A 1,153,433-nucleotide genomic window follows, 5' to 3' on the forward strand; every position below is an offset into this window, starting at 1 on the left:
ACGGCATTCATTCCTCAAACAGAGCGTTTGGAATAGAAAGTGTGGTAACTCGGCAAGGGTCTAATGGGACTTTTAAACCCAGTGTCGCCACGGCAACTGAGCGAAACATTGGCGTGGCGATCGTTCTAAGACTGCAGTTTTCCTCTTAATACTGTGGACAGAGCAGGTAGAACTCATTCTGCTATGGAATTAAAGAGATATTTCTTGTGGTGTTCGGGTGATTTTTATTGTGCCGTTTATGTGAGAGAGTAGTAATAAGCCTAATTGTTTTGTTCTTGATGTAAATCCGATCATATAATCTGTAAGGAAGAGATGTCTCTTTTATCCACCCAAAGCCTAGACTATTTTTCAGAACTGGTGTAGAGCAATTCCACGAAGACAGAAAACTGTGTGCTCGTTATTATATCTGTAATATCCATTTTTCTGAGGTTTTGATTGTAAGAGCCGATAAATTTATTATTGTCGGTAAAGAGGTAGGACTTCCACGCAAGAACTGGCGACCAAAACCGTATGGCATAACACATTTTCCCAAACTTGCCTCAATGTCTTAAAAAAAGAAAATAAGAGAAAATATTCAACCAAGTGGAAATCAATCCTTTCTCATAACAATGTACCCTTACCAAATACCATCTATGACCAATTCTATTGACGTTAAATAACCAAATAATTGATTTTTTTTAGTTGGCTACTTAACGACGCTGTATCAACTACTAGGTTATTTAGCGTCGATGAGATTGGTGATAGCGAGATGAAGCCGAGGATTCGCCACAGATTACCTGGCATTCACCTTACGGTTGGGGAAAACCTCGGAAAAAACCCAACCAGGTAATCAGCCCAAGCGGGGATCGAACCCGCGCCCGAGCGCAACTTCAGACCGGCAGGCTAGCGTCTTAACCGACTGAGCCACGCTGGTGGCTAGTAGTTGATACATAATCATTAAATATCCGAGTAAGAAAATAATTGGATGTGACACCCGAAAATCAGAAGAACACCTTAGCTAATCTTGCGCTTGTGTGCATTTATGTGCCACTACTCCACACCTGAATGCCCAAAATTATGTCTAGTTACATTGACCGTAATTCCTTGTAGCGAATGAACCCCAGATCAGCATTTCAGCTGTTTAGCGTGAGTTTTTGAAAATCGATACATTTTTTAGAGTCATAAACTGTGATGGGTTCGAGGGAAGTGAACATACAAAAGAATTCACAAGGTGAATGAACGACCTTGCAGATACGCTGAACTCAGACTCCCTCCTCTGCCCTGTACAAAGGATCCTAGCATTACACGATTTTAGAAAATATATTACACGTAACTGGCAATACAAAGATCATGTTTGCCTAAGAAAGAACCCTTGAATTATTTAGAGTGACAATGCAGAGCACTCACGAAATATATTAATTCTTGTGGAATAGCAGATTTAAAAAATATATTCTCACAAAAAAAATTTAACCAGGATCCTCTAGAGCGACATTTTGGCGTAAGAAAATGATTATCTTGTGATGATCACCATAGACTTTCTACATCTGAACATTTTTCAATCTATGTGCCGGTTAAAAAAAATGTGCTGTATTCAAGTGCTAATTGTGAACTCCTAATTGATTCCAAGCACCTAGCTTCTACTTAATTGAATATGCATGTTTAATTATTATATTATTTTAATAATAGCACTTAGTCGTAATTAACGTAAAAGTTATTTCGGTAACAAAAGTACAGTATAATGCTACTTTGCGTCTATGCGACAACAATTTTATTACATTTGTTTATTACGTTTTCACATCATAAGAGGTTCCTAAACGAGCATATGAGAAAGTAATAGATCTCATGGAAAAGTTGTTAATTTAATATTCGCCAATAAGTAGCATACAATTACTTAATACAGAGCTACTAAATTGTTTTAATTTTACAAACACAAAATAACCTAGGTATTTCAAAAGATCAGAACTTACATTAGCATAGATATAATATCGAAGCTTAATGTATGAGTCTAAGTTGCACGTAATATTTCTTGTTCTCATGAATTACGTATAAACCAGATACAACTGCAATTAATGACTGAATAGTAGATAAAAACTATTGGTGAAAATAAAGTGTATCCTTTATTATATTACATTCTTTCTTGTGTATAAAAAACTATAATTTCATGTCAATGCGTACTTTATAATGCCATAAAAATGTTCAGTTTTGCGAAGCTGTACTTTTTTTGCGTATTTCTGGCTGAAGCCGGCACTATGTTCCATTTTTCGGTTAATTATTATATTTACTATTCAGAGTTGTGTTACATAACTCACAATTTGTTAATGTAGTAATATTACATTTTTAAACAAGTAAAATATTGTAACAAAGTAATCTACAATACATACTTATCTAATGGGTTATTTTTAAAAACCTTTTGCATTCGCTCGAATAGCGATCCTGAAACTGCGGACGGAAAACATTACTAGCGCCACTCGGCGACGAACCACTGAAGTAGAGGAAGTAACGTCACTTTCTCTTCTACGCTCTCTGCCTCAAATAAAACGCGAGACCGCTGTATTCCTCCACTTCGTGAAATTTTGTTTAAGCTTTGATTGATTTTCTTAATGTAATTCTGGAAAATGCAGACTCATTTCCGACTGTTTCTCCATGCGTCCTGTAGTATAAAAAAACTCGCCCGAACAGGGACTCGAACCCTGGACCCTTAGGTTAAAAGCCTAATGCTCTACCGACTGAGCTATCCGGGCTCACGTATTGTTTTCTTCTAGATATCTGCTTTTAGGTTAAGTGTATGTCAGAATACCAACAATGTTTATATAATTACTTTGCGAAGAAGACTACTTGTTTTAATGGACTGACCGACTGAAAGAAAGGCAATTAAAATTTACAATAGTCACTGCATTACATCATCGTAAATAGCATATATGTAGATCTATCATATTGATAGATTTTCAAGGCTTCCAGGCCCATTCCTTCCTCATTTAGGATTGTGAAATTACGCTATACTTGATTTCAGTCTACGAAACTACAAAACCGAAAGGTACACCAGAGCATTATTGTCGACTGCCGTCACCAGTACATTCACAGGGTGGTTCATGTCTTTACAAGTCTTTACAATGTGAGGCCCGGAGAGTAGAGGCCAAAAAGCAGTGATGAATTGAGAGTGTTTCCTCCCCCGGAGTTTTCAGACTTCTTTTAGCTAAAAAATATAATTTATATGACATTACATTTCAATTTGATATGATTTTTAAGGTAAATGGTTGTTTCCTTAAAGGTTGGTGGTTTGCCGGCTGATCTTGGTTGGTTGAAATTTAAGCCATCCAAAATGTTTCCTCCCCCGGAGTTTTCAGATTTCTTTTAGCTACAAAATATAATTCATATAACATTACATTTCAATTTGATATGATTTTTAAGGTAAATGGTTGTTTCCTTAAAGGTTGGTGGTTTGCCGGCTGATCTTGGTTGGTTGAAATTTAAGCCATCCAAAATGTTTCCTCCCCCGGAGTTTTCAGATTTCTTTTAGCTACAAAATATAATTCACATAACATTACATTTCAATTTGATATGATTTTTAAGGTAAATGGTTGTTTCCTTAAAGGTTGGTGGTTTGCCGGCTGATCTTGGTTGGTTGAAATTTAAGCCATCCAAAATGTTTCCTCCCCCGGAGTTTTCAGATTTCTTTTAGCTACAAAATATAATTCATATAACATTACATTTCAATTTGATATGATTTTTAAGGTAAATAGTTGTTTCCTTAAAGGTTGGTGGTTTGCCGGCTGATCTTGGTTGGTTGAAATTTAAGCCATCTGAATTTTCAGTATTAATAGTTAAGAAGTCATATGTGCTGTGTAAGTTCTAGAAAAACAACTTAAGGATTTAAATGCAGCTCAGACAGTGTTCTCAACTCGTGCAAAACTTCGTAAAAAGCAAAAGTTAATTATTGACACAATGATTAAAATGCGTCAATTAAAGAATAAGAAAGGGATGCAGTTGAATTTGTTCTAGACCAGCCTGCACAAGGTTTGCGCTCTCCGAGCCGGCTCACAGCTCATGAGCGGAATGCAGATATTAGCTGCGCTCTGTATAAGGGTGGACTGGAAGAAGGAGTGATCTCGTACAAAATATACACAAAAGGAAGTACTATTACGAGTGTTTATGAAATGAATTCTTGTTCAGTGTTTTTAAAACTATCTTGGACTATTATTAATTACTAAAGAAATATTTATTTTACAGAAATAATAGAAATTCTATAGCTACTTAAATGTACAATATCATTTTGTTATATTTTTATTTATCAGTACATCAAAACGAGGTTTTATGCTGTTGGCAGCTGAAAGGAACAGTAGCCTACTGATGTAATGAAACATCAGTTACAGATGTTCGATGTCTGTCTTTATTAAAGTTGATTGTAGAAAACAGTTGCTCACAAATATAAATGTTGAGCCAAACATAGCAATCATTTTCACAGCCAGCCTGTGTAGTCGTGGATATTATTGCTAATGTTTAGTCTTGTAAAACTCAACCAGGCTATAGTATTATTCAAACGATCTTTAGCCCTTAGGTCACATTGAAGATCAATAAGTTCGAGCTGTAAATCGTTAAATGTTACGTTCCGTCTTTTGATTCCTCCATACTGTACTGTAGCAGTAGGTATGCAACGTGAAACAGTTACTGAGAATAGGCCTACCAGTGGCGTATACTGGTTTAAGGGTCTGGGCTACCACTGACCCTATTATTACACAAAATATATTTTAAAATCCCAATAATAAAATTCCTTACCTATGTATATGTGAATTCCAGACGTCTTGATTGGGACGAAAATACTTTGATGACTTCGTCATTGAAATTACAGTTGGGCCGCTTGCGAAGTTTCTGTAGAAATGACTTTTCAATGGACATCAGTGCCAAGCCGGATAAACGTTCTTGTGTATGAGTTGATCTACAGTAGGATTTTATTCTCTTCAACGCAGAAAATGTTCTTTCTACCGATGCTGACGTAGCTGGTATTGTCACAATTAATGTTGCCAATTTAAGGACTTCAGGAATAACTTGGTTCAGCTGGTTTTCATATATGGCAGATAATATTTCATGGATAGGTTTGTTCGAAAAAATCAAAGACTTCTACTGAATATATTACGCTTAATTTATTTTTCAAACGTATTTGATCAAAGTGACTGTTATAGGACTGAAATAATTTGTTTAGTGCCTCATTCGGGAAGTTTTCTCTATAAGCAAAAAATTTTTGAGAATCTAGAAGATGTGTGAACTGAAGCTTTCCATAATCAAAAAATCTGTCAGTAATTTCCATGTGCATACGATCTAATATGCTGTAGTACAGCTGCCTGTATTTCAATTCATCATCTCCTTTTCTTCGCTTTAATGGTGGTTCCATTGTATTGTCTGAAGAATTTTCATTTTCAATATTACTCCATATGGACGGAAACCCACTACGTCTGAACTCGGATATAGTATGTTTTAACTTTGATACCTCTTGCAAGCAGTATGCTATGTCTAGACTTTTTGTCTGAAGAATATTGTAGAGCACATCTGTATGTGCGAACACTCTAGCATAGACTTCAAGAAGAAATATATTCTGAAACTGTGTGAAAAAATACAAATATCCTTGAGCCTGCACAATTACATCATCATCCCAGTTTTCTTCAGAGTCATTACAAATGATATTTTCAAAGAAAGCAGTCAGTTGTTCTCTGTATTCCTTTACTGTATTTACAAGCCGAGATGTAAAATTCCATCTAGTTGGTGCTACTTTTGGGAGTTTCTTTTTCATAAATTCCTTGAGTTTTTCTGATCTTTTAGGAGATGATGAGAATAATGCAGCTAAACCCGACAGTGTTTTGAAAAAAATGCGGCATTCTGGAATGGATGAAGTAGTCTGTTGCAAAACTAAATTGAGAACATGGCTGTAACAATGGACAAATAATGCTTGAGGATACTTTTCTTGAACTTTTGTTTTTAAGCCATTAATATTTCCCGCCATAACTGAAGCACCATCGTATGTCTGTGCAATTAACTTATTGCCGACATTGTATTCTGCTATAACACCTTCCACATGCTGAAACAAAGCAGCAGCAGTTTTGCCCGAACTGACATTTGTGAATCCTATAAACCGTTCTTGAACATTGGCAGTACTGTCGACGTATCTTAAAACAGTGGACAATTGACTCTGATTAGAGCAGTCACTTGTTTCATCAACAACAATGGCCACAAAAGGTGCTTCTTCTATTTCAGATTTTATGTTCTTTATCATAACCCCACTTATAGCAAATATTAAGTCATTCTGAATTGCGGGAGAAGTACCACGGAATACTGTTGAACTCTCAAGATGATTGGCCAGTAAATGATCAAATTCACTTAAGGAACTTAAATATTCAATATAATTTCCTCTATTGTCTGATTCCACACTCTCATTATGATCCCGAAAAGCCAACTCTTGTTTTCCTAGAAAGCAGACTGCGTTAATAAGACGCAGTAAAATCTCCCGATTTTTTTTCACAAGAGCATTGTGTTGGTTGATGTATAGAGCTTTTTGCTTATCTAGCTGTAAATCAATTCTTGTCTTCCCAAAGTTTGCAAAGTTCATGCTACTACAAATATGAGCTTTTGATTTGTCGTGTTTTAGGACTGCCGTTCGAAGGGAGTTCATATTAGAAAACCCCTCTTTTGACCACACATTAGTTTCGCGGCTAAATAACAAACATGGCCAGCAAAATAGTTTAGACAGTTTAGAACTACCACACAACCAATTCCACTTACCATATGATGTTGAAGTGAAATGGCGTGTGTACTCACGCTGTTTTTCTTTTACGTTCATGGACAAATTTAACTCAGGAGTTGGTCTTTCCATTTTCACAATTTCAACTTTTTCGTTGTATGTACGACGGTTAAAAGGCACTTTTAATAAAGCTTCTATTACACAGTCATTTTCAACACAAACCTCTCCAGAAACTTGTTCTGCCATATTTTTCACAATATCACTTAATTGGGAAATTAAAAACTTAATAATTCACAATTAATATAACTCTTAGACACTCGAACAAATCACAAATTTAAAATACTGAACTGCAAGAACACAATCACATTCATGAGCTAGCGTACTAAGCGTATTGTTGCTTCGCGCCTTCGAAGAAACCGATCACGAGAGCGGCAATTCACCCGGCCTACACCGCACGATAGAAACAGAAGGAAGCGGGGGACGGGCAATTGTGCGACAGGACAGTGTGAGCGGAACGCTCACAGGCTACCCATCGTAGCAGCGGTTTCTCCAGCGATGCCGCCTTGACAACTTGTTTCTTTTCGAGATCAGAGAGCGCATATAAATCTAACAATTACTTTAATTTTAATTACTGTGGTAAAACTAATAATACAAAATTATTACATTATGTTATATTATAAACTTTCTCTTTTGTAATTTCCTTGGGCTACCGCCGGTAGCCCCGGTAGTCCGCAAAATACGCCCCTGAGGCCTACACACTGCACTCCACCACAGTCTAGTATATACAGTCACGAAGCTTAATACTTACTAAATATGCAAACGTAAACAGTTGAAATATGCATCCATTGATAGTTGCTCACCACCAGGATCGATACTATCGCCTCATCACAGACTCTTTCCCTAGGAGACCATAAAATGTAATGCACTTTCGATATCGTGTTCTTTTGAAAAAATTAACACCTTCCTTCCACTATTGAAATATGAAATACATAAGGTTTATATATTACCGGTATTTTCATAAAATATATATATTATATTCTATAAACTCACCTTCCTGGATCTTTCGGAAGGATAACTCTAACCTATTTTTATTATAATTTATAGTACTACAAACGTCTCCTTGTCCCATATTATTATTATTCAAATTATTGTATTTTAGCCATTTACAGTTATTACAACCGATAACGAACTTTTCACAAAAATGCGAAATACGGCACAGTCAATGCGTTTTCGATGTAGACCAGGCCGTAATGTTTGTTTGGGTTTTCTATTTCAGTGTATGGAGCTCAGTGAAATATTATAACTTTATTGCTTATCATTGCTAAGTTTTATTTAGTGTAATGTGTTATGGGTCATTCTCACGAAACCCATCACATTTTTTTCCCTGCATAGATTTCTGTAATATCTTGTAACTTGAAAAATGTCTCTTGTGTAAAGAATACAGCACTATTACACCTAGTTATCCACCCTAAACTTAGGTCGATATTACATTTTCTTACTGCCATGCATAGCTTGGAATGCCCAAATATGTGAACACCGTGGATGTCCCGCACTACAGAATATACATTTCAATGAAACTATCATTCCGAATGGAAACAAACACATTATATTGAAAAGTGCGTTAAAAGAAGTAAACATCCCATAGATAACAGTTTTATAAAAGTGCCCAATGTCACTACAGAAGTGGTGTAGTTTTTGTCCACGACTTTTTAGCTTTGCCATGGAACGGATGATTCTTCGCTTTGAATTTGCCGCTTTAAAGAGAAGTTCAATGTGGTGCTTCCAGAACATTCGGGAGATAAAGACGGTGAATTGCCAGTGCTTTCTCAGACATAAAAAAATCTGCACTTGCGTATCAAGTTCAAAAACAGCATTGAATAGTAAGTGTTCATTTTTTTAATTGGACACCGTGGATAAAGTGCCAGCTCAACTACGCAAGGAGGAATTATCAACTGCTGGGTAAGTAATGACTTCATAGGCTATTTATGAAATATGATCGGAAAAATTAATATGCTTAAAAGTAATTAGAACACACCAGCGCGAAGTCTGAAATGTGGACACCGTGGCTGTAAACACGTGCATTTATTTAGAACGGGATATTTAGTTCACAGGCCATGATAATTATTATTGATGTGATGTTTATGATGTAGCTGGAAAATACGGTCTCTACATAGTTCTATATGGATACAATATTGCGACTGTATCATGTATCTGTATTACACGATGCGTGGTGGTGAACTGACTAGAGGACGGAAAAAATACGAGAATAAGGGAAGGACAAGAAAAACAGCTTAAAGACAGAAATTTATAAAAGTAAGAAATCTCAAAAGTCGAAACGTGTAACTTTCAAGGAAAATAGAACCAGAGTGTTTAATGATGCAGCAGATCCTGAAATGCACGCTGCTTACATAGCGTCGGAGAGTAAGATATGGGCTGAGAGGAAGAAGGAAGGAAAAATTAAGACAGTTTCGGCAATGACTAATAGAGAATTAAGAGAGCGAAGGAAAAACGAAGAGAACAGATGAGAGAATATTGAACGAAAATTAGGAACAAATATATTCAACAATGTAATCATAGTAATTTGGGAAAGGATATAAAAAGCTCTCCTGTTAATAAGTAATGAAGTTATTCGAAAACTAAAAGCCGAAACATTAAGCTTAAACTTTAACAGAAAAATTGGAAAACCTTTTTCACGTGTAAAAAAATGAAATAGGCCTCCATCTCGTATCACAGAGAAGAAAAAAGCAAACCAATCTTCCTCGCGCACTGCAGTTCGTACTTTGCTAAGAGGGCGTCCAGTTCCTTCTGACATAAAGAAGAAATTGATCCTTGGAGAGTTGCTAGAACAACAATTAAAATCATTTTCTTCTGTAGAATATAAAAGTAAACAATTAGTAAGACGCATCATAAGTGGCAAAATAATTAAGACGTATAAAATGCTGCAGCACTGTAAGAGAGTAGTTTCTCGCACAGCTGTTCGTCAGAATAATTCCTACAGACGCAAGAGTAGCCACAGTTTGGAGTACAAGCATCACGTGATACATAAAGACGCATCAGTATAGTGGTGTGAAGAAAATAAAAATTTGTTAATTTTCAATGAATTGAGTTATATGTGTAAATTTCAATGTGATATGAGTCATTGAAAATTTTCTTTTGTGTAAAGGAGTTGGTTTGTGTCTTCTACAGAAGTGGTTCTTTTTTTTTTTTTTTTTTTTTTTGTAGGGCATACGTGTGTATGTACTTATAAAAGAATCAGAATTAAAGGTAAAATATTTATCATTATTGTTATTACTATAACCGTAAATCATTTCTTATTTATATTTCAAAATCTTCATGAAATAAATGAAATCAGTCACCTGTGTAGCTCGGTCGGCTGAGGCGCTTGCCTGACGATCCGGAGTTTCGCTCGGGCTTGGGTTCGATTCCCGCTTGGACTGATTACCTGGTTGGGTTTATTCGAGGTTTCGTCAACCGTAAGGTGACTGTCAGGTAATCTATGGCGAATCCCTGGTCTCATCCAGTCAAATACCATCTCGCTATCACCAATTCAATCGACGCTAAATAGCGTCGTTAAATAACCAAGTAAAAAATTGTAATCCAATATGGTATTATTATTTATAAACATATAAATTAATATGCTTATCACTGTTAGCGATACTTCACATTATTAATCAAAAATGTTTGCGAACGAACATAAATACTTATTTCATTTTGTAACATGGCTCAATCGCATTACATCTAATAACAATCAGTTAATATTATTATGAGTAATAAAATTTGTGACTTATTTATTTTCAGTATTGATTTCAAGTCGGTGTGTAAATCAAATTGCCTTTACCGAGCCAAAGGAATAATCCACGGATTAAAACTGTAGACACCGTGGAGATGCTGTGGACACCATGGAATCTGAAAATTGATTTTGTTTTATTTCTCGTAGCACACGAAGATTTAGACATGGCCAATAACACATCTGACTTATCTTTCACACATTTAACCAATACCTAGCAAAAAATTAATCTCCTTACAATTTCAGTTGTTGCCATTTTTGGGTTCCAAAAGTGACGGGTTTCATGAGAATGACCCTTATAAGTTCCGTTTACTTCTTGTTGCATAATATGTTGCAGAAATAATTACAAAACTGTGTTATTTTAATGTGAAGAGAATTTTACATGTTAACATAATCTGTTCGCGTCAACATTTCAAGTTTAGAATGGAAGCTATTTTGAGGTTTAATAAAAAAGAATTTATATTGGGATTTCAATTTAGCACATCTACCTTCCTTAATTTTAGACAAAACCTTTACCATACCACTCCTATGAAATTAGTGTACGTACAGTTGTGTTACTTCATCTCTTAAGTAGTAGATAAATACAATAATTCAGTACTCAATTTTAGTATTAAAATACAGACAAATTGAATGTCCGGGGTATCATACATGACATTATGCTTAATTATAATGTATGAGTGCGAATTTAGGAATATAAGTTAAATATAGTAAACATAACCTATAATTTTCATATGAATGACAAGGCATTGGAGATCACTAAATTTAGACAGAAAGGGGCAACTGGTACAGTAAACATAACCTATAATTTCAACATATCTAAATATCCGTGCGGTGCAATTGAAAATTATTGAATCGTGCATAAATGAATGTACAAGAATTTCGCAATATTTAATCGAAATAAAGGCAGGTATTACACATACTAACAACGTAATTTTCACACCATAAATAATATTACATCTTAACTCGCAAGTAAATTATGTCTGAAGTGTCTCATAATCATTGTTTTAATTTTTATTAATGGAATTACACTACATTTTAGAGAAATATATGTTACTGTTTATGCATTCCAACTAATTTATATGGTTCAAACGCCGCCCTTCGTGATCGGGTTAAGCGAGTTACATGGTCTGCCTTACGGCCCGATCACGATGACTGTGGCACAGTCTATTGTTCCTATAGTAAAGAATTCTTTAGTTGGCAGAGAAATTTAGACAGAGAAAGATATATTTCTTACCTCTCACTCACTCAGTGGCTGACCGGAACTCTGCGGGGGGGATGGTGGCAAGAGACAGACACCCTCCATGAAACTGTTTGTATGTGCAGTGGCGGATTATTCTACTTCTACTTCCATGTTGTCGTCACCGTCATCGTCGTCACTATCAGAGTCCAAACTTATTACGAAACGATCCACCGCCTTGTCAATTATTCCATCCCTTTCCCAATAAAAATCCTCTTCCTTTTTAACATGTTCACACGCATTTTTCCAATTCTCTGGCGTAACCTTGGACAACGCATCTTCAAATAATTTTATAACTTCACTGGATTTGAAAGATACATTGTGTTTAGCGACATCATTTTTCACTTGAGCCCAGATGAACTCAATGGCACTAAAATTGCAGTGGTATGGTGGCAGTCGTACTACGGTATGCCGGTGTGGTTCACTTTGAGCTAATGTATCCAGTTCGTACCTTACCATTTTCTCCTTTTTCAATTTTATTATGTCTTACAGTACGATTTTTGTCGCCTTTGGGTCGTACTCTATGTTGTTCTGACGTAACCAAGACTGCATGTCTGATTTAGAAGATGCAGAAGTGGGAGCTTTATTTAACTGTACAGAATGTTAAGAGGCGTTATCCATTACTATAATGCTGTTTTGTGGAATGTTCGGAAGGAGTTTGTTTTCGAACCAATGTTTGAAATTAACGGCGTTCATTTCCTCATGGGGATCGTTCGTAGATTTAGACTTAAAACTGTGATGGGCTCCTGGTATAAATCCAGAGAAAGATTCAGCATGCACAATAATAAATCGTCCTCCTTTTCCTAAGGGCACGTTCAGAGGAATGTCACCATCGTCACAAACCCAAATTTTGCTCTTCGTGTGATTGATGTTTATCCAAGTTTCGTCTAGGTAAACGATAGGGCGGCCGGTTATTCTTAAGTCGCGCATCCTCCTTAGGAAATGGAATCGCTTAGCAATTATGTCGGGTTTCTCTAGCAGAAGCTTCCGTCCGAAGTTATTCTTAGCGTAACGGAAATTAAGTTTTTTTTTAATAATTCTCGGACCGACCATTTACTGCCAGAAAATAAGCCAGACTTATCGAGAGCATCACGAATATCTTCCACACTCGGAATGAAATCAGCCTTATACAAGGAGTAAATCTGCCTCTTGATGGCGGCAGCACTGAATGAGTCTATATTGGTTTTCGTGGGAGTTCTTTGCGGCCGCTTTTTGCCCGGAGTTGAAACTTTTCTTACTGATTCATCTGCTTCTCTCTTTTCATTTAGGATACGGTAAACAGTGCGTTCAGATACTCCACACGCAACAGCAGTTCGCTTTGCTACTTCGACTACGCTTATTGTAGGATTTCCGACTTTCAAGGCATCGTACTCCTCTACGAAAAACTTATGTACATTGTACACTATTTCCCTGGCGTCAGACTGTAGTGGCTTTCCTCTTGTTCCTACACCAAGAATCACAAACACTAGGACAAGTAGGCCTAATATAAAGCACAATACTTCTAACATTTTAATTATAAAATGATTATAGGCACCTTCTCAAACTACACTGAAAAAATGTTGTTAACACACAGTTGTAATAACATACACCACTGACAACGTCTCCAGATGGACTGGTTTGGTGAGGGAGAGGGAGGAAAGAAAGAGGAAATACTGTTATACAAGTGTCTGTGTCCCAGGATTAGTTCAACTCACCCTCCCTGACCCTTCCCAAGACATCAGGTAGCTCTGCCAACATAGACCTTCCCAAATATAGTACTCACAGTGCTCCAAGCGGCTAGCAAGTATCGCGAGATTTGCAAAAAATCACCCCAAGCTTCGTGACTGTATATAGTAGACTCTGACTCCACTAGATAGCTGAGTGGTCGTTTCCCTCTCCTCTACCTATAGCAAGTCACTGTCATTCTGACGTATCTTCCTCTCCGCTTCGGCGAGCGGTAAACACAGCTCTCCCGCTCCGAAGGAGCCCCGCGCTCGTTGAGCGCTGTTTGTGCAGGTATGTTCTAGACAGTTTGTTCCTCAAGATTAATTCACCCAAGGGTTACAGACATTGCATGAGACGCGAGATGCTACCTCTCTCTTCCGAGTCCCATCTAAGGAATCTCGTGAAAGGTCTTAAATTCCTTATGGCTTAAATTCCCATGCTCTTGAATCCGTTCAGGGTTATTGTTACGAAGGAAATTATGAAAATAAACGCTTATGCACTGTTATTTTCGATGAAGTCACACTTAAAGAGGAAATAACATTTACCAACACAACTTTAAAAGTTTACGGTTTTGTTGATTTAGACTATTTAGAGTAGTGATCGTCAGCACTCGCTGAAATGGGTAACCTGTAAGCAGTGTAGAAGGGAGAGGTAGAAAGCATACCAGGCCCGTAGCCACGGATGCACGATAGGGCAATGTCTTATCAGCGAGTAAGAGACACTAGCCCGAGGGTGCACTGTGCTGATAACTGCTGATTTAGAGAAACATACTCAGGACAGATGTAAGAATGAGCTTGCAAATCATGCACTGGTGTTTATGCTTGTACCTCTTCTAGATTACTGGGTTCAACCCGTGGTTCTTTATGCGAGTTTCAACGTCACTGCTGGTGATATTCTCTCGCGAATATTAATCCAACTAACAATTCAATTAGAACAAGCCGGGGCTTAGAGTTGTAGCTTTCACATTAGATGGAAGTCAGTCCAATAAAATGGCGTGTGGTAATGTCTTGGAATTAGTGGCAAAGAAGGAAAAGTTACAAGTTGTGTAACAAACCCATTTTATGAAACTAAGAGAATTTGGTCAATTTCAGACGCCGCTCACGTCATGAAATGCGTGAGAGTAACATGTGTTATATTCATTTTCAAACAAATGTTGATTATGTTGTATTTTAAAAAGTAACTTTAGGAAAATATTTCAAGGAATTATTTTGTGTAAATATATATTACTTACGTTGATAATTCGATAAATAAACAGCCATTGGCAACAGCTAAATGATGTAATCCACCACTGTCACACTTTGTGCTTGTATCAGCTACCTCTCCAGCCCCACTCCTCAAACCTAGACTGAAGTGTTGCGGGCTACATATTGCTTTGGACACGCCTGGTTTAGACTATACTCACGTCTTTCGATCACATGTGCTCGAGCATAAACATTTTCTCCGTCAGTTAATGGTCATTAACCTTGCAGAAAGCTCACTCACTATCACTTTATGTAATGGAAGGATTCACTGACGCCGAATTAGCCAATATTTATTTACTATACGGAACAACAAGAGAATCTGCAAATGTGACAAGAACTACAGACTACGATTTCCAAATCGTGGGATTCCAAACTATGTTCGTTGTTGTGTACCAAAGACTGCGGGACACAGTATCTCATCCCCTCGGATTAAAGGTCGTGGACCACAGCGCAATGTGATATTCCTTTCGTAATGTGCCACAACTTTTCTAAAACATTTCTACACTAGTTATGAAAATATTAACTTTTGATAACAATTAAGAAATTATTTTATTTCGTATATTTATCTTATTTCAATAACAATTTTAAATGTGAATTTATTTTAGTTATTTATTTCGTGATACTTTAAAAGTGAATGCCACATCGTTCATAAAGCCCCCTTTTTTTAATTTTGATAACTTAGATAACATTACTTTCAATGTTTTTTGTTTTATTGCAGTTCGAAATACGAACTTCTTGTTATTACAGCACAAAATAAACAACAAATTTAATCTCATGTGTTAATGTAATAGATATCACAAAACCCGTTTCTATGTGGATACAGACTAAATTATTTGCTTACGTGTTACAGTAAAAAGAACTTCACGGCAAGCCTGGACGATAGTCACCACAGGCCTGAATCTCCGCGAACTAGCCAGGAGTTCGTAGGGAAATTAAATCGCCTGAAAGTATTAACGAATCTACAACATGGTATTTTTTCATGACTAAAAATAACATCGAAGATTCAGAATTTCTTTTTGCACAATGTGGTGCAGTATAAATTATATCTGAAAGTCTAAAACTATTTGTACGTATACATCTAGTGTGTGTGTGTGTGTGTGTGTGTGTGTGTGTGTGTGTGTGTGTGTGTAAAACTCTTTTCATCATCGAACAAAAATCTTAACTCGTTAATATTCTAAACCATTTTAATATAATTTCCAGAGGCGGCTCCTCAGGGCAGGCAGGGTAGGCTAAGCCTACCTCAACACATTTAGAAAAACCTAAACTGCCCCAACACATTTGGAAAACCTTATATAATTATATACTCTTGTCTAGGTGCTTAGAAATTCTTCAATTAACTATGAATGGGATTTTTTGAGGGTTAGTTGGACGTTGCTTACTACTGGCAGTTCGATTTATGCGACAAGCATACACTGGACAGATCACGATGCGTCAGAAGGTAGGCAGAAGCGAAGTTAGCCGACCTTCCACGTAACTTCAAAGCTGGCCCTGGAGTAAGCATTAAAAGAGATCGCTATTCTAAATGCTTTCTTAGCGCATGCGTTCTATGCTTAAGCCAGCGCGCTAGAATTCTGCCTGCCCTAACGAGAACCCACGAGCATTATCGAACACCTACGATTTGCGAAATTTCTGTTTGGAAGTTTCACGAGTTGGAACGTAGATTGTTACGAGCAGTATAACAGTTTGTAAACAGTGTGTTTTAAAATATGTTTTTTTTAAACAGTGTATTTTAGAAAATGTGATTTTTGCAAGTACTTACTGTATATTAGTGTTACGTATATTTGGTGATTTATAGTTAATGTAAGTGATAACAATAATATTATATTATGACTGATATAATAAGTAAACTGTTACGTTGTCCGTTTTCGCGTCGTAATGACATTGAAAAGAGAAGTATTTTGGACAATGGATGACCCACTCCTGCATTAAGCTCTGTTGTTCATAAAGTCAGTGCTAAAGGTGCAAGAAAATTTAATCCTTCATGGTATGAAACACTACGAAATGGAAATATAAAAATTTGAGATTTATCTTTCGAAAGGGTGGAAAAATTGAAATATTTTGGAGCAACAGTAACAAATATAAATGATACTCGGGAGGAAATTAAACACAGAATAAATATGGGAAATGCCTGTTATTATTCGATTGAGAAGCTTTTGTCATCTAGTCTGCTGTCAAAAAATCTGAAAGTTAGAATTTATAGAACAGTTATATTACCGGTTGTTCTGTATGGTTGTGAAACTTGGACTCTCACTTTGAGAGAGGAACATAGGTTAAGGGTGTTTGAGAATAAGGTTCTTAGGAAAATATTTGGGGCTAAGAGGGATAAAGTTACAGGAGAATGGAGAAAGTTACATAACGCAGAACTACACGCATTGTATTCTTCACCTGACATAATTAGGAACATTAAATCCAGACGTTTGAAATGGGCAGGGCATGTAGCACGTATGGGCGAATCCAGAAATGCATATAGTGTGTTAGCTGGGAGGCCGGAGGAAAAAAAGACATTTGAGGAGGTCGACACGTAGATGGGAGGATAATATTAAAATGGATTTTAGGGAGGTGGGATATGATGATAGAGACTGGATTAATCTTGCACAGTGTATGGACCGATGGCGGGCTTACGTGAGGGCGGCAATGAACCTGCGGATTCTTTAAAAGCCATTTGTAAGTAAGTATGATATGAAACACATAAATGGCTAACAGGAAGTGAAGTTAAAGCTAAGCTGTACGTGGTCACGTTTGTTATTGTATTCTAAAGAAGGTACTTGGAATCAGATCATATTTGTAACTCGGTAAGTCTAAAGAGACTTGAAAAGAATTTGAATCCAATTTCGGAAATGTTGTCTGAACAACAAAGGTTGCAAGACAACAGTATGACAATAAACTAGAAAAAACCGACAAATTATGAGACGGCTCATTGATGTAACAGTATTGTTATGTAAGTAAGAGTTAAGTTTTCGGGGGGCATGATGAAAGCGAGCTGTCATTGAATCGCGGGAATTACATAAAAATGTTCTGTAAATTTTGCCTACCCTGGACATTTGACTACGAGCCGCCACTGATAATTTCCCTTAGTAGCTTGTTCATATTTGTTGTGATGTATAGTAAAAGGTGCATGATATAATTACAGTCACGAAGTCATCCATTTTCAAGAAAGTTTTATGAACATAAAAAACTATTATATTTAGCTCTCGAAGCTTATATTGAACACGGTAAAAAAATCATCGGTACCGAATTTCGTCTAAAATTGTATTGCAATTTACTTTCAGAATATTCTTATGCATTTTTAACATATATTTTCGGGTCCAAATTAAAGTTCATTAAGGTACTTAATGTACAGTAAGATACGGAAAATAAAATTGTATGAATTCATATCATAATTCACTCGTAAACTATCTCCTTGAGTTTGTTATTTTTATCGAATTATAAATTAAGACTTTACTTTAAATAAAATTCTTACTGTAGTTTTGCAAACAATTTTGAAGTAGCATTTTTTTTAAATATATGATTTGCAGAAAAAATATCTTGAATCGTCACTTACCACTTCAAATGCAAACCAACAACTCTCGTCTCGCATCACCGTTCAACTAAATGGAGTTGAGTTTAATATTATCTTAGGCAGAGGACAGTTGTGTGTTGGGCCTAATTCAGCCAATGAGAGTACAGAGTGTGATAACATCTGAACATTTTTTCGAAACTTTTGTTTATAAATTGTACAAAGTACAGTTTTCGACAAAAATAAACTCACTTTTCATGTAATACAGCATGATAAATAATGTACCGGTATTTCAATATTCTGTACCGGTACGTGTTTAGTTGTAATTAATTCCAATATATATGTATGTCTTTCAAATCCTACCCATGAACAAGCAGTTGTAATAAAATATAAATTATAATCTATCCAAACTAACATTTCCTCATACAATTCCCGTCTGTGCGGCATAGGAATTCTCCAGCCCCATCAACTACCCGGGCAGAAGCAAGACAAATGTACTCAGAATAATCATAGTAACTCATCTCGAAATGAAATTATGGTTTATTTAACGACGCTCGCAACTGCCGAGGTTATACCAGCGTCGCCGGTGTGTCGGAATTTTGTCCTGCAGGAGTTCTTTTACATGCCAGTAAATCTACTGAATGAGCCTGTCGCATTTAAACCCACTTAAATGCCATCAACCTGGGCCGGGATATAATATGAACAATGTGCACAAAGCTATAAAAAGCACAGTCTTCCTCAGAATCACCTGCGCATGCAATAATATTGAAAAAAAAAAAAAAGCCGCAAGCGTAATGTGAACTATCGCGAAGACGCTATACGAACGCTGGAGCAGTACAAGTGGTGCTCCGGGCTGCAGGACTCCACTGCCCTCGGTCGAATAATGTCTCTACTAGGATAGATCACATGACTGATAAGTATTGATAACCAAAAACAAGTGAGTGACCAAAAGCATAATGAACTTGTTAGCGGAAACAGACACATTATGAAACGTTTTATCGATGTTGTTTGTTTTTGGGAAACAAGAACAAGCTTTCAGAGGTCACAACGAGGGCAGATATTCTTCAAATATGGGAAACTATATGTAATACCATACTATATAACGTCTTTGAACTGAACTTAGTATTGTCACAGTCGGCTTCTAATATAAATGTCTGCAGAGTATTCTTCTTAACTTTAAATGGACTGGCAACCGTTTTTTTTACGATTGGTAGGAAGAATTTCGGAATATCGCGACCAGCTAATCTCATTATTTGAGAAAATGATCCTGATGAAAACTGGGATCACGAGGCGTTGATTTCTGCCCGTGAGTTTTTAGTTTAATTGAAGGACTTTAACTTATATTTTATGTTGACATTATTTGGAAGTATTTTCCCTCTTATTGACGCTTTGTTCTCTATATTGCAGACAAAGTCTCGTCATATTAGTTATTTATAAATAAAGTCAAAGAGCTGAAAATAGAACTTTAAACAAGGCGTGAGATTGATGAATTATGTGACGATGTTCTCTGAACGCGTAGTAACCTCGTGCCACATACAGCAAAAATTCTGTTTATTATACGTGTTTCGCTTGTGCCAGTCGCACGCACAGTCTCTTCTGCTCCCGATTACAAAACTAACGATGGTGTTGAAGTAGAAATATAACAATGGTAGTCAATGGCGTAATTCTTGACAACAGTTAAATGTATTACATTCTGTTGCTTAGTAACATAATGTGATCTTGACTATCTTCTCTATATTATAGTCATTAAAATATCTATGAAATGCCTTTGCAAAATAAAGTGTATACAACACAGGAATGATCAGCCAAGAAGTTGTTGTACAGCTACAATAAAGAATTGTAGTGTGGTCATAGTGTCATTGCGGAAAGAGGAAATTTATTTCGTGTCATATTAAGTACTAAAATTCTATTTGATGTTTCTTGCAGATATTTTAAATTACGTTAGTATACACAACTGATGTTGAATATCTTATCTGCAGATGATCGAGGGGGTTGTAATTTAGAAAAAAAAAAGATTCCATGAAATCAAGAACTGGAAGCAGAAGAAGACGAAGGCCTAGGAGGAGGAGTAACAACTCTTGTTTTCTTCACCTCGTGCTTTACTGAAACTTGGTATTTCATCATCATTATAAAAGTAAGATTATTATACATCTGTCACGTTTCAATTTATGACTTAATTGTTATAAAAATTTAACAAATCGTTTATTGTCTTCACTAATTAGTAATAATTTCAGGATTATTTGCTGATATAATATTCTACTACAATTTAACCAATACCTGCCACAATATTAATTGTAAATGGCTGTATCTCAGAACATTGCCACTGTACAATCTGTTTTCCAAATTAAATAAAGTTAAACACAGTGGAAAAAGAAACAATATTGAAATTTGCTGTAGACTAATATCTACAGTAGATTATAAATGTTTAACGACGAATAATTTTAACATTTTCATGAAATAAAACTTAAAATGTGGCGAAGATGTGCTGGAATGCAGGTTCTTTCGAAATCTTTCATATGGATATATATTATTTTAAGTACCGAAGTACATATGATATTTCCATGCAGATATTCTGCGTCTGAGGGAACCCAAGAGTTGGAGCTTAATCTGAGACGATTCTATCCGACGCCGGGGTTGTATCCGGTGTGGCTTAGTGGATAAAGCATCAGCACGTAGAGCTGAAAACCCGGGTTCAAATCCCGGCGCCGGAGGGAATTTTTCTCCGTTCCATTACTCTTTCATCGTTTCATATGGAGGCGAAATATTTAGATGCTGATACTCGAGAATAATTTGGGACGTTTTATTGGTGTCATAACACGGTTGTGAGATAAAAATAAATGACTGGAATTCAGACAGAAGCAACTGACATCATGAAGCAACGTCATGTAAGTAGGGGTACTGAATTAATTACGTTCCGAGAAGTGACAAATTGAATAACTCAACTTTCATAATAGATAAATGTAAACACTTCAGTAATTCTCAACAATTTTTTTAATATAAACATATATTCTTTTCAATAACAGAAAATCCATATGTTAAGAACTAGTAGTATTTATAAAGAGATTGTTTTATGCCTCGCATCAGTCTTTAGGTAATTACGTATGTCTATGTGTCTGTGACCTTCTTAATGTTACCATACGTGAAACAGCAGCCCCGTAAATGTTGTCTTCTGGAATTAGGTCATCTTCTTTTATTGTAGAAGGTAATAATTTCTTATATAAACAAAGTGTGACAAACAGAAATAAAAAAAAATTGTTAACGAGTGTAATTCGACATTCGGTAAAGAGGAATATTGTGTACATAATGGCTTACTTTACTAGTATTAACGAGTAAGCAATATTCCATTTAAAATTGAATGATTCCCAATATTCTGCGATTAATGATGTAAAATATGAAATTTCATATTTGTCAGCTCTCTATTTATCACAGATCATTCCGACTCATCACAAAGCGGGCGAAACAGGCGCAATCATCACAGAGTAGGCAAACTTCTCACGGAGCTGGCAAACACATCGTAGAACAAGTAAACTAATTATGGAAGAAGAGATATCATCACTATTGAAATTTCACGTATTTTGCCCGATCTGTTTTATGAACTTATACACAAATTAATTAACCAGTATTTTATGGAAGGAAACAAACGCGGCTGAACTGTGTTTCTAAACGGTAAGATTAATCGACCCTATTTGGCTCTATGGATGTTCATTATGGGGATCGGCTTCTATAAGCCAAATCAAGCGTATTCAAACATTCCAAAATCGGGCACTAAGAATAATCACTGGAGCACCATGGTACATAAGAAATGAAACACTTCATTCAGATCTAGACCTAGCCAAAATAGAGACTGTAATTCGTTCTTCCTACACACACTTATTTGCAACATTGTCAACATAGTTTAACAACTTAATCAGCCAGATTCCTCGGAACCTACCCCCTGCACAGCCTGGTCGTCGCCTCAAGAGGAAAAGGCACACCGATTTGTTGATGTTTTGAGGAACGATAATGGACGTCACCCTCTCCACAAGTCTTATATTATTGTAACGTTGATTATTTAAGCACAATTGATAGTAGGCCTACTAATGTACAAAAATAGTCAAAAAAAAAAAAAAGAGATTAATCGAGGAAAAGTTTGAAGAACGAGCAGAGCAAGTTTTTAAATTTCCGAGACTTTGTAATGCACTTCCCAAGTGGTATCGTAATATAATTTACTATTGTGTTTGTCTTTCAAACGACGTTGGTTACAACTAGATAGCGTAAGTATTTAACTTGGAATGAGAAATTAAATTGTATCAATCATTTTCGGAACGGTATACGTGAGTACCGTAAAACTTGGTCACTCATGGATCTATTATTTTAATTTATTTCAGATCATTGTTTTTTAAGTTAATTTCTTTTGTCACAGATACATAATAATAATAATAATAATAATAATAATAATAATAATAATAATAATAATAGCCTAATGTGTCCCTTGAAGGGCAAAGGCCTCCTGCTAGAGGGTAGCTCTGTTTCACTAACGCGGTGAGCTACTCCGCATTAGGTTGTGTCTAGTGTTTCTTTGTCTGGTTGGAGTTAATTTCGCTGTCACTTTGATTAATTTGATTTCACTAACACTTTGATTATATTGAATGCACTATCACTGAGTCAACTTGGGATGTTGTTTGTGGCTGGCACTGTCTTCATTTGTAGTCGACTTCCAATTGTTCTCCATGTCCCCCTGCTTCTTGCAGGCCTGCTTGCTGGCCTGCTTGTGTTGTGTAGAAGTCTGCCCACCCCTTCCTTGGTCTGCCTCTGTGCCGGTCTCCTGTACGCGGGTCCCACATGGTGGCTCTGTATGTCCATCTTTCGTCTTTCATCCGCGCGATGTGGCCTCCCCACTTCCATTCCAATTTGTTTGCTCTTTGTGTGACGTTTGTTGTTGATGCCATTTGGGACAGCGACTCATTGGAAATTCTGTCTCTCATAGTTATTCCCAATATCTTTCATTCCATTTTCCTTTGGCATATTTCTAGCGCATTCATCTGTCTGTTTGTTGTTGACCATGTTTGGCATCCATAAAGTAGTGTTGGGTAGACGCAGGTTTGTAGTACTTTGAATTTGAGTCTTCTGTTGATTGTCTTGTCCAGGAGTATGAACTGGAGGGACCAGAAGGATTTCCAAGCTAAGGATATTCTTCTTATTATTTCTTTTCCAGTCTTGTCTTTAAAGGAAATTAGTTGGCCTAGGTATGTGTATTCCGTTGCATATGGTGGCGTTGTTCCGTCAATTAAGATGGGGTTTTCTTGTCTGTTTGTCATCAGCTGTGTTTTTGCCATGTTCATTGATAGACCTGCGGTTTTGCTTTGTGTACAGAGTTGTTGGAGCATTGACTGTAGTTCTTCTGGTATTTTTGCGAACAGGACTACGTCGTCCACGAATCTTAGGTCTGTTAGGTGTCTTCCGTTTATGTTTATTCCCTGTTGCTTGTTCCAATTCATTTTTCTGAATACATTTTCCAAAACGCTTGTAAAGAGTTTGGGAAAGATTGGGTCACCTTGTCGTACTCCGCGTTCTAGACGAAATGATTGGCCTTCTATTTCTGTTCTTACCTTAGCGAAGTTGTGTCTATAAATATTGCTCAATAGACGAATGTATTTGCCTTCCACTCCCTGTGTGGACAAGGCCTGCAGAATGCTTCTGTGTTCGATTGAGTCAAAAGCTTTGCTGTAGTCTACAAAGCCTAGGTACAAAGGTAAGTTAAATTCCTCTGACTTCTCTATCAGCTGGTTTATGGTTTGCAGATGATCTGTCGTGCTGAAACTTGTGCGGAATCCTGCTTGCTCGGGAGGTACAGCTTGAATAAAAATGGTGCGTACGTACGAAAGGACCCCAGGCTCCAGAGCTTACAAGAATTTTAAAGAATAGGATCTTCGAAAAGATCTCGAGGCTGTTGAAGCTGGTATGTCAAAAAGACCTACCAAGTGCCTCGTACGACGCTTACTCGGAATGCTCCTGGTAAGAATATGGGTCGCGATAGAATTAAGAGAGGATGTAAATGCACGAAACAAAAATAGAGCAAGAGTAAATATAGTACTTGATAACTAGGGAACGGAATTTGGAGTAGTAAAAGCTAGTATTGGAATCTACACAGCCATTTGTTTACAACCCTTTATACCAAGTCCTCTCCTCCATGACATACTCTCAGATCTCTGCACGTCAACAACAGGTGAATGGGACAGTTGTCGCATAAGAACTTCAACATACAGGTTTGCATTTCAGAGTAGTGAAGTGCAGGTACAATGCCGAAAGTGAAACCAACTAACAATACAAAATTAAGAGCTGGGGTTCATGGTTAGAAGCTTGCAATTATTACGCACATCACCTCCAATCTGTGAAGAAAGTGGTCCAGTCTTTCGATCCCGATGATGCCGTTGCGATACAGATATGCCAGGAACTGCTAAATGATAGAACAATCGAGAAAGAAGTGATGGATATTAAGCCAAATTTTGGATATTTACCGGATACCATTATTCAATTGGAAAAGTCAGGAGTAGAACTAGTTGAGCAAATAAATATTATGAGGACTATTGTAAATAAACTGAGTGCAGTAGAAGGTGAAGTAGGAAAACGTGTTGGTGAAAAAATGAACAGAGTTTTAATTAAAAATGATGGGTACGGTATTCTTAGTCGGATTTCAGATGTACTAACAAAAACGTGTCCCAATGACGTCATTCAACATGCTAATTTAATTGACGTATCTTGTTTCAAGTACTCTCCAATTGTCTCTGCAGATGTTAAAACATTTTCTTCCTTGCAACAGAGCAAAGTTGTATTTTGAAAATTTGAAAATAATATTTACAATTTATTATAACAAGGCACAGCAGGAATAATTGTTTCATGAACAAAACACAGCATCAATTGAAAATGCCATTTCGTTTGGTTCTACATTTTGTTCAACATTTAATGATACTGTATTAGGCTATATTGTAAATATTGCAATATATATTGCATATATTGTAAATATTGTAATATACGTAGTATACATATTATCATATTTCCTGACAGAAAAACACACATATTCAGAGGCGAGTTCCATGCAGAAGACATCTGTCTATCAACCATCAATATGTCGACTAACACGCGAGGACGCAGAGATTGATATTTAACTACGTATATTTGTAATGTTGTTTATTGGTGTCTTGTGCGTTGCCAAGAAAAGCACATGTAGTTAAAAAAGAAATGCAGATTATGTATGTAGGTCACTATATGTCATTAAATATTCAATTTATTTTTTTTCTGAAATACGTTTACAGCACGTTGCGTGTAAGTTTGTATGAAGTGGACTGTACTTGTCCATGCAGCTCGCTTGACAGTCGCTGAGCTACGAATATCTATACTACGTTTCACCATTCTTTATAATACTCCAAATCCCTTTCCCTATTGATAACTTATTAAGACATCCTATAGATACCTGTTTTGTTAGATTTTTAAGTAGGTTATTTTACGGCGCTTTATCATCATCTTAGGTTATTTAGCGTCTGAATGAGATGAAGGTGATAATGCTAGTGAAATGAGTCCGGGGTCCAGCACCGAAAGTTACCTAACATTTGCTCATATTGGGTTGAGGGAAAACCCCGGAAAAAACCTCAACCAGGTAACTTGTCCCGACCGGGAATCGAACCCGGGCCACCTGGTTTCGCGGCCAGACGCGCTAACCATTACTCCACAGATGTGGACGTTTTGTTTTGTTAGATTATTAATACAATTTTATTTTGCAACAGCTCAACAATCTCGATTCTGTACGCTTCTTGGAACTCATTAATCCCATTAATTCAGGTCAGAATAAAAGGATGTTCCCCGTCCCCGAGATCGGTTTAGATTCCCTTAAAGACAGTTATCCCAACATGTTTGACTTTCCTGCTCTTCGATCCCAATAAACTGTCACACATATTTCCGACGACCTGCGTAAAAAAATGTTAATAAACTGTTAGTTTTCATCAAATCAAACCATATGAATGCAGCATTAGGAAATGTAGTGAAACTCTGTGAATTTATTCTATCAATTCCTGCTACTAGTGCCTCCACTTCTTTTATTATTATTATTATTATTATTATTATTATTATTATTATTATATATATATATATATATATATATATATATATATATATATATATATATATATATATTATTCATTCATGATTAGGTACATTCAATTTTGTGCTACACAAAACTTTCATTCTTATTTATTTGTACCGTAATGTTTTAATTTCTCGTAGCTTACTGCTTACCCAGTATAAAATACTCGTACCACCACACGCCACTGCAACTCAGTGTGACCAAGCGTTGAGCTGTATTGAATGAGAATAATAATAATAATAATTTTATGTTTGGTATTCTCGATCTAGGATTCTATCTCCCCACATCAGAAATCTTAAATCGCACCCTGAAGAAAGGTATGTATTTGGGGCGAGTTGGGTGGACATATAGCTCTCCCAGTAATCACATTTAATTTCCAGTACTCCATACTCTAAATTTAAGGTATTTGCAAGGTATTTTAGCAATGTCAGATAGTGTCAGGTACATAAGTAACGTTCACAACAACAACAACACTAATAATATTTTCGTTTCGGCACAATGTAAGACATTCAATTTTATACGCATGCAATTAGTATTAATAAGAAACATGTAATTTAAAAATCACTCACTCAAATTAGCAGCTCCTCCGAAGTTATTCCTGACCACTTTCATTTCTGTACGTAGTCAAGGTACCTATTTTCTCATAAACCTCTGGTAATACCTGATAATTCTTGCAACACTTGTTCACACGACCCAAACCTGCCCGTATTGTCAGAATTGCATTCATTAATTCTGTCCCCATATATTTTCGTATACTTCACAACATTCATCATACTAAATACACTACTGTATTCTCTTCACTTGAGCATTAGACCAAGAAAACACAATAAAATCAACCAAATCTTGAAAAGGGCCCTTACACACGAACGACTTTTAGCCGCCAAGGTCGACTGCAAAAAGCAGTCATGCAGTCGGTCTCCGCGACCAGCGGCAGCGTTTTCTGCTTACACACGGACGACTTTTAGACGCCAAGGTCAGCGACACGCAGTGGTCCAAAACGTAAATCTAACTGCATATAATTAATATCTTGTCTCCTATTTAACAGATTTTCATGAAACTTTGTACAGTAGTTACAGGTAGGATATTTGTTTTGTATAGAAACTGTGGTTATGTTTGAGGGAAACTACCCCTTATAAGGGGTGCATTTAGAGGAAATTAATAACTTTTCTTCTATCCAACAGATTTTCATTAAACTTTGTACAGTAGTTATAGATAGTATTTTTTTTTTTGTTTAGGGAAAACACGGAAATTTTACTTGAAGCAAGTAAAGCGATCGGTTTGGAAGTAAATCCTGAAAAGACAAAGTATATGATTATGTCTCGTGACCAGAATATTGTACGAAATGGAAATATAAAAATTGGAGATTTATCCTTCGAAGGGGTGGAAAAATTCAAATATCTTGGAGCAACAGTAACAAATATAAATTACACTCGGGAGGAAACTAAACGCAGAATAAATATGGGAAATGCGTGTTATTATTCGGTTGAGAAGCTTTTATCATCTAGTCTGCTGTCAAAAAATCAGAAAGTTAGAATTTATAAAACAGTTATATTACCGGTTGTTCCGTATGGTTGTGAAACTTGGACTCTCACTCTGAGAGAGGAACATAGGTTAAGGGTGTTTGAGAATAAGGTGCTTAGGAAAATATTTGGGGCTAAGAGGGATGAAGTTACAGGAGAATGGAGAAAGTTACACAACACAGAACTGCACGCATCGTATTCTTCACCTGACATAATTAGGAACATTAAATCCAGACGTTTGAGATGGCCAGGGCATGTAGCACGTATGGGCGAATCCAGAAATGCATATAGAGTGTTAGCTGGGAGACCGGAGGGAAAAAGACCTTTGGGGAGGCCGAGACGTAGATAGGAGGATAATATTAAAATGGATTTGAGGGAGGTGGGATATGATGGAGACTGGATTAATCTTGCACAGGATAGGGACCGACAGCGGGCTTATGTGAGGGTGGCAGTGAACCTTCGGGTTCCTTAAAAGCCATTTGTAAGTAAGTAAATATTTTTTTTGTATACAGACTCTCATTAAACTTGTGTAAAAGAAGCTGTAGGGGTAAATTTAGGTAAAATTAGTAGTTTTTCTCATACGAAACAGATTTTTATCAAAATTATGCAGTAGTTAAGGGTAACATATTTTTGTATACAAGCTCTAGGTAATTATATTTGTGTAAAGGAAACTACCCCATTATAGGGGCGAATTTAGGCAAATTTAATAAGTTTTCTTCTATCTAACAGATTTTGATCAAACTTTTTACAATAGTTAGAAGTAACATATTTCTTTTGTAACAAGAGGCAAAGCTTTCTCAGGAGTTAGTGGAATAGGCTTTATGGCAGCTGATTTACGCTCTTTTTATTTTGTGGAACGTCTTGATGTACCGGTAGTAATTGTAATTTCCTTGACAAAATTAGCAGCATCTCTCTTTCCCTGGTCTGTCAAGCTTATCTATGTAAGAAAGAGAAGTTACTTATTGTTTTGAGACTGCAGTGTATTTTAGTTGGTTATTTAACGACACTATATCAACTACTAGGTCATTTAGCGTCGATGAGACCGAGGATTCGCTATAGATTACCTGACATTCGTCTTATGGTTGAGGAAAACCTTGAAAAAAACCCTACCAGGTAATCAGTCCAAGCGGGAATCGAACCCGCGTCCGCGCGCAACTCCGGATCGACAGGCGAGCACCTCAGCCGACTGACGCTGGTGGCCTGCAGTATGTTTCTAGCTTTCCTTCTCTTAAACTTCCAGAAGATTCAGAAAAAATGTTTCCTTGGTCTGCACTATGTCACTTTTTCTAACAGGTGATCGAATGATAACCCTGACATTCCGAAAAAAAAAAAAAGACTATAGGCACGAAACTCTTGAAAAAGGCAATGAAATTGCCCATACTGCGCTCATTGAATAATAATCCGATATATCGAATATTTTATATGTTTAACACGTCTTTTTCTAGGACGGAGAAGAAATAATAAAAGTTGTTCTACCTCGTCGTGCATTATTATAATGCGAGTGAATACTGACACACCTTTTGCAGTTCGACAGCCACCGGAACCGACGACACGTCGACTGCAGAGTCGCTCGTGTCGACTGCTTCTGCAGTTGAAGAACCGCTCATGTCGGCAACAGACTGACTGCTTTTTGCAGTCGACCTTGGCGGCTAAAAGTCGCTCGTGTATAAGGGCCCTAACTCTGACGCTACTCAAAACTATAGGTTAGACAAAAGTATTAACTTTCTACACCTACGTATGTATTGTGCACGCGTCTGTTTTACGTCTATGTCAAAGCACAACCAAATAAAATTATTCTTTCAATCCCTCTCATAGATTATAATAATCTCTTACAAGTAGGTTATGTATATATGCTGACTCCAGTGCCGAAGTTCTTAAGAGGCTTTTGACGCTTAGCCTGGCCAAGAAATTTGAGATATTATACCTAGTAACAGTAGGCCTATAAGTTCGTAATAACGATATATTGTAACACTTGGTTGCACTCCAATCCTTCCATTTATTAAATTCACTGTTGGCAATCATTCCAATAAGCAGAGTTCTGTGCGAGGCTTGTGGCAGAAGCCTCTAAGGGCATGGCTGACTCGCAAGCTTGAGTGGGGACTGGGGAGAGGGTATCGATTCGCTACATCTCTGTACGAAACGAGACTAATTTTCTGTCACAATGATACATTGCGCTATTGGTGTTCTCTGAATGTGCTGTGTTGTTGAGGTTAGTTTAATCAAAAGTGCATGCGTGTGTGTTACATTTTAATTTTGTATAATATGGCTCATACTGAGACAATACAGAAATCATTATTTGTAGAATTAAAAAAGAAAAAGTTTTCAATTGAACGTATGAAACAAAATGTGCTTACAAAGATAGGTGATCGACACCATGTTTATATATTAAAATAGCGGATGGAGGAAGACAAAATAGGAATTTTCAATTTTCATCGTATAAGAAATATCCTTGGCTAACAGGGATTTCTGAGACAAATAAGTTATATTGTTTTACCTCTATTCTGTTTGGGGGTGAAAATGAGTGGTCATCATCTTGTGGAGTCTGTGTCACAAATATATTTTGATAGAAAAGCCGAAAAACATCAGCTCTATAAAAAGATACAAGGTAAGCAGATTTTTTCAGCCCACCCAGTATTTACACCTTAGCTTCACCACTGGCTGGGTCCCATTGTGTTTAGGAAGAGACTCGTTCACATTGTTGAATTTATTGCAAATGTCATAAGGATTTCCATGGTGACTGAAGTCGTATGACGCCAGTGTAATTTCCGTTCCACCAAACAATCCTTTCATTTTTTCGAATATAGACATTAGGCTACTCATAAAAATATAAGTTTATGATAATTGATAACTAATTCAAGATTTCCTCACCGCAATTATTACTCAGTATTGGCATTTACAAACTTTGATTAGTCTACACTTTGATATATAGAGAAACGTGATGCTACTATTCCTAGCACTAATTGCATTATTCCAGTTCTGTTGTACATGCAAAATAATGATTTACAGCATCAGTGTCTTCCTTTGCTCTTTCCAGTTCTATCGTTTACTGCACCAAGTATATCACAGAACTAAAACCTGGATGATGAGATTATCTGTGAAATGTGAGCACGACAGAATTACAGAGGGATGTTAGCTTGGGCTTGGCCGACAATTCAGGTAGAGGGAAGTCCTGCGTAATGGGATATATGGAGCAGTGATGTACTGTAACAGTCTTTTACGAAAGTGGATACTAAACACACGTGCTTAGTGGTGATTGTATGCGATCTGTTAGAAAGAAAGGTGAAATGGAAAATAATACTCCTAATTATTCTATCCCTCAACGGGTATTTATTTATATAATTCATATAGTGAAGTGCTGTAAACCAAACATAAAAATTAAAGTGAATAAACATGAGTGAGTTTAATAAAAAAAATAATGGACGTGAAAACAGCGATAGTGTTATTAGTTCATTCTAGCACAATTCGTTCAAATTACTATAAGTGATTTTTTTAATAAAAAGAATATTATGTAACTTTCAAAATTCAAATAATAGATAACTCTTTATGAAATATTCACAGAAATGTAAAATAAATCGTAATTCTTAAAATATTTCAAGTGCTGCGTCTTTTTTTGTGCTAGTCAGTGTACATATTCCACTTTAAGGATAACGACGTTAATAAATATGAGAAAGGGATAAAACCAATGGTGTATAAAAGTAATAACATTTGTGTAACAACATTTCATTGATTTTAATTTCACATCAAAACAGAAATGAAAATAAGAATAACAGGCATTAAAAATATCTGGAATGAACAAACCTATTAATTTCCTTCCGTTACAAAAGCATTCATTTATGTGAGACAAGAGAAGCTGAAAATCATATCATTTTAAAATTCCATCACAATAGACAGATGACATCATAATATCCTTGCAGCTTCTGAATAAATGCGAAGTGTAATTAATTAAATAATTGTGATAATTAATAGAACATTTAATATAACAACGACAATCCTGATTCTTGATCCTCCTTTACTTTCCAGAAAATCTTAAAAGACATAGCACCAATACCAATAATAATAAAAAAAACCAAACACAAATTCGAATTGAATTCAACTCCCAACAGAAAATTTACGGAAAAATTTTCTTTTATATAGGTATTTCCCATAGCCTACTTAACACATTACACATTCAATTAGGTCTGATGTTGTTTTCCATAATATAACATGTTTTGAATTCTTGATTAAAAATGTTACCTGAGAAAATGACACAGTATTTTAGGGACAGTGTGTTTGTAAAGATTGGACATTTTGACAATTAGGAATAATTTGCCAGTTTCAAGAGGGACTTGCTAAAGGAAATCTTTCGTACATCTGATGAATACAGGAATTAATTTCTTTCATTATAATTAAATCACAAAGAGGAACCATTAACTGCACAACAGCATGACTTTCCTATTTTGATTTGTTCATGTTAACATACAATTTGGAGTTGTTGAAGCAAACAGTACAATGCACAATGCAGTACCATTTATAAACTCGGACTCTCCATATAAAAACAGATATGAACATTCATGGTCAATTAAACCTCTCCTGTACAGTAACATTATTAAATGTGATCAATAATTTTATGGAATCACATATTTATACTTCAGGAAGTTGTCATGCAATATGTCCAATATATATATACACAGTGCTTTTTTTTTTCTGGTGAAACATGCTGGAACATCGTTTGTTGTATTTTTCTGTATAGAACCGAAAAATTTGTTAATAATTATATTTTTCTTGAAGTCTGCTTAAGCCTTGAAAGATTTAAAGTCGAACGAAAAGTAGGTTAAAAACGACAAAATTCCCGTACACTGGACAGTACTCATTTGCCTTTGTGCTATAATATATTCTATTCAGAGTTCTACCACCGTTTTTCTCCAGAAGAAAAGCAGTATATGTATGTATGTATGTATGTATGTATGTATGTATGTATGTATGTATGTATGTATGTATGTATGTATGTATGTATGAAGAAAACACTTTTCAAAATCTTTGTTCTGCAAAATTTCAAAATGCACTTCGCCATCAGTGTAATTTTTGGTATAAGAAATGGATTCACACTGGATACGTTTTCCAAATAAATTTCAATATTCTTACAAACTGGACTTCATAGAAATAATTTTAAATAGATATTATTGGAGGAGCACAGGAGTTTGAAAACAATGGAAAAATTATAAGTGCAATTATTACTGGGTGATTCAAAAGTCTCTTAACATTTTCCTTATATCGCCAATGAACGAATTTCTTTTATATGTGACTTGAAACGTTGCTAACCATAGAAAAAAGAACAGGAGTCGTTCGCGTGGAATGGCCCATGAACACGTCCAAGCAGATTTCACTCGAAAATTCAGGAAACCAGGTCCTAGCAGGCAAGTTATCAGAGATCTGGCGAACAAATTTAAAAGAACTGGCAGTGTTGTGGATGACAGGCATTCAGGGAGGCTGGCTACAACACCAAAAACAATGCAAATCATACAAGATTCACCTGGCTGAGTATCCGAGAAGAAATATTCCAAAAGACACTGTTGTTTTCCAGCAAGACATTTCACCAGATTTTTTACGAAAAATCTCAATAAAACCTTCACTGATAGGTGAATCTGTCGTGGCTCACCGAGACTTTGGATGGCCCGCTCTCCAGATCTGCCATCACTAGACTTCTCTGTGTAATTTTCATTAAATCTAAGGTGTACCAAGGACGGATCAACACCATAGACCAATTGCAATAGCGAATAGCTGCAGCACCAGGCGAGATCATGCCAGCTGTGCTGGAGAAAGATAAGGGCTATACCTAGATTTTAGAGGATCACCACATTGAAATGTTTATCTTTTATTGTGGAGCACTTTTCAGAATAATGGAAATCTTGTAATTAATTTTGTTTTTTTTTTTAGTAAAATGGAAATCTTGTAATTAATTTTGTTTTTTTTTTAGTAAAATGTAAAGAAACTTTTGAATCACACTGTACTTATGTTTATCAATAATGTTTCAAATTGGTAGCTGGAAGAAAGACGTAATTATTTCATAGAGGCAAACGTAAAATGAGTATGCAGATTCTATTAGGGCTGTTATGCCACGGATAGTGATTATTATTATTATTATTATTATTATTATTATTATTATTATTATTATTATTATAGCATAAAAGAAAATGAAAGTAGCACTTTATGATTAAAATTTAAAATAAATCAAGAGTGACGTAATATTTAACCAAATAATGCTCCTCTGATTATGATACCATTTTAAGTAATGATAATGTGGCATACCTCCTAACTCATTTTCCAACGTTCTCTCAGCCAACTTTGTATACATTATTTACATATTTGTTAAATAAGCTACAAAAAGACATCAAATACAGTTTTCACTAAAAATAAAATTATCACAAACTTTCTGATATAATGTATACCATAATTATAATGTATAATAATTATGTAATATGTCTCCAGAGGTCTTGACCAAAACCTGCATTCGCTTGTCCATTTGAACAGTTCTTAGTACTATGTCTCTTACTTCTTTTACACATATATTGAGCACATAGGAACTAATGCCCAAATTATATTATATACATTAAATACACAAGTTATTAATTCATATTATCTAAGATATCTAATACCATTATATACAACACAATGCACATGTCAAACTGAAAGTCATTAAAATATCAGAGTTTTGGAAATGGAGGTACAGGCATGATACCGAGCATCAAAGTGTAATAAATAGCAAAAGTGACTTATTAGCTACCTCGAAGATTTTGAAGTATTCGTTAATTCAAGGCTGAAGATGGCCCCCAGGCCAAAACTAGTCAACAAGGTAACCTAGTTAATAAACACGTGAACGCATATACATATACTTTATATTCCGAAGTGATATAGTGTTAAAAGTTGTGTAATCAAGATGTATAATATAAAACATTAAAATGGCCTTACTTAGGCCTACACATTTTCTTACATGAAACTCATATTTCCTTCAAAATTAAGAAAAAGCACTGCAGGACTATAAAAAAGAATGATATTCACAAAAATAATTCATAACTGGAAGATTAACAATACCATATAATTTGATGCCGAGTATTCATGACAGTTAACACACTGCCATTAAAATAACTATGAAAGTTAATGATGTTAACTGAACCAGTCTCATAAACATTCTGATACTGTACAAAGAGAAATACGAGGAAACTTACGGATTTCTTTTAATTATGAGTTTGATGAGCCATGGTTAATATTAATAGAACACTTTTATTTGTAGTTTTCCCGGTTATAGAATTTAAATGCCTGGATTGAAATTACAGTTTAAAAAGTCCAACATGCATGCACAATCTGTCTTTGTCACATCGCTTACTAATTTGTGACATATTTACAATATTTTACAGACAATGCAAGAGTTTCTCAATATTATGTGATGTTTGCAGTATTACAATAAAACTTATTTCAAATAATAATTAAAGGTAACTCTTCACTTACGTGGTAATATCAGTAATACAACGCAATATGTAATTCGAAAATAAGTTATAAATAGTGTTGAGAATTATATGTACTAAAAATTCTAAAGAAATATGCGTGTAAATATGCACTTATAATGCACTAAAAGCTGAAGGAGCCGGCAAATTTACAATAGTAGAGGTTCCCACAAAAAAAAAAAAAAAAAAAACACTAGCCGTATAATGGGAAATATTCAAATTATTGGGCATGAAGAAAAGCAATTATTTTAATTTCTCAGTTATTACCTTATTGGCTACTGCTATAAATGTTCAACAGCCTTCTCGAAGAAGTGTTCAGAAAGAGAAAGCTCAATGACGAAATAACTATTGACGGGAAGAAACTCTCCAATATACAGTTTGCAGACGACATTGTACTCCTAGCCACGTCAGCCAAAAAACTAGAAGCAATAATAGTGGAGCACGGAAGTAGGACTACAATTAAACCCATAGAAAACAAAAGTTATGACTATACCAATCACAATAGGAAGCAGACAACTAGACTACATGACTGAATACATCTACCTCGGCCAACTGATGTCCTTTCACAACAGACGACAGAACGAGATTCAAAGAAGAATCGGAAACACATGGAAGAGATTTTGGAGCCTCAGTTTCATTTTGACAGACAAGACTTACAATTTAAAGTTAAGGAGCGGAGTCATGAACAGCTGCATCCTTCCAGTTCTCCTATACGGAGCACAGACATGGTCTGTAACAGAAAGAGAGCGGGACATGCTGAGAAAGTGTCAACGAAAAATGGAGAGGAAGATGCTGAACATCACACTCAGACACAGACTATGCAATGAAGACTAATGAGACAAACACATCTCAAAGACGTAGCAGAAACGGCCGACAAGCTGAAGAAGAAATGGGCAGGACACGTGATGCAACTCAATGAAAACAGGTGGACACACATCCTTACGACATGGGACCCAAGGATTGGCAAACGCAACCCTGGAAGACAGAAGACAAGGTGGGCAGACGAACTTAGATCAAGATTCGGCCATCTATGCTCAAGAACAATGAAAGACCGACAACAATATAAACTAATCACAAAGTGACTTGCAACCCAAGCAGTGACTAGTGAACAGTGGACCCTTCAGTGTTAACCCAGCCAGTATCCCAAACTATTACTTTACAAAAGTGACCCTCATTCCTGGAGTGGCTAACCAGGAACTGCTTGACAAGCCACCCTGCATAGTCAGGAGGCCCTTGCCCTTCACGGGATTTCGTGGCTAATTCTTACTTCTTAATTTAATTAAAACCAATTTGATACAGACAATTCATTTTCTTTACTTTTAGGACTATATGAAACTTGTGAAACAATAATCTTGTCCTATGTTTTTAAGATCCAATCTGTTTCTCCTGTCCATAAAAATAAACTTGCGCACAGAAAAATTTCTTTCTATATCACATGAAGTGAGGGAACAAAACTTATGAACTAGTAACACGATAGGATTAACGTCCACATCTCTATCATGTTCTATTTGCTATGTGCCTCATCTTTTTCAGACCACCATTTTTTGTTTTAGCTGACCATGCATTATCTCGACAAATTTTTTTTCAGAACTCCTTGATTTCACTTGCAGAATATGTACAGTAGTGGCAAAAAAACCGGACTGACTCTTGTAGCTGATTTCAGAGCCTTGTTCACTCCAGAGCACGATAGACTGGAAACTAAGACTTTAATGGTTCGAATCCTGCCTGGGAAGAAAACTTTTTTTGTTCCTTATTCAAATTTATCATATGATCACGCATGGCAGTAATGGGTTAATACATCACAACGCTCTGCATACATGGAACATGAAAACAAACACACAAACTTCAGTCACCCCTTGTGAAGTATATTGTACACTGATGTCTACCCAAAAATTGTACACACTTTAAAGCCTAAGTGCCAACTAACAAGATAAAATAAAAATTATGGTATTGCCTTCTGCTCAATTTTAGTAGTTTGCACGTATTCCTAAAGTCAAATCAAGGATTTACGAATAAATTCTTTTGAGAAAGTACATCATCAGCTAAAGTAAATAATTACTCCATGTTCTACTAAAGCCCAGAATTCTAACCATTTTCGCTACAAAAAATTAAAAATATGTATGAAATATACTCTTAATATCGAAATATGAACAAATGTCCAAAATATGCACATTTGCACATTATGTACGAACAATTATGCACCAATCATCTTAAATGAACATGAAACATCTGATACTATCTTCATTAAGATATGCAGCTCCAATACAAATATATGCATTTACATATATTTCTCATCACTAGTTATAAATTAAATACCATAATTATAACAGTTACATTAAAAATTTGAGATTATAGTAACTGTACATAAGATTATTCCAAAGTAATACTATTTTTTATGAATTTAAGTCCAACCAATTTCCTTAGAAATTATTTCCAGTTTTTCCTGAAATATAATTAGCATCATTAATGAAGTGAGATTTCCAGTGTTAAATATGAAAAATTTCGCTACTTCTATGCAAAAACATAAGGGTACCAGGTAAATAAAGATCACAGGTTTTTTTTTAAATTGATTTATTTTATGATGCTTTATCAACTGCGATGGTTATCTAGCGTGAGTAAAATGAAGATGATAATGCCAGCAAAACGAGCCCAGGGTTCAGCACCGAAAGTTACCCAATATTTGCTCTTAATGGGTCGAGAGAAAACCTACCAAAAAACCTCAACCAAAATTTGAATCTAGGCCTGCTTATGTCACAGTCAAATATGTTAACCGTTACTCCACAGTGTTGGACCAGGTCCTATTAATATGACAAATAATTATGAATATAATTTTAAAATTACTGGATATATTTTGACATTACTGATAATATCTGATATTGCCAAGTATCAACAATACAGAGGTATCATAGATATCGTGGGTCCATCACTAGATGTAAGAATAAGAATGTGTTTAAAAAAAGAAAGATATTTAAGTTTAATGAAGAAAAACGGCAGAACTGTGTCAGGAACTTTCAAAAGTTTTACATATACAGTACTACTAAACATTTCGTTAATGGCTTCCCTATAGAATTCCAATGTAAAAACTACATCTTAACAAAAACTCAGAATATATTTTATTTTGATAGCAGTGTGTTATATTTGTAGTAATGATATATTATCCATACTATACAAAACACGAAATATCAGAATTTTTGGATATTTTAACATACACTTTGAACCTGACACTCAAATGAATATTGAAGTTATTTCGAATTAGTTAAAAACGCAACTTTCGTAAAATGAGAATTAGCAAAACAAAATGTGGTTTGACTTATTTTACGGATATGAGTCTCACAAAATACTAGAAAAGATTCTAAACCATCAACAACTTTCAATAGCAAAAATGGCAGTTATTTATGTTCATGTCATAAACATTACCACAGTGGCAGAACTTACGTTTTAAGAGCTTTCTTATTACCGTAAAATGGGGTGAATAGGGACGAAGTTCTATTATTTTTTATTCCTTTGTGTCAAAGATTAAATATAATAATAAGTGTTTATTGTCATTGTTCCTGTGACATATTTATCGATTTTCAGATTTTTGCTCTATTAAATAGATACAGCAAATAATAAAATCTCCTATATGTAATTATATTTCTTTGTTTCGAAAATATAAGAATTCACAGTCTCCTATGAAGGCTGCCATAGGATGAATAAATGTGTTTTTTCTTCCTACTGAAAAATTTTATATTTTGCACATAGGAGTTATTGCAGGAACAACGACGTTATGTTTTCATTCATAATGCGTGAACAAATATACACTCTTATATTTTACTCTTTAACAGAAAGAAATAGAAAATAATAAAACTTCGTCCCTATTCATCCCATTTTACGGAATGTATTTTAAAGCCTATTTGGGTCATTCCATGAAAAAGGAGACATGGCCATCTGAAACTGAATTGTATCTATAGAAATTTTTGTTTTCATTATCATGTAGTATAACGATTGAAGTTATGTTGGCTACACTGTTTATTTCCTTCCTGTCAGTCTTTTGTTTACAGCAGTTATTCTTTTGGTGTCCTGTTTCGAGGAATGTTTATGAGCTCAAACTTCAGTCACTTTAAAGTAAGTATATAGTGATAAATGTTTATAATATGTTTAACTTTGTGGACCGGTTTGTTGAATATAACTTATTCTTGAATATACTAGAGCCTGTTTAAGGAATATCGTGTTTATAAGATATGTAATAGGGCATTTCTTAACCTCAGCAAAATGATGTAATGTGAGTTACCGAACAGATTTTCATTTTATTTACGTTGTATGCAACAATGTCAGAAAAGTGATAATTATTTGTTTCTTTATTGAGACTAAGACCGCTATAGTCACACGCGTGTTTCTGTTCTAAATTGTAATTTGTGCTCGTAGCAGAGATGATTTACTTTGTAATGTGAGTTACCAATTTAAGAGAAATTCCATAAAAAAGTAAAATGTATTTTATTTACACGATTTAAATATAGTAACATGTTATACTAGACATGAAAAGCTAAAATGAGCATGTATGTTATTTTCTGTGTTATATCAAACTGAATTTGATATTAATTATATTGTTACATGTACACTTTAATTTTTCAGATAAAATGCCATTAACTGCAGCTGAAAAGATGAGAAGGAGAAGACAGAAATTAAAAGACGAGAGAAAATATGAAGAATATAAGGAAAAGCACAGAGAGACAGTTAGGAAATGCAGAGAAATGAAGAAAAAACAAGAACAAAAGTTGAGTAAAGTAAAACAAAAGAAACTTACTGAAGAAAGAAAACGGTTGAATAGAGAAAGAGTTGCAAAACATAGATGACTTAAGAAGGAGTCTAGTACCAAGAATACACCTCTTCCAGGACCATCTGCTAATTCACCCCCATACAAAAACAAAAGAACGCTAGGAAAAGCTACAGCTTGTGTAAAACGTGTCCTTCCCAATTCACCAAGGAAAAAATCTGCAGTCATAAAGAACCTGCATGAAACTTATATTGAACCACTGCCACAATCAAAGAATTCAAGGAAGTCAACAAGTCTTAATCCTGAAACAGTAAAAGCTGTTACAGAATTTTACCTAAGGGATGACATTAGCCGCCAAGCTCCCGGGAGGAAAGATGTGATAACTGTGAGGGAAGCTTTTGGGAAAAATAAAGTGCAGATTAGGCATTTAATGTTTTCAATAAAAGAGGCACATGGAATTTTCTCCACTGAAAATGGAAAGATAATTGGAAAGAGTAAATTTGCTGAATTACGACCGAAGCATGTGCTCCTGAGTAATAAACTCCCTCATAATGTTTGCTTGTGCAAATATCATGAAAATTTCATCAATGCAATTAATGCACTTCATAAGATTGTACCACATTTTCCTGAATATAATAAGAATTTACCAAAAAGTTTTGTTTGTGAAAATCCAAAACAAGAATGCTGGAATGGTAACTGTCCCTCTTGCAAGGAATTAATGGCCACAAAAATCAGTGAAACATGTTCAGATTCTATTGGTGAAACTGATGTTAAGTGGTTTGTGTGGAAAGAGTGTGAAGGAAGATTATTGAAGGTTGAAGAAGAAGGAACCTTACAAGATTTGATAGATTATTTAGTTGCTATTGGACCCCAATTCCTGCAACACTGTCACATAAAAAGAGAACAGTCCGGGACATATCAACAACAAAGACTGGAAGTGGAATCAAATTATGATATATCACTACTTCATGTTGATTTCTCTGAAAATTATACCTGTATTTCGCAGGATGAAATCCAGAGTGCTCACTGGCAACAAAACCAAATAAGCCTCTTCACTGCAGCTTTGTGGAATTCTGAAAATTTGCATCCTTATGTCCTTGTGTCAGATAATCGCAACCATTCAAAAGATACAGTACTAGCATATATTGACAGACTTCTTGAAGAACTTCCATCTTCTTCTAAAATAATCCAAATCTGGTCTGATGGTCCAAGCTCTCAGTTTAAAAATAAGTATACTGCAATGGCTTTACAAGTTTTGGAAAGGAAACATAAAAGGAAGATAATGTGGAACTATTTTGAAACCTCACACGGAAAAGGTCCTGTTGATGGCATTGGCGGTTCTGTGAAGCGTCAGGTTTGGTTAAATGTTCTAAAGAGAAAATGTACTATTAACCGGGCCAATGACTTTGTGAACGCAATGGAAAGCACATCTCAAGTCAGAGGAATTTTGATGACAGAAGACGAACTGCTTCAGAGAAACAGAAGGTTAAATTATTAATTTATTTTAAAGAATGCTAAATCATTTCAAGGCATTGCTAAAGTGCACTGTTTAAAAGTTTGTGATGGTAAAACAGTAGGCTACAGCACAACAGCTGAATCAAGATAGAGACAGAACATAATATAAGTTGTATGTATGAAAAATTACAAAGTTTTTGTTTTTCTTTATTGTCAGTAGCTCATATATTAGATGAGATATTCATAGTTAAATATTGTCCTAAGTTAGACTTAACTATTTAGTGTAAAATATATTTAAAATGTTGAAAATATTTCACTAAGAATTGACATTATAAAACTTAATTTTTGAGTATGTAATGTGAGTTACCAGAGAGGTAATGTGAGTTACCTGAATTTTATTTTTTGGAATAACTGTTTAATGTGAAACAATGATTTTAATTAATGAATTTGTTAATTTGAAATGTCAGCTCTCCATGAGTAAGTAGAACATTGGAGATTTACAATTAATACAACAGAACTTCAGTTGTATTCAAGATGATGTAAAGGTTATGTCTCCAAAATGTAATGTGAGTTACTGAAAAGTTATTTTTTGTTTATGCACTACTTTTCAGTAATATTATTTTCTTTATTGCTACATATGATCAGTGCTAAAGGCAAATGTGACTGACAGAGAGAAAATTCGATTTGCAATAAATGTATGTATTTTCTTTCTCATTATAATATAAGTTCTACGTCAATCTGTAATGTGAGTTACCATGGAATGACCCATTTTAATTTCGTTTCCACCCCTCCCTTCATGACACGTCATCTACGAAGTCGTAATTTATATCTCTAGATTGTTTAACATTTTGTTTTATCTCTAGGCCCAAAAATGACTCACTAAAAGTAACTTTTATTTATATTAAAAAAATGAAAAATAGAATTTTCAATGGATATAAAAAAAACTTTAAATCTTCAACTAGGAAAAATCTCATTTTGTTAAAATACGGTATTGTTACAGGGATCTAGAGTTTCAATTCAGTGTTATATCTGCACGTTCTGTATTTAATTAATAATTACTCCATTATCTTTTACACAACAAAAATATTCATGTTTACAATATCCCATTATACAAAATTCAACTATAATTTTAACTCATAATATATCACATTTTATTGCTTTAGCAATATGAAATGCTACAGATTGTCTTTCTTTGAATTGAGAAGTACAGATATCTTCATCTTCTGTTATCCATCTTGCACACATGGGGATGCACAAGTAAGACTAATAACATTACTGTATAATTCATTTGTTTTTCAACATCGTCACTAAGAAATATTGACAAAATGCACATCAAAAGCAGTATATTATGTTACAAATCCATCTCACTTGACACTTGTACACTATACACACTGAAGTAATTCACTGATAAAATCGTAATTGAACACGCAGTGACGTTCATCATCTTTTAAACAATGATAAATTCATTTTAGCATATTCATTACATCGTATATTTACATAAATTCATGTACACAGTATTTCCACTTTTTGTTCTAGCTAAAAGAGAAAGAAACTTCAATGAATTACTGTATAGTTTAAATTTGTTCCACTAGAAATAATGCCAATAACGTTCACGGCATCAAAATTGGATAGCACCATACAAACATGGGTGTAATAAACAGCAGGACAGTACATGGGTATCTGTACATCCTTCATGCAGAAAAAAATTAACAAACCAAAACTACTCAAAACTGACACACTTTTCTTTTTTTTAGCAGAAAAGCATGAAAAAGTTTTCTCTCTCTTTCAAATTAAATTTTTATGGGGTTAAGTTGTAAGAACATATCTTTCTCTTTTATCTACCACCAGAATAAAAAAAAAATAATACATTAGCCTTTACTCAAGTATTTCTTTACAATAGTTCTGCTTTGAATATAACAAATATACAATGGCAATATCTCGTCTCGAGTCACAATAAAGAATATAGATGATTTCCTAGAAAAACGAGTATAAAGTAATGAGTAAATAAATCTCCACTGTTTTAAGCCAGATGAATAAATGGTTTTGTTTCTACAGGGGAAAAAATTATTTTCATGTGAAAATTATTTTTCCTCATCTTTCAAATATCGGATAAGTAATAACTAATTATAATTAGATAATTGTCTAAGCAATGATGCATTCCTAACTTACCAATTTACTGGCAATCACCTTCTAATAAAAGGTATTATTGTATGAAATTTCTGAACAGGGATGCACGTTTTGAATGTATCAAAACTTTTGCTTTTTATCCTAATTTTTAACACTCATCATCGATTGCAAATGAATAATTGCTACAGCATACAATTTAAGTTTGTATAGGTAAAACATCTCAAGTATAACAAAAGCCAACGTTTCTGGTGCGTGAAATAAGTAATGGGAACATTGAGAGCGAGTATCTTATCTTTGCCACAGTCTGTGGGCAAGAAAGCTGACAACTGTGTTTGGAAGATTGCTGATATCACTTCTGTTTAGGAGGTGATACCACTCTCAGCCGAAGTGGCAACAAATGCCACTGACAGGACAATGTACTCAAGGACACACCCCAGAAACGCAAAGTATGAGTGTCCTGCCTTTCATGCAGTCAGTGGACAATAATACTGACAACAGTGATTAGCAGATTGCTGAAGTGACGTGCTGCACTACCAACAAATGCTCACTGACTGGCTTTTTACTCAAGAACAGACACCTAAAAATGCTGGCACTGGCTTTAAACAGTAACATGATATGTCTGACGCTCTTACATTTCAATATAAGAAGGAAATTTAATACGAAATTAATGTAAAGAATAATACTCATAAATCAATGACAAGAAATCTACAATGGAAAATTTTGTTTTAGAATAAATATGCTTTCCACTTTAATGTTTGTGAGTCATTAAGGAGGACATAAATTGATGTAGGAATCCAATCCAGCTATGCAGCATGTAACCAAACATTCGGTAACTCTGTGAGACCTCTCTTAAAAAAAAAACCTCTTCGAAGTGTTGGAAAGCCACATTAAAATTACAGTATTTCCTATAAAGCTGCCTATATTATAAATTTTTAAAGAAACTTACGGGGGGAGAGATTCAATTAGATATGAACACCATACAATCACAACCTTTCTTCTAAAATATAGGTACATCATCAGTGGCAATTCTAAACATAAAATGTGAATAAATTAAAGTTTTAAAGTGAAGACATCTTATAACAAACCAAACTGCATCTATACAAAGAAGTAATCTGGGTCTTTTTACAATAACGTAGGCAAGAAATGACAATGTTCATTTCACATACCTGCCACTAACACACAATCATATCCAACATTATATGGCCTTTTGTATTTTAGAATGTCACAACAAAACTGAAGAGTTTATGAATTACATAGAAATATTCTTAGTATATATATTTATGAACACAGTTCATATTATTCCTCTAAACTTGTTAAGAGGGAAAAACAATGTTTACCTGAAGTCATGTTTTATTAATCACACAAGCTAGGTAGTATGTTAATTCTGTCATTTTAAGAAGTAATAAATGTGGTTTGTAAATATTTCTAAAATGTAATTACTAATTAGGCAGATATAAAAAAAATGTACAGAATAATATAATTGTGCATGTACAAAGTCAATGTATACTGAATTCCAGATAAGAAAAATATTGAGGTAAACAAATATTTGATGCAAAATGTATTATGCTGCTGTGATACGTAATTTGATTTGTCATCTAATTGCAGCGTGCGAACTCTCCACGTGCGTTTGGTACAGTCTATTAATATGGAAATTAGTTTTTGTTACTATGAAGACAGGCATTGAATTCTATAAAATAATGCATTTTTTTTCACCACACAAGAACGATGTGGAGGTAAATAAACATGATTACTATATGAAAATTATATTATGCAGTCGTCTTAATGCTCTTGCCTGTACAGTATCCACCATGCTACAGCGCAGACTCCCATCTCTACAGCGCCAAATATTTCTGTTTACTGTTCAATATAAGAATTCTTATAAGCTTAGACATGTACAGGAGAGATATCTTTATAGGGTTATGAAAGAGTGAGACAAGTCTCGACATTACGTGCAAAATGGTATAGGTTATGTTAGGTTGTGATGCAGGTTCTATTTTTATGAAATGCCATAGTATGGCCTAAAGAAAGAAGGAAGTTCTGAAGGATGTAAACTATGTACAGCTAGTAGCTACTCCTTTTGTCAAGTTCAAGTGACAGAAAGTCTCAAACGAAACTGTGAAGTACTGACCTCTCAGACTGCCAGAAAGGGATAAGAGTTCAAATTTAAGCTCCCAGTTCTGTTCCAACTTCCATCAAATGAGTTTCTATTTACATTTCTTTAAATATGAGGAATGAAGATAACATACTCCCACATGCATGTGACAAATGGACAGGGTTTTTTCTCCTTCTTGGACATCATGTCCGACTTACAAAAGACACTTTAAGCACTATCTAAGAAACAAACATGTTACCTAGGATCAGGGGCAGCTTTTGGGGTAGTGCCAGTGTGCCATGGCACCGTCAATGAAAGAAATAAAAATAATATCGTAAAAAGCAGTTGTAATAGTTTATTTCTACACATTTTATTCGTATTTCATCTGAACGAGCGCGCGCACAGATCGGGACGCACTCTTGCATTTCTCCGAATGTTGGAGCCACTTCAGTGTGGCACTGCTTACGTCCATATAACACTGTACAAAAGGCTACTGATTCTAGTTTATATACGTTTCTTATGGCAGACTTTGAGCCGAATTCAGTTTGACTCAGTAGTTAATATTCCGCCTGCTAGAGCATAGTAATGCAGAATTTTCGCTAGATGGCAGGGTTGTTGGAGACGTTAGGCAGGAACCATCAACCACAGACTTGAACGAAAACACAAGTTAAAGTTCCGTGCCAAATGTTAATGTAATGTTGCCATTTCAAAACTAAAGCACATAACTTGGATTTGAATGTGTAAAGTATTATCCATTTAACTATATTAAATGCAGAGATAGTCATGGTTCTTTTTAGAAAGATTAATATTTTTTCATATTATGTAAAACTGTTTATTAATGTTGTGTAATATTTGTTTTATTTTGTGGCAAATAAATATCGCTACACTGTTGCTATAGTATTGATGCTTCTGTTAACGATACATGAGATCTGTGCAGGACATGAACATGTGTTATTCAGGCCGCTGTCTTGGATTCATCGGCCTGTTAAATAAAGTGCAAACGTGTTCGTTTATCATCTATATCACTGTTTCTCTCGTGTGTTTTTGCCAGTAATTTTACTAGTTATAAAAGTTATTTTTATTTGACTAACAATACTGTGAAAGTTTTGCATTATCTCTATCTGTAAATTTCGTTATTAGTTTCGGAAATGTTATTGTAACTGTTACTAGATGCATTATTAACTGAATACCTGGTAAAATAGCTGGTTTAATTAATGTTTTATTTAACATAATGTAAACGTGAGCTGCGATTATCAATTTCACTAGGGTAATTTGCGTACAATCTTTTTTTCATTTTTGGCACCACCACCAGAATGCCTCACGGCCGCCACTGCCTAGGATTAATAGTAGCCTAATAATAACTGAATGGTCCAGGGGAATAACGATATAAGTCCATGTTTTGAAAAAAAAAAAAAAAAAAGAGCTAATGGTGCCATCTGTTAGAGGAGGTCAAGTGCTATCTTATAAATGTAATTTTAGTGAAGAAAAGTGATCAGAGTCCTGAATATGAGGGGTAGAAATTTAAATACAAATGGAAGAATGATCAAAGTCCTTGAATTGTAAGAATGATCAAAGTTCTTTAATTTTCGTGAGACAAAATAAGAACATGGTTTATTGACATGTTTGAAGGAACCTTATGTTACGTTGACCAAACTGTATTGGTGTTGAATTAAATTTTGTTACCATTATTGTCAGTGTTTAATTGAAAGACTGTTGTCTCTCGCTTGAATAATAATAATAATAATAATAATAATATTAAGTAAAGTTATCCATAAGGGAAAATGAAAATGGAAGTAATATGAATCCTGACAGCATCGAAATCAACTGCAGCAAGAAAAGAAGGAAGAGAGGGAGAGTTAGTGAAGCAACCAAGAAGATTCACACAAAGAGTCATACGAGGGTCATACTGAAAGTCATGAGCAATCCATTGTTATAAATCTTAATTTTTATTTTTTAGACAAACCAGGTACGTCATCTTAATTTACAGACTTTTCTGTCACTTTTCGACATAGTCTCCATTTCTTTGCACACATTTTCCTGCCGTTCTGTAAGTTTCAAAATTCTCTTGCTGTAGAAGTCCATTTCTTCTTCCTAAAGACACTGACGCACTGCTTTCCAGATGTCCTCCAGCATCTCGTAGCATTGACCTAGCAGCTGCTCCTTTACAGAACCGAAAAGATGGTAGTCAGAGGCCATGCGTTATCATGTTGCAGGATGATCTTCTTTCCAGGATGTTTCTCGTGCAATGCATGACGGAACTTCAAAACTGTCTGAACATAGTGGACAATATTTATGGTCTGTTCAGATACAAGAAATTCAACCAAAATGCATCCCAGAACTCATCAACTCTCGACCACTATGAGGCTCATCTTGGATGCTCGTGTTCCCATCTTCGAAATGTTTCACCCATCTTCTAACACTGCTGGCGGCCATGCACACATCTCCTGCTGAAGTCTGAGGTGAATTTCAGGAGCAGATTTTTCTTCTTTAACAAGGAATTTAATGACAGCATGCTGTCGAGATGAACCATCATTGTCGACTATTTTGCAAATATTGCTTGTGATCACATGATACAAGTTAATGATGCCACAATATGTCAATACATAGTGCAAAGTCTGTAGATTATTATCATATAATCGTTTTGTTACATTGTTGAAATTGAAATTATAGCAACTTTCAGTACGACCACTGTACAATAGGTTTAGTAAGTTACATTGTTTTGAAAATATAGAGGAACAGAGATTAAGGGTGTTTGAGAATAAGGTTCTTAGGAAAATATTTGGGGCTAAGAGGGATGAAGTTACAGGAGAATGGAGAAAGTTACACAACGCAGAGCTGCACGCATTGTATTCTTCACCTGACATAATTAGGAACATAAAATCCAGACGTTTGAGATGGGCAGGACATGTAGCACATATGGGCGAATCCAGAAATGCATATATAGTGTTAGTTGGGAGGCCGGAGGGAAAAAGACCTTTGGGGAGGCCGAGACGTAGGTGGGAAGATAATATTAAAATGGATTTGAGGGAGGTGGGTATGATGGTAGAGACTGGATTAATCTTGCTCAGGATAGGGACCAATCGCGGGATTATGTGAGGGCAGCAATGAACCTCCGAGTTCCTTAAAAGCCAGTTAGTAGTAGTAGTAGTAGTAGTAGTAGTAGTAGTAGTAGTAGTAGTAGTAGTAGTAGTAGTAGTAACCTTAGCAGAAAGAATGAACTTAATCGAACATTTCAATTTGATGGCTTCTAAAACTGACCAAGACAATCACTTATGTGGTTTAATAAGTATATTGCCAGTATCTAGACGTCGATCAAGAGTGGAGGAAATGGAAAGTAGACTGCGCGATCATTCATATGAATATAAAGTGCGACTGCAGAGAAAAGATCTGTCTGAAATCAAGGTATGTGTTAAGGCTTTGATTTCTTTGCATGGGATTAGCTATCGTCGTGTACAGACTTTAAAGAAATCTCTGGATAAAACTGGTAAGGTACCAGTCGACACACGTGGTAAACATCTTAACAGACCACATAGACTTTCGGAAGAAACTGTTAACAGTGTCATTGCCCACATAAGTTCTCTGAAAGCTAGAAAGTCATATTATAGCTTGCATGATACAAGCAAAGTTTATTTTATCAGAGGAAGTAACAATAAGTAAGTTGTACAAAATGTATAAGATGACGTATCCATCATATCCACTCAGCTACGAAAGTTATTGAAACATAATTTAATAATAAATTTAATATTGGATTTGGGTATCCTAGAAATGATACATGCAGTGAATGTGATATACATGTTGCTAAACTTGCATCTCTCCAGTCATCTATTTCCAAATTGACAGCAACTCAGAAGAAAGAAGTGAGTTAGAAAAGAAAATAAAGTCTATGGAAACAATAAATAGAGTGAATAAAATGAAAGCAGACATTCTATAGAACAAAACGCCAGGCTAAAATATCTGCTATGAAAACACCACATATAGATGCAATATGTTTTGATTTTCAGAAGAACCTACCAATACCCAATATAACAACAAACGTGTATTATAGGAGACAACTTTCCTTCCACTCACTGATAACATACATGTACTATCAACTCGGAAGTCTATATTTTACACTTACGACCAGACTATAGTTAAAAAGGGAGCTGATGTCATATCATTCCTACATCATTTCATTGAAACATTCATACCAGAAGCAGTAACAACACTTCATTTATTCTGTGACTCTTGCGGAGGGCAGAATAAAAACTATTCTGTTTTTCACTACCTACATAGGTTGATTCACGGAAAGAAGAGATTCGAGCAAATCATGGTAACATTTCCTGGGAGAGGTTACAGTTCTCTTGAATGTGACAAGAACATGGGTCTGATAAGGCAGAAGAGTCATGAGGAGATTCCAAATTAATGGAATGAAGTTATAAAATGTACAAGAAGTAAATCAACTCCTTTTACTGTTGTCAAGGTTCGACAACACTTCATGTATGATTGAACATTTTAGTTTAGAATTTCTTTCAGGAAGAAGTGCCCCTTGCAGACTCGTCCAGTGGCGATGGACAATGGGAGAGTTATGATGTTATTAATACAGTGTTCATAAAAGGTGGTTTGGGAGTGTTCCAGAAATACTATGAACCTCAATTGTATGAAAGTTTTATTTCAATTCCAAAGGCCAAATTTGAAGACCTGCAAGTACAGTAGAATTCCTCGTATCCAGCAACTGTGAGACAAAGTAAGTGCCGGATAATTGGAAATTACGTTTATAGGTTATGTAAAGACAGTAATTTTCATATATGTAGATATTTAAAAATAAAGTTTTTAAATATGTACAATATTTATTTTTAGTATACTGAATACGGTCATGTACATTCGTCAATTCATAATTTATTGTAATGCATAATAGCGTAAAAAATACTAAACGTTTTCGTGACCTTATGACAATTTTAAATAACAGCGACGTGAAGAGTAGTGTAGCCAATATCGCAACTGTGTAGATGAAGTAGCGCTCTATCTATCTTTAATGTCTTCTTGTTTATATAGTATACTGTATATACTATCACTTGAATGAAACTTTTACATATTGTGGGAACAGAGAACTTCACACTTTCCTATTTAGACTCATCCAACAACCCTTCAAATAGGCGAGTTTAAGTGGTAAATTTAAAGATATTGTCTCTGCGAATTGTTTGCAAGGCCCAAGTGACAGCTTACTGATCTTCAGGGACATAATGGGGTTTTGTGTCTATGTTTTCATGCATGAACAATGTAAAGAGTAAACAACATGCAGCATGTGCGATCCACGAAAACCACTCACATCTTCGACTCTTCCCTTTCGCATGAATGACTTTTTTTTTCTTTGGCCTAGCCAAAAGTGCTGTTGTTTTGGTATTGCCAGTTAATTGGGTGCCAGATATGAGGGATTTTACTGTACTATAAAAATTCTGCTGCGAAGCTGAGCAGGAGTACTACAATGCCTTACCACAATGTTCTGCAGTGGATGATGATGATGATGATGATGATGATGACGTATTTCTACCACCAAATTCAGATGTAAGATGAAAACTGAAAACTTTAACTTTTTTTCGCATCTATTTATGTCAAATCACTACAAACATTGACCATCTTTCCATATCAAAGAGTGTAGTTACAATATGTTCAATGGACATTCTTGTGAAAAACAGTACATAAGACTCAAACAGTTTCATAATATCATTTATATTGCCCCTAAGTGTATTTCTTAATCAATATTAAATTTCAATGTTTCTCAGTTACTATGTAAATGGGTTTTTAAAATTCAACATTGAATAACTTTTTTTGAAGAAAGTGTGACTTTGATCGTTATTTCCCTGGACCCTTCAATTGTGTTCTTCTTTGGAAAGCTGAATAATTTGTAAAGAATGAAATATATCACTTCTATGATGCGATAAAGTGATAAGAATCATAGAACAAATCGCTTATTAATTCAAAACAAGGTCAACAGGAAAAACAATAAATACAGCTCAGTCTGAGAGATCAGCTACCTGCATAAGTGTTATCACTGCTTACAAATCAAACATTAATATAAACATAATTTGTTGAGAAGTAAAGACTTATTTTATAGCAATCCTTTATTACAATTGCACGTAACTATGTATGCATTTTACTTTCAAAACTCTTAAAAATAGTGAGCACACCGCAATTAACATAACACACAAATGAACCGCATACAGTATTTTCCATTGAGATTATAATACATCACATTCATTTCACAGCATACTTCAATACACAGAGCAAACTTTTTACAATGATATTTGCTGTGCTAATTTAAACATCGCAAATCAAAATCTCATAGCAAAACAAAACCAAAAAGTTAATAAAATAATACACATTTCATTGTTCACTTATAATATTAACTTGTGACACACTTTCTTAAATAAATGGTAATGATTTCAAACCAATGGTATCACGTGGAGCCATTTTCGTCAGATATGAATAACCTAAAATGTATCCATGTAATACCACTGTTCAAAATATTAATTTTGCACTCATTTAACGTAATTTGTATGCTTACATAATTCCTAAGAACTAAAAAATGACCGATATATCGTGAGTTCGTTTGTTACAGCTGAACTATAACTACGATTTTCTAACATATCTGGAGAGAAGAGTAATTTTCTTATTATTCAGCATGGAGGAAAGAATGCAAAACAATAATTGTACTCCTGTGAAAATGTTAGAGCTGCTATTGGTTTAAGTTTCTTTAATAGGTTTGCTTTCTTAAGGAACAGATGTTTCATCTATTATCAAACATTAGGAGCAATGAAAGAGATACAATGCAATCTCGAAAATACACATGGTTACTAGTTTGTATTCCAAGTCACCAGAATTCAACTCTGAAAATTCTATGACATATGGGGGTCTGTTATTAAGTAATCGAAAAATTGAGAGACAGATCTTTTTAGTACTTGGCTTCTCCTTTTAATCTCATTCTCTTAACATTGTGATTATCTTTGTCATAATCACCACTACCAGCCCAAAAATCGTTGATTAAAAATCATTATTAAGAGAATTAATAAGAGTAAATAACTCATTTTTACCTGATTGCAAGGACAGGTTTGTAGAGGGCGGAGAGAGCCTAGCAGTCGCCCTAGAAACTTATATAAAAATCTGCCACGATTGAATCTATGTCCTTCCAACTACAATTACTTGCATTCCACTAACTGCCATAGTAATACCCAAGAAGGTTAACGAATAACATGAGATTATGTTCACTTAATGGTAGTTATAAAATTTTTAAATAAAAATATGTACTGGATATGAAAAGGTAAGCTCAATGTCTCAGACTCTTGTGTGGATAACATTAGTTTTATAAGTCTATGAGTACAAAAATGTGAAATGACGTCGACTTCTTCTGGCCATCTGAAAACAACAAACATTATTTGTTCGCTGAATTTTGCAGGTACTTAAATACCCACTAACAACGAAAGCTCCTCTTTTTTTTTCCAACTCAGATGAAACTCCTGAAGCAAATTAAAAGAATTTCTGCTTCTCTGATAAGTGTTACATCATATCACAATTCACCCTGGTTGTCATGAGGGCATGATAATTGTAAAATAAAAACATGCGAACTTGTATAGGACTGTATACAGAAAGTGAACGACTATATGTGACACCACCCACTCTGCTTCTAAAATTACCACTGTGTCAAGCATTGGTAGGGTTACGATAAAGAAAATAAATTAGGTGTTTACTTTTTAAATTTCTAGAATAGTACTACTGGAAGACAATGTAAACAATACATTCCTGTAACAATGACAATGGGGTTCCATGCACATACTGTTTGGTATTCTCTATCAAAAAATGGGAATAAATAGCATTGGTTCCATACACCAATAATGCACCACATGATAAGGTATTTATAAAAAGTTTGACTTGTAGGAATAGTTGCTCTCAAGAGGTACATTTGTCACAACATGAGCTTAAAAAATTTGTTCACCTGGCTGTTGGTTATGATCACAAGGCAGGAGTTTGATGTTTTACTGGAAAAACTGTGCATTTTATTACCGAAACAGGAAAAAGTCTATAATTCCTTCACACTGAATATAAAAGATAGGATAATCAAGAAATTGTAACATTAATGCACATCGGCTCAAGTAAAATGGAAGTGAGTATTATATACAGTGGCACCTTAACAACTTCAGTATTCCGTACTAACATGATGTGTAGTTCAGAATTTTCAGTTCAAGCCCTCACACGTTTAAGGGATTAATCTCAGTCCAAAGAAAATTCTCTTTCTAATGTGCAGGATCTTATTTGTTACATTTTATGTACATATACGCCTACAGAAATTGAAATATTTAACACAAATCCTCAGAGAAGGCTTACAAAAGGATTCTGCAAACCATAAAAATATGTTACAGATAAAAAAATTATATCATTTTAACCATTAAAGGACCAATAGGCAAGCATTGATCATATCTATATATGTGTACTCGTATCCACACCATATTACATTATCGAATCCTTTAAAGGCTAAAAATTAACAAATTATATAATATATATATAAAAAAGTCACAATAAAAATGTTATATATACACATTAAACAGATCTGAATTGAGAAATATCTAACAGATTAACCTGCGAGAAATACGAATACTGAATCACTCAGAAAAGTATAGGATAAAATACATTCAAAATGAGCAATATTTTATACAACATCTATACTCAGTGCTAGAAAATTAAAATGGTTGCATAAAAATAACAGTTTTCTAAAAGAAGTATAGACGTTAGTATTTCATTACATTGTGAAAGACATATTTAGAAAAAATTATACTCGTGATAATGCATACAAACAGAAATTTCTCTTCCGGTGAAATAAGGCAGAAGTGACATTTCAGTGAAGGAACATATTTATCCAGTAAAAAAAATTAATCACAGTGTGAAGAAATTCCAGACACGAAACTGTGTCACTAATATCATTTCTATTTTAATGAGTTTTCTCCAGTGCTATGCGTTGAAATCTTCTCACGATTCTGTATTTGATCTGACAAGTGGTACTTGAGGATATGTTGGAAAATCTGCAATCTCAATACGGTCCTGTGCTTTAAAGGATGGATAGAGACCTATCTGATTAGTACGAAGGTTCTTTCCTTTACTATAACCATCCCAATGGTTACCAGCGATACCCACTAAATCACCTGCTTCGAGATTCATTTCGTTCATGTCTCGGGCGTGATGTGGGAGAATGGCAACTTGTGTATGTGAGGACTGACCACCGTAGTAATATATGTCGTCCAGAGAGCGGAACTGTCTTGCTGCATCTGGATATAATGTCTGCATTATTTCATATGCCACTCGACACACCTGAAACAGCACCAGTCATGAAATTCATACACAGAATACTAACAGAGAAATATTTTTCTGTTTAACATGCAAACAATTAAGAAAATTTCATTAACAAGATAGTAATCTATGTGACCATATTACCTCTAAGAATGTTAAATTACAGCTCCCTTATGTTATGATCATGACCAGTCGGAAAAACAAATAACAGAATGATGCATGTAATTATTTAATCAGTTTCATTTTGTGCACCCGCTGAGATATCTCGAAGAAACAAGTTCTAGAAATGTAGTCCGAATGCATGCTCAGAAAATACTTTGTATACTATATAGTGGAAATGGAATTAAGTTAGTGGCTAGAAAAAGGGCACATAATTTTTCCACCCATTGGTTTAAATTATCTGTCATATTTTTCTCTATATTATTTGTAATTTCTGTTTCAATCAGGCAACTGTAGAGGTAAGGACAGCAGTTGAATGAATCACTGCACAGCTGATTTCTGCTGCAAAATGATGATAGGTATCTTCCAGGACTTATGAACTTATGAAATCAGTAAGAAGAAAATACAGACCCAGTTGCTTCAGAAGAACAAAAAGGAATTTCTAATACAGACAATGACATGTAAGTTTTAGACACTAACTTATTAATTGTAACTGCTTGCAAATGTTTCTAAAATTTGTATTCATTTTAAAATTCAATAATTATATTACCTAAATAAATATTTCTGTCTTTAATTCATTCCAGTGCCTGTTAGGCAGAAAAAGGGTATGCAATAAACTTTTTAAAACTCGTGTTCTATTAAAATAAGTGTGTACGTGTGTGTGTCTAATGCCTACCCACTTCACTTAACATGATTCGGATTCCACATGCTGCGGATAGATGGCAGGACTGTGACCCATTTTCAAGTTGCACACCACTTCGGCGGGCCACATTATGGATGATGTGTATCTGTGAAGAGTTAGGTCATGTACTAGGTGAATGAATGTATAAGTGTTTGTGTGTACTGTAGGGAATGAGAGAGGATGATGGTGAAGGTGAGGAAGGGAGAAGGGGAAACCTGGTGCCGGTACATAGTCTACTCCTGTCAAATAGCATCAAGGGGACCACCAGGCTTAACATCCCCATCCGACAGACGAATCACTATCAACAGTGACATATGCCTTCTCTTCATATGCACTGCAGAGAGATTTGGGACTTAACCCAGGCATATTGGTGCATAATCTAGTGATTAGAAGTTGTGCACCACCATCTCTCCTAGTCCCGAGGTAGAAATTTTACATGAAAATTTCTGACCCCGCCGGGAATCAAACCCAGGCTGGCTAGTCTGGAGGCCGATGCACTACCACAGAGCTAACTCGGCAGACAAATAAATGTGTATATATATATATTTTTTTTACTTGGTTATTTAACGACAATGTATCAACTATGAGGTTATTTAGTGTCGATGGGATTGGTGATAGCGAGATGATATTTGGCGAGATGAAGCCGAGGATTCGTCATAGATTACCTGACATTTGCCTTACGGTTGGGGAAAACCTCGGAAAAAACCCAACCAGGTAATCAGCCCAAGCGGTAATCGAACCCGCGCCCAAGTGCAACTCCGGATCGGCAGGCAAGCACCTTAACCAATCGAGCTATGCCGGTGGATAAATAATAAATGTATATAAAATCAAGAAATGAAACTTAATGTAAGGTGGAAGTTTAGAAGTAGTTCAGAATGTGAGAATTATTATAGTGATAAAGAAACAAATTAACTTTCTCAAATATAAAGAACATTTTAAAGCAGTTTATCTCAAAACATGGTTTCTGTGTATGTGCCCTTTTTCCAGCCACCACTTCAATTAGGCTTCAAGAATATTAATCAATTAGTATAAGAAGGTCAAATCAACACTTTAAATCTCGACAGGTACGCATATGAATAGGTTTGAAAATGGTGGTCAAGTCTCTCTTATTGAAGCTTGCACAATCACAGTATTTAAATTTTAAGTTCATATGTAAATTAAAATTACAAATGAGAAAGGGAGAATAACAAGAATTACAATGAACATAGTCTTTAGGAATCACAATAAAGGCTAAATCATAATGCAGAGCTTTCATAAAAGTTCACTACAAAGTAGGAATAGAGCACGTACCTGTGAAGAAAACGTGCAGACCAGATAATCTGACAAGGAAAGAAAATGAATATCAAGTATGATACCATTCAATGACGAGCCAGAATAACGCGTGGAAACTGCTGCAGTTTTTGCCACATTTGGGTCACCCAGAATATCATATTCAGGATACCTGTTGAAATTAAAAATTTCAAGTTATCTGTTTGTTCTAAAATTGCAAATCTGCAAATGTCTTCAACTTCAGTATCTGTACAAATATGGTTATTGCATTACTTTGATAGCTGAATCTCATAGAGAAAATTAATAACATTAAAAAACACTCGAGGCAAGTTATAATGGCTGATACGAATAAGAAAAAAGGGCAGTAGCCTCAGAGAATATTATCTTGGCAATAAATAGTTCTATGTCGCATAGTGTGTAAAAACACTGATCTAGCTGAATAAAATTATAACTTCTCTCCTGTCCAACAGATTTTTATGAAACTTTGAACAGAAGTTACGGATAGCATATATTTCCCGCGTGCAAATTTGTATTATTATTGTGTACAGAGGGTGGTTTTAGGCAAAATTAATAACTTCTCTCTTGTCTAACAAATATTCATGAAACTATGCACATGGGTTACAGGTAGTTTATATTTTTTTGTGTCCAAATTCTTATTACCTTTGTGTAAGAGGAGCTACCCCTTTATAGAGGGTGGTTTTAAAGAAAATAACATTTCTCCTCTATAACAGATTTATATGAATGTTTGTGCAGGAGTTACAAGTAGCATATTTTTTTGTGTACAAACTCCAAGTTGTAAGCACAAAATGATATTATCCCCATAATCCGTTCTGATTTCGAAGCATTTCATCAGATGTTGAATAGCTGCCATCTTGAAACCAAAAGATGGGATTCCAAACAATAATTAAAAATGTAAGTCCGCACTTTAGAATTTTTCATTGGCGTAGAATAAAACTATATTTACCATAATATACATTTATGTATATGTCGGCCTATAACATATATATATATATATATAAAATTCAAAGGGGAAATTTGGGATGTTTTCTAGACCTAGTCGAAAACGAAAAACTTATTTCTGAACAATATTTAAGCCCCAGGAAAGTGTAATAAATTGAAAATATATTATTAAACCACACTCAAGTTACACCGTTTCTTCTGAGACACACCAAAGTCGACTAGCAGCATGATAAGTCATGTCATAAAAGATAAACTTCAGACTTCCACGGAGTCCACAGTTTGAAGGCAGATGCTAAACGAAAAGTGGTGATACTTTATCGTTTTATTAACATAAGTTTTTGTCTGAGATAATTGTTGTAGTCCAAAAATCGAGTTTTGTTCAGCTAGAATTTAAATTTTCACATTGCTGCACTTGAAATCCTATAAAACAATTTGTACCTATGCAAGATTTAATTTTTAATTCGATTTCATGTTGACAATTTTCGAAACCTAATACAGTTATGATATGATTAAACACTTCAGCATTGCGCGTCTCTTTCTTACTCCTCAACAAAATGCTGAATGGTTGCCGGATCACGGAGTACAGCACGACTGAAAATGATTAGTTTCAGTTAAATGTGCATGTTTGCATAAGGAAACAAAAATCAGAATCACCACAACAATAATCTATACTAATAATAAATCTGTAGCCGAAATTTTTCTGGTAATTTTCGATTTTCCAAAAATAATTGGTCCTAACATATATAATTAACCGCCCTGAAACCGAAAATCGCTTTTTTGAAATATTTGTTTGTATGTCTGTCTGTCTGTCTGGATGTTTGTTACCTTTTCATGCGATAATGGCTGAACTGATTTATATGAAAATTGGAATATAAATTAAGTTCGTTGTAACTTAGAATTTAGGATATATGGCATTCAAAATATTTTATTTAAAAGGGGGGTTATAAAGGGGCTTGAATTAAATGAATCGAAATATCTCCCTTATTATTAATTTTATGAAAAATATTACATAACAAAAGTTTCTTTAAAAAAAATTTCCGACAAGTTTTACTCTATGCAAAATGTTGATAGGACTGATATTTAATGAGATAAATGAGTTTCAAAATTACAGTAACAACGCCATCTAAGGCGGTGTAATGAAATAAAAAACAAATGACTTCGTCTATAAGGGGCCTTGGACAACAACAATCGAAAGCTATGAAACAAAGCCTACAGAGAATGTTTGTGTGTTTGTATGAAGTAATATCGGAAGCTAAATTAACCAATTTGTATAATTAATTATTAATTCACCATTGGAAAGTGCAGTTTCTCTAGACGGACATAATGCTATAATGTTATTACAGTAACTTCTGAGTGAATCGAAGACAGGTAAGATTAAAATAGCTTCTTATGCACAGAAAACTTGACAGGCTATTCTGTACATTCATTTCCTATATTTCCTAAAATCATTTTTATGACCAAATGAGTGGTCTCTGGATCAAAATGATCGCATTTTAATTTTTTTAATACAATTTAAATTAAGTAACATAATAAACGATTTATCCTTCTATCAAACACGAATGTTCCCTGGATCAAATGTCCTATTTTAATTATGTAATTACTTTATATTTATTTCTAACGGGTGCAGTGGAGCGCACGGGTATGGCTAGTACTTAATAAAATACATAAATTGTCTTAAATCTGTGTTAGCATCTTTATCATATTTCTCGTTAAAGCTTGGAAATTATTTAAAAAAATTATGTACGGAAATGTTTAAAAAGATATCCTTGTGATAAGCGCAAAAATAAAAATGAATAAGAATTTGTGTTTCATTCTAAAAAAATGTACCTGGATTAATAAATTCCATGACAATAAATCAAATATACCAAGGAATAATACCCATATAAACATTATTACAGCAATAAGGCCGCACACTGCAGCACATAAAATAATTAATTTTGGACTTTTTCGCACTTTTCCACAAAAAAAAAAAAAAAAAAAGAAGAAAAGTGTCATTACAGAAAACAACGTAGAGTATAATGGTTAAAGTTCCTTTGTGAGTCTGTGTGAATCTCTATACTATAAGCTTCGTTAAAACTTGAAAATTATTTTTTAAAGGAAGAATAAAAACATGTATATTATCATAAAGAACATATTTGGATTAATAGATTTCATCACAGTGAATCAAATTCATCACACAATAATCACCAATAAACATCTTACAAAGAGCGCTTTGCACAAAGACTGAATTCACAGTGGATGGTCAGAGCAATAAGGCAATGTTTATACTAACCTACAAGTAACAAATAGCTGACACAATTGTAAAAGAGATGCACCCTAACATTCTTTGTACAGTTACTTATTTATGGCTTTTAAGGAACCCGGAGGTTCATTGCCATCATCACATAAGCCCGTCATCAGTCCCTATCCTGAGCAAGATTAATCCAGTTCCTATCATCATAACCCACCTTCCTCAAATCCATTTTAACATTATCTTTCCATCTACGTCGCGGACTTCCCAAAGGTCTTATTCCCTCTGGCCTCCCAACTAACACTCTATACGAATTTCTGAATTCGCCCATACGTGCTACATGCCCTGCCCATCTCAAACGTTTGGATTTAATGTTTCTAATTATATCAGATGAAGAATAAAATGCTTGCAGTTCTGCGTTGTGTAACTTTCTCCATTCTTCTGTAACTTCATCCCTCTTAGCTGCAAATATTTTCCTATGTACCTCATTCTCAAACACCCTTAATATCTGTTCCTCTCTCAAAGTGAGAGTTCAAGTTTCACAACCATACAGAAGGACCGGTAATATAATTTGTTTTATAAATTCTTTCATTCTTAAATTCGTTTATGCACTTATATAAATCTCTAATGTTTTTATTCTTATGCTTATTACTACCTCATTGAGTTTTTCCTTCAAGTAATCTCTCTTTTTAATCCTACGTGTACGACTTGTTTCCAGTCTTTCATTGAAATAAATATCTTTATTTGCCTCAACTGGATCTTGTAAGAATTTCAATTTGCCTGTTTTCTTCTTTCTACTACCGTGCAACAATCTTAATCAAACCACAGTTTCTTTTTCTTAGTTTCATAATAACCTATGCTCTGCTCGGCTGCAATTCTGATATTATCTTATTGTAGCGTCTCTGTTCTGGAAATGTAACATTGTAGTAACATGTCATACATACTAATACAAATGTGACACTTTGAGCTCAATAACGTTTGCAGAGACAAGGAGTAGAAATTCCAATGATATCACTAGGCAGTCAAAGTGATGGAAGATCTTAGAAATATGTAACAAAAGAAGGGATAAACAAATGGTACTGTGGAGCAGGGAAGATATTAGCACCCTTAAAAATAACTTCTTACAATCAAATTTACGAACAAGCCATACCATCGAAGACCACTATTATCATATCAAGTTTACATCAGAAAGTGAGAGTCAACAATTCTTGTCATTTCTCTCGTTACAATGAAGCTCAAATCCTAAACATTTCAAGTGCATGGCAAAGATTTCTTTTTTTTTTTTTTTTATTTTAGTAGGTTATTTTACATCTCAGGTTATTTAGCGCCTGAATGAGATGGTGATAATGCTGGTGAAATAAATCTGGGGTCCAGCACCGAAAGTTATCCAGTATTTGCTCATATTAGGTTGAGGGAAAACCCCAGAAAAAACCTCAACCAGGTAACTTGCCCCAACCGAGAATTTAACCCGGGCCACCTGGTTTCACGGCCAGACGCGATAACCGTTATTCCACACGTGTGGACCATAAGTCTCTCTAAAACAGAATCCATTACTTGTGTGATTTTGCACAAGTGACAGACCAGGTTGCTACAAAAATTGCTATGATATTTCTTGAACTATTTTAGAATTATATGTGCAGTGACGATATAATGAAAAGTGCAGCTATTATTATTGCTACTGCTACTACAATTACTAGTTATTACCATATTATCACTACTCTTTAAAAGAGTGATGAAAACTATTGTGACTTTCAAAGTGTTCCCCAGTGGGAAGACAAGACAAAGGGAGTAAATCACAGAGGGATAAAGAGTAATTCGACGAGGAAAAACAAGTAGGAATTTGCTGAAAACTACTGAATAACTAACAGAATAAGCATTAAAATACAATGCAAAGGTATTAGCTAACAGAGTTGAACACATGTTTCAAAGAATTTCACTTACAAAGGTTAGCAATAGTTTCTCCTCATCCTCAATCAAGATAACTTTCCAAGTACTGTGATGAAAACTGAAAAATATGTATCCCTGTTACTATTCTACAAATTTTCATAATAATCTCAGTAATCTCATTGTAACCAAGCCATTAAAAAGTGTCTGATTCTGCAAGTCAGTTCATCATATAAGCACGTTTTAAATTCTATACAATCACTGAAAGATTTAACTTTATGTTGAAAAGGTTTTCATTAATAAACATTTTATGAAGCTCATAAAAGTAGAATACTTACTTCCTCTGAGCTTCACCAATAACCTTAGGATCATCTGAAGCAAGATATACTCTCCGTCGATCTACTTTTTGTTTCATTTCTAAAAGATTGTAATATTCATCCACAGCAGCCATGTACTCTTCTAGAGGATGGAAAGCTGCTTCTGTTCCAACTTTGTCTGTTCTTCTGATATGGACCCTGGAAGAATTAATTTATATTCCCTTGAAAATATACCAATTTCACCTATTCACAGAATCTAACAAATAAGGAAGTAAATATACTTTCAACACCAAAACAGGTAGACAATAAAATTAATAATGTAGCAGAAAAAACTGCAACAGAACATACAAAAGTTGTGGATCATCTGTTTCACCTTACAAGAACATTATATGAGGGTCACTTACTAAGTCATGGCAACTATTTTTTTGCAGGCAAATGTTTTGTTATACAAACATTTCATAATATATGAAAATACACAATGTACTTTACCAATAATACCAAGAAATGGATTCGGAACATCTCAAAATCTGTGCTTCAGTGGCTGGCCATGATAATATCTTTGAAAAATATTGGAGTGCAAGAGGTCAAATGACTTTATTGTCAAACGCCTGGCATTAGAAAACAACAACAACTTTACCAATAATGTCCGTTACAATGGTTACTCAGGAAGTATTGTAGACAATGGAGAAGAGTAAAAATAAAAAAAAATTCATCTAAAGTAATAATGTTGAGCACAATAATCTGCACGCACATTAACACATTAAGAACCTTCGAAGTAATCACCAAGGCAATCAACCGTTCACTGCCAACGATGAGGAAGGTGACAAATACCATCAGCTGCTCCATTGTCCAGTCTGGTAATCTCGCATCGCACTGCGTTAGCGATGTCTTCTTGTGTAGGGAAGCATCTTCCACGCAATGGAGCTTTCAATTTCGGTATCAAATCGAAGTAGCATGGTGACAGATTGAGCGAGTAGGAGGGATGGTCTAGTACTTTCCATCTCCAGCACCGTAAACGGGTCTTAACAATGTCTGCTGTATGATCTGTTGCATTATCGTGAAGGATGATTGCATTGTTCAACAACTCGGGACATTTCTGTATGGAAGAGCACGATCTCAAACAGATTCTACGAGTTGTGCGTGAATTTCCTTGCATTTTGACTGCGAAGCACTGCTATTTTTACGTATATGCTTGTTGTTCTAGCCGACTGACATCCATACTTAACAATTTTTGAAAACCAACTGACTTTCGCGCATCCCTTCTTCTTCCGTCCTTGAATATCTACACCATCTAGCGGCATCAATTGGCTAAGTACCATATGTCTCAATGTCATTGCTGCATATCGAAAAATGTGGATCGTAGTCTGGGATTCCACGGAAAAAAATAGTTGCCATGACTTAGTAAGTGACCCTAGTATATTATGGACTATGCACAGAACATGAATTCTTTTAATATTATACTGAGTGTCATTCATATTTAATGTTGCTCACACTGACCACTGAACTCTTGTCAGTAAAGACAGTTTAGTATTCTCACTTTTCCCTGCTCTCTGTAAACTTAGAAAAGTAAAAATAACTTACCCTACTATTGGTCTCTTGAAACCAAGTTTCACTGAGGCTTCCTGAATCATATTGCTGGTGGCCTCTTGTGGTCGCAGAAGGAACTTGAGAAATTGTCCAATCCACCAAACTATAGGATCACCATGTATCCTCGATAATCTGGGAGCCAGATCTTTTGGAACAGCAAGTGGTAAATAAGGAGGCCGTGGTGATAAAGAATCCACAATTGGTAAGTCTACAACTTGAGTATCTGGTCGACCTATGTAAACACAGTTAATATTTTGTAATTTATACTATAGCCCAACATGTAAAGCATGCGTCTACAGAAGTGCTACAACCCACACATATCACAGCACTGATAATTCTCGTATAATTTATTATTAATTCCTTATATAAAATGTGAAAGAGTGATAACTACAGTGACTAAGAGGGTAATTTCTGTGGAGAGAAAGTGTATCTTTTACCAATTACATCGCTTATTTAATGAGACAGAGGTAGAGAGGAAGGAGAGCAAGGGAGGAAGGTTGAGAGGAAGAGGGAGGGATACATATATACACAGAGTGAGAAGAATCGGCAGACAGGCATTCCACCACGTGATTCTTTGGTGAAAATCAAAACACTTTTCTACTTACATGAACTCCCAATTTTGCACACTTTCTTAGAAATATGGATTAAAATAAGGATATGGCAAGACTGTATAGTAGTAGCAAAAAAATCGGACTGACCATTGTAGCTGATTTCAGAGCCTTGTTCGCTCTAGAGCACGATAGACTGGTAACTAAGACTTTCATGGTTCGAATCCTGCCTCAGAAGGAAACTTTTTTTTTGTTCCTTATTCAAATTTATTCCCAATACTTTTCGATTGTTGGTAAAATTCATGTTCTGGGAATAATAAGTTAATTAAGTAGTAAAATATCGCTGCAATCGAAAAGTATTGGGAATAAATTTGAATAAGGAACAAAAAAAAGTTTCCTTCCCAGGTAGGATTCGAACCACGAAAGTCTTAGTTACCAGTCTATCGTGCTCTGGAGTGAACAAGGCTCTAAAATCAGCTACAAGGATCGGTCTGGTTTTTTTTTTTGCCACTACTGTATATATTCTTTACTGGAAATACAGGTCACTTCTTGTTTTGAACATCTTTTCTAAATTAACTGTAAGTGGTAAATGAAATGACAAGAAATAGTTTCAGAATTCTCAATAACACATTCCACTCCTTGATTCCATTTTTTTTTTCCTTTCTGGTGGAGGGACCCAAAGGCTTACACTGCAGCCTGGGGCTTATTGTGTTTACCACTGTTGTTCTGTGAATGATACTTGTAGTTGAATGGCCGAGCTCTTGTACAGCATGCCACACCATGAACTTAACCCGAGCTATGGTATGGATGATGATGATATCTGAATTAAGGATTCCAAAATGAGTCTGAGGTCCAACGCCAAAAATTACTCAGCAATTCTGCTTAAATTGGTTCAGAAAAAAAAACCGGAAAAAATTCCAACCAGAATTTGAAGCCGGGCCTGCTCCTTTCACAGTCAAACATGCTTGATGGACTTTGATTCCATTAAGTCACAGATACATTTCTATATCATTATATTGTGTTTCTAATCAGTCTGTCAGAGTTCATTTTCCTTTTATTTCTATTTAAAGCCTTAATGCTGGCACATACAGCATAGCAAACATATTGGTATTTCTTATTATTACCATTGGGTTGGGCATATTCATCGAATGGGGAATGAATGCATCCTAAGGAAAATCTTATACATCACTATTGGGAGGCAACAGGCGAGTATGTAGACCAAGGAACAGATAGATTGATGCTGTGGAAGAGAATGCAAAGAAGATTCTAGGAGTAGGAATTGGAAAAGGAAGATGCTGGATAGGCAGATTTGGAGAGACTTGATTCAGAAGGCTAAGGCCCGATATCAGGCTGTAGTGCCACATTAGCAGTATTATTACCATCATTAAATTAAAAGAAGTGCAATGCATTTCTTTGAAATTCATAATATTCTTCAATTTTATGCAATATGTAATTAATTAAAAACTTAACAAAAAGAAGAAAGGCAAAATGTCTTGCAATTCGAATTGAAAAAAAGGAAAAGTTTTTGAAATTGAACCCATGATTATGTTGTTATGAGCTGAAAATGTAATCATACATTGCTACAGTATTATACTCTGAAAGAAATATCAGTAAAGGATATTTAGTGTTGTCATACTCTCAATTCTAATGCACAGGGGCGTATTTTGCGGGCTACCGGCGGTAGCCCAAGGAAATTACAAAAGAAAAAGTTTATAATATAACATAATGTAATAATTTTGTATTATTAGTTTTACCATAGTAATTAAAATTAAAGTAATTGTTAGATATATTTTGTGTAATAATAGGGTCAGCGGTAGCCCAAACCCTTTAACCAGTATACGCCACTGCTAATGCATATTCCTCGGAAAAATAAGCAATATTGGGAATTTAAGTAAACTGAACAGTGTCTCGGCTTGAACATGAAACAAATGCATGGCAGAGTGCGTGTTTGCCAATTTTTCTAGTCTGAATACACAGCAAAAGGTTCAAGTGCACGTGCACACAAATGCACACAGCCACACATGATAGAGAAGCAAAGGAAAAAGAACACAGATAGAGAAAGACACAGAAGTTGGATCTGTGAAAGGGACGATAGTGTTAAAGATTAATAATGTGACTTTAATATTATTATACACAGAAAAATAAATTACTGTAAAACCCCATTAAACTGGATATTGTTTACTTTAAACAGTTGTTCTGAAGAAATATACTTCTGCAAGGCATGGTTTAAGTTTCTGCATTCTGTAGTTCGTATTTCTAGGGAGAAAAACTGTGGTACAAAATATATACAATTATGTAAATTTTGGTAGACTATTTTCAATTTTATGACTGCAGTGGACAGCAAAGTGCCTTATGCACTGATCAATGCATGAAAGAAAGTCTTGTAGAAACTCGAGAATACATAAACTGAAATTGGGACCTGCCAGGAAGCAATAATTAAGAGGTGGTGAGAGATCCCTTACAGGAGAAAAAACTGAGGTGTGGCTCAACAATGACGAAGGTGGTCCAGCCTGTCACATAAGGAATGAAGAAAATATTTTGTAGTATACGTAGAGGAGAATAGAGAGAGAAATGGTGCATCTGAAGATGAATCCGAATCCCAAAAATGAAGTGCATTGGTGTGATCAACTTTACTGAACAAAGTGATGATAAGTGAATTTCTGCATGTTACTACCACATGAGGCATCTACATAAACTTATAGTGAAGATGATGTGCAACAAACCACAAAAGAAAATATACAGTTTAAAAAAATTGTAATTTGTCATATCAACACAGGTATTGTATTTTATACTTTATTACGTCATTACACTGTAATTGTTTTTATTCACGAAATTGCCAATTTTTTTTATTTCTCTTAATCCAGATCTTGTCGAACCCAGACGACAGTCCCAATTGATCCTCTGGATTAAAGGGATTTAAAATATTCTTAACTAAAGTCACAGAAAGGGAGCGGGATGGGAATGAAGGAAATACAGTTAATGAGAACTGAGAAAAGGAAAAATATATAGGTAACAAATACAGAATGTTACTCACACTCTTATAACACATAATGAACAAGAGGAAACTGAGGAAAATATGCTACATGTTACATTTGTTGGAACTCAGATTTTCCTTTGTGTGAAAATACACAGTTTTTCGTAAGTCCGTGAAACATTTTTAGAAATTCATCATAAATAAACTAAGCAACGGATACTACATTTTATTACACAGAATGTAGGTAAACTCTCCAAGTTTTTTTTACATATCTCACAAATGCTCAATGTGTCAACCCTTGCTGGTATGACAGACATCTAGCTGATAATCCACTTCATCCTATACGATTGATCAGAGATACAGGTTGCGAAGTTCCTGAAGGTTAGTGGGGAGTTGGGGGGGGGGGGGTAAAAAAACAATGTCCTTCACAAATCTCCACAAGAAAAAAATCGCAAGGTTTTACATCTGGTGGCCTGGGTGGCCACCACATTAAGGCGTCATCTTCTTGTCCATAGCGTCCTATCTAACATTGTGATAAATTTGTGTTGAGATAGCCTCGTACATCATTGTGGAAATGAACCAGACAGTTGTCTTGTTGAAAAATGTAATTGACTGTCCTCATTCATCTGTGGCATCAGCCAATTTTCCTACATGTCTTCTACTTCTCCTAAAGACAAACCATGACAACTATGCGATGTAGACTTTTCCTGACAAAACTTGGGGAGTTTCTCGTTCTATCGGTATAAGAATTACAATTATCCATTGCTTAGTTTATTTGTGGTGGATTTCTAAAATGTTTCACGGACTTATGAAAGACGATGTATAAAATCTGAAAGTATATTTTTCAAATTTCAAATTCAACTCTAGTGGTAATAATTTTCACTAGGCTGGGGGATAAGAATTAGAAAACTGTATGTAAATGACATTTGTTTTCATTATATCAATTCAGATTTCTCCTAATATTATTTATCAAGTAAAACTGTATTGCGCAATAGATGCATCAATTACACTAAACACATTTACCTGGCCAGTGACTGTGTGTTCGCCCTGATGGATCAGTGCAAGTTCGGCTGATAGGAAGAAATACCTCTTCCCAGCCTGCCTTTCTATAGCGCCAACCTCTAGATTTCAAAATCAGAGTTCTTTCTGTACCATATGCTACAGTAAAGCAGTAAACTAAATGGTGAAGCTGACAACCATATCCACAACCCTGCAACGGAAAAGTGTAATACAGATTTACTAATACCAGTTAAATGATGCATAAAGATATTAAATAAAAGGTAGAAGCAGAAGTTGGTCAAATTTAGATCTAGACATAACCAAAGAGTAGAAATCTTACATTCTGCGAACATGACAAGAGGATGTAAGTAGTAAAGTCCTAGTCACATTTGTCCATACAACATTTTAGTAAAAATGTTCAATTCTCAAAAAAAGGCACAGAACTTCGTACACTATTTAAGATGTCCTCTTTGTCGACTTTTCTTGAAATGTTCAGCACTCCAATTGGTCAATTAATGTTATACATAAATACACAATGAAGATATTTTAACAATGAACTGCTGTTGAACTGTCACAAGTAGCAAGTTTCCTGCAAACTTTAATGAATTATTTAATATACAGGGTTTTCCTAAATGATTGTCAGGGTAAGCAATAATCACTGTGACTTGCAATTATAAGACAGAAGCAAAATTATTATTTTGATTTGTCACTACATTCACTGAGTTTCTTTCAGTGTGTTACAACTGTCCAATACTGTTTGTTTTACTCTGCACATATTTATCTGATATTCGAATTCCTGCCACAAGCTTCAGAACATGTCACTAGTGATGGTTTTGATGGCTTTATTAATGCATACCCTCAATTCGTCAATGAACTGTGGTAGAAGAGAAACATAAACAGCATAAAAAAATCACAGTGTCAAGAAGTCGGGAGCAAGGTGGCCAGGATACGAGATTCTGGTCTGATTCACTGCCACAGCAGGTTTGTTCAAGATATTTCGCATGTCACAGAAAAGTGACCTACCTGAAATCCTCTTTGTACCATTATCTCGAGTTTTCAACTAGTCTGCCTCGTGCTGGTGGTAGAATATTGGCTGCTTATGTGACCTCTTTAGACCCAATGTTCACTCATAAACGAGTTGTATTTGGTAACAAGTGATACTGATTGAGTAACAAGATGGGTTGGTACAAAATCACATCATATTTTTGGCATGTCTCTTAATATTCACAATTTCGCTGTAATTTTATATTTCCTTTACTTATTTATTACTAGTTAAAAGCACTCGGCATTGCCTGGGTTTTCCTTTTTGCTTCAGACTTAATGAGATCTCGGCAAATCAACTATAGAAAACCAAACCGAATTACTGTCTTTACTAAGCTTTCCTCGTCCCTAAAGATGAATCTTTACATAGCATCACTTACATGAATTAATGACCTTCTTACCCAAATGCCTGCCAAGATTAACACAATTTAAAACAGCTGAAGATCAGGCACCGAAAAGGAAAGATGTCATCATGTACCTTCCTGTTTTTGTTTTTAATTAGATTTGTCTTGTAGTTTAGCTAAACAAAAACATCCCCTCTGTTCCTTTACATCCATTTAGTATAGACTCCATGTTCTATATTGATCTAAAGCTATGTTGACACAAATTTAATCTAATTTCCTGTCTATATGTGCTTTAGCTTGATGTTCAAAGACAGTTGACGATAAATAGGGAATTCTCTTGTTCCCAGTTTGAATCCCTTGGAGTATCATGGTGAGTTAAAATTTACCTCTTTATCGGTCATATCAAAGAATCAATATGTAAATAAAAAATATATATAATAGGATACCCAGTATCTTAAATAAGACTTGAAAAATGACGTCTTACGAATACTCGTACATAATACTGTATATTAATTAGGTCATTTTTATTTTATGTACAGAATACAGTATAATCTCACTATAAATCATTTCTGGACTTGAAGGATAATATTTTGAGAGAAGCTTACTTTAAAAATTAACAGATTGTTATTTCCAGTAAGCTTAACATACATAGCCTACTACTGTACATTCAAGGCATGATAATACAGATATAATTTAGCAATAACACATTTCGGACATGAACAACAATATTTTGAAAGACATATATTTTAGAATGAATACACTGTTATTTTCAGTGAGCTTAAGTAAGTACATTCACATAATTGTTTGTTTTAGAAAATAAAATACTACGAATATATTGTTTATGTAGTAAAACCCCTTTTATGTAGGGTTAAAATAAAATAACGTATCTAAAATAATGTAAATAAATTATCGAAAAAAAAAATTAATCGCAGGTTCGAACCTGGGTTCCCCTACACCAAAGTCTTCCACCTTACCACTACGCTACAGAGAACTATGTGATAAAGTGGTTGAATTTTTGTGTTATGATTGCTTTCATATTTGCTGCCTATTATGTTTGATTTTGAATTCTTAAATATTAAACAAAAATGTGTTCTACGTCATATTGTATTGTATATTCATGCCATATGACACATTCAATCAAGAGATCATCCCTCATTTACGTAATTTTAATTTAATGTTATTTTATTTAATATTTCAATAACAATTTGGCCGCTTTTACAACAGAAGAAGAGGTGATTGGATGGCGTCAATAAGAGACAATTGACTGTAGAATAGGCCATTTTAATATCATACATGCCATACATCTTTCTAATTTTCAATAATTTAACGTCAATCTGCCCAATTTTAATACAGCCTACGTTCTTCTCCTGGTTATGGTTAAATGTGCAAATATAGGTCAAAGCCTGTAAATTTGTATAGAATACATACATACATAGCCACATTGACTTTCATATATAGGCCCTAAAATTTTCAAGAATTTTAACTGAAAAATCTAGAAAATGCACCTGTTAACACACTGGTGACACTGTATTTGTAGCACTAAAATTTTCATAAAAATGTTCCGCTACAAAATGCTAAGTTCTAACATTAAAAGTGCTACAACAATTTGATTTTTAAAGTACTGAATTTTTAAAAGGAGCATTTTCTGCAGGCCTCTAAAAAAAGAACTAAAGAAGAGACTAGTGAAATGCTTTGTGTGGAGTGTGACACTGTATGGGGCAAAAAAATAGCCATTATGACGAAGTGAAGAGAGGCAAATAGAAGCATTTGAAATGTGGATATGAAGAAGAATGGAGCATGTGAAATGGGCAGACAGAATAACAAATGAAGCTGTGTTGGAAAGAGTAGATGAAGAAAGAATGATGATGAAACTGTTCAGGAAGAGAAAAAAGAATTGGCTAGGTTAATAGCTGAGAAGAAACGGCCTGGAAGGAATGATGAATGGGAGAAGAGTTCAACATAGAAGAAGCTATCAGATGATAGACGACATTAAGATATATGGATCATATGTGGAGGCTAAGAAGAAGGCAGAAAATAGGAAATATTGGAGAAAGCTCGGTTGCAGTGAAAGACCTGCCCTTGGACAGAACGCTATGAATGAATACATGAATGAAATTTTTAATTTTAAGTTGCTAAAATCTACCACCTCTAATGACGAACAAGACAGGAGAAGTAGCTGTACACAGAGTCATATAGACAGACAGATGTACACAGAATCATATAGACAGACAGAATGTTCAAACCACTTTTTCGATTTTTCAATATAGCGATGTCTTTAATATGTATTTTTGCAAACATTTTAAAATATATATATATTTTTTGCAGTACCACAGTGTTTTCTCATAATGCTTTGTGTAATGAGAAAGTAGCATCACTAAGGACCTTAATGAATGTTCTGGAATATTTCTATTCACACATAAAAGAAAAAGCTCTTATTTGTGACTATACAATACCTTATTAAGATTGCATACAAGTTTCCTTGCCGAACCACAGTCTTCAGGATTCTGCAAGTAATCAAGTCTGCGCTGCACTAAATCACTCAAATCACTAGCTTCTTTTTCCCTCCAAGCAGCATAACCATCTACTTCAGCAAGAGTGTCTACATCTGTCAGCAAACTCCTGTACACCAAAGAGCACAAACAATTGCAATAACTAATACAGTACCACATTAACATTTTATTTCTTCCTGTATGCGAGTAATCGTCGCCACTGCACAATGGTCGCACCCTTATTTATAGACAAACTTATCAGGACTTTAAAATTTCACCGCATAATTGTAGCATAGATATTTCTGTTTTATTATTATCAAGAATTATTTAAAAATAATGTGCTGCCACTGCAACACAAAGTATCTTTATGTTCAAGACCGAATGTGTGAGAAACTGTAGTGGCAGCTGACGAAAGTGAATGGAATGGGGGTGCGAGATGTTAGCACCAAGCCAACAGCCAGGAATGTCTTCAGTTTAGTACAATTGTTGGTTCCGAGTGTTCAAATATATTTTTTATGCCTAGACCAATCATCTTTCCACGGACTAGTCCAGTAGTCAGATAATATCGATTTCAGTGTATCAGATGTACCTTTATATTTGATTCAACAATATTGTGAATCTTTTTAGTCAATTAAAAAGTGTTTTTAATTCAATAACACCACAATAATTTTTATTTTTAAGGTATTATTCACGTTACAGTTCCAGCATCGCATACTAATACTGGAGTCCCTCCTTACCCTCTCCTTCATCTTCTATCTCTATCACAAATCACACAAGGCCCTGCTTGCTCACACAGCTTACATAAGGAAGCTGATCACTGGAAGTTAATGCAACCAATCGTTACCATTTTAATTTATTCTTCACAGAATAGTGGCACTGTATATTTTCACGCAATAAAAAAAAAAAAAAAAAATGCGACGATTATGCAGTAAAATACGATATCATACTTCAAGCCTTAATATCACACATGGTAAGATATCATTTTTAAAAGCATGACTCAAATGATTTTATCATATTTCACTTCTGTCTAAATTATCATAAATGATCAACATCTTGATACAGAATTGCGAACTAATTTCTAGCATACGCATCAACATTAGTCAATAGGAGAACAAGTATGATTTGGTACAATTGTACATTTTGTTTACCACAACATTTTTTCTTATCTGGAATTCATTACAGTCATCAAGGAGAAACACAAATTGGGATTTCTTATATCCCATTGCCACTAAAACAGAGAGGGAAGATCAGTGTTTCGAAATCAAAACATATGCAGTGAAGCAAGCAGCAAGAAGGAAACGTGAAAATTAATCAATTCTGTGAAGACAATTGTTATCTGGTATTTAAACAAGCAAAAGGGAGAGAAATTAAGGTTCAATACTGTTCTCATAAATTAATTACTTGTTCTGTTATGGATTATTTACATAACTTTGAATAATAAATGATTAATTCAATAAAAAAAAGGAATATTCAACATCATACTACCTTTTATGGACAACACCTTCTTCCAACACACGAGTTATCCTTGTAGCAAGTTGCGGAGATAATGCTTGAGCTTGTTTCTGCATCTTTTTTAGCTCGCCACTCACATAATACCACATTTCTTGAACTCCATTCGACATTTTCCGTCTCATCTTTTCGTATTGAATGCTTGGTTCCTCCCTTGGTTCTGAAAAATGCATTGTACAGCTTCATTGTATGCTTGCAGAATATCATTATTATTGTTAATATCACGTTATTTTCCCCTGTAAGGCTTGAGAAAACTAGTGAAATATGAAAGAAGAGAATTGATGGAAATCAAATCAAATGGAAGTAAATCAAGAAAACCTGCACTGATATTGTCTTTGTGGAACACAAATTTCACTTGAAATCTTGAAGATTTGTCCCTAGCTTTCTAGTAAGAATATGTGATAGTCTATTCATAGCTATTTTCTCTGGTTTTGTGCAAAAGTAATGATCTTATAATTTTTATAAATGAAGTATTATGGTATTATGGTTGCAGGGAAAGATTCGATCTCTGAAGTTTCTAGTAAAGCACGTGGAAATTACAAGACGTGAATGCATTCCCTTTCAGCTCGATAGGTAGTCAGAGGGAAGGTGGGTGGACATTCAGAAAGAGTTTTTGTGCTCATTAGTGATAAGTGCAGAAAGAAATTTAGGGAATATAAGCAAACCTCAGAGCTAGGATTTGTATGCAAATGCATATTTCTACAAAGTTAATTTTGCATATTTAAGGAATTCCTGCATATAATAGACTACTGTGCATAATTGTAGCATATTTTCAGGATTTTTTTGCACAAACCCCAAATTTGCATATTTTGTAAAAAAAAAAAAAAATTCAATTCTGGATTGCTTGATTGTTGGCACATAATATTTTTTTGATTGACTGTACTTGATAGCTGGATATTCCTTGCATATGAAGAGTAGCTATGCAAAAGCTAAACAACCACTCTCTGCTTTTGTTCCATCGAACTATTGCATAGCAAGAAGCATTTCCAAACATCGCTTCATATCCGACTCTAACACCCCTATCCACCTTCTCTCTGTTTCAGTTATTCTTATTCGGCACACCAGCAGTGTGATTTTGTTAAATTTTGTGTGCGGTTTGTGTGAGTACATTCGTTTGTGATGCCTCCTGCAACAACTGGTGAGTCTGTCAAGATAAAACTAGACATGGTGTTATTAAAAAAACCCTGGTTACAGCACTGAGCTCGAAGTTATGAAGGTTCTGTGCCAAGAAAGTGTACATTTCTTGAACCTGAATCTTACAAACTTACAATATATACACTAACATTTTATCCAGCAATCTCATGTGATGTTGAATCATCATTTTCAACATTCAAAAATATTCTTGTAGATATCAATATATGACAACAGATGACTTAGAAAATTTGTTGGTTGTGTTTTGCAATCAGAAGAAGTAAGGTAAAGAAAGAAATATTTGTGCATATGACAGATACAGGGGCGACATTTCAGTTTTTTGCTCGAGAGGACAATATTTTTTAGGAAAGAATTTATAGAGTATATCACGTGAAATATTTCCTTCCTATTTCCTTTGAAATGAACAGTAAACTAGGATAAACTTGAATAATTTCGAGGGAAAAATTGTTCTGGGGCCAGGACCATTGGTTAAACATACCAATGCTCTCCCAACTGAGCTACCCAGGAACTCTACCCGACACTGATCCAATTTTTCCCCTCTATATTCACAGACCTCAAAGTGGGCTTGACAACCGTCAAGCAACCAACATTGAGTGCACACTAACTTGTGTGACTTAAATTGTGGTTTTCTGTTGCATACAGTGACGTGTATTATGCAAATCAAGCTTTCAGGAATAACTCCCTGTCAAGTTAATTTGAATAATTTCGAGGGAAAAATTGTTCAAATTAACTTTACAGGGAGTTATTCCTGAAAGCTTGATTTGTAGGATAAACTTGACCGTAAAGAGAAGTTTTAAATACGAATGGCATTGCTGCTTTAAGAGATGAAATTTGTTCCTGGTGATTGGCTATGCAGTTAAATTGTAAAAATTAGCCTATCTAAAATTTTCCATTTCATTTGTCCAAATCCTATTGCATGCAGAGCCTAAATATTCCCTTTTTATGGGTGACCTCAAGAAGCAAACTCTCAATTTTAGAATTTTAGAAATTAATGCAGAAACACCACATGTAAAATCCACTACTCAGTGTAATTCAGAACATTTTATTGCACCAGTATGTGTCTTTTTAAGAGTTCACAGTAATAGCTAAGACATATTGTCTCCAAAATCTTTAAACAGGTCGTTGGTTATACTAAAGAAGGAAACTATACACGTAATGACACTCCCTAGCTGATCACATAATCTAATTAACATTTGTAAGCAATAAAGTAATAATATCACGAATTCCAAAAGCTATGGGTTTGGTTGCACATACAGTCTACTTCAAATAATACGAGGATCATTTCATAAATAATGCACAGGTTGCTAGAACTGTGAAGTGGATGACGCAACCAATGATAATTAAGTCAGTTACAATTGAAGATTTGAGGAATAAGCACTTGTGTTCGTTTTGTCCATAGCATATTCTGTGTTTAGGTAACGAGAGCTAGAAATGGGGCCTACAAATGTCTCAGGTACTGTGACAATTGAAAATCAAAGTTCGAATCTTTATGTGATAAAACGTCAACAGGAATCCACAGCAGAACACAGTTTGTGGTGAGCTTATAGTGGACTGTAGTACAATTTCTTGCTGGATTACTTGTTTTCGTGTTAGCTTAGAAAACGATGCAAGACCAAGAATACCGAAAACATCAATACATGAACAAAGTGTGAAATTTGTGGCGGATGCTCTTCAAGAAGATCATCAAATGACATGTGAGGAACTTTCAGATGCTACAGGGATTTCTCCAACTTCAGTATTTTGTATTTTGACAAATGATTTGAAGAAGAGAACAATTTCTACATGTTGGATCCCTCACTGCTTGACTGCTGAACAGAAACAGAAACACCTGGACATTGCGAACTTATTGACAGGACCATCACACAAACGAGTAGCCTAATGAGAAGCTGTATTACGGTCCACTGTGAACTTACAATAAACTCCACCCAAAGCACTCTGGAAAGTGTGGATTTCTGTGCGGAGTTTTGCCACATAAATATTCGATTTTTGATCTTCAATTGTCACAGTACCCAGACACGTATAGGTCCCATTTCTAGCTCTCATTACCTAAACACAGAGTTTGCTATGGACGAAACGAACACACGTGCTTCTTCCTCAAGCCTTCAACTGCAACTGATGTAATTTTCATTGTTGTTGTGTCATCTACTTCACGGTTCTGCCAACCCATGCATTATTTATGAAACGATCCCCATAGTTAAAAATTGTCAATTCCAATCTGGGACTAACTGTAGTCTTTTCATATTTATTAACATTTAATTATGCAGCAGATTAGAACACCACATTTCCTGGTACATTATATCCTATTCGAAATATTCTCATACCAAATGCACCATTTCACATCTTGCCTGCATATCAGCGTACTCCTTCTCATTTTTGTTATGTTCGTCTGTTTCGCCTTATTTGGTTGCACAGTAAATAATGTAATTTATAAGATTTTTTAATAGTTCAAGAAAATAAAAACTACCTAGAAAATTATCATCATTTCCAACATGATAATGGAAATGATTTGTTGTAAAATGCATTATATACTGTATATATCTTATTTGACCTGAAATTATAATTTTGACGTAACTGAGTTACAATGATTACAGTGGTTGCGCACAATTTAACATAGGGTTATGTAAAATAGTTGTTTTATTAGCTATCATACTGTATAAAATTAATGAAAAAATATATGCAATTTACGTAGTGCTGATTTCTTACATAAATGAATACTGTCTGATTATCAATTATTACAGCCATCAGTACGAGGATTGCACCCAAGTTATTACCACCCTTTGAATTTGTGAAAATGGTGAGGAACATATTAATGTGTTGTTGTACCACTGAAACTAACAAAAAGGAGCTAGACCCGCTAAAGTTCACTTCATCAGAGCAAGATGGAGTAAACATCACAATGACATCTGTAACCATCTGGTTCACTTCATGAGCAGGCGACAGTGTCACAGCAATACTCGAAACTGCTGCTTCACTTCAACAGAGGTTGGATCCTTCCTCACTAAAGGCCTCACAACAATAGTTGAAAAGGTAGCTAACTGTTATTTCATTTTAATAACATGTTGGCATTGAATTTCTAATGAAAGAAAACATTTCACTCTCAAGAATTCCCTGAGGATTGCAGAAAGCTTACATATAATTTCTTTTTATGTCTTGTTCGTGTTTGAGGAGGGGTGTGGCATTTTAAACCAGCAATATGGATACTGCTAATCAACCTCACTCTGACCATCCATCAACAAGCTTGATGGAAGACAATGAGAAGATTTTTTTGAATTCCTTTATTTTATGATGCTTTATCAACTTCAATAATTATCTAGCATATGAGTGAAATGAAGGTGATAATGCCAGCAAAATGAGTCCAGGGTCCAGCGCCAAAAGTTACCCAGCATTTGTTCTCAATAGGTTGAGGGGAAAACTCGAAAAAAATCTCAATAAAATTTGTCCCAACCATAATTTGAATCCGAGTCAGCTCGTTTCATGGTTTGACATGTTAACTGTCACTCTACAGTGGTGGACACAATGAGAAGAGACTTGTCATCCCTATCATGGAGAACTGCCATGTAAAGGTTCGAGAAATAGCTAACAGGCTTGGTGTAGGTCCATAATGACATCCAAACTCTCTTGAAAAAGCTGCGTTTCAGAAAAATTTGTTCACAATGGATGCCTTGTTGCTTTCAGTGTAACAAAAATTGCAGAATCAAAACATATTCCATCAATTGCTTCAGCAGTACATTGAACAGGGTGATGACTTTCTTTTGAGCATAATGGCTGGTGATAAATGTTGGTTTCCTCATTATGATCCCCAAACCAAATGTCAAAGCATGGACAGGCATCACCCACAATTGCTGACCAAGAAGAAACAAAGGAACATTATGGACAAAATGTTCTGGGATGCTGAAGGTATTGTGATGATTGACTTCTGGCTCACAAGCAAACTGTTAATTCAGATCCATATCAGACAGTATGAAAAAGCTTCTTTGAAAACTGCATGACAAAAACTCTGGCAGGAAAGTCATTCTGCAACATGACAACACACGCACACGTGGCATATTGGTGCACCATGCAATGGATTGAAAGAAATGACTGGGTGATTCTTTCTCAGTCTGCTCTCATACAGATCGTATTTATCATCATCAGTCTTCCACTTCTTTAGTTTCGTCCAAGACCTGAGAGGGCAACATTTCAATATGGATGAAGAGGTGCAGAAAGCCATATGTCATAGGCTGCATACTAGTGGAACAGACTTCTACTGTAAAAGCATATTAAAACTGACGAGTGCTGACAAAATGTGTCAATCGAGCTGGAGATTATACATAAAATAAAAGAATCTTTGAGAAGTACATTGATGTATAAAGTTTCTGTTTTCATGATCATGGGTCTGAAAAAATTAGTGATTATGACTTGGTACAACCTTTGTATTTTAGTCGCATTGTGATGGCATATTTGAAAGTGATATATAATATGATGTAATACTATTACTTACCAATTCCACCATACTTTTCAGAGTCATGAGACTGTTCCAGCAGTTTCTCTGCTCTTTGTAGTTTCTTTTGTAAGTCCTGGAATAATGCATCTCTCTGCTCTTGTTTTAGTGACGGATCACTGAAAAGGCAAAATTCAAGATCATGAAAATGGTAATACAAAAACGTGCAATTGCAAAGGTTTATGAACCCTCTTGCATGCATGGTTCCACACAGATATACAGAAAACCTTTTATTTCTGGAGTTATAATGACTGAAAAAAATTTAAATTACGAAAATGTAATTATATATGTCATCCATTCGGTTAACTCAGGGCCTCAGAATATGTATCAGACAATAATGAAAATGACAACAAAGATCAGGACGATGATACCAACAATCATAACCACCATCTCATTAAATAGTACAGTATAATATTTTAAAACTTACAATTCTTCTGTGCATACCTTGTTTTCTCAAAGATTATTCTTGGTTGTAACTATAGGTCTGGATGAGCTTGTGTTTGTGACAGTAGTCAACTTAACTATTTTATCTTTTAACACTTTGTGACAGTGCACAAGAAAATGAATAGAGAAAGAATTTCTCACTACTGCAGTAGCCACTGTCATGTGACTTTCAATTTCCTCTTTTAAATAGTAGTTTTAGATTGATTTATACCTATTGGGTACTGTAAATCATTTTAACTTGCATATTAAGCCACTGTTTGTTTTAAGACACTAAATTTTGGAAATTAAAAAATTACTGCTATAACTGAAAACTTCAGAAACATGCTAAGTTATACTGGTATCATATTATTCAGAATATTTTATTATGCAGAAAGAAAATATTGAGAAACAGTGCATACCGTAGATAATTTAAAGAATCTGACATAAAATATATTTTCTTCATCTTTGATACTGATAAAATGGTTTTTATAATATTATGTTTTTGTTCTCATAGGAACTATTGGACAGATATTGGCTGTCTGTACTACCTACATGATGTATAGTGGATTTAAGATAATATCAGACGTTTTATTAAATAATTTTGTTCTGAACCGAGAATATTTTAAAAAAGAATTTCAACTACTGTAATTTTTCACTGTCTCTCTTCGCTGTGGGCTTCAGAGCAAAATTTCTCAATAAAACCTCTGATATTTTATGAATACAGTTCCCAAAGGCACTGTCACGTAAATACACTGGATAGTTGATACTTGTTCAATGGTTCACACAGGAACAAAACATTACATTCTTAAAACCATTTTATCAATACAAAGATGAAGAAAATATTCTTTGTGTAAAATTGCTCTAAACATATTGTACTGTTACTCAATATCTTCTATCGATTTTGTGTAATGGAAAAATAAAATACATGAAATAACAAACACCCATAAGGCACTTCTTGTGAGGCAAGTAAGCCAGGAGATAATGGGGTAGGGTGGCCAGTTCTTTCCCCCCTTCATTGCGTACCGGTACATTGTTAACTAGTAACATAGTTCATTAATCAAACTTGAGGTTATATGCTAGTAATACATTTATTTTTCAACCACATAAACAATACATGACAGTTTTAAATTTTACTACATTGTTTATAGCCTAAATTAGTTGGTTATTTAACGATACTGTATCAACTACTACATTATAGTCGATGGAACTGGTGACAGCATGATAGTATTTGGCGAGACGAGGACTAGGATTTGTCATGTGATCCCTGACATTTGCCTTACAGTTGGGGAAAACCACGGAAAAACCCCAACAAGGTAATCAGCCCAAGTGCAACTCTGGATTGGCAAGCAAATGGACCTATTTCCTGAGCCACACTAGTGACCTACTTAGTATGAAAGACTTATTGTAGAACAAGGATGTAGGTAAAAAAAAAACATATTTCAGGCCAATCTTAACATATGGAGAAGACATATGGGTATTAAAAAAAATAGAAGTACACTGCAGGCAATCGTCATTAAATTCTTCCAGAGCATACTAGATAAACCAAGAAAGGACAGAAGAGACTGATAATGTCTGATTTATTGACATATAAATTAAAAAATTAAAATGAATGAAAAGAATGAAAAATAAAGAACCACAAATTTAGATCTGAAACTAGAAGTAAATGGAATGAGATAAGGGAAAGATCAAGATCAAAATGTATAAGTCAAATAAAGCTAGACATGAAAAGAATGGGAGGAAGAACGAATGGATGATGCCTGGAACAATAGGGACAAATGGAGGCTCTTCATACATTGATCCAAAGAGCTTGAAAACAATGCTAGAAGATGAAGATGATAATAATAAATATTATTAATTCAATGCCCAGACACTTGGATAGAAACCATTCATCTGTATACCTCCCAATATAGTTCACCTAAAATCTTATATATAACATTTTTCATAGCACTGCATGTTTAACATGATCCCAATCCATGACACTTTCACTATCTTAACATAACACTCATGCTGGCAATGGAAGCATGGAGAGGCGATAGAGATGTTTCACAAGAAGGTTGTGATCTGTCAAGATCTGGAATGTTGCTACTGATTATTTTCTTGGTTAGAATGGAATGGTTTCTTTGCCGGAAATTAATACTTCCGATTTCTTGTTCCTGCTGAGGCTTATGTGATCTTGATGTATTGCTTACTGAAATTTTCTATTGATGTAGAGTTTTACTGAATGAAATGGCAGTGCAAGGTTAAGTGTAGTGGTTATTTTTGTTCCTTTTTTTTCGCCAATGTGTCAACTATTTCGTTGCCTTCAATTCCGCAGTGTGAAGGTATCTATTGAAATTTTATATTTTTCTGTTCATTTTGCAGTTGTCTTATTAGTGTCTGGATATCTTTAACTGGTGAGCTTGATGGAGGATGTGGGGCTATAGCTTGTAGAGCTAATTGCGAGTCACATAAGAAAACTGAATTTTAGAAACTTAACTCAGCTATAACTGCTTTAGTGGTATTCTCATTGCCCCTAATTCTCCGTCAAAGTTTGTATGGAATGTTCCTAGAAGCTAAACAAGGTACTATGAAAACAAATTCCAACATTTACATCCATATCAAATTGTGATCCTTCAGTATATATCTGCAGTGCTTGGGAAAAGTGACACAAGTCAGTTTCCACAAACCTTTTTTTTATAATTTATTGACAACTTACAGAACATCTGCTCGCTTGGAAAAAAATACATAAGTATTCCTCCCATTACAATAATTGATACAGAAAAAAATCAAATCGGCATAAACCAGTGTAAGTTGTCAATAAATTATCAAAAAAGGTTTGTGGAAACTGACTTATGTCACTTTTCCCGAGCACTGCAGAATTATATGTAACCAGTTTTCTAATGAGTAAGAGGTATTGATTGTCTCCAAGGTCAAAGATTTGAGCATTATTTTATCTGTTTCATTCTTTTTTTCCTCTTTACTATACTGAACTACCTCCATAGCGTCTGTTTTGGCGTTTTTTAAGGTTTCACATCCATACAAGAGTGCTGGCATTATATAGGTCTTATAGATATTATTCAGTACCGCTTGTGAGCCCCATTTTTTACCCGCAGTCTTTTCAGCACGTTTCATCTACATCTAGCATTTTCTGTGTTTTTTCTACATGCTTTTTCCATGTCATTTTTTGTATAAGTATATTCCTAGATATTTTGGTTCTGAACTTTCTTTTATTGTTTGGTTGTCTAGTTTTTTTTTAGTTGGTTATTTAACGACGCTGTATCAACTATGAGGTTATTTAGCATCGATGAGATTGTGAGAGCAAGATGGTATTTGGCAAGATGAGGCCGAGGATTCGCCGTAGATTACCTGGCATTCACCTTACGATTGGGGAAAACCTCGGAAAAAACTCAACCAGGTAATCAGCTCAAGCGGGGATCGAACCCGCGCCCGAGTGCAACTTCAGACCGGCAGGCAAGCGCCTTAACCAACTGAGCCATGCCGGTGCCTGTTTGGTTGTCTAATTTTACTTTTATTTGGGTAGGTTTATAGGAAAGTGTAAATAGTTGAAAGGATATTCAATGCTTTATTCATCTTGTGAGAGAGTTGTTTTTCTTCTTTCTTGGGTAATGATATTCATATTACCAAAACATCTGCATACAACCACATTTCAATATTTACAAGTGTAGCTATCATAACATCAAGATCATTATGACAGCTTGGTTAGAAAGCTAAATAATTAAACAGAAAAATATGAAGAATTAAATATTATAACATCATGTTATTCCATGTTCCTACAGTAGGCTTACTATCGATTCAATATTAAAAAATTGATCCTTTGTTTCATATAGATTATTTTTTAGTAGGTTATTTTACGATGCTTTATCAACATCTTAGGTTATTTAACATCTGAATAAGATGAAGGTGATAATGCTGGTGAAATGAGTCTGGGGTCCAGCACCGAAAGTTACCTAGCATTTGCTCATATTTGGTTGAGGGAAAACCCTGGAAAAAACCTCAACCAGGTAACTTGCCTCGACTGGGAATCGGACCCGGGCCACTTGGTTTCGCAGCCAGACACGCTAACCATTACTCCACAGGTATGGACTATAGACTATTACTAACAAGGAAAAAAAAAATTAAGTTTAAAATAACACAATGATTTCTTGGAGGAGAGAGGAAGAATCTGTTGTATTGTACACAGTTTCTTGGGTCAAAACATGTTGCCTCTTCCTAGTTTTCTTTTCTTGTACACGTAATAGTTTCTCTCAATTTTCTAACAGGCATACTGTACAGACTGTAGGATTAACTAAGAACTTGAACCTGGAAAATTCTCTGGAAACCATCTTTGCATTTGTTGGGCAGAGATGTGAGTACGTGAGAAACAAACACTCACTCTCATATAGTAAACTGACAAGGCAACATCACTCGATGTTAAGAAAACTTCCAAACAATTTATACACCATTCGAAAGAGCACCCTGAAAAATGGTGAAATCTCTACTATTACATGCTGCGATGCACATATTATGAACAAGCTACAGAGAGTTAAAGAGGCGGGGGTGGGGGTCTCTGTTATCCAATGGGAGTCTATTATGTTCGACCTGTTAGGCACAAGGATTGAATACATAGGAAGCAGCGTAGGAAGCGAGCAACTCTATGTTAAGTGAAGGTCTAAACAATTTATACATCAATTCGGAAATATAATTCTAGGATGTAATAAAACTGCTAATTTTGCATAGCCACCTACTGTTATATTGTGAGGGTGTGGGTGACTGGTCAGAGGCGGGAGGGGGAATTTTAAACACATTACAATGAATGCGTATGAAATTCTCTAAACAAATATAAAACGTACTCACCAATAATGTGACTCTTCCTACTTATTCCCCTTCAACAAATTTATTGTAGTAGAAGGGCAATTGGTACATGTGAATTTCATGTGGATGAAAGTGAATGTCATCAACTCTTCTTGGTAAAGTGTAGGTGGTGCAGGAAATTTTTATGTTTCGAACAATGTTTTGTTAACTATCATTATCATTCACAGGAGAATGAATCTGTTCAATCCTCACATCTGCCAAGTCAAACAGTATAGACTCCCATTGGATGGCGGAGACCCCCATCCCCGCCTCTTTAGCTCTCTCTAGCTCATTCATATGTGCATCACAGGACGTAATATTAGACATTTCACCATTTTTCAGGATGCTCTTTCGAATGGTGTATAAATTGTTTGGATATTTTCTTAACATGGAGCTATGTTCCCTTGTGAGAAAAAAAACACGCATGCATACATACATAAAAGAGTGGAAAGAGTTTTATTATACATATTTTGATTCATATTTCATTAGGATGTGCCCCTTGTACCACAACTTTTGTGACCTGGAAGTACAGTTAGGCTACAATGAAAAATGTCCTGCATTCTTACATATTTCACATTATATTATGTGTTCATTTTTATGTCCAACATGATAACGAAAAAGTTACATTTGCTGTAGGCAGTGCTTTCTTTCTGACGAAACACGTCGAAACAGCATTCCAGCATCTGTTTGTTGCGTTTTTCATAATAGAATCGAAAAATGTGTCAATAACTATGTTTTCAGCATAGTTTCCTTTGAATTCCACTTAGACCTTGAGAGCCTTAGTTGGACGAAAAGGTTAAAAACGACAAAATTCCCGTGCACTGGACAGTAATCATCTCCCTGTCCATATAAGATATTCTATACAGAGTTCTATCACCTTTTCTCCAGAAAAGCACAGTCAGAAGGTACATATAACAGCAATAGAATCATCTCCCTGTCCATATAAGATATTCTATACAGAGTTCTATCACCTTTTCTCCAGAAAAGCACAGTCAGAAGGTACATATAACAGCAATAGAAGCCTCTACACCGAAAGGAAATATATCGAAGCATTTGTTGCCAGCATCTACTTCATTTATTATTTTCTGGGTTAGGCCTACTTCAAACATAGCATCACTAGCGCTTTTGTTGTTTTGAAAACCGTGTTGATTACCGGTACTGTAGGTCTATAAAATATTATGTTTTTGTAAATAATTAAGTAGTCTTTGTTTAATGTAGGCTATTTTTCTTGAATCCTAGACAAGTTTGATATAATTAAGTGAAATAGGAAAATATTTATTCATGTTTTTTATCTTCTGATTTATAAATTGTAATGACTATTGCATTCTTAAAAGTTTTAGACAGATACCTTAAGACAAACATAGATTTAAAAATTAAGATTAAGAGAAATAGAATATACAACACAAGAACTCCAGTATTTTTAACAATTATTTGGTTAAGCTATTAAGACTCAGTAAGCAAGACAGGGCTCAGGAAAGGAACCATGTTCTTAAATTGATAATTGACTAAATCTAGATACGTTGATGGATGGAAAGCAAGCAGTCTCCTTAGGAGAGGAGGAAAAGCTGAGTTTGTCTAAAAATATATGAGCTATATCGATTTAATTAATTGATGAACAAGTAGACTTACTCGTGTTAAATATATAATATTTGTCAGGCTTACAGCTGTTTCAGTGCTTCACGCACCATCATCAGAGCCTACAAATATTACATATTTAACACAAGTAAGTCTACTTGTTCATCAATTAATTATATTCAAGTGTTAAAAGTGGTGTACGCAAGATTCAAAATGGATATATCGATTTGGTCTGGAGTCAACCTTCGTGCAAAACTAAATGTTAATTAAGAAAAAAAAGGTGGAGAAACTAGTGCACAGATAGTTCTGGTGATTTCGGAAGTAAAAATCGTTGAATTTATAAGGCTTTTTTTTTTTTTGGAGAGGTAGTTGTTCGTAAGTATATGCAATATCGAAAATTAAAGTGATTATTCTATTTATTGCTGTTTTGAGCAGAAAGACTGCTGGGAATTTGTGAAGAATATGATACAGCCATATTACATCTCACTGATGAAACAAAGCTGCAGTGGAGACAAGAGAAATTAAACAAAATGAAAATTACACAAGTCATAATTATTGCAAAGTGATGGTTGGAGAAAACATAGAAAAATCTCATGTAGGCTTAACCATATTCACAAATTTTGTGCAAATGAATGGTTTATTTATGAAAAGGCCTAAGTCTTGAATACTAAATTGTTAGCAATTTAAGAAAAAAAACTGCTTACAGGCCGAAATTTTGAAATTAAGGCTGAAATAAAAATTGTATCATAAATTCTACTAAACATTAGAGTGTGAAACTTAGTCCTCTTCATATCTAAATCGATGTATCTACACCCAAAGGGCAGTTATTACATTACAAACTCATTTTTACAAAATAAGCGACTCAGACCCTTTCATAAATAACCCATTCAAATAAAAATAGGCCTAATTATTCTTAGGCATTTCATGGTGAAATTAAAATTTCAACGGCACACATTTACTTTGTAAGATACAAAGCTACAGTTCATCATCTGCAACTTTACAAAAGATTTTAGTAGTATTTCAGGATGTTAATTAAGATCTTCTATTTAGTAAAATTTGCTAAACCTTTTCCGACACAATAATTTAATTTCACGAAATCATTGGGTGTTATTATTTAAGTATGAATAACGTACTTCCAGAACTAGATCTTTATAATGACAATGACTCACCCAACATTGATATCACTAAAAAGGGTTCTGAGTTCAGCATTTTGCCTCTTGAGAACTTCCAGGTCATGAAATGCACGTGCCAAACGTTGAGTTGTGCGGACATCTGGTTCAGGCGATGTCGGCACCCTAAATACTGGTGATGCTGCAAACAGCACTAGTACCAATAACCAAATTGCCAAGAGCACCAGTAGTGCTCGGCCCCAACCAACCTGCCGCACCAACTTCATGGCCTCATACCTACGAGGAGTAAAACACAACGAAAGTATTATGCACTTCGAGAACTTGCATTATTACACATCTATAAAGACAAAATCTTGAATACTTTTGTACGTATTCCTTTCTTGTGCATATAGCCTAATTAAATTGAATCGTGTTAATTTTTACTACAACGTATCTGTTAAATTTGCACTGGTTATATATATGATGGTCATGAACGAATAGTAACTACTTCTAATTATTGTGGAAAGTTTCCTGTGACTTAAAAATACATATACATATACATATACTGTCTATTACCTACCTAGGCTTTACACGTCATTCCGGAAAGGTTTGCTGTCAGTTCCTAATAAACTAAATAACATTATGGTGATAACCCACATATTAAAGATTGAATGAAATTTTCATTAGCTGATGATATTACCTAATAACACACAACTACTTTCATTCATCATGTTTTCTTATTGAGGGACCCTTCGAGCGCTTCGAGTTCCCCAAAACATACAACACCCCCACCCCCTTCACAAATTTCGCAATAGAAAATAATACAGTACACAGCAGATTGCTCTGCTGTTATTATTCAAGTTTACGTCAAGGTCTCCTACAAACGACAACATATAATTTGTTTACGAAGATAATACAATATCAATCTCTAGATCATTGTGAAACAAATTAGTAAATACTTGAAATAATAAATTTAATTAAATTGTTTCTCTTCCAGTTTCGTTTAGAAACATTTTCTGAATATGGAGATACCGAAATCGCCACATTCGTTATATTAGTGTATGTCTGTTGAGGTCTTTGTAGTGCACGTTGCACACACTACACACTAATGGCAGCAGCGGACAGGGAACTTTCTTCGATACTAGGTTGACGTCGCTTCTTTAATCGACTACAGAAAATATGCTGCCATCTCTGAGCGAACTATAAAATAACTGTAAACAACATTCCTTACCTCATATTTTATGGGAATACCAATAACGTGGTTTTCGTATAATGTGAAGAACTTCTAATATTGCACGTGGAATCCGTGGTCGTGGATTCAAATTAAACGTAGGACATGGATATTCGTTGTTAATGTGATGTCCTGTGTTATAGGTGGAGGTCCAGCGTTGTATCGAGCCACTGCATTCTTGAACACAAAATGCAAAAGTTTTTTTTGTAATGAAACTTGTGTCGAAAAGCAAATATTTAACAGAACCCAGAACCAAATCGTATCGATCGTTTCAAACAAATTTATCTCAGAATGTCTAGAAGACCATGCGTTTATAATACCAGTCCACCGCGGACCAGCCGGCAGGCGTGTGTGTCTGCTAATCTGGAGTTGCGCCTGGGCGTGGGTTCGATTCTAGCTAGGGCTCATTACCTGATTGAGTTTTTTCCCGAGGTTTTCCCCAATCATAAGGATAATGTTAGGTAATGTATGGCGAATCCTCGGCCTCATTTCGCCAAAATAAATCAACTCGCTATCACCAATTCCATCGACGCTAATAACCAACTAGTTTATAAAGCGCAATTAAATAACTAAAAAAAAAAAAAAAAAAAACAACTGCACCATTTTACAGTGCTGTCGAACTGTAACGGCTTTGTGACTGTAGGTCTAGACGGCAGTGGCCGAACTCAACGTGGAACCACAGTCTAGTATATACAGTCACGAAGTTTAATACTTACTAAATATGCAAACATAGACAGTTGAAATATGCATCCATAGATAGTTACTCACCACCAGGATCGCTACTATCGCCTCATCAGAGACTCTCTACCTAGCAGACCATAAAATGTATTGTACTTTCGATATCGTGTTCTTTTGAAAAAATTAACACCTTCCTTCTACTATTGAAATATGAAATACATAATGTTTATATATTACCGGTATTTTCATAAAATATGTATTATATTCTATAAACTCACCTTCCTGGATCTTTCGGAAGAAGGATAACTCTAACCTATATTTCTTACAATTTATAGTACTATCACAGTCTACTATATACAGTCACGAAGCTTGAGTTTTGAGGGTGCTAGAAACAATAGACTGTGACGCAGTGGCGTATACTGGTTTAAGGGTCTGGGCTACCACTGATCCTATTATTACACAAAATATATTTTAAAAACCCTATAATAAAATTCCTTACCTATTTATATGTGAATTCCAGACGTCTTGATTGGGACGAAAATACTTTGATGACTTCGTCATTGAAATTACAGTTGGGCCGCTTGCGAAGTTTCTGTAGAAATGACTTTTCAATGGACATCAGTGCCAAGCCGGATAAACGTTCTTGTGTATGAGTTGATCTACAGTAGGATTTTATTCGCTTCAACGCAGAAAATGTTCTTTCTACCGATGCTGACGTAGCTGGTATTGTCACAATTAATGTTGCCAATTTAAGGACTTCAGGAATAACTTGGTTCAGCTGGTTTTCATATATGGCAGATAATATTTCATGGATAGGTTTGTTCGAAAAATCAAAGACTTCTGCTGAATATATTACACTTAATTCATTTTTCAAACGTACTTGATCAAAGTGACTGTTACAGGACTGAAATAATTTGTTTAGTGCCTCATTCGGGAAGTTTTCTCTATAAGCAAAACATTTTTGAGAATCTAGAAGATGTGTGAACTGAACCTTTCCATAATCAAAAAAACTGTCAGTAATTTCCATGTGCATACGATCTAGTATGCTGTAGTACAGCTGCCTATATTTCAATTCATCATCTCCTTTTCTTCGCTTTAATGGTGGTTCCATTGTATTGGCTGAAGAATTTTCATTTTCCATATTACTCCATATGGACGGAAACCCACTACGTCTGAACTCGGATATAGTATTTTTTAACTTTGATACCTCTTGCAAGCAGTATGCTATGTCTAGACTTTTTGTCTGAAGAATATTGTAGAGCACATCTGTATGTGCGAACACTCTAGCATAGACTTCAAGAAGAAATATATTCTGAAACTGTGTGAAAAAATACAAATATCCTTGAGCCTGCACAATTACATCATCATCCCAGTTTTCTTCAGAGTCATTACAAATGATATTTTCAAAGAAAGCAGTCAGTTGTTCTCTGTATTCCTTTACTGTATTTACAAGCCGAGATGTAAAATTTCATCTAGTTGGTGCTACTTTTGGGCGTTTCTTTTTCATAAATTCCTTGAGTTTTTCTGATCTTTTAGGAGATGATGAGAAAAATGCAGCTAAACCCGACAGTGTTTAAAAAAAAAATGCGGCATTCTGGAATGGATAAAGTAGTTTGTTGCAAAACTAAATTGAGAACATGGCTGTAACAATGGACAAATAGTGCTTGAGGATACTGTTCTTGAACTTTTGTTTTTAAGCCATTAATATTTCCCGCCATAACTGAAGCACCATCATATGTCTGTGCAATTAAGTTATTGCCGACATTGTATTCTGCTATAACACCTTCCACATGCTGAAACAAAGCAGCAGCAGTTTTGCCCGAACTGACATTTGTGAATCCTATAAACCGTTCTTGAACATTGGCAGTACTGTCGACGTATCTTAAAACAGTGGACAATTGACTCTGATTAGAGCAGTCACTTGTTTCATCAACAACAATGGCCACAAAAGGTGCTTCTTCTATTTCAGATTTTATGTTCTTTATCATAACCTCACTTATAGCAAATATTAAGTCATTCTGAATTGCGAGAGAAGTACCACGGAATACTGTTGAACTCTCAAGATGATTGGCCAGTAAATGGTCAAATTCACTTAAGGAACTTTAATATTCAATATAATTTCCTCTATTGTCTGATTCCACACTCTCATTATGACCCCGAAAAGCCAATTCTTGTTTTCCTAGAAAGCAGACTGCGTTAATAAGACGCAGTAAAATCTCCCGATTTTTTTTTTCACAAGAGCATTGTGTTGGTTGATGTGTAGAACTTTTTGCTTATCTAGCTGTAAATCAATTCTTGTCTTCCCAAAGTTTGCAAAGTTCATGCTACTATAAATATGAGCTTTTGATGTATCGTGTTTTAGGACTGCCGTTCGAAGGGAGTTCATATTAGAAAACCCCTCTTTTGACCATACATTAGTTTCGCGGCTAAATAACAAACATGGCCAGCAAAATAGTTTAGACAGTTTAGAACTACCACACGACCAATTCCACTTACCATATGATGTTGAAGTGAAATGGCGTGTGTACTCACGCTGTTTTTCTTTTACGTCCATGGACAAATTTAACTCAGGAGTTGGTCTTTCCATTTTCACAATTTCAACTTTCTCGTTGTATGTACGACGGTTAAAAGGCACTTTTAATAAAGCTTCTATTACACAGTCATTTTCAACACAAACCTCTCCAGAAACTTGTTCTGCCATATTTTTCACAATATCACTTAATTGGGAAATTAAAAACTTAATAATTCACAATTAGCCTAATATAACTCTTAGACACTCGAACAAATCACAAATTTAAAATACTGCACTGCAAGAACACAATCACATTAATGAGCTAGCGTACTAAGCATATTGTTGCTTCGCGCCTTCGAAGAAACCGATCACGAGAGCGGCAACTCACCCGCCTACACTGCACGATGGAAACAGAAGAGAGCGGGGGGACGGAGAGTTGTGCGACGTGAGCGTAAAGGACACAGGCTACCCTTCGTAGCAGCGGTTTCTCCAGTGATGCCGCCTTGACAACTTGTTTCTTTTGGAGAGCAGAGAGCGCATATAAATCTAACAATTACTTTAATTTTAATTACTGTGGTAAAACTAATACGGTAATACAAAATTATTACATTATGTTATATTATAAACTTTTTCTTCTGTAATTTCCTTGGGCTACCGCCGGTAGCCCCGGTAGTCCGCAAAATACGCCCCTGCTGTGACGGTACTATTTTGCATTGCCTGTAATGAGGCGATATTAGCGATACTAGTGGTGAGCAACTATCTAATGTTTGCATATTTACTACGTATTGAGCTTCGCGACTGTATATACTAGACTGTGGTACTATACTGAAAGCCAGGTTATGAACCGACTAAACCGGAAGCAACGTTCTGTTGCTCTCTTTCTGAGCTCTATTGCCACATAGTGCAGCGAGATTCAAAGCATGTTCAGCGTTTGTCACCGATATTTTTAAAATAACTACTGTCTATAGTTCTCGATAACACTACCAACAATATTAGTAATTAAAATTACTGTTTTTAAGAAAGCGCGAGCTAATGACGCTGGTACGAAATGCGACTCGTAATGCACGTGGTAACTGCAAATGAACTGGGAAGTTTGGCTACACTGTCTCCGTGATTCTGTTGCCAGATTTTCGTTAGCAGACGACATTTTCACGTGAGGTCCAATGAAAAGCTCCGTTCTCCTTCCCCCCCTCCGCCCTGCCATACTCAACGTGTCATCGCTGCACAGGTTACACCTCTAACCCGCACTTTCCTCTCGCCCTGCCAACTACTTCCTGTTTAGTCGGTTCATAACCTGGCTTTTAGTATACAAACGTCTTCTTGTCTCATATTATTATTCAAATTATTGTATTTTAGCCATTTACAGTTATTACAACCGATAACGAACATTTCACAGTTTACATAGCTTTTCACAAAAATGCGAAATAGCCTACGGCACAGTCAATGCTTTTTCGATCTAGACCAGGCCGTATGTTTGTTCGGTTTTTCTATTTCAGTTTATGGAGCTCAGTGAAATATTATATTATAACTTTATTGCTTACAATTGCTAAGCTTTATTTAGTGTAATGTGTCCATAAGTTCCGTTTACTTATTGTTGCATAATATGTTGCAGAAATAATTACAAAAATGTGTTATTTTAATGTGAAGAGAATTTTACATGTTAACATAATCTGTTCGCGTCAACATTTCAAGTTTAGAATGGAAGCTATTTTGAGGTTTAATAAAAAAGAATTTATATTGTGATTTCAATTTAGCACATCTACCTTCCTTAATTTTAGACAAAACATTTACCATACCACTCCTATGAAATTAGTGTACGTACAATTGTGTTACTTCGTCTCTTAAGTAGTAGATAAATACAATAATTCAGTACTCAATTGTAGTATTAAAATACAGACAAATTGAATGTCCGGGGTATCATACATGACATTATGCTTAATTATAATGTATGATTGCGAATTTAGGAATATAAGTTAAATATAGTAAACATAACCTATAATTTTCATGTGAATGGCAAGGCATTGGATATCACTAAATTTAGACAGAAAGGGGCAACTGGTACAATAAACATAACCTATAATTTCAACATATCTAAATATCCGTGCAGTGCAATTGAAAATTATTGAATCGTGCATAAATGAATGTACAAGAATTTCGCAATATTTAATCGAAATAAAGGCAGGTATTACACATACGAACAACGTAATTTTCACACCATAAATAATATTACATCTTAACTCGCAAGTAAATTATGTCTGAAGTGTCTCATAGTCATTATTTTAAATTTTATTAATGGAATTACACTACATTTTAGAGAAACATATGTTACTGTTTATGCATTCCAACTAATTTATGTGGTTGAAACGCCGCCCTTCGTGATCGGGTTAAGCGAGTTACATGGACTGCCTTACGGCCTATATTAGATCACGATAGCTGTGGCACAGCCTAGATCATATATGTAACAGATATTTCGGGCTTATAGGCTTTGAGGTTAACAACTTTTGTCAGGTTTACTATGCTGCCATCTAGTTATTACATAAGGAGTTACGTCGTAATTCCCATTTGAATTGCATTAGCGACTGTGCTGCCATCTCGTGTTCGTTTACGGCGGACGGGTGGCGATCCTGGCGGTTGTTCTCTTCAAAGTGCTGCCGATTTTAACGTAGCGAGGAGTTATCTGTTACATATATGATCTAGGGGCACAGTCTATTGTTCCTAGTACTCACAGCGCTCCAAGCGGCTAGCAACTATCGCGAGAATTGCAAAAAATCATCCCAAGCTTCGTGACTGTATATAGTAGACTGTGATGGAACCATAATCTGTACATGAAGTACGTAGAGTCGGCCTAGTTGCGGAGTTAGTATAGCGCTGGTTTTCTATGCCCGAGATTGCGGGTTCAAACCCGGGCCAGATCGATAGCATTTAAGTGTGCTTAAATGTGAGAGACTCATGTCAGTAGGTTTACTGACATGTAAAAGAACCCCTGCTGGACAAAATTCAAGCACACCGGTGACGGTGATATAATCTCGGCAGTTGCAAACGTCGTTAAATAAAAAATAATATTTATTTTTATTTCTGTAGTGCGCAGATGAGTGGCGCATCGGAAAATTTGGGGACTATCCGAAGTCATTTTTTGAGACTGTTGAAATTAAGAAATACTGGACATTCAAAGACCTTCCTAATAAGACCCTCATCTGCTGCAGGGGTTGTGACCAGTGAGTGGTGTATTCCTGCACTGGCTCTTGGATTTCGTACCACCACCACCACCACCACCACCACCACCACCACCACCACCACCACCACCACCACCACCGCCACCACAACGATGTATGCAGGAATACATACGGAATGTCAGGCGGAAACACATGAGTGCTAGCTTCTAGATGTGCGAAATAGACCTCAGTTCATTGTTTAAATATGAATTAATTATTAAAATTTATAAATGAAAAATATGACTGTAATATAAAAATCATAAAAGTGCCCTGGCGCCGCCTGGCCTCGAAAAATAGTTCCTTGGCGCCGCCAGTGCCCACCAGGCCTGAAATACACCCCTGGTTGTGACACTTGTGAAGAAGCACTAGTACAGGTCAAAGGAAAAATAAGATCTAAACACCGAAAAGTAGATAAACAAACAAAGCAAGTGAAAATGATGAATCGGAGATGTCAAACAGTAATGAAATTTGATGTTAAATGACAAATTGTCACGTAATCTATGTTTACACGAAGAAAAATTATATTCTTTCCACATTCTGAATAGATTCTTCAAATTACACAAACAAATGTGCTTTTTTATGCATAATTAAAACAATATAGTGAAGTCCTGAACTGCTGTTTTCATCATCACCATTATTATTATTATTATTATTATTATTATTATTATTATTATCATCATCATTATTATTATTAGGCCTATTATTATTATTATTATTATTATTATTATTATTATTATTATTATTATTATTATCATCATCATCATTATTATTATTAGGCCTATTATTATTATTATTATTATTATTATTATTATTATTATTATTATTTAACTGGCGTTACATTCATGACTAATGTTATGATTTGATAGAAGACACAAAGATCAGAACGCGCATGCAGATTTTCATCTCAACTGGAGAAAAACACTTCCTCGATAACCATGGTGTAAAATTTTAAGAGTAACATTCGATAACATCCTGTGATGATTATCTCTTCCCTGATATATTGCAACGAAAACAAAGCACATAGTCGTAACTATGTTTAAAAATGTCTACATAATACATTAAACATTACAAAATCTGACTTTTCAGCTGGGGTAGTTGCCCCTACAAACTCCCCCTGCTGGGACCCTGGACAACGAATATTACGAAAAGCTTTGTTAAAAATGCTTTCAGTTAGAAGAATTAATTAAAAATATGTCAATGGCATCTTTTAATAAGCTTTTGTGTTTATAGTTGCTAACTTAATTGGTTCATCTTTTCTACCACAATGCAATAATTAATCTCGTCGAGATTTTCACCGTTTTTGTGCTACAGACGCGCGGTAGAATCTTTGAAGTACCGGTACATAATTATTTTTTTAGAGAAAAACTATTTTATTTCATTTTTGCATTCTCTTAACAAGCTTACTTTGAACTGGACTCGGAAGGAACACTTGGGGAGAGCTGTCCCTAACCATTGTAATACTATACATTTTTAACACTAGTTTTCAGCTTTAAAATGTTAGTCCATGTTTTCACGCGGACAGAACACAAGCTGAACTCTCAGTAACCTGCTTGCTACAGTCGCTGTTTTCTCTCCCATTAGTCTGACGTCCCCTACATTGGCTTGCAACACTATCGGCATGTATTAAACCGGTGACGATCCACTGTTGAAGCTAGGCTTTTATGTACCGGCAGGCAACGTTTTACGCAACGAGCTAGAAATAAGAATACTTACTTCTAACTCGTTGGTTTTACGAAATAATACATGTTTCCTACTTTGTAGTTTCCTGGTAGCGCGTGTATCTACACACAGACTGTTGCAAATTATTTTCTTGTACGTATATGGACTGGCTATGTTCATCCATTTTTCTGTTTTCCCTGTCTAAACTGTCTTTTGTCGTGTTAACAATATTGTCCGTGAATCCTCCTTAGGCCTACAGATGTCTATAGTCCCGTCGATTTTATTTCCGGAGTGGCCTCGTCTAATGCATTCTATGACCTGGTGCGGCTTCCTTCTGATCCATATTCCATGATCGCAGTACAATTATCTTGAAAATTAATTATTGTATGTTTTAGAGTCGGAAGTTTGTGTTGTAAGTGTTACACTGCAGAGTTTCAACAGATAAAATGTCACATAGGAGTAGAACAAATTATTGGCCTACAAGAAGGAGAATTTATTAATATTAGATAACATTTCGAAGAGAAACGTGAACATAATACCCTTGTTATCCGTCAGCAGATACGTACGTCAACAAGTACACTTTTTCTTAAATACAGTAGAGCAGACGTCTCCAAAAGCGTACTCGCGAGTAAGGCCCTGAACGGAACCGAAGCCAGTACGTAATGAGCGCTCTCCGCCTCACCCATCTCCACTTGTACTGTACTCAATGACTCAATGTTTATGCGCAAACGAAGAGCAGTGGTTGACTGCCATTATCATTGTGTTGGTCGGAGTGTTCCACAGTTTCACAATGTTTTCTAATCATGGACGTAGTAGCCTACATTCAAGGTTGAATAGGAAGCTACATTTTTTGTGTTAGTGGCGAGAATATGAAATGCTTAATTTGTTCGAAAATTTTTAACGGTGTGTTAAAATTCAACATGCGACGACACTACTCGACTCTTCACAAAAATATCATAAAATTGCAGGCATGTTGGACATGTGAAAATAATTTATTTTGGGGCTATCTGTATAATTATTGGTTATACATAATAATCAGTATATTACAATATGTTTACACTCAGTTCGGCATGACAAACATATAGTTTCTCGTTTAATTTTAGGTGAAATGCGTAGGCCTACAAATATTTTGATAAATATAAAACAAGAAAATACAAACACAAATTACACACGTGTCCTCAGTCTTAAACAAAAAAAAAAAAAAGCTTCTTCTAGCTATGTTCTAGCTTGAAATATTGGAAAATCAATGAATCCCTTTACAGAAGCATCATTTCTAAAATCGTGCATACAGGACGTTACTAAAATACTGTGTCCAGAACAAAGTCGAAGTTAAAAAAAATTAAATTGTTTCCAATTACAGTTCAGAGAAGGAATTTCAAGATTGTAAATGTAATTAAATCTGAAGTCGAAACCACAATTAACCGGGTAGCTCAGTGGTAGAGCTCTGGTACGTTCAACCAGAGGTCCCGGGATCGATACCCGGCCCCGGAACAATTTTTCCCTTGAAATTATTCACAATTAACCAGTTTGTAGCTTACTCACTTGCATTGGACGAAAGCACAGATAGAAATGACAAAGTTCACCTAGCCATTTTCATCCGAGGAGTTAATGAACATTTTACATGCCTTCTAGATGTAATTACAAAATACAACTGGAGAAGATCTTTTCCAGCCACTGGAAGGCACCATAGAACAGAAGAGGTTGAATTTGCAATGACTTGTGTCAATAGCAACAGACGGGGCTCCAGCTTCATATATGTCAAAATAATATACAAACATATGATATTTCTTATTCTTTTGATGTTATTAGTTGTAAACATAAGCAGACCGTTGCCGCGATCCCCCACTGACCACTCCCATTTGTTGAGGTATGAGTCTCTTCACCTTCTCTAGGCTTAAAGCACACTGTGTTCGGCGGGCAGCATCGAGAGGACGAATGACGATACGCTTTTTGGAGACCTCTGCAGTAGAGCGTCTTGTTTAGGCACAGTGAAAACGTAAACAAAGTGCAGGTAACGTGTGGGGGGAGGACGAGCCGTACGATAAACACGAGGGATGCACAAGGGTTTAGTTACATTTATAGCGGAGCATTAATTGAGCCGTTGAGAGTAGAAGTGGTGTAAGTCAAAATTGGGTAATGGGTAATGAGGTTTAAAGTAAAAATTCTGTAAAATACAGCGCAAAGTAGCAATTAATATGTACTTCGTGCTATCCACTGACTATTAATAGTCTAAATAAATTGAATATTAATTGCTACTTTGCGCTGTATTTTACAGAATTTTTACTTTAAACCTCATTAACCAATTTTGACTTACACCACTTCTGCTCTGAACGGCTCAATTGAAATTATATTTTTCCAAAAACACACAAAACAAAAGAACACAAATTGCATAACGTTATCATACTCACATTTTAACAAACAAGCAATTGTAACGTTGAAATAATTCACTATAACAAATCAAAGTTTGCTACTTATATGATATTGCTTTCAAGCAGCACTATTTACGATCATAAATTTCATTCTCTGTATGACTAACATAATGTCACCGTCTTCTGTGTCCGAATTAACAAAACTACAGTACATTGGTCTGAAGTGACAACACAAAACATAATTACAGTATCCCTTCTCAAAGTTTAATTTATTCAGGTATACCTTGAGAAGGGATAATTATGTTTAGGAAATAGTGTTGTCACTGCAGACCAATGTACTGTAGTTTTGTTAATTCGACCCCAGAAGACAATATTATGTTAGTCATACAGAGAATGAAATTCATGACCGTCAAAAATGCTGCTTGAAAACAACATCATATAAGTAGTCTTTCATAATATGTTCTCATAAAAAGAACACAGCAGTGTTAGATAGGCAGAACCACTATGCCTGACCTAACGACTCCAAACCGTTCGTTGAAATGATTTCTAGCACACTGCAACCAGATACACCTTCAGATAACCAGAAACTCTAGTAGATCGTGAAGGACTTCATCCAGAACAACTCTGCACACGTTACTTTTCAGGCTAGGGATAAGCCGCCTTGCTAATTAGGCGATGGTGGATTTGTATACGTGATGGGCAAATTCAAGGGTTTTCTCCCGTTCTTCCTTCTTCATTCCACCAATAATCTCCAAAAGTCATTTTCATTATTATCTACGTTCCGAAAAACAGGACACCTACTGATGTTTTTCCAGCGCCGGATCGGCCGTCCACCGTGGGGAGTGTTTCTCACGGATTGTCCAAAGATTACTAAATGGCTGTGTTAGTGGATTCTAGACTCAGAGATCTACAGAGAGGGATCAGAGTTCAACATTCTCTCTCTTACGGAGATTTGGCGCAGGTTGTTCTCGGCAGGCCATTACCAGTGATATTGTATTCGAACTTAATGGTTGGAGATGAAAGCGTGGCGCGGTAGATGTTGGAGCCAGCTTATTCGAGCAGCACAATCGCCACGCAACTCATGGCTTAAAGCTATGCATATAGGCACTGGGGCAGCGAGGGAGAATTCTGGGAGTTAAATCCTCCCAAAGACCCACAGAAAAAGATTAGAAAACGTGAGACAAAGTGAGTAAAAATAGGAAAAATCATTCTTAAAACACGGAAGACTGCAACATCCAAATTGTACCTCACATATAGGGCCTACACGAAGACCTCCGCATGAAAGTGTAATACAACGAATGGTCCTATCCTCACCATTTTCTAATAACAACATCCCTTCACTCGAACTGGCTCTATGTACTCGTACATACATGAGAAAGTTTCTGTAATGAAAATTATGTGCCCAAGAAACTAGCTACGTAGAAGGTTGAAATTCAGTATGCCTAATGGAAAGAAAAAAAATTAAGCCTATGCAGAAACACAATAAGCGATACGTGGTGTGAACGATAAACTCGAGATGTTTTTTGACGGTATACTGGCATGTCGTGATAATGCATTGCGCATGTGCATAACTGTATTGTTGCCGAGAAAGCATATTATGCTGCATTTGTGACCATGTGACTTTGCAGTAAATGGTTTTCTGTGTGCTTTAGTTAGGGATCTATTTAGTTCAATGAGAAGTTCTGTTTCATTCAACCTGTAATTATTTAATAATACAGCAGAGTCCCGATTATCCGGACTTCGATTATTCGGCCTTCTGTGTTATCCGGATTGCTTTCTTTTTAATTACAGTAATTTACGTATATACAGTACTGAACAATAACAAAGCTTTTTATAGTAAGCCTATATTACGATACGAGGTTGAGAAGTGCTTTTTACAAAATTGAGGAAAAGTTTGAAAAAACGAGCAGAGCGAGTTTTTCATTTTCCGAGATTTTGTAATGCTCTTCACAAACGTGTATGGTACAACACTTTTTGCACGATTATATTTCTAAAATTGCAAATACAATATATATTGCATTGAAAATTTAAAGCAATATTATTCCAAAGCCTTCGCAAAACTGCGCTGTAATGGTAACTAAGTAACAATAAGTGCTCTGTAATGGGTCCATTTCAGTATAGTTTTATGTTATGAAGAATGATTGCCCTAGCAAAACGTTTCTGTGTGGGAATTCTAACTTTCAAGGTCTAACAACAATAGCTGTAAATACAACAAAAAACACGATCGCGCAAAAAATTCAATTACATTTATTTATTTATAGAGCTTCCTCAAATTAGAGGCTGTCATTAGACAAAGCATACCAAACAAAGAAAGAACAAATAGTTAATGAAAGATAACGGAATGAGAAAAATGACAAACAAGTAAACAAACAAACAAACAAACAAACAAACAAACAAACAAACAAACAAACAATGGCAGTTAACAGAATAAGCTAACAAGAAGAAAAATGATAATGGCGCAGCAGTTAATTCGAAAACATTAAGCAATGGAAACATTTTGAACACAAATTTGGAATCAGAGCGATGATTTCTATGAGAATCCGCAGTTCTAACAGAAAAAAATTGTCACTCTGCATACGAAAGTCCGCCACGCAAACCTCCACATTTAACTCACCGTAACTCGCAAACCTGTACAGATTTTGAGTATCAGCCACTTTTAAAAGTAATTTCCATTCTTCCTAAACATCTCCCTCGCTTTGACCCACCATATAACGCGAAAAATAAAAACAGTTTGTCGCTTATCACTTTTGAGAGTGTCAATGTCTATTTTAAATGGGTGACTTCGAAGTCAGTATTTTTTTTTCTAACTGTCCAAAAAAGATTTTGAGTTCAAATTTTTTCTAAGCTTTCCTTAGACACTTATCTATGAATCCTAAAAATTACAGAGCAATTGATTGTCTCTCATAGGAGCTACGACATATTGATGTTTAACGGTGCTGCTAGAGTCTAGCAGAACGAACCGTCCACGTATAGGTTCCGTCACGTCAAAACATTCTCCTCGAGAATTCCAGACGGTCCGTGCCGTTGACGTAACAAGGGCTGCCGTAAGCCGCGAATTTCGCGTACAGTCCATGGTTTTACAGTGTAAGGAGAAATTCTGGGCCGAAAAGACGGATGTCCACGATTTTGAATGAAGTCGGACAGAAATCTGGAAAATTGCAATATTTTGTAAGATAGTGTTGAAATTATTCTCAAGTGGATGCAAGATAATAATACATCTTACGAAATCAAAGAAAGCCTTCTGTTTGACTAGGTGATAAATTTTTTTTTCCTACTGCACAACAAAGAGGAAATTTCTAATAATATGATTTCACACGAAACCTCGGTAAATTCTTGTCACAGCTGTATTTCTGTGTGCACTACTTAAAACTGCTGAAAATTGTACAATTTTTATTCTCTCTACGTGGATATAATGCCAACGTTCAAAGATAATTTTCTTTGATGAATGTTTAGTGGATAGAAGAGGGGAGCAGATTATCACTTAAGTTAGTAAACGAATCTGCAGATAGAGTATAATATGATAAATGTAAATTGCAGTTAATTGCACAAAGTCATCCACAAAGAACCAAGTTCCTTTCTTCTGTTCACAGTTCTGAGAAGTATGAGTGGTTCTGTGATGGTGATATACAGACCTGACTGGTGTGGTGGTAAAATAAATGGTAATAATGTAAATCCCATGCCAAATAAGAAGGTGATAGATAAGATAATGTGTTACTGAAGTGGCCATCCCCGTCCATATCAAGTAAACAAGTGATATTAATGTAGTAGTGGCGGTAGTGTCTATGGAAAATAAAGATATTTACAAGTTTCTTAGAACTGTATACGTTTCCCCTTTTCGATCAAATTGACTTGTGAATCATGTACTGTTTTTTTTTGTTTCTTCATTATGGAAACCCTAGTTTTAACAAGTTTCTATTATTATTATTATTATTATTATTATTATTATTATTATTATTATTATTATTATTATTATTAGGATATGACATTCGTAATGAGAAATAAAATCAATTAGTCATTATTTCCACTGAATGCTATTTAGAGTGCAAGTTCCCTATGAGCTTGAAATTCCAAGATAGTAATTTATCCTAATATTAAAATTAAATACTAATCCTAGGGAGAACGTCTGATTTCAGTAATAGCATAATTATATATCCCTTGTTTTGTTGTTATTTAGTCAATTGTCCGAAGACAGATCTAAACCTCACAAGTGATACCAACAAGACACCATCTATGAGGCAACTAAGCCAGGAGATAGTGGATAAGGTGGCTAATTATATTCCTTAATATTTGTATTTTTTTTGTAGAAAATTGTTCATTAGCTGTTTCTTTCCAGAATTCATCAAATTGTTGAAGGATAAATTTTACACAATGGGATCCTATTTTTAGACAAGTAGAAATTAAATGAAATAACAGACAAACAAAGAATACTAAAGAGATGGACGAAATGTGCAGAAGAATTATATGAGACAAGGAATCGTCCAGATGACTTAGTTATAGAGGACGAAGAAGCCGTATCACAAGACGAAAAAGTATTTTCTATTTTAAGCAAAGAAGTTGAACTAGAGCTTAAGGAAATGAAGACTGGAAAAGCAATACGAGTTGATGAAATCCCCATTGAGTTAGTAAAATGTTTGAGTGAAGACAAGAAGCACATTCTATCATAATGCAATGAAATATATGAGAAACGCGAATGGTCTGACGATTTTACGGAGAGTGTTGATTCCAATACCGAAGAAAAATAATGCCAAGAAATTAAGGAATTCAGGCCGATCAGTCTAATATCGTACTCGGCGAAGATTCTCTTGCGAATACTGAATCGACGTTTATATTATAAGATGGAAGAACAGTTGGAAGAAGAGCAATTTGATTTCAGGAATGGAAAAGATAACAGATGAAATTGGACTGGTACGGACAATCGGCGAAATATATCTAGAGAAGAATAAAGAAGTGTATGTAGTATTTGTGGACATAGAAAAGGCTTTTGACAGAGTGAATAAACTGATGGGGATCCTAAAGAAAATTGGTGTGAATTGGAAAGAGAGAAGACTGTTCAGTAATCTTTATATGAAACAACGAATCAAAGTAGGATAGTAGAAGAAATGTCAGAAGGAAGTGAAATTGGTAGAAGAGTACGTCAAGAATGTCCTTTATCACCTACCCTGTTGAACATCTACTTGGAGGATTTAGTAAAGAATTGTTTTCAGAACATGGGAGGAGTGATAGTAGGAGGAAGAAGAATAAAGTGCATAAGATTTGCTGATGATATAGCGTTGTTACCAGAAGAGGAAATGATACTAAAGGATATGCTACTGGAGCTAAATGACAGCTGTGAGCAGTATGGCATGAAGATAAATGCAAATAAGACGAAGAGCATGGTAATAGAAAGAAAAATACAGAAGATAAACTTGCGAATTCTAAATGAGACAATAGAGCAAGTGGATAGCTTCAAATACTCGGAGTGTACTATAAGCAGTAACATGAGTGCTGCCAGGAAGTCAAAAGGAGGAAAGCAATGGTCAAGGAAACTTTTAATAGAAAAAGGGGTATCTTTTGCGGACCTCTGGAAAAATAACTAAGGAAGAGACTAGTGAAGTGCTTTGTATGGAGTGTGGCATTATATGGAGCAGAAACATGGACATTACGACGAAGTGAAAAGAAACGACTAGACACATTTGAAATGTGGATATGGAGACGAATGGAGCGTGTGAAGTGGACAGGCAGAATAAGAAATGAAGCTGTGTTAGAAAGCGTGAGTGAAGAAAGAATGATGCTGAAACTGATCAGGAAGAAGAAAAGGACTTGGTTAGGTCACTGGTTGAGAAGAAACTGCCTACTGAGGGATGCACTGCAAGGAAGGGTGAACGGGAGAAGAGTTCGGGGTAGAAGAAGATATCAGATGATAGACGACATTAAAATATATGGATCATATGATGAAACGAAGAGTAAGCATAAAATAGGAATGGTTGAAGAAAGCTGAGTATGCAGTGAAAGACCTGCCCTTGGGCAGAACACTAAATGAAATGAAATCTAATTTATGAATTTATATATTGAAATATTGTTCCTCTCCAATCAAGTATTCCTATGAGATTGTATTGCATTGTACAATTATTGGAAACATAACTTTTGGGCGTGGTATTACTGCATTGTGGGGAATTCTTCTGATTTGTATTGCCTATCGGAGGTAGATGAGATTTTGTTTTGAAGCATTTGAGAATATGTTGAGAATCGACATTTTCAGACCACTGTTTGGCCTCATAAAATGGCATTTTATGTTAAGTCATAATATTTCGGAAATCAGGATACATTTTATCATCAGAATTATGGTTTATCTTTTTGTTTGCAATTACTCGATTTTGATTAGTACAATAATCATACTCCCTGTCGCACAGCTTATAAATTAATTTTTGCCAATTATTTAACCTTTAACATATTTACTGAATGTTTCTTAGGGAATAGAGTGTAAAGCAGCAAGGCTTAACAAAATGATAAATTAACAGAGCATTTTAACACGAAAGCCTCTATTTTTCGGCTCTAGATTTGCCGCCATCTAGCGTCCAGAGATTCTATTAATACAAAAATTGTAACACCACTACTTCCTGGCGAGTGAAATTCTAACTTACTCAAGTGAAAGCTTTTGATGGGTTAGGCGCTAGACGCAAGTCCTCTCTTCCAAGCAATACTCCTGTCTGTTAATAAAACGTTGTCTCGTCATTACGCTTGAAGATGGTGGAGAGACAACAACTCCGTCAACAAGTCATTGCCCTGATTCGCGTAGGTTATTCTGCGACGATGGCGGCCAGAGAGATTGGCGTCCCATTGTCAACTGCTGAGCGGTGGGCTAAACATTTTTTTATCGAGGATGGTGAAGTTTTGAATCGTCCCATTCCTGGTCGGCTAAGCATCTCTACAAGGGAAGAGGACGCCATGTTATTGAGAGAAGTTGCGAACCACACCTTTAGAACTGCCTCTCAACTCAAGATGGCGTCCAACTTTCCTGGTTCTTCAAACATAGTGAGGAGATGTTTTAGAGAACGTGGCATACGGTGTCGTCGAGCTGTGAGGAGAGAAAATTTGACGATGGAGCATGCCGTGGACCGTCTAGCGTATGCTACTCTCCGACAAGACTTCGATTGAAGAAATGTCATTTCACATTTAAATTAAAAATTAATTAAAAACTAAAATAAACAAAATTGCTGTACCGAAAGGCGAACTCATCTCTAGTACGAACGTCAGACATCTTACCACTGGGCCACACACACCTCGTAAGATTAACTACATTGTAGACGGACGACTTTCAATGAAGAGACACCACAGTAATGCCTTGAAGTGCAGTGCGTTTACACGAGTGAACCGCGCGATAGAACTTAGCATTTCTATCGACCAAGAGTCGTCCCATTCTTTTTGCCGTTAAGTGTAAGTGTTGTACATATACACACGCTCACTATGCATTACGGTACCTAAATACACAATAATCACTAAACTTTATACTCTAACGTTGTACACTTGAAGAATTGAGACTTTCATAACACGACGTCTAAGCGCACTGAATGCCATATGGCTACTGGAGGTCGATTGCGCGAGAGAAATGGTTACGCGCGCGCTGGAAATTACGCAGGGCTCGGCCGGCCGCTGTTTTCTGATACCATTGATAATGGCTCTGTATTATAGTGAGTTAAAAAGATTCAACCACTCCCCACACTCGGAACAAACTCTTGGCTGAAATAGGTATGATCTCATTCCACCGGTAGTCGCCAAAGCCAATGCCAATATAAGGATCTAATATACAGAGTTGGTAAAAAGTCCCGCACCACCTAAATAACTTTTCAAGCATGCGGTTTAGTGACATGAAACTTGTGTTTGGGGATAGTCGTATACTAAGAACTCAATAATGTTATTACCGAGTTGGAGTTACGCCAACTCTCTTATTTCAAATGGAATACTCAATATTTTTATATTTTCGAACAATGTTCATTAAGAGCTTTTCAAAAAGTATCCACAGTAGATACTTCTGTACAAATTTATTGTTTATAAATCAAGAAAACAGAAAAGTATAGGTCTAAGGAACAATAGTAAAACGCTTCTTTTGTTTATTGTGATATGACTACTCTTTGTTTATATCCATGGAATACGAATAAGACTCTTTTTCTGTTTACTGTCATTTGACTGTCCTTTGTTTATATCCATGGAATCATGTTTATTGATACAGAAACACATTATTTGAGCCATTCAGAGCAGAAGTGGTGTAATTCAAAAATGGGTAATGAGGATTAAAGTAAACATTCTGTAAAATACAGCGCAAAGTAGCAATTAATTTTCAGTTTATTTAAACTATTAGTAGTCAGTGGATAGCAAGAAGGCCATCTTAAATCCTACTTTGCGCTGTATTTTACAGAAAATTTTTACTTTAAACTCATTATTCAATTTTGACTTACACCACTTTTACTCTGAACGGCTCATTTAAGGGATTGAATCTGACATCTAGTGTGTTAAATAATTCTATTTCATGTTGAGCGAAAGAAAAAAATTCTAACTTTAATTATGGTTATCTATGGAAACAGACAACAATCTCATTGAGAGGCGGCGAATTTATTTAATGATATGCATCCGGATCGCAATCCAATTCCACATACAACAGTGACACGTATCATAAGGAAATTTACTAAAACTGGAAGCGTAAAGGACTTACCAAGATCAGGTCACCCGAAAAGTGCAAATGATGACAATACTTTATTGGATGTTCTTCTCCGTGTGCAAGAAAATCCAAAAGTTTCCACTACAAATTTGGGGTTAGAATCCAATATAAGCCAAAGTTCCGTGTCGAAAATCCTTATGTGTCAAGCAACATTCTTATAAAATTCAACTTTTCGAGGAACTTTCAGAGGACAGTCCCAATAGAAGAATGCAGTTTTGTGAATTAATGATGAAGTGCATTAACAACAATCCGGCTTTTCTTAAGACAAATTGTATTCTCAGATGAAGCCACATTCTGCTCGAATGGATTTGTCAACAGACATAACTGCCAATACTGGTCAGACGTAAATCCACAATGAATGGAGAACCTCACTCAGTATCCACAAAAACTTAATGTTTGGGTTGATATTGATCGTGATTATATCATTAGATCTTTCTTCTTTAGAGAAACGCTAATAGAAGTTCGGGTTTGCTTCGAAATCACGTAGTACCGAACTTGTTCCCATATTCAGTCAACTGTGGGCTACCCAGAGATGACATTTATTTCCAACAAGATGGAGCTCCAACTCACTATGGACATAATGTTCTTCAGCACTTAGACAAGGTTTTTCCACAACGATGGATTGATAGGAGAGGTTACATAGTGATCAGAAAGAGCCCCAGATTTGTCGCCTTTGAACTTCTTTTTGTGGGCCATTTGAAGTCAGTAGTATATCGAGAAAGAACCAACAACTTAGAAGATCTGGAATGTCGAATAATGGAAACAGTGCAAGATATTCCTAAAGCCTGGTTAAGTCATTCCTTAAATGTTTCTATGATCGATTAGCACATGGTCAAGCAGCTGAGAGCTACCAGTTCGAACACAGAATTTAGACGGTGCGCTAACTTTGTTTTGGTTTTGTTAAGGAAGGAACATTTTATTATTTTATTATTCCATACTTTCCTATTTTCTTGATTTAGCAAAAATAAATTTGTACAGAAGTACTTTTTGAAAATCTCTTAATGAACATTATTCGAAAATATAAAAATATATTGCGTATTCCATTTAAAATAAGAGAGTTGGAGTTACTTTAACCGGAAGTAACTTCAAATCGGTAATACCATTATTGAGTTCTTAGTACCGGTATACGGGCTATCCCCACACTCGATTTCGTGTCACTGAACCACAAGTTTTAAAAGTTATTTAGGTGGTGCGGATTTTTACTGAGCCTGTATACGTAGTTATTTATGATACCCGTCCATATGTTAATTGCATATGCACGCTGTTATGAATGGCACAGAGCTGCATGTTGGTTTTTTCTCCCAGATGTGGCTATAGCTCCAATAATTACGTTCTGGCGACTATTACTTCAAAACATCTGATACATCCACCGTACTCCCTCTTAAAGTTTGTCGCTGTATTTTGGAAACACTTCGTAGATATAGGTCTATGTGGCTGATAAACCAATACCGGTAAATGACTAAAATAAAAGAACATAGTAGTTCAAACGTAGGAAAATGAAGTACTGTTCTCCGAAAAAGGATTAATATAATATATGAGAACTTCAGTAATGAACGTGCATACGTTCTCTAAGATAAATAAATGTTAAAATTACATTTTTATATTAAAGTCTTATTCTTCTTCTCTTTCCATATATGTGTAACCGACTACTTAGAGGTGAATCAAGACTTCCCTAATCTCCAATCGAATCCTTCCATCTTCTTTTAGGTCGACCTGGGCGTCTTTTTCCTCTTGGAATGTTGTCCCCTGCTATGCGTACAATTATTGCAGCAGACATCCTGGATACATGGTCATTCCAATCATTTTTTCTTCTTTATGTTCAGTCTGTCACTGGTTGGATCTTACATACTAGGACATTCGAAAAGTAATGACAACATAATTACTATCTCACACTAAATTTATTTAGGTTACTTTTGACATTTAATTCAAATATAGTCCTCTGTCATGTCAACAATACGTTGCGAAATCCTTGGCAGATGGTGGATTCCATCTGCAGCATCATTTCTGGATATTTCTGTCATTAATCGAAATAAAACGGTTTGGATGCCAACTCTTGAGTGAAAGCGAATGCATCGCTTCCACCAATTTTGCAGTAGTTCGGTATGGTAGGACTTCTCTCCCACAAGCTTTTCGTAATGCCCTAAAATACTGAGTTGCACTTTTTACTCTTGCAACTTGGATTTTATGAAGTACCTTTGTTTGTACCTACTGAACTAAGGCTTGGCACCGTGAGCGATTCCAAACTCTAAACGGGGACGCACCAACGCTGTGTGGTGTTCGGCGGGGAAGAAAGGGGTTAAAGAGAAGTCATATGGTTCCCCGTGAGAGAGTAGAATTTGCTCTTGGTGCCCAGCTCTGTACTGAACAATTCAATTTTTAGGGATGTATTACTTACTACTTTCAAGAACAAGTAACTAAGGGATATTTATAAAGATCCGGACATAATAGCCTTAAAAAGTCGAAGACTACGTTGGCTTGGACACGTTCTACGGCATGATGAAGACTCTCTTCTACGTAAAGCTTTCGACTATTCTCCAAGATGTAAGAGATCTTCTGGTAGATCTCGTCTCCATTGGCAGGACCAAGCATATGATAATCTTTGTACAGTGGGAGGACGACAAGAAGATGCAGAGAACAGAGATGAATGGTGATATATCTTGAATGAGGCTAAAAACCACTTAGGTTTTGAAATGACCTAAACTTATTGATTAATTGATTGATTGATTACTTACTACAAATCAGAAATAGTGACAGTATTTACAAAATATTGTTACTTCGTGGCTTCCAATATTGCAGATTTATGAAAAAATCTCTGCTCTGTTACATACTATAAGATTCCATTGGACACAGCTAGGAGCGCTGATTTACAGTATTGTTGCCCTTACTTATCGAATGCCCGGGTATTTCCCTTAGATCTTCATTATATTAAAGTCAATTTACTTTAAGCCAAAAATTTAATTATCGTATAAAATCTAAGATATTATTGTATAAGTCTAGACTAAAAAATAAAATAAAATAAAAGCACTGTCTGTAAATGTACGCATTCAGTCTCCTATCTCTAGCAATCTTTCAGCAAATGTCTCTCTGTACTTCGATAAGAACGGATACTACTTATCTTTATTCAATATAAATCTTATTGGCTGAAGATTGTAAGCAGTTTCATCGTGTATATCATAAGAGAGAGGAGTGGTAATACGAGTACATTCACTAAGGGTTCGATGACAGTATAGAATATTTTAACAGAAGAGGCAGTAGTGGCATAAATATGTTTTAATAATGTAAAGAAAAGGTGAAAACTCTCTTTCTTGGGAGTTAACGCTCAGCTGGAATGTGGTCTAACAACAGTATTCATGCTGACTAACAGCATCTGCAGTATAAGTGAGTAAGTATCAACTCAAGTAATTGCGTTTCATCTGTTACTTTCATTTTCCATTTTTCCATGTCAATTAAAGTAGAATAAAAATCGACTTTCAAATTTCAAAATATATTTTGACTACCACTTCCCGTCGACCTGGTTGGCGAGTTGGTATAGCGCTGGCCTTCTATGCCCAAGGTTGCGGGTTCGATCCCGGCCCAGGTCGATGGCATTTAAGTGTGCTTAAATGCGACAGGCTCATGTCAGTAGATTTACTGGCATGTAAAAGAACTCCTGTGGGACAAAATTCCGGCACATCCGGCGACGCTGATATAACCTCTGCAGTTGCGAGCGTCGTTAAATAAAACATAACACTACCACTTCCATATTGTCTCTATGAATTACCAATTATAAAATCTTGCAGCTACAATAACTAAACAGCAATGTCCTTGGCTCGATGTCTGTTAATCCTGTCGAGCTATACAGACTTTTCATTACATTACGGTGACTTTATTGACGATCCTGAAGTTTGTGGCTATCTAGTTCTAATACTTATGATCAAAATTATTATGTATTTTCTAAATATAAGTAGAATTAGAAATGAAAGGACAATTCTGACGGTTGCATATTTCGCTGAGTGCTCAAGCTATTAGAAATGGTAGTTCAAAATTAATGCATCCGAAAATTTTAAAGCTCATGTCAAAATAAATAGTCGAAATTATTATCCAAGAATTTTTTAACATTGGCAATAATTTGTACAACGAATGCTTCTAATTTTCTAATACATAGATTACTTGATTTAATAAATAACAAAATGAACCTGTAGCTACAGTACCATCTAATTTTTCTATAAAATAAATACACTGTGTACACGACGTTGAAACACCGCTACATTTCATATATATTTTTTAAATCCTGAATTCTTGCTGTTAGTGTATTATGCTGTAATATTTCCAATTCGAACACTTGTATTTGCTATAAACATTCAGGAGCATTAGATGTTATCCAAAAAATTAATCTAGATTCAATTATACTTAAAAATAAGTGTCACTAAGAAGACACGTACTTTCTTATCACCAGGGCTGGGCAGTATTTGAAATACATTTGTATTTTGTAATTTGTAAGGATTTTCGAAAGTATTTTGTATTTAAATACATAAAATTGATGTATTTTGTATTTCAAATACTTAAAATACTTTTTTCTTCTTCTTGTCCTTCAAGTTTTTGGATTTGGATTTGAAGAATGAACTTTTGTCTTATTTGCCTGCCCATTTCAGATATGCTAGCCATACACTTAGTTTTCTTGCCACAACTGATTTCCTTAATGCCATAAAGAAATCTCCAACAGCATCAAGGATCCACCACCCAACACATGCTAAATGTTCAGCATTATGGAATGAGTCTAAGAGACCCAAATCCTCAGAAATTATATTAGATGTCTTGAAATATTCATTAAAGTTTCCTTGCCCAACTCAATGGAATTCTCTTTATGACTCAATCTCTCAAATATTGCAATTCAAACATGATGGAAACAGTATATGTGAAAAACTGGGATTGCCAGCCTTCAAAGATGTTGAGTTTCGGTACCTTGAAGAATATTGTGCAGTTATGAAACCCATTGTCGTAGCCCTTGATTTAATGCAAAATGAGAACACCTGCTATTACGGTCAACTTTTGTCCACATTAATTTCTCTCAAAAACAGATTACATATTCTGTTATTTAGCAATATACGCCGTTTATTCCAAGTAACTCCAATCCTAATACGTTTGCTTTAATCAACATTTAAAGCGATTTTTGATCTGACCCCAGAAGCAAACAGAGCTATTTTGGTAGCTTGCTTCCACCCATCATTGAAGATGAGGTGGCTACCTGACACTGCCTCATCAAATGATAAGAAGAGGATACAGAATATGTGCGCGAAATCAGCTGAGCAGTTCTCGCTACACCTTTGGTCAGTTCAGACAATGAAAACAATTTTTGTGTGTTTCAACTCAAGTACAACAGACTTTGAAAAGCAAAAAGAAAAGAACTTATCTACTGCGGAGTATGAGCTCATACAATTCTTCAATGGCAAAGGGAAAACTCTGTGCACTCTAGAGAATTACCCAACAGTGAAACAAGCTTTATAAAGTATAATACAAATTTGTGTTCCTCTGCGCCTGTAGAAAGACTGTTCTGTTTTGCAGGATTTATTCATTCACCAGCAAGGGGATCCTTATCTGATAAACTTCTTGAGAAACTGTTTTTTTTGAAAGGGAGCAGTAATTATTCATATATAGCATAATTTCATTGCTGACTGGGAAAAGAAGAATGTTCAGTTACAGTGTTTATATAAAACTTCGAGATAAAAATACTTTTAATGTTAATATAATATTTTAGATTTTCAGCAATATTCTTATTTCTTTAGACCTACATATTGTATCGAGTATTTGAAATACAAATGTATTTTGAGTATTTGAAATACAAATGTATTTTGCTTAATTTTTTTTAAGTATTTTGTATTTGTATTTTAAATACATTTTTTTTAAGTATTTTGTATTTGTATTTTAAATACAATTTTTTTAAGTATTTTGTATTTGTATTAGAAATACTTGGATGTCAGTATTTTGCCCAGCCCTGCTTATTACACGTTTTAACGTGTTCTCAACAATTTATTCAATTCTTTTGTTATGTTGAGAAATATATTACTGTTTATGATTACTTGTCTTCACAATTATTTTTATGTAAATACATAAATCGGTTTTTGATGACAGAGATCTTTCGATGCCCAAAGCCCATTCTTCTCTGTTGTTCCACAGTCCTTGGAAATGACTACTTTCTATTTTATAGCGTCCAGGATTCCCTCACTCCAACTTCTTATCGGTCTTCCCTTTTTCCTTCTCTTCACCAGTATCCAGATCATTGCCTGTTCAGGCAATCTATCATTGTTCATACGCTGAACATGTCCGTACCATTTCAACTGTTTGGTCTATATTTCTTCTATGTTGACCTTTTTATTTAGCACATCCATTTTCTCTACTATTTAATTCCTAATTTTTCACGACTAAATAATCCTAAGGATCTTCTTAGAAAGTCCATTTCTATTGTTTCAATTTTATTTTTATGTGTATTTGGGATTTATCCAACTTCTATTGCATAAGTCAAAATTCCTTTCATTATCGTATTAATATTTGAAATTATATATTTTTAGTTTTACGTAGATTAAATTATTGGGGATCATCAGTGCAGTTTTAGGCGTAATACATCAACCAGATTTTTTGTATTCAACAGATATTGAAGAAAAAATGGGAGTATAAGGGTTCAGTTATTCATAAATTTAAAAAAGGTATATGACTCGGTTAAGAGAGAAGATTTATATAATATTCTTATTGAATTTGGTATTCCCAAGACACTAGTTCGATTAATTAAAATGTGTCTCAGTGAAACTTACAGCAGAGTCCGTATAGGCCAATTTCTATCTGATGCTTTTCCAATTCACTGCGGATTAAAGTAAGGAGATGCACTATCACCTTTACTTTTTAACTTTGCTCTAGAATATGCCATTAGGAAAGTTCAGGATAACAGACAGGGTTTGGAATTGAACGGGTTACATCAGCTTCTTGTGTATTCGGATGACGTGAATATGTTAGGAGAAATTCCAGAAACTATTAGGGAAAAGACGGAGATTTTACTTGAAGCAAGTAAAGAGATAGATTTGGAAGTAAATCCCGAAAAGACAAAGTATATGATTATATCTGGTGATCAGAATATTGTACGAAATGGAAACATAAAAATTGGAGATTTATCCTTCGAAGGGGTGAAAAATTCAAATATCTTGGAGCAACAATAACAAATATAAATGACACTTGGGAGGAAATTAAACGCAGAATAAATATGGGAAATGCCTATTATTATTCTTTTGAGAAGGTTTTGTCATTTAGTCTGCTGTCAAAAAATCTGAAAGTTAGAATTTATAAAACAGTTATATTACCGGTGAAACTTGAACTCTCACTTTGAGAGAGGAACCGAGATTGAGGTTGTTTGAGAATGGAGTTCCTAAGAAAATATTTGGGGCTAAGAGGGATGACGTTACAGGAGAATGCAGAAAGTCACACAACGCAGACCTGCAAGCATTTTATTCTTCACCTGACATAATTAGGAACATTAAATCCAGACGTTTGAAATGGGCAGGGCATGTAGCACGTATGGGTGAACCCAGAAATGCATATAGAGTGTTAGTTAGGAGGACGGAGGGAAAAAGACCTTTGGGGAGGCCGAGACGTAGATGGGAGGATAATATTAAAATGGATTTGAGGGAGTTGGGATATGATGATAGAGAATGGATTAATCTTGCACAGGATAGGGACCGATGGCGGGCTTATGTAAGGGCGGCAATGAACCTGCGGGTTCCTTAAAAGCCATTTGTGAGTAAGTTTACTCCGGATTATAGAATTTAAAGCATTTATTGCTTAACGGGATTAAGTGATTAGTTCTTCTGTTTCTCTGTTATGTGTCCCAATTTAAAACCCTAAATATTTAAATTTAGTAACCGGTTTCATGTCATTTTCATCATCTATTTGAAGATCCCTCGATCTAGTCCTCACACATACGTATTTGTTTTGTTTATATTAGTTTCTAGGCCATATTTACAATTTTCTTCTTTTAATTTACGTGCCATATATTCAATGTCATCCTGTTCTTGGATAGTCATTACTTCTGTCGTCGATTTGCAAAAGGAGACAAAACAAGGAACCATAACACACTTAAAAAATTAAAATGTTCATGGGTCCTGAATGTATGTATCCATAGTGTTCTAATTAGAAAAAATATATGAACTTTTTAATTTGTTAACTCAGTTATCGTTTTTGCGATTTTCAAACACTTTGTTATTTTGAACACGTCCCCTTTTGCAAATCGACGACAGACTTGATCCTCTGCAAAATGGAGAGAATATATAAAATCGTATCATTTAAAGGTTTCTATTTTTTCTACTCGTATTACCTGAGATAAGAAAATATATTGTCAACACATAAACGGACAGCTCTGAAACCCGACTGTTTATATATATATATATATATATATATATATATATATATATATATATGAACTACTGCAATATGCAACAAAATAAGAAAATTCACTTTCGTTTTCTGGATTGCACATAGAGGTATTCATCGTAGCTAATCTAAAAAGCAGGACATTTCACTTCATTTATAAATAGTAAATAGGTAAAATGTGGGCGATACTATCCTTCAATCAGACTTTTTAATACTTAATTACTTCTGTGGAAATGCACCCAACTAAAAGAAAATATTTACAATCAGTGATCATTAATCCTGTAAGAGTGAAAGACATATATCCTATGAAATCGTCTGGTCGGATAGGTAACGGGACTGAAATCGCAACGTAAAGTATAAAAAGGTCTTTATTTGATAATTAATTTATCTTACGAGGTCATTTCCCTGCCATTTGTAAATTTATTTCACAAAGTACAAAAAACCATGTAGATCATTTGATTTGAAGTGGATTGCTATTGCGAGTATTTTGATTTTATGTAAAGCTCTATAACTTTTAAGTGAAATTATCATATTTGGTGAGCATCATTCCCAAATAAATTGACTTGACAATGAGTATGAATAAAATACGCCCAGTAATTTAGGAGAACTCGCTATATAGAGACAGACAGACATATTATACAGAAAGACGGAAAGCGCAAAATCACTTCCTCGTTGTCAAAGATGTTGGAAACGTGCATTTCGGTGAACATATCGAAATATATTTTTTGTAACAACCCAATACTTTTTCTTTATACTCTATTTCGCATAGTAAGAAAGTAGAATTCGTGTGAATGCAGTGCACTATGTATAATAAGATCTTTTTTTACAGGTGACTCGGTTTCATCCAACTACAAGAAATCTCATCTTCGAGGTGAGCATTTTGAAGTCATGGTCTACACAAAGACTACTGAAGTATCGGTACCAGAACAAAGTAACAACGCTTCTTCCACCATCACTATTAGAGCAAGTACAAACAAAAAGCAACATGGTGGAGAAACTTCCAATACATTGATATTTGCTGTTGTAGCTGCAGTTATTGTTGCCATCATCTTTCTAACAATCACGATCATCTACTTTATCGCAACTCGTTCGAAACTTAGAAAATTGAAGAAGAGAAATAGACTAAGACATGACAGTGAAAGAAGTGACTTTTATTGTAAGAAGAATCATCAGCAACGATATCTCGCGATAGGTGATTCAAGAGAAACTCTTGTAAATAGACCATTACCGCCGCTTCCGGAGACACCGTCGTTCGAACCAACAATTGGATCTTCGCCAGACGAAGACATGGATGGTTATTTGCTGCCAACTCCTTCATTTTGGGACACAAGTGAGGAAATAAGACGTTTACCTCCTGTACCTCCCATTTTCCCGAGTTCTCTTGCAGAGATAAATCTTGGCGGTCCTTATTTGCAACTCTTGCCAGATGACGCTTCTCCAGATTCTCGCATATTGAACGAGACTTCTGAAAATATTTCAGCAAATCAAAGCTTGGATTATGACGTTGAGGGATATTTAAACCCGCTCGAGCTTCGCAGAGTTCCCTTCGAGACAAGATGTGGTGTAAGCGGAAGTTCTCATGAAGAAGATATAGGTGAGCACACAGAGACAGTAAACGTGTCAGTCACGACTGAGAAGGTGTCTAGTGCGCCACAAGACACATATTCGAGTGAAGAGGATGCTGCTGGCAGCACGGTGTCTCTCCATGCGGAAGAAAATCCTATCGGCCCACAAAGAAGATATGTCAGCAGAGTTGAAATAGAGCTCGTAGGGCCCACACAACCAAGAAGACTTCCTCCGCCCACCACTACACAAACAGTAGTTGTTCGTATTTCTACTAGCCGGTGAAAGTGAATATTTAACATTAAATGTGTGTCAGCAATCGGCGTACTTGCCTCTTTTTGTTACAACTACATCAATTATAATAAGGGTCTTCCAATATGAGTGTCATACTTTTAAAATGAAAGAAATTGTATAAATGAAAGAGGTTTATTTATTTAATTATTAATAGTTTGAAGCTCACTTAATGTCATTACATACGGAAGAGAACGTCAGTTAAATGGCCGCCGCGGCTTCCTTGGGTTGCGTATATACGGATCTTCCAATTTTCAATGACAAACAAAACCAGGCTCAATTTCACGAAAAACGCGCGTGATATTCTTCTTTAGGTCATTATCTGTTTCTGGCTTGCTGGCATAAACCCGTTAATTAACATAACCCCATAAGAAGTAATCCAGCGACGTTAAATCACATGATCTCGGGGGCCAGTTAATATCATCACCACACGAAATGATGAAGCCTCTGAACTTCTCCCTCAAAAATCGACTGCTTCGTGAGCACTATATTTCTGAGATCCATACCTTCCAATTGAGATAAAAAATAATCCCTTATCGTAGTGCGGTATCTTCCTCCATTGATAGTCAGAGCCTCGCCTCGTTCATCTTGGAAAAAAAAAATGGATTCTGCCGTACCAAAATACACACCAGACAGGAACCTTTTGGGGATGAAGAGGTCGATCTTGAATCTCCAATGGATTCTCTTTGCTCCAAAAGCGGCCATTTTATTTGTTAACTAAACAACTCATCCAAAAATGGGCCTCGTCGCTAAACAAGATTTTTCGGCTAAAGGCAGGGTGAACTTCCAATTGCTCCACAGCCCAGTCAGAGAATACACGACGCAATCTATGGTTATTTGGCTTCAGTTCTTGAGTAAAAACAATTTTATAAGGGTGTAATTTCAAGTATTGTGGGTCCCTATCACCACGGCATGGCGCGTCCTCAGGTTGCGGATAGAGGAGACGGCCTCCAGATATGGAGGGTAGCTGCGAATATATTGAATAAGCAGTCGTGGACAGCCGATAAGGGGTGGTCCTCCAGCTTGGGGGTTGGGCGAAGGGCTAACAACCCATCGTAAAAAAACAGCTCGTTACGAAACCTTACAATAAGCCTCGGAATGGAACTGTTTCTCTGGTTATAAAACAGTTACATTACCGGTTGTTCTGTATGGTTGTGAAACTTGGACTCTCACTTTGAGAGAGGAACAGACATTAAGGGTGTTTGAGAATAAGGTTCTCAGGAAAATATTTCGGGCTAAGAGGGATGAAGTTACAGGAGAATGAAGAAAGTTACACAACGCAGAACTGCACGCATTGTATTCTTCACCTGACATAATTATGAATAAATTCAGACGTTTGAGATGGCCAGGGCATGTAGCACGTATGAGCGAATCCAGAAATGCATATATGGGTAGAGTGTTAGTTGGGAGGCCGGAGGGAAAAAGACCTTTGGGGAAGTCGAGATGTAGATGGGAGGATAATATTAAAATGGATTTGAGGGAAGTGGGTTATGATGATAGAGAGTGGATTAATCTTGCACAGGATAGGAACCGATGGCGGGCTTATGTGAGGGCGGCAATGAACCTGCGGGTTCCTTAAAAGCCATTTGTAAGTAAGTAAGTATAATTTCAAGTCCAGATTCAAAATCCACCAAGATCTGGTCGATGAAAAATCCAATTCTTGTGCTCGCTGAAAAATTGATTTCCGTGGATTCTCGCGTACTGTCACGAACGGCGACTATTTTTTTCATTGAAACGTTTGCGTCGTTCACGTACAGGTTTTGTCTGATTTGCGACAGAACCAGTTGCCTCAAATTTTTCGGTCAAACGTCGAATTGTTCTCTCGCAGGGACGATTACGCATACCGTACACTTAATATAATGCATGGACTGCTTGGCAAACGGATGATCCATTTTGATAATACAGTTTGACGATTTCTACGTGTTATGGAATGGTGTGTCGTTTTCTATGATTGTTTGTCAACTACAGCTGTTACCATGGGAAAAATATAACTGCTATAGTTTCATAAACACGGCAGCTGTTATATGTTAAAAGGAGGACATTCTTATTGGAAGAACCGATATTTATCGTAATAATCATCAATATGCAATAACCATTAACTTAACTATGGACAACAGAGTACTGAAAAATCTTGACAACACAATGAATTAAACAGGGTTTTATTTACAAATATGGTATTACTTTCATGCTAATTAAGAATAATTTGAAGTGCAAGTTTAGATGCACAGTATACAAGCTGGGACTATAATAACACAAAGTTTTGTTGCAATAAACTAGTACCTGACTAACTTCAATGCAGCCACTGGTCTAGTTCAGTGATATATAGCAAAGCTGTATTCGTGATCCGAAGCTGCGTTCGTATCTCACTTGGGTTGGTTTTTATTCCGAAGTCTTGCCAACACTAAGACGAATGTCAGGTAATCTCATGACAAATACTTCTCATATCATCAAAATACCATTCCCCATTCTTCAACGTTAAATAACCTAGCAGTTGATGCAGCATCGTTAAGTAACCGATTAAAAAACTTTAATGGCGTATTTAATTTTCGAAAACGAAATACATTGAAGTCAAACTACCTTATAAACAACAAATATAATTGAAGGGTTCAGAGCCATAGTGGGCCAAGCGCCATTTATTAAAAACGGAGAAAGCAAGGGTTAAAATTAAGTGAATACCATAGTTTAATGAAGATTGACATCATTTAGTTTTAATGTGATTATAAGGTCCCAGTGGGTAGTAAAGCCCATCGAGAAATAAAGCCCAACTTTGAAATTCGCGGATCAAGGCTAAGAGGAAGTGTGATCACTCTGTAGTCATGTTGGTTAACTAAAATAACATCTGCCTAATAATTTTAGCGCATCTTATGTTGGTAGAAATGAAGTAACAAGAAGAAAACGCGCCGAAACATTGTCGAGGAGACAAAACTATAATATTGGAAGTAAAGTTAAATGTAATAATATATTTCAATGCTCAGAATATTGAAAAGTTATTGCATGTTATGCTTGAGAGATATTTCATCGTTCCAGATACAGGTTCAAAATAATTTTTCCAAATCTCCATGACACAGATATAAACTCAAAATCATAGTAGGTCTGATATCGTGCAATAAGGCCCGGGCCTTATTTCCCGACAACTATTAAAATTTACAAGACGATTAAATAAGTTAATTATATTGTTGAGTATGTACTTCCGCTTCAGATTGCAATAATAATAATAATAATAATAATAATAATAATAATAATAATAATAATAATAATAAATATCTAGGGATGAAATTAAAGTAGGCTATATAAATAATTTAGGCCTAAGTACAGATTAATACTTTGTTCGCAGACATTACATTTACTCTTATGTGTTTGTGAACTACAACCATTTGATAAAACAGTCTATAGATCTTTCGAACACTACTGGGATGAAACATTGCTCAGATACTTGGATCTTCATCCTGAAAGGCTATACATAAAGAGAGATTCTCAGAAATATTTACACCTATCTGAAATAAGTGCATGACCGTACAAAATGTCGGCAATGGTTTCCGAGCCACTGGTATCTGTCTTTTTGCGCCAGATGTTATACCAGAAACAGCCTTTGTTCCAAGTTTGGTCACTAAACGTCCACTGGAACAACAGGAGTCAGAAATACCAGCAGCAACTCATTCACAAATTACAACTGAATCACCTTTATTTGTTACTGTTTTGTCTGTGAATCAGCTGAAGCATTGGATATGAGACAGTGTGCATCATGTTCATTGTGGGTCCATGAAGTTTGTGTGGGCCTCACTGCCTCTAATAAAGAAGTTCTTGTATGCCCTAAATGTTTGGAATACTAAAATTTTTTTGTGTGACACACTGTTTCAGAATTTCAGAAGTTTATTGTCACTATTGTTTACAAATACGATTGTTCAGGTATTCCAGTTCATGTAATTGTTGCTTCTATTCATTTCACTTTATGTTATTTTGATATTAACTCTGTTTCCTAATTTGATGAGTTAATTAAAATGTATTCTCTTTGGGTTCTATTACCCTACGGCATGGGCCATATTAACAGACTACTCGGGAAATAAGGCCCAGTTGTAAAGATTTGCTAAATTTGGAATAACAGAGAAACATTTTGATATATCAGTCTGTTCTTTTTTTTTTTTTGTTACATAAATAAACATCTTCAGACTTTACCTCATTAGTGTAATTCTAAACCAACTTCAGTAGCGGTCATAATAAAAGATCCGTTAGGTGGGCCTTAATATCCACAGGGACCTTATTACTTGCTATATGTTTCCATTGAATTATGGTAATAACTTCATTGTAACCCTTGTTTTCTACGGTTTTGGTAAATGGCGCTTGGCCCACTATGGTTCTAAACCCTTCATATGGTGCCATATGCTGTCAGCAAACTGTAGGTTAGAACTTAAATAGACATTTAATTAACGGTTAAACTATTTTTATTTACTACCACAACAAAAAACAAGACTTTTTGAAACATTTTTCGACACGTCATGATTTACTACATTATAATAAGTAACATTAATAGCAATGGAATTCTGTTTTGGTAGTAACAAGTTTTTTGTTATGGTTGTTGTTTAGTCAACTGTCCGAAAACAGGTCTAAACATCATAAGTGATACGAACATGGCCACTTATGAGACAACTAGGCCAGGAGATAATGGGATAGGGTGGTCAGTTTCTTTCCCCTTCCATTACATACATCGTTGATTAGTTACATATTACACAAATCAGACTTCAGATGCATACAGACAAATTGTTCTTCCTCTGACACATATCGTCAAGTGAGATGTACTGCCTTATAATAGATGTACAAACCAGTCAGAACTTCAATCAGGAATAATTTTTTATGATAATAGATAAAAATACGAAGCAACTTGCGTGTAACATGGGCTTTTTTGTACTCGTACTCAGAATCTTTCCACTCGTGGAAAAGAGTTCCACTTAACATACAAGTTGCATAAATAATTATTATTTACTATCATTACAAAAGTAGGGTGTGCGTGGTAACGTCGCGGTTAAGGCGTAAAGTTGCAGATTCGAATCCCAACGGGGTCATGGCCTTCCTCCAGGGATCTAATCCTTCCAACTATGGCCCTGAAGTTTATTCAGCCCCTAACAGAAATGAGCATTAGAGATATTTCCTTGGGGGCAAAAGCTGCGGGCACGTAGGACTAACATCCCTAATGCCATTAGTGGTGATTGTCTGTACAGGTAGGAGCCTCAACTTTCCACCACCCCGTGGGAGTTCATGAAATGTGATAGGAATGACTTTACCTTCAGTCTCATAAGAAAAAAATAAGGTTTTCTAAGCAGTTTTGCGTGTGATAATTAGGCCTTTTCTGAACTATGTGAAATAACAGTTCCTTTATTGCACACTTCATGATATAATACATTATATATATATATATATATATATATATATATATATATATATATATATGGTTGGTTATTTAACGACGCTGTATCAACTACAAGTTATTTAGCGTCGATGAGATTGGTGATAGTGAGATGGTATTTGGCGAGATGAGGCCGAGGATTCGCCATAGATTATCTGGCATTCATCTCACGGTTTGGGAAAACCTCGGAAAAAACCCAACCAGATAATCAGCCCAAGCGGGGATAGAAACCGCGCCGAGCGAACTTCAGACCGGCAGACCTTAACCGACTGAGCCACGCCGGTGGCTAATAATAATAATAATAATAATAATAATAATAATAATAATAATAATAATACATTACAGCATTCAGTTTTTTGTGGTAACAAGTCTTTTTGTTATAGTAAAAGATGCAACTTCTGTGTGACATGAACTTTTTTATATTCGCGCTGAAAATCTTTCCACTCGTGCAAAAAAAAAAAAAAAGTTACACTTTATACACAAGTTACGTAATAGTATATTACGATACAATATTGGGAAGTGCTTTTTACAAAACCGAGGAAAAGTTTGAAAAACTCGCTCTACTCGTTTTTTCAATTTCCGAGATTTTGTAATAGGCCTATTGTATAGTATTTTTTGTACGATAGTATATTTTGAAAATAATATTTAAAAAAAAATTAATACACAGTACCTACGTACGTTAGATTATGAACAGCTGATTAATTCTCAGCAAGAAGTTTGTCATAGTTGTAAGTAGATGACAGAAGTAGTTTTAATTACAACCCTAGAGCAGTTATTTGTGATATTTCAACATACTTAGCCTATCTAGGTTGGCAACACTGAATTGAGTAAAATCAACTTCCAATAGTGGCGGCCGTTTGCTGTAACGACGAAAAAAGACACTATCATGCAAAAATAAATATTATTTATTACCATAACAAAAAAAATAGAGGTTTTTTAAAACAGATTTACGTATGAAAAGTAGTATTTTCCTAAACAACGTGAAATAAAGTTACTTTATCTTATACTTCGTTGTCTGCTCTAATAAGCTTTATCACTTGTCACCATAGAAACAATGTTATTAATATGTCAAAAATCTATCCATGATACTGTGTTCTTTGGCTAGGATATGTTTGTATTATGAGAGTAGAATAATTTATTCTAGAAAATGTGTCGTTTTGTTATGGTAATTAATACAATTATTAACGCAGCTTCTGTGTGACATGACTATTATGCACTCGCCTAAGGCTACTGTGTTGAGAATGTTCCCAGTTGTGCAAATAAGTTTCACTTGACACACAAGTTACACAAATAACTATTACTAAGAACTAAAGCAACTGTGTTATATAGTAACATTAAATAAGAAATGGTACTTATACTATGGCAGTCAATGATAATAACCTTTTCACAGGCTTAGTATTGAAAAAAAGTAACTGAACAATAAAAATTACATTTAACTGTTTCCTTTTATATACGTAGAATAAATTATATCGCAAAATAATTTCCTGCAGCTCTTAGCTACTAAAAGTGGAGGTAAAAGATGTAGGTACGAACTCTACTATTGGCTACCGGGGAAGTAACCTAAGGTAGTTCCCATAATAATCCTGTTCTTTTTAGGAAATTAATGCTATACGATTAATGGCTGATACCCCTATATAAGCCTCGGAAGAAACTGGTTCTCCGGCACGACCACAGCAAAGGAATAAGGTTATGAGTGAGAGAGGAACAGAGGTTAAGGGTGTTTGAGAATAAGGTGCTTAGGAAAATATTTGGGGCTAAGAGGAGTGAAGTTACAGGAGAATGGAGAAAGTTACACAACACAGAACTGCACGCATTGTATTCTTCACTTGACATAATTAAGATCATTAAATCCAGACGTTTTAGATGGGCAGGGCATGTAGCACGTATGGGAGAATCCAGAAATGCATAGAGTGTTAGTTGGGAGGATTAATCTTGCTCAGGATAGGGACCGATAGAGGGCTTATGTGAGGGCGGCAATGAACCTCTGGGTTCCTTAAAAGCCGTAAGTAAACAAGTATCAAATTTTAATATTTTCAAACAGTGCATTTCGTTCTGTTAATATCGACCCTATTTTGTCTACAGCTTCCGATTTTGTCTTCAGTTGCTGTAAAAACAAAGATTTGTTGTTTGAAATTGCTACAGTATTGTGAAATTTATTACACGAATTTTAATATACACATATTGAACACCTTACGGAAAACAGATAAGATTAGTGAAACATTTAATATTGAAAATATAATCCGAACTCGCCATCATCACCTCGCAATGAATGAGTGTCCGTATTTTGCCTGAAACATCTGTTTCGTATAAAAATAGCCTACGAGTAGAATCAAGTAGGTGGAAATTTGTATGTCGCAAATTATGTCTTACTATGAGAAACATCGACAAGAAAAATCTTTAACATGTGGTTAGCAAAGAATTATACTAAACGTGTTATGTAAGTTCGTTGAGAAATACCCTGAAGGCACGATTGATAATATTATGGGAATTACAAGTGAATTTACTGGTATTTCAATTTCAGTAATGTTTAAGGCTCGAAAATAGTTCCAAGAAACAGGAAAGTTAACCACGTCAGGCCAAAAGAAAGAGAAGGAACACATTAGCTATCGCGTGCTTTCATTACCTCCACGTTTCAGTAAGAGCAACAGGAAAATAGGTTTCAGTAAAATTGTATAACTTGTGTATCGAACTATGAAAAGGATAACAAATGGTGAAATTTTTATAAATTAGCTGAAAAGAATATTTAAGTTGTTCATTTTAATAAAAAAATGACAATAGTAAGAAATACACGACTTAAATTTCCACATTATTCCAAGTCGTACGAGATTTTTGGTCTTTCGCATCGCGCCATAGATAAACACGTTTCGGAGCTACATACCACTTTCATAATCAGGGAATGCAAAAGAAAGTGGGCGACATATTATCTATTGATTCTGTTATTGTTATTGGAATCGCTCATGACGACGGATCCAACAAATTGGTTCCTTTTTTATTACAGTCCTTGATAAAACCGATACGTAGCTCCGAAACATTGAATGTTTTTGCGACCATGACACGGTCAAAATAAAAAGTAAAAGATCAACAAATTCTTCACACTAGTTTATCAATATTATTTTACTGTGAATAGGCTTATTAATCACAGTATACGGTTTCTAACACTTTGTACTTTGATGTAACACAAGTAAGTCTCATGTTTTATGTAAAGTGAGCTGTACAGTCCATTCGTCATTTCGTGAAACCAAAGACATGCGTGCCCCGTAGCTTACAGTAAGAACCTTACAGTGAGGGTTAGTTTGCTATGTAGCTGTAAATGGAAGAATAGTGAAGGGGGGAAGCTTCCCAGTCCATTTCATTCTTCTTCTAACGCGCAAGTTGGTTTCACGATACAACGAATGTCCTGAACATAGGCACATGCCGAAAAGGAGTGGAAACGTAAAGGACTTCGTTATTAATTATTGTTATTAACTTTAATCGTAGAGTTTAACGTGTTTAATCTTACAAAACAGAATGTTGGAAGTGAGTTCCCTGTGCAGCGATGGCAGCGCAGCACAGACTAGTCGAGACTGTAGTGAGCACGGCATGAAGAGTTGAAGTGGCCAGGTTTTAAGTTGCTCATTCTGTATTATATTTTTTATTTACAGTATTAGGTAACGGATTTTCTAATGTAACTAACCCCATCAGTTACGTTATTAGCCCACAATAAATATTTTGTTATTTATACAGAATTATTCTATTCATTTAAATTATACTGCATAAAATATCACATTTAAATATCGGGTGTTTCAAAATGAATATCGGGCTTTTAAGGCTTTGTAGTATTTATTACATTTAACGTACAATTATAAATAATACACCAAACGAAAGAGCAATTCAAACAGTTTTGCTACAAATGCTCAATGCGAGCACCATTCGTCACACGGCACACATCGAGTCGATAAGCGAGTTCTTCCCAAATCTTGATCAGTGTATCTGGAGTAATTGTTGCAACAACTGCTTCAATCCTCTGTCTTAAGTCTGGTAGGTCAGCTGGTAGCGGAGGTACATACACACGATCCTTTATGAATCCCCAAAGGTAAAAATCGCATGGCGTAAGATCTGGTGAACGTGGAGGCCATGCGAAACAAGCTCTGTCATTCGGCCCCTTTCGGCCAATCCAGCGGTCGGGTACAACGCCGTTTAACCAATCGCGTACTTCCATATGCCAGTGAGGCGGCGCGCCATCTTGCTGCCAAATAAAGATTTCTTGGGGCTACGCGTGAAAGACTCTCTCGTTCAACACGTTCTTCAGTCACTCTTGGTCGTCCCGTACTCTTCCCTTTGCACAGACAGCCTGTGATTTCAAACTGATACCATCTAAGGATGTTATTATCACTTGGTGAATTGCAAATCAACTTAATAAAAAAAACACGTTGCACTGTAACTACAGATTCAGTCTTTGCAAAATGTAAAACACAAAAAGCTTTCTGCTCACTAGTCACCATCTTTGCTATTAGTGCTTTCTAACGGTAGACAGAGGAAACAATGCATGCGTATGCGTGCGTACAAAACTGTTTGAGTTGCTCTTTAATTTCATATATTATTTATAATTGTACGTTAAATGTAATAAATACTACAAAGCCTTAAAACCCCGAAATTCATTTTGAAACGCGGTGTATTATAATAATATCACTGTGTTTGCATGCATGTAATTTTGTACAAAATTTATAATAGTTACTAATAAATAGAATTTTACTGAATTCTAGAAGAAGTGTAGATTGGACTTTTTCCATTGCTGCTAATGAGAAGGAAGTCCCGATGTTTCGAAGATTGGTTCTATCCTCGTCTTCAGGAGATCAAAAAATGGGGTAAGAAAAGTATTCAACTAAACCATTCACAATTGCTTTCGTCCTCATTTAGATTAATTTACTTTAATAAAAATAGACTAAATAAAAACAATTTATGATGGACAGGTCATTCTATGTCAACTCGTATTGTATCTAAAAATATATTTTCCATAAAAGTATATTTCTGTATGTTAAAATACGCAACATAGTCCGGGAGACATGAATACATTACACTTTAAAATAAACATGTTACCATAAAAACGCACAGTTAAACTTCGTTAATTGATTGACATTGGCCACCGGCGTGGCTCAGTCGGTTAAGGCACTTGCCTGCCGATCTGAAGTTACGCTCGGGCATGGGTTAGATCCCCGCTTGGGCTGATTACCTGGTTGGGTTCTTTTTCCGAGGTTTTCCCCAACCGTAAGGTGAATACCAGGTAATCTATGGCGAATCCTTGACCTCATCTCGCCAAATACCATCTCGCTATCACCAATTCATCGACGCTAAATAACCTAATAGTTGATACAGCGTCGTTAAATAATCAACTAAAAAAATTATTGACATTATTTCAATCGTGGTTTTGTTTCCTATAGTGGGAGTTCCTGGATCTGGCAAAAGAAGGAAGATGTATCTATGGAGAAGGCTTCTGTCGTACTAGTTTAAAAAGTCAGATATCCAAGAGTTATAAAAAGCGTGGGCAATTTATTTTTGTTTGAAAATGATTAATTTTGACAGTAAAATCATACAGTAAAACTTTGTGATTGCATTATTACTTCCTTTTATAGCTTTAATTAGTTGTATTTTCAGATGTCCAGAGAAAATATGATAATGGATAAATTGAAATTTCATATTTTAACTATTATGTTACACTCATAACATGTTATAAATATTTTGTATGTTCTAGGTCAAACGCAAATCCAAGTTTTAAAAAAAGGTAGGCCTAATCTTTTTCTAAAAATCTTACAGAAAAAAAAGACGTACTCTTTCAGAACTTACCAATTTTATTGGCAGAGTTACTGAATGAACTACAGGAATGCGCAATGCCAATGGAAAATTGTGTCTCACCTATAACATTTAGTTTTCCCCCACTCCGTTTTCTTACAAGCAAACATTCTGATGGGGGCAGACAAAAAAGTTAAAATTTTTTTCTTTCACGATGTTAATAATATCAAAAGAAGCGCTCATATAAATTTTGGCCACTCTACTGCAATTACGAGGGTCCTAAAAACAAATTCGCCAGGGGTCGTTAACAGAAAGAAAACACAATTTCATTGGAAAAAATTATTGGAACAGATAAAGCAATTTTTTAGCTATTTTTTAACATATTTCCCACCGTAACTGAGACATTTGTCATATCATGGGATCGACAGAGAGGTGCAGACGGCTGTCAAACGCTGGTTCCGATCCCAGGCGGCTGAACTTCTACGACACAAGGATACAAAAATTTATCCCACGGTATGACAAATGTCTCAATTGCAGTGTGGTATATGTTGACATATAGCGCAACAATTGCTGTATCTGTTTAAATAATATTTCCATATAATTGTGATTTTTGTCTGTAAACGGCTCCAGGGAAAATCACTTTCTGGACGGTCTCGTAATTGTGGTCGAGTTACCAAAATTTGTACAAGCTCTTCTTTTGACAATATTAACATGGTGGAAGAAAAACAAATACATTTTTATCTGCCTCCATCAGAATGTTTGCTTGTTAGACAAAAGATATTGATTTCATAGGCCTAATAATGGATCAACAAATGAAGAGTGGAAAAGCAACAGGAGTTGATGGAATCCCCATTAAATTAGTGAAATGCTTGGGCAAAGACAAGAAGGAAATTCTATCATTATGCAACGAAATATATGAGAAAGGTGAATGGCCTGAAGATTTCACGGAGACAGTGTTGATTCCAATACCGAAGAAAAATAATCCCAAGAAATGTAAGGAGTTCAGGACTATCAGTCTAATATTGCACTCGGCGAAGATTCTCTTGCGAATACTGAATCGACGTGTATATTCTAAAATGGAAGAACAGTTGGAAAAAGAGCAGTTTGGTTTCAGGAAGGGAAAAGATAAGAGAGATGCAATTGGACTGCTACGGACAATCGGCGAAATATATCTAGAGAAGAATAAAGAAGTATATGTAGTATTTGTGGACATAGAAAAGGCTTTTGACAGGGTGGATTGGAACAAACAGTTGGGGATCCTAAAGAAAATTGTTGTGAATATGAAACAACGAGTCAAAGTCTGGATAGGAGAAGAAATATCAGAAGGAAGTGAAATTGGGAGAGGTATAGTCAAGGATGTCCTTTATCATCTACCCTGTTCAACATCTACTTGGAAGATTTAGTAAACAACTGTTTTCAGAACATGGGAGGAGTGATAGTAGGGGGAAGAAGAATAAATTGCCTAAGATTTGCGTTAGCAGAAGAAGAAATGATACTAAAGGATATGCTGCTGTAGCTAACTGACAGCTGTGAGCATTATGGCATGAAGATAAATGCAAATAAGACGAAGAGCATGGTCATAGGAAGAAAAATACAGAAGATATACTTGCAAATTCTAAATGTGGCAGTAGAGCAAGTGAAGGCAGCTTCAAATACTTGGGGTGTAATATAAGCAGTAACATGAGCTGCTGCCAGGAAGTCGAAAGGAGGATAGCAATGGGCAAGGAAACGTTTAATAGAAAAAGGAGCATCTTCTGCGGACCTCTGGAAAAAGAATGTTAATGTTAATGTTATGTTTTATTTAACGACGCTCGCAACTGCAGAGGTTATATCAGCGTCGCCGGATGTACCGGAATTTTGTCCCGCAGGAGTTCTTTTACATGCCAGTAAATCTACTGACATAAGTCTGTCGCATTTAAGCACACTTATATGCCATCGACCTAGCCCGGGATCGAACCCGTAACCTTGGGCATAGAAGGCCAGCGCTATACCAACTCGCGAACCAGGTCGACTGGAAAAAGAACTAAGGAAGAGATTAGTGAAATGCTTCGTATAGAGTCTGGCATTGTATGGGACAGAAACATGGACATTACGACGAAGTGAAGAGAAACGAATAGAAGCAATTTAAATGTGGCTATGGAGAAGAATGGAGCGTGTGAAATGGACAGACAGAATAAGAAACGAAGCTGTGTTGGAAAGAGCGGGTGAAGAAAGAATGATACTGAAACTGATCAGAAAGAGAAAAAGTAATTGGTTAGGTCACTGGCTGAGAAGAAACTGCCTACTGAAAGATGCACTGGAAGAGAATGGTGAACGGAAGAAGAGTTCGGGATAGAAGAAGATATCAGATGATAGACGACATTAATATAAATGGATCATATGAGGGAACGAAGAGAAAGGTAGAAAATAGGAAAGATTGGAGAAAGCTGTGTTTGCAGTGAAAGACCTACCCTTGAGCAGAAAACTAAATGAATGAACTAGGTAACTAGAAATACATATATACCATAGCTTTTTCAACTGCCTACAATATAAGAAATTGACATAATCTTAAGTCTTTTAGTCAATATAACTAAATATTTGCCTCACCCGTAACAATGGAATGACCCAGAAGTTACTGACCACGATACAGTAGTTAGTCACTCTGCCGTCAGCGAGAGATGTCAGACCATAGTCTAAGGAAAGTGGCACAACGCTAGTATAGAGCGTTCGCTAGGAAACAGATTTCACTAGGTAAATGTCGTCTATACTCGTATATAGGCCTATACAGAAATAGATTTTTATGAAAAATATTTTTTTAGTTACAATACCAGTTACATAGAATGACAAAGCGACTACCAAGGAAATAATGTGTACATTTCTTCTGGATTGAGAGTGGGAAAGTTCTGTGTTGAGTTAACACATGCTGAAGAGACGTCAAGATTAGAGCATTGGTATATAGATTATTTACATTCAGTGCAGTTAAGTTAAGTTCGTGACAATGTAATGCACATTAGAAGAGGAAATCTTAAACTTATGATGAGTATATTACGAATAAATCGTACAAAAAGTGCCGTGCTACATTTCCCGCAGTCGACAGTCCAGAATTTCCAGCCAGCCAGCCAATAAATTACGTCTGTAATATAATGTTCAAGTCGCGAGATTTTATTGCTGAAAAGTGACGTTCTGAATCAACGCTAAGCGGGCTGTTACCTGTTCATTTTACTTCTTAAACGGCGCCGTACTAAAGGATACCTGTTTTCAAGCGTACCCGTTACCAGCAGCTTAAAATAGGCAGTATTAGAAATGACAAACGCCGTCATGCTCTCAGTCCTTTTGATTCCTCCATTTCCCCACAGTGTCTTTGGAAGCATATACGTGACATGGAAATGGAAAGTAAAATTACAGAAACTGACATTCCAAACATATCACTTAATAAACTCAATCAATATTTTACTTCACCACCCACCACACAACTTGATAAATAACAAAAACTTAACACTATGAATATTCTCTTAACCATTCCTCTTCCTACTCGCGAAAAATTTTTCTTCTGTAATATTACAGACACTGAAGTTAGGCAGGCTCTTAAAAACACCAGATCTGTAGTGTAAGGCTCTGACAACATAAGCATTGTTTTTATTCATAAATGAATCGATATCGTGTTTCCTGTGATAACACATATTTTTAATTCTTCCATCATTACTTCTACCTACACGAATCTTTGGCAAACGGCTTTAGTGCGTCCACTACCTAAAGTAAACTCACCTACATCTCCTAAAGACTATAGGCCAATCTGCATTCTTCCCGTTCTATCATATTATCGACCTCTTCCAATCTAGATTAAAAATCGAGCATTGCACTTCCACTGCTTTATTGAATTTAACTGAAGATATAGGAGAGGCTAGGGATAAATGACTAGCAATAATATTAATTTTATTGGATTATAGTAAAGCCTTCGGCCCTGTTAACATGGATCTATTAATAACTAAACGTCGAGTGTTAAATTTTTCTGACAGCGTTATCACATGGATGCACTCCTACCTTACTGGCTGCCAGCAACGTGTTGTCTTTAATGATCGGTTCGCCTCCTGGCGGACTGTAGGATTTCCTCAGGGCTCAGTATTGGGTCCACTGCTTTTCTGTCTCTATATTAACGACATCGCTAAGTCATTTAAACATTGCAGATATCACATTTCCGCAGATGACGTTCAATTATACATTTCCGCCAGCCCTAATAGACTGACTGTATTAATAGACTCAATAAAGATCTCGAATCTATTTCATCTTGGTCTCAACAATTCGGACTTAACTTAAATACGGATAAACCACAGGCTATCTTATTGCGAATAAGATATTAATCCCAGATATTAATAAGCTGAACCTTCCTCCTGTGAATCTCAATAATGCGACTGTGAAAAACCTGGGAATTCATTTTTAATCTAATCTTATCTGGTACACGCATATCAAACACATATGCAAGAAAGCATTTTCCTCCTTCAGTCATTAAAATATTGTACCACTATCCAACTAAATTAAAGCAGACGCTTGTACAGACTCTTATTATGCCACATTTCGATTATTGTGACGCTTTATTCAGTGATCTAGAGTGGATTTATCCCATAAACTGCAACGTGTTCATAATGCGTGTGTTCGCTTCATTTGTAATGTCTGCTACTACGATCACATTTCGCCTGCTTTCGATGAATTATTTTGACTCAGATTATACGAGAGAAGAAAGTTACATTCTCTTTCTCTCTTCTACAGAATTTTGCACATCTCTGCTCCCTATTATTTATTTGTTCGATTCCACAATCTTTCTCGCTATCATAACTTAAATACTCATCACAACACGATAACACGCTAGAAACTCCACTCCACACATCATCTCTGTATTCCTCATCTTTCACTGTTTGTACTTCTCGTCACTGGAATAATTCTCTGCCGCCTGAAGTCAAGGGCTGTCGAACTTTTATTTATTTTAAATGTAAATTTAAAGAATTGCCAGGCCTAACGTGATGCAAGCATTTAATGCCATGTATTCCACTGTGTTTATTTTTATTTTTTGTTTCTTAATTTTATTGTGTAATCATGTAAATCATGTTTATTTATCTCTTAACACAAATATGTATTCCACTGTGTTGTTTATTATTATTATTATTATTATTATTATTATTATTATTTTATTGTGTACATTTTATTCAACCGTTGGTTTCTGGTTTAATTATGTGAATCCTACTTACTTGTAATTTAATACTAATATGTATTCCAATGTTTTTATTTTTATTTTTATTGTGTATATTTTATTGAATTATCGGCTTCTGATTTTATGTGATTCATATTTGATTCTAACAACATTAATATGCATTCCACTGTGTTTATTTTTATTTTATTACATATATTTTTATATAACTACTTTTTTTGATCTCATTATGTAAATCGTATAGCCTACGGCCTTAACTATGCCAGGTTAAATAAAGCCATTGTTATTATTATTATTATTATTATTATTATTATTATTATTATCATCTGGCTATATAAAACCATATTAAGGTCATAGGCCATATCAAAATCCATACTTTAGTTGGAATTTATTTATTTATCTAAACGATAACAGGTCCCTGTATAATTACAATTGAAAATTAAATGTCAAGTTGCAGTTCCGGTAGATATTAAGAAGCTAGACGATATTAGCTAATGTTCTTCATATTATCTCTTCAGAACAACGCAACATTTTTCAATATTGTGGCGAATAATAATAATAATAATAATAATAATAATAATAATAATAATAATAATAATAATAATAATAATAATAATAAATATCACCTTTAGTTTTTAACGTCGCTCTAGAATATGCCATTAGGAAAGTTCAGGATAACACACAGGGTTTGGAATTCAACGGGTTACATCAGCTTCTTGTCTATGCGGATGACGTGAATATGTTAGGAGAAAATCTACAAACGATTAAGGAAAACACGGAAATTTTGCTTGAAGAAAGTAAAGCGATAGATTTGGAAGTAAATACCGAAAAGACAAATTATATGATTATGCCTCGTAACCAGAATATTGTACGAAATGGAAACATAAAAATTGGAGATTTATCCTTCGAAGAGGTGGAAAAATTCACAGTAACAAGTATAAATGACACTCGGGAGGAAATTAAACGCAGTACAAATATGGGAAATGCCTGTTATTATTCTGTTGAGAAGCTTTTGTCATCTAGTCTGCTGTCAAAAAATCCGAAAGTTAGAATTTATAAAACAGTTATATTGCCGGTTGTCCTATATGGCTGTGAAACTTGGACTCTCACTTTGAGAGAGGAACCGAGATTGAGGTTGTTTGAGGATGAAGTTCTTAGGAAAATATTTGGGGCTAAGAGGGATGAAGTTACAGGAGAATGGAGAAAGTCACACAACGCAGACCTGCAAGCATTTTATTCTTCACCTGACATAATTAGGAACATTAAATCCAGACGTTTGAGATGGGCAGGACATGTAGCACGTATGGGCGAATCCAGAAATGCATATAGAGTGTTAGTTGGGAGACCGGAGGGAAAAAGATCTTTGGCGAGGCCGAGACGTAGATGGGAGGATAATATTAAAATGGATTTGAGGGAGGTGGGATATGATGATAGAGACTGGATTAATCTTGCACGGGATAGGGACCGATGGCGGGCTTATGTGAGGGCGGCAATGAACCTTTGGGTTCCTTAAAACCCATTTGTAAGTAAATAATAATAACAATAATAATAATAATAAAATTAATAATAATAATAATAATAATAATAATAATAATAATAATAATAATAATAATAATAATAATAATAATGATAGCGTGTACTAAAACTACTGTAAACATCGAAAGCCCCTAGAGTCGTTATATCCCCAGTAGGGCTATGATTTCCCACATAGTTCTTTAATTTCAGCCAAGCATATTCAGTAGGCCTATAGTTCAGTTCACACACGTATGGAGGAAAACTGACGACGATTTGGCCATGACTTTCCACAAAGTTATCTATTTTAAATATTTGCCTTTCGGCTTTCTTGCAGTTATGAGCCTGTATAACGTTTTGTTCCTCGTACTATTATAAGGCACTGAATTCCATATCTAACAATTTTGTCATATCTGTCTTTACGGCTGACGTCGATGGGTAATTATCTATGACAGTTATGGATCTATGTGATAATTTATTAATTACATCCTCAATTAACTTCTCAAAATGATCATTATTCATCTGACCATGGTAGATATCACCCCCAGTTACTGTGTTCATCACTTCTTCTATGTTAGTTATCTATTCAGCACTTTCTAGTACCAATTCATAGAATCGATATGTACAACTATAAACCTGTCAGATGCATCCATCTATCTAGCTCTCTATTAGTCCCCTCTGAGAAAAAGGAACAGAATCTTAAAAAATGACATTAGGCAGTTTAAAACGTTTATTTGAAAAGTTCTAGGCACAATACAATTTTATTTCTTAAGAAACATGAACAAAGTAACAGAGATCAGGTTAGGAAGCTGGACTCATGATGCGAAAATGCGCTCGAGCGTGGGTTCGAATTCCTTTTGGATTGATTAACTGATTTGTTTTTCCCGAGGGTTTCTTTTCGCAACTTTAAGGCGAATATTAGATAATCTTATGGCAAATCTTCCTACTGATTTCGCTAAAATAAATACCATATCACTACCATCAATTCCACCATGTTAAATAACAATGGAGAAGAATAAAAAGAAAGAACCCAAAAAATATCACTGAGATTGTTCTAAGCTGAAAACAGACGTGATCAGCAAGTATATTGTGTACCAAAGGTTGGTTTTACAAACCTTTAAATAACTAAACGGCAATTATGTACGGATTTCATTGGGAAATATTTTCATGAAATTTACAGTACTCCTGTCAATTAAATTATCTTGAAAATATGTAGCCTATACAATAGCATTTTCATATTTTTTCTGCATGAGAAAACGCTTATTGTCAAACAAAGGAAGAAAAATGGATCACATGAATGTATTCCATAATCTTATCTGATACAGTATCAGAAAGTAACATTTATCTAATTTACCTTTTAAACGCTTAACAGCACGTTGGTGCATATAATTTTAACGTCATTTATATTAATTAATGAATGAACAGACTAACATCCCATAAGACAATGATTTCCTATCATGTAGGATGAGGTCGGAGTTGACTAAACTTTGTAGGTAGTCCAAAAAAAGTTAAAGATACTTCTTTACTGCAACGCACTTAACCAGTATAACCAAAGCCACCGTTTCTGGTGTGTGAAATAAGTAGTGGGAACGTTGAGAGCGAGTATCTTATCTTTGTTGCAGTGTGTGGGCGAGAAAGCTGACAACTGATTGGCAGACTGCTGACGTTACTTCTGTTTACGAAGTGGCACCTACCTCAGCCGAAGTGGCAACATATGCCACTGACTGGGCAAAGTACTCAAGGACACATCCCAGAAGCGCAAAGTGCGAGTACCTTGCATTTACCGCAGTCAGTGGACAATAAGAGTGAGAACACTGTGATTGTCAGATCGCTGACGTGACGTGTATTTGGGTGGTACCGTTCTCAGCTGCGCTGGCAACAAGTGCTTACTGACTAGCTATTTACATAAGAACACACGCCAGAAACGCTGGCGCTGGCTGTAATTCAGTCCATATTTTTCACTAGCTTCTTTGAAATGAGTTCTTTTTCTAGATTCTTCACTATTGCTTGTCGCTCACTTTTCTTGTTCACTGCGCACCGGCTATCTTCAGAAAGACAGCAGCCCATGAGACTAAAACGATCTGTACTCCTCTTCCCGGTTCGAGGGTACGAATTCCATTTTAGTTGTGCCAGCACCACTACATACTTCATACTTTTCTTTCTCCTCCTCCTCCGTCTTCTTCTTCTTCTTCTTCTTCTTCTTCTTATGTCCCTGCTGGGTATTCTGGTTTCAGCCTCAAATGTAGTAGCCTACTTTCTCTCCATTGTGTCCTGATACACAAGAGCAAGTTCTTTTATTGTTCCGTCATTATTGAAGAGATGATACCTCAGGTTATGTGGCAAGACTAGTTCCTATTAAATTTGAGTCCGATTTTCCAATCATTGCAGAGTTTCGAATAATTTTCTTTCTCGACTCTCGCCCCTTCAACTCTTGGGTAGTAAATAAGAACAGCCAAACACTTGCTTCTCTGCTGATGGCTTCGCTAGGTGCGGCACAGTTCGCAAACGCGTGAACAGTGCGTCGAGGCAGAAGGGAGATCTTCTAAAATGTGGTCAATCAATGCATACCACAGGCTAGATCAGGCAGTAGCGCGTTGCCTACCGATCTGGAACTGTAAATTCGATTTCCGCTTGAGCCAATTGCATAGTTGTTTTTCAGAGGTTTTCCCGAAATGTATGGCAAATGTCTGGCAAATTCTCGGCCTCATCTCGCCTCCATCTCTTTATCATCAATTCCATCACCGCTAAACAAACTAATAGTTAATACAGTGTCGTGAAATAATAAACTAGAAATAAAAAAGGAATGCGTCCACATTTGTCAGCATTATACGGGGTTATTCATAAGTCCATGAGATATTTTTAAGTTTAATAAGAAATAAAGTACGCAATATATCATGGTAATTGACATGCCGATAGAGAGAGAAACTCTCCAAGTTTTTTTAATAAGAAAAGCCCGCTCTTATTTGCCATGATTTATTGCTAGGTGGCAATAGTTATCAATAATGGCAAAATGACGTTTACTAAACGTGAGCAATCGTTTTGTATGTTGGAATATGCAAGGACATCGTCAAAGATTTGAAGTAGACGGTTTCGGTGACTTTCTCATCGCGATGAAGCAACTTTTCATCTCTCCGGAAAAGTGAATAGGCACAATGCGCGCATATGGGGAATTGAAATTTCCCGCGCAGTCACAGAGCATGTGCGAGACTCACCTAAGGTGAATGTCTTCTGTGTGATTTCGAAAGAGATTGTAGAGCCCACTGTCACTGGTATCATTTACTTGGACATGTTACAAAATTGGCTGATGCCTCAGCTGAATGAAGACAGCAATGATTACATCTCTCAGGAAGATGGATCTCCCTGTCACTATCACAACAACGTGCGAGAGTATCTTAATACAAATTTGCCACAGAGATGGATCGGACGCACAGGACGAGAAGATGACGCGTTAATGAAGTGGCCACCACGATCACCGGATTTAACTCCGTGTGACTTTTTCTTGTGGGGGTTTGTGAAGGATATTGTCTATGTGCCTCCGCTCACCACTGATCTCCAGGAACTTCGCCACCGGATTACAGCTGCCGTGCCTCTGGTCAACTGTGACATGCTGGAGCGTGTATGGGGCGAGATGGATTATCGCATAGATGTATGTCGTATTAGCAAAGGTGGACACATTGGGCATCTGTGAGGTATGTAACAAAACTTGGAGAGTTTCTCTTTATTCTAGTGTAAAGTAATTTGTTATTCGTTGTGTAGTTAAGTAGTTATGAATTTTTAAAATGTTTCACGGACTTATGAATAGCCCTGTTCATGTATGTGTATTTTTTAACATCATGAATGCAAATACGTAGAGTATGAGTATATGTGTAATAAGATATACAGAGTACGGGAGAGGAACGGGCGATTATAAATATTTGGTTATTGACTTAAGAATTTATTTTATCAAAATGTCATACGTGAGATCTTAAAGTACGTAGTATGCCATTTATTTCTTGGAAAGGATGTCCTTTAAGGGATTAGGTACAGCTTAACCAATTAAATTTTGGAAATATTTAACATTTTTTTCCTCCATTACTGTATCTTGTACAATAATGAAAATTAGTATGTCCTAAAACACTGTCCTACTACTATATGACAAAAATATTTTTATGATAAAAAAAACATTTATATATATTTCTTTTTTTCTTTTCTTTTTTTTTTTTTTCAAAATTCAAAATGGTGGCAGTTCACTGTGCAGTGATGAAGCTTTTCCCTCATAAGTAAAAAACTATCCAACATTCTGTGATGAAATTTTTTGTGTGTATTTATGCATGTCATATCTACAATATGATGCAAAATCACTTCTCTACCTTTGATAGATTGTCTGATAAAAAATAAATTCATTTAAAAATGATCAAATATCAGTATTTTCTTCTAACACTAAATAAGAAAAAAAATATATTATTTATTAAGGAATGTAGTTGAAAGAGCATCATATTGTAAACATGAGTTTCAGCAATAAAATAAAAGCGACAGAACATGACAAAGTTAACAAGTTTATGAGTTATGCGGGGACCCTTCATTACTGCACAGTGAACTGCCACCGTTTTGAATTTTGAAAAAGGACTATATAAATATATTTTTTTAAATCGTAAAGATATTCTTTTTCATATAGCAGAAGGACAGTGTTTTACACATACCAATTTTCATTATTGTACAAGATACAGTAATGGAGGAAAAAAATGTTTAATATTTACAAAACTTTTACTGCTGTAAGCTGTATCTAATCCCTTAAGTCAATACCACTGAGATGTATATGCACTTCGTAAGACATTCACAAGGTGTCAATAAAGTCTATCCATGCGATTTAAAATCCCTTCGCAAAACTCCTTTCGGTTGAGAATATAGCGATGTTTAATTGATGTATCATCTGAATTTGTATGGATGAAAATGCAAGTCGCATAAGCAGATGTGACGGGATCATGGCGCCATAAATTAAAATCACGAAATTCAGGCCTAGTAGTCTCAAAACTGTCGTTCTTCTTGTAAAGGCTTTTAATTTCAAAGGTACGAGCACGTTGTGCACCGCTCCACCTTTCCATGATGACTAAATGCCATATACTGACAACAGAATATGCGTGCAGCTTATCGCCTCTCAACTGTACTCCGAGATATAAGCTCCTTAAAATCGCCCGTTCCTCTGTCAGATTCTGTATAATGCCTATACTATAGACAATGAATTCATGTACTGATTCTCCAATGCAATAAATTTCAGTAATTTTTATTTTATATAAGCCTACTTTACAGTCGTTAGCTTGTTAAGTGTCATCTTATTTGGATATCAGCTTAAGTAATTAATAAGCCTTGACCAAATTGTCTATAATTCGCATAACTGAATCGGCACTAATTTAAGACAGCAGATATCCCGCAGAATTCAAACGGATACATTTGTTTGAAATTATTAAAACAGTTCACTCATTAGAGATAATTTTACGTCAGCTATTGCTTGCAATTTTTGGAACATCCATAACACGGATATACGCAAAATGTGTTAAAAATATAATTTTATGCATGGAAAATGAAAACTACTTAATGAAAGTCCAAAGCTAAATGAAATATATCCGCCAATTTTCGCGAAATTGATAGAAATCCATGAAATTACTTATAACCATGATATTAAAAAAAAAAACAGATTTTATGGAAAATTCGCACGAAAAATGACCCTTTCTTAAAAAAAAAAAGTGAACATTTTCTTCGTTATAAATTATATATGAACATTTCTACATATATGATCGTTCAGCATTACATGAGTGTCACATCTGACAACGATGTACGCATACTTTCAGAGACTACTTCCAGGGAGTAGCGCAAGCAGACAACGGTCATTTCTCTTTCCCGCAAAACTGCCTTGTGAGATCAAGAAATCATTGCCGTCACCTCCTAACAGTTGAATGAAATTAAATTATGAGTTTAATAATTAATTATACAAATAATTTTCTGTTAGTTCCAAAGGGATTGTTTCAATAATCATTTAAAAGATGTTATTTTATTATTTTTTAAGATTCTTTAAGGTGCGAAATAAGTCGAAATTTCTTGTCCTTTGTATGAAATATTCAAGAAATTAAACCATTTTAATCACCGAAATTAGGGTAAAATATTCACCATAATAGGTTGCAGCCGCCAAATTACTCTTCAAGGAACGACCACTCATATAAATTGAGGGAAGGAAGACAGAGGACGGACACTGGAAAATTTTCTTTTCTCAATCGTACTATCAGGACTGGAATGCTTTACCTGCAGACTTACTAAAAGCTTTACCAATAATCAAAAATGTATTTAAAAATAGGCTTAAGGATTTTACAAATAGACGGTAGTATATTATACACACTATTTAAAGGGCGTAATTGATATTTGTTATTGAAGTGTTGTAGCAGTGAAGAAATGTGTTGTGTCAGTGAAGTGTGTTGTGTCAGTGAAGTGTGTTTGTAAGTGAAGTGTGTTTCTAACAGTAAAGCTTTATAGCTTATAGTGGCAGTGCAAAGTATTTGAACCAACGAGCTAGAAGTAGAATACTTCTAGCTCGTTGATTTGAACAGTGAAATGTTTTTGAAGTATTAGTGACATCAGGATAGAATGAGTGAAATGTGTCGTAGTTCCAGTGCAGTGTAGTTGTCAGCGAAATGAGGGTAGTGCTGAAAGGTACTTGTGCAGGTATGAACATATCATACTAGTGGGTTTTAGTTCGAACTTGGGTTAAGATACACATTAGATTTAGACTTACTTTAAATGTTATTTTAAGTGATCGTGCTTCATTTAATTTAGGATGCTCCCAGTTATTATTATTATTATTATTATTATTATTATTATTATTATTATTATTAATTTATTATTAATTGTGTTTATTATTGTCATTATTGAGTGTAATTAGTTGCCATTGCCACCAGGTATAGCCTATACCTATTTGCAGTGTAAATAAATACATATAGGCCTAGATACATACACATCTCACCTCTACTTATTATCATGACATAGTGCTTACAATATTCTAATTTTCATTGTGCATCACTTATACTGTACTTCATTTTTGTAAATAGAAATGATTCACTTTTTATTATCGATATGCAAACAGCAATAACTGCAACCTTTAAAAATCGGTTCCATGTTTACGGGAAATATTCTTACCATAGCAACCTAGGGATCACGTTTTCAAGTTACATGCGTTAATTACGAGCTACTTGTATTTTATGTCCTCTGCAAGCGCTCTGTCAGCCGAAAGCTAAAGCAAAGACCACGCACAGTGAGAACAAAAATTCGTAGAGTAAATTTGTTGTTAATTCTGTGTCCCTATTGTCATTTTCCGAAGAAACTCCATGTCACACATGTCACGTCACAACAACGCGGAGTCACCATAACTCGAACAAACATCTGCTCAAGTTTTGTCACACGTAGCCTACGTAGTTCTGAGTATCTCTTAGAACCACTAGTGCCATTTTATTTATTTTTTTAGTTGGTTATTTAACGACGCTGTATCAAGTACTAGGTTATTTAGCGTCGATGAGATTGTGATAGCGAGATGAGGCCGAGGATTCGCCATAGATTACCTTACATTCACATTACGGTTGGGGAAAACCTCGGAAAAAACCCAACCAGGTAATTAGCCTAAGCAGGAATCGAACCCGCGCCCGAACGCCACTCCAGACCGGTAGGCAAGCGCCTTAACCGACTGAGCCACGCCGGTGGTCATTTTGTTTATGATTATAAGAAGGATAGAGAGAAAGCAAAACATTGACTTCAAAATTTTATGAAAATATACAGCGCGGGCCATAAGTTACGTTACCCACCCTAATTTATTTCACAACTAACGACTCGTATACATACACATACCTTATTTATCCAGAAGATCTGTGTGTACACCGTCATTATCATGACATATCTGATTACGACGCCATGTTCGACGAGAGGTTTTGCGAAGAAAATCTTCTGTTATATTCCTGAATGCTTCTGCCACAGCAACCCGCAGTTGATTAATTGCAAAATATTAAAATATTACAGAGCTAACATGACTTATGGCCCTACGTTGCCATCAAGCCTGACGCTGGAAAAGAGATTTTTTTGGCACGCTGTTCGTCTCTGAGCAGTGATTTTTTTAAATTAAAATATTGGAAGGATTTCGTTCTTATTCAGGACCTATGAGTAAGCTTCTCCAGAAATTGTGAATGTAAAATAATCATTGGTACTAAAATGATTAATCTTTATTTTATTAACATAAAATGAAGACATCTGAAATTGGAACTCATGATTGATTTCTTAAGTGTAATGAAACAAGACAAACTAACAAATGAAATTCATGCAGACATGCATACAAACATCCTACACGCGAACACACACATAGTACGTTAAGTTTTATGAATAAGGCACACACATTTTACATTTCTGGTAGAAAAAAAAAAAAACTTCCTAATAATGAAAACTCTATGGCTTGATGCATTGTCGTGGACTCAACTTTTCTTCTGCATACTGAGGCAGTAGGCTTACACGATTCTTTGAAACAAAATAATGCTTAAAATATCCACACAGTAGATATCGGTAACTGTGTGATCATTGGATACCAGAATTTTGTATACAATTCTGTCGCTTTCGAAGAAAATTGTTTATTTTCATCTTTCTTGGCTTATAGAAATTTGTTAACATCAGTTCTCATTTAATCGTTTTGTTACGGAGTTACAGAATAGGAAGCTGGAGTCTTCAGTTCCTTCTGAGTTCACTGCAGTGTTCAAATCTGAGCTGTTGTTGGTCGTCTGACTATGAAACAAATGTCACACACACCTTAGAACTATTCAAATCTTGAGTCATGATTTGCCGAATAAATGAATAATCTTCTGAAATAATTTGAGGCTTTGCAGATCGATGTTGATGATTATTTTCCGCACCATACCAATGACATTCCTCAATGATGGAAACGAATATGTATCATTAAAACATGCGTACGTGACAGAAAGTACAATTATTCTTCTTCTTATACTTGTTTGATTGTTTCTGATAGTTTTGTCCAGACGAACACAAAATTCGATGTTCGCTCTTTGTTTCATTCGCTTCACGATAAACACACAAGATACCTGTAGTTCAGTTAACACTATGCTTTCAAATAGCGGAAATGTATATGATAACTTTCAGTAGGATCAATCATATTCATTTATGCTACATGGAAACAATTTATGCCTCTCTTCCAATTGTCGCATTGCGCTCGTTGAATTATGTATATTTTTCGTTGCGATTTTAGTTTAAATTTACGGTCTCTAATCAGACGACTTCGTAGGTGGAGATTCCTCTTTCTTGAAGGGTTAAAGGTCACTAGTATCAATTTTTTTTCTTTTTACGCAGTATTTTATATCATTTTTCGGATGACAAAGAATGAATTTTATGTGCAATTGAGAAAACAAAAGTGCGTTACCTTATATTATTGTGTCGTAAATGATTTCATTTACATTACAATAGAGCGTCTCGTTTAGGCACCGTGAAAACGTAAACAAAGTGCAGGTAACGTGTGGGAGAAGGACGAGCCGTATGATAAACACGAGGGATGCACAAGGTTTTAGTTACAACATTTATGGTGGAGCATTATTTGAAATTATATTTTCCAAAAACACACAGAACAAAAGAACACAAATTGCAGGACGTTATCATATACATATTTTAACAAACAAGCAATTGTAACGTTGAAATAATTCAATATAACAAATCAAATTTTGCTACTTATACGATGTTGCTTTCAAGTAGCATTTTTTACGTTCATGAATTTCATTTTCTGTATGACTAACATAATATCACCGCCTTCTGTGGCCGAATTAACAAAACTACAGTATATTGGTTTGAAGTGACAACACTATTTCCTAAATGTAATTATCCCCTCTCAAAGTTCAATTTGTTCAGGTATACCATGAGAAGGGATAATTATGTTTAGGAAATAGTGTTGTCACTTCAGACCGATGTACTGCAGTTTTGTTAATTCGGCCACAAAAGACGGTGATATTATGTTAGTCACACAGAGAATGAAATGCATGGCCGTAAAAAATGCTGCTTGAAAGCAACATCATATAAGTAGTAAAATTTGATTTGTTATATTGAATTATTTCAACGTTACAATTTTATTGGTTGTTTCTTAAAATGTGTATATGATAAAGTTATGCAATTTGTGTTCTTTTGTTTTGTGTGTTTTTGGGAAATATAATTTCAATTAATACTCCGCCATAAATGTTGTAACTAAAACCTTGTGCATTCCTCGTGTTTATCGTACGGCTCGTTTTCCCCCCCACGCGTTACCTGCACTTTGTTTACGTTTTCACTGTGCCTAAACGAGACGCTCTACTGTGTGTATGTATGTATATATATATATATATATATATATATATATATATATATATATATATATATATTTATATTTATAAAGTAATAATTCAAGGAAATAAACTATAGGCTAAATACTAATATTATTTGCAACATGATAAAGCCAAGAATTGTTAGGAAACGTATAAAAAGTGAAATGAGAAAATTTGTGGCATCTTCGTGATATTCATTCCTTTACATTTCGCAGACGTGATATTCATAAGAATTAAATCTACAATTTAAATTGAGAAAATGAATGGGAGTTCATTTAAACTCTTCTCTATATAATACCACAGTCTATAATCGCGTCGCTTTTATTTCCGGCAGCCAATCACGTTGCATGTCGGCTACATTTAAATGTATGCGTCTTGTCATTCGCTGCTGATGAGTGATGACGTTATGGACTTCCTAAGGCTGTATAAATACTGGGTATAATTGTGCACCGTTTCGGTTCTTTCGTTGCCGTTTGCAGCAAGCAGACGAAAACTATCTCTACCGCACCGGAAAACATTATCATGTCGTAGCTCCTATGAGAGTCAATCAATCGCGCTGTAATTTTTTGGATTCGTATATAAATGTCTAGGGAAAGCATAGAAAAAATTCGGAATCAAAATATTTTCTGGAAAGTGTGGAAAAAATACTAACTTCGAAGTGTCTGTTCAAAATAGACAATGACACCCTTAAAAGTTGATAAGCGACAACATTTTTTATTTTTCACGTTAGATGGGGATCAAAGCGAGAGAAATGTTTTTAAAAGTGGCTGCTACCCAAAATCTTTACTGGTTTGCTAGTTACGGCGAGTTAAACAGGAGCGATTTTGCTTCGCGAAGAACTTAAGTCTCAATTTCCGTCTGTTAAATGAGAAAGGGCAGACGGTTGCTTATTATAGAAACCCTCGCGCTGCTTTCAGTGTTTACAAAATCATGGGCTGAGAGAGGCGGAATTCTATTGGTAAAAATGAGTTTATTTTATCGAAGTGGATTCCTACTTTTCATATATTTTAACATACAGAAAATTTATAATATTCGTTATTTTTGCTCTATTAATTTTTAGTAGATTATTTTACGACGCTTTATCAACATCTTAGGTTATTTAGCGTCTGAATGAGATGAAGGTGATAATGCCGGTGAAATGAGTCCGGGGTCCAACACCGAATGTTACCCTGCATTTGCTCATATTGGGTTGAGGGAAAACCCCGGAAAAACCACAACCAGGTAACTTGCCCCGACCGGGAGTCGAACCCGGGCCACCTGGTTTCGCGGCCAGACGCGTTGACCGTTACTCCAGAGGTGTGGACGCTCCTTTTAATATTCTGCCAGAATTTTCACGTTATTTGAGAAATACAATCCATTTAAATCTTTCTTTCCTTAGACATTTATCTATGAATCATAAAAATTACAGTGCGATTGATTATCATAGGAACTACGACTTGATAATGTTAAATGGTGCGGCAAATAGCGTCGTCTGCTAACCGCAACCGACAACGAAAGAACTAAAATGGCGAACGATTATACCTATGATCCGTCCCTAGAATTTGTAGAGTAAGTTGGCGCATCTGGCGGAGTGAATGGACTGAGTCTATCTGTGCCGGAGTGTATTGCGGACAGCATCAGCTCGAGGCCGCTAAGGGACAAGATGGTATTAATAGGAAGCTTTTCGACCTGACATTTTAACTGCAGTAGAGTTCAGATAGAAAATAAATGATCTCCTCCCTGCAAACGCGCTTCGTTCAAGCAATCCTCCTCCCAGAGCAGTCATTGGCCCTAGCCCTCCTACATACCACTTGCGCAGAGGTCTTGTTTCGTTTTTCTATTCTACAGATTCCTGGGACGGACCATACCTAGTCTTTAAAGAGTCTACACTTCCTAGGACCTAAGCAAGGAGAAGGAGCCACACCGAAAATAACAACGACGCGACTATAGTATATACAGTCACGAAGCTTGAGGTGATTTTTTTGCATTTCTTGGAATTACAGCGATCCAAGCGGCTAGCTACTAGGAGTACTAGGGGTAATAGACTGTGCCGGTACTATTTCGCATTGTTGCTTGTAAAGACAAGTTGTGTAAACTGTGAAATGTTCGTTACCGGTTGAGATAAATATTAATAACTAAAATATAATAATAATAATAATAATAATAATAATAATAATAATAATAATAATAATAATAATATTATTATTATTATTATTATCATTATTATTATTATTATTATTATTATTATTATTATTTTGTTGTAATGGCAACTGCAAATTAATATTTTATTACTTTCTTAGTTCATTATCGTTCCACTCATTCAAGGTTATATTAAATTTCAGTTCGTTTTGCGTAAACGCCCAAAATCAATATTATTACTATTGTTATATCTTCGAGTTTATAGTGTAATATAATATACTTTATAAAAAAAATAAACCTTATGTGTTTAATATTTCAATAATGGATGGAAGGTGTTAATTTTTCCAAAAGAAGACGATAAAGAAAGTATAATATATTTTGTCGTCTGCTAGGGAAGGGGTCTGTGATGAGACGATAGTAGCGATCCTCGTGGCTTCATGACTGTATGTAATAGACTGTGGTAATACGGCATTTAAATAAGATAGAATAAATATTTTGTATCATTTACGTGCGAGCATCAGACCATCTCAAGTGGAGTGCACTATCGTGTGCATATAACAATATTTTTATTTTATTTTATGGATTATTTTACGACGCTGTATCAATTTACCCAGCATTTACTCATATTGGGTTGAGGGAAAACCCCGGAAAAATCTCAACCAGGTAACTTGCTCCGACCGGGTTTCGAACCCGAGCCACCTGGTTTCGCGGTCAGACGCACTAACCGTTACTCCACATGTGTGGATTATAACAATAGATTTTGAGAACTTCGTTGGGATAGCATGTTCTCTTAAAGAATCACTTTACGATATACACATTTCACGAACCAATGTTTTTTTTTGGGGGGGGGGGCGTTGTAGTCATATATAGGAAGGAAAAACTGGAAAATATTTTATTTATGTATGGTATTAAGTTGTTTAATTAAATTTACCTTAATACTTTGAGATACATTGCGGTTTAAAGTACTGTAACTACATCTGTAATTAACAGATACACAATTTTCGGAATTAAAATTTGCTTCTACTCACTACACGAGAATTCTTAAAATAATACATTAAGTACTGATAAAATTATAATCGCCATAAACATGTTATCTATATAGCACTTCCCTTCATGAAATTAGTCATACCTTAAACAAGATGATTTATCTTATATATTTTAGAAAACTTTCCTCATACGTCACCAAGATAAAAGTACTATCAATAAACAAGCAGAATGAATGTCAACAGCTCTTTATCGGAGACATTACGAGCCATTTGTGCACAATTTGATTGTGTTGCACTTCCTATTACACTTTAAATTATAATTTCTAGATGGAATTAAAAAAATATTTACTTTAATATTTTGCTATATTAGCATATTCAATAAATACTACGACATTCTTGTACAAACATCGAAAATACAATACAATAAAATGAAATGCAATTATAACGCAACACAATACAACACAACGCACCCAATACAATATAATATTACATAGGCCTACATGGTATTCTACCAAAGAGCACGTCCTTCACTGCAAACCCAACATTCTCCAATCTTTCCTATTTTCTGCCCACCTCTTGGTCTGCGCATATGATCCATATATCTAATGTCGCCTATCATCTGATATCTTCTTCTGCCCCGAACTCTTCTCCCATTCACCATTCCTTCCAGTGCATCCTTCAGTAGGAAGTGTCTTCTCAGCCAGTGACCCAATCAATTCATTTTCCTCTTCCTGATCAGTTCAGCATCATTCTTTCTTCACCCACTCTTTCCAACACAGCTTCATTTTTTATTCTGTCTGTTCATTTCATACGCTTCATTCTTCTCCATTACCACATTTGAAATGCTTCTAGTCGTTTCTCTTCACTTCGTGCTACCCCATACAATGCCACATTCCACACTAAGCACTTCACTAGTCTCTTTCTTAGTTCTTTTTCCAGAGGTCAGCAGAAGATGCTCCTCCTTCTTTTAGTACCTTCCTTTGCCTTTGCAATCTTCCTTTTGATTTCCTGGCAGCAGCTCATGTTAGCACACCCCAATTATTTGCAACTGTCCACTTGTTCTACTGCCTCATTTAGTATTCGCACTTTTACCTTCTTTATTTTTCTTCATATGACCAAGGTCTTCGTCTTGTTTGCATTTATCTTCATCTTATACTGCTCAAAAGCTATCACTTAGCTCCAGTAGCACATCACTTAATATCGTCTCTTCTTCTGTTAACAACGCTATAACATCAGCGAATCTTATTACACTCCCAAGTGAAATTTGCGTCCCGTGAATGCAAGAGACGAGCGCTAGTAGTTGTAATCTTACTCTAGTTCTTAGTATACAACCTACTGTTTCGTTTGTGAGTGAGGTCATGTTACAAGAAACAATGAAACGAGTGAGGTAATATATGTAGTATATAATGTATGTAAGAAATACACTTCATAATATTAACACTTTCATAGTATTTATACGGGTACAACACTTTCAGCACTTCCTATACTTGTGTATTCACCACTATCTCATAAAACTCGCCGGCACGAACAGCTTAGTATTTACTCATAGGCCACAAAGGCCAGAGGGAGAGGGAATGGTGATTCACATTCTTTCAGGACGCAGATTTAACTTGGGCGCGTAATACACACTTTTTTCTTCCTCCTACTATTACCCCTCCATGTTCTGAAAACAGTTCTTCACTAAATCCTCCAAGTGGATGTTGAAAAGGGTTGGTGATAAAGGGCATCCTTGACGTACTTCTCTCCCTATTTCACTTCCTTCTGACATTTCTTCTCATGTCCTGACTCTGACTCGTTGTTTCATATACAGATTACTGAACAGCCTTCTCTCTTTCCATCCAATTCACAATTCTTTTCAAGTTTATGCTAATCCACTCTATCAAAAGCCTTTTCTAGGTCCACAAATACTACATACACTTCTTTATTATTCTCTAGGTATCTTTCGCCGATTGTTCGTAGCAGTCCAATTGCAACTCTTGTACCTTTTCCCTTCCTGAAACCAAACTGCTCTTCTTCCAACTGTTCTTCCATCTTAGAATATAATCGTCGATGCAGTATTCGCAAGAGGATCTTCGCCGAGTGCGATATCAGGCTGATAGTCCTGAACTCGTTACATTTCTTGGCATTATTTTTCTTCGGTATTGGAACCAACACTGTCTCCGTAAATCTTCAGGCCATTCGCCTTTCTTATTTATTTCATTGCATAATGATAGAATTTCCTTCTTATCTTCACCCAAGCATTTCACTAATTCAATGGGGATTCCATCAACTCCTGTTGCTTTCACATTCTTCACTTCCCTAAGCACTAGTTCAACTTTTTCCCTTAAAATAGAAAGTCCATTGTCATCTTCTGATACGGCTCCTTCATCTTCTACAGCTAACTCATCTGGACGATTCCCTATCTCATATAACTCTTCTACATATTTCGTACATGTATTCAGTATTTCTTGTTTGTTTGTTATTCCATTTTCGATATAATCTTCTATCAACCACATGGATTTCTTGTTCTTATTTGTGAGGTCTAAAGATTTTACTTCACGGTACATTAAATCATATCTTCCTTTTCTCTCTAGATCCTCTATATCGTTACATTTCTCTTTCATCCAACCTTTCTTCTTCTCATCTTAGCCCGTTGTTTAATTTCCTGTAGTTTCTTCTTCCTTCTTCTGTGTTGATGTTTTTCTATTTTCCTCTTTCCTCCATTTTCTCCAACATTTTCCCTGTTTCCAAAGGTTTCTTCATTCTCACACCTTCTCTATATCCTATTGTCTCTTCTTCTGTTGTATGTATACATCTTTTTAGATTAGTCCAGTACTCATTACTATTCTCAGGTGTGGATTCTAATGTAGCGGCTTTGTCTTGAAAATTTGATTGAAGTTTTCTTCTTTCCTCTTCGTTCTTCAGTTTTTCCATGTTCAATTTCTTCGTCACCTGTGTTCATCTTATCTTCTTCAGATGAATATCTATTTCGCCTATCAGGAGGACATGATCTGAGTTAATATCCGCTCCTGCATGATATATAATATAATATAATATAATATAATATAATATAATATAATATAATATAATATAATATAATATAATATAATATAATATATTTTTCATTTATTTTATTTTCTATTTTTCATTTATATCTATATCTGTATCTCTTATTTAGGTATTATTATTTGTCTGTTCTTTTTTGTTCTTTCCTTTTCTCATTTTCCATTTTAATTTGTATTTACACTTGTATCTGTTTCATCTCTTTTTTCCATGTTATCTATGTTTTTTTTTTTGTAAACGAATATCTGTACTGTCTATTAGCCTATAAATGGGGCTTGCCCTGTTAAATAAATAAATAAATAAATAAATAAATAAATAAATAAATAATATAATATATTTGGTTTATACAGCCACCTATAACGGCTGAGGGGATGGACGTACTAACCACACTTTACCTCGTACTGAGTGGATGATCATTCACCTCTTTTGAAACATGTGGATTTGAGGCCAACATCTGGCTGTTAGGTCTTGGCACTATGCGGGTTGTCGTGCACAGGAGATTATTATTATTATTATTATTATTATTATTATTATTATTATTATTATTATTATTATTAAAACTACTGTCACGGCATGTCAGGATAACCCTATTCACAAAAAATAAATGTTGTCATCACTACAAATCATTTACGAGTATTTAATGAATAAGCCACAATATGAACAAAATTAAAAATAATAAAATATTATGAAGAATGAACCAATTTTCAAAACTTCAAAAACCAAAGAAACTAGAATAAATGTTTATATAATTAGAGGAATATTGTACTCATTTGAGACAACGAAGGAAAAGTAAAATGAGGAAATACGATGCAAGATACACGTCAGTCGAAATGAAATTTTTAAAATTATCTCAGACTAACGCAGTTACTGAAGAACAGAACGAAAATAAACAGAATAGAAAAAAGAATTATATTCTTGGATACAACTCGAAAGGAAAGATATTCCTTGGAAGTTCACATAAAATGGCGGGCCGTCATTTTAATCCTGGAAAAGCAGATGATGATGATGATGATGATGATGATGATGATGATGATGATGATGATGATGATGATGGTGGTGGTGGTGGTGGTAGTGGTGGTGGTGATGGTGGTGGCGATGGTGGTGGTGAAAATAATGGAATTCTTCATGTGAGTCATATTGTTTGTAGCTACATATTCAACTGACCTGGCCTGTTTTGATAATGATGAGATGATGATGGAATTCCTTTTTGTGAGATGTCATTGTTTATAGCTACATATTCAACTAACCTCGCCTGTTTCTCTCAAGGAAATTAAAATACAGAGTGTCTCAAATTAACGTATACACTCTTTGAAACATTATAATAATGAAATCAGACAGATAAACAGTTCCTTAAGCTCGTACATGTTCAAAATGGCCGCCTTCCGCCACAGTGCAATCCCAACAACGACGTAGAACAGAGCGACACACCAACTGGATTGTTGCTAATGGAATAGCATTACAGGCATGCTCAATCTGCTCTCTCAGTTCTTCCATTGTTTGTGGTTTTGTGGCGTACACTGTGTCCTTTAAAGCTCTCAAAGGTAGAAGTCTGGAGGGGTTAAATCCGGAAGCGAGGCTGGAACTTTGTAGGACTTCCTCTTCGTCCTGTCCATCTCTGATTGAATGTGCAATTGAGAAAATTCCTCACATTGACGTGAAAGTGAGCTGGAGCCCCGTCCTGTTGAAAGTAATACCCTTCTTCATTGTCAAAGAGGTCATTAAAAGGTGGAATCATGGTTTCCAACATTTGCAGGTTAAGATGCACCTGAGACAGTCCCTTCGAAGAAGTACGGCCCAATCATCCCTCTGGCAGACAGACCACACCATACTGCTACTCTTGGTAGATTAACGGCCTTTTCTTCAAAGATGTTTGGGTTTTCCTTAGCCCAATACACATAGTTATGTCGGTTAATTGTGTCATTAAGTTTTAAAGGTGGCTCCATCTGACCTAACAATTACATTTTGATAATATTTCCTTTCGTCACACATGTCAATGAACCACTCACAAAATTGCAGTCTCTTATCTGGGTCTTCCTTATGCAGTGCATGGAGAAGTCTCGGAATGTAAAGCTTCCATTTTTGAGCACGCAAAATTATATGAATACTGCATTTTTTGATACCAATCTCTCGGATTCTTGTGATTGTTAATCTTGTTGTTGGTGCTGTTTCAAATCCAACTCTCCGGAATGAAAAATAATCTGGAGAATTACTCGCTCATATATACTACATGAGAGTTGTACGCTTAATGGACATGTCAGTATGATATACAGACGCATAAACATTATTTTGCCTTCTCTGTACAATTACAAACCACGATAGCATATGCACATTTCTGATTTTGTCTGTCATATGAGAAACTAAAAGACTCAGCAAACCGTTCTATAGGCAAGGGCGATAACTGAAAGTTAATCGCTATATCTTTTGAATAACTCATGTTGGAGATTATATCGAAAGCAAATCTGGACTATTTCCGATCCTATCGAAGAGAAACGCATGTAGATTATCCTGAATGTGGAGTACGAGTAAACACGATATTTGGGGAGAGGAGAAGAGGGCAATTCATCATAATATCGCACTGGGAAGGAAAACAACTTTAATGCCCTAAACGGAATATAAAGCCATGTCCGTGTCAAGCCTTAACCATAGCCATACCAAAGCAGTCCTAAATTGTACTGTAAGATGGGAAATATAATATCTGAAAATTGCAAGATTTCTTCGTGCGATGCAGTCTTTCTTTCCGGTCTAGTAAATTTCCTCTCAAAGGAAGCAAGGATTCGAGCAGTTAGGGTGATTACCCAACCTTGGAAAGAGCAAACAGAATACTCAGACCCAGTGCTGCTACTATTGTCTCACATTACAAATGTTAAAACAAAGAGATATATACAATATTATATCCTATATGATATAATAAAAGAAGCATTGGATATCAAACTAAGATCGAGAAATTTAAACTGAGAGGTTTATAAACGATCAAACTATCGAACGAGAGATATTTCATGTTTTAATGTGTGGTCGACATTTTAATGACACAAAATGACAGATAACTAAATATTATGTGCATTATTTGTAAATACAGAAGATTAAATTTTAATATTCGTGTCACTAAAATTAAAATAACGATTGTTAAAGGAAATAAATGAGTAAAAAAACCAACATTTTCCATAATGATAGAATTTTATAACAAGTTAAAAAATTTTACCAACATATTTTCTATAGGCCTAACAAGTTTATATCTGTATAGTTACAAATACTCGCATAGCAAAATATTCGATTGCACAACTATGCCTCTTTTGATAGTACCTAGAGGGCAAGGAACTAAAATGAAAATAATACTGTTACTATCCTCCTACAACCCTTTAATGCCGTTAGGTATGGTTGTATGGTTCAATACTACTGTTTAATCTTATCTTATTTATCTGATAATGAAACATGAAGTGAATATGTTGATTAAGACAGATGAGTTGTTGTAATGCATATTTCAAGTGTTGACAATGCCAAGTCATCAGTTTCATATCACATCTGACCATATAAGGAATGATAATGGATTTAGTGGGTTTCCTGAGACGACTTTTCCATCGAGATTAAAATGCTCTCTTTCCAGATGTAATGAATTTTGTATTACACACTAAATATCCGAGTTACATAAAGTTGTATGTTTTGCTTGCTTCCTACCTGGATAATATAATCAGACAAAGAATAAAAACTATGGATCAGGATTTCTCAACCTACAGTATGCGTACCAGATACAAAAAAGTGACGAGAATGAATGAATAAGGAATGCATGCATGAATTAAGGAATGAATACAGACATTTTCGTGATGATTTTTTTTTATTTTATTTTAGTTGGTTATTTAACGACGCTGTATCAACTACTAGGTTATTTAGCGTCGATAAGATTGGTGATAGCGAGATGATATTTGGCGAGATGAGGCCGAGGATTCGCCATAGATTACCTTGCACTCACATTACGGTTGGGGAAAACCTCGGAAAAAACCCAACCAGGTAATCAGTCCAAGCGGGGATCGAACCCGCGCCCGAACGCAACTTCAGACCGGCAGGTAAGCGCCTTAACCGACTAAGCCACGCCGGTGGCTTTTCGTGATGAAAGTGATACAAAACTAAATCTGTACTGTACTATGCTGAATACTGAGAGAATATAATACCTGAATTCAGAAAGTATTTTCCAGATATCTCACCTCAGAATTTTTCAGTGGCGATCATTTTTTCTGTTGAAGATAATCCAACACCATCTTTGGCAGGTTATCCGTGACGGAAGTATAGAAATCAATTCCAAGGGACTGAATTTCACAGAGATTTGAATGGTGAGGAAGAAGAAATTCTCATTTCTTTCCAAAAATAGCCGCAATATTTATGCTTGTAGAAGGTTACTCTATGAGTTTGAGAACGGGGATAAACCCAAATGAGCTAAATCTCGTCATTACATCTTCTCAAAGTATTCTCCATCACACTCTAAGCAATGTCGCATCTGCTAAATCTGCGCTTATTATTTAAATTTCTGAGCGTCACACTTCTTTCGATATAGTGCAAAGGCATCCTTCCCACCATTGCAGCTTCACGGTATTCAAACTGTCGGCCTGGGTTGTGTAAGCGATAGGGTCATGGAATGTCTCTTCCGCTTACTTCGAAGGGTTGTGGGTTGAAGTCCCGCCTCGGACAATGGTGTTGTGTTTACGCTAGTTTAAGAAAAAGGAAATAAAAGAAAATAAAACTATAAAGCTAACAAACAAAAATTAAGCAATAAAAGAAATTAAAACACATTAATTTATAATTTGCTTTGCAATACATAAATCATATTTTCCAAATTGGTCGGCCTCGATAGCGTAGTTGGTATAGCGCTGGCCTTCTATGCTCGAGCTTGCGGGTTCGATCCCTGCCCAGGTCGATGGCATTTAAGTGTGTTTAAATGCGACACGCTCATGTCAGTAGATTTAGTGGCATGTAAAAGAACTCCTGCGGGACAAAATTCCGGCACACCGGCGACGCTGATATAACCTCTGCAGTTGCGAGCGTCGTTGAATAAGCCATAATTTATTTTTTTTTTCCAAATTGTCCACTGTCAAGCTGTTTATCGTTTGTCAATCAATATCAGTCTGTGTGCGGAGAAGGAACGCTCCATATGAACATAGCTAAACTTACTTTTTTTCATTTTATTGCTGGCAGAAAATTATTTTTCAGTCAAAAGTCATCCTTGAGAATTCTGGAGCCACTGTCGTACAAGCACACTCGATTTCTGTCACGGTATCTCTATTATTTTTTTTCCGACTTCACTTAAACACTTGCAATAAGAAAGACAACAGAATGTATCTGAATCCTTACAATGTTATGTTTCTTGCTGATCTATAAGACTATAACAGATACTATTTGTGTTTAAAATATTTAGTAATTGAATAAAACTGTAATTTAAAATGTTGATTTCAACTATGTACAATGAGGGACATAATAGTTGAGCGACTCGAGTTTTTCTGAGTTAAAGAATGCCACACTGCGCATGCTCCGAGCTGAAAGTTTTCGGTCATATGTTGACGAGATATTCGCTTTGCTCTTCTGTTTAAATATTACATATCTATGCTGAGAAGAAATTAAAACTATAGCCTCTTATGAACCGCGCTTACAGATTTCAAACATTTCTCCCGCTCAACAAATTACGTCCCTCACTCTACATAGTAGACGCGAAAGAATGTGCATTGTTGAGTTTTGTTTTTATTCTTGTAAATATTATTAAGCACTTTTAGAATATTTTTAAATATGTGGATATAGGCACGTTAGGCTCTGAAGACCATGAAATAGGCATTAAAGATCCAAATAGGCATTTTAGAGTACTATAAAACTCTTCTAATTTTCGTGGTTTTCCATGAAACGTGATCATGTTTTAAAATTTTTAAATTCATGCTTAAGGAAAAAATAGACAATTATCCTAAAATTCCAGGTATAGTGATAACCTATTTATATCTTTATTACCAAATCCATGACTACAACTGTATTTAGGCAAAAACGTTCCATGAACTCTTCTTCGCTATATTTGCTAAATTAATCAACCAGATATAGGCCTACTACAATAACCACCATAGTCGCCGTCTCTAGTAATGTACTCGTACTTCCAATATAATCTAGTAGGCTTTGTTATTTCAATGAAAACAGCTGAAAATGGTCAATGATAGTTCTGCGCATCTAACTGTAAGAAGAGTTAAGGATTTCATATCCCCTCAACATTGAGAGGTTATTTAGTCTACTGAACGTTTGAAAACCTCATTTATAATACTTTCAGACTCATTTTTTAAAGAATGGTTAAATATTGTTCGAGAAATCGGCCATGACTGAACTATTTTAATAACAGATATATATATTTTTTTATTTATTCATTTGTTGTTGAACATAACAGGCAAAGCCCAATTACAATGTTCACGACTAAGAAATTAATTTATAAAACATAAACAATGAAAAGGAAACATACACTTATTAAAAACTGAAACAAAATAGAAATAAGAGAAAAAAAAAGAGAAATTGAAATAAGGTGTGAAAGTAGCTTCAAATTAACTAACAACAATATTATGTAAAATATGATAACAAGTAATTCTGTATCTAGAGAAATTCATATTGAAAATATCAACATTCGGATGAGGATGTAATTTATTGTATGAATCAATTACAAGAAAACTGTGTAAGTGAACTCCCTTAATAAAAATAGATAGATAAGGTGTATCTATAAACTTTAAAAAGAAAGTCTAAGCGAACTCCTTTAGAAATAACTTTTATTTACTATAATACGTTAATTACATGTGACGTAACTGTACCTTAATAACATACATTAAAGTACTGCTATTCATTATGTTATTCCAACTATCGATTTCCAAGTAAGCATATGCGATATTGATTAATATCGTACGCGCAACAAACCGCAAGCCTTGAAAGCAGCAATCCAAAATGGCAGGCACGATAATATGATAATATTTTAACAAACTGTGTTCATTTCCTGTGTTTTAATGTGTGTTGCTTTGAGGTTAAAATCTCCAAACCAAAATTCTGCAAAAAAAAAAAAAATACTGCGTAGACGCAAAAGTGCTCTGCGCCTGCCACCTGTTGCACTAGTTTGGAACACACTGAAAAGACACTCATGGCCCATGCCTGCCATCTGTTACAATAGTCGAGAACACACTGAAAATATAACTCATGGTCACTGTTTCATTATCAGTAAAATAACAAGGTGAGATATTTGTAAAAAATTCAAAACTTAGGCATTTAATTATTATGGTCGAACAAAAACAATCGTATGCATCTTGCCTATAATGGTAATGAAAATTATGAAACTCGCGTCTTAACTACTACCATTATAGGCTCGTTGCATTATATACTATTAACGAACAAGAAAGTAAGCAGAAGGAGAGTAAAGCGTAAGAAATGAAATCGTTTTCAAAATAATTACATCAATGTTAACAATTCGCGTTTCTTAGGCCTATTTACATGCATAACACTCAAGGTATCTATCATTTTGTATCTTGGAGTAATTATTCAGAAGAATGTTTGAAGCAATTACTATTGTCACATTCACGAAGTCGATATTTTTTCTTTAACACTTAGTAAATACAATATAATATGCATATCAATCATGAACGGATAGAAACAATCTCTCATATTTTTTCTAGAACCAACAACTGCATAATACTAATAACTTATCTTGTTATTCGTATCATAATTTCTGTTGGAACTGATAGTTCACGACGACTTATAGTTTGGAAATATTTTTCGTCTTCACATTCTAACTTCCGAGTATTTGTCATCAGATTTGTACAATCCTAACAGTTGACTTTCTTGTTGATTTTGAATGAGATGTAACCACATGGGCTTTATATTGTGTAGTATAATTCTGATTTATGAAATGTGGTATGTTATAAGTAGTTTTTTGATAAAACACTAAAGAAAGCACTATCTGCACTTTCTTCGGTGTAGTTATTACTATATTGTACATAGACTGTAATGTCACTAATATTGGCACAAATTATACACTACTTCCATATCTAGCTGATCGTAGTCCTGACACTTTTTACACGTAATTTTTGTTCAGGCTCAAATATCGGTATTCATAGTCGATGTAAGTCATATTTATACATAAGTCGAATTAAAATCTGCGCCTCAGCAGATTTCGGTCCAAATAAGTCGTGATTATTTTATAAGCTTTACTTTATAAAGTTTGACTTATTGAAGTTGAACTTATTGTAATTCATAGTGACTCAAGTGTTACTTATGTTATGAAATAAGTTAAACTTTATCAAGTCAAGGAAACCCCTGACTTATGTCAGTTTTAACCTAAAAATTAAGAACGTTTATAAAGAACTGGCCAAGGAAGTTATTGAAATGCAGCGAATTTGCTCCCAAAAGCGATACTTACGAAACGTCATGGGTCGCTTTGAATTTTATAATGATCTTGAATTTAAAACGAGGTTTCGCTTTCGTAAAAGGGCGGTTTGGAACCAACATTTCCGAAAGTGGAAAGAACTCTTGCAAAACCGAGACAGCGAGGTTTACCAGTTCTTCTAGTATTATTACTTTTTGTTCGCTTGAGATTTTATGTCACGGAAAACTTACCATACCACGACTTACTGTAAAATAAGTATGACTTATTTGGAACGAAATCTGCCTTGCAATTTCTCATACGAATACGTTCGACTTATTTGTATACAAATAAGTCACACTTATTAAATCAGACTTAGCAAAGTACGACTTCTTAGCCGACTATGAATACCATCATCATATAAGTTAAGATGTTCCAATAAGTATAACTTAACAAGATCATACTTATTGAACAAATAAGTCACCGACTATGAATACCGGCCATGATCGAACGCGTCGGAAAAGTTGCTCATCCGATACCTTTCCGCCGAACACCTTTCAAAATGCGATTCTAGAAATCTTTCCAAGAGAATCGCTCGAAGTGAGAACAGGGAAAGGAAGAAAATTGTCAGAGAAATGCTGTCGGGTGAACCTTAAACATTGATGGATGCTATTTATTGGAGACATTGTTATCAATACTACGAATTCATTGTCACCTGACAACATACAGCGAAGGAAACGTGAAGAAGCGGATAAAATAGCATTATTACAAGAGGAATTAAATGCAACAAAATCACAAAGTACTAATTTACTAAACGAGATGTCTCAACTTATATGTGAAAATTATGAACTAAATCAAGTACCTATGTGGGAAAAAATATTTACTCGTGGCTGAATACAAAAAGTGAGAAAAAACACTGAAACTGATCGAACCAAAAGTGTAAAATGGTATTTAAATAATATATCTAAAACTCTTTGTATTCTGCTGATCCAAGTGCTTACAGGTATCCCTTAAAACAAAAATATTTACTGCCAGAGGTTTGTACTTTAAACAATTGGACAAGAAAAGTGATCCTCAAGCTAGGCGTGTTACACATTATGATGGATATTTTGAAAAATTGTAACATTTCTTCATCCGAAATGGTTAAGTGTCACCATAGCGATGAAATGAATGTGAAAGAGCAAATGTGAAGATTATTATAAAACAACAAACTTCTGCATCCCTTGTTGAGGTAATTGAGGTACGTGGTTTCTTTAAAAATTGAAAGCAGCAGTTTTCGGCGATTTTCGTTTTTTTTTTTTTTTTTTACCGTTTTGTGTATTTAAAGTCAAGGCCTATCGATTGGCATTAACACCGAAAATGTCATGGTATCCAGTATGCTGATCCTGATTTGTGTTAAAAGAGAATAAGTCACTGACTTTTTCGTTTTAAACACAAAACGGGTCGGGTGAATGTGTTCTATCTTTCAATGCTGGTAAACTTCTATTGTCATTCCGCCAAGCGAAATTATGAATATTAGATTTCTCTTCATTATTGAGCTGAAATTGGTTGTGCTTCCCTTCATTGGTTGTATTATGGAACATTAATTTGACCTGATTTGACCTGAGAAAACCACCAGGGAATGATAACATAGATATATTTAGTAGGCTACATTAGAACCAGGATATCCGACAAGCAAAGTGCTTATTGGAAATAAAAAAGGTGGAAGATGTGAAAAAGGTAGTGAAATATGTGTCCTCAGGATCAAAAGAATTCTATGATGAAACAATCTTATGACCTGTCACTGAAGAGAGAGAATAGTAATTGTTGTTTTACTTGTTACATGGGATATTTTATGTGATTTATGTAAACTTGTCTATAATATTATTGTATGTAGTTGTTTTCACAGAAGTGTGTTACATTTAAGCTACTTCATCGTACATAAAATGTAGACCTATATTGAATTTAATAATAAGGCCACCGGCGTGGCTCAGTCGATTAAGGCGCTTGCCTGCCGTTCTGGAGTTGCTCTCGGGCGCGGGTTCGATCCCTGCTTGGCCTGGTTGGGTTTTTTCCTAGGTTTTCCCCAACCGTAAGGTGAATGCCAGGTAATCTATGGCGAATCCTCGACCTCATCTCGCCAAAATACCATCTCGCTATCACCAATCTCATCGACGCTAAATAACCTCGTAGTTGATACAGCGTCGTTAAATAACCAACTAAAAATTAATAATTAATTCTGTCATTTTTAATCTAATATGTAGGGTCTATTCATTTTTCTATAATAATTCAATATATTAGTTTTGTTTAATGTGACAATATAAATGTTCTAGTTTCTGCAGATTACTATAAATCTATGTAATGAGTATAATTTTAAAAGAAACTATTAAAAATATCAGTAAAATAATAAATACTTTAAACGAATGTATGCAGTTTTCGGATTTTTTTTTTTTTTTTTTTGTTAAGACAGAATCAGTCAATTTTCGAAAATACTTTTAAAATCAAAATATAGAGTTAAAAGCCAATTTATATGCAATGGTAACTGAAGTAGGAATGCTTTAAAGTATGTGTAAGCATAAATATTTCCATCAATTGAAATAAACAGCTTTTTCTTTCTACTGCAAACCTTGAAATTTTGACTTATTTGGTTTTCAGAAAAACCTATTCATTTTTATTTAAATCTTAGATAAACTAAAGTGGAGGGTCTATATTTAAGTGAATAACAGACCAGTGAATCCAATGTAAAGTTGAATATTTCGCGCATGTTATAGCATAACATATCTTGATATTTTAACATTATGAATTTGATCACATTTGAAGTGAATTTGCTCTACATAACTGCAAGCAGCCCTAATCACATTCGTGCTACTTTATATATTATGTCGGAAATGTCCAATGTTAAGCTTCCACATTCAATGTAGCTAATGAAATATTTAGACATTAAAAAATAAGACGTATAATACGGAACATATGAAGTGGACAAACAGAATAAGAAATGAAGCTGTGTTGGAAAGAGTGGATGAAGAAAGAATGATGCTGAAACAGATCAGGAAGATAAAAAGGAATTGGTTGGGTCACCGGTTGAGACGAAACTGTCTACTGGAAGGAATGGTGAACGGGAGAAGAGTTCGGGGCAGAAGAAGATATCAGATGATAGACGCTATTAAGGTATATGGACCATATGAGGAGATAAAGAAGAAGGCAGAAAATAGGAAAGATTGGAGAAAGCTGGGTTTGCGTGAAATACCTACCCTTGAGTATAAAAGTGAATGAATGAATGAATGAATGAATGAATGAATGACAGATCATTACATGCTTAGTAATCAAATAACATTTTATTCATATCCAGGTATGCTAATTCATATATTAAGATAAAATAATGAAAACAACTCAAGATACTAGTGTCAGCGGAGTTCACCCGCGTTGACGACACTTGTAGGAAAGATAGATGTATGCGCAATAACCTATTTGTAGTATCATTAAAAATTTAGAGCTTTACAATTCAAATTTAACATTATTTTTATAGCAATTCCTATGTTAATATTTATCGTTTTGTAGCGTTTTGGGATGGAACACATTTTACGGAAAGTTTGATGGTAGAAATTCAATATCATCAATCCTATTACATTTCTAGACTTTCCAGTTAGAATGCTTGAAAATAATGAATGATAAGCAAACGAACATATTATATAATTACAGTCAAATTGTGAATTTTAAGAAACATGCCAAACATATGGTGTGGTTTTATCCCCATCAATCTTGTTAATCACAATTACACCCTATCACATAGGCTAATACAATTTGTTTACCAATGAACACTCCAATATTCCACTGCAGCATCAGATTACTTGAAAATTCGAGATAACTGTACAGATAACAACAAAGAGGATATCAGGTACGTAGGTCACAATACTGTGCTATTCATACTGTAAAAACTAACATGAAGAGATGATCAAAATATTAAAAAAAAATTGTAAGAATCTATATGTAGGGGCAGGGGCCTTAAGATAGATTCGGTTTTTTTTTTACAAAAACATTAAAAGTCTTAGAAAATGTCATTTGATCTTATTACTCAGAAACACATACATTTCGCATTTTATCGCGAATTAAAACACTATAGTAATATACTCGTACTTAACATGCTTTTAAACATAAAATTACTTACTTCGACAGAATTTTGGCACACAATTTATCGTGATTACGAAAATCTACCATCTCCATCTCTAAGTATCATGGTTGCAGTTCCTATAGCCCTCCGAGGCAAAATCGAGTTATGGGCTGGATGGTGCTTTTTAGTTTGTCCCGCATGCGTGGAAGGCAAGATTACACTAATTTCGATATTCATCTGCATTCTGGGGACTGTTTTAAAACTCGTGGAAGTCAGAACTCCACTTACTTCATGGAATAAGAGAGTTATTACATTCCGAGATTAATTTCCCGGTAGGTGGCAACGCTATCGCTCAACCAGCTGAGTGAAGTAATACGGTATTCAGGATCTCACAAAAATCTATGAAATCCATGTAAGTAAGATTATGAAAGGCACAATATGGAGTCGATTTAACTTCCAGAAACCCAATACAGATGCATTATTCCCCAATCAATAAAGTACAATTCAGCATTGCCATTGAAAGAAGACAGCAAAAGGACTTGCAAAATTTAATGCAGTTTATTTCTGAGGAAAGTAGAATGTATTACCAAACTCTGTTTACAGACAGTAATAAAATTAGAGACGAGAATTCCATGAAAATGCATGTTTCTATAGGAACACAGGACATAGCTCAAACTTAGTACTTTTTCATTTCATTACTCTCCGGTTCCAAATATGTGTACCTTTTCCGTGCATATTTGCATGTTTTGGCCTTTTTGGGGATAATAACATGAATAATATATATTTAAGCAATTTTTAGTTTAATCATGCATATAATATACATTCTATTCTGTTTAAATGCATGTTTTAATGGTTTTGAGTGGACACCTCAGTTTGTCGATTTTTATGTCTCTTATTTCATCTTCAGGAATCTGGATTGAAGAAGAAAAAGAAAACAAACTAAATATGAGAAAAGGGTTCATTCAAGTTTGCACCCATAACTTCTTGTGATGTAGAAAGGTCATTCTATGTCTACAAAAACATATTGACTGACAAGCACAGGAGCCTTACAGAAACCATTAAAAAATGTTGTTAGTTGTAAGCTGTGCAAAAAAAAAAGTGAAGTGAAATAAGAAATTTGGAACAAAAATGAAAGTGCATATTTTAATGTATTTTTCGCTTGATCGTGCATGTTTCATAGTTTGATAGTGCATGAATGCAGGCATATTTTGGGATTTTAAAGTGCATGAAATTCTTGTCTCTAGTAATAATCTAGATGCACAGGAAGAACATGAGAGTGAGAGAAAGAACAGAATCTGTAACATGAATCAGACTTGTTAACATTTTAATATTGTTTGTGGTTTTATTTGTGTATTTTGATGTGTTTTATAGTAATTTGTGATTTTCTGTCTCATATATTTGAAATTTAAAAAAATGTAGCAATGTCAATCTTAATAATAAACTTCCATTTTCTTGTATATTTCAATGTTTCATAATGGAATTATGATATACTTATCTTTTTTCTTCATATGGCTCATATTTATTCACTTTTCTTAATTCATACTCTGTGGAAGTCAGAAAACCACTAACTCCAGCAGTGTTTATTTCAAATTGTAGCGTAAGATAATGTAAAAATTTAGGGTTTAAAGTATTTAATTGATAAAGAATGTAATTTTACACAATATTAATAGGTAAATGTATAATATTTAAAGTTAGTAAAACAGATGATAAGTTTTTTCTCCCTCCTGTAAAATTTGGTTTATTGGAATTAGGGAGTTTTTTATTTCTCTGTGTCAATTAATCCATTAACCTGGTCGCAAGCGTGTGAACAGCGCGGGACCTTCAAAGATTATGCAAGCCAGCCAGTTGACCGTAGACCACGTCCTTGTCTGAACAGCTTAGGAAACGAAGATCATGCGGTGTGAGCATTTTTTTTTTAAACGAAGCTCTCGATAGAGAAATATCGACAATTCAACACAGAAATAATAATAATTAATGTTGCATTTGTTGCCTTTAAAAAGTTTTGAGAGAGGTGATGATAAATTAATTACAATAACATGTGATTAAATTTTACAACGAATTATTTTAAAAAATATGTAACTTATGCAAAATAACTTCAATTTCAGTTACAATTGGAGATAATTTATCGAACTGGAGATAGATTTTTACTGGTGTCAGACAGAGATTTGCACTTTTGCTTCTCTTATATGAATGAATGCGATTATAAGAGAATTCAGGCCTACAAGACGTGTTTATTGCAAAGTATCTATAAACTGGAATATCAGTGGTTTTGCATATTATCTGGTCACAGCCACCTCAAAATATGATTTACAAAATTCACTCCATAATTTTAAATAAATAGCAGATAAGTTAAGGGGTTAGGTATAGCTTACAGCAATACAATTTTTAGAAATATTCAACATTTTTTTCCTCCATTACTGTATCTTGTACAATAATGAAAATTGGTATGTGTAAAACATTGTCTTCCTGTTATATGAAGAAATATTTTTACGATTAAAACATTATTTAAGTTATATATTTTTAATTCAAAATGATGGCAGTTTACTGTGCAGTGATGAAGCGTTTCCCTCATAACTCATAAACTTGTTAACTTTTTCATGTTCTCTCTCTTTTATTTTATTGCTGAAACTCACGTTTACAATATCATGCTATTTCAACTACATTCCTTAATAAATAATATATTTTTTTTTTATTTTGTGTTAGAAGAAAATACTGATATTAACCATTTTTAAATGAATTTATTTTTTATCAGACAATATATCAAAGGTAGAAAAGTGATCTTGCATCATATTGTAAATATGACATGCATAAATACACACAAAAAATTTCATCACAGAATGTTGGATAGTTTTTTAGTTATGTGGGAAACGCTTCATCACTGCACAGTGAACTGAATTTTGAAAAAAAAAAAAAGTAAATAATTTCCTTTAAATCGTAAACATATATATTTTTTTTTCATATAGCAGAAGGCCAGTATTTTACACATACTAGTTTTCATTATTCTACAAGATACAGTAATAGAGGAATAAAATGTTGAATATTTACAAACTTTTACTACTGTAAGCTGTACCTAACCCCTTAAATATTCACGGAAATATCTTGGATAAAACAAAAATAATGGCTTTATACTGCAAGGGCCCTATTCCAAACAAAATTTATATAGGCCTACATAGCAAAATTTTATAAATAGTAAATGAATTCAAATGTGTAGGTTTCTTCCTTGGTGAAACTAGATATTAAAAGAAAGTGAAATTTAATAAATGCATGGGTACAGGATAATGAAATCTTCTCTAGCCCAAACATATAGACTACAGACAAGTATGAAAGACGTGCTTACCATATTGAGAAAAGAGAGAGAGTGCGATTGTCATTTCACTAAAATGCTTGTCATGCGACCCCTGATCAATATATAACAGATTGGCCATCCCCATGTTAAAAAAGGTAACATGTGGAAGAGAACAATCGCCACCGTCGATTGTAACGACCGCTAGATGGAATTACAGTTGCTCCATGCAATTAAAATGGGAAGTCACTTCTTCTGCAGTCGCTAGATGGCAGCATAGTGAAAATGATCAAAGTTGTTGCCTGCCTTCAAACCCATAAGGCTTATGAATCCAGTATATGTGATCTGGAATGCGATTTAGTTCATATGTTTGATCTTCCTCGTGGTTACAATAATATTATCTGGGCGCAAGTAATATTTAAAATACCACCACCTTCAGCGATTGAGTCTTAACAATAAAACTAGGCAACGCTGCTTGAGTGCGAATGGCTCGTGTTATTCTGGGTGGCTAAAAAATCGATCCCTCCATGGACTAAGTCACATGAAAAGCGGTATAAAATTATGTTATTACAGGTATATAATGAAACAAAGAGTTCTCTGTAACGTGCAAGTCCCTAGTCATTAATTACAAACAAAATATAAATGAAACCGATACGGAAATAATAGCAATGTATTAGTGAATTATTTAGTCTTACTTGACTTTCCCCAATGTGATAATTGTTGGGAATGCTACAGAAGGCGCAGAAGTTTATTTAGGGGATGCTTCCTAACCCTTTTGTACCCCCTTAACGACGCCGACGGTCATCAAATTAAATAGTACCGAGAGTGAATGCCACGCACTCCAGTATCAACGTCTGCAAGCTCCAACCCACTGCAGTTGAGCTGTAGGCGTATAATTGATCAAACAATCGACTGCGTAGTTCGTAATCAGCGACTTACATAATAGGCCTAATCCAGTATTATAGAGCCTTCACTTAAATGAATAAACAAACACCATGCAGTGAGATAAGATGAGAAAGTAACTTACACACTAGTCGAATCATTAGAAGACTGACGGCCTTGCACTTCCCACGAATTTTAATGGTTACACCGCAAGGCAATACAGTGCTAGTCCGCATGCGTGTTCGGGAATGACACGTGCAACTAACTGGACGTTCGAACTCCTATGACCAGGGCAAAGCTTTGATTACAGTTGTTTGATAAGGCTTGTTGTCGTTTTGGTTTTGTGTGTGTTTTACTGTTGCATTATGCCAAGTATGTTTATCGCCTCATGTTTTCCCACTATATAACGTGATGCTATTAATGTCCTATGACCAGTGCTGCCAATTTAGCCATTTTCTGGCTAGATCTAGCTATTTTAAACACAGATAGCGGGAAAAAATTTAATCTAGTCGGCAGAGGGATTTTTAGTTGTATGTTCCAATGTTGGCGGTATCTGGCTTTTTTTAAGATGCTATGTTCCATTTTGGAGCCAAATAATTTGTTACTCCCTTTTTTGTCTGTGAGTGGCGATTCTTCGAACTATTTCTTTCAAATTCAAGACAGGACGTAGGGAAGGAAGTACTGAGGGCGCCAATAAAATATTAACGATTTTAATAATTAATACCTTGAACTACGGTAATATTATATCCTCCTGATTCCTGAGACAAAAATCAAAGTTCCCACCAACCAGAACGACAAATAAGCATCATACCAGCCATATCAAGAGCACTGGAAAGAATCGTACACAAATTACTAACTACATGAACGAACACAAACTATTCGATAAGTGTCAATCAGGTTTCAGAGCTGGACATAACACAAGCACTGCTCTATTTAAAGTGACCGAAGACATTCGTGAAGCAATCGACTTTAATGAAGTGACAATACTAACTAAAGCTTTCATCTCTCTCAATTTTGAGATGCTCATCCATAAATTGAGAAATCTGTATTTGATCAGAGACTGCTGTGAATTGCTTCGAATTCTACTTGCGGGAAAGACACCAATGTGTTGTATCAGGGAACCGAAGTTCCATCTAGCTTAACATAACGTCAGGTATACCACAGGGGTCGGTACTCGGACCATTGTTGTTCATAATATAATTGTCAATGATATTACATCACTTGTAAGGCATTGCAACTATCACTTGTATGCTGACAACCTTCAATGCTACATCTCTTCCGGCTTACACCGAGTAAACGACGTTATAGACAAACTAAACAAAGACATTGACTCGATTGTGACATGGACAAAGAAACTCCATCTTAAAATCAATTCTGGAAAGACACAAGCAATTATATTAGGACACAAACGGCAAACTGACCCTGTAAAACAATTTGACATTTCCCCCGTTAAATTAAGTACAGTGCGTATTCCTTTCAGTTCTTCAGTAAAAAATCTTGACATTCACACGGATAATAATCTAAACTGGGACATGCAAATCACAGAAACCTGCAAAAAAAGTATATTCTATTATTCATGTGCTAAAAAGAATAAATATTCATTTTCCCTCTTATTAAAAAAAGTCACTTATGCAGACCTTTATATTACCCTATTTAGACTATGCTGACATTTTACTGACTGATCTTTCCAGCAACAAAAAAACGAAACTTCAATGTGCTCTTAATTTGTGTGTACGTTTTATAAGCAATGTTCGCATATATGATCATATTATCTCATCCCTGGAAGCAAAGGTTGGGTTAAACTAGATAAGAAAAGAAATTTACGTTCACTTCTCCTCTTCGAAATATTGAACTCTTCTATTCCTTCGTACCTGTCGTCTCGTTCACTTACCTTTCTTCCCACCACAATCTGAACACACGCTCTCGCCATGAAACAATACTAACAATACCATCTTATCGCACCTCTCATACTCATCCTCTTTCACAATAGCCCTGACAAAACTCTGGAATTCGCTACCTATTAGCATCAATGACTGTCGAAATAAAATTGAATTCAAACGTAAACTTACTAGGCACTTGGTCAGTAATTGAGACTCATTCAGACATGGCTTTCTGTAAATAGTTCTCTTATTCTATCACAAAATATTTCAATATCCGGTAATTTCATCACTATATAATTTTATTATCCTAGGTTTAATTTGTAGTTCAGTAAAAAAAAAAATTCTTTGTTCTTAACTTCTATAATAAATTGTCTAGCTTTTATTAATCAGGTAATCTTTCTAGTACTTTGATTTTATTGTAATTGTAAATATAATATTAATTGTAATTGTATTCTTAATATTGTAGTTGTAATCCCCTGGTAGAGAGGAAGAGAAGACCTGACGGCTTTATCTTTACCAGGTTAAATAAATATATACTTTTACTTCTATATTTTGTTGTTTTAATTTTAAAATTCAATATAATTCTACGCTTAAAAAAAAGTCAGTGACATGAGGAAAAATGCTAAAATAAATTCTGCACGTTACAGTTAGGCCACAAATGCAGGTATATCATACTATATTTCAGGTCTCTGCACATACACCTTATATCATAATCATATATGAAGTATGGTGAGCCGCAATAAATTCCTCTCCAAAATACAATACAATGCCAAAATAAATTGAATATATGTTGTTAAAGTAATTCATTTCTTAATATACGATATAATAATTTTCTATGTTGATGTTTCCTGATTCATTTAAGTGATAGGGGAGAGTCGGGTAGTATCGGACGTCGGGTAATATCGGACAGTTTGTTTCTTTCATCTACCACACGATGATAGTACCTGATTGACATGATTACGTTTCTGTGATGTCACATAGAGAAACGTAACCATGTCATTCAGGTACTACCATATGGTGGTCGATGAAAAAAACGCACTGCCCGATACTACCCGATGTCCGATACTACCCGACTCTCCCCTAATTATGTTAGTACTTTCATACGATGTTGAACCTATGATACAATACCGTCTTATAATATTTTCTACTAAATCTACTGACAAGAGAAGTACTCGAGTTGTCAGAAAGAAATCTTGGATATTTCTATATCATTGGCAAGATCTAATGACATAGTTACATAAATAATATAAAAAGAAACGTCTGATTTTCTAGTATGTTTGAGCAGAGGCGACCTTCACACTTGTCACATTACATTCGAAATAAATCGCAATACAAAAAGAATTCCCATTTTTCACGTTTATGTGTTCGACATAGGACTCCAAACATCGCAAATGTCATCATTTGTAACAGTTGTCATAAAGTAGGGCTACATTCATTCAAAAAATTTTTTTTACTACTGACGGATACTTAACTGTTCGTCAATCACCAATATGAAGCTATTTGAATAGTCCAATTTACCGACAGAGTCGTTGCCAAGAGTGCGTCATAGGAGACTGGTGTACGCTACACCCACTTTCTGGGCCCAAATTTGAATGTCAGACTCGTGAATCGGATGACTCAGGTTTACTGCATTTTCGAAGTCCGAGAATATCAAATAGTGGCACCCGTTCAGCAAATCTCCTCTATTGCCATCTCGAACGAGTTTCTTTCCCCTTTTTAGGCCTTCTATTTTTTTCCTGGAAAAAAGCAACAACCTTTCATTTGATCTCATAGTAATGGCGACAGTTGATCGAGTTTTCGATCGAGACACATATTCTGATGGGAGGATTCGCCTTCGTCTTCAACAGACTTGGCTGATTGTGAAGACGGTATTGTATCTGTTGCTTTCTCGTTGTCTTCGTCGAATTGCTTTCCAAGGGTCCGATGTTTAATTTTCATTTATCTCCAGACTCATTTTCATGACTTGCAATTAGTCTATCTCCTTTTACCCAAACAATAAGGAATTATATTCGTGCATAAGAAACAAGGAATTTCCAGACAGATTAATCTTCTGATCTGATATCGAATAAGAAATCTCTGCAGTGAAAGATTAATATATGACACATCTTACCAATTTCAGCAGGTTGGTTGTCGTGGGAAAGAAAGTTCATTTCTACAGAGATTCAATAAAACTGCTCCCTCAGGTGAAACATTACAGCTTGCAGGGGAGAGGAAATTATTTCGGAAGGGGGCGTTGTTCACATGAAGCGATATCTTCCTGTGTCGTTATGTGAACTTAACGTCAACTATGCTAAATCTCCCTCTTCAGAAAAAAAAAAAACCATCAGCGTCACGCATCTCCTGTTCAACTTGGAGAATAATAAATGTCTGCAAACACGAATAAACTTGGTCACTGGGACTAGTTTCCACGACAGGTCGTTTAAAAGAAAATCTCTCTCACACAAAGCAGGGCAAGACCTATGACTGTGCAGAAAATTAACTCATAAATTATAAACATTACGCAAGCACAAAAAAAATGTAGTCTCACCTGCGTTTATGCAGTTGATGTCAAAAGTCCATATAACTGCAGAAATGTTTCTTTTAATTGAGGGGATCAGAAGCAAAGGGGTACAAGTGACATTTCTAAGAATATAAGTTAAGTGCATCCAGGGCAAACTAAAACATTAAACATTTTAGTGGCAAAGGAATACATCTTTTAACCACACCATACACTAAAATTGAAATAAAATATGTAACGGAATTTACGAAATCTTAATTACTTTCAACCACATTTTCTCACAAATAACGTGCACTTATACCTCTTTACTTCTGACTTCCTCATTTGATTTAATAAAACAGCAAATTTACGTGTACGCAAATTAAACAAATCATGTAACGGGGTTAGAACTACTTATTATATTTTGGGAATAATTCATATTTGACTGAAAGCAGGCGTTATGGTTCAATCAGAATATCAGGGATTCTACCGAAAATGTGAAACAATTACTTTTTAGTTACTACAACTTAATAATTACTCATAAGCACGATGGCAAAATATTATTCAAAATCACATTTCAGTCATCTCACGATCTGTCCTCAAGCTTGTTTCTTAAGTTCTCTGATCTTCATTTTAATGGACGCGCAGCCATCTCCTCTCTCAGCTTTCTAGACTGTACTAGATTCACATATCGATTGTGTTGAACAGCAGCTTCGTATGTAAAAGAATGAAATGAAATGAAATGAGATTTCACTTTATTCCTATAAAAAATATTACCGATTCTTCTGAAAACATGTCTTATGTCCAGGCATGGATACAAACTTCACAAGAAGAAAGATACTTAAATAGCCTCATGGATAAGATATTTGTTCCTTATCAAGATATTAAAATGTTTTCCGAGGTTACTGTTCAACATCATCGATATGTAATCGTTGATTTCCGATCACCGCAGTGAAGCAGAATAATTTGAATAATTTTGTTACTTATGATCATTCAAGTCTTCTAAATTCGTTACATTTCGTTACTTTCGTTAGGGGAACTCGGGAAAATATGAGCACATTAAGAGATAATGTTGAACAATTTGATACAATATCTTTTATTAGAACATAAGCAATATACCAAATTAAAGCTCAATCTTCTGGCTTTCACTATCTACACGTACAAAAGAAACACTTTTATCACTTTTTTTTTGTGTAATAATTACATTTCTACATATCTTGATTACACAACTTTTAACACTATATCACTTCGGAAAACGTATTGTGTCCCTTCTCGCGTTAAATTTTACATTACCTCGTTAACAGGCTAAAACATGTTAACGAGGTAATGTAAAATTTAACACGAGAAAGGACACATAAAACTTTTTCCGAAATTACATTTCTTCAACAGTTACAGTACATGCTGCTCATTGTAGCCAGAATTCTAGGTAATATGATCGGGTTGTCTTGCATATATGAGCAGGATTATATTGCATGTTAAACACTGAGAAAAACATCAGCATCAGAACATAATATTATGTAAACACTTGTGTCAGTAGTTATCGATAGCTACATAAGCATTTTAAATAGCGACACATATTTGGAAAATCAATGAAGTTCACATTTTGAAAATGTTTGTACACTGATAATTACAGATATTATTATTATTATTATTATTATTATTATTATTATTATTACTTTCATTTACTGGCAGTTTTTACGAAATTATTCTGAATCTAATACATCAACACAATCTTCATGATACTACTCATTTAATTTCTCACATCTTAGCCCATTTTTCGTCAAGACGACCATCACTGAACTTCCCAGCAGCACACACGAGACATCAGTCAGAGTCACTTGGGGTCGTATTCATAGACATTTCGCAGCACGCGCTACGAGCGTACTAAGCTAGCCCCGGCTATCCACTGGTTACTAGTACAGAATTCAAATCATATCCTATCGCTAACACTGGTTTATGAATACGAAAAACGCTGATAATCCACCGAAAGCCCGCGCTAAAAATGTCTATGAATACGGCCCTTAATGTCCTCTCAATCTTAAGGTGGAGTTGTCAGAAGATGTCGGTTCTCTTGCGCTGCAACGTTTTATGCCTATTATAGAGCTGGGATGAGCAATAATTTACAAAGATCTGTTTCAAAGCTTTCTTTGGCTTAAGTGTTTCACCAGGCATTATGTTTTTAGAATAACTTCGTTGTCCACACGATAGATTCTGCCGACCGATTCTCACGAATAACAGACATTTTTTATCCATGTTGACAGTTTCTACATTGGGCAGACAGGTAGATCATTCAAAACTCGATACAAAGAACACATTAAAGCAATAACCAGAGGACACAATACATCTACATATGCCGAACACATAACTAATGCTAACCACACATACAATAACATAAATACAGACATGGAAATCCTACACATACAACCCAAAAACCAAAACCTCAACAAATTAGAACAATACACACTAAAACACACCCCAGTCAAATTCTCAACACACAGATCAATTTCAGAACACACACACACACTATTTGACACAACTCTTCATCACACGAACGCACCTACACAACAGGCAGCGAAGTTGAGATAGCGCCGAGATCTAGTAGGCTCTGAGGATGGTGTCGAATATCACCGAAACAGCTGTAAGCTGCACATGCTTACATAATTAACACGAGTAAGATCGCCATTTAATCAATTATTTAGAGATTTTTATTTCAGTATCATTTACGTAAATATTATTTCGATGCGTTAGTCAATATGTATGACACCAGAACTATGTCAAATTATATTAAAAGCTGATAAAGGAGTGTTGCTCCTATTAGCCATATTTCCCTTATTGTCTCTGTTCATATTATATTTTGAGCTAACTTTTTTCAATCTTGACAGCAGCATAAATAAACTTTATATAACCTCAAACTTCATACGCGCAACATTGAGTAGAAACAGAATTGTTTAAATATTTAACAATAATTTCGTTGAACCTTTATCTAATGTCATTTTTCTGCACTTAGGCCTAAATAACATTGAAATTAACTATTGGCTCACAACTTTACAAAATAATCAAACAGACTTACTTTTCAAACGTAAAATCGTTGCTTTACAGACATGCCATTATGATCCAACTGATTCACAAAACACGAGAACGCTATGGAGAAATGTTACGAACGATTACAAAGAGAAGAAAAATATTCACGGATACCACAGGAGCTAAAAACCTTCCAGTTGCTCATATTATCTGACTGCTTATATTTGCCTGAGTTCCTCTATCAATTATTGCTTAAATTAGTTGGGTCATTTGCAAAATTTGTATAATAAATGGACGATTGAGAACGTCAAAATAAATTACTATTCAGTGCACATTCTGCATGTATAAATTTATATTTATAAATCTTCTCACCATTCGTGAGCTGCCACAAGGGACAAAGAGTACTTAACCACAGAAATTTTTACAAGTTCATTGAACCGTTGATTTTGTTTTAACTATGAAATTCCTACAAGTACATAGCTACAAATAATTTTTTTGAGATTAGTGGAAATATACCTATTTTTAGAGAGGTAAGTATTACAAAAAAGTAAAGAATGCTACTGAACTTAGTTTGATTTCGAATATAGGTGATTCTTCAGGAGAACAATTGATTCTTTCAATGCAGCTAAAGTTACAATCGGAATAATAGATGTAGGTATCCCAAACCTCTTAAATACATCTTTCATGAAGAGAGTAGCGGTACCTCTTGCTCCAACCAGAAGTCCGATTACTTCAAGCTCTTTATAGTGCAATGTCTCTGCCATAGTAAGCAGCCACTCTACACTCACCTTGCTTTACAGCATTTTCTACAAATATCAATGAATCTTTGATGGCACGGCTAAATGTCAAGTGTTACAGGACAAGACAATGGATCTTTTATAGAAATAGAATTCCTTTATTTTTATATCAGATATTCTTTAAACAGTGCATGGGTCCTAGAAGAGTAACAGAACTAACTTCAGATAAAAAATGAACAAATATTTTAAATATCTTAATATCAGATCTGTTACCTAATATAAAGATAATAACTTCTTCAGTAACTAACAGAAAACCATTCTTTCATTAACAATTATCTTAGTAGATTGCCCTCAAGGCGAATATATTTGACGCTTAGTTTCTTTAATGATAGATAATTAGAACAAAAATTAAGACACTGTTTTCTATGATGTAACAGACATGACATGGAGTAACAGATCTGACAGGTAACAGACATGACAAAGAAAACATAAATATGTGCTAACCTAAATTTTTTTTTTTTTTTTTTTTGCTTAAAAATCTTCAAAATAGAAACTTAACTACTGCACACGTGTACTATTATGTCCTCTTGATTTTGACTTTATACGTTGTTATTTGTTGAAAACAACACAAACAGATCTGACAGAGTAAAAATGCACGCTTAGATTAAAACACAAAGCAAGAGCAGGACGCACAAACTCGCCAAATCAAAATGGGTGAACATAGCAGTACAATCAAGATGGATCTTTGTGCATCATCTTGGCTTGTGCTGACATCTGTGGGATTTCTTTTTCAACTGTGTCACTGTTGTCACATGATCCGATGAGATTCAGAATATGCTGAATAGTGTGGGAATTCTCCCATTAAACCGTCTTGCTGTCGTCGTCCCCAACTTAGTTATAGCTGTTTTTTTTTACGAAGGAGGTGCCGGAAGGCTTAGCATTGGGGCGTCGAACGGTCTTATTGTGCATTACTATTAGGGTGAAAACTCGTCCTCAATTTTTCGGGGCAGTCCCGATACTTTTTAAATTGTCCCGGGCGGGATAATATTTGACGCGAATTATCACTTCCCTCCTTTCTTCTGCTTCTTTCTGTTGATGGCTCAGATGTTGGCTGTTGCCCATTTACAAATATAAACATTTTCCGGAGAGAGAAAATACTAATACCATTCGTATGCATCAGCACAACTTTCTTCAAACTGTGAAAGACTTGAAGTCGACTTAGTAAGCCTCTCTTCTAGGTAATGTGAGTCTCACGATGGAAATTATTTTAATATAATAAAGCCATTGTCGGAAAAAGTGTAGAAGATCCTTTTTCTACTGACCAATTCAACTGTAATCTGTGTAATAAATAGGGCCGTGACATCGGTATATTTGTATTAGTCTGAGGTGAACATACGACGCCCCGGGCAGAATGTAGTCGACGTGTTTCAAGTACAGGCCGCGGAAGCGAATTTGATGCATGTCTAAACAAGCACGTTCAATGTTTTGTATACGATTATTACGTATTATAAAATCAAGACAGTACAATCATTGTATAATAAGGGTTAATATCGGAAAGGTCTAAAATGCTGGTGAGGTTGAGAATAATTGTTGGAAATTATATTTAAATTGTCACAAATGTGGTAAAACATAAGTCTGAAAAGATTTTTTTAAAGCTCTGCATTACAGTTTTAGAATGCCGGAAACGTATATGGCGTACAATTTTGCTTTATCTATATTTAACTGTCACATTAATTTATTTATCGCCTCAAATTCGTACCTAACTTTCCTTGCATGTTGTTCGCTTAGTTTCGGTTCCTGCTGCAATAAACAAAAATATTCATTTTCAAAGTTTCGGATAGTATAACCCTGTATGCGGAAAAACTGCGTTCAACATCGGCTGAAACCCCAAGGGCGCATATGTAAAATATTTCATATTATCAATTTCATTTCTACATCACACAGTAATACAAAAAAGCGGTGGTTTCAATTCATTATGCAAAATTACAAACATTTTATCAGATGATAAGTGCGATTGTTATAAACTTGATGCAGTAATGAAATTAATGATGTGAAATATTTTACACATGAGTCGTTGGTTTCAGTCAATGTTGAACGCAGTTTTTCCGCATACAAGGTTATACTATCCGACATTCGGCGGTCATTTTCATTTGAAACTTTGAAAATGAATGTTGCTGTTTATTGCAGCAGGAACCGAAACCAGGCAAACAACATGCAAGAAAAGTATGATGCGTAATAGATGTGTTAAATAAATTAATGTAACAGTTAAATATAGAAAAAAGCAAAATTGTACGCCATATACGTTTTCAGCATTCTAAAACTGTAATGAAAAACTCTCTCTCTCTCTTATGTTTTAGCACATTTGTAACAATTTAAGTATAATTCCCAACATTTATTCTCAACCTCACCAGCATTTTAGGCCTTTCCAATATTAACCCTTATATACAATAGTATACAAAACACGGAACGTGCTTGCTTAAGCGTGTGTCAAATTCGCTTCCGCTGCTTGTACTTTAAACACGTCGACTACATTCTGACCGGCGTCTAATGTTCATCTCAGACTAATACAAATATACCGATCACGGCCCTAGTAATAAAGCTATTTCTGTAATAATATAAGAGAAGGAAGACAGCTGAATTACGACTCAGTTTCACAGTGTGCTGTGCCCCTTTAAATCCTGATCTGCCACTCTTTTTTGGCACTCTTGTCCTTCTTCACCTACGGAGGTAATCACCCTCCGTAGGTAACCAACCCTCTCTCTAAGCGCACTCGCGCTCTCAGCTGCAGACAGGTGAATAGAAACGATAAACAACGCAGAGGTTCAGTGACGTGCCATTCACAATGCGTGTAAGACGTGCTTTGCCTACATATACAAATAAATACTACATTTAATTTTCTGTTTACAACAAATGTAAATGTAGCTTACACATTGCACGCCACTGATCGATTCTTATGTCCACGATTAATATAATGCAATTGCGGGAGTAGAAGGAGACTTCTAACTGAAGATCGCTCGAGCTAACGCATAAATCCCCCAGGCCTATCCTAATTACTATCAGAGCAATGTATATTAGAGAGTACCGCATTCTCGACGGCGGCAGCCATATTTACTCCTTGCTCTGCACAGACGCGTAAGCAGTAATGCTAGAACGATGGTGATTAAAGGCGATATCATACATGTTGTTGTGGTTTATTGAACACAGGAGACAAGAATTAATAAACATTATTGTCATAGTGAAACGATTCATGAGAGATAACACTATTATTTATGTTATGTCCATTTCAATAGGGATAACATCAGCAATGTTCTAGTGCAATTCTCACACCAACACTTCGACTGCCACATTTAGCAAATTGTTGTCGTGCATTTGCTATAACAGACAATTTTCTTAACAATAAATATATTCTAGTCCTAAACTAGTGATAAGATTTTTTCAAATATATTATAACGAATTGGGAACGTATGAGTTGAAGTGTTAATGAATAAAGACTTCAAATCCTTTAGTGTGAATACATTTTCTACCAACGTTTCACATTTTTCTGCATTTAGAATTATATGAAACACGAATTTACAAGGGTATACAAGTGACATCCACCTCTGCTTCGGTATGTGGGAGTGAAGCTAGCAGCCGGCTGGTCGGTCTAGGCCCTTCACGGGCTGTAGCACCACAGATTATACAAGTGACATTTCCTTGTACGACTTGAGAGTCACTAATATGCTAATAAAATTTATAGATTCATCTCTGTTATCAGTTATTAGATATAAAATACAGTTTTCACAAATACTATATTTTGTTTTATTTTGAACAAAACTGACCCCAAAAATAGTAAAGAGATTGTTGTTCACTCAAGTCAATATTTCTATTTTCAGTTAAACTACAATTTAGCCTATATCAATTTCTTTTGCTCACATTCGTCTTCACTAGACATTTCTGTTTCGAGTTTACTTACATCTGTACCTAGAAACTCAACTAATTGTTCAGAATCGCAAACTGCGTAATTTTCATGCTTCGTTTTTTTTTTTCTTAGAAAAACTGATGAATCGTAATGCAGTTTTTAATTCTATGCATCCGGGATTGGATTTAAGGAACAGACAGTAGAAAATAAATTTTCTAACGCATCCTGAGTGCATCTAGCTAGCATAAGATATTTGAAGTTCCCTTTATTAAGACAATTTCTTGAAAATCAAGAACTATTTTTATTACCAGTATTATACCAGTTTGGAATAGTTTCCAACGTCCGCTTTTGCCCACCTTGATATTTTCAATTATAAATATTACGTCATTTTACTTAGACCTACTTATGAGTTTTAAGGAACCCGGAGGTTCATTGCCGCCCTCATATAAGGTCGCCATCGGTCCCTATCTTGAGCAAGATTAATACAGTCTCTACCATCATATCCCACCTACTTCAAATCCATTTTAATATTATCCTCCCATCTACGTCTCGGCCTCCCCAAAGGTATTTTTCCCTCCGGCTTCCCAACAATACTCTATATGGATTTCTGGATTCGCCCATACGTGCTACATGCCCTGCTCATCTCAAACGTCTGGATTAAATGTTCCTAATTATGTCAGGCGAAGAATACAATGCGTGCAGTCCTGCGTTGTGTAACTTTCTCCATTCTCCTGTAACTTCATCCCTCTTAGCCCCAAATATTTTCCTAAGAACCTTAGGCTATTCTCAAACACTCTTAACCTCTGTTCCTCTCTCAAAGTGAGAGTCCAAGTTTCACAACCATACAGAAGAACCGGTAATATAACTGTTTTATAAATTCTAATTTTCAGATTTTTTGATAGCAGAACAGATGACAAAATCTTCTGAACCGAATAATAACAAGCATTTCCCATATTTATTCTGCATTTAATTTCCTTCCGAGTGTCATTTATATTTGTTACTGTTAAAAGGAATTTCTAATTTTTATATTTCCATTTCACATAATATTCTGGTCACGAGACATAATCATATACTTTGTCTTTTCGGGATTTACTTCCAAACCTATCGCTTTACTTGCTTCAGTAAAGTTCCCGTGTTTTCCCTAATAGTTTGTGTATTTTCTCCTAATATATTCATGTCACCCGCATAGATAATAAGCTGTAATGCTAATTCCGTACAACAGCAATTGATTACACATTGATTAACTGCAAAACAACACGGCATTCTTCAAGATAACGATGGAATATCACACTAGAAACCTGTGTTCCTACCCAAGTCTTGCGGTGTACTGAGTCTCCGCAGGAGTAAATATGGCCGCCGCGTCGGCATCATATAACGTCTTTGGTCAGCATTTGTCGGATCAAAAGAATGCGGTACTGTCCAATATACACTGCTCTGGTTACACTCAAATGTATGGTGCCATCTATCGATTCAGTTATGTAGGATCGAAGTCTGATTAAGTCTCACTAGGATAGAGTGCCCTTTAATCCCATGTGAGCGTAGTACGCATCCTCAGATTAGTGCTACCTGTACGCCAGTAGCAGTACTACATCAGTGCATAACACTTCATCATTTTATTTTTATTTTATTTTAGTATGTTATTTTAAGACGCTTTATCAACATCTTTGGTTATTTAGCGTCTGAATGAGATGAAGGTGATAATGCCGGTGAAATGAATCCGGGGTCCAACACCGAAAGTTACCCAGCATTTGCTCATATTGAGTTGAGGGAAAACCCCGGAAAAAACCTCAACCAGGTAACTTGCCCCAACCGGGAATCGAACCCTGGCCACCTGGTTTCGCGGCCAGACGCGATAACCGTTACTCCACAGATGTGGACTTCATCATTTTAGGTAGATGCTGTTGAAATGATTACATAACTTACATAGTATTCTGCGAAATGGCAGGTCTTTCACTGCAAACCCAGCATTCTGCAATCGTTCCTATTTTCTGCCTTCCTCTTAGTCCCCACATTTGATCCATGTATCTTAATGTCTTCTATCATCTGATATATTCTTCTGCTCCGGACTCTTACGATGATGAATATTGCAATGTATAGTGACAGTGAAATGATAGAGGGAAACGGAAGAACGCAGGGAAGCCCCCAGGAACCTTGGCTTTGTCCACCACTTAATACGGCCTGCCATTGCCGGAATTTAAACGTTGGTCCGCAGTCTTCGTAAATGAGTGCTCTGCAAACTGAGCTACCATGGCGTGTTAAGCCATAACTTAGTTGTGAATCTTAATAATAATGGCACTGACTTACAAAAAATTCGACAATAAAATAACGTTTCAAGAATGTGTTTGTCAATACTTGCAATTATTGGCCGTGCTCTACAGCAATATCTATTTCTTGAACGTTGCTTTCCAAAGCCCATGTTCACGTAATATTATATCAGATTGGCATTTCCATGTTATGAAATGGCAACATAAAATGAGAACAACCACAAGCGCCTCCTCGTCGAAAAGACATTTTTTGGTAACGACCGCTAAATCGAAGTACAGTTCCATAAGAGTTATAACGTGACTTCTTTTGCAATCGCTAGATGGCAGCATAGTGGAATTCATAAAAATGGTTGCCTTGAAAGTCCATTAGGCTGATCAATTTGTTATAATATGCGATCAGGACAAAACTAACAACTGTAGTATGTATTTAAAAATTGATAGCCGATAAGCCAAACTATGTAGTTTTATGCAAAAAATACACGAATAAACATAGGGCCTATAGGCTATAACGTTATATTTGTAGAAAATTAGAGATGTAGAGTGGACTTTCTCCATTGCTGGTGATAAAAAAAGGAAATCGCAACGTTTCGAAGACTGCCTGTATCTTCATCTCCATGTGATCAATATTATCATACATGTCACCCGGGAAAGCTTATGTTGTTTTGAAATTAAATTAATAATACGTATTAAAGTACATAACAATGCATGAAAGATAACAATTAAATTATATTTCAAATATTTATTTGGCCAAAATTAATGTTTCCTATGTATGTATGGTATGGAAATTCCTCGTTACATCTCTACAAATGGATTTTCAGCACCGGGTATACTATAGAAACGGTTTAAGTAGTTTCATAATGGTCACCATCTGTTACAGAACATCTCCGAATGCCAGCAGGAGTCATCACTTGGGCATCCTGCAACTGACATCGTGACCGGCGAGTCTCATCAGTAAGGTATCCGTCGAATAGCACCGAGAAAGCTCCGCAGGTATCTGGTATCGCCAACTGAGCCTCTACGTGTACTGCGGTCGTGAGCGTTTTCTTGTGCTATCACAGAAGCTGAAATTGCACGCAAGGGAAAAGTGAAATGGACTGTTGAAATAAAAATTTTAATGTTGAGAGAAACGAGACGAAAATGATTATGAAGTTTTTTTTTTTTTTTTTAAACGAGATGAAATGATGTTGAAATGAAATATCTAATGTTATAGAAAATGAAATGAAAGGAAATATAAAGTGGGGTGCTAGATTAAATTTTAATATGGAGAAATATGTAAAAATCCTTGTTCTCTGAAATGTTTTCTCATGAGTATCACTTCATTCTCCGCCTGGAATAGAATTCAAGTCAGCGAACTGATAGGCACGCGCTGTAACACTGGCAACTGAGTAAGCCACGTTCTTGAAGAGGACTTATAATTTACGGGATTGTGGAAACCCTTGTAAAAGTACTGTTGTTCTTTAGTTAGCCACCTACCAATACCAAATTTCAATGACGGAAATATAAATGGGAACAGACTTAGAGATCAAGTTTTAAGTTCGGAGATTAAATTTCTCGACCAGCTGAGAGAATTTTAAGATAAACTGTAGAATTGATATTGTAAAGAACTTGTTACGGACTTTAACCTGGTATTTGGTGAGATAGGAATAACAAATGATAAAATAATCATAAGACAATGGGAAGAGAAACAGGGTACTCCCCAAAGACAAAACATGAGACAAGTGACATATAAAAGACATATTCATTTATTAAAAGATAAATGTTATCGTTGAGTGTTGTCATTGAATATAATGATGATCAAAACCAATTTCGAACTAAGAAATGCAGACAAAATACAAATTTATTGACGCAGATGTGAATGGGGACACACAAAGGAACAACGTACAGAAAAGTTTTAAGGTTGGAAGTAAAATTTCTCGAATAGCTGAGAGTGTACTGAATAGTATTCTAAATGTTACAGAACTTGTTTCGGATTTCAGCCTTCCTGGAATTTGGTAATATAGCAATAATAAGAGTCCACTGCAAAAAGGGAGAATGTCGTAAATTTGTGAAAAATGAGATGAAGGTTCAGTACTATAGATCAAAGGGAGTAGAATATATACACTTTGTTGCACTGCAAGAAAAATGATAGTTCCAGATTTACATCGTTTTGACGAATTGGTATAAAACACAAAGAATGGGAATGTTAAAGTTCAAATTGCTTTTCCTGTAAATTCAATACATTCGACATTCCCCACATTTTGCAGTGGACTCTTCAAATTATAAAATAATCGTGAGACAGTGGGAAGACAAACAGAGTGCTCCTCAAAAGACAAAACATAAGACAAGTGATGTAGTATTTATAAACATATACTTCAAATATTTATGTTTATTTATTAAAGAGAAACTTATCAAGTAAGATAACTTATCAAGATAACGTAGGTACATTGAAACAAAAGAGTATCGAAACATTACAGGTGATTATGTGCAAGTGAAATTGTAATGTGTGAAAAATATCTCCATATATTTGTGGTAAGTCTTATATTAGTTACACTAGAGTAAATGATTTTATATAATCTCTTATTGGTTTTGGCTTAGTGTTAATGTTCACATTTAATACACGGTAATTTCGATGCAGTTTAGGAATCAATAATAAATATACGTACTTTATAGGGCCTACATCCGTTATCACAACGTAAGGACCATAAATGCTTTTTTAATACTGAAGAAAAGAGTATAAGTGTAACTGGAACGCAAATTTGGATTTCAGTAGGAAACTGTAACAGTATTCTTCAGCATGAACAACTTAGCATACGGACGAGTAGTAGTACTTGAAAAATGAAGTGATGATATTGAAGCGTACTCCATCCACATTCTTTATATTTGATGCCAGCTGATTTTCACCCATTTATTTTATTGAAATCGGCTTTGGGGACACAGAACGTTTGAGTATTGATGGCGATATCAAGAACACGACAGCGGATTGAAAAAAAAAATGTTTTCAGTCACGTTTTTAACATCGTTATATTCGTTGGCAGAAATTTATAATTTTATTTAAGAAATTAATCTGAAAGTAGTGTGACAAAATTTATACTTCAATGGGCTTCTGTGAAATATAGCAAACCAGAGTTATTTCTGAAGTTACGTTCTATAATGCGATTGTTAATTTCATGTGTAATAATAAAAAGTAACATTCTTATATCCAGAATTGTGGAAGTCAAACATTACCACTCAATTCAGAGCAATAAGTTATATCGTAAAATATTAATAAAGAAATGAATCCATGGAGTTGGAGAAAAAGAGATGAATAACAAATAAAAACCGGTTGAGGGGGAAGAAACACTTTGTCGATAAATGAATCATATCACGCTGTCTAAAATGTACGTGCAATTACAATCCTTGAAAAAACGGCAGCTACACAGAATGAAACAAAGGAAATAATATTACGAAACAATATGCTCGTAGATACTGGTAGCTTGTTTAAATTTCTTAACATAAAACACGTTTATCGCTTCAGTGTTTTTCCATAATCTCGTCTTGATAACGTCCTCGCATAACATAGAATTTATGGACTAGGCTATATTTTTTATTGTTGGTTAGTTCAAGCTGATGTCAGAAGAAATGAATAAGCGTTTCTTTATTTTTAACTCTTTGTTCTGCATTGGAATTTATATTCCTAGACTAGAGCATACAGTACGGCTGTTCAGATCAGCTAGCGATGCTACTATGAATAGCAGATAGCCATGCTGTGATGCGGCAGTAGTAGCTGATCTGACGCACTGTCAGTGAAATTCTGTTGACGCTTGCGGTAGCATTGACTGATTTTTATAACAGAGCGTCATTGCGTCGTTTTTTAGTCTAGATGGCTGACAACATGGACCTAGCAGTTATTTCTTGTTAGAACATGAGCAGATATAGAAGAAATTCTAATAATAATGTAACTATGTAGCCTAAATGCATTTCCCATATTCAACACCGATGTTTTAAATAGTAACATTTTGTTACCTTTATTACCCTTTGTTTTATCCATGTTAGACATTAAATTATAGTATGCCTATTATTATATTTTTAATCCAGTTATTTACTGTAGAAATAACAGCGATATGTACACTTTACTGTGTATAAGAAATATGTATATGTTAATTATGTTAAAATAAACTTGTAGAGATTCAAATAGTTATCATTAAATGATCTCGCATAAAAGGTCACTCTGATTTAACACAAAAATCTTAATTAAGAAGCAATATGACAAAAATCCAAACTCAAGTTAATATTATATATTTTATTTTAAATCAAACATCACTATTTCTGACTACATGAGGAAATATATCTTTCTTATTTTTGTGCTAAATTAAACAGCCAGGCTAACCTATAAAATATGTAATAACAAACGAATTATAAAGTTACAGTAAACTTACTAAGTTTTTCCAATTATCTGCCACACATTCTTTTTCAATGTCATGTTTTTATAATTATTATTCGATAAATTGTATAGGTTAATATGGGGAAATTCCGTGCTAAATCTTTCAAATTTTCACCCATATCATTGCTGAACTCAGATGCCATTTTTGTAACAATCCAACCCTTTAGGCTAGGAGCTTACGTCAAGGTTAATATGGGTCCCAAGAATCCTCGCAAAGAACGCATTTTTTTTACAACGCGTTTTTTATCATGTACCTTTTAAATGTTTCTCTTCCCATTCATTTATTAATTCATTCATTGATGAATATTAGGAAAAAATAATTAAAGCTATGAACCACCATTTTTGCGCAAACAATAAAACATACTCTTTATTTTTTTTGCCATACAAAATATGACAAACTATTGTGGGGCTGAAAAAATAGTTTTCGAGATTTTCGCGTCTTCAGCGTCCCTGACATCGAAAAAGAATTTTTAGGCATGCATTCTGTCTGTCTGCCTGTCCGTCTGTGTACAGCAATATCTCGTGTACAGCAATATCTCCAAAACTATTGGATGGATTTGTTCATACAGTATATTATTCAGTTCTACAAGTAAATTTTTTTGAAAATGATGCTCATAAAATATAATAATTTAGTAGAACACCGCTATGGTAGCTCAGTACTAGAGCGCCAGAAGGCCCAGGTTCAAAGCTCACTAAATCCTGAATTTATAATTTGTATTGAGCAAGTCCGTGGTCCGGTAATACAGGGGATTTTTCTTCACGTACTCCGGTTCCACTGTGACTTAGTGAAAACTATACTCCATTATTATCTTTCATTTCGAATGTAATGTGGACCCACTGCCTGTGGTGCACTCTGAATAGACTCTGACAAACTAAGTGGTTTACGCTCCCCGACACTAGTCTCATCTATAAGCCACGCCCGTAGAGTCGGGGGAAATAACGACGAGTTAAGAGCTCTGATATTGGAAAAAAAGAAATTTGTAAATCATTAATGATTTTGAGATAAAACACAAAATGGCTATGAACTTGAAATCTTTCGTAAGCGATTGTTTATTGAATATAATTATAGGGTAAACATTGGTAATTTCGTGATAATTTCATGAAAACTAATTTAAAATGCAAATGTGTAAATATATCCTTATTCCTATTTTTTCATCTAAAAGACGATAACTTGCTGTACAAATCTGGAGACATAAAAGATTGGATACGTTCTTGAATATGTGCCAAAAACCACTTTTACAACTTAAGCTGAAAGGTTGGTTATTTCGTGATAACCTTGGTAATTTCATGATATTGCATTGATAATTTCGTGAGAAGTAGAAGAATTGTGGAAAAATTCATTAAAGTCAAATAAAATTCTCATTTATTGTTACAAGACTTCAAACATAGTAATTCCGTCTAATATTCATAGCAAGAAAACATAGAAATACATATCAACACATAATAAGAATGAAATCAAAGTAAAAATTGAAATTGAAAAGGGATCTTCTTTGCCCTGAAAGGGTGAACACTTTTATTATGGACTTTACTATAGCCTATATTACTAGGGTAACTCCAAAAGTAATGCATAACGTTTGTTTAAAAATTATATTTTTATCCTACACCTTTGCTATTTTCACAGAATGTAGATGCATCCTTAAGGAACAAAATGTCACTTTTCCACATAATCCCCGTCCCTTTCAACTGCCTTACGTAACCTAGGAACGAGGGCCTATAGACCAGCACGGTAAAAGTCTGGACCAATACGTCTGAGCCACTCTTTAGCAGCGTGCACAAGGGAGTCATCTTCTAACCTCGTTCCGCGAAGGGATCCTTCAGTTTACCAAAGAGATGGTAATCGCACGGTGCCAGTTCAGGACTGTAAGGCGGATGTTTCAGTATTGTCTATCCGAATTTTCTGATCTGGTCTGTGGTCTTGTGACTGACATATGGCTGTGCGTTGTCGTGCAATAGCAGAACATCCTGCTTCTCCCGATGTCGTCGAACATGACTCAGTCGAACTAGAAGTTTGTTGAGATTTGCAACATATCCGTCAGAATTAATGGTGGTTCCGTGTGGCATGATGTCCACAAGCAAGAGTCCTTCTGAATCGAAAAACACAGTAGCCATAACGTTTCCTGACGAAGGTGTAATTTTGAATTTCTATTTCTTTGGTGAATTTGCATGATGCCACTCCATTGTCTGCCTCTGTCTCCGGTCCAAAATGGTGGAGCCATGTTCCATCTTCTGTCACAATTCTTGGAAGTAAGTCATCTAGCACTTATCATTGACACTTAGCATGATAACAATTCAAACAGAAGCTACACTGAACCCATTGCGTCTCCGTTTTCTTTTTTGTTATCACATCTTGTCTTCAGATTTCTAAAATTCCTATTGTAATACAATTTTTAAAATAGTATAAAATGTAACACTTAATACTCAACAAAATTTCGCCTCAAACAGCTAAGATTTCTATCAGTAAAGCTAAGCCTATATGGCGACTACAGATGTATCTAAAATTCCAAAAACATTTCCTAAAATTTCATGAAGATACAATAAATCTTTGTACCAAATATCATATGCTTACCTTTAGTAATAAGCCTGTAATGTAATTACAAACATCTACAAAATTTGTACGCCTGAGAAGTCGACACAAACTTGCTCTCTCCAAACATAAAAGCTCACTGAAGCAACTACAATAGTCACACAAAGCTTAGCTGTATGTTTCTGGAAACTGGACAACATATGCAATCCCTTGGCGGAAATTTGGATCTCGTAACACCATTGGTTAGTTCACAAAAGAGCAAAGAAAAAGTATCACTAAATAACCACTGCCACGAAATTACCAATGTTTATCCTATCTTATTGTTCCGGTCACATTATAATGGGTATACCAGTAACTCAAGACAAGTTATATAATAATAATAATAATAATAATAATAAGAATAATAATAATTTTATTGTATAATTTTTTTGTTATATTCAGGGTGTAAACGATATGAAGTGTCAAAATTATATTTATTTATCTGTAATCAATCTTGTCTGGACATAGCGGATTTGATGCATTCCAGTTCAAATTCGTCATTCCCATATAATATACAAATATAACATAGAATTTCATTAGTAGACTACAATAAATAACTTCTTAACTTAACAACTCTGCTAAAAACAGTTTAATACTATTTAATACTGTATACCTAATATACTATATCATACAATACAACACTAATACAATAATAATAATAATAATAATAATAATAACAATAATAATAATAATAATAATAAATGTATATTCCCACTATAGTGCGTTTCACGAATAGAGGGAGTTGATCTCAATAGCCTTAGAGAATATAGCTCATGCATTATGTCCAGATATTCCCCCACTTTCCCTACAGAGCTGCGCACAAGATCGGATAAGACTACTTACGAATTATAGGGGAATGGATTAGCCTTTGCCTTGAACTCGGTAGACACATGCCCGACCTTCCCTTCTACCCCTACCCCCTTCATTGAAACGTTGTTCCCCTACTGCGCATCGCGAGTGTCTTGACAAAATGCATGAGCTGTACTTGACCGTATTCCTGGAAAACCCTCATGTTACTGGTGATGCAGGTAGGCTACAGGGAGGGTTGAAATAAAGGCGCTGTTGTTTCTGTAGTTTATATTACCTATAGATGCTACAGTCATAACCAGTTTGCAATTTCATGCAGTTGATGTGGATAGTGGTCTTGTGAATAATGGAAGTCTTAAGTGTAAATTTTACCTCATGCTTAATAGTAATGTGTTATTTAATTGATGGAAGAGGGAATCATATTCGTTCCGAAAGTTAAGGGCTTATATGCCGAGTTCACGAGTATTTTCAGAAAGAATATGACGATTGCAAGATGCGGTAAACCTATGATATCCGTCACTAAGTGTACGAAAGAACTATTAAAGCGACTGGAATTAGTGAAAAGTTCTTTGAGTAGAATTCTTAAGGAGAAACAAACAGACGAATTGAAAAGTCCAACGACAAAATGGCCACGGGATTGTTCTAAAACTATTATAGATCATTTCGACAGCTATGCATTGAAAAGGAATATTCTAAGTTTATGTGGAGAAGGTTTCATTGCAAGCTTAAATGATACATTAATAAATTAAAGAGAAGTAAGTTGTGTTTCTCTGCGTCTCACTAATCTCTCTGAAGGATAACGAGAAACATTGGGTTTCGTTATAAGAAGAATAATTGCTTACTTACTTATGGCTTTTAGAGAACTCGGAGGTTCATTGCCGTCCTCACATAAGTCCACCATCGGTCCCTAACCTCAACAAGAATAATCCAGTCTCTGTCATCATATCCCACTTCCCTCAAATCCACGTCTCGGCCTCTCCAAAGGTCTTTTTCCCTCCGGCCTCCTTCTGCATTTCTGGATTCGCCCATAAGTGCTACCATGCCCTGCCCATCTCAAACGTCTGGATTTAATGTTCATAATTGTGTCAGGTGAAGAATACAATGCAGTAGTTCTGCGTTGTGTAACTTTCTCCATTATCCTGTAACTTCATCCCTCTTATCCCCAAATATTTTTCTAAGCACCTTATTGTCAAACATCTTTAGTCTCTGTTCCTCTCTCAAAGTGAGAGTCCAAGTTTCACAACCATACAGAACAACCAGTAACATAATTGTTTTTATAAATTCTAACTTTCCGATTTTTTGAGAGCAGACTGGATGATAAAAGCTTCTCAACCGAATAATAACAGGCATTTCCTATATTTATTCTGCGTTTAATCTCCTCCGAGTGTCATTTATATGTGTTACTGTTGCTCTAAGATATCTGAACTTTTCCACCTTTCCAAAGGATACATTTCCAATTTTTATATTTCTGTTTCGTATAATGTTCTGGTCACAAGAAATAATCATATACTTTGTCTTTTCGGGATTTACTTCCAAACCCATCTTTTTTCTTGCTTCAAGTAAAATTCCCATGTTTTCCCTATTAGTTCGTGAATTTTCTTCTCTCAAATTCACGTCATCAGCATAGACAAGCAGCTGATGTAGGCTAATCCGTTCAATTCCAAACCCTCTCTGTTATCCTGGACTTCCCTAATGGCATATTCTAGAGCAAAGTTAAAAAATAAGGGTTCTAGTGCATTTCCTTGCTTTAGCCCGCAGTGAATTGAAAAAGCATCTGACAAAAGCTGGCCTATACGGACTCTGCTGTATGTTTTACTGAGACACATTTGAATTAATCGAACTAGTGTCTTGGGATACCAAATTCCCAAATTCAATAAGAATTTTATATAAAACTCCTGAACAAAATGTCTAAGAAATTCAATTATTTCTTATAATATTATTTTTAATTTATAAAATAACATGTTTTTAAGACCGATAGTACTACGTGACCATTTTGTATGTGGAACTTAAACAGGGGCGCTACAATCTTATGTTGTTACTTTGTGCGAAAGAGAAAGACATAGTTTACGACTAGAATAAGAGAGCAATTGAAGGGTTCAGAGCCATAGTGGGCCAAGCGCCATTTATTAAAAACGTAGAAAGCAAGGGTTAAAGATAACTGAATACCATAGTTTAATGAAGATTGACGTATCATTTAGTTTTAATGTGTATTCTTTATACTGTATTACTGGCTATATTTTTTTCATTGAATTATGGTAATAACTTCATTTTAACCCTTGTTTTTACGGTTTTAGTAAATGGCGCTTGGTCCACTGTGGTTCTGAACCTTTCAATTGTACTGCATAGGAGACGCAACAGTATTGCGCTGTGTAAACAGAATGTCGGGTAATAGTCTAATTATTTGTTTATATTTCGACTGAATGTGAATGTCATTGGCAATGACCTTGCGCCCAACACATAGCAATACACAACAGAATAACAAACGACTGCTTCAGCGTTAAGTATCGGACAACGCAGATAGTGACTAACTATTCACTGTTTCAAAAAAGTTTGATTCACTTTTGGAAAAACCTTGACAGTTACAGAAAAAACATTATTTTACTTTTTTCTTCAGTTATGTATCCTCTACCCCAGTATTTTTTTTTCAGTATATATCGTTTACACTCTGTATAGGTCGAAATGTTTCCGCGAGTACTAGATCGTGGGTGGGTTTCATTCATTAAAGTTGTGTAATAACAAAATGACGGCAACCTCCACAAATGAGTGTGGTATTACCTATTAAGGTCTATATTTACAGAACGAGTGAACACAGTTCAACGATCCAAAATCGACATCGTAGGTAATGAATGCCGGTGGAGTTTACTTATGTCCCAGGCACTACAGGAACTTGCTAAAATAACTTAAAAATGCCTTGGATTTATACAGATTGTAACAAAAGTTTCTGGTACAGTGAACATTTCAGTTTTTTTTTTCAAATATTTGATGGTAAATATCACATTTTCAGCCAAATTAATAATAAAGGATTGCATCACACCACAATCAAGTAGTACCAACTCCTACACCATAACATTTGGTCATGGTTCCTGAGAAAATGGAAATTAACAAGAGAATAATTTTAACATACTGTTACAGAAACTTTTGTTACACTCTGTAGTATTAAATATCAGAAATTGATGTGATCACTGGGAATGCTATATGCCCACCAAACCCGCTCTAAATACGTACTTTATTTACATACGTCCACACCTGTGGAGTAACGGTCAGCGCGTCTGGCCGCGAAACCAGGTGGCCCGGGTTCGAATCCCGGTCGGGGCAAGTTATCTGGTTGAGGTTTTTCCCGGGGTTTTCCCTCGACCCAATACGAGCAAATGCTGGGTAATTTTCGGTGTTGGACCCCGGACTCATTTCACCGGCATTATCACCTTCATATCATTCAGACGCTAAATAACCTAGATGTTGATACAGCGTCGTAAAATAACCCAATAAAATAAAAAAAATATTTACATACGAAAATCGTCGTGTGTGAATGAAGAATTCATGAACACTTGTACTAGTACTTTTGTATACATTTTGTACGAGATCATCACCCCTTCTTCCAGTCCACCTTTATACAGAGCGCAGCAAATATCTGCATTCCGCTCTCGAGGTCCTACTCGGAGAGCGCAAACCTTGTGCAGGCCTGGTTTAAGTTATATTTAATTTAATGTCTAAACTTTTGAACAATTTTATTATAACCTATACAATTTTCTTATATTAAAAATATACTGTAGTCCGTTATGATGTGCTGACCATGCTAAAATAAAAGGTACCATTACCCGTCCAAGGCAGTGAGGGCCTGGCAGATGAGCGCGCTACTTGTTCTGTTTACGAACGATGCCGTCCTGCCAGTAGAGTCAGAGTATAGAGGCAACTGAATCACCAGCTACTAACGCAATGCCATATGATCCGTCCACGCGACGTATTTATCTGGATTTCATGGTATCATTTTTGTTTGGACATAAGAAAGAAGTCTTGTATCATTACATAAATAAATAAAATTAAAAAAGTTAATAATAATTATTGTTATTGATATACTTAGTTACACATAATTTTAGTTAACTGTTATAAATAATATATTTCACTGAACACAATACATAGCGTCTCGCCAATGCATTTATACTCGTAACACTAAACGAGTAGACTATAACTATATCAATATCAATATTATACAGTAATTACACTTTGAACATAAATTCACTGCAATAATGTTTAATGTTTTTATATAGGCAAAATAGTTTCTGTCATATCTAGAACGAAGATAAATTGAAGAAAAAATTATTGCAGTAGACAGAAAATAACCCATACGGAATCAGTTGTATGTAGTAAATAATAATATCAGTCACTAAAATAATGATTTTAATTTGATTCTAATCTATAGTGCTAGTCAATTTGCCTATTTTATATTAAAAATAGAAATACTTACAGAACATACTCCTATTAAAAATATTTACCTACATTTATCGCTTTTGCACAAGAAGAACAATTTTTTTTTTACTATAGAACATCTTAACAATACAGTAACGCGTTAATGCTATTCTTTCATATTCTAGAATATAACAACAGTGGAAATAAAAATCTTACAAGCTTCCTCATTAATACAGTGTTTGGACCTGCTAGTTTAAGTACAGACTCATAAAAATCTTAAGTGGTCAACATAACATTTCTCCAGTACAACATATAGTGATGATACTAAAGATATATGTCGACATAAACCGTTAATATCGACAAAATGTTAGAAAATAAGACTTAAGGCAAAATGATTATTTTACTGTATTATGGCTTGAAGAATCCACTGCAAGAATGATGGATGCCATTTGGAATACATTTTTCAGGAGAAGCAATTGAAAGTTTGAAATGCTTAGTGCTCAAAGCTTAACTGTGATTTTCCGATCATTACTGGACAATGACTATCAGTGTCAATGCCATATAACTCTCTATGTACATTCTATATGTCTTAAGCTATGCATTGACAGTCTTGGTTCATTTTCGACAAGAAAGTGACATCCATCATTCTTGCAGTGGACTCTTCACTTGTACTCCACCCAGACACAAATCCGTAATTAATACCAAATGAAAACTTAAGTTTTTCTTTTTAATATATTTTCAGAAACTAAAAATTGTAGAAAAGAAGTGACTTGAGCCCCATTGACCTAGTTTTTTTTATTGCTTATACAGTAATAGAGACTACAGGACAACTTTTGTACACCCTGACATATTGAATTTCGAATTATTTTCGATATGCACTAGTGTAAAGGCAGACTGAGAGGGAACACGAATGTATTCATAACCACGCAAATAAAAAGTTTAGTTCGCAGAACCGCCGGGTCGTCACTCGCCTTGGTCGGGTAATACATTATCCATATGTCCATATTTTCCAACATATGCTATATGATTCGATGCGAAAAGTTACGTAAGCTGAATCAGATAGAAATATAGAAATGAAGACATAATTACTTTAACATATTACAATTCGGAAAGCAGCGCATTTTTTAACACTTTTATTTGTTATCTCGTTAGAAACGGTTACATTCTGTCAATTATATTTTTGCATCTACTAATATTATTATAAGAATGACATTAAATCAGATTTCTTTCTTTTTTTCAGATGCAGACTTTAAGATTAAATCATGTTGTGACACCAATGCTGGCGAGTTTGACAGTCCACTGGCTGCTGACTACTAGTGTTTGCTTGCGTCAGAAACCTTTGGTTTACTCAAATCTACAATTGAAAGAGATTCCGAAACATATCCCTAGTGATTTCGAAGTACTTGACTTTTCATGTAATGGAATTACAACAATCCAAGTAAATGTTTTCTGGAAATTGGAAAATGTGAAAATGATTAACTTGAGCCACAACACTATTAACAAAATTTACATCGGTTCATTCAATAGACTGAAGAATCTAGAGGAAGTAGATTTGTCATACAATGACATTGTCTATTTGCATCCGGCAACATTTTTTAACAACGAAAAACTCAAAATAGTTTATTTTAAAGGGAACAAATTTGTCGTACCTTTCCCGAGCAGCGAATACATATTGGCATCAACATCCCTGATTTATCTTGATTTGTCTTTCTGTAATATTACTGCAGTTTCAAGGAAATCATTTAATCGGTTGCCAAATCTAGAAACGCTGGATATTAGTGGAAACCCACTCACAGATTTAGACATCAATTCTCTAACACCGCTACAAAGGCTAAAAAAAATACACCTTGAATACTGTAATATTTTGACTTTAGAGAACGTATGTTTGTATAATGAAGAAAGCGGTAAGAACATTTTAGTTTATCCATCATGTGACAGTGAACCTCAAGCTATACCTGAACGAGGCAGAATAAGTATAGATATAGTACTAATGACAGGTTGTATAATGTGTACTTGTATATTCGTAGCTGTAGTGTGTGGATATGTACTTGCATTAAAATGCAAAGGCCGGAATTCAGAGGAGGCGTACATAGAGGATTATAATTCTGACAGAGTAATGCGACCACAATTACAGTCACAAGAATCGAATGATGATTACGAAGAACCTATTACACCATGTCATGAGAGGCTCATGTCTAATTAGATGTTAGTTCTTTATTGTAAAATTTCCAAAGTGTTTGTTCTCCGGTTCCAAATATGGGAAATCAGAACTTCGAGGAAAGAACATTTCTGAGTTAAACTTCCAGTTACAGAATTTAATACAAAAATAGTTAACATCATATGACAATAAAAAGTGGAATATATATATATATATATATATATATATATATATATATATATAATTTTATGTCCAGAACAAAATGGAGAAAACAGTGAATATTTACTAGAAGCTTTGCTAGTAGGAAAATCTAATTCGGACCAATCTGTGCCACACAGTTATACAGTAAACGTGTCATTTTTGTCTAAATCTGGTATGATTAGAAAACATCATATTCACTTCTATAATATATAGGAAATCATATGGTTCAGACGAAGACAAAGAGAAGAACTTATGTCCTCAGTTCATGAACTTGCGCCTGCTCTCAAATATCTGCGATCAGAACATGTGAGAGTGAGAATTGTACGATTACAATACATAATATGCAACCTCAGCATTAGCTGACTTACAACATGGATGAGTAATAATTACTCCGATTGATAATTTTGATTACTTCAAACTACGTTAGCAATGTCAGATTTGTTCATTCATGTCTGCAATATTGTTATTGTTTCGTTAGAGAGAAATACAATAACTGAAACTAGCGACATGTCTACACAAGTGGTACTAAGAATTAAAAGGACCAACGGATCTTACCATACCTCTTGACCTTAGCAGAGCCCCGGGCATGAGGGGGAGTAGAACGGACGCAGAAACCACTGCCCATGTCTATTTCGCTTACACCGCCTTATAGGCCTAAACAAACATATTGTAAGGCTTTGTGCATCAGTGGTGGATTTTAGGCGACCATCGAGAGCCGAAAGTTCGTAAAAGCTATGATGCTCACTTGATACAATCCGTCACTAACCTTCCTGCCTGCTTGTACCGCACCAAAACATTACTGTCTTAGTCGCGGAAGGTGGAGTGGGGAGTTAAGGGATGATATGCAGTGACTCAATCGAGTTATTTGCGCCCAGGCCTGCCATAGTACAACTTCATTATTGTATCCCACTGACTATGAAGACGGGCAAACTTCATGCACATAAATAATTCACATTAAATATAATGTAATATTGACAAAACTATTTCATATTTTAGCTAACAATGTTTTCATTCAGTGGAATTTATTTCACGTTGACAATGTATGAATGAGATCAAGAAGAAAAGAAGTAGTGCTTGGAGAAAGCCTGTCACATATTTGATTTGTATGTATATAAGATCCCGCGAATCTGTAAGAATAGAATTCTGCTTTCCTTCATAAGAGGGAACTAACTGACAAAAACTTTATAGCATAGTACTATATGTGTGTGGTGATGATTGATGAAGACGAAGTAGTGACGTACCGGTAACGCTAACGGCAGGATGACGGCAGTCTTGGAGGAAACCTGACTACAAACAAGGCTTCCGGGTTCTGCAGTGGATCGAGGTCCGGACTCTCTAGTACGAGGCCATCGACTGACAAGTGCCACCTGTAAGTCATAAGTAAAGTTCGGATAAAGTAGCTGTATCAGGATAGGCATCCTTGGTCCGTGAGTTTTGTTTACAAATATTAACTAGTTGTCGCGTGTCCCCCAGTCGACAGTAGTGACGACGTATATTCAGTTCCTATCGGCTGTACCACTGCCATCGTGATCTAATACAGGCCGTAAGGCAGACCACGTGACTCGCTTAACAGCTGATCGCGAAAGGCGGTCTTTCAACCATATGAATTAGTTGCAATGCATGAAGAATAACATATATTTCTCTGAAATGCAGTGTAATTGCGTCAGCAAAATTTTGAACAGTGATTGTGAGACGCTTGAGACACAATTTACTTGCAATTTAAGGTATAATATTGTTTTTGGTGTGAAAATTACGTTGTTGCAGGCAAAGTTCGTATGTGTAATACCTGCCTTTATTTCGATTAAATATTGCGCCCTTATGTGGTTAAGTGAAATTTTGGTCTTATAAACAGTAGGCTAAATATGTGTAATAATATATACGTGAAAGTGAAACATTGACTGGCATGTAAAGTAAGTTGTGATTAGGCCTAAGTGCAGCGTTACCAATGTTACTCTTGTCTAATCCATTATTGTTAGCTTACCGTATTTGTCTTATTAAATTTAAATTATTGCTCCCTTTTTATTTGTGAATAACCTACATTATACGAGTAAATAATACGACGTTTGATAATATACACAATTTGAACTAAAAACGAGATACATATAGTACATTACAAAAAATTATGCCCTATAGTTTCCATTACTGTTACAGTATCTAGAATTGTAATTAGTTGAAATAAAGCACTCATGCTTCATTACGAAATTCTTGCACATTCACTTATGCACGTTTCAACAATTTTCAGTTGCATCGCACGCATATTTTAATGTGTTGAAGTTATAGGTTATGTTTATTCTATCAGTACTTGCCTTATTTCCATATTCGCAATTATGCATTATAATTAAGCATAACGCTACGTATAACTCATAAATGCAATTTGTCTACACTTCAATTGTATTTATTCGTTTCATACGGTACTCCAGTCTGAAGTCTGATTAATTTAATATGTTACTAGGGCTAAACTAGCGCTGAGGTAGTTCCCTTCGTATTCATACATCTTGCATATACAAATTAGTTCGGTTCGTTCAGGATTTTAATATGCCTTGCTTATAGGATCAAATGCATCTCCACAAAAAATAAATTCAACTGTTTTCAGTTCAGAAATTACCGGAACTATACCTCAGCGCTACTAAGTAATATAACGTATGTACATTTCATAGGAGGGACTGTGGTGAATTTTCTACCTATAAGTAAGGACGGTAACCGTGTTCTGAAGTTTATCCTAAAAAATATATTCTTCTTTGTTAAATCTCAAAACCGTTTTCGTTCTCAACTTAAGCCTAAAATGTTGACGCAGATAGGTTATGTTAACATGGTAAATTCTCTTCACATAAAAATAACACAGTTTTATTTATTATTCCTGCCACATTATGCAACACATAAATGGAACTTATGCACATATTACATTGAATAAAAATTTAATTGTATTATTTATTTGTTCCCTACTATACTGGGTTGTAATGAATTGTATTTATCTAACCTACCAGATTAACACACAACTGTACATACACTAATTTCATAGGAGGGACTGTGGTAAATTTTGTACCTACAAGTAAGGAAGGTAGATGTGCTAAATTAAAATTACAATATAAATAATTCTTCTTTATTAAATCTCAAAATAGCTTCCATTTCAAACTTAAAATGTTGATGCAACCAGGTTATGTTACCATGTAAAACTCCGTTCATATTAAAATAACACAGTTTTGTAATTATTTCTGCAACATATTATGCGATAAGAAGTGTGAAGGGGTCTTATACACAAATTACACTAAATAAAATTGAGCGCCGACACGCATTAAAGTAATATATTTCACTCAGCTCCGTATACTCAAATAGAAAAGCCCGACTCATCGAGTGACGTCACACAACCTGCATTACGGCCTGGTCTAGATCACGATGGCAGTGGCTGTACTGTCCATTCACTGATGTTTTAGCTAGGGGGTGGGGAGCGCTCTTCCCAGCAGGTAGAGTTTTAGCTAGTGGAAAGGAGTAGTGTTTACTTAGTCTGAAGCAAGTCAAGGCCATATCCAATACAGCTGTACATCCTATCGTGATACAGCTACTTTATCCGAACCTTAGTCATAAGGTTACGTTCGACCTTAAGTTTCTGAACTTTATTATTCTCAAGCATTATGTTATATTTATGGCTATGGTTATTGGTAAGAAATTAGACTTTTGTAAAACATTATTGGGGAACCTATTTAAATATAACGATACAGTGTCGGACTGCAGTCTAGACGAGCAGTTGAGATTATTCATCCTGCCATAATATCCAGAACGGTTTCGCGTCAACTCAGCATCATGTAGAATTCAGTCCTGTACTTTTCTTGAAGTAAATGGCGGCCGGAGCATGGTACCGACCACATAACCTCAATGCAGATTCTAGGCCAAGAAAACTTGAATTCAAACTTATGAATTTAAATGACGCGTAAAGCGATTTCTAAATATTTTATTATTTTAAGAATTTTGCCGGAGCTATGAACCAGTAACAGCGAAAATGTATAAAACAAAAAAAATAATAAAAATAATGATAATAATAATAATGATAATAATAATAATAATAATAATAATAATAATAATAATAATCACCATCATTAACATTATCATTGTCATCCCCTGTGGCTCAAGTCTTTGAGAAGCGGTCTTAAACTCAGACCTTTTGAAGGGCTATTTGTATTTTTATGGGATCTTGGGATTCCCACGAATATTAATTAAAGGATTAAGGAAAAGTGACAATTTTCCACGAGGTACGAACTTGTCATGAGCCGTTTATTTGACTTACTTACTTACTGGCTTTTAAGGAACCCGGAGGTTCATTGCCGCCCTCACATAAGCCCGCCATTGGTCCCTATCCTGTGCAAGATTAATCCAGTCTCTACCATCATATCCCATCTCCGTTAAATCCATTTTAATATTATCTTCCCATCTACGTCTCGGCCTCCCCAAAGGTCTTTTTCCCTCCGGCCTCTCAACTAACACTCTATATGCATTTCTGGATTCGCCCATACGTGCTACATGCCCTGCCCATCTCAAACGTCTGGATTTAATGTTCCTAATTATGTCAGGTGACGAATACAATGCGCGCAGCTCTGCGTTGTGTAACTTTCTCCATTCTCTTGTAACCTCATCCCTCTTAGCCCCAAATATTTTCCCAAGAACCTTATTCTCAAACACCCTTAATCTCTGTTCCTCTCTCAAAGTGAGAGTCCAAGTTTCACAGCCATACAGAACAACTGGTAATATAGCTGTTTTATAAATTCTAACTTTCAGATTTTTTGACAGCAGACTAGATGACAAAAGCTTCTCAACCGAATAATAACAGGTATTTCCCATAATTATTCTGCGTTTAGTTTCCTCCCGAGTGTCATTTATATTTGTTACTGTTGCTCCAAGATATTTGAATTTTTCCACCTCTTCGAAAGATAAATCCGCAATTTTTATAGTTCCATTTCGTACAATATTCTGGTCACGAGACATAATCATATACTTAGTCTTTTCGGGATTTACTTCCAATCCTATCGCTTTACTTGCTTCAAGTAGAATTTCCGCGTTTTCCCTAATCGTTTGTCGATTTTCTCCTAACATATTCACGTCATCCGCATACGTTTATTTGACTAAGTACTTAATATAAGTACGTAATTTATAGGGAAGAAAACATATTATTAACAAACTATTTACATTTTATGTTACAGAAATTGTAAATATGGTGATTGAGACATTGCCATTTTAGTAGGCTAATTATTGCATGCATAGGCCTATGGAACATGTTACTTTTTCTGACCAGAAACATGGGCAGGCTTTTTAAGTATAAAAATATAGGTGTGCCATTTGAAATTTCAAAGTGGGGTTGGCTGGGGGGGGGGGTGTGAAATCTAAATTGCAATTAAGCCTGGTTTCAAACTTCCCCCTCGATATCTGAATTGACGTGTTTTTTGTTTAAATTGAATTGAATTTAAATAAATAGTTATTTAGACTGGGAAATTTTTGAAATGAAAGTCTGTGTATGTATGTCTGTTTTATAAAATGTACACAATTATATTCTTACTTTATAATGAGTATTTACCTCTATTGTAGGAGTTATTCAAAGTGCTGTCCGTCTGAATTCACACATTCCCGACATACTTTGATAACATTTCCATTCACATGCAAAAGTTCTCTTTCCATTATTCTAATTTATGCTATGTTATTGTCTTTAAATTCGTCTAAAGTGTGAGAGTTCTATATCTAGACTATTTTTTAAGGTTGCGCACAAATATTAGTCGCACGCGGCATTCATCTGCAGAGGCTATTCAACATGTGAGAGAAGTCGCCGACACATTTTTCCTGGAGCTCATAGACAAATTTATTTTATGCAGATTAAATGTATGACACAGGACCCAAAGCTCTACTTTCTTTCCGACCATGTCCACACCTGCGGAGTAACGGGTTCGATTCCAGGTTGGGGCAAGTCACCTGGTTGAATTTTTTTTGCGGGGTTTTCCCTCAACCCAATATGAGCAAATGCTGAGTAACTTTCGATTTTGGACCCCGGACTCATTTCACCAGCATTATCACCATCTCATTCACACACTAAATAACCTAGATGTTGATAAAGCGTCGTAAAATAACCTACTAAAAAAACCAAAGACATGGTAAAAATGTTAGCGCCCTTTAAAATTCAACTTCTTCGCCAGATTCGAACCCACGAACCCCGGATCCAAAGGCTAACCCGGTAACCACTAGATCACCGAAGATGACTCCAAGAGGGAAAGAAGACGTTCTAGCCATTCAAGAAACGGTAGGCAGTTCCAATTACTCAGTAGACCTAGACACACTTACGGGTATTAATAAGTATACGAATATAGCTATATACTGACGTTTTTGTGTAAATATATTTTCCTAGAATATACAGAAATGAATAAGACTGCAATCAATAGGCTACATTAACTTGACGTTAAGTTAAATGTGACTGGAATCAATATACATATTCACGAGGAGCTTAAGTCACTTCCTCCCTGAAAATATAACTACCATTGCGACAATTTGTATCTACGAGAATTCTGCATTTTAATGCAATAAATAATCAATTATCAAGTACAAAATATCGACAATCTTCTGCAAGGCCCAACAACACCACATTCTTGAAGAGAGTTCTGCGGTTTATTGTGGCTTGTTAATTCAAAATGTACTTTTTTTTTCGTCTCGCTCGAATTACTGATAGCGATGTGCTTCGTTGTAGACTGTGAGTCCGAAATGCGGTTTGCGAATTTATACTTAGTGGCTGCACAACAGCACAATCATTGCTCTGATGGAGGCTTCGAGGCAAAATGCAGGCCTACATTCTTCGTGTACTATCGATACAAATAATATGTTACGGAACGATTATGTATGTGATATTGATCTAAAGATAATTAGCCAGCGATCATGACCATTGTGATTTTACAGCTGTCGCTGTTTTCATTTTATTAACCATTTTTTCCATTCTGCCGCTTTCCTCAATCTCCATCTTCTAATTTTCTTGTCGTCACAGACTCATGAACCTTATCCCTAAATGATCCTCTTTATCGTCGTCTTTTGCTTTTTCCTATGGGACTTCACTCAGTAGGCCTACAGACCGATTATTTAGTCCTGACAGCTCGGCGACGCGAAAGAGGGGAAGTAATAAGAGTAGTGGGGAGAACTCCGAGATAGGAACGAGCAGTCAGTAAAGAAACGCAGTACAGCTTAACTGTACTGGAAAAAACACCGCTCTACCGTACGCGTGATATCCGATCGTTCTGAATGCAAGCAGCTGACTAACCCGAACACCCCTTGGAGTAACTCAATGGACTCGCCTGACCCAGGCGCATATTGTCGGAGACTGTGAGGACTAAATAATCGCACTGTACCTTATCAATCGGTTTCCGTCTGCTCTTTTGACATGACCGTACAAAAGTAATCTCTTTTCATCTACAATAAATGACATTTATCTGCTTAAATTTGCCTTCGAATTTCGCACTTCGTTTCATACAATATATATATATATATATATATCATCTACCACACGATGATAGTACCTGATTGACATGGTTACGTTTCTGTGATGTTGCATAGAGAAACGTAACCATGTCATTCAGGTACTACCATATGGTGGTAGATGAAAGAAATGCACTGTCCGATATTACCCGAATATATTACTTGAATATGCTGAGAGGTACTAACTTAAATTTTGAGCAAGACTACAGTGTGGAAACAAGGAATAAGAGAAAGATGTTACTACCGTTTATGAAAGAGGCGAGATCAAGAGGTCAGTTTGCGATCTTAGTGAAGGACAAAATAAAGATAAACGAAAACCTGTATGACTTAAAGTAAAGTAAGAGGAATTTAAAATCACAGAAATCCCAGAAATTGTAGCTATTCGTATTTCCAACTTCAGGATAGCAGATATCTAAAGCGCATAAAGTATGTTTGTAAACTCCAACTTAAGCTAACCTGAATCACGCAAGTGAAGTGGGTAGACATTAGTACATACACACACACACACAAACGTTTACACACACTTCAACTTATCCTCGTAAGAGAGTGGCTTGCTCAGATTCGGTATGTCCTTACAATATAACTTTATTCTTATATGATAAATAAATAAGAACGGTCATGAAAATCCACTAGAGTAGGCCTACTAGACATAAGGAATTCAATTGAGCGTACTGCATTCATAGGTTACAATTGTTTTTTTTTTTTTTTTCGTTTTGTGAAAAATGCCCATTTTATCTCATACATACTACGTCATTTCTTGAACAATTGAGAAATTCGACGAATATACGATAATAATTAGGCTTTGCTATTGCTACGTTCTGGTACGTACAATAGCCTACATATTATCAGAAATAATCCTCTAATAAAATTTTAGAAATCGTTGATGCTTAGCAATTTGTGTAAAATATATTGGATAATATTCAGTAACTGTATTTACAGTGTATAAAGTAAATTTAATGACTCATTGGACTGTGTTTATCACTGCTGTTGAAACAAGTCTTTGCACAGAAGAACAAATACAGAATCCACGTGATTTAATTTCTCGACTCCTGTAATCTTTGTGAGTTGCACCATTTCGCTATAGAACAGACCTGATAGCAGTATTCAGCTTGTGCCAGAGATCACATCCAGGTATAACTAGTTACAAGTTAATGGTGAGTTCTTTCTTACACGAAGAGTATTTAGTATTGCTTACAATTGAAATTAACTACTCGCACGTACGCACATAAAAGATATAGCAGTGGAAATTATAATTATAGCCTCAAATTTCAATTAGAACATAGATCTTTGTACGATGTTATTGCAATCTCCTCCAAATTAAAAAATAAATGTGTGCATCTTAAAGTAATCACATCCAAAATAAAATCTTGAAAAGGAATAAAATTAAAATAAATGATTTGATTTCTGAAGTGGGGGCTAGAGATCGTATTGACACCATATCATCAAGTTCTTAATTTGTGTTAATCTACTACCAGATTGAAAAATAAATCCAAATGTGGTTCTAGGTTAAGCTGTGAAAGATAATAATTGAAGGGTTCCCTGCAAAAATGAGGTAGCTTCACTTTTACAAAATTGTGGAAAAAACAAAAAAACATTCTAAAAATTCAAATTTTAACTGAGCTTCTTTCCTTTTTCAGAGTATGTCCTAGGTATCTAGGAGTTTCATTTTATCACTCAATTAGGAATTTAGAGGTGTGAAACATAAACAAATAACGGAGCTACCCCCCTTTTACAATGCAATCTGATATAATTAGCCACATTTTGCACTGGAACACATTTACTGTGCGAATATCATTAACCACAACACAAGACATAGCAGATATATATATATATATATATATATATATATATATATATATATATATATATATATATATATATATATATAATGCCATTAATTTCAGGGGGTTGTTCCTCAAGATATTTCAAACAAAAAAGTTTAATACAGTTTTGCTCGTTTTTGCTTCCTTTTCGAGATAAAAACTGTTTTATATGAAATATTTCATACAGTGTTTTGGGAAAGCCATTGATTTAATTCCCAATATGTTCAGTCAATTCAAGAGAAAAGTGTATTACGATAATGAACTATTAAAAGAATTTTAGTTTTGTCCTTTAAATATGCAGAAATTTGATCCGAACAAATGTAACTTTTCGTTATGCAAAGGAATTTTAAAATGTTGCATTTGTTCGGGTTAAAGTTCTGCACATTTAAAGGACAAAACTAAAATTCTTTCAATCGTTCTTTATCATAATACACTGCTCTCTTAAATTAATTGAGCATATTGGAATTAAATTAAAAGTTTTTCCAAAACTCGCTATGAAATGTTTAAAATTAAATAATTTTTATCTCGAAAAGGAAGAAAATGCGAGCAAAATTGTATTAAACTGTTGTGTTTGAAATATCTCGAAGAATACCCCCATGACATTAACGACATTACTTACGGTTCACCGTATATATAGCTCCAGGAGCCACCTCCTTTTTTCAATGAAACGATTGGGATCTCAGCTCCAATTCCACTGTAACTTACTACCAAATGCTCGGAATCATACCGTTCTTGTAGTAAAAGATCGGATATATTTTTAACATATGAAACAAACAAAACACCTTTTCTACAGGTAACCCTTCAATTGTAATTTATTATTTTGAACTCCTACTGTTAATAAAAGAAGTGCGGATTGAAAGTTTTGTTACACTTTTCTAAATAATCCACAATATTGCTTTCTTCCTCATTTAGGAAACAGTAGTATTACAGAAGTTAAGATACAAATACAAGTTAGAAAAATTAATATAAATTACTATTATTATCATTATTATTATTAGGCCTATTATTATTATTATTACTATTATTAGGCCTATTATTATTATTATTATTATTATTATTATTATGTTCATCATCGCTATAATTATCACTCCCTTTTTTTCTCCATTTAAGCGAGCCACCATTGTAGATCAAACCCATAAGCGCGTTTGCTGCGCTCGGGAGTGGGTTCGAATCCCGCTTGGGTTGATTGCCTGGTTGGTTTTTTTTCCGAAGTTTTACACAACTGTAAGGCAAGTATCAGGTAAACCCACGGCGATTTCTAGGCCTCACCTCGCCAGATACCACCAATACCAGGGGTCGGGAGCTTATGTTGAAGGATAAACGTAGTGGCGACCTCACTCTCACTTTTTGAGAAGTCAATAAGCGGCCGCTTGAGTCGCAGTCTGCGTCAGAGGCGGATGTGACTCGATGGAATTGACTGTCTTTAGAACTACTGTATATCCATTACATTGCTTATACTAGCAGACGCTGCACGGAGATTCTGCCGCTCTACCATACAATGTATGGCAGGTATGCTCATTCTCTGACTCGCGATTACGTTTAGTAATCACAACCTTCCAATGTAGAGCGTGCTGTTCCTCGTTCGAAGCTCGACGGATGGCTGCGGAAGGCAGTTCAAGTACTTAGTAAACGTACGAACAGTGCGGGACAATGACACAGTCAAAACCTTCTGTAAGCAAACGATCATTCCTTACAGTGTGGGAGGAAGACTATTTTGTTGTACGTTTGGTGAAAACGTAAAATGTTTACTATATTGTAAGGTACGGTCAGGAATACTACTGAGCAACATAAAACTACATTATAGGCTCTGCCATCCAGAACAGCCGAAATGACAGGGAAGCTTTTTCTGTAACATAGTCTATTTTCATATACCAACATTATTATTATTATTATTATTATTATTATTATTATTGTTATTGTGGTGATTTTATTCCAACAGAAATAGATATTTTGATAATAGTAATATGCGTTACAAGAGCGGTATGTTGAAATTTTCATGTTCGAGGAAAAGTTTTAAAAAGCGAAACGTAGTTGAGCTTTTTTAATTTCCGAGAATTGAAAGAAAACATACCGCTCGTGTATCGCACATTATTTTGTGCGAAGATCGTTTATTACATACCTGAAAGAGGAATTTCTAATTAGTTGCAATGAAATCTCCATCTTGGTTTCTGTTCAATGACGGCAAGTTTGGAAAACAAAAATATCTATCTTCAACATTGTTGCTTTAAAATGTTTTCTGTGCTTACTATACTCCAGCAGGCTGTGATATATGTCTGTCTTTTTTCCCCCAGTCTATAAATGCGAACTTAAAACAAACGGCTTCCTTAATGTTACATGCATCACGAAATGCAGTAACTTTAGTGGAGTTGTAGAGTTTAATTAATTTTTGCAAATATTTAAAAACAATAATTAACAGTGCAATTTAGGTATAATTGCAGTGGTAAGTTTCCAATTTATAATTATTACTATATTGAACGTCTCTAAAAAATATGTTAAAAGCCTAAAGCAGTAAAATCAATATGTCACTTAAGCGGTAAGAAGAGGGAAATTGTTATGTGTGTTCGGTTGGGAATACTGAATGTGGAATTTTAGACTTACCGCGGATCGGTTTTGTGCTGAAACCAAGCAAATACGCACGATATCGCACAAAATAATTTTTCAGGGGTGCAACGTGCACTACAGCTTCAAGAATTGAAAGCACTTCATGAAAGGCCAAACATTAAAGAGAGTCGAACAATTCAGTGTCTATATTTCTGAGCAAGTTAGCCAATGTAGTATGTTGGGAATTAGCTAAGACACTAAAACCCTTCACGGATGGTGAACTTGTAAAGAAATGTATGGTGCCTGAACAAAATATAGTTAATTATGGCTCTGTACTGCAAAAGCTCAAATGTGAATTCACAGAACATAGATTTAGTGATTTTAGACGTATGGAGAGTGATATTGGACTTTTTATTAATCCTTTCATAATAAATTTAGTACAATCCGTGAGAGTGCAGTTCCAGGACGAGTTAATTGATTTACTAAGTAACGTAGAATTCAGAACTAAATGCAGAGAATATGACTTGACAAGCATAGAATTATTTAAAAAATGAACAAAACGAAATATCCCAAGGTGAGCTTACTCGCTGCCACTATGCTAGCTACCTTCGCCTCGACATACGTGTGCGAACAATTATTTTCGAGAATGAAGGTTGCTAAATCCAAACATAGATCCCGATTAACAGATGAGCATCTTTAGCGCATTGCGGTAAATTCGTTGGAAATAGATTCCCGATTACTTTCAGAAAAGAATGCAGATGTTGAATAGACCGCAATGTAAACTATATGGTGAAATATGAAAATGATATTATCTATGATATTATTATATCATAACTATATTAAATATAATAAATAATGTAATAACTGAATATTGCAGTGTATTATTCAAATTCAGTTTATTATCCGTATTTGTAAGAGTGTAAGAACTATGCTACGGGTGGTGCTGCAATGTAGCCTACAGTGCAATGTAGTTGCGGAGCCCAGTCCGTACACTGTGTGTGTTTTGCAGTGCAGCATCATCCATGTAATCGGTGCTTTTACAATTTTGAGCACACCTGATGTATGGCTTTAAACTCATTTGTATCCACGCTTGCTTCATTTAACTTTCTTTTTTTTTTTTTTAATTCAGCTAAACCATCCTCCTTTTCTAACATTACGGGTGCCCCATCAATGACTACTGAAACAAAATTATGTCATAATAGTTAAAATTTTGATGCAATAAGCAAAACAGTCTCAAAATATCACTGCTAAGTGTTCGATCTTTAAGTGGTAGGACTACCATATTTAAAAACACAGTCATGTTTTCATCAGGGCTCATGGTTAATTGAACAATAGGCCTATCTTGAATATCCGTACTTTCATCTGGTGTCAAGGTATACTACTTGAATGTTTGTATTGTATTCACTACACGCCCAAGTTAAATCTGCGCCCGGAAAGAATGTGAATCACCGTTCCTTCTCCCTCTGGCCTTCTTGTGATCTATGAGTAAATACTAAGCTGATAAAGAGGTGTTTACTGTTCGTGCCAGCGAGTTGTATGGAATGGAATTTAACTGAGGGGGGCACGGATGGCCCAGCACTGCGACCTGTTGAGATCTATTGCGCTAACCCTCGATATGGAATAAGTTACGTGCCATAGACCTCCTAAGTGCACCGACCTAACCACATGACTCCCTTAACGACCGGTCCCTACAACCAATAGAAGTCCATATACCATTCCTGCTTCGGCAACTTCCCCCAAGGCCCCCCTGTCGGTCCGAGGTGCAACTCCTCCCCCGAGTAGGTTCGCCTCGGGTACTCGTTGCAGAAGCCATCCAACATCGCTTAACTACATTCCACGGAGGCCGGTCGAGAGAGCCAGTAGCTTCGAGAGACTGCCTGTAGAGTGATATGAAAAACCAGAAACGTGATGATGGGAAAAGAAAGATGAGTGGGGTTCCAATCGCCTGATAAAGTTACCTGATATTCATCCAGAGAATTGAGGGAAAAACCTCGAAAAACTTTACCCAGGCAACTCGTCTGACAGGGAATCGAACCCGGGACCGCTGGGTTCGGAGTTAGACTCGCTAACCCCTCAACCACAACGGTGGACAGCGAGTTGTATGAGATAGTGGTGAATACACGTGCATAGGTAGTGCTGAAAATGTTGTACCCGTATAAATACTGTGAAAGTGTTAATATCATTCACCGTATTTCTTACACACATTATATACTACATATATTACCTCACTCATTGCATTATCTTTTGCAACATAACCTCACTCACAGATGAAACAGTAAGCTGTATACTGACAACTAGAGCAATTAGAGCTACTAGCGCTCGTCTCTTGCATTCACGGGACGCAAATTTAACTTGGGGGCGTAATATATCAGAACTCATTTCCACTTCTCTGTCAGCGACTGTGTGAGGTGACAGGCTGATGCACTTAAATTTTTCGACCACGTTAGAGCAAACATCTCCTGCAGCTAAAATTAAACAACCTTATATTCTCCCTCATTGCAAATGGCTTTAGTTTTTCCACAGTATAGATAGGGTATCGGCCAATTTTTGTGCTGCCGTTTATTCACTACCTTGTGAGTTTTTTCTTCTTCTAACAACAGCTTTCTCTCGTCCGTACAATAGATACAAATTTAGATGTTGGTACAGAGGCTGTTGAATTACATTACGCTAATCACTAAAATTATTAGTAAACTATCTTTTGGTGCAGCTGGTCCTATGCGGTGCTGAGTGATCAGACCTTCAGACTGTCACGTAGGCGGTCCAGGTTCGAGTCCCAGTCAGGCCTGGGAGTTTTCATTAAGAATCTATAGTGACACTTGGGGCGAACAAGGTCATAGTTGGGGTTTCTCTAAGGGTTCTACGGTTTCCCATATTAGACATCAACATAATTTCATCAATATTTCTTCATTTCGTCATCATTCCATAGCATTCCCCGACCACCAGCTGGCGATGCACAGAGAGGGCTGGCCAAGGGACGAGTGGGGTGGCTTGTTCGAAACCTGGGTACGTAGCAAATTTTAGTGCAGTCAGCCGGTGTGGGTTTGGGAATACGTCTGGTTGAGAGTTACCGCAATAGGTCGTAAAAGGTCGCGGTCTGGTTCATAGTGCACCCCTCTCGAAATTCTATTCCATTCTATTTGACGCAGCTAAGTATTAACTGACAACGCAATTAAATAATTAAAGTTGCAATAATTCCAGAAAAATGAAAGTTTAAAAACAATATCGATACCTGAAATGTTACTTCCTCCATATTACTTGGTAAGCTTCCTTCTGAAGTGTTACCTGATGTTAACGTGTGCAATAAAGTGAATTGGTGAAGAACGTAACAAACAAAAAGCTTTTTCATTTCCGTCAATACAAAAATAAAAAAATCTAAATTTCATTGTTTATGGAAAGAGTAGTTTCTTTTTTACTGTGCCACAATTGTTTGCTATTGATTGCTTCAAAACTCGGTGATGTCCTGGAAAGAGTACTTGCAGTTGGGTGAGTTTCAGAGGTGGTAGAATGAGTAATGGAAGGGAAAGATCGTAAACTTTCCATGAAGTGTAAGCTCGCGGTAGCTGACCAATACCATCGACGTAAATAACTTCGTAGTTGATATAACGCCATTAAATAACAGACCATTTAGGCGAGGACCTGATCATTCATAGCAATAAATATCTGAGTCACGTCTCACTGAACAGATATGTAAAAGATGTAGTACTAATTGTTAGAATTGTCACAGAATAAATGGGATTAACTGAGAAAGTGCCAAAATCTCTTCGTCCACAACAGACACCACTACTTACTCTCATCATTGTGAATCAGTTCGTCATTATCCTTATAGTAGTTCTATGTGAAGTACGATATTGAATAATTATTTTCATTTCATTTAGATGGAGTCTCGCAGAAAATGGATCCTTGAATGGTCAACAGGACTTAAATGCTTCTTCATTTACATCACCATCTTATTGTTTGTTAATCCATCGACCGTGTCTGGAGATTGGAGCTGTCCATCACCTTGTACCTGCACCTATGATATCTTCAAATTCGCAAATTGTTCAAGACGAGAACTCACTCAAGTTCCTTTGCTCAGCAGTACGAACTTGAAAAAGATTTGTCTAGCCTATAATAAAATTGAGGTTATTTCTGGAAATGACTTTCAACTTTCATATTATAAATATGATTTACAAGGATCAAGCTTCAGATATATGAATACCGAAATATATTACATGACTGAGAATAGCTTGGAAGAGCTAAATCTGAGATACAACTTGATCCATTACATAGATGCGAATGCTTTTAGGCACTTGAGCAAATTGAAAATTTTAGATTTATCGCATAACAGTATTTATGAACTAGAACCAACATTATTCCAATATAACGAAAAACTTGATAAACTTTATTTACAATACAACACGATGTTTATAATAAAAGCAATTCCTTATTCAGATTCTCTTACATACTTGGATATAAGCTATAGCAGCGTTAATTATCTGTCAAATGATGCGTTTGTGGGGACACCGAATCTTGAACGACTGTGTCTGAAAGGCAACCCTATAATTACGTTGAATATTTTTTCCTTTGAGCCACTTAATGCATTAAGAACCGTAAGTCTGGGATCTGGAAAATCACTTTGCCTTTCAGAAGGATATAATAATGTAGTTCAGTACTTCATTCAGAGGTCAGTGAACTTCTTTCCGAGATGCATATGCAACTTCTCTTACTATTCTGATGACAGACTAGTAAATACAAATCAACATGGATTTCACAAGACTCATTTATTAAACAGTCTTTTTGTAGTATTCATTGCCGTTGCAGCTGGCAGTATTCTGTTGGTATGTGTTATTTATCTATATATGATACAAAGGAAGAAATCATCACAAGTTTCCAGCAATGTTGCTCCCAGACTGACAACAGCGACCAACCAGAACGATATGATGCCTTGGTACAAGACGATGTTGAAGTTGTTGCTTTTCAAGGCACCTCAAGATAAGGACAAGAAGGATTCAGAAGCTGCACAAAGTGGAAACCAGGCAACAAGAAACGAACAACCTGCTCTACCAGTAAATAATACGTCTTCAAACCGAGAACGTTACTAATTTGCCACAAAGTACAACGAAATTAAATAAAGAATATTAGCCTGAATGTTAATGTAATAAATTTTAATTAGACCATCTATGCTTATCTTATGTTATCTTATTATAATTGTAACATAAGATAAGCATAGATGGTCTAATTAAAATTTATTACATTATAGTGAGCTTATCGGAAAATCAAAACAAAGATGAAACTGAATGTTAATGTTTTCAAGTAAGTGAAACTGTATTTGGGAAAATTCAAATAAATTTATTGTAAAATATAAATGGAAGTAATAGAAATCATTATTTATGAAAACACAAGCTAAATTTTCCCTTGGATATCTACTCAAGATACATTTATTTGAATGTATACATGATAATCATTGACATGGTTGTAGCACCTAAATAATCCATTTCACAATATCGAAAAAGCCGAAAACAGAAACAGTATTAAAACTAAAAAAAAATCAATTTATATTCCAATTGAACATTAGTAGCTATGAAATCCATTTGCAAACAATGGTGATTAAGCGAATTTAATTGACGCACTACGTTAGAAAGTTAACGAAAAGAGCTGACTATGTTATTTCACATTAGGGCTAACTAAAAACGACCAAGATACGGGTGATGTTCACTGAAATTTATATTAAAATTTGTTATTGTACTGAATGTAATGTAGTACAACACAGATGTTGTTATCAATACTTAATACAAGACAGAAATATTCATGCAGCATTGTTGAATGTCATAAATTCACCTATAGGATAGAAGGCATGAGAAATTCGGTACTTCTTTAATTTGGCCCTAAATTAATCTTAAGTTTTGAGTTTGAATTTTTTTATATCCATAGGGAGGCTATTAAAAAGTTTTACTACCATATAACGCACTCATTTTTGATAGCACGATAGATTTGTCGATGAAGTATGAAAGTCATTTTTGTCGAGTATTTATGCTGTAAACTGTTGAATTAGTTACAAAGTTTTTCAGTGACATATTGTACAATCACCATAGAAACTGAGATCTGGACAATAATCACTACTAAATACCAATTCATTAGAACACAAAATCGTTATATTTGTCAGGTAATTATATACATAATCAATTTGTTGAGAAAATTTCTGTAATATATAATATTACTTTTACAATAATCTCATCTATGTACTGTACACGCATATGCATATATCCGTCGCAGAATCAAATTGCACTTTACCTAAAAATCTGATTTGTCAGAAAAGACGAAAAACTATTGTAGTTGATCTGAAAAACGGTGATTTTACTACCGTAAAGTTAATGCATATAAATTTCAGTTTGACTCCAAACGAGCAGTTTATCACATTCCTTTCATAATTCTGCACTGAAACATATATTAATCCTGTACTTCATAATTTGGAGAAAGTGCAGTTTGATTCTAGGCGACTCATGTTAGTTTTATTGTTTACTATACTCAAAATCATACCAGGAAGACACTGTTGGTCTTAAAGAGAAGCGAGTCAAGTCATCTGAATGTTGTCATAACTAGGGACCTTATTCTGGCCCAAAGCGTACGGAAATAAGGTTAGTTGTTCATAGACTATATTCACGACATGTTTAGCGGGTGTCACAGGTACTACTATCAGGGAACACTTGTATTTTGTTTGTGCTGCAGTTGACGTTCTATTCGTGATTTAAAACTGAAACTAGACTTCGCAGACTGTTTACAATGCAATCTAGTGATAAAATGCCGATACTAATATGACCTTTCTACAATTTAAATTATTTATTAGTTTATTTATTTGATTTATTTTTACTGGCAGAGTTAAGATTATAAGGCCTCCTCTACCACTCAACCAGTTTAGAAATACATATAAAATATAAATAACACAAAAACAATGGAATAATAATAATAATAATAATAATAATAATTATCATTATTATTATTATTATTATTATTATTATTATTATTATAATAGCAGCAAAATATAGGTGTGTTTAGTTACATATTATAATTTTGGGAGTTAAACAATTAGGATACAATTTAAATAAGTAAGACAATTTGGATAAAAGGAATGATTAACATAACTAAGGAAAATTGATATATTAAACATAAAAATAAAAAATACAAAAGTTATATTTGAAGAAGGATCGTATTCTAGAAACGAAAAGCAGTTTTTTTTAAATAGACTTTTGAAAGCAGTCAATGTCTGACAGTACACAATGTTCACTAAAATACGTTATTTTTTTTACTGTTTACACTATCACAAAGAATGTAGGTTTACATTGATCGAACATTATTTACACTATTTACAAAATAAGTATTATGAAATAAAATACCTTGCATCACAATACATAACACTGTACATAATAGTGTAAATAAAGACTGATCAATGTAGGCCTGCATTCTTTATTACACTGTGAATAGTAAAAATAGCGTATTCTAGTGTACATAGTGTAAGTAATTTAAATTTTAAATATTAGTGTAACTGTCAAAGTGGTCCATGTTTTGTTCCACCTAACTTTACCAAACAAGAGTCGCGCCATTAGTCAATCAAGTACTTCGCTTGCTAGATGCACGCGTGTCGTCCACTACTGTAAAACTCCAGTAATAATCTTAATCTTATAGCTTCCTGGGACAAAGCACAATCTCTAGCTATAAATATAGTAGCTTCCTTGGCTGAAGACGAGTATAGTAAACTCCGATTCTGTTTTATGCTGTATAAAATGAATAATAAAATGATTTTAAAAAATGTTACATTCATACTAAAGAGTTTGATACTGTACAGTACTTTTTAAACTGCAATATAAGCTATGCAATTTCTCTCAATATTTCTACATAGTTTAATGGTTATGGCTTTGAAATAATTGAATTGAAGGGTTCAGAACTATAGTGGGCCAAGCGCCATTTACTAAAATCGTAGAAAACAAGGGTTAAAATGAAGTTATTACCATAATTCAATGGGAACATATAGCAAGTAATATAAAGTATACACATTAAAACTAAATGATATGTCAATCTTCATTAAACTATGGTATTTACTTAACTTTAACCCTTGCTTTCTCCGTTTTTAATAAATGGCACTTGGCCCATTATGGCTCTGAAACCTTCAATTGCAGTCTTCATTAGCCTAATGTCAATGCTAATACTAGCGATTTTTTTCAATGATGTATTTTAAGTGCCATAGGTGCCTAACCCACAAATTTTGCAAATCATTCTTTTATAATATATTGGACAAATAATAAACTATTGTAAAATGTAACTTCAAGTGTAATGTGCACTTCGTATTGAAATAAAAATTAATTAACTACATTATGTTCAGTCGTTAAGTTTGTATTATTTCTCCAACTTTCGCATTATATTATTTGAATCTTCATAAATGTGGGTTAGGCATGTAGGCCTATAGTTTGGGCCACTCATCTAGTCTCACCGGCAGTACCGAGATTTTATTGTTATCAAGCACACAGACCCATGAGAGTCATGGGAAAATATATAACAAGGGATAGATAGATAGATAGATAGATAGATAGATAGACAGACAGACAGACAGACAGACAGACAGACAGACAGACAGACAGACAGACAGACAGACAGACAGACAGACAGACAGACAGACAGACAGACAGACAGACAGACAGACAGACAGACAGACAGACAGACAGACAGATAGACAGATAGACAGATAGATAGATAGATAGATAGATAGATAGATAGATAGATAGATAGATAGATAGATAGATAGATAGATAGATAGATAGATAAAAAAACCAACGGAAAATAGCTGTATTGGAGTTAATGAATGTCACATAAAGAAGCTGAATTTATTATGAATAGTATTATTATTGTTATTACAAGTCATTCTCATTATTATTATTAATACTATTATTATTATTATTATTATTATTATTATTATTATTGTATCGTGTCACGTAATTATAACGTGAGGTAATGTTTGTAAATATCACAGCACGCCAGTTGCAATACACTTGTTATGCATACACAGAATATTTGAGAATATGTGTAGGCCTACATATATTACTGGATACGATAATCTAAGAATTCATATCCAAAACGAAGAATATTACTTAGATGCATGTTTTCAGTATCACTTAAGTATTGTGGTTTTCAATGTTTGATAACCGTAAATTTTCATATTTCAATGCAGTGTTGTATATTTTCAATATAATAATAATAAGAGAGTCTGTGATTCTGTCTAAGAAACTTATTCCTAAAATGATCCCAAATCCCTACAAATCCTGCAAAAATTGTTAATCAAATTATCATTTGAGAATGTCTATTTCAATACGTCCGCAAACAGAAATGTCCACTAGCAAAATGCTCACTTACATAAATGTCCATAAAAAATTAAATGTCCACAAATACAATGCTGACTTATATAAATCTTCATAAAATTAAATGTTCACTTATATAAATGTCCATAAAATTAAATGTTCACTTGGTTAAATGTCCACAAATGTAAAATGTCCTATAGGCCTACATGAGATCATAATTTTTAATGTATAAACACACAGAAATCTTCAATTTATAATGAATTTTTTATTGTATCTGCTGAACTTGACCTTCCTCTTCTGGCAGTCCATGCATTTTTAAGTGATAAGATATGCACGAAGATAGCGTTTGTATTCATGATATCTACTGACGGTTGTCTCTATCCGTTGTTGGTTTCTTTGGTATATCTTACTAACTGAAAGCCTAATATTTCGATGACCTACTCGGATTTGATGTATGACAGTTTCGTTCTCATGTTGTTCATCTTTGATATTCTGAATTAGCCTCCAAATACTCACATGATGAGCAGCGACCATTTTCTGAAATTTATTATGAAAACCTTCCACTGCATTGTTTGTTCGTTGGTGTCCCTGAAGGATCAGCATATACATGTTCCAAATTGGTGGCGGAAACCTTGCTGGGACTGCCCTCCTTCGCCCTTGAGCGCGTCGGCCCCTTAGATATGTTTTGTATATATTCTGATAGATCAACCAGATCTTCATTGATGTCATCGTATAGTATATCAAATATATTTTCTATATCTTCTAACGGAATGAATGGAAAGGGCCAAGAGTTTTAGAATTTGAATGCGATGTTCTGGTTGTTCGATATTTAAATATAAATCTCTTAAACCTAAACTTACCATTTTCCTATACACTGCCTGTGTAAAATGGTAAAGACATCCCTTTATAACATTTTGTTGTCGACATTTTGCTAGTGGACATTTTGTTATGGACATTTTTGTATGTGGATATTTTTTACTGGACTTTTCCCTGGAATATTTTGCTCTGGACATTTTTGTTTGTGGCCATTTTCCTTTGGCCATTTTGAAGTGGACAATTTAACCTGGAAGGCTCGACAGTAGATATAAAGAATGTAATATGTAAATAATTTGGAAATAATTGAAGTACGCTGGTGTTATACAATTTTAAAATGAGAATTTATTGATATCTCCTTCTCCTACGAAGATGCCATTTCCGTGAGAGAACATAATTTCAATTATAATTTCAGGGGTCATAAGAGAAATGAGTATTATCATTCATAAATATTTAACGTATGCTACAGTTCAAAACTTATATGAACCAACTATTTTCAAATTTAATGTTTTAAGATAGTTAAAGTGTTCTATATTTTTTTTTTCAGTATACTCGTGTTGTACTGTATTGAAAGGTGACATTTGTGGTGTTGGTTTATTTAGCTTTCAAATTCATTTCATTCATTTATTCATTTATTTTATTCCATAGATCTTACATGAGCAATGAAGCTTTAAGATGTGGAACATGTCAACATTTTACAATATTACAATTACAATTTTTACAAATTTTTATAATTTTACAATTTAGTAATTTTCTACAATTTTTACAATTTTGTACAATTTTTTTACATTTTTTTACATTTTGGCGAGATGTAGTGAGATGAGATGAGGTCCGAGGATTCGCCAAAATATTACCCGGCATTTGCCTTTTCGGTGGGGGAAACCTCGGAAAAACCCAACCAGGTAATCAAATCAAAGGGGGTAATCAAATCAAAGGGGTTGATGCCAAGGACTCGCCATAGACCATCCGGCTTCAGTCCCACGGCTGGGGAAAACCTCCGAAGAAACCGAAGTCCAAAGGGGGATCCAACCCAAGCCCGAACGCAGCTCTGGATCAGCAGCCCAGCGAGTCTGTCGACTGAGCTACATCGATGGCTCTACTAAAAGTATACAATACATAGCCAATCAGATTATTAAATTTACAAACGCAAACGATCATTCATAAGTTGAGCTATATTATAATACAAAACAATTTAATTAAATTTAAGGCATAAACAATTCAACCAGTTGTGATATACAGAAATTGATAATACATATCATGCAAACTACTTCAAATTACAAACACAAACAATTTATCAGTAGAGCTATATAGATTACTATTCAATTTAAAGCATATACAATTCATCGGCCAAAACTATACAAATATATACAATACAAAGTAGCATACTTTCATTAAGCTATACAAATTTGTGCAATTAATATCAAGTAGATTAATTCAATTTATAATCATAAACAATTCATCAGTTGACCTATACATATTACCATTCAATTTACAGTAGGTCTATATACAATTCATCAGTAGAGCTACACAGATTAGTAATCATTTTAAGAACATATACAATTCATCAGCCAAACTAGGCTATACAAACATTTACAATCAAATTAGTTCAATTTACAAACTTATTTTCGTTAAGCTATACAATTCATATGAAGTAGATTAATTCAATTTATAAGCTTAAACAATTCATCAGTTGACCTATACAGTATACTATTCAATTTACAGTACATACAATTAATCAGTTATGCTAAACAAAAAATACAATACATAGTAAACAGATTAAGTCAATATAAAAACATATTTTAGTTGAGCTATATAAAATTGTACATGTCATTTAAGTAGAATAATTCAATTAACAAGCATAAACAATTCATCAATTGTGTAGAAGGTATGAGTATGTAGAAATTTGGTTAATTCTTTTCTGAACCTTTTCTCGTTGTTCTTCAAATCTTTAAGATAATTAGGCAGTGCATTGAAGACTGTTATACATGCATAGCGAACTCCTTTTTTAAAACAGCTTAGACTAACAGAGGGTAGATGAAGATCTGATTTATGTCTTGTATTAAAATGATGAATGTCTTGATTAATACTGAATTTATCTTGGTTCTTAATATACAGCATCATTAGGGAAAGAATGTATTCACACGGTAAAGGCAAGATTTCTAAGTTTCGGAAAATATTTTTATATGAGGTCCTTTTATGCACACTGGCCATTATTCTTATAGCTTTCTTTTGTAAAACAAAAAACGTGTTTAACTTCAGACGAGTTACCCCAGAATATTAATCCATATTTCATTACAGAGTGAAAATATGCAAAGTATGACATTTTAAGTAAGTTTATATCACCAATAGTAGATAAGGATCTTAATGCATAACAGGCAGAGCTCAATTTACGAGTAATACATTCTATATGCGTTTTCCAGTTCAAGTGATTATCCAATTCTAAACCAAGAAACTTTGTGCTTATAGATTCTTTGAGATGAGTTCCATTTAATCGAATACTGTAGGAAACCTGAGCACTATTGTGTGTACTAAATTTGACTGCACTGGTTTTATCAACATTAAGTACTAGTTTATTTGCATGGAACCATTCATTCATTAGATTCAGCACTGTATTAGAAGTGTTTATAAAATGATCGTATTGTTTGCTTGAAATAATTACACTTGTATCATCTGCAAATAAAATTACATGGGATGAATTGTTTATGGTCAAGGCTAAATCATCAATATAAACTAGAAACAACAATGGACCTAAAATTGACCCCTGCGGAACACTATGTTTAATATTTCTAAATTCTGAACTTTATTACTATTTGGTACATTTATTTCTACTTTTTGTTTTCTATTTGATAAGCACGATGTAAACCAACCCAACATCTCATCTTTAATACCATAAAACTTCAATTTTTTTACTAATATTCTATGGTCTACACAATCAAATGCTTTAGCCAAGTCACAAAAAATCCCACCTACATGTAGTTTCGAATTTAATGAATTTAGTATTTCATCCACCAAACTAAAAGCAGCATTCTCTGTCGATTTTTGTTTTCTAAATCCAAACTGTCTAAAACTAATATATTGTTGGACTCCAGGTAATGATATAATCTATTATACATAACTTTCTCAAACACTTTTAAAAATGTTGTTAATAATGATATGGGTCTGTAATTAGCAATAGTACATTTATCTCCCTTTTTGTATATTGGTTTTACTATTCAATATTTGAGTCTTTCTGGAAAAATACCACATTGCATTGACAAATTGCATAGATAGCTTAACGGAGGGGATAATATTTCAGAACAAGCTTTCAGAACTTTACTTGGAATTTCATCATATCCAGAGGAATATTTTGTTTTTAGTTGTTTTATCACATGCATGATTTCTGCTGCGGTAGTGGGAATAAATTTGAGACCTAAAAACTCAGTGTTAAATGCATCAGTTAGGTAACCAAGTGCAGCATCTTCTGCACAATCTTGAATGTTTAAGTTCTGAATAATATTTATATAGAAGTCGTTAAAATGATTTGCAATTGATTTTGGGTTATCTATTTTACAATCATTGATTTTAATGCAAGTAATATTTTCACTCTTTGAATATCGATTAGTTTCATTTTTAATAATATCCCAAATAGTTTTAATCTTATTATCTGAATTTTGTATTTTTTCATTCAGATACATTTTCTTTGCATCTTTTATAACTTTTGTCAAAGTTTTACAGTAATTCTTGTAGTAATTAAGAACATGAGGATCATCACTATTCCTACTCATTAAATATAGATTCCTTTTTCTAGCACATGATATTTTAATTTCCTGAGTTATCCACATGTTTTTACTTTTACATTTTTTCACCACCTTGACTGGAAAACATTCATTGAAATAATTCGTAAATGTAGTGAAAAATGCATTAAATTTAGTATTAATATCAATGGTATCGGTACTATATACATTTTCCCAAGATTCATTTTGTAGACATGTATTTAAATGATGAAGAGATTCAGCATTTATAATCCTTTTTTTTATTTTTAGATTAACACTTTGGAATTTTTCACTCATATTGAAAACACATAGAATTTGTGCATCGTGATCAGACAGGCCATTGACTAATGGTACTGTTGAATAGGAATTCAATCTACTTTTATCTAAAAATATATTATCAATGGCAGTACTACTTCCAGCTTGTGTTCTGGTTGGAAAACTGACTGTGTGATTAAGATTATAAGTTTCAAGAAGTGAGTTTAATTTTCTTTTACGTGAGCTTTCTGATAGATAATCTATGTTTATGTCACCACAGATTACAAATTCGGTATGTGGTTTATAAAGTCTTTTCAATAATGAATCTAAGTTAGTTGTAAATTTCTTATAATCTCCCATTGACGCCCTATAAACACATAAGATAATTAAATTTGATATCTCATAACCAATTTGTATTCCACAGATTTCAATATCTTGTTCAAGGCAAAAATCAGATATATCAATTTTACTAAATAATAGATCCTCTCTGATAAAAATACAGGCACCCCCTTTTTGGAAGACATGTCTACAGAAATGAGAACCTAATACATATCCATGTAAAGACAGTTGTAGTATTTCCTGTTGCTTCATATGATGTTCAGTTACACATAATATCTGAGGTTTATGCTTTTGAGTTGCTAAAGAAGTGATCAACATCTCACTCAAGACTCAGCCTCATTTTCTTTTGGTTGCTTATTTAACAAAGCTGTATCAACTACTAGGTTATTTAGTATCAATGCAATTGGCTTGGACTGGCCTTTTCTGCTGATATATTTTCCTAAAACTTAAACACTTTGTATAGTAGCTTGCAAGGTCAAGATATTAAAGTAATAACAGTCAGAGATAAAATTGACGGATTTATAAGGAAACTCGATTTCTAGGCTACATCACTTGACAAAAAGAAATTGATTCAATCCAGTGTATTAAAGAACTCTTGGGAAATTTAGCTACATACAACAAATACTGAGTTCCATCTTTTCTTTGCGGACATGCAATGAATTTGTATAACTTTAAACAAAGTTTTTTTTTTTTTATATTTTCCGGAAGAAACTCAAAATAATTACGACAATCACAAATGGATACCGAATCCGTTTTTAGACAGCTGCATCCTACTGGCTGAAATTAAAAAAGGAAAGACTCATTGAAATATGTATCTATTGATGGAATGTTGAAACTATACTTTTCTTCATAGAGTGTAGACTATTTTTTTTTGAAAGAATGCAAGAATACTTTTTTGTTAAAGGTACATGAAAAATGTAATCCATTTCGATAAAACAAACGCATTTTCACCAAAAATGTCCAATAGAATCTTGCCTTTCTCAGCCCACGATTTTGTAAACACTGAAAGCAGCGCGAGGATGTCTATAATAAACAATCATCCGTCCGTTCTCATTTAAAAGACATAAACTGAGTCTTCAGTTCTCCGCGAAGCAAATTCGCTCCTTTGTTTAACTCGCCGTAACTCGCAAACCAGTAAAGCTTTTGAGTAGCAGCTATTTTTAAAAGTAATTTCCATTCTTTATGAACATTTCTCTCGGTTTGAGCCCCCTCTAACGTGAAAAATAAAAAAAGTTTGTCGCTTATAAACTTTTGATCGTGTCAATGCCCATTTTGAACGGGTCACTTCGAAGTTAATAATTTTTTCTCACTTTCCAAAAAAGATTTTGATTCCGAATTTTTTCCTGTGCTTCCCTTAGACATTTATGAATCCTAAAATTACAGCGCGATTGATTGACTATCATAAGAGCTACGACGTGATAATGTTTAACAATGCGGTAGAGATAGTTTTCGTCTGCTTGCTGCGTACGGCAATGAAAGAAACAAAATGGCGGACGACTATACCCAGTATTTCTAGAGCCTTAGGAAGTGCAGAACGTCATCAGTAGCGAATGTAGCCGACCTGCAACGTGATTGGCTGCCGGAAATAAGAGCTACGCGATTATAGATTCAATTCCTGGCAATTCAATGGAATTTTCAGGAAAAGCATTGTTGGAATATGTTTTTCCTGAATACTTTCTATTTTTTCTACCATTTTATCATCCATAATCGTCGTCGCCGGTCCAAAAAAGCAACAGAAAACTACTTCACCGTCATACTTCCACTTAATCTCCTATATTAAAGCCAGGAGTTCTTATCGTTATTCTTCTTCTGTTTTAAGGATGAAATGCATCCGTGATCGCCGAAAACAGCGATCTCTGCTTTTGTACTCTGCATCAGACTTTTTAGGTTTAATCTGATGATCTTTTCTTTCACAGTTGCATGAACTTTTTTCCTGGATTACCACAAATCCCACTAATGGACTAGCAATTTAATTTAATGTTACATTGCGAAGTATGATTCGTATTTTACCGTTGAATGGTGAACCTGAACGTCAGCAGGAGTTACTTCCTGCTTGTTCGTAAGATTATCGGAATGTGCGTACATGCGAAGACATTCTACTTAGATTTCCATTCACAGTCACACTAAGGCAAAGAATAATTGCATTATGCTCAGCAGTGCAATATTATTATTACTGCCTTGACAAAATTAATATAAACTGATATGAGAGTGCATAAGTTTAGTAGTATTAGTAGTAGTAGCAGCAGTATTTTGTTTAACAACACTTTCAATTTCAGAGGATAGTTAGCATCGAAATACACTCAGGGACAAAAAAAACCGGACACTTCTATATTTGCTTGTATTTTGTTGCCAATTATTTCAAAATGAAACAAAACCCATTTAAACAAAATAATGTTTCATTTTGCACCTTATACGACAACATTTGAAAAAAAAATCTCTGATGAGAAAATTTACAAAAATTTAAAAAGGGCGTATAACTATGGCAGCGTTTGGCCTAACTGTTTTTTTCATTTTATGGTGCCTTAAACATTAAAAACTCTTTTTAGTAACGGGTATTACCCCCTCTGGCTTGAATAACTGCATCCATACGTCTTGGCATGCTCTCAATTTGGTTAGCAATGTCTTCTTGAGGAATAAGTTCCCATTCTTCGCCAAGTGCTCGCCTCAACTCTTGTAACGATTCTGGTCTCGGTCGTCTATTTTTAACACGCCGTCCCAGCATGTCCCGCACGTGTTCAATTGGGTTCATGTCTGGACTCCTTGCTGGCCATGGAAGAACATGGATTCCCACTTCTTGGAGATAATCTCCGACCGCATGGGCAATATGCGGCAGTGCATTATCATGCATTAAAACAAAATTATCGCCTACAAATTGGCCAAATGGCACAACATGATCAGCCAAACATTCATTTATATGCCTTTCAGCTGTTAGTCTTCCATTTTCAACAAAAACTAACTCTGTACGAGCATCCGTATACACTGCTGCCCAAACCATCACTCCACCACCTCCATACGGCACATTTTCGGAAATGCAACACTGTGAAAATCGTTCTCCCCTCCTTCTCCAAACTCTTTCACGTCCATCAGGTGAGCACAGATTGAAACGGGACTCATCGGTGAACAGAACACAGTTCCACTGTCCATTTCTCCAATCCCTGTGATCATTTGCAAAACGGAATCGTTCAACTCGATGCATCCTGAGAAGTCTGGGATCAGTTGCAGGTCTACTTGATATCAGTCCACTTGCTTTCAACCTCCTTCTAACTGTTTTGGCCGAAATTGGGCGTCCGTGCATGTTAACAAATTGCTGGGCTACACTAGTAGCTGGCAGGTTGCGCTCCCTAAGAACTCTCAACACCATATACCTGTCTTCATTTGGATTTGTAGCTCTTGGACGACCCGAACCTGGTCTTCTGGTATATTCTATGGTCTCTCTATACCGTTTTATGGCATCATGGGTTGTGCTTCTAGCCATATTCATAACATTTGCAATGTAACATACACTGCGTCCATCAGCTCGAGCCACATCTTCAGGTCGCATCTTGTTTTAAGACAAATGTTACAACCCCACTTAAACTCAGAAAATGTAAAAATAAAGAAATAACGAATGATAACGATAATGAAGCACAAAATGGTTGAGACAAAATTGTTATAGCTGAGACTCCGAAAGCAAAATTGAAATATTTAGTTGTAATGGCTTGTTTATAAAACAAAAAACAATCAACAATGTATACACGTCTCCATAACAACAGATGGCTACCATAATATTGTACGAGAAGATAATGTTTTGCAAAATACCAGCAAATATTAAAGTGTCCGGTTTTTTTTTTGTCCCTGAGTGTAGAATGTGAGCGAATAATAGATAAAAGTTGACTACATTCCTCTATTAGGGACAGGTTTCTTTTACGTAATATAAATCTACGACAGTCTTACTTCCATCCCGGAGAAAGCGATATTAAGAATTTTATTGGCCCTTAAAATCAATCACCCTCGGCCGGGTTCCAACCCGCGAACCTCGAACCCAACGGCTAGAATCTTGATAACCATTGGACCACTAAAGAGGACTAAATTTCAATATAATGCTCTTATTTTGTGTTTATTACTATATAGGCTATTTCATTTCTGAAGTGGTACTATATTGGGCTTCAAATCTAGTGGGAGCAGGTCGACTGCAGGAAAATAATAATAATAATAATAATAATAATAATAATAATAATAATAATAATACTTTATTGCCAATACAAAGCTATATATTTTGATTCCTTTTATATAAGAACTCTCTAGCACCCCCAGAAAGAGTAAGTTACATACTCGTGCTCAGGGGGCATTCCACATAATGTTAAGACATTTTATTAAATAACAGAGTAAAAAGGAAAAAGAGAAAAAAGAAGAAAAAACAGATGTCACAATAATTGAACTTCAAATTTTCTCTGTTAACAGCAATTTTTTTAATTGATTTTTTTAAATAAGGAGCATTAGCAAATTGTATGTTTGGGAATTTAGCTATTATCATGTTATAAAGCCTTGGACCGAAGTTGCTACTGTGATTATATGCTACAGTTGTAGTACATTTAGGTAATAGGCGAGGGGGTGAAACCTACAAAGTAGGATTTGTTTTTATACAGCACTACGGTCAAAAGACTCGTGCATTGGATTTAAGAGAAAATTATGATAGTGTAGTACATCTGTATGTATAATACTACTGAATAAATCCATCTCTCTATCTACAATTAGGTACTGTCAAGCATATGTTGTCTCAGCTTTTGGCTTTATATTTATGTGAATATACATTAAATATATTTCGGTTTTTATGTACGAAATGCAGTAATACATTTTTATAAATTTGATGGAAGTAAAATACTTTAAATTCTGAATAAGCACCTCTGAAGAATAATGGACTCTATCTTCCTTTTTTAGGGATTGTTGGAGACAGTAAATAAATCTTCTTTCTTGTACATACAATATTTATTCTATGTTATTTTAAATTATGACCTTGTGCTAACCACGTCTGTAGGAAGTCCTGCTACTGTGAACTATTGTTAATTCACAATTTTAAAACAGTCCAAGTAGTATCATTGAAGTAGATGATGGTGATTAGGCCAATGATGATCATTTGTACGCTACACGCTAATTTAACTAATTACGTATTTCCATGATGTAGGCCTATCACCAATTTCAGTTCGCAAATACTACAAAATTAGAAGAAATTCATCTTCGGTCCATGGGACTGGATGTTTGTCCCTTGCTGTCTCAGCGGTGGCCATACACCGTACTAAACTCACGACCACGTAGGCCCGCTATGTATATTTATTCAAGCGTTGATCCGTAGCTACGTCAGCTTACTTCATACCCTAAGGGTGAAACCTAACCATTTTTCCTCCATTACTGCATACGCTAGTGGATTGTGGTGATTTTCTAGTTTGCAGATTGAATTTTCTTTTGCAAACTTCGTTTCGAATTTCGGTACTGACAAAGACTACAACTGGTAGTGATTTTGCAACTGTTATGTTGGCAGTTGAGGCAGATGTCATTGATTTGACTAAATAGTTGATTCACGACACCTAACCCAAAAATTTGTTTTGTTTGACCACATGCAATAAATTAGTACAAACTCCGAAAATCAAATACCACTTTGAAATGTATGCATAAAAATACTTCCTCTTAATAATTTTGGTATTCTAGTTATAATTGCTGTCTCTGTGCGCATAATTTCTTCTTCATTATCTTCTTTCTTCAACTTATTATACATGTGAACTACAGATTCTTGAAGCGTATTCTGAATGGCACAGGTAAGGAATAAAACGTGTACCCGGGTTCAACAAATCTGGAGATTTTGCATGGTTTCCCTCAGTCACCAATATCATAATTATTAATCAAAATCGAAAATCAATTACATGAGAACAAGCCATCTACAACTCACAATAGAACAGTAACCACGACCTACTGGTATAGAATATGTACCTGCAGATCCTAAAACACGCGATATGACCACAGATGTTAAAGCGTGTACCTATAAATAAACTTAACAAAGATATAATAATAATAAAATCCATACACATATACAGAGTGGAAGTGAAATAACCTAGCAGATTGAAAGGGACGATATGGTACACTGAAATGAATAGAAAACCTTCAATTGAAGATATCAATACGAGTATGTATGTATGTATGTATGTATGTATGTATGTATGTATGTATGTATGTATGTATGTATGTATGTATGTATGTGTGTGTAGGCTATCTGTATGTAGCTATGTATGTATGGATGTATGTATGTTGGCCTATGTAGGTATATATACATCTATATACGTATGTACATATGAGGAAACAAAGACGAAGGCAGAAAATAGGAAAGACTGGAGAAAGCTGGGTTTGCAGTGAAAGACCTGCTCTTGGGCAGAACACTAAATGAAATGAATGAAATGAAATACGTATGTGTCCACACTGTGGAGTGACGGTTAGAGCGTCTAGACGGAAACCAGGTCGCCCGGGTTCGATTCCCGGTCAGGGAAAGTAACCTGGTTGAGGTTTTTTCCGAGTTTTCCCTCAACCCAATATGAGCAAATGCTGGGTAACTTTCGGTATTTGACCCCGGACTCATTTCACCGGCATTATCACCTTAATCTCATTCAGACGCTAAATAACCTGAGATGTTGATAAAGCGTCGTAAAATAACCTACTAAAAAACGTATGTACACGTATTTTTATGGGCCCCAGGTTGAGCCTTAGGCCTATGCTTGTTTCATCTGGTCCGATGAGGTGAATTTAGGCTGCAAAGTGTGTCTTTGGCATTTACATGGTATAACAACAGGTTGTAGTTGAGAGGAGAAAAGATTATTTTCGGAAATGAGGGAATGTTATTCTCGGCGACATATCAAGTAGAAGAAAATAGTCTGTTCACTTGCAGGATTACTTGCGAGAAATGATCTAAATTCTGAGAAGTTCACCATCAGTTTTATCCTGCTAGACGGTGAAATACATTTGTGTCATGTAACCATGTATGCCGTTGAATATCTTGTGAATGAATAACACCGCTATAATTACGTAATAACAATGGCTATGAAGCAAAATAAGGCAGTGCTGTAATCTGGCATCTATTGCGTTTATAAGAGATTATTAGCCATTTTGGCAATAACGAAACTGCACAGTCCAGAATGTTGTCACTTATGTAAATCCACGATATGCATTCAGAAATGAGTGTAAGCGTCCACATATATTTACACAGAATCAGAGTAAGTGAAATTTATCCCTTTTTCCTAATTTTACTTTTATAAATTACTGGATAATAGCGATCTATTGTCATAAATCTAGCTTAATGCTCCAACATCAAATTTAGGAAATCGCCAATTATTAGTTACACTACAAAAAACCTAACACATCACATAAAAATTCACCAATGTTAAAAATATGTTCTCAATTATGTAAAATATGGGTTGCAGATTTAAGCATTTCTTGCATTAAATGTAAACCTTTTCTTATAAACGATTGAAGGTTGTTGATTCGAAATAACAAGTTACTGCTAACTACTGTATAATCTTCATTTATACATTTTCCATCTTGTATTTTATATCTGTATCTATCGTTTTTCATTTGTTTTTATACCTGTGTCTTGTATTTATGTCTTTAGTATTTTTTTTCATTTGTATTTATATGTGTATCTTGTATCCATAAATTTGTCCCTTTTTAAACTTTTTTTTTTCATTCCTATGGCATAAATTACTATAATTTTGTACTGTCTATTGTAAATGGGGTTTTGTCCTGTTATAGACAAGTAAATAAATAGAAAAACCAACAAATAAACAAACAAATAAATAAATATTCCTGAATAAATAAACAAGCAAATAAATCCTTCAAATTACCTTACGTATAGAGCAATACTTTCATAACATTGTGCGTATATTAAAGAAAAACTTATATTCTGAATACAAAGAAAGAAGGGTCAAGTAAAAGAATAGTATATACAGATATATGAAATGACATATCTCCATTACGACGAAAGGCAGGCAATGGTCGGTGACATTTTGTGTAACATTTCTTTCATTTAGACAAGAAAACAACATATAAGCTAATCCGCAAATTACTCAAGAAAATACTATTTTTCCTAACGAAAATAAGAAATTTTGTAAGAGAAATAGTGTGGCCTTGATTACGTGCATGATAAGAGCATATTATGAAAGTATGCTTGAGTTTGAACAACAATAGAATAACGTCAGAATCTCGTTTAATTATGTTTACATAGCTCACACAGAATGCGCATTACTGAGGCGCCGCTTTGGTGACAACTAAGAGACGAGTGACTGGTATGGCTGTTGCTACATTAGACACTTTTAATTATATAAGTGAAAGATTTTGACTGTAAGGAGAAACAGCATTCGTATCATAATTCCGACAGAAGCAATCGGGTTCTTTAAAATTACTGTGATATTACGTAATACGCAGTTAACTTCTTTCAGTACGCTTGTTTAGTCCTGATTCATTATAAGGATGATGCATTATGATTCTTACTCTCTTTTTATCGCATTGAGGAAGACATTAAAGGATTTTATGTTTTCTTACAGTTACTGCATATAAATACCCGTAATTAGCCTAACAAAAATGTTAGGCACACGTTACAAATACAAAAAAAAAAAATATAAATAGGCTACGGTACTTCATTCAAGTCTATAACTTTACATTTCCTTTCACACCTTACAAAGTGATGTATGTATGTATGTATGTATGTATGTATGTATGTATGTATGTATGTATGTATGTATGTATGTATGTATGTATGTATGTATGTATGTATGTATGTATGTATGTATTTTTACTTGGTTATTTAACGAAGCTGTATCAACTACGAGGTTATATTTATCGTCCATGGGATTGATGATAGCGAGATGATATTTGGCGAGATGAGGCCGAGGATTCGCAATAGATTACCTGACATTTATAATGCATGTATTAACATTTTTAATTTGATCCATTGATACCCCAAAGAGATTTAAGTAAATTCATACTTTGGGTTTTTTAGATCTATACCAACCATGACACTACCTGAAATGGAATAAGCAATATGCCGAGCCTCCACCTAAATTTACACAGAACATCACATTGACAACGAAAAACATGCCTGTCATGGATACAGACGGAATTGGTTGTTTCCACGAAATTTTAAAGCTGCACATCTTAGAATACGTGTGTGTGTGTACGCATGTATATAAAAACAGAAGAAAGTTTTGTAACTTGGCTTAAAACTTTAAAACTCACTCACTCACTCACTCACTCACTCACTCACTCACTCACTCACTCACTCACTCACTCACTCACTCACTCCGTAGTTTTCATAGAAAGATGTATTTTGGCTTCTTTGAATGTATGTGAAATATCGAACGTGTGGTTCTTGAAATTTTATTTAATCCAACATAACCTCTGAGTAATGTTATAAAACTAATAAACTGCACTGATATTAGATATACTATCTAATAAATTTTACAATCTATTTAAATGCTGAGATAGGAATGTTGCATTTCTTCATGTTTGATTGTGCAATTCTAACTACAGATCTTAAATACTTTTAGCAAAAGAACAAAGCGATCTATGTCATAGCAGATACCATTTAAGATAAGAGTAAGCAAGCCTAACAGTGAAACATTATCAGTAAGAAAAACTTACGTAAGATTCGCGCTTTGTTTGTTAACATGATATTTGTGATTCACACTATGTTTCACATTGCTTATTCGGGATAGAATTTTCCTCTTTTCATTTTACAGACGAGAAGTACGAGAGAAAGTCTGAAAAGCATTTATATAAGATCCTGTATCGACAGAAATAATATTATTTGAAAATATCAACAAAGGCATCATAAGGTAAGTTTAATTAAAGTCTGATTTCAAAATGTATTGTCTTTACAACGCATCATTGTTTACTGAGTGACAATGAATAACTAGGAAATATAGTAGCTATATTGGAAGAGCTCCGCAGAATGTAGTTAATTTAGTTCGGTTCCACGCGAAAAGACATGCGTTAAAATTTTAAAATAGAATGTTTTGTTCGAGACATACGTATAGTTAAATGTAACAACTTTGATCAGTTTTACTTATGAAATTGTTCGTTTTGACATAGTTTTGACGACATAGCTTTGTATTTCACCTGAGGCAGAGTTTAGAGGTTCGCCAAAGCCTAAGTAGGTACTTTACGAAAACTACAAAGAAATATGTGCAGCTTTGTAAGAGATATTGATTTTGGAATCATATATTAATGTGAATATCGTTTAATTCAAACTTATCTCCACTTATTATTTTGCTCTTATACTATGTTTGGAAGAGTTTAATTGATTTCATTATTATGCCACATTAAATTCAGATTTAAATTGAATTGATATATGCTGCAGGTTAATATCTGTACCTATGTTATGGATAAGGTGACTAGATCTTTTAGTTCAAAGTGGGACACCATCCTATTCATAGACGATCGATCAACATGACTTACAGCCCAGTTACTTTATGGTGACAGCTCGTCGACGCGAGAGAGGAGAAAGTTCGACTGTGGGAGGGAGACCGATCCGAGACGGAGCGAATGGAGGGAGGGAAATACAGTCATATTAGAAATGAAGTTTCACGTTGCAGCGTCTGCATAATTTTGAGCTCCTGTCACTGTGTTCACTTCATACACCGGAACAATAGTCACTAATAAACACTAAAGAAGTAAACTACCATGGAAATACAATGAGCAGCAGTTCGGAACAATAATAAACACTAAAGAAGTAAACTAACATGGAAATACAATGAGCAACAGTTCGGAACAATAGTCACTAATAAACACTAAAGTAGTAAACTAACATGGAAATACAATGAGCAGCAGTTCGGAACAATAATAAACACTAAAGAAGTAAACTAACATGGAAATACAATGAGCAGCAGTTCGGAACAATAATAAACACTAAAGAAGTAAACTAACATGGAAATACAATGAGCAGCAGTTCGGAACAATAATAAACACTAAAGAAGTAAACTAACATGGAAATACAATGAGCAACAGTTCGGAACAATAGTCACTAATAAACACTAAAGTAGTAAACTAACATGGGAATACAATGAGCAGCAGTTCGGAACAATAATAAACACTAAAGAAGTAAACTAACATGGAAATACAATGAGCAACAGTTCGGAACAATAGTCACTAATAAACACTAAAGTAGTAAACTAACATGGGAATACAATGAGCAGCAGTTCGGAACAATAATAAACACTAAAGAAGTAAACTAACATGGAAATACAATGAGCAACAGTTCGGAACAATAGTCACTAATAAACACTAAAGTAGTAAACTAATGAAAATACAATGAGTAGGAGTTCGGAACAATAATAAACACTAAAGAAGTAAACTAATGTGGAAATACAATGAGCAGCAGTTCGGAACAATAGTCACTAATAAACACTACAGTAGTAAACTAATGGAAATACAATGCGCAGGAGTTCGGAACAATAATAAACACTAAAGAAGTAAACTAATGTGGAAATACAATGCGCAGCAGTTCGGAACAATAATCACTAATAAACACTAACGTAGTAAACTAATGGAAACACAATTAGCAGGATTCGGAACAATAATAAACAATAAAGAAGTAAACCAATGTGGAAATACAATGAGCAGCAGTTCGGAACAATAATCACTAATAAACACTAATGTGGAAATACACTGAGCAGCAATCGAATCACCATATTTAACAGTTAATCACTAATTAACAATGAAATATACTCATGCGGAAATATCGGTAATGTTCATCAGTGCTTCACTGTTACCTTTCCCACCACCACCACCACCATCATCATCATCATCATCATCATCCATGTAAAAGATGGAGCAGCCTTCTTCTCTGTACTTCTTTATTTTCCTCAACTACTGCAAACTTTTGGCCCTAATGCTGTGATGCTCGACCAGAATTTGGCGATTATTTTGTGTTTTTTTTTTCAATGAAATCCTAATTTCAAAATAACTTTCCTCAAAGTCGAAATACCTCCCGAAAGTCGACAGTCTTTCAATTTCAATAATATATATATTTTTTTTAAGTGTGGGCCGCTATTTCTGTGAAATATAGAACTCGTGCTTTGGTTCGTCTTATGACAGCTTCATTAAAGTTGTCCACAGTTGATTTTGGCGCCGATTATCAATGTCTTTAGTCTCCCTTATTATTTGGCTAACACAGCTCTCAGACACAGCGGTAAACTCTGCTACAAGTTTCCCAACATTTGTTACGTTTTTTCTTCCGACGCTATCTTCATAAAGCGCTACACGTTGCTCACGACTTCTCGCGACTGCGACTTCAGTTTGCTTCTAACAGGCAGCATTTTCACAAACAGAAAATAGCAGCGAACCTAGACAATAAATACTACATACTAAAAAATACAAAACAGAAGCACTACAATTATTTCAGTAACTAAATGAAATGTACGTAACAAACACACTAAATTGCAATATACAAGACAGTCGTGGTGTACTACGTCCTTAGCGCGACTGTACGCCCACACTAACGTTCCCGAGATGTGACCGCTACCGCAGCCAGGGGAAGACTAAAAGGAACACCCCTTCGAACAGTGAACTCGCCCAAACCACTGCGTCGCCAGGCCAGAGCTGTCACCATAAAGTAACTGGCCTGTACATAAAGGTGATATTTTTTTTCAGTACCGGTATTTCTTATTTCATAATGACCTTAAGTTCAAGTATATAAGGATAACAACTTTGGACAAACTCAGATTTTTATTCATTACAGATATTTCTCAGATGAATGAACTACCTTAGCAAACTCGTTCTTTGAAGAAGTTCATGAAATTTGTACCAGTCAAATTGCAAATTACATTTCACAATAAGTAAATTCCGCAGTGTATCTACTTTTAATTGATTCTTTTCAGATGTCCAAATGCCGTTCATCAGGGAAAATACCTTTTCAGTGAGTGCATTAGTTCCTGGTAAACATGAAGGAAACTAAACAATGATATACAGGTTCTGGAAAGGGACACTATGTTTAATGAAATGTCCAAAAATTTGTTTCCAATTTTCATCAGGTGTCACTTTTAGTGTGCTTCACTCAGTTTTTATTTTGTCACAGATGACGGTACATGTACAATTTCATCGAATAACTCAATGTCATTGACCTTGTTGTGGGATGTGTTATTGATAAACTGAACAGCTTTTGAACATCTTCCCATGTTGGTGGTGATCTAAGCAAAATAAATTGAAAGACTTGAACATCATCAAAATGCTGACTCCTGTCAAAATAGTGACCAATGTACCATAAAATTCAATCATAGTTTCAATTCAACCATCAACTGCTTTTCTCTCAAGCACACCCTCCTCTTCCAACTTAACGGGGTAAGATTTTACAGTCAGAGGAACAAAATGTTTCTTCTATCGTTCCTGGAACATGAATTTCAGCTTCTTGAGAGATTCTGCAACCTCAACAACAGGTACTTTTTGTCCTTCAATTTGTTGAACAGTAGTATGGAATATTGAGGCCTGGCTATAAATAAAAGAAAGCCGCATGCCTGCACAGGGATTAAAAAAAATGCTTAATACTAACAGGGCATTTTCAATGGAGAGGAAATATGCTTTTGAACCTGGAAAAATTTTCAGGATCCTCTCTACAGCTGGCATAAATGCAAGCCATCTGGTCTTGCTGTAGCCAAGCAACTGCTGATATTGAACTTCTGCAAAATCACAGAATTCTTTTAAAGCTTCAACTCATATTGTATACATTTAAAAGTATGAGTAAATCTTTGAAATTATTGCCTCTATATCAATTGGAAGACACTCTGCTGCAGTTTGCACTGTGTTGTATACTATATGAGATGCACATCGAATTCCTAATATATTATGTTTAACTGTTTCCTTGACCTTTGTGTATAAATATTTTTGTTTTTGCCTCTTCTTGCAATGCCACCGAAGTTTGTATTTTCATTATCACCAGTTAAAGTAAGGAATTTATCTGTCAGAGAGTTTTCTGTTAGAGTTTTCATTACACATTGACTGCAGATCGCAGTTTCACCAGGCAAATCTTTAAGTTCCAAGATTTTTATATTCACTCCTGACTCTAATGATAAATAACGTACAAGAACGGAAAACAATTTGGTATTTTTGTGATTTGAAGCATCAAAATTTATACTTTGTAGCTCCTGCTTCAGCTGCTCCATTGCAAAGGGAGCAAAAGGCTTCACGAGTATATTTTTGTGTTTGTTCTTTCACATGAAAATTTTTTGTCAAATAATTTCTGAATTTCTGAATAATGGTAGGCCTACAGTCCATTGACCAGAAACTTTGGTTATGATTCACGATATGATAGACAAGCGTTTCTTCTGCCAACTGTTCTTCTGCCTTTCCAAGATTTGACTGATTAAAAAATCCTGCAATGACCTTGGATAAAGCTGCTGAAATCACTGCACGTTTATGTCTGTCAGAATTAATGTGTTTCACAATGTCCGTTTTTCCACCATGAACCACAGAAAACTCGATTTGACATACACTGCAGTTTACACCAGAATCAGAGCCAGGGCGTCATTTCTTTATTAAACTATATTCTTCCTGTAACCTATCGTTAAATTACAGAGTATTTTTGGCATTTTATCTGGAGAGCACACATCATCAATGCACTAAAGACTGCAAACTAGACTCCACACTGCATACCTTTAAAACCGCTAAAAACTGCAAATAGCGTCTACAGTCCACTGCTTCCTCGGTCGTACCTAAGCAAAAGGGAATTAAATTGGGAAGTAAGCAGACCAGTGCAGTGGTCTTATACCAAGTCCAAGTGTCTGGGCATTAAGTTTAATAAAATAATAATATATTCTCGGACGAATAGCGGGGGTTTAGTCAATCAAATTCATTATATAATAGATACAACGTAATATTTGTATCAATTATGCTAGGTCGAAAAAATCACAGTATTTCCTATGAAAAATCTTTACGCATCTATGTCAGTCAACAAAAATCGGCTGCGGCCGTCCCAAAGTCACGTGACTCATCCGTGTTTCGATGTTGATGTCCTTCAATAGTCTTCTGAGCAGCTACGCACGCTCTCTATATTATACTAACTCTATGGGTCGCATTCAATTCCCGAAACACAGTTTTAGTTCACAGCCAACTGGATAAAGTGTGAGTCTCGGCAACAACATATGATCTAGGTGGCGTTGTCCACTCAGACGAAAGGCTTTCGAGCTACAAATTTGAAAAGCGGGACTTTAAGCGTCCCCACCGTAATTCAGGGGACATCAGGACAATTTTCTTCGAAGTGGAACTGTCTGGTCATCTTAGATATGGATGATAAGGGTGAGATATATTTACACAAATAATGGAGTGATGACAAAGGAACTCAATTATTCAGAGAAATTATACAAATATTGCCTTCGTTCATCAAATATTCACTTGGCCTTGTTGGGATAAAACCAGAGATTCCGACAAAAGAAGCCACAGCTTTAGTTTCCCTATTATTGAAAATTTCAGAAGAGTATTGAATACAGTATATACAGGGTGGAACGCTCGAATGCACCTAATTTCAATTGTATGTGACTGGTGAACGGTTGAAGATAGAACCTTACGGTAACGTTTATATGAAAGGAAAACTCAACAAGTTTCGAATCCTGTCGGTAGATGGTGCGTAGATAGGGTTCATTTTCGTAGATTGTATCGATTGTTAAAATGGCGACACCGCAGATGAAAGCGCAAGCTGTGTTGTGGTATGCGGAGTTTAAATCAATTGTTAGAGTTCAAAGGGAGTATCGACGAGTGTTTAACCATGATGCTCCAACTGCTAAAAGCATTAAGAAGTGGCACGATACATTTTTAGCTACAGGATCGGTGTTGAAGAAGCATGGTGGTAGTCGTAGAATATCCGACGAAACGGTTGCAAATGTTCAAGCCGCGTATGAGCGAAGCCCGCGGAACTCATTAAGAAGAGCTTCGCGGGAACTTCAAGTACCAAAATCAACATTGCAACGAATTGTCCACAAACGTCTCACACTGTACGCATACAAAGTGCAGTTAATGCAACGTCTGGAGCCGGATGACAAACCCAAACGAGTAGAATTCGCCAATACGATGCTAGACTGTCTCGGCGCTGATCCTGATTTTATGTCCAAGATTTTCTTCTCGGACGAAGCCATGTTCCATGTGTCAGGTAAAGTAAACCGGCATAATGTAGGGATCCAGGGATCGCAGAATCCTCACGCTATACAAGAGCACGTCCGTGATAGTCCAAGTTAAATGTGTGGTGCGGTTTGTCACAGCAGCAGGTCACTGGACCGTTTTTCTGCAACCTGCAGCCTAACATCCTTTTCCAGCAAGATGGCGCTCCTCCACACTGGTTCAATGACGTTCGTACGGCTTTAGACGTGTTCCCTGGCCGTTGAATTGGTAGGGGAGGACAGATCGCTTGGCCCCGCGAGATCTCCGGATTTAACACCGCTCGATTTCTTTTTCTGGGGTTACGTCAAAGATAAAGTGTACGCCACCCCAGTCAGAGACCTTCGTGATTTTCGGGAGCGCATCATAGAGGCTATTGAGAGCATTCCAGAAGACATGCTCCAACGTGCTTGGCAAGAAATCGTTCATCACCTCGATATCGTCACAGTGACAGCTGGAGCTCACGTAGAGATATGGTGATGTGCACATCGAAACTTGTTGAGTTTTCCTTTCATATAAACGTTACTGTAGGTTTCTATCTTCAACCGTTTGCCAGTCACAGTTTGCCAGAAATTAGGTACATACACTCTGTATAACTCGGAATAGTAACATATAATTCATATGAGTAAATTGCTTTGTAATATGAACGTATAATCTTAACAGGAGTTTACAAGCCACGTGATTTTAAGGTAAATATATGTTAAACACTTTAACTTCCGATTGACTGCAACAGAATTATTTGTTTTCCAGATGAAGAACATTATTTCGAGGCGAGTACTATTCATACATCCCATAGTCTTCATCATTTTAACGCAGATTATCCTGACCTTCCAGAAGGACGGAATGCTGGGCTTAAGAAATAGTTCAGGAACACCTGGGTCCGTGTCTACAACTATAGGCTTTGGCAAGATCTGCCTAGATGTCTGCACATGTGACGACGAGGTAGAGCGGGCAGATTGCTCAAACAATAACTTGACCGAAATACCGATGGTAATTTTCAACATCACTGAAATTGATCTGTCAGACAACAGTATCTCCGTGATAAAAAATACTGATTTTATAGACTGCGAATACGTAGAAACTTTAAAGTTGAACCGTAATGGAATCAAACATCTTGATGAAAATACTTTCGAAAATCTGGATGAACTTCGATATTTATATTTGACAGAAAACAAAATTGAAAATATTCCTCAAAACCTAATTATGGACTTATCGTTGCAAAAACTTTGTTTGAGAGGCAATCCATTGATAATTCCTAGCGGTCAATTTCTGATATCATTTTCGCTTACTGTTTTAGACATGTCTCTTTGTAATATCACCAATTTTCCTGAAGACTGTTTCATAGGTCTTCCAATGCTTACAGAATTACTGTTGGATGGGAATAATTTCACACACGTAGATACAAAAACGTTTGAGTCTCTTCTTGATTTGAAAGAAATTTCCATGGAATCAGGAACAATTGAGTGTTTAACTATATCCAACATTACATTCTTTTCCAGTAACAATATAATGTATCATGGACCAGGTTTTTGTCGACTTGAAGTAACTGCGGCACAATCTACCTTAACATCTCCATCAAACCTTTCTTATTCAGTTCCAACTTACAGTGAGACAGCGACAGAAGGACTGACAATCTATACTGACAATGTAATATCGCTTGCTTACAATACGTCACCACAGGTTGCAATACAAACACCTAATTACGAAATATTTATCGATAAAAATCAACAACCTGCTTACGAGAAAACTACCACTCAAATTCAACCATTAGTGTCACAAACATTTATTTATGAGACAACTACTGATGAAGGCCATAGAAGTAATTCGCCAAATCTTGTGTCAACGGCAAAGTATGTGCTTATACTATCTTTCAGCTTGTTATGTGTATTTTGATCCTCGCTATTAGTTATTGTGAAAAAGCACAGATTTTTATATGTGAAATGTATCGTGCAAATTAAAATTCATATGCAATATTAACAATGGAGACATTTCAATACAGAACGTGAATCAATGTTATAGGTCTTCATGTTATAGCCAATTTCTCCACGAATTAAACTTTTATAGTCTGTTTCGTTATCCATATTATCTTATTTGAAGGGTTCAGAACCATAGTGGGTGGTCAAGCGCCATTTACTAAAACCGTAGAAAACAAGGGTTAAAATGAAGTTATTATCATAATTCAATGGAAACATAATATAGCAAATAATATAAAGTATACACATTAAAACTAAATGATATATCACTCTTCATTAAACTATGGTATTCACTTGACTTTAATCCTTGCTTTCTCAGTTTTTAATAAATGGCATTTGGCCCACTATGGCTCTGAACCCTTCAGTTAGTCTTTTAACTATCTCTCAAGTCCTCTTCCTTTTTGGAAGATCCGGGGTTCGATCACGAGTGGTGACGGGATTTTCTTCCAGAGGGGTCCCGAGGTTCACTCTAGTTCATTCTAGTGCCGAGGTAAAAAAAAAAAAACCTTGGTGCTCTACCTCCAAACTTCCCCAAGTGCCTTCATGGTATGCATAGAGAATGCCTTAATGCCTTAACACTTACAGTTTTGCGAGAAATATTTTCTCATTGATAAAATGTGTTGTAACTAATTTCTCTTAACCTTATGTACCTGTAAGATTTCATCGTTTGTTTTGTTTTAGTAGAAGAAGGTCCTATCCCATGTTCTTTAACTTTTGAGAAAACAAATATTTTACCACCAAGAAGGGAGGCAGTGAGTTCTTGAGCTCTTTTCCAATAAGAAAAATAGAACGGTTCGGCATATCCCACGACAAATAACTTGTGAACGTACACATTAGACAGTTCCCGCTATCACATTTTGCACAAAAAACTCATTTTAGGCCTTTTTTTAATCAAACCTTTCAAATGTCTTACGAAATTACGTTACTTCTTCTGAGGATTCCATATTGCTTTTTCTAACAAAATATCGATGGCTCAGAACGAGACAGTTACAACTCAAAAATAGAGATTTTTCAGTAGAGCCATTTAAAGTTTTCCATTCTATATGGCAAATCAGAGAATCATGGCACAACAATGTGCATTTATGTCCCACTAGGAAATTTTTAGAGTTTTAACACTTTCACATAGCATAGTTCTCAATTCAAGTGTTCAAATGATGGTAATAACTCAAGAAGTGAATTTTTTGAATTGTAACAGTCTCGTTCTGAGCCATCGATATGTCTTTCATACCGTATGTTAATGTAGATAGCCTATATCTAATGTATTGTAAATTCTCAGTCTGTAGTTTGTTTTACATGATTTAATTTTGAGACATGTTTAACATCATTACCGTAAACCGGGGCTACTTTGACCCCCTGAAATACATCTTTGAATGTTTTTTTTTTTTTTTTTTTTCTGGGTTCTTGTGACAATTTCGGAGATAAAGCTCCAAATTTCATATGCGAGCGCGGAAACATTTCCTAAAAGCATTTCAACAATTATAAATAGTCACTGATAATAATAGTACATATGATAAAACTTAGTTCAAAGCTATGGAGCAAAGTTACCTGGCACATGGGGTTACTTTGACCCACCTATGTTTTCTCATACATAATCATAGTAAAATTAAATTGGCCCAATGTAATACAGCACCTGGGAAATTTAACTACAAACTGGCAACAATATTTTAAAAATAAGTCTGTCTGAAACATGAAATATATTTATTTTGAGACAAATATTTAAACCTTTCCAATGTTTTATGCTACAAATTCTTGTTTACAAGTAATGTTTACAAAACAGTGTCTAAAATGGCATGGAACACAAAGATAAATTATACTGATAAGGCTGCAAAACAAAATAAACAAAAGAAAACTACAGATCTTTTATATTCAGTTGGCATCTTGAACACTGAGAAAACCCCTCTTCAATTGTTTTGGGGGGTTTATTTTCTTTTCCACTGGTAAAATAAAATGTTCTTGTCTTGAGGCCATACCCAATACCGACCAGTAGGACTTTCAACAATAAATTTCGTTTTCTTCCATTTTAGTAATAACAGCTTAGATAACTGGCTTTTCCAAGTTACACAAAGTTTCCGACAGCCAATGATTGGGTAACTATTTTAATTTCAATGATCTGACATGGCCTGCAAACAGTTACAACGAAAGAAAACTTAGCGCTAGGGATTACTTTGACCTGTGTCAATATGGGCCCTATCCACGTGAACAGATGCTATTTATTTTTTGGGAAAAAATACTGTCAAGGGGTTTTACAATAATCAAATATTGTTTACATATTTTGTATGCCAATACGTTCAGTTTACCAAAATATATACTTATTTGAATTTTTCAATCACCAGTATCGGCTGGGAATAAGGAAGTTTGCACAATATTAATTTACTACTTCTACAACAAAAAAACACCATGAACATCACAGTTGTCCAACAAAGACTGTTATAGCCAATCCTGATAGCGGGACTTATTCTTAAAATATCCGACTATCGTATGGCGGGTAGAAATGGATGATGTGAATGAAACTCGCAGTGCGAAAAATTGTTTAAACTTTTTATTGTGTGTGAGCTAAAGTAACACGTGCTGGGCCAATCTAATCCTGGTTTACGGTACTTTAAGAAGTTGTGACTTTTATTTAAATATCTCATTCCCCTTGCCTGCATGTAATGAGTAAAATACGCAATATTATTTCATCGGTAATTATTGTAAAACATTGTCTTATTTAATATATTATACTATAATATTATGTTACTCTATTGTTAATTAAACGATTTACAGTAAAGTATTATAAAGCACTATTGTATTCTATATTTCAGAGTAAATATTATAAATAAACGATATAATGTATGTAAATGGCACTTACTATTTCATTATGAAATATTTTAATCAATATTAAACATACATTTATGTCTCAAAATAATTGAGGACTGAAAGTCTGGTAAGAACAAAAAATCATGCGAGAAAGTGATGGATGCAAAAGTGTAACCAAATAACATGCCACGTTGAAACTATGGTATCGCTGTTGACTTGTTTTATCTCTTAATGTTAATTATAAATTTAAGTCCGTTTTAATATAAAGATTCTACTGGAATGGTGAAGTGAAGGTACGTACGGCAGCAATGTAAAGACAGTAGAATGACAATGGCCTGAAAAAGAAGTATTGGGAAAAAAATACATACCGACTCTGTGTAAAAAGTACTGCAGGATGTTGTAAATCGAGATCCGAACACATTAGTCATACTACAATTAGTTGAGCTGCAGCCATCGTGCAAAACTATTTCAGATTCTTGAGTAAAGGAGTGCCTAAAATTGAAATATTTTATCTTCCTTTTTCTTCTAATTTTATTTAAACTCAAAGCTAAGATAAAAAATAAGTTTAGATCTTTAGCTTATTTAACCTGCGTCTTTCCATATTTTTCTCAGTGGTAGAAGTTTTTGTGTTTACGTAATGATATATCTCGCCCTGTTTTGTATTAAATCAGTATATTATTCATGTTTGTCGTTTGAGCATCTCTTTCATTTCATCTCTTAGCCGTCCATTAATTCCTTGGTTAATGTTACTTTATTCTCTGATGGTACCTTTCTTGTTTTCGCAATTTATTAATTTTAGTATGTTAAGTTCAGCTTATAGGTGTCAGAGGAAGAACAACTGTTTGTATACATCTGAAGTCTGATTAGTGTAATATGTAGCTAGTAGGCAATGCAGGGGGAAAGAAACTGGCCACCCTACCTCATTATCTCCTGGCCTAGTTGCCTCATAAGTTGCCTTGTTAGTATCATTTGTGAGGTTCAGACCTGTCTTCGGACAGTTGACTAAACAACAAGTTCAACTGTTTCTGCTATTTGTTCAGTTTTACTAGTATCAGGTGAGAATAGAACGCAAGGCTGTCATATATTTTATTAAATTTCTAACTACGGTACCTATCTTAAATGTTTGCTACCTCGTATGCTTTTTTTTCAAAGCTTCTCAGTTCCTGACTAATTTATTTCATTACTTATACACTTCTTTCTATAAATCACCAAAAGATATTATCTCTAAATGAAATTATTCATTAAATAATTTACCTTTCAATTATCAGGATGAATAACGGAGAATATTTGTTTATTGTTTACAAATTCACTTTTCAGTGGCTAACTTATTTCAGCAATTACAGATGCACCGCATGAGTTTATTTGCCAAATCATCTTCACTTTCGGTACAAAAATTAATTATATCTAGATAATTCAATACGTCGCCCGCAGTAGATTAAGGATAAAACGCTCTCCTCTAGACCCAAGGGTTGTGAGTTCAAACCCGGCTGGATCCGAGAGTTTTTCAGACGCAAAAATCGGAACGTAAGTTCTCCGGTACAGACTTCAAGCCGTGTGTCCCGTGTCGAAGTTTTCCGGCACGTTAAAGACCTCCAAACCTAAATTAGAGCCTCTGAACTAAACTTCTCTTCTCTCTAGTAATATCTTAGTTGCATAGGCCTACTAAGTGGCGTTTGAGGCAATGAGCTTACCACTTCTCACTCTGCCCTTGTCGGCATATAAGCATAACTAAATTCCTTGTAGGTACTGAAACTTTCACTACGGGGTACCTATGTTCCGACTACGAAGGTTGAATGAATGAATGAATGAATGAATGAATGAATGAATGAATGAATGAACGAACGAGCGAATGAATGAATGAATGAATGAACGAACGAGTGAATGAATGAATGAGTGAGTGAATGAGTGAATGAATGAGTGAATGAATGAATGAACGAGTGAATGAATGAATTAATGAATGAATTCAATATAGTCTCAAATGTCAAATCGGAACAAATGTGTGAATCTCATAGAACACAAAACAAAGTGAAGAAATGTGGTACATTTTCTTTTAATTCGTTTATGAGTATTTAATGACACTTTATCAACTACTAGGTTATTTAGAGTCGATGGAATTGGTAATAACGAGATGGCATTTGGCGAGATGAGGCCGAAGATTCGCCATAAATTACCTGACATCCGCCTTACAGTTGGAGAAAACCTTGGAAGAAAATTCAACCAGGTAATCAGCCCAAGCAGGAATCGAACCCACGCCCGAACGCAGCTCTGGATCAGCAGGGAAGTGCGCTACCACTTCAGTTACGATATTCAAAGGACGTCTCTTAAAGTAAGGTATTTTCTGTAAGTGCACTGTTCTCCAGTAGTATTTATTTTTGAAACCCTGTAGTAAATCATCACCTAGTAGCGGAGTAAATGCATTATGCTTCATGCCTCAAGTACGCTGTAGTTAGTTTCAAGTTCGTGTTGGTTATCCAACAGCTCTCGATAGCTGAGTACGACACCGGAAGTGTGATACATGTACGTACGAACTTACATAGGAAGGTAATGTATAAAGTCGAATGGTTTTCACAGGAAACAACGCACTAATGAAAGTTATTTGGCTTCAAATGTGACATGTTTTGAAAGTCTGTCGTTCGTGCAAACGTAAGTATTTCTTTATTTCTGATACGATAAAAAAATACGATGTTCGATAAATTATGTAAGAATGACATGGATAAACAAAACATTCGGAAAGAATTTGTCCTACAGACGATTTGTTTATAACCGGTATTTCACGGACTTAACGAGAACTTTCCAGACATTGTTAACTCTTGCACCGAAAACAGATGCTCTCTGACCAAATATTCATATTTTAATTATGTAATTACTTCATAGTTTCATCTGGTATTGTATGACTTTCTGAGATATCTACTGTTAATTATTTTTATTTATAACAATAGGCCATAACTGACCTAGTATATAAGGTCTCGAGCTCAGAGGGGTGAAGTTCGGGGTTTGGGGTGGCCCACAAGGACAAATCATGCTAAAGATGTTGCTTTGCCAATTATTCAATATGAAGTGTTGTGCACTATACAGAACTACTACCTATTAAATACATCACATTGTGTCTCAAGAGTGGTGTGTTATCATTTTGAGGTTATTTTAATTGATTTAAGTATATTTCTCCTCCCATGTGTGATGTGGGAGGATATCAAGCTTCACATTATTTTATAAGGTAGGTTGGACAATAATAAATAATGTGTCCCATTTTGCAGGTTCTATATACTATAGTATGTTCGCTTACATAATGTACGAGATAGTTTGCCGCGTATTTCTAGCCCTTTGTGCCGGTCGCGCGACGCCCGGCCGACCTACATTATGTAAGCAAACCTCTGTATGTGACACCGCCGGTCTTGCCTTGCTCTACCTAGAATCACAGCAGACAGCATCCAGGCTCCGCTGCCTGCTAAAGGAATAGTAGTGTATGTGGGGCTTTGAATTCGATTTGCGTTTTGCTAATGTAATGCAGGCATGTCAAAACCCTGCGCATTATGCAGTCGCGCACATTGTGCACTTGTCTCTGTGCAATGTGCAGTTCCTATTCCCCTACCTGGAGGGAGTGAATAGGCTTGGAGGGGAACGCGACAGGGCTGTTCATCACCTGCAGTAGCAGAACAGCTTTGGTTTCAGTAACACAGATCAGTACGGGTGCTCATTGAGCTGTGATTGTGAATGCGTTATGAAAAATAAAGTGAGGAGTCCACAGATATAACGAAGAAGAGAAATCACGAATCAAATAACATAACTGTTGTTATGTTTTCCTCAGCCAACAGTAATTATTTTAAAATGAAAGGCTTTCATCATATCATGTGGACCTAATAGTGACATGAGAATTTAAATCAGATTAGGAAAGTTCTCAAAATATGATATTCGCCAGCTCTTATTTCTTAATCAGTACTCTCACGGCAAAACAAACATGACAGTGATGTTGTTTTGGAGTCTGTACTAACACAGCCATGAATGGTTAGACGACTTACAACTTTTATTTGATAAGCTGATAAGTGATGAGAATATTGAGTGAGGAATACATGTGAGGGTCTTGAGGTTGTAAGGGAAGGAAGAAAGCAACTATTTGTAAGGCGGAAAAATTTTCTGGAAAAATAATACATAATGGCGAATTTTCCATCTCACGTTACTATATTATCTTCATACACTTACGTTAATAAATCTTTAAACCTGACATAAAGAAAATGTCCTCGCTTCACAGCTTGTGAAGTACTCTTTTAACTCATTTCAGTAGCACTCCCAACTTGCTGATACTGGCTTTCAACGTTTTCCAATTAAACTATATATATATATATATATATATATATTTAAATTCAAGCTTAATTTATGCAATTATTATTAATAATGTAAATTTATATTAATATACAGCAAGGAAATGATTCCAGTGTAAAAGCCTCACAATGTCCTATTGCATGTAATTGGGAGTAAAATATTTCTTTAACATTTGTGCGCCAATGGTCCCAATAATGCTTGAGGAACAATGAAAGAGTATTACTTTGAAATAACCAGTACCTACTAAGTAAAATGAAATACTGTGTTCGTTTTTTGTTGTTTCGAAATTACTGCAATATTTATATTTACAAATACTGTATACAAATCATGTAAATAAATTATTATTTACAAACGACTGCTTTGTGAATTGTAACTGAGTAAGTCTATTGTTTCTTGTGTTACAATTATTGTCAAATATAGACACTGACAATAATTGTGTTTTTTCCTTCTGCTAAGTATGTTTATAATGTCCAAATGTCAATTTAATTGAACACTAGAAGGGCAGAATAGATTCTTGTACATCCCTCCCGCTAAGAGCTGGTAAGAGCAACACGTGAATGACGCAATCTGCACAGACCGGCGTTCCGCGCACATACACTGCACTTTCAGTGTCTGATTTCTGACATGCCTGATGTAATGGATAAGAGTATTACGATGGACATTAATAATACAGTTCTGTACGTTAGTGTTAGGTAGACAGGCCTGTGCTATACATGAAAATGTAAAAAAAAAAGTCTCAGTTACACCAAAACACTTCTGCCTGAAGGCAAAACAAAATTCGGAGACTTAATAAGAGTGAAGAAGAATTGAGAGAATCGCTTACGAAATAACGTAAACATTTCAGCGGTTCTAACAAGAGAAACTGGCATCGAACACACTGAGCGACTTGCCAATAAGAGAGTTCGAAGTTACCAGGCAAGAGAAAGAGAAAAGAACACTGAACGTACTCAGAGAATTAACGAACAATGAGAGCGTATTACTAGAGCATAGTCGATAGTTAATACGCAGTAATAGTAGGCCTAAGTTAGCATTCCATTACGATCTGAATTTCGATTATATTCATTTTAATGGTATTCAAATAGGTAAAATGGATAAATATGCAATAAATGCAATGCAAAAAAAATTGACACAAACGGATTATGTTGCGCTGCTGCAAAAGTTCCTTCTAGAGATTCAAGAACTTCCACAATCAATTAAAAATTTACTTGTAGTAGTACATCCGTTATCAACATACGTTTTAAATAATATAAGACAATACTGTACAACACCTTATTCCAAATGATATCGTTTGGTGTAAAAAAGGTACACAATGCTTTCTTCCAGCTGGGAGTAACAAACTCTCAGTTATACAAATTATTCTGTTTCAGATGCAGATCAATTGTCTCTTAGGTCTAATATAGTACCAAGCTTAAAAGTACGAGCAGAATTAATTGAACAACTGCAGAAAGTATTGCATAGTAATAACAGTTACATTCATAGTTTAAATACAACTTAGAAAATAATTCCGGAGGAAATGACTTACAACTTAAAATAAACTAATGTTTCACGAAGTAACAACGAAGCTGTATTTGAATATGTAACAGATTTAAATCAATGATATTTATTTCTTACAAGTCCAGCGAAGCGCACAGGTGTGACTAGTAATAATTAAATAATTATTATTTTCTTGTTAGCATATTATATTTATTGTATAAAGATCTATTCCAACAATTTCCAATCACTTAAAATATTCTCTTGCTTAAGTTCATTTAGTCGAAATGGTTATAAACTCAGAAATTGTTATTATATCCGTGTAATTAAAATTAAATTATGGTTTATTTAACGACGCTCGCAACTGCAGAGGTTAGGCCTATATCAGCATCGCTGGTGTGCCGGAATTTTATCCCACAGGAGTTCTTTTACATGCCAGTAAATCTACTAACATGATCCTGTCGCATTTAAACACACTTAAATGTCATCGACTTGGCCCGTGATCGAACCCGCAATCTCGAGCATAGAAGGCCAGCGCTATATCGACTACGCTACCCAGGTCGACTTATATCCGTGTATTAACCGTTGAGTTGCACTGAAGATATGTTCTCTCGATCTCAGCCAAGGTTATGTCAATAGGCCTACCATCTAATCTGATATTAGAGTCAGAAAAAAGGCCTGTGCTCAGTTTTATCGGGTGAAATTAAATGTTTTATAAAATTAAAAATGTTTAAATATGCCCTACAAATGTGTAAATATATTCTATCATTATACAACGAAATATATGAGCAAGGCGACTGGCCCGAAGATTTCACGGAGACAGTGTTGCTTCCAAGACCGAAGAAAAATAATGCCAAGAAATGTAACGGGTTCAGGACTATCAGCCTGTTATCACACTCGGCGAAGATTCTTCTGCGACGTTCATATTCTAAGATGGAAGAACAGTTGGAAGAAGAGCATTTTGGCTTCAGGAAGGGAAAAGATACGAGAGAAGCAATTGGATTGGTACGAACAATCGGCGAAAGCTATCTAGAGACGAATAAAGAAGTGTATGTGGTATTTGTGGACCTAGAAAAGGCGTTTGACAGAGTGGATTGGAATAAGCTGATGGGAATCCTGAAGAAAATTTGCGTGGATTGGAAAGAGTGGAGGCTGTTCAGTAACCTTTATATGAAACGAGTCAAAATCAGGATAGGAGAAGAAATATCAGAAGGAAGTGGAATAGGGAGAGGAGTTCGACAAGGATGCCCTTTATCACCTATCCTGTTTAACATCTACTTGGAGGATTTAGTGAAGAACTATTTTGAGAACATGGGAGGAGTGATAGTAAGAGGAAGATTTGCTGATGATATGGTGTTGTTAGTAGAAGAGGAAATGATACTAAGGGATATGCTACTAGAGCTAATAACAGCTGGGAGCAGTATGGAATGAAGATAAATGCCAACAAGACGAAAACCATGGTCGTAGGAAGAAAAGTAAAGAAGGAGACTATATTTTCCTATAGCTGATTTCGCATCCAGGCCGCGGCCGTGAAGTAGGAGTAACGACCGGTATTTGTACTCGGGAGTAGTTTCGAAATCCGCTCAGGATACCTTGGTTGGTTTCATGTAGAGATCCTCCACATTTCAAGGCCAATCTTCAGTCTAGTCTCGCCAATACCATCCCGCTATAACAAATTTCATTGACGCTAGATAACCGCGTAGTTTTTTTTTCTCTTGTACGGAGGAGGGACACGAAGGCTTACATTGCAGCCTGAGGCTTACCGTGCTTACCACTCCTATTCTTGTGAATGACTGGGTAGCGGAACGGTCGCGTTCTTGTACAAGTACAGCACGCCGCACCGTGAACTTAACCCGGGCTACTGTATGGATGATGATATATGAATTAATGATGGCGAAATATGTCCGAGGTCCAACGCCGAAAATTTCCCAGGAATTCTGCTTCAGTTGGTTGAAGGAAAACCCAGGAAAAAATCCCAAACAGGTAATTTGTCCCAACCAGGATTTGAACCCGGGCCATAGCCAGGCGTGCTGACCATTACTCCACAGCGATGGACAACCATGTAATTGATACAGCGTCGTTAAATGACAGTATAGGAAGTACAGCTTCTTTCCTAGATAATTAAATTGATTCGCTTGTTCTAGTGTAAACTAACAAATAATTATTTTTGCTCTGACCAATTTGTTATGCATAAAAGTAATTTTAGTTTTATATAAGTCTTCTGTCCGCACGTCGGCGCCGCCTTGGTTATGTGGATAGTGCATACGTTTTCCATCCAAGTGATCAGTGGTTGGATTCCCGGTGTAGAAGAGATTTATCTTCAGTTTAAGAGACTGGATGTTCGTCTCTTGTCATGTGCTGTCTTTTGTTGCCTCAGTGGTTGGCCCTGTGCCGTGTTGACGACACATCCAGCGAGGCCCGCAATGTGTGTCTGTCAAGCAGGGTGCGAATTAAGATTCCTAATGGGGGGGGGGACAGAATCCTAGATAGAGAATACCATACATAAAATTATTATTATCTTCATTCGATACGGCTCAACGCTTGGTCGCACTGAGTTGCTTGTCTTGCATCCTGATTATAATAATAATTATATCCATGAGTAGGCTTAAGATAAGATGTGTAATTCCTAAGTTATTGATTGTTGTGAGCTTGCCGGTGATGATAATACATCAGTATTATTTTCTTTGCTTACTTTATACTTTATAAAGTGCATATACTCGTATTGAAATAATTATATTTTGTGAGGGAGGATAGACCGAGCGAGCTAGCGGCGTGGTAGAGGGCTGGCCTTGCATTCGGGAGGTCCGGGGTTCGATCCCAGGGGCCGGCAAATGCCGGGATTGTACCTCTTGAAAGTCCGGCCATGGACGGCGATCCTTCCTTTAATCCTTTCATATATGTGAGTGAATGCTGTGTAATGTCTTAAATGTTTGTGTTGTATCCGAGGTGGCCCTGGCATTGAGCTGATCCCTCATCCGGGGAGGCCCTCCATGTCCTTGTGTGGTCAAAAAAGTATGTATGTGATCCATTAGACTAATTCCTCTCCCGACAGGTCGCGGCCCTGTAAGGCCCGTGTGGCGTGGGTCGTATAAATGTACCTAAAAGGGAGAGGATAAACTATGGTAGAGAGAGAGAGGGAGGATAGAAGTTATCCCTGGCAGGGATGTTATTATGAATTTATGAGAGGGGGATAACTTTCCAACAGGGGGGAAATTCCCCAATCCCCCCCCCCGTTAATTCGCACCTTGCTGTCAAGTATTGGCTAAAAGATACTGTAATACCCTCGCCTACACCACATTGGACTTATAAGTCGGTATGAAAGGATGAGATAAAACATGCGTTAAATGAATCAATTGTTTCTAAAACAAGGCTTTAATGGCGTTCCGCTAGGATATCCGCATCATAGAGCACCGTGCTACCGACGGTTTAGCCTTCGGGAAACATCGGAAACAACACTCTTCGACGTGATTACGGGCTATAACTGAGCACAATTCACGGAAGCTCACGAGACTTCAGAACTTGAGTGTGGGACGGCGATTCCATGTAGGCCACCATGTTAAACTGTCTACAAAAGAATAATACTACGTGTACAATTTGAGTGTACTGGACCGCTAGACCATAACGTTGTGAGGGCTGTGCTCCCTCCCAGTCCGATTGTTACGACAGTAACACTGCAGTAATATCCGCTATAAACAGAGATGTACGGACTTTAAATCCTACCGTTTAAAGTCAGTGTGGTTCTAAGCCGTGTTCATATTTACATCCTGCTAGTACAATATGGAGCTCGGTTGATAAAACGTCGGTAGATTCCAAGTGAATTTATAACTCTGCTGCTAAATAATTAGTCATGCAGGTTGAGGCGTAGTATCAGCAGTGCGTGAAGAAGTCGGAATTGTTAATGCTGGCCAGAAAGAGTGGGGCTACGGACGCGTGCAGAGGTAAGTTCTGGTTTACAGTTCAAAGCTCTTCTCTGTTAGAAGCTAAACGCAACTGAAATTAGCCGTGGGTTATGTTTATTGTTTAGTTTAAGACTGCCATAAACATGTGATTACAACATGACCTTCAATTTATTTATGTGTGGTGTATTGTTTACACAATTTGCGCTCGACGCCATGTTGATAAGTACTAAAACATTCACAATGATTGTGATGAAAGCAACAATAGTAATGATTATTGAGTGTACATTCATGGAGTTGTTTAGTAATTTCTTTGTATTGAAAGTACAATTTACAATAAACGGTAAACAGGATGATAGCGAAATGCGTTAAGGAGAGTTATTTTAATTTCGATGTTATTAATATTCCGAGTGTTAAGATATCCGAATTGAAGGGTTCAGAACCATAGTGGGCCAAGCGCCATATACTAAAACCCTAGAAAACAAGGGTTAAAATGAAGTTATTACCACAATTCAATGGAAACATATAGCAAATAATATAAAGTACACACATTAAAACTAAATGATATGTCAATCTTCATTAAACTATGATATTTACTTGACTTTAACCCTTGCTTTCCCCGTTTTTAATAAATGGCGCTTGGCCCACTATGGCTCTGAACTCTTCAATTAAGTAGTAAATAATTTTCATTGTGCATCTTGAAAATCAGTTCACGCATTACGATATTCGCTTATTGAAGTTTTAGAAAATATTTAGTAAATTTTATTGCATAGATCTTTTAACTTCAGTCTAAACTGTTTTTCACCACTTTCTGAAACAGACTGTCTGTTAGCAAACGATGGATATTGTGCTAATTAAGTCTGATGTGGAGATAAATTAATATTAAGGCCTCTAACAATCGTTAGGATTATTTTCTGCTTGCAAAATATTCAGCAGGAAATAATCGTTACTTCGAAGTGAGAAGTAGTTTTGGAAAATAGGTTTAGCCTGCGTAACTAACAATAAGTAAAAATTGGAGAAGAAACCCGTAAGTGATTAAGATAAAATTATATTTGAATTAATATTTTCCTTGAATTTCAATATCGTATCGATGCTAGTACAATGAAACTTCTGACATTTTATCTGCTTATTCCCAGATCAATTAATTTGAAAGTACTAAACGGGAAAATATTCAATAGCTAAAAATAACGCCTGTCTTCAGAAGAATATTAGAAGACATGACAACACATTCTACGAAAAACGGTATTTATCGAAATCTCTAACTTGGTATAATTTACAGCAAACTTATGAACACTAGTCCACATATCCTCCTTCTTTCGATAATATGATATAATATTGCATGTTCCTCTTTAGTACTGTATTTAGCGATGATTGAGCTTGTGGCTAAAAATACAGCAGACGCTGTTTCTGTCCCTGACCATTGAGGTATCGATCTTCCTCCCACTCTCTAGATCTAGGGAATGTTAGTCTGTTGGTTAACGTTCATGAGTTCATTCTTATGACTTTGAACAATATACTGATTACATGAATTTGGAATGCCACAGTTTGGTGATGCAGCGTAATAAATCACTAGAGTAGAAACAGAAATCACTGATAACAATGGCGGTGATGATTATGAAAATAATAATAATAATAATAATAATAATAATAATAATAATAATAATAATAATAATAGGCCTAATAAGGGTGGTGGTGCTGATGGTGATGAGACAATCTATTGTTAATTTTATTTATTTATTTTATTGCTAGTAAGTTTGAAATGAATACAAGTTAATACAATATGAGATAAACTAGCCCTCTCCTGAATGAGTAAGACTCGTGCTCAGGAGGGGATTCCAATACAGACAAAATTAAAATTAAAGTTGAGAGTGAATACAGATTAAAAAATGTTTAATATGTTTAAAACCAAACTATAAATCCAATACAATTTTTTTATTTATTTTTTCATTAATTTGGACAGAATTCGTGGTTAAAATTATAACAGAATAAAATTTGTTTAATAATCTGGGATCTTGACTCATGCTATGATAAAAAGCTGCATTGGTTTTACACTTAGGTTCAGATAAACGCAGAGGATTCATATTTTTAGTTCTATATTTATGTATATACCCTTGAAAATTATTCAGATTTTTGTGAAAATATTTTAATAAAATAAAGTAATAAATTTATTTAATGTCGAAAATTGTTAAATGTTTAAACAACAATTCAGTTGAGTAATCTTTCTGCTTTTTCTTAAACAAATGTTTAATATTTTTTTCTGTAGTAAAATTAACGGCTAGGTTGGATTTATAAGTTCCAACCCAACCTATAATACCATATATAAATATAGACTGAAATAAAGCTAAATAAATTATACGTAAACAGTTAATTGAAAAAAAAAATTCTTAGGACAACAAAGTAATATAATGTTTTACGTAATTTATTACAAATATAATGAATATGATTATTCCATTTTAAATGATTATCAATAATTATACCTAAGTATTTAACCTCATTAACTTCATTAATAACTGAACAATTGCAATTTATATCGGAACAGTCAAAATTATGCATTTAAATTTTTAGTGTAGATGAAATTGGTTTATTACCTTTATATTTAAAGTAAATGGGATAACTATGGTTTTATCTTTATTAATTACAAGTGAATTTGAATCGAACCATTTTTTATTAATTTTAATCATATTCTAACCATATCTTAAACAGAATAATAATTTGAAATCCTGTCATGATTAGGATCTGACAGGTTCTGGCTGATATGTGCATCTATTACCAGGCAGTATATCTCACTTGATATGTATCAGAGGAAGAATATTGTTTATATACATCTGAAGTCTGATTAATGTAATATTATGTTTCTAGTCAGCGATGTATGCAATGGAAGGGAAAAGGAACTGGCCGCCATAACTATTATCTCCTGGCTTAGTTGTCTCATGAGTGGCCTCACTTATGAAGCTCAAATTTCTCTTCGAACTGTTGACTTAATATCATAATTCGATTAGTTTTAGCGTGAAAATCTAGCTTTTGTTTTCATTAATATTTTACAAAAAAAAAAGTCTCGCTCAGAAGTGGTACAGTTTTTTTCGAAGGGAAATTTCTTTTCGTACGGGTACAGTGGAAGCTCTTAAGTTCGACATTCTATAGTTCGACTACTTACGTAGGAGAATTAGACACGTCCCTATATGGGCACTAAGAAATGGGTTTGCCATTTGAATGGAAATTGGTTCTGTGGCTTGTAGTGATACTTTTGTTAAGGAAAACAGAATATTTTATTGATTAGGACATCAATATTTAATCACTGATTTTAAACTAATGAACTTTTCTTTTTCTATTTGAGAACTGTGCCGTTTGTGAGACGGAACTGTCGAAACCCACTGTGGTACAGTACTAGAAGCGCATACACAAGTCTCGGGGCGGGCAGGAAATGCAAGTACAGTACTGTATTCGTTGATGGATAACCAATAAGAATTTGTATTCATTTCACCTGCCACACCTACTACCCTTATTGGACTGGGTCAATGTAGAGCATCTACCGGCCACTGAACGAATATTGCACACTTTTGTCACTGCCAATGTGGCACTATAAACCAATTTTCTATACTTTTATCACAACCACAACACATTTAAAATCTTACTGTACCATATATAGATAATTATTACTACATTAACACATTTAGTATAGGGTTATCACGAAACATGTAAAATGTAATTAATATTGTGAAAGTCGCCATTGCTTTTTCTTCAAATTAGTAGTATTAGTACGGTCCACTTCCACTAGGTGGAAACCGACACGATTGGCAGACCCGGCAATACATGGAAACGAAATGATACTAAATGTGACGAATGTTACTACAGGTGTGTAGTATTATGTGACAGGTTAGGTTAGGTTTGATTAGGTGTATATTATGTGACAGGTTAGGTTAGGTTTGATTAGGTGTGTAGGTGTGAGAAAGGTTAGGTAAGGTTTGATTAGGTGTGTATATTACTACTATGTTGGCAACACTGAAACCCACTGTTACATTAAAGAAATATGGCGGTATTCTTCGTTCACGCACGACGATTTTTGTATATAAGTAAGGTACGTATTTAGGGCGGGCTGGGTGGGCTTACAGCTCTCCCAGTGATCACATCAATTATCTATTACTCAATACTTTAAATCCAAGGCATTTTGAAGGTATTTTATCAAGTTCCTGTAGTGGCCGGGACATAAGTAACATTTACCTTGGACTGAAATTTCAATTCTGTTCGGTCGAACTTAGGGGAGTTCACTGTGTGTCTTTTCGAATTCATTCTTTTTGCAAGTATAGGCCATTCCTTTCGTGAAACCTACCTGCGCGTCAGGGGAAGAAGAAAATGGACTGAGAAGCTTCCCTTCCTCGCTACTCTTGTACTAGCTCACATATCCCCACCACAAGGTTCTTACTGTAGGCTACGGCGCACTCATGTGCATTTGGCTTTACGAGATAACGAATGACCTACACAATATAATGGTATTTTTTATGGCAGGCCTAAGGGGAATTTGAGTTGCTAACAGAGATAATCTTGTATGATTGAATGCCAATTTAGTATAATCTCAAAATAATAATAATAATAATAATAATAATAATAATAATAATAATAATAATAATAATAATAATAATAACAATAATAATAATGTCTCATCACATGGATCACCTATCCTAACATGATTTGGATTTTTTTGTGGTTTAGCAAGTTTCTCCAGGTGAATGTTGGAATAGTACCAGTTTCAAAGAAGCACGATCCGCCTTCTTCGCAACCCAAATCAATCTTTCAACTTTTTATATCATCATCATAATCATCATCATCATCATCATTATTGACGCTACAACCCTTGGTAGGCCTGGGCCTCCCTTAATAACTGTCGCCATCCGTCTCTATCTTGTGTAGTAGCCTTCCAATTCTTGCACCCCAACTTTCTGGCATCCTCTTCCACTCCATCAATCCACCGCAAGTGCGGTCGACCTCGTCTTCTCTGACCTCCCGGATTTGTTATTACAATTTTTTGCGAGGTTCACTTGGGTCCATGCGTATTACATGTCCTGCCCACCTCAATCTGCTAGTTTTAACTGTATTCATTATGAAAGAGTGATGGAACGGAGAAAAATTCTCTCCGGCGCCGGGATTTGAACCCGGGTTTTCAGCTCTACGTGCTGATGCTTTATCCACTAAGCCACGCCGGATACAATCCCGACGCCGTTTAGAATCGTCTCAGATTAAGCTCCATCTCTTGGGTTCCCTCTGGTGGCCGCCCTCTGCACTACGTCATAGATGTCTATGAACGCAGGACCGAAGTCCATACATGTGTTGAGGTGCACTCAGATGAGTGACTGATTGGCCGGGATCCGACGGTATGGTATTCATTATATTTGGCTCTCCTAGAAGTCTATATAATTCATAGTTGCATCTCCTTATCGAGAGACCTTCCTCAAATGTTGGACCATAGATCCTTCGCAGAATCTTTCTTTCGAAAATCTCCAATCTTTTACATATATTATATCATCTTCCGCAAGATCTCCCTTATACCCGTGACAATATCGCTCCGACAAATTTTCTGTCTAGCGGGCATGACGGAGAAGCATGATATTGTGGAGAAATTTGTAAATAATAATAATAATAATAATAATAATAATATAATAATCGCCATCGTCTTCTTCTACTACTACCAGACGGTACATCTCACTTGACAGTATGTGTCAGAGGAAGAACAATTGTCTGGATGCATCTGAAGTCTGATTAGCAGCTAATCGGCGATGTATGCAATGGCGGGGGAAAGAAACTGGCCACCCTGCCCTATTATCTCCTGGCCTAGTTGCCTCGTAAGTGGTGCTTTCTTGGTATCACTTGTGAGGTTCAGACCTGTCTTCAGACAGTTGACTAATCAACAACATCATCTCATAGGTCTAATAAACACTTCCCCATCATAGATATACCATGCTTTATATTCCAGACGTCAGGAATTAATTGCAGGGATTTCTGTCGGCTACTTGTAAGACAGAATGTATTTAACACAGGGAGTTCATGGAGTTAAATGCCAGATTACTGAGAATAAGCTGGCGTTATGGGCAACAATGAATATGGTGTATTAATGTAACGATAAATAATATGGAAATAATAGACTATTACTTCATCTCTATGCCTTAGGCTTTAAAGCTGGTTATACCAGGTGAATGCAGATGTAGTGTAATTAAAAAACACGAGAAATTTACATTTTTAAATGTTAAATTTGTTTTCTATAGTGACAAATATTTGTATTGGATAGAAGTTTGTATCTTTGAAATCGAAGTATCTACTTGCTTCACATTGTAATAAAATATGTCTTATTTTCAGAAACAAAAGACAAAGAAGAAAAGACGATTAGAGTCCTAAATTAGAATATCCACATTCCCTTCATATTAGCTCTAAAAGGGTTAGAGATTGTAATCACAACACGGTTTCCCTTATTTTCAGGAAAGCAACATAATAAATTAAGAGTAGATTGAAATATCCTGGAAATCAATTGACTGAGATCAGTTATTATCCGCACATTTATAATCTAATATTATTATGTCGAGTATATAAATATAGTGCATACATTTTATCTTTCCACACTCGCTTGTGGGCAGCTGTTCTGTGTATTGCCGCTTCTACTCTATTTACACGAACGTGGAAAGGTAAAATAAATGCACTGTATATTTTGCATAGACCTACTTCCACTCGGTAATGAGTTTTGTAATAATATTCTGGGAAAATTACACAGACAGTAACAGTATATTCCTACTACCAAAAATAGTAATTAGAATAATAGTAGGTGCCAAATCTAGGGAATCGTGTAGGACTATTTAAAAAAAAAAACTACAAATAATGTCCATGGCTTGTCAGTACATTTTTTCATTAATAATCTTCTTCGTATGTAATCGTGAAAACTTTGGAATTAATTCAACAGTTCATATCATAAATACGCGTCAAAAATGACTTTCATACTCCATAGGCAACTCTATCGAGGTACCAAAAAGGAGTGCGCTATATGGCATTACAAATTTTTAATAGCCTCCCTAGGGATATAAAAAATGAAACTCAAAACATAATATTATTCAGGGACAAATTAAAGACGTACCTAAATTCTCACGCCTTCTATTCTGTAGGTAAATTCATGACATTCAACAACGCTTCATGAAATTGATACTGAAACTTTGTGTTGTACTAGTAGATTATATTGTAAACCTCTATATTTCAACTAGACTGTGACTATAAATTAAGACTTTATAGTAGTATTAAGTTTTTTGACTTGTTCCATATTATAGCTGTGAAGCAATGGACGAATACCATGGAATGTTAATAAATACAATACAATACAATACTACTGCGTCACTAGGATCGAATGGACGCCCTTCCCAATCTTACTCAGCTACCCTGTCGATTAAGGTAATACTATTGAGCCATAACGTGTATAAAATATGTTCAATTTTTGCACCAAGCGATAGAAAAGTACGTAATTATAAGTTTCAATGAAATATTCAAATTTGAAAAATGAATAAATTGATACCCGGGTTCATTCTGACTCCACGTCACCGGAATGAGTTCATGCAGTGAGTCAGGTTGTGAGGTCTATTATAAATATGAATATAGGTTCTTCTAGAAGGATAAGAAGAAGAAATCGATTTGCTTAACCCATTGATTAGACTTAACGAATATTAAACTGTTAGTCGAGAGTTAAAAAGAAGATTAAAGAATATTCGTATATGCAGCTTGCATATTTATTTGTTGCATTTTGTATGAACGTTGCAATTAAACGTTGTATAAATGTGGGAAGCAACGCAGCCTACAATAACTCGGAAACTCGGTCAGGGCTGAAATAATTTAGACCTGCCAGCAAACTTGTGTTGCAATCATATAATGTTAATGTTTATGCACTGCATACTGGTTGTTATCAGTAAAACGTCACTGTCCTTTGAATATATACATACAAGCCACCGGGGTAGCTCAGTCGGCAGAGGTGCTTGCCTTCTGATCCGGAGCTGCACTCGGACATGGGTTCGATTCTCGCTTTGGCTGATTACCTGGTTGGGTTTTTCCAAGGTTTTCTCCAACCGTAACACAAATGTCAGGTAATCTATGGCAAATCCTCGGCCTCATCTCGCCAAAAACTATCTCACTATCACAAATTCCATCGACGCTAAATAACCTAGTCGTTGATACGCCGTTAAATAACCAACTAAAAGATATACATACATACATACATACATACATACATACATACATACATACATACATACATACATACATAAATACATACATGTGTAACATTCATGTTACACAAAAATGATTTGACTGCAACGATAAATCTTTAATACTTAGTCGCAGGTTCATTGCCGCCCATACATAAGCCCGCCATCGGTCCCTATCCTGTGCAAGATTAGGCCTAATCCAGTCTCTATCATCATATCCCAACTCCCTCAAATCCACTTTAATATTATTCTCCCATCTATGTCTCGGCCTCCCCAAAGGGCTTTTTCCCTCCGGTCTCCCAACTAGCACTCTATATGCATTTCTGGATTCACCCATACGTGCTACATGCTCTGCCCATCTCAAACGTCTGAATTTGATATTCCTAATTATGTCAGGTGAAGAATACAATGCAATAAATCTTTAATAAAAAAGTAAATAGGCAACATCAATAATGACTGCATAGGTCATGTTTTTTAACACTATAGCCCTATATTTGCAAGATTTACAAGTCATGTTTCGTTAATCCGTAATCCAATAACAGTAAATATGGTAATCATTCTTTAAAATCATTAAGAACCATGTGCATTATGGATTTCATAACATGCAATTTTTACTGTAGATAAAAATCTCTCATTCCGGTATAGAATACTAAAAATGGTGACAAGTTTGTGAAATATTTACGTGTCTTTTTTTTAGGTTATTTAGCGTCTGAATGAAATGAAGGTATTAATGCCGGTGAAATGAGTCCTGAGTTGTTTTTAGTTGGTTATTTAACGACGCTGTATCAACTACGAGGTAATTTAGCGTCGATGAAATTGGTGATAGCGAGATGGTATTTGGTGAGATGAGGCCAAGAATTCGCCATAGGTTACCTGGCATTCACCTTACAGTTAGGGAAAACCTCTGAAAAAACCCAACCAGGTAATCAGCCCAAGCGGGGATCGAACCCGCGCCCGAGTGCAACTTCAGACCGGCAGGCAAGCGCCTTAACCGACTGAGCCACGCCGGTGGCGAGTCTTGAGTCCAGCACCGAAAGTTACCCAGTATTTTCTCATACTGAGTTGTGGGAAAACCCCGGAAAAACCTCAACCAGGTAACTTGCCCCGCCCGGGATTCGAACCTGGGTCACCTGGTTTCGCGGCCAGATGCGTTAATCGTTACTCCACAATTGTGGGCTTGAGATGTCTAGAAGTCATTTTTCTTACATTAACTTCAATAAAATTTAATATTATATTAACTAAATTTTCTTCAAACTCTAATTTATAAAAATGGAGAAAGGTTATTTTTGTTATCATTGTTTAGTGGAGCTGCAGACAGTTAACTTTTATGTGATTTATGTTGTTATCTACTGATATTTATTTCTCCAATTGCTAATTACCTACGAAGTTATCTTCCTCCTACTTCAGATTTGGAGTGGACTTTTTCTGACTTTTTATGTTATTCGTCTGTGAGTATAATAATAATATAGTTAATACCGGGCGTGTACATACAGCATTCCCTGTAATTTCAGTATTACCCAGGTCACTGTCATAAGCACAGGAGCAAGTGACCTAACATTCGGTCTAAAGTACAATCATTATTCCTTTAGTCGGTTATTTAATGATGATATATCATATACTAGGTTATTTACTGTGAACGTAATTGGTGATAACGATATGGTATTTGGCGAGATGAGGCCGAGGATTCGCAATAGATTACCTAACATTTGCCTTACAGTTGGGAAAACCTTGAAAAGAAACCCAATCAGGTAATGAGCGCAAGTGGAAATCTAACGCACATACAAGCCAGTGACTTGTAATCATTATTCATGTCCTATATTACTCTACAGCGGCTTTTATCAAGAAAGAGAGTTCAGTGTTAAATTTTTGCAACCACATAAATCGGATCGCAATTTTTTTACCATAATTAACTAAGGTAAGTAATATGTTATATAAGACATAATTCAACTTCCTGATCACTTCTCCCAGAGATCACTTCAATCCATGCATAACTGCGTAAATTCCGCAATTACATATAGGCAACCAGAACTGGCATTAATAGGCCCTAGTAGAAAACAATATTCGTTTTTTCAAGTTTTAACGAAGCTATATTAACTACAAGATTAATAGACTTATACTTCTTAATTTCAATTCAGGAATCCGCCCCTGAGCACGAGTTCTACTCTTTCAGGGGCGACCTAAAGTTTTTTTGTTTATATTATATTTTATGTTACAATTATTAGCAAAATAAATCAATAAGTAAATAAATAAATAAATAAATAAATAAATAAATAAATAAGTAATTAAGGAAGTAAATAAGTAAATAATAATAAATAAATAAATTTAGCTTCGATAGAGTCGGTGAGACAAGATGGTATTTGGCGAGATGAGGCCAAGGATTTTCCACAGATTACCTGACATTCACCTTGGAGAAAACCCCGGAAAAAACCCAACCGTGTAATTAGCTCAAGCGGGAATCGAAACAATGCCCGAGCGCAGGAGCAGATAAACATGTTATCGCCTGAGCTACGCCGGTAGCTCAATATCTATTGGAATGCAAGGCAGAGGCGAGGGATTTGTAAGCAAAAGTAATGATTTTTGTTTGTTCTTCCACTTTGGCTCTAGGCAGACTTGACTTAAGCAATTATATTGTTTTTCTGTGTAGCGTATATCTGTGTACCTCAGTGAGTTTTCTGTTTGGTTTAGACTAGTTACTCTCGAAAGCATCTTTCTCGAAATAAAAACTCTTTATTGAACAATCACAGCATGTTTAATTATAAATCCAGTAACCAAGAACACAATAATGTATTATTAAAAGTAAAGCAAATACACACATGTGCACACATGATGATTTTAAACTGTAAATCACTGTCATTCAGGTACAATGGTTGTAGCTGGTTCTATACCTTGTACAATGTGGAATATTGCTGATAGGATCTAGTTTAGTTTTTATTGATGATTAATTTATTGATTTAGTCTATATGAAAAATTCATGACGAACCAGCACTTAGGTTATTTTTTGATCCATTATATTAAGGGGTTAGGTACAGCTTAAAGGAGTAAAATTTTGGAAATATTCAACTTTTTTTTTTCCTCCATTACTCTGTCTTGTACAATAATGAAAATTAGTATGTGTAAAACACTGTCCTTCTGCTATATGATAAACATATTTTTACAATTAAAAAAAATTATATATATATATATATATATATTTTTTTTTTCAAAATTCAAAGTTTACTGTGCAGTGATGAAGCGTTTCCCTCATAACTCAAAAAGTATCCAACATTCTGTGATGATTTTTTTGTACGTATTTATGCAGGTCATATCTAAAATATGATGCAAAATCACTTCTCTACCTTTGACAGAGAGTCTGATAAAAATAAATTCATTTAAAAAATTGTCAAATATCTAACACAAAATAAAAAATATATTGTTTATTAAGGAATGTAGTTGAAAGAGCATGATACTGTAAACATGAGTTTCAGCAATAACATAAACGAGAGAGAACATGAAAAAGATAAGTTTATGAGTTATGAGGGAAATACTTCATCACTGCACAGTGAGCTTTGAATTTTGAAAAAAAAAATTAACGTTTTTTTTTTTAATCGTAAAAATATTTTTTTCATATAGCAAAAGGACAGTGTTTTACACATACCAATTTTCATTATTGTACAAGATACAGTAATGGAGGAAAAAAATGTTGAATATTTCCAAAAAATTTACTGCTGTAAGCTGTACCTAACCCCTTAACATCTTGGCGTATTCTCACCCACTCTGACCTACTGTGCTAAAGTATGCTGTGTATTTAATGTTTGCAAGCAACTCTACATACCTCTGGATCAGTCTCCTCCGCATTTCGTCGACCGGTGATCGGATAAATGTTCACGATAATGGAATGGAGTTATGTTGACGGAATGATGTCGGTGCGTTAATTGGGGAAAGAGAGAACCCCCCGAGGAGAAATAAATAAACTGCGACCTTGTCCAACACAAGTGTCACTATGTGGTTCAGTTTTACGTAATACATTACACATATGTAATCACAGTTTTTAATAAAAATTTAAAAGTAGAAAAACAGGAACAAATTATGAATAACGTGCGCCAGGTACAGTCTTGACACGAACTATGAAAGTTATAGGCTACTGTTTAAGGATGTTTAACTCTTATTTTCAATACATTACACATTCCGCATCAAGAGAGTGAAAGGATTAGTATTATTTGATGGAGAAAGCAAATTCGGCCTATTTTAAGATACTTTTCTCGAGAAAAATAGACTAATAAAAGAGTGCTGTCCTGAAATAACAAATGCAAACCCTTACAAGTATGAAGCCAGCATGCTATCGCGTGGCTACCCTGTTCCATAAATAAATGTATAAATAATATTTAGAAGTGTCGTGGTGCTATATTTATCATCCATATTACTTAATAAGGTGAGCTCAGAGGCCCTATATTACCAAAGTTAAATTAACCATTTTAAGTATCTTTATCTCAGTAAGTAGGCTATTATAGGCCTAGATATCTCTATGAAAATGTTACTATAGCCGCGACGCTGCTATTTCCGGCGTGGCTCATCTTCTTTGTTTACGTCTTAAGCTGGCCGCGTTGTTGCACATTGCCGCCGAGCAGGACAGTATATTAATTAACAGCTGTTTACGAAATGTGGCAGCAGTGGAAGTGCATAACGTCATCAGCGGCCAACAACAAGACGTGCACGTTTAAATGTAACCGAGTCGTGATTGGCGCCGTAAATAACAGCGACGTGGCTATAGATACTGATTCTTTGTTTTAAAAATGCTGAGCTATTGTTTAGAAAATGTAGCCTACTTTATGAAAATAATAAGTTATGAGTCTCTTTGTAACCGGCTACGAGTACTTAAAAATGATTATTTATTATTTTAAAAGTGCTGAGCTTTTGTTTAGAAAATGTACTTTATGAAAATAATAAGTTATGAGTTTTTTTGTAACCCACTACGAGTACTTGTTAAGAAAAATGAGTATTATTTTAAAAGTGCTGAGCTGTTGTTTAGAAAATGTAATAATAATAATAATAATAATAATAATAATAATAATCCGTGGCGCCACAGCCCTTGAAGGACTCAGACCGACCAACCGGCTGCTCGCCTCACGTTCACATGCCGAAGCAGAGGTGGACGATCATCCAACCAGATTGGAGGTATCGTGTAGTTAGCACGATGATTCCTCCAGCCGTTATAGCCGGCTTTCGCTACCTATTGTAGCTCTGCAAGTGCATCACGATGCTGGGTGGGCACCGGTCCCATACACTGGCCGAAATTTCATGCGAAACATTTTTCCCCCATGAGGTCGTTTAGAAAACGTACTTTGTCAAAATAATAATGCGTTATGAATTTCTTTATAACCGACTACGAGTACTTTTTAATAAATATGAAATTGCATTAATATTCATGCACAGCAAATTTTTTTATCAAAATAACCTGAAACTATAGAGATCAGCTGTAAGCTGTAAGAATTTCATGCTTGTAACTGTCTTAGTTTATGAGGAGAAGGTACACAGCCTATATTATAAATTTTCAACTTCCAAGAGAATGTGCGACGAAGTACAGTAATTATTACGAAAACATATATTTTCAAAAATACGGAATACTAAATTTATTTTGAAAATCCAAAACAAACTCAGTCATTATGGTCTTCAACAATGCCGCCAACTTATGAAACAAACATTCAACTACAAAAGACGTCAAACCACAACCTTTCTTACCAAACAGTTTCAGAGATGTTTTTATATTTATGCAATAGCACGGGATGAGAAAATGGAGTAATTTGACACATAAAACGTAGTATGTAATTTTATTATAAACAGTTTAATTAGATTTTTCTATAAATTATATACCAAATTAAGCAGAAAATTCCAAATAATTATTTGGAACAAAAAAAAAAACAAATTTACTTCAGTTCAGTTTGTAAGAAAAATCGAGCACTGTTTGCTCCAAGTTCATGAAGCTGTTTTTTTTTTCTCTCGATTCCACACATCAGATCAACACGTCGTCGGATTTCTACCTAAGACAACACTGTGTCTGACATTAGCACAGTACAAACATCTATGTTCTAGGCAAATTTCAACTCAAGATTCTAGATTCCGTGCAAAATCAAAACTGCATCTGAACGGCTGTATTTACTACTATCAGAAATGATCTCTATCTGAATAATTCCGTTACTTTTCTTCAATTTTTCTAAGGATGATCCCACTTATTACACTTTTCTATAAGCAGTAAATTAAAATAAAAAAAATATATTCAAAAGCGTAAATACAATTACGTTGAAGAAAGGAGGCAGTAGAATTATGTTTAAAAGATAATCAAAGAATTTACTTATTTATTTATTTAATGCAGAGGTAATTGACAAATGTAATTAACCTTACAATGACCTAAAACAAAAGAAACAGAGAATATACAAAGACAATTGCAAGAGTAGAACTTAAAAGTAAATAGTTTAGAAATTCATCATTTTTTTCTGGCCTTCCAGTAGTTTATCTGTCCACAAGACTGCTAGCTGAGAGTGATGAGCAAGAGATAATCAAAGAAACTACCACGCATTTATTTATTTAATTTCCATTAAAATAATATACTGTTGCTCTTCCATTTGCAAACAACTCCCTTTATTCGTGTATTGGAGCTAATTTAAATACTTTCTGTTCTGTCCATTGTAACATATAACCCGATAAATACATTGACTCTTACTCAACACTGCATAACGGAAGCTAGAACCGTGATCCGGAAAGAGATCAAGTAATGTCGATGACCTGAGTTCCAAATGATGGGAAACAGACTGGTGAACACATGCAGCGCAATTCCCACATGTTTTAGGAAGAAAAGCTACAGTGAGTTACGTGCTTCTTTAAGTCCATCTCCGTGTGGTTACGTGTGCTGTGAAATCGCGAATCTCTATTTTAAATAAGTTAAAGTCGATGTTTGTGTATGATGTGTGAGCTTATGTGGGAAAACAATTTGCATAATTTCAAGAAGAGACCTTCTCTATTATTACGGTAATAATATCGTTATCGCAGTCTTCAAACATTGAATGGAACTAAACTGAATTGTAAAGACGTGCTTTAACCATTTTTCGCAGTCGAACTCATTAAAGTGTTTGTTAAGGATAATTGCTACTGTATGTAAGAGATTTCTTACACTTTTTACAATTGAAAAAAATTACTCTCAATAGTAAAAGTCCCTAATTTTGTTTACCATATATCATGTTTTATTATGTTTATTTTCCAGAAGAAAGGAGATAATTTCTTCTACAGCTACACAGTGATCGACTTGGGCTATGCGTGTTTTCCTTGAGGTAGGACCTGATTCTTTTTACGCATGCGTGCTCGATAGCGTTCTCCGTATGAATGTAGTTAATAATGAATTTATCTCATTTTTTAAATTAAAGTCATTCGTCCCTTTCATTCGTGTTTGCTATAATCATTAGTTATATTACACATTTAAAACATTTTCGATACTTCAATTAAGTCTTAGTAGTATGTTCTAACGTCTAATACGCACGTTTGACGATTCTCTACGCCAGTGGTTTCCAAACTGCAGCGTGGCTCCCTGGAGTGCAGCGGAAGGCTCTTACTAGCATCATAATTATGCGCCATGATAATAGCCGGCGCGCTAGTGATTTTTAATTAATGTATCCATAATTTCAACTTATATTTTACCGGGTCTTCACAAACTTGTATACAAAGACAGCCATATCCATAGCTTTTTGGGGAAATCAATGCAAAGAATATCCATTAGTAAAACAGACACAAGCAAATGCGATAAATTGTTTCACTCTAAAAACTTCTGATAGAGGAAAAGGTGGCGCAGAAATTTGTTTATAGGTCAAGGGAACCGTGAACTCAAATCATTTGCAAACTTCTGACATACAGTATAACTTACTATTCAAAGATAATGAAATGATGGGGCGAGAACAGAGCAATGGTGATATGTGACTGTAAAGTAAAAAGGAGTGCGATTCTTGTTTGAAAAATGTGCCAGAGTCGTTTTTCCGCCACAAATATTACATTATCCATCAGACGCTATTTTTGAATGATTTACTTCACGGCTCTTTATCAACTGCGTCTGAATGAGATGAAGGTGATAATACTAGCGAAATGAGTCCAGGGTCCAGCGCCAAAAGTTATCCAATATTTGCTTTTAATGGATTGAGGGAAAGTCCCAAAAAAATCTCAAGTCGCCCTCGGTAGCGTAGTTGGTATAGCACTGGCCTTCTATGCTCGAAGTTGCGGGTTCAATCCCTGCCGAGGTCGATGATATTTAAGTGTGTTTAAATGCGACAGGTTCATGTCAGTAGATTTAATGGTATGTAAAAGAACTCCTGCGGGACAAAATTCCGGCACACTGGTAACGCTGATATAACCTCTGCAGTTGTGAGCGTCGTTAAATAAACATAATTTAATTTTTTTTTAAATCTCAACCAAGTAGACTAACTTGTCCCAACCAGGATTTGAACCTGCTCGGTTCACGGTCAGACATGCTAATCGTTACTCCACAGCGGTGGACTCAGATGTCATTAAACCACTCGTTCTTTTGATGACAAATCGTTAGCTGATGGAACTAAGGAATAATACCGGTATTAAAATATGAAAATGATTGATAACCATTGTAACAATAACCATCATCATCATCATCATAAACTCATAATTAACAACATACAATAGTTCAGGACATTTAGACCTACTGTCATACAAAGTAGTAGGCCTATTCCATTTTAGTTCCTTGAAGAAAAAATATAATCGAAAAATGCTCTAAGATTAGTTATCGACTGATTGCAACATAACTTTGTGTGCGGCTTTATTCCAAAATCACAAATTTCACTTGTTATTCCCTCCTTTGTGGTCCTGTGAACGAAGCACTTCCCAGATAGTAGCTTATCTTCCTGAACCAGAAGCTCTTATGGCCGGGTCGGTAATTTCTGAAATGGAATTATCTGGAAAGAGTTCCCTCCTGCCCTAACTAAAACGAACTGTAGTAAAAATGGGGAAAAATAACGTAACGGTTATTTTAGAACAGTTCGTTGCTTGAAACTGTTCCAAAATAACAGTGTTGTTCTGAGCTAGTACGAAATACTTGCCGTTACAAAATACTCGTTTCACTTTGGAACTACATTATGACAAGGCCTGTTCCATAGAACGGAACATATTTGACATTATTGGAGGCAGAAGAAGGAATCCTTTCGTCACTGAAAGAAATGTTAGAAACTAAAGTAAAAAGATAAATAGTAGGCCTAGAGATACGAAGAACTTCTTTGCAAGAATATACAAAGTATCTTGAAACTGATGTTATTGAGTATAGGATTCTATCAAACAATTACTAACATAATGCCGTATTACAGTATAGTAACAGTATTGTGAATTTTGTCAATGGAGATGAAAATACATAGGTTAAATTTTATTTACAAAAGTTTTCCATTTTTAGTTTCATTACCAATTCTTGAAATTAAACTAAATTCTGTTCAAACATGACTTTATTGTAACCTTAGTGAGACAGTAGAGAATGTTGAAGATTTTTTATTTACAAAAAATACAAAAATAAATTTTTCTGTTTCATTACAATGAGATTATTACTCTTCATGACGGTATTATGAATTTTAGCACGGCCGAAATGATTATAGCTTCTTTTTACTAATTTTTGGAGAAATTGAGCACCATTGTGAACTTCAGCTGGACAGAAGAGGATGAATAGGTTAGGTTTTATTTATCATTTGGATTTACTTCGATTACATGATCAATTTACAAATAATTTAAAATTACATTAAATTTCTTGCTTCGAACAAACCCGAGCTACGAATTCAGTCTGGTATTAGAAAACAGTATTCTTTTCCACGAATTCACATCTCAGTTCATTATGACGTCATACTACATCACATGGCATACAGGGAAGTATGTGGTCATTTTATCATCCAAGATACCACTGTTCCATCAGATACTAGTTGTAACGTACGTTCCAAAATACCTGTGTAGTTATATATGGTGCTGTTATTTCGGAACTGTTATATGGAACCTAGTATTTTCAAGAAACTGAAGCAGTTGGAACTGTTACAAGAAAATAATTTTTCCCATCTCCAAACCGTAGGTTGAGAAATTACTGTTCACGTTAACAGCACAGCTGATTTCTGCTATGTTGGCTATACTAAATATTTTTATACTCTTATCTTACTTTCTTTTCATGTTGGTTTATTTTAAGACTTTTTTTCCGACTCAATTCGAACGCTATAGGCTATGTATTACAGAGGCATACATACCTATGGATTGCTGCTACGTTAATAGACTATGAAGTTCAGAAAGTAAAATGAATTATATGCATACACAATCGTCCAAAGAATGAAGGTATGTTATCACATTTTTATATGTTATATATGTGTATATATATATATATATATATATATATATATATATATCATTACTTTTGTTTCTGAAGAATTTTAGATAAGGGCTCAAATAGCCAGAGTAGCTGACGTGCTCTTTTTAAACCCTACTAACTAACTACTGTATATCATTACTGCGTATTATTCTTATGCAAAACATTAGGTGAAACATAACGGTTATTTTTATTATCAGTAGGACTCGTGACTTTTACTATGCACATATTGTTTTCCTCTCTGTTGGTCGCCCATTACTTCTAGCCTAGTTGGCACACTTATCTGCATTTTACGACATGCAGTCTGAGAGCAAACAGCACGAAACAATGCAGCAGAATGAAACCATCGACTGCCTGACAAATCCCATTTTTCTTCGCAATTTGTGTTATTATTTGGTAGGTATAGGTCTAACGTGAAACAGAAATTTCATTTCTTCTTTATTTTCTTATTATACTAAACAGATTCTAATGGGGCAAATATGGATTTAGAGATTTTGAGGAAATACACATTTTTGCACGATCGAGGTTTTTTGCTGTATTTACAGTTATTGCTCTTAGACCTTGAAAGTTAGAATTTCCACACAGAAACTTGTTGCTAGGGAAAACATTCTTCACAACATAAAACTACACTGAAATAGACCCATTACAGTGCACTTATTATTACTTAGTTACTATTACAGTGTAGTTTTTCAAAGGCTTTGGAATAATAGTGCTCTAAATTTTCAATGAAAAATATATTGTATTTGAAATTTAAAAAATATGATTGTGCAAAAAATATTGTACAATACACGTTTATGCTATCTTAGCATTGTAAACAGGTTGTTACTACATCCAATATCGTTCGTAACCCGCTTATTATGGCACGTGTGCCAATAATAGCAATGACGTATGCCCTATGACGTAATACCGGAACGCTTGGGTCGGGATGCATGCAACTCGTATATCTTGGTTACCGCTTCTACGCGCCGTGTAACAAGAAATGAAATCTCAAATCTTTCAAATCTCTAACAATTTCGTATCACTTTTGTAATATCACATAAAACAGTTTTGTGATTCAGAGAAGCTATATGAACAAAATAAAGGAACATTTGTAACATAAAATTTGATATCTAACCTATAACTAGAGTTTGTAATACCTGCAAGGCCATCCATTTCTCTTTATTCAATGCCAATGCCAGGCGAAACTAATCGATGCGAACATATAAAGACTTTGTAAGCTATGGATGATTTATAATTTATTTCATACAATTTATAATGCTAAGATGCCATAAAGTGTTGTATCCAACTCATGGACAATCTTATTATGACACTCGTGAAAACTGTCGCACGAACGATAGTGAGTGCCACAAACATTCACTCATGCCATAATCATCAAGATTATCCACTTGTTGCATGAATAACTATTGTGAAGCAGTGGCGGCTCATACATATTTAATGCATAGTGCCAAAATCAGTGGTATATCCAGGATACCCTAAGGGGGAGGGCAACTCTTTTTCCTACTATAAGCAATAATAATAATAATAATAATAATAATAATAATAATAATAATAATACAACTTACTTACAAATGGCTTTTAAGGAACCCGAAGGTTCATTGCCGCCCTCACATAAGCCCGCCATCGGTCCCTATCCTGTGCAAGATTAAGCCAGTCTCTATCATCATACCCCACCTCCCTCAAATCCATTTTAATATTATCCTCCCATCTACGTCTCGGCCTCCCTAAAGGTCTTTTTCCCTCCGGTCTCCCAACTAACACTCTATATGCATTTCTGGATTCGCCCATACGTGCTACATGCCCTGCCCATCTCAAACGTCTGGATTTCAAGTTCCTAATTATGTCAGGTGAAGAATACAATGCGTGCAGTTCTGTGTTGTGTAACTTTCTCCATTCTCCTGTAACTTCATCCCGCTTAGCCCCAAATATTTTCCTAAGCACCTTATTCTCAAACACCCTTAACCTATGTTCCTCTCTCAGAGTGAGAGTCCAAGTTTCACAGCCATATAGAAGAACCGGTAATATAACTGTTTTATAAATTCTAACTTTCAGATTTTTGGACAGCAGACTGGATGATAAGAGCTTCTCAACCGAATAATAACACGCATTTCCCATATTTATTCTGCGTTTAATGTCCTCCCGAGTGTCATTTATATTTGTTACTGTTGCTCCAAGATATTTGAATTTTTCCACCTCTTCGAAGGATAAATCTCCAATATTTATATTTCCATTTCGTACAATATTCCCGTCACGAGACATAATCATATACTTTGTCTTTTCGGGATTTACTTCCAAACCGATCGCTTTACTTGCTTCAAGTAAAATTTCCGTGTTTTCCCTAACCGTTTGTGTATTTTCTCCTAACATATTCACGTCATCTGCATAGACAAGAAGCTGATGTAGCCCGTTCAATTCCAAACCCTGCCTGTTATCCTGAACTTTCCTAATGGCATATTCTAAAGAGAAGTTAAAAAGTAAAGGTGATAGTGCATCTCCCTGCTTTAGCCCGCAGTGAATTGGAAAAGCATCAGATAGAAACTGACCTATACGGACTCTGCTGTATGTTTCACTGAGACACATTTTAATTAATCGAACTAGTTTCTTGGGAATACCAAATTCAATAAGAATATCATATAATACTTCCCTCTTAACCGAGTCATAAGCCTTTTTGAAATCTATGAATAACTGATGTACTGTACCCTTATACTCCCATTTTTTCTCCATTATCTGCCGAATACAAAAAATCTGATCAATAGTCGATCTATTACGCCGAAAACCGCACTGATGATCCCCAATAATTTCATCTACGTACGGAGTTAATCTCCTCAAAAGAATATTGGACAAAATTTTGTACGACGTCAACAAAAGTGATATTCCTCGAAAGTTACCACAGTTGGTTTTGTCCCCCTTTTTAAAAATAGGTACAATTATGGACTCCTTCCATTGTTCTGGTACAATTTCCTTTTCCCAAATAGCAAGTACAAGTTTATAAATTTCGCTATATAATGCACTTCCACCCTCTTGTATTAATTCTGCTGGAATTTGATCGATACCTGGAGACTTGTACTTTTTCAGATTTTCTATCGCAATTTCGACTTCTGAAATAATAATAATAACAATAATAATAATAATAATAATAATAATAATAATAATAATAATAATAATAATAATTAGAGACGAGAATTCCATGCAAATGCATGTTTTTATAGGAACATAGGACATAGCTCATACTTAGTACTTATCCATTTCATTACTTGGCGGTTCCAAATATATGTACTTTTCCCGTGCATATTTGCATGTTTTCGACTTTTTAGGGATAAAAACATGCATAATGCATATTTAGGTAATTTTTAGCTTAATAATGCATATAATATACATTAAATTCAGTTTAAATGCATGCTTTAATGGTTTTGTGTGGACACCTTAGTTTCTCGATTTTATGTCCCATATTTTAGCTTCAGAAATCAGGATTGAAGAAAAAAAAAAGGGGGGAAAAAATTAAATAACAGAAAAATTAAATAAGATGTTAAGATTTTCTCAATAAGGTGTTAGAGGACCTTTCTCTGGACGGAAGTCCACTTTTACAACACTCTACCGACGACCCTCTATACACTGCGTGTCATAAATTTATTACGTTGGATATTTTGAGAATAGTAAGTAGAGAGGAAATATAGAGGGTTCAAGGAAATTGCCGACAAATAATTTAGGTCAAAAGCATCCTCTTTCAGGGAGGTTGTAAATTCTCTTCCTTTTCTAGTACTAGTAGCAATTTAGATTCTTCTAAAATTGAAATCACCGTTAAACTGTGTTCGCAGTGTGTGAATGTCGTAAGTTCTTAATGTGCTTGTTTATTCTGTTTGCGCGTGTTAATGTGGTTCTAATATGTTTCCAATTTAAAGATTCCAAAAGTGTACTCTTTGCACAGTGGATTACTGTAAAGGAAAAGATTTTATTAGGTCAGATGAGGATGTCGTATTTTGCGACTTTTGGAGTAAAGAGTAAAGCAATGCTGTTCTGTTTCCGAATATTTTATGTGACAATTGTTCTTTGTAAAAAAATTACAAAACTTGTTCAAAATAATTATTAAATTATGATGTCCGTTTTTAAATCGTATCTAGGTAACCGTAAGTTCTATTATAATTTCAGATGAAATGTACTAAAAAATTTCAAGTCGACCAGCATGTCGCATCTGTTTCACATATTGCAAGAATGCAACAAAAGAAATAATCTTCAAAGAATTTCATAGATCCCTCAGTTATGCCCGTGGGAAAGTGGATGTAGCGGCGAAAAACAAATTGGACAGGGTCCTAAATGCTAACCCGGACTGCGGATTCTTTTGTTCAGTGGAGAAGGTTATTTGTGGCGAAAACTTGAATGAAGAATTTGACCTGACACTGTCACAAATATGTTCATTCAAGTTTAAACCCGTAATTTCTTGCAATATAGAGACAAGTGCAGGAACCTCACAGAAACCAATTTAAAAATGTTATTAGGTTTTTAACTGTGCAAAAAAAGTGAAGTGAAATAAGACATTTTGAAACAAAAATAAAAGTGCATATTTTAATGTATTTTTCGCTTGATCATGCATATTTCATAGTTTGATAGTGCATGAATGCATGCATATTTTGGGATTTTATAGTGCATAAAATTCTCGTCTCTAATAATAATAATAATAATAATAATAATAATAATAATAATAATAATAATAATCACTCACCAAATTTATACAACTGGAGCACTTGAGCACTTTTGTTGACCAGGTTAATATGCGCGATAGATAAAACCCATTCGCCTATTCTTCTGACTTGAAACTAAATCCATCATTTTTTTGTTGAAGTTGTCTATTTTGCAAACAAAACTCCTCAGATTCATTGTGCTCTCTTAGTGCTAAATCTAGTGCCCCACAAAATCGTATACAATTTATTTTTAAATTTAACACATATCTGCTTTTATCAATTTGCTCATTGTGTTTTGCAATCGCGAGTCTGTAGTGTGAATTTAACTGATTTTCAGTGTTCGCTTTACCCAGCATAGACAAACTGAAGACGTTATTCATATTAACTTTTGACTTATGATGTGTTTTTATTTTACCCCATAAGTGTACTAAATCTGTCACACCCACTTTTGACCAGCTAAGTTCACCTCCGAACAGAACACACGGGAAAAAGAAGAACGCATTTTTCACATCACATCCACACAACCAGTTGTTTTTTAAATAAATATCTGGGTTGAATTTGCGAGATCTGTTAACTTTAGCACTTTGCTGCTTTTGATGAATATTTAAGTGCGGTGTTGGTCTGCCTAATTCTTTAACACGAAGTTTGTTTTCATATGTTAATGTTGAAAACTGAGATTTCAATAAAGCGCCAACCGAATTCATTTTAACAGTACACAACACGATAACACGATCACTATTACGATGACAACCTCACGACTTAACACGTTCACACTACACTTGGTACTGTTGGTAGAAATAATAAAGTGAAAACTTTCTCAAGCCAAGTTTTCAAGAAACCGGGAGAGATTTTATTATCTTATTGTTGCAGTCTTCGCTAAGAAACTTGTTCCGACAAAGCGGAAGGCAGACAGAGCGCGAGGTAGTAAGGGATCGGCGTAGTAAATGGGGATGTATACAGTTTTACAAGCATTGCAAAAGCCAGCGGCAATTTGTGCCTGGCACATTTCAGATCATGCTTTTAGATGTTGAAAAGGACGAGCGAACATGAAGATTGCGCGCGCATCCCATTATATTTCTTATGGGATGTAATGCCTGGCACAGATCCATCCTCCAAACACTGGTTACAACGTGTTTCGCTGCAAAGATCATATTGACGGTAGAGTTTGTGTAAGCGTAAATTGTTTCTCTCAGGTTTTGAGCGGAAAATATGAATTCTCCATTTCCTTCTGTATTCTGGTAGTGCCATGGCACAACGGCACTACCTCTAAAGCCGCCCCTGTATATGAAGTGCATTACAAAATCTCGGAACTTGAAAAACTCGCTCTGCTCGTAATTCAAACTTTTCCTCGATTTAGTAAAAAGCACTTCCCAACCTTGTATCCTAATATACTACTTCCGCATACCTAGTTCCGAAAAGTGGATCGTAGCACGCTGTCCTTTCTTGTACAGGATATCTGATTTAAGCCGTTCATTTTTGTTTAGACAGCCCAAATATCAGTCCAGACATGTGGGGGGTATTTAATGGTTTCGCAGGAATCAGGGGTGTATATATATATATATATATATATATATATATATATATATATATATATATATATATAACGACCACTGACATCATCAAGTGAATGCTACGAATATTAGTTTTCGTGTAATAATTTTATGTTAAACATGTGCAGTCAGTCTGTTGTGGTAATTATTTATTTTCTTTCGGCTTTCCAACGTTTCTTATAGTCGCGTGTTTCATCGAGTCATTTGCTGTTCTCATATTATTTCTTAATACATAGGCCTAAGTTATCTCCAATCTCTCAAATTAATTTGTTTTGTTTCATTCGGAATAAATAACGGACATAATAAGAAGGTACCCGTAAAGAACAGATAGCGCAGAGTTTTAACACGATTTATTAATTTAATTAAAGATATTTGAGTTAAAAAAATTAATTGTCAAAAGTACAACATTCCCCCATAAGGATATACATAAATATACTTGGACTTCTCCGGATGGGTTAACACACAACCAGATAGATCACATCTTGATACATAAACGAAGACATACTAGTATAGTAGACATTCGAACCATCAGGGGGGCAGACTGTAATTCTGACCATTATTTGGTAATTGGAGAACTAAGCGAAAGAATATCAGTAGCCAAGCGAGTAGAGCAACAAGTTCATATTAGAAGATTCAATATTCCGAAATTAAATGACGAGGAAACTAAGCAGAAATATCAGATCGAAATTTCAAATAGGTTTGCAGCTTTAGCAAGTTTCGACGAAGTTGAGGAAAAGTTAGATATTAATAGCGTGTGGGAAAATATCCGAGATAATATCAAAATTGCAGCTGGGCAGAGCATAGGTTATTATGAAACTAAGAAAAAGAAACCACGGTTTGATGAAGATTGTTCCATGGTAGTAGAAAGAAGGAAACAGGCAAAATTGAAATGCTTATAGGATACAGTTGAGGCGAATAGAGATAATTATTTCAATGAAAGACGGGAAGCATGTCGTACACTTAGGAATAAAAAGAGAGATTACTTGAAACAAAAACTGAATGAGGTAGAAACAAATAGTAAGAATAAAAACATTAGATATTTATATAAGGGCATAAAGGAATTTAAATACCGATATCAGGCAAGGGTAAACATGATCAAAGATGAGAATGGTGACTTGCTCGCAGATTCTCATTCAATCCTGAACAGATGGAAAAACTATTTTGGGCAACTACTAAATGTACACAGGCCAAATAGAAATGCTCGGGACGAAATTCAAATACAAACTACTGAGCCACTTATACCCGAACCCACACTTTTTGAAGTCGAAATTGCGATAGAAACTCTGAAAAAGTACAAGTCTCCAGGTATCAATCAAATTCCAGCAGAATTAATACAAAAGAGTGGAAGCGCATTATCTAGCGAAATTTATAAGCTTGTACTTGCTATATGGGAAAAGGAAATTGTAACAGAATAATGGAATGAGTCCGTAATTGTACTTATCCTTAAGAAGGGGGAAAAGACTAACTGTAGTAACTTTCCAGGAATATCACTTTTGTTAACGTCGTACAAAATTTTGTCCAATATTCTTTTGAGGACATTAATTCTATATGTAGATGAAATTATTGGGGATCATCAATGTGGTTTTAAGCGTAACAGATCGACTATTGATCAGTTTTTTTTTTTTGTATTAGACAGATATTGGAGAAAAAATGAGAGTATAAGGGTACAGTACATTAGTTATTCATAGATTTCAAAAAGACTTATGACTCCGTTAAGAGAGAAGTTTTATATGATATTCTTATTGAATTTGCTATTCCCAAGAAACTAGTTTCATTACCTAATTAAAATGTGTCTCAGTGAAACGTACAGCAGAGTCCGTATAGGTCACTTTCTGTCTGATGCTTTTCCAATTCACTGCGGGCTAAAACAGAAAGATCTACTATCACCTTTACTTTTAAACTTCGCTCTAGAATATGCCATTCGGAAAGTCCAGGATAATAAAGAGAGTTTTGGAATTGAATGGGTTACATCAGCTGCTTGTCAATGCGGATGACGTGAATATGTTAGGAGAAAATCCACAAACGATTAGGAAAAACGCGAGAATTTTGCTTGAAGCAAGTAAAGAAATAGGTTTGCAAGTAAATCCCGAAAAGACAAAGTATATGATTATGTGTCGTGACCAGAATGTTGTATGAAATGGAAATACAGTATAAATATTGAAAATTTATCCTTTGAAGAGGTGGAAAAATTCAAACATCTTGGAGCAACAGAAACAAATATAAATGGCACTCGGGAGGAAATTAAACGCAGAATAAATATGGGAAATGCCTGTTATTATTCGGTTGAGAAGCTTTTGTCATCCAGTCTGCTGTTAAAAAAGCTGAAAATTAGAATTTATAAAACAGTTATACTAGCGGTTGTTCTTTATGGTTGTGAAACTTGGACTCTCACGTTGAGAGAGGAACAGAGGTTAAAGATGTTTGAGAATAAGGCGCTTAGGAAAATATTTGAGGCTAAGTGGGATGAAGTTACAGGAGAATGGAGAAAATTACACAACTCAGAACTTGTCGCATTGTATTCTTCACCTAACATAATTATGAAGATTAAATCCAGACGTTTGAGATGGACAGAGCATGTAGCATGTATGGGCGAATCCAGAAATGCATATAGAGTATTAGTTGGGAGGCCGGAGGGAAAAAGACGTTTTGGGAGGCCGAGACTAGATGAGAGGATATTAAACTGGATTTGAGGGAGGTGGGGAATGATGGTAGAGACTGGATTAATCTGCTCAGAATAGGGACTGATGGCGGGCTTATGTGAGGGGGGCAATGAACCTCCGGGTTCCTTAAAATCCATAAATAAGTATATCACTTCTAGCAACACTACTGTGGGAACGTCACAACTTAACTAGACCATGAAAAACGTTGGATTCAGACTATGGCATACCAAATGGTCTAGGACATACCAGATCATTGACAATCCGCATGAAGCTGGGCCATGTCGACGTATAATCCCTGCTGAAATATTTTACTTGTTATATTCAATTCTTGTGTCACTATCATTCACTTTTGCTGTCACGAGTTTCAGAGATTTAAACCATGAATGTTTACCAAAGGCAAATTCAAACTTTTTAGCTACTGCTGTGAAACATTCTGGTTCATAAGATGTTTCATCGATTACATATTTCCGTTTTAACCGCAGTGAACCGCAGGACCATAATAGGGCCAGAATTTGATCATTGGAGAAAATCCTGACTCCAAAGGGAATCTAAATACAAAGCCTTTCGGCTTGCAGTGCAATGCTGGAGAGTTTTTTTTTTCATCCCTATTAGAGGCCATGCAGGCCCAAAGAATGGTGAGAGGTTAAGGCGCCCACCTGTGTAGACAATCGGTAATAATGACTGTAGTGGTCAGTTTTACGTGCCCACCGCCTTTCCCCCCCCCAAGAAAATACTTCTGGTACTCATTTCTGTTAGAGACTGAGTAAACCCTAAGGCCATAATGCAGCCAGAAAGATAAGGTCAATGAAGAAAATCCTTGATTTCTTCGGAAGTCGAACCTGTGACAGCTTGCAGCATTACGCTTTAATCGCGATCTTACCATGCGCCCCACAGGGTTCATTTACATTCCGTAAATCTGCGAAACATGGACCTCTCAGCTTCGGAAGGGAAGTAAGCGAGGGCCGATTTAGGCAGGAGCCTCTGCTCAGGGGCTCAAGATTGAGGAACAAGCGTTTTTTAAAGTGATTTATAAAATCTAAAATAGATAACAAACTGTGCCAACTGAAAATGTTAGAAACAGTGTCAAAATACACTTTATTGTTTTAAGTTTAGAGTGATAAGTTAACTACAGGGTTTAATGTGTTCAACTTGTAACTGTAACAACAGGCCTATTTAAATAATTAATCATAAACGAAGCAGTCAAAGTCAACACTATCTGTTATCTTTGTAATGAGTGTTAAACCAAGTGCCTAGTGCTGGTGTTCCTTACAGGTTATGTAATTCATGTTGGTATTGGACTATTATCGGTGTATAGGGATAGTGTAAAAGTGTACTCGTATTTGAAGAAATATCCATAATTATTAAAAACTGAATTCCAAAGGAAATTTGAGTCAGGAGCCAATAAGAGAAAACGGAAAGCTACTCAAATATAACAGGAAAAAAATTTTGATCACTGAGCAAGTATGTTTCTTCAGGTGTTACTAGCAGTAACTCTCCTTTATTCACAGAGATTTCCAGTTACAAAAGTTAACAATATTTTAATATAGACTACTGAAGAAGATTTTGACATAAATGACAATAATCCACCACAGCTACTAAACTGTGGACAACCAAAGTAATCTTAACTCTGAATTTAGGAAAAATGAAAATTCCGCTCAAATTTCTAAATTTCACTAAAAGAAATAAGGGATAGTACTACAACTAATGCAATCAGCTCTGACCTGTCTTGTGGCCATACAATCACTGATACCTTATAAGACCACTTTATTTATAATCCTTCTCCTCAAAATCGAGAATTTATAAAAACTACGGGGAAATAAATACATGGTGAAAGGAGATGGGTGATAGAATCATTTTAATATCTTAGTGTTCAAAAATAATGTGATGTAACCTGAAGACTGGCTCATTTATTCGCCTAAAATGGCAGTCTTGAGTGTATAGTTACATTTGCAAACTCTTCTGTAATAATGATGTAGTCTTAAGTAAAAATGGCTTTTCAAATTGAAATCATGCTATTATCAGATTAAAAAAGCATTAAGTTTATTTTTCTCATAACCAATCTGTTTTCTCTGCTGTTGCTTGATCAGAAAAAAACCAGTCGTATTGGCTGTACTATGATTTCAGACTATGATAACGAATGTAAATATTGGAGAGACGTTTTAAAGTGTGCTGGCTGTTATTTAGTAGTAGTAGTAGTAGTAGTAGTAGTAGTAGTAGTATTACTTCGTTCTGTCAAGGCCATTAGTTATGTTTAAACAAACTAATATAGGCATAGTTGTCATAATATGTGAAAAGAAGGGGTCTAATGAAGAAAATTATGCTCAGGGCCTCTGGAGCTGTAAATCAGGCCCTGGAAGTAAGGACTTTATCACACAAACCTTGGATCCAATGGCTGGGATGGTAACTACAAGACCACAAGGACTACTCTCTCATAATAATAGAAAGAATAGATATTTATCTACAGCTACGAAAATAACAAACAAAATTACTCATCAGCACAAGAAAATTTAAATATAACGTCTTTATGATATAATACAAATTGTTAAAAGATCTGGATAGAAATACCAATACTTATTGACGAGATCAGTCAAGGATGTCTCAATAAAAAGAGGTCATTTTCCTTATTCGTCTTTAATCTGAAGATAAATGTACATCACAGCTTAAAAAAATAGTGTACAGTACTTTTGACATCATAGAAAATATAGCAGACATACGTGTAGGTGTCCTCATGGGGGGAGAAATTTTCTCATGAAATTTCGGCCAGTGTATGGGACCGGTGCCCACCCAGCATCGTGATGCACTTGGGGAGCTACGATAGGTAGCGAAATCCGGTTATGCAAACCAGCTATAACAGCTGGAGAGGGCTCATCATGCTAACCACACGATACCTCCATTCTGGTTGGATGATCATCCACCTCTGCTTCGGCATGTGGCTGTGAGACCAGCAGCAGCTGGTCAGTCTTGGCCCTTCGTAGGCTGTAGCGCCACGGATTATTATTATTATAGGAGTAATACTGTAAACAAGAGGGACCAAATTTCTGCATAATAGGCCTATCATACCAGTAAAGTATTTAAATATCTATGTAAATAATCTTTTAAAAAATCATATGTGTTTACATGTAATACTGTAAAAAAGAGGGACCAAATCTCTGCGTAATATCGTACCAGTAATGTGTTTAAATATCTATGTAAATAATCTTACAAAAATCCATGTGTATGAGTGAATTTAATTTCCATTGGATGTTAACTCAATAATAAATTAGGTACAAATGAGAATAAAAGTTAGGTATAATCTGAATATGCAAAGATCTGAATTCGTGCTTCAGCATAATTGGTCAATTGCCTCGTATTCTAAGAAAATTTTTAAACTAATCACAGATTTCTCAGCATCATTAATCTTCGATAATGTTTCTCACTCTACTTCTTGTGTGTTTCAGATGCGACTTCCTGCAACTATAGTCTCCATCTCTGGATTTATTCCATCATTAGCGGTTACAATAATATTTTACAATATTGTGCCTTTCGTGGTAGCTGACGTAATATGCTCCGATTCCTGCTGGTGCAGAAGTATTGATGGAAAAGCAGTTGCCGTGTGCTGGGGGCATAATCTCACTCAAATTCCTTCATATTTCGACAAGCAGCTTCAAGAAATTGTTGTTATGTTCAACAACATCTCAATTATTCACGATTATGTTTTTCACGGACTTTCAAATGTTTCCATCATTTTACTGCAGCATAATGAAATTAAAGAACTTTATGAACATGCCTTGGATGGATTATATAATTTGATATACTTGGATTTATCGAATAACAAGATCAACAAGATACCATCAACAGTAATTCAGAACAATGAAATGTTGAAGTTTTTATATCTAAATCATAATGAATTGTCCATATCAGGGCCATTTCTGATTTCCGCCTCCCTTGCAGTATTGGATATATCTTTCTGCAAAATAACATTTTTACCACATGATGCTTTCATAGGAACTCCTAATTTGACGAAGTTGAAAATAAATAATAACTATATTTCAGAATTTGAAATATATGCTTTTCGAGGAGTGAAGAAACTAGAGATTTTAAGTGCTGGAAACAATGTGATAAAAAGTCTAGATTCCATGTTATTTCGTGGTTTGGATGAATTAAGGGTTTTAGATTTCTCCAACAACAGTATTTCAATGTTTTCCCCAAACTTACTTGAAAGCAATAGACAATTACAGTATCTCTTCTTACAAAATAACACTTTAACAATAATGCATTCTGGACCCATCCTCATATCTGAATCTCTGTCACATCTCGACATTTCATTCTGTAACATTACATTTATGCCACCTGAAGCTTTCATCCACCTTCCCAATCTAACTACTCTACGTATGATTGGAAATCCATTAAGTTACTTACATACAGACACAATGAAACCTTTGACAAAGCTGCAAATCATTCTGTTTGGTCCAGAATCTAATTGCAGTGACTTATCATTACAAAATATATTCGAATATTTTGAGCAGAAATCTGTCCTTTATTATGCTCCTCCTATATGCAGCCCTACTTCTGAAACAAGTATAACAAATCCAACCACCTCTCATTTATTTACAACTACTACAGAGTCTCCTAGTCAAACTACGAATCATACAGTTTCTAATGTAAAATTTTATAGTACTGATTCCCCAAGTTATAATAGTTCACCTCAACTCAAACTAATGTATGTTATGCAGGGATATATTGTTATTGTTGTGACTTTTTCATGTATAATGGTGTGTAGATGAAGAAAAACATCTTCTGAAATCTGCACTCTCATTAACAATTGTGTTTATGATGGCTGTGATGAAAGTGAAAAATAATTTCACATGAACGATTGCAAAGTTTCAGCTGAATAAAAAAAAAAGACGAATTTAAGTTTGTTGTATGAATACTGGAGATATAAAATGTTGATAAACATGTAATTAAATCTTAAGTGCTATGAACTAATGTAAAATAAACCCTAATTACGTATTAGTACTTAAAGTGTAATTAAATAAGATATTTTGGATGCATGGTTCGAACAGCAAGTCCAATTAAACCATATTATAAACACAGCACTTTTTACGAGTAATTATATTACATTTATTAAGTCACAGTGTTTGGAGGCATGAATGTAAAATGAATTTCAATTATTAGATGTTAAATATTACATTTTGACCAGAGTCTATGCTATTACCATGTGAAAAGCAGCAACTATGATAGTGTCTTTCTAAGTGCGACACTAAAGAATTTCAAATTCAGATGAAAAATATGGCTATATGTCATGAAGGAAGGAAAAAGTCTGAGCATCAGTGATAAGGATAATATCTGTTGTCGAAAACTGTGCCAAGAGAAATAGTAAAGGAATGTATAAGTTATATTATACTTTTCTTAATAATTCACAACTCAGTACAGAATCATCAATTCATCACAATGTATTTTGATGTGATAGTGATGTAGGCTCTGAAATAGTATCCTTTTCTGTGATATGATCGTGTTTAGTTTTAGTAAAAAAAAAATATGAGGCTAAAAGTACCTATCGTAAAATGAACCTTGTACAAGAATAATATAATATTGAATGAGTGAATTATATCCTGACTGGAACCAGAAAACAAAGCCGTCAGCAAGTGATAGTGTATTGTACGTTGCAAATCTACTTGCAGTATCAGCAAACGTGAATCTGAGTGGAATCTAAGGCGACACTAGTTTTACCTTCTTGAGTTTGTTAAATATTATTTTGGCTTAAAATTGCACACAGATATAGGCCTAGTGTTATACAACAATGAATATGTAGGACATTATATGTTAACAATAATTTAGCTCGTGGAGTATGAAGCTGTTGTCAAGAAAGAATCCCAAATGCTAATATTTCAAATCGTTCAATGATTGATGTCAATACATTCCGGTAGCAAGAAGTATTCCAGATAAGAAAAGAAGACGGCATAGTGTCCTCACCAAGGAAAATTTGGATAACATTGGACATTGCTTACAAAATTCTTTTAAAAATCACTCTGTAGTCTTTCGCAGGAAATGTGTATGTATTATAGTTTTGTGAGAACTGCTACAAATCTATTGAAGTTAAAACCATACAGATTTACAGTGGTACAAGAATTACGACCCGTTGATCTGTAATCAGGTGTGAATTTTTAATGGATTTGAAATTAATTGTTTTAAGGCGAAATTGATCCTAAAAGGTTTCATCTCCATGGATAACAGATATTACAGCTCCAAGTAACCTCTTGTCCACCACTGTAGAGTAAAGTGAAACGAGAAGGCCTGGGTTCAAATTCTGGTTGGGACAAATTACCTGGTTGGGCTTTTTTCCGGGGTTTTCCCTCAACTAATCGAAGCAGAATTGCTCGGTAACTTTCGGGGTTGTACCTCGGACTCATCTCGCCATCATTAATTCACATATTATCATCATCCATACCATAGCCCAGGTTAAGTTCATGGTGGAGCGTGCTGTACTCATACAAGAGCACACAATTAGGAGTAGTAAGCACAATTAGCCGTGCAAGACTTCAGGTCCCTCCTCTGTACAAGAAAAAAAATCCCAACCTCTTTCGTAAAGAGCCCCTACATTTTGTGAAAACAGAAGTATGGTGCACTATGAATGGGAGAGAATAATAGGCCTAATTCTTTTAAACAAACTATTAATGCCCAAAGGTATGTGGCAATGATTTGTGTCCCTTTCTTCGAATTAATGATAACAACCACTGTGTGGGAGCACATCGGCTAGACAGTCAAGTTGCCACTTTCGTGATAGGGAGATAATTCACTCACCCAGTACTGGTATTTGTAAGTATCTACAAGAAAATTGTTATTGAAACAAACGTGAATAGTTAGTTATTAAATAATAATTTATTATGTATTATACATAGGTTTTAAACCAAAGTAATTGTCTTGTCTTGATTATACATCTTGGTTACACACTTTTAACATTTTATATCACTTAAGACTTAGTTATAGAAACAACTTTCTAGTGCTAAGTTGAAACTAAGCTGATATTTATGGCCATCATGCACTTAGGTGTGCGAAGAGCAAGGGTCACATTCCCAGACATACATCACTCAATGATATAGTCAAAAGATCTTTGATTTCTTGTGGCATCCCGTCTCTTTTGGAACCACCAGGTATTAGTCACGTGGACGGTAAACGACCTGATGGTCTCACCTTAATTCCATGGTATAGAGGAAAATCTTTACTTTGGGACTCCACTTGCGTTGACACTCTAGCTCCATCTCACTTGCCAAACACCTCCAGACGCACAGCATCTGCTGCTGAATTAGCCGTGAAAAATAAAGTCAATAAATATGCTCATCTATTAAACAATTATATCTTTGCCCCCTTAGCTGTGGAGACCTTCGGTCCTTGGAGTCATGACGCTAAAGTTTTGGTATCTCAAATAGGCAACATTTTGATCTCCATCACTAGTGATCGTCGTTGCACTACTTATTTGCGTCAACGTTTAAGTATTGCAATTCAATGCGGAAATGCAATGAGTGTTTTGGGTACTCTTCCCGAGTCCAGCCCTTTGGATGAACTCTTTCTCTTGTAAAATGTATTTAGTATTCCGTATGTAAATATTTGTATTTGTATGTAGTTTTATATACTGTATTGTTCAATTTGTAAAATTTATTGTTAAACTCGTATTTTTAATTTCGGGGAATAGGTTTTTTTACATACTGAGAATATTTTTTTTTCATTGTACGAAATACAATATCTTATTTTACGATTATATTTAATTACTGTTTTGATATATTGTATACGTACTTTCATTTGTTTATATTTAAGTTGGTAAATAATTACCTTTATTGACTAGTTTCGGCTGCACTGTCAGTCATCTTCAGAACTAGTGAAGTCCTTGTTGTTACCGGCTTCTTCTGGAGTTGCTTCGATGGTGAGTGTGTTTGTGTTCGGTATCTCAAATAGCAACTCCAGAAGAAGCTGGGAACAAATAGTTCTGAAGATGACTAACAGTGCAGTCCAAACTAGTCAATTAAGGTACAAACTTAGTTACCATTTAACACTAGAAAGTTGTTTTTATAACTAAATCTTAAGGGGAAAAATTGTATCTATTTGGGATTAGTATAAATTATATTCCATAATTTAACAGATTTAATAATCCATATTGGATGACTCAGTGGGATGAGTAGTTTTTACTCCTAGCCTGTACTATTAGAATAGTAGCCGTATGTGAAAAATGTTTAAATGTAATGTTATGTCCAGAAAATAAACATTTATTGCATCACACTTAACTTATTTATTTTTAATTTCAGCGCTGTATATTGGAACAAGTGCTCAGATTTGTACAATGTTACTAATTACATCTTAAAATGTGAATGTAATATTCTCCATGCATTACTTTTCACACAAACGAATACAGAAATGACTGACTGCATCACTGCATGCGAAAGAGCTATAATTTTCATTGCCTTAAAATTGCTGAAATGTATCTTAAATATGCAATAACAATTCTACAATGCTTGGGAAAAGTGGCATAAGCCAGTTTCCACAAACATTTTTTATTAATTTATTGACAACTTACGGAATATCTGCTCGGTTAGGAAAAGAGACATAAGTATTTCTCCCATTACAATAATTCATACAGAAGAAAATCAAATCGACATAAACCAGTATGAAGACATTTTTTTTCGTTTCCTGCAAAATTAACATGTTTAACTTATGCCACTTTTCCCGTGCACCACAGAATTAACATGTCTTAAAACAATTAATGGCTATATCTTGAAGTTCCAAAAGATCAATATGAAACCAAGAACATAAGGGAGGGTTTCATTCTCGTTGCAATGACGGTAACAGGATTCTTGGCTCCTACCAGGGACATTACATACTGCGATGACATTACAATTCATTTTTATAGCATAGTCCATTGAGAGGTGGAAAGGTCTTTCTTGGTTGAAATCCAGGAATCTATATCAGGTTAGGTTTGGTTAGTTTAGGCTTTTGTTATATCTTGCATATATGATACACAGCATCAGCATAAAAAATCACTTATAAATTCAACGATTTTCACTTTCAAAATCATCGAAACTAGGTACCTCAACACTAGTTTCACCTTTATTTTTACTTATTAAGTTATTAGCTGAAGTTATAAATTAATAATTAAATTTAATGAATTAAATTAATTGTAATTTAAAAAACATGCTTTATATGCCAATTCTGAGGACACCTAACCATTACACTACTATAAAAATAAGTCTAACCAATGCAATGTACCTTAAAATCCCAAACATTTAAATGTAACCAACCCCATATTATATGGAACTACCATAGTACCGGTACTAAAATAATTGTAGACATACAACCAAATGTCAGAGTTCTTTATTTTTAAAATATGCCACCCCTTTGCAACAGACATACATAAATGTACCTGTCCACCCAAAGAATAACGAACTTTTATTTTGTGCACTACATGCAAAGACATTTCTTAACTTATAATGAATTCAAAAAAATAAGATGGCCAATTATATTTATAAATTTCACAATTTCACTGGGTATAATTACTTCTGTAGAAATTCATATCAAATATCAATTCATGGACTGTAATTTTTTTGAAAATTAGTGTTTAAAATTAATGGCTACCATTACATATTAAAAGATATTAGTGATTCAACAATATTCTACGTACATTACTGTCTCTCCTGTAGAATTCCAATATGTGACCAATAGCTTTGTCTTACTGCAGCCAGTATGCCTACGAGTTGTATTGAAGGTTCTGCCAGACACAGATCTTACTGGAATTAGATTGCATGATAGCTTCACCGCACTGACATATTCAGATGCTGAAAGAGGTTTTTTTACTGGACACCCAGTAAATGCGTACAGTAGCTGTAACTAAAATAGTAAAAAGATATTGCAGATTAGCATTACATACTGCCAATTTCAAATACGTTACGTCCAGTAAAACTACAAAATACCTGATCACACAGTATTTGCGCATAATCCCTACCTGCATAATCATATCTTTCTACTACGACATTTGAAGATATGAATTCTCTGGTCCCGCACGTTCAGGGTTGCCGACTGATGCTCCTGTAGTATTGTAAAATAAGCTAAAAATGGCAAAAATTAGCTGGGATAAAAAGATATAAAATTGGCTAAGTGGAATCTTGTAGAACAAGTTAATATAGTTAAATGTAGCTGAATAAAAATATGTACACCACATAAAAATAATCAGTATTGAAGTGAAACTAGCTCTGAGTTAGTTTTGGTGATTTTGGAAGTAAAAATCTGCCATTACACTACCTTATTACAGATCATTACTGACATCACAAAACAAAAAATCACGAGCCTTTGCCCAGCGTATATGTAAGGCATAACAAAAAACTAAACTAATGTTGGGTTTACATGTGCATGGATTTATTGGCGCCAATAGCTATTGGCACACAAGTAAAAAAATACTTTCACGTGTAAATTTTTACGGGCGTGCAAGTTTTGACACTACATGGAATATTTGGAAAAGTTAGTGGCATTCTAACATTTCAATGCACCAGTGGTGACGCATGAGCAAGTGAACATTTCTGTTGCACATGTAAACATGTAGTCTCTCATCAGCACGCTAGTATTGTATAGTACATAGTAGTCTGCTGATGACTTTGCGTAAGTTTTTTAAATTTGATTTATGTATGTATTTAATGCTCAATCAGATTGATTCAACATCATTTGGTTTCTGGCAGACCAATACAAAGTCCCCTTAGAAGATTTAAAATTTACAAGTTTTTTATAAATATTTAAGTAAATGTTCCCAATCCATAATAGAATTTTTCTCATTACAAACGACGCACTGAGGTGATGGTATATAAATATTCCGCCAGGCAGTCCTGTGCTGTGGCAATCCTTACGGCAGCTAGTCTCTTTGATTTATAATAATGAGTAAGTGAAACTCTGAGATAATCATAAAGTTTCTTGCCTTAAATGAAAAATACCCGTGTTTGTGGGATGTGCACTCTTATCTTTATATAAAAAAAAAATGGAGAAGCCACAATAGATGCTTATGAAAACATGGCAAGGACAATGAAAATTAATGGATTTGGAATTGTCGAAGCAAAAGTAAAAATACAATTCATGCGGAAATAATGAAAATAGCAAAAAGCATTAAATTTGGTGCTGGGACAGATGACATCAACAAACCTAAAGTAACATGGTTTCCAGTTGCCGATAAGATTTTGCACCAAGTGGTGCAAATGAGAAAATCACAGTGTTCAGAAATGTTGACTACTTTGTATAAATAAGCAATACAATCTTAATTTGCGTAAACTGAAGACTGGAGACTCAATAGGAGTTAAGTGTAATTTACGGAAAAATTAGATTTTAATATGTGTGCATGCCATGTACCTATGCAAATACCATGCTCATTCATTCATTCATTCATAGTTTCCCACCTAAGGGTAGGTCTTTCATTGCAAACCCAGCAAATTCCAGTCTTCCCTCTTCCTTGTTGTCTCCGCATATGATCCAGGTATCTTAATGTTTCTATCATCTGATACCTTCTTCTGCCCTGATTTTTCCTTCCAGTGCACCCTTCAGTAGGCAGTTTCTTCTTAGCCAATTTTATTATATTCCCGTGTTCTTGACAAGAAATTGAAAATTTATAACTCTGTTGATGTAGACAATAATACAGATTTGTAGCAAGTTCTTCTCCTCCTGTTATAGCCTTACCTACTTCACCAAAAGCAATACAGTACAAAATACTGCTCGGTGACCATCTAATAAACAAAAAAATTAAAATAATAAAGAATCATGGAAAAGCTGTGTGAAATCACATCACAATTAAATACACCACCAAAAGAAGATGATTAACTTCACTGTTATGGCAAATCAGTTGTGTGCCAGCTGAACAAACTTGGAGAGTAGCTTGCTCTAAAACCAATAGCATATATTCAATCTTATTTGGTGCAGCAAAGATTGAAAACTCTGAAACAAAGACTCCATTTTCATCAGTGTCAATGTCAACAAGCAGTTATGAATGCAGTTCATAGTTAATGATGGAGAACATCTTGTCTAAAGCAATCTATTCTATCCTCGATCAGGACAGAAGCTCTTGATCAATGTAACATATCTATCTGAAATACTTGTATTGCTTTAAGAAACAAATTGACAACTTTTGAATATTAAGAATTTCATTTTATTCATAAATTACTTTAACATGATCTCTTAGTGCAGTTCTGGTAAGAACTTCGATATTGTAACTTACATTTTGGAACACGATACAAATATATTATAATAAAGCAAATGAATCTCCAGGCGCTAAATATCGCAATGTAATTTACCGATTTCTATTTTGGAAGTAAAGCATCTATCACGTTGGTATTCAACTTTTGAATGTATGATATTATACAGAGCTATTATTATCAAACGTCCCAGAAAAGAGCGGCAGGCTAATATGGCCGCGCCCTGCGTGGTTTCCGCCAAGCGCATAACCATTTCTCCGGCACTTCTCCAATATATAACAGTACTAACAATCAGTGGCGGCTCGTGAACTTGTGGATTGGGAGAGCTGCAGTAGATTTCAGTACATACAAATTTCACTTCTTGATACCATTACTAATAAGTATAGGACTAAAATAAATGCACTACATATCGAAAAACCAAAACTTTTTGACTTAGTTGGGAGATGTCTGTGGCATCATTTGCTAATCGCTAAAAAGAAACTAATACCATCGATTTCAGTCTGAATTTCTGATCGGCAGACACTCAGCTTACAATCTACCAGTTCATTCTGAATTGTCTTAGAATTACCTTTAAACAGTGGCACGTTCCAAATGATTTTTGAGAGGCTCGTTTATATTACTCACGGACTGTAGCAACCCACGAAATACACCAGGGTTCTTCGAATCGTTTTTTCATCATGTCCCCTAAGGGGAAGTTCATATTGGCCACTAAATTTGATTCAATCAATATTTTTAAAAATAATTTCACGATTTTTTCTCACTTCTTGATTATGTTTGAGAATGTTTGTTCTGTTCGTTTCACTTAATTGCGCAGCAATATTAGTTTTGCCTAACATAGCCAATGAAACAACATTTTTCAGGTGAAATTGCGAAGATTTGTGCTTTTTAATTTTTAGGGGCAAATGTCCTAAATCTGTCACACCACTCCTAGTCTATGCAGTGTCACCACCGAAGAGGAGGCAACCACAAATGCTCAGCGTAAATTTCATTGTTATACTTCCTTACATATATGCACTATTTCGGCTGGATGAAGCTTCAGTAAGATTTAAGTTGGGTAACGAACGACCCTTTAATTTCACTTCATTACATCAATTTTCTCCCCAAGGGAAAGTTGAGAAAAATAAAATTAATATTCTGTAATTCACACACACTCATGCTTGCACATTTGCACTGGTTAACTTACGGTACTAAAACGTCACACCAAAGCAACATTCAGATATACTGTTGGTCAACCATTTTCTAAAACTGAAAAAGAAGTCTCTTTCGTATTTTACGTGCTATATCAAAAGGATTATACCCGTGCAATCATTTTGAGTTAAGGCAAATATTAGGTCCTGCTCGAGGCTGGATATATACGTAATAATAAGGCAAAAGAAAATATTAATTTCGTTATATTAACTCGATAAGATTCTACCACAATAAGTATGAGAAGAGAAAATCAAAATTTTGTTTCAAGGCAATAGAGAATCCATTTGACATAGCATTACAATAACGGTGTGGGAGTGGGGGAAAGGTCTTCCCTTGTCGCCTGGCTCTGCAAGTCACTGCAGCGAAATATGGGTTTTAAACAGCGGCAGTTTCCTTCTGCTTCCCTTCACCTCTCTACCCCCTGACCTAGCAAGACACACACTCTTACGAGCTGTCCCACCCTGCAGATCCCAGGACAACTTTGAATGCAGTGTCAATTCCAGTACAGTCGACGCGCAAAAAGATAATGCATAAGATAATAGTACATATTCCCTGCCAGATGAAATATAAAGCAATTTACCAATAAAAGCTGTAACAATAATTCTTCTACAAATTAAAATAAATATTATTTTTATTTTCCTGTCAAAGCAGGGAGTGCTGCAGCTCTGCAGCTCTTATGGACGAGCCGCCCCTGCTAACAATAATGTTCAATAATTTGGACTTACATACAGTCACTGCTGAAAATGGCTCCCGTTTACCGCTACACACAACTGACATCTTCTGATAAACGAATGAACAACACTCTTAAGTTCCACATCATTGATAGCTTGGATTTCTTCTTGTATATAGTCTTTTAGTTCATCTACAGAATGAGGATTTTTCCTATAAACTCTGCCTTTTAGTGTTCCCCATAAATAAAAGTCACAGGGTATTATATCTGGACTTCGTGGAGGCCTCAAATTATTTCTGATTAATCCCATACCGGTACCGAAAATACGCCTCAATTCCCTCATTGACACTGCAATTATATGAGCAGTGGCGGGATCTTGTTGGAAATAAACTGACAATCGTTCCGCATAAGAACACTACATTTTCTGCTTGATTTTCGATTCTTCACTGACCTGTTTCTTTAAATCTTTTAGCGAGTCGTCTAATTGTTTTGGCAGAAGGTACAAGTCTGTTTGGAAACTTTATTTGAAATTTTCGTCTTGTTTTCGCACACGACCTTCTGCCTTTTATGTACGTATTGTACATATACACACGTTCACACAGTGAGAATTTGTTGCTAGGCATTACCTACATACACAATAATCACTCAACTTTATACACTAACGTTGCACACTTGAACAATCGAGAGTTTCATTACACGACTTCTAAGCAAGCTGAATGCCATATGGCTGCTTTGCTCGAGGGAAACGGTTAGCGCGCGGCGAAAACCACGCAGGGCGTGGCCAACCGGCCTGCCGCTCTTTTCTGGGACGTATGATAATAATAGCTCTGTATGTTGTCATTCTTAAATGATTTCTATAACAATATCTTCTGTTTAAAGTTGTTTAGAAGTCTCACAGATGTATCTAAATTCTCCCTCCGGACAATATACTTTTTCGCCCATATATACGACCATTTCTTTTATGTTGTTATCATTATCCCAGGTCAGAAATCATTACCTCAACCAACAAACTTGTGAATATCAGACAAGCACCATGAACAAGTTCAACTTCACTTGACATATTCTGTTCTTGTGCAACATTTAGCCTAGCTAGAGCGCTTTCAGAATAGGAAGGCATATAAGGCGGAGCTAGTTCAGGCCAGTCTATGTCGACTAGCCAGTGACAGTGAAGCGGTGTTGCCTAGTTACGTCGCGAAGTCTCGCTGAAGCGTCGCGTATTAGTTTCTTTCTTGCGCGCACAATACTTATGGCTAGGAATGAATTTTAAGCTGTGCCATTCGATAGAGCTCCGAATTCTGAATCCAACAGTACAAGAATGGCAATTGTATGTCAACTGGTTCGCGTGTTATCGCTTTAAGACTAAACAGAGACATCCAACCTACAGCATAGAACATATTTTGCTCTGAATTCCGTCTCTGTAAACGAAGATAGAATCTGTTTACTTTCAAATTCACATGTGGACTGTTTTCTCTTGTATGATGTGTAACTTACCGTAACAGTGTCTCTTGAAGGGATTGCTTGGCTCTTGTGTTTCATCTGTTATATGCAAAGGGATAGTCCAACACTCACAAACGAGGAGTATGATATTTTTGTATATAATTTTTTTAAAAGGACTAGCTTATGATGCAGTGCGTGTCAGTTCTTCACAAACAAAGAATCTGACTGCAGAGACGTGTGGTTTAGAAGTGCATACGTTATCTCATATTTTTTATTGGGTTATTTTACGACGCTGTATCAACATCTAGGTTATTTAGCGTCTGAATGCCGGTGAAATGAGTCTGGGGTCCAGCACCGAAAGTTATCCAGCATTTGCTCGTTTTGGGTTGAGGGAAAACCCCGGAAAAAAACCTCAACCAGTTAACTTGCCCCGACCGGGATTCGAACCCGGGGCACCTGGTTTCACAGCCAGACGCGCTGACCGTTACTCCACAGGTGTGGACCTATCTCATATTCTCGGACAGGACAAAGAGACAATTAAAATAGGTGGTATACTTGAATTTACCTCTCCTGGAAAATAACGCAAAACAAACGTGTTAATTATTTGTACAATTTTCAGAACCGTGTATTACTTCATCGTATGATATTTGAAATACATTAGTAGTATGTGTTAGCAGTGCCATTATAATAGAACGTGGAAAGAAGAAGAAAGCTGAGAATAACCATAGGTACGATTTTCACTTTTCGTTGGAATATTATATGGTATAAGACGAAATATTGCATAAACATATGAGATATTTGGATGATATTGTAAACATAAACACTCCTGCCTCTTTTTCCATGAATTATATGAAGAGCATTAACAACATTCTTCCTTAAGAGCATTAGAAAACTTTATAAAATGAAGCACATTAACTACATTTCACTTTTAAAATAAATACAGGCATGCTAGGAACGAGGAGATTTTATAATTCCAAAACTCAATTTATATTTTAAAAACCTTTCGTTATATATATATATATATATATATATATATATATATATATATATATATATATATTTTACACTTCATACGTTTTTTTCTAATATACAATTTTATCTTCAATATATTATTAACGATATTATTGGATTACAGTTTTCATATTCGCTTCTGTACAACTACCTTCACTCGTATGTTTATATTGCCACAGACCAGAGTGATAGAACATAGAATTCTGGACTTCTAGATAGGTATAAGCTTGAGCATTAAATTAAATTAGATAGACTTGATTTAACAAAGTAAAAGAAAGTAATCTTCAGTTTCAATATGAGCACTGAATTATGCCTACATATGAATAGATATGCTTATATTCTTATAGCCGGATTCTTAGCCAGAATATGGAACACTGGACCTCTAGATATGTAAAAATTAGGTGATAAAATAAAATTAGATAGACTTAGTTTAACAGAGAAAAATAAAATAATCTATAGTTTCAGTATGAGTACTGAATTATGTATGAACACACATTATGATTACGTTGCATTATAGCCAGATTCGTAACCAGAATGTAGAACCCTGGACCCTAGGTATGTATAAGCTAGAGAATTAAATTAAACTATATAGGCTTCATTTAACGGAGGAAAAATAAAATACTTTTCAACTTGAATGCTAAATTACGTATCTACAGATATGTTTTCGTTTTGTTATCGCTAGATTCTTAGGCTGCCCTTACAAACAAACTGTACCTTATCTTTCCTCTGGAGAAATAAACAATAATAAATTCAGCTTTGCTGTACAAGGAAGTCTGAGTAAGAATTAAAACATTCTTTCTTAGACATTAGCAAAGTAAATTTCTACATATCTGTCACTTTATTTCGCAAGTCAGTGACTCCAAGAGCTACTGATCTATGAAGCGAAGAAGTAATAAAACTTGAGATGAGAATTACTTCAGTAAGAGTAATTATATTTAAACATTACACACAATGAAGAAACAGGTCTCGACCCGCTCACTCAGCGAGAGGGCTGCAACTGATATGTTCTGTCCTTATCTGTTGTCTCTGTCTTCCACGTCTCGTGCACCGTGCACTATGTGACAACGTCGAACTGTTGCTAGCACTCAATTGGCTTAGGCCATATGCCTTCTTATTCTGAAACCGCTATAGCAGCCTGCAGTACTTGAAAATGATACTGGCAAGACAAAATAAATAAATCTATGTAAACCTTTACTGGCGCAAAAGTACGACTGGTGTGTTACCTGGTGACAATAAATCCATGCATATATAAATCCACTTTAAACTAACCTAGCCTGTCACAGATTCGTATATGTGAGGCATATCGTGAGTGTACACTAGCGTGAAACTTTCGTAATATCACCAAAGTTATGTTGATATGACTGAGGAGAAAGCTCTAAACACTTTTAATGTGTATAAGCGGAGTACGACGAACTCCACGCTAGTTAGCAGTTATTTTTTTATCCGCTCCATAGTTCTCATTTGTACGACCAGGAGCGCAGAAAGAGTCCACCAAGTCGAGTAAATTTTGAAAACAATGTGTCTCAGTACAATGTCGAGTTAAGTAAGTAGCTTAATATCAAAGACGGACATCTGTCGTCTCCATAGTTTTGATCTAGAGGCAATTTTTTAATTCACAGTGTTCTTTGTAATATTTAACACAATTTATTTTATAAATATAGTGTTAGAGTTTGCATATGGTTTCATTATAACTGGAAAGAGCATGACAAATTGTATAAAAAACCATAGCTATCTAAATTTCGATTGAGGTCAGATGTCCGTCTTTGATATTAAGCTACTCAAGTGTTGATTAATCGATGTTTGTATGTTCAGCACATCACCGTCACTTCGTAGCAACCTCATGTATTGTGTTTTCAGTCCACTCGCATTTAAAAAAACACTCGTAAAAATACGACTGTATTTTCCTTGGACCAAAAATATAATATTAAGTTGCTATGAAGTGGTGGTAATGTGTTGAACATTTACCCTTCTTGTATTTAACCTCATGTTCAATTTGTCAATTTATGTCTCCACCTGAAGATTATTTTTAAAAAGTTGAAAATATTAGTAGATTATAACGTTGTAATGTGAAATAACAGAAAATTGTTTCTGTATTAGATAAGTTGTAAACTAAAACTATAAAATAATTACTACTATACTAATTCGGTATGTCAATTACTTTGTTGCGGGGACTACCGCCCCCATACCCTATCCTTCCCAAAGCCCCACTGGCGCTTAATAAAAAAAAAATAGCATTAAATAATTTATTAAATGGCGATCTTACTCATGTTAATTGTGTAAGCATGTGTGGCTTACAGTTGTTTCGATGTTACTTGACACTCTATGCTCGACACCATCCTCAGAGTCTACTAGATCTCGGCGCTATCTCAACTTCGCTGCCTGTTATGTGGGTGCGTTCGTGTGATGAAGAGTTGTGTCAAATAGTGTGTGTGTTCTGAAATTGATCTGTGTGTTGAGAATTTGATTAGGGTGTGTCTGTATATTTCATATCGCAGCAGTACGATCGGTGCCAGGTCGTTCCTTTCAAGATCAAAACTGTCGTCATCCAGGATGCAGCGAAGTAGAAACCCTTGGGCATGTTTTGGTTATTGCCCTAAAGGAGAAATACTGAGGAACCGCCACCATAAAGTGAGAAGCTACATCGCAACCACTCTTCGGAAGGCAAAGTGAGAGGTTTACGAAGAAGTGCACTGCTTGGCTGAGAATGGGTCAACGAGAAGAGCAGACATTATAGCCTTCGATCGCCAGAATCAAAGAAGCCTCATTCTTGACCCCACTGTCCGTTTTGAGAAGGATGATCAACAAGCCAATAACGTTAACGATGAAAAGAAGTCTATTTACAACCCATGTATTCCTCACTTCAGAGAGAGATACAAAATGAATATTAATACATGGGAAGTGAAAGAAAGGACTTCTTTTTGGCGCAAGGGGAACTTCATTTAAGTTAACCAAAACCATTCTCCTTTCTCTTAAATTTTCTAATGAGGACATTAACAAAATTTGTCTAATGGTACTGAGAGATTCATGATTCATTTTATACAGTCACTTGTATAATACTATGTTTTTTTTTTTACTTCATTTCATTACTCTTCAATGTATTTTCATCTCATGTTTCTCCCAAATCAAATTGTACTTTATTTTTAAATTTATCATTGTTCCGTATTCTCTCCATAATCATATTGTATTTTTTAATTTAACCCCTGCTTTGTATTCTGGATCCTAGTGGTCAGCTGTAGATTTCGGTCAGATGTCCCAAATTGTGGAATTTGTGTGGTTTTTGGGTTGTATGTATAGGATTTCCATGTCTGTATTTATGTTATTATATGTGTGGTTAGCATTAGTTATGTGTTCAGGACATGTAGATGTATTGTGTCCTCTGGTTATTGCTTTAATGCGTTCTTTGTATCGAGTTTGGAATGATCTGCCTGTCTGTCCGATGTAGAAACGGTCGCAACTAATGCATGTGAGTTTGTATACACCTGTGTGGTTGCATTTATTTGTTTGTGTGTTGATGTCTTTGTAGTGTGTTTTCTGTTCTGTATGCTATGTTGTATTTCTGTTTTCTGAATGAGGATGCGATCTTGTGTGTGTTTTTGTTTTCGTATGTTAGTGTGATGTATTTCTTGTGTTGTGTTTGTTGAGTTTTTGTTTTGTCTTCCTTATGATGTTCAAATGTTGTATATTATGTTTGGGTTGTAACCATTTTCTTGTGCTATGTATTTGATTGTGTTCACTTCTTCATTGTAGTGTTGTTGGCTCATGTGTATGTTGAGTAATCTGTGTACCAGTTGAGATAGTGCCGAGATCTAGTAGGCTCTGAGGATGGCAGCGAATAGGGATTATAAAGAATGGACACTGAGCGAATTTTCCTGTGTTTTGTTTCTCTGTGCGCCAGCGGCTAGTTCCACTTTCAAGCGCTAGAGGTAGTGTAATCGAGCATACGCTAAGATAATAATTGAGAATAGAGTTAAGGCACAGGATCCAAACATCGCCTACCTTATTGCATAATCCAGTAACGCTTTGCTTCAAATAAATTCAAGTTAACAGCTTTTCCTTATTTCTCAGTGACAAACTAGTTGTAATAATAATATTTTATATTTCAGATATAATAAATTATATTATAAAATAATATAATACATTATAAAATTAAGTATCGAATTCGTTTAATATTTGTATAATAATATAATATAGGTATATGGTTTTACTTCTCGTAAGAGTTTTGTTTTTCCATTTTTATTTAATTGTTGTTAGAGTCAACGTCTCAACTCTCATTATAAAGGAACTCTAGAGTCTAGACATTGCAGTTAATTAAGGATTTATTATTTTATGGATCCAATGTATTTTATTTGAGTACATAATGTACCTAGATGTATTAATTATATGTGTTATATTTCCGCTGTGTCGACTGCTAGCTGGTGTGATGTCAGCGTCAACTTTAGGGAGAAAGCAGAATCTGACGCTATAGCTGGCTTGAAGGTCATTGAAATCAGTCCGGCTACATCAAAGGTACCGACGCGAAGTGTCCATTCTTTATAATCCCTATCCGCTGAGCATGTTGTCAAGTAACACCGAAACAGCTGTAAGCTACACATGCTTACATAATTAACACGAGTAATATCGCCATTTAATCAATTATTTATATTCAAACGTTAAAAGTAGTGTACGAAAGATTCAATATGAAAAGCATTAAAATTAGTTAAATACACAAAGGCAACAAATATTACTTCCAATGAGGTTAAGCTGGCGAAAAAACCACATAGTAAAAGGTAGGCTTCTCCTATCCAATTACTAAAATTTGTGTGCCTTACATATTTCTATACATGCCTGCCTTAATTATTAATATTTTCAAAAATAATTTAAAGTCGCTTTTTTGTATTTTTTTAGCATAGATCGTAACATCTTCCACTTGTACAAAAAAAAAAAAAAAAAAAGCACATTCCACGACACACACTCTCTATTTCATCTACGTCTGAATTACCGGTAAAAGTTTCCTCTCTATCATTTTTGACAATAAAATGTGATCAATTCCTGCAAACATTTGACTAAAATGAAAACTGAAATCTGCATTGTCAAGAAGTCAAATCGTAAATGGCCGCCTCAAGAGCAACAAGCTCGGCAACTTCGTCAGCCACACATTAGCTGCGCTACGATATATATTACAAAAATTTAGTATTACGTGGCTCTGATATATTACCCATAGTTATTACGGATTAAAAGGCAGCCAAATAGTAATCATTAAATGGGTAGCAATTTTTACGAGATTCCTGTACTTCTACGTGATCAAAATACGATTTGGACAGTTGGCAATCAATACTGGTCATTGCCTTTAGGTTGCCAAATCAGCGGTTTCTCCGTTAGATCTGGTTCTTTTGTGTTAGTTTAGCAGGTAAAATTTATTATTTATATTGCTGATTTACGAATTTAGCGAAGTTTGTAACACTTATAGCGCAAAGTAATCTCATTTTACATTGATAATGTAGCAATTTAGTGATTTCTGAACTGTTTCATAGCGAGTTTTTAAGAATCGAGTTGGCGACACTGGTTGTCTTAATCGTCAAGGAGGGAGGAGATAGGCTCTAAGAATCTAAGAATTGTATTGGATTAGTTGTGATACTGTTGTCTTCTGTTTTTACGGTTTTGACTGCTGTAGCATAAAAGAATAATAAAATCTTAACACCTAGACGCTGCTAGGAACTTGAAATAATGGCCGGTGAGGTTGTAGTCGATGCTCTACCATATATTGACCAAGGTTATGATGAACCTGGCGTTCGTGAAGCGGTAAGTCTAAAGAAAATTACAGTCCAACTTTGAAAGCGTTACGTTGCTACATGTAGAAGGAACAGAGGGGTAATGTACTTGACATTAATTTGTTTCATTTTGCTCAAAACACTTGTCACTTCCGTAATCAAACCCTACCTAACCTTGTCACTGACAGTAGGCTACTTGTCACAAAGGTTGAGGAGAAGGGAAAGATAAAGAAGGTAAATCAAGCAATGTACTGTGAGCAGTGGCTGCACTTTATATATCTAGTAGCAAATACTGGGGCCAGCGTATGAGCAATAGGTCTTAAGTGCGTGATCTGTGCCTAGACATAACTTGGAACGGTATACGGTTAGGAAGTATTTGATGAGGAGACAGATTGGTAACAAGTGTTTTGCACAAAAAATGACACAAATGAGTGTCAGCCAACCTGATGAAAAACAGAAGTGAACATATTAATCTTGACTCCTTAGAGCCTACAAGTAGAGAGATCTAAAGTCTGACGCACGTTGACATGAGGTAGATTCGTAGAATTTTATTTAACGACGCTTTCAAGTGGTAAGGTTATTTAGCGTCGAAATTCAACGTGGTCGAGAAATGGGCGACAAATTTTATCTGGAGCCCTGATCAGAAACAAGATTTTTTACGTGGAAGAAAGTGCAGCTAAGTACCACAAGTAATAAACTTTAAGTAAGCTTACTGAAAGTTTTTGTGATAAATACTTACTTACTGGCTTTTAAGGAACCTGGAGATTCATTGCCGCCCTCACATAAGCCCGCCATCGGTCCCCATCCTGAGCAAGATTACTCCATTCTCTATCATCATATCCCACCTCCCTCAAATCCATTTTAATATATCTTCTCATCTACGTCTCGGCCTCCCCAAAGGTCTTTTTCCCTCTGGCCTCCCAACTAACACTCTATATGCATTTCTAGATTCGTCCATACGTGCTACATGCCCTGCCCATCTCAAACGTCTGGATTTAATGTTCATAATTATGTCAGGTGAAGAAAACAATGCGTGCAGTTCTGTGTTGTGTAACTTTCTTCATTCTCCTGTAACTTCATCCTTCTTAGCCCCAAATATTTTCCTAATCACCTTATTCTCAAACACCCTTAACCTATGTTCCTCTCTCAAAGTGAGAGTTCAAGTTTCACAACCATAAAGAACAACCGGTAATATAACTTTTATAAATTCTAACTTTCAAATTTTTTGACAGCAGACTGGATGATAAAAGATTCTCAACTGAATAATAACAGGCATTTCCCATATATTTTATTCTGTGTTTAATTTCCTCCTGAGTATCATTTATATTTGTTACTGTTGCTCCCAGGTATTTGAATTTTTCTACCTCTTCAAAGGATAAATTTCCAAACCTTCCTTCCGCCTACCCACAAATTTCATTAATTCATTATGTCATTGACGTGTTGAAACATTTTTCCCTTGGACCTCTCGAGACAATGTACACAAGATATCAGCAACATCTGATATCTTACAATCAACTTCTAGTCTACAGTAGTTCTGTAGTTAAGAGACTCTCAGACAGTGAATGCAAGGATGGAAGATTGGAGTCTACCTGAAGGAAGAAATTTATATTTAAAAGTTCTTTGTAAGTAAATGTACCTTCTGATTACAAGACCATGACACAGAAAGAGAGAAGAAGGTAAGAGATGAGAGAAAATTGGAGAAAAGAGAAGGGAGAAGAAGTTTAGGAGGAGTAGATGCAAGTGACATCTAGTAACGGATTTTTTAATCATCCCTCTTGTTCTTACATTTTCTCACAAATGGCGCCATTAGAGTGACCTGCCATTCTCCTCTATGTATGTTTCTCTCCATCCTATCCACTTCTTTCCTCAACATCCGAATGTTTGAGTTAGAGAAATGTGCGGCATTCAGTGTAGGTTTATGGAGAATTATGTAATAAACATTGTAAAAAGGAATGGAGGTCCTTAAAGACAACGAAAGAAAATGACTGCCCTCACATTTAACATGGAGTAAATCCAAAGCCAAGAACATTAGCAAACCACAACAATATTTAAGATGTATAGTCAATAGACAATGCCAAATTTTGTATCACACCCATATCTATTTTTCTTAGATTACTGATATATCATTCTTTCCCTGTAGGCCTACAGCTCTTCTAAACATGTCTGAAGAATTGTACATTTATCATCTACTGCCACTTTTGGACACATCACTGAATTGCATGCAAAAAAAAATTGAATATACTGCTATGTCATTTCTTCCTTTCCTTGAAATCTTCAGTTTGAAATATACATACTACTGTAAGTAAAGAAAACTGATCAAATCCATTTTCAACATTTCTATAAAACGTAACTGACAAAAGAAGCAGGCCTATGTATTCATAAAAACATTACTTCGTCAATCATGCCACTAAACTACGTCTTGGATATTAGAACTCAAGTCAATGTTTAATTTAGTTTGGAGTGTAAAGTTCAAGTTTGTTATGAATAATTTAACAATATGTAGGTACGAACTAAACTTAAGTTATTTTGCAGGCATTGGCCATGGTTGAAGAGGAGACAAGACGATATAGACCAACGAAGAATTATCTCGAGCATCTGCCACCTCTCAATTTGAGTGCTTTTGAAGTAAGTCCATTCATAGGGCTTAGCATAACTCTTACACACGCATACCAAGAAGTGATTTTTGATATGCTGTTTGTTTCTCTATATATACAGCAATTTCTCTTAAATCGCTGGACAGATTTTGTTCATATTCAGTTTCAATGAGTCAATTCAACCAAGGGTGATGAATGAATGAATTCGTCAAGGGTTTCCAGCTAATCTGCTGATACCCTCATCTCTTCTATACATATTGTGCCATATCCCAGACAAATGGATTTTTCATAATTGTTTCTATAAGGGGCAGTCAAATGAAAATGGGTCAGATGCCAAAAAGTATAATAGAATATTTGTTACCTCAAAAGTGATCTCCAAAACTGTTATACATTTATCCTACTGCGAGGCCAGACGATCAATCCCATTCTTGAAAAAGCTTACGGGCTGTCTACTGAACCAGTTCTTTACCCAGTCACACATGTCTCTATCCAATGCAAAACGAAGTCCATGAATGTCATTCTTCAGCTCTTCAAAAATGTGAAAATCACATGGGGAGAGATCTGGGCAGTAGGGGGGGGGGGGTGTGAAGCGTTTCCCAACCAAATCTCTGAATCTTATTCCTCACACAGTTGGCAGTATGTGTGGGCGGGCATTATCATGAAGAAGGATAACGCCGTTCGATAGCATTCCAGGGCATTTTGACTTAATGGCACATCTCGGTTTCTGTAAAGTTTGTTCATAATGCTGTGCATTGATTGTGGTCCCATGCTCGAGAAATTCAACAAGCAGAGCATCCCTAGAGTCGAAGAAGAATGTCAATATGACTTTACTGGAACTTGTATGTATTGCTTTGAACTTTTTCGGTGGGGGAGAATCCATGTCTTTCCATTGTTTTTTTTTTTTAATGTTGTTTATTCAACAACGCTCGCAACTGCCGAAGTGATATCGCTGGTGTGCCGGAATTTTGTCCAGCAAGAGTTTTTTTTATATACCAGTAAATCTACTGACATGAGTCCAGCAATTTTTTGGGGATTAAACTTACACAATAAAGTCTAAAGTAAGTATGTAGTCCAGAAAAGAAAATTTCAGCTTATATTTTTGCGCAGTAAATTATTTCATTTATGCATGTCTTTTGGATGATAATTCAAGAAATACCTACACTATGACTATGGCAACATGATAAAAGAACTGAATTATTGTAAAATATTTAAAACATATGAGAAAATGTGTCGTCTTTATGGCACCAATTTTTTAAATACATGTGTCATCTGAAATATGTATTTCTTGCAGACTGAGATAATGCGTAGTGAGTTTGAACGAATGCAGCAGCGACAGCCCATGGATGTTCTTAGCATGAAACGGTATGAACTTCCACCCCCACCTGCTGGCAAAATGACAGACATTGCAGCATGGACTGAATGCGTTGAGAATTCCATGGCACAATTGGAGCATCAGGCAACAAGGTATATAATGATTTTGAGTTAATTCATTATTTAGACATTATGCATGAGCTGAGAACTTCACCATAAATACCAGCATAATTTTTATTAAGTACGAAAATTCTATGGGAAGAAGGAAAGTCTTGTAGATGATATTAATATATGTGATTAAATTTTTCACTATGTTTCATATGACTGAGAATATTACCGGCAGCTAGTTCAAAACATTGGCGCTTGGGTCTATTATTATGAAATTAAAATATGATCATGAAGTTCCATTAGATCTGAAAAGCCAGGAGTCATCAATTGGAATATAGAATAGAAGGTAGTGCATTAATTAAATAATGGTGTTGTGTTTTTGACTGTTCTTGTTCACATCTTTTAAACAATCTAATTTAACCAAGATAAGACAGATAAGAAAATAGACATTAGTCTACATTCGTGTTCAGACAACAGAATGTGCAGGCACTGAAAATGTATGCGTATGTGAGTTTGTCTCTCTTCATACGGATACATTGTAGGCAGGGATAGAATTTAGAAGCAAATGTACAGTTTTTATTAGGTAAAAAAATGTAATTTTGTAGTATTTTTATGTTTAAAGCCAAATAGAATGGTTTTTATTTTGCTAGGTTCTGTTTTTTTGTATTTGAAGCTTGAATTTGATACAGCATATCTCAGTACCTTGTAGTATAGCCTACTTAATTTCTATATTTTAACAATATGCCTGCATTTTGAATTTCCTTACAAAATATTCGAATTAATACTTGTATTATTATGTATAATTTAGTATAATATTCCAATTTGCGTTATTTTGTAGAATATGCAATTTGGAGCTTATGGTTGAATATGGCTGTGAAGCTTGGAAAAGTTATCTCGAAGTCTTAGTGCAACTAGTTACCCAAGCTCAGAAGCAGCTCCAAAGTATGAGGTGAGTTCACAATTTCATATTAATAAATTCATTGTAAATTAGTTTATTTTTAAATCTGGGATACCTCCAAGGCATCAGCCACGTTTTTATTTTTAGGCAAAATTTTTTTTAAAAATACTATCCTCTAGAATTGGTATTAAACACAAGTCATAGTAGCATACAGTTTTAAAATTGTGGTTGTATTAAATTCAGACATATGATTTAATACGTGCTTTTACTAAATGATTTTAAATTAAATTTGTGTTCGAGATACAGAGAAATCAGATAAGGTGTGGACAGGAGTAACAGGGTTTTCACTGTGCGCTGCTGATACACTTGCAGCAGGGATGCAACCATACAAGTTCCCCTAACTATTTAAAAAGTGTCTTACTTACCAACTTTATTGATGGAGGTGCTGAAACTGGCCGCCTTCATTGCCCACACATTTTTGTCACCTTTTTATGAAATGTTCCATAACTCGCTGTAGTTCTGGTTGATTAGCGCTGTTGATTTTGTAACGGATATTACATAAATGATATCAGGTTTCTGAACACACCAATAACGATTGTTTTGTGAACACACATACCATGGAGGTGGAACTATGTGTATGAGAAAAATATTAAATGTGGATCTATTAGTCTGTTATGAATATTATTCAGCATCCACACACAAAATGTGCGCCTAAGTGCAGGATCACCTGATTGAAGACTATATGTCTCTTAGTTATTTTATGCTGCTGCAACTTTAATAATTTACTAGCACAAAGCCATAAGAAATTCGTATTTCTTGTGAAAGACACTTAAGTGATTTTCTAGGAGACTGTTCCAATCAATAACCAATGTCATCTAATGTTTCTTCTGTGAGAATCCTACGCTGTCTGTTATGTTTCTTAGGCTGAACACTTTCTGTGGCCTGAAATTTATTATAAAGATTATGGATTGTTGTACTCAATGGGATTTTTATACCTGGGAATCGTGTTTCAAACTGCCTTTGTACTTGGCTGGTAGACTGGGTTAACACATACGAATCATAAATATATATACATTGTTCAGTTGAAACATTTGATTAGCCATTAAATACAGTTTACACTATTACACACTTTTACTTTAAATGCACAAGAAAAAAACCATATAATACAATGTATGTTCAGTGTCACTCGCCATTCACTTAGAGATTGATTCACTAATTTGACAAGAGCCAGGACGGATACATACTTGCTTGCGTTACTGTTACAGAAACTTGTGACTCTACACTGTCCATTCCCCGTTGCTAGTGCATTAGAAGCGCACAGTGAAAATCTCGTTGCTCCTGTCCAGACCTCATCTGATCCCTCTGTACTTGAACATCATCCATATTCAAAACTGATATTTTGTATGTGAATCAATTTCGTTAGGAAGCTGATTCAAGAGATCAACTGGCAGCGCAAGAATATGCAGACCCAAGGTGGAGAAAAGCTACGTCAATTAGAAGCCCAGTGGGTAGGACTTGTGAGTAAAAATTATGAAATTGAACAGGCGTGTGTTCAACTTGAGAAGGAAGTTGCAAGACTGAAAGTATCTGATAAGAAGAATCCGTCTTCATGAACAAACTTGTGTCTTCTGAGTAGATTATTCATTAATTTCATGAGCTCTTCACTAATTTAAGTCTTAACATGTAGAATGTAAATTATGACCAAATTCATTCATTCTTATTAAATGACTGGACCGTAATTGAAACAAAATACAGTGTTTTATTCTTTATAACATTTCCATTTTTCATAGCTATAAAGTCTGTTAGTTTTCCATTCACAACCACATGAAGACATGGTAAATTGCAGGTAAAATGTACATATTAAATAAATCGAAATAGTTTAATAGCACTTGTAATCTCCATGGGAAATGTGAAAGACTGTATATGTAGATGTTCTTATATTCTGTGTTACATATTATGCTTTCATTGTCATACCTAGGATATATACTTCTTCTGTTTCCTTTGGAACATGGAGGAGTTTTAAATAGATAAATGTGTTATTTTGTTACTTAAATTCAATGCTTGATATATATTCTGATATCAGTGGTTTGTGTGCAAGATACTAATTATTTTGTAAAAAATGAAATGACCTCAGCTTATCTACTTCCCATATTAACTGTAATTAACAGCATATTTTATGTCATAAAACATAATATGTATGAACGATCTTTGCAGATTCGTCACAGAAATAATAATCTTATTAGAAAATTTAGAAACAAAGTGCACAAGATAAAAATCGTAAGAGGAGGATGATATGTTTTGACTCAGAAAACCCTGAAGCATAACACTTTGTGTAGAACTGACAAAATATTTTTATTTTCCCAGATATTTCCTAAGACGAATTTTCATAGATTCTCTGTATGCTAAAGCTATTCTTTTCCTCATAAGTAAGGACACTGTGAAACAGTGAATAAAATACATCAAAGTCGGAAAATAAAGCTACTGTAATTCGTGAAAAAGTTATTTAAATATATAAATAATAAAAATCTCTGTATTTAAACATGTAAATCGTGAAGAAAACGTTTGAATTTAAATTTGGAAATCACTTTTAAAAAATTGATAATAAAACACTCATTCCCCTACCGACTTCCCTGATATTAATAAGGACAGTTACACATTAGATGGAGAAAAGTGTCATGTGAATATCAAAAACATTAGGCCTACTATGACAGACTGCCGAATTATCAAAATACATTACTTCTTAATCTTGCTGAAAATGTGGTAAATACTTTTTATACATATTTTGTTATTGAGTTAGGTGTGAAGAACCTAAGCATTGTGCATGTGCGAAACACAGATTTTCATTTTTCAGAGCTGAGCAGCCATGCTTTCCACATGAAACATGATAGACAAATCCATTTTCGTACTTATTTTGAATGTTTCATTGTCGAAAATAAAATAATCGAATTTCGTGACCAATGAAAGTACGATTCGGCAATATTCGTAAAAAAAAAGCATTTAATGCAAAAAATTGGCAAATTCGCAAAAAAAACTAACAAAATTTGCGACAAATCGCGATCGTAAAACGTGTTCACAGAACGAATCTCATTCATATCTATAACAATTTTAACTCATTGACTTCATTAGCAGAAATTTATGATAAAATCGTTCATAAAATCAGATGTCCCTAGTTATGAGTTAGATGAAAGTATTGGTATCATTACATTTCTGTTGGCTCGTTTGTGAATTGGGTCTGTGTTTATTGAGAAATAAAAAAAAAAACTACATTTAAATATTGTTTCAAAGCCTTACTATGTCCCATATTACCACTACAGTTTCTAATATCGAGTTAAACTATGACCCTATCCAGAATAAGTCGATTTACATGGCCAAACATGGAATTACCATCCAATACTATTGCATAGAACCTTGTGTTGAAATCCCTAAGAGTATAATGAAACAGGTTGTGCAGGCCAACCTAATGAGGGGTTTAATGAGAGCCTGGAGGTGTACAGGGCAAAATCCTTAATAGAAGAATCAAGACCTGATTTAATCGAACTTTCAGCTTTAGAAAGGAGAAGTTTAAGATGAACAATGAACACTGTCATCTTAATAAGCATTTCATATACAGTAAAATCGCTCGTAACTGGTAATATACCAGAACAAAGGCACTTTTGGCTGGGCCAAAAAAAAAAAAAAAGTTTAAATCTGTCACATTGGCAGTCTGGGTCATCAGTTTTGCCACATTAGTAAGTTCGCACGAACTTTCGTTTTCAGTGAATATTCGAACCTAAAATTAGTGTATTATTTGTGTTGTATGATGTGTTTTAATAAAGAAAATCCACACAGTTTTTATCTTCATTCAGTTATGAGCAAGTGATAGAGAAATAAGTTTCACATGGCTGCAGTTTCAACTTTTGGCACCATGAAATACGAACTTTTTTTTGTATATACAGGTATTTATTCTGTTATCCGGAACTAGCCTGGCCCCTTTGGTGCCAGTTAAGAGAGAGTCTACTGTACCAGGGCATTCGATAAGTAATGGCAACAATGCTATAAATCAGTGCTCCTAGCGGTGACTGTTGGAATCTTGTAGTATGTAACAGAGTAACGATTCTTTCATAAACCTGCGATATTCAAAGCCTCGAAGTAACTATATTTTGTAAATACTGTCATTATTTCTGATTTGTAGTAAGTAATACAGCTTAAAAATTGTTCAGTAGGTACAAACAAAGGTGCTTCCTAAAATCCAAGTTGCAAGAGGAAAAAGTGCAACTCAGTGCTTTAGGGTATTACAAGAACCTTGTGGGAGAGAAGTTCTACCATACTGAAATATTGCAAGATGAGTGGAAGCGAGGCATTCGCTTTCTATCAAGAGTTGGTATCTAAAGAATTTTAGTTCGATTAGTGACAGATATCCAGAAATGATGCTGCAGATGGAGTCCGTCATCTTCAAAGAATTTGGCAACGTATTGTTGACATGGCAGGGGACTATATTTTAATTATATAATGTCAAAAGTAACCTAAATGAATTTAGTGTGAAACAGTAACTATGTTGCCATTACTTTTCGAATACCCTAATATATGGACCTCACAGAGGACCCAGGTTGTAGGAATATTGGATAAATTCTCAGTCATCAACTCACATTCTGCTGGACTGTCCAGTTTTGAAGCCATATTATGCATTGATACACATGTTGTCTTCAAAGAAGCTTCAGGAAATCAAACCCAGCAGCATCTTGAAGCTAGTCACCTGCTGTAATCTCCTGGGATGATATCTAGTCTGTGAGGTGCACAATGGTCATTCATGCTTAAGTATTTCAGTAGTTTTCCATGCCCTTAGTTAGGAGGAAGAAGAATAAGAACCAATGAGCTCTTTTGATTGAAATACTGTGTCTCAAGTTACAAGAAATAGGTTATGACATGGAATTCTAATTTAAATACAGTACATACAAAAATACTAAAAACATGAAAATACTCCAGTAGTAAGTAATATATTAGTTTCCTGTGACTTCCTACTAATCTTCCTACATGATAAAACTGTAATATCTAAGAAACTCAGAATGTAGCATGGTCTCAAATTTTTAACTGTCTAAAATTATGGTGAAGAATCGGTAGAACAGAAAAATATTCTCTCTGCACCAGGACTCGAACCGATGTCAGCTTGAATCCCTCTCATTTTAAGTTCTACCTACTGTGTTCCCCTTTGTTGGCCTATCCTCTTGTATCATGTCACAGTGTGTGTGACAGTAGACACAATGTCCAACCACAAGTACAGATGTGCACTCATTACAAGTGACTAAGTGGCCGGTATCCGTGTCTACTGTCACACATACTGTGACATGATACATGAGGGTAGGGAAATACAGTAGGTAGAACTTAAAATGAGAGGGATTCAATCCGGCATGGGAACTTGAATCCGATGTGGCTTAGTGGATAAAATGCCAGCACATAAAGCTGGAAACCCGGGTTCAAGTCCCGGTGCCAGAGAGAATTTTTCTCCATTCTACCAATTCTTCACCATATGGAAACGTGGAATTACTGCATTGAAATTCCATAGTAATATGTCTATAATTAGCTTGATAGCATCCATGTTAGAGCAAATCTGAGAGATTATTGAAAAACTAAATGAAGTTTGACAAGGACAATTTGACTTCAAATGCATCCACACTCAAAACTACTTTTATTGAATCCAACTGTGTTTGTAAAAAGAAAAATCATCTGCACAGCAACGTATTTAAGTCTCTGTGAGGCCACAGACTCTTGCAGCTTAGAAGGAACATTGGTTCTGAGGTATTTTAGGATCAGCAACTAAATATTCATGAGTCAACAATTACTATTATTTTCACCATGTCATTTCTACAGTATTTATTATGCATAAGAGCAATACGTATATTACATATGTACAAGTCTCTCAAAGAATATTTCAACAAACCTATGTGAGTTTAGTCTTTTTTCCATTCCTCCTTAACGAATACAGCTTTCAAGATTTAGAAAATAAATAAATACAGTGATATGACAGTGAAGATCAATACTTGTACATAAGGGTTAGGCAGAGTGACCATATTTCCCATATATTAAAATATAAAAAAGCATAGAGGTAGGGTATACATCTTTGTGCCAAGGTTTCAATGAAGTACGGTAGTGAAACAGTAACAGTATATCATACAGTGATTGAAACATAGAGCCAAAGCATACGACAACATTATGGCTCTTACAGTATGTTATCAGAATCTCTTGCTTCTAATTCTAAAACACATTACCTTGCAGTAGGTTGTAATGACTTGTACACAAGTTATTTTTACAATTATGTATGTGTTATAGGTTTTGTAAATCCAGATTTCATTTTGCATTATACAGACACTTTCTGATAATCTAACGTTTTACACACGATGTTAATATTGTCACTAATATATTCAGTTTTTAGAAAGAATATACAAAAAAAATGTGTGTTGATATGATACCAGTGTTGTTCTATAATTGCCTTTTGCAGTACTTTCACAGCAAATGAAGCCATACTTAATATTTTTTAACATTAACATGGGTAAGAGGAAACAGTTTAGCCATAAATGTTCCTAATACCAAATGTCAAATTCTCGATATTATTCGAATAAATTCACTGTTTAGGAATATCACTAAACATAGAGAACTTTCGTATTCATCTTTCATTTCAGAGTAATAATGGAATTAAATTTATAAATGAAACAAACTCAATATGTCTAAAATTATAAATGTTATGCAAACATTCAAATTGTTGCATATTTCAGCTGAAATCTTTAGTTGTGTAGCTGAGATATTCCTCCTATCTTTCAAATTGAAACTGAAAAATTTTGTTTTAAATGTTATGCTCTCCAGTTACATTTTAGCTTGTTGGTTATAGAATTCGTACTCTATCCCAGTACTGTGAAACAGACTTTGTAAAAAATGGGATGTATGATCACCCTTCAATTAAGGTGAGTAACCTTATAACAGGCATTTTTATTCTAAGATATATGAGATTGTTTTATTACAAACTAGAAAAAATAATCTTGCTTTCTGGGAAAGATGCACAATTCCTTCTTCTATTTCAAGTTCCACACTAATACCAGAGTTTCGTATATACAGTCACGAAGCTTGAGTTGTGAGGGTACTATTTCGCATTGTCTGTGATGAGGCGATAGTAGCGATCCTAGAGGTTAGCAACTATCTATGGATACATATTCCCTATGTATTGAGCTTCATGACTGTATATACTAGACTGTGTTAATACTTCACGAAGATTAAGCATTTAAGTTACGTGATCAGTCTCTGCAGCCTTGTGTAGGCTTCAGCACATTATTCTAAACTCACATCATATCACGATCCTCCAGTAAACCAACTTGCATGTGAAAAATAAACTGTTAGGCAGGAACTTGAACCAAACCAGACAGTCGATATGTATTTTAATTTCGCAATACAATTCCATACAAATGATCATAAACAAGAATGAAGCTGCTTTACTGCCATTGGCTGCAGTAATGACAGAAAAAAATCCCTCATTGATATTCAATATATATATATATATATATATATATATATATATATTTATTTTACTGCCTTCGATTTAAAACTGATCTAAAATATTCTAGAAATTTAAATTAAAGGGAGCATTAAATTAATGACTTGTCATACATTGTGATGAAACTCAATTATCAGTGCCCAATAACAAAATACATTGAAACACGCATTAACAATTAAAAATTAATTTGGCAATTTATATAAATTTTTATAACAGAATAGAACATTAAAAAAATGAAAATACTATTTCAGAGTTTTTGTCATTTCGTCTTACCAAAATAATGCTGATGGAGAGTTACTTATAAATCTTCTATTGCGTATAAAACTTGGTCTCTTCCTTTGAGTTAAAAAATATAGTATTTAACAACAAGCAATAACAAAGTTAATTCTTAGGAAAAAGAGGGGGAAAGATTAACTGGTTCAAGAAATTTACTATGATTTAGATGCTTAAAGGAACAATGCCCATAAATCCAAGGTTAGTGTTATTATACTATCAGAACTAAAAGAAATGGATCTGTAATGGTTTAATTGCACTATTGAAATCTTTAGAACATGCCTGAATAAATACATCTGGGTATTGATGAACAATGAATTGTATGCAAATACAATGAAACCTCTCCTTATGAACACCCCCAAGATACGGACAGATTTTTATGTCCCAACTGAAATAATATAGAAATACCAGTAATGATAAATTTAACTCTTGTTTACGGACACTCTCAGACACGGACACAGACAACTATTTCTCAGACCTAAAGTGTCTTTACCTCCTGACTGCGGACAGAACTTGGATTTCAAGACCTAATATGTTACAAAAATGGAAAATTTAATATAGAAATTCCTTAACACGAAAGAAGACAATAAGGGTCTCGTAGGCTAACACTAGCCTAGCTGGCTACCCCTTCCTTGTTAGCTGGAAGCAGGTGGAAAAACAAAGTCATAAAATTTAACTTGTCTGATGGGTCCAAGGTTTCCACGATCGTGAAATTGTATTCGACACATGATAGGGTTAGTAGGATTATTCTCTTCATTTCAATCAGTTATTCTGTTTCGAGAGACATGACATCTGAACGTAAAGGATAAGTTGAAAACTGTAAATTACAGTACTGTGTAACTGTAGACCTAGAATAAAATTGCATGGCACAGTACTGTATTTTTCTTTTTTGGTCTTATCTACTGTAGTTCAAAGTTGCAAAGAATTTACTGTAGTGTACTGTATTTAGAATTAAACTACAGTAATACATTTCATTTAAAACTTGAAGGGATAGGCCTATTGCATATTATAAATTTACTGCTAGATTGGGAAGCCTCCCTCCCATTAAAGGACACCTCCCAGATGCGGACAGATTGTTATGTCCCTTCGATGTCTGTAAATGAGAGGTTTCACTGTACTTATATTTCCAAGCGAGTTTTTATATTTACAGTAGGCCTATATGGAAATTCGTCATGTGAATGAGTGATTGATGATAAAATAACGAGGATGATAGGAACAGAAAGTGAATAGCTAAGTACTATTTCAAGGTGGTTCCATTCATTAAATATGTAAAACTAAAAACAGTCTAAGAAACATACAATATATATATATATATATATATATATATATATATATATATATATATATATATATATATATATAGTATGTTTCTTATCTAACCCATGAACACTGTTTAATTGATCTTACATGTGTGATTTAAATAAAAAAAAAAAGTCTGTTAAAAAGATTGTACTACCACAATTCGAACATTTCCAATGTTTGCTTTTGATAGTATTAAACTGTAATGAATGTCTTGTTTAATTATTACGTACTGTACTGTGAATTATCACTATATGAAAAACAGATCTACGAGTTGTTTCATACACTGACAGTTACTTTACAAAACTATGGTGATTTTTATATTAGGCATATTTAGACATGACGTGGTAAAGTCTACTACTTATGCATATCTGTACCTGCAGATGTTGCGCACATTACAGTGGCGGTACCACTTGGAAATCTATTTGTTTTTATGAATGAAAATCAACGTAAAAATGGTGGAATCATGGCAGAGGAAAATGGAGTAACCTAAGGAAACCTGATCCAACACCATCTTCGTCCACCACAAATTGTGTTACTGAAAATTAAATCCTGTCTTAGATGGAAAGTAAAAAAAATAGTCACTTCACTGGTGCTGCATCATATTGGACATAAATAACAAGTATCTTGCAGTACGTGAATTTTCCATTTCCCAGTAGTTGCAATACCTGTTATTAAAAGAGACAGGCAATAGTCTATGATGCTTTTTTTATGTCTTCTGATTATTACTTAACTGCAGCTTGCAATGTATGAGCATATAAGCCGAACAATCAACTTCTTTTCAATTCTCGAGTGTAGTGCTCTCATACTGTGATAAAGTGTTGAAGAAGGCATGTTTCCTGTTGAGACACTTACCGAAAGAAAAAGTTGTATCATCAATAAATCAGAAAATCCTGAAGGAAGTTTCCTAATTTTCCCATTCCGATAATGAGATATATAACAAAATTATATGATTAGTTTAGATTAAGAAGCTCTGTTATAAATTAAAAAGATCAGAGATTAAAACTTGCAAAATGTGTCCAGAGATCGAGCCTTTTGCAGTTGATTATGGCCATCTTGTTTCCCAGATCTGAATGTTTATGATTTTTATCTGTGGGAATTTCTGAACAAGAAAATATACAGAAGCAATCTGTGCATGTTTGAGAAATTTAAAAATGAAATTCGTGGTGTAATTCAGGAAATTATGCAAGACGAATTACGAATGTGTTTGCAGTGAATGCCTACTTACTTCACTTATGTCATTCGGGTTCGAATTACAAATGTTTCAGAATTTATTTCGAATATATGAAGCCTACTTAAATGTCAGTGCACATAATTTTCAAAAGTTTCTATAAACATACCGGTACTTAAGTAAACTTACTTTAGTCTTTTCTTCCCATTGACTAAATAAGCTTAATCTAAACGAAAAGTGTAGACTTAAGTTCATTTCTAATAAAATTGTCATTCACATACAAATTAGATTTGAGTATTTAGACAATATTTATAAATAAAATTATTATCACACCAAAATATTTGCTTATTATATTGTTGTACCGCTCTAATGCAAGCGAAGTTGAAAATGTTCCCAGTAACAGGCATTGCATCTGCTGGATGGTGGGGAAATGCACTGACATAATTTCTCACGAGACACTATCTACTATTAAGAATACACTAAGTGGTTGATAATACAGAGAGAACCATACAAGACATTATGGCATTTTAGCGTGTGGGTTTGCTGAATGGCTAACAGTAAGCAGTGGGTCATTGGCTGTGTATCGTTTGTCCTTCTCATAGGGGATTGTTGGCAAGAAGCTTTTGAAGTCAGTTGCTGTCTTGTGCTTATAGTGTGAAGAGAATCATGGTTACGTACACCACTGAGCACTTGTTAAAGAAGAAGTTATGACAGTTACGAAAATTTCGTATACGAGGTCATCAAAGCTGTATGTGCTCGACTTGTTTAAAAATGTCGTGCAGGTTCAGTCTTAAATAAGAAGAGGCATTATGCAAAGAGAGCACCCTTATAAACGAAGCACTTCAAGATATGAGAGTAGGGTACAATTGAGGACATCACCCGAATAACGGCATATACCTTTATACGCCCGTTTTCCGACGATGAAGGGATTAGATATTTGAATGCATATAGTACACTGTAGCAAATTTTCGTAAGTCTAGCTTCAATATGTAACACGTGCTTACATTGAACAAGTCAACGTGCCTACTATAGCGGCAGTCACGTCACATGCTGTTGCAAGCCGTACTGTAGTAGGCTAATATTTGATATTTAGGCCTACTTCAGGTTGTCAGTTGCAGCAGTGAATCTTTCAGTTGCAGCAGTGAATCATGACCGAAAATATGGGAAAAAAGGAAGCTTGTGAACAAAATTAAATGAAAAACCGAACAAATAAAAATAAATGGAAACAGTGGCAAGTCATACACAAGTTGTACAGGCAAGGAAATGGAATAGAAGTCATTACACCAGTAAGAACATGCTACATGAAAATGTGTACAGACGAAATTTCAAAGGACGATCAACTCTCTATTTTCAAACTCTTTTGCGACATGGGTTCGAAATTAGAACAATATCATTTTATTACTTCTTACCTTGAAAGAGTGACTCTAAAAACTAAGAAACTTCAATCATTCAAGAATAGGGATAATTTGTGGATTTGTTTTAGTAGGTTATTTTACGACGCTTTATCAACAGCTTAGGTTATTTAGCATCAGAATGAGATGAAGGTGATAATGCTGGTGAAATTAGTCTGGGGTCCAGCACCGAAAGTTACCCAGCATTTGCTCATTTTGGGTTGAGGGAAAACCCCGGAAAAAACCTCAACCAGGTAACTTGCCCCGACCGGGAATCGAACCCGGGCCACCTGGTTTCGCGGCCAGACGCCCTAACCATTACTCCACAGGTGTGGACTAATTTGTGGAAATAGTCTATAGTGTTTTCTATAATGGGGGTAAAAAAAATTAATGTGTGTCGAAACTTTCTATTGATTCTATTGCAAATTTTAGAGAAATGATTAACAACAATTCAGAATAAACTGGTGAATCCTCAATGATAAAAGGGGTACACACTTAAATCGTCCTCATGCAATCATGATGAAAAAGTATAAACAACCTCAATACAGTACATCAGGGGTATTTTCAGCTTGAACCTCATACTCTGCATCATTTTTTCCCATCAACATTTGGAAGACGGCAATGGAAGTGTCGCAGCTGAAACTTTTGACTCCAACACAAATGAACCCAGTGCCTTTGGAACCCTCCAAGGTGAAGAACTTACATTTTTAGATGAAGATGACCAAAGTTGGCTGAACTCAATTCTGAATAAAGCCGGGACATCATCACACAATGGTGAAGATAACTCTAGCAACAATAGATGATGCACAAAGAAGAAAAGAACATGTAAGAACAAGAAAACCATAAACTGAAAATGTAATGTTATTTTGTAGGCCTACTTGCGTAATTATTCAATATTTTTATTTAATGTGTTATAGTACCGGTAAATGCATATTTTATTTTGTTGAATTTATTTTATTTTACTTTTTAAGACAAAATTATTCATAAAGTACGAGATGTTCTCATACATAATTAATTTTCATGCAAAGTAAGATACCTAGAACATCAGAATAATTAAAAACAGTACTAAAACATATTGTCGCCGGAAAAAGGGCATATACTGAGTTCCATATTATATTTATTTACTAATAGCAGAACATACTATTTGCTGTTATGTTTCAATAATTTTGTTTTAAATATCCTCGAAAGTATTTAACAGTAATGAATAATTTTTTTCGACGCAACTATGATGAACCTGACAGCTTACAAACATTGAAATCAGTTTATATCGGAACTACATTTTGCTGTATATGCCCTTATTCGGGTGACGTCCTGAATTAAGTCCCCAAAAGTCTTCTCGTTGCCTGGCTAAGGAATGTGGTATTCGCAAAGTTCAGTAATAAGAGGTTTAAAATGCTCAAATTTTTTCCTTACAAAATCACGGCAGTGCATAAGTTAAATGACAAGAATCCTATTGCCCTCATTAATTTCTGTCGCTTGATGTTGCAATTCATGCATGATGGAGATGTCGACCCTTCTCTTCAAATCATCAGTAACGAAGCATGGTTTCACCTGAGTGGATATGTGAATTTCCAAAACACACATTACTGAGACACTGAAAATCCACATGCAGTGCATGAGGATCTTCTTCATGATCTGAAGCTGGGTGTGTGATGTGAAATTAATGAACAAAGAATATTTAGATCAATATTTTTTTTATGAGACAGTAAATTCAGAACAATATGTGAACAATATCTGGCATCCTTTCTTTAACATATCAACTGAAGAAGAGAGAGAATTTGGTTATTTCCAGCAGGATGGTGCAACAGCACATACATCACGCAATTCTATGCAGGCAATTGAAAACGTGTTTGGTGATAGAGTGATTAGCAGAGGATGGTTGCCATCTTGTTTTCCTGATCTAAGTGCATGTGATTTTTATTTGTGGGGGAACTTAAAACAAAAAGTGTATAGAAGAAATCCACGAAAACTTGAGGGCCTGGAGAACGAAATGAGGAGAGTGATAAATGAAATTACACAAGAAGAGTTGCAATGGGTGTCACAAAACTTTCTTTGGAGATGCCAGGAGTGCTTGGATCAAAATGGGCATCACTTTCAGCAATTCCTATGACATTCAGGTAAGACTGAGAAAGAGAATTTATCTTTTAATTTATCTTCAACTTGCTCAGAGAAGGCCTGACGGCCTTATCTCTACCAGGTTAAATAAATAAATCTAATCTAATCTAATCTTATTTGTGTCTTATGTTGCCGAAAAAATTTAATTTAATTTATCTTCAATCTTTAATTTATGTTGCTGTGATCCTTGTGCAGGGTGACTGAAATGAATGCGAATGATGCACCTTCCAGATCCTGGTAACTGCGGTATCAGCAATGCACTAAAATGCCGTAAAGTCTTGTTTGGTTCTCTCTGTATAAAATGATTCGTCGATTATAAGTCTCAAGTTATACATATATATTATATAGTTTTTAGAAGTATATTTTAGATTTAAACAGTGCTGTAGCTGGGCCAAAACGCATTTCCAGTAAAAATAATATTAGGGTCCCACATTTCCAATATAAATAATACAGGAAACGTCTGATGAAGCACAATTTAGGGGCTTATGAAATAGCCGAGTTCCAGTAAATTTTTTTTCAACTACAGCACAGAATATAAACATAATATGCCAGTAATAACAAAGTACTAATCAAAGTTAAGTATAAAAAAAATTCTCTCTTGGATTATGATAAACGATAACCTTCATCTTACGATGTTTGGGTGACGTATATACGTCCGTTGATGTGACATATTAATGAATTAAATACTATTATAGTCACAATCATGCCATGGTATGAAAGAAAAATTCCACAACCTCGAGCGGGAATCGAACCTGCGACTTCCTGGATAAGGCTGGATTATTATATTTTTTTAATACTTAAAGTAGGTGGTAAGTTTATACAAAAAAATAAAAGCAATTAAAAAGACCAAACCTCTTTGTTTGTGTTGATATAGCCACACATTAAATTCCAATTAAACTTCTTCACGAGGGATCAAAATATTGGTATTTTTAAAACAAAATATTACCATCCTTTTGACAGTAATACATTATTTATTAAAATAATAATGTACATGCCTGTCAATATAGTTTATTTACTGTATGTATGGGTAGATTTCATTGCCACAGACTCCTGTGGCTGATTGGTTACTCACTGTACTTTTCATCATGACTACCTGGGTTTCATTCATATCTAAGTCAAGATGGAATTTGTGGTGGACAGTGTGGGTACTTGGGATTTTTCTCGGGGTTCTCCTGTTTCCCTACATAATTATCATCATTCCACCAACACCCCACAGACACCCTTCATTTTGCAAGGTCTTGATCCAGACCTTCAAGGAAAATAAGAAATGGCTATAAAAATGACCAAGTTGTATACCTTGTGTTTAATAAAGATAATTATAAATCACTGTCATGTGCATTTAGAACTGAAATTCAATTGTATCTGAAATTGAACAGTCCCAATTTCTACAATACCAAAGAAGTCTTGTATTCTCACAGCATGTTCACAACTGAGTAAAATGCTCAAAAGCATCCATAATATGATCATTAGAAGTATATGTTTTAATATATATAAAATATATTAGCATTTATGTCTTATTGATGTAACCCAAGAAGTGTTTATATTGTGAGATGGATATAAAATATATATTCGGTAAGTGTTTTATGTCTTATTTGTAGTGTTGACATCACCCATGGGCCATAACCCATCATAAGGAGTATTTATATTTAGACTGATGTTTTATTCGTGATAGTATTGATGATGAATTTTATGTAAGACAAACTATTGTAACGGTAACTCAAAAGTGATAACTATTCTTATGGCTCATATCTGCTGACATTTACTTACTTATTGGATTGTATCACCTTAGATATTTTTATATGTATTTTAACTTAATATGTATTTAGGCCTACTTACTTTCATTCATTTCAACACAATATTTGCAAATTATTGAGACAATTGTTATTCTTGATATTGAGTTGTTAGGATTCTGATACTTTTCTCTTAATAAAAGAAGCTACTTAAAGCAGTGTTTTTTTTTTACATGTTTGATAATCCTCTTCAATTATATTATTGCTGCTTTCGGTATATTCAGACTTATTGATATTCTTTCATTTGTGTCAAGTTGATTGTTGAAACATTTTATAATTATTACAAACACATATTGAGAAAGTGAGTGAATTAAAAGAAAATATCTGAATGGAATTTAAACTGAATCTGATCGTGGAGGAAAGGAGGAAAAAGACAGAGAAAGAAATAACAGCCCTTGTAATTCACTCCTGTAAACCCAAGTATCTTAATAGCTTTGTAGAAGGTTCCTTTCCATTTCTTGAGTAAGAGACCAAGTTTCACACTCAGATAATGGTTAGAAAAAAAAAACATTAAAATCAATAACTTTATGGAAGAAGGTAAGACAACAAAACGATCTTAACTGAATGACTGTATGCACATTGTTATGTGCAATATTCTGTACATCACTTGCATTTCTTGTTGTTTCCAAGAAGATGAAATTTCCAAAATGCTACTAGCATATATTTAAAGTTCTACAGTACTATTTGTTCTATTATATTTTTCCATCTCCTAATCAATATATCTCCTCTTTCATAGAAGCAAAGTCATTATAGTAAACTTAATGTAGGTATCTATTGGTACTTATGTACTTCAAATTAAATCTGTTATAATCACGTGTATTTTTAACTGCATATGCCTTACCTAAGCTTATCACATATCCTGCATTCAAAATTCCACTTAAGAAGTTTACTAATAATATTGTATTTCGGCATTTGTTTTGTTTTCGAAGACAACTAATAAAAATTATAATAATGTTTTAAGACTAACAAGAGAATCTTCCACATCAGGTCGAAACTTCCTGAAAGCTTGTATGTACATAGGTAAATTCTGATCTATAAAAATTTAACTGTCAATTCAAATATTGCAAGACACACAAAATTGTTTGTAAAACAGCTTAACATGTTTCGTTATGTTATCAACTGAGTCACATTTCTACTTATCGTTAGTGAAGGGAAGCTACATGCATCACGCCTGACACTAGAGTAGAGGAAGATTGGTGTAACCTGCAAATTACAATTTAATTGCAGAGTGTCTCAACCTTAAAAGACAGTACGTAGATAATAAATAATGGTGTGCTGAATCTCTTTGCACCTGATATGAATGCTTATTGCAGCAAATCTGAGTACAGCAGTAACTACATTATTAGAAATATTGATAATCTACATGTTTAATGCTATCTTCAATCCAATCTATGAATTATACGGAGCATTCATTCATTCCCAAATGAATGAATAGAACGCAAACACCAATATCAGTACTAGGAACAGAGATAAAACACGTGGACAATTACATCTACCTAGGGTAGGCTGTCTCACTAAACCAAGGGATGGAGAAAGAAATACAAAGGAGAATAACACAATCCTGGAAAGGGCGCTAAAGTTTATACTCTTCGACAGGTCCATAAACTGCAGACTGAGACTAGAGGCTCGTAACTCCCGTGCATTCCTGGTGCTAACATACGGTTGATAAACCTGGGCCCTCACAGAGAGGAAAAGATGAACATCGAAATATGTCAAAGGAAAATGGAGAGGAAGATAGTTGGTGTTTCACTGAGAGACAAGGTCTCCAACACGACACTGCAGAAAATTATCGTTTATCTGAGAACATCACACAAAAAGCCCTCATAACGAAGTGGAAGTGGGGTGGTCATGTAGCAAGGCAGCAACAAGGCAGATGGGCGCGGGAAACCACCATGTGGGACTCCTACATAGGAAGGAGAACACCAGGCAGGCCAAGAAGAAGATGGGCAGATTCAAGCAGCAGCTGGGAGGGAACTGGTCAACCATCACCCGCAACAGGAACGAGTGGAAACAGATAGTGAACAAACTAATATAGAACTAAAATTTGACAAACTTTAGTGTATCTCACATAGTGAATGTGAATGTGAATGTTGTTCACGTGAAATAGCTCATCATGTGAACCACACCAACCGAGCTTCCCCTCCTGTAGGAGGCCCTAGCCCTTCATGGGACACAGTGGCTTCATTCATTCATTCATAGCATTCTACCCAAGGCCAGGTATTTGACTGCAAACCCATTATTCTCCACTCTTTCCTATTTTCTGCCTTCCTTTTAGTCTCCGCATATGATCCATGTATCTCATATTGTCTATCATCTGATATCTTCTTCTGCCCCGAACTTTTCTTCCGTTCACCATTCCTTCCAGTGCATTCTCTAGTATGCAGTTTTTTCTTAGCCAGTGACCCAGCCAATTTATTTTTCTCTTCTTGATTAGTTTCAGCATTATTCGTTTTTCACTCACTCTTTCTAGCACAGCTTCATTTTTTATTTTGTCTGTCCATTTCACATGCTCCATTTTACTCCACATCCACATTTCAATCTAGTTGTTTCTCTTCACTTTTGCACAGATCATGAATGTAATATTGCGGACTATGTGACGTATTCTGTCATACTTCGTATTTCTGCCGTTTTTATGTTTCCTCTATCTTTTCGACTTCTGTTTTGCTGAGGTTCTTAGGGGATCTTTACTTTGTCCCTTTCTTACTCTGTATACTGAACTTTCAAAACACAGGATAGGTGTATCCATCTCTTTTAACTGCATTGCTAACATTCATTTTTTTCATTTTCCGTATCCATTTTAAAATCAAATATATAATAAGATTCTAATGCAAGTATCACACAGAATTATACATGTTTTAACACCACGAGTAATCTTTTGAAACTACAGCATAATTATATGAGTTATACAAACCTTGACCATACATGTACATGACGTACATGTCAGATGCGAAACGTGATTCTGCTGCAGTAAGACATATTGTTTTCACCATAATTCAACCCTGGGGTGAGATAAAGACTTTGGGTTTGTTTAAAAACTAACCTTCAACATTTGTCAACATTTCTTTCATTTGGTCCCTTCAGTTACAGTCTTTTGCTAGCTAACTTTCTTGTGTTACAGTAAGAGAATTTTCAGAAAATCTCTGATACGAAAATTTATAACTTACTTGTGAAAAATATTTGATCCATATGCAGTAAATCTTATCCCTGGACATCTTATAGGTTGAAAAAAAATTACCGTCGTGTTTTTGCTATTAGTTTGTGATTTGTAGCTTGATAAGTATTAAGCAGTGAAAATATGAAGTCACATGAATCGACAGATTTAATAATGATGTCATCATATATACAGGATGATTCACGAGGAAAGGTAAAAAATTTAGTATATGACATCTTAGGCCATTTTGAGTGAAAAAGTTCATATGAACATAGGTTCATTTTCGAATGATGGTGGAGCTAGATGCATTTTTTTGGTAAAACGTCTCGCCCCAATGTGAATCAGACGTTACCATATGCTGCTAACGTGAGATGTGAGACAAGGTCACGGCTCACAATGAATGACATAACATTGGAATCTGCATTCTGAGCGACGTGGATAAGTTCATTCACCTCACAAACCGGGTGATGGGGTATTACAAATGTCCAATCGCCTGCCCTTATCTGATGTAATGACACAGATCCCGCGCATAACACAGATACACTAGCCTATCACTTATCAGTTCACAGCAGTTCAGTCAGCTAATTATAGTACAGTAGTTATACAGGTATAGTTATTGGAAGTGTTAAGTTGTGTTTTTCAAGATGCCTTATAAATTTTCGACTGCAGAATACGCCGATATTGTGTATGTTTATGATTTGTGCGATGGGGTTCCTTGCATGCCTTCGCTGAATATGAATGACGCTTTCCGAACAGAGTACCATATCGAAGAATATTTACTGTCTATGGGGTTGGACGAAAGACTTGGTATACCAAAGGAAGGTGAAAACGAGAGAGGCGCTAATCGTCCGTATTTTGGATGCTGCATGCCGCATAAAGAACAGCCATGTGCAACTCTCCCGAGTGATGAGCGCGATTCACGCCCGAGCGCAACAGTGCATTGAAGCAGGAGGTACCTTTGAAAATGAGCGAAAACATCGACCCCGACATCTAGAATATTAGGTATGTATGCATACGTGAATATAAACTTTAAATTTGTCCTTTACCTGTCTCTAAATGCGAGTTAATACAATGGAAACTCAGAAGCTTTTGTGAAATCAAAGAGCCATATCTCCATAACTGTTCGAAAATGGACCTATATTCATATGAACTTTTTGACTCAGAATGACTTCAGAATTCACATCCCAAATTTTTTACCTTTCCTCATGAATCACCCTGTATATATAGTGAAAAATTCTCTACAAGATGACGTATTCACTGTGCTATTTAATATTTTCTTACTTATTTGGCAACAGCACGAGAACAGAAAAAGGACAAAGTGACTGACAAGGAAATGTGTTAAAAAGAAATGGAAGTTCTCCATTTACTTTCACACTGTTTTTTAAAGGTTAAGATTACTCTACAGATTAGTACCTACTATAAAATGTGATTATGTCCTCATTGAAAACATGTGAGGAATTCCCCATTCTATTTACCAGTAGAAATTCAGTATGGTGTAAAAAGTCAGACAGTACCATTATAATTGGTTTACAAGGCTACCAGATGCAAAAGAATGAAAAATCATGAATTGCCATGGCAAGCACTTGTGTTCTAAGAGGGTGACATGAAGATTATTAAAATTCAGGTTTTTAAGCAATTTTTGGTAGCTTATTTTTTTGTGCTTCACAGTTCATATTGGCTTTTTAGTACTTAATCTCTCTTTTACAATATCTACCCATGCACGACTTTTCAAGATAGGTTTTAACCTGTTAATTTGCAATGTTTCCTAGTAAGACATACATTTATGTAATGAGAGCTGCAAACAGGGTGACCACAAATATATCAACGACATTTCCAGTTTTTACACATTCCCACAACTAAAAATGAATATTTCTCAGTTCCGTTCGTGGAATATTTGAATCAATATGATGTGACGAAAAACAAAGAATTTGGCATTTTCATTACCGATACACAGATTTAGACATTAGAAATTCGAAAGTGAACAATGTTTTGTATACAATTTGAGTACTATGTGAGAATAAATTGACCTTTATATATTCACTAATCGTTTGATTCTATGAAAACTAACAAATGATCGCCATGAGCATATCACTTTAGAGTAGCCATTTTGAACCAGTGTGCCACGAATGATCCGCTAGTGTGCTGCGAGAAAATTAAAATAGTATAAAAAAAAGGTGAGTCCACAAGACTCAACTATCAGTGAATGCAGCACAAGTCAACTTTCAGTAAACACAGCGTAGGTGTGGGATGCCAGACAAGAAAATGACTGACGTGCAGCCAGGGTTCCTAGGTCAGCAAAGTTAGAAATCGTACTAACCTTGAATTGAATTTGAATTTAGGGCTGGGGCACTATGACCCATCACTGCGACCTTATGAGATCTGTTGCACTGACCCTGAAGCTAGGTGCATTTTCAACCCACACTGACTGACCACACTAGGGTTCGATGCATATTCAGGTTCCTAGCAGGCAACCCTACTCATCCTAGGTCAGCTGCCTCTATGTTTCGCCAATTGGCATCAGGGGAATGCTATGGAATGATAACGAAATGGAGAAATGTTGATGGAATAATGTAGATGCCTAATATGGGGCAACGGGAGAACCTGAGAAGTGTCACTATGGACCATCATGAAAAAATATCGGTTTTTACTTGTTTTTAAAAAAAAATCTCCCCAGTTAGAAACCATAGATTTAGACTATATGAGTGTGCCGTGGGATTTTAAATTACAACTTTAATGAGCCACATGTTGATAAAGGATGAAAAACACTGCTTGAGAGGAAGGGATTCTATCTATATTTGAGTTGAAATCTAAATATTTTATTAACTTTATAGCATTTTAAATACAATAAAATACAAAATAAAGAAATACATTTTTAATGATACATACTTCGATAATAGTTAAAATGTGCTTGCAGTCCATTTCTCATTACTCTGATAATATTCTTCATTATATAAAATTTTACGTCATTCAATCGTTCTTTAAATATAAATTAATAGTCAGAAATTAGATCTGTTTCTTTATTTAAGACAGATGAAATATTTTTTTGCTGATGTTGAATGCATCTTTATTGAAGGGTCATAAAAACACGTAATACGTCCATGTCTTCCAATACCAAATCTAAAATGTTTCTGGTCTTAGCGAGACAACTAATGTATTGGACTTCGAAAGTATTTCACTAAGAGAATTTATGTGGTCATTCGTAGTTAAAACAGACAAATAACGAACTTAATGAAACCCCAGGTGGCAGATGCAGTCTTCCCTCCATTTACCCTATTAGTAGCTTCTGTATCTTCTATGAAACCAACAAAGAAAAACCTAATGAATAGTCTGTTTTCAATGTAGAATTAAAGCACACGATTTTTCCAAAAGGTGTAATTAAATCATACACATGTATCAAACGACAGAGAAGTTTACCTTCAGTCGAAACTAACTTAAGTAAAATTATCTTTAAGGTAACCTGCCAATGGAAAGTTCTGACTACTACGCTTTCTGGATCTGAAGCATTTCTGCTTTATCACGCAATTTCCGGCCATTTCCTTCATTTTACGGGTCTTTCAATCTAAGGTCACCCTTATAAAAATCATACTCTGCATATAATAGAAAAATGAACTTATAAATGTTGAAGTTTTAAATAACTATTAAACATTAATACTATGACTGGAGGACAAAGCCTTCCAAAAACAAAATCGAATAATTAATTTAGCAACGTGCATCTAAAGAATAGAAGTTTCCTTTAAGCCTTCGTCTTAAATCATTCAGCCTTCTGGTCCATACTATATTGAAGCAAGTGATGTACAGAATGGCATTAGAAGTTATCAGAAATATTTCATCACTATACTGGAAATAATCACCTTGTTAATTAAATTTTGACGGAAAAAGACGGATACCCTTATGGTTATCCTTTCGTGGTCATAGACATATATGCTTCGTCATTTAATATACAAATGATACAGTTGAAAGGAATAAACTTTTTATCACTACAAAGGTCGATGTGTTAAGTACAGAAATGTATTAGATGATTCTACACGAAATGATCATATAGAAATGAAACAAAGTTTAAAGTGATGTAAATTACACAGAACAAGTGAAACCCATTCCCTTCTTTTAACTGATGAAATAGTGAATTCCAAACAAACATGTTAATAATTGTATGGTAAGATGAAAGTTATCACAGAGTGCAGTAGTAAATAATAAGCAGGTACTTCGTAACATGTTTAAAGTAAGCAACTAATCATGTCAAGAATCTACAGATATGAAGTGAAATAGTAATTTGCATGAATTAAAAAAAAAACGTTAGTACTGCATCTCTGCGCTATAATTATATATTTTGTTTTGTATGTATTCTGGAATGAAATTTTATACATATCAATAGCAAATATTTTTCTTTCTTGATTTTATTAATCTATAACATTAAATTTCATGATACAGATGTGTAATATCTATCGTTATGGGTCTGAATTATTCTGTATTAAACTCCATGGAAAAAGAGAAGTCATAGTGAGTTCAGCTGCAAATGTTTTTTTTTTTTTCTGTAGTATGAACTTTTTATATGAGATGAAGTGACTTTGAAACAGAAATTTACAGATTTTAAGATACACCAATAAATTTAATGACACAAGATATTAACGTTACAACTTAAGCGGAAAAGTAGATCCAAATCCTGCAATGACCTATCATTGGTTTGTTATGATAATGGCTGACGTGTTCATCTCTGGATACTACAGTAGGTGAAAACTGCTTCATTCAGAAGCAACTTTGTTTAGTAAGATACTCATTACCATAACGAAGCCTTCATCTAAATATAAAATTAACATTTATACTGATCTAGGGAAACAACTGTATTATGTCATGACTATCTAGAACACCGAATAGAAACAGTCGTCAATTCCTTGAAAGTCAATTGTTTTAAATGTACAAACATAAAAAAGTGGTGAAAATGGACAAGTTTGCTTACTTCTAACAGTAAGCATCCTCTATCACAGAAACAAATTCAAAATAAATTAGATGAGTAATCTACGGAAAGATTGAGGAATAAGTATGGACAACCTGGAAGCTCCAGACATTTTATACCATGATGGGAAGATGGTTTGAAGGATAGAGTTGTTAGAATTTATATTTTGGGCGATATAATAGATGCCTTCTGTCATGTGTTGTAATGAAATGGTCTTTATCTGTATGGCACAGTTCCTATATTCAAAAGCTGTCTTATCTAGATGAAAGTACAGCAGAATGATTGAAGCAAAATTTAGAAATGTATTAAATGTCTGTGTTAGGTTATTTTGCTCCTAAAACATTTTATTGGTTAGTACCCTTTATGAGTAAGTAGTTCTTTACTTCCCAGCAATTATAATATTTCGTAAAGCAGAGATTCTATGTAGTTAGATAGGCTCTTTTAGTATTTTCTTCAAATGCATTTTAAGTCCAATGCATTGTATAATTTAATTTTCCAATCAAATGTTGTGTCACCAATTACAATTCGAAAGTATGGTAAACAATAAAAAAATAAGAGTAAGTGTTTTGATTAAAATTTAAAATTATACAATGCAATGGATGAAAATCATATTTTGGAACAAGAACTTTAAAAATCATCGAACACTCGTCACAGATTCGAACAATAATTTTTTTTGTTTTTCATTTCTTTTCCTTGTATTTGTGAGGAACTGTTCCCTTGATTCAAGGTTTATAGTTTCGAATAGGCCATAGAAATGTACTTCATAATTTCTTCTCAAAATTTCTCAATTTCTGAGAAGAAGTGCTTATTTATTACAATTTCTCTGACAATACCTGTAGTTGGTAATATAATCGATTTGATCTATCAATAATGGTCCTTGAGATGGTTTCATGACAGATGATGCGACTTGCTATTTTTCCTGTCACAAAGAAGTCTCGCTTGCTCCTGAACTCTGTGATTGGTTGCCAGGTTGTTGTTGTGGGTGGAAATTGTTTGTTTTGCAAGTTGCAAGTTCTTCTTCAAGAGTGCTGATTTTCTGTTTCAGTGTTCTCACCTAGAAACAGAAGAATTCAATAGTAAACACACTTTAAACAAAAATATACAGCAAACAATAATCACAAGACAACATACCGGCAGAGCGGGTAGAAGAGAAAGTGACGATACTTCCACTAGTCCAGTGGTTCGTCGCAGAGCGGCGCTCGTTCTGCTTTCTGTTCTCAGTTTCAGGAGTGATATTCGAGTCAATGCAGATGTTTTTAAAATACCCACTAGATAAAAGTATATTATAGCTTATCACAATATTTTACTTATTTAAAAAATGTAATACTACTACATTAACTACTCTTGAGTTATATCATACATTCCTGAATCGTAAATACGAGTATAATAATCAACAGTAAACTGGAACATTCTGTCAGCTTCAGAGAGAAGAACGCAAAAAAAGTACAGCTTCGCAAAACTGAACATTTTTGTGTTGTTGTAAGTACATTTTGACACAAAATAATAGTTTTCGATGTACAAGAAAGTATAATATAATATATCAAATGGGACATTATATTTTCATCAATACTTTTTTACTACTGCCAGAGCGGGTAGAAGACATTACTTCCTCTAGTTCAGTGGATCGTAGCCGAGTGGCGCTAGCCCTGTTTTCACTGCCCAGTTTCAGGATCGTTATTCAACTGAATGCAAAAGGTTTTTAAAAATAACCCATTAGATAAGAAAGTATTGTAAAGTACTTAGTTACAATACTTGACTTCTTTAAAATGTAATATTACTACATTAACAAATTGTGAGTTATATAACCCAACCCTGAATAGTAAATATAATAATTAACCGAAAAATGGAACATTGTGCCGGCTTCAGCCAGAAATACGCAAGAAAAAAAAGTACAGCATCGCAAAACTGAAAATTTTTAGGGCATTATAAAGTACACATTGACATGAAATTATAGTTTTTATACACAAGAAAAAATGTAATATAATAAAGGTGACACTTTATTTTCACCAATAGTTTTTATCTACTATTTAGTCATTAGTTGCAGTTGTATCTGGTTTATACGTAATTCAGGGGAACGAAAAATATTACGTGCAACTTAGACTCATAAATTAAGCTTCGATATTATATCTATGCTAATGTAAGTTTTGATCTTTTGAAATACCTAGGTTATTTTGTGTTTGTAAAATTAAAACAATTTGGTAGCACTGTATTAAGTAGCTGTATGCTACTTATTGGAGAATATTAAATTAACGACTTTTCCATGAGGTCTATTACTTTCTCATATGCTCGATTAGAAATCTCTTATGACGTGGAAACGTAATAAACAAATGTAATAAAATTGTAAACCAGATTAAGTTCTAGCCTAGATGCAAAGTATAATTATACTGTATTTTTGTTACCGAGATAACTTTTACGTTAATTACGACTAAATGCTATTATTAAAAATAAAATAATTAATAAACATGCATATTTAATGAAGTAGAAGCTAGGTGCTTAGATTCAATTAGGAGTTCACAATTAGCACTTTAATACAGCACATTTTTTAACCGGCACATAGGTTGAAAAATCTTCACATGTAGAAAGTCTATGGTAATCATCACAAGATAATCATTTTCTAATTCCAAAATATCGCTCTAGAGGATCCTAGTTAATTATTTTCTGTCTGAATATATTTAAATCTGCTATCCCACAAGAATTAATATATTTCGCTAGTGCTCTGTATTGTCACTCTAAATAATTCAAGGGTTCTTTCTTAGGCAAACGTGTTCTTTATATTGTTAATTACGTGTCATATATTTTCTAAAATCGTGTAATGCTAGAATCCTTTGTACAGGGCAGACGAGGGAGTCTTTGAGTTCAACGTATCTGCATGGTCGTTCATTCACCTTTGAATTCTTTTGTATTTTCACTTTCCTCGAACCCATCACAGTTTATGACTCTAAAAAAATTTTGAAAAACTCACACTAAACAGCTGAAATGCTGGTCTGGAGTTCATTCACTGGAAGGAATTACGGTCAATGTAACTAGACATAATTTTGGGCATTCAGGTGTGGAGTAATGGCACATAAATGCATACAAGCGCATGATTAGCTAAGGTGTTCTTCTGATTTTCGGGTGTCACATCCAATTATTTTTTACTCGGATATTTAACGATGCTGTATCAACTGCTGGGTTATTTAGCGTCAATGGAATTGGTCATAGCCAGATGGTACTTGGTAAGGATACAATGTTATGAGAAAGGATTGATGTCCTCTTCGTTGGATATTTTCTCTTCTTTTCTTTTTTTAAGATATTGAGGCAAGTTTGGGAAAATATGTGTTATAGCATACGGTTTTGGTCGCCAGTTCTTGCGTGGAAGTCCTACCTCTTTACTGGCAATAATAAATTTATCGGCTCTTATAATCAAAAGTCGCCCTCGGTAGCGCAGTTGATATAGCGCTGGCTTTCAATGCTCGAGGTTGCGGGTTCGATCCCGGCCGAGATCGATGGCATTTAAGTGTGTTTAAATGCGTCAGGCTCATGTCAGTAGATTTACTGGCATGTAAAAAAACTCCTGTGGGACAAAATTCCGACACACCAGCGAAGCTGATATAACCTCTGCAGTTTCGAGCGTCGTTAAATAAATCATAATTTTAAAAAATCACAATCAAAACCGCAGAAAAATGGATATCACAGATATAAGAACGAGCATACAGTTTTATGTGTTCGTGAAATTGCTCTACACCACTTCTGAAAAATAGTCTAGTCTATGGATGGATAAAAGAAAGTCTCTTCCTTACAGATTATAGAGTATCTATAATTGGATTTACATCAAGAACAAAACAAATAGGCTTATTAGTACTCGCTCACATAAACAGAACAATAAAAATCACCCGAACACCACAAGAAATATCTTCTTAATTCCATAGCAGAACGACTTCTACATGCTCTGTCCACAGTATTAAGAGGAAACTGCAATCTTAGAACGATCGCCGCGCCAATGTTTCGCTCAGTTGCCGCAGCGACACTAGGGGGTTTAAAAGTCCCATTAGACCCTTGCCGAGTTACCACACTTTCTATTCTAAACGCTCTGATACCGGTACGGAAAAAATTCCATTGACTTTATTTCATCTATGTCGAGTTATAACTCGAGTTCATGTCTATATCACGGTAGGCAAAAAGATATATACAGAATAATTAACGTGCATAGCTTGAATAGGTGGTCCCTCAGGTTATTGCCAGAGGAGTAGTTCATATAAATATGGATTCGATTTGCATGGTTATCATTGTTTGTAAACAAATAAAGACTGAATTTGAATAATTTAAATTTACAAAATTGATGTATAATATCTGCTACAAAACGAAGATTAAACATTGTTAAAACCAGTGCTTTTTTTCTATAGAAAAAGTGGTGGAACACTGTGTAAAATTTATTGGAGCAAACTTGGAGATGATTACTGCCCAGTACACTGAGAATTCAAAGCCTAAATGAAGTTCAGGAAACAAATAATGTTAAAAACACAGTTAAACTTTAATTTATCTTCACATCTTATTGCATTTTCGTGGAGAAATACAAATTAAATCCATGTTAGTACAAAACTGACTAAATTTGGGTTAACAAAGTACTAAATTTGTTTGCAACAAAGGCATTAATTATACTACATACTAATAGCCCAAAATATTAGAAGATTTTCCACAGCATAGCCATTTCTTAAGTATTTTCCTCTTTCCCTTTTAAGCTCTTCCCTTGTGACATCTACATTGCAGCATGACGGCCTTTTAGCAGCCAAAATTTAACACAGTCGTCAGGGATGGAGTTGATCAAAGGAGGCCCAACAATTCTAATAAGAAGCAGGTTCCTCATTGTGTTACTAGCAGGGATCATCTCAGTGGAGAGACAATGAAGTTTAGTTGGGAGGAGTATCACAGTATACTGGCAGAACGAATTTCGAACATTTCTCAGTTCTGTGATGAAAAATATAACAAAAAAAAGAGAGGGTAGGCTGTATTGGAGAGACAGCTGCAAGTTTTATACATGATTACGTCACTGATAGAATTGTCGTTAAGGTAAATGTCAGCAGTGACAATCAACATCTCTTTTTTTTCCAGATACTCTGAAAACCTGGTATATCTTCCCTGTGCGAGAATTCTTGCAAGTAGCCATCTTGTATGCATTAAGAATAAACATGTCGGGTGCTATAGCAACAATAGTATTCTATTGTTTGCTACCAGTTGCTTATATACCTGCCTCCATTTGGCTTGCATATGCTTCGACATTGTGAATTTTCTCTTTTCACTCGCGAATTTTTAATTTAACTTGTTGACTGCTGATTGTTGATCAATGAGATTGTAGCTTGGTTCGTTACGAATCATTTGACACTGCTATGAACGAGATATTTCTTCACATTCTCAAGTTACACTGCCTTGGCTACTGCGCAATCTGTCTCAACTTCCCTCTTTCATGTTTCCCTGGTGGCGTCATCTGCTCCAACTCAAGGTCACATTGGATACATTTATCTTTCGTTTGTCAATCGCCATTTACTTCATTAAATTGTGTCGTGCTGTTTGGAAATTATAGACATGACTAAACTGGCCATTTTACACGTGCAAGTTTGGATGAATATATATAATATACCAAATACAGAATCTGCTATATGATATGAGTAAAAAAAAAAAAAAAGGCAATAATAATAATAATAATAATAATAATAATAATAATAATAATAATAATAATAATAATAATAATAATAATAATAATAATAAATTGAGAAAAATCTTGCTTCAGTGTTCCAAAATTCACTTTTTAATTTTGTCTTTGGAGCGTGATACCACAGCCTTAAGAACTTCTTTTTCTTCTGCTATAAAGTGATAAAAAATTATACACAGCTAAATTTAACATTTCCCCGGTAAAAAATTCAGCCTTCATCATTTCCATACTTACATGATTCCTCACGTTATTTCACAAGATATTCATGATACTGAATGCACGCATCACAAAAGAATTGCTTGAAGGAATAGCAAACACGAATTGAACTACCATTCTTATTTGTGGAGATTTCTCTGAGGCATCCCTATCATGAAAATATTTACACTATTTTATAAAATCAATCAATCAATCAATCAATCAATCAATCAATCAATCAATCAATCTTCTTAATGTATCCAGCTGTTTGCTGACAACATAATGTCCACTATAGTCCACTGTAGTCTATTCAGTTGTTGTTTTTCACGTCATTTAACAATCACAGTTCATCATAGAGTATATCTTCATCTAGTTGCAGCCTTAATTTTTATCTAATACCTAAAATTTCTTCCACTTCTGGTGTACAACCATCAAGTATTTAGGCTGAAGAATACTTGAAAATTTCCATATTACCTTTAGCTGTTCTGAATTAAAGGTTAAAATGTCCCATGAAATAGAGAAAAATCCTTTTTAGCATATATAATGAAAGCTGTTATTACAAGTTCCGAAACTCATTTAATAAAATTACCGGGCAAAAGTAGGGCCGGTAAGGAGTTGATACCGGCCACTGGTCTTATGTTGAGATCCGCCAAAATTTCTGGCCATGCCGGTGAAATACCGTCTAGTTGGCAACCTAGTTAAAACTTAGGTTCCATATTCATTAGTCTAAGTAATCAAATTCAGTAACACTATGAGTTTTCAAAGTTTCAAGCAACACTTAATACAGAATTATCATCACTCAGCTAGCAATGTCTTGCTTAGAGTTCTGTCATATATCTGCTGCAGATTCAACTATACAACTTACAGACGAATTGATCATCAAGGTTGATGCATTACTTTAACTGGTAACCCATACAGTATGTATATTAATAAGAAGATACTTAAGACACTAGTGACAGAGTATACGAAAATAACGACTACTGATATGTACTGTATTGAAGAATCAATACACAAATTCAATATCTATGGTTTAAAAAGTAAACATCAAGTTACGCATGAACTTAAAATGTATTTAATTGCATTCATTATGATTAAAAAAACTGAAAAGTGTGAAATCACGCCTGTATTTTATGGATAACAACTACATTTCTATCACCAAATTCATACACAAAAATCATATGCATGTACCCGGTATTAGAAAATATGTATGGTATCGTGAATGGAATTTCACACTCTCACAAGACCGCATGCAACTAGCAAAGCTTTCAGTAGAATTAGAAATAGATGGGTTGTTGTTTATTTTTTACTCAAGAGTTGAGATGCAGCTTACAGAGTGTGATTCTCAGAAAAAAAAAAAATACTTCGATAACTCTGTAACCATTGAAAATTGGATCCTTGTTTATAGAAACTATTCTTACCACAGAAATCTGAGAAATCACTTACTCAAGTTATATAAATTCATGAACCACTCTGTACAAATGTCTTTGCATACTGTACATAATTATAAATATGTTCCTCTCTCTAGGAAACAATAAAAATTAGTTTTTAATATTATTGTGACAGCTGCAACGAGGTTCGAACACGCGTCCGAAAGGGCGCGCGGCAGACGAAACGCTGGTACTGGGAGCATCTGCATGCTGAAGGGCAGAGGGGGTGTATTACGTCAACGCGGCGGAGAGGAGAGGCTAAGTCGTCCATGTTTTGGGCGGGTTGTGCGCGCATCTGGTGCGTGCGGAGTGAAGAGGGGTCCAGATTGTTCGAGTACTTTCTCTGGAGTGCTATCTCTGGACACGCGTCGAACTTTCCAGTCTACGTCGCTGTGGTTATAAAAGAAGAAACGCGAGTGAACTCGGACAGTGTGATTCATGATTAGTTCAGTCAGTAAGCCAGTGAACAGAGCAAGCCAGCCAGTCTTGTGTACCGGAGTTCGACTTGAGTGTGTGTGCGTCCGCAACTGTGTCAGCATCCGAAGGCCTGAGTTCGAGTGCAGTGGACCGCAGTTGGAGGGACCTGAGTTCGAGTGCAGTGGACTGCAGTTGGAGGGACCTGAGTTCGAGTACAGTGGACTGTCTCTGGAGGTCTGTGGTTCGAGATACTGTGAACTCGAGTGACTGAGCTAGAAGAACTGTGAACTGAGAACTGACAGTTCTGATTTGTAAATAGTGCTTTGTAAATATTAGTTAAGATTAACAGTTCATTGTTGTTCGTAATAGTCCAAGTAAATTGTGATTGTCGTCTGTGGAGTGCACTAACGAATACTGTGTTACTGTGTGGAGAGCAAATCCTATTGTTGAGATAATAAAATTACGTTACATTGTTGTCTAGAAAAAAAACCGTTACACTGGTGTCAGAAGTGGGATATTATCGACATAATGGAGAACCTACAGCTGATCCTGCAAGCCATCGCGGAACTGAAAAACGACTTAAGTGCAGTAAAAGCAGAAATGAAGAACGATATCAGTCAGGTGAAGAACGATATAAGTGAAGTGAAAACAGAGATGAAAAGTGACATAAGCGGAGTGAAAGATGAACTTAAGGCCGATTTCGATAAACTAAACCAGAATTTTGCAAGTATAAGCGAGACAGTGACCGAACTAAGACAGGATGTAGACCATTTCGACGGCAAAATTCGCGCTCTCGAGCACCGTCAGGAGCAGACGAGTGAGTTGCTGGATAGAAATGCTGAGGAAAACAAGCACATACTCGCATTAATGGACCGACATGCTGAAGAAAACAAGCATATACTCGCGTTGGTGGATCGCCAGGCTAGAGAACAGGAAAATATAATTGCCGAGGAAGTTCAATGGGCCGTGGAAAGATCGGCGACAGAATTGAGGACCTCATATAGTGGCCCTGCGGAACCATCGCCTTCAGCCAGACATTACAACGTCAAGACGCCGAAGTTCGACGGTACGACGTCTTGGGCGATATTCCGTCGCCAGTTCGAGGCCATCACAGAGCACAATGGGTAGACGCCAGCAGAGAAAACCACTCAGCTGCTGGCCGCGCTTCAGGGACAGGCGTCGGAGATTCTTCACAGCGTTCCAGAAGATGGGACAGCCGCTGAGATAATGGCGGCCCTGGAGGGACGTTATGGTGACCATTAACTTGCGGCAGCATTTAGGACCCAACTAAAAACGAGGGTCCAACAGTCAGGCGAGTCCCTACAAGAATTTGCGATGGCAGTGGAACAACTGGCCCATAAGGCCCTCAGGGGCCTACCTAATGATTTCATTGCTGGAGAGGCGGCCTACACTTTCGGCAGCGGAGTTCGAGACCCGGAAATAAGACAACAGCTACTCTTGGCGGAGCATCGCACCATCACCGCAGCTCTGGCGGCGGCCCTCAGGATGGAGGCAGCCAAGTTGACGGCGAACGTCTCGACGTCGCACCGAATTAGGAGCGTCGCGGCGGCCGACGTCGAGGAGCCTCAACCAAAGTCACCCGAGCGACGAAGACGAGGAGTGCCCACCTGCTGGTCCTGTGGCGAACCTGGACACCTGAGGAGGGACTGTGACCGATCTGGTCACAAACAGGAAAACTAAAAGGGGCCGATGCGATGAGGGGCACGTCGGCGCCGTCATCACCATCCCCTCGGCTGATCTTGAAGATGGTTAACAGAAGATGCGACGATGGGCTGATTGCTGACGGATGGATAAGAGGCCGCCCATGCAGAGTACTGGTAGACAATGGGGCGTCGCTCACCATCGCCAGACCGGAAGTCGTGCGTGGTCTACCTGGGAGGACGCCGCTGCACCGGTATGAGCTACGTACTGCCACAGGCGAGAACCTGCCCATCCAAAAGGAGGTTTTCCTGGATCTGACATTGGGAAAGAGGAGACTGGAGATGTGGGTGTTCGTCGCCAACATCACTGAAGATGTCATCCTGGGACTCGACGCCATGCGGATCTTCGATGCAACGGTGGACGTCCGGCGCCATATCCTCCGTTTTGGTCAGGATGAAGTGTTCCTGAGGGACGTCGAAGACCAACCCATGGCCAGCAGACTCACCTTGGAGAATCATGTGACAATCCCGGCAGGCTGCAAGACTGGACGGACAACCTAAGAGAAACCTGCTCCTCGATTCGCAAACAACTCCGATAGATAGGGTTTATGTGGCCAGATCCCTACTCCCGAATCAGAAGGTGGTGCTGGTGAGGGTCCTGAATGTCACCAATCGGGACAAGGAGGTGCCTAGTGGAACTCTACTAGGTAGCGTCGAGCCGGTGGTGTCTGTGATGTCTCTGGCAGATAACGAGGGGTGTCTCAGACCACGTCCAGATCTAGACCCATCACTGAAAGAGCTGGCTCGAGAATTGGCGGAGAATTTAAGCAAAGGAGAAAGAAGACAAGTCCACGATTTGCTGACAGAATTTCAAGACGTGTTCAGTCTGTCTGAAAACGACTACGGGAGAACGGAGAAAGTTCAGCACCGCATCGACACCGGAAATGCTCGCCCAATCAGACAACCTCCTCGACGAGTCCCTCTAGCTAAATAGAGGGAGATTGACAGCCAACTGGAGGGCATGAAAGCAAGAGGGGTCATCGTGGAATCCGACAGCCCTTGGTCATCACCTGTGGTGCTGGTGAAGAAGAAGAATGGGGACCTGCATTTCTGCGTGGACTACAGAAGACTGAATGACGTCACCAAGAAGGACTGCTTTCCCCTTCCATGAATTGACGACACCTTGGACACTCTGGCCGGAGCAGAGTGGTTCTCGACGTTGGATCTCAAGTCAGGATACTGGCAGGTGGCGCTACATCCGGAGGACAAGGAGAAAACGGCATTCTCTACAGGCCAGGGACTATGGCAGTTCACCGTTATGCCGTTCGGCCTCTGCAACGCCCCGGCTACATTCCAGAGACTAATGGAGTCCGTAATGAGAGGCCTGACATACGACACCTGTTTGCTGTACCTTGATGACGTCATCGTGGTTGGCAAGACTTTCGGCGAACAGCTGTTGAACCTGAGGAAAGTGTTCGAGAGACTGCGACAAGCCAGGCTGAAGTTGAACCCGAAGAAATGTCATCTGTTCCAGAAGAAGGTCAGCTACCTGGGGCACGTAGTAGGGACCAACGGAGTGGCCACGGACCCGGAGAAGCTACAAGCTGTCAGAGGATGGCCGAGACCGAGGGACAAGCAGGAGTTGCGCCGCTTTCTCGGCCTCTGCACTTATTACAGAAGGTTCGTAGCTGGGTACGCCAACATTGCTAAGCCTCTAACCCAGCTGACCAAGGAGAAACGACAATTCCAATGGACAGACGAGGCGGAGTCATCCTTCCAGTCACTGAAAGAGGCGCTCTGCACTGCTCCTGTACTGGGATACCCCATCCCTGGAAGGAAGTTCACACTTGACACGGATGCTAGCAACGTAGGCATCGGCGGAGTACTCTCTCAGGAACAGGATGGGCAAGAGAGGGTGATTGCCTATTTCAGCCGAACATTATCCAAGGCTGAGAGAAACTACTGCGTGACACGTAGAGAACTTCTTGCCATTGTGGAAGCCCTGAAGCATTTCCACAAGTATTTGTATGGCTAGGAATTCCATTTGAGGACAGACCATTCTGCACTCACCTGGCTATTGGGCTTCAAGAATCTGGAGGGGCAGACCGCCCGTTGGGTTCAACGTCTGCAAGAGTACAATTTCACCTCTGAACACCGCCAGGGGAAGAAACACTCCAACGCTGATGCCTTATCACGACGCCCGTGCCCGGATGGCTGCAAACACTGCCTGAAAGTAGAAGAGCGGGATGGCGCCCACGCAGTCCGAGCAATTGCCGCCCAGCCGAGTCCAGGATGGGATAACGCCGCCATAAGGAGGGAGCAGCTGGAGGACCCAAACATTGGACAGCTACTTCGTGATGTGGAGTTCGGCCAGAGACCAGTATGGGCCGATATCGCCAACCGTAGCACCACTTACAAGAGCTACTGGGCCCAGTGGGAAACCTTCACTGTCAAGGACGGTATCCTGAAGAGGATTTGGGAGTCGGCCGATGGAAGGACCCGCATAGAACAACTTGTCCTGCCCAGGAGCAAGGTGAAGGAAGTGCTGAAGGAGACTCATGCTGGGGTGACTGGAGGCCACCTGGGAGCCAACAAGACGCTGGACAAGTTAAGACAGAGGTTCTACTGGCTGCATCAGAGAACCGACACGGAACAATGGTGCCGAAGATGCGACACCTGTGCAGCCAGTCGCGGACCAAGGACACGCAGCAGGGGAGCCATGCAGCAGTACAACGTGGGAGCTCCTTTTGAGAGGATCGCCATCGACGTTGCTGGACCGTTTCTGGTCACGGATCGCGGGAACCACTACCTGCTAGTCGCCATGGATTACTTCACAAAATGGCCAGAGGTGTACGCGATTCCCAACCAAGAGGCTTCGATGGTGGCCGACGCGCTGCTTGACAACTTCATCTGCCGATTTGGGGTGCCCCAGGAATTGCATAGCGATCAGGGGCGCAACTTCGAATCCAACCTGATGGGAGAATTGCTCGAGCGACTGGGGGTGCATAAAACCAGTACCACTCCCCTCCATCCACAGTCCGATGGTATGGTGGAACGCTACATCAAAACCGTGGAAGAGTACCTGCGGAAGGTGGTGTCCAACCATCAACGAGACTGGGATGCCAGAGTCCCACTGTTCCTCTTGGCCTACAGAGGTTCGGTCCACGATACAACAGGGATGACACCGGCAAACATGGTCTTCGGGAGAGAGCTGCGCCTGCCCTGTGATCTGCTGTTTGGCATGCCACCCAGCGCCGACCAGCCAGCAACTGACTATGTGGCAGAACTCACCGACAAGTTGAATGGAGTTCACCAACTGGCCAGAGAGCACCTCAAGATGGCCAGCGACAGGATGAAAGTGCGCTACGACAGATTAGCCAACTATTCCAGAAGGGCGATCTGGTGTGGCTGTATCGACCTACCAGGACCAAAGGGAAATCACCAAAGCTGCAGCGTGCCTGGGATGGACCATACTGCGTGGTGACCCGGATCAACGATGTGGTGTACCGCATCCAGCAACAACCTCGAGGGAAGATGATGGTGGTGCATCTGGACCGATTAGCAGCCTACCAAGGGACTGCCCAGGATGAGCAGCCCTAAAGAGGGAGCAATGTGACAGCTGCAACGGGGTTCGAACACGCGTCCGACAGGGCGCGCGGCAGACGAAACGCTGGTACTGGGAGCATCTGCATGCTGAAGGGCAGAGGGGGTGTATTACGTCAACGCGGCGGAATGGAGAGGCTAAGTCGTCCGTGTTTTGCGCGGGTTGCGCGCGCATCTGGTGCATGCGGAGTGAAGAGGGGTCCGGATTGTTCGAGTACTTTCTCTGGAGTGCTACCTCTGGACACGCGTCGAACTTTCCAGGCTACGTCGCTGTGGTTATAAAAGAAGAAACGCGAGTGAACTCGGACAGTGTGATTCATGATTAGTTCAGTCAGTAAGCCAGTGAACAGAGCAAGCCAGCCAGCCTTGTGTACCGGAGTTCGACTTGAGTGTGCGTCCGCAACTGTGTCAGCATCCGAAGGCCTGAGTTCGAGTGCAGTAGACCGCAGTTGGAGGGACCTGAGTTCGAGTACAGTGGACTGTCTCTGGAGGTCTGTGGTTCGAGATACTGTGAACTCGAGTGACTGAGCTAGAAGAACTGTGAACTGAGAACTGACAGTTCTGATTTGTAAATAGTGCTTTGTAAATATTAGTTAAGATTATCAGTTCATTGTTGTTCGTAACAGTCCAAGTAAATTGTCATTGTCGTCTGTGGAGTGCACTAACGAATACTGTGTTACTGTGTGGAGAGCAAATCCTATTGTTGAGATAATAAAATTACATTACATGGTTGTCTAGAAAAAAAACGTTACATTATGTATTAAAACTGAACAATAACAAACTGCCCAATATGTAACAAAACTGGAATTTTGAACAAACCGCACATCCTTTGTAGTAAACTAAACTCTGATAATAGAAGAACAACACTGGAGCACTTTATTGGGAAGCTAGACAAAGAATGCGACTAATCGCCATTCAACAACAACACATCATACCGGTACTGTATTATGTATTAAGAAGGATTATATACCATAAATAACTATTTATTGTTAGTATTTATAACACAATCCAGAGTTATAATTACGCACTTAAACTTCAGTCAATGTTTTATGATTACCAAGAAAATCTCATCAAGATAATAATAATTATTATTATAATTATTATCATGACAAGAAATAAAATTGTAAACAGAAATATACAAATCTGCTTTACAGGGAGCTACTACCTGAAAGCCAGATTTGTATAATACATTCGTTACTGGAGGTACGTTAACAGAAAGCCACAATTTAAGTCACACAAGTATTTGTGTGCACTAATAGTTGAGTTCTGGCGTCTGGTCAGCTCATTTGAGTCGTGTGGATACAAAGGAAAAATTGTGACGGTGTCGTGTATAGTTCCTGGGGTAGCTCAGTCGGAAGAGCGTTCGCGCGCTAAGCGAAGGGTCCCGGGATCGATACCCGGCCCCGGAACAATTTTTCCTTGAAATTATGTAAACAGAAAGTTGCAGATAATTGAATTTCAATATGTTCAAACACTATGTAACTCACTATGATAATTTAACAAAAATATGATTAGTTTTCACCTGTGCTGAATGTCTTTCCACCATGCCCAGCATCTGTTGCTCTAGTTTTTTAAGTCGAGACTGATATTTCTTCTTTGACCTTTCTAGTGTTTGGACAAGGGCACTGTAACAGAACAGAACATAATTCAACCAACAACAAATATCGTTCTGTTAAAACAGCTTCAAACAATACATTAAGAAAACCTGATTCTGCGTTATGACGAAATTGGACAGCAGGGCAAAACCTGGAATGAAGTGAAGGCGATGGCATCAAACCGTGTCTGATGGTGAACATTCACAGCGCCCTTTGCTCTCATGTGGAGAGACAGGATGAATGAATGAAATTGACTCGTGTAATTCTTGCATAATTTACTAACCTGTTAGCCCGTTTCAGATCATTTACTAGATCGGCAGACTGCTGATGACGTAGTTCAGAATTCTTGCCTACTTTTTCTAAAGTCGTAACTAATTCTTGAAGACGTTCTTTCAGTCTAGCTTCTCGTCGAAGAGCATCCGCTAATTCAGACTCATCATCTTCTCCTTCACATCCCAGCTCCTAAAATAAGTACAATATTAAATTTTTCAAAAAAGCTAAATTATTATTATTTTTTTAAATTTCTATTCCAGAGTATATTTCAATCAAATTACTCTCCATCTCATGTTATTAAATCGGAGAATTTAAGAAGTAAACATTATATCGTCGCTTAAGAACCAATACCGTGTAACTGACATTTTTGGTTAAAATTGTTTTTTTGCACAGATGGTACCTCCACTGTCATCTGCATGCATTGACGAGCGCGGGAATTTGATTACATGAATGGCCTGCGTGCGAAGGAGGAGGGTACAATACCGCGTATCTGAAGTCACGAGAAGTCTGTAGGAAGTACCACGTATCTGACAACAGATAGGCTGTTATGTCTACTCCCTGCGCGCCCTCAGTACAGAAGCTGGTTCTCGTTACTGTCTTGTAAAATTGTATCAACAGTGTGTGATATTCTGAGAAGATTAAAGAAGTGTTCAGTTTCAATAATTTAAAAGGTAAATATAATAGAATTATTTCACTAATGTCAATTGAATGTTAGTTGAGCTGAATTGCCGCAGAATCTTACTGCAAGTTCATTCACTGAAATATAGTACATTTAATATTTTATTATTATATAGGCTTACAGATACAAGAAAAGAAATGGACAATGAATCAGACGACAGTCAGTTTAGCGAGAATGAAATCCTATCTGTGCTATGTTCTGCATTCAAGACGGGAGAAACTTCTGTGAACATTAACAAAGGTATGGCATAAGAAGTATCACAGTTATTAAACGTTTATTTTTCTTCAGTTACGGAATCATAACAGCAAACTTAATTTAAGTACTTAATATAAATAATCATGAATGGGCCGCTAAAATAATTTGCGCTACATTCAGTGGTGCTGAGCTTGGTTCCTTCCATTTCCTCTGATGGGAGGAAGACCTAAATTGATGATAATATTTACTACACGTGTTTTTAAGCCATTTATATCACATTTATAAACACTAGTAATCTCATCTTATTCGTAGATGTACTGCCTGATAATTCAAATGCAAAAGAAAACCGTCCTTCTGGAAATGGGCTACTGCAGATCAGGGATTATCCGTCCAGTGTTACCGGTAATGTTATGATCGTATTATGCAGTCTGGTATGATTTAAAGCAACGCTATTAAAATAATACAGCTATAAATAGGATAGTACAGAAACTGAAGACAATATCCTGTCAATGAAGGATCTACACCAAATTTCGGATGCGTCTTCAGATGCAGACGACCCCGAAGAATTTGTGAGTGCTACTTATTCTACATCTTTCCATTCGGCAGAAAAAGTTAAAGAGAAGAATCTACAAGCATTTCATAGAAATTTGACAGAAAAGAGAAAGAAGTTCAAAGCCACAAAAGGGTAAGTGGAAGAAAATGAAAAATAGAAAACTTAGAATGGAAGAGGAAGCTTATCTTAGCTACAAGAGATCAAAAGATGGCAAAGTAACACATGATACGGAAATAGATGCAAGGAATTTGGGGCCAGTGTGTAGTTATAAAATGTGCCAAAATTCGAAAGTAATGGGCTGTAATTTAATTTCTAATGAGAGAAGACATCTTTCAGGCATTCTGGAAATCTATGACTTGGGAACAGAGGACCGTTTACGTATCAAATCTACGAAAAGACCTGACAGTACAAATTCTGAATCGAGAAGAAAGAGAACATTTGTCTACAACCTAAAAGTTGATGAGAAAAAAATTCAGGTTTGCAAAAAGATGTTTCTGTGTACATTGGGAATTAAAGAATGAACTGTGCAATATTGGTTAGCTAATAGTACTGATGGCGTCCCTTCAGTAAAAAAAAGTCATGTTCTCGTGCAAAGCACAGAAAAAAAAAGAGCATTCGTAGCCTGCCTAAATTACCGTCATATTATTGTATATAGAACCGATTGTGCCATAGTTTTTATGATAGTATTCCACACTAGGGTTACTCAAGGATTACTTTTGTGATTTCAGCATAGGCCTATAATTGAAGGGCTTAGTGGAAGAAGGGGGTATCCCTCAAAAGTATGTTTTTGAGATATTTAGCATTTTGTTAGATTCTCTGTAACTTAAGGAAAATAATAAGAATCACAAAGTCTTTTGGGTAATGTGTTAGGTAGGTATTGAACTATCTTTCTGCAAATGTAGAGCATAATATCTTGATTATTATTGTTATTGTAGGAAAATTTCACTTATGAACAACAAAGAAAGAAACAAATTTTGAAAGGTATTAATCAAAAGACACTTAAATAAGATTCATTTGTTTGTCTGTTGAGTCAACTGTCCGAAGATAGGTCTGAACCTCATAAGTGATACCAACAAGGCACCACTTATGAGGCAACTAGACCAGGAGGTAATGGGTTATGATCATTGTTTTCTACTTCACATCCATTATCTGATTTCAAATTTAAATAAAAGTTGTGATGAATTGGAGGTATGAACTTTAATATGGACAATATGTCTGGACGCTAAGCAGCTTTGATGGGCATTCCATCGGGGTGCTTTGGTTTCATAACTGTGCTTGCTATACAGGGTGTTAAAAATATCCAATATTTTAGGAGGTGCTAGTATGCATCAAAACAAGAAAATAATGTCTAATAAACATCAGTCCTACAACACATACTTTCTGAACACTTCTTCATAAGAGGTGCCTAATCTAATGTCCACTCATCGCAATGCATTTCTCTGCCCTTTGGCGTAAGGAATCACGCACTCTTTGAAATTGACCTGATTCCTTTATGTGTCCCCATAACAAAAGTCTAGGAGATTTAGGTTTGGGGAACGAGCAGGCCAAGGTGTGGGGCTTCCCCGACCATTGCAGTGGTCTTGAAATGTCAAGTCAGGTGTTCACGCACATTGTGGTGAAAATGTGCTGGTGCACCATCGTGTATGAACCACATCTGTAGTCCTGCTGATATGACACATTCTCCAGCAAGGCAGGCAATACGTTAATAAGAAAATCCTAAAAGTCTCTGTGGTAGCACATATGGCCCTATTAATCTTTCACCAAGAATGCCTGCCCATACGTTGATTGAGAATGGGTGCTGATGCCTCGTTTCTTCAACTGCATGGGAATTTTCATCAGCCCACACATGCTGATTATGAAAATTCACAACACCATCTTTGCTGAACCCCGCTCATATCCGCAACCACACTTTTGTTTTCAGTATTCCTTGCGACGTATTATTATTCCATGCCAAAGGTGTCAACTACGGTATGATTTTCTGGTAGCCTGCTGTATTGTAGGGCAGAGAAATGCATTGCCATGAATGGACGTCACATTCAGCACCTCTTATGAACAAGTGTGTTGTAGGACCCATGTTTATTAGACATTATTTTGATGCATACTATCACCTCCTAAAATAGTGGATACTTTTTAACACCTGTATTTGGTGGCTTTTCTTTTCCTGTATGTTAGTGAACACTTTAGCAGACATCACTTTGTCTGTGCGTGTAATATATTCTTGTCCACTGTTTCGTGCCTGTTTTCTTTCCATTTTATGGATTTCTTTTCCTCTTTTTGCTATTATTTGTCTTATTTTCACTATTTCGTCACTTACAAAAACATTAGTACGGTCAACATCCGCCATGTTCCTTGGAAATTTATTGTATCAAAGCAGTATTCTCCCATTGGTCAGTTAGGTAAACAGCTGGCCAATCAGAACCAAGGTTTCAAGGAACTGTGGGATACCTCCTTATTCCATTCAGAATTTTGATACAACTTACAAAGCCCTTTCATATGTTCATATTTACTTTAAAATGGGACTATCCCTTACTTAAATAGCACATTAAACTAACAGTAGATGGACTCAGCTTTCATAATATGCACTTAGTTCATTTTTTGCCAAAATGTGGGATACCCCCTTATTCCACTAACCCCTTCAATTATTTCTTTATTGTGTTTAACGAATATTGTGCCTGAAAAATTATCATCATTATTATATTTTTATATGATTTTCTTTTCATTATTCGCAAGTCAGTCAAGTCCATTGTCAATAATAATAATAATAATAATAATAATAATAATAATAATAATAATAATAATAATAATAATGATAATATTATTATTATTATTACTATTATTAATTATTTTATTATAAAATTATATTTGTCAGCAACGTTTTAGTAACAATTCTACTTATCTATTCAAATACGTAGTGTGAAAATAAAGTACCTGGTATCAGATTGTATTTATTATTATTATTATTATTATTATTATTATTATTATTATTATTATTATTATTATTATTATAACAATAAACATTGAACTGTGTCTTCTTTTTCCTTTCCCATAGTTTCAGCATATGATTGACAAAGAATGCAGCAATCATTGTCTGAAACGTAATCTAGTGCTGATTCAAGCTACAGCCTACCGACCTTGACCTCAAGTCAGATGGTAGGACAACAATTCAGATAACACATTGACATATACAAGAGCACGAATAATATTTCCAGACGGCAGTTTTCACGCAAAGAAAACGCTTGTCAGCATGTGTCCTGAAGCTGCTACAGTTGTCTCACAATACCGCGTAACTAACAAAATGTAGTCAATGGCAGAGTTCCAATACTGCGTAAGTGACATGGCCAAATGTCTACGGCCATGATCATCCATTTTCACTTAGTTACAAATTAGTTATGCTATTTCATAGCCATACATCACTTTTCAAGATTATTGCGTTATTTTTATGGTTTTTATTCAGTTTTTTCCTTATCCTGTAAAATTTACATTTTGTCATTTACGCGGTATTGGTTCTTAAGCGACGATATACTCAGATCAACATTCCTCTTTGTATTCCAGTAATCATGAAATATAAAGTTGGTGATTGGTCAGTTGGTTTCTAATGCTGAGTACTTGAAAACTAAGCCATTGGCCTTGCTCGACTCGTCTTAGCTTAAAGGATATCCATTTTCAATTTGTGTACCTCGTACTAGCATGTCAGGGAGGTCACTATATTATGAAGATATCTCTGAACCAATGAGATTAAGAATAGATATATTCTCACTCTTCTCTATCTAAAAACTTCCCAATCGTTTGAGTGCCATCTGTTAACAATAGCTGAGAATGGCATACCGGTACTGTAATGTCAGGTCTGGATATAGAACTTTTCGTTTATTCATTAACAATCATTGTACGCAGTAAATATACTACATGGAATCAAGAGTTGTATTTTCTCGTCTGATGGAAGCTACACTCAGAAATTTTTTAATCAAACAATTCATTGGCCTTGATGAGGATTAAACCTGCATATGCATGGTAAACACTTTAATCTGTGGATCAGTCAATAAGTTTTCATCTTTAAGTATGTATGTATATATGTATGTATGATTCAAGACTTTATTGGTGTTCCATGTGGTGCAAAATTTTTCTGTCTTAGATGCAGAATTATCTAACATTTCGAAGCTATGTACCGGCTCAATTACCAGGGAATGCAAGAAAGGGGGCGTCCATCCAAGATAAGAGTTATTCTTTACGTTCCAACAGATAGGTTCCCTTTTCTTGCATCCTCTGATAGTGCAGCCAATATGTAGCTCAAAATGCTGGAAGTTTCTGCATCCATTGCATGTTGCAAAAACCCGAAAATTTCACAATGACTTTGATTTTATTTTTTATTGTCAGTCTGGTGTATTTGTATGATTGTAGACTACGAGAAAGAACAATACATCTACTACACAATCTGATAACATCATACCTATAAAATTGGAACTCTCTGACTCAATTAGCAGAAATTCGTAAAAAAAAAATCATTCGCGAAAATTGGATGTCCCTAGTAATAACTAATAAAGCTGGGATTACCTGTTGGTGTTGAGCTTGTAACCGTCTCTCTGCATCCTGCAGCTGTGCTTGTAAGTGTTGTACTGTAGCTTGCTGTGCTGCCTGGTGGGCCTCCTGTGAACTCAGTTTTAGTTCCAGTGCCGAACGCTCCTTCTCTAAGAGATAAACACGAGCTCGCAGCTCTGCCTTGTCTTCTCTCATGGCCATTAGTTCCTGTATCCACAATATGGTGTCAGTTTCAAATAGTTACCTAATTTTAAAAATGATATATTTGATAATATAATATAATAAAGGATATATAAGACTGTTAGTTATCATTTACAGTGCAGGTACCGGTATCAAATAAAAAAAATAAAATAAAAAAGGTGCGAGGCTAAAAAATTTATTATGCCCCCAAGTTAAATTTGCATCCCGTGAATGCAAGAGATGAGCGCTAATAGCTCTAATTGCTCTAGTTGTTAGTATACAACCTACTGTTTCGTCTGTGAGTGAGGTCATGTTACAAGAGATAATGCAATGAGTGAGGTAATATATATAATGTGTGTAAAAAATACGATGCATAATATTAATACTTTCACAATATTTATACGGGTACAACACTTTCAGCACCTCCTATAGACGTGTATTCATCACTATCTCATACAACTCGCTGGCACGAACAGTAAACACCTCTTTATCAGCTTAGTATTTACTCATATGTAACAAAGGGCAGAGGGAGAGGGAATGGTGATTCACATTCTTTCCGGATGTAGATTTAACTTGGGCGCATAGTATACATTTTCATATGGTCACCACTGTAGCTCAGGAGGTAGCACACAGCAAACCTGAGTCTGATTCTCACAAGGGAATTGTCAACAAGCTGATGTCAAGATCTCATAGAGCTCTCCACAGCAGATAGATAAGCATAAAAAATAGCTGCTATAGTAAGTGTCAAAGGAAGATGCTGAGAAGGGTATTAGGCTTATCACTGAGGGACAGAGTTCCAAATGAAGTGCTACAAAAGATGTCAGCTATTAAAGATCCAGCACTGCAAGCCACCAACACCAAATGGAAGTGGGGAGGCCATGTTGCACGACTTAGAGACGGAAGATGGACGCAGAGAGTCACACTATGGGATCCCCGCATTGGCAACAGATCACACAGAAGACCAAGAAGAAGATGGGCCGACCTCTTCAGTGAATGTGTAGGAAGCCATTGGTCAAGCAGAGCAAGACATAGGGAAGACTGGAAAAACCTAAGAAGACAAGTGAACAGCGACTAAAACCAGTGCGACAGAAACAAGCGAACAATATCCAACAGTGCAAAATGTGAACCAAGTGAACAATTCCAAGGTTGTAAACATCTCTTACGCGGAGTAGCTCACCGCGTGAGACAAATAGAGCTCTCCCTCTATAGGAGGAGGCCTTTGCCCTTAACGGGACACTTTTAGGCTAATCATTTCATTTCATCATTTCATAGTAAGTGTAAGGTTGCGAAATTGAAGCTTGAATAAAAGATTATTGAAAAATTGAGTAGCTCCCAGCCTTGAATAAATAAAGTTCACTCAGCTGCACAGAATGCTGGCTGCACGGCAAGGCTTCCTATGTCACGTGACAGGATAGGGACTCACGCAGTTTGAGGAGACTTTCGATATGAACTCATTAGCAGTTGCTTGTCAGGAGATATATCTCCATCTTATAGTCTGTATGTATGTCTTTTGGTTTACTGTCTTATTTTTTTAACTTGTGATGTGCTAGAAACGTGGTTAAGAAGTCTTCTGCTGCTTATTGATTAGTATCAGTTCATAATATGTACAGACATGAGAACATAACTGATCAAATGACACATTTGTTAAAAAGCAAAAATGGCATAAAAAATAGCTGTCCAATAATACAACAATTCTAACAGCAGCAGTTGTGTGGTGATAGTCATTACAATGATGATAATGAGAACGATGATAACGAGATGATAACAATGACGACAGCAATGACAAAAATGACAATCTGTTCACATCATATTCCATTACAAAAAATAGAAACGTAACTACATATTGTCACTGCACCTCCAAAATCCGCTATGCGTTTTTATAAGATTTTGCAGCAGAAAGAAAAAAAACACTGTCACTTTTAATTCCCTAGATTTTCAAAGGTACTTTCGGTATAATTCCATAATTTATCTTGTAATGATTGAAATTATATCGAAAATAGCTTTGAAAATCAATGGAATTATAAGTGACAATACTTTTTTCTTTCTCCTGCAAAATAATTGTGATAGCGGATTTTGGAGGTACAGCGACGATATATTCTACTTTCATTTAACTATCTAGCAGCTTAAGACTCACATAGGTATCTGGCCCCCTTAATGTTTTCGTCTCAAAATATTTATTTTGGACAACACTGCATGCTTCCAGTTCCGGCACCAGATGTAAACATATCAGATAATTACAATATTTACCAGATCTACATAGAATATTCCTGTGTCACCTACCCTGTACATCAGATGTTTATTCTGAAAGTATATAATTCTATTATGTTAAAGAGGATTTTTAAGAAGGGGGACAAGACTAACTGTAGTAACTTTCGAAGAATATCACTTTTGTTGACGTCGTACAAAATTTTGTCCAATATTATTTTGAGAAGATTAACTCCATATGTAGATGAAATTATTGGGGATCATCAGCGTGGTTTTAGGCGTAATAGATAAACTATTGACCAGATATTTTGTATTCGACAGATATTGGAGAAAAAATGGGAGTATAAGGGTACAGTACACCAGTTATTCATAAATTTCAAAAAGGCGTATGACTCAGTTAAGAGAGAAGTTTTATATAATATTCTTATTGAATTTGGTATTCCCAAGAAACTAGTTCGATTAATTAAAATGTGTCTTAGTGAAACTTACAGCAGAATCTGTATAGGCCAGTTTCTATCTGATGCTTTTCCAATTCACTGCGGGCTAAAGCAGGGAGATGCATTATCACCTTTACTTTTTAACTTCACTCTAGAATATGCCATTAGGAAAGTTCAGGATAACACAGAGGGTTTGGAATTGAATGGGTTACATCAGCTCGTGACCAGAATATTGTACGAAATGGAACTATAAAAATTGGAGAATTATCCTTCGAAGAGGTGGAAAAATTCAAATATCTTGGAGCAACAGTAACAAATATAAATGACACTCAGGAGGAAATTAAACACAGAATAAATATGGGAAATGCATGTTATTATTCGGTTGAGAAGCTTTTGTCATCTAGTCTGCTGTCAAAAAATCTGAAAGTTAGAATTTATAAAACAGTTATATTACCAATTGTTCTGCATGGCTGTGAAACTTGGACTCTCACTTTGAGAGAAGAGATTAAGAGTGTTTGAGAATAAGGCTCTTAGGAAAATATTTGGGGCTAAGAGGGATGAGGTTACAGGAGAATGGAGAAAGTTACACAACGCAGAGCTGCACACATTGTATTCTTCACCTGACATAATTAGAAACATTAAATCCAGACGTTTGAGATGGGCAGGGCATGTAGCACGTATGGGCGAATCCAGAAATGCGTATAGAATGTTAGTTGGGAGGCTGGAGGGGAAAAAGACCTTTAGGGAGGCCGAGACGTAGATGGGAAGATAATATTAAAATGGATTTGAGGGAGGTGGGATATGATGGTAGAGATTGGATTAATCTTGCTCAGGATAGGGACCAATGACGGGCTTATGTGAGGCTGGCAATGAACCTCCGGGTTCCTTAAAAGCCAGTAAGTAGTAGTAGTATGTTAAAGTGGAACTACATATTACACTAAATTCATTGCATAATCTTTTAGTTCTTCACACTTCATACAAAAGTTATTGCTTAAAAACAAGAATTTTTAAAAATAATTTCATTGATTCCAATTGAAATTAAATCTCTTTAATATGTTTTAGAGAATATATTCAGTTGATAAATTTTTATTTACTTAAGCCACAAGCTTGCATGTAAAATTTTGGCTAGTTATAGGGTCATTCCATATCAAATCAACAAGGCACTCAACCCGGCCGACTCAGATTTCTTTCAAATTTTGTGGGTTTGTTTGATCTGCTGCACTAACTAAAACTGCCGAGTTTCATATGTCCTGTGCTTTTCGTTTTCTGTCAGTGGCGTTTCAAACATGAAGAGAAATCACATTTTTGTAAGCACGCCGCTTCAATTAAAATTATATATCTCAACAACGTCTCCAGATAAATTTACAAAAATTGGGTGATACATTCTTAATAAGTAATAGTTTTTATTACTTATATTGTTTTCTGCATGTATTCAATTACACTAAAAAACATGGTGAAACAATTTTCATATATTCATATTTAAAAATGCGGGGGTTCTATTTTAGTGAAAAAAATATATAGTACACCTCAAATAGTGATATAATGAACTGATAAGTTTCAACTTGGAATCTTCATAGGTTATAAAGATAAAAATTATTATGGCACAGCAAGCGTAAGCTAACCGTATAAGTCGCGATAATTATGTCCCACACATTCGTTGTATTTAATTATATTTGATCATATTCTTGAATGTCGCTATGTAATTTAACATATAGTACATAATTCGAATTTTTTAAATTATTATCTGAAATAAATTATTGTCACATGGATTTTGTTAAACCTGAAGTTCTGTAAGAAATGCTTACCTTTCATTGCTGAGATGAAATAGCCTGATCATCTTTCCAGACAGGATGCTGCGTTGTTTCAACTGCATTTTAAAACTGCTTAGCAAGTATAATACCCATCCTAAACAGCAGGACTGTATGACACTTGTGTTCCAGGCACTGAGGTGGATTTTGCAAATCGAAGAGCAAGCATTTTTTCCTCTTCAGTATAGCCCTTTTTAGTCACATAAACGGTATTAATGTTTGGGAGATGATGCCTTGTCCAGTCGTACAATTCCCTAGGTGTAGTTATTTGTTTATCGGATGGTCTCTGCAAACTAGCACAAGCCGCAAACCTTTAAAGTGTCCCACCTATAATGTCGCATGCTCTTTTGCCATGCGATATGCAAAAATAATGCAATTCTGTTGGAAATCCAAAATCTTCTTCATGTAATGTGAGGTGCAGGAAATTTTTTTCTATTTTTATACTGAGCAGAGAATCCATCGGAGAGATACATAATTTTTGTGGTGAATTAAAGATGTTTGTTTTAATGACTCCGTTAGATATTTTTGAAACAGATGTACAGCTGTAGTGTCATATTTCGGGCAGTGTGAAATTATTACCAGATTTTTAATAGAGACTGTATCGGATGACGATTCGTTATGATATATTACGAAAGTATGAATGGTTGTCTGCACATTAGTCCTGTGATATGACTGAATTTCATCTTGGATTACGAAATAATAGTTTTCAGCGAAGTCGCATAACACAACAAGCAGGCATGGCTGTAGAAATGATTTCATATCACGTAGAAACTTAATTTGTTCAGATGATATAAATGAGTGAGTCAGTAAATCACCAAGTTTCTCCAAGAGACAGTCGAAAAATTTGTCTGTGGGTTTCATTATAGTCTCAAGCTTTGATCGGTCAGTCGTCATCCACTGCTTGTAGGTCACTGGTTCACTGCAGTTTTATACGAAACATTTCTCTAAACCCTCTCTTATTTTGAATGGTTCAGGACATCCTGTACATTTCCTGAACAAGCAATTCATATGAGGAGGATTGCACACCATAGTAGCCAAGAAATGTTGATAAGTTGGAAAGTATAAAGAAAAATTTTCTTGAAATCCACGTAGACCTGAAACTTTAATAAATTGCTTCCGGCATAAGTTTTACATTCTGATAGGACACAAACACAGACAGTATAGTCCACTAACTCCAGCTAGAATACAATTTATTGGTCAGGGTTAGAATTTTTAAACACTGCATATAATTAATTTCTGCTCATGTGATTTACTCCCTGAGTCTTTAATCACAACAAATATTTCTTACCAGGCATCATTCTGCTTATCTCGTCAGAACAACAGAATTCTTTAACTTTACCGGCAACAGCCGCGAGCAAGGTTTTTCCAGGTTTCGGATTTGGTGAACACAAAATTCCCTTTCCCTTTGCCAGGACTTTGGCTTTTCGAATTATGTATTCGAAAGCTGAAAGAAACTCTTTTTTATATTATTTACGCTCCAGCTTTTAGGTAGTAGTGTTAAAATGGCGATTTTCTCACTTTTACCTGAATTTTGAAAATTTTCCTGCAACTGAGACAAAATTTCAGAATCAGAAAGGTCCTGGTTCCTCGGCATCTTTATATCGAAGACTTTGTCTTTTACAATATTTTCAAATTTCTGTCTCTTGTATTTCTCTTGTTGTAGCCTTTCTTGTTTAATAAGGAACACACCTTGGTCAAAAAGACTTGTATTTAATGAACTTAAATTTGCTGTAGAGTCGACGTATTCTTCATTACTAGTCATTATGAGGATTCTGCGTAATAGCATCATATTATATTTTTTTATTTCTTTGCGACACATAGCGCACACCTTTTGTTCCTGTTTTAAATCAGGAAATACATTAAGCATCCACGATATAACAATTCTTAAATTTTTCCTCTAATTACAGTGCCCTGATTTCTCGAAGGCATTGCAGCAAACATAGGCCTAAACTTAAAACGCGATTCCATTACATCGCACAAAACTACCACATACTACGAAAACTAATGACACTGCATTTGAAACAGATTGCACGTTTTGTATAAATTGAAGACTGTATAAACTGCCACTCATGACGGCCTGACAGATCGATGACGCAGTTTATCAGACAAGTAGGAACTCGTGCGCATGCAGTGTTGGTGTAAGACGGGTTTAAGTGCTACAAACCAATACATTGATATATTTTTTACTGATATTCCTGAAACGTTTCCAAAATGAAACTTACACCAAGGGGAGAATACTCTTACCTCTATAACATACATTTTTCGCGAAATAATTTATGTCCCGCATTCATAGATATTCAATGTTAAAATGTGTTTCACGTGACTATTCAATAAAGAATTCATTACTTTGATGCAAACCTATTTTTATTGAAACGTATGATCCCTTAGCTTTAAAATAAGCCCAAGTTTAAGATTCTACCTCAATTAGAAGAGAAGTTATGAATTATTTTTGTTGACATAGTATGCGACATTTTTACATTTTTTCTCGTATTGACAGAATTGCTGTAGGGATATCGTGCATTATTGAGGGCTAAAATTTTACATAATTACTTAAGATTCTTTACCATCCTACCAAATTTAATGAAAATCTGAGGTGGTCGGGTTGAAAAGTCCACTTTTTTGTGTTGATTTGACATGGAATGCCCCTATAATCACTTACTCGGAGTGGCTCACTGAGCAAGCTCTCTGGCCCCTGCTCCCATTAGAAGATCTTTGCCCTTCACAGGACATATCAGTTCATTCATTCATTTCAAGATAGGTGAAAATATTTGTTAATCTCTCTCAATTTCAAATTAACAGAAATGAATCTATTATTCAAATTATTATTAAAAAGCATACCAGTTAGAAGAAAAAAGGAAAATAATTTTTTATTTTTGTATACGTTGCAGTATAATGATTCAATAACACTATACCTGCATGAGCACAGCAGTCTCCAAATCAAGTTTACGCGCCTCAGCTAGCGAAATTGGTTGCCTGGCCACAAGTGGTTCTACATGACAACTCTCCAATTCTACGACTGTTGCTCTCACAGAGCTTCTTTCTGTCTTTAGCTTGCCAATGTGATCTCGTAATCTGCGCTCCTCTCCTTGACCCCATTCACTACAGCAGTCACTGGATGAACTTGTACTGTGGTCACAACATAATTGAACAACATTATATTCATTCTATACACACAATTAATTAACAGAATGTATTTAAATTCACAAATTTCTTCTTCATTCTATAATATAAAATTCACTCCTTTGTGTTACAAAATCTGTACGTAATTAATTGAAATTATTTATAACAAAAATTAAAACGGAATGTATCACAATTTTAAGAAAATAAATACCTGATTACAGCCACATACTTAACTAAGATAGAAACTTAAAAAAGAAACTTAATAGAATTACTTACATTAGTTTATTTTATTTTAGTAGGTTATTTTACGACACTTTATCAACAGCTTAGGTTATTTAGCGTCTGAATGAGATGAAGGTGATAATGCCGGTGAAATGAGTCCGGGGTCCAGCACCGAAAGTTACCCAGCATTTGCTCATATTGGGTTGAGGGAAAACCCCGGAAAAAACCTCAACCAGGTAACTTGCCCCGACCGGGAATCGAACCAGGGCCACCTGGTTTCACGGCTAGACGTGCTAACCGTTACTCCACAGGTGTGGACTACTTATATTAGTGTTTTATAAATATTTAATCTATTCTTAGGCTGTTTCATGTACAGAGAAAGAGAAATTTCAAATGATTACTCCACAAAAATGAATGCATGGATGAATGTCGTGATGACAATGGTGCTGTCAGTGGCTACGGTAGTGGTGGTGACAATGACAAGATTGTAACGAGAAAAAAATAAAGTATATATATATATATATATTTTTTTTTTTTAACTTCGGAATATGTATGATAAGAACTTCCACAGCCATACAGAACAACCTATCAACCTATTTTCGGTCATCTTCGGAAGATGACCGAAAATAGGTCGAAACATAACAAGGTGCATTAATATTTAACACAAGAAAGTTCTTATCATACATATTCCGAAGTGATACAGTGTTAAAAGTTGTGTAATCAAGATGTATATATTTTTTAAACCAATGCCATCAGGTTGTCTTTTCGACATTTCTGGTCTTCTCTCCTGGCAGTGGCTTAGTTGTATAACCCACTTCTGAGGCTGGGGCGCCCGGAAGGCGGAGTTACACTGCCCCAGTGATATATTAGGATGACTATGATTATGTGATGCCAGGAGAGGTCTTAAATCTAAACTTAACCTAAATTCCAGACCATGGACGAACACAGGAATAATCCCCTTTAAGGAAAAATTCCTGTGCTCTAACCGGGAATCGAACCCAGGACCTCATGAACTATAGCCAGAAGCTCCGACCATTAGACCAGGATGCTGGTCGTAAAGCTTATATTTGGTAGGTATTACAATTGTACGTACTGTATACATATTCATTAGAAACTGATTAAAAAAGACATACCTAGTGGTATGGCTGTAATCATCCCAAGGACCCATTCCCCCAGTCGTGGTAGCATTGTCGAGCCTCGCCAACAGATGTCTAGCCACAGTCTCTGCTGCTCGACGATTCTCACCCGCACGCCTGAGCAATGCTGCTACATCTCCTGCACAATCAGAGTCACCATCTCCGCTGCCATCATTATCTATATATACAGAAAAAAAATATAAATAAAATAATATGTTAGGCTAGAAAATCATTTAAGAAAAAATTGTGTGATTATAAAATGATAGTCTTTCATTTTTTTTTCTTTACTAATGGTACTAAAATTGGCTTTTCGTCATTCACCATCAGATATTTTTAATAAATATTATTCCAAGTCTACATTCTAAATATAAAACAGAATGTAAGTTATATTTAACTAAAATACAGAATAACATTTTTATTTAAACAGGAAAAATTAAAGGACATAAGATTATTCAGAAATCTTAAAATGGTGTATATTACACTGAAACCGCTACATGTTATTTTGTGTCACAAATACCAACATGGTTTGTCAATTTAAAAAAACAGTTGTGATAACAACTACTGAAATGTAGCACATAACTCGAACACAGTGCACATTATTACATCAAAATACATTCAAGCAAAAAGGACCAGATTATTTAATGAATTAGTTATTTACTCACCTTTTGTATTATTAGGATTACCAATGCCTGCTGCCCGACAGTTGGCAAGCAAGAGGCCTAGCTCACTTTCTAATAAAGCCACGAGAACATCATATGCTTCAATTGCTCGATCACTATAGCCCAAAGCTAACCTGTAAAAAAATTTAAACGTGTGGAAATTTAATACAGAAAAAATTAGGCTAAGTTATTTTAGAAATGCATATCCTTAAAACACAATATACAGAATGTCCATAAAGTCCCAATATCATTTCAGAAGGTCATTACATTGTGGTTATACAAGGTAAAAGAGTGTGGTCTTTTGCAAAATGTTCTATTACTCTGAAAGGGGATGTATCGTTGGCCAAATGGCTAGATTGTCAGCTTTCCACGTTGGTAGCCCAGGTTCGAATCCCAGCGCATCCAAGTGAAATTTATGGTGAATAAAGATGGTGCTTGGTGGTAAATTTTTTCGGGGTGCTCCCGTTCCCCTCATTGGCATTCCATCATTGCTCTTTTCTCCTATTGACATTCCACCACTGCTCTATTAATTATCATACAGTGCTATGTAATTTGCTTCTCATGGTGTCATGGTGCACCAAGCGCAATGTCTACAGTGGCAAAAAGAACTACAGATTCAGTGTGTCTCTCATAAATGTAGATGCTTGGGTGAATGACGCCAAGTCAAGTATTTGACATTGAATGAAAAGAATGCCACCACAGGAGAAGGCTCAATGGTGCATTCAAGACACCAATTACCTTTCAACAACATTTCTGCTGTCAGTACCTCCAAATCAACCATGGGTGAAGAATTTTAAAGAGACAGATAGTGTTAATGATTGGGGTGGGCGATCAAGTATGTCTCATGTGATTATTGACAATGTGTACACATGTGCATGCTGCATTTCAATACAGTTCTCAAAAGTCGTGTTTCACGTGAATTGCACCTACTAGATCAACATCTTACATAAGCGATTATCTTTATGCTTGTCCACTGCTGTTTAGTAACAATTAGCCTGCCTGACCATGAAATGAGCGGGCCCAGGTTGAAATCTTGGTTGGGACAAGTTACCTGATTGTGTGTTTTACCGAGGTTTTCCCTCAACCGCTCGAAGCAGAATTGCTGGGTAACTTTCGGCGTTGGACCTTGAACTCATTTCGCCTTCATTAGTATCATTTCATTAACCATCTTTAATAGTTACAGGTTGACCAGGAGGACTTGGCGGACGTGGTTCCAGGATTCACCTACAGGTGACATTTGTCTGCGGGATCTGCACATATCCCAGAGATGCTGCAGGGGCTTCAATCAGCGGACTGCAGTAGATAGGGGGAGTGTAGCTCCCTCAGATAGATGGCGCCTTGGTGAGTCATGGAATCGATGATGGCATGTCCCTCTGGTTAAGGATGCAGCAGATTCATGCATGTGAATTGCAAACAAATGCCACTGATCTGAAGCGGTTGCAGGGGGGTGTTTCTGTTCACGCAGACTCCATCAGACCTGAATGCTGTGGCTGAATTGATAAGATGGCACCGAGCAGAGAATCACGTGATTGATGAGCAGTCCTAAGGGCTTCAAAATCACCCCAAATAAGGAGGTTGCACAATAAACCTATGGCTGCAGTGCTTGCCTATGCACTCTCCTCCGAAAAAAATGCATTTATGCTTACAAGGTACAAACTGTTCAAGCTTTGGAGTCAAATGATAGCTCCCTGCATTATGCATTCGCCTGTTTCAAGATTCATTCAATTAATGAAGACAATGAATACCTACAAAGTTATTGTTTCTCGACAAAGCCATTTTCCATTGTCAGGACATGTTAGCCACCATTCAGTTCGGATATGGGATTCTGAAAACCCAGACAATACTCGTGAACATATTGTCTGGTCCCCACAATGTCCTCATATCACATCCTTGAACTTCTTCTTGTGGGGGTACATCAAGGATTATGTGTACAGAACACCAGTTAATGAAATTGCTTTCCTTTGCATAAAAATAAATGAAACTATCCAATAAGCTAGCCCACAGATGGACTTGAGATATTAGGGGCCACCAAGAGGCTCATACTGAGGTTCACTGAATGTATAAAACGCTTTCAGAGTGGCACAACACTTTACAATAGACAGCACTGCTCTATGTCATATGGTTAGAGCATATTGGTGCTTTGAAATGGTATTAAGACTTTATGGACACTATGCATATAATATCATCTTTGTCTAGCCATATTTATGTGTTTCTCGTTCCTTCTGGTACTGAAGTTTGAAAGTCCATCTTTGAGAAACTTGATTCAATCACTACTAGTATGATAGTAGAATATTTTCTCACTGCACTCTCATGTTTGCTTCAGTCACTGTACATGCTGAACCACTGCTCTCCCTTTCTCTTTCATCGAAATCCAGTCCTCCTTAAACTCGCCAAACCAACGGAAAATTGTTGCAAAGGACACTGAGCCTTGTTTAATCCACTTCTGTAATCACAGATCATAGCGCGAAAATACTCTCTCTCCAGCTCCATTGTAACAACTGAAATCCATATATGAAGGGATGTTTGTCATCACTCTAGTGGAAGATGAGAGTGCAGACATTGATTACCTGGTATGGGTTTTTACACAAGGAATAAGGCTATCCCATGGCATGATACTTTTCAGCTCGCCTACTTTCACTTTTCTGTGCATTGAAACTTTCGTAGTGACTTTCGGTATTTAATGTACGAAAGCTTGATATAGAAATTAAACTAGAATTATTCTGAAACAATCTTTATTTCTCACTTCTGAAATTCACATGTTTGGTCCACCAGTGTTGCAGTGCTGCTATACCCTCTTTGTACATAGATTCTTCGAGGTCTGCAAAAAAGCCTTCTGCTGATGTGATAACCTCTCCATTTGACGAAAATTTCTTCCCAGCCAAGTGAGTTTTGAGCTTTGGGAAAAGAAAGAAGTCTGAGGGTGCGAGATATGGTGAGCAGGGGAGGGAGGAGTAGTGCGGCAACAATTCGAACCGTAGTTCGTGTAGTTTAACAACCACAATTGCAGATGTGTGAGCAGGTACATTGTCGTGATGAAACAACACTTTCTTCTTGGCCATATCCGGTCTCTTCTCGCGAATTTTCCCTTCCAGTTGCTGCAAGAGATTTGAATTATATTCTCCAGTTATTATTCTCCTCTTTGCTACATAGTCAATCATGAATATCCCCTTAGAATCCCAGAACACGGATGCCATGATTTTCCCAGCCAAATGAATAGCTTTTGCTTTCTTTGGAGGTGAAGAATCATTGTGTTTCCATTGTTTCGATTGCTATTTTGTCTCTGGCATGTAGTAGCAGATCCTGGTTTCACCAGTGGTCACAAACCACCTCTAAAAATCGGACGTATTTTTCTCTATCGAGTCAGATAATCCCTCGAAATTTGTTCCAGTGTTAACAAACGTGGAACCCAGTGGCGTGCGGTGACATTCATCGATACCCCGGCATAAAAAAAAAAAAATAAAAAAAAAAAAATAAAAAATAAATAAATAAATAAATAAATAAAAAATAAAAAATAAATTTGTTTGACATAATAGTGAATAAGTGCAATATTAATCATCTTAAATATATTAATATAAATATTTAAAATACTTACATAATGCAGGTATGTTGTGGGATAACCGTATGCCAGGAATGAAAGTGCTGTTTTGTTACTTAATGGTGAACTCCATTCTCCTGTCCTGCACAGCAAAGAAACCTACAGTCCTTTCGAAGAATGTGTCCTTTTGCCTGATTTCTTCAAGAAGATCTGCTTCAATTGACAGTAACGCCAGATTTGATAGTCTTTTTTTGCCAGTCCTGTTTCTTGAATATGTTTTAATTCGTTTTAATACTGAGAAAGACCTCTCGACTGAAGCTGTAGATACTGGTATTGTACATATTAGTGAAATTAACTTTGAAAGCTGTGGAAAACATGTCGAAATGGATTTGTCTGATATTATTTGTAATAACTCAAATGAGTTTTTTTCTTTAAAATCATCAGCAGCATAGAACACAGTTAGCTCATTTCGCAACCTGACTTCCTCAAAATGGTTACCATAGGCACTAAGTAAGTTAGAGAATTCAATCTGTGGGAACTGCTTTTGATAAATGTCATATTTTCCATTCTCACTTGATATTAGTCCTAAAAAGCCTAAGCTACCATAGTCTTGGAATCGACTTTCTAGATGGCTGTCAACATTGTCAAATATTTCATAATATATTTGTTTGTAATTCACATTTCTTTTGCATGGTTCTCCGACTTCATCTGCTGTTTCTGCAAAAACAGTTTCAAATTCATTTCTCATGGCTGATATGTTTCTGCGAGTTTCATCTACTTTCTTCCTACAGAAGGCAATGTCAAAAGATTTGCTTTGAAGAATGCTATATAGAACACTAGTAAATGCAAATATTTTGTCAAAAGTTCTCAGCAGAAAACAGAAAGTGAAGTCTCTCAAATTTAGAAGGTAACCCTTTACAGGTGCCAAAATATCTTTCTCAATTTCACTTGAATTGTTTAGCATTGCATCAAACACCTTATATAAGTCATTTTCTATGGACATAGACTGTATTTACCAATCTCTTTGTATAATTCCATCGAGTTGGTGCAACACTAGGTAGCCTCCTCTGTAGAAACGCATCTAGGAACTTGGTTCTCTTGGGTGACAGGGAGAAGAAGGCAGCAATGCCACTCAGAGTACTAAAAAAAATTTTGCATTCTTTTATGTTATTGACTGTGTTTGATAGTACCAAATTTAGACAGTGCGCATAACAATGTACAAATAACGCCTGTGAATGTGTCTGTTTAATAAGTGCTTGTACCCCGTTTATACGACCTGCCATTGAGGCCGCTCCATCATAAGACTGTGCGATTAGTTTATCATTGCTGTCAAATTCCGTCAAGTATTGTCTTATTAGCTCAGCAATCTCTGGAGCTGTGCGATTTTCACTTACATCTTGAAAGCCAATAAACCTTTCTTTTGTTTGGCCATTATGTACGTATCGGAGTACAATGGAAAATTGTGCAGTATTAGAGACATCTGTTGTTTCGTCAACTAAAACTGCAACATAATTGGCTAATTTTATTTCTAATTTTATTTCTTCTAATAAAGATTTGGCTACTGCTTCTATTAGATCATTTTGTATTCTATTAGACACGCCTTTGAATACTGTAGAGGTTTCTAAGTGTGCTTTCAAGAGGGGATCGTATTCTTCAGTATATTTCAGAAGTTCAACATAGTTACCCCTATTAATGGAAGTACTGGATTCATCGTGGCCTCTGAATGCAAGTTCTTGCTTGCTTAGAAAACACACAGCATGAATAAATCTCTTAAGGAGTTCCCTGTTTTGCTCAACTTTCTTATTATGAAAAGTTATTTCATTTTTAAGCTGGTCACTTAGTTGCATGTCAACCCGAACTCTTCCAAAAGAGGCAATTAAATAGGATGCTTTAATGTGCCCAACAGATTGCTCATGAGAAACTGCTGCTTTTGTGAAGCTCCCTAAGTTAATGTAACCTGATTTTGTCCAGCTGGTATTTCTATCTTGGCCAAATAACAGACAATTCCAACAAAATAGAGAGTTATATTTTCTGCTTCCAGCTAGCCATAAATATTTCTCATAAGAAGAAACTGTAAAATGTCTGGTACAATTTTTAGATTTATGTACCAAATCTGGCAACTCAGGGGTTGGCCTACCTTCCTGTATAATGCTCTTCTTTTCTTGAAAAGGCCTCGTTGAAAATGGTCGCTCATGTAGCTTCTCAATTATGCACTCCAATATACTCATTTTTCATATAAATTACAAATGTTCTCAATAAAATTAATATAACAACTAGAATATTTCAATGACAATGCCACAAAGCGAACTGCATTAACTACCTTTAACTACTTCGCGACATGTGTAAATTCTAAGCGTAAACACAAATTCAAATTGTAGTTGGCCACGCTTACCAAGTTAACAAACTGAATGCAATAAAAGTCAGTCCAGAAATAACTACATTATAAAACATATTAAATAAATTAACTATGTAGGCCTACTGTTTATTAACAAGTTTACATTCCAGCTAAAAGGTAACTTCCAACTTGATACGAGTAAAATATGTTCAATAATATTATCATCAGTATTTTTAAAACCTTCCGGCTACACTATTGGCTATCCTGATCTGATCAATTCACCATTTATACCTCTATGGCTCCACGCCAACGAGCTAGAGAAACTCTAGCTCGTTGCTCCACGCGCTAAGAACAGTGAGCTCTCACTGGCTAAGAATTCTGACGTCACCTAACGCCAGCTTGCAGGATTTCTTACATTATACACGACTAACCCCCTCTCACTCTCTTACCCGCAAAGCACACCAGAAATATAGAGAGCGCATGCGCTAACTCAGCAAATTCAGTATTGCTGGGTCTGGTGAGCTCTCATCTGACAGCACATCATAGTGGATTCGAGCGTGGGAAATTCAAACTAGATTTATGCAACAATGAATATAGTATAGTAAAACAACGGTGTATAGAAATTACTTACCCCAGCAGTGCTGGGGTTGCTGGGGTTGACTGCACGCCACTGGTGGAACCCACTTTGCAGAGACTCTGGACATGCCCAAGACATTGACTAAGACGTGGCACACCTGTTCAGTTGAGATATGCATAACCTCGCTAATTTACCGCACTTTCAGCAATGTCATTCAACAGCATATTGTGGATATTTTCAACGATTTCTTCACTTGTTCCTGTTACTGGACATCCACTGTGAGGTTCGTTTTCCACACTCTCTCGACTATATTTAAATAGTGCCGCCCATTTTTTCACAATAGAAAATGCTGAAGTGGTTTCTCCAATGTAGCACCCATGTGTGCTTTAATTTCTGTTGGACTCATTTCTTTTTTTACATTCAAAGGAAACCTAATGATTTACAAATGTTCCGCAACATTCCCAGACACATACAAACTTTCTTAGCAAGAGCCAGGACAGGCCATATTATCACTCAGAAGTATCTTCACCGCTTCAGTCTTGTTGACTTTAGTAGTTGTTGCTGGTGCAACAATAACGAAGAAGATTTGGAATCCTCTTAAACTGCCCTGTCACAAACATCCATAGAACTAATCTAAAATCTGCAATCCCTGTAACCTTGGACAATTCTCTCTAACACATAGTGAATACACTTCATCTTTGGAATGTGGCTGCTGAAATATACAACCAGCATCGTGCTTTTTACCCATCATTTGTAAGAAGAGGAAATTCATAGTGAAACATAGTGGAACATGTGTTGTCAGCAAATAGCTGGATACACTACGAAGATAGAAGATTCCCTTTTTTACGAAATATTATATGACAGTACGAAGCTCGATATTTTCCATTTTTGTCAATCTGTTCGGCGCACTAACTTCAAAGTTAAGCTACACAAATGTAGTCAACAGAAAATATGATTTTTCGTACTTGAAGTAATGAAAAATAACTGCTATCAATGCTGGCACTGTTGACACGTTTTCAATGCCATCTATGTGTCAGTTCACGAACTTTTCAAATGCTCCTTGTAGAATGAAAACAATATGAGACAACTGAAAGCTGTATCAATGATTGAAAATAGTAATATGAAGTCAGCTTAAAACTGCATCTCACCTTAGTGCAGTGGCATTAGATTCATATTTTCCCACCAGCAAACTCAACCTGTCGCATTGTGTCTTGCTTTCATCTAGAGTGAGGGCTAGGACTGCATTCTGGGCACGTGCATGTTCCAGCCTGCTAGTGAGTCGCTCAGTCTCCACCTCATACTGCTTGCGCACTGCTTCACTGCGACTTAGTTCCTGCAGGTCTGCCTCCTGCAGCTCACTAACCAAACTCTCTGCCAGGACAGTGTTGCACACCTGTTCAGGTAACACAATATATATTGTAATACCACAGGTCTTTTAAAGAGTCATTTCTCTAGGTTGTTAAAAATTTGTTATAAATATAATATGTTACCATGTATAGGTGATATACATTTATACCGAACACACTAATTAAATTAAAACAAAGCCAAGATTTTAATGTATAGGTATAATTTATTAATTTATAAAAGTAGATTTTTGTTGTACCTTGTGTATCAGGGTTTAATAAATTATATATATATATTTTTCTCGCTGTTATTTATACTCGCTTTAACATCTCTGGTCATATCGCAAGTTAATCTTCTGTGTGAAATCCGAAGGCCTGTGTACTATTGTTAAGACTGGTTCTATTGTTGTGAACTATATGGCGATTGTATAATAAGCTTTACATTTGTCTTTACATTTCATCAACATGTCTCCCCGTGGCCCAAAAATCGAGGAAATTGAATCTACCGTGCAACGAGTGGTGAAGGACGCGCTACGTGACATGCTACAAGACGCGGGCATGGTTCGAGTTCTCGCCAACACAATCAAGGATGCGGTGACGAGTGCAGTGGTGGTGGAACTCCAGAAAAATCTCGACTTCAACAAAGACTTAATTAGTGACTTCAAAAGTGCTCTGGAGCAAAAAGACCGTCGGATCGAGGAGCTAGAATACAACTGGACGATTTAGAACAATACCAGCGATGCCAGTGTCTGCGTATTTTTGGTGTAGGTGAGAGCAATGATGAGGACACCGACGTGTTAGCGATTAGTGTGGCGGAGAAGGTAGGGGTGGACTTGAGTCTGGCCGACATTGATAGGAGCCATAGAGTTGGTAGGAGAGACGAGAATCGACCCAGACCAATAATTGTGAAATTCGTTAGTTATAGGAAGAGAAGCGAGGTCTTCCGAAACGAAAGAAAATTAAAAAATTCTGGTTGGACAATTCGCGAAGACTTGACGAAAACTCGCCACAACATCTTACGCGAAGCGATTACTAAATTTGGACAAATCAACTCAAGACGGCGTCATCATTGTAAAAAGCGGCGACACGAAAAGAAGGATCACCCGTATGGCCGAGTTACATAATTAGTAAGTCAAGGCAACTCCTCATAAGTTGTTTGTTATATTAAGAAAGTAATAGTTTAATAATTTAACACTAATTATTTAATTATTGTAATAATACTATATTTAGTTGCATTACATTACCTCAGTAAATTTAGTCTATTTTTAGTTAGGTTGGCATTATTGCCTATATCGTCCCGCTTTCTGTGGCATTCCCTCAGGCTGATGGCGTGTCTAGCCTCCCCGACCCTCCTCACTGTCGACAACCTGTTCCCACAACTCTATCCACTTATCTGTCATCCTCCCCAACCCCTCTATTATCTACCTCACAGCTGTTAAAGCAGTCTTTCTCACCTGACCCCAAATCTTTGAAAATAGCACACTTAGATTGTCAAAGCATTATTCCACACTTCCAGGAATTGTCTTCTATTTTCACTAATATAGATGTCCAATGTATTCTTGTTAGCGAGACGTGGCTAAAACCCTCATTGTCTTCCTCACTCATTCACTTAAACGGCTATACGTTATGTAGAAATGACAGACTATACAAACGAGGGGGTGGAGTTTGCGCATATATTAGGAATGATCTGCACCCTAAAATTATTCTAAAATCACAAGGCGATGCATTACGACCCGAATATTTGTTCGTAGAAATACAAGCAAGTCTTCATAAATGTCTCTTAGCAGTTATTTATAAGCCTCCCAAAGCTGGACATTTATCCGATTTAGAAAGCCTGTTAGCCGATCTTTTACCGCAATATGAACATGTCTTAGTTATGGGGGATTTCAATATTAATCTGGCTGTCAGATCAAATGGGATTAATCAACTCCGTAATTTGTTCGAAAATTTCAATCTAACAATTCTTCCACTCAATCCTACCCACCACACACCTACTTCCGATACTTTAATTGACCTAATCATTACGAATAATTCTGATAGAATTCTAACTTCAGGACAGTTACCAGTTCCGGGAATATCTGGTCATGATCTTATTTTTGCTGAGTACTCTCTTCAGTGCCCAAAAAATGCAGCTAAGGTAGTTACTTACAGAGATCTAAAAGGCATTGACAACGACCAACTAACTTCTGACGCCTTACAAATGCCATGGCATGCTATTTTAAATTTAATCACAGTTGACGAAAAAGTTGCCACCTTTAATGACATGGTAATACAATTATTCGACAAACATGCACCTTTAAAGAAGAGACGTGTCACCCACCAACCCGCCCCATGGCTGAATGACAGTATTCGTAATCTTATGACGTCACGTGACGCTGCTTTCCGGAAGTACAGACACAACAAATCTGCCGAAAACTTTAACAACTACAAAAAACCTAGAAACAAAACCACACAAAGCATTAGGAATGCCAAACGCCGTCACGCCCTGAGTCTCGTCGACCCGTCCATTCCCCCGCGGTGTCTTTGGAATAACTTACGTGATATGGGAGTAGGGAAGAAAGCATCAGAAGCTGAAGTTATAAACATACCACTTGATAAACTCAATGAATACTTTACCTCACCTCCCATTATACGACCTGAAAAACAGTCAAAACTAAATACAATTAATACTTTCCTAGCTAATCCTCCTCCTTCTAGCGAAAAATTTTTCTTCTCGCACATTACTGATTCTGAAGTAAGAAGGGCTCTTAAAAGCATTAAATCTAAAGCACAAGGCTCTGATAACATAAGCATAGTCTTTATCAATAAGTTAGTTGATGTCGTGCTTCCTGTAATAACCCATATTTTCAATTCTTCAGTTATCACGTCTGTTTATCCGCAACTCTGGAAAACAGCTTTGGTACGCCCACTTCCTAAAGTAAATTCACCTACTTCTGCAAAAGACTATAGGCCAATCTCCATTCTTCCCGTTTTATCCAAAGCCCTGGAACGCATCATTCATAAGCAGTTGTCAGACTACCTAATAGAATTTAATCTTTTAGACCCTTTACAATCAGGATTCAGAAATGGCCATAGCACTTCTACTGCTTTGTTGAATGTTACTGAGGACATACGCGCAGCCATGGATAAACGACAGGCTACTGTACTAGTTTTATTGGACTATAGCAAAGCCTTTGATTCTGTTGACTTCGATCTACTATTGACTAAACTACAAACGTTACACCTTTCTGATAGTGCTATCACCTTACTGGCCGCCAGCAGCGTGTCATATCTAATAATCGTTTCTCATCCTGGCGTACTGTAGATAAAGGAGTTCCTCAGGGATCAGTATTAGGCCCCTTGCTCTTCTCTATTTATATAAATGGAATTTCTAAATCATTTAAGCACTGCAGATAGCAAATATATGCAGACGACGTTCAATTGTATATTTCAGCCCGTCCTGATGCACTAAATGATAGCATTAATAGTCTCAATGAAGATCTTGATTCCATCTCTTCCTGGTCTCAACAATTTGGGCTTAACCTAAACGCATGTAAATCACAGGCTATTCTGTTCGCGAACCGTAGATTAATTCCTGAAGTCAACGACCTGAATATTCCACCTGTGAAACTGAATAAAACAATCATCCCGTTTAGCTCTACTGTAAAAAATCTCGGAGTGCATTTCGAATCTAATCTCAGTTGGGATACGCATATTAAATATACATGTAAGAAGGCATTCTCTATTCTCCATTCACTAAAAAGATTGTATCATTATCCATCTAAATTAAAACAGACGCTGGTACAGATACTCATTCTACCTCACTTCGATTATTGCGACGTTTTGTTCAGTGATCTCAGGATTGATTCCGCTCAGAAACTACAGCATGTTCATAACGCGTGCGTCCGCTTCATTTGTAATGTTCGATACTATGATCATATCTCACCTTCTTTCGAGAAGTTATCATGGCTTAGGTTACATGAGAGGAGAAATCTGCACTCACTTTCTCTCCTATATCGAATTATGCACACTTCATCCCCCTCTTATTTATTCGCTCGTTTTCATACTCTCTCTCGCTATCATAATATTAATACTCGATCACAATGCGATAACACGCTAGAAATTTCACTTCACACATCATCTCTGTATTCCTCATCTTTCACTGTTGCTACCTCTCGTCACTGGAACTCTCTGCCGCCTGAAGTCAAGGGCTGCCGAACATTGAAATCTTTCAAATCCAAGTTAGAAAATTATCTTATGACGAGTTGCCAAACTAACTTACTATTATGACAAGTGTTGTATTGCATGTTTCCACGTATTCACATTTTTTTTATGTTCTAGTGATATTTAACTTCTTTTATATTTTTGTTTTCATATTTTCCGATAACGGTATATCTCTAATATGATAAGTTGAGCTATATATAATCATAATTTTCCTTACTGTGTGTACTTAAAAATATTGTATTCATTGTATGCTTTGTACTGCACTATTTTATTACTACTATTAGTATTATTATTACTATTAGGCCTGTTATTATTATTGTTATTATTATCATTGTTATTATCATTATTATTATTACTATTCTTATTTACTATTATTATTATTATTATTATTATTATTATTATTATTATTATCATCAATAATTATCTTATTTTTTTATACTTTGTATGGCTCATTTATTTTTGACCTGCTGTTCACATTTTATTATGCTTTTTTCTTTCTTTCTCTATGTTATATATTATGTCTGATTTCTTCTTACTTGTTGTTTACATTTTATTATTATTATCTTGTTTAGTTTTGTGTGTAAAATTGTAGTGTACTTTGTAAATTTGTAGTGTTTTTGTAACACAGTTTTTACTCCTGGTTGAGTGTTAGAGAAGGCCGTATGGCCTTAACTCTGCCAGGTTAAATAAATCATTATTATTATTATTATTATTATTATTATTATTATTACTGATTTGTTATGAATATGATTTTGGTGATGAATGCGGCCGGTTATATTCAGGGATGTTGTGACCCGAATTTCCTGGCATTTGCCTTATGGTTGAGGGAAAACCCTGAAAAAACCTCAACCAGGATATTCAATGCGACCAGGAATCGAACCCAGGCCCTCTGCGCAAGAGGCCAGCATGCTGATCTCTACACCACAGAGGTGGTCTAAATTATATTATGTATCTTCTATTTCCCGATTTTAAAGGATTTAAGTGACTATTTTAGTTATCGCAAAGATTTTTGGAAATGTAACGAATACATATGATGCGTGCGCAGGTAATCATGTGACGTGACAGTGAAACGAATCGCACCACAACTCGCCAGTTAGTCAAGATGTGGACAATGCAGAGAAAAGTTCAATGCGTCCTGTGGCTTGCGAAATTTGAATCTGTGACGATATTCATAATCTATTCTTTGGCTCTTTCATGTACAGAGAAAAAGAAATTTCAAATGATGTACTCCACAAAAATGAATGCATGGATGAATGACGTGATGACAATGATGCTGTCAATGGCTGTGGTAGTGATGATGGCAATGACAAGATTGTAACGAGAAAAAAATAAAGTAAAGCATATATTTGGGATAGGTAGCTTAAGGAAAATGGCAGCCTATTGGATGCAAAACATTGCAATTGATAATGCTGATAAAATTAAACCCCTTCCATGAAGAATTGCGGTAGCATTTTTCAGATTGGAAACAGGTCACAACTGCTTAGATGAACACCTTAAAAAAATGACTGGATGGTGTGACTTTTGGTGTTCCAAATAACTACTTACTACGATTCTTGGCATCTCTCAGTGCAGTCCCTACCCGGAGATCCGATTGAGGGACTATTTTACCTCTGGAGAATTTTACACTGAGGGACCAGTTGCAGAAGACACAGCCCTGCAGTATATATTGACTACACCCCAACTCTGGCTACTAGCAACAGGCATCTATAATGAACACCGATCAAAATACCCCTCATTTCTCGTGAAAAACAATAACTGAATAGACTACTGTGGACTATAGTGGACTTTATGTTGTCAGCAAACAGCTGGATACATTAAGAAGATTGATTGATTAAAAAAATGAGGGAAGTTTCAGGAACAAGGAGTTCCCTGTGCATAAAGGAAGTACTTTCAAACAAGGAACCCCTGTTACACTGCAGACAATTAGTCCAGGAAAAAATCGAAAAGATCTAGCAAGACTCTACTGGGAAGTCCGAAGACTAAGGGTGTGAAACCAAGCTCCAGTCATTCAGAAGTTGTTAAGTATAAAATAAAATAATAATATTGCTTAATAATTGAATCAATACCAATATATCTGTACTTTACCAACTTAAGATATTTCTAATAGTATTCCTAGAAATGTCTTACTATAATAGATGCTTAACAGATTTGGTACCAAAGAACTTACACCATATGTTGCAAGCTGAGAACCAGTAATTTGTCGGTTGTTATCCATCTTACGTAGAACTACTCGCTCAGCAATCTTACAGACTGGCATGTCGTCCTGAGGAACCACAGCCATATTGGAAGCAGGACTACCTCCTGGGCATTGTGTAGGAACTGGGGAGGCACACCGCGGTGTTTCCTGCTGAAGCTTACCTTCTACTTCACGAATCTGTAACATAAAACATTTCCATTTTACTTACTCAGAGATCACTTTGGGCCTGTAAGAAGATAAATGTTAAATGAATGCTTTCCCTAAACATCCATATTATTTTATAAAACACAACTTTATTGGACAAATACAAAGTATACTAGTTCGACAGTGAAAGAAGATTAAGTCAAAACTACAGAGGAAAGTTGACTCAAGCAATAGTGCAATTGGCTATTGTCTGGAAGGATGAGGCAAAGGAAAGGAATTTGGTGGAATGAAATGTATAATGTTGACAGAAATGGAAGAACTCTGGGATAACCTCATCTTCTATCTTGTTCACTCCAAGTATCACTCTAGTCAACACTAGGGACTGAATCCGAAGTTCATGAAATGAAAAGCTTACCCTCTAACACTGTGCCAGCCACCGGCATAGCTCAGTCGGCTAAGGTGCTTGCACTCGGGCGCAGGTTCGATTCCCACTTGGGCTGATTATATGGTTGGGTTTCTTCCGAGGTTTTCCCCAACCGTAAGGCAAATGTCAGATAATAATCTATGGCGAATCCTCGGTCTCATCTCGCTATCACCAATCTCATTGACGCCAAATAATTTCGTAGTTGATACAATGTCGTTAAATAACCAAGCAAAAAAACACTGTGCTATCAAAGTGGTTGGACACAGGGTTAGCTGTGGACTAGACAGGTAATGGTTTCTCACAAGAAAGTAGCGATGTGCTAAACCAGCATTTTTATGCGAACTAGTTCATTTCTTACCGCTCCTGAACGAGAGTCGCTTAAAAGAGTCAGTTCAAACAGTCACAGTGTTTAAAAGAGCTGATAGGTAAATATAGCATATGAAGACATTATTACAAAAATAGCCCTAGTCATTTTTAATGAAATTGAGTTAAGGACATATTTCAAATGTTTATATACTCAAAAAAATTATCCATGTCAGGTGCAATAGTCACAAGGATAAATACCAGTTGTACGGAAACAGCTGTTATGTTGTTCTATTTATTTTTATTGTTCTCCTATAAAATAGCAATTCTGACAAGGGTTGTTTTTGTAATAATGTCTTCATATGGAATGCAGACCAAAATGGTAACTAGTTTATTTTCGATACAGCAATTATTAAGGAGTTTTTTGTCTACAGAAGAGGACTGCAAGCAATTCGTTTGACAAATAAAAAAAAAGTGACGTATCTGTAACATTTCAAAATATACAGCAATATGAGCAACCTCTGAATGATCTGCATTGCAAAATAAATGTCACTTTAAAATTGCGTCATTACATTATATACTTCGATCAATGTCATAGTTTATGTAGAGCTATTATATTCATTTTAGATTTTCTTCATCACAATGTAGATACAACAATTAGGGTTACATAAGGAACACTGGTATTACTTGCTCCATAAATATGCCAAAAGGATGACATGCACCACACCCTTTAGCAAACCAAGAGAGTGAGTTCCAATTAGTGGTGTTCTGTGTTTGCTATTGAAAATATAATTTTTATTACGTCAAGTGTTTAGTTTTTTTATGAAATTATAAAGTTTGAGTACCGGTATATTCATTTTAATTGTTATGTGGCAAAGTTTATACCAAGTTATCGTCTCTGTCATTGCAACTTCAGTTCTGTGCGAGAGAGTATTTCCCAAGGCAAGACATGTAATAACAGAAAGGCACAATCGCTTTAATGGGAAAAGAGTGTCGCAATTTTTTTTCTGAACGCAATTGCGTAAATGTGTCCAGTTCAGTTCGAATACAGTACTTAAACTCTATAACACCAGAACCTCGTTTATCTGAGCTAAAGGAAGCGGAGCCATTTTGGATAACATGTTTTTTTCTGATAATCCATGGGGACTATTTTTTGGTAATAAAAGGAAGATGCTACAGTATTAATACGAGTAACAGTGTAAAGCAAAAAGCATACCAAAAAGCATACACTTTATTATAATGCAAGCAGAATCAGTTGTCACTTCTCATTCAGCTGCAATTGGTTCCACAATTTTTGGGGCAGGGGTAGGTGGAACAAAAGATACGACGTAAATAATGAATAATTTTCAATGTATACCTGCTGACCACTACTGAACACAAAATATATGAACTGAGGTTGTGGAAAGCAGATTTCTCTACCTATTGCATTCCTTTAAAGAGCATTCACCCTTATTTGTAGCTAAGGAGTGAAAACAAGATGCTAGTTGTCTCACTGGCATGCACTGACAGACTTTCGGGACATAGAACGCTGTTATATCTTAGACAGTATTTTTTAAAGAAAAAAGTGGTTGTTATGGTCCACAAAATATGGTAAGGATTTTTAATCCACTGTTTTGGTTAAGTGGGATTTTATTGTATAATGATACTGAATTATGTGATATGTTGTGAAGTAGCTTCCGCAAATTTCATTAGAACTGTTACATTGAGAGGATTTCATTAAGTACTGGCAGTGACAACAAAGGAAAGCAGAACAGTCTACGCACAAATTCTTGGTAAATCAAATTTTATTATGCATTTGCAGTATTACTATAAAATAGGACTAATATACAAAGATATATGTCACATCATAGTTTAAGGCATGCCATTTTGCTACTTGTGAGCATGAGCTGTAATAAGTACTGTAAGTTCGTTTGTTCGTGGTTCAAGAGTCGATTATTTATATTTTGCTCAAGTCAGCCGAGTTAGCTCTGTGGTAGCATGTCTGTCTCCATTCTAGCCGGCCCGGGTTCGATTCGTGTAAAATTTCTACCTCAGGACTAGAAGAGATGGTGGTGCACAACTTCTAATCACTAAAATCTCTCCACAGTGCATATGAAGAGAAGGCATGTGTCACTGTTGATAGTGATTCGTCTGTTGGATGGAGATGTTAAGCTTGGAGGCCCTGTTGGTGCTATTTGACAGGAGTAGGCTATGTGCCGGCACCAGGTTTCCCCTTCTCCCTATCATCATCTTTACCCATTCCCTACACTACACTTACACATACACTCACCCTAGTACACGACATAACTCTTCACAGGTACATATCATGCATAATGTGACTTGCCGAAGTGGTGTGCAACTTGAAAATGGGTCACAGTCCTGCCACCTATCCGCAATGCGGAATCCGAATCACACACTCACTCTCTCTCTACCCTTCCCCTCTCTCCTCCTCTCTTCCTCCTCCTCCTCTCTTTCTCTCTCCCCCCCTCTCTCGCTCTCTATTTGCTCATGAGTCACCAATTCCTTTGCGAATGACTACTTAAGAAACAAACTAGTTTGTTGCTGTTCAAATAAGTAGTTGTTGAAAAAAGTCAGTTCATTCATGACTGTTCAACACGACAAGGAAGGTCAGGGGGTTCGAAGTTGCTGACAGGCAGGTTTTCTCCTGTTAGGTCAGTTATTTTTTCCGTTCTAATCCATCACTCCAAATACTAATAAACTTTTAAATTTCAAGCATAATGAATTACGTAACAAAGGAGAAGAAAGTAAATGAAATGGTAGACACCTTTTTCCGTAATCGATCTCTATCCCCTCTCAGTCCCCCAAGAGCTCCTCGAGCTCGACTAAGCTCCTCTTCTTGCCTGGCCAACTGTTCTTGTAATGCTGCATTCTCTGCTCGCATCTGTGCCAGTTCTTCAGCAAGTGCTGCCATCTGAAGACTGTGGCAAGATGTTGCAGTCTCTTTGTTGAGGGGTTGAGAGTCATTGACAGTCGGTAACGCCTCCTCTGTTGGACTTTCAGCCTAAAATGCACATAAAAGAATTACTGTGAGCAAAGCTTTCTAAGGGAGCAGAGAGCAGACTAAATATAAATATGACAGATTTTACTAAACTGCTTTACCAATAAAACAGCAGTATGAATGGGTGAATATAATAAATAATGTTTGTTGTCAATTTTATTATGGATAATGATGGAAATATTTTAAGTAAAAGACTTGAAGTGGAGGAGAAGGAGGAGGATGAACAGGAGAAGGCGAAGAAAGAGGAGAATACATAATACTATACGTCTAAATTAACTATTGGTATCTACTACATTGATAGAAAGACAATGAATTTGTTTTCCTTAGTGTTAGAATTGAGTACCTATATTATAACACAAATAATTGCAATGGGTAAGGCATAGAATTCAAAACAGTGACTTCTTTAACCTGGTTCAATACTGAAGATCAGAGCAACAACTACTGAGGACAGGTTATCACTTGTGTGTATCACTTCAACACAGCAAATGTAGGCCTACTGAAGTAATGAGTGATTTGTAATTTTGCAAATGACCAAGAAAATAAAGTTACCTCCCAGATGTCGACGGAAATACTGAAAGTGCGAGAAAAAAAAATTGTTTGTTAAAGGATGCTTGCTTATGAATAAAATTTGTCAAAAAATTAGTAGACTAATATTAACAAATGAGAATGCTTTTAAAATATTTTAATTTCAAAACAATATTATAGTGAAAAATAGAAAACTGCAATTAAATCCTGTTTCTACCCAACTCTTCTGATTCATAACATTGGCAATATTATTTCGCTTATATGGAGTAAAAGTCGAGGACACATACAAAATTCCCAAAATCCTTCCTCAATTCAAATATGTAATTTTTTGCAACTGCAGAAGCAATAAGTAGCTTATCTAAGTGGAGCTTCTTAACATGGGGTTAACATGTTGTTCAGAAAACAGGGTCTATTTTCCAGGAATTTAAGATTTCCTTTGCTTCCTTTAAAACAGTATTCGAAAATTGCTACCTCAACTCTATAATATTATTTCGAGCTTCTTTTAACAGTGATGTCGCTGTGAATAAATCAATGTACTTTTCTTGTAAATATTTTGAAACAATACTAGTGCACTGTAACATTTTACAATGGAACATAAACATAACTTACTACAAAGTCAAAGGAATTGAGTTCATTTTTCATTTTCATTTTCCGGAAGATTTGTTAGAGAACAGAATTACATTTTCAAGGCATATTATCACCTGCAAAAACCCACTTTCCAATGCAAATAAGTATCAAATCATGAAGATCATTTCGTAGGACAGAGTTTTTAGTGTGTTTGGTTGTCCTAACATCCAAGGCAATACAGTATTTAATTTCTGGCATCGCGGTAAACTTTCACTAAAAACACATAAACTTCCTCTACGTTGTGTAAAAGTCCCTTATTTCTGAAATATCACTAATGAAATGCGGGGTGGGGGGGATCATGGGTTCATGGGTTAAATCGGTTAATTAATGACCTGTATCAACTGAAGGCTTTTCTAGCATCAATGAAATTGGTGGTAGAGAGATTAGTATTTGACGAGATGACTCCGAGCATTCGCCAGAGGATTACCTGACATTCAACTTACAGTTGGAAAAATCTTAGGAAAAAAATCCAAACAGGTAATCAGCCCAAGCAGAATTCGAACCCATATCCAAGCCGGTAGTTTGTACTGAAATGTTGTTATTGTTTTCTAATTCCAGGCGTTTGACAATAAAGTCATTTGACCACTTGCACTTACTGAAATAAGATGTACTTTCATTTCGTAGATTGCACACAAAATGGCATCACAAAAGTAAGATATTTAGAAGGCATTTGGCAAGGTCAACAGAACAAAATTATTTGAAATATTATGTGACGGAATACCACAGCAGATGATCACAACTATAACTGATTTATATGATCACAACTTGATCTCAGTTAGGGTAAACAACGAATTAAGTGCTTGGAAATATATTAATAAGGGTGTTAGGTAAGGATGTGGTCTGTCTCTCCTTATTTTTATAATATACCTAGTATATGACTTCTGTAATTAAGAAATGAAGACAATCAACCCACGATTGCATTCAGCTAAATAGTGTAGATTTAGACACAATTTTCTATGCCGATATTAAGGTATTACTAACAAAGTCTAAGGACGGATTACAACTGTCTCTACACAATATCAACAAAGCAGCCTAGTAAAGAATTACGACATGGAAATTTCTAATGAAAAATCTGAAGTTCTAGCCTTCGGAGAAAAGATCCATTCCCAAGCAAGATATGCTTTGACAATAAAATATTAAAAAGAGTAAATTCATTTAACTATTTTGGTTACTTTCTAAGTGACACAAATGACACAGACATTCGAAACAAAATTACCAAATTTGTAAAAACTTTAGGCACAATAAACTCAGTCATGAGATCATCTCTAATCCAGAACACACAAGAATCAACATTTACAAAACTCTAGCCCGACCTATTTTGACTTATGATAGCAAAGCATGAACTATCAGAAAATGTGACGCTTCTAGAATTACAGCTGCAGAAATGCGATTTATGAGACGCACTTCTGGCTACACAAAATGGGATCATAGAAAGAACACTTAATATCCTAGAAAAGTTAAGGATAGAACTGGTACTAGAGTACATCCCAAGATTAAGGAACAACTGGAAAGATCATGTAAACAATGCCTAGGCAAAGAAACCCTAAGGAGATCTTGCCGTATTGCCCTAGGGAAAGAAAATGTATTGGATGCCCAGCTAAGAGATGAAACTGTAACGGACCACGTTGTCTAACACGATGATGATGATGATGATGATGATGATGACGATGAAGTTTTCAATTGGAGATATGAATTACTTTCTAGAGGAAATTTAAGTCTATATTTGCTCTACTTCCAAAATGGACTGCATTACGTAAGTTTTGAAAATCAATTCGTATAAGTACGAGGCGCATTCAGAAAGTAAGTTTCCCTATTTTTTTAAAAAAAGAACACACACTTTCAGGAAAACATTTATTGCCAACAGGTACAGCAATGTTTCAGCTATTTTTCAACATAGCCACCATCAGAATTGAGACACTTGTCGTATCATGGGATCAACTTTTGTATCCCTCTGTTGTAGAACTCTGCCGCCTGTGAATGGAACCAGCGTGTGACAGACGTCTTCAGCCCTTCGTCGTTGCCAAAACGCTCACCGGAGGACAGAAATTTCTTGAGGTGCAAGAAAACGTGAAAATCGCTGGGAGCAAGATGAGGACTGTAGGGTGGATGATCAAACAACTCCCAGCAAAATTCCGTCAAAGCAGCTGCTGTGCGCCGAGCCGTATGTGGTCGAGCATTGTCATGGAGGAGTACAACACTTGCAGTAAGCATTCCACGCCTCTTGTTTTGAATGGCACGTCGCAATTTTCAGCGTTCACTGTTTCACCTCTTGGAAGGAAGTCAATGAGCAGAATGCCCTCCCTGTCCCAGAACACCATGCACATCACTTTCTGTACTGACAGCGTCTGTATGAATTTCGTCCTGACCGGAGATCCACTATGCCGCCAATGCATTGACTGCTGCTTGGTTTCTGGGGTGCGAAATCCAAGTCTCATCGCCCGTGACGATCCTGTCGAGGAACTCGTCGCCGTCATCATGTTACCATTGCAGAAATGTCAATGCTGCTCCTAAACGTTGCATTTTGTGTTCGTGCGTCAGGTTTTTCGGCACCCACCTGGCACACACTTTTTTGAACAGCAGGTGCTTAGTGACAATCTCATGCAACAAGGATCGCGATATCTGCGGAAAATGGCTGCTAAGCTCCGTAATCGTGAAGCGATGGTTCTCCATGATGCACTGTCGCACCAGCTCAACACGATCATCATTGAAGAGAGATGGTCGCGCACTGCGCTCTTCATCATGGACACTTTGACGACCTTCGGAAAACTGCCTACACCAGCGACGCACCATCTGCTTACTCATGATGTTCGGCCCATAGACCTGACAGAGCTGCCGATGAATTTCAATTGGCGCAATGCTTTGTGCATTAAAGAACTTTATCACCGACCGAACCACGCAGGCGGCGGGAGAAGGAATAAGAGCTTCCATTTCGGACCACTGCTGCCATGCTACTGGCACCAGGCGGGACCTGTCCAACTGGCATATGATTGATACGTCATAGATCTGTTACACATGCGCAATTGACATGGCTAATTAAGTTTAATTTCAAGGGAAAAAAATCGGGAAACTTACTTTATGGATGCGCCTCGTATTTTTAATATTTAAAGTGTTAGAAGAAGTTCTCGATTGTCGGTACAATTATATAAACAATAATTTCTATAACATGAAAAATTGTAGGGATACTCTGCCTAAACTCATTAATTTTCCAATAAAATGATAATATTTGATATGCACTGTTCTCAGTTGAATTGACTTGTAGATACTAAATATGAATAAAATCAATGTAATAGTTTATAATAAATAATTGCTGTATACTGGCATATGGCATGCCGAAAAAAAAGAGAGATGCTGAACTTACAAAAAACCTATATTTCCATAAAAATCTGTGCTTCGTATAATGGAAAAATAAAAACTTGCACTTATTCTAATTGTAAGATTCCTTACTCATTTTATTTTTGAAAGATACATTTCATACAATCGAAGTAAAATAATATAAATGAAGTTTGTGATATTTCTATTCTGCAGAGTTTATTTACCTTCACATGAAGAACTAGTTGCTTACTCAACGTAAAAAATAACTTTGCTCTGATATACTCTATTTCTTATTAACCCTTCGAGTATCGTGATTTTATAATTTTGCTAGAAGTGCAAGTCACGATCTAATTGTGATATGATTCAGTGGAGCAGCTCACTTGTGTACATTTACTTGACATTTCTTGCATAATACTACGTAAAGAGGGTCAGCACTAAGAGGGTTAATGGAATTCTATTTCACTTGTTACTTTTGAAGACAATGAATTCACTGATTGGTTATGTCCTATGAGGCATTTCTCAAACACTGTCAGTACATACCAATTTCAGTGCGTCAGATGACTTTACAGTTAATTTTTATGATTGCTACTGGGACTTGGAAAATGAACATTTCATTTTGTCACACCAGTTCATGAATTACCTCATCTCCTTGCTGACGCTGGTTCTCACAGCAGTCTGCGCTACTCGAGTCTGCATCACCCAGTGTTCGATCACCATCTTGAAGCTCTGAATCATCAGCCAAGTTTGCTGTTGAACCTTCTGCCTCACAACGACTTACTTCTGGATCTTCATTTTCTGCACAGTTATTGAACTATATTACAACCTCAAACATGTAGCTGCACAATTTTATACTAAATATCAACATGGTGACTTCAGAAATATCTCAAATTTCTGAGCTACCATACATAAAGACGCCAACATCAGGAAAGGACTATACATCAGTTCTTGACAACGAAGTCAACACGCAAGTTTTCCTTTCATTTCTGGCTTTCCCTGATGATAGTGCTAAAACATTCGGTGCAAAAACCCAAAAATCTCGCACCGTGTTGAATACTGTTAAATTATATATCCAATGCATTAGTTACTTGCTCATCAGCAAAATTACAGCAAAGGTTAGTATATGATAAGTTAAAAATAAATATACAGTAGCTGTTTATATATATTTAAATAAACTTAGATCGATATTATTTGATCCCATGCAAATACTAATAAATAATACAACAATAAAAGAAATAGGGTAAAAAAATTTTTGGTGCATGGATTGACTCCAATCTGGCATGAGGATTGGTCAGAATGTAATGCTTCCTACTTTTTTCTCTTTTAGTTTAGAAGGAAATTAAATGAAATTTACATAGCATAACAGCCACAACATTCACGATTAATTTGTCTTTTTTCAATATTATCTCCGCCTTTTTCCACAGTTTTTGTCCATCTTGAAACAAGAGCATTCCATGGTCCTTCTTCCTCAGCCATTGGTGCAAGGAATTTTTCAGTGTCTCCTCATCTTCAAAGTGGTGCCCACGATGAGCTTCCTTTAGTGGACCCAACAGATGGAAGTCTGATAGTGCTACGGCAGGACTGTATGGTAAAGAGACAAGCCTTCCTAACCAATTTAGCAATCTCGCCAGTGGTGTAATGACTGGTGTGTGGTCTTGCATTGTTGTGCGAAAAAAAATATCTGCTGTAGTTTTTGATGGGCGAACTCACCAAAGACGTGCTTAAGTTTCTTGAGGGTTTTGACATACTGGACAGAATTTATTGTGCACCACTGCTCCAAGAAATAAACCAGAATCTCACCCTCTGCATCTCAAAGGACTGTTGCTGTAACTTACTCTGCACACAGTTTTGAATTTTTCTTCTTTGGCGACGTGTGATGCCATTCCATCGAATGCATCTTGGACTCAGGTTCAAAAAATGAACCCAAGAACCCAAATCTCATCTCCAATCACAATTTTCGCCAAAAACTCCTCCCCCTCCACAATGAAGTGCTGCAACAGATCATAGACTATTGTTTTCCATTCATTAGGATTTGTATTTTTATTCACTGTCGGAGGTTTAACAGGTGTTGTCTTAGCAAATTCATCAATTGATATCGTATTACACGACACTTACCTCTTTATTCTGGTTGGTCAACATTTTTGGTATACAGCGTACACAAACTTTAGAGTACCTAGCCCAGTTTATCAATAATGGCCACCACATCGCCTTTACCGATGGAGAGCATGCAACACAATTCAACTGTTGTCACCCGGTGGTCAACATGAATGATTTCATAGACTTGCTGAATGTTGCGTGGAGTCACTGCAGTCGCCGGCTGGCTGGCCGGCCGCTTTGCTTTTCATCAGCCAATGGTGTTTCCCCTTCAGCTTCTGTACAGCGATGAACCCATCGTCCAAAAATGCTGACATCGACTTTTGCATCTCCATAAACCTCCTTCAGCCTTTCATAAATGCAAATGGGCATTTCACCTTCTGCATTAGGAATTCTATCACAGCACACTATCTTAAATGTACATCGATGTCAGCCATTTTCTAAGCTGATGCAATGCTGCCATCTGTTGATTTAGAAAGCTGTTACTGCAGTGGACTGTAGAAGAAAATTTGAGGAATTGCGCCAAATTCAAATTTTTCACATTATCAACTTATTTGAGAAAAAAAAATAGGAGGCATTAGTTTTTTATCGACCCTGGTAATATAGTATCTAACTCAGAGCCTGCCTTCCGTGTATTAAGCAAAATCACACCTTTGAATACACCTTTGGTTAACTTCGATAAGTTTCATTGTACGACATAATTATCTGGGTTTGTCACCTAAAATTACACAGATATTCAAATTTAAAACCATTATGTTTAAAATTATAAAATGAGTGCAAAATTCAAATAGAAAGTAACAAAGTCTTTGAAAGAATGAAAATTCTATTTCTATCATGCATTTTACATTTTAGACGTTGTATCCTTTATACATCAAAACATCAAATTATTCAAAATAAATTCTGTCATGTTCATAATACAACTAATAACATAAACTCAATTACCATAGGCTTAGGCTTAATATAAAGATATTAACTTAAGTATATAATAAAGTCCCTGACCAGATTAAAGAACTTGCTCCAAAGAAATTTAAGAAGATAGTTATAGTTAAGCATATTTTATTAATTCATACCTATGCCATTGTTTATAAATCATTATTTAAGTTTACAATTTTATTAGAAATCTTAAATTTAACTGCTTTGTTTCTTTATGTATACTGCTCATATTTGCTTTGTGTTTCATATTCCTGGACGAACTGATGAAAGAGGAACCAATAAACCAAGATGCTAAAGCAGCATGTTAAATTATAAGATTATATCATATTATTGTAGGATGCAAATTATAGAATGTTTTGTAGAATTATTTATTAATTCATACTATAACAATGCATTACTACGTATTATTTTATTCATGTACTGATGATGCCATGAATTCAATATAATTCCTATGGCTAATAAAACTAAAGTAAACTAAACTAAATCAAAATAAAACTAAGAGTAAAGTAAGGTAAAGTAAAGCAAAATAAACATCAGTCTTACATTACAAACTCTGTAACATAATTATTTATTTAATTTACTTGTACTTCAAATGAACTTTCACACAGTAGGACAAGAAAGAAAGTTCCATAAAAAGTACAGCAATTCAAAAATAAAGAAGAAACAAAATGATTAATTCTTAACAAGGACCAGGATGAAAATAAACTAGTGAACACTTATGTGCATTTCGTCCATGTAGGCCAGTGTCGACATTTCATGATTCGCGAGTCAACCCCTTAATCTTAATACACAAGCATGACGGAGGGGTAAGGCATGATTTCCCTCCCCTTAACCATCACTTGTTCCTTCAACGTTGAACAGTCTGGGTATCCTCCCCTACCTTCCGCTTTGCTGTGTATTGCGGGCTGCATTTTATATGACGTAATCTTTGTCGACCATTGATATAGGCCACTGTTACAAAACCACAATAATAACTATGTAGTACTAATACACATTTTAAATGATATTATATTTTGTATGTCTGTTAAAACTGAAAATAAAAGAGAACAAATTAAAAATAACTAATAATATAAGGACTATGTTAATGTGTATTAGTGACAAATGCAGTAATGATCTCTGGACGTAGACAAAATTACCCAGTTCTAGAAGACGAAAAGAAATATAGTCCAAAAACACAGAAAAACCAACATACATAATCATAATCACATACCCGATATATCGTCTTCTTCGCGTATGACAAGTGCCCTTTGACGGTCAATCTTCCGTCTGAGTTCGGCGATAACGCAGTGGAGCTCAGTGATCCGCTCTTCGTGACGCTGAGCTTGCAACTCACACCGTTCATCTGATTCTGCTACTAGTCTCAGTTTCTCTAACTGTTGACAGAAAACAAATAATAATGTTACAGTAATTTTTATACAGAAATAAAATTGTTCAATTTCCGTAATTTATTATTTGTTGTATGTATTCACTGTGACTAGATATTAAATTTCACATACTTTCTCATCGACTGTATTTTAATAGGGTAAATGTAATGTGATACTAATAATATTATGATAGTTCTTTTTGAGTTTTTTTTTTTCTGAGCGAGAGGAAGATCGGTTTCTTACGTCAACATATTAAGAGAATGTTCGTGGACAAGTTTCTGCACAAACCGGTCCTTCTCTCGTTCAGTAAAATTGTAAAAAATTCTCAAAAATGTGCTATCATAATATTATTAGTATCACAATATTACCAACCTTTACTCTATGTAACAATCATCTTATTAACTTGTACATTATGTTATATAATATTATAATTTAATATGTTTGCAGAATAACATAATACTGTAAATTCCGTGTAAGCCATGTATATAGGCCTAAACAAGCTTATTTTGAAAGCAAATGAAATAGGCAATATGCTATCATTGACTAATGAGTGCCACGACAGTTGAGAGTAAAACCATACGTTCTAATTATAGAAAAGTTAATCATGTCTTGTCATGTTCTTTCACCTACAATCCATGTTTATGAACAACATAATAATTATTTGGTAAATGAAACATTAATAATGACATATAGACAAAATAAGCAACAGTTTCATCGAATTGTTCAACTCAAGTAACACAATAAATATTTAAACCTAACTTACACAGTTTTTTTTAGTAAACTCATGTTTATTCACTCTAACATTTCGTTTTGATTTATTGCACTTCACTGACACTTTTTGTCACCTTCATAAGCGCGTATTACTACCTCTCGCATTAATCACGGCTTCCAACCTCTCAGGCATGCTCCTGATTAATGCTGCAATTTCCTTCCGAGGGATCAACTGCCATTCTTCTTGGAGGTCCTTCCTCAGGTCCTGTAGCGTGTCTGGATAATGCTGGTGGATCCACTTTCTCAGTTTTTCAACAATTTCATCCCAGCAAATCCTCTAGTAACCCCAGTCCATATTCAGCAAGAATGATACTTCCTATTCGCGTATGCCATTTTACGATCAATTCCCAACAAATTAAGGGGAGTAATTTATTGCCTTAGCAATATCCATCGCGATCCTTTTCATTATACCTGTATATAATTCAAATTTCCGAGGTATAGGGGAGAGTCGGGTAGTATCGGACATCGGGTAGTATCGGAGAGTGCGTTTCTTTCATCTACCACCATATGGTAGTACCTGAATGACATGGTTACGTTTCTCTATGCGACATCACAGAAACGTAACCATGTCAATCAGGTACTATCATCGTGTGGTAGATGAAAGAAACTCACTGTCCGATATTACCCGATGTCCTATACTACCCGACTCTCCCCTACAATTTTACCCTATTAATGAAATTATATTTGATTTATAACAAATATTGTAATTCTACTAACATGAATTGTTGCACGACCAGTAGAGGATCCTTATATTATTAGTGGACAAATCTTAACCGTTTTATGCTTTTCATATTATATTATCTACCCCGTTAATGAAATTCTGAGATCATTTAAATAATTAAAGTTAAAAAGCTTTAAAGAAAAGTATATGTTTTGAAGCCATAGGAAAGAAGTTAGAATATTCTATTAACTTTACTTAAATTAATACACCTAAATCAATAATAAAAATAAATAAATCCTAATACCCCCAAAAATAATTTAATGATAAAGGCAAACAACCTTTTCATGCCAAATACATAAACTTGTCATCAGATGCTTGATGCGATTCAATTAACTCTTATATGCCTGAATTATTTTGTTCGTAATTTTACCCATTTTTTTTGTTAATCTTAGTAACCACATAGCTGATAAACACTACGATGTCATTAATAGTTTGGATATGGATTTCAGTTGAGGGTAGGGAACTGTTATTTTTCGTGCCCACCAGACGGATATACGAGCAATTATTTTTAGTTTCATAATAATCAATTCTTTTCAAATAAAATACACTATCGTGACCTTTAAACACCTTATTGGCTTTGAACTAGTTTGGGGTGTCAATAATAAGTGAACATAGATTTAAATTTTCATTACAGTGTTGTCATGCGACAAAATGAAAAAATATTTATGTGCTGAAATAAAAAAAATTAAATTGCAATAAAATGACCGGCCATTTTTCTTTATTATATTTATTATATTCAGCCGAACACAATGCATTTCACCCTTCTACATTCCTTAGCTAGTTCTTTGAGAACATCATTTTCATTCATAGAAACTTTCTCATGTATGTATATACAGATACGGAAATAAAATTTGGAGCTCTCTTATTGTATAAGTTTCGCTTACAACACACTGCTCATGTGCAGTAAACAGTAAACAAGAGCCCCTGTATATGAGTCATTCCATGTCAAATAGCACAGCAATAAAACACGACCTTCTCCGAAATGGTCGAATTTTTTTTCATGAATTCCAGACATCAAATAAAGAGACCCGTATTGTTTTATTTTCACAATTATTAATTATTTGTGTAGTTATGATTATTTGAAATTCAGCAAATTATGCGTGCACTGTTACATAAACCCACTTGGAACTCTGTGTCTACATATAATTGAGATTTGCGGTTTGGCGCATTTGAAAGACTAAATACAACACTTTTTATTACTTTAGGCCTATCGCAAATAAATTTAAAATTTGGCCTATTTTTTTAATCATTTCTTTTTTCAAAGCAAAATTACTATATTAAATAGCCAAGTTAAAAATCTGAAAAAAAAAAAATAGATTTGTTCGCTGATGTATTATCTGTAAACTACTGCATTTATAAATGTGGGATCGGCACCCATCCATTATTTTGTAACAATTTATTTTCCGGAGGCATGCACGCGCTCGCGATGTCCAGCTAATGAACTGCTTGCAGCCATAGGCTAGAAGGCTGCCCGCGGAAAGTTTTACGAAATTCCCAGTTGCATCTGATGTCACCATACTAATCATCAAATGATTAATACCTTAAGGAACAGTAAATATCTTATCTAAAGTTATTTTATTATTACCAGCTCAGCTAAGAGGGGAAGCCCTTCACAGTGCTGTATGTTTATACTGTAATATAGCCAAGTGTTTGATGATAGCAAGGCTGGGTAAGGCAGTAAACTTTATGGCAGTAAACAGTTGGCAGGAGATAAAATATAGAAGAGAAAAATAATCAGTTTGGGTTTGAATTTCACGGAGTGACGTGACTTCTATACAACATGAGTGATGGTAAAGATCGCGTAATATATAACAAGTGTTTAAATCCATTTACCTTCCTAATCACGCTTTTAGAAAGAAAAGTACTCTAAGACGCGTAAGTCGCGACTTATTGATAAAGCTCAATTTAAAGGAGTCTTTGAATATGCAAATATGTGATTCGTTCCGTAAAAATCAATCAATTTCCGGATAGGCCAGGTGAAATTATATGTGAAGCCGGTAGTTCTTGTGATATTGATAAACATAAATCAAATGAAAGTGCGGACAGAGAAAGTGATTATTCCAGTTCTTCTTCTAGCAGTTATATGGATACAGCGCTAGAAATCACTAATATTGAGGAATTAAACAAGAGTTTGATGTCAATAGAATCCCATATTAAGAAAAGAAAACTACCTACAACAAAAACGATACCCCCGTGAAAAATTTTAAAAAGTAAAAGGCTTCCTAGCATGTAAAGTTTTTCATGTAGAAGATGCATCGTCATCCCTTCAAAAGTCAGCCATATTTTATTTTTGACGGAATGCAAAGAAATGTACAACATAGTTATTGCAGACTTTTCTGAAAATTATTCATTTGTAATACAAGATTCAATACAAGGTGTGCATTGGAACATATGCCAAGCCACAATACATCTTTTCGTAGTATATTTCAAAGGAGATACAGAAATTCGTCACAGAAGTATTGTCATCTCAGAAACCATGAAACATGACACCGATCCCTTTCACTTTTTTCAATCCGAAGCAATCAATTTCTTAAAGCAAGAATTCAACGATATGAAAAAAATCATCTACTTTTCCAATGGATCAAATTCACAGAAAAAAAAAATTGCTTACATGTAGACGATTATGGAATTAGTGCTGAATGACACTTCATTGCAACGTCGCATGGTAAAGGTCCATATGATGGCATTGGAGAAACTGTTAAAAGACTTTCCACGATCCATTGAATAAGCACAAAAACCACACTGAAAAATTTGCAGGCCAGATACAATCTAAAACCAATAACTGGTACATTAAAATTACATTCTTTCATTCCGTTGTCAAAAACTGAAGATTTAGTAAAACAATTTTCTTTCAAGAAAGAAGGTAGGCGAATGAAAATTTAAAGTGTGAATGAAAAGAAACGTTTAAAAAGCATAATGTACAAATATTTGAAGATATCATAATAAGTAAATTAGCAGCGTTTCCTCGAGTGACTTGATCCGTACTGGATGTAATGTTGCAATGTTCAGTCAATCATCCAGCGCCGATAAACCTCCCAGCGCGCTTTAACGCTTCCCGTCCACTGCTGCTGCACCGGCCGCTACACATTGTGTCGTAAGTAATTAAATTTCCATTAAACTATTGGAGATCCCATTCTGATTTTTTCTGGAATTATTAAGAATACTTCAGTGCACCTAGTAGGAATTTTTTAGATTTTTAATAGGGCTATTTTACATTGATATATAACTTTTAAAAATTAAATTATAAAAAAATATTTGTAATAATTATATTAAAATTAGTTAGTAAATATTTAATAAAAGACAGTACTTTAAGCTTTTAAATGCATTTTTCAAAAAAATTTTAACATCAATATCGTCAGAAATATGACGCTTTAAATGTTGCATTGTGCGACATGTTTAACGAATTTTAACGTGTAATATTTTAAATCATGTGGACTTAGGAGGAAATAAAAATAAACTTGTTGGTTTATTAGACCCATAGAGTTGGTAAAAAAAATATAAACGCAATCAGAAATATGAAGGTCAAAATTTGTATAATTTTGTACGATTTGACGTGGAATGACTCATATATGCTACTTGTGGACAGTCTTGCGAAATTACATACAGGTGGACTCCCATCATGACTCGCTCCAAAATTTAATTCCGTACCTGTACATGACGGCCAGTCCATTAAGGCGCTCCTCCCCTGTGCAGTTCCTAAGGTACGTACGATGAAATTGACCTTTCAGGAGTATGAGAGTAGTTACAGGGAGAGTTGCCGTTATTGTGAACAGGTTGTGTATTACTGGAAGTAATTGTTATAATGCTGTAGAGCTTTAACAGCGTTTCGTTTTTTTTTCTGGGGCCTCTGGGGGGGGGGGTAAAAAAACTCTCGCTGCGCCAGTGTCTATAGTGAGAAGAAGGTGGTGAAAGGAAATAAAATAATGTTTATTAAATTATTGCATATCTGTAAGGCGACATTATCGAAGTATGTAAAAGAATACAAGGATATTAGGCAATACTTATAAAAATAATAAAGACGTATGTTGAAATGACAGTAGTATATCGAAGCTGTAGGGATACAAGGGAATAAAAACAACTATCAAGCCAAGTATATATTAGAATAGGCGTGGTCTACGCCCGCTCATCCCTTTCAGTAGAGAAACAGTACCGTTTAAATCCTCTTTCCGAGAGTGAATGTGCCAATATTTACACGGGACAACCCGAATCGTGTCCGTTTCGCGAAGTTTTAACATAGTAATCATACTCCTACTGCTCCCTGCCTGCAAGTTCCATCACCTACAAGCGCGAGAACGTCGAACTCTCACACGCTTTTAGCTTCAAACTTTTTATATGTTTGTGTTGTATACATGGGCAATAGGCCACGCCTTCTAATTTCAACAAACGTCTCGCATCTCGTAAGAGTAGCTTTCAACTGCAGTACTTATATAGCGTCTAAATTCAACGTGGACGAGAAATGGCTGGCAAATTTTGCCTAGAGCTTCTATCAGGAACAAGGTTATCTTAAGTGCCGAAAATCTACAACATTGAGCCCTCAGAGGATTTTATCGCTCTTTAAAATTCTTCGTCCTCAGCCAGGTTTGAAGCCGCGAAATCTCAGACCGAAAGGCTAGGTAAGGCATTAAGTCACCGAGGACAATCGCATCAGTGGTGGAAGGAATTAAACTCGTCAGAAAATACGTAATTGTTCGTAAACGATAACGTATTGACACTTAGCCTACGAGACTCAGTACACGCATAAGAAATTTAACTACACATTGTCGATATTATCAGTATCAATCACTGACTATGACTGTGTGAGGAAATACAGTATAAGCAGAGCTGTCTTTATTAGCGTGTCCTACATTTGAGTAGTTTTAGTCTTGTATGATGTACTGTTAAAAATATCTCACTTCTTGCTCTTTTTTTACCATCAGATCATAATAATACTTGCAGGGTTCAGAACCATAGCGGGCCAAGCGCCATTTACTAAAACCGTAGAAAACAAGAGTTAAAATGAAGTTATTACCATAATTCAATGGAAACATATAGCAAGTAATATAAAGTATGCACATTCAAACTAAATGATGTCAGTCTTCATTAAACTATGGTATTCATTTAACTTTAACCCTTGCTTCCTCCGTTTTTAATAAATGGCGCCTGGCCCACTATGGCTCTGAATCCTTCACTTATATGGTTAGAGCAAATTAAAAACGGCAGAGGTTTACTCATGTAACAGAAGTATCGGCCGGGGTTCGCTTTAAGGGTATTGGCAACAGTGGTTATATAGCCTACTTCCTATTAGTAGGCGTAATTGGCATACCTGTCATTGTTGCTTCGGATAAATGAAAAAAGCATCTTTCAATGAGCAACGAGACAAGTAAAGGCTGGTTCACAATAAACTGGGGACGGAAACAACAACGAGAACAAGAACGAAAATAATGTTAAATACATTTATTTTAACATTATTTCCGCTCTCGTTCTCGTTGTCGTTTCCGTTCCCGGTTTATTATGAACCAGCCTTAAGACGTGAGTGACCGCGAGCCTGCTAACTTAGTAAAGTCCAGTAGTATACGAAAGCCATTTTGAAGTGAATAGTAAGTCAAGTGAAGGAACTGTTTAGAATGGATAGCACAAGACTAATAGAAAAATTAAAATGAATAGAAAATTAGAAGATCTACAAGAGGAAAATAGTATGTTAAAAAAAGAAGGTGAAATACTTACAAGAAGAGAAAAGGAGAAACAATCTAATCTTCTTCGGTATTGAAGAGCAGAAGAACGAACAGTCCTGGGACAAGTATGAAGCATTAGTGAATGTGTGCTGGGAGTGGTTAAGAATTTATATTGGAAATGGACAAGTGAAAGAAGTGTACTTGATGGGGAAGGGGAATAATAGGCCCATTTTGGTCAGACTGACCAGACATCCCCGATTTCCAGGGACAGTCCCCGGTTTTGAGTTGCTATCCCCGGGGAGCAAATGTCCCCGTTTCGTCCCCGGAATTTAATTTTGTTCCCAGAAGCTTTGATTTTGTTTCAATAAAATTTTACACGTAAATATTTAAGGATCGTGACGGAACTGCTGCGATTCAAGCACATTTCTGAACGCTTCTCATTATCAGACAGAAGAACCAGCGAGCACAGTATCAGAGATATTCTGCACTCTTTGAGAAGATCATAGCATCTTTGTCTTTGGTCATCTTAGCATTCGCGTTGCGCGGAAGCGTTAGAACTGCCGCAGCGTCCATTTGTAAGTAGTTCAAAATGAGAAATTTGTGACAAACCAACAGGTGGAAAGTGGTATGAATTTTTCAACATTTCAAGAAAAAATTAATTCCGTTTGAAAATCTTCTCAAAATAGTGTCATTAATCATGTGTCTTCCAGTCAGTAATTCATCAGTTGAAAGACTTTTCTCCACATTGAACTCAATCTGGACTGATAAAAAGTAAAAAAAAAAAAAAAAAATTTGAAACAGTTACAGCTTTGTTAGGTCTACAAGTGAAAAAAAAACTTTTATTCCTCATTTGAAGAACTTAGTGTGAAGCTGTATAGGATTGAACAGATCCTTAAAAAGATACATTCTTCAGACAAGTACAGTACTTGTAAAATGTGTTAGAATTCAGTGTGCACAATAGGCCTATGATGTGGAAGACTTCCATGCAGGCATCAGTACTGAAATTGAATTATTTGTAACTAAAATTATCTATATACAGGACTTACGTGTGCTTATGCATTTAATTCAAACCTTTAAGATACTCTATAAATTTAATGTGCAAAGTTCTATCGTTGTATCTATTGTTACATGTATTTCCTTTAACATTTCAATGGAGAGTGCCTAGGTAAGCGTTTATGGTTTATGGTTTTTCTGGTCAGCCTAATTTTGGTCAGACTGGAAAACCTGATGATCAAGGAGAAGATTATGGACAGTAAGAAAAACTCGAATGGTAGTATAGCCTCCTGAGTCCTGAGAGTATAGCTTACTTCATGATTATGATATAAGATTTATGTGCAGAGACCCGAGTGTAATATATCTGTATTTATGCCCGAATTGTAACCTGCAGAATTTTTTCAACATTTTTCCTCATGTCAGTGACTGTTTTTTAAAGTGTAGAATTATATTGAACTTTACAAATAAAACAACAAATGTCTCAGGATTCAGGAGGTTAGAGGAAGATTTTGAATACGAGGTGAGGTGCAGAAGAAAGATGTTAGTGTCTTTTATGAAAGCAGCTAGGAATAATAGACATTACGCAAGATTAATTAAAGATAAATTAAAAATTAATGGTGAATTATTCGATGCTGAATTTTGTTTAGAAAGCATGAACGAGTCGGCTAATGGTGAGAATTTAAATGAAAGAAAGAGGACAGAGATAAAGGAAAAAGTAAGAGGTGCTGTAAATAAAAGCTCAATGAAAAGGATGAAGTTGCGGAAGGCATGAAGATAGGGATACATGAGACTGCGAAGAAAGGATGTCTGCAGAAAGCAATATGGTCAGAAAATTCCAATCAGGAGGCAATGAACTCTCAGGCGTTTACGTCAACAGGAAAAAAAGAGAGGGTTGGAAAGAGCAAAGCTGAAGAGAGAGGAATAGACACTTGGATGCAGAAAAGTGGAGGAATTAGCAGTGTCTCACATGACGTTAGCTGTGGAGACCTTTAAGTTTGGAGGCAGAAGAGGAAAAAGAGTGTTGAATCAACGAAAGAAGAGAGTGGGGAAAGAGAAAGTACAGAGAGAAGAAGAGGACGTATGTTAATCGCGTAAGTAGTGTGAAACTAGGGACTTTAAGGAAGAAAAACCGTGTATAATCTAAGGAAAATGGTGTGTGAGTGGAGGTAAAAATAGCAGCGATATCTATATATTGAAAAGATGGAATTGAATAGATGCACTTTCTCAAGGTTATGGCTTTTTTTAAGACAATGGACTCTAAGATGTGGATAAATATGCCTAGGAAAATCAATCGTAAAGGATTGATGTGTACGGCTTCGTTCCAACCGAACATTTGTACAAGATAATCCACGACCAAGGGAAGCGCTGAAGGCTACCACGCCAAATTCAATTTAACATGTTTATGATCTTGTCCTAGAGAAGAGAAGAATTTAATTGATGAGCAGAAAGTAGAACTTGTGAGAATCTACCAACAAAACCTCAGACGATAACAGGAAGAAGTTGGTCAGTTGTTGCATCACATTGTGACAGGTGACGAGTTTTGATGCCAGAATTTTAAGTCACTCTCTCGTCGATCTAGCTCAAGTTTGAAGGAAATGCATGGAAAGATATGTTATAGTTTTTTTTTTTTTTCCGATTATCGAGGCCCACTGCTAATGGGATTTCTGGAACGTGGACAAATGATCAATATTCAGGATGAATAGAGTTGTGGTGAAAATACGTTGTGAGTTGGTTAAAATGTATGGAGAAATTCGGCTTTTACTTTTTTATTGTACATTATCTTTAGTTTTTTATTTAAGTCCAATTTTTGTTTTGTGATTTATTTAATGGGTTTTATTCTTGCTTATTTATTTGCTTTTAAACATTTTATATGTAAGTTTTTGCGTACAGACACTCTCGGGCATTTTAGACAGAATATCAAGACTAAACGCCCAGGCCTTTTGACGAGGAGAGTGATTTTACTCCATCACAATGTTAGATCTCACAGTGCCAGGTCAACAAGAGTCGGGTTACAGATGAATATTTTACAGTTCTGTTCTTTGGTCCATTTACGTCTAAACATCGTCTGTCCACCGCTGTGGAGTAACATTTAGCATGTCTGACCGTGAAACGAGCGGACTCGGGTTCAAATCCTGGTTGGGACAAATTACCTGGTTGAGGTTTTTTCCTGAGGGTTCCTTCAATCAATTGAATCAGAATTGTTGGATAACTTCGGACTCATTTAGCTATCATAATTACACTTTCTCTCTTTCATCATCATCATCATCATCATCATCATCATCATCATCATCTCCGTTTTTTTCCATATTTCGGGCTTGGTCTGATGTAGAGTCAGCTGCGCGTCGCCATCGAGCTTGGACCCTGTGGTATGTGGTACTTAGTTACTGGTAGTGGTGCTATGTACCATGGGCTCTCCCCTGGGCTTATGGTAGCTCGTGGAACCTGGGGTTGAGAGACCGCGGTGATGCCTACGTGATGCTATTATCACAGTCTAGTATATACAGTCACGAAGCTCAATACGTAGGGAATATGCATCCATAGATAGTTGCTAACCACTAGGATCATTACTATAGCCTTATCACAGACAATGCGAAATAGTACCGGCACAATCTATTGTTCCTAGTACCCTCAACAACTCAAGCAAATACCTTACTATAATAATACAGGACAGCTAGCAATTCTGCGCGCGAACGACGCTGGTGCTGCTACCTAGGCGGCCGGTGTGGAAATACTCGCGAAACGAGCTGTAATCAACTACAATGTATATTGTTGCTGGGCTAGTTAATGGTTTTATTAATTAGTGCTGTGTTAAAATGTCAGGGTGTACATGTGCTGTTTATAATTGCTACAATTACAACATTACAAATTGCTCCAAATCGTACTTTCGATTTCCGAGAGTTCATAAAACGTGAGTTAACAAAATTCTTTATTAGGCCTAATGTCTTTGTCTCTGTTTTGATAGAACAATACAAATTAGCTTTTTTATTTAGGCCTAATAAATGAATAGAAGTTAAAATATATTGGAAATTTAAAGTTTTAGCAGGGTAAGTTTTATTGTTGTCCACATGCCTTTATTAATTATTACCAGACATCGGATTCTAGGGCAAATGCCTATTTTGTTTCTTTAGGAGAAAAGTAAAAATAATTATTAATATTTGTGTTTCATGGGAACTGAAAGGTATTCAAAGAGTTTTATAGTGCCCTAAAATGCCCTAAAACAGTTATTAGAGCCTAATTTGTTAATATTCGCCTAAAAATGCCTAACTCACTGTAAAGTTTCGCATTTTACTCTTACTTTTTATAATTTATACATGCATTCACTGCGAAATTTAAGGCATTTAAAAAGTGGAAAGTTTGCTTCACACCGGCCATGAAACCATTGATAAAGGAAACAAAATGTTTTGAATCTCACGACACTCGCAATAGATTTCACCGAATTTAACATGTTTGGAGGCATAAATGCCGACAAAGAACCAACCTTAGTTTTGAAGCAGGCAACAATCACAACATGTGCTGCTACCGATTCAGAGATATACTACACTATAAAAATGACTGTTTTCGGTCTGAAACCGATTAGCTGTATTGCCCTTCAGAGTGTCATAAAATCACAATTTTTGGAGAAAGAGTGTTTTTGAAATATTTATGAAAAGTCGTAAAACTGCGAATTAGTAGGGTAAACCGTTACAAAATATTTAAAAGAATGGCCCTCCTAGTGTTAACACTACCAGGAAATGCAACAATAAGTGGAACTTTGTATTTTTGTCCAATTGAATCTCAATAAAAACGGTTCATTTGAATGCTCGTTAACAGTTGATCTTTCCCTCACCTTATTTGTGTTGAGAAGTTTTGAGCGGTAGGACGTTTTCCTGTGAAGTTTAACGCGATAATGCCGAAAAATATAAGTGCAAAATCTACATTGATCCGGCAATGGCTAACAGAATATTCAGAATTCACTTATGATGGAAAAATAATATTCTGCAAGATTTGTAGCAAACAGGTATGTAACAATAGTTGAAATATATAAATTCTATTAATTTTAATGAGTAGGCCTATAATATTTATACATTGACTGAGCTATCCTGAGGTATAATTCTTTTTAAGACCACTACACTTTAACCTTTTAAATTCCGACAGTTAAAGTATTTGCAGGTCATTAAAATTTTGATTTTTCGAACCCACTAACTTTGTGATAGAAATACGGCAATACAACAATTAGGATTTTATTTTAATTCAGTTTACTTTACATTTTTAGATTGCGCAAGAAAAGAAGTGCCACCTAAAGCAGCATGTGCAAGGAGCGGCTCATAAGGCTAAAGCTCAGCAGAAAAATCAACTGCAACAAACTTTACTAACACAGCCTACTTCATCCAATCTCAGCAGCAATTTCTATGCTGATTTAACCAGAGCGTTTGTTGCTGCTAACATTCCCTGGAATGCAATTGAAAATCCGGTTTTAAGACAGTTTTTACAAAAATACTGCAAACAAAATATCCCATCTGAGTCGACCCTAAGAAAAAATTACTTATACAATGAAACTTTAGCTTCCATTCGGGAGGATATAGGTGATTCTTACATATGGGTCTCTGTGGATGAAACCTCAGATCCTATGAATAGGTATATAGCAAATATGGTAGTAGGAAAACTTAGTCCTGATGGACCTTCGATTCCACACCTCGTATGTGTTAAGGAACTTTCGAAAGTGAATAGCCAAGCCATTGCTTATTTTGTAAATAAAGGCCTATAGTCTTTATACTCAGGTAATATAGACGATTCTAAAGTTCTGTTGTTTTGTACTGATGCTGCCTCATACATGGTTGCTGCAGCTCCACTTCTTAAAACATTTTATCCTAACCTCACGCATGTAACCTGTCTAGCACATGGCCTTCACAGGGTTTCTGAAACAATCCGGAATGAATTTCCTCTTGTCAATTCATTTATTTTTAACACAAAAAAAAAATGTTTTTGTAAAGCCCCACCCAGGATTTCAATATTCAGAGAGAACTTTCCAGATATCCCACTCCAACCTCAGCCGGTTGTTACACGATGGGGAACCTGGATTCAGTCAGTGGTGTATTATTCTAAGTATTTTAAAGAAGTGGTCACAGTTATCGATAAATTACCTGAAACTGATAGTGCAGCGTGTGTGAAAGCAGTGAAAGATTGTCTGAATGATTCACGAGTGAAAAACGATATTGCCTACATAACATCAAACTTTTCTTTCATACCTGCAAGCATTGAACAATTAGAACATGAAAAACAATCTCTTTGTAGCCAAATAGCAATAGTAAAGGAAGCTCAAGTGAACATACATTCTGCTTTGGGCGAAACTGGGAAAAAAGTTAAAAATAAGTGGGACAACGTATTAAATAAGAATGTAGGTTTTTCGTTGTTGGAAAAAGTATCAAGAGTGATATCGGGGGAAAGTGTAAATGTTCCAGTAAGTATTGATGTTTCTATTGTACCTAATTTAAAATTTGCGCCTCTCACATCAGTTTCGGTTGAAAGAAGTTTTTCTGCTTTCAAAATGATTCTCAGTGACAAAAGGCAAAGGTTAACTGTGGAGAATTTAGAAAAAATTCTGGTGGTGTACTGTGCAGATAATTATAATAAAGTCTGAGCATGGAACTGAATTTCAATAACTTAAAATGAGTAATCTTGATATCAATAATCATTATTTCATTAGTTTCAATATTGTGACAGCGACGTGAGATTCGAACTCACGACCAGCGTCCCGCATGAAAGCAGATCGCACAGGCTGAACGGAACATTGAGTGACGTCGCGCGGTGGAGAGAAGAGAGAGGGTGTATTACTTCACGCGACGAGTTTGCGCGCGCATCTGGTGCTGGTAGAGAGGAGAGGGCTCTGGATTTCTCTGGAATGCCATCTCTAGAGACGGGTGGAACCTTCGAGGCTACGTCGCTGTAGTTATAAATTACGGTCGCGAAGTAACGACAGCAGTTTCAGAGTTTTCAGTTATTCCGTCAGTGAGTAAGCCAGAGCAAGCAAGCCAGAGTTCGACTCGAGTGTGCGTCCGCATCTGCGTCAGCATCCGAAGGCCTGAGTTCGAGTGCAGTGGACCGCAGTTGGAGGGACCTGAGTTCGAGTGCAGTGGACCGCAGTTGGAGGGACCCGAGTTCGAGTACAGTGAACTGTCTCTGAAGGTCTGTGGTTCGAGATACTGTGAACTCGAGTGACTGAGATAGAAGAACTGTGAACTGAGAACTGGTAGTTCTGATTTGTAAATAGTGCTTTGTAAATATTAGTTAAGATTAACAGTTCATTGTTGTGCGTAATAATCCAAGTAAACTGTCATTGTCGTCGGTGGAGTGCTATAACGAATACTTTGTTGAGTGAAGATCCAATTGTTGACGAGAGCGTTTAAGGTGAATTGTAGAAAGGAATTATTGTTGTGACGAATAAATTACATTGTTGTAACTAATAAAGTTCACATTGGTGTCAGAAGTGGGATATTATCGACAATGGAGAACCTACAGCAGATCCTGCAAGCCATCGCGGAAATGAAAGCTGAAATGAAAAAGGACATAAGTGACGTAAAAGCAGAAATGAAGAACGATATCAGTGAGGTCAAGAACGACATAAGTGAAGTGAAAGGCGACATAAGCGGAGTGAAAGGCGACATAAGCGGAGTGAAAGGCGACATAAGCGGAGTGAAAGATGACGTCACTTCGCAAATTGAAAGCGTTTCGGCCCACGTAGATGGAATTGTCGCCATCGTGAAAGACGAACTCAAAGCCGATCTTGACAACCTAAACAAGAATTTTACAACTATAAACGAGACAGTAACCGAATTGAGACAGGAGGTAGACCATTTCGATGGCAAAATCCGTGATCTCGAGCGTCGTCAAGAGCAGACGACCGAGTTGCTGGACAAGACGAGTGAGATGATGGATAAACACGCTGAGGAAAACAAGCACATTCTCGCGTTGGTGGATCGCCATGCTAGAGAACATAAACAGATAGTTGCCGAGGAGGTTCGACGTGCCATGCAAGAAGCGGCCACAGAGTTGAGGACTCCATATAGTGCCCCTGCGGAACCATCGGCTTCAGCCAGACATCACAACGTCAAGACGCCGAAGTTCGACGGTACGACGTCTTGGGCGATATTCCGTCGCCAGTTCGAGGCCATCGCAGAGCACAATGGGTGGACGCCAGCAGAGAAAACTACTCAGCTGCTGGCCGCGCTTCAGGGACAGGCGTCGGAGATTCTTCACAGCGTTCCAGAAGATGGGACAGCCGCTGAGATAATGGCGGCCTTGGAGGGACGTTATGGTGACCATCAACTTGCTGCAGCATTCAGGACCCAACTGAAAACGAGGGTCCAACAGTCAGGCGAGTCCCTGCAAGAATTCGCGATGGCGGTGGAACAACTGGCCCATAAGGCGCTCAGGGGCCTACCTAATGACTTCATCGCTGGAGAGGCGGCCTACACCTTCGGCAGCGGAGTTCGAGACCCGGAAATAAAGCAACAGCTACTCTTGGCAGAGCATCGCACCATCAACGCAGCTCTGGCGGCGGCCCTCAGGATGGAGGCGGCCAAGTCGGCGGCGGGAGTCTCAGCACCGCACTTGATCAGGAGCGTCACGGCGACGGATGCTGGGGGGCGCCAACCGAAGCCACCCGAGCGGCAGTCAACGGAGCGGCGGAGACGACGGGCGCCCACCTGCTGGTCCTGTGGCAAACCGGGACACTTGAGAAGGGACTGTGACCAATCCGGCCACAGGCAGGAGAGAGAGGTGGCCGACGTCGAGGAGCGCCAGCAGTCAACGGAGCGGCGGAGACGACGGGCGCCCACCTGCTGGTCCTGTGGCAAACCGGGACACTTGAGAAGGGACTGTGACCAATCCGGCCACAGGCAGGAGAGAGGTGGCCGACGTCGAGGAGCGCCAGCAGTCAACGGAGCGGCGGAAACGACGGGCGCCCATCTGCTGGTCCTGCGGCAGACCGGGACACCTAAGGAGGGACTGCGACCGCTCTGGCCACCGGCCGGAGAGAGAGGTGGCTGGCACTGAGAGGAGTCAGCAGTCGCCTGAGCAACGGGGACGACGGGTGTCCACCTGCTGGTCCTGCGGTGAACCTGGGCACCTGCGGAGGAGTTGCGACCGACGTGGCAACAGTCAGGAGAGAGAGGGGGCCGATGCTAGGAGGAGCACGTCGGCGCCATCATCACCGTCCCCTCGTCTCGTCCTGAAACCGGTCGACAGAAGGTGCGACGATGGGCTGATTGCTGAAGGACGGATAAAAGGCCGTCCATGCAGAGTACTGGTGGACACTGGGGCGATGCTCACTATCGCCAGACCAGACGTCGTGCGTGGCCTACCTGGGAGGACGCCGCTGCGCCAATACGAGCTACGGACTGCTTCAGGCGAGAGCTTGCCCATCCAGAGAGAGGTCTTCCTGGACCTGACCTTGGGGAAGAGGAAACTGGAGATGTGGGTGTTCGTCGCCAACATCACCGAGGACGTCGTCCTGGGACTCGACGCCATGCGGTTACTCGATGCGACGGTGGACGTCCGGCGCCGTATACTCCGTCTTGGTCAGGATGAAGTGTTCCTGATGGACGCCGAGGACCAACCCGTGGCCAGCGAGCTCTCCTTGGAGGGCCAAGTGGAAAAGCAAGATGGCGCCCATGCAGTACGAGTATTGCTGCCCAGCCAAGCCAAGGATGGGGTGGCACCACCATAAGGAGGGAGCAGCCGGAGGACCCCAAACGTTGGCCCGACTAGCAGCCTACCAAGGGACTGCCCGAGACGAGCAGTCCTAAGGAGGGAGCAATGTGACAGCGACGTGAGATTCGAACTCACGACCAGCGTCCCGCATGAAAGCAGATCGCACAGGCTGCACGGAACATTGAGTGACGTCGCGCGGTGGAGAGAAGAGAGAGGGTGTATTACGTCACGCGACGAGTTTGCGCGCGCATCTGGTGCTGGTAGAGAGGAGAGGGCTCTGGATTTCTCTGGAATGCCATCTCTAGAGACGGGTGGAACCTTCGAGGCTACGTCGCTGTAGTTATAAATTACGGTCGCGAAGTAACGACAGCAGTTTCAGAGTTTTCAGTTATTCCGTCAGTGAGTAAGCCAGAGCAAGCAAGCCAGAGTTCGACTCGAGTGTGCGTCCGCATCTGCGTCAGCATCCGAAGGCCTGAGTTCGAGTGCAGTGGACCGCAGTTGGAGGGACCTGAGTTCGAGTGCAGTGGACCGCAGTTGGAGGGACCCGAGTTCGAGTACAGTGAACTGTCTCTGAAGGTCTGTGGTTCGAGATACTGTGAACTCGAGTGACTGAGATAGAAGAACTGTGAACTGAGAACTGGTAGTTCTGATTTGTAAATAGTGCTTCGTAAATATTAGTTAAGATTAACAGTTCATTGTTGTGCGTAATAATCCAAGTAAACTGTCATTGTCGTCGGTGGAGTGCTATAACGAATACTTTGTTGAGTGAAGATCCAATTGTTGACGAGAGCGTTTAAGGTGAATTGTAGAAAGGAATTATTGTTGTGACGAATAAATTATATTGTTGTAACTAATAAAGTTCACAATATATTAAATTTGTGCAGCTCTGTTTATAAATATAATATAGTATTCTTTTTTAATGTTTAAACATACTTTTTGTGCGTATTTTAGTGTATAACTAAAAATTTCAGTGAAAGAAATAAGTATGATACCTTGATGTGCCTAAAATGCCTATTTTCATTAAAATAGAGCCTAATTTTACAAATTTTGAGCTTATTTTAGGCGCCTAAAACTACAATTTTTAGTGCCTAAAATCCGATGTCTAATTATTACAAACATCAGATTACTACAATTTTTATCTTTGCAGTTGTCAGCAATGGGTATATAAAGCGTTATTGTAAATCCATTCTTGATGTCAGAATTAATGTGACAGCGACGTGAGATTCGAACTCACGACCAGCGTCCCGCGAGAGAGAGCATATCGCGCGGGCTTCATGAAGCATGAGGGACGGCGCGACGAGGGGAAAGGGAAAGGCCCACGCGACGAGGGGAGAGTGCACGCGCAACTGCTGCATGCGGAGTAAGGGGGAATGGACCTTCTCGACCCTTCCAGAAAATGCGTCGAAGTGAAGATATCCAGATAATTCTCTACACACCTGTAGAAGGTTCTCGCAACTATGATTTTGCTATAAAAGAAGAAGCGCCAGCGAACTAGAGCAGAGTTTTCAGTTATTCCGTCAGTGAGTAAGCCAGAGCAAGCAAGCCAGAGTTCGACTCGAGTGTGCGTCCGCATCTGCGTCAGCATCCGAAGGCCTGAGTTCGAGTGCAGTGGACCGCAGTTGGAGGGACCTGAGTTCGAGTGCAGTGGACCGCAGTTGGAGGGACCCGAGTTCGAGTACAGTGAACTGTCTCTGAAGGTCTGTGGTTCGAGATACTGTGAACTCGAGTGACTGAGATAGAAGAACTGTGAACTGAGAACTGGTAGTTCTGATTTGTAAATAGTACTGTGTAAATATTAGTTAAGATTAACAATTCATTGTTGTGCGTAATAATCCAAGTAAACTGTCATTGTCGTCGGTGGAGTGCTATAACGAATACTTTGTTGAGTGAAGATCCAATTGTTGACGAGAGCGTTTAAGGTGAATTGTAGAAAGGAATTATTGTTGTGACGAATAAATTACATTGTTGTAACTAATAAAACTCACAATAATTAATAAACTATTTTGTCTCACTAAAGCAAAGAAAAAATATGCAACAATTAATTACGGAACGCGCACCAAACAAAAGACCAGAAACACTCCACTGATTAGTGGGAAAGTTATATTTCTCACTTAGGTATGGGATGCAGGACGCATAAATGGATTTCTTGTCCTCATCAACGTGTTGTTCCTGTAGGGCATCCCTCTCAAATTGGCAAAACTTCATTTCTCACACTAGTTTATTAAACCGTGTCGATGAAGCCACCCATAAAGATATGATTTCCATCGATATCTCGTTTTTTTTTTTTTTTTTTTTTTTTTTTCAAAATCTGTGACTGAAGCCTTTCTGCACGGGGCGATTCAATTGTTCTTTGAACTCCGCTTAGACCTTGAAAGTCTTAAAGTTACGAAAAGAATGTTAAGAACGACACAATTCCAGTGCACTGAAAAGTAAACATCTTCCCGTCGGTTATAATATTAGACTATGTTCTACACAGAGTTCCACCACCTTTTTCTCCAGAAGAAAAGCGCTGCATATGTTTATATCTTAGTTTTCCCTTCCCATAATTTCATTATTATACGTATATAAACATTTTCGTAATTCCTTCAATTTTCTTCCATTTACTGTTCTATATAATTTTCTCAATGCTATTTCTACATTTAGTTTTAGTAATGGTTCTTCAATAAACATTTGCCTTGTTCTCACATTCTCCGGGCAAGATGGTAAAATGTGTATCTCGTCTTCTTTTTAATTGCAGAAAGAGCATATACCTTTTCCTATGTCTCCTCTTTTATTTGTTTACCTCCAAATTTCCAATCTCCACCACGCTACGCCCAACTTTTCTTTCCTGAAGTTAATTTTTGTATAATTATTCTTCCTGTCAAAGGGGAGACTAATAGAAACATGGAATTTTATTGAGCTTTTAAATTATTTACGGCGAAGGCTGGTGGAGAACGGGAGAAGACTACTTCTGCCCAATGTAATAAAATTTCTCCTTAGTGTTTCTCCTTCATTTACGTTCCTTATTCTTCGCCCTATTTCCACAAGTGACAGGGTTATGGTAGTTCTGAAAATTAATTCGTGTAAGAACTTTCATACTCTGAAAGTTCTGTATGAAATAATAAAATTGTCGATCGGAGATACATTTTAGAAATAGTCCTATCAAATTTTAAGACGAAATTTAAATCTATTTCCTGCTCTACTTCCGAAAGATAGAACTATGTTAATTTCTGTGAAACAATTCAGGTATATATTTTAAGCACCAATTTTTTATCTGAAGAATTTTTAGGTTAGAGTTATTATTATATAAATAATAATTAATTTCTTTGACATGAAAATTTTTGGAGACATACTGAAAATATAATTTCATTTACTACTTCATCGTAAGTAAGAATCAAAATGACAAATAAAGTGGTTAGAACCGACTTCGACCGAATCATTATTAGGCCTACGTGTTTTTTTTAAATTTCAAATGAAGACCTCCCCCCCCCCAATAAAATGACTATACCGATATCTCGAGTGCATCACTTCCCGGAGAAACTAACTTGTACATTCTGAATATTAAGAAAATCCGTCCAACCCTTCAGGAGAAATCGTTGCACATAGACAAATAGGCTGTAGGCCCAAAACCAATTTTCCGGTATCAGAGATGCTGAAAACATAATTATGTTCGCGAAAATCTCGAAATCGATTTTTTTCAATATCTCAATACAATACTTTCTATTTACTCATATACTTCGTATAATGAGACAGTAAAAATTAAATACGTCCATCATGTAACGTAATATCCAACAGAACAGCTGAGAACTGAAATAGGTACAGTACTGGTATATTTGATTTTTTGGTAAGACTACATGTGACATGGCAGCTGAGGATTTTAAATGAGAATTTATGGAAATTCATGAATGTCACTTTTGTAGTTACAGAAATCAAGAAGCAGAGTCCTTAACCCTTAAACTGGCAAAACTTCATTTCTCACATTAGTTTATTAAACCTTGTCGGACTGTAAAGAAAACAACTATCGCAATGTCCATATTTTATATGTTGGCGATGCCACAGTGAGGTTGAAACTTTGGCTCATGTCTTGGGTTCATGCCCATTTGGCGAAACTCTTCGTAACAGCGGACATCACAAGATCATGTCTGTAATTGCAACATGCCTTAAGTCCAATGGCTACACTACCTATGAAGAAGTCCATGTAATAGCGGATACCGGAAGTCAGCGGCGTATTGATATTATAACATTTAAACCTGGGGAGAAAAAAAAAAAAGGTATATTCTGGATCCGACCATCAGATTCGAGACGCATCAGAATCAACCCGAGGAGGTTAATCAAGAGAAAAGGACAATTTATGAACCAACTATCCCTTATTACAAAACATTATATAAACTCAGGGATATAGAAGTCATCGGATTAATGGTGGGCGCTAGAGGGACCATAACAAAACTTTCTGTCATAAATTTGGAGTCCCAACAAGAACAATTAAGAAAATTTCTATGATAGCTTTGAAGGGTTCTCTGCAGATTTTACGGCGACACTTGTACTTCAATTCGAATTACAATTGAATTTTCTCATTGTATTATTTTAACTGTATTTTTTATTTTACTGCAAATTTTCATTGTGTGAAATATTATCTACTGTAAATTTTAGTTTATTGCAAACAAATTTTTTGTGAGACATTTTTAATGTCATCTTAAATGTTACTGTTTAACATTCTTTGTATTTGGCAATCTGACCAAGTTGAGGAAGATTAAATGTTAAAGTGTTTTTTAATATTGTGAAATTTTAATTTTCCTACCAATTTTTTTCTATTCTATTAAAATTATAGCATATAGCCTATTAACCTGTTGTATCCTATAGGATACTTTGTCAATTTAAGGGTTGAAACGATTCGTCATATGAACGCATGAAAGATGACAGACTGTCTAAACAAGCAGACTACTGAACTGCACTGGTCTCGAAAAAAGAGAAGGAAACGAAAGAAAGCTGTTAAGTGGAACATCACATTTTTGTAATACAGAGGAAAACAAAGAATTGAAACACAGGGATTGAGATAATATTATTAGTAGTTGAATACGACAAATATTTGAAAAGGAAAAGGAAAAAGACGAAGAACAAGAGGAGAAGGAGGAAGACCAAATGCTTTTCCTTTTGATTGCTTCATAATGAGACACCTACTCTTTTTCTCACAAAACCCATTTCGGAATTTTTGAAGTGTCTGCGTCTTAAGATCCAATAAATGGGATTGAATGCTCGACAAAGACCCTTTCCCATTTTCATTCCCTTGCGGTGCTAACTGTTTTCACAAACGAGACTCTGGAGAGCAGGTCACGGCGGTATAACCGCTTTATCATTGTTGGATGAAATGCCAGACGGAGGGTATACACTCGTATGCTGCTCCAATAAATTATGAACTGCTTTACTCAATAATAGGAACGCCGTACTTTTTGGAAATAGTAATATGCGCGGAATTTTCCACAATTACGTTCTTCTAAATAGGTACCTAAAAAAATCACATTTAAGGAAAACAAACTCGCGAAATAATGCGAAATTTGGATCACTGTGCGAAATGTGTCAATATCACACGATCGCAAAAACTACAAAATATGGACCAACATTTTATTCAATATTGTTAAAAAATATGTGACTTGAATTTCAGTTAATTTATCAATCGCTTGGTAACGCCAATATTTCTGTATTTTCTCAAGTGATACTGTCTACACTCACTTTTATTGCCTGGCTATCGAAAAGAAATCGATTTTTGTAGTCGACTGTAGCGGCAGTATGTTACGCAACGGAGGTTGTATTTTGATGCGAAGAGATTTCGCGGGGACTAGCAGAGAATTTGGTGTGAATTGTTTGAATGCAGAGTGGTTACACACGCCCAATATGCAGGGTCCAATTTGCAGGGCGGTTGGGTCGGACGATCTAGTTCTGTTCTCCACACGACCCAACCTGCAGTAGGCTGATTCGCTCTTTTGTGAAACGATATTATCATGGCTCCTTCACTTACCAAGTTTCAAAAAATTGAAATTGCATTGAGTTTGTTGTTACAGAACGATAAACCGATACAAAAAAAGAAAACGTTGGGCTAAAAAGTGGTTATTGAAGAGAAAAAAATTTAGTCATATAAATATTATTAAAGAACTAGAACCAGCAGATTTTAAAAACTTTCTTCGAATGAATAATGACACTTTCAATGAACTGCTCCATATGGTGACTTCTTCAATAAAAAAGCAAGATACTGTAATGAGAGTAAGAGTTAGTGTACAAGAGAGATTAATTGTGACTAAGATTTTTAGCAACCGGGACAAGTTGTGAGGATTTGAAATTTAGTGCGGCCGTGTCACCACAGCTTTCGTCAAAAATCATTCCAGAAACATGCTACTTTTGAAGAAATTCATAAAGGTAATTGATTGAACATATTTTTATCCAGTTTCGTATATTTTTTAGAAATAAAATTACGGATTAGAATAAAAATGGTGACACTGATTTAAAAATAATAAAACATTTTGTTTGCTGTTTCTCACAATTTTTCTTGTTGGTTCATAACATCTGTCCGTTGTTTCTTAGTGGGTGCAAGCTGCGGTGTACGTGGTGCCGACGTTTGCTGAAGCTCTTGAAAAATATTAAGAATTATTGCACGTTTCAGATGCCTGCAAATAAAGCTGAATAAGAAGCAACAGTAAATAAATTACTGAATCTTTTAACTGACATCCTATAATCTTGTTCTGCAGAATTCAGTACTTTGGTATTTTGAAGAGAAATGGGACTTTACTAATTCCCTAATTGCATTGGAGCAATGGAAGGAAAGCACGAAGCAGTACAAAAACCACCCGGTAGCATGTTCTCAGTTTTCTTTTTTAAAATAGACACGTTCGCTCGTTCGCATCTTCATCGACCCCTTTGTATTTTTCGAGAATAATGTCTAAAACCTGATTACGCATATCTGTGTTGAAGTAGCCTAATTAGCGTTTGAAATATTCCATAAACAAGATATAAGCCTATCTTTATACAGTTCAAAAATATCCCTCCAGACTTCTTTCTCCTTCTCCGTCATTTTTCACGCCGCACTCACTGTCACTACACTCGATTTCTTGCTAAATGCCATTTCTGCAAGCTGCAACTGACAAGAAATCAGTTCGATGATGCTACACACGATCCAGGGTGTTGGAGTGGGGGAATCGGGAGATCGGGTGGTTGCCCGAACCAACCATCCAACACGAGTTTTGTCGTCCCAGCAAGCCTAGGCCTACAGACCATCCGATCGGCAGAGTTTCTGCAAATCGGACCCTGCGGGTTGGGTCGTATGTAGTGTAGCTGCTAACGTAGAGAGCGAGAGCGGTTTTTCTATGTTCACGAAAATATTTATTCAGTGTCGCACAAATCTTCGTGATGGAAATGAAGAAACAATGCTTAGTTTATATTTTGGTGATGCTGATATGTAAAAGAAAAAAAGCAATAACAAGTTTTATATTAAACCTAACATAATACAATTAATTGTCAACTTATTTCAAAATTAATATTTGAGGAGAAAAATTCGCTCCGGCGCCGGGGATCGAACCCGGGTTCTTGGTTCTACGTACCAAGCGCTCTGACCACTGAGCTACGCCGAATCCAATCCACAGCACCGAATCGAATTCTCCTCCTACAGTGTTTCCCTTTTGTGGCCTGACTCCAAGTTGGGCATATACGTTGTCACTATAACAGATATTATTCTGATGGACCAATTGATAACATCTTTAGTAAATTTATTTCAAAATACCTACCGAAATAGTGGCACGTTTAACATCGGAATCTCCCATTTTACCTACGGTCTCAACCCACTGAACATTTTTAATTAGTTATTTTACGACGCAGTATTAGCTGCACTGTTTCTAGCGTGGTGGTATTGGTAATAGCAAAACAATATTTTAGCGAGCAGGTCCTGAAATTTGCCATGAAATAATTACATTCGCCGTATAGCTGGGAAGAATCTCTGAAAAAATCCTACCAGGTATTCAACTCACGCCCGAAGACCAGTCACATTCCTCGACCCTTTGATTATACGTATAAGTTGTTAGTCGACAAATACCGTAGCTATATTAACAGTATTAATTCAAAGATTGGAGAAGACTGGGTTTACAGTGAAAGACCTACCCTTGGACAGAAAACATGAACATATAATCCATTTACCTGTGTTTTATTCAGTGTCTTCTCCAGAAGATCCCGCTCTTGTGTTACAGTATGCAGACGACTTGACAAGTCCAAGATCTCACCCTTCAAAGACGCAAGAGCTGCCAAGTGTAGCTGAAACATTGGAAGAGAGAAGCATTTAAGAATTTGCACACAAACAGATCAACATAATATGACTATTTCATTAATACATCGTATTGTGTTTTATGATACTGATCTAGGTGAAATTGGCTGAATAAAATAGGAATTATTAAAGTTGCGGAGAGGAAAGAAGAAAACCTTCAAAAGCAACAATCTCGTGCTTGAAATAACCTGTCTGTAGAACGGCCTCATTGTGAATATAAACCGGCGAAGAAATGGTGTGGGAGCTTACGATCGAATCGCCAAGAGGAAACCATCATTCACTGATACAGCTCCTCGAGGACACTATGCCACAATCCAGGTTCTCGGACGCATATTTTCGTTCACCGTCTCTCCTAATGTCCCAATGAAGTATCGCGAATCAACTGACTATGATGCAAAAGTATTAACTACATGTTTCGTAGAAATGACAAAAAAAAGCGAATTATTACTTTCACTAGTCCATCAAAGTGTCTACCAAGATGAATCTACATAAAATTCCATAAAAAAATAAATTATGGTTTATTTAAAGACGCCCGCAACTATAGAGGTTATATCAGCGTCGCCGGTGTGCCGGAATTTTGTCTCGCAGTTCTTTTACATGCCAGTAAATCTACTGACATGAGGCTGTCACATTTAAACACACTTAAATGCCATCGACCTCGGTCGGGATCGAACCCGCAACGTCGAAGATAGAAAGCCAGCGCTATATCAAGTACGTTATCGAGGCCGACGAATTCCATCAATGAGAGCATATCACAGAATATGTATATGGATTAATTTTCCACAATTTCTATGTACCACATATAGATACAATTGTAAGAAAAAACTAAGCTCACCACTAGTATATGATTTTACTTTCTTTCTTTTTGACGTGTAACGTGTATATTCGACTTACATTAATAGAAAAAAAAAGTAAGGATCTGGTTGAACAATTTCTTACACTAACGTAATTTTATTTTGGTCGCCTTCGAAACACTTACGTCATATGCGGTAAACTCATCAATATAAGAGAGTATATTTCTATACACAAGGGTATACATAACCAACCCGGAAGAGTTTATTATAATAATCAATGGGGGGGGGTTGTAATATATATTAAAATATATATTATTCAATGTGCTTTGCCATGGACGCGAAACAAACGCGTGCACAGTATATGCGTAACTATAGAAGGATGGTTTAAGATCATATAAATATCATCAAATATTTTTCACCTTTAACAATACATTTATGGGTTTTTGCACACAATACTTTTTTCTTCATATTTTTAGTACCTGGAAATCCGCTCCCTAATGATATCCATGCAAATATATCAATGTTTCTCAGTATAAATATTGCAGTGCATATAAATAAAATAATACATTATAAAATATACTGAAATTACAAGAACCATGTGTATAAGAAAAATGCATGACGATGTTGGGTGGGCACCGGTCCCATACACTGGCCGGAATTTCATGAGAAAATTCCTTCCCCCATGAGGACTCGAACCAGCGCGCATTCCGTAACGCGAGTCCTAGGCAGGATGCCTTAGACCAGTACGCCACGGCGCGGGACAGCTATGTAAGTACAATACTTAAATTAAAATACATGATTATAGTGCACAAGAATGTATTATAAAGTCATGTGTGGAATTTGGTTACGTCGGTGGATTTTAGTGTTGTTAGTCTGGCAACACTGGTCATTCGTTAGACCTACTATCAAGCGCTAGAGAATTTCATGTATTACTCGACCAAGGCGAGTGGAGCCGCGGGCGTAATGTGAACTATCGCGATGCGGTATTACGAACGCAGCAGCAGTAGCGCCACGGTTCCGGGCTGCAGGACTCCACTGGCCTCGGTCGAGTACTAACAAGAATACTTCACAAGATATTTATAGTTTGCTGTCCATAGTCACGCGAATAGGCTACAATTATTTAATATTTTTCCGAAGGTCCATGCAAATGGAAAATCTGCGTCTTTATGTGATCCACTATCAGGACTCTTAAGAATGAACAGTACTACAAAACAGAATCTATGAACAATTGATATTAATATACGATTATAATGGTGTGAATAACCATAGGCATGAAACATATTAATAAAAATCAGTGTCAAAGGATAATAGGAGCATAAAAAGATCAAAACTAAGACGCAAAGAATTATTCCGACCAATATATTTTTAGTAGGCTATTTAACGATGCTGCATCAACTAATAGTTATTTAGCGCCGATGGGATTGATGATAGTGAGATGGTATTTTGGCGAAATAAAGCCTTGTAGTTGAATAAAACCTCGGAAAAAAACCCAACCAGGCAATCAGCCCAAGCGGAAATCGAACCCACGCCTGGATAAGCAGGTAAATGCTTCTACCGTCTGAGTCACGCTGGTGACCCGACAAATGTACTGAACACGTTATCACATTAATAGTAAACTGCGCATGTTTATTACAGAATAAACAATTTGTGTAGTACTTCGAGAAAATTACGCCGAAAATCCTATAGCCTGTACAGTAACAGTATTCATTATTCAATGTAAATTTCGAAGCGAGACAACCACACAGAAGCTACACATCAGTGCAAGAGCAGAGATTCCAAATGTGAATGCATCGACCAAGGGAAATCGAACTGCTCTGATTATCTGCACGTCATTATATAAATAATAAAATATTATACACATATTCACAAAAGTGTAATATATTATTACAGCATTCTGACGTGACGTGAAATGCATGGATTTCCAGTGATATCCATTCTCAATGTGGTCAAGGGTTAAAAATTACGAAATCGGGCGATAACTCAATAAGGGTGACTGTTACGTGGTTCCATGAACAGTGGGGAAAATTTAATTAAATCCTGCAATACATTGCGGTTTACAAGCGTCATTTCCTGCTAATAATCAAGATAAAATGGATTTCTCTTGATCGTTAAAGTCCAAAATTATAATACTGATTAATTAATTGTTCTGTATGCGAGAGTCAACGGATTCTCCTCATGGCACCCAGAATACGTGGGCGTATGGCTAACACGCATTGATTTTGTGGTGCGGCAACCTATTATATTTACACACAACGGGCCTTGGTGTTTTTCACAATGCAAACCACATCACATCACCCCAATAGCAATCAGAGACTACACCGTGGGGAAAAAAAAATCACACCAATATCATGCACAATACGCCAAAGTTAGTTCTGACGATATGAAGTAATGCAACGATGTGTATTTATATAATTCGAAGTAAGTCATATCCTAATTATAGTGACATGACGTAGTGGAAGTACATGTTCTGGGCCAAAGTTTAGGAAGCAAAGAAATGCGGATATAAAGTTGTGGAAAGACCACGAAATCCGCTACACTGCAAAGAAAGCAAAAAGAAAAAGAAAAGAAGATAGATACAAAAGAAAAAATAAGCGTCACGAAGGTGTCAAACTTTCTCATTAGTAATTATAAGCTTATAATTTACGCATGTCGTGAAAATTCAGTTCCTTTGTCACATTGTGAATGATATTACCTTTATCATTTATTTTATTGCATCATTATTCAAAAGAAATAACTGTATCGAACATTTAGACCTAGTAAGCACACAAATAAAAATATGAACTTCCGTTTTCTGGACTATAGAGGAAGGAAATTTCCCAGTAGGCTATAGTGCAAACATTAAAACAAGTGATTTCACTTATACAAGCGCTATTCATAAAGTAACTTCCGTTTTATTGTAACAAAAATGGCAATGTAATTAAAGGATTTGTTTACAACAGTTTGAAACTACACACGAAGCATGAAAATACAGAGTCTTTCATAAGTAACGAGTCTATCGAAAAATGAACTATTTTGGCTAATTTTTTAAAATGATGTTCATCGTCACGAGGAAGAATCCTTCCTGGTGTGGTACAGTCGATTTGGAAACAAACACCCACACCCGCCGCCAGAGAAAGCTACTTATCCATGTGTAATGTGCATTTGATGCAAACTTAAAATGATCTGGAGCATGCCCTTCTATACGACCATGCCTATACACATTGTTGTGATAGATTGGAATGATAAAATGCCACGCAGCCGCTAAACGTTATTGCAGAAGAGAATAAAATTGCTGCCTGGTTTGAACTTGGAAACAGTGTCGCTCAAATTAAGCGTTTACTCCGTAGACGAAGTGTTTCCAGGCAGGTGGATCCGTCGAACAGACCCAATCCGCGATCACCTGATTTGACTCCCCTGGACTTCTTTTTCTGGGTATTCATCAAGGATCGTATCTATGCGACTAAGCCATGCACCATTCCTGAATTAGTGGAACGAATTAAACACACGATACAAACGGCTACGTCTGACATACTCACCAGAGTCCATGAAGAGTTGATACGGCGCTTACATTAAATGTAAGCGACGTATCAACTCTTCATGGACTCTGGTTTGTGCATTCAGCAGAACGGAAGACATTTTGAAAAATGTACACGATAATTTGTCAACAATTGAAACTGTTTTTACATTTATGTGTTTTAAACAGTAACCATTCTTTCGTTTAATAGCTCTGCTGGCGGGGGAGGGGGTGTTTGTTTCCAAATCGACTGTACGAGACCGGGAAGGATTCTTTCTCGTGAGGATGAACATAATTTCAAAAAATGATTCAAAATAGTTAAATTTTTCGATAGACTGGTTACTTATGAAAGACCCTATATTGGTAATCACTAGGGCTGTATGGAGGATGACCAAACACTTCCCAGTTGAAATTCTGCAGTTCGTACACATACGCTGCGCAATTTGCGGGTCGGGAATATGATGAATTGATAGATTTCAGCCGTTTTACAGTTTTCGCCAAAAAGAAATCGTATTACCGAGCGTATCTCAGAGTTAGCGGGATTCTCAATTAGAGCATATATTTTGAACATGTGTAGCACTGCGACTAACAACCACGCGATCCTCTCTGTTCCACTGCTCTAAGCGAACTAAATCACGCAACATTCACTGCAAAGATGGCTTTGCTATGCCGATTACTGCGCGCTCTATATGAAAACGGAAGTTACTTCATACTTTATAGCTTAGTAAAATGTAAGGTTTAAGGCAGGCCTGCACAAACAGCGCTCAACGAGCGCGCGCGCTCTTTCGGAGCGGGAGAGCGGTGTTTACCGATCGCCGAAACGGGGAGGAGATACGTCAGAATGACATACTTGCTATGGGCAGAGGAGAGGGAAACCACCACTCAGCTATCTAGTGGAGTGCAGTGTGTAGGCCTATTCTCAGTAACTGTTTCACGTTGCTTACCTACTGCTACAGTATAGTATGGAGGAATCTAAAAGACGGAACATAACATTTAACGATTTACAGCTCGAACTTATTGATCTTCAATGTGACCTAAGAGCTAAAGATCGTTTGAATAATACTACTAGCCTGGTTGAGTTTTACAAGACTAAACATTAGCAATAATATACACGACTACACAGGCTGGCTGTGAAAATGATTGCATGTTTGGCTCAACATTTATATTTGTGAGCAACTGTTTTCTGTTATCAAATTTAATAAAGGCAGCATCGAACATCTGTAACTGATGTTTCATTACATCAGTAGGCTACTGTTCCTTTCAGCTGCCAACAGCATAAAACCCCGTTTTGATGTACTGATAAATAAAAATATAACAAAATGATATTGTACATTTAGCTATAAAATTTCTATTACTTCTGTAAAATAAATATTTCTTTATCAATTAATAATAGTCAAAGATAGTTTTGCAAACACTGAACGGGAATTTATTTCAGAAGTACTCGTAATAGTACATTTTGTACGAGATCACCCCTTCTTCCAGTCCACCCTCATAACAGAGCGCAGCTAATATCTGCATTCCGCTCACGAGCTGTGAGCCGGCTCGAAGAGCGCAAACCTTGTGCAGGCCTGGTTTAAGGAGATATTGAATGTACTTGATCTTTCACAAATTTACATTAAATAACTAATACTGCAATAATTCTATTATTTTTACATTTACAGAAATCGGCATTTAAAAGTGATATGAATGTTAAAGTATTACTCGACCAAGGCCAGTGGAGTCCTGCAGCCTGGAGTGCTACTTGTACTTCTCCTGTGTTCGTATAGCGTCATCGCGATAGTTCACATTACGCCCGCGTCTCCACTCGCCTCAGTTGAATTATTATTATTATTATTATTATTATGCTTTGGTTCACTCACGCAGGGATGCTATCTCATAACAATGAGGTGCTCTTCATTAATGGTAATACCGTACTTGACTGGGCGTGGAAGATATTGAAACTTAGAATAATCGCAACAACAATAATTAGGAGTAATGTGTAATGTATAGAGGCATGAAGTTGATTTAATTTATTTCATCTTATGCATGAAACGAAACTAACAAAAAATTGTCTGAACTGATTTCGAGTTCATCGCCTTTTTCGTGTTTTTGATTTGAACAAAAACCTATTAACTTTTTACTGAAAGTATTATATTTCATTTCCCCAATAAATTGATTCATATATTGGATATGGAAAAAAAGTCGGTAGGTTTAGGACAAATGACAGTACACAGACAGATAGGTAAGTTCAGACAGATGAAATTCCTAAAATCTATAACTCGGCATCAGGGACACTGAAAACGTGTTTTTTTTCCCGATAAAATCTGGAAAAAGATTTTTTTTGCAGCTTTGTTATACATTCTGTAATCAGGAAGTAAAAGAGAAGAAATAGACAAAATACAAAAAATACTTTTTCCTTATGCTCAGTATAATGGGTAAGTAAAAAAATAAATCAATTAAAAAGGTGAAAACATTCATGACATGACAAAAAATACGGAAAGAAAGAAAAAATAAAGAAAGAAAGAAAAAGAAAGAAAGAAAGAAAGAAAGAAAGAAAGAAAGAGGGCTGGAAGCGCGAAGGTCGTATATTAGTGTTTTCTTAAGCATTTTGTCGCATATATCAGACTTACTTTTTAAGAAGTTGTACTAAGCAAATAAGAACGAATTTATTACGGACCACAGCTTAATTAATTCAATATATTCAACTTTAATATGCGAACAAAGATTATACAATAATAAGCCTTATGCGGGAAATCTAATTCCTTAGCAAGCCTTTCAGCGAAACAAAAGTGATATCTTAGTAGACATTAAATATCTCCAACAAGCTTTTCTGCTGCCGTACTTTCCTCTAACTTATTTTACGAATTCAACTTCTCTTTCACACTCATTTTAATTCCAATTCATTAACAAAGAGCCCTAATTTATAACCACCCGCATAAATACGAGCTAGTCATCCTTTTCTGTGCTTTAATACTTTTTCATACCTCCTTTTATACACGGTCGTTCCTTGCCCTCGAGGCATCTTGCAGATTGCGTACCACTGATCTAAACAGAGACGGCAATGTTTTCGGGTTCGGGAGGGAATAACGCGCGCTTCTATTGAAATCCCAGTCCTTGGAGACACCTTAACTCAAACGCTATAATTAATGGCTGGTATTTAGCAAAGAACAACTAAGATGGGATAGAATGGGACGGAAAGGAAATATAAGAAAGAGAATTTCTATTAAAAGAAAAAAGTGTGTAAAGCGAACAACTTAGCACGTGCTGTTGAAGTGAGTATTTCTTTTTCTCATTACACGAAGTACAAGGATAGTACTGTGATGCAGAGAGCACCAATTTGGATATTGTGGCGAATGTTTTCAATCATTTGAGGATTTAGAAGAAAACCTAAAACAAAGACCTCTCTTTATTACTTTGATGAGACGTAATTCTTAATTTATTTTAAGCTTCCTTTTATTTCTCTTTTATTTAGAGTGAATCTTATGCCAATTGCCGTCAGTCTCTCTTTTAAGTATTAATTTGTTTGTTCGCCTTTTGTTCTAAAGTTACGATTAATGAATAATATATACGAGTCAAGGATTTTTACTGAAAGCATAATGCATTTAAATTGTCTCTCTTATTATGTGGTCCCAGTGTCAGTTTTTGTTTGATTGTTTTCTTGTTAAGATGTTGGTTTGATCAAACAAAATGCAGTGTTCGCGGTTGATATTGTTCCGCTATGACTACGTTATTTGTCTGAAATAATAATAGGTGTTATGAATGTTCTTTCATACGAGTTACAATACGTCGTTTGTTTCACCAATAGGCCTACTAATCTAAGGTAAAGGATATGTTTGAAAATAAAACCACTATACGCAAGATTAGCCTATACCAACCGATTAAATTAATTATAGTGAAAACAGCGTACTTACATTACTTGATCATAGCAACGACAAAGCCAAAAAAGTTCGAATACTTGCATCGCATAGCCTTATTAATACATGTTCCAATATCATTAATAGGTAAAGTGATTTACGTATGCCGATTTTGCAGGCTTCAAAAACTGAGAGAAACAAAAGAAATATACACAGTAACAATAAAATGTTTTATATTCGCAGATTATATGTACGGTATTTCATACTATTCATAACTCAGAAGGAAGTGAAATAGGGAGAGAAGTACGACAAGGATCCCTTTATCACCTATATTGTTCACATCTACCTGGATGATTTAGTGAACTGTTTTCAGAACATGGGAGAAGTGATAGTAGGAGGAAGAAGAAGAATAACGTGCATAAGATTTGCTGATGATATGGCATTGTTAGCAGAAGAAGATACGATACTAAGGGATATCTAGTGGAGCTAAATGACAGCTGTGAGCAGTATGTGGTGAAGATAAATGTAAACAAGACAAAGACCATGGAAGAAAAATACAGAAGATATACTTAGAATTCTAAATGAGACAGTAGAGCAAATGGACAGCTTCAAATACTTGGGATGTACTATAAATAGTAACATGAGCTGCTCTCAGGAAGTCAAAAGGAGGATAGCAATGGCAAAGGAAGCTTTTAATAGAAAAAGGAACATCTTCTACAGACCTTTGGAAAAAGAACTAAGGAGGAGACTAGTGAAATGCCTTATGTGGAGTGTGGGCTATATGGAGAAGAAACATGGACATTACGACGAAGTGAAGAGAAGCGACTACAAGCATTTGAAATGTGGATATGGAGAAGAATGGACCATGTGAATTGGACAGACGGAATAAGAAATGAAGCTGTTGGAAAGAGTAGGTGAAGAAAGATTGATGCTGAAACTGATCACAAAGAGACTGACTGAGAAGAAACTGCCTACTGAAGGATGCACTGGAAAGAATGGTGAACGGGAGAAGAGTTCATTGGAGAAGAAAATATCAGATGATAGAAGGTACCTTAGAAGAGGACAGCAGTGTTAGAATTAAAATATAGACAGCTAAAATTATACAGGCGTACCTAAATTTAATTACATAAATTTGATGTCAGATATATTAGGTATCTTAGAAGAGGACAGAAATCTTTGAATTGAAAAGGGAAGGCAAGGGATTGTAGAATCCTTGTAATTGCGTAGAATGTGACTGCTCAAGACATGAGTGATATCTTGAATGCATATACGACGATATTCAAACTTTTGCAATAATACTATGTTGTGGGTTACATCGGCGTGTTTGCACTAAGAAGCAAGAGGTGCGTAGAGTGTTACAGAAATGGCAACGAACTTTCTTCCCTAAAAGATGCCCACTTAACAGTTCCAGTTAATAAAGAAAACTAAAATTATACCCCTCGATTTAATTAAAATATTAATATATTTGAAAATGTGCTATATGTATATCAGACAAATTAATGAAAATATTAAAAATGTATTGATCTTATATTGTATCAAAGAACAAACGAGGGAGAGTAAAAAAGTAACCTTAATAATTGTTTTATTAATTGAATATGTACAATAAGACTACAAACACTTCATCACTTTTAACATAGTACAACAGGAACACTTACATTGAACGTAGTTGGGACTATGTTATAAAGTGATAAAGTGTTTGTAGTTCTATTGTACATATTCAATTACCATATTCTACCTCGTAGTATGTGCCTATTATAATATAAGAAAACTCATCCATGCGTTTCGATGGATATTTATGACATAATAATTGAAAATAAGTGTATATAACATTTAAGAATAATATACTGCATTGCAAAAGGTACAGGTAGGACTGTTAGCAGAGTATTACTTTTACTTATTCAAAATCTATTATTCTTAATTATTGATGTAAAATTATATTTTTACATTTAATTACAGTAATTTTAGGAATAAGTATTACTAACTTACTCTTGGTTGCTTCTCCTGTTTTGGAAGCCACGCTACGCCAATGCCTGTTTACCAAAATAGACATTTAAAAGTGGCATGCAAATTATTGTCAAAATAGCCTAAACAGCAGATTTTGCTTTCAATCTGTCTCGCGTTAACCACTGACTTGATGGCAAGGAATGCTAATCCTATAACAATGACGTGCTCTTCATTAAGCGTACCATCATTTCCCATAACTATGATCCTGGAACACAACTATGGTCCACGATACAACCATTCAAATTTTGTACTCCATAACGTATTACCTCGTTTATCTACATTTTTGTTGTATTGTAGTTTGAAGTCAAGTCACTGCAGCTATCTACGAATGGTCTATGTTACTTCTACAATGTTCTCTGAATGGTTGTATCGTGGACCATAGTTATGGGAAATGATGGTAGTGACTTTGACTGGACCTGGGGGACTATTGTGACTTAGACTATTCGTAACGCAAATTATAAATAATTCTGACGTATTAATTTCTCCGAAAAATAGGAGAGATGCTGGGCAGCTCATTCAATTTATTCCTTTATTTCACGCAAAAAAAAAAAATAATAATAATGAGTCGATTTCGAGTTTATCGATATTTTGTTTTTGGTTTCAAATAAACAGCTATTAATTGTATGCTAAAAATTATTATATCTCATATGCATCACTCCCAGATAAATTGACTCGTAGATATTCAATACAAAAAAAAACGTATGTCTCATAAAATTTATATTATCTGGCTTTACACGGACGGACATGTAGACAAGCAGGCGGTATGAACAAAATAACTTTCTCGTCATTAGAGATGCTGATAACATTACGTATTTACGAGAAGATTCCAAATACAAATTTTGCAGTCACAATTCTTTGTCTAGTGAGAAAATAAAAATTAATCAGTTTTTCATCAGAGTAATAAGCGATGGGCATTTAACATTGATCGCTCATATTTCGGCATAGCCATGATCAAAACAGACACAACTTTACATAACAGTTACTTTACCACAACCATAATAAACATAAATTTAATACAGTTTCAAGTTTAGTGGAAGCTTCGTTGAACAAAGTGGCCAGAGAGTATATATTCAGCACAATGTTACAATATAGCATTACACGACAGTCTCTTCATGCTCAGGTCATAGAACACAGACGGACAGGACTTGCCCTCAAGGCATCTCATTCCCTCCTTCCGTTTCCCCTCCAACATTACTATAATCCGTATCTGGTTCCAAACAGCAGCACACTCGAAGATGACCTGGCTGCGAGCGCGGAGCTACAGCCACAAGCATATCAGAATTCGATATATTTTCTTCAAATTTAGAGAAAAAGTTCGTATTATTTATATACCCGGTTAATACAGACTATTAATGTTATGTGAACGTTAATTTTCGCCACTGATTATAAATTAGAAGAGTAATAAAGAGTGGATATCCCAACAAGAACGACGGATTTAATAATGTGAATAAACAGATAACAAAGCAGATAGCAGTGTCGCAAATCCAACAAGTTGGTTTGGCGGCGTTGTTATTTATTCTTTTATCTGTTTCTGTTGCATTTATTCACATTATTAAATCCGGCGTTCTTGTTGGGACACTCTATAATAATAGTTAATGGCAGAGACAGCAGGCATATTCTACTACAAATACATAAAAATATGTGTCACAAATACGATACATATTTTCTCATACGTTTTACGCTTGATCAACAATTCAGTTCTTTTGTCAATCTGCGAATGATATTAGCGTTTATAGTCTATTTTCTGGAACTAGTGTTCAAAAGACATGATTTACTGTGCTCCCAAATAAGACAAAGAAAACAAACAACCGTTTTCTGGGCTGCACACAAATGCATTCGTCACAATTAAAAAAGTAAGACATCAGACTTCTTTTCATTCGCTTTACACAGAAGTAGGAATATGTAATCCATTTTGCACAAATTCACATAAAATAGCGAATCGCATACTGTAATCATTTCTTACATTATTTTCATATTTTCGAAATTCACATAAGATAGTCAATCGCATACTGTAATCATTTCTTATATTATTTTCATATTTGTGAAATCGAACTTAAATCTTTTAAAGGCGCTTTTTTATACATTACCATTTTCCATGCAAAGAATGTAGCAAATTGATTTATCAAAATTAACACAAATGTTTATATATGTTAGTGGTTTGTAATGAGACTTTAAGTATAACTTATTCTTCTATTTTCATACAAAACTTTGTTTTACTGAAATATCAACAGGTTTACAACAGCATACTGTTAATTTCTCTAACCATAAGGTGTTCTCATCATACATAATGTTTATGGCCGGAAGGGGTAATCACGACGCTGGGCGGACACCAGTCCCACACACTGGCTGAAATTTCCTGAGAGAATTTCTTCCCCATGACGACTCGAACCAGCGCGCATTTCGTAGCGAGAGTCCTAGGCAGGATGCCTTAGACCACGAAGCCACGAGCGGTATGTATGTATGTATTTATTCACACTGCAATGGGTATATACCCGATGGCAGTGGTAACTAATTACACTCAATAATGACAATAATAAACTTGTTAATTAAAAATACACTTAATAATACCAATAATTAATAATAATAATAATAATAATAATAATAATAATAATAATAATAATAATAGGGAATATCCTAAATTAAATGAAGCAGTATCACTTAAAATAACATTTAAAATAAATTTAATTTGTATCTTAAATCTAAGTTCGAACTAAAACCCACGAGTGTGATATGTTCATATCTGCACAAGTACCTTTCCACATTACACTCATTTCGCTGTCAACTCACTCACTGCACTGGAACTACGACACATTTCACTGATTCTATCCTGATTTCACTAACACTTCAAAAACATTTTACTGTTCAAATACTTTGCACTGCCACTACAAACTATAAAGCTTCCCTGACAGGAACACGTTTCACTGACACAACATAATTCTTCACTGATACAACACTTCAATAACAAAATATCATTTACATCCTTTACATACTGTGTATAATTATCGTCTATTAGTAAAGTCCTTAAGCCTATTTTTAAATACGTTTTTGGTTGTTGGTAAAGCCTTTAGTAAGTCTGCAGGTAAAGCATTCCAGTCCCTGATAATACGATTGAGAAAATAAAACTTTCCAGTGTCCGTCCTCTGTCTTCTTTCCCTCAATTTATATGAGTGGTCGTTCCTTGAAGAGTAATTTGGCGGTTGCAACCTATTTTTTATTTCTCTCCAGGCAGGCTCACCTCTGTATGTTTTGAACAGTGCGCATAATCGAATTCGCGTTCTGCTGTCCGTGAGTGTGTCCCATTTTAATGGTGAATTTTTCCGACAACACTTGAGAGCCCGTTTTTTTAATCTTTTCCAGTGTCTTAATATGTTCTAATCTGTAAGGATCATGCAGCACCATATTCCATTACTGGACGTACTAGTGATTTATATGCAATCTCTTTGGATTTATCAGACCCTTTTCTTAGTACCCTCATCACAAAGTGCAACGCTCTCCATGCTTTTCCCGCTGTGGCTGTAACGTGTTCCCCCCAGCCGAGATCGCTGCTAAATGGGGATGCATACTTTACTACATTTGCAAAGAAAGTTGTAAATAATTATATTCATTCATAGTGTTCTGCCCAAGGGCTGCAAACCCAGCATTCTCTAATCTTTCCTACTTTCTGCCTTCCTGTTAGTCTCCGCATATGATCCAAATATCTTAATGCCGTCTACCATCTGATATCTTCTTCTGTCCCAAACTCTTCTCCCGTTCGCAATTCTTTCGAATGCATCCTTCAGTAGGCAGTTTCTTCTTAGCCAGTGACCCAGCCAATTCATTTTCTCTTCCTGATCAGTTTCAGCATTATTCTTTCTTCACCCACTCTTTCCAACACAGCTAGTTTCTTAATCTGTCTGCCTATTTCACATGTTCCATTCTTATCCATATCCACAATTCAAGTGCTTCTAGTCGCTTCACTTCATTTTGTCGTAATGTCCATGTTCTGCCCCCATACAATGATACACTTCACACAAAGCACTTCACTAGTATCTTCCTTAGTTCTTTTACTTGAGGTCCGCAGAAGAAATAATTATATATGTAGACAGAATAAGAAATGAAGTATGTGCTACATGCCCTGTCCATCTCAAACGCCTGATTTAATGTTCATAATTATGTCAGGTGAAGAATACAAAGCATGCAGTTCTACGATAAGTAACTTTCTCCATTCTCCTGTAACTTCATCCCTCTTAGCCCCAAATATTTTCCTAAGCATTTTATTCTCAAACATACTTAACTTCTGTTCCTTTCTCAAAGAGAGAGTCCAAGTTTCACAACCATACCGAACAACCGGTAACATAACTGTTTTATAAATTTTAACTTTCAGCTTTCTTGACCGCAGACTGAATGACAGAAGCTTCTCAACCGAACAATAACACGCATTTCACATATTTATTCTGTGTTTAATTTCCTCCCGAGTATAATTTATATTTGTTACTGTTGCTCCAAGATATTTAAATTTTACCACCTCTTCGAAGGATAAATTTCCAATTTTTATATTTCCGTTTCGTACAATATTCTGGTCACGAGACATCATCATATGAGTCGTTCAGAGCAGAAGTGGTGTAAGTCAATTTTGACTTACACCACTTTTGATCTGAACGGCTCAAATAAATAATATACAAAATACAATTCCTACTTTCTCTTTGTTTTTTTTTCTCTCTCTCAATCTCTCTGTTCTTCGTATATACATTTACAGGCAAAATATATATTCATGTAATTTAAATTAACGACCGAATCATTAGCCTAGTTTATATGAGCCGTTCAGAGCAAAAGTGTTGTAAGTTAAAATTGACTTACACTACTTCTGTTCTGAACGGCTCATATACTTTGTCTTTTCGGGATTTACTTCCAAACCTTTCTCTTGTATATTGATTATTTATTTATAGGCCTATAATGTTAAATTAAGGACATCACTAGTTGTGTTCATTTTGTATTGAAATTAATAGTGACATTTATATTAACTTTTAAGGTTCATTACATAAATGCTACAAATTTATGTTTGCATAGGTGATGATAGGAGGAAAGTTTTGGAAAATCTAAAGCAGGTTAGATACAAAACTACAAATAAATCTCAAAGGAACTACAGACAGAAAATCTAGCATAATCGTAAACCTTGAAACGACATAACGAATTATAAATACAATGACTTTATTACAATCCTTTTTGAAAATTACAGTGCCGCCACTGACAGACCTTCCAGATGCAAAGAATGTCAACAACTCTACGTAGAAATAGACCATCGGCAATAGAGATGGAGTGAGGCTGACGTCATATTTTCCCTACTTACGGGTTCTGCAGGTCTGCCCAATACACTTGCAAGAATGCGCTATTTGTAGGCTATATACTGTATCTGTTTAAGTTATCTCCTCTCAATTCCCTTTCTATCAATATTATCGGACCACATGAGGGGTGAGGGGTAGAGAGTGTGCTTGCTTGGCTTTTCGAGGGCTGAACACAGGACGGATCCTTACACCACAGTCTAGTATATACAGTCACGAAGCTGGAGTTGTGAGGGTGCTAGGAACAATAGACTGTGCCGGTACTATTTCGCTTTATCTGCAATGAGGCGATATTAGCGATCCTAGTGGTTAGCAACTATCTATGGATGCATATTTACTACATATTGAGCTTCGTGACTGTATATACCAGACTGTGCTTACACTTAGGCATACGTTTCCTCCTGTGCGCCATATAATGCGATGATTGTCCAAGTCCGACATGTGGTCTGGGCGGTATTCGTAAACACGACGTTAACAGGTGGGCTGTCCTATCTCAGTTCCTAATAGAGCCAAGTTCCATCAGCACACGAGTAGCCTGATAAGCACCGGGGTCAAGTTGCGCGAATGGTCTACTTTGACCATTTTTACCATACATGAGTCACGCGTAAACATTTCCAAAAGGTGTGCACGAATAGCGCGTAACGGAATATAGTTCTTTCCTGAATGTCTTTGACTTGTTAGAAACGTAATGTCTTCTTTCAGTTGTGTTTGAAATTAAAAGCAATAAGAACGAAGAAATGCTTCTCGTAAATTACTCTGCCAATGATATTGCGATTTTTTCTACAAATTCTAATTTAAATTATTTTTAAAATCCAAAACAATACTAATGGATGGAACTTTCTCTTGTACATCTAAATATTTTCAGCAAATGTTCACTATTCATGATACAGATAATGGTAATTTTATCTCCCTAGTGTTTGCGTTGTTGCCAAGCAAAACAACAGCTACCTACGTTAGGTACTTTATTTCAGCATGTGATCAAATTGTGCTCCTGTACTGAACTGACCTAAATCCTCATACTGTTGTAGTAGACTTCGAACAAGCCATCCATAACGCTATCATCAAAGTTTGGCCAACATCACATACAACAAGATGTTGATTCTATTTAACACAATTCTGGTACAGAAAAATACAGGAATTAGGACTGTCATCCATTTACAAAGATTCAACAAGCGAAAGTCGAGGATGGTTGAGATCTATTTTTGGAATGATGTAGGTACTTAGATTCAAGTGAAATAGAGGATGCTTTTGTGTACAATTTAATATCAAGCCAACCATCGGAGATGTAACAGTTTTCAGACTATTTAGTAGACACTTACATTGCAGATAATGCAGTTTTCCCACCATACTCAGGGGTTTCAGAATCTCTAAGTTCTGACAGAACAACCAATGCTTGTGAATCTTTCCATTTTCATTTCAATGTTGCTTTTAACAGTCCGCACCCAAATATATTTACTTTCACAGAAGTAATCAAATCATTCCAAACAGAAATATATGTCAAGATTCGATTCCCTGATTGGCCCAAAAACCTATAAAGAAGAATTATAAAAATAAAATAAGCATTTTGACAGACGTATTAAATGATTATAAACATGGAACGATAACCAGAATGCAATAAATAAAAAGGGTTGCCTATCACATCAAACATTTTTAAAATTGAAGTATATTTTTTTACTTATCTTCTATATCTTCTTATACGATAATCTTATATTGTTTTCAAATTCATGCATGTAAAACTTATTGCAATTTTTAAAGCGCCAGTTTCTTGAACATTTTTATTTTGTTTATGGAACTGCTAGTCCTAAACCTAGAAGCTCTACATTAGCCTCTAGCATAAATCGCTACTTAGAGTAAGTGTGAAGAAGAAATTGCTTAAATTTGCATTTTCAGTGCGCGCTTGTCCGTATCCACTTCGCGCAATTCATAAGCACATTTTCATTCTATTTACGCGCAACTTATGTTGTGTTTGTTACCTTAGATGTTTTCGCGCAACTCAGATACGGAGTATGACTACAAAGCGCAACTCCGGCGGCTCCGGAGCCTCAAGCTCTTCCTATATCAGCATCGGAACCCGTAGGCCTACTATCCCAAAGATTTCATCCCAGCTTATTTTTACTGTTGCAGATGATAGATGAAATGAGGAGGTGGTGAAGAGTGTTGATAGTATGATAGCGGAAACGGGAATATCCCCCCAAAAAAAAGCTCGCTGCAACGCCTGCTTTGCCCATCACAAAATCCATCACGACTTGACCGAAGTTGAACTCGGATATGGGTTAGAATGCTGCTTGGGCTGGTGGGGTTTCTTTCGAGGGTTTTACCAACTAAGCAAATATCAGGTGATCCCTTTACAAATTCTCATTTATCTTGTCAAAGTACCATCTCACTATCACCAATACTATCAACGCTCCTGTAGATAAGCAGAGCAGTTGATAAAATATTATTAAATAAACGATTAATATCATCATTAACCAAGATCTTAATTCAAGTGGCTGCTGGGTAGCAGTCCTGATATCTATGAGAGTCGCACTGCCCACCCAGAGTTAGCTCTGCGTGTGTTACTGTTCGTCTTCCTCCCTCTCTTTTATACACTAATAGGTTGCGTCCTCTTCTCGACTTTTGATTCAGTGGAGCAATGTCCTCCGAAATGAGACAATTGACCAGTAGGCTTGTTGCTTTTATAGGCAATGACCCATAGCTCGAAGACCCCGTTACAAGGACGTGTTATTATATTACGTGTACCTTTCACGTTATGTCTCTCCAATTCATCTGCCTCATTCTTTCAGCACAGTCAAGTCTCGGCCACCAACTGATCAGTTGCATCAGCTTGACTAGTCGATTTTTGCAGTGAAGAGCATGTGGCGCTTTAAGTCATTTTCTATAACAATATTCTCTATCTGTAAATACTACAAATGAAGGGTTCAGAGCCGTAGCGGGCCAAGCGCCATTTATTAAAAACGGAGAAAGCAAGGGTTAAAGTTAAGTAAATACCATAATTTAATGAAGACTGACATATCATTTAATTTTAATGTGCATATTTTATCTTACTTGCTATATGTTTCGTTAAATTATGGTAATCACTTAATTTTAACGATTGTTTTCTCCGTTTTTAATAAATGGCGCTTAGCCCACTATGACTCTGAACCCTTCAAATAGGTCCTAATTTATTCTAAACATCATCGTAAATCAAACACAGGAAAAGTTGAACTGATATTTCTGGAAAAAAGTTGCATTCATAATTAACCTGTTTGATGAAATGGTGGCAACAAAAGAAACAAATACACAGAGTCAATAATCTATATTGACTACGATTAACCCGAAGAAGATTTCCTAACAGTAACTAGTGGCGATGAAGGTGTAGTACTGAATATGAAGTAGGGATGTTAGAGAAAGAAGCTGTCAAATTATTGGTCAAGCCCAAGAGCAAGAAATGGAGTGAATACTGATCGAGAAAGCAAATAAAATGAATGATTTAGAAAATTCTGGAAAAACGAAATTAAGTTTCAATAGAATAGATTATCAGCGTCAATGTATGGTGCAATATATAAATTACTACATGGTATAAAAGAGGAGATGAAAATAGGAAATCGAAACTAACAACTGTCGACTACGTGAAAAAAATTCAGAATGGCAACAACTGATTTAGAAACTAATGATCACGACAAAGAATATTCGATCGTCGGTTCTGATAAAGTATCGAGACATAAATTGAAATCACCGGTGAGTGCGAGTGGTTAGTAAGGTTTTAAGCAGCAACACATTCTTGGCTCACGAATGATAACGAAAATAAAACATTGAAACCTAGAAGAAAGATAATCGACATTGACACAAATAGCAAGTTTCGCAATAATATGATATCCTGAATTAAATCCCTTCAATCTAATAAAATTCTTAACGCCAAACATAAAGTATCCAGAAAGAGCTTTTTCACTCATCGCGATCTCTCAATTACAATGGAGAGAAGACAATACGAAATTAGAACGTTTCCGTCCCACATGCTGGAAAGAAGATTCTGCTGGTAGTTGATTAATTCAGCAAATATCCTGATAAAGCTCATAGATCCCATGAAACTAACATACGTAGAATATAAGTTGTATTGCATCCCTTTTTGGGTGTATTTCTTTCCTCAAATCATTGGAATTACTATACTTAAGACCGCTCTAGCAGACTGCCAATAAAGAACATCATCCTTAGTATCAGTCCACGTCATCGACGAGGGATTTCTTTTCATTGCTTATGTGTATCATAAACAACTCTGCTCTTCAGTCTTCACAGGCTTTCTGAGATTCATACTCGTACTCTTGAACCACTTCACTTCACTATGACGACTTCAGACCAGAGAAGTTTCAAAGACCAACGCAAAATATATTTGCCGTCGAAAAGTATTGTCATTTGGCAGATTACCCGATGCAGGCACTTACGTGATTAGTATTATTTTTCTTTTCGAAATCGTCGAGTGAATATTATACTAATATATGCGAATGACATAAAAGCTCTTATCATATTAAAATGTACAAGTAAAAATCTTTAAAATAGAGTACAATTTTAATTCAAATGCGACTTTAAGTTGTGGGTGTTTCCTTTCCAGAACTACTTTACATACAGTAAGTATCTAAATTTTGTAAGCAAGGTATATAAATCACCTGTAGGAAATAATCCCCTATTCTCGTTTTATCGGGTGATGAAAACCTTTCTTAATCCTATACAAAAAGCACGCAAGGACTTCTCTAATACTTCAATACTCAAAATTATTATGAACACAGAATTATGAGAGTATTTCGTAGAGCTTTGCACAGCTTCATTTCAATTTCAGCAGTTTATTTAATTAGATACAAGAAAACTCTAAAACCTATATGAGAGAGCCCGCCATTTTCTCTCCTATGTTGACGCACACAAACCTGTTCAACGTAATTCCCTAATAGAGGACTAAAGATAAGGTAAAGTTTTTAGGCTTTCACGGTGAATGTGATCAACATGGTTCGGATAAAGTAGCTGTATCAGGATAGGCATCCTTGATCCGTGTGTTTTGGTTACAAACATTAACTAGTCATCCATGTCCCCCAGCCAGTTCACTGATGTTCTAGCTAGGGGGTGGGGAGCGCTTCTCTCAGCAGGTAGAGCTTTAGCTATAGTGGAAGGAGATAGTGTCCTGAAGTAAGTCAAGGCCCTATCCTGTACAGCTTATCCTGATACAGCTACTTTATCCGAACCTTAGTGATCAGAAATACACTTCCACTGAGTCCTGGAACTTAACATTTCCAACGTCTCTGAAATATTTATATATTCCATCAACAGGACACATAGGTATGACCAAAGGGGTCGCCTACTCCGCTGGGCTTGTTATGTCTGGCTACTCCAGGCCTGAAGAAGACGCGTGGGAAGAATGGAGTTTGAGCAATAGAATGATATGGTGTTCGGCACGACGCTCCGACCGCTTTTCACCCGCGGGAAAAACTCGGTACTCAATTTTACAGGAAGCTAAGTGAAGCTCGAGGCCGTTCTGAAAATTTTGGGAATGAGAAAAATTTCGTCACCGCCACCCAAAACTGAACTCGGGACTTCCAGTCCGTAGTCAATTTCCCTATGTTAGAGCTAACATAGAACCAAATAAAGGATCAGCGACTTTAAATGCTTCCCCGGCGTTGACTAAAGTGATACATTTATGGTTGACATATTTGAAGAATGACAGTTATTCCCGAGATTCGTTTCTCCCACCTCCATACATTTCATTCCATCGACACACAATACTTCATTTCACAATAAAATTATCTTCATTTTATATAATCCCCCATCACAAAAATATGGCAAAGGGTGGCGTGAGAGCTTAGGCGATGCTAGATAAGGATGACTAACCAGATTACTTTCTGTTTGTGTAACATACCGGTGCTTGTTGGAATAGGCCCTACTAATATATCGAGTTGATATTGCGATCTGGTGAATACTAGGGACCTATCTGAAGCTATTCCAATTGTATCCTTTGGGTGAGTTCTGTAATCTCATTGCATTCATTCCTCCCAAAGGGTTCATCAGGTACATAAAATAGATTAAATAGTAGTCATATTGTAGAAAGGACTTCGGTTCGTCCCGTCAGTAGTCGCATTATAAACAAAGCTTAAATGTTATATGTTTGACGAGCCAATCCTGGCTCAGTGGAAAAACCGACTCTTTTCACCTAAAATGTTACAAAACAACAAAAAGGATGATAGAAATATCCAATTAAATTAACTCTGAAAACGTGCTTTAAGGGGTTAGGTACAGCTTACAGCAGTAAAACTTTGGAAATATTCAACATTTTTTCCTCCATTACTATATCTTGTACAATAATGAAAATTAGTATGTGTGAAACACTGTCCTTATGAAAAAAATATTTTTACGATTTAAAAAAAGTTATTTACATTTTTGGTTTCAAAATTCAGTTCACTGTGCAGTGATGAAGCGCTTCCCACTTCACTCAAAAACTATCCAACATTCTACGATGAAATATTTTGTGTGTATGTATGCATGTCATATCTACAAGATGATGCAAGATCACTTCTCTACCTTTCATAGATTGTCTGATAAAAAATAAATTTATTTAAAAATGGTCACATATAAGTATTTTCTTCTAACACAAAATAAAAAAAAATATTATTTATTTATTTAGGAATGTAGTTGAAAGAGCATGATATTGTAAACATAAGTTTCAGCACTAAAATAAAAGAGAATATGAAAAAGTTAACAAGTTTATGCGTTATGAGGGAAACGCTTAATCACTGCACAGTAAACCGCCACAATTATGAATTAAAATATATATATATATATATATATATATATATTTTAATCGTAAGAATATTTTTTCATATAGCAAAAGGATAGTGTTTTACACATATCAATTTTCATTATTGTACAAGATACAGTAATGGAGGAAAAAAATGTTAAATAGTTCCAAAAAATTTACTGCTGTAAGCTATACCTAATTCCTTACTATAGGGTATGGTTGATTTAAGGTGACCAACTGTCCTGTATTTTCCGGAAACTCCCGTATTTGAGTTATTTTTTTATCCTCCTGGTTCCCGTACTGATATCATAATCCTCTCGTATTTTCAGTTTCCGTACCAACATAAAAAAATAAATATTCCGCGACTGTTGTCAAATACAAATAAGTTAACTAAAAAATATGGATATTTAAAAATATTATTGTACTCAATATAGGAACACAACTCATATTTGTATTATAAATAAATAGTGTGCGTGTGTATCTAATGACTATCCACTTCACTTGCGCGATTCGGGTTCCGCATATTGCAGATAGATGGCAAGACTGTGACCTATTTTTAAGTCACACACCACTTCGGAGGGTCACGCGGTGCATGATGTGTATCTGTGAAGAGTTATGTCATGTACTAGGCCAGGTATGCTCAAAATTGTAAAAGCCCCGATTACACGGATGATGCTGCACTGCATAACACACACAGTGTACGGAATGGGCTCCGCAACTACATTGCATTGTACATTGCAGCACCGCCCGTAGCATAGTTCCTACACTCTTACAAATACGGATAATAAACTGAATTTGAAAAAGGAAAGAGTATACACTGCAATATTCAGTTATTACATCATTTATTATATTTAATAAGTTATAGTTGTGATATAATAATATCATAGATAATATCATTTTCATATTCCACCATATAGTCTACTTTGCGGTCTATTTAACATCTGCATTCTTTTCTGCAAGTAATCGGGAATCTATTTCCAACGAATTTACTGCAATGCGCTAAAGATGCTCATCTGTTAATCGGGACCTATGTTTGGATTTAGTAGCCTTCATTCTCGAAAATAACAATTGTTCGCACACATATGTCGAGGCGAAGGTAGCTAACATAGTGGCAACGAGTAAGCTCATCTTGTAATATTTATTTTTGTTCATTTTAAAATCTATGATTGTCAAGTCATATTCTCTGCATTTAATTCTGAATTCTACGTTACTTAGTAAATCAATTAATTCGTCCTGGAACTGCACTCTCACGGATTGCACTAAATTTATGAAAAGATTAACAAAAATACTAATATCACTCTCCATACGTCTAAAATCACTAAATCTATGTTCTGTGAATTCGCATTTGAACTGTTGCAGTACAGAGACATAATTAACTATATTTTGTTCAGGCACCATACATCTCTTTACAAGTTCACCAGGTTTTAGTGCCTTAGCTAATTCTCAACATACTACATAGGCTAACTTGCTCCAAAACATAGACTCTGAATTGTTCGACTCTCTTCAATGTTTGGCCTTTCATGAAGTGCTTTCAATTCTTGAAGCTGTAGTGCACGTTGAACCCCTGAAAAATTATTTTATCAAAATATCTATTTCTGCTGGAATAAAATCACCACAATAACAATAATAATAGTAATAATAATAGGTATGATAATAATAATAATAATAATAATAATAATAATAATAATAATAATAATAACGTTGGTATATGAAAATAGGCTAATTACAGAAAACAGTTTCTCTGTCACTTCGGCATGTTCTGGGTAGTAGAGCCTATAATGTAGTTTTATGTTGCTCAGTAGTGTTCTGACAGTACCTTATAATATAGTAATCACTTTCCATTTTCACCGAACGTACAACAAAAACAGTCTTCCTCCCACACTGTAAGGAATGATCGTTTGCTTACAGAAGGTTTTGACTGTGTCATTGTCCCGCACTGTTCGTACTTGAACTGCCTTCTGCAGCCATCCGTCGAGCTTCGGACGAGGAACAGCACGCTCTACATTCGAAGGTTGTGATTACAGAACGTAATCGGGAGTCAGAGAATGAGCATACCTGTACTAGGGTGAGTGTACTGTATGTGTAAGTGTCCGTGTATAGTGTAGGGATGATGATGAAGATAAGGAAGGGAGAAGAAAAAACCTGGTGCCGGCACGTAGCCTACTCCTGTCGAATAGCACCAAGAGGGCCGCGAGGCTTAATATTCCCGCCCGATTGAATAATCACTATCAACAGTGACATAAAGGCGGAAACACACTATTATCACGTCCCGTGAGCTCACGTCGATCCAGCTCAGCAAGAAAGGAAGGATTTATGACGACCTGTCATGCTGCATGAAGGCTACAGACAAACCTTATTGACGTCACCCTTTGTCAGATGATCCGTACATTCAGTAGACATGGCATGTTGTACATGAAATTCGTCAGATTCTGAAGACGAACTTCCGATTGGCTGTGCTATTTCTGTAACCATGAATACTATTTACCGAAATAGGCAGTGGGTACATAAAACGAAATTTCGGAGAGAAGAAAAGAATGAATTTAATAATTTAGAAAAGGAGCTAAATTAACATCCAGAAAGATTTCAAATACACTTCAGGATGAATAAGAAAGAATTCGATTTTTTTGCACAATCTTATTAAATAGAAAATTGTTGACGAAAATACACAATTTCGCGAAGCAATCTGCATTGATCAGAAATTAACTAGGTTTAAGGTATGATAAATAACTAATGCTTTATTATGTGTGTATCCAATGTCTGCTCCACCCCCTTCACTTGCATGATTCGGTTTCCGCATACTGCGGATAATGGTAGGATTGTGACCCATTTTCAAGTTGCACACCACTTCGGTGGACCACGCTATGCATGATGTGAAGTTATATTGTGTAGTAGGATGAGTGTATGTGCAAGTGTTCGTGTAAGTGAAGTATAGGAAATGGGTGAGAATGATGATGAGGAAGAGACTTAGCCTATTCCTGTCGAATAGCACCAACGGGGCTTAACGTTCCCGTCCGACGACGAATCACTATCAACAGTGACATAAATGGCTTTTCTTCATATGCACTACGGAGAGATTTGGGATTTAACTCAGGAATATTGGTGCACAATCTAGTGATTAGAAGTTGTGCACCGCCACGTCTCCTAGTCCCGAGGTAGAAATTTTACACGAAAATTTCGGATATTGAGGGCTACGACAGAGCTAACTCGGCGAACATGCTTTATTATTATTATTATTATTATTATTATTATTATTATTATTATTAAATAAGAATGCCATTATTACATACTGAATGCTTATTAATTTTTAATCCTAGTGCGAACCTATCATTTTTAACTGCTTTCCTATTTCTTCCCAAGCCTCCTTACGCATCTGCTGTTTTCTATAATCATTTGAACTTACATCATTAAGTACATAGAGGTTCTCATGCATCCGCATCAATTCGATCAGCATTTTTTTCATGTTCATTATTTAATATAAACCATTCAAATCAATGAATTTTCGCTTCACATCCCAAACAATTGCGCTAAAATTTGTCGTGACCAAGTCTCGCGTATTTTTGTGATCAGAAGTTGATCACCATGTTGATTTCAAATACTTTTACTCATTTATAAAATATCTATATTGACAACCATATTAGCATCAGCTTGAAGAAAACAATAGATATTATGCTATACACTCTGATATTATCCGTACTTAGAACTTTGCTGTTCTTATCTTGGCGAGAAATTTGAAATAACGTACAGCATATGATTGGCATTTATTTTCTTCTGGAAATTTTCATGTTTGTTTTAAGAGTTCGTGGACTAGTTCAAAAAATTTCGTGGGCCGAGAAAGAACTGCGGACAGTCATTATAGGATCCCTACTGTGCAACAACGACATGATAGAATTCAAACATTTGTTACATCTCAGTCATTCGCTTCACTGGATGGTACTTCAACTTTTTTTGTGAAGATAAGATAACTATAGGGTTTCCGTTGGCTGATCTATTCGTGTTTTAGCTCCATAAACGTATGAAATCCGTTCTCTGAATAGACTAGGGGTGATATATTACAGAAGTAAAATCGTATAACACACTTAGCGTCGGAATATTACTTCCAATATCACTCCTGCTTAACAAAGTTTCCAACAAGGCAAGATAAGAAGCAATACAGAGTGCAGTTGGGCACATAATCGATTGAAGTTTTATAACGTACAAAAAGTATCAGTTCGTAGTGCAAGTGAAGCACTGTGTATATGCTCCATAGAGGTTTAGTGTTCAGCTTACTTTTGTGTCTGTTATTTAACGACGCTGTATCAACTGCTACATTATTTAGCGTCGATGAAATTCGTGATAGCGTGATGGTATTTGGGGAGATGAGCCCGATGATTCGCCTGAGATTACCTGACATTCGACTTACAGTTTGGGAAAAATTGGGGGAGGGGAAACAAACCAGGCAATCAGTCCAAACAGGAATCGTATCCTCGCCTGAACGAAGCTCTGGATCAGCAGACAAACGCACTTCCGCCTGAGGTGCGCCAGTGGCTTTGAATTCTCTGCGACAATATATCGAAATATCAAGTTTCGAAGGGAAAAAAAATAATGTACACGTTTATTTATGTATGTATTATGTAATGTACAGGTTTATTTATGTATGTAAAGGATATATGTATATAAAGTAATGCAAATTCGAATCAAATCTAGAAGTATACAGAGGCTTATCGGGCGGAATATGGAGTATCCCTAAGCACTACATCCCAAAGAGGTTTTTTTCGCATCCATGTTGGAATGGGTTGCGTGCCGAATGTGCTGTCCGCCTCCGCCTGCCCCATCATTCGCCATACTACGTATTCCTTAGCAGACTTCAAATCCGTCCGCCTGCTGTCCCTCAGAGAGATCTACCGGGACATCATTTTATTTTTACTAACATTTCTAATATTAACCTGGCTATACCTTCGGATTAATGGTTGAGAACCGGAAACACTGTTTGCTACCCCCTTCCAAGACCGGAGTTTGATGATAATGGCGTAAAATACAAACAAATCACTTAACTAGGTATAGGAGGGAAGGAAATTAGTTCATCCATTTACGTAAACTAGGATATATTACGATTTTGAGTTTGATAATTTTCATTATGTTTTTCTTTAATCAAAATACAGTACAGTATTAACAATAAGTGTTTTTACTCACGAGCTGAGCCATCCAAGCGAACGTATTCATTATGCAGAGTATATTATACTGTTTACAGCACATTAGCGTACAATAGAGAGAGTGAATTTAAATTGAAATATAATTATAATATGGATATTTAAACACATTTTTGAAAATGGTGGCCGTTCATTTCGATAGAGGCTTCAGTTCTTCTGTGCATATTATCTCACTGTAGACTATTGTACCTGATTCCAATTTCCAGTTTCGTCCTTCGTACCAGCAACTCATGTTGAAATAATTCTGTACCTATTCTATAAAAGAGTAGCTTACGAACTGAAATTAAGTCTTCACTTCTGCCCGATCCGAAGAGATAAAATTACTGAGACATGCTATCTACTGTACATCCAAATGGTTATGTCGCAGGGTCGTAGAAAGGAGAGAAATCACACGACAGTTAATTACGAAGCCATTTTATTTAAGTTATTTTAAACAGTAGTATAATATTACTGTACGTAGATGTACAATTCCTAACAGAAAATGTTTTCAGAAAAGAGCTAAGACAGCCAAACTACTAGCCTTTACAGAGGGCGAGCAGAAGCGGGTGGGGGAAGCTGGGATGCGACGTAAGCAAATGGACGCACAGTATCTGTGCGAAAATATGATTCAATATTGAAAGCTTTTTCTTCACTGGAAAACGCAACCATAATTCTGGAACGTACTATACTCACTAACTCAATACTGCTTACTATGACCGTAAGGCGACTTTGACTGCATATGCGGCCTTGGTTCTGTGTGGAGGATGGTTCAACTTCATTAGTAGAAGGGATGGGAGTGAAGTACATTAAAAAAACTCAGGTACAATAAAAATTGAAGTAAAATTAAATGATGTCCCTATATATATTATGTAGCCTATGTGTTGTCATATCCCGGCCACGTAATCAGAATCTGGGGGGCTTCGGTGCCTTTTACACAGAACTACGAGTCGTTTAGAACCCACCACAACTATTCTCTACCAATCTTTGGACAAACCACCAGCAACATCTATTGTGGCGAAAAGCGATTTTGACATGACGTAAGCACATTTTTCGAAAAATTTAAAATTATGGTTTATTTAACGACACTCGCAACTGCCGAGGTTATATCAGCGTCGTCGGTGTGTCGGAATTTTGTCTCGCAGAAGTTCTTTTACATGCCAGTAAATCTACTGACGTGAGCCTGTCGCATTTAAGCACACTTAAATGCCATCGATCTGGGCCGGAATCGGATGGCTACCTATGTTCTTGTCGAAACCATCTTTTGCAAAACGTACCAAACATACTTATTTTAATACAAATAATATTTGTTTTAGGATAAATCTGTACGTCATTCGTGCGCTGGTCTCTTTTCCAATTCTGGTGCACAGAACAGGAATAGCAACATTAAGTGAACTTCCTGGTTCAAGCTTACATGAGCCGCAGCGTCGTTGAATTATTTACACCGCTGTATGATGTATTCTCCAGATACGCAACGATAATGATCTGTGTAGTTGAAATACTGGAAAACGAAAGCTTTGAAGATAATGTAAAGTGTGTTTTATGTACAATAATATCATTCATCGCTCGAGAGAATAAAGATAAAAGGTTTCAAGTGGTTTTCATCAAGTTCTGGGAATCAATAGGAATCGTTTCCGTGAATGAGTTCAACGTATTACACAGAGCTACAGCATGTGAGATCCGCGGCGAATATAGGTCAAAGGACGTGCGTGAGAGTCTGACAATTACATTTACATTCTGACTAACAGTGGCTCAAAGTGAAACTCATACAGTGAATTACCAAACGGCATAAAGTATAGTATAATAAAGAAGAAGACAATCATTAAAGATCAAAACTTACACTTTACAATACTATTCAATATGACAATTATACAATACGTATTTAACATTAACATATTGCAGCAATACTAGAAAAAATTAATGTTGGAACGCAAATAGATCGTTTTCTGTATATAAAAAAGTTCATAAACACACTAGTTAAACAAAATAAAATACTCTTTTATCACAGGAAATCCTAAAAATATGCTATAACTTTGAGCGATTAATATTTTGTTGGAAATCCTTTATTTCAGGACTATCAGCCTGATATCGCACTCGGCGAAATTCTCCTGTGAATACTGAATCGATTTTTATATCCAAAGATGGAAGGACAGTTGGAAGATTTATTTTATTTTATTTTATTGGGTTATTTTACGACGCTGTATCAACATCTAGGTTATTTAGCGTCTGAATGATATGAAGGTGATAATGCCGGTGAAATGAGTCCGGGGTCCAGCACTGAAAGTTACCCAGCATTTGCTCGTATTGGGTTGAGGGAAAACCCCGGAAAAAACCTCAACCAGGTGCCCCGACCGGGATTCGAACCCGGGCCACCTGGTTTCGCAGCTGACCGTTACTCCACAGGTGTGGACCAGTTGGAAGAAGAGCAGTTTGGCTTCAGAAAAGGAAGAGGTACAATGGATGCAATTGGACTAGAACGAACAATCGGCAAAAGATATCTAGAGAAGAATAAAGAAGTGTATTCATATATAAGGACTTGAAAAAGACGTTTGACAGAGTGGATTGGAATAAACTAATGGACATCCTGAAGAAAATAAGTGTGGACTGGAAAGACAGAAGGCTGTTCAGTAACATATAATATGAAACAAGGAGTCAAAGTCAGTATAGAAGAATACATGTCTGAAGAAAGTGAAATAGAGAGAGGAGTACGACAAGGATGGCCTTTATCATCTACCCTGTTCAACATCTACTTGGAAGATTTGGTGAAGAACTGTTTTCAGAACATAGAAGGGCTAAAAGTAGAAGGAAGAAGAATAAAGTGCATAAGATTTGCTGCTGATAGAGTGTTGTTAGCAGAAGAGGAGACGATACTAAGGGATATGCCATTGGAGTTAAATGACAGCTGTTAGCAGTATGGAATGAAGATGAATGCAAACAAGACGAAGACCATAGTTGTCGCAAGAAAAATAAAGAAGTTAAACTTCAGAATTCTAAACGAGGCAGTAGAGCAAGTGAATAGCTTCAAATACTTGGCATGTACTATAAACAGTAACATGAGCTGTAGCCAGGAAGTCAAAAGAAGGATAGCAATGGCAAAGGAAACTTCTAATAGAAAAAGAAGAAACAACTAAGGAAGCGACTAGTGGAGTGCTTTGTGGGGAGTGTGGCATTGTATGGAGGCAGAAACATGGTCTTTGAAGAGAAACGAGTAGAAGATTTTGAAATGTGGATATCGAGAAGAATGGAAATTGTGAAGTGGACAGACAGAATAAGAAATGAAGTTATGTTGGAAAGAGTGGGGGAATAAAGAATGATGCTGAAACTGATCAGAAAGAGAAAAAGGAATTGGTTGGGTCACTGGCTGAGAAGAAACTGACTACTGAAGGATAATTGGAAGGAATGATGAACGGGAGAAGAGTTCGGGGCAGAAGAAGATATCAGATGATAGACGACATTAAGATATGTGGATCTTATGCGGAGACTAAGAGGAAGGCAGAAAATAGGAAATATTGGAGACTGCTGGGTTTGCAGTGAAAGACCTGCCCGTGGGCAGAACACTTATGTATGTATATATGTATGTATGTGTGTATGTATGTATGTATGTATGTATGTATGTATGTATGTATGTATGTATGTATGTATGTATGTAGGTATGTATGTATAACTTCTTGCAATCTTCTTGGCTTAGATTTTATCAAATTTTCACAGTAAGTTGCAGGAATCTTAGAATATTCTTTTAATATGGCTTTCTTCAAGTCTTGTTTGTTTTTATGAACTGCTGTGATATTTTAACTTTTGGTTCACACAATAAATGTCCTATTATATTTATTTCTGATGACTGGGGTGGGGTCTCCAATACTTTGGAACAGTTGTAAAGAAGCCAAATGCGTACTTTCAGGACCTTATGTTTCGGATCATTGGAATTTTATTCTCATTTTAATACACAGATTTATGCATGCATTGGTAGATAAAAATATAAATCCTTAAAAAGGCTAAATAATCTCCTTATAAAGCCTAAAATGATGTTCATAAAATCCTACATAAAAAGTCTGATCCCTATAAAATAAGAAAAACTTGTAATTAGTTCTGGTAGACACGGATGCTTTCACTGAGCAAAAAATATGATATAAAGTCCACATTTGTAGAAGGTGGGGTTATACTCATTACATCCATCCTCAACCGTGTCCCTTGCACTGACAGGCACAATCGAATCATTCCTCAACCACAACCAGCGTTTATCCAAGAGGGTTAAAAGCGCAGGGTGGAAAAAAAAACACTTTTTTTCTGTATCCCTCAGGGAGGGTTAAAATGCTACCACGCCCAAATAAAAATGTCTATAAATCCCAAAAGAATGGGGGGGGGGGACTCTTGTTTATCTCTGAACTGGGTTGCATTGGGATGAGTAAGTATAACTTACCCTGGGGACAGGACAGTAATGGCGTGTGACCGCCACTCTTGGCAGGACACGGTTATTGTTATTGAGAATGTCACGAAGCTTTCAAAACGCGGGTCGAACCAGGCAATTTGCCAGCGGTGACCGCGGCGTTCAGATAACTGCCTCACTAACGTCCGGCAAACGCAATGTAAAAATCAGTAAATGCACTCAAACATCAAATACGTATGGTGTTTCATTCTTTGTGCCTCAGGCAGTCCAACACGTGGTACACTGCTAGCTCTTTTCAGCCACTGCCAGTGAAAGCCAAGTACGAGTTCGGTACTCACAGCATTTCGCTGTTCCGTACCGGGAATAGGAAGTATCGCATCTCCACTGTCTGGTTGCGGCGAAACAGTCGTGTCCAAGAAATACATCACCAGAGAGATCATGATAGGATTCATGCATCCAGGAGCAGAGATTCCATTTCTACGAGACGCAACGTGCGGAGATTTCTAAGAGGTTAGCATTAGCTTAAATTACATTAGGTGCCTACGACAATTCTAGAATGCTCAAGAAATATTTCTTTGCGGATGGAGCTGAGCACCGTAAGAACGTGTACGAGATATCAGTGGTCGGCAAAGACAACGTCATATAAAATACAGCCAACAATACACAGCGACGGGGAAGATGGAAGGAGGAAGATATAAGAGAGGAGAAGTCTTATAACTCTGAATGAACAAGTGATGGCTAAGGGGAGGGAGGGAGATTATGCCTTACCCCTCCACCCTGCTTGTATACTAAGGGATTGATTCGCGAGTCAAGAAATGCAGCCATTTGGTACACATTTCCGAGAAATAGTTCTTTTACTACGGCAATGAAGCGTAGAAAGTCTTCATCAACAAACAGGGACTCAACTGAAAAAAACAATAACATCTGACTTTCGAGACTTCTTCCAAACGATAATGAATTGGCTGTATTACACGGACACGTTAATATGACGTAGGCCTATATTCATGTTTACATCATTCACAATATATATAACTGATAATCTGACAATAAATAAACGGGAATCATATAAAAATAAACAATCGTACAAGTATAACCACATACACAACAATTGTTATATTCCGTAGTCAATATTAGGCGACAGATGGAGCTAAAGTGAACTCAATGTACATTATTTAAAAGAATAAATTCTACAAACAGCTGAGAAAGAAGAACTGGTTTTCAAATGTCCTTCTCTGTTGACAGAAGTACTTCGAAAAATGAATTTTTATAATTTTGAAGTGAGATTTTTGGACTTTTTCACTCTTTCATAGGTATAGAAATGTCCGACGCTTCGGAGCTATGTATGACAAGACAAGAAAAGGGAAGCCTATCTGTTCGATCCGTTACCAAGACTCGAAAACAGCTCTTAGTAACGAATCCAACAGATATGTTCCCATTTCTTCGCCTTCTCTAATGATGGAGTCGATACGCTACTCCGAAACTATGATGTTTAAATATTTATGATATCATGATTGTCTTAAATTATATTTTATCATTTCCTACAATAAGTTTCAAGGCAGATCTTGTCCATCCTAAATAATGTCCTTAAAATAACACTTCACTGTAGATTTACATTTTATAGTATTGGTCATGAACATTTCATATACATTAAATTGTTAAAATCTGTTCACATTTAAACATTCGTTAGTATAGAATTCACATACATACATACATATTGCACATATATACAGCACTTATATATTGTATTTACACACTGTACAAACATACATGAATGAATGAGAGGGGAAAAGGGAGAAGGAAGTTCAAAAGGTACGCAAAAACGCGTCCTTGCGATGGAGTTCGGGGATGAGAAAAACTGAATATGTCAGCTCTTATTTCACTCCGAGTTTCGTTGCTCTACTGAAGGAGTTCTAGGAAATTTTGAAGGGGAAATGCTGAAAGTGGACGTAACCTAATAGGTACCACATAAAGGGGCAGGGGGAAGGAGGCGGAGAAGCATGACTGCAGGGTCCTAAGAAGAAACGCCGGGAGTTGTATGTCTGCACACTAAAAGGCACCGTGTCCTTTCGCAGTACGAGTGGAGTCATCTATATCGAAGATTTCGAAATAAAAAAAAAGCCAAAATTTTTGTGGGAAGGAGCATGTAGGTCCGTGATCTATTTGCTTTAGGAATCACCCCGACATTTGTCTTAGCGTCTTAGGAAAATCACAGCAGTATGACACATACATGGTTGGGACAAGTTACCTGGCTGAGGGTTTTTTTCCGGGGTTTTTCCTCAACCCGATAAGAGTAAATTCTAGGTAACTTTCGGCACTGGACCCTGGATTAATTTCAATGGCGTCATCAGCTTCATCTCATTCAGTCAAATAACATATACACATACATGCATAAATAAGTATATTCCAATGAATTTATAAGACTAACTTCCTTTCGAAAGCGATTCTAGAATTAGATAGCACTGAAAGGTATTCAGTGATGGAAGACAGATGGTTCTAAAAGTGTTACCAAAAAGTTGGTAACTCTACAAAATTAGGAAGTACATTCGAATACACAAGATGATAATTACACTATCACAAGATATTTTATGCAATTTATACTAATAGAGACCTTATAATAGGGTATTTATTCTGGAAATTTTATGGAACCAAATGAAGAATGGCGGAATTACAAAATTGTATTCCTGCTTCATAAACACAAATCTAATAAGACAGTATCAGAATAAAAAAAAACTTTCGTCCAAGCAATTTTAGAATACAAAATATATAAGCTTCAAAATATAAGCAACTATAATCTATGTCTTAATCAAAACTCATCGTCCGTGATTTTTGACGAAAAGAATTCGCGGATTTCCACTTCGAGTTTCGTAATGTTTCGATATTTTGTTAACGAAGAAAGGGGATCAGCGATAAAAAATGACAGTGATCTGAAGGTGAAAAATCAAGACAATAAAGTATACTTTAGGAGTTCGAGCACATCTAGCTCTTCGATTTCATCCATTGTGATTCTCTCAACGGTAGGCAATCACGCATTTCAGTGGCACCCGATTTCGACTGACTAGTGCCGGGATTTTTAAGACCAATTCCGTAAATTCCCTGATTTGTTAGATATAAAGTTGAACATAACAGTATGTCAATTAGGAACCAGCTCAGGTTTCGTAGTTCCATCAGCTACCCGTACACATTACTTTATGTTCAAATCTATTTTCTCAGCTATGGCTAAAGCAGGTAATGGAGTCATTCTTTTAGTATTAGGATTACGAATTTCATCACGATTCGCTTGATAAACTTATGGCTATGGAATTGTCGATTAACTGATTAAAATCACCAACTATCAGAATTGTGCAGCAATCAATTAAGTCATAGAATATATATGTGACTTAAGAGGGCTTTGGAATTAAATTGTTTCATGACTTGGGTGAACTTTGGAAGAAAATGCAATTTTTCCAATATAATTTCAAGGGAATTCTGAATGAGCACATGTAGCACATGTATCTAATCCTAGTAAGAGGTATTAACAGAATAACAAAAAAATTATAAAAAATGACTTAGGTGGAATTTGGAAGTAAGCTCTTCAATTGTTCTTCCTCTGACACAAATCGTCAAGTGAGATGTACTACCTGATAGTAGATGTAGATATCAGTCAGAACCTCAATCACAGGTATTTTAACATTTATACAGCTTTAATTCGTAACATAATATCGAAAAATATTTCAATTTATAATACAGCTATTTTATGTAGTCTAAATTTGTGCAAAACTATATATACAGGGTGAATCAAGAGTCCGGCGACATAGACAAACCCCGTTATTAGTGCAGATAGCGAAAAATGGAAAGAGGAGATAGTTGCTGGAAAAGGCTAGTTTTCAATCTAATGTCCTTGGATTTTCAACGTAGAATACGCCGTTGAGACTGTACACTAGTACGACACACCCGCCAATCCTAATGCTGCCAAATTAGTGGCTTTTCCGCTAGTTCCAGCGGATTTTTAGATATGTATTATTTAACGGAGAAAAATAGTCGACATGCAGAAATTAGCGATTATTTAACTTCTCACAGGGCAAAAAAAAAAAATCATTTTTTACATTGATAGCATAAGAATTCAGGGGAAATTAATTCTTTCCTGGCGGTTTTCCCTGAACTTTTACTGGAAACATTCTATATATAAAATATTTAAACTACACATAGGTATATAAATAAAGCCGAATGTATTACTCTTGGAATTAAAAAAAAAACCCATTTCATGGTGAAATCCAGAACACAAAAGTTCATCTCCATATTTGAGTGCATTTGTCTTGGCTTTTTCAGGGCCGGGTCCAGGACAGATTCATGCTCTTAAGCATATAGTGAGTGGCAAACTGTGCTTGTTATATGCTTAAGAACTTGGCTACAATCGACCTACCTTATAATAATTATATGCGACGATTGTTCAAGACCCACTACTGGATTGGGTGGCATTCGTGAATCCGATGCTGACAAGTGGGCTATCTTGCCTCAGCCCGACAGTGACAGGCCTTATCCTCAGACAAGTAGCCTATGTTTTAAGCCCTAGAGACTAGAACCCTAATTCCTTCCTACATCAGAATCAGAAACTCGCACTACCCCCAAGACTTCACCACAACCTATTTTTAATTGCAGATTATAGATGAAATGAGGAGGTACTATGGGAAGCTGACGAGAAAGTCTTTGTGAGATGTATTTTAATTAGGTGCGGTGCGGGAAGGTATTGATGAATGGAGCACCGCTCTTCCTAGAAGTGACCAGAGATAAGATACGTTGTTACGAGCTTTGACCTTATGACACTAAACAGATGACATCACAGACACCTCATGATATTTAATTATACTGTGGCTGAAAATATCAGGTAGTTTGAGACTAGCTCTGTGTCAGTGTGTTGTATAAGTTGAAATTGTTAGTTTATATTTTAAAATTTGATCGAATGTTTCACGTTGGTCAGTTACTGTAATGTAGTTAGTACTGTGTCATTACCAGGCTTCGCCTAGGGACACAGAGTAACCAGTATGAGGTTTAGAGTACACGGAGTATAATGGACGTCATGACCCGTGTGCAGTCACCCGACTTCAACTGCACAGGTGGGTCCGTAATGTGCATTACCGTTGTGTGTGGGCCTATTGCTGCTTGGCTGCGGTACGTGTAACAGGCTTCGGCGTAGGGACACCTGATTGAAGGTTACAACTCGCGTTAATACTTTAACGATAGACATTCATTGTCTACACTAGGAATGTATTGTATATACTACATCTGTGCAGGGTGAAATATATTTTGTGCCTTATTGTGACGGACTGTTTACATGTTGAGACACGAAGTAACGGCGCGCTCCGTCTCCTACTCCACTCGACCAACACAACACTATCGTCCGTGCGTTCTGAACTTCATGCGTTTCTGTGCCCAGAACCGAAGCCTGATCGTTATGTTGTTTTCTGCGAGCAAGAGTGGCGTTACGCTGGCTGCTGCCTGCGTGTAGGATTGGCATTACTCCTACCAGGGCTGATCTCGTGAGCTCTCCACAGTAGAATAGAGAGTATTCGCGAAGTGAAAAAAAGGAAACGGAGAAGTTCCCGAGAAAAACATTTGTAACATCCGCTTTGTGCACCACAAACTCCGTCACAACAAGGTTGGGGATCGAACCCGAGACATCTGGATGGAAAACCAATGCGTTAGTGCTCAACCACAGATGCGGCTACATATTTCATTTATCGGTATGTAAGTTTAAAATTTGAAATAATTCAATAGACTATAAACAGTTGGCCTAATATCATTTGCAAAATCACAAAGTAAGGGAATGATTAGACACGAAACGCTAAAGTGTACAACGGGCAAAAAAAAAAAAAAAATAATAAAAATAAAAATAAAAAAAAATAAATAAAAAATAAAATAAAAAAAAAATAATAAAAAAAACGCGTGTATCTTCACAGCTTTTTGAAGTGAAATTCTTTAGGCAAGGTACGAATCGAATGCTGTGAATCAAAATTCTGTGACGGACGTTTTAACAGAGCTTTGTGTGTTGGTGCTACGTGATTGCGTACGTTTCTATGTTATCGTGTAAATAAAATTGTTGGTATTTGAGGTTTGACAGCAATTTACACAAAATGAATACGTAAATTAGTGGGAGCGGGACTGCCATCGACCAGTGCGTTTTCTGTGTAGTGATATGATGATGATGATGATGATGATGATGATAATAATAATAATAATAATAATAATAATAATATATTTTAACTGGCAGAGTTAAGGGCGTAAGGCCTTCTCTTCCACTCAACCAGCAAAAAGTATACATATATATGTATAAGCTTACAAAGAATTCAACAATTTGATTTAGAAAGGGTTACATGTATACAAGAGTTATTTACGAATTAAACAACAAAATACTATGAACTATTAATTAAACACTGAAATACAAACTGTGTAGCAGAATTAAGCTAAACTACATAGAATGTTAATATATTTCAAGTAATGTTATATAATAGAAAGAGATTATTATGAGACAATTTTGAAAATACAGCACTATCAGGATGCATGTCTAAAGGAAGAAGTAACAATGTAGTCAGTGATAGTTTAAGTCAGTATGATTGGAGTGAAATGCTAAGAAGGTTATCTTTTAAGCTGTTTTTAAATGTTCTGATTATCTTGCAGCCCCTAATACTTTGTGACAGGGAATTCCATTGTCGCGAGGTGGATACTGTAAAAGATGATGAATAACGAGATGTTCTATGAAGAGGTATACTTAACGTGCCACAGATAAGTGATCTGGTATTTACGTCGTGGTTAGAGTATAGATAAGAGAAACGAGACGAAAGGTAATTTGATATTGTGTGCAGAATTCGAAAGAGTAAAGACAAAGAGTGTAAAGTTCTACGTTCTTTAAGTCGAAGCCATGATAGACTTGCGAAGGACGGTGATACTGTATGTGATCATATGGTCGGATGTTGCATACGTATTTGACACATATATTCTGAACTCGCTGTAACTTGACTGACAGTTCAGAACTTAGGTCACTTAACAAAACGTCACAATAATCGAAGTGCGCCATTACTAGGGTTTGTACTAGGGTAAGTTTTAATTGCTGGGACAGAAGTTTCTTAAGCGACTCAAACAATGAATGGAGGAACAGATTTTTTTTTATCGTTTCTTTAACTTGAAAATTTAGATTATTATCGAAAAAGAAGCCAAGATTTTTTACGACAGATGAATATATGATGTCATACAGTTAAACCAGTGAGTGAAACTACATTATTGAGAAGCTTTTTGTTAAAAAATATTCTGAAATCAGGAAGCGAACGAGATTATGGCATGAAAGAAAGCGTCCAAATGTACCGCCAAAAATTGAGACGAAAACAGAAAAGAGCAGACTGGAAGGAGTACGAAAATGTAGGGCAATAAATTGTTTTCTTTGTTAAAATCTGAAGAGTATTGATTATGCGAATGTTAAATTTAACTCTAATTTATCGTCTCTTATTGCACGAACATTTAAAAAGATTACTACATATTTACAGCTTAAAATGATTTACTTCTACCGCGTGTAGGGGCTATACACTCTTTTTCTTTATTTTTCTTTTTTGCCGAGGGTTTTGTTGTAGCACTGTATTCCGCCTTTTAAGGGCAAAGTTTGTCTGACAGCCCACGAGTAGGCTTATTTGTCGATGGATTATTCTCCAAGACCCTGCACATTCTTTGTGCCATATCCCACATGGAAGGCCATCCAGAACATCATACACCGTCATTTCCCAAAACTATGGTCCTGGAACACAACTATGATCCGCGATACAACCATTCAAAGAACATTGTAGAAGTAACATAGACCATTCGTAGATAGCTGCAGTAACTTGACTTTAAGCTACAATACAAAAAATATATAGATAAACGAGGTACTACGTTATGGAGTACAAAATTTGAATGGTTGTGTTCCAGGACCATAGCTATGGCAAATGACGGTACTTTCATTGTTAGTGCTTCTACTGTTGAAAGACTGGAGCCATCGCTTGTTCACAACATCTTCGTCCTGTATTTTACAATTTTCTGGAAGCACAAAACTGTTATAGCTATTCTTTGCTCGTTTATAATCACGTGCAAGAAAAAGTGGATAAAGAAAGAATAATACTGAAGCTGTTCAGGAAGAGGAAAAGAAATTGGGTGCGTCACTAACTGAGAAGAAACTGCTTACTAAAGGATGCTTTGGAAGGGAGGAATGGTGAACGGGAAAAAAAGTTCGGGACCGAAGAAGATATCAGATGACAGACATTATCTGAATCGTATGCGGAAACGAAAGGAAAGGTAGAAAAGAAGAATGACTGAAGAATGCTAGGTTTTGCACTGAAAACCTACCTTTGGACAGAAAACTATGAATGAATGTATGAATGAATTAATGAATGTCATAGTAACTACTAACTTAACATTCGATATAATAATCACTGCTTTCAAAGTTTAATTATTATAATTGAAAATAAGGAATAAAAATCACTATAATAAAACTTACTACTTCGGTAAGTTCTTCTTCGCAACGAAGGTATACCTGCCCGTTTAAATTACATCACATCAGTTTTATACCCATATAGAGGTAATTCATAACAACAATGAAATAATTGGAATATAGGTGACACATAAATATTTTTAGAAAATGAATGAGTTGTAGGTGAAGTCCCAGTTTTTTTTAGCAAAAGGACATTTAAGTGTATGTATCTTCAGGACATAATGCAACACAGTTTGCTCTTTGACCTCCACTTGTCACATGGTTAGTACTCTTTAGCGACAATGAGGTTTCACTGATCACTTATTCGCAAGTCAAAATATAGTATTTGTGTAGGTGTTATCTCTATTCTAATAACATATTTACCTGTAGTTCTGAATAACGCAGCATACACATTATACTAGCAAAACAATGAATGAACCTGTATCAAACGAAGTTTTAATGCACTTCGTTTCAGAAATGTTATAATCTTATAAAGAACAGTCACATATCACGTTATTATTTATTAGTACCACATTATTAAGAGATTAATTGAAATCAAGCGTTATATAAAGTGAGTTTTTCCAATTACATTCCACATGTTCATGTTTTAACACAAACAGTTTTCTGCACATGTTTCATTGTTTACGATCCTACGATACTATATGAGAGCGGACGAGTAATCGAGAGAGAGAGAGAGAGAGAGAGAGAGAGAGAGAAATCACAGAAAATAGTTTCATCAAATTTTAACAAAATGTTTAAAATGATGAATAGCGGCTAGCAGAGATGAGATATTGGGTAGTAGATCTACTCGTATTGTAATTTTACAGCAGACAGAGAACGTAGACTGTTTCGACACAGACATATATGCCAAGAGACGGAAGAAGAGGAAAAAATCAGCTCTTCGGCTGAAGAAAACGGTCAGTCGATAAGTTAATGTAGGGTTTAAACTATACCAAGTCTCGAGCTTCGTAACGCCGTGGTAACACTGCGTGTAAAATGCTGCCATTCATATACGTCTAAACACTTTCCATCAAAGCGCAGTAATATGAATATGATTTATGATCGCCAAGAAAGCAAACAGAATTACATGCTTAAGCCTACTTTTATTACTGTAACATTTTTTGACAAGTGTTCAATTTTCAACAAAAAGTTTAGATGTAAAATGAAGTGAGGAAATAAAGTGAATTTTTCACACAAAGTAGCTTTTTCAATTAGTTATTTAGCGTCAATGGAATTGAAGATACCGAGATGAGGCCAAGGATTCGCCATGTCATTACATGACACTCGCCTACTGTTGGGGAAAATCTCGGGAAAACCCCAACCAGGTAATCAGTCCAAGCGGGAATCAAACCATGCTCAACCTCAGCCCCGAATCTGCAGACAAACGCGCCTACGTCTTGAGTTACCCCAATAGCCTTAGTCATAGTCGTAAAACATGGAAATTCACTTTCAGAGTATACAGTGAACTGTGAACCGGATTTTTGTATTCAGAACACGGTAAAATTTGAAAGTTATAGGCGAATGATAGCGTAATATGCTGTACATTGTATGACACTCAAAAATATTCAAGAATGAGCGGTCAGACAGATGTTGGCGTGGAAGAATAAACTCTTCATGTCAAACACTCAAAGCTGCTATCGACGCCACGAACAGATGGCTGAAGCAGATGATGCACTAATTAAAAAAAAAAAAAGGTTGGAGTGGAATTGCACCAACTGTAAGCACCAGTTATGTATTAGCACATGCCACAGTCCACAATGACTTTGACTATCACGAATTCTGTGCGAGATAGTATAAAAATTCTTCATTTGTTGACTATGATACAACATGTTCTTTATATAACCATTATTTTGGATTCGAAGCAGCCAAAAAAAAAAATACTTTTTTACAAATTAAACTTTAGGCCTTAGTAGCTGATAAAATGATACTGTTCGTGTCTGGAACTATGATGTATTGATACTATAACAATGAAATACTGAAAGCAAAGCGGAAGCATGCAACTCTCTCTCACAGAAGAGATATCCCAGTTTTCTCCACGATATTGCTCGTCCACATTTGGCGGAGACTACCATTGAAACAATCAGAGAGCCGAAAATTGAACTTTTCCTATATTCACCACAAGTCCAGACTTTGTTCCATGCCATCTTTGCGTGTTAGGACCATTAAAAGAATTCTTGAATGAACAGAGACATGCCAGTGACGACTATGTTAAGGACGCAGTGCATATGTAACTTCCAGCGGGAAAACTTTCGCTGTTATAGGCTATTAGAAGGCCGTGGACAGCTGTAAAAGTGTGTTGAAAAGTTAGATATTATCGTATTTCAAATAGTTATACACGACAAAATTAATAGAAATAAATTCACTTTAATCTCCGATTTTCCATCGTAGTATTTCGCATGTAAAATTTAACGACATTTGTAATAAAACATAATAATTTATCTACACCGTATTATAAAAGAATACTCGGAAAACAGATAAAGGCGAAAATTTATAAAGTAATGGTCCTTCCAGTGAAAACCTCGACAATAACAACTGTACAAACTTAAAGAGGTGCAAAAAGGATGAGGAAGTTAGAAGCGTTATAACGGAATGGAATTTCGGGGGAGGGAGGGCACTACGACCCAGCACTGCTACTTTTCAAGATCTATTGTGCTAACCCTCAAACTATACGCATTCCCAAACGAAACCGGCTGACTACACTAGGATACTACGTACCCAGTTTTCGAGCAGGCAACTACACTCGTCCCTAGGCCAGCCCCCTCCGTGCGTCAAACGGCGCGCGGCGTTCGGGGAATGACAGCGAAATGGAGAAATGTTGACGGGATGATGTAAATGTCTAATATGGAGAAACGGGAGAATCCAGAGAGAAACCCCAATAACGACCTTGCCCGTCACAAGGTATAACCATTCAGCCACCGCAGGGGTTAATCAGGAGTGTTACTGGCTATGTTTTCAAGACAAATGAAGATTATTCAATGAATTAAATACCGTAGACACTACTTTACATAGTTGTTTTGTCAACCAACGAAGGCTGGTCTGAATCTCATAAGTAGAACTAAGAACTGTATACTGTTACATTGCGCTTCATGCGCCTCTGACTTTAGGTACCAGTAGGCCTACGTAATTGCGTTGGGGTGGGGGATTTCAGTGTGTTTCGTTCAGCAGTAAACTTCAGTTGATCGGTTACATTACGACCGAGTACTGCTACTCGTAACAGGCAACATTCAACGTCTTGTAAAGAAGAATAATAGCAAGATGCCGAGGACGAAATTTGTGATTTATTTCAAATATTCCCCCACTGTTTCTGCGGAACGAAGTTTCTCTAGATATAAGGCTGTGTTTTCTAGCAACAGGCAATCATTCGCTTTTGAAAATTTGAAAATATGGTTTGTTATTCACTGTAACAATATATGAAATGAAAAATTATGTAAAACAAAAACGTAATACACTAATATTAACATAGTGAGATAATGAGGTTGATACTTGTCAATATTATATTAGGTGTATTTTCTATAGACAAAATAGCATGTAGTCAATGATATTGTGACGAACCTAATAGTTGGAACACAAAATAGGAAAAAATGTAGCAAACAAGATGAAAATATTGGATAAACATTATGAATATTCACTCTATGTAAAATTTGTGACAATTTCAAATGAGGAAATTTATAACAAAGATACAGATTTTGAGATAGATAATGCTTGTGTAAAATATTTCAAATATGTCCTCATTGTTTCTGCAGAAGTTCAACGAAGTTTCTCTAGATGTAAGGCTGTGTTTTCTAGTAACAAGCAATCATTCTCCTTTGAGAATTTGAAAATATGGTTTGTTATTCACTGCAACAATATATCAAATGAAAAATTATGTAAAACAAGAACGTACTACACCATCATTTTAACATAGTGAAATAATAAGGCTGATATTTGTCAATGTTATATTAGGTGTATTTTATACAGACAGAAAATAAAATGTCTTTAAAACAGTGCAATTTTTCTTAAAAAAAAAAAAAAAAAAAAAAAAAGATGTCTTTAAATTTTTCTTCAACCTCAATGAGAGGTTCTACATTAGATACTGCTAGGAAAACACTTTGGAACACATACGTAGAAAATGAATAATGGAACCACATAAAATTCCGCTTCAGATCTAGGCCTATAACTAAAAACAAAGAATAAAACGAAATGTTTGTCTTTCGTGGGAGCGTTTAATTAACAGTTTCAACTGAAAATATATATGATACTTCATGATACTGGACTAGGACAGAAGTGTAATGGTAGTAGGTACGACAAAGAATGATGATTATGAAATTACGCTTAAATTTCTTCCTACAGAGCGAGACGAGAAATAAGCTAAAATAACGCTATTGGTTATTGCTGTGATTCACAAATATTTCTAAATATGAATTCCATTCAATGTTATCGAAATAATGATGAGGCACGATCCGGCAAGTAATCTAAAATATTGATGAGAAAGGTTAAGTTTAAGCTGGTTACTTTTATTATGTGTAGGTATTTGTAACGCATATAAAACTCTATAACGATTAATAACGAACTATGTATTCAGGTACCGACGTTATGGTCCTTGGTTTTGCATAAAAAGGTAAAGAAAGAGGTTTGTTCCACTTACGAAACAGCGTAAACAGATTGCCAGCTACTGAATTTAACAATGTTAATGATTCTTAATGTGATAATCAGGAAGAAAGACGCATTAGAACAACTCAAGCTAAAGCATTACAAGTAAATGTGACTTACACTGCTCTAAATTCAGCAATTATACACATATTAGTTACGCTGTGTTACACAGATTTTTGCGGACTGATAGAGCGATCATCTTCCTTGATGATTCAAACATTTAGTTCATATTCTGGTTTCGTGTACATAGATTTAAGCCAATTTGTTATAATTAAAAGAGAGGTAACTGGTAATACATTCCTTGTTCCAATGTGCTGTTTGACCCTATAATCACAATATCCTATTAGAACGGTTCTTAAAGAGACGATATAATAACTGTGATGCTGTATGTTGCATTATGATCGCAGTCATTAAAATTCACTGAAGTAACTGTTTCCACGATGTAATGAATCTGATAATGATCAGAAAATAGTTTATATGATCAAAACATTGAAACTTTTTTAAAGCCTATTATTTCACGGTCAAATGCCATGGACTTGTTTTCGAAATCTTCCGCAATGCAACATTAGATACACAAGAATGCACTTGAAGTATGTGACGATGTGCTCAAACCTTCATACGAACAATCCACGCTTCGCAGAGATAAGAGGCCAGAAATACGATGATTTTACATTCCACAATAGTTCATAAGTATTTACAACAGAAATGCTATTTGGTCGACTGAAAATTAGTATATTATGATAGTAATTGAGACATTGTTACAGAATGAGATACACTTCTACTTAAAATGAAGAACATTGCGAGGAGGGGAGTACCAGAAAGATATGATAAAAAAGTTGTATGGACATTGAAAACCAATGAATAATACGTGCGAAATGATTAATATAAGCTTTCTGAGTATCAGTATCAAGTTAATATTTAGTGGTTACAAAATTACTAAACTGCGTAATACATTATTGACATTACTGTTATACGAACAGCAAGAGAGTAGGTTTTCCACGCTGGTGAACCGGGTTCGAATCCTGGTGGGTCCAGGTAAGTTTTCGCGGGAACTCCATTTCCCCTACCGAAATTCCACCATTCTTTCATCACTCATCATCATATGATATGAAGATCGCTTCTCATGGAGCATCAAGAGCAACGCTAAGGTAACAAAATGTCTCCAGTTACGGCGCGTCAGTCCTAGAGAAGGACGCTTGTATGAATGACACAAGTGGGGGAAAACATTACAGACACTAAGAGAATTAAATAGTAATGACTTCCATTTTATTTTGTCATGCATTCCAGTTCTTTTCGGTTCAGATGTGCAAATTATTCCAAAGCGTTCGATAGTGTAATCTTATTTACATGATAAACTAAAGTTCTGCAGTAATATCAAATTCCCCAAGAAATGAAAACTTTCAACCAGACTAGTAAAACGGTTTAATTATATGATTTAGATCAGAAAAATGTGTCCATACCTACAAATATACAGGCCCTACATAAAATGAATATTTTCCTGAGTCCTGAGAGTACTACAGTATAGTATACTATGCTATACTATACTTTACGGGGAAAAGAACTGGCCACTCTACTCCATTATCTCCTGGCCTAGTTGCCTCATGTGAGTGATTCCTTATTGGTTTCACTTTTGAGGTTCAGACCTGTCTTCGGACAGTTGACTAAACAACAACTATACTTCATACATGATTATGATATAAGATGTATGTGCAGAGACCCGAAGTATAGCATAATATACATGCATTTGTGCCCTAACTGTAATGTGCAAAATTTTTTCAGCATTTTTGCTCATTTCAATTATTTTTCTTGAAGTGTAGAAATCATATTGAACTTTCAAAAATAAAACAACAAATGTCTTAGGACTCGGGAGAATATATAAAATGCAGATCTACAAAATAAAACAAACCAGAGATATAAAACATAACACCGGAGAAAAAGCATAAGACTGGATACTGACGAAAAACAGCAAAGAAAAAGCGTAAGACTGGGTACTAATGAAAAACAGCAAAGAAAAAGTGTAAGACTGGGCACTAATGACAAATTCTATTTTACCGACGTCACTCCTATTGACGTCATGAAAGCCATCCGACGCATCAAGACGAAAGCTCAAGGGCCAGACAACATTAGCATATTACTCATACAGAAAATACAAGACATAGTAATACCTACAATTGCACACATATTCAATAGTTCCTTAATCACTTCAACTTTCCCTAAAATATGGAAGCAAGCTTTCGTTCTTCCTCTTCCAAAAGTCAAAGTTCCCACCGACCCGAACGACTATAGACCAATCAGTATCCTGCCAGCCATATCAAAAGCACTGGAAAGAATTGTACACAGACAAATTACTAACTACATGAACGAACACAAACTATTCGACAAGTATCAGTCAGGTTTCAGAGCTGGACACAACACAAGCACTGCTCTACTTAAAGTGACAGAAGACATTCGTGAAGCAATCGACTCTAATAAAGTAACAATACTAACACTTCTTGACCTTAGCAAAGCTTTTAACTCTGTAAATTTTGACCTGCTCACCCTTAAATTGAGAAATCTGCATTTGTCAGAGACTGCTGTGAGTTGGTTCGAATCCTACTTAAGGGGAAGACAACAATGTGTTGTATCCGGGAATCGAAGCTCTTCCTGGCTTAACATAACATCAGGTATACCACAGGGTTCGGTACTCGGACCATTGTTGTTCACAATATATGTCAATGATATTACATCTCTTCCCGCTTAGACCGAGTAAATGACGCTATAGGGGCATTCCATGTCAAATCAACACAAAAAAGTGGACTTTTCAACCCGACCACCTCAGATTTTCATTAAATTTGGTAGGATGGCAAAGAACCTTAAGTTTAGTAATTATGTAAAATTTTAGCCCTCAATAATGCACGATATCCCTACAGCAATTCTGTCAATACCAGAAAAAATGTAAAAATGTCGCATACTATGTCAACAAAAATAATTCATAACTTCTCTTCTAATTGAGGTAGAATCTTAAACTTGGGCTTATTTTAAAGCTAAGGGATCATACGTTTCAATAAAAATAGGTTTGCATCAAAGTAATGAATTCTTTATTGAATAGTCACGTGAAACACATTTTAACATTGAATATCTATAAATGCGGGACATAAATTATTTCGCGAAAAATGTATGTTATAGAGGTAAGAGTATTCTCCCCTTGGTGTAAGTTTCATTTTGGAAACGTTTCGGGAATATCAGTAAAAAAATATATCAATGTATTGGTTTGTAGCACTTAACCCCGTCTTACACCAACACTGCATGCGCACGAGTTCCTACTTGTCTGACAAACTGCGTCATCGATCTGTCAGGCCGTCATGAGTGGCAGTTTATACAGTCTTCAATTTATACAAAACGTGCAGTCTGTTTCAAGTGCAGTCTCGTTAGTTTTCGTAGTATGTGGTAGTTTTGTGCGATGTAATGGAGTCGCGTTTTAAGTTATAGGCCTATGTTTGCTGCAATCCCTTCGAGAAATCAGGGCACTGTAATTAGAGGAAACATTTAAGAAGTGTTATATCGTGGATGCTTAATGTATTTCCTGATTTAAAACAGGAACAAAATGTGTGCGCTATGTGTCGCAAAGAAATAAAAAAATATAATATGATGCTATTGCGCAGAATCCTCATAATGACTCTAGTAATGAAGAATACGTCGACTCTACAGCAAATTTAAGTTCATTAAATACAAGTCTTTTTGACCAAGGTGTATTCCTTATTAAACAAGAAAGGCTACAACAAGAGAAATATAAGAGACAGAAATTTGAAAATATTGTAAAAGACAAAGTCTTCGATATAAAGATACCGAGGAACCAGGACCTTTCTGATTCTGAAATTTTGTCTCAGTTGCAGGAAAATTTTCAAAATTCAGGTAAAAGTGAGAAAATTACCATTTTAACACTACTACCTAAAAGCTGCAGTGTAAATAATATAAAAAAGAGTTTCTTTCAGCTTTCGAATACATAATTCAGAAAGCCAAAGTCCTGGCAAAGGGAAAGGGAATTTTGTGTTCACCAAATGCGAAACCTGGAAAACCCTTGCTCGCGGCTGTTGCCGGTAAAGTTAAAGAATTCTGTTCTGACGAGATAAGCAGAATGATGCCTGGTAAGAAATATTTGTTGTGATTAAAGAATCAGGGAGTAAATCACATGAGCAGAAATTAATTATATGCAGTGTTTAAAAATTCTAACCCTGACCAAGAAATTGTATTCTAGCTGGAGTTAGTGGACTATACTGTCTGTGTTTGTGTCCTATCAGAATGTAAAACTTATGCCGGAAGCAATTTATTAAAGTTTCAGGTCTACGTGGATTTCAAGAAAATTTTTCTTTATACTTTCCAACTTAACAACATTTCTTGGCTACTATGGTGTGCAATCCTCCTCATATAAATTGCTTGTTCAGGAAATGTACAGAATGTCCTGAATCATTCAAAATAAGAGAGGGTTTAGAGAAATGTTTCGTATAAAACTGCAGTGAATCAGTCACCTACGAGCAGTGGATGACGACTGACCGATCAACGCTTGCGACTATAATGAAACCCACAGACAAATTTTTCGACTGTCTCTTGGAGAAACTTGGTGATTTACTGACTCACTCATTTATATCATCTGAACAAAGTAAGTTTCTACGTGATATGAAATCATTTCTACAGCCATGCCTGCTTGTTGTGTTATGCGACTTCGCTGAAAACTATTATTTCGTAATCCAAGATGAAATTCAGTCATATCACAGGACTAATGTGCAGACAACCATTCATACTTTCGTAATATATCATAACGAATCGTCATCCGATACAGTCTCTATTAAAAATCTGGTAATAATTTCACACTGCCCGAAATATGACACTACAGCTGTACATCTGTTTCAAAAATATCTAATGGAGTTATTAAAACAAACATCTGTAATTCACCACAAAAATTATGTATTTCTCCGATGGATTCTCTGCTCAGTATAAAAATAGAAAAAAAATTTCTTGAACCTCACACTACATGAAGAAGATTTTGGATTTCCAACAGAAATGCATTATTTTTGCATATCGCATGGCAAAAGAGCATGCGACATTGTAGGTGGGACACTTAAAAAAGGTTTGCGGCTTGTGCTAGTTTGCAGAGACCATCCGATAAACAAATAACTACACCTAGGGAATTGTACGACTGGACAAGGCGTCATCTCCCAAACATTAATACCGTTTATGTGATTAAAAAAGGCTATACTGAAGAGGAAAAAATGCTTGCTCTTCGATTTGCAAAATCCACCGCAGTGCCTGGAACACAAGTTTCATACAGTCCTGCTGTTTAGGATGGGTGGGTATTATACTTGCTAAGCAGTTTTAAAATGCAGTTGAAACAACGCAGCATCCTGTCTGGAAAGATGATCAGGCTATTTCATCTCAGCAATGAAAGGTAAGCATTTCTTACAGAACTTCAGGTTTAACAAAATCCATGTGACAATAATTTATTTCAGGTAATAATTTAAAAAATTCGAATTATGTACTACATGTTAAATTACATAGCGACATTCAAGAATATGATCAAATATAATTACATACAACGAATGTGTGGGACATAATTATCGTGACTTATACGGTTAGCTTACGCTTGCTGTGACATAATAATTTTTATCTATATAACCTATGAAGATTCCAAGTTGAAACTTATCAGTTCATTATATCACTAATTGAGGCGTACTATATATTTTTTCATTAGAATAGAACCCCCGCATTTTTAAATATAAATATATGAAAATTGTTTCACCATGTTTTTTAGTGTAATTGAATACATGCAGAAAACAATATAAGTAATAAAAACTATCACATATTAAGAATGTATCACCCAATTTTTGTAAATTTATCTGGAGACGTTGTTGAGATATATAATTTTAACTGAAGCGGCGTGCTTACAAAAATGTGATTTTTCTTCATGTTTGAAACGCCACTGACAGAAAACGAAAAGCACAGGACATATGAAACTCGGCAGTTTTAGTTAGCGCGGCAGGTTAAACAAACCCTCAAATTTTGAAAGAAATCTGAGTCGGTCGGGTTGAGTGCTTTGTTGATTTGATATGGAATGACCCTATAGATAAATTGAACGAAGACATTGACTCGATTGTGACATAGACAAAGAAACTTCATCTTAAAATCAATCCTGGAAAGACACAAGCAATCATATTAGGACACAAACGGCAAACCGACGCTGTAAAACACCTTGACATTTTCCCCGTTGAAGTAAGTACAGTGCATATCCCTTTCAGTTCTTCAGTAAAAAATCTTGGCATTCACATGGATAATAATCTCAACTGGGACGTGCAAATCACAGAAACCTGCAGAAAAGTATATTCTATTATCCATGTGCTAAAAAGGATAAATGTTCATTTCCCCTCTTGCTTAAAAAAAGTCCCTTGTGCAGACACTTGTATTTCCCTATTTTGACTATGCTGACATTTTACTGACTGACCTCTCCAGCGACAACAAAACGAAACTTCAACGTGCTCATAATTTGTGTGTACGTTTTGTAAGCAATGTTCGTAAATATGATCATATTACCCCATCCCTGGAAGCAATAGGTTGGCTTAAACTAGATATGAAAAGAAATTTACATTCACTCCTCTTTCTCTTCGAAATCTTGAACTCTTCTATTCCTTCGTACCTGTCGTCTCGCTTCACTTACCTTTCTTTCCACCATAATCTGAACACACGCTCTCGTCATGAAACAATACTAACAATACCATCCCATCGCACCTCCTCATACTCATCCTCTTTCACAATAGCCCTGCCAAGACTCTGGAATTCGCTACCTGCTAGCATCAGGGACTGTCGAAATAAAATTGAATTCAAACGCAAACTTACTAGGCAGTTGGTCAGTAATTGATTTCTTGTAAATAGTTTCCTTAATCTATCACAAAATATTTCAATATCCAGTAATTTCATCACTATACAATTTTGTTATTCTAGGTTTAATTTGTAATTCAGTAAATATAAAATATTCTTTGTTTTTCTATGATAAATTACTAGCTTTAATTAGTGAGGTAATCTTTTTGTACTTTGATTTTTTATTGTAATTGTAAATTTAATACTAATTGTAATTTTACTTGCAATTGTAATTGTAAATTTAATACTAATTGCAATTTTATTCTTCGTATTACAGTTGGAATCTCCTAGTAGAGGGGCAGAGAAGGCCTGACGGCCTTATCTCTACCAGGTTAAATAAATAAATACTACTACTACTAAATACTACTAATGAAAAACAGCAAAGAAAAAGTATAAGACTGGGTACTAATGAAATACAGCAAAGAAAAAGTGTAAGACTGGGTACTAATGAAAAACATCAAAGAGAAAGTGTAAGACTTGATACTAATGAAAAACAATAAAGAGGGATAAGACTGGCTACTAATGAAATACAGCAAAGAAAAAGTGTTAGACTAGGTACTAATGAAAAACAGCAAAGAGAAAGTGTAAGACTGGGTACTAATGAAAAGAGCAAAGAAAAGTATAAGACTGGGTACTAATGAAATACAGCAAAGAAAAAGTGTAAGACTGGGTACTAATGAAAAATAGCAAAGAAAAAGTATAAGACTGGGTACTAATGAAATATAGCATAGAAAAAGTGTAAGCCTAGGTACTAATGAAAAATAGCAAAGAAAACATTATACTCTCTGTAGCTGGAAGGATCTGTTATGCGCGACAAGAAAATTTTGCTTACTCGTAAAAGAAACTATTTGGAGTTCACAAACTACCAACTCTACATAAAAATCCAACGCTTTATTCACTCAAAAGATCGAATAAATTGAGGAGAACGCTTTCATGTTTAAATGCAGTAACTGAATAAGAATTAAGATAATTACAATTATTATTATTATAACAGTAAAATTGGTCTTGAGAAATTTCCATGGTTTACGTGTATAATGAAACTAAAAGAGACAAAATGTTTAGTTTATTAAAATCTTACGCCTACGTATGTCAGAATTGTTTATTTAAAATATATTTAGGCCTATATTTAAATTAAATTAATTTATATCAAAATAAGACATAAGTACACACACATATATCACCACCACTATAATAATAATAATAATAATAATAATAATAATAATAATAATAATAATAATAATCATGTGCTACAACATTTCTCTGAACGTCTTCTTTTGACGTTGCTGCCAGGTTTTCTAATCGGAGCCAATGCTCGTCAATTTGTTTACATATACATGTACTTAGAATAAAAATTTGGAGTCACTGTGATCAGGTACCTTCTCACAAGCGACACTTATGCCATTAATCAGAGATCATATCTACGTGGCATTTCAAGAGTCTTAAAACTTAGAGAAAACTATTTATATTGCTTTAGCATATAAGTTATGTGAATTCAGGTGATTAACAGCATGGATGTAAAACGTCTCACGTAAGGATTTCCACGGTAAATTAAAGTGAAACAGTGCGACGGGTATTATTGCTTGGAATCATGAGACCCCCATTACCATACTAACATATGCAAATCCTTTAATTGCATGATATAAACCAGTGGTGTACAAGGTTAGGGCCCTATACAACAGCTCTCATGAGTTTCCCATCAAGTTAGATTCATTATCATGCCTGAAACCTTAGTCAAGAGAAACTGCATATATAGGTACTGGCCTATTTATCAGCATATATAGCCTATATATATATATATATATATATATATATATATATATATATATATATATATATATATATATATAATGTATTCATGAAACCTTTATCAAAAACAACACAATTTGTTCGCGGCAATTACTTAATTACTTCAAGTTACTTCTGATTAAAATTATAACAAAGTATAAGAAACGAATTTGGGTAAGTGTAATAATTAAAATTATAACAAAGTATAAGAAACGTACTTGTGTAAGTGCAACAATTAAAATTATAATAAAGTATAAGAAACATACTTGGGTAAGTGTAATAATTAAAATTATAACAAAGTATAAGAAACGTACTTGTGTAAGTGTAATAACTAAAATTATAACAAAGTATAAGAAACATATTGGGTAAGTGTAATAATTAAAATTATAACAAAGTACAAGAAACGTACTTGTGTAAGTGCAATAATTAAAATTATAATAAAGTATAAGAAACGTACTTGGGTAACTGTAATAATTAAAATTATAACAAAGTATAAGAAACGTACTTGGGTAACTGTAATAATTAAAATTATAACAAAGTATAAGAAACCTACTTGTGTGAGTGCAATAATTAAAATTATAACAAAGTATAAGAAACGTACCTGGGTAAGTGTAATAATTAAAATTATAACAAAGTATAAGAAACGTACTTGGGTAACTGTAATAATTAAAATTATAACAAAGTATAAGAAACCTACTTGTGTGTGCTTCGGAAGAGACGGAATCCACCTAAATCGGAGGGGAGCTGCAGACATGGGATCCCTCTTCGCGCGGGTAGTTACTACAACATGGCGCGGCGGGATCGAGGATCCATCAGCTGGCAGCGGCACCGAAGGACCATCAGCCGACGGCGGGGGCGTGGGACTACCGGCGGTCAGCGGGGGTGTGAGTCTACCAGCGGGTGGAGGGGTCGAGGGACTACCAGCGGGCGGTGCGGTCGAAGACCTATCCGCGGGCGGCGTAGACCTGCAGTGACGGCGAGGTGCCACGGGGATTCAGAATGTTCAAGTAAGGACAGGCCTACTAAGACTACTGCAGGTTAATTGCCGAAGTATTAGAAATAAACTTATTCCGTTTTGGAACTTGGTCGATGTTTATAATCCAGATGTAATAATTGGGACGGAATCATGGCTTAGGGAAGACATAAATGACTCGGAAATTTTTAGGTCGGATTATAGAGTCTTCAGAAAGGATAGAAGTGAAAAGGGAGGGGGAGTTTTCGTTTGTACTAAGATAGAAATAAGTAGCAATCTTCTGTGGATACATGAGGAAGTTGAAATATTGAATGTTCAGATAAGAAATGGGCGGGAAACCTTAGATGTAATAGCATGTTACAGACCACCCAGTGAATTAAACAATTTAACTTTGCACAAACTAAATGAATATCTTAATACAGTATCAGAAGACCGAAACGTAGTAATTGCTGGGGATCTAAACCTCCCGAAAATTAACTGGAACGGGATTTCAGGTACAAATTCAGATGCACAGACCCTTGTTAATGAATTGATCTGGCGTAAAGATTTCAAGCAGGTAGTAAATGGTCCGACGCGTGACAATGCCCTCTTAGATGTTTACCTACTAAGACCTGTCTCTCTCTTTGTCAACTCTGAAAGTCTTCATAAAATAAGTGATCACCAGGGAAAGGATTTATATGTAAATACATATTTACTTATAAAGCTAATATAATTTATATTTTGCATTATCTTTATGTTTCACAATGTGTAGGGTTGAAAAATCCTACTTTTATTTTCCATATTTTTCCATATTTTAGAGTTTAGTACATATTTTCGTTAATTTCCATATATTTTCCATATTTCATATAAAACAGTCCATATTATATTAGGTTTAACAATAAAACAAAACAAAATTCCATTAACTTTTAAAAATACATTTCAACAATAGAGATTTAAACACATGTTCAGTAATCCCTTTAACATCAGAGTTATTTGAAAATTAGCAGTCCTATCAACAATGGGAAAGTAAGTTACAAAACTGTATTAATTTAATTTAAAATTTTTAACAGACTTCAGTTGTGCAGCTCAACAGTTAAATGCCAGTCAGAGTACACATAGGTTCAGTTTTGTAAATCATACTATAAAGACGGTAAATATGCCAAAAGTACGTCATTCAGTCAATTTAAAATCAAAACTAACAAGTTACATTTCAGAATTTAAAGAAGATGGTTTATCAACTGACAATAAAATATTATTTTGTAATTTGTGTCAGTGTGCAGTATCATCTACACAAAAGTTCCTGGTGCAACAACACATTACAACTAGTAAACATCAGGCCAACAAACAACTAAATTCCAAGCAGAGACAATTGTTTTTAACACAACCAACAACATCGAATGTAAGATCTGAGTTTAACATCGACCTGTGCCGTTCTCTCATCTCTGCTGATATTCCTCTCTACAAACTAAAGAATAAGGTCTTCAGGGAATTCCTTGAAAAATATACTCAACATACAATCCCGGATGAGTCAACACTTAGGAAGACGTATGCTCCATCCATCTACGATGAGACAATACAGAAGATAAGAGATGAAATTAAAGATAGTTCAATTTGGGTTTCCATTGATGAGACTCCCGACAAATAAGGTAGACTTGTTGGTAATGTAGTTATCGGTTTGTTAAGTGAACAATATTCTGAACGAATTCTTTTACATTGTGATGTTCTAGAAAAGTGCAATAACAAAACTATAGTTAAACTGTTCAACGAAGCTATGGGTATCCTGTGGCCAAAGGGTATTATGTACGATAATGTGTTATTCTTTATTAGCGATGCTGCCCCTTATATGGTCAAAGCTGGACAAGCATTATCTGTTGTATATCCTAAATTGACTCATTTTACTTGTGTGGCGCATGCATTTCATCGTGTGGCAGAAGTGGTCAGAGACAATTTCCCTAAAGTAGATTTGTTGATTTCATCAGTGAAAAAAGTATTTCTCAAAGCTCCCAGTAGAGTTAACGTGTTGAAAGAAATGTACCCTGAAATTCCATTGCCACCAAAGCCAATTTTAACTAGATGGGGTACATGGCTAGAAGCAGTTGAATATTATGCCGAACATATAGACTCTATTAACAATGTTCTCCTTGCATTGGACTCTGAAGATGCAGTCTCAATTGATACTGCGAAAACAGTTACCTGTGACATAAGTGTGAAGAATGACTTAGCTCACATTCAGCATACATTTTCATGCATCATAAAAACGCTCAAAAGTCTCCAAAATAGGCACCTTTCACTATCTGAAAGTTTTGAAATTATAAATAGTACTGTGGAACAACTGAATCGTGGTAGAGGTAAAGTTGCAGATGCAGTAAGAGCTAAGGTGGACACTGTACTTTCAAAAAACCCTGGATATGAAGAACTACAAAAGGTTGTTGCTGTGATGAGTGGTGAATCAACAGTGAAGATTAACTTGGACTTATCCCCAGCAGACATTGTGAAATTGAATTATGTACCAGTTACTTCTTGTGACGTCGAACGCTCTTTTAGTCAGTATAAATCTATCCTCAGAGACAATAGAAGAAGATTCACTTTTCAGCACTTGAAAGAAATGTTTGTAACCTATTGTTATGGTAACAGACAATAAAAATTGTGTTTTGTTGAAACTACATTGGAAGATAAGGTACGTCCATTATATTTTTTGTTTAGTTTGATTAAAATGTACCAATATTTAACGTACATAGTCATTTTTTTATAATTTTAAGTCCATATTTAATTCCATATTTTGGTAAAAATCCATATTTAATTCCATATTTTGGTAAAAATAACTACATATATATTTACATATTTCATATATTTTTAGTCCATATAAATCCGTTCCCTGGTGATCACAATAGCGTCTTATTAGAAATCTTCTGGGAAAACACAGTAAATCCGAGGTCAAGTCCACTGTCTGTCTGGAATTTTAACAAAATCGATGTCCATGAATTACAAACGTTTCTACGACAAAAGCATGATGACTTTCTAAGGACTGAAGGAAATATGGAAAATGTGTGGCATAAATTTAAGTGTATAATTTTGGAGGCATTAGTAAAATGTGTACCTTCTAAAATAATTAAGAAAAATCCGGACCCAGAATATTACACTAATTATATTCGTTACTTAAAGAAAAAGACAAGGCTCGCATTTAGCAAACGTAAACGGAGCCATGAGCATTGGGAAAAATATATCGAATTAATTAAGAAACTTGAGTGTGAAAAAAGGTTAGCTCAGGAAAATTTTCTAAAAACTATTTTAAAAGAAGATGAAAGTAACAATTGGAGACAGTTTTATAATTATGTACGCAGGAGAAAAGGGAAAAATGAAGGAGTAGTGCTTTTACGAAATCAGAACGGAGAAAGTATAACTGATGACAAAGAAAAGGCCGACTTATTAAATTCCTATTTCATTTCGGTTTTCAATAATAATAATAATAATAATAATAATAATAATAATAATAATAATAATAATAATAATAATAATAATAATTCCGCTGATAGGAGTGGTTGTGTCACAGACCGTGAATGTGAACCAAATTCGACTTTCAAAATAACTTCCAAAGGGGTTAGAGAGAGAATAACGAAATTAAAAAATCGGAAGTCTCGAGGACCAGATAGTATTGCTACAGAGATTCTTAAATTAGGTTCCGAGGCCATAATTCCATACTTAATGCGTATATTTCATGTTTCCATAAACAATGCAGCTATTCCATGTGACTGGAAATCAGCTATAGTGGTACCCATACATAAAGGTGGCAATAAATTAGATGTCGGAAACTACAGACCGATTAGCCTTACATCTGTCGTATGTAAAGTCATGGAGCATTTGATATCGGATTATATTCGTCATGTTCTAAATGCGAAAGGTTTTACAACCGCCAGCATGGTTTTAGGGAAGGCTTCTCATGTGATAGTCAAATTACGTCGCTGGTTCAGGATCTAGCTGAAGAGGTAGATAGAGGCGGAAGAATCGATGCAGTTGTGATTGACTTTTCGAAAGCATTTGATTTGATGTCACATGACATATTAATAGATAAGTTAAGTAGGCTAGGAATAGATAAAAGAGTGGTGCTATGGATCCAAGAATTCTTAAAAGGTAGAACCCAGAGAGTTAGAGTAGGTCATGAAATATCGGAAATTGGAAATATAAGTTCAGGGGTGCCACAGGGCAGCGTTCTGGGTCCATTACTCTTTATAATATACGTAAATGATCTATGCCAGAATATTACATCAAATGTGAGGCTATTTGCAGGCGACTGCATTATCTATAGAAAGATTAGAAATAATTCAGATGTAGAGTCTATTCAAACAGACTTGAATAACATTTACAACTGGGCGTTAAAGCATAGGATGAAAATAAATGGTTCTAAAAGTAAATCTATAACATTTTGTAAAACCCGAGAGGAGACTAGTCTTAATTACGAATTCAGTGGTGTTGTAATTCCGCAAGAACAATGTTGTAAATACCTAGGAGTGTATTTAAACTCCAAACTTCCTTGGGGAGAGCATGTTGATAATGTTACAGGCAAAGCATGGAGGGCACTTCACTTTATTATGAGAATCTTGAGAAAGGCTAGCCCCAAATCGAGGGAAATAGCATATCTAACATTAGTGCGACCGTTAATGGAATACGGAACTACGTGTTGGGATCCCTATAGAATATATCAGATAAATTCCTTAGAAAGAATCCAGTATAGGGCAGCTAAATTTGTTAAAGGTAAAAGAGAAGATGGGAACGATACGATAAAAGAACTTAAATGGGAAACTTTGGAAAACAGACGTAGGAAAACTAGAATAACATCATTGTATAGAGCACATCTAGGTCAGAAAGCATGGGTAGACATAACGGCTCGGTTAGAAAAGCCAACGTACTATGGTAGGAACGATCATGATTTTAAAATCAAATGTAGGAAACAGAAAACGGATGTAGGTAAATTCTCATTTTTAAATAGAACTATAAATGATTGGAATGACCTACCTGCAGCGGTCTTTGAGGGCTGTCCTTCCTTAAGGAGATTCAAGAATAATTTAAAGAGTTGTGTATAAAGTGAAAATTAAAATTAAGGTGACATTCAACATTTAATTTTTTAAGGTGACATGTATTTATCTAGCCTGACGAGTTTACTTCCTTGGTTTGAATTGTAAATTATTTAAAAATAGCGTGTATGAGGGCCTTAGACTAGAAATATTTAGTTTAAATGTAGTTCTGTTTATAAGTATGCATAAGAATGCAATTATTTGACTTATTTGAACTGTTGTATCAGTCAAGCGAGGTGAGTCAGTGAAGTTATGGTTTTACAGTGCAGTGAACAGTTCCGATCAGTGATAATTTATAGCGTCAATGAAATGTGTTCTATAGTGTCAGTGAAATGTGTTACAGAGTGTCAGTGAAATGTGTGCTAAAGTGTCAGTGAAATGCGTCATAGTGCCACTACAGGGAATGAGATGAGAGTAAAGTGAAAGACTATTGAAACTTATGTAGGACCTATACATAATTATGTAGGTTGTGTTGTAAAAATAGGTGTTTTATTTTATGTTTTATTATTATTGTGTTAAATTGTATTGTGTATTCTTATTGTATTGTGTATAAAATTGTATATGTGTTGTAAATTGTATTATGTATTGTAAATTTTATTGTGTATAGCTTATCATTTTAACTGTGTATTGTTAATATTGTATATACCACTGCCACCAGGTGCTTGCCCACTTGCAGTGTAAATAAATACATACATAATTAAAATTATAACAAAGTATAAGAAACGTACCTGGGTAAGTGTAATAATTAAAATTATAACAAAGTATAAGAAACGTACTTGGGTAAGTGTAATAATTAAAATTATAACAAAGTACAAGAAACGTACTTGTGTAAGTGCAATAATTAAAATTATAATAAAGTATAAGAAACGTACTTGGGTAACTGTAATAATTAAAATTATAACAAAGTATAAGAAACCTACTTGTGTGAGTGCAATAATTAAAATTATAACAAAGTATAAGAAACGTACCTGGGTAAGTGTAATAATTAAAATTATAACAAAGTGTAAGAAACGTACTTGTGTAAGTGTAATAATTATTTTTATTAATATTTCAATAATATTAATCAAATAGACTTTGTTCCAGGTGGATATTTTCTCTGTGTTCATTTGCCATAATCGGTTAAAACGTAAAGCTGCAAAACTGGAAGGTCGCGGGTTCAATTCCCGATGGGGCCATGAATTTTATCCAATGACCTAATCCTTCTGGCCGCACTATGGCCATGGGATTTCTCAGCCTCTTACAGAAATGAGTACTAGGGACATTTCCTTGGGGCAAAGGCGGCGGGCATGTAGGATTGACATCCCCACTGCCAGTAATGCCGACTGTCTGTAAAGGTGGGAGCTTTAACCTCCTGCCATCCTCTGGACTGATTAGGCCTTTAATGGAGTTACTTTACTTTACAACAACAACGACAACAACAACAACAACAACAACAACAATAATAATAATAATAATACAGTTAACATTCTATGAAGTCTTAGCAGTACCTAGATTGCTGTACCATTCAGAATCTTGAATAATAATAAAGGACATGAAAGAAAGATTACATAATCTGAAATGAGATTTCTCTGCCCGGAATATACATAACAAAAGATAGAATCCCTAATAAAAATATTAGATAAGATCTTAAAATTTTTTAAGTCAGAAAAAAAACACACAGGGAAAACTGGAAAGACTATGGTGATAGAATGGCCCAAAACAGATAGACCAGCCCAAAGAAATTATTATCTTACCAACCTATAGGTAAAATAGATGTTAGTAGACCAAGAACAAGATGACACTGAAGTTGAGACAGGTTTATAAAATCTATACGATGGTTGTAGTTGATGATGATGATAGTAATAATAATAATAATAATAATAATAATAATAATAATAATAATAATAATCAAATACATAAATGTTAAACAATTTCAAACTACAACTGCCCAAACATAGCTTCAAATTTTCCAAAAAAAAAAAAACTCGTACTGTTATAGGTAGAACATTTACGAAAGAATGTGATATTTAAGGATAGAAACCATTTGTAAATATAAACACGATTATCTTAAAATATTGCATCTTCGTGTAGATCAGTTATATTTCAGGAGTGATGCAATATATCATTTATAATTTGACAAAGAAGCAATAAATAACGACAAAGCGTTCCCCTCTAAATAATGCTATTGTTATAACAATTTCGAAAATTTGAATGTATCCCACTTTGAATTATTAATATTATAAAAGATTAAGTCGAGACGGTTATAAATGGTCTGGACAATATTGGAGGGAGGGGACAACTCGATTGAAAAGTGATGTGAAGAGGATACAAAACCGTGCATACAAAGATTCAAGGTAGAGTTTACTTCTGATTTTTCGTTTGAAAGGAAAGTTGGCTGAAATTACACATTTTTACATAAATATTTCGACACAGAATATTTCGCTTGCCTTTGTTTCCAAGTAGGTATTGCGTTCTCAAAAACAGAAGTTACAGTACTGATTACCACATCTCAACTAAAACTTAATGGCGGAATGCGCTAACATTTTATATAATATCAAGTACATTTATCCTTCCCCTCTACTTACAACCGGCAATTTCCTGCTCTTCACTTATTGATGGTTGAAAATAACAGCTGTGACATTTATTTAAAAAAAAAAAAGACGAGACGCAGGTTAACGCTGATCCTTTTCTTAGTCAGTCTATTTTCACGATTACTACATTCTGACCATTATGTCTTGGAATTAAACAACTTATGTAGGTCAAAACAGTAACTATAGAAGAAAATAATTCATTGCATAATTTTTAAAGTTATTAAGGACGGTATTTCTTCTTCTTCCTTTCCATATGTAATATCTGAATATTGCAGATTTTCCCAGTGTTCATTTGTTTGTGTGCGTGTGTGTGATAATTGAGATAATGGTAGAAAATATTTTGAATGGTAAAATGGACCAATTTAAAGTAATAAGAAATCAAAGACATAAAATGAACCCATGTCGCCCTTCTAAAATATAAACTTTAAGGAAGAAGAAAGGTCAGTAAACCGAAGAAGAGATGAAACTGCTGAAATCGGAACAGAATTAGTTTGTTATGAAAACCACAAAGAAGATGAAAATAACTATGATGATGATGATGATGATGATGATGATGATGATGCTAATGATGGCGACGACAAAGATTGATCCTTTCGTTTTTCCCTTTTCATATACGACTGATAGCATTCTTAATGAATCGAAAAAGAGAAACAGTAAATAAATGCTTGCATACTTCATGCTTATAGGTCTTGCTTGTTCAACTGCCAGGCTATGTACTGTGCAATTGTCCAACCCTGTTGGACGTTGACTGACACCCCACGGAAGCTCATCAATTCTCCCTCACTTTGTCCGCTGCGATGCTATCAGCATGTTCCTTTTAAATTAGTAAAGATTTACAATGTTCATTTTTTAAAGTTCGATTTTACCACAATGTTAATAATTTATATCGGAACATCACACCATGTTTTTCTTTCTAGCAAGCGGGGAAAGAATTGTGGCTCACACTCTCGCACTCCAATAGTTACAGAAGGATTTAAACAAGAATATTCTAGTTCAGGATCCTCAAGTAGATCATAACAAGTACCATAAGTCGCGAAATAAAGAAACTGAAAGAAAATAAACTACTTGCAATTATGTTCACACTTTAATAATGCCAATAAAATTTGTAACTTTAATTTACCAGATTAGATAATGAAGTTACTGACATAATTTAAGAAAAGTTTAAAAGGTTAGACTGAGATTTAATAGTAATGTAGGTGCAGTGTAATTACCTAAGTTGTGACATGTAATTAATTAAGATGACCTGTAATTACTTAAGTTGACATTAGCTGGGTGTAATAGAAAAAGGTTTACTTCTAAGTTAGGTTTGCTTCTACTTTGGTATACTTTATAGTGGGAGTTATTTATAGAATACTCTTTACTTATAGCCCTAAGTTTATTGCATTATTTATTTATAATTAGAAGCAATTTTACGTTTATTTTTTAAGTTATGTTATTGCTGTAATTATTGTAATTTTATTTTTGTAATTATTGCAATGTTATTGTAGGCCTATATTATATTATATCACTGCTACCGAAAGTATACTCAATTGTAGACATACAGACAGACAGACAGACAGACAAATAGATAGACAGACAGACAGACAGGCAGGCAGACAGATAGATAGATAGATAGATAGATAGATAGATAGATAGATAGATAGATAGATAGATAGATAGATAGATAGATAGATAGATAGATAGATAGATAGATAGATAGATAGATAGATAGATAGATAGATAGATTAGATAGATAAAATAGGAAATAATGAGTTTCGATTACTGGCACTTTATACATTTCTTGTTTTTATTCTTCCGAAAAAAGAGAGTAGGAACAACTGTTGCAAGTCATACGAGAATGAATGATGACGATTATTATTACATCACCATTACTATCGTATCAAATAATAATAATAATAATAATAATAATAATAATAATAATAATAATAACAATAATAATAATAATAATTCATTATCTCTTTCAGTTATTTGTCATTTGTACTTCCCTTTTTGGTTGATACTGTAACATTTTGCGGCAGTCTCATTACCCACTCTTGAAATGTAACGTAGCAAGTTTTGCTTTTATTTTCATTTCTTTCAAGTCAGTATGACCTGGGACTTTTTCATTCTTCTGCCGTCATTCAACGTTTACCCTGTTCACTCCAGGGAAATTTAATTTCTTCTGCGGTCAGTCTGTTTCATTCTTGTTTCTTTATACTGCAGATTCCACTTCCGCTTATCAATGTTCGATTATGCCATAAACCTCAATATTGTGCTTTCCATTCCTTTATATGGTTAAAATAATAACAAATCTAGTTCCATAAATTTTGTAATCATAATTATATCTCCGTTTCGGCCACAGGCGTGGTTTTGGGAAATGAGAAAGGGTCTCGCGATCCCAGGCTGCATTTTAACGAGGTTCGGAATCCTACTCGATTCCTCCGAAGTTTCCCCACCTGCAAGGTGAATGTTAAATAATCTTATGGCGAATCCTCGGTGTCATCTCACTACGACCAATTCCATCGACACTTGATGATCTCGAAATTGAATAAGTGTCATTAAATGATGAATTTTTTCAAGTATGTTTTCAAGGTGCAAGCCCTACGATCCGTTTTCATCCTCACCTTACACTTCGATGAACTAATTAAAAATGTCTTCACGAATCCTCTATGCCACATGTGATACCCCAAATATGTGACACATTAATCTGTTTTACTATTTTATACTCAGTCATATTTTTGCACTGTGTCCTGTATTGCAATACAAGCTCTATAAATGTAATTTGTTACAAAATATTCTCATATTAAAATGTTTTTAAATGTTGTTCTTTGCCAATACACGACAAATTATTTCAAATCCGGAGTAAATCCCAGAGAGAATAGTAATAACATAATTTATTATTTTTATTATTATTATCCTATTAAAATGAAGCGTACAAACAATACTAGGAATGTGCATATTACTCCTGCAAATCTAGGTAGGCCTATGATAAATCTTTACCATCAGTCGTTTAATAATTCTTATGTAAGGGCTTAACACTTATGTAATGCACATAAACATCTATTTCTCATAAGACATCTCGAGGAAACTTGGTTCAAGATAGTAAGAAGTTACTGCACGAACTGTAGACTTGTCTCGAAACATTTCACATTATCACATCTTGTGCCTTGAAAAAGTTTTCTTGGCGCCAGTTGTATCGCACTCGCAAATGCGAAAAGTATCTGTCCTACTTTCAGAGAATTTGAAGAGCCCTTTTCTAACACGTGAATGCGGTAATTCGAACTCCATCAGACCTACGCTCCAGGGACACAGATAGATGCGTGCAAGATCGAATGTGGAGTGTTAGGCTTTATAGCTAGGCAACTTATCGTATTCGAGTGCACTGCGGGCTTACGTATCCACTGTACTACAGGGAGAACTTGTCAAGCGGCAACCAAGATAGAGGAAATTCTCTCCAGCATCGATCCGGGTTGACCTACTGATAACTAAGGCCATAAACTACACTATCTTCAGTAATGTGGAATTAAAATACACTGCCTTCAGTAATGTGGAATTAAAATTTAAATATAAAATAAGTGATACATGGTAAGAGCTACAATATAAACTATACGTTAACTTCTGAAGACAAGTCACAAAAAACTCTCATAAAGACCTATTCGATGTGTAAAACCAATATACTTATTTATTACACCAATAAATTAAATTCAAGCCCGAACTCGCAACTTATTTCCGAACTATGGTGAATTGCAATAACCTCTACATCATTCAATAAATCGTGCTTATCTACCAATATTAAATTCACTTAATACATCATAATATCCCTCTACGTGTCTACTACACTATCTACCAACTCATCTACCGACTAATCATTTATTTTACTAACAACATACTAACTTAACTATCTACATCTACGTGTTCACTAATCAAGCTAGCTACTGTACTTGTCGATTTCTTCACCTAAGGATCTACCAACCTACTGTACGAATCTTCAAACCCACAACCTATTTTACGCTTATTTACCAACTTCTCCATGTATTTATCTACCATTCCATCCACCTTCTTCCTCATTAACCAAACTGCGCATCTATTTGTACATTAACTTATCTCTACTTATATTGTAACGCTTGATTACAATAATATACAGGAGATCACAGTGTGTTCAAGTAACAGTAACGCCTGATGCAAGTATGTAAGATAACCTATCCATCCATATGCTAATCATTCTACCTATACGTATTTATAGGCCTTCTTATTTATCAACCTACAATATTAATTATCTACTAATCTATAAATTTATTATCCACCATACTGTATCTTCATCTATTTACTAATCTAACTATATAGCCTGTATATCTTCCAACCTAACCATCTACCTATATATCAACCTACCTCTATAGGAACACAGTCAACTATTCATATGCCAGTCTATCCATTTACTTACCCATCCATTTCAGCTATTTGTCCATTAGCCTCTCTCTCTACTTACTTACCAACTTAGTCAGCTATTCATATGCCAAACTACCCATTTACCGTACTTTTACGGTCAGCGCGTCTGGCCGCGAAACCAGGTGGCCCGGGTTCGATTCCCGGTCGGGGCAAGTTACCTGGTTGAGGTTTTTTCCGGGGTTTTCTCTCAACCCAATATGAGCAAATGCTGGGTAACTTTCGGTGATGGACCCCGGATTCATTTCACCGGCATTATCACCATCTTATTCAGACGCTAAATAACCGAAGATGTTGATAAAGCGTCGTAAAATAACCTACTAAAAAACCGTACTTTTATATCCACCTCGTCCATTTGTCTATCAGCCTATTTCTATACTTATTTATCAACCTAGTCAGTTATTTATATGCTAATCTACCCATTTACTTTTCTATCTTAGTTAGGGGAACATGGGGCAGGACGGGGTAGTTAATGTTTGAATGCTTTTATTTGGTATCAAATAATGTAAATATATGGATTTTATGACATATATGCTTTCATTACACTGTAAACAAATAAAAAATATACACTTCGAGTGAAATTAGTTTTTCGAAATGTGTGTTTTGCCCCGTTCTGCCCCACGTATGGGGCAAAATGGGGTATCTATTTTTTGTAATAATTAAATGGCAAAAGTGACAAAAATTATATAGTGAAAGTGTGAATACTACAACATTTTACAAGTTTACTTGAGAAAAAGTCATTCGCAAAATACGCAAATGTGCGTGGCATCCTCGTCTTCACTGTCTACTCCTGCGCAACAATTGTGAGCCCATTTCAGACATGATACGCATCTAATCCAACCTTCTTCTGACAAACAACAGAACGAACAACCCATTACAGGAGGTGAAATTTAATTAAATATGACGTGGGGCAGGACGGGGTACTGCCCTGTTATGCCCCACCCCGTTTTGCCCCACAGTCACAATTTCTAAGTTATGAGGTATTGGCAGGAAAAATAGAAATTTAAGAAAGTTTCGGAATTAAAAGCCAGGTAAGCACTCTATAATATGACATTAAAATAGATTATCTAAATAAATCTCATTTCTACTTACGTGTGACAAGAGAATACTTTAAAGTTGCAAATGAATGATACAATATGATGCAACAACTGAATAACATACAACAGATGCAAGGAATGGCAGTAAGTGTTGTGTGATGATATATTTACATGAGTTGACGAAGTTCTAAAAAAAATCGGTAGATTTCACCCCCTTCCCCGTCCTGCCTCATTTTCCCCTATATGCCCATTAGTCTACCCCTACAGTATACTTATTTACTAACCTAGTCAACTATTTACAAGCTAATCTACCCACTTACTTTTCTATTCATCTCAATTATTTGTCTATCAGCCTATCTCTAATCTTATTTACTAATTTAGTATATCTAACAGCGAGTAACTGAATGACTTTTTGAAAATTTAGGGGGATGTAGAGGGTGATTTGGTGAAAAATGAACCAATGACCGGAAATGAGTATTTGAGTATCTACAGCACTGTGAAATGTTGTTTTTCCTCTTCTTGTGACGATGAACTTTCTACGCTATATATACTGCAATTCTCATTTCCGGTTATGGGTTCCTTGGTGAAAAATCTTGACCATATCACAGTCTACATCCCACCAAATTTTGAAAAAGTCATTCAGTTACATCCTGTATATTTATTTAACAACTTAGTGTATCTCTATATTTATTTACCAACCTATCTATCTCATCTCATCTATTTATTTATTCGCCTATCTCTATACTCATTTACCAACTTAGACAACTATTCATGCCAATCTATCCATTTATTTTTCTGTTCATCTCATCAGATAATCTCTCTTCCTATCTACCCATACATTTGCTTATTCACGTACCTATCTATTGTAATTATCCACCTACCTAGTTACATAACTATCCATCTGACTGTCAGTCTGTCAGTGCATCTATCTATTCGTCCGTCTACTCATCTATTTATACGTCCGCCTACTTATCACTATCCGTCTGCCCACCCACCTATCTATCCGTCCGCCTACTCACTCATCCATCTATCTTGCCAAATACCATTTCGCTATTACCAGCCAATATATATGTCCATTTATTTATATATTTATCTATTCATCCATTTACCTACATACCTAAATATTACTGTGTTCAGCTCAAGTGGTCAGAAGTAGTCTATATTTTTCTGGAAGTGATGGTTTAGCAACTTTGGATTCAGAAAATTCACTGTGGTTCAGTAAATTCTAAACCGTCTGAGTTTTGGGATATATTCTGACACAACAAATAAAGAGATAAAAACTAATAAAAAAAACGTTTCTTTACCTTCACCTACGTTGACTTCAGGAATAGAGACAAATAAAATTCTGAAATTAGCAATCGCCAATAATCTACTTAAGATCGCAATAAATCTACTCTGAAAGTAAGACTCAGAATTTTAAGAGATCATCAACCTGTTTACAAAATCAAAATGATTTATCACCTACCAAGTCTAATCTATCATATCAACAATCTGAATATTTTGTAACATTCTCAACAGAAGTATATTTTAAGAACTTCAAAAGAAGCTTCAAACACGCCACGGAGTTAGAGCGGAAGCATATGGTTAGTGTGTCTGTCGTCACTGTCACATAACAAATAATTAGTGTGACAGCTTCCAACGATAGTCTATACGTCTGCTATGACAGTGTTATTCTGGACGTTGCTGAAATTCGTCAAAACGTGCTACACACGTGCATATTTATGTAAACTGATTTGTTTATCACTGTGATTAGCTGGTTGGTTTAGAATGCGTCTAGACATGATTATCTAGCGCGTTCCTGGAGTCGGCAGTGTGGAAGTGTCGAATTCCGTTTCTCAGGTGTGAACACCTCACAAGTGGAATTCATACTGCCTGATGATAGTGTGATAAGTGAGGATGATGAGTAGCAGAGATGAATCTGACCGACAATAGGCCTATAGGACACTTGAATTTATTTTCCTTCTGAAGGAAGTCATGCACTATGCACGACCAACGGAAAATAGGCCTACTGTAATGAAACGATAAACTGATTTTGAGTTTTTCGAGAAAATACATGTTTTCAGCATCTTTGATAACGAGAAAGTGGCATTGAGTTCGCAGCCCATTTATCTGTGTATAGCGATTTATCTTAAAACACTGGACGGATGTTATTCATTTTCACTAGCACAAATGAGTTTACCCGAGAATAATACACATGAAACATATATCCAACAATCGTCACTAAAATAACAATAGGGCTTTATTTGAAACCAAAAACACACTATGTCGAACTGCATCAAGAAATAGAAGACGATTTGTTTTATTTTGTAGAATACGTAAACTGACAAATGAGACAGTGAATTTAGTATCGAAAAAAATAATTAACCCTTAAATTGGCAAAACTTCATTTCTCACACAAGTTTATTAAACCTTGTCGGACTGTAAAGAAAACAACTATCGCAATGTCCATATTTCATATGTTGTAGAATATTATAGTATTGTGAAATTTTAATTTTTCTACCATTTTTTTCTATTTATTTATTTATTCGAATGACAATCGTCAACTTATCTTTTACCTAAACACAACCTCAAGATTAAAAAAATTAACTTAATATAACTTAAAATTAAATCTAAAGAAGGAACTAAACAAAATCCTTAAAGAACTAAAAACTAAGAACTATTTTTCTATTGTTCTATTAAAATTATGGCAGACCCAACAGTTATGCGACCTAAAATAAATCCTGATTGGCTACCGCTTCCACCAACCAGAATGCGCCTGGCGGTCGGGACTAGAAACTAGCTCCTGATTGGCCCGCAGCGGGAAGCCCTACTATAGCATATATACCGGCTACACATGGTCCCACATCACTTCATTCCCTGAAGAAGATGGTAGAGCTAGCCGTCGAAATCTTGGAAGCAAATCTCCAACTCACCTGGCTGAGAACCCGAGAAGAGTTATTCTAAAATAAATCTTAAAAAAAAATTATAGCATATAGCCTATTAACCTGTTGTATCCTATAGGATACTTTGTCAATTTAAGGGTTAAGACAGATTACTTATTATGCATAGAGGTAATTCGTTGTGAATTTAGCCTAAGTACTAGTTCCTCGTTCAAGATTAAGTTTCATGCTGTACACACATTTATTACGGTAGAGTGAAGAAATAATTCTGTAAGGACTGGTCGCTGCGAAACACACAATATTCAATATTTGTCATTCACAATAATTACGCATATGGAGACAGACTGCAAGATGAAACTGCTGCAACGTATCATATTTCCAAGAGCCAACCTCATGAGAGTCCAGGGGTGAAAAAAGCATTACAGATAATTCATTCAAGTGGCCTGATTTATTCAGGTACGGCGGTTTCTCGAGCGGTCTGTCAGACGAGTCAGTCACTGTTTATCGACTCAATGAAATATTTGGTAACTATTACAGTCAATGTTCAGGAGCAAAATGTTATGTATAATTTCTATGCCCTATGCAATAATAAACACTACAATGAAAAACTGTGCACACTTTTTCGTTTGTACAGCCCAGAAATAAAATTTGGGCCAACTGAATTTTTCAAGTTCCAGTTACAACATACAGCGCATGCTCATATAGCTAATATCCCGTTAATACAGAATTACCGATAATGACAAAACATGTGTTAACACTTTGGACATCTCCTTACAATGTAAGTTTTCGATCTGAGAAATTAATTCTGGAACTAATAAATTAGAGTCGATATTGAAGACAAAGGCAATGACTTTCCGACGGAAATACTCTTGCAAGAAGCGAAGTTTTAGTGTACAAGTTCACTACGTAGAACATGGCATATAAAACAAATGGATAGATATAGATATCTATGTGTGAAATTAGTGAGACATTTTAGGTATGTAAGTAACATCTGAGCGGAAACAATGAAACGCAAGACTAAGAATAAGAAAGAAACTCACAAGCAAACATTCTGATGGGGGCAGATAAAAAGTTAACTTTTTTTCTTTCACCATGGTAATAATGTCAAAACAAGTGCTTATACAAATTTTGGCTACTCGACCGCAATTACGAGGGCCGTAAAAATAATTTCGCCAGGGGCTGTTAACAGAAAGAAAACACAGTTTCATTGGAAAAATTTATTGAAACAGACACAACAATTGTTGAGCTGTTTTTCAATATATTCCCCACCGGAATTGAGACATTTGTCATATCATGGGATCGACAGAGATGTGCAGACGGCTGTCAAACGCTGATTCCGATCCCAGGCGGCTGACTTCTATGATACAAGGGTATAAAAATCGATCCTACGCTATGGCAAATGTCTAAATTCCAGTGGGAGATATGTTGACAAATATCAAAACAATTGTTGTATCTGTTTCAATAAATCTTTCCACACAATTGTGGTTTTTTCTGTAAACGACCCCAAGGAAAATCACTTTCTGGAGGGCCTCGTAATTGCGGTCGAGTGGCCAAAATTTGTATAAGCATTTCTTTTGACATTAACATGGTGAAAGAAAAAAAAAACTTTTTTATCTGCCCCCATCAGAATGTTTGCTTGTCAGATGAAGATCTAGAGTGACGACGGTACCTAAGTTGCCATACATCGGAGAAACTTGGGTAATTAAAGAAAAGCAAATAAACTCGCCGACAGAGAAGTGCAATTTGCAACGTCTATCAAAAGCTGTTTTATAAATAATACATTTCTTAGCAGGAATACAATAAAATAAGAAGTGGTTTCCACTGTAGAACGTCACAAAGATGAGTTAGACAGTATTAGATACGGAAAGTACCGGTAATACATTTCCCAGACACAAGTTCAATGACAAGAAATATGGGCTTCCTAGAAAGGAATTAATTTAAGAAAATAAAGAGTATATGTTGCACTAGGTGGATTCAAATTTTCTTTGACATGAATCATTTATTTAAAAGCGAATTAAATAACAACATCAATCATTATTTTAAATGAAGTTCATTATTTTCGATCAGAGTATGTCACCTTCCAATCAAGTGGCAACATTATTCTTTTGATTTGAATGTAAAGAAACTCTTGTGATACTGTATGGACTTCATAAAATGCATTAAAATGATGTCCACAAAAAATGAACCATCGATCGGAATAATGAATAACATTGCGAAGAACGATACCTGGCTATAAGCTGGAATATGTAAAACTTCAATGTTTTCCAGTTCCTGAATCATGACTTGTGTCGAACGGGATCGATGGACTGCAGCATTGTCATGTTGGTAAAGAAATCGCCTTCGGTAGACTAATGACGGATAGTAATTATGTAAAATGAATAAACGATTATGCGTCTTCCTAAATAAGTTGCAAATCAAACATCGAATTTAAATATATCTCCAAAGCACAGTATAGTATTGCACCCAAATGATTTTGTCGAACCACGGGTACTTATTACTTTCATCTGTACAGAATGGGTAAGAATACCCACTTTTAATCACATGTGATGATCTTCCACAATCGGTTTTGGAATAAATGACGGCAGATCTAATTCCGTCATTCGACCTTTGCATTCGTTGATACAGATCTTGTCAAGAAAGGTTACCCGTAAACTGATGCTTTCGCAAGTGATAGGAAACAGCTGGTTGCGTAAGGCCAAGTGTTGTTGACAGTTCTCGGGTGCTTGACAGTTGTTCTTTCAATGCAGTTCGCAGAACGCCATCCTCAACGTCATATTGCCACTCCGACCCGACCGAGTTTTGTCAGGTTGATGTCACCTTCATTGAAACGTCTAAACCAGATCAATGCAATAACTGCACATCAGTACATCACTTTTAATTTTCAAAATTACGTAGGTAGCTGCATTAGCATGTAAGCTCTATTTCCAACAATGACGCAAAACGTGCGAATCACATTTTTTTCGTCACAGTCCGAATTTTTAGTAGCATCGAAACATAATTTTTTTATAACAAAGGAAACATGTATTCCTTTAGCGACAGAAGAGCGCATTCTAAGACTAAGTAATAACATTTTAGGAATTTTTCAGGAATGAAACGTTAATAAAATATTGTAAAATATAACATGTCTCCTGGATTTTTGCACATGCTTAAAACTATGAAACGATGTTTCTTATATGGTTCTTTTTAGCATAAGAAAATGACTTATTCTTTATTCGCTTTTAGAATTAGTCAATGAAGCGATGCAATTTATAAGATTTGTTGAAGTGTGTATAAACTCAGCAGTCCAAACATTTACTGTAGCTGTGCTAAATGGTAAATTCACATTAATAAAAGTGAGCTTCAAGAAAGTCTGCACGGTCAAGGTGAGGTTTATCCTGAGATTCTCCATTTACATATTGCATTTTTAAATGTTACCCAACACCTGGCAAAAACTATAGATTTCAACATTCTACAGTCGCTTTGTCAATTATAAAAGGTTGGCAATCGTACATGACATTTTTAATTAGTTCGGATTAGGAAGATGACTGCTCATTTTCAGAAAATATTCCACGTCATGTTACGATACAGGTAGCATAATGTTATTACACGCTCCAACGCTGTTACGACTAAAATGTAATGCATATACCTAGGTTTACAAACTTAATGGGCACAGCGTAAATTGTAACAATTATGAAATCTCTCACATAATGTACTAATGACAGCAAAGACTATGATTGTGTGTATGTGTGTACGAAGGAAGCGGGAGAAAGTCTTGTTTAATTCAAACCATAATCAATCATCATTTGGACCATTAAGTTCATGCATTTGCACATATTTTTCCATTGGCCGTAATTAATTTCTGACTAATTATATTCACGAATCATCAACATTTAAGCTCATTAAACCAAATTTTATGTTGCATATATTTTCACATTTTGGCTTTTGTTTAGAAATGCATAATATTTCATATTTATATTATTGTGGCATATTTTCGTGTTTCTCATTAAAGCTGATTTTATGTTGCATAGAGATGCACAGTTTGGATTTTTAAAATAAAAGAACATATTCTATTTTTGAAAATTGGTATTGAGTGAAATTATTATACTTATTTTTACCATAAAAATATTAAAAGTTTAGCGGCACACCTAGTGAATCTCACGGCACAGTAATGTGCCTAAGGCGATAACGTCCTTGGAAAGAATAGACATGTCTTTAAAAGTGGCGCCGCAAGCGCGTGAAGAACCAATCAATATCCGTCATAAATTCCGTCCCTGGTAGTAAAGGGGAAAAGTTTAAGGATGAAATAAGTTACATGCGATCAAAAAAAATCCTGGATACGAAAAATTTGCAAAATTAGAGATATTTTTAACGGAAAATCCTCTATTAATCTCAGAGAATTATCTGTTAGTATGCAACAGTTGGCAGCATTGAAGTATGCCCCAGTAACGTCTTGCGACGCTGAGAGAAGCTTATCAAGATAAAAATCCATCTTCAGGGACAGTAGACACCCCATCTCTATTGCAAACCAAAGCTATATAATAATTATCGTTTATATGTGGATTAATACTTTATGAAAATTAAATCGTACAATTCTTTGCATAAAGCGAAATGTATGTCAGCTCAATTAACTTAATTTATTTACCTCACTTTGGATTTCACTGTCTTATTGAAGAGATTTTCAAAACTTCAAAAGGATTAAAGGCCGAAAAAGAATTGTGAACCATTAAAGTACATAATGAGGAAGAGTCTGTCAATAAATAAGTTTGCCTATCATTAGTTCACAAGAAAGAACATACTCAACCACATGTCAGACTCGATCGTCTAGCAGCGTCATGTCTTACAAGCAAAGATTCTGATGCGGGCAGATAAAAAAGTTATTTTTTTTTCTTTTACCATGTTAATAATGTTAAATTAAGTGCTTATACAAATTTTGGCCACCCGACCGCAATAACGAAGGCCATAAAAAAATAAGTTCGCCTTGGGCCGTAAACAGAAAGAAAACACAATTTCACTGGAAAACTTTATTGGAACAGACACAATTGTTGAGTTATTTTTCAACATATACCCCACCGGAATTGAGACATTTGTCATATCATAGGATCGACAGAGAGGTGCAGACAGCTGTCAAACGCTGGTTCCGATCCCAGGCGTCTGACTTCTACGACACGAGGATAAAAAAATTGATCCCATGGTATGACAAATGTCTCAATTCCAGTGGGAGGTACTGTATGTTGACAAATAGCGCTACAATTGCTGTATCTGTTTCCGTAAATCTTTCCATGCAATTGCGTTTTTTTCTGTAAACGGCCCCAGGGAAAATCACTTTCTGGACGATCTCGAAATTGCGGTCTAGTGGCCAAAATTTGTGTAGGTAAGCACTTGTTTTGACATTATTAACATAGTGGAAGAAAAAATTTTAACTTTTTTATCTGCCTCCATCCGAATGTTCGCTTGTTAGTCACTGGGTTTCGAACCTTTACTCTTCAGAATATAAGCTTCTGTTATCGAAGTTAAATAACTTCGTTGGTAGTAGTGACTGAGGAAATAAGATTGCCATAAAGCAGCTCTGTGTTTTCATACTCATATTTAACACAATTCTCATATATATATATATATATATATATATATATATATATATATATATATTCATAGCATCATATTTAAAGATACTTAAAATACTCACTAATCATTTGATATATAAATCATAAATTCATAACATCCATTTTCCACGTAATTTTGTAATAATATACTTCGCATTTCATACACAACATAAATCGCCATATTGTAAACAGTTAACCTCAAATCAACACTTTGGTCACTATTCCCGACCTTTTCTTCTTTTAACTTGAGTAATTCTTAACTCATAAGTTGACTAATTTTAAGGCTCTTTGTTATTTGTAAAGTTGAAATATTTAATTGATACATAAGTAGGCTTAATTGTAACACCTAATACAAAACGTGTTTACATATTTTAACAAGGACTAGGCTAAATTATTAATAGCACATTTCAATATAAATACTATTGTTGGTTAAGAAATTGCGTGTGTTAAATAACATAAATAGTGAAGTTGCATCAAGACTGAAATATAAGTGCAGTGAAGTGACGTATCGTGTAGATTAACGTCGACAAGTGTTGTACCGGTATAGTGAAGTGATAAAGTGTAGTGTTGGTCCATTGAAATATTGTAGTGTGGTGATACTTCAAAGTAGAAATAATTTAAAACATAAATAGTGAAGTTTCATCTAGACCGAAATATAAGTGCAGTGACGTGTTGTGCAGTTTCAACGTCGAAAAGTGTGGTATAGTGAAGTGATAAAGTGTAGTGTTGGCCTATTGAAATATTATAGTGTGGTGATACTAAAGGGTAGAAATAACCTAAAACTAATATACGTAAGTACATTAAATTGAAAAGTGAGTGAAATTGAATTTGTAAATAAGGTACAGTATATACATAATGTGTGCTATGGCTGCTCTGTCTGGAAACTGTCGTAGTTGAAGAAGGATTGTAGTGAAAGGACTGGTATGTAATAATTGTAATATCTGTTTTCATTGGAAATGTATAGATATAGATCCTGATAATTTTGTTGACAAAGGTAGTTGGGAATGTAGTGATTGTATATATGATAGAAAGATGCGCGATCAACTGGAGAGAATCAGAGCCCTAGAATTGGAATTAGATGAGGCAAAGTGTGACATTAATAAATTGAGAGCTTTGAAGGATAGCATTAGTGTTTCGAATAATGGGAGATCTCACACTTGGATGAAACCGAAGAATTCCAAATCTAGGAGTAGACGTTTCTCTGCGGATGATGCTGCATCAATCAAACTGACCAACAAATTCAGTGCTCTTCAAGCAATGAATGTTGATCAGGGGAACTCAGACCCAGTATCGACACTAGTAAAGGTAAGTCAGAAAACAGATAAGGTTAATGATTGTAGGAGTAAAGTATTGATTTTAGGAAGCAGCCATGCAAGAGGTATTTCCTCACTTTTGAAGTCGAAACTGGGCGATGAGTTTGAAGTATCTAGTGTATGTAAGCCTAATGCTCCTCTCAATAATGTTGTTGAGGATATGATGAAATTGAGTTCAGATTTTTCTAAGAGGGATCATGTAGTTATAGTGGGTGGGCCAGGTAATAGTATTGATAACGATTGTAACTATTCTATTGAGAAAGATGTCAACAACATAATTGAGATGAGCAGCCATACCAATGTGGGATTTCTCAGTCTTTACGACAAGCCGTATCTTCACAGGAGGGTGAGGAGTGTGAATATGCGGCTTGAGCGGGCTCTGATGAGACTTGGGGCATCACACATTGGTTTGATAGATGTAAGCCCTATAAGAAGGTATGAATATACGTCACATGGCCTGCATCTGAATGGTAGAGGCAAGGAGCACCTTTCGGTTCTTATTGCTAATAGCATCAGAGGCAGCCATGTTAAAAAGCAGAGTTGTAATATTCCTGTGTTAGTTAATGCTAGGGCTTCTCCTTTTTTAGGTTAAACCTCCCACCAGTAAGGTGTTTGAAACAAGTTCAACTAAATTGTAAATGCTCTGATGTTTCTAGTAATGAACACAGTAACTTCACTATTTTTCATCAAAATATTAGGGGATTAAAACAAAAAACTGATGAATTGATCACTTCTTTAGCAACTCAAAAGCATAAACCTCAGATATTATGTATAACTGAACATCATATGAAGCAACAGGAAATACTACAACTGTCTTTACATGGATATGTATTAGGTTCTCATTTCTGTAGACATGTCTTCCAAAAAGGGGGTGCCTGTATTTTTATCAGAGAGGATCTATTATTTAGTAAAATTGATATATCTGATTTTTGTCTTGAACAAGATATTGAAATCTGTGGAATACAAATTGGTTATGAGATATCAAATTTAATTATCTTATGTGTTTATAGGGCGCCAATGGGAGATTATAAGAAATTTACAACTAACTTAGATTCATTATTGAAAAGACTTTATAAACCACATACCGAATTTGTAATCTGTGGTGACATAAACATAGATTATCTATCAGAAAGCTCACGTAAAAGAAAATTAAACTCAATTCTTGAAACTTATAATCTTAGTCACACAATAAGTTTTCCAACCAGAACACAAGCTGGAAGTAGTACTGCCATTGATAATACATTTATAAATAAAAGTAGATTGAATTCCTATTCAACAGTACCATTAGTCAATGGCCCGTCTGATCACGATGCACAAATTCTAAGTGTTTTCAATATGAGTGAAAAATTCCAAAGTGTTAATCTAAAAATAAAAAAAAAAGGATTATAAATGCTGAATCTCTTCATCATTTAAATACATGTCTACAAAATGAATCTTGGGAAAAAGTATATAGTACCGATACCATTGATATTAATACGTACTAAATTTAATACATTTTTCACTACATTTACGAATTATTTCAATGAATGTTTTCCAGCCAAGGTGGTGAAAAAATGTAAAAGTAAAAACATTTGGATAACTCAGGGAATTAAAATATCATGTGCTAGAAAAAGGAATCTATATTTAATGAGTAGGAATAGTGATGATCCTCATGTTCTTAATTACTACAAGAATTACTGTAAAAGTTTGACAAAAGTTATAAAAGATGCAAAGAAAATGTATCTGAATGAAAAAATACAAAATTCAGATAATAAGATTAAAACTATTTGGGATATTATTAAAAATGAAACTAATCGATATTCAAAGAGTGAAAATATTACTTGCATTAAAATCAATGATAGTAAAATAGATAACCCAAAATCAATTGCAAATCATTTTAACGACTTCTATATAAATATTATTCAGAACTTAAACATTCAAGATTGTGCAGAAGATGCTGCACTTGGTTACCTAACTGATGCATTTAACACTGAGTTTTTAGGTCTCAAATTTATTCCCACTACCGCAGCAGAAATCATGCATGTGATAAAACAACTAAAAACAAAATATTCCTCTGGATATGATGAAATTCCAAGTAAAGTTTTGAAAGCTTGTTCTGAAATATTATCCCCTCCGTTAAGCTATCTATGCAATGTGGTATTTTTCCAGAAAGACTCAAATATTGAATAGTAAAACCAATATACAAAAAGGGAGATAAATGTACTATTGCTAATTACATACCCATATCATTATTAACAACATTTTCAAAAGTGTTTGAGAAAGTTATGTATAATAGATTATATCATTACCTGGAGTACAACAATATATTAGTTTTAGAACAGTTTGGATTTAGAAAACAAAAATTTACAGAGAATGCTGCTTTTAGTTTGGTGGATGAAATACTAAATTCATTAAATTCGAAACTACATGTAGGTGGGATTTTTTGTGACTTGGCTAAAGCATTTGATTGTGTAGACCATAATATATTAGTAAAAAAATTGAAGTTTTATGGAATTAAAGATGAGATGTTGAGTTGGTTTACATCGTACTTATCAAATAGAAAACAAAAAGTAGAAATAAATGTACCAAATAGTCATAAAGTTACTTATTCAGAATTTAGAAATATTAAACATGGTGTTCCGCAGGGGTCAATTTTAGGTCCATTGTTGTTTCTAGTTTATATTAATGATTTAGCCTTGACCATAAACAATTCATCCCATGTAATTTTATTTGCAGATGATACAAGTGTAATTATTTCAAGCAAACAATACGATCATTTTATAAACACTTCTAATACAGTGCTGAATCTAATGAATGAATGGTTCCATGCAAATAAACTAGCACTTAATGTTGATAAAACCAGTGCAGTCAAATTTAGTACACACAATAGTGCTCAGGTTTCCTACAGTATTCGATTAAATGGAACTCATCTCAAAGAATCTATAAGCACAGAGTTTCTTGGTTTAGAATTGGATAATCACTTGAACTGGAAAACGCATATAGAATGTATTACTCGTAAATTGAGCTCTGCCTGTTATGCATTAAGATCCTTATCTACTATTGGTGATATAAACTTACTTAAAATGTCATACTTTGCATATTTTCACTCTGTAATGAAATATGGATTAATATTCTGGGGTAACTCGTCTGAAGCTAAACACGTTTTTGTTTTACAAAAGAAAGCTATAAGAATAATGGCCGGTGTGCATAAAAGGACCTCATGTAAAAATATTTTCCGAAACTTAGAAATCTTGACTTTACCTTGTGAATACATTCTTTCCCTAATGATGCTGTATATTAAGAACCAAGATAAATTCAGTACTAATCAAGACATTCATCATTTTAATACAAGACATAAATCAGATCTTCATCTACCCTCTGTTAGTCTAAGCTGTTTTAAAAAAGGAGTTCGCTATTCATGTATAACAGTCTTCAATGCACTGCCTAATTATCTTAAAGATTTGAAGAACAACGAGAAAAGGTTCAGAAAAGAATTAACCAAAATTCTACATACTCATACCTTCTACACAATTGATGAATTGTTTATGCTTGTGAATTGAATTATTCTACTTAAATGACATATACAATTGTATATAGCTCAACTAAAATATGTTTTTATATTGACTTAATCTGTTTACTATATATTGTATTTTTTGTTTAGCATAACTGATGAATTGTATGTACTGTAAATTGAATAGTATACTGTATAGGTCAACTGATGAATTGTTTAAGCTTATAAATTGAATTAATCTACTTCATATGAATTGTATAGCTTAACGAAAATAAGTTTTTAAACTGAACTAATTTGATTGTATATGTTTGTATAGTTTGGCTGATGAATTGTATATGTTCTTAAAATGATTACTAGTCTGTGTAGCTCTACTGATGAATTGTATATAGACCTACTGTAAATTGAATGGTAATATGTATAGGTCAACTGATGAATTGTTTATGATTATAAATTGAATTAATCTACTTGATATTAATTGCACAAATTTGTATAGCTTAATGAAAGTATGCTACTTTGTATTGTATATATTTGTATAGTTTTGGGCGATGAATTGTATATGTTTTAAATTGAATAGTAATCTATATAGCTCTACTGATAGATTGTTTGTGTTTGTAATTTGAAGTAGTGTGCATGATATGTATTATCAATTTCTGTATATCACAACTGGTTGAATTGTTTATGCCTTAAATTTAATTAAATTGTTTTGTATTCTAATATAGCTCAACTTATGAATGATCGTTTGCGTTTGTAAATTTAATAATCTGATTGGCTATGTATTGTATACTTTTAGTAGAGCCATCGATGTATCTCAGTCGGCAGACTCGCTGGGCTGCTGATCCGGAGCTGCGTTCGGGCTTGGGTTGGATCCCCCTTTGGACTTTGGTTTTTTCGGAGGTTTTCCACAGCCGTGGGACTGAAGCCGGATGGTCTATGGCGAGTCCTTGGCATCAACCCCTTTGATTTGATTACCCCCTTTGATTTGATTACCTGGTTGGGTTTTTCCGAGGTTTCCCCCACCGAAAAGGCAAATGCCGGGTAATATTTTGGCGAATCCTCGGACCTCATCTCATCTCACTACATCTCGCCAAAATGTAAAAAAAAATTGTAGAAAATTGTAAAAATTGTAGAAAATTACTAAATTGTAAAACTATAAAAATTTGTAAAAATTGTAATTGTAATATTGTAAAATGTTGACATGTTCCACATCTTAAAGCTTCATTGCTCATGTAAGATCTATGGAATAAAATAAATGAATGAATGAATAAAAAGTCAACGTGAATTTAGAAAGTTAATTTCACTGAGAGGGCGAGTGTGTGCAGAATACAATACACATTTCTAAAATAATGTGATACAGAGACATGTTTGTTTATATCTATGCGGGCTAATGCAACAGGTAGATTTTTCATGAAATATGAATATAAAATTCAGAGCACAGTTCAAATCGTCATACATGTTCGTTTAAGAAAGTATTCATCATCATCATCATCATCATCATCATCATCATCATCATCATCATAATCATCATCATCATCATCATCATCATCATCAATAAGGGTCATCATTTGAGCTTGTCTTCTTTGAATATATAAGGCGAGAGTATTACAAAAGAGAAATTAATCATCGTAAAGCAAACATTTGTTCCAAAGTTCCCCTAATTTTATTCTGCTGCAACTGTGCCTAAGATATGTAATTGAAGAAAAACGCAGATTGAGTACTTCCAAGTAAGAATTAAAATTAAAATTAATCGGATCCACTAAGATGACACATACTTTCTTGTATGTTTTACGTGTTTTTGGCAACAATTTAATTCTGTTACCATATTGTGAATGATATTACCGCTTATTGTTTTGTTGCTGAATGATCGAAATTGAATAATTTAAAAATAATTACACACAAAAGGGTTCTCTATAATCACGAAATTAAGATATATGACTTCACTTACCAATTTTACGGTTTAAGTACATACATGTATTACCAATTTGTTTTACAACACGTATATATATATATATATATATATATATATATATATATATATATATATATATATTGTAATCAATCATAATATATTTTTTAATTTACATATATCGCAATTAAATTTAACATGAATGTAAAAATATATTACATTTACATTGTACTTAGGCTTTCTTTCTTTTGTGGACATTATACATTATGCTGTTAACCTGAAATAAAGACTAATTTCTGTACATATATATATCTATTAGTGATTTATAATGTGATTCTAGGCCTACATATATATTTTTTCTTCGAAAATACTGTAATAAGATTGTTGAAAGGGAGCTAATTACTTTTGTGGACATGAGACATTGTTTTTAATCTAAAATAAAGATTCATTCCTGTAAAAAAAAGTGAACACATATGTCTACTATATAAAATTACTAATACATGCGTACAATGAGTGAACAGAAGTGAGAGCATTTGCGCAAATATAATTAACAAGGAAATCGTAGAGCAAGTGAACAAAATTTAAAGCATTTATGTACAATACTTGGGATGTACTATAAGCAGAACATGAGCTGTAGCCAGGAAGTCAAAAGGAGGATAGCAATGGCCAAGGAAGCTTATATAGAAAAAGGAGCATCTTCTGTGGACTTCTGGAAAAATAACTAAGAAAGAGACTATTGAAGTGCTTTGTGTGGAGTGTGGCATTGTATGGGGCAGAAACATGGACATTACGACGAATAGAAATTAGTAGAAGCATTTGAAATGGGATATGAAGTAGAATGGAGCGTGTGAAGTGGACAAACAGAATAAGAAATTAAGTTGTGTTTGAAAGAGTGGGTGAAGAAAGAATGATGCTGAAACTGATCAGGAAGAGAAAAAAAGGAATTGGTTGGGTCAAGAAACTGCCTACTGAACGATGAACTGGAAAGAATGATGAACGGGAGAAGAGTTCGGGGTAGAAAAAGATATCAGATGATAGACGACATTAAGATATGTGACTCATATGCGGAGACTAAGAGGAATGCAGAAAATAGGAAAGATTGGAGAATGCTGGGTTTGCAGTTAAAGACATGCCCATGGGCATAACATGTATGTATGTATGTATGTATGTATGTATGTATGTATGTATGTATGTATGTATGTAGTATGTATGTATTGTAACTTTAAAATTCAAAACAATAATGTAGTTTTATTCTTACAACAATAACTCTTCACTTTCTACAATTTAATTCTACTCCCGTCAACAATGGGATTTGCTCTCCACACAGCAACACAGTATTCGTTATTGCACTCCACAGGCGACAATGACAATTTAGTTGGTTTATTGAGAACAACAATGAACTGCTAATTTTAACTAATGTTCACAAAGCACTATTTACAAATCAGAACTGTCAGTTCTCAGTTCACAGTTCGTTTGCCTTGGCTAGTTCTTCTAGCGCAGTCACTCAAGTTCACAGTATCTCGAACCACAGACCTTCAGAGACAGTCCACTGAACCTCGAACTCAGGTCCCCCAACTGCGGTCCACTGCACTCGAACTCAGGACTTCGGACGCTCGCACAGCTGCGGACACACTCAAGTCGAAGTCCGGTCTCAAGTTGGCTTCACTGCTACACAAGACTGGCTGGCTTGTTGTTCACCGACTACAACAACACTGCTACTAACTAAACTGCTCAAGTTCACTCGCGTGTCGTAATTTATAACCACACCATAGTTACGAGAAAGTACGATTGCTCGAAATTTCCAGAGATTGCGTCTATCTAGGCTTCTTTGGATTTCTCTCCTCAGTCACCAGCTGCTTTACTCCCCTCTCTGTCGCGGTCGCTCTCTCTCCTCTCCTCTATCCTCTTCTACGCTACAGCACATGCCCCAGGAAGCAGATGCGCGCGCAACATGCCCGAACCACGGCCGACCTAGCCCTTCTTCTGCCGGTCGTGAGATCGAATCTCAGCTCTGTCACAGTATGTAATGTACCTACATAAATTTATTATGGAATTTTAAAAATAAGTGAACAAAAGTGAGAGAATTTATATATAGGCCTACTCTACGACCTATAAATTTATTTAGGAAATCGTAGAGTATGTGAACAAAAATGAGAACATCTGTGTAGGCTTGTATAAAATTATCAATGATTTCGCATAACAAAAGAATATTTTTGTATAGTGAATAATTAATTCAGAAAGAACGTGAATAAAACTGGAAAAACAGAAGTCTATAGCTACAGCTCAATAAAGTTTGTAAATAAAGCAGGATAACAAAGCTCATTAAAATTCAACATTGAAAGAAGAGATCATTTTCTGTTTGACTTGTAGCTGGAGTTTTAATGATAGGTTAATGGTGTTTGCCGTTACTGCAAATACTACATCACCAGCTAAGTGACACGCAAAGCTATTTATATGAGAGTGAAGGGAAACACTGCAGTTAGTAAAAATAATGGTTCAATGACGTAGCTGAAGAGTGCTGAAGCACTCCATTTCCTTCTCGTGAACTCCGGTCGGTCATTTCGATCCGTCGCATCATCTGTCGTTATTTTATATTTAGCTTCGACTTTCAACTCCATCCCAACACAATAACCACTCATTAACTTTGTTAATTAATTAACGCAGCTAGTAAGAGGAGAAATCAAATGGCTCATAGAAGTAGTATCGTCTCTACGATAAATTTGAATGGTCAATTTATATTGGTGCAATATCAATGACAAATATCTGCACAGCCAGGCCACATACCTAACCACAAAGTTCGCTACGAAACTTGGAGGTTCAGGACCACGGAGATATACTCAAATTCCTGGAATGTTGTTATACGCTACGAACTTTTAAATAAAAGCGAGAGGGAACAAATGTTCAGAAATGATGTTATAGAGAATGGCAATTTATCTCGCACACTTTTGGGGGACGCGAGGCTGAGAGTCGTGCGGGCAGGGGGATCGCAGCGTGGGTGTACGAGAGAAAGAGAAAGAGAGAGGAAGAGAGAGAGAGAGAGTAAGCAGGGAGAGGCGGAAGGACGTCACACACACACACACAGAGAAGAGTAGGCAGGGGATCGATATCCGGTGCGGGGCAACGCGGGTCGGAGAGACCACTTTATACAGCTCCAGGAACCCAGACAAACAAGGAATCTTCATGACGTCTCAAGGAAGTATTCCTCGCTTGTGTCCAGTTCATCAATCAAAGCTCCAATGCGGTACATCTGAAACCGACCTGTCGGAAATCGTTACGAAGCTGCTAATCTGCTGTTTTCATTACTTGCTCTGAGGCAAGAGATTAGTGCATGACGGTCATGATAGCTTCTTCCACGTGTCCCTACGCTCTGATTAAGTCAATACAGGTTAACGGAAATAGGGGAGAGGAATTTCTCTTACATCCGCTTCGTATAGTCAGTACAGAGAAACGAAACAGTTAAAATGCTTATTTATGTCTTCGTATCAATTCAACGTGTAAAAGTTAGGATGAACTTTTTCAGTTTAAAGGAATGTGAAGCAATAGTGAAACGAAGCTAGAAAGTAACAACATAATTGCATGATTATACGTACAATTTAACCCCCTAACGAAAATCTTTTTGGACTCCACTTACTGGATCAATAACAGTTCCAGTCATCAATTTACTTGCACGAATAAATTCACCCTCATTATCAAGTAAAGCTTAAAACATACGTTCTAATACTGACCAAACTTCAACGAAGAAGCGTGACAAAACACTGTAATGAAATATCATCTCAGGATCTGCTGCTATCTTCTTATTTCAGTAAATTAGTGGAAGTACGCCTTTCGCTACAAGTGGCGTGCCAATGCTCCACGAGCACTGCTCCAGTCAATATGGTGCCTACACCTGTCTGCTTCAGAGTTAAGACGGCGTAAAATTCGTAGCATGTAAACCCACGCAGAGTTCGTTCCCTCTTGAGCAAACTCGGCTGGTGGCTCGTGCACGCCCGCTTAATACTTCAAAAACGCTTTTCCTATTTAAGGAGGACATAACCGTTTTATGTCAAGTAGCACTCGGAAACAGCGTAGGAAATTCGGAGTGCAACTACATTTTGTACTCGAAATGACAACTTAACAGTAATAAGTTAATATATTATATTTTAAGACAGCATATCTTTTAAAGCTGGACAAGATGTTACGCAATCAATAAAGTAATTCAAATAATGTCAGAGATACTTTCAAAAATGACTGTTATTGGTTAAGAAATGTACACAAATTAAATACATTAATGTAACAACTACTTTATTAATAAGTACTCATATATGAAACAATTGAGAATTAAATGTAATTATAGAAAAGTGAGGCAGCCGGATTTGAATCAGGGACCTCTCAATTCGCAGTGAAATGCTCTACCACTGAGCAACACCACTACATGCTTTCATGTGATCAAGTTTCACTATTACAATGAGGAGGAATACAGCAGTGGAGACATAGGGGTAATTATGTATATACTAGCACGAAAGAATGGCTGTTCAAAAATTTATGTAAGACACATATGTTAAAAATAATTTTGTGAGCAGGGATATTTGTGAAACAGGCCTCATTTTGCAAACATCCCTCCTCTTCGCGAATATCCCTGCTCACTAATTAAAATGTAATTTTTAACAATTGTATCTGAATAACTGCCCGTTTCTAAACATATAAATAACTTCATCTCACCATAAATTCGTACAAAATAAGGGTCTAAGTGATAATAAATACACTATAAATATAGGCGTTAATGTATTCAATACATCTTTATATAGTTTATATAAGAGTAATTATCCGAAAAATATTTTGATTAAAACTAAGTTTTTTCTTAGACTTCACAACAATTAACTAATCAGGAAAGCTACGGGTTTGGTCGTAAGCAGAGACACCATTTTCAGAACATATTTGGGATATAACCACGCACTTATCCAACAGGTGAATTGAGTGGAGGGTGTAATAATCAAATTACCTTTATGTTGTGTCGGGGTGATAAACGCGTGAACGTATACCTCCTGTCATTAATGTAACATCATAGGGAGAGATGTATCCGGCACTATTAAAAGGTAAAAGGTCCACATTAATACTAATGCTATAGACAAGAGTAAAATACAACTGTTAATTCTTTGGTTACGGCATCAACTTATACGCGAAGATCGGGTGCTAATCCGGGACCAAGGCAGCATTCACAATGTAAACGTAAAGAGAAAATTATGGGGAAAAAATTAAGCTTTCAGATTTAGGAAAGTTTACATAAGGAATAATGGTCTCCAGTAACATTGCCAACTCATTGAATGAATCTTACATTTATACCGAGACAACTTCTTTACATTACAGACCTGTGTCATGGAATCGAATAATGATATTATGACGCTATTTCTATTATTCCAGATAAGTTCTATAGTACTACTCTGTACTCTGTCCTTCAAGAGTGACTGACGATAATAATTAATCTTTAATCAAAAGAAGCCTCTTGACGTGCTGAACGTACAAGATTTGATAGGCCTACTCGAGTTTTATTACCACGTCATTTTTGCACTGTAATTGCCGTAATTGGCTAAAATATTTGTTTCAATGTACCAGTTAACATAGAAGAGTGGAGCTATCAAGCTTCCAAGTTTCTGCCGTTGAATCTGCGTGAACAATTGAAAATGGTCGCATTTAATAGCATAGTCCCTCGCTTTGAAACGTTATATTCACTCTCAAATTTGCACTGTCAATGGGGCCCAAGTAACACATAACTTATGTCGGCAAATGTATTTTATGAGTATTCCCGATTCTCACTAACATCAGTCAACTATTTTGTTTTACAATCGTTCATATCACGAATGCAGCAAGCAAGGAATAACTACTACATCATACCGAAGAGAGAACATCCCATGCAACACGTAACGATATTGGGTACTTATCGTTACCATGTGTGTGCGTATGTATGTGTGTATGTATGTATGTATGTATGTATGTATGTATGTATGTATGTATGTATGTATGTATGTATGTATGTATGTACGTATGTATTTACGAGTATGTGTGAGGGGTAGTCACTGTAACCTAGTAGTTCTATGGCGCTTATCCTCCAGTTAGAAGCAATCCTAACCCATACCAACTGATAATGGAATGGAGATCGGACGAAATAATATTGATGCCTAACGTGGAGAAACGGGACAACCTCGAGAAAAGCCCGAACTGCGACCTTGTCCGCCAGAATTATCATTATGGGTTTTCAGTGGAAAGTCCCAGACCAGACCGGAATTCGAACCCGAACCGCCTACGTGACAGGTCAAAGGTCTGACTATTCAGCCACCACAGAGATTACGGTTTAGTGTTAATCATCAAGCATGTCACTTGTGTTAGACCTTAAAACTACATTTTGTTAAATAGAACAGAGACCATACTAGTAATTAATTCTCAAATATATAATTTTACGCATTTCGATGAACATTGAAAAGATGAGTACCGGCACATCATTCGTCGATCCTCTATTAAAAAAGCTCAGGAGCACCGTTAGTCGAACGTCTATAGAACCGACTTTCCGTATTGGGGACCCATATTCTAATCTCTATGATTTCAAGTAGAATTTGTAGTGACAAGGAAGATGTTCACTGACTTTTTTCGCAGTGTACCCCCGTTTCATTGCTGGCATTCCATCATTGCTTCCTTGATCTTATCCTTGTGAAACGTACTGTAGATCCACCTGCCTATCATAGTGCATCTCGGTTACAATTTGCCTTGTTTCTCCTCTATAGGGATGCTTGAGGAATGAAGTACCACCCATTAACAAAATTAAAGTAACTTCGAAAATACCTTACGCCATTCTTCTTCTTCTCCTTCCATCCCTTATGCTGTCAAGCGTCGGGATAACCTCGTCTATCCATCGATCTTGTTAACTTATTTTATTTATTATAGCTGTAATCACTTTACAAATTGCAATTATGTCAAGTAGAACATGCCAAGCACATATGCAATATTTTTGTGTTGTTTATGTACTTAAATGTAAATTTAACTCATGTCCTATATATAGGACCTAAAGATGCTCACTGGTGAGCGAAAACGTTTGTCGTAAAATTAAATCAAAATAAATTTATGAAATTAGTTAGACCTTAGACGGAAATACCACTGCTTAGAGATCATTAACCGGCTTATTGGTACCATCATGTCTATGTTCTTGTTCTCCATTAAATTCGATGATAGTGCGTATAAGAAATTAAAGTTTTCATCAAACGAGGCACGACAGCCCATAAAGGACCATAACCGACCAGCCGGCTGCTGGCCTCACGTCCATATGCCGAAGCAGAGGTGGACGATCATCCAACCAGAATGGCGGTACCGTTTGGTTAGCACGATGATCCTCCCCAGCCATTACAGCTGGCTTTCGTAACCGGATTTCGCTAGAGCCCGATCGCAAACTCGTGGCACCTGCGCGAAAGACGAATCTGCATCCACTTACATGGACTCGCCCAAGAGTCTTGCTGGGGGGGGGGGGTGTTTGAACAGTACGCTCTATGAGTAACCAGTCGCCCGCACACACAGAACCCTCCACTCCGAGCCTCGGAAAGAAGTTCACGCATGTTGGTGCCACGAGTTTGCGATTGGGCTCTATCTATCGTAGCTCCCCAAGTGCATCACGATGCTGGGTGGGCAGCGGTCCCATACCCTTGCCGAAATTCCATGAGAAAATTTCTTCCCCCATGAGCACTCGAACCAGCGATTCAATCATATATACACCAATATAACTCTTAAATAATGATTCTGAAAATGTTTGATATATTATAATCATCCCTATAGTCTCTTAGAAACATGAGAACGTAATTGCGGAAACTATCAAAGCCCGTTCATTGGATACCACATAAAATTAGAGCTCAAGTTTATGTGCAACGTAAGGGAAGTTAAGTACAGCCATCTTCGTCTCCGTGAACTATAGTCTATATCAAACAATGACTACATTACATCGGACGTTTATTACGTGAAGTATATGAGGCTAATAAGGTAGACTTTTGTGAAGCAAATTTCAACGACGATAAAAAGGACTCAATTATGTAAGCTATGCTAGTTGGATATCCTTAAGCGTGGGGAGAGTAAAACTTGCAGAACAATAAGGAATACCAACAAAGGCAAATTAACGAAAATTCCAAGATAGTGCTGCTTAACATTAAACCGTAAAACTACTTCTGTTACACATGTTACTTGATTAGTTCTGTCAATTTTTAAATGTAAAAATTAAACTTAAGGGTATTCAGTTTAATAATATTACGTGATGGAAAAGTACTTAGAGTTACCAAGAATGTGATGCCATGAATTAACACAAGAAATCAATGTCGTAAAGAGGATTCATCCTTTTCATTAAATTTCACATGTCTCGCAAAATTCCGATCTTGTATCAGCTTATGCTTTATTTCCTTAAACTAATAAACTCACTTTATAATCCCGAAAAATATAACATCGGAATTAACTTATGAATGGTGGATTTAAAATAGATTTATGCACAAATTGATGTAACATAAAGTAGCTAGTACATGCATATGTAGCTACATAAATACATTACATTACATACATCGTATTATCGTGTAACAATCTGTAATACTAATGAAATTGAATAAATGGTTTCAGCTGGAAACATTACACACATAGACCCGAAGAAACATATATTCAACTGCAAAAGCATGTTAAATTAATGCCGTTCATTATTTCTACCCATTTTAGATGAAGATTGCATTAAATAATAAGAAATTAGAAGAGACTATAATACATAGTTATTTTAAGAAAATATGTATAAGATTACATGATTTACTTAAATCGCACAACTTTAAAAGGTATTTTTATGCAATGAGAAAAAAATTAAAGTTCACTGCATATGATTTAATTTCAGTACTTATTTTAATGAAAGTTCAACAAAATCAACTGTAAATAGGAAAAATACCATTAATAACACGTTATGAAATTGAATTAGTAGGAAACACACAAAATATTATGATAAATTGTGTCATTTTGATGAAAACTTTCATTTCTCATACGTACTATCATCGAATTTGGAGAAAAAAACCTAGACATGATGGTACCAATAGGCCGGTTAATAATCTTTAAGTAATGGTATTTCCGTCTAAGGCTTATCTAATTTCATAAATTTATTTTGATTTAATTTTACGACAAACGTTTTCACGCACCAGGAAGCATCTTCAGGTCTTATAAATAGGACATGCGTTAAATTAACAATTAAGTACATAAACAATATAAAAATAATTGCATATGTGCTTGGCGTGTTCTACATGACATAATTGCAATTTATAAAGTGATTACAGCTGTAATAAATAAAATACGTTAACAAGATCGATGCAAAAATGAACAAGTTTAAAACAATGTTAAAACATGCTGTTGAACAATTTACTATAATATGATCCTTTAAACCAGACGTGGGCACCAGTAGTACATGTCGAACGGAGTCGAACGCAAGGACGTGATCTCCCTCCCTCCACACCCCTGGCTGGGGTACCTGTCCGACCGGTGAAGCATGGCGGTCAGCGGTGGATTTCACTAAAAAAAATCTCGCTCTTTAAGGAAGCTCCTGAAGTAAAAAAGTCCAAAAATATTATTTCCACAAAGAATGGGGAAATGAATTATTTTGTTGCGAAGAAGGGGAAAGCGTTAGGTGCTTATTATGCTACAAAATGTTACTAGCACGTTGAGCGACATTATGAAAAGACTCGTTTTAATGGAACAAATTTTTTTTATTTTATTTTTATAATAATAGTAGTCCACACCTGTGGAGTAACGGTTAGCGCGTCTGGCCGCGAAATCCCAAGTGCAAGTGCACAAATATGGCTGGTTTAGATGTATATAAGCTTAAACAACTTTGCAAAGTAAAGTATTCACATCTTCGGAGTCTTGTTATGAAAATTGATTCTATGTTTGGCTCATCCTTTATTTGTGAACAGTTTTTTTCTCAGTTGGCCATTGTAAAATCCAAATCAAGATCACGCATTTCAGACGAAAATTGATTCTATCAGCTCACAATTTCAATGTCTGACGTAACTCCAAATTTTGAAACACTTGCTGATTTACGTGACGAAGAAGAATAAACGAATCCTTTCTTTTAAGGGCATGAGTCAATTGACGTAAATTGACAAAAACAACAAATAACTACAGTAAGAAGTTTAAAAAATAGCCTAATTGTTGTTTTTCTGTTTCTTAGGAATCTGCTTTATATTTTGTTAAGAATCTATTTCTCCTTAGTATCTTAATTTTATTTTGAAAGGATGCAAATTAGTGACTGATGCCCTTTCAAAACAAATAGGTTCAGATTATGGCATTACTTTTTAACTGTTGTGGAATTGTACGTTTTATATCCTTTTATAAGGTTTTTACAGTAATTGTTTAAATTAGAAATACAGTTATGTTTCAGCTTTTTGTAAAATAGTTTGTATTTGTTTTGGAAAATTTGTTTTCTTTCATTGTCATTATTCATAAAAATAACATTTGTAGAAAACTGTGTATCTTTTTGTCCTGTGTAATTACTTAATGTTTCGTCTTTCAATACGTCACGCCATCCACCGCTGAGTATTACGTTAACAGGTGATGCGTGTTGCAGCAATCTCAGTAGTACGGCGCATCTCTTTAAATGCCCACGTCTGCTTTAAACTATCGACATTCAGTAATAATGATGCAGATATATTTCTATTATTTGTTGACAATCGTTTATAAGTGTTGATTCTATTTTAAAATCATTACAGAATTAATATGTGCGTTGGATATTGTTGAACAGATACATTAATTGTGAGGGATGGTTGACACGGTCGTTTCGATGTTCTGACTTGATAATATATCTTGTAAATATGTAAAGATTATATAAAGTTTTGTTTTTCGCTTGATACTGTCAGTCTGAAATAATTGGAATACGCCACACTATACAAAGAAAGAACACATTTTAATTATACGTGTTCACCAACTCAAATCAAAACAGGCATAAAAGCAGAAAAAAAACTTTATTTAATCGCTGAACAAAAACACTATAATGATAACCAAGGCAACGTAACTCATACCCCCGTTCACATTTATAGATTGCTCGTTTCTGTGTTAAAATCGGTTGCACTTTGAAGAGAACAACCGCCAGGATCGCCACCCGTCCGCCGTAAACGAACATGAGATGGCAATACAGTCGCTAATGCAATTCAAATGGGAGTTACGACGTAACTCCTTATGTAGCAACTACATGGCAGCATAGTAAACCTGACTGTAATGTGAATACAATATAATAAGTAAATCAAACTCAGGAACAGTTTTATTTCTAGTATGAAAGATACAAATCAATTAACAACAAACCATTGCCAAGGAGAGCTCAAATTTTCATGACCCACTCCGTTGTGTAATGAACACAGACGTAGGCCAGTCGTGAATTCAGAACTCAGAGCCCTACATGACAAAAGTTGTTACCGTCAAAACCTATAACGCCGAGCAATCTGGGTATTTATGATCTAGGCTCATACATTAAGATTATAATGAACATTAAACTCTGGTAAATTCCTAAAAGGATAAGGGAACACCACAAGCAACATGCACAAAATTTATATTAATGTAAAAAATGTTTCGACATAGCTAATGTAAGCAAACCTTCGTTATTATTATTATTATTATTATTATTATTATTATTATTATTATTATTATTATTATTACTTGCAAGCAGCTAGTAAAAGTTGGTGATATTCAATAAGCAAATAAATTATATTCTTTTAAAATTTACAAGCGATTGACAAAAATGACAGCAAAAATGGGAGTACTTAAGTGCATAATCTGTTTAAACAATATGTCATAAGTAAGTTTTACAAACGAGTCACAAAAATAGCATCACTTAAGTTAAGTATATAATCCCTGTGAGAATGGAGGAGAACTTCCTCTGACGAAATACTGACACGGAAGACGTATCGGTACATTACTCATGAAATTCGTAGCAGACGATTTTACTGGTGAGGAAAGTGCTTGGAGAAGACGTAAATAGCATCTTAATGAAACCAAGAGAACAGAGGAACTTGAATTTCGGTTTATCAACATTGCATTCTTGGATCAGATTCTTTGAATATTTTTTGCACGTACTCCGTCGACTTGTTAATAGAAGTGCCAAGCACGGAATGCGGAAGATCGAAGGGAAGTAGAAGAAAGAAAAACTGTAATACAAAAGAGATTCTATTCGGAAATGGATTTATTAGTTCATCGCATCAAATCCGGAGGCAGCGGCTTGTCGAATATTGCGGGGTCATTCATGCTTCATGGGTTCTATGCGTTCCGGAAACACCATCGGAATAAGTGATTAATCTAATTAGCCGCTGTGTAGCAATAATTTTTCACAACACACTAAAAATGCAGAAAGCTTTGGTGATTACAAAATTTAGACACAATTCGTGTTCCAGTATGTAAAGTGTTACACGCGAACTTTTATGGACAAAACACATGTTCATGGGACACATGTTGGTGATAACCAATGATACAGTAATTGAAGGGTTCAGAGCTTTTGTGGGCCAAGAGCCATTTATTAAAAACGGAGAAAGCAAGGGTTAAACTAGCGGTTCCCAAAGTGTGCTCCGCGGAGCCCTTAGGGCTCCGCGAATGATTCTCAGGGGCTCCGTCCGCGGAAGTTATGAAGATGACAAAAATTGCTGCTTCCATCTAGTATCTAGCGGAAAAAACGAAAACTACTTCCATCAAGCGAAAAGTACTTTCTGAGAAAGTAGTTTGCGTTCTTCTTGCTACATGGAAGCAGCAATAATAGATCTACTCGACACTGGAACTGTCTCGATCTTTCTTGCTTGCCAAATACTCAATGATTCTCGAAATTTATTTTATTTTATATATACCGGGCAGGGAGCGTTTGTTATTTGTGGTACGTGGAATCTACAATCTATTGACTGTTACGTTGCCTTGTGTGTGTATGTGTGTGTGTGTATATATATGTTGTATACCTGCATGTTAAATTGATAGTAGATGTGTTACCTAAACTTTCGTTGAACCGAAACTGTGGCTTAAGACGGGCTCCGTAAGACCTAAGAGTCATTAGCCATCAACCAGCACTCAGTCAAAGGGGAATAACAAAAGCTATAATCTTACTTTCAAAGAAGATAGTGCGTATTCCTGGGAATTGAGTTCGGAATATGCTGAACATGATCTTGTCTCAGAGTCTACGATACCTAGTGTAGAGGTATTGAAAGAGATTAACAAACGAAAATATTGTGATTTTGAACATGGGATTCACTGAGTTTGCTGATGAACGTCCACAGCGCGTGATATATAACAAAGTTTTTCCCAATAGTTCTATATTCCGTGTAAGCTTAGACGGTATTTCTCAATTCAAAAATTCACAAATAAAACTGCAGACTACTTCGAAAGAAAAAGTGACGAACTCCAAGCAGTTCGGACAAAATTTTATTTCATGTAAAATCAAACAACGAGAAAGCACTGAAAACATTGTACTTGGTTAGTCATGACCAGATTCTTGCTGGTAAACCTCACCCTTGCTGAAACTCTTATGATACCACTATTAGTGAAGGTAGTGAAGTGCATGGTGGGCGAGAAAACTGCAAACTTGATTTCCAGTGTGCCCTTATCAAATAACACACTGCGTAATCGAATCCAGAATCTATGAAAAAATGTAAAAAAATCATGATTTCCCGTATCAGTTAAACAAAATTTTCGCTACAACTTGACAAATCCACTGGCGTTACCGGAATAGCTGTGTTAATGACGTTTGCGGTATGAATTTTCAGGTTCTTTCACGAAATATTTTGTTCTGCAAGCCATTGCCATCCTCTACAAGCAATACTGAAAGTTTTTCTTCTTCATTTAAAACTCGATACCGTGGGACATTATTGCATTGAGGTGTGCACAGATGGCACAAAGGCCATGGTAAGTCCTATTGCTGGCGCTGTTACAAGGATCAAGAAACTTTTAAAAACTGCACAAGTAGTCGCTGTGTACTACACCGACACGCCCTCGCAAAGAAAAAATACCAGCGTTATTAAAGCAAGTACTAGACAACGCCGTCAAAATGATCAACTTTGTTAAGGTACGTCCTTCGCAGTGGAGGCTACTCAGTATTCTGTGTGAAGATATGGATAGTATACACAAGTCAATGTTAGTTATATTACACACAGAAGTGCGATGGTTGTAGCGTGATAAAGCGTTGTCCCGTTTACTTGAACTTCGACTTGAAGTTTCTTCTCTTCTGAATTACCAAACAGTTTGGTATCAGATTTGAATGATCAGGAATGATTGTACAAATTATGTTACTTGGCAGACATTTTTCAAAAATGAATTCGGCACATACGAGGCGCATCCAGAAAGTAAGTTCACCGATTTTTCCCCTTGAGAGTAAAGTAATTAGCCGTGTCAATTGCGCATGCGTAACAGATCTATGACGTATTAATCATATGGCAGCCGGACAGGTTCCGCCTGGTGCCAGTAGCGTGGCAGCAATGGTCCGAAATGGAAGCTCTTATTCCTTCTCCCGCCGCCTGCGAGGTTCAATCGGTGATAAAGTTCTTTAATGCACAAAGCATTGCGCCAATTGAAATTCATCGGCAGCTCTGTCAGGTCTATGGGCCGAACATTATGAGTAAGCAGATGGTGCGTCGCTGGTGTAGGCAGTTTTCCGAAGGTCGTCAAAGTGTCCATGATGAAGAGCGCAGTGGGCGACCGTCCCTCATCAATGATGATCGTGTGGAGCTGATGCGGCAGTGCATCATGGGGAACCGTCGCTTCACGATTACGGAGCTTAGCAGCCATTTTCCGCAGATATCGCGATCCTTGTTGCACGATATTGTCACTAAGCACCTGCTGTTCAAAAAAGTGTGTGCCAGGTGGGTGCCGAAAAACCTGACACACGAACATAAAATGCAACGTTTAGGAGCAGCACTGAAATTTCTGCAACGGTATCACGATGACGGCGACGAGTTCCTCGACAGGATCGTCACAGGCGATGAGACTTGGATTTAGCACTTCACCCCGGGAACCAAGCAGCAGTCAATGCATTGGCGGCATAGTGGATCTCCGGTCAGGACGAAATTCAAACAGACGCTTTCGGTACGGAAAGTGATGTGCACGGTGTTCTGGGACAGGAAGGGCATTCTGCTCATTGACTTCCTTCCAAGAGGTGAAACAGTGAACGCTGACTGTTACTGTGAAACACTGCGAAAATTGCGACGTGCCATTCAAAACAAGAGACGTGGAATGCTTACTGCAGGTGTTGTGCTCCTCCATGACAATGCTCGTCCACATACGGCTCGGCGCACAGCAGCTGTTTTGACGGAATTTGGCTGGGAGTTGTTTGATCACCCACCCTACAGTCCTGATCTTGCTCCCAGCGATTTTCACGTTTTCTTGCACCTCAAAAAATTCCTGTCCTCCGGTGAGCGTTTTGGCAACGACGAAGAGCTGAAGACGTCTGTCACACGCTGGTTCCATTCACAGGCGGCAGAGTTCTACGACAGAGGGATACAAAAGTTGATCCCACGATACGACAAGTGTCTCAATTCTGATGATGGCTATGTTGAAAAATAGCTGAAACATTGCTGTACCTGTTGCCAATAAATGTTTTCCTGAAAGTGTGTTCTTTAAAAAAAAATATGGAAACTTACTTTCTGGATGTGCCTCGTACATACAAGGTAAACGGAAGACTGTATTCGATGCTGATGACAAAATTGTCGCGCTGGAGAAAAAGATAGCGTTCTACATAGAAAGCGTCGACAATAAGGATCTGACGTTTCTCATTGACTTCAAACTTTAGAGAAGAAAATAACATAACAATGAATGTCTCATCCATAGCAATAATAAAAGAACACCTTGACAATTTGCTTCAAAATATGAATTCATACTTTCCAAGGGATACTCAGGAATCGATTCTAAAAAAATATGAGTGGATTGTAGATCAATTTCCTGTGATGTCAAAACCAGCAGCCCTCACTGCGTCAGATATGAGCTCCTTATAGACACTGTTTCGGACAGCCACTGTCAGGCATCATTTAAGAGCAAACCATTTTCCGAATTTTGGGCTAAGTTAGGGAAGGATCTTTTGATATTAAATTCAAAAGCTAAATTTCTCTTACTGTGTTTTGGTACTATGTACCTCTGTCTTCAGCTGACTTCTATGACACCGGACATTGACAAACTCTACCGCAAGAAACAGACACATTCTTCACATTAACTTCGGGTGTATATGTAACATTGTAACATTTTTGTAATATCTTAACTACTTGTTATATCATGTTGTAGATTTAAATAATATTATATCCTGTACTATCCTGTACCATTGTTTCCTTTATTAATATATATATATATATATATATATATATATATATATATATATATATAAAGTAAACATTTCTTGGGGCTCCACGAGACACTTTTGCTTCAAAAAGGGCTCCGTGGCTAAAAGAGTTGGGAACCGCTGGGTTAAAGTTAAGTGAATACCATAGTTTAATGAAGATTGACAAATCATTTAGTTTTAATGTGTATACTTTATATTACTTGCTATATGTTTCCATTGAATTATGGTAATAACTTCATTTTAATCCTTGTTTTCTACGGTTTTAGTAAATAGCGCTTGGCCCACTATGGTTCTGAACCCTTCAACTGCAGTAGAACAACATCCCAAGTTTAAGAAACACTTCATGAACGTTTAAGGAATCGCGGGAGAAGTATTCTTGTAAAATCTTTAGGACAGCCACACATTAAGGTATCAGTCAGTTTTCATAGCTTCGGATTAACTGATCTCTAAATTAAAATCAATGCAACGTGAGACGAGATCTTCTATCAGATGGAGAACAAGAAAATGTGTTGAATCTGATTTGGAATAAAATTCAACCGGCAAGGGTGACAACGACAACGAGTAGAAAAATTGAAGCAACACCCTGCAAATACGTGCCTCAGGTCAATGGATTATTCATTATGTTGACAAAGATATTTCAGTCATAAATTTACTCTCTCCATGTCTCCTTAATTTAATAAAATAAACATATGTAACATTTAGAAACTTTTGGTCAAACGTTAAAGGCTTCTACCCTACTGTACGATGGAAGGAAATAAACCCCAATCTGTTGGAAATGGAATTCGATCTCAATGAATTTATAATAAAAAAAACTCTTTCTTACTTACTTACTTACAAATGGTTTTTAGAGAACCGAAGATTCATTGCCGCCCTCACATAAGCCCGCCATCGGTCCCTATTATGAACAAGAATAATAAAATGCAGTCCCTAGCATCATATTCACAATACCCATGTAAAATGACAAATTAACGGTTTAGATTCTCTCTACTTCTTTGAAAACTGGACGCTTTAAATTGTATCTCGGAACATAATGAATTGAAAGAGTTGAATTTTTATTTCCTTGCAGTCGACTATTTTTAAAAATTTTTTTTAGAGTCGGATAATTTTTTGCTCAATAAAACAATAACTTACACTTGCCAAATTATCTCTCTCATTACATCGTTAGTATAATGATCCTCTCCGACACAATATTTAAGTAATGGGAACATAAACGTGAAAAAAGACGCAGTGCCACTAGAGGCATTATAATGTTATAAATGTAATCATATGTATATGTAATCATGTTCATATTATAGATGTAATCACGTAGTAGAGGGGAAGAGAAGGCCTGATGGCCTTATCTCTACCAGGTTAAGGGGTTAGGTACAGCTTACAGCAGTAAAATTTTGGAAATATTCAACATTTTTTTCCCCTCCATTACTGTATCTTGTACAATAATGAAAATTAGTATGTGTAAAACATTGTCCTTCTGCTATATGAAAAAAATATTTTTACGATTTAAAAAAAATTATTTATTTTATTTTTTTATTTTTTTTTCAAAATTCAGTTCACTGTGCAGTGATGAAGTGTTTCCCACATAACTCAAAAACTGTCCAACATTCTGTCATGAAATTTTTTGTGTGTATTTATGCATGTCATATCTACAATATGATGCAAGATCACTTCTCTACCTTTGATAGATTGTCTGATAAAAATAAATTCATTAACAAAAATGTCAAATATCAGTATTTTCGTCTAAACACAAAATAAAAAAAATATTATTTATTAAGGAATGAGTTGAAAGAGCATGATATTGTAAACATGAGTTTCAGCAATAAAATAAAAGAGAGAGAACATGAAGAAGTTAACAAGTTTATGAGTTATGAGGGAAATGCTTCATCACTGCACAGCGAACTACCACCATTATGAATTTTGAAAAAAAAAAAAAAATATATATATATAAAATTGTTTTTAAATTGTAAAAATATTTTTTCATATAACAGAAGGACAGTGTTTTACACATACCAATTTTCATTACTATACAAGATACAGTAATGGAGGAAAAAAAGGTTGAATATTTCCAAACATTTTACTGCTGTAAGCTGTACCTAACCCCTCAAATAAATATATACTATACTACTATCATGGAACTCCAAACATTCTGATGTGGTGAATATTTCAACTTCGGAGGTAACTGGTATGTTACTCCTATTGACTTTCGAACTTATTTACACTAGAACTGCCGAAATGGACCTACTGATGCGCCAAAACATTTGACGACGTGGAAAATGTGCGAACCACTACTTAGATCGACTAACATCATCTGGCCGGTCTTTGACTTAGCCGCTAAGTCCCAACTCGTCATTATCAGCTTGTTGAATTTCTCTCCGGTGTCTCCAGTGTTGCCACCTACTCTCGATTAGTGGTCGACATAACATAGTTTTAACCATCCTTAATGATGATTTCATCACACTTGGCAACACAATAATAATAATCAGAATCGCACTCCAGCTCTAAGTAGCTTGGCACTCCCACGCCCCAGCTGGTAGGTGATAAGTACTGCACTAGCGCTAGACTTTCTAGGTCAAAGCCACAGAAGGTTTGGTATCTCTATCGGGGACTGAGCCAGGAGTCCCATCTGCCAGCGTCGGATTCATAAATGCCACTCAGGCCATCTGTCGCACTTGGACATCATTGCGCATATATATATATATATATATATATATATATATATATATATATATATATATATATATATATATATACAGGGCGCACAACAGGCCAAAGCGTGCCTAAATGTACGGGTGCAGACCTCTTAAAGCCAGTCTTTCAGTCAATCTCAATCTTAGTCGCATTCAAAGAGGTCACACCATCAACACTGAAGAGGTAACAGCACCTCCTCATTCTGAAACAGCGAAACCTGAAAATAGAATAGCGACTCGAGATAGTGACTCACTTCCTGAACCAAGGTCAAAACTTCTAGGCAAGGACGGCATTACGGATTGAACTGTAGCGTACTTCGATGCTATTACTCCGGGTAGTTTCGCTCGGCAGAGTATCTTGGAAGTAGAATGGAGAACCTACACTGCAATCAAACCGACATGTATCTAATGACTGTACAGCAACTGAATGTCGCCTGTTTGTTGACGAAACGATACTGAAGCTTATGAAGAGATGCACACAAGCAGAGACAGAAAGTGTTCTTGGAAACAATTCCTGGAATTTGAGTTTAGAAGAGTTAGACGTTTTATTGCTTTATTACATACATACATACATACATAGATACATACATACATACTGTACATACATACAGTCCACACCTGTGGAGTAACGGTCAGCGCGTCTGGCCACGAAACCAGGTGGCCCGGGTTCGAATCCCGGTCGGGGCAAGTTATCTGGTTGAGGTTTTTTCCGGGGTTTTCCCTCAACCCAATGCGAGCAAATGCTGGGTAACTTTCGGTGCTGGACCCCGGATTCATTTCACCGGCATTATCACCTTCATTCCATTCAGACGATAAATAACCTAGATGTTGATACCCAATAAAATAAAAAGTACATACATACATACATACACACATACATACATATATACACAAGGTGCTTTGGAAGCCAGGAGCACAAAGATATGCCTAGATAAACTGTGGCATGAAGCGTGGGGGCCCAAAGACCGAGAAGTTCTTCTATTCCTGCATTTTGATCTAAGTTGCACAACGTCAGAACGTTTCGAAACAAACCATTTTACACTAATAGCAACAAAATTAATTAATTTATTTATTTACTTATTTATTTATTTAATTCAATGCAATGGCATTTGACTGGAGCCGTACAATGGGGATTAAACTCAAAATGAAAGGTAGAAAACAAAATAAGGCGAACAATGAACAGAATGAAACTACGAAGAAGATACAGTGTCATGATATCAACACTGCTGCATATCAACAAAACAATACTAAACGATTTTCTGAGATAGTTCTCTTTTACAACAAGATAAAGTTCGCCGTTTATGTTATACATAATATTCGATTCATTTTGTTACTCGTAGATGGTCAGTGCGTGTATTTCACAATATCCTTGAACTGGCTGTCATCAATGCATGAATTATTTTCAAGGATGTGACAGGAAATAACATATTGCGATACCGAGTTTTTAAGTGCTCTATAACAGAAGCGAGAGAAAGTTTGAAAAAACGAGGCGCTTGCGCCGAATTTTTTTAATTCTCGAGATTCTTATGCGCTTAACTCCCGTGTATTGCATATTATTTTTTGCAGAATAATAATTTATATCTTTATTTTATTTATTAGTTATGTATTAATTTTTAATTGAACGTTTATCATTTTGTTAATGGCAATGTGTAATTTTCTATGTGACAGTGTTTTTATATTCTTTTGTTTTATTTGTTGGATACGACTGTCTTTTATGTGTATTGTTCAAATAAATAAAAGCTATTGCAATGTACGAAATTGAATTGTAGGACTATTTTGTATGAAAGTTTTAAATTGAAAACATATTATGGATTACAGTATATGAACAACAGTTTTGATGATGAAGTAGATAACGAAATTGAAGGTGCGTTCAGAAAAAGGATTGGAAGTACTGTATGTTTGCCTGTTAAATCTAGAGAAAAGTATGAGAAGGTATACAGTTCTTTTAAAGAATGTCTAAATGATAAGAAAATTAATTATTAATGAGAAACATAACTTCACGTTCAATTTTAATGTTAATAAATAAAGTTACAGCTTGTTCTGTCAGAGTTCTTGTTCTTTTATTAATTTACAAGTGACTGTATCTCAAGTCTGTAGAGAATTTACGTCTTATTGCATGTTATTTCCAGCGTTTTCGTAGTAACCATTGAACGTGTTGTATCTTCAAGTTACATGGCATGCAACAATGATGGTAAGTATGCAAAAAGTGCATGATTGTGCAAAAAATATAAGCCGTAGAAATTTCATTCTAAAACTCGAGGAAGTGTTACCAGCAGAGTATATGAAATGAAGACACCAATCAAGGAGAATAGGAGAAGAAAACGAAAAGTATGCAGAAACCCAATAGGACGAAAAGCCAGATGAAGAGTGGAGGTAACGGAAATAGGTAACCTGAGACGCCAGTGTCAAATGGAATGTCGAAACAAGACAAAATATACTGCAGTAAATGCAAAAAAATAGTTTCCATGTCCTATACAAAAATTAAGAAAGAAAGTAACTTGTATTGCATGCTAGTAGATTTCACTATCATGCTATTCTATTTTGTTGGCCTCAACAGTAAAGTATAATACACATATAAAGAAATACGAGTATATTGTATATTATTACATATTGTAAAGTTGCCAAGTGAGTAAGAGAAACATTAAAGTTGGATTCTGCCAACATGGAACTCTTATCCGGAATACTAGATACCATGCAATACGAGATCTTATTGCTAAAAGTCTTCCTTCCTTCTACGAGATTCACCAAGAAGTCCACTGCCTTGCAAAAGATGGAAGTTTTCGGCGAGTTGACATCATTGCCATTGATAGAGAAATGACAGCACAATTATCATCGTTCTCACCGTGCGCTTTGAAACTGCAGTTGAACAACCTGTAGCAGTATATGAAGAAAGAAGACCACCTATGAGCCTACAATTGAATACTTTAGGAATTATTATCATATAGGCCTACAAGGACAGATTGAAGTATTTGGACTATTGTTCGGAGCAAGGGGAACAATCCTAAAATTCTCAGTTGAATGTTTTAAGTCTTTTGGAATTCCTTTACAAATTTTGAAAATTACTGCTACAGATGTAATGAAATATTCTGTTCAGATTTTACGTAATCACCTGTACATTTAAATTTCTTTATATTCTGATTACTAAAAATTGCCTTATTGAATAAACGTACTTTACCAAAGGTAGCTTCCATTTGAAAATAATAATCATAAATACTGATAACACAAATGTTTATTTGTATTTGTTTAGTATGCTATGTCTTTTGGCAACCCTTAATGAAGGGCAGCTACCCTTGTGGGATTTATATAGTATAACCGCATCGGCGGTTCTAAGTATGTAACCGGTTCCGGTGGTTCTAGTGTTAAAATTAATCTAATCAGGAATTTTCAAGAGGATGAGAAATATTAAGACCAAAAAGGAAAAAGTGCTACGAAGTCGAGGTACATAATAAAGCAGGTTGAAATTTTATAGGCTACAATTAATTAAATATTAATATCCTGCACGAGTTGTTCCCGTGCACTACTAAATTCCACCATAACCTAAAATAAGAAAATGTCCACATGATGACGACATCATTCAGTCATAATTTCATCATAGCGAACTACTGCACGAATAGGCCTAACTGATTCGTTATATTTACGTTACAAGACTGTTACGTAGAACTTTGCATGCGAGCATGGAATCTAATTAAACGAGCGACAGCGAGTTTAGTTATCCATGTGAGCATGTTGAGTTCTTAAAACGGTCGTGTATAAACGTTTTATGGTATTTTGAATCTATATTTTAAGAGAAAATAAATTAATAATTGTATTTTGCATGTTGTTGGAACAGAAATTATTGAGAATTTGTAGATATAATAAGAATTTAGAAACGTCTTAATCAGTTACTATGACAGGAAAAACGTCATAATCGGTTACAATGGTAGGAAAATAAAACGAAAGTGTTTACTACAAATGGTTTTGTCTGAGATTAATTTGTAGAAATGGATTGCATTGAAATTCCTAACGAAATATTGGTAGAAGTAGAACAAGCAAGCCAAAGAGCTATACCAGGAAAATAGCGATATTTAATGAATGGCGAAAAAAAGAAGGAGTGAGTGAGATGTTAAATGAAACGGTTGTGTTGGCTACGTAGCCCGTTAAGTGTAAAATAAAAGGTACTAGCCCGTTAAGTCGTACTTTACTTACATATATTCACCTCTGTTAAACAGTCTTTACGATTCAAAATACCATAAATTTGTTTACAGAAGCGTAAAAATAATTGCCAACATGCTTCACATGGCATATTTTTTCTGAGAATCTTTTGTGAGTTCACCATCGATGAAATCATCTGATGAAGTGGGAAATATGTTGACAGAGAAAAACAAATACTGATGTGGGTAACTAACTATAAAACAAACAGCTCTGTAAGGGTGAAATGGTATACGTAAACCCACAAAATCTAAGCTTTCTTGAAAAATTATTTAAGAACATAATTAAATGGCTTATGTTTGATGTTTCAATATTCTAATATAACCAGATATTGTGCATAACTGATGTGATAATGTGATGAATGCTAAATATCTGGGACAAATATTAAGTCAATTACAAACACTTCACTTCCATGCATACATAACAGTGTTTCACCCTGCACAATAGCTTTCATTGGACGATTTCCATCAATTATTCCAGTTTATAACCAATTATTATAAGGGCGACAGGTGCAGTATTGTTTCCATTTTCTGCCAGATTGAACAAAATAATTTAAAGCGCCGATCTATGTGCGGATGTGGTCGTAGGGCCAATACATACAAAAGCTTGGGTAATAGGTCTATATCGTTTAACGCAAGAGTGAACTGCTATCTGATAACGAGTTAGTAGTAAGTTCAATTTATTATGCACCATACATTAAACGAAATAAACTTATAGGTCTATTTCAGCCTATATTAAATTAAAGTTAATTTAGTCAGACTTCCAAGAGGTATATTAAGGCCAATAAAGAAATGATTGGTGCGAAGTCGACATACATAATGAAAAAGGTTGCAATTATTAATTAAGTAATGTCCTGCACAGCCTTCTGTATTTTCCGAAAATAGTATTGCCAAATTCAAAGTAACCTAAAACAATAAAATATCCACATAATGACGCCATTACCTACTCAGTTATTAATTTTACAACAGGGAATTATTACAGGAATAACCAATTCATTAAATTGTTTATCCACTTCGATTATGTAATGTGGACTTTAAATCACTAATAAAAATGTTGTAAACACATTCATTACGTAATTAGTCAGGTAGTGTGAAGTAGGGTTATTATGATAAAGAAAAATCAACCTTTTGCTGTAATTTTTATATCAAATTTGAAACAATTAAGTCATGTGCTGCTTTAGACATACAAGGAGGATTTGGAGTTAAATTTAGTTTTTATTGTAATAATGGATACAATTAAAAAACAGTGTATCATAATAGCCTTCTGTGTGGGCTATTGTGATACACCTAGAGGATTATTCTGATACAGTGATATAAATCTGGCCATATTATACAAAGCAATGCAGTAGGCCATTGTGATACACGGATACTTAATGTATCACCTGTAAAAGTTTGGTTGAAATCATTAAATTTGAACAAGGTTTAGAAACTTTTGCAATGACTTCTTTTTTCTATTAAAATTTATGCTATACTGAAATTTCAACATTTACTGCCAATGCTAGAAAATTACTGTACGTCCAAATATATATATTTTTTGTATGTAAGGAAATATATTGAGAACATTATGATAGTTTGTATTGCTCAAATAAATTGAAATACATTTTTAAATAATGATGAATGTATTTTCCAACGTTGTGTTGAATTTTAGCAGTAAGAAGGACTATTAAGATAAAATTGCTACGTAAATACGTAAAAATAAGTATATATGTGTAATTTTGTTAACTTATACTGTATTGTAGGTGTCATGCTCGAATGCAAAACATTTACAGCTTTTCTTTAGAGAGAAATGAAGCTAACACCATTCTGAGTAAAAGAAAAATAAAAAAATATATATATATATCTTATTCATACAAGAGCAATAACAAAAGTAAGCGAATATCACATCAAAGTTTTTTTCAAGAATCAAAACTGCCTTTTCTTGTAATACATTTATGAGGCAGATAACGACATTTTTAAACTTTGTTCAATATTGGTCCTTAAAGAGCATAAAAATGTAGGTCAATAATTGCAGTTTCAAACATTTTCAAACTGAGCCTTTGAGTCTGTATGAAATTAGCCCGACTTTTTTTTACTGTATCATATTAGCCCTACTTGACCCTAATGATACTTCTATTACGCGACTAGATAGGTAATGATACTGCTGTTATCTAATTGGTTGCGTAATGTGAACTACACATTATATAAAATAAAATGGGATTACATCTATTATAAACATTAACAATATGTCCACAATTTGTCATATTAATTCCTGTAGTTAACGATGCTACACCAGACTGAATAGTCAAAATATTGTTGCTTTCCCCATTATTTTAGTAGCTATTGATTTTATGTTTTCGACATATTTTCATATACCCTTCTGCTATGGAGCTGGATTTTCATTTTAACAATGTTTGTTTATTTTTCCTAGTACTGCTGATCTTCTGCTAGAAACGAAAACTTATAGTTTTCAAAACAAATAAAACAAACATAAACGAATCACCTATCGCAAGAAGAAACTAATAATAATACAATCGCCTTTTCACAAAATACATGTTCAAAACTAATAGAAGTAATAGTCTACATTTACTTTTGTGAGCTCATCATCAATTAAATCATCTGATGAATTGGAAAATATGCTGATAGAGAAAAATTTGATTACTATTACAAGTCCAAGGTTTAAAAGGCACATTGGTAAAATGTAATGCATCCGATTATGTGAGTACAAAGGTTAATTTACGGAGAGAAGCCGGATTGATGAAATCGTTGCTTGTAACCGATGCCAAATGAACATGGGTAAATGAGGGAACATATAAATTATTACGGAAAGAAACCTGGAAAATGTAAAATGGAATGAGCATACGCTCGAACTTATTACGAAAATCCTTTATTTTCAAACACGTTTCTGCGACACGAATTTCAATTATCTCACTTCAAAGTCTTTGGTAGACTTTCGGAGTAAACACGTCCCCTTCCTTTCAAAATCGCAAATTGCATTATTTCCACCATGAATCTATATCGACGAGAGAAAGACCGATATTGTAACTGTAATAATCTAATTTATTCACCACTTTCTTGTTCCCGAAGGAAATGTTTTTGTAGCCTATTAATCGATCATATGGAATTCGAGACAGAGTCAAATTTTTGTATATGCAGTTTTACAGTTATCAACAGTCTGTAATACTAGGCCTATCTAAGTTTACAAACGCCTCAAATTTCAGCATAAATAAAACCATATACAGATGTTCAAAGATTCGCAGAAAAATAAATTAAACTCATTATTTACTAGATGAGCCGTTCAGAGCACAAGTGGTGTAAGTCAAAATTGGCTAATGAGGTTTAAAGTAAAAATTCTGTAAAATACAGTGGAAAGTAGCAATTAATATGCCCTTCGTGTTATCCACTGACTACTAATAGTTTAAATAGATTGAATATTACTTGCTACTTTGTGCTGTATTTTACAAAATGTTTACTTTAACCCTCATTACCCATTTTTGACTTACACCACTTCTGCTCGAACGGCTCAGATATTAAAATGCTCATAAATGCAAGGTATGAATGACACGTTGTAAACAAGATCCTCTGATATTCATATTAGCTGAATGTCTGTGAAATCCACCCACTACAATATGGCGTCGATCTTGAACATGCTATTAAATAAGAAAAAAAAAAACAAGCAATCGCCCAAGAAAAAGAAGAGTCGAGTTTGACCCGGTAATATCTGTACGTGGAGCAAATGGGACGTCGAATGACGGAGGGGAAGAGCAGGTTCCATAGCACACAGCTGGTGCCAAGTGCTGTCCAAAAGGTCATACGGGTTACGACCTAAGTACCAGAGGTCACGACCTCAATTACATAACGCCGTAAGAAAAGAAGAAGTTTGAGAAAACAAGATCTCGGTGGATGTTTTAAATATTAATAACTGCCAGAGAAGCAAGCCGAATATCGGATGACGGAAAGGAAGCTAGACTGCATTGTTACATAGCAGCAGTAGACACGGTGGCTTGAAAAGATCCGATTTCTAAGAGAGAACATAATGAATACTAAGAACAATGTATTAATGCATTAGCCACCAAAGCATTGCAACTTAGGAACTTTGTTTACAATTCACTGTATGCATGTTTCTGTTTCGGTGCGGTACGTTCCGTTATACTTGTAACTGTTATTGTACGGAAATTCAATAGTAGTAGGCAGTGTTAAATTCCCTGGAATGAATAGTTGCACGAGAAATAAACCGCTCCTTATTATTATTTATTGAACTGAATTGCTAGTAAAAAATGTTAATTTTTTTAAGTACCACTTTATAATTAATATTTAGTTTGAAAGATATATCTATATGTGAAATTTGTACAGATAACAATTCGGATTGGTCTTGACTATGTAGCCTATAGAACTGGTCTTTGACATAGGTCTATGCCTGCATGTAGTGCACACCGGAAGTGCAGTTACTTTCCTATTTCTGAAACAATAAAGCTACATTCAGTTATTACAATTAATTCCAAATGCGGAATAGTAATTTATGATACAAGTTCGTGAAGTGGGAAGTATTTTGACAGGAATGTAGGTTTGAGAAACGAGTCTTGCCAAATACAACTTCACGAATGTGTATCATACAATGTTTTTTTTCTTCGATAGCCTCAAATTATTACTTCACGCACGCTTTGCTTACTTCACGTACACTACGCTCACTTCAAGCACTGGTGTTGAAAAGACTCACTTCACACACTGCTAACAGTGCGTAAAATTGCACTTTACGCACTATCGTAGAAAAATAATTTGTAAAACACCATTTAAGGAAGAACAAGTGAAAAACGAAAAATTGAGATATTGCGTTTATTGTGTTCTCCATGACTTAATTTATCGTTCCATAGCAAGTACATGTTGAACATGAGGTTAGTAAATTGTATGTATAATTTATATTAAGAAAGCAGTGTACAGGATGAGAATGAAGTAAATCGTCTTAGAACACAACGAGAATGGGGTAAGTCAAAATAGTGTTTTCTGTCATGATGCGTTATTAATTATTACGGTGTACACATGCAAGAATAAACTAGTAGCACTGTTGGTGATCCTACTAACAATGCCGTTGACAATGCTAGAAATATGTGGGATCTTATCAGATTATTTTAGTTTTAAACATGAGTTCATCAGAGTCAGAAGGCAAAATCTCGACACATCTAACAAGAAATTAAGAGTACAGAGCCACGAACCAGGAGAAGATTGCAGGTGTAAAATATATAGTATGTGTTACGGTGTGACTAGGCCTACTGAAGACGAAAGAAATGCTTTATTAAAGGACTTCAACCTAATATAATCACGGGATTAACAAAGTTATTATTAAAGACCGGATTTCTAAGCACAATCAAACAGTAAAATAAGCAAGCAAATGAGCACGAAAAATGGTGAAAATAAGCAAAAACGAATACACGAAAACAGTAAAATAAGCACGAAAATGGTGAAAATAAGCAAACTCGAATACATGGAAACCGAACCCCTTCTGATCACAAGTAAAGTAACGAGTCATTAAAAAATGTTGCAACAGTGGAATGATTTACTCGGTCAAGTATTTGTATATTAAGAAGAAATGATCTGTTTCCTGCTTTCATAGCACCAACTACAGCACTACATACACACTGTTCCGATGCATCTGTGGTTTCATCAATAGAAATCCATATGTTTTTGTGCTTCAGTTTTTCCCGAATATTACAAATTATTTCTTGATAACACTGTGGCATATAGTTTTCGCGCAATGTAGATTCGTCCGACACCCTTCTGTTTGTGTATTTTTCTAAAAATACCGAAGCTGCACATTATTCAATTTCCACAACGGAATGTCGGAAACCGCTAATCCTAAACACAAGTCTATGAAAAATGTATCACTAGAACTCGATTGTTCAATCACATTGCTTTTAATCAGTTGCTAGTTTAACTTAAATTTATTCTTAAACCTCTCCTTATACCGCGTTGTATTAGTATGCTGCAAAATGTCATATTTTTTCTAGCAGAATCACTCTTTTCACACACCAAACAAAATAAGACACTACAGTCCTCACTGAAAATATTACTTCCAAACTCATTTGCGTAAGAATGCTGATTGAGAAGTTTTCGTGGGTGGCATTCTTTAACTACAACAGCGAGCAATCACACACACCTTATTGAACCAACGCGTGTTGCACAACTTGCACACTGCAGCTTGGAACTTGGGGATTCACCATCTATGCACATGACATTATTCCGGTAACGCGATAAGTGCGATAACCAATTGACCTACCTAGTTGCAGAAGCTTGGCGAGAAATTCCAAGATTCTCTCCTAATTGGAACTACACAGTATTATTTCACAACATCCTGAGTCATACCCTAGCATTGTTTTCTTACGCATTCGACTGAAGTTAATTTTTTATTAGCCAATAAAAAACAGGAAATAAGTGATAAATGAGTGAAATATACACTTTTAAAATTACAGTTTTGAGTAAAATAGGCAGTTTTAATTAAAAATCGTAAAATAAGTAAGAAAAAACGTTTTCCTGCGAAATAAGCACTTATAAGCACTAACAAACCATAGTTAAAACTGCTTATCTAGGTGTGTCTTATGAAGTATAACCTTTCTGCTTACCTTTAAAAGTGTGGAAAAGAATATGCATTTTGCTTAGAAATCCGTGCTTCAGTTATTATCTTACAGGGTTAATAATTATGTTGCCCATTAAAAAGAGGCGCACTCGTTAATATGAATATGAAGCTAATTTACATGACTCTTCTTTTCAATATAAAGTTCATATAAAAGGATATGACCTAACTGAAGAAATTCCAGTGAGTTTGAAGGCATTTATGTCCATACCTGGAGATACAAGAAGACGAATTTAGACAACACAGAAGTCATTAGAGGAAAACGCACGTCGCATAAAGACTGCAGAGGTAAACACAACACACGACCAAAGAAAATGCCAGTTGAAACCATGACCAACATATTTTTTTTTTTTTACCTTGGAGATTAATTGAAGTGAATTTTTATGGCAGGCAGAGTAACTATCTCATGCCCCCATGTTTTAGATTGCTTCCAGTGCACTTCATTAGAACCAGGTACCCAGCTTCGAAGCCGTTAGCCCTGTGAACTTACAGTATAATTATTTTCCCCTATTATCATAATACAGGTTTATTATCTAAGAAATTAGCAAGTTCTTTGTGATAGTAGAAGAGAAAGAGTGGGGGAAGGGAAGTGGTCCGTGGTCCCTTACCAACATAATCAACCACGTAAAACCTTTCAAGGGCAAAAAAAGTTAGCGACTATGGTTTAAAGAAGTCTAAGAAAACATACTCGTATATATCTAAAGATCAATCTAAAACGAAAATTTATGCTTTAATTTTTACTAATACCGGTTCCTTCACTGTTCGTCATTCACCATATGTAGTAAATCGTATAGACCAGTTTACCGACAGAGTAGTTGCTCAGAATGCGCTATAAGAAGCTGGTCTACGCTACACCCGCGATGAGATATGTTGGGGTGTCACAGGGGAACCGGAGCTCCAGGAGAAAACCCCTGTGTTACATTGATCACGGGCTTGCCCAACACAAATTATAAATCGGGAGTACACCAGGTTATTGGGTTATTTTATGACGCTGTATCAACATGTAGGTTATTTAGCGTCTGAATGAAATTAAGGTGATTGGCGGTGAAATGAGTCCGGGGTCCAGCACCGAAAGTTACCCAGCATTTGCTCGTATTAGGTTGAGGGAAAACCCCGGAAAAACCTCAACCAGGTAACTTGCCCCGACCGGGATTCGAACCCGGGCCACCTGGTTTCGCGGCCAGACGCGCTGACCATTAGTCCGCAGGTGTGGACCCAGGGATCGAACTCGGGTCCACAGGATTATAAGTTCAGCGCTCTAGCCATTAGACCACAGTTGCGGCTTATATGCTTTACAGAGAGAAAGTTATTCAACAGAAGCAGCTTCTTATGAATCGTACAGGAAGATCTTTAATGAGCGGTTTAATATAACCTTTGGCTACCTTCGTAGCGACACATGCAGTGTGTGCGACGAATTCAATGTACAAGTGAAGGCATTATATGTAACTTTATCTGGAAACCTTTTTGAGAGGTAGAGAATTAAATCACTACATTCTAGAAATCACATAAATCAGGTGTATTTGAAGAAAACTGAAACATTTAATGTGAGGAAATGATCCGCTAGAAAGGACAGTATGAAAGCCTATGAAGAAGTATGTATGGACTTTCAGAAAAATCTATCATTGCCATATATATAAAAAAACGACACGTATTTCAAGAGACAGTTGATTTTTAATTAATTTAGCATCCACGAGTTATCTGACAGTGAATATGTGTTCTGCACATACAATGAAGAAATTGCAAAGAAAGGAGCAAATTAAGTTGTGCCTCTTCTTGACCACTTCATAAAAAATATATTTAATAAGAAAAAGAGAATTCTGCATTTGTTTTGTGACTCCTGCGGAGGTCAAAACAAAAATTTCACAATTTTAAGATATCTATATTATCTGGTCCATGACAGGAAGAGGTTTGAGTCAATAAAAGTGACTTTCCCGATTCCTATTTAGAATGCGACCGCAACATGGGACCCATAAATACCAAATCCCATAGTGAACTCACTTGATCAGGGATACAGAACTGGCGAGGGGTGGAAAGCATGGGGAAAGCGTTGGTTCCCCGTCCACAGTCCACCGGCGTTGAATGTCGTATCTGTGGCCCGTACGCAATCACATAAGACAGACATTGAATACAAATCCCCTCCCCTACCAAGAACGAAAAGGTGAGTGACATATTCCAATAGGTAACTTAACGCCACAATTGTCGCCCAGTTCCGCAACCCTGACCTAGACACTGGGTACAGATTTTCCGAAATATGAGAAGTAAGTCTAGCCATTCACAGTTGTGGTAGTAGGTCATATAATAGTTCGAGACTGGACAGAGTTCTTAAAACATATACTTTAGAAGTGTCCATTAATCGTGTCGCGTCCTGTGCGAGAAACTGAAGTGAAGCAACGTGAGCCCCGCATCATCTTCCATCGTGATACCTACAGTCCTACAATGGGAAATGTATATCTGCTGTTGTAAAACTACAAAAAAGGGGTCTTCAACATCGAGAGCCTCTGTTTGCAGAAGAGTTCCAGTATTCAGAGAGAGCCGTCAGGTTATCTGTTAATACAATAATAATAATAATAATAATAATAATAATAATAATAATAATAAATGTTATACTTTTATAAAGCATATTTTCAAAATGCGTATAAATTAAAATATTAAGAGTACGAAAACTATTATTAATTTTATATACAGAACTAATATTTTTATATCTTTTTTCAATCTCAGATTTACTTCTTTCGAAAGAGACGTATAATTCTCTTCAACATTTCACGAGATTTGCAGGACCTGAGGTTCAATAGCATTTTGATCTCTCCTTCCAAGGAAGTTATTAATATATTGAAAAGTAATAAACTTTTCTTAGTTTAACTTTGTATAAGAAATGGAATTATGTTTTATTTAACGACGCTCGCAACTGCCGAGGTTATATCAACGTCGCCGGTGTGCCAGAATTTTGTCCCGCAGGAGTTCTTTTATATGCCAGTAAATCTACTGACATGAGCCTGTCTCATTTAAGTACATTTAAATGCCATTGATCTGGGCCAGGATCGAACCCGCAACCTCGGGCACAGAGGGCCAGCACTGTACCGACTGCGCCACCCAGGTCGACTTTTTTATATACTGCAGACATAAATTAATGTTTAATGAACATCAGGTTGAAAAGTACTAAACGTTTTCTTAACCTAATTTTCTGTATAATGGTAATACTATAAAAACTAATTATTGCTGCATTTGTAGAAAAGTAGCCTAACATTGTCAAAAACGAAAAACTCCTGTAGTTGTCTTATTTTTATTTCTCAACAATGGTGCGACTGTAAAACTTGAAGTATTCCACTTTATTTCACTTATAATACAAGAAAATATATTTAACATATCACAAATAGGTTAATAGTTTTTTATTATTAGGTTTAAAACTTCAAAATTAATCTCCTGAAACAAGGGATTCGTTCTTCCCGTCTGGTCTTCTATTTCCCTCTGTTCACGAGTTCGCCGTGGTAATACGGCAACTTCACAAACGTCTATGTTATGCGGGTTAGTATAATTAATGTCCAAAGGCGTTGAGAAGTGAGATTATTTCAAATTGACATACCGACTCGTATAATTAATTATACTGTAATAAGATTATAGAAAAATGTGTGTACTATATGCAACACGTGAGATTTTGTTAAAATATTTTGAGAAATGTGTATTATGCGATTCTAAATATTATATGTCGAAAATAATAATCTGTTTTAGATAAAAATTTTTGTTATGTTTAAAAATTCACTGACAAGTACGTTTATTGGCATGTTCGAAAAAATCCCGCAGAACGGAAATTTCAGATACTTGGTGGGATGGCGGTAATTTCCTTACAAAAAAAAAAATGGGTGAATTCAGGATTTCTTAAAGTATTGTAAGCTTCCTTATTATTATTTGCAGTTTACCACTTTCAATATACACGTGTCCACACCTGTGGAGTAACGGTTAGCGCGTCTAGCCGCGAAACCAGGTGGCCCGGGTTCGATTCTCGGTCGGGGCAAGTTACCTGGTTGAGATTTTTCCGGGGTTTTCCCTCAACTCAATATGAGCAAATGCTGGGTAACTTTCGGTGTTGGACCCCAGACTCATTTCACCGGCATTATCACCTTCATCTCATTCAGACGCTAAATAACCTAAGATGTTGATAAAGCGTCGTAAAATAACCTACTAAAAATATATATATACACGTAGTATAAATTTATCTTTCCTAAACTTATTTTTATAAATTATGTCTATATTTTTGTCTGCTTTCTTCCTGTAATTATTATCCGCTCAACAACGAATGTGCACTACATATGCATTACTATTATTATTGAGACATTTGTAAGGCGCCTGCCCAACAATGAGTATCATGTTCACGCTCAAGAACGGCTCATTCATATCTACAACTTGGTTTTCGTATAAAAACAACCTAAGCAGTTATCTTTAATTCCATTTTATAATCGAAAAGTTTCAGTTTATTAAAGAAATTATATGAAAGAATGTAGAATCAATAGGCCTATAAGTGAATTATTGAACATATCAATGCACAAAAAATGAAAATAAAATACTGTTACTTAAAAGTTACTACTATGGTTGGACATTGTGGAAATGGACGTTTCCGGGGCGATTTCTGTACATTGATTAGTATGCCTATTTTTATCTGCACTGCATTATAATACGTACTCGTATATTAAACCGATTTTTCTTTATTTGATGCATTGTTTTCTAAAGACATTCTACCGGCAAAAGATTATAAAGATTTTCTTACTTTTCTTGCTTTATAGAAATATTTCACAGTACAAAGAATTAAATACCATATTATTATAATAATTATTATGATATTACTTCTCTTGGTAATAAGCACTGCTATAATATTACTAAATTGACGTTATTCTGTTATTACAATCTGTTCCGAACAACCCTATTTAAGTTTGATAAGATGGAGGGATTTTTTATGCCTGAAAGGGAATTTTCTAGCAGTCTGGAGGGAATCTGGACTTTAGAATTCTGTCAACACTGCTAATAGAAGTCATGTAATATAGTTAAAAAAATATATTGCTTCTTACTCCTCCAAATCGAACATTCAGAAACTTCATTTGTCACTATTCAATAAATATACAATTTATCCACACAGAATGCAATGTACGCTGTAAAATAGAATATGATTACGTTGGATCAAGAAAGACGAAAACTCCTAAGAATCAGAGCTGCAGGTGATGTTCGTACGTGGGTATGACGTTCCCCTACAGCATCATATATTGCGCAATTCGTACGGACGCCCTGGAAAAGGCGGGCGCAGCGTCGTAACTCGATTGTGTCTGTCGCCGTGCCATCTAGGAGCGTTGCCACTTCCTTCTCCATCTTTATCAATGTCGTCGCTGTTCTAATTTAAGTTTTATCTTGTATTTTTCTTCATCTCTTTTATTTCGCTATTACGTACAACTTACAGACACCGTCTTAGGAAACAGTTTGCGGCAGAGAGAAGTTAATGGGTTCTTTGGAAACGGCCTTCAGCCAAAAGAGATGATGAGAATGCCAGAAAACAACTTATTTGCACATTAAGGAAGCCATAGGATGCATAAAAGTAGAGGTAGCAAGCTAGAGTATTGAACGAAGTAAATGCCAGCAATGTGATATGAAATGAGAATTATTCCAAAAGTATTAAATTAGCGACGACAAAATATTACTATCATATCCATATTTGGGGGCAAAGGCTAATTGGGATTTCTCGGTTTCTGATCAGGTCAAAAACCCTGATAGAACTGATATTTCACCTTTGCGGTGAATTTTTAACTGGGACTTTCGGAATGTCGCTTCATATGAATAAAAAATATAATGGACCCCTTCATTATTTCTCTTATCACAGACCCATACTCTCCATTTGTAAACAGAAACTAAAATAAAACGTTCAAACCAACACAACTATAATTTCATTCCCGAAACTGGGTGACGTATTTAATATGCCAGTGCATCTCCGATATAGGTAGCGCACAATTTTTTTTTATTACTGAAGTGATCTGTCGACATTTTAAAATAACAATTCTAGAATTGCAGAGTAATGAGATATTTCGTGAATCGAGCGCTAATAATGCACTAATAAATTCTGTACTTTATTTAGGGAAAATGAGTAATAAATTCTCAGTCTCATTACACAGACTAACGGTAAAAACTCACTGATAAGATTAGCGGTTTTCGAATAGTCAAAACACTGTAACTATGGCAAAAGGAATGTGAAGGATACGTCCCTTACAGCAGAGTCGGAATTATAGAGAGAGACTGTACTAGAGTTAGTGACTCAAAGAAGAAGGTTAAATTTTCTGTATCCTTAGGAATGTCAGGACGAAGAGATCATATGTTAATTAATAACAAATGTCTAAAATGAGGATGCGTGTTTGTGTAAGATGGGTGTCATATTATGATCTCATAAGATCGAGAAAGAAAAAGAGTCGAAATCTATCATCAACAGGGATTAATCCATTTTCTCAACAGTATCAACATGTGATGAAAATTGCCGGAGACATGATCTTCAAGATGGAAAAAAGCGGATTTTTTCCAATCCGGAAAATATCGTAACCTTCCTCCATATTTTCTTGAAACATATTGATTCCCTATTTTATCGACAGAGGTTTTACACTGCTCAGAAATATTAAAGGACCATTTTGAAAGTTTTCTGTTTCTTTGTAGTGTTCATGAAATATTTAGAGGACGTGTGATAGATAAAATATTATTTTGTGAAACATGCAGTAGCTTTATAATAAAATTAATCAGAGCTTTTAATTAATTTATCTAATGTTGTAAAACAATTGCAACATAACTGTCAAAAACTCATTCTTATTGCCAAAATTTGATTATGAAAAGGATTGCCTATTGAATTCAATAAGAGTTTTTCTGTTGTTTTGGTTACCGTTTGTTATTTTGTGTATTAGTTTGTATTCTATCAAAATGAGACATCTTAATGAGGTATAAGTTTCATAGTCGAAGAGACGAAACAACATACAGGGAAGGCAGATTTCTGCTAACGTCCTCCTTAAGGAATCGCACTTCAATATTAGAGATCTTCAGAGAAATCTTCGTCTAACCTGTGGATGTGTCTTTCAGATCAAATTGTTAAAACCAGTCTATACAGGATGATTCACGAGGATTTACCGTCACTTAGGAGATTATTTCCGAAGATATTCTTAGAAAAAAATGTTATATAAACATGTGTCTTAATCTCAATATTTTCAGAGTTACACTAATTTGAAGTTGTATGTAAAATACCATTATTATTTAGTTTTAAGGGTAAAAGAATATTACAGATATGGAATGAACTATTCAGAAGTATAATTTCTTTAATTAGCTAGTATTCTTAAGCTAAAAATGTGTTGTGAATTCCGTAGTTGCTTCGTACTGATTTTTGTTTCGATTTTTAACAATAAAATTAAATTTTTCTTAAGCATGTGTCACATTTATCACGCCACTTTTGTAAATTTTTCAAGACTGTACATTAGGATGCATAATTAAACTGTAAAGAAAAAAGTTCCTAAAGTCGTATGTTTTGTAACAATTTTTATAAGCACGTAAGAATAATGTAATTTTTAGTTAAAAATTGAAAAACAAAATCTGTACAAAGCAATTACGGGAGAGTCGGGTAGCATCGGACATCGGGTAATATCGGACAGTGCGTTTCTTTCATCTACCACCATATGGTAGTACCTGAATGACATGGTTACGTTTCTCTATGTGACATCACAGAAATGTAACCATGTCAATCAGGTACTATCATCTTGTGGTAGATGAAAGAAACTCACTGTCCGATATTACCCGATGTCCGATACTACCCGACTCTCCCCTAACGACACATTTTTAACTTCAGAATACTAGACAATTAAAGAATGATACTTCTGAATAGTTCATTCTCTATTTCTAATATTCTTTTACCCTTAAAATCAAAGAAGAAAGGTATTTTACTAACAACTTCAAATTAGTGTAACTGTGAAAATAATGAGATTGGGATACATATTTATATGACATTTTTTTACTCAGAATCCCTTCGGAAATAAGCGTAAGTGGCGGTAAATCCTCGTGAATCACCCTGTATAAGCACCAAATAAACACTAAGAGGCCAGTTCTGAATCCGCGTCTAACGCTCGAACTGGACTGAAACCTGGAACGCTGGAAGACTATGTGAACTGATCAGTAAAGATTTCGTTCATTGCGATGTGACGGTCGTGTGCGAGTGTGGACACGTTTAGGTAAAAGAATATCTGCGGCAGCTATACAGAAGGTCGACAAATTTGAAGGTAAATCAATAATGGTGTGGATTGGGTTCATGTACGACAACCGTACAGACCTCATTGCCATTTAAAAGATATTAAACGCTCAAAGGTATTTTAAGAATGTTCTTGAAGACCATACAGTAACTGCTGTTGGTGTTGAACCTCGATTCCAATTTATGCACGATAACATTAGACCTCATATTACAGCCTAACAAAGAAGTTCTTAAGGGACAACAATTACGATATCAAGCAGTGGACAGAATTATTACCGACATCAACTCAATTGAGCACTTATGGAATCTGCTGGATCGAGGCATCAGAAAAAGTTTTGCTGTGAATGGGAGAGCAATACACAAGAACGGACCCAAAAAACTTATTGAGAGCATTCTCAGGAGATGTGAGGAAGCAATTAAGACGAAGTATGAATGAGTTTTTGACAGTTAAGCTGCAATTATTTTGAAAATTATATAGTAAATTATTTTAAGAACGTGATATAAATTTTATTATTAGACGGCATTAAGATATATGGATCATATGCGGAGACTAAGAGGAAGACAGAAAAAGGGAAAGACCGGAGGATGCTGGGTTTGCAGTGAAAGACCTGTCCTTGGGCAGAAAATATTTTTTTCAATTATATCGTAAACACTACAAAGGTAGAAGAATTTTCCAAAGCGGTTCCCAAATTTTTTTAGCACTGTGCGCTGGATGCCACAAGAACAAAATGCCAATGGAAAATATTACGATAACCTATAGTGTTTATGAGATATTTGGAGAATACACTGAAAAGTCCACACCTGTGGAGTAACGGTCAGCGCGTCTGGCTGCGAAACCAGGTGGCCCGGATTCGAATCCCGGTCGGGACAAGTTACCTGGTTGAGGTTTTTTCCGGGGTTTTCCCTCAACCCAATACGAGCAAATGCTGGGTAACTTTCGGTGCTGGACCCCTGACTCATTTCACCGGCATTATCACCTTCATTTCATTCAGACGCTAAATAACCTAGATGTTGATACCAAATAAAATAAAAATACACTGAAAAAGTGAATGCCAAACTTTGTTCAAGAAAAAGTGGTATTTGCTTCAAAATAATACAACGTCACATAAAGGTAGAATTGTAATGACAGTGCTCACCGAAATCGACTAAAAGCGTCTGAACATTCACCATACAGAGCGTTAATTTAAAAACTTCCCAGTTTAAATAACTATAGACTATAATTTAAGTTCAATTTAATTAAACAAAAAACACGTCAATTTAGATATTATGGGGAAGTTTAAAACCAGTCTTAATTGTATATTAGTTTTCACCCCCTTACCTCGAGCCACCAACCACCCGATCTTGTGATAGGTTCTATTTAAATTTGAAAGAGTATCCAATTGTTTATATTCGTTTTCGCATCTTTTATTTTCTACCGTCTATCGTAAAACCTAATATGAAGTTAAGACTAGTTTTAAACTTTTTTTTATTGTCAAAGGCATAAATATGCATAGACATTGTCAATAAAATACGTAGACATTGTCAATAAAATCCCTCAATATCTAAATTGACGTTTTTTGTTTAATTAAATTTAATTTAAATTATATAGTTATTTAGACTGGGAAGTTTTGAAATGAACGCTCTTTTATAACTCAGATCTCGGAGTATGCGATTTTTGCGCATCTCCGACCAAGGAGTTGCCAGCGAGAGGTTTCGAAGTAATAGTGAAAACGGTCTGCTCTACTCTACTATTGAAGCAGGCGAAAAATGTTTTACAGTATATATGACAGAAGTAGATAGATCACTATAAGTGCGTCCTTTCTCAAGGAATCTACTTCGAAAAAGAAGAGGTCAATCATGCCGACAACAACCTCTAATTCAGAACAAAAAAGTGAGTGTACGACAATATACGAGAACTGTTTTATGTCCACAATTTAATGTGGAAGATTACGATTATATTATCAGAAATTAACACACATTTTATATTTTTTCAATTCAGGTTCAGTATATCCCGCGATTCATGTATCCGTTTTTGGTGGTTTATCTCTTAGTCCTTGCGTCAAAAGGCAAAAGGAAGTAAGCGCCAAAACATGATTTTCAGGTTACAGCTGGTTCATGTGTAGGATTTTATGCTTGTTTTAATGTTGATACTCCCGAATTGCAGAGCTGAATAGTTGCGTATATTTTTCGATATTCAGAAGTGATAAACCTGTATACAAAGTGGAACATTCATTTCACCGTATCTCAAAATAGATATTTTGGACTCACTTCCTTCTGGTTTTTTAGGTAAGAGCTTCAAAGTGTACTTGGCATTAAAATTCAGCGATATCGCCAGTTGATACAGTCGATTTATAAACGTAAATCAGAAAGACAGTTACAGATTACTTCTCCAAAAATAAACTGCAGCATGTATCAATAACACAAATTCTTGCCAATATTTTAAGGAAAGCAATTCTCCTTATTTCTCAACTGAATAATTTTGAATCGACAATAGCTTCATTAGCAGGGAAAGGATTTATATGTAAATACATATTTACTTATAAAGCTAATATAATTTATATTTTGCATTATCTTTATGTTTCACAATGTGTAGGGTTGAAAAATCCTACTTTTATTTTCCATATTTTTCCATATTTTAGAGTTTAGTACATATTTTCGTTAATTTCCATATATTTTCCATATTTCATATAAAACAGTCCATATTATATTAGGTTTAACAATAAAACAAAACAAAATTCCATTAACTTTTAAAAATACATTTCAACAATAGAGATTTAAACACATGTTCAGTAATCCCTTTAACATCAGAGTTATTTGAAAATTAGCAGTCCTATCAACAATGGGAAAGTAAGTTACAAAACTGTATTAATTTAATTTAAAATTTTTAACAGACTTCAGTTGTGCAGCTCAACAGTTAAATGCCAGTCAGAGTACACATAGGTTCAGTTTTGTAAATCATACTATAAAGACGGTAAATATGCCAAAAGTACGTCATTCAGTCAATTTAAAATCAAAACTAACAAGTTACATTTCAGAATTTAAAGAAGATGGTTTATCAACTGACAATAAAATATTATTTTGTAATTTGTGTCAGTGTGCAGTATCATCTACACAAAAGTTCCTGGTGCAACAACACATTACAACTAGTAAACATCAGGCCAACAAACAACTAAATTCCAAGCAGAGACAATTGTTTTTAACACAACCAACAACATCGAATGTAAGATCTGAGTTTAACATCGACCTGTGCCGTTCTCTCATCTCTGCTGATATTCCTCTCTACAAACTAAAGAATAAGGTCTTCAGGGAATTCCTTGAAAAATATACTCAACATACAATCCCGGATGAGTCAACACTTAGGAAGACGTATGCTCCATCCATCTACGATGAGACAATACAGAAGATAAGAGATGAAATTAAAGATAGTTCAATTTGGGTTTCCATTGATGAGACTCCCGACAAAGAAGGTAGACTTGTTGGTAATGTAGTTATCGGTTTGTTAAGTGAACAATATTCTGAACGAATTCTTTTACATTGTGATGTTCTAGAAAAGTGCAATAACAAAACTATAGTTAAACTGTTCAACGAAGCTATGGGTATCCTGTGGCCAAAGGGTATTATGTACGATAATGTGTTATTCTTTATTAGCGATGCTGCCCCTTATATGGTCAAAGCTGGACAAGCATTATCTGTTGTATATCCTAAATTGACTCATTTTACTTGTGTGGCGCATGCATTTCATCGTGTGGCAGAAGTGGTCAGAGACAATTTCCCTAAAGTAGATTTGTTGATTTCATCAGTGAAAAAAGTATTTCTCAAAGCTCCCAGTAGAGTTAACGTGTTGAAAGAAATGTACCCTGAAATTCCATTGCCACCAAAGCCAATTTTAACTAGATGGGGTACATGGCTAGAAGCAGTTGAATATTATGCCGAACATATAGACTCTATTAACAATGTTCTCCTTGCATTGGACTCTGAAGATGCAGTCTCAATTGATACTGCGAAAACAGTTACCTGTGACATAAGTGTGAAGAATGACTTAGCTCACATTCAGCATACATTTTCATGCATCATAAAAACGCTCAAAAGTCTCCAAAATAGGCACCTTTCACTATCTGAAAGTTTTGAAATTATAAATAGTACTGTGGAACAACTGAATCGTGGTAGAGGTAAAGTTGCAGATGCAGTAAGAGCTAAGGTGGACACTGTACTTTCAAAAAACCCTGGATATGAAGAACTACAAAAGGTTGTTGCTGTGATGAGTGGTGAATCAACAGTGAAGATTAACTTGGACTTATCCCCAGCAGACATTGTGAAATTGAATTATGTACCAGTTACTTCTTGTGACGTCGAACGCTCTTTTAGTCAGTATAAATCTATCCTCAGAGACAATAGAAGAAGATTCACTTTTCAGCACTTGAAAGAAATGTTTGTAACCTATTGTTATGGTAACAGACAATAAAAATTGTGTTTTGTTGAAACTACATTGGAAGATAAGGTACGTCCATTATATTTTTTGTTTAGTTTGATTAAAATGTACCAATATTTAACGTACATAGTCATTTTTTTATAATTTTAAGTCCATATTTAATTCCATATTTTGGTAAAAATCCATATTTAATTCCATATTTTGGTAAAAATAACTACATATATATTTACATATTTCATATATTTTTAGTCCATATAAATCCGTTCCCTGTTCATTAGCAAACAATTAAGACCGAAAACTTTCTCACATCTCACACTGTGTTACAAAAAAATTGCAGTGAACAAACGATAAAGCTCACTGACGAGCAAAAACAACTTTCATATACGTATTCCTTCTTTCCCTTTAATAGGAATAGGAACTCCACAACAATTCACTAATTTTTTATGTCCAACGAAGTGTGCACGCCATATAGTTAGGAAATTACTGCCGGCAGAGAAGCACACACAATGCTGACAATAGGCAGTGTAATGAACTAACTTCCTAACTATTGCTGCAAAATCAATGAAGACGGAGGTTGAAGTGAAAACGAATTAAACACAGAGGTCTACTATACTTCAAATCAAATTTCATACAGCCCGTAGAGATTGTTTCGGGCCTCCGGTAACGGGTATTATTCAGATGTCCACATTACATAGTGAAAATAATTTACAACAATTACATGACATCACACTTTTAATTTTATAGTACTGAACATCAGCTTTGTCTTGCACCTGAGAAGTTAAAATTACTATTGATTAATATTACACCACAGTTCTTTAGTATATTATATTTTTATAATATTCCAATAGCCTATAGTAATGTTATACACAATTCAGTGTAAATTTACTTTAAAGGCTATTCTGCTATTTCAGTTCCATGTTTAAGAACTGTATTTATATTATGCCGTCTCGAAACCTGATAGCAATTTTATTGGTCTGCAGACATAACAGTTTGGATTCTGGGCCAAACAAAAAATTGTAGTAATCTGTATTTGTCATAATACCAAAAAACTACATCCCAGTACTAAATATAGACGTATATAAATCGCAATAAAAGTCATTGTGGAGAAACGATAAAAATGCTATCAAAGACGGAGGCTGTTCATACTCAGGAGGACGTAGAAATATTGGTTGTTGGAAAAACATATTCAGTTGGAATCTGAAAAGATCAATTGGCCTAATCTTTAAAGAAGCAGAAGAAGAAAGGGCGAAGAAAAGGAAGAAAAGATGTTGAAAGAGAAGAGGCAAATACAGAAGATGATATTGACGCCAGTGACTGCGTGTTCTTACTTGTACACAGTTCAAGTAATTTTCGCTTGAGTAGAAAATTACAAAAGATGGAGAACATAACTCTCGTTTGAAATAACACTAACTCGCGGAATTTGGCATTATAAAAAGTCTAAATAGCTTTCTATTTTAGAATTTTATAAGTTTGAAAAAAGTCCGCCGAGTTAGCTCTGTGGTAGCGCGCCTGCCTCCAGACTAGTCGGCCCGGATTCGATCCCCGGCGGGGTCAGAAATTTGCATGTAAAATTTCTACCTCGGGACTAGGAGAGATGGCGGTGCACAACTTCTAATCACTAAATTGTGCACCAACATGCCTGGGTTAAATCCCAAATCTCTCCGCAATGCATATGAAGAAAAGGCATATTGCCACTGTTGATAGTGATTCGTTTCACATATACACATCACGCATAACGTGGCTCACCGAAGTGGTGTGCAACTTGAAAACGAGTCACAGCCCTGCCATCTATCAGCAGTATGCGGAACCCGAATCACGCAAGTGAAGTGGACGCGCGCGCGCGCACACACACACACGTGTACGTTTGAAAAATAATTAAGATTGTGTATATTTACAAAGAAAGAAAGATTTACAACAAACCATTATCATTAAATCATTGTATCAGATTGTTATATATTCAAATCCATTAAAAAACACTTATTGGAGAGCTTGAAAACACATACGAGCCTTGTTGTCAGCATCTCGGAGCACAATGCCACATCACACATTGGACAATTTTTGGGCTCATGTTCGGTGCCCGTGGCACGATTCCACGAGAAACTTTAAATCAACTTAAACAATTTAAAATTTCTGATGCAACGATTGATGCCATAGGATTTCATGTGTTAAAATCATCCTTAGCTATAATTAGTAATCATTTGTACCCAAGAAACTTTTATTGTAAATGATTTCCTATGTTTTCTTATCATTTATCTTAATGGTTTTTTTCTTTCAAATTGTCACATACATAATTGTTTTTAATCATTGTTCATTGTGAATTTATTAGTAGGCCGATCTATCGAACCCTTATTTAGGGCAGCTTTTATTGATGCAAAATTATTATTACTATAACAATAATTCCTTGAATTTCGACACATCTTTCAATAGTATTGCAGAATAGAATATGAAACATGTAGGCCTACATAAAGAGATTTTCAGGAGCAAAACCGACTCTTCAGTTAAAATATGCCACTTACACATTACAATCAACATACCTAATCTTCGACAAATAAATAATACTAAATCATAAGTTGCAACCTAAAAACTAAGAATTTTCAGATCCTATAGTACTCTCATATTTTTTCACCGATATGAAACGAAAGGAAAAAAAGTTAACAATATAAAAATAAAACAGATTCAGAGCTAATCATCTAAGATTTAAGTATCAAATAGCAATGACATGAAAACTGTCCTCCAAATACAAACGCGATAGGCGATTCAATAACCGATACAGAACAACCTTGCTGCTCGTAACTCTACATATCAGATTGGCGCGTCATTGGGACACCCATGACATAACTCGTATCACACAACCGCAACGCTGAAACGTCATGTTTTACTGATTATATCAGCAACTAATTTATGTATCTGCATTGTCATTATCTCTGAATGGAACGCAGGGAGACATTTGGTTCTATGCCTGAATTCCCTAACATCATATTACATAGACTGAAAATCGTATATATCTCTAAATTTGAGTAATCAGTGTATCTTTGAGACAACACATAAAAACTTTTTTTCACTTTTTTCATTGTAATTATAAGAAAAGAATTATGCATGCCTACATTTTAATGTAATATTGATGTGGAGGCATGATTTTTAATTAATTTCTAATTAAATTGAGAAAAGTGATGAAACCATATTTAAATAAATCAGGACTGGATTAATATATTATGTGTGCCTACGTTCTTCCTTGTAATAATAAATTAACGTAGCTGAAAAGGGAAGCAATGAACTAATATTAACATAAGACTGATCATAGAGTAGTTCATAATAGCTCAGCCACAACATACTCCTATCGCTAATTTGGAGAAAATTAAGTAATAAAGTACAACATGTGAGAAATAAGGTCGCTAGATTTTTACATTAGAATATCAAAATCAATAATTCAATAAACATTTAGGAACATCAACTTTACATATTCAACCTAAATTCAATATGTTTATTCTATTTTGCTAAGTACATATATTATATACAACAGCCCTGGGCATAAGAGGGGAAGTGAAAGGGACGGTGAAACTCCCGCCCATGTTCTTTCCGTTTAAACTGCCTTATAAACAAACGCAGAGTAAGGCTCTGTGCATCAGTGGTGAAATTTAAGCGACCTGCGAGAGCCGACAGTTCGTAAAAGCTATGATGCCCGCTGATACAATCCGTCACTGACTTTCTTGTCTGCTCGTCCGGCACAAAAACGTTACTGTCTCAGCCGGAGAATGTGGAATGGGGAGTTAAGGGGCGGTATGCAGTGACTCAATCGAGTTATTTACGACCAGCCTGACATACAGAGAGTCTCATTCGGAAACACGAGTCACTCATCTATGGCCGATTTAGATTGTGCGTACTTCTAGTAATATAAATTTGATTAATGACAGCATGGATATAATTATATTTTTATTTCATAAAGAATACTAATCAGTGTTACAGGAGTTCTTCAAAGTGGTGTCTTTATGCATTCACACATTTCTGACATCTCTGGAAAAATGTTTAAACACAAGCAAAAGTTTCCCTTACGTAATAATTATTCTAATTTATGTTCTTATAATATTGCCTTGAAGTTCGTCTGTAGTATGAGGATTATACCTATTGCCTCTAGTTTTAGAGTTCGCCACAAATAATAGCCCCACACACGGTAAAGTCTGGGGAATGTGCGGGCCTTAACCCTCTAGAAGTGATCCTCTCATAAAAAAAGTCTCTCTTATTAATTCCAAAGTATCCCGGGGCAGTGTATGCTTTGTTAGAATCCTACTGAAATTATGCATTTTGTCTCTCATTACCTGGAAACAGTCCCTAAAAAAACGGTGCATCTGTGACCGCTACTTCTCTGAATATAATCATCATATTATTCCACTTCCAGTTACAAAACATCACACGCAAATATTTTTTTTTATCTTGCAACGGAAATTTGTATATTAATAAGAGATTATTTATGCTTCATTACCAATTGTTCTGTGACGTTATATGACTTCCACATTATAGATGAACTTGAGGTTAGTACTCATTATGGATTAAAATGAAATATTAATTGAAGTTATATGTCCAGAAATACGAAGGAGGTTATATCCTATAGATCGATAATGATAGAACGTAGGCCGGTCACGCATGTAATCGCTCATGGATGCGTTTTCGGCCAGGAGCTGAATGAGACGCTCTATAAAATTGATTGATATTTCCTACATCTCATATCTGTTACGAATACAGTATCATTCATAGGGCAAGCTTACAATTGAAATATGTGCCACTGAAGATCTGTTCAAGATTTAGGTCTACTAGTTTAGTTCGAATATCGTACGCACGTGTTTTCAGTGCTATATGTGGATAAGCTAGAAATAATGCAGCAAAAATATTAGTTTCTTACTGAAATTTTCTTCGGTATTTTAATATCTCAACTTTATTAAATTACGACTAGGCCTATTATTAGAGGTGTGATTTTTTGGTATTAACAATATACGCGAAATGGGTTAAAAACTTAATTTTACGCATAGAAAATGCATACCTTAATGAAAGTTCACAATTAAGTGAACTATATATGTGAATTTTCGCGGAATTGAAAGAAATCCACGAAATTAGTTCATAATCACGATATTTCCAACAAAAAAACAGGTTTTATGGAGAATTCGCATGAAAAGTGACTATTTCGTCCAAATAAAACTTCAAAACTTTCTTCGTCATAAATTATACATGGACATTTTTACATACCTGATCGTTCAACATTACATGGGTGTGGCATCTGGCAACATGTCCGCATATTTTCAGGGACTAGGTACTTACGCAAACAGACAACCGTCATTTCTCTTTCCCGCAACTGCCCTCACAGTCGAATGAAATTGAATTATGAATTTAATTAATTATACAAACAATTTTCTGTTAATTTCAATAATAATTTTTAAAAATGTTATTTTACTATTTTTTTTACCTTCTTTAAAATGTGAAATATGCACGAAATATCTTGTTTCGTTTCACGAAATATTCACCGAAATTAAACGATTTAAAATCACCGAAATCAGGATAAAATAATCACCATAAAATGACACCCGTAATTATTATTATTATTATTATTATTATTATTATTATTATTATTTTTATTATTATTATTATTATTTAAACGGCTACAAGAAGTAAGATATTTCTAGAACACTACTTGACGTGGTCGAAAACACTAAACTTAATTTAAAGAAAAACTTCTATACTATAACTATCAACAGTCAGTTAACTATAGTGTGAAAAATGTAAGAAGACTTTCTTGTTTGTTGCGAAAAACGTAAGAAGACTTTCTGGTTTGTTTAGGATAAGAGGTCACATTATTGAACTCGATGTTAACTATTTGTTATTGTTTAGTCAACTGTCCGGAGACAGGTCTGAACCTCGTGGCACCAATAAGGCAGCACTAATAAGGCAACTAAGCCAGGAGATAATGGAGTAGAGTGGCCAGTTCCCTTTTCCCCCTCCACTGCATACATCGCTGACCAATTACACATTACACTAATCAAATAAGCGCATAAAATATAGGCATTTTTGAGGAAAAACAGCTGTGTTGTCTATTACGTTATAACTGGCATTAATCGGGATTTACCGCATATTCTCGGAGTGGAAAATGATGCATTAACTATTCATCTGGTAGTGGTCCCCACTATCTAAATGGCTAAAGAATATAATTTAATCAATTATCACAGTACATCCACTTATCGATAGTCAATAAAAATAATCAAGAATTAAGTTGTGAACAATGACTCCAGTAGCTAGGTTATAACAACATTTTGTGATTCGACTGAAATATAGCTTGAAGCCCACTCCAATTATAGTCTCATAGAGATATTGAACGCTACGCGAATCCAAGCTTTAATAACATAATAAATTTCACATTTATGAAATCGATACCACCCAAAGTGCAACACAGTTCACAATATCGCATAAATTCCAAAACTATCTTCCAGGACTGGACGCAAATTGCCCATACAAAGCTCTCTACTTCCCTTAGGTTATAGAATTTCTGTTTATACATATACACTTTTATATAACGACATATTAATTCACATGACACACGACCTTTCTAGATTATTGGCTATTTGTTTCAATTCTGAATAGATTCTATCCGATACCAACAATGAACTAAAACATTTAACAATCTGATACAAGTAACATTAATGGTATAACTTTTCCACTGCTAGTTCTGTCACATAGGCAAAATCCATATAACTGCCGTAATTTCAGCGTTTATCATTAAACATCTCTATTACCGCAGTGACTATAATTGTGTTATATTGCCAAGATCCGATTATATGCAATTCTTACGACGAAATATCCTAAGTAGCCCTGAAGAATCCATATAGCTGGCGCCGACACCTGCATAAGGAAAAAAACTTTAGTACTGAGGCTGATAAATACTTTTCCCATTATGAATGTTTGCGTTCCGTAACAATTTAGTTCCCCATGTTATCAGTTACATTCCAGTCTAGATTCTATAACTACATTCTTACATTGAGCTTTACAGTGGATGTCCGTTACTTCGCTTGACAGGTAAGCAAGCGTCGATGAGATTGGTGATAGCGAGATGATATTCGCCAGAGATTACCTTGTATTCACATTACGGTTGGGGAAAACCTCGAAAAAAACCCAACCAGGTAATCAGCCCAAGCGGGGATCGAACCCGCGCCCGAACTTCAGACCGGCAGGCAAGCGCCTTAACCGACTGAGCCACGCCGGTGGTTGTGTGTGTATGTATGTATGTATGTATGTATGTATGTATGTATGTATGTATGTATGTATGTGTAGTAGTAGTAGTAGTAGTAGTAGTAGTAGTAGTAGTAGTAGTAGTAGTAGTAGTAGTAGTAGTAATAATAATAATGATAATAATAATAATAATAATAATAATAATAATAATAATAATAATAATAATTTATTTGCCTCTGACTGAGGTTCTGACTGATACGTATATATCTCTTATCAAGCAGTACATCTCACTTGACGATATGTGTCAGAGGAATAACTTCTTGTTTGTATGCATCTGAAGTCTGATTAGTGTAATATGTAGCTAACTGGCGATATATGCAATGGAGGGGGAAAGGAACTGGCCACCCTATCCCATTATCCCCTGACCTAGTTGCCTCATAAGTGGTGTCTTGTTGATATCACTTGTGAGGTTCCGACTTGCCTTCGTATAGTTGACTAAATAACAATAATTTATTTATTTCATATGTATGTATGTATGTATGTATGTATGTATGTATGTATGTATGTATGTATGTATGTATGTATGTATGTAATCAGTGACCCAGCCAATTCCTTTTCCTCTTTCTGATCAGTTTCAGCATCATTCTTTCTTCACCCACTCTTTCCAACACAGCTTCGTTTTTTATTCTGTCTGTTCACTTCACACGTTCCATCCTTCTCCATATCCAGATTTCAAATGCTTCTATTCGCTTCTCTTCATTTCGTCGTAATGTCCATGTTTCTGACCCATCCAATGCCACACTCTACACAAAGCACTTCACTAGTCTCTTCCTTAGTCCTTTCTCCAGAGGTTCGCAGAAGATGCTCCTTTTTCTATTAAAAGCTTCCTTTGTCATTGCTATTCTCCTTTTGACTTCTTGGCAGCAGTCTTTAGTATTGTTAGGGCTTATTATGTGTAATATGACAATGGATTCACACAAAAAGGTAACAGCGAATGAATCAGACATTTTACAAAATCCGTTCGCTTTCCAGCATTCAGTCTGTTGACCAATTGTTGCCAGTAAATTTCTACTAGATTACTACTTTGTCTAACAAAGGCTTCCACAATGTCATGGAACACTGGTTAGCAGACACATCTGTTAATAAATCAGAAAACGTCGTGAGCGAGAAACAGCCGCGTGACTTTATTTTATTTTGAAGAAAGATATGTATGTTTAAGGTTTTCATTACCTTGGATTGAGTGTGCAAAATTCGAATCTAATGAGAAAAATGGCAGTAACTTAAACACCATGAACGATTCGCACCGTTGAATATATTGAAAACGATTTTATGAAGGTTTCTCTTTATTTTCTTTGGACACAAGTCTAAAAAGTCTATACTTAGGTATTTGTGGCTGACACACTCGCACAGAGGCAATACCGTCTAGTCTCATAATATACTTACTCCAAGTATTTACCATATAAGTTACAGGAAGGTCGCAAAGCTGAGACAAATAAGAAGCTTAACGTGTCACGATGAAAACGTATGCCAAGATACATCAGTTTGCAGCGAGCAACAGAAAGCTGCTCTTAGTCACGTACTAAATAGTTTAGCTTCAAGCTGATACTGAGCTTCCTACTGACACTGAAAAGTGTGAAGCAGGCGTTAAGACTTGCGAAGTGAAACAGAGCGTGTACAACTGTACAATGTGGAGGACAATACCTTGTCAATTGTTCTTCATTGCTCATTATTCCACACCTGTGCGCCAACCTTTGGGAAATAAATTGTGAAATTATGCATATTTGAGTTTTAGACTGCATATTGATGGCAGTAATATTCAACAGCAATGCTTCTGAATTATTCAGTAGAAACTCTGTGTCAGCGTGTATGCATAAAACAAGTTCTGGATAGAGAAACAGAAGTCTAACTTCGACGGGTTTTATTCTCCGATCGGAACTTATTCTTAACCTCTATTTAATCAACTTTCATTCTGACATAAAAAAAAACAAAAACAATTTAGTCACTTATCTAAATCATGGACATTACGACGAAGTGAAGCGACTAAAACCATTTAAAATGTGGATATGGAGAAGAATGGAGCGTGTGAAATCGACAGACAAAATAAGAAATGAAGCCGTGCTGGCAAGAGAGGATCAAGAAAGAAATATGCTGAAACTGATCAGGAAGAGAAAAAGGAATTGGTTGAGTCACACTGGCTGAGAAGAAACTGCCTACTGAATGATGCACTGGAAGGAATGGTGAACAAGATGTCAGATGATAGACGACATTAAGATATAATAATAATAATAATAATAATAATAATAATAATAAGAATAATAATAATAATAATAATAATAATAATAATAATAATAATAATAGTGTTTTAATTTACAGGGATATCGTTTTATTTTTACTTCAATTTTTACTGTACTTGAGTTTTTTAATGTACTTTACTCCTACCCCCTCTACTAGTAAACTTACAACCGTCCACTACACAGAACCAAAGACGCTATGTAGTTAAAGTCGCCTACTGCGTTAGTGAGTATAGTACGTTCCAGAAATATGTTCGCGTTTTCCAGTGACGAAAGAGCTTTCAATATTGAATATTTTCGCACAGGTACTATCGTCCATTTGTCTACGTCGCATCCCGGTTTCCCCCACTCGCTTCTGCTCGCCCCTCTGTAAAGGCTAGTGGCTGGGCTGTCTTAGCTCTTTTCTGAAAACAACAATTTCTGTTAGAAATTGGACGTCTACCTAATATTATACAACTGTTTAACGTAACTTAAATAAAAGATCTCATTAAGTAACTGTCACGTGATTTCCCCCTCTTTCTACGACCCTGCGACGTAACCACTTGGACGGACAGTAAATAACATGTCTCAGTAATTTTACCTTTTCTGATCGGGCAGAAATGAAGATTGAATTTACTGTACGTAAAGTAGTAGTAGTATTAGTAGTATTTATTTATTTAACCTTGTAGAGATAAGGCCGTCAGGCCTTCTCTGCCCCTCTACCAGGGGATTACAACTATAACATGAACAATAAGATTACAATTAATATTAAATTTACAATTACAATTACAATAAAAATTAAAGTACGACAAGAATACCTGATTAATGAAAGCTAGACATTTTATCATAGAAGTTAAGAACAAAGAATATTTTTGTATTTACTGAATTACAAATTAAACCTACAATAACAAAATTCTATAGTAATGAAATTACCGGATATTGAAATATTTTTTGATAGATTAAGAGAACTATTTACAAGAAACCATGTCTGAACGAATCTCAATTACTGACCAAGTGCCTAGTAAGTTTGTGTTTGAATTGAATTTTATTTCGACAGTCCCTGATGTTAGCAGGTAATGAATTACAGAGTCTTGGCAGGGCTATTGTGAAAGAGGATGAGTATGAAGAGGTGCGATGGGATGGTATTGTTAGTATTGTTTCATGGCGAGAGCGTGTGTTCAGATTGTGGTGGGAAGAAAGGTAAGTGAAGCGAGACGACAGGTACGAAGGAATAGAAGAGTTCAAGATTTCGAAGAGAAGGAGAAGTGAATGTAAATTTCTTTTCTTATCTAGTTTAAGCCAACCTATTGCTTCCAGGGATGGGGTAATGTGATCATATTTACGAACATTGCTTACAAAACGTACACACAAATTATGAGCACGTTGAAGTTTCGTTTTGTTGTCGCTGGAAAGGTCAGTCAGTAAAATGTCAGCATAGTCAAAATAGGGAAATACAAGGGTCTGCACAAGGGACTTTTTTAAGCAAGAGGGAAGATGAACATTTATCCTTTTTAGCACATGGATAATAGAATATACTTTTCTGCAGGTTTCTGTGATTTGCATGTCCCAGTTGAGATTATTATCCATGTGAATGCCAAGATTTTTTACCGAAGAACTGAAAGAGATATGCACTGCATTTACTTTAACGGGGGAAATGTCGAGGTGCTTTACAGCGTCGGTTTGCAGTTTGTGTCCTAATATGATTGCTTGTGTCTTTCCAGGATTGATATTAAGATGGAATTTCTTTGTCCATGTCACAATCGAGTCAATGTCTTCGTTCAATTTATCTATAGCGTCATTTATTCGATCTAAGCGGGAAGAGATGTAGCATTGAAGGTCGTCAGCATACAAGTGATACTTACAATGCCTTACATGAGATGTAATATCATTGACATATATTGTGAACAACAATGGTCCGAGTGGTATACCTGATGTTATGTTAAGCCAGGAAGAGCTTCGATTCCCGGATACAACACATTGTTGTCTTTCCCGTAAGTAGGATTCGAACCAACTCACAGCAGTCTCTGACAAATGCAGACTTCTCAATTTATGGGTGAGCATGTCAAAATTTACAGAGTTGAAAGCTTTGCTAAGGTCAAGAAGTGTTAGTATTGTTACTTTATTAGAGTCGATTGCTTCACGAATGTCTTCTGTCACTTTAAGTAGAGCAGTGCTTGTGTTGTGTCCAGCTCTGAAACCTGACTGATACTTGTCGAATAGTTTGTGTTCGTTCATGTAGTTAGTAATTTGTTTGTGTACGATTCTTTCCAGTGCTTTTGATATGGCTGGCAGGATACTGATTGGTCTATAGTCGTTCGGGTCGGTGGGAACTTTGACTTTTGGAAGAGGAAGAACGAAAGCTTGCTTCCATATTTTAGGGAAAGTTGAAGTGATTAAGGAACTATTGAATATGTGTGCAATTGTAGGTATTACTATGTCTTGTATTTTCTGTATGAGTAATATGCTAATGTTGTCTGGCCCTTGAGCTTTCGTCTTGATGCGTCGGATGGCTTTCATTACGTCAATAGGAGTGACGTCAGTAAAATAGAATTTGTCTCGAGTTGGGGGAGCTGAGTCAGGCAAAACTGTGTCTTGTTTCGTTGTGTTGTTTAAAGTCGGGTCCTTTACAAAGTGTTCGTTCAATCGGTCAAGTGGGATGGGTATGTCTGCTTGTTCACTAGCCCTTCCAAGTCCAATAACCTTAAGATTTTTCCATAACTCGGAAGGGGTTGTGTTGAGCTCTATAAGTTTGTAGGAGTATTTGAGTTCAGCATTTCTTATTAGTTGAGTCGTTCTGTTTCTTAGGTGTTTATATAAGTTAAAATATTCGTCGTTTTTATTGCGGGTGTATTTCCTATAGGCTAAGTCGCGTTCGGACATCAGGCTACGAGTACGTACTCTTTTATAGAGTAGGTACAGAATTATTTAAACATGAGTTACTAGTATGAAGGACGAAACTTGTAATTGGAATTAGGTACAATAGTTTATAGTGCGATAATATGCACAAAAGAACTGAAGCCTGTATCGAAATGAACGGCCACCATTTTCAAAAATGAGTTTAAATATCCATATTATGATTATTTTTCAATTTAACTTCATTCTCTATATTGTACGCTAATGTGTTGTAGACAGAATAATATAGGCCTACACTGTATAATGAATACGGCCGCTTGGACAGCTCAGTTCGTGAGTAAAAACACTTATTGTTAATACAGTACTGTAGTTTGATTAAACAAAAACCTAACGAACGTGATCAAACTCAAAATCGCGATATTTCCTAGTTTACATAAATGGATGAACTACTTTTTTTCCCTCCTATACCTAGTAAAGTGATTTGTTTGTATTTTACGCCAGTATCATCGAACTCCAGTTATGGAAGGGGGTAGCAAACGGTGTTTCCGGTTCTCAATCGTTAATCCAAATGTATAGCCAGGTTAATATTAGATATGTTAGTAAAAATAAAATTATGTCCCTGTATATGGATCATATTCGGAGACAAAGAGGAAGGCATAAAATAGGAAAGATTGGATAATGCTGGGTTTGCAGTGGAAAACCTGCCATTTGGCAGAACACTATGTATGTATGTATGTATGTATGTATGTATGTATGTATGTATGTATGTATGTATGTATGTAAGTTATGCATGTATGTATCTAAAAAAATGTGTGGTCAAAATGATCAGAATTTGGACCTTAATACATCCTGTGATATTTTATAATGGAAGAAATGGCTTCGAGTATAAGTTGTTTCGAGTACTTCCGTATACAGTGTAATCGTTTCCATCGATGTCATATGCCAAATTGTCAAATTAGATCTGAATAGTCTGTCAAGAATAGCGCCATTATTAAGCTACACAACAGCTTACAAGGTGCCGCTTGCCGACAATCGTCGTAGCGCTTGCGAAGCGTGGTGGCATAAATCTGGGTAGAAAAGAAGGAAAAATTAACCACAGTACTCACTCAATTCATTGCAATTATTGAAAAAGTTTTCCACCCGCAATTTAGGTAAATTGACACATTCTTTAAAAATTTGAATTTTTACGAAGGAATTATTGGAGTTTATTAGATAAATTTCTCTCCTAATATTGCTTTTCATTTATCCTGAAGTACTAAGGCACAAACCGCATGGCGCGAGACCGGGAAGGGACTTTATTTATAATTTCATCTAACTTCTCTTATGTGATAACAATGCGTAATAATGTCTGTTTACTTGCTAAAAAAGACCGATTACATCTTATTTTATTTACTTATTGAGCAGGCTGTACAATGTTTTCACACCATCCTGAGCCCATTTTGCTCTCAATGTATCTCATTCTGTTCTCCCAGTCTTCCTATGCCAATCGTTTTTCTCTCGTCAATCCATTGATCCCTTGCTTTTAAATATGTTTAGGCCTGCCTCGTTTCCTTCTTACTAGCGGATACTAGTCACAACCTTTGGTAGCTCATCTCCTTCTATCTTTTGAACATGTCGAAGCGACTTTAACAGAACTGTTTTGTTTTAGTGTCATCCAACCTAGCCACATTCATTTTTTGTTTAATTGTTTTTCTTTCAATTTTGTCCTTTCCAGAAGTCCTTCCTGAACGTCATAAAATAGATTTCTGTTTAATTTAACTTTGATATAGTTTTTGCTTTTAGACGCCATGTTTATGCTGCATACAGTATGTAATTTCACTTTTGACTATTACATGATAGACAAGAGTTTCCTTTTTAGAAGTTACGGCCTAGTCCCACAGAACACTGTTTAATTGTTGATATTGGTGTTCATTCTTTATTAACTTTTTATTACTTTCTGATTCATTGTTTCCATCTTCCGTAATTTTCACTTCGTAATAGATAATTCATTTGTATAACTTATTTGTTCTCTTTTCGCCTTCCAATTGTTAATCTCTCTACTGTCACATTGCCAATTTTGTTTTCTTGCCATTTAATTTTAAACTCCACTCGTATATTCGCGGTAGTTTCGTAAATGGCTAAATCAGATATTATCTTACGAAATAGCTATTCTTTATGTTATCTGCGCCCTGTAATTCAGCTATCACACAAGGATTTTCCATATATGATTTTATACTCACATGTGCATCGTATTTTCGGGATATTGATGAATGATGACACGCAACGAGTGATTGTCAGCAAATCAATTTTTGCACCGAAGTGACACAACAATTTTCATCACAGCATGAAAAGCGTGTGACTTAACAATACACAGATTAACCTGAAAAGCAAGTAATAAGAAGTTCCTTTGACGACCGAATAATTTTTAAATTTCTTCGGCCAGCTAGATCACCAGTTCTAACGTCAACATATTACTTCTTGTGGGATTACCTTAAAGAACGGATTTATCGAAATTGACTACGAACAACTGGCGATTTGGGGAACATAGAACCAAAATCAATGGCAAGGATCAGGGTAAAGAGCAGCGAAGTGCTGGAAACATAGAGCGACGAGCACGGATGTGTCTACAGCAACAAGGAGGCTATTTTCAGCACCTACTGCGAGGAAACTCCCAGAGATATTTTAAATTTAGAAAGTAGTTGCAAGTTCGTAGTCGCCATCAAACGGAAATGGGACAATTAAAAACAAACACCCGTTATATAATACACACACGCCTTTTACACATTTTTCATATTTCTAGTTACCGTAGTATTATAGGCTATACAAATATCCATAGCTTTTAAATGAGGCGGTTAGAAGCAAGGGGGTGTAAGTGAAATTTCTACAAAAATGATTTAAGTGCATCCAGGGTAAACTAAAGCATTTAAAATTTCAGTGGTAAAGGGATATATCTTTTAACCACATCGGACATTAACATTTAAAATTAAAACTTCAAGGAAATTAGGAATGTTTAGTAACTTTTAATCACATTTGACGGAAAATAACGTCAAGTGCGCTTACACCCATTTGCTTCTGATCGCCTTAAATGTATTATTTGTTGTTACAATATAGGTTACATATACAACATACCGGGTGGTGACTTGAAACACGCACCGCAGGGATTTCAAAGCTAAAATTTATATTGCTATATTTGCTCCCCTAATTATTATAGAAGAAAAGTCATTAAAGTTTTTTGTAGAGAAAAAAATTCTGCATCCAGATGTTTATTAAATTGATACTTTGATTATGAATGTATTTGGAAATTTTTAAAATTAAGAAGTAATTATATCCATCTTTAATGAAAACTTAATTATAATAGGTCATGGATAACTGATATTTGTGTTTAAAACAAAACAGTTTAGGATCCAACCAGTTACGAAAAAATTAAAGGGAAACAAATGAATGTGACATCAATGTGAATTTCATTTTTTTTACAGATTAACAAAGAAAATATCAATGTTTACACTATTTCATGGTAAATTAGTGAATCGCAATAAATGTTCAAATAGACCTCTACTTGCTGCTAAAATAACCAAGTGTATTATAAAACTGTCGTCTGACATTTGCTAGCTGCATGTTTGATTATCTTGATGCATTCTCTATGTGCACTCTTTCCAGTATAACACCATTTAATAATTTGAACTTTTTTTTCTTTTTTTTTTTTTTTTTTCATGGAATACATTTTCTCAGATTAACAAATGAACCATGAACAATATCTTTGCATTAAATTGTTTTTACTAATCCATGGCCAACTATGATTGAATGAATGAATTAATTTAGCCATTATGTCCCGTGAAGGGCAAAGGCCTCCTATAAAAGGGAGTGGATCGTTATTACTCGCCTGATGAGTACACTATATAGCAGTAGTCGTCATTGTAACCTATTAACACTATACACTGTAACATTCCTAACTGTTTCTAGTTCATATTAGTCCTAGGTCTTTCCACTGAGATCTGCCCCTTGCTTTTCTTGACCATTGTTTGCCCGCCGACTTCACAAACATATCCGCCCATCTGAGTCGTGGTCTTCCTTGATTCCTTCTTCCGATGTATGGGTCCCAGATGGTGGTCGCGTACATCCATTTTGAGTGCTCCATTCTCGTCACGTGCCCTCCCCCCCACTTCCACTTTGTCATCATGGCATGTTCTGCTGGATCGAATGTGTTGGCTAGTTTTTGTAGACTGTCGTTAGGGAGCATGTCTTTTATCGTGACTCCTAATATTTTCTATGATTAGCATGCATTAAAAATTAGTGCCGTTTCTGTGGCGAAAGTATTTTGTATTACTTTTTAGATTTTTTATCCCCAGCCAAAAATTGTTTTTAATAATGCTATGATTGGATGCAGAATTTTCTTCTCTACAAAAAACTTTCCATGACATTTTTTTCAATAACAATTAGGGGAGCTAATACAACAAAATATACATTTTAGCATTGAAATCCCTACGGTGCGTGTTCCGAGTCACCACACTGTGCTTGTGTGCGCGTATATATATTGTAACGTTTTTATACTAAACAACAATGTAATTTTATTATCTCAACAACAATTCTTCACTTTCTACAATTTAACTGCACTCCCGTCAACAATGGGATTTGCTCTCCGCACAGCAACACAGCGTTCGTTATTGCACTCCACAAACGACAATGACAATTTACTTGGACTATGACGAACAACAATGAACTGTTAATCTTAACTAATATTCACAAAGCACTATTTACAACACAGAACTGTCAGTTCTCAGTTCACAGCTTGTTTGTCTTGGCTAGTTCTTCTAGCTCAGTCACTCGCGTTCACAGAATCTCGAACCTCAGACCTTCAGAGACGATCCGCTGCACTTCGAACTCAGGTCCCCCAACTGCGGTCCACTGCACTCGAACTCCGGGCTTCAGGCTCCACAGTTACGGACACAACTCAAGTCGCGCTCTGGTCTCGAAGCTGGCTTCACTGCTACACAAGACTGTCTAGCTTGCTCTCCACTGACTTTAACAACACTGCCTTACTGACTGACTGAATGAATTTCACTTGCGTTTCTTCTTTTATAACTAAACCATAGTTACGAGAAACTTCTACGGGTGTCCTCTCGAATTATCTGGATATCTCCACTTCGGACGGACTTCTGGAAGATTCGGGAGGGTCCGTCCCCCCTTCACTCCGCACGTAGCAGTTGCGCGCGCAACCTCCCCTCGCCTCTCCAAGCCGCGCGCCGTCCCCCCAGTGCTCTGTGGAGCCCGTGTAGACTCACGCGCGACCTGCTCTCTTGCAGGAAGCGTGTTCGAGTCTCGAGGTGGCTGTCACAATATATATATATATATATATATATATATATATATATATATTCATATTCATATTCATAGGTACTATCGTTTATGTAAAATTCCAGAATTGAATGTTTTCTTTTGAGGATTAAACATTTTTTTCTAATCAAAACTGATATAACACAATCTTATAGCTGTTTATAATTTTCTCTCTCGCCTTTACTTTGGATCGAAGATATTTTATGATAAATTCTGTTTCAAGTTTAGTAAAAGAGATTTCAAGCAATAATGTGATGCAATAAGTGGAAATAACACATTCCTTCTTATGCACAACGCACGTAAAAAAAAAACTAAGCATAGTTGGAAGAGACTGTACTAACTATACTAACGTTACTTCCATTTGCACATGAAAATTCAATTAATTTCACAATTATCAGAACTCCTCTCCTTCTCTTTACATATTCCTATATTCCTAAGATGTTAACACTGTCATCGGCTTCTCCATCAAAGTGTAGCTGAGATTTAGTATACGTAGCTTGAAGGAAATAATACACCACTTGCGGGTGAACATTTATTTGCCTTTAGGAAACGGAATGAGAATTACCGCATGGGAAATGGATTTGCGTATGGAATTGAATCAGCAGATAAATTAGACTGCGTTAATGAGAGATTGCCTCATAACATTACCAATATAACTGTGCATCGAGTCGACACGATGTAGCAGCACTCATGTTTAAATTGCTCTCGTCTACCAAGCACATCACAAGATAGCTCAACATCAAATTCAGAGTGAATATTGTCAATTAAATAATTTGTGTATTAGAGCGAGCAGAATGTTTGGAATGAGGATGTTAGACGCAATAATTGATATAAACAGACACAATCACTTTATTTTATATAATATGTAGGATATATATTACATATACGGGCGTGCGAAAAGTCGCGATTAAAACATAACACTAAAATCGGAGGGTCACAGATTTGACTAGGAAACAGGATTTATAGAACGAGACACGGGTTCGAGACACTTCGAGATGCTGAAGGAAAATAATTGGAATTGTTCCTCTCTATTCTAATATAATTTCATGTCCTTATTTACAATAATCCATAAAAGAAAGAGAGAGAAAAATCGTACTGCCAGTGTGACATGGTTTCCCAAAACAACTTTCAATATAAATCTTACTTAGCAATATTTTATATATCGGCCTTAATTCCAAAAACTAGTACGTTTAACGCCTTCACAATTAAAAAAGTAACAACAAAGTAATTGAGTAAATACTAAAATAGATAATGTCCATAGTGGCCTAATAACACTACCCAACATGAAATCTACCTCCGTGAAGGTAATGCATGTTTTCAGTCCATTTTCACGCGTAGATTCTGAAAAAAAAAAATGCTTAAAATGCTATATCACGTCACAATGTTTAGATATTTTAGATATCCTATAACGAAAACGAGTTCGCGTGCCACCTGGTAACACGCGCCATATGTTAGCTACCTCTGTCCTACACAATTACTTACATACAAAATGTAAAGATGAAAATGTGTTATTTGTTATACCATCTAATCAAGCCGTCGTCAGTTATCAGGATATCAGTAATAAATCTGTCTTTTCTTCTATAAATAGATACCGCAAAGAGATAAACCCAGGTAGAGATCGGTCTGGCACTTCTAATGAGGTTGTAAAATATTATTTCCTGCATAAAACGTGATATAATTTCTGTTATTCACACTTCTGCTTATTAAAAAGAGAACCGGAAATTTGTCGGTAAAAAAAAAATATTTGAAGAAATAGCTTACCTTATCTGATTCCTTTTAGGACAATGCATTATGTTAGCCGGAGGTTTAATATACTACCTGGGTGGTGATGTCGCCTATCGGTTTAAAATACGCGTACTCCACTTGTGAAACGAATCGTCAGTCTCATTGTGGACATCGGAAGTGTAGAAATAATCCGGATAATTTTTGTTACATTTGTAGGAGATTTACTCCAAAAAATCAGAGAACAAAATTTACAACATTACTAAACGTGCATACTCTTTATACTTCGGGTGTCAAATTGGTGGCCAGGAAAAAAATGGTCACCTCATCAATGCTTTATCACTTGTACGACAAATCTTAGATTGTGGTTACATGGCAAATTCAAAGCGTTACCATTTGCTGTACCTATGGTGTGACGAGAACCAACAAATCACATTAATGATTGTTACTTCTGCATGACAAATATATCTGGCATATCTAAGAAAAATAAATACGTTATTCAGTATCTAGATATATCTTCTGCCATGCGATCTGTTCCACATAGCGAGGAATTGCCTGTATCTATACTCCCTAAGGCATGGAGTAGTGATAGTAATGGTGAAGGAAATAGTGATCCCCGAACTGGGTTGTCTCCGGAGCTAGAGACCTCTACTTCAAAAGATCCTGACTTTCAACCAGATAATTCTGAAAGCGAAAGACATTTTGTAGAGCAATTAGACATGAATGATTTGGCACGTGATTTAAATTTGTCGAAAGAATAATCTGAACTTTAGGTTCTAGGCTACAACAATGGAAATTACTTGCACCTGGTACAAAAATTACAGAGTTTCGAAATAGACATCAGACCTTTGAAAAATATTTTGCTATGGAGAAGAATATGTGTTTCTGTGTAGACATTAACAGTTTAATGGGTAAATTAGAGGTTGAGCATAATCCAGACGACTGGGGATTGTTTATAGATTCACGGAAGTTTGGCTTAAAAGCAGTGTCACTTCATAATTTTAATGAATTTCTATCTGTTCCGGTTTTCCATTCTGTAGATCTTAAAGAAAGTTATGAAAGTATGGCTAAGATTGTGCGTGTTTTAAAATATCAGGCTCATTGTTGGAAGATATGTGGTGACCTTAAAGTAATTGGTTTGCTATTTGATTTGCAAGGGGGCTTCACAAAATATTGTTGTTTTTTGTGTTTGTGGGGCAGTCGTGCTACAGAAAAACATTATGTGGTACAACAGTGGGCAAGCGGCAGGAATATTTTCTGGGGGAAAGTAATGTAAAAGAAACACCATTGGTTCAGCCTGATAACATTCTTCTTCTTTCCTTACACATAAAACTTGGGCTGATGAATTTTGTTCAGGCACTCAACAAGGACGGTAGTGGATTTGCATATTTACAAGGCACGTTTTCACAGTTAACATAGGCAAAATTGAACGAAGGGATTTTTATTGCACCTCAAATCAGAAAACTCATGTAGGACGAAATGTTTGAGAAAAATTTAGAAACGGTTGAATTAGCAGCTTGGCAATCATTTAAAAGAGTTGTATGTGATTTTCTCGAAACACAAGAGAAGAAAACTATAAATTACAAAGACAAAACTCTGAAAATGAATTTGGGCCACTATGGCTCTCATTCCTTCAAATAAACCTTTAAAATAATTTGATTTGATCTTCTTATTGAACGGAATTTGTCTCAGTCAAGACGACAGTACCTGTCTTTTTTAATGTGAATGCTCTTTTTCATAACGTTGTCCAGGCAGTCCCGTCGATATGAACTAAATTCCATTTTCTCCTATTTTCATTTCATGTGTTATTTCTATGAAGATTATATCATATCGTGCCGTCCACGATAGTTTAGTGGTTATCACGTTAGCCACTGGAACCGAAATTCGCTGGTTCAAATCCAGCCGAAGGCGATGAAAACCTTCTTAGTGTGCTTTCCTGCAGCAGGAAAGTAAAACTGTGGATCCAATGTAGTAGATTTATAGCAGATGAAAGGAATCTATCTCTGTTTGAGGACTCTAAACAAAACTTCCCAGCAATTTCTTGCCCACGTAAAATTTCGGTGCTGAATAACCCCTGTAACTCAGGTGTAAGGATCTGGTCCCTTGTTCGAGATACGCTCAGGTGTGGATTCAAACATCGCTTGGACTGATTATCTACTTTGTTTTTTTCCGATGTTTTTCTCAACTGTACGACTAATGTCAGGTAATTCATGGCAAATCCTCGGTCTCATCTCACAATAGCACCTCACTATCTGCAATTCCTCACCCACTAGATGACCTCGCAGTTGAAAGTGTCGATAAATAACCGATTAAAAAGAAGGAATAATTATTACTTTCAGCAGTATTCAGTGGTTATATAATTAAATTAGCTACCAAATATGTTTTAAACGATAGTAGGCTCCACGTATAAGAAAGGGAGAGTCTTTAAATAATAAACAGATGCTGCACCTGCATTATCAGCAGGAACAAGTAGCCTATATTGCACGAGTTTCACGTAGCCTATTCGTTGATTGCTCTCCACTGTTTTCATATTTTATTTATAGTTCTTGTGAAAAAGCAGAAGGATTTTATACTCATTTTCTGACAACGGATTGTAATTAAGGTGGAGCTTTGTACCGTTATGACGCGTATATAAATTTATCTTGAATCTCAACACATTCGTAACGGAAGGGGATATTGAGAGAAGAATCCAAAAAGGATAGCTGCCTTTGAAAAAGGGGTACCGAGCGGTAACAGCACCTAAATTAATTGTAGATCAACAATATTCTATTTTAAATTTAAATTTTATTTTTATTTTATTTTTGTCACTTGACAAAGCGTTATAATATTTAACATAGTAACATTATAAGTTTTATGAGCTTATTTTCAGAACGGAAGAGAGCGAACTGACATGTGCCACGTGTCTCCATGTCAGCTCTAAATTTGTGGTCATCTCAAATATTGTGATCATCCCAGACTTAATAAATCACAACCTTTTACAAATAAACTTTACTTTATTAACATCTTCCCCAAAAACATATGCAAATTAGAAGCAGTTTATCCTCTAGATAAAGCAATATACCAGAAACAATAAAGATGGCATAGCTATGTACAAGCAAATGCATCGTGTTAGGAGAATGAAAGATAATGTGTCATTCGAAATGCTATCTCTTTCATCTTTTAAATCCACAATTAATATGGTCAGTTGAAACATATACGTTATTAGCAACTGCAAAAACGTTAGAAGAGATTTAACCCAGCAGCAGTCACTGACGTATCAAAGAATGTAATAGCATACATCAATAGGAATTTATCCGATTTTGAAAGAAGTTAATTTCGCTCGAGGGGTAATATCGTATTTCCGACAAAACACAGCGATAAAATTTCCTATCTATGGTTGATATTAAAAACAGTAGGCTACATAAAATAGTTATGGACTATAAAAACCTTATACTAAATTGGAAGGCAGGAATTGCATTATTTTATTTAATATGCACGATACGCGTGTTAATTAAATGTAACGGATGAAGTTCACAGTAGATTTTCCTGAAAGCTGGATCAATAAAATCAATCTACTCGTATTCTCAGAAGAACATTATATAGTCCGTGGATATGAATATTTTACCAGACCGTTTCCCGATCAACACAACTGAGTGAAGGTGTCTCATTCTTTAACACAGTAAATCTGATATTGTACTCTTCGCAACAACTCATAGTAGATCGATGGTTCCGCATGTACTTTTTATAAGTTTCAACTATGAAATATTTTCAATAAATCATTTTAATAATAAATTAATAATCACTATTTCAAACTAATGCCTAACAACAAAAACCTCGTTACCGTAATCATTTTCACAATTTGCTTTGTTTTCATTAAAATTGATACTCCCCTTTACTCTGGATATTGAAACATTTCGTTACGCGTCGCACCGTTAGCTGAACGGCTAGTCTGTCGGCTTTCCATGCTAGTAATCGGGGTTCGAGTGCCGGCGGGCCAAACTGGTATGTGTAGTGAATTCTCGCAGATACTCCCTTATTCCTACTGATATTCCAGCATCGCTCCATTAATCATCTCCATCATATGTATTTAATTTCCCCTATTTGTAGTTTACTTTTATCACTTTCAGTCAGTGCCAATATCTCAAAGCCGTCAAATTAAAACTGCGAGTGCCACTGTTTATATGCAATTAAATGCGTTCCTTTAAACTGATTTATTTTTAATTTAGGGTCCATTTTTTATATTACATATTTTGCAAACCAAGATAATGGGATCTATCGATCTATAACTATTTCCTGATTCCACTTCTTGAAATTACTGATGACGCATGCAAATTAAAATTAATTAAAAATTAAAATTAATTGTAATATATTTTACGAACAAACACATGAATTTCAAGCAAGCACTGTAATTATATTATGTTTAACTATCTATTTACATTAATTTTTTAATTTACAAAACAAAAGCAATTACTTATGTAATTAACATGTCCTGATTCCGAAACTCAAATTAAAAATGTTATATCACTTATTAGTTGTCTGGGAAATCAAGTTTAACATGTTCAATGTATAGTATGGCCCAAATAAAGTACGAGTATACCGAAGCTGAACTAAAGAATATAAACTTGAATTCAAAAACATATAATTGGTTATAACATATTTACACTATATAGGTCTACTGTTATTTACAAATCTTTTGTAACGCTGATGAAGACGTGATTTTGATTATACGAGTATCTTGCGTTTCCAACTGAAGAACACACGTTTGATATATTTTTTAAGGTGAATGATGTCTGTGGGTACTGCACCTGTGCATACACACTTCTTTAGAACACTCAAGAAATACGTAACAGGAGTAGACTAGACCTATATCAGGAGCGTCATCGCGTAGCTCAGGAGGTTGGCGCGTTTGCCTACCGATCAGGAGCTGCGTTCGGGAGTGAGTTCGATTCCCGCTCGGACGAATTAGATTCCGAGGTTATCCCAACCGTAATGTGAATCTCAGGAATCACATGGCGAATCCTCGGCCAAATACCATCTCGATATCACCATTTCAATCGACGCTAAATAGCACAGTAATTGATACAGAGCCAGAGTCGTTAAATAATCAACATAAATTAACATAATTTCAGGAAAAGTTTAAATAAAAGAGATATTATATATCTAGTATTTCTGACAATCAGTTGTCCTGGAAAGTGCTCTCGGATGAATTTCAATAATTCTATAATAGCAATATGCGAGGTAGTACTACCTTGTTGTAACTACAGTGAGCGGAGACAATGTCTATCGCGAAAAAAAATTAAACAAAGTGCTGAATAATCAATTGCGATACATTCCCTGGTTCACAGACAATTCCTACACTTATTTTTAAATAAGTAACGGCCAACGTCCTGAAATAGCACACCAAATTGTGAGAATGAGAGTGTGCAACACACTCGGCTGGTTTTCAAATCCAAGAAACGTTGCCATTTGTTTGTTTATGCACCCATCTAACGTAACATGACTTTCATCGGGAAACCAGATGTTCATTTGGTACACACTTGCAAGAGTTCGAGCACAGTACAAACGTCTTTCATTTAAATTACATGTTTGTTGACGGTAACAAATCTGCATACCATAACCTACAAAATTACACCCAATTCATGGATCATTTGCAAACTGACGTTATCTTAAGACTTTATTTCTTGGTAATTGTCACTGGATTTTCTTAGCACAGTGCAACACTTTTTCAAACACCATTACCTAGAGGTGTGTTTTTGACGTTTTTCTCCTATCACTTCTTTTGCATTGACATCAAAGTGAGCCAGTTCTTCTGAATATTGTATACTTTGATGGTGGATCTTTATGAAATTCCTCTTGATAAAGTTCTCATACTGTTTTCAGACTAGCTCCGTCGTCTCTCAACTCATATGAGCGAAAATAGTGCTCTACGAGAAATTCTTTTCCTAAAATAACGAGCACCATTTTGACTTTGTGCTTTTCATTCTCTACTTTAGATACAATTGAAGTAATAAGTAATCATAATATCAAATATTTTCCCGCATTCAGCAAGATATAAAACGCTGACAAAATTCGGTACACCTACTTTATTTTGGGCCATAAAGTATGTTGCTTTGATTAAATAAAAAAATAAAATAACACTATGTTAAGGTTTAATACAGATAATTGTAGCTAACAGTTACATTTTGAATCCAAAGCTGAGGTAAAAAATATAAAAATAGAACTATATTCCAAAATTTTCGTTTTTAACTAGATTCAGAAATGTTTTTATAAGAAGCTAGAAATAGTAAAAAAATAATAATAAATAAAATTAAAAATACAATAAAATGAATCGTTCGTCCATTTCAGAAACGTATATCTAGATGAATGAAATTTCTCTCCTTGCTGGTCACTCACTCCTCCCAGGTTCGTCAGTAAAACCAGAAGAAGAAGAAACAACATACATATTGAACGGCTTTAACATATTTTCCATGATGAGTTCGAGGATTCGCCATACGATTAACTGACATTCGCTTTACAGTTGGGAAAATCTTGGAAAAAAACTAACAAGATAATCAGTCCAGTCAGGATTCAAACCCACACCCGGGGTCAGCACTGAAGCATGAGTCTATCCTGTTACCTTTAGACACGCTGGTGTCCAGAAGCATTAGCTAGAAGCAGCAATTATATTGTACAAAATGACCTTTACATGAATAACAATACTATTCTCAAGAAATTTAGGCAAGTGTATTGGACCAGTGTCCATCCAGCATTGTGATGATTTTTGGGGAGCTATGATAGATAGCAAAATCCGGCTCCGCGAACCAGCTACAAAGGCTTGAAGGATCATCGTGCTAACCATGATATCCCCGTACTGGTTCCATTATTGTTCACCAACTTCTGAGACATGTACACGTGAGGTCAGCCGTCGACCACGACCCTCTATGGCAGGCTTGCAGAAATGGGCGCCAATTGTGGCGTACGTCATAAGGCGAAATACGTCACTCATCCCTTCCTTCCACCCCCGCGTCATTGACTTGCTAGGGGAGGGGATTTGTATTCAGTGTCTGTGTTATGTGATTACGTACGTGTCACAGAAAAGTCATTCAACGCCGGTGGACTGTGAACGGGGAACCAACGCGTTCCCCATGTTTCCACCTCTCTCTCGCCAGTTCTGCATCCCTGCTCTATGGGTTGTCGCGTCCAAGATTAATTTATTTACTATGGGTAGCAATAAACAGCGTTTAATGTTCAACTTCCCCCTTAAATACTGACAAATTTTGATGCAACACAAGCGAAACGCCCAACTTTTATGCTTATCACCGTGTCGTGAAATCAAAATGAAACTCAGTGTTACTTCTTAGTCCCTAGTGATATTTTTTTTCCTTTGGACATTACAAAAGAAGTTCGGACCGAGCGAATTGACTCAGACGGTGCGTTTGAGACTTGTATTCGGGAGGTGCAAGCCGGACCGCCCAATCTGACTGAGGTTTTTCATGATTTCACCCAGTCACAAAGGAAAATGTCGGCTTGGAAATTTACATTCCATAAATCATCGCCATCACAATCACCAATATCATAATCATTAATCAAAATCTAAAATCGGTTACATGAACAAGCCATCCACAACACATAATGTCCATCGCTATGGAGTAACGATAGCCTGCCAGGCCGCGAAATGAGCGGGCTCGGGTTCAAATCCTGGTTGGGACAAGTTACCTGATTGAGTGTTTTCCGGGGTTTTCCCTCAACTCATTAAGATCAAATACTGGGTAACTTTCGGCGCTGAACCCTTGACTTATCTCGCTAGCATTGTTACCTTCACCTCACTCAGACTCTAGATAACCAGAGCAGTTGATAAAGTGTCGTAAAATAACCGACTTAAAAAAAAGAACACACAATGGAAACAGGAACTCAACAAAAGTAACAATGGCCTACTGGTATAGGCTACCAACAGTTCCTGAACATGCGATATGACCATAATGTTAAAGCACGTATAAATAAGTTTAACAAAAGAAGAAGAAGAAGAAGAAGAAGAAGAAGTTCGGAGAATTTAAACACTGCCGCGACTTCACTTCGTAATAAAATAAAGTTTTGTATGTCAAGAGCATAAAGTGCAGGTTTATTTATTTAATTAAGAATAATATTCAATTTAAAGGATAAGAATTGGCCACCCTATCCCATTATTTCCTGGCTTAGCTGTCTCATGAGTGATGCCTTATTTGTGTCACTCATGAGGTTCAAACCTGTCTTCTGACAGCTGACTAAACAACAATACTCAATTTAGGCTCGTACTCGTCTGTTCATTGTATCACAAACATCTTCAAGAAAAGCATGAGCTGTCTTCAATTATAACAAACAAACTGATATCTATTGATTTTATTGTAGGAAGTTTTGGTAAATGAAAATGCTACAATATGTATACAGTGCGTTAAGTATTTTTTCCGGTTTTGAAATCTATTTGCACGACACATATTCCAGAGCAGAACATTCAGGAAAGATAAATTACACCCAGTTTATTGTTAATTATTTTGAACAGAACACATTCCAGTATTACCTGTCGTGAGTCAGAGGTAAAATGCAGTGTTTATCATTCAGAACATTTCTTCTAAATTCCTACTGAGGTTCTAAAAGTACTGATTATGTTCCACGTTAAAGAGATATAAATATGTTAAACAGGTTCGTTAATGACAAAAATATAGCAACTAAATCATGTAACGTTAACCACTTATCTTTAAACTCAAAATTATTCTTTTATTGGGTGAGGGATTCATATATCTAAAGATCAGGATAGACGAAGTAGAGTTGGAAATTTCGACAAAAATTCAAACTATACACAAACAGTTAACAAAGATTTAACAAATAATTATTATTTGAGATTTCCATTCAATAAATTGATATGAATCACACTGATGCACTGATAACAGATGTTTCAGTTGATTTAAACTTGGGTAGATATGTTTCATTAGCTTTTACTTTGAAATGTCAAAGTTCAAACTGTACACAAGCAGTTAACTGAGATTTAACAAATAATTATTTCAGATCTTCATTCAATAAATTAGTAAGAATCACACTGACGCGCTGATGACATGTTTCAGTTGATTTAAACTTGGGTAGATATGTTTCATTAGCAATTACTTTGAAATATCAAAGTTCAAACTGTACACAAGCAGTTAAATGAGATTTAACAAATAATTATTTAGATCTTCATTCAATAAATTAGTATGAATCATACTGATGCGCTGATGACAGCTGTTTCAGTTGATTTACACTTGGGTAGATATGTTTCATTAGCGTTTACTTTGAAATGTCAAAGTTCAAACTGTACACAAGCAGTTAACTGACATTTAACAAATAATTATTTAGATCTTCATTCAATAAATTAGTATGAATCACACTGATGCGCTGATGACAGTTGTTTCAGTTGATTTAAACTTGGGTACATATCTTTCATTAGCTTTTACTTTGAAATGTCAAAGTTCAAACTGTACACAAGCAGTTAACTGAGATTTAACAACTAATTATTTAGATCTTCATTCAATAAATTAGTAAGAATCACACTGATGCGCTGATGACATGTTTCAGTTGATTTGAACTTGGGTAGATATGTTTCATTAGCAATTACTTTGAAATGTCAAAGTTCAAACTGTACACAAACAGTTAACTGAGATTTAAGAAATAATTATTTCAGATCTTCATTCAATAAATTAGTAAGAATCACACTGATGCGCTGATGACATGTTTCAGTTGATTTGAACTTGGGTAGATATGTTTCATTAGCAATTACTTTGAAATGTCAAAGTTCAAACTGTACACAAGCAGTTAACTGAGATTTAACAAATAATTATTTAGATCTCCATTCCATAAATTAGTAAGAATCACACTGATGCGCTGATGACATGTTTCAGTTGATTTAAACTTGGGTAGATATGTTTCATTAGCAATTACTTTGAAATGTCAAAGTTCAAACTGTACACAAACAGTTAACTGAGATTTAACAAATAATTATTTCAGATCTTCATTCAATAAATTAATAAGAATCACACTGATACGCTGATGACATGTTTCAGTTGATTTAAACTTGGGTAGATGTGCTTCATTAGCAATTACTTTGAAATGTCAAAGTTCAAACTGTACACAAGCAATTAACTGAGATTTAACAAATAATTATTCCAGATTTTCATTCAATAAATTAGTAAGAATCACACTGATGCGCTGATGACATGTTTCAGTTGATTTAAACTTGGGTAGATATGTTTCATTAGCAATTACTTTGAAATGTCAAAATTCAAACTGTACACAAATAGTTAAACGAGAATTAACAAAAAATTATTTCAGATCTTCATTCAATAAATTAGTATGAATAACACTGATGCACTGATGATATGATTCAGTTGATTTGAACTTGGGTAGATATGTTTCATTAGCAAGTACTTTGAAATGTCAAAGTTCAAACTGTACACAAACAGTTAACTGAGATTTAACAAATAATTATTTAGATCTTCATTCAATAAATTAGTAAGGATCACACTGATGCGCTGATGACAGCTGTATCAGTTGATTTAAACTTGGGTAGATATGTTTCATTAGCTTTTACTTTGAAATGTCTAAGTTCAAACTGTACACAAGCAATTAACTGAGATTTAACAAATAATTATTCCAGATCTTCATTCAATAAATTAGTAAGAATCACACTGATGCGCTGATGACAGCTGTTTCAGTTGATTTAAACTTGGGTAGATATGTTTCATTAGCAATTACTTTGAAATGTCAAAGTTTTAACTGTACACAAACAGTTAAATGAGATTTAACAAATAATTATTTCAGATCTTCATTCAATAAATTAGTAAGAATCACACTGATGCGCTAATGACAGATTTTTCAGTTGATTTAAACTTGGGTAGATATGTTTCATTAGCAATTACTTTGAAATGTCAAAGTTTTAACTGTACACAAACAGTTAAATGAGATTTAACAAATAATTATTTCAGATCTTCATTCAATAAATTAGTAAGAATCACACTGATGCGCTAATGACAGATTTTTCAGTTGATTTAAACTTGGGTGGATGTGTTTCATTAGCAATTACTTTGAAATGTCAAAGTTCAAACTGTACACAAGCAGTTAACTGAGATTTAACAAATGATAACTTAGATCTTCATTCAATAAATTAGTATGAATCACACTGATGCGCTGATGACATGTTTCAGTTGATTTAAACTTGGGTAGATATGTTTCATTAGCAATCACTTTGAAATATCAAAGTTGAAACTGTATACAAACAGTTAACTGAGATTTAACAGATAATTATTTCAGATCTCCATTCAATAAATTAATATGAATCACATTAATGCGCTAATGACAGATGTTTCATTTGATTTAAACTTGGGTAGATATGTTTCATTAGAAATTACTTTGAAATATATTCGGTAAAGTAATAATATTATAAATTAATCACATGCAGACAACATTTTCTAATATTTTAAGCCAGAGGGTTTACAGTACAACGCAAAAACTAAATAAGGGTTTTATATAGTAGGTTTCCCTTCCCGCACAGCATAATAATACGAGCTTCGCAAAAAAGAAACAACATGATATAATGAAGTGAAATTTTATAAATTATGATGAAATAAAACACTGCGTTATAGAAATGCTTTATGTAAATGTGACGGGATTATGAGTAAGGGCTTGTAGGTAAATTTCGTTGGTGGGTTATGAACCTTCAGGTTCAATAATAACATGGGTTTTCATTAGCGTTGTATATCCCTACTGCTCAAGGGTGTGGTTAGTAAGGGGCTATATATATGGAGTTACAACAGTTGCATTTCTACGATTCTCATGTTCGCCGTAATGAAAACTAAAAACCTCATTTACAACAGTTCTCGTTGAATATGGAGTTACAGTGCAAGTTTGTAAGTAATTTATACGGTTTTACAAAATCGTATTACATTTTGTGAGAATATATACTAATGCGATATGATTATGGAGTTTCCAAACTTTCTTACATAAGTAATACATGTCATTTAATCTAAGCCAATGTACAGCAATATTAACAGACGAATTGCGAACACTGTAGTGCTCAAGATAGGATGTTCTGAAGTGCATTTAAATTATAAGCAGTAAAACTGTGATAAACTTTTCTTTTTATACAACTTTTAATAGCATAATAGGCGGCAGTGTAGCTCAGTTGGTAGAGCAGCTGGCTACGGACTGGAAGGTCCGGAGTTCGGTCCCGGATGGTGACGGGATTTTCTCGTTGCCAAACTTTCAGAACGGCCCCGAGGTTCACTCAGCCTCCTATAAAATTGAGTACCGGGTCTTTCCCGGGGGTAAAAGGTAGTCAGAGCGTGATGCCGACCACATCACCTCATTCTAGTGCCGAGGTCAAGAAAGCAACCTCTATGCCCCCCCTCCAAGTGCCTTCATGGCATGTGACGGGAATACTTTACCTTTTAATAGCATAATAAGTATAGAATATGACATTTCATTTCTAATAAAATTTGATCACTGCAGCATATTATTCAGTGGTTTACTGACTGACAACACCAATCACGCAGCATTAAACTTCAATTTTCATTTACAGGTTAGTCGTTGGCTTGAGCTCACGACTGAATCAAAAACATTCAACGAATCTGTTAGAAACGGAAACATTAAGTGATAGGCTATTGCAAAAGATCAGGAAGTGCCTTTGCTATAAAATCTCGATTTAACATTAATAAAATTATAAGTTCTAGGAGTCAATACTTTCCATAATCAGTACAGATTATAATCCATTCATGTGCACTTATCAAACTCTATTTTTAATAGAATGTAATTTCATTCCATGTAATATTCTTTTCAGAAACTCCAATGGACAATTCTTTCGTAACCTTAAACGTGAATAAAAACGGTATGAGTATTATACTGTATCATATTATAATTATGTGTAGCGAAAAAAGACAGTAGCTATAAGTGAAAACAATAAATCCTGACGAGTTTCATATTACACAAAACTACAATAAAAATCGTGTGACAAAATCAAGGAATTTTAAGTAACAAGTATTGATAAAAAATATTATAAATTCTCATACCGCTGAATTTCCAGCATAAGCATGGCATAAGGTAATGTTTATATATTTCTTTAATGGAAAAGTTATGGAAACTAACAATCAATATATCTCTGTTGCGATGAAGTAATTAGTGAACAAAATATAGAGGAAGACTTCGTAAATAACTGCTGTGCTACAGAACGAAGAACTGTATAACAGCGCTTTCCTCTTTACAAGGGACACGAAAATAAACTCATTAGCTTTTTCTTCTTCTTCTTCTTCTTTATTTTCTTATTAATATTAACATTATCATCATTATCATCATCATCATCGCAATCAATATCACCAGTGACACAACAGTTCTATTTGAGTCGTAGCCTTCCTCTATAGTTCAATTAGCTTCAGCTTCTTTATGTTTTGCTAAGGTAATCATTTGCTCTTCTGCCCTCAACTGTTGCACTTACAATTCTTTTAACAGGTAAATGATAATATAACCTTACAACAAATCCGGTCCTTTTCAATCGTTATACTTTCATATATTTATGTAATATCGCCTCTTTATGTAGTTCATAAGTTCCTTGTTGTGTCTAATTCACCACTCTTCACTTATATTAACTAGTTCAAATATAGTTATTAGTATTTGTCTTTAAAGTATATTAATATTGTTTTCATACGTCTCTTTAGGACCCAAGTTTCAGATTCAAAAGTTACAACTAGCCTTATTAATGCTTTAATATTATTTTATTCTGCATTTCGAGTGAATCCACAATAAAATTAAATTTGCTGCAAAAAAGGTTCTAAATTCTTCTGAGATATAATTATTGGAGTTTACAACTGAGCCTAAACAGATAAATTTCTGAATAAACTCATAATCCCCGATTAACAGTTGTCTTAATAGACAGAGTTCGGAATATAAGCATTTAGATTTCTTAACAGTTGATTTCAGGACGTCAGAGGTTTCCTCCAAAGCTATGTCATCAGCATGCTTGAAATTGAGGAGTTTGCAGAATATTTTGCAATTAGTTTGAATTTTGGTCCTTATGATTAGTTTTCTAATGCCCAATTAAAAAAAGAGGTAGACACGATTCCTTGTCTCAGTAGGTTGACATTTATAACCTCCTGAGTCTTGAGAGTATAGTATACTACACTATACTTCATACATGATTATCAGATATATGTGCAGAGACCCGAATTATAGTATAATATACCTGCAGTTATACCCTAACTGTGACCTGCAGCATTTTTTCAGCATTTTCCCTCATTTCAGTGACTTTTTTAAGTTTAAAATTATATTGAACTTCAAAAATAAAACAACAAATGTTTCAAAACTCAGGAGGGTTTATAGTAGAATGACAGGACTGTCTATTCTTAGTAAGATAACCGTGGGTAATAAGGTCCACCCAAGAAATTAATGTTCTTCCTTTGAACTGGAGACCTTTAGCAAATTTTAAATATGGAATAGCATACTTTTATAGTTAAGATATAATATTTTACTTCGAAGAAATATTCAAACAGACATATAAATTCTGTGAGCAGTGAAAATTAACATCATGTCACTGGGCCTTATATCCTGCTCTGACAGATAATAAGGCTCACAATAAAGAATAGCCTATGAGTATTGTACGTAACTTGGACAAAGTCTTCAGTGTTTTTCTTAGTGATACCTACACATTCATCGTGCACCGAACATTCACAAGAGACACACACTTGCATATCTGCAACAAAATTCTCTTCGCAGACGGAACACATCCGCATCTCCTGGATGTTTCCAGATCCTGAAGTTGATGGCTCAGCCAATGCTCTTTCTGCATTAGAAATTGTCAATCTCTCGTTTGCTTCATTTCTTGCAAGAAGACTGCGGTTCATTTATAGCTCAGTGACTTCTACGAACTTGTGGGCGTTTCCACGTATTTATTTCATGGACCTTATTTCCTGCTCTGTCACTTTACTCCAATTTTAGGTTATGTGGTGCTCATATGATCATTAGCGAAAGTTTCATGGTAGCCCCAAACTTCTTAATGTTTACACAATAACATTAATTTAATATTATATTAATAACACACAGTAAAACGATTAAATATATCTTTACATTTTGCAGAATTTTATAATGAAAGGAGAAATAATCACACGTAACTTTGTTGCCACCAGTCGGCTACACACAAGAACGAGAATCTAATTTCTTTATACCTCACTCCAATGCAAGCAGAAATAGGTCTTAAGAGCTGTTGCTCTCTTTTGCAAAAGTGTACAACTAATAGAAAAACTAGGTAGTGATCCTTATAACATGCTGGGCCGTATTACTCCCGGGTACCTTATGTGATTTTTCCTCTTGTCAAATGCTAAACGGAAAGGATTTCCTGGAGATGCATAATTTTCAAGCAGACGTGAAGCCGACTTTGTCCAAGCACCGCGAGCATTTCGCTATTATTCTATTACCTCCGTAACTTCTCATGGGTTCAGCAAAAGTAAGTTTAACAGATATAAACAAGCATTAAAAGTCTGTGTTAATGTAAGGAAGCGCTCTTCAATTCATAAAACACATACAAGGAATACATTTTCTGTAAGTGTACATTATTAAAATGAGAGTAATTGTTTTAACTACACTGTTATCTCGCTTTCTTCATCCGTTGCAATAAAGCGAGATGGTGACCGCATGAGAGGAGGCGGTCGTTATTAATTCACTGCATGATTACAAGAAAGCTGTTAGCTTTTAGCGATGATTACTTTCGTTCAGAGAGAAAGACAGAACAAGACAGAGAGAGACAGTGAAGAGACGTTTCTTTTCGCGGATGAAAGACGAAAGTAGTTTCGTTTCAAGTTTTAGAGACCACTTTTATTTCTTTGAAGCTAAAAATAAAGGCTTCACTTCAGTAGCACTTTTCTCTTCCACGTACAGGGAGTCTGAGAGATGACAATAAAATCGATAGACAAACACACGCAGTAGACACGCCCGCGGCACTTGAATCGAGTCCCGACTCAATTGAATGCTGCATGCGAAGCCTGCCGTCAAGTAAACAAGGGATTTACGACACAATCATAGCTTGACTTACCACGTGTTTAGATTCACGTAAATACCTGCACAATTCTAGTCGATGTGATTACTTCACACACAGTAGCGAACAAAAGAGCCAAAGCCATCTCAAACTGTTATTTCATGTTCCATTTCCCCTTATACAATATATTGCCTAAATAGTCTTCAGTTTCTTAATTCTACTGATAGTGCATAGCACACAGAGAGCGTAATTACAAGTCGTAAGTGTGCGCCTTAAAAGAGAAGCATATTAAACTTATGTACTACAGTAATTTGTAATGATTACTCAGATCACGAATTTCACACTTTTGTGAAGGGCTCTTGCTAAGTTCATACATGTTATTTCCACTAGAGTTAAAGGCTGAACAGTGACACATCCTTGGCGTGGGGTCGGTATGACACTGAGCCTTCCCACAGGCATAATACAGGACATTGCATTGGCAACAAAAAACCCACATTTGGGACGGGAATAGGGTTACCATGAGAAGAAATTCTATAGGAGGACATAGGACATGGAATCTAAAATAAGAGGACACTGCTGAAAAAGGAGGACTTTTTAAAAAATTGGTATGAACAAAATTAAGTAAAGATAAAAACAATGGCTCACCTTAGTTAGTTTTCAGTATTACAGCTGTACCCTACTTATCGATGGAGCCCACTTTGTGCAGAAGAGCCTGAAGAGAAAAATTTCTATCTTGTAATAAATAACTATGGAACTGTTCACAGGACATGTCCTTGAAATTTTATTTCACTATGATGATACCTCTGACTGTCTCCGTTAGCATGCGATTTCGTTTTTTTTTTTTGTACATTGACGAGATATTAGGGAAAATACTCTTTCAGCACTTCCATTGTGACTTGGGATAAATAGGCTAAATAGAATTGACATATTTTTAAGAGTTCTGAGAAAGTTTCAGTGCTCGCAGAACTATTGGAATTGAAGAAATTGCACCATTGCTTATCTAAACTTAAATCTTTGTCCAAATCAACTTGGTTGGCATATCTTTGTACATTGCAGAATAAAATAGATAAAATAGCTTAGAATCATGAATAGTGACGTTTTTAGAGTGTAAGAATTCAATGCATGTCAATAGGTCATCATATTTTATGTTTTTAAGTGCTCCACCTTCAACCATTGAAAACAGTTAAATTCTTTCATAGGTTTTTACCATTTGTTTAGATATTCAATGAATAATATCGCACACTATTCAATATTCATATTAATTCTAGTTGAAATGCGAAATGCCGGACATTTATTTTTTTTAAATGCCTGCCGGACAGGATAAAATGATTAAAAACGAGGACATATCCTCCTTTTGCCGAACGGATGGTAACCCTAGACGGGACTCGAATTCAAGACAGTGGCTTACACGGAGAAATACAGCTATGCTTTATCGATTGTATAATACTTCATGAAAAGTTGGTTCATTACTTCTTACTTTTAGTATCTCAAATACAGCAAACACCACCAAAATTACAGTTTTTTTTTTTTTTTTGCGAATTTTAAAGCGTTTCGGAATAATTTATTTCAGTATAATCTCACATGACGGTATGTGTCAGAGGAAGAACAATTATTGTTTGTATGCATCTGAAGTCTGACTAGTGTAATATGTAGCTAGTCGGTGATGTATGCAATGGAGAGGAAAGGAACTGGCCACCCTACCCCACTATCTCCTGGCCTAGTTGCATCATAAGTGGTAACTTCTTGGTATCACTTGTGGGGTTCAGACCTGTTTTCGGACAGTTAACTAAACAACAATACTTATTAAATTCCTGTTTACGTATAATTCTCCCTAATAATAATTAAAAATACACACATACATAATATAACTTACTGTACAGCCAATAAGGAGATAAAACTTTCGTTTTCCGCATTCCACACAAATGGAATTTTTATAATTCTGAATTGTATGTCATTTGACTTCATTTGTGAATTGTGCGACTTAAGCAATTGCAAATATCTACGCAGAAATTTTCACAAAACAACTATAGATACCGGTATGTGTAAAGGTACAGTAAACATTTCTAGTTTCGTCCAAACCTCCCATATTTTAACGTCATGAAACATAGAAAAGGAAGGTATCTAGGGAAATAAAACTACACGGAATGTAAAAGCAACTATAAATTAATCAACATTTATTAGTAAATCTCTAATGTGACGAATTGGTGAGACTAACACTGACCTACATGAAATCATTTTTTTCTCGTTTTCTTTCCAACATGTTCACTGTCACCGTAGCAATCACATCATAGCTGCGGGCTTGTGAAGTTGAGAGGTCTGGCACTTCAAACGCATATACACGGTCCTTAATTAACTCCACAAAAAGAAATCGAATGGAGAAATATCTGGCGAACATGGTGGCCAACAAATAGGTCCGTTGCGTTCGACAGAAATACTTGGAAAAATGTACTGACACTCTCAAGCCTGCAAACTCCAATGTGACCCTATCTTGTTGAAAGAACACTGAGCTGTAGATCAACTACATGAGTTACACGAACTGTTTCAGCATGCCAGTTACTATTGTGTAATAGAAGAATGGTCAGACAATCCTGTTCTTCATTAGACCATATCAGACGTTCAGTTTCAGCTATCTCGAATTTATTAATGTTGTACGTGTGGATTTTGCAAGCCATTATTATTATTATTATTATTATTATTATTATTATTATTATTATTATTATTATTACTAGTCTTAATTAGCTAATATACACATAAATGTACGTAATTTGTAAGCAAGAATGTGTTTTTAATTTATTCGAATTCAAGAGAAAAATACTATATTCTCATTATTGAAATTAAGAAGAATTCTTGTATAGGCCTATTGCGATATATTCACTCAGACATCAAAATTTATTCTTTTATAAGCAACAAATCAAATCTTCTCGCTACTTACAGTCAATGCAGTATTTAATCCTGCTTCAAAAGCTTTTAACCCTCAAAATATGTCCATGCTGCAGATAGTGATAAAATGATGAAAATACAACATTATTGGTTGGAGAAAACCCCAAGTACAGGATTCATTATATTTTATACAGTATTCCAATCTCTTATTCATTGTGCAGAACCATCCAACTATAATCAGGTAGATGTTGTCCACCACGTTCTACGGGAAAAGTTAGAAGATTCCGCAACATTGCTTTGTTCTGTGTGATGTATGTGTTCATCTCCATAAACAACATACACTCGAAAAGAGCACTACTGCTTCCTCAGACATTCTGACAGAGAAACGAAGAAGAATATTCCCAGAAACAATGAAATGTTTGATATTGAAGAAGAATGAAATCTTTGATTGTTTTTTTTTTATTTCAGATGCTGCCACATCTATCAATAAGAAGGAAATATAAGTTTAATTTTTACAATCTCATGTTGACTATAATCCTCTATTATTTTACATGATCACTGAAAATAAGTTCAAGTACACAATTAAATGGTAATAATATAAATTGTATCTATTTAACCCGAAATAACACCGAAATAAATTCTTATCCGACTATCTTTATCCCGAAATAGATAATTACTTATATGGAATCTTTTTTAATTTTTATTCATCATACAATATCTCTAATAGAAAATAAAATTAATATTTATAGCCCTGCATATAAAAATGTATGATGAAATGACAGATCTCGTGCAGGTATTAAGTTGAACTTCCTCTACTAGCGTTATTTCAGCATGCATATCCAGAAAGCAGTCTTGCAGATATTCTGCATCTAATGCAGAAACTAAAATATCGATACCATGATGAAATTTTTATATTTATAGACAGTTTTTAAAGCAAGTTGGGTGTGGTCCATTTCAGTTCCGAAAGGCTTTTCACGTACGCTGATCCAATTATATTAATGGTGCAATCCGACACCCCTCCGTTATAAGTCGAAATGACTGTAATCAAAACGTCCAATTACAGAAATGTCAAGCGAAAATTATCCAAATATTAATGGCCTCAACAAAACGTCTATTGTATACGAAAATCGAATGTCACAAAGCTCAATATAGATTGCATTCATTTTGTTTCCTAAGTGTGAAGTTTTTAAATTATAAATAATGCACCACATAAATCGTTTACTAAACCAATATGTATTGTGAAGCTGGAAAAATTAGCATTCATTGGCGAAATTTTTAACTGAACTACATAAGTTGACGAGCCCGGCAGTAGCTCATTATTTCTCTCCAAAAGGACGGCAGCTGGATACCTCACAGATGCTGCGACATTTCTAACGGCAAACCGGCTGGGAGGCAAGTTTTTTTCTTTACACCGCGGTACCCCCGAGATTTATAATTCAACCATTGCTCCACTGCCGTTTATCACTACGGTGTCTCTGAAGCGCTATTTATTTTAAGAGAAAAGTGAAGTACAAAACTTCTTTTCTCTATATGAAGCGTGCATTTGCATAACGTTGTAAGTGCCGAAACCGGGAGAATATATTTTTTCACATATATCAGTTGTAGGCGCCCTGTTTGACAATATTACGAAAGATTATGAAGAAAGCGCTGCTCCAAGTAATAAAGTAGTGCACTTTCAGGTTGTGCAAGTCACAACGTTGTATGCACTGCATAAAACCATTTTTGTCCCTACTGTAAACTTTACAAATTGGCACTTACGACGTTCTGGAAATGCACGCTTCATTGATATAGGCTATTTAAACAATTCATCCTAATTAGGCTTGTAATGTTGGGGTCCGATAGGACGCGTTATGGTGGTTTCAAATTTACTATCCGTTCACCCATCACTACTGTAGTATGCATAAACAGTGTGCCTGCTGAATAATAATGCCGAAAGTTAAAGGTTCTCAGACGAATGTTTTTTCAGCGGAATTTGGTGAGGCACTCAAGATGCGAGTTGTTGTGCATTGCAATTGTACGGATCCTGAAGGAAAGGAGTAAACTCAAACTCACGAATAATTCTATGAAAATTCTTCTGCACATAACGAAAGATACGTAAAAATAAATCTTTGTAATGTTATTTATTTATTTATTTATTATTTTGCTAATAATTATAACATAACATATATTATATGTAGAAAAAACTATGTAGCTTATATTTACTTTTAGAGCTGTTCAGATTTGTTTATCTTCACCTTGATATTCCCGTAATCGATCGCAAAACCAAGTCAATGTCCTCGTACTAGCTCACGTCCCCGGCCTATGTACAATGCTGCAGTCAACATTTGTAATCGATCCCCAACATTACAAACCTAGACATAATGGTTACGTAATCTAACAACAAATTCAAATATATGTTTAGTAGTCTTTAGAAGAACTCATTGGTTACTGAGAAAAGGCGCGAAGTCAAATTATTGATGTATGGCTACTAACAAAGGGAAAGTCGATACGGAAACGCATTATTTTAATTGACCTGATATTAAGTCGTAAGATTTGAAAAGTATGTTCAAACATTTTATTAACAAAGTAAAATGATAGCAATTTCCCCACAAATTACTCTAAAATAGTGTTGTCATTTTATAACTACACGTCCCTGCAGATAGAGAAGCTTATCGGGTGGGATATGGACAACCTCTATGCACTTCAGCCCAAGTAAACTTTTGTTGCAACCGTGATGGAATGAGCTGCGTGCCGATTCTGCTGTCCGCTTAAGGCTATCCCACCATCCGCCATAGTATGCGCTCCTCTTCAGCCATCAAGGCCGTATAACCACACATCTGGTGGTGTTTGCCGTAGCTACCTACAGATATATATACACGATTCATGTCTCCCTCACATTGTCAGGGAGGGTTTCCGTCTTCTCTGTGCAGATCTATGAGTTGTCTAGAATTCAGCACCAATACCATCCACCAGTCTTTGGACAAACCGCGCGGAATATCTACCATGGCGGACGATCGATTCCACGTCACACAAGTGGTGTTCTATTATTCGACAGGGATACCCATTAGTGCACAGTGGCAACTTTAGTTGCCGTTTGTTTTAAACAATTGTAATGAACATAATATTAGATTGACACTATTTTTTGTAACGGAAGTTCTTCTAGACATATATTCCTGTCATCTCAGGCACAATCCTCCATTTGAAAGACAATAAATTGTTGTGGAGTGCAGACACGAAATTCTGTAGTGATTATGAGTGTGTCTATATACGTGAAACCAAAATGTAATTACTATTGTTAAATCTTACTTCATTATTTCAAATCTCAATAAAATACATTTTAGAATGTTTACTTAATATTTTAAAGCTAATTTATGACAATAATTTTATTGTGGGTATATCCTACAGTGTTGTGGAATCATGTAGCAACTTTGTGAATCATATTTTAAACGCCGTTGAAGAGAACAATGCATGTAGAACAGTTATTAGAATCATCAAGTCTGTAGGAATCATTTCTCCTAATGAGTGACTAGATGCCGCCACAGATGAAGATTCGGACTTTTCAGACAGTGAAGTCGGAGGACATCTTCCTTGAAGAATACTGAGAGCAAAGATTATTATTGAATATGAAGATTCAGAAGTGTTCACACATGAAACAAATTTTGGAAATTGTGGAATCAACACTTTCAGCAGAAAAATCTCACTATAATGTAAGATTGTATCGGAGCCAAGACGGAGAGGAGGATTTGAAGATATATTACATTCTATTCGTCTCAATAACAATACAAAAATAAATTGATTCATTTTACAAACTTAGATCTTTTTTTGATTATATAAATTATTTCTTCAAATGCCTCCTGGAGATGCACTATCAAATGAGGAAATCATTGTTATATAATATTGAAGGCACCATGCAAAACAATTCATAAGAGAAAAGCCAACACGTTTTTGTTTCAAATTGTGGGTCATAGCTAAACAAAATGAGTCTGTGTTAGTGTGTTACATGCTATGTCCTACTGCGGATCACTATGTTACCCAATACTGGTCTAGGTAAGGGTGGCGATGTAGTGACTGAATAAAACATATTCCGTGTTTTCTTTCAAAAATGATCTCTCTAGTGCTCTGTGACAACAAAAGTTGTCATGAAATTTTAGCATCTTCCGATGTCTATAGAATTTTTTAGTATTTTTCCCACTACATGAGCGATCAGGTATATGTGAAAAAATGTAAAAAATCAAAATGAAAATAGTTCTCAGCACTAATGGGTTAAGATGGCGATAATGATGTTGATAAAATAATAATAATAACCAATACCATTTAGGCAAACTTTGAACCTAGTACTCCTTTGTTGTTCCAATAGATTCGTATCATCTCTTCAGAGGTCTTCCCAATGAGCTCCTTGGTCGGTAATAAAGGTCTTGTTTGGCCACCTGGAGCCAGGCATTCTGTCAATGTGGTTCTCGATTTGCTTATATATTTTTTTTTAGAAAAGTATTTGAATTCATTCCTAATGCTGCTAATATGAATTCGTTTTGTATTCTATTACCTTTGCTACCAAAATTCCATTCTCACCTCCATGTGATGCAACCTGTTTTAATGAACGAGACCCAGGGGACCGACTCGTGGCAGTATAACCATTAGTACATCTTACACTGAGGAAATGCAGTATACATAGCTTGTTCAGAAGTTATGACGTAGTAGACTTATCACTGGCCTTACTTGTACTTCGCCAGTAACCAGGTGTGAGGAATTAACAGTGCTTTGACATTTCAAAAGATAATATTCGGATTAATAAATTATGAAGTTGGTGACAAAACTAATAATAATAATAATAATAATAATAATAATAATAATAATAATAATAATAATAATAATAGTAATAAAAATGAAAATTGTGGAGTGTGTTGGTAAAATGACGAGGAAAAACAGGACAACCTCGAGAAAAACCCTTACACCCATGGCTTTGTGCACCATAAGAGACTTGAAATTGTAGGCCTATATATGAATGAATCATAATCATGTTTTGGCACTTACTTTCTTTTGCCTTCTGACGCAAGGCTGGGGAGAACACCGTGACTACACGCGTTACTCTCTTAGTGGTTGGATGATCGTTTACCTCTACTGAGACATATGGATGTGAAGCAGCCGATCGACTGGTAGCCTTTGGCCCTTCATGAGGTGTCGCGCAACGAATATTTGGATGCGTTGGTATTTTATCAGTTCTCTAAATCTCGAAAAATAATATTAATGATGGAGATGATTATGACGATAATAATAATAATAATAATAATAATAATAATAATAATAATAATAATAATCCATATATTGTGGGTCCCTATCACCACGGCATGGCGCGTCCTCAGGTTGCGGATAGAGGAGACGGCCTCCAGATATGGAGGGTAGCTGCGAATATACTGAATAAGCAGTCGTGGACAGCCGATAAGGGGTGGTCCTCCAGCTTGGGGGTTGGGCGAAGGGCTAACAACCCATCACCGTAAAAAACAGCTTGTTACGAATCCCTACAATAAGCCTCGGAATAGGACTGATTCTCTGGCACGACCACAGCAAAGCGTTTGAGATGGGCAGGGCATGTAGCACGTATGGGCGAATCCATAAATGCATATAGAGTGTTAGTTGAGAGACCGGAGGGAAAAAGACCTTTAGGGAGGCCGAGACGTAGATGGGAGGATAATATTAAAATGGATTTGAGGGAGGTGGGGTATGATGATAGAGACTGGATTAATCTTGCACAGGATAGGGACCGCTGGCGGGCTTATGTGAGGGCGGCAATGAACCTTTGGGTTCCTTAAAAGCCATTTGTAAGTAAGTAAGTAAATAATAATAATAATAATAATAATAATAATAATAATAATAATAAATATTATTATTATTATTATTATTATTATTATTATTATTAACATTATTCAGTGAAAACATAGTCTATAGACTATTTAACCTTCTTCTTGGCACTTAACTTAGTCTATAAAATTATTATAGCCTTTTCAGCACACTTTAAGGGTACACCGCCTCACGCTAAGAATATTTCATCACAAGCTTAACAGCAAAATTATAACACACGCGAAAGCTACTAAAAACATACAGAGTATATTTCCGTATGTTATCAGAATAAGATCGGTGTGGAAAAGAACAACAGGCTTAAAATGAATGTACTTTACCCGAATTTATAAGAGTGTGAAACGCACAAGCAGTATCGTTTCTATTATTAAAAGAGTAGTCTCAGTTAACGCAAGACTCATGAATTTTGACAATAAAAATGAACACATCAGCGATAACAACAAAACGTAATGTGGAATGCACGCACATTGCGAGGGGAAGCGACGTAAAAAGCCAGACATTCGAGGAATGTTACACCAAACCTCGACTTTTACCGAAGGAAGGTATGATTAAAAGTAGAATTATTAACTCAACATTGGACGCACTAACTGACTTCAAATACAAGGTGGATCAAAAGTTGCTTTCCCCAAACACTTCCTTACTTTTAATTACATTCAATTTGCATTTGACTATACATTTCTTTACAGATTTTGTTCAAAATGGAGGCCCTGTTTCTCGATACACAATTCACAACTTTTAGACACTTATTCATAGATAGCAGAGAATAACTCACGATTTCCATCGATTTTCACGAATGACCGTTCGATCATTTGTCGCAACTGATGCAGATCTTGCGGTTTCTGAGCAAAAACATGATTTTTCAGGATACTCCACAGCGAAAAATCACATGGAGTCAGGTCGCATGGTCTGGGTGGCCATTCTGTTGCGCCACGAAGACCAATCCATTCATGGAATTGCTGGTTCAAGAATTCCCTCACTCCTACACCAAAATGAGGTGGTGCTTCATCCAGTTGCCATATTAACTGCATTTCGGAAAAACAAGGGCTGTTTTCAACACATGACATCGGAAAAACAGTTGACGCACGAACATGGTTGTCAATCCACTACTTATTAAGCCAGCTATTCGTTCATTCAAGTTATGACATATGTATATGGTACAAGTATGAAACCTATAGTCCCGTCGCTCTAATTTCCGGCAGCCAATCACGTTGCAGGTCGGCTACATTTAAACGTGTGCGTCTTGTGATTCGCTGATGAAGACATCATGCATTTCCTATGGCTGGATAAATACTTAATATAATCGCCCGCCATTTTAGCTCTTTCGTTGGCGTTCGCAGAAAGCACATGAGGACGTTATTTGCCGCTCAATTATTTGCTGAATTACAATGCATTTGATTTATTATAATAGGAGCTACGACATGATGTTTAATGGTGTGGCAAATAGATCCCTCGTCTGGTAGCTGGACAACGAAAGAACAAAAATGACGAACGATGCTACCTACCTAGACTTTATAGAGCCTTGACTTCCTAAGATGTAAGCAAAGAGGAGGAGTCACGCCGGGAATAACAGCGTCGCGACTATAAGAACGAATATTGGGGAAAACGACTTTGGGCCCATCTTATATATTATTATTCATACAAATTATAACATTCAGAGTAAGTTGTCCAAGGAGCTAGAGTGGTTACACTGATTGTCACTAGATCCGAGGGTCGCGGGTTCGTAACAGACAAATGGAGATAAAAATCTTAGTATAATTTTCTTCGAAAAGGAAGTACAGCCGAAGATCCCATATACATAAGCGACAATATTTATTTGTTATTTGGGAACCCCATCAAAATTCAAAGTGACATGTTGTATGTTAGACTTTAAAAGTTACTAATAAGGACTTTTGAGATAAATTTGTGAACATACGACGTACATTATTTCATTCGACACTGTAGCGACGTTCAATTAAAGAAAGGTGTTCAATAATATTCATATGACCACAATATATTCTCCTTACTTTGTAAAGATATAAAGTAAACATAAAACTGAAGTGAATTTTGTTTATTCAAAATATTCAACATATATTCTTTATTCGAAGAACAATTATGAAGACAACAGAATTAGTCCAGAATAATAATGATAATATAAAAAGCACTTGTTGGGAAGAATTTTATTTCCAGCCATCCGTAAGCAGTACAAAAGACTCGAGGATAATGCTAAGAAGGATAACATGACATAACTCAATTGTGTGTTCTCAAACGGAAAAGTTGGAAAAGGAGAAAAAAGCTTAAAAGTATCTTAGAAGTATCTGCAACAACAGCAGAAGTAAGGGACGGTCATGACAGAACGAGGAGAGATGTTCGGTTGCCTGGCGACCACCGCGTGACCGGACTGCAAGACTATGAGGATGCTGCAACAACTATTCTTAGTTTCCAACTTTCATTCATGTGGCAACCAACAGGAGGCACTGCCTCCCCCATCCATCCTTCGGTTACCAAGGAAACAGAACGCGCTTTCTGTATCTCGCATAAGAAGAGGAGACAAAGCCTTTGTAGTCTCCACTCGACCAACAAATATAGTTCCTTCAGTGCTTACAAAAGGTTTACATATTTTATACAAAATGTAATCTGATGTATATTTTCTTTCCAAGCGACCCTTATGTTCGTACATACGTATCGGAAACGAAGAAGTCAAGTGGGTCGTCTTCGAATACATAAAAAAGTACACGAAACTTCTATAATACTAGAACATTAAAAAAAAAGTATACTACGACAAATTAAGATATCGCAGTGGCAAACAGGAGTGAATACAGAGAGAACGTTGGCTCCATTTCGTTGGACGATTCCATGCCAAACAATATGTCAAAAGCATTTAATGAACTTGCCTATGTATTGCTGCATATGATGAGATCGTTATTCAAGCTTAATGTAGACCTACACCAAACTTTCGACAGTTAAATTAATAAAACATTTCCATATGAACGACTAGTGTTTCATTTCCTGAAAAAGGAAATCTATAGCCTATCTCATTGTGACATATACAGTATGCACGTGTATGTGTATATGTATGTATGTATGTATGTATGTATGTATGTATGTATGTATGTATGTATGTATGTATGTATGTATGTACAGTATGTATGTGTGTGCGTGCGTGTGTGTGGTACATAAGAAAATTCGTAATAGGATCATTCCATATCAAATCAACAAAGCACTCAACCCGACCGACTCAGATTTCTTTCAAAATTTGAGGGTTTATTTGACCTGCCGCGCTAACTAAAACTGCCGAGTTTCATATGTCCTGTGCTTTTCGTTTTCTGTCAGTGGCGTTTCAAACATGAAGAAAAAATCACATTTTTGTAAGCACGCCGCTTCAATTAAAATTATATATCTCAACAACGTCTCCAGATAAATTTACAAAAATTGGGTGATACATTCTTAATATGTGATAGTTTTTATTACTTATATTGTTTTCTGCATGTATTCAATTACACTAAAAAAACATGGTGAAACAATTTTCATATATTCATATTTAAAAATGCGGGGATTCTATTTTAATGAAAAAAATATATAGTACGCCTCAACTAGTGATATAATGAACTGATAAGTTTCAACTTGGAATCTTCATAGGTTCTAAAGATAAAAATTATTATGTCACAGCAAGCGTAAGCTAACCGTATAAGTCGCGATAATTATGTCCCACACATTCGTTGTATTTAATTATATTTGATCATATTCTTGAATGTCGCTATGTAATTTAACATGTAGTACATAATTCGAATTTTTTTTAATTATTACCTGAAATAAATTATTGTCACATGGATTTTGTTAAACCTGAAGTTCTGTAAGAAATGCTTACCTTTCATTGCTGAGATGAAATAGCCTGATCATCTTTCCAGACAGGATGCTGCGTTGTTTCAACTGCATTTTAAAACTGCTTAGCAAGTATAATACCCATCCTAAACACCAGGACTGTATGAAACTTGTGTTCCAGGCAAATCGAAGAGCAAGCATTTTTTCCTCTTCAGTATAGCCTTTTTTAATCACATAAACGGTATTAATGTTTGGGAGATGACGCCTTGTCCAGTCGTACAATTCCCTAGGTGTAGTTATTTGTTTATCGGATGGTCTCTGCAAACTAGCACAAGCCGCAAACCTTTTAAGTGTCCCACCTACAACGTCGCATGCTCTTTTGCCATGCGATATGCAAAAATAATGCAATTCTGTTGGAAATCCAAAATCTTCTTCATGTAATGTGAGGTTCAGGAAATTTTTTTCTATTTTTATACTGAGCAGAGAATCCATCGAAGAAATACATAATTTTTGTGGTGAATTAGAGATGTTTGTTTTAATGACTCCATTAGATATTTTTGAAACAGATGTACAGCTGTAGTGTCATATTTCGGGCAGTGTGAAATTATTACCAGATTTTTAATAGAGACTGTATCGGATGACGATTCGTTATGATATATTACGAAAGTATGAATGGTTGTCTGCACATTAGTCCTGTGATATGATTGAATTTCATCTTGGATTACGAAATAATAGTTTTCAGCGAAGTCGCATAACACAACAAGCAGGCATGGCTGTAGAAATGATTTCATATCACGTAGAAACTTACTTTGTTCAGATGATATAAATGGGTGAGTCAGTAAATCACCAAGTTTCTCCAAGAGACAGTCGAAAAATTTGTCTGTGGGTTTCATTATAGTCTCAAGCGTTGATCGGTCAGTCGTCATCCACTGCTTGTAGGTCACTGATTTACTGCAGTTTTATACGAAACATTTCTCTAAACCCTCTCTTATTTTGAATGGTTCAGGACATTCTGTACATTTCCTGAACAAGCAATTTATATGAGGAGGATTGCACACCATAGTAGCCAAGAAATGTTGATAAGTTGGAAAGTATAAAGAAAAATTTTCTTGAAATCCACGTAGACCTGAAACTTTAATAAATTGCTTCCGGCATAAGTTTTACATTCTGATAGGACACAAACACAGACAGTATAGTCCACTAACTCCAGTTAGAATACAATTTCTTGGTCAGGATTAGAATTTTTAAACACTGCATATAATTAATTTCTGCTCATGTGATTTACTCCCTGATTCTTTAATCACAACAAATATTTCTTACCAGGCATCATTCTGCTTATCTCGTCAGAACAAGAGAATTCTTTAACTTTACAGGCAACAGCCGCGAGCAAGGGTTTTCCAGGTTTCGGATTTGGTGAACACAAAATTCCCTTTCCCTTTGCCAGGACTTTGGCTTTCCGAATTATGTATTCGAAAGCTGAAAGAAACTCTTTTTTATATTATTTACGCTGCAGCTTTTAGGTAGTAGTGTTAAAATGGTGATTTTCTCACTTTTACCTGAATTTTGAAAATTTTCCTGCAACTGAGACAACATTTCAGAATGAGAAAGGTCCTGGTTCCTCGGCATCTTTATATCGAAGACTTTGTCTTTTTCAATATTTTCAAATTTCTGTCTCTTACATTTCTCTTGTTGTAGTCTTTCTTGTTTAATAAGGAACACACCTTGGTCAAAAAGACTTGTATTTAATGAACTTACATTTGCTGTAGAGTCGACGTATTCTTCATTACTAGAGTCATTATGAGGATTCTGCGTAATAACATCATATTATATTTTTATTTCTTTGCGACACATAGCGCACACATTTTGTTCCTGTTTTAAATCAGGAAATACATTAAACATCCAAGATATAACACTTCTTAAATTTTTCCTCTAATTACAGTGCCCTGATTTCTCGAAGGGATTGCAGCAAACATAGGCCTATAACTTAAAACGCGACTCCATTACACCGCACAAAACTACCACATACTACGAAAACTAACGACACTGCACTTGAAACAGACTGCACGTTTTGTATAAATTGAAGACTGTATAAACTGCCACTCATGACGGCCTGACAGATCGATGACCCAGTTTATCAGAGAAGTAGGAACTCGTGCGCATGCAGTGTTGGTGTAAGACGGGGTTAAGTGCTACAAACCAATACATTGATATATTTTTTTTACTGATATTCCTGAAACGTTTCCAAAATGAAACTTACACCAAGGGGAGTATACTCTTATCTCTATAACATACATTTTTCGCGAAATAATTTATGTCCCGCATTTATAGATATTCAATGTTAAAATGTGTTTCACGTGACTATTCAATAAAGAATTCATTACTTTGATGCAAACCTATTTTTATTGAAACGTATGATCACTTAGCTTTAAAATAAGCCCAAGTTTAAGATTCTACCTCAATTAGAAGAGAGGTTATGAATTATTTTTGTTGACATAGTATGCGACATTTTTACATTTTTTCTGGTATTGACAGAATTGCTGTAGGGATATCGTGCATTATTGAGGGCTAAAATTTTACATACTTACGTAACTTAAGGTTCTTTACCATCCTACCAAATTTAATGAAAATCTGAGGTGGTCTGGTTGAAAAGTCCACTTTTTTGTGTTGATTTGACATGGAATGCCCCAATAGCAGTGAAATATTTTATTAGAATATTGGTGAGATAGGGAATGAGTGGCAAGAGGACCCTCAGTCTTTCGCAAAAGAGAATTAAAATTGTGGCATATCCTTAAAGGTATGTAACAGCTCTTGCATCTCGACCTTCGTTTGACATCTTATTATTTTTCCGCTCTTATGAAGTAATGCCATGTAATGACCGAATGGAATGGAATTTCGAGAGGAGGCACTAAGACCGAGCACTGTGACCTTTCAAGATCTATTGCGCTAACGAATCCTAAACTAAAATTATTAAACAATACATTATTCAAAAACAAGTGCTTAAACTGTTTTTAAAATTATAATCATGTAAATTTTTATCCTTTATTTTTTTGTCACTTTAACAATGTTGTATTCTTAACTTAGTATGTTTATGTATAAGTTATGTACCGTTTGTTTGTTTTTTTCCTATTCTTTTTAAATTTCATGTGTAATTACAGTTAACAGTTTAATCATAGTTGTGATCATTATTATTATTTTATTTATTATTTTTTTTATTGTATCAAGTTTTCATTATTGTTCACACACGACCTCAAGCATCTTGCTTTTTCGGGTGTGACCCAGTTACATTGTATTTATACAATAATTTGTAATATGTATTTGACTATGAGATTGGTAATCAATTTCGAATTTTTAAGAATATTCATATACGAGTATTAGAACAGTATTGTAAAATCTTTGTTATTGTATATAATTTTTGCTTGCAATAAAAAAAAAAATATAGAAAACTAAAAAAAAACTCTCAAGCTAGGCGCATTCTCAAACCCATATCGGCTCACTACACTAAGGTTCACTGCCTACCCAGGTTCCAAGCAGGCAACCACAATCGCCCCTAGACCAACTCTCTCTCCTTGCGTCGGCAGCAAGCGTTCAGGGAATGCTGGATTTATGACGAAATGGAGAAATATTGAAGGAATGATGTAGATGCCCAGCGTCATGGTTTTTTGGTATCAGCGATAAACGCGAAAAATAATTTTTAGCTGTGGTTAGAGGTGTGTTTAGTGTTAAATGTGGTTCATCTATGACAACATATTATATTTCACGGAAATTTTTGCTAGTTTTACGTTTTCTTGCGAAAGTCTTAATTTGTTAGATAAACAAGAAAAATTGTCTTTTTTCTTAATTTTCTTTATTTTAAAAGCAAATGATACATTCGTGGAAATATTTGGGGCATACTTAAAGCTTCTGACTTTTTCTTGTTTACATACGTTGGGATTCACTGTCAATGACAGAAACTATTTTTTCCTGCCAGTTAATAGCTTGACCAACCCATGGGAACATTGCTTTAAACTTGTATGAACATAAAAATGGGATTTTAGCGATACTTCAGAAAATAAGTGTTTATGAAACAACTGTGGATATTTCAACACAAAAGAGGAAATTTAATTGTACTGTATTCCAGGCAAATGAATCTTTGCTAACAGTTTTCATTCTACTTGGTAGGTTTAACAGTTTCCAAATGGAGTCATATAAGTCCGTCTTTTCCTGTGGTGGAATACAGTAGCGATCGGTTTTATTTAAGTGATAATGTTATTGTTCTGTGCAAATTTTGTAACGCCAGAATTATGTGAAAACATCATGAAACATGTGAAAAACATGTGAAAAGCCAATCTGACGGAAAACGTGTGGAAGAACGCTAAAAAGGTGCAAAGCTCTAAGGAGCCAACTAGGATTTCAGAGCTCCTTCGAAGTCCAAAAACTGATTGAAAGCGAGAAAATGGAATTCATTATGTATATTACAGAAATTTTGTTAAGAAATGTATTCTAATTATTACAATAAATTGTACATGGAATATTGAATATAAGACTGGTATTATTGCTCTGTAAATTAGTAACTCATTATAAGGTAAAGAAAATGCATAAAATGTGAAGTTGAATATTTACACCAATGACACATATATTATTTTATCGCGATACTATCGAGAAAATTTTATTTTTTACTCAACACCGAAAACGAACCATTAAAAATTATACGTGAAATTTTAAGAAAATTATCGCTGTAAAACACGGCTCTGTAGGTGCCTAATATGGGAGAAAGAGAAAATCCCGAGAACAACCCCAACTGTGAACTTGTCCTCGACACGTGTCAGTATGGGTATTTCAATGAAAAATCCCAGGCCTAACCGGGACTCGACCCCGGACCGCCTGCATGACAGGGTGAAGGTTTGACTACTCAGCTACAGCAGGGATTGCTATGTAATGATGGTACTTTATTATGACTTATGACATCACTAATGTAACAATGTATATCTGTGGAGAATGGATAATGTAAGCAGATTAAATTTACAACACATATTTTATAATACTTGTGACAATAGAAAGGCAATCAGAGTAGCTGTTCAAAGTAATGACGCCCGACAGTGCTGCAAATATTACAGCGGAGCTCCGTGAAATGCTTGAATGTTACGAAGATGCATAGCAAACAAAGGACATTCAATTGGCAAATGAAAGACAAAGTGTAGATATTATTGCATACCTTCCAGGAGATAGTTGTTTAGCCAACTGTCCGAAGACGGTCTGAATCTCAGAAGTCGTACCAACACGGCATCACTTATGAGGCAACTAAGCCAGGAGATAATGGGGTAGGGTGGCCAGTTCCTTTACCCCTCTATTGTATACATCGCCGACTAGCTACATATTACACTAATCACACTTCAGATGTATACAAACAATTGTTCTTCCTCTGACACATATCAAGTGAGATGTACTGTTTGATCACACATGTATATATCAGCCAGAACCTCAATCAGAGGACCAGAAGACAGGAGAGACACAAATTTTAATGCCCTCTTGAAAGAAACTGAGTCTATTTCAAAATATGTGCCATCTATATAAATAAAATATTCCACATATTCTGAATCACGTCTTTATAATGTATATATGAATTAAAACTGTTTGTGTAAACGTTTACGGTAACGGAACAGGTCACCTCATTTTGTTGTATTGTACTGTATTTATTGTATTTATTAACATTCCATGGTATTCGTACACTGCTTCACAGCTAGAATATGGGAAAGTCAAAAGAAAAAAAAACACCTTAATAATACTATAAAGTCTTAATAATATAGTCACAGTCTAGTTGAAATATATACAGAAGAGGTTTACAATATAGTCTACTAGTAGGCCTACAACACAAAGATTTTAGTATCAGTTTCATGAAGCGTTGTTGAATGTCATGAATTCACCTACAGAATAGAGAGCGTGAAAATGAGGTACTTCTTTAATTTGACCCTAAATAATCTTATGTTTTGAATTACATTTTTTATATTCATAAAAATTTTAATACCATATAACGCACTCTTTTTTGATAGCATGATAGACTTACCGATGGAGTATGAAAGCCATTTTTGACGCGTATTTATGCTACGAACTGTTGAATTAGTTACAAAGTTTTCGCAATTGCATACGAGGAAGATTATTAATTTAAAAATATACTTACAAGCTATGGGCATTATTTGTAGTTTTTTGAAAATAGTTCTCCATTATTCCCTAAATTTGGCACCTACTACTATTCTAATTACTATTTTTTGTAGTAGGAATATACTGTTACTGTGAAATTTCCCCAGAATATTATTCCAAAACTCATTACCGAGTGGAAGTACGCAAAGAATATTGTTTTTAAGCTATTAACATTTACTATCTCTTGCATAGATCTTATAGCAAAACATGCTGTTATTCAGGATTCCCCATTATGTATAATGGACCTAAGTAAACTGTAAGAACATTTAGTGATTTACAAAAATAGATAGCATTAAAGAATTACTTTAAGAAAAGGAGGACCTACACAGACATGAACGACCCTGAAATTCTACAAAACCATAGCTCCCTCAACTTCTAATAAGTGAACTGTTACGGATCTCATATCGAAACCTCTCTTGAAAGTACGGACACAATTAGATCTCCACAGCAGATATACAACTACAAAAAATAAGCTACCCATAATAAGTTCTGGTGTAAAAATGTACTTTTAACGTTATATTACGAAGCGATGGTGCGTACGTGAATAGATGAATTGATAACCTCGTGAATGACCACCAGGTCAAGTGACATGTGAGGTAAGCTTATTCACTCAACGCGCTTCGCCAGCAGAGTGAGCACTACTTACTCAAGGCGAAGCAATACTAAATTGTTCGATCTTTTATTCAAGTTTTAATTGTAAAACTTTAAAGACTGTATTTTTGTATTTGTCTATATGCTACAGAATTATAGCAATGTACGTAGTTTGTGAGGATATTTCGCCATGAGCTCATTAATAGTTTCTTCGTAAAGTTCAAAATCGCGAGTCCACACATAGAGGAGGGATTAAAAAACCACCAAGCAGTAGGATGTTCGTTGCCAAACCAGCCAATTCAAAGTTGCTAAACCGCCAATTCAAAGAAGACATTCTAAATCAACTAAATCAGGGATGCAAAACTGTGCTACAATTGAAGCACACACGTCATAAACCGGAACACGTAACTCATCCCTTCCCTTCAACCCTCGCGTCAATGTACGATAGGGGGAGAAGACAAGAGTGAACAGTGTCTTTGCCAAACGTCACACAAACGTCATTGAAAGCTCCGGCCTTGTGGATGGGGGAACGAACTCTGTCCCCAGGCTTCCACTCCTCTCTTCCCCAGTTCTGCAACCCTGAACTAAATATACCAGTACTTAACTAGCATGTGTATTACTCACACGTAACATTTAATATGCGAGTAAAAAAGTAACCTTAAAAATTGTTTTATTAATTGAATATGTGCAATAAGACTACAAACACTTCATCACTTTTCAACATAGTCCCCACTACGTTCAATGCAAGTGTTCCTGTTATACTATGTTGAAAAGTGATGAAGTGTTTGTAGTCTTATTGTACATATTCAATTAATAAAACAATTATTAAGGTTTTTTTTACTCTCCCTCGTAATATTACAAAGCTAAAGGACGAATCAAAATTGATCAGTCATGAGGTGGTGTAACCAAAATACGAAAAATTGAACTAACTTCTACTCCAAAAGAAAGCTTAAATTATATGAACGTTACAAACAATGTAAACATACTGTGGTATCAAGAGATAACGTAATTAGGTACTCTGCGTTTCCTCTGACAAGGCTAATATAAGAATATAACAGCTAGACATAGTTACATGATGTTAATGTTGTGGTATCACACAGAGGTTTGATAACCTCACTCCCCAAATGTGAAGTACCCTTGTACTGTATCAAGAGAGGTGCAGTAGTGACAGCACGTCTAACAGGATAATAACATTCTAATACTCAGCAATGGGATCAGATCGCCCACAGCATGCACAAATAATGATGCCGTACTGTAATGTGTTGACAGTGTTTGTCAATTTTTGACGCTTTGAACATTGACGGTAACATGAGAAGTGCATATAGGCTACTCGTAATGGAGATTGGGGAGAAAAGATGGAACGTCACCATAAAACAAAGCCAGATCTGTTATCTAATGTACAAGTACAACTATTACTACTACTACTATCACTACTACTACTACTACTACTAATAATAATAATAACAATAATAATAATAATAATAATAATAATAATAATAATGTCACGATCATGTAGACTACTTCACGTGCTTTACTTGAGGATAAACTACTTCGCAAGTATTGAACACATATATAAATTTCCTTACCTGGTTTTCAAGAAAAAGCTCACACAAAGACAAACAGATGATATGACAGAAATTACTCATGAGTAAAGAAATGTTGCAATTTAAAAATCGATTCTTGTATCACTACAGCATGCACTATCTTTGTATGCCCTATAATAGGTACAAGTAGAAATTACTTAACCATAACGAAAATCATTAACATAAACTTTCATAAATTACGAATAATGTGATACCGGAAACTACTTTTAGATATCGAAATTGATAAACCTGATTGCTAGAAAATTTTCTAAGAAAATGGAAAAACCAAATTTAAAATCTTGACAAGCCGTCCTCAAAGCTGCTATAAAACGTGAAATCTATATTAGTCACTTAAAAAAGCTGTAAAGAAATACGGCCCACACAGACGTGAAACACTTTAAAAACTGACATATCAGATGTTAGATTTATAGCAAATTCAGCGCGAGAGAGAAGTTAACGTGCATAAAGTTTCATCGTAAAACATTTCTCAGTTATATAACACAAATTTATTATCGAATAAAAACTGAAAAGAATATTCTGAAATCTTCGTTTTAAAAGAGGTTTTACGAATAAATCATTTTCACTTCTATGAACATTTTTCTATATGAACAGCCTACGCAAAAAGCTTGCAATGTGTAATAGACTCCTTTCCACGATTCTACAATGAGAGTAAAGCAGATATATGGGATATAAAGTAATAATTCAATTAATTTCTTGTCTAGGTTGGAAATACAATTATAAATGAACCTCATAAAAATAACACACACGCTAAATGTGTAAAAAAAAAAAAGGAAAAATAATTATAAGATAATAACCAATTTAATCGAGAAATTCCTACACAAATTGTCGTGGCTCAGGACACAATATCATTTTACGGTTGTATTTAATATTCTGAACTACGAGAAACAACAATGACTAAGAATGCATTCTTCAATATACACACACTTTACACATGCGCGCATACTGCTTTTTATTCACCTAAAAACTATCACAAGACATTTCAGTATATAAAGCAGAACTACATCCAGTTTGTGTCATGCTATTTTTTGGAATTCTTCTCTGTTATAAACGAATGGATATGGGAACTGTTAATCGAAATGAGATATGTAAAGTGAATATAATAATACATTTTGTTAAAAGCAGTGTGTTTATAAACATTAGTAATATGTGCGTAGTAATAGTAGTAGTAGTAGTAGTAGTAGTAGTAGTAGTAGCAGTAGTAGTAATAGTAGTAGTAGTAGTAGTAGTAATGATAATATTAATAATAATAATATAATAATAATAGTCCAGTGCCGTGGCGTCGTGGTCTATGGCATCCTGCCTAGAACTCGCGTTACGAAATGCGCGCTAGTTCGAGTCTTCATGGGAGAAGAAATTTTCTCATGGGACCGGTGCCCACCCAGCATCGTGATGCACTTAGGGAGCTACGATAGGTAGCGAAAATCCGGTTTCGTAAACCAGCTATAACGGCTAGGGGATCATCGTGCTAACCACACGATACCTCCATTCCGGTTGAATGATGGTTCAGCTCTGTTTCGGCATGTGGACGTGAGGCCAGCAGCCGGCTGGTCGGTCTTGGCTCTTCATGGGCTGTAGCGCCACGGAGTTTTACGGAATAATAATAATAATAATAATAATAATAATAATAACAATAATAATAAAGATTATGCTGTAAGAATGAAAACCCAAAACGAATCTGAAAAAAACTAGAAAGAAAAGTGTCCTAATTTCCTTCAAAATATCTTACAGAATCATAAAGAAGCAAAGAAAGGCAACACAATTAAGAAAAGCAACAATTTATAGACGAATAAAATACTCTCGATGGTTTAATTTTGCATACACACTCAATACACTTCAACTAAAACAGGTTACTGTATTTAAAACAGATGAACAATTTGTTATTAATGGAAAGAATAACAGGTGTTCCTACAATTATAAAATTCATAGGCATGATTTAGGAACGAAATACATTTTATCGATACCCATCCTTCGCACACAACAAAGAGGACTCAGTACTGATAAGACATTTAAATTTAACTTCATTGACATCTGCACCGCAATTCAAAACGATAACAATGTGTACATTCACGGAAGAAACAATTATTTCGATCAAAACTAAATATGGATTAGAATTAAGAGAGTATAAAGAAAAACCATCATCAGAGAAGAAAGAAAAACCACCGTCCCTAACACCCTTGGAAATATATACACACGTCTGGTCCGGAGGGATGTTGCGAGACTAAGAAGGCGCCGCGACGTCGGGCGCCTGGATGCCAATAAACGAGGCAATGGGTAGGCATAAAGGAAGGGTCCAGCGCAATGCACCTTTTATCGCTAGAATCAGTGTCAAACATGCAAGACATCTGAACATTGGTGTGACAATTGCGGCTTTATTACAAAGAGAAGATTAAGACAAATCAAAGCCACAATTAAATGTTTATTATCACTCTCTTGCACAAAGACTGTTTCACTGTTTACATGATTACCTCAGAGTTTGTGCATTTAATGACATACGAGGTATGATTCCAACAAGTATTGTTAAAACTGCAAACATTTTTTTGTGCAAAGTCGATGTTGCATTTAGCTTATCTTTCATGTGCAATTTATAAATTTATGGGTTACATTCTTTTCATTTCCAATATTATAGATGACCCGTTAACCAATACCTATTCACGCTGCAGATTCGGGTTCGAATCCCTTGAGACCAATGCACTGCTGCAGGAAACAAAGGTGTTGGTACAGTTTCCGTTGGTCACTTCAGTTTTTCTCTCTCTCCATCACATCTTCATTAATCATTCTCATAATCGGTTATCATGAAAGAACCCCTGACTCATGCAAACTTGCCGACTAACTACTTCTCGCTTCACCAAGTTCCCTGCTTTGTGGACAAATGTCTCTGATGCCCAACGCCTCGGATATCCCCTATGGAACAATGTTTCGCGATTTAAACGGATTTTCAGAAAGGAAGAGGGAAGAATTTTCTGTCAACATGTTGAATAATGTTGCCAGTCAATCCGATAGATACCTGATACCTTTCTTTAAGTATGGAAAACGTAAATACACGAACATATTTACAAAATGCAACCATTAGTCTTCGGTGGGTTAGCGATTATTCAAGATTTGAATTCCAGTTCCCAAAACAACAAAACGTTCATGTAAATATAAGACTGATTTCATGTTGATTTCAATTTACAGAATTTTTTTGTTCCTTGAATTATCTGCGGAAGAAAGAAAAGTTCCACCGATAACGAGAGTATTGATGCAGTCATGCAGGCTTTTGCACAATCCCCAAAGAAGTAAATGAGACAATGTTCTAGTGAGATTGGTATCAGCAAATCCAGTGTTCATCGAATTCTGGAGCTCAAAAATGGAAGCTTTACATTCCGAGACTTGTCCACTTGAAACTAAAGAGGACGACCTAGATAGGCGACTGGAATTTTATGAATGGTTTTTGAACATGTGTGATGAAAGGGAAAAGTTTCAAGACTTATTTGTTTGGACAGAGGAAGCCACATTTCAACTTAATGGCACAATTAATCGGCACAATTGTGTGCACTGGGCTAACGAAAACCTACACATCTTTCAAGAAAAGACCGTCAATCTCCTAGGAGTAACAGTATGGTGTGGTCTGTCTTCCAGAGGAATAATTTGGCCGTACTTCTTCGAAGAGACTGTCACGGGTGAGAAATACCTGCAAATGTTGGAAACCACGATTCCACGTCTTAATGACCTCTTTGAGAATGAAAGTGGGTTTTACTTTCAACAAGACGGGGCTCCAACTCACTTTCATGTCAATGTGAGGAATTTTCTCGATCCAGAGACGGATAGGACGAAGAGGAAGTGTTGCGGAGTTCCCTCCTCGATCTCCGGATTTAACCCCTCCAGACTTCTACCTATGGGGAGCCACAAAACCACAAACACTGGAGGAACTGAGAGTTCAGATTGATCATACCTGTAATAATATTTCATTAGCAACAATCCAGTTGGTATGTCGCTCTGTTGCATGTCGTTGTTGGGACTGTACTATGGCGAAAGAAGGCCATTTTGAACATGTACGCGCTTAAGGAATACAAAACCGCAAAAATCTATTTCTGTTTGATCTCATTGGTGAGAAATAGTGTTTCAAAATGTGTATACGTCAATTTCGGAGTTGTGATGCACTCTGTATTAGAGTAGTGCACAACCGGTTATATATTACTATTAAACGCCTGGCACTGTAGTCAGTATGCAAAGCTCTTCCGTCTCGCGAAGTGTTTCAGGTTCGGTTTAAGGAATATTCGAGTTGTTTCTCACTCTTTGTGGTGGACGGCAAAGGCAGACCACATTGAGCCATGCAGGATTTCCAAGAGCCATTGCAAGGACACGATTATCATCATGTAGGCCTACTATTTAATTGAAAATTCTTCTTCCCTCACTACAATCAATCAATCAATCAATCAATCGATCAATCAATCAATCACCATCGATCCATCCTTCCATCGATTTACTGATTCATCCATCCATGGATTCATTGATTGTTTCAGTGATTCACTGATTGGTTCATTGATTGATTTATTGATTAATTAATTAATTCATTCATTCATCCATTAATTCAGGTATTACAGTTGGTATCGTCAAGAGCAAAACATATATTCTTAAAAATGATTTATTAATGAAATTATACATCTGCTTAGAGTAATTAAAAGGCATTAACAACTACGGTTTTAAAGGTATGCATTTTGAGTTTAAAGAGTAAACGTTACAATAGAATGTGTGTACTTATTTTCTCTTCTATTTAATAATTTATTATATTCTTGCATTTCTTTACACACCAGATTTCATATTATGCATTATAAGGTCCCAGTGGGTAATAAAGCCTATCGAGAAATAAGGCCCAACTTTGAAATTCGCGGGTCAAGGCTAAGAGGAAGAGTGATCACTCTGTAGTCATGTTGGGGAACTAAAATAACATCTTCCTAATAATTTGCGCGCAGCTTATGTTGGTTGTAGTGGAGCAACAAAAAGAAAACGCGCCGAAACATTGTTGAGGAGACGAAACTATAATATTGGAAGTAAAGTTAAATGTAATAATATATTTCAATGCTCAGAATATTTAAAATGTTATTGCGTGTTATGCTTGAGAGATATTTCATCGTCCCAGATATAGGTTCAAAATAATTTTTCCAAATCTCCATGACACAGATGTAACTTCAAAATCATACCAGGTCTGTGATCGTGGAATAAGGCTCAAGCAACAACAGGTAAATAAGGTCCGGGCCTTATTTCCCGACAACTATTAAAATTTACAAGACGATTAAATAAGTTAATTATATCGTAGAGTATGAGCTTCCACTTCAGACTGCAAATGTTTTAATAATAATAATAATAATAATAATAATAATAATAATAATAATAATAATAAATATCTAGGGATAAAATTAAAGTAGGCTATATAAATAATTTAAGTACAGATTACTACTTTGTTCGCAGACATTATACGAGTATTTACTCTTATGTGTTTGTGAACTGTAACCACTTGATAAAGCAGTCTATAGATCTTTCGAACACTATTGGGATGAAACATTGCTCAGATACTGGGATCTTCATCCTGAAAGGCGACTACATAAAGAGAGATTCTTAGCAATATTTACACCTGTCTGGAATAAGTGCATGACCGTACAAAATGTCGCCAATGGTTTCCGAGCCACTGGTATCTATCTTTCTGCGCCAGATGTTATACCAGAAACAGCCTTTGCTCCAAGTTTGGTCACTGAACGTCCACTGGAACAACAGGAGTCAGAAATACCAGCAGCAACTCATTCACAAATTACAACTGAATCATATTTATTTGATATAGAAAATAGGCATTTGGCTCCCAGCCTTCAACACCTCAATCAGCTACAATAGAAGGTAGCCAGAGTGATGACAATCAGGGTGCCAGCAGAAGTGGAGTACAAACCAAAAATACTGGTAAGATAACAAGCCTATTCGCAACTATTCTGAGCACACCAAAGAAAGTAGCATGCAAGAAACGGGTAATCATTAAAAAAGCATTAAATTATAAAGCAGTCACACTTACAAAGGAATGCTTTGTGAAAGTAACCAAAGACAGCGAAGAAGAAAGATATAAGAAAGACAATAATAAAGGAATGGGAAATAAGAATCCAACCCCTAAAAGGAAAAACATTAAGGAGGAAGGTATTGAGAAAACGAAAACAGTTGGCTTCAAAAAGACCAATATCTCCCAGTCGAGATATGATATTAATAAAGATTGGTACTGTTTTGTCTGTGAATCAGGTGAAGCATTGGATATGAAACAGTGTGTATCATGTTCACTGTGGGCCTCACTGCCTCTGATAAAGATGTTCTTGTATGCCCTAAATGTTTGGAATAGTCAGATTTTTCTCTGACACACTGTTTCAGATTTTCAGAAGTTTATTGCCACTATTGTTTACAAATACGATTGTTCAGGTTTTCCATTTCATGTAATTGTTGCTTCTATTCATTTCACTTTATGTTATTGTGATATTAACTCTGTTTCCTAATTTGATGAGTTAATTGAAATGTATTCTCTTTGGGCTGTATTACCCTACGGCTTGGGCCATATTAACAGACTACTCGGGAAATAAGGCCCAGGTGTAAAGATTTGCTAAATTTGGAATAACAGGGAAACATTTTGATATATCAGTCTGTTCTTTTTGTATTTTGTTACATAAATAAACATATTTAGACATTAGCTGGCCTAGAAGCGAGTGGGGTTGCCTGATCCAAACCTGAGTATGCAGCAACCTTAGTGTAGTCAGCCAGTGTGGGTTTGGGAATGCGCCTAGTTTGAAGGTTCGCGCAATAAATCTTGAAAGGTGGTCGCAGTGCTGGCTGGATTGTAGTACCCCCCCCCCCTCTCGAAATTCAATTCAGTTTAAATGCAATTCAAGGTAAAAAATTCGGTTCATATAAATCATACATTGTTAAGGGATGGAAGATTCACAGATATAAAATTAAGCACATAAGTATACATGCATAAAAGTTGTTTTTTTAGCAAACTAATCTGAAGTCTGCAATGCAAAAATGAATATATTTTTAAGGTTCACAAGTAGAAATATCAGGAAAGAAATCATTATTCACGTCAATATATGGATAGAACTAATCGTAAACATTGGAACACCGCGTCCAAATGATATACGCAATACTGTTTCATAGTACGCCTTCCTCAGAATCTAATAACCTACGGTGGAGGATATTGGGGAAATTACAAGCGTCAATTTATTACCAGGACAGGAATATTTTATGGGAGTTTTAAGCTGCTTCAGTACTTCTGAAGTACTAAGTACACAGTCAATATTTTACAGATTTAAACGTCACTGATAGCACTCAGTACAGCAAATGAAAGACGCGCTTATGTGCTCTGACAAGATAAAACACAGCGTTGAGGGTTATGAAGCAAATAACTCGAATCACTGCATTTCCATAGCAAACATTATTTTAGAGACGAGGAAATGTGAACTGAAATACAAACAGACAAAACTGTGAAAGCTCGAGAATAAACTGGAGACAAAAAAACACAAACATAATTTAAAGACGACGATCATAAAATAAAATTATACTCATTGCCGACACACACAGTAGGACCTTTGCACATCTAGTATTAGCAGATAGGTAGTTACACTTAATAAAAATGATTACAGTATTATTATTATTATTATTATTATTATTATTATTATTATTATTATAGCCCGCTGTAAACGCGATCATGATAATGTCAAAACAATTTTCCCTACATTAAACCTGAGCGAAAATGACACATTTTTAAAGATGATAAATCACAAAACGGCTTCTTGACGAAGAGTGAAGCTATGGGTTCCCCCGCAGATTTATGGCTCATAAAAATTTCTGACCGTGAAAAGGAGAACCGAGAAAAAGATTCTGCTTCTCTAGATAACGTCAGAATTAGTGAACTAAGTTGTAATGTCAGCCACTGAACACTTGATGTAAGTTTACAAGCCTTAATACGTAAACTGTAATAATCACAATCATCTTCACCAACACTATCTTGAAGTCCTCATTTTTAGATGGATTTACAGTCATTCATCAGTAATAGGGTAAGATGATGTGTCGACAGTGCAACACTTCGGAATATGCAGCAGGTGCTGGTGATTACTCATTTTGTGTTGTCTTTTTCTCAATTTGCTGTAATCATAATTTCTCCAAATTTTTAACAGTGTATATGGTGTCTCTAGAATATGCCATTAGGAAAGTTCAGGATAACAGACAGGGTTTGGAATTGAATGGGTTATATCAGCTTCTTGTCTATGCGGATGACATGAATATGTTAGGAGAAAATCCACAAACGATTAGGGAAAACACGGAAATTTTACTTGAAGCAAGTAAAGCGATAGGTTTGGAACTAAATCCCGAAAAGACAAAGTATATGATTATGTCTCGTGATCAGAATATTGTACGAAATGGAAACATAAAAATTGGAAATTTATCTTTCGAAGAGGTGGAAAAGTTCAAATATCTTGGAGCTGTAGTAACAAATATAAATGACACTCGGGAGGAAATTAAATGCAGAATAAAAATAGGAAATGCCTGTTATTATTCGGTTAAGAAGCTTTTGTCATCTAGGCTGCTTCAAAAAATCTGAAAGTTAGAATTTATAAAACAGTTATATTACCGGTTGTTCTGTACGGTTGTGGAACTTGGACTCTCACTTTGAGAGAGGAACTAAGATTAAGGGTGTTTGAGAATAAATTCTTAGGAAAATATTGGAGGCTAAGAGGGGAAAGTTACACAAAGCAGAACTTCACGAATTGTATTATTCACCTGACATAATTAGGAACATTAAATCCAGACGTTTGAGATGGGCAGGGCATGTAGCACGTATGGGCGAACCCAGAAATGCATATAGTGTGCTAGTTGGGAGAACGGAGGGAAAAATACCTTTTGGGAGGCCGAGACGTAGATGGGATTATAATATTAAAATGGATTTTGAGGGAGGTGGGATATGATGTTAGGGACTGGATTAATCTTGCACAGGATAGGGACCGATGGCTGGCTTCTGTGAGGGTGGCAATGAACCTGCGAGTTCCTTAAAAGCCATTTGTAAGTAAGTAACTATATGGTGTTACTTCACTAACAGATATGACTTTGGGGACGAAGGTACTTATTGTTCACACATTTATCGAGCCAGGAGAGTGTTTTTTTTTTATGTTTTCAGTACATTTATGTTGCAGGTTGTGTTTCGAAACTTTATACTTACGCAGTATATACAAAATGGAAGGATACATTACTTTACTTACAAGATACGAATTCTTGAAGTGATAGAAACTAAAATGACAACTGTACAGCGGATCGAGTAGTTTCTTCTGGTAGCCTACAACTATTACGTCACGTGGATGCATAAGCAGTGGTAGAATTGCAGCAGGTACGCATGGAGTCATTAAATAACAATGATGTAATGTATTATAAATATGCTCCTGTATTGTCATATGACGTAGAAAGAACATTCCCTTAGTTTAAACAAATTTTATGTGATGTTCGTAAAAGATTTGCATTTCATAATCTCAGAATATATGTTTTCGTTCACAGCACCAGGATAGGTTTTGATAAATGAATCATTTATGTATATTGTGTAAAATGTAAATATTACTAATTTGTGTATTGATTTTTGTTATTATTATTGTGTCCCTGTAACGTCATGTGACGTAGAAAAAACATTTTTCTTAGCTTAAACAAATTTTTACTGGCAGTTATAGTAAAAGGTATGAATTTAATAATCTCAGAATATATGTTTTTGTTCACCGTAACGGAGTAGATTTCGTTAAATGAATTAATTGTATATATTATATATAGAGTATTTACAGTTAATGTGTATCATGTTTACTATTATGTTCTATAATATATGGAGGGGTCAGAAGCAAAGGGATACAAGTGACATTTCTAAGAACATGAGTTAAGTGTATCCAGGGCAAGCTAAAACACTTAAAATTTTAGTGGTAAAGGGATCAATCTTTTAACTACACCACACACTAAAAGTGAAATAAAAAGTTTCATGAGAATATCATCGAATGATAGCCGTCCAAATCAACCACATTTTCTCACAAATAACTGGAGTGCACTTATATGCCTTTGATTCTGATATACCTGATCCCCTCACATATTGTATATACTAGTTTAGTATTATCATCCATCTAATTATATTTTCTGTCATGTATAGCACTAATATTTTGTACAGAGCTAGTATCGCAGTGTTAGTGCGTTTATATGGTTAAAAATCAGCTGCACAGATCATTCCAATTTAGTAGCAATCCCACTTACAGTTATCATGCTCCATTATTATTATTATTATTATTATTATTATTATTATTATTATTATTATTATTATTATTATGTATCGAACTAGGTTATACCTTTCGTAGCGTCCTGACGTAAGCATTTAGCGTCAGAGTTTCAACCCTAAAACTCCAAGATGATAATAATAATAATAGATTTATTTTAGCTGGCAGAGTTAAGGCCGTAAGGCCTTCTCTTCCACTCAACCAGCATATACTAACCGATAACTTTCCTAACTTATTTGGGAACGAAAATGCGCTGCATGGTAATAACAAACGTTTTAATGTAAAAAAGTGATGTCATAAGATTGAAAAATTAAACATTCTTTATAAATTCATCTTGTCAATTTTAATTTTAATCGTGCTAGGTTACGCTAACGATTGTTGAATTTTAACACTTTTCTCGAATTTTCATATATCAAGAAAAACTTTAAGTCTTATAAGTTAGAAATCATTTTCCTTGAAAACTTAGTTAATGAAACTGTTTCTGAATGAAATAAAAATAAAATGAATTTGTTGTTTATATCAGAAAGGAGTTAAATGTGACTCGTAATCAATGGTAAGCGAAATTGAACGCAAACCGTCTAAATTCTCAAGTATATGACGTTGATTTTGTACTGTTGTCACACGTAAAGAGTCTTCATGAATTTTGCTTTTCAACTTAATTGGCATGAATTTCATTCACAGTTTCAATATTACAATCACTTCTGCAATAAAATAATGATTAAAACAAATTCATAGTAGACGCAAAAAAAACCGTTCATTTGGATCAACATGAAATTAGGGATCAAGACTAAGGAAAGCATTGTGAAGTTCTTAAAGGAATCTTTACTTCCCAGTGCTGCGACGTTATGCAATTATTTTAACGAAAAAGAAAAAACAAAGAAACAAAATGTCATTAATAATCGGACGTAGGGAAAGAAAGTTACGCAACTTCTCACATCACATCACACGATAAATTAACTAGTCTGAAAGAAAGTATTAAGTTCCCTTCCACTTCATATGCATGTTTAGTATAATATGTAGTCCATTTGCTACAATTGCCCTATGATGTCAACTGAAAGTTGATGCGTTTAGCTTCCTAAGACAATCTGAACAGTATACTCATAATAGAGTGCAATACTTAAAGTGGCTTTAAAGGAGGAGACGGTATGCAACTAACATGTGTAAATACAGGAAGGGTGGTGGCGATATTTTCAAGAGAATCATTAATTGAAGACCTACCCGGAAGAAGGATGTAACATCAAGTTAATGAAATATGTGACTCAGGTGAAAAAAGTAATTTTGAAGCATTCATTTATAACAATAAAACTTGTATCCTTAATTAGTCAAATGGTTCTGCTTGTAAATATAGGCGTAATATACTTTTGAAATTATTTTCTTTTTTCTTCAAACGTGTATTAGGCTAAAGATTTGGTGGTTATACCCTCATTCCAGGGAGGTCTTCAATTGTTTAGAAACAATTTCAAAATGAAATAGGATATAACATAGGGCCTATTAAAAAACTTAAGTTGTAAAAACTGTCTGCAAATAACCCCTTAGCATGCAAAATAGCTTAAAAATTACACAAATATAAAATTATTTATATCTCACTGCATTTATTTAAAGGGTAAGACATAGTTAATGTCGTATCCTAACTCACAACAAGAGTCACAGCTTCCCACACTTCCTCTCTTTCGCGTGTTGGACACATTATCTAGTCTAATAATAAGCTTACAATTGAAACAGATATTGATCTCACACGTGTCTCACGAGTCAACAAGGTTATGAAAAATTTAAATTATGATTTATTTAACGATGCTCGCAACTGCAAACATTCTGCTGTATTGTGGTGGATTTATTATTATTATTATTATTATTATTATTATTATTATTATTATTATTATTATTATATTAGTAAATCCCCAAAAGACAAAGTATATTATTATTTCTCGTGACCTGTATATTGTACGAAATGGAAATATAAAAATTGGAAATTTATCCTTTGAAAGGGTGGAAAAGTTCAAATATCTTGGAGCAACAATAACAAACATAAATGACAAACGGGAGGAAATTAAACGCAGAATAAATATGGAAAATGCCTGTTATTATTCGATTGAGAAGCTTTAATCATCCAGTCTGCTGTCAAAAAAGCTGAAAGTTAGAATTTATAAAACAGTTATATTACCGGTTGTTCTGTAAGGTTGTGAAACTTGGACTCTTTGAGAGAAGAACAGAGACTAAGGGTGTTCGAGAATAAGGTGATTAGGAAAATATTTGAGGCTAAGTGGGATGAAGTTACAGGAGAATGGAGAAAGTTACACAACGTAGAACTGCACGCATTGTATTCTTCAGCTGACATAATTAGAAATATTAAATCCAGACGTTTGAGATGGGCAGGGCATGTAGCACGTATGGGCGAAACCAGAAATTCTTATAGAGTGTTAGTTGGTAGGCTAGAGGGAAAAAGACCTTTGGGGAGGCTAAGACGTAGATGGGAGAATAATATAAAAATGGATTTGAAGGAGGTGAGATATGACGGTAGAGACTGGATTAATCTTACTCAGGATAGGGACCGATGGCGGGCTTATGTAAGGGCGGCAATGAATCTCCGGATTCTTTAAAAGCATTTGTAAGTAATTATTATTATTATTATTATTATTATTATTATTATTATTATTGTTATTATTATATTACAATTGTTGTTATTGCATATTTTCTAATTTCTTATACAATCTGAATTATTCAGGAACTTTTTAGAAGATAAAAACAGAAACCGCCCATCAGGTAGGAATCGATTGAATAAAATTTGTATGGTTGGAAATAAAGTTTCGTGGTTGCCATTGACCATTTACAACTCGGCAATCCTAACCAGACAGACAGAAATCCAAGCAAATCCTAAATGTGTTATGAAGGGATGTCGCAGTAAGGAATAGATCTTCATCACAGGCGAGATGCAGCGCACACAACCATCATCTCTTCTCGCGGGTGGCTTGCCCGAAGTCCGCACTGCGGCGGAGGGGCGGAGCGACAGGGAAAAGGGGGAGGCGGTGCAGTGAAAGGGTGCGCCCCTCATCTCCAGGAGCACCAGGGTCAATGCTACCCACCTCTCACGTGTTTAAATATTATCGACACCATTGTATTGAAGGGTCAGGGACGATCTTGTAAAGAGTAGCAACGTAAATGCTAATATACACGGATATGGCGTGTTTATAAGAGTAGTATCTCTTTTGTCTATCTTCAAACAAAACAAGAATTCAAAGTAATGATATGGACGATACTACACTAGTATAGCGATCTGCACGTACAGTACAGCGGCGGTGGTGAAGTGAAGTTATTCGTTTTTTTTTGTAGGTTATTTTACGACGCTTTATCAACAGCTTAGGTTATTTAGCGTCTGAATGAGATGAAAGTGATAATGCCGGTGAAATGAGTCCGGGGTCCAGCACCACAGTTACCCAGCATTTGCTCATATTGGGTTGAGGGAAAACCCCGGAAAAAACCTCAACCAGGTAACTTACCCCGACCAGGAATCGAACCCGGGCGCGGCCAGACGCGCTAGCCGTTACTCCACAGGTGTGGACAAGTTATTCGTGTAACAATTAGTAACTTTGAATAACTTAAGTTCATTCCCCTGTTCATCGAAACGTAATGGACAATTATATTATTGGCGATTTTAAAAACTGCAATGAAAGTGAACAATACATAATAATAATAATAATAATAATAATAATAATAATAATAATAATAATAATAATAATAATAATAGCTTTATACTGAGAGACTACGATAGCCGTATCTCATAATTATGCAATAAAGAATAATTAATAACTAATCCTGGATCTAGGTAAATATTGCAGAATACACAGACCATCTTTCTTTCTGCCATACATTACAATCGCTAACATAAAGCTGTCTCCAATAAACATTTACATTACGATATAATAATGAAGTAAAAGCCCGTATATGTTTACTTGTTATAACGCTTTATGGGAGAAAGTCCTATCGAAATAAATTATTTTGTCTTTCTATTTCTATTATGGAGTAGGCTAACTCTAAAAATAAAGACAAAAAATTCTCCTTTAAATTTGTCTTGCAGCAAAGATGGTTACAAGCTCCATTTTATTTCACAACGAAAGTAATATTACCATTTCCACTGGTATGGTGTGGAAGCAAGTCGGGAAACAAAAAGGCTGCGTTCAAACGCAATAACGACGCTATCCGGCGTTCCCCTTTAAAGAGAAAAAAATGCGGTAGCTGTGAATGGAACAAACGGTCCAATATATGTTCACATCGTGGACAACGAATTTCAAGAGTTAAGCTAACACAAAAATATATTTAAAAAATCCAATGTAAAATTCTGCACTATAAACAATCTCATATAAAAAAACACAATTACAATAAAGGATAATTTACATCAGGGGTGCGAAATAGACCTACCTCCTCGTGGTGCACCCTGAGCGTTTTCCATAACGGCAAAAAGGTCTATATAATGACAAACATTCATCGTTTTCGCTTACTACCAGACTCAAAATGTACCTTGTGTGATCTACAAGAAGATGTGAACAGGGACCATCTACTTCGCTGCCCAATCTTAACCAAAGTGAGAGTGACCGATACTGGGAGGCGAGGGGCTTAATGAAACAATCTAGGACAATTTATTTTCCTTTTGCACGCTATCTTTTTTTATTGTATCTCATTCTCCAGAATTAAAATGTTAGTGAATTTATCTGTGGGAGAATCTACAACTTAAAATGTATGTGAAGAAGTGATGGGTGAAATTACAAATAGTTTCAGAATTTTCTGCACGGATGTGATTCTTGCAAACAGAAAGGTGGACATTTCCAACATATCGTCGTTGTTCCTGCAATAACTCTTAGGCTATGCGCAAAATATAAAATTTTTCAGTAGGAAGAGAAAACACATTTATTCATCCTATGGCAGCCTTACATAGGAGACTGTGAATTCCTACATTTTCGAAAGAAAGAAATATAATTACACATAGGAGATTTTATTATTTGCTGTATCATTATTTAAGTTATTTAATAGAGCAAAAATCTGAATATCGATAAATATGTCACATAAGAGTTATTGCACGAACAACGACGATATGCTTTCATAAAAGGCAAAATCAACTTAATGCTTTCTCATTACCTCTCACCGGTGCATTATTTGTGAGGGACTATAGGCCTAAACCACAGCTATTCACCGCCGATTCGGTTTCATCCCGAGTGGTCGAATCTTCCAATTACACACACACGCTACGAACGACCGATGCCGATGCCGGCAAGTTGTATTTTCAACGCAATGTGTGTGTGTATGTATGTATGTATGTAAGTTATGTACTGTATGTATTTCTTATTTTATTTTAGTAGGTTATTTTATGACGCTTTATCAACATCTTAGGTTATTTAGCATCTGAATGAGATGAAGGTGATAATGCCGGTGAAATGAGCCCGGGGTCCAGCACCGAAAGTTACCCAGCATCTGCTCATATTGGGTTGAGGGAAAACCCCGGAAAAAATCTCAACCAGGTAACTTGCCCCGACCGGGAATCGAATCCGGGCCACCTGGTTTTGCGGCCAGACGCGCTAACCGTTACTCCATAGGTGTGGTATGTATGTATGTATGTATGTAGCCTATGTATGTATGTAAAAAAAAACCGCGTTTTCATGGAGGAGAATTCAGCGGTATGGAGCTCGAGCCGCAGACCGGTCGAGCAATGTTTCGGGACTTTTAAACTGCTCGGTCTGTAATTAGCACCAACAATGGAAATTATTAATTCCAACTTCAGTCGCTTTATAATAGTGTTTTGATGGCCTCTGTACACGCAACACCCAAGGACCTCAGTAGCATGGAAACCTGCTTAGGAATATGGTCTATCGTATCACTAGGAAACAAAACTGAGACACCTAAACATTGCCTAGAGGCGGCTACAGGTTTAAGGAACACAGAATACAGGATGACGTTAGCTGTTTACTTTACTGATGTACCTTCAGGTTCGTATGCAAAATGAAAGACGTCACGTGAAGGGAGCTCTGTTCATTCGGAGTTTATGGGTGCGGGTTTTATATTGCTTACTGCATTCTAATAGATTGTTTCGACACAGCGTGCCTATTTTCTGTTTAAAAAGTAAATCTTTCGTCAGGAGTTCAGTTGTGATCTAGTGTAGTTAGGTACTATGAAAATAAATTAAAATGCCGCCAATAAAATCTGTAATTTTGCTTGTGCTTGTAAACGAGTCTCGCGGTAGCGTCTTCGCTCCCGAACTCAGCGGGCCGGAGTTCGATTCCTCGCTTGGGACGAGTTGCCTGGGTGAGGTTTTTCCGGAGGGTTTTCCTTCACTCCTATGGATGAATATCTGGTAACTTTATCAGGCGCATGGAACCCCACTCATTCTCGACACTTCCTTTCCTCCCTCATAATCCTTTTCTTATCATTCTGGTTGTCTTACTTGGTTTTCAAATCGCGACTGTGGCGGCCCTCCGAAGTCGCTGACTTTCTCGGCCGGCCTCCATGAATATGTCACACGTGGTAGCTAGTGGCCAGCAGCGGAACCACTCCCTTCCCGATGGGAGAGGGGGCTTACACCTCAGACTGTTGAGAGGGAGAGGGGGCTTACACCTCAGACCGTTTGAGGGGAATGTGGGGGGGCTGTTGGGGTGGAATGGTACACGGATTTGGAAGGATGGCGGGACTGGTCGTCAGGGTTTAGCAGTTGGGTCGGTTCGGTGTAGGTGCGGTCGTTGGGCTTGCAACCCATCCCAAGGGCGCACAATGGACCTCAGATAGCGGTGCACAGGGATGTTCCCCTCCCGGCCTCATAGAGAAAAAAAAAGTGTGTAAGTTGGACATATAAGTTAAAAAGCGTCATGATTTACAAAAACATTGTGACTCTAAAAGACACATGGAACATCTCAAATTGTTTAGTGATTCGATTTCGGATCAGTCCACTATTTATTATGACTTGTTTCTGATGTTGATATGTGCGAATATTCCGTTCCATAAAACTGAGAATCCATTGTAAACACTTGATTGAAAAATATAAGTTTAGAAAATTGTCGATTCAAACAACCATGGGTACATAATACTTACCCTTGTCTTACGAAATAATTCTAAATTGTATACGACCAGCTGTTGATAGCATTAAAAGGATTAAACTGAAACAGAAAAGTGTTCTTGCAACAAATCTTGCATATTCGAAACACTGTGAAGTGCAATATGAATTAAATAGCGAACGGGTGCAAGATAATACATAACAACATTATAATAAATATAAACTATTTCAAATTCGAGCCACTAACATCGTGTGATGTCTAAACAATATTTTCTTAGTACAAACATTGTTTTAGTGACAATCGAACAGGTTTATATTTGACAATTTACGAACGTACACAGTTGTACATTTCAATAAAATGAGTGACACTTAGAGTACACAATTCATTCTTATTTAAAATCTATCACCATTTTCCACAACGATGAGAATGAGGTAAGTTGCTTTCGTAAATGTGTGTTATAATCTATATTTTGTTTTAATCCCATAACTATACGAAGCAATATTTTTATTCAAGCATATTAGTGCTCAGTAGATGTCCCTGTACTACCCTGAATTGATGTAAACAACACGATTTGTATAGCACGCGATGTAATTAACTTCATCATAGGTTCGGTGTCCGAAGTTCCATCCCTACTATCACTTACCAGTTTTTCATCCTGTAGTAACTGATGGGGGACCCGACGTCATGCTGACCCTATGACACGAGAGTTTCATATTACGTATGTCCATCTAATATGAGGCCGATACAAGCTCAAGAAATGGGCTAAGATTAAAACTCCAAAGAGATATTAAAACCCTCCATGAATATTATTTACCGAATGGAATGGAATTTCGGAATGGTGGCACTACACCTAGCACTGCGATCTTTCAGGATCTATTGCGCTAACCATCAAGCTAAGCACATTCCCAAATCAACATCGGCCGACTATACTAAGGTTCGCAGCGTACCCAGATTTCGAGCAGGCAACACCATTCGTCTCTAAGCCAGCCTCCTCCGTGCGCCGTGCCGCCAACCGGCCTTCGAGGAATGCTATGGAATGATGACGGAATGGAGAAATGTTAACGGAATGATGTAGCTGCCTAAGATGGAAAACGGGAAAACCATGAGAAAAACCCTAACTGCGATCTTACCTGCCACAAGTGTTACTATGAATTTTTCAATAAAAACAATAATTAATTAATTAATTATAAATATCATATTATTTTCAATCAACAAAGCGCTTCGAATGCCTTAATGCAAGGAAAGAGGCAGCGGATTAGCAGGTAAAAGTAAGGAAGTATTATTTTTCAAGCGTATCATTCGAAAGAACTAATTCTTAAGTGTTCATACAGTTCAACCTTTCTCTGTGTAAGCTTTGAAGTATCTGGAGCGCGACGCGACGCCACGCCGCTTACTCTATTTCGTAGAGACGTAGAGGGATGACATTCATCGAAAAGTAGTGACACCAGAGACGCTTATCTGTCATCTGACCAAGAAAAATAATAATTTATAATAAACGTACAATAAAAAATATTCAACTTCATACTTTAATAAATATACAACAATAATTATAAGTAGAGGTGTGATTTTATGGTGTTTACTTTAACCTCATTTCTGTGATTAAAATTATATATAATTTCGGTTAATACTTAGTAAAAAAACTCTAGCAATTTCGCGTATATTTCGGACTCTAAAGAAACTTAAAAAATAATAAAATAACATTTTTCTTAAATTATACAAGAAACTAACAGAAAATTGTTTGCAACGCTAATTAAATTAGTAATTCAACTTCATTCGACTGTGAGGGGGTGACGGCACTGCCTTCATCACACGAAAGCATTATTGCGAAAAAGAGAAATAACCACTGTCTGCTTGCGTTGCTTCCTGGAAGTAGTCCCTGGAACTGCTTACATAGTTGCCAGATGTCACACGGATATACCGGTAATGCTGAAGGATCAAATATGTTCAAGTATACAGGATGAGTCAGGAGGAAAGGTATATGGTTTGAGGCTTGATAAAATTGGCGATTCTGAACAAAAAAGTTTATATGAACATACCTGTTCTTAACAGTTTTGGGAGAAAACTAATGGAAACAATGAGGAAGGGGAAAAGTGCAGATGATAGTAAATTAAAACATGGTTACCTTATGTTCTGTTTAATTGTGTACTTTTCTTTACAGAACGTGTTCAAAAAGTTCACCGTCAACTTCAATGCACTTTACAGCTCTTGTAGAAAGCTGCTGTGTTGCTGATCTGAGCTGATTCGAACATTCCTTTACTTGAGCACAAACATGTAAAGTGCGAGCGAGAAATTCCTCCGTTGATTCCACTTTGCGCTTGTAGACTTCGCTCTTAAGCCAACCCCACACACAGTAATCCAATGCAATAAGTTCGGGTGACCTCGGTGGCCAAGAAATTACTCCATCGCGACCGAGCCAACGCTCAGGATCGTTACATTGATTCTACTACAACGTAATGTCGTTTTGACTGCGTCCGCATGTGAGTGCTGATGAAGGACATGAGACTGACGCCCGTGATTTTCAAACAGCTGTATGTCAGATACTGTTAAGAACAGGGTATATAGTAATATAAACTTTTTTGGTCAAAATCACCAATATTATCACCCCTCACAGCGTGTACCTTTCCTGTATTTTATAGTGAATAAAGTTTTCACATTTTATATGGAAAAAAAAGAGTCATTTTTCGTGCGAAATCTCCATAAAACCTGTTTTTTTTTTTAAATATCTTGATGATGTAATTTCGCGAATTTCTATGACTTTCGCGAAAATTCGCGGATATATTTTAATTAATTTTGGACTTTCATTAAGAGATTTGCATTTTCCGTACATAAAATTAAGTTTTTAACACAATTCGCGTTGCCTATATCGTTAATGCCAAAAAACACACCCCTAATTATAGGTAATTAAAACGCAACCAGTTTTTTTACTGGATTATTTTACGACGCTGTATCAACATCTCAGGTTATTTAGCACCTGAATGAAATGAAGGTGATAATGCCGGTGAAATGAGTCCAGGGTCCAGCACCGAAAGTTACCCAGCATTTGCTCGTGTTGAGTTGAGGGAAAACCATGGAAAAAAACCTCAACCAGGTAACTTGCCCCGACCGGAATTCGAACTCGGGCCACCTAGTTTCGAGGCCAGATGCACTGGCCGTTACTCCACAGGTGTGTACGCAATCAGTTTTAAAAAACAATGTCGAATAGTAGATTTTTTTTAACAAAATAAACTCTCCATAATTTCTATCTTTAAGATTAGGTGTTAATTTAATTTCGGTCACCATATTCCCGTCGCTTCTTTCTTAAGTAACTTACTAGTCTTAACGACCAATTAACAAGTTTAATATCTAACCCAACAAGAATAAGCTATGTTTAACTGCATCTTCGGACATTTGGCGGTGATATAATGTAACTTTTAATGATCCTTATAAAGTACTGAGGTTACCGACAGATTATAAGATATTACATTATGGAGCAATGGTAGAATGAAAGTTAAGGTCTCATTCATAATGTTTTACATGCCATGAAAGCCAGAAGTTACACTATTATACGCAACCATTCACAATATGTTTCCGCAACTGTACTAACGCTAACTTAAAAAAAATAGGAGCTCCAGGCTTATATGTCTGCGTCGAAACGAAGAATTCAATAATAAGGCAGGAGTTTCGCGGTAGTGGAAGATAGAGAATCTAATATAAAAACAGGGTAAACCTAACACCCTATTTTCTAACGCGTTTTTCACCCTGGAGGGCACAAGAGACCGGATAATACAACATAACCTGCTTGCATTATCAGAATTAGTTCCCATACTTCAAGGAACAATGCAAACAAAACTTATTCCCATGACATCACATCATTCTTCCAAATAAACAATTCCATTAATCGACAACATCACTCAAGAACCAAATGCAATTTGTTATTTCTTACACAAACGTTTCTCAAGTTCCCTATTTATGCTACTGTGTATCTACTTCAAACTACAGAATAGCCCATAAGTCAGTTGACAAAAATGTATAATTGGTATTATGAATAAGTTTCATTTACAAATAAGATTAATAGCAAAAAGACTGTAGTAACACGTTACTTACTAACTAACCAACAGAAGACAGAATTCAAAGTACCCTTCTTCCTTTTCAAGGAAAAAGATTATATTTATTTTATTATGACTTATACGAAAGTGTCTATTCAATACTAAAACACAAATCGTGTTACAATGTTCTGGGAGAGTAGTTTTCGAATACTGAGCCAATACGTTCTTTTAATTGTTCCAAGTCACGAATTTTCATTGGATAAACTATATCTTTTACTATTTCCCACACTTTAAAATCCATCTGACGAAGGTCTGACGAACAAGGAGGCCATTTCATGGTACAACGTTTGCCAATCCATTCGTCGAATATTTTCTTCAAAAGATTCCTGACAATCAATCATTGTGATGGGGTGTATCATCTTGTTGCTATACTAACTTCTCCCGAACTGGTTGCAGGTGTTCAAAGAGTGGACTGTTTTCCAATTCTAATTTACTTTAAGAAGCAATTAGAAGTAATTTTCCGAGTTAAAAGTCCGGTCAAAAAAATTTGATGAGCCCACCAGTAAAAATTCCCGCCCAAGTACTTACACCAGATGCATTTCATTCTGTCTGCATAACCAATTGTTGATTCTAAGAATCTCAATTGGCACAGTTGTGCATGTTTACTCTTCTTCTTCTTCGCTTCATGGATTAGGCTTCAGGCCTGTTTCGATCTTACATCAAATCTTTCCATTTCGTCATTGGTCTTCCGATATCTCTCTTGACTACAGGATTTATGTATTAATTTAAGTATTCTTGTCGATTACATTCTTCTCAAGTGTTGCATCCATTTACCTCTATATTCTTGAATCCGGTCATTAATTTCATAAACATTCAGTTCAGTTCTAATATATTCATTCCTAATTAAATCTAATCTAGTGCATCCTTTTGTTCTTCTCAAGAAACTCATTTCAGTACTCTGGACTCTTGAATGAATTTTTGTTGTAGGGACCCAAGATTCACTTCGATACAAGAGGACAGGTGTGGCCATTGTTTTATAAAATTTGATTCTTGTTTCTTTTCTCGTTTTATTTTTCAATGTTCTTCGTATTGTTCCACAAATCATCTGAAATGTATTCAATTTTGTTTGTATGTCTTTCAAACTTTCGTTATGTATATTTATTTCACATCCAAATAATTGAAGTTTAAAACTTGTTCTAGAGGTTTATCTTCCAAAATTATTTTTGATCTAATAGCTGATTTCCCCCAGAATGCCATAACTTTGGTTTTTCCTTCTGATATTGTAAAACTAAGTATATTCAGAACAAACATTATTTAAGTGGTGTAAAGAATTCTGCAAATCATCTTCATTATGTTGAATTATTACTAAATCATTCGCATATAATAAAATATTTAAAATATATTCTCTATTTAATTTTATTCCTGTTTAATTGTTCGTTTCCAAGTTTGGATGATGTGAGATGCTATATCCTTGTCTAACGCCTCGATTTATTAAAATGTCTGCAATTTTAACTTGTCCAATATTTATTATTACTTTAGTATTATGGTAAAAGCTTTTAAGAACATCTATTAGATGTAAGGGATAGTCATATTTTTCCATAACAGTCCACAATTCGTCCCTTTGACTCTGTAAAAAGTCTTTTTGAAATCTCCTAAGGCAAGATGAGTTTGTAAATTAAATTCTCTTCTCTTTTCAATTAGTTGTCGAAGGATGAAAATATTACCGGTTGTCGAGCAACCACACCTAAAGCCATTTTGTTCTTCCATTATTTATTATATCTTCAGATATTGTTGCGAGCTCTTCATTGATAATTCTGGCACAATTTTTGATGGGTTTCTTTTACTATTTGTTTTGCAACATTTCGTTTTCTACATACTATATTCTTGATTCTTCCGTTTTGTTTTGTAACCTTTGTTTGTAGGTATGCTGTTTTTCTTTAATTGCTTCTTCGTTTTCATTGTTCCAAACCCTCAATTCCTTTTTGCTTCTGAATGTATTTTTTTAATGTCATATTACATACTATTCTGTACACTCTCATCTTAAATTTGGATCTTGAAGTAAAAAAAGGCTTCTGTGGCCTCAATTTAAACTTTTCTGCATCCTTCGCAGACTTGTCATTATAATTATAATACTTAGCAGTAGCAGTAGCAGTAGCAGCAGTAGCAGTAGCAGTAGTAGTAGTATATTTAATAAGCTTTGAAATGCAAAGGATGATTTAGCGTCGAAGCTCAACACGGGTGAAAAATAGCTGACAAATTTTGTGTCGAGTACTTTATTAGGGGCATGACTCCATTAAGTCCCATAGATGTACGATATGGATCTTCTTGCTTTACTTTCCTTCCGGGTGAATCCATACTCAGGATTTGTGTCCTTTAAAACCAATCGCCCTCAGCCAGATTTGAACCTACGAACCTCAGATCTCATTGTTAGCACGGTAACCGCTAGGCTACCGAGGACGATATTAAGTACTGTTACTACACAACATTTTAGTAGAAGTAAGAACATGAAAACACAACGCAAGTTTGCGTGGTAAATGTTAAAACCAAAAGCGTTTTGTTATAAAATTTTTCAAACGTACAAGCCGTATAGTATAATAAATTATAGGCGTAAAAAAATGATACACTTCAAAATATTTCGATTTGAAAGACCAGATTGACTGTTTCATTTTACTGCGTACTAAAATGGAACGAGTGGGATGAAATTGAAGGGGCTTTACGAGACAGACTAGAAAAGCGAGCAGGAGACTCCGCATATTTCAAGAAGCCAGCAATATATGTAAACCTGACTACACAATAGCTTTCTTATATGAGAAACGGGATGTTTTCTGCGTGATATCTCAAAATCGAATCTTTCTCTTATAGAGTCTACTGCACCGCATGGTAATTCAAGTATAAGTACGCTCTCAATTGTACGGCAAGTTCTCAAGAATACCCATATAAAAACCCATAACTACTACGAAAGAAGATAAACGAAAGTGGAAGCATTTTATGTCCAATATTCATGTAAATACGATCACCCAATTTGTGTATTTGTAAATGTATGTGCGAATATATCTATGTATAAACTAGCTACATTTCACTTAGGATTTTTTTCGATGAATTTGATATCTGAGAGGTAACATTTAAAAAAATAAGAGACGGGCACTTGCAATTTATATCTCTTAAACTATGTAGACTTTTCAGAAAGAATGAAATAATGTCATGTCGATAAATAAGCACTGGTAGAATGATAATAGCTACAGAAAGCAATGTTGCTGAAGAAACTTTGTCCTATAGACATTTTTCTACTAAAAACTTAACAATGTTTGTCGGGGATCGTATCCCACTTCTTAAGCATTTTTTGCCTAGATAGGCCTATTCGAATTTCTGTTCATGCTCAACGTCGTTCCATCGACTCTAAATGGTCTATGTAATTTAATGCATAATTAATATAAGTTATATTACAGATTGAGCAACGCTTCTCTATACCGTTACACGATGTCATTACTGTCGACCTGCTCACTCTTGTCCCTAAAACTATCTTTATCATTAGTTGAAAATATTCATTGTTGCAGAGTAAGAATGACTGAGAAAAATAGGTGATAGATTGTAAATCTATTAAGAAGAAAATGTCTGTATGAATACTTGCAAGTATAGAGATCAACTTCATTGATACTGTTAGTTAGTAAGTACTGGCATCCACAAATGATGCTCTGAACTGCCTGTAACCCAGCGATGAAGGAATAAAATGGCGCTGCAATTAGAAGAGCAAAATTAAAATTGTAAATAGAAACATTTTGTGAAAATCTTTCCATGGCCGCTATGTCACTAAAGAGGAACAAAAAATTTTATGAGTTTTAAAATAATCTACAGACTCATCAGTACGAACTGCGAGGAACGGAACATAACATAGCCCTGTTGTACGAGTAGGGTATATGTTTTATCTGTTCAACTACTAAGATTTATTTAAAATCATGCGTCCTCAAATGAGGTTGACCACTGGGATCCGGAATTAGAAGCATCAAAAATAAAGAAAAATAAAATGAGTACAATAGTTATTCGCTTTGTAAGTTACATTAAAACAAACATTTATGTGTTAACATATAAATGATGGTGTAGAATTTGAAGAGAGGCCTTCCGAATTTCCATCACAATCTTCAAAATTTCATAAAACGAATTTCAAAAGATTTAATGATAATACATGTACATTTTGCTAAACATCTCCTCGCTCCAAATAGTAAGCCTGTAACATCCCAGTTGTAAAGCGAAATGTCATATTCTTCACTGAGATATGGAAGGCAAGGTATATAATGAAGGATCGGTGGAACGGAGAAAAATTCTCTCCGGCACTGGGATTTGAACCCGGATTTTCAGCTCTACGTGCTGACGCTCTATCCACTAAGCCACACCGGATTCCAATTCCGATGCCGGATTGAATCCTCTCAGTTTAAGCTCCACCTCTTAATTTTCCCTTTAGTGGACAAACCTCATGCACGTGTCACAGATATGACAGTGACATAATATCCAACACACTAATGTACAGAGGTGCACTCATTACAAGTGACTAAGTGGCCGGGATCCGACGGAATGATTGCCGTCTTAAATCAGTAAGTGATTATACAATATCACATTATAACGATGTACCGAAGATAACGCAGAATTCATGCATGGAAATATCATATGTACTTAGGTACATCGCTATAATAAGGTACATAATATTTAGCTCGCTTGTCATCATTTATCTGCAGTGCCTGATTCGTGTCTCGCTCAAAGCATATCGTAGGGTCTAAGACCACCGCTTTCGGAGTTTTTCAATTGATGGAAATTATGTCCACCCTCCTATGAAAATCATCTTCAGACACACGTGAATCTCCTCATGTACTTCCCGTCCTCTGTTTCTTAGCAGGTTTTTAATTAATGCTGTACGGGCTCGATTGTGTCTGTTAACGCAGTAGCTCTCCTTCTTACAGGACCCCAGTACGTGGCCAAGTATATAGGTTTGTACAAGTTTATTTTAAATGAATAAAGATAAATGTAGCAGTTCTCAATTAAGCTTCATAATTCGTGTGATAAAAGTTTCCATAAAATAACTGTTTTATAGAAATCATGTAAAATTCACATTGAGACAGTATAAATCATACTAACACTACACCCTTGATAAGATTTCGTCAAAACATTTAAAAAATACCGACGCAAATTTTAAACATACATTAAGTAATCAAATGACATTCAAAAGTTTCAGAAAGCCGAGGCAGATTAGAATCACATAGACCTACATATGAAATGGAAAATGGACTCATACCTATTATATACTGTTATTCAAAACCAAAGATCTGTTCGCAATAAAAATGCATATTCAACATCAACTGTAAGCTGGGAGTAAACAGACGACCCACGCCGCGAGATTCTCGGCTAAAGAAAAGGTCATATTTCACTCGCAAAAGGACACGGAGGAAGCAGAGGAAACATAAAACCTAGAACATAAAACCCATCATTTGCACTGCATATTCTTTTCTGGTAAGGAAAATGTCAGAACGGCAATATTTTGCGGGCACTAGGACTCGTGAATTCTACGAAATACTTCCGCAGTTCGCAGATGTAATATGAACACCCATTGCCATGAGTTTAAGTATGGAATTGAAGGCAAGAACGCACATCTTCCATTCCAGTTTGCTTTGCATATACATTTCACACAATCGTAATTATCACTGAATGAATGAAAGGGAAAATTGAAATAGCTATTATAGGAAGCATGATAAGGAATTATCAGTCGGTCGATGGATGGCGTGCAAGGCAGCAGATATCGTGAGCAAGAACGAGGGCGCTGCTCCTGACAGGGCAATATTCAAGTCACTCACCCTACATACGAGTATACAAAAGGAATTTCTCTCACATTTACACACCAATTCATTGATATCAAACCTCTTGACTTGTTAAGAAGTAACGTAGGCTGTTTATCTTAAGTTTATTGTAAGAAATATCATTATATAGGTCTACTATACGAATACAAAGATACAGACTGTCATTTGCGCGGCATCCACAACACTATTTCAGATTACGGGCCTTCACCGAGTGAATTTACGTTTAATGCCCTGAAGATAAATGCACTGACCTTTTATGATCTGACCCACAAACTCAGATTCGTCAATAAAATATACAGGGTGAGTCAGGAGTGTGAGAACCGATAATATTAGTGATTCTGAACAAAAAAAAAAGTTTATATGGACATATGTTCTGTTCTTAACAGTATCTCACATACAGCTGTTTGAAAATCACGGATGTCAGTCTCATGTCCTTCATCAGCACTCATATACGGACGCAATCAAAACGATATTACGTTGTAGTAGGATCAATGTAACGTATCCTGGGCGTTGGATCGGTCGCGATGGAATCATTTCTTGGCCATCGAGGTCACCCGAACTTATTGCATTGGATTACTGTTTGTGGGGTTGGCTTAAGAGCAAAGTCTATAAGCACAAAGTGGAAACACGGGAGAAACTTTTCGCTCGCATTTTACATGTTTGTGCTCAAGTAAAGGAATGTCCAAAACAGCTCAGATCAGCAACACAGCAGCTGTCTACAAGAGCTGCAAAGTGCACTGAAGTTGACGGTGAATTTTTTGAACACGTTCTGTAAAGAAAAGTACACAATTAAACAGAACATAAGGTAAAAATGTTTTAATTTACTATCACCTACACTTTTCACGTTCCTCAGTGTTTCCATTAGTTTTCTCCGAAACCATCAAGAACAGGGCATAGGCTATGTTCATATAAACGTTTTTGTTCAGAATCACCGATATTATCACACCTAAAACCATGTACCTTTCCTCCTGAATCACCTTGTATAGTATGAACTACGCGTAGCAAATTGCAAACTAGTCTCGATAATGTTATTGCAATATCAAGTAGGTTAAGTTACTGAATTCTAAGAATCCCGGGCATTGCTTAAATTAGCAAGTACCTAAATAAGTGGTTCTCAGAAAGGATTGGCATAGGCCTACACTATGACGTGATAATATCTACACCTTATAATGTATAGTTATAAGAATTAACGTTACAATATTCCATCAAAAACTTACATATAGACACCATTACGAAATGCGTATTTTGATCTTAAATATTCGAATAAAGTTATTCACATGAATAAAATTTTTCTAATGACAGAATTAAAAAAAATGTATCCGTAGAGTCAAATGAAGAGATTTGCCTCAGCGTTCAGGACCTGGTCGTTTTATTTTTAGAGGATCAATAGCTGACATATGGTATATACGTACATTAGGAATCGTCGCTTCGGTTGCTAATCGAGAGTCTCGTTTTTCGGGTCCATTACGTCAAGCTGTCGTCTGCAACTAAATCAGATGTGACAACTCAACATTTATTTTTTGAGTACGGATTCACTGAGCTTTTACGATGATTAGTTTTATGCACAACTTTCGTTTATCCAAACTATGTTAAAGAGACAACACTCTTCCAACACTTCTGAATGCTCTTCCTTTCTTTCCAAAGAGGTAGGTAATCCACAAAATAAAAAATATCAATACATTACAAATGCTCATAAAATTAATGAAGTTCAGATGTAACGCTGTAAAATATGTGCCTAAAAACCAAGCAGTTTCTTTCCAGTTTTCTGACGAAGAAAGCACAGTAGTGCATTTTGTTTAAAAAGGGATCACTGGCCACAAAGGAAGAAAGACACCCTAGTTGATAAACGTCATACTGGATTAATCATGTGTTGCTATCAACTCTTTTAGTTACTCTCCCATTGGACTCGCTATCTTTCAATAGTTTATCGTTCTTATCTGTATCATTAATAAAGATAATAAAATTATAAATCGTAGAGAAAAAGATATAACGACGGCAGAGAAAATAGGAGCACTCCGAAAAACCGGTCCTTCTTTATCATGGTTACCACACATTACTAGAAACCCATATATTAATCTCGTATCTCTCAAGCGGAAAATCCATGCTGTATCTGTTCTACCTAACGATAAGCCGAAAAGTTCACAGCGTTAACTGAAGAGAGAACAGGATGATGAAAATGTATCAAATTTGTAACAGAAAAGGCTTAACATCTATATCAAAACAATACTGGTATGTTACAACTTTGAGAAATTTCTTCTGTGGCATAGTACAAAAGTTTTACATTAATCTGAAAACTTGAAATCTCAAAAGTGCACTTCTGCGAATATTCGAAATATTAAGCCCATACAACTGTCAGAATCCAAGATAAATTGGTCCAGACTATCAACTATTTCGAGCATCACTCTACTATTATCACGAACTGGAAATGTGCCTTGCAATGCTGTGGCTTCGCAAGGAAAGAAGTATTGGATGAATTACTCTGAAGGCGTTAGAAATAGGGCTACAGCAAAACCATTCATAAACTTTCCTATTCAACAAACAACACAGTTAACTTGCTACTCTTTCTTTATAGGAGTAGGGCTTTGAAGTGGAACTGATATGTTAGCTATAATTATAAATGAGATGTATTAAGAAGTGAAACTCCAAGTAACATTCACATAAAGTAAAAAATTACAAAGCCGCGTCTTTGGTTCTAGTGCTAGCGCGCTGTACTTCCATCCAGGTGTCCCATGTCGTAATGGAATTTTTGGTGGTTAAAGCAGAAGTTGTAGAGAATTTTCTCGAGGTACTCCCGTCTTCTCTCTATCATTCCACTAACTTCACCCTCCCCTCATTTCATCTATTATCTGTAATAGTAAAAATTGGCTGGGGTGAAGTCTTGGAGGTAGTATGGGTTTCCGATGCTAATACAGTATACAGTACAGTAGAGCGTCTCGTTTAGGCACAGTGAAAACGTAAACGAAGTGCAGTTAACGTGTGGTGGGAGGATGAGCCGTACCATAAACACGAGGGATGTACAAGGTTTTAGTTACAACATTTATGGCGGAGCATTAATTGAAATTATATTTTACAAAACGCACAAAACAAAAGAACACAACTTGCATAACGTTATCATTTACACATTTTAACAAACAAGTAATTGTAACGTTGAAATAATTCAATGTAACAAATCAAATTTTGCTACTTATATGATGTTGCTTTCAAGTAGCATGTTTTACGATCATGAATTTCATTTTCTGTATGACTAACATAACATCACCGTTTTCTGTGGTCGAATTAACAAAACTACAGTATACTGATCTGAAGTGGCAACACTATTTCCTTAACATAATTACAGTTGGCTACTGTAGTTTTGTTAATTCGGCCACAGAAGACGGTAATATTATGTTAGTCATACAGAGAATGAAATTCATGACCGTAAAAAATGCTGCTTGAAAGCAACATCATAATAAGCAGCAAAATTTGATTTGTTATATCGAATTATTTCAACGTTAAAATTTGCTTCTTTGTTAAAATGTGTATATAATAACGTTATGTAATTTGTCTTTTTTTCTGTTTTGTGTGTTTTTGGAAAATATAATTTCAATCAATGCTCCGCCATAAATGTTGTAACTAAAACCTTGTGCAGCCCTCGTGTTTATCGTACGGCTCTTCCTCCCCCACACGTTACCTGTACTTTAAGTTTTACTGTGCCTAAACGAGACGTCTACTGTAGATAGGAGGGGCTTGGGGTTCCGGGTCTGAGACTTACCAGGCTATTCGTCAGCTAAAGGTACACTTAGCGGCAGAAAGAATGGGCCGGCCGACATTTTCTAAGTTCCAGAGACATACATTGCGCATGCTCGTCTCGTCAACGCTGTAGTTCACTAGGTAACACATAATTAAACCATTTAAATTTGCTGTATTTTGTTTAAGAGGCTAAAATATGTAATAAAATCGAATGGCGGGTTGATTCTAGATACATCAGGGCCCTTAAAGAGTGAATAATAATACTAAAATTGATAAATACAAAAGCAACCGCAGCGAATATGAACAGGAAAACCATGTATTATGCCGAACCGATATAAACAGTTACAGTAGCGTAAGTTGTCACGGCATTGGTATATTGAACAAGTTAGTAGTAGTAGCTCAAGGTTATTTTTTTTATTACAAAATTGCCTTATATGTGTCTCGCAAAGCTATAATTATGTGGCGATATTTCTTAGAATATGCCCAAACTCTAATAAATAATAAACCTCCCTCTCTCTTTCAAGCAATACTGCTATCTGTTAATATAACGTTCTGTCTCGTCATTACGCTTGAAGATGGCACAGAAACAATAACTCATTGCCCTGGTTCGGAAAGGTTATTCTGCGTATGCTACTCTCCGACAGGACTTCGATTGGAGAAATGTCATTTTCTCCGACGAGATAATTGTCTCCAACAGCAATTATAGTACTGCCCTAGTTTATTGTATGAATCACCACCGATACGCTTCGCGTGAGGGTCGCGTGTTGGGTGTGGATGTCATACGATGGGGCAGGACTTCTGGAACGCATCCACGGTCTGTCTGTTAACGGCAGAAGTCTACGAACACATTTTGGCAAATGTAATGATCCCTTCTGCCCGAAAACGATACCCAGAAGGAACACTTTTCTTCCAGCAGGATAATCATCCGATACACACCGCCAACCGGATTCAAAGATGGTTTACGAGGAGGCGTGACGTCGACCCAGTCGACTGGCCTCCAAATTCACCAGATATGAATCCGTTTCAAAATTTGTGGGCTGCAGTCAAAAGGATCCTGCAGAACAACCACCCGTTCGGACATCTGAGGAATTGTGGGACAGAGTTCTAGATGCGTGGGAGAAGATGGCCAAGAATTTAGACCTGTTCCATAATCTTGTGGACTCCATGCCGCGCAGAATGAGGGCAGATGTTGACGCAGGTGGTTTGTGGACGAGATACTAGTCCCCACCACAGCCTTGTTTTGTTAATATATTAACAAATTGTTTGTTTTTGTTAATTTAATTATTTATTTGTGTTTGATGTGCGTCCGTTTTTTAGGATGTGAAACAAGTATTTTTGTTTATACAGACCAGCTCTCACCTATTAATAGCCCACAGGTGATGGGCAATACTATTTTTAAAAGGCAGGCATAACGAAGTTTGTTAACAAATGCCATTTCACATTTAAACTAATAAATGAAGTAAAAGTTAAAATAAAAAAAAAATAATTTTACCGTACCAGGAGGCGAAACTCACAACCTCTGGCACGGATGTCAGACTTCTTACCACTGGGCCACACCAGGGCTATAGCCCTGGGGCCACACACTGCTCGTAAGGTTTATTACATTATAGACGGAAGATTTTCAATGAAGAGACACCACAGCAATGCCTTGCACTGGGTTACGTTTACACGAGTGAACCGCGCGATAGAACTTAGTATTTCTATCGACCAAGAGTCGGCCCATTCTTTTTGCCGCTAAGTGTACCTGGCTCTATCAGAGGATGAGGCAAAATGGCCCATTTGTCTGCATCAGGTTCACGAATGCCACGCAGTCTACGTGTCGGACTTGGACAATCACAGTAGGCCTATATACAGAGCGGAAGTGAAATAACTCTGCAGATTTTAGAGCAAATAGCTCATGTTGTATGCAACAAAAAACTGTCATACCATATTGGTGGAAAGTGCATAGTTTTCTCAGAAAAAAAAATGTTTTTACCAAATGTTTAACACCCTCTTATTCGGTAGCTGTTGTGAATTGGATCGTGATGTTTGTCCATATTGATAGAAAATCTAATAAAAAATCATTTATCCCTCTGTCGCATTTCAATAACGTGGGCGGTTTTCGTGTAAATTTAATTTAAAAATCACTAATTTCAAACTACTGAACGATGCAATTCACATCACAACGTTGTAGCTAGAGAAGGGAGCGCGAGGCAGTACACGTTGATGAGTTCGTTGAACCTCTTACATGTGTATTGCGATAGGAAAGGAGACTTTTAGCGGCGAGGTTGCCAGGCTACTCGAACTTCCAACTTGATTTTCTAATTAACCGTGTATTTAATCATAAAACATAAAATAGCTTTTTCTATTCATTTAAGTGTACCCTATCGTCCTTTTCAATCTGCAAGGTTATTTCACTTCCATTCCGGTTTTTCAAGAAATGAATTTTTTTTTTTTTTATAATTTTCGTTATTTTTTATTAGTCTTGGTTTTATAAGAACTATCAGTTTAAGTTTGTTAAAATGTTTGTATAGAGCGCACAACGGTCCAAAGAGTGCTTAATGGGCCAAATTGTGTTACTCTCGCTCTACCTGCCCAAAGTCAAGAGCAACTCCCGCAGGGATATGACAACACGAAAAGGAAAAAAAAAATGTTTACACAAATTAACAAATTTATCGATTAATTAAAACTTTCGTATCCGAAACAAAGTAAATTGAGAGTGAAATGCCTTTCTTATATTGAAGATATCTAGTGTGTTTATAATATTGCGTTAAGAGATACTACGGTAATACATATAAGCAAAATTGGATAGTTCGCATCAAAGCAATATGTTTCTTGAAAAATGCGGAGAGAACCTAATCGCTGTATATTATGATGCATTAAGTTCTTTATAAAAATATCTTGAATCTCCATTACGGAGCAGTTCACAGGCCAGAGACACGATGATTCAGTACTCATAAGAAGTGCCTACATTTAATCAAAATTAATACACAATAATAGTGAGTTGCAATTTCTGACGGGATTTCAATCTACTATCGTTTAAGACTTTCAACTTTATTCCAGATATGCACACGATAGGACTCTTGTGATGGAAACTCGGCATGGCAATAGGTCTGAGATAGCATAACACACATTACCAAGGGACAAATAATGTCCATGGCTTAGATTGAAGTCAAATCCTTAACTGTAGCTCCTATGTACAGTTAAAGCTTCATTAATCACTGTTTACTCGGAAGGTTTTACCATTGTTATAAAATCTTCGCAGTGTATAAAATTAGTTCATAGTTTACTGAGTATTTGAAAAGGTCTTCCTAATGTAAGTGAAAAAATAATTTGGTGCTCATACAAATAATCAAATAAGTTCAATATGTCATGAGGGGGAAGTGATTTCTTAAGGATAATGTAACGACAAACTGACTCCGTTTTTCAGTGAACTGAAACAGAAAACTTAAGTCTTTTACATACAAAGCAGCGCCACGAGATTAGGATGAAATTCAATGATCATGTGACTGGCCGGAGATTGTGATCGCCTCAACCCCATATTTAAATTCCTGAAATATTTATTCTTTAAACAATTTATGTGAATAAGGAGATGCACTATCACCTTTACTTTTTAACTTTCCTCTAGAATATGCCATTAGGAAAGTCCAGGATAACAGAGAGGGTTCGGAATTGAACGGGTTACATCAGCTGGTTGTCTATGCGGACGGTATGAATATGTTAGAAGAAAATCTACAAACTATTAGGAACAAGACGGGAATTTTACTTGAAGCAAGTCAAGAGAAAGGTTTGAAGGAATTGCTGAAAAGACAACGTATATGATTATGTCTCGTGACCGGAATATTGTACGAAATGGAAATATAAAAATTGGAAATTTATCCTTTGAAAAGGTGTAAAAATTCAAATATCTGGGAGCAACAGTAACGAATATAAATGACACTCGGGAAGAAATTAAACGCAGAATGAATATGGGAAATGCCTGTTATTATTCGGTTGAAAAGCTTTTGTCAGCCAGTCTGCTGTTCTGTATGGTTGTGAAACTTGGACTCTCAATTTGAGAGAGGAACAGAGGCTAAGGGTATTCGAGAATAAGGTGCTTAGGAAAATATTTGGGCCTAAGAGGGATGAAGTTACAAGAGAATAGAGAAAGTTACACAACGTAGAACTGCACACATTGTATTCTTCACCTGTCATAATTAGGAATATTAAATCCAGATGTTTCAGAGGGGCAGGACATGTAGCACATATGGGAGAATTCAGAAATTCTTATAGGGTGTCAGTTGAGAGGCTAGAGGGAAAAAGACCTTTGGGGAGGCCAACACGTAGATGGGAGGATAATATAAAAATGGATTTGAGGGAGGTGGGATATGATGGTAGAGAATGGATAAATATTGCTCAGGATAGAGACCAATGGCGGGCCTATGTGAGGGCGGCAATGAACCTCTGGGTTCTTTAAAAATTATTTGTAAGTAAGTATAAACAGATGCATCAAAAGGCAACATTCATGTTGAAATGTCTATTATCACGAAACAAAAACTTCGTAGTGTTGCTCAGAACAAGGCTGTTACAAAAGAAGTTGAATGTTACTGTACTCTTTGGAAATGATATTTATACAGGATGTTTAAAAATACGGGGCATAATTTCAGGTATGTATTTTCCACATGTAGACAATCAAAATAGTTCATTACAACATGTGTCCGGAAATGCTTTATTTCCGAGTTATGGCCTTCACAACATTGAAATTCACCGGAACGTTTTTCTTTCCGCAGGTCGTTGCCGTCAAAGGAGACATTAAGAGGGCACTCTGACAGTTCATTCCGAGGCGAAGGTTACATTCAGTGTTGTGTAGGCGTTAGACTGTGAGACATGTATTCAAATCAAGAGCTGACAGAGATAGGCTACACTTCATGTACGGTAAGGCGGACGGCAATGCTGCGCTGGCTCGTCGTTTGTACCAGGAGAGGTACCCACAGCGACAATGTCCAGATCGGAAGACATTTGTACGTCTCCAGTACCGTCTGTGCGAGTACGGAAAATTTAACTCTCCTGGTTTGGGAAGGGGACGAATAAGATCTACAACTCCAGAAGTACAGGAGGAGATTCTGGAGGCTGTGAACATGACTCCTATCAGCACACGAAGGGTAGCGTTGCAAGTCAATGTTCCTCATACGACTGTCTGGAGACTGTTGAAAGAGTATCAATTGTATCCTTATCATTTGCAACGTGTACAGGCCCTGTCACCAGCAGATTACCCTGCACGAGTTAGGTTCTGTCAGTGGTTCTTGCAGCAGTGTGGTGTAAATCCGAACTTTCCTGCCTTAGTATTATTTACAGATGAAGCACAGTTCACACGAGATGGCATAACAAATTTCCACAATCAGCATGTATGGGAGTATGAAAACCCACGTGCAACTGTTCCATCTCATCACCAGGTGCGGTTCTCCCTCAACATGTGGGCCGGTATCATTGGTGATCGATTAGTTGGACCCCATGTAGGCTACTTGTAAAGAGACTTACGGGGCAGGCGTACACAAACTTCCTGGAAAACACCATACCTCATGTTTTAGAAGACACTCCACTGATCAATCGTCAACACATTCACTTCTTGCATGATGGCGCTCCTGCACACTTCAGTCGTACGGCTCGCCGGTACTTGGATCGAAGGTTTCCTGATCGATGGATAGGTAGAGGTGGCCCAATTGCTTGGCCTCCACGCTCACCTGATCTGAACCCTCTCGATTTCTACTTATGGGGCCATTTAAAATCATTGGTTTATTCGTCTCCGGTGCCTGATTTGGAATCCCTTCGGAATCGAGTTGTGGCATGTTCTGAGGACATACGCAATACTCCTGGAGTTTGGGATCGGTGTTCGCAGGTCAATGAGACATCGATGTGAGGTCTGTATTCAAGCAGGAGGTGGACATTTTGAACATCTTCTGTAATGACAACGACCTGCGGAAAGAAAAACGTTCCGGTGAATTTCAACGTTGTGAAGGCCATAACTCGGAAATGAAGCATTTCCGGACACATGTTGTAATGAACTATTTTGATTGTCTACATGTGGGAAATACATACCTGAAATTATGCCCCGTATTTTTGAAACACCCTGTATAGCCTATCGAGGAAACCCACCAGCTTTTTATCGGATAATGCTCCATGGTATGCTGCACAGTCACAGTCGGTAAAGACAATGTGTGTGTGTTTTTTTTGTGTGTGTATGTATTATGTATGTATATATGAGAGGCTTAGAACAAAAAGCAGGTAGGGTAAACATTGGTAATTTCGTGGCAGTGGTTACTTCGTGATACTTTTTCTTTGCTCTTTTGTGAACTAACAAATGGTGTTACGAGATCCAAATTTCCGCCAAGGGATTGCATATGTTGTCCAGTTTCCAGAAACATACAGTTAAGCTTTATATGACTATTGTAGTTGCTTCAGTGAGCTTTTATGTTTGGAGAGAGCAAGTTTGCGTCGACTTCTCAGGCGTACAACTCTTGTGGATGTTTGTAATTACATTACAGGCTTATTACTAAAGGTAAGGATATGATATTTGGTACAAAGATTTATTGTATCTTCATGAAATTTTAGGAAATGATTTTGGAATTTTAGATATATCTGTAGTCGTCATATAGGCTTAGCTTTACTGATAGGAATCTTAGCTGTTTGAGGCGAAATTTTGTTGAGCATTAAGTGTTACATTTTATACTATTTTAAAAATTGTATTACAGTAGGAATTTTAGAAATCTGAAGACAAGATGTGATAACAAAAAAGAAAACGGAGACGCAATGGGTTCAGTGTAGCTTCTATTTGATTTTTTATCATGCTAAGTGTCAATGATAAGTGCTAGATGACTTACTTCCAAGAATTGTGACAGAAGATGGAACATGGCTCTACCATTTTGGACCGGAGACAGAGGCAGACAATGGAGTGGCATCATGCAAATTCACCAAAGAAAGAGGAATTCAAAAGTACACCTTCAGCAGGAAACGTTATGGCTACTGTGTTTTTCGATTCAGAAGGACTCTTGCTTGTGGACATTATGCCACACGGAACCACCATTAATTCTGACGGGTATGTAGCAACTCTCAAGAAACTTCAAGTTCGACTGAGTCGTGTTCGACGACATTAGGAGAAGCAGGATGTTCTGTTATTGCACGACAACGCACAGCCATATGTCAGTCACAAGACCACAGACCAGATCAGAAAATTCGGATAGACAACACTGAAACACCCGCCTTACAGTCCTGAACTGGTACCGTGCGATTACCATCTCTTTGGTAAACTGGAGGATTCTTTCGCGGAACGAGGTTAGAAGATGACTCTCTTGTGCACGCTGCTAAAGAGTGGCTCAGACGTGTTGGTCCAGACTTTCACCGTGCTGGTCTACAGGCCCTCATTCCTAGGTTACGTAAGGCAGTTGAAAGGGACGGGGATTATGTGGAAAAGTGACATTTTGTTCCTTAAGGATGCTTCTACATTCTGTGAAAATAGCAAAGCTGTAGAATAAGAATATAATTTTTAAACAAACGTTATGCATTACTTTTGGAGTTACCCTAGTAATATATGCTATAGTAAAGTCCGTAATAAAAGTGTTCACCCTTTCAGGGCAAAGAATATCCTTTTTCAATTTCAATTTTTACTTAGATTTCATTCTTATTATGTGTTCATATGTATTTCTATGTTTTCTTGCTATGAATATTAGACGGAATTACTATGTCTGAAGTCTTGTAACAATAAATGAGAATTTAATTTGACTTTAATGAATTTTTCCACAATTCTTCTACCTTTCAAGAAATTATCAATGCAATATCACGAATTTACCAAGGTTATCACGAAATAACCAACCTTTCAGCTTAAGTTGTAAAAGTGGTTTTTGGCACATATTCAAGAACGTATCCAATCTTTTATGTCTCCAGATTTGTACAGCAAGTTATCGTCTTTTAGATGAAAAAATCGGAATAAGGATATATTTACACATTTGCATTTTAAACTAGTTTTCATGAAATTATCACGAAATTACCAACGTTTACCCTAAGTGACGGAAACCTAGTTTTGAGGAAATTACAGTTAAAGTTCTACATGCAATGAAATATTATACACTAGTTTGGTGAAATGATGCCCATATAGCAGCACTGCATAGTGTGATCTCTTACCTGATTTTATCCCAAAGAAACATCCTTTTGGGCTATCACAACACGCACTTACCTAATTTTTTTAATAATGTCACTTACCTGCTTTTTGTTCTAAGCCCCTCATATGTATGTATGCATGTATATATGTATGTATGTATGTATGTACGTAGGATGTGTTAACATGCGGAGATGATGGACTTTTCTTCATACAGAGTGCTTCACAATTATAGGTACAAACTGAATGAACGACCAGAGGACAACGAAATAAGGTAAAAAGTCGTAATAAACATGTCATGCATGACTGGGGCCACCAAATGAATACATCTTGTACATTTGTAATCTCATTTCTTACCTGGCAGACTTAATGATCGTGCGTACCTATATTTTTTTCCAATATGAGTTACGCAACAATCTGGATCACGTGCTTCTTTGGGAAGCAGATACTGTGATACATGCAGACGGAGCACAGGCTCATTTTCATTAAACGTTTGAGAGCTCGTACGCATAAACACAACAGGCGTATCGGCTATGACTTAACAATACCATGGCCTCCAAGGTCACCCGACTTAAATCCTCTGACATTTTGGGGATATTTGAAATATTCTGTGTATTCCAGTCTTGTTAATAACCTTAATAGATTCCAGTAATCCACTGCCAATGGTTGTGAACGCATTAGAATTATGCACGGGATATTCGAACGTGTACGATTCGATGAGAAAACGTGCTAATAACTGCCTTATCATAAATGATAGTCATACTGAACACATGTTATAAGCTCTTTTCCTGTAATGCATCAGATGTCATGTTACTCCAGAGCACTTCTACTGATGAGACATAATGAACCCCCAAAGAGTTCGAAAATTACTGCTTTACGGACCTATGTCCATTATAATTATTTGCGGTGTTTCACTGCCGTCTACTCACCCATAAAATTTGTACCTATAATTTTGAAACACTCTGTATTTAACTATGTGAATTTGTTTTGTATGTGTACTTTCTATGATATGAAATACAAACAGAAAGTTAATAGACCTATTATGAAAATTCACAAAATCTATTTCGCGAGTTTGACGGAAATACTGTACGTAGTGCACCTATTGTGCATTCATCTCACCGAAATGGAGGTAATTTGTTTGCCGTCTGTTCGTCTGTCAATCTTTAGATTATCTTTAAAAACAACATAAGAAAGTCACCTGCTCGAAATCGGCTTGAAGAAATTTCATCTTGAATTCCATCTCAAGAAAAAGAGTTAAATGAAAGTATATGAACTGTATGTCCTCAAACACTTTTATTCCAATTATATTTAGAAGAGATATAGATTGAAATTTTCCCATTCCTAGTAGTAATGAAAAAAGAGATTAGAACGTTTCGAAGATCGGCTTTATCACTGTCGTCGTGTGAACAAAAAATGGGGTGAGAACGAAGTTCTACTACTTAGGGTCGTTATAAACAGCTAAATTTACCTGAATGACCAACCTAAAGGGAAGACAAAATCAATCTTCAAACGTTATGAATTCCTTTTGCATTACCATCTATGAAAAAGTCCAATCTACACCTCTTCTAAACAATTCAGCACCACTTTCCTTTTTCATTTACGCCAGAAAGTTACATATTAGCTACAGAAATTCAGATCTAATTAAAAGCTATGCATACAAAATGTTCAGATTTGCTAGATCAGAATGAATATGGTCATAGTCGCCTTTATCCCGTCGTGAGTATCTGCAGGGAGAAAAATGTAACGCTTATAAACTTCTATATTGGTCTACTAAAAATCAATCTAGTGTATAGATCTAAAGGCAAGTGGGTTACAAATAAAGATAGGCGATGAGGATGTTCAGTTGCTACGCTGAAACGGAGGAGGTATATAATGACGCAGAGCGACAGTGCTGCCGGCACCGCAAAACCATATTGCTCATGTTTATTACTTTACCGATAAAATTGCAATTCTCGCTCTGCATCTCTGTTAATGCAATATACAAGTCATATTAATTGACGGACGAATTATGTATCTCACGCTCTCTTGTTCACTCCCGTCATGACCCACTACAATCGACACGATCCATAAACTCGCGGAACTAACAACTAGAATTCACTCATTCCGCATTCAAACACAATTACGCTGACTAAAGTATCCGAAATATCTTTACTCAAATCTTAATTAGTTGTATGCCGTTTATTAATGCGATGCTGTACTCGTCTGGCGCCAGAGTTTCGCTTTAACGCATCCTAAGAGTAATAAAGAGATCTTGGATAACATAAAATACTTCTACGAATGTATGTTATATCGTAACGCCTCTAAATTTTATACTAATAATAAATAACTATGGAAGTCCGAGTTTATATGCGCGTCGAGAAAGCACAGTAAATACACATAATTATTAATTAATGTAAGAGATACATCAACATTGTTCGTACTTACGAAAATGTATATTCTCATTGTATACTGGGCATATTATATAATTTGACAATCATGTTCTTTTTATATTATATTTCCCAGTAACCTATTAAAATTGTTATCGGCATTTAATATGACTATCTTTATAATAATAATAATAATAATAATAATAATAATAATAATAATAATAATAATAATAATATAATAATTAGTGCTGTCGATCGATCAAAATATTTAATCGATTAACTATTTGAATTTAATCGATAGATTAATGTAGTTTTGATACTGTAATACACAATTATTGTTAAATTTAACTTGCGTTCTGTGATAAGCATAATATTAAATGTTGTATATCTGTATGTATTGTATCGTTATATTATAAAACAACTATTTTAATTACTTACATATTTTTATTATGAGGCTTATAATTTATTGTTTCACTTTATCCGGGAATTTTTGAGACAAACATAAATAACAAAAAGTATGAACACTCGCCTAGTTAATACTGCTTCATCCATGACTTTAAACATGTGAGTGCATTCACATGCCCCGAATTAAGTGTCGCTCTACGTTTATTAACAATGTTTCCTGCGTCACTAAACACGAAAAAACTATTTTTCTGTCAAGCACTTCTCCACGATCGTTCAAATTTAAATCCAAACGTTTCATCGAGTTTATCTCTCAAATTCTTATAAGACATAATGGAGTTTAAACTTTTCACAGACCACAGAAAACTGATTTTCTTTCTTTATCAAACTAAACACAAACCGTCATATACAAACTCAGTACAGAAACTGCAAACACCTGCAAAAGTACAGCGGTCGAAACAGAAGACTGGCCCCTATTGTCATCCGAATTACCAGATTTTAGAGAAAGAAGACGATAGTTACACTCTCACTTGCACACAGTGTAGACATGGCTATTTTATAAGGAATGAGGGGGACGAATCCCAGAAAAGTATGTATTTCATTTGCTAGGAAGGTGAGCTGACAACAATGTAGAAGTTTTCTTGGAAAACCATAAAACTTAATAAGGGTTTCGCATTGTGTTTCAACTTTCAATAGAGGTAGACTAGGTCACTGTCCTCATATCTCCATTTCTTTCTGAAGTGTTTGTGCAAAGATTTTTCCTACGATACCTGGTTTACAGTTAGAAAATAACAGTATTATTGTGCCTTTAAGTAAACAATTTCCGAGGGAGAAATATTGTCGGAATTTTTGGTATGAGGTTGTATTAACAAAATGATAATTAATATCAATTACAACCAATTAATTTTAATCGACTCGATTCGATTAAATATTTTTGATCGATTAATCTTTCAACAGAAATTGCTCGATTAATCGATTAAATCCCACAATAATAATAATAATAATAATAATAATAATAATAATAATAATAATAAACCACCGGCGTGGCTCAGATGGCAGCGCATTGCCTGCTGAACCGGAGTTACGCTCGGGCGTGGGTTCAATTCCCGCTTGGGCTGATTACCTGACTGGGTTTCTTTCGAGTTTTTCCCCAATCTTAGGCGAACGTCAGGTAATCAATGGCGAATCCTTGGTCTCATCTCGCCAAATACCATCTCGCTATCACCAATTCCATCGAAGCTAAATAACCCAGTAGTTGATACAGCGTCGTTAAATAACCAAGTAAAAAAATTAATAAAATTGTCTGGAGAATGGAACCATGTTAATGAGTATCTTAACTGATACTTTAAATATTTTCGTGTGATTTATGCCATTATTTTGTCACAGTGCAGGAAATTTAAAAATAACAAATACTGTACGTTATTTGCACTGAATAATAAATTCGAAACGACTGCTTTCGTCTGCACGTCCAGAACGTTCCGAGATGTTCAGTTCCGAAATAGGTCACAATCCTATCGTCTCACGGCTTTACTATTTTATAATGCATAAGCATCCGTACATTGCGTTCAGTGAATCGATTGAAGCTCTGCTGTGCTCAGATCCACACTTGAAACTCTTCCAAGATGGGTAAGAAGCTGACCCTAAACGTAATTTCGCTCTTTGGATTCCGTTTGTTCACCAGTTAAAATAGTCTTATTATTGGTTACAGTGGTAATAAATGCTTAGATATATGGGGTTCTAATCTTGATGTACTATTCCAATTATTATGAATAAATAAAACAATAAAGAACGAGAGTTACTTTGAAGTAGGCAAGTGTACTTTTCTTGTATATATATATATATATATATATATATATATATATATATATATATATATATATATTAAAATTGGAATATTTAACATAAATATAAAATCGGTCCTGAATAACCGTTGTATCAAATTAATAAATAAACATTAAAATCAATGTATCTTCGAGAAACATAATTTTTCAGGGGTTGTGGTGATATTTTTAGTGATTGTAATGATAGTTTAATAGTAACAGCAGCAGCATGATGAATTTAAGGGGTTAGGTACAGCTAACAGCAGTAAAATGTTGGAAATATTCAATATTTTTTTCCCTTCATTACTGTATGTTGTACAATAATCAAAATTAATATGTGTAAAACACTGTCCTGCTATATGAAAAAAATATTTTTAAGATTAAAAAAAAAAAAATTACATTTTTTTTTAATTTTTTTTTTTTTTTTCAAAATTCCCACATGACTCAAAAACTATCCAACATTCTGTGATGAAATTTTTTGTGTGCATTTAAGCATGACATATATACAATATGGTGCAAGATCACTTCTCTACCTTTGATAGATTGTCTGATAAAAATAGATTCATTTAAAAAATGGTCAAATATCAGTATTTTCTTCTAAAACAAAAATAAAAAATATATTATTTGAATAATTTCAAGGAAAAATTGTTCCAGGGCCGGGTATCGGTCACGAGACCGTTCACTTAGCGCACGAATGCTCTACCGACTGAGCTACCCCAGGAACTATACACGACACCGTCACAATTTTTCCTTTATATCCACACAACTCAAATGGGCTGATAAGACGCCAGAACCCAACTTTGAGTGCACACAAATTCTGTGTGACTTAAATTGTAGCTTCCTGGTAACGTACCTCCAGTACCTGACGAAAAAGAAATAACTCAAACGATTAAAAAGAAAAAAAAAAAGATGATCAAATCTGCAATTTTCTTACATAAATAACACGTCTGACAATAAAAGTAAATGCCACTCCTTTGAGAGTCTGTTGAAATAATAAATACCATTTAATTACTGCTTGTTTCATAATAACTACAGCAGGTCTTCCTTCTTTTTCGACATTAAATTAGTCTGCTGTTTCGGTTATTTGGGTGTTAAAGTTGCGACCGCATTATTGCCACATTTGGCAAACATTTCAGTATGGAAAGATGATCTGTAAGAATCGTTATGAAGAAATCTTGGCAACAGTAGAAATGAATGTCGTTGTTTATTAAATTCATAAAATACATTTGTCATGGGAGTTTCTTGTACATGTCCTCCAAACATTTAAACCTTTAACCGTGAAAGCAACAATATATATGAGACATAAGATCCGCTGTATCTACATGTATTATATCATTAGCACTGTAAGATTATTGAATGTGTTATTGCAAAGAGTAAATTCTGGCGTTTTATGTATTGTCAAAGAGTGAACATTACTTAATTCTCAAAATGTTCAAGGAATATCTGTTTTGAATCATGCAATTTTTATTCTCTCAAACACGCACAACATAAATAAGAGTTCCACAAATGAGAGGATAACAGTTGACTAGAAAATTCCATTACAATTTCAAGCTAAATTCATTACAAAACTGAATTTCAATTATTAAAATCAATTAGGGTACAATTCAATATGCGTAATTCCACACAGATATAATATATTAATAACTTACAATCAAATAAATATACCTGCAGCATTACAAAGAATGCTGCTATGACAGAACTACCGGTATATAAGATTCTTGTTTAATATGCTGTGCCAAACCCGAGGGTTTGACTTGGTAGAATCAATTATGTACAGCCACCAACATTACTCGTCCGTAAAATTAGTCGAAGGACCGGGATTTAATTTCGTATTCTATGATTATAGCGCAAACCACAGAAATCGACAAACATTTTATTCATACTTAATGTTAACTGTTCCCGCAGATTAGTACCGTACGTATAGGCTACTCGTAAATCCTGTATCGGTAAATCAAGAGGCACACAAATAATGTTGAGACTTCCTTAACTTAGGAGAAATACAATCAGGTTAGTCATTAGTATCGTCCTCAAACATCATTATTTCAGGAAGAACAATGAGCAACATAAGCAGTTTGCGAACTCTATTGTTAAAACCCCATTATAAAACAGTGCAAAAGTCAACATGAGAGCTCTGACTTCTTTCTTACATATTGGCTGTTAATAGGGGAAGGTTGCCTATATCGTACTACTCTTCAGTCTTTATTTATTTCGAAATGGGAAGGAATTTTAATTGCATATATTGTTAGATATTCGGACAGTACCATGGGACACAAAATATATTTTTTTCAGAATTTTAAAATAATTATCAAATGCTTTTAAAAGGCATTATTTAAAACTTTGTGAGCGGTACGATATATGCGCCCAGTTTCCTAAATTGTACCTAGAAGTTGCTTAAATCGTATCCATTTGTAAAATATACACACAATTTTCAAAATAAGAACTACAACAGAGGCAAGCTACCTGACGTCTGTTATAGTAAGTTCAGAAAGAATATGTTGAACCAATTCCTTTTCTATTTCCCGTGGAAAAGCTGTATTCCTCCCGTTGACGAAACCATTTGTAGGACGCTCCAGACTTATCTTCACCTTGCCCATGAAGTGTCACTTGAAAGTCTGTTTTGGAATTTCGTACTTACGGCAACATTCATTTAATCCCACTGCTCCGGATCGAAATTCATCCAGTGTCTTAAGTAAATCACTTGGTTCCCATTTTCCGTATTCTCATTTGCTCATTATTCAGAGCTGCCAAGGGTCCCCACGGTAACTGAGTGAGATCACTGGTCAGGAAGAGTGAAATTCAAGGAAAATGAGTAGGACAACAAATTTCTTTTATATATCCATTTACAGTATTTCATAATTAATTAATGGTAAACCACAACTTTTATCATGCAAATTATTTTTATGTAATATTCATCATTTTTTGTAGAAAACAACACAGCACAAAATAAGTTAATATATTCCAAATGTTGCATTTAATTGTAAACGATAAAAATCTCATTCTTTATTGCATTCTGTTTTATTAAACTGATGCGTTGCTTTCTTAGCATTAGCCACCACTTCTTTTGGTGGTTCGAATGTGTGGCATAGCTCAGGGATGGCCATTTTCATAGTCAAGACAGTTGATAACGTACAATACACATTCAATGAAGGTCTAAAAGCTGTTTTATTTTTTCTTATTATAGAAAAAACACGTTCTTCGTCAGCATTAGAATATGGAATTATCAAAACCAATTTTGCAACCTTAGATAGCTTATTGTATCTTACTTCTCCATTTGCTCCTTTCATTTGAGATAAATATGCCCAAATTACATCTATTCGGTAAATGTACCAACTTACTTGCACCTCATCTTGAACTTCAGCACTTTCCCATACATCTTCAGGGATACTGTCTTGTTTTAAAATTTTGTAATCCACAAATGCGTGAGATTTCAGTTCGCGTACGTGTGAGCGTGCGATCAGCCTCTAATCCGTGTCTCACGCACAATGCTTGAGACTTGGCAGGTCTGAATTATCTATTCTGAAATTTAAAAATATTATGAACGTAACACTAATTGTTCACGTTGCCAAAATCGTACTGGTACGATATGAGCAACCTTTTAAAGGTACGATTTAGGAAACTAGCACTCCTAGCAAACTATTCAGATTATAACCTAAACAAAGCTGTTACAGTGACTACTTTCAACGTTTAAATAATGCACACAATCTTATATGTTAGATGTAATAAAAGACATGCATTAAATTAACTCAATGTTTCAATAAAAGCTTACGAAAGAGTAACAAAATCTTATATGAGAAATCAGAACTTACTATTAATTACTATTTAATACAGCTGTTGTCTTGGGAGAAAGGCGGGAAACTGAACAAATGTCAGTTTCTATTTGTATTTCATGAAAAATTTCTCAGATGGTCCCTGCATGCAATACTTTCCTCAATATTAATAGTGGTATGATTTCGGCGCCGGTACGATTTAGGCTACTTTCCTCTATATTACTACGTTATAGCGTATTTCGAACTTTTCAATTTTTGACTTTAACTGCCGGTTAAACATAGCAGATAAAAGCTTCCGAACGCCATAAAAGTATTAAAGTATTGTTAGTAGCAGTAGCAGTAGCAGTAGCAGTAGCAGTAGCAGTAGCAGTAGCAGTAGCAGTAGCAGTAGTAGTAGTAGTAGTAGTATCGTTGTTGTAACTAATATATGTGTAACCACCATCAAAATCCTATATAGATCTATTTATTTTGTCCTTTAATTACGATTACGAGTAAGTACATCATACAGGTTTCACGCCGCGGCTGCGATTTACTCGAGCTTCGCAGGTTATGCATAGGCTATAACAGGCATGAACAGAAATAACCAGCAATTACACAAATCGAACAGCTTTGGTATTAGTGTATCAGTAAATCCTGATAGCTCTGTCCTCGCATATAGGAAATTATACCTGTAAAATCAATTGGGCGAGCAACGCTCGAGGGTAAACAGCTACTCCAAGCGACCCGTCATTACGCGTCTCATATTGTTACAGTTGCGTGAGGTAGTTTCAGTTCGTAAATGTATCTGCAAGTACTTTTATGTGCCAGGCAGGAAGTTTACATAATCGATGTAAATATTTTTAAAAGAATTCTCAGTTATATGGGGACATACTAGTTTGTTCTGACCATTTGCCTGTTGATCCAAAAGTAGATTTCGCAGATACTTGAACTTCCAAAAACAAATATTAATTTACAAAAATTGTATTTGAACGAATACTCTTAGATAATTTGTTCATTGTGAAATTATTGACATTACGTTTGTAATCACTGAAAAATCTCAGAACTGCATTTTCTCTGATAGGTCGATTCACAATAAGAATTTATTTTAACCTTTGATTTATGAATTTTTTTTAATAGGTTATTTCACGACGCTTTATTTTTGGTTATTTAGCGTCTGAATGAGATGAAGGTGATAATGCCGGTGAAATGAGTCCGGGGTCCAACAGCGAAAGTTACCCAGCATTTGCTCATATTGGGTTGAGGGAAAACCCGGGAAAAAATCTCAACCAGGTAACTTGCCCCGACCGGGAATCAAACCCGGGCCACCTGGTTTCGCGGCCAGACGCGCTAACCGTTACTCCACAGGTGTGGACTTGATTTATGAAATATTCCTACAATGCTATACGAATGTTCATCATATTTGAATGTGCTCTTTTGTCGCCACAGGAAAAAGTGTTTATTTTGCTATAATAAAAAGGCGTTTCTGTGTTGCTAAGTCCAAACTGTGTGACGGAAAATAGCGATTTGCGTGCTTTGCGTCATTATTAGGCAGAAATAAAAAACTTTAGGTGAAAAGATAGCTGATGAAGGATTGTGAAATCGAAGATGAGGGAGTAGTGCATACAAGCACTGCATCGATTTGGTGCAATAAGAGTTACATCAACGTATAAAACAAATCTAGGTCGTGGTGAATATCGCCCCACATTGATCATGGGATTCTGCGAATTTCATTGGACAAAAGAAACTCCATGTTCATAATATTTGGGTATTCACAATGAACTCCTGACTGTCGCTTGCGAAAGCCTCGCTTTACGAGTAACCGGCCTCGAAAAGCTTCATATGAAATGACGAACTGAAAAATCCAACAGACTAAGATCTCCATTCAGGTAGTTTGATATGTGACTTGCTATTCACCTGTTCTCTTATTGTTACCAATATACTGTAGTAGCCTATCAAGTAGTGTGATATGAGACTTCCTATTCACCTGTTCTCTTAATTGTTACCAGTGTACTGTAGTAGCCCTTTAGTAGTTTGATATGTGACTTGCTATTCACCTGTTCTCTTATTGTTACCAATGTACTGCAGTAGCCTATCAAGTAGTGTGATATGTGACTTGCTATTCACCTGTTCTCTTATTGTTACCAGTGTACTGTAGTAGCCCTTTAAGTAGTTTGGTATGTGGCTTGTTATTCGCCTGTTCTCTTATTGTTACCAGTGTATTGTATAGCTTTTTAAATAGGTACGTGTGTGGCTTGTTATTCACCTGTTCTCTTACTGTTACCAATGTACTGTTGTAGCTTTTTAAATAATTTCGTATGTGGCTTCTTATTCATCTGTTCTCTTATTGTTAGCAGTGTACTGCAGTAACTTTTTAAATAGTTTCGTATGTGACTTGATATTCACCTGTTTTCTTGATGTTGCCAGTGTACTAGCCTTTCAAATAGTGCCTTGCTATTCACATGTTCTCTTTTCATGTGGCCTATTTTGGAGGATGGGATCAGCATATGCGATGAAAAGTGGATTTACTCGTATTTACAATATCTTAACAGAATAGGTTTTCTCTTTTAAACGTCAGGATATACAGTTATCACTGAACAAATGAATGCTGATCTGCAGCAAACATTTCATATTACAATTGATTAAGTACTTCTATCAGAAGACATTTTGGAGACAATATGATTGAGGAAAAAAGTGACTACATAATATTATATGAAAGCCTGCGTTAAAGTATGGACAAGAAGAACCCAAGATAAAAAAAACTATTAGAGTAGCACAAATACACTTTATTAGATCCTTATCTGAAAGAACAAGAAGAGATGGAGTAAGAAATAAAGCTATTCAGGCACAACTGAGAGAAACAAATAGAGTGAAAGAAATGTTAACAACCAGGAAAGGTGGAAAGAACATGTGTTAATAATGCTATGTTGGAGATTCTCAAACCATGCATTGCTTTATAAACTCAAATGCAAAAGGGAATTAGGACGACCTCGACATAGATGGAGTGATACAGACGATGAATATTTTAAACAAACAATTTTACAAACATAGTCTTGAAACGAGTCATACAGCCCATACTTTGCAAGAGAATACGTACACGGTGTAAAAAAATAAGAAAAAAAAATGTGTATCCCGTAACGAGCGAGTACAAACCTTGATTCGACAAAACTGTTTTGGTCACAACCTGTATATTCGGTGAAATATGAAGTTCTACTATACTTTACCGAATGAATTAGTCGTTGATGCAAAACTATATTATTAACAAAAGGATCGTCTATATGACGTTTTACATAATCGCTAACAGTATTATGTTAACCGAAATACAATTTTTTACCAGCATTACAATTATCTAGCCCATCGATTACATTTGACGCAAGGCACGACTGAAAAACTGGAGTGAAATGAGAATCCACAGCATCCATGTTATGTAGTCCAGACATTGTATCTTCTGATTACAGTTTACTCCGGTTGATGGCTCAATGAGTCTGGAAAATACTTCAGTAATTTTGATAAGGTCCACAGAGTTTCTTGTTCTTAGTTACAAAGAATGGTAATGCTGACAAATGGAACTACTGGCAGAAAGAGAGCGAAATGTAATCGAAAATAAGGCACTTTATTTCGAAGAATCTTATTGCTTGTTATTTTATTCGTTGCTGAATAAATGCAATATGTTCATGTCTAATAATTATCAACCTAGTATGTAATCTATGGAAATTGATACTACTGTAATGTAAGTACAATAACCGTTTCTATATTTTTGTAAAAAACACTAGACCTGTACAAAACACTACAAAAATTTAATTTAGAAAAATAGTGAACCTTTTTGTACCCTTATTTTGATATAATAGTGAGTATATGGGTTTCAGTCACAGAAGCCACACAAATGTTTTTCTTGATATGTTTCTCTTCGTAAACGTTTCATATAATTATAATCTAGTAAGTTTATTTATTAATTTGTGAAAATAATTGTCAGTAACTCTTGAAAAGATAATATTCCATTTATGGATAGCTATTAGTGTAAAATAAGTCTTAATAAACTTCTGTCATTCAAATATGTATTTACTTTCACATGATTCTCAGAATGTTTTGTTATGCAACCTCCGTAGTACTGTACCTAGCTATTCGTGCCATGGATCGCGGGACAATATCAATTTTATATTACACTGACAGCGCGCTGTTGCACGTGCTCTAAATTTATGGAGATCTCTGCCTGGTTACTATTACTGTAAATCAGTTTCTACTTCACACGTAGCACGGTAACACGCATAACAAGCAGCAACTTATGTTCCGTCTGCTGTGTATATGTAATATGAAGTACTTTTGATATTACAAAACCTATGTCAAAATAGTCACTTTATAAATAAGCAAAATCCCGAAAATCCTTACTGGGCAAAACACTCTTGAATATACATAAATAACCCAAATTTTTCTCACTTGATGAGTAACGATAAACTATAGTAGGCCTATATTATAACATTTAACAGTATTTACATATTTATTAGATGAGATTAATTTAGATGAAGTGAATTATGAACTTTGTAATGTACCAATCACAATTTGAGTTAAAAATGTTTTCTTGGTCGGTACCTACTCTACATTTATACAAATTTTTCATGTAAGATTGAGTATGCTTTCTTCTAGTTTGTTTCATCCGTTCTACCAATGTTGTTTGAAGAAGCCTTACGTCTGAAGTTAAAAAGTGGTATTAAATACATTTTGTTCAAAGTAATGGTATGTTACTGATTATCGATTTAGACTTTCAGAATGTATAGGCATAGGTTGGTGCATATTCACATTCCTTTTTCGAAACTATATTTCACCTCAGTTTTTTCCTCGAGCTAGAAAAGTCAATATACAGTAAAAAAAAAAAAACACTACCTACATCAAACCTGTGTAACCCTAGCCGGAGAATAACATTCTTTTGTTTATAATGTTCACCATGCTTCCATATACAGAGTAAGCGAATTATCTATGAAACGTGAGTACGGCAAGAATTCATCGGTGCGGAGCACTCCCGGACCGGCAACAAGATATCGCGGTTAAAGTCACAGCACTAGAATGCCTGTCTAACAAAATACTACTTATTTTTATTTTTAAAAGTTATGTACCCACTCATGTCATGGAAGGAGATGCTGAAATTATATACCTTCATTTTCCACACATTTATTCGTATTGCGTATTAATATAACAATGTAAAATCCCTAATTGGAACCAAGCTTCGTCCGAAAACGAAATCAGATTAGGATCAAATTCTCCGTCATGTACTTTATTCAAATCCATTCACAAAATTTACTCCTAAGCACAGGGCCATCCGGATTAAGTTCAACACAATTGTTTACGGCTTTACCTTAAGTAACTTTGTAGCATCTCGTAAGTAAGAGTAAAAAATTTCCGCTTACTGGGAAAGACGCCGATGAGATTTTTAGACGAATTTTCCAGCCGGTGTCCAATGTCGTTCAGAATTTATTTTGTGACAATTGTACGTATGTAGTTTTTTCGTTTCTTATCTTGAAATACTTTAAATATTTTCAGACAATGGAACTAATTTACGCGCAACTGATAAATTGTTTAAAGATATATTATGTAAATGACAGAGCATGAAAACGTATTAATGCATCACAGCTCGACAATATGCCAATGTTGAATAAGTCTATATTGTAAAGCTGAGCAAACGAGTTAAAAAGATACATAAAAAATTCAGTGATTGTTTCTAAAAATATTGGTCCATTTCAAATTTCGGTATTTATGAAGAATAAGAGGAAGATACGTAAAATATGAAGAGCATATTGCGCATTACAAAGGTATGATAGAAAAATATTAATTTATCAATTATTAAGCTATCACTCACTTATTATTTTGGACAAAAAGTAAAGGATGAAATGTCACTGGATGGAATATTACTTCGACAGGCCTACATCATAAAATTCAGAAGCTTCCTTCATTAATACAGTATTTACAAGGAGTATGATCTTGAAGCAAAGCACTGAAGTAACTCCCTGCTGGATGTCATTAAATTCTACCAACGATCTTAAAAAGTTCCAACTAACATATTGTATATAAACTTTAATTAGTACATTACTTGGATCATAGTGTATCAAAGTGAACGGCTTTAGAAATTTCTTCAGTGGCAAAAATTCAACACACACAATCATTCCATTTAGAAAGAAAGCCTCTGACAGCGTATTAATAATTTTGAATCGTCGTAGAAACATTTTATTTGTTTTATGAGCTCGGGTATCACGACCATATTAAATATATTCGTATTCTACACACAGGATTGTGTTCCACATATACGATCACAATCCTAACCAGAATGAACATTAATTCATTCTTATTCTTCTTTGTCTTATTATTTAAGGGGTTAGGTACAGCTTACAGCAATAAAATTTTTGGAAATATACAACATGTTTTCCCTCCATTATTGAATCTTGTACAATAATTAAAATTGGTATGTATAAAACACTGTCCATCTGCTATATGAAAACATTTTTTTTATTTAAAGAAATTTATATATATATATATATATATATATATATATTTTTTTTCAAAATTCAAATGATGGCAGTTCACTGTGCAGTGATAAAGCGTTTCCCTCATAACTAAAAACTTGTTAACTTTTTCATGTTCCCTCTTTTTTATTTTATTGCTGAAAGTCATGTTTACAATATCATACTCTTTCAACTAATTTCTTAATAAACATTTTTTTTATTTTGTGTTAGAAGACAATACTAATATTTGACCACTTTTTAAATGAATTTATTTTTTATCTGACAATCTATCAAAGGTAAAGAAGTGTTCTTGTATCATATTGTAGATATGACATGCATACAGACAAAACATTTCATCACAGAATGTTGGATAGTTTTTGAGTTATGTGGAAAACGCTCCATCACTGCACAAGTGCACAGTGCACAGTGAACTGAATTTTGAAGAAAAAAAAATGTAAATAAATTTTTAAACCGTAAAAATATTTTTTTCATATAGCAGAAGGACAGTGTTTTACACATAGCCTATTAATTTTTATTATTGTACAAGATACAGTAATGGAGGAAAAATGTTGAATATTTCCAAAATTTTACTGCTGTAAGCTGTACCTAACCCCTTAACCTCCTCCTTTATACCGACTAACAATTGAATGCAGTGTAAGAAAGTGTGTCTTTGGACCAACACTAGAGACACAATGCGGCCCTCCCTGACCATGTAATCGCGCAATGCAGGGCCATCGTGAAGACATCACAGCACAAGTACGAGAAACGGGACAATCAGTCCCGTAGAATGAAGATGCATATTATTTTGTCCAAGCTAGAAATCGAACCATAGACCGCGTAGTTGGCAGCGCACCCGCTATCCATTAAGTTATAGCGATGGATTCCACTTGAATTTCATTACAATATGTCACTTGCGCTTGCAAATGTCGAATTAATTTCATACAAACTTATAAATTTGAATTGATTATATTTACCGTTACAGTTGATATGTTTAGTGTTAATGGGAATATTGTAAACAATAATAAACTGGACAGTTTAAATAATTAGGCGACCCTTTAACAAATGACTCTCTCATAATTGGGACCAGCACGCTAAATAACGCAGAGTACTACAACTATAATGAGAATTCAAAGCTCAGTTCTAAACTAAGAATTATTACACACATTAACAGAATTAATTAAATGCATTAGTATAATAAAAGTTATGACAAACTGAGTTTTATGTGATGTCAAACATTTCCACCTATATGAAAAAAGTTCATTATACGTATTTGCTACGCACAACTATCAATAAAATATATGCCTGACAAGGAAGTATAATGAACTGACGAATCGATGTCATATTGCACAAAATACTATGTTGTTGTTTAGTCAACTATCGGAAGACAGGTCTGAACCGCACAAGTGATACCAACATGATGAGACAACTATGCCAGGAGATATTAGGATAGGGTGGTCAGTTCCTTTCCCCCTCCTTACATACATCGCCGATTAACTACTCGTACATATTACACTAATCAGACTTCAGATGCATACAAACAATTGAACAGCCGTCCAGACAAAGGTTGCAACTCTCATTTCTCATATGTAAACTTTTTTGTGAATAATGGTTGTTAATGATGCACTATTTATAATGCTTGTACTCGTATTAAAACCAGCACACATGTCTGATTGTCAACCTAGCTCTAAAAATTTAAAAGTACAGTATGTAGGCTACAGTAAAATGTGTTTTTCCCCCATTTTTTAAAAGAATTTCGTATTTACTGGTTATAACCTTGTTTTGGGCGGCTATTCAATTGTTATTCCTTTGACGCATATCGTCAAGTGAAACGTGCCTGATAATAGATGTACATAACAGCCAGAACCTCAATCAGAGGTATAAATACTATGATCCTATGGTATTCGTGGTGGTAAATGAGGCTGAAGGGCAGATTCTCTCAGAGTAGGCTACTGCAGTTTCTTGTAATTCACGTTTCATCATAATTAAAATGAAAAATGAGACAAGATTAGTAGTTATTTATTATTAGTATTATTTATTATATGCATCTGTAGTATGGAACTCTATTAGTTCCACTGACTCGGCTAAGCTTGAGAATATTCAAAGAAAATTTATTTCCCTTTGTTCTTATAGAGTTTTACCTAATTCTGATGATTATAAATATGAGATTAACTGCAAATATTTTAATTGCTGTAGTTTATTTGCCAGACGTCAAGATCTTGATTACTTATTTTTTTGTAAAGTTCTTAAGGGTGATATTGATTGTGAATCTTTCTAAGCAATATCAGTCTTCGTATTCCTGCTAAGGGTTTAAGATATCATAAAATGTTTTACAATAGAAATTCTAAATCTCTCTCTCCGGTCTGTAGATGTATAAAATATGCTAATTTGTATGGATCAAGCTTGGATCCATTTAATGTGTAGTATATATTTTGAAGTTTTATATCAGTTTTCATTTATATCTTTTGTTTAAATATGTATTTTAATATTATTCTCGCTAACTTTTATATCATTTTGTTATTTAGTAATTTACTTGATTCCATCCTTTCATTTTCAAATACAATTACTTTTATCTCATTATGCTATGTAGTTTAGTCATCCATTTTATCTCGTCCATTCATTGTCATTATTGTCGTTGTATTATAATCTTGTATATCTTTGTAATTCTATTTTATATGATTCCATTCTTCATTTATGATTCCATTACTTCATTTGTAATTATCATTTTAATTAATTGCCATTAATTTAATTATTTCTTTGTACTTTTATTGTAAATTATTGCTAATGTTTTTGTTATATTGTTTGTGCTGAACTGTAATTGGCCTCTGGCTGTTGTACAGCACATTAAATATAAGTAAATAAATAAATAAATAAATAAATAAAATAAATATTATTATTAGTATTATTATTAATTTATTATTAATTGTTTTTATTATTAATTGTCATTATTGAGTGTAATTAGTTACCACTGCCACCGGGAATTTACTCATTTGCAGTGTGAATACATACATACATACATACATACATACATACATACATACATACATACATACATACATACATACATACATACATACATACATACATACATACATACAAAAATGCTAAACACTATTCTAGAGCAATATTTCAAATACCACCCTACTCAGTTTTAATTACACGTTATGATAGTGAAATTTGAAGGGCGCGTCAGCATCAATGGCTATTTGCACTGCACGTTATGAAATTATGGTATTAATCTGTGGAACTCTCGAAGAAAAGCACAGGCACGTTTCCTATATGTTGAACATATTCTATTTCCTAGACAAATTGCTACAACCTGCTTTTCGTAAACATGCGCCTACATCTGTTTATTCAAGGGGGAACAACAACGAGACAAACGGGGAGAACGCTACAATAATCTTCCTCTGATGTGGCTTTCACATGATATTTTTAGAAGCCTTTAGTAGCGTCTTTGGAGTCTGATAAGTTTCACGAAATATATAACTTGTAGAAAATCTTACAGAATCAAGTCCGATATCGAAGCTGGAACCGGATGTGGAGAGGAGAGTGATGGGGCACGCATGTTCTCAAGACATTCTCAATTCCCCTCTTGGAAGTGGTGTCGACATGATGCAAGGTAATGTTATCAGTCTCAGGTCGACGAAGGGGGAGTAGTTTTGCAACTGGTCCCAAACCGTTTCATTCGTTAACAGAGAAAGAGCACCTGCCAAGAAGGAATAATACTTTAGTGGCTATTTCAATCTTTAAAGAATAATTATATTACGCCGTAAGATTATACGCAAATTAAAAGTATTCGAGAGGAAAATAGAGATGAAATTTTTTTTACGAAACTTGAGGCTTCAACATTAAACAATGGGTAATAAAAGCAGTATTTATTTTATTTTGATACCTGTAGGAAGCGACAAATACGTCGATCAAAATTGAAATACAAAGATTTCGATAAATTAGTAGTTACCGGTACGGTTTCATGAAAAAAAAAAAAAAAAATTGAACAAGTAATTACGCAACCCTTCATGGATATTTTTCAGGAAATACATGCTAAGATAAAAATAACATAAATTATGATATTATATAACATATTTTATTTCAAGTACGCAGGTTGTAAAATACCTTTTACTTTCGAAATAAAATTAAAGACAAACTACCTAAATCGACTTAATATGTATGTATGTATGTATGTATGTATGTATGTATGTATGTATGTATGTATGTATGTATGTATGTGTAAAATGCCTACACACTTCACTTTACGTGATTCGGGTTCCGCATATTGCGAATAGATAGCAGGACTGTGATCCATTTTCTAGTTGCACACCACTTCGGCGGGCCACGCTGTACATGATGTGTATCTGTTTAGTGTTATGTCTTGTTCTAGGGTGAGTTTATATGTAAGTGTTCATGTAAGTGTAATGTATGGAATGAGTAGTGATGATGAAGATGAGGAAGGAAGAAGGGGAAACCCGGTGCCTGTCGAATAGCACCAAGAGGCCGCCAGGCTTAACGTCCCCGTCCGACGGACGAATCACTATCAACAGTGACATATGCCTTCTCTTCATATGCACTGAGGAGAGATTCGGGATTTAACCCAGGCATATTGGTGCACAATCTAGTGATTAGAAGTTGTGCACCGCCATCTCTCCTAGTCCCTAGGTAGAAATTTTACATGAAAATTTTGACCCTGCCGGGGATCGAACCCGGGCCTATTATTATTATTATTATTGTATTATTATTATTATTATTATTATTATTATTATTATTATTGGTTCTGTATTTTGCTTATAAATGACTTGGCGAGTTATCTGATCAATTACTACAGAGCCTGCCTGCCGAGCCGAGGTATTTGTATAATGAAAGATTGGAGAAACGTTTACAAAGTGAAGTGAAAGAGAACTTTGTTCAGAAGCACAACGTCTTCATAGCTTGTAAAATTTAATAACATTATTACGTCGTAAGTCAAAAAGGAAATGGGCTTAGCACTGACGTATTTCGACATTGAGCCATCAGAATTATACCATAGTCTAATTATAATTATAGGCTACTGTCATAATTATTTCCCCTAAATTAGCATTATGACAAGCTTTCATCTTCATACAGTCAGAGGAAAGAAAACAATATCGATGTAAAGCCAAATATCTCAGCTACGTTAGTTAACTGACGATTTGTCACCAGAAAGGAAAAGCGTCTATAAAACAGATTTTGTCTGATAACTTCGGTTCATCTGCATCTTCATTCACTATCAATCAACATCCAATCATGCTCTGTACTTTAAAAGGAAGCTGAATAAACAATTAAAATTATTTACACAATTAACGACAAAATGGCGAGGAGAAAAATCTCCATGGCTCTCAGCATTTGTTCATTAAGCCTATATTTAAATACACTAGTGGAAATATGATTTTGCGAGAACCAACAAGTGGCTGATGTTTCAAATTTTTCTTCACTAAGCACCAAGTATTTTCTCCAAGGATACTCATAGTGGAATCCCTTATTTACAATGTATCAATAAAAAAACAGCATAAGTTGCTCTGCTTGGTTGCATTCCAGTGTAAGAATAATAAGCTTAATTCTAAATTCGAAAGCACATTGTAAAATTCCTTTGCAGAACGGATAGTTACATTTGTTCGGATCAAAGTTCTGCACATTTAAAGGACAAAACTAAAATTCTTTCAATCATATATTTTTATAATGCACTGCTCTCTTAAACTGATTGAGCACATTGGGAATTAAATCAATGGCTTTCTAGAAACACCCTATGAAAAGTTTCATAGAAAACCATTTTAATCTCGAAAAGAAAGCAAAAACGAGCAAAATTGTATTTAACTTTTTTGTTTGAAATATCTCAAAGAATGACTCCCTGAAATTAATCACATTACTTATGGTTCAGCCTGTATATAGACACAAAGGTTACACCTATCAAGTAGCATATAAAGGGGCGGCTTTTAAAAATAAATTACGGAGCACTTAACGCAATGAAAGAAGAAGAGACGCGTTGATGCTAAGACCATATTCTCTCGACATTTTCCAGCACGTATTAATGAAGGAATTGGGAACAGCGTACTTTTAATACACATGCAGGTTTCAATAGACCATTTTCAAATATTAGTTCACGACATCGACAGAGAGAAAGAATTGAATGATTTGTTAATTCTATCACTGATTTCATACTGTGTAATGAATTAGTAAGCATATATACTCAATAAACTCTTTTAATCCTCTTTTTTTTCATCTATATACTTCACACAAAAGGGACGGGGATTCTATTCTGAGCTTATCCTGTGAGAAAAGTGATGATCAACGCAGAAGTGGGGCAGATTTTCTTTCAGTATTTCAGTTTTTTTTTTTTTAATATATTGCTACATTACACTTCTTAACCACTTCAATATAAACCAATTCCATGCTTTGTTACTGTTGCTGCTACTACTAGTATAGTAGGTTATTTTACGACGCTTTATCAACATCTTAAGTTATTTAGAGTCTGAATGAGATGAAGGTGATAATGCCGGTAAAATGAGTCCGGGGTCCAACATCGAAAGTTACCCAGCATTTACTCATATTGGATTGAGGGAAAACCCCAGAAAAAAACCCCAACCAGGTAACTTGCCCCGACCGGGAATCGAACCCGGGCCACCTGGTTTCACGGCTAGACGCGCTAACCGTTGACTGCTTGATATGACAGGGTTAGTTTTGCTAAAAGGCATAATCACATTTTGACTAGCCTATACGATTATTCGCTGACGACGAAGTGATGTTCGGAAATAGGAATTGGCTGGGTCACTGGCTGAGAAGAAACTGCCTACTGAAGGATGCACTGGAAAGAATGGTGAACAGGAGTCAAGTTTGGGGCAGAAGATATGAGATGATAGACGACATTAAGATATGTGGATTACATGCGGAGACTAAGAGGAAGGCGGAAAATAGGAAAGATTGGAGAATTCCGGGTTTACAGTGAAAGATCTGCCCTTGGGCAGAAACTACGAATGAATGAACATGGATTTCTTCTGAATCCTCAAGGAACTCATACATGCAAGTTGAGATGATTGTACAGAAGACGGTCACTGACAGGATTGATTTAAAAGTTCTGAGATGGTATGGGAATGGTACAAAAATGCCAGATGATATGGGGCCCTAAAGAATAAAAGACTAGTCACTCCCCTGCCAGACGTTGTCAAGGGGGCCTAGAGTTATGTGGAGAGGAAGACTCAAGGAATCCATAAATAAGAGACGTCAGGAATAAGGACTGAAGGAACGGTCACCACTGTCATCTGGGAATAGGCAATCGCTGAAAAGCTGAAAGGATTACAAATAAAATTAAATGAAATGAGAATAATTACTCTGTTAATTTATCCATGAGTCCACTGGACCAACTCCATGAGAATATCTTATGAATAAATAATGTACTGCACCCACAGTAGATCATGAGATCCGTGGACACATCATATTGGCAGTATTCATTGATCTGCTAATCAATATTATGAATGACAGTGAATGGAAAATCGTGGAATTGTGGCAGAGTAAACGGGAATACCCCGATAAAATTTAACCCAATTCCACTTGGAATAGTCGAGATTTAACTCACGCCTCAACCAGAACTCTACCTACTTCCATGAAAATTCTAAGAGACGTCGAACACAGAATTTATATTTTATTTGCATAGCCTACATAACATTGATTTAAGAAATGAAATATAAGTGAATGTATAATATAATCCAGCATTGCTTATGCGCACTGGTTTGCTTGCATTCCACAACTTCATGATTATTATTCTGCTTTATTAATACCGGGGGCTTATACTGGTATACGGAAATTGAATTCTTCTACAAAAACGTATAGCCTACTTTCATATCAATTGAGCACTCTCAGCTGTCTGTTCCACTCGTAAGAATGGATTATTGTATAGGGAATAAGATCTCACTTTTCATCGCTGAAAAGCAGCTTATATAATTTACGTTAGTAAAAACTGATTTGTGTAAGAGGTGTGTACGCAGTAGAGATAGCCAGTAAGGGAAACTAGAACAAATCCCTCTTTCATTTAGTATATTCAATTTCATTTACTGTAGCCTATTTGGATTCTACAGTTACAACAACGATAATAATTTCGCTTTATCATTATACGAAGTTCTGAAAATGTGATTTCAAGCAGTAAAAAATATGTATATTTCGAGATTTTGACAGAAATTACACGCTCTTTGCAACTCTAGTACTACAAACACTGTTTTTGGAATAGTCTACTGTACAGAGGATCTTGTTCACATTTAATACCTACAGATCAGTTAATCTCACATCGTCCCAAAAAATTGAATTTTATGTAAATCCCTTTTAAACAAGACTGGCATATAAAGGCTATTTATTCTGAATCAGCTCTGATTATTTGTTTATGTAAAAACTATTAATAATAATAATAATAATAATAATAATAATAATAATTCGTATATAATCTATTTTCTCAAAAACGCTTAGGTGCTTCAGAATAATGATCAAGCACAAAAATATGTCTCAGGAGTTTCAAGAACAATTGTTTACGAAATACTGTATATGGTGCGTCAACCCTGATTAAATACGTTAGAATTGGCAGAATGCATTGGGCTAGTCACATGACGAGCAAACGTATAAACGTCATGTGTGAATACGAAGATGACATAGAGGGACTGTGTGGACCGTTGTCCCGGAATTCTTTGGGAGAGGAGCTGGGAGAAACAGGTTGCGAATGGAACAGAATGGGAAAAGTGTCTTAATAAGGACAGGGCTCACCACGGCTGTCTAATCAGTGATGATGATGATGATGATGATGATGATGATGATGATGAAACAGTTTGTGAGATAAATAGAATACATGTAAGTACCGTGATTGATTTTACTTAATACTTCCAACCATAGAAATAATCACTGTACTGTAAATTCGATATACAAGGTATCTTCAAAAAGATGTCTACAAATAAATTATTTCGGACAAATTAATGTAAAGTTGGTCCTTCAAAAAAATGAAGCAAGAAATGTCGTCAGCACAGGAGGTTAGTTGTACTAAATTGCACGAACCATCTTCTCAGGCAACAGAGGTAGTATTTTGATACTTCATGTGTACATCTATGTACAGTCTTAGAAAAAAACGTTTGGCGCACAGATACTTTATAAGCCCCAGAAAGAAGACAGTGCACATGATCAGAGGAAGAGCGATCTGGTTCACAAGAGAAGGACTATTTGAGGTAATAAAATTAGTTTTGTTTCGTTGTATGTTCATGCGTACTGGCTCCTTTCTGGGACTTACAAAGTATCTGTGCGACAAAACTTTTTTCTAAGACTATACGTATACATAAAGACAGATTCGTAATTCTCCCAAACGAACGTCACATCGTTATTCCTTGTGTAAAACTGATGCTAACCTTCATTCCGAGGCTCATATTTTCGAAAAACTGTTATTTAATTTTGAGCGATGTGGCAACATTGTTCAATGAAGTCCCTACGAAATATTAGGCTACAAATGGAGAAGTTTTGTGTAAGTTAATCGCGCATGATTTGTAGGATTGAAAGTTTTTGATCAAAGGACAGAATTCCCTTTTTGTTTTCTACTTATTGGGTTACTCTATTTTTTATTGTTGAGGTTTAAAAAAACATACTTATAGTAGGCCTATATAGTTTGTAGTCTATTATTTTTCTTCTTCTACAATAAGAAGCTGTTACAATCACAAATAATAATGAACAAAAAGAGTACGTATTTTTGTTACTTCAATCTCATTCGTCAATTTTCTTTTATCATCCGGTTTCGAACATTCGAACAGATTAATTAGATTAGATTACAATAATCAGATATATATATATATATATATATATATATGCATAGAAATTAAGTAACAGATACATACAGTAACTATAGACTACAAGTTACAGTAATTAAGTCTACGAGTATATCTATTATAATATCTATTACAAATAATAATATGTGAACGCAATAACTAGAAAAAGTTTTCTGCTTTCGAACTTTCAATTCTTCAAGCGCACACGACATAACTGCATATTATGATATTATTTTATTACAATCACTATTTATGTAGGTTAATTTAATATGTTAACAGTTCCTGATAACGTGATAACAAACGATCAGTGAATACACTTATATAGGCCTAATAATTTACAGGTTAGTATGAATATTCATATTTAGGTCGTTGTAACTATGTTACAAGTATTGTCTCCTGTAATAAGTATAGCTACATATTTCCATTTATGTAATTTGCATTCACTTCCCGTAAATGATAACAAGTTTGATTAAATTAAATTCATCCACCTCACGTGGTCTCCTGTCCTTGTAGCATGATAACGTCTATGTGGCGTGATAGTCGTCTTGCGTAGAGCAATCGAAAACTACTTGGTTTTATAACACAGGAAGTGTGTAGAGCCGGGCGTCTGTTCTCATGCCTACAGTTATTCCAAATCCGTACAAAGATGACGGTAAGTCAATTAAAAGCAGAGAGTTCTGGGCCACACAACTTACAGCCCTGATTTATCACCATGTGCCATTTATTTGTTCGGATCCTTAAAATTATCTATCAAGGGGCATAGATTCAGCAAAGTTGAAGAAGTGAAGAACGCAGTACTGAAAGAAGTAGATAAGGTTTATTCGACGAGGGCACGCGACGCCTCCCTATACAATGGGACGCCTGTGTGAATGCCTATGGAAACTTTCTTCTAAGGTAACTCCTACTGCATTCATGTATCCAATTGACGATATCCGACGCCTCCCTACACAATAGTAGGTACGCCTGTGTGAATGCTTATGCAGATTTTTTCTAAGAAACCTAAAGTATACATGTAGGCCTATCCTTAAAGACTGATCTTTCTTGAACTATCGTACTAACATATTTATGTACGTTAGCTTAATAAATAAATTTATAAATCGAGTCGAATGGGCTTTATTTGATGATGTATTATGAATAGAATGACGAAATCTTGATTGAGTATGTATAGTCTACGAGATTGGATTTCAACGTATTAATTTTCACATTGCATTATTGTTGTTACCACCACCACCACCACCACTACTATTCTTCTTCGATATTACTTGTTGCTATAATAACTATAAATCGTAAACTTGCATTGTTTTTAAGTAGGTTATTTTACGACACTAATTTATCAACATCTTAGGTTATTTAGCGTCTGAATGAGATGAAAGTGATAATGCCGGTGAAATGAGTCCGGGGTCCAGCACCGAAAGTTACCCAGAATTTGCTCATATTGGGTTGAGGGAAAACCCCGGAAAAATCTCAACTAGGTAACTTGTCCCGACCGGGAATCGAACCCGGGCTACCTGATTTCGCGGCCAGACGCGCTAACCGTTACTCCACAGGTGTGGACTAAACTTGCATTCTCAGTCAATATGTCGTATAAAAATGCTGTCAAACAAAAAATAACTAAATCAGTATGAGGTGGAAGTATGAAACACGGTTGGAATTAAGAAATTACTAGTAATATTTTAATCCTGTAATTAGTGGCAAATTTAATTACACCAAGAACAACTGACTTTACATAGAGTAGCTCTACATAAAATAACTGAATCTTCAGAAATCATAACTATAAGGTGAATGGATTCATTAATGGACAAATTAGGTAAATAACGAAATTAAAGCCCTGTTAACATTTCAATCATATTAACCGTATTCATTCACGAGGTAATGAGTGAGACTAATATTATGCAAAATATTCCTCTGAATAATAATGCAGAAGACTTATAACAATAACTGAATCTCTAAATAGTATTAAATGTGACAAAAAATACCGTAGTAGAAGAAAAATCTCCATCATTTAAACGAAACTAGCTTCAAACAAACTTGAAAGCTACGAGTATAATGACCACTCTGCTTGTCGTAGGATATAAAAAAATTTTAGTTAATGAAATCTGTAAATCGTGTCTACAAAGAAGTAGACAGTACCATAAATAAACATTTATTTTTCAATACGGATGCTAAATATGTTTACTAACAATCCACAGCATGGTAATTACTTTTATGAACATGTACAATCATAAAACTATGAGAAACTGTAATTGGTTCAAAACACACCAATAATTGAACAATATTTATTATGCACCACAGTTTTAAAAGCACAGTTCAACATGCAATATACTGAATTACAGTTTCCACCTGGAAATTAATTATCCGAAAACAAAACATTCAAATTCATTTTATTCCTTTGGTTTAATAAACGACAAATTATTCTTAAACACAGAGTAGCAGTACTACATAAATTCCTTTAGCATCTGATGACGAATTTCTCGTTTAGTTAACGAAATCATAGTATAGCAGTGATTATTGCCAAGATTCGTAAATGATAATATTTTACAGTATACAACATTATATTATTTTCCCAAATGCTATCAATGTGCACATTTTTTGGACGCCATATTAATATCACTTAACTTTAACGATTTTAAAGTATGGCGTCTAGATTTTGAGCTTTAATTTCGTCTCCACTGCCCTCAAAGATTGGAAGATAACAAACACAAATACATGCAATACTTAGTAGTATAGTGACAAATCTATTTCTCACATCGACAATCGCTGTGAATTTCCATATTTTAAAGTAACCTACGTATCTGAAAGGTATTGTTAAAGATATACAGATAGACACACAAACATAAAGGCATTAAGACTTTCATTTTTTAAAAACATACTGGTATGTTATTGGTATGTGAAGCAGTGACTGAAACTGAAAAATAAAAATAAATAGCATCTTAATACTGTTAATAAGCCGTATAACACATAACATGCAATTGACATTACGTTGCGGTTAAAAAACTAATTTATTAGTGTAAAATACGATGCAAGATTGTAATTTAATTACTTCCCAAACTCTTTAACATCACGACATTACAGTTAACACGCCCCCGTCCGTGATGGCGGGAAGGGAGGGATTTAACACACTATAGTACAGCTACTCACTTGCGGCTTGGCATCGTGGTTACTTTCCGGTGCCGGTGTCGCCGAACGGTTATTCCTATCAGCAGGACAGCAAAGCCAGGATCGACTGCGAGTTAGGCCCCCCAATGTTCCTCCAGCCCCTGCTGCCCCCGACCCTGACCCCGGGCCGCCCCCCAGTGACACAGCCCCCGCCGTAGTGATGTTCACTTTTTTACAACTACGCGAAACCGATACTTAGCTCCGAAAACGTTTCATTAATAATAAATATAAAAAGAACTAAAAGTGAGAAAACACTGCACACCCACAATTAATGCATGTCACTATCACACTGAACACTCTTCGCGTTTCTTCTCCATCACGTAATTTCCGGTCTAATTATGTTACAATTATCAACGCTGCAGTGAAGAATCCAGTTGATACATCGTCCCCGGCTCGCATTGGTTCCGTACTGCAGGTGTACATTCTGTGCCCCACATTTGTATTACTAAGTTTACTTTCCAATTCCGTCTTAAGAGAAATCTTTCATTACTTCCATCACCGACAACACATCTTGTTTCGTTCCAGGAACCTGACATGTTCGACGCTCAGCATCCCTGGAGCAGCCACTCTGGGCCAAGGCCCGACATAGACTAAATTATTAGCAAAGCGGCTGCCTGAAAGACGTGCCACGCCGGACAAACACGAATCCACCCGAATGTGGAAACGCGATGAACATTACTGCATATACATTGAAGCAACAGAGAAAAAAGAAATAAAAACCGCCCACATAACAGTATTTGGGGAGGACAGCAAAATACGCATGTCGATTAGTGGCTTATTTTCAATACAAATTGCTTTCTCTTGTACACGCCAGTGAGAACGAGTGTGAAACGGTCGCTGTGCAGAGTGCAAAAATTATTTTCACTGCAATACGAGAATTGGGGATATATATATTATTTCACCAGGACCCGATCTATGTTTATACGCGTGTTTTAAATTTTGATTTGCAAGAATTTCATTACTACGACAACACAATCACGGGGCAATGCAGAACAAACACGACATCGATGAAATGCATGACAATTTCAGTGAAAAGAAGGGAAATGCATAAATGAACTTCGAAAATGTAGCTCAGCACACAGAGCTCATTATAAAAGTAGCATAAATGACTCATTCCACACAATACTACTGAGGCCTACAAGGTTAAGCGAACATTTTTCACCGTCATCCGAAAACAGTCAATGAGACATAAAGAGAAATTAATGTGAAACTTTGACCATTTTCATTCTCCTCTTCTCCTTCGTTCTGTTCTTCCCTTTCATCTTCCTCCTCCTCCTCCTCCTCCTCATAATCATCATCACCAAAACTACCACGATCACCACCACTACTAATCTTTCACTGTAGGTGGCTCGAAAATTGTTCATTATAATAAACTAGAACTGAACGAGCAACAACATGGTCAACATTTTCTTAGTTGGTTATTTGACGGCGCTGCATCAACTACTAAGTTATTTAGCGTCGATAAGATTGGTGACAGCGAGATGGTACTTGACGAGATGAGGCCGAGTATTAGCCATGAGATTATCTGACATTCTTCTTGCAGATGGTGAAAGTCTCGCAATAAAAAAAACAACCAGGTAACCGGCCCAAGTGGGTACCGAATCCACTTCCGTGAGTGGCCCAGGATCAGAAGGCTAAAGCGCTACCGCCTGATCTGCGTCGGTGGCTGTGATAACCATGATGATTCGTTTCACACAAGAAAAGGAAAAGCAACTATCGTTTTTGTCGTGTGAGTTACTGGTATTTCAAGCATTTGGTGAAATGGAAAGTTTCCAACGTTTCGGAACTGCGTGGTTACATCGTAAGGAACATATTTAACAGAACCATTTCGCGTAGATTGCATTAATTAATACACAGAAAAGGAATTAAAATTTCTTGATTATACCGCAGGTGTCGGCAACCTAAATGAGCCTTGTTTTCAAATTGATATTCTGAAGTGATTCGGCGCGCTAGCCTCAATTTTTTTAATAGAAATGAGTCAAATTTTCTAATAAGATTCAAATGTAAAAAGACTACGTTAATACGTATTGGAAGAAATACTTAAAAGTCGTCTGCCTGGCATCCTAGGTGACCATAAAAGATCCATAAAAAATAAAGGCCACAACAGAAAAGTACCACTATAAAGAAGGAAAACATAATACCTCGGTGACAAAATGTGAAATTACAATTAAAAAGAAATGACTAATAATCGAAAAATCCACAAGATGAAGAATACAAGTAAAAACAAAACTCCTAAATAGAATATAAATGAATATGTAACATATTTTGCAAAATATTTTTACAAATTGTAACAATAATTTCGTTTGAAATGCAGTAAAAATATAAAAAAATCATTTGTGAGCCAAAAAGGAGACCCTTTACCTCCCATGCAATTAAATTTAACAAGCACTCGCAAAAAACGCATTCTACAGTGCGTCTAGAGATAAAATGGACCGCAGCGGCCTTGGGCTGTGCGAGAATTGCCGCATCTACTGCCAGATTTAAATGTAATCAGGCGGGAAGTCCACTCTATCTCTAGACGCACTGTATGTGCTGTGAAGGCTTAACCCATGCTTTTGCGTATTTTCAGTGCCAAATTTAGGCCTAGACAACTTAGGCAGTTGTCTAGGGTGGCAATTTTCAGGGCGGGGGTGGCATTTCCTCTCTCTCTTTGTCTTCCTTTTTTTTTTTTTTACAGTGAAATTTATTTTTAAAACATTTGTTGGTAAATATTTTCTGAAGTTTGTTCTTAACACCTTGTGGAAGTCGGACATTGTTTTGTTAGCGCATTGTCGCGATCGTGGCGAGAGTAAAAGAAAAGTATGCAGCTTCATAGTTATATTGTAAAGACGGTATCACGTTATTATACTGTACTGTGAAATTGCTTAAATTTAACTGCTTGTACATATAAACAAGAATCCATTGTTGAAAATCAAATTGGATGTGTGTTTATTAGCTACAGTATTTATCGCTATGGATAGTACCCACAACTCGTAAGTTACATTTCCAATATAAATCAACAATACTATTTAATCACTTTCCAGCATGTGCACTACCGTATTATAATTCGATATGAAAAGTTTATTCCGCAAGGAGTTGGAGTTTATTTTTCAATTTACTTTATACTTCCTATCGAAGTAAGAAATACTCGCAATAATTATACCACCAACAAAATCAATGCTTAAATATAAACCACAGCCTGCCTTTCACAAATCAATTTTGTTTCTACAATAAATAAGTTTGAATATTATGTTTCTTTGCATGGAGTCTGATGTGTTTCGTCAGCTCGACTTTGATGACATCATCAATGCTTTCTCTGTGAAGAAAGTGTGAAAGAAATCTTTATACTTCACAAGTAAGATCCATGTATTTTGATTCCAATAATTTATTGTTTTCTGAATTACTGTAACATTTCATTCAAAACTAATTCAAACTAAACATGACCTGTATAATAGCTGCTCATAATTGTGGGAGTTGGGAGGCGGCACATTTTAGCACTGTTTAGGAGCGGCACTATACCTAAACTCGGCCCTGCGTATTTGTTACATAAACTTGCACTTTTTCAGCCAGTTCATCAAAATTAATAAAAAACGAATATTTAAATTTAGAAAAACAGGGATGATGATGATAATACTACTACAACTACCACTACTACTACTACTACTACTACTACTACTACTACTACTACTAATAATAATAATAATAATAATAATAATAATAATAATGTTCCAATAGTAACAATAATTTTCATCATCACAAAAGAGAGAGTAACTAAATGAAGAATTGGCAGTAGGCTACATATCGGTACTGTTAAGCTGTGATCATTGTCTATAAGCGATAGTAGTAAAATGGTACATGTAATACGAAATACAAAATTATACCCCACATGCACAATCTCTGCCTCCTTCTCTACGCTCTATGACTGGAACTTCGCACATCATTGGTACCGCAGGTGTGTGTGTAGGTTGTCGATCCTAATCATCCCTTACCATAGGAACTGCCAAGTCGGTTTTTTTTTATAAACAGATCCCATTAATTTTACTTACACTAAACTTTTAAAATGTTCATAAATGTATATTATAACTTTTTACAATATATGGATTTGTACACTTTTTTTGTAATCTTATATAGTAATAATAATGAATTCATAATGCGGTTAAAGAGAAGAAGAAAAAGTATGGTGAAATGATTCAAAAGGTCAAGAGGTTTTCGACCCCTGTCTAAGCATGCCAACTCTATACAAACATGAGAAAGAATCCATTAGAGGCCTAAATACTATAACCTGTTCTATAGAAAATCTCTGCAGAACAATGAACTTTCTGTTTAGATCTATTTGTACGAAACTTACAGACTTTAATTCTAAAAAAAATAAACGGGAATTATCGACGGCTTTACGCTTCACAGACAGCGAATAGTTCAAGAGAGCCATTTAGAAGGACGTCGAGACTGGATGGGCTCCAGACATCTGCCAGACATAACAAGAGAAAAATCCCTCAACCCAGCCAAAAATCGAACTCAGATTGTCTAGTCTACAACCAGTGAACCAGTCTTTATATAAATTTCATGTTTTCTGACTGAACTAGTGCGGTTCTTAAGGGGTTAGGTACAGCTTACAGCAGTAAAATTTTTGTAAATATTCAACATTTTTTTCCTCCATTACTGTATCTTGTACAATAATGAAAATTGGTATGTGTAAAACACAGTCCTTCTGCTATATGAAAAAAATATTTTTATGATTAGAAAAAATATATATGTATATATATATTTCAAAATTCAAAATGGTAACAGTTTACTGTGCAGTGATGAAGTGTTTCCCTCATAACTCATAAACTTGTTAACTTTTTCATGTTCTCTCTCTTTCATTTTATTGCTGAAACTCATGTTTATAATATCATGCTCTTTCAACTACACTCCTTAATAAATAATATGTTTTATTTTGTTTTAGGAGAAAATACTGATATTTGACCATTTTTTAATTGAATTTATTTTTTATCAGACAATCTATCAAAGACAGAGAAGTGATCTTGTATCGTATTGTAAATATGACACGCATAAATACATACAAAAAATTTCATTACAGAATGTTTGATAGTTTTTGAATTATGTGGGAAACGCTTCATCACTGCACAGTCAACTGAATTTTGAAAAAAAAAAAAAAAAAAAAAAAAGTATAAATATATATATATATTTTTTTTGATCGTAGAAATATATTTTTCTTTTCGTATAGTAGAAGGACAGTGTTTTACGCATACTAATTTTCATTATTGTACAGTAGTGGCAAAAAAACCGGACCGACCCTTGTAGCTGATTTCAGAGCCTTGTTCACAGTGACAGCACGATAGACTGGTAACTAAGACTTTCGTGGTTCGAATCCTACCAGGGAAGGAAACTTTTTTTTTGTTCCTTATTCAAATTTATTCCTAATACTTTTCGACTGCAGCGATATTTTACTACTTAATTAACTTATTATTCCCAGAACATGAATTTTACCAGCTTATTTTCTAATGGCTTTCGAAATGGGCTACGTCAGCAGTCGAAACTACAACAATTTCAATAGATTACTCGATATCTTGTGAATGCGGGCGTGGCATGCACAGTGACTCATTTCGGGGACTTTGGTTATTCCGTCGGTCCGGTTTTTTTTGCCACTACTGTACAATATACAATAATGGAGGAAAAAAATGTTGAATATTTCCAAAATGTCACTGCTGTAAGTTGTAGCCTACCTAACTCCTTAATTTGATATTCGTTCACAAAGTTCTAAACAAACAAAAGTCTTCTATTAACAGAATTCGGTAAGGAGTCGTTTGCAAAATCTTATCAGGGCGAGGTCCGAAAATCAATGGCAGTTAAACGAAAGAAATTTAAAAATTCATTAGCACATCTAATGGTGAGATACATTACAAACGTTTGAAGTCCGTATACTTTCTAAAAAAAAAAAAGGAAAGCTAACATAAATAGGGTCGTTTAGGGACATCTCGAAGCGCTAAGGAAAAATGTTAATTTTGGGTTCAATTTATGCAATTTTTATTATAATTTTTTCCCCTAGTATGTAAGGATATTTTTCCCGTACATTTCACATATATGGTGCATTTAAAAAAAATACAAATCGATGCCGAAGGTCGACTTCTCCCATAACTGGGGAGATTTCGATATAATATGACAAACATAGGAAACACTTTATAACCCAACATTTACAACACAAATTTTGCTCCTAAAATATATCTAAATATTTTATAATAGGCTACTCTTACTCACGTTGGTCACATGTGAATTTTCCATCAGTGCCATTTTTCACTCATGGCTCATGAAATTGTCTTACGTCATTAATTGTTAATCGATATAGCCTTTAGAATCAAGGCGAAGGATATGTCGAACTAATTGACTTCCATGTTTGTATCGAAAGTTGTGACTTTTCCTGTTTCTCCGATATCAATGAAAATCAAAATATAAAGCGTAATTAAGATAGTTGAATGGCAGATGAGTGGTTTCATAGGCCTACATGCAGATAGGCACACAAAGAGAAAAACAGATAAAAGGACAAACTGGCACTAAAAAACTCTATGAAGGATTGCGAACTCTCCTAAGACAAAAACATAAAAATTTTGATAGAGACATCCCCAATGGTCACTTAAGAAGAACCACAAGCGAAATCGACACATGTCGAGATCTCCTCAAAACATAGTGTCGAAATCTCCCAGAGTTACACCTTCATTTAAAAGACGACAGCAAACCCGAAACAAAGATAATTATTTTAAGATAATCGCTTTGGCGCCTTTACTGTAAAATATATTATATTCAATAATTTGTGCATCTACTAATATCACGCACATCTAGTCAAAGTACAATAAACTAAAGATGGTATCTTATATTTCATGACCGAAAAGAAAAGTGTAACTCACATGTATTGTGTTTATTGCCTTCCGTAAACATAGAACATAAATCGGAACCACGAGATTCACTTACAAGGAGATTACAAACACAATCAACACAGATCTCATAATATAATTCGAACTTTTTCACTAAGAACAGTGCTCACAATGGATACTTCTTTTAAAAGTTTCGAGATTTCCCAGAATGACCCTATCCATAACTATCCATTCAAAACTACAATTTCAGAAATGTAATGAGTGCGAAGAAAGATCAAACTGGGCATAGTCTTCATTTCATTCACTTTAACTTTACCGAACTTTAGAATTTGCTCACGAATATTATTATTATTATTATTATTTTACTGTTCAGGAAATTGACATATTGTCATTCGCCGTCTTGCTTCCCAATACAATGTCGTTAATTTCTGACCACTATGTTTTTTTTTTTTTTTGACAATGCAGTGAATTCATTCATAATGACGCTATATCTCAAGGAATTCCAGTAACCAAAGGAAAACAATCTAGCAGTACTTTCCCTTCTTGGTTTTCTAATAGCTTACTAGTAAACTAAACTTATCAGAAAAAAAGATCATACACACAATAATGAAACAATTCTAAATATTATTACAGAAATCTTGTTTAATCAATAATGAATACCATAAATAAAAATAAAAAAAAATTCGGAAATACCACACGTCAAATCATTTCGTTACTTAGATAATAATCCAACAGAAATTAATATTATCAACAGTAATCTCACTACAGGTTTTGATTTATCTAGACTATCTAGAGAAAAATCAAAACTCGAGTGGGATTTAATTGACTACTACACGATTAGAAGAAAGTATATAAAGATTAGAAGAAATAAAGTACTCTAGAATATTAACCGACTTATGAAATTCTATTTCACTAATGTTAGCTTCACTAAAACGTTTGAATGAAGCCGTCATATTCAGTTGACTATCTATGCGGTAAAAAATGACGACGCAAATCATGCTTTATAGTACCGTAAAGAATTTCTAGTTTGAAATGTTGGCAAACAAAGAAACAAATGGAGGGAGGTGATAAAACCAGAAGAAAGTATATGACGATTAGAAGAAATAAAGTACTCTAATACAATAAAATAGATTAATTGACTTACTAAAATTCTATTTCACTGATGTTAGCTTCACCAAAACGTTTGAACGGAACCGCCACTTTCAGTCGACTATCTATGGGGGAAACAAATGACGATCGCAAAGCATGTTTTATAGTACCGTAAAGAATTTTCAGTTTGAAATGTTGGCAAACAAAGAAACAAATGCTAAAGAAATGATAAAAACAAAAACAAAGAAACAAATGCTAGAGAAATGATAAAAATAAACAAATGCTAGGGAAGTGATAAAATAAACAAATTCTAGGTAAGTGATAAAACTGTAGAGATAAACAGCCATTATTGGTCGAAACACGTCCTTTCGTACCAATTTATTGGTCAAAAGTAGTATGACGTAGTGAAAGTGTAATAGTCAATGATAAACATCTTGCAGAACAATATTAAATTGTAAATTGTTATTCTCTGTTAACTCACATTTTTAACTTCATTCCGTAAGACCGTATGTTTCCTTATACCCCTGATCACATTGTGATCTGGGCTTATACTTAGAAAACAAGCTGCAATTATCAAATTACTTAAAAGTGGCAAAATATATTTTGTTAGAAATTGCATACAATTTCTATTCTAAATTAGTTTTCATATATTTTTAAACGATTAAGCACAAGTATAAGCCTATTTCAAGTTAAAGAAGTTCATCACAACTGAGTCACTAAATCTATATCCACAGTAACCAATCTGGTTTCATACTTAAATTGGATTGTACTCATAATTGAAACGCGGGAACAAACTGATTCCATATATTTCGATAGCAAAGCTTCCCATGCATAATATCTCACTTCAGGCATTGGGAAACATCGGTCTCTCTGGAAATTACGTAAATTGGTTTTAAAACTAAGTGTCAAACAATCCTGTGTAAGAATGTTTAACATTCCGATTAATTTAATTTAAATTGTGTACTTCCACAGGGATCAATCTCAGGATCTCTCCTATTTACAATTTTCAATGTAAGCCACGAGAGTAAGTTCTGACTTTTTATTATTCGCTGATAATTAAAAATATATATATATTCGTAAATCAAAGAAAATCTCTAAATAATTTTTTTCTGCATTACAATAGTTTCTGCTTATATTTCGTATAATGAAAAAGTAAAATAAAAATGATGTATTTATAATACAATGGGCATCTAGTGTTTAGTTTATTCTAACTGCTGATTGACGATTATTTCAATTTGTTCGTCTCTTAATGCAATCTATGCGGAAAAGAGTCTGACATCCAGAAGTGACATGATGAATGATGAATGATGAATATATATATATATATATATATATATATATATATATATATATATATATATAAATTTTAAATTAACTTTTAAGGAACAAAATAGACAATTATCCTAAAATCGCATATATATATATATATATATTTTTTAATTTTAAATTAACTTTTAAGGAACAAAATAGACAATTATCCTAAAATCGCATATATATATATATATATATATATATTTAAAATTTTTAAAATATGTCCAATTTAACGGAAAATCATGAAAGTTAATAGAGTTTTATAGTATCCTAAGACGACAATTTGCGTCTTTAGTGCTTATTTCATGGTGCCTATCTGCACAAACTGAAAAAAAAATTAATTCTAAAAATGTTTGCTAGTATTTATACGAATAAAAATATCACTGAAACTCCACTTACAGGCCTACTAATTTCAGAAGTGATTTTGATAGCGACCGTTCAAGATGTGCGCCAATTTTGTCTAATTTGTCCTATGTTAGAACTGTACATTTTCGCGTGTATTTTAGAGAGAAGTCCTACATCATGCCGTCGCTCAGCAGGTAGGAATGTCAAGTTTTCAGTGATAAGAGGTACGAAACAATTAAAATTAAAACCTTACAAAATTGGTGTAGTTCAGAGTTTAACGGAGCGCGATTTTCAGAGCAGACTTAGGTTTTGCATGTAGTTCCAACAGTCAGCGTATGATGACTACTTGACTCCACTAACCGCAAAAGCGCGGAACGAATCCTCCGCATATGGTAGCGTCGTTAAGTATTAATTAGCCGCCGTGAGTGCGGTTAGGAGTCTAGCCTTGGCTGGTTCACCCTATATAATTAAACTGAAATGCTGAATATGCTCGCCATGTGAATGATTACCGATACAGGCAGCGTTACCCATGCTGTATGTTTTTATTATATGAAGTTAACGGAATCACGCTCCTGGAAATATTGTCTTAATGAAGATGATACAGCTCAATATATTCACGATCTACTTTTACTAGCGTGTTCATAAAATATCAATTAGACAGATTTTCGACTTTAAGGACATCTTAAAAAGTCTTACGTCATAGTACGACTCTGAAGAACTGAAACATTCAATTTCACAAATAATTGTAGATAGTTTATCAGACATTGCAAAATTCTGTTCACAAAATATTATATAATTGCTTGTTGAAGAACAATATGATCGACGTAGCTATTCAAAATTTGAACTAAATTAAATAAATCTCATTAAATTACTTATCTCTTCACGGGCTTCAACGTGGTGCGAGAGTTTTGGATTTTAACATCGTGTTATGCATACATCCAACGTTTCGGGGTTACAGATCGGTAAGTATCTGTTAAATCCATTTCCAACAACATTTCTCTAAGGCTGAACTGAACGCGGTAATAAATCCAATCTGTGATGATAGAGTCGATCCGTAGCTCCGAAATGTATGTTTTTGCAGCCACGACATGGTGCAAAATAGAAATGCTTAATCACTTTACGAATACAAATGTATTTTTATTTTGATGAAAAATAGGCTACGTTTTAAAAAAATTATGACAATTTCAAAACATTGCTTTCTCTTCAATTATCTTATACTTGTACTCGTACAATAATGATACACATATGGATATTCAAATTACTAATAAATCGGTTTTCCACGCCGCACAATCGGATTCAAATCTCAGAGAATTCCAGTAAGCATCTGTGACCAATGAAGACAGTGCTGTACGACTAAAAATGCTTTTCAATATATTGCCGTTTCTCCTGACATCCTACCAGTTCTCCGTAATTTCGTGAAGCGTATTCAATGAGTAATTGCCTGTCATTTGCTTGCTATCCAATATAATATTATTTCCTTCGATGCATTAATAAAACAACTGGAGATTAAGGACACTAGAAATGAAATGCAATTGAAGCGGTGAGATCAATAACCATTCAAGTCCATTTATACTAATTTAGAGAAAAATGCAAAAAAAAATATATATATATTTCTTACCTAATTATTATTTTTTGCAGGTAATATTTCTGATTGTTTCAGAGATCAAGACAAAGTAGTATACCAACTTTTAAAGTCTTAACAATTGTGGAAATATCCTAAATTTAATTTCACATTTGCAAAAAATGAATGGCCAAAAGTGGACGTGAATGGTTATTGATCTCACCGCTTCAATTATCACAGAAAAGTGACCAATGTAGCGACCCACATCAAAAAAAGTCTAAAGAAACAGGCATAAATAGGTTTAGAAATTAACTTATAATATTTATTCCCTTAACAGTGATCTGCACCTTAAATAAGGGAGATTTCTCCCTGTAACTGTAACTGACCGCTCTGCAAGCTATTGACGAAATTCACATTTTCATTATGTAATAGTGTACTGGCGTTATGCGTCCCTTTAGTGGAAATCATAATAAACACAAACAGTTTATGCGAAACGTGAAAGCCCGATAATGAAATTATTTCCGCTTTGAACAGACAGCGTCAAAGTGTATAACACAGGAAACACACATTCCATATTCTAGAGCGCTTACCGCCACGTAATTGATTATTTTCTTAATGAACTGCCATTTTCCTTCAGATGGAACATGTCATAATGATGAATAGGAGCACATAGAAGAGAATGCCATGAAGGAGAAACAGACGCTCAGGAATTTCCTCGCTTAATTGCATTCCTTTTCCACCAATTGATACAAGCGAAGATCATACGTTTCACAAGATACAACTTAACAAAAGGGATATAGATTGAACAAACTTTTCGTTCCCAGTTGCTCACTTCTATGAAGATTAATTCCGCTTCCTTTTAACTCAATACTGATACAATAATTTATGTTCAAACCTTTATTTTATTCTTTGTTTACCAATGTAGAGGACGTAAGGAATCTAGAAAATTATATTCAGTGATGAGTACATTAATTTTCGTAAATGTATTTTCCTTTGGAAGTACCGCGTTGGAATTGTAAATTCATTTGAGAACATAAACATTTTTCGTGATGCACCACTGCCTATGAACGTTGCTGGACCTCGAACTCATTTCGCCATCACATTTACACTTATCTTTCATTAACATCTCCGTTTCTCTCCTAGATTTCAGGCTTGCTCCGATGCTGCGAACCGCCACCGAACTTGCAGCCCGTGGATATGTGGTCATTTGTTGCTGGTGGTAGTGCTATGAACCATGGGTTCTCTATTGGGCTCGTGGTAGCTCGTGGGACGGATGAGGGACCGCGGTGAGGCCTACGCGGAAAGGTAAAGGGATCATATAGACTGTAGATCATATAGACCAGCGGTCATCAGTACAGTGCACCCTCGGGCTAGCGTTTCTTACTCGCAGATAAGAAATTCCACTGGCGTGCATCCGTTGCAGCTGGCGGGTAAGCTTCCTCCCTCTCCCTTCTGCACGACGGTACACGTCTTATCCATTATCCATTTCAGCGAGTGCTGACGAATACTGATATAGACTTGCGGAGCTCGGAGGCGGCGCGCAAGGTGATCTTTAGCGCGGGGGTCTTAGAGCATGGACACCATTCCATCTCGGGTAGTACAACTGGTCCACTCAAGCGGCCTGCGTGCGAGGTCAGTCCCAGTTCATGCTTTTCCCCTCAAGGGGGATTAACAGAATACGTATGCTGCATATGAATAATGATTATGATAACGACAACGGATGATGATGATAACGGCGAAGATTACAAAATCAAACTTTCTTTAATCATCAGAAATGAAAATATGCGTCTCTACACCAGTTTTTCATACTGATTACGAAAATACTTTTTAATTTTTTCCTATCACGTACAGTTTTTACAGTACAGGATATGATATGTTATTTCGGCAGAATATATTCATATCCGTAAATCTAAGATCTAAAATATGATGAAATAATAATAATAATAATAATAATAATAATAATAATAATAAACATGCCTTCTGTGATTAAAAGGTAGTTGACGTCCTCTTTTTACGGTTTCTGGAACATCCCGGTACAACATCCAGCAGTAATACGCCATCATGGAATTAATGTTATGACAATAAACCACTGGACCATCAACCACAAAAAATTGATTTAAGTTCTGATTCCTTATACGGAAATGGCAAACTCTGACATCAACCTTTATCATGTTCCTTTTTTCAGTCTAGAAGCAAGAAGTTCTGCTTTGTATTTCGGAAAAGAAAGATCTCTAATTAAATCATGCAGTTCCTGCTGATTAAAAGGTTTCGGTTCTGAATTTTTCCCTGGGAGATATTCATCATCATGATCATCATCTAAATTCTAAACTTTGATCAAGTATGGAACCATCATCACTAAGGAGCGGATTCCTATGTAATTAAATATTCTTTTTGCGTGTGATAAAACACAATTAACAAAGTTAAAAATTCCGAACATGAAGCTTCAAGTTTAAAACCCGAAATTTATTTCACATAAAAACATATTTTCACAAAAAAATTATGTAAATACATATTTTCAGGAAATCTATTATAAACACATAAATATTGGAGTTTTTTTACTTAAATAATATTTTTACAAGAAATTTTAAATATTTAAAACTAAATCAATTATATCACTCAGAAGTACGTTATCTTTTTTAAGAATTCTTGGTTGCTTTGTGTTTCTAAGCACTGTGTGGTGTATCCGTGATCCATTTTTGTAATAGTATCGCCACAAGTTCTGAGAACTGCTAGGCAGCATATCAGTGTTATTATCAGAGAATAAATTAACATGGACAAGAAGGAGAGATCTTGCAACACGTAATTAGGAATGTTTATTGTTGCTGAAGATGATTTTATTCCACGCTTTGTTTGTCAAACACAACAGATAAGAGCTCGGGTATGAACATTATTTAATTTAAACAAATCTCTCGCCTCTCGCTCATGTCTATCAAGTAAGGCAATATATCTTGTGATTCCCTGTTATCGGGCTTCGTCAATCGATATCCTTCAAGATATACTGAAAGATGGTTATTTAAAAAACGATTTGGCTTTCCTATTAGCAAATCTAAGCTTTTTGCGTGACACCATAAAAAACTCGAAACATCCAAAAACCTGTTGTCTGAAACAGGGAGGTGCGTGGAGTGAAAATTAAACTAGACTCGCTACCAAGTTCAGAAGTACAAATACTAAGGGACAAATTCCAGAATATGTTTGGGAAAAACAGTGGATATAAAAAAATTTGTAAAGTTGCTCAAGTATTGGAGGGTGTGTCTGTAGGTGAAATTGACGGTGTTTGTGTTTGTGACATTCCTCTCTTTAAATATGTACGTCTGACGTCCTGTGATGTGGAAAGATCGTTTTGACAGTATAAGTCGTTGTTCAGAGATAATCGGCAAGCTTTGTGATGGAGAATTTGGAGATGACCTTTGTTGTTCACTGCAATTCTCGGCCAACTATTAGCACTCAAGTGTTGTTGGTGAGTACCTAGTAACATTTTTTTTCCAAGCTAAGTATTTTTGTCATATTTAAAAAAAATATTTTTACCAAATATTTTCGTTATTTTTAGCACATAAAAATAAATATATTTGAATTTTTAGCACATAAAAATCCGCTCCCTAATCATCACATTCCAGCTCTTCGAGTACCATACATGTCCGTCCTATAAAAATGTCATTTCCTTTGCCTTTTCTGTTGTATCAATTTAATATAATCAAGTAACACGGAAAACTAGCTGCGGATGTTATGAGAATTAAACAGTATAATAAATTTTTAACAGCACATAAAGCATTCTATCTGATTAAAAAAAAAGAGAGAATTTTCTGAACTTATTTATACCATTTTCACATGGATGACAGTCTATCATCGCCCCTAAATTAACTAAAAAACTGTACGTGCTAAACAATAACTAATTACAGATTTTAAATCAACAGTCCAAACTTAGCCAAATCCGCATATTAGTATTACTTTTCTTGATGAATTTTCTTTGTAGACCAGTGTTATTAATACAAAATTACTAGAATTTTGGCATAGAAACGGATGAACCACGAAAATACCTGCCACCATAGTATTTGTCATAATTTTTGCGTACACTCAATAGTATTTTCAGTTCGTAGAAAGTTGATGCTGTACTATTCTTTCGATATCTACGATTAAACCGGAAGTAAAGTGTTATTCTCTTTAAGATTTTAAGTGGAGGTTCTATTACCACACAATGACGCGAGTTCCAAAGTTTGTTCAATGTCTTTGGGTTATCAGTATTTACATTTAAAATATAAACAGTATGGATAATATCTGTACCCAGGTAATAACCAGACATCGGATTTTTGGTAAAACCTGTTTTTTTTCTGAAGAGATGGACTCATGTTAAGTTGTATTAATTCGTTTCGTGGATTCTTATAAGCAGACAGCGGATTTTCGGTTCCGATACTGAACATTACAATTTATTGCAGGGAGGTTACTGAACTCATTGCTACGCTTCCTCCGTACACCAAGGGACGTGACGTCTTGTCGCTGTGTAGGGACCGTAAATCGCTCCCTGGACTTAGAGCCTAAGTAATGCTGCTAATTTTATAAAGCCTAAAAATGGCTAATTTGACGTTAAAACTTACTTTGGCCAATTTTATTTGAAAATATTAATAACACAAATTGTTCTTTGTTTAAGCAGTGAAAATTAAGTCGTATCATTATGATGAAGTGTTAGGCAGACATTATTTTCTCTTTGCACGAGGAGCAACTTGCATTTCCTGAATTAAGGATCATCTTAAGGATGACTGCAGTCCCATCCAGGTGGCTTACATCACGTCACATTTTACATTCCTTGTTGCTGTGGTTGCTTCTTTGGAAACTTCAAGGAAGCCAATTTACGACCAACTTCATCTTTCAGCTCATGATAGGGAGAAACTAGTTCAACACACGAACCAGCTGGAGATAAAGTACGCGAAAAACTAAAAATGTTCACCGGAAGAATCCTGAACTTACCGATCTCAATGCAGCAGCGAATGTTTTGTCCAAGGAATGTAACAAAATGCGAGAATGTGACTTTTCAGAACAAACAATTCCAAAATTGAAGCAGGATGCTCCCGTGACATCAGCAGAGCTTGTGGTAACCTACAAAAAGTGTAAATTGTCTCTCTATGATTTGGAAAAGTTATCGGTTGTATATTGCGAGTGCAATTAAGAAAAATAAGCCTACGCGTGATTAAAAGGAACGAATCTTAATGTAAATTTAGGGAATAAAATAAGAGTCCAGTTTTTCATCTTCATTCATACTTCCATTTCATATTAGATACCCCTATACTGACAGCTAGGGAAATATACTATTGTTTAAGGATTTTATAACACTTATAAATCAACTAATAATAGTAGGTATGACGATATTTATTAATTTTAAGTAAGATGTCATGAAAGGTGATTTTAAATATTATTTTTAGATATTTTTTATTTTCAGAGTCTATTTCACAACACAGGTGCAACGAAACTTCAAGAGAGTCTACAATAGCCGACACGCACCCCCTAGAGGTGACATAAAACTACGGCATGAGCAGTTTATGGAACTGTTAGCGTGGAAAAAAGTTTTCCAGCAAGTCTCACAAAGTCGATTCGTCGTGCATTACGACAGCTGCAAATTCAACGATCAACTATGCACAAAGTACTTCGGAAGCGTCTTAAATTCTCGCCATCGGAGTGCAAATTCTCCAGTTATTAAAAACAGGGCACAAGGAAAAGGAATTATTTTTTTCGTAATGTTGAAAATAGCAGAACGAGATAATTTCTTGCAGAGTCCAATCTTCTGGCCCCCGTGGTTACCAGACTTAACTTCACTAGATTTTTATATTTATTTTATTTATTTGTTTGCTTATTTATTTACTCTGGTGGAATTAAAGTCATCAGACTTCGGGTCTTACAAAAATTAATAAGAGATAATATATCAACAATCATAGAAAATATACTTAAAAAAGCTCTGAACGAAATTGATTGCTATTGATTGTACATCAAACAGACTAACAAGAGGCGTGAATGTGGAAACTGTAACTAAACTCCCAATATAATTAATATTACAAAGCAAACAGAATAGAAATATAACTACTGATTTGGACGTTATGTTGTGCATGTTTGTTACATTATTTTATGTACACAGTGTATTTCACAATGACTGGTACAGCCTGCTATACTCTTAAATAAAGAGTGAAGAGCTTATACCCTCATTTTTTTTTTTTTTTTTTTGCAAAATTGCACAATTTGTTCCACAAAGCTGTGCGGCTTTTATTTGTGTTAATTGATTTTACATGTTTAATTATTTTGTGAATTTCTTATTCTGAAGTTAATCATTTTAATTTTTCATCATTGTAAAAATATTAATATTAGCTAACTCTCTAAGCTGTCTACGTAGGAGCAAACAACTGCCAAGCAGGAGCGATAAAACATGATCGATATTTTTGAACGATAATATTGCACACAGACGGCTCTAATTAACTGAAATTTAATGGATACTTACACTTTATTGGTAAATATATCAGTAAGATATTCTACACAAACTCGCACTGTACTTGTTCAATATTATTACGAATGTGGAGTTATTCGATGACATTACCTAATTTCTGTATTTCGTGAAAAACTCTAGTAACTCTACCATCTGTTGCCATGAGAGGTCTTTCTGATTTCTATGTACCCCTAGTGTGTTTCTTGAACTTTTGCTCCAAGCTTATAAAATAACTCAAATTACATAGACGAACTCTTTAAACCGTTATGGGTACGGAACTGTCGAAAGCGACTGAATAAGTCTGCTCGAAAAAAAATCAAAGAAACATTGTTTCAGCGGTATTAAATTGAGATTACATTGAATAATAATTTTAACAAGTAATTACTATTACAATTTGAGTGCTTACATTTAAATACTATATTTCCATTCGTCCAAACAATCTCAGAATTTTCAGACTGCTTAAGAATTAGCAAAAATATAAGTAACTTAAATTATCTTTTCTTTACTTTGAAAATATATACGCATATAACACTTTGCATTCTTATATTTATTTGTTTACTTAATTAATTACTAAATTACTTTATTCATTTATTTATTTGTTTGTTCAATTAATTATTAATCGATAAGTTATGAAATGAAATTAATATACTATCAATATTATTTCTGTTCTATGGCTTTGAAAAAAAAATCATTCAAAACTACCAATCTCCCGTACAATACCAAGAAAACTGATTAGGAAACTTTGACAAAGAAAGCTGTGGTAGGAATATGGCCTTGTGCCAAATTCTCATAACTGTACGTAGCTTATTCAGAAAGATTGAGTTAGAAAGTGTCACAAAATTACATTTTTAATTTGTGCTATAAAATTTCATGAGTTCACCAACAATAGAAGCAGGGTTTCAGTGCGCTTTATTTGAATGGACGCCAAGAAAGAATTGAGTTCAGACGTTACTTCATTTGTCCGTAAATTCCAGATCCAAACAAGGAAAACAGAAAAAGAGAATATCTGAAATAATGAAACTGTCTAAGAAGATCGTTAGAATATTAGAGCTAAATGAGCATTAAAAATGCAATTTGCGTCAAGTAGGAAAAAGTTATACAGATGACACAAGGCAGTAAGAATACTTGCGGGCAAGACAAATGAAAAATAAAACAGGATGGTTTGCGGCACTGCTAAAATATACTTGTCAGTGACGACGTCTGCTCCCGAGATGCTGAGTTTCTCTGCACGAATCCCCAAGGAGTCCGGAACAGCAGATGCTCCAATACAATTTCAGTTGCAAAGGATATCCAGACTTTGTTTAAAATAAAACAGATTTCCTTGCGCTGCTGGGAATACATAGAACAATGCGACATTTTCGATTATATTTCAGTCCTTTTACATACGTTTTCTCTTTGCAACCACAGATTAAGTTCGTGTGTGTTACTAATTTTAACGTCATACTCTTGTTTGAATTGCGGTCAAGACCAAGTGGAACACGTGGTGGACAAAGACGGTGTTGAGGGAGTTTTTCTTGGAATGTTATCGTTTTGTATGAATGTCATCCTTTTACACATATATCCATGTATCGATATGGAAATAAATGGAAGTCTACTCCACTTTACCGTTTTCAGAGCATATTTTATTTCCATAATCTGAAATTTTGCAATTACGGATTTTTTTAAATGAGGACGTCTTTTTTATTTACAGAATATACAGAATGCAGAATATAATTACAATAGAAATAGAAATAAAATAATACAATCAATATAAAAATAAGATACAGCAATATTAACAAAATTTGAGGACCGAATATGCAGCGCTCGTGTTCGGTCGCAGTTCAGATATATTACTAATAGACCTATAAGAGAATATACAAAATAGAAAATAAAATAGGAAATAAAATTAAAATTACAGCTGCAATGAAATTATATAATATAAAATAAACATAGAGAAGAATAATATCGTACGTGAATAAAGTAGGACAATTTAAGAAAAAAAATATATTCCAAAATTACAGAATACAAATATAATATAGGCTGATTAATTCATAAACGTAGGCTATAAATTTATTTAATCAAATCGAAGACATTAACACGTTTCTAATTTTCTTGTTATTAACACGTTTCTAATTTTCTTGTTATATGTTAGTGGGTTACATGTTAGAAGTTCTGGGTGTAATTTAGCTAAAGAATTATACAACCGAGGGCCAAAATTAATGCTATGCTTTAGACCAGCAGATGTGAACATTTAGGTTCTACTAATGTTGAATTATTATTTCGTCTTGTGTCATGATTATGTGGCTGTAATATAAACTTATTACGATTTTTATGATAAAATTTTAACAGAGTATATTTATAAATTTGTTTAATATTAAATACATTAAATTCAGAATAAATTAGTTTAATAAGATAATCAAAACGTTTCTTCAAACAAATTTTAATTATTCGTTTTTGTAGTAAATTTAGCGGACTAAGATTAATTTTTGTACTTCCACCTCAAACAATAATACCATATTTAATTATAGGCTGAAAAATGGCCAAATAAACATTTCGTAGAACTCTAATGGGTAAGTATCATCGAAGATTAACGAATTTATAAATTGTTTTACGAAGCCTCTTACAAAGATAAGTAATGTAATGAGGTCATTTTAAATTCTAATCAATAATGATGCCCATATATTTCAATGGTGGACATTTACAACTTTTGAAATATAACCTATGAAACAATTAGCCGGCCAGCGGAGTAGGCGCGTTTGCCCGATACGAATACGACGTGGGCAATAAGCTTAACAAATACTAATTTTGTGTAGGACAATTTACAGAATATTAGATAGGTCTAACAAAAGAGGAGACAAAAATGAAATGATCACACTTCTACTAGTAAATAAAAGCCGAACATGAATACCATGAGAGATATATATATAAAACGACTACAGACTTCTGAGACGGAATTTCTAAGGAAAATAAAAGATAACACATTACATGAACAGTCAATAATTGAAAGAATACAAGAAAACAAAACCATATAAATACAATATACGTATACAAATATGAAACAATGACCGAATAGCATAACTGATAGACGAGATGTATGCCTAAGAAGACTCTAAAAGTAGAATATTTTATTTATCGACGCATTCAACTGCTGAGGTTATTCAGCTTCGAAATTTTTCCAGTAGGCTTTTATCAAGAGCACAGTTCTTTTAAATGCCGTAAATCTACGACACGGAACTCAGAGTTAAGCCACAATAAGGATTTTATCGCCCTTCAAAATTCATCGCACTCAGTTGGGTTTGAGACTGCGAACCTAGGATCCAATAGACTTACAGATCACAAAGGACGACAAGGCCCAGAAAAAAAATTTTCTTGTCAAAGCGGAATACGATGTAAGCGTTGTCCATGTAGTGAAGAATAATACTTATATATCGGTTAACAATTTTAAAATTCATTAAGTGTCATAAGTAGAGCCCGAATGTTTAAGCATTTATTTTGGTTAAAATAGGCAGGCATACAGGCACTAAAATAGTAAAAATAGGCAGTGAAATAGGCATTTATTATTCATGGAAACAGACAAAAAATAGACAAATACTTAATAAACTATCCCATACAGTACTCACTTTCCTTGGTTACATGTCACAACAAGATGCTTTTTTAAGTTGTCAACTGCCATAGTGAGCCGCCTGTCAGAGAGAACGTTTTTCGTGGTGGAAAAATTTAAAACAAGATATTTCAGAAGGACTGTCTTTACTTTCTTTTAGAGATCGGCAAAAACCGACTGTGTATTGTCTCAAAAAGAGGGGTGTGAGAAGGGATTAGAGACTTCAAAGTACGCGTGTCTTGTGCGTGCAAGCGACAACAGTAACGGGACCTGGAGACTTGCTTTTAATACTTCCCTCATCTCCTTTCTTTCGTTGGGAAACCCCGAAGTGACCTGAGCACTGAGGGTTATACTGTTCAAACATTTTTGTTAAGTGACATAAAAGATGGAATCGGTAGGGGAGAAAAGTTTACGACTTCTTGGAACATATATATTGCTGGAGAATGAGATGTGAGGTGAATATATATTTTTAATTTGTACAACCGTTCTTTCTTGTTTTTTTATACAATTTATGTGCGGTTTATCTTAAATACATTAAAATATAGATAATGTACAATAATGACGTAATAAGGCTAAAAAAAGGCATTTATCCTTAAAATAGGCAACGAGCGCTAAAATAGGCAAAAAAGACAAAATAAAAATTGTGCCTATCGTCCCCAAATGTGTGGAAACGTGTTTATCTCTAATAGATCTTTCATCATACACTCAGTTTAAAAAAGGCATTTTGCCTAACGTCCGGGCTATAGTCATAAGATAACAGGTCTTATAAAATTAAGAAGAGATTTGTATATGTACAGCAAACCAACTGTATATAGATAAGTGACAAATCTTAAAACATCTGTAGCAGTTCAAACTCCGATCCTTAAAAAAAGTTTGTAACTCTAAATGATTATAAGCTGGATATCGCAGTTATTTGTTATGAAAGAGGCATAAAATTATAATGAACGAACACGCGAAAGGTAAAAATTTAAGTCTCGAACTAGAAAATCAAGGTAAAATCTAGAATGTGTTAATAATGAAATCGAGTTGCATGACATAACTTGTGAAAGTATTCCGAAGTTCATGCTGTTCGTACACAACTGTGCAGTAATATGGGTGTTATTGGAAATATTATTGGGGATTCCACACTACGAATGTAATTTTTGTTCTAATATAAAAAAGGGAGAAAGATACCATTTAAAAGCGTATAAATTGATTAACGAAGTCAGTTCCAAACCACCGAACATATATAGTTACATGGGCCAACCCTCCGCATACATTGCCCCTCCCAGCGTCAGATTGTGAGGGGTAGCATAGCACCCCTATTAGCTGCAGACACATCACCAGATTAATCTCACTGGATGACCCTCATGCAGTTGCCCTCTCTAGTACACCAGTACCCTTATCATCGCTGTTTACTATCACCCCTGCGAATAATAAATCACTGTCATCCAACTGTCCTTTTCTAGGAAGCAGCCATTCCCTACTTTCCTATGTAATTTCTCATACATCCAATTACAGTAGTTCTGCTCTTAATGTGTTAACAGATGACACATATGCCACAGCCCCTCAACACTCATTTCGTACTTAATCACGATGCCTAACCTAGTATACATTTCTAAATCTTATAATCGGTCAGTTAACGACCAACTTCTTACACACTAATGTTGACGCAAGTCGTGATGTTAAATATTATTTTGGCAATACGAGTCCAGGGATTCGAAATAGGATTACCTGGTCAACACCTAATTCACTCAATGTAATAAGGTAAGCCTTCCTAAGTTCGCCACCTTAAGGGGTTAGGTACAGCTTACAGCAATAAAATTTTGGAAATATTCAACATCTTTTTCCACAATTACTGTATATTGCACAATAATGAAAATTAGTATGTGTAAAACACTGTCCTGCTGCTATATCAAACAAATATTTTTACGATTTGAAAAAAAAAATTACATCTTTTTTTTTTTTTTTTTTTTTTTTTCAAAATCCAGTTCACTGTGCAGTGATGAAGCGTTTCCCACATAACTCAAAAACTACCCCACATTCTGTGATGAAATTTTTTGTGTGTATTTATGCATGTCATCTCTACAATATAATGCTATATCACTTCTACCTTTGGTAGATTGTCTGCTAAAAAATAAATTCATTAAAAAACGTCAAATATCAGTATTTTCTTCTAACACAAAATAAAAAAATATTATTTATTAAGGAATGTAGTTGAAAGAGCACGACATTGTAAACATGAATTTCAGCAATTAAATAAAAGAGAGAGAACATGAAAAAGTTAACAAGTTTATGAGTTATGAAGAAAACGATTCATCACTGCATAGTAAACTGCCACCATTTTGAATTTAAAAATATATAAATATTTTTTTAATCGTAAAAATATTTCTTTTTTCATATAGCAGAAGGACAGTGCTTTACACATACCAATTTTCATTATTGTGCAAGGAAAAAATGTTGAATATTTTAAAAAATTTTACTACTGTAAGCTGTACCTAACCCCTTAAGCAAATTAATTTTTTAATTGATGATGAAGTCATAATTCGAAAGTATAAATAATGCGCTGCAATATTGATACTAAAGAGCATTTTAAATAAAAATGTCGTAAAGAATAAGTTACTCCTCGTACAAAAGCAAAACAGACAGGGAGATGCAACTGGCGAAGTTAGGACGCATGTGTTCTCTAAGTTCGCCACTTGTGTGCTTGTTGTAAATTAAAAAAAAATATATATTTTAATATTCTCAGCATACAGATGTAATACATTTGAATATAGAAAAAAAAAAAGGTCATAGTAGAACTTAAACAAAGATTTATCATTAATAAATTATCACAAGATTAATAATTTTAGTACTTCTTTACCTATAAAATATTTAAAATATCATTAATTTAAATACTAAAATTAAAATGTAATCATTATTTAAACTGCCAACTGTTTAAGAAGCTGCAGTGGCGAACTTAAGAACAGTTCCAATATTTAATAATAATGTCATTAAAGTCATTAAGTAACACATCACTATAGTAATTGTAATTCTAAAACTACAGCCAGAAAGTACAGAAAATAGGCTTCAAAATGATATATTACTAGGGCTAGGTTTTCTTTATGATGTAGCATATATTTTTGGTAAGACTAATATGTTCCTTAAATATATATATATATATATATATATATATATATATATATATATATATATAAATGCTTGTTATAAAAAAAACTAATTGGTTTAAAGTACTTTGTTAAGTCATATTTATGCATATTTGAACATTTATATTCTGATAGAGCATATTTTAGTAATTGAATGGTCATATTCGGCATATTTTCACTCTTTCAAGAAGTAAAGAACTTTTCTCATACAAATTATTTCTTCCACGTTCATTTGAGATGTTAAATTTCTCAGAATTATATATCGTATTTTGTTTCCTGGAAAGTGGTAAAATGTACCTTCTTCCCCTATTTCGTTTTAATTCACAATATGGACTTCACCCTTAAGTACCAGTGAACAAATATTTGTGTAGGCCTATTGTTTGGTGAGCTTGTCTTTACTCGTATAATCTGAGTACCGGACTGCAGACAAGGATCTCATTTTCATTGAGTTATTGAATCTTGTTGAAGTCGGAAGTGTGTGTAGTATAGTTCAGGAAAAATGTCAAAAGCGAAGCATAGTAGTCAAGTAAAATTAAAACAGTTAGTGTCTCGATATGATGAAAAAGCGTTTTCGAGTGATGGAAATATATTGCATTGTAAACTGTGCGATGTAAGAGTAACCGCGGAGAAAACATTTAACGTCGAGCAGCACATGAGAACAGAAAAACACAAACGTGGTGTACAACAAATTGAAAATGGAAAAACACTACAATAAATGCCCCCAGGGGAATCTCGCCAATCTTGTTCATCATTCTGTACAACCTTCCTTTGTGCTGACATTCCCATAAGTAAACTGGATCATCCAAAACTTTGCGAATTCTTAGAAAAACACCCACGCAAATCTCTTTCCGTTTCTTTCACGATAAGAAAGGACTACATCAGCCAAAGCTACGAAAAAACTATGCAACAGATCAGACAACGGGTTGCAAATAAAAAATATGAGTTTCAATTGATGAAACCACAGACTCTATGGGAAGATACATTGCAAATGTTATTGTGGGAACTTTGGAAGAAGATGGTCCAGGTGAAAATTTTCTAATTAACTGTGAACATTTAGAAAAAGCCAATTTCTCCACCATTAGAAAGCTGTTCGACAGGTCTATGGGTGTCATATGGCCCGAAGGCGTTCAGCATGACAATGTACTGCTCTTTGTAACGGATGCTGCGCCTTATATGGTGAAAGCTGCAGATTCACTCAAAGCAATATAGTAAAATGGTGCATGTGACTTGTTTGGCTCACTCCTTACACAGAACTGCAGAAGAAATTCGTAGTCAATTCAGTGAGATTGATAAATTAATTGGGTGTGTCAAAAAGGTCTTCTTGAAAGCCCCTTCACGTGTTGCATCATTTAAGTTGGTAGCTCCAGGCATTTCCTTGCCGCCTTCTCCCATTTTCACAAGATGGGGATCTTCGATTGATGCCTCAACTATTACTGTCAGAACTTCAAGGTTGTGAAAAACATCGCTGATTCGTTTGGCAGCAGGGAAGCTGCTTCAATTAGACTAGCCCAAGAATTAATGTCTAATTCCGACATTTCAGGCCAACTTTCATATATCAAATCCAATTTTGGGTTTCTTCCTGCTGCTATAACTGATTTGGAGTAATCCGAAGTGTCACTAGTGAAGCAGATAGAACTAATGAAAAAAAACTGTGAATAACTTTGATGTTGTTTCTGGTAAAGTGGGGCAAGAAGTGTCAAAGAAAATGGAAAAGGGGTTAGAAAAAAAAAAAGGGCATCATACATTAAAGGCACAATTTGGTTTGTATTCATCAAAAATCAAAACTGTAATGGAGACTGAACGAGGCCATTACTATCGCGTCTAAAGCAGGCTTAAAGCTACCGGCGTGGCTCAGTCGGTTAAGGCGCTTGCCTTCCGGTCTGAAGTCAGTCTCGACTTGATTGTGGCAGCTGTCGGACGTCTTGTAAACAACCTCTGTACGCGCTGTTAGTATAAGTGTACTTGTGCTTCAGTCAGTATAGTGAATAGATAATAGTGTATAAACAGTGAAAGTGACTTACTGCATAATCAGGTATACATCAGTCATTGTTTATTGAGATTTACAGTAATTAAAAAGCAATATGGAATCTTATAAGAGAATCAATACTTTAAAAATCAAATTTCCAGCTACGGCTAAAAAACCATCGGCGTATGAAATACATCAATGGCTAGTGGAAACTATGCGTGTTAATACAGATCAAGTAGATACCATACAGTTACATAATAGAGACTTTGCAATTTATCTGAAATTAGTTTCCGTGACTTTATACAACAAACTGTTGAATGAACACAAAGGAGACAAGATGTTTAAATATGAATCGGGAGAAGAAATTCAGATCGTTGTAAGTGCGGCGGATATCCAAAGTACGACAGTGCGAATTTTCAATCTTCCACCTGAAATACCAAACATAATTATTAGTAATACCCTCAGTAAATATGGACAGATTCATGATATTAGGTCTGAGAAATGGAATGATCAGTATCCCCTACCGGTCAACAATGGAGTGAAAGCTGTAAAGATGGACATTAAAATTCCGATACCCACATTATTGAAAATCGGCATGTACACAGCATCTTTAAATTATCCGGGGCAAATACAAGTTTGTTTTCGGTGTGGTGAGCCAGGACATTTCAAACAAGACTGTAAACAACAATTTACTACGTTACCCATTCGACCCCATAACAAGAATAGACTATTAAGTGACATTGTTCGGCAACACACACTCATAAATTGTGAAAATGTTCTACTCGATGAGAATCAAACATCTTCCATACAAGATTCAACAGCTCCTGAGGCAGTTTCTTCTCAACATATGGATATTCCAACGGATGGCGATCTTCAAGGCAGTACGGAGGTAGGTGATACTTGTAAACATACAATTCCAAGCACAGAAAATATTATGAATGTTCAGACAATGCCCACTGACATTAACAGTAATGTTGACCAACGAGAGGAAAATGAAGAACCTAGCAACAAAAAATTATGACAAGAGGACGAATCTAATGTTCAGGAAACACACAGTCAAATAACACAACACCAGAAGTTATGCAGATAAAACACTCGTGTGACCCGCGATTACGACGAACAGCTGTTAACATTCTACCAGAGTCTACCGCGGTAGTAACTACACAGACTCAAGCAGCAGAAGCGGCAACCCCAGATACTGACCCCACTGTTACAGATGACGGAAATAAACAAGAACCCTTGACTAGATCCTGGAGCGACGATATGATGGACGAAGAAAGTACGAAAGTAACGGAACAAGACGAAGATATACAGGTACCAAATAAAACATCATCAGCTTTTGCCAAAACAAGACAACATCCATATAGAAAAGAGAAACCTAAACCTCGTGAAGAAACCAAACTCGGTTTTCCACTCTTACGCAAATAATTTCCTTTCTAATCAAATAATAGAGCTGCATCAGACCAATCATGTGGCTGCGACTTAACTGTGCCATCTACCTGATTATTATGCAGTTTGTAATTAATTACGCTACCTTAAACATAAACTGCCTTAGAAGTCAACCAAAACAACAGTTGCTAAAGCAGTTTCTCTATAACAATGATATTGATATCTTATTGTTACAGGAAGTCAATAATGAGAATTTCAATTTTATAGGTCCGCAGTATAATTCGATAGTGAATGTTGGTAATTCAAACAGAGGAACAGCTATAATTTACCGCAGTGGTTTATCAATACAACTTTATGAACAACATCAGAGTGGTAGAATAACGTCATTATTGCTTAACACTGGTGTCTTAATAGTAAATCTGTATTTACCATCTGGCTCCAACAACAGGGTGTTACGTGAACAAATGATTGCTCAAGACTTGCCATTTTATCTACGACATAAGTATAATATCTTAATTTTGGGTGGCGACTTTAATAACGTGTTAAATGCAAGGGATCAGAAAGGTGAATATCATCCATCTCCAAATTTACAGAGACTGTGTAATGAATTACAACTTTTAGATGCTTGGGAAGTTGTTCATGGAAACAATGTACAATTTACTTTTCATAGAGGTCAAGCTGCTTCTCGTCTTGACAGAATTTATGTGAATAAACAGCTAAAAGACAACATTCTCAATGCACAAGTACAACCAGCAGTCTTCAGTGATCATCATGCTCTACTAGTTAAAATGGAAGTCGACAATACCATCCCACCTCATGGAAGAGGTTATTGGAAGTTAAATGAATCCTTACTGTACGATGATAAAATCAAAGAAGAGTTTATGCTGAGATGGAAAGCAGCTGACAAACGAGCGAACAACCGCGCACTAACAAATATACAAAAATGGCTTACCATATATAAACCTACCATTAGGTCCTTTTTTAAATATGTTGGTATTGGTAAAGCTCGTGAACGGAAAAATATGAGTGAATTTTATTACCGATCATTACAAGAACTACTGATGAAGCAACGTGCTGGTCAGGATGTGGATGCGGAAATTAAAAACATTAAAACAAAAATTGTGCAAATACAAGAATACATTATGGACGGCATTAAAATTCGATCACGCACTACATCAGTTGCAGATGATGAACGTGGATCATTGTATCACTTAGCATCTGAAAAGTCGAAAGGGTCAAACAAATATATACACTCACTAACAAGTGGAGATGATGGGTTGATCACCTCCACCAAAGATATAATGCACCAGGCAGAAATACATTTCACGCAATTGTTTGCAACTAAACAGGTTAACAATGACGAGCAAGATAAAGTACTGGACTATGTAACATCCTCTCTCTCCGATGAAGAAGCATCGTCCCTTACACAACCAATAACCTCTGAAGAAATACTATTAGCACTCAAGACGGCCAGTTCAAAATCAGCACCAGGACCTGACGGTATTGGGTATAATTTTTATAAAATATACTGGAACATTATTAAAGAACCGCTAACCAAACTTTTCAATGAACTTTTACATGCGACAAGACAACCGATGGGATTCAATGAAGGTATTATAATTCTAATTCCAAAACTGTCACAGGCACAGAATATACAAGATTATAGACCTATAACCCTATTGAATACAGATTGCAAGCTATTTGCCAAACTTATAGCAAATAGAATCAGATTTCACTTAAAGGACCTTATAGGGGAAGAACAAACATGTGGAATACCGGGACGGAAAATAACTGACAACCTGGAAGCACTACGAGATACAGTATTTTATTTTGATACCAATAGATATGAATCGGCTGGACTACTTTCATTAGACTTCCAAAAAGCATTTGACAATATCAACCACCAATATCTATTTAAAACCATGAAAAGGATGAACATTCCGGAAATGATTATCAATGTCATTCGTTTTATGTACTCGGATGCACACTCCCGCATACAAGTGAATGGATTTTTTACAAAACCAATCAGACTGGCAAGTGGAATCAGACAAGGCTGTCCCTTGTCAATGTTACTTTATACCATCTGTACAGAACCATTAATTAGAATGATTCACCATAATCTTCATGCCGAGATTCGTAATAACAAATTGTTCACAACATTGGCTTACGCGGATGATATGGTTATTTTGTTGAGAAAGGAGCAGCAACTTCCCGTTCTTCACCAGGTTCTACACCGTTATGCAATGGCATCTACTGCTAACATAAATTTCAGGAAGTCAAACTTGCTACCCTTGGGACATTGGCCACCATCTCTGACTATGGCAAATATACCAATTAAAGATGTTGTTAAAATACTTGGCATGTTCATACACACAGATATAAAGAAGATGATAGAACTAAATTGGAATCCAATTTTAAACACAATCCGTTACATGTTCTCCAAACAGCTCACTAGGAACTTAAACCTGATACAAAAAATATGGAACATAAATTTATTCATACTATCTAAAGTTTGGTACATTGCACAAATAATACCTCTGCCGGAAGATGTAGCCCAACGCATTGAATTGGGAATTACTTATTACCTGTGGACAGGACATATTTATAAAATTGCTAAATCTCAACTCTGGAAACGGACAGAACAAGGTGGATGCGATCTGATTGCAGTTAATAATAAAAGCAAAGCTTTACTCATTAAAACATTACTGCAAAGGAAAATTAAATATAAAAATTCCATTACATCTGAATTAATAGATTTTACTTTGCAACATCCCATATTCCGAAGGATAAAAATGTGCCTGAATAAAATACCAGAGCGGCTTCTCAACGATCCGGAGTCTATGACCACAAAGGAAATATATACGTCATTATTAGCTGTTAAAGAAACCGTTCCCTCCATTATGACCAAATACCCGAATATGAAGTGGAAAAGAATATGGAAAATCTTCACACTACCAAATATTTCAACTGATTGGAAAACAAGTGCATATAAAGTAGTAAATGATATTGTTCCCACAGAAGCAAAAAAGTACCACCATAACATCACGCACTCACCTCTATGTCAACACTGTGGCAGTTTTGATACTCTTCACCATCGATTAACAACATGCCGACCTGCAGTATGGTCTTGGTTGTGTCGAAAACTAATAAATGCCTCTCACACGGACAACCCGAACGACGTTCGAAGGATGGTACTTCAACTGGAAATGCGCACCCACAGCAATAAATTCGCACTAACATGGATAATTATGGGATACTTACACTACATGATCAGTGACAACAATCCAACGATAGCTGGACTACAAAAGTTACTAATGGAAGCTGAAAGGAAACTGAGAAGAAAAGGACGTAACAATTTGTTAATAATTGAAAATAAGAAAAACATTCTTAGTATATGAAAGTAAAACTCAGGAATTTGTATAAAAAGATATGGCGATTATGTGAATAATTTACGTTATTAATTCTACTCTGTTAATATATAGGCCTATGTATATACATGTATCTTTTAAATTGCTACCATATTAACGGTAGGTGTAGTTGGTAGTATCCAAAAGTTATTTTGTAAATAGTGATGGAAGCCTCCAAAAATGATTTAAGATCGAATATATTTTAGTATTACAGTATTTGGTTTCATATGTTCATATACTGTCAAAATAAATGTCATAGTTTGGGAGATTTTATCGTAGTACAATCTTAAATTTTTTTTTCGCGTGTGTGTGTGTGTGTGTGTGTAATGTCATAAAATAATGTTTATTATGTAATTAATGTGTCACAAGATCTCAGGTATTATAGTGTAAATAGTGTTATATAACTCATGTCATATATATCATGTAAAAATTGTACGTGATAAATAAACGTGTAAAAAAAAAAAAAAAAAAAGTTGCGCTCAGGCGCGAGTTCGATCCCCGCTTGGGCTGATTGCCTGCTTGGGTTTTTCCGAGATTTTTTCCAATCGTAAGATGAATGACAGATAATTGATGGTGAATCCTCGGCCTCATCTTACCAAATACCATCTCGCTATCACCAATCTCATCGACGCTAAATAACCTAGTAGTTGATACAGCTTCGTTAAATAACCCACTAAAAAAAAGGCAGGGTTAATAGTTTTTGTCACAATTTTTATTTTGTTAATGTTTTTATAAATGAACAAAAATGACTAAAGCAAAGTCTGAAATACGTGTAGTACTTCTTCAGTATTACAAGAAAAAGTGTTTTAGAAACACTTACGTGTCTTGAAAATATATGAAATATAGACCGAAGGTGTGGTCAATAAACGTGTACACAACAGTAGTTCCAATACGTCAGTAATGGAAATAATAGCAGCGCGAAGATCTATCACGCTTCGATCGACCTTCGAACGTGTAGCTTATCGACATACTTGGTTCTTCACAAGATAAGTCTACAATAAAACTCCATACCAAAAAGGAAAAAATATAAAAGTCGTCTACATGAACTGACAATACAGCAAGCTCAGTATTGGGTGGAAATCTGCAAATCGTTAATCTCATGGGCGACATGTTTATCGGACAAACCGTTACAAATGATGACTAATAGCTGTATTTTCGTAATTCTAACACTAAAAAACAATGTTTTGCCGCGGCTGATTTGTTACAATTACTGCTATAAATCGGTTTGCGCGTGAAGTCATGTGTGTCTGGTGAAAGTTCAAGCCCAAATACTTTTGAACTGCTTCCTAATGGGCGTTCTGATAGTGATTAGCTTTATTTCCAATATCTTGATTGGGTTTACGCAGTTTTCGTCCAGAATTACCCAGCAGATATTATTGCAACAGGAAAACGCGCAAAAGCATACCGCCAAATGATCAGTGATGAAAATAATATATCAACTAGATGCAATCGAAATTTTACAATATCCGACACAGAATCCTTATCTTCCTCCTTCAGATTACCGCCTGTTTCAATGTAGTACCCATTTCCTTCATGAACGAACTTTTGTAAATGTGCACGAAGAGAGAATCAGCGGGTTCCTTGACAACGGGTGTTCCAATACTCACTTGATATAAAACTCAGAATAATATATCTTAATGAACTATACTTTGAAGATCAAGTACGAGTATTTTGTATGTTACATCATAAATTAAATAAAGTATATTTTAATAAAGGTATTATTTATCACACAATAATAAGTATACTTGTGTTCAAGAAATGGACATGCCAGTATAGACTGTCACGAAATAAAATAAAATAAATGCATTCGTTTTACTCGATTAATAGGACAGAAGATCATAAAGAACTCGATACTTATGTGAACATGATACCACGAAGAGAAAGAGACAGGGGGAGAGGGAGAAAGGGGGGAAAGGGGGAGAGAGAGGGGGGGAGGGAGGTAAGGGTCTTAAAGTGACAATGGTGAGCATAAAGGAAACTGCAAAAAAAAATAGTGTGTAAGTATATAATATGCGTTTCAAATACTCCGCAACTACTTCGTAGCAAGTTAAGTCCGGGCAATGACTCTGTACGCGACTGCTGACTATGTATCGACATGACCGTTTAAGTTTCGTATTTCGTTTCGTTTGTTGTTTTGCTGTTGTAATTAACAATGCCGTCAATTTCTGACATGATAATAATAATGATAATGATGATGATAATAATAATAGTAATAATAGTAATAATAATAATAATAATAATAATAATAATAATAATAATAATAATTCTATGTTGTCGCAGGCCGTAGCGACGTGGTTCAAAGCGTCATGGGCATATTAGGTAACTAACATTACGGAATGAGCGCTGGTTCGAAGCTTCACTGGGGAAGAAATTTATTATAAAATTTTGGCTAGTGTATGGGACCTCTACCTACACAGCATCATGATGAATTTGGGATGTTAAAGTGAGTAGCGAAACCCGGTTTCTTACGCCAGCTATAATGACTGGATGGATAATCGTGCTGACCACACGTTACCCTTGTACTCGTTGGATGATCATTCACCAGAGGCATGTGTTCGTGAGGTTAGCAGTTGGCTTGTAGGTCTTGGGCCTCGCTAGGTTGTCGCGAACAGCAATATTATTATTATTATTATTATTATTATTATTATTATTATTATTATTACGGATAGTATTATATCCCAAAGAACTGGTTTAATTTCTACTAATTCACTATAATAATAATAATAATAACAATAATAATAATAATAATAATAATAATAATAATTTGTATTTTCATCACGCTTTTCTACTCGAAAATTTGTATAAACACTTGTTTTGACATTATTAACATGGTGGAAGGAAAAAAATTAACTTATCTGCCTCCATCAGGATGTTTGCTTGTCAGTAGTATCAATGTACACTATATTATTTTGCATTGGTTAGGTTTTGTGTTGTAACATCGTATAATCTTGTTTTAAATCTTGGTTTAGGTACTTACTGAATTATCGGATGACAGGATGATTATGTACTGACGAAAGAAATTCTGAAGAAAGAACGTCTATTAATTTGACAATACTATGTTTGCATTTGACTGAATAGATTAAAGAAATCATATTAAGAAAACAAGAGAATCAACAATAACAGATTTCGCTCGGGCGCGGGTTCGATCCTCGCTTGGGCTGATTACTTGGTTGGGTTTTTTTTCCGAGGGTTTTCCCAACTGTAAGGTGAATACCAGGTAATTTGTGGCGAATCCTCGGCCTCATCTCGCCAAATACTATCTCGCTGATCACCAATCTCATCGACGCTAAATAACCTAGTAGTTGATACAGCGTCGTTAAATAAAAACTAAAAAAAAAAAAAAAAAAAAAAACAATAACAGAGATCGAACTCGGTTTCTGCAACACTAAATCAATATGCAAACCCGCTGAAATATTGTTGGTCTCTCATTCTCACTTTTTCGAGGGTAGGAAGAGGAATAAGCCAGTTAGCTATGAACTCAACGCAACGCACAACGTACACATGCCACAAAGTTTCTTACATTAAGAAAAGTTTATGCGTTCCACCTAGGCAAGTTAACAGGGAAATAAGACCCCTCTGAGCAAAAGAGATGTCGGAAAGGGTTCAGTGGGGTGTATCACAAAGCTCCAATTACAACATACTCATACCTCATATAGCCTATACATTTTCATAATGCAGTCTGGTAGCAGCCTATTTCTCATTTCGGGATTCATTTAAGATCAAAATTAACAATTAATGGGAATTTTACACACCAAGGATAGAATTTAGATTGTAGCGATAATTAATGAGAGTTATATAAGATATTAAATTACTTTTATGAGGCACAAGATAGGAAGAACGTCGTTATAAACTGCTTCTTAACGAGGACGTTTCTGTAGTTAAATAATTATCGACATCATCACCTGCGTTATCTTTCAAATATTGAGCTCCTTCTTCCGTTTCGTCCTCTCTTTCATCCTAAAGATTGCGATCATTATACGTCCATTGCTAGTGGGACTCCTTGATTTAGTGGCAAGCATGGCTCATGGCGTCATGACTACTGCTTAAGATAGCACAGAGTAATAATAAAGAAAAGTCATATCCAGGTGATAAATTTTATTTAACTACATCTCAATTACCTACCACATTTTAAAGACATTTTATCAATTAAAGAAAGTAATATTAAAGCATTAAAAGGAAAGGATGTTTATAAAAATCATTACATACACATAGAATGTAATTTTAATCGAATATGCTAGCAGTAGGATTCTGCTTTGGGAAGTCTGAAGTTAGGTCTCCGAGGTCCTTGATTTCCTTAGTCCCTCCAAGTAAAAGCCGAACAGAAGTTTAAATCTGTCAACAGCTGATTGCTTTCAAATCTTCTTCCGAGTCTAATTCATGTTCAGTAATATACTGAAAAACGTATCCAGTCGAAAGTGTCTAAAATAGAACATAGAGTAAATAAATGGGATTTTCAAAACGTGCATGGGAGTTTATTCAAGATACATCACGCACGTCAATATATTCATATTTATAAAGCAGCCACGATCATAAAAAGTAATAAAATACAATGTCACATACAAAAAGTAAAACCGCTAGTTTTGGTCGCAGAGATAACACTGACGACTGAAATGAAACTTTATGAACGGAACTACAAATTTTTCGGGTTGCAATTCATATTCTGAGCTGCCTACATAAACTTTGAATATGTGACAGTTCAGCCGATAAAGTGACTGTCCTCGAACAGGAATGTGCAGGCTCGATAACTGAAGAAAATTAAATTTGTTCTCGCCACCTTCCAGAACGACTCCTATGATAAAAGTAACGAATCAAGAAGTACATAGAAGTGTGATATTAATCACTGGTCTGCCTATAATAACGAGGATACGCGAACTACGTGCCTTAAGTACAAATGTCTGCAAGGAAGTACCTTCACCTTCTACTCTTTAAATATTAAGCTGTATATACTTAATTTTTATCAGTCAGCAACTGGAAATCAAGCCGAATAGACGTACTGTCATGCTACGAATTGCAGAATCAACTTACATAGAGATAGCGATGCTCCAAGTTAAAGTAAAAAAGGATCGTCGGGCAACAGAAACAGCAGTAGACGAAAGTAAAATGGGTGTTGATTTATATGTGCATATATCAAGAATTGGAAGGTTCAGCATAAGAAGAGTTAAAGAAGAGAGAAGACGGGAGAGCGGAGAGAAGAATTAATTAAAATGGGCGATTGGAGCAGTCATAGTGATGATATTAATATTGGGAAGAATTGAAAAAATAAGTGCAAGAAAGTCAGGGGTAGTAAAAGTGATACGAATAAGAATAGAGAAGAAAGTGTTAAGTGTAAGAAGGTAATGTAAGAGTATAGTAAGATAGACATAGTTACAAATAATAAATAAAAGAAAAATTAAAGTGAAAGAACATTTGAACAAATGTGAAGTGGAAGAGAGAGAGAAATTGGAAGTGTAATTAAGTGAATTAAATATTTCATGTTTTTTAATGTTGTGGGTTGGGGTATTATAACTGTAGGAGTATTATATAAATAAATTTATGGAAAGAGTAGTAAAAGAGGAAATTTAGGACTGAAGTGAAGCGAAAAAGATAAATACGTAAATAAATAGGAGATAGAATAGTAGAGAAATAATAAGTGATGTGTTGAAAAATAGAGAAAAGGGAAATGTAGACAAATAATTTTGGAGAAAATAGCTGGAAAAGAGAGCTTAGGAGTAGGTAGATTTGAGAATAGAGAATAAAATAAGTACATAAATAAATAAATAATTAAATTACGAAGGAAAGGAATATGCAATATTTAATAGGAAAGCGATAAATGGAAGGGAGACAGTCTATGTGTGAGAGAGAATAGAAGAGGATAGGTAGGGAAGGACAGAGCAGTGTATATTGGAGAGTACCGCATTCTTTTGATCCGGCAAATGCCGACGCGGCGGCCATATTTACTCCTGCGGAGACTCCGTACAACGCAAGACTTGCATAGGAACACAGGTTTCTAGTGTGATATTCCATCGTTATCTTGAAGAATGCCGTGTTATTGTGCAGTTAATCAGTGTGTAATCAATTGTTATTATACAAAATTAGCATTAAGTCACAAACAAGACGAGGAATATACTTCAAAGATTAATTTTCTCAATGACATAATATTTTCACTGCGGGCTAAAGCAAGGAGATGCACTGTCACATTTACTTCTTAACTTCGCTCTAGAATATGTCATTAGGAAAGTTCAGGATAACAGACAAAGTTTGGAATTGAACGGGTTACAGCCTCTTGTCTATGCGGATGACATGAATATGCTAGGAGAAAATCCACAAACTTTTAGGGAAAATACGAGAATTTTCTTCAAGCAAGAAAAGCGAAAGGTTTAGAAGTAAATCCCGAAAAGACAAAGTATATGATTATGTCTCGTGACCAGAATATTATACGAACTGGAAATATAAAAATTGGAAATTTATCCTTCCAAGAGATAGAAAAATTCATATATCTTGGAGCATCAGTAACAAATATAAATGACACTTGGGAGGAAATGAAACGCAGAATAAATATGGGAAATGTTTGTTATTCGGTTGAGAAGATTTTGTCATCTAGTCTGCTATAAAAAAATCTGAAAGTTAGAATTTATAAAACAGTTATACTATCTGTTATGTATGGTTGTGAAACTTGGACTCTCACTTTGAGAGAGGAACAGAATTAACCCTTCGCTTGGCATGTGAAGTCTTTTGAGACCCCATGACCCATTTGCAAATACACGTAACATTTTTAACGTGTCCAGCGGAGGGTTAAGTGTGTATGAGAATAAGGTAATTAGGAAAATATTTGGGACTAAGAAGGATGAAATCACAGGAGAATGGAGAAAGTTACACAACACAGAACTGCACCTGACATAATTAGGAACACTAAATCCAGACGTTTGAGATGGGCAGGACTTGTAGAACGTATGGACGAATCCAGAAATGCATATAGAGCGTTAGTTAGGAAGCCGGAGGAAAAAAGACCTTTGGGAAGGCCGTAGATGGGAGAATAATATTAAAATGGATTTGAGGGAGATGGGATATGATGACAGAATCTGGATTAATCTTGCACAGGAGAGGGACCGATGGCGGGCTTATGTGAGGGCGGCAATGAACCTTCGGGTTCCTTAAAAGCCATAAGTAAGTAATGACAAAATATTTATAATTGAAAACATCAAGGTGGGGAAAAAGGGGACGTTGGAAGCCATCCCAAACCGGTATTCTATTGGTAACAAAAACAGTTCTTGATTTTCAAGAAAATTGTCTTAATAAAGCGAACTTCAAATATCTTATGCCAGATAGATGCATGCAGGATGCGTTAGAAAATATTTTATTTTCTACTGTCCGCTCCATAAATCCAATCCCGGATGCAAAATAATTCAAAACTGCATTACGATTTCTCATTTTTTTTTCTAAAAAACGAAGCATGGAAATTACACAGTTTTCGATTCTGAACAATTAGCTGAGTTTCTAGGTACAGATGTAAGTAAATCCGAAACAGAAAGGTCTAGTGAAGATGAATGTTAGTAAAAAGAAATTGATATAGGCTAAACTGTAATTTAACTTAAAATATAAATAGTGGAGTGAACAACAAGCTCTTTATTATTTGTTGGGATCAGTTTTGTTCAAAATAAAACAAAATATGTTATATAATATTTGTGAAAACTGTTTTTCATGTCTAATAACTGATAACAGGGATGAATGAATGAAACTATAAATTTTATTAGCACATTAGTGACTCTCAAGTCGTATAAGATAATATCACTTGTATACCCTTGTAAATTCGTATTTAATATAATTCTATATGCAGAAAAATGTGAAACGTTGGTAGAAAATTAGTTGAAATTTAAGGATTTGAAGTTTTTATTCATTAACACTCAACTCATATGTTCCCAACATCTTATAATATTTTAGAAAACGTCTTATCACTGTATTTTAGGACTAGAATATATTTATTGTTAAGAAAATTGTCTGTTATAGCAAATGCACTACAACAATCTGTTAATGTGGCAGTCGAAGTGTTGGTATGAGAACTGCAACAGAAAATTGCTAATATCCCTATTAAAATGGACATAACATAAATAATAAAGTGTTATTTCTAATGAGTCATTTCACTATGACAATAATGTTTATTAATCCTTGTCTCCTGTGTTCAATAAACCACAACAACATGTATGATATCGCCTTTAATGACCTTCCTTCTAGCATTACTGCTAATGCTTCTGTGCCGAGCAAGGAGTAAATATGGCCGCCGCCGCCGAGAATGCGGTACTCTCTAATATATACTGCTCTGGGGAAGGATAGACAGCAATTCAGTTAAAACAGAAGAATAGAAGTAATAAGGAAATACTTGGCAAATGAATATATCATATCATACATCATATGTCATATATAATATCATATATCACATCACATCACATCACAATCACAATCACATCACATCATATCATATATCATATCATATCATATCATATCATATCATATCATATCACATCACATCACATCATATATCATATCGTATCATATATATCATATCATATGAAGGGTTCGGAGCCATAGTGGGCCAAGCGCCATATATTAAAAACGTAGAAAACAAGGGTTAAAATTAAGTGAGTACCATAATTCAATTAAACATATAGCAAGTAATATAAAGTATGCATAATAAAACTAAATGATATGTCAATCTTCATTAAACTATGGTATTCACTTAACTTTCTCCGTTTTTAATAAATGGCGCTTGGCCCACTATGGCTCTGAATCCTTCATATATCATATCATATCATATCATATCATATCATATCATATCATATCATACCATATCATACCATATCATATCATATCATATCATATCATATCATATCATATCATATCATTTTTATTGGGTTATTTTACGGCGCTGTATCAACATCTAGGTTTCATATCATATCATATCATATCATATCATATCATATCATATCATATTATATCATACCATATCATATCATATCATATCATATCATATCATATCATATCATATCATATCATATCATATCATATCATATCATATCATATCATATTATCTCATATCATATCATATCATATCATATCATATCATATCATATCATATCATATCATATCATATCATATCATATCATATCATATATTATATACTTAATTTTAGAATTAACGTCGCTTTATTTCTACAGATTCGCATAAGACACTGATTTCTAAATATATTATACTGAGTTAAATTAATTGGTTTAATATAATAGAGTTATGCAAAATGCCACTTGATCGTCTGCTTTACTACTCATAATAGTAGTAGTTTAATATTCGTACAAAACACCCTTCATCGAAAGAGCGTGAAATTAGCACATGATACGCTACATCAATTACATAGTTCAACACAAAACACCATTCACCGCAAGAGCGTGAAAATAGTACTAGCTTCACATTCAGCAAGTTCGGATTCGAACTACACGAATGACTTACTAGTTCTTTTCGACTTGTCAAGATCAATAGCGACACAATTAAGACTACACTTAAGATTATTGCATGACATTACTTAAAAGCTATGACCGATTATGTTTAGATTAAGCAGTCCCGGTCAGCCATGCCGGAACGTGCAATTTTTAAAACCATTCTCCCTCATTCCATTCTGCTGAAAATCTTCAATTCGCTTGGCCACTTGATCGTCTGCTTTACTACTCATAATAGAAGTCTAGTCGTACCACATGCCCTGTACACCTCCAAATATTTGTTAGTCTTCTTTACATGCCATAATTTCTCATATGTTCTTTCATCACCGCTCTCTAAGAAAGCATCTGGCCTCCTCAGCATCAGCAGTAAGAACATCGCATCGTTCTTTAGCTGATTTCAAATCAAGAGAGACTGAGAAATACGATTAGGTTATTATTTGCTTGCTGTCACACAGTTAACAGGTTTCGCGTGACCAGTACGTTGGAGCGACACTTCCACGAACACTTCCTCAGCCCGACTACAGAGTAAACATAACATGTGAACAACACTCTCGCAAATGTTTTTCTTTCTATTTACACGTAAATATTATTGACACCTCGGTAAAAATTTTCGTTCACACAACGAAGTCACTGCTGGAAATGGAAACTACGTATTTCTGAAAACGGTCTTGTGTTTCTCTAACGTTGTGACGATGTCTTTTATATTTCTCAATAAATAGGAGTAAATAATGTTCAGAGGGAGTGCAAAGGCTATTCTCAAACACCATATTTATTGCTCTAGTGTAGTCCACTAGAATTTATAATTACAGCAGAAATAAACCTTCAACAAATTAATGTATTTACATATATACATTATGAATTACAAACACATACTACACACTTGAACATAAGCGGAGCTTAGCGACTTCTGGGAACGGACTGCAAAACATACAGTTGCACGAAAAGTGCAGTTCAGTGACCTCCAAACTGAGTTAAACTAATCATTGTCCAGTTTTATTAGTCGTACAAGTAATTCTCCACTCGACAATTTGGTCATGCGGTATTTATTAGCCAATGTGACTGCAATTTAATAATATCATTGCACAATATAAACCACATTTCTGCAGGAGGTGTAACGTGGCCAAAGAAAATAGAAGTTTAAGTATGTAACATGATACAAAATTTAATATACTGACACTTATCTTCAAATCTTATGTAGAAGTAAATCAAGAATAAAAGGGTAATTATTTAATTTAATGTTTAAGACTTAGTGAATATACGTCGAATGCAACGTACGCAACAGCTAAAAGGCAGTTTTAAAGCAGCGTGAAAGTTGTAGTGAGTTGAATCACGCCAAGTCCATAAAGAATGTGATGACTAGAGACCGGATTTTAAAGGAAAACTTTTTCATAAAAAAGGACAAAAAGGGATAGTTATAGCCAAAGAAAAGGACTTGAAAAAGGACTATATTACTCCCCAAAACACACTTCAGCACATTCATGGATACACATGGCACACACATTCTTACATTTCTCTCTTCACAACATAAGGAAAGTGTTGTATTTGATACAGTCAAAAAACGACTTCAAAAAGGACTATATTACTCCGTCAAAAGGGTGCTATTTTAATTGAAAACACACTTCAGCACATTCATGGATACACATAGCACACACAAGCTTATATTTATCGATTCACAACATAAGGAAAGTGTTGTATTTGATCACATTCAACATTTCAACATGTTTCAATATGATTCTGCCTCTTTGAATACAGAATGTCTTTATAAACAGAAAATGACTGCTCAACATCAACTGAAACCAGAGGTGAAAATTTTCTTTTTATCCTGAACTCTAAATCAGCTCACTTTATTAGTTTTTCAATGTCTGGAATCAGAAGAAGAACGATATTTACTTTCGCTTGCTCAGGAAGTTATAGGCCTAACGGAAAAAAAAAATATAGCAAAATTATCTAAATGATTGCAATATTCTGTCAAAAAAGGATCAAAATATGAGATGTTTTTAAAAAAGGAGAAAAAAGGGAATATGGACTAAAAAAAAAAGGGAAGTCAAAACCACATAATTTGGTCGGTGGAAGATAGTTTTGAATATCGTAATTAATTATTTCATGTTTCGTGTTGAAATAAAAAAAGGGATTCCCTTTAAAATACGGTCTCTAGTGATGACCTACGTTGCATCAGACAGAAGACAGGTGTTGTACTACAAGTCATGGGAATTCTACTGTGTCCCTACTCTTAAATCGAAAAAAAAAAGTCCGGTAATGGACTTAGGTCAAAATTCTGCAAACACCATAGGGTAATGATAGGCGTTAACACACATTAATTTCATTCTAGATATTAATAACTTGTAAATATGAGCAATAAATTCAATAAAGACAGAATAGACAAAGAGTACGCAAATTTATAGCGCTAAAATACAAAAGAAATCGATTATCACAACATTTTCATTCTAGGGGCAGTTTAGAAACAGAAGATGTAGGCAATCCAACTATTTTCAAAATATCACTTCCGTATATTTTTCAATGATGAAGCTTTCTTTGTTTCAAATTCTGTTGCATGCTGTTCCAACCTCATAGGTACAGCAGACAAAAGAAATAAATTCGTTGCAATCTCCTACATCTCTCTCTTTCTTTCCTTGCCACTAATTTCCTCCCTTCGTAATATCTTCTTCTATCACATCTATTCATCTGGTCTTGGGCTAACTTCCTTCTTCTGAAGTGCTCACCTATCTGTCTAGGGAATCTTACGTTCCCCATCCAGTCTCTTTTCCAACATTGTCCTTTCTGGAAGGAGAACCCGTATGCTCTGTTGCTCATCTTTGTGTCTCAATCGACAGCAGCGTTTCCTAACGTGCGATTACTTCAATTTTACCAGAGCACTAAATTTCGCCCGTAATATAAATAGATTAAAAATGACACAAACACAATTAGTAATAATTACTTGAAAAACATGCTAATTATATTATATATACAAATGTTACTTGACCCGAAATTAAATAGAATGAAACTTCATTATTTGGACATATTACTCATGCAGAGTTTTATGAATATAGAGACAATTTTAATAGATATTCTTTTTACGGGTTGTTAATTGTAACTTTTCCATACTGCTTTACCGTCCCGTGCCGTGGCGTCATGGTCTAAGGCATCCTACGTAAAGTTTAATTTTTGGTTGTACAGAATACGTCTGTTACGATAACAATTAATATTAGAGAAGAAATATTCGCTCCGGCGCCGGGGATCGAACCCAGGTCCTTGGTTACATGTACCAAGCGCTCTAACCATTAAGCTACGCAGAAGTTCAATCCACAGCACCGGATCGAATCCTTCTCCTTCAGTGTTTTTCCCTTTGTGGCCTGACTCCAAGTTCGACATGTATGTTGACATTTTATATTAAGTCAACTGCCATTATACAAGGAGCGCACTCAGTTGAGTGACTTGGTGGCCGGGACATGTATCGTAATGTCCTTCGATGTTTGATTTATAAATGCCTATTAGAATTTTAGAACACATTGAGGCGTCTATATTGTCACCATATGCACAACAAATACTGTTCTTCCCATTCTTCCTTAAACTCACATCTTCGAACAGTTGAAGGTTTTGAGAAAGAAGCTATCTAAAATATAAGTAGGTAACCCGCCAGTGATAGATAGTTGTGTACTGGAGTTGTAAGCGATTTGAATGGAAGAGAGGGGGTGAAGCAAAGACAGTTTACTGCGCTGCCCCTGCGACGTCACTATTACATTTTTGCCAATCCTTGTCGTATATTTTAGTAAAAATCTCTATAAATTCCCCACATCTCATGCAGTTTCTCAGTGTAAGAAGTACGAGCTGTTTTACCTTGTTGGCGAGATCGAGCATGTTTCCTGTAGCTCCGGATGCAAGCAGTGAACCACCAGCAGCCTCAACGAGTTTCTGTAGTGTATGAGGCTCCGGACTCAGGTCTCTAGCTCCGGAGTCGAACTCCCAGCTCTCGTGCAACTTGCCTCCTCCTGACGCCGCTCCTGTTGTACAAACGAGATACGTAAATGTGTCAGTAAAATATGTGAATTTAAAATATGATTATTAATAACTGAAAAGTTGAAACTAGTCTTCTGATATGATCATGCTTAGTACCGTAAAATAATAATAAAACATGCAGGCCCACGTTCCATTTTTAGCGATGAGTATAATAGTGTATGAAAATGCTAAACGTGTATTTCTCTTCTCACGTTGATACATGAGCTTGCTGGTCTTTCATCATGTCGGAATCCAGATATTTGATAACGTCTAGCGTTTTTCTAAGTCTATAATCTCCACTTGATGGGTAACATTTTATGTTTGAGCCTATTTACTGCGCAGAACTACTTAGTGTAAGGAATAGGTACAAATTAACGTGATACAAAAGTTCATATATGATTAGCGTTACAGAATCTATGTCATAAAAACATTACTTTAAAATTCATTGTCATTCTCACCTTTTCACTGATAAATGTTCAAAGTGAATTTGAACTGTTTCCTACGGATACATTTTATAATTCTCTTAATATAGCTATTGAAAAGTAATTTTATTAGGTCTGTCTCAGACAGAAAAAATTACGTATATCGTAAAAAAACGTAAAATAGTCCTGCATTTTACGTCTAACTTCAAACCAATTTTGATAATCATTCACCTCATACACATGTTATAATAATAATAATAATAATAATAATAATAATAATAATAATAATAATAATAATAATGATAATAATAATAATATATTTGCCAGAGATCAGTACATAAGAAACTGAAAATGACATCATCAGTTATGTATTCATTAAAAAGAAGCAAGCATCCATCTCACACTCAAATTCATTAATACTACAGAAAGGTCTTACAATTAGCCATTCATGTATAACATGTTTAAAAATTACGTCTGGCAGATTTCTAACTGATACAGGCAACTTATTAAAAAATTTAATTCCATTAGTAAAACATGTATTCAAACTTGAGTTGAGCCTACAATATGGTGCATGGACATTTGAATTATTTCTTGTATTGATTGCATGCATTTGTGACCTTATTTTATAATCATTAATTTATATTCATAATAATTTACATGATGAATATATCAATATATATATATACACTTTAATAATTTTAGTTTGAATAAATAAAGGTCTACAAGTCTCTCTATAGTTCCTGTTCAACATTATCCTAAGTGCCTTCTTTTGATGTAATAATATTTTTGTAACGACTCACAGTGGTTCATTTTCCCAATTTCTTGGCCAAAACCTCTAGAGATGTTTGAATTAATTTGAACGTAACAAAATTGAAACAAATCGTAAAAGTAACATAATTAAGAATTAAATATCGAGTAAATTCACATAAATAGCTATAGTATATGTTTTTTTTTTTTTTTTTTTTTTTGCGTGGATGATCATTTCATTGCTTCTTAGAGTATTCAAAGTTACAGTCTATTTTATCTATACACATGAATCTATATATAATGTGTGTATAGTACGGTAATTATTTCATTCGCTAACATCCTAATCTGCGGAGATAAGGGAGTCACCTTGATCAGAGGTCTGAGTGGACACACCTAAATGTGTAGATGCATCTGGAGCTGACATAAATGACATTACATCTGCAGACAAATGCTTCAGTTTCTTTCTTGGGACTTTCAATATTCTTTATGAAGTATGGTCCAACAATGCCTGCAGATCAGTTTCAGCAGACTTTTCTGTTATTTGAATGGCAACGGTATCGGAATAGCATGTCTTTTGTGCTTCTAGCACCGTTCTGTATTGCTGGAAAATGTAGGCGATGGATTTTTAGTCTCGGACCTAATCAGGTTATAATGGAATTTTGTTAATTTAACTTCAACTAGAATGGACAATGCTCTGAACTTAATTTATAAGCTTTTCTGCATGTTGACGTACTGATTGGTGTTGAAAATTGTACGTCTTTTATTGCAGCAGCAGTAGTAACAATCTCTCCTGCTTCACGAAGACTCATTTGTGTGGCATATACGAGTTCTGAAGGAACTATGTTTTGTCTTAATCCCTGTGCTTTTCGTCTTTTATAACGTTAACCACTTTACTAAATTCTAGTAATGGATATTCGACTCTCTATTGCGTTTCAGTGACGCATATTGGAAAACTCGTAGATTTTCAAGCCATTTCTTATTCTGTGGTAGGAATCTTTCAACTGTCCTATTTGACTATTGCCATCTGGTTCTAAAATTATATATGAAATGTTTTAACACATTCTTTAGTTCTTCGGATGATGTTGCAGGGGAATCGGTTATGATTCTAATGCGTTCTCTTAAATAATCATACTTTTCTTCAAAATTAGATTATGAACGTTCCTGTAGTATAGTAAACAATTCACGCTTAGTGAGGTTTATGTGATGACTTTCATATCCTGAAAGGAATTACAGAAATAATTCAAATTTTAATAAATTGATGAAGGATTAATATACGACACAACAATTTTTTGTGGCAACGTATTTTATAGGTAAGCAAAATGAAATAATGCACAAGAAAGCTAGAGGTTTCACCTAGTCTTCGACATTGGAACCAAGTCTCTCGACATATTTCTCCTATCGTGACACGTTTTAGTATACCTCGTTCATAAAACTGTTTTTTGGGCGTATAGCTACCTGCGCTCGACCGATTTCACTTCTTCATCCGAACCGAAGCGTTGTCCTAGCAATTTCTTCATTGGTCCGAAGAGATGAAAGTCAGACGGTGCAAAGTCTGGACTGTAGTGTGGGAGATTGCCGCCTTAATGATGCCTCTGACATTGGGTGGTGTTGCAGCAGTCACTGGTCGGCCGGAGCGTGCTTCGTCGGCGGACTTCTTCGAAGAACTTGCACCACCTGGAGATGTTGCTATGGTCCAGACAATTAAGCGCCATACACCTCCAATATTTTCCTGTGGATTTCACTCGATTTTTTTGTTTTTCGCAAAAAAATGGACTACACCACGCTGCCCTTCACAAGTGAATGATGGTAGAAAACGCGTAATTTTTACTCAGTAGTTACAGCTTGTTTAGCCAGGGTGACATCCAATCGAATCATTGCTGTATGTAGTGCAAGATTCAAACTAATTATCTCCCAAATTTGAACGTCCTAACCAAAATAATATTCCGTTAAATAATTGCTGTGTGTTACTTTCCGATCCTTCCTTGTATTACAACGCAAAGACGCAGTGCTAGTGGGCCCAGTGGCAATTGGGGGCAGACTTTTTTTATTGGTACCTGAAAAGCATCCTCATAGGTATGATTTGTAATGAGTAACTTGACAGGACCTCGCAGGACCGATAACTCTTAACCTCCGTGAATCTGCCGCTTTCACATTTTCAACCACAATCAACATGACTATATTATTTAATATCTAAATGCCGTTAGTTAATTAAGTAATAAATTAAAACTATGTTCAAATATTCTACACACCTCCAGGAATCGAATCCATGCTTCAGCTTTTATTTTCACGCTTATACCACTTATTTATAACACTTCAAAAACGACCTTTCTTTCACCATGCAAACTCAGCAACTGCATTGTCCAAGAGAGTCGCATTTTCAGCCATGTATTTACAAGCACAGGACTGGAGATGGAAGATAAGATATACGATGTCTACATGCCCTGTCCTTCCTCTTCAACTTAAGACAACAAACAACCCTCCCCTATATGTTTCAGTTTTGGGGTTTTGGCCAGGAATTCGGGAAAATGAACCACTGTGCGTCTGGGGCATGCCCCCGAATGTGTATCCCATAATTTAAACGGCAATGAAATAGTGAAAAATACATTTCTAAGAATATCGGTTGAGATGCAACTCTTTAGTTTTCTCAGTACGAATAGAACTCTTGATAACGTAACACATATATTGTCAATATGGGATTTCTATGATAATTTAGAATCCAAGTGAAAACCTAATAACTTAACACTAGAAACACTGTTTTGAAATGAACTCGTCAGAATAAAAAATAAATCAAGAGACATGATCAAATAGTTGACCGAATTCAACTCGAATATAGATTTTATAAACAGATTCCAGTGAAGCAGAAGTAAAGGTCGTATCTCTGAAACGTCGTAACGGTTTATGTGACTGCAAGGAAGTAGAGCGCTGTAGCTTTTTTAAATCACGGTACTATACGCGAAAGATCAGCATGACGCTCTTGTTACTTTTATCACCAAGAAAATAACTCAAACGCCTAACCTGATACGAGGCTGAGTGGGACTCAGAATCTACCGGATGTTACGGCGACGAGATAGATCCGAAGTCTCCGGCGAGGATCGAATTTTCACCCTTGAAGTTCTTAACAGTCGCACTACCTTTTCAGCTAATTCGGCCAACAGTTTCTGTATAACTAAAAATAAAATTTCGTACCTGATAGCTGTTCCAAGCGGATGAACTGATGCGTAGAAAGTAATGGATGCATACGCATTCCTGGGAAGGTACGTAATGAAACAAAACGCTACAGACTCGTGTCTAGCTATGAAATGGTTTCTTCGTAATCATTTTCCTCGATGGTATTTAACATTTCTAATCACGCACTGATCACTTAGTATTCATAATATTATCAGTGTATACTGACCTAACTGTCGATGTGAAACTTCACTTAGCCATTAGTGGCTCAGTCAGCTGATGCTCCTCCGACAGATCAGTGTTAAAACTCTGACTTTTCATTTCGCGGTCTGGAGTTCGATCCTCGACGTTGACTTGAATAATTACGGAAGGAAAGATTGGAGGATCCGGTTCTCCCGTTTTCTCAACCCACAAATTTTTCCCCCTCTCTGTTCATACGATTTCATGCCAGTGGCGACGCCCAGTTGACGAGAAGTTCAAGCTGGCAGTCCAGGATGCTCAGTTGTATTCGGGATGTGTCAACCTGGAAAGTCCAGTTGGCGAGAAACAGCATATAAGAATGGTCTGTAATAGGTATCTCGTGACTGTTACGGAACTACCGGAGTCATGTCTACGAAACTTCGGGGTTCCAAATCCACACATAAACAGTTCATCATCATCATCATCATCATCATCATCCTTCACGAATTAGGCCTCTCTAGACCTGTTTCGGCCCCATCTAGCAGTCTTCTTAAAGGTCTTCCTGGTCGACGATGTCCTCTAGGTTTATATTGCATCATAATTTTTAGGATTCTTGAATTTTCCATTCTTCTTACATGATCTAGCCAATTGAATTTGTATCTGCTGATTTTTTCTTCTACTGACTCTATTTCTAATTGTTCTAAAATTTCTTCATTCCTTTTTCGGTCTAAAAGAGTATATCCTGCTGTCCTCCTGAAAAATTTCATTTCCGTTGCTTTGATTCTGTTCATGTGTTTTTTCTTTAATGTCCAAATCTCGCTTCCGTATAAAAGGGAGGGTAATGCTAGTGCATTATATATTTTTATTCTTGTAGATTTTTGTACTAATTTAGCTTTTAATGTATTGTTTATTATTCCTAGAATTCATTCAATACATAATTCCTTCCAGGCACTATAAGCATCAATCTCACCTCAGAAGCCAGAAAGAAGTAAGTCCAAAATCTTCATTTTTAGATATAGTGAGATGAATGTTCCACTTTGCACTGCATCTTTAAGACTTACTTCCTTTGAATATCGAAAAATATACGCAACTACCCATCCTTGCAATTCGGGAGTATCAACATCAAAACAAATCCTATATATAAATAAATCATAACCTAAAAATCTATGTTTTGGCGCTTACTTCCTTTTGCTTCTGATGCAATAACAATTCGGCCAATGCAAGACTTCCCGTCGACCCTTCCTACATAGCCTATACTGAACGGACGGCTTGTCATCAAAGGAAACGGAACTCAGCCCTCGGCATACCCTGCGAAACTTGTATATAAAATAATACGTATTTCGATTTTCTATCTTTTGGGTATTTTACTCTCATATCTGAAATTAAGGTGAATATAATGTCTCTTTTAGGATAACTAAATTTCTGTCGCTCCTCATTGCTATATATAATATAATATTCTAGGCAGCATTCTATTTATGTGCTACTTCAAAACTGTTTCAGTGAATTTATAGTGTAGGTCTGGTAATCGAGAGGAAAGTGTCACAGTAACGGATCACTGATCAGTTTATAAGTTATGTCTAAACATGTAAAATTGAAAATGTACTACACAAGATAAAAATAATGTTAAATAAAACGAGAATATAAATGTTGTGCTAATAAACAGTAGACATTATTTTATTTAGTATACAAAACAAATATCTCTCATAACGCTTCTCTGTTAACTTCGTTTTCCTAAATATACCTATATTTTTCTAATTTATAGTCATACGATAAATATGTGAAAAATACTGGCAGACGTTTTCATAAATCGAAGACTATTCGAACGGAAAGCGAGTGGGAACTCCACATTTATATCAGAGATACAAGTAACACAAAATCTGTGCAGCATGAATCGAATTGTTTAATGTTTAGGAAGACACATAATGATGGCAGTAAACATGCAAACAGAAAAAGATGATAACTGAATGTTTCAGTTACGTATAAGATAAGAAAATAAACTTAAACAGATCAAAATCGAGTTACTATAATTTGTATACCATCTGCAGCAGGAGGCTTTTTTGCAGACCTCGAGGAATTTGTATAAGGAGGGTACAGTAGCATTGCAGCACCGGTGGACCATGTGTGTGACTCTCAGGAGGGATTATGTTGAGAAATAAAGATTATTTCAGAATAATCTAATTAATTTCTACGTCAGGTTATGAACTTTTCAAACAAACCTCGCATAATAGAAATAACTTTATTTTACTTTGAATAACCAATCAATAAGACAAAAGGGTAATCAAACGATTTAATTAAAATGAAGTACAAATATCTCAGAAACACGCAGTGCCATATGATATAATTAGGCCTAATTCGAATACACAACAAAATAATCACAGAAATGTGTTTGTCTCTTTATTCTAACATACCGCAAAAATTAGGTTACGTACTATTTGTGAACAACTTAATGAAACTTTCAATCACTCGCAGTTGTTGTCGTTGTTGAGATGTATTCCGTAAAAGTGAGCGTTGCTCAGATTCTAATGAAGTATAAACTTTTATTAAAGTTCTCAAGGGAACTTTTCGAAAAGTTGTATCTCCGCTATCAGCGAGTTCAAGAATCGATTTTTGTTTTCCCTGCGGCGAGTCCTCATAAAAAAGTTATTTTTATAAAATTCCCGCATATACCGTGTGCTCAAAGAGCAGCGTTTTCACTTATAAATCTAATGGATCCGGGTTAGATCTATATCAGGAAAATGGAAATGTAGGTCTATTCTATCTCATAGAAAATGGGTTTGTATGTTTTATCTACAGTTTCTAATATATTATCTCAAAAGGCACACTTTCGCCAAGACTGCAGAGGATAAATTTTGTTTCAACGTGATCTAAGACGTTATGTTTTGAATTAGCAATACGGAATGACCCTTGGTTCGAGTCCACATGGAGGAAGAAATTTTCTTATGAAATTCCGGCCAAGTACGGGACAAGTGGCCACTCAGCATCGTGATGAATTTGGAGTTGCAGTGAATAGCGAAATCTCGTTTCGTAAACCAGCTATAACGGTTGGTTGGATCACCATGCTGACCACACATTACCTTCGTACTGGTTGGATGATCGTTCACCTCTGCTGAAGCATGTAAAAATGAGGCCAGCACTCGAGTGGTTGGTTTTTGCCCTTCATAAACTATCGCGGCACAAATTATATTATTATTATTATTATTACTATTATTATTTATTTACTATCATTGACTGAGGGAAAAACAAGAAAGTGGTGAACAAAACTACGGATTAAGTAATTAAAACATTCGGGCTCTGGCTTTCCAGTATTATTATTATTATTATTATTATTATTATTATTATTATTATTATTGTTATTATTATTACTATTATTATTATCATTTATTTATTTGTCTAATGGCCAGGACATGATATTTACTATCATTGACTGAGGGAAAAACAAGAAAGTGGTGAACAAAACTACGGATTAAGTAATTAAAACATTCGGGCTCTGGCTTCCCATATTATTATTATTATTATTATTATTATTATTATTATTATTATTATTATTATTATTATTATTACTATTATTATTATCATTTATTTATTTGTCTAATGGCCAGGACATGATATTTACTATCATTGACTGAGGGAAAAACAAGAAAGTGGTGAACAAAACTACGGATTAAGTAATTAAAACATTCGGGCTCTGGCTTTCCAGTATTATTATTATTATTATTGTTGTTATTATTATTATTATTACTATTATTATTATCATTTATTTATTTGTCTAATGGCCAGGACATGATATTTACTATCACTGACTGAGGGAAAAAGAAGAAAGTGGTGAACAAAACTACGGATTAAGTAATTAAAACATTCGGGCTCTGGCTTCCCAGTATTATTATTATTATTATTATTATTATTATTATTATTATTATTATTATTATTATTGTTATTATTATTATTACTATTATTATTATCATTTATTTATTTGTCTAATGGCCAGGACATGATATTTACTATCATTGACTGAGGGAAAAACAAGAAAGTGGTGAACAAAACTACGGATTAAGTAATTAAAACATTCGGGCTCTGGCTTCCCAGTATTATTATTATTATTATTATTATTATTATTATTATTATTATTATTGTTATTATTACTATTATTATTATCATTTATTTATTTGTCTAATGGCCAGGACATGATATTTACTATCATTGACTGAGGGGAAAACAAGAAAGTGGTGAACAAAACTTCGGATTAAGTAATTAAAACATTCGGGCTCTGGCTTCTCAGTATTATTATTATTATTATTATTATTATTATTATTATTATTATTATTATTATTATTATTATTATTATTATTATCCTAAATGGTTTTCAAACGAATTACGTCAGCTTATTAAGAAAAAAAATAAAGCTCATAAAAATTACAAAAAATATAAAACTGATCATCATTATCAAATTTTTTCTAATTTTAGAAAACAAGTCAAAGCCATGATTAAATCCGATAAATTCAAATGGTTACAATCAATTGATGATAACCTAAAGCATGAACCAAATAAATTTTGGAAATATGTAGAAACGTTTCGAAAAACTAATAGCTATCCCACAGAATTAGTACTAAATGGCGTTCACATCACAGATGAAAAAGAAATTGCAAATGGATTTGCTAGTCAATTTAAGTCTGTTCAACAAAATTGTAACTTTAATTTCATTACTTATGATTCTAATATTACTGACTGTTTGCCCCTGCCTAAAATTACATCCGATGATGTAACTAAAGCCATTAAAAAGCTAAAGCCTAATAAATCTAAAGGTACAGATAGCATTCCTAATTTTATAATCAAGGGTTGCTCTAATATTTTCATACCCATTTTAACTTTTTTATTCAATCTTAGTTTAAAAACAGGAATTTACCCATCACTTTGGAAGGAAGCATCCATTATTCCAGTTTTTAAAAATGGTAATAAAAACAGTGTTACTAATTATAGACCCATTTCTATCGTAAACAATTTTTCTAAAATTTTTGAAAAAATTATTCACAAACACATTTCATTTTATGTCAAAAATAAGATCAATTCGGCCCAACATGGATTTACTAGAGGGAAATCTACTACTACTAATTTAGTTTCCTATCTCAATCTCATTATGCCTGTTGTCGAAACTCAAGGTCAAATTGACTCAGTTTATTTTGATTTTAGCAAAGCATTTGATGTTGTTCCTCACACAATTTTATTAAATAAATTAAGTAATTTTGGTCTCTCCACTAACTACGTTAATTGGTTTGAAAATTATTTAACAGATAGACAGTCTTGTGTTCGACTAGGTAATTCTCTCTCGGTTCCATTTAATAGTTTATGTGGAGTTCCTGAAGGGTCTACATTGGGACCTCTCCTATTTTTATTATTTATAAATGATATAAGTAAGAGAATAAGTTCTAGCTGTCTTTTATTTGCGGATGATCTCAAAATCTTTCGTAAAATTAATAGTTCGGCTGATTGTCAAATTCTTCAAAATGACATTAATTCAATTTTACAATGGTCTGTTGAAAATGGAATGAAAATTAATCAATCCAAAACTTTTGTTATCTCCTTCTCACGGAAAACTACTTCCCAAAAATTTAATTATTTTCTTAGTAATGTCGTAATTACTAAGAAAGATTGTATTAGAGATCTTGGTGTCTTACTTGATTCAAAATTATATTTTCATGACCATGTGCAATATATTTATACCCATTCATTAAGAATGCTTGGTCTAATTAGGTCTATAACTTATTCTTTTTCCACTCCTATGTGTTTATTAATTTTATACTATACATTGGTTAGATCCAAGCTTGAATATGCATCTGTTGTATGGAACTCCATTACTTCCACTGACTCGGCTAAATTGGAGAATATTCAAAGAAAATTTATTTCCCTGTGTTCATATAGATTTTTACCAAATTCCGATTATAACTATGAGACTAATTGCGAATATTTCAATTGCGGTAGTTTGTTTACCAGACGTCAGGATCTTGATTATTTATTTTTTTGTAAAGTCATTAAGGGTGATATTGATTGTGAATCTTTCATAAGCAATATCAGTCTTCGTATTTCTGCTAATGGTTTAAGATGTCATAAATTGTTTTATAATAAGAATCCTAAATCTCTCTCTCCGGTCTGCAGATGCATTAAATATGCTAATTTGCATGGATTCAACTTGGATCCATTTAATGTGTAGCATATCTTTGAGTTTTAACTCACTGATCTAATTTTAATAATTATTTGTCCATTTTTTTTTCTTGCATTTGGTCAATTGATTAATGTAGACTATTTCCATTATTATTGTACTAATTTTATAATTTTATTTGATCTATGATTGATGTAGACTATTATATTGTTTGTATTTCATCTCACAGTTCGCCGGCAGCAGCCGTGCAGTGTACATCGTTCCGAGTGACTAGGAAGCGGAGCGGTTGTTGTGATAAGTTATAGTTCGATAGGTAATAGCAATATAATGGCAACTAAAATAGTGCGTCAACATACATTGAGAGCAACATTTGACAAAGAACAACAACGACCTACAGCTTTAGATGTGCACCGTTGGATAGACGAAGTATTGAAGATAAAGGATGAAGAACTACAAACCATTCAGCTTGTTGGTAAGCAAAATGCAGCATATTTAAAATTTACATCCTCTGCAAATTACGAACGCTACGTACAGAGACATACCGGTACATCAGTAGTGGAATTACTTAATGGTGCTACGACGACAGTGACAATTACACCAGCTGAAGATGATTATGTTTCCGTCCGGGTTTTAAATATTCCACCGGAAGTTCCCAATGATAGGATCCGTAATACTTTACAAAATTTTGGGAAAGTGCTTCAAATAGAAAATGAAAAATGGTCTCATAGATATCGTTACAAAATAGATACTGGCATACGAGTAGTGCAAATGGTGATCAAACAATCTATTCCCACGAATCTAACAATTGCCAATTATGAAGCGTATATCACTTACCCTGGGCAAGAACAAACTTGTTTCTTGTGTGGTAGTTCTAGTCATTTGCGGCATACTTGCCCTAACAGAAGTGTCAAAATGCCGATAAACACTGTACCTCGTACGCGACTGACATTTAGTGACATACTCCAGACACATGCTAATGTAACTACTGATGTGAGTGAAGATGGCATCCCACCTGAAATATGTGATGTACCTGGGCCATCTAACATGTCTACAAGATTAGTGAACGCTGATAATCAAAATAAACCAGTGAAAACAAACATCGAAAATGAATTGCATGCAGTTACAGACAAACCAGTAGGCAAAGAGGGTACAAATAGAGTCATCACAACATATGACGTGGATAAAACGCAGAAAGATAATGGGACTGTAACTCAACCAATACCTGATTCGGACACTGATTCAGCTGAAGAACTTCCTTCAGCTGATATGCATGGAAAGCAGAAGACAGAGGACACGAGAGGAACAGAAAAGCAAATGGGAACCAAGTTGAATAACTCTGCCATAGGAAAGATGCCTAAGAAGAAACAAGACAACAGTGCTTCAACAGCTAACACAATGAAAGAGTCCGGTGATTTGAGCAATTCTCCTGACAACATTCAAAACATCAGTAGCCTAAAATCTGGTTCGATACCAACATCCATCTCGAAGAACCTGCAGCATACGGAGGATTGGTATCAACAAATGGAGCGGGATGACACGACTAACACACAGTTTGAAGACAAAGGTCAGCAAAATGTAAAGAAAACAATTACTGTTACTAGACACCGTACACATCCTTATAAGGGGGAAGGTAGTAAATTGGGGTTCCCCTTGTTAAAACACAATGAGTAATTTAACTGTTAATATATCATGTTAAGATTTTGCCCGATGTTGTATTTACCGTATTTAAGAATTTAATAGATTCAATCTATGTACAATAGATGTCAAATTAGTTTTGTATATTAAGTACAAAAGAGTAGAGATATTATAGATTATTGTTATAATATTGTATATATTTTTTTATATAAGAATATGTTACTTGCTATTATTACTTTACAAATGTCACTTGTAGCTATAGTCGGAACACTAAATTTTCACGGAAATTCTTCGCCTGTTAAAATGAAATTGCTGAATATTTTCTTACGAACAAATGATGTTGATGTGCTCTTCCTCCAGGAAGTTAAAACAAATGATTTCTCAGAGATCTATGGTTATACAGCTTATGCCAATGTTGGGTCAGAATCTTTAGGCACTGCTATTTTAACGAGGAACGGGATTGATCTTCACTCTGTTGAAAAACTTCCATCAGGGAAAGGTATCAGTGGTATGTATAAAGACTATATGTTTTTAAATTTATATGCACCTTCGGGGTCTAATAAAAGGAAGGCTCGTAACTTGTTCTTTGCCCAAGATGTGCCATACCTTCTTCGGTCCCTACCAAAATTTCTAATCATGGGTGGAGACTATAATTGTGTTTTAAGACCAGTAGATACGACAGGGCATTTTCTTCCCAGTAATAGTTTACAGACATTAGTTTCCGACTTTAAACTTTCAGACGCTTGGATATTAAAAAACAATACGGTTCAATATACTTTTTTCACTGGGAATTCGGCCTCTAGATTAGACAGAATGTATGTAACACCGTTATTAACATCGCACATTAGTTCCATAGAAACGGTTCCGGTTCCTATTTCCGACCACTCTGCTGTGTTATTACGTATTCGTTTAGATGTTCCTTGTCCTGTATTTGGAAGGTCATATTGGAAGCTAAATGTTTCCTGCCTTAGTGATAAATCACTACAACAAAACTTTATAGAACAATGGCATCAATGGCTGACAAGGCAAACTAAATATGATGACTTAGTGGATTGGTGGGAATTTTATGTTAAACCAAAGATTCGTACATTTTTCAAACAATATACCTACCTTAAGCATCAGGATGAGGAAAGACTGATTAATTTTTATTATCGTTGTATATTAGAAGTTCAAAGTAATTATATACCTACTCCTGAGAGTAAGAAAATGATATCCAGATGTCAAGCTAAGATATTGTCTATTTATCGAAAACGTATGCAGGGCCTTATGGTTAGGAGTAGGGAAACGAATTGCACTAACAATGAAAGAAGTAACTTATATTTTCTGTCCAAAGTAGTCAAACGACGTCAACAAAACACGATTCTTGCGATAGCAAATAGAGCAGGCCGGATTGTTACAAATAAATCTGAAATATGTAAAGCAGTGAGAGAACATTATAATGACATTTTTGTAGAACATAAACAGTTAAATGGGTCTATTTCTAACTTGAAGCTACCGGCACAAAAACAGATTTCAGAAACTGAGAATAAAAAATTAGAAAGTTCTGTAACACAAAAGGAAATTTTTATAGCTTTACAGCAAGGGAAAAGATCTAAAACACCAGGAGAGGATGGGATACCCCATGAGTTTTATGCGGTTTTTTTGGAGTGTATAGGACCCACCCTGACAAAAATATTCAATCAAATGTTATGTAAAAAAAAACTAGGTCCTTCTCAAAGACGTGGAATTATAGTACTTATTCACAAAGGAGGGGATAAAACGGAAATTAATAATTATAGACCGATATCCTTGTTAAATTATGATTACAAACTACTTGCAAGGGTTTTAACAAATAGAATTAAACCTCTGCTTACGGATATAATACACCCCTCTCAAAATTGTGCAGTATCTGGGAGATCAATATTTAACGTAGTATGTCAATTAAGAGACGTTGTAGCAGCTAGCCTACATGGTAAATCCCAAGGATATCTCGTTTCTTTAGATTTCCAACGTGCCTTTGACTGTGTTATTCACAAGTATCTATTTGAAGTCTTAGCTTGGCATGGGCTCAATCCAACATTTATTGGCTATTTGAAATGTCTATATACTGATATCAGTGCTGTTATACAAATTAATGGGTTTCTTACTGCTGCTTTACCTATTACAAGATCTATTCGACAAGGATGCCCGGCTTCTATGATTCTATTTGCTCTTGCACTAAATCCGCTCCTATATTTATTACATGAAAAACTTTCAGGATATAGGATCGGAAATTCTAGGCTAGTAGCGACAGCGTATGCTGATGATGTAAGTGTAATTATTAATAATGAAGAGGATAAAGCTCAATTGGAGAAAGTATTGAAACCCTTTGCAGCAGTATCAGGGTTAGAAATCAATAAAAGGAAATCGACTGCCTTGCCCATAGGGGTGTGGACAGAGGAACCAAGTTTTGAAAATATAAAAATTGTTGATCAACAAAAAATACTTGGTATATATTTTCATCGCCTTCCCAATACTATGCAGAGTATAAATTGGAGTAAGGTTGTCCAAAAAATAAAAAGACTTACACAGATATATAAATGGAGGGATTTCTGTCTTTATGAAAGAGTATGGTTTATTCATACTTTTATTTTATCTGCCTTATGGTATTTGGCACAAGTATTTCCAATTATGGTGAGTCATAGCAGACAAATCACAAGTGTCATGTTATGGTATTTATGGAAAGGATGTATATTTAAAGTACCACTATCCACCTTGTATCGTGCTACTGACGAAGGTGGGTTAGGGTTATGGAATGTAACTAAAAAATGTACAACGTTATTTCTTTATCGAAATCATATTCTTCAAAATAATACAGATACAATATCAGCGGTGTGGTTTCAACAATGGAGACAAAAGGTCGACCTTAGGAATCCACCCGATTTACGAAACATACCTTCCATGTTAAAATATTTAAGATTATACATGCAGGAAGGGAGTTACATAAATACGTTGGATGTGGGAAATACTTGTCCTACAAAAAAGGAAATCTATGGACACCTACAGCAATATGAGGAGTTGGTAACAATGCGGGTAGTCAACATCCTTCCTGTAGGAGTTAAGCTAGTGCAATTGTGGGAAAATATCACGAATAAAATACTAGATGCGCCGGTCAAATCACCGTGGTACTTAGTTATTCACGATTTAATAGCCACCAGATACAGGCGTTATAGGATAAAATTGTTAAATGATCCAAATTGTGAGTTTTGTGGTGAACCTGAAACGTTGACTCACATTTTTGGACGATGCACCAGGACACATGCTATTTGGCAACGTATGGAATACTATTTACAGGGATTGAAAATTGATCGATACCCGTGGTTTAGTCCTTATATACTAACGAGGCCAGATTTTAAAGTAGTCTCTAAGTTTAAACAGGACGCTTGTATTTGGATTCTTGGAAACACGGTGCATTATAGTTTACAAAATGAAATATGTGATTGTGATGGCTATGAATTGTACATGAAATATAAAAAGAGTCAAATACAAGTGAGCAGGAACAATGCAAGAATTATACACTATCTTTGCTGTATATAGAGGGGGGGGGAAGAAAAGTACCAACAAAGTTGTATCATAGTATTAATTTGTATGTAAATACCTATGTATATGATGTAACATAGTGTGTAAAAAAAAAAAGTTTGAATGTCCATTGCGACACAATAAAAATAAATAAATAAATAAATAAATAAATAAATAAATAAATAAATAAATAAATAAATAAATATATAAATAAATACAATAAAAAAGTAGAATGCGTTTGAGTCTTTAAAAAAAAAACAGAAAACAGTACAACGTGTAAAAAAAAAAAAAAAAAAAAAATCTCATTGCCATTTTCTATCATTCATTCTCATCATCATTTGCTGTTTTGTTTTGTTTTGTATCGTGCTAAACTTTAATTGGCCTTGTGCTGTTGTTTTGCACGTTAATATTCTAAATGAATGAATGAATGAATGAATGAATGAATGAATGAATGAACGAACGAACGAACGAACAAACGAACAAAGAAACAAAGAAACAAAGAAAGAAAGAAACAAACAAACAAACAAACAAATAAATAAATAAATAAATAAATTATTACTATTATTATTATCATTTATTTATTTGCCTAATGGCCAGGACATGATATGTACTATCACTGACTGAGGGAAAAACAAGAAAGTGGTGAACAAAACTACGGATTAAGTAATTAAAACATTCGGGCTCTGGCTTCCCAGTATTGTTATTATTATTATTATTATTATTATTATTATTATTATTATTGTTATTATTATTATTATTGCTACTATTATTATTATTATTACTATTTAATGACAAATAAGTGAAAATAAAACAAGTCATATGGTTCATTTCTTGATAGCAGGTGGTGATGGTGCAGATGACATAATTTAATTGCACTTAGAACACCTACAAAAATAGCTGCCACGACAATAAAACTATGGACACAATGTTCAGAATTCTCGACCAGTGCGAATTAACTAATATGAAGCCGTTTTAAAATGGCTATCTATCGAGAATATACGAAGGGTTCAGAACCGTAGTGCGCCAAGCCCATTTACTAAAACCGTAGAAAATAAGGGTTAAAATGAAGTTATTACCATAATTCAATGGAAACATATAGCAAGCAATATAAAGTATACACATTCAAACTAAATGATATGCCAATCTTCATTAAACTATGGTATTCACTTAAAACTTAAACCCTTGCTTTCTCCATTTTTAATAAATGCGCTTGGCCCACTATGGCTCTGAACCCTTCATATGTAGAAATTTTATATCTACCGATCACATTCGTTATCTAAGGATATAGCTGTCTCATCCTGCAAAATGTTTCCTACATCGAACTAACGTGAGATGTTTATGGGTTAACCTTGTACTATTTAGAGTTACAGCCCATCAAACAGCAAATGTTATTTCCACTTCGCTTCAGTTCGGGAAAGAGAAGTTCAATAACAAATGCCGAAAGAATGGAGAATTCTGTGAAGGAAGTGGGGAGTTCTCAATCACGTTAAGAGGATCGCAAAAGCTCCGTTTGCTATTTGTGAAAATATGAAACTTGTTCACACACAATTTACGTCAAAAACAGTTAAGAAACTGCAACGCACCCTATAAAAGCAACGGAAAACCTTTTCACTGAAATTCCAAGTAATACGATTGTTCATTCCAGACTTATTACACTCACAAAATGTGGACATAATGCTAATGAAGTCCGCAAAGTTGCATTAATTCCCTCAACGTGATTTATATAATCACTCAATAGATCCAACATACATTTTAATTCCCCTGCGTCATCATCTTTATCATAACCCTTATATTTTCAGTTCATAATATTAGAGTAGGTAGTCAGTTTCGGGTAACAAACTTATCTCAATTGTTTAAAGGTCTTCCTAGCTTCCTTTTTTTCTTTCTCAGCAAATAGATCAAATTTTGCGTAAGTAATATGTGTCCTTTAATGCTCGTATCAAGTTATATTTAATTATGCTTGAATTTGCTCACTGCGCACAGTTATTATGGGCATAAAATGCACATACAGCAACTTCATAAGCAATGTAAACAGTAGACAATGTTACGAAACCGAGTAGGACTTAATAAAGTTATTGATTATGGACTGAAATTGCTTACATTTAACTCCGCCGTAACTGCCGATTCTGATGCCCACTTAGCATTCTGTCAAATGGTAAATGGGTTCCCCCACGCTAGAGTGGGGTCGTAGAGCCTGTGTTAATATTTAATAACTCGCTTTCTCCTACTAACAGTAAGCAGGTTGTGAAAACAAGGTGTATATCCCTGGCGCCAATTAGTAGTAATAGTAGTAGATTTTCCTATAACTCTCTATTAGGGACAGGATACTATTATGTACTCTAAATCTACGACACGGGACACGTATTTTTACTTTTCCCCTGGAGACAATTATGGTAAAGAATCATCGTCCTTTAAAATCTATTTTTCTCGGGCGGAGTTGCTTCAATGAGCGTCTGTCTTCCACACAGAACAAATTCACTTAATATAAAAACATATTATATTTTAATAACTGATTTTAAGTTTCAGTACCTTCACAGCCAATGAGTTTAAGATTGCATTCTTATATCTCGCCTATCAACTGCTTTATATTTAACTACTAATTCCACTATTTATTCATCGTCTCCTCTTTCTTACCTTGTTTCTTTCTATATGCCTCGGTGAGTCTTTACTTCACTTCATTATAGAAAGCATTATATGTCAATAACCGATTTTCAAGTTTAGTGTCTCCGATAATTACTTACGTACTGGCTTTTAAGGAACCCGGAGGTTCATTGCCGCCCTCACATAAGCCCGTCATTGGTCCCTATCCTGAGTAAGATTAATTCAGTCTCTATAATCATATCCCACCTCCTCAAATCCATTTTAATATTATCTTCCCATCTACGTCTCGGCCTTCCCAGAGGTCTTTTTCCCTCTGGCCTCCCAACTAACACTCTGTATGCATTTCTGGATTCGCCCATACGTGCTACATGCCCTGTCCATATCAAACGTCTGGATTTAATGTTCCTAATTATGTCAGGTGAAGAACACAATGCGTGCAGTTCTGTGTTGTGTAACTTTTTCCAATCTCCTGTAATTTCATCCCTCTTAACCCCAAATATTTTCCTAAGCATCTTATTCTCAAACACCCTTAACCTATGTTCCTCTCTCAAAGTGAGAGTCCGGTTTAATTTCCTCCCGAGTATCATTTATATTTGTTACTGTTGCTCCCAGGTATTTGAATTTTTCCATCTCTTCAAAGGATAAATTTACAATTTTTATATTTCCATTTCCTACAATATTCCCGCCACGAGACATAATCATATACTTTGTCTTTTCGGGATTTACTTCCAAATCTATTTCTTTACTTGCATCAAGTAAAATTCCCGTATTTTCCCTATGTTGAAACTAAGGAATAATTTTTTGCAGTGTTTTCTCCGATGGAATTTTCCCCGTACATGACACAAATGTTTCGAACCGCCTCCGCTGCCTTTGCTTCTCTATTAAAGTCAAACAGAAGAATACACTCTATCGGAAGTGTTAGTTTTTTCCACTCGACACTCCATCTTGTTTAGCCAACAGATAGCAAAAACTTTCCTCATATTCACAAAACTCAAGGCGTATAATATTCCAAATTACAAATGGCGAACTATCAACACTCTCCTAACATCTCAGTGTTGTGATAAACAAAAACGCTATGAACTTATCTATCAACCTATCTTTCTTTTTGGTGTCCATATTTCGCTTTCATATTATGTTGAAACAGATCCGGCCATCATCTCATAGAATTCCAGTGTCTTTTCTTAATAATGACGTTCCCAGCATATTGGAGTAGCTTAATTTTCATTTTTATGCACATAATTAACAGCGCCGTTTTTCTGCGTCAACTTCTCTGCCTCTACTGCACGACTGGTAATCTAACTTACACATAACAGGCGTCACAACAGATTCAGTTTCAATGAAATTATACAGAGTGATTTATATAGAACTGACACATTTCTTTCTTTAATTATTCCGTTGGAAATTCATTCAATGACCCAATTTTAGCACCAAATTAAGCAGAATGTTCTGGAGTTTCGATTCCTTGTCACTAGATGCGCAGATGTTTATGTTTTATTCCTATTGTTGGCAGCTGTTTTCGACATTTTGTGTCAACGTGAAAATGCAGTACACATTAAATCAACGACTCTTCCTTGTGAAGCAATACTGGATTACGAATTCAATTACAGCTACTCAAAGGGCATACCAGAGAGAATTTGGTGTTCGCAATCCTCCCAAAAGAAACACAATACTGGGACTGGTAAACAAATTGGAAACAATTGGATCTCTGGTGAGTGAAAAGGGCAAGCATCGTTCATCTAGGCTTCCCACGGTTGTTGTTGACGTAAGAGCACGACTGGAGCAGTCACCCAAAAAATCATTAAGACGTTTGTCTTTGAGTTTGTTGAGCAACTGGACGATGTAGAGCTGAGTCAAGGATATTTTCAGCAAGATGGCGCTACATGCCATACATCAAATGAATCCATGGAACTACAGTAATTGCAAGTTTCTTTGACGACCGAATAATTTCCAGGAACCTGTGGCCACCGAGATCTCCGGATTTGACAATGCCGGACTTCTTTCTATGGAGTTACTTAATCTCCCAAAATTCCTCTACATTTTAGGTATAATAAGTTGTCGCTAGCACAATTCATTTTGAAACAATTAATGAAAGAAATGTGTCAGTTCTATATAAATCACTCTGTAGTTACGAGTACATTCACCATTCTAGAGATGGTTAACTGTACAGCAACACTGAAGATGACCTCTTTTCACTACCGTTACCTGACAACTCATAAGTATATTTTACAGCGTCTAAGGAATTCTTGAGTGTAAAAACTATGTATAAAATTATCTGGTCGATTAGTACTATGCACCGAAACTCAAATGTAAATTGGATGTATTTTTAATACTGTACAAAGCCACCGGCGTATATCGGACGGTAGCGCGTTTGCCTGCTGATCTGGAGTTGCGCTCGGACGTGGATTCGATTCCCGCTTGGGCTGATTACCTGGTTGGGTTCTTTCCGAACGGTAAGGCTAATGTCAGGTAATCTATGGTGAATCCTTTGCCTCATCTCGCCAAATACTCTCTGGATATTACCAATTCCATCGACGCTAAATAACCAAATAAGTCTCAGTTCATACAGCGTCATTAAATAACCAAGTAAAAAATCGTGTACAAATTAATCTTCTTAATATAGGCTGCATAATTCATTACACAACAAGAAGGGGTAAGAGACACAAGTTCCTCAAAGCAAGGAAATTACAGAACATATCTGAAATGTGGATATGGAGAAGGATGGAGCGTATGAAGTAGACAGACAGAATAAGAAACGAAGGTGTGTTGGAAAGAGTGGGTGAAGAAAGAATGACGCTGAAACTGATCAGGAAGAGAAAAAGGAATTGGCTGGGTCACTGGTTGAGAAGAAACTGCCTTCTGAAGGATGCACTGGAAGGAATGGTGAACGGGAGAAGAGTTCGGGGCAGAAGAAGATATCAGATGACACACGACATTAAGAGCCGTATTCATAAACGAGACTTTGGATGAAAACTTCCCAAAGTCTACTTTCCTAGTAAAGTTCAACTTTGTTAAAAGTCATAAAAAGTTATAAAAGTTATAAAGAATTATGGAGCCTATATTAAGAAGATTAATGAAATAGAGTAGGCACTGCCACAATCAAAGCCATCTTTTGAGTCACAAATCAATGAAACAATAAATTGGACATTGGTACATATTAAGCGATTGTTAACCGTTCTTGCAACTTTACACAAGAATAATATTATTCGAGGGCTTAGTGTGAAACTAACGTAAGTACAAAAATTTACATTTTTAGGTCTTTACACTAATCGATAATAATTCTACTTGGTCACAAAAATCGTAACTCAGTTCCGAACAGACTTGTATATAACACAATTCGCAACTACAAAACATGATGGTAGAGTTCATCTGAAATAGTATTGCCTGTTAAGAATTTTCTTATGAATAAAATATCGATTGTAGTTACGTTAGTTCTACATGAAGCCCTCAAATAGTTTCATCATAAAATAATTTTATTCTGAATATATGGAAGATAAGAAGATGCAACCAATGACAGAGTATGAAAGAAACATTATTATTCTGCTGACAGTTGGCAGAGTTATTTCCTGCATGTCTGTAGAAACTACTTAAAAGTTGTATTATTGGTGGAACAGATAATCCTCTTTGATTATTTTTCATCAATGAATGTTGAAACATGACGAGGATATCTAATACCGTCTGTTTATCAAATCTGTACCTTGATTTGAATTTATAATCTATAATAATACGCTAAGGAACATGAGCAGCTCTAATAATATACTGCAAGTCATCAATATTCTCGCAAAATTCAACAATTTTCCAAATATCAGCCATTTTCCTTATGTCCTGGAACGAAAGTCAAAGTCAAAGTCTAAATTTTCGGCGACTTCAAAGTAAAGTCACGATTGAAGTTTGCTTTCGTCAAAGTGTCGACTGTGAATAGAAAAATGGTGACTTTGTACTTTCCAAAGTCAACTTTGGTCCAAAGTCTCGTCTATGAATACGACCCTAAGAGGAAGGCAGAAAATAGGAAATACTGGAGAATGCTGGGCTTGCAGTGAAAGACCTGCCCTGGGGTAGAACACTATGAATGAATGAATGAATGAATCTAAAAACAGTTCAGAATCGTGTGTGAAGCACACTTGATACTTCAGCATTAAAGCGTGAAATATGAAACTTTATGTTACGCTATACAGAGTTGAAAATTAATTATAATTTTATTATACAGGGCTTCCATTTCAAAACTTCCCAGTCTACATAACTAATTATTTGCATTGAATTCAATTTAAACAAAAGATAAGTTAATTTAGATATTGAGGGGGAAGTCTGAACCAGGCTAAATTGCATTTTAGATTTCACCTCCACCCCCAGCCACCCCCCACTTTCAAATTTCAAATGGCATTTCTATATTTTTATAGAACGAGGTTACAATTGTTTATACACGTCATTCATTTGTTTTAGTATCTTTTGTTTTCTATCGTCGCTTGACAACCTGAAATGTTGTTATTGTTGATTAGAGCTGAAGAGAATAAAGTTACAAAAACTTATTGAGCATTTCATGTAATAGTTGTGTTTGTGTATTAAATTATTTTAAAATGGTGTATACCCTTCAAGAGAGAACATAAATCATCTTTATTGATTAAATTTAGGAAATTACACAAAAGAAGCTGTGTTTTCATCCTACAATCAACTGATAATAACAAAAATACAGGTCGCCAAGCTACGATAGAAAACAAAAGATGCGAAAACAAATAAATGAGATTTATAAACAACTGAATGCTCTTTCATATTTAAGTATAAAAATATAGGGTATCATTTTAAATCTCAAAGTGGGGGTGGCTGGGTAGTGGGGGTGAAATCTAAAATGAAATTAAGCCTGGTTTCAGATTTTCCCCTCAATATCTAAATTGATGTTTTTTTGTTTAAATTGAATTCAATTTAAATAACTAGTTATTTAGACTGGGAAGTTTTGAAATGAAAGCCCTGTATATAATTATATAATAAGGTTGTAAGACTGTAATACGTAGTACTCGCATACACGTACAAGTAGCCAATACGGAGTTATAAAATACAGCCTTAGCAACATTTTTTCCAGAGTTGAATGAGAGTCACAGAGGTAAAACGCGCACTTAAAAATTCGTTTTGACATGTAGCCGCTGGACCTCTGAGCCCTTCCTTAAATAAGCCGCCGGATGAATGTATGTATTAATCAAGGGTCCACTTTAAAGAGGACCATCATGTGCAGCTGAAGTGGTGGGGAGGGTCGACGACTCCCATATGTGTACTTGTGGCTGTTAACGACACAGCTACTGCCCCCATGCCACACACTGCGCGTCAACTCTGCGATTTGTTTCAGGATGGGGGATGTGATTTATTTTACACAAACTGATACACGCGAGGTAACAGAAGTAATCTGCGTTTTATGAATTCGGTATTCAATATAATAAAAAGTGTAATCTATATGTGGCATTCCACAACTGTGCTGTTGATAAAGCGAACCTATTGGAACAATTGATACTTTTGCAGCTTAAATATTATTATAGGCTATATACAGTGCTATGTTTCTGTTGCTTGTACATGTGAACATTCCGTGTATTACGTAACATTCCCCACTGAAACGTATGTGTGTGCGCGTGCATTTGTGTATGTGTATGTAGTCTTTGTATATACAGAAACATGCTAATCTTCATGTTTCACTTTCAACACTATACAATTGAACCGAAACTCATGAGTAGTGATGGAAAATATAATGCAAATGCATATTTGTATCGGAGCTGCATATCTTAAATGAAATTTAGTAATTACATGTTTAATTAAGGTGATTGGTGCATGGTTGTTCGTGCATCATATTTGGGCGTTTGTGCATATTTCGACAATAAACGCATATTTAATGCATATTTTTATGTATTTTTTGTAGCGAAAACTTGTTTTCTAGTTTTCTGGACTTCGTAATAATTATTTACTTCAGCTGAGGGCGCGATTTTTCGAAAGAATTCATTCAGAAGTCCTTGATTTGACTTGGAGAAGACTACTAAAATTCAGGGGAAAACAATACTTTTCATTTTATCGAGTTAGTTGGTACTTACGATTTTAAGGTATGTATTTTTTGGTAGACTTTAGTGTACTACGATATAGTTGACAGAGGACGACTGAAATTGGTGTGTTTGTTTTGATGTTCCTTGCATAGAGGGCGTTGTCATATATTAATGAGTTGCACTGCCATTTTGCTCTGTGAAAATTAGAAAAAAAATTTCTGCTCAATTTCAGTAATCTGTACGTATTCCGCACATCAAATCACGGAGTTCTGGATAACTTTTGTCGAGAAAACGCGTCGTCAGATAAAATAAAGAATGACAATCTGAAGAAGATTAGGGAATTTAACAAAGTGCTTCAAGGACACGATAATGGTGTGGACGTTAATCCTGTCATGTTACCATATTATAAGTTTTGACCCCTCACTTCATGCAATGTAGAAAGAACTTTTTCTATAAACAAATTTATTTTTACGGCCAGAAGAAACAAGTCGCATCGTGAAAACATGGAAAAAAAAAAAATGATTGTGTCACAAAATTTTATTCAGTCATGAAAGAAAATCAATCGCCGGTACCTATCAAATTGGTTTTATTTAAACTATCAATAGCCAATAAGACAATAAAATAACTAAGAAATTAGAGTGATTGTTTTATGTCCAATAATTTGAAATATTTATCATTATATGGCTTGTGCTTTGTTTTATGTGGGATCATTATGGTAAGTTCGAAGGCTCTTCGGCTTTTATTGCATATTTAGGCATTTTAAGGACATATTTATATGCATATTTCAGGGTTTTTAGTGCATGTCAACAACACTCATAAGTTTATTCATGAGAACATCATCATCATCATCATCGACGTCCAAGTATTGGGCCTCACTGGCCCGTTACGGTCTCTAAGACATCTCCTTTTAGGCCTTCCAGGAAGTCGACCTCTTGGTATATATGGTAAGATTAAATTGGGAAATACAGTATAAGGTTGTTCATTCTATCTGCATGATATTTCCATTGAGTTCATGAGATCATTTGAGTGAAAATAAGTTCATATAAACAGGGATTAGTTTCTCAATCATTGCTGCGTCATAACTTGAATCGTAAGAAATTCTAACGAGTAACATGCTTAGTTTGAAAATGGGTTCTTTTAAGTGAGAAATGTATTATCTCGTGATATATCTTCGAAAACTTAAGACACTTTCATTCGTCATGATTAAATTCCAAAGAAGTTAGATATAAATTGAGAAATGTCAAGTAACTTCATTGGAGTAATGTCACAGCATACCTAAACCAGTCGGATTGAGAAGAAGTGAAACTGTTCTGATCTTTATACATAATATTCCTACCGGTTGTTTACTCATCAAACAAAAATTTATCAAGGTATTTATCTTCTATTGTAAAGTTGTACGCAAAGAAAATTTATATTTGATGTAATTACTGTGCCAATGTGCAAATCAACATCTCTCGTCACTTGTGTTCAGGATGTATTTTGCACTTCATTTCCGTGATGGACTTCTCTCGTCACCTGTGTTCAGGATCTATTTTGCACTTCATTTCCGCGATGGATTTCTCTCGTCGCCTGTGTTCAGGATGTATTTTGCACTTCACTTCCGCGATGGACTTCTCTCGTCACCTGTGTTCAGGATGTATTTTGCATTTAATTTCCGCGATGGACTTCTCTCGTCACCTGTGTTCAGGATCTATTTTGCACTTCATTTCCGCGATAGACTTCTCTCGTCACCTGTGTTCAGGATGTATTTTGCATTTCATTTCCGCGATGGACTTCTCTCGTCACCTGTGTTCAGGATGTATTTTGCACTTCATTTCCGTGATGGACTTCTCTCGTCACCTGTGTTCAGGATCTATTTTGCACTTCATTTCCGCGATGGATTTCTCTCGTCGCCTGTGTTCAGGATGTATTTTGCACTTCACTTCCGCGATGGACTTCTCTCGTCACCTGTGTTCAGGATGTATTTTGCATTTAATTTCCGCGATGGACTTCTCTCGTCACCTGTGTTCAGGATGTATTTTGCACTTCATTTCCGCGATAGACTTCTCTCGTCACCTGTGTTCAGGATGTATTTTGCATTTCATTTCCGCGATGGACTTCTCTCGTCACCTGTGTTCAGGATGTATTTTGCACTTCATTTCCGCAATAGGCTTCTCTCGTCACCTGTGTTCAGGATGTATTTTGCATTTCATTTCCGCGATGGGCTTCTCTCGTCACCTGTGTTCAAGATGTATTTTGCACTTCATTTCCGCGATGGGCTTCTCTTGTCACCTGTGTTCAGGACGTATTTTGCACTTCATTTCCGCCATGGACTTCTCTCGTCACCTGTGTTCAGGATGCAATTTGCACTTCATTTCTGCGATGGACTTGGATGAATTTTACAATAATGACAGCACAATTTTCTGAACCAGCATTTTTACAAAATTACGACGAAAAAAAGTTTTTAAAATAAACTCACACTCAGCAGGAATCCCCTGTGCTCCCCTTGTGACCTCACTGCCATGAATTTCGGTCGTCACGGATTACTCGTTCTATTTTACGAAGGAAAGTACCGTCCATGGTTCTATCTGTCGAATTGTCCTGAATCCTTCATCAACCAACAGTTCGGTTTCGGATATAAGAATAATGAACAATCGAATTCAGCCAACAATACAATCCAACAGCGAGCATAATTTATTTTGAACGCGGATCCACAGAAGAAGCTTACATATATAACTGGATCAGTGTTTGCATATTAACCGAAACCTTCCATCAGCATATTCTATTTAGTAACGAATGTCTGTTCCTTCCATATAAGTTTGCTGAAACCTAAAATTCACGATACTGATCGGAAGACAAAACAAAATAGATCCATGAGACAACAACAATGATGTTTCCGAAGTTATGGTATGGCGTCGTCTACTAGGAGACATGGTTATAGTATCTTATCTTTTCACGGGAGTGTACACCAGCATACATTTGGCGAACTGCAAGTTAGATCTCTAATGCAGTTCCTTGTGATTTATCACTAAATAAACGCCTAAAAATGTGGTTTCAGCTACATGGAGCAAGTGTAAACACTTAAAAATGTGGTTTCAGCTAGATGGGGCAAGTGCACATCATGTTGCGGCGGTTCGCCAGAAACTCAATAATATAATACTTGCTGTACAATGAATTGGACGAGGGAGATCTCATACCTCTTGATTTTTTTTCCATGGAGTACGTCAAACAGCATGGTTTTCAGACAGAGCCTGCACCTATAAATGACTTGACAAAGGATCACCTCATGTTATTCATCATATTTCAAGAGAGAATATCAGGACAGAATGAGACACTGTCTTGGGGTAAATGTAAGGAACTTTCCACATTGACGGTAGTAATATAGAGTCACTTTTGTTGCACTAGGAAAATCAAGTTATACTTTTCTGAACATATTTTTAAAATGTATTATGTTTTATAGGAAATGCAATTACTAGGGGATTTGTGCCACAGGAATAATTTATCATGCCTATAATCTTAAAACAGAGCTACGTTCCCCACTTGCCAAGCAATATAAATATTTCAAAAAGGAAAGTGTTCAAAATCTACGCCGTGTGAACGGATGCATTTGTAGTCTCTCCTCAAGATAGACACCTTAACTTGTCTGGGAATATAGGAAGTGAAGGCCCCGTAAAAATGTGTTATCAGAAAGAATCATTCTTTGGGAAATCATTGCAGGGCATTGCGTTGAACCTCATCGTAAAGCCATACCATGTTGGCATACACGCTGTAAGAATGAATTCTGAATTTCTGAGCAGTTTGCGTGCCAATAGCATATTTATGAGTTTCGGATACTTCTAAAGCACTTAGGGATCCAATTATAAGGGCTGTTTTGAGCACAACATGGCAAGTGAACATAGGTCATATTCTCAGTATTTAAGAAACTACAATAGTTTCAAAATAATGAAAATGGAAAGTGTCGTAATGAGCAGAACGAAATTAATTACAAATATAAGCGAAATCTTATAAAAACAATAGCAACAACACAGATTTTAAAGCAGAGTTCAAAATGTTCTCCTTCCACTTAGAGAAACTTTATGTCGCACGAGTGTGAATCGAATTCGTAGGGTTTCCCACATTGCTGCATTGAGGTATGCACATTGGTAAGTACGTACGTTCGTTCACTATGAGCCTAGTTCACAGTGCGACGGAATACATTTTTACAAAATCATTACATATTATTGAAAATCGGACTTATGTTTCACGACTACCGGTACTGAAGAGTTAATGTTCCTTTTCTTTCATTATTCCTGTTAGCATCTAACGAGCCTGATTACTATATAAAAGTATCCCAAAGATAGTGCACTGCTTTGATTAACGCTTATGAACTACAGAAATCATTTAGCAAAAAAGAAGTTTTATTATAAAGTGGTTGCAGAATAACAGCAACGAATGTACTTGGAGAAAGCCTGCCTCACAAACGATCTATCATAAACGTTACGAGAGCTGCAGGGAATCAAATCACAGGTCTCCTGAAGAGAAGTTGTCTTCCCCAACTAAGACACGCCTCAACCGCATTGCTTTCTTGCTTAGAGCTGATAGTGATATCCGCAGAATACAATGTAATAGTTTCCCCGAACAAGTTCTAGAAAGTACAATCGTACCATCCAACCGTGAAAGAGTGGAGAGACTGAAATCGTAACACTGGCAATAGTTGTAAATCAGTTAATTGATTCCGGACTACTTGAATCGTCCAAGAAGCTTCTGCTTTTAAGCTTTTTTACCCTTCCATCAGCATTTCGCCCCTCTCAACGACATTATACTACTGAATTTCGTAATTGACAATCAGTAAGCATTCTTTTCTCTCTCATTCAGAATAAATACCCAGCAACTAGAAACGGAAGTCGAATTTGAAACTCAGACAGTGTGCCACCCATAATATCTATTTTCACGTACAACAGAATGCTGAAATCTATCATGGCATCAGAAGAGAAGACACAATTTAAATGCGTCAAATGTAAAAGCGTTCTTCATCCAGGCTCTTTAAGTAAGGATGATGGAGCCTCATAGATCTTGCCTTTGTATCTACAGTGCGGGTTGGAAATAATGATAAGCGCGAAGGTATATTGTAATTCGGTTATGATAATGATCAGGTTGATATATTTCCATACGCCAGTAAACTTCTAACAATAATGACATACAAACTAACACTGACCTATAATTTAGAAACACAGAATTATAATATGGCATTAATTAAAATAAATTACAATACAATAAATGCATTTCATAACAAATAAAATTATATTCCAGTCGATACAAATTATTTAATTAAATAGCAATCGTCGCCGCCGCCGCCGCCGCCGCCACCACCACCACCACCACCACCACCACCACCACCACCACCACCACCACCACCACCACCATAAGAACTGGACAGCCTGGCCCGTTTCATCTTCACATTTGAAGATCATGAACCAGCATTAGATATAGTCCGTCCAGTAGTTCAGTGTTAGAGCGCGTTTTTATCACTTCACGAACGTGGATAGTCAAAAGGAGGACAGCAATGGCTAAGAGAGCTTTTAATAGAAAAAGGAGCATCTTCTGTGGAACTCTGGAAAAAGAACTAAGGAAAAGACTAGTGAAGTGCCATGTGTGGAGTGTAGCATTATCTTGGGCAGAAACATCGACATTACGACGAAGAGAAGCTAAGTAAATAGAAGCATTTGAAATGTGGATATAGAGGAGACTGGAGCGTGTGAAATAGACAGACAGAATAAGAAATAAAGCTGTGCTAGAAAGAGTGGTTGAAGAAGGTATGATGCTGAAACTAATCAGAAAGAAAAAAAAGGAATTGGTTGGCTCACTGGCTGAGAAGAAACTGACTAGTGAAGGATGCATTGGAAGGAATTGTGAACGAGAGAAGAGTTCGGGGCAGAAGAAGATATCAGATGACAGACGACATTAAGATATATGGATCATATGCAGAGACTAAGAGGAAGGCAGAAAATAGGAAACTGGGTTTGCAGTGAAAGATCTGCCCTTGGGGAGAATACTATGAATGAATGAATGAATGAATGAACGTGAGTTCGTGGGATTTACTTATGGTAGACAAAAGCGAAAGATAGGGTTTTATCTGAAGTTCTCTCGTTTTGCTCAACTTAACAAATTCCACTTCATATTCTTTACTTCACCATGACTTTTCTTTCATTTCATAGGCCTTCTATTTCACTTCATCAAAATAATGGAGTAGATAGTACAATATGAAGATGACCTCTCAAATGTGGAAATCATCTGTGCCATTCGTTCAACCATGGATCAGTATAGAGAGGAAGAATTTCGCAAAAAGCGTCTGGGATGCCATCTTAGTTAGATACGTTTGTGCATAGGGATGGAATTTAAATCTGATGAAAATCATGTTCTTCTGTGATACACCCATCGGGTTTCATTCGTGTTGTTCCTTATTTCAAAAGGGCTATATGTAAAATAGACCGATTGATCGTAGTGCAGAAGGATTTTCATTCATCTCTTACGTATATGGAATGAAAAAAAGTAAACATTCACAACTGAGGAATCTAAAACAAAAGAGATATAGGTGCATTTTTTAAAATATTTGAGTTAAACGTAGGAGAGCGAAGTTAAAATTCCCCTCCATTCAGTGCACAAAGGCTACTATATGTGTTACTCAAATGGGTGCTGTGTTATATAGGTGTAAAGTAAAACTACTTCACCAGTCAGCTCTTTGGTTCGGAGCACAACGGATATGTAGCAGTTATATTGTGTTTCTTTCTTTTCATTATGGTGTTACATACCTATGACTGTAGTCTGTTTCCGATCTTTGGATGAATGAAGACCTAGATCGTTGTAGTGCTGCCTACTATACGATGTACAGGTATCAATAATAATAATATACTGCTGCATGTCCTCTGTGGTTGTTAAAACATTTCCATAGACAACATTCTTGACCGCTCCCCGAAAAAAAAGTCTAGTGGCGTAATGTTAGTAGAAAGCACAGACCAACTAACTGATTTATCACGTCCAATCCACTTACTACGTTATTTTCGGTCCAGATCACGACGGGCTCTTAAAGGCGTTATGTGCTGGGCATCCGTCATGATCGTACCACATCACATAACCATTCTGTTCCTCAAGGGTACTAATATGGACTTCATAAGATCGAAGAAAATGGTTCTTAAGAATCTGGCATATCATCTGCCAATTAGGGTACCATTTACGAAACAAGGCCCAATAACGGTATTGCAATGTTATAAAGCGTAATTTTATTTCGGACTTTCAGTAAGTACGCACACTATAAGTTCATATTTTATGCACCCCTCAGTGTTTTGTTTATTAGAGTGGTACATTGTGATACCTTTTGAACAGACCATGAAGGGGTTAAATCGGATAAAAAGTCATTGGTGCCTTTAAAAATGAAGTCATTACTCGTAACTCCTTAATGATTAGGTTACAAGGAGGATATAACCACAATATTAATTTCCCATTGCACTTTAACAACTTTTGTTTAGAACATTTTCTTATTTGGCGCCTGAGAAGAAAAATTATTTGGGGTGAGTAAAATAAATAGGACATTCTGCATGTTTCAAAGACTTCAACTTTTTCTACACTCGCAAGATTGTTTTAACTTAGATCGTATTTTATAATTTACACACTACATTTTTTACATTAATTTGAACCATTATGTAATCCGCAAAATAGTTTGGAACACAAGAGGTACAAGTGCAACGTCTTATTACAAAATGGTTATTTTTAATATCTTAATTTTAAAATTTCTTCAAAATCCGCAATGAACTATTTCATAAGACCATAACGCAATATGTAAGCACAAAACAGACAGCATAGACTGCGTACAACTTTGCACTGTCACTTACACTCATTTTTCTCAACATTAGGTTTATGTCACTTACATACCGTGTGCTCTAGACCCCTCAAATAGCACAAGGCAATTGCTTAAGGCAATGCAGGAAAGCACATGACACTGGGTACAAACCCAGGTCCTGTGAAAGGAAAATAAATGTTCACTTTCCTGCAGAGAAAAGAAAGAGAGTCCACTTGATTTTTATCTATAAATGGAACTGTATAGCGGAGGGCACTACATTTCAATTCAAAAAAAAAAAAAAATTGCTTAATGTCCTTTAATTCTTTACCACACACTGCATATATGACTAATTCTGACAATCCAGATGTTGATTTGACGTCACTTGTGGGATTTCTTTACGGATACATGTTCTATGTGAGGTTTCGCTGCAGGAAACTTGTGAATATTAAGCAATGAGATAGTTTTCGGCACTGGTGATAGGAGTGATACGAATTATAAGAAAATAAGTATTGGACTGAAAGCGATGTAAACCTATTGCAACACCATTTTTGTTCACAGCGAATTATATTTTTTCCCGTCAGTACTCGAACCAGAATCTCCAAGATGAAAACTAACGCTGTATTGTTGGACTAGTACGTATTTCTACCATATTAATACCAGCCTGTGACGACACATCCGACCATTCCCACTAATGAGACAGCTTGTGACGACACATCCGACCATTCCCACAAATGAGAAAAAGATCTGCTTGTCTAGGGTGACCAGACGTCCTCTTTTGTCCGGACATGTCCTCCTTTTTAGACCTCTGTCCGGGGTCCGGGCGGATTTTTAAAACATTCAAGAAATGTCCTCCTTTCCGTAACTTGTATGCCTGATATTTTGAAGTTACCTGATTTGATGTCTTTTTCAAGTAATTTGCCTGTAGATGGCAGCAGCATCGACGGAATATACCGGTACTCTTTCTGCCTTTTTTAATAATTATAGTTCCTTGATATATATATATATATATATATATATATATATACATATATCGCATAGCTAAGAGGTCCTGGGTTCGATTCCCGGTGCGGGAACAAATTTTTCTCCAATAATAGGTATAGTAGCTAACTTTAAAATCATTATTATTAAGTTTTCTCATAATTATTTTTAATAAAATAGTTATTAACATACTTTTAAGTATGATATTATAAGCCTCAATCTGTACTGTAATGAAATAGGTATTGGCGTAATTTAAATTTAATATAGGCCTAAGCCTAAATCTAAGTAGCCACCGGCTTAGCTCAGTCGGCTAAGGTTCTTGCCTGCCGAGAGTGCGGGTTCGATCCCCGCTTGGATTGATTACTTCTTTGGGTTTTTTCCGAGGTTTTGTCAACCGTAGGTGGCAAATAACAGGTAATCTATGGCGAATCCTCGGCCTCATCTCGCCAAATATCATCTCGCTATCACCAATCCCATCGACGCTAAATAACCTAGTAGTTAATAGAGCATTATTAAATAACCAAATAGAAATATAATAAATGTAAGTACATAGTATTTTCTGTCCTCTTTTTTTCGAACAATGTCCTCCTTGAAGCTTTGTGTCCTCTTTTTTATCGATGTGAATCTGGTCACTCTATGCTTGTCGAAGAGGGATAAACTTATTCTTAAGATAGGGTCTATAAAAGAAACCCTAATGCGACTAACAACGCGTTATAAAATAATACAATGTAAATAATTCATATCAACCTCAAGTATCAGACCGCTTGTCACTTTCAAATCCCATTCGATTCATAGCTGTTATTTCGTTTTTATCTCCCTCAACGTTGAATAACTTATTATATCGAATGTAGGATCGTTAAAGCGCTATAATAAATCAATCTACCAAATGCACTGAAGCTACTGTTAGGATGTTCCCTTTAAAGAGTTAAATCCAGTTGCGAGGTTATACGTTGTCATAGTTTATTAAACGCATCTTCACAACGCAAGCGCAGTAAAATTCTCCCGGATATCTCGACAGAATCAGATCGTGGATTAGAAACTTCAAGAGCTGTACATCCGACTGAGTATCTGATATAATTATTTACGAACTTCAGAAGTAATTAATTAACGTTCTGTCTCTTAATCTGTTTCCTGCTCGAGCAGTTAATCTGCTGTGAAGCCTTTAATTTTGTGCCGAAAGACATGATACAATGTTGACTGACAAGGCTGGGCATTTTCTCATGGTATGGTGACGCAGCAATACTAGAGAACTGGTGTACGTAACGATGGCAGAAGAAATAAATGGTAACAGCTATAGTGACGGTCAAATAACAGTTCCTAAACAGCAAATATTACCGTCTTGTCAATGTTGCGAACTGTTACCAGATATCACATGATCCTACGTACTACATGACTTATTTACTTACCGTACCTTATGTTAGAAGGTTATTCTAATTCAATAATTTGTAACATATTTTCGTGGGCAAACTATACGAGAAAGAGATCAACATGTCAAGTATTTTGTCTGGCAATACGAAATTCATTGGTTTGACTAAACAATTGACTCACGAGACCTAACTTAAAAATGTATTTTGTTTGACCATATGAAATTATTATACTAACTCCGAAAACTTACCTGACTATGGTCTTGAATTATAACAACGCAACACATGAAACAACTATTTTATATTAATATTAATACTGATTTAATTAATTATTAGTACGTTCAAATTTCACTACCTTCCAGTAACCGGCTCAGAAATCTAGTACAATTTTAATTTCACGGAACTCCAATACCGATAAATATTGTCGATATTTGTCTCGGCTGCCAACATACCAGTTTCAAAATCACTACCATTTGTAGTATTTGTCAGTATCGAAATTCGAAACGAAGTTGGGAAAAGAAAATTTAACCTAGAAAATCATCACAATCTACTAGCATATGTAGTAACGGGGGAAAAATGGTTAGGTTTCACCCTTAGGGTATGAAGTAAGCTGACCCGGACTATACGTAGATTAAACTTTCTCTGTACAGCCTTTTTCTCAGATGTAACACTAGAAATAGTCAGTGTTTGAATTTGAGTCTCCTAGAACATTAACGTTCTATACGTTTTGCAATTCATTTTAACGTCTATTTCTCTACGAGAGTAGCCTATCACTTTAGCTAAAATACCAGAAGACAGAAAAGGAAATTGTGAGAACGGAAAACTGTTTATGCATAAATCATGATATGATAAAAGTTACCCTAAAGAATTATGTCAGGAGATACATACATAACATCAAGACAATGACATGAGATTTCTTGATGAAACCTCCCTCGTTAATTCTAACGCCCACTCTTTTTTGCACAAATCCAGAGAGGCGATAATAACTGGTAGTGTTCATCTTACCGAGGCTGTTGTCGCTGCTTGTGGGCAGGTACTCCGGAGTTCCCCTGCAATGCGCTTGGTGAGTACCAGCGCTTTCGCCTCCCCTCAGGGCATCTATTTCGGGCCGCAATGCGAGGCGGCGTCTCAGGAACTCCTGGTATGAGATGCGACCTTGTTCATCGGCTCCAAGTTCTCGCATCAGTTCCTCCACAGAGAAGTCGAAATTCAGTTCCCGACATACAGTTAGCAAGTCTTGGCTGCGAACATACAGAATGAAATCCTCAGATAATAAACTTCATGCTGGATAGCCTACCATTAAACTGAACAGAAAAATATTTAAATTAGAGTAAATCAGTTTTACACCTGTCCCAATGATGGAAACAGAATATAAATAACTACTTTCACAAAAATAAACATCTATGTTTAAACATTTCAAATCCGTATGTAGAAGCACTACAGTTTACTGAAAAATTAATTATTTTATATACTCAAGCAATAAATAGCAATAACCAAGAATTGAAATAAATATGTTAAAGGTGAGGCGATAACAAAACTATAAAATCCCTTCTTGAGTTACAGAAGGAAAGGAACAGTCACCAATAAAGTCGGTCCTACATGAATAAATAAAAAATAACTACTAAGATAGTTTATGCTTGATGTCTCATATCAGTTCCAAATTTGACGTTCTTATATACGATATAACTTACTTACTGGCTTTTAAGGAACACGAAGGTTCATTGCCGCCCTCACATAAGCCCGCCATTGGTCTCTATCCTGAGTAAGATTAATCCAGTCTCTACAATCATATCCCACCTCCCTCAAATCCATTTTAATATTATCTTCCCATTTACGTCTCGGACTCCCCAAAGGTCTTTTTTCCTTCGGCCTCCCAACTAACACTCTATATGCATTTCTGGATTCGCCCATACTTGCTACATACCCTGCCCATCTCAAACTTCTGGATTTAATGTTCCTAATTATGTCAGATGAAGAATACAATGTGTGAAGTTCTGTGTTGTGTAACTTTCTCCATTCTCCTGTAACTTCATCCCTCTTAGCCTCAATATTTTCCTAAGCACCTTATTCTCAAACACCCTTAACCTATGTTCCTCTCTCAAAGTGAGAGTCCAAGTTTCACAACCATAAAGAACAACCGGTAATATAACTATTTTTTGAATTCTAACTTTCGGATTTTTTGACAGCAGACTGGATGATAAAAGCTTCTCGACCGAATAATAATAACAGGCATTTCCCATATTTATTCTGTGTTTAATTTCCTCCCAAGTATCATTTACATATACTCGATATATTTTCTTAAATCGTTAATGATATAAAAATAGCAATCTAAAACGTATACCAGATTTAAAATAAATGTACTTTTCTTAGAATCATATTCTTTAATAGTTCGTTTCAAAATTTAAATTATTATCAACCCACTAGAGATTAATGCTGCTTGACATCATTGAGTATAAAATCAACACTAGACAATCGCAACTACATCCTTAGTCAAGTGGTTAATACGACAAAAGCCCTTAAACACAGGACAAACATAAGACAATCGAAATACACCCAATCTTTATAAAAGGGAGCCAATCTCGCTTCCAAAATATATGTTGTTAAAACATAATACGCATTATGAAGTATACTGTTAAATTTATTTTTTTTTCGATAATTAATTCTAAATTAACGACTATCTGGAATAAATACAAAATATACAGTATAACAAGTACTAGTATTCGTTATTTCCATACTCGAATAATTTTCTTAAATGTAAATCTTTCTAAAAAAAAAAGACCGTTGGTTGTCTGCACAAATTGTCATAAGGTAATGATCGTACAAATACTTCTGATCATTACAGGTCCCATTTCAAAGAAATAAAAGACAATGAATTTAAAAAAATAATTATACTGAAATGAAAGAGAGAAATATAGACAACTACGGATCTGACGACTCAAGTTGTCCCACCAGATAAAGAACGTAGAGACAAAATCTGTTTCATTCACAACCTTCACAATAAAAAATTAACTGAAAATAACTCTGCTATCCATTGAAAATCAACTGCCTCCAGGACAATTTGGATATACGAGAGTAGATCTACTTCAAAAAGTACGCTAACAAGAGCTCTCATGGACAAACTTCATTTCACAAGTAGATATACTGATACACAGTAGTAAGGCACTGATACGCATTACTTTTCAACATTAGTCACCATGTTTGTCCAAACACTTGTTGCAACGGTAGACCAAAGCATCAATGCGGGCATAAAAAAATTTTCGTCAAGTCCCTGAAGCCACTTCATCACTGTTTGCTAAACGGCTGTATCGGTGATGAATCGCTTACCACCCGGTGCTTCTTCAACGATCCGAAGAGATGGAAATCACTTAGGTTGCAGAACTGGGCTGTAGGGAGGATGGTCCAGTACCTCCCACAGCGGAAGCGCTACATTCGCATCGTACACCTCCACAAGTTGACGACGAATTTCTGTTAGTGAGATGCCCTTCAGACGTAAAACCCGGATCACACTACCCACTTGACCATATTTCCGTGCGCGCAGCCATCTTACAACTCATATTGCCTTGGCGGAAAATTCGAACAAGAGGGGGAATATGCTACCGGTGAGAGCTCTTGTTACCTTACTTTCTGAATCACCCACGTAATGAAAAATGTCTATATTCTGAATAAAAGTCCTACTCAATGTACGAATACACAGCAACAATTTCCCGACTTCATTGTACAACAAGGAATCAATTACTGTATTACACTACAAATTAAGGTAGTAACTACAATCGCGATTCATTAAAATAAATACCTTTTAAGCTGTTAATCGTATTTAAAGACGAGGTCATTCTACGGTAATAATGAAGCAACGACGGAATTAGAATGACAGGGTTTGAAAAAGGTACCAAAGGATTTGCTCGGAATCGAACTCCGACTCCTTTTGAGAAGCGATCAGCTCACTAAGCTATAATGCGATTCAAATTAAATGCACAAATTTCCTTGCATGCGTCATATTTTTAAGGTAAACATTTACGCGTTAAAATAATCAAGCTAGAAGTAAATTTTATTCATGTAAATATTCAATAGAGTAACGTGATGAAATGAACAGCACATAACGTTGTTTTCATTAACAGGATGGACCAAAACCTCGGTTATGAGCAAACTGTGATACACTACCCCCTCCAAAAAAAAAAAAAGAAACTAGACAGATCGCTCCGAATTTCTTTGCAATTAGTCATATATACACAATCATTTTTTCAACGACAATAAAATAATCTGTTTAACGAAACAGTGTAAAATCCACTTCAAATAACTTCATATTCTCATTTTGAATACCTAACAAAATTAACGCTTTCTAACTAGAAATTATGCTATTGATTTAAGTCAATGAACGAGTAATACATTTGCATAATGTAATCACGTGCCTGGCAAGCATCCAGGTCCAGTAGGATGAAAGGCACTGTCAACTTTCATTTCGACCTCCTCTTCATTTGCTGCAGTCAGACTTGCTGCTCTTTACAGTATTAAAATGCTTCCTGATATTGTGTACCAGAGACAACAATCAACGAATCGGCAACGGAACAAAATGCTAAACAAATACATACAGTATAAATATTTAATAAAATTGTTTCAATGTATTAACTGTTACGAAAATGCAATTTATAGCCTTCTCGGTAGCGAAATATAATAGGGTAAATTAGAGTCTGTTGGACGTCGGGCTTGTTGGACACTTTGTACTTTAACGTGTACCTCGCCACTTGTGGGCACCACATTCTGCTAGAAGTCAATGACAGAAGTAGCCCCACTCGTGGCTGGACTGGACTGCGATTTTGAGATATTATTATTATTATTATTATTATTATTATTATTATTATTATTATTATTAGTATTATTATTATTATTTCAAGTACACAGCCAATTAAATCTACAGAAATGTTGTTGTTTAGTCAACTGTCCGGAGACAGGTATGAACCTTATAAGCGACACCAATACGGAATCACTCATGACGCAACTAAGCCAGGAGATAACGGGGTGGGGTGACCAGTTCCCTTTCCCTTCCACTGCATACATCACTGACTAGTAACACATTACACTATATTATAAATTTATTAATACAATAATTGTATATGTATTTTGTATTATATTTCCAATATAGTTTAAGTATGATTTGGAACTTTAACGGAGAGGATAGCGTAGGCTATATTTTTTGCTGTTATTACTGTATTGTGATTTTAAGTTATGTTCTATCTTTCATTATTTATTTGCATTTTCATTATTTGATTTATTAGAATAATAATAATAATAATAATAATAATAATAATAATAACAACAACAAATCAATAAGATGTACTGTAATGCGATTAACAGCACAGTTCATGTTCTACTTATCAGAGTTGATCAGTTTAATTTACAGAACTGATATCAGTTTCTTCCTTGGTTCTATTCTATATATTCATTGATACATACATAATATAAACATAAATACATACACACCACACATAAATACATATATGCGTATATACGTACAAAAGTAAAAATTGTACATACATACATACATACATACATACATACATACATACATACATACATACATACATACATACATACATACATACATACGTACATATTCGTCCAAAAATGAGAGCAACGGTTTTCCGCTCCGAAAACCTGGAATTAGTGTAGAGAGGGTTTTTGGGTACATTCTCTCGATCTTCCCTACCGTGGCGCCATATTTCTCGTAATTCACAACATTTCGCAACACCAACGCAGAAAGCATCGAGGAAACTATTCGTGTTCTCAAGAAATGTCTTATGAAGCAAGCAATTAGGACTTTCCGCAGGCGTAGATTCTGTATTGTGATACTCGCCAGTCTTACATCTACACGCATCCCAGAACTAAATCGCAGTAAGCAAGAACTGCAACTGCAATGGACTGAGATGATGAGAAGATATAATATGTATGAAAGATTTTTTGTGGCAGTTATTATTATTATTATTATTATTATTATTATTATTATTAATTTACCTATATATTTTATATGAATTAATTAAAACAATAAAAAATCCGTATGCATTTCAACTTGAAACTTTCAAGAGTAAATTTTAAATAATTAATATATGAAAGAGGGATTGAACTAGAAAATATTTAAAGCGAAAGAGACCAATAAAATAAAAATAAGACATGGAGAAGTATTTATTAGACATTAGGCCTAATATAAATCAGAAAACGTTATTGATTCTCAATTTCATCATGCTCACATATTTTTAAGTGCAGTGTTTAATTGGAATCAAAACAACAAGGAGATTTTATTAAATTTATACTAGCACAAAGCAAATGTAAAATGTTTGTATGCAGACTAAACCGTAAGTAATGTCATTAATTTCAAGGTGTTATGCTTTGAGATATTTCAAACAAAAAAGTTTAATATAATTTTCCTTGTTTTTGCTTCCTTTTTAAGATAACAATTGTTTTATCTTAAATATATCATAGCGTGTCTTGGGAAAGCCATTTAATTCCCAATGCGCTTAGTCGATTTAAAAGAGCAGTGTATTATGATAATGAATTATTGAAAGAATTTGAGTTTCGTCCTTCAAATAAATAGAAATTTGATGCGAAAAAATATATAATTTTAAAATTCCTTTTCAGAACGAAAAGTTACATTTGTTCACATCAAATGTCTACGCATTTAAAGGACAAAACTAAAATTCTTTCTATCATTTATTATCATAATATATTGTTCTCTTAAACTAACTGAGCATATTGGGAATTAAATTAATGGCTTTCCCGAAAAGAAGCTATGAAATATTTAATATATAACAACTTTTATCTCGAAAAGGAAACAAAAACGAGCAAAACTGTATTAAACTTTTTTGTTTGAAATATCTCAAAGAATAACCCCCTGAAATTAATGACATTACTTACAGTTCACCCTGTATACTCCATTGAAAAGTAGACGAGAAAGAGGTAGAACTCTCATGTCTTCTAAAGTCGTCACTACATGGAAGTGCTGTGGTCAGCCCGGAAAAGACCAGACACTTTATTTTACAGAAAACTGAGTAGGCCTAAACTCCTAGCAGGTGAAACATTTCTGCTTAGCCAAGAATTATCCAGTCCTCTTTCTGCCGCACTATTCTCTTCCTTAATGAATGTTTTAGAATTAAAATTAAGTAACAAAAAATCTGCAGCATAAATAATGCAAGATTTAACACTTCTGCGATATAGCCCGTAATATTCGATCTTCACAACATCTAAACTTGTCTCAAATGTACAGGGACATCATTTTATTTTTACTAACAATTCTAATATTAACCTGGCTATACCTTTGGATTAACGGTTGAGAACCGGAAACACCGTTTACTACCACTTTCCACGACTGGAGTTCGATGATACTGGCGTAAAATATAAACAAATCACTTTACTAGGTATAGGAGGGAAGAAAAGTAGTTCATCCATTTACATAAACAAGGAAATATCGCAATTTTGAGTTTGACAATATTTTCATTAGGTTTTTGTTTAATCAAAACACAGTACAGTATTTACAATAAGTGTTTTTACTCACGGACTGAGCTATCCATGAGGACGTATTCATTATGCAGTGTATGTTATACTGTCTACAGCACATTAGTGTATAATATAAAGAATGAAGTTAAATTGAAAGATAATCATATTACGATATTTAAACACATTTTTGAAAATGGTGACCGTTCATTTCGATACAGGCTTCAGTTCTATCGCACTATAGGCTATTGTACCAAATTACAATTACCAGTTTCGTCCTTCGTACTAGTAATCCATGTTGAAATAATTCTGTACTACTCTATAAAAGAGTACCTTACGCACTGTAAATTCAATCTTCACTTCTGCTCGATCCGAAATGATAAATTACTCAGATATGCTATCTACTGTCTGTCCAAGTGGTTTTGTCGCAGGGTCGTAGAAAGGGGGGAAATCACGTGACAATTAATTACTTAACGAGGTCCTTTTATTTAAGTTATTTTAAACAGTTGTATAATATTACGTAGACGTCCAATTCCTAACAGAAATTAATGTTGTCAGAAAAGAGCTAAGACAGCCAGCCAATAGCCTTTACAGAGGAGCGAGCAGAAGCGGGTGGGGGAAACCGGGATGCGACGTAGGCAAACGGACGACAGTACCTGTGCGAAAATATGATTCAATATTGAAAGCTCTTTCGTCACTGGAAAAGGCGAACATATTTCTGGAACGTAGCCTACTATACTCACTAACTCAGTACTGTTTACTATTACCGTAAGGCAACTTTGACTGCATTGGACGTTTACTAGTAGAGGGGGTGGGAGTGAAGTACATTAAAAACTCAGGTACAATAAAAATTGAAGTAAAAATAAAATGATGTCCCTGTATTTACTCTCAAAAATATATCGATGCATAAGTGTCCCAAATTATCGTGCCCTGAAACTTCGTGTTCCTAAGTACAGTAATTGGACATTAGAATTTACCCATGTTTATCACACTTTAAACATAGCGGAATAATATTACTTTACATGGAAGGAATTCGGTTCATTAGTGTTTGAATTATGTCCCATTCCTCCTCATTCACAAAAATACGCACGCGCACACACACAAACACACACATATACGTATACATATACATATACATACACGCATATATAAAAATACTGCACAGAGGATTTTAAACCTTAAAGAACACGGAATGTTAAATTTGCTCTCTTATCAAAATGAAAAGCTCAGCAATATGAATAAGAACTCAGTTTAGAAATAACTATCTAGAAACAGATATAGAGGAACTTTAAATTATTCTACTAACCAGTTGGCAGTTCTTTTGAGACGACGAAGAGACCTCCTTTGAAAAGTACGCATTTCCCATTGCTTTGCCAGTGGCATTTCCTTCTTGTTATTCGGCATCTTTCCCATTCAACAGAGGCATAAACTGTAAAACTCCAACGTCAGAACTCTCATCACAATTCATAGAATTCTTCACTAACAGTCTTCAGCGCTGACGATGAACGAAGATGAAAGAAAACTTCAACTGACTTAAAAAAAAACACTTTTCTTCTTTCTGCAGTAACTTTTTTTATTCATATTTACAATAGAACTGAGAATTATCATATTTTCTGAAGCCTGTGTTGTCGTCCTCATATCATTTTGAGATGCTATTTCTTTAGCGTGTTAAGCAGCCTATCTAACTGTAGCGACTTCCGCTATTGACCCGATGTCAAATGTTCAGTTTATTAACTTAATGATGAAAGCAACGTCGCTGTGTAATGTCTATATAAAGCTGTTGCTTTTATTAAGACTTTAAAATACGCATTTACATGAACGCCTCCTATGCTGCAAAGCGAAGAGGAAATGACAAATAATCTGGAAGAGCGACGATGTTACAACATCCTGTTAGTACAGTGTACTTAAAAATGTTGTCTTATTTTAATGTATTAAAATTGTCAGCTTAAAATTTGACCGCTAATTTTACAACTGAAAAGAATTCACAGAAATGTTTTACGTTGTATTTATTAAATGCAGAACTGCAAAATACTAAACCAAATTGAATAATAAATACTCAACATGTACATATTTAAAGGATTACATAGTAGAGAGACAACATCGTTTTCCGAATATAAAAGAGAGGGTTGTGAATGAAAATTATGTCGGAGTTTTTATTTCATCAAGTGCTGGTTAATTTATTTCTATAAATTGAACAAACATACTTAATCGAATAGTCACTTCGATTACATTCAATAGATATTGTTCAAAATCTTTCCAATCAAACATATCCATTCCTTCATTATCAATCTAATTTCAAAAACCTATCCGATATTCTTTTTATAAACACCCATAATTGCTTTAACAATGAACAACACCAAGAGTAGAAAAGTGGAAGGAATACAAGATAGAAAATTGATGATGGCGACAGAAAAAAGCAAGATTATTTTATTTAAAACTATCAGTTTCTCTGATGTTTTATGTATACAGGAATTTTCATATATTTTAACGTTTTATTCGTATTGAGAGAAGATAATTTCAAACAATATTAAAGATGAACTGGTAGCAGATTCGGTTTTAAATAAAATTATTTACGGAGACTGTTTAAAAAAACTAAAAACATACGTGATATTCGGAAAGTCTTTTCACCTAAGACATTACTTCGAGCAGTCAGCAATATCGCACAAAATAATTTACATAATTGCGTCAACATAGCGTAAATATTTTGGTAAGTTCAAAATAATGATACAAGAAATATCATTATTATATAAAGTGAGCTTATATCAACTATTGCCTCTACATTTGTTAATAAAACTTGTTAAAACTTACTTAACCATCTGATCAATTGATTAACCGCAACCAGTCAAGTTATCATACATTTCAAATCGATCGGAATATATACTGATTGTTACAGAAATAAGTTAAAATATTTTGACTAGTAATAGATGATATTAATACGAATTGAAAAATCATCTGCAATTCTTTCCTATTGTAGTATATCAACATAACGAGCTACAATATTTTTCAAGAGAACACAGCTCTTAAACGCCTTTGAGATTAGACCGATTGCAGAAATGATAGTGCCTTATGCTTTTTAAAAATCTACAATTAAAATCAGTTATTCTCAGATAGTTTACCTAGCATGTAAACGTAAGAGATAGTATTTAAGCTAAAAATATTACATTTTGTAATAGACAAATGCATTTTAGAAATATGTCGAAATACATAAAGAATTTCTTTTTCCTTTCATTGTCCTCTACTACGCAAACAAATATATCTGTGTATGTGTATATGCATGGAAAACCATTTTTGTTTTGTTAAGCATCTAAACATTATTGACACAAAGTTAATGAATAGTGAATATATGTTTTGCTTAACTTCTTTTTAATTGTTATAGCATCAACTGAACAAATGAGTTTTATATTATGTAAATAACGACCAATATAAAAAATGTGTATTTTCGGGTAATATATGTATATATTACCAATTTTTACTTGGTAATGTTGGATTTTATTTAAAAAGTTACTAAAAATGTGTTAAATAGTCGGAAAAGCCTAAAAGTTTCAATTAATACTTGAAATAATTAAAAAAACAAAATGGACGGACATAACCTAATCAAAACCGAATACAGTGGTTTAATGTCAACATAGTCAATGTTCGTTCCCGTTAATCTAGAATCTGATAACAGGAGTATTATTATTTGGAAAAGTACCGTTAATAAAATGCTTTATTTCAAACTAATTATATTTTTCTTACGGTTAATAGGTCTACGAGATATACGGTTATAAGTGAGGGTGCATTTCGTTAAACTGTATATCACATGCATATTTAGTAATCATAAAATTATCTGCAAAAGGTTTAGAAAACATCAAAACATAGAACTGATTACTAACAAGTTGTCATTAGTTTAACTTAAGCGAGACTGCAACAGTAGCGCCAGGAGGATCATATGAAATAGTTTCCGTGGTTCCCGGTAGGTTGTGACATTTTACAGAGATGAAAATTACTATTCCATATTACTCTAAATTTCATAAGAACCGAAGCTCTTCTATTATCGTAATAGGAAGCATGATATCATATTCATTTCATAAGAATACGATTTCAGACGTAAGAGTATCGCAAATGAAGCATTCCGACACGAAAATTAGCAGTTTTTCCTTTAAAGATTCAGAATTTGTTTCAGATCACACGAACTGGTGGAATTACTGCTGCCTACGTTCCAAAAAAAAAAACAGAAAACAAGGACAGCCAAGATCGTGATCGGCATCAGAGAGGAAATGAATAAAATAGGGCAAGCGTGGTGGTATGGATAGTAAGACTAGAATTTCTAGTAACAACACCTCTTCCATAAATTTCACGAAATTTCACGTTCTATATTATAGTTCTTTACGTAAATTCGAACATCGAGAGTAAGGAAATACATTTCAATATTAACGAATTTGTTCCACATTGTATGTTTTAAAATCGGCATTCTTTCTCTATACATATTTACACAATAACTAACAAAATGTCAACTGAATTGTACGTAACCAATTCAGTGTACTATTTTCATGAATTTCCATTCACACATATATAGATACACAGGTTTTATAGCAAATGATCATTTCAATTCAAATAAATAAAAAACTCATACGATGATACGCATTTGACTTTAAATGGAAATCTGATGTATTCTAAATGATGACTCGACACTCTTCCCACAATTCGTTAAGCGCTTTCCAACTGCTCTTAATATAGAGAAATAATAAACTACATTACATGTTTGATATAGGCCTATAAGACTATCTCTATGTTTTTCTTAACCTGTACGATTAAATTCTTCTTCCATAGAAGCTACTCTCATATCAATATGAAAACGCTGACAATTTCACATGTTAAAATATTTGTGACTCAAATAAACCAGGCACTGGACTGCAGAGACAGTACAGCTATTCTAAAAAATAATATAGCCTAATAGAAATTAATTTTCGAGTATTAAAAGTTCAAGCAGACGAAATTATGAAAAGGAATTTTGAAATAATACAAGTTTAAAGAAAAAGGAAAAGAGAAATAGAAAGTTAATCTAACATTAAGAGATAACATGGTTTACAGAAAGGCGGACATGAAGTGTCTTACGTAAACCCTATATAATCTAACACAAATTATGCTTTTAGACCTTTGTTCGTATAACTTGTGAAAAATCCATCAATAACCATAGCAAATGTTCTGTTCAAACTCAATTCCGGCAGGATAGAAAATAATCCCTGGGAAAATATAATACAAAGCGGGATAATTTAATTACCGAATAAAATACATCCTCTGGATTAAACAGAAACACAGTTCCAGAAAGTTTCTTTTGTACACAAAACAATTCTATTTCCGAACCGTAAGCATTCCTTAGTTCAGGCGCTTTTATTCTCTAAACATCAGTCCTCACGCAGTAAAGGAATGGAGGAAAACGAGGGGACGCTCTTTCACTCTTATCAATATATATATATATATATATATATATGTTTTATTTAACGACGCTCGCAACTGCAGAGGTTATATCAGCGTCGCCGGATGTGCCGGAATTTTGTCCCGCAGGAGTTCTTTTACATGCCAGTAAATCTACTGACATGAGCCTGTCACATTTAAGCACACTTAAATGCCATCGACCTGGCCCGGGATCGAACCCGCAACCTTGGGCATAGAAGGCCAGCGCTATACCAACTTGCCAACCAGGGCGACCTCTTATCAATTAATAGCTACTACATTAATGTCAGAAGAGTACTCTTATATCCAACATCTTAAATGAGGTACATTTCTTTAATCGCCTTTCGCATTACAAGCGTGAGATTAATTGCAACCAAACACATAACGAATATACATAGGCCTATACGCCTAAATATGAGAATTCAACTTGAACGTTGTTCATTTCTGTTTACCTATTTGGTTAACCATCCTGCACGACGAGCGGATATTCATCCATCTTATTTATTGCACTGCAATTATTTGAAGAGACTTGATTTTTGTTTAACTTTTAAGTTTAAAACAATATAACGTGCATTGACTATACAGGTCTACGAATTCCAAGTCATTTTACATCTTACTGTAGATTCTCTATGAACCATGCGGTAAAATAAATATACCTAAACATAATAATAATAATAATAATAATAATAATAATAATAATAATAATAATAATAATAATAATAATAATGAAATAATCAGAACTATATTTATCGCAAGACTTCCTCCTTGCGATTTTAATTACCGGTATCATACTACTTCGTAATACAGTAAATTCAATAAAACCAAGAACGTCTGCAACGCTAAATTTAACTCTCAAACACTGTACTTCAGTGTATTAACATTGACCTTATAATAATTGCAAACTTCAAAACTTAATGAGCACTCGTACTTTAAAGTAAGGTAGGTTTCCCAAATTCTGAAAAAGTCTCGATGTTGTTATTTTACTTCATTATTTCTGTTAATGAGTATAGTATTACATTCACAAGTTCGAAGACCTTCAGTCATTAAAATTAGCCTATGCCTTCCAGAAACTAATCAAAATAGGTGCTCCAACTACAACATTTTCCAATTTTCAGGACATAGCCTGAAGATATTTAGTGTTTTTTTATTTACGAATTAGACAAAAACATGATTTAAAAGAGGAAGAAAGCAATGGTACATCGGTTATAAGCGGCACAGATTAAACTGTTTGTATTGCCGCTAATGTATAGATGTCCAATTGTAACTAGTACGAGGTAAACCCTGGCGTAAGCAACCCGCAGCGCATATTATTTAAGGTCGTTTTTCCTATTTTATATGGAAAGTTATTGACCTTAGCAGAGCATGCTTGACGTGCAATATTTCCTGGTTCTATAGGCGTTTGGACACCCATGCGCTAATGAATAAGAAAATTAACAATGCTTCGAAGATTGGTTATAATTTAGATTGGGCCACCGGCGTGACTCATGCGGTAGCGCGTTTGCCTGCTGATCAGGAGTTGCGCTCGGGCGTGGGTTCGATTCCCGCTTGGGCTGATTACCTGGTTGAGTTTTTCTTAACTGTAAGACGAATGTCAGATAATCTATAGCGAATCCTCGACCTCATCTCGCCAAATGCCACCTCGCTATCACAAATTACATCGACATTAAATAACCTATTAGTTGATATAGCGTAGTTAAATAACAAAGTAAATATTCGTCTTCAGGCAAAACTGGTGAAAGGTTATCCTACTTGTTGGGGCCGATACTAAACCTGCTTCACTGATCCAACATGATAGGATTCTTCTGACTTGGGTTCACTATGAAAGACAAGACATCAAACTGATAACGGACAAGCATCCATCACCAACGCAAGATTCGAATGTGCAACTGCATCTTCCACAAAGCTGTACTATAGCTATACCTAGTTGTTGTGTGCATTAAGACTGCTAAAATATTAAATACAGATGTACAATAACTGCTTATTACTTTGAGTGTTAATGAGACAGCATGATGCATCACGGACTCATGCAATGACATCACTACGACAACAGTTCAAACGTAGGCCTATTAATAAAATAATTCAAATCCGTTGAAATACTGGAATCGATATTTCCATTATTCAGTACTTTCTCCAGTTTTATTAACATGGAGAAAGTAAAACCAAACTTTGTTGCTAACAAATTATTATACACTGAAACCGCTGTAATCTGTTAATGGACCAACAGTAGTGGATTTAATGTTGTTAAAATGCTATCAATCATAGCTATTGTTGTAGTCTGCAGTTGAAAAAAAATTGTTTTATTTAACGACGCTCGCAACTACCGAGGTTATATCAGCGTCGCCGGTGTGCCGGAATTTTGTCCCGCAGGAGTTCTTTGACATTCCAGTAAATCTACTGATACGAACTTATCGCATCAACTTGGGCCGGGATCGAAACCGCAACTTCGGGCACAGAAGGTCAGCACTCTACCGACAGCGCAACCCAGGTCGACTCTGCAGTTGAAAATGTAACACCTCAATAGGCATTGTTAAAAACTTGTGTGTGTATGTGAGTGTGTGAGGTTCATGGACAGCGAATGATCATATGGCACTGCATCAATGAACGGCTGAAAATAGGAACACGTCGCCTAATTATTATGAATGCAGTAAAATAAATACAAAGTAAATGGAAATGTGGAAAAGCCATGTAGATCTAATGACAGGAATATCTGATTGCCTTTAAAACGATGATCAGTGATTACGTAAATAATTCCACCAGTCGTAACGGCGAAAATCGACTTTTGAAAATAATATGACAATGATACAGAGATGTGTCCATAGAAAAACGTACGCCAAAGGATAAAAAGTTTATTGTTGTTGTTGTTTAGTCAACTGTCCGAAGACAGGTTTGAACCTCATTAACACCAATAAGAAATCACTCAAGAGGCAACTAGGCCAGGAGATAATAATAATGATAATAATAATAATAATAATAATAATAATTATTATTATTATTATTATTATTATTATTATTATTATTATTATTATTATTATTGTCTGCGTATGATAATGTCCCTATAGCCAAATTATGGACAGCCATAAACATGAGAATCAAAGAAGTTCTCAGTCAAGCCACACAAAATTTATATGATGGATGTAAATCTAAAATCAAAATTGGCAATAAATTATCTGATTGTTTTTATGACAAATAAATGTCTCCGTCAAGGGTACAGTTTAACACCAACGTTGTTTAAAATCTATGTGCATGATGTTTTAAAAAATTGGAGAAGAAAAATGTTCAAATATTTATAATAATAGAACATTGTATACTCTATATTTTGCTGATGATCAGTAAAGTTATTACTGGCCCAAACTTATGATGATTTAGAATATATGACAAGAAAATTGATAGATGAATGTAATAACTGTGGATTAGCATTGAATACGAAGAAAACAAAATATTTATCAATTGGTGAACGAAGGTAAAATTTGATTTGGAGAAATTAGATAGTCTTGTAAAGAAGTAACATATCCGGGATTTAAAATAAATAAAGATGGAAATTATGGAGACAAAATAAGAAATAGAAATAATAACGCACAATTTGCAATTGCTTGCCTAAATGGTACATTATGGGATAAAAATATCAGTAAAAAAACTAAAATTGTCATATAATACAATAATTAAGAGCATTACAACTAAAGATAGGAATTTATACCACAACATGTGGATATTAAGTTAGTTGTGCTTAGATTGTCATTACGTCATGAATGGCGTGAAGCCTGAGTATGGCCAGGTTACAATTGAAATGTGTTGTGTATCGCAGCAATTGAATGGGGATATATTTTTCGTGCGTAGGGTTCAGCGTTGTGTTCCGACAATTGGTTTGTTTACATTGCACTGCGATTCGTTAATTGGTTAACCACATAAAGCTGCGATCTCATCCTGCTTATACCACGGCAGAGTTCCCTAACAGGTTCCCATGTACCTGCATTGCTAGCTACGCTCACTCTCTCTTTCAACAACGAACACACTATGCATACCTAACCTTGTAGTCTCTATGGGCAAATTCTTATCTTTAATTATAACTTACGGAGCAAAACTTCGGTCATTACAAGTAATAACAATGCAATACATTCAGACAACTGAAATGGATTTTTAAGAACAGCAAGAATTTCAAGAAAAGACAAAATTAGAAACTCAATTATACGAAAAAAGATGAAAGTTCAAGATACAATTTTAGACTAGTACATCAAAACACAGCAGATAAAATGATATGGCCACGTTCAGCAGATGGAAGAAGAACGTCTGTCAAAATGTAGGCTATATCGGAGTGAAAATCTGAAGGAAGAAGGTGCAGGGGAAGATCTAATGTTTCCTGGAGCCAAGATATTTACGACACCATGAAGGAAATACAACTGCAGATTGGAGATTGGATGAATAGAAGACTATGGCTATTAGGATTTGGAAGATTTCGGCATTAGAAAACCGATAAAAATATTCGATCCTTTGACTGGTTCCGTCCTCACACTTTTGACGATTTTGAATCAATGTTACCAATTCACAAGTAGCGGACTTAATCGTTGCAGTCGCTTTGAACATAAGACAAATACAGACTAAGGAGCGCACACGGTCTTTAGGATATAGAATCGAACCGGATTCACTGGAGTTGTAACTAGAAACACTATAGCTTGTGCTACAGAGGAAGACACGAAGGAAAAAATGAAGTTGATATTTTGTATGAAAATTACAGCAATCGTGATCAAGTTATACAATCACCATAATTCATTTGAGGATAGTCTAAGATAACAACAATGCAGGTTGATATTGGTATAGAATGGCAATGATATGTACGCCAGACGTCAAAATTCAGAGATAATTAAATTGCTGTTGTAGTCTATATTGCACCATTAACAAAAACAAAAACATGCATCATATTGTCAAGCACATTACTATACAATAATGAAATAAGGTTTAAAACCACGACAACACAAGATATACACAAATTTTGAAATTTCCTTAAAACATCCTATTTTGACAATGAGACATGAGAAAAGTCATATGATCACGACAACTCGTACATTATTTACCAAAATAGGCTACTTGCCATTCATGTCGAACTATGTAAACCTTATTAGCGTTTGTCGAAAAGAGAACTCTTGAGAATTATTTACTGCCAAGTGCCATGCTAATGTACTCGTATAATTTCTTCGCAAATATGTCGAAATTCTTGGAATTTCAAATTTAAAAACAAAATGACGTTAAGAATCTTTCTCATAGCCTGATAAAAGTCAAATATATTGAATTAATTAAACAGAACAGAAATTCTAAGAATTAACTTTTTTATCTTAATAGAACATGAAAAACGTATTTCTATGCTGGGGCCTAATTTAAAAGGGCCAAAACAGTTTCACCGTGATTCAGATTGCAATAACGGCAATGTCGAAATTACATTAATTTAAACCGACTACAAATCCACAAAAATTATATGAAATTAAAGCATGAATTCTCGATTAACCGCTTTAAATGCTTCTCATGATATGATATTACTTTTCCAAACCCAAATGCGGTTAGACTAGAGGGACAAGTCTGCAATAACAATCTACGTCTCTTCACTATTTAGTAGCGATGGCATAATAGATCAAGATTCTATAGTTCATATTTTGGTTTCAAAATAATGCACAATACGAAAAACATTTCAAAAGATATGTCACATATTTAAATTTAAATATAAACTTATAGTCGGAATTAAAAAAATACAAATACTTCCGGTCAATCGCTACAGTAGATTTTATTCGGCAATATTGAATGAAAATATTATTTTACAATGATTCAGATACATAAAGACACCGCAATCAGTTATCAATAGTCAACATAACGCATCGTTTAAATTGTTTTGTCAATGGCAGTTCTACCTTACACACTAGTGCGAAAATAGGCAACGTATTAAAATTCACGAAGCAAACTGTACACTGCGACAATGTTTAAATATGTTGAACAGTCTAGAATTCAGAGACGCAATTATCCATGACATCACATGTCCGTCTGTAGAGGATAACGCTTCTCATATGACATACTTCAGGGTTTAGAAGAAATAAACTATCAAAAAATAACAGCACCACTAAACACACGAGTAGGCTATATAATCAATGAATTAGAATTTCGCGATTCAATATCTGTACGTCATTAAATTATTGCAGAGGAATAACATTTTTAATAAATGTTCATGTCTTCAGCTGATCACTCTTTTATTATGATGCACATTCTATATTCTAACAACGCATCTACTGTCACAAAAACAACACACGAGTTAACAATGTCACAGAAGCACATCACAATTCCATCACGCTGTCCCCGCGAGACAATACTGAGCGAGTCATCAGTGGTGGTCCAGAAGATGCGAGGCTACAACAAGTGGTATAAATAAAGCAGCAATGCAACAGCAACCGAGTTCTCACACCGTGGACCGCAGTTTGTAACTCTTTTCATACCGCTAGTGAAGGCTGATTTTTGACACTAATAAGTTCAAGTTGGTGATATCATAATTTGAAAAGTAAATTTCCACATCAAAAACTTTCAAGATAGCATAATCATAATCAATAATTTTATGTATCCTAAGTTACATTTTCCTCATAGCATATTTATATTACTGATGGCTTACTTAACTATTTTGTCTTCAAATAAAATTCACCACAGTCAGCAGAAAGTCCCTATGTCTCCAGTAATTACCTAAATATATAACAGATATCCATTTGAAAAACGATGCCATTTCTAGGCATTGTATGTTTAGAAAAATATATATTTTAAACTCATAAATGGTTTCAGAGTCTAAAGTTTGATCACACTAATCGTGAAAAATGGCACAATGTAATGAAGTTGTTGCCTATCTTGCTTAAAACATGTTTTAAAACATAAAATCTAAGATAATTGACTAAATTGCGAAAAAAAAAAAAGTGTGTGGCATCAGTCAGAATGACATTTTAAACGGTCAACTGTATGGTTTAGGTACTGGTAATTGTTATTTTCTTAACTGGTTTATCAAATGCGATGTTTATCTAGCGTCTGAGTGAAATGAAGGTGATAATACCAGCGAAATGAGTCCAGGATCCAGCGCCGAAATTTACCCAGCATTTTCTATTAATGGACTGAAGGAAAATACCAGAAAAAAATGCAACCAGTTAAATTGGTCCCTACCAGGATTTGAACCCGAGACCGCCTCGTTTAACGGTGAGACATGCTAACCGTTACTCCATAGCGCTGGATGATAATTGCTAAATATGATTAATATTATATTTAAGGTATGTTATTAACTTATAATTGTATAACATAAGGGTAACATTTCCACCAGTTACCCGCGTAGTTCAGATAGTATTGCGATTGCATGGCGATCCGGGATTGCGGTCGGGCGTGGGTTCTATTTCCGCTTGGGTTCATTATCTGGTTGGTTTTTTCCGAAGATTTCCCAAAGTGTAAGGCGAATGCCAGGTAATTCTATGACGAATTCTCTCTCGCTGGCCTTCTATGTCCAAGGTTGCGGGTTCGATCCCGGGCCAGGTCGATGGCATTTAAGTGTGCTTAAATGCGACAGGCTCATGTCAGTAGATTTACTGGCATGTAAAAAGACCAGCACATCCGGCGACGCTGATATAACCTCTGTAGTTGCGAGCGTCGTTAAATAAAACATAAGAAGATGACGAATTCTCGGCTTCATTTCGTCAATCTATCATCAATTTAATCGACGTGAAGTAACCGAGTTGTTGATACAGCGTCGTTAAATAAACAACTACAGATAGTTTTATCGAATTAAGTACTTCTATACAAACATTCACTTTTATGTTTCTGTTGAAATATTAGATGACCCGTGCGAATAAATCTCATAATCTTGATATACAAAGCATACATTTTATCTTTCTACGCTCGCATATGGGCAGCTGCGATGTGCACTGTCGCTTCCAATCTGCTTTCCGCGAGCGTATAAATATAAAATTTATGCACTGTACTGTAGAAAAGAAACCGTAAATGGTGGTCACTCACTCTCAGTGACTGGACTCACCCAACTAACAGTAATTTAAACAGTACAATATCTTCAGAGCTGTCATAAATTTCTGCGGAAACAACTTGCCTGTGTGGTCGAGAAGTGTCAAATTTTGATGATTTACATTTATATTTACTGGTCTTCCGATTGCTAATAATTATTTTTTTATTTGTTATGATAAGAGAAGTGTCAAATTTTTATGATTTTAATGGTTTAATTTATTTACTCATCTTACGATGTCGAATCATTATTTTTACTTTATTTGTAAAAAAATAAGGGAGGTGTCAATTAATGTTGATGATTTCAATGTTTTTGTTTATTTACTCATCTTCCATTTTCTTAAATTTGGTATCATCTAATTTTTAAAAGTATTTCAAAATGCATTTAAAATAAATTTAGGGATACTGTCATTTGCAACAGCTTATCCTCTTGTTAGAAAACATATTTTGTGATATGTAAGTTATAATTACAGTATATAGTGTGACAGTACAAGAAATCAATAACGCAGATGTAATGTCCTAGGTGGAATCCTAACATCGTGCTCACAACATACCTCACAACTCCTGCATATAATTTTTTCCAAAGTCAAGTTGTACAAGCACCGCCACACAAGATGAAGCAGGTGTACACAGAGATACATAAATACTTCCGGTCAAGTCTAAACATGGATTACATAACATCACGATGGCTGAAACCACTTGGAAATTGGTCATATTACTAAACCAAACTGCTTAATTTCTTGATATTCAATTTCATTTCAGTAAATTAGTTTCCTTCTCTCCCTGGAGACTTCTGTAAGTCAATAACCAACGAGTGGATACGAAGTGGAATAGATCACTTTCGTCGTATTTAGCAAAGTGAAACAACAAATAATCCCAACAATATTTGCCACTGATACGAGCCTCTCGATATCGGCAGAAGTCAGTAACCAAGAACAAAAAATAATTTAGGTAGTTTTGACTATTTCTCTGACTTAATTGCAATACAAATAAATATATAGAAATCTTGAAAAAGTACCCAATGGTTTTACATGTAAATAAAAGGAAAAAGATAAGACTGAAGACAAGACAAGAAAAGAGAAAATGTATTATTTTAAACTAATTTCTATATTTAGGCCTACTGCTACCTAACTTTAAAAACTTTATTTCCTTGTTGTTTCTTCACATATGCGCATATAGGACTTCCACACTTTCTTGCATTATATTAATTATAATATGGAAAATATGGTCTGAATTATTATATTATATTATATTATATTATATTATATTATATTATATTATATTATATTATATTATATTATATTATATTATATTATATTAATTCTGACAAGTACACAATCGAATCAGAAATACCATGTCGGACTTCCTTGTGACAAATCTCAGTTTATACATAAAAAAAAGTCTTCCAATTACGTACAGACGAACAACCGGAACTATTTAAGAAATATGCGTGACTGTAACTCGCATAAAGAGCTGATAGTGGAGATGTTTTTCAACATAACCCTTAATAAATTCCAGAAAATGAAACAGGGTAACCGGAATCCTTAATAAAAACCAACAGTACCAGAGGCAACACATCTGCTTCACATATCTCCATTATAGAGCGAAGGGTTCGTCACATGTGACATTACAGCCCACACATAACACGCGGTCCACATATAACTTGTCACTTGTCTTCAATTCGTAACCACGCACCCTTCTGGTACAGGGCGTTTCAAAATCTGAGAACATTATGTAATATGTAACATAATTTAATTTAGGTAATAAATAAGTGAGCAAACGGAAGATTTAAAAGCGATGATGTGAAGTGATGGCAGTACCTGTATACAGTACGCGTATGGAGTGATAAATGAATTAAAAATTAAATGAAAACAGTAAAATCTAATCATCTGAGATGGGATCTTTGAGAGCTCTTACAGGCTCTACTCATATGGATCAAAAGAGGGAAAATGGATATTTTAAATCCTAATGAATATATCCATAATCGCCAAATACATAGTACCGTGTCCCGCTCGAAACACCAATAAAAAATATTTAAAACTAGCCATGTGCACTGTACAGCTGAAAGTCTCGTGTGTTCTTTGGTTAGCAGAAACAAAATCTGTGAAGTATGTTCAACGCCGATATCGACGGGAATACATCCCATTCCTGACTATAAAAGAATAATGGCCTGGGATGCAAACTTGAAGCAAACAGGAAGCTTGTTGTCGAACAGTGATGCTAAGAAAACAATTTCTGAGAACACTGAACTCATACGAAGCTCCTTTACAAGAAGCCCAAGAAAATAAATCGAAAAGCAAGTTTGCAACTCCAGATTCCTTGCAGTATTGTTCATAATGTTCTACCCAAAAGGCTCGTCTTCGAGCATACAAAATTCAAATCCTACAGCAGATCAAGCTCGGTGATAAAGATAAGAGGCTAAATTTTGCTGCGTTTTGGAAAAAATTGACGAAAACACTCGTACTTAGATCATGCGTGTGTCTCTGACGAGTCAACTTTCCACGTATCAGGAAAAGTCAACTGACACAATTGCAGAATCTGTGGAAGTGAGAATCCGTCTGTGTTGTTTCAGCATGAACGCGATTCACCCAAAGTTATGTCTGGTGCAGTTTATAGTAAGATCGTGTGATAGGTCCCTTCTTTTTTGGTGAACCCAAAGTGACTGGTTCAATCTATCTAGATATGTTGGAGTTGTATGTCGTGGCCACAGCTTCTGCTGTGGGTGGGTGAGTAACCATTTATCAGCAATAAGGCGCTCCACCTCACTTCGCATTGGAGGTACGCAAGTTTCTTAATGACAATTTTCCCAGACAGTGGAGTGGCAGAGACCCCGAGACAATGGCTTGGCCGCCAAGTCACCATGTCTATCACCCTTAGATTTTTTTCTATGGAGATTCGTCAAGGATCAAGTATATAGAACACCAGTGGCTGACCTCGATGATTTGAAGCTCAGAATCCACCTTGCGATTCAAAATGTCACTATTGATATGCTGAGGAACACCTGTAGAGAGGTGGAAAGCAGGCTCGACATTTGCCTTGCTATAAATGGGTGTCATGTTGAAGTGCATTGAAATTGCAACTCTTTAGGTATTAGAAAATATTAACAGTTTAGAGCTATGGACTTTTATTTTTTTAAGCGGGACACGGTGTATAAACAAGTGCGAAGGATGTCAGAATGTTTATAATTATAACCCAAATGGATACAGAATAAGAGGACAACCTATAACTAGTTGGAATGACCAATTTCAGATCTCATGAAGTCGAGCGTAAGGTCTAATGACTGTAATGATGGTAGAGGTGGTGATGATGATGAACAAGCAAGAGATTAAATTGAGTGAGTGAGTGAGTGAGTGAGTGAGTGAGTGAGTGGGCGAGTGGGTGAGTGGGTGGGTGGGTGAGTGAGTGGACGGATAGTGGGTGGGAAACTGTGTGCGTAGGTGAATTAATGGATGGACACATAAAAATATAAGTAAAATAAAATAAATAAATAAATGGAATGAATGAATGATTAAAATACTTCAACGCTTGACGTTATATGCCTGTGGTGGTGGCGGCGGCGGTGGTGGTGATGGTGAACGCGGTTCGAATAACATAAGGTAAATATTACGTTAAGTCTGTACCTTTGGTAAAATACATTCGTACCATTTGCGGGAATCGATCTGCAATCGTGTTCCGCTAATTACCGCAATAATTTTCTGACAACAGTTCAAATAGAAATTAACTACAATGTAACTGAAAGGATTTTCAATGTAATATTTATTCCATGATGACGCAGAATTTCTGCACTGAAATATCATTTGTACTTCGGTACATCGTAATATGTAATATTTATTAACAAAAAGTTAGAATTAAAAAAAAATCTGAATAAGATGTACAAGGACTATTTATATTTTATTGTGCTCATTAGCAAAACCATGTGACGAAAGTATATACAGTCAAATGTCATTTTAAGAAATTTCTAGGAACCCTGTCATCATTTTCGTTATACTGAAAGTTCGTTATACTGGAATATTATCCATACCTGTGGAGTAACGGTTAGCGCGTGTGGCCGCGAAACCAGGTGGCCCGGGTTCGATTTCCAGTTGAGGCAAGTTATCTGGATGAGGTTTATTCCGGAGTTTTCCCTCAACCTAATATGAGCAAATGCTGGGTAACTATCGGTGCTGGACCCCGCACTCATTTCACCGGCATTATCACCTTCATCTCATTCAGATGCTAAATAACCTAAGATGTTGATAAAGCGTCGTAAAATAACCACTAAAATATAAAAAATACTGTAATATTGATCAATGCCACTTTTTACACTAATGTCATAATTCTATGTTTCACTTTGAGAAAAGTCTGAATTTTTTTCTGAACTGAACATTTTAGAATTTGATTCTTCTAGATAATTTATAATAACACTTGCACTTTTTGTCACATCCTCTGGAAAAGTTTTTTGTCCAGCCAAAAATAGCCATAAATCATTAGCAACATTTACAGCTTCGGCAAGAGACTTTTTTTCACTATATTCTCACATACAGATTCTTCATCACTTAAACTCACACAACCTTCTTCTTGCATTACTGACAATGTCTCCTTCTGTAACCTCCTTTTCAACACACTGCACTATAGATATCAATGAAATCTTCTGGTTTCACGTCTATAGGTGTGTTATTCTTCTCACATATTTGTCTCCAAACAAACCAGTTCGTTGTAATGATCATATATCACGAAGGGGACATTTTTATTTTCGTTGTAGTGAAATGTTCGTACAATTTAAATACTAATTTGACATGGAACCTTATACAGTTAAGGAAGGAGAATACAATTGTTTTCGTCGTACTGACGAATTCGTTAAACTGGCGTTCGTTAAAAGATTTAACTGTAATAAATATTCAAATAAACGATACTACACAGAGCATGTACAATTTATTTTGCCGCAGCTGTACCCGCCCAAACTAATGAGAGTGGTCAGATAAAAAGGTCAGAGAGAGCAAAGGTCCCTCATAAGAAATGGACCGGCTATTATTTTTGTACGAGGGAAAGAAGATAAAATGTTCTGCTGCAAAGGGATACAGATGAAAGAACTGCAAAAGGAAACTTACACGAAGATGGAAACATTGCAAGTGTCAATAGTAGTTGTAAATGTTCCTTCTCATACCGCTGCTTATGATTGAGAGTTATGTGCGGATGGAACCGCTTAAACACAGTTCTGGATTCATAGAAATCGAACTCCACAACTGTTCTTTTGTTCCTGAAATATTTGTATATGGAGATGAAGAACACTACTTAAGCAAGTATTAAAATAAAATAGTCTTCACTACTGAAAGTAAAACCATCGGGGTAGCTCGGTCGGTTAAGGAGCTTGCCTGCCGATCCGGAGTTGCGCTCAGGCGCGGGTTCGATTCCCGTTTGGGCTGATTACCTGGTTGGGGTTTTCCGAGGTTTTCCCCAACCGTAAGGCAAATGTCAGGTAATCTACGGCGAATCCTCGGCCTCATCTCGCCAAATATCATCTCGCTATCACCAATTCAATCAACGCTAAATAACCTCATAGTTGATACAGCGTCGTTAAATAACCAAGTAAAAAAAAACTACTGAAAGTAAAATGAAATATAATTATTAAGTTACATCAACTGTAACTGTAACATATAATATTATAATCAAACCATTACAAATGTAGTACTTTGATAACTAAACAATTCTTACAGTAATGAAATACCCACCATAAAGAAATATGCAATGTTCACAACAATATTTTACAAAATCTTTTAATGTCATTTTGCATTAAAACAAGCAAGTATTACAAAAAAAAAAAACATTCTTTGGTAAAGTTACAAATTAAAATTCACGAAAATCTCGTAAAATGAACAATGAAACTAAATAATACGATAATAATTGAAAACATTAACATAATCATACACGTCACTGTTCGTTAACAGAAAGCCACAATTTAAGTCACACAGAGTTAGTGTGCACTCAACGTTGGTTGCTTGACGGTTGTCAGCCCACTTTAAGGTCTGTGGATATAGAAGGAAAATTGGATCGGTGTCTGGTAGAGTTCCCGGGTAGCTTAGTTGGTAGAGCGTTGGTACGTTAAACCAAAGGTCCCGGGTTCGATGCCTGGTCCCGGAACAATTTTTCCTTCGAAATTATTCAAATCAACTTTAGAGAGAGTTATACCTGAAAGCTTGATTTGTATAATACACGTCACTGTTCGTTAACAGAAAGCCACAATTTAAGTCACACAGAGTTAGTGTGCACTCAACGTTGGTTGCTTGACGGTTGTCAGCCCACTTTGAGGTCTGTGGATATAGAAGGAAAAATTGGATCGGTGTCTGGTAGAGTTCCCGGGTAGCTTAGTTGGTAGAGCGTTGGTACGTTAAACCAAAGGTCCCGGGTTCGATGCCTGCCCCCGGAACAATCTTTTCTTCGAAATTATTCATTAACATAATCCCCATAAATCCAACGCCATATTGAGACATTTAAGTGGATATTATCAAAGTAATGTGAACAGAAATGCGGGAGCGATAAAGCAAAAAAACTATTATGTGCTCATGTGTTTCCTTCATAGGCGATATTATGTCTTCCGTGCACCACAATAAGGCTCTGTCAGACAACGGCCTCTCACACGATAAATGGAAGTCCGATCGTCATGTGTTTCCTTGAGTAGAAATTCTTGCAGTACTTTGAGCTTTCCTCACCAATTTAATTTCAGAATTGCTTCAAGATCTTAGAGCTTTCCTCCATCAATTTAATTTCACAATTGCTTCAAGATCTTAGACCTTTCCTCCACCAATTTAATTTCACAATTGCTTCAAGATCTTAGAGCTTTCCTCCACCAATTTAATTTCGCAATTGCTTCAAGATCTTAGAGCTTTCCTCCACCAATTTAATTTCACAATTGCTTCAAGATCTTAGAGCTTTCCTCCACCAATTTAATTTCACAATTGCTTCAAGATCTTTCCTACTTGCTCCTCTTCTTCCTCAACACATTATAATTCACCACCACACCACCATCACCACCAGCAAATAATAATAATAATAATAATAATAATAATAATAATAATAACAATAATAATACTAATAATAATAATAATAATACAGTAAGTTTTCGTGGGTTAAACAGAGTGAAGCGTGATGCTGCCTACCATGCATTTATGGTATGGTGAAAAGGTACATGACAAAACATTGCAAATTAAAAGACAAGAATTAAAGTATGACATTACACCTACGGGTGTGTAGCCACATAAAACTCCCTTTCTCATAAATAAATAAAGTGGAAAAATGAAGCTGAATTACGGGCAACAGTACAATATTCATGGCAAGGGCCTACTGGTATCTAATGTAATTTATAACATTTTCCATTAATACATAATGCTGCATCTCTAATTCTCAAATAGAACTTCTAAAAATGTACCTTCTGAGGGTTAAGAGGCACTAAATTCCGAGTATATACATATACTGTTTCGTAAAGTAAAAGGCACCTGCCTTGCAGAATCGGATACAAATCAAGTTGCTGAATATGATACGTAAGACAGTATTTATACTGGAAAAGATTCAAATATGCAATAACCCATTATATAACACTTCATTACTGTGTAATATATGTTTGCAAAATGCGTAAGTTGAACGGCCGAGATTATAATTTAATAAATTCACAAGTAACAGATAACAAGTTTAAGGAATGCTAACAGCTACAGTGAATGCTGAATACGATTTGATAAGACTAAATAAAAGTCAGAAGTCAAGAGAAGTAAGGTTACTGCCGTTCAAATTTATATTAGATCTACGAAAACTACAGCACGTAAGCCATTTAATACCGTCATTCCATTTCTTACGACACTATATATTATAACTTATCTCGGATCAGCCTTTTGGTTAACATACATGTGGTAGTCCACACCTGTGGAGTAACGATCAGCGCGTCTGGCCGCGAAACCAGGTGGCCCGGGTTCGAATCCCGGTCGGGGCAAGTTACCTGGTTGAGGTTTTTTCCGGGGTTTTCCCTCAACCCAATACGAGCAAATGCTGGGTAACTTTTGGTGCTGGACCCCGGACTCATTTCACCAGCATTATCACCTTCATATCATTCAGACGCTAAATAACCTAGATGTTGATACAGCGTCGTAAAATAACCCAATAAATAAAATACATGTGGTACACGGAAGGTTGTCACGTGGCACGCCTTAAATTTTATAGAAGATATTAAACTTAAGGGTAAACAGACGCGAAATTGTGACAAAAATGGAAAATCTTTTTATTGCTTTAATAAATAGTACATACTTTTCTGTATTAAATACTAAAATATTTTGCTTATCTTTAGGACCTAAGTGGTATTTAAATTAAGTGGTCTTTAAAATTTAAATACCACAGCGCGGCGCAATGTGCCACTCTTCCTTTCAGTAGCCATTTGAAGTTTCTGTGTTACAGAAATGTTCTTGGAATTTAGACAGGCAAACTATCTGACCAGTGATAGGAAGGCTTCGGCTTACTACTTCCTTATGATATGGAGAACATTGAGTGCACTGTATGAGGTGAAATAGTAGATAAATACGAGTAGTACTGTAACTTTAAACGTCGTTTTCCGTAACACATTTTTTAATGCTTATGTACTTTTTTCTCTGCAACCATTAGGAATAAAAATATGAAATATTGCACACAAGCTTAAAACTGAATAATTTCAAAGAAAATTTGTTCCGGGACTGGATATCAATCCCAGGACCTTTGGCTGAGCGTATCAAACGCTCTACCGACTGAGCTACCCTGGAACTTCACCCGACACCGTCTTAATTTTTTCCCTTTATATCCACATACCTCGAGTGGGCTAACAAGACTCCAGAAACCCACATCAAGTGCACACAAACTCTGTGTGACTTGAAATTTTGGTTTTCTGTTAACTTACCTACAGTAACGTATATAACTTAACTTATTATGCAAATCTAGCTTTCAAGTAAAGCTCCCTGTGAAGCAGACTTGAATAATTTAAAGGGAAAAATTGTTCCGGAGCCGGGTATCCATCCCGGGACCTTTGGCTGAGCGCACCAACGCTCTACCGACTGAGCTACCCAGGAACTTCACCCGACACAATCTCAATATTTCCCTTTACATCCACATATCTCGAGTGGGCTGACAAGACTCCAGAAACCTACATCGAGTGCACACCAACTCTGTGTGACTTGAGCCAGACTTAAGGATCCGATGAAATCCGATTAAGGTAAGCGTTCACTACATCGTATCGCACTCATCGGACGAATCGCACGGATCGGAAAAAGACAATCTTTGCTGTAATTATTATGTAACCGCGTTCACTACATCATATTGCACGCATCGGGTCTTGGTATATCCGTCCACGTTTCTCGGATGAGCAACTTTTCCGATGCGTGCGATCATGGCCTTCTTTAATAAATCGATTTTAATTGCTCAGCTGTTACTATTATGTTGTGTCATGTTCAGTGTCGCGCCAAAATGGCAGACAAAACTTATTTCGCTTGTAGAAAACTGCGAAGAATTATATAATTTGAGACATTCCCATTACAGTAATCAAGTCGTTTCTTACATACTGTATATATTATGTAACCAATATCTCTTTCGTTTCTTCCTCTTAAATTAAGAAGCATGAAACAATTACAAATTCTTATTCGCTAACACTCATGATTAGACTTCGTTGAATTGCCACACGCAGCATGCAATCAGGTTGCCGATGTACGGTAGTATAGAGGAGGTGAGCGACCGCCCGGTCTCGTAGTATAAGCAGTTCATGTTAAGAGTTGTGATCGGTCCAAATAGATAGAGCAGCTACAGCTAATGTATACCTATGTAAGCACTTGTTTTTGCATTACTGTCGTTGGAATAGTCAAAGCTTAACATTTGTTCAGTGCAAACAAGAATTCAATCAAACATACTACAATGAGAGTGTTGCTGTTCCAAATAATTGCCCCTGGAATACCCTTACCCCCGCAGCCAATCTTGACCCGTTGGGGAACGTGGTTGGATGCTGTTAATTATTATGTAGAACATTACGGCAAAATAATGGAGGTAATTCATGCATTGGATAGCATAGAGAGTTCCGCTGTTGCAGCTGTAAAATCATTGCCTTCTGAACAGCTATTAGAAGATATTCTGTTCATTGATTCTAATTAAAATCGTGTTCAAAAGCATCATCCTGTTAGAATCGTCTAAACTACAACTCTCAGAAGCCCTTAATATAGTGGATAAAGTACCACAAACCGTTATCCAAAATAACAATTCACTAATTTCAGAAAAAGTGAAATGTAAGTTGAGAAACATTATTGCTAAAAATTCTGCCTATTCACAACTTCGTATTATGAATGATGTACTATCAGGTCACGACAAGACATCTGAAGTTGGTGTACTAAAAAGTAGTGGCTTTCCGTTCTTCAAATAGGCCTATGTACGTATTATATTGTGTGATGTTGAACGTACATTTTCCCAAAATAAAAACTGTTTAAGTGACCATTGGAGGAGGTTACTTTGCACTCGCTCAAAATGTACGTAACTCTTCACTGCAATGCACATATTCAAGGATGATGTGAGTATCTTACATTAAATTTTAAGGATTAATATATCTCACTATAAAATAATTGTGTATTTACATGTTTAGACATTTCCTACTTCAATGATCATTCATTATATTTCTTGAATGCAGGATACAGGTTTTATTGTAACCGCAGTATACTGCTCAGTGTTTACATTAGAGGCATACTCTATCCTTTCCACGTCCCTTTCTCATAGAGTCTATACCGCGTGCGCAGTAAACCTTGTGATTCTCGTGGCAATTCCACAAATTCTACTCATGATTAACAGACCTAACCTCAAAACTCCTCTGCTTTCAGCAATGTCAATAGCGTACGTCATATGTTTTAAACAATTGATAGGGAATCCGATGAGACGATGAGGTAGAGCCGTTACAGTGAACGCACTCCACTTAAAATTTCCATTGCGTGCGATTCGTCCGAGGAGTGCGAACGATGTAGTGAACGCTTACCTTTACAGAATCTTTTCATCTCTCCCAAAGCATACTACGCCTCCTCAAACTGTCGTCTGTACGCCAGTCGCAATATTACATCATGCTGCACCGTGTTGGGATAATACTATTAAATTTAATTATGAATACTGAAATGGAGAGTGACGGTGGGGTGATGAAAGAAAACGTAAGAACCGCGAGAAAAACTCTCCGCCACAAATACGACTCAGCCATCACCAGGATCCAAACCCGGGTCCGCAGACATCGTAAGCCAGTGCTCTGTTAACTGAGCTACCAAGACGGCTATGAACAAAAGTCGTTCAATAGTTTGGGAGAAAATGTTCCAAACGAACGGATAATGGAGAATGAAAAACCAATTTTACGATACCTGTGATGCTGAAAACATTTACCTCTATACAACCTTTAAATCTATATTTGTTGCATCGCATCTCTTAATCCGAACTTCATACAATGAGACAGTAAAAATCGCTATACATTATCAGCAATGACTATCACATCTGTCCTCTAAAGTTCCAATATAAAGCAGTGATCGGTAGAGCTTCATGATTGACTGTCAATGGTAGGGTGTTCGGAGGACTGTACATTCTACCATCTGATTTGCTGGAAGATACAATGATATCACACTGCTCGCAAATGAAGTCGTCAACCCTTCTTTTATACAGTCTTTTGCTTATGTATTATGAAAGAAATATTTAATTACAGTGTGCTCCAAACTTAACATCAAAGAACAGACTTAGGACAGTTCCGTAACGACTATTTTGGACTCTCTTCTACCCTCTCTCCGTTTGGAACAACCAACAGAAACTAACTTCGTCACTCGTCTTTCCGATTCCACAGGGCAAGTGAAGTCGACGTTGCCACACAGATCCTTAGCTCAGATATTATCGTAAAGTAAATAAAATACTTCCTTTACTTAACAGTAATGTCCGCCTACGTCTACCTCTAGTGGAGAGGTGAAGAATTCTGCCAGCTGCAACGCCGCGCTCTTGCCATGTACTTTCCACGTGCTTCACTAGAGACGTCAAAAGCCGCTTCTTTAGCTGCGACAGCTGTAGTTTTATGGAGACACATCTCACCTCGTTATGATCATGATCAGGGTTAGGAAGTTTATGGATTAATATTTCTTTTCAAAGATTATTATTGATATGCTGAATAATTATGTATACGAAACACTCATTTCCTAGTCTCTTAAATAATACACATTCTTGTACTTTTAAATAAATGAATCATATTTCCATAAATGTATCCTAACATATACGAGTATATTAACATTGGCATAGTGCAAGAAAATAATTTTAAAACTCGATAAAAAGATATCTTGAAGACGGCTTTTAAATTAATCATTTTGGCCAACTGACATTAGGACTTAAATTGAGTCACCTAGAATCAAATTGCACTTTATCAAAAAACTCAGATTTGTCACAAAATACGAAAAACTAGTGCAGTTAGACTCCAAAAATCTGATTCGTCAGAAAATACGAAAAACTAGTGCAGTCAGACTCCAAAAATCTGATTTGTCAGAAAATACGAAAAACTAGTGCAGTTAGACTCCAAAGTTTAGGCAGAGAAATTCCATTTTGACTCCAAACGAGCAGTTTATCACATTCCCTGCATAATTCTGCACTTAAACATACCTTAATCCTACATTTCATAATTTGGAGAAAGTGTAGTTTGATTCTAGGCGACTCAATTATATAATTTTTCAAATGAAAAGCGGGTTGATCTTGAGTATCTTGACGAACCTCTAAGCACCAAGACATTTTACAAGAGCTTACAACGTCATCACAAGTCTACCCCGACTGTGAATACGTGTAATAGCGGAGAGGAGTCATAATAATAATAATAATAATAATATTATTATTATTATTATCACTCCCTCTGGGTCCAAATCTTATTTCATATTATGAATTACCTTAAAATTTAACAAATAGCAAAATTAAACATACGCCAAACCGCTTTTTTTTTTTTTTTTTTTTTTTTTTTTTTTTGTTATTTCCGTAGTTTTCATTCTACAAGTTATTCTTGTTTAACATGTAATTGACTATATCAGTATTACGACAACTCTCGTTTAATACAAACACATTGAAAGAACAGTGACTCATAGAAACCACAAGACGATGCTTTCCTTTAAATAAACATTTCGTGCCATCTGCAAAGTAAATCGTCAGAAGCTAATAAAATGTGACGGATTATTTGCATTACGTCGCAAGAATGTGAATTTTTAATGTCTTTCTGTAAATCAAGAAGCCTTCTAATGATGGCTGCGTAGCGATCCGGGATGAAGAACAGATGAGATCTTGGATTTTTCATTAACAATTCCATAGATTCGTCTGACGACCAAGGTTGCGAATGGGATTCTCCCGTCCCCTTGTTACACATCAACATAATTTCGTTCCTTCCCATATCTTTCCCCTACGGTAGGCCCAATAAATCATCCATTATTTTGTTAGTATATTTTTTAAGTATACTAAAGAGGAAGAGAGACAGGAGTTTAAGTCTAGTGGTGTGGTGTTTGTGAAAGCCAGAAATCGTATAGGAGCCCCTAAATGGATAACAAACTGTCAAAATAAAGGTGAAGAATTTTCAGCCTATAAAAATTACCGGTACTCTAGATTCGAAAACTAAAATTTCTTACAATTAATCCTCTTACAAAATATTACGAAGTTTAAGCTTTATATACATGACCTCTGCGAAAAACTATGAAGTGCTACAAATCTCGCCATGGTGATCATTTTTCGTGGAAAAAGCCATGTTCTCTGACGCGTCGTTTAGGAGTTACGCGACATCGAAGAAAATATAGGTTTCAGTGACATCTGCTTATTATGAAATGAATTACATTAATATTTCTCTAGTACCCTTGCGGAAAGGTTATAGAATGTGTTCAAAGTGTCTGCCCTGAACCTGATTACATTCATTACACCGTCGTAGCAGTGACTGTCGAACTCTGTCGGAACTGTGTCGAAGCTGATCAAAAGCAGAGAATCGCACAATCAGTTTCTCTCTGGTGTAAACTGCGGTAGCGTACACAACGCTCTTCACATGCCTCCCAAAGAAAAAAAATCTAGGCGCGTTAGTCGGGTGATCGCACTGGCCACGCAACAGGTCCCACGCTCCCTATCCATTGCTCCCCGCAGATGTTGTTCAGATATGCTCGTGCAACCAACAAAATGAAGTGCGGTAGGGTGCCATCATTCTGAAACCACATGTCAGTACGCATCGTGAGGATACTTAGAGCAGCGGAAGCATGTTTCGAAGGATCTCAAGATAAGTTGCCCCATTCAAACGGGGCATAAAAATGACATGCCAAAGCAAATGATCACCAACAATTCCAGTTTGAACACCTTCTGTAACCTATCCGCTAGGAAACTTGAAAAAAAAAAAACAAAAAACAAACAATAATTTCGTATTGTAAATATCACTAAAACCTGTCTCCTCTTTGAAGTAGCGTAGCACAAAAACGACGCGTCAGAAATCATGGCTTCTTTCAAGCAAAATTATCCTCATTACAAGATCTGTCGTTCCTCAGAGTTTGTCGCAGAGGTCCTGACTCACTCTATATAAAAAGACGAAGAATTGGCGGAAATTACTAGACAGGAGGAACACTTGTTATAATAATAATAATAATATTATTCTTATGTACAATGTATCAAATTTGAATTTGTATCGAAACGAGGCAGATATTTAGACGAAACTTGAGTAAATCAAAATCATACATTAAAAGCAATTTAGCAAGACTCCTCTAACGATGGCGAACTAAAAGCACCTGTAGGAGAAGAGGCAAACTTATTGATTGCCATAATAGGATCCGCGAAAACCGGTTTCATACCTGAAAGTAAATTAATATTTCGGTTTAAGTAAAAAAAATTGATAAGGTGACATAAGACATAAAAACTAGGAATCCTGAGTGCAACACACTGAAAATCTAAGGAAGAAGACTTCACGTAGAAATAGGACGAGACGAAATTGTAGAACTTGTAATAATACATTTACAAGATTATAATGATGACAGTGACGAACTGTACGAGTATGCTGACGAAAACAATACGGTGACAATAACGAAGCTGAGACGAATTTCTAGCACTTTCAAATAAGAACACAAAACAACAAATCCATTGCGCGACAGCTCATGGAGAGCCAAGACATACCAGCCAACTGCTGACCTCATGTTCACATGTCTCAGCAGAGGTGAACGATCATTCAATTAGTACGGGGGGAACGTATGTTAGCTGTTACGGAAAACATGTCCTATCTGCAAAGGATTATAATTTACTAATACAATGAAATGTCATTTATCTTTATGGCTTCAAGTGTTTGGTATAGACTGCACCCATACTTGATTGTTGTTGTTTAGTCAACTGTCCGAAGACAGGTCTGAACCTCACAAGTGAACCAACAAGGCACCACTTAAGAGGCAATTAGGCCAGGAGATAATGGAGTAGGGTGGCCAGTTTCTTTCCCCCTCCATTCAGACATCGCCTATTAGCTATATATTACACTAGTGAGACTTTAGATGTATACAAACAATAATTGTTCTTCCTCTGACACATACCGTCAAGTGAGATGTGATAATATATATTTTGCACATTTTAAGGGCATAATAGCATGCACTCTGAAGTCTGATTAGTGTAATATGTAACTAGTCAGCGATGTATGCAATGGAGGGGGAAAGGAACTGGCCACCCTACCCCATTATCTCCTAGCCTAGTTATCTTATGTATGAGTGATGCCTTGTTGGTGTCGCTTGTGGGGTTCAGACCTGTCTTCGGACAGTTAACTAAACACAAGTACATGCATATTAAACGAGTTTCTAGAATATAAACTCACTAACGATCCGGAGTTGTGCTCGGGCGCGGTTTCGATTCCCGCTTGAGCTGATTACCTGGTTGGTTTTTTTCCGAGGTTTTCTCAAACCGTAAGGCGAGTGTCAGGTAATCTATCTCACCAAATACCATCTCGCTTTCACTAATACAATCGACGCTAAATAATCTAGTAGTTGATACAGTGTCGTTAAGTAACCAACTAAAAAAACTCCCTAATCCACAGTTTTATATATATATATATATATATATATATATATATATATATATATATATATATTGTACTCGTATATTGGTGCTAATGCTCGTTTTGAATTAAATGTTAAATAACCAAATAAAAAAACTCCCTAATCCACAGTGTTTTATATATATTGTAATCGTATACTGGTGCTAATGCTCGTTTTGAATTAAATGTTTGTGTTACATATTAAAGACAGTAATAAAATGACACGACTACTATACCCTTCGATATCCCTTTCGTTTGTTTCTTGGTTTAAAAAATGCACCTATAAGGTTTCCCCCATCTTTTCTCTTTGTTAACATGGACAAGACCTAGAGATTCCCAGATCCCAGTACCGTCCACCCTCATTGAAAGGAATGGCTGTTGACAAATATATTTACTTCTTTGAACTCCTCCCCTTCCTCACCCACAGTGTTCTGCTGCCAAAGAAGAGGGACTGTGAAGTTTCTTTCACATAAAGGTTTGCGGCGTTCTGAAATTAATAATAATAATAATAATAATAATAATAATAATAATAATAATAATAATACTTACTTACAAATGGCTTTTAAAGAACCCGAAGGTTCATTGCCGCCCTCACATAAGACCGCCATAGGTCCCTATCCTGAGCAAGATTAATCCAATCTCTATCATCATATCCCATCTCCCTCAAATCCATTTTAATATTATCCTCCCAGCTACGTCTCGGCCTCCCCAAAGGTATTTTTCCCTACGGCCTCCCAACTAACACTCTATATGTATTTCTGGATTCGCCCATACGTGTTACATGCCCTGCCCATCTCAAACGTCTGGATTTAATGTTCCTAATTATGTCAGGTGAAGAATACAATGCGTGTAGTTCTGCGTTGTGTAACTTTCTCCATTCTCCTGTAAGTTCATCCCACTTAGCACCAAATATTTTCCTAATAACCTTATTCTCAAACACCCTTAATCTCTGTTCCTCTCTCAAAGTAAGAGTCCAAGTTTCACAACCATACAGAACAACCGGTAATATAACTGTTTTATAAATTGTAACTTTCACATTTTTTGACAGCAGACTAGATGATAAAAGCTTCTCAACCGAATAATAACACGCATTTCCCATATTTATTCTGCGTTTAATTTCCTCCCCAGTGTAATTTATATTATTTGTTACTGTTGCTCCAAGATATTTGAATTTTTCCACCTCTTCGAAGGATAAATCTCCAATTTTTATATTTCCATTTCATACAATATTCTGGTCACGAGACATAATCATACACTTTGTCTTTTCGGGATTTACTTCCAAACCTATCGCTTTACTTGCTTCAAGTAAAATTTCCGTGTTTTCCCTCATCGTCTGTGGATTTTCTCCTAACATATTCACGTCATCCGCATAGACAAGAAGATGATGATGATAATAATAATAATAATAATCGATGTGACAGTAACGGTTAGCATGCCTGACCGTGAAACGAGCGGGACTGGGTTCAGATCCGGGTTGAGAAAAGTTATCTAGTTGAGGTTTTTCCGGTGTTTTCTCTCAGCCTATTAAGAGCAAATGCTGGGTAACTTTCGGCGATGAACCCTGGGCTCATTTCGCTGGCATTATCACCTTCATATCATTCAGGCGCTATATTTATTTATTTAACCTGGTAGAGATAAGGCCATCAGGCCTTCTCTTCCCCTCTACCAGGGGATTACAACTACAATATTAATAATATAATTACAATTAATATTAACTTTACAAATACAATAAAAATCAAAGTACTAAAATATTAACTGATTAATAAAAGCTAGACAGTTTATTGTAGAAGTTAAGAAGAGAGAAACATTTTTTCTTGTATTAATGAAGTAAAAATTAAACCTACTCTACGCAGTAAGAAAAATACTTAATAAGTTTGCTTTTGAACGCTACTATATTCCGACAGTCTCTGATGTCACTGGGTAGGGTATTCCACAAGCGCGAGAGTGAGATAGTGTTATGATGATGAATACGATGATGTCTTATGTGTTGGTATGGCTAGTATGCGGCTATTTTGCATGCGTGTGAAGAGATTATGATATGATGACAGGTAACTGAAACGGAAGGCAAGGTAGGTAGGTGTAGAGGTGTGAAGGACTTGGAAAAGGAGAACAAGAGAATGAAAATTTCTACGTACGTTAAGCCGTAGCCAGTTTAGAGTTTGGAAGGATGGGGTCATGTGGTCAGAGCGACGGACATCGCAGACGAAGCGAACACAAGAATTATGAACACGTTGTAATCTTTGCGACTGGTTGACATTGAAGTCAGTCAGTAGAGAATCACAATAATCGAAGTGGGGCATTACTAGTGTTTCCACTAGTATTTTCTTGAGTGATAGCGGGAGGAATTTTCGAATGCTGTTTATAACAATAGCAGTTGAAAAAGCGTCGTAAAATAACCAATTTTAAAAAAATCGGTGTGGAGTGAGATAAGTTTACATTGTGGTAAATATTTACGACCAATGTCACTTACGCCACTTCTTATCCTGCTTTCTATACGATTAATTTCGCATTTATGCTGTTTCTTATTTTGTCTGCTGACCTGCTAAGGTTACAGTAATTCTTAAAAGTAATTCACGTAAATAGGCTTAACCCAATAACGTTTATCTCGAACAATTTTCGGCTGAATTCATAATTCTGCATACAATAATTAATTTCTCTTAAACAAAAAGCTCAGGAAAAACAAGCTATTTCATTTCCTACTTTTTTGTACAAAAAAGGAGAGCAGTCTACCTATGCAAAGAACCAATTTCCAGTAAATAATAGTTTTTCCTTAACGTTTCATATTATGTTGAAAACGTGTATTTACCTGAACATTTCGAAATCAATCACAATATCTTTCTGCATGCTTTAAATATAGTTAATACCGTATGAAAAAAGTAAGAATTATTTATGTACAATAATCTCATTGGGTATCCTCTGGTTGAGGTTCTGGCTGATATATACATCTATTATCAGGCAGTACATCTCACTTGACAATATGTGTCAGAGGAAGAACAATTGTTTGTTTGCATTTGAAGTCTGACTAATGTAATATATAGCTAGTCGGCGATTTATGCAATGGAGGGAAAGGAACTGGTCATTCTACCCCATTATCTCCTGGCCTAGTTGCCTCATAAGTGGTGCCTTGTTGGTACCACTTGTGAGGTTCAGATCTGTCTTCGGACAGTTGACTAAACAACAACAACAATCTTTTGGGGTTCAAATCCTGGTTGGAACAAGTTACCTGGTTAAGGATTTTTCCGGGGTCTTCCCTCAACTCATTAAGATCAAATGCTGGGTAACTTTCGGCGCTGGATCCTGGACTCATTTCTCTGACATTATCACCTTCATCTTACTCAGACGCTAAATAACCATAGCAGTTGATAAAACGCAGTAAAATAGTCAATGAAAAATAATATCTTGCATTACAAATGCCATCAAGATGTCCACAAACATCGCAGCAATACGATCTGTGCCAGGTTGTTCTTCCCATCGCCATCTGGGATGCAGTGAAGTAGAAACTCTTGGATTTATTTTGAGTTATTGCCCTAAAGGAGAATTATTGAGAAACAATCGCCATCATAAGGTAAGAAGCTTCATTACAATCACTCTTCGGAAGGCAAAGTGGGAGGTTTACAAAGAAGTGCACTGTTGAGCTGAGGATGGGTCAAACAGAAGAGCATACATTATAGTCATTGATCGCTGGAATCAAAGAAGTCTCATTCTTGACCCCACTGACCGGTTTGAGAAGGATAGTCAACCAATAATATTAACGACGGAAATAAATCTATTACAGTCCATGTATTCCTCACTTTAGTGATACAAAATGAATATTAATACATACGAAGTAAAAGGATTTCTTTTTGGTGCTAAGAGAACTTCATTTAAGATAACTAAAATCATTCTCCTTTCTCTTAAAATTTCTAATGAGTACATTAACAAGATTTGTCTGATGGTACTGAGAGATTCTTGTCCATTTTACATAATCTCTTGTATAACACTATATAATATAATTGATTGGTTTATTGACAAACTTACTCGTGTTAAATTACATAAGCACCTGTGGCTTACACCTGTTTCGGTGCTTTCACACCATCCTAAGAGCCTACTAGATCTCTGTGTCATCTAGAACTTCGCTGCCTGTTGTGGGGGTGCGTTTGCGTGTTGAAAAGTGTTGAAACGTGGAGTCAGATAGTGTGTGTGTGTGTTCTGAAATTGATCTGTATGTTGAGAATTTGATCAGGGTGTGTTTTAGTGTGTGTGTATATTTCATATTGTTCTAGTGTGTTAAGTTTTTGGGTTGTATGTGTAGGATTTCCATGTCTGTATTTATGTTATTATATGTATGGTTAGCATTAGTTATGTGTTCGGCGTATGTGGATGTATTGTGTCCTCTGGTTATTGCTTTAATGTGTTCTTTGTAGCGTGTTTGGAATGATCTGCGTGTCTGTCCAATGTAGAACTTGTCGCAACTATTACATGTGAGTTTGTATACGCCTGTGTGGTTGTATTTATTTGTTTGTATAGTTTGTGTGTTGAGATGTCTTTGTAGTGTGTTTTCTATTCTGTATGCTATGTTGTATTTCTGCTTTCTGAATGAAGATGCGATCTTATGTGTGCTTTTGTTTTCATATGTTAAAACACAAGAAAAACATCACACTAACATATGCAAACAAAAGCACACATAAGATCGCATCTTCATTCAGAAAGCAGAAATACAATATAGCATACAGAACAGAAAACACATTACAAAGACATCTCAATACACAAACAACACAAACAAATAAATACAACCACACAGGCGTATACAAACTCACATGTAATAGTTGCGACAAGTTCTACATTGGACAGACAGGCAGATCATTCCAAACACGCTACAAAGAACACATTAAAGCAATAACCAGAGGACACAATATATCCACATACGCCGAACACATAACTAATGCTAACCATACATACAATAACATAAATACAGATATGGAAATCCTACACATACAACCCAAAAACTCAACACACTAGGTCTAAAAGATGATAATCGCATCCTTGCAAAGGCTCTTGGAACTCCTGCATGGCTCAATGTGGTCTGTCTTTACCGTCCACTCACAAAGAGTGAGAAACAACTCGAATATTCGTTAAACCGAATCTGAGACATTCCGTGAGATGGAAGAGCTTTGGATACTGACTACAGCGCCAGGCGTTCAACAGCATATATAATTTACAGTATATTTTTCGTAACCGGTTGTACACGACTCTAATGCAAACATACACACACATAAAGACATTAACACGATTCATAGTTCATAATATAGCTTCAGTAAATCATATGTAAGGCACAATACAGCATTGTCGGTTGTGAAACGTAAATATTAAAGAAATAAACATAATATTACGAGTATGTTTCTATTTAATATAACTTTATTCTCAATTGATAAAATGTTTCACTGCACAAGTCCTTTCCGAAAGATTATAAAAATTATTATAAATGCATGTGGGTGAAATGGATGTGTTAACGAGAAAGTATTCCTGAATAACCTCCACTCAGCTTGTTAACAGTCTCTCATACTTTACTCTAAAAGTAACGACGTAGTGACGAGCCATACCATTCCTTAATTGTACGAACGTTTATTATCAGTAAGCGAAAGCAGTAGCATATAAATACACGAACGTGGAAGCAACACATGCTTCTAAGACTCGTATACTGTGCTAGAGAGTAGAGATTAATACTTGTGTCGAAAACTAAAATCCATTATATACATTATCATAACCATGGTAAGCATTATTTTATATATTAGTATTTCAAGCTTTGATGGCAGCACTACTCTTGGTGCGAAATATATTAACCGGTAGCATCATCTTCCTTGATATACAACTACAGTGTGTCCCACTCGCTACCGAACGCGAAATTTATTTTAATAATTCAAATACTAATAATGTGTGGTGCAATTTGAAGTAGCAATAATGCGCTTGTCCGCTGGTTTATTTGTGATTGTTGCGTTGAGTGTGTAATAATTGATTGTTGATTGTGTTTATTCGTAATTCGAGTGTATTGAAAAACAGACTCAATACAGTTCAGTTCGTAGAAAGACTAGTAGTGCAGTTTAAATTAATCGATATAGACCTACTATGGAAGAGCATGTGTTTATTATTCGAGTGTATTGCAAGACAGACTCAATACATGTATGTCAAGAGCGGTTCGTAGAGAGATTTGGAGGCAACCGACATCCACCAAGTAAGTTCACCATTTGGTCTTATCGAAGAAACTTGAAACACATGGAACTTTACTGGACAGACATGCAGAGAACAAACGACACAGGAAACGATCGAGAATGTGAAGGAAAGGCTACTGGTGTCTCCCTCTAAATCACTCTGCCGACTTTCGCAAGAAACAGGAATGTCCAAAAGCACTTGTCAGCGTGCTGCAAAAAAAGCAAAGCTTCACGCTTACCGTTTCACTGTGATGCACGAATTAAAAGAAACTGACAAAGTGAAATGAGTATGTTACTTCAAATGTTTCAAACATTTCTTCAAAATAATCCGACCATTCTGGACTACACTTGGTTCACGGACGAGGCGTGGTTTCACCTTTCGGGATACATAAATAATCAAAATTCCCGTATTTGGGCAAGTGAAAATCCCCATATGATACGCGAAGAGTCCCTCCATTCAGAAAAGATTAGTGTTTGGTGTGCAATATCTCGGCGGCGAATAATTGGCCCCATCTTCTTCACTACAACCATAGCAACAAATGAATACCTTGAAATATTCAATACGTTTGTAAATCAACTGGACGACCAGGAACTCACCATGGGATATTTCCAACAAAACGGTGCGACAAGCCACACATCAATCGCTAGCATGGCCAAAATTCAGTCCTTTTTTCGGCGAACGCGTCATTTCGAAAGGACTTTGGCCGCCGCGCTCGCCCGACCTGACATCACCTGATTTTTTTTTTTTTGTGGCGACATCTGAAAGGGGACAGTTTATAAGAACAAACCACGAATCATAGACGCTTTGAAAGAAAACATCATCACAGAGATCTAGGCTAGGCAATAAACGGGGACATCCTAGCGAAGACATCCGATAATATGGTCCGGCGAATTCAATCTTGCCTGGATGCAAATGGCGGGCACTTCTAGCATCTGTTATGATGTCACCACATTTCTCGCAGAATGAGGTAAGTCGTCTTCAAATTTCATTGCAATATGTTCATTAGTATTGGAATTATTAAAATAAATTTCGGGTTCGGTAGTGAGTGGGACACACTGTACTAGCCTAATGAATAATTAAAATTAAATTTTGTATACGTTCTACAATGCTATAAAATATTCACTATGCTTACAATGAATACAAAATAATGTAAAACTCAATTAGGAACATTATAGTTAAGAGTGTTATAAGATTAAGATAAACATAGGCTATTTAGCAGATCATCAGTAAGTTAAGTATAAAATACAATTTTATTTCATAATCATCATCGATGAGCAGGGCATGTAGCACGTATGGGCACGTATTAGTTGGGAGGCCGGAGGGAAAAAGACCTTTGGGAAGGCCGAGACGTAGATGGGAGGATAATATTAAAATGGATTTGAGGGAGATGAGATATGATTGTAGAGACTGGATTAATCTTGCTCAAGATATGGACCGATGGCAGGTTTATGTGAGGGCGGCAATGAACCTCTGGGTTCCTTAAAATCCATAAGTAAGTAATCATCATCATCATCATCATCATCATCATCATCCTTATCCTTCAGGGATTGGGGTTTTAGCCTAGTCTGTCCGCAGTAGATATTCACAAATATTGAAATTCCTGGTCATTATGGTCAGCATGGCATTAGGCCACAAGTTAAGACAACATATGACACAGACCCAATCCTTTTGAGAGGTATTTCCCGCTGGAAAACGAACCCACGTCCACTGTATATGTACTTACGAATATATAGGCACAAGTTTCCTAGTTTGTTTCATATAAGCTTGTCGTACTTCAAATGCATACTGTTTTTATTTGATTTAAGTTATTGAATTTAATCTTTATTAAGTTAAAAAGCTTAAATTTATTTATGGGACGAGAAGACAGAGTTTTATATAGGCCTATTTATGTGTTATGTTCGATTATTTTATTTTAATATGTGTAATTTATTTTGTTGGGGTGATGGGAAGAATTAATTAACTCTTTTTTATATTTATACATTTATTTATGGGAAGCTGATCCATTCTTGCTGATTACCAGTATAAGATTGCGTTATTTGACTCAAATACATGTTCGCACTTCACATACACTTTGCTAACATGAATTTTGTTTCAACTCTATCTATCGTAATATTCTTCAGTTTTAATTAGTGTACAGAGAGTTCTTATGAAGACCGGTCCCAAGTAGTAATGTTCTATTGGCTTAATGACCGTAATGAGGAGCATCTGGCCCGAGAAAGCTGTGTGGTAAGGTGTGGAGTGGAACCTGTCTGCGTAGGGCACCATGCACAGAATTGGGACAGAGCTGCATAGGAACTCTCTGTACAGTTCACTTTGTACCAGATGACTTTGTCGTCAGCAGTGAATACACTTTTTCGTGACTTCCTTTTGAAAGTACATAATAATAAATAGTAATTTATATTTTCAAAAACCTAAAGGAAACGCAAACAGTGAATTCGAAAATGAAGTTTTTTTTTTTTTTTTTTAATAGGTACATCAACTGTATAAAATTCGGATTATTTTCGGATTGCAAATATAGCTTGTAAACCTTTCGTTAAATGTTGCATCTATAATTTCCAGCTTAATATTATGCCATTCATATTTTGTCCCTAAAATTCATTACTACCAGTATTTCACACATAAATAGATGCTAATGTATTCGTACTCTAAACATTTAATTTTAATAGGTACATCAACTGTATAAAATTCGGATTATTTTCGGATTGCAAATATAGCTTGTAAACCTTTCGTTAAATGTTGCATCTATAATTTCCAGCTTAATATTATGCCATTCATATTTTGTCCCTAAAATTCATTACTACCAGTATTTCACACATAAATAGATGCTAATGTATTCGTACTCTAAACATTTAATTGAAGAAAGAAGCACAGCAGTGCAGAAATCTGAGTGTTCTTTACTGCGAGTCAAAAAGCAAAATGGGTTAAATGATCCTAAAAGTGGCCATTGGAAAACAACAACAACATTTAACTCTCTGTTCATTTGCCACAGGCATCATCATGTCTTATTAGTAACTATATTAGCGATGATGAACTATGCTCCAATTGTAACATACGTCACAACAGGGGCGTATTTTGCGGGCTACCGGCCCAACTGTAATTTCAATGACGAAGTCATCAAAGTATTTTCGTCCCAATCAAGACGTCTGGAATTCGCATATAAATAGATAAGGAATTTTATTATAGGGATTTTAAAATATATTTTGCGTAATAATAGGGTCAGCGGTAGCCCAGACCCTTAAACCAGTATATGCCACTGCGTCACAAGCCCTACGTCCTTCATCCCTTCCCTCAAGACCACGCATCATCCACATGACAACTGTCTAGAGGTGGAATTCGAAGCAATATTGTCGGAAAGTACTAGTTTAAAGAGCAATGGGGAAAATGAATACTTCGGTATTCCAAATAATCACAAAGCACGTTGTCTCATTTGCGAACAGTTTGTTATAATTATTATGGTCGGAAATACTTTCGTCATTTTTTCCATGAGCACGAGTTTGTTATAATCCACCACATAGTTGTAGACGAATCACGGAGAAGTCATTCAATGCTGGTGGACTGTGGAAGGGGGAACCAATGCTTTCCCCATGTTTCCACCCCTCACTCCGTGAGTTCTGCATCCCTGAACTACACCATAAAATTAAATACAAAAAAACAAAATATAGCCTCTTGTTTCTGAAATTAATTATTACTTTACAAATAAATATATGCTAGTCAATTCAATACAAAGGAATACATAGGTGAACTGTTCAAACAGGCAGCTGGAGTATATCCCATAATCCTTATTAAATGCAGTGCGAATCTATCAGGAGAAAAGAGCACGCCTTGAAATCCTTTGGTTCTTGCAGTAGAGATATTTAAGAAAACATCAAATAATCTTGTAATTCTTATTTTAAAAAGTAAAGACATTCAAATGACTTTTCCAAAATATAGGCTACATTAAAAATGCTTGGAAAAGTTCAGAATCTATTCGACCTCGATAAAATTCAGTTTCTACTCTAAACTGAAATAAATGTTCCAGTATTAAATTTTAAATACTATAGGAGCTGGAGTGAAAATTCTTCATTAACATAGGAACAAGTCCTAGGACCATCAAAGCCTAACACTTGATGGGAAGAAGAAAATAAATGATAAATTTAAAATTTACAGTTTTGGTAATACTACTAGGTTCAAAAAGTTCCCGGAATTTTACTACCATTTTTCGTATTAATATATAACAAGGGATATTATACATTTGTTTTGTTGGTAACATTCATGATGTCATTTCCTTAAAGTTTGCTGATAATGGCAATTATTGGTTTTGAGTTGTAGGCAATTGTTTATCATAGTGTTTTGTTTGTTCGTCGCATTTTGTAATTATGTCCACAGAGCAAAGTACAAACATCAAGTTCTGTGTTTTGCTGGGGACATGATCAGTATGGCTGATGAAGATGGTGATTTCTTAAACAAAATGAAACTGGTGCTACTTGTACGACCCAGTCCCTAAACGACAGTCATCTGAGTGGAAATCGAAAACATCTCCTCGGAAGCAAAAATTTCCTAGGGACACTTCCAAAGGCAAAGTTATTTTAAATGTTATGTTTTATTTAACGACGCTCGCAACTGCAGAGGTTATATCAGCATCGCCGGATGTGCCGGAATTTTGTCCCGCAGGAGTTCTTTCACATGCCAGTAAATCTACTGACATGAGCCTGTCGCATTTAAGCACACTTAAAGCAAAGTTATGTTGGAAGTTTTCTTCGACTCTCAGGGTCTCATGCACCATGAGTTCATTCCAGAAGGTCGTACTGTAACGAAAGAATTGTACGTAGAAACCCTCCGTCGCCTCTGGGACGCAGTGAGAAGGAAACGTCCAGAAAAGTGGGTAGAAAACAACTGGTTCCTTATGCATGACAATGCACCTGCTCATCGCGCAATTATTGTAAAGAATTTTCTTGCCAGGCGCAACATAACTGCTTTGGATCACCCACCATACTCTCCTGATCTCTCACCACCTGATTACTTTCTGTTTCCCCGTCTGAAAAGTCATCTGAAAGGACGGAGATTCAATGCTGAAGAGGTTATCGCAAACGCGACGAGAGCACTAAGACGGGTTTCACAAAATGGCTTCCAGGCCTGCTTCCAGGAACTCTACACGCGTTGGCAAAAGTGTGTTGCTGCGGAAGGCAACTATTTTGAAGGGAATGCTGTAGAATAGTGTTTAAGGTACGTTGTTTCTATGATGCTAGCAAATTCCGGGAACTTTTTGAACCTAGTATGTATGTACATTACTTTCCCTAAGTTCATCCAGGCCATTTTGTTGTATAACAGGGAAATAAACAAAAGAAAGATCCCGAATTTGATATGTAGGTAAACTATCTGGATAAATCAAGCATGGTTTGATATTTTTAAAGTGTTCTATATAATACGAGACTTTTGAATATTTGCAATGTGTCATAGATGCAGAGACAAAGTTAGATACTTGCTCCATCACTGGGAAGGCAGGAGGAGCAGGGAACCTGTCTGTTGCATCTGTTAACAAGAACTATTCTATAGGAATGAACGTCAAGTGTAGTGTTGAGTGAGTATATAACACTGCTTACATAATAATTATATCGTCGTTGTTCCTGCATTAACTCCTATGTGCAAAATATAAAATTTTTCAGTAGGAACAAAAAACACATTTATTCATTCTATGGCAGTGGTACATAGGAGATTGTGAATTCTTACATTTTCGAAACAAAGAAATATAATTACATATAGGAGATTTTATTATTTACTGTATCACTAATTAAGTTATTTAATAGAGCAAAAATATGAAAATCGATAAATATGTCACACAGGAGTTATTGCAGGAATGACGATATACAACCTGGCATATAAGCAGAGCACGACTGCATTGCAGAGTATCATTACAATTTCTGCTGCTAGGTTCGCCCTGACGTAGCATAAAATGAAGATTAATTTGTTCTATTACTAAGCATTGTGTGTCGTGAAAATTGTTTGATTAACTGTGCATTGCCAATCGAGTACAAATATTAAATATGCCAAGCATATTACAATGTTATTTAAGATTTGTTAATTACGGTACATGTGAAATAATAATGCAGATTTACAGAGTGTTTTAGTGACATTTACATTTTTGTTTCTAAAAAGCCTGGACTTGTCAATTGAAAAGTTTTCTCCCAAATTAATTTCCTAAGCTGCATGTTTTACTTTAGCAAGTTCGTTGTTTTTCAATTTCGTGTTTTTTATATTACCCATCAAACCACTTCACATTGGGCTAATCATCCATGTGGAGGTAAAAATGATTCAGAGACTTAAACGTAGTCTCGGACTGGACAGATCTGTATGACGACAATGACCACAATGGAAAAAGAAAGTGAGATTTGGAATGTGGAATATAAAAACAATCGCTGGTAAGGAAGTAGAACTGATACAAGAAATGAAGAATCATAAACTGGAAGTGAAGAAGAAAGGCAATGGAATGAAAAGACTGCAACAGAACAAAAATGCAGATTTACAACTCTATAATGGCCCCAATTACGTTGTACAGTATGGAGAGCCTTGCATTACAAGACAAACAGATGAGTAAGATTACTGCTACGGAAATGAAATTTGTAAGGAGAGTAGTAGAGAAAACTAGAAGAGATAGGATGAGAAATAAAAGAATTCGAGAAGAGGTTGGACAGAGGAAAGCTATGAGCATGGCAGTGGAGGAACGCCAATTGAAGTGGTATCGCCGCGTCAAAAAATGGGAGAGGAAAGGAAAGCAAAACAGGTTTCTGAAATGCGAGTGGAAGGAAGCTATGGAAGAGGAAGACCACGTATAACATCGGAGGAGAGAATTGAGAGAATTGGACAGAAACGTGGGAAGAAAGTGAGAGAAATGAAGAGACTGAGTAGTAATAGACAGGAATGGCAGAGATGGATAGAACGAGGTTAACCCTGATGCTTAACAGCATAAGGGATGGAACAAAAAGAAGAAGAAGTGTTTTTCATTCTGGTTTTGTTTCTGAAATCTGCAGAGCTTACTTTTTTAAACTATGAGGGGCAGCCAAATGAAAACGAGTCAGATGCCAAAAAGTACAATAGAACATTAATAAATTTTATTACCTCAGAAGTAATCTCCAAAACTGTTTATACATTTATCTCACTGCGAGACAAGATGATCAATCCCATTCTTGAAAAAGCTTGTTAGCTGTCTACCAAACCAGTTCTTTACCCAGACACACACATCTTCGTCCGATGCAAAACGAATTCCACGAATATTTTTCTTCAACTCTCTAAAAATGTGAAAATCGCTTAGGAAGAAATATAGCTGTAGGGGGCGAGGGGGGGGGGGTGCTGAAGCGTTTTCCAACCAAATCTCTGAATTGTATTCCTCGCAGGCAGGCATTATCATGAAGAAGGATAACGCCTTTTGATAGCATTCCAAGGCATTTTGACTCAACAGTGCATCTCAGTTTCTGTAAAGTTTCTTCATAATGTTGTGCATTGATTGTGGCCCCATGCTCGAGAAATTCAACAAGTAGAGGACCCCTAGATTCGGAGAAGAATGTCAACATGACTTTACCGAAACTTGTGTGTATTGCTTTGAACTTTTTGGTGAGGGAGAATCCATGTGTTTCCATTGTTGGCTCTGATGTTGGCTCTCCGGCTCAAAATGATGACACCATGATTTGTCCTCAGTGACAATAGGGGCAGGAATGCATACTCTTCCTCATGGTATCGTTACAAGTGACCCAGTGAAGCAGCCATTCTGTTTGTTTTTTGTTCCTCCGTCAACTGATGTGGAATCCATTGTGCACATATTTTTCGGTAATGCAGGTGCATCGTTGCAATGACATGTTCCAAATCGCGACTTATTTCCACGAGATAATTTTATTGTACACTAGGGGCAAATGTTTCAGGTTTGTTTTTTTTTTGTTCCGTGATTTTTAATATTTATTCCAAACAACGAAGTGCTTCCACAGTGATTCATCGATTTCTCTGTACAAGACCATCAACCTCAGCAGTAACAGCAAGAGTGATGGCACAATGAGCCTGTCCTGGGCGAGCATCGTCTTGCAGTGACACGCGTCCTTCTCGGAATCTCTTGTGCCATTCCAGTACACGCAAACATGACATGCTATGTTTGCCGTAAACAGCAGACATGCAACAATGGATTTCTCGTCCTCCTACTCCTCCAGCAGTCAAAAATCGCACTACACCTTGCTGTTCTTTACCTGTCTCCATTAGTGATGTTGGACTAACACACGTATCTCTAACCTCACTTTCAGCACAAACGAATGACTAGTATGTAAGCAGAGGTTGTAACTGTGCTTTCGCGAGTTGCCACCAGATGTCAGTTCAGCAATCAAATTTCAGTGGTACAACATGTCCATAGTGAGATATACGCATGGTGACCCGTTTTCATTTGACTACCCCTCATACATATTGTCTGTCTTAGTTTTCCAGTAAACTGATTTTATTTCCTAATCTTTCATTAATGTTTTATGTTGTAATTTAACGGGTTTGGGAATTATTTTATTTTCAATTGAGCAATGTGTAACTATTTTTATGTATTTAATGGATTGCTGCAATTGAAATATGTACTTAGATCAACATCAAGTTTATTTTTCCTTGCAGGATGGAGGTCATTTCGCACTTGTTATCATTCTTTTGTGCACTTTACTTACGCTTAGTTAGTTAGTTAGTTAGTTAGTTAGTTAGTTAGTGGGGTTTAAAAAGGTGCGTTAGCTACTATGGCTATTTGCGCCCTTACTTACGTTTACAGAAATGTGTTAGTTTTGGGAAATCCTCAAACACGAATGATACCATGTTAGAAAGTAGAAGGTTTCTTGTAGTGCTAATGCTAAAATCAGTTTCTTTGAAATGTCTGTTGCAGACACATGATACTGTGCTTAGCATTCAAAGAGTCCCTGACTAATGACTAATTCCCTTGGCGAGAAATGGCTAAAGAGCATTTCTTTCTTAATTCATCATGATGAAACAACAAGTCACAGTCTTTACTGTAGCTCGCCCGTGGACCAGTGCTTAGCCTCTCTAACTTCCATCGTAGCGACCCGGCTTCGAACCCCGTCTGGGTAATGAAGAGATTTATGGTGAACAAAGCAGATGCAAGGAGTTTTTTCAGGGTTCTCCCGTTTCCCCTCACCACTGTCATCATTATTCCATCTATACACCACAATCACTCTTATTCTGCGAAGTCCCAAGCCAAGCCTCCAAAACAAATAAAAATATGGCTGAAAGTGGTACACATTTATGTTTAATAAAGACATTGTTATTATATTCTTTACTGTGCTTCGATTTGCAAAACGGCATTCAGTAATAAACCATTTTTAAGCGCACAAAAATTAGCAGGCTAACTTTCTAATTAAGACCTAATTTAATTCTAACATTTGATTTAAAATATAGTTACATACAAACTAAAATACTATGGTATTTACTACTACTAGGCCTATACACTATAGACTAATCAGCAAAATCGCTAAATTGTACTTTTTATGGCCAAACTAGCACTGAGTTAGTTCCCTTCGTACTCCGCTTATGCACCTTCAACTGTCTTACAGTTCTTTCCTCAATAATAACTTAGGTGACAATACGAAAGTTTCACTCTAGAGGGTACTAGGAACAATAGACTGTGCCGGTACTATTTCGCATTGTCTGTAATGAGGCGATAGTAGCGATCCTAGTGGTTAGTAACTATCTATGGATGCATATTCCCTACGTATTGAGCTTCGTGACTGTATATACTAGACTGTGCTCACACAATGCCTTGCTTATACGAATCTGTGACAGGTTACATTAGGTTAGTTTAGGCATTTGTTATGCCTTGCACATACGAATCTGAGGATTTTCAAATGCTGGGCAAAGCCTGGCGATTTTTGTTTAGTAGTGATGTTGTCAGTACTGGTCTGTCAGTGGCTAACATAATGGCGAACGTACAAATGAAGTTATATTATGAAAACTGTGTGTTTATTTCATTACTTGTTGTGCTTCACTATTTTTTGGTGGTTGTTGTTATTAATATAAGTTTAGCGTTCTTAATATTACATTGTATTGTGTGTTTTATATCCCTGCATTATTTTCCTTCACTAGAAACCACAACGTTTGCACTTCCATTACACGCACCTCCCATTTCAGACGTAATTTACATTTCCGAACAATTTCCTTTTCTTCAAATATATCCGTGTAAGTTAGGCTAGAATCTTTAAGTTTTCAAATCCATCTCCACAAGAAATTCCTTACAAATTCAGCCATTTTCACATCCAAAATCACTGGAACTAACTCAGCGTTAGCTTCACCAATAATTTTAAGACAGATCTTGGATATGTGGAGCTTGTTTCCAAAAGGTACCAAATCCACAATTTTCGAAAAATGAGTTACAGATGGCAGCACATTCTTAGCTACCTCTAGAACGTAAACACTAACCATTTCTCTCGAAAAGTACCAAATCATATCTCCAGAAGTCACTGAAAACAGTGTTTTACAGCAGAAAATACCACATCCATGCTGAGTTTGATGCCAAAACATACCAAATCTCTGTGTTCCTATTGGTTCTCAACTTTGCATCACTGATATGTCACGAGTTGTGCAGCAATTTCATTGGCTATTGTGGTGACGTATTAGTTGTTTGCGCTGCTGTGACATTAACGAACTCCCATTTTACAGTAATATTATAAATTCTGAGTCTGTTGTTAGAACAGAGGATGAGGATAACATTGTTATTAATTATGGTGATTAGAACAAACATAGCCTCTATTTTGTGAAATTTAATTAAGAATATTTAATAATATGTACTGTATTTAATTTTATAGTGTTTGAGAATAATTCCTGTACATCCCCATTCATAATTTTGAGTTATTCCATGCCAATATCAAAGTCATGTTCAGGATGCTGAGAAAAAAGATTTGAAAGTTTTGCTAGCATCCATGGGCTATTGTGACATTAACAAACTCCCACTTTAGGCCTATAGTAATTTTATAAATTTTGAGTCTGTTGTTAGAACAGAGGATGAGGATAACACTGATGTTAATTATGATGATTATAACAGAAAACATAGCCTAAATTTGTGAAATGAAAAATGTTGAATTATGTATTCACTTTTACAGTGATAGTAAATAATTCCTGTACTGTACATCCCCATTCATAATACTGAATTATTTCATGCCAATATGTACCACATCCAATTTTGTTGCCAAAATGTACCAAATCCAAACTAAAACCATCAATAACTTCTTATAAATGTGTGAAATATCTTAAATATATGCCTAAATATGATTTATGACACACAAAGAATAGTGACACGAAGTCATAACAGTATATAATATTTTTTAAGGCCATGAGCAGTTTTTTTTATTTCCTGTAAAATTAGGTCTGTTGGATTTGGTACCTTTTGGAAACAAGCTCCACATATATAGTCCCTAGCATAATGTTTATGCATTTTCAAGCGGGCCTAAATTTCCCCTCCCTCTTTTTCAATAATAATATGCACGTTGAAGTGTAATGATGTTTAGTTTCACCAATTGCATCCATTTTCGTATCAGTTAGCACTGAGGTAGTTCTGGTGATACCGGAAGTGAAAATTGTTGACTTTATAAGGGATTTTGATAATTTCCCACAATGTGTCGCTGCACATAGGCTAGACCAGTTTTACACTAAACCTAAACTTAGTGTATGCAAGCTATACTAAAACCCTAAACTAACCTAACCTGTAACAGATTCAGGAAAGGTTAGGTTAGGTTAGTTTAGGGTTTTAGCATACACTAAGTTTAGATTTAGTGTAAGACTGGTGTATGTGCAGCAACACATTCTGGGAAATTACCGGGATTTTTTTCTTTTGTAGAGATGTAGCCTAGTTGATTCTAGTATATGTACGGCATAACAAATGCCTAGAAACTAACCAAACCTAACTTGTCACAGATTCCTATATGCAAGGTATATAAGCGGAGTACGAAGGGAACTACCTCAGCCAAATTATTATTTCAATGCTTCTCTCATAAACAGCGTTTGTACAAATTAATTAAGGTATAAAAATCAGAAAATATTTTGGCATAACATGTAGGCCTCAATTAGCAGGAAATTTTAAAATTAGAATGACTAACCCTTCTCATAGGCTAAATAATGAAAACTGTATACACACCTATCGATATAACCATCTCCATCTCCATCACAAGCCTGGAAGAGCTTTCTAACTCTTTCTTCATCACACATAGAGCTTGCATCCTCGCTGCCTCCAAATAACTCGGACTGTTGCTCCAAATTATCTGCCATATTTTCACTGAAACTAATCTCTCTCACTAATGAGTTTTTGTTGTCTTATAACTGTCATGAATTAACACATATGTTTACATGTCAACATCACATGACATACATAACCTCACTTGATTATATGTTCTTGGCACCAGTAGTTATTCGCCCACATACAATGAAACAGTCAACTTGACATTTTCACTATGCATTGCATTCCATTTTTTCTATTTACAATTTTACATAATTTCAATTCTACGAAAATTAGAAATATAGCAGCAATTCCATCAAATTAGATTCTTACATACCCTGGATTTACTTAGACGGTATATTTGTCTACTACCGTATTAGTTACAGAACGAAATAAAATAATATTTATTTAAAAACAATTTAAGCATTAAACAACACAGTGGTCATTTTGACACCACACCTCTCTCCGGCTATGGTCTCATTTTCTCACAGCCCTCTATTTCTTGTATACATGTTCTGTTTCCCTGACCTCTGTCATGCATGTTCAAATTGTATAAATTCTCATCCATCACAATTACTATTTTGAGAAGGCGACATCTTTTATTCTCTCTTGGCAACTACTTACACTCTGCACCAATGTTTGTGCATGTATTGAATAAGATCGCACAATCATTGAATAGAAACATTACCGGCTTAAACAGTAGTGCCGTGCCGAACCAGGAATGGAATTATCCTTGACGTTCTTCCGTGTTTTTTTACGAGTTATCTGTCAAGGACATTAATTAAATAGCAGTGTGCTCGTATAGCTAGAGCTTGTTAGCATTGAACACGTTGTGCCACTGATAGGGTAATAATGTCGTACGTTGTAAAAGCTGGAACATTTATTTCTATATTGGTTGTGTTTGTATCTTTATTTTATAGAAGACAAGTTGATGATGTATTGAAAGACAGAATAAATTCAGTTCTTGAAGGCTTAGTGCAAGTTGAAAAGCAATATTCTGTGAACACAAGACCGAGAGTTGCTGTCGGTTATGGTGCCTGCAATGATTTGTTCATAGATGGCAAAGAATTGTTGAAATATGATGCTGTAGCAGAAAAGCCAGAACATTTTAATGATATAAGCTCTCTAGAGGAGTTACTGAAAACGTATGCATATTTTTTTCGTCATGGAGCCGCAGCTGAGTAAGTAAAATATAATAGTTACATTTTATGAAGTATGAAATGATTTTAAAAGCATAGATTTAAAGCATTCACTCTTATGGTTTCACCAATTCTAGGAGATACATCTCAAATGACACGTTGTTTGACACAATTGTGGACATAGCTTCTCGCATTGAAAGCTCACATTTTGCTTTGGGTGGAAATGCCCCCGTGATGGCCAAGCGTTTTCTTATGGAAGGCTGCGAAGTTTTATTGGCAGCGAAGATGACATCTAAATTACAGGAGTCCCTTCCCGAAGGCGTAAAAGGTAATTCTGTTTTCTTGTTTCTGCGTTCAGGCTGTAATTAGAGTTCTCACTTAGTCTACCACTATATTAATGCCTCTTATATTGTTATGCATTATTAAAAATAATAATAATATAATTAATAAAAACAGGAATTGTCTGGGAATACTTACCGTTTCTGAATGATATGACATGTGGGAAATGTGTATAAAACTCCTATGATGCATGTGGTACCATCGAAGTTTGATATTTTAATGCAAGAAGTATTTACCGGTGCCTAATTAGGCCTATTTGGGCCAATCTTCGATACTGCCCCACACCATCTATGGGACCGACGTCTGATTTAAGTTTCTTTATGGATTAGACGGGTTAAATGAGGGGCTGGCTAAGTGACATTAAGCCGAGGTATGTGATAAGGTTAGTGGAGGGGATTATTTAAGTGATATGAGGTCGAGGAATTGTGTAGTGTGGGGAGATACGTCAGTTTCACCATTATTTCTCTGAATTTTTACAGAGTTTAATTTCTTTTCAGTAATTATGTAGTAAGCATCGGCCAGGCCATCTTCCCGCAACATAGATCTAGGGCACATTACCAAATATATAGCCTACGCGATACATCTCTCGCCTGGAATAGGTTCCCCTGTTTCCCCATATTAGGCATCTACGTCATTCCGTCAACATTTTTCTGTTTCATCATCATTCCATAGGATTCTCTGAACGCCGGCTGGTGACGCACAGAGGAAGCTGATCTAGGGACAAGTGGGGTTGTCTGCTCGAAACCCGGGTAAGCCTATGCAGCGTACCTTAGTGTAGTCAGTTGGTGTGGGTTTGTGAATGCGCCAAGGTTGAGGATTAGCGCAATAGATCTTGAAAGGTCATAGTGCCCCCTCTAGAAATTCCATTCCATACCTGCCTGGAATTTGCAAGCACGAGTGATGTTTCCTCAAGACGTGTGATGGGAATGTACTACCAGACATGAAAATAGTTATCAGGAAATTGAAATCAAACACTTAGAAACTTCGGACCTCCCCTAATGCTCTTTTTTTTTTTTAGTAGGTTATTTTACGACGCTTTATCAACAGCTTAGGTTATTTAGCGTCTGAATGAGATGAAGGTGATAATGCCGGTGAAATGAGTCTGGGGTCCAACACCGAAAATTACCCAGCATTTGCTCATATTGGGTTGAGGGAAAACCCTGGAAAAACCTCAACCAGGTAACTTTCCCCGACCGGGAATCGAACCCGGGCCACCTGGTTTCGCAGCTAGACGCGCTAACCATTACTCCACAGGTGTGGACTCTAATGCTCTTTCGAGCGCATCTTTTTATTATTATTATAAAGGAGTTATCACATTCATTTACCTTTAATCACTGTTTTTTTTATTTTGGTAGGTTATTTTACGACACTTTATCAACATCTAAGGTTATTTAGCGTCTGAATGTGATGGTGATAATGCCGGTGAAATGAGTCCGGGGTCCAGCACCGAAAGTTACCCAGCATTTGCTCATATTGGGTTGAGGGAAATCCCCGGAAAAAACCTCAACCAGGTAACTTGCTTCTCCATTCCTGCCTATTTTCAGCTTTCCTATTAGTCTCCGCATACCTACGAACCATGTATATTAATGTTGTCTATTATCTGATATTTTCTTCTGCTGCGAACTTTTCTCCCGTTCACCATTCCTACCAGTGCATCTTTCAATAAGCAGTTTATTCTCAGTCAGTGACCCAGCCAATTCCTTTACTCACTATATAATACTAAAAATATATTTAACTTGTAATAGCAGAATACTGGATATGGGCCTACTAGGCCTACCTTTGTCTAAGAAACCATGAGGTGAAGTATGGAGGGATGTTTAGTACTAGATGCTCGCACATGCAGACTCTCTCCTATACAGAGGACATCTAATGGTTGCAGATTCCAGGAAGGAAATATACATATATTTAAATTAAATTTTAATGTTTTCTTTTATGATTGACATGTTCTGCCCTGCTAAAGCAAAAATTGTGTTCTTGAGTTAAGAGGTGTAGCTATATACTTATCTAGTAAACAGAATGTTTTTGTAAATAGGCCCACGTTAAATTTAAGTGAACGACTCGATTTATTGCAGTTACAAGTTTCTGGCTTAGTAATATGATACAAAACGTTTCTTTGAAGGACATAGGCCTACATCTCTTAACTCAAAAACAAAATTTTTGCAAATAACGATCTTTTGCTTTAGCATGGCAGTATTGTCAGCTCCTTATACCCAAACGAGAAAGTGTGTTTTCTGGATCTCTATTGCGGAAAGATGGCAGTTTCGCCAATCATTAGTACTTACATAATTGCCCAAAAGTTATACATTTTTTTTTTTTTTTTAATTACTTAACAATGCTGTAACTTGAAGTTATTTATCATTATAATGTTACCCGTGTTTACATTGGTGTACTCCTATATTCCAGTTTGATTTTTCACTCTAACCAATATGTCATACCTGATCTGTGTTAATGCATGCACATAGTAGGCTATCCATTGCTGTGTTTTAATTAATCTTATTAATGTTACTGACAAAAAATATGAGTTGTGGGATAACGTCATTTTCCTCCATGAGTCTCACCTCAAGGAATAAACCTAAATCTAAAATAATATACTGGTACCATCAAATATAATATTTACAAAACTTTATTGCTCTTAAATTATTTAAAATTGTAGTTCCTAAATGAGAAGAAGACAGGCATTTTAGTGCCAATTTGTAAAATCTTTTCTGTAAGTCTCTTCCACTTAAAATAGAGTAGGTTGGTACAGATTCTTCTTTGAAATATTTATATAATTATGATAGAGAAAAAGAAGAAACAAAAAATTCAACACACTTAAGCCTTCGTCCTCACACAACCTGGCTCATGCCGAAACCATACCTGAAATTTTTCACATGCCTAGTTACTGCTTAAGAAATAAGACATAACCTGTAAATACTTACAAATGGCTTTTATAGAACCCCGAGGTTCATTACCACCTTCACATAAACCCATCATCAGTTCTTATCCAGAGCAAGATTAACCCAGTCCCTAGCATCATATCCTACCTCTCTCATATTCATTTTAATATTATCCTCCCACCTACATCTTGACCTCCCCAAAGGTCTTTTTCCCTCAGGCCTTCCAACTAATACTCTATATGCTTTTTGGATTCGCCCATATGTGCTACATGCCCTGCTCATCTCAAACATCTGGATTTAATGTTCCTAATTATTATTGTAGGTAAACAATACAATGTGTGCAGTTCTGCTTTGTGTAACTTTCTCCATTCTCCTGTAACTTCATCTCTCTTAGTCCCAAATATTTTCCTAAGCACCTCACTCTCAATCACCCTTCTCTGTTCCTCTTTCAAAGTGAGAATCCAAGTTTCACAACCATGCAGAATAACTGGTAATATAACTGTTTTATAAATTCTTTCACTATTTTTGAAAGCAGACTGGATGACAAAAGCTTCTCAACCGAATAATAGCAGCTATTTCCAATATTTATTCTCCTTTAATTTCCTCTCGAGTGTCATTTATTTATATTTGTTACTATTGCAAGATATTTGAATTTTTCCACCTTTTCAAAGGATAAATTTCCAATTGTTATATTTGCATTTTGTAGTATAGTCTACTTTGTTTTTTCGAGATTTACTTCCAAACCTATCTCATTATTTGTTTCAAGTAAAATTCCCGTATTTTCCCTAATCATTTGTGGATTTTCTCCTAACATATTCACGTCATTCACATAAAAAGCATTTCTTGTAACTTGTTAAATTCCAAACCCTCTCTGTTTTCCTGGACTTTCCTAATGACATATTCTAGAGCATAGTCTTGGGAATACCAAATTCAATAAGACTATTATATAAAACTTCTCTCCTAACAGAGTCATATGCCATTTTGAAATCTGTGAATAACTGATATACTGTACTCTATGTTGTTGTTTAGTTAACTGTCCGAAGACAGGTCTGAACTTCACAAGTGATACCAACAAGGTACCACTTATGAGGCAACTAAGCCAGAAAATAATGGGGTAGGGTGGCCAGTTCCTTTCCCCCTCCATTGCATTCACCGCTGATTAGCTATTACACTAATCATAAACATAAACAGTCCACTTAACAGTGCTGAAATTTAGAAACATATATACAAAAGAATGGTTGAAAAATACCGAAAATGCTCCAGGATTCATCCAGACAAGTGTGCATCTACAGTGAGATTTTCATGGGAACTGTTTAAATCAAGCTTGTTTTTACATTTAAAAGGTAAAGCAAAACTATTTCTCTACTTCTCCTGTAACATAATAACATCCATTAAATAACAGTCAGAGGGATAGAGAGAGAGGGGGGGTAAAATATACACTCGTATTTCAAGAAAGAAAACTAAGGGGTGGATGTGTGGTCAAAAAAAATACCATGACACAATGGATATGTCCATATGTTTTCTAGACTATATGTTGCAACAAGTGTGAAATAATTTCAGGGTAGTTCTGAGGGAGAATTTATCGATCTGATTCATGTCACTCATGGCTTTTATCGCAGCATTCATTGTCTTTCACATGTAAAGTGAATACATTGCCAAGAGTTTTAAATATTTAAAGTAGGCCTATGTCACTGCTGATGATGGTCTGGTCCTGTGATGGAAAAGTGCTCACTTTCCATCTCTTCTGAATGATATTGTAACAGTCTCATTTTCATTTATGCTGAGTTCGTTCCTTTCTGCCCAGTCTGCTAGTTTATTGAAATGTCTGGAGCTCTTCTTGTAACCGATTAGACTACTACCATGTCATCGGCATAGATGTACATTCTAACATCCTCCAATTTTACTGATTCCTTGACATCTGCTATGGCCATTATAAAAAGAGGATGGCTCAGAAGATCACATCTATAGTTTGCCCTATGAGTCTCGAGCAGGTGAGGCCATCACTGATCTCTATACAGGGTGGAAGATAACCACTGCACCAAAATGAAACTGGTAATAGATCATGAGGAGAGGTTTGAAAAATCTAAACAAGTTTTTTTTTTTCTAACATTCACCATTTTAGAGAAAATCGTTATGTTTCTGTGAAACATTTGGCAACATCACAACTACTGCAATAGCTCTAGCAAGCACAGCTACCCATCTCTTACCTTTCCCTCCCCCTCTGCTGTACTCAGTCGGAGACATGCAACAGTGCACTACATTGCAAGATTTATTTTAACGATTTTCGCAATTATTCAATTTAAATTCATTGAACTTAATTTGCAAAAAAAAAAAAAAAACTCAAGACACTAACTATTCAGTTTATTTTCACCTATCTGTTTCTGTAGTAATCACTATTCACCCATTTCTCTTGGGCTGTTACACAATAGAGTGCAGAGACTATTTTTTTTTTTTCCTGCTTAAGGGTGCTTCATTGAAGGAAAAATGTAATAAAAATTTTGTTATATATAACATTTAGAATCACCTCTTAAATTTTGGTGCATTGGTCCCCTTCCACCCTGTATAGTTGTCACTCAAGATGTGCAAAATTTCAAGTAGGGTTTCTACATTAGCTGCGTGGGTGCTTCTCTTGTTAGAAAAGTGTGTCTATGTTTTATATTGAACTAATACATTCACTGTGCAAATGTGTTTTTCTGTGTGAAGCATGGCTTTTCTGTGATCAATTTACCTCATAAACCATCAGATTCTTTCTCTTCAGGTGTATGTAATTCATATTGTTTAATTCAAATTGAGATTTGGCTATAAGTTGGTGAAAAATTGAGGCCTATTTAAGCTTGAGAGAGCCCTGAATAATGACGCCTGATCGTTCAATTTAAATTAAATGTCACAAAGTTTCAGCTTTGTACTCCAGCTTTTAAGTGATGCTCAACAGGTCCCAAACTTTCACTTCAATTAATATTTTATGTTGGTCTAAGAAAAAAGGCAATCTCTTCATCTTCATCTAGACTCATGTCCTTGGTTGTGGGGTCGAGTATTAAATAGCATCTTGTATCTATCAGTGTCCTCCCAGCTATTCTCTTCCACTAAATCAAACAAAACTCTAACCAAAATAATTTTAATAGTGATTATTTTTGTAACTGCTGTAAAGTACAGTAAACTTCGAATATAGTGAACTTTTGTGGACTTGCATATTTTGTTCACTATATCCGAGGTTCACTAAATCCGAAGTATCTCTTCCCTAACCTTAAATGACAGAAATGAATGAAACTGTGAACAAGAAAATAAAATATTTCATTTTTGTGGAATGGATTACACTGTAATACTGTTATTCACAGTTGATGTACTTAAACTATGCTGTCGACCCAAATCTGCTTTCGAAAGACCATGTTCAATTTCACTTATAATATTCACCTTTTCTTCCAAAGAAAACCCTTTATGCTTTGACATTTTTATACAGTACATTCACTGTTTGAACACTAGAAACAGACTGATCAGGTAGAAATGACAAACGCTGTTATGGTGTGACTACGTACTTAGCCTTGAAATTTCCAGGGTCACATAATGGAAATTGAGAGGAGGTTGATGGAGTTTGAAAGCCATCGGAATCTTACCTTCATTTGTGCTCTGGACATAATGTCCGTCCCCTTTTAATAAAAGAAGGCAATTTCATTTTCCGTTGTTTCGATGCTATCCATCATAATGGAGATGTTTCTGAGAACAAACTGCAACCCTTTGACGGTTGAGGATTAGAGATAACAGTAGAGTAGAGTGCCTGAGAAGAGAATGTCAACCCTTCGACTGTGGAGTGAGGCAAGGTCGTCACGCATTGCCTGGATTTACAGTACAGCTCATTGTCTAGGACTTACTAATCCTACTTTTGTCCTTTGACTAAAGGAGTAAGAAACTTAGAATCTTGTTCTCAACACATTCTTTCAATTTTATACAAGAAGGTCTGACTTCAAATAAGAATTTGTCAGGATACAAGGTTCACTATAACCGAAGCGAGGGTTCATTGTAAATGATAATATTAATGTACTTTGAATGTATGCAGGTCGGGACCAACGATTTAGGTTCACTATAGCCGAATGTTCACTATAACAGAGTTCACTATATCCAGGGTTGACTGTATCTAAATTTGCATTAATAACAAATAATTCATATATTTAAAATATGTCATAATCTGATAACACATTACTTTGAAACAGAGTTAGTAGGTACACTTTTTTTTCCATGAAGGTTGATGGAACTGATGTTTGCATCAACCACTTATAACACAAACTGTTTCTCTTCCTAGTCATTTGTTAATACGTTATTGAAATCTGAAATAATTTAACTCCTGTTTGAGCTACATCAGTGGTAACCTGGATTTGTTTACACATTCTTGTCCATTCAAATAATCTTGATTCTGTTTCTCTTCTTCAGGGGATAAGTTGAGAAATGGTTTAGAAATGCATATCTTTTAAATATATGGCCAGTGTGATTTGTAAATTAAGATAATGTAGCTTCTTTGCTATTTTTTTAGAAGATCAGCATTTCCTCATGCTCTTTGTAACTCCTGGAGATATTTTATCAGAGAAGAAAGTCAAGACCTAATAACTTATCTGAAAGATACCACAAATAACATAATAGGATTTCTTTGGCAGCTCGGGTAAACTCTGAACGATGGATTCGTATTTCTTCAGATTTCTCTAAAGTAGTTAATCATTAACAAGGAACATCAGCTGATAGTGGAACTTCATTCCTGCTTTGGTATACAAAAGTTGCCCAAACTTCACAGATCATTCGAGATGAGATTCTTCCCCCTTAGTAAGTTTTAAAACGTCTCTGGTTAATGGGATAAATAAGTAGCCATCCATCTTGCATTGTGGGGTAGTCATGGTGCTCACCAATTATCTTCACTGATGTTTCTCCAGTATTATTAGTGAGTGTTCAGTAAGGTCACAGTAGTCATCTTTAGGTCATTGGTCCACAGAACACAAAATTTGGAGTGTTGAATGCTCGAAGGAAACAGTCTCTGATAAGATCTCCAATATCTGGTTGTTGCTTCTTTCTGTTCTGTTTCATACAGACCTAAATATCTTGAAGAGGTGATTTCCAGAGAGCTTGAAGAGCAAAGCAAACATCAAATATCTTTGTTAAAATTATTTCCATTATATGATCCCTACAAGCTAACTATAGTAATTCCTGTCCAATTTTCTCCTCCAAAAGCACACATGTACCATTCAAACGACCAGTATCAATCAAGGTCACCAGTATCAACCAAGGTCTCGTCAGGAATCCAGGACAGGTGACGATACTATTTACCTTAACATGACTATACACTGGAATTAATTCAATTTGTAATGCAACTCATTTTATTGGTTTTATATATTTCAACTAATTATTTAGGGCCTAGACTTTTAATTTTGTTACATTTTTGCTAGATTATGAAATTTCCTTTGAATTATTGATTCATTCATTCATAGTGTTCTGCCCAAGGGCAGGTCTTTCACTGCAAACCCAGTTCTCCAGTCTTTTCTATTTTCTGCCTTCTTCTTTGTCTCTTCATATGACCCATATATCTTAATGTCGTCTATCACCTAATATCTTCTTTTGCTCCGAACTCTTCTCCCATTCACCATTCCTTTCAGTACACCCTTCAGAAGGCAGTGTCTTCTCAACCAGTGACCCAGCCAATTCCTTTTTCTCTTTTTGATCAGTTTCAGCATCATTCTTTCTTCATCCACACATTCCAACACAGCTTCATTTCTTATTCTGTCTCTCCATTTCACACACTCCATTCTTCTCCATATCCACATTTCAAATGCTTGTAGTTGCTTCTGTTCACTTCGTCGTAATGTCCATGTTTTTGTCCATGCTACACTCCACACAAAGCACTTCACTAGTCTCTTCCTTAGTTCTTTCTCCAGAGGTTGTCTGGAAAAATAATGTCATTTTACAGGCTGATCTGTACAGAAAAAATGCATGATAGTGTTTAAATCATATCAATAATAAATCAACTTTCAAAGACAGTAAAGAATAAAGGTACTGTATAACACCTTATACATACTATATATTATCGTTTTTATTTCAATACAACCAGATAGGAGGCACCAGATGGCTTGACTATGATGTTGAACATAGATTGGACAGAATCTTGAAAAATAATTTTATAGAAATGAGCGACAAATTGTATTTTTTTCAAGTTTTTTGACATTCCAGGAAAAATATAACCCAATTCAGGAAATCAGACACGCCATTAAATTCCAGAACAATCCTGGAAAGTCCAGGACATCTGGAAACCCTGGTATCAACAGTAGTAGTGTCAAAACCCATAGCTTGAAGCTTTTCAGCATGCCGTTCCTCCAATAGGCTGTTGTAGTTCTGCTGAGTTTTGGTAGTCACAATAGTTTTTCTTCATCTCAAGAAGCAGTGACTGATAAATGTTCCACAGATCGACTTTCCAACAGTTCTGGTATTTCTGAAGTCAAAGCATTTGAAATTTCGGCTCTTTCTTCTTTCTGTTGTATTTCTCTCTCTTGCTTCAATATTTTTTTCTCTTGCCATATTTATATAAACTGTTGTTATGATCACCTTTCTTTCACTTTGTTAGCACTGATCTGAAAGGAAGTTTCGATCTTTAATTTTCATTATGGTCATGACTAAGGAGCGGATTCCTGTGTAATTAAATATTATTTTTGCTTGTGATAAAACACAATTAACAAAGTTAAAAATTCCGAACATGAAGTTTCAAGTTTAAAACCCGAATTTTATTTCGCATAAAAACACATATTTTCACAAAAAGAAAATGTAAATACATATTTTCAGGAAATCTATTATAAACACATAGATCTTGGAGTTTTTTTACTTAAATAATTTTTTTACAAGAACTTTTGACTATTTTAAAACTAAATCAATTATGTCACTCAGAAGTACGTTATCTTTTTAAGAATTCTTGGTTGCTTCGTGTTTCTAAGCGCTCTGTGGTGTATCCGTGATCCATTTTTGTACTAGTATCGCCACAAGTTCTGAGAGCTGCTAGGCAGCATATCAGTGTTATTATTAGAGAATAAATTAACATGGACAAGGAGGAGAGATCTTGCAACATATAATTAGGAATGTTTGTTGTTACTGAAGATGATTTCATTCCATGCTTTGTTTGTGAAACACAACAGATAAGAGCTCGGGTATGAACATTATTTAATTGAAACAAATCTCTCGCCTCTCGCACATGTCTATCAAGTAAGGCAATATGTTTTGTTGTGATTCCCTGTTATCGGGCTTCGTCAATCGATATCCTTCAAGATATACTGAAAGATGGTTGTTTAAAAAACGATTTGGCTTTCCTATTAGCAAATCTAAGCTTTTTGTGTGACACCATAAAAAAACTCGAAACATCCAAAAATCTGTTGTCTGAAACAGGGAGGTGCGTGGCGTGAAAATTAAACTAGACTCGCTACCAGGTTCAGAAGTACAAGTACTAAGAGACAAATTCCAGAATATGTTTGGGAAAAACAGTGGATATAAAAAAATGTGTAAAGTTGCTCAAGTATTGGAGGGTGTGTCTGTAGGCGAAATTGACGGTGTTTATGTTTGTGACATTCCTCTCTTTAAATATCCACGTCTGACGTCCTGTGATGTGGAAAGATCGTTTTGACAGTATAAGTCATTGTTCAGAGATAATCGGCAAGCATTTGTGATGGAGAATTTGGAGATGACCTTTGTTGTTCACTTCAATTCTCGACCAACTACTAGCACTCAAGTGTGGTTGGTGAGTACCTAGTAACATTTTTTTTTTTCCAAGCTAAGTATGGTATTTTTGTCATATTTAAAAGAAATATTTTTTTTTTATTTTTAGCAAATATTTTCATACTTTTTAGCACATAAAAAATATATTTAAATTTTTCAGCACATAAAAATCCGCTCCCTAGTCATGACATGAGAATGATCAATATCGAAAATCAAATCAACATTTTCTAGAAGTTTTTGCTCTCGTTTTTGTTGAGTCTCAGACCTGCGGCCCTTATTTTTCTTTAGCAGCAACCATTCTGAGTGAACATTTTCTAACTTTTCAGTCCTATGTTTTGCTAATCTTGTAGGTATGAATGCCTTTGACCACACTGTCATAACTTCTTCTGTTATCAGATGATGCATTTCTTAAAGATTTTATTTCATGTAAATTATGGTTGAATTTCAAAAGCACTTCTTGAATGATTGGAAGTTTATTCAATCTACTTAAGAGACTCATGGTTGATGGCCCCAAGCAAGAAAGTTCTGTTTCCCTGACAAGTTGTCATTATAAAATTAGATTACAGTAAATAGCACTGAATGTGTAACATATGGTAACCTTGTTATCGACTGATTAGATAAAAACAGTGTTGCCAATAGTCTTCTTTGTCAAATAGTCGAAGGCAGTAGGGTGTTAATAGTTGTTTGAAAGATATAGTGAGTCGACTAGAAAGATCCTTTGTAAAATGTATTATTAAAAATATTTTAGGTTACCTTTATAATTGATGAGCATCACCTTCTGTTAGTCATACAAAACTGACAAACAAAATCTATTGACTAGTCTAATAAAATTGAGAGGTGCCTTATCTACTCAGACAAAAGTCTTTAGAAAATGTAATGTTTAAGGGAGAATAAGTGTAATTCATTAAGTTTTGAAGTCTTATGGTCTATGAGGGTTAGGTTGGATCACTATTGAGTGTTTTTTCTATAACCATAATTACATGTATTTTAACAGTGGTGGGAGGAGATACAAAGAAAGACGACATCCATTTGATTTTGGAATATAAAGCAGATGAAGAATGGGGTATCTACAGGTCACCAAGAGCAAATAGGTATAAATTTAATTCCTCGTGTTTTCAATTAAAAAAAAAAAAGTTAAATAAGTTGAACTTTTGCACACAGCATGGTTCACTGGCACAAAGTGTTTCAAATAAGCCAATATACATAAGCAGTGCTTTTTTTTCTTTCTCCATAGATTTATTGTCCACAATGATGATAACAATCCATTAGTCAGTTCACTGGAGGAATTTGGCAACCTGCTAAAGCAATTTAATCCTAATTTACTGGTTGTCAGTGGTTTACAAATGATGGACAATTACCCATACTCTGAAGGTAAGTAGGTTCATATAATCACCCAAACTCTGAAGGTGAGTAGGCCCTAGGTCCATATAATCACGTATTTTGAAGCATAACTGTTACATAATTGCAGTCATGCTGTTCATGATGTAATCTTTCCCCCTCCCAAATATGAATTCGATGCAGTATGAATTTTTACGATTTGATATATAATTTATATTCCTCAATTTTACAGAAATTCATCATGATCATGACATGAGAATGAGCAATATCGAAAATCAAATCAACATTTTCTAGAAGTTTTTGCTCTCGTTTTTGTTGAGTCTCAGAACTGCGGCCCTTATTTTTCTTTAGTAGCAACCATTCTGAGTGAACAGTTTCTAACTTTTCAACACTTCAACAGATGTTTTGATTTTTCATCTGATGATTATTTAGTTTCAATTTTTAGTAGGTTATTTTACGACGCTTTATCAACATCTTAGGTTATTTAGCATCTGAATGAGATGAAGGTGATAATGCCAGTGAAATGAGTCCAGGATCCAGCACCGAAAGTTACCCAATATTTGCTCATATTGGGTTGAGGGAAAACCCCCAAAAAAAGCCTCAACCAGGTAACTTGCCCCGACCGGGAATCGAACCTGTGCCACCTGGTTTCGCTGCCAAACACGCCAACTGTTACTCCACAGGTGTGGACTTTAGTTTCAATATTTTATATATTCTGATCGTTAGGAGAATGTTTAACTGATAGCAGTGATACATCAGATGACTTGTCAATCAGTAGCGATAATGGTTCAGATTAATGGAGGGAAACTCCTAATCCGATTTTGACTCCAGCACAGCGGTAAGGTTTAGTAACCTCCTACAATGGAGTTTTCCCAGTTGTTAACCTATAGATACCATTTAAGTTCCCCATGTTATGTTGATGTGCCAAATATTATTAAGATCTGCAGATTCATTCAGAATATGTAGTTAACTAATGTTGAGTTCTTGGCAATAAAGCCATTAACTCTCTTGCTTTCCAATATTTATCACACACAGTGGGTTTGGAGGAAAAGGCTGGACATTGCTGAAGGTGATTCTGATCCATTTCTTCCTGAAGACTGCACAATGGGCAATCAGAATATAAACTTCAGTACTGGTATAATTGAGTTTTTTAGTTCGTTAATTGTTGAGATAGAATTTCTGTGCAAAAATATGTCCAGTCTGTATATTTATATTAAGATTACTTTCCAGGTGTAAGAGAACAGAGATTAACGAAGATAAGAGACCAGATGATATCACAGTCGCCTAATACAAGAATTCATTTCGAGATGGCATCTTTTGCAGAAGCTGAATTGCTCCATCATCTTACGCAATACATTACCCCATTTGCTGATTCCCTTGGAATGAATGAGCAGGTAAGTGAAAAAAAAATTCAGTAATACTATTGCATACTTCTTGTGTTTCAACAAACTACAGACTGTTGTAAATTATTTCATTGTGAATGGTTTTCTGTAATGAAAAAAAGGTTTTATCATATCTGTATGCTTGCAATGGCTGCATTTAGTTTCCTCTCCCAGATGTGACTAAAATTCAGGGTGTGGCTATTACATGGAACATTAAAACTGAAGATTAAGAAAACATAAAATATTGCCTTATATACTTACTTACTTACAAATGGCTTTTAAGGAACCCGAAGGTTCATTGCCGCCCTCACATAAGCCCGCCATCGGTCCCTATCCTGTGCAAGATTAAGCCAGTCTCTATCATCATATCCCACCTCCCTCAAATCCATTTTAATATTATCCTCCCATCTACGTCTCGGCCTCCCTAAAGGTCTTTTCCCCTCCGGTCTCCCAACTAACACTCTATATGCATTTCTGGATTCGCCCATACGTGCTACATGCCCTGCCCATCTCAAACGTCTGGATTTCAAGTTCCTAATTATGTCAGGTGAAGAATACAATGCGTGCAGTTCTGTGTTGTGTAACTTTCTCCATTCTCCTGTAACTTCATCCCGCTTAGCCCCAAATATTTTCCTAAGCACCTTATTCTCAAACACCCTTAACCTATGTTCCTCTCTCAGAGTGAGAGTCCAAGTTTCACAGCCATATAGAAGAACCGGTAATATAACTGTTTTATAAATTCTAACTTTCAGATTTTTGGACAGCAGACTGGATGATAAGAGCTTCTCAACCGAATAATAACACGCATTTCCCATATTTATTCTGCGTTTAATTTCCTCCCGAGTGTCATTTACATTTGTTACTGTTGCTCCAAGATATTTGAATTTTTCCACCTCTTCGAAGGATAAATCTCCAATATTTATATTTCCATTTCGTACAATATTCCCGTCACGAGACATAATCATATACTTTGTCTTTTCGGGATTTACTTCCAAACCGATCGCTTTACTTGCTTCAAGTAAAATTTCCGTGTTTTCCCTAACCGTTTGTGTATTTTCTCCTAACATATTCACGTCATCTGCATAGACAAGAAGCTGATGTAGCCCGTTCAATTCCAAACCCTGCCTGTTATCCTGAACTTTCCTAATGGCATATTCTAAAGCGAAGTTAAAAAGTAAAGGTGATAGTGCATCTCCCTGCTTTAGCCCGCAGATTGCCTTATATAGGCCTACTGATTATATCACTTCGTAGTACAGTGAAACCTGTTCAAGATGGAAGTGATATGGTCCTAATTTTTTCTGTTGTGGACAGGTTTCTGTATGGAAAAATGGAATATTTTATCCTTTGTATGAATGAAAAACAAAATGGCATGCTGCTAACTGCAAGAAGTACAAAATATTTTGTTTAACACATTCTGTTTGTGAATCATCTTGATGAAAATCTCGTTTTCTGTATAAATGTTATAGTAACTCTCTCATTAAACACTATTAAAGTTTGCTAATCATACTAACTTTAATATCTAACACTATACTGTAATATCATATTGTATACCACTGTACATTATTTAATTAGACTAGGAGCACGTATGGGCAAATCTAGAAATGCATATAGAGTGTTAGTTGGGAGATTGGAGGGAAATAGACCTTTGAGGAGGCCGAGACGTAGATGGGAGGGTAATATTAAAATGGATTTGAGGGAGGTGAAATAAGATGATAGAGAGTGGATTAATCTTGCACAGGATAGGGACCAATGGCGGGCTTATGTGAGGGCGGCAATGAACCTTCGGGTTCCTTAAAAGCCATTTGTAAGTAAGTAAGTGTCATTCATTAGAAGTCTAGAATTTTGGTTTATCTAATTTCTTTGCCAGTTCAAGGGTTAGCTTTGCAGAATAGATCCTTGAAGAACCCATTCCCACAACAGTTCATTTATTTCCATATAATCAGTTGTTTTTTGTTTCCCTTTTATGTCCCCATTATTGACTGCAAGCCATTGACTTATGATGCGGTGTTTATTTTTTTTATAAAGTGTTACACCTGAGTTTTCCACAATTGAACTTCAACATTATTTTCCATACACTTCGTTTCTTATTTTTCTTTAACTCTATAACTTTTATTTCAACACTTAATGATAGTGCCACAGTTTTATGCAACTTTTTATTTTACCACGAAATCACTACACTTGCGCTCTGCCCAGCTATGGCACTATACGGGTGTGAAGCATAGGAAATCTTTTCGTCTGCCTAGTCAGCAGGGTAATAAAATTTATGACCGCCAGGCCAACACATTCTTGCAGCCTCTAAAATTTTGCAAAGAAAACTTTTTATCTTAATGACGTATACATATTTCTTACATGTCTTAAGATTACACACTGTTTCAAAATATAATTTACATTAAAGTGTGTGTCCAAAATATTATTTCTGTTTTGAACAGTAACAGACAGTTTCTGTTTCCACGTTAGACAGTTTCTGTTTTATTAAGGAAAAATAACATAGAATACATACGAATTTCGCTGGACCAATAAATTGTTCTGAAATAGACAGGACTCTGGATTATTCAGGTTCCAATTTGAACAGGTTTCACTGTATAAATTATTGTTCAAAGTACTGGTACTCAAAATATAAACTACATGTTTAAATTTTAAAATGTACAATTAAATACTAAAAATATAACTAAAATGTAACATTATACATATCATCACGTAATTTTGAAGTTTCACAGGTTGGTGGTCACTAGGGTGTATTGAAAAACATTTTTTTTTTTTAAATGAAAGTGGCTAAATAGTGCGGAAAAGTTGCGACTTGTGGCAGAAAGACTGCAGGAGAAAGAAGATTCGAATTTATAATGCATAACTTGTAAGAATTACTATAACGACAGTCTGCATACCTATACAGCTATCCCATCCCTCTCAGCCAGATCTTTTAAAAGTTAGCAAAGATAGTACAAGAAGAGAAGCATCTGGCATCATTACCTTCTTGTGGAGTGAGAGGAGAGAGGGATGCTGGCAGTTAGGGTAGCTTCTGCCCAGCAGTCGTATTTGGTATGCTACGCTGGCCAGGTTTGTATCGTTGTTGTTCCTGTGAAATCGTGTATCATATCAGTGGTTTAATGGTACATTTAATAGTTCTTATGCATCGTGTTGTCATGAGTGGAAAAAATAATTCTGTACTCGCTATACTTACTGCTGAGAGTCCTTTGTTCGGTACACCAGGACCGATAAGAAAGTCGCAACTTTCAACCTATAAGGATGTGATAACAGATTTTCTTTGGATCAGAGAGTTAAAGACAAACAAGCTAGGTGGAAAATACTTTTGATTAACAGACATTACTTATGCTACTGCCGACAAACTTATCGAGGTTTGGAAAACAGCAAGCCTTCCTACCATTAGCAAGTGTAGCGTAGTGGAAATGAAAAAACTGTATCATAGTAAATATCAGAATATTCTGAAATTACATAAACGAAGTGGGCCAACCTCAAGGGCGCATGAGTAGGCTTTTATTAATAAAGGTGAAAATTGTTTGATATATGCGACCCGGAAAGCCTCTATGAATGTGAATTAAGTAGGTAAGTTCCATCGATAGAACTATCCTTTCTAATAGACCAGAGAATTAACGAAATGTGATGCTTGGTAATATCAACATTAATTAAGAGTGAAGAGAGAAAAGGGAAGAGGCCCATTCGTCATCAATCTGAAGAAGTGCGACTTGGATTCCGAGGAGGAGAAAAACAGACATCAGTTACAAGCTCTGAGTCTTTGCCTTCGCACCACTCAGAACAGCAGTGAAGCTGTGCGGATTCTGACTTCGAATCGAAGCCTTCTGCTGCTCAGGCTCACTTGCCTCTACCAAAATTCTCTTCAGCTGCCTCCAGGATAGGCACCTCGAGGAGACATTTGGCTCTAATTGTAACAGCTATGCTACAAGACGCGAGAAGAATATCTACTAGGAATAAGGGTCTTATAATAGTTAAGAGCAAGGTCACAAGAGAAATGAAGATTGGAGATAAAATTCAGAAAGAAGAAACGCCTAATAATAAGTTCATTTGAACAGTATATTTTGATGGTCGAAAGAATAAGGCACTAACACAGGAGAAAAAGGACAACCAATTATATCACTGAGAAAAAGAAGAAGAGCATAATTATTACTTTATTAGAAGAAAATCACATTCAAAGTATATTGGACATGTCTCCCCTTTCTCTGGACATGGACACCAGATTGGAAGAGCCATGCATCAGTTTTTAAAGGCAAGTAAATTTGATGTATCACCCTAGCAGCACTTGTTTCTGTTGGAGCCCCTACAAATACAGGAAGAAAGAGTGGATCGATGGCATGCATCGAAAAGGAAATCGGCAGGCCACTCTGATTAATTTGTCTTCTCCATGCAAATGAACTTCCACTCCGCCATCTCATGAAACATTTCGCTGGTATCAGGAACACGTTCTGAACCTATTGGCGAAGAGCTACTCCATTGTGAGACAAAATCAGTGGCGAATTTCAAAGCCATTGAAGTACCCTGGATCAACAAAATTAATGTGGAACGGATCTCCGATCTTAGTACTGACCAAGAGTATCTTTTGCGGATCTGCTAAGTCGTTCATTCTGGTCATTGTTCGATAAAGCTTGAAAGGAAGAAACCAGGGCCAGTTGTTCAATCTCGATGGCATACAACTGCTTGTAGGATTCTCCTCTTGTATGCGAGCTGTAGGAATCTTCACATAATTTAGTGTGCATAGCTGAGAAATGCAGTGTAAATCAACATTTGACACCAGAGTATAGCACTAAGAGTGGGTGGAGGGATGGAGCTCGAAGTGCAGCCACCCCTTGTAGTGAGCCCTGGGTTATTTCGAGTGTAAATTTAAAGAAATGAATGAAGAGCTGCACTACAAAAAAATTTTGAAAACAGACATAGGGCATTAGGCTCGTGAAACTTTAGAGCTGATGCAGAGACATAGGATATTGTCAAATTACTATTTTCTTTTTTTGCTATGCTCTTTCTGCCACAAGTCGCAACTTTTCCGCACTAGCCACCTTCATTTAAGAAAAGGAATTTTTTTCGATACACCCTTGTGGTCACATAGTGAGTGAAGCTCAATAGGGAAATCTTCACATGTTATTGTAAAATAATGTAAAAAATAACATATAATTATGTGTGGCATTGACACAGATTGTTTCTTCTAAGAAATAAGGTGTGGTCGTTATAAGTGTAAATGTTGTATTTGCTGTAAAAATTTATTCGTTTTCAGGAGTTGGCAAATTTGTACAACATAATGCTCTATGGCAACATAAGCTTTGTTTCCGATTCCAACCCACGTGTGGCAACAGTCCTTGATCAGATGAGAGAGGTTTTTCAGTAAGTGTACAATCGTATTATTTTTAAATTTTATTTTTAACTGATATTTTTTGTGATCTGTAACGAAGTACTTCATTAGGTTCTTAACTGTTCAAATTACTTTTTCAGAAAGGTATAGAAACTGAAATCAGTATTATATTATACATACAGTACATAAAAGTTCTATGCGAGATCTAGGCATAAATTCATATTATGAGCTTCTACAGTACAGTAAGTAATAATTGAGAAGCTCATTTCCAAAAGGTACCAACTCCAAAAAAATGTAAAATGAGATAACAGGTGACAACACTTTTCGGAACCACACTCTGTAAGATGGTGAAAACAAAAGTTGCAAAAACGTCCCATATTCATGTTAAATTATATCTTAAAAATTTTGCTGTCATTGCAATAAATACCAAATGTCTGCAGATTTCCCTGCTGAAAGATGCCACATCCATTCAACTAATCATCTGTGTCACATGATGCATGATGGCGAAAGGCGTAAGACAGGACAGCTGCGTACAAGAATTATACTTCGACATAATGTTGTTTCTTGTATATTACATGTAAAAACTAGCAAAAAATGAATTAGGATCTATCTGATGAAAACTGTAATTATCCTAAAGAAAATAGTAAATCAAGGAAGAGTGTGTTGAAGCCAAATACGTGAAAGAAAAATGTTGCGAAAATGAAAAAAAATATATAGTAAAACATCCAATGTTGAACTAAATGAAACTACGTCAGATGATGTTTTCAGTAATGCTAGTAGTTTGACAGTGACTGCAAAATATGATCTAATGCAAAACCAGTCATTACCTGGTATCCAAAAAAATACCGGACTGGAATATTACTCTAGGCAGATATGATATATTTTTGGAAAAGTGACTCTTAGGAATAACAAAAGTATTTCCCCAAATACTACTCATTTCTATCGATGACTAGAAAATCAAGGGGATAGAGATCCAAATGAAATAAGTTCATGTCTTTGAGATTTCTTCTAAAGATTTTGCAACCATGGTATAATGCTACAATATTTACTTACAAATGGCTTTTAGAGAACTCGGAAGTTCATTGCTACCATCAGTCCCTATCCTGGGCAAGATTAATCCTGTCCCTACCATCATATCCCGCATCCCTCAAATCCATTTTAATATTATCCTCTCATCTACGTCTCGACCTCCCCAAAGATCTTTTTCCCTCAGGTCTCCCAACTAAAGTTTTATATATATTTCTGGATTTACCCATATACGCTACATGCCCTGCCCATCTCAAACGTCTGGATTTAATCCAAATTATGTTAGGTGACGAATACACTGCGTGCAGTTCTGCATTATGGAACTTTCTCCCTTCTCCTGTAACTTCATCCTTCTTAGCCCCAAATATTTTCCTAAGCGCCTTATTCTCGAACACCCTTAACCTCTGTTCCTCTCTCAAAGTGAGAGTCCAAGTTTCACAACCATGCAGAACAAATGGCAATATATCAGTTTTATAAATTCTGACTTTCAGTTTTTTTTAAAGCAGACTAGATTGTAAGCTTCTCAACTGAATAATAGCAGGCATTTCCAATATTTATTCTGTGTTTAATTTCCTCTCTAGTGTTATTTATATTTGTTACTGTTGCTCTTCAAAAGATAAATTTCCAATTCGGACTATATTCTGGTCACAAGACGTAATCATATACTTTGTCTTTTCGGGATTTACTTCCAAACCTATCTCCTTAATTATTTCAAGTAAAATTCGTGTATTTTCCCTAATCGTTTGTGGATTTTCTCCGAATATATTCACGTCAGCTCCGTAAGCAAGCAGCTGATGTAACCCGTTCAATTCTAAACTCTTCCTGTTTTCCTGGACTTCCCTAATGGCATATTCCAGAGCGAAGTTAAAAAGTAAAGGTGCATCTCCTTGCTTTAGCCTGCAGTGAATTGGAAAAGCATCAGACAGAAACTGGCCTATACGGACTCTGTTGTATGTTTCACTGAGACACATTTTAATTAATCGAACTAGCTTCTTCTTCTTCTTCTTCTTCTTCTTCTTTGGCACTACGGCCCTTGTAGTCTAGCCTTGGCCTCCCTTAGGATCTTGGTCCATTCGAATTAGCTTCTTGGGAATACCAAATTCAGAAAAAATGTTATATAAAACTTCTCTCTTAACTGAGTCGTATGCCTTTTTTAAATCTATGAATAACTGAGGTACTATGCTTTTATACTCCCATTATTTCTCCAATATCTGATCAGTAGTCGATCTATTACGCCTAAAACCACATTCATGATCCCCAATAATTTCATCTACATATGGAGTTAATCTTCTCAAAAGAATATTGGACAAAATTTTGCATGATATCAATAAAACTGATATTCCTCGAAAGTTACTACAGTCTAGTCTTTTTACCCTTCGTAAAGATAGGTACAATTGTGGACTCCTTCCATTGTTCTGGTACAATTTTCTTTTCCGAAATAGCAAGTACAAGCTATAAATTTCATTAGACAATGCATTTCCACCCTTTTGTATTAATTCTGCTGGAATTTGGTCGATACCTGGAGACTTGGACTTTTTCAGTTTTTATATTGCGATTTCGACTTCAGAAAGTGTGGGTTCGGGAATAAATAGCTCAGCAGGATGTATTTGAATATGGTCCCAATCATTTCTATTTGTCCTATGTACATTTAGTAGTTGCCCAAAATAGTTTTTCCATCTGTTCAGGATGAAATGAGAGTCTGCAAGCAAATCACCATTCTCATCCTTGATCGCATTTACCCTTGCCTCATATCCTTCCTTAAATTCCTTTATGCCCTTATATAAATCTTTAATGTTTTTATTCTTACTATTTGTATCTACCTCATTCAGTTTTTTTCTTAAAGTAATTTCTCTTTTTGTTCCTAAGTGTATGACTTGCTTTCAATTGAAATAATTATCTTTATTCGCCTGGACTGGATTGTGTAAGAATTTCAATTTTGCCTGTTTTCTCCTTTCTACTACCATGGAGCAATCTTCATCAAACCATGGTTTCTTTTTCTTAATTTCATAGTAACCTATGTCTGCTCAGCTGCAATTTTGATATGTGATATTTTCCCACATGCTATTAATGCTGCAATACATTTGTTAACTGTATAACAGCAGAGAGTTAATTTGAAACATTTTTGTCATAACACTATTATTTTGTACAAAATTGGGAGATAGAAAATACGGATATCTATTGCATTATAAGATTGTTACAATACTTAACAAAAGCTGAGTATACCATGTGACTAGGATGTTACCTAATTCTTTAGTGTCTTTAATAATTTCGAAAGGTGAATGTATGTATTACTTGTAAAGATAAACTTTGTAAATATTATGAGATTTTAGACTTTCATGGTGATTGTATTCAGATGCAGACTTATTTCACCTTGTGCTGGAACTTCACAGCTACAATATTTTCAGACTGCATACAGGTTCCATTTTTAGGGCAATATATTAAGGTCTGAAGGGTCGCCTTCTCTATTGGGCTCATTATACTTGACTACTCCAAACAACTGTAGACAACACATTTATAATTTAGACACATGATTTTGAAAAACTAAATCTATTTGTTAACCATATCTATAGTCAATAGTCAACAACTACGGCCATTTGTTTGGAGTACCAAGCATAACGGGCTAAACAGATTAGGTAATGCTTCACATCTTAATATATTGCTCTGACAACAGAACCTGTATGCAGTTTCGAACCATTGAACATATTTTCATCACAAGAAATATGCCGTCTGCTTTGTATGTAAATAATGTCGGGAGAATACAAAAGGAATTTTTATTATTAAAGTGGCAGCACTTTTGTTTAGATTATCAAGAAACTAAGTAAACATGTCGTTCATTTAACATTCGTGTATAAGAATACAAAGCTTATCACCACATCTTTGTAAGGCTGGGTGCACAAAGAATCAGATGCAGCATGGCGCAATGAGTTGCAACGCGACATTTTGCTTTATAATGTCTCACAATGCCTCGTGATAGCTCAACACTGTTTGCTTGCGACAACTGATCTGCTGGTTGTGTGGATTTGGAAAACTGCTGTAACCTAGAAAATGTCGTCAGTGGATGAGGATGATATGCTTTGTAGTGCATTGTCACTCTTTTGGAACGTAGGTTTTGAGTACATCCATAAAATAAAAGACATTATCTAATTGGCTCATGCAAGAACTGAGAAGTGATGAGAAACGTTAAAAAAATTTCACTGGAAGAGTATGATTACTTTTGATTATTAATATCAATAATGAATGATAGTACAGAGCAGAGAAGTTAGACCTACTACTAATTTTATTGTTATTGGTGTTATTACTCAACTGATGCTTTCATCTCTTTTGCAATTTCCTCCCACATTTTAGAAACCACATTATTGTCGTGATATTGTTTCAAAGTAGGATTGTACAAAACAAGTCTTTCTGTACTAAAACAACTAATTTATCCGCATTGAGCTCCATTTTGAATAATGTATATTACACAACAATAGTATCTGTATATAGTGGAAGCTTGCAATCGTGGACATGGTTATGCTCAGTAGGGTGTATTGAAAAAGGCCGAAAAATTCTTTTTCCGAAATTGAAAATTTATTTAAGGATTCGCAAAAGTTGCATTATGGTGCCAACATTTCGCACAAAAAATTTGGACCTCCTAGAAACCTTTAAACGAGGTCTAAAGATTAGTGTATAAAGTAACATTTTTTTGTTCATTTTTTTATTTTCATAATTCTTCACTGCATGGTCAGTAGGGTTTAAGTCACTTCTTTTTTTTTTTTACAATTTTTAGTTCCTAACAAGCTATTAAAAAGAAAAAACTTAAAATTTTCATTGGGTATTACGGACTTACAGTTTGTCTGGGTGGAATATAAGTCATGTTATTTAGTCAACTGTCCGAAGACAGGTTTGAACCTCACAAGTGATACCAAGAAGGCACCACTTATGAGGCAACTAGGTCAGGAGATAATGGAGTAGGATGGCCAGTTCTTTTCCCCGTTCATTGCAAACAAACAATTGTTCCTTCTCTGACACACATCGTCAAGTGAGATGTAATGCCTGATAATAGATGTATAGATTGAGTGCTTAATATTTTCAAAGTATCTCTTGGGCACATGTGCATACATTATATCATCTCAATCAGTTCACACCATACAGAAAATAATATTGCGTTATTTAAAGCCTTTTTCTCCTTCCCTAACTTTATTTCATTATTCTGGAGAAAAGTGATTGAATTTAATTAATTTACCTTGAAATTAGCTCATTTTAATCATTTATATTAAGAAATACACACATTGCTTTTAATTAGATATATCCTTCAACATTTAGTAGTACGATACATAGCAGCTCTACTCCTACATGTGAAACTAGCGTAGATGGTTAAGGCATAGAGCAACTAATCTGAAGATTGCGAGTTCGATTTCAGTCTATTACTTTTCTTTTCCTATGTTCAAGATAAAAATTTTCCACTTCATTTCATAATTGGCGTTTTTTGGTATGTTTGAATAACATTTAAAAACAGTGAACCCAGATGCATATGCAAGGCGGGAGGGGTTACCAGGTTTGAATCCCCCTTGAACTTAAAAAAATGACATATTTAAATTTCAGTATTTTTTTTATCCCTTTCATATACAAATAACTGTTGACTAAATATATACAGGGTTAGTTAAAAGTCCTGCACCACTTAAATAACTTTTAAAGCACGTGGTTCAGTGACTTGAAACTCGGTGTATGGGGATAACGCATACTAAGAAGTCAATAATGGTATTACAGAGTTTTTTTCTACTTCTGGCTTAACCGGAACAAGAAGGAACTTCAACTTATTTTAAATTGAATACTGAATATATTTTTATATTTTCGAATAATGTTCATTAAGAGCTTTTCGAAAAGTACTCACACTAGTTATTTCCATACAAATTTATTGTTGCTAAATCAATAAAACAGAAAAGTGTAGGTCTAACGAATAGTACAAGTAAAATGATTCTTTTATTTACTGTGATTTGACTGTCCTTTGTTTATATCCATGGAATCATGTTTATAACTGGTAAAAACTGGCACAACTCTATTGTCAATGTCTTATTTAACAATTTAACAGAATTCTAATTTTAATTATAGTTGGCTATAAGGACAGGCAATGATCTCTAAAGAGGCGGCGAATTTATTTAATGATATGCATGCTGATCACAATCCAATTCCACATACAACAGTGACAAGGATCGGAAGGAAGTTTATTGAAATTGGAAGTATAAAGGACTATCAAGATCAGGTCGCCAACCATAATAAGAATCCGGTTAACATGTAAACTTACCTGAAATGCAGTAAACATGCTTGTGTGAACACAGCACCAGGACTCCGTCATATGCGCTATCAAGAGTGCGCTAAATCTTTTTTGGAATGACTGTACATATCAGCTAGAACTTCAATCAGAGGATATACAAGTCGTAATACACTAAAATGATCAATTTTCCTTAAGTCTTATTTTCTAATAGTTTGTCGATATTAACAGTTTATGTCGACATATGCCCTTCGCATCATCACTATATGATGTACTGGAGAAATATTATGACCACTTAAGATTTACTAACAGTTGCCAACACTGTATTAATAAGGAAGTGTGTAAGATTTATATTTCCACTGTTGTTACATTCTAGAATATGAAAGAATAGCATTAACGAGTTGCTGAAAGTGTTGTAGGAATTCAGTGCATTCAATATATATATATATCCCTCTCCCTCTCCCCCCTCTCCCTCCCCTCCTCTCTCTCCCCCTCCCCCCTCTCTCCCTCCCTCCCTCCCTCTCTCTCTCTCTCTTTTTTGTGAGAAATGAAATTCGAATTAATCTTGCTCAGGATAGGGACCAATGCCGGGCTTATGTGAGGGTGGCAATGAACCTCCGGGTTCCTTAAAAGCCAGTAAGTAATGAAATTCGAACATAACCAGTTGTGTGTTTTAATTTGATTCTAATCTATAGAGCGAATCAATTTGCCTATTTTACTCGTATATTGAAAATAGAAATACCTAAAGAAAATACTCCATTAAAACATTTACCTATCTTTATCAAAATGCGCTTGCTTTTGTATAAGAAGAACCATTTTCTTTCTACTATAGAACATCTTAATAACACTTTCAGTAACTCGTTAATGCTATTATTTTATATTCTAGAATGTAACAACAGTAGAAATATAAATCTTACAAGCTTTCTTATTAAGACAGTGTTGGCACTGTTAGTTTAAATAAAAAGGCATAAAAATCTTAAGTGGTCAATATAATATTTTTGCAGTACATCATACAGTGATAATATTAAGGGCATATGTCGACATAAACTGTTAATACTGACAAAATGTTAGAAAATAAGACTTAAGGCAAATGAATTATTTTACTCTATTATGACTTGTATTCCATCTAGACACAAGTCCGTCATACCAAATGAAAACTTAGGCTTTTCTTAAAAAGAGAGAGAAAAAAAAAGGAAGTGACCATGCACTGAAGAATTATGAAAATAAAAAAATAAATAAACATTTTACTTTATATGATAATCTTTAGACCTGTGGCTAGGTGAAAAATGTAATTAGAGACCTAGTTTATTTCATTGCTTAAAGTAGAGACTATAAGACAACTTTTGTTCACCCTTATGTTTTGAATTTCGGAATTTTTTTTTGCACAGTATGCCTCAGCCATCAGACCGTTGGCTTGCGACCAAGTTCAGGCAGCCACCCAATTTTGTCTCTTCGCAACTGTATTGCTGTGTCTGATTCTATGTGCATCACATAAGAAATCAATGGGAGTCAAATACCATCAGACAAAATGTTGTGTTGCACTGTGTCGTGTCCAATTCTGTATGCACCCGGTTTAACATTATGTTTCTTTAGGGAATCTTTATATAATTTTTAATAGAATAAAATTTTTGTTTAGTCTGATATCTGAAAGTGCAGTAAACATGGAGAACAGCCGACAACTAACGAGATTTCATGTACACACATTAGCATATCAAGCCATTCTCACAGTGAAAGATTCACCATGGAAAAATTCAAAAGCAGCTGCAGCAAAGGCATCCCTCACAGCAAACAGGCACGTCTGTGGCTCAAAGGAGGTTCGTATATTTTGAAATTTTCAGAGGCAAATGTGTTAAAGGTAAATTATACGAAATAAAAACAGGTTTCATCCCCATAATTTAAAAGTACAGAAACCTCATTAATATACTCCCACATATTACGCTGTTCCATTCATTCATTTGTATGGACCCTGGACATTTCATATATAGTTTTGTATAATTTTACCCTCTTGTAATGCTTCCAAATCCCTGCTTGTAGCTCTTTTTTTCTTTTTTTTTTTGGATTGCAAAGGAGTAAAAAAAAAAAACTTCGTATAAATTATTATGGATTTTATTAATTTGTCCCGCAGAATAATCTCTGTAATGTTGACAATTAATATTTGAGGAGAAAAATTCGATCTGGCGCCGGGGATCGAACCCGGGTCCTTGTTTTACGTACCAAGCACTCTGACCACTGAGCTACGCCAAATTCAATCCACAGCACTGGATAGAACCTTCCTCCTTCAGTGTTTCCCTTTGTGGCCTGACTCCAAGTTAGGTTTATATGTTGACGTATATGTCTAGTGTCAACTCCCATTATACAAGGAGTGCACTCAGTTGAGTGACTTATTTGGCCGGGATTCTCATAGCTAGCAGTGCAACATAACTGCGGAATCCCGGCCAAATAAGCCACTCAACTGAGTGCGCTTCTTGTATAATGGCAGTTGACACTAGACATATACGTCAACATATAAACCTAACTTGGAGTCAGGCCACAAAGGGAAACACTGAAGGAGGAAGGTTCTATCCGGTGCTGTGGATTGAATTTTGCGTAGCTCAGTGGTCAGAGCGCTTGGTACATAGAACCAAGGACCCGGGTTCGATCCCCAGCGCCGGATCGAATTTTTCTCCTCAAATATTATTCGTATAAATTGTCAAACTTGTAATGTTTTAAAAGCATGGCAAAGAAATATGTTGCTGTAACTGTGCTGAGGGTCATTGCACCATGAGTGCAGGAAAGAAATCTGACTCTCTACCTGAAAAAAAAAACCTTCTGTTCAGTATTGTCGGAAGTTTACTTACCAATACTTTCCTTTGTATGAAAAGATTTTAACACTCAAATGTTTTCCTGTCAATACATTCTTGTCCTTTCTCTATAATTTAGTCATCCCTTAAATTCTGTGGAGTGTGCAGTAAGTTTGATAGTGCAAAATGGCATAATAACCTGTGAAATGAGTGCCCCTTTCATAATGGATGATGACCAGGATTGAGCTGCTGTACGGGAGAAGTCAGCATGGAGGATTTTGTGTCAGTTGACATTGATCTATTTGACTTCAGAAATCAGCCATCTTGAACGGCATGATTGTGAATCATGCTGTCACTACAGCCCAAGATGAAGACAGTGATGAGGAAATTGAATCTTTAAAGTGTTCCCACATGAAACAAAGTCCGTAAACAGGAAATGTACTTCGAAAATACGCGCGCGCGCGCGCACACACACACACACACACACACACACACACACACTAATCAAAGCTTTTTTCCATATGAAATGAGCTTTTATTTCCATTTTGCACTATAACTAATGCACAATAAAATACGAATGTATTTCCTATGAAGTGATATCTAATTTTTTTTTTTTTCCTGTTTCATAAATCATTTCCCGTCTGTAGTGCTGTCCCACTTATTACACTTCAAAGCCACAGCCCCTTAACAAGTGCATTAATAGGGTTATACTGTATTTTTTACTGCAGGTTGATCTCTTTAATGACTATAGGAACTATGTTTAAAGTAGGTGCTGCGTTGTTATATACTGTAGATGAAAATTTGGGCCCTAAAAAGAAGCAAATTAATAAGACACAATCAACACTAGTTAAATTTCTTAGGAATGTAAAGGAAATGGATAAAAAAAACTACCATCAGGTGCAATATAACATGTCATGTGGAACAATTACGATTTCACTCTACCTCTTAAGGGTTTGCCTCCTAAATTGTTACTTTAAATATGGCTTTATATTTTAGAGTTTATTTGAGAATTCTGCTCGTATTACAAAATTGAAAGTGAAGATACGAAAAGACTCTTACCCCATAATAATTAATATATTTATGTATTCGTTAGAAATTAGCAAAACTGGATAGATTACTTGAAAACAGATATCCCAATATAGTCTTCCACCATTTTCACTTATTCGTGGTTAGTCCTATAACAGACAAATAATTTGTAACAAATGTACAATGGTATAGAACAGATTACAATATAACAGTAAAATTATTGATCTAATATCATTACTGACAGAACTGCATCAAAATAAAAATAGGTATATAATTGTGGATCACTCTGTATATATTTTCCCCACTCCTATTATTATTATTATTATTATTATTATTATTATTATTATTACTACTACTATTATATTTTAATATCATCACCACCATTGTCATCGTTATTGATAATTTTCTTATGATTTAAGTTTCCTAATATCATTTAAATATCAGTCACCAAGTTCCATTTTTATATTTTCATCTAGTCTCATTGGATGTAATTGTATGTATATTTTCCTTCAGTATAATGAAAGTAAACTAATCATAAACATTTTATTTTCCATTTATAATTTCTAATAATTCATTGTAAACATGTCAATTGGAGTAATTTTTTATTGCTCTGGGTAACTGTACCACTTATTTCGTTTCAAGTGATTAGTATTCCATACGTTTACAATATTTGTGCATAAAACGTAGAAAATAAAACAAATTATCCTCTTTTAAAACAAATTGTTAAAAATATTATTAAAATTTTAATTATTCCTTTTTTCTGAGACTGGATAATTGAAAAATTTTAGGTTGACATTGAGAAAGCGAAACTGATAATGGATGACAGCTTCTCTACATCAGTAGCAGCAGACAGCAAACGAGTACCTTTAAATGTGGAAAATCCTGTATCTTGTTGGGATGAAGAATTGACTGGAAGTTCGGGTACTAGACTTGCCATTGAGATATGTGTTGCACCTGTGCTAGTATGTACAGAAGCTTACCAAACAGCAGGTGGTGGGGACAACATATCATCAGCTGGTCTCTCCTTGCAAATATAATGTTCAAACAATAAGATTGTATATCATTCCATTCTTGTATTTACTTATGTTGATGAGAATAATCGCCTGCCATACAACAAAAGAGATAAGACTTTGTTCAAAATCTACTATTATAATATACTGTACTGTGAAGTTGAGGTTCGTAAATATCAAGGGATATTAACTGTATGTGAAACGTAATTTCTAATATTTTAAACGTTATTAATGGAGAAATGGTTTTATGGTTGTTATAACTGTTGTTCAGAAAAATCTGAAGTTATATTAAAAGGAAGACAGAACAATATCGGTAGGAAGAGTACAGGGTCGACATTCCTTATGTCACTGAGGCAATGCTCAGGGATATTTTATAATCCAAGTCACATTGTCAGATAATTCTAAAAGATGTTTGTTTAAGCTCCCTATGAAACCATAAATATTCAGTTTAAATCTACAGATTTACCAACTTCTCAGAAAATACGTAATTTGCTTTATTGAGAGACTCAGAAATAAGACTTTATTTTAGATTGAATGAGGGTAGTAATTTTAATCGTAAGCACTAGGTTTTGATTTTATTTTCAATATTTGAGAGAAATTTTATTGTTAAAACGTTTTTTATATATATACAAAAGTACATAACCTTTCATTTACGATTTCTGTAGTTCTTGATAATGGACCAGCTTTTCTGTTTTGTCTGTTGTTTCATTTTGCATGAAATTTGAGAACATAAATGAGACTATTAGCATAACTGATTACTACTACTGTTAATTCCAACCACAATAAACTAATCTCACCCAGATTATTGTATGAAAGGTAGCTGGTCATTAGATAAGTAATTGTTAGCATTTACACTTTGTATTTTCTGAACAACTTGCATTAGTGGTAAATGTCACACAAAACGTACTAAATAATGAAAGGCATGTCTTAAGAAACAAAATGGTACCCAGCAGGTACAAGTAGTATGAGAAATTTACAAGATTAGAATGTTCTATAGAGTAAAGATTTTTGAAATTGATGACAAGATGAAAACCAAGTAATGTAATAAGTAAAATTTTGTTACACATAACTAGCGAATAAGGATTATATTAAAATAATTTGAAACAAAATATATTAAATAAATATTATATGTACATAAATGATGGAAAAAAAGAAATATGTGAATGTAAAAATTGTGATAGCTTACAGAGCAAGTGATACAGAACAAAGACAAACCATCATTTTTATACAGATACCGGTATTGATAGTCTTTTATTTAATAATTCTAAACAGTTTGTTTTACTCATACAAATTAAATATAAGAAATTTCAACTTTGGTATCATTACACGATCTGCTAAAGAGTTAAAGTTTTAAATATTTTGGTGTATTTCTATGTGTGAACATATGAGTAAAAAAAAAAAGTAGTACGCAGTACAAAATAAATATACGATTTAAGGCTTACCAATATTGATTTGTAATCTGCATTAACTTTTGTTACAAATCTTTATTGGCTGTTATATTTGTCTGTAATGAATTCCAGGAGTTATCCTAAAGATGAGGGCACTTTCATTTTATGTCTTTAATTAAATGAAATCTATGTTTACATAAAACATGTCCAGTATTTCAATAATAATGGAAAATAAGTTTAAACACTAAATTTAGTATAATATTAACATCCAAAACTTTTAAATTTGCTTGTTTTGCTGCATATTATGCAATTCGAGAGTTGCATTTACCAGTAAAATTTATCAATTGGAAAGTCGTTTTAAAACTCAACTAACATTAAATTAAATTAATAATACGAAACACCAAGTAGCCTAAATTGTATGTCATATATACAGTATATTATCTATTTTCTCAGTGTGTAAAAAGTTCATTTTGTGCTATATGCGGAAAAAAAAATTCATATTTGAATGTGAATGGTACATTACGAAAAACACACTTTTTTCATACAGTCGAAACTGCATTGCCTGTTTCAGTTAAATGTGTAACCTAGTGGTTAAGAATAGTAGGCTACATGTAATATCTATAAAGGTAAAAAAACAGCATGTTATAAAACAGATATTTATGGTATATTCGTATACAAAATAACATCAAAATTGTTTAGTTGTAAGAAATTCAAGGTTTCATCGTCAGTTCCTAGTAAGTGTCATAATATTTTATTAAACTTTCAACATGAAATGTGTATACATGATTATCATAATATTTAGAAACTATAATTAACATAGTTATGACAGTTTTTTATGTTGGTAGAAACTATCATACAGGTTCAATAATATAACTCGGAAAAATGTTGGCCTACTACATATTATGTATATGTACTATGTCTCTTTATGATATTAGTAAATTCTTGGTACAGCTTTTATTAAAGTATAAAATGAAACACATTCTTCATCTTCCAAGTCACATTCGTATTATTGAAACAATGAGAAAGTAGACAAAAAATTATTATATATGGTAAATTAAATATTTAAGTTCCAGTTTTATATGCAGTGTGTCAAAATATGAGTGTTATTGGCTGTGAAAGAATTGTCAAACCACTTTTCTTAATGTACTTATGTATTCCTTAGTGCTAACAAGGGACATTGTCTTATTCAGGAGTTTTGTTATGTATATATTTTAGTGGGACCAATGAAGTAAAATTTGAACGAATATATCCTTTTTATATTGATTATGAATACAAATCATTACACTATCCTGGGTGGACATAATTTTATCATTGCTTTTAGAGAATTTGAAGTTAATTCACCACAATTTTATGTAATTTCAGAATTAATGGAATTTGTGCTATTTCATATTCAAGATTTAAAATTATATTATATATAAGCAATTACAAGTGACTAATTTTATAAAGGAAATAAAAAAATAATAATTTCACTTCTTAATGTATTTCCAAACAAATGTTTACAGTGGTATGTCACTGCACGTGGTTAATAGTAAAACTTTGTTTTAGAGACCTGTTGCAACTTTGTGATTGTAAGCTACTGCTGTGATCCAAGGAAAATAATTGTATTTTGCTGTTTCGCAATATTTCCATTTTAAAAATACTGATGCTGGTATTCTTATCATTAGAGGTGTGATTTTTTTTTGTATTAACAATATAAGCGAAATGTGTTAAAAACTTAATTTTATGCATAGACAATGCAAATCCCTTAATGAAAGTCCAAAATTAAGTGAAATATATACGCGAATTTTCGCGAAATTGGTAGAAATCCACAAAATTACTTCATAATCACGATATTTTCACCAAAAAATGTTTTATGGAAAATTCGCATGAGAAATGACTCATTCTCCCAAATAAAACGTGAAAATTTTCTTCATTATAAAATATACATGAACATTTCTACATATTTGATCGTTCAACATTACATACGTGTGACATCTGGCAACAATGTAGGCATAGTTTCAGAGACTACTTTCAGGGAACACGCAAGCAGACAACACTTATTTCTCTTCCCACAACAACTGCTTTCGTGAGATCAAGAAGTAGTGCCATCACCCCCTTACAGTTGAATGAAATTGAATTATGAGTTTAATTAATGATGCAAGCAATTTTCTGTTAGTTTCAAAGGGATTGTTTCAGTAATCATTTTTAAAATATGTTATTTTATTATTTTTAAGTTTCTTTAGGGTGCAAAATATGCGCGAAATTTGTTTTTTTTTTTTTTTTTTTTTTGTTTTTTTACGAAATATTCACCGAAATTAAACCATTTTAATCACTGAAATCAGGGTAAAATAATCACCATAAAATCACACCCCTACTTATGCACTGAAACTATATAATTATTTTCCTTTTCATCTTCTAGTCATAATGAGATACTATCTATGCACTGGATTCAGAAGAGAGCTTCAAGAACTTTCATTCGAAATTGTCAAAATCACGAAAGAAAAAAAAATTATTAAGAAAATCAGCAATTTGTTATTCTTACACACGTTATACATAATGTAGCAATAACCAGTAGTCAGCTTCATGACTTGTAAATTAAAAATGGCTGAAAATTTTTTTATTGGATCAACTTTTCCTTCCCCCTATAGATAAAATAATAGGTCCTATTCACTTTCAATCCTAAATGAATACAAGCCTGATTCTACTGGATAATTCTCATTATTTACTTATAAATGTTTAATATACTTACATATAATAATTACGTCTTTGGTATATTTCGTAAAATATCGAATACAAAACATGTTATGGCTCTAAATTTATTCCCTAATTTGATTCCCTGCACTATGGAAAGTTATGACTGATGGACCATACAGATTACGGCATATCCACAATACGGTATAATGCATGCATATAAAATGTTACGTATTGACAGAAATTATTGTACTTGAGGGGGAAGTAATACAAATAGTAGTTTTTTGCTTAAATTTTGTCATTTTCCCAACCTGGTTTTTATGTATATATCATACAGACATATTCACTTCAGTTTCATATTATATGAAGTAATGCAAGATAAGTGGTGGAATGACACAAAACTCCAGACTGAATGAAATTATGCCTACTTCAATTTTCTCATCATGAAAAAAATAGTGACGTGTGTATAATGGAAAGATACGCTTACACACCTTACACAGATTGTATGGATATAATCTGTGGTAACACAGCAGCTAACAAATAATTTGGCAAATATCTTCTTTAAAATTTTATATGCAGGCATAGCTGATATATCAGTAGAGTTGAATCAGTCCAGCCAATGGCCTGTCTTTATTGCTGCCACTGACCTTTTCTGGGGATAGAAATGATCTCTATGTTACTCTACACTCTCTCCTGTCCACCAATAAGTAAAGTTACATTTTTATTAATCTATGTATGTATTATAATCTGAAATTATGTCCACTCGACATTACAAACAAACCAAAAAGAGTTCAAATTGTTCTTCTTAGGGCTATTGATTTTGGCTATTAGTATTGCACTGTAGAAATTATCAGTAAATATAAAGTTTGCTCAAAAAAGAAAAAATTATATACTGGTATATTTGTAGATGTTATGTAATGGTGTAAGCATTGTTTTGCAATTTTATCAAAGTAAAAGATGTGTCTTATAAAATGAATATTATGAATATTACTGAATTAAGTTCAAGTATTCTATACTTGTTTGCTGCAACATGATGCATAGCATAATTGAGGGATTGGTGCAAGAAAGGCACTTCTCTCAAATGCAAGTTTTGAGAAAATTGATGTTGAAAATTCAAACTGTAATGATGTTATCTATGCACGCCTTTACATTTTGGTTACTCCTGACCTCTATAATCGCTGTATTGAACTACAACTTGGTGATCATATGCATAACAAATCAGAGAACACAATAAAGCATTTTACTCAAAAAGGGCACAACCTCTAAAATGCCCTTCTTGCACTTAGCCCTTCAATTATAAATTGTATAAATTTACTATTAGAGGACACTAATTTTATATCACGTTTGGTTTATTCATAGAAGGAAACATGTTAAAACAATTCATGAGTACTTTGCACATAATGTTGGAAAGACGGAACTTGACTCTGTGTTCCCCCTCCCCCACCATTCCTTATTTTATTAATTGTTTGCTTTCTTCAAAAGGTTTCGGTACATTTTCATGCTCATATTCAGAGTGTTTTATATCTTCTCTTTTTCCCTTTGGAAAAGCTATATGGTGTGCGTATATGAATATAATTTTCCTTTGTTATGGTGAAGATTATCACTTGCAGTATACCTCAGGTACTTCTGAATTACATTACTGTATGTGAATGTATGCCCGAGATAATAGTGTAGTGAGTGACAACTGCGTCTGCTCAGAGAGTAGTCTCCAGAATGCACAAATTAATCTTAAAAAAATATTTATTATTTATATTCCAATTAGTGATGTATATGAAGTGAAAGCTATGACTCAACTTCATATAGTTAAATTAACCTCTTCCCTTACTATCTATTTTACTAATTTTGTGGAGGAAAAAAAATTTCGTTTAGAGGTCATTTAATATTACAGAATCATTGTACATCACTAATTTTCTTACATACCTAAAAAAATAATCACTAAAATAAACATACATTCATACCTGAATTATTATCTCGAGTTATCTCATGCGCCTTGATTCCAGCTCTGATAGTTGTCCCACTTTGATTTTCTCCTAAACTATTTAGCAACTTATGTGTTTTATGGATTAATTTATGGGGTACCATACCAGTGCTGTTATCAAAGCATTAAATGTTGCTTGTCGTGTGATAGACGTGAAATCAGGGTGTTATGCACATTGCATTCTGGACTTTTTTTTTTTTTGTGACCCTCACACTACTACACTTGAAACACTGTCTGGTTTGGTTCTTCTTCGGATTTGGTGGAATAACTTCTGGAAATGTCAACCAGTAAGCCGAAGTGGGGTGGGTGATTTTCCTGGCCATCCTGCCTTGGGTGATAGGACATTTGTGGTGTATTTTTCGAACATCTTACGAATTATCACCATTCGATAGTCCAAGGGTGTCTTCCTAGCTCCAGATTTCGTATACAGAAAGTGGGAATTCCACAGGGCCAACTCAGGAAGTTGAAAGATCTTATAATATCACTTTCCTCTCTTTCGCGGATTTGGATAAGCTGCCAAGTGCTGGACTAACCTGTCGACTCCTCCCATTGTGTTGTTAAAGTCGACCACCATTTTCGGCTTAAAATACTCCTTGATGACCATCTCAGCACCTATGCTAAGAAGCACCACATCTTTTTTATCCTTTCATCTGAGGGTAATGTTCTTGCCCCTCTAGAAAGCCGCAGTTTCGCCCTTCTTCAGCTTTGTTGTCTTCTTTCCTGCTCATTTTCAGTCCCATAAGTGTCTGTAGTGTGTGAAATGAGCATGTCGGATAACTGGGATAATGTTAAGAATTGTCCGTTGTAAGACAATATCCCCGGCCAAGTAAAGGTTTCATGAGTGTTATGACTACTTGGCTAGACATAGGAAGATTGTTGTAGCCGTTATCAAGAATAGTTCCTTTTCCAGTGTAAATTATACTGGATCAAACGTACCCACTCTTAAATTCAGAGCATATACGCCTTTATCCCAAACCTGGCTCGTTTTAGTGATATATACTGTACCCACCCTAGTTGCCCCTTATAAAGCAACAGGCTCTCGTCAATGGTGACATCTCTGTCTGGGGTATATAAATTTTGAATTTCTCTTCAAGATTCCGAAACATAGGCCAACTTTATTCAATTCTGGATTTGGGTGGGTGTCCAGATTGTAGTCATTGTTGGCGAAGTGCAGGAATTTTTTCAGTTCCATAAATCTCCTAAATGAGAGCATATCTGGGAAGAATGGTGTAGCAGTCATTGGATCGTTGGACCATTACATCTGTTCTTCAGGTTTGTGAATAATGCTCTGCAGTATCACTATGCCCAAAAATACATGTATTTCAGAGTCTGTAGTGGGCCACCACGAATTATTTTCAACATTCTGTACAGACCAATTAGCATGCCGATTTGTCTCCTCGACTATAATGTTGATGAGGTCATTATCAAATAATAATTTTAAAAAATTGAGAAATATCGTTATCAGAAACAATGTTAAAATTCAGGGAAGAAGTAGAGAACCTCAGAGATGCAGAAGAAATGATGCCAGATGCCTTCTCTTTGACCAACTGTAGAGCAGACGTAACATCAACAGAACAATCTGAATCTGTAACGTCCGTCTTCTGATACTGATGTTTCATTGCCTGAATCGTCTACAGGAATATATTCCTCATCAAAATTGTCGGAATCACTAACACGATTCATCTTTACACAAAACAGCACAAGGAAACAGAAACCACCAAAACTATCATATACTCACTCCTGTGTGTGAATGCTATACGAGCATAGAATTCCACTCGCAAGGAAAAAGTACAAAACACTCCACCAGATGTAGTAGTAACACTAACTTCTGTAAACATCTAGTGAAGAAAAGGTTAACTAAATGATGGAAATGTATAAATTCGGGATAATAATTCTTAGCAGCAAACATCCATCTCTCACGAGTTAACTCGGGTTAATAACTTTTGGCGGCAGTTAGCAACCTGAGTTAATTCGATTTAATCAGGGAAGAGGTTAAAATATACTCTTATCATGATTTCCGGAATTGCTATGAAATCCAGTCGTGGAGCTCCACCTTTCCATTTCTCCTTGTGCCTTCATGGCATATCTCATTATTTATTTTTAAATAAAATTTAAAGCCTTAAGAATTTAATGGTAAGCTAACATTTTGATCACCTTATTCTTTACAATAAGTACGTAGATTTATACTTCAAAATATTTCAAAACTCTCACTATGAAAAGGGCATTTAAAATTAAATTTTAGTACAGTTTAATAATACTCCATTTGCAATTTTTTATACAGTGCAATTATTTCCTTAATGTCTCACTGCCAACAGCTCCTGTGCGGCCAGCAAGCTGATCACATGGGACTAGTAAATGGAGCGAACATAGGATTCAGCGTCGTCATTCATAAGTATTGCTGAAAATTCAGTTCATTTGCATGTATAAATTCTTGACACATTTGTAGTAAAATACTGTTGTGTAAACAGCCTAGTTCATAATTAAAATTGTTGCTAAGTCCCTCCAAATATTGCCTTTTAGTTCCTATAATAAGTGAGGTTTGCTGTTATAAATCTTATCTTTCTGGTTTTCCACAAATTAAAATGGCATGGAATGAAGTCAAATCAGCAATAATCTAGCACTAATAACTCTATTTTCAAACACAATTCTTACTTCACTTACTGAAGCCATATGAAGAGTGATAAAATCTTGTTGGAAGACAGCTTGCCAACATTCATAATCAGTCAAAAATGGATTCAATACTCATTACCTATATCATCAAAAGTGAAGTGTGTCGTTAAATAAAATAGACTTTATTCTTCTTTGAGCATTCACAGTACACCACATATCAAAATAATAATAAAAAAAAAAAATAGCCCTCTTACCCTTCTTTAAACACATACCGTACATGTAGAATGTAATGTGTAGTTAAGATTACCATTATTACATAAATAGAAACCAACTACTTGAGACATAATATGGTGTAGTGATTGCTCAAGAAGGGTACAGAGCACACTAATAACCATATTTGAATGAGCAGCAGTGTTCTCAGGAGTATGACTCTGCCATGCGGGACTTGTTGGCAGCAAGACATCAAGAAAATAAACGTAATGTAAATATGATTGATTCTTATTGTCAGATTATGATTGATATTAAGAATAACTCTGTAAAATTATAAAAGTGCTCACACTACAACAGCTACTACAGAGCTACATACAGGGTGAATCTTCTCATCCTGCAGATTGAGAAGTTATGCAGTACCGGCATTTTACAGACTATACCGTAAACACAGTCCCCTGCGTCGTATAACTTTCAGCTGAATTGACTGTTATGTACCACTCGGCATGACATGACCTGGTGTTCCACTAGCGCATTGTGTACGCACTGGCCTTTAGCGGTGAAGGTCTGATGTTCAAGTACTGACACCTGAAGGTAGTTCTTATTTAGGGTAATTTAACATATAATTTGGCATGGAAGAGATTAATAATAGTGCTGTCATATGTTTTAAGGTAATTAGATTAATTATGTAAATTCCAATTAAATCACAAATTGTTATTAAAATCTGCTTTATTGAACATAAGAAATAAATGCGAATAACATTGCATTAATGAGAAATGACAAACATAAGTCATTAAATGGTATTTTACTCTCTGTAGATATTCTGACATACAAAAGAAAGACAAAAAGTATTTGAGGCTCTACAAATGCAATCATGATGATATACAGTCATACTGAAAATGACAAACATAAGGCATCCTACTGGACTATCACACAGATAAACTCTTACTTAAGTTTATCTGTTTCCTCCATATGGTTGTAATAGGTATTCAAACTGGCCATCCTGCTGGCGGATGCATGTCCGAAATCTAACCATCATTGCCAGCCTAACCCATTGCAACATGGCCGGTGTGATATCATGGCAAGCTAAGATGATGCGTTCCCTGAGCTGTTGAGGGGTCATTGGCTGCTCCTGGTACACGATATTTTTAAGGTAGCCCCATGAGAAGAAGTCTAATGGGGTTAGATCAGGTGAGCGTGCTACCCAATCTACTGGTCTATACCATCCAATCCACTGCTCTGGATAGGTGTCATTTAGATGATCCATTACGCGAAGCGCTGAATGAGGTGGTGAACCATCGTGTTGGTACCACATAGTTATTCGGATCTGCAGTGGTACCTCGAGTAAAGTTGGCAGCTCGTGTTGTAGAAAGTGAATGTAGCGATCTCCAGTGAGTCGGCCATCATAAAAAAATGGTCCTATTAGATGGTCACAGAGTATACCAGCCCAAACATTGAAGCCCCATTGGATCTGTAAGGCCACCTCTCGCATCCAATGTGGATTTACAGTGCTCCAATAATGCATGTTGTGTCGATTTACTTGGCATGTGTTGTGGAATCCTGCTTCATCTGTGAATAACACATTGCAAAAAAGTTCACACCTTGATGAGTTTGTCGTATGACCTACCTACTGAACGCCACTCTCCGTTCATGATCTGGCATCAGTAGCTCCTGGTGTAATTGGATATGATAAGGATGAAACTTTGCATTATGTAGTATTCTCCACGTGGAAGATTGGTTGATATTGAAATGCCTGTGAATATCCCTTGTACTACAATGCAGATGCTGAATGACATAGTCACACGATCTGTCATTGCCTGGTCACAGACAGGGCGATCTCTGTGTGGATGAGGTGTCTTCTGTATTGTTCCTGTCTCTAAAAGGCACTTTGCAACCCGTACAAACTTGTGATCTGTAGGAATTCTCTTCGGAAACCTCTGTTGGTATACACGACATGCCTGTGTTGCATTCTGCTGCACCTCTCCGTATACTCTCTATTGGTAAACATCTTGCCACACTGAGCACGAGCGGCTGGAACCACCTATTTATAAGCAAATTCAATGTCTAGAATGTTCTAAGCATTCGGACAAAAAACATGATTTTCTAGAACGTTCTCGAAACGCATTAGATTACGAAAAAAAAAAGTATGTATCCAGAGCCATGATTTGAATCCGGACCTGCACCGCGACAACCCAGCGTGTTAACCGTTGCGCTATCACAACACATTAACACAGATGAACATTGTAGCCTTACTGGACGGGCTGGTGAATGCAATGTGAGCACCTGCATTTCGCATCGTCTGTAAAATGCAGGTTTGCCTAGTTACCAATCCACAGGATGAGCACCCTGTATATAAAGTCTTACATTTATATAAGAATAGAGAGCATTACTATACATATATTTCAAACCCTCAGCCTCTATTATTACAAATAATATCATGCATATATTATTTAAATTCCTACATAAGAGTGAAAAAGTAAAAATTTATTAAATATCCAAAAAATAGAGTGAAAACGTAATATATGGTATTATAATTATAAAGTGGTAGCATTAATATAATCTTGATACTGCCTCATAAAAATCATTTCTTTAAATGATTTAGAAACAAAAAGGAATTTAGGCCGATGCTATGGAGACTATTAAATAAATTACTGGTATCTAAAAAATTATAGCTAATGAGAAGATCTTTCTATCCCTCATGACGTAATTTAAAAAACTAAAATTTAGAATTATTTGATTTACTGTTGCTCCTTGGTCATTTTACATGTTACATTCCTAATTCCATATTCATATCCTATTATTATTAGAATTATACAATCTGTTATTTAAATTTAAGTTTTATTTGTGTGGAACAATGTCGTCGTTGTGGGTTAAAGATCACTTTGAATAATTAACATATGTGTACACTATTTAGGAGACTATCATCCTTATTAAGCAAACTTATTATGCCGAAAATAATAATAAAGTTATAAACACTTCTTTGCTAAGTGTTTTCAGATAGAAGCACCTACTATTATTTCTTCTAATGCTGCAGTAAGCTGTAGTACTAGTCAAGATGCATACTGTTAAACATTCCAGAGTTACAGTTTAAAGCAATTTAAGCAGAAGTATTTCATTACATAAAATGGCGAGCCTCAATGTCTACCGAATTTAGGTCCATAAATGTGCAAAAGTCAGAAATGGCGACCTTACATTGGTAACTGATTTGACATGGCTCGGTGAGTTATACATTATACACTGTCAGGCGCATGTTTTAATTCACATACTTTTAATCTAATATTAGGGTGTTTCATAATAGAGAGGGTAAAATTTTGTTAGAAACGTTTTTGTTCCTTTTGTAAAGTAATTCATGTATATGAAGTTTCAGCTTATTTGAAAAAACTAGGGGTCGCTATCAGAGCTCAAAGTTTCACAAACTTGAATAAAAATCAATATTTTATTATAATCTATATTTTAATATATGTAATGTCTGCACAAAAGACTGAGGACCTTGTTAGCTTGTACTGGGAAGCTAAAGAGAAAATGACTTGATCGTCAATTTTCGCCATTGGAAAATAAATAAATAGCCTATATACAATGCATAAAAACGGATTTCCCGCAGAATAAATTAATATTGACATACTAATTAAAACATTTATTTCCTGTTCCAATAATTTCTGTATTTTTTCCTACATTCAACAGCAAGTTCTTTCTCATACTTAGTGTGGAGTTTATTGTACTCCATTAGGGCAACACTGTGCTCAGTCAAGTCATTTGTATAATCTTCGTACACTTCAGTCTTCTTAACACTGTTCAATTGTTCATTTATAGTCCAAGTACTCACTCTTCCAGGAGGAAGATACATGGCACTCCAGTTATGGTTAAATAATTTGTGTTTGAAGAAGAAAAATTTTCAGTTTTTTGCCATCTATTTTTTAATGTAGCTTAGTATGCTTGAGCACTGTCATCTCCTCTTTTATCCAAAGCCGTAACTATTTCTCTCTTGGTTGCAGCAAACAGTGACAGAGCAAGTACCATAGATGGTTCAGAAATTTCTTCAAAGCTATTTCTGATACTCTTGGATTGATATCCTTGAACTTATTAAGAGATTTTAGCATTTGTAAGTAATTTCTGGGAGCAGAGACACTTGAACAAACTGTAAACCGAGATTATACATAAATTTTACATATTCAGATGACGAATATACAGATTTCAGATATTCCTTTCTATTCTGCCATTTCAAACTGTCTTCAGAACATCCATATGTCCATATGTTGAGAGTGTACAAAGTGTTTGCCATTCACCTGGCATGATGGCGACCTGCAGGAGACCTAAAGGAAATACTTTCTTTAGGCACTCAACTCAAAAACATGATAACGAGTTCTAGGAACTCCCTATATTCTTCTTGGACAGCTTGCAGTGTTTCGTAGCAATTTGAAATTGTTTTACATCTACGTTATGTGATCAAAAGTATCCGGATACCCACCTCAAAATGAAGTACAAGTTTGGTCAGCCTTTCATTGGGAATACTCGCAGTCAATACAGTGTTGGCCAAACCTTAGTCTTCATGACAGCCTTCACTCTCGCAAGCATACTCTCAATCAAGCAGCGAAAGATTTACTGGGGAATGGCAGCCCATTTGTCCCCAAGCACCAAAATGAGAAGAGATATCGACGTGGGTCAGTGTGGTCTAGCATGATGTTGGCATTCCAAAACATCCCAGAGATGTTCTATCGGTTACAAATCAGGACTCTGCGCAGGTCAGTCAATTAGTGCGATGTTGTCGTCAAACCAGTTTCCGACAAGCCCTACAGTATGGACAGGTGCTCGATTGAGTTGAAAGACAATGGTCATCCCTGAACTGGTCTTCGACGATAGGCAGCATGTAAGTGGTTAAAACGTAAGCTTGTGCCATGACATTGTCAGGTAAAACAAATTGTGTAATCCCTCCACCCCCGAATCTTACAGTCAGCACTATAAAGGCTGGTAGATGTCATTCAGCAGGCATTTGCCACACCCATATCCTAGCATCGGACTGCAACATTGTATACCGTGATTCATCACTCCACACAATGGTTTTCCACTCTTCTAGGGTCCAGTTTCGACGCTCCTTACACCATGTGAGGTGGAATTTGACATTTGCCTGTGTGATGTATGGATATGGGCAACTGCTCGGCCATGGGAACCAAGTTTATGCACCTTGCGCCGAACAGTCATGGTGCTTGAAGAAAATCCTGATGCAGTTCGGAATTCTTGTGTTATGATGGCAGTGGATAATTGATGATTACACTGTATGATTCTCTTCAACACTCGACGGTCTCTGGAAGTCATGGATGGTCAGCCTGCATGCTTTTGAGTTGTACACATCCCTTCACGTTTCCACTTCAGTATAACATCACTAGCAGTGGACCTAGGGATGCTTAGGAAAGTGGAAATCTCGTGCACAGACTTCTTACACAAGTACCACCTGACCATGTTGAAAGTCCGCGAGTTCCTCAGACCATCCCATTCTGCTGTCTCGTGCTGTCTGCTGACAGCTGTCTGATGTCTGCTGACTACTCTGTCGCCTTCTATGATAAAAACACGCCTTGCGGAGTGTTCGGATACTTTTGATCACATAGTGTACTTTCTCCCAAATTTTCTTAAATCACTTAAATAGGCATATTTCTGGGCCAGTGGAATGACCAAGAACTTATCGAACTACTGCTTGTAATAATACTATTTCAAGAACATGATGGTGACATGACATCCAAAAAAAAAGATCATTCTCGTGGTTTTTTCTTCCTTTTTATCGGAGTGCATGCACCTTCTGTAGTCCTGTATTCACGGCAGTAGTATCAAAACACATTTAATATTTTGACAAGCACACCACGATGATGTTTCACACACAGCAGAAGAATAGCTTCACCAGTTTCTGATCATAGTTTTGGCACCCTGAGAAGCTGCTCTACATCTCCGGATACTAAGATAGGAAAATGTTCGACAGTGTGATGTTTTCTGTGATATCTTCTAATCATTTTTTATTCTAGTGAATTGTCAGTGTAACATCCAGTTGGAACTCTGTTGTTATAATTTCTGCAATCTTCTGCCTAGTCTTTATTCTTCCCTGACATATGCAAGATGGACTGATGGATAAACACCTAGCTGTTTGTGTAGGTGTAGGACAACTGCTGCTTTACTATCACTGATTTTGGCAACATCAAGATTTGATACAAGATCATTAGAAATTGATTTTTTGGTGTTTTTGTTTGTTACCCGAAAATAGATAGTTCAGATTTATTAATGTCAAAATTGTCATTTGTATTTTATTCACTTTCTGACGATGATGATAGTAAGTTCACTTTCTTCATAAGTTCTTGTATTTTTTCGTACACAGTAGATAACACAATATCCAGTGTCCAAGCAGGCAATAGGGCAACAGCTTCAAGTGAGTCAGCACCCAAATAACACTATATTAATATCACACTCTCCGCACTTAGTCATGACTAGTCACTGTATCTACACATCAGTATGGCTGCCATCTACAGAGGGAAGGAACAAATAATTATGATAAACTTATTAGAAACTAGAAAATGAAAAAATTATATTCAAAAAGCGCAGTTTTTATTCTTGATTTTCACGAACTTTAAGCAAAGGTAGCAACCTGTAAAAATTGTTCAAATGAAATACATCTAACATTTTAATGGTGAACTTTTTTTTTCACAAAAGCGGACCAATTGGGGGTGAGGAGAGAGGAGGGTGTCCCATTAAAAATTCTAAATTACATTTTTATGACACACCCTAATGTAATATGTTTTACCAAATATAATTTGCTTAAAGTAACACTTTCCATTTCATTTTTGCAAGTATGTATCTTTTGTTGTTGTTGCTGTTGTTGTTGTACATAACGTGTATATATGTAATAAAAATCGGCATTTAAGATTAAAATGTTATGTATTAATATGTCACAAGTTTAAATATTATATTGTTATTGTTGGTAAACTGTCCGAAGAAGGTTTGAACTTCACAAATGACACCAATCAGGCATCACTCATGAGGCAACTAAGCTACGAGATAATGGGTATGTTATAATTTGATAGTAATATGAAATATTGGATAATGCTGGGTTTGCAGTGAAAGACCTGCCCTTGGGTAGAAAACTATGAATGAATAAATTTAGCAATAGATTGAAGGAGAATTTTAACTTAAATCATTATTTTATGTAATTTAAATTAACTTTAGCCAACATTGGCTTTTTTTCCGGGTATTCCTGTTCCCTGTGACAACCCAACAATTCTCCATCATCATCATCATCATCATCATCATCATCATCCATTACGAGAGTATTGTGAACCCACTGCCTGTGGTCTGTTATGAACTAAGTGGTCTATGTTTCTTGGCACTAGCAACATCTATGAGCCTGCTTGTAGAGTGGGCAACTAGCATGAGGGGGGAGGGGAGGGGGTGAGAGAGAGAGAGACGCGCACGCGCACATACACAAAAAAGGTGCGGCAAAGGAGTTGGACGGTTTTAGAAGGCCATTTACTGAGCAACATGGGGGTTATTGATATCAATTGACTGTCGTTGGTTAGCATTTTAGATGCCATTTTGTGTAATTATGGAGGCGTGGAGTGCAGAGCATCATGCTTGTATCGTCGAAACATTTTTTCAAGAATGGTGATTCAGTTTTGAAAACACAGCTTATCTTTCGTCTACATTTTAATATTGGCCTCCACGGAACTGCTCTTAGTCGCAATACCGTATTGAGAAGGGTAAAAAACTTTCGATTAACATCACCAGCTTCCAATAAGAAACCACCAGGCCATGTTCAAAAGGTACGGACGTCAGAAAACATTGAGTGAGTAAGAGAGGCACGCTCTCACTTGCACACAGTTAGACATGGCTATTTTGTAAGGGATGAGGGGGACGAATCCCAAAAAAGTATGCATTTCATATGCTAGGAAGATGAGCTGACAACAAGATGGAAGTTTTCTTGGAAAACTATAAAACTTAATAAGGGTTTTGCATTGTGTTTCAACTTTCAATAGAGGTACACTAGGTCACTGTCCTCATATCTCCATCTCTTTCTGAAGTGTTTGTGCAAAGATTTTCCCTACACTACCTGCTTTGCAGATAGAAAATAACAGTACTATTGTTCTTTTAAGTAAGCAATTTCCGAAAAAAATAACAGTACTATTGTTCTTTTAAGTAAGCAATTTCCGAAAGAGGAATATTGTCGGAATTTTTAGTATGAGTTTGTATTAACAAAATAATAATTAATATCATCTTCAACTGATTAACTTTAATCAACTCGATTATTGATTAAATATTTTGATTGATTAATCTTACAACAGAAATTGATTGATTAAATCCCACAACACTAATAAATACATAACGAACTCTGCAGATAGTGAAAAGATCGAAGTTACAAACGTAACAGGTTATTTTATTTAAATCAACTTGGACTTACAGCAACACTGAAAACAATCTATATCAATGACACTGCGACACATCCTTAAAGACTATACTGTAAGACTGCCAAATTTATAATGAACGGACAAAATGTGATTGATGAAATTCTCAACACTGCAGCAGCAGTAGCAGCTTGTAGAAACAAGATTGTCTTAGATAATGGAGAATATATTACTGGCTCCAAGGTTAGATTATACAATAAGCGTAAAAGTCTATAACAGTCATTTGCGAGACTGTAACTTGAATTCCATGTATCACTTCAACATGCAATAAATTTATTACATACTGGGAGCACCAAACTGTAATTCGATGGTGTTAGGGTAAAGGGAGATAAGTCATAAAAATGAGTTTTGAGATAAATGAAAATAAAATTCGGATCCTTATTGCAAATAATTCTCTACACAAATAAAACACATGAAATGCTAGTATTATTTTGTTTTTTTGCATACTCACTTGTAGGATTTAACTTGCGTATTCACCTGAGGAACGTAACTTCATTTGCTCAAAAAATTATTCAACCTCCTTTACTCGAACACCATCAAATTTATTTGCAGAGGAAATTGTATCATATATTTCTCTGGAAACGGGAAGAAAAACTGGAATTTGAAATGCAATGAAGGGAAATAGTAGGCCTAAAGGATGAAAGTGAACCTCCCAGTCTACAGGAAGTACACAATGAAACACAGCAGTTGAGAGGACAGGCAACAGGAGATGGTGATTCGATAGCAAAAATGATGAAATATAGTGTCTTGTGCTAATGATCAAAATACAAAAACTACTGTAGTTACATAATATATTTGGAATAGAAGTAATACTAGAAATATGGAAGTCTACAATCATCATATCGATTTTCAAAAAGAGAGAAAAACTCAATTTAAAACCATCAAGGAATCGTGCTGCAGCTAAACACTGCATATAAGAACTTTCCTAATATTCTGCAGAGACGTAGAGCAACTCTATAGAAACAATTGTAGAAGAATATCAGAGCAGATTTTGACTGGGTAGAGGCACAACAAATCAGATCTTTGTAATGAGATGAATTACTGTATATTACTTTTATTCGAAGCTAATTTGGTCCAATGCAACAGCGTAACTTATTCAGATCCACGTTATGCTATTTGCATATTTTCATGCAACTCCTCAATGCTCATTATTTTATAGGACAAAATTGAAATGTTATGTTCTCTGACATGACAATCTATCACTTATTATTCAATGATAATTTAGTATCTGGTGAATACAATATTTAAAAATCAAGTCTTGATTTTGAAGTTAGGATAATAATATATGACTTCATTATGTAACACAGTCTATTAGTTCTAGATCAGTTATACCCAATATAAATTAACACCGACGTTTCAATACTTTCAACCTATGATTATATAATCAAACCTATGTATCCTGTTTATTCACTGTAAAATTTTACATGGGGGTTTCACATGATTAATTATAAAAATGTATATAAAAAAGAAGCATATGTTAATATACACACTGTCATGTACAAGACCAATTATTTGATTACAATCTGCTTGAAACTTCCGTTCTGAAGGACCAAACATGTATGTTTTGTAGTAAATAACCATAGCTAATTAACATTTGTATAAAACATCGAAAATAATAAAATTATGGAAAATATACCTGAAATTTGAGAATTCAGTGAAGAGCAAAGTAAACAATAATGTGTTAAGAACAGCAAAACAGCAAGACAGTGTCCGTAACATTTTGTCAAACAGGAAGATGTGGAAGGAAAAACATAAAATCCATACTCACTGGACAAGCAAAACCATTCATCTGGTATCTTCAGGTAAGTGATACAGTAAAACAGAAGAAAACATAAATCTATCTTCTGAAACAAATTTCTACCTGATGGTAGCAAAATGCATAGAAAAAAATCCTGTCTACAAGCTGAAATTCTTTATTTTTTTTTCACAGAGAGCACCCACATTCGTGTTCACCTGTAAGTCATCTTATTATATAAATAATATCATCTTCAAATCTATATTGACTTCATGTTATATTAACAAAATTATTTTACAGTTTTCAAAAACTTCAAAAGAAACCAATGATCACTTTGAAGCTTGTGAATATAATGCATACCTACATAATTATGCAAAGCTTACTCCTGAACATAACTCACATCAAGAGAGCTACTATAATCTTAAGTCCTCGTCTCGTTTTTCTGAATGACGATCCAGTACCCTCTGCCAGTTATGAATTTCATACTCCTTTGCTATGTGATTTTTCCTCACGAGGAACTAACATACCAGATTATTGCATTTGAATTATGCAACCTTAGTTAGCACTTACCAATCAACGCCAGGAGTTCTATATGACCAGTCTTGAATATATTACCGTCAAATATGCACTGGAAAGAAAATGGATTAGATAAATTTTCAATGGATTAAATATTTCACTTTATTCCACAATTCCCATTTTACAAGAGCACAACATGCTGTTATCTTGTGTGATGCTATAATTATTCCTAATGTCTGTGAAAAAAAAAAAAAAAAAGAATTCTGGGATGATTAATGGCATTTACATATGATGAAAACGAGAAATATCACATTAAGACCAGTTCTAAAAAATTCTGCTCTAACTGCCAAATTATTTTTATAAGCTAATGTGAAAAGCAATAGATTTTAGCGTGAACATAACAGCACATTATTGATTTTAAAGAATTTAAATTTAGTCTTTCATAGAGAGAACTATGACTGAAATAAAAAAAACTGAAATAATGCCATTACTTGTTATATTTTGTTTCATGTATTACTTTTTTTTTTGTCTACACGTATCTTTTTTCTGCCTTATGTAAATAAAGTTTATTGGTCAGTTCAGTCATTACAAATGACCACTTACGAAAAGCAGAGGTTCAATCCATGCGACATAAACCAGGTTTTTCTCTCGAATTTAATTTCCAGAATATCTACAGGAGCATTAAAATAAGTAAAGGCATTAAGAAGTACAGCAGGCTTGAATTCTTATTATTGTGTCTCAATAAGGCATATTATTTACATTTAAATACCGGTAAGTGATTCGTGAACTAATAAGATAAATACTTGAAAACAAATATGACCATTTTACCACTTTACTGTGTAAAACAATTTTAAACCGAGAATTGTTTTAATGTCCAATGTATATAGTATAATTAAATACACCAGTTATTCGTTGAAAGCAGAACAAATTTTTATTCTAGTTAAAATATAGGAGTCTGCCAAAACAGATTTCAATTCAGTGTGATAAATATAAATCACAACAGCAAGACTTAAATCACCTTTAACTGTGTAGTATTTTTAAGTCTTTAATAATGATTTCCTCTTGTTCTACTCTCTCCAGTTATGTAAATGCTAAGATTTACTAAAGTTGAAAAGGTGGCCAATGTAATAATAGTAACAATGCTTTGATCTTCACGGACAACTGCTCGGACAATTTATCAACATGTTAACAATATATGAAATGCACCTACTGTACTGAACGAACATGATACACTGTGCAGAGCAGAGAATTGAAGCTGTATAGCAACATCTTGCAGTCCTAAAAAATTTGCAAGGAGACATTCAGCTCCAAATTGCTAAACTGTCTTTTGAGGTGCATTATGATAAATAACAGGAAAATCATCTCATACTCAATTTGTGCAATGGCTTGCATCAAAAGATTTTTGCATGAATCAAGATTATAGTTTGAAAGACATTTGCAACAAAACAGATTTCACATGCTATTGATGCTGGATGAAGTAAATTTACAACTAGGAAGTATTGTTACACAGAATCGTCGATCTTGGACAACAGAAACTCCAAATGTTTGCAATAAGACATGTATGACAGCAAATAGTTGCATAGTGCACCATAATGATAGGATTAATTGGATCTTACTTTTGGAATATGACGAAGGTAAACAGTTACTCTTAATGATGAAAGTTGTTACGTAATTAATACATTAATTTCTTCATCCAGCAGTGAATGTCACTAATGTTCATCTTTTGTTAATGATAATGCCAATTACAGCTACTGCAAGACAAATCAGGCATACCTAATACTAAATTTTTGGATACAGAATTATCACACATAATGGCGATATTTGCAGATGATTGTGTGATTGGTGCATTTTCAGTGACGGGTCTGCAAAAAGCAATTGATGAAATTAATAATTTCTCTAAAATCTGGGATCTAAAAATAAATGAGAAGCCCAAAGTATTAATATGTAAAAAAGGGGAATATTTGGTGTAAACAAGAGAAATGGGATACCTATTGAGTGTGTTTACGTATCTAGGAGTAGTAATAGATAATAGGGGAAATTGAAAATGGCAAAATGAAACAGCAATGAATAAAGGAAAGAATGCACTACTAGTAATAGATAAAATGTTTAAACAAATTACCGAATTTGGGAATGAAGGATTTTCTTAACGTGTACCAGGCACTAATACAATCGAAACTATTATATAACATTGAAATATGGGGGGAGTAGAGAGACTAGTATAAATATCGATAAGTTAAGAGCTAAACTGTGCAAAAAAAAATCTAGGTGTACCATGGAACACGTCCAACTTAGCAGTGAGATTGGAGATGGGGCTTGATAGTAGCCTAGGAATAATCCTGGAAAGGAAAATAAAATATTTATGTAGTAATATGTTGAGGGATAATATGTCGATTTAAAAAAAATGTATTTCTAGATAAGACTGCTCTAAAATGAAACTGGTTAAAAGAATTACAATCACAGGTAAACATATTAGGTCTAAATTGGTTATGGAAAGAAATAAGGACTCTAAATGCCAAAATTACTGCAAAAACTATAAAAGATAAAGAAGACGAAATCTCAAGACAGGATGTTTTTAGTAATATAACAAACTTGGATTCATTAAGGTATTATATAAAAATGAAAAAAACGTCTGGAAACAGAAAGAGTATGTTAGATTAAACACAAGAGAAGTCTCATAGAGATAGGTATTTGGAGAGTCAAAAATGGAAGAGGTAATGTGAATAAGGATACTTGTCCTCTATGTGGATGTTTTGAAGACGCAATCCATATACTCTTAAAAAGCACAACAAATGACCTGAGAATTAGCAGAATAGAAAATAGATTTTTGAAGATCGTGAAAATTAGATAGAAAAAGAAGATAAAGGAACAATATGAATACAGATTAAAATGTGAGAGAATCCTTCACTCTACAAAAGCTATTACTTAAGGAGTAACCAAATTAGTAACCTGTTAAATAGTTAAGTAAAAAGTGAAACAATGAATTAGAATAATAATAGTAAAAGATTTAGGACTAGTAAATACAGTGAATATTGAGCTTATTATGATAATATACCGAACTAGAATTGTTTATAGGTCATGAATAAGTATAGGATAAGAACATTAAGTTACAGTGTGATATTTCAGTACTGACAGAAGGAAAAATGGATAATTCAGATAGTTCTTTTTGCTGCCATAGACATTGCTCTTGGTGCACCAATGGAGGTGAATTACATATCATGATGATAATTAATGAAGCAGTGGTGAATGTTAATAGGGAAAACAGGAGGACCCTGAAAAATCCTACCACCAAGCACAATCTTTGTCCAACACAAATTCCACTTGGACCAACCAGGAAGTTACCAATGTGCAAAGCAGACACTCTAGCAATTCGGCTAACAATGCACAAAGTATAAATTAGCAAACATAGATCATGCCCTAATATATGTGGTTTAATTTAATTTATCAATCTGACCCAATATTTTGGGTTTGCTTTGCAGCACAGAATAGCTCACAATAAAATTTAAAATAAAAATTATATAAGCACGTTTCAAACAAAAGAGATTAAGACATATAGAAAAAAATAGAACCTAGTGCAATTTAAATTGAGTGTACACCATAAAGATGCTGAAGAAATATCGCTACAGAAAATTTTATTATGGTGGTGACGATGGCAACTTGAAGATCTCTCTTCAGCTTGTGTAATATATAATGAGTGTAGAAATACTAATTTTAAAGAATTTGTGAGTAGAGGCGTGAGACATGTTAAGGTAGAAAACCATGGGTTGGAAATGTGTAATTACTGCACTAAGAGAGAAAGTTCACAACATCGATCTCTGTATAGAGAGACAACTTCCTTAAAACCATTAAAAGTGTGATGCTTGATGTAGTACTCTCTACTTTTATGGTACTGCAGTGGATTGTTGCAAAAAAAAAAAAAAAACACATAAGAATCTAATTGTAATGTAATATGAACGAGAAAGCATCAAATATTAAAACTCCGTATTTTTTTTTCGACACAATTTATTGCATTTAATTTCCATAACATATTTAGTTTGCAGTACACCAGACACAGTTATGGTAACTAAAGTACGAGATACATATACTTGCGATTCTAACATATCTAATCCCATCTTTACAACACAGCATAGATAGTGTTACACCATTCGTTGTATGCACTGCTCTGTCACACTTCATTATATTGCTGTTATTCAAAATTATGTGATAAGTAACATATTAATTTGATAAATTACGTAAGATACACACATCATCTCCATTATATTTAGTTATCTATAAATATATTGTTTTCTTTGTTATGAATTTGCAAACAATTTTTCGTTTTGAATTATTACCATATAATTGCAAACAAAATGTTACTACATTTACGTACGTATCTGGGAGTTAAAGTAAATAACAAAGGAACAATATCTTAAGAAATAAACAAAAGAATATTAATAAGAAATAAAGCCCATTTTGGAAACATTAAACTAATAAAATCAAGACTTTTAACCAGAACAACCAAATTAAAAATATATAATACCTTAAGGGGTTAGGTACAGCTTATAGCAGTAAAATGTTTGGAAATATTCAACATTATTTTCCTCCATTACTGTATCTTATACAATAATGAAAATTGGTATGTATAAAACACTGTCCTTCTGCTATATGAAAAACGTATTTTTACGATTAAAAAAAAAATATTTATTTTCTTCAAAATTCAAAATGATAGCAGTTCACTGTGCAGTGGTGAAGTGTTTCCATCATATTTGGCCATTTTTTTAAATGAATTTATTTTTTATCAGACAATCTATCAAAAGTAGAGAAGTGATTTTGCATCATATTGTAGATATGAGATGCATAAATACACACAAAAAATTTCGTCACAGAATGTTGGATAGTTTTTGAGTTATGAAGGAAACGCTTCATTACTGCAAAGTGAAAAAAATGTATATAATTTTTTTTTTAATCGTAAAAATATTTTTTTTTCATATAGCAGGAGGACAGTGTTTTAAATATACTAGTTCTCATTATTGAACAAGATACAGTAATGGAGGAAAAAAATGTTGAATATTTTCAAAAATTATTGCTGTAAGCTGTACCTAACCCCTTAATAGAGCCAGTAGTGACATATTCTCCTGAATCATGGGTATTGAAAAAAAGATGACAAAAATCCATTAAGAATATTCGAAATAAAAATTATTAGACGCATATATGGACCAATTTTTAAAGCTGGAAAATGGAGAATTAGATCAAACACGTAAATTGACCAAAACTGTAACGAGAAGATTTAGTAAGACATATCAAATCCATGAGATTGAGCTGGCTGGGTTATGTAGAGAATGCAAGAAGAAAGAATGCCAAAACTTCTGCTTCATGGACACATTATAGGAGTAAGAAAGAAAGGAAGACCTAGGAAGAGGTGGTTACAGGACTTTGAGATGAATATGGGAAAAATGGGTATAAGAGGAAAAGGAAGATACAAGATAGAGACGAGTGGAGGAAAATTGTGAAGGAGGCCAAAGCTCACAAATGGCTGTAGAGCCAGAAAAGAAAAAGAAGATAATTGCAAACAATATTTTGAAAATAAAGATATTGGAGAGTGATGTAACAAAAAATATAACCATTTTAACGTAGGCATCATATTTTTATATTACCTACACACAACTCCCAACTGCCAAACTGTTTGGAGGATCACATCTGCCAACTAGGAGGATTGTCAGACAACTCCACCGACCATATCCCTCCCCTCTTCACCACTTAGGGAATGTTTATGCATGCCATGGCAGCTCAGCATGCTAACATGGCATTTCCTTCATTTTTTATGGAATAGCTATACTACTGCGACCTGGTCACCAGAACCTTGTCTGTTAAAAACAGATGCACCATGGGAAGGTAAGAATGGGAACTGAGTAGGAGAGGTTACGGAAAGAACTTCACTATTCCTTGCAATCTTGTTTGTCAAAATACTTGAACAAAATTAGAATTTTTTCTTCACCATTTTGTCCATTGTGCAGTCTTAAAAAAGAAATGGATCAGAATCATCTTCAGTGATATCCAGCCCTTTCGTATAAACCCACTGTGTGTGAGAAATATTAGAGAGCAAGAGAGTTAATGACTTTATTGCCAAGAACTCAGCATTAGTTAACAACATATTTTGAAAATGGCTACATTGCAGCTTGAGCTTCTGTAACTTTAACTATGTAATTTGTTAATGTCTTCATAATCTTCGAAAGTATAGATACCGCATGCATTGAGTCCTGCATTTCTAATCTCCATGGTATATGTAGACTGCATGGTCCACAATGTGTCTTCTGTAACGGATTTTCGTTGCATTTTTCATTGCATATCTTAAGGATTTACTTACAGCTGTCACATTATATATTTTTCACATAAAAAATTAGGGCTAGGCTGTATCAAGGACACAGCTGCAAGTTTTATTTCGTCATTATGTTGGGCATGGCGATGAGGATTGGGATGAAATAGAACGCAAGTGTAAGATTGCAAGTTGGTTTTATTGGCCATTACAATGTAATTCTGTTTTGAAACCAGGGCTGACACACTCGCTGAATCGTGCTAGCCTCAGCACACCACATGATCTCTTCTTTCTTTCTCTCAGTACATTCTGCATCATCCAGCATTGGTGAGTTTGGGCTCGTTGGATTTGTCTCGACGAGACCTATCACCTGAGACATGTTTCCTAAAATTTTGAACATATTTGCGATTCATATGGCCAGTGGTCGAATTGGAAATAAGTTACTCTCGGTATGCAGAGACTTGTCTTGTAATACTATTTTGGATACTTATTAAATAAGACTTCGCCCATGCGTGAACGAAATAATGTAGGTACTACATAAGATATCATGCACTACTGCAGGAATTGTCTAATAGAAGATACAGAGTATGATGGATGACATTATTAGTTAGCATAATTGATTGTGTGATGAGTTTCACTAAATAACAGTTACTTTTAAATTTTTAATCAGGTATGCTGTTTGGCATCTTATTTTACTTCTGGTATGCTATACCGGCTCATACCAATCCAATTCAACCACTGCATATAGCCTGATATCATTAATTTTTCCCCACCACACAACTGCTGATTTTTACTAACTCGTCATGGCTTCTGATCACTAATTGTCAGTGGTCGTTTGACACCAGAACAGTCATCCTAGCTCAGTGCTATCACAAATTATACTGACTTGAATGCAGCATGGTCTCTTAATTTGTGTCCTCTCTTCCCCCACTTCCTGCATCACACTCTGGTGCCCATGAGTCTTGCTCAAGATCAACTTAGCAGCATTGGTCCTTTGTCTATTGATTGTTACTGATTACAAAATTGCTAGCTGCTGTATTCTGTGAATTATAGCTGCAACGAACCTTACATGACTTTGTGTCACTCGATTTTCTGGAATGGCCACATTACTGGACCGAACTTATAGATATATTCATGTCAAAAACATTTACACCAGCTTGACAGGTATAGTGACTGTCTTTCTGTAGGTACAGACTTTAATACATGAGCATACTTCAAATCACCTATTAGTACCAACAGAAGTTAAAATTTTTAGTCGATTATCTACTGTTTATGCATCTTAATTGTCTTATAGAGATTCTCGTTTATGATCACTAGGTTGGTTCTTACTTACTTCCACCAAGACTGAATGCATAAAATTATTATATTTTCCTGGAAGATGTGCTACCAGATTTGTTACAGCAAGTACCATAGTAATGTGAAATTATGTGGCTCCAACATGACGGGGTTCCTACTCACTTTGCTGGTGGCATGCAACATCATCTGGGAGAAATGTTACCAGGAGATGAATTAGAAGTGAAGGATCAGTTTCCTGGACTCCAAGGTCTCCAGACCTCTGAATTTCTTCCTTGAGGGATATATGAGAGGACTGATTTACTCCAAGCGAGGGGAGTCTGAAGAAGATATCTTATCACTTGCGTTGTTGAGACTTCACACCTATCAAAGGCTTGCAATGCAGCCTCAGGATTATTATGTTTACCATTTCTTATTACTGACGATTGTTTAAGTCAGTAGGACTGCATTTCTGTAAGTATAGTAATTCACTGTTTGGTGACATCTATCGATTCAGCTACACAACATTCAGTTCCGATGGAGTCAGTGATTAATGCCCCACCATCCCCCTGAAAGTTTTGCAGCTTCCTCAGAATGATGTCATCTGAATGCAAGTCAATGTACTACATTCTGCTGCATCCTGCCTTGACCTGAAACTATTGAATGATGATAGGACCATACACCACCTCTGCCATGGTTACTCTAATAATTTATGAAAAACAGTGTCAGCTCCACCATGGTATCTCAATTCTGGTAGTGTCAGACCCACAATGGTATCCCAATTCTAATAGTTCTGATAGTGTTAGCTACCCCAAGCACAAACAACCAAGATTTCTCTTCTCACTTAGCAGATTAGGACTACAATAATTTATTTTACAAATTCCTTACATTAAACTGTAATATTGTAACGTTTATTCCACTTTTCCACCACACGCCGATAACAATGTGACTTTTATTCTTAATGATTCACCCTACAACAATAGGTATTCCACTCAACACAGCAACACAGTAGTCGTTATTGCACTCCACACAGCGACAATGACAATATACGGGTATTATTAAGAACAACAACAATGTACTCCTATTTTCAACTAATGTTCACAAGCACTATGTGCAGAACAAAACTGTCAGTTCTCAGATCACAGTTCGTTTCCCTTGGCTAGTTCTCACTGTTCAAGTTCACTGCACATCGAACTCAGGTCTTCTGGATATGCCGCACTCGCCTGGATGCTGCCACAGTTACAGCCCCACTCAAGTTCACTGCACATCGAACTCAGATCCTCTGGATACGTCGCCGTTGTCCAAGACAAGACTTGAAGGCTGACTGAAGTCTAACTAACTGCTCCAAAGACAGCTCGCGCTTTTATTACTAAACCGTAACATCTCGAATCTTCGATTCGCATGGCTTTCCGAATCTTTGAGAGGGATATGCTTCTAAATGTCCCCCCCTGCTCCCTCCGCTCCGCTCTATCCCCATAGTCTTCTTTCCCCTTGCTCTGTGCTGTGCTACAGCACCTACCGAAGCTCAAGTTCCATTTCCCCACACCTTCCTTCTCACTGGATGCACGTGCACACTCCAGACGCAACCAGAATATTCCAAATGGTACCATAATATGTAAAATGTTGTTTTTAAATAAACATGAATTTTAAAATATATATACAATTTCGTAGGTGTGATTTAAAATTACTGGTTATCTGCAGAAATTAATGGTGAATTATTTTGAAATTGTTGTCTTGAACATGCAATTATAATATTTTACTTTTATTCGAAATCTTGCTTTCATATCAAGCTTCCTTTACAAAATCGTACTGGGTTTATTTCTTTACTTTCATAATATAATGTACCCACTTCGCAATGTGACACTATTTTGCCACTGAATTTTCTGGCTTTGTGGTTAATTATGTCAATATGGCAGCTGCGAATTTTGATGTAGGCTTGTGTTTCGAAATCCAGAAGTGTATTTGTGAATGGCTATTGTGTATGTGTGTATCCAATACCTACCCACTTCACTTGCGTGATTTGGGTTCCGTATATTGCAGACAGATGGCAGGACTGTGACCCATTTTCAAGTTGCACACCACTTGGCAGGCCATGCTGTGCATGACTTGTATCTACGAAGAGTTATGACTAGACCTCGGATTTTAGGTAAAAACATATTTTGTTCCTCATGATATATTCAAAAGAAAAGTTGTATATATACGAATTATGGAAATATATGTTCGAAAATGGTGGTTCTATACAACCTAAAAATACCTCATTTCACGTTAGAAACTATTTTGACCTAATTTTACATTTTCCAATTTCTACAGTTGGTAATATGGAAACGCTGTGTAATTCTGTATGCCAGTCGTGCCTTGACAACAATCGCAGCATAGTTCGTCTCCTCTATTCATTACATTGTGAGATTTCATAGCGAAGACATTGTATTTAGTGAAAAGTAAAACATGCCAAAAGTACCGAGTAGCAGATTATCTCTGATTCGGCAATGGATACAAGAATGTCCTAATTTCTCAATGGATGGAAGAATTATTCACTGTGATGTGTGCCATAAAGAGGTGAGTAAATTACACTTAGCATTACGTTAAGAATTATCGACAATGTAGGACACTCCATGGAGTGAGTAGCTTCTAACTAAATATTTCGGAAAAGATTTTCTCTTCATTTTCTAAATTTCACGTTAAAACAAACTACGAACGCTTGCCGTAAGGGCTACCGCATTTTGCTAATAGATTTCATTCATAAACATTTCATGAAAATAATATTTTATTTCATGAATTTCATAAAATGTATTGTTATTTTTAGGTATGTTGTGAACAAAGATCACATTTAACCCAGCACGTTAAAGGAGCTAAGCACCAATCAAATTTACAAAAGAAATCAAATTTTAAGCAAACGTTCATGACCACTCAACAATCAAATGCAACAAACCGAAATGAATTTCATTCAGACTTGTGTCAAGCCATTGTTGCAGCAAACATTCCTTTCAATACACTTGAAAATAGCCAGTTCAAAAGCTTTCTAGAGAAATACTGCCACCGCAGCATTCCATCTGAATCCACTTTGAGAAAAAACTATTTACATATCTTATATGAAGAAACATTAAGCGGGGTAAGAGAAGATATAGGCGATTCCTACATGTGGATCTCTGTCGATGAGACAACCGATAGATTAGGTCGATGTGTAGCCAATCTAATCATTGGAAAATTGGATCCTGACACACCATCTGTACCTCATTTGGTCTGCAGCAAGGAACTAAAAAAGACTAACCAGGAAACTGTTGCCCACTTTATTAATAATGCTCTCAAAACACTTTACTTCAACAATGTAGATGAAAATAAAGTGCTAATAATCTACACTGATACAGCCCCGTACATGATTGCTGTCGTTAAATTACTTAAAGTATTTTACCCTGCCTTGCTCCATATTACTTGTCTTGCCCATGCCATGAATCGCGTAGCTGAGACGATACGGCTTGAATATCCACAAGTGAATAAGCTGGTTTCCACAATTAAAAAGGGTTTTCTTAAAGCACCTATGAGGATTCAATTATTTCGAGAGCAACTTCCCAATGTGTCACTTCCACCAGAACCTATTCTTACCCGATGGGGAACATGGTTACAGGCCGTGGAATATTACAGCAAGCATTTGAAGGACATTAAGAACTTTGTTTTGAAACTGGGGGAGGATGCAGTGAGCATTACTTCAGCTAAAAAACTTCTGCAGGACCCAACAATTGCCCGGGATATTGCATTCATCAAATCACATTATGTATTTCTGGTCCCCATTATTAATGCTCTAGAGTCTTCAGGCAAACCGGCCTACACGCAACTGGGCTTGATAGAAGAGGTGACAGAAAAAATCAACTTGGTTCCTGGTTATGTTGGTGAAAAAGTTTCTGAAAAACTCAAATCAGTGCTTCAAAAAAACCTAGGACTGACATTTCTCCGCATAGTTGCTGACATCTTGGCTGGCAAAACACCTGAACATGAATGTGCTGTTCCCTTGCATCTAATACCAACATTTAAATATGCTCTGGTGTCATCAGTTGATGTGGAACGCTCATTTTCGGCATATAAGATGGTGTTATCTGAGAAACGATGCAGTTTCTCAATGGAAAACTTAGAAAAGGTGTTAGTTGTTTACTCTGGCTCTAATTATGGACATGTACAATGAAATAATGTCAAATGTTTCGGCTAATTTGTAATGGGAAATGAAATAATGTCATTTTTTGTTCACCTATTTTTGTAATTTTAGAACCTATTTTGATTTGTGATATACCCTATTTTAGGTACCTAATTTAAGATTTTTAGGACCTAAAAGTCCGAGGTCTAGTTATGACATTTACTAGAGTATGTGTGTTTGGTAGTGTAAAGAATGAGTGAAAATGATGAAGATGAGGAAGAGAGAAGGGAAAACCTGGTGCCGGCACATAGCCTATTCCTGTTGAATAGCACCAAGGGAACCACCAGGCTTAGCGTCCCCATCCGATGAACGAATTACTATCAACAGTGACATATACCTTCTCTTCACATGCACTACAGAGAGATTTGGGATTTAAGCCAGGCATATTGGTGCACAACCTAGAATTAGAAGTTGTGCACCGCCACCTCTCCCAGTACCGAGTTAGAAATTTTACACGAAAATCTCTGACCCCAGGCCGGCTAGTTTGGAGGCAGACGCACTACCACAGAGCTAGCTCGATGAATAAAAGACTATTGTAGAAGGAAGAGTTTAACCTCTATGAAAGGATGCAGTTGTGTTTGTGATTTCTCAAAGGTCTCCAAAGCTATTGAGACCCATTTTGTCTGCAGTTTAAAGGTAGAAATGTTGAGCCTTTTTCTCAGTAGATCTTTTATCCAAAGCGTAAATATTCTTAAGTAAAATAATTCCTACAAATATTTTTTATTTTGCTAAAAACTATTCCAATGGTATTAACAGTGGTACAGCCACATCAAACATCACACTTTAAATGGCGTTGAAACATTGTCTATCTCTACAGCAACCAACGTTACGGAATTATGACCATAATGGAGTAATTGCGCATTTCCAACCCATGATTTCCTACCTTAATATGTCTCTTTTGTTCCAATCTGTCACCTCACAAATTGTTCAAAAGTAGTTTTTCCGCATTCTGTATATATTAGCACAATTATAACACAGTATCAACAATAACCTACGAGAGTATTAGTATAATTTAATTCCCATAATATTCTTGTTAAAATTAATAAAATAGCTCCCCCCTTCAAAAAAAAAAAAAAAAAAGCCGCAGTCATGCAATTGATGAGATTTAAAAATCTCCTGTCACTTTTCGTAAAATATATTCTTGTGTCATTCAAATCCCTACACAATTTCTAACTGTTTCTAAAATTTGAAGTGTAGTGCTGAAATTTCTTACATATCTAAATGCACAAACGAGAAGAGAGGTATGTGCAAGAAAGGGAGGGGGAGAAAGAAAAAGAGAGAAATTCTTATACGTGCAGAATGAGAATACTGTTGCATCATCCTTCAATTTATGTTCTTAAATTAATGAAGTAACATAAAAATAACCATAGACATAGGCTCTACTACTGTAATTGTTTGATTATAATGCTTGACTCAGTCCTTCCCTCAACCATAATCTCTCCTAGTCTTATAACATGAGGACATCTGCAAAGTGGAATTTATCACACTTAATGGCGGATTGGATGAGAGGAGTTGATCAGTAAAACTAAAGTTGACAAAAGCAATACAATTATCAACAAATGTTGCCTGTTGTCCATTCAGTCAAGAACAGGGTTTCCTTATGAGCCACAAATTAATGACGCAAGAACTTTACTTTTATTTCTCTTCTATGAAGTCTTGTTAAGGATATTTATCACTCTTACTTAAAATCCATACTTCTTGTTCAAATTTGGATCTAATGGGATAAGCATGGTTATTTGTCTACAGACAATCAACATGAGCAGGAAATATTATTGAGTACAATATAAACAATGTTTCCACCAAAAATTCTTTCCCTTCATTTTCCTGCTCTCAGGAAAGCTCTTCCACTACTATGCATTCACTTGCTTGCCATGCTGCTTTATTCACAACTTCATTCATTTTGTAACATTTTGAAAGAAAAAAAACTTGGCAAATAAACCTCTGTGTGATTTAAAGATATAGAGCATGAAATCTTGAACATCTATTTGTACACTAACTTCACATCCGATTGAAAATGAATGTGAAGTAAAAGCGCATTATCACAATATTTGCCACATTGCACTCCATTGTCATCTGCCTTCAATCATGAATTCAGGTGAAGTGAATCTGTTGCTCAAGCAACAGTTACAAGTGATAAACAGAAGAAAATGAGGAAAAAATAATACTATATGTACATAATGATAATGCATGATACTTTTAGTAAAATGTGACATTTATTATTCTTCTCCACATATCTTCATATACTGTATTTATTAATGCAAAATGTAATATAAAATAATGTACTGTTATGGGAGAGTCGTTACATATGCCATATATCAAATTAATGAACTTGCAACACTTTTGTTACCAAAATGTCAAGGAAGAGGGATATTAAAAAAAAAAAATATGAAATAAATTTCACTTTATCAGCCTTTCTGAATCATATATAAATGTACCATATTCATTAAGAAGACTATGTATTGCTCTTACAAGGCTCAGATCGTATGAAGTTATTATGATAATAAAACTTACACTCAGATTTTCTCTTGGAAACAGAAAGTGCTTTTTTGATAGCAGTCCAATCTTCCAAAATATCTCCATCATTGAGCATGTAGACAATATATGGACCAGAAACTGTCACTGGTTTTTTTCGGGATGAATTGAGAGAATCAACCATCTTCCCTGTACCCCCAGCACCTCGTCTCATCATCTTTCCGGAATTGTTGTAACTCTGCTCCACCAGCCAGAGGTCAGCACTAATATCGACATTGTTTCGGTCTTCCTCCAAGTGCCTTATTTTGTCTTCCAGGTCACCATGAATAGAATCCCACAACAGACATTTTTCACTCTAGAAAAAAGGGGGGTTTAGTTTCAAGTTTTGGATAAGTAACGAGCGTTTGTAAAACAACCTCTAAATATGTTTTAAAATAACATTGATAGCATTAATAAACAAAAGAGAAACAGCAAAATATTTGAAAAGAAACAGTAATCATTGACTGGCAATAGCTAGCATGTTAGTTGTCCTAGAATAAGTCATAGGTCTACTTACACGTCTAACCATACTAAAATACTATCAAATATATTTTTTGAAGTTGTATTAAGTAAATTTTATTTTTTAATAATTGCAACTTTTTTGTCATATAAATGTAATATTAAAAATAATTTATACAATTTGTTTTCAATGCTAAAACTTTAAATACTCCATATAACTAGTACAACACAACTGCTAAAGCAAAGATTTGTTATATTATGAAGAAAATTATTATGCTTCAGTTCTCCTTTAGTAAGCGTAGTTCGCTCAATGAGATAAGGTAATGGAATAAAAATGACCACTTAGGATTAACAAATATACATTAAAATATCCTCTTATTTTATAGACGCGTAGACTATGTTTAGACCTACTGTACAGCCTAAAAGACTGCATTCTGATTTTTTAAACTTATGATAATGAAGAAAAATTGATCTGTAATTTATGTTAGTAATGATTATTAATACTAATAATGTTCTCTTAGGATAATATCAATGTTCAATTACAAAATATAAAACGTAAAACATGCAAGTACAAACATTAGCCAGTGACCCTCAAAATTGTTTAAATTAATTCAATACCTCATAGTTCTGAGATGCTGCTAGTTCCTCAGCGTCAAATTTGTTACGGATATTAGCGAGGCGAAATTCACGCAGAATTCCTGCCACTTCTGTACGAATTCTCATATTTTCTTGCAGCTCTTCCAGTGGCTGCAAATATTCTTGTGCACGTCCACATCGTACTTCCCCTAACTTTGTGTCTACTTGAGTAATGCGTTCCCGATATAACCTAAAATTATTACAGAATTATAAAATAATAAAAGTTTATTTGACATAAGAAAGCAGAATGAATCAGGCGAAACTGGGAATGTGTGATACACAAGGAGGCTTCATACTCGATACTTAATTTCTTCCCCTATTTTTAGTTACATTGATCTTAGAACAAACTCTATCTCATTTCCATATTTTTTCTCCTGATAATGAAAAGATGTGTGCTATTTATAAAGAAGAGAGGCTCAAATTTGTGAAATACAGGACAAAAAGTATATAAAATCTATTTCTTTTAACTTTACACAGCATTCATTCTAGTAAATTAAATTTAAAAATCAAACTATTGTGCCATAAACCTAATTCAGATTTATAACACACATTAATTATTCACATTGTAATAAGTAAGACGGCTCTATATATATATATATATATATATATATATTTTGTGTAACTGAAAATCTCATTGCAAGATACTTTTTTTTTTTTACAGAGGAGGGGCCTGAAGACCTGTACTGCAGCTCGAGGATTATTGTGTTTCCATTCCTTTTTATTGACGACTGTTTAAGTCACTAGGACTGCAACCCTGTAAGTATCGTGATTCACTGCTTGGTGCCATCTATCAATTCAGCTACACAACATTCAGTTCTGATGGAGTCAGTGATTAATGCCCCTCCATCCCCCTGAGAGTTTTGCAGCCTCCTCAGAATGATGCCATATGTATGCAAGTCAACGTACTACATCCTGCTACATCCTGTGTTAACATGAAACTATTGAACAAAGATAGGACTATACACCACCTATACAAAACTTTTCACGAAAAATAAATGGACTTCCAGTTCAGATATTGCCACGAAACTGCGGCACATTAAAGGCATCACTTTCGGAAAAAGTGGTGCTTACAACATTATTTGAGAGACCTCTTCAATTGTTATATCTATGTCACGAGAAAAGCAAACCGAAATCAATTAAAAAGAACAAAACAGTTAACAATTTTGTTTACATTATAGTAAAAATTTAACATTTCACTGTCGCATTTTGCGTTTATTACTTCTATACATAGACAAAATGCAAATTAATAGGAGTGACGTGGCAATTTTTTGAGTGCACAACCGAAAATACTGTCTAATGTGAACAAATACTGCTTCAGAAACAGACGATCATAAATATATTAGTTTATACATACTGTTCTCGAAGCAAAGTGAACTGTCTTTCTAAATCCACTAAATTTTCCATACATTCTGTTCTTCGCCTCTCACATTCCTCTTCATCCATTTCTGAAATAAGAAAATGACCAGTAAAGCTGCTGGAAGAATATAATACTGATATTTTTATTTCAAGTTCTGATGTTCTTAAACAATTGAGCAATTTTCTACCTGAACTATCATCAGAATCTGATGCAGCATCACTACTGTCACAGGTTGAACTAGATTTATCGGATTCTCCTGATTCATGTTCCATCTCCTCTCCATCACTATCTTCCCGGTCATCTTTGATTCCATGCATACTATGCTGCTTATGCGTTCTGAAATGAATCAAATACAAGCCATAAATTCATTAGTGGAATATAAAATATAAAGAAGTCCAGTTGTCAGTTACAGTTTTTAATCTTCCTCCTGTTCAGTTATAGGTTATATAGACCCATTACAAATATTATTACAGAATCCTTACATTTTCTGAGGGACCACCTTAAACTTTGTGCAAATATATATGGCTCTTGAATTGACTGTTAAACAACAGAAGGCGAGTTCAGTGATGTGGTGGCCATTAGTGTCGTGCATTTCATTCTCTATGTTTGGTTCAAGTTTGTCGAGCGTGACAAGAACCGAAGTCTGCTTTGAAGAAGCGGCTATGTCTCGCTCACTCGGTCTTGCACCTTGTATGATCTGTGCTCTTGAAGTTTGCTGGGCTCTCTTATGCTCCTCTTCCAACCCTTCATGCTTTTAGCTGAGTAAGGATTTTAGAACAAATCTTGTGAAGTATTATTTAATTGTAAGGAGAGGTAATTTTAATTTAAAAAATATGATTAAACTTCGATAGAAATATACGTACATATAGGTACATCACATTATGTTTTTAAAATACATGACAGTTATTACTATACCAATTGCAGAAAGAAAATAGCTATAATTACATTCTTCACATAATATTCAAATAAATCACAGTTTCTTGGTAACAATATTTGTGTGACTATACGGTTGATAAAAGTATTACAGGCACTATGTTCGATTCAAGTTAGTCGAGTTTGACGAAGTTCGACTTTCGTCGATGTTCGCTCTGCAGAAGAAGGCCTATCATGTTTATTCCACTTTGTTATAAAAATATTGCCTGTCCTCCACTCCCATCCCTTCATGTTTTGGCATAGATCTTGTGATTAATTTTTCATATAAAATAAGACGAAGTTTGTAATGTCTTGGTTGCCTCTCTCATGTTTGAACATTGCACATACTAGTTGGTAGTTTGAACATATAATTTTTAAAATATATTTTGTTTGATTTATTTATATGTATATTTGGAGAATGTTTAGTCATATTAATAACAAGAAAAATTACCTATACTCATTACTATTCGTAACTTTGCAAGATATGTGCCTGATATCCTTATGCAGGTAAAACATAAAGGCGCAGGGAGAGTAGGAACTAAAGAGAATGGCACCGAACATATGTAAGGAAAGGGAAATACTGAACAAACGCAAACGGAGCTTCAGTTCTACAGAGACACGGCAAACATGAACCGAACATAAGGTCTCTTACTGGTTTTCCAGGGACTCAGTTATTTTAGTTTGCATGCTTCACTTCCACGTACTGTTGGGATATCTAGGGAGTAGGGCGAAGTTTGTAGTACCTTGATATCTCCTCTCACGTTCTAACATTGCACGACACTAGTGGCCATCATGTACAGCAATTCCTCTGAACTACTGATAAAGCAGTTGTATTCATATGACATACGCAAGTCTATCGTGCTATCAAAAAGGAGTGCGTTATATGACAGTAAACATTTTTAATAGCCTCCCTATGGATATAAAAAGTGAAACTCAAAGCATAAGATTATTTAGGGGCAAATTACAGAAGTACCTAATTTCTCACACCTTCTATTTTGTAGGTGAATTCATGACATTTAACAACGCTTCATGAATATTTCTGTGTTGTATTAATTACTGATACTAAAACTTTGTGTTTTACTAGTAGACTACATTGCAAAACTCTTCTGTATACATTTCAACTAGACTGTGACTATAATTAAGACTTATAGTACTATTAAGATTTTTTTTTTCATTTGACATGTTTCATATTCTAGCTGTGAAGTGATGTACGAATACCATGGAATGTAAATACATTTCAACTAGACTGTGACTATAATTAAGAATTATAGTACTAGTAAGATTTTTTTTTTCATTTGACATGTTTCATATTCTAGCTGTGAAGTGATGCACGAATACCATGGAATGTAAATAAATATAATACAATGACTTGATCACCATAGTCTCGTCAGCAATATCATGATAGACCATGAGAAGATGAGGGCTTTTAGATAGGAAATAAAATTGATTATGTAACATCCCTTCATTCCATTACCAGACAGGGTTGTCATGTGGCCTGTATTTTACAGAATGTCTCATATTTGAGGCAGAAAAAACTTGTCCAGTAAGAAATCCTTATGGATTTTACTGACATTATGTCACAGATGGGCAATTTTTCCTTACTGTTTGTGCAGATATCATACTGTAGAATTATGATAAGAATCAGTCACTTTATTTTTAACAACAGTGACAAAGCAGCAAATAAATGTAATCTTCTAGCTGCCTCTGATTCAGTTAAAAGTAATTTTATTCCAACCAATAGCTGTGCATAGTTATTGATACAGTAATAAATTGTTGTTGGATTGTGTGTAGTATGTAAGAAAACGCGAAAAATGTTTCAAACCAAAATGAGCATTTTTTGTTCACATGAAACAAAGAGGACATGTTACATTTAGAAAAACAGAACATTTATTTAACATTTCTATTGGCACAAACTTTGCAATTATTTCTTTCCAATCTGAATCCCAAATCTAATTTATGTCTCTTCTAAATTTTAGTAATTGATAGGCAGAAGGGTAAGGGTGTCATTCTTGATCCCACAATCCATTCTGAGATGCATGAGCAACAGTCACAAGAGGTGTGTCGTGAAAAGCAAGTCATGTATGAGCCTTGTTGTCAGCATCTCGGAGCACAATACCACATCACATATTGGACAGTTTTTGGACTCATCTTCAGTGCCCGTGGCATGATCCCGCGAGAAACTTTAAATCAACTTAAACAATTTAAAATTTCTGACGCAACAATTGATGCCATAGGATCTCATGTGTTAAAATCATCCTTAACTATAATTAGTAATCATTTGTACCCAAGAAACTTTTATTGCAAATGATTTCCTATGCTTTCTTATCATTTATCTTAATGTTTTTTTTTTCTTTCAAATTGTCACATTGTTTTTAATCATTGTTCATTATGAATTGATTAATAGACCGATCTATTGAACCCAGAATATGCCATTAGGTAAGTTCAGGATAACACAGAGAGTTTGGAATTGAACGGGTTACATCAGCTTCTTGTCTATGCGGATGATGTGAATATGTTAGGAGAAAATCCACAAACGATTAGGGGAAACGCGGAAATTCTAGTTGAAGCAAGTGAAGCGATTGGGTTGGAAGTAAATCCCGAAAAGACTAAGTATATGATTATGTCTCGTGACCAGAATATAGTACGAAATGGAACTATAAAAATTGGAGATTTATCCTTCGAAGAGGTGGAAAAATTCAAATATCTTGGAGCAACAGTAACAAACATAAATGACACTCGGGAGGAAATTAAACACAGAATAAATATGGGAAATGCCTGATTTTATTCGGTTGAGAAGCTTTTGTCATCTAGTCTTCTGTCAAAAAATCTGAAAGTTAGAATTTATAAAACAGTTATATTACCGGTAGTTCTGTATGGTTGTGAAACTTGGACTCTCACTTTGAGAGAGGAACAGAGATTAAGGGTTTTTGAGAATAAGGTTCTTAGGAAAATATTTGGGGCTAAGAGGGATGAAGTTACAGGAGAATGGAAAAAGTTATACAACACAGAGCTGCACGCATTGTATACTTCACCTGACATAAGTAGGACCATAAAATCCAGACGTTTGAGATGGGCAGGATATGTAGCACGTATGGGCGAATCCAGAAAATGCATATAGAGTGTTAGTTGGGAGGCCAGAGGGCAAAAGACCTTTGGGAAGGCCGAGACGTAGATGGGAAGATAATATTAAAATGGATTTGATGGAGGTAGGATATGATGGTAGAGACTGGATTAATCTTGCTCAGGATAGGGACCAATGGCGGGCTTATGTGAGGGCGGCAATGAACCTCTGGGTTCCTTAAAAGCCAGTAAGTAAGTAAGTGTTTTTGCGAGGAAGACTTATTACTTAAAGTTATTATTCATGTTTTGTAGTGTTAAATTACACAAAAAGATCTCAAATTACTTTGAAAGGTTCCTAATAATGATAAATGTATAGCATTTCAGTAATAATTACATTTTGTTGTTGGTAACACTGTTCAACTAACGCTATAAAATCATGCTCGTGTGCTGGTGGTTAAGTACAAGTACATTACTTTCTATAAATATAAAATGCATGACTGTAATGTTATATAAAGCTGCACCCCAAAGTCATGTTTGAAATTTAGTTGCTGTATGTGTGGATCTTAGGGTTATTAGTCTGGCAAAAGTGATTACATGCATAAAATCATAAACAATTACTGTAGCCACCTGACCCACTTTGAAACATGTGCTGCATTGCCAAGTCTAGTTTTTTTTTTTTTCGTGGTGTCTAACCATCCCAGGAATTTGTAGAGTGGAAAGACGAACTCTGCGCAAGTGGTATGTGGGAGGGCTAGGACCAATTACCGCTCTGGGGAGGGTGAGGCATTGGTTGAACAAAGTTACCAATTGCTTGAAGGGAAGGGATCATTTCTATCTGAAGTCTCTACCATGAGCATCTTACCCCTTAGCGGTCCTGAGCTGATGCTGCCCGCAATACACTCCGGCACAGATAGACTCCGCCCCCATATGCTCCAAGTCACTCTACAGATTCCTGGGACGGACCATAGAAATATTCGGTAGAAAACGTTGGTTATTATGACGGACATCAATAACATGGATGATTAGCAACAGGTTAGGTTTGATTTGTTTAGGTTTTTGGTTTGCCTTGCATATCTACTTTTTAGCAGGCATACCAAAAACCTGAACAAACCAAACCCAACCTATCACAGATCCTCGATGATGTCCACCACACTGACAGTTTTCTACCCAATTACCAAATATTCTAATTGTTGCTACCATTAACCAACATCAGGCAACAACGAGACACTTCAAGTGACGTGACTAAGAGGCAGTTAAAGTGCGGCAAGGTTCCCATTTCAAAGACTTGAACAACAACATTGACGCGATAACGAAAACCTTTTACATACTGCTTGTCTATAATGAAAACGAGACTACTATAATGAAACGTCCATATACACACTAGTGCGTACCGAGATCGAAGTTTCACCTAGTATTCAAATCAAGCTTTGAAACAAGAACGAAGACTCATTTAACATGTTTCAATACAATACTGAATGTACGAGATCCTGAAGTTCGACGCAAAAGTAGGCAAAAAGGGCCACTTTCATTTCCAAAAGATACTCAATTTATTCCAACACTTAGAATTTTGTCACATATGCATTGATAATAATTCTGACATAGGTCACATAAGCCTCAGCACTAGATATGACACTCTCCATCACTTCACCCATAGTATCGATAGTTAGTCTTCAATTTCAGGCCTACATCGAATTTATTATACCTGATGATGAAATCCAAGTATGAATAACTCATTTCTAACTGTTAGTGCGTTTCTAGTGTAAAATTAAATATATTCAAACATTCGTATTGCTACCATGGTCCAACTTGTAGCTCAAATACAGATTAAAATAGGTTTACAACATTTCAGAATTTGACAACGGAATTATATGTTTCACCCACAAATTTAACTTCGATTAATTACCTTGATATTGCAGTATATCGGTTGAAATGTATTCTATAAGTCAGATTTTTGCGAAAATGAGGACGTATAACCTCACTCCTTAGAATAAGAAATACAACCATAGACCGTAGGCATACAAACAGGCTTGCCAATGGAATATTTCGTAAATAGTACAGATAACTAGTCTTTCACGATAATAAATATTATTAACATTAATTGAAAGTCTTACATGTTTCTGAAACCACAAGCTTTATTAATAAATCGTTTACACTCTTATTAAAAATAAACTGAATACTCATTAGTATTTTTTATATCTATGCATATTGGCTATCATGATATCAAAATAATTGCATTACATATTACACGGTTGATAACCCTGCTTACGTACGCTGGCGCCAAGATAAGTTGTGGTGTCTTATTTGTCTATGGTGGTGTAGCTCGATGAAGGGGAGGGAGCTGATGATGTTGACGTAGTTGCACTTGCATGCCACTATCCATACCTTTTAATACCTTGTGCCGAGCGGAGAATAGTGCAATACATCACAGATCACACACAGTGCCAGTGAATACCCAATCATTCACCAAAATGGTAATCAGAATAAATACCTTTGGTTCTTACAATATAAAATATTTAAAACATCTTGTTCATTCCAGTTCCCAACTAGATTGAGATGAATTTTTGGTTTGCATACGTTCAATGACAGAAGGATCACTTACACGATGATATTTCTAAGAAAAATTATTAACAAAAATAATATTGATTCTGCAGAAATACTCAAACTAATTCCATTTTATATCATTCCAAATATATAATTGTGTAGGTATTTAATATCCCAAGATCGAGAAAAATATTTCGTATAAACTAGTCATTAATTAAATTTCGATATTTGACCAAACCACCATTGTGGAGTAATGGTTAGCGAGTTTGGCCATTCATTCATTTATTTTATTCCATAGATCTTACATGAGCAATGAAGCTTTAAGATGTGGAACAAGTCAACATTTTACAATATTACAATTACAATTTTTACAAATTTTTATAGTTTTACAATTTAGTAATTTTCTACAATTTTTACAATTTTGTGCAATTTTTTACATTTTTTTTTTTTGGCCATGAAACGAGTAGGCCCGGGTTCAAATCGTGGTTGGATTTTTTCCCGGGGTTTTCCCTCAACCATTGGAGCAGACTTGCAGAGTAACTTTCGTCATTGGACCTCAATTATTTCGCCATCTTAAGTTCACATATCATCTGTATAATAGCCCGGGTTAAGTTCATGATGCGGCATGCTGTAATTGTACAAGAGCGCAGCCGTTCAGCTACCCAGTCATTCACAGAATAGAAGTGATTAAGCACAATAAGCCTCAGGCTTGCACCTCCTCTGTACAAGAGCAAAAATACATACTTTTCTTTTGCTTCACTGGCTTCTGTGAGGAGTATATACTGACGAACACGCGATTTTATTTTGCAGTCACAAATACTTTCAACATAAACATCGTTTGATAACTGTTTGTAGCCCCCACCTCACCACTTGTGACAAATACTACACTGAACAGGTCCAGGACGCGATATTAGGGGAAACTAACCATTTCCCTAATAATTCGTGCTGGACCTCTCGCGTGTTATATTGGTAATTAATAACAAGTGGGGAAAGGGCTACAACAGTGCAGTGCCTACATTACAGTTAAGTATCAAACGATTTTTATTTTGAAAGTATTTGTAGCTGCAAACTAAAACCATATGTTTATTTCTATATATACTTCTCACGGAAGCCAATGAAGCAAAAGAAAATTGTGCATTCTTTGATGTGGTAGCTTTTCTGGAGAATTAGAAATGAAAATCTTACGCAATTTCAATTCACTGAGGAAATTGATTTACTTTCCGGTACCTACAGAAAAGTTATTCAGAAGCCAAATTCATAAAAAAAAATTATCTATCGATGGCCTAGATCTAATACCACATATGTGATTTTTCTAAAATTTTCAGGAGAGACATAAAACTGTTTATTATTTATACATTCTATCTATTTGAACCACTGAAAAGCACAATAATCTGTAAGAATATAGTATTGAATATAGTATTCTTACTGATTATTGTGCTTTTCAGTGGTTCAAATAGATAGAATGTATAAATAATAAACAGTTTTATGTCTCTCCTGAAAATTTTGGAAAAATCATATATGTAGTATTAGATCTAAGCCATCACTATGTAACTCATGTTCATAGCACATTTTGTTTTTCCCCGGAATAACATAACTTTTTCCTTATTTTGGTCCTAGCTACAATTTATTACCGATTTATTAAATTTCTGATTTTTTTTGTCAATACTGATTCATTACAGGCCACATCTCTCTTTTGTGTTTTCATTTCTTTTATTTCTATTGTTAATGAGTTGCATATTCCAGTTTTATAACTGTTGCTTATGTGAATCATTATCAATAATCTATACTAAAATTAAAACTGTAACTAAAATTTTTCTGGTAATTTTAGCTTTTGCAAAAAGAATTAATGTTAACATGTATAATTAACCAGGGTGGCTTTCGAAGAGGGGCTGCGGAGCTGCAGCACCCCCAGACATTTGTGGCTCATTGTCTCGTTTTATGTTGTGAAATACATTTATTATATAGTCTCTGTTTTGCTGCTCGAATTTTTTTTAATTTTGCTCTCTTCAACATGCACGCAATCTTTGGTGAAGTCACTTCCTCCCCTGGTGCTGCCAGAGCGAAGCCTAGAGCATATCCTAGATCTAGGAGCGAAGTCAGAGACGAGTGACAAGGGCTATGGGTGAAGCCACTTCCTCCCCTGGTCCCAGTCTTGTCTCGGATGCTTTGCGCTTTAGTTTCACCCCTCCCCCTGCTGCCCCTTTTCCCATAAATTCAATGTTACCAGGTGCTGCAAAATTTACAGCAGTTTGTCAATTAATGTTGTGAGCAACAATGTTTAATTCTGTACAATATTTACAGTCTAATCAGTTCAGTACCTTAACAATTCAGGAGAAATGTGAAATTAATTGTCGAAGATCTAAGCCAGTGCTAGATATAAGAAAGGGTTCGACAAGCCGACAAAAAGAATATACGAGGAGGTTTAATTGTGATGTGTATAAGAAGTTTGTATGGTTGATAGGCTGTGATATTAAAAATTCGCTATTCTGTTTTCCATGTCATTTGTTTGGTAGCAATTCTATCTGGACTCGGAAACGAAAAGGTTAATAAACATGCAAATTCAGCGAAACATATTATTTAATAACACCTTGAACTTGGCTGGGTTGAGAAGAGTGAATATTAGGAGAGTTTAAGTTCAAGCTCTTGCAGCTTCTTCTATCTGAGAACTTGCAGGCCTCATTTTCACAGTGGCGTATACTGGTTTAAGGGTCTGGGCTACCACTGACCCTATTATTACACAAAATATATTTTAAAATCCCTATAATAAAATTCCTTACCTATTTATATGTGAATTCCAGACGTCTTGATTGGGACAAAAATACTTTGATGACTTCGTCATTGAAATTACAGTTGGGCCGCTTGCGAAGTTTCTGTAGAAATGACTTTTCAATGGACATCAGTGCCAAGCCGGATAAACGTTCTTGTGTATGAGTTGATCTACAGTAGGATTTTATTCTCTTCAACGCAGAAAATGTTCTTTCTACCGTTGCTGACATAGCTGGTATTGTCACAATTAATGTTGCCAATTTAAGGACTTCAGGAATAACTTGGTTCAGCTGGTTTTCATATATGGCAGATAATATTTCATGGATAGGTTTGTTCGAAAAATCAAAGATTTCTGCTGAATATATTACACTTAATTCATTTTTCAAACGCACTTGATCAAAGTGACTGTTATAGGACTGAAATAATTTGTTTAGTGCCTCATTCGGGAAGTTTTCTCTATAAGCAGAAAATTTTTGAGAATTTAGAAGATGTGTGAACTGAAGCTTTCCATAATCTGAAAATCTTTCAGTAATTTCCATGTGCATACGATCTAGTATACTGTAGTACAGCTGCCTGTATTTCAATTCATCATCTCCTTTTCTTCGCTTTAATGGTGGTTCCATTGTATTGGCTGAAGAATTTTTATTTTCCATATTACTCCATATGGATGGAAACCCACTACGTCTGAACTCGAATATAGTATTTTTTAACTTCGATACCTCTTGCAAGCAGTATGCTATTTCTAGACTTTTTGTCTGAAGAATATTGTAGAGCACATCTGTATGTGCGAACACTCCAGCATAGACTTCAAGAAGAAATATATTCTGAAACTGTGTGAAAAAATACAAATATCCTTGAGCCTGCACAATTACATCATCATCCCAGTTTTCTTCAGAGTCATTACAAATGATATTTTCAAAAAGCAGTCAGTTGTTCTCTGTATTCCTTCACTGTATTTACAAGCCGAGATGTAAAATCCCATCTAGTTGGTGCTACTTTTGGGAGTTTCTGTTTCATAAATTCCTTGAGTTTTTCTGATCTTTTAGGAGATGATGAGAAAAATGCAGCTAAACCCGACAGTGTTTTGAAAAAAATGCGGCATTCTGGAATGGATGAAGTAGTTTGTTGCAAAACTAAATTGAGAACATGGCTGTAACAATGGACAAATAGTGCTTGAGGATACTTTTCTTGAACTTTTGTTTTTAAGCCATTAATATTTCCCGCCATAACTGAACCACCATCGTATGTCTGTGCAATTAAGTTATTGCCGACATTGTATTCTGCTATAACACCTTCCACATGCTGAAACAAAGCAGCAGCAATTTTGTCCGAACTGACATTTGTGAATCCTATAAACCGTTCTTGAACATTGGCAGTACTATCGACGTATCTTAAAACAGTGGACAATTGACTCTGATTAGAGCAGTCACTTGTTTCATCAACAACAATGGCCACAAAAGGTGTTTCTTCTATTTCAGATTTTATGTTCTTTATCATAACCCCATTTATAGCAAATATAGTCATTCTGAATTGCAGGAGAAGTACCACGAAATACTGTTGAACTCTCAAGATGATTGGCCAGTAAATGGTCAAATTCACTTAAGGAACTTAAATATTCAATATAATTTCCTCTATTGTCTGATTCCACACTCTCATTATGACCCCGAAAAGCCAATTCTTGTTTTCCTAGAAAGCAGACTGCGTTAGTAAGACGCAGTAAAATCTCCCGATTTTTTTTCACAAGGTCATTGTGTTGGTTGATGTGTAGAGCTTTTTGCTTATCTAGCTGTAAATCAATTCTTGTCTTCCCAAAGTTTGCAAAGTTCATGCTACTATAAATATGAGCTTTTGATTTGTCGTATTTTAGGACTGCCGTTCGAAGGGAGTTCATATTAGAAAACCTCTCTTTTGACCACACATTAGTTTCGCGGGCTAAATAACAAACATGGCCAGCAAAATAGTTTAGACAGTTTAGAACTACCACACAACCAATTCCACTTACCATATGATGTTGAAGTGAAATGGCGTGTGTATTCACGCTGTTTTTCTTTTACGTCCATGGACAAATTTAACTCAGGAGTTGGTCTTTCCATTTTCACAATTTCAACTTTCTTGTTGTATGTACGACGGTTAAAAGGCACTTTTAATAAACCTTCTATCACACAGTCATTTTCAACACAAACCTCTCCAGAAACTTGCTCTGCCATATTTTTCACAATATCACTTAATTGGGAAATTAAAAACTTAATAATTAACAATTAATATAACTCTTAGACACTCGAACAAATCACAAATTTAAAATACTGCACTGCAAGAACGCAATCACATTGATGAGCTAGCGTACTAAGCGTATTGTTGCTTCGCGCTTGCGAAGAAACCGATCACGAGAGCGGCAACTCACCCGCCTACACTGCACGATGGAAACAGAAGGGAGAGGGGGACGGGCAGTTGTGCGACAGAACAGTGTTAGCGGAACGGTCACAGGCTACCCCTCGTAGCAGCGGTTTCTCCAGCGATGCCACCTTGACAACTTGCTTCTTTTCGAGAGCAGAGAGCGCATATAAATCTAACGATTACCTTAATTTGAATTACTGTGGTAAAACTAATAATACAAAATTATTACATTATGTTATATTATAAACTTTTTCTTTTGTAATTTCCTTGGGCTACCGGTGGTAGCCCCGGTAGTCCGCAAAATACGCCCCTGCATTTTCAGAAGTTGTGAAACTACTACGCATAGCTATCACCATACCAATGACAACTTCCGAACCAGAACGTTGCTTTTCGTATTTGAAAAGAGTAAAATCCTATCTTAGAAATACGATGAGAGAAGAGAGACTGATCGCATTAACCAAGTTGTCCATAGAAAATACCTACCATGTTAAACGACATCTCGGACTTTAATAAGAAGGTGATTCAAACGTTTGCAACATACAAGACAAGGCGCATGGAACTAATCTTTAAATAAAATAAGTTGCATGGTTTATATTGTATGCAGCCCCTCTGAATTCAATACCCACGAGCCGCCACTGTAAATTAACTATCCTGAGACTAAAAATCGCATTTTTTAAATTTATCTTTTATGTCTGTCTGTATGTTTGTTACTTTTTCACACGATAATGGCTGAACCAATTTCTATGAAAATTGGTATGTATATTAAGTTGGGTCCCACTTAGAATTTAGGCTATCAGGCATTCAAAATACTTTTTTTTGAAAAGTGGGATTATAAGGGGAACTGAATTAAATAAATCGAAATATCTTGCTTATTGATTTTTCAGGAGAACAATACCGGTACATAACAAAAGTTGCTTTGAAAAAAGTTTCTGACAAGTTTTATTCTAAGCAAGATTTTGATAGGACTGATGTTTAACGAGATAATATCTCGTTATTATTTTAACTCATATATTATATGAGTTTTAAAATAATGCATTTTATGTCCGTGCCACCTCAGTCAGACTATTATAATGAATTGAAAACAAATGACGTTGTGCTTATTTAAGGTGGCCTTGCATAACTAACGGAAAATACTAATTTAACAATATTTTTATACAGATATAATTTATTCTATGATAGGCATAAGGCATACATAAAAGTTTATAAATATTAATATATAAATAGAGAGTGTTTGTGTGTTTTTATGAAGTAACCCCAGAACCTACTCCAATGATTTGCATAATTCTTTTACTATTGGAAAATGTGGTTTCTCTAGATACAATACATAACTACAATAACTACTACTATAGTAGGGAGCAGAAATATTGGCGGATGGAGGTATACCCCTTCATACTACCCAACCCACGTTCCACCCCTACTTTAGCTGTAAACGTTCTTCGAAGGGTCGCTTCCGAAACATCTTTCACTCCTCGCTACGTAACCTGAAGTCTGTAACATCGAAATAATGTTTATATATAAACACTGTCTGTGTGTCATATTTAGTGTAATTTCTGTGCGCAGCATTATAATTATTTCATTAAACAGCACATGTGAACACTACATTTGTTATCATACAAACTACTGGTATACAATATGCGACATGATTTTATAACTACTATACTGGTATCGAATAGCATTCGTATTTTGAGGTGAATGAACTAAGAAAATCAGTTGAATTCATATATTCCAAGTTCTTCAGTCTTAGAGAGGAATTGGCGCACACAAGACATGAACTCAACTCCACGCAGGAGGAGATGAAGAGGCTAGTGCAAGAAAATGACCATCTCAAACAGGAAGTGAGTGATCTGCAGCAGTACACACGCAGAGACAATATAATGCTATTTGGAGTTCCGGAGATCGATGAACAATCAACTTATGAAGTCATTGACCAAATATCGGAAGTCATAGGCGGTAATGAATTGGTGCAACATGATGTAAGCGTAGCACATCGCATACCATCCAGGCCAGGGAAGACGCGTCCAATTGTCATCCGCTTCACAAAGAGTAGAAGTCGTGATGAATGGCTCCAGCTGTTCAGAAATGAGGCCAAAAATGATGTCAGCGGTCCTGGGATTGCGACAAAGAAAGTCAACAGGGACCTTCCGGCAGGAAGAATCACAGCAGGTGACCAACTGACAGCAGTGACCAGAGACCTTTTGAACAAGACAAGGGTTGCAAGAAAAGATGAAGCCAGTCCCGTGAGTAAAATCACTAATGTTGACGATGTAAATAATTTGTAAATAGTATTGTGTCGGTACCCAGGTTTTATTTTATATAATATAATTTACTTAACAATTGCTAGTAATACTATATTAAATGAAATCCATCAGTGCAAATTTAATAATAATAATAATAATAATAATAATAATAATAATAATAATAATAATAATAATAATAATAATACTAACACAATGGTTTTTAACGATTTACTTCACTGCAATGAGTATATTGCCAATATATTAGCAGATCTTAAAATATTTCACTTAAACTTATAGTAACCTAATTCCTGTTTCCTTCTTTCTCTTAACAACCAGAATTTCAATCATATTACGAAAATTTTAATTTGTTGTATTAATTAGAGTTTTTTTTTAAGTATTCGTAAACACTATAAATAATTCCTTTCGCGTATCCGCTCCCTTTCTAGACATGTCGCTCAACTAGGCACAGAAGCAATTCCACTGTTAGTATTGAAAATTACAGTTTGAATATGTGCACAGCGAACAGACAACAGCTACGATGACTACTCTCTCAATACACAACGATTGGCTTGCAAGCAACTACACCCGAACGCATCGACACACTGCCAGTCAGTCATCCCAATGGACAGGTCAGAAGAGAGGGGATGGTACGTGCAAAAATGTGCTATGTACGACCCGCCAATATCTTTGCTCCCTACTATAGAATATAGTTGGCCATGACGACAACAATATTGTAATATACATTGTGCTTGATATTTATCTTCGTTTTTAGTGGAAAAGCATAACTTACTGTTATTTTATTATAATTTTCATAGAAATTATGGTGAATGTTACTTATGTCCCACCCACTATAGAGACATAAGCCAGTTTTACACTAAACATATTTAGTATAACTTGTTGCTTGTGGGCCATACCAAACCCCGACCTCCGCCCCTAACAGCGCCGGTCCTTATATACCCGTCAGTCAAGGCCTTCTGAGAAATAAAAGCAATTGACAATAGATATCTCAGTCATGACAACCTCATAAAATATCCTATCAATTGAATAATCGATCTTGCTATGTACAAGATAATAATATTATAATAACAGATTTTCTTTGCATTTTTTTAACTCATCATATTAAGCATAGAAATGGAATAACTTCACAAAGCACAAATTAATAAATATATCACGCTCAATAAATTAAATTTACACAATTCTATTCAGTAAACAATTCGCAAATAAAAAAAAATCTGTGGTTCCAAAGCAAAAAAAGATGTATGTTTAGGGTTGCCAACTCTGGTAAATAAAATTACTGGCGATTTTACACTTGCAGCAAATTTGCATGAATAAAAGTAAATAACTGAAAATGCCTTTGAATTATACTAAGGAATAGTACACACCTAATCTAACCTAACCTAACCTAACCTTTGAGAATACTACATACATAATCTAACCAAACATAATCTCATATAATACTATACATAACATAACCTCATATAATACCTTTCATATAATGCTACACACCTAATCTACCCTAACATAACCTCATATAATACTATACAACTAAGCTAACATAACCTAACCTTTCATATAATGCTACACACCTAATCTACCCTAACCTAACCTAACCTTTGAGAATACTACACACATAATCTAACCTACATAACATAATTATAGCAGCCCCGATACCCCGCTTTTTACATCATGTGCTACAAGTCGATCATCATCGGGGCTTGCAGCCCCAATACCCCGCTTTTTACATCATGTGCTACAAGTCGATCATCATCGGGGCTTGCAGCCCCGATACCCCGCTTTTTACATCATGTGCTACACGTCAATCATCATCGGGGCTTGCAGCCCCAATACCCTGCTTTTTACATCATGTGCTACACGTCGATCATCATCGGGGCTTGCAGCCCCGATACCCGCTTTTTACATCATGTGCTACATGTCAGATCATCATCGGGGCTTGCAGCCCCGATACCCCGCTTTTTACATCATTTGCTACACGTCGGATCATCATCGGGGCTTAATTATATTATTACCCATTTCAGCGAGTACTAAACGACCACTGCAAAATACGATAATTTGGTCCAGGGAGCATTCTCTTTTTGGCACAAGAATGATTTATGTAACATGTTTCTAAATGCTACGTACAATATAATTATATTATATTATTACCCATTTCAGCGAGTATTGACGACCACTGCAAAATACGACAATTTGGTCCAGGGAGCATTCTCTTTTGGCACAAGGATGATTTATGTAACATGTTTCTAAATTATTAGTCTTTTAAATACCGGTACATTCTTTAATAAATCACTGAAAAACAAATGTGAATATATAGGATGTGGAATGAGTACGAAATTATTATTATTATTTATTTTTTGGCGCATCATTTTTACGTAAATAACGACAAATAAAAACTAACATGCCACATAACATTATTTTAAGAAATACAGGAAACAAGCATGAATAATATTCGCCATAGACAAAAAACGTATGGAATAGAAATTACATACAAATGTGCTTGTAATAAAACGTATGGATAGAAAAAAAAAACGTATGAAATAGAAATTACATACAAATGTGCTTGTAATAAACAATAAGCAAACCATCTTCGATTAATAATTTCAAAACATCGTGAATATAGCGTGGCTTGTGTAGGAAAATAATTTCTTATATGTTGCTCCCAATGTGCATGATTGTTAACTTATGAAAACAAATGAAAATTAGCATGGCATATAAACACTATTTGAAGAAAGATAGGAGATATTAAGTAATATTCATCGTTCCTAACGATCTTTGGATGGGCAATAACAATGAAATATGTATAAAATAAAAATTACATAACAGGTGAGTGTATAAAAACAGTAAGTAGAATCATATCTGATTAATAAGCTCAAATTACTCCAGTTTAGTGTAAGAGTGGTCTATGTCTAACGATGTCTCCCAGCAAATTACTTAATTATTTAAAAACAAAAAAAAAAAAATCGTGTTAGAAGATTGAATTTGTGAATTTTCTCTGAAACTTTCCAAATATCTGTAGGCAGTCTTTTACATTAGATTGCCGAAAATTGGTTTATAGCGCATTGGCAGTGATAAAAGTGTGAAATATTCGTTCAGTGGGCGTTGGATATTCTACATTGACCGAAATTATTACATATTACGCTTGTGCAATTGTTAGTGACCTTTTATCTGATTTAATATGTGAAGAAAAGTGAAAACGGAATTTTGCTATTTGGTTTCCTGGACTTGTTTATTTGCATATGGTAACCATTTTTTTTTAATATTATTTTATTGTGGTATTATTTATTATAATGTAGGACTACTATTATGAGTACGAATTTAGCAGCAAATACATCATTCGTGAGTCACAAATAAGTGATAATGAAATTATTGAAAATTCTCAGATAAAGTCTCATAATACCACTACACCTTGTCCATATTGTGGCAAATTGTATGTGAGATTAAGTACACATATTACAAAATCTCATCCCGAGAAGCATAGGGAACGTATTTTTGATCGACATCGATCTTCTGAAGACCAATCTAGCTCTCCAGATCAATCCACCACTATGATAACACTAGTCAACAAATTTTAACTTTTTGTCTGTCACAGAAATGAAATCTGCTGATTTTAACTAAATCGACCCTGCTGATTACGAAAATGACAGCGAAAAATCTGTAACACGTAACATTTTTGTGTGACAGAAGGGGAAGTATTTTGATTTAAAAAAACGTTCTCGCGCATTTCAAAATACGTAATTACAACAGTGAAAATAAATAAATTCCTAAGATACAAAATTTATATACAAAATACACTGACGTTTCACAGAAAAATAATAACGCTGCATAAATAATAATTACAATAAGGAAAAGTAGCATTATATTCCTTTTTTCCCTTCAAAATAGGCTTTTATTTTATTAATTTAAAACTGCATCAATTGAACTATAATTTTTTAAGGTTTATAAATTAAATTGATTAAAACCTCAAATCAAATAACTTAGGAGCCATATATTGAAGTAAACAACCATACACAGACTTCAAGCTAGATTTTTAAGAAATATATTTAGTTGCTTACAGTTATTTTTTCCTCTTGTAGTTTGGGTCGCCTTCTCCGAACAAAAACCAATAGTAATCTGTCATCATATTAGAATCCCACTTTCCTTGATATCGTTGTTCCATCTGTGTATAACTTGATGAAACCTTTCCCCTTGTTCATCGCTTACAGCTCCTAAGGTCTCTGGGAAACATTCCAGATGAGAATGTGGGAAGTGTATTTTCAAAGACATTCGACAACCAACCTTCTGGTAACTATGCAGGAGTTCTTGTACAAGCTGTGGGTAATTGTCAGCTTTATTATTACCTAAAAACCCACTAACAACACCTCCAAAGGCATTCCAAGCTTCTAGTTTCTCAACACTTAACTTTTTTTCGAAGCTCTCATCTTTCAAAAGTTTCCTAATTTGAGGGACAACAAAAATTCCTCTTTCACTTCAGCTTCACTGAGTTTCGGAAACATATTCCTTACATATGCAAAATCTTCTCCATTTTTATCCATAGCTTTTAACGAATTTCTTTATTAAACCAAGCTTGGTATGTAAAGAAGAAAGCAGTAATTTTTCCGGTTTTACTAAAGGGACATACTTGATATTATGTCCTCCTGGGACATAGCTTTCTCTGGGATGCCAGTCTTTCACTATATAGTGTTTTTCAGTCGCTTTACTATCCCAAAAACAGACAAGAGCAACAGTATTTTGTGAATCCACCCTGAAGTCCGAGCAATAAGGCGACAATTTTCAAATCTCCGTAGATTTACCAGCAATATGTTTTATATTGGATTACATCTAGTAACACTGGCAAATTTGTATAAGTTTCCTTCATATCCATTGAATACACCACGGGAATTGATGGTTTAGTGTTTCCATTGTGCAATAACACTGCTTTTAAACTTATTTTGGAAGAATCTATGAATAACTTCCATCCTCTGGGATGTATTGAAATCCTAGTTCTTCCATTAAGCCGTTTATATTTACACACGTACATAGAATTCTTCATTACAAAATACTTCGAAAACCGTTCATGTCTCTTCCTCTACAATGAAATTTTAGTATCTGTTGCTAGCAGGTTCCGTTGTTACAGTCTAGACCCTAAAATCTCAGTTTGTTGTTTAGTGAGATTAAGATCTCTTATTAAGTCGTTCAGTTCATATTGTTGAATTAAATGGGGTTCTTTATGATGTTTTGGGCCATAGGACTGATCAGAGGATGTTGATGTTGAGCCAAGTCATCTGTTTGTTCTATTGGAAGAACCAATTCCTCCAATTGCGAAGGTGGATTAGGAATAGGGAGTTTTGGTTCATGTGATACAGGTCTTATTGCAGATGGAACATTAGGATATTCAATTTTAGATCTTGTTTTCTTTGAAAATACCGTAATCTTTGTTAAACAGAAATAACAGTCTTCAGCATGGCTTATCGGTTCACGCCAGATCATTGGAACTGCAAGCGGCATACTTCGATTCTTCTCTCCATCCATTTCATCAGTTTTGAGTAATATGTTATTCAGCACACATGGGGAGACCATGATTTGTCCTCATCACACACATTACATTCAAAATAGCAATAATATGCTTGTTTTAACTTATCTGATAAAGACCGACGCTGCGATTTTGCCGCAAATTCTCCACATGCGTAACAAAAGCTGTCCGTCGAATTTACACATGCACGACGAGACTTTTTCATTCTGAGAAAGCGTAAATTAACGCGAAGATAGACACTTAAAACCAGCGATACAACTTATCACAAGCTCAAACAATATTCAACTAATCCTAAAATGCAATCCATTTCGTTCTAAAAGCCCACCCTCTCAGTGATTTGTCGGTCTAGCGCCATAAAGCAATAAAGTAATACAGATATGTAGCACCCACTACATGCCTTATTAATGCAGAATCGTGTATTTGAAATAACCTATTCCTTAAAATACACTTCTAGTATATTCTAAGTAACAATAATTTATAAAACGTATGAATATACTGTGTAACCGTTTAAATAAAGTCCATAGCTCGATACCCGATTTCTTTGATAAATTCGTTTTTTTTTTCACAATTTCCAATTTTCCTCTTAAATGGTACGTGATGGAAATTTTTTTCAAGTTTAGATTCACTATCAGCACACAGAAATTGATCTAAAATGACCATTTTCACCTTTGTGTCAAAAACCTTGTTGACTAGTGTAATTGACAAATCTTTAATCCGAAATACTGAAGCAGTACGTTTGGATCAAGTTCGGCAAGAAATTCAGTTATTTTCTAAAAAAATTTGAAGCTCTGTTGGAAAAGGATCCATGTCCTGGTGAGTTCAATACAATTTATAATGATTTTGTGGAAGTCCTTACAGAAATGAATCATAAACTACCGGGTCTTAAGCATCCTTCTGTCCGTTTTTATGAAATGAGAAAACAAAACAAAAAAATTTTTACCACTAATGATAGGCGCTATCATGATTGCAGTAATCCTCAAAAACAGTCAAAAAGAGACAGGAAAAAAAGAAACGAAAAATATAAATATGAACTTTTGCAATATCAATATTTTAATGAATGCAAACGGTGTGTTCGATCAATATTGAACAATAACAATACCAATAATAACGAACACTATCAGATACCAATACAAGATTTAAAAAATGCTATGGAGAACAAATGGGGAATTCCAAATAATTGTACACTTGACAATTATATCACATTTCATTCTAGTCTACCTAATGATGAGTTACAACAGGAGTTTAAAATTTCTATAGAAGTTATTCAAAAGTGTCTGAACAAGATGAGGACTGATTCAGCTCCTGGACCCGATAAGGTTCTAATTCGGACTTTGAAATTAACTGAATGCTCTCCAATACTATCTCTTATATTGGACATAATGCTAAAATGGAAAATTGTTCCAGATAAAATGCGTGAAGCAAAAACTATATTAATTTACAAGGGCAAGGGGAAGAAGAATGATTCCAATAACTGGAGGCCAATCTCTATTTGTTCAGTAATTCGAAGATTGATTGAAAGAGTTCTTGATTCTACACTGCGGCAATTTGTTAACTTAAATGAAAACCAAAGGGGATTTGTATCGCAACCAGGGTCATTTATTAATACTTCGTTAGTTAATGGGTGCCTCAAGAAAGCTAAGAAGGAGAAGGATGTCTCAATAGTTATGTTGGATGTGCGACAGGCCTTTGATTCTATTGGATTTGAACACGTAACTAATTGTCTGAAATCCCTACCTATTCCAGTATCTTTACGAGAATTAGTTCAAGCTTTCGTAGTGGGGAACTTTACTCGGATTCACAGTTCCAATCAGATATCTGATCCAATTGTATTGCAGAAAGGAGTTTTCCAAGGATCACCTTTATCCCCATTAATTTTTAATATGTCAATAGATTTTATTCTAAAAGAACTTAACGGAGAAACAAGTCAGTGATAAATTTGGTTTTGAGGTTTCTGAGAATTTAGACAATCTAACCATGGCTGCCTTTGCTGATGATTTAGTAGTCATAGGGAAAGATATGTCAGCTGCTCAGGACCTAGTATTAATGGTGAAGGAGCTTTTAGAAGGCATTGGATTACACATTAATCCAAATAAATCAACTTCCATTAATATTGTAAAAGGAAAGTTACGTGAAGAGGATCTGATTCTTTATGAAGATTGCTCCATAAGAGGGATCAAACAAGATGAAACTATAAGATATTTGGGTGTATCATTCAATGAGGAAATAACATTTGATCAGGAGGGATTTATGTTAAGTCTGAAAAATGATTTGGAAAATTTAGTATCCACCTCCATGCTCCGTCCAGATCAAAAGCTCAACATTGTTAACCAGTATATATGGCCTAAATTGATCTACTCATTACAAATGGCTCCTATCCATCAGTTACCAGGAACATTCTTAGAAGATATTGATAAGTTAATCCGTAGTTCTGTTAAACAAATGCTTATGTTGCCATCTGATACACCTACTAGTATGTTATATGCAAGCAAAAACTACAGAGGTTTGGGACTAGTCAGAGCATCATGGGAAGCGTTCTTGCAACACTGCAACATCTGCATCACTTTAATATTAAATGAAAATCCTTATGTAAATAGTATGCGACCTTTGATGTCTGAACTTAATTCTTCCTGTCAACATCTAAGTCTCTCTTGTCCAGTTGAACTTCGTAAATCTGTGACTAGGAAATTAAGAGAGGAATTAAGAAATGCAGAATTCGAATCATGGAAAATAATGCCTGGAAGAGGCAGAGGTGTAGAATTGTACAGCCAAGTACCTAAAGCCAACGCCTGGATTTTTAATAAGTCTGGACTATCTACATCTGAATGGGTAACCTGCCTCAAAATGAATGCCAATTTAGCAGCAGTTAGAGGAGTACCTGGTCGCTCTTTGGACGGATCCCGGTGCAGACATGGCTGCCTGGAGACTGAAACCCTTGCCCACGTCCAAGGTCAGTGTAACAGAGGTTTACTCCTCCGAAATGCCAGACACCATCATGTTCGATCCTTAATTGCAACTGCTTTAAGAAAAACGTCTTGGACAGTAGAAGAGGAAGTTTTTTGCCTTGCTACTAATGGCTCCTCTAGACGTAATGACATCATAGCGTATTCCCAGACTACCAAGAAAGGATATATAATTGATCCTAACATAAGGATTGAAACGGGGAGTAGCCAGCCGGAGGGTGTCAATCAAGAAAAGATCAACATTTATCTGCCAACAGTTGATTACTTCAAAGCAAAATACCAGCTTGAAGACATTGAGGTGATTGGTCTTCTTATTGGAGCTCGTGGTGTGATTCCCAAGTTCTTTGAACGCTTCAGGAAGACTTTTGAACTACCACAGACAATTACTGCTGACATAACTTCAGTTTTGAAAAGCTCTTGCCAAATTCTGAGTCATCATATTCATTCTGTTTAATTTTTTTTTATTCACTTTCTATTCATATATGTTTATTTTAATTTTCTTTCTACAAAATTTATGTAAACATTTAATGTTGCAAAATTCATGTAGGAGAGTATACCGAGTCCTTCTGGGCTACCTCCAATGGGAGGCAGTTATTACCTTACCTGGACATAGGCTACATGCTATTATGGTAACTACTGAGTGAATCGAGGACTGAGCACAAATGAGCCATAAGGTAGGATTGAAACAGATCCTTATGCACAAAAAAACTTGATACACTGTCGAAATATTGTATTATTTAATTATGTGTGTAATGTATAGAACTACTTAAACGTTACTTGGTCCACATAAAATATTAAATTTACACACTTCAATTTCTATTTTGACCACAGAAAATATCGTACTTTTACGAGTTTTGTCGTAAAAGATGAGTATTTTTCCTGGACCAAAAAAATACAGTTACATACGGAGTAAAAATTAGTATTTTATTGTTGAGCTCACTGGAGCCGAGTCATTTTACAGTGTCACGAAATAGTGTTCTTGTGCTCATCACTTAGGCATATTTGTTTCTTGTTTTTCTTAAAATAATATTTATGTATAATTTTCATTTATTTTTATTTACGTAAACAATGATGCATAGTGAGGCCAACACAAAAAATTATCCACGCTATATTGACATTAGTTTGGAGCGATTTATTAAAGGATGTATTCAAGCCTAATTCAGGGAAAAATGTTAAACGAATTATCATTGCAACAGAAACGGATGTTCTCTCAACCAAATGATTCTATTTTAATTATTTGTATAAAATAACAATTAAGAAACATATCGTCGGTTTCTTAGTAAAACTGATCAAGTCATATTGAAGGCTTCAATATTAAAAACTAATAATATAGTACGTTTACCTTCAAAATAACTAATTATTAACAACTGAAGAAGTACAATGATTTTTGGATGGATCATTAAACCTTTAAATGCTTTTTCCCAACAATTTTACATTTTGGACTAGGTCACTTTTACCAAGAAACCGACGATATATAAATGTTTATATATTCCCATCATATAAAACAATAATATTATATCTGTATAAAAATAGTGTTCAATTAATAATATTCTGCGTTTGTTGTGTGTAAGGCTGCCTTAAATAGACGGAGTCATTTCTTTTCATTTCATTATAGCCTATTAGTCTGAAGCGACAATCACAAAACGCGTTATTTTAAAACTCTTGTATTGAGTTAAATATGTCCTATCAAAATTTTGCACAGAATGAAACTTATCGGAAATCGTTTTTAAAGAAACTTTTGTTCTGTAACATTTTTCATGAAAATCAATAGTAAGCGAGATATTTCAATTTATTTAATTCAAGCCCCCTTATGACCCCCCTTTAAATAAAGTATTTTGAATGTCATATACCGTAAACTACCTAACTATGGGTAACTTGCACCATTTTCTAGTTAAAAATTTGTTTTCAGTCTGTATGTAGTCTTTAAATGCCTAATTTTGAGATGGGCATTTATTTTATACATGTTAGGATATGCAGGAATGTATTTAGCCAGTCATATCTTCGAAAATAAATGTCTTTTGAAATTTATAATCTGCCAAAAATTGGTGCAAAGTTACCCATAGTTGGGGGTTACTTTGCACCGCCAGAGTTTTAAGAGGGGTGATGCAAAGTTTGCCACTGCTGGTGTTACATTGCACCATACACGTGTTAAACAATGAAAATATAATGTATCAGGACCAGAAAAAATGGAAACACAGATTCAAAAACTGCTATAAATAGTTACACGGACAAAACTTTCTGAAAAAAACTACACAAAATTTCAATATAAGTTCATCACATTCTTCTAAAATGTTGTTTCAAAAATATTTTCAGTTCTTTCGAATGACAAGTGAATAACAGCACGTGAATAACTGTAAAAAATTATACGTATTATTTTGTGTCAAGTCTGGTATGGAATATAAGCAAGCCCATTCTTGATACTTTCTTGGGTGGATTTACTCTCCCAATTACATCCTCCCATTCATATTCCATAATATCCTCCCTTTCAGTTCATTTGCAGGATTTGAATGATTTTGTCATTGCCTTGATGACAGCACTGTCTGTTTGTATTCCCTGGTACCTGTCCAAGCCGAACCAATTGCTGACATCTTTTGGAGCACTTCATTTGGAACTTTGTCCCTCAGTGATAAGCCTAGTATCCTTCTCAACATTTTCCTTTGGCATATTTGGAGATTGTTACCAAGTTTGGCAGCGAGAGACCATGTATGACTTTAATATGCAATAAAAAGAAAAACAAATTCAAGTAATTTAGCTGTAATACAAAGTGTGAATTATAGTAAGTGTTTTTAAACTTCATGGAAGATCCTCAAATGAAAATAATGCAATTAAAATTTAAAAAATCTTCGTTTGTTTTATGGTGCAAAGTAACCCCAATTTAGCCTCAAATTCACCTTGATTAGAAAATTATTCTGTAACACCATTTGCCGACAAACAAGTGAAACTAGAAAGTCTAAATGGATGAATAAGGAACAGATACACGTATAACTTATCTTGAGATTGTGCACACCATCTGTGATGAAAGGTAATTAATTTGATCTATATTTCAATCAAATTATGCACATGTTCTGTTGTTAAGGTATATAAATACCATAAACAAAGTATATGACCACGAACAGTGGAAAAATACTGTACACATATACCATCTATTGGTGGAAGTGATGAACAGATAAATTTGGTTCACGTAAACACCCCTAGACTTATATAAAAAGTTTTTCATAGATGGTGTAAAGTTACCCCTGCAGGTGCAAAGTTACCCCATTTTACGGTTGCCTAAAATCTAAGTTGAAACGAACTTAATTTGTATTCAAATTTTCATAGAAATCAGTTCAGCCATTATCACGTGAAAAGGTAACTAACATCCAGACAGACATACAAACAAAAATTTGAAAAAAGCGATTTTCGATCTCAGGGTGGATAATTATACTGTTAGCACCAATTAATTTTGGAAAAGCAAAAATTATCAGAAAAATTTTGGTTACAGATTTATTATTAGTATAGATTATACTAAATGACACTGCGCAGTTATGTCCTACTTTACCGAGAATCATGACAGACAGCATCCAGGCTCCGCTGTTTCCTAGAGGAGTGGTAGTTAATGCATATGGGGCTTTGAATTCGATTTATGCTTCATTTTAGTGGATAAGTATAAGTTGAACATTAATAATTTCGGGTAGTATTCTCTGAAAAACTTGATATACGTTAACATTAGGTAAATAGGCCTATTACTTTTTACATAGTACGTACTTAAAATGTCAAAACAAAAGTTTCAATTACCCCGAAACACTTCTGACTCAAGGCAAAACAAAATTTGGAGATTTAATAAGGGTGAGGAAGACGGGAGATTCATTAACTAAGTAACAATGCAATCATTTCAGTGGCTTGACCAAGAGAAACTAGCATCGAACGCTTTGATCGACTTGCCATTAACAGAGTTCGAACTTACCAGGCTCGTGAAAGAGGATACAGCGCTGAATGTTCTCAGAGAATTAACGAATGAGAGAGTATTGATTTGATATGCTGTTAATTTAGTATTCATTACATATTCTCCTTGCCCCCCTCCAGTTGCGGCCAGTATAGATCATGCATGCCATATAATTTGATCACAAAATGATCTAGTTGTAAACTTTAATAGTAAAAGTAAAACTACGTAAATAATAATTATTTATCACGAGTCTCAAATATTGTAAATTTAATAACATGCATGCAAGATAGGAAAATAGTTTCCTCATAAGTAGGTACATGAATTATCAATAAAACGAGGTGAATAATTTATTTCATTTGGTTTTTATTGCATTTTGGACGAAATAACCAATACGTAACAAGGATAATGAAGTGCTTAATATTGAAACATCTTCAATGCCAAAAATAACAACTGACATGTCTACTGGATACTTATTGCAAATATGGTCCAATTTCAAACATGTGGTCAGCAATAATTCGCTTCAGTCTTAATAATACCTTTCCATTCAATATGTTACAAAAGATGAAATCAGTTGCATTAAAAATATTTCAATGTTAAATTTAATAATTATAAATTGTTTAGTTATCCTATTACTTAATTATGGCATAAAGAGCAACAAATTCTTTCTATAGTTAACATCAGATTGACATTTACCAACCCAAATACACTTCCAAACACCTATCTACTCTTCTAACACATAAATGAAACCCGTACGAAATTTATGAATGCAAATTGCCCTTTGGGAAGTTAAACTACCATTTGAAAAATACAATTAAAGAACTTCTACTGTCTCAGGTACGTTATAGAAATATATGTCTCTCCATCCTTAAAGAGGTAACCCGCAAAGTTTCAACATTTAAATGTACATTACTGGCATTTTTTGTGGTACAGTTTAAATTCTATCTTATCTATTCTAACTATTATCAAAGTGAAAAGTAGGGACATGCAAAGAGAAAATTCGGAGTAAATGTGAACTTCTAGAGATGACCAATGATACTGTTCCAAAATACTGATATTATAACAGAGAAAATATTCTCAAATACTGAATTCAATGAAGAACTACCTGGTAAGGTAAACAATAATATTATCAAGTAAAAGAGGATTATCTTCCTATCATATAAATTAATGGGATATGTTTCACCCAAGATTTTTACAAAATACTTTTAATGTAATTTGATATTAAATTTCAAGAACCATATCATTTTTGCATATGGAGTTCGTACCATATTGTTTCCATTGCTACACAATTTTGAATGGTAAAAGGGATATGTAATTTTTTAATTACTGAATTCTGTTTTCTTTTAAGCATTTTTCTTAAATACAAAAATTATATTATCAGATGTAACTACAATATTTGTTCAAAACTGGCAATAAAGCATTAGCTCGAGACTCAACATGCAAGGAGATTATAACTGTATATGTTTATGTATGAAAATTGGCACTAAAACATTAGTGCGAGACTCAATATTTGAAGATGTAATGTTTTATGCTAATTTTCTATAGATGATGCATTAGACACATCTTCATAATTCTACACTTCACAATAGTTAGTAATTACTAATTATCAATCAATCGCTTTGCTAAACAAATTTGTTCCTGTACCAGAATATGGTAACACAAAAGTAAATGTCTCATTTTTTTAGTATTCAAAACAATGATGTGTAAATTTTAATAAATGAAAATGTGCTATTTGTATACTATAAGACCCCTAGATTATACTGTATTTTCTCGAAGTAGGAATTTTAGTAACACGCAAAACAAGACTTCAGTGCTGATCACTTCATTCATGTCTTAATGTGGTCTAACTTCATGCCTAGATATTTTACTGAAGTTACAGATATCACGTCCTAGAAAAAAAAATTATAAACACCATTCTTTAATATGAGCATAATTTTGACTGTTTTTTTTTTTAAGTCATCACATAACTGAAGCATGAAGGAGTGAACAGGGGTAAACAAAACTCCAAAGTTTTCAGCAGCCAACTTTTTTTTTAAAGACATATCAAGAATTGAATATAAGATTAAAATTCAGTTGTTAGGTGCAAATTTTCAGGTGCCATAAAAACTGGGAGTGAATACAGGTATATAATTTATGTTATATATATATATATATATATATATATATATATATTTTTTTTATAGGAAAGTACAAACAAAAGTAGTGAGCAAATCATAATTTAGGAAAATGCTGTACACAGCTACATGAGGTCTGTCTGAAAAATATCCAGCCATTTTTAATATCTAGGAACCTGTTGCGCAGCTTTGATCAGACCCAGGGACCCTAGGCAGTTAAGAGTTGGGCTCCCTTTTTGGTCATTTCCAGAGTTTTACAGGACTTTTTTTAGTGGGTTAATTTACGATGCTGTATAAACACATCAGGTTTTTTAGAGTCTGAGTGAAATGAAAGTGATAACACCAGTGAAATGGGACCAGGGTCCAGTACCGATAGTTACCCAACATTTTCTCATATTGTGTTGAGGAAAAACCCCGAAAGAAACCTCAGCCCTGAAACTTGCCCCGACTGGGATTCGAACCTGGCCCAACTGGTTTAGTGATCAGATGTGTTAACCATTACTCCAAAGGTGTGGACTTCAGGACTTTCGAGAACCTTCTATACACATACAATATCGAAATACCTATATAGAACCTTCAAGAATATTCCTGCACTATCATACTACCATTCACTAATCACTTCCAGAACATTCTATCTTCGAAATTCTATAAGATCTTAAGACACTATATACTATAAAATGTTCTAGAATTAAGTCAGTGTTGTTGTATCAATGCCTTGCATCTAGCAATGAAGCCATTAGCATTCGTGTTCTCCAATACTTCTGGGCTACAGTGTCTTCTGCAGATAGTGTATTGCAGGTCTTCAAGTGGCTCTCGTTCATCTCCTCTTGTCTGTTGCACAGGGGACACAATGGGGAATTTAGACTTTGTAGTTTATGTGAGTGGCTTGCCAAGCAATCGTGTCCTGTAAGCAGCTTGACGGCTGCAACTGCAGTTTTCCGTGGTGCTTGTGGGATTACTTCTGGGTTCAAGATTAGGGTGTTCCATTTTTGTTTTCGGAATGTTTTTTTTGTTTCCTTAATATGAAGGTGTGAGAATTTAGAATTGATCAGGCACTTTACTGAAGTCATTGGCAGATTTGTCATTTTTATTTGCTGTATTGTTGTGCCTTTCTTGGCAAGAGTATCTGCCAGTTCATTGCCCTCGATCCCACAGTGTGCCACGACCCACTGTATGTGAATTGTTTTGTTAAGATTTTCAAGTTTTAGGACAAACACAGTGTTGCCACTTTAATTGTAAAAAAATTAACTGTGGCCAATGTGCCGGTGTCGTGTATAGTTCCTGGAGTAGCTCAGTCGGTAGAGCATTCATGCGATAAGCAAAGGGTCCCGGGATTTATACCCGGCCATGGAACAATTTTTCCTTGAAATTATTCAAACCTGCTTTACAGGGAGCTACTACTTGAAAGCCAGATTTGCATAATTTTCTATTTCATTCGAAAAAATTGACATTATTTTCCATGTCCTTTGTTCTCAATGTATAACCATTTCACCCCCTGTATATAAAGTTTTAGTATACAAACAAATATTATTACTGTTTTCCCTGGCCAGTTGGGGTCCAAGACAGAAGTTCGCTGCTGGGCCCTTGATGTAACTTGCAGTCAGTCAAAGATCTTATTGTGCACGGGTGGACAGTCACTTTCCTGTAAGGCTACTCAGTCAGCTGTGAGACGTTGTTGTGTGAGCTTGTGTACTGTGTGATTCATAATTTCAACTTCAACATTTGTCCACAAAGAATTAAAGAGTGCTTTCACGGATAATTCAAGAGTGAAGCATGGATAAAATTGTGGTACTAACAATTCAAAGATGGCTGTGAATCCTCTGAATGTGACAAAGCTCCTGAACTCTTGTGCATTCATGTGTCATGCAGATTTATTTATTTTTTATTTGTTGTAAAACATTGCATCGCCCAGGTCTGTGAGCACTTCAGTGAAGAAGCTCGTAAGAGGATTTTGAGACTTAGCCTATCCAAAAAATTTGAGTTATTATTCCTAGGTCGCACTCCAATTTTTCCATATATTAAGTTCACTGTTGGCAGTCATTCCAGGATGGGGACAGCAGTGTGAGCAGCGAGGCTTAATGCAAAAAGCCTCTAGAGGCATGACTACGACCTTGACTCACAAGCTCAAGAGAGGACCGGAAGGGAGTATCGATTTGTTACATCTTCATATGGGAAGAGGCTAACCTTCTGTCACAATATTACATCGCACTATATTGGTGTTCTCTCAAAGTGCTGCGTTGTTTAGTTTACTTTAATCAAAAGTGCATGCATGTATGTTACACACATTTACATATTAAAATAGCAGGTGGAGGAAGACAAAATAGAAATTTTCAGTTTTCATGATATAAAGAATATCCTTGGCTAACAGCATGCTCTGAGACAAACAAGTTATACTGTTTTACCTGTATTCTGTTTGGGAGTGATCATCATCATCATCATCATCATCATCATCATCATCTTGTAGGCTCTGAGTCATAAAAAATTTTGATAGAAAAGTCAATAAACATCTGCTCTATAAAAAGATACAAGGTAAGCAGATTTTTTCAGCCTGCCCAGTATTTATACCTTAACATCACCACTGCAGCATTTCCTCTTCTCCTAAGGCCCAGATTTGACTCCCTGTGACTTCTGGCTTTTCGCAAAGCTAAAATCACCAATGAAAGTGAGGATACTGCAGACTGTGCATGAGATTAAGAAGACTGTGACGAGAAACCTGAAAGTGATCCTGAAAGAGGACTTTACAGACTGTTTTGAAAACTGGAAGGGATTCTGGAATAATTGTGTGAAGTCCCAAGGGGAATACTTTGAAAGGAACTAAGATGATATTGTTCTATCTAGAACAAAAAGCTACCTTTTTATATTAAATGGCTGGATACTTTCTGGGCAGATCTTTTATGTACATATAGTACCTGTAAGCAAAACTGTGCATATCTTACATTTCAAATTTCACTTTTCAATCAAGAAATAAAAATAAATTTTCATATATACGAAATATAAACATATGCCAAAAAACCATTATTTCAAAGAATTAGTTTAAGTATCGTATTATGATGAATGCATTACTCCTTTCCAAAAATAACTCAATTTTCATCATTTCATCAACACCTCTACTGTTGTATGATACATTAACAAACTACCTTACCAGAGTATCTGCTTCCATTTTTCTATAATATCCTGGTTGTGTCACTATAAAATAAATAACAATATTTTTTTGGTCATCTCTACATTTAAATCAGGCCTCAACTCTATTATGCCACAATTACTAGTAAAGTGAGGGTCATCTTAGTATAGTATGTACCATGATTATCTTGGTTATAAATCTAATTAAAATAGTTTTATCTCTATACAACATGGGCAATCTACTAACCAGTACACAACATTTTCTTTTTCTAAGTACTGTATAAACCATAAATTATACGTTTAAATCTTGCTGTTAACTTGATTTAAAAGCTACGCATTCAGATATAGGCTGATTATTGTCGTTTTCGAAGTTTTAAGTGTGGTCCCTTGATATAATGTAATTTGTGTTTTTATACAACACCTTGCGTTATGTTACTGTTTCTCCAACTTCAAACCTGGGCGACAAAATGGGAACAGGTAAGGTCTAATAACTGATTGTATTTGCAGGAATAGTAGGAAATTTGAAAAGTACTTCTTTAGCTTTTTCACAATCTTGTATGATTTGTGGATAACAAATATACATAAAAATAGGTAGACAATTCTTTCTCAACCTTCAAAATACAACAGTGTACATATAATTAATATATGGTGATGTTAGTAAATTTCTGAAAAACAGTAATGTGTAATAAAATATGGCTACACAGTTTGGAATACAATAAATAATTTTTACATTTTAAATAACTTTACTTGCATATGAACTAAGAAAGTAGGTTCACAATATTTGAACAAGTTCTTGACAGTTTAGGACATAAAAGGTAAAGGAACTTAATTTTTTCATTATATATAAAAATAAACGTATAATATTTGCATTCACGTAACATCAGGAAGGAAAATATATATTACAAATACATAACGAAGTCACATATATTATGCTCTGTTACATTACACTCAAATCTCACTGAATTACGAGATGAGAGAATTAAATTCTCATGACACGAAGTCTGTTTGTAAATTCAAATTAAACAAGTACATAAATAAAGAATTTCTTTTAAAGTACTCATTCCATTATATAGAAGAAGACAATGAAATCTACTGAATTTTAGTTAAGAGAAAAAAAATAAAACACTTTCTCTAGCATCATTTATCTACATTTGTAACTTACGTTCTTACACTAATCTTTATAAGGAAGATAACTGTATTGTTAATCCTGAGCCACGCACACACACACATACACACACACATACATACACACTGTTGTAGAGTAACAAAGAAATATGAACAGAAAATTTCATTGAAAGTAATCGTCCACCTAGGATGAAAAGAAAAGTTAACATCTGATTTTAGTTTCGAACATCCAAAATTTCCTTGAATGGCTCAGGATGCTCCAGAATAGACACGACATTCACTTCCTTATGTAAATATATGGGTCATTCTCCAGAAAATGTGCATTTTGAATGTAATGTTTCCCGAAATTTACAATTAAGATAAAAATGATTTTTTGTATGTTTTTGCCTTAGTCTTTACTAACTTTATTAAAATTCATAATTCGTCTAGATCAAATTTTGGTATTTTAGCATTAAATCCACTTTAAATATTTCGCGTATCTACATACGTGACAGTAGCCTTTCTCATGCTCAACTTTTCATATTCTTTTCTTTCATCCATCTTCTTCATTTTCTAAAAATATTAATCTACGAATAAGAGAAAATATTATGCAAGAAAAAAACCTTACAAAAATTCATTAATTGAACCTAACCTTTAATAACTGGTTTAAAACACAGCTCAAGTTTTGTCCTAAATAATTTAATTCTTTTATTGAAAAACCTGAACTAACGAAATTCATCAATTAAAAATTTAAAAAAAAAAGAAGTATATTATTTCATTAAAAATCTAAAGTCAAAAAACTTCTCAGGGTATGATAAAGTAACAAGCAAAATATTAAAAGTGAGTTCACATAATTATTATAGCTGAGCCACTAAGTTATTTACAGTCAGCTCTGGATACAGTGAACATTCGGCTATAGTGAACCTAAATTGTTGGTCACGGCCCGCATACATTAGTGAACTCTCACTTCAGTTATAGTGGACCTAAAACTATAACTTCTCCAAGAACATGTAATTTTAAAATGGCCAAACTCATAATTTAAGAAACCTTTTCTCCTATAAACTTCCAAGAATATGTTCAGAACAAAATCTCATACCTTCTACCCCTTAAGTGCATTGAAAAAGGATTTGTTCAGCTTCATGGACAGCTTGAAACATGTTAAAAAGAATAGTGTATGCAGTGAGGATAAAGGAAGGATTAATTCTGACTCCTTTAAAAGAGGTTATTAGAAGAATAGGAAGAGAAAGTGTTTTCTTTTGTAAAAGGTAGGAGAGTGACGACCAAAGGGTAAATACAAGAAGGATTACAGTATAATGGCCCTCAACCCTTTCTCCCACATTTTTGTAAAAGTGAACTCGGGAAAATTTCAAGGCCGAGTACACAGTAGGATACTTCTAGTGGGGAGAGGTGCGAAATCGGTCAGTGCCTACTACTTACATGGCCAGATTAGATTCAAGTTTCGAACTGTGAACATCAGGATGTCAAAGAGTAAAGTGTTTAAGATGGAAGATACAGCGAACATTAGTACTGATATTGAGCGTGTCCAAAACAGGCATTAATACTGTATGTATAGCAACATCAGTAGTATAAAAACAGACACTTCGGTTTTAGTGAACCTTGGATATAGTGAACGAAATATGTTGGTCCACAGAGGTTCACTATAACCGGAGTTGACTGTATGTAACTATTCAATGTTCAATGGTAAACTCAAAACATAAGATTATTTAGGGTCAAATTAAAGAAGTACCTAATTTCTCACGCCTTGAATTCATGACATTCAATAACACTTCATGAAATTGATACTAAAACTTTGTGTTGTAGGCCTACCAGTAGACTATATAGTAAACCTCTTCTACATATATTTCAACTAGACTGTGACTATAAATTAAGACTTTATAGTAGTATTAAGTTTTTTGACTTGTTCCATATTCTAGCTGTGAAGCAACTTACAAATACCATGGAATGTTAATAAATACAATACAATACATGATTCTTTTAAAATATTCCTTCCTGTAAATAATGTTTCCATTATGCATCTAATCAAAGTGACAGGAAAATCAACTCCAACCAGACAAAGAAACACTAGACACAACCTAACGCGGAGTAGCTCACCACGTTAGTGAAACAGAGCTACCCTCTAGCAGGAGGCCTTTGCCCTTCAAGGGACACATTAGGCTGCTATTATTATTATTATTATTATTATTATTATTATTATTATTATGCATCTATTAATATCTGTAAATTTTATGTTTTTAGACAATTGTTGTAACAATACTAGTACTAAATAATTACATAATAGCAATACTATATAATTAGTTTTAATTATAGTAATGCTGAACTGCTCCCAAACACGAGCTTTGCTGATTTGAGTGGTATTAGAATACAGGTGCTTATATGTTAAGCTTCATATTGTTTCTTTGTAAATTTATCTCTATAATATTCCATAATTTTAAATAAATGTCAAATTTATTAAAATTAGAGTTTAATCACGTCCATTGATTACTTGTCACATCCATGGACGTGATGAAGTTACTTAAAACATTCCATACATCCAGCAATTTTGAGATCATAAAGTTTTTCTTCTCAAGTAATGTCTAAACCCTACTTATTAAATATGTAAAATTAACTATTTATTTAATATTTAGAAAAATCACATGTCCACAAATGTGACAGGATGATTTTAGCAAAATCAAAATCTTGTACTTAAATATAAATTATCTTGCCAGTATATTAAGAAATAACGAAAGCAATATGCTTCCAATACAATATGGCTGGCCAGCAATAACCAAGGCATGAAACAGTCACTCGTCTGCAATCTAGCAGTTTTTATATTATAAAGTAATAGATTTGTCACCGACATGACTGAAATTCTTGTGACAAGTATTTTGTCTGTTGTAAAAATCATTGTTTTGATATTACCTATTACTTACTTACGTCAAGTTTTCGGGCTTACCTTGGTGTAATTACATCTCAAATAATGTAGTTTTGGTTTATAATTTAGTTCCCGGTTTAATTTACAATCTTTTATATCTGAGGGATTTATCAGTCCAAGGACGTGACTTTTCACGTTATTTGACAACATTTAACTGTAGGAAATAAAATTAATTTTCAATTTCAACTGTATATACTATATATATTTTCATACAGTTTTACTTTTAATTTTAGTATAAATACTGAGTACTTAGTGTTATTATTTGCGGACAAATGTTGCTGTGAGAGTAAAATGTACCTTTTCAGGAGAATGACACATATATTAAACACAAATTAAATATGCAACTGTGCTTTGCTGTCACATATGGTAATCTGACATTATATAGAAACTGTAACCATAATGGTAGCATTAGTCTTTATGTAGATAATGGTAGCTGGTTGAGGGCTATGAAAGGGCTCTGATAAAAACTAATAACGGGTTTCTCACGTACGACGCAACTTGAGGTCTCCAGCGTTGCTTCGAAAGCATTAGCTTGGCAGGAAGGCGTACTCATTGATTGTGCAACTGACGGTCTCCTCCATTTCTCATAATAAGATTAGTCTTGTAGGTGCCTTAACTGTAAACAGTGCATATTACTGTTTCGTTTGCTGTGTGATTGAGTACACATTTGTTCATTCTTATTGTGTGTAGTTTCATTTACTATGTTATACACAGGGAGCAACGAGTTTTTATTGGGTTAAACTATGCAGAAACAGAGTCGTATGTAGAATGCCAGCTTGCTTTATACAGAAATTTTCCAGCGTACATGTTTCCAATAAATCGACAATATGTAGATTACTAGAAAAATTTAAAGAGACTGGATGCGTGTTAAACATAAAGAAAACTATAAAACCATGCAGTCTAATAGAGGAAAAATTAGACGAAATAGAAGCGGCCTTAGAAAGAAGTCCGAGAAAATCGTTGCCTCATTTAGCATTTCAGTGATTGTGATTTCAACAATTTCGGCAGGCGAAATTCGTCAAGTATTTAATAACGTGTTCAAAAGGTGCCAGACTTCTCTAGCAGCAGAGGGTCATCAATTTACGTACCTTCTGTAAATAAAAATAAACATAATCTAGTAACATTACTTTTTAGTTTATGCATAACTCAGGGGAGACAAGCCAGACCATGATGCGGCAACTATGCTAGGCGTATGCAGTACATGTGCCATGGGAGATGTGGGCAGGCAATTGCGTTGTACGTGATAAACCCTATAGATCATTATTACTTGTGAAGATTCTTCATCAGTGTGATATACTGCAGAAAAAGGAAATAATGTTTGTTTAAATACAAGTGAAAAACGAGTACTTTGATATCATTCGAGATCAGCAACTATTTAATAATGAGCTAAAATACGAATAACAATCGCATTTATACTGTGCCTATATAGTTACTAATTGTAGGAAAAACCTTTAAATATATTAAACAAATTCATGGAAATTTAAATATCTTTAATGACACAAATGCAGGAATGCAAATCTCATAATGTTGTTGTTTTCTAATGCCAGGCATTTGACAATGAAGTCATTTGTCATTTGACCTCTTGCACTCCAATATTTTTCAAAGATATTATCATGACCCGCCACAGAAGCACAGATTTTGAGATGTTCCGAATCCATTTCTTGGTTTGAGTTGCACAATGGACAGTTAGGGGACTGATATATTCCAATTCTATGCAGGTGTTTGGCCAAACAATCATGGCCTGTTGCCAATCTAAATGCAGCTACAGACGATTTTCGTGGTAAATCAGGAATTAACTGTGGATTTTGATGCAGACAGTTCCATTTTTTCCCTTGGGATTGTGTTATTAAATTTTGTTTGTTGAAGTCTAAGTATGTAGATTTAATAAATCTTTTCACAGAGTAATACGTAGATTTAGTAACAGGTCTGTAAGTACCAGTGTTGCCCTTCTTTGCTAAAGCATCCGCATTCTCATTTCCCAGGATTCCACAATGGGATGGTATCCATTGGAATACAATTCTTTTATTGAGTGATATTAATTGAGAGAGCATTTTAGTTATTTCTGCTGTTTGAGATGAAGGTGTGTGTTTAGAGACTATTGATAGAATAGCTGCTTTGGAGTCTGACAATATAACTGCATTCCTAAATTTATTGATGTGGCATAGAAGATTCCTGAGACTTTCACTTATTGCAATGATTTCACCATCAAAACTTGTTGTTCCATACCCAAGAGATCTATAAAGAGAGAAGAGACAGCACATAACACCTGCACCGGCACCTTGTTCTCTGGAGATCAAGGATCTGTCAGTGTATAAATGAAGCCAGTTTTGTGGAGTGTACCTAATATTAATTGTCTCTAAAGACAATTGTTTCAGTATTTCAGTGTTTACTTCTGATTTCAGTATTTCTTCTGTTAAATTTAGATTATATTCTATATTTAATAGAGTTAAAGGGTTTGGTTTAATTTGTAAGTTTTCTTTTAAATTCGGGATATTGATTTTCTGTTTTAATTCTTGAACAATGGATATGAAACTTTTTTGAGTTTTCAATCTACAGAGAGGACTGTATGAATGCCAATTGTTTCCTGGTAATCTGATAAGCTTTTCATATTGAATCAGTGCTTTTTCTTCTATTGTCATTTTGATGCTGTTAATGTTAGTGAGGAATCTCATAGAATCTATTGGAGTTGTTTTGATTCCACCAGTAATGAGTCTGAGAGCTTGGTTTTGAACATATTCTATGTCGTTTATGAAAGGTGAAGTATTCAAAATTTCTCCGCAGTATGTCAGCACTGGCTGTATAAACATTTTGTATGTAGTGTTCAAAGTATTCCTAGAGCATCCCCATTTCTTTCCTGCTAGTCTTTTTAGAAGGGAGAATCTTTTAAGAGCTTTTTCAGAAATGTATTTCAAATGGTTGCTCCATGTTAACTTACTATCGAAAATAACTCCAAGATATTTGGATTCATAAGTCCTAGGAAGGTGTTGGCCATTGTATTGGATATTGAATTCTCTTTCTTTTTTACCGAGTGAAAATATTTGGTAGTTACTTTTGCTTAAATTGAGTGTCATCAAATTTGATGTATTCCATTCATGTAGTTGATTTAGAGCTTTAAGAGCAGAATTTTGAATTTTGTCTCTGTGTCTGTAAGATACGGAAGTCCACAAAACTATATCATCTGCAAATAGTGCTGTTTTCTTGTTTGATTCCTCTAATAGGGAGGGTAAGTCATTTATATAAATATTGAATAAAGTTGTGCTGAGGACAGCGCCCTGAGGTAGACCTCGATATGTTTGTCTGTAACTAGAAAATCTCATAATGTGTAAGCCTAAGATAGATTACCTCCCCAGATAAACTTATTATCAGTACGTAATGAAACTTATTATCAGTACGTAATGTGGAATAGAAATTCCCTCTCACTCCCAAATAATTATTATGTTTAGTATCTAAAGAAAAGCAGTAGCAGTAGTAATCTGATACCCAAGTGCTTCGATACTTTTCATGCAGGTAAAGTTGTTAGTGTCCGTGGAATTCCTTAATCCATATGTGTTCTCTGGATGGTACTAAATGGACAACACAGTAGTTCAATTATATCTAAAAAAAATAGTGCTACATAAATTTTTGTATTATTGCTTTATATAATTAATTAAGTAATAATGTAGTTTCCATCAATTTCCCCCCCCCCTCTTCCCAACACATAAGTTTCTCAGGGGGGCAAAGGAAAAATTGGAAGTTGAAAATGCACCTCATTGCTAAAGTTGAATTTACTTTGAGAAATTGCCATTATTTTCTTGGTTACTGAATATCCAATTGACAAAAATTCCATGAAGTCTTGGATCTGTCTCTGCACAACATTCTCTGTACCTGTAATGTGTTTTCACATAACGCATTGTTCCTTCATATGTGTGCGTGCATATGAAAAAGGGACTAGTTCCCAGCTAATTAAGAAAATGGGGTGAAATGTTGCTATTTCCGTTTTTTACAGTTTTGTGTTCTTTTATGTGTAAACTAACCATAGTATAAGTTTCAAAGTCATAGGTAAGTTGGAACTCTGGAAATTTTGATAATTTAGTCGAAGGCGAAAAGGGACCAGTTCCCGCTGTGTAATGTTTTCTTCATTACTGTAACACAGTCTATATACATATAAGCTACTTTATGATCAACACAATGACTCATCATCGTATCTCCTTCTTGTGTGTAGGTTTCTTTTAATTCCTAGTCAAGAAATAAGACGGAGTTTTGCAAAATACATTAAGGGACTTAAGAGAGTGAAGAGGAGAGCAATTGGAGGAGGGTTGAAAGTTTTCAAAATTTTCTAGCTTTTCGACATGGAACTTGAAAATTCAAAATGAACATTACTTTCTACAACTACAATTTAGATTAAACATTTTGGATCATTTTTTAAAATATCATCCCCAAAGGTAGAGCCTAATGGAGAGGAGGCAGGGGGGTGAGAAATATCTCAATGAAATTTTATATCTGGAGGTTTTTCAGGTCACAGAATACGAATATGGCATTATTTTGTGCAAATTTATTCTTTAAGAGAGTGAAAGGGGGCAGAAATGGGTGAGAAAGTAAATTTGATGTGTGTGTGTGGGGGGGGGGGGGGTGTTTCGAGATGCAAAATACTGATGTGACAATTTGTGCGAATTCAATAAGGCAGATTATGAATTATATCTGAATACTGAAACATTGGGTAACGCAGATAGACATAAGCACAGTGAACACATGCACTTAACCGAAACATTTCCCGTTCTTCTACAAAACAGATGTGTCGATATCTGCCTGCACAATCAATGTGTATAACAACAGTATTTCAGTGGTAACATTGGGAGACAAAACAAACCAATTCAGACGTGCATTGTCACGTATAGAGAGGGATGTTTGTTGATATGTTTATTACACACGAAAGGGAAAGAGGGAAGGACCCATATTCCATTACTATTGCCACGACTTTAGTTTTTAACCAGCCACTAAAAGAGATGGACCATTATTCTACACAGCAGTAACACATTACAAAATAATTTTAGTATTACTGTATTTCCAAAAAAAATTAAATCATATGTAATATAGTAGGATATAAAAGTGCAGGCCTAATAGTTCAATGTGCAAAGTTTACAATGCAGTTGTAGTATTTTCAGTGCTGGTACTGTGCTACTGCATGCCGACAATTATGTTGGACAAAATAAAAACTTCTTAATGAGATATCTGATCTGGCAAGTAATAAGTGATAAGAGTCAGTGCTGTAAAATATTTTTCTTGCCAACTGGACACCCAAAGTTTCAACCAGCTCTATATTTTGGATGTTTCGAAAAGGCATTCTGAAAGAACTCTTGCGCTACCATAAATGATGTTCTGAAAGTAGCACAAAGGAGTTGCTCGTCAGCTGAATCTAATGTGTTGTTAAATGTGTGAATTTATATAAAATAAACAGAGACAAATTGAGACTGAAAATCTGGACGTTCTTGTTGATAAACAGATGCCAGTAAAGACACTACACTATATTTTCACTTATTTTGGAAATTAAGGTCTAAATAAAACATGTCAATAAAACAGAAAATAGCATAATCAGCGTAAGTAATGTATGTAACCAGAGTTATGAATATGAATAATAAATTAAAAACCTCTATACTGAAAAATAGGTTTTTCTTTAATAAGAATATAGCTTCAGTTTTACAGGTCTTATCTTTCTTAAATACATTAATTATTCTTTCAATGTACATGTTAAACTAATATCGTAGAGTTAAAAAATAACAATATCTCAATACCCGACAACTGGTCCCTTTTCATATGCATGCACACATACAGTGCTGCATAACATTCGCCGAAAAAACTCCATTACATTATTTTTCTTTCATGTTATGTGTTCAATATAACAGTACTCCATTATCACTAATCGCAACAAAAACAGATGAGAAATGTTCCACTATTAATGGTGCAGTAAATGCACTTTGTATGAAAATAAAAATACTGTACCTATCTGTAATTTTCAATAATGAACTATTTTTATTACTAGGTTAAATCTTGTGTTCTTTCGGGACACCCCTTCATAAGTACAAAATAAATAGATTTTGACACATAAGGAATATATTTACATAATAATAATAATAATAATAATAATAATAATAATAATAATAATGGTAATAATATATGATAGTGGTAATAATAATAATAATAGTCATTTACAAACAAACTGTAAATCACGCGCTCTCATTTCTTTCTCTCATTCTATAGAATTCTAAACACACTATATCAAGAGTCCACCATATTCCTTTACAACAATGTCGATTTCCTACATGAAAGCTTTCTAAGGTATTACAAAGAAAATGTTGCATTTCCAATGTAACTTAATAACACCCGACTAGAAAAAGAATGTTTATGATACATTAATGTTATAAACTTATGTAAATCTTATAATTAGCACACATCAAGTAGCACCATCAACATTATCTTATATCTTTCATAAAATAAAAACATAAAAGTGGTGTGTTAACTACATCATTAAAAAATACAGCTTATATATTGAATTGTGCACTGACTGAAATTTAACAGCAGTGTTGTTCGTTGGTGATGCAACAGATCTCTAGAAACTTAAAATATGAGTAGAAACAGTCCACCTAATAAATTTGCCTTTCAAGTTAGTTGTGATTCACTTGGAAGTGTATTTAAATTCGCATTCCGTGGCTAACTGAACCATAAATGCAAATTTAGAATGGCAACAGCAAACCTGAAAGACTGTAAACACAATGGCAGTACTAAGGAATAAATTAGCTTATCTCAAACTTCTACATATAATGAGTATAATTCTAGGAGTATGTTTGAAATACTCAAAAATTATTTTAAAAAATTACACAGCCTATCCAAAATCTTGGTTATTTGTAAATGTGGTCTTTAAGGCTTTATATAGAAGCATCATGGAAAATATAATTTTCATAGTAAGCAATATTTTCAATTAAACTTCGACATTATTACATATATTACTTTTTAACAATTCTTAGAATACTGATTACTCTTCCTTAATTACATACTGACTCATTTTAAAAATTTATATTTTATATTACAATGCTTATATCACATACCTATGTTCAAATGCTGCCAGGACATTTTTGTCACTTCTCTTTGTCCACATCAATGGTGGTCACAGGTATTTCGGTCACAGACACTTTGTTCTTAAATTTCAGTCCATTCACTTTATGTCGAGTTTCAGAAATGGTTACTCAATTTAATGTTCAATTATATTTTTGTCACATGCATTTTTGATGCTGTCTTAACGAAAAGATTCACATTAAATAATGAATTACTGTTTTAGATTACTTTGGAAATAAACTGTTATAATAAATCGTAATTATGGCATACATTATAATGAAAAAAAAAAAATCATATATGTTAGTGAATAACTCGTACATAGTAAAGGTGACAGCATGGCATATACTAGAGATGTGGAAAGCGTGAAATAATATGCAACACCAGATCCACTAGTAACAGAGATGTGGAAAATGGCGTGACTACAATCAGAGAAGGGCCTTACACACATGAAGTGACAAGAACCGATGTTGAGAGGCAAGTACTGTTAAAGAAGAACTTACAAGTGTCCAGGATGAAGAAACATTGATAACACTTCCTAAGAGAAACACATTATTACATACTGCATATTGTTAATCGTTCACAAAATTCAAACAGGCCTCCACTACCAGCATCACTTGAGCAGTGTATAATCACAGAACTCTATGACTACACCATTACTGAGGAATCCATTCTTGCAGTTCAATAGTGGACAGGACAATCCCAATTGCTACCTTATATGCTACAAATGTCAGGCAATTATTATACAAATTTACAGATCAGGAATAATGTATTCAGATAGTACCTTCAAAAGTGTACCCAGGATATTTTATCAATTGAAGGGTCCAGAAGAAAACGATCAAAGTCCAATATATGTATATAGTTTTTTTGGTGCCATTCGTTAGAGGGCATCCAGAACTACATTTCCAACAACCGTTTACAGTGAAAAAATGATCAGAGTCACAAGAAAGTGGGCTTGAAATATTAAATCAAATGAATGAATTATCAAAGTCCATGCATTGTATGAAAGAACGGTCATAGTCCTTTGTCAGCCTTTATGTGTAGATTCAATGTTCTCTAGACTGAAAATATAACAACCAATAATGAATTAAAACATTATTGAACATGTATTAATATAAAACTTGAGTACATTGTTGGAGTATATACCAGCGTTGTTTTCATAATTTATTAGTTCTTGTTTTAACAGTATGAAATAAGCTTTCATGATGAACAGTGTAAGAGGAAGCAGTAGTGAATGTGATAACTGATAAGGAAAAAACAAGAACTGAGAGAATCAGCAATGCATCAAAGAAAATTCGTGCAATGAGCCACATTACAGATGAGCCTTATGATTGTAACTGGATTGTTTAAAAATATTAGACGAACAGAAAAGGACAAAATTATTAACGATTTCCACCTCCTTGCTTCTAAAAACGGCTAAGACAGCCATTTAAGTGGATTAATAAGCATTCATCCAGTAGGTCTAGAAATGATGAAATTACCAATACATTCAGAAAAGCTGGACCAGAAGCTTCATATGGATGCTGAATCCCAATTCCTAAAGTAAAATTCAATTACTTATAAGTTCTCAAGAGATTCTGCAGTGAATCAGCCCAGAAATTCTATGATGAGTTACCCATGTGCAATGCTACAGAAGAGGGGATGATGTTTTTTCAACTGAGACATCTTGAAGAAAGTCATTTCAGTGTGTTGTGTATATCTAATAATACTATGGACACTGATCGTTTTTTCATCCCAAAGATTGTAGTAAGCAAAATAATGCGACTATTGTAACATTCATTATACACAACCATAACTATAACAAAAAAATACCGGTAATTAGTATAATCCCCAGAAATGTGTATGTCTAATTTCACGATTCCGTAAAGTCTAGTTTTGTTGTGAGGGGTTTTCAATTTTGTTATTCATCCCAACAACTTGGATCGATCCCAAATTAACCCTCAGTCATGGCTTCCTCATACAATAAAGACTGGAATATAGGAACTCTGGCAACAGCAAGCCGTTTGTCTATTGGCTGCATCCAGCATCACCATTGTAATGTTTTTTGTCGAGCTAAAAGGAATGTAATTCTGAATTGACCTCTGTAATACTCCGATTGCTAGTTAATGAAGAGAATAAATAGGTAGCATATTAAGTAAGTATGACAACATGTATGTCACTGAACTATTATGAACAATAAGTAAATCATAAAATATACAATTTGAAAGGAATTAAAAGCTGGAGCATGTGCTAATGGTAACTTCTGATGTATAAACAAGTTTAGTGAACTAAATGGATTTTAAACTAAAATAAAAGTATGCAAATCTGGCTTTCAGGTACAGCTCCCTGTGCAGGTGATTTGAATAATTTCAAGGAAAAAATTGTTCCGGGGTCAGGTTTCGAACCTGGGACCTTTGGCTGAGCGCGCCAATGCTCTACCGACTGAGCTACCCAGGAACTACAGACACCGGTAGCTCAGTCAGTAAAGTGTTGACACCTTCAGCCAAAGGTCCCACGTTCGATACCCGGCCCTGGAACAATTTTTCCCTTGAAGTTATTCAAATCAGCTGCACAAGGAGCTACACCTAAAAGCAAGATTTGCAGAATAATAGGCCTATACGTTACTGTTTGTTACAGAGTTTGTGTACATTCAATGTTGGGTCTCTGGCAGCCTGTCAGCCCACTTGAGGTATGGGGATATAAAGGGAAAAAATTGAGCAGATGTCTGGTGTAATTCCTGGGTAGTTCAGTCGGTAGAGTGTTGGAGCGCTCAGCCAAAGGTTCCAGGTTCGATACCCAGCCCCAGAACAATTTTTCCCTTGAAATTATTCAAAATAAAAGTAGTTTAGACTTTCACTAAAAAGAAATTAAATTACTTTTTCAATATTCTTTTATTTACAGGTGGCACCCAAATGTTGTGTGTCTGGATCTGCCAGCAATTATCTGAGTGAGAGAGGTTATGTTACAGTTTTAAAATATCCAACTAAAAAGGATAAGTTAACATCGAAGTTTGTGACTAGAAGCTATACCACGAAAGGACTTCAAACTAGCAAAGCATTCAGTTGTGTGTATTAAAGACTTTGAAGAAAATGATTTGTATTTAGTACCGAGAGATGTTTGTAGAGACACAAAAGGAAGTGTACAAGAATATCTCCGAAATAGGTGTCTTTTGAAACCTGGTGCTATCCAAAGGATATTTCTAGTCTTACCGTAACATTTAAATAATCCTACATACTTCTTCAACAAGAATGGACCCTGCTTTTAGGAAGGAGAAGAACTTGAGGGATTTGTGCAGCAACAAATCAAGCGGTTACAAATGGACAAAATTCATTCATTTAATGAATTGTGTAATAAGTTAGACACTTTCAAATTAACACTGATAACAGGTTGGATCACTGTAGTAAATGCAGTGTTTGTGTGCTTTTTAGTACTTAATTTTGAGATGTGTAGATCACTAAAGAGACGGACGAAATGTTAAGGGCAATCATAGCACAATGACCAAAAATTAGATAGACATGAAGAGCAATGGACTACAATTTTAGTGGACCGAACATTACATGGACAAAGAAAAAGGTTACCTTAGTGTTGTTACTTAACATCTGTGGATTGTTCAAATCATTAATCTGATGCAGTTATAAAGCAAAACTACGAATTAAAATTACCTTCGTGTTAATATCTTCAAATCTGGACATTTGAGTGTCGAATAGTAATGAAGTTTTTAAAGTTACTTACAACAGCATACTGCAATATAAATATTTTAAATAAACCTTCACGCCATCTTCATGTATGTATGTCGATTTACTTACCTATTTGTTATTGAATGAGCAGACAAAGATCTTGAAATAATCATACATATATGTATAAGAAATCTAAACCATTTCATATAGAATTTCTCGTCATGATAAAGAATTGTGAACAAATGTCATTAACAGACATTATGTTAGTACTTGTAATAAGTTTTGTTTATATATCTTGATTTTAACGTTTTGTATCACTTAAGAATTTAGTTATATATATATATATATAATAACAACTTCCTAGTGTTAAAATGACTAGAACACTAGAAAGTTATTATAATTAAATAAAATTATTAAGTAAAAAGTTATGTTTCATGTGCATTTCAAAGCCATTAACGTCATGGAAAGAAAGTGACTTTGGAAGTAAAAATATTAAACATAAAGCTGTATACTATAATGAGGAAAAGTGGTTATCTTTGTACACGCGTAATTTTCAAAATATAGTACTAAATTTAATAATTATAAATAAATTGTGATAAGTTGTAATTTGAAGAACAAAATTTTAGTAATTTATTTTACGTATTGTAACAGAGAATTCTTTGCAGAGACAAATTTTCTAGATTTCAGATTCTTATACAGAATGAACATTACATCACAGTTACCTTAAGATTATTGCATTACACTCTCGTAACACAAATTCCATGTTACATGCTCAATTCTTTTCTATATCGAGTTTTTCAGTTCTTCATAAATCATGACCATCATCTTCAAACAATGATTGGTATTTTGAAGTTTAACTTAACTGTAATATGCATAATGTATGACAAATTTAAATTTTATCCAAAGATTTTCGGTTTTCAGTTAATATTTTACAAACTATATATGATTTTAAAATAAAAGTAACATTTTTAGCATATGATAAAAATCCATTTTACAAATGAAAACTATTACAAATTGAGAAAGATTTCGTACAGAACACTAAGAAATTCTGTGGAAAAGACGAAAATTATACTTTCCACATACTGTATATATAATAAAGGACCATTTCATGGCCTTTACAACTTCGCCACATAACTACTGATTCCCACAAAGTTGTTTAAAAAAAGGTGAAAAAATACACTGAGTAGAATACTTACAGAACCAGCTGTTGATGGAAACACAACCTACAAGGACATAGGAATGTCCATGACTCTTTACCCGATAATATGGGAAGAGTGATCACAGACGAGGTGGCTGTTACCATCCTACCCACTAATCAGGGTGGAGGAATAGTAGCATCTTCTGATTTATCTTCTTCTTGAAATGACAACAGGAATTGAGGATCATTTACTGCAGTAGCTTCATCTTCTGCTGTTCTTTCTTCCTCTGTTAAATCTGCAGTATGACTAATACCTGGGCTGTTTGACAAGGGGACGGCTTTTGAGTTTGTTGCATCACCAGAACCATCATGAGCAGGAGCTATTGTAATAACACTTGTCTCTTCTGACTGAGCAGGGCACTCAAAATGAACACAATGGAAAACCTGAAAATAATCCATACAAATTTATTTTCGAAACAATTATAATTTAACAACTTCAGAACTAGCAGTATCTAGTAAACTTTGCACACATAAACAGTTTCTCTCAAGACAAAACAGGATTTTAAAGTACCTCAACTATACCGCCAATATATGCATATATGCAACAAACTAAAATTAAATCTTGTATAAATATAAATACAAAATTTTTCGCTTTTGTACGGCCAATGACTCCAGTCAAGTGCCACTGCATTGAAAAAAAAAAAAAAAATATATATATATATATACACTGGGTGTTCAGTTCAAAGTGTGTCATAACTCGCTGTATGCCGTCATGTGGCTAGCCGATGAGCCTAGAGAATTCAATCTTCCTACACTTCCGCAGAGGCATATTACCTATGAGCCAGAGAAGTTGCCTAGCAAGTACGGTGTTCATTCTGAAGAGTACGTACCGATACGTACGGTAACGCCAGTAGTGGCAGGAATTTGAACTGTTTGGAAACACGTACTGTCGGGATATGGGGAGATGGTTAAGACGATTACTTACGTATTTGTTGACATTAACTTCGACGGTCAACATGGACACGGAGCATTTGATTTGTGTTGTGGAATGTTGCCGTACGCAACTGATGATAACAAATACCCTGCGTACGACTTGCCTGCGCAAAACACAGTTCGAAAGAGGTTATGGTAGCACACTGACCGTACAGACCGCCATCTGTTGCTACGACATTCAAGTTATACCGTACACGTTCTCAAGTTCAGATTGAACGCCTTGAATAATAGGCAACTTCTCTGACATATAAGCTGAAACTCGCTTCAAATCGGTGACTCAACAACAGTGACGTCATGACACACTTTGAAATGAACACCCAGTGTGTGTATATATATATATATATATATATATATATATATATATATATATATATATATATATATCAGTTTATTCTAGTTTTCACAAGAGCCTATTCATTCAGAAAACTAAAATACAAGAGAGCATACAAAACAAATAATACAACACAGAAATACCTAAATAATCACATTAAACATTCAAATAAATATAATTCAACTGGAGTTTACAAATTAAAATGCAATAGTTGCCCACATTTTTACATAGGACAGACAGGAAGATCCTTTCACACAAGATATAATGAACATATTAAAGCTATAACCAAACCCTACATCACATCAAATTATGCAGACCACATTATCAACAATAATCATGACTACAATAATATAGAAACAGATACGGAAATTTTACACATCACACCAAAAAGTTCACAATTAAACATCCTAGAACAGTACGAAATATATAAGAATACAATAGTATACCCACAATATATACTTAACACACAATTACAGTTCAATACACACACATTATTCGACGTCATAATACATCGTAACATACAAACAGCCAGTCCCCACCATAGGAACAACACACCCCCACCCCTACCATCGACAAATGCACATCATAGAGTCAAGATCACCAGTGGTTCAAGAGACACTGAAGATGACGTGACATAGTGTTGAAAAGGGCTGTCTGTCGAAGGTATATGCCTTTTTTAACAATTTTACACTTTTTTAACGTAAGACTAAGTAAATTTTATGGTAGAAACGTCTCATCTGATACATTTCGATCAAATTACTGTAGATCAAAATATAAAATATTCACTGAATTAATTATGCAAATTCTTTGGTTTTCAATATCCTTTATTATGCTATAACATCTTTAACTCTGAATTTAATACCACCACAGTATCTGTTGATTTCTTTGCTTTTTATGTAATTACAAAATAGTAAAGAATGTACATTCTCATAAAACAAAACTATTTCACATCTTGGTTACACAACTTTTAACACTGTATCACTTCGGAATATGTATGATAAGACTTTCCTGTGTTAAACTTCAACGTACCTAGTTTACATGTTTCGACCTATTTATGGGTCATATTCAGAACTGGTCGTTGTTGGTCTTGGCGCCTCTTGTTCTGTTTCCTGTGAGGGTACTCTACACTACACTATCAAATGGCTAGTATGGCTAGTATACACTCTACACTATACCACACGAACGCACCCTCACAGGAAACAGAACAAGAGGTGCCAAGACCAACAACGACCAGTTCTGAAGATGACCCATAAATAGGTCGAAACATGTAAACAAGGTACGTTGAAGTTTAACACAGGAAAGTCTTATCACACATATTCCGAAAACTATTTCCTTTAATGATTCCTTTACATATGATGCAAATTCAAAATAACATTGTTACGAATATACATTCTGTAACTCTATATTTAAGTTATTATCTTTAAAGAAATTAAAAATAAATTTGGAAAAGAAATTAAGTTTACAGTACTGTTATGTACTATGACATTATGTGTATGTATTGTTTTAAGTGTTACGAATATACAGTAATATGATCGAAATGTACAGTATCTGATGAGACGTTTCTGTTTACATTCTCCTCCTGCAAGTCTTGCGGAGTAGATGATTGCAGTTAAAATCACCCCCACTGCGGAGCAATGACCTTCAGGAGCACTGATACTCTTTGCAGCATTGCAGCACGTTGTATTTTGTATTCTCAAAACTGTTACACATATCAAAAAACTTAGCTATTTGACAAAATTTGTTCACATTGACTTGATCTATTACCTCTGTAAATTAATTTAATAGGTTTCCTTCCTTCCTGTATTTTATAAGTATGTAAAATCTAAGTCTGTAAATTGAATGTAACGAATTCACTGCTGTACTGTACAAGTTAATAGTTTTAATGGATCTGGAGACAGAAAAAAAAATTTATAATTTATGCAGTAGAAAAGTTTGAGTGTTCTAACAGCTTTCATAGGAATACGAAAGCTAAAATATTATGCATGAAAGGATCACAGGTCATATCACCTTTAAGGACCTTGAATAAAAATAGAGAATCAAGTTCTTGGCATCTGGAATGCAAACTGTGGCATTTTCCTCGTAACTGTTCCTGGAGTCACTGGGCAGAAATCTATAATATGTATACAGTGATACGAATTTATTGTGCAATTCTGCATACTTTCTAATTTAGTGAAGTCAGTTGTAACAGAATTTCAGACTACAATGCTTATTCGAGTTTCGATCTCACTAATGTAAAGTAAATCATTAGAAATGAAGCAGGTGTAGAGAAAGAATAATTACTGACCATATGTGTCCCAACATTCTATTTGCATGATTGTATATAATGTAATCTACAGGCTTGTGAAAATAAAGTTTACTGTAGAAGAATACACCACGGTTTTTTACACAATCTGTTCTGATAATTTAAATATTTTGAGTAATAACTGAATTTAAGAGCAATAGTTCTCCCTCAAAACGGTTATGACATCAGTCTTAGAAACATTAATTTAAGAATACAAAATTTGGGTACCCATGATATACTTTGGTAAAACAACCAATACGTTAAGTAGTTTCTTTAAAAAATAAAACATTAATGTATCTTGTAAAACAAATCATAAACTAAATAACATCATCCCTAATAGATTGAGAGGGAGAAGCGGCCACTTGAACAGCAGAATATACGAACTCAATTGCGAAAATTACGTTAAAAAATATCTTCGGAAGATATATTATAAGACTTTCTTGTGTTAAATTCTATCGTACTGGTTTACATGTTTCGACCTATTAAGGGTCATCCTCAGAACTGGTCGTTGTTGGTTTTGGCGCCTCTTGTTTTGTTTCCTGTGAGGGTGTGTTTGTATGGTGTAGTGTGGAGTCAAAGAGTGTGTGTGTTCTGAAATTGAGTTGTGTGTTGAGAATTTCATATAATACATATTCCGAAGTGATACAGTGTTAAAAGTTGAGTAATCAAGATGTATTAAAAATATATTGGTCACAAGAAAAGACACTTTAAGACGAGATATACGAGCACATAGCAGATTTCCATAACAACTGTAATAAGCAGGCAGTGGATTTTCGGTTTCTATACAGCAACAAGATTTCACGTCCTTTGGTATACAAAGGGAACATAGCAATGACTTCAATGACCCACTGCAACTGATATACACCTAATGTTCAGTATCGGGACCAAAAATCTGCTGTCTGGTAATAAGTCTAAATTTGCAACCCATTTAACAGACAAAGGACGCGAATTACTGTAACTAAAATCAATGATACATTACAAATCCTAAAAACAATTAACAATAGTAAAATTATCAACACAACTACGTATGAAAATGTATTACTGTGTGTATTAAGATAGTTTTGAAAAAATGTGAGATATGTTCTTAGGAGCTTCGGATCAGTATCAAGTGGAAAATAGTCACCGCTAATTAACAAAGTGAATCTATCAGTCATAGGAATCTCAATATTCTCAATCCATACACTTTCGGAATTAATTTAAGGACATGTCTGTGTACTACTCCAGGTATCTGACTGTTGATAGCTGCCACCACTACCACCACGAATCAAATTTACAATGACTGTGGAAAGTCTGCTTCTTACAGCAGTGTCATCCCCTTCTGTAGTTTTAGTTAGATACACTAATGTATCCTATGCACACATACATGGACTTGCCACTCTCCATATATATAGGTCGTATTCTGCATCCTGCAAAGAGTCATACTTCAACTCTTCAACTGACTCACCAAAGACCCAATTGGCTAGTCTTCTAAATTGAGACAACTCATCCTGCCTCAGATTTTTCTGTGTTTTATGGGCTGCGGACCTATATCCCCTCCCCCTCACAAAATGTTTCCCAAACAGAAGTCTTCGAAACAGGAGTTTTGGCTTTAGCTTTCGTACATTACCCTTCTTCTTACATGAGCAAGTTTACTCGATTTCCACTCACACTGCGAAAGGACACTGTTCCTTTTAATGTGCACACTTACACCTTCTGGCATTTCTCCTCTGATCTTGCAATCATGCTTACTGCCTCCCCCAACTTTATGTGGTAGCTATTAGGTTACGTCCATTTTCGGCTTTCCTCTTCAAAATTTTCTGGAGTTCCTTCAGTGGAACAGCAAAACTCGGAGACACGTGGCCAACAGACTTGGAGCTCACATATTCAGTTTTTCTCATCCCTAACTCCCTTGCAAGGACGCGTTTTCGCGTACCTTTTAACTTCTCGCCTCCCATTTCCCCAATCATTCATTTATCCCTCATGTTCATGCAGTCAAGATGGAATCTAAAGTCATAAGGCCCCACGCGCTTCAAACATTTCTGCTAGCCAACCAACATAAATTTCCTTACTTGGCAAGTTGGAATACACAGACACTGTAATCAACGGAGCTATGCAAAAACACATCTGCTACCATGACGGCGATGACAACAACATTCCTTGGATACTTCATCAGACATATGGAACTTGGAACTGCCATAACAACAAGTTTCTTCTAAAAAATGGGTATTATGTAGACAAGGAACAAATGTGCACTCTCTAGGTGGAATATTAATAGATGACTGTATATTCAACATACCTTAAATTAATACATTAAACCTAATCAAGTACCATAAATGAATTAGTTCATTGTTAAAAAGCACTAAGTAAATTTCTTCCAGTATTGCGATAATCAAAGAAAACTGTTCCACTAGCTTAAATAATTTTAAAATTTTGTTTCTGTTGTGTTTACATATTTACTCACAATGACAATACTATGCCAGAAAGTATAATTGTTTTTTTTTTCATCCTCTATTAAATCCAGAAAAAAAACTTAAGAAATCCAACAAAATGTCAATTTCGTCGAGAACTGACTTAGTGTACCTTTTAACTATGACTGATTCAATTGGGCGAAAAGTTATTCATGTTAATGTATTAAAATAATTTTTTTTTATAATATACAGTTACCTGAGTCATCCACTATAACGCAATGTTAATGTGGAAATGTCTCCTGTGCAGAGGGGCTTGGTATGTGTCACTTGTCTTTCCTTTATTCTGTGTTGGCTGTATCACTATCACACAATCGAATGCTAAATTATTGGCAACTGTCTTGTGTTAGTGGAATATCCCCATAATAGTGACTTACAATGTATCAGTTGAAGCAAACTTGAAGGAAATTTTCTTTAAATCTACTTTAATTTTCAATTCATACTACCAGCCTTCTTTTTTATGAATTCTATGAAACATTCTAATACCTCATTTGCAGTGTTGTGTGTCCCGACAATGCGAATGAAGACAACAGGTCTTGGTTCGAACTTCAGCGTCTGCCATGATCTACAGTTTTCACGAGTTTTATCAGCCACCAGTTCCCAATCCCACATGTTGACAGATACTTCTACAAAATAACTGTAACTTCGATCATCACAATCCCACAGCAGCAATCTGAAAAGATGCCAATAATTAAAGTCGAAGTCTAAGCAATAATATAAATATTCTAACATAACCTTTATTTACAGAAATGTTATTTACCTAAGTTTATACACAACTAGAAAGGTATTGATAGTTCAGCGGCTTCAAGGCATCACCATGGTTAAGGCTGGTCCAGAATAAACCGGGAACGAAAATCAGAACAAGAACGGGAAGCAGAGGACGTAAACGTAAAGATTTTTTATTCACAATGAACTGAGAATGGAAACAGCTATGCATATTGATATGTATGTCAATATTACTCATTTTGATGTTATTTTTGTGTGACTGACCAACGGCGTTCTCTCATGAGTACAAGCAAGTCAACATGAACACAGGTTAACCAACTTCAAAATTTATGGCATGGAATATTTAACAAGTACTGTACATTCACATAGTAGTCTGGTCACATATAAATGATTCATGAGGAGTCTGCCATTTACGGAGCTTTATTTCTGAAGACATTCTGAGCAAAAAAATGTCATATAAACATGGGTCCTATCCTCAATATTTTCGAGTAACACTAATATGAAGTTGTCTATAAAATACCTTTTTTCTTCAGTTTTAAGGGTAAAATAATATTACAGATAGAGAATAAACTATTCAGAAGTATCATTTCTTTAATTGGCTAAAAATGTGTTGTGAATTTCTTAGTTGCTTTGTACACATTCCTTTTCTTTCTTTTTTTTTTTTTTTTTATTTATTTTTTTTTTTTTTAGTTTTTAATTAACAACTACATTATTCTTACGCATTTATCACAACAATTGTTACAAATCATACGACTTCTAGGAACTTGATTCTTTACAGTTCAATTTTGCATCCTAATGTACAGTCTTAAAGAAGTTACGAGTGGCGTGATTTGTAACATTGTTGTAATAAGTGCGTAAAAAAATGTATTTTAAAAAATCTGTACAAAGCAACTACGGAATTCACAACACATTTTTAGCTTCAGAATACTAGCCAATTAAAGAAATGATACTTCTGAATAGTTCATTTTCTATCTGTAATATTATTTTACCTTTAAAACTAGAGAAAAAAAGGTATTTTATGAACAACTACAAATTAGTGTAACTCTGAATATATTGAGAATAGGATCCATGTTTATATTACATTTTTTGCTCAGAATGTCTTCAGAAATATGCTCCGTAAGTGATGGTAACTCCTCGTGAATCACCCTGTATATTGAAAGTGATTCTACTGAATTTCTGGGTTAGTTACAAGCAATAGATGAAGAAGAAATTATGTCACGCCCACCTTGCTACAAAATACACGAAGACCAAATGGCTTTTTTATGACAATAGAATGAATGTAATAGGCTGTGATCGAAAATGAGAACAACAAAGTTAAAAGTTCGCCATCCTTCATGTTCCTATTCTAGGGCCCCAGTAAGTTTCTTGTTAATTGTGAATGCTCACATTTAAATATATGTATTTTAACTAGTGTTGTGGGATTTAATCGATTAATCGATCAATTTGTTGTAAGATTAATCGATCAAAAACATTTAATCGAATAATCGAGTAGATTAAAATTAATCGGTTGTAGTTGATATTAATTATTATTTTGTTAATACAAATTCATACTAAAAATTCCGACAATATTTCTCTCGGAAATTTCTTACTTGAAAGCACAAGAGTACTGTTATTTTCTAACTGTAAAACAGATAGAGTAGGGAAAATCTCTGCACAAACACTTCAGAAAGAGATGGAAATATGAGAACAGTGAGCTAGTCTACCTCTATTGAAAGTTGAAACACAATGTGAAACCCTTATTAAGTTTTATGATTTTCCAAGAAAACTTCCACCTTGTCAGCTCATCTTCCTAGCATATGAAATACATACTTTTCTGGGATTCGTCCCCCTCATCCCTTTTAAAATAGTCATGTCTACACTGTATGCAAGTGACAGCGTAACTACCTCCTTCCCTTCCTAAAATCTGGTAATTCGATTACAATAGTCTTCTGTTTCGACTGCTGTACTTTTGCAGTTGCAGTTTCTGTACTGAGTTTGTATATGAAGGTTGTATGTTTAGTTTGATAAAGAAATAAAATCAGTTTTCTGCGGTTTGTGAAAGTGTAAACTCCATTATGTCATATGAGAATTTGAGAGGTAAACTCGGTGAAACAATTGGATTTAAACTGAACGATCGTGAAGAAGTGCTTGACAGAAAAAAAGTTTTTTCGTGTTTAGTGATGCAGGAAACATTGTAACTAAATGTAGAGCGGCACTTATATCAGAGCATGTAATGCACTCACATGTTTAAAATCATGGATGAAGCAGTATTAACTAGGTGAGTCTTATACTTTTTGTTATTTATGTTTGTCTCAAAAATTCCCGGAGATATTAACACAATAAATTACAAGCCTCATAATAAATATGTTAGTAATTAAAATAGTTGTTTTGTAATATAACGATACAATATATACAGATATACAACATTAATTTAATACTTTTACTTATCACCAAACACAAGTTAAATTTAACAATAATTGTGTATTACAGTATATTAAAACATTTTTTCAACTCGATCAAAACTCGATTAATCGATTAAATTCAAATAGTTAATCGATTAAATATTTTGATCGATCAACAGCACTAATTTTAACAATTTTTCCATTCCCAGTTTATCGTGGACCAGCCTTTAACAACTCCAATCAGCCAAACTGAGTCCATGGCGACAAGTCGGCATTGCCGACTGTTTCACAGTGGACACGCAGTAGCAGTAGTTTTGTTCACAAAAGTATAATCTTCGTTACTGTGTTACAGAAAATATTGGTGTTCTGCCGTGGCTATTGTTTTCGTAGTTATTCCTCCCACATTTGTATTTATATTACCGACTACATTAAAAAAAGATGCGAATTTCGCTATGAGATGTGGAATCTTCCAAGGCAGTGTTTCTTCTCTACTCACTATCATAAATAATTTAGGTTTTATATTCATATATACCCTATATATATATATATATATATATATATATATATATATATATATATATATATACTATATATATAATAAAATAATAATAATAATAATAATAATAATAATAATAATAATAATAATAATAATCTATGGCCGCAATATATTAATGGAGAGAACTGACACTATCTTTGATGTTTCTCATCAATCCTCATGTTCTGTAAAACAAACTTTTACTTAAGTATATCTTGGAAAGTTAACATATTGCTTGTGTGAATTTTTAAAATAACGCTCCATATTTTTAATAACGTAATTTCTTGTAACGATATGATTGCAAAAGGATTAATTTATTATCCACTTTGTAGGATGGCCAGAAATAGGATCACTATCATCTTTCGCCCTATTTAAGTCACTGGGGATAAAATAAAATAGGATAATTGATCCGCGTCATTATTACTGATACTAATATCAGAAATGCCTCACTCAGATAAACCACTTGCCCCACTATTTTCTGTATTGTTCCCCACATTATGATACTCAGATTTATCACTCAATAAAAGAATTGTATTCCAATGGATACCATCGCATTGTGGAATCCTGGGAAACGAGAATGCGGATGCTTTAGCAAAGAAGGGCACCACTGCTACTTACAGACCTGTTACTAAATCTACATATTACTCTGTGAAAAGATTTATTAAATCTACATACTTAGATTTCAACAAACAAAATTTGATAACAAATCACAAGGGAAAAAATGGAACACTCTGCATCATAATCCACAGTTAATTCCCGATTTACCACGAAAATCATCTGTAGCTGCATTTAGATTGGCAACAGGCCATGACTGTTTCGCCAAACACCTGCATAGAATTGGAATATATCAGTCCCCTAACTGCCCATCGCGCAACTCAAACCAAGAAATGGATTCGGAACACCTGAAAATCTGTGCTTCAGTGGCTGACCATGATAATATCTTTGAAAAATATTGGAGTGCAAGAGGTCAAATAACTTTATTGTCAAACGCCTGGCATTAGAAAACAACAACAAGAATAACAACTTTCATTTATTTGGAAGTATGTTTTGAAACAGTTTTTCTACACCAAATTTGTCGAAATTTTCTCGGATGTTATTACTGTATGCTAAAATGTATATAATGATTGACTGAAATAATAAAATACATATTTTTTTTAACTGAAACTTTTGCACTATTTATTCATTTTACAATTAGTGGGCTGTCTGGAATTTTTCAGAAACACACTGGTTTGAAAATCATTCCTTAAATTATATTTTACCTTATGGAGCCAATCATATATGGCTGTCCTAGTTGAACTAAAATGGCTCCACTGCCCAGCTGATGACATGTGTATCCTGAATCCCAATCATAATTCTTTGTATCTCCATTCAGTAAAGCATTTCGACTGCGACTTACACCTTCAATTACAGATGCACTCTTATCAATGGTGGCCACATTTTCTTTTGGTACTGAAACATTCACAATTTACTGTTAAAAACAGTTACACATTTTACAGCTCAAGATATAGAAAATAAATTAAGTACATAGTGATTTGTTTTTATTTTATATAGAATTTTATTATGGTACCAACATTAATTTATCAGTATGTAAGAAATGTTAGTGTATACTTACCAATTAGACCATTTTGCAGTTCAATATTATTGTGTGTGAACATAGCCTCAAAAGAGACAACATGAAACACTTTGTTCACAGTATTGTTTGTGCCTACAATGCGAATATATCGAACAACACGAGGTTCAAAATATAAGTACTGCCAGGAACGACAAAAGAAACGAGTATGCTCTATCACACGAACCCAATCCTTTTGGTCCATGGAAACTTCGATGTAATATGAATAGGACCTACAACAAAAATTAAAATCAAACATTGGCATTTTTTCCATTTATGTACAATTACACCTCTGCTATTTTACATATTAATATTATGTAAAGTAACTATTAAAAATTCTGTTGTGATATTTAAATTATCATACATTTTATAGTAGATATGGGCATTTGAAGAGATGTGTCGTACTGCTCTGATTGTGGCAACACACATCACCTGTTAACGTCATAAGCAGTGGTGAATCACATGAAGTAATTGAAATGGGGCAAAAAGATATTCAACATTAAGGAGTGTCATTTTTATGAAAAACGACAATGAAAAAAAATAGATTTCTAAAATAATAGATTTTAAAAATAGCTAAAACATAACTGTGTTCCTAACTTAAATTATTACTATAAAAGCCTTATAATAATGAAATAAACATGTAAAATTTCAGAACGGTTAAAATTTAATATCATATTTATTCTTCTTTATCACTTAAATTGACAAGCTTTTCAAAATTTGGAGTATGTCTGATATTGCAATTTTGAGTTAGTGGAAGAATTCAAGGTACAGTCAAAAAAGGGCAAGTCAGGTTTTTTTTTGAGAAAATGAGTTATTGACGATTTCATACTTTTCTAATGTTAAACACACACCTTCATCTCAAACAGCAGAAATAACTAAAATGCTCTCTCAATTAACATCACTCAATAAAAGAATTGTATTCCAATGGATACCATCCCATTGTGGAATCCTGGGAAATGAGAATGCGGATGCTTTAGCAAAGAAGGGCACCACTGCTACTTACAGACCTGTTACTAAATCTACGTATTACTCTGTGAAAAGATTTATTAAATCCACATACTTAGACTTCAACAAACAAAATTTAATAACACAATCCCAAGGGAAAAAATGGAACTCTCTGCACCAAAATCCACAGTTAATTCCCGATTTACCACGAAAATCATCTGTAGCTGCATTTAGATTGGCAACAGGCCATGATTGTTTGGCCAAACACATGCATAGAATTGGAATATATCAGTCCCCTAACTGTCCATTGTGCAACTCAAACCAAGAAATGGATTCGGAACATCTCAAAATCTGTGCTTCAGTGGCTGGTCATGATAATATCTTTGAAAAATATCTTTGAGTGCAAGAGGTCAAATGACAAATGACTTCATTGTCAAATGCCTGGCATTAGAAAACAACAACTTTTCTAATGTTCACTCATCAGCTAGTACAAAAAGCACAACAGTCCCACGGTCCATTTTTAAGATATCAATACTTCCGACTTATGATGCAGCAGTGAAGCATATTTCTCTGTTTGAAGCATAACGAATTATTATGCTTTGCCAAAGGTATGATGTTCAGTGTGTACAGTACTGATGCAGCCACCAGTTGTATTGTGAACTCATTCTGTGTGCAGCTATTGAGAGTAACAGTTCATTGTGTTATGTGTATGTTCTGTTTTTTCTAAAGTTTGTCTTGTATTTGGCAATCATCAAGTGAAGTATGACTTTTACAGAGAGTATTTTATGGTACATTTTAACAGGACATTTGGGTTCATGTGCTCTGACACATGTGCAAAGTGCGATGCATTAACTACCAGCATGAATAATGAAACTGACACTGTATTCCTTAAAAACCTTAAGTGCACGATTTGCACCTGCGAAAGACAGAAACTTTTTCGAATATTCTTATGGAATTCAAAGAAAAGACAATAACCTCTGCAACACACATAATGATATCATTTGATTTTCAACAAAATCTTCACCTACCCAAGCTGACAGTCGGTGCTGTTTTTTATTCCAGGTGGCTTTGGCTGTATAACATGAGTATACAATATACATTATGCAAAAAATCAGGCAGCAACAATGTATGTCTTCACCGAGAATGAGGCACAAAGGTCCAAATGAGGTGGTTACATGCGTGGATCATTACATTAGAAACTATGTGTATACAAATATAAAGACTATTGATATATTCACTTTAACTGTGCAGCTCAGCTCTGAGTCACCTTTTTGTTAGTCTCATCGAGTATGGACGATTTAAAGAAATCTGTCACATATTCCCTGAGCCAAGTCATTCATACCTCTCTTCCAACCAGGATTTCACAGTTACAGAAAAAGAAGCACGTCATCATGAAGTGGTATACAACATATGTGGTTAGATAGATGTAATATGCTCAGCATCACACACCTCTGAAGTCGTCCATATGACTCACTAGGATTTCAAAGACTAAGTAGTCACTTTACAGGAAGGTCTCAAGATCAACAAGAGATCAAAATTTACAATTTCCAAATACTAAAGCTTCACTATTCACAAGGATATCCTGGACACGTGGCTACATGTTAAAACATGGGAATAGGTCAACTTTGCTGAACAAAATCATTCAATTGAAACAGCAAATGAGTTCATCATTAGAAATGAAATTTGCAGGCAGACATTTGTTATGAAAACGTAATTCGCAAAAGGACTATTCTTCTGTAGTACATGTTAAGATTTTATTAATCCTCATGAAAAATGGTAGTGTTGTTAATAATGAAATAATTATTGATTAAACAGGCTATAAACAAAGCGTTTATGTTTACCAATTAACAATGTTGTTTGTTGTAATGAAGGACTTTTAACAGTTTCAACATAAATTATATTGAACTTAAATGTGGTTTTCCTTTTCTGAGTGAGCACCCCCAAAAAATTTTACAAGTTGGTGCCTAAGGGCCTGATTGATTATAAATAAAATAGATATCTCAAAACATTCTTTATTTTTCCAGACTTATAATTTTGTAATTTTCACCTTAATTGTTTCCTTAATTTCTTTAATGCTTATGAAAGTTTATATTAACTTACTTGTTACTTCAATAACAATTTCACTAGCTATTACCTTGGTTTGAGAAGGATGTGTGTTGTAAATCCTTTTATGCTGAAATATATAATTGGGTCTTCTGACAAATTAGCCTTTGTAATACTAAACACATCTATGTCTTCTTTGTGTAGGATCTTATTGAATTCTGTTCTCTTGTCATAACTGAAGACTCTACAGTTCCATTGTAAAATCTTGAGTTCATCTTGTTTTCCTCCCTCGGCAGATGGAACCAAGAGATCCAAACAGAGGACTTCTACTCTGGAAATTTTTGCTTTGGGAATCATTTATCATGATGAGCAAATTGTAAACAGTGTTTAAAATGAACACCATGTTTTTATGACTTGGCAATTACATTATTCATTGTCAATCCCCAAAATGCCTAGAGGATCATACCTTTCACTGGTCAACAAATTCATTGAACCTAGCTGGGAAGACTACTGAAGCAAATCCATCAATCATATCTCTCATTAATCACACTGAAAACGTTCCTCTTTGCTATGACAGGCCAGTGACGGGTTCAATAATGGAAATTTTTAAAATTTTAAATACTGCATTTTCTCAGTACTGATTGCACAGTTATACCATTGTAACAACAGGTTGCACAATATGTATGGACAATAGAATTTTGGTAGGAGAGACTATAGAATACATGTCACTACACCTAGCAACATTAATAATAATAATAATAATAATAATAATAATAATAATAAGCTGAGCAAGATGGCTCAGTGATAATGCACTAGATTCGCATTCTGGAGATCCCGGTTCGATCTCGGCCAGATTGGTTAAGGTTTTTCCCGTGGTTTTCCTACACTGACTTAACAAGACGAATGCCGAATAAGATTCCAATTACCATGAAATAATAGACATAGTGCAACAACAACAACAAGCATTCTTAACAGTAAGCTACCAGATAATCACAGTCATGATATCATCTAGGAGTTAAAGTGACTATAAATAAATAACACCAAGATTATGATGATGATAATGATGATGATGATAAAAGTTGAAAAGTGCAATTTTTTCTTCTCAATATCATTGCTAAGAACAAAAGTAAAGTTAGTTACAGAGATTTCCCTCAATATTAACTTATAAACAGCTTTCTGGAAAAACACAACTTTAATACTGGCATTAAACACATTTCTCTTACCTCAAGTCCCTATCCCATAACAACATTTTGATGTGATTAATGATGGCTTGTGTTCCTAACTTGATCAGAATACCATGGTCACCAGATTCGTTTATAGCATGTCTGGTGTATCCCCTTTCCATGTCATAGTTATGACTGTCTCCATCCAGCAAAGCTGATCTCATCTCCCCTTGCAAAACTTGAGTCCCATGTTTTGGATGTGCTACATTCTCATCTGGCACTGAAACATTACAGTTCATTTAAATAAACTGCTCGATTGCAGTTGCAAAATACTGTTAAATTATATTCTACAATATACTGAAGTTCAACTGGAAGTTCTATGGAAGTAATTCTTACAATAAATAAAGCATTCATTAAGATAATATACGGTTGTAATCACAGAATATCCATTTTATATTTGATGACCAAGTGTTAAAACTTACTGCTGTTACGACTTAGATTAGATTCCAAGTCTGACTCCATATCGGGGTTTGCCAATTAACACAGAATAGTGCACAATGATTTTTACAATTAACATTGAAAAAAAAAAAAAAAAAGAATATGGTTTTGATATAAAAGGAAAATAACTTGTTACCATATAAATGATTCCTAAATATCATGACTGAGTCACTTATTCACCCAATCTTTCTAATATTTCATTAACAAGGGAAATAACTGAATTCTAACATTCCATTCTGAATGGAAACTCGTTTACGACATATATCTGTGATACTCAAAATTACAGTGACAGTAATTTTCATGCAAAACTCTGCATTTGTTCACTAGCGTCATATAGCTGCAATATTTATTTATTCTAATGACAGGTACATAGAAAACTTATCTTTGACCTAATCACAACCTCAAGATTAAAACAATAAAACTGCTATAACTTAAAATTAAACCTGAAAAAGTAACTAAACAAAATCCTTAAAGAATTAAGAACTAAGCAGAGGCATGAGGCTTCTTGCTTCCCAGTACCTGCCACATTCTGTCAGTGATTTTAGAGCTGGACAGCATTGGAGATGATCCCTATTCATCGCTTCTTGAAGGTCGCAAAGAGTACAGGGTTGGATTTGGATAAATACTGAAGCAGTGAAGATGTTGCATCAAGCAATCGTGTCCAGTTGCAAGGCGGAAATACATTATTCATGAAAAGTAATATAGTATTACTCCATTATATAATTACTGCACTGTACGTCAAAGACATTTACAATATGTACTGTACTTAATTCTTTCGAAAAAAAGTCATTTATAGTTGCTTGCCGTGTGCATATTCTCCAAGTCCTGATGTTTACCACACTTCACTTTCCTGCACTTACATCCTCCAGACATCACAGCTGCAGTGATTGAGTTGCTATTTTTTGTTATCGTCCTTAATATCGATGATCGGATTTCTAATGAATCAGAGAGTTGTTTCTGATTAAGAGTACTGTTTTCATCGTACTTTCGTAAGATTGCCAATTTTTCCAACACAGAAAGTACTTTTTGTTTAACATTCATTATAATCACACTCACAGACACTTCAATACACTAAAGGACAACAAACTGACCAGCAACAATTTCCAGAATTTTATTATGGCCAAGTGAGGAATGGTGTTTGAGAGAGAGGGTTAGCAAGAGGGTGGGCTATTGTAACTGTATGTAGGCTTTAAGCACGCAAGTAAAGAGCCGAATAAGAGAGCGTAACAAGAGGTGGGTATTGTACAGTATGAACACAGTCTAGTATATACAGTCGCGAAGCTCAATACGTAGTAAATATGCAAACATTAGATAGTTGCTCACCACTAGGATAGCTAATATCGCCTCTTTTCAGGCAATGCAAAATAGAACCGCCACAGTCTATTGTTTCTAGCACCCTCAAAACTCAAGCTTCGTGACTGTATATAGTAGACTGTGGTATGAAGGTATAAGTGCGCAGACAAAGGGTTGAATACCAGTAATTTTCAGGTTTATGGCACCAGTGAGTTCAATGGCCAAAATGTTTCATTGCTGTTACAGTACATTGCTGAAAATTACATCAAAAATATTCCACAAAAATAGCGTATTATGCGGGACTTTAGCGCAACAAACAGGATATTTTATAAAGGCATTATATATGAAATGTGCAGGGACCAGACCAAAAAAGCATTACACGGAATAGCATAATAAGCAGGCACGTCTTATCGAGGTTTTACTGTATCATTATTCACTGTCATATTATTGTAATTAGTACTGTAATAGGTAAAGCTATCGTATTCAACTAGAGTCTTGCTGGGAGAAAGTGATCTGCTGGCCTTAACTCTGCTGGATTAAATAAAAAATAATTATTGAATCATTATTACCAGATGCAGATTTTGGGTCTCGACACTGAACACAAGTGTACAGTATAATTATTTAGTCCTGACAGTCGCCGACAATGTGCATCTGGGTCAGACGAGTCCATTAAGTTATGCCAAGGGGTATTCGTGTTAGTCAGTCGCTTGCATTCAGAGTGATCGGATGTCACACATGAGATAGAACGGTGTGTTTCCAGTACAGTTAAGCTGTACTGCATTTCTTTACTGACCGCTCGCTCCTATCTCTAATCCGAAGTTCTCCCCACTACTCCTATTATTCCCCTCTTTCGCGTCGCCGAGCTGTCAAGTCTAAATAATCGGTCTGTACAGTATGCTCCTTCCGTAAGCTAAGGAACGTGATGTCTTGTCACTGTATAGGAACCGAAAATCTGATGTCTGATTATTACTCAGTACCAGTAGTATTTTTGATTTTGATTGTTTTTACAGGCAAGAACTGAACTAAGGCAGTAACGCGAATTACGATGAACAAGGGTGAAAAGTAATAACCATAGTAGTGATTAGAACCTTATAAAAAAAATGTTAAAAATATGGTGCATACAATTTTTGTCTTCACAAATACTCACTGAGACACCCCCTGTAATTAAGCTCCGAGTCCCTTGCTTGCGTCCTGGCTTGTATGGCATCTAGAATTGTATCAGGACTAACTAAGCCAGCAGGCCTCACAACACTCAACAGCTCTGATAGTGACATGAGGGGGAGTCGAACAACACTTAAAATGTCATTTGCATCTTCATCAGGATTGGCTTGTACCCATTCACACACTGCACGGAAAATTTCCACTTCAGGTGCATAGAAAGAATCACGAAGAATTAACTCCTTAAGGGCACTCTGAAAAATAAGAACGCAATTTCAAAGACTTTGTCATTGTATTTAATAAATTATACATATGATATATAAAATTCTTTATTCTGTCGATATTAATTCATTTTGGAACCAAACATCCTCATACCTTCAAGTAACTTCTGATTATTCCTGGAAGTGAAAACAAGAGTACCAATTTTATATAAAAGTATAATAATATAGAATGATGTTTTCTATTCTAAAATATTTTAGAAGCTACGTTAATAAATCAGATCACACAAATGATAAAATGCATTTCTTGAAGGTTTATTTAGACTAAAATTTTGTATCTGCCATTATCGTTTCCCTATGCAAATTACAAGAGAAAATGTGAATAACTGTTGTAGCAATAATCTATTTAGATAACTATTCTTATTAATAACATTTACTCTTCACTAATAATTTCTCTGAATCTCTCGACACGACTAAATAAACATAATTGTTTCTATTGTTTTTAACTATTTCTGAATAAAGGTGCACATATACTCACCGGCACAAAAAGCAAAATACTTCAATTTTTTATGTAAGATATTCATACAAATGGCTGTATGTTTGCAAGTAGAAAACAGTTGCACCACTGATTGTTAATTAAACAAAATGTCGATACGGTATATTACGGTTATCAATAGCATTAACTCAGATCTTATAGTATCATACATTTATTTGCTGTATACTGTAATTAAATGATAACTATACACATTTAATGTTTTCATATTCCTTATAAATAAATAAATATATACGATACGCATAATACTGTATGTTCCAAAATTATATATGGATTAAGTTGATATTAAAACTGTCCTTACAGCAGAGAGCTGCAGGAAAGTCTCATGATGAATTATGTCCAATGCATATCGATCCATGAAGGAACAGCAGACTCTGGTAAGAAACTGAAGTTGATACAGACGAGCAGCATCAAAAATTATACAGACATTCCGAATTTGAAGAATTTCTCGCAAATAATCTGAGATGGAAGCTTCTAAATCCACAAATCCATACTGATGAGCCAGACCCAAAATGTCCAAGATAACATCTTCCTGTTGAAGAGAAAAAATAAACAATAATTTTGAAGGTACCTTAGGTTTTAAGAGGTTTCACAAAAAAAATATATATACACACACACGCACAAAGCAATAAAACCTACAAATAGCAAAGTACTCTACTAGATTTTAACACAATTATACAATTTTTTATTACTGTGATTACTTAATATGAAGCCTTTTATGAAGATGACAACTTGTTGAATCTTCATATAGCGCAAGTGTCAATTCTGTAGTTTTATATAATATATACTGGTCTCATGTAAAGAAGTTGTATAAATTCCCTTACAGCACAAATTCATTACATTTATATTTAAATCTTGACTTACTTCAGATAGCTGACAGTTTCACATCAAAAGGCACGAAAACTCAATACCTAATCTATTACAACTACCAATGTAGTTTTAAAGGACTTCTGATTTTAAATTTATACTTGCTGATCAGTAGTTTATCAGTAAATGATTTTGTTGTGTACATAACAGCTTACTTTCTGAGACTCTTTGCAGATAGAAGTAAATTAAAATATTCAATATTTGATGTTATTCAATTTTGTGAGCTATATGAAAATTATACAATGCACTCCATAATTCACATCACCTCAATGCTAGATGTTGTGATGGGTTCTACGCTATTGTCTTTAATCTATTTCTATTTTAAGGCATGGTAGCTTTCACTATTATTGTAGGTAAAAATCTGGAATAGATATAACGTGACTTGAACCACTGAATATAGCAACATATACTGCAAAATATTTCGAACTCAGTTTCACTCTTCTCCCACATCTTTCTTTTTTTTCTTGCCTCTCTTTTCTGTATTCCATCTTGTCTTACGTCTCTTAATCATTATATTCTACATCGCACACAATCTTACTACTACATTTTAAAAGTACTTACTATTGGCAGTGACAGATTCGAACCAGTGACACTGTCCACACTCCAAAGAATTTCTCCATGCCTTTAACCACAGAGCTATGCAAGCAGTTGAAGGAATGATATGCACATACTGTCTATGAAATATCTTACATTATGTTACAGCTGATGTAACAGGTTACAATGATATACCATTATTGATAAAAACAGAAAAAGAATTATAGGGGGAGAACAGCAATTACAACTGAAGCACCCAGCATTAAACACAAGACACTTACCTACAGCAATTGCAGTTCTTACAGGTAGATGACCAACCATACCTCATTTTGAGGGGCAGTCCTGCAATTCGAGATATTTCAAAACTTCTCATGTGGGAGAGCTTCTATTTCACTTTTTCTGTCTAGCATTATTCCCGCATTTTTATGAGCATTGCCTACATTTCAATTTCAGATAGTGGAATGCCAGTGCTGTCCCCTACCATATGGTTTTAAGTCACTCTCGCTTTTGCATGTTGACAAGCTGTTCAATTCCATAGTCTGGTTATAAATAAACACTAGTGAGTATTGGCAGCATGGTTCAATTTGAATAATTTTTAAGTATGGGTATGTGATTGCTTATTTTTTAAATTAGCAATGCTATGATTAGTATACATTTTTTTTTTTTTAGAAAAGTGCCAGTTTCAGGCTTTATATAGCATCAGATCATCTGTGTTGGTTGATTTACTGTATGAATCACTGAAGATCATTTTGTAATTTCATGGTATGTGCTAGGAGAAGCAAAAGTGTAAATTCATTAAGAAAACTTTTTTTAATAATAATAATTGAAGTAAATAGTAGTTTCATTAAAAAAAAAGTATCTGTGTGTGTGTGTATCTAACGCTCAATATTTAACAGTAAAGTTATTCTCCTTCTTGCTTCCCAATATTTAGATGTAAGGTTCATAAAATTTTCCAGAGATTCCAGAGATTTTGAGATGTTCCATGTCTATGGCATCTTCTTTATTGCACAATAAACATTAGCAGAGTCCAATAAGCCAATTCGAAGTAGATGTTTTGTAAGACAGTCATGACCAGCAATCCGTCTGAACATGGCCACAGCAGATTTTCGTGGTAGATCAGGAATGGATTTTAAATCTTGTAGCAAATTGTTCCATCTTGAATTTTGATGTTCACTTGGAGAATTAGTGTGGAAATTGCTGTTAATTTTCCTTTTGATAACTCGTTTTATGGACTCATATGAAAAACTGTAGTTCTTCTTTACGTTTATTCTAGTTCCTTTCTTTGCCAACATATCAGCTTTCTCATTACCATATATTCCACAATGGGCAAAAAAAAAAAAAAAAAAAAAAAAAAAAAAAAAATGTAACAACGAGAAAGAAATGTGTTCCTCAAAATTGTTCAATATACATGGAGTCCCTCAGTGTAAAATTCTCTGGAGGTAAAATAGTTCCTCAATCAGATTTCCGGGTAGGGACTGCACTGAGAGATGCCAAGAATCATACTAAAGTATTTATTTGGAACACCAAAAGTCACACCGTCCAGTAAATCAGAGCCAAATTTAATATTTTATAACCGAAGAACCCTGTCATATGATGAAAGTACGGTAAAATATTACAGGTGTCACAGCTGTAAGCAGTTCATCCGCACTAAGCCCATTCGTTTTGGTTACAAAATATGGAGCCTAAATACTAAAGACGTTATTTGGTCAATTCTGAACTCTACTAGGGAAAAGGACCTAAATCAAATCCAGATTATGAGAAAGTATTGAGGCAAGGCTGCTAGTCCATTACTTGTACTATTTGATGAACTTCCCAATAAAAAGAACCCAAAATTCAATTTTTACATGGACAATTTATTCTCTGGTGTAAATCTTTTTTTCATTTCTAACATTCCATGGGTACACAGCAATTGGAACCATTCGTGAAAATCGAATTCCCAAAGAGTGCCCCTTGATCAGTAAAAATGTTTTTCGAAGAAAGAACTACGATATTTCAAGACCGTTATGTAAATGAACGACAGCCATCTGTATGTGCGATCGATGGATAACGCCATCATTACTATGATATCCATCTCTTGTGGTACCCAATAAATTACGCAAGTGAAAAGATTTTCTCAAAAACAAAAGCGAAATGTAATGGTTCCAAGCCCAAAATTGATTGCGAAATACAATTCGTACAAGGGCGGAACTGATCAGATAGATAAGAATCTGAGCTGCTACCATATTGGCATTCAGGGGAAAAAATGGTACTGGCCATTGGTTACCTGAAGAGAAGTGACTATGTTTATCTGCGGATGTATCAGGTACTATCAGTCAGCTGGAAGACTAGCAGCTTCGCCAGCATCATCACTAAACAGTCGGGTATCCGATTCTGTCAAATACAATCAACTGGACCATCTTGTGCAACACAAAGAAGAGAAGAAAAAGAGAAGGTGTGCTCGGAATACATGCAAGTCGATTGTGAGAATACAGTGTTCAAAATGCAATGTTGATCTGTGCATTGAGTGTTTCATTCCATTCCATTCCCGCTAATTCGATTGTGATGTTATATTCTTATCATTATTCAGGGCTGTGCAGTATCTGAAATACATGTATTTGAAATACGTGTTTGAAATACATTTATATTTTGTATTTTGTAATTTGTAAGGATTTTCGAAAGTATTTTGTATTTAAATACATAAAATTAATGTATTTTGTATTTCAAATACTCAAAATACTTTTTTCTCCTTCTTGTTCTTCAAGTGTTGGATTTGGATTTGAAGAATGAACTTTCGTCTTATTTGCCTGCCCATTTCAGTTGTGCTAGCCTTACACTTAATTTTCTTGCCACAACTGATTCCTTAATGCCATAAAGAAATCTCCAATAGCATCAAGGATCCATCACCCAACACTTGCTAAATGTTTAGCATTATGGAATGCGTCTAGGAGACTCAAATACTCAGAAATTATATCAGATGTCTTGAAATATTCATTAAAGTTTCCTTGCCCAACTCGATGGAATTCTCTTTATGACTCAATCTCTCAAATATTGCAATTCAAATATGATATAAACAGTAGGCCTATATGTGAAAAACTGGGATTGCCAGCCTTCAAAGATGTTGAGTTTCAGTACCTTGACGAATGTTGTGCAGTTCTGAAACCCATTGCATAGCCCTTAATTTAATGCAAAATGAGAAGACGTGCTATTACGGCCAACTTTTGTCCACATTAATTTCCCTTAAAAACAGATTACATATTCTGTTACCTAGTAATCTACGCCATCTATTCCAAGTAACTCCAATCCTAATAAACTCACTTTCATCAAGATTTAAAGTGATGTTTGATCTGATCCCAGAAGAAAATTGAGCTATTTTGGCAGCTTGCTCCACCCATCATTGAAGATGAGATGGCTACCTGACATTGCCTCACTAAATGATAAGAAGAGGACATAGAATATGTGTGTGAAATCAGCTGAGCAGTTGTCTGCTACATCTTTGGTCAGTTCAGACGATGAAAACAATTTTTATGTTCTCAACTCAAGTAAAACTTACTTACTTACTTACAAATGGCTTTTAAGGAACCCGAAGGTTCATTGCCGCCCTCACATAAGCCCGCCATCGGTCCCTATCCTGTGCAAGATTAAGCCAGTCTCTATCATCATTAAGCCAGTCTCTATAATCATACCCCACCTCCCTCAAATCCATTTTAATATTATCCTCCCATCTACGTCTCGGCCTCCCTAAAGGTCTTTTTCCCTCCGGTCTCCCAACTAACACTCTATATGCATTTCTGGATTCGACTCAAGTAAAACAGACTTTGAAAAAAAAAAAAAAAAAAAAAAAAAAAAAAAAAAAAAAAAAAAAAAAACTTGTCTACTGTGGAGTATGAGCTCATACAATTCTTCAATGGCAAAGGGACAACCGTGTGCACTCTAGAGAATTACCAACAGTGAAACAAGCCTTTATAAATATAATACAAGTTTGTGTTCCTCTGCGCCTGTAGAAAGACTGTTCTGTTTTGCAGGATTTATTCATTCACAAGCAAGGGGATCCTTATCTTATGAACATTTGAGGAACTAGTTGTTTTGAAAGGGAGCAGTAATTATTTATATGTAGCATAATTTCATTGCTGACTGGGAAAAGGAAGAATGTTCAGTTACAGTGTTTATATAAAACTTCGAGATAAAAATACTTTTAATGTTAATATAATATTTTAGATTTTCAGTACGGTAATATTCTTATTTCTTTAGGCCTATATATTGTATCGAGTATTTGAAATACAAATGTATTTTGGTTAATTTTTTTTTTAATTTTGTATTTGTATTTCAAATACAATTACTTGAAATATTTTGTATTTGTATTTGAAATACTTGGATGTCAGTATTTTGCCCAGCCCTGTCATTATTATAAATGTATAATCTATAGATGACTTTAAAATCAGGCTAATGCATGTTACGGGTTCATAATTTATTATACTTTTATCTTAGCTATATTTATTTGTTTTTACAGCCATTAGAAGCTTACGAAACCATTACTAAGTTCATAATAAAGAGTTGCTACAAAAAGATCAAGCAGACACCTAGCATTGCCATATGGCAACGGCAAAATTCTCATGAAGTACACATGTGAGAATAATAAAAACTATTCTTCTTATTTCTGGACATTATCTAGGCAAGAAATAAAGTAACCAAAATTAAAATAAAATAAAAATAATAATTTTGGCGCTAATGGGTTAATATCGATAATGCCAACAATTTATTTTAATATAATTGTGAAACAGAAGTTAGGAAATGGCATCTATTATCCATAAAATACTGTCCGAAGCACTTAATAAGCAACAGTGAGTCCTTTAAATGTCCCAAATGTCATTGTAATTTAAGTGTTCTGCTATGAATCTCTAGAACAGAAGAGTGTTCCTAATGACAAAATTGGTGTTATGCAGGAACTACTTGAGAGCTGACTTTCAAGCGCTATACTTAAGCAACGATTTTAATCCTTGAGCAGTCACGCCTAACTTTGTAAATTTTAACATTAAGAATCGCGCGTGGTGTTGCTGACACCCCGAATATAATGGATTTTCTTATGGACTATTTTTAGCGAAAAATTTTACTTCTACAACTATATGAAATACTTTAATACTTATCACAATATTATAATTAATGTATGTACAGTAATGTCCTGCGCCGTGGAGTCGTGGCCTAAGGCATCCTACCTAGGATTCGCGTTACCAAATGCGCGTTGGTTCGAGTCCTCATTGGGGAAGAAATTTTCTCACGAAATTTTGGCCAGTGTATGGGACCGGTGCACTTGGGGAGCTACAATAGGTAGGGAAATCTGGCTGTGAAAGCCATTGCGAAAGCCAGCTATAACGACTGGTGGGATCATCGTGCTAACCACACGATACTTCCATTCTGGTTGGATGATCGTCCACCTCTGTTTCGACATGTGGGCGTGAGGCCAGCAGCCGGCTGGTCGGTCTAGGCCCTTCACGGGCTGTAGCACCACGGATTATTATTATTATTATTATTATAGTAATGGTGATATTTCAATATTGGGTCACATGTAATATTCGAATGTCTATGCACTTCTAATCATAATTTGCTGTTTATCTTCCTTTCCATACCACTTTCTTAATTTTTCTGTGTGCACAGTCTCTACTTAACATCCATTGCTATTATTTGTTAGACAAGTATGGTCAGTTTAGTCAGTGACACTATTTACAATAGGAGCATGGAGTGTTGGTGCCACCCCACACCACTTAAACCGTTATCTCGAGTATGCAAATTCCGATTTCAAATATGTTTACGGTCATTGTTGCCCTCCCAATTCTAAGAAAGGTACTGAAAGTTTAAGAAGTACAGACTTACTCAATATGCAGTTAACAGCTTCGTATATGTGACTACGGTATTGACAACACCCCGCGTGACTGTATAAGGGCAAACCTTACTTGGAAACCATTAGTCATAGAAATATCTACTAAAAAAACTGAATTCCAGATAAACAAAAGGGTGGAATTTTGTCACCTCCCATACCATCTTACCACATCACACCTATGCTCCTATTGGCTAATGATGGTAGTGTTAACATACACGCTAGAAATTAGTTCGCAGTTTCTCATGAGATGTTCATCATGATTGATGATTTAGACCAGTGGTCATCAGCACACTGCACCCTCGGGCTAACGTCTCTTACCCATGGAGAAGAGATTGCACTATGTTGCATCCGTGGCTGCTGGCGGGTATGCTGAACGACGGGACATATCACATTGCTCCGCTTACCCTTTACCCATTTCAGCGAGTGTTGACAACTGATTTAGATAGAAATGGAGTAAGTTAAAATCATGAACCGAAATTCGTGGTATGTTTAGAATGCAGATATGGGTTATTACAATCCATTGTTTAATGTAGGAGGGATTCTGTTAGCCAGTACTGTTGCATTAACATAGCCTATACCATTTCGCATGTAATGCTGGAACTTGTCTCACTCTTTCGTAACCCTACAAAGTTCTCTCTCCTGTACGTGCCTAAGCATATAAACATGATTAATATTATACTGAACATAAACAACGAACGGAAACACTTGCCACTGTATTAGAGAGATTGGAGTGTATGTTGTAGTGTGATGGACCCTACATAGCCAACACCATTAAGACACAGTCTAGTATATAGTCACGAAGCTCAATACGTAAAAAATATGCATCCATAGATAGTTGCTAACCACTAGGATCGCTACTATCGCCTCCTCACAGACAATGCAAAATAGTACTGGCACAGTCTATTGTTCCTAGTACCCTCACAACTCAAGCTTCGTGACTGTATATACTAGACTGTGATTAAGACTGCGTATTGTGTAACACAATTTTCACACACTTATCAAATGTACCTCCACATCGTGTTTGTGTGGAAAAATCGGTCTAATCATCGACAAGGTATTATAAAAATGCATTACAGAATTCAATGTCCGTCTTCTTAGGAAACGAAAATTATTTCCATATTAACAAACTGTACCGAACGCACATGGAGTGTTCCCATGCTGCAAAAAAGATGACATCACGTTGCGTTCACAGCGAAATAAATCATTTCGCATCAAATGTTTGTTTACCTGAATATCTTTCTTATCAGGATTTCAGTTTTTTTTATAGTTTGTGCCATTGTGTTATGCATGTTGTTTAATTCCAGAATGTGATTTTTAGCTCGGTATCCCTTAACTTCATATAATGATAATAGCTAAACAACCGAATATCACATTTTTTTTTTTTAACTTGTGTATTTTTTTAGATAACGTAGACAATAATTTAGTTCATGTCTCAAGTTTCATTGTGCATGAATTCTTCAATCTACGTTAATAATAATTTATTACGAATACCATATTTTCTTGAATACCCCGCACACTTTTTTCCCATAAAATAAAAGTTAAAAATACGGATGCGCGGTTTATTCGAAATGATGTTGGCAACATTGCCCGATTTTCCTCCCGCTTCTTAGATGGTAACGCATTATCTTTCCGCGCGGGTGTTTCAATTCTTAACATTGTGAAATGGTGTTTGGAGCAGCAGTACAAGTATTATCAAGTTCAAGTGTGATAAGTGTATAATTTGTGCGTCTTATATTTTCAATGGATCCGTGATGCATGAGCACGTGTATTGCTCCCTCTTGTTGAAAAGAGCTTCAAAATGTGTAGCATCTCCAATCAGCTGGATGGAACAGACGAGTGTGTGTGGAGTGAAGACGATTCCCAGGTAATGACGAAAACAGCGTATAATGAAGTTCATAGTAATTACAGGTATTTATTATAACAGACCAGGCAGTAACATACAAAATAAAGGTATCGGTAGTTAATTTACTGATGCGAGCTATTAATTCTGCAGGATATCGTGTAAACAAACAGGGGATTAAGATTAAGCAAGATAACAAACTGACATGTATGCAGGGCGTGCATATCAGATGGGTTCAAAATGCGTCCTCTTTCAAGATAAAATTTACTTAAAATTTATTGTTAACTATATTTTTGCTTAATTGTTTTTAATTTGCCTGAATACATTTCTCGAATACCTCGCGCCATCGAATAAACCGCGCACCCCCACCTTTGCAAGGGGGAAAAAGATAAAAATACAAAAAAGAACTTCTTTATTGCACAATAAACATTTAGCAGAGTCCAATAAGCCGATTCGAAGTAGATGTATTGTAAGACATACATATAAGTAGATCACATAATATGATGCTTTGTACGTATCACTAGAAAGTCCCATTGATACAAAGTTAAAAACAATACGTAGTTTTAAGTAGGCCTAATTTTATTTCAGTAATCTGTACAGGATAGAAATAGATCACATATGATAAAATAATTTCGTACATTTTACCCATCCACACAAACGCACATGTGTACACACACATACAAGACACATTGGCAATATTCAGACTATTGATATCTATACTGTTGAAGACTCTAATCTTGGAACCTGACAGGAATGCGACGCGACCCTACAGTTCGCGATAGTGACCCCTATTAGTAATGCTACCCTGCTACCAGCTGTCTAAAAATTGTGTTCTGTTCCTACCTCATAGCAGAAGCTATTGAGCAAGTCCCATGTCAGCGTCACATTCAGGTGCAGTGTTACTGTTTTCACTACTTCTACTGCCATCAGTATTACTAATGTTATCAATATCACTACCAATTGCTCAGCCACTATCAACTTGGCGTCCTTGAGTGAAAAATACTGGAGAGCGAGAGAATTAATGATTTCGTTGTCAGAAATTCAGCATTAGCAAACAACAACCAATTGTTCAATATAACTTACATGGAGTCTCTCAGTTTAAAATTCTCTGGAGGTAAAATAGTCCCTCAATCAGATCTCCTGGTAGAGACTGCACTGAGAGATGCCAGCTGCCTTAATTAAGGGACTGTAGATTCACCACAGACGAAAGACTGAAGAAAGGGTGCATATTGGAATTGCTGCTCAGCTAAAAAACTTTTTTTTCTGAAGGCGTCAGGAAGCTTGAACCAAGTGCATTGAGAAGCAACGGGAATAGTATGTTGAAAAATGAGATAATTATAAGTCTTCTATTGTTGTTATAATAAATTATAAAAAGAGATTGTGGATATTTACTGACTTAGCCTCACAGTTCTACATGCCACACTTTTTATTTTGATTACATCAAACAAAATAAAATACTATCAATACTATTTTAAACAAAATATTATACCTCTAGCAACATACCTTTTGATTAGCTAATGACATGTGCCCTGTATATATGTATTTTAGTAATCCTTTGAATGCTCCCAATGATGTCCCTTTCAGTTCAATTTCCGATTGCTGCGACTCTCTCATACCTCCAAAGAGTAAAGCTCTGTAAATAAATATCAATACTTATACAATACTTTAAAATATTTATATTAGAAACGAGCTTATGTATCAAACATTTGAACTGAAATAGATAGGCATACTTAAAATCATATTTAATCACAAGATTTTCACTGCATGTAGGCTTAACCTATTAAATGATCAAGCTGTATTATACCTTCCCGAATATTGTAAGTGCTCCATTATTAAGAAAACCTTTGTGTTTTCGAATTATTTGAAATATTACGTTTTTGGTATTACTGTACTATTGCGTTAGCAGGCTAAGGTACGAATGTATTTACGTAGTTGGTTTCTAGCAGAGTCTTATGTACCATAAACAAAAGAAAAATACACCAATTTCGTAATGAAATAAGGGTGGAAAGTTGCTGTGAACGTGGTGGCCGGTACAGGCAGGATCGCATGTAAGCTTTTTAGTACGTACATATATAATATGGGTAGAAAACGAGTTTTCTTAAGGTCGAGTATCAGTGACAGGTTAGGTTTGGTTAGTTTAAGGATTCTGGTAAGCCAAGCATATAATAATATACGCATTTTAATCACTAGGTAGGTATGAATAGATATGTCTCCCTTTGGTAACGCAATTGTAAAGAATTACAATGCTTTTTTTTTTACTGCTGACAACCTAGACATATAAATGATACTAACTGTTGCAGTTGCAACCGATGCTTGGATGATTTGACACTAACCAAAGAAACCAGTTTTAACAACATCGTTACAAAATTTGTGATTGTATTTAAATGTATATAAAGAAGTTAATACATATTTAGTAAGTTACCTGAAATATTCACTACGAGCTGCCAATATGACTTTGTGACCATGAAAACGTTGTCCATCCACAGTAAGAACGACATCGCTGTACTCATCGTTCAAAAAGAGTGCTCCAATATGCTCCGATAAATAGTTTATGTGTTCTATTTCTCCAGTGGGAGCATTTGGGCCAAGGTGATGGTGACTGCTCATTATTATGGCAAAATTACAGAATTTAAATTCTTCCAATCAAATCTGAGGGGGGGAAAAAAGGCAATTAATGAAATTAGTGACGCACGTCATAACAATACATATTGTTGACATAGCTATAAATGACTAATAGTTCAATATCACTGCACTTATTCACCGATATGATGAGATTATTTATAACACTTCAATGAACCGTCAACACTGTGACAGATATTATCGAAAAACACATCCCGACATATTTACAAATGGCAAATTTTTCAAAGAATATAGACACCTACGCGACAAGGATGATAGTAACTCGATATTTCACAAACAACGAGTATAGCAAAATTTTATGTTCTTTGCACTATCAAACGACAGTCTATTTCAGATAGTTACCGTTAGGTGTGAAATGACTGACATCTGTTGACTAATACTAGTATTACGAAGACCAAGTTTCAAAGGCTCACTAGAGTAAGAAGGCTGTGGAAAAGTAAACAACGCGCACATTTTGCCTAGGTTATTATTAGACATCGGATTTTTAGGCACTAAAATTGCAGTTTTAGGCGCCTAAAATAAGCTCAAAATTGGTAAAATTAGGCTCTATTTTAATGAAAATAGGCATTTTAGGCACATCAAGGTATCATACTTATTTCTTTCACTGAAATTTTTAGTTATACACTAAAATACGCACAAAAAAGTATGTTTAAACATTAAAAAAGAATATATTATATTTATAAACAGAGCTGCACAAATTTAATATATTGAAACTAATGAAATAATGATTATTGATATCAATATTACTCATTTTAAGTTATTGAAATTCAGTTCCATGCTCAGACTTTATTATAATTATCTGCACAGTACACCACCAGAATTTTTTCTAAATTCTCCACAGTTAACCTTTGCCTTTTGTCACTGAGAATCATTTTGAAAGCAGAAAAACTTCTTTCAACCGAAACTGATGTGAGAGGCGCAAATTTTAAATTAGGTACAATAGAAACATCAATACTTACTGGAACATTTACACTTTCCCCCGATATCACTCTTGATACTTTTTCCAACAATGAAAATCCTACATTCTTATTTAATACGTTGTCCCACTTATTTTTAACTTTTTTCCCAGTTTCGCCCAAAGCAGAATGTATGTTCACTTGAGCTTCCTTTACTATTGCTATTTGGCTACAAAGAGATTGTTATTCACGTTCTAATTGTTCAATGCTTGCAGGTATGAAAGAAAACTTTGATGTTATGTAGGCTATATCGTTTTTCACTCGTGAGTCATTCACTGCTTTCACACACGCTGCACTATCAGTTTCAGGTAATTTATCAATAACTTCTTTAAAATATTTAGAATAATACACCACTGACTGAATCCAGGTTCCCCATCGTGTAACAACCGGCTGAGGTGGGAGTGGGATATCTGGAAAGTTCTCTCTGAATATTGAAATCCTGGATGGGGCTTTACAAAAACATTTTTTTGTGTTAGAAATAAACGAATTGACAAGAGGAAATTCATTCCTGATTGTTTCAGAAACCCTGTGAAGGCCATGTGCTAGACAGGTTACATGCATGAGGTTAGGATAAAATGTTTTAAGTGGAGCTGCAGCAACCATGTATGAGGCAGCATCAGTACAAAACAACAGAACTTTAGAATCGTCTATATTACCTGAGTATAAAGACTGTAGGCCTTTATTTACAAAATAAGCAATGGCTTGGCTATTCACTTTCGAAAGTTCCTTAACACATACGAGGTGTGGAATCGAAGGTCCATCAGGACTAAGTTTTCCTACTACCATATTTGCTATATACCTCTTCATAGGATCTGAGGTTTCATCCACAGAGACCCATATGTAAGAATCACCTATATCCTCTCGAATGGAAGCTAAAGTTTCATCGTATATTCTGTCTAAGTAATTTTTTCTTAGGGTCGACTCAGATGGGATATTTTGTTTGCAGTATTTTTGTAAAAACTGTCTTAAAACCGGATTTTCAATTGCATTCCAGGGAATGTTAGCAGCAACAAACGCTCTGGTTAAATCAGCATAGAAATTGCTGCTGAGATTGGATGAAGTAGGCTGTGTTAGTAAAGTTTGTTGCAGTTGATTTTTCTGCTGAGCTTTAGCCTTATGAGCCGCTCCTTGCACATGCTGCTTTAGGTGGCACTTCTTTTCTTGCGAAATCTAAAAATGTAAAGTAAACTGAATTAAAATAAAATCCTAATTGTTGTATTGCCGTATTTCTATCACAAAGTTAGTGGGTTCGAACAATCAAAATTTTAATGACCTGCAAATACTTTAACTATCGGAATTTAAAAGGTTAAAGTGTAGTGGTCTTAAAAAGAATTATACCTCAGGATAGCTCAGTCAATGTATAGGCCAGCTCATTAAAATTAATAGAATTTATATATTTCAACTATTGTTACATACCTGTTTGCTAAAAATCTTGCAGAATATTATTTTTCCATCATAAGTGAATTCTGAATATTCTGTTAGCCATTGCCGGATCAATGTAGATTTTGCACTTATATTTTTCGGCATTATCGCGTTAAACTTCACAGGAAAACGTCCTACCGCTCAAAACTTCTCAACACAAATAAGGTGAGGGAAAGAGCAACTGTTAACGAGCATTCAAATGAACCGTTGTTATTGAGATTCAATTGGACAAAAACACAAAGTTCCACTTATTGTTGCATTTCCTGGTAGTGTTAACACTAGGAGGGCCATTCTTTGAAATATTTTGTAACGGTTTACCCCACTAATTCGCAGTTTTACGACTTTTCATAAATATTTCAAAAACACTCTTTCTCCAAAAATTGTGATTTTATGACACTCTGAAGGGCAGTACAGCTAATCGGTTTCAGACCGAAAACAGTCATTTTTATAGTATAGTATATGAGGAGCAACTAATCAAAACGTATATTGTCCACCAGTGGACAAAATTGAGTTTGATATGTTATCGTGTACTTTTTAATACGCTCTAAACGTTCCCATATTCAGATTACATCAAATCGTATAATTTGACAGTGAAAAAGTGCTTTGAAAACCAGTGGTTGAAACAAATTGTATATTGTCCATGAAGGTGATTGAATCGAAACGTATATAGTCCACTAACATATATTCTTTTTCTATTTTTATTTGTTATGGTTGGCAATTACTGACGAATTACAAAACGTTCATAGTGTCCATGTTTATGTTATGGATAATAAAATTATTATGTTCATTGTTGCGAGAATTGGCACTTTTATAACTTTATTATTGCCTGAGTATAAAGACAGTTAGTGATAAAAAACAAACCAATAAGTGAGTTCTTCTAGTATTGCTTAATCAAATTATTATGGATTTAGAAGAGGAAACTGTATTAGTGGGAGAAGGAAGTGAACATCGTGGGACAAGAAAAAGAATGAAAGAGAAATCAAAGAGAGAACAAGAGTACGAAAACAGGTAAAGTTTAAAAAATACAGATTGTATTATTATAATAGTATCGTCAGGTGAATGCATTCTGCTCTAAAATTAAACTTAATAATTTTTCAATATAAATATTTTTACAGTCTCTTCTCGGTTCTGTCTTCCACAGATATCGTGATAATGATCCGCACTTATGCAGTTTGAACCGCCCTGCCAGCACAAAGAAGGCCGCTTTCGTTGCTGTTCTATTCCTGTTAATGCTCTCTGTAAAGCAAAAAGAACAGCATTTGCTAATCCAAATAAAAAACAGCAGGATATGCGGCTATCGTTCCTTTTGGATGTGAATAGTCCAAAACGTAGGCGTGTTCGGGGAGATACTGCTAAAGTAAAGCCTACTGCTATCACAGTAAAATACCATGTAAGTTAGTGTTCAATTTTAACCAATTTGTACAGTATGCTGCTGATATATATTTTTTATTATTATTTAAGAGGCTTTAATGTAGCCTATTTTCCCCGAAAATAGAGATTTAAAAAATGAAATCATCACTTATTTAAGATTTCTCTCAGTTTTTAAATTGAATATTGTTTAATTAACACAATGCAGAGAGTTTTATTTTCACCAAAGTACCTAGAAACATTCTTACACTCTCCTAATTTTATTCACAGGTCAAATCAGCAGGAGAAAAAATTCCTGTATGTGCTATATTTTTCAGAAAACTGTTCAGCATTGGTCAAACACGTATAAATACAATTTCAAAGGGCATTGCATCTGGTAAGGGAGTAATTGACAAAAGAGGAGGTGACCATAAGGTTGGGAAGTATGAAGCCAGAAGGAAGGAAGTCGTTAAATTCATATCAAAATTAAAAGGGACAGAGAGTCATTATAACAGGAGTAAATCTCAGAGACTTTACTTATCTTCTGACTTGAGCATAAACAAGCTTTTCAAAATGTACATCAACACTGTAGCATCCAATTTGAAAGTGAAGAAATCGTTTGTTACCAAAATTTTCAATACAAAATTCAATTTAGGGTTTGGCACACCTGCTAGTGACAAATGCAGCTACTGCCTTAGAATGCGCCATGAGATACAAAACGCTGAAGATGGTAACAAAAAGCAGCAGTTAATGTTAGAACTTCGTGCTCACAGATTAAGAGCAAAGGCATTTTATACGTTAATGAAACAGAAACAGCATGGAAGTCTATCCTTTGCTTTTGATTTACAACAAGTTCAGCCTCTTCCAAAGCTCAATATAGGCGAAGCATATTATGCCCGTCAGATATAATTTGATTGTTTTTGCGTAACCAATATAGAGGCTACAGAACCGGCTTTCTATATCTGGAACGAAACACAAGCTGGAAGAGGGCCACAAGAAATTTCTTCTGCTGTTACAGATTTTCTGTCAAATACAAACTTTGATGAAGCCACCACTACTCTTCGACTCTTTGCCGATGGATGTGGTGGCCAAAATAAAAACCAACACTTAATACATTCAGTTGCATTTTGGCTCATCAAGAGATCTCCGCCAAATCTGAAAGAAGTGTGTTTCTTCTTCCCTGTTCGTGGGCATTCTTTCTTACCCGCGGATAGAGTTTTTGGGCGCCTTGAGAAAAAACTACGTACAATTCCTGAAATTGTGACTCCAGAAAAATATAAGGAAGTTTACAACGATGTAGGAAAAACCAGGGATATAGGGAAAGATTGGAAATTAAACAATTATAAAGAATTGTCAAAGGTTTGGAAAAAGATAGAAGGCATAAGTGAAATGAAGAGAATTATTTTGAAGAAATCTAAACTGGCTGGAAAAAACAACAAAGAAGATGTCACATTCTAAACAGAAATCCACTATAACATTGACGATCCCTCAAAATCGTTCACAACATTAGCTAAACGTGGGTATAAGGTCCATGCTGTAGGCGAGGTCTCTGAACTCCCATTAACTAGTAGAGTAAAGGTAGAAAAAAGGGAAGATGTGAAAAAGTTGCTCAGATTAAGATTCGGCGAAGACTGGATTTTGCAAGAAGAGCTGAACTTCTTCAAAGATGCAATGGATCTGCCGCATGCAGCACAACGTGATGACGAAGAACACACCTGTGATTGTTTACATGAAGAGCCTGGATTTTGTAATTTGTAATCACAGGACAGTAACAATGGTTTAAAAATATATTTTGTATCATTAACTTGAAAATATAAATAACTGCATTCCATTGTAATTTTGTGAACTTCCGTAATAATAAGTTCAGTAATAAATTTCAAACCTTTCTTTTAGGTACATAATTAGCTTAAGAACATTAATTTGACTCAAATTAACTCATCAAAATGTATGCAGTCCAGTATTGCAAATCAAAACGTATAATGTCCAAAACATTATTGAGTTTTGCAATGTAACCAGTGAATTAAAGATCTGCTGCAATATGGAATTTCATTCAGTACCTCTTCATCTAACTAACTGTAAAAAGTGCAACAGATTTCACTGGATACTTTTCCAGTAAACAGTTTTTCGCCTCTCCTAAAAAAATTATATTAATGGACAATATACGTTGCTCCTCATATCTCTGAATCGGTAGCAGCACATATTGTGATTGTTGCCTGCTTCAAAACTAAGGTTGGTTCTTTGTCGGCATTTATTCCTCCAAACATGTTAAATTCGGTGAAATCTATTGCGAGTGTCGTGAGATTCAAAACATTTTGTTTCCTTTATCAATGGTTTCATGGCCGGTGTGAAGCAAACTTTCCACTTTTGAAATGCCTTAAATTTCGCAGTGAATGCATGTATAAATTATAAAAAGTAAGAGTAAAATGCGAAACTTTACAGTGAGTTAGGCATTTTTAGGAGAATATTCACAAATTAGGCTCTAATAACCGTTTTAGGGCATTTTAGGGCACTATAAAACTCTTTGAATACCTTTCAATTTCCATGAAACACAAATATTAATAATTATTTTTACTTTTCTCCTAAAGAAACAAAATAGGCATTTGCCCTAGAATCCGATGTCTGGTTATTATTTTAATTTAATATTTAAGGAATATAGAAACAACATAAAGTTTAAATATATTATAGTGTTCAGTGTTAAGAAATTGCTGTTTGTTGTCTTTTTTTTCTTTCTTTTAATTTTATTTAAGTTATTGTGTTACTGACAGTGTAAACTTTTACATGGCTGAAGGGCCACACATTCAAAATATTATGAACGATTCACAAAATACAATTAATACCGTCTCGTCAGAGTGTGTTAAATTTCAGCTTCCTACGAATCTGAAGACTTATTCACGAATACGTAATGGTACGAAAGAGCAAGATCAACCTAAAAAGATGAAACCAAATCCTGCTACATCTAGCATTTCAGAATCTTCTATTTCAAAACTTGAAGATATAGTACATCCTTCTGTAACTCTCAACAATCGGTTTTCCCCTCTTGAAACTACAGTTGACAGTGTTGACACAGGAACTTCACAACTTATTAATCAAGAAACAACACCAAGAGATAGGCGTCAACACACAAAACAGCCAAGAATGCCACCGATAACGGTGAGTAAATTACCAGATGGAAATTTCTTTGCCCAAAATAATAAATTACAGTCATTGCTCACAAAACCCATGAAAATTAGCTATACACCCGAAGGTATAAGATATTACACTGCCAACAGGTCCGACTATGATAAGCTATATTCAACTCTTGTAGCTGAAAATATACAATTTTATTCTCATGAGCCTAGAGAAAACAAATTGCTTCAAGTAGTTATTAAACGACTTCCCACATTCGTCGAAGCAGAAACATTGAAAACAGAACTAGAAAAATTATCATATTCGATTGAACATGTTGGACAATTATCTGTCCCTATCTTGACAGAGGATGGAAGTACACAAAGACGTCCAATACCAGTCTGGATAGTTACCTTACCCAATAACGAATATTCAAAGACAATTTTTCAATTAAAAGATATAGATCATCACATAATAAAAATAGAAACATACAAACCAAAACCACATGTGATTCAGTGCCATAGATGTCAGGGATTTAACCACACTTCCAAGAGATGTAATTTACAAATCAAATGCGTTAAATGTAGCAATAGTCATTTATTTGCAGACTGCCCATTTAAGGGTCCTTCAACTCTGCCAAAATGTGCAAAATGTAATGGAAACCATACAGCGAGCTATGGACAGTGTCCAATACAAGTTGCAAAACGAGCTGTTCTACAGCAAAAGATTAGAAACGAACAAAATACAAGTAAGGAGAGTACGCCCCCTGTGTGGCAGTCGTTTGACTTTCCTACATTACCAAAACCATATCCCATAATATGTTAATGTTATGTTATGTTTTATTTAACGACGCTCGCAACTGCAGAGGTTATATCAGCGTCGCCGGATGTGCCGGAATTTTGTCCCGCAGGAGTTCTTTTACATGCCAGTAAATCTACTGACATGAGCCGTCGCATTTAAGCACACTTACTTAAATGCCGTCGACCTGGCCCGGGATCGAACCCGCAACCTTGGGCATAGAAGGCCAGCGCTATACCAACTTGCCAATCAGGTCGACTCCCATATATGTTCATGCATATCAAAACACATTTAATTCTTCTTCTGGTTCAGAATCACTGACAGAATCACTCAAAGATATTATAACTTTAATGCGAGGCCTAAATATTAAGAAAATTCTCAATATCTTCCAGCACACTTTACAGCGTCTAAAAACTGCAAGTGACCCTATATCAACATTTTTGATAATAATAGAAGGCTTTGCACTTTACACTACAAACCATGAATCTGAATATGGCCCTTAAATCCGCATCATTACTCAAAGATCTGGTTCTGTTAAACTTTAATGCCAATGGCATAAGCAATCAATTGTACGAATTCAAGCAATTGTTAAATATACATAGTATTGATGTGGCATGCATAACTGAATCTCATTTAAAGCCACATATGAAATTCAGACTACGTAATTATATCATTTATCGCTCTGATCGATTGGAACGAGAAGGTGGTGGTACAACAATTGCTATTAAGAAATCAATACCACATCGTCTTGCTACTCTGCCTACATTCAACATTCTGGAGGCTACTGGCGTTTATATAAAACTAGATGGAGTAGAAACGTTAATTGCATCTGCTTACTATCCACCATATTATCAGATGTATGAGGCAGACTTAACCTCTCTTGTTTCTGTACATACAAATTTCATTATATGTGGTGATTTCAATGCAAAGCATCGTATATGGAACTCCCGCATCACTACACCTAAGGGGGAATTATTACTAAATCATTCCACTCAACATAATTATGCAATTACTCGGCCAGCAGAACCTACTCGTTATCCCTGGGTTCCAACACATCAACCTGATGTTCTTGACATTTGTCTTTACAAGACAAAACAAATTCCTCAAAAACAAGTATGTCTACAAGCACTTGACTCCGATCATGTACCTATTCTTCTGACTTTTAGTTCTCCAATCCTTCGACAACCATATAAGACACCATTATCGATGAATACTGACTGGGACGAATACACCAAAAGACTTCACTTATGCATTCCTGCAAACCCAATTATTCACCAGCCAACGGATATAGACATGGCGGTGAAACTTCTTACTGACACTATCACTTCTACACTTGAAGAAACTACGACTTTGTCTCCTATGAAGCAAACAAACGATAGAATCGATGATTTAACACCACTACTCAAAGCTAAAAATACTGCAAGAAAGAGATGGCAACAGTTCAGAGATCCACAAGCTAAACGAGCATTCTATCGCTACCAGCGAGCCATCAGACGTAAACACAAGATACATATAATTACAGATTTTGCAGATAAGATAGAATCATTACAACCATGTGGGAAAGAGTTCTAGACCTTCACAAAAAATCTTCTTGGAAAAACTACCCATTCAGGAGTGACACCTCTACAAAATGCTCACGGAGAGATGGTCTATGATCCTCAAGCAAAAGCTGAAGTACTTTCAAATTCTTTTCAATAACGTTTTCAACCACATCAACATCCATCTGATTCTATAAACAATTATGAGGTCACAACAATAGCAGAACAGTTCCGTCAACAACAGCCTGCAGAAACCATACCCCATGTCACTCCAAAGAAAGTGAAAAGCATTATACAAAAACTCCCATTGAACAGATGGTTTAAAGCCGATTGCATTGAAACGACTCCCTAGGCGAGCTATTGTACACCTTACTAAAATTTATAATTCTTGTTTTCGATTGATCTACTTTCCTCAAGAATGGAAATGTGCAATAATTACAGCTATTGCTAAACCACGAAAGGATCCTATACTGCCACAAAATTGCAGACCAATCAGTCTCTTGGATTATTTTGGTAAAATTCTTGAGCGGCTACTTTTGTCTCGCCTTAATCCACTCTTAAACACACCTGAGCGCATTCATCATGAACAATTTGGCTTCAAAAATTTACACAGTACCAAGGACGTCTTATATTCAAGATGGTTTCAATCATCAACAGCATACTGTTGCTACTTTTCTTGACGTTGAGCAAACTTTTGACACCGTGTGGCACGATGGGTTATTATATAAACTTATTAAACTTAACATACCTAATGTCTACATTCAATTCATTTCTAAATACCTATACAACAGAACCTTCAGAGTTCGATGTGGATCGTCACTTTCAAGTTCTCGAGTTATTGAAGCTGGGATTCCTCAAGGATCAGTTCTGGGACCTACTTTATACTCCATTTACGTACAAGATCTTCCAAAGAAACCTGAATGCTTACATATGCTCTATGCAGATGACACAGTTGTCTATACAAGACATTATAATATTATTTTCGCCTGTCAACAAATGCAAGCAGCTCTTGATTTACTTACTCAATGGTCAACAAAATGGCGAATAAAGATTAATGGAACTAAATCACAGGCAGTGGTTTTCACTAAAAGATTCCCACACTTACCAGAAGAACTCACAGTTCAACAACAAAACATACCTTTCAATTCGGCTGCAAAATATCTCGGCGTTTATCTTGATAGAAGACTGACTTATAGACAACATATAGGTTTAATCAGAGACAGAGCTTTTCAACGTTTCATGCTGCTGTATTCTCTTTTCAAAAGTCGGATCTCTCTTAGAATCAAAGTTTTATTATACACTTGTCTGATCCGTTCATACATGCTATATGCTTGCGAAATCTGGTCAAATACACATATACGTCCTATTAAACGACTGGACGGAATACAAAGATCAGTATGTAGGACAATCACGGGAGCAGACTATGACATCAGTAACTCTCAACTATGTGAGTCACTAAATATAATGCTATTTAGTGATTATATTCAAAATGCCAGAACCAAATTTATACAATCTGTAAAAACACATCCAAATCCACTGCTCAATAGTTTAGTAATTTCTAGTGTTTAATGTATGAGTGATTTCTTGTAAAACACTTCACTCCTGTTGAAAGTGTTGAATGTAAATTATATATATATATATATATATATATATATATATATATATATATATATATATTATACTGAATCATGTATTAGGTTACATACATCTTGTAAAAGGCATGGGTCCATTTTGCGACCTGGTACTTAAATAAATATACATTTCTGGGGGGGGGGGGAAAGGCTCACTTGACATAACATAAATTCAAAAAATACCTCCGTCTTTGACGGTCTTATTAATCAATTTTGTTTAATGCAACCTATTTTATATTTCAATTTGTATAATCATATTTTTGTAAAAGGCAAGGGTCCAAGAGACCTGATACTTGTAATAAAAACATCTTACAGCTCAAAAAAAAAAAGGATCAGTTATCTGAAAAGAGCCTGTGGATTGATATTTGATTATTATAATGAATAAAATATAAATATAATAAATTCCAATGGGTCATTGACCAAATAGTAATTAGTAATAATTAATTACATAATTATCCTACTAGTCTTTGGGAATGATGATTATTTTATCATTGAACAAGTAGTAACTGTTTTAGGCCTACTGTATTAATATAATGATAAATTACCTGGCCAACTAATTTCGACGTGGTGTGCGTCATTCTCCGAAGTCTACCTATTTATTTTCTTCTTAGGATTGTGATTGTTGATATCTTCCGATTCTAGAAACCCATTTTAATAATAATAATAATAATAATAATAATAATAATAATATCTTATAATATGCATAAACACTTATTAGTCAATTAAGGGGTTAGGTACAGCTTACAGCAGTAAAATTTTTTAAATATTCAATATTTTTTTTCTCAATTACTGTGTCTTTTACAATAATGAAAATTAATGTGTGTAAAACACTGTCCTTCTGCTATATGAAAAAATATTTTTACGGTTTTAAAAATTACTTACTTTTTTTTTTCTTCAAAATTCAATTCGTTGTGCAGTGATGAAGCGTTTCCCACATAACTCAAAAACTATCCAACATTCTATGATGAAATTTTTTGCCTATATTTATGCATGCCATATCTACAATATAATGCAATGTCACTTCACTGTCTTTGATGGATTGTCTGATAAAAAATAAATTAATTTAAAAATGGTCAAATATCAGTATTTTCTTCAACCACAAAATTAAAAAAAAAGAACATTATTTATTAAAGAATGTAGTTGAAAGAGCATGATATTGTAAACACGAGTTTCAGCAATAAAATAAAAGAGAGACAACATGAAAAAGTTAACAAGTTTATGAGTAATGAGGGAAACGCTTCATCACTGCACAGTGAACTACCACCATTATGAATTTTGAAAAAATATATAATTATATAAATAATTCTTTTTTTAAATCGTAAAAATATTTTTCCCATATAGCAGAAGGACAGTGTTTTACACATACCAATTTTCATTATTGTGCAAGATACAATAATAGAGAAAAAATGTTGAATATTTCCAAAAATTTTACTGCTGTATTCTTTTTAACTTGCTCCAGTGATACGAAAAAAGAACTAACTCTGTGTATCTATCTATACACTAGTGTACCTCATCCATAAATTATGCTGTATGTATATGTAGTGTACTGTATATGCACATTATATATATATATATATATATATATATACACTAATTCGGCAGCTCATATGATGGATGGAAGTAATAGGCTATAACTGTGCAGATTTTAACAGCTTATTCCTTGGATAGTGTGCAACAAAATATCCTAATGCCATATTAGTTCCAAATGAATACTTCTCTCAGAAAAAAATAATTTTATTCCCAAATCTTAAACTATTTTACTCGATAATAAGTACTATCCTTACGATTCTGATTTTTACTCTTAATATTAAAGAAACTGATCAGGAATGTCTTATCCCTTTGCAGTTTTTAAATGAAATGGACGGTTTTCTTGCGAATTATACAAAAGATTAACACTATCGTTATTTCCTGCATTAGAAAGTCTGCAATCCTGCTGCAGTGACTAAGGGAAGGAATGCTGCTATTCAGATCTGAGTTCATGTGTACGATGCGCTGTTGCTAAACTATACGGACTTTCAGAATAATGTTATAATTCATTTGCACTTAATTACAAACGCATAGTAGTTTTTTTTAATTTATTTTAGTGTATTCTATTGTCTCCTTTAATCTGCACAGTTAGGCCTACAGTATATCACTTCCACCCTGTATAGACTTGGTAACACAGAAGAGTCCCTGGCACTCCAGGTTGGGGTTGTGCGGTAGGACGGTATCCTGTCCATAAAAAAAATAAATATATTCACCAAACCAAAGAGAGGTGGACGCAACAATTCCAATAGATTCCTTGCTTTGGAATTCGGAGTTCTTGAATCCGGTTGGCCCACATGAAGTGTTACAAGTTTGTTTCTCTTAAATGGATCAATAAAACTAAATGTTGATTTTTTTTTTTTCAAATTTCTTTTGAGGAGGCTGCGCACGGATTGCGTCAATCCGTTGGCCCTACTCATGGGGCACATAGCGCAGTTCTGATATTTCGAATAGAATTATGATTTTTTTTTATATTCTGATTCTTCTCAACAAATCGGGCATTTGTTTGAAACAATTTTTTTTCTAAAGTGAGGTATTAACAAATTACAGTTTGTTTGAAAATAGTACAAATCCTGATAAAAAAAAACCCAAATGCGACCTTGTCTGCTTGTGAACACGGGCCACAAGCGTGGCAATCTGGTGCTGTTGATCACGCATCCACCGGAGGAGTTTAATACACTCTTAATACTCTTTGTGAACTAGAGATAGAAACTTTGGAATGAAAGGAAACAGTAACATTCTGATAACCATCTCTCTTCCGGCAGTGAGATATATGAATTGGGCGTGCTGGACCTGTCACATGGCCTACCCGCTCACCTGACACTATTCTTTTATATTATTTTGTGGGGGGATACGTAAAAGAAAGTCATGTCTACAGCACCTACCACTAAAAGAATACATTATGAATAACCGAATACGCGAAACGTATGACTCTATAACTCCCAGTATGATGGTAAAAGAATTAATAAGTGCTTAGATGTTAATGGAGATCACTGAGAGCACTTAATACATTGGTGCAAAATAGTAGCTTATTTCAGTGTTGTTTATTTAGTAAGCTTATCTTCACCTATTAGGCCTATGCCTCATTCCAAACACACTGTAATTTCTTAAAATCTCACTTCAGAAAAAAATGTTTGAAACAAAAGTTTCCCGTTTTGTTAAGAATCCATAGTTACATTCAAAATATCACACGTACTCCCCCGTGTTCTATGAATGGGACCCAACGAAATACCGTTCATGACGCAATCTGAAATTCGCGCTCCTCTAATGAGATTGAAAAAAAATCAGCATTTAGTTTTATTGACTCATTTAAGAAAAATTAACTTGTAATACTTTATGTGGGCCACTTTGTGTGTACTCGTGTACACTGACGTTCGAAGATACCTGGCTCCTACTAATTGATAGTGTTCGAATAATTATCCGTGTAAGTGTTGCTTCTTTAGTTCTTATTATATACTTCTATGAATAGATGGCGAAGGTTACAATCACTGTTGCCAATAGTACATCAATATGCCTGCATTATAAAATTCAAAATTTCATCCCCGTCTAATGATTGTGAAAAAAACTCCTAGATTTAGCGGGAAACCGCTGATACTGTCAATTTATTTGTCTATGCTGTCAACTACGAGAATAATTTATATTTAATTAATCTACATCAACATTTTGCCACATACTTTTTTACCCGTCCAAATAACCGGGCCACCTATTGAGAACTAGCAGGACTATTTCAAAGTTTGTCAATTTATTTTATCTTTGGCTCTGACTTTTCCCGTGGGTAGAAAATACGCTTACATGATCAGAAAATTGGAGGTCAGATACCTTTGAACGCCAGTGTTCTAGGTGACCATTTTGTATGTGGAACGTAAATAGCGGCGCTGCTATCTTATGTTGTTACTCTGTGGGAAAGAGAAAGAGAGCGATCGTACTGCACAGGTGACGTAACAGCGGCGCGCTGGGTATTAGTACATGCAACTGCCGTTCTACAAGCAGAATGGTCGGGTAATACGTATATATCTACTGTGTATATGTATAAGGCATGGCATGACATAGCATGGCATGGCTCATAGCTCCAGGAACGCGAAATGAAACTCCTTTTAGGGAAGTACCACCGAGGAAGATCATGGCCAATTCTAATAATTCGCGGTGATCATCTCTAACTTGTCTCTGACTTAACTATACTTTAAGAAATTTCAGCATATTGTCATGGACATCTTCAGGGATATCATCTATTCCAATACGGTATTTCTTAATGTTCATCGTCGACCAAGTTTCTCTAAATCTTTTGAATAAGTTCATATCTGGTTCGGATGTTGGACCCATTACTGCATCAAAACAACTTCGTAAGACTAATTCAAAGATGTAATATCGGCATGGAAGGTGAAGTAAATCACGATCAAACATTTTTTCAATATTCGTACAGACACCATTTTTTCGACCAGTATTACTTGCTGTTGTATCGAAACAGAGGGTCTGCACTTTCTCTTGTATGCCCCACTTTTGCACTTCTTCGTAAACAGCATCAGTCTGGTCTTCTCCTCTAGATGTTGGAATTTCAGGTATGCCTAACAACTGTTCTTTTCAACGAAAAGTAGCCTAACAATAGTGGCTAATCTGTCAACTTTTTACATGCCAGTGTAAGACCAAAGCGTTGCAATTTCCTGTATTAAAATTCCTACTGTAATGATAATAACTTTATAGCCTTTGGGGGTCGTTTTAAAATTGTGCGATTGAGGTGAAATTTTACACAGAGTAATTTTTCGTGGGTTGGAACAAATTTTGGGGTTGGGAGATGAAAAACAAACAACTTCAGAAAATCACATATGACTAAGGGCACCCTACTGCAGATGTTTGTAATATTGAGACGCAGTATCGCTAATAAGGATGTCAATAATATTTAATATTCATACTTCAAACGGACTTACTCCGTTAGAAAATATTAACGGAATTATGGAGAGACGGATATACTCACATATCCCAAACATAATTATATTCTGTAAAATAACTCTTCTAAGAACTTCGATAGGTTTTCGAAATGCGTTTCTTTTCATCCCTAAACACTCTGATACTAGATATCCCTCTTTGCTTGGTTAGTGCCTGTCTGTACATCGCTAATGGAAATGTACGGTCACGGATTTTGCTCATGGGTTCTTAAGTCGTTTCCACGGCTCCTTTCGTTGAATCTTCTCTCCTGCCGCACGCAAATTGAATCGAGCTGTGGCGGTGAAGGCTTTGAGAAGACGAGATAGAACACACATTTCAACCCATGTGCTAGCTACCTTCTCCGCTACATATAAGCAAGGTCGTCCTTGTCAACCCTATAAGAAGCAGCGCTCAGCAGACTTTCGTCTCACATCCTCTCCTTTGCTTACTTGCATGTATTTCGCATTACTCCTTGAGTAACAGGTTTGAAAGACCTCGCATGAAGATTATTAAGCTTGAAGGAAAAGGATATGCTTTAAGAATAGGCAGAGATGAGAAACAGGGTCGATGGGGGCTGGAAACTATCCAAATAGGTTGGAAATCTGTATCTTATATTTTATAGCTTACCGGTAGATATAAAAATTAAAGTTGCATCTTATCCAGTTCTAATTTATTAATACAAGCTAGATACGGTATCTGTAGACCTGTATTATTTAAATCACCATACTGTATTATGTTTTTGTTTTAATTTAAATATATATGTCGTAAATAAATAAATAAATAAATAAATAAATAAATAAATAAATAAATAAATAAATAAATAAACTATAGTATAAAGGAAACTAGAATATAATTATCTATGTTTTGGGGAGATCTCAGAAACTGCGTTATGTAATTTTGCGATTTTATATAGATATCCAAAAATATTTCCTAGTATACAAATTCTATTACTGGTATCCAAACTATTAATGCGTCAGCTCCCTACGCTGGAGAACCAGGTTCAGGTCCATGTGAACTTGTTTGGTGTTTATGGTGAAAAAGTGCGATGTTTAATCACATTTTCTTTTGGCGCTTCAATATTTTTACATCAGTTTTTCTCCAACTTCTTCCATCGTGGAACCCCTTTTAACCAACAGTGTAACCGCGGAACTCTTGTAATCCATTGCCTTTGTTTTGCTATTGTTATTATTATTATTAATTCATAGTTTTCTTCCAAGGCCAAGTCTTTCAGTGCAAACCCAGCATTCTCAAATCTTACCTATTTTCCGCCTTCCTCTTAGTCTCCACATACGATCCATATAATATCGTGAGCTTACTTCTAAAATCCATTAAGTCCAACATTTTAAAAAAGTATCGAAATCTGTGTACCTCTATTTTCAAAATGCGTCTACTGCTAACACGTCGTGAGTGTGAAAATGTTGCTATATTTTATAAATAACAAATGCATAACATTGTTAGCTGAGGTATAAAAAGATTAAGTTATTTTGCTCGCTTGTACAATTATTTCCTTAAATGCAGTTACGAGCTTTTAAGAGTAATTAAGCCAAAAATATCTTAATGTTGTCTATCGTCTGATATCTTCTTCTGCCCCGAACTTTTCTGCATTCAGATAGCAGATGTACTTGAGTAGTCCTGGGCCAGTCCACCACTGTGGAGTAACGATCAGAGCGTCTGGCCGTGAAACTAGCGGGGTTCGAATCCTAGTTGGGGTTTTTTTCGAGGTTTTCCCTCAACCAATTTAAGCAAAATTTCTGGGTAACTTTCGGCGATGGACCTCGAATTCCTTTCGCCATCATTAAGTCACAAATCTCCATCATTCACAGAAAAATAGTGGTGAGCATAACAAGCCTCAGGTTGCATTGTAATCCTTCGGGGGGGGGGGGGAATTGGACCACGCTTGTTTTGTGGTATGTCATAGTGGTAGGTGTGCATTTTGTGAACATTTTTGGACTACGTTAATTCAATTTGGAATAACTTATAATAATTTAAAACATTACATTACAAATACAAATAAAATTAGCATTAAATATAGAAGGCCTATAATAAAACGGTGTCATGATACAACTCTTTATTTTGGACTCATAGGTTTACGAATTGCCATGTCTTTTCCTCTGAGGACATTATTATGTTTTCACTAGTTTCAGTTTTTATTTAGGAAAGAGAGACGAAAACAATAAAAGAATTAAATAGACATGAAAAGTACTGAATCGTGTGAGGTGTCGTATAAGAATATGAAACACCGTTACATTTGGCAAAGCTTGGGTGAATTTAATTTAATGTCAGATGCGTTTCCAATTCACTGTGGGCTAAAGAAAGGAGATGCACTTTCACCTTTACTTTTTAACTTTGCTCTAGAGTATGCCATTAGGAAAGTCCAGGATAACAGAGAAGGTTTGGAATTGAACGGGTTACATCAGTTGCTTGTCTATGCGGATGACGTGAATATATTAGGAGAAAATCCACAAACGATTAGGGAAAATACGGGAATTTTACTTGAAGCAAGTAAAGAGATAGGTTTGGAAGTAAATCCCGAAAAGACAAAGTACCGGTATATGAATATTGTACGAAATGGAAATATAAAAATTGGAAATTTATCTTTTGAAGAGGTGGAAAAATTCAAATGCCTGGGAGCAACAGTAACAAATATAAATGATACTCGGGAGGAAATTAAACACAGAATAAATATGGGCAATGCCTATTATTATTCGGTTGAGAAGCTTTTATCATCCAGTCTGCTGTCAAAAAATCTGAAAGTTAGAATTTATAAGACAATTATATTACCGATTGTTCTTTATGGTTGTGAAACTTGGACTCTCACTTTGAGAGAGGAACATAGGTTAAGGGTGTTTGAGAATAAGGTGCTTAGGAAAATATTTGGGGCTAAGAGGGATGAAGTTACAGGAGAATAGAGAAAGTTACATAACACAGAACTTCACGCATTGTATTCTTCACCTGACATAATTAGGAACATTAAATCCAGAGTGTTAGTTGGGAGGCCGGAGGGAAAAAGACCTTTGGGGAGGCCGAGACATAGATGAGAAGATAATATTAAAATGGATTTGAGGAGGTGGGATATGATGATAGAGACTGGATTATTCTTGCTCAGAATACGGACCAATGGCGGGCTTATGTGAGGGCGGTAATGAACCTCCGGGTTCCTTAAAAGCCAGTAAGTATCACGCTAGGCACTGCGTATTTATTGGCGAATTTTAAATCTCGGAAAGGTCACGAAATGGCCTTTGTGGAATTATTTCGAAGCAATTCAACGCAGAAGGATGAGTGGATTCAAATTTTTCAGAGTAATATGGACGAGGAAAACTTTCAAAAATATACGGAAGATTTCAAAGATTTTCTTGGTACTGCTCATCATTTTCTCCCAGGCCCCAAACACCCCGCCACGCGGTATTATCTAGCACGCAGACGTGGTGACTTAAAAAATAATAATAGACACTATACTGAAACCACAAATCCGCAAAGGAAATCCAAACGAGAAAAGCAAGTCAGACTAGAAAAATACAATTACCAGGTGACACAATTCCTATATTATAACCAAAGAAAGAAAGCAGTTCGTCGAATATTTGAACCAAAGAAATGTCCTTTAAGTATTCCGGTAAATGAGATTGAAACTACGTTTAATAATAAATTTAATAATGTAAACCACCATCACTTGGATAATTATCCGAACCATATTACTGCAGTTGACAAAGATGATATTAACAACAAATTTCTGGATACTGTTAGTAAGGAAGAAATTCTTAAAGCTATGCAAGGTATTTCGATTGACACTTCTGCAGGACCAGATAAAATATTGATGCGAACTATTAAATGTGAAAAAGTTGCAGTAATTTTAGCATTAATAGGAACTACAATGTTATCACACAATTGGGTACCTAATTTTTTTCGGAAAGCTAGAACTGTTCTTATATATAAAGGTGGAGAAAAAAAGGACCCAAATAATTATCGACCTATAACCATTTGTTCAGTAATTCGAAGAGTTCTGGAGAGGTGTCTTTGTTCAAGAATGCAACAATACGTAGAATTTAATGAAAACCAACGAGGATTTGTATCTACTGCTGGTGCACAGATTAATGCCTCTATATTAAATTCAGTTCTTCGTAAGGCCAAAATCGAAAAAGAAGATGTCACCATCTTGTTTCTTGATGTGCATAAAGCTTATGATACTGTTGGACATCGGCATTTGGAATCTGTCATTCACAATTCTGCCCTTCCCCAAAAATTACAGGCTTTAATTATAAATTTACAGTGTGGAAATGAAACCCAGATAGAGGTTGGAATCCATAAAACAAAACCCATACCGTTTAAACAAGGGGTTATGCAAGGCGCTCCTCTTTCCCCAATGCTTTTTAATCTCAGCATAGACCACATTTTTGATGAATTATCCGAGCCTAGTGTGGCTGAAGAATTTGGATATGACCTTGTATCGGATCTAAATAATGTAGTAACATTAGGATTTGCGGATGATATTGCACTTGTTGCTAAAAGTACAATTGCTGCATCTGAAATATTTACCATGACAAAACGGTCATTACAGCAGATCGGATTAAGTCTAAATGAATCTAAAACTCAAACCATCGTTATCGAGAAAGGAAAATTAAGTAGTACGACATTGAATCTTGGAGGATCAATTGTTAATAGTATTGATGGAGATGAACGAATCAAATACCTTGGGATTAATTTTTCTGATGAAATTAAGTTTGACATTGCCAAAGTAATCAATAATTTAAATAATAAGATCCAAGCTTTAACATCTACTTATCTTCTGAAACCAGAACAAAAACTCAATGTTTTAAATATGTATATTTGGCCTATACTTGTTTATCCTCTTCAAAATGCTCCCCTTCACCAGCTTTCTGACCGGTTTCTCGAAGATGTGGATAAGTTAATTAAAAGTTCGGTGAAGGAAATTTTATGTTTGCCAGGAGACACGCCCGACGCGATGTTGTACACCGAACGTAAATATAAGGGTCTCAGCCTTTTCAAAGCTCAATGGGAAGCATATTTACAGCATCTCAATATTTGCAACACATTATTGAGAACCTCGAATCCTCTTGTCGTTTCTACAAGGAACATAGCAGCAGAAAAGAAAGTATGTTCCAGGAAGTTAAAAATTCCACCTAAAGATCTGGATATAAGTAACATCAATGTCCATAAACTACGACAAAATCTTAGGAAACAAGAGTACGACAAATGGCGTGCGCTTCCACATAAAGGAAAAGGTGTTATTTTATTTCAAGAATATACTCCCGGAAATAAATTGATTTTTTCTAAGGAGGGTCTATCTTCCTCTGAATGGCGGGACGCAATTAAGATGAATGCTAACGTAGTACCAGTGAGAAGTCTTCATGGGAGATCCTTGGACGGTTTCCGTTGCAGATACTGCAACGAGATTGAAACCTTAGCACACGTCCTAGGATCCTGTCAGCATGGAGAACTCCTGAGAAATTCACGCCATCATAACATCCGAAAACTAATAGCACAAGCCCTTAGAAACAAATCCTTCGAGGTCCATGAAGAGGTGCACTGCGTTGCGTCTGAAGGCGGCGGAATTAGAAGAGCGGACATCGTGGCTCTAGACAAGACTAATAGTAAAGGCTTCATACTGGACCCAACTGTTAGATTTGAGATGAGCCAGACCCAACCATCCGAGGTCAACAAAGAAAAACAACAAATTTATGAGCCTACTATTCCGTATTTTCGAGAAAAATATCAGATGGAAGGCACCTGGGAAGTACATGGTTTAATGATCGGAGCGAGGGGCACCATCCCACGATCAACTGTAAACACTATCAAAACATTTGGAATCCATGACATCATTCCAAAAATAATTACTTCAACCATTAAAGGGTCTGTGGCAATTCTGAAAAATCATTTATACGGAATATCATAATACCCCCCCCCCCTTTTCTATTCGTTAGTGTGTGATTGTTACAAATATATGTACAAATTTATTATTTCTTAAACTTAAGCTCCTAGTTCACATTTAAATTTGGCTCATCTATCTTACTGTAATCATTACTATTCTTATATGTGTGTTATTCTGTGTTTTTGGCAACCCAGGATGCCTGGGCAGACTATTTCTTGAAATAAATTATATATATATATATATATATATATATATATATATATATATACTATTTGACTGTAGATCAAACACGATGCAAGAAGGATCTCTTATTACATGACATATTTTGCTATTTGGTAAATCAATAGTTTGTTTGATAGGCCTAGTTAAATTGGTGACAGTGATGACATACAGGGCTTGTCATTTAATTATGAAGAAATAACAGTGCAACCACAGTCTAGTATATGTATACAGTCACGAAGTTCAATACGTAGGGAATATGCATCCATAGATAGTTACTAACCACTAGGATCGCTGCTATCGCCTCATCACATACAATGTGAAACAGTACCGGCACAGTCTATTGTTCCTAGTACCCTCATAAACTCAAGCTTCGTGACTGTATATACTAGACTGTGGTGTAACTTGGAAACAATGTTGTCGTCCATTTCGTAGTAGTAAATGTCGATAAACCTGTGCGATTAGAACTCATTTACATGAATATTTATTTAATATCATATGATTATGATATGAGCGTAGTTTCCGCAGTGAACCAGACGATTTGACAATCTAAGATAAGAGTAAGAATATGTTTATTTGCTTTACTACGGTTGAAGAATGATAATTACCTTGTAGCATTATAGGCTTACCTTAAAATCCAAATTTGCGATAAATTATTGTAATTTCTTGCAACACATCATCACTTTTGAGTAATGAGAGTGTAGTGATAAATGTCAGCCATTATCCTCAACGCATAAACTATCGGTTTCTACTAAATGAGCTATACAAAACTTAAGATAAAGAAGATTACTTGAAATAATAACAATTAGAAGTTTTATTTATCTTTACTCATTTGTTAAATTTCCTAATCATTTATTACGTCATATTTAAGTAAGTAGCCATGTACTTAAGTAAATCGTGGATAACGAGTAAAGAGCAGGGTTGAAAAAACATTTTATTAAAAAATAAAAAAACATGTTTTTTGTTTTAAACTGTTTATGTGCTATTTTAAACAGTACCATGAAATAGTGTGTTTTAAAAATATGTTGTTGTTGTTATCGTTGTCATTAACTAATGCTGAGTTCTTGGCAATAAAGCCATTAACATGCTTGCTCTCTATATTTTCATACTCACATGGGAACATTCTTTACCTATGAACTGCGATTTCGATAAAAATTCTCACAATTGCTAAGTGTGAGTCAGTAAATAATCTGGTAACAGTCACTCACCTACCTTCCCTCAGTAAAGAAATATAACATGTTTAATTACACTTCTTATATGCTACTCTTACACGCTACCAGAACACGCAACGCAGCATGCTATGAATTCTCATACTGTAAGTACCGATATGCACCACCACACTGCAGAGCTCTTGACCTTCAAATCCTGTGTTTGAGAGGGAGTTACAGTAGCAATACTTGTATGTTAGTGTCTTCTGATGAATCATGTGGAAGTGGTGTTGTGAAAATATGTGGTTGTATAGTAGCTTATATAAGTTTTGAATAATAACAAAAGTGATAAAACATTCAATTTAGTTTGGAAGCGTCTATAAGAATTATTATTATTATATTTGTACGCAGTCCTAATTTGGGTATTTGAGAGTATTTGCTTTCATTTTCACCATTTTAGTTTCTAAAATTGAGATCTATTAATCCAGTTGTCATATACATTCTAAAGAATCTAGTCGTTTCAAAATACAGTGAACTATAGGAATACGAGGGGCGAATTTGGTCCTAGGGTAAAGCAATTGATAGAGAGGGAAACCCTTTTAATATTGTAGTAAGTGCTAGCTCATCAGGTAAACTCTCTAACTCCATGTAAGAACTTGGCTGAAAAAAATTTTCATTCCTGTTGAACAGAAAGATAGTTTAACACTTTTAGATTCCTGGAGTGGACAAACAGATATAAATATATTTAGAAATGAGGAAATAATTCGCTTGCTGGATGGAAAAAGTATAAGTATGAAAATTATTCCACCCAAAACAAAGCGGTTTATACAGCCATGAGATGTATATATTTTTAGACAGTAGGACCTATAAGCTTGTGTTTCGTAAAGTAAAAAATTATGTCAGGTCCAAACTAATTACTCAGGAATCGGCAGAAAATTTGCATGATAAAATTTTTATTCAAAAAATGCATTCTATTGTGTATCATCAGTTCTGTTCACTCGAACTCCGGGACATGCTGCAATATGCTTGGCAGAAATGTGGATATGTGACAGAAAAGGACATAAACGATTTCAGTAATGTTCTCCAAACAATTCTGCGTACTGGAAATGGTGTTTGTGAAAGACCTGGATGTGGAGAACCAGCTGTTATGACATGCTTGTACTGCAAAAGAATCCTCTGCCTTGACTATTTCGTAACAGAGCCACATTATCACAGTGGATAATGATTCAGGTATGTGTAAATAATAAAATTATATTATTGTATACGAGGTTGATATGTGTTTGTATATACAGTATAACAAACAACGTTTCTTAAAATCGTAGTGATTATTTCGATACTGTTTGTAGCAAGTGATAGATTGTCAAGTGGCGCTGTGTTGCTAGGCAGGTGAGCAGCCAGCACAGTGGCAGTGTTAGTTGCGTGTAAGAGCGGCGTATAAGACGTGTAATTAAACACGTTATATTTCGTTAATGAGGGAAAAGCTAGGTGAGTGACTATTACCAGATTATTTACTGACTCAACCTTAGCAATTATCATAATTTTGATTGAAATCGCAGTTCATAGGTAGGGAATGTTCCCTTGTCAGTGGGTTTAGAGGAAAGGGCTGGTCATATGTTTATGATCCATTTCATTCCATTGCACAATGGACAAAGTGGTTAAAAAAATTCTAATTTTGTTCAAGTGTTTTGACAAATAGTCATACCCTGTGAGTAATCAAAAGGATGCAACTGCACTTTTCCTTGGATACTCAGGAATAATATTTTATACATTGAGACTCTCGCATCTTCTATTATTTGAAATTTCGTGAAAAATGGTTTATATTTTGAGTAGATTAATCTTTTAACTGTTGAAAATGATGAAGTTTACATGTTTTATTTTTAATATTAAACATGTTTTATACATAAGGTTGCCAGATGGGTATTGTAAAAATTAACAAAACTCCATATTTTTTTTAAGAAACATTCGGGAAAGCGGCATTTTTGACATTTTAAATTGATCGCGCTGTTTATTAAATTAATTAAATAAGGTTATTTATTCATAAAATTAATATCCTACTAATTAAAAAAAAATACATTTTATGAAACTTAATGGTGAATTTCATAAAAAGTAATATTTTCAAATTTAGCTCAGTTTGAGTGCTTATATTTCTTTGAAGATCAAACATCTATTAACAGTGAGAAATCATTTTTACAACATTATAAGAAAACTTGACAGTACAGTTTTGAATTGGTACAAAGTTATAGTTCTGATTTCATTAAAACAGTGAGGAATCTGTTTCTGCTGTTTGACCATTTGTAGTTCATTGTGAACTTAAGAAGGATTATTCCACGTGGGCACAACCAATTGTGCACATCTTTCCACCTTTTTAAATAAGCACTTTTTTATGGAGGTTCCTCATCATCAGAATTTCACTTCTATCGTGATGCACTTGGGAAGCTACGATAGGTAGCGAAATCCGGTTGCGAAAGCCAGCTATAACGGCTGGGAGGATCATCGTGCTAACCACACGATACTTCCATTCTGGTTGGATGATCGTCTACCTCTGCTTCGGCATGTGGGCGTGAGACCAGCGGCCGGCTGGTCAGTCTGGACCTTTCTTGGGCTGTAGCGCCTTGGATTATTTTAAATATTTAGACAGTATACTTAAAGCACCTTTTACTATGGATTTACCATTTATTACTTGGACCACATAACAGAAACACAAAGATACATTTCCAATCAAATTGAATATTCGGATTCCTGCTTTCTTATGATGCCACTGTTGAGTATAAATTAGTGAGCAAGTGATCATGAACGAATTATTACTTATACCACAGAGAAGGCTGCCAAATTTGCATGTATGTATTTTTCGTGCACTCAACAATCAAAACATTTCATGAAGTAGAAGTGATATCTGGTGGTTTAATGACTCAGTGGCACAACAGAAAAAATTGGTATCCGGTATGTACTTTGAAAATTTTATTTTATAGCTCAGTTTTTCTTAATTTTGAAATTTTAAGCTAAGTTTGTAGAAAAGTAAAAAATACTAGAATATTTTATAATTTAAGCATTTTAAAATTTTTTCAGTGGATTTCTTACAAATATAACAAAACCTACTTCAGTTGATAGGCCTACATGCAGATATCAGCATTCAGATTGTTTGCACTGTATAACTTACAAAAATTCCCTATTAATAATAATGTTTGTTGGAAAAAAGTTAAAGTTTGGCTTCATACAGTCAGGAGCACCACTGTAAATTCATAACTGTACATTTTGTAAAGGCCTGAATAGAAGGCGAACATGATTTTATATTGTAAACAAGTAGAATAAAATAAAACAATCAGAAAACGAGAGAAATGACTTTTATGGAAAGAAAAAAGGACATGTTTTGATAATATAGTCTTAAATATAACAGAGAATTCTGTTGGCTTAAAATTTAATATCATCATACAGTTTTAAATGTTGTTTAAAACGTTTTAAACAACGGATATTGTTTTAAACAATTTTGGACACTTTGTTTAAAACGTTTTGTTTTAAACATGCCAACCCTGTTACTGAGAGCTAAGACTGGTTACTTTCAAGATTTAAAGTTACTTACACTATTAGGCTCTACATTGTCTTCCATATAATTTATAATTACACTAAAATTATTACTGAAAAATATTACAGACAATTGCGACTCGTGCATAAACAGCGTAGAGCTAATTACTACAGAAGTCTCATATGAATCAAACTCGTTATATGGATTACTTAAACGGTGTTTTCACAAACTTGTTGAACTATTTAGTTTTAATATATAGCCTATACATGTTGTCACTCACTTGTTGAACCATTCTAGTTTATATACGAATAATATATAATATATATACGCAGAATGAACCTAAGAAATATCATTAATTTCAGGAGTTATTCTTTGAGATACTTCAAATAACAATTTAATACAATTTTTTTCACACTCGGTAAATTTAACGACTTTGTATCAACTAGTAGGTTATTTAGTGTCGATGGGATTGGTGATAGCAAGATGGTATTTAGCGAGATGAGGCCGAAGATTCGCCATAGATTACCAGACATTCGTCTTAAGATTGGGAAAACCTCGGAAAAAATCCCAACCAGCTAATTAGCCCAAGCGGGGATCGAATCCACACCCGAGCGCAACTTCGGATCGGCTGACGAGCGCCTTAGCCGACTGAGCCACGCCGGTGGCTTAATTTTGTTTGTTTTTACTCCCTTTTCGAGATAAAAATCGTTTTATATAAAATATTTCATAGCATGTTTTCGGAAAGTCATTGATTTAATTCCCAATATAATTAGTCAGTTATTTAAGAGAACAGTGTATTATGATAATAAATGATTGAAAGAATTTCAATTTTGAAATTTGATCCGAACAAATGTCACATTGTAAAATTCCTTTGCAGAACAAATGTTACATTCCTTGTCGCAGCATCACCTAAGGCATCATGATTAAAACTCGCGTTACGGAATGATAACTGATATGAGTAATCATGGGGAAGGAATTGTCTCATGAAATTTTAGCCAGTTTATGGGACTGGTGCCCATCTAGCAGCGTGATGAATTTGAGGAATCACGATAGGTAGCGAAACCGGTTTCGAAAACCAGCTGTAACAGCTGAGGGGCTCATGGTGCTGATCACACGATATCACAGTTCTGGTTGGATGGTTGTTCACCTCAGCTGAGGCATGTGGACGTGAGGACAACAGTCGGCTGGTCGTCCTTAGCCTTTCATGGGCTGTCGTGCCACGGATCACATTGTATTGTTGTTTAGTCAACTGTCCGAAGACAGGTCCGAACCTCACAAGTGACCTTACAAGACACCACTTATGAGGCAACTAGGCCAGGAGATAATGGGGTAGGTTGGCCAGTTCCTTTCCCCCTCCATAGCATACATCGCAACTAGTTACATATTACACTAGTCAGACTTCAGATGCATACAAACAATTGTTGTTCCTCTGACACATATCGTCAAATGAAATGTACTGCCTGATTTGTCAAGACACTCGCGATGCGCAGTAGGGGAACAACGTTTCTGTGGAGGAGGTAGGAGTAGAAGGGAAAGTCGGCGTGTGTCTACCGAGTTCAAGGCAAAGGCTAACCCATTCCCCTATAAGTCGTAAGTACACTCATCCGATCTCGTGCGCAGCTCTGTAGGAAGTGTGGGGGAGTTTCTGGACATAATGCATGAGCTGTACTGGAACGACTAGAGCTTTGCTTATCAAAGATTGACGTATGCACGCACTTAAACACATCTATATAATTGTACTCTCTCCTCTTGCTAATGCAGCTACCTCAGTATCTTTCCAACATGATTTTCACGAAGACTGACGGCCTGTAACCACAAAAATCTGGTAACTGTTCGCTATTCTCCTATGGTGCACAAAGTTAATGGCGCCGTCTTCTTGTCTAATATAAAACATCATCAGGGAAAGAATATAGGCTATTATAAGGTAAGGTCAACATTTCCAAATTTTGGAGAATCTATTTTCATGCTGTAAATGTAATTTAATGTAATATTAAGTAACCTAACTTCAATCTCATAGGATCTATCAATCTCCGAAATCTGGAGTGCAGGCTTTGATGCGACAAATGAAGACTTCCCCGGAAAAATATGTAGGCTATTACCCGTCCAAGGCGAGTGAGGACCCGGCGGTTCTGCGAACTAAACTGTTAATCTGCTGTGACTGTGAGTACATTCGTGTTCCCTCTCAGTCGACCTTACACTAGGGCATATCGAAAAAAAATTGCGAAATTCAAAACGTAAGGATGTACAAAAGTTGTCTTGTAGTCTCTACTATAACCAGTAAAAAACTAGGCCTCTGATTACATTTTTCACCGAGCCGCAGGAGGTTTAAAGATTATCGTATAGGCCTACCTAAAGTAAAAATTTTATTTATTTTTTTATTTTCATAATTCTTCGGTGAATAGTCAATGGGGCTCAAGTCACTTCTTTCTACAATTCTTAGTATCTGAAAAGCTATTAAAAAGAAAAATTTAAGTTTTTATTTCGTATTACGAACTTGTGTCTGGTTGGAGTGCAGGTCATAATACAGTAAAATGATCATGTTGCCTTAAGTCTATTTTCTAACATTTTGTCGGTATTAACGTTTATGTTGACATATACCCTTAGTATCAACACCATAATGATGTACTAGAGAAATATTATGTTGATCACTTAAGATATTTATGCATGTATACTTAAACTAACAGGTGACAACACTGTATTAATGAGGAAGCTTGTAAGATTTTTATTTCCACTGTTGCTACATTCTAGAATATGAAAGAATAGCATTAACGAGTTACTGAAATTGTTGTTAAAATATTCTAACTTATAGTAGAAAGAAAACGGTCCTTCTTGTACAAATGCAATAAAGGTAGATAAGTATTTCAATAGGAGTATTTTCTGTAAGTATTTTTATTTTTAATATAAAATAGGCAAATTGACTCGCTCTATAAATTAGAATCAATTTAAAATCATGATTTTAGTGACTGATAAGTTACTATTATTTACAACATACAACTGATTCCTTATGAGTTATTTGTTGTCTACTGCGGTAACATTTTCTTCAATTTCTGTTAGTTCTGGGTGTGACAGAAACTATTGCGCCTGTATGTTGTTTAGTCAACTGTCCGAAGACAGGTCTGAACCTCACAAGTGATACCAAGAAGGCACCACTTATGAGGCAACTAGGCCAGATGATAATGGGGTAGGGTGGCCAGTTACTTTCTCCTTCCATTGCATACATCGCCGAATAGCTACACGTTACACTAATCAGACTTCAGATGCATACAAACAATTGTTCTTCCTCTGACACATATCGTCAAATGAGATGTACTGCCTGATAATAGATATACATATCAGCCAGTCCCTCAACCAGAGGACATGAGCCTATATAAAAACATTAAACATTATTGCAGTTCAAAGTGTAATTACTGTATAAGATTGATAATGATAGTTATACTCGTTTTGTGTTACGAGTATAAATGCGTCGGCGGAACTTGTGTTTATTGAAATATGTTATTTATAACAAGTAACTAAAAAAATGTGTAACTAGGCCTAAGTATATCACTAATAATTATTAACTTTTTAAATTTTATTTACTTATGTAAGGATATAAGATTTTTTCTAGTGTTCAAGCAAAAATGATGCCATGAAATCCAGACAAATACGTCGCATGGTCGCTTCATATGACGTTGTGTTAGTAGGCCTATCTGTTGCTTCAATTCTCTCTATAGTATATAGTCTGACTGTACCGCCTGCAAAACGTTGTCATCTTAACTCTCATGCTACCAAGGTTTTTCACAACTTACTACTACCAATATAATTATTCCAGTCAAATCATACATCAATCTTCGTTAAGCATTTGGATATAAACAATTTATGTATTATTGATTATAGACTTACAAAAAATGTAAAAATATAAAACAATCATCCTATTTTTAAAAACACAGAATGGTTCAAAAGTCCTATTCCATTTTGTTGAAAACGTGCACTAAAATTAATGAACTTTAGATATGTTACTGGTGACACTATAAGATGATATAAACAGTAAATTTAAATTTGCCTCGCTTCCATTTCAAGACAAACTTCTTAATGCTACATAATTTTGACATGGTGGAAACCACATTTACAAGCAATGAATGTCACAGTACTATAATATAAATTGGAAATCATTTCAGTTAGTTATTGAAAATTAAATATTAGAATAGGTCTACCATAGATACAACCATGAGCAACTCAATAACATTTGTTTATAATAAAATAAAATAGATTAAAAATTAATTTAAAAAATATGAAAATAATAAATCGCCACCGGCATAGCTCAGTTGGCTAAGACGCTTGCTTGCCGACCCGGAATTGTGCTCGGGCGTGTGTTCGATTTCCACTTGGTTTAGTTTTTTCCGAGGTTCTCCCCAACCGTAAAACAAATGTCAGGTAATCTACGGCGAATCCTTGGCCTCATCTCGCCAAATACCATTTCGTTATCACCAATCTCATCGACACTAAATAACCTAGTAGTTGATACAGTGTCGTTAAATAACCAAATAAAAAACTAATGCATTTAATTTTAGTTATTTGTTGAAATTCAAATAGGGGCTATTGTATTCGAATACCACCTGTGTATACTACAACAAGCATCTCGAAAAAAAGCTAAACTAATCATTATTTGTAACAAAATCAATTTCAGAAAAAAACCTTGTCACACAGAAATAAAAAATAAAAAATGCGAATAAAAGATCATGATAATATAAATAACAACATAAAAATTGTTATAAATAACACAAAATAAAATAATTTGGAGGCAGACAAACATAGACATGAAGAAAATTAAGCTACAGATTGAATTTTATATCCTGGAATTGTCATGACACAGACTACCAAGGGGGTAACAAGAACGCCCCACATAAATAATGTGAATTACGTCTTAAATTATAGTAATTATTTATAGTATCGTTAATTCAAATTGTTAGTAGACATATAACGGACAAATACATGGAATTTCAAAAAGAAACATGGAGAAAAATAAAAATGATATTGAAAAATTGTCAGTGGGGTAATTGTATTACCCCTTTTGATAGCAGGAGGGTTAAACAGAACAAGTGGCTCGCGCATTTCTCAGGCCCTCACTCGCCTTGGACGGGTAATAACATCAAATTATTCAAATATATGATTTAAGTGGAGAAAGTAATTTTGAAGCATTCATTTATAACATAAAATTATTGCATTCAATAGCAGAATAAACTTGTATCCTTGATTAGTTAAATGATTCTCCCAGTAAATATAGAACTAATAAAAAATGCCTCTGAAATGATTTACCTTTTCCTGAAACATGAATTATATAAAAAAAAACTAACTCATGACAGTGGAACATAGGTCTACTGCGTATTTAACAAATATTCTTTGGTAATTTTTGTGTGCAAGTCCTTGTTTTTCCAATTCAGATATATTTTTGTTTTTCATAACCAGATATTGATGAACGTGTGTAAGTTGTTTTTGCTTGGTCTGTACCCATCTGTTTAAAGCTTTAAAATTGCTGAAAAGCGTTAAAAAGTTTATCATGGCAGTATAGACGTCTATCCACTTTAACTCCAGCGTTCATACCGCTGAGTAAAAGAGTGAAGGAACACTGAATAATTACATTACTTCGCATCCTTTCCATTACATAAATTAAATATTCATTTATTAGTTTCTAAGAAGTAGGGTAAAATACACACTGGTTTTGGGATTGAGGGGTGGGGGAGGATTTGGTGCTCGTCTTGGTCTTTTAAGCATTTAATCGACAATCTGCTTCAGAATCGAGACAGGAATGCAGTTTCTCCACGCTACCCAGAGATGTCGCATGCTTATTGACGCCGTTCCGGCGAAGGCTGCTCTGGAAAATAGTATGTCGAGTTCAAGGAGAATTTGAAGTAAATTAAATATATCTTGATTAAACCGACTTAAAAGACTGATCCAATAACGATAAATCGCTAGGCTGCTTATGTACTGAGACTAAAATAAAGTCCACAATAATTACAGAATTAGTTTACTCAAAATTTAAATTTTCATTTAAGAATATCTACGTGATACTCAATGCAAATAATATCATAACGATGTTATAACTTGTAATTGGGTTAACCTGTTCTGTTCAAATGTAAAATAAATAAATAAATAAATAAATAAATAAATAAATAAATAAATAAATGAATAAATGAATGAATGAATGAATTAGAAAATAAGTAAATAAATAAATAAATAATTAATAAGTAAGTAAGTAAATAAATAAATAAATAAATAAATTAATTAATTAATTAAATAAATAAATAAATTAATTAATTAAATAAAATAAATAAAATAAAATAAAATAAATAAATAAATAAACAAACAAAGAAACAAATAAATAAATAAATAAATAAATAAATAAATAAATAAATAACATGTAATTGAAACCATAATAAGACCGATAGAAACCGTGAGATTAGAAGTGATTAAATACGAGGGAGGAAAAAAACAACTTTTCGTTTACATATTATTATTATTATTATTATTATTATTATTATTATTATTATTATTATTATTATTATTATTATTATTGTTATTATTAGGCTCTATTATTCGTGTTGCTTAACGTCCTTTTTAACAACTATGATATAAGAGAGTCTATTATGATTTTGCAGTAATATGATAACTCATTCTAGCTTACTGATGTCTGGTAGATATTTCACAAATAAATTAGGCTACAGAAATGTATAATTAAAACAATAGCAATAGGCTTCATAATATTTCAGGGAGAATTTTTCCGCTTGGGAATGAACACAGGTATGTAGGCCTAAAAAAAAAAAAAAAAAAAAATCCAGAAGAGAGAAAATTCTCCCTTCCTGTTATTTCCAACAATGTATATTTATTTGCAAAAATTTTGAAAGTGTTTTAGGTGCAGATTTCGTATGTCACAGCTTAAATACAACAATCCTAAAATGTAACTTCATTTGCTTGATTTTAACAGTGTTAGACCTAAATCTTTTTAATGTTATGTTATTTCTGCCACAACCCCATCAAACTCGATAGGCTATGTGAAATTCTATGTTAAAAGTAACAGGAATAAAATACAATTATTTATTGACTGTAGAAGAATCAAATACCGAGCGAGTTCACTAAGACGGTACCGGTAACGTTTGAGACTCGCATTCGGGAAGTCCCGGGTCCAAATCCTTGGCCGGCCATTCTGACTGGAGTTTTTCATGGTTTTCCTCAGTAATAAAGGCAAATACCGTAGTGGACTTTTAGGCCTGTATATCATTATTCATCAACAACATCAATACACCATCTCAATCATCAATATCATAAACATTAATCAAAATCTAAAATCAGTTAGGCAACTACATAGAATACAAGCTATCTAGCTACATACTATAACACACGACAATAGAAATAGAACTCCACAATAGTAAAAATGGCCTACTGATACAAGAGGGTTGTAATATCCCTCTTGTATTGATATACTCAAAGCTCCTATACACACGATATGACCATAGACGTTAAAGAGTGTATAGACCTAAATAAGCTTAAAAAATAAAGAATAAAATGTAAAGGAATTACTGATATAAAAATTAATAACTGTAGTAACATTATTCTTGTATAAATTTGTTATTGATTTTTTTATTTTCTAATTCTTTAAAACTATACTTACAATATTTTTCCCTAAAATGAACAGGGGAGTAAATATTTGAATTTTTCTCATACAATTTCGGCCAGTGTATGGCACCCGTGCCTACCTAACATCGTGAAGAATTTGATGAGCTACATAGAATAGCGAAATTCAGTTTCTGCCAGTTAAAAGGGTGGGGACGTCATCGTGCTAACCATACCTTATCCTATACTGGTTGTATGATATAGCTCATCTCTGCTGAGACATGTGGATGTGAGGCCAGCAGTCGGCTGGTAGGTCTCAATTCTCTATGTCATCGATGTCTATTACGTGATTTGCGACTCTAAAGTCACTATGCAACCCGCAATGTAACTTTCCCTAAACTCTTCTGCGTCCCCGTAACATTTTAAAATTCCTTTTCAGGACGAAAAGCTACATTTGTTCACATTAAATTCCTGCACATTTAAAACACATACATAAAATTCTTTCAATCATTTACTATCATAATACACTGCTCTTTTAAATTGACTGAACATATTGGGAATTAAATCAATGGCTTTCCCAAAACACGCTATGAAATGTTTCATATAAAACAATTTTTATCTCGGAAAGGAAGCAAAAACGAAGAAAATTGTATTAAACTTTTATGTTTGAAATGTCTCAAAGAATAATCCCCTGAATTTAATAATATTACTTACGGCTTTTATATATATATATATATATATATATATATATATATATATATACAGGGCTTTCATTTAAAATGTCTTATATATGTAGGGCCTATATGTATATTTGTCTTCGCATGAACGTACTAGCCTATCTACTCGTACTTTAGGACTATTTGTTGTTGTTTAGTCAACTGTCCGAAGACAAAACTATTGACATCACTTATGAGAAAACTAGGCCAGGAGATGTAATAGGCTAAATTGAAATTGTTTAGTTAGTTGCTGATGTCTTTATTTCTAATATGATTTTTCGGTAACCTTTTATTCCTCTAAATAATCGTATTTCTGCAACGTTTGTTCCCATTCGTTGTTTCGTCACAATCCGATATTCTGGTCCGTTCAGTGTAGTAGTGCTGACACTGTTGTAAGTTATGCATAATTTAAGAAGTTTTGTTCTTATTTTTCCGTAATATGTCGATTTATTTTTACACTTAATTTTATGTCTACATCGTTGAATGATTAAAAGGTATTAGGACTATCCAAAATATAAATTTTATATAAATGCATTTCGAGTTATTCGTAACGAAAGGTCAAGATTTTATTTGTGCATATACATAAATGCATATTTAAGAAGTTAATACATATTTAAGCTTTTAACTCATATAAAAGCATATTTCGTTATTTCTCAGCAATGTGGTACTCAAAACCAAGATTAAGAATACGAAAAATCGGAAAAATGAAATACAAAAGAAACTCAGACATTTAAACATGTTACAGGAGTTAAGTTATATTTTATTTATTGCAATCTGACAACATACAGACAGAGCACTGTTATCGGCGAATATTTTGACAAATCCTTGACAATCAACAAAGCACTCAATTAACTTAAGTGCATTGCTGACTCATTGCAGATTTAAAATATTGGGATGTTATGATGGATGAAAGTTGTGATTAAAAGAACAGTTATTCAAAATAAGAAGCCACCTTATTGTCTACTCCCCATGTGCGTAAGATTTTGTCACCAGAACACTGCAATATGATTGCAGCAGAAGTTACAGGAAGTGTCCATAGGCTTCTTTGTACTCGCTAAACTCGAATTTTGCCACCTGTCAACAATAATATAGGCACCATAATGCAATTTTCTATTTTTTACGTGGCAAACCGGGATATTTCATGTTATTATAATGACAGGTGGTAGAAACTTCAACAGTGTGTAGAGTGCATTGTATTTTCGAACAGCTTAGCTGCAAGAAAATTATTAATTTTGAATTAGTTTTATGAACGATGCCTAACGAAAATTGTGCTAAAAGTGTACTGCTTAATCAATGGGTTGAAGAACACGCAACTTTAGCGACTTTTGTAGCCTATAGCAGAAAAAATATAAAAAATAGTAAATTGTTAATATACTTAGCTTATAATATATTTTTTCAATAAGAGTGCATATTTTTAGTGCATATATCCCGGTTTTTAAGTGCATACGTGCATACATATTTTCTCGTTTTTTAGTGCATATGAATTCGTCCCCTAATCATAATTTATGTTCTTGACATTAAAAAATATATAGGCCTATTAATTGAGCCTACTTCGTATTGTATAGGATAAATTGAATTCATATGTAACTTACCTTACTTTTTAGTATTATTTTAATTAAAAATTATATTTAGAGTTTGAAAGGGTTTTTTTTTTAATTATTGGCGTCAGGCGCCCCAGAAGACTGTCACATTAATCCTCTTTTAAAAACTGTACCTACCGTAATTTCTGGAACAAATCCTGTTTGTAATTAATTTGTATTGGTAATTAATAAGTAATAAATTTGTTAGCATATAGTGCTACTTTATTTAGAGATTTCCTGTTCAGAATTTTCGAAACTTTAAATTTTATTCTAAGTTGTTGATAAATCCAATAGGCTTATTTAATTATATAATAATTTCTCGGTTGATCTTTTTGTGAAGTCAATATATATAGACCATGTTGAGTGCTTCAACACATGTTTTCTTGTTTCATTTAATTTAGAGCCTACGCTTCACATCCACACCTTAGTGCTGCTTTTAATATTACTGTATTGTACATTATGAATTCTGATTTTTAGATTGATTGGTTAATTTATCTTTATCATTTCTTTAACTCTATAGCATGCCTGAATTTCGTAACGTCTGATAGATAAAATTATTAGAAATAATTTATATTCCTCAGATATTGCTGTTGTAAAATTCAAATGTTTGTATTCTGTATCTTCACATGTGATTTTATTTTTACTTATCTTCATTTATTTTGTTTTATTTTAATTTGCGTAAATTTTAATTTGTAATAAACTCTTTGAATGGTTAACATTTGCCAATTGTACTTATTATTAAAGTATGATCGATAAATTAATATCATAAAATAAAAATGAAGTTAATTTCTTTGAAGCCTGTAATATAATTAGTATTTTTAATATGCATGTAAACACTTCTCTTGCTATGTTTATATTTTTGTATAAACGTCATTTTCTTTTGTGTTTTTCTCCCATCTCTGTTACGAGCCGCATATAACACACAACTTTCTTTCCTTCTCCGTCAAACTCATTAAATCGACTCTGTTACGACAGCAACCACTTTGGTCTAATTTGTCACTCCATAAAGTGTTTTAAAACAAGTCTTCAAGACTTCACTAATCTATTTAAAGGGAAGCATTCGTTAGCTCCCAGATTTTTTTTTACTTACTCTCTTCTGCTACTTCTCGTTCTCCTTAATGAGGCGTCAAATAAGATTCTTTCTCTCCCCCCAGGGTTTAGGGGGTTTGAGGGGTGGAAAAGGGTGGGAGTCGGTATAGGAGAGACTGCATGGCAACTCTTTAAGTCTTCAAGATAATTCAGTCCCGATGTCGATTACGCTATGTCCTATCCCAACTTTCATTCACACGCAATTTCCGTTACGCTAATTTATATTACGTTGTCTCTCTCTGACGTATTCTTGGAAAAAAAACTAAGAAAAAGGAAAAGAAATTTAATTGCTTTATTTTTATAATTGAAACAGATGTCCCGTTGCGAGATGCAATGGGGGAGTGAGTGACTTTTGAAAAGAATTTTACATTAAAGAAGAAGTGTTGGAACTACTGAGAACACAAATTATTATTATTATTATTATTATTATTATTATTATTATTATTATTATTATTATTTTTCAAAGTGTGTGTCAGCAGAGATCTTTCTGTTAGTCAAAACGGAACTTATGAAGAGGCCTAAACATTCAGAGCTGTTTATAATAGCTCTAAATGTGAATTTATTCACGCTGTATTACAATTTCATTATTCTCTTTATAAGTTTCATTCTGCACTATTTCTTATATGTAAATTTATCCAAAAGTTCCAAGCAAGTTAAAGTTAATTTTGGATAAAACCATTTCATATTCGAAATGTTGCATTGTTAGGCCTAGGCCTATTCAATAGGGACAAAATCAGTCCTTTATGGTTAGAATTGCAATGATTTTTATTATCCTATTTTGTGGATAAAATTGAAGAAGAAAATCGTTACAGGTAATTTCTAATAAGTCTCTGTTTTGCGAAATTTAGTATTTGAAATTAGTAAGCTATCGTTATTTTATGAAAAGCAATTCTGAAATTTCCTATAGACCTACATAATTCCCAGATAGGTCTAATCATTTCGTTAATAACTTACAGGATATGAAAAAAACTTCTCCAGAGCTTCTGTTATACGTATGTAGAATATAAAAAATCACTTTTGTTGCTGAAAGTATGTTACAGAAAATATATATGTAAGTAACCTATCCTTCTGTAAATCGTGAGTGCTTACTAGCGTCATCTATAATACTAATATTTTAGGCCTATAGAAGCATATAACTTAATCTTCTACTACAGTTGATTTTCCTATTAAATTCATATGTATGAAGTTACCTCTTCTCGATTTAATTTAGTATGTATTAATGTTATAATTTTACGTTAAATTATGAGTAGCTCAGCTACGTTTCGTTCTTACATTCATTTTTTTACCATTGTTTTGCAGTTAAATATATATACTTATAAGCTATTAGACCAATATTATTGACATATGACTAGGTTAAGAGAGAAGTTTTATATAATATTCTTATTGAATTTGGTATTCCCAAGAATCTAGTTAACTTATGTTAATTAATATGTGTCTCAGTGAAACACAGCAGAGTCCGTATAGGATAGTTTCTGTTTGACGCTTTTCCAATTCACTGCGGGCTAAAGCAAGGAGATGCACCATCACCTAGAATTTTGCTCTAGAATAAGCCTGTGTCAATTAGAATCTCCAGGAAAACAGAGGGTTTGGAATTGAACGGATTACATCAGCTGCTTGTTTATGCAGATGACGTGAATATGTTAGGAGAAAATCCACAACGATTAGGGAAAACATGGGAATTTTACTTGAAACAAGTAAGGAGATAGGTATGGAAGTAAACCCCGAAAAAAAAAAACAAAGTATACGATTATGCCTCGTGACCAGAACATAATACGAAATGGAAATATAAAAATTGGAAATTTATCCTTTGGAAAGGTAGAAAAATTCAATCACCTTGGAGCAACAATGGCACACGGGAGGAAATAAACGCAGACTAAATGTAGAAAATGCCTGTTATACGGTTGAGATGCTTTTATCATACAGTCTGCTGTCAAACAAATCTGTAAGTTAGAATTTATAAAACAGTTATATTATCAGTTGTTCTGTATGGTTGTGAAACTTGGACTCTCACTTTGAGAGAGGAACAAAGGTTAAGAGTGTTTGAGAATAAGATGTTTAGGAAAATATTGGGGCTAAGAGGTATGAAGTTACAGAAGAATGAAAAAAGTTACACAAAGCAGAACTGTACGCATTGTATTCTTCACCTGACATAATTAGGAACATTAAATCCGGACGTTTGAGATGGACAGGGCATGTAGCACGTATGGGCGAATCCAGAAATGCATAGCTATAGTGTTAATTGGAAGACCTGAGGGGAAAAGACTTTTGGGGAGTCCAAGACGTAGATGGGAGGATAATATTAAAATTGATTTGAGGGAAGTGGGATATGTTGGTAGGGACTGGATTAATCTTGCACAGGATAGGGTCCGATGGCGGGGTTATGTGAGAGCGGCAATGAACCTCCGGGTTCCTTAAAAGCCATTTGTAAGTAAGTTTATATTCGTTGTGCACGACTTACTCAGCTGGACATAGTTTTAACTAATGGAGAACACACGCATCCTACCGTAGACCTACTCCAATTCGACGAAATTCGGAAGGCAGCCTGTATGTAGCCTAGCTGGATTGCTCTCTTAATTTGTCGTTGTGTAAATCATCAGTTAAGTGTTGTGGTACTGGAATGTAATGATCACAATATTTTGTTGGAAATACGTTTACATTTCTGAATATTCATGCTGTAGGTCTGTTGTTTTTTTATTTAGGCATATTCTATTTAAATTCAGTTTTTATAGAGAACTAGTCAGAATAGCTGGCCACATATAATGAACCGGATATAAGCTTATAACATAGTAAAGGGATAATACTTAACTCACTATGTTATGTCTACTATCAAGGTCAGGTAGCTACACCTTTCTGATTTGGGATATAGGAATAAATAATTTATAGAATAATTGCATGAGACAAGAGGATAGGTCAACAAATACTATTTCAATACAGTCTTTGTCCACAATTGATTCCAGAAATTGGCTCTGATCAATTCGATTAGTGTTATGGCTTCGTAAATTTGAGTTAAAATTACTTAATTTCTACTTTAAGTACGTCTAAAGTTATGCATAAGCTATGGTAGAGTTATACTAACGCCTACATTCAAAATTATTATCAGTTAAAAACTTCCATGTATTGTGGGTCCGTATCACCACGGCATGGCGCGTCCTCAGGTTGCGGATAGAGGAGACGGTCTCCGGATAGCTTATGGAGGATAGCTGCGAATATATTGAATAAGTAGTCGTGGACAGCAGATAAGGGGTGGTCCTCCAGCTTGTGGGTTGGGCGAAGGGCTAACAACCCATCACCGTAAAAAACAGCTTGTTACGAAACCAAACAAGAACCTCGGAATGGGACTGATTCTCCGGCACGACCACAGCTCCTGATATAATTAGGAACATTAAATCCAGACGTTTGAGATGGGCAGGGCATGTAGCACGTATGGACGAATCCAGAAATGCATATAGAGCGTTAGTTGGGAGGCCGGAGGAAATAAGACCTTTGGGGAGGCCGAGGCGTAGATGGGAGGATAATATTAAAATGGATTTGAGGGAGGTGGGATATGATGGTAGGGAGTGGATTAATCTTGCTCAGGATAGGGACCGATGGCGGGCTTATGTGAGGGCGGCAATGAACCTTCGGGTTCCTTAAAAGCCATAAGTAAGTAAGTAAGTAAGTAAGTAAGTAAGTAAGTAAGTAAGTAAGTAAGTAAGTAAGTATCAGTTAAAAACTTACTGGAGTCATCAGCGTAGCTCAGGCGGTAGTGCGTTTGTCTGCTGACCCGGGTTGTGCTCGAGCGTAGGTTCGATTCCCGCTTGGGCTGATTATCTGGTTGAGGTTTTTCCTATGTTTTCCTCAACCGCAATGCGAATGCGAATGCTCGGCTTCTTCTCGCCAAATATCCTCTCGCTATCACCAATTCCATTGGTACAGAGTCGTTAAATAACGAAGTAAAAACTTACTTAGGCCAATAATAATAATAATAATAATAATAATAATAATAATAATAATAACAATAATAATAGTAAATAGTCAGCGCCTACATTTCAAATCAGCATCACGGTTACTTAGCGTCAATAGAATTGGTGGCAGTGAAATGGTAAGTTACGCCTATTTCTGAAATTATCTGATATTCATTCGTTACAGTAGGAGAAAACTATCCACGTAATTAGTCCTAGCAGGATTCAAACTCAAGCCCCAGAGTAATCTCGGTGCATGAGTCCAGTTCGTTAAACTTAAACTGCACCGGTAACAATCATAATAGGCGTAAGTTGTTTAAATTATACTTTTTAAAATAAATATTGGGCTGGTGGTGATGATGGTGGTCATAGTGTCTGTGATGATTTCAATGTTCGAGATTAACAACAAAGTTCGCAATTTTTTTTAAAGATGGATTTAGGAGCGTAAGTTGAAAAACTTGTATTATTAAAAAGAGTCAAGTTGAATTAGTATCTGTTACATTTCTTGCAACTTTTCGTTGGATTTACAGGTATTTCAAATGTAGAAAATAACGGAGAATTCTTAGGTACGTACGTGGGTGAATTATCTTACTATTAAAGACTCAAAGGTGAGGCAAGATGGCCGAAGTTACGGGGAAAAGGGATCGTGCGTGTGTCCTACGTTGCAAGGGGCTATGCTAGCCGGAGAACCTATATCGGACCAAGCCAAAGCGAGTCTAAAACCCAACAGATCGATGTTATAGAAGGAACCTGCCTGTACCTCTATCCCATTTCTACAGCATCCCTTGCAGATCACACGATCTCTGTCTGTTGTACGTACTTAGAGCTGTTACAATAGAACGGGGTGGGGGTGATGGCGCCCTTCACTCAAACCAAACTGTCATAGCAGTGCGACCCCTCCCCGGACATTCTGAATATTAATGATTCGCATCTATGAAGAGTTTTTCTCGCGTGGAAGTTGGAAGATTAGTATGGTCCAAATTGCCGTGAGGCTGCAGTGCCTGTGAGATTACAAAGAATACAGTAAGAAGAAGAGAGAACAAAGACAAAGAGAGAGATACTGGAAACGAAAACTTTGCGAATCCGTCTCCTATGATTGGTACGATAGAGAATTTTCCACAGTTGGTTTTATCTTCGTTTTCAATCGAAGAAAGACTAATTTCATCCATTAGCACGCAGCTAGAGGGTCGGTCTCTCACGTGGTAACCTGGGTTAAAATCCAAGTGGAATTTGTGATGGACAAAGGCAGTGCTTGATGGTAGGTTTTCGAGCGTTACTTCCGTTTTCTCTACCGGCGTGATATAATTGATCCATTAATCATCATTTTCATGCGGTGCTATGTAGTTCGTCTCCTACGGTGCACCAAAGGCAATGCCTTCGGCGGCAAAAATAACAACTTCGACGCGTCGCTCCTAAATAGGGATGGTGGGTTGACTAACACAAAGTCAAATAAGCCTACCCGCCATTGTATAACAAAAATTCTGTCGTCCACATAGGTTAGACTAGCTCTAAAAGCATACACCTGTAAAGTAAAGGTTAGAGCGTCTGGCCGCGAAACCAGATGGCCCGGGTTCGAATCCTGGTCGGGGCAAGTTACCTGGTTTAGGTTTTTTGCGGGGTTTTCCCTCAACCCAATTTGAGCAAATGGTAGGTAACTTTCGGTGCTGGACCCCGGATTCATTTCACCGGCATTATCACCTTCATTTCATTCAGACGCTAAATAACCTAAGATGTTGCTACAGCGTCGTAAAATAACCTACTTAAAAAAATAACTAGCTCTAAAATGGATCTGGCCTACAGGATTTTTAACCAACTGACGTTAAGTGAGCTGCTTTTAACTAACAACAAAGTGCCGAGGTTCGATTTTTAGGGACGACTGGCTGAATTTTTCATTTTTCATTTAATTTATTGTGTTCCATAGATCTTACATTAGCATTGAAGCTTTAAGGGGACTGGTTAGTCTGAGCGTATGGCTGTTGTGTATGAGTGAAGAAACTTTACTATTAGACTACTCTTAAACTTTTGAATCTATCAATTCACAATTTTTACAGCGTACACACAATATTTGCAGGTATACCGGATGTTAAGAAAAAAGTATCCAATATTTTAGGAGGTGCTAGTGTACATTAAAACAAGAAAAAAATGTCTAATAAACATGGGTCCTACAACACATACTTTCTGAGATCTGAACACTTGTTCATAGGAGGTGCTCAATGTGACGTCCATTCATGGCAATGCATTCTTCTGCCGTTCGGCGTAAGGAATCACGCACTCTTTGGTTGTTCTTGATAACCAAAAGTCTAGAGATTTAGATTTGAGGAACGAGCAGGACAAGGTGTGGGGCCTCCCAAATCAATCCAGCGGTCCTGAAATGTCAGCGTCAGGTGTTCACGCTCATTGGGGAAAAATGTGCTGGTGTGGCATCATACATGAACCACATCTGTAGTCTTTGCTGACATGGCACATACTCCAGCAAGGTAGGAAATACATTAATTAAAAAATCCTGATAACGAGCTCCAGTTAATCTCTGTGGTAGCACGTATGGCTCTTAATCTATCGTCAAGAACGCCTACACATACGTTAATTGAGAATCGGTGCTGATGCCTTGTTTCTTCAAGTGCATGGAAATTTTCATCAGCCCACACATGCTGATTACGAAAGTTCATATCATCTCTGCTGAACCCCGCTCATATCCGCAACAAAACTTTTTTTTTCAGTATTCCTTGCGACGTCTCAGTATTCCATGCCAGGGATGTCAACTATGGTATGATTATCTGGTAGCCTACTGTATTATAGGGCAGAAAAATGCATTGCCATAAATGGACGTCACATTGAGCACCTCATATGAACAAGTGTTCAGATCTCAGAAAGTATGTGCTGTAGGACCCATGTTTATTAGACATTATTTTCTTGTTTTGATGCATACTATCACCTCCTAAAATATTGGATACTTTTTTAACACCCTGTATTTTGGTTTTTAGATTATCTTTCTACATCTTACAGGCTACTTTATTTTATAAATATTTTTAAACTTGAAGAATATTAATTAAATTTAAGTTAAAACATAGGTACTTTAGGAACATTTTTTCAGAAACCCTTTGCACTACAGGTTCCTAAAAATTCAACCATATTTCCAATGCAATTGACTATATTTGCAGCCATTTTCGTCAGATTATGAATATTTGTTGAATATAAGAAAATTTATTATCCATTCTGAAAAAATATTATTTAAAAATTTTCATATTTTTCATACTTTTCTGGCTGTAGAAACCATAACAATTTTGATAACTATGTGAAAGTGGCCAGGCTTCTTCACTACCATATGAAATAGGAATATGCAAAATTTTAGCTTCCTAGCTCAGTAGTTTCTGAGAATAATGTTCCTAAATTACCCTTGCTTTTAACTTAAATTTAATTAATATTTTTCAGTTTAAAACATTTTTATAAATCCCTATGAGGTAGAAAAATAATCTGAAACCCGAAATATATCAGCAAATATTGCGTGTGTGCTGTAAAAATTGTAAATTGATAGATTGAAAAGTTGAAGAGTATTGCAAGTATTAAGGAGATAGAACTTTTGCTTGTGAATAATTTCATCAAAAGATGTCGGGAAGGCATGAATGTAGACGGATAGGTGTCACTTTGCACAATTACTACAGCACAAGTTAAGAACTTGCTACTTATGCTGTTATTAAATGAAAGATAATTTTGTGCATGATGTTATTGAAGTTATGTGAGTAAAAATACGCGGCAGATTACACATCGGCAATGACGCAGCCTACACCTGCCATGAAAACGTGTTTTCGGCTGAGGACCAAGCTGAACGCTCTGTAACTAATTTTCAATAGGTACCGGTAATCATTTTAAAATATCGATCATGTACAGTCATTTTTTAATTAATTATGGAGACTATTTCGTTTATATGACGTCATTCCATTTTCGACCAATGAAGTGTAATGAAATTTTGAATTCCAACCAATCACAGTCAGACTTTGCGATAATTTCTGCAGCTAGATTTATCGCTATCAATTTATCGCATGGTCGTTCTTTTGTTTAGTCGTTGTAGCCAACTGTTTCCCCGTAAATTGATGATCATGAATACATTAAGATGCAACTACACGGTTAAACTTTTCTTTCAATTTTAAAGCAATGAATGCAAGATTGATATTTGATATTAATTAATATATTTACGCAGTGAAGACCACGTTCAAAACGGCGCACCATGTAGACACAAAATCTTTATGCATCTTGATTGAACGTACCTTTTAAACTTGATTCGTTCAATATTCTTCCCAGATTGCACGCATACGCGATTGGAATACTGAACTGTGTAGATGCAGCTTTAGTTCCGTTACACACTACAGCGAGAATGCGTTTGTCGAGCTATAAAAATGCTTTCGTGTAGCACTGATTGTAAGTAACGGTCGAAATAAGACACAGCTGACATTGGTCCTGCTTCCACAGGTAACGTAACACCTATAAAATTGTAGCCTATAACATTTGTATTGAAATTAAACAATTAATAGACGTTCAAATTTATGTAACATCATCGCATATCAAACTCAAAGACCTTGCATAGTAATGTCTTTGATCAAACTGCCTTTCGTATGGGGTAATAAAATTCGTGTTTTAATTAGGCCTATCTATACAGAGATGGCTTCACTGTGTAGCAACATGTCTCGCTGTGAATACATAAGCATTGGCATATAACTGTCCCCACTGTTACTGTTAAATTAAATTATGATTTCAGCAGATAATGAAAATGTATTTGTTATAATAATAAGAGAAAAGTGCAGTACATGTAATTAACATTGTTAAACCTGTATTTCGCTTTTCGCAATTGGCATTACTGAATAATAACATCGAATTTCTTTATTGCAATAATCGATATTCATCTGCGAGTATTACAACTTCACAATGTCTGAATAGGTTAAGTATTCATTAATATACAATTATTAACATTTTGTGATCGAATTTTAGGGAGATATTATTTAAATTTTTATTTTATTCACGAAATAGTCCTAATAAATGTCACTCGAGGTCTGAGATTTCCCAGATTAATCCACTCGCTTCGCTCGTGGATTTATCGGCAGATCTCAGACCTCTCGTGACATTACTACAGATAAATAAATACTGATTCGCAGGGTAAGGCCTACATTTGCAATTTCGTCTATGTTGTTAGTCAACTGTCCGAAGACAGACCTGAGTCTCACAAGTGATACAGCAATGAAGTAATGGGGTAGGGTGGCCAGTTCCTTTCCCCCTCCATTACATGCATCGCCGATTAGCTGTATGTTACACAAATCAGACTTCAGATGTATACAAACAATTTTGTTCTTCCTCTGACACATATTGTCAAGTGAGATGTACTGCTGGATAATAGATGTAGGCCTACAGTCTCGGAAAAACAGTTGTGTCGCACAGTTCCGGAAAGGAGGCATGATCGGAGGACAGGCGATAGGCCTATGGCTCACAAGAGAACTACTGTACTAGTTGAGGTAATAAAATTAGTTTTGTTTCCTTGTATGTCTGATCATGTGTACTGCCTCCTTTCTGGGACTTATGAAGTATATGTTCGAAAAAAAAAAAAAAAAAACTTTTCTCTAAGACTGTACATATCAGCCAGAACCTCAATCAGAGGCTACTTCGTCTATAGAAGTGTAAATTTTTTACATAAATTTCTCTACTTTGTAATCCATTTCCTTAACTGTTACAGTTGCATTAATTTTTTTAAGTAACTCGTATAACTTAAATGACATGAAAGTTATGGAATTTTTATCTATAGTAATCTCCCTAAAGCTTTTGATCTATCTAGAGAAAATCAAAACTCGAGTGGGATTTAATTGACTATTACACGATTAGAAGAAAGTATATAAAGATTAGAAGAAATAAAGTAATCTAATACAAGCAAACATTAATTGACTTACTATAATACTAAACTGTCTTGAAGATGTTTTATTGTACCATCTCATCATTACAAATATTTCGCTAGATGGAAGTAGTGTGTTATGATGAGCTGTCGCTTGTTAACAGTTGTGTCAACTATACAATCTCCTATGGACGATTACTAGTCTAGAAGTCTTTGTTGATTCAGTTTCATTTTTATTAAAACGGTTGCATTCCACTTCAATTATCAGTATGTATTAAACAATCTCTGATACGTGACTATGCATAATCTCATACAGCAGAAGCTATAGCCTACAAATACAAATACAAATGGCTTTTAAGGAACCCGAAGGTTCATTGCTGCCCACACATAAGCTCGTCATCGGTCCCTATCCTATGCAATATTAATCCAGTCTCCATCATCATATCCCACCTCCCTCAAATCCATTTTAATATTATCCTCCCATCTACGTCTCGGTCTCCCCAAAAGTCTGTTTCCCTCCGGCGTCCCAACTACACTCTATATGCATTTCTGGATTCGTCCATACGTACTACATGCCCTGTCCATCTCAATAGTCTGGATTTAATGTTCCTAATTATGTCAGGTGAAGAATACAATGTGTCCAGTTCTGCGTTGTGTAACTTTCTCCATTCTCTTGTAACTTCATCCCTCTTATTTTTTAGTGGGTTATTTTACGATGCTTTATCAACAGCTTAGGTTATTTAGCGTCTGTATGAGATGAAGGTGATAATGCCAGTGAAATGAGTCCGGGATCCAGCACCGAAAGTTACCCAGCATTTGCTCATATTGGGTTGAGGAAAAACCCCGGATAAACCTTAACGAGGTAACTTGCCCCGACCGGGAATCGAACTCGGGCCACCTGGTTTCGCGGCCAGACGCGCTGACCGTTACTCCACAGGTGTGGACTCATCCCTCTTAGCGCCAAATATTTTCCTAAGAATCTTATTCTCAAATACCCTTAATCTTTGTTCCTTTCTCACAGTGAGAGTCCAAGTTTCACAACCATACAGAACAACCGATAATATAACTGTTTTATAAATTCTAACTTTAAGATTTTTTTGAACGCACACTGTATGACAAAAGCTTCTGAGCCGAATAATGACAGGCATTTTCCATATTTAATCTGCGTTTAATTTTCTTCCGAGTGTCATTTATATTTGTTGCTGTTGCTCCAAGATATTAGAATTTTTTCACCTCTTCGAAGGATAAATCTCCAATTTTTATATTTCCATTTCGTACAATATTCTGGTCACGAGACGTAATCATAGCCTATAGGCCTACTTTGTCATTTCGGTATTTACTTCCAAACCTATCGCTTTACTTGCTTCAAGTAAAATTTCCGTGTTTTCTCTAATCGTTTGTGGATTTTCTCCTAACTTATTCACGTCATCCGCATAGACAATAAGCTGATGTACCCCTTTCAATTCCAAACCCTCTCTGTTATCCTGGACTTTCCTAATAGCATATTCTAGAGCGAAGTTAAAAAGTAAAGGTGATAGTGCATCTCCTTGCTTTAGCCCGCAGTAAATTGGAAAAGCATCAGACAGAAGCTGGCCTACACGGACTGTACCCTAAGTTTCACTGAGACACATTTTAATTAGGCCTATTCGAACTATTTTCTTGGGAATACGAAATTCAATAAGAATGGTATACAAAACTTCTCTCTTAATCGAGTCATATGCCTTTTTGAAATCTATGAATAACTGGTGTACTGTACCCTTATACTGCCATTTGTCTCCAATACCTGTCGAATACAAAAAATCTGATGGATAGTCGATCTATTACGCCTAAAACCCCACTGATGATCCCCAATAATTTCATCTACATTTTATGGAATTAATCTTCTCAAAATAATATTGGACAATTATGAACAAACGCTACACATTCGCAAGTAACACTACTCTTGGGTCATCTGGCAAAAGGCCATTGCTTGAGACAACACAGAACAAGCGTCCAATCTTGATCGGAAGGGGATAAATATCCACTTTTTTTTACCGGTAATACACCGCGGGTCTTTTGCGTTGCTAGTTAGAAACTTGAGCTACAATTGAAGTTATTACAGTTATGTAAATGTTGCAGTATTTAGACTATATGCCTATTTTGTGTAAGGCTCAACTCACACGGCCGACAATTTTGCGAATATTTTGCGGTTATGTGTCGTTGTGCTGTAAGTGGTCAGGAATTAGTAGACCTATTGAATTAGCCTATATGTAAACAAATGATGCTAACTCACACGGACCACAAACTGAAGTCATTGTCGACGTCTGTGGTCGTGAGACGTCGATATCACCCACAGCACAACTGCAGAAATGTCGCTGTCGGTGGTCGAGCGCAACTCACACGTGCGACACATCGACCACACGCCAACCACTCGCCGCCGACACCGTATCCTTGGAAACGACAGACGCTTTTACACCGTATCCTTGGAAACGATAGACGCTTTCTTGGCAAATAGCAAGCTTGCGGTGTGCTTATCTGTGGTCGACATGGATTTTAAGCGACCACAAAAAAGAAGTCCGCGTGCGGTCGGTTCCGCCGACAGCACAACCACACACAAACTGCAAAATAATCGCAAAGTTGTGTGTGAGTTGAGCCTAAATTTAGCTTGAAGCTTCAGATAGGTTATAAAAGACATATTTGACAATTATTATATTAATATACCTAGGTCATTATTTTTAAGACAAAGCTGGACTCAAATTGTATATATAGACGAGAAGCGGGGTCTTCGTTACATGAATTTTGGCAACCGCTTTTATATTGAGAACAGGAGGGAGACGATCTGGATTGGAAAACGATGTCAGAGGCTGTACAGAAGCTGAACGCGGGGAAGGTGTGGAGGGTAGCGGGGGGTAGGTGGGCAAGACAAATCAATGTCTGCTGCTGGGCCGGGCCACTGGACTGCCCGGGGAACGGAAAGCGCGCGGGCGGGAGGTAGCCAGGGGCCAAGATGTCCGGGCGAGTCAAGTGGAGGCCAGAGAGCTGCGCGCTCTGCCGACGGCAGCGCACTGTCGCCAAGCGGAAAAGCGCTTATTTTAGATTTTGTTTCTAGACGAAGTAAAAGTCAGTAATTTTTCTTTACTTTTAATTAATACTATTATAACATGCTATAAAACTCATGATATAGTCGCAAGCCAGCGCCAAAATTTGCACTTTAACTTAGGGTGACCAGATTTCCAAAATAAAAAACGGGACATTTATTAAAGTTGACATGAATCAACATTTTTATCTAGACATTCACTATTACTTGTGTTTATATAATGTCAGTGAGCAATAAGGTCCAGTTTTATTTATGTTAAAGTAATAAATACTGCACTGTTTACAATAACTAGGCTATAATAATTATACAAGTAGGCCTACGTAATAGGCTAGCATGGATACTTGGCTTAAGTCATTGTTGACAATTTGTTATATTGCAACTAGTCTGGATTAATGAGGTTAACTTATCTGTTTAAAAATACTTCAGGTTAATTGGACCTTACATCATATCAATGTTACTGTATTCCATGTTCTACATTGTTTCATAACAAAATGTTTTACCTTATATTACTTTATAACTATTTTAATATTCTGTATGAAAATGAACTGTACAATCTGCATCATATTTCTTTGATGAGTTAATTTGCTCTGGAAGTGTTGGTCTTTCTTTCAGGAAACTATAGAAGTTCATGCAAAACACATTATTGAAATGACATTTTATGATTAACATGGCTTTTATGGTTTTAACTCAAAACTGATTCCTTTCGCCTGATCAAATTGAATTCTTCAACGAAAACACTCTTTCAGATGATGCAGTAGTGCCAGGTATTCCTAACACAAAACTTACAATCTGAATTATGTTTGTAAAATTGATATCTTTGTCTTCATAATTTCTAGGCCTAATGTTTCAGTCCACCTCTCTGTACTTTTATCATCACACTCCTTCCAATAGGCCTATTCAATTGTTGCTCCATATATGTTCTTCACACGATTCACTTCACTGAATACGTCATCTTCATCTATCACTTTTAAAATATTAGTATTAATTTTGGCAATAACTTGAAGACATTTTTGAACTTCACACCAAAACATTTTAATTATCGATCTAAGCTCTGAAGTATCGATTACCGAATTTAATTCATTACGTGACATCTGATGGAAACAGTATAGAATTAATCAATGTTTTACGTGATTATTAAATGAAATAACAGAAAAAGGAGCATTTTAACAATAATTTAGGGAAGTGGTTCCCAAACTTTCTGAAGAGGGGACCCACTTTTGGACGAGACTTTCTTTTACGGCCTCTTCTCCTCTGCTGTACTGGTACTAAACCCTATTCGAAAAATATAAATCCTTGTAAAATCGAAAATAATGGTAATTTTACTCGAAATCAGTGGATACAACCCAAAGTATGACCAAATTGAATTATATATGGTGCAACAATCACACGAAATATTGAGTAAATGTCATTTCAAGTACTTCAAGCCATTACCACCGTGGCGCTGTGTTAATAGTTCAATACACCGCCGCACAGTGGTCTAAAATCCATATTTAGGAGGACAAATGCAGAAAAATGACATGTAAAAAAATGAAATTAAACCCTTAAATTATTTTTCCTATATAACTGAGTATAACACTCAATTGATTATCTTAATCAGCGGAGGTGGCTGCATAGCGAGATAAGAGGCCGGTAACATGCCACATTTCGCCACCCAGCATTCTTACTCAGCAAGCGCCGCGAGTCTGCCGTTTTCCTTGTGCTGTAACTCTGTTGTAAGTGGTCGATTCCATTCATATTTGGTACCAACGTGTCAAGTAGTTCTTTAGGTATGTAACACTGTTTGTTTTTATTACATTGAATGTTATTATAGTATGTAAAATTAGCATGAATGGACACGGGACAAAATATAAATATAACCATTGAGTGCAGACTTTGCTAAGGTAGAGAAAAAAAACCCCTTTGGTTCGTCCAAACATGTTTTTTTTTTTTCACTTCCTCCACTATTTAACTCTATTTTAAATCTAGTCTTAAGGTGCGCAGATTTGCGGAAGTAATAATTTATGAGCACTATTCTTTCGAGGTGCAGTAGTGGCATTTTTCTCGGTTGCAGTTATTTCAATATCTGTGAACCGAATCTGCTTCCGCAGTATAATTCAGGGAATTCAAGATGACAACTTGTTAATTATGTACCAAATAAGCTTCCTGAGTGTCCAAAAGGTGCCTAAAATGTTACATTTCCCCCATAAGATTTTGTCTAAATGCATCCCCCTGTAAGGGGCACTTCTGCTTATACCAACGTAAACAGAGTTTGTATACAAAACAAATGTACTAAGTGTACCTACTGTATAAAATTTCATAAAAATCTGTTAGATAGGACAAAAGTTACTAATTTTGTCTAATTGCGCCCCCCTATAAGGGGTAGTTACACTTAAACCAACGTAATGGGAGTTTGTATACAAAACATATATACTACCTGTAACTACTTTGTAAAATTTCATACAACTCTGTTAAATAGGAGAAAAGTTACTAATTTTGTCTAATTGTGCCCCCTATAAGGGGTAGTTCTCCTTATACCAACGTAATCAGAGTTTGTATACAAAACATATATGTTCCTTGTAACTATTTTGTAAAATTTCATACAAATCTATCAAATAGGAGAAAAGTTACTAATTTTGTTTAATTGCGCCCCCCCTATAAGGGGTAGTTCCCCTTATACCAACGTAACGAGAACTTGTATACAAAACATACATGCTACCTATAACTACTTTGTAAAATTTCATACAACTCTGTTAAATAGAAGAAAAGTTACTAATTTTGTCTAATTGCGCCCCCTATAAGGAGTAGTTCCCCTTATACGAACGTAATCAGAGCTTGTATACAAAACATATATGCTTCTTGTAACTGCTTTGTAAAATTTAAAAAAATCTGTTAAATAGGAGAAAAGTTACTAATTTTGTCTAATTTCGCCCCCCTATAAGGGGTAGTTCTCCTTATACCAACGTAACGAGGAGCTTGTATACAAAACGTATATGCTACCTGTAACTGCTGTATAAAATTTCATAAAAATCTGTTAAATAGGAGAAAAGTTACTAATTTTGTCTAATTGCGCCCCCTATAAGGGGTAGTTCCCCTTATACCAACGTAATCAGAGCTTGTATACAGAACATATATGCTACTTGTAACTATTTTGTAAAATTTCATAAAAATCTGTCTGATAGGAGAAAAGTTTCTAATTTTGTCTAAAAGCGCCCCCCTATAAGCGGTAGTTCCCCTCATACCAACGTAACGAGAGCTTGCATACAAAACATATATGCTACCTGTAACTACTGTGTAAAATTTCATAAAAATCTGTTCGGTAGCTGAAAAGTTATTAATATGTCCCGCTAAATTTGCATTCTAGACCACTGTGCGCCGTCTGGATACCTTCGCCTAGCTAAGGTATCCAGACGGCGGTGGTTCGATACAAAGTGGTAAATTACATCAAAGGAAGGGCGTTGCAAACACGTATTTTCAGCAAAATTTGTGAAGGTGTGGGTTCGTTATATGAAAATACTCTTTATCACACGGAAAATGGCTTTCTTGGGATGATGTATTGAAAAAATTTTACAGTTAAGAACATAACTTTTAATATATCTATACAGGGTGTTTAAAAATACGGGGCATAATTTCAGGTATGTATTTCCCACATGTAGACGATCAAAATAGTCCATTACAACATGTGTCCGGAAATGCTTTATTTCCGAGTTATGGCCTTCACAACATTGAAATTCACCGGAACGTTTTTCTTTCCGCAGGACGTTGCCGTCAAAGGAGACATTAAGAGGGCACTCTGACAGTTCATTCCGAGGCGAAGGTTACATTCAGTGTTGTGTAGGCGTTAAACTGTGCGACATGTATTCAAATCAAGAGCTGGCAGAGATACACTTCATGTACGGTAAGGCGGACGGCAATGCTGCGCTGGCTCGTCGTTTGTACCAGGAGAGGTACCCACAGCGACAATGTCCAGATCGGAAGACATTTGTACGTCTCCATTACCGTCTGTACGAGTATGGAAAATTTAACTCTCCTGGTTTGGGAAGAGGACGACCAAGATCTACAACTCCAGAAGTACAGGAGGAGATTCTGGAGGCTGTGAACATGACTCCTTCTATCAGCATACGAAGGATAGCGTTGCAAGTCAATGTTCCTCATACGACTGTCTGGAGACTGTTGAAAGAGTATCAATTGTATCCTTATCATTTGCAACGTGTACAGGCCCTGTCACCAGCAGATTACCCTGCATGAGTTAGGTTCTGTCAGTGGTTCTTGCAGCAGTGTGGTGTAAATCCGAACTTTCCTGCCTTAGTATTATTTACAGATGAAGCACAGTTCACACGAGATGGCATAACAAATTTCCACAATCAGCATGTATGGGCGTATGAAAACCCACGTGCAACTGTTCCATCTCATCACCAGGTGCGGTTCTCCCTCAACATGTGGGCCGGTATCATTGGTGATCGATTAGTTGGACCCCATGTAGGCTACTTGTAAAGAGACTTACGGGGCAGGCGTACACAAACTTCCTGGAAAACACCATACCTCATGTTTTAGAAGACACTCCACTGATCAATCGTCAACACATTCACTTCTTGCATGATGGCGCTCCTGCACACTTCAGTCGTACGGCTCGCCGGTACTTGGATCGAAGGTTTCCTGATCGATCGATGGATAGGTAGAGGTGGCCTAATTGCTTGGCCTACACGCTCACCTGATCTGAACCCTCTCGATTTCTACTTGTGGGGCCATTTAAAATCATTGGTTTATTCGTCTCCGGTTCCTGATTTGGAATCCCTTCGGAATCGAGTTGTGGCATGTTCTGAGGACATACGCAATATTCCTGGAGTTTGGGATCGTGTTCGCAGGTCAATGAGACATCGATGTGAGGTCTGTATTCAAGCAGGAGGTGGACATTTTGAACATCTTGTGTAATGACAACGACCTACGGAAAGAAAAAACGTTCCTGTGAATTTCAATGTTGTGAAGGCCATAACTCGGAAATGAAGCATTTCCGGACACATGTTGTAATGAACTATTTTGATTGTCTACATGTGGGAAATACATACCTGAAATTATGCCCCGTATTTTTGAAACACCCTGTGTATACAAGACGAGAAATCAGAATAGGGTAAACTAGGGTCTGTTGGACAGTCGGGCATGTTGGACACTCCGTACTTTAACGTGTTACCACGCCACTTGTGGGCACCACATTCTGCTACTTCCGTCATTGACTTCTAGCTGAATGTGGTGCCCACAAGTGGCGTGGTAACACGTTAAAGTACGGAGTGTCCAACATGCCCGACTGTCCAACAGACCCTAGTTTACCCTATATGCAAACCTATTTTTCAATTGAAGAATGTGATCCCAAAACTCACTCAATCCATTTTTATTATTTAAACTTATACGGAGTGTCCCAAATTGATGTATACACTTTTTGAAATACTATTTCACAGCAAAGAAATGAGATAGAAATACGATTTTTGAGGTTTATGATTCAGAAGGCTGTGGAAAGCATGGAAATATTGTCATCTGTTTATAAACAAACATGGCGGTGCAATTATCGTTCGGTGAACGTAAGTGGATACTGAAATGTTATTGGAAAGTGGAGAATGTTGTTGAGGTTCAACGACGTTGGAGAGTTAAATTTGGAATACAACCAAGAACAAGGTTAACCATCACAATAATCCGAGACAAGCTTGAAGTCGCCGGAACGGTGCAAGATGTGTTGAAAGGGCTGTGCGGAAGAAAGAGAAGTTCCACCGATAACGAGAGTGTTGATGCAGTCATGTAGGCTTTTGCACAATCTCCAAAGAAGACAATGGGGCAATGTTCTCGTGAGATTGGTATCAGCAAATCCATTGCAAGCTCAAAAATGGAAGCCTTACATTCCGAGACTTGTCCACGCACTAAATGAGGACGATCCAGATAGGCGACTGGAATTTTATGAGTGGTTCTTGAAAGGGATGATTTTCAAGACTTAATTTTTTGGTAAAATGAAGCCACATTTAAACTTAATGGCACAATTAACCGGCACGATTGTGTGTATTGGGCTAACGAAAACCCACACATCTTTCAAGAACAGGCCGTCAATCTTCTAGGAATAATAGTGGTATGTCGCCTCTGTTATACATCTGTTGGGAGTGTACTGTGTCCGAAGAGGGCCATTTTGAACATGTACGGGGTTAAGGAATACAAAACCGCAAAAATCGTATTTCTGACTCATCTCGTTGCTGAGAAATAGTGTTTCAAAATGTGTATACATCAAATACACTTTGTACATAAATTATATATGATTTTTTTAGATTTATATCATTATATTTTAAGCTTCTTTTCTTCCAAAACAACGCCAATCCTTGTCTAAAAGTTTGTGTTATTGTGTATATCACTTGAAAACAAGCTCAGTTCGTAGACCGGAGAATAAAAGACTCTTAGCCCAGTCCTTTCATAAAAATGCACTGAACGCGTTTTGAATAATAGTTTGCAGGGCCAAGATGTTAACATTATAACAGCCAGAGATAAAATTAACGTGTTTACAAAGAAACTTGATTCCTGGTCAATAGCATTTTGACAAAAATATATTTAATTAATTCCAGTGTATTAAAGAGCTCATGGAAAAGTTTGCTTCATATGATAGGCAAATACTGTGTTTTTGCGGATATGCAACGAAGTTTCCACAATTTTAATCAACAATTTTTGAGGACATTCCAGAAGAAACTCAAAACAATTACGACTATTACAAAGATGATGAATCCGTTTCTAGGCAGTTACGTTCAACTGGTTGAAATTCTAGAAACTATTAAGGAAAATCTCATTTAAATACGATGTACCTAGAAATGGAATGTTTAAATTATACTTTTTTCGCAGAGCGTAGACCAATTTTGGATCTAAAGAATTAAAGAATACCCCGAGCTTGCAAAATTACGCAATTCTTAATTTTTTAGGGTGCTATTCATAGACATTTCGCTAGCCCACGCTACGAGCGTGCTAAACTAGCCCCGGCTATCGACTGGTTACTTGTACAGGATTCATATCGTATCATATCGCTAACACTGGTTTATGAATACGAAAAACGTTAGTTCGCTGATCATCCACCAGAAGCCCGCGCTAAGAATGTCTATGAATATGGCCCTTAAATATTTGTAACCTTGTACCTATTTAGCCTATTCAAAATTAGTTTCTCGTCTATGTTCATCATCAAAAGTGAGACATTTCCGTGAACTTTAAAATGATATCATTGTGTGTATGGAATGCTGATCCAGATTTGAGAAGCTACTTTGTGAAAAACAGACACATTTATCGCATTAGTTATGTTTTTCTTTATAACTTCGGAAACATTTTTTATTCTTATGTTCAATATTGTTTATGTTTATGTTTCTAAATACAAAATAAATGTTAATAAAAGAACTTTCTGACTTATTTTGTAAATCATCTCGCGACCCCTCCAACTCCTTACACGACTCCCCTCGGGGTCGCGACCCACACTTTGGGAATTGCTGATTTAGGGACACGGGACGCCATTTTAAAAAAAACGGGACATCTGGCATCCCGAGCATACTTTTCTTGGGACAGGGAACAAGAGGCTGAAAAAAGGGACAGTCCCGTTAAAAACAGGACGTATGCTCACTCTACTTCAACTTGTGATGGGCAAGCCCGTGATCCAGATAAAATGAGGCGATTTTCTCAGGATAATCCGCTTCCCTGTAACATACCAATAATTCGCCATCATCGTCATTGTCATCCATTACAAGTATAATGTAGACATATAGGGCTCTGAGTTCTGAATTCACAACTGGCCTACGTCTGTGTTCATTATACAACGGAGTGGGCCATGAAAATTTTAGCTCTCCTTGGCAACGGTTTGTTGTTAATGATTTGTATCTTTCTGACTAGAAATAAAACTGTTCTTGAGTTTGATTTACTTATTACACTGTATTCACTCTACAATATTGGATCACGTCGCGGTCATGAAGCATGGGACTCATATTTCCTCGAGAGGTATGCTACTTTTTTTTTTTTAACCCCTGCGGTGGTTGAGTAGTCAGACCTCTGACCTGTCACGCAGGCGGCCCGGGTTCGAGTCCCGGTCAAGTCTGGGATTTTGTCAATATTTTTTCATTGAAAAAATCCATAGTGACACTTGTGGCGGACAAGGTCGCAGTTGGTGGTTTTTCTCGTGGTTCTCACGTTTCCCCCATGTTAGGCATTTACATCATTCTGTAGCATTTCCCGATCGCCGGCTGGCGACGCACGGAGGAGGCTGGCCTAGGGACGAGGAGGGGTTGCCTGCTCGACACCTGGGTACGCAACGAAACTTAGTGTAGGCCTAGTCAGCCGGTGTGAGTTTGAGAATGCGCCTAGCTTGAGGGTTAGCGCAATAAACCTTAACAGGTCGCAGTGCTAGGCCATAGCGCCCCACTCCCGTAAATTCAATTAAATTCTTGCTGCTCCTTTTACTTAGTATAATGGATTTATTTCATAGGCTCACATAGAAACTTTCTCTCAAACTGCGCATATAGTTAGATCTTCACAACAGATAAACGTAATGTAAACATTATCTGCCCATACTAAATGTAAGATTGAAAAATGGAATAAAATATTGTCGAGAAATAAATCTCCCTCATCTTCAAATAGAGAAGTGCTCATTCAGTTGGCACAGCCCGTTGGCTGCACTATCTTAGTTTGCATATTGCGTAAAAGGGTTGGGATTCATGGTGTAAGAAGTATAGCAACTCTACTATTTTCCGCAATCATGTGCCTTTATTTTTAATGCATAATTCCAAGTAAATTTTCATGCACTTACGGTTACTATGAGTAGCTAATATTTTATATTCCTACTTTTCTTTCTACTGTACAGATTTTACTATGATCGTAATTTGAGGGGAGATTTCGATTTGAGCTCATTAACAGTTCCCGTCTCAGTAATAATTAGGGCTAGGCACACTGATGTGTGACTATTTATTACCATGATGACTCTTTCTTGAAAATTTCGACAATTCCTTATCCTATAGGCCTGACTGGGTTCCAAATGAGAAGCCTCGAATTTGATGTCAAGTGATAACATTTTTCTTTTCGTCAACTGCTAGGCCTGTATTGAGCTTTAATAAGCCTCTTGTACAGTTTATCGCGTACAGTAGTTCAGAGGTTATGTTTTGTGTACTGCATATGCAAAAGCGTGATTTTAAGCACATACATTCAAAGTTTTGAGAGCAGGAAACGCTTACCTCCTTCTCGATGTGTATGAAAGGCATTTCTATCTTTATTTCGACTTCTTATTTGAGGGTTTTATACCATATTCTGCCGGAGCAAAACCTATGCTTATGTAAGCTTATAGGTACTATTTCTTTGTAATAATACGTAGATGGATACAAAATGGGACTCCCATAAAGTGAAGTCATAACTAGGGATCGTATTCTCTCCCAGGGAGTACGGAAATAAGGTTAGTTGTTCATAGACTATATTGGCTTGACGTCATGTTGGCTCGTGGGACAGGCAGACCTCTACGAGGGAACTTGTTTATTCTGCAGTTGATGTTCTTTTAATGATTCAAAACTTCACCTTAAAAATGCTGAAAATGCATTCTAATGATAAAGATTGATAGTACAATTTAAATTATTTGTTCATTTATTAATTTGATTTATTTTTACTGGTACTAGCAGAGCTAAGGCCATAAGGCCTTCTCTTCCACTCAACCAGTATAAAATTATTCATGTCAAAATGTAATTAACATCAATAGAGAAAACAATGGAATAATAATAATAATAATAATAATAATAATAATAATAATAATAATAATAATAGGAGTAAAATGTAAGTAAGTGTATTTACTAATTAAATAAGTAAGCTACTACAATTAGGAAAATTAATATATTAAAATTCTCATGAAATTTCGATCAGTGTAAGGGACCGGTGCCCACTCAGCATCGTGATGCACTTAGGAAGCTACGATAGGTAGGGAAAATCCGGTTTAGCAAACCAGCTATAACGGCTGGAGGGATCATCGTGCTAACCACACGATACCTCCGTTCTCGTTGGATGATCGTCCACCTCTGCTTCGGCATGTGGGAGTGAGGCCAGCAGCCGGCTGGTCGGACTGGGCTCTTTAGGGCTGTAGCTCCATGGATTTACTTTTTATTTTAAATATATTAAAAGTAATTGTAATATTCTACGAAAGTAATATTTGAAAAAAGATCATACTCAAGAGACGAAAGTCTTTCTGATAATCGGCTTTTGAAAGTAGTTAATGTCTGACAGCCCTTTACGCTACGCACACTAAAATATGCTATTTTATTACACTATCATAAAGAATAAAGGCTTACATGATCAAACATTATTTACACTGTTATAGTCGACCTGGTTGGCGAGTTGGTATAGCGCTGGCCTTCTATGCCTAAGGTTGCGGGTTCAATCCCGGACCAGATCGATGGCATTTAAGTGTGCTTAAATGCGACAGGCTCATGTCAGTAGATTTACTGGCATGTAAAAGAACTCCTGCGGGATAAAATTCCGGCACATCCGGCGACGCTGATATAACCTCTGCAGTTGCGAGCGTCGTTAAATAAAACAAAACATAACACTGTTATACACAATTTACAAAATAAGTAGACTATAGTATTATGAAATAAAATACCTTGCATTACAATACACAACACTGTACATAAGCTTGATAGTGTAAATAATGTTCGATCAATGCAGACATACATTCTTTATTGTAATGTAAATACTTAGTAAAAATATCGTTTTCTAGTGTACATAGTTTAAATAATTTAAATTGTAAATATTAGTGTAATTGTTAAAGTGGTCCGTGTTTTTTTCTGCCCCACTTGACGAAACAAAAGTAGTGTGAGCCGCCAGTCAAGTAGGCCTACTTAGCTTGCTAGACGCGAGCTCATCGTTCACTTAAAAACTCTAGTAATAAAAGCAGCCACCTGGGACAAAGTACGATCCCTAATTATGACACTAGACTTACAAATAAAACAACATAAAATCATGATGACAAAAAAAAAAAAAAAAACAGATAGGTCTATGCCACATGCGGGATTCGAACCCATAATAGTAATGCCGCGTAGCGTCGAAAGCTTTATCTTGCCGTATCCAATTTTACTTTTCTTAAAAAGAGATTGAAATGCGGAAGATGCTTCTTCGTCTTTATTTTTTGTGACGACATTCCTCACTTTCGATACAGTTTTTCTACTCGCATCTGCATCTAGCTTTCGCTGCTGGGATTACAAAATTCTCTAAGGCTGTATCATAGCCTATATGAAAAGGCGGGTGATTCTGCTTGCTACGTGGATGCTAGATGGATCGCAGAGTTGGCCTGGCTAAGAGATAGGAGGTACCTTTCATGGTTTCTACTCAGATGGTACAGACACGGTGGGGATGGTTCAAGGAGGAAGGGGTGAAAGTTGAACATTCCGAGTGGTTTCGGGAGTTATATGGCAGGCCTGAAGTATATGTACACTCACATAGACTCAAAAACAGTCTGTTTACATTCAAGTATATTAATGAACGCTATATAGTATAGTGTACTAATGACATTTCCTCATAAGAATTTGTTGTATAGGCCTATTTGTTCTCTTAAACATCTTCAGATTTTCTAGGAAGATAGGGCTAAAATTGAAGAAATACTTTTTCTCAAAATTTCAAAAAATCTTAAGAGCTTTCAATAGTACTTAAATCTTTACCCTAAAGTCAGAAATTAAATAAGACGCACACTGAAGCAAACTCCTGAAAAATACATAGATACCTGTCTGACATTAGTTTGTATGCATAAAAACTGCATAACATGTAATTGATTTCTATTGTTTTCTACATTTCAGTAAAATGTCTGGCTATTTCATTGCATTAATAAAGGTTAACATATAATATTCTAAAATACCTGAATCTAGAGGATCTAGGCTGTGGTTCGCTATATTAATCTTTCTGCATCTTCCTAGATGAATGAATACTTCCGGCGTTGAAAAGTAATTTGAACGTTATTTGCGAACATTATATAGGCCTAACACACAAACTCCGATTATTTTTCTAAATAGTCCTCCCTCTTATCGATACACTTTTGTCAGTAACAAGGGAAAACTGCTTTGTTCCTTCTTTAAAATACATCTTTGCTTGTTTACAGTATGTAGTCATTTTCATACCTCTTTCATCATCAGGTTATTTGTTGCAAATGCTTTGCCTCTTAAGATTTTTCTTCCACGGTCCAAACAGATGAAGTACCATTGAGAAATTGAAACTAGGCTATATGGAAATCGCGGCAGACTTCATATCCAATTATTGTGTCACTTTTACGCGGTCAGGAGGGACATGTCATGAAGGAGGATGAAGATTTTTGTCGATTTTTCGTGTCTTCTAAATCCTATTGCTTCTTCTAATTTTCTTCTTACAGTGTGCTGTATTCATTATTTATTTGTTCGTCTAAAAGAATATCTATTAATATAGACTCTTCCAAGTCAACCCGCAGCCATTGACTTTTCTCATATGAGATCATTGTACCATCTTTTGGTTGTGGCGCACCTAAATATTTCCATTCCTTGCCATTCCTGCTTAACATGAACAGAACAATAAAGAGGAAAGCAGGAACGAGATAAAAACATTGTTGGACATACAGAGACGAACACAATGCTGCACATACAAAAACGAATACACTGTTGGACAAACAAAGACGAACACAATGTTGGATAGAAACGAATATAGGCCTACTCTTGGACATAGATAAATACACTGTTGAACAAACAGAGACGAACACACTGTTGGACAGAGACGAACTCACTGTTGGACAACGACGAAAGCACTGTTGGACAAATAGAGACGATCACACTGTTAGACAAACACGTACACACTGTTGGACAAAGAGGCGAACACACCATTGGAGAAAGAGACGAACACGCTGTTGGACAAATAGAGACAAATACTTTGTTGGGCAAACAGAGACGAACACACTGTTGAACAGGAACGAATGCATTGTTGACGAAACAGGGACGGACACACTATTTGAAATACAGGGACGGATACCCTGTTTGACAAAGAGGGTCTGACACACTGTTGGACAAGGAGGGACGGACATATTGTTGGACAAATAGAGATGACTACACTGTTGAACAGAGATGAAAACACTATTGGACAAAGACGAACACACTGTTGGACAAAGACAAACACACTATTGGACAGAAACGAAGACGCTGTTGGCCAAACAGCGACGGACACACTGTTGGAAGATGATGTTCAAAATGGCGCAGCAGGTAGACACAAAATTTTCATGCATCTTAATTGAACGTGCGTTTTAAATTTGATTCTTTCAATATTCTTTCTAGATCGCATGCGATCGCACATGGAAAATTGAACCGTGTAGATGCATCTTTAGACTTCCAAGTGTTTTTAAATAATGGTTTCTATTTCCGACCCTTCACAAAAGTAATTTAAGATGTGTAGTGGTTATTGTTTGTGTATTTTACAGAGTATTGAATCTTTATTGAAGTAATTTCAGTAACTTATTTTGTATAACAGAAATTAGAATATAATTTAGCATATAATGTTCATGAATCAAGACTAATTTTAATTGAACATTAAGTTGTCGCTTTTCAATGAGGTATAGAATAGAATTTAAAAATGTTAATTAGTTACAGATTGTTTCGCAAGTAATTTATACCAGCATTTAAATATTTATTATATAAGTGTAGTCCTATATGCCTTACATTTACTGCGGAATTAGCAGATTTTTTTTGTGGATTTATCCGGACTCTGGCGCAATCAATTATCCGCTATATGTAAAACCATATGTCTTTACGTTTAGAGAATGTCCTTAATATAGTCTCCTCAACAAGGCCTTCATCTTTTCATACACTGCATTTCCTCGTTTTCACAGATTTACCGAATATAATATAAAACGTCTTAGTACTGCAGAATTAGTTGCATTTTTCCCATTCATTATTTATTTTATTAATATGTAGGCCTGTATTAAATTATACTCACTTGAAATGTAAATTATTCCCTAAGCTTATAAAGAAATCTTATCAGCATAAAGCTTAATTATTGTGACATTTTGAAGGTTACTCAATAGTTATGACTGTTATGAGAACTGAGTACACAGTCCATTAGATAGAAAGAGTCATTAGGTCCAGTTTTGTCTTGTGAAGACGATACAGGTGTATTTGATGGGAGAGGGAAGATTCATCCCAGGAATATAGCCCAGGGGATGAAGAGGGTTGCTAGAAAGGGGATAGTGGCGGGAGGGGAATGAAGACCAGACCACAGTTCTCCAAAGGTTTCCTTGCCTGATGCTTCCACTGAGGGATCAGTGTTTCAAAGGTTACACTAGCACTAGCAGGTTTTAGAGATGGGGTGAGGTTTCTACACTCCTGGGCCCATTGAGTCTTACTCTAGGGAGGTGTGGGGTTTAAGCTGCTAACACCTCTGTGCCAGGCTGGTATCATCTAAACGCGGATGTGGAGAATATTTGGAAACAAAGGTGCTTTCCAATGATAATGAATACGGGTATTAGCGTGGGGAATGGGCGTGAAATAATTACTGGGATTTCGAAAACTGTACGCCGCAGCCACAAATCCTCATAATTCGGACAATTTTCGTGCAATGATTGTTAAAAAAAAATGTTATGTTTTATTTAACGACGCTCGCAACTGCAGAGGTTAATATCAGCGTCGCCGGATGTGCCGGAATTTTGTCCCGCAGGAGTTCTTTTACATGCCAGTAAATCTACTGACATGAGCCTGTCACATTTAATCACACTTAAATGCCATCAACCTGGCCCGGGATCGAACCCGCAACCTTGGGCGTAGAAGGCCAGCGCTATACCAACTCGCCAACCAGGTCGACACAATGATTGTTATAAGAATAATTGTGTAATGTTGAGAATAATGAATATAATACATAACAATATACAGTTATTAAGGATAGTATTGACGTGAAATACTTTGTTGGAAAGTGAACATCGTACATTAAAATATACAAAATATGAAAGAAAATGCAGCGTCCCATTCATTTCCGACACCGAATGTGTATAAAGCGTGAAGTCTGTTTTGCATAATCATACAGAAGAGTAATTTTTATCTACAGTAATCTCACTAGAGGTTTTGATTTATCTATAAAAATTTAAACTCGAGTGGAATTAATTGTCTATTACATGATTAGAAGAAAGTATATAAAGATTAGAAGAAATAAAGTACCCGTACTCTAATGCAATAAAATATTAATTGACGTATTAATATGTATCGAAAATATATGGTTGTACCATCTCATCATTACAAATGACAGTAGTGTATTATGATGAGCTGTTCTCTTGTTCCCAGTTGTGCCAACTATACAATCTTCATTGAACTCTATGGACGATTACTAGTCAAGAAGGCTTTGTTGATTAATTTCATTTTTATTAAAACAGTTGCATTCCACTTCAATTATCAATATGTATTAAACAATCTCTGTTAGGTGACTATTCATAATCTCATACAGCAGAAGCTATAACATAACCTAATTAATATAAACAAGATAAATGATAGAGAAGTTTTAATTTAGGGTAATGAAATAAACATGAATAATTTTAAAAGGTACAATTATTGAAAGTAAAATGTTGACAAACAAAGAAACAAATGCTAGAGAGGTGATAAAACAAATGCTAGGGAGGTGATAAAAACAAATGCTACGGAGATGATAAAAATTGTAGGATAAGCAGCCATGATTGGTTGAAACACGTCGTTCCTACCGTTTTATTGGTAAAAAGTACTATGACATAGTAAAAGTGTAATAGTCACTATAATTTAATATGCGACCTACCTGTACTTCTGATCATTAATCTATCAATGTTAATTATCACAGGTAATTTCATAAGAGGTTTTCATTTATAGCGCTCGTGAATTTATAGAAAGAAAATGAAAACCTCGCATGATATCTAATAAGACCACTTCGCGAATAGAATAATAAATAAATGATAAATAAAATAAGGGTAATATCGCATAATTTTCTATTTACCTATTCTTTCGGATTAGTAAGAAAAGAATGTGACTATTTATTTTAAAAATTCAGCTATAGTTATTAAATATTGATAATTATAACTTATATAAGAATGATGGGTAGTGTGTAATAATGGAAGTAATCATTTTTACTACAAAAGAAATGATACGTAAAAAGACAGAAATTTAATTAAATGTACAATAATAAAATTATGAAGTGATATTTCTCAAAAGTAAATTTATTGGATGTATGCTTACTTGATTTTGAGGAAATTGATGTTCACTGATTATTCTGAGTTAATAAAATTGAAAATTAGGTTATGGTTTTCTTTCATGATTTATGAAAACAATTGCGAATCATCAGCGACAAAACAAAAGTGAGAATATGAAATCAACAATACTGCAGTGAAGGAAAGCTCTGATTGGCTGAAGGACTCTTGCACTTCATTGATGAATTGATGCACGAGATAAAGTCTTTGAATTATCCTTTTTGATATTAGATCTATCATCACTATTATCGTAATAATAATAATAATAATAATAATGATAATAATACACAGGATAGGGACCGATGGCGGACTTATGTGAGGGCGGCAATGCACATGAGGGTTCCTTAAAAGCCGTAAGTAAGTAAGTAATAATAATAATAATAATAATAATAATAATAATAAACATCTCTATTGAAAATACCATTATCTATAAAGTAGGTAATTGTTATCCTAATCCTCGTCGTCGTCGTCCTCATCATCATCATCATCATCATCATCATCATCATCATCATCATCATCATCGAGGTTGTTCGTACGGAATCTATGTAGAGATTGGTATCAGTTATATTTTTTACTTTTTATTGGAATAGTGAATGTCATTTACTATTTTGTCAGATAAGTGTGATGGATTTAGAATCTTTATATAGGGCCTATAGGTTTTCTATAAATAATATACACTCAGTTAAACTCATGTTATCTAGGAATAGTGACACATTTTAGTAATTGTATTACGATGTAATACACGTAATAAATAAAATTATAAAAGTGAAAACAGTCTCTAATAAATAAAATTATAAAAGTGAAAACAGTCTCTTCTTCGCAATGAACAAAACCGTAGTTAACACTGATCTCAACAAATCGTAATGATTATGTTGTTAGATGTAAGCTTAAATTAGTTGAAATTTGATGCAGTTTCTTTCATTTACGTACGTATAACTCTTATTTTTTATTTTAAATATAGGCCTATGTTTGATATAAGAATTAATTTAGTTTCTTCTGAAGAAACTACATACACGTTATCCAGTAATTCCCTCGAGGTCAAAATTGTACCCAGTGGATGGCCATTTAATTTGGTACACATTCTCGTAAAATAGAGCACACCTTCAGTTTTTGCAGCATCAAAGAATCATGATACACAACAGCTTCTCATCTCTCATAAAATCCAGCTGTACATCCCCATTCTGCTAGAAGAAAGCTTTTGTCATATGCATTTTTCATCCTCTGCTTCTTGCACGAGAGTTTTTCGTGTCGCTTTTTGTTGTTCCTTTCTGTTGTCACTGCATAATAAAGAAAACTCTTGTGTCTATTTTTCTTCAGTCCAATTAAGGAAGCAAAAGTTTTACAGAAATACGATAAGGCCTATATTTGATACCACTTTGTTTAATAATTTGATTATTTTTTCAAATCTTCTAGTTTGGTAACTTTGGCCTAAAGCTTCAGATGGTACTGGTATAATTTAATAAACGTACGTAAATGAAAGAAACTGCACAAATTTCAACTAATTTAAGCTTACATCTAACAACATAATCATTACGATTTGTTGAGATCAGTGTTAACTACGGTTTTGTTCATTGCGAAGAAGAGACTGTTTTCACTTTTATAATTTTATTTATTAGGTGTATTACATCGTAATACAATTACTAAAATGTGTCACTATTCCTAGACAACATGAGTTTAACTGAGTGTATATTATTTATAGAAAACCTATAGGCCCTATATAAAGATTCTAAATCCATCACACTTATCTGACAAAATAGTAAATACATTCACTATTCCAATAAAAAGTAAAAAATATAACTGATGCCAATCTCTACATAGATTCCGTACGAACAACCTCGATGATGATGATGATGATGATGATGATGACGATGATGATGATGACGATGACGACGACGACGGCGAGGATTAGGATAACAATTACCTACTTTATCGACAATGGTATTTTCAATAGAGATATTAATTATTATTATTATTATTATTATTATTATTATTATTATTATTATTATTATTATTACTTACTTACTTATTTATTTAAACTAGGGGTCCCTGAATATCCATCCTGTTATAACTGCTTCGTAATTTCTGAAAAATGATTTTAAAGCACGTTTGGAACCTATATAAACGTATTTGAGAAATTTAACTTAATAACTGCTCACAGTACCCCATTATCTCTTGCTTTAGTTGCCTCATATTTATGCCTTATTGGTGTCACGTGTGAGGTTCTAATTGTCTTCGAACAGTTGACTAAACAACAAACAACTGTAATGAAGTGCCAAGCTGGTATGATATTCGTGAAGTGAGGGGATATATATATATATTATATATAAGTATATACGGCATATATGTATATGCTATATTTCTTTGATTTAATTTTTTCTAGGACTTAGGGCAGATTTACAACTAAGTTTCCGAACACTGTAGTCTCTAAGTGACTGAGAGAGAAAGATAGAGCGAGAGAGAGAGAGAGAGGCAGAAGGTTGAGTACGAGGAGGAGTGGCTAGGAAAGATGCAAACTAATGTATATTCCTAGAGATAATTAGCATTCTAGCAAGAGGGTTTTAGCAAGGACTATGTTTTAGCGAGCTCAACGTGGAGGGAGTAGGCTTTACTACAGTCACCATCAACAAAACGTTAACCACGCAATAATAGCGACACCACAGTTTCATAAAAATTTCAATCATTGGACATAGGTCAACGAACTTGTACAGAAAAAAGTTCTAGAAACTGCATACAAACCTATTGTGAAAATAAATTTCTGGAGAGTCCATAGATAAGAATTTGAATGCAGCATTCCTAGCTCAGTCGATTGGTTGACGATTTCTCACCAAAAATATATTTCCCCATGTAGTAGGATAATGACACTCATTACAACTTTTTCATGTAGCAGCAATGGTAAAGAATGTTGTTTAGAAATACATTTTGTAACTTGTAAACATTATTTGAATCTAATTGTTTTATTATCTCCGAAAGTTTCAGTGTTACATTAATATTATCTTGGAATTTATAATAGAAAGTTAGATGCGTCCAATTACCCCACTCTCCCCTACTCATACTATCCATGCAGCAATAGCAGATTTCTTGACTCTGCCTTCAGTAAGGTGCAATGCCATTTGGAAACAACATAGGCAAACATAAGACAAGAGTTACAAAGCTGTAGAGGTGCTTATCGAGAGGGACATGCAGAATCCTTAAGCATTTCAGTTCATTTCAAGCTTTTCATGTACCCATGATGGAATGAGTTGCGTGATGATTGTGCTGCCGCGTCTAAGCCTGCCACACTACACATTAGGATTGGTATTTTCCGAGCTAGAGGGCCGTGGTCTGTCGGTAATACAACCAAACGTTTCGTTCACTACTCCTATGGGCATCTTCAGTGGCGTGGTACACGTCCTTGATACACACAGCAGATCTCTCCGCTCACATGTACCACGCCACTGAAGATTTCCACCGGAGTAGTGGACGAAACGTTTGGTTGTATTACCGACAGACTACGGCCCTCTAACCCGGAAAACACCAATCCTAATGACACCGGCCGTGAAAGCTTACATTCTAACACTCCACATTTCTCTTCAGTCATCAAATCCATAGGCCTATAAGATACCTTTGATTGTGGTCTGCCGTCCCTCATAGATCTACTTGAGTTGTCATGTCCCCTTCAGGTAAGCAAAAACCTGGAGAAGCTCTGATGCTGCTTATGTAGAACTACGAGTCATCTACAATAGTGTTTCTCAACCGCCTGGCCGCTCCTCGGTACCGGGTCCTGGCATCAATTATACCGGGCCGCAAGATGTTCTCATGGAATTTGTAATTTTACTTTTCTACGCATTTTTCACGAATAAATATTTTATAGTGGAAATATTCTTAGGAGAATAATTTTTATTATTATGTCGAAAAGCGCAGATCCAGATCGTCTCTAAACAAATTTACATGACATAGCAATCAGATTTCGTCTTTGATTTTCCATCACATATCTTTGTGAAACTGCATTTTTTGCCACAGCTGTGCTTAAAACGAAACAGAAGAACCGCCTGCAATTTTATGTCTTCGCTCGGCTATCACTTCAATTCATCACAGAATTAACAAACTAACGGAGAGAAAACAGTAACAAAAGTCTCATTAACCTCGCTAAATTCTTAAAAATTCTCAGGTGTAACTATAAATAAAATAAATTAAGTACCAAGGTTAACTTTTTCAATAACTTATAATTATTGTTGTGTTAATGTGCTGCGCTTTTAAATTCATAATATTAATCAGTGTTGGGACTAGTGTTTAGAATTGAGAGATTCATATATTTTTATACACAAAATTACATACATTACATAAGCCCTATAAAACTTTGTCGTTATGTATGTGTGGTAAGTATTTCGCCGACATATTGACATCCTTCTCCTGCTTCCCCGCTCAGCTGACTTCTGTGATGAGTAACTATGCGTAATCATTCTTCATATTATATTTTCTTTTTTAAACAAGCATCATTAAAATCAATTTAATAATACAATGATTAATGTTATCAATTTTATAAGTTTTGGTGGTCAGAAAGGAATAATACGTCGATGAAAATTAGCATAAATCAATTGATGATGTTGGATTGAAGAAACTACAACATGCTACAAAATGTCATTAATCAAGTGACTGATAATGAATTAAATTATTTTCAGTATGCTATACTCATAGGAATTCTCTTTAAATTTTAAAGTAACGCCATACTTAATTATTAATATTTGTTATGAACTTTAATAAAAAAATTGGAAATATATTTACGGGTAATTTTATTGGGATCAGACCTTCGTCTTATAGAAAAAGAATCCACCACCACTGCCATCTACCTATCATTGTACAAACCGCGAGGAACACCCACCATGATAACCGATTCGGTGTCACTTAAACACCAGTGGTAGCCTATATTTCGAGATTGTTGTTTAGTTAACTGTCCGAAGACAGGTCTGAACATCACAAGTGATACCAAAAAGCACCACTTATGAGCCAACTAGGCCAGAAGATAATGAGGTAGGGTGACCAGTTCCTTTTCCCCTCCATTGCATACATCGCCGATTAGCTACATGTTACACTAATCAGATTTCAGATGCATACAAACAATTGTTCTTCCTCTGACACATATCGTGAAGTCAGATGTACTGCCTGATAATAGATGTAGCCTATATATCAAACAGAACCTCAATCAGAAGATTTTTCGAGATTGTGATAATTTATTTATTTAATTTATTTAACTAGCTAGCTATCTAGTGAGTATAAATTAAAATTATAAAACAAATGTTTCTAGCCAATATCGTAAGAGCCAGGCTCGTGTACGGTGTGGTCTTAGCTAATAATATAACATAAAATTTACAAGGACAGTTTATCAAATACAGTAACTTAATTCAAAACAATAAATAACACAAAAAAGAGAAACGAGAGAAAAAAACAAATTTAATATAAATTGACAATCAGACAGAAGCCAGTGATATTCAATAAAATCATGAATATAGTCGACAGAAATAAAAGGTAAAAATATACACACATTTTTTAATACTATGTATCATGAATAATTTTATAAATTTCTTTTTTAAAGCTTCAATTTTAAAATATTTGAAATTTAGGAAATGGTTTGTAATTTTATTATAAAGTCTTGGGTCCACACCTGTGGAGTAACGGTTAGCGCGTCTGGCCGCGAATCCAGGTGGCGCGGGTTCGATTCCCGGTCGGGGCAAGTTACCTGATAAAGCGTCGTAAAATAACCCACTAAAATAAAAATATATATAAAGTGTTGGGCCGAAACTAGCACCGTGTTTAAGAGCTACACTTGTATGACATTTAGGCTCAATTAATGGGAAAGTAGACTTTTGTCTTCGAGTACGATATTCATGTCGATTAGATTTATGTTTATTTGATTTTTGTGGTAGTAAGATAGTGAACTATATTTATAAATTTTCTTCAATAGTTAATAGCCTACTTTAAAAACTGTATAAATTAAATTTGTTGGATAATCCATATTTTTGGCTAGACAAATTTTTATTAATCTTCTGTGTAATAAAACTAATGGATTAAGTACAGATGATGCTACTCCACTCCAATTTATTATACCATATTGCATTAATGATTGTACTAAAGCTAACAATATTATTCTTAATGCCTCCTAGTTATAAAATTTTGAAGTATTATGAATTTATAAATTGTCTTTCTTATACTTGTACACATGAAATAAATTTGTTTATCCCATCGTAAATGCTGATCTATAATAATTCCTAAATATTTGACTTATGTGGAAGGTGTTAGATGTGGGCAGTTACAATAACTATTTGTTAATTCATTACAAGAAATATTATGTATTACTAAGTGATAATTATTCATAGGTGGAGGTAAACCTTTCGTTGTTAAAGAAAATTGAATATAGGTAGTTTTATTAGTATTTAAGGAAAGGAGATTAGAGTCAAGCCAATTTTTCACTACTTAATTCCATTGCTTGCATTTAAATAAGTGTTATTCCAATTTTCCCCATTAAATGTTAGTACAGTATCATCTGCGAAAGAAAATATATTACCACCATATTTCTTTAGATCATAATAAAATGGGAGTTGTAGAAAGATTTGATGGAATGGCGTGGGAAAAACGGGAGAAAACATTGACACTCATGGTGTTCACCACAAACACAACCCGCCATTGTCGAAGTATTGATGCGGTTTCGCAGTTGTCACATGCCACCTGAGTTATCACAAAAATAATGTAAATTACTTGCTGTCACTTCTCTGTTGAAATCCACTTTATGTGAACAGTGAACTATTGTAAAGAAATGAATGTGTTAAAATAATATGTATGGTGGCTTAGTAATTAAATAATTGATATTTAAATGGTAGTCCGGTTTCTATATTGTTGCGTCTACTGCCTCTAATTGACAATCGAATACTCCAGTTCATGAAGTAGTTGTGAATTACAGCTCATATCCCTATAGATGGAAGTTGCGTAGTCTATTATCAACCCTTTAATTTCCGAATTATGGGTTCTAAAGGTCAATAGAAAAGTCCAAAGCTAAATGCAAGAATGAATACAGCTGCCGCAGTGCAATCATCAAACGTGTTTGCTTTATTGTAAACATGTTTGAGTTCATTATGTTACGCTATTAAGGGAGGGAGTTGGTATGTTTAAGTTCAGGTCACGAATTACTAGATCTATAGTGACCTTTCAGTGGAAACTGGTTAGGAACCAAAGAAGCAAGAAGAAAGTGTAGTTGACTGCGGGTTGTTATGGCTCCTGACGCAGACAGCTTGTAGACTATATAAGATTTCTTTTAAATTCTGAGTTTGATATGCTATGTATTTACTAACTCAATAGGCTCGAGTTGGACGATAAAATTTGCTTTGAATCTCACTAGACCACTGATAGAACTAAGGTTATTATTTCACTGATTAACTTTGTAACTTCTTCCCTGTGTTAATATGAAGAATTTACCTGCCTGACTAGTTTCGAAGTAAAATTATAATAAAAAATCCCTAGTAGGGCTACGTATTGAATGATGAAGGATCGGTGGAGCGGAGAAAAATTCTCTCCGGCACCCGGATTCGAACCCGGGTTTTCAGCTCTTCGTGCTGACGCTCTATCCACTAAGCCACATCGGATTCCAATCCCGATGCCGGATTGAATCCTCTCAGTTTAATTCCATCTCTTAGTTTCCCTTTGGTGGCCAACCCTCATGCACTGTGTCACAATATCCAACACACTAATGTGCAGAGGTGCACTCATTACGATTGATTAAGTGACCGGGATCCGACGGAATGAGTGCTGTCTTAAATCACTGTGATTATATACGCATATCATACTACGTATTGAAGCTGAGAGTTTATTTGTAGTAATTTACATATATTTACTTCTTTCTCATCAAGGTAACACAAAATATTTTTTTATTCTTGTTCTGTGCGTACCGTACTCGCACAGTACAGGATAAGCCTATCAACATAAAAAAAATAAGAGAACGCATCAATACACATTGTTGTTTAGACAACTGTCCGAAGACAGATCTGAACCTCATGACACGAATATGGCATCACTCATGAGTCAACTAAGTCTGGATATAATGGGGTAGGGTAGTCAATTCCTTTCTCTCTCCATTGCTTGTATCGCGGACTAGTAACATATTACATTAATCAGACTTCAGAAAATACACATTACAGTAATATTAATACAGAATAACAATAATAAAAGAAAAAGTAAATATGTGGGGAAAGCCTCTGAAAAAACCGAACCAAGTAATCAGCCCAAGCGGAAATCGAACCCGCTATCGAACACAGCTCCCGAACAGTAGGTAAATGCGTCTGCCGCATAAGTTACGCCTGTGGCTAATTTTTATTCCAACCGTTAATGTTAGGATGCGAATTCTTAATTTCTTTTTTTACCGGAATTCTTCCACCTTGAAATATCAAACCACACAGCCTACACTCCTGAAGTCTGAAGTCTAATAGTTTCGATTAAGCTATTAAGAGAGACAAACTACCTATATTTTTCTCTCTAAGGACATTATGATGCATTATGCTCACATGACTGAAGGTCACTGTGTGTACCTTTAACTTTAATCCTCGTGTTTATAGCTGTCATCTTCTCCGTCTCACTTTCTTGCTTTTTCTGCTCCACCTTATCATCATCATGCATCCGAAGTATCTTCAGTTTTCATTCAGTGTCTGCCCAAGGGCGCGTCTTTCACTGCAAACTCAGCTTTCTCCAATCTTTCCAATTTTCTGCCATCCTCTTTGTCTGTTCAAGGAATTTAAAAATTCCACCTGAAGATCTGGATATAAGTAACATCAATGTCCATAAACTAGGACAAAATCTTAGGAAACAAGAGTACGACAAGTGGTGTGCGCTTCCACATAAAGGAAGAGGTGTTATTTCATTTCAAGAATATATTCCGAGTAATAAATGGATTTTTTCTAACGAGGGTCTGTCTTCCTCTGAATGGCGGGACGCAATTAAGATGAATGCTAACGTAGCACCAGTGAGAATCTTCATGGGAGATCCTTGGACTGTTTCCGTTGCAGATACTGCAACGAGATTGAAACCTTAGCATACGTCCTAGGATCCTGCCAACATGGAGAACTCCTGAGAAATTCACGCTATCATAACATCCGAAAACTAATAGCACAGGCACTTAGAAAAATATCCTTTGAGGTCTTAGAAGAGGTGCACTGCGTTGCGTCTGGAGGCGGCGGAATTAGAAGAGCGGACATCGTGGCTCTAGACAAGACAGAGGTGTTATATTGGTCCCAACTGTTAGATTTGAGATGAGTCAGACCCAACCATCTGAGGTCAACAAAGAGAAACAATAAATTTATGAGCCTACTATTCCGTATTTTCGTGAAAAATATCAGATGGAAGGCACCTGGTAAGTACATGGTTTAATTATCGGAGCGTGGGGCACCATCCCACGATCAACTGTAAACACTATCAAAACATTTGGAATCCATGATATCATTCCAAAATAATTACTTCTAGCATTAAAGGGTCTGTGGTAATTCCGAAAAATCATTTATACGGAATATCGTATTCATTAGTGTGTGATTGTTACAAATATATGTACAAATTTTTATTATTTCTTAAATTTAAGCTCTAAGTTCACATTTAATTTGACTCATCTATTTACTGTAATCATTATTCTTGTATGTGTATATGCTATGTTATGTATGCTGTATGTTTTTGGCAACCCAGGATGCCTGGGCAGACTATTTATTTTATTTTATTGGGTTATTTTACGATGATGTATCAACATCTATGTTATTTAGCGTCTGAATGAAATGACGGTGAAAATGCCGGTGAAATGAGTCCGGAGTCCAGCATCGAAAGTTACCCAGCATTTGCTCGTATTGGGTTGATGGAAAACCCCGGAAAAAACCTCAACCAGGTAACTTGCCCCGACCGGGATTCAAATCCGGGCCACCTGGTTTCGCGGCCAGACGCGCTGACCGTTACTCCACAGGTGTGAACGGCAGACTATTTCTTGGAAATAAATTATATATACATATGATCTATATATCTCAATATCTATCATCTGATTTCTTCTTCTGCTCCGAACTCTTCTCCCGTTGACCATTCCTTCCAGTGCATCCTTCAGTAGGCAATTTCTTCTCAGCCAATGACCCAACCAATTCCTTCTCTTTCTGATCAGTTTCAGCATCATTCTTTCTTCACCCACTCTTTCCAACACAACTTCATTTCTTATGCTATCTGTCCACTTCATACCCTCCATTCTTCTCCATATCCACATTTCAAATGCTTCCATTCGTTTCTCTTCACTTCGTCGTAATGTCATTTTTTGACCAATACAATGCTACACTCCACACAAAGCACTTCACTAGTCTCTTCCTTAGTTCTTTTTCCAAAGGTCCGCAGAAGATGCTCCTTTTTCTATTAAAAGCTTCCTTTGCCATTGCTATCCTTCTTTTGACTTCCTGGCAGCAGCTCATGTTACTGCTTATAACGCATCACAAGTATTTGAAGCTATCCACTTGCTCTACTGCCTCATTTAGAATTCGCGAGTTTATCTTCTTTTTTTTTTATGACCATAGTCTTCGTCTTATTTGCATTTATCTTCATCCCATACTGCTTACAGCTGTCATTTAGCTTCAGTAGCATATTCCTTAGTATCATCTCCTCTTCTGCTAACAACGCCATATCACCAGCAAATCTTAGCCTATGCACTTTATTCTTCTTCCTCCTACTATCTCTCCTTCTATGTTCTAAAAACAGTTCTTCACTAAATCCTCCAAGTAGATTTTTTTGTAGGTTATTTTACTACGCTGTATCAACATCTCAGGTTATTTAGCGTCTGAATGATATGAAGGGGATAATGACGGTGAAATGAGTCCGGGGTCCAGAACCGGAAGTTACCCAACCATATTGGGTTGAGGGAAAACTCCAGAAAAAACCTCAACCAGGTAACTTGCCCCGACCGGGAATCGAACCTGGGCCAGCTGGTTTCGCGGCCAGACGCGCTAGCCCTTACTTCGCAGGTGTGGACTCCTCCAAGTAGATGTTGAACAGGATAGGTGATAAACGGCATCCTTGACGTACTCCTTTCCCAATTTCCTTCTCTTTCTCCTATCCTGACTTTGACTCATTGTTTCATATTAAGATTACTGAATAATCTTCTCTCTTTCCAATCCACACCTATTTTCTTTAGAATCCCCATCAGTTTATTCAAATCCACTGTGTCAAAAGCGTTTTCTAGGTCGACAAATACTAGCCTACATACACTTCTTTATTCTTCTCTACGAAGTATCTTATAGAATTATATTTGAAAACACCATTAAGCAATTTGATTTTATTACTACCGATTATAATTTTAAAGTGTCACACCATATATCTAGGCCCTATAAGTGCACAGGTAGTAAAATATTAAACAAAATAAATACCGGTATGCCTATGAAAGATCTTTTCACTGACTTCAGAATTGCTTTCAAATCCAAGTCAAAATATCTCTAAATTTTCTTCTCCCATACGATTTATATCAGTTCTGCACAATCCCTTGAGTTTTAAACATTATGCCTTTCATTTGTTAAGTTGTAACTAAAGACAGACGGGAGCTTTCTATGTACATTTGGGAATGGATCTGATGGTATGTATCATTTGCTGATACCGTTGCCAGATTAATTGTGTCGATAATGTAAGGCAATAACAATAAATGCGAGTGTGAGTTATAACCAAATAATCTCATGGAATGAGTAGTAGTGAGGAAGATTCTAATAAAATAAGAAAGAGAAAGATAGAGAGAGACGGGGAAAATGAACGACGAAGAAGGAAGTGGAATAGGCTAGAAGTCGTTAACACTATTAGTACCGCCACGAAATACCTAACTTTTGGAAAATCGTTTTCTTGGCATATATATGTAGCAGTGCGAGGCTACGAACTCAATCTGAAACAAATTTCCTTTCCCAAACCAACATCTACTGACTTTATTGACAACTTCCGTTGTGTTTTAGTTCCCACTCCCCAGTGCGAGCGAACTTGCTGGAGTATAACTACTGCTACGTCCAACAGAAGAAGATGGAGAGATAGCAAATGAGAAGAAGTTAAATAAAAATATTGTTCTCTCTTTGTCATCCCTTTCGTTTCTTCTTCTCCCTTGCCTTTTTCTGTCTCCTTTATTCTTCCAACATAATCTCACCAAATTACATCTCTCTTACTTTACACTGTACGGAAAAGCTTTCCTTAACACACAAGATTACACAGTCATAGAAGTTCCTGCCCCTGCAAGTTCAAAATGTTTGGAATGTATGAACACCGAGTGTAGGCTTATTAGGGAAGTGGGTGAGGATTAGGACTTGGCAAAACTTTTTCAATAGTTGGAGCACTGAAATTAACAAGTCTCATGTACAAGTTGCTGTGGAAAGGCTGTCGCAAACTTTTAAGAAGTTTTATTATGAATGTTTCAATTAAATTAATGGGACATTTTTGTTACAGTGCTATGGTGTAACTTGTATAGAAATTTATGCTCAACAAAAATACAATTAATATTTATATTACAGCTATTTTATGTTTTAAGATCATATTTGTGAGTACCAAATATTATATCTGTCAAACCCACTGTCGTAGTCTTTTTAGTTGCTTATTTTACGACGCTTGTCAACTGCTCTGGTTATATAGCGTCTAAGTGAGATGAATGTTAGCGCGATGAGGCCAAGGTCCAGCGCCGAAAGTTACTCAACATTTGCTCTTAATGCGTGTGGGTAAAAACCTCAACCAGGTAACTTGTCCCAATCAGGATTTGAATCCGGGTCCGCTAGTTTTACGGTCAGACAGGCTAATCGTTACTCCACAGCGGTAGCGAGACACATGTGACGGGTTCGAATCTGTCTTGGACTGTTAACTTAGTTCGGTTTTTCCATAATTGTAATGCGAATGTCAGCTAATACAGTGAAATTTCGGACTTAGAATATCTCTCTAAATACCGGGTGATCCAGACCGAAATTCACCTCTGCACAGTACAGATGCTGACGGCAATGAGTGTATAAGGCTTTCAGTCGAGCGCTTGTTTTCGTACAATGAAGAATTTAGTTTTTCTAGATTGTCTTTGTGCTTAAGTGAATTTTGAATAAAGTGATATGGTTAGATTTAAGTACCCCATCTCACAAATATTTTTCATATGGATTCATATGCGTTAATGCGTTAACAGAGACAGTTCAGAGTTCAATTCCCCGACACTAGGGTTCCACACAGTTCCACGCTATAATGCTTGCTGAATACATTTTGAGAGACGAAATATGTTAAAGATAAAACATCTAAACAAGAGCGAAGAGCACTATACGAAGAGACTTTGGATGAAATTGGCTTTCGACAGGCATGTCTCCCAAAATAGGGTTTTGTATGGTTTGGTGTAAAAGGATTACTAAGTTATTAAAGTTAGAACATTATAATATTTTATTGTGATTTTGGAAATATGTTCTGATGATTATGAACAGAGGAACAGAGCAATGTCTGGAACAAGAAGGTTGACACTTTCAATATTTACTAACTTAGTTGATGTACATAGATCTTAAAAATGTCAATTTAATTGTTACCTAATCTGTAGCTGTTGCGTGCATTGTTGAGAAAGAGAAGCTTACGTTACCAGCATGTACTGGCTTGCTGGCCGATAGCACACATACTGCGTGGCGGTCTATTGCTGACTGGATCACACAATACCATCTCCTTATTACCAATTTTACCGACGCTAGATAGCAGGTGATGCGTTATTAAATGGCGAATAAAATGTACTTGTCAAAATTAAAATATCTTAATTATTTACAAAGAACACAACCTATAACTTACTCACACAGGGTCCATATAAATATGTAGTGTAAAGTGTTCTAAAATTAGTTAGAACAAATCATTTCTTGCAAACATAAGTAATTTTTATAAAGTTTTCTGTTTTATTATTTTTGTTTTATTTATAGATACTTCTTGTAGCTTCGACATTCTTTTGAGAAATGGGTGCGAAATGGGGCTGTAAAGGTAAAGTATGATGTATGTGAAAACTGTATATATTTTGTTATTTATTTCAAGGTGACATCGGTCTACAGTAGATAGCCTGTCAATGTTATGTTGAATAATGACGTCAAATGATTTGGTACAATTTTACCTGCAAAAATCATTTAAATTTCAAGGATAATAACATGAGTTGCTCTCTCTCTCTAGTTTCTTTAGTGTTGTAAATTGTAGAATTTTAGGTTATGTTAGTGTTAATATGAAGTAGAACTTGTCGCTGTAAGAAATGGAATGAAAGGGGTCACTTGCTTCACATTCTTAAATTTAATCTATACACTTGAAGTTACTTTTTTTATTGATTAGAGATTTGAAGTTGTTATTTGAACTCTTGCAAAAGTTTGAAGGTTTTGAAATTGTGTAATTTTTTATTTATTTTACGATGACATTTACAGACATCTGTAGGCTCCTGTCAGTATAATTAACAATGGATAATGACATCGACCTATCTCTTGCAATTTTACCTGCAATAAGCATTAATGTTTTTAAAATAGTGACTTAAATCTCTCTTGTTCTTGTACAGTGATGTAGAGTAAATTCTACAAAATCAACCTGCCTCTTAGTGCAAAGATAAAACATGTTGCTCGCGTAAAGAATTGTATACTAGAGAACTGACATTTAGGAATAATTGACTATTAACTTGAAGGCATACCCGTGTTTAATTATAGTTTATACAGTGGAAAGCTTAAAAATATATCATTTTAATGTCTTCTAATCCTGTCGTTAGGCTTATGTCGTTCAGAAAGCTATGAAATAAAGTAAGAATATATAGGTCCTCATCGACTTACAATTCTCATCGAAATAACACAAAAAGGTCGCAATTTCCTCAAATGATGGTTACGAAAGGAGAAGAATAAAATTTGATAATGGATGGAAATAATGATTGAACGAAGAAAATAGCTATTATTTAGCGTTTAAGAAATGTCAGTATTGTGCTTTAGAATGGAACTCTTATGCAAGGATATCATCTAATTTGATCTCAATTCAATTCATGGTAAAGGGAAAGGATGCGACAAGCAAGGCCACCTGGTATATGGAGCGACAACCAATTAACGACTTAAGTCTCTCGATTCCTTTAACTTATTTTCTATCAGAGTATAGGAGAATTGATTAACAAACGATGAAAGATTGTATGCAGTATCAATCATGCCACTCAATTTAGTGCAATATTTGAAAGTCGATACTGTGTTGACTGAAGAACTTTTTAATAGAGTAGATGTATTAGAAATTTAGGAATTTATTATACTAATAGTTTCGTTTCCTGTTTCCAGCACTAATCTGTTTGGAAATTATCTTATGTGGATTTAAGAAAGTTCTTCCAATTATGCTACATGGTTATTTTAAAACAAATTTGTTTCTAATACAAATTTCAAACATAAACTTGTAATTAAATTGTATAGGCCTATGATATGTTACCTTTTCTTTTAGTCTAAATATACATACCCTAATTTGCAGCTAATGCATTTACGTAAATAGGCCTACGCTTATGTATATACAGGGTGATTCACGAGGATTTACCGTCCTTTACGGAGCTTATTTCTGAAGACATTTTTAGGCAAAAAATGTCATACATAGTTCCTATTCTGAATATTTTCAGAGTTACACTAATTTAAAATTTCACGTTTTTTTTTTTTTAGTTGAAGGTAAAGGAATAATACAAATAGAGAATGAACCATTTGGAAGTATCATTTCTTTAATTGGCAACTATTATGGAGCTAAAAATGTGCTGGGAACTCCTTAGTTGCTTTGTACAGACATCTTTTTCTATTTTTAACTAGAAAATTACATTATTCTTACGCACTCATCAGAACAATTATTACAATTCACACCACTTCCACTGACTTAATTATTTGCAGTTCAATTTTGCATCCTGATTTACAGTCTTGGAGAGTTTACAACACGTTTTAAAAAATGTCGCCGTCCGCTTGAGTACACTCGGTCGCACGCTTGTGAACGGCACTCGTCGCCCTACGTAACTGCATACGGCTATCTTTGATTTCCGTTGCGCTCGCGCTGGCTGCTGACTGCACGCTGACCAAGATCACGCGTTCACAGCAATGCGTTCCAATAACGAAACGTAACTCTATAAATATTGAGAATAGGACCCATGTTTATATCACTTTTTTGCTCAGAATGTCTTCGGAAATACGCTCCGTAAAGGACCGTAAATCCTCGTGATTCACTCTGTATAGTTCAGTGAATGTAGCTTGTAATTATAAATAATAATATTAATTATCATTCGGGTATGATATAGGCCTATTTCCAACTTCATGAAGTCTCAAAAGGAAGAAACCTAACCATTGAAAAAATGGTGTTCATGTAACCAGCCATTCAGTTCATGTTATCACCAAACAGCGGATTTTCGGTCCCAATACTGAACTTTAGGTGTACTGTCAGTTGCAAGGAGGCCATTGAACTCATTGCTACGTTCCCTGCGTAAGCCAAAGTTCTGTATGTGACGTCTTGTTGTTGCGTCGGGACCGAAAATCCGCTGTCTAATTATCACATCCTCGACTTTCATTTGTGAGTATTGATAGAAAATCATGTTTGACTTTGGAGATAACAATAAGTCAATTGACAGTAGCAAAAACCCATGATGCTTTAGAGGTGGTAATAAATTTTCAGTAAGTTACCATCTAAATTCAATTACGTGGATGACAGCCATATTATTCGAATAATGGATACTGAAATGGGATAACAGCTTAAACCATAAGATCATTTTGCTATTTGACCAATATGTATCATACATTGTCAATTATAAGTTGAAGAACATCAATGTTGTTTTGTTACTGGCCAACACGATTTCATTAATTCAACCATGCGGCCAGGGAGAAAGTTGAACCCTAAAAGCATACCATGGTCTTGAGTTTCGCACAAGATTCCGAGAAAAAAGGCACAACAAAATAGACTAAGTGAAAATGCTCTGGCAAGCAAGAATTGACAAGAAAAACCAATGTTCTTGGTGCCTAGTCATGTCGTGGGATAACGGGTCTGAAAATACGATCCACAATTGTTCCAAGCATGGAGATTTTCAAAACAAGCCACATAATTGGAGGAAATTGTGGGCATTCGTCCATCATAAATGACGGTACACGAATTTCAAGAATGGATGGGTAGGTCTACTGGCGTAAAAATTGTTGTTGCTGCTACACAGACAGAAGAGCACACTTGTGACGCTGTTACTTTCTCAGGTCACAAGTGGCAGAATAAGAGTGTGGAATAGAAAGAAGTTAATGATACTGAAACTTCTTAACCTCCAACAAACGCTCAAATGCGATAGCAGTTGAAAGTTTTGCAATACGACTTTCAGCACAGATCAATGGATTTTCAGAAACATTCCTGTAAACTTGTCCCGACAAGGCCCTGGAAGAAATGGATGTGAGTTCGGAACAAGTCGTAAGGCTTGGCAGGAAGGGGATTATGAATATGATCGATTTGTTAGTAACCATCTAACAACAGAGACAAATAGCAACACATTCCTACTTATTTTTAGTTGGTTACTTAACGACGCTGTATTAACTACTAAGTTATTATTAACGGCAATGAAGTTGGCGATAGCGAGATGGTATTTGGAGGGATGAGGCCGAGGATTCGCCACGTGATCGCCTTACATTTGAAGAAGACCTCGCAATAACCCCAGCTAGGTAATCAGACTAAACGAGTATCGAACCCACGCTAGAGCGCACTCTGGATCGGCAGACAAACGCGACTACGGTCTGAACTACGCCCAGCAATAAACCCAGCTAGGTAATCAGACTAAACGAGTATCGAACCAAGCTAGAGCGCACTCTGGATCGGCAGACAAACGCGATTACGGCCTGAGCTACGCCGGTGGCTACTCTATACAATAGGTCTATAGATCTGATTACCGATTACTGTACTGTATGAACAGATGCTTTAAATCTGCATAAAATTATATTTACTATTTACGATGTATGAATTCGTCACATTCTTAGTATCTGACATCACTATCATCAATTAATATCGTCACCGACATAATAAAATAAATCGAGTTATTATTATTTCTTTTCTATTAGGCCTATATCTTGCCTATAATAACCGAAAATATGTTATTTATTTACCAAAAAGAGGAGATGCAAGGAAACAAAAAATCAGTTGTAAATATCTGTGTCTGAATGACGAACATCTTCCGCCTGGAAACATCAATATATGTCTCAATTTGTGAATAGAGTCAATGTCGGAAAAGTGGATTGAAGAAGGAAATCGCACATGAAGTCACTTATTACTGTATTTACTATAATACTTCTCCATTCCCTATGAATCGTAAATCTGTTTCAGTTAATCAACATTTGCATTTTAACTGGAATTTTGAAAACTAATTTTTGTTTCGTGCCAGTGCATTATTGGTTTACAGCTGTTGACTTGTTCTTAACTCGAAGAGAATAATTTATTATATACTTCTATTCAGAGCGTCCAATAACTAGGCATTTGAATTGTATACAGCACTTAAAATGTATTTCTTACTTCAAAAGAAAATAATTATTGATAATAATAACTATGAAAATAGCAATGTGATCAGAGGGTCATAGCCCAGTTATTAATATGAGAAGAAAATAAATAAATTTTTAAATAAACATATTTGATTCCACTTTTATTCTGCTTGTTAAATTTTTAACTATTAACAATAAAAATTTTAATATAATTTATAGACATTTTTATATCCTTTTTAAAGTATGATAAATGGTGCTATATTGATGAATTTTGATCTGTTATATACGTGGATTATAGATTTTGAATGGCCTACGCTATTAATGTGATCAGAGGGTCATAGCCCAGTTATTAATATGAGAAGAAAATAAATATATTTTTAAATAACCATATTTGATTCCACTTTTATTCTGCTTGTTAAATTTTTAACTATAACAATAAACGATGAAAGAGTAATGGAACGGAGAAAAATTCTCTCCGGCGCCGGGATTTGAACCCGGGTTTTCAGCTCTACATGCTGATGCTTTATCCACTAAGCCACACCGGATACAACCCCGACGCCGGTTAGAATCGTCTCAGATTAAGCTCCAACTCTTGGGTTCCCTCTAGTGGCCGCCCTCTGCACTACGTCATAGATGTCTATGAACGCAGGACCGAAGTCCACACATGTGCTGAGGTGCACTCATGATGAGTGACTAGTTGGCCGGGATCCGACAGAATAAGTGATTTACGCATTTCATATATATTATTTTAATGTACCGAAGTACATATGATATTTCCATGCAGATATTCTGCGTCATCATACGATGAAAGAGTAATGGAACGGAGAAAAATTCTCTCCGGCGCCGGGATTTGAACCCGGGTTTTCAGCTCTACGTGCTGATGCTTTATCCACTAAGCCACACCGGATACAACCCCGACGCCGGTTAGAATCGTCTCAGATTAAGCTCCAACTCTTGGGTTCCCTCTAGTGGCCGCCCTCTGCACTACGTCATAGATGTCTATGAACGCAGGATCGAAGTCCACACATGTGCTGAGGTGGCTTAGTGGACAAAGCATCAGCACGTAGAGCTGAAAACCCGGGTTCAAATCCCGGCGCCGGAGAGAATTTTTCTCCGTTCCATTACTCTTTCATCGTATGATGACGCAGAATATCTGCATGGAAATATCATATGTACTTCGGTACATTAAAATAATATATATAACAATAAAGTTTTTAATATAATTTATAGACATTTTTACATCCTTTTTAAAGTATGATAAATGGTGCTATATTGATGAATTTTAATCTGTTATATACGTGGATTATAGATTTTGAATGACCTACGCTTGAAAATCTTCTCTTGAAAATCTGTCATTTATATACCGTGGTAGCTATCCCGAATGTTCATAAAAGCGCGCTTGATATTTTTTGTGCCTCTCGAAATATTAATTTATCTAAATAGGTTTTCTCCTCTCCGAACTTTCATCCAATGCAAACATTATCCTTGTATTTATAGACGATTTTCATAAATTTGAATATTGGAAGAGACTATACTCCGTGCCCTATCTTGTATATGTTGTACAGGAAAGTCTGATAGAGCTTTATTCTTCAGTAAACCCACAACAGCCATTTACGTGATGTAGTCTGGACTGTGGCTTTACGGTAAGTCTGTGCAGACCTTAATTTATATGCTAAAACTAGGAGTGTATATTCTAGACGAGAAGCACCTTGAAACTATAATTCCGAGCATATAATAGTATGTAATGTACTGTATAACGCCTTGTGAAAGAGTTTAAAAGTATTTTCGTTATATTTATGTAGTAATTATACGGAAAGCTCTCGAACATAATAAATGTATGTATTTATTAACACTGTAATTGGGTACACACCCAGTAGCAGTGATATATAATATACAATAACATTACAATATCCTCTGATTGAGGTTCTAGCTTATACAGGGTGTTAAAAAAAGTATCCAATATTTTAGGAGGTGATAGTATGTATCAAAACAAGAAAACAATGTCTAATAAATATGGGTCCTGCAAGACATACTTTCTGAGATCTGAACACTTGTTTATAGGAGGTTCTCAATGTGACGTCCATTCATGGCAATGCATTCCTCTGCCTATAATACAGCAGACTACCAGATAATCATAGTTGACACCCCTGGCAAGGAATAATAATACGTCACAAGAAATACTGAAAAGAAAAGTCTGGTTGCGGATATGAGCGGGGTTCAGCATGTGTAGACTGATGAAAATTCCCATGCAGTTGAAGAAACAAGGCATCAGCACCCATTCTCAATCAACTTATGGGCAGGCGTTCTTGGTGATAGATTAATAAGGCCATACGTGCTACAGCAGAGATTAACTGGGGATCGTTATCAGGAATTCCTTGTTAACGTATTAAAACAAATTTCAAAGAGTGCGTGATTCCTTACGCTGAAGGGCGGAGGAATGCATTGTCATGAATGGACGTCACATTGAGCACCACCTATGAACAAGTGTTCAGATCTCAGAAAGTATGTGTTGTAGGACCGATGTTTATTAAACATTATTTTCTTGTTTTTATGCATACTAGTACCTCCTAAAATATTGGATACTTTTTTTTTATTGAATACTTTGTATGTACATCTACATTAAGTTATCAGGCATTACATGTCACTTGACGGTATGTGTCAGAGGAAGAATTGTTTGTATGCATCTGAAGTCTGATTAGTGTAATACGTATGTAGCTAATCGACGATGCATGCAATGGAGGGAGAAAGGAGCTGGGCACCCTACACCATTATCTCCTGGCCTAGTTGCCTCATAAATGGTGCCTTCTTGGTATCACTTGTGAGGTTCAGACCTGTCTTCGGACAGTTGATTAAAAAAAAACAACATGTGGTGAAGAACGGGTAGAACGGAGGAAAATTCTCTCCGGGCCGGGACTCGAACTCGGGTTTTCAGCTCTACGTGCTGACGCTTTACCCACTAAGCCACACCGGATTCTCCGTTCTACCCATTCTTCACCATATGATAATGCAGAATTCCTGCACGGAAATATCATACGTACTTCGGTACATCATAGTAACAAGCAACATTGCAATAAAAATTACAGCAATAAATTTCAATAATTACAAAAAAAAAATAATGTAGGTAAAATAAACGTAAAATTAATTCTACCTATAAATAAATAAATGCAATAAACCTAGACTATGCTATAAATAACGTCTACTATAAGCCAAAGTATACCTAACTTACAAGTAAACCAATTTTTATTAAAACTATTGTCAACTTAATTAATATAAGTCACCATAATTAATTACACGTTAACTTAATTAATTAAATGTCACAACTCAGAGAATTACACTGAATCTACATTTGTATTAAATCTTAGCCTAATCTGTTCAATCTTATCTTAAGTGTATTGATTTTGAGAGGACTACCCTGAAATATTGCAGCAGGTAAACTGTTCCAGTCTACTGTTGTGCGGTTTTGCCACGTCTGTTCTTTGTTTTTTTGCATTTAAACTTTATAATATGATCAGCACTGCTTAGGTATGATGATGTCACTAATCTATTATTGATGTCGATCCATGCTTTGTGTCCCACTTGTACCTTAAACAATGCACTGAGTCTGGTTTTTCGTCGGCTTGATTCGAGCATTTCCCATCCTAAGTCTTTTATTATCTCTTCGCCATATCCCTTCCCCATTTTGACATATTTTGCTGCCCTGCGTTGTACCTTTTATGCTGAATCAATTTGGGTTTGTCTGTAAGGATCCCAACCTATCGCTCCATATTTCATTACTGGGCGAACAAGGGTTTTGTACACTAATTCTTTTGACTTTCGGTTAGATTTCTTAAGAATGCTCATAGAGAAATGTAATGCTTTCCAGGCTTTCCTTGTAATATTTCCTCCCAAACCAGTTTGTTACTTAAATATACTGTATACATTTACAATTGTTTACTTGTGGCACCGGTGTACCATTCAGTTGGTATTTGAGAAATTTATTTATGCGTTCTACAGAAGGATATTACTTACTTTACTCATATTAATTTTCATTTTATTTTCTGCCGCCCAGATTTCAATAACGTTAAGACCGTTTTGCAAGTCGGCGATTAATCACTAATTTTATATTTACATTTTTAAAAAGTACATGAACAAGAAATATACATTATATTCATTTTAAAGAGCTATTTTATCCACATATGCAGGAAACATTTCAGAGCTCTATCTCTGAGTGTTTATGAGAAATTGGTAGATCTATCTAAATAACTTATATATTTTATTTGTGGTCACTCCTTTTGGACCAATCTATAAAAACATTTAATTGAATAAGGATATATTATTATCTTAAAAAAAGCATAGGAAAGATTGCCTGATGCTTGGTTATCATAAGTGGAAGTTAATTAGTATTTATTTTAAACCACTCTGATTTTAGAGCTACAATTATAAGGTTGTCACTTACCAGTTCGTACTCTTAAAGAAACACTTGGAAATAATGGGTTAAACTGTTACCCTAACTCACGTAGGTGCAAGATAGAAAGCGGAACGGCACAATATGGTTTGTATGATTGTTTGTTCACCAAAAAGTTCTTGATTATAAGTATTTGCTGGGAAAATTTTGGCTTGATACGGCCTTCGTCGGGAGTGCTCCAATTTCGAGCATTCTCAAGTTCGCTCAGCGTCTTGAATATCTTAAGGCTTAAATGAAGTTCGAGTCACTGCGGGGTTTCTAAGAAAGAGCACAATAAGTCCATATGAGAGACCTAAGTACTCGTAGGTTTGTCTCATAGTCCACCCTCTACAATCCAATCCATATCAATCCACTACTTCTTCATAACCTTAGCTTAATTTTATTCAAGTTGAATACTCCCTGCTAGGCCTATATGAAATAGTCGCTCAATAAAGAACTGAGGTTCACTACTACAAAAGTGAGTTTTCATCACGCAATGAAATATGAATATAACTTATCGCTTCATGCTGCTTTATGCTATGTGAGGTTTAATTGTACATAAGAGAAGCTGGTTTAGATTGCACATTGTGTCATATATGTTTACATACATGTTTAGCCATGCGAGTACACGCTGAGGTCTCGGATCAAATAAATAACTCTTCTATGTCCCAACCGGAACGGTCCGTCTCTGTCCCCTGGAACAAATCGGCTCACAAATACGAGACCGGTCTGCATGACTTCTGCGAGCATTGCGTTAAGAAGCTGTTGAATATTCATTACATTATTACAAACATTGCTATTTTGGACTACTTCCTGAGTCCCAGGAAGAATTATGAAACTCTTTTCTAGTTTACGATATTGGGACACTGAACGTACTAGGTGACGAGAGTGGTTATTACTCTTACCATTAAATCTGTGGTTCGCGAGTTCAAACCATGTTGGTGACGGTAGAACCTGTAGGAAAAAGTAGAGCCGAAGATGTCATGTCTTAGATTAGCGATGTCAAAAGCAAGCGCATTTTATGAATTCGCTGGCGCCAGGCGCTAGGACACGGCCAAGAGAGTGATAAAATGAATCTGTAGGAACATGCTGATTGCAGTGGGATAGCAAATTAGTGGTGTACAAACACTAGGCGGGCGTCAGGCGCATAGTTAGACGAAGTATGATAGATAATATGATTTTAAGTAGATATCCATTGTACTTTCCTACATTGCTTATATATATATATATATATATATATATATATATATATATATATATATATATACATACAGTAGCGTGCAAATTAATCCGAACAACGTAATTACTTATGCAAAAACACTCAAACGGGATAAAAAAAAAGGATCTAAGACATACCTCAATAATCTATGTGGTCTCCCTTGTTCCTAATAACAGTTCTGAGACGATTTGGCATGAATTCCACTAATTTCCCACAAATATTCTTCATTTATTCACCGCGAAACCATACACCAATGAGGGCAGAACTCATCTTCTCCTTTGTAGAACAATCCATTTTTTGCATTCTTCTTTTGCAAATTGACCACAAGTTCTCAATGGGGTTGATGTCGGGTGAGTTGCCTGGCTAGGGGAGTACCTGAATATTCTTCTTGTTGAAGAATTCTGTAGTTTTTCGAGACGTATGGCATGGTGCCAGGTCTTGTTGGAACACACCTCTGCCATCCGGAAATTATTTTTGCAGCTGGGGTACGATTCTGGTTTCCAATAAGTGAATATATTTGTCAGAATTCATCATTCCCTTGATAGGTATTAATGCTCCAGGCCCTTCATGTGTAAAACAACCCCAAAACATTACTTTAGGGGGGTATTTGGGTGCTTGTTGGAGATGAGCTGCTGTTACTTTTTCGGATCCTTTCCGTACGTAAGAAACACTGTGGCCGTGGACCTCGAAATGAGACTCATCGGAAAAAAATTACATTCTTCCAGTCATTCACTGTCCAATGTTGATGTAATTTTGCCCACATTAAGCGTTTTTTGCACATAACAGGGGTTAGCAGTTGCTTCTTAATAGGTTTACGAGCCCTTCGTCCAGCTTCCAAAAGCCTACGCCGCACTGTTGTGACGTGAATATTCGCCCCAGTGGTAGCCATTAACTCGCGGGTTAAGTCGACAGCAGTTAGTCTAGGATTTAATTTACTTTTCCTGACAATTAAACAATCATCTGCAGGTGAAGTCTTCCTTTTCCGGCCACAGTTTCCTTTTTTCTGGGGTGTGATGGATCCAGTCTCCCTGTATCGTTTTATGATCGAATTAACAGTAGCCAAACCGATGTGACATTCTGCAGCAATTTGCCTCTGTGTCATAGAAGAATGCTCTGCTAATGTTAAAATTTTAGACCGTTTTCGTGGAGTTGTATCCATTTGTGAAGACGACAGAATGTACACAGGATTGCAGTATTAAGTCTTCAACACAACTGAAATGCTTATAAGTACAAAACGACAGGCAAAATGTCACTTATTATAAAAAAAATAATAACGGCAGATCTTCAACAATGGAATTACACGTACTACAGATGTGAATTAAAGCGGTATGAGCAGCTGTGATGCCAACAATGACAGAAAATGTAAAAATATGTCGTCTTCGGATTAATTTGCACGCTACTATACACATATATATATATATGTAACTTTTATTGTTACGACAATAATCACTTTCTATAATTGAATGTAAACACTCCCGTCAACAATGGGATTTCCACTCCACACAGTAACACAGTATTCGTTATTGCACTCCTCAGACGACAATGACAATTTACTTGGATTATTGAGAACAACAATGTACTGCGAATTTTAACTAATGTTCACAAAGCACTATTTACAAATCAAAACTGTCAGTTCTCAGTTCACAGTTCGTTTGCCTTGGCTAGTTCTTCTAGCTCAGTCACTCGAGTTCACAGTATCTCGAACCCCAGACCTTCAGAGACAATCCACTGAACTTCGAACTCAGGTCCCCCAACTGCGGTCCACTGCACTCAAACTCAGGACATCCGGCTCCCACAGTTACGGACACAACTCAAGTCGAACTCCGGTCTCGAAGCTGGCTTCACTGCTACACAAGACAGCCTTGCTGTCCAAAACTAGCAACGACTGCAACTAACTAACTCAAGTTCACTCGCGTGTCGTATTTATAACTAAACCATAGTTTCGGGAAAGTACGATGCTGGAAATTTCTACGGATGTCCAGAAGATGGCACCTCTCGAATTCTCTGGATTTCTTCCGTCAGTCGCAGGCGCATTACTTCCCCCTCTCTACCGCGGTCGCCATCTCTCCTCTCCTCTCTACGCCACAGCACATGCCCCAGGAAGCAGATGCGCGCGCAACTTCATTTGCCACGCCGAGCCACCGCCGACCTTGCCCTCCTTTTGCCGGTCGTGAGATCGTATCCCGGCTGTCACAATATATATGAAAGGTGAAAGGGTATAAGTTCCATTATTTTAATTGATGATTGTTCATGTCATAAGGATGAAAAAATGTCCTCACAATTTTTTTCTAATTGCAATATTTAACTAATTATTAACATTTACAATATTAGGCGTTTGGCAACGTTAGGGCCTATTGGATGGGGAGGAGGGAGTTTACAAGTACACAGTACAGCTCAAGCGGTTACAGACTTACTGGTACAAAACAGATGCTCTCTTCTAATGCAGGGGCGGAGCGTGTTTACATAAAAAGAACAGGAAATAGAAACTTTCAGTCTCATTAATAGAACTTATGATACATTTCCATTTTATTTAACAATATTGGGAATATTGGTCCATTTTTAATTTTACGTCTAAAAACTAAAAACAATAATGGTTTACTGCACAAAATCACAGGAACTATTTTTAAATGCAACATTTTAATCTCTCCCGCGTCCATAAAGCAGTACCATTTTTAAATAAATTTCTGTGACTTAAACTAAATCCCGAAAAATCACATTCAATCATTGTGAGCCATTCACGTTGTTAAGCACTATTACCATACCAAATTTGTCCCCGATTAAAATATACGGCACCGAAATTCCGTTCAGTGAATCAGTAAAGAATCTAGGTATTTATATGGATAAAAGTTTAAATTGGAACATTCAAGTTGCAGAAACCTGCAAAAAAAGTATTCTCAATAATCCACTCGTTTAGGCGATTGAAGCATTTTCTACCCTTTTCCATGAAAAATATGTTAGTGCAAACACTCGTGATGCCCCACTTCGATTACTGTGATATTCTGCTTACTGACCTAAGCGTTACTTCGGCGCAGAGACTACAAAGTGTTCATAATATGTGCGTCCGTTTCGTCTGCAATATTCGCCGGGCTGATCACGTAACACCATCCCTCGAAATGTTGTCCTGGCTCCGTCTAGAAGATCGTAGGAAAATCCACTGTCTTTCCCTTCTCTTTCTCATATTGCATTTCTCCACTCCTGTCTATCTTGCGTCTCGTTTTCAAAATTTATCCACCCATCATAACCTAGACACACGACCACAACACTCCTCAATATTATCCATTCCCTCCCACCGAACATCCTCATATTCATCTTCTTTCACTGTGGCTGTTCCTCGGCTTTGGAATTCCCTACCGAGTAATGTCAGAGACTGTCAGACATCAAACCAATTTAAGAATAGGCTAACGAATTATTTTTCTAACAATTCGTTAACAATAATAGCTGTTTCAGGTTTCTCATTGTTTAATGATTATATATTATATCATAGATAAATATCTAAATTATCTCATTATTATTATTATTATTACTATAACTATTTCTTACCAATGTTTATTATTGTGACACTAACATTACTTATCCAACTTTCATTATTTACTTTCATGTTGTTTTATGGTCTAGATATTAATGTAATAACTATGTAAGCAATTGTATTCAATTAGAATTAGAGTCTGGCTGGGCGGAAGAGAAGCCCTACTGGCCTTATCTCTCCTATAATAATAATAATAATAATAATAATAATAATAATAATAATAATAATAATAATAATAATAATAATAATAATAATTATTATTATTATTATTATTATTTGTGTGATTTTTGAAACGAGGTAAGAGACTCCTAGTATATAATAATCGTTGAGAAACCGCTAAAAAAATTCGCCGATTAGGTAACCTTCATGGCGGAAAACATTGACGGTACATCATCTTGCCTCACTTGAATTACGACGACTTTCTCCATAAATTAATAACTAGACTTCGTTGAATTGCCACACGCAGCATGCAATCAAGTTGCCGATGTACGATAGTATAGAGGAGGTGAGCGACCGCCCGGTCTCGTAGTATAAGCAGTTCATGTTAAGAGTTGTGACTGGTCCAAATGGATAGAAATAGATAAATGAACAAATTTTTCTCACAAACTAAAATGTTACTTTATAACGTAACAAGCACTTTAAAGTAACACTGTGCTCAGTATCCAGTTATTTATTTGTACTGCCTAAAATCGAAATTACATTTTCCCACCAATTTCGATACGAGTAGGCTATAATAGTTCTCTTTATAGCAGGAGATTTTCCTATACTTATACCACGCACAAAAACTACGAGCTTTGAGATGCCTGTGCTTTCATCAAGAACCAATGAGAAACAAATAGATTATTTACATCAAAGTTGCACTTTTTTCTTCAGTGTCTCCTGCTAATTTTTGTATTCTCTTGGCTACAGTTTTTCTGGATAAATAGGAACCTATGGCCTATTTCTTCATACTTTTTATTTCATTGGAGATATCTTGGCAACATGATATAGAATACAACTCTTAATGAAAGGTCCAAGAGAGGAAGGATGAGACGTCTTTGCAATTTTGAGGGACATCTCATAGCTAAGTGATAATGCCATACTTTTCATCAGATATTGCTATCTGAAAAATAAGGAAAGTGCATATTAGTAAACTGTTGACATGGCTGTCTGAGATAAATCAAATATATGTAAAATAATGTAGTGCTTTAATGATATAAAATAGGCTATACTATTCGTTTCAGAATTAATCGCTCTTAGTCTAAACCAAACTGTCAACGAAGGTAATGGATTCCGCCTTGGAGGTGCCCTCATATCACAAATGAATTCAACTCTGCCAGGCTACAAGTTTTTCCATAAATATCACATTTGGAGGCTTTGAAAGCGAACATTAGCCTATAGGGAACTACTCTGGTTTGAGTATTTTGAAGTAAACGAATTCGTTGTCCATTACACATTGCCAACGGAAAAACATCCGTTACTCAAACGAGATTTAACGTACAATAGTGGTGCAACTCCGAGTCTGTGTTTAATCACTGCGTGCACCACGGCTCCTTATTAACGAAAACAGAAGGGCGCGTACTGAATAACATAATACAAGCAGCAATGCATTCGTATTCTTTCGCACTACTTTTAGTTTTGTGTTTACGAACTACAAAGTCATGAAGATTTCGAAGAAAATCTCGTGGCTGGCACGTAGATGTATATCCATGTTTTATATTCGTGTCTGTAGACTGCTATCTCCAAATCTACGGGTAATGTTGCAAAGCTGTGGAAATATATGTGAAAGCACCCGAATTCGTGCAGGATGGGGATATGGAAATGAAGTTTATTGCTTTATCGTAGGCTATCTAAAGACACTTTTCTTCGAAGATATGGTGGCAATGTTGTTTATTGGAATAATGAAGTAACTAGGCCTATAGAAAGGTTTTGAGATAATTTGTACCCTTAAAGAAATCTCTAGGCCTATAGGTACTATTATTATTTTATATTCCAAGATTTTCTTTACCTATTATACAGTTTCTGTACAATTTTATTTTATCCCTACCAACTCCACGAAACTTTACTCGTAAGTTAATATTCTTGTTTGAAGTTCGGTCTCTTGTTTGAAATTTTATTTTGTTTCTTTCTTTGTTTATTAGTTTGTTTGTTCACTGGCTCATTCTTGCACCCGTTAATTTCTCCGCCTGGCCACTTTCCCTTATATCTTTCCAGTCTTCTTTCCTTCCGTCCTTTTATTAATCCAGTAGTTTTATTATTATTATTATTATTATTATTATTATTATTATTATTATTATTATTGTGGAAAAATTCAAATATGTTTGAGCAACAGTAACAAATATAAACTGCACTCGAGAGGAAATCAATTTCTCCGCCTGGACACTTTCCCTTATAGGCCTATCTTTCCAGTCTTTTTTCCGTCCGTCCTTTTATTAATCCAGTAGTTTTATTATTATTATTATTATTATTATTATTATTATTATTATTGTGGAAAAATTCAAATATGTTTGAGCAACAGTAACAAATATAAACTGCACTCGAGAGGAAATCAATTTCTCCGCCTGGCCACTTTCCCTTATAGGCCTATCTTTCCAGTTTTTTTTCCGTTCGTCCTTTTATTCATCCAGTAGTTTTATTATTATTATTATTATCATTATCATTATTATTATTATTATTATTATTATTATTATTATTGTTGTTGTTGTTGTCGAAAAATTCAAATATCTTAGAGCAACAGTAACAAATATAAATTATACAGAATAAAGATTGGAAATGCCTGTTACTATTCGGTTGAGAAGATTTTGTCATTCAGTCTGCTCTCAAAAGAGCTTAAAGTTAGAATTTATAAAACAGTTATATTACCAGTTGTTCTGTATGGTTGTGAAACTTGGACTCTCACTTTGAGATAGGAAAAGAGGTTAAGGGTATTTGAGAATAGGAAAGTATTTGGGGCTAAGAGGGATGAAGTTACAGGAGAATGGAGTAAGTTATTAAACGCAGAACTGCATGCATTGTATTCTTCACCTGACATAATTAGGAACATTAAATTCAGACATTTGAGATGGTCAGGGCATGTAGCACGTATGGGCGAATCCAGAAATGCATATAGAGTGTTACTTGGGGGACCGGAGGGAAAAAAATCTTTGGAGAGGCCGGAACGTAGACGGGAGAATAATATAAAATGGATTTGAGGGAGGTGGGATATGATGGTAGAGACTGGATTAATTTTGCTCAGGATAAGGACCGATAGCGGGCTTCTGTGAGGGCGGAAATGAACCTCCGGGTTCTCTATAAGTCATAAGTAAGTAATTATTATTATTATTATTATTATTATTATTATTATTATTATTATTATTATTATATATCAAGGACCTTGGGGTAGTGATTATCATTCCCACCTTTCATTCGGGAGGTATGCGATCCTAGCTTGGATGTTTCGTGGTTTCCCAATGCTGAAATTTCAAGGACCATAACCCGACTTCTTCCTAATTCTCATTAGTTCATTACATTTTCATCGTTACTTCATCTGTCGTTCTATCATCTTCACGCGACAGGCCTGCCACCTGTCTGATGGTGTAGCTCACTCAGCAACGCTGTGTTCGGTGCGTATGACGGTTAATATACAGTAACTGTAACGTGGAAAACGGCGGAAAAGTTATGGTGGTAATAATAATAATAATAATAATAATAATAATAATAATAATGTATGTCTCGAGCTCTATAAAGTAGTCACGTTTTAATAGATGAAAAGGGTGTCCGGAGATGAATGTATAGCATAACCGCTCAAGGTATTTTTATTAGTACCGGTATATTACATTTTTTATTAAGACTTAATATAATTACCGATAGAAAAGCGGTTTAAGGAAGACTAATGTAGAACAGAGCACTGGTGAAAAGAATATGTTGTTATTAGCAAAATTTGTATTTATATGATTATTAAGATGTAGTAATAGTACAATTTATTCTTATTTTTCTTCTTCTTCTTGTCCTTTTCTTCCTATTATGTATTAAGCCTGTTGGCCTGTTACGGTCTCACTCCATCGTTTCGGACGGCCCAAAGATCTTGTTCCTAAAAGGCGGTAATTTAATGCTTGTCGCGGTACCCTTGTTCTAAGCATCCTGAGTAGAGTAAAGGTTGGTAATATTGTGACACGAGTAATATTGTGATAGGTTTTTTTTCCCCCACTGAGCGAGAGAAGGACCGGTTTTGTGCAGAAACTTATCCACGAACATTCCCTTAATACGTTAACGCAAAAAGGTGATCTTCCTCTCGCTCAGTAAAATTGTAATAAATTCTCAAAAAGAACTATCACAATATTACTCAAATCACAATATTACCAACCTTTACCTTATATGAGATTTCCATTTCTGTCTATAATTTTGAATTTTCTCTAAAATTGGGTTAATATTTAATTCTTTCAAAATTTTTCTTCTTGTCTAATCTAGCCAGCAGTTTTTCTTAAAACTTCATTTCATTGGCAGTGATTCGGTGTTCATCGCATGGTCCAAGCTTCACTTCCATACATGAGAATAGATCTCGCTAATGTTTTATAGGCTTTAATTCTTGTATGTTTTTGAACAAGAGAAGGTTTGAAAATGTTGTACAATTTATTGAAATCATTTATTAATTTACTGCAGAAATGCGTCTGAAATTAGAAATGATTTAAGATGAATTAAATGCAACAGTATTTGCACTCACTTCGTGAACATACCCGCGTTAATTCTATCCCATTCTACAGATGGAATGGGAACCGAGGTACCGCCACCTTCATTAGCGTCGTCGCCAGACAACAATGGAGTACATACAAGCTGTCACTGCTAATGAGAACTGGAGTGCAGTACGAGTAGGTGTGGTTATAATTCAGTGACACTCCCAATTATCTCATTGAACTAGCCTGAATTCGAGGACAGCAGAGAGAATGAACATGACTATGTCAGCCCGGAAGAATACAATTTCCAAATTTACTCTTTTAGCGAGATTTGCAACTCTAGAGATTACTTAGCGTGCACGAAATGGTAGAATGTTTGTACATGGCCCCTTTGGAAAGAAGAAATTGTGATTGCCTATGTCTATAGGGTATAATCTAAATCATTATGGACAGGTCCGAATATTCCGCACGTTAAATTAGCACAATTCTACGCCACTCACATTTTCGCTATCGAGATTTTTGAAAAAAATATTCGTAAGAATAAACTGACTACAATATGTCATAGTTTACATTCCAAATTTATCCTTCTTTACATTAAAAGAAAGATTTTGAAACGGAACAATTAAGACACCCATGTATTGTAGGCCCTATCCATATCTGTAGGTACCTGTAAGGAATACAGAACATAAAGAATTCAGAAGATATGAGTATCCTCTTGAAATGGAGAATTGTAGTTCCTAAATATATTAGGCATATATATTTTTGAGATAACTCCTTTCCTCGAACAGTACAGGTGAAATTTGAAGCAACGATAATGAGAACTACAAATAGCTGCGAATCATTCCATTCGAGACTTATACTCTCTTTTATTCTGCTCATCCTAATATTTAGAATTTTATAGAGGTTTAAGGCCTGGTTCAGACGCAACAGCTTGGAATGGAATTGAATGGAATGGAATTTAACTAACGGTCCAGCACTGCGACCTATTGAGATCTATTGCGCTAACCCTAGATATGGAATGAGCTGCATGCCACAGACCCCTACGCGCACCGCCCTAACCACATGACTCCCTTAACGACATGTTCCTACAGCCGACAGAATCCATATAACTTACCATTCCTGCTTCGGCAAATTCCCCCATGACCCCCCTGTCGGTCCGAGGCGAAACTCCTCTCCCGAGTAGGTCCGCCTCGGGTGTCATTGCAGAACCATCCAACATCGCTGAACTACATTCCACGGAGGCCGGTCGAGAGAGTCAGCAGCTTCGGGTGGCCGCCGGTAGAGTGATCTGAAAAACTAGAAACGGGATGATGAGGAAAGGATGATGGGGGAGGAAAGGAAGTAGCGAAGATGAGTGGGGTTCCAATCGCCTGATAAAGTTACCTGATATTCATCCATAGGAGTGAGGGAAAAACCTCGACAAAACCTCACCCGGGCAACTCGTCCTGACGACGCAACAGCTTACTTGACGTTTTACTTGCACATGAAAAAAGTTTCAAGTAAGAAGGAGCGTGTGGATCTTAAAACTGAGCGATATTTAGAACTGATCGAAGATTGAACACTGTGTTGGAGGCATTCAGTTCTAAAAATTTCTCAATTTTACTGTCCATACATTCCTTCTTACTTGTAATTTTTTGCATGTGCAAGTAAAACGTCAAGTAAGCTGTTGCGTCTGGATCAAGCTTTAAAGGACATGCAAAATGAATCTTACTTAAAACTACGTAGTAATTGTGTTCTATTCTTTAAAAAGGGAAGGAGGGAGAAATAATTATTTCTTTGTGAAAAAGTAGCTAAGTTTCAACAAGGACGGATTGATATATGAGTTTTATCAAGATTGTATCATATAAATTTTTACCTAAATAATTTTAGTAGAAGGATGTATCATATAAGTTTTTGCCTAAATAAGTTAATTTTAGAAGTTGGCTAGTGGTTTTAAATCCCATTACATTTGCAGACAAAAATGCCACAAACAACATTTTTAACTTCTCACTCTAGTACACGACATAACTCTCCGCAGATAGGCTACACATCATGTACAGCATGGCCCTCCGAAATGGTGTGCAACTTGAAAATGGGTCACAGTCCTGCCATCTGTCCGCAACATGCGGAACCCGAATCACACTAAGGAAGTGGATAGACATTGGATACACACATACACACACACACACACACACCCACACACACACACACACACACACACACACACACACGCACACGCAAACGCATTTTAACCTACCTGTAACGTTCATGCAAACAAGTAAATCATTACATTACAGACAGTCCTAATTCTGCAAAATGGGAAGGGAATTGTTGTTTGTGTTAGTAAGTTATTGAAGGTAAGAACGCTGGGACGGTATTAAATAGGGACCGAAAAATCCTTCGGACAGAACTGATGCATGATCCAAAAATTCTTTGAGGTAGAAAACTGACGATGAGACTGACTCGACTATTCCCGATCTCCATTTCCAAATTGCCTATGTAGTTGAAAAGACCAACTGAATAAGAATTGATGTTAATGCTTATTACCAGGGAAAGGATTTATATGTAAATACATATTTACTTATAAAGCTAATATAATTTATATTTTGCATTATCTTTATGTTTCACAATGTGTAGGGTTGAAAAATCCTACTTTTATTTTCCATATTTTTCCATATTTTAGAGTTTAGTACATATTTTCGTTAATTTCCATATATTTTCCATATTTCATATAAAACAGTCCATATTATATTAGGTTTAACAATAAAACAAAACAAAATTCCATTAACTTTTAAAAATACATTTCAACAATAGAGATTTAAACACATGTTCAGTAATCCCTTTAACATCAGAGTTATTTGAAAATTAGCAGTCCTATCAACAATGGGAAAGTAAGTTACAAAACTGTATTAATTTAATTTAAAATTTTTAACAGACTTCAGTTGTGCAGCTCAACAGTTAAATGCCAGTCAGAGTACACATAGGTTCAGTTTTGTAAATCATACTATAAAGACGGTAAATATGCCAAAAGTACGTCATTCAGTCAATTTAAAATCAAAACTAACAAGTTACATTTCAGAATTTAAAGAAGATGGTTTATCAACTGACAATAAAATATTATTTTGTAATTTGTGTCAGTGTGCAGTATCATCTACACAAAAGTTCCTGGTGCAACAACACATTACAACTAGTAAACATCAGGCCAACAAACAACTAAATTCCAAGCAGAGACAATTGTTTTTAACACAACCAACAACATCGAATGTAAGATCTGAGTTTAACATCGACCTGTGCCGTTCTCTCATCTCTGCTGATATTCCTCTCTACAAACTAAAGAATAAGGTCTTCAGGGAATTCCTTGAAAAATATACTCAACATACAATCCCGGATGAGTCAACACTTAGGAAGACGTATGCTCCATCCATCTACGATGAGACAATACAGAAGATAAGAGATGAAATTAAAGATAGTTCAATTTGGGTTTCCATTGATGAGACTCCCGACAAAGAAGGTAGACTTGTTGGTAATGTAGTTATCGGTTTGTTAAGTGAACAATATTCTGAACGAATTCTTTTACATTGTGATGTTCTAGAAAAGTGCAATAACAAAACTATAGTTAAACTGTTCAACGAAGCTATGGGTATCCTGTGGCCAAAGAGTATTATGTACGATAATGTGTTATTCTTTATTAGCGATGCTGCCCCTTATATGGTCAAAGCTGGACAAGCATTATCTGTTGTATATCCTAAATTGACTCATTTTACTTGTGTGGCGCATGCATTTCATCGTGTGGCAGAAGTGGTCAGAGACAATTTCCCTAAAGTAGATTTGTTGATTTCATCAGTGAAAAAAGTATTTCTCAAAGCTCCCAGTAGAGTTAACGTGTTGAAAGAAATGTACCCTGAAATTCCATTGCCACCAAAGCCAATTTTAACTAGATGGGGTACATGGCTAGAAGCAGTTGAATATTATGCCGAACATATAGACTCTATTAACAATGTTCTCCTTGCATTGGACTCTGAAGATGCAGTCTCAATTGATACTGCGAAAACAGTTACCTGTGACATAAGTGTGAAGAATGACTTAGCTCACATTCAGCATACATTTTCATGCATCATAAAAACGCTCAAAAGTCTCCAAAATAGGCACCTTTCACTATCTGAAAGTTTTGAAATTATAAATAGTACTGTGGAACAACTGAATCGTGGTAGAGGTAAAGTTGCAGATGCAGTAAGAGCTAAGGTGGACACTGTACTTTCAAAAAACCCTGGATATGAAGAACTACAAAAGGTTGTTGCTGTGATGAGTGGTGAATCAACAGTGAAGATTAACTTGGACTTATCCCCAGCAGACATTGTGAAATTGAATTATGTACCAGTTACTTCTTGTGACGTCGAACGCTCTTTTAGTCAGTATAAATCTATCCTCAGAGACAATAGAAGAAGATTCACTTTTCAGCACTTGAAAGAAATGTTTGTAACCTATTGTTACGGTAACAGACAATAAAAATTGTGTTTTGTTGAAACTACATTGGAAGATAAGGTACGTCCATTATATTTTTTGTTTAGTTTGATTAAAATGTACCAATATTTAACGTACATAGTCATTTTTTTATAATTTTAAGTCCATATTTAATTCCATATTTTGGTAAAAATCCATATTTAATTCCATATTTTGGTAAAAATAACTACATATATATTTACATATTTCATATATTTTTAGTCCATATAAATCCGTTCCCTGCTTATTACTATTCTATCAATGACAGCTCATCAGTATAGAAGACGTTCAGAAAAATTATAAATACGACATGCCCTATAATACTTGTAATGAGTAGGCCCCGGGAAAAGTATTGCTATCAGTTTAGTACGCAACATAGCATACTTACTTTGAGAGGGATGGGGTAAATAACGATAGACAGCGTGACGTTGGCAGTAGTACAGTTTGGTTCATGAGAAATGAAGTAATACATGAAAGTCTCATTATTTGTGCGTCCTTTTGACTAGTTTCCAGTGATTAGCTATGAAACTTACAAAGTGCAATTCTAATTTATTCTCATTAAGAGACCTAAATATTTCATTGTACTTGACATAAGTACTAGTAATAATATTATTTACGTATTGATGCGTTGCAATGAACTATGACACGCATGTGCAAGACATGTAACATGTATCATATTCGGATAACGTGTTTCAAGAAACTTGGCAGATTTCTTCATATAGCTTGCAGCATCTGTAACATATAGTAACACATTTTCGAATTGCACACATGATGGCCAAAGCAACTTCATAGCACTATCAAAAAGTTCACATATGGTGTAATAATTAACCCTCTCTAACACTTCACTCATTAAGAGATAGGGAGAGATAGGGTCTACAGCAACATTCCGCACTAAGGGCACCGACAACCACATTTGCAACGTGACGTCCAACGGAGTCCATGCTTTCATCTATAGAAACCCATATCTTCTCATTTTGTAATTTACACTTCACTTCACGAAGACATTTCTCATATGCATGTTGCACATACTTCTTCCGCAGTGTTGCTTTTTAGGAGTTTGTCTTCCAGTGTACTTTTCTGAAAAGGCACGGAGTTTCGCGTTTTCTAATTTGTTTAACTGAATATTTGAAGCAATAAATGCGTCACACATATCTTCGTAAAATGTTCGTTCAAGTGTAGTTGTGAAGGCGATTCCTGCTGTACCTTACTTAAATTCTGTTGTCTTTTACATGCGCGTTTATGCTTATTGCTATTTATATGCTTCTTAACGTTGCATGCCATGTCGGCTGCCAATTTCACGTGACACAATTCACAAAAGTTCATTACCATGGATGGAAAACACATTTTATTGACGAACATATTTCCTTAGTGCTTCTGTGTACTTTTGGTCTCGGCATTCTGAAGACACGTGTCGATTGCTTTTGACTGCGTTGTACTAAGCTACGCCGGCAGTACTCCTACCTGCACAGTGATGCGTGCAAGAGTCCTCGGTTCATAAACATTAGCTATACTACATCGCGCGTTTCCCTGTAAGCAATACTTTCTCCGGGGTCTGGTAATGAATGAAGTAAAAGAAATAGACGTAGCTTGTGTTTAAATCGAATGCATTCCGCAATTAATACTTTAATACACGATGGTAATAGACTACATTGTTTTATTTCATTACAGCATGAAATCTCCATTTGTTCGCATTTCAGTGCATTCTTTAAGTAAAGTGTGATGATGGGGAACACAATTAATTCCACAATAAAATTAAATCACGTCGTCGCACAGAAAACCAATAAAAGAGTTAATTTTATTTCGAATAGCTTAGTAACGAAAGGAAGAAGGGATAAGTGCAATACGAAACTTATTGCAACATAAAACACTGTCTGTAACAGAAACAGGATCAGACGGAGGAAAAACGTGGTTAACTAGCCATCCCTACTGGAAATTGCAACCCCACCCTCTAGCAACTCTAGAGGGAGACGACCAATAGTTTAATGATTTAAACTCCACCCCCTGTTCCTAAGTACCACATAATTTCAAGTGTTTGCATTATAAGCAATATGAAGAGGGTTGGGTAGGTATGTTTGTGCTTTCTGAAATTGGTTACCGAGGATTTTAACTACTTATAATCGTAAACTTTTCCACCACCACTGTTTCTTCTACCCTCTCCCTCAACCCCTTTATACTTCTTCTACATTCTCGTCAACCTTACTCCCTCTCACCCAACCACTCTTTCCTCTTGTGAATCACCCCCTTTACAGTTATAAAGTCAAGCCATTATTTCTCATCTGGGACGTATAATTTTTAATTAGAACCCCGCAAAGCTTAGGGCAAAAGTTGTGTAATCGTTTTGCATGTAGACCTCCTACAATAAGTACGTGTTTTTACTCTGTGTGTGTATTTCATGAATAAAAGGTGGTAGTAGTGGTGGACGATGTGAAAGGGGTGAAGAGCAGAGAGAAGGAGAAGAACGTGAGTTGGGACTGTTATGAATTCTGGACTCGTTTTCTGTATGTGGAGTAGCATTTTATATATATAGAAGTAAGCTACTTTGAAACCTCGAATATACCAAGTACTTCCTTGTTGCAAGGAAAAAAAATGAAAGCACAAAAAATGCAGACTAGATTTTTATTTCAAAACAGGTGGTGTTGTATTTATTTAGCCGTCTTTGACGGAACAGAGTGTACTTGATTTTACGACGGGAAAGGAGGTTGGTGGGAATAGGTAGAAATACGTCTCCAGTCTAAATAAAGACGTACGAATTTGTAAAGGCACTGGCAGTCTCAAGTTGGTATGGTAGGTGAACATTATTCGGTTTTTTATTCAACTGAAAGTGTTCTTCAGTATATTTAAAACCTCTTTTTTGTAGTAGATTAATTAAATTCGAATTTTCACAGAACTTTCATCTTTAGATAATACTGTAAATTTTCAGATTACATACCGTAACCTTTTGTATACAATAAAAATTCAAAGTATTTTAATTTTGTACTTATAAGTTTAAGGTATTACTTTATAAAGAGCACACATGCAGGTAATTAAAATTAAAAGTAATTAGTCTAAACCTACCTATTGGGATAGTGTCATAGAATATTTTATAGAAAGAAAAACACAGGTTCAGGAAAAAGGGTCGTAGCCATACTAGCATACTTCCTATTGAGCACCTGATCAAGAAAGGAAACAATTTATTTAGAAATTTACATCTTTTTGGTCCACGCCTGTGGAGTAACGGTTAGCGCGTCTGGCCGCGAAACCAGGTGGCCCGGAGGTTCGAATCCCGGTCGGGAAAGTTACCTGGTTGAGGTTTTTTCCGGGGTTTTCCCTCAACTCAATATGAGCAAATGGTGGTAAGTATCGGTGCTGGACCCCGGACTCATTTCACCGGCATTATCATCTCATTCTGACGCTAAATAACCTGAGATGTTGATATAGCTTCGTAAAATAACCTACTACTACTTTATCGATTTTTAGGAAACTTTCCATGAAATATTACGGCCCTAATAATAGTAGAGCGAATAAAAATCGGTAATAGTTTTTTAAGAAGTATTCTGTAAAGCTACGAAGATAATAATAGTAGCCTAAACAAAGAAAATTGTGTGTGAAATTTAAAGCGAAAATTGCATGAATGGAAGCTCATTTTCTCCTCTCCTTTTTGAATTTATTCGAATGACGCTATCTAATAATAGCAGGATATTTTATTTATTTATTTTTATACTCAGGGTTGAGCGTTTTATCTTTATTAACATGTTGGTTCTCATAAGTTAATGAAGAACATTAATAAACTTTATATAAAAACCGTCTGTAACCAGGGTCGGATACAGGTATAGTGTCGCCCCTAGGCAATGCTAAAATTTGTCGCCCCCCCTCCAACTCCCATGAGCAATTTATTTATAAACAGCAATTATACAGTTCACGTTTAGTTTAAATTAACTTTTAATTAAAAATTTACAATTCAGAATACAATAAATTACTGGAATTAAAATACATCGATCTTTTTTCACCGAGAAAGCATTGATGATGTCACCAAAGTCGATATGACGAAGCACATCAGACTCGATGCAAAAAAACATATTCAAACTTATTGATTGTTGAAACAAATTTGATTTGTGAAAGACAGGCTGCGGTTTATTTTTAAGCATTGATTTTGTTGGTGGTAACTATTACGAGTACTTATTTCTTACTTCGATAGGAAGTATAAGTAAATTGAAGAATAAACTACAACTATTAGCGGAATAAATCTGTCATATCGAATTATATAGTGCACATGTTGGAAAGTGATTAAATAGTATTGTTGCCGATATACAATATTGGAAATGTAACTGAAAGTTGTGGTTAAAATTCGTAGCGATAAATAAACACACTTCCAATTTAATTTTCAACAATGCATTGTTGTTTATACAAATAATTAAATTTAAGCAGTTTCATAGTATAATAACGTGATACCGCTATTACAATAATTGTAATTATGCAGTTGTACACTTTCCTTTTACTCTCGCCGCGGCCTCGATAATGCGATAACAAAACAATATCCGACTTCCACAAGGTATTCAAGAACAAAGATTTACCAACAAGTGTTTTAAAAACAAATTTCACTGTAAAATGAAAATAGAAAAAAAAAAAAAAAGGAAAGAAGAAAAGGAAGAGAGGGAGAAAATGCTGCCCCCTGAAAATTGCCGCCCTAGGAGTTGTCTAGGCCTAAATCAGGCAATGTCTGTAACTTATCATTAGAGCCCTGCGTTTGGTTACCTAAAGCCAACCGTCCCGCAGCATTGTAGGTAGGCCTATGTATAGAGTATAGAGTATAGATCGGCGGCACTCGATCCTGTTTTACAGTTCAGGTCTGCTTTTCAGTGAACATACGAAAACAAAACAAATCTGGGCACTTGGAGATCAGTGTTGTAATAGAAGAATTTTGTAGTCAGCACTTCATTAGAAAAGAAGAACATATTTTATCAGAAAGAAGGAGAAATTTTACATTTGAAACATTTAAAATGTTTAACTTACAGTCATTCATCGTAATGTGTAGAGATTCGTAAAGCTCGCACTCATAATTTGTCTTATTTTAAGTTTGTGCTGGTAACTTATAATATTATATGCTTTTTTAATTTGTTAGTTGCAACCTTTAATTAAATCTAAAGTACCGGTACCTTAAAGCGTTTTACTTGCTGTAAAAATCAGAGGTATATAAATTCCGGGCAACATGTAGACATGGCGACTAAACATTTTTACGTGGTGCCTGAATTGTTTATTGAGTTCAATTTTTTAAGACTTCGATTTCTTTTATGTCATTACAACTAATACATAGGCCCTAATTTAACAAATGCGGTTGTTTGAAGAAATTCGAATGTGCTCCTTAGATTAATATTATTAGAAATATTGTTGCGCATGTCATGATATTGCCACTATATAGCTTCAATGGAGACCATAGAGCGTCACTGAGAGCATTTGTTTGCATTACATAGAAAGAATTTAAATTATGATTTATTAACGACGCTCGCAACTGCAGAGGTTATATTAGCGTCGCCGGTGTGCCGGAATTTTGTCCCGCAGGAGTTCTTTTACATGCCAGTAAATCTACTGACATGAGCCTGTCGCATTTAAACACACTTAAATACCATCGACCTGGGCCGGGATCGAACCCTTAATATTGTATAATATGTTTCAGTAAATATAAAATCTTAGCTCGAATGGTTTTCTCATTGCATATGTGAGCAATAAAAAATGAAGGGGTTGGTTCCTGAAAATTATTAGTTTTATCTAACCGTGGTAAGAAATATATTTTATTGCATATAAGCTGCCTTTAAATAAATACTTCGTTATTGCTGTTATTAAATTCAAGTGGTATTTTTACATGAGTAGCCTACTATTCCTGTTGTTCACCGACTTCAACACATAGGTACACGAATAGATGTAAACACACAGTACCGGAGCGTGAGCGGAGAGACCGTAACGTCAACTGTTGACTTGCAACTTTCTCTCCCTACCAAGCTAGTATGATCGACGAACACCTAACTTGCATTCAAAGTAACCAAACGCAGGACTCTGCTGTCCATATACGAGGTCGGACAATAAAGTAATGAGACTGGTTTAAAAAACACTTTTACTTACAAAGTAGTTCTCTTGAGACTACACACACTTATTCCAACGTTGCTGCCACTGCTGATTTCCCTTTTGGGAATAAGAAGAAGTCGCATGAAGCAACGCTGGGTGAATATGGAGGCTGCTGTAGTGTTGAAACAGATCAGCAGCCACATTTCTCCGTTCGTCTCGTTGTTGCCCAGTGAAATTTTTTGAAACCATTTTTGTACAAATTTTTCTCATGTCCAGGTCTTCAGTTAGAATGAGGCGAACAGTTTCTCGATTCGTATTCAATTATTGTTCCATCATTTTATCTATTAACCGCTCATCAATTCGTACAACTTCACGTATCCTGGCAATGTTGTCATCTGTCCGTGCAGTTGCTGGGTTCATTTTCAACGTTGCTTCTGCCCTCAGCAAACATTTTATGTCATCGAAAATCTTGTGCTCTTGACATCACTTCATTTCCAAAAATCTGCTGAAGCTTTCCATGCGTTGTCGTGGCATTTTCACCGAGTTATACACAAAACAAGATGAACATAACGATGTGCGATATTATGCGATTCCATTGTGTTGACGAGGAGCAAACACAACTCCACCAATCAAGCAGTTACTCCACACTGACGGTTTACAGGGTGGTGCCAGTTGGCATTCGGGTGGAGAGAGGACCAAGGTAAAACAGATCTCTGGTAGGAGGCTCCAGGGTTGGCCTCATCAGTTGGGAAAAAATCAGTCAACATTACTTATTGTCCAACCTCGTATAAATATATCTAATTACAATAGATATTATACCACTTAATAGTTAGCGACAAACGTCTTCGACTTAAAAAATTATCTTCAGGTCAAATTGGGAACATTTAAGAACACATCATTAGACAAACTATGGTATTAACTTATATAAATATTGCATGTTATTATTGAAGACTAAGTAATCTAGAAACATATACCATGGACAAGTTAATAAATTCCATTGCTTAGTGAAATCCTTCCAAATGTTAGTAAACCTTTATATCGAGTGAATAAATATAGTTTCATTTTTGTTTTAATAATGTAATTTGTACTCGCTAGCTAGCTAATTAAATAAATAAATAAAAATAAATAAAATCAATATGGATTAGCGAGTAGTTCCTCCTGGAAAATCCGTTCTGTCTCTGAAAATCATTCCATGTGCAGCCTAGACGATCAGTGAGTGAATAACAGATCTACCTTCCACATCCTTCGGTTTTAAACATATGTAAGTAGACTCAGACTTTTCTTTTCGGTAAAGCAATATCATTTCAAGATTAAATTCTCAAACAAAACTCTTGTCTTCTCAGATTTCATAGAATTCTTACGTCAGTGGTACGTTTAAGCTATGACCTGCGCATATTGTAGGCCTATATGTACAAGATTTAGATTATGTAGGTAATCCTCCAGCAACTTACACAGAAAGAGAATGCACATAAATTTTAATTTTACTTCAAATTGTATTTTAACAGTATATATTTCCGCCTTCGTCTTAGTCTTCGCATGTGATCCATATGTCATAATATTGTCTGCCATGTAGTATCTCCTGTCCCGCGCCGTGGCGTAGTGATCTAAGGCATCCTGCCTAGGACTCGCGTTACGGAATGCGCGCTGGTTCCAGTCCTAATGGGGGAAGAAATTTTCTCATGAAATTTCAGCCAGTGTATGAGACCGGTTCCCACCCAGCATCGTGATGCACTTGGGGAGCTACAATAAGTAGCGAAATTCGGTTGCGAAAGCCAGCTATAACGGCTGGGGGGGGATCATCGTGCTAACCACACAATACCTCCAATCTGGTTGGATGATCGTCCACCTCTGCTTCGGCATGTGAACGTGAGGTCAGCAGCCTGCTGGTCGGTCTGGGCCCTTCAAGGGCAGTGGCGTCACGGATTATTATTATTATTATTATTATTATTATTATTATTATTATTATTATTATTACTATTATATTCCATTTGGTGTTTTGTTCTGTTATGTCATTTCATACTCCTCTTTTATAATAAAATAGGCCTACTTTTGTACACTAAAAATTGTGTATATTAGGTCATCTGAAAAGTATTTTGCACAAAAATATACGTTGGAAGTCGTTATGAGTTTAGATTTATTTGCTTACTGTTAATTACATTAGCCCATTATCTGTTTTGATGTGTTTCCTCAATTCATGTCTTTCACTTACTACATTTTATATTACGGTACGTTTTTTTAAGATTGTAAATACATGAATTTCGAAGTGTAGTCTAACTTATACATTGGAAAGGATAAGTAAATTTTTTATTGATATTAACTCGTGAATAGAGATGAAATACAATTTATATTTTGTGTTCTTTTAATCTCTTGAAAGATAAATATTATTTTGAGAGTATGAAAAAAGAATTGACCTCTTTAACCATAAAGATTCTCTTGACAGACAGCAGAACATACTCGTACGTTCCAATACTGACAAAATAAGAAACAGTGACGAATCTGTCCGTGATACAGTGCGTTAGCGAATCAATTAATTATGTAAGTGTAAACGATGGTGACTTACAAGTAGAAATGGACAGAGAACGTCTACGACATTGTCCATCCCTGAAGTCCACCTATTGGAAAGCTAGAGACCTAATGGGACAATGGTATAAAAATATCAGTAACCTATGCCATTAGAAAAAGAAAACAATGATTTTAAAATTGAAGTCCAAGGTTTGTAATTTATTATATTACAGCACTTAGTCTAAGCTTACTTTCTATTGAAAATGTCAAAAAATGTGTTACCTCTACTAGATTGGCTTTGTCTTTATGTTATTCATATAGTTAAGTGTTTATTAAGTTTTTCAACATAGGCTATGATGCACTAAAGATGTAATTTAAAATCCCGTGGCACACTCATATAGTCTAAACCAGTGGTTCCCAACCAGGGGAGAATTTTTGGGTGGCTTTTGGAGGGAAAGTGTTTACTCAATGTTGACTTGTGCCACGTTCGCTGAAAGTTGACTCCTGTGGACTCATTTTTTACTAATCTTTTCATTTTTGCTTTTCCAATTTACTATGACAACCTTTACTATTTTAATTTTCTCTCGACACACTAGCGGGTCATTCGCGGTGTACCGCGGCACATCGGTTGACAATGGCTGATATAAGTTAGTCCTCAACTCCTCCTGACTCTCGTAACTGTTACAATTGAAGGGTTCAGAATCATAGTGGGCCAACCGCCATTTACTAAAACCGTAGAAAACAAGGGTTAAAATTAAGTTATCACCATAATTCAATGGAAACATATAGGCCTAGCAAGTAATATAAAGTATACACATTCAAACTAAATGATATGTCAATCTTCATTAAACTGTGGTATTCACTTAACTTTAACCCTTGCTTTTTCCGGTTTTAATAAATGGCGCTTGGCCCACTATGGCTCTGAATCCTTCAATTGATTAAGAATCTATGGAAATTTTATATAACTAATGGACTTGTTTGAAATAGGTTTTCTCCGAGTACTTTGTTGTCCTTTGTCTTCATAACCCATCACAACTTCATTATAACTTTATCAATCATCTTTCTTTCTGATTTAACATTGAATAAATAATAAATTGCCGATTATTTGTACAGGGCCTGAGTTTGAATAAATTGGCTCTCAGGAGGTTTACTTCCACCGTATTAGGTCTATCATAAGTTATTATGTTTCTGAAGTGTCATATTAAATCTTTCATTGAAATCATTTTTATTACTCTTTTACACATTCATCATAAATGGTAATGTTAATCCCTTGCAATGTAACACATATCGTTAAAGTATTTTGTTAAAGTAATTTCAATTTAAATCACGCTGAAATGTAGATCTGTATCTATTTTCGTCTCCTTAAATTTCTTCATAACAACCTTCATACATTTATTTACACAAACTGTGTGATGTTGTTACTTTTTGTACCGCTAATGGATGTTACGAGTTGTTATTTTAAAAATCTCGAAAAGGACACAAGAGGAGTAGACATATGGCAAAGCTTGAGTGATATCGAAATTCTTTCTACTTGAAATGCTGTGTGAAAGGAAGGGATGGGGGAAATAAAATATTTTCCACCCACAGAGAGATGACAACACTTGGAAGGAGCAGGGAGTTCGCGTGCACATTGGAGAATACAAATACGCGGAGATGGATATAGACGGACTTGAGATGGGTTGGACTTAGATATTGGTCCCCTCCCCCTCACTTCCGCCACCCTCTTACTCCAAAACGGGAGACATGTGCTGCATTTCTTGACGAAGGAGAAGAAGAAACTAGGCACGTGATCTTCGAAAAAAAAAAAGCATAGCATATGGTGTAAGTTATGGATCGTGAAAGAGAAAGTGGCGTATGTTATTTTATATTTGCTTGATGACCACAAGACAGCGAGAAATTAGGGAGAAACGTCATAGTGATCTTTAGTTATTTTCAATTTAATTTAATCAAAATGTAGCCTATATAAAAAAGTGACTACCTGATCTCTCACTCATAGCCGCAGCCATCGCACTAGCTGGTAGCAATATTGTACAAAAGGGAGACGATAACTTTCATTATAGGCTAAATAGTCAGACATTAGCCTTATTTATTATTGTTACAAACATTTTAGTTTTCATAAAAACAGTTACACTGAAAGCTTATAAATGAAAATTTTGAATTTACATATCACCGACTCAATTTTTCCCTTTGTATTCAAATACCTCAATTCATTCATAGTCTTTCACTATCCACTCTTTCCTATTTTCTGCCTTCCTCTTAGTCTCCGCATATGATCCATATATCTTAATGTTGTGTGTCATCTGATATCTTCTTCTGCCCCGAACTCTTCTCCCGTTCACCATTCCTGCCAGTGCATCCTTCAGAAGGCAGTTTCTTCTCAGCCAGTGACCCAACCAGTTTCTTTTTCTCTTCCTGATCAGTTTCAGCATCACTCTTTCTTCACTCACTCTTCCCAACACAGCTTCGATAATCGCCAGAAATTAATGACATTATTTACGTTTCACTCTGTAGGCATAGGGGTCTATATCTTTCTCATATCGATCTTCATTAATTAGTTAGTCGTTAATATGGCTTTGACTAAGTTCGTATGTTTAGTAGACCATTAGAAGTAATGTACAGTTACAATTCTATGTATTGTTATTTATTATTATTATTATTATTATTATTATTATTATTATTATTATTATGTGTGAAATGGAACCTGTAATATTTTAGTCTATATTTTATGAAAGCATAAAATGTAACTGAAATTTCGGAATGTGAAGCTTGTGTTCTGCAAATATTTGAATACGTAGTAGCAGAAATAGGTAATGTTACATGGCCTATAAAATCATATCGATACTAACAGAAAACCTTTATTATTTATCTCAAATGTTTATTTAGTGTTTCCTCCATCAAGTTCTTCTCATCTTCCTTGATACTCGTGGAGACGTCCTTGGGGTTGGAATTTCTTGCAGATTGCTGCAATCCCATCCCAATAACCCTCCTATGGTTTACTGTTCTTGAGGCGATATAGCCTACATATCCGAAAACTGTAGAATCGGAATTTCCTAACGATGGCGTGTCATCCATCCATAGTTATTTCCTTCAGAGTTCCTTGGAGGCTTCGCAATATTTTCTGCTGTCATTGTGAACGATATGCAGAAATTGAATGCAGACTTCTTGTTTAAGATTCGCAATGCTGAAATGGAATATAGCCTACGTAACTTATTTTAGATTTAAAATGTAAATCACATATCACTATCACATTTACATATAGGTTTCACACATATATAGTCTGTATAAGGGATGAGAATTGAAGACATTGTTTGGAATTGATAGTAGGTGGATCTACTACTGGATATACCTACGTAACAATTTCACTATAGTCAATGTTTAGACTGCATAATATTATATATTTTTCTTTCGAGAAGCTTAAGTGACAGTAACAAAATGTGCACCTAATTGTGTGTATTTTATTTTAATTCTGGTAATGATTTGAAGTCGATTGATTATAATTATTTATTCTAGCTTAGGCCCTATTCTTTTCCAAAAGAAAAGGTCTCTATCTGTAAGAACTGTGTCAAAGAAAAGAAGAGAAGATTACTTCTTGCAGTATTTTACACATATGACACAACTTGATTTTGATGGTGTGCGGTCTCTTAGATACGGAGACGGGCGGTTACGGCTCGCGGTCAGTTTTATACGTCAGTTGTGTCCCTATATTTTTTGGTCATACATCAGTTGTGCTCTTATATTTTTTGGGTCATACGTCAGTTGCGTCCGTGACACAAACAGCACTTCCCTTCTTATTTTACAGACTTAGGACTGGCTGTAACATCACCAATTTAAACGTTACAGGTAGGTTAAGATTGTTGTTTGTGGTATATTTACCATTCAATGTTGGTAGTGTCATTTTTCACCATAAAATGTAGTCCTATTAAAATTCATGAGTTGCATTTTCACCATAAAACTACAATCGTATTGGTTGAAACCTAAATGAGAGATTCCGGATGAAATCCAATCTTGTTATAATTTGACCTTGCTGCAAATCAGTCATGTTTTTATGAATAAAAGCTTCAATCTCCATTCTTGCCTGAAATCCCAGAGCTCTATCAATAGGCCTACGTAGTTTCAAGTATGTTTCGCTTTGTATTTCTTTCAAAACTTCTATAAAATGGTAAATATTTGAGTAAGCAGTATAAAATAGACTAGGATTAAGTTTTGAATGAAATGACTCACAGCCATTAGTCGTTCTCATTGTTGTTGCTACAAATTCGGTCCATACTGTTGGAGGAAAAGTGGATCCGGAGCTACAGTATACACGTTTCAAAGATGTAATACGTAAACTTTTCAACTCGGAGGTCTTGTGGCTGAGAAGGCATTATGTGTCTGTGAATGCCTCGTCGATGGTGGTAGGGTCCAAAAAGGGCAAACGAAAAAACACTTTTAAATAGTCTACTGTTCAAGTTCGGAATTGTTTGAGCGGTATTCTTTCACAAGTCCGAGATTCTGTGTCTTACGCCACCAACACTGTCCGAGATGAAAACGACACCCTTTTACCCTTTTGTTTCTGTCTTTGGAAGAATTGCTTTTATTGCAAGATGAATAGGTAATTCAAAATCTATGTACACATAAGTTAACAAGACATCCTAAACCGACAGGTAGCTGTGGACGAAACTGAAGTATATATTTTTAAAAACCTTGGAGCCAACATGTTTAGTCAACATGTTTAAGGAGATGCAACTGACACCTCCCCCTTCGATCATCGTTAGATCCCAGAATCTAGGATTGAAACTCTACCAAGAGCGATAGATTTCAAGGGCCAAGGGCGGTAAAATCCTTGACGGGGGAAGTAAATCTATGGAATCCATTTCGTTGATTTACGGCATGTGATTCCTATCCCTGACAAAGGTCTCTAGGCAAAATCTGTCGGGCATTTCTCACTCACATTGAAGTTCGACGTTGAATAATCCCTACATTAGTCGTAAGGATTGCTAAAGATACTAAAAAACTTACTAATACTATTACTACTGCTGCTGCTGTTACTATTACTACTACTACTACTACTACTACTACTACTACTACTACTACTACTACTACTACTACTACTGCTACTAATGCTGCTGCTACTCTCAAATTTATTCATTATAGGCTAGTAAAGTGTGTAAAATAGTGACAAACTTTAAGGGACACGGAATTGCCTTTCTTGACCATGCTAAATTATGTCTTACATAAGAAACTCTTTCTCAAAAACAGTTGAAACTACAAGTAGAGAGCTACTTTTTTACATCTCATTAACACACGAGTCTCGGGCGGAGCTGCATTAAGTGAAATTAAACACAGCCAATAATTTCAAAATAAAGCTCTAGAATTTCACTCAGTAATTCTCCTTGGTTTGTTCGTAACAGTCAACTACACAGAGAAACTGGTATTCACACAATCAAACAGTTTATTCATTCACAAGCTAAGAAGTTCTATAACAATCTAACAATGTTCCAGGCGCTGTTCACTACTCTCTCGGAAGAAAGTCCACATTTCCCACCAGAATCAAGAGCAGGCTTCCAATGGACCTCATATTATAATCAAAATTTATCAGCACATCAACCTATGTAGTATAACCAAAGCCACCGTTTTTGGCGAGTGAAATAAGTAATGAGAACGTTAAGAGTGAGTATCTTATCTTTGCCGCAGTCTGTAAACGAGAAAACTGACAATGTGATTGGCAGATTGCTGAGGTGATTTGTGTCTAGAAGGTGGTGCCACTCTCAGCTGAATTGGCAATAGATGCCACTCACTGGGCATTGTAGGCTACACATGGGTACACTCCAGAAACGCATAGTGAGAGTATCCTGCCTTTGCCGCAGTGTGTGGACGATAAAGCTGACGACTATAACTGGCATATTGATGACGTGACGTGTATTTGGGTGGTACCATTCTCAGCTGCACTGGCTCACTGACTGGGCTTGTACTGAAGGACAAGCGCCGAAAACGCTGGCGCTGGCTGTACACCACTTATTAACAATTTTTTGTTCGCTGAGGAGCCCACTCTAGACCGCCCTCACTTCTATGTCACGTATTGTATTTATATTTCAGTTAGAAGTGGTCTGTAGAGAGCTAAATGCTCCGATCGATCAATAAATTATTAAAAAAAAAAAAAATTAACACATGATTTCATTTTATGCTGAAACAGTAAGTTTGCTGTAGTTTTTCTTTAATTCATTTCCGTACTGAGTTATAATTTTTCCCTCATTCATAGATTGTTTCAAAAATTTTCAGTACATGATACCCCCTATAACATCTCCAAAATTTAACGAATTTCAAGAACATTACTTCAGTATATGTAAAACATTTAAATAAACAGTTCCCGAAAATGTTTGTCTTCTAGGATAAATATAAGGTGAGAAAAGGATCGTTTTTGTATGGAAAATTATGGACAAAAAGTCTTAAAACAAGACATGAGCCTAAGCGTACAGTATATTGCGCCCCCACATCATAAAAACGAACAGTTAACATTGATAGTCTATCATTTTAGCCTAATATACTAATATGTGCTATACCATTTCAAAGAGAAAACGTCAAAGAATAAATTGAAAAAAAAATATATATATATATATATATATTTGTAGGCCTATAATACACCTCCACACTACCTCCAAAACGTCCGTGATTTTCTCGACTTGAGGTTTCCTGGTTGGTGGATTTGTTGTGGAGGACCGAAATCATGACCACCTTGGTTCCCCGACTTCACACCGCTTGATTTATTCTTATGGGGGTTCCTTAAAGACTTTCCACCCTTACCTGACAATCTCCTTGAGCTCAGAAACCGAATCACCGCCGCAGTTGAGTTAGTGACTCCGGATATGCTGCAGCGAGTTCGGCAGGAAATTGAGTTCAGGTAGGATGTCTACCGCATGACCAACGGAAGTCACACTGAACTACACTGAGTAAAAACTTGGTGAGTTTTGCTATTACATGGCATTAAAACCAAATCTGTATGTTTTATAAATAAATTTCTATAAGCTTACAAAGTTGTATAGTCCTTTTGGAATCTCCGTGTATTATTGTCCCTTCCAAAATTAGTAAACTTATGAAGTATCTCTTCTAGAATATCGAAAAATTAAAATGGAAACAATTTGAATAGGTCCATAGGTAACCAAACGTAATTTATGGCACCATTTTAAAGAGAAAAAAGCCAAATAATATATTGAAAATAATAAAAAATTAATAAAAAATTTTTCACCCAAAGTGCAATTCCGTTGCCCCTTAATAATATGAAAAATGTTTAAACTTGTACAATCTTACACACTTCATCTATTCATATAACCATCCATTCATCCAAATACATGTCTCACTCAATCATCTCTCTACTTACTATGAACGATTAGAGTCTATAGTGTGAAACAGAAACAAAATATAATTTCTATACCCTAGGCAGGATTTGAAATAATCATCAATAATTGTGTGTGATAATTGCCCACATCACGATCGATAATATCTCTTCTCTATAATGAAGTTTTTATCCTGTAAATGTTCAGAGATCCCGCATAATCTAGTCTAATTTTAGTACAAGGCTTCTCTTTTAAAGCGCGATACTTGAGAGAGGCATGAATCTTTCGTAACGTTTCTTCTGGTGACTAGAAAAGTATGCAGAGATCTACCGAGATCTGAACTTAAGAGCTACACATGAAACCGTTGAAACATCCACCACCTAGAGCGGCACACGGCAAATGGTGGGGAAAAAGGAGAACCGAATTTGTTCTTCTTGTCTTCCGATTTCTCCAGCAACTCTTCTCACATTTTTCCCTTTTCATTTCTACCACGGCACGTCAGTCTGCTCCGTGTCCGCTCTGGCGAGAGTATTTCGAGGAACAGTGATCTAAGTGAATGCGAGACATTTTTATTTCAATCAAATCTCTCTGTAGGCCTATTTATGGTGGGAGGAATTAGGAAGATTGTCAATTGAAAGGAGAATAACTGTATGGGATGTGAAGGGAACGAAATAAATGTTAAAAGGTTGAAATTATGGCAGCATTTAGGTTATTACAATCAATTAATAAATGTTGGCAGATTACTTATTATTATTATTATTATTATTATTATTATTATTATTATTATTATTATTATTATTATTATCATTAAATTCAGACGTTTGAGATGGGCAGGGCATGTGGCAAGTATGGGCGAATCCAGAAATGCATAGGCCTATAGAGTGTTCGTTGGAAAACCGGAGGAGAGATGGGAGGATAATGTTAAAATGGATTTGAGGGAGGTGGGATATAATGATAGAGAGTGGATTAATCTTGCACAGGATAGGGACCGATGGCGGACTTATGTGAGGGCGGCAATGAACCTGCGGGTTCCTTAAAAGCCATTTGTAAGTAAGTATTATTATTATTATTATTATTATTATTATTATTATTTAACAACGCAGCATCAACTAGGAGGCCACCTAGTGTTGGTAAATTGGTGCTAAGCTTGGATAGTATTTAACGAGATGAGTCGGAGATTCGATATGAGATTACCTTCCATTCGCATTAGGCCTACGTACATTTGAAAAAACTTAAGAAAATCTGGGATGAACTCAACAAATTAGGCTAATGAGCCTAAGCAGATTTCGAAATTATGCTGTTGTGTAGCCTCATATTATTATTATTATTATTATTATTATTATTATTATTATTATTATTATTATTAGTATTAGTATTATTATTATCATTGTTATTATTATTATCATTATTATTATTATTATTATTATTATTACTATTATTATTTACCAAAATATTCAGAACGACCCCTGGTCCACTCAACCTCCTTTGAAATTGAATATAGAGTTTTCCTGGAGGTAAATGATATTCAGACCTTAAATTCCCCTCGATACTTGAATAACTTCGTGTGGTCGACACCATGCTTCTTTATCTTTTTACTGTGGACATTTTGTGGGCACGGGAAAGGGGATTTATCTTCGTACAGGAATTGTATGTGTGTTCCTTGTCTGGGATTATCCTGTGTTGTTCTTGCGTTGACTGAGGACCATGCTAATCACGTGATTAGAAGTTCTTTTACCTCTGCTTGTAATTCTAATGTTCTCTGGAAGAACTGAACTGATCTGAGGTCTTAATTTGAAAGTAGATGATAATTTTATCCCTATTAAGTAAGTATTGATTCGCATCAAGTTTTTTTTTAATGAGGCGAAGGGAAATCGAAGTAGGTCTATTCGGAAACTCTTTAGGAACAGATAGGCTAGTTATGTCAACTGTAAGGATATTACTGACTTGTTTGCTTATATGGTGTGAACACTTCTTTATTATGGCTTATTTATTTTAACCTACTTGTTAACTGTGTAATTTAACTTAGACCTATACGATTTGTCAACATACTGCACACAACTTCACAAAAAGATCGCCAAGTTCGAGTACCGCTTAATTAGGCCTAATTAATGTGTGTAGGTTATGTCAATGTGATGTCGTGTGTTATCTTAGACTAAATTATGACTTTACATAGGCCTAGCCTCTATTTAACGAAATTCATATAGTCTATTATTAAAGTGTAATAATTCTGTGAGCGTTATACAAATTAGTGTCATGCAATGTTCGAACATGAGAGCGGATGTCAAGATACTACAAACTTCGCCCTACTCCATAGGCATCCCAACAGTACGTGGAAGTGAAGCATGTAAACTAAAATAATCAAGTCCATTGAAAACCGGTAAGAGGCCTTATATTCGGTTCATGTTTGCCTAGTCTTTGTAGAACTGAAGCTCCCTTTGCGTTTGTTCAATTTTTCCCCTTCCTTACAATGTTCTTAGTCCCTCCTCTCCCTGCGCCTTTACGCTTTAGCTGCATAAGGATATCAGGCACATATCTTGCAAAGTTACGCATAGTAATGAGTATAGGTAATTTTGTTATTATTAATATGACTAAACATTCACATAAATATACGTATAAATAAATCAAACAAAATATATTTAGAAAACTCATATGTTCAAAGTACTGACTAGCATGTGTAAAGTTCAAACATGAGAGAAGAAACCAAAACATTGTAACTTCGTCTTATTCCATATTAAACAACTAATTGCAAAATATGTGCTCAAATCCTTAAGCGGTTTAAAATAGTATCCTGCAATGTTCGAACATGAGAGAAGCAACCAAGACATTGCAAACGTCTTATTTTATACTAGCTGTATCCGTGCGCTCCGCCGCACTTATTTGAAAATAAATATAAAATAATAATCGTTCCTATTCAACTCGGAAGTGATGTAAAGATCAAAAAGGATGTTATTGTCATATATAGCTTTATCGTTTAAATTTTGAGAGTTAACCAGTTTATCTTTATAAATTTCAATTGATTCCAAAATGTTTAATAATTTTCCTTTCCTGTTAGTGTGTAATATATCCATATCAGAGTTAATGTCTGTAAAGAAATGTTGATTATTAAATATATGTTCACTGAAGGCTGAATGCGAGACTTCATGAGGAATATTTTTATGTTCTTTGTATCTTATATTAAAGTTACGGCCTGTTTGACCTATATATGTGGCCTCGCATTCTGGAAATTGACACGTTAATTTATAAACACCTGAAGTATTAAATTTATCAAAGTTACTTGTGGGAAATTTATTAAACAAGGTTTTGCCTAAAGAGTTGTTTGTTTTATACGCTATGTTAAAGTTAAGCTTTTTGAAAATGGAAGCAATATTATGAACATGTGGGTTTGTGTAAACGAAACTAACGTAATCCTTTCGCTCTTTGTTGTTTATATTATACTCCAATTTTACAAAGAACCCTATTTTACCTGAGATAGGTATGTTAGGGTTATAAATACATAATAGTAGGCTAATAATAATAATAATAATAATAATAATAATAATAATAATAATAATATGATATAGGTTAATGAAGTCTCCTATTGAATTAGTCTTACGTGTCAATTATGAAATTAATACAATTTAACAAATCTATATATTCAGCAAATCTGTACAAAGTTTTTTAAGTTATACACATGAATGAATGAAATGGAATGAGTTGAAATTAAATCCTAAAATACAATCTTATATTTCTATTAATAAGTTTCATGAAATGTATGCTATATTATAACCTAAGCAAATATCTAATCCTAATATTCACTAGAATGTAGTTTAAATTTCTGTGGGTTGAAATCTCTGAAGACGTTACACAGTTTTCCGTTAAACATTGTTGTCACAAGCAATTTTTAAATTATATACATCACAACACAAGAACACAAAAATACATCACACTAACATACGGAAAAAAAAAAAAAAAAAAAAAAAAAAAAAAAAAAAAAAAAAAAAAAAAAATAAAAAAAAAAAATAAAAAAAATAAAATAAAATAAAATAAAATAAAAAATAAATAAATAAATAAATAAAAAATAAAAAAATAAAAAAAAAATAATAATAATTCAGTGGATATATACAAATTTTATCATGTGTTCAGATTACAACTTTTGTGAACGTAATTTACATATCTCATAAAATCTTGATAACAGCATTTATTTCGGAACACTTGTATTGGTGGGGAGTACTTGGTGTCGCACCTGTCTAATCGACAAACTAGTTCAAGACGTTGGAGTTCAAATTTGTGACACTCAAATAACAAATGTTGGACTGTTTGCAGGGAGTCATCACATGCACAAACATTTCCACCTTCTGTTTCTATCTTGAATCTTTCGAAATAGCTACCAAACTTGCCATGTCCAGATAAGAACTGAGTAAGAACAAAGTTTGGTTGCATTAATTTAGAATTTTGTCTATCGTATATGGTAGGGAAGTATAATTCCCTAGTAAAGGCTCCCTTTGTGCTGCGAACCCAGTAATCATTCCATTGATTAATTACACGTTCTTTTAAACGCTTCTTCACATAAGACATAGGGCATTTTGTGTACATATATTCCAGATCCGAAGCGGCAGCCTGTTTCGCCAACACATCAGCACGCTCGTTTCCAGTTGTTCCAGCATGTCCACGAACCCAACTTACACAGACATGCGTTGTATTCCTGATGTTATTTCTTATTTCAATTGTGAGGGGATCCAATATATATTTATTGTCTACTGCATGGATTGCTGCCTGAGAGTCACTGTAGATGCGAGCACTATGATCATGTTCTGCGCACCATTTCACCGCTTCCTTGATAGCGTAGAGTTCCGCTTGAAAAACTGTGTTGGTGGGAGATAGTCGGATGAGTTTTGTATGGACTTCTATACCCTCACAATAGATGACAAATGCACAGCCAACACATTCGTTAATTCTTGACCCATCTGTGTAAATTTCATATGTATGGATATCGCTACAGTTGTGAGATTGATAGCAGTCGTGCTGTAGTCCCGGATGTCCTGCGGCCAGAAAATGTGATTTGTATTGTGGATCAAAGGATAATTCTTGAAATGTTGTCTTCCGATTCCGTTTTATGTCGCTTATTCCTGCTTTGTAGAGTCCGATCAAGTGAAGTGGCTCTATACCAGCAATGACTAGAGCCGGATCTGTTGATATTGTGCGGTATGCTCTGCAGATTCGTAGAGCATATTCTCTTTGGATCTTTAAGAGTTTATTCTGGGCATATTTTTATGTAGAACTTCCTGGAATGCCGATACACAATAAAGAATTAATGGCTCTACTGCTCCTCGGTATATTATTTTCAGAATGTCGGAATTAAGCCCCCACGTGGGCCTGGTGGCAGTAGACAAACCTCGAAGAAGCTTGCTTGCTTTTGTTGCCACATACTCGAGATGTGGTCTAAATGTCAGCTTTTTGTCAAGGATAACTCCTAGGTAGTTCAGTGTGTCGACGAATGGAATATTTTCTCCTTCCATTATGAGTGGAGGTGCGGCAGCTACCTTATGTCTTCTAGTGGTTAGCATTGCTTTACTCTTACTTGGATTAAATTTTAGTTTGTTTTCTGCTCCCCATTTGGAGATTGTTTTTAAGGCAGAGTTTGCTGAGGTTATAAGACTGTTTATACATTTAGATTTCACAAAAAGTAGGGCATCGTCTGCAAATGCAATGATGTCACAGTTCTGAGCTCTTTGTTGTTTGAGAGATGGGTATAATTTTTAGTTGTTTTTTCCGATTGGTCTGATAAATGATTCTGTCTACTATTTTCGTGTTGTAGCCATTATCTAATGCTATAGAATAAATTATGCCTAGTTCTTTATCATAGTCTGATTTGGACATTGGAATGTCGAGTAATCTGTTGGCTAAGCTGTATAACCCTGCTTTTTTGTGTTGAATGGGATGGTTGGAATGACTGGGGATCAAATGTGTGGTTTGGGTTGGTTTCCTGTATATCTTGTAACAAAACTTGTTGTCATTCCTTTCAATTGTCAAGTCAAGGAAATGCAAAGAATTATTAATTTCATCTTCTTTAGTGAATTGGATGTTGGTATGTATGGAGTTGATATTGTCAAGTAAATTCTGAGAAGTGGTGTTTTGGTATATTAGGAAAGTGTCGTCAACGTAACGTATCCATTTAATAACCTTCTGAGAGTTGGAGTCTTCATTTTTAATAATCTTGACATTTTAACATTGCTTTTTGTTAATTTCAATATCATACACCAATTATGTATTCTCTGTTTAATCATTTTGTACTCAATACATATATTTTTTACTATTAGATATTGCATTTTTTAAAATGTTTAATACTATTTTAATCAATTTAATTTGTATTAGAGTTTATAATATGCATGCAAACTGAACAACATTTAGGTCATTTTATTTTTAACAATTGTTGACTTTTAAATTATGTATCTTTGTAAAATTTTATTATTAACCATGAGCTTTACACAATTTATGTTCTTGTTACAGTCGTAGTACTACCACTGAAGATGGAGGAGCATTCCTCCGAAACATGTATGGTTTTTAACCGATTTTATTAATTTTATTCAGTCATTAAAAAGTGTTCACATAACTGTATTAAATCACTTTTATTGTATATAACTATCCTACTCATGAACACTGTTGCATCTGACCTAACTTATGTAATTTAATTCACAAGATCTGTTCTAAAATCTTTACTCAGCTAAAAAGTTGGGAGAGGAGTGTAGGAGAGGCCAGCGAACTTAAAAGGCACAGATCATACAAGGGTCAAGATCGAGCGAGAGAGACAGATACGCTTCTTCAAAGCAAACTTCGGTTCTTGTCGCGCTCTACAAACTTGAACCGAGTAGAGAACATGAAATGCACGACACTAATACAAATTTAAAACGTACTGTATGTCTATTAATTCAGTTATACAAAACTGTTAATATGATTATAAAGTATTAAGCTCCCAGTGTAGATCTAAGTCATCAAATTTTAGGATGTGCTATAGGTAATTTTTTATTGTAGCTAAATTACTTCTTATTAGAATATTTCTTAATAACTTAGTCAAAATGAAGTGAATATTATTGTCACATTCCAACAACTCTCTTCCAGGAAAGAATCTTGGTCTCATCTAGCTGGAGGCACTCTAGATTCCAGAGTCATTCTGCAAGTTGTGGAGTAGGAAAAAAATACTTACCTCATCCAGGGATCAAACACCAGCCCTTCAAGTTCATAGTTCTGTGGACTGCGTTAATTTGACTCCTAATGAGAATTGAGTTTTTAGAAATGAGGACTTACTTGAAAGGAAGTGTTACTAATTAAAACAACAGAAATATGTATTACATTACACTTCATTAAATCTTTTATTTCGCAAGAAATTTACATAAGCTTAGACTAGTATTTCACTTCAGTACAAAATGTAATTTTATTACATAAGCCTACTGGTGTGCCGACAGCACCTTTTAAATATGAGAAAAACTATGAGAAAAGAACTAGTTAATCTCTTTTGGACTCCTCTGCTACATCGAGTACTTTTAACATATATTACATACGTCAGCACACCGGCTTGTTAATTTCTCGTTCATAGTAAGAACTTGTGAGTGATTATGAAATTCGCAGACCCCTTGTCACGAAGACCCGCCACTGGGCTTCATCCCGAGAGAAATGGATCCAATTTGCAACATCAAAACCCCCTACAAATCCGTCGTAATATCATCCTCCTATCTGCGTCTCAACTCCTCCTAATCTCTCTCTTTTGGTCCTTTGAACCGAAAGTCTGCACACATTTCAATTTCCTCCTGAATGTAGACTTACTTATGTGCTAGGCCTAGTCAATCACTGTCGTCAAATATCTTCCTGTGAGCCATCTTTTTCATCATCATCATCATCATCATCATCATCATCATCATCTTCTTCTTCTTCTTCTTCTTCTTCTTCTTCTTCTTCTTCTACTACTACTACTACTACTACTACTACTACTACTACTACTACTACTACTACTACTACTTTTTCTCTTTAACTTCGTATGTTTCGTTTTTTTTGTCTCATTTTTTATAATTATCATTCTCCTCTTTCGCGGTATTCGTCCTATTTTTCTTTCTTATAGTAGACCTATGTTGAATCATTCCTTTTTTGTCGTACTGGAATAAATGTTTCAATATTACAAATTTGTTATCAGTAAACGCAAATGAAAATGTTTTAAAATAATTGGTTTACATCTAGGCTACTATTTATTACATTAAGGATAAATTGCTTCTTTGAAGCCGAAGGCTTTAAACAAAATGTGGGCCTATTTACAGTAAGTATAGACACAATGAAAAAGAATGGATAATGGGAAGAAAATGAATGTGTGTTTCCTCGTTCCTGTTGTGGATCTCACATTAGTAAAAGTAGTTGTGTGAACCACAAACATTTTGAATTTTGTTCACATATTGAGTTTTTCTATAAGTAAACCGTTACAATATGAATGATAATAAAGTTATTATTGACCATCTATGCTTATCAAATGCAATATGTGTTGAGTTACACAATAGTGCTGTTTTACATTTTATTGATTAACATTTTCAGCTTCATTGAGCCTTCTTCAGATCATATTTGTACATAAGCTTTCTGAATAGGCCTACATTGATGATTGAGGTTAACAAACATATTATTATTATTATTATTATTATTATTATTATGCATGTGAAATTAATAGACACTTTAACCAAGTAGTGCGTTAAAACAATTATTACATTTATATACAGGATCTTTCATAAGTAAAGAGTGTATCGAAAAATTAATTATTTTGGATAATTTTTTTAAATAATGTTCATCCTCATGAGAAAGAACCCTTTCCGGTGCCGTACAGTCGATTTGGAAACAAACACCCCTTCCCCTCGCCGCCAAAGCTATTAAACTAAAAAATAGTTAGTGTTTTAACCTTTATTAAAACGCATTAATATAAAAACAGTTTCAATTGTTGACAAATTATGGTGCACAATTTTCAAAATGTCTTCCGTTCTGCTGAATGCACAAATGTAAGCGACGTATCAACTCTTCATGGACTCTGGTGAGCATGTCAGGCATAACCATTTGTATTGTGTGTTCAATTCGTTCCACTAATTCAGGAATGTGCGTGGCTTAGTCGCATAGACACGATCCTTGATGAATCCCCAGAAAAAGAAGTCCAGGGGAGTCAAATCAGGTGATCGAGGAGGCCAACGGATTCAGCTCGTGCGACCGATCACCTGCCTGGAAACACTTCGTCTACGAAATAAATACTTAATTTGAGCGACACTTTTTCCAAGTTGAAACCAGGCAGCAATTTTTCTCTTCTGCAATAACGTTAAGCGGCTGCGTGGCATTTCATCATTCCAGTCTATCACAACAATGTGTATAGGCATGGTCGTATGCCATTATCGTTGGCGTATAGAAGGCTATGCTCCAGGTCATTTTACTAGTAAAGTTGGCATCAAATGCACATTACACTTGGATAAGTAGCTTTCTCTGGCGGCGGGGGAAGGGTTGTTTGTTTCCAAATCGACTGTACGGCACCGGAAAGAGTTCTTTCTCATGAGAATGAACATCATTTCAAAAAATTATCCAAAATAGTTGATTTTTCGATAGACTCGTTACTTATGAAACACTCTGTACTGTAGGCCTATACTGCAAGTCACATGATAAAACATATTAAAAGAATCAAACTTGATTAAAGTAGGCCTACAGGTATGAAAAGTATTTCATGTGGCTGGCAGCCTGATGTAACAGCGTGATAAATATATTATCCTCAATTTACAGTTGTGGACTCAAATTAAGTTAGGCCTATTGTAACAGCGCATGCCTTTGGATTCTGTTAATAAAATACGTACTTCATTGGATTGGTAACGTGAAATATTAAGTGTTTCTTAATTGGAGGTAAAACTGTAATGTTTTGGAATTTGAAGTTTAACGCGTATTAAAATGTTATAGGGTAATGGACCTGTAAACTTACGATGTGAACGTGGAGAACAAGGAGCTCTTTTGTTGTCGATGTCCAGGCACGAACTGACAGGAATGTTCTACTTACATTGTAGGCTAAGCCTATATTTAATTAACATCAAATGTAGGCGGTGGCTAGGATGCGCAGTTGCTTGTTGGAGTTTACGCTTACACGGAATATGATTACTACTGTATTTAAATTGAAAAGTGGGTTTTGTGTGTGTTCATTATTTGCTCATTTAACAGGAGTTTACCTTGATTATATGCTTGGACTATGTAAAATTCTTCGGCTATGTTTACACTGAGGTTATTGCTCATGGGGAGTATAATTTGTAATTGTTAGTTAGTTTGTTAGTTCGTGGCCTCTTTATTTCGCTCTGGAGGACATAATAAGAGGATGTTCTGTGGCCTTAATTTTACTATAATAAATGAATGAATGAATGAATAAATAAATAAATACATGAATACATAAATAAATAAGTTAGGTGAATTGTTGAATAGTGAATAGATAAATACATAAACAAACAAAACTAATAAAGAATTCCACTCTATAAATCCGTTTTACAATAGGTATTTTGTACTTGATAGTGGAATTTATATTTCCCTCGTGTAGAATAACATACAGACTAATATACCTTAATGTAGCATATAAATTTGATAGAAGGGTGAATGGATCCAGAGACCATTCCGGCAACGAGAAAAATTCCGCCACTGCCCGGGATTTAATGCAGTACTTCCTAGTCCATAGTCATAGTCAGTTGGTCTAGCAACTGAGCTACCCGGCCAACATATAAGAACTTAACAGGCCTATGAGTTAATATACGAGTATGTAGGCCCAATGTTATACCTGTATAAGACATGTATGATGTGATACAGAATAAGAGACGATATGATCTCATATGATATGGTATGTTGTATGAAGTGACATAGCCTAACATAGGCATATTATGTTGTGGTAGCCTATATCCTAACATAACCTAACGATATACAACATAAGCTTAGGCCTACAGTAATATAGTAGGCATAGGTACATATAGACTAGACCTACCTAATAGCGCAGTCTAGTATATACAGACACGAAGCTCAATACGTAGGGAATATGCATTCATAGATAGCCTAGTTGCTAACCATTAGGATCGCTACTATCGCCTCATCACAGACAATGCGAAGTAGTACCGGCACAGTCTATTGTTCCTAGTACCCTCAACAACTCAAGCTTCGTGACTGTATATACTAGACTGTGCTAATATTTTTTCTTTTTTTCTTTTTTATTTTTTTTTATTTATTTTATTTATTTATTTATTTATTTAATACTTTACACTTGAGCTACATTAGGCATTGCAGCTCGAAAGAGCAGAAGCTCGTGCTCGGGCGCAGTTCAGATCAGTTATACAAAATATATCACAAAATTAAGAGAGTTCATTGAGCACAATAACATTAATAAATGGTAAAATAATACAGCATGTAATAATAGGGTCTATATACAAAGAGGAAATACAAAAGTACATAAGTTAAATATTAGAATATCAATTTTAACTCAATTAGCTTAAACAATTAAATAATTAATCTGATTCGTTTCTTAAATCTGTGTGTGTTAAGTGCACTTAGCTCAGGGTAAGCTCTAATTAATTCATTATATATTTTGTGTTAAAAACTTCTGCTGTATGCTGAGCCTATTATTAATGATAGGCTACTGTTCCTACTGCTACTATTAGGCTTAGATATACGATGGTGCTTATATTCATTTCATATGGCCTAACTGTTTTTTTTTGTAGACCTGATACTAAATGAACACATGATGGGAATCCCGTAACGTAGGATTGGCAAGACTGCAGGCCCCATCTGAAACAACACAAGACATAACATTTAGGCTTATAAACTCTGTGCTCTAGTCCAAGGTTGCTTCTTCTGGGCAACATTAAAATTACAATTTGAACTATTCTTTCACCACTAGCAGTTGAAAGAAATAATTTCTTTGACTAAGAAGTGGAGGAATTATTTCTCCATGTGGTCAGCATATTCAAATAGGCCTATCACATTTAGGGTAATAGGCCTAAGGTACAATCTAGAAAAATGAGCACACATAGTCTCTCTAGCATTGAGACAGAAATCTCCACTTCTCTGTCATTTTACCTGGCACTGCCAAAATGATCTCGTATAATTAAAAAGATAATACTTAAGTTATGTAAAAAATACTGAGTTCACGATTTTGACTCTTTTCGATTTCATTCTTCTGAGGCCACGTAAAATTTAAATAGGCTTACTTGAACCAAATTTCTTGTAGACTAGCAGTGAGGTGATAAAAATATTCAGTGTTATAACGACATTTAAGCTTATCTTAACAAGTTGTTTTACTTCTACTCCGTATATTTTTGTCCTTGATTACGTCAGTTTCAAAAATAAATAAGTTACGTTACATTTACAGTATGTCCTAATTTTTTTGTTTCACTATGAGATATAATCTATTTTTACATAAGTCTGTTTCAAAATAATCTTGCTCAGGATAGGACCGATGGCTAGCTTATTTGAGATCGGCAATGAACCTCCGGGTTCTCTAAAGGCCGTTTTGTAAGTAAGTCTCTTTCTAAACCTGAATTCCTGCCTGGTGTTGTGAAAATTTTGTTTTTATTGACTAAAATGTTATAACGTACCAGTAACTCTATCTTTCTGTTCACACTTAGAGGTTATCTGCAACTTTGTCATTCAGGAATGATTTAGAAGTTCTTAAAATTTAATTGTCCTTTACTCATTAAAATTTAACCTAGAAACTAGTAATAGCAAATGAAGTTTCAGATTTTCACGATGGTTTTGTTGCGAGAAATACTTAGGATATTTTAAGTTCCAACATATGATTTCAATATCCAAAGTATTTTTCATGATAGTTAACATGTAGGTAAATGTGTTCTTGTTATTTAATTTATTTGTCCATTTTCTTCTTCCATCTTCCTTCCGTTCTTGTATAGGCTTAGGTTTATCCGCATATCTTTCCTCTTCTTTTATTCCTCCTAAATTGTATAGGCCTATCTTCTTTTTACCTCATTTTCTTCTGTTTTCATCCTCACTACATTCCTATAGACCTAAACTTTTACTTCGTTGAGACATTTTTATGGTCATCATATTATTATCAAAAGTTCAATGATCCGATTCGACTGTCCTCTGTAGGCAGCGTTTTGTCTCTGTAAATACTACTTTCAAGAGTAAGTTCTTGGAGTTAAGGAAAATATTAGTCTAACTGTTGGTAACAAAACATTATGTCAGTAATGATGTAGCTATATAAGTTATAAGTTATTCGCTAATGTCACATTCAGTAATTGGAAATTATTGATCATAGTTCTAATGTAAAATGTCTCGATTTATCAATGTCTAACCTAAAAATTACCTTTCCCGTTAATTTTCACACTGAGGTCAAAAACGAAATAGCATTCATGGTAAACATTGCAATGATCCATCAACTTCGACTTCAGAATTTTGCTTTCCTAAGAGTATTTTCTGGTAAGATAGGTTTTTCTTTTTATTATAACATCGATCAAAGCAATCGATAGGAAAGAATGCGAGCAACCGTCATACATCAGGGTTCTTCAGTGAGAGAGGCACCTCCATACTCCGCCAGCCTTAATATAGCACGGTATTGGAATATTCAATACATACTGACCTTAGTGTTCCTCCACCCTCTGCAAAGGGGTCGAACCTGTGAGGGGGTAGAAAGGGCGAAGGGGGACCAGATGGTTCACAGCACATGCGCATGAGATAAGCGTGACGGCCATTACGGCTATGGGAACAGTGTTAAGACAGACGGACGTGAGGAGGGTAAGGCGGACCAAAGGGGATGGACGGACGGTCGGACATGGATGCTGGAATAGAAGGTGGGGTTGCAGAATAAGACGAACAACGAGGGAGTAAGATAAGGATTCTGCTGTCTTGGGGTTCCCTTTACCACCCCCTTCCTATATTTGCTGACGCCCACTGCTGCTGCCCCCACCCTCAACTCCACACCCCAACCCACTCTCCAACCCAATACTACTAGAAACCCTTACGTTCTGTTGCCCGCTTGCCAAAACATATATTAGCGGCAAGAGTGGCATATCTCTTCAAAGTGAGGCCAATCAGAGACAGAGTTTTACCCGGGTATTTCGTAGAGAAATGATGATTAACATCTGTCTTGCACCAAGATTGAAGTAATTGTGTGGTAATTTATTTTTATTTTAGTCAGCACTATTTGGAAGTATTTTCCGAGTGGCTCTCAAGTAGTTCATCTACAAACTCTACCGTTTCTTCTTTCAATCTCATTCCACCATTGTCATATCACCATCATGTTATCTTACCGGCCCTGAATGATATAATTGTAAAAGGCGTTGTTAAACCAACTAATATGTAGGCCTATATACGTTTTTCAGTTAGTAGGCCTACGTGACATTGATTTATTTGTAGCATTGTCTCACTACTATCGTTACAATAATCATAATAACTACTCCATAATTAGTAGCCTACGTTTTAATCTCCATCATTCTTAGCGTCATAACCATCTTAATTTGTATTAGACTACTTACAACTTTTTTATTATCACTAAGGTCTACTACTATCCATCATCATCATAATTATAATCATAATCATAATCATCATCATCGTCATCATCATATTTAGGCCTACTATTATCATCCTCACTACTAATACCAATATCATCATCATTACCATTGTGCCTATCATCACAATTATTTCAACATGTTTTCCTTTTATGGTTTGTTCCGACCGTTCGTTCATGTAGGCCTACTAGACGTACTATTAGGCCTATGCTTAAATTTTGTGAATATGTAGGCTTATGAACAGTGATTAGGTTTAACGTCTCATTTCAGTTTTAATTGTAGCGAAAGTTAAGTTATAATTTATTATACTGAATGAAAGAGATCAGACAACTTGGTATTTGGCAGTACCTCAAGATGCTGTAAATAAACGGCGTGAAAATCTCACCTAGCCCTACAGTCTTCATCTGAAAGAATCGAACTTAGTTTGAAACGATAAATTCCATTTCGTTCATGATAACGCCAGAAATTAAATTAGCGGGCGAATTAGTTTAAGATAAGTTAGGTCTAATAATAATCAGCGACAAACCATAAAGGGCCAAGGGCGTCCAGCCGAATGCTGCTGGCTTCACGTCCACATGCCTCGGTAGAAGTAAATCATCATCCAACCAGTAGGCCTACGGGTGTAATGTGTGGATAGCACGATGATTTCCCCCAGTTGCTCATTCCGTAAAGCGAGACCAGGCATGATGTCTTAGATCACAAGCTACGGCGCAGGATAGAAATTAATGTAGCCTACATAGACCTATTTAGTTTAGGGTCCCTTAGACGGTGATGCTACTGCTCGCGACAGAAATGAAACTAGGCTACATAGGCCCTATTAGTTTTAGGGTCCCTTAGACTGTGACGCTAAGCGCGTGATAGAAATGAATGTAGCCTACACAGGCCTATTCAGTTTAGGGTCCCTTAGACGATGATGCTACTGCTCGCGACAGAAATGAGACTAGGCTACATGTATTAAATTTAGGATCCCTTAGATTACGACGCTACGGCGCGGGATACAAATGAATGTACCCTACATAGGCCTATTCAAATTAGGGTCTCTTAGACTATGCTACGGCGTGGGATAGAAATGAAACTAGGCTGCATAGGCCCTATTCAATTTAGTGTCCCTTAGATTACGACGCTACTGTGCGGGATAGAAATTAATGTAGCCTACCTAGGCCTATTCAATTTAGGGTCCCTTAGACGACGCTACGGCGTGGGTTAGAAATGAAACTAGGCTACATAGGCCCTATTCAATTTAGGGTCCCTTAGACTACGACGTGTGACAGAAATGAAAGTAGGCTACATAGGCCTATTCAATTTAGGTTCCCTTAGACTACGATGCTACGGCGCGTGACAAAAATGAAAGTAGACTACATAGGCCTATTCAATTTAGGGTACCTTAGACTACGATGCTACGGCGCGTGACAGAAATGAAAGTAGGCTACATAGGCCTATTCAATTTAGGGTACCTTATACTACGATGCTACGGAGCGTGACAGAAATGAAAGTAGACTACATAGGCCTATTCAATTTAGGGTCCCTTAGACCGCGCTATGGCGTGGGATAGAAATGAAAGTAGGCTACATAGTTGCTATTCAATTTAGGGTCCTTTACAAGACGACGCTACGGCGTGGGATAGAAATAAAAGTAGGTTATATAGGCTCTATTCAATTTAGGGTCCCTTAGACTGCGACGCTACGGCGTGGAATAGAAATGAAAGTAGGTACATAGACCTATTCAATTTAGGGTCCCTTAGACGACACCACATCGTGGGAGAGAAATGAAAGTAGGCTACATAGGTCTAGACCCTTTCAATTTAGGGTCCCTTAGACTGCGACGCTACGGGGCGTGACAGAAATGAAACGGGACTACATGGCCCAATTCAATTTAGGGACCCTTAGACTACGACGCTACGGCGTGTGATAAATGAAAGTAGGCTACATAGGCCTACCTATTCAATTTACAGTCCTGATTTTGAAACTTTTCGTACTCTAAGATTATAATAGTCATATTAACTTAAGTTAAATACTTAAATATATGCTATGCGAACTGAGTTCCTGATTGAGTTTTTCCCGATGTTTCCTCCAAATATAACGCGAATGTCAGGTAATCACAATGGCGAATACTCGGTTTCATCTCGCAAATACCATCTCCCTATCACCAATTTCATCGACGGTAAATAACCTGGTAGTTGATACAACTTCGTTAAAAACAACAAAAGAAATAAAAATTTTAGGTATCTATCCTCAATGAGATACGTGGTAGCCGAAGGTTACGGGTTTGATTCCTGGTAAGATTATGCATTTTTTCAATCGCCCCAGTATTTTCGGCTGCATTGTGACTATGAAGCCTACCCAAACGTCTAACAGAAATGAGTAGGCCTAGTAGAAAGGGAATTTACTTAGGAGTAAAGTCAAGTGCGCTTTAACAATCCGCTGCGCTGTAGGCCTCTATGGTTTGCAGTACTGTACTGATAAAGTTACTTTTTGAACCACAGTACTATATACCGGTATGTAGGCCTATTTTCCTGTATGTGCTTTGATTCTAGTCGAGTGGAAGAGAAGGCCTGATGGTCTTAACTCTGCCAGAGAAAATAAAACTATTATTATTATTGGCGGCCGGGTAGCTCAGTTGGTAGAGCAGCTGGTTACGGACTGGAAGGTCCGGGGTTCGATCCCAGGTGGTAACAGGATTTTTTCTCGTTGCCAAACTTTCAGAACGGCCCCGAGGTTCACTCAGCCTCCTATAAAATTGAGTACCGGATCTTTCCCGGGGGTAAAAGGCGGCTAGAGCGTGGTGCCGACCACACCACCTCATTCTAGTGCCGAGGTCATGGAAAGCATGGGGCTCCCCAAGTGCCTTCATGGCATGTTACGGGGATACCTTTACCGTTTTACCTTATTATTATTATTATTATTATTATTATTATTATTATTATTATTATTATTATATATTATATATTATTATTAAGCTTATTAATATTATTATGTTATTATTAGGCCTATTATTATTATTATTATTATTATTATTATTATTATTGTTATTATATATTATATATTATTATTAAGCTTATTAATATTATTATATTATTATTAGGCCTATTATTATTATTATTATTATTATTGTTATTAATATTAATATTATTACTATAGCCGGACACTGCACTTATAATCTTACGACGAGGATTCTCAACGAAATAGCTAACTTTTAATTAGACACGTTTAATTCTATGTATATATTTGTCTTCTCGCACTGATTGAGGTTCTTGCTGATATGTAGGCCTACCTCTATTCTCAGGCAGTAGGCCTACATCTCACTTGACGATATGTGTCAGAGGAAGAACAATTGTTTGTTTATATCTGAAGTCTGATCAGTGTAATATGTAGCTAATAGGCGATGTATGCATTGGAGGGGGAAAGGAAGTGGCCACTGTGCAATCAGATATTTTAGGTATAAAAAGTTACGAATATTTGTTTCTTAGTGCTTTTGTGGTTAAGTACATATTGCCTTGTTTCCCAAAAATTCTCTGGTATTATAGCGCCTGCAGAGATCTATTACACTACGTGCTACACGCGTATGTAGGAGAAGTTGCCGCTCTAGTCCTGAATCGAATAATATTATTGAAAAGAATGTCTGCTGACTTTTCAAGATACATAGCCTACATAACACCAGTAACATTTTATTTAACAACGGTTTCGACTACAGAAGTTATTCAATGTAGACCAGAAATGACCGACACATTTTACCTGGGGCCCCATTTCAGGGATAGGCTTTTTTTGTGTACCGCAAATCTACGACACTGTCTTCTCAGATTTATTTCAATTCATCATCCTAGTCCGATTTTGAACCAGCGAACTTCCGATTCGTGGTCAGCATTGTAACCGAAGACGATCGAGGGCGGCAACTTTTCAAGAAACCTATTTATCTAGTAAATGTGCAGTACAGCTATTGAGTATTCGTATAATGTGGAATTTTTATGGATAACTACGGCGAGAACTACGATTTTCCTTACTATTCCAGCATTTCTACGTTACCATTGTCCGCAAAATAAAATAAATGTGCTAAATCGTGCTACAATGTCTATGATAGGCCTATTTAGGCCTACATCACTGTATAACTGTTAAATTATTTAAATAAACAGTTACTTTACTGTGTTAATGTTAAACTATGTTGGTATTTAGCCTTAATTGATTAGTTTCGTTGTGGTGTGCATCATCTTTTGAATTGATTAACATTGATCTGGTAATCAAAATAATTTTCTATGAAATAACATTATTAATAGGTACTTAAAAATAATAATAATAATAATAATAATAATAATAGTAATAATAATAATAATAATAATAATAATATTAACGGAGTTTATCAAATGATGTTAAAAATATCACAAGTCGACACAAATTAAGTATTAATAACACATAAAATGAAAACTTAGGGATGCGGTGAAGAAGTGCTTTTTCTGCGCTTTTGTAACATCGTCACTAAAAGATGAGTGGTCACAATCATGCCCCTACCACTTCGTCCCTATGATAAACGCAACAGGCTGTTGATTTGGTTCCAGGAACTTTCTGGGAATTATGACGGAGACGAAAATTCTTTACGTGCCAGTCCATTTCATATAATTGTTCACCCTTTCCTTCTTCATTATGTCACTCCTCTGTATGAAAATTTGAAGTAGAGCAATATTAGCTTTGAGGTCTATGATCTTATAAAATATAGTACAATGACGATACTTCATCTGAGTGGTAGATATAAATTTATAAAATATAGCTTTGAATTAATGGAGTTCTTATGGCTCTTTGTCGTACTTTTCATCTTGCATTCGTTCGTTATCTATTACTTTTGTGATAGAAGTTATTATTCGGCCAGAGGATTGTTATGTACACGTATGTAGGTTATCTTAAAATAGAGCATAACAATTCTTTTGACATTCAGGTCCATACAGCCTCAAAGAAGTAGGGTATTGTAAGCTTCCTTTTACTACGTCGGAACTGTGTAAACGGAGCCAATTTTACACGTGAGCAGATAGGCCTACTTTCAATATTTCATAACGCGGCGAGTATCGAGAATCCGGAGCTGGCGTGCATGCACAGCGGGTCCGAGACTTGAACCGTTGTTTCTATAAGCTTGGTCCAGGGGTTTGCTCTCCCAAGTAAATTCCCCTTGGTCGTTTTCTCTGACATGGCAGCAGTCCCTCCCTCATCCCTGCAGCAGAAAACCACCCTCACAACTCCAACATCTCAAGATGCAAGAAGACCTCCCCCTCCCCTACATTACCATTTGCTACAGCAACGGAGGTAGATAGATTGCACTTTGAGGACAACACTGTCCTATGTGTCTCAGGCCAATCACATCTGCCTGCATGTACAGTCTGATACAATGAATTTGATCACCGATAGAAAATATTTGATAAACATATATGTAACCAATGTTTCCTTTTCTTGTAACATCTGCGGATAGGTAGATGGTAAAGACGTGCTACAATAGGCATTGAAATATTCAGGGACAGGGGAATGTTAACAATCCCTCCTCTCATTGTCACTGGTGTATTGCTAGCTAGTCCACGTAGGCCTACTAATAGCTTTCAAAACGTAAAGATTTACTTTCTTCAGTTGTTGATTCTAGCTGCTGAAGATTTCGCTCTGCTTAGTTATAGTAGAGCCTATATTGGAGCTTACGGCAGTTGACCTATTAAGACGTTTTAAATATTTTCGGCAAAAATTAATAAATATTTAATCCAATTTATACAGTATTTAATCATCATTAATGTTGTCATACCACCAACATTTGTATCAACATTTGTTATGTTGGATATTTCCATTTCTTTTAATCTTATGTAAGTTAGTCAATATCAGAAGCATTATTCAGATCTTAATTGTTTGTTAATCTCTCTTCCTTAAGTGAAACGTAATTGCCGTGTCAAAAGAGCAGAAATCAGAATAATCACAAATAAATTATTTTCAACGCAAATAGGGTAATAACAAGAACATTAAAAAATGGAAAAGAAACAAATTTAAAGTTTCAAAAGGTAATGGCTGTCCGGATGTAATAAAATGGAAATACAATACAGAAATTTAATTTATATTCCTTAAATAAACGTTATGCGGTAACAAATGAAAAAAAAAATGTATACTGGAGGAATGAAAAATATTATTACATTTTTTGCTTATAGGCTGATGTATGTAGGCTATGTATACAGTATATGTATGTATGTATGTATGTATGTATGTATGTATGTATGTATGTATGTATGTATGTATGTATGTATGTATGTATGTATGTATGTATGTATGTATGTATGTATGTATGTACGTACGTACGTACGTACGTACGTACGTATGTATGTATGTATGTATGTATGTATGTATGTATGTATGTATGTATGTATGTATGTATGTATGTATGTAAGTTATGTATGTATGTATGTATGTATGTATCCAATGCCTATCCACTTTACTTTATATGATTCGGGTTACACATATTGCGGATAGATGGCAGGACTGTGATCCATTTTCTAGTTGTATACCACTTCGGCGGGCCACACTGTATATGATGTGTTTCTGTGGAGAGTTATGTCGTGTACTAGGGTAAATATATGTGTAAGTGTAGTGTCTGGAATGAGTGATGACGTTGAAGATGAGGAAGGGAGAAGGGGAAACTCAGTGCCGGCACTAAGGGGGCCGCCAAGCTTAACGTCCCCGTCCGACGGACGAATCACTATCAACAGTGACAAATGCCTTCTCTTCATATGCACTGCGGAGAGATTTGGGATTTAACCCAGGCATATTGGTGCACAATCTAGTGATCAGAAGTTGCGCAGCGCCATCTCTACTAGTCCCGAGGTAGAAATTTTACATGAAAATTTCTGACCTCGCCGGGAATCGAACCCGGGCCGGCTAGTCTGGAGGTAGACATACTACTCGCGGACACAGACTGATAAATTGTAGCTATTAAAACCGAAAAACGGACAAAACAATGTTGAGAGGGTGATGAAATGAAGTGTAGTGTATGGAGTCCGGAACAGTGGTGATAATGATTGTAGGCCTATTAACCTTGTTGATATTAACCTATGGCGATTAAAGCTATTTTGATGTCAATACTCTGCTTCAGTCTCGTTTTATAATCTGTTTGAAAACTGGATAGGGCTAATGGGCTATGTCACCAGACGATAAGTCCGTCGATACATCCTGCGTATATTCTACTTGTATATCGCTGCATGTATCACGTTTGTTACGCCTGCAGTGTTGCGAGATTTCTCTATACCGTGTTCTCAATCGACTCACTGCTCGTCTCATAGGAGTTAGATGTTTGGCAGATTCTATAGTATTTGTTGTGAATGAAGCTGTTTGGGATAGATTTTTGCAAAACGCTTCTAGTTCTTTGCTATTCACGTTGTAACTCATGGTCACATGCTTAATTAAATGCGATTAATCTCTGAAACTTAAGTGTAGAATTTACTTCAATAACAGATTTAGCCTACAGAGAGGAATTTTATATAGCTATTATAATTATGTATACATTTACCAAGAGGAGTGGTCGAGACGGTACTGTTTCGGGCTCGCATTCGGGAGGCCCGGGTTCAAATTCCGAGGCCCGGTCAATCTGAGTGTGAAGTTTTTCGGGATTTTCCCCATTTACCCCGAACGTACTATCTGTTGTTTATATAGGCTCTGTGTGTTCGTTTTGTCTTACGTGGTTGTCCTGTATCGAGCTGATTCTTGTACGAATTAAAACAATTTCATTGGGTGAAAATTTCACATGCCGCAACATCCATGTAGGCCTATAGCAAGAAGTATGATTTACTAAGGGAAAATGAATGCAGTTCGAGGTTACAGCTTTTGAGTTGTGTCAGTTTTGTAGTTGCTGTTCGAGAAACTGGAGTTTGACTTGGAAACCACAAGAGAGGAAGAGCCGAGGAAGAAGTTGAAAGCCGGAGGAGACCCCCAGAGACAAGATGGAGACGGCAAGATGACGTCCCCTCACGTACTCGGCAATGTGGCCAACAAGGCTTTTCAAGATACCGCCAACGCACTGCGTCGAGTACGGTTTCAAGGAAGTGGAGTAAATTTATGTTAATACATTTCACTATGCCCCTGTGACACCCAAGATCTAAGTAATACCTCAATATAAATATTTAATTTTATATACAAATCTTGCATTTACCTTCTTGACAGTAGGCTTACAACTGAAGTTCGTAGTAGAGCAATTCCTTTTAAACTATAGGCCTAGTAGTTATTCTGACTGGATGAGTGATTATGGCTATTAATTAGCTAATTCTGGAATTATAATGAAGAACTCAAGTGTTTGGAGAAAGCCTGACCCCTCAGTCTTTTTTTCATCACAAATATATTAAAAACCAGCCGAAGGTAGAACTTCTTTCATTATTGATTTGTGAGCTTCCAGAATTCGTAAATGAGAATGAAAATAAAAAGGTAAGTAAATTTTAGAAGTTTATGCAGTTAATGGATTCACTTAGACCAATAAAATTAAATAATTATCAAATGTATAAACTCCTGTAACCCGTAACGTATTCACTTATTCTAGCTACCTTCAGTGCTGGTTCAATTATCGGAAGACTAAATGGAATTTTTAGGTCTATCCTACGTATTTTGTGTTAGTTGGGAGGCCGGAGGGAAAAATCCCTTTGGGGAGGCTGAGATGTAGATGGGAGGATAATATAATAGTGGATTTGAGGGAGGTGGGATATGATGGTAGAGAATGGATTAATCTTGCTCAGGATAGATACCGATGGCGGGCTTATGTGAGGGTGGCAATGAACCTCAGGGTTCCTTAAAAGCTATTTGTAAGTAAGTAGCCTATTTATTTATACACACTTTAACATCTATGGTCATATTGCGTGTGCAGGATCTTTTGGGTATATCAGTAGGCCGTTGACTATTGTTGATTTTCTATTTCTATTATTATGAACTTAACGTATTATGTTATAGATGACTTGTGTTCGCTTAGATAACTGATTTAGACTTTGTTTTTAATGTTTATGATATTGGTGATTAAAGCGGTGATAAATCATGTTAGGCCTATGTAAATTTCCAGTTTTCCTTTGTGACTGAGAGAAACTATGAAAACACCAATTAGATTGGTTGGTTATGGAGTTTGAACCCAGAACCTCCTGAATGCGAGTCTTAAACGTTGCCGTCTGAACCTCTTCGCTCGGTTACTGAAGATTGTTTTGTGTCATTTGAGACTACAAACACATCGCCCCTCCCCCCACCTGCACACACACACACACAGACAGACATACACACACACACAAGTTATAGCTTGTACGGTGATCCATAAAAATTCCAGCAAAATTTCAGGAATGATTTAGGAGACTTAGACGAGTAGGCCTATTTTAAAATAGGAAACTCACATTCACTGATGTCCTTTAGTCATGGTAGATAAAAGTCTTCATCGAATGAAAATGCTCCATTGAACATTTTGATAAAGGATAATCCAGGTGTTAATTTGGTTCAGAATCATAATTTCGAATAAACCTCTGGAAAGGAAATTTTGATAACTAGCTGATTGGGCCGCATATTTTACCATCACGGTTGAGTCCACACAGTTTCTGAAGCACGTTTGATTAACATTACTGGAGAAAGTTTTACCCATTTTCATATATGGTGAAGCAGAATTCCTTTTCTGCACTGAAATATCATATGTACTGTACTTCGGTACATCATATTAAAAAAACATTAATGATCTTCAATGGAATAAAAGCCTATGTGAAAGATTTTCTTCGAGTAAGTTATAATTACCTATCGTTCTGTCTTGCCGTTCTACTTTTAAATTTGTTGCAGTGTCTTCTTCATAAAAGAATAATATGCTGAAATAATTCTGCAATTAAAAAACGCCAACAACTTAGAAGTCATAACAAAACAGTAAAGTCATTTTCACTAGAAATAATATTAAAACTGATTATTACAATCCACTAGGATAGATTATTACTTTAAATCACTGTTAAGATTTATTCGTTGATCATTTTAGGAGTAGGCCTATTTTAGGTGATGATGATGATAATAATAATAATAATAATAATAACAACAACAATAATTTATTTTAGTTGGCAGAGTTAAGGCCTTAAGGTCTTCTTTTCCACTTAATCAGCTATACCCTAAGTATACATAGGCCTACATATGAAAGAACTTACAAGCTACAAAGAATACAACAATTTAATTTAAGTTATAACATATCATAGATAATTCGGTACGTTATTCGGGAGTTCTTATGCTCATTTCTTGTTCTGAAACAGACTGTCTAGGGGCAAGATGGAGACGGCAGTGTTATCAACTTGTATAGACATACAGTTTCCCCTGAGACACAAGAAGCTTGCGGATGTGTGTACATTGCTTGCAGAACAGACATCGATATGCTATAGGGACCGACGTGGTCTACTATCGCCTACGTGAAACTGTAGTCAGTTCGTGACCATGCATGGAGACCTGCGCTACAACGATTGAATTCGGGAACCTGTGGTTCGGAACCCAGGGTATACTTGTAAATGTAGAACTTCACCTTAAATTCGTTATCTGAGAGTTTAAAACGTAAAGGGACTCCAATGTCGATGATAAAAACGATGTTAATGGAGCAATTGTGGAATCATAATAATAAAAGTAAATTATATAGACCTAATGTGGGAAATACACCTTGCAAACAACCTGCAAGGTAATATTAAAAGATTGTTCTAGTATTACGGTTGATAATTAGGCTTATAAATCTAATCATAGATCTATCTTAGCTGTATGAATATATATTTTTCCTAATTTTTACCGGTTATTTAATGATAAAATATGCGACTATAATATGAGGAAAGACAATGAAGTACATAAGATTTGGTCATGATACGGCGTTGTTAGCAGAAAATTTAAAATTATGGTTTATTTAACGACGCTCACAACTGCAGAGGTTATATCAGCGTCGCCGGTGTGCCGGAATTTTGTCCCGCAGGAGTTGTTTTACATGCCAGTAAATTACTGACATGAGCCTGTCGCATTTAAGCACACTTAAATTCCATCGTCCTGGGCCGGGATCGAACCCGCAACCACAGAAGGCCAGCGCTATACCAACTACGCTACCGAGGCCGACTTGATAGCAGAAGAGGAGACGACACTGGAGCTAAATGATAGCTCTGAGCAGTATGAGATTAAAATAAATGCAAACAAGACGAAGACCATGGGTATCGAAAGAAAATTAAAGGAGGTAAACTTGTAAATTCGGAATGAGGCAATGGAACAAGTGAAAAGCTTCAAATACTTGAGGTGTAGTATAGGTAGTAACATAAGCTGCTGCCAGGAAGTCAAAATGAAGATAGCAATGGCAAAGAAAGCTTTTAATAGAAAAAGGAGCACCTTCTGCGAACCTCTGGGAAAAGAACTAAGGAAGAGATTAATGAAGTGTTTTGTGTGGAGTGTGGCATTGTATAGGGCAGAAACATGAACATTACAACGAAATGAACAGAAACGACTGAAAGCATTTGAAATGTGGATATGGAGAAGAATTGAGCCTGTAAAATGGACACACAGAATAAGAAATGAAGCTGTGCTAGAAAGAGTGGATGTAGACAAAACAATTCTGAAACTGATCAGGAAGATAAAAAGGATTGACTGGGTCACTGGCTATGAAGAAACTAACTTACTGAGGAATGTACTGGAAGGAATGGTGAACGGTGAACGAAAGAGAATTTCGGGGTAGAAGGAAATATTAGTTGGTAGAAAATATTAAGAAACTTGGATCGTATGCGAATACTAAGAGGTAGGGAGAAAATAGGAAATACTGGAGAATGCCGGGATTGCAGTAAAAATCTGCCCTTGGTCAAACTACTATGAATGAATGAATGAATACGCGGTTATATAAAGCCGATGTACTTGGTGATATAGCCCCAACTGCAAAGACTGTATTTTGGCGAAAATGAATTTTTTATTAAAAAACTTCTTTTTTGTTTTTCACTGCTACTGGTAAAATTACAACACACTAGGGATTCAAAATGCCTCATAATACTGGGAAAATCTGTACTGAATACAAAAATTATGTTACATAGTTTAAAACACAACAACAATAAAAATATTTCATATGTGTATTGAAAAAAATCTCGAAATTTGAACTTACATTTAAAAGAATTTTCTGGATGAGTTCTGTTTATAACTAAATCCGGAACTGTCTTTTACAAGGAACCAACAATAGTCTGCAAGCATGCTGGATGATGATCTTCGTTTACATCGCCTTTCCATTTCAGATGTTTTTTGATGAAATCTTTTCCCATGCTCGTTGCTTACCGCTCCAAGGTTAGGAAGAAAGAAATCCAAATGAGAATGTAAAAAGTGTATTTTGAGAGACATATTACACCCCACTTTCTCATATGCACTTGACATGGTTTCCACAACAAGTTCTATGTAGTTGTCTGCCCTAGAATTTCCAAGGAAATTTGAGCAAACGTCTTTGAAAGCGCACCATGCCATTTTTTCTGTAACGGAAAGTTTTTCCTCACACAAAGAGTCAGCCATAACTTTGTGGATTTGTGGACTGATGAAAATGCCCTCTTTTAATTTGCCTTCACTCAAATTGGGAAGCTTTTCTTTTAAATATTGAAAACCACACCCTTTTTTGTTCACTGCCTAGACCTCACTTTGAACTGTTCTGAAATTTACTGAATAGAAGAGGCCAATATCTGTTTATTTATTAGAAGTACAAAAAATATGCCAACAATCATAAGAAACGGAAATAAGTTATAAACTCATAAAATGCTTTAGCTTTTGTTTCGGTTTACAACCCCCAACCCGCGCCAAATCTTTCCTGGGGGGAGCGCTTATCGAAAAGTGAAATCATAGTATAGTTTAAAACCCGTACGTGATACGAAGAAAAGAGATGCATTTTCGGATTCAGCGCATACCATAATTACCATAAGGGACATATTATTTTAAGTCGGAGAACAATTCTCGTTGTTCAGTGTTATTTACTATTCCTAACTCCTCCGTTACAGTTTCGTTTCATAGGCTATACAGTCTCGTCTTGTACTTTACATCCTTTAACCGTTTGCAAAAATTTCATTTCTGTTTATTGATTATTATTAATTTCTTTATGTCTTAGGGCCCAATTCTCACTATCATTCAAGAAAGTAAAGATTATCATACTGTAGGCGTGTAAAATTTCAACTGTGTTTCTTTTCTCGTATTATTATTCTCAGGATTCCCCTTATTGTGGAGCATATAAGTTAGACCAGAGGCCTCCAAAAAGCGTATCGTCATTCGTGCTCTCGATGCTACCCGCCGAACACAGTGTGCTGTAAGACTAGAGAAGGGGAAGGGACTCGTACCTCAACAGATGGGAGCGGGCAGTGGGAGATCGCGGCAACTGTCTGCTTATGTTTACAAATAATAACACAGAAGAATAACAAATATCATACGTTTGTATATTATTATGACATACTATGAAGCTGGAACCCCGTCTGTTGCTATTGACACAAGCCATTGCAAATTCAACCTCTTCTGTCCTATGGTGCCTTTCAGTGCCTGGAAAAGATCTTCTCCAGTTATATTTTGTAATTACATCTAGAAGACATTCAGACGCAGTAAAATGTTCATTAACTCCTCGGATGAAAATGGCTAGATGAGCTTTGTCATTTCTATCTGTGCTTTCGTCCAATGCAAGTGAGTAAGCTACAAACTGGTTAATTGTGGTTTCGACTTCAGATTCAATTACATTTACAATCTTGAAATTCCTTCTCTGAACTGTAATTGGAAACAATTTAATTTTCTTAAACTTTGACTTTGCTCTGGACACAGTATTTTAGTAGCGTTCTGTATGCACGATTTTACAAATGATGCTTCTGTAAAGGGCTTCATTGATTTTCCAATATTCCAAGCTAGAACATAGCTAGCAAGAAGCTTTTTTTGTTTAAGACTGAGAACACGTGTATAGGGTAAACTAGGGTCTGTTGGACAGTCGGGCATGTTGGACACTCTGTACTTTAACGTGTTACCACGCCACTTGTGGGCACCACATTCAGCTAGAAGTCAATGACGGAAGTAGCCCCACTCTTGGCTACTTCCGTCATTGACTTCTAGCTGAATGTGGTGCCCACAAGTGGCGTGGTAACACGTTAAAGTACAGAGTGTCCAACATGCCCGACTGTCCAACAGACCCTAGTTTACCCTAATTTGTGTTTGTATTTTCTTGTTTTATATTTATAAAAATATTTGTAGGCCTAAGCATTTCACCTAAAAATTAAACAAAAAACTATAAGTATATCATGCGGAACTGAGTGTAAAAGTATTGTAATATACTGAATATTATGTATAATCAACAGTTATACAGATAGCCCCAAAATAAATTATTTTCACTTGTCCAACATGCCTGTAATTGTACTATGATATTCTTTGTGAAGAGTCGAGTATTGTCGTCGCATGTTGAATTTTAAGACACCCTTAAGAATTTTCGAACAAATTAAGCATTTCACATTCTCTCCATTAACACAAAAAATGTCTCTTCCTCTTTATCCTTGAATGTACTACGTCCATGATTAGAAGACATTGTGAAACGGTGGAACACTCCGACCAACACAATGATAATGGCAGTCCACCACTGCTCTTCGTATGCGCATAAACATTGAGTACAGTACAGATGGGGATGGGTGAGGCGGAGCGCGCTCATTACGTATTGACTTCGGTTCCGTTCAGGGGCTTACTCGCGAGTACGGTTTTGGAGACGTCTGAGTTAGACCTACATAAGTTTGTGTCTAGAGAACTTTGATCGAAGACCTTTATCACAGTCTTAATATAGCCTATATTGTTTTCCAAATAATTAAAGTGTAACAATTGTTTAGTAGGCCTATAATATTCTCTATTATGATTTTTGAACTTACAGAGTCCTTTCCTCTAAAAGTCATTAGCTTACTTCAGTTTTAGATGTTCAAATAGAAATCTTGTAGTTAAGTCTATATGCGTTTGCTATTTTACTTAGTGTATATAAGTACTATAGATGTCCTACTTCATTGAAATTCTCCCTCAGACACCGTGCTAAGGACCTGGTCGTCAGAAAACAGCAATGTATTGATGTAGGCTTATACATATGTTTCTAGTAATATGAAATACTCTGGCTAATTGTTCTAGGCCTACTTGTTGATTGCATTCTCTCTGAAAATAGTCTAAATACAGATTAAATAATGTAGTTGATAAACTGCAACATTGCCTAATGTCTTAATTCGTTGTCTTGTAGTTTCTCCCAATTTTGTCCGGTATCGACGCAGTTGGGAATGTTTTAATACGTCTTTAATAATATGTAGGTCTATTATATGCTGTGGAATTCCTGATACACAATTTTAGTCTATTGAAACGATCAAGATTCTATAACGAAATAACCGGGCACCGAACCCTGGCCGCTTGAGCCACAGACGCGGCGATCTCTAACTTACCGTTACACCACGTTGTTGGTCCCGTTTCCTTAATTGCGTTAGTTTTTATATTCTCGATACTGCAGTAATAATAGTCTAGTAGACCCACCTGTGTTCATGCAACTAATAGTAACTTGATAACAATAGTTTTTAGTTGGTTATTTAACGACACTTTATCAACTACTCGGTTGTTTAGAATCGATGACTTTGGTGATGGAGAGATGAGGCCGAGAATTCGCCATAGATTACCTGACATTCGCCTTACGGTAGGGGAAAACCTGGGAAAAAACCCAACTAGGTAATCAGCCCAAGCGGAAATCCCGAGCGCAACTCTGGATCGGCAAGCAAGCGCCTCAGTTGGCTGAGCTACGCCGGTGGCTAATAACCAGTGGCGACTCGTGAACTTGTGGATTGGGAGAGCTGCAGATTTCGGTACATACAAATTTCACTTCTTGATACCATTACTAATAAGTATAGGACAAAAATAAATGCACTACATATCGAAAAACCAAAACTTCCTGATTTAGTTGGGAGATGTCTGTGGAACCATTTACTAATCCCTAAGAAAAACTAATACTATCGATTTCAGTCTGAATTTCAGATCGGCAGACACTCAACTTACAATCTACCAGTTCATTCTGAATTGTCTTAGAATAACCTTAAACAGTGGTATGTTCCAAATGATTTTTGAGAGGCTCGTTTAGATTACTCACGAACTGTAGCAACCCACGAAACACATCAGGGTTCTTCGAATCGTTTTTTCATCATGTCCCGTAAGGGGAAGTTCATATTGGCCACAAAATTTGATACAATCAATATATTTTTTAAATAATTTCACGATTTTTTTATCACTTCTTGATTATGTTTGAGAATGTTTGTTCTGTTCGTTTCACTTAATTGCACAGCAGTATGAGTTGCGCAACATAGCCAATGAAACAACATTTTTCAGGTGAGACTGCAAAGATTCCTGCATTTTGCTTTTTAGGGGCAAATGTCCTAAATCTGTCACACCACACCTAGTCCATGCAGCATCACCACCGAAGGGGAGGCAAGGAAAACAAAATACAGATTTTTTTTGTTCACATCCACGTAACCACAAATGCTTAGCGTAAATTTCATTATCATACTTGCTTACATAATATATGCATTATTTCGGCTGGATGAAGCTTAAGTAAGATTTAAGTCGGGTAATGGACGACCCTTTAATTTCACTTCATTACATCAATATTCTCCGCAAGGGAAAGTTGAGAAAAATAAAATTAATATTCCGTAATTCACACACACTCATGCTTGCATATTTGCACTGGTTAAGTTACGGTATTAAGACGTCACACCAAAGCAACACTCAGATATACTGGTGGTCAACAATTTTCCAAAACTGGAAAAGAAGTCTCTTTCGTATTTTACGTGCTATATCAAAAGGATTATACCCGTGCAATCATTTTGAGTTAAGGCAAATATTAGGTCCTGCTGGAGGCTGGATATATACGTAATAATAAGGCAAAAGAGAATATTAATTTCGTTATATTAACTCGATAAGATTCTACAACAATAAGTATGTGAAAAGGAAATAAAAATTTTGTCATTAAGTTTCAAGGGAATAGAGAATCCACTTGACGCAGCATTTAAATAGCGGTGTGGGAGGAGAGGAAAGATCCCTTGTGGCCTGGCTCTGCAAGCCACTGCAGCGAGATATGGGTTTTAAACAGCGGTAGTTTCCCTCTGCTTCCTTTCACCTCTCTACCCCCTGACCATGCAAGACACACTCTCTATGTGCTGACCACCCTGCAGATCCCAGGACGACTTTGAATGCAGTGTCAATTCCAATACAGTCGACGCGCAAAAAGATTATGCATAAGATAATAGTACATATTCCCGGCCAGATGAAATATAAAGCAATTTACCAATAAAAGCTGTAACAATTCTTCTAAAAATTAAAATAAATATTATTTTTATTTTCTTGTCAAAGTAGGAAGTGCTGCAGCTCCGCAGCTCTTATGGACGAGCCGCCCCTGCTAATAACAAAAGTAATAGTAATATTATTACGGTAATAAAAACATGGTGATCGGTTGTGATTACAAATGGAGGGGGATGGGGTTCATTTTTCAGAAATAAAGCTGAGAATGAACTCCTTTCCGTTGAAACTGGCTGAGTGTCTATTACCTCGTGTATGTCCTGCGTTACCTCAGTGTTCTTGCTCCAGGCTGACTACATGACCAGAGGGTCCCTCGAGTTGAGTGTCTAATTTTGGTTCAAATTCCCACTACAGTGGAGACGATATTGCTTATGTTGATAACTCCTTGTAATAGACGTCTAACCTGAAATGAAGACATGTCATATAACAAATATGTTCTCACTGACGTTTGATACAGTAGTTTGGCATTGGTTGCCTACAAGCAAATCAGCAAAATCAATCTAGACAAACTAAATGATAATGATGATAATGATAATAATAATAATAATAATAATAATAATAATAACAACAACAATATTTCGTAACGAACTCTGGTTTCCTTTGTAACCGAATTTGCTATCGTATAAGTTAAAGTTAAAGTCAAGCACATTAGAGACGAAATCAGCTTAGAGATGACGGGAGGTTAATGCTACTATCTTCACAGTCATCCGGCATTAATGACAGTAGCTAGGAATGTCAATCCTATGTGCCCGCCATCTTCACATCCAAGATAATTCCCTGGAATTCAATTCTATTAGAGGCTGAGTACACTCCAATGCCTGGAAGAACTGGATCAATGGAGAAAATTGTCCACCGTTGTGGCTGAGAGGTTAGCGAGTCTAATTCCGAATCCAGTGAGCCCGAGTTTGATTCCCGGTCGAGAAGAGTTGCCTGGGTGAGGTTTTTTTTTTTTCGGGGTTTTTCCCTTATTCCTATGGATGAATATCAGGTAACTTTATCAGGCGATTGGAACCGCACTCATCTTCGCCACTTCCTTTCCTCCCTATCAACCTTTCATTCACCATCCCGTTACTTCTTCTTGTTTTCAGATTGCTCTACAGGCGGCCCTCCGAAGCTGCTGGCTTTATCGACCGGCCTCCGTGGATTGTATTCATGTGATGATTGATAGCTTCTGCAAAGGAACCCGGGGCAGACCTTCTCGGGGGAGGACTTCCGCCTCGGACCGTTAAGGGAGCCTTGGGGGGGTTGCCGAAGCAGGAGTGGTACATGGACTCTGTTGGCTGTAGGGACCGGTCGTTAAGGGGGTCAAGTGGTTAGGTCGGTGCGCGTAGAGGATCGGTAGGCACGCAACTCATCCCATATGGAGGGGTGTATAATAGACCTCAGGTCGTAGTGCGTGGGATATTCCCTCCCTCTCTCCTAACAAGAAAAAGAAATGGAGAAAATTCATGACCTTATCGGGAATCGAATCCGCGACCTTTCGGATTTCCACCGTTACGCCTTAATCGCGACGCTACTGCGCGCTCCCACTATAGGCCTACTGTACTATGTAAGTACATTGTTAATCACAAAAATTTCCGAATTTTAAATTACATTATCAAAATAGTACATTTTAAGTAGCCTATGTATAAGAAAAATCTATAAATAATGAATTAACTTGCCTAAAGGCCTGTAAATATAGGGAACATCTTTTGTCTGTCTACATTGGCCTATTTCAGAATATTTCGTACAATAAGATATGAAATCTTGAACGCTACGGTTTTTATTTATTTAGAGAATAAATGAATTCTAATATGAAGTGTAGGCCTAGGTATTGTTTCTAAAGTACACGTGATAGTCACCTGACGAAGCTTTGCATCACCCTAATCTGTATGGAGCAGACGAGAACAGAACACAAGATCTCGGAGATCACATTGGAGCTAACTAAGCGAGTGACGTCAGCAGCAAGTTAAACTGAGACGCAAGTTTGTGTAGATAAATTGGAGAGACAGGACAGCAGGGGAATGATGAATAGAGGGGAATAAACAGCGACACGTGATCCAGCCAGCCTCCAGCATTGCCACAGACGATCAATATGCCGACGAGGAAAGTGTAAAATAGACCACGACTTCTGTACAAAATATTATGAAGCAAGACTATAACTTACCTAAATAATTACAATACAGTTGATATTCAAAATAATAATAATAATAATAATAATAATAATAATAATAATAATAATTTCTTGAATTAACTCAGACTTCGTCATGTGACTGATGATGATTGGTGACGTCGATGAAAATGATGAACGTAATGTAGTAATAATGATGATGATAATAATAGGTCTAATAGTATAATAATAATAATAATAATAATGATAATAATAATAATAATAATAGGTTCTTGAATTAACTCAGACTTCGTCATGTGACTGATGATGATTGATGATGTCGGTGAAAATGATGAACATAATGTAGTAAAAATGATGATGATAATAATAGGCCTAATAGTATAATAATAATAATAATAATAATAATAATAATAATAATAATAATATTACTAATATTGTTATTATTACTACTAATAATAATAATAATATTATTATTATTATTATTATTATTATTATTTCACACCATAGGCCTAACCTACCAGACGATTCGGTGCAAATTTTGGTAAGGTGAGCTTGAAAATTATAGTACACTACGCTAATTAAGACTATGCTGAGACCATTGTTATCATATCACTGCCACTTGTGCGAAATAAGTCATAGGCTCACAACACAGTAAGATTCCTAGTCGTACATTTACGCACGTAAAATAATCCTGTCTCTCACATTGTGCTCAATGTGGATTTTGTCGGGTAGTTATCGTCTGCGTTGAATTTTTACTACTACTACTACTATCTGTGCATTTCGAACTGGCGGCTCAAGGTCACGTACAAACGCACAAAAGTACAAACCCCGCACAAGTCACTGAACTGAAAACTGTGAAGTGAAGCATTGGTAATTCCGGCTGTCCCAGTTGAGAAGAATGGTCCAGGATTGGGGTAAACACACGTGACAAATGCAACCCATTGCTTGACCTTGAGCCACCAGTTCGAAATGCACTTTTAATAGACTATTACTGAACGTGATGTAAAAATTAAGACTCAAGAGAGTAGAAAAGTTAGGAAGATGAAAAGAATAATAATTGTTACATCGACACAACGACGATGATGGTGACGAAAGAGACAGTAATGACAATGACTATGACGATGACGGTGATTGAACTACTAGTGTCAGAGAGTTAGTCCGTGTCTCGAAACTCAAGTCTAGGCCTACACCACTAGTAACTAGCAAGTAGCTGACGTGTAAACTACATATTAGAGATCTTTGAACACGTATCATGTATGCTGGAATGATGGCTTTCTTCATAGACTATTTTTATGAAAACTATAATATTACGAATTTATAGCACTAAATCAAGAAGACAGTGTCCTAATACAGTTGCAATACGAGTTTTCGGTTATTATTGTTCGGAAATTTTAATTCTCCGGTTATAATTATAGGGTAAACATGGGTAATTTCGTGATAATTTCATGAAAATTAATTTAAAATGCAAATGTGTAATTATATCCTTATTCCGATTTTTTCATCTAAAAGACGATAATTTGCTGTACAAATCTGGAGACATAAAAAATTGGACACGTTCTTGAACAAGTGCCAAAAACCACTTTTGCAACTTAAGCTAAAAGGTTGGTTATTTCGTGATAACCTTGGTAATTTCGTGATATTACGTTGATAATTTCGTGAGAGGTAGAAGAATTGTGGAAAAATTCATTAAAGTCAAATAAAATTCTCATTTAATGTTACAAGACTTCAAACATACACTATTTGATTGATACTATACTTATCGGACCAAACATGCCTTTAAAATTTCAAACATAGTAATTCCGTCTAATATTCATAGCAAGAAAACATAGAAATACATATCAACACATAATAAGAATGAAATCAAAGTAAAAATTGAAATAGAAAAGGGATCTTCTTTGCCCTGAAAGGGTGAACACTTTTATTACGGACTTTACTAATATAGCCTATATTACTAGGGTAACTCCAAAAGTAATGCATAACATTTGTTTAAAAATTATATTTTTATCCTACAGCTTTGTTATTTTTACAGAATGTAGATACATCCTTTAGGAACAAAATGTCACTTTTCCACACAATCCCCGTCCCTTTCAACTGCCTTACGTAACCTAGGAACGGGGGCCTGTTGACCAGCACGGTAAAAGTTTGGATCAATATGTCTGAGCCACTCTTTAGCAGAGTGCACAACCTCATTCTGCGAAGGGATCCTTCAGTTTACCAAAGAGATGGTAATCGCACGGTGCCAGTTCAGGACTGTAAGGCGGGTGTTTCAGTGTTGTCTATCCGAGTTTTCTGATCTGGTCTGTGGTCTTGTGACTGACATATGACTGTGCGTTGTCGTGCAATAGCAGACCATCCTGCTTCTCTCGATGTCGTCGAACACGACTCAGTCGAGCATGAAGTTTCTTGAGAGTTGCCACATACGCGTCAGAATTAATGGTGGTTCCGTGTGGCATGATGTCCACAAGCAAGAGTCCTTCTGAATCGAAAAACACAATAGCCATAACTTTTCCTGCCGAAGGTGTACTTTTGAATTTCTATTTCTTTGTGAATTTGCATGATGCCACTCCATTGTCTGCCTCTGTCTCCGGTCCAAAATTGTGGAGCCATGTTTCATCTTCTGTCACAATTCTTGCAAGTAAGTCATGTAGCACGTATCATTGCCACTTAGCATGATAACAAATCAAACAGAAGCTACATTGAACCCATTGCGTCTCCCTTTTCTATTTTATCACATCTTATCTTCAGATTTATAAAATTCCTATTGTAATACAATTTTTAAAATAGTATAAAATGTAACGGTTAATTCTCAACAAAATTTCGCTCAAACAGCTAAGATTTCTGTCAGTAAAGCTAAGCCTACATGGCGACTACAGCTGTATCTAAAATTCCAAAAACATTTCCTAAAATTTCCTGAAGATACAATAAATCTTTGTACCAAATATCATATACTTACCTTTAGTAATAAGTCTGTAATGTAATTACAAAAATCCACAAAATTTGTACGCCTGAGAAGTCGACGCTAACTTACTCTCTCCAAACATAAAAGCTCACTGAAGCATCTAAAATAGTCACACAAAACTTAGCTGTATGTTTCTGGAAACTGGACAAAATATGCAATCCATTGGCGGAAATTTGAATCTCGTAACGCCATTGGTTAGTTCACGAAAGAGCAAAGAAAAAGTATCACGAAATAACCACTGCCACGAAATTACCAATGTTTACCCTACAGTTTTCCAATGATTGTCAGGTTCATGAATTGAATTATAGTTTCCTCAGACCCTACAAAAGAAACGTAGAAAGATGTTAAAATGATATCTATGAAAATTACGTTTTGCTTTCAACAATAAAAAAATGTGGAAAAGATAAGAGCCAGAAATATTACAATATTTAACAAATATAGAACTAAAGCAAACACTTAACAATGTCATTATTCAAAAGTAATATCTTATTATCTTATTCTACATTATACGTACATTTTATTTCCAAAGCATCTTCAGATTTCATAACCCCAATTTATAATGAAGTTGGCTGTCCATGTTTGCTTACTGTACAAGTCAACAATGAAGCAACCATTTTCGTTTACTATGGTCCGTCCCAGGAATCTGTGGAGTAACTTCGCGCATATGGGGGCGGAGTCTATCTGTGCCGGAGTGTATTTTGGGCAGTATCAGCTCGAATCCGCTAAAGGGTATGATGCTCGTGATAGAAAGTAGAGTAGAGTTCAGATAAAAATTATCCCCTTCTGGAAGCGATAGCTAGCTTCGTTCAAGCAATGCCTTCCCTCAGAGCAGTCATTGGCCCTAGCCCTCCCACATATCACTTGCGCAGAGGTCTTGTTTCGTCTTTCTACTCTAAAAATTCCTGTGTCGGACCATAGCTACTAAGGACTTGATTGCTATGCACTATGTAACTTTGGATTGTAACTTTTAACCTCACATCTGGCTATTTGGACAACAAACTAGTTCACTTCAGTTGTAAATGTAGCGTTGAGACACGACCTTAGTGTAGACCTAATAAAGGCAGGAGATACGCAAGTAGGTACTTGAAATAGCTATGTCTTCCCGAAGACTGTCTTTGCCCACTACATATTTCACTTGTAGGCCTATTTACTGCAATGTAAAGCTTTAGGCTTATATTCGGTTTGGGAAATAATTTGTTAAACAATGCACAATTAGGCCTACTATTTTGAAATTTTTTATACTCACATAGTTTATCTGTAACGCAATCAGCTGTCAATTTGGTGCGAAATGTTTTGGTTTTATCTTAAACATAGAAACAGCAATCTTATCGGAGCTAAAGATGGCTGCATCGTTATGGAAGGAAGCTAAGGAAGAACATAGGCCTATCTGCTGGATCCGTCGTATCCGTAAGATATATTTTCGTCATAGAGGTTTCTGCATGTGACGAGGTGCAGAATCTCAACATCTTGTTTCGTATTAAACACCACGAAATCTAAAATCAGAGGCAGGACTTTAATTCCCAGAGCATGCTATGAGATTTTTAGTGAAAATTCGACTGATGGCTAATTACTCTGAACAATTTAGGATTCTCTGTCAGTTTCATTCCACTATTGCTCTATTATGCTCTGTAATTTAAAACTGAAAAATATGCTTAGGCCTACCTGTTACCTACTATTGTAAAAATGGAAAATTTACGATCCTATCTCGGAAACTAATGAATAGAGCGCCGATGTTAGGCAAAGTGCCTTTTTTTAAACTGAGTATGAAAAACTTATTAGAGATAAACAAGTTTCCACACATTTGGGGACGATAGCCCAATTTTTATTTTGCCTTTTTTGTCTATTTTAACTTCCATTGCCTATTTTAAGGTTAAATGCCTTTTTTTTAACCTTTTTACGTCGTTATTGTACATTTTCTGTATTTTTAATGCATTTAAAATAAACCGCACATAAATGATATAAAAAAAACAAAAAAGAACGGTTGTACAAATTAAAAATATATATTCACCTCACACAAATTAATATTTGCTGAGAATCTTATGCTCCAGCAACACGTATGTTTCCAAGAAGTCGTAAACTTTTCTCCCCTACCAATTCCATCTTTTATGTCACTTAAAAGATGTTTAAACAGTACAACCCTCAGTGGTGGGGTTTACCAGCGAAAGAAAGGGGATGAGGGAAGTATTAAAAGCAAGTCTCCAGGTCCCGTTACTGTTGTCGCTTCCACGCACAAGTCACGCGTACTTTGAAGTCGCTAATCTCTTCTCACACCCCTCTTTTTGAGACAATACAAAGTCGGTTTTTCCCGATCTCTGAAAGAAAGTAGAGACAGTCTTTCTGAAATGAGTTGTTTTAAGTTTGCTCCAATCACTTCAGTAGAAGTAGAAAAATCTTTTTCTACCATGAAAACGTTATCTCTGACAGGCGGCTCACTATGACAGTTGACAACTTAAAAAAGATCTTGTTGTGACATGTAAGCAAGGAAAGTGAGTACCGTATGGGATAGCTTATTAAGTATTTGTCTATTTTTTGTCTGTTTTCATGAATAATAAATGCCTATTTCACTGCCTATTTTTACTATTTTAGTGTCTATATGCCTGCCTGTTTTAACCAAATAAATGCCTAAACATCCGGGCTCTACTAATTAAAATGGACACAGGAGAAAATGGACATTTTCCCGTCTCATGTGGCAGATCACCCTCTTGTGCCCTTCATGTTTTCTCGCAGACGGGAGCGGTATGTGAGAGAGGAACGGGTTTTAAGCCAGGCAAGGCAATGCAATGCACGATGGCAAGCAATAGAGATGGAGCGGGCGGTTAGTTAGTAGAAGCAAACTTCTCCGTTCTCCTTGTGTCACGTCTCCCTGTGGCGGTGGTTTAGGGGGTGGAACAAGGGGGTGCGTTAGAGGGTGGAGAGGGATTTGCGATGGAAGCTTCTGCTGCGGAACTTGCAACTACTGATTTAGAACATGCTACCTTGCCGGGCTGGTCCCAAGAGACTAACCAACGTTTAAACACCATTGGATGATCTGCCACTTGAATGCACCAATTTGCAGCACTGTGTGCCAGGGAGGTTGTATACACCGTCGATATGCGTATCGGTGCCAGTAATATTGTCTACCGGCAGCTGGAAGCCAAAATAAAAATATGCTAAGTCTGTTTCACTGTTTCCTCTTTAAAACGACAAATCATAAAAGTAATAGACCCTAATAGTACTTACTTACTTACAAATGGCTTTCAAGGAACACGCAGGTTCATTGCCGCCCTTATATAAGCCCGCCATCGGTCCCTATCCTGTCCAGTCTCTATCATCATATTCCACCTCCCTCAAATCCATTTAATATTATCCTCCCATCTACGTTTCGACCTCTCCAAAGGTCTTTTTCCCTCCGGTCTCTCAACTAACATTCTATATGCATTTCTGGATTCATCCATACGTGCTACATGCCCTGACCATCTCAAACATCTGGATTTAATGTTCCTAATTATGTCAGGTGAAGAATAGAATGCGTGCAGTTCTGCGTTGTGTAACTTTCTCCATTATCCTGTAACTTCATCCCTCTTAGCCCCAAATAATTTCCTAAGAACCCTATTCTCAAACACCCTTAATCTCTGTTCCTCTCTCAAAGCGAGAGTCCAAGTTTCACAACCACACAGAACAACCTGTAATATAACTGTTTTATAAATTCTAACTTTCAGATTTTTTGACAGCAGACTAAATTGCAAAAGCTTCTCAACCGAATAATAACAGGCATTTCCCATATTTATTCTGTGTTTAATTTCCTCCCGAGTGTCATTTATATTTGTTACTGTTGCTCCAAGATATTTGAATTTTTCCACCTGACCCAAATAATAATAATAATAATAGTTAGTATTGGTCCTTTTAAAGATGAAACAGTCTTTAAGAAACTGATGCTTTCTGTTTTTTTCCTTGTTAACCTCAACAGCCGAGAATGTTCTCCGCAGAAGTCCATATCGAACCTTTTCCTGGACCGTTAAATGGGATCCGAATCTACCTTCTGAGACTTCAGTTGCTGGGTAAACGATGAGAGACATAATCTATGCTTTTACAAATGAATGACATTTTAACTTTAGAGTTGTTTTTATGCAAACACGCGACTTGAGAAACTTATTTTTGATACTTGCAGTATGGGGATCTCAACTGTTATAGGTTGGCAAGTGTGACGAAAAATTGTAACTATAATTTGGTATGAAGTAGGTACAGCAATAATTTGTCAGTTAGGAGATTAGGACTGATTTTAAATAGCGAACTAGGCCTATAGTCTTTCTATCTATTGCTGCTTTGAACCCAACTACCGCACTATACTCGGATATGGAGATAACAACTAATAGTAGACTATTCAGACTGGTGATATTCTAGAAGGATGAAAATCTTTGGAAATGTGCTTGCAGGTGAAGAAATTTACATGAAAATAGTGAAAATGAGCTGCAACCTTCCTTAACGCCGTTATCATTGATAAGCTTATAGCATGCATACTCACTAGATAATGACAGATTCATGGTGGCAGCATCTCATTGAAAGGTGTGTAGACGCACAAAGGTAGAATTTTCTTAAAAAAATACGACCATACATAATAACATATATGCCTAAGGGTTTCAAGCCAGACGTGTCTAGCCTATCCTACATTATAACAAAATGAAGTTTCTCACCTTAATCACACCTTATCTTAATCTAGCTTGTGGTCAACATAACTGACGTTTCCGTAACTGCTGAAGACTGCAGTTATTGTGAAATTAAATTTGGCAGCTTACTGTATGGATTTAACCGTTCGCAGTTGAACTTAAACCTTGAATATCTGCGAAAATATTCCATGTGGATTAGTCATAGCTGATTTGAAACTCTTCAATTATATGATGATGGATGAGTGGAACAGAGAAAAATTCTCTCCGGCACCGGGAATTGAACTCGGGTTTTCAGCTCTACGTGCTGACGCTCTATCCACTAAGCCACACCGGATTCCCATCTCGATGCCGGATTGAATCCTCTCAGTTTAAGTTCCAACTCTTGGGTTCCCTCTAGTGGGCTACCTCATGCACTGCGTCATAGATGTGTGACGGTGGCACAATGTCCACACATGTGCAAAGGTGCACTCGTTATGAATGACTAAATGGCCGGGATCCGATGGAATAAGTGTCGTCTTAAATCATGAAGTGATTATTTTTCGCATATCATATAAATATAAATAAATATAAAATATAATATATAATATAAAATAAATATATAATATATCTTCAATTACACCTACTTACAGTAGTTTATTCATATATGCCATTTAATTATCATATGAAACTATTTATTTGGACGCAACACTCCTTTCAATTTCATTTCAACAGTCTAATTGTTCACCGCTGTGGAGTAACGGTTAGTATACCTCCGTGAAACGATTGGGATCTGATTGGGACAAGTTGCCTGATTGAGATTTTTTTCCGGGATTTTCCCCCAACCCATTAAGAGCAAATGCTAGGTAACTTTCGACAGTGGACCGTGGACTCATTTCGCTGATATTATTACTTTCAATAGATACAGTAGATAACTTACGTTACATTACTTAAGATTACATGTAATTAATTAGCCTGTCGAGTTATTCCTTTGAAGCGTGTTGTGTCAGTGAAGTTATGATTTGCAATGGCAGTGAATAGAGTCTGTTCAGTGATAATTTATAGTGTCAGTGAAATGTGTTATAGTGCCAGTGTAGTGAGATGAGAGTGAAGTGAAAGTAGTGAAAGAGTATCAGTACGAAGTGAAGAGAAACGACTAGAAGCATTTGAAATGTGTATATGGAGAAGGATGGACCGTATGAAGTGGACAGACACAATAAGAAATGTAGTTGTGTTGGAAAGAGTGAGGTGAAGAAAGAATGATGCTGAAACTGATCAGAAAGAGAAAAAGGAATTAGTTGGATCACTGGCTGAGAAGAAACTGCCTACTGAAGAAATGGTGAACGAGAGAAGAATTCGGGACAGAAGAAGCTATCAGATGATAGACGACATTAAGATATATGGATGATATGGGGAGACTAAGAGGAAGGCAGAAAATAGGAAAGACTGGAGAGTGCTGGGTTTGCAGTGAAAGGCTTGCCCATGCACAGAACACTTATATATTATGTAATGTATGTATGTATGTATGTATGTATGTATGTATGCATTTATGCATGATAGGCCTATATATAGGTGGTAATGGAAAATTAGGTTCGCTTATTAATTACAGTATGTTATTTTAACTATTATTATTAATTTAATTATTTTATGTAATTAAGCTACCACTGCCACCGGGTGTTTGCCCACTTGCAATGTAAATAAATAGGCCTACATACATCACATCCAGACACTAGATAACCGTAGCAGTTGATAAAGTGTCGTAAAATAACCATTTGAAAAGTGCTAATTAATGTTTTCCTTATCTCTGCACGATGTCGCGTTGATAACTAGACATTAGATTTGTCCACCATGTACGTAGTCTACAGGTCTATGATATGTTATCTCAACAGGGAAATCTTAAAATTGTCAACCGTCGTGTTAGTCAGTGTTCGTTTTCACACTTCTGTACGTCGCATAGTGGGTTGGTTTCTTAGAAGTGTGTAGAGAAGGTGATTAAATTTAATATAACCTGTAATGTGTTGAATAACTATATTATCGAGAACCGAACTTACTGTAGGATGGATCCATGCACTTACTGTAGGCTTAGGCTACAGTAGTCCATTGTGCACCCTAAATGCGATGTTTGTTCCATTCCTAAAGATGGCCCGGTTACCACTCGTGGACAACCTTTACAACCGTATGATATAATATTGTGTTTTTGTGTACCTATACAATGCCGTATTGTTAAGTGAGATAGGCATAGCTTAAAAATTGTCAGTAATGTGCTAAGTTTTTCGCACCCTACTGGCACTCTAACTGTTAACGCTACGATGAAGAATGGGTGGAGCGGAAAAAAATTCTCTCTGGCACCGGAACTCGAACCCGGGTTTTCAGCTCTACGTGTTGACACTTTACCCACTAAGCCACACCGTATTCCAGTCGGATGCCGGATTGAATCCTCTCAGTTTAATATCCACCTCTTAGTTTCCCTTTAGTGGCCAACCCTCATGCACTGTGTCACAGATGTGAAATATCATATGTATTTCCGTACACCACAATAATATGATATGAGTAAATAATCACCTAGTGATTTAAGACGGCGCTCATTCCGTCGGATCCCGGCCACTTAGTCACTCGTAATGAGTGCACCTCTGCATGTAATGTGTTGGACATTGTGCCACTGTCACACATCTGTGACACAGTGCATGAGGGTTGGCCACTAAAGGGAAACTGAGAGATAGAACTTAAACTGAGGGGATTCAACCCGGCATCGGACTGGAATCCGGTGTGGCTTAGTGGGTAAAGCGTCAACAAGTAGAGCTGAAAACCCGGGTTCGAGTTCCGGTGCCGGACATAATTTTTCTCCGCTCCATCCATCCTTCATCATATGATAATGCAGACTTACTGCACGGAAATATCATATGTACTTCAGTACATCATAATAATATGTTGATGTCAGTTGTGAGGTATTTGGTGACATATGTTAACGTTCGTGAAACTTCGAAAAGAATCATTATAAGATATTTTCCGCTCCTTTAACGTTTATCATGTCTTATCTCCTATGACAATCAACTAATCGCGCTCTAATTGTTTTTTTTTTGCTTGTTCTTATGAAAGTGTAGAAAAAAATTCAAAATGAAAATCGTTTTTGAAAAGTAAAAAAAAAGTACCAACTTCGATGTGATCTGTTCAGAACAGACATTTACACCTTCAAAAACTGATAAGCAGTAAACTTTGTTTTTCACGTTAGATTGGGGGGGGGGAAGTGAGAGAAATGTTGAGAAAGAATGGAAATTACTTTTAAAAGTGGTCACTACTCAAAATCTTTACTGGTTTCCGAGTTACGACGACTTAAACACAGGAGCGTTTTATCCATCTTGAGGTGTTCTAAGTATAGATCCACAGTGGTAAATCATCCACAGTGATAAATCTCAAACGAGATGCCATGTTTTAACAACGAAACACGGTAAACTTCATTCACGTCACGTTATTCGGCTAGAGATAGCGGGTTCCGCTATTGAAATAACTCCGTGAGGTGAATGACTCTGATTGGCTCTTTTATCAATGACGTCAACATAGCGTTAGACGGGCGTCGAGGGTGCGAAAACTCTCTAATGTCGTGTTTTCTGTAGCCTACATCAATGGGAATGTGATTCAATCCCTGAACTTTTGAATGTAGGCTGAAGAAAAAGGTACAGTGTTCTCAAAGAATGCCGTAATGTCTTTCCTCCCTCCTTAATAATGAAGTTGGAGGCGTTTTAATGAAGCAACTGCAGGTTATTTCAATTTGTTCACAGAAATGTGTAACGTAATAAAGTAACGTCTGCTATGTGTGTAGGGATATGGGATTGCTAAAGCGACCTAACAGCTAGTGTGGAGGGATTAAGAAGGCGTTGGCGCTTTTTAAGAGTAGTAATATTGCCTCTTGTAAAAAAGTGTGTTTTGTGAATTACAATTATTTATATTCACATGCTTATTTGCGAGGGAGAGTCAAAAAATAACCTTAATAATTGTTTTATTAATTGAATATGTACAATAAGACTACAAACACTTCATCACTTTTTACAAAGTATAACAGGAACACTTGCATTGAACGTAGTTGGGACTATGTTGAAAAGTGATGATGTGTTTGTAGTCTTATTGTACATATTCAATTAATAAAACAATTATTAAGGTTACTTTTTGACTCTCCCTCGTATTTAATAAGTTGTGTACCTTTGAGCAAGGGTAGCTGTAGGGCCTATAGTATCATCAAACATGGCATGATAGGCTATACTCATGGCTGTACTGTTTTTTCACCACATAGGCTTATAATATCACACACCTCTTAAATCGTGTAAACTTTGTAAGGTACTTATTCATGTCCCTTTTGATCTATAGAGATATTCAGTATCGCAAGATTATGAGTGGATTATAATATTCCAAATAATGCATGATAATATCGTGAGAACTGAAATACCGTAGTTGGAAAAAATTTGTGCCCATATACATCATTAGTTTCCAGGGATCTTATATTGTATAGGCCTATCCCTATGAGAAATTATGAAGCTGAATGAGCCATAACTTAGGCCTAAGTTAAATTTATAAATTATAGGCCTACATATAGAAGTCCATTGACTAATGTATCCTGAAATTGTAATGTCTCCGACGTATATATATATATATATATATATATATATATATATATATATATAGGCTACCTAATATTATTCTTTCATTCATAGTTTTCTGTCTATGGGCAGGTCCTTTACTGCAAACCCTGCATTCTCCAATCTTCCCTCTTTTTCCCATCCTTTTAGTTTCCTCATACGTGCCATATAGGCCTATCTTAATGTTATCTATCGTCTGATTTCTTCTGCCCTGAACTTTTTAACCGTTCGCCATATCTTTCAGTGCATTCTTCATTAGGCAGTTTTTTCTTAGCCAGTGACCTGAAGTCCTACAGTCCTGTAATTCTCGCAAAAAGCTCAACTGTAAAACGACAGCTTACTAATTGGAAAAGTAGCCAACTGGTTCAGTTCTTGAAGTCAAGGGTCCCTTGTCTTCACGTAATTTCAAGAACGGTTTGTTTTCTCATTGTTGGGACCATTTCATTCGCTAGTTTTATTGTTGCTGGAGTTCTTATGTTACCATATGTTATGCTACAGCATGGGCGTCCAAACGCCTATAGAACCGAGAGATATTGCACGTCAAGCATGCTCTGCTAAGGTTAATAACTTTCCATATAAAATAGGAAAAACGACTAAAGAATATGCGCTGCAGGTTGCTTACGCCAGGGGTTACTTCGTACGAGTTACAATAATTGGACTTCTATGTGCTAGAGCAAGATCATGGTCGTCAAGAACTTCATTGTTGAGGAGTGGGTTCATGTAGGGCTATGGCATGTACGCGGTGTATAGCCTATTGTTCCCTCTTATTTGATGATACACTAGAATGCTAACAGCGTGCGAATGTAAAATTTGACATGGGCTATAAAGGACCTATAAGTTATTTTGCGTTCCTTTATTTCAAGGGTAGTAGAGTGATGTAAATTTACGAAAAAGAATCCTCGGAATTTTTTATCTCCCGAAGAAAGTGTAAGGAATTTTATTGATTTTAGATTTTGAATAATATGAGACGATTGACGATTGAAGGACATCTCATTTACTTTGTTTCTGAGGACAATATCTTAATAAGTCATAGCGATTGTCTTTGTGCAACAATTCGCAGAGATAAGAAATTACTCCTAACTGAACTCGAATTATTTAGGTTTGTGGGTGAAAATTAGATTTTAGTGCACATAAATATATCTTCCCTACCTACATTATATAGGGAAAATTATAATTTTCTCTCTTTATTCTCTATAGTAGAGGAAAAGCAACACAAGACGAAGAAGAACAAGATAGAAGAGAAGAAGATAAGAGAACATTGTACTTGTTGGTGTGTGTGTGTGTTTTACAAGACAAAAGGAGTTACTGTTAACAAAAGACCAGCGAGCAGTGGCAGGCAGGCAGTCAAATAAACCACAAGTAACAGTATGGCAAAGCAAGAAGAGAACTAAGACTGGTGCAAAGTTAGTTGCTGCTCTTTGTAAGAACGAGATGGAGTGCTTCAGAAGGCCGTGGTTGCTAGAGGAAAGCTTTGCTGCTGCTGCTGTTGCCTTTGCTTTGGCTCTTACTTTGTGTGGCTGCTGCCGAGAAAGAGAGAGTGAGTGAGAGCGCGAGGGGAGGAGTATGGGTAGGTAAGAACATATCAAACCATAGATTGAGTAAAACCGACTAACTACCGTTCATTAATCATGCAGAAATTTAATGCTGAATGCATACATTACAACGAAATAACCTAAGTTTTAGAGAAGAGTATAAATATTGAAAAGCGTATGTTCTATCTTATTGAAAAAAGTGTTTCGTAAGAAAATATTGCCAAATAAGTGGTCGAAACTATTACACTTGATTCTAGAGTAACTTAGACCCTTGTTCCACAAACGCGTACCGATATTATATAGGATTGGGTCCTAAGACTTCCAAGGCCCGGGCACGACGTTCTAGGAGCATGGCATGGGATGGTAATGACTGCAAGGAAAAGCACACCCCCTTCCCTTTCCGCCCTTCATCTCTGCAGAAACCCACCCACTCATCCCTTCATACCACCATCTCCTTGCTAACTCCTTCAACCAAACCTCTACCCTCCCACACTCCTCTATTTCCTCATACTCTACCTTCCAACCTCCAAATCCAATGTTAGAACTGATTGAAGTTCCCCCTTTTCACCCCCAACCCACCCTTCTAAGCCCTCTCCCACCTCATAGAACCTTTTGATCGTTGATGTGGTTGTATTGGGTTTCATCTAAGGAACAATGACATATGTCATATGTTCGCGTTATAATAACGTAATGTTTCACTCCATCAATTTCCCTGACTTCCTTCTTTGAATTCAGAATTATTCACTTCCTGCGGTTTATTGTTTGCTGAAATTGACGACAGTTTAGTAATAATGAATTCCATTAAGAAAGATCTAGACAGACTGAAACATTGCAGGATCGGGGAGATTCCATGAACATTTAAACTACTCTTGATTTGAATGTTTCTCGTTGTAGCTTCTAATAATATGGCCTCCACTGTTCGTGAAGTTGATGAAGACAAGGCTCTAGCTTGTAAAGACAGCTTCTCATATTAGTTAGCAGGTCTTACCATTAATAATGGAAAACATTGACAGAGTAGAGTAACATATGCTAGTGAGTAACTTATTTCAATTAACACAAGTTACAAAAAATATTTATACATCCTTGCTCCTGCTTAGAATTATACATTAAGCTACTGGATGTTAGATTAAACCCTGTTTAGCCGAGGGGAATCTGGTGTTGTAGGACTCCTTTCGACCCATATAATGACTTCAGACTTCCAGAGAAAAGCAAACCTACGCTCTTGCACATTGGACTTGTATGATAACCTTTACATTTCATTTATGACATAGAGTGTACAATTTTTAAACTACGTGCAGAAAAAAAGCGTGTGAATGAATACAGTGAAACAGATTCATAAGATACACGCAGAGAGAGAGAGAGAGTAAGAGAAAGAGAGTGGGTTCGTGGAAATAAGCATAAACGAAACATTTCTTAAATCACTGCTACCAAAATTGTTTTCTATTGAATGCTTCTATCTGCCCGTCTTTCCGTCCGTGCATCTCTCCGTTCATTCGTCAGTGTGAAACTTTTTCAAGAAATGCAACACAGATAATATTCATATTCATTAGGCCTAATCACGATAATATTAAACAAAAATATATACAGTATACAAAAATATTGTAATTTTGCATTCCAAGACTACGCTGTCTGTAATTTTCTTGAAACTGTTAAGTTTTAAGAAGTCCAAAATTTACTAAAATTGAGTTTAACGATTCTGTTCTTAAAATTTTTACATGGCAAAAAGAGTTGAATAAAATATTATAGTTCATGTGCTTCCCAGAATGTTCATTACAGGAATAATTAATTGCTGTTGATAAAACCATATTTAGACAAATTTTAGAACGTAATAAAATAGAAATTTAGGTAGCTACATTACTCGGGACAAATTAATATAGAATTAAATATTTCAAAGATAGAACAAAAAGTGATATGTGGAAATTGACGTGAGTGAACTTTTTCAAACTGCATCTGTCTACTTTTTATATGATATTCTTGCGGATATACTATGCGGATGACGTGAATATGTTAGGAGAAAATCCACAAACGATTAGGGAAAATACGGGATTTTTACTGGAAGCAAGTAAAGAGATAGGTTCGGAAGTAAATCCCGAAAAGACAAAGTATATGATTATGTCTCGTGAAGAGAATGTTGTACGAAATGGAAATATAAAAATTGGAAATTTATCTTTTGACGAAGTGGAGAAGTTCAAATATCTGGGAGCAACAGTAACAAATATAAAGGAAATTAAACACAGAATAAATATGGGTAATGCCTGTTATTATTCGGCTGAGAAGTCTGCTGTCGAAAAATCTGAAAGTTAGAATTTATAAAACGGTTCTTCTGTATGGTTGTGAAACTTGGACTCTCACTTTGAGAGAGGAACAGAGATTAAGGGTGTTTGAGAATAAGGTTCTTAGGAAAATATTTGGGGCTAAGAGGGATGAAGTTACAGGAGAACGGAGAAAGTTACACAACACAGGACTGCACGCATTGTATTCTTCACCTGACATAATTAGGAACATTAAATCCAGACGTTTGAGATGGGCAGGGCATGTAGCACCTATGGGCGAATCCAGAAATGCATATGGAGTGTTAGTTGGGAGGCCGGAGGGAAAAAGACCTTTAGGGAGGCCGAGACGTAGATGGGAGGATAATATTAAAATGGATTTGAGGGAGGAGGATATGTTGATAGAGAATGGATTAATCTTGCTCAGGATAGGGACCAATGGCGGGCTTATGTGAGGGCGGCAATGAACCTTCGGGTTCCTTAAAAGCCAGTAAGTAAGTAAGTAAGTAGTAAGTATCTGTCTACTAGTAGGTAGCATACATTTTATCAAGACTGTAGCTTATCTTTTTAATGCTACTTAAAGACGGTTTATACATAACGTGATCAGATTTAGCCTATCTAGCGTCGATGGAATTGATGATAACGAAATGGTAATTTAACGGTGTGAGTTCGAGATTTCGCCATAGGATTATCTGACATTCGCCTTAAATTTGAGAAAACCTCGAAGAAAACCCCACTCGGTAGTCAGTCCTAACAAGATTCGAACCCACGCCGGAAAGTAGCTTCAGATTATGAGTCCCGCTCGCTACCACGAGGCTATGACGGCGGCTATTGTAGCTTGTCAGATGTTCCTTCTATCACCGTTATCAATTAGCTTGACTAATGTTCTTCTAAATTACTATGCAAAAATACTGTGTAAATGTACAAAAAAGCTTAATTTAAATTACATCCTTTATTGTTATTATTCTTTCTGATATTTACCGACCTTCGGATAAAAGTATTTCTCTTGTAATTAACATGTTTATCGTTAAATATCTTACTGAAAACTTGTAATAACATAGGCCTACTATTGTATTACTTTCTAGCAAATACAGTATATGGCTTACAAGTGAACCATTAAGACTAAAGACCGGCCAAAATATGAAATAAACAATTTAATACTAAACTATCTTCGTTCCTAACCCATTAAGAGCAGGTATACATAATACAAAATAAATCTTTAGAGATAAATAGTTTTGCCTATACTTAATATGCTATCAAATAAAATACAATAAGTATGTATAATTAAACAGTTTTATCAGCATCATCAAATCCTTACTTGAATGCAAGAACTAATGTAACTCGGTTTTTATACTGGAGAAAAAAAACAACAAAAAGTTCTAACATTGGATGGACTTAACACTGGTTACAGTACAACACTAGTAACTTTTGTATACTTTCTGGCAAAAGATTACATCTTCTGTCAGTTAATATTGTTTCATACAATGAAAAACCCGTGACGTTGCAAGAGGAGAAATTAAGTAAACAGCAAAATTGAAAATTGAGACCCGTTTAAAGCATTAATTTACACGTACTTATGCCTACTTCTATAAGTCGACAGGACATCAATGAAAATGAGCAAAGATGGAATAGGAACCACTTATTTTGTTTTGCTTTCTCGAATTAATGGACTCTACGAGTTCTATTCTAGATGGGAATTTTTCACTTTTCATTGGAACTCCCGGAAAGTTGGTGTAATGGGAGGCATGGGGTTTTCAAGTAGTTCAGTAGTAATTATAGAAATATTAATGGGGTGAGGAAATCGTGCAAAATATGTGTGAATTATTTTCATACCGCTTACAAGAATGGTTTGGTATATGAAATTTTCATTTTTAATGTTACTAAATATAGCCCTAACAATACAAACTCTTCACTATGAAGACGATCACAATGCAGATCTAGAAATATTCTCTGCAGAATCTGCATTCCATATTTATTGTAATAATAATTAATATTTTGTTCTTGAAATTATTTTGTATTATGATTATAAATTGTGCAAAATTAACTTTTATTTGTTGATATGAAATCTTCTGGATCCTAAAGGCCATCCTCATTGTAGGGCTAATGATTTTATGATTAAATATTGTATAAGGAGTGCATTTAATATAGGGCTGTTTTGAGAATTGCTTGCTTTATTTTCTAATCAGGAACTACAAAAAACACTTTGAAGTACAAAATTGAACTCTGGACCTTAAAATGCGTTGAAAACGATCCTGTAGACTGAACGCCTGAAACAGGTTTTAGTTAGCGGCTGTCTCTTTTATGCGCTTACTTAACTTTCTGAGCGCGTACATCTCATTCATTTAACTCAGACACGGCTTAAAAGATTCTCACATTCTTTTACTCTTTTTCTTCCTTGTGATAGTCATCAATGAAGTGATTTAACATTGCGAAAGTCAAATGTCAGATTGTATGCAGGTCTTTAATTTCCGTGTAGAAGGTTCCTCCATTAATCTTATTACAGGCTTGCGCTCTATGTCTCTCTCACAAAATTCCCTCACCAAAAATTTTTCCCTCTCAGTTGGTGGTCATTTCTACTTAATAAGCGCCGCATAAGCTGAGAGGTCATCATATATACGGTCCGGTAATATGTCGTGGATAGGTGAATGCCCATTACTGTTACTAGTGGGAATTTCTTTTCCCTGCCCATTCAAACGTAGTAATATTTTCTCTACCATATGGGTGTATTGTAAATTATAACGGGTTCTCTAACCTTCTCTTCGTTCACCAAAATCTCCTTTCTTATTGAATGGAAGTAAAATTATGATGAAGATGCGACAGTATAGACTGATATAATCAAAACAATACATTATTTTAATGAAATAAATTAAGTGGACAGAGTGAAGAAGAAACATTATAAACCTGATGCCAGTACCTAAAAAATACAATATAGGAGTTAGTAGAATTGTTATTTAGTGCTCGAGGAACAATTTCCAAATTCCGTGTTAATTTTCTTCAACGTTTTGGCATAACGTCCTCAATAGAACTACAAAATATTGCTATAAATATCCTTCAAGACTCTGTATTGTAGACAACAATTTCTATAGTGAATTGTAAACAAATCAATCCCTACAGAGGTAGTTGTGTCTTTTATATAACATATGCTAAAATATGAGTATAAGATTGTAATGATTTAACATTACATTTTAGTGTCTATGTCACATTATATACAGAGTGTTTAAAAAATACGGGGCATAATTTCAGGTATGTATTTCCCACATGTAGACAATCAAAATAGTTCATTACAACATGTGTCCGGAAATGCTTTATTTCCGAGTTATGGCCTTCACAACATTGAAATTCACCGGAACGTTTTTCTTTCCGCAGGTCATTGCCGTCAAAGGAGACATTAAGAGGGCACTCTGACGGTTCATTCCGAGGCGAAGGTTACATTCAGTGTTGTGTAGGCGTTAGACTGTGCGACATGTAGGCTATTCAAATCAAGAGCTGGCAGAGATACACTTCATGTACGGTAAGGCGGACGGCAATGCTGCGCTGGCTCGTCGTTTGTACCAGGAGAGGTACCCACAGCGACAATGTCCAGATCGGAAGACATTTGTACGTCTCCATTACCGTCTGTGCGAGTATGGAAAATTTAACTCTCCTGGTTTGAGAAGGGGACGACCAAAATCTACAACTCCAGAAGTACAGGAGGAGATTCTGGAGGCTGTGAACATGACTCCTTCTATCATCACACGAAGGGTAGCGTTGCAAGTCAATGTTCCTCATACGACTGTCTGGAGACTGTTGAAAGAGTATCAATTGTATCCTTATCATTTGCAACGTGTACAGCCCTCCCTGTCACCAGCAGATTACTCTTCACGAGTTATGTAGGTCCTGTCAGTGGTTCTTGCAGCAGTGTGGTGTAAATCCGAACTTTCCTGCCTTAATATTATTTACAGATGAAGCACAGTTCACACGAGATGGCATAACAAATTTCCACAATCAGCATGTATGGGCGTATGAAAACCCACGTGCAACTGTTCCATCTCATCACCAGGTGCGGGTCTCCCTCAACATGTGGGCCGGTATCATTGGTGATCGATTAGTTGGACCTCATGTACTTGTAAACAGACTTACGGGGCAGGCGTACACAAACTTCCTGGAAAACACCATACCTCATGTTTTAGAAGACACTCCATTGATCAATCGTCAACACATTCACTTCTTGCATGATGGCGCTCCTGCACACTTCAGTCGTACGGCTCGCCGGTACTTGGATCGAAGGTTTCCTGATCGATGGATAGGTAGAGGTGGCCCAGTTGCTTGGCCTCCACACTCACCTGATCTGAACCCTCTCGATTTCTACTTGTGGGGCCATTTAAAATCATTGGTTTATTCATCTCCGGTGTCTGATTTGAAGTCCCTTCGGAATCGAATTGTGGCATGTTCTGAGGACATAAGCAATCCTCCTGGAGTTTGGGATCGTGTTCGCAGGTCAATGAGACATCGATGTGAGGTCTGTATTCAAGCAGGAGGTGGACATTTTGAACATCTTCTGTAATGACAACGACCTGCGGAAAGAAAACGTTCCTGTGAATTTCAATGTTGTGAAGGCCATAACTCGGAAATGAAGCATTTCCGGACACATGTTGTAATGAACTATTTTGATTGTCTACATGTGGGAAATACATACCTGAAATTATGCCCCGTATTTTTGAAACACCCTGTATAATATTATAATAATAGTGTAATTCATAACATATTTACTTCATAAAATTGTTTATTGAGTTGATCAATTAGGTTGTATTAATTGGCATAGACCTAGACCTAGGCGTATCTTGAATTTTTAGTGGGTTATTTTACGACGTTGTATCAACATCTCAAATTATTTAGTTTCTGAATGAAAGCGGTGAAATTAGTCTGGGGTCCAGCACCGATAGTTATCCAGCATTTTCTCATATTCGGTTGAGAAAAAACCCCAGAAAAATCTCAACCAGGTAACTTGCCCTGACGCGCTAACCGTTACTCCACATGTGTGAACGCGTATCTTGAAGAAGGGGTTTCTCTTTATACAATACTACTATTCTACTATTGCTAGATACATGCCAGAATTCGATTACTACTACAACGTACTACTATAAGATAATTACTATTATTAGTATTACTATTACTAATACTACTACGTACTGATACTACTATTATTAGGTACTGATATTACTTCTACTACAAGGTACTACTACTACAAATTACTACTACTACTACCATAACTATGAATTACTACTACTACGTACTGATACTACATACTATTGCTAGGTACTGATCGTACTACTACTTTTACTGTTACTACTACAGTGTACTACAAGGTAATTACTACTACTACTAATACTACGTACTGGTACTACTATTATTAGGTACTGATATTACTTCTACTACAAGGAACTACTACTACAAATTACTACTACTACCATAACTATGAATTACTACCACTACGTACTGATACTACTATTGTTAGGTACTGATAGTACTACTACTTTTACTGTTACTACTACAGTGTACTACAAGGTAATTACTACTACTACTACTACTACTACTACTACTAATACTACGTACTGGTACTACTATTATTAGGTACTGATATCACTTCTACTACAAGGAACTACTACTACAAAATACTGCTACTACCATAACTATGAATTACTACTACTACGTACTGATACTACTATTGTTAGGTACTGATAGTACTACTACGTCTACTATTACTACTACAACGTACTACTATAAGATAATTACTACTATTAGTATTACTACTAATCTGAAAGTTAGAATTTATAAAACAGTTATATTACCGGTTCTTCTATATGGTTGTGAAACTTGGACTCTCACTTTGAGAGAGGAACATAGGTTAAGGGTGTTTGGGAATAAGGTGCTTAGGAAAATATTTGGGGCTAAGCGGGATGAAGTTACAGGAGAATGGAGAAAGTTACACAACACAGAACTGCACGCATTGTATTTCTTCACCTGACATAATTAGGAACTTAAAATCCAGACGTTTGAGATGGGCAGGGCATGTAGCACGTATGGGCGAATCCAGAAATGCATATAGAGTGTTAGTTGGGAGACCGGAGGGAAAAAGACCTTTAGGGAGGCCGAGACGTAGATGGGAGGATAATATTGAAATGAATTTGAGGGAGGTGGAGTATGATGATGGAGACTGGATTGATCTTGCACAGGATAGGGACCGATGGCGGGCTTATGTGAGGGCGGCAATGAACCTTCGGGTTCCTTAAAAGCCATTTGTAAGTAAGTAAGTATTACTACTACTAATACTACTACGTACTGATACTACTATTATTAGGTATTGATATTACTTCTACTACAATGTACTACTACCACAAATTACTGCTACTACCATAACTATGAATTATTGCTACTACGTACTGGTACTACTATTGCTACGTACTGATAGTACTACTGCTTTTACTATTACTACTACAATGTACTACAAGGTAATTACTGCTATTAGTATTACTACTACTAATACTATGTATTGGTGCTACTGTTATTAGGTACGGATATTACTTCTAGGCCCACTACAAGGTACTACTACTACAAATTACTGTTACTACCATAACCATGAATTACTACTACTGTGTACTGATACTACTATTGCTAGGGAAGTACTACTACTACTACTACTACTACTACTACTACTACTACTACTACTACTAATACTACTACTATTACTATGTACTGATACTAATACTGCTAGGTAGGCATACTGATAATATTGCAATTTCTACTGTTACTACTACACGGTGCTGCTACTACTATTATTAGAAATTAGTACTAATTCTCGTACAAGTAGTTTATGTGGATATTAACGGAACTAATCATTGAAAACTGTAATATGAAATTACTATTTTTATTGAAACTAAAACTTGTGCTTTGTTATTTGGATAGGCCAAGTTTAAATTCATTAACATATTTGTATTAACATTCCAACTCGAGGAGCATTTTATTTAGACAGTTTAATGACTGTGTATCAATTATGAGGTTACCTAGGTTGGTGAAACCGATGATAGGGAGATGGTATTTTAGCGAGATGAGGCCGAGAATTTTCCATGAGATTGTCTGATACTAGCTGTGCAGTTGGGAAAACTTTGGAAAGAACCCCAATCACATAATCATCTCAAGTTGCGTTTGAACCCACACCTGAATGCCTGTAAAATTTATCGGCTGTCGAAATTCAACGCGAGTGGGAAATTGGCCTACAATTTACCAGAACTCCACTATCAGGAATTGATCCTTTAACATGTTGTAGCCTAAATATACGATACGGAATCCATAGTTTTACTCCTGTCCAGGAGGAAGTCATGCTAAAGATTTGATCGTCACTCTCGGCAGGTTGGAACCTGCGAATCTCGAATCTAATGACTATAAAATCTGATTACGAGGTCAAAGATGACAAAGTCTCATGAAATTAAAATTCGAGATATTTCTTTTGAACCATTTTTAAATTCACAAAATAATATAGATACAGACTCTACGTACCCTATAATCGAATTTCTCCAATGATCATTCTCGATTATGTTAATGCAAATTTCACCAGCATTGTAAGTTTCTAAGTAGCGCTAATATAGTCAAAGGCTGGGTAATGGAAGAAATTAACATGAAAGTGAAAGATTGAGGAAACTATGTAATATCTATTTGGCTGTAGTCTTCTATTCCGATTGCTGTCAATTAACACACCGCACTAAACTATTTTTCTTTTACATTTACAATATTTTCTTGCTGTATGTCTTCAGATTTCCTGTATTCCATTAAAGAGGATTTCAGTACTCTTCACAATTGTTTTTATGTAAAGAAATTTTCTTTACCTTAGAGATGTCGAGCTACAGAATTGATGTCCACTTAAAACTTTCGGAAATTAATTGTTGTTTTATGTAATTTCGATAATCGCATTGCGAGCGTAGTTTCATTGTTCTCTGCGCACTGCTGCGTGTAAGCAGGAGAGATGATCAGGTGATACGAATGACTTCTCATTGCAGCTGTGACTTAATTAGATAGTTCGTGCCTGATATAAATCATAAATCTGAACTTGTCCCCTACAGTTAAGGGGGAGACACCTCTAGAGACGTTTGAAAAATTACTGTCGTAGCATTTAACTAAACAGAGCTGAGACTAGAATGCATATAATTTGCTCATTGTGTTACGGAGTGAAACAGCGATTTAAGTGACAGCGTACCATGGCGCTGTTGTATGGGAAAGTTCAAAATCCTGAAGAATGTAGACTAATCCCATATTTGAATTGAAATAAATGTTATATTATTGAAGTCGAAATAAATTACTTAAAATATATACATACCAGGACTGACGGTGAAAAAGCGATGTTCTTCAATGGTAGCACATTAAATTCTCTTTCGGTAGTCTCTTGTTCAAAGCCTGAGGTCGGTCAATCTGATGGTTGTTTTTAGTGATTTTATTGATCGTAAGTAGGCCTAACTAGGTGCCTAATTATTTAAAACAAATGCCGGGTTGGTTCCCACTCCATCTACAACAAAGATACAGATACATAAGCTTATTCACAAAACCTCAATCCATAGTTGCACACGATCGACATGTCTGCAGACTATTCAGATATGGTCACTAGATGACAATATATGAATAAGAATTTATGAGCTGTTACGCCGGGTATGTGGTGGTAGTTCGCAACAAGTCGGAAGTACTGCCTACGAATGTCTGCGGATTGGTCAGTAGATGGCAGCAAAATTGGTAACCCAGCACGTGTAACGTATCAACAATGTATCACTCCCAAAAGATATTCAAGATAATATGACCTCGCGGTTATAGCAACTGTAAATAAATATAATAAAAAACACTGTGATTTCGTGGCTAGTATTCCTATTTTGTATTCGGAATATCCGGGATTCAATACCCAAGACCGGCTATTCTAATTTGAGTTTCTTTATAGTTTTCAAAGTCTCTCCAGGCAAATTTCGGAATAGTATCAACTATAAAGAGCTACTACCTAATCCGGTAGCGCTTAAATACCTCACTTTAGCATGTCATCCGTCATCTTTCATGAGTGACCAGCAATCTGTCCGGTAAGTAGAGTAAATAGCTGAAGACATTGTCTTCTGTAGGAGGAAAGAGTAGTATCGTAGTTGTGGAGGAAAACCGCGGAAATGTTCGTAAGAAAATGGAAAAGTTGTAAAAGTCTAAAAATTAGAAGTCATGAAATAAAAATATGTTTTAAGTAGTAAAGAGCATGTTTTAAAAAATTATCAACACTAGCATTGTTTAACAAGTAAGGTTTTTGATTTGGGGTCCAATATTACATATGAGATGAGCGATTTGAAAAAACTACATCAATACCTATCAATATCTTAAGCCTATAGGTACGATGAAGTAAATCTTGCTAAGAAGAGTATGAGGAAAGAGTTATAAAATCTGATGGTATCTTGAAACTTCTCACGGATCAGAAACATGGTCATTGACAAGCTGGCACGAAAAACTCAACGGAGTAGCTGAGATGAAAATGTTGAGAAATCATATGAAATTACATTAGACCTATGTGATCGGTTAGTCACGTATCTAAGGAAATAAAAGAGGAACTTAAAATCGAAAGCATTAAAATAATTGAGATAGGCTTAAATACTATCGTGACAACTTTTATAACACGTAACGTGAATGATTCGCAAATAGAATGATATAGAAGTTGTCATTACAGGTCAAAAGACAGGTCAGTGGAAGGAAGATAGAAATGATGTAGACCTATATACAGTATAGGTAGTACTTCGAATGAATAAATTAATGAAAAGTCTTGATAATAGTTTACTTTCAAATACTAATTAAATTAAACAAAATACTGTTCGTTAGATCTGAACAGATTGTGGCAACAATTTTCGCTTTATTATTTTCTTTAATGCGGTACATATCTGGCATAATTTAGAAAATCCACTCTTAATTTCGAAGAGACCACGTGATGGGTAGACTTATGCTTGGATTTACTAGAAGTAGCAATTCTGTCATCGAATTCATCAGACATAAAATTACTTGAATCACTCGTAATTTAGAAATATAAGTACGCCAAAATCAGGCCTTCTACCTCTGTATGGTATTACAAACATAAATGTTCTCCGAGCTGAAACAATTTCTTATACAGGGTGATTCATAAATACCTGTACAAACTTTGTGGGTGTAATGTAAAGATAAAAAAAAAACTAAAATGTTCTATACGACTTTTCCCGCAAATCCTAACTTTCAGAGTTATGATGCAAAATGGCCTACCTTCCTAGGTATCAAAAACATGGACCAGTAAAGTCTTTGGACGTGTCATGCTCTCCTACATAGCGATTGCGTTAGATGTTTGTTATTCGTACACCCCATTGCGGTTGATTCCGACGTGAAAGGACTTTGTTTACTGTACGTAGATATGAGCTGATCTTGAAATTTTACAAACACCGTTCAACTCATTCAGAACATTTTCATAGCCATTTTGATTTCACTGCTGTAATTCTGCTACTTCGGAATTTGAGTGGCATAAACGAGGGCCTTGACGACCCCAAAAGTAGAAGTCCGATAATCTAGCTGGCCAAGCAACTGATGTTGCACTATCTATCGTACCGTACACAACTGAAGCCTACTGAACTAAAGACAAAATGAATGAATACTTACGAGATATGGTGACAGTAGGAACTGCAACAGCGCCATACAACTAAACATATCTACGTACAGTAAACAAAGTTCTATCAGGTCGCAATCAACTTATAGTGGGGTATACAAATAACAAACATCTACCGCAGTCGCTATATAGGTGAACGTGACACATCCGAAGGCTTTACTGGCCCATGTTTTTGATGCCTAGTAAGGCAGGACTTATGCATCGTAACTCTAAAAGTGAAGATTTGCGGGAAAAGTTGTATAGAACGTTTTAGTCTCAGTTCTACCTCTACTTTATACCCACAAAGTTTGTACAGGTACTTATGAATCACCCTGTACACTTGTTTGAATATTCGTCCCTGATACAATTAAAATCCGACGCATTCCAAATCCCCGAAGATTCACTTGATTCAATACAGTCGACACAATTTAGGCGCATACAAGAACAAGGAACTTGTTTATTTTTAATCAATTCAAACTTCTTCCCCTTGTTTAAAAATTGTCCAGGATTAGAGGGTGAAAATTAAGAAATGGGGTTGCAGTCGCACCTCACTGCTTGAAACCGTGAACAAACCAATTGTGTTTGCTGTCTCCATCGCAACAGTGCAGAAGAGCAGCCAGTCGTGAGTTTATTCGTTCCGCCCTTCACGCTATTATAACAAATTACGCAGCTTATTTTAAGGCTTCTCGGAAGTGGATTACACGCCGCCTTGACAGTGCGTGGCTTACAACGCACAATTGTTTTCTTGTAATCTATGTCAAAGCGCTTGTTTTCAAAATCTGTTAAACTCTAAATTTTTCAAAATTCTTTAGGTTGCCTAAGGAACGGATTTCTAGTTCCGTACCTATTTTGTTTGCTACGTCCTAGACATATAATTATTATTATTAAATCACCTACGTTTCGTGTACACAGTATCCCCCTATTAAAATTCTATACGATCTAAAATGCCTAAATGAACCATAAACGCCTATAAATGCCTAAAAGCTATGTTTGTGCCCAAAAATAACCTTTTCACTATTTTTTCGTATAGGCTATTAAAATATGTAAGGGCGGCAATGAACCTCCGGGTTCCATAGAAGCCATAAGTAAGCAATTATTAAAATGAAAGTATGTTTACTAAAAATGCCAAAATGCTCAAAAAGAAAACTACAAAAATGCTATTTAAAAAAAATTATATTACAGACAAACGCTGGTCTGACAAGTTCGTTCCATGTTGGTCTCAGAAGGGGAGAGAAGAAGGTTTTAACTGATTTCCTGGAACCGAAGTTCGTTTGGGAAAGTCCATCCTAGTATAGAGTGGGTGGTCTATTTTATTTTATTGGGTTATTTTACGACGCTGTATCAACATCTAGGTTATTTAGCGTCTGAATTAAATGAAGGTGATAATGCCGGTGAAATGAGTCCGGGGTCCAGCACCGAAAGTTACCCAGCATTTGCTCGTATTGAGTTGACGGAAAACCCCGGAAAAAACCTCAACCAGGTAACTTGTCCCCACCGGGATTCGAACCCGGGCCACCTGGTTTCGCGTCCAGACGCGCTGACCGTTACTCCACAGGTGTGGACGAGTAGGTAGTCGGTTGTTCAGGCTAGGTGAGACCTTACAAATTAGTTTTCGTATCAGTGCACCCTCGTTGTGCGAAATGAAACTGACCAATCAACAGTCAGTTTCTTTCAATGATAGAATTTAAGTCTTCAGTTCAGTAGCACTCATTGTCAGCACCAGTTCTTTGTACAGATACGGAAATAAAATTTAGAGCATGTGTAATAAACAAGAGTCCCTGCATATATGCTACTTGAGGACAGTCGTGTGAAATTGTTGCCTACATACAGGTGGACTCCCATCAAGACTCGCTCCAAATTTTAATTCCGTATCTGTCCTACATGCATATGGACTCCCATCGACAAGTACAAAGAGGTTTTACAAGCAATTTTCCAGGTGTTAAAGTTCTTAGCCGTCCTACAGTGCATAACTTGTTAGAAAATTGAGAGAAATTGAAAGTATGCGAATAAAAGTCGTAAAAGGAAGCTACATGTTTTCAACTAGAAATCAGTAACATATAGGCCTATTTACCATATCATGTAGTGTGTTTCTAAATTAAGCTATATATATATATATATATATATATATATATATAAATTTAGATTTAATAACGATTAGTGATAATGATGAGTGACTGTCCAATAAATTCTTTTGCGAATATCTTGAGTGCCGAATAACAGAAGCTGATACTGAAAGTCTCCTTTATCAGTAGGAAAATAAAATGTGTTCTATGGATTACTAAGTTAATAAGGTAATAATATACAGATTAATATATACTTACAAAGAGAGACTACAACGCCGCTATCACTGATTAAGAAGTTATCACCTTATATACAGCCACACAGGCCGCGTCTGTGGCTGAGACCTAGCGCGTTGGTCTTCCATCCAGGCCGCCCCTGTCCGAACCCCGACCTGGTCGTGATGGAATTTGTGATGAGCAAATGAGACGTTGTAGAGGGGTTTTGTTGGACGTACTCGCCTTTCCCTCTTTATTACACCAACCTCTACGTCTTCTCCCTCATTTTATCTGTCACCTGTAACAGTTAAAAATATGCTATGGTAAAATGTAGGGAATAGTACGGGTTCTCAAAAGCTGATACAGGATCGGCTTGGGGCTCAGGATACTGGGATTTTTCAGGTACTTGTATGGGGATGGAACCTGGTTCTGTCAGGGCTGAGACAGGATGGCCCACTTGTCAGCATCGGAATCACTAATGCCATCCGGACCACCTGTCTGACTGGAACCCCTGATCATATGGGCCTACACATAACAGATTGATCAGCCTAATAGACTTTGAAGACAACAAATTTCATCAGTTTTACTATGCTGTTATCTGGCGACTGCAAAAGAAGTGACGTTATAAACTTTATGGAATTGCATGGAGTAATCTTGCAACTGGTACTTTCATCTAGCAATCGTTACCAAAAACTGCCTTTTCGACAGTGAAGACTCTGGTGGTATTCTCTACTTATGTTGCCATTTCATAACATGGGAATGGTGTAACTCATATATACATGATCAGGGCTGGAACGTTCTTCTCATATAGGGTGCACAGTGGACAAATGTAAGAATAAGTGCATGATTTCATACCGGGTCCGTCCCCCCAAAAAGCCAGATAAGCAGACAACCAACAGTCACACAAACAATGAAATCGTATGAATAATTTCGAGGGAAAAATTGTTCCGGGGCCGGGTATCGAACCTGGGACCTTTGGTTAAACGTACCAACGCTCTACCAATTAAGCTACCCGGGAACTCTACCAGACACCGATCCAATTTTTCCTTCTATATCCACAGACCTCAAAGTGGGCTGACAACCGTCAAGCAACCAACATTGAGTGCACACTAACTCTGTGTGACTTAAATTGTGTTTTTTTTCTTTCTGTTAATGAATAGTGACGTGTATTATGCAAATAAAGCTTTCAGGTATAACTCCCTGTAAAATTAATTTGAATAATTTCGAGGGAAAAATTGTTCCGGGGCCGGGTATCGAACCCGGGACCTTTGGTTAAACGTACCAACGCTCTACCAACTGAGCTACCCGGGAACTCTACCAGACACCGATCCAATTTTTCCCTCTATATCCACAGACCTCAAAGTGGGCTGACAACCGTCAAGCAACCAACATTGAGTGCACACTAACTCTATGTGACTTATTATTTTTTTTCCTGTTAACGAACAGTGACGTGTATTATGCAAATCAAGCTTTCAGGTATAACTCCCTGTAAAGTTAATTGATATCCGGCCCCGGAACAATTTTTCCCTCGAAATTATTCAATTAACTTTATAGGGAGTTATACATGAAAGCTTGATTTGCATAATACACGTTACTGTTCGTTAACAGAAAAAAAAAAAACACAATTTAAGTCACACAGAGTTAGTGTGCACTCAGTGTTGGTTGCTTGACGGTTGTCAGCCCACTTTCAGGTCTGTGGATATAGAGGAAAAAATTGGATCGGTGTCTGGTAGAGTTCCCGGGTAGCTCAGTTGGTAGAGTGTTGGTACGTTTAACCAAAGGTCCCGGATTCGATACCCAGCCCCGGAACAATTTTTCCCTCGAAATTATTCAAATTAACTTTACAGGGAGTTATATCTGAAAGCTTGATTTGCAATGAAATCGTATTATAAATAAATTCCTGGACAATTTTAAAAAATCGTGAAATAAAAATTGCACGATAATAATTACTAAAGAAATTTCAGCCAATAAATCAGACATAAGCTTAGTAACTTACTGTTTAATAAATTAGACTACATTTCTATGACATCTACAAATCTTCTTCGATAGGAATAGTTATCATCTTAGAAAAAAATGACCGACTACCATAAGCAAAGTGCTCTTCGGAAAACTTCGGTTGATTCTGTGAAAGCTTAAATTTCCACGTGAACGAATTTCATTCAAAACTTCGCTCTGTTTTTCCTTTGATTTGATTATTTGTTGTTTTTTCTGTCTGTTTATAGATCAAGTGTTATAAAAAGAGATTTTGAAGAGGTAAATTAGGCTCAAAATAAACATTCTTTCTGTAGTCATGTGAACCAGGCGCGCTGCCTGAAGGGGAGCTTGAACAAATTAACGCTAACAGAAATCAGTCAGGTTTTGCGTCTGAGACTGTACAATAAATAAACAGAATATTCTCCACGGGCCAGTAAATTTGCTGACATGAGCCTGTCGCATTTAAACACACTTAAATGCAGTTGACCTGGTCCGGGATCGAACCCGCAACCTCGAGCACAGAAGCCAGCGCTATACCGACTACGCTACCGAGGCCGACCAAAGTAAGAAAAAGCAGCCATAATAAATATATGTCATATTATATATAAACAAATTTTAGTTTTGACAACCACGAAGGAATTTGTGTCACAATAACGTCATAGGCCTATATACTATACATGTAATAGACTATAGGCCTGTGTGTATAATCTCATCAATTCGATTCCGGCCACCGACGTAGCTCAGTCGGCTGAGGTGCTTCCTTGCCCATCCGGAGTTGCGCTCGGAAGTGGGTTCGATTTCCGCTTAGTCTGATTCCGAGGTTTTCTCTAAGTGTAAGGCGAATGTCAGGTAATCTATGGCGAATCCTCGGCCTCATTTCGCCAAATGCCATCTCGCTATCATCTATCTCATCGACGCTAAATAACCTCGTAGTTGATACAGCGTCGTTAAACAACCAACTAAAAATGACAAACGACCGTAATTTAAATAATATGATAAGATAATATGTTCAGTTTAAAACGCTGTCACTACTGGACAGCTTAAGGAATATTTTATTTTATTTTATTTTATTGGCTTATTTTACGACGCTGTATCAATATCTAGGTTATTTAGCGTCTGAATGATATGAAGGTGATAATGCCGGTGAAATGAGTCCGGGGTCCAGCACCGAAAGTTACCCAGCATTTGCTCGTATTGGGTTGAGGGAAAACCCCGGAAAAAACCTCAACCAGGTAACTTGCCCCGACCGGGATTCGAACCCGGGCCACCTGGTTTCGCGGCCAGACGCGCTGACCGTTACTCCACAGGGTGGACGCTTAAGAAATAAAAAGTATAATAATAATAATAATAATAATAATAATAATAATAATAATAATAATAATAATAATAATAATAGAAAATTCACAAACGAATAGGGAAAACACGGAAATTTTACTTGAAGCAAGTAAAGCGATAGCTTTGGAAGTAAATCCCGAAAAGACAAAGTAAATGATTATGTCTCTGACCAGAATATTGTACGAAATGGAAACATAAAAATTGGAGATTATCCTTCGAAGGGGTTGAAAAATTCAAATACCTTAGAGCAACAGTAACGAATATAAATGATACTCGAGAGGAAATTAAACGCAGAATAAATACGGGAAATGCCTGCTATTATTCGGTTGAGAAGCTTTTGTTAGCTAATCTGCTCTCAAAACATCTGAAAGTTAGAATTTATAAAACAGTTATATTACCGGTTGTTCTGTATGATTGTGAAACTTGGACTCTCAGTTTGAGAGGAACAGAGATTAAGGGTGTTTGAGAATAAGGTTCTTAGGAAAATATTTAGGGCTAAGAGGGATGAAGTTACAGAAGAATGGAGAAAGTTACACAACGCAGAACTGTACGCATTGTTTTCTTCACCTGACATAATTAGGAACATTAAATCCAGACGTTTGAGATGGGCAGGGCATGTAGCACGTATGGGCGTATCCAGAAATGTATATAGAGTGTTAGTTGGGAGGCCGGAGGGAAAAAGACCTTTGGGGAGCCGAGACGTAGGTGGGAGGATAATATTAAAATGGATTTGAGGAGGTGGGATATGATGCTAGAGACTGGATTAATCTTGCACAGGATAGGGACCGATGGCTGGCTTATGTGAGGGCGGCAATGAGACTGCGGGTTCCTTAAAAACCATTTGTAAGTAATAATAATAATAATAATAATAATAATAATAATAATAATAATGTAATAACAATAATGATCATCTTATTCTGTCAAGAATAAAAATTTAAACGCCTCTGTTTAAAGAAATGTCTGGGCTAGTTTCTCTTAATTGCGCATATAACATAACTTTCTTTAGAATAATAGTGGCAATGATTACGATGATAATGATAGTACTAATATTAATTTTGTATGCTTTATATATACAATTTCACTATAAACGTTCGTTTGTAACTGAAGAAGCTTTAACATGTTTAATTTACTTGTATGTGCCGTGACAGGTCAGTTCTTATTTAATTGAGATCTTAGTTCATTTTCGCATGGATTGTTTTCCCTTAGAACTATGCGTATTTCTTGCACTTGTATAGCTCCTGTGTGCATTCAGTTGTAAAATTTAATTGTTTTAAATTTGTGGTACGTTATCCTCTGCCTTGCGGTAGGTCTTCTTCTTCGAAGAAAATATGGCTCAAATTTAATTTAAAGCTTATGCAGGCCACTTGCCATGTTGCGGCTATTCTTAAGTTGGAATAAACTATGAGACACGCCAACATTCAAGCTGTCCAGTTTATCAGTTCCAGGTGCACAGTTGGAAGACTTGCGTTTTAACAATTTAATGCAAATTAAAATCCCTGAGACTGCACATGCTGTATTTCACCGGAGCGTTTTAAAATATTAGGTAATTTGTCGTTTATATATGTTAAACGCTATAACTCAGATCTAAAGTTCAGGTGTAAAAAAACAAGGAACTTTCACGCGTTCTGAGGCTCAAAATGCCTTCAGGAATCTGACTGGTCATAAAGGTCATAGGCTTTTAAATCTAAATAGTACAAGAAATGTCTTTAGGGTTACATTTAAATTTAATGATAATAATAATAATAATAATAATAATAATAATAATAATAATAATAATAATAATGATATTGTAATGCTATCACTGCATTTATATTGCAAAATAACCGAAAAGTGCCTAATGACTAAGAATCTGCTTCAACGTCGCATGGGAGCTACAGTTGTGAGTTCGAAAACCATCTAGGACATATATAGACTACTTTGTACATTGTGAATTTAATCTATTGTGTATTTTTAATAGAGAAATGGTTTCATGCCGAATCCACCTACTGAATTCCTAAAAAGAGTTTGTCTAATTTTAGATGAAGAAAAGTTTTTTTTTTAAGTATTAACTTATCGAGGTTATGAAAGTTATCCATGGCAGATGTATCGTACAGTGCGAACTATTGAAAACCTGGTTGTTAAGTGACACTTTTGACTATCCGATTCAGCACTATAGAGCAGCAAAGTAGTCGCAGGAGAATTATTATATTAACAGTGACTCAACATTATTATTAATTTTTATTACACATTTAAAATAAAATATATATTTGAATGCACTCATCAGCCTCAATAATAATATTGAAAATCTGACCTCTGACATCTATCTTATATCATATATATAACAGATAGCTCATCCCTATGTTAAAATCTGTAGCACTTTGAAGAAAACAACCGCCAGGATCACCCTCCGTCCGCCATAAACGAACACAAGATGGAAGTACAGTCGCTAATACAATTCAAATGGGAGTTATGACGTGACTCCTTATGTAACAACTACTGGGTGTTCATTTCAAAGTGTGTCATGACGTCACTGTTGTTGGGTCACCGATTTGAAGCGAGTTTCAGCTTAAATGTTAGAGAAGTTGCCTATTATTTAAGGCGTTCTTCAATCTGAACTTGAGAACGTGTACGGTATAACTTGAACGTCGTAGCAACAGATGGCGGTCTGTACGGTCTGTGTGCTACCATAACCTCTTTCGAACTGTGTTTTGCGCCGGCAAGTCGTACGCAGAGTATTTGTTATCATCGGTTGCGTACGGTAACATTCCACAACACAAATCAAATGCTCCGTGTCCATGTTGACCGTCGAAGTTAATGTAAACAAATACGTAAGTAATCGTCTTAACCCTCTCCCCATATCCCGACAGTACGTATTTCCAAACAGTTCACATTCCTGCCACTACTGGCGTTACCGTACGTATCGGCACGTACTCTTCAGAATGAACGCCGTACTTGCTAGCCAACTTCTCTGCCTCTTAGATTATACACCTGAGCTGCGGAAGTGTAGGAAGATTGAATTCTCTAGGCTCATCAGCTAGCCACATGAAGGCATACAGCGAGCCAAGACACATTTTGAACTGAACATCCAGTAGATGATCAGCATAGTAAACCTGACAAAAGTTGTTACCGTCAAAGCCCAAAGCCTATAAGGCCGAGTAATCTGGGTATAGGCCTGTATGATCTAGGCATCTATATAGTTCTGTCATCTGCGAAGGAAATTGCTTATTCCCTGGTGCAACTGCAGGTTAAAGAAAATAACCATAGTCCAAAAAATGTTAATTCGAAATATTAGGCCAAAGCATGTGGTGAGCGTAGACCCTATTGTAGCGGCCATCTACTGAATTGGTTGTTAGGGAAAAAACACCATATGTCTTATGTTATAGGAGTGGAAATTTTCAGTGGTTTTCATAAAAAAACCATAGTCCAAAGACCTTTTTTTGTTGTAAAAATAGACATAGTCCAGCCAGGACGATGGTAGCATAAACAAATATCCCATTCATATCATCTTGAAACATTTATCCATACAATTTTAAACTGTAGTAAATTGGCAGTACTGCTTCTTACGTAGGCGGCAAAAGCCACCTCAGAGAAAAGTGCTTTAGCACGTGAATTGTTGTAGGCTATTAGTTAAGGAGCCATCTTTAGGCGCGGAAGTAATCCCATGGAAGAAACTTAAGCAACGAAAGGAGAAGAAGCAGAATATAATAAATAAAAAGAAGATTAAAGGAGAGGTACACTTCAGCCACAACAGACTATTTTTTCTTAAAACAATCATTGTTCACAGTTACCTGCATTTACACATGCATTTCTATGAGGCCATTTAAGTTATAAATGTACCTCAGCTTTCTCAAGTTTCTATAACACCTTAAGAAATGGAATGTTGAATTTCATAGTAGAAGTATCAACAACACCCATGTCAGGTAGTTTTTTATTTCTCCTGAAAATGTATGTTTTTGGACTATGGTTGATTTTCCAAAAAAACCTTCAATTCTTTTCTAGCTACGGAGTGAATTTCTTGACAGCTTTTCTAGAGTAGTATGTGTGGAGTATTGTTTTGTACCTTTTGTCTTTTATACTCATAAAGGTTTAAGTCTCGGAATAGAGGTGATAAAAGATTCCTATTTATAAATATGCCATGGAATATATTTCATATTGCCAGCTACTGTACAACAGTAAGACATTTTATTTCTTACGCACTCAACAACTCTGTCCTGCAAGTGCAACTAAGTTTACAGAGAATGTTCTAGGTATCACAGTTCTTAGTCGCCTACAGCGAACAATCTTGTTGGAAAATATTTAGAGATTGGAAATGTACAGTACAAGACAAAAGTTGTAGGAGAAGGTGACATGTTTTGACACAGAAAATCTTGAACGATGTAATACTTCGTGTAGAACACTTCTAAATAAGCAGTATTTTTTTATTTTGAATGTAGGCATAACTAGCAATTATTAGAGCCACCGGCGTAGTTCGGTCGGCTAAGGCACTTGTCTGCCGATCCAGAGTTACGCTCGGGCACGGGTTCGATTTTCGCTTGGGCTGATTATCTGGAGGGGGGGGTTTTCCGAGGTTTTCCCCAACCGTAAGGAAAATGTCAGGTAATCTATGGCGAATCCTTGGCTTCATCTCGCCAAATATCATTTCGCTATCACCAATTTCATTGACGCTAAATAACCTCGTAGTTGATACAGCGTCGTTAAATAACCAAGTAAAAAACACTTATTGATAATTATAAATAACTGACAGTAAGAGATTATTTTGTGAATATCTTGCTGACTGCATGATGGAAGCCGGTTGCGCAGATGCAGACAATTATATGTACCGTTTAGTAGTAAGATTTTAAATCGAAAGTAGTTTACAATCGTAGCAGTGATTGAAGTTCGTCAGGAAATTACAAGGAAAGACCAGTTTACAATGGCTTAATGTTTAAGCTTATATGAACGCTATGGCACTTTTTAAAGTGCCCCGACTAATGAAGTGCGTTTAGTAGCTATATGTCTACCATTATTCATATATAAAGAAAGACTGATTGTAAAAATTAATCGGAAGTAGAAAATACATCACGCAATGATGCTTTTTATGCCTATCCCCTGGTCAGTATTAATTCTTATTTAATGGAACTATTCCCTCTGAGTGCATAAAAATGGTCTGCCTGCTATCCTGAAGTGGAAAAAGAATGACCCCTGTCATGAAACTTAGCAGGAAATACTGTTGCTCGACTAGTCTTCAAAACTCGCTGACCAGTAGCTGCATGTCGCCTTCAATTACATGTCCACTACATTTCATTTTTCGGTCCTGTTCTTCGGGGTCAAAAGGTCATCCGACCCGTGCTCAGTTCATAGTCATCTCAGAGCATGTCGAAGGTCTTGGGCTGTTTCAATGACGTGTTTATACCTCGTGGTCAGTCGGGGGTCAGTAGTTTTGGAAGTGGTCAGTAATATCATGTTACAGCCGTGTATAACCTGTAGCCTATCACATTTCCAACTGCTGGCAGTTTATAGTGGGGGAAATTGCAGGTACTGGAAGTAATCGTTTTGTGAATAGAAAATGCTTTTAAATTTATGCTCAGCATTTAAGAAAGAAGATGTTAAGACACGAATACGCGCGGGGTAATTACAGTCTGACATGACCAATATGAACTTATCCGACCTTCCCAGCACCTTGTCACTCTATAAATTTGGACGCCCACATAGAATGATATGAATAAAAATGAGAAAGTTAACAAGAATGTAGTAGATACATATTTTCTCTGCGTGTTCTTTATCATTATTCAATTTCGGTAATTTAAGCTATGATCTTAGAATAAATGTGAAGGTAGTGTGTTGCAATTGAATAGAAAGTTTCAAAAGTAGCCTATATCTGAATCAGTAAAACTTTATATTGCATTGTTAAATAAACGTCGCTATTTTTTAAGTTTTACATTTCTCACGAATTCCATATTTATAAATCTAGACTTATGTAATATGAATCCTCCGTGTTTAGTGAAAATTTAGGCTGTATGAACATTAAGTAGGCTACATAAAGGATGTCCCGCAGCGGGATGTCCATAGTTCACCTACGTGTCCCTTGTATTATTTTGAGTGAAAAAGTTCTAATCAACATGGGCCCGAATTGCAACGGTATCTACAGAAAACACAATTCTAAATTAATAAGTTTACTTGTGCTTTACTTATAACAGTATGCAACTTCGTCGTAAGGATGTAGTTCAATTAATTCTAAATAGAATGCGTGCACATCGCTCAGCTACATGACTTTGGTTTATACTCATTTCATATCCAAAGTGTCCAGGCTCTACAACCAAATAATGTTCCTCTTCTTATCAGACAAGGTATGACTGCAGCAAGATGGTGCACCTCCACACTTTGGCAGGTGTGTGACTGCATTTTTAAATCAACAGTTTCCACATCGTTGGATTGGCCAAGGAGGTCCAGTGGCTTGGCCACCAAGATCACCAGATATGTCTCCATTAGACACTTTCTTTGGGGGCACATGAGCGCTAAAATCTCTTGCAGACAGACCTCAAAGATGCCTCGACAACAATGATGGTCATTTCGAACCTCAAATGTGACAAATCAGAATATGTATTCCTCAAAACAAAATTGTAAGTCAATCACAAGTAATAAAATTATTAATTTAAAAATGTATTTTCTATTGATACCGTTACAATTTGGACCCATGTTTATTAGAACTTTTTCACTCAAAATAATCTAGGAACACGTAGGTAAGCTATGAACATCCCGCTGCGGGATATTCTGTGTATAATATAGGTTATAAATATATAATTGTCAAAATATGATGAAGAACCGCATGTTTATTCTACCAGAATAAGTTTGACATGTCCTTTAGCTGAACCTAAATGTTATCACACCCAGAGTTACGGGCCAAGGTTATACAGATCCATATTGATAATAAATCCAGATCTAGGTAATTTTAATTTTAATAAATTTAAGAATAAAATTAAGCAAACTGTTTAGTATTCCTGTCCCTTTTACTTTTTCTTAATATAAGTATATTTATTCATTAATTCAAACTCCTGTTATTGATTTGATTCTCTTTTTTGTCGTAATAATTCTTGTTGTATAATTATTGTATTACATTTTGTGATTTCATTGAGTTTTTATTATATTGTTATTTATTAGGAACTGCCCCCGTACATGAGCCTGCTCAGACGGATGTATGCTTTGTCCATTCTGTCTAGTCACTTTGTATTATAGTATGCAGCAATATACTGGGTATAGGTCTACTGAAATACAGAAATACTTTATTTTAATTGGTAATTTGTGGGCACTGTACTAATTGAGAGGTCATTTAGCATCGATGAAATTGGCCATGAGAGGGTGTTATTTGGCGAGACGAGACCGAATACACGCCATAAATTACCTGATAGGTTAGATCTATTCACCTTATACAGTAGTTGAGAGAATCTCGGTAAAAATGAGGTAATCGATTTAATCTAATTTCAAACCCATGCCCAAGCATCCTCGGATCAGATCAGTTCCTTACCCCTTAGCTGTATGGTTGCTGCATACATGTATTTCTGCAACAGAAATGGATGAAAATCCTGATAGTGTAAAGAGCAATTTGTGGTCTAAAAGATGGAATTACTGCTAGTTTTCTAAGATAGTCCCATTTCCTCTACTTCACACGTATCATTAAGCTACGTCACAATCTTTTCATTGTACAGACATCGTCTTAACAGGTGGATGTACTCAAATATTATGTACTGATGTAATTTAATGTAAAGTTTGGCATTCTTTTGCGTTCTCTCTGTATGATCAGTTTTTGATATTTTCATGGAAATATGAACGCATACATACATTAATTCAGTGTCCTTAAAAGTAGTAGTTTTCGGTATATTGTACTGTGTAGGCCTATGTTATGTGATACTTTTCCTGCTGCACTATTTTGACGAATTTACTTTTCAATTTCAGTTCGTACGAGTGAATAAATCCAGAAAGTATGTAAATGAAGATCACAATTTTACTCCACAAAGAATATTACAATAGCTATTTGAAGTCAGAATGGTACAAAAGGATGATTTATTCTAAATCTTTAATATGCTGTTTTCTTGCGAAAGAAGTAACTTACTAGGCCTACTGCCAGATGAAACATCCTTAGGTTTTTATACCTAGAAATATTTTGCAATTCATTTTGAAGAAATTTTATCAGATAAGTCTGATATACAACGAATGATTTGATATTTTCTGTCTTGTATATAGGTGTGAACCTTTATATTACATATTTATTCTAGGTATTAACGTTTTCGTCATACCAAACGATATCATCAGATACATGATTGGAATAAAATATAATAATCTCTTATTTTGTATACCATAGGTTAAGATTTTAATTATTGACAACAAGGGCATATGGTATACAAAATTAGAGAATATTATATTGTATTTCAATCATGTATCTGACGATGTCGTTTGGTACGACGAAAACGTTAATACCTAGAATAAATATGTAATATAAAAGTTCACACCTACATACAAGATGTTAAGTCATTGACGAAAAATATGAAGTCATTCATTGCAAAAATATTTTGTTGATAGAGATTATATTTTTATATAGAGCTTAAGGTTTCAAAAATCTGCATGGATTACTTGTGACAATTAATATAAATGTAGCCGCTTTAGATGAAATAGAAGAAGTGGTACAGGCCGAAACGATTTAGTGTAGATAGAAAAAAGTGGCATATCGTAAACATTTACTAAAATACGAAATTATCTCATTTTACCGACGATAATATTGTCCATCGCTTCATAGAACGTAATGTAATGTCTGGTAAAATAATTTTCATAGTCTCTCTGTGTGAGATGGGTATGGAACCAATAATTGTTCAGTTCGTAAAGAAGAATTGAGGAGAAACGAATTTATTTTTCATAATATGTTAATGGTTAGGATGCCTCATAAGAATTTGAAGTAGTGTGAAATAGCCTAACGTATTATAGTCTTGACAATTTGACAATTTACATGAAACGGTAAACCTAATTATTTTAGTTATAAAATATAATAAGAAATGCATAATTTTCATGACAGCGGAAGGCAACATAGGAACAAGTTCTCTGCGAACATGAAGCTCTGAATGAAATGGCAGTCAAAATATGTCTCGTAAAAGAAAATAATGTTGAGGGAAAACCTTCTTTAAGGAGAGTTAGAGCGAGTGTATGAAATTTTATTATTGGCCTACTAACTTATTACAAATTATTATGTCTTTACAGTGTTCAAAAATCGGGCAATAAAATTGTACGAAAAATTAATTATTACGTATTTGAGGAAGAGGTTTATAACGACTTGTCTTGTATGGTAATTAATTAAATAAATACATCTCTCTTTATTCCCTTTTAAGTTATTAACGGACCAGCATTGCTGTCAGTATGACGACTTCTCATCAAGGATTCGATCATTGACAGATCACGTCAGAGTTTATGACATGTTTTTTTCTAAGTACCTCCATACCTCCTGCTAATGCCTATCCATCACTGCTATGTTTTCATCTTAATATCTCTAGATAGTCTCCGAAGCTGAAGTGGGGAGTTGGATGAAAAATGTCTAGTTACAAATTAACACTAGGCTTATATAAACACAGAATTTAATCGTGTGTACCTAGGCATTACTGTAAACCTATACTCGTAGGTATATGTTCTCGTGAATTTTCTTGAAGACGTAACTAAGATTTTTGCTCAATTCTTAATTTATTTTAGTGATTACCTCCATTATTTATCAGAGTAGGCTATTCTTTTTCACGTCTAAAAATGCTGTATAGAACATATTTCGTTCTTATTTATACAAACCTTGTTTTCAAAATAGCCTACACATGGTTCGCGTGGGAGAAATAAATGATTATCATATTACATTAACGCGATATGATTGACGTGATGTTGCACTCTTTACGAATGGTAATATATAATGCAGTGCGGATATCTTCTCCTCTACGAAACCTGCAAGACGGGATGTTGTCCATTAAGTGGATATGAATAATTCATTACAACACAACAAACCAATGCAGCGCCCCATTAATAATTGGGTGCATTAACCCTTAACGGAAATTAATTGCAATTTTTTAACATGCTCGTACAAAAACAACGTGATATCTATAAATGAAAGTTTAAGTAAGAATGTGAAGAAGATGGCGTTCATAGGAAGTGGGCCTATAACCATAATAATAATAATAATAATAATAATAATAATAATAATAATAATAATTACTTATGGCTTTTAAGGAACCCGGAGGTTGATTGCCGCCCTCACATAAGCCCGCCATCGGTCCCTATTCTGAGCAAGATTAATCCAGTCCTACCATCATATCCCACCCCCTCAAATCCATTTTAATATTATCCTCCCATCTACGTCTCGGCCTCCCCAAAGGTCTTATTCCTTCCGGCCCCCCAACTAACACACTATATGCATTTCTGGATTCGTCCATACATGCTACATACCCTGCCCATCTCAAACGTCTGGATTTAATGTTCCTAATTATTTCAGGTGAAGCAGTTCTGCGTTGTGTAACTTTCTCCATTCTCCTGTAACTTCATTCCTCTTAGCTCCATATATTTTCCTAAGCACTTCATTCTCAAACATCCTTAACCTCTTTTCCTATCTCAAAGTGAGAGTCCAAGTTTCACAACCATACAGAAGAACCGGTAATATAAATGTTTTATGATTTTTTCAGATTTTTTGAAAGTTTGACTGGATGATAAAAGGTTCTCAACCGAATAATAACAGGCATTTTCCATATTTATTCTGCGTTAATTTCCTCCCGAGTGTCATTTATATTTTTTACTGTTGCTCTAAGATATTTGAATTTTTCCACCTCTTCAAAGGATAAACTTCCAATTTTTATATTTCCATTTTCGTACAATATTCTAGTCATGGGACATAATCATATCCTTTGTCTTTTCGGGATTTACTTCCGAACCTATCTCTTTACTTGTTTCAAGTAAAATTCCCTTGGATAATATAATAATAATAATAATAATAATAATAATAATAATAATAATAATAGTAATAATAATAGTAATAATAATAATAATAATAATAATAATAATAATAATAATAATAGCTTTTATTTAGAATTGTCTACAGTAGGGCATACAGTAGTTTCTCTCCATCCTATTAACACTTTTGTTTCTTCATAAGTTTCTGTCTTCCGTGTCTTCTTTGGTCAACCCTCTGTAATAACACATTCTTCTTCGGAACTCTCCTATCCATTATTCTTAAGGTCTTCCCCGGCTTCTCTTGGCCTTTGCTTCCCACTCCAGCATCGTTTTTAGTATTCTATCTTAACTTGACTTTTCGAGGGCTGGATGCAGAACAGATTCTGTATGCTTTGGCCCATTGTGCACCCTATACATGCGATGTTGTCCAAGTCCGACAGGTGGCCTAGGTGGCATTTGAGAATCTGATGCTGACAGGTGGGCCATTCTACCTCAGACCCTAATAGGTCCCATCCGCAGACGAGTAATCTGATAAGCTCTATGGATCCGGAGCTCCAAGCCCTTCCTATTATCAGCATCGGAAATCCGTAATAACCCTCAAGACTTTACTCCAGCCTATTTTTACTATTGCAGATGATAGATGAAAAAAAGGGAGATTGAATGTTGGTGGAATGATAGAGAGAAAGGGGACCCCCGGAGAAGAACTCTCTGCAACGTATTTGTCCACCACAAATTCCATTACGATCTGGCTGGGAATCGAACCCGGGCGCTAGCACTTGAGACATAGACGTGGCTTAGCATTTTATCACTTACTTTTCGCTTCATATTGCCAAACTATTTTAATCTTCTTTCTTTCATCAGTATGTAAGGCATGTTTTAACATCCACAATTGTTACTCTAATTTATTTGTATTTCTAACTTCATCTCTCGTCCACGTTCGAAAGGCTCTCCTCTAAGAATTAGTTTCAGTTAGGCTACTAATAGTTTTTTGTCTGCATAATGTCCACGTTTCCGCTTCATATAGTAATATACTTTGTACAGTATTAATGAGCTATAGATGAGCTTGTTTTATTCAGACTGATTCTAATCCATAATACCAAATTTAGCATTCTAATTAGGTATTATTCTTTCTTCAGTTAATCTTCTTTCCTATTTCAGAACACAGAACTGCACGCATTGTATTCTTCACCTTACATAATTAGTAACATTAAATCTAGACGTTTGAGTTGGGCAGGGCACGTACCACGTAGGCCTATGGGCGAATCTAGAAATGCATGGAGTGTTAGTTGGAAGACCAGAGGGAAAAAGATCTTTGGGGAGGCCGAGACGCAGATGGGAGGATAATATTAAAATGGATTTGAGGGAGGTTGGATTAATCTTGCATAGGATAGAGACCGATGGCTGGCTTCTGTAAGGCCGGCAATGAACCTCCGGGTTCCTTAAAATCCATTTGTAAGTAAGTAAGTAAGTAAGTAATTATAGGCCTAAGCATATAATTAGACGACGCAGAGACTCGATTCCCTAATCCGATTTTCTCTTTTATTCTAATCACTTCTAGAGAACTACTTAACCTGTTTCTATGGTGTGTATCTTCAGGGCTGAAAATCCACCAGTAGAATGTCAAGGATCTCAACCCCTCCCTCCCATGGAAGTCAGTAAGCACAATATAGCTTAAGGTTGCAATGCAGAAGTAGGGTCTGATTCGCTCCGCCCCTTCAGTAATTAAACAAGGACATGAAGCAGTTAATACACTTTAAACATAGAAACAGCAAGAAATTTAAAGAAATTGTTGACCACGATGCTGGCTGGCACTTTACCAATTTTGAAGTAAGACATCGTGTATTCCCTCCGACAAGAGGTAATTCTTAACAACTTCCGACAAGAAAGCTCACGCCCTGGATATTCATCACTATCCCAGCACGACACTCAATAGAACCCATCACAATCGGAGCCAACACAACCGGTCTACTGTACGAAAACATTATGATACAAATGACCCCAAACTTGACCTCCACTATATCTTGAACGCGCCTCATATGCTATGACCACTGGACGTAACCCCTGACCCCATGGGATAAAGTGGACAGTCCGGTTTATGTGGCTTTTAGGGGATATAGCTTGAGTTTATAATGAGGAAAGTACAGGTTGTTTAATCTTATGAATGGCCAAGTAGACTATACATCATGTGATGGCCCACAGCGGGAGAGAAAACTAATTGCAGTGTTGGCGAAGTTTCATACACATCGTAAACATTATGTCTTTCTTGTTGGCCACAGATTGGCGGGCGGTGAACTGAGGAAAGTTCTATTATCAGAAGACCATGTGATATTTACCTTTGTTTTATTTATACGAGTAACTAGACTGTTGCAAACAAATTGTAAAATTCTGCAATTTCTTATATTATTACAAAATTTATATTCTTTAGCGTGAGAAACTAAAAATAATAGCTTTAAGGAGAGAAAAATATGAATAAGAGTGAATTACACTGCATACACGATGCAAATTGTAGGATACGAAGTCATTTTAAGACGAGAAGACATGCATTACAGTTTCTCTTAGTATCTCACATTAAATTCTAATTTGTCTTTCTTAGCATATATTTTCACTTTTACGAAATCAGCCATGACTAGTTTCAGTACTCATTTTAACGCACTGAAGACCACCAGCGTAGTCTATGGGTTAACGAGCGTAGATCTGGCATCGAGGCTGCGCTCGGGTGGAGTTTCGAATCTTGCTACTTATTTAAAATTTTGAAACCTATTATTGGAGAAAAATTCGTTCCGACACCGGGAATCGGGATGATACAAAGAAGGAGAGTTTGGTCGGACTGGGAATCGGGTCTCGGCATAGCTCAGATGGTAAGAGTGCTCAACGCGCAAAGCTGAGAAGTCCTGAGTTCGATTCCCGGTGTCGGAACGAAGTTTTCTCCAATAATAGGTATCTACATGTTGATTACATATAGTCATGATTATTTAATGAGGATGGCGAGACCTCATATATATGAAGTTTTGAAGCAGTTGGTCTATTCATTCATTCAAAGTGTTCTGCCCAAGGACAGGTCTTTCACTTAGAATATTAAATTTCTTGAAGATTTCAACGAACGCTTACCATAGCATATGTACACTCATCTAAGAAATACTACGGACCTTGATTTTTAATGTTACAAAATTGAAAACGTAATAATCTACACTAAATTTTCTTGCATACATACATAGGCCTACATACATACATACATACATACATACATACATACATACATACATACATACATACATACATACATACATACATACACATACACACATACGTATCATTTTCGTGGTCTAAGGGTTAACAAGATGTACTCGAGTCCCAAGGCTTGGGATGATTATCTGATGATTTTTTTCCGAGGTTTTACCCAACTATAAGGCGTATTTCAGGTAATCCCAGGCGATTCCTCGAGCTTTCCTTATCAAAATATCATCTCTTTATCACCAATTACACGACGTTAGATAATCGTACAGTTGATATAGAGTCGTTGAATGGATTAAAAACTAACTCCTCTTCTACTTAACTCATTAGTCAGGATTAGAATCGGGCGCATACGAATTGAGCACAATATACCTGAACAAGCCTTTTTTCTTATTGGAGTTGAGTACAATCTGAAATCGTTTATTCGAGTTGAGCACAAAAAAAATTGAAATCGCTCATTCGCGTTGAACACAAACAATTTGACACATTTTCCTTTCCATTTTCTTCAGACTTGGGACTGACAGCATTGATTTGGCTGGTATGATTAAAATTGTTGGTCAAAATTATTTTGCTGGTATGGTTAAAAATGTTGGTTAAAATTGAAATCATGTAACTGTTTTAATTAAAAAGATTTACAGTGATAGACTAATCGTTTTACATAATCTAATCGAGAAATTGCTCCAGTCTTATATTTTAATAATGCATCTGTCAAAATACCTCGGTTTTTTATGTTCCGTCGAGCGGTTTTCTTTTCTCAATTGCAGCTTCTTATGTTAGTGTAAGAATAAAAAAATGCTTATATGTTCGGATGTGAGCTGGTAAAATTCTTATTGAATTTAGAATGAAATGCCTCACAAGCATTTGTACTTTGAGATTCTGTTGACTCGGGTACTCACATTTGCGCAGGGAATACTAGTGTAGAATCACATATGTACGTGTCTACTAAATAATCGCTGAATCTACTGACTTCAGTAAGTTGGCAAGACATGAAATCATCTAAAAATGAAGCGTCGACTTCCGTTGGATCAAGGTAGGTAAGTCCAAAAATTGAACGCAGCCAAATACCACACTGGGATTGTTTGTCCTTATAGAATGTCGATAGTCCTACTTCTTTAATTTGTAGAAACCAAGCTTGAGAAAGATGAAATCGACACCCATTAATAGCTGCCAACAGTTCCGCATTCTAGGCCTGTTGAATGGGGGAATGTAGGCACTCTATGCATTTGTGCTCTTCTCGTAGAATCGTTTCTACTATTGTTTGTGCTCAATCGATGTAAGCGTAGATAGTGATTTCTGACTATTGTGCTCAACACATATCAATCTCTAGAATCGTATAAGGCAAGGGCTTCTGGCTTCTGGCCTAAGCAAGGTAACAATTTGACAGTCCCGAGTAACCACTTAGCCTCTTCGGGAAAGCTCCTCTTGCTTGTCTGAGTGCTTCCTTTAGTTGACTTCTCCAGTCTTCTCGATCCTTACCTTTGATGACCAGTTACAATCAGAATGGACATTCACGTCGTCTGTCCACCGCATCCTCTGTAGCCTTACTCTCCTGTGGAACTATTAGTTGTAACAACAGAGAAATTTTACTGTGTCTGCAATTCATCAGCCGTCATTACTACGAACATTTAAACAACATGAAGAAAATTTGCGTTAAATGATTGCTATAAGTACAGAACAAATCTCAGATCGGTTTCTCTACCATGTAGGCCTGCCTACACTTCACTTGGTATGTACCTTGCTATTTAGGACCCTTCTGGACGAAAAAAGACAGAAAGCAGATGTAGACAGAACTGTAATTAGGTAATTTCTTTCAATTGCAATGCTTGATTGTATGTTTGAGAACATAAAGGGATCTGGATGGATGTGGGCAAATTCATTCTGTAACTTTTTAGGGCCTATTAAATATCACTTTTATTAGTTATGACTGGAGGAAGGATGTTGATGACCTAAGAATCTACTTAAAATGCCAATAAAATTCCCTTAAAAAATGGAAAAATTACGTAAAATTAAACGAAAATGACATTTAAATATTAGTCAACGTACTCGCACCACAACTTCTTAAAACTTAGTCACCTTGTTTCAATGACTGCTCTGCAAATGTCGGAGAGAGGAAGGCAACTTCCTAGAATTTGACTAAGATAAAGGAAAAGAGCATGAAACAAAATGAAAGTTTTAAAGTAAAACTATAAATTTTAATGAGGGTTTACAATGTGGTTCAATTAGCGGTGGTCCATGTCAGTGCCTTCTTCCTCCGTCTCCTCCTCCTTCCGCTCTTCACTTTTGTTACCACATATTCCAGATTGGGAGTGCAAATGACAGAACAAATTGTGGGCGCAGTGGCATTCTTCCAATCTTTGTGTTAAAAATACTGTCTACTGTAGTACATCTCTTCCGAACCATATTGGGGACACAACGACCTATTTATTTTCCAGGAAACGGTGAAAGTTTCCCCCCTTCCAAACATAAATTCTAAAGACACGCTCGTACCAATAAAATAACAGTAGCGGTGAAAACAATCACTCAAACTATGCTGTTGACGAGCATTTTATATTATTTCTGTTGTGTAAGGAGAAGCCTTGAGTGAAATGAGGGATAGACTTTAGACTTTGTTGCAAACTATAAAACTCAAAGTTCACTATTATTCACTTATTCAGTAGATAATTACTAGTAGGGTCTACTATTGATCTGTGCCTATGTATGAAGAAGGAAGTAAAATGCATTCAAAATGCTCTAACAGTTCTTTAAAGTATCAAAAATGACCAAAAAATGCCGAAAAATGTAAAAATGACCTATTAGTTCATAAACTTCAAAAATTAAAAAAAATGCAATATAAGAAATTAATTTTTTACGTTGATATTAACATACAAAGAATTTCTATATTAATAGGCATCATCCTAATGTGAAAAATAAGATCACTTCATGAACATCCGCCCCCTAGTTATGATATAAAATGTACCTACATTTAAATTCGAGAATACGTGCCATTTACAAGACACAATTTATTATAAACTCAGAAGTAGTGGGGATAGATCGACATAGGCCTACTCTTAGTCTCAGTGTCATGCTAACGAACTCGAGTGAGGTCTCCACTTATGCCACTTTGCTTATCTTACATCGAGTGAGCCAAACTGATTTCCTCACTGACAATCACTTTCACTTCCCGATCTGATGTCGCGATATCATACATCGCTTTGTGATGTCTTGTCGAAGATCGCTTTCAACAGCCCTGTGAACGAGTTTGTAATTTGCAACTCTACGGGGAGTCGGTACGTCTCCAATTTGTGGCTTTATATGTATCTGTGGAAACTTCTGTTGCGTACAGTATACGATAGTGAACTGATGATCAGGAAACGTCAAGAAAAATATAATAAGCGGGAACCCAAATTCTGCACACGAGTTTTGAAAGCAGCGGAAGAAATTTAAAATAGGCCTATAGTTACCAAAATTACTGGCGATTAATTGTGACTGCTTTTAAAATGTTTAACAAATGAAAGAATGATAGAAATGAAAACACGTTGGAGAAATAAGAATTATGTACGAATTATTCTATTACAGAAATAAATTTCAAAGAAAGAAGTGAGTATTGGTTATTAATGGAGAAAAATTAGCTCCGGCGCCGTGGATCGAACCCGCGACCCTTCATTCTACGCACTGGGCGCTCTAACTACTGAGCTATGCCGAGGCTCAATCCACAGCACCGGATCGAATATTTCTTGTTTGGTATTTTCTCTTGGTGGCCTTACTCCATGTTCGACATATACTGTATATTGACACATACTATACTTATTCTATTAAGTCAACTGTCATCACACAAGGAACGCATCCATTTAAGTGACTTGGTGGTCGGGATTCCACAATATATATGCACGATTGGGCGAATGATTTACATAAAGATTAATTTTTTGGTACTACAGAATTATCTGTTATGGTTACCATTGATTATATTAATGGAGAAAAATTCGCTGCATCGCCGGGGATCGAACCCGGGATCCCCAGTTCTACACACTGGGCGTTCAAACCACTGAGCTACGCCGAGGCTCTATCCACAGCATCGGATCGAATTTTTTTTCCTGTGGTATTAGGGTGACCAATGCGTAGAACTAGGATCCCGGGTTCGATTCCCGATGCCGGAACGATTTTTTTCTCCAATGGTAACCATAACAATGAATTCTGTAGGACCAAAAATTTAATCTTTACATAAAAAGTGAGTAGTTTAACAGAGTAAACGATAGAAGAAAGCGGCAGCAATTTTCTAAGATAATACTTTCAGTTCAGCTAGCACTGCAGCATAAACAAAATGCGTGTATTCTGAATGATAATTAAGAAATATATAACCATCCGACATTGAAGCATAAACAAAAAAGGCGACATTGTCAAGAAGTTGCAAAATTGTATAACCTACGATATTGAAAGAGCATACAAATAAAAATGAATCATGATAGGGTGTTTCCACTGTGGAAATTTCTTGTGGAATCATCTGTTAATGAAGAGTCACAGGATTGGTAAGGAAGAGGGTCATTTATCTTCGGAATAGCTGCGTGCTATCCCGGAATTGGCCTGGAGAGGTCTGAAAAACCACGAATAATTCAAGTTGGCATAGCTGGCTTGGCATCAAATCAGTATTTCAAATAAAGAAATATGAAACTGTAGTCTATTAATCGATTACAATATTTTTTGCTTGTTTTAGAGAAACTAGTGTTTTATGAACAGTTAGTTCTGAATGTAATACTAGTCATTACAATTGATTCTGAAGAGCAGGTAGTTTTTCTTTACAAATAATGCTCCGAAATGACACAGGTAGTGTTATCTCACTTGCGACGAAGGAGGAGTTCTCACAGTACTGTCCGCATTTCACGATAAGATCCGAGCAAGGAATGCGAGTTTTTCTCCCACTCTTATAACCTACCCCCCAACACGGAACCGGCCGGCCATTGACTAAGTCTTGTTTGTCTCAGCCGACCAATGATATCACCCCCATCCACCTGCTCCTTCAAGAACGCCGAGTTACTGGCTTATTCTCTCCTCTTACCCCGCAAGGACCATACTCTCCTCGCAGGGATCCTCTCTTGAAATTTGGACAGTATGTGTGAGACTTGTATAGAAAAATAAATTTTTGTTACGGAAAACATCGTCATCATTATCTCATTGCCTTATTTATGTAACAATTGAGATTATGCCAATGTTAAATTTTAATTCATGTAATTAACTCGTACAGAAAACTAAATTTTTATTATGGAAAACATCGTCGTTATTTCATTGCCATCTGTAAGAACTAAGACTATGTCAATGTAGAAATGTCAATTCATGTAAGTATTTCAAAGTCCTAAAACTTTTGACTAAAATATTGTCAATTGGAGGAACATTGGTATTTTTTAACACAGAAACGATTTTTTTCTTATAATGGCTATTACTGTATTTTTACAAAATAAATTTGTACAATAAATTATCTTTAAAGTTTAATTTTTAGGATGTTTTCGATTAGTCATTTAATTACGTGAATAATAACTAATTTCTCTGGCAAAAAATGTTTTTTTCAAATATGCTGGTTATACTCGTACTAAGATTTATGAAAATATTAATGGACAGTTGGAGCTGTTTCGGAGGAAATCGCCATTTTCTTATTTATTAAAATTAAGAATTATTAACCTTTCAGTAAAATTTATCATATTTCATGTGCAATATTCGCATAGAATTGACTTATAGACGCCTATTGAAAAATATCCGTTAACAGTTCAGAAGAAATCACTATGAACCCTCTATAGGCCTACCTGGGATGGGCACAATGTTCCTGCGGGCACACATCACCCCGTCATTTCTCCCTCCACAAATATTCTACCTGTCTGCGTAGGCCTATACGTACAGCAAGCAGAGATTTAACTCGGTACAATAGCGTTCTAATCACGGGTGTGTAAAGTAGTGGAATATGGCGAATAAATTATTATTGATTTCTTTTAATTTACAAGAAACATGGAAACAAAACTATTTTGTTATTATGAATAAAGCTAAAATTCAATGCCTCAACTATTCAGTTGAGATTTATACCGTAATTTCCCATAACTATGGTCCAGGCACCCAACTATGGTCCAAAACGCATTATGTACTACTTAGTCCCCCAAGAGTTCGGTGTTTGCCATTTAAGGCGTCAATGTGACGGAATTATGTTCCCCATAGATGATTCTATCTACCATTACACGTGGCAATGATATGGATGCTTAACAAGGTCAGTGTGCATCGTTCTACTGAATGTGTGAAGACACGAAATCATTCAGTTTGTGATTGTCTGTTTTATTAAGCTCTCCTCTGTAGAACTGGTACGTTGTAGATATATGATTCTTTGTACAATTAAACCTGGCTCTATAGTGTTTACTTTCACGTAATAATTACACTGGCAGAGGTTAAGGACTCTGCGTGAAAAATGTTTAACCTCAAGGCTACAAGTCAGTCCTCAACTATGTAGCCTACCACAATTTTTCGTGGACCATAGTTGTATTTCATTTTGAAATATTTGTTTCAATAAAATGTGATCAATGTGATTATTTACTTCTGCAAATACGGTATCGCAGTATATTCTAAAACACCATTTAACATTATAGTCAAGTAAACAAAGAAACAGGCTGTTCCAGCATCAATGGTACTAGCGCGAATGATGGTCCGGTAAAACGAAAACTTCAGGGTAGAAGGATCACAATCGTCCCTGTAAGTGACTATGAGAGCGATGAAATTGAATTGGATACAGATTATGATGTTTCCGGTGTTCTCTCCATGTTTACAGACAGTGAGTCAGATATGGAAAAGAAGACGAAATCTGTTAAATTAATGCTAAAGGCACATAGTTATTTGGTAGTTACTTATGAGGAGGAATTGTGGCCAGGGAAAATTTTGGCAGTGAATAACAATGGAGCTGTTGTTTCACGTATGGTAAGAAGCGGCAATTACTGAGGTGGCGAGAAATGGAAGACATTTTATTCTATAGAAAGGAAAACATAATAAAACAAATTGAAGACCCCAAATGCGTCTCGAAAAAGAGAGATCTTTTTTCAATTTCAGATTTACAAGAGAATTGGAGATTCAAAGGCTCGAAATAAGCCTAATGAATGTAGTTCTCAGTACGATAAATAAATATTATCAGTGAATTTATTTGCATAATATTTTGCTAAGAATGTGTTTTTATTTTGATACCGTACTTTTGTTCTTTAATATACACTCACCTGCGAAAAACCCGAGCCAACTACATTTTTTCTAAATTTTTAAAAATTGTAGGATTTTTTAAATAATTGTAGGTGTGCTGAGGTTCATTTAGTTATTCATTTATTTTGTGATACGTAACAATGTAATACTGAATACGTAATAGCCAACAATGATCTGAAAAGAAGATTCGTTCTTCTTGTAATATTGTCTGTAAACTTCTCGGACTCATTTCGAGCTAAGCTGAAGATGTCTACAGAGTGGTAAGCTCTTTTGAGGCAGTATTGAAATACGTCATTGTATATTAATATCACTAAGTCCTACCGATTCAGCAAAAGTGGTTGCATTGATAGAAGGTGGGAATAGTCGGCGTTATGTGGCTGCAGTTCTTGGGATTTCTCGATCGACCGTACAACGAACGTACCATCGCTTTAGAGAGACAGGAGATTATTCCAGGAGACCCGGCTCAGGGAGAAAACGAGTAACTTCGGCTCGTGACGACCATTTTATTGTCCTAAACACATTAAGAAATCGCCATTCCACAGCTATTGAGACCAGAAGAGCCTTCCAGAAAATAAGACAAGTTAATGTGAGTGAGAGAACTGTAAGAGGACGTCTGGTTGAATGTGGGCTGATTTCAGAAGACCAGCTAAAGGTCCAGAATTGCTCCAGCAACATCATGTTGAACGATTACGTTTTGCTCACAATGATGCTAATTGGAACCTGGGGGAGTGGCGACGAGTGCTCTTCATAGATGAATCGAGATTTAGTTTACAGTTGGACGTGAAAGAGTGTGGAGAAGAGAAAGAGAACGTTTTTCTTCATGTAACTTCAGTTCGCGTGTCAGTTTCCAAGGTGGATATGGGGTGGCATTTCGTATGAAGCTCACACAGAACTTGTGTTCATTAATGGAGGCGCTTTGACTGCTCCAAGATACATCGAAGAAGGTCTAATTTAACATGTGATACCATATGCCCCAATTATTGGTGGAAAGTTCCTGCTTGCCCTCATGCTACAAGAATCGTGGATGAGTTCCTTCACGACGTTAGATTGAATAGGATGACATGGCCAGCAAGAAGTCCTGACATAAACCCTATTGAACATGTGTGGGGAATGCTAGGGAAGCCAGTTCGAAGTCGTCTAACTCCTCACAGCAACTTACAGCAGCTCCGAAATGTTCTAAGTAAAGAATGGAATAGAATCGACCAGGCTGACATCCAGAATCTGATCGAAGGGTTGAATCGGCAAATGGTAACGGTCATACAATCACGGGGAGGCAATACCCTCTATTACCAACATCTGGGTGGCCACAAAATTAGTTGAACATTTGGAAGAAAATTTATATAATTTGTAAGTTTTTTTCTGGGAAGCAATGTTTTCTTCATTTGATAAAGGATTTTCTGATTCTCGCCTCATAAAAAATTGAGAAACTTTAGGTGGCCCGTTTTTTTGCCGGTGAGTGTAGTTGTTCATTATTGCAGAAAAATGACTTTGAGATTTCACTTGTTTATTGAGTGTTTATGTAATGTGTACTAATAAAAAGAATCCATGTACTTATCATTTATTTTTAATATATCTGTGCTAGATTATGTTTCTATCCTTAAATTAGAAACTCAATGTATTGATTTACGAATAATTACAGCTCCAGCTATAGTCCATTCATGCTTTCAAGCATGAATATATGAGTGGACCATAGTTGGGCAACTCAGAATACAACTATGTACCAATGCTTATTATTTTTTCAACACTTGTAATTAAATAATTTCAAACACATATGCCAATATTTATTTAATATAAACTTACAAGAGTCCGAAGCCAAAATTTCACTTAATCTGGATGAATAGTACTGAATATACAAAGAAAAATGTGACAAATGTGGACCATAGTTAGGGGAAACTACGGTACTGTATAAAACATAGTATCAGACGGCACTTCGACCTTGAACATAAAAAGGAGTTTAGAGAACATAAACTTATAGGTAATACAATAGGAGTGTTAAATATGGTATATATTAAGAAAATAGTTGTTACATGCGATAAAGTAATGTGTTAATGTAATTTGTTGTGCAAGTTGAAATAGTGAGAAAATTTTCAAGAATGTACAAGAATAATTTGTTAATAAAAGCCAATCCACAATCACTACTAGATGAAAATGCAGTCCGATCAATTTATCGCATTTAAAAAACATAGGCGAGTCATAGAGAAAAATACAGTTTTTCAAATGCCGGGTAAAACAAGCAAGGAATTGTATGATTCATTACCAAAGACAAGTCTCCCAACTTACATAATTTCATAGCAGAGATGCTGACACTATTTGAATCCTTGTATATCTGCGAACATTTTTTTTTTCTAAAACAAACCGGATAAAAATTATAGAGCGTAACGTCTAACAGTCTATCATTTCGTAACTAAGTACTTTACGGTTATGCAGTAAAAGTATTTATCCTAATACAGACTCGTCCTGACCAAACAGTTTAGGCGATCTAGAGCTTATAAGTGATTAGCTAAGCCAAGTGCAAGGGTGAACTGAATCACATTTACCTCCCCTCCGTTATGTCCATCGGTGCTCTATACAGACAGGTAGGAAACATGCCGAAAATCGCCTTTTTT

The 1,153,433-nt window shown here is 35.5% G+C and overlaps 8 protein-coding genes, 3 long non-coding RNA genes and 3 other non-coding genes across 23 annotated transcripts; 6 read left to right on the forward strand and 8 right to left on the reverse strand.

Annotated features, from left to right (window-relative positions):
* Positions 1-2,647: 2,647 nt before the first annotated feature.
* TRNAK-UUU (transfer RNA lysine (anticodon UUU)) lies at positions 2,648-2,720 on the reverse strand. Its single transcript has one exon. It is a non-coding gene; the product is annotated as a tRNA-Lys (tRNA).
* A 42,056-nt stretch (positions 2,721-44,776) lies between these two features.
* Positions 44,777-88,485, reverse strand: FucT6 (alpha-(1,6)-fucosyltransferase 8). Of its 2 annotated transcripts, none has more exons than XM_069823715.1 (10): positions 88,166-88,485; positions 87,646-87,882; positions 79,649-79,767; positions 73,993-74,176; positions 72,472-72,637; positions 68,658-68,844; positions 64,107-64,344; positions 62,547-62,723; positions 57,156-57,306; positions 44,777-55,045 (listed from the first exon to the last, which is right to left on the reverse strand). In XM_069823715.1, the coding sequence occupies exons 2-10, from the start codon at positions 87,870-87,872 to the stop codon at positions 54,707-54,709; spliced, it is 1,788 nt and encodes a 595-aa protein (XP_069679816.1). In that variant the 5' UTR covers positions 87,873-87,882; positions 88,166-88,485; the 3' UTR covers positions 44,777-54,706. The 2 variants fall into 2 exon arrangements, with proteins under 2 accessions (XP_069679816.1, XP_069679817.1); XM_069823716.1 differs by having other exon boundaries at positions 88,286-88,453.
* A 22,601-nt stretch (positions 88,486-111,086) lies between these two features.
* Positions 111,087-127,306, forward strand: LOC138698034 (uncharacterized). Its single transcript, XM_069823714.1, has 2 exons — positions 111,087-111,320; positions 117,159-127,306. The coding sequence occupies exon 2, from the start codon at positions 117,218-117,220 to the stop codon at positions 118,175-118,177; it is 960 nt and encodes a 319-aa protein (XP_069679815.1). The 5' UTR covers positions 111,087-111,320; positions 117,159-117,217; the 3' UTR covers positions 118,178-127,306.
* Positions 127,307-206,264: 78,958 nt separating this feature from the next.
* On the forward strand, positions 206,265-218,349 carry LOC138698037 (uncharacterized). The gene is made up of 2 exons (XR_011331663.1): positions 206,265-206,591; positions 213,677-218,349. It is a non-coding gene; the product is annotated as an uncharacterized lncRNA (long non-coding RNA).
* Positions 218,350-233,891: 15,542 nt separating this feature from the next.
* LOC138698038 (uncharacterized) lies at positions 233,892-242,943 on the forward strand. The gene is made up of 2 exons (XR_011331664.1): positions 233,892-234,131; positions 241,186-242,943. It is a non-coding gene; the product is annotated as an uncharacterized lncRNA (long non-coding RNA).
* Positions 242,944-254,315: 11,372 nt separating this feature from the next.
* LOC138698039 (uncharacterized) lies at positions 254,316-290,608 on the forward strand. Its single transcript, XR_011331665.1, has 3 exons — positions 254,316-254,929; positions 270,341-270,407; positions 285,796-290,608. It is a non-coding gene; the product is annotated as an uncharacterized lncRNA (long non-coding RNA).
* A 13,773-nt stretch (positions 290,609-304,381) lies between these two features.
* BCAS2 (BCAS2 pre-mRNA processing factor) lies at positions 304,382-313,338 on the forward strand. The gene is made up of 5 exons (XM_069823729.1): positions 304,382-304,630; positions 307,132-307,224; positions 308,485-308,657; positions 309,451-309,561; positions 310,934-313,338. Exons 1-5 carry the CDS (start codon positions 304,556-304,558, stop codon positions 311,121-311,123), a joined length of 642 nt encoding a protein of 213 aa, XP_069679830.1. The 5' UTR covers positions 304,382-304,555; the 3' UTR covers positions 311,124-313,338.
* A 146-nt stretch (positions 313,339-313,484) lies between these two features.
* On the reverse strand, positions 313,485-798,889 carry LOC138698040 (colorectal mutant cancer protein). 3 transcript variants are annotated; one of them, XR_011331666.1, is made up of 17 exons: positions 798,301-798,889; positions 744,041-744,276; positions 708,294-708,457; positions 415,641-415,754; positions 390,509-390,671; positions 386,915-387,069; positions 381,577-381,813; positions 377,912-378,118; positions 371,347-371,591; positions 363,755-363,885; positions 363,090-363,270; positions 361,527-361,740; positions 354,000-354,191; positions 348,035-348,213; positions 347,679-347,781; positions 334,001-334,221; positions 313,485-314,327 (listed from the first exon to the last, which is right to left on the reverse strand). XR_011331666.1 is itself a non-coding variant. In XM_069823718.1 (16 exons), exons 1-16 carry the CDS (start codon positions 798,429-798,431, stop codon positions 334,090-334,092), a joined length of 2,784 nt encoding a protein of 927 aa, XP_069679819.1. In that variant the 5' UTR covers positions 798,432-798,889; the 3' UTR covers positions 315,343-334,089. The 3 variants fall into 3 exon arrangements, 2 of the variants coding, with proteins under 2 accessions (XP_069679819.1, XP_069679820.1); XM_069823718.1 differs by lacking the exon at positions 313,485-314,327 and having other exon boundaries at positions 315,343-334,221; XM_069823719.1 differs by lacking the exons at positions 313,485-314,327; positions 798,301-798,889 and adding an exon at positions 751,821-752,951 and having other exon boundaries at positions 315,343-334,221.
* On the reverse strand, positions 415,009-415,081 carry TRNAT-CGU (transfer RNA threonine (anticodon CGU)). Its single transcript has one exon. It is a non-coding gene; the product is annotated as a tRNA-Thr (tRNA).
* A 92-nt stretch (positions 798,890-798,981) lies between the features above and the next one.
* LOC138698042 (ADP-dependent glucokinase) lies at positions 798,982-845,593 on the forward strand. Its single transcript, XM_069823722.1, has 8 exons — positions 798,982-799,559; positions 799,655-799,845; positions 811,455-811,551; positions 811,695-811,831; positions 813,029-813,192; positions 818,420-818,526; positions 826,405-826,582; positions 829,363-845,593. Exons 1-8 carry the CDS (start codon positions 799,231-799,233, stop codon positions 829,609-829,611), a joined length of 1,452 nt encoding a protein of 483 aa, XP_069679823.1. The 5' UTR covers positions 798,982-799,230; the 3' UTR covers positions 829,612-845,593.
* Positions 833,215-872,145, reverse strand: Brms1 (breast cancer metastasis-suppressor 1-like protein). 6 transcript variants are annotated; one of them, XM_069823727.1, is made up of 6 exons: positions 870,662-870,746; positions 866,015-866,163; positions 865,825-865,915; positions 864,453-864,660; positions 863,376-863,691; positions 833,215-849,232 (listed from the first exon to the last, which is right to left on the reverse strand). In XM_069823727.1, exons 1-6 carry the CDS (start codon positions 870,724-870,726, stop codon positions 849,222-849,224), a joined length of 840 nt encoding a protein of 279 aa, XP_069679828.1. In that variant the 5' UTR covers positions 870,727-870,746; the 3' UTR covers positions 833,215-849,221. The 6 variants fall into 6 exon arrangements, with proteins under 6 accessions (XP_069679828.1, XP_069679826.1, XP_069679825.1 ...); XM_069823725.1 differs by lacking the exon at positions 870,662-870,746 and adding an exon at positions 871,703-871,857 and having other exon boundaries at positions 838,385-849,232; XM_069823724.1 differs by lacking the exon at positions 833,215-849,232 and having other exon boundaries at positions 862,891-863,691; positions 870,662-870,748.
* LOC138698046 (uncharacterized) lies at positions 838,385-849,226 on the reverse strand. Its single transcript, XM_069823730.1, has 2 exons — positions 849,175-849,226; positions 838,385-840,006 (listed from the first exon to the last, which is right to left on the reverse strand). The coding sequence occupies exon 2, from the start codon at positions 839,960-839,962 to the stop codon at positions 839,393-839,395; it is 570 nt and encodes a 189-aa protein (XP_069679831.1). The 5' UTR covers positions 839,963-840,006; positions 849,175-849,226; the 3' UTR covers positions 838,385-839,392.
* A 20,341-nt stretch (positions 872,146-892,486) lies between the features above and the next one.
* BTBD9 (BTB (POZ) domain containing 9) lies at positions 892,487-944,420 on the reverse strand. 2 transcript variants are annotated; one of them, XM_069823721.1, is made up of 10 exons: positions 944,312-944,420; positions 943,973-944,199; positions 943,054-943,183; positions 932,760-932,990; positions 931,677-931,941; positions 928,799-929,018; positions 924,591-924,820; positions 924,238-924,427; positions 919,823-920,009; positions 892,487-913,731 (listed from the first exon to the last, which is right to left on the reverse strand). In XM_069823721.1, the coding sequence occupies exons 2-10, from the start codon at positions 944,155-944,157 to the stop codon at positions 913,465-913,467; spliced, it is 1,905 nt and encodes a 634-aa protein (XP_069679822.1). In that variant the 5' UTR covers positions 944,158-944,199; positions 944,312-944,420; the 3' UTR covers positions 892,487-913,464. The 2 variants fall into 2 exon arrangements, with proteins under 2 accessions (XP_069679822.1, XP_069679821.1); XM_069823720.1 differs by having other exon boundaries at positions 943,973-944,407.
* Positions 944,421-1,029,683: 85,263 nt separating this feature from the next.
* Positions 1,029,684-1,029,755, reverse strand: TRNAY-GUA (transfer RNA tyrosine (anticodon GUA)). The gene has a single exon. It is a non-coding gene; the product is annotated as a tRNA-Tyr (tRNA).
* Positions 1,029,756-1,153,433: the final 123,678 nt, after the last annotated feature.

This window comes from Periplaneta americana, chromosome 4, assembly GCF_040183065.1.
Source record: "Periplaneta americana isolate PAMFEO1 chromosome 4, P.americana_PAMFEO1_priV1, whole genome shotgun sequence".
Taxonomy (NCBI): Eukaryota; Metazoa; Arthropoda; class Insecta; order Blattodea; family Blattidae; genus Periplaneta; species Periplaneta americana.

What these genes read in the sequence shown, in the direction of transcription:
- FucT6 (XM_069823715.1), bottom strand. Translation starts at nt 87,872, where the DNA reads ATGAAGTTGGTGCGGCAGGTTGGTTGGGGCCGAGCACTACTGGTGCTC. An exon ending in TTGTATGCAATCTTAATAAG is followed by an intron (nt 68,845 to 72,471) that starts GTATTGTATAGT and finishes TTTCCGTTGCAG; the next exon opens with GGTTGTGGATATGGTTGTCA. An exon ending in TCTGCACGTTTTCTTCACAG is followed by an intron (nt 55,046 to 57,155) that starts GTACGTGCTCTA and finishes GTGCTGTTTCAG; the next exon opens with GTGTGTCGAGTGGCATATGA.
- LOC138698034 (XM_069823714.1), top strand. Translation starts at nt 117,218, where the DNA reads ATGGTCTACACAAAGACTACTGAAGTATCGGTACCAGAACAAAGTAAC.
- BCAS2 (XM_069823729.1), top strand. Translation starts at nt 304,556, where the DNA reads ATGGCCGGTGAGGTTGTAGTCGATGCTCTACCATATATTGACCAAGGT. An exon ending in AACCTGGCGTTCGTGAAGCG is followed by an intron (nt 304,631 to 307,131) that starts GTAAGTCTAAAG and finishes GTTATTTTGCAG; the next exon opens with GCATTGGCCATGGTTGAAGA. An exon ending in AAGCAGCTCCAAAGTATGAG is followed by an intron (nt 309,562 to 310,933) that starts GTGAGTTCACAA and finishes CAATTTCGTTAG; the next exon opens with GAAGCTGATTCAAGAGATCA.
- LOC138698040 (XM_069823718.1), bottom strand. Translation starts at nt 798,431, where the DNA reads ATGGCAGATAATTTGGAGCAACAGTCCGAGTTATTTGGAGGCAGCGAG. An exon ending in AGCGTCAGCAAGGAGATGAG is followed by an intron (nt 381,814 to 386,914) that starts GTAATTCATGAA and finishes TGTGCATTTTAG; the next exon opens with GCTGAAAGTCCAACAGAGGA. An exon ending in TACAAGCTCAACACCAACAG is followed by an intron (nt 348,214 to 353,999) that starts GTAATCCCAGCT and finishes TACTTATTTTAG; the next exon opens with GAGCTGGGATGTGAAGGAGA.
- LOC138698042 (XM_069823722.1), top strand. Translation starts at nt 799,231, where the DNA reads ATGTCGTACGTTGTAAAAGCTGGAACATTTATTTCTATATTGGTTGTG. An exon ending in CGTCATGGAGCCGCAGCTGA is followed by an intron (nt 799,560 to 799,654) that starts GTAAGTAAAATA and finishes CACCAATTCTAG; the next exon opens with GAGATACATCTCAAATGACA. An exon ending in CAATTACCCATACTCTGAAG is followed by an intron (nt 811,832 to 813,028) that starts GTAAGTAGGTTC and finishes ATTACTTTCCAG; the next exon opens with GTGTAAGAGAACAGAGATTA.
- LOC138698046 (XM_069823730.1), bottom strand. Translation starts at nt 839,962, where the DNA reads ATGCATTATTGGAGCACTGTAAATCCACATTGGATGCGAGAGGTGGCC.
- Brms1 (XM_069823723.1), bottom strand. Translation starts at nt 871,803, where the DNA reads ATGGTTGTATTTCTTATTCTAAGGAGTGAGGTTATACGTCCTCATTTT. An exon ending in CGATATACTGCAATATCAAG is followed by an intron (nt 866,164 to 871,702) that starts GTAATTAATCGA and finishes GATTCATTTCAG; the next exon opens with AACGCATAAGCAGCATAGTA. An exon ending in CAGCATCTCAGAACTATGAG is followed by an intron (nt 863,692 to 864,452) that starts GTATTGAATTAA and finishes CCTTTTTTCTAG; the next exon opens with AGTGAAAAATGTCTGTTGTG.
- BTBD9 (XM_069823721.1), bottom strand. Translation starts at nt 944,157, where the DNA reads ATGAGCAGTCACCATCACCTTGGCCCAAATGCTCCCACTGGAGAAATA. An exon ending in TATATGATTGGCTCCATAAG is followed by an intron (nt 920,010 to 924,237) that starts GTAAAATATAAT and finishes GCATCTTTTCAG; the next exon opens with ATTGCTGCTGTGGGATTGTG. An exon ending in CACACAACACTGCAAATGAG is followed by an intron (nt 913,732 to 919,822) that starts GTATTAGAATGT and finishes GATTATTTTCAG; the next exon opens with GTTTTCCATTGTGTTCATTT.